The sequence below is a fragment of the Stegodyphus dumicola genome, chromosome 5 (assembly GCF_044657685.1).
Source record: "Stegodyphus dumicola isolate Sdum_Otavi_A_Nest chromosome 5, ASM4465768v1".
Lineage (NCBI taxonomy): Eukaryota > Metazoa > Arthropoda > Arachnida > Araneae > Eresidae > Stegodyphus > Stegodyphus dumicola.
Genome location: NC_140772.1, coordinates 165,881,457 through 166,928,681, shown reverse-complemented (window position 1 = coordinate 166,928,681; position 1,047,225 = coordinate 165,881,457). Strand labels below are relative to the sequence as shown.

General features: G+C 33.7%; 7 protein-coding genes and 1 long non-coding RNA gene across 21 annotated transcripts; 4 read left to right on the top strand and 4 right to left on the bottom strand.

Moving 5' to 3' along the window:
• Positions 1-85,917: 85,917 nt before the first annotated feature.
• LOC118183489 (uncharacterized) lies at positions 85,918-119,155 on the bottom strand. Its single transcript, XM_035353052.2, has 7 exons — positions 118,963-119,155; positions 117,634-117,668; positions 111,234-111,253; positions 105,843-105,882; positions 105,356-105,397; positions 104,639-104,756; positions 85,918-98,580 (listed from the first exon to the last, which is right to left on the bottom strand). The coding sequence occupies exons 1-7, from the start codon at positions 119,129-119,131 to the stop codon at positions 98,534-98,536; spliced, it is 471 nt and encodes a 156-aa protein (XP_035208943.1). The 5' UTR covers positions 119,132-119,155; the 3' UTR covers positions 85,918-98,533.
• Positions 119,156-154,965: 35,810 nt separating this feature from the next.
• On the top strand, positions 154,966-188,232 carry LOC118183490 (ferric reductase 1-like). The gene is made up of 3 exons (XM_035353053.2): positions 154,966-155,534; positions 184,343-184,550; positions 187,923-188,232. The coding sequence occupies exons 1-3, from the start codon at positions 155,288-155,290 to the stop codon at positions 188,095-188,097; spliced, it is 630 nt and encodes a 209-aa protein (XP_035208944.1). The 5' UTR covers positions 154,966-155,287; the 3' UTR covers positions 188,098-188,232.
• Positions 188,233-190,895: 2,663 nt separating this feature from the next.
• LOC118183488 (tyrosine 3-monooxygenase-like) lies at positions 190,896-316,195 on the top strand. 2 transcript variants are annotated; one of them, XM_085817346.1, is made up of 13 exons: positions 190,896-190,956; positions 210,977-211,111; positions 211,197-211,313; positions 214,873-215,053; positions 217,775-217,863; positions 230,308-230,375; positions 249,144-249,194; positions 249,757-249,902; positions 255,600-255,735; positions 256,852-256,978; positions 283,046-283,141; positions 297,604-297,737; positions 315,500-316,195. In XM_085817346.1, the coding sequence occupies exons 1-13, from the start codon at positions 190,903-190,905 to the stop codon at positions 315,666-315,668; spliced, it is 1,503 nt and encodes a 500-aa protein (XP_085673472.1). In that variant the 5' UTR covers positions 190,896-190,902; the 3' UTR covers positions 315,669-316,195. The 2 variants fall into 2 exon arrangements, with proteins under 2 accessions (XP_085673472.1, XP_085673473.1); XM_085817347.1 differs by lacking the exon at positions 297,604-297,737 and having other exon boundaries at positions 315,500-315,652.
• Positions 216,390-310,328, bottom strand: LOC146997321 (uncharacterized). The gene is made up of 2 exons (XR_015041334.1): positions 310,037-310,328; positions 216,390-217,138 (listed from the first exon to the last, which is right to left on the bottom strand). It is a non-coding gene; the product is annotated as an uncharacterized LOC146997321 (long non-coding RNA).
• Positions 316,196-319,626: 3,431 nt separating the features above from the next.
• On the bottom strand, positions 319,627-575,933 carry LOC118191909 (oxysterol-binding protein-related protein 1-like). Of its 2 annotated transcripts, none has more exons than XM_085817344.1 (26): positions 575,787-575,933; positions 569,547-569,737; positions 562,559-562,644; positions 556,383-556,457; positions 548,135-548,246; positions 547,796-547,881; positions 533,571-533,715; positions 533,362-533,474; positions 532,040-532,113; positions 523,670-523,733; positions 523,431-523,532; positions 517,412-517,537; positions 516,907-517,125; positions 508,181-508,364; positions 377,932-378,088; positions 372,665-372,740; positions 372,426-372,560; positions 359,945-360,042; positions 357,187-357,363; positions 351,061-351,139; positions 349,508-349,626; positions 337,422-337,617; positions 337,003-337,101; positions 336,770-336,893; positions 334,220-334,310; positions 319,627-319,941 (listed from the first exon to the last, which is right to left on the bottom strand). In XM_085817344.1, exons 2-26 carry the CDS (start codon positions 569,698-569,700, stop codon positions 319,839-319,841), a joined length of 2,994 nt encoding a protein of 997 aa, XP_085673470.1. In that variant the 5' UTR covers positions 569,701-569,737; positions 575,787-575,933; the 3' UTR covers positions 319,627-319,838. The 2 variants fall into 2 exon arrangements, with proteins under 2 accessions (XP_085673470.1, XP_085673471.1); XM_085817345.1 differs by having other exon boundaries at positions 569,547-569,712; positions 575,787-575,912.
• A 423-nt stretch (positions 575,934-576,356) lies between these two features.
• On the top strand, positions 576,357-637,922 carry fy (fuzzy planar cell polarity protein-like protein). 6 transcript variants are annotated; one of them, XM_035362763.2, is made up of 10 exons: positions 576,357-576,500; positions 584,198-584,322; positions 590,132-590,285; positions 603,466-603,582; positions 611,602-611,799; positions 611,932-612,027; positions 613,768-613,871; positions 632,014-632,222; positions 632,927-633,080; positions 637,710-637,922. In XM_035362763.2, the coding sequence occupies exons 1-10, from the start codon at positions 576,426-576,428 to the stop codon at positions 637,774-637,776; spliced, it is 1,299 nt and encodes a 432-aa protein (XP_035218654.1). In that variant the 5' UTR covers positions 576,357-576,425; the 3' UTR covers positions 637,777-637,922. The 6 variants fall into 6 exon arrangements, with proteins under 6 accessions (XP_035218654.1, XP_035218659.1, XP_035218658.1 ...); XM_035362766.2 differs by having other exon boundaries at positions 576,389-576,517; XM_085817343.1 differs by lacking the exon at positions 576,357-576,500 and adding an exon at positions 576,631-576,887.
• Positions 637,923-646,059: 8,137 nt separating this feature from the next.
• On the bottom strand, positions 646,060-761,592 carry LOC118191911 (cysteine protease ATG4B-like). Of its 7 annotated transcripts, none has more exons than XM_035362770.2 (14): positions 761,538-761,592; positions 759,202-759,288; positions 739,118-739,216; positions 725,353-725,424; positions 714,909-715,007; positions 702,658-702,756; positions 685,512-685,584; positions 685,350-685,429; positions 673,247-673,464; positions 668,157-668,235; positions 662,159-662,304; positions 659,908-659,964; positions 655,033-655,138; positions 646,060-647,536 (listed from the first exon to the last, which is right to left on the bottom strand). In XM_035362770.2, exons 2-14 carry the CDS (start codon positions 759,233-759,235, stop codon positions 647,430-647,432), a joined length of 1,269 nt encoding a protein of 422 aa, XP_035218661.1. In that variant the 5' UTR covers positions 759,236-759,288; positions 761,538-761,592; the 3' UTR covers positions 646,060-647,429. The 7 variants fall into 7 exon arrangements, with proteins under 7 accessions (XP_035218661.1, XP_035218664.1, XP_035218660.1 ...); XM_035362773.2 differs by having other exon boundaries at positions 761,346-761,584; XM_035362769.2 differs by having other exon boundaries at positions 761,398-761,584.
• A 142,686-nt stretch (positions 761,593-904,278) lies between these two features.
• LOC118180255 (protein phosphatase 1L-like) lies at positions 904,279-942,700 on the top strand. The gene is made up of 4 exons (XM_035349375.2): positions 904,279-904,810; positions 915,330-915,519; positions 925,436-925,566; positions 940,391-942,700. The coding sequence occupies exons 1-4, from the start codon at positions 904,373-904,375 to the stop codon at positions 940,760-940,762; spliced, it is 1,131 nt and encodes a 376-aa protein (XP_035205266.1). The 5' UTR covers positions 904,279-904,372; the 3' UTR covers positions 940,763-942,700.
• Positions 942,701-1,047,225: the final 104,525 nt, after the last annotated feature.

Below are 1,047,225 nucleotides of genomic sequence, written 5' to 3'. Positions count from 1 at the left end.
TGGAATCGGAAATAATGTATTTAATGTTTGGCAATGCTATTTTTATTTCATGGTAAAACTTAGAAATTTTTTATTAACAAACTCTAGGATTTGAAAGCGAGCAGTGGCAAGAACTTTCGAAATAAAGCAGATTTTCATCTCCAGCTTGCGAGTCTGTTGCCACTCGTAAAAATGAGGGCAAAAATTATCGTTTTAACGAGTTTTTAATTAATATCTTTTGGTTTTAGCTTTTTTTTTTTTTTTTTTTTTTTTTTTTTTTAAAGTAGGCGTTGAGACCATTTCCAGGACCCAGAAAAGAATCGTAGAAAGATTTGCGACGATAGCTATAGTAGTGAGTGAGATATTAGAGGACAAATACGCAGACTTTCTTCTTTATATACATAGATTAATTAATATTTTATTTCGTTTATGAATTATTTTAGATTTTTTGCATTTGCTTATTTTACTGAAGCTCTGTTCTGTATGACTCGTAAGTTAAACCTATATTACAGTTGGGGCTTAACTTCTAAATTTAGAAGCACTGGCAGGAATGGAATAAAAGTAAATAAATAAAATAATTGATAAAGCAATATATAATGAATTAATAAATAAAATATTAATGAAATAAGTTAATGATAAGCAATCTAAATAAATTAATCAAAATATCATAAAAATTAAACTAAATGAGTAAATTAATAACAAATTAAAATAAAGTCGAAAACATTAAGTGAAATAACTAAACAAATAAAAGATAAGTAAGTTCTCATAGTAAGACACGATAAAGAGGATAAAAAGTACATTTTCTTCTCTCCTTTTCTTTCGTTCAAATTGCTGGACATTTATATTTCTCCTGCATCTGTCGGGAATAGCCGAACCGATCAATCGTTTAATCGCCTCATTACCGAGAACATAGTACAGAGAACATCACTAGAGTTGATCCGATATTATGTTAATGAAAAAGCGGAAGGACACGTAAATAACCACGTTGTAGAGACATTAGGTTATTTCGAAGCAGCAGGCATGAAAAATGAGCAATGCCCTCGCCGGGACTCGAACCTCGGACATCTTGAATACACGCCGAGCGTGCTAACCATTACACTACAAAATTATGCCAAGAAGACGGGAGAAATACCTTATATACTCCCCCTTTTAAAAGGCGACTGGGGATTAGGGGACCCAATCGCCAAGTCCTAGTGGTGGAGAATCATCATCCACAACCGCTTTTAGTTCGGGTGCCACTGTACACACATTAGGTTATTTCGAAGCAGAAGGCATGAAAAATGAGCAATGCTCTCGCCGGGACTCGAACCTCTCGAATACGCACCGATCGTGCTGACCATTACACCACGAAGGCATGCTAAGAAGGCAGAAGAAATACCTTATAAAGTCTTACACAGGATTCAAAACCTCAGCCTGCAACTGATAATAGCAGTCAGCTTCTGCTAACTGGTATACAATTACAGAAGGATGCAAAATAAAGAATAATAATAATAAAAAAAATTTTATTGGTATTCTTCGCGCTGAGCTTATTTTGGCTTCTAATCCATTTAAAGACATTTTGACTATAGCCTATAAAAAATTCCTCTTTCTGTTCTCTTTCTGATGGGTTCGCATTTTGACAAGGAGGATTTTCTTCCTAAGTTGCTGAAGTATCCCCGTGAATTTTGCCCTTCCTGGTAAACTAAATAGTTCTTTCTGCATTTTGTACCACTATTAGATTTACTAACTTTTAAATAAAATGTAGCATTAATATGTTCTGTTGATATTGCAATTCATTTGCACAACGAAGCTTGCCTTATATAAAGGCCCCCGTACACTCTGACTAAAATTACGGGTCCAATCAAAAAATTGAGAAATACCGGAACCGAACATCGGCTGAATTCAAGCCTTGATCACAGCGAAACTTTTCATGTCTTAAAATAGGTATTAATAACAAACTGAAGCTGCATAACACCTATCCTATAACTGACCGTGGCAAAAGAAAACCTTTCTTTAACAGCATAACCTGTTAACTAGCTAGTTTCCTTGCATCATGCAGTTTGTAAATCCCTTGTGTTTTGATTTTTATATTCACATTCTATTTATATTTTATCATGTTTAAGTAATTTTTTATTTTTCAAAATCTAAATAGCGGTAGAGTTAAGCTTTTCAAAGTCCATCTGTTTCATTTTCAGTCATGCTTCAATCAGGGCCTTAGAACAACTGTGGAAGATTTAGGAGCTCATTAAATTCTGGGATCTTTACAACAGGGCTTGCAAAAATCGCTGCGTCATTTCATCGCTTGAAATTGGTTACAGCGCTGTACCATATGTTAATATTTCACTTAAGACTTGCAGAATTGCTTTCTACTGCCACGTAATTCGTTTAATGAGGCAACTGATTTTTCCATCGGGTCATGAGCTCTAGATTTGTATCGAAGATATGTTTCGCTGAAAAAATGTACGATCACTTACCATTTCTATGACCCTCGAGATCTCTCCCACACCGTTCTCAAATCAATAATTCATAATTCTCTTCCACCCTCCGATCCATTGTGAGAGAGCAGGGTGACACACGGGTGTCAGACACGATTGTCCGAAGCAAATAATGACAGACAACGAACGCCAGAGAGACGGATTGAAAGAATATGCAACCGAGAAAGGGACAGACGTAGGGGCGTGAAAGAGGGCGACGAAGCCTCTTTTTCTCCGCCTCTGTTGTCAACACTGCCTCGCCGGATGCTTTTCTCAATAAGAGGGAGAAGGGAGATCGTTCAGAAAATGGAACATTTGCGGGAACTAAACTGTGTGAATAGCGGTCAACCAATAGTTATAGAAGGATAATAATAATATTTATTTATTTTCAGGAAAATTGCTCCAAAAAGCCAGGCATCTTTATAGTGCGCGTAAATTTTAGCTTTCTGGATCCGCAGTGTCTCCTTTGTTCTCTAAAAATGAAAAATACGGCTCTTTATTTAGAATAACTTACTCGAATGAAGCAGCTTCTAACAGTAATTTTTTAGATAATCCATTTTTAACTAATGTTGACAAATTTACCTGTAACACTACTAATCAAAATCACGTTTTACATTATATTTACAAATCTGCATTTCAATGCACAAATAAATTTGCTTCAAAACAAGAAGTGATCTTCTCTTGAGTTCCATCTCTGTCTTAATAATGCTTAATAGCAGTTAGCTTCGTTACGGCATCGTTTAATGAACTTCTTTCATCTCTTTCGTCAACAAAACTCATAGCACACCGAAACAGGAAAGTTTTATTGTTTTCCTGCAACAACAGCATTATAATGAAGAATTTTGGGTTTTAAACAGTGCAACACTTAATGAAATATCATTATATATAAGAACTATTAATGCTATTATATGGTGAACAGCAGTTGGAAAAACACTAGAAACCGAAAATGCTTTCTAAAAAATTATCTGCAACAAAATGCATTCCTAACTGTCATGCCATGCAACTTCTGCATCAACTGATAGAATATTTTCAGCTCCTGGACTAATACATTCTAAACTTATAAATCGTCTTAGCACACAAACATTCGACAGGTTCTCATCTCCAATGCTTTAAATCTACAATCTGGGGTCGATATTAATTTTGCTATCATTCATTTTCGTGCCATCTGCTTGAATCATTTACTTTAAGGTAACAGCCAATAAATCCCAGGTTATCATGTGAAAACTAACCTCCATTTTCACTTAAGTCACAGCGCTTAATTGTAAGATTTTATGGTAATCAACCAATTACTATGATTTGAAACTTTACCATATTTTTTTCTTTCCATAGTCCTCACTAGAATGCAAATTAGTTGTTGTTTTGTAAAGTCGAAGGTTTGAATGTTTTAAATTTAGAGCTTCTGAAAGCCTCGTTTGCAGTTTACTCCTACCTCCAACTCTAGCAAAGTTTATTCCGGCTTTTGTCAATCTACTGGCCGACGTTAAATACGCACCGTTAAATACTTGAGCCGACCCACCAGCGGCCCAGCGGTAAAATCCCTGAACACTTGTAGTTAGTTCGGTTCGAGTTTCGAATCCCGCTAACGGGCTGGCTGCATGGGTGTTTTCGTGATTTTCCCCATGTGTAACGTGTTAATACGAGTCAGTTTTCCTTAGAAACTCCTCCACGAAGGCATCCCTCCCTTCCGTGTGGTGCCTTAGGACGGAACACGTAAATAATAATAATAAAGAGATAACTACTTGAGCCAGCTTTAGCAGATCCCTTTGTGTAGTCTCCGACTACGTTACTTGATTATCTACGTTGATTGACTACGTTACTAATATCCACAATTAGCGCAGTTATAATCTGTAGCACAAATGGTGCCTTCTGTTAATTTACGGAGTTCAATGAAAAGGTTATTAACCCTTCATAAGACTTTGTCATCTTTGTCGTTTGTGAGTTTAATAGGATCTAAAGGACATTGATTTAGGCTTCTATTATTAGCAGAACCTTACAAAATATGCTGACGTGGAATCAAGGAAATCATCATTGTCAAAAAGAAGCTTTCTTTACAGTATGGAAGTATTTCATTTGGGATATTTGCAAAACTTAAAATTTTTTTTTTAAATCATTGACTTTTCCGTTTTTTTTTTTTTTTTTTTTTTGGGGGGGGGGGGTATTTCCATACGTTTGGAGGTAACTTTTTCAATACAAAAAAAAAAAAAAAAAAAAATACTTTTTAAAAAAGCGCGCTGATAATCAATCTATCAGTAGATGTAGATACTAAAGTCACAATTAATCTAACAAAGTTAATTTACTTCACAATTATTTATGTAATAAATTATTCATTTATCTCTGAAGAAGGAGAAAGCATTTACTAGCTTAAAAATATTAAAAATTACTGGTTTACTATCATTTTTCTCCGCTGTTTCGATTAAACTGCATTTACATCAAATGAAGTTCAAATATACAATATTTTCCAACATATCTAAATTGCAAATTCTTTATTTAATAAAACTTCAGTCCTCAGATATCATTAGAGATGTATTTTTCATTCAATTAACTAATCTAATTCAATTACTTAATTAATTCTTATTCAATTAATTATTTAACTCAATTAATTTTTTCGCGGCAAGTCAAGAATATATAGAAACTCAAAACATCTTCACTGAACCTAAAAAACATAAAACACCAAATACAGTTAAAACAGCTAAGAAACAATTTTTACAATTAAAATTAGAGTTTCTACGTAAAAACAAGCAATTCGGCCAGCGGGAAAGAAGGCAGTTTTTTCGATGCACAAAACTGAAAGTTTACTTTTGGTGCCACTGTGCAGAAGAGTCCAGAAATGACTTGAATCACTATTCTGCTAAGTTTCAAATGCAAACGAATAGCTGCTCCGTTAGGCTTAGTCGCACTTAAACAATCTTTAAATTGTTCATAATTCTACACCTATTGCATGCAGATTAATTAAAGGCATAAAAACCTTATCCGGAACTTAAAAAAATTACCATTTACCAACGTATAAGAATAAAAAACACTGAGCTCATTTACCCGAGTAACAGAGTGGTATATGCACTTTTGATGCGGCTGATTGCAACCAAAAGGGAGGTGCACAGCTACATGTTATAGCAGTCCTATGTACAAAATTTTAACATTCTGAGGCTAGTCGTTTTTGAGTTATGTGAGATACATACATACGTACGTACACAGACGTCACGGAAAAATATTCTTCTGAATCCATTATTAATCCATTTTTGGAAAAAGAGACCTTTATTCTGTCCGTACATGTAGATGTCACGCAAGAACATCGTTCAGTTGATTTCGAGAGCGGTCAAAATGGATAATTTCTTTGAAATATTTGAACCCGACATTTTTCGCGATTACAATACATCCTTTACTTCGCACAAAGAAGTAAGAATATTTGAACATAGAGAAAATGTAAACAACGATACAGCTACTTTTATAAGCTATCATTTAGGTTAAAGTTTAGACTAAAGATACCTTAAAACAACTAAAGCCAATTGATGATTGCCAGGTTCGTTTATTAAGGGAGAGTAAGGCTTGGCATACTTAGCTCAAATTTCCAAAACACTTCCACGGCTTACAGCTCCGCATCAATAAAGTAATATACAGTGGCGTAAATAAACGTATGCAGCCGCATAGGGGATCAAAGCCCTACATACCCTTGCGTATCCTACTGAACTAGATATGTGTGTATAAATTTTTAATTTAAAAGTAAAATAGAAATTGACCTCATTTTTATTTCTACTATAGAAACATAAGCATTGATGCAGAGGGAATTAGAATCTCCAGATGGCGCTAAACTGGAATACAAAACGAAAGAAGCTGTATATATCCTCAGAGACCAAGCGTTTCAAAATCATTAGCGATGGAGATCATTAGTGATATTATATATTAATGACAAATTGGCTCTTACGCCTTTTGTGATAGCCGAGTATCGAATTTTTTATGCTGCAGAGAGAAAGGTTACAAAAAAGAAAGAACGACACTTTATGTAATCCATTAGATCTCCCAGTGAGGAGGTCTTAAAATCGTTTGGCGTTAACACGTTCGTAAACATGAAGTAAGTTAGCTTAGGGTAAAGATATTTATTGCCTCTGAAAATTGTTGATTACACACTTACATTCTTGCTTTCAAAACTTGGTTAAGTAATTAACATACTTATATAGCTCTAATGATAGTGTTTTAAGTCAATATTTTTTTTAAAGAAAATCTGAATGTTTTCACATTTTAAATTACGCCCAACGGGGCGTTTTTTTTTTTTTTTTTTTACATTTTGTGTGTTACCTTTCTTTATTAAATAGCACGTTCTTCGCACTTAAACCATAAAATACAGTTCAACAGCAATATCGCACAATAATTTTAAATTGAGCATATCTTTAGAATTTCCGATGCACAGTCTCACGCGCTGGAGATAAAAATGTTTTTTCTGTACAACGTTGCCATGGCTCACTTTGAAATACTTCAGTTTGTTAATCAGAAATTCGTTAAAGTGTTACAAAATATGAAATCGATAATAAAACAAATTCCAAATTAGGGCTTCCAGATGCCCATATAAACTGTGGAGATTACGTTATTCAAAATTTGACGGCTCTAGGTACCGTTGTTTGATCACAATGCAAGAAACATACATACATGTATGCAGATTTTTCATTATTTAATTTTTTTCAAATATAATACAGGACTCTAACATTTGGTGGCAACAATTTGAAAAGTGAAACGGACATTCAGAGTGATTCGACGCAAAATCGCAAAACGAAAACGGTAGTCCTTCAGGACCAAAGCCTCTTTGGACTAAAAATTCAAATTGTTCTCTTCATTCTATTTAAATTCCTATTTCTCCTCTTCACATTTTCTGCAATAAGGAAAATTTTTCTTTCAGAATTTATTTATTTCTCTCAGAATAGCTGACAAATTTTTAACTTTTTTAACGTACATTAATTTCAATACTTGTCTTTTAATAAAAGTATCTAAGTCTTTTGCGTAACACTCAATGTAATTTTCCTACGGATAATGAAATCTTATTCGCTACGATAATGTAATTAAGAATCGATATAAATATGTTTTTAATTTCGTTTTGTTGTACAGTTGAAGTTCTTAAAACGATCCTTCGATTCACGGAAAAGGGTGGTGATCGCTATACTAAACCGATTTGGAGGTTCGAATCCCACGAACGGGTTGGCTGCATGGGTGTTTTCGTGGTTTTCCCCATGTGTAGCGTGTATACGAGCCAGTTTCCCTTAGAAAGTCCTCCATGAAGGCATCCCTCCCCTTTTGATTTTTCCCCAAATGAAACTTAATCATTTGTCAGGTTTCTACTAAAAGTATTTCAGAAAGGTGAAATAATTTCACTATTTTAAACAATCTATTTGAAGACTTCTGCAAGTATTTATAAGAGAGAGAGAATCAGAATCAATTAGCTTAACTATTTTCTAATTTTGCATTTTGCCCATATAATTTTTAAATCATATTTTACGTTTTCAGAATTTTAGAAAAACTTTCATGCATTGATAATGTTGCATTCTACGGGCTCGTGGATTTGGAGTGATAGATGACAACACTTGATGAAGAAACGAAACATTATTTATTTGTCAGTATTACATAGGAGAGTTCCAAGGATACGTTTTACAGTCGTCGAAAAGACTGTTAAATACGCTGAAACAGTCAGCAACACAAACTTCAGGCTACAACGGTGAAAACAGCTTCACGGCAAAGCACTAAAGTACAGCTCCCGACTCGGTTCGGTCACTCTCAAGCTAATCTCAAAACACTATTACTGAACTCAACACACTCTACTACTACTCAAGATACTCTCCTCTGCATACAGGCAGGATTTATATAGCTTTTGACCCTGCCTTCGAGAACATTATTGGGTAAACCGGTAAGAATGTTCTCGTTCCGTCTATGGCATATCGCCAATTTTGTCGTTACACGGGCAATTTTGCGCTAAATCTGGAAACCCTTCCTTTTCCTTGGCACTTTCTGGCAACCCAAAATCCACTTTGCGAGAAAGCTGCCTTACCGCAGCTGGGCTTTTCGTAACAAAAACATTTTGCAGAAACAATTCGAAGGAGAGTAGATTATATGTTAAACAAAATAATTAAAATGCATAGATATGCATTATGTATGTTATAGGCTAAGTCCTAAATTATAAAATGTATAACAAAAGATTTTTGTGGCAATTGTTATATAAGTAATACGAATTCACAGTATGATCAATATATCGATATATTTTTTTGTAACTTAGTTTCATTAACTTAAAAGTGTAAAACACAAAAATATTCATTCTCTCTGTTTCTTTAAAAATGTGCATTTTTTTGCAGAAATCTGCACAAATAATTCATTGTTACTATCTAAAACTTAAGTCTAGTTTTTCTGAACCTCAGAAAAATTTTGCGACGTAGGAATTTTATCGACGTAAGAAAAACAGCGGTGTACGTTGTTCGTACAATCATTGAAAGTGCAAACATTTAAAGACTTTCCTGCAACTCTGGCCCCAAATTCATTTTAGAAAAGAGGAACAACGTGGGGCTGTTGTAATGTGGCGAAATATTTGAACTAAATTATTTACGGCATCATAATGTCTGAACACCGAAGTCTGAACACACGAAGTCTGAACACCGAAGTAATCAAAAGTTTTAAATTAGATAACCCTATGGGAATAGCTTACTATCCGGTGAAATGCTATTCCCTGGAATTCCGAAAAAATATGTTCAACCTCTGTTCCCACCTTGGGATATAATCAGTTTCATACAGGTGTTTTACTCTGTTAGCAGTGCTAAAAATTGAAAACCAAAGGAGAAAAAAAAATTCCAAGGAACATTAAGTGAAAATTATTCCGAATTCTAAACCATGCTCTAAGTCAGTAATAATCTACTGAATCTATTAAGTAAGAAAGTAACAAAATAAACTTAACTTCACGAATTTTGCATCTAAAAGCTACAGAAAGTTTTAATTAATCTATTCCCCACATGTCTTTCCCTTTGTAAGCAGTAGTGAAAAAAACTGAAGGTGTTTATTCACAAGCAAGTTGTTCTCTAGTGTAAATCATTTTAGATTCTAAAATGTTTTCTAACTTTTTCTAACTCAGTGCTGTGGCCTCCTAAATGCGCAAGTCATTCAGGAATGCTTCTGTTTTTCGCGAATTTTGCATGTAAAAATGTGAAATTTTTATTTAAATTATAAGTGGAGTACTTTATTAAACTGAAATTTTGTTGCATGAAGCAATCAATAATTTGCTGAAGAAAAAAAACGAAGATATAACTAATAAGGAAAAATTAACCCTTTCATTTATCTGCAATTTTGGATGTAAATTGCTTTCTATTTATTTTCTGTTTATTTATTTTCTCCTTAAATGTAATTTTTGGTATCATAGATATATACCTTCAATGCACGTATTAGTAAAAAAACAGTAATAGCAGTTACAAAAAAAGAATATTTATAAGAAATAACGCGTTTTTAATAACAATTATTATTCTATTCTCCCAAGAATGCACAATAGAGAAGAAAAGAGAAACAACAAGTTACATATAATGTATCGTATCTTCTGATTACCGAAACATTAATTAATAACTCCAAATGTGTAAAAAGAATGCCGAACAAGTGTTAGTTAATGACAGGGTTTGGCACTGAGTCATACTTCGATTCGCTATCATAGAAAAAAGAAGTTGCAGACCGATAATTATCATAATACTTGATGCGTGCACAGTGCAAACTAGGCCGTTTGAGGAAGAAAATGTGGTTATTCATTTGAAAGATAATGTATTTATATATGTATGTGAATGGGAAAAATGGCTTAAGCTGAAAAGAATGGATATGTAAGTCTTCTAGACTTTTCTTTTACTTTCGAAGAAAGAAAAATTATTTTACACGAAATCATTCGTTTAATATTAAAAAGCATGAGAAAAGAAAAGAACTTTATAAACTACAATCTACTGCCCAAGAAAAGGAAAATTATAGACGACCGAAAGATTAAATTTATGTTAAAAAAGAAAAATTCTGTGCAGGCAAAAATGACTCCTGCTTAACAGTGTTGCAAAAGAACTGCATGACTAAATATCTCTTGAACGACTGGCTGTAGACTTTTAATTGCAATTTAAGAAATAAATCAAACAGGGTAAGCTTATGGACTGCTACCATTTCGATTATGCTTATTCTTTCAATTCCTTCAATCTACAATTTGAACAGTTAATGCGCAGTTTTAACACGCTAATTCCTAACAATGTTTCGGAGTTATTTAACAAATTTTTAAATTCATGTTATGCTAAAATTCAGTAAAATGCATTTGCTTTGCATGCAGAAATTAGTTATTTTTTCCTCATATACTAACGGGGATCCTAAGGCCTTTTTTAAGTAAGCGTTTAGCTTTTATGAACTCCAAAACAAGGTGTGAGAAATCCAGTCTCATATAATTATTTACATCTTTGAAAAAAATAAATAAGAGAGAGAGAGAGAGAGCAACAAGTCAAGCAATCCTCTAGTAATATTCTACATATAAAAATTATTTGTTAACATTTATGCAAAAAATCCAAATCAAGCTTGATTTGCGACCAAGCTTCCTATTTTATGGCTTTAAGACTTTTCTTTACACTGAGAAACTCAAAGTCATGGCATGGATACGCATTTGTTACAGGCTGATCTTATTTGAACCATCAATAGTGAACTGCCGATCGAAGCATGGAGCCAACGGCTCGTTTCACTGTTCACAAATTCTGAAGTCAACACCAAAATTATCTTTCAATATATGAAGTCTGAATCTTGAAAAATTGGTGTATTTCCGTTGCTTATATTTATTCATGATGGCAACGTCAAGGAAATGTTTCTCTGTACATACCATGTTACCAAAGACCGATGACACATTTCATTAGCTTATTACAGCGTTTCTCAACTTGGGGTACGCGTATCCCCAGAAGTACGTAGCATGGCCTCAGGGAGTGCGCGGGAAAAAAATGTAATAATGGACATTAATAGATAGATTGAATATAAGAGAAAAAATAAAAAGCTGTTGTAACAATTGGCATTTCCAACCCAAATTATATTTCATTACAAAAAATCAAAATGATTAAATTGAATCCGAAATCATATTAATTTAGATAGGTATGAATGTTTTAGATTCAATTTAGGTATTTATTTTATCTGCAGGACCAATACTTGTCAAAATGGACAGAACCATCGGCCGACACCTGACCATAAAAGGTATAACTCAACAAAGCGGGCAGCAGTTTTATTTCTGCAAAGAACCTCCTAGTGTTAGTCGTCAGGTTGGTTGCAATTTGTCTATTTCTTCGTCTCACTCTTGCCAACCGTGCTATAAATATAGTATTTGCACGAAAATTTAAACTTCGTGTATTATAAAATTTCTGAATGAATATAATATATACATTGTACTGTAACTTTATATTATCAATATTAAGATTCAGAATATTTACAAATTGTAATAACATAAAGCTTATTCTAAAACATTACCAGCAAATTATAGCTTAAGAAACTACTCGCATCGCCATCCAACAGTAGTCGAAGTAATGTACAATAATAATAGTATCTCCCTGACCGTTAGTAACATGGAGGTAAGAAGTAAGAAGGAGTCGCCCTAAACAAGTTTCTCCGTACCCTGCTCTGAAGCACTGGCGATCCCTACGTGGTGACCAAAACATTGGGTCATTTACCATTGAGTTCTATGGGATTTGACGCGTTCGGGTGTAAATATTTTGTAATTACGTCGCAAATATACATATAAATGTATATATTTTCTTTTTCTACAACACTTCAGAGTCCTAAGTATGTGAAAACAACATATTTTTAAACAACATTTCATTCTGAACGGAATTAAATGCTATACTTTTCACAGGACAGTTTTCTCAGAATGGTTTAATTTGAATGAAATATTTTCACAAGTTTTCGTTAATTACATTAGAAAAAAAAATTAAGGTAATTCGATTTTATTCGGTTAAGGTACAAAAATTAAGATCAAAGTTTATTGTATTATTAATATTAAAATTATGCATTATTTCTTTTCTATTTATAGAGCTTCTTCCTAAAATACTTTCTTAAATATGACATGATTTTTTGGCTTCTTTTAAATCGAAAAATGTAAGTCAATTTATAATTAATGCTGTATTCGGTTCATTTTAAATTAGAGAATTATTAGGAAAATAGTATTTGACTTTCTCTGAACATTTCTGAAAGGGAATAAAATAAGTTTTTTTTTTTTTTTTTAAGTATTATTTAAAACTTGTAACTGAGTTATTATAAAATGTAAAGGGAATAATTCTTTTAATTGTACTTATCAGATTTTTTTTTTTTTTTACCCTTCATTTCAACAATACATATTCCAAAACTCTTTATTACGTTCTTAAGTGCGCATCTCATAGCATTTGCTTTACAATACCTTTTAACAGATTGCTTTCCAATACGAACAATTCTTGCTTAAATAGTTTTATAACGTATTTGTCAACAGGATTTCAATTTATGTTTACAATTCAATATTAAGGTTATTATATATTTAGATAACATTTATAATCATTATAAATTAGATACATTTAATCATTAGATTTCTTCACAGTACTATCACAGTTGTTTATAAGTGAATAAATTCTTCATTTCAAATACATTTATAAATAATTTAATGAATATTTAAGTATTTTGTCAAAGGCAGATACATGCTTTTTGCAAGCACATGCATAAATACCCATACATATTTCCTATTTATCATTTCCGGCATGTGCAAATCTTTAATTTCTGTGCATTCACTATATTTTTCGTGTAAAGTAATTTACACTAATTTAGCATACACCCGAAAGTTTTACATAAAAATATATATGAATATAATTTGAATGAAAATTATAGGTATTATTTTTAATACCCACTCAAAGGTCAGTTTTTCTTCAAAATTCCTCCACGATGGCATCTCTCTCTTTAGGCAGATAGCCCTTGCATGCGTTACTCTATTTAATAAAAACTTAATCTGACCTATGTGCCTAATTACAAATATTTTAACATACGTAATTTTATATTTACATTTAGCCATCAAGTTTCAAACTTTTCAAATCTTCTAGAAAATAAATTTTGGCAGATCTCTTTTTAGCAATTTTCTTAAAATCTATATTTTTGTAGTGCAACAGCTTAGAATTTTATAAAACAAATTCATAATCAAAATCGCTGTTGTCAGTTATCGAAAAAGAACCAAGATGTGATTTTTGCGTAAATGTCAGTAAACTATACAAATTGCTATTATCCATCACACTATGAATGTTTCTTTCATGCGAGAGTGTCCCTTTTTCGATTTCTATGGAACTGTCGTGTGTCGAAATACCATCAGAATTTTGTCAAGCGAGCTTCTGAATGTAAACAAAAAACACCCCGTCTGGTGACCCAAGCTTCAAAGCAGTGCTTCACTTCTAGCGCGGAATGGCCCCTCCTCCCTTTCCTACCTCCATGGTTAGTAAGGCGGATTAACCGAACCACTCCATGTAAGGAAGGGATAGGGGGATTCACTAGATGGGGTAAGTGTTGTACGTGTACAGAAAACTAAAAGCTCAGTAAATAGGTCTAATTTTTTAATGACTGTTGGCTTATTTTCAAAAATTTTTCATGATATTTTATATGTAAATATAAAGTTTACAGAATAGGTAATACACTATAAAGTTTGTAATCCTTTTTATATGTAATCAAAAATATATTTGCAGAAAGCAATAGGCCAAAACGGAGTACGATATGTTTACTTTTCAGGGATAAAAATCTTAGAATAGGCTCTCAATCATTTGAAGAGAGGCTTAAGTTTCAAGAAAATTTGCTTTGACAGGGCGCGGTGAGATAATTCTTACATTACACAACTAAAATAAAAATTAACCAAATTTATTCATTTTTCAATTATTGTACAACAGAATAATACCCAACTGCACCGCATTTTTGTAGAATGGCTGCAATTAATTTAAATGTCCCACCATAATGGGTTAATAAATAATGGGCCACTATAAAAATATTTTCAATATACATCGCTATCAATCCGATAAAAATTTAAGTTGATTGAATTGAAAACGCATTCTACACTTCAAAAGAAGTTGAAGAATTTGAAAAGAAATCCCTCATCCCATTCTAAACTGACTTGAAAGAATTCAACAAGGCAGTCGTTATTCTGCTACCATTCATTCACAAGCACCGTAATAGTGGAGAGAACTTTCTCGTTCTACACTTACTTAAAAAATAAGTACAAGAGCTGATTTTCCAGCGTAAGATCGGACTTAAGACTCTATTTGTAATCTTACGGTCCAGATTTTAAATTATTTTAAATTACGCTGCCAAACAGCCTGAAGGTTCTCGTAAAATGTGCTCCTATTTTTTTAATTAATTTAGTAAATGTGCATAATTACCAATGTACACCATTTTCGTAAAAACAAAATTGTCTGTATGATATAGCATTATTACTGCACGTGTACATGTATATATTAATAATCATGGATGGGGTTGGGGTACGTAAAGCAGTGATGATAAGTGAAGGAGTCCGCGAGTAAAAAACGATTGAAAAACGTTGACTTAATAGAATGCTCATTCATCTATAGGATGCTCGAGATTTGCCATGTGAAAAACATCCTAACAGCGCATACCCTGTCATCAGTTGCTGCAAAAAGACGAATACTGAAAGATAGAAAATCTTTGGTTTGAGCTTCAAGACTGTCTCTAAGCATCTCGGAATTTAAATTTTCTCGCTTAAAATAAGAATAAAAAAGAATGATTTTGTAGACACATTTTAAACAAATATTTTGACCGAGTAGAGAAAAAGACTAAATAGTTTCGTTTACTAGCAAAGATACATTCGATGAGCTCATTGCCAATGAAATATTTTTCTTTAAAATGTGCCTTATTTGATGTTCTATGTTCTTCCGAGGAAAATAACTAATCGTATAGTAAAGTTCTGCAAAAGCTAATTTCTCGAGAGCTTTGATTTAAATGAAATTGCGGATGCATTATAATAACATGATTTCCAAGTTTTTCTTCAGCGCTCTGAGATAGAGCACTGTCGTTTAACTCTGAAATAATCCGTCCAACTGGATTGATGATATTCCAAATTTAAATATGCTCTGTACTGAACGTGACATTTAGTTTATCCAAGTCTGATCCAATTAAACCCTATCTTTCCACACGAAATGTTTGTAATAAAGAAGCATAATGAGTCTTAACGGTCAGTCACAATCAGAGTAATATCCTCGATTATGGGCATGTTGATGATGCTTAATTGAGTTGGCAGCACAGCTTTGATAATAGTACCATTAAATTATGTATACTGATGAGAGTTATGGGCTCGTTAATGTTCCTTAAATAATAACTCCTGTAAGCAAGAAGAAACTGACGATTTATTATAAAAATAAGCATAATAAATCGCTGAAAATAGCCCAAGAAGAACGTGGATATAAGAGATTTCTCTTTTCTGGGTGAAAACTAGCAATTCAGTTAACCGAAAAATCTCACTGGGCTCTGGAATCTTCTGGAAAAATTGGTCGTAGGGCTTCGAAAATGTGCTTTAGGAAAATCTTCCAGAAAGTCATCAAGTTGGCTACAAATCGCCAAATGTCGTCTGGCCTGGCAAGAAAGAATTTGTCTATATCTTGAGTTTTACTTGAGGCAACATGTTTGTGGCCACAAATTAGATTAAACACAAACTAAACCCTAACATCATCACTAATATGAAAGCAACAAATACACAGATAACTAAGTAAAACAATACACAACGCTATAACAATATAGAAAAACAACAATACAGTCAAAAAAAGAACTTAAATATTTAACAAATATTTACAACAATTTTTTTTTTTTTTTTCCCTATCCAAGCATGCATGAAACCATCGTTTGAAGAAAGCTTCTTTCAGAAGAGTATTTTCTCTATATCAAAACACGAATTCTTTTTCATTTTTAATATAGACTTCGGTTAAAAACTTTACGTTACTTCAGTTAATTTCGAAAATGTTAATATAGGACTTGAAAATTCGGTATAAATTTTGAATCCAACAAGATCAAAACTTCAAATGAAACAAAGAGAAAAGCTCTTGTTTGTGATTTTTGGAAGTTTCTTGTAATTATTATATGTTCAACTCCTTTGCAGTTCCATGCTAATCCCAATAATAAAGCTTGAGATAGTAATTACCTCCAATATATTCCCAACCTCTCAAGCTAGATTTCTTAACACATGCTGAAAGTAAAGTCAAAATGATAAGATGACTAGGTTGATTAAAATAAAATCTTACATACAGACGACATACTACGTTCTCTGAAAAATTAACGGAAATAATTCAGTTAATTTAATCCCACACACACAGGATTCATCTAAAAATGGTAAACTAATTTTCTCAGCCTAATCACAAGAAAAAAAACATTTTATTTGTACAATCGTATCCCTGTATCCACCATTCTCAGAGGAAAATTAAAAAATAAAATTAAAGCAAAGCAAATAAATATGTAAATAGAAACAGCGCTTATATTCCAAAAAATCCCGCTAGCACATCTCATAATCCGATAGCAATGATGATCTCTCTACAGTAATCTAATAATCTTCTCTTCTACAATAATCTAATAATCTCTATCTAATCTTCCTACAGTAATCAGGCCAATGAGTACCTGCATACTTGTTTCGGACTGATGAAACCAAGTGTAGTGCACGAAAATAGTCGCTGTGGAGCATTATTTGATGTTCACTGTGAAATTTTCTCAATTCTAACACTGAGAATTTTTTTTTCTTATCACGTAAATTAATATTACTCAGAATGCGACAGTTAAATTTCGAACGACTCACGTTGTAAGAACTGATTGATATCTTTATTTCAGGGGTTCTCAACCGGTGGTACGCAAGAGAAAAATAGGTGGTACGCAAAGTATTTTTAACTATTAAATTCAAAAATTAAAACACCAACATCCTGATGGAGTTTTTTCTCTAACACTCGTAAATTTATGCGATCTGAGCTTTGTTCAAGAGTGGTGGTAGTATTTTGTAGTGGTGGTACTAAAGGTTTTCAATTTGTTTAGATGGTACGCGTTAGTCAAAAGGTTGAGAACCCTTGCTTTATTTTACTTTTTATGTCTTCAGTTGTAGAGCTATCAGACACTCGGAGTATGTAGGGGGGGAAATCAGCTGTGTTCTCGTTGGGAATCAAACCACGGGGCTTCCAGTTTGTTTCCTAGACATACTACCGGTTACACAGTAAGGAACGAGGATTATTCCTTATATAGGAACTTTGAGTTTATAACTGTGCATGTAATGAGAAATCCGATCCTGGTAGTGAAAAAATTTGAAAGAATTATATTGAGCTCAACAATATTCAGTTAATTTGTAATTATGCTACTCAATTATAGGAGAAGGCAATTATAGTAACTTCATGACATATATTTGCCTTTATAAAATGGTCCCGTGAAAAATATTAATTTGATCTTTACAGCAAATTCATTTGTTACAGCAAACTCATCGTTTTTACAGCGAAATATTTTACAACAGATTCAAATGCATATAAATAAAAGTGAGAATATTGTTACGAATTTGGTATTTAAAAAGCTAATGTTAGTTCAATTATAAATTAAATGGTTTTATTTCTCGCGCAGTGCAGCGCGTGACGAATATTAAAAGAAAGCTAAGCCGGAAAAATTAAAAATACAAGAGCGCGTGCGTTAAATAAATAAATATCTCTTTTTGATTTCGAGAAAGTGCTGGAAAATTCTAGCGCGTGATTTTAAAATCTTATAAAAGGAGGAAAACATCTCAGTTTGTAGTAGTTGCTTAGTTTGTTGTTGTTTAGAAAACTACTGTTGTTGATTGTAGCGAATTCGCGGATTAGCGTTCTTTAGCTGTTTTGAATTACGTTCTATTGGACATTTGAGTAGTTAAAAGATAACTACTGTGAGATATTGTAATACTGCATGATAATTTGAGAAAATTTAAGCATTTTTGTTGTGATAATAATAAATTTTTGTTCATTTTTCATCGGACTTGTGCATTCATTTAGTAACGAATCCGTACGCACGCAACAATTTTTGGTGTCAGAAGTGGGATTTGAATGCCAATAACAAGAGCGATGGAAGAACAATTCAGGCAAATGATGACTGCATTTGCTGCTTTCCAAGAAAAGATGGAAGGGGCCGTCAACTCCGTTAAGGAAGAAATGAAATTGGGCCAAGATTCCGTTAAAGGAGAGATGAGATCCGTTAAAAAGGAAATGGAAGCCGTTAACGAAAAGTTGGAAGCTGGTCAAGTAACTGTTAAAGAAGACATAAAATCTGTACAAGAAAAGATTGAAGCAGGTCAAGACGAAATGAAAAGAGAAATAACCTGCGTAATAGAAACTAAATTTGAGGCTATGGAAGACAGAATAGGAGCTGTCGAAAATAAAGTCGGGCAAATTGAAGAAAAGGTTTCTTCTGTCAAAGATGAAATAGAAGATAGAGTGTCGGCTGTGGAGCAACGAGTCGAAGGAAGAGTTTCGGCCTTCAACAAATTGAAGAAAGAGTTTCTGCCGTAGAACAACAAATTGATGATAGGGTTTCTGCTGCCGTCGCCAAAGAAGTTGACAGCCTAAAGAAGTGCATAGCGACGGTAGGAAACAATTCTGAAGGTTTCAAATTTTTATCGATGCCTGCTCGTTCCGTTCTGAAACTATCTACATATGATGGGAAGACCTCCTGGCAGGTGTATAGGACACAATTTTCTATCGTTGCGGATGCGAATGGATGGGATTCCCAAGCTAAGGCCTGTCATCTCGCCGCTTCTCTGAGAGCAGACGCAGCGGATATCCTGCAGACGCTTCCCGAAAATCAAAGGCTAGATTTCGAAGCTCTATCCGGCGCTTTGAAGCTGCGCTTCGGCGAGAAATGTTTAAAAGACTACAGCAGGCTCCAATTAAAATCTCGTCAACAGAAGCTCACCGAAACGCTTCAGGAGCTCGCCACGGATGTTGAAAGGCTGTCACATCACGCCTTTTCGGAGTGCCCGACAGAAACAAGGGAAATCCTGTCCCTGCAATATTTCATCGATGGCATCCGGGACCCTGAAATACAGAAAGCACTGCGAATGGCGGATGTTAAAGATCTGAAAAGCGCTTTAGTGTATGCCATGAAATTTGAGGCAGCCCAGCAAGACACCCGTCGGGACCGCCATCCAGTCAGAGCTGCTCAAGTCCAGGAGCCAGGGGATCAAGTCACTGCTCGTCTAGACGATTTAACTAGACAACTGAACGCCTTGAGACAGAATATTGGTGACAAGAAACCGACCGTAAAGTGCTGGAACTGCGGTGCTGAAGGACACATACGACGAAACTGCAGAACACCCCAGGGCACGGATGCTAAGACCGCTCCTAACAAACAGCAGGGAAACTAATTAGTGGCCATCTCGCGGGGCGGAGGTTGCCAGATCATGAAAAGCCCCAGTTTAAAGCGCTTCAGATTTCTGCAGTGAGAGGCGGCAGTAATGGACTTTTCATAATAGGACATATTAATGGAGTTCCCTGCAATATGACGATAGATACAGGAGCCAACGTTACCATCATCCGAAAAGATTTGGCTCAACAACTGGGAAGCAAACTTATCTGGACGCCGCCCTGCGTTACCCTACAGACTGTGTCCGGTGAGAAGATCAACATCGATGGAAATGTAAATGCTAACATCACGTTTGGAAGTGCCGCTTACCATCACACGGCATATGTAGCAGAGATCACTGATTCTTGCATACTCGGATTGGACTTTCTAAGGAAATACAATTTTTCCTTGGACTTTAAAAATAACGAATTGCATTCTACATCTGAGAACATAGCGTTATTTGGAGTCAATGATGAAGTTAAATCTGTCCATAAAATCATAGCACAAGACAATATCACAATACCGGCAAGAACAGAAATTTTACTTCCTGGATCCATAGCCGAAAACAGAAATTTCCGCTACGGCATCATAGAATATCCCAATAACTGTAATAGCCCAAAAGGAGTACTAGTAGCCTCAACACTCGTCGACCTATCCAGAACGGTTATCCCGGTGAGAGTCGCCAATGTAACTGAGAAGGCGAGAGTTATTAAGAAAGGTGAAGTGGTTGCAACATGTACTCCAGTAACCACCGTTGAAAGAAAGAGTAACATCCAAGAATCCGTGTCTTCAGAAAGTATTACATCAGAGTTACTTCAGAATGCGCAATTAAACGATGAAGAGAAGAATGCTGCCGATCGCGTCGTTAAAGATCTTCAAGTTGTTTTCTCCCGCTCGTATTCTGACGTGGGTCGAACTAGTTTGATACAACATAGAATAGATACCGGTGATCATCCCCCGATCAAGCAACATCCAAGACGTCTACCGTTTGCTAAACAGGAAGAGGTGCGAACACTGTTAAAAGATATGGAAGAAGGCGATGTCATCGAGCCTTCAGTAAGTCCATGGGCATCTCCCATCGTCCTAGTCAGAAAGAAAGACGGCTCAACAAGATTTTGCGTCGACTATCGCCGGTTGAATGAGGTTACGAAGAAAGACAGTTACCCTCTTCCTAGAACTGACGACATTCTAAACACTCTTTCTGGAAGCAAGTGGTTCTCAACACTTGATTTAAAGAGTGGGTATTGGCAGGTAGAAATACAGCCTGAAGACCGAGAAAAGACGGCATTTACTACGGGACAAGGGCTTTGGCAATTCAAGGTGATGCCGTTTGGACTGTGTAATGCGCCGGCAACATTCGAACGTCTTATGGAAACTGTTTTGAAAGGCCTTTCCTACGAAGCCTGCCTCATATACCTGGACGACATCATCATCGTCGGAAAGAGTTTTGAAGAACATTTAGAAAATCTTAGGAAGGTACTTCAGAAACTGAAAGAAGCCAATCTGAAGCTGAGTCCCGCTAAATGCAAATTGTTCCGAAAGGAAGTGACTTACCTGGGACATGTCATCTCTGCAGAAGGTGTGCGCACGGATCCTGAAAAGGTATCAGCCGTTAAATCCTGGAAACGTCCCGAAAATGTCCATCAGCTGAGAAGCTTTCTAGGGATTTGCACCTACTATAGGAGATTCGTGAAGGACGTTTCTTCCATCGCAAGACCCCTTCACAAGCTGACAGAGAGCAACCAAAAGTTCTTGTGGACAAAAGAATGCGACGATGCATTTAACAACTTAAAGGAGGCTTTAACATCTGCTCCAATCCTGACGTATCCTCAGCACGACCGACCATTTATTCTCGACACTGACGCGAGCAATGAAAGTGTCGGTGCTGTTTTGTCCCAAGAAATAGACGGCCAAGAACGTGTAGTGGCGTACTGGAGCAAGTGCCTGTCTAAACCGGAGAGGAATTATTGTGTCACCAGGAAAGAGTTGCTCGCCATAGTCAAAGCTGTAGAACAGTTCCATCACTATCTATACGGCAGAAAATTCCTGCTCCGCACCGATCATGCATCATTCACCTGGCTTTTAAATTTCAAGAATCCTGAGGGTCAAATAGCCAGGTGGATACAGAGACTCCAAGAATATGACATCACTATCCGTCATCGTAAGGGATCATCACACGGAAACGCCGACGCCCTGTCTAGAAGACCTTGCCAAGAAAACTGTCGATATTGTTCCAGGGTGGAAGCGAAATACGAGCTGCTGACTCCGGTCGCAAGACAAATTACAACATCAACATCGGCTGATCGAGAACCGTGGAGTGATGATGAAGTGAGGAAAGACCAGCTGGAAGACCGCGACATTAAACCCATAATTGATTTAATGGAGTCATCAAACAGAAAACCTACCTGGCAGGACATTTCTATCTGTAGTCCTACAACCAAACAATATTGGGCACTCTGGGATTCACTTCACATTCGAAACGGCGTCTTATACCGGAAATTCGAATCGGATGATGGGAAGACGTTCCGATGGCAACTTATACTTCCAAGATCCCGCATTCCTGATGTCTTTAAAGAGTTACATAGCACCCCTACTGGAGGTCACTTTGGAATAATGAAGACCTTGCAGAGAGTTCGTGAGCGCTTTTACTGGAATAATGCAAAGGATGACGTGCAAAAGTGGTGCCGATCTTGCGATGCCTGTGCAGGTCGGAAAGGACCGAGGAGACGCAGCCGAGGCAAGCTGCAACGTTACAACGTAGGGCCGCCTTTTGAACGTATCGCCTTTGACATCCTGGGACCTCTGCCACGAACTGCTGATGGCAACAAATACATACTCGTTGTCATTGATTACTTCACCAAGTAGCCTGAAGCTTTTCCTATTCCTGATCAAGAGACTGTCACAGTAACTGAGGTAATGATACAACACTGGATTTCCAGGTTCGGAGTGCCTCTTCAGTTACATTCCGATCAGGGAAGGAATTTTGCCTCGGCAGTAATCAAAGAACTATGCAAACTACTCGGCATTGACAAAACTCAAACGACGCCATTGAATCCCCAGTTGGACGGCATGGTAGAGAGGTTCAATCGAACCATCCTTAATAACCTCTCATTAGTGGTTTCCAGAAACCAACAGGACTGGGACAAGAAATTATCACTCTTTTTACTGGCTTACCGCAGTGCTGTCCACGAGACTACCGGCTATTCTCCATCACAGATGCTCTTCGGTCGTGACCTTCGTCTGCCTTGTGATCTATTGTTTGGCCGCCCTCCGGATGCTCCTTCATCGTCTGAGGAATATATTCAAGATCTCCAGGCCCGGTTTGAAGTGATGCACAACTTTGCACGAGAGCGAGTCAACTTGGCGACGGAGAAGATGAAGACCCGCTACGACACAAGAGCTACTGAACATCAGTTCCACGAAGGAGACAAGGTGTGGTTGTGGGAATCCGACTCGACGGAAAGGACTTTGTCCGAAATTACAGTCACCTTGGGATGGCCCGTATACAGTTCTAAAAAGACTGAATGACGTCGTGGTTCGGATTCGTAAGTCTTCGAACTCTAAACCTAAAGTCGTTCATTACGACAGGTTAGCTCATTACTATGGCCATAGTACGTAATGTAAATAATTGTAAATAGTATCAGACCATGGTCCTTTTTGTTTATAAATGTGTATTTGATTTGATTTGTATTTAGTATTTGATTTGCATTTAGTATTTGATTAGTATTTAGTATTTGATTTGTACTAAGTATTTGTTTTGTATTTAGTATTTGATAGCATTTGATTTGTTTAAGTTAGTTATTGCATTTATTGTTTATATTGTTTGATATTGTAATGTAATGTTTATGCCTCAGTTGCATTTATGCCACAGTTGTAAGTTTAGCTTCCTGTCCAGGGATTGTATTGCCCGGGACGAGCAGTCCTTGGGAAGGGGGCAGTGTTACGAATTTGGTATTTAAAAAGGTAATGTTAGTTCAATTATAAATTAAATGGTTTTATTTCTCGCGCAGTGCAGCGCGTGACGAATATTAAAAGAAAGCTAAGCCGGAAAAATTAAAAATACAAGAGCGCGTGCGTTAAATAAATAAATATCTCTTTTTGATTTCGAGAAAGTGCTGGAAAATTCTAGCGCGTGATTTTAAAATCTTATAAAAGGAGGAAAACATCTCAGTTTGTAGTAGTTGCTTAGTTTGTTGTTTAGAAAACTACTGTTGTTGATTGTAGCGAATTCGCGGATTAGCGTTCTTTAGCTGTTTTGAATTACGTTCTATTGGACATTTGAGTAGTTAAAAGATAACTAATGTGAGATATTGTAATACTGCATGATAATTTGAGAAAATTTAAGCATTTTTGTTGTGATAATAATAAATTTTTGTTCATTTTTCATCGGACTTGTGCATTCATTTCATAACGAACCCGTACGCACGCAACAATATTATAAATAATGATGCACTTCTCTGGTGCTAATAATTAAATTGATGCCCAGAAATTAAGCGTAATGACTGCAGCAAAATAAAGGGTTAAAACCAATACAATAGGCGAAATTTTGAATTAGTTTCGTACTTAAATCAATTTTTCAAATGCAATCAGATAATGTGTTCTAATATCCACCGGTTAATAAATACCCATTCCAAAATGTCATATACCAAATTTCTTGAAGTCTATATGCAGAAGTTGATGCCACTATGGATCATAAAGTTAACAAAGCACAAATCGCTAACTTTACATTTTGTTGCAAGATATGGCTAACAAAAACAAGACAAGCATAGATACCGAAACTCTACGGCACTGAATGATATCTTTAGGCTCTAGATAGTCCCAAGACATAGGCTAGATTAAAAGCCAATGAATAACACATCACTGAAAATTCGAAATATTTCTCCAAAAGTCCTGATTGTTATTTATTATGTTAGTACAAGAACAAAATTATATCATAATGTGCATCCGTGTACAGGGGGCAATTTCATAATTGCTGCAGGTGCAATTTCATAACGAACAGTATCTTGCTTTCTCTCTTACGTTCTTAATGATAGTTTAAAATTCAAAACGAATTTCTCTTTAGATCTTCCTATCGATGTCTTATAGTTTCAAAGCAGAATCAATGATTTCCGAAACCGCCCAGGCAACCCCCTCCATCAATGCGGTGGTCCCTAGGTCCCAATAGAATCTCACCCTTTCCGGCCCAGATGTGGGACCCACAGAGACATCACATTCCCCATCAGTGGTTAATCTTTCGTACCATAAATCAACATTTATCGTTCGTAGTATTTGTTCGGCTGCTGTCGATCCTAATTCCGTCTCTGCGGAGATATTCCGGTGGAGACTGATAGTACCGATCGCGGGACTCGTACTTTATTTTGTCTCTTCTGTCTCCGCGAACATGATGGAATAGCTCCCCACTCCGCTGTTTGTCCCCTTACCACTTTTTTAGAAGATAAGCGATACACGGAGGAAAGGGTGGACGGGTTCGACAGCAAATTGCGAAAGCATGTTTCCTTGAATCACTTCTCTTCCGAGGTTCGACCCCCTATGTTTTCTTCCGCCTTTTCTTATCGCTTTCGAGCTACAAATGAATATGCGGTTAATAACATGGCGGCTACAAAGTAATATATGGTGAGTAATATGAAGTGTCGGATTAAAAAGAAGTACTTAAAAGCAAAGCAATAACCCCCTTCCCCCCAAAAAAAAAAGAAAAATATGCTTTGGAGAATTTTTTATTGCAATAGAAACACGAAAAATGTTTCCTCGTTTAATTTAATTTTGAAATTCCGAAAGTAACAATCGCTGTTTTATATAAAATTTATGCTTTACAAAATACTTGCTTAACTGAAAGGGGAGGATAAAAATAACACTGAAATCAGCGAGTCCAGTAACAAATCATCGTGAAGTTTCAAAAATCTTTTTTTTTTTTTTTCCATTATTTCATTTTTTAGTAGTAAGTATATTTTGTATGACAGATGCAACATTAACTAACTGTAAAACGAAATCTGCTCAAGAGAATATGCTAAAAGTAACTATGCTCATTGATGAACTATGCCAATTAAATTTTGCATAGTAAAGAAAGTTAAGCAACCAAAAAGGAAAACATCGAAATCCAATAAATAATCAAAATATTTTGCAGTGCATCTAAATGATGCTTTTTATTACTAATTCAAGAAATATTTTAATGTGGCTAATCAACGGTAAATCTAATTTTGTAAACGGATTTCTGAAACTAGAATAATGACAAGTAAATAAATTGTACACAGCGCAGAAAAAAAAGAAATGGGACAGTTCGATATCTCCCGTTCTACTGGGCCGATTGACGAAATCCAACTTACGTTTTTCATGTCTCAAAAGCGCGACAGGATATGTATGTATTAGATTTATATATAGCACTGTTCTAATATAAGCATTTTGACACAAAATCGGCCTTTTCCTGAAATGACATGCAAATGTTTTTCCATTTTTCGATTCTACAACTCAAATTATGGCAAATTGGTAAGTTTTGTAAAACTTGCAAGAGCAATTTTTAAAAAATTAGCTCAAAATTTTAGCTTCTCAGTGTAAATTGAATTTAGTACGTATTTATTTATCTCTCTTTTTTATTAAACTTATTTGATTCTTCCTTTCACATTTCGAAATTTAGGCTCATTCCAAATAAAATTCGCCCACTTTTTATGATTTGTTTTTAAAATTTGTATTTTTAAATAATTTTAAAAAAAATTTCGAAAAAAGTTTGAATTATAATCTATACAATTTTTACCATCATCTTAAAAAAATATATTTCTAAGCATACATACATGCACAAAACTAGACTTCTTTGTTTAGAATTTCTGAAAATATACGTGAATTTATGTATTGACGCGTTTTGAAATTTGGCATATTTCTTGAAAGCGATAATAACGTCAAATGTGTTGGAGGCACTTTGTTAAAAATTATTTGAAAGTAGGAACGATCTGACATTTTTTCCGCTCATGCACAATGTGAAAAGGGAAAGGAAAATAGGCTGCCATATATTAAGAAGTTATCCAAGTGAATTATTCTTGGCAAAAACCAAAAAAATGCGGAAAGATAAATTTTTGAATTTCTCCATAAATTTCGCACCAAATTTACAAAATTTAAAATTAGGCATAATTTTAGTCGTAGAATCGAAATATGGAAAAAAAAATAGCATGCCATTTCAGAAAAAGTTCCTATTTTGCGGCAAAATAACTATATTAGAACAATGCTATATAAATCTAATATACAAGTATATCCTAAGTCGCGCTTTCGAGACATGAAAAACGCAATTTGCTGATTTCGTCAATCGGCTCAGTAGAAGAGATATAAAACTGTTTTATTTTTTAGTTCAAACGGATTTGAGTATCAAAGGAATATTACTTTCGTTTTGGCATTTTGCATCGGACTCCTATAAATGTCAATTCACTTTTCATACTGTTGCCACAAAATGTTAGAGTCCTGCGTTATATTTGAAGAAATTAAATAATGAAAAATCTGCATAAATGTATGTATATTTCTCGCATTGTGATAAAACAACGGTATCTAGAGCCATCCAATTTTGAATGACGTAATCCTACTGTGAATATGGGCATCTGAAATCCTAAATTTGAAATTTGGAATTTGTCTTATTATCGATTTCATATTTTGTAAAACTTTAACGAATTTTTCAGTAACAAAGTCAACGATTTAAAAGCGAGCAATGGCAACACTCTCCGGGGGGGGGAACATTTTTATTTCCAGCGCGTCGAACTGTGTATCAGAAATTCTAAAGATATGCTCATTTGAAAATTATTTTGCGACATTGCTATTGAACTAAATTTTATGGTTTAAGTGCAAAGAACATGATATTCAATAAATAAAGGTAACACACAAAACGTTAAAAAAAAAAACCCTTTGGACGTACTTTAAAATCTGAAACATTTCAATTCCCCCCCCCCCCCCACAGTGTACAGTTGATCCCTGAAAAAAATGTGAGTTTGAAATTTCGAGGCCTGCTTAGAGTTTTTTTCCCAGTAAATATGGTAGAAAAATCGTTTAATTTTCTTTTTCTTTTCTTTCTTTCTTTTTTTCTCTCTCTCTCTTCTTTTAAGAGTTACTATAAATTGAGAAAACTTGTAGATAAATGCCGCAAACAACTAAAAAGATGAATAATCGTTTTCAAAATCTTTGAATCGTTAGGTATGCTATTAATGCATAAAATATATATAGATATTGATGTGCGTTATCATTTACTTTCTCTAAAAACACAAATTTATTATAAAAATTGTTCTAATGCTAAGATGTAAACACAGAATACGTAAGAATATATATAGAATAAATATGGGGCCACTTGACAATGAAACTAGTAAACAAAAAGTAAAAATTTAATTAACTGTAATGCATATTGTTAGGATAATTCCGCAGCCACCTCCTGTGGTTATAATGTAACGCGTTGGAACATTGTAAACATCTGCTTAAAACTTGGTGTCAGGATTCTCGTGACCAGCCTGAAGATTTCGTTAATATAATAAAATGGACTTCGCACTCCCTCTCAGTAAAACGTGATATCCTGCGATTCTCAAGTATCTTCCAAACGTTTTTAGTATAATATTGGAAACCTTAATTGCTATACTAAGTCTCATGCGAAGTGTCTCTAGTTATGGTTCGGTTGCTTCCAAGAAGCACAGAAAAATCATAAGAAAAAAAAAAAAAAAAAAAAAACCGTGACGTGTTGCGTCATGTGTACAGCAGGTGTTTTTAAAGTAGAAATGTTTCCAGGTCTGTAATATCAAATCGAATATAACATCGTATACTGGTGATTCTTAAACGGTTTCAATTAAAGTTGCCACTTCTGAAATCAACAATTATACTTCATGACATTCTTTTGCACAATTTAATGAGACAGCCTCTAATACTCACATTAAAGACCTCCATGGGGCATCCCTCTCTTTCGTGTAGTGCCCAAGGGCGGAGCCCGTAATAAACAAAGAAATACTCACATTGAATATTTAGAGTGTGATAAATTTATGTATTGTAAAGCTGGGTTAATTATTTATTCAATTTTGGTTTTTGAAAAAGCGTAACAGAAAGGGTAAAAAAAGCTTTAAAAATAATTAAAGAAGAAAATGATGCGTGAGGGCGCAACTTTTAAAACAATCCAAGCTGCATTTTAAACATTTGTGTAGTGTGTCAGATGCATCTGGGTTCTATTGGACAGTACATTACAGTAAATATACATTTTTTTATTTAACACTAGGTTCTCTGATCTAGTAAAGGAACACTAGGATTCTCAGATCTCATATCTTCTAGATCTTTTGTACTCAATACTAGGATTATCATGTCTCCAATATCATTAGATCATTTTCTAATTGATATTGAAGACAGGAAAGAATTTTTTTTGCTTTTCATACTTAGCATTGGTTTCTCTCAGATCATTTTCTAATGATATCGCAAACAAAAACAGATCGTTTTTGTTTTTAGGGTGAAATAGTGTCAAGATATTAATATTTACATAGGTACAAAAATTTATTTAAAAATTTTTTTACAGTAAGCTATTACTAAGGTTATGCATATTATAGATAGGTTATGCATATTATGTTCTCAGATTTCTAACTTAATTTTAAATGTTAATGTTAAGTGCTTCGTTTTAATTGTATGCTCTGTTCGGATGTATATTTTCTTTGTAACTGTTCCTGACTCTGTTAATAAATCCTTTTAGTGATAGCCGGCGTTTTTGTTTACAGAAGAACAGTTACAAACTTTATTTTGCATTAGCTTCGCCTTTTTGATAGCTACTATTAATAATACGAATAATAACTGTAATATTTATCATCATATACGATGATATGAATACAAATACTATAAGCAGATAAATTCATGTTATAAATTGTCAGCTTACAAAAACAAGGGTACGGTATTATAGATATATTTTCGCCTTCTTTTGTAATTTGTTTCCTTGAAACACATTTTATTCTCAAGTTTACCCTGTTACAAGAATGCAGTGCGCATCTATAGTCCGTACATCAAGAAGAGAGAAACCAAAACTGCATAAAAGTTTTCATGTATTTTCGCTAATGTATCTACTTGCTAGCTAAGCTGATGACTTTTCTTATAGTTTCTCTAAAAAAAAAATGTCTAAAGCTTAATTAACCAATCAAACGCATTGTATTTAGAGAATTATTTATTTAAATATTTCACTCAGCGAAACTACAAACATTATAATTTCAAACAGTCAGTTTTAAGTAAAGAAATTTTTCTTTTTATATTTGAACGATACTATTTGCAAACTTGATAATTCATAAGATGATACAATTTTAAGTATTAAATATTTGTTTTCTGACACGATGTGATGTACAACATTAAAAAATGCTCAGATATCAAACGAAAAAGAATACCAAGTGTCTGCTTGATTTTATTTGCTCCGCGATGTAATACATACAGGTATATATATCGCTAAATATCGTCGATTTTTTTTTTTTAATTTTTGGTCTGTTTTCTCAACGAATGGAAAATATCATGCAACTGTCTATGTTGCCTATAAAAAATTTTCTAATTTTCTTTACTTACTATATAAATAGTCCGGAAATTTTTGTATTCAAATACAGAAATACAGAAATTAGCAGAAAAATAGTATTTCTGTATTTTACACAAACACAGAAATTCCATAATAAATGTTCTGTAACCTCATTATAAAGCATATTTAAAGATAAAGAATGACACTACTATGCTCCTTCTATTTTAATTTGTCGAATAACTGAATGAGATACATTCCGCAAAAGAAGAAGAGGAAGAATGACCTTGCTTGTTTGCATTAGCTGTACATAAGTCACGTGATCTCTGAGGTCATCTGCATTGTTTGTTTATAAAACAAGCCAGTAACTTGAAAGTTTCTTCCAAAATAAGCATTTTTTTTTTTTTTTTTAATTTATTTATTTCAGTGTCATCTTTGGCAAAGCGCTTCTTCATTAGTTGTTTAGAAAAAAGAATGGGAGATTTTTCAAAAACTATTAATTTTTTTAAAAACCATTAGAATGGAAAGAAGCAATAAAAATCATTTTGCTTTCAAAATGGATTCATAATTTAGAAAAGTAAGAAATAAAGATATTTTTCTCTGTAGCAAATTTTGGCCTCCTTTTGTCTTGTCTCTTATTCCTCTTATTAAACTTCTGTTACTCAAACTGCCCATAAATATGGCAGACGCTTGCTTTGATGTAGTTGTTGCTTGTAATTTTATTGGATACATAACAATAAAATAAAATAATTTTATTGGATACATAACAATAAAATAAAATTATTTTATTGAACGCCCTTCGTATAAAGTACGTAAATATGGGAGCAAATATATGATATGATTTTAATTTACGAATGTTAGAATTCAATACTGCAGTTTAGTCATTTCGTAAAAAGGCTGACCACATTGAGATTTCCTTGAACAAAGCCCGAAGTGATCCATAATTGATAGATGCAGTTACAAGTAAATTATTTCCACATCCTTTCAATGAATTTTTATATAAAATACTCGTATTTATATTTTTAAGTATGAACGTTTTATATAATTCAAGAATAACATAATTTAATAATAATATAAGTATTTTAAATGTTCAGCGAAATGTTTGTATAGATTCTTTATGTGATAATTAGCCAAAGCCCGAAGTGGGTGGGTTATTTCACAAAATGATCCTATCTGGCAGTATCATATACCATGTGGGAACGGTAAGTCCTGCAGCCACCAGAGAGCATCACATGACAGGAAAAAACTCATCACCTGCGCACTTGGAGACAGAGCGAGACGAGGAGAGGTCAGTCCACGCGGATGTGGTGGTAATATTTTTTATTTATTTATTTATTTTCTTATTACGTGATCCGACCTTAGGCACTACACGGAAAGGGAGGGATGCCCCGTGGAGGTCTTTTTAATGGAAGTATAATATGCATAATGTAGAGTTAATTCTGATTCTTCAATCCTCATAATAAAGAAAGTGTGTATGTGATTATTGCAAAGCCCCCGAGGGCTATCTGCCTAAAGGGAGGGATGCCCCGTGGAGGTCTTTTTAATGGAAACATGCTGGTATCCAAGTTACACATGGGGAAAACCACGAAAACGCCCATGCAGCCAGCCCGTTGGACTTCGCCGAACCCCGGACCGAACTACCAGAGTTCAGCATCTTTGACCGCTCACCGCTGGTGGGACATGTGGTGGTGATAGACTTTCGGTTTAAATCTGATCGTGAGCGCTAATAGGCGCCATGTGACTGTGTAAACACATAAAGTGATGCAAAATCGTCCTTCAATTAGCGCGAGGAGGCACTAAGTCAATAGTATATTCCACTTTAATCTGTAATTTTTTTACGTTATTAAATGTTCTGTGGCTTGGAAAAAAGTATTCGTTATTATTTACTGAGTAATATCGCCTTCAATTTCCCCCACATACATATATAACAATTTTACGTCATTACGTGACACAATTTTATGTATTATATACTACATTCTAGTCTGCACTTTTCCAGATTTGTTTGTTTTATTTATTACGCATTTTAATGATTGAAATGCCCAATAATGGCTTATGTTAAAATGCAATATTAAAAGAATCTACACAGAATTTTTTATATCTATAAGGCATAAACAAAGCAATGATGCGATTTTAAATGTTAATCAAAAATTTATTTCTCCTTTCGCAGGCAAAATATATATCATCAACAACAGAGTAAGTTTCTCATACGTTGATTACGATCCTTCATTGTTGATTTCATGAATCATTCGACATTCATGATGATGAACGCTGTGTATACATTAGCTGATCACTAAGTTCTTGGATGATAGTAGATAAACGCTGTCTTTGACTAACCTCTAGAGAAAGAAATCGTACAGCGCTAAATCTCTAGCGAGCAAGCTATCTAAGTAAGAAGTTCACTGTCAGTCACTATTTGCAGCGTATTCGATCCAGCGTTGTGGAAGAACACAATTGAGAAGTATTTACGCATACCTATGGAAACAGAGGACAATTTCCTCCACGTATTAAATATAATTGCTGTAACGAGTATTTAGTTGCACTAACAACCACTTTTCCTATGTGTCCAGAAATGAGTTGCTATTCACAGTTGCTTCAGAAAAGACGGTATCTCAAAACTGTACGCACAGAAAATCTTCTAAGAAGCCATCGAGAAAATTGGCCCACCGACAAGACAATAACCATGAGAGGCGAACTACTTAGATGTGGTTGACAAACTTGGACGATACGCCCTACTAATAGTGTGGGTTGTGCTCCCGTGTAAGAGAAACAAATTTATTTTTAACTTTTAGAACTGCACCTTTCTTATGTGTAAACTTACAAAATACAAACGCTAAATTTTTTCTCATGCAGGTACCCTTAATCGGTGTCCATTTTAGTGTCACTATTGTTCCCTGCTTGTAATAAAAGCGAACATTGCACTGAAAATCAAAAACATTCAATTTATTTAAATTTTTGTTTAACTGATATTATTCAATATTAATTTTATTTCTTATGAGCATATTAATTACATCATATAAGGGTAATAATATTATATAGCAGACTGAATCAATAGCATTTACTTTAAAATATTTTGAGTTTTTTATTTCATACATATAGAACCATTTTTAATTTCAGAATTACAAACAAAAAGCTGTGAATTTGTACAGTAAATCCTTGCCGAATGCAGACTTGCGGAAAGCGATTTTGCGTATACGCGTTTTCTTAATCGTTTCCACTTAATTTGTCCAACGCGGAAAATGCAATTATACGCTCTATATTGCATTACATGAGCAGCGTTACGATAGTCTTCTTTAACGACTAGTTCGAAAATTCATTCATTAAAGAAGTCAAAAATTGTTTAGAACAGCAAAACCTGAGCTTTAAAGTCCTAATTTTCGATAATGATCCAGAGCATGGCGATTATGCCTTCACAACGTTGCATGCAAATGTAGAGGATTTATCCTTAATCCAACCAATGGATCCAAGAATCACAACAACATTCAAGAACATCAGAAATGTTTACATCTCTGAAACTAAAGCACTAGATGAAGGAAAGCACGGCACGTAATGGCATTTTGAAAGCAATTTAACATAAAACACTGCACAGAAATGATTAAACTCGCATAGTAACAACTGAATTCATAAACAATGAATGCTCGCCGGTATCAACAGAAGTAGTCAACAGTTTTAAAGGATATCCAATTTCAAGGATTAAAGAATAAATAAAGCCAACGGTATCGTACAAACTGCAAAAGCAACAGATGGCGAAGGATTTTTCAGATATAGAAGGGGAAGAAATGAACGAATTAGTCGAGAATGACGATCATGAAATGACAAATGAAGAACTGGATGATTTTATACCACCAGCCGACTATGCAAGCAACGATAGTGAAGAAGATAAACAGCTTTTGACGTGCAAGAAGTTAAACGAATTGTTAAAAAAAGGCATAGGAACTCTCTGATTTAGTAATGGAAATTAACTCAAATGAAGAAAGAAGAAAATACATTACGAGAGGTATTAAAAAACTTTGCATGTTTTACGAACGAAACTTTTAATTAGTTGAGTCAGACATTGTCCCAAGCAAAAACCGCAATTTTAAAAAAGAATTCTTTCATATACCTACTAGGTATACAAATCCTTTTATTTGAAAACATTTGTTTCCTTTTCCCCTTTTCATTTCAAGAATATTTAAATTTTCATAAACTATGCATACTTTCTGAATCTGAAACTATACCTAACCCTTTTTTTTCCATAGAAAATTAACTTTGCGGAATGCGATTTTGCCGTAGCTCAATGTGTTAATTACCTAACTCCCGCCTTCGGTTCCTGCCTATATTTAGGAGATAATACAAAAATCACGCGTACCGTCGTAAGACAGCAGTAACAAACTAAAATTGACTTTTATAAAATTCAAGTAACAAACTGACATTGAAAAATTTAGATTTGTCTTAAGTGATGACATTGGTTATTTCTTCTAAGCTAACCACATTTTAGAAGCCAAATTGCACCTATGTAAGATCCGTTCCTAATGGGGCAACAAATTTTGCCACATTTCTGAGTCCCTTCTCTCTGCTTATACACGACACGTGTTTTCGTTTAGTTAATTGTGGTAACATCAAAGAAAGGCATTTTTGGAAATGGTGTGAGTTTCCGAGATAGAAGGTCGCCATGCGTCATGAAAAATATCCTCTGCGTTCGGTGAATTTCTCCGAAAAAGGGAGGATGAGAGATATACGATTAGATAGATATTAGTCACAGTTAGGTCAGTAAGCGAACGAGTGGTGGGTAAGGGACTGAAACATATTCTAGGGGGTTATGGGAAATTGTGTTCGGCGACATCTCCGCCGCCATTTCCGGAACTTAATCTTCAGGCGCATTTATTTTTGAATTATTTACTGGGCCGTGTAGCATGGGTTAGCTGGGCCGTCTAGCATGGCTAACTAGGCCGCAAATAGGAATTCATTATACAAGAATTATTTGATCAGAGTTAGTCGATAATTATCCAGCACCAATGTTATTGTGTGATAGCAAAATAAATTCAAATCTAAAATCTCAAATTATGATCAGCATGTTTAGTAATAAGTGTTAAAGTATACAGTTCTCTGCTGTTTTACATGATGCTAGAATTGCCTGTTTCATTACACTACACATTTTATCTAAAATTAAGAATTTGGTAATGTAAAAGTTGAACATTTACGTGCAATAAAGGAACAATGTGACTATGTAATTCATGCTGAATTTCAAGAACCAGTTTTAAAGATTTAAATCAGTGTATATATATATGTAAAGCAGAAAATAAAGTTGAAAAGTACAAAGTACAATACATACACTGAAAGCAAATACAGTCAAACTCTATTTTAGCGATAGTTAAGAAATTAAAAAAACTCATCGTTAAATGAAGATTACATTTTAATTCAATTGTGAGTATAATAAATATTACGAAATGCTATTTTTTTAAATATTTAACAGCTGTCCAGGTCCTTTACATTTTTTAAGCAGATATAAATCAAAACAATACTTCTTGAAAAATTTTCGGTAGAGTTCATTCATTAGCTATGAAACTGTAGCACTTCCTACCTTGTCAAAAGCATCGAACGACTTTTTGACAGGTACTTTAGTACAAAAATCGGATGTTTCTGAACTGAAACATTTAATACTTACAACTAATTTTTTTTTAAATGAAGCATTATTTTAAATGTTCGTAAAAAGACAGAAATAGTACACAATATTACAAATCAAAAGCCTTTTAAATCATATCAATTAGGTGTGTTACTAATAATTTGAAATATAAGTTAAAGATTTATGACATGTCGAAAATTCTTGGAACATTCTGGAAACATGCTATTAACCAGAGGGTTCGGAACACAAATTAAAAATCTTATGTTTTATGCAATGGTAGCACTTGTCAAGTCTCATCGATGACAAATGGCCTGGTAAGTAACGCGTAATGTCATATGACGTTATATAATGGTAAGAAAATGGAGAGGGATGCCTATAAATACGTTTCTAACTTCAATATGCTTTATGTCGGACTCCAAAAATAATACAATTAGCTTAATTAAAGAAGGCAATGTGCGTTTTATCCTCTCTGTATTCACTATCAGAATTTGATGATTCTACGTCTTCTTCTCACTATTTAAACATTTGTTCAACGTTTTGAAATTCCTAGACTTCATCTTGGGAATCTCAGTTCACTCACAGTGAGAATCGAAATTCGGGTAACTAGCAGAATTTAAACTAGAATGTTTTGCCGCCACTCCACTTGGTACTTATGTTCTGGCTATTTCTCTTAAAACTTCTTTGGGAGGGGGTAACCTTTTCTAAAGAAAATTTGATAACAATTAAAGTTGAGGAAATTACCTTCTTGGATAGCTTTGGGACTTATAAATTATATAAAATGCTATTGTTAAGTTAATGCTAAATTAGGTTCATTATATACTGTTTATACATGCGTTTCGTGTTAAACTAGTGAAAACAAATGTCGGAATCGTTAAGTCGGATATAATAGTAAGAAAATTTAGAGGGATGCCTGCAAAGTACTTTTAAGTACTGCATACATATTTATTTCTTCAAAAAAATTTCATCTTTTACTTTACTTCTATATTTGTCAGTAAAATAAGCTTTTGACTTCGAATATTTACATGATTTTAAAGAAATCAATATTTTAGTTTCAGACCACTGCTTCTTCATACCCACACTTTTCAACGCCTACGATCTGAAGGTCTGAGGATCTTCAAACCAATATATTCTTTACAATCCGTCCTCGTTCTCACTTCGTCAGGCCTAATGACTCGCATTTCTTTGATGACGTTTAACTTTGTTTAGTTTTATGTGCTTTCATCTAAAGGCACATTACTTATTCTATTTGCATTTGGTTTTAAACAACATTAGCGTGTTATACAAAGAAGTTGTACATCATTTAGCCTTTAATAAAAAAATTTTGTTAAGCCTTATAATAAGAGAATACGCTAATTACTGTATGAAAAATACAACTCTTTCCGAATTCCCAGTGAAACATTAAGATATTTTTGCGTGTCCTTCTGTGTGTTCCGATGTTAACACGGCAAAAGACTCGGTGGATGTTTGTTTTAGTAAAGAGGCCTTGAGAATCTCGAGGATCTTCCATTGCCGTCGTGGATCTTCTAAGAGAAAATAATTCATTTTGATGTTAACGTGCGAGTAAAGCCCAGTAGCCAGGTTGTTCAGCTATTCGGAATGTGGGAAAACTTGCCAGTTTTCAAACGTTTAGCTATTCGACCGCTGCTTGGCAACTCTCATAATTTAGATTTATTTTGAAATATTTTATAAATTATAATCAGTAATATAGTACATTCGCAACCACAAAGTCAGTAAAATAAAACTTCAATCAACGGGTTTTGGGGTATGGTGAAATTTATTATTTTTAAATCAGATGAACATTTATTAGATTGATGACAAAATTTGAGGTACAGAATATTACTTTTAAATATCAGTAGTTCTATCATTTCTTCTGCTTATTATTACAAATGATCGTCTTAAAATTGCAGTAGTGCAAAATGAGTTGTTGAAGATAGTAAAACACGTTGGCGATTGACTGTCTGTTAACTTGTAACAGGATGTTGATTACTTCCATCGGGAATCCTTCATAAAATTTTCGATACGCATCATAAATATGCTGGAATCTTTACGATTGTCAAGGCAAAAATCTTTATAAAATTGTCCTGGTATAAAACTCTAAGCACTTTCATGAAGGTTAATTTTTAACGTAAAATACCAACCTATATAAAGATGCCAGTAATATTACATCCCGTCACTGCCATGCAAATAGAATTTTCGTTCTTTTCATTAATTAAAGTAGCATATAGAGCCCTATCTGCCCGCCAGCGCCACCAGCTTTAAAAAGTTGCTAGTGTTACGTTTTTCTTTTCTGACACCAGTTGTTACATTATTTTCTTCCTTCACGTTCATACGGGGTTCGTATGGAGTGAATAATGACGACACTAATTGATGAAGTATCGAAACACACTTTATTACCCAGTATTGCAAGGATAGCTCCAAAACACTTTTTACAGTCGTCGAAGATCTACTATACACTCGCTGGAACAATCAGCGACACAGCCTTCACCCTGTCAGGCTATCACGGTGGACACAGCTTTACTGCAAAGCACCAAAATACAGCTCCCGACTCTGCTCGGTCGTTCTCGGAACTCCACGTACTCTCGAGACTCTCCACGCTACAACTCACAATGCACTCGACGACACACAGAGCACGGCTCCCGACTCTTCGGTTCAGTCGTTCCCGGAGCTCAACACGCTCTCTCGACGATGCACTAACCGCGATACACTAAGAGACTCTTCGATGAACTCGACGACCCACTCGGCACTCGCTGGCCGGCTGTCAACTCGATCGTCTCCGCACGGACTAACTAGATGAGACACTCTATAAGGCACACACACTAACTGACTGCGGACCAGCAGGGTTTATATAGTTTTCGGCTTGTGTTCGAGAACATTCTGGGCTAAACCGGTAAGAATTCGTTCCAGAAGGTTCTCCATCCGTCCATGACATATCGCCAAATGTCGCCAAATGGGCGATTTTTTTGCCAAATGTGGAAACCCTGCCTTTCCTTTCCATTTTATGGCAAACCTAAAACTGCTTTGCGGGGAAGCCATTCTACCGCGCCGGTACATTTCTTAACACTAGCTTCACGTTAAAAACGGACTTGCATAAATGTAACTGCATTTGACGCAGCCAAATTATAAAAGCATTTCATTGCATTTATAAAATTCTTCGTTTGCATCCATTAATATTATAATCGAGGTTTGCTGTCTGTTGTTGCCGAAGCGGAAAATTTGAAGCAGAATTATGCGCTATTTGATTGCTTAAACTGACCTTCGTAAAAGCGCTCGTAAGTTGTCCGGACATAGACAATAATGTATTAAGATGCATTTCAAGCGATGGTGAATTATGATTGTCGGATATCACAAACGGTTCAGCGATGTGAACTGTTGTAGAGGTCTTTGTAGGGAATCTAAATAACTTGCAAAACTCCCCTACACCTGTGTACTAATTCACAGCTAAAGTCATATTATTTTTTTAAATATGTAAAAGAGAACTTTTTTTGGTTCTTAAAACGGAAAAAGTTCTAATACTGGTCTTTCGTAAACAAGAAGTGACACTAAGCAAAATATCGAAAGCGGGGCATACCTACTTTTAGGCATTCAAGTAAGGATATGTTAAAGCACACATTTACATAAAAATGCCCACCAAATTAAAAAGGATTCTTACAGGTAAATAACTATAAAAAGAAAATTATTTTTATTATTTTCTTTACTTGGTTATGAGGTTTGTCAATATCTTTAGTAAGATAATCTTTAATACGCGTGTGCTCGTTCATATGATAAGTAAATGCTTTGCAGATACTATGAAAATTACATATAAACTTATACTCGGAAGCATGGGTCTTTTTGTATTTTGTGGACATACATTTTTATATTCAAGTTCGTGAAAGTAAGTTTTCCTAAAGCGTTTACTTTGGAAACCGGATAACCACTTTCATTTGATAAAGTGGTAATCAATGCATTAATTAAATGTTCTATGCACTTTAAGAAATGAATTGATTCAGCTCTCTTTTCCTCAAAGGAAGCTTCCTTGCGTGCTCTTACAATTGTTTTTCCTTAAATACAAATGGCAAGTGTCAATACGTACTGAGCAAATTTGAAATAAATATTGTGTTATGCAGCTGAGGAATTTTATTTGTGCTTTTACCGTTCCGAAATATCTTGTTCTGGGAAAAAATATTACTTCTAAATCTTCATCAATTTAGTAAATAGCGTAAGTTTGAAACACGCGATTTTCAAAAGAATATGGAAAACTATTTCGAACTCTGAATTATGTAGTAATTTTCAGGATGATTCGAAGAGACTTTTAGACGCTTAGCCGATTTCTTTCTTTAATTTATCATTCTCCTTAATTTAGCATTGATGCCAGTTTCTAACACTAAATTAAACGAAAATTAACACCTGCCGTTTGTATGCAGAACTTTGCAAAAAATTTATATATAGGCTGTATTCCCTTAAATACCAATCCTAGACATATCATTCATCGGCAGCAATATTAGTACAACTCGAAAAATACGAATTTTGAGTTATGACCGTTCCCAACATTAAAGACTGTCTTTTTGTAGCAGCACATATTTAGTTCAGTACCACGCTTACAGATAACATTAAAGTCTCTGTTGCATTCTGTGGTTTTTCGCGTACATGGGTTGTAATGCTGACATTCCTCAGATTGCGCGAGACGACTTTATTGATGTAAAGCAAAATTTCTTAAACTGTGGGTCACGACCCCCACGGGGGTCGCGAGACCTGCAGAAGGCGATCGCAAAAAAATTTTAGTAGCAGTTTAGCAGTTTTGATATTTCTTTAACTTATTATAATAATTTTACAGCTACGAAATATTTTTACACAATGTGTCTGGAAATAGATAAATATAAGACAATACAGACAAAGAAAAAAACGAAATTGTTTCGATGCATTCTTTATAACATATAAACGTTCATTTTCTTTGCTTTGCACGCGACGCTGTTATTTCGTCTGTTACTTATTTAAAATTTTCACACATGTCTTAAAATTAGAAATTAAAAATTAATGACCTGAAACTGCAATAGTATATTACAGTACAAGTGAACAGATTGAGAGTTTTCCTCATGTGTGTCGCATTTGCGCAATTCTTATGCAGTCCCACAAAATTTTCGTAAATATTATGGGGTCCTGGGTTCGCGAAAAAAATCTCAGTGACAAAAAGGTGTCGCGACAGTAAAAGGTTTAAAATTCCCCGATGTAAAAGATCGTACTGATCAAGCATGTTAAAAATTTTTATTGTAAATACAAACAATGACATTATACACTTCAATGACAATTCTGCATTGAAATTTTAAAAAATTAATCATAGGATTACTTCTTTTATAAGATTTCTGTAAACAACTGTAAGGAACTGAGTTTAAGACTGTCAGTATAAAAGTCTACAATCCGTAGAAAAAGTTCGTAGTTCTTCCAGGAAGCAACACTGGGAAAACACTTACAATAAAGCTCTTGCAGTATCTAAAAAGAAATATGATGATCCACAAAGTTTAATCGCCCGAAATGAAATATCCAGCTGTTATTCGGACTTTTACGAAAATCTGAAATTTGAACCAATAAAATTCATCCATAACCATAATCATTTATAGGTTCTGTTTTGAAACTTATGAAAATACAGGGAAATTATTCACTTTCCCTTGTATTTTAATTAATGATGTAGCACTTAAAAATTAAGGTTTCCATTTTACAATTTTGTAGTACATGTTCACAATGTGATAATATTGTGGGAATTTATTTAATTTACTTAACGGTTAATTTATTTTGAAGCAGCCTTTCCTATCGCTCTTCCTTTCAACTCAGCATTTTCTTGCCAGAATGTAAATGATCTAGCGCCCGTGTCAAATGAGGTAGAAAGAAGTTAGTAAATAAGGGAAGGTGAATTCAGAGCGTCTTCCGTCTGCCTGAAGGCCACGTTGCTAGCTTCTATTTCCTAGATTAGATTTTTTTTATGGCATTAAGCGCTTCTTGCCATTGGGTTGTTTACGCCGACCTTTACGAGTCAGAGCCAGCCTGCACGTTAATTAACCTTGAAGCCTATGACTAAGTTAACTTTTACCTAATTTTAAATTATTCATTACCTTTTTGAACTAAGCCAAATCAACAAAACTCCTATAAAGCATTTTGATAATGCTTACTCCTTAATTCATAAATTAAACTTATTATAAAAACAAAGTATTTAAGCACCTTTTACGAAAATTCTGCGTAACAAAACAATTATTCTGTGGCATAGATATTTGGCATTAGAATTGCTTTTAGTAATTTTGCTAAAGATATAAATGTTTTATGCATTAAACTGTATATTTTAAACATTTTGTGCCTGATGTTTCCATGAATTATTAAGTTCATGAAGTATATTGTTTTTAAAGTTTATATTTGGCAATACATTGCTGCAACTACTGAAAAAAATCAAAATAAGTAAACTCAAGATGAAATTTATCAAGTGCAAATATTGGTTTCATGTTGCTAATTAAAGCCAATTAATGTTATTAATATTGTTAATTAAGACCCACCACTCATGAATAATATTCTGCTACATTTTTAAAGATAAATTAAAGATCCTGTATTTAATAGAATGGCAACAGATTTTAGAATTGAGAATTTTATGAATAATTAAAGATCTAATGCTCTAATCTACAACTGTTAGACTGATAATTTAACAGGCATCGTAGATGATGAACTCGGGGGTATCGCACCATAACGTCATACAAAAAGTGGAAAGACTAGGGCACACACGTCGTACATATCAAAAATTAAAAAATACAATTAGTAATTTTTAAATATTTTTAAATATTTAAAATGAATAAGTATACTGTTATATAAGAATTATATTTACTCTTGTGTACTTCAACCCCTTTGGTTCTGTTTTGAATTATTGAAAAGCTGTGAATAAAAAAGACCAGAAATTCTTTGCCTAATACAGTAAAAATAATTGATATGAAATACTCTCTCAACGCAATAATCGCCAGTTTATTCCCGATAGCCATAATTCTACCTTCCAGTTTTACATCCTCCGGCCGTAAAGATTATAACACAACGCAAGTCTCACTTCCTCAAATCATAAAAATAATCGATGTCTCTTTTACGATTGCAGTGCGGCGGAAGGAGATATCTAATCTCTTTTACCATTAAAGGCACACTCAGTTGTGCTTTAAAATACTCGATAAAATTTTTATTTTCAGTAATAAATCTTGGATAATTTGTTTAATTTGATTCGGCTATGAAATGTGCGAGTAGCTTAAATTTTATACAAAATTAGCAGCATTTAATACAAAATTCAAAAATTTAAGCAAAGAAGTATAAAATAAAACTGAAACGTTTTATATAAAATTACCAAAGGAAAATCAGTCGAAATTTACATTGAGAAACATGTTATAATCAAGTATCAAGAAACGGAACATTTGGCATCAGTTTTAGAATAAAATATTTTTATACTAGAGAATTAGATCTTAATTTGCATCTAGCTATATCATCCATAACCATATTTAATTCAAATAACTTTTCAGTGATCCTCACTTTTATCTATTAAGTAAGTGTTGAGGAACCTAGCGAACTACTAAGCGAATAAACGCTTAAGTCCAAAAATAGAAACGTAAACTCAAAAAGGGTTAATTACCCTTTATTGCTCAAAATAAAGCTGACAGATGGTCCCTTTCTCAGGACGTACAACAAAGCCTTCACTTAAACTAAAAAATGTAAGAGATAGGAACTTAACTAAAGAGATTTAGGCGAAATTCTAAACTAGTTGGCCGATTATCTTAAATTAGATAGCGAAGTTGTCAAGGGTACGTAATAAGGCCCAGGCTTAGAGAACAGCTTAGCTTAAAGGTAAGTAAACTTAATATAACTGTTATGAACTTAGGATATACCTTACAACTTATCCGTACATAGATTTTTCTAACTATATTTGACTATTTTAATTTTTGCTTTAAATTTGAGCGCATTGTTTACATTTACAAACTTAGTGCTTTTCCGTCAAAAGATGTGTATTATTGATTGTGATCACCTCTGTTACTTTTAAAAATACAATGAGGACCTACAGTAGCTCTGTAAGCTTATTCCAGTGCACTTTGCCGGAAGTTACGATTCGTAAGGGAGAAAGCTGTCAAATCTAGCATAGTATTAGAACACTCTAATTGTTGTTGTGTAATCTCGCTTGTCTGATATCAGAGCAAGCCCACGAAATTCGTCGTCGCAAGGAAGCAAATTTACGCTTGTCGTTGGCAGGAACCTTGGCACCATACAGGTGAAAGTATGACTTTGCTGAGTTCCCCCTCCCCAGTTTTGAAGATCACCCTGGGGACAGATTTGAGGCTCTCCCAGCATCAACCTCTCGAGATGACTTTCGGCACCCCGCATATTTAGAGTGCCCCATGCCGCATAGACATTATACATTTACAAACATCCATGCCTTTACGAGATTTGAACCCGATTCTTTCGGACGACAATCAGCGTCGCTAACCACTATCCCGGTTGGGTGCTCTAATTAAATGTAAATCAATTTCTGAACGGAAAGGAGGAAACCTGCAATCTGAATTTCATCAGATTCCAGCTAAACATCTGAAAACTGATAGGAGCTTGCGATGAAAATCTTGCAATTTGATTGAAAAACACATTATTTTTTATCATAAGAAATATCTTTTCTTACATACATATGACATATAAGCTTAAAACTTTATTAAAACAAATCGAATTTTTTAGCATTAAATCTTTACTTATTTATGCGTTCATATCCTATCTTTTTAAAAAAGTATATATTCTAAATTTTGCGAAGGAAACTTTGTTGATAAGCGGGCCAACGAGTAATCATGCAAAAATTTATATTTTACTTCTCCTGGGGGGGGGGCAGAAGGAAGATTAGGACTTCAGTCTAAATATTTAAAATTACAGATTAATACCATACAGAGTTTACGAATAAATTTTAAATTTTTTTTAATTTAAATTAAATGTATAAAAAATATACGATTAAGCAGAAACTGCAATCTGATCTCGATCTGTAGATTTCAGTTTAACACCTAAAACAATTCCAAGATGAGCAGTTATGACAGGCCTACTGATGTATTATTTGCATTCCCATCGTAAATTCTTATGATTTTAGCTTGTAATAAATAAAGATGCAGTATATAAAATCTTAGTTTTAAAATGTTCTATTAAAAAATGCAAAACGAAATGATGGGAATACCAAATTGCAAGGATGTTATTTTAACGCAGATTAACTCCATGCGGAAATGTATGCATTTATTTAATAAAAAAAAATAAAAAAAATAAAAAATTTAATTATTCTAGTCGTAAGTGGGCATTCATTTTATTTGATCGCTTGCGCACAAGGCTTACAATAAATATTTTCCTCAAGCGGCAATGCATCCTCTTTCGCCTGAACACAAAGCCCATGAGCTAGAAACAATAAATATCTGGTTGTGCTGCTTCTTATTTAGGGGAAAAAACTGTTCCTATATTTAATTAAAATTAAAACTGAAAACAATAGTTTTAAAAAAAGCTTGACCGATTATTTCTGAATTTTCTTGTTGAACGCAAAAATACATAAAAGGATCAAAATATTATTTAAAAAATGCCACACAGTTTCAATACATTTAAAAGAAGTGTAATTTATATGTTATTTACACTTTTATCATTTTTATTAGACATTTAAGAACTTTTTAAGATTGAAGAAAGCATATGCAAAGGAGTAGAGTTGGTAATTTTGTACTGGAAGTATGTAATGCATAACATTAAGAACTTCTTTTAATAAATAAAGATTGTTAATAAGTGTAAAATAATTAATTTACACTTATTAATTTTTAATAAATAAAGATTGTTAATAAGTATATCAAACTCAAAAACTTTAATAGCACTTCTTAACAATGTTATAGTGCAAACTATTTTTAATTTTTCATTTTATTATGCTAATGAGTAGTGACGTTTTCTAATGTGAAAGATCCTATGCCTTACTGATTGGTAACAACTCCAAATTTTAAAACGACGTTTTGCATAATGGAAAAAAATAATACTAGATTTCAAACTACTGATTTCAGTTATTAGAAAACGCGCTTCTTAATTTCAACTTTTATAAGAATACGTTCATTTATTATGTTTATATTATCAAAATGGCTTAAGCTGTTTTCTCGTGTCTGCATAATCTCCTTATTGACTGTTTGGCTCGGAATAAACAATCTAACGAACCGTTTCGTATGAAATACCCGATTCGAAAATATTGTTTCCTTGAAGACCCTTGCCAATACATAAGTAAAGCCGTCTGCAAATTTCTAGAACTCATCGAATTCTGCAATAGTGAATAAGTACTCCAGTGAATACTTTGGCCAACACTAAATGTTTAGCATAACCTTCCACATAATATTTCTTCAAATAATAGGTTTTAAATATATTTATAAATTTCTGTTAAGTATATTACTCAGGCCATATTTAGTCTATTAAAAAGATACTTTTAATGATACATGTCAAATGTGACAAATTTATCTAGGTAATCTTGCTTTTGTTGCTCCTTGGTTCTTAATTAAAGAATTTGTGTTATTAGAAAACATAAATATAGTTCAAAAACTAGGAAATTCATTCAAAATTGAAGTAAAAATTTAATGTACACTTTCTTGGAATTTTTTTATAAACCTTTAATATGTAGTGGAGCTATTTTGAATTCTGCAGATTTAGACAGGAAGGAACTTGACTCTGATTTCCGGTAGACTGTCTTCTTGAAAATTTCATACGATATTGAGTTTCAAATCGAGCTGTTTTGAGTGTACTGTGAATGAATAAAGCACTCTCACATAAATAATTTTAAACAAGGATGATAACTTTAGCGGCATAATAATTAAATAACAAAAGAGAAACTGCTAACCAGGTATATAAAAATCCAGCTCCGGAGGTCAGCCTAAAACACTTGTCAAAAAAGCTAAGCTCGAAAAAGAAAAGGGGCAAGAGGAAAACAAGTAGGTGACTTTTCTCCGCTTTCATGCCTATTCACGAAGCCAAAGATCATGATGTCTTTTCCTCCTTTCGCTCTTTAAATTGACCTTGTAGATTAAGTGCGAGTTGTTCTCTGTCATTTTCGACACAACTGATTGCAGAAAGTGTCAACCCCGGCGACATTACGCGGAGGGTCGAAAAGCGGAATTTATGACAGAAAGAGTTCTACATTATGTTGCGTAGGTTTGGAATCTCCAACTTTTAATCGAATTCGTGTACTCGAAAAGAACTAGTTAGTCATATGTGATTGAATAATGACAACACTCTTATTTAAACTATACTCAAGATAAATTACATATGAAACCGAAATTAAATGCAGGTTATTGTAAACTGTCTTCCGCAAAACTCTGAAGTAGAAAATCTACAGCAAAATAAAGGTCTCACAATACAATGTGTTTAGAATAGTTAAGTACTACTTGTGCGAAAGACTCTTTAGCAATAAAAACTTAATATTTATGAAAGCTTAAAAAGCACACTACGATACTCCACGCGTTATAAAATTACTTCCTTTGCGAAGTTTAGCGTTTTAAGCGGCTTTTGCCAAATAAGCCACATAATGGCGTAAAAACACGCTAACATCAAAATGGTGACTCTTCAAGGCATCGGTATCTTTCTATCTGCCTAATGGAAACAAAGTTGCATACTTTTAAAGAAAGCTTTGCAAGAAAATCTGACTCGCATTCATGTCAAGCAAACGAAAAACCACAAAAATGTCCACGCAGTTTACTTATTCGCTGAAATTCAAATCCATGTCGAATTATTAATGTTCAGCACCAGAGATCCCCGAATATATCTCAACTTTATAAAAAAACATTAAAGCCAATTTAATGCTGAAAATCAATTTTTTTTTCAATAATACAACAAATTAAGCATGCACACGTACGTAAGCAATAAATAAAATATGTTTCAATCACGTGTAAGTATTTTTTGAGTGTGTTGCGTTTTGTATTCCGTCAGTTTGCTTGTTGTTTCTTAGTTTTATAGTTTATTGAATGCTTTTCTTTTTGCTTTTCTAAGATTACGGCAAAGCCTCGAGGGCTATTTGCTTAAGAGGTGGGATGCTTTTTGTGGGGAAATTTCTAATGGAAACTAGCTCGTATACACGTTACTAGTTTGTTGAATGAAACGCATAAAATTATTTTTGAAGTTTAGAAGAAATATACGTAATTTTCTTATTCTATATAAATATGTGACTTTTTTTCATCGGGGTTCATTTTCAATATAACCCGAGTGGGCTTATAATGAGGATTAAATTCTGATACTAGACGAGTTCGCATAGTTTAATATTATACACATAATACAAGGGATGATCAAATGAAAAGGTACGAAACGACACGGTGGGTACAACTGTAAACTTTATTCAAAATATACACCATAGGCCTGAGCACAACGATCGCACTCATGAACCAGCCGCATGATTCCTTGTTCCCAGAATTCCTCTGGTTGTGACGAGACCCAGTCCTTCACAGCGTCCTTGAGTGCGTCGTCCGAGTTGAAGAGCTTCCCTTTCAAGTGTTTCTTCAGCGGACCAAACACATGGAATTCGCAGAGCGACATGTACGGACTGTAGGGTGGATGGTCCAACGTCTCTCACTTGAACTTGGCCAGTTCCATGTGTGTGACTCTGGAGACGTGTGGACGCACGTTATCATGGAGCAGAACCACACCCTCCGTGAGCAGGCCCGGTCTTTTGTTCTTGATGGACCTGCGTAGGCATCGAGTGTCTCACAGTACACATCGGAGTTAATGGTTTTTCTGTGCTCGAGGAATTCCACAAGTAGTGAACCTTGAACGGTCGAAAAAGACGATGAGCAACGCCTTGCCTGCTGACGGCACGGATTTGAACTATTATACGGATAGGGGGAGGTGACGACGCATGCTTCCAGTGCATGCTGTCCCGCTTTGTCTCTGGCTCGTAGTGATGGCACCAGGTCTCATCAACTGTGATGATCCGCTCCATGAAAGCTGGGTCTTCCTGTTGCAGTGCTAGCCCCATACGCAGTTCCTTTTGCTAGTCAGTGAGCTGCTTCCGAATCTAAGGCGGCACACACCTTCCGATATCGCAACCTGTTGTGAACAATTGTTCACACTGTTCCATAGCTGACATTCACTTTCACCGCCAACATTCGCAATGTGACACGCTGATCACTTCTCGCTAGGCCGTTAACCTTGTCGATGAGATCGCTCGTGATGACAGTGTTTGCCTGGCCTGGTCTCGCCCCCCGGGAGTCGACGTAGAGAACTCTGCGAAGCTACTGGCTTGGATCTGTAGTCTCGGCCACGGGGGATAAAATTTATGAACTTGGTGGTTCTGAAGGTCAGGTCCTGGGAAAGGTGACTTATTGGCCGGCCTCGGGGACTGACATGTCCAGAGCGTTGTGGAACCGTAGCCGGAGGGCTAGTTCCCCTCGGTCTGCTGGGTAACGGCCCACTGCGACGGGGTCGCCCATGTGACTGGCAGGAGCAACTTGACGACCGTTGCTGCCTGGTGTCTTATCCAGGAGGTTCGCTGCTCTCTTGGGAGGATAATAGTGGAGGTTGAACTTTCACGAAGTGACCAAAGGAGAGTGGACCCGTAATGTGATTGATTTCAGGAGGCGGGGCAGCCAAAAAAAATTGTTGTTGGCTTGGTCTCGGATCACCACCCACACTCTCACGGCCTGCACGAAAACCGACACTCCATTTTCTGACAGACTTGTCAGAGACACATTTCTCCCCGTAAACTGTCACCATCTGGCGATGAATAGCTGCTGGTTTCTCACCTTCCACTGTCAGAAATCGGATAACACCTCGCTGCTCCTCAGTCGCCGAATTTTGCAACGCGAACGTCATCCTGTCCTCATACGGACTGCCGCATCATTTGGACACCGCTTTTGATAAGAGCCTCTGCTCTCTCCTGCGTATGCGGGTGCCCGCGCATGCTCCGATCCCAGTCAGAGACTCCAATCGCATCCCGAGATGTCTCGCTACGTTCTCCCATGGCGGAATATGCAAATATTTAACTTACGTTTTTACGTCGTTTCGTACCTTTTCATTTGGTCATCCCTTGTATAATCAATACACAATAAAAGCTATAGCTGATAAATATTTTAACAACGATCTCAGAATAAATATATTATAAATAAATATACTTAAACCAGATCCTTCAACTCTTTTGATAAATGTGGCAGTTTTATTCTACCATATAAAATCCTATGGTAATTAGTTTACGCCTTCAGAAGTATCACAATTAATACTTGTCCACAGCATTTAACATAAAAATACTACTTCAAGTTATAAGATATTTCTCTCGCCTTTTTAGCATGCCTTCGTAGTGTAATGGTCAGCACGCTCGACGCGAATTCGAGAGATCCGTGATTCGAGTTCCGGCGAGGACATTGCTCATTTTTCAAATCTCCTGCTTCCAAAAATAACCTAATGTCTCTACAAAGTCATAGTGTATATGTTTCAGTGTATCATCAGATACATGCTTCAAAATTGTTTATATCAATATTAAAATTATTTGAAAATACAATGTCTAGTAATTTTGATTTGAGGAACAATGTCTAACGATTTTGATATCAAAAATTTAAAACTATTACCGTCTTTCCATCTTTAGCCTCACATTACGTGTTATGAGATAATTCCACTATTCACATTGATTATAATAAGGAACAATTCTATGAGAATATATCGTCGTTTAAAACCGCCTTTGATACTTAATTTATCATAGAAACAGCAGAACATTTCTTGCAACGAAGTTAGAAGCTTAAAAACAGTATATTACCTTTAATATTATTTAAACTTGTATTATTAGTATAATTAATGGAAAATATTTCTAGTATCATGTGCTGTATACTTCTGTTTCAAAAATGACTTGAAGTGTTAGTTTAAGTGAGTTTTCTTAATCAGTTTAAAACACTTTTAATTGAATTAAAATATGCGAATGAATTCTTCGTACTCATTCTTACAAAGTACACGAATACATACGAGTACGAAAATAAAGTTCAAAATTTAGCAGAATAATTAGATGGCTATGCGATCTAAAATTATATTCTTTTTGTACATTAATGACTGAAATTCTATATCTACTAAAGACATTAACATCAAATTTCATTATTATTTAGCTTTATTTAATTTTCTCCCGAATTGTTATATCAATGGACTTTTGAGTTAAAAAATGAACTGTTTTAAAAGCATTAGCTATCCACATTGATCTATTTTGATCATGCATCTATTTTCTTATATCAATAATACCATAAATATTGTTTATGATGTTATATAACACCTACGTAATTCATAATTTTTAGAAACTTTTATGCTATTAATAGAAAAGACGCTTTTACTGTCTTACGTAAAGGGGTTAGAAAATAAAATAATTGTTTGCTTATGTAAGTAATATCATCAGTGTATGCATTAGATATCAATAGTAAAGAGTAACCAATACCATTCAAAGCGTTAAAAAAAAAAAAAAAAAAAAAAAAAAAAAAAAAAAAAATCCATACATCTCCCCATGAGCGCTTAATGTGTCTACTGCTCTAGAAATTACGCAAAGGTTAATAACCTCTGCTTTCATACGATCGAACTAACATGTATAAAGCCAATATTTTTGGGCATCTAAAGGAGGCTTCTTAAGTATCATAAGATCGAAATTTTGCTTGAAATTTTGTTCGTATCAAAAATATCTGAGTAATAATGCAGTGATTTACCACCATAAAATTACAGTCCGGGTTTTAATGCAACTGTCTCATGGTGAAAAGTTCCATTGAATATATATATTGTCTATACATAAAAGCTGTCTACAAATTATATTCTATTAAAGATACTCCAATTATAAAGTTTTCAAAATAAGCAAAGTATTTTGCATAATTATTTTTTACTGCGGGTAGCACAGCTGTGAAAAAATAAAACTAGCTTTCTACATTTTGGTTAATAAAATATTTGCTGCGTCTGAATAAGGAATTTTATTTCTTTTTGCAAAATTCAGAGATATGTTTAATAAATAGTTTGCTGCTTACCTCAGACAGAACAATTAGTTACCAAAAGAAAAAGTTTTGTTACGCAGCTAAATCCTGATTTTTTTTTTTTTAATTATGGCAAGGACTTCATTCATTAAATTCACCATTGAATATTTTCATGAATTTTGCATTTAAAGGTATTGTCTATACAAAAATTCTGGCATGAATGGGTCAGTTGCAAGGTTAACGGTTCGTGTAGCTGACATTAATAGAACCAAACATGACACTGTTAATACCTACGTTGTGTTAGATGGAATAGGCTGAATAACACCTGGTAGAAAATTTGTAGCTGTTAAATATTTCTGCAGTTCTAATGAAGGAAGTAAAAAAATCTTCTAAGGAAGTAAATGCGGGAAGTTTATTAAATTTATGCCAAATTCCAGCTTTTTCATAATAAGAAACATATTGAATTATTCTTTCTTCCACAAGTAACCGCACTTCAGAATTTTATTTTATTTTTGTATTATGAATTTAGGTAGTGATAAAAATATTTCTTCATATATTTTCAGCATTAAATTGGCAGTTTTATTAAAAGGCACGTTGTCTGGACTATGTCAGTTCAAAATAAATTCGTAATTTCATATTTCCATAATTTTTATGTTTCTTTATAAATTCGTATTTTGACGTCAAAATGGAGTTTATCGATGAACTTAATTTAGTTCAATTAACAAAACCCTTCATGAACGCAGAAGGTAAAACGAGTTGACGTCATCATTAGAAAACAAAGATTATAATCTTCGACTGTGAAGAAGTACTAGAAAAAAAAAAAAAAAAGAGAGAGCTGACTCTTTGAAAACGTATATATATTGTTAGGTATGTGTATACATGAGTTCGAATAGAAAGTTTAAATAGGGAATCATCTGCGATTAGTGTTGTTAGATATGCTTGAGTCGTATCCTATTCCTGATCAAGAGGCTGTCACAGTAGCAGAGTTGATGATACAGCACTGGATTTCCAGGTTCGGAGTGCCTCTTCAGTTACATTTCGATCAGGGAAGGAATTTTACCTCGGCTGTAATCAAAGAGTGAGCTCGGCATAGAATCTGCAAACTACTCGGCATAAACAAAACCCAAACGGCGCCCTTACATCCCTAGTCGGACGGCATGGTAGAGAGGTTCAACCGAACCATCTTTAACATCTCATTAGTGGTTTCCAGAAACCAACAGAACTGAGACAAGAAGTTACCACTGTTTCTATTGGCTTACCGCAGTGCTGTCCACAAGACTATTTTAATGTGTATAAATAGTCTAGTATAGAAAGTATAGAAAGTATAGTATAGAAAGTAAAACAAAACAAAACAAACCTTATTTATTTCTAATTGCGCGTTACCCTTCTACTATATGTCCTCACCAATGGTCAAGTGATTAAGACTGCTGAATACTGGGAATTCGACTCGGATTCGATCCCAGGCAAACAGGCTAGCTGCATGGTTGGTTTTCGCAGTTTTTCTCTTGTGTAATATGAATACGAGTTCGTTTGCCCTGGAAAATCCTTCATGAAGGCATCTCTTCCTTCAGGCAAGTTGCCCTTGCATGTTTTGCTTTATTCAAATAATCGACACTACTCCCTATTCATGATTGTGGTTACTCTACCCAGTCTGACACTGTTTCATTCAGAGTATTATGTTTTAAGAACGCATCATGAGATCTAAGCCAGTGCCTGGAGTGTTTTGTGCGATTGCAGCACGAAGCAGAGAGTGAACAAGAACGAGGAAATTCACCATCGAAAGGCCAATCATGTTTTAAGTTGGCTGCTGCTCTAGTCATCTTATGGACAATGTCTAGCTCCTTTCAAAATACCTTGCAAACGCCATTTCATGTTATATGTGAGGCCGTTTTAAAGCTCGGGTATTTGATGTTATTTGATGTCTAGAACTGCTTCACGCTTGCTATGCAATCCGGATACAGTACATTTTAGAATGTGTAGCGTTAGTGGCATTCCCTTTCGTTTAAATGGCATGAAAATTGATTTCATCTCGTCACGGTACAAGTACCATTTAGTGCTGATTTTTTAAATCTTCTTATTACGTATTACGTGAAACAGCTCAACGACAGAAAATTTGCATTACACTAACTAGATACTTTAAGCATGAGCCGCCTAAAAGACACTCTTAAGAACAAAATAGCTTAAGAGGAAGTTACTGAAGAACCTCTTCAGTTGGCCCCGGAATAAAAGAAATCCTTATTCTAATCAGAACTTCTACGAACGTCGTAAAAATTGTTTATAACGTTTATGGGACATATCGGCGATTTTATGTTTTTATTTGGCACGCGCTTTTGGCACATAAGACACGTGGCCCTCAGCTCGAGAACATTCGATGTAAGTGCGTCAAAGCTAAGTTTTTATAAGGGTTTTTCTATTTAATTTCTGTTTTGTTTTTACCCTTCAATTTGAAGGATCGAATGTCTGACCTACGTCCTGTGAGGTCTTTGAAGTATTTCGCCGAACGTATGATTATTTTAAATAAGTAAGTCAAGCGAACTGTTTTTATTCTTTTCCTTTTTATTATTTATTTAGTTTACTTTTATAACGAAGCTTAAATAAATAATCTCAAAAGTAAAAAGCTTTCTTCACTGTAGTGGACGTGATTTTGATAAAGGGTAACGTTAAGATACAATAACACGCTGAACAAATATTAACTTAGGAGCCAAACAAGAAAAAATCACCGGAATTTGAAAATATAACGCTGATTTTTTGTTGTTTAGCTTCTAAGTTAAAGGGTAATGTTATTTATTCAAAGTTTGAATTGAAAACGGGAAGTGGGATTACTCTTCATACTCTACTATGGGTTAAGACAAGTGTTTTTTAAATTGTGGGTCGCGACACTCAGTGGGTTCGCAAAGAGAAATATGTTGCGGCCGCGAAAATTTAATTGAAATACATGTATTTATGGAAACATTAATCGCAATTTCTTCCTTCTTTTTAATTTAATTGATTACATTTTCTGTACAACAGAAATATAAAATTGTAATACTGGCCGAGTTGAATTGTAAATTACATTTACATATTGCAAAATACCACTAAGCGCATCACAATAACGGTGTCGCACAGCAATTTTAGCATATAAGTTACTTCAGAATAAAAATGCGTTACAAATGCGCAGTACCTAACATCCTGCACCCTACCAGAATGCCGAGAGTAAAGCAAACGTCGTTGTGAGTAGTGTGGTGATAAAAGCTTTAACAGTAAAGTCTGTTGTTTCTACACTCAATGTCCATAAATTAAGGATAATGCAAAATCAGGCAAAGGAAGAGTTAGAAGCAAACCAAATTTGACTTATTTGTAAAGCTTATTAATTAAACGAAAGGTAAAGAGCAAAAAAAGATGCTATATGTTTGATATTACTAAAAATATTAGCGATTATTTCTCCCTGGTGCAAATTACAAAAAAAAAAAAAAAAAAAAAAAAAAAAAACCTATTTACAAAAAAACCAATATTACATGGTTGGTATGATTGTTACTACATTGTATGTCTCCCAGAAGATGCAATATAGTCCGTACAACGCCTAGGCATGCTGAGTATCAAATTATCGATCTGATCTTGGGGGATATTACACCACTCAAAAAGCAATGCTCTCCGAAGTTCCGGTAGACATGTAGGAGGAGGTTGACGGGCTGCAACTCGTCGGCCAAGCATGTCCCACACGTGATGTACTGGATTCAAGTCCGGTGAGAATGCTGGCCAGTCCATACGGGTGATATCCTCCGATTGAAGGCATTCGCTTACGATGTTTGCACGGTGAGGACGGGCGTTGTCATCCATAAACACAAATTGTGCGCCCATGGCGCCCCGAAACAAACGTACATGTTGTTCCAGAATGACGTCCCGATAGATTTGGCTTGTCATGGCACCAATTTGAACATGCAGGTCAGTTCTGGAACCCAGAATAATTCCACCCCAAACGAGCACTCCTGCACCACCGTAACGGTGTCATTCAATGATGTTTTCTTGGTAGTAACGGGTACCTGGAGCTCTCCATATGAAAGTCCGGCGAGAATCAGACTGCAAGCTAAACCTGGACTCGTCGGAAAACATCACACAAGCCTACTGTTGCGGTGTCCATAATGCATGCTCTCTACTTCAGGCTAACCGCAGGCGACAGTGAGTTGCAGTAAGTGGAACGCATCTGACAGGCGTACGAGCATATAGACCAATCTGCCCTAAGCGTCTGTACACGGTCTGCCTTGAAATTGTCGTACCAGTGGCTGAAGAGAGCTGACGATACGGGGGGTTGTCAAATACCGGTCCTCATTCGGCATTGTAACTCTAGGGCGACGTGTGCTGTAACGTCTATTCACATTACCATCATCTTGGAATCGTTGCCAAAGCCTGGAGATTATCATTTCAATTCAGTAAAAAACAGATCATTCCAAATTCTAGATAAGCAAATAAAGAAAGGTTGCTTACCTTTATGATCCGCATTCTTCGATTCTGGTCCGCCGCTTTTGTAGACTCCGATTTGATTTCAAACTCATCTAAAATTGGCACTATTTTGTATGAATCACTTTATTTGACATTTCACAAAAAAGAGAAACAATTTCGAAATCATTACAACTATCAAAAAACACTTCTAACTCCTTAGCATCATTGTTCTACATATCTAAACGCGTCATTAATCTACTGCGTCACTGTTCTAAAAGCATACACTCATCGTTGCCAGTTCTCAAAAAACAAACTTTCTATTTCAATTCTCGTCGGTCTGGAGGCTCATTCCGTTCCCCAAGAGCGGAGCGTGCGTCGTTCGCGACAGAGATGACACTCTGGGCATTTCCAAGTTCGTCTGATACTTCCAGTTGGGTACGCCCACATTCCAGACGGCCGATAATTCTACTACGTAAAAAATCATCCAAATGCGTCCTTTGTGTTATAACTATTCGGTTATTGCACTGAAATGCTTCTGAAGCGCCTGCGAACAATTTTACTTCTTTGCCTGTATTCCTTATATATCACTCTCTTAAACTCTCGGCAATGTGACGTACCAACGGTGTCATCTGGTTGCTTCCTGAAATTTGCAGTTGATTCTTGAAGATCTGTGTAGTGATTTTACAGGTAATATATTTATTTTAGAGTTCGATTTCTGCGTGACTCCGAATTATCCTTAATTTATGGGCATGAGTGTATTTCGTTGCAACAAGTGTGTACAACGAAAAACAATACAATATGATATTTTGCTGCTTTACTCGACTATTTTACTTAATGGCTAAGAGGAATTTTTAAAATTGAAATAAATTATTTACGGTAAAATTTTATTTATATATCTTGTGAGATTTATTTAATTTGTTTAACCATTTACTTTATGTTTGGAATCTTTACTGTCACTTCACTCTTTCTGTTTTCCCGCCTGAATGCAAGGATTGTTTTAGACAGAGTATGTTCTGCCTCTTGAACGCCACGTTACTAGATTTCTACTCCAAGATAATAGTTCCTGTCTTCAGCTTTGCATTATACTTGCTGGGGAAATCTGAGCTAACTTCGCGATAAATCACTCTGTGTAGCCTTCGGCTATTAGCATATGTGAATTTCTATTTTGAGTTCTCACTATAAATGCTTGCGGATATGTAAGCATCAGGTGTGCCTTCGGTTAATCTATTTTAGTTTACAATAAAAAGTCTTATACGCCCTTCCCAAATCTCTATTGTATTTCCAGATATTACATTTCCAGACATAGCATTTACAGACATAACATAGACATTCCAGGCATAGACGTAGCATTCCAGACATTGACTGGAAAAAAATTTAGCTTGAATAATGATAACTTCCATTATTTCTGTCAGAAACGAAAAGAGAAAAAATAGTTAACGTATTATGTTTCGACTGAAGCAAATATCATAATTTCCAAGTTTTCAATATTTTTTATTTACATATTTATTTTCCAAATGTTTACGAAGCTCTGATACTTTATATTGTATAAATTTTGACCGCTTATTTTATACCATAAAAGTGATTATCAAATAATTCTTTCCAAACATTCGTACATAATCGAAAGGCTGAAACAACAGATGGCTTTTTCTTGAATCCTAAGTAAAACCTTATTAGTACTTACGACTTACCCTTAGCATAAGCCAATTATTTTTTGAGTACATTACGTAAATGCCAGCAATGAAACGATTTTTAAACTTAAATATTTATATAATTATTTTATGTAAATATGTGAACGATAATTATTTTTACGTATAGTATTAATAACTAAATGTATTGCAAGATAAAAAATATTTATAACAATGGGTTCTGAATTCAATGTCCACAGTTACGGTTTTTGATTATGACATTTTAGTTGCCACTCGCCCGCTGGTGGGCCGATTTCACTTTGTTACATCATCTTTGTCTAGGAGTAATGTATACTTATTTTCTTAGATTATTCAGTTTTGAAACAATTCTTTCCGCACTATCATTTTATGTTTATTATAAGTTAGGTAAACTATATCAGCTGAAGTACAATCGGCGTAAAATTATTTATTCGGGTTTCCAAAAAAGAAACTTTCCCTTTTCGAACCTTAATCTAAAAATTAATTTGGTACTGATATATTAAAATTACATTTAAGGTTTAAAAATTCTACAAAAATTCCACGTTCAATTATTGCGTAGAGTGACAAAAATATTTACGTGTTAGATGCAAGTTCCTTACGATGATAAAACATACATATTTCAAAGGCTTAAAATAACAGATCAAAAGTTAGTATGGCAATAGGCAGCCTCATATCTCGAAGATAATGAGCAAAGCGGGTCCTCTCGTAGCACCATCTATTATTAATAGGACTGAAAAAAATGTATGGCTAGATTTTACCCAGTCCATCGGTCAAAAGAGTAAGGTTGCAACGTAGTATTTGGAACTTAATCCGAAGCAACAAAAAGATTAAGGGCTTACGCCCGTCAACTCATCCAACGTTTTTCAGTTTTAAGAAATCTCGTTAGTTTGAGACTCTGAACGAGTTTATTGATTAATGACCGAGATGAAATATTAAGCGATATGCACTCATCGTGAAATGTAAACATAATTACGCGTTTCAATAAATATAATTAATTGGCATCGTGTCCAAAGAGAGGAACTGCCTTCAGTCTCGTTAGACATTTCGGTGTTGGTTTGAGGATGCTTTCGTTACTTCAGCAATAACAAGTTAATGCGATTCTGATATTATTTATTATTCCGAACGGCAACAAACTTATGCTGAAAATTCCAAGATTTTTTTCTGATTTCTGGTTTTAATCAAAGGAAGGTGAAGAGTTCAAACTTATGTCGTTGCCCTTGTTATCCAGTAGCAATAATTCGTCGAAACAAACTTGATGTTATTTTTACGATAATTATTTATATTAAATTTGTCCAATTAAAAACTGCGGTGCTTACAGCTACCGTTAATCGGAAAACAGTATGCGCAATGGAAATTCGAAGAAAAATCCAAATCCCCACTCTTCTTTTTCTGTTTTCTAAGCATTAATTGTTTGGTTAGAGTGTTTCCTTGTTATAACGCAAAGGATGGTACCAGAGTTTACTTTCGTTTTAAGGCCATCTAATATGCCAAAAATGTATCCCCCGTTAAAGAAAATCAAATCTGCATAGCGAAGAGAAAAATTGTATAGTTATGTACTTAATAGTACTTTTAAAGTCATACGCATTGTATGACGTATCTTTGAACTATCGTAGTAGTCAAATTCACCATATGCATGTATCTTTAAATTATGCAGACGTTCTGAACATATATTGTACAATTGCAGATCCGTGTCTAATGTAGCCTCACGAAAAATTTATTAATTTGCTGTTCCTAAAAGGTATTAACGGCAACTTAAACTGCAGTGTCTACATGCAATAAGAATGGTAAAATTTATCTGCAGCCATCAGAAGCATAGGCAGGGTTTAGTAGAACTTTTTTAAATTAGCAACAAGACAAGGATACCCTGTTCATCCCTTGCATCTCGTTAAAAACCTCTTGCTCACAAAACAATTGAAATTCCAGGTTCTTATCACATGAAGTTTTAAGATCTGAAAGCGAAAATCTTCTTTTCAAGATGGCCAAAAACTGATGACTATACTTAAGCTGTAACGTAAATCATTCACTCAAAATAAAATTAAACATAGTTTTAATTTCTAATACAAAGGAATTTTATTTTACTCCTTTAACATGTAATTAGCTACTTCTTACTTCGGAGCCCCACCAATGGCCCAGCTGTTCAAAGTCTGTTGAATAGTCGTAGTTTGACTCACGTTCAAACTGAAGCTAATGTGCTGGATGCATAGTTGGTGTTCAAGTTTAAATTGGAATTTCCTCTACGTCTGAACAGCCTCACGAAAAGCAATTAAAGCGTACTGATTTTAGAGAACACTAAATGGCAACAGCGTAAAGTAGAGCTCTCTTTCGACTTGTTTTGATGGAGCTTGAATGCTGCTAATGATTTGGATGATAGATTAGGTTGATATGTGTTTGATATTCCAACAAATTCTCTTTAAAACTAGACTATTGATTTTAGACAGGAACATCATTGGAACACTACCTGTAGAAATTTAGACATGGCATTTAGATTCATCAAAGCCGCCCATCCGGGATAGAAGTTAATGATTCTGACTACCGCACCGTACGGCACAGATTCGAATCCCGGAGAACGCACTGATAATATGTTGTGTTTGTGCGGCATGCAGGCACTCTAAATATGACGCGGACCGAAAGGGAAGAAGGTTGGGATATCCTCGACCCCCCCTTAGGGTGCTGTCTCTCAAAACTGGCAGCGAAACTGAGCTAAAGTCGGCCTGTCACTCGTAAAAATAAAAACTGATAATGAAGCAGAAACTAAGGTCAGCTTATGAATCGAAAACCAAACCATTTACCAATGATGAATTAATTAAATCGTCTTTGTTTGTGGCAGCGAAAAAATGTGCTCATAAAAAATAGATATGTTTCGAACTTTCAGTCTTTCGACTAGCCTTGATGACATCGACACCACATCAATTAGAAGACAAGGGAAAAAAATAATTCAAATGATTTTCATTGGCTCTTGATAAGTCGACAGATATTATTGATACTGCTCAGTTGCTGGTGTTTATTCGAGTTGTCAATGCTAAATTTCAGGTAACTGAAGAATTAACTTCTATAACTAATCGACATGGAAAAACCTACAGGTGAAAATATCTTCAGGGAAGTTGAGAAAACTCCAAAAGAATACAATTTATAATGGATTCAGTTAGAAAGTGTCACAGGTGATAGTGAAAAAAAAAAAATATGAGTAGAACGGAGGAAGGATTAGTTGGACAAACTTTTAAGGTTTGTGAAGATGCTAAATGTTTAAAACCTCTAGTAATTCATTGTATTATTCACCAGCGAGCTGCCTGTGGACCAATATCTGTCATGTGTCATTGAACCAGTTGTATCATTAGTAAACTTCATTCGCTCCCGTGTACTTAACCATCGTCAGTGTCATGAATTTTTATTTGAGATCGAAGCTGAATAACCTGACTTGCCTTATCATACAAAGCTGTCCGAAGGCTCAGCAGTGCGAAAGTTTTTGTTGAAATCCTTCGAACTGAGACAAGTCACAGATATATTTTTTAAATGAGAAAAATTGCCCACAACCTTTATTATCAAACAGCGAATGACTGCGGAAATTAGCAAAACTTCACACTTGCGGCGAGACAAACAGCTTTAAATACATTTACAGGCTAAATCAAATGCATAACATAAATTCGGGAGGTCCGGAGCTCAAATCCCACCGAAAATATTGGTGATTTTCCGTGTTTCCTGCTGCGAAAAGAACCAAATGATTCTGCATATGGGGGCCTTACGAAGATGTGAGAATTAGAAGTCGTCACCACTTGGATATGGCCACTGAGTATTCTACTTCTCATTCTCTCATTTCTTGGGGAAGAATGTAAGGAAATTTCTCCTTCTTGCGGCGTGCCTTCGTGTTGTAATTGGAAGCATGTCCGGCTAGTAATCGGAAGGTCCGTAATTCGAATCCCGGCGATGATATTATTGATTTTTCAAGTTTTCTACTTCGAAATAAACCTAATGGCTCTGTACAAAGCTAGAAAATTAAAAATTTGGACTGTGTAAACAACAAAACCATTCGCAATCAGAAATTCAATTTTCAAGAAAAATTGCCGCTGTAAGTTTTAGAACAGTTTTTAAAAAATTCCTTAAAACATAGGTGTATATTACATAAGGGATAATGTAGGTACAAAATGCATATAGTCTGATTCACATATACAAGCTTACATAAGGTCGTATTTACATTCCGTATGTAATATATTTTCCTCTACCTATTTTACTTATTATTTTTAATCTTATATGAGTTGTTGATTCATGTGCATAAAAATGCTCTTTAAAGTTCATTTTTAAATAAATATATGCATAATGTTTCCTTATAGTGTGAAAATATTCAGTTATTTTCCCACTGATTTTTCAGTATAATATGCATAATGTATAGTTAATTCTGATTCTTCAATCCTCATAATAAAGAAAGTGTGTATGTGATTATTGCAAAGCCTCGAGGGCTATCTGCCTAAAGGGAGGGATGCATTCACGGAGGACTTTCTAAGAGGAACTGGCTCGTATACACGTTACACATGGGAAAAACCACAAAAACGCCCATGCAGCTGGCCCGTTCGCGGGATTCGAACCTCGGGCCGAACTACCAGTGTTCAGCAACTTTACCGCTCGGCCGCTGCTTGGCCCATAGTAAAAGAATTCTGCATTTACGTTTTGCTTTCGAAATTACAAACGTGTACTTCGGTATTCTGATTATTTCACCTGATGTTTTATGGATATAAGATTTATACGGAATGGCTCAGCTTTGATGGAATATTTTTAAGGAGATATTTTAAATTTTTGACGTTTGGTTTATTTAATTATGGCAAAGCACCCGATGTCTTTTTTCCCTAAGAGAAGGGTTGCCTTTGCGGAGAACTTTCTAAGAAAAATTGGCTCGTATTCATGTTACACATGAGAAAAACCACGCCTATGCAGCGATCCCGTTCGCCTGGAATCGAACCTATGTCGAACTACCAGCATTCAGCGAATTTACCTATCAGCTGATAGTAAGTCTTAATTATCGGTATTAAGACGAACCGTTATTTCGTTGACACATGGTTTAAATAAAGAGATAATAACAATGTGGTATCATTTCAGTTTAATTCGAAATAAGAACTTAAAAGGAATTAAAATACAGCAGCAGTTCTAGTAATTTTAGTAGCTTAAAAGTGGATGAAAAGAATTTTGGAATTCACAGTCTTTTCATTCTCGTAAAGCATTAAAACAATTCTTTAAAAATTAAAATTAAATTGTTTTTGGAAAGTATGAAAGATGAAGTTACGCATAAATTTCAAAGCATTTAGGAAAAATTAATGTTTGATGACTTATTTAACAGTGTTATTCATTTCTTGCTGCTAAAAAATTATGTTTTCGATTACTATTTGCATATGGATTATGTTTAGAAACTTAGCGTTGTAATTATGTACAGCTGTTGCCTCTTCAAAATCAAATAGTCGAAGTTTATACGGTTGAATAACAAGAAGCACCTTTAAAAATACCATATTAAAAAAAAACGCGTAAAAAAAGAAGTTATAAATTCACGAGATATTGCAGCAGAGATTTGTGACGTCTTAAAAATAAATTTTAGATCTATATAAAGAAGGAAGTAATTGCTTTATTTTGCAAAAGTCTTGTCAATAATTTTCCCGTTAGCTTTTTTTAACTCTCGTTCAATGTTCAGTTTTTCCAATTCTGAATATCCGGCAAGCTGTTTTTAAAGAGGGCGCTTCGAACAAATCAATAGCACGTTTTCTAGCCCAGTAGACGAAATTAAAGCTGGAGTAGTTAGTCCTGTTGATCGTGTGTCAGCAGAACTACGCTTCGGAAGCAGTGGTATGGAAAATACATCATTCGTAGCAGCGATTCCGAGCGTGTCAGAAGACGTGAAAGTTACAGTTACTATTTTCTTAAATGCTAGTTTTAGTTGGCTAGAAAATCCATCTTACAATTCGCTACCTTCACACTTAGTTGGATGTGTTGTCTTAGGTTTACTAGCTATCACGTCTATTGCTATGAACTCTTGTCTGTTGATGGCGATATTTTGCAGCAGCAGTTTAAGAAAAGTGCTCTTAAACCAATTTGTTTCATGTGTTGCTGTTTGTTGCCTTTTGGACTGTACCATCAATGCACCGCTTTCTCTGTACTATATGAAAACGAACGTTTGGTTTCTTGGAACAAAAATCTGTGTAGTGAACGCAGCTTGTGTGCTGTTAATCAGTTTTCTAGTTACGTGGAGTGTTTGCTGCATGTGCATCGAAAGATGGTTTTCTTTATACAAATCATTTGAATCTAAACGAGATCCATTGTTTTGTAAACAAAACGTTGGCATAGCGACATCTATGATTGCCGGAACAGCGATTGTCTTCCCTTTGGGATTAGGCTTAGTAGAAGTGCGAGCTTATCCGGCTCGATTTTCTTGTTCTGTAGCAGTAACTGAAAAAGATCTTTATTACGGAATAATTATCATGGTTTCCTTTGCTCTTCCATTAGGCGTAGCCTCAATGGCATTGTTTTATGCCTTCGTGAAAAATTTTAGGAGCATAAGAAACATTAGCATGCAGAGAACTCAGTTGTCATATACGGAGTTATTTTTCGAAGAGTCCCACCTTTGGAACGAATGGCAGGACATCAAATTTGTGGCTATCATTGTGATATTGTTCTTTATTTTGGAACTACCTTTTCTTATTGGCCACATTCAGTCAGCGACAGTTACTCATAAATCACCGGAACTGAGGGACTTGTCACATCAAAATTCCACAGTCCGTGTTTTCTATCCACTCACTCAAATCACACATCCAACAGAAAAAGTTTATTTTTGGTGCAAATATTGTTTCTGCATGATATTCCCACTTTCGACTCTACTCTCAAGAAAGGCCATCAGGCGGAAACTTAGCTCTCTAATGTCAATCTGCAGAGCAAGCTCTTCCATTCCAAGTGCACGTGTTACCCAATCTGCTAACTCACAGGACGATAGCCCAGATGACTTTCTCGTCCCTCAAGCTTGGAGACGCAGGAGACTTTCTTCCGTTACTAGTTTGACATCACCTATGGTTTTTGGGAAGCCAAAACCTAGCAACGTCCAATTTCAGCTCCTAGACCTTACTACGGGAATAGCCAAGTGGAAAGCCATTTATGATGATCCTAAGAAAGACAGGATCTTCCACGGAAGAACAGTGTTTGAAGATGTTTTTGACGATGAAGAAGAATTCACAGAATTCGTAAGCTACCAAGACGGTACAGAAGAGGAAATAAATTCGACTGAACAAGATTTACAAACAAATGAGTTAAAAAAAGTTGCCATACGAACTAAAACTGAAAACCTGCAACATGGTAACTTTCATCATCCTACTGAAGCCAATTCGATAATCTCCAAAAATACATTATTTCATAATAGGATTTGGAAAGATGAATCGAAGCAGAAGAAGTGTCAAAAACCAAGTCGCATATCAAAATCTTTCACTTCCAATAGACCAAACATTAGCTACATGAAAGAGCATTATTATAAGACTTATCCCAAACTATCCTCAAGGCTTAAAACTATAAATAACTCAGAACTGTCTTTTGAGTTGCTAAAGACATTTAAAATAAAACAAACTAACCCATCTTTAGCTACGTGTGATATTCTTCCGAGAGGTACAGCGAAACTTCTAGACTGTTCAACGGATTTCAGGAATGTAGTTAGCTTATAGAAAATCCAGATAATATTTATAACAATGGTCTGCCCAATTTATGACAAACATTTGGGTTACAAAGTATTTAAAAATGTGGTTCTTAACTATGCTGTGATCCACAGTTCTAGACAATTCATTGATAAGATTTTCAAATCTGAAAACTATCCCAAAAGCAATATAATATGGATCAAACATGAATAGTGATAGCATATTATGCTCAAATTACAGCCAGAAGAACAGCAACATTAATTGTTATCAATATTTCAAACCTATTGCAGTAACACCAAAGTTTAGTTTAAAAACACTATTTTCAATGCGCCAAAACTATTTTCATTACTCTATTTCATACATGTTTATATTTTAGTAATACCTGTATTTCACAACTAATTTATAAAATCATGATGCAAATTATATTTTTCACGAATATTTATGTTTACCATCTACTATGCATTGTCTTCAAATAGCCGAGAGAGTTAAAGGTAGGTAAAGATTCCAGATTTCTAGATGATAAATATTCTTGTAAATGAGAAAGAAATATATTCTAAGAAATATATTATGTATTTACATGTGCCATTACCTAATATATCAGAAAACTAAGTATTTATTTTCTACGGAAAGCAAATTTACTCTAATCTTTTTTGTAGCTGTTTTCTTACAGAATTATTAATATTTTTTTTTTCTCTTTAATCTTTTCCAGGCCTTAGGAAGCAGTATCCATTCCTTTAATAATTTTGCTATATTTGCAGACAATCTTTTCACAATTCTTGTCTAACATCTTAGAGAAGTAGTTGAGGAAAAATCGTAAAGAGAAATCAGTTGGGCGGTTTCATATTATGAAAGTTAAATAATTTAGTTTTTGTGCGGCAATTATTTTAAACTGCAGAATTATTTAATTGCTGTATTATATATGAAACTGCAGGCGTCCATTCATTCATTCTGGAAAGTAAAATTGCATAACAACAATAAAAGTTAGCTTATAAAAGTAAATTATTATTATCATTACTTCTAACTCAACTTCAAAATATTTTTATAAAAGTAAACTATTCTGAAATACAAGTTAAAAGTTATAACAAAAGTTAAACTATTCTGAAATTTAGATCTTGAAGTTTAATTCTAAATTAAAATGAATTAGAAAAATATGAATAACTATATATTCCCGGTTTTATTCCGGTGTCAAAAATTCTAAATTTATCACATGTCCACAAAAATGGCCTGGTAAAGGTTAAAAGAAAAAGGCCTTTGGAAATGGCTATAATGAATGAAACTAAAATTTACTTCTACTTTCAACTAGCATGTTGAATTACGAGTGCAGTGACATTAAATTAAAAAAAAAACATTAAATTAGTTTTTAACATTAAATTAAAAAAATACGAGTTAAAAATTTTTTGTCTGTTGTACAAAAAGCTATCATGGAGTTAACCAAAAGGAAATAAAAACTTTACGCATTAGGAAATGGCTACAGGTTCTAAACTTCCAAAACCATTCATCAGTTTCATTTTGAATGTAATAAATTATTGTTAATTGTCTCGTAAAAGTTATTTAGTTTAGACTGTAACAACTTTTTGTACATTTGATGCGCAAACGCTATCTGCGCCACTGCATTCATATGCGAATTTTTAAATAAATATTGGTACATTTTTAAAGATCTGTAAGGGTTTGAAAAAGTTAATATGAGCAAAATATTAAAAAATAAGTTTTTAGAATTTTCAAAAATATTTATAAAATGCATTAATGCGTAAAATATACGTAAATACTATTCTATTTTATCATTTATTACCATAAACCGTACATAAATCTATCATAAAAGGTTTTTATTTTTAATTATTTAATGAGAGACTGGTGCCTCTAACAGTTGCAATGGCTTTAATCATACAAGTACTTATGTATGTGAAAGCAGACCAACAATTTATTTCGCCAACAAAGGTCATTTACTTAGGTATAGATAAATACAGTTACATTGTCGTATATTCTCTCTTTCGTAAGGTCTTAAAAGCATTCTCTTTTCCTCAACTTATTTTGTTGTAGTGTATAAAATATATAACAAACAAAATAGGTGTTGATTGACAACTTATTTTATAGTTAAAATATTCGTTACTATCAGACTGTTAACAAATAAGTTTTGGAGAAGTTATGCCCGAATTGTTTGACTGTCTGAGAGATGGGTGCACATAACTATGTCACATTATTCAGCAGTTATCTATGTTTCTTTCTTACCATTGTGTGATTAATGTATAAGACAGCAACAACAAAACAAGTTTAAAGGACCAAGAATGTAAAATCCTCAATGAGATAAATTTTAAGATAATTTTTATAGCTTTCCCTAGAATCAATTTTAAAGAGCAAACTGTTTGAAAACTAAGTGTGAACTATTTATTACCATTTTTAAACTTATTTAATGGGAAAAAATATTTCAGAAAGTAATAAATATTAAAAAGAAAGCTTTTTTGTCCTTCCTGGTATCCATTTCGTCTCTGCGACTGCATTTTTTGCTTATCTCTATACACGTGATTCCTTATGTTCTCATATCATTATGTTATCATCACACATCACGTGATTCCTTATGTTCTCGAATATCATTATGTTATTATTGCTGTGATAACAACATTTGGAAATTTAAGGGCTAATCAGGAATTCAAAACGAGTTTCTTACGAAATCCATAATACTTATGTATGGAATTCATTCTCATTAATGTTTAAAAACAAAATTCCATATATCTAATACAATTAGCAAAAGACTTTTCTAACTCATATTATGGCATTATTATTATTTCTAACTCAAATTTAGTTTCAAAGTATTTTTTTTATTAAAAATGTTTGCAATATGCGATTTTATAGGAAACTTACACTTTCATCAGGCTACCCGAATATAGAATAGAAAGAATTCTCATTATTCCTAGCCCCCTTTTTCTCCTAGGCAGTCACTAATAATGAGATGGTTTTTAATTTATTTACATGCTTTTAATATTTTTGATGATTTAAATAATATAAAAAAGATAGTGAAGTGCACTACATATTTTCAAGAAATTATCAAATTTGTTTATATGAATTGTTTGACCTAAAATAGTGTATTATAGTACATCTGTATTAATTACCTATTTCGATATTTTTCATTAGAATAATGAATTTTGTAAGTCCTCTTTTGCTATAGTTATATATTTTCATTATAATTAAATAGAGTTATAAATTACTTAATCATAAATTTTTATAGCCTACTTGCACCAAATGTCAGAAGTGCCACAGCCGTTAAATTAGCGCAGATTCTCTACTAAGAGTCTTCACGGAGCATATTTTGAAACAAAGCCAAAATTTATCGTTAGTGTCATTAGTATTTACAGCATAAGCTACATGAATAAAAGCAAAATTGCTTTTAAATTTGTTTTGCATGAGCTGATTTAATTTGAGTTACATAACACCTTAAGTTCAGTTAGAAGTCCATAACCAAAACAACTATAAAAGTTTTACTATAACTTCCTTTTCATAATATGGATTCTGCATTTTTTAGTGCTTGTATAACTTATAATGCACGTTTATAAATAGGCTAAGAAAAAAAAAACTTTACTTCGCAAACAGTGCTTTTTTTGCTTAAAAACATCTTTCTGCCATAAAAACAATATATTTCTCAAAAACAAGTAGTAATAATAGCATTTTTAAACAAATTTCAGGTTAAATTCACTTTCAGCCATTTGAAAAAAGAAAGTTTCTTTTTATGAATTTTTATTTAGTTCACGTATGGTGTTTGTCGCTATGATCAAAAGATCGTATTCGATTTTTAAACTACTTTCTGAGAAGAGACTTGCTCAAATTTCGATTGGCATGTTTTTAATTTAGCGTTGAAATGGTTTTTCGCACATATCTTCGTTTACCGAACAAAATAAAAATCTCAGCATTTCACTGTTCGTTCCATCAGATAGATAGGAACTGGCGAATTTTCGAATGTCACTCGATTTTTTTCAACTCTGAAATCCAAGGTTTTAAACTTTCAATAACTCAAAATGTATCTGCTGTAAAGTTCTGCAATTTTTACAGATTTATAAAACAAACACTTCGCCCGCTTTTAAAACAAGAAGGATAAAAAGATATTTATTATGCGATTTTCTACAATTTTTTTTTTTTTAAATATGGTGCACATTTAGCAGAAGGGCACGCTGCGTTGCGGTCTTCCTTTGGAGTCACGTGACTGTCTCGGAGTTTCGAAGTTATACGTCACAATATTTTGCTTACTTCTCTACAGATTTCTTTAAACTGATTTTATTTATTTATTTATTTCACTCCCCTTGCTAGGAAAAAAATCTACATTCAAAGAAATTAAGCTTACTACAGAAGAATTAAGCTTCCGCCATTTTATAAATGCTATCTTTCCCCATCCTTTTTTGTAAATACTTTTCTATGGCAGATAAAAAATGATAATTAGGTAATTCTGTAGATTTTTATGAGGACAATACAATAATGGTAAAGCTAACTTGTAGAGTCATTAGGTTAATTGGAAGCAGAAAAGATGAAAATATGCAACCGCCTTCGCCGGGAATCGAACCACGGACCTCTGGAATACCGGCCCAGCGTGCTACCGTTATACCACGAAGGCACGCTAGGGAAGTGGAAGAAATACCTTATAAAGTTTTTATACTCAATACAGAATTTTTAGATGCTGAAACGGTTTTTATAGCCTATCTTCGTTTAACGAACAAAATCTCTGAATTTTCAAGAACAGTCTTTGAATTTTACCGTTTGCACCATCAGACTGACTGTGTGTTTATTCAGTTACAGCAAAGCACGCAAGGGCTATTTGCCTAACGGGACGGATGCTTTCCCGAAGGCTTTTTTAAGGGAAACTGGCTCGTAGCCACATTGCACTTGAAGAAAACCACAAAAACGCTCATGCAGCCAACCCTTTCGCCGAGAATTAAAACCCAGGTCAAATTACTACTAAAAGCGAATTTACTACTCGGCCGCTTGTGGGCTACACCAATATATTGAGCAAAAAGTAATCTTTTCAATGAAATTTATCTGAGATTTTAACGTAATTTCTGAATTTGGGGCAAAATCGCTAGAATTTTTTTGACTAATTGACATAAACAGAACTACTCGAAGTAAACAGGGAATTATTCATTGTTAAAAAATGATTTGTCAGTTGAATAATTTGGCTGATAATAAGTCATTGACACAAATGAATAAAAATTCTTAAAAAATGTGAAAAGTTTTTCTAAAATTAGCTTTTATTCCATAAAAATAATTAATGAACTAAAAGTAGAAAAGTAATTTATCAAACAAGGGACTATAATTTCTGAGTTAATAGATCTTATTTATAAATAACTATCTTAAAAAAATCATGTACAGTTTTATTTCACGAATAATATAAGCATGAACGCCTAAGTAATGAAATAGAATAATCAAATTGCGTTGTCAGAAGTATAATTATTAATAATTATAATCATTAACTGTATAAATTTATTAAGGATACCCTATGCATATATCATTATCGATATAAAATTGTAGAAGAATTTTGTGAAGACAATTATTCAGTCTATTGTTTTCATTAAACTATATGAAAAATTATTTTCTTCTTTTAGTACCTTAATTCTTTTATCAATTTAAATATGTAGAATATTTTATAAAAACATTTTACTTATTTTTTATCTAAAAAAAATAAGAGTTTGGAATGTGGATATTATGCTTTCATTGAATGACAAAAGTTATTGATTTTCTGCGAAATACCAGAAGACTTACTAATTCAGAAGTCAAACAACAAAAATCAGCGTTATATTTTCAAATATAACGCTAATTTTTGTTGTTTGACTTCTGAATTAGTATTTGTTCGGCGTGTTATTGTGTCTTAATTACCAGAAGACTTATTACATTTTAATTCTTTATTTTCGCTGTAACATGAACCACGTCACCCAAATAAAAGTGATGGATCAATTTCCCGTGGGCCTCCTTGATTAGATATATATGAATGATTTATTCATCTATTGAGGCACGATTTTGCAGAAAACTCGCAAGAACGCTGTGTCTATAGCTTCTTTCAATTTTCCCCTTAAGTTGCATTCTACTTATATTTTGATATCATTTATCATCCACGTGGCTTAGCAAGGGTTGCTATTACAGAAGGGATAAGATGTTATCATCTAAAATGCCTGGAAAATCGGGATGTCTCCAGAAATGTTGCCATTCAAAGAGCACAAAATTCTACACTCAAATTAAAACAGTACACTGCTCAACAGACAGAACGATTTAAAATGAATTACGTAATTCTTAAAAATTTATATACTTATCTTATTTTTTAACAATACATCTAAATACATGCATCCAAATATTAATTTTAATGATTTTTTGTATCAGTAATCCAGTTAACAAAAGACATTTAGCTTAATTAAAGACCTTATGTTACGTATTTCGGTGCAGAGTAAGCATAATCACTAGGTTGATATTAAGCGTTTTCATTGGTAACGAATTTCGTAATAGAAACAGCACAGAAAAAATACACAGGCTATTTCTACTACATAGAAAGAATACGGGACGAAGTATTTATTTGATCAGAGACATGTTTTCAGTTAAAAGAATGAATAAAATAAATTAAGATTTTTGGAATGTAATAATTTTGGTCATATGATATGATACATTTAAGTAGAAACACACAAAAGTTAAATTTGATTACAAAATCGAACTGCGCTCTCAGATGCAATGTAATAAAATTTATTTTATGCATATTTTTCTTCTATAAATTTTAATCACAAAAATATTAAAATATTTTTAATATCAGTTCTTTATGCGCAAGAAAATAATACATGGATGTTCATATTTAAAGTTTTAAATGTTTTGTTTACATTTAAAATTAAAAAAACATACTGTTGGTAATAATTCATTCAGTAAAATAATTGCCGTAAAATGATTAATAAAAATTATAGTCCTAATTTTAGGCATCTTTTTATATTTTTTTTCTTTTAGCTAAAAATAATCATGCAATTTTATTTCGAATTTGATTATGTTTAGCTAGAATAACCATGTTTGACAATTTTCATTATCGAAGTGAAGATAGATATTTTTTTTTACTGTCTTAAATTTTATCCGTTTATCTCAGCTACATTTTTAATAATAGGTATTGACAAAAGTATTATTAAAGAATTTCGCTATGTGAAGGGGAAAAAACTGAACTGGACTCATGAATTATCTTTTAAAATCTGAACTTGCATCTTTAGTGTCTGAAAATATAAAAATAGCATGGTTTTATAAAACTAAGTAGATTCAATTTATGCAGCATACATGAATAACTTATTTTCTCGTAACTGAAAAAAAGATTAGGAATGATTATTATCTGATTATCTCAAGCTGCATTAAGCTTAGCTGCTGGTGAGAAAGAATAATTTAGGGAGGTGCTTAAAGGAGACTTCTCTACTTACGTTAATGTGAAGAAACTTATGAAAACCTCATTCAGTAGCCCTGTCTACTATAGAAGAAGAAAGGGAAAAAAACTCAAGGCGAACTACCTTAGATTGATGTTAGTTTTATAGAAATACTCTATCGTTTAAAAGAATCCATGACATCTCCTTCAGGGAGGGGTGGCGAATATAATTTGGGCTCTTATGTTAGAGAGCTGCTTGCGGAATTCCATCGTAAGGACAAATAGATCCAATTATCTTTCAGTTAAAGTATTTTAGAATTGCTTGGAAGGCTCTGCTAATAGAAAAACGCGTGTGAATTTTCGATTCAGTTAATTTGCAACACTTCTAGCAACAACTAAAAAAGATAAATTTTCGAGTTGAAAAACGACACGAGATTTTCTAGTTAGCATCAAAAATGACATGCGATTTGCACATTACATGTACTCAAATGAAAAGAAATTATCATGCATATATTTTTTTTTTTTATCAGAAAGGAAAATGTTTAATATTTTCAGCAGATGCTCTTCATAATCGCCGCTATCAGTAGCTATGCATATTAGAATTCTAGGCAAAAATATTTTTCTTTATGAAGCATTGTAATACCACGTATTTTCGCTAGCTTCGATGATGCTATTTCAGTATCTCGCACGGTTGTAATTGAATTCCATGAACATGTTCCTTTAGGTAATGGAAGAAATTTGTGTTATTGTGGTGACTTATCTCACTTGCCTGACAGTAACATCAGAACAAGTCCACGAGATTCATCCTGGCAAGGAATGCAAGACTGCGCCTGTCGTCGGTAAAAGCCTTCAGCACCATAGAGGTGACAGACAGTAATACTTTGCTCAGTTCCGCCTCCCCACTTTGATAGACAGCACCTTAAAGGAAAGGGTAAGGGGTTATCCCACTCCTCTTTCCCTACAACTATCCTCTCGAGAGGACTTTCGGTTCGCCGCATATTTAGAGTGCCCCCATACCGCGCAGACACTATACCTTTACAAACATCCATGACTTCTCCGGGATTCGAAGCCGGGTCTTTCGTACGGCAGTCAGAGTCACTAATCCCTATCCTGGGGGAAGAAATCCATTGAAGTCAAAATATGGGAACGTGGAAGCTATTTCCCGGAACCTCCGTTACCCCCGAAACAATCTTCTATAGATATTTCCACGAAAATCACTGGCGTAAAATTTCCTGAGCGAAAATGGGCCGTTCATAATGTTACCATATGGGTGTAAGAATCAACACAAATTTGTCATCGAGAACGACATATATTGAAGCACGTAAAAAATCAAAATATCAAATACAACGGTCTTTATATAAGCCGTACTACATATTTTCGGCCTTTGAAACTAATGTTTCTGGATCATTTAACATGAAGCTTCTGAATAATTAAGTAATGTGTATTTTGTTTGTTAAAGATTTAGACCCCAGCATAGTTTCTACTGCCAAAAGGAATATCATTGGAAAAGTGTGCATTTTCATTGAATGTTTTCAAAATGAAATTACATACACCATAGCGACTTTCATTATTTCCAGCAATCAAATCCTGTAGTAGTAAAAGACTATTATATGTAGACAGGTTCTATTACTTCTTAGTATCTTTCGCACACGTGATTTTGCCAATACATATGCTTCCTTTTTAGTGTTGGATTGCGAGTCCTCAAAAAATCGTATTAACTCATGGATTTGCTCATCCCTACTCGTTCCCTTTCACTGCCAGTTTCCTTTAGGAGAAAAATTATTGTGCTGTTTCTACTTTAAGCACAGATATTTTAATTCATAATGCTTTGCAATCTTAAAACTGCGACGATGACAATCAACGTAAGTAAACCTTCAATAATACTAATTCTGCGTGTATTTTATGATCTTAACACTGTGATTTAAAGACGTTAAACTGAAATAGCATCATGTACAGCAGATACATATTATTCAGTTAGAGACACACAGTTTGTCAGAGACGCAGTTTACATTTGTTAACTAATTTTACTTGCAACTAAGATTGTTTATTTTAAATGTAATATTTTAATAAATTTACATATTAAACAGGCTCCTTCTCGCCTTTTCCTTTAGGAGTACTTCTAGGAGGTAAAAAGTGGCATTTTCTTATTTATGTCATTTTCTTTAACTCAATTTTTTTAATCGCTTGTGTACATGTTATACAATAATCGTACGATTTCTCATACTTAATACAAAATTATGTTAACGATCTTCATAGTTGAAATGTTTTTTAGTTTTGATTCGTTTTGTTTTCTCCACGAAGGCATCCCTCCCTTTAGGCAGATAGCCTTTGTGTGCTTTGCCATAATTAAATAATCCAATCCAGTCCAATCTTATAAATAGTTATTCAGAATACCAAGAGTATTAAATTACAATGTTATATAGAGAAGGGAATGAAATAAATAAAATTCGTTATAGATAGAACCATTGTACAGTATAGATTGTATAAATAAAGCAACAAGAAGAAGAAAGTTCACAAGTCTTTCAACTTTTCATTTCAATATTGAAAAACATTCTACAAAAAGGATGAGAACTTTTACACTGAATTTTTCCTGCTGAATATGTTAAAAGCAAATAATTTCATCAACTGACTTTTAGATCCATGCAAATATTCTCAATTAACAATAGATACTTGTATTCCTGCTACTAGACCCTGTCTCTGCAGCTCTAGGACAATTGAATAAAAGTTAAAAGAATGAATAAAGTTTAAAAGGAGTATGAAAATATATACTGCATTTCTTTCTTAATTCATGAACTGTAATTATAAACTTACGTATGAAAAAAGCTCGCTAAAGTAACAAAGTATTTATAAGGGTAGGGAAAAAAAACCTAAATTCATTAATTCGTATTTAAGTTGCTTTGGGCTAGTTTATTTTCTTTTTAAATTAAGTTCATATTTTCTGTAGGTAGTTAAAAGCTTCTTTTTGAGCGCCTGAGGTAAGTGCCTCACCTTTATCCCAACACTATCTGGTATTGACTCTTTTCTGCTAAAATATTTTGATGGAATATATTGACAGATACACATCAATCATATCTTTTCCTATGCTTTTCCCAATTAGCGATTTGTTTTCCTGTACCTGACACGAGGATCTATGTTCTCGACATATTTATACCGGATGTTCGGTAATCAGTGCCCAGTGTTTCAAGGATATAGGTAGTATCATTGTGATAGTAAAACCGTTTTATGCATATTGGACATACATCTTCACTACGATCATATTAAGGCAAAAAGTTTTACCACGTCATTTTCGGCTTAGTAAATATATTTTACTCATTTAACATAAACACGAACTATTGCTCTATTTTAAAAGATAGTACAAAGGTATATATTTTTACACAAACACAATCCCGAAAAGAGCAATAAAATTGCCAGTAAGGGAGAAGGATGTCAGAGAAACTCACATTCCTTTACAAAGTGAAGGAACTCCAAAGAATATGCATTGTGTTCCTGTAAATCAAAATTACTTTCCTTTTATGTTTCTTTCTTGTCAAACACGTCTTAAAACTGCATGAGTATAAATAAGCCGTAAATTTTTATCGCTTTACATACTTACCTGGAGCTTTTTACTGTAAAACGAAAAGATGGAAGTGCCATCACAGGCTTTTCGTTTCAATATCTTATTAGAAAGCTTTTTAATTTGATTTTACATAAAAATACACGTCTGCAGAAATTTTAGGGTATTGTAATACTAATAATATCTTCAAACTGAAGCTTTATGATGAAATTGGAAACGGATTTAATATTAAACTGAAGTCACTTGCTACTCTTGAAAGGCTACAATAATGATTTTATGACACTCTGTATGACTCTCATTTTGACGAGAATTTTGCCCGGCCGCGACGGCGGTAACAATGTTTATAGAAAATATGAGCTGTGGGCATCGAGTACAAGGATTTGTGAGCGATGTATTAAAAGTTCTCATGGATTTAAGAGTATCTCGTTCTAAATTTAAGTTTTTAGCATGCATTTTATATTTATTTTTATGTTTTATATTTTTTATTTTATTTTATTTTTATTTTATTTTTGTGATGAGATATAAATTGAAAACGCTGGACAAATTTGAGTTTTTCAATCTGCTTCAGAAAACGACATCTTCCGTTTATAAAATGACGATGTTAGAGTTCTAAAAGATTTCGAATAAGGGTAGGGCGTCTCAGGCTTATAATTCTCGACATGCAGATGAGTAAAGTTTTTTTATGTTATTGTATATGTGAATAAATAGAATTGTGTAAAACATTCCAAAAATTGAGAAAGGTATTTGTGAGAAGGGCTTCGACATAGAATGTCGGAACCTGTTGCAGTCAGGTTAGTAAGAATAATCTTTAGAGATGAGAAAATTTGGAGTTTTGCTCACGACACCCATTAATAAACGTAATCCATTAACCGTTAGCTTTTGTTCATAGAATAGATTTTACCCGATTAAAACAGACTTTCATGGCCTACAAAGTATTCCAGGCAGCGAGAGTTCGTAGTCTCCTCATCTAACTTTATTTTTCTATTAGATTTAGGTAAATATCGAAAAACTTTTCGATGACATTTTTTTCATTTGTCTGATATTTTACATGAAAATAGCAAAACTATAAAGACAACTACCAATTTAGTATTTTCTCTTGTAGATATAGGTATCATTTCATTCGAAATAACTCTAGTTACCATAAGTTTGAATGCAAATATTGTTCTTCGAATATATAGGACGCTGCTTTTTTCACCATTATTTATTTTTAGCTTACATAGTGCAAAATTTTAGAAAATTTTTAAATTAAAAACCTGAAATATGTAATTGGTACTTAAGAATATGCAGCTTTATATCTAGACTTTTCTTAGAAAATATAATGGAACTTAATTTCACTGTTGTACCATCTGAAATTAACGAACCAACGGATGATAAAAAGTAATACATTGTGTAATCATTAGCAGTTTAAAAAAAAAAAAAAAAAAATCCGGAGGCGTGAAAAACATGCAGTTCCTTTGCGGGGATTCGAACCTAGACTTCTCGAATATGCCCGACTGTGCTGCCGTTACACCACGAAGTCAAGCTAAAAGGAGGGAGAAAATATCTTATAAATGATGGCAATATAAAAGTTCCAGGTTATCAATAATCCCGTTGATAGAATGGAGCTAATCACAACAAACCATACTAAATTTCCTACGGGTTTTGAATAGGTAGTTAAAATGTTGAGAAAAGGAAAACAGTTAACATTAAATATATATATTAAAAAAAAAAAAGAGTAACTTTCCTGGACTGCCAATATGGGATTATACCAGTTTCATATTTATCTGCTATTATATACTCAGGCAGGGGGGAAAAGTGGCCGCAAACTAAAAATGCCATTTTTAGTTTTCGTAATTAAAAGCCTTGCATAATATGGCGGAGGGTGCCCCTGGATACGTTTCAACGTTTCTTCAAATGAAAACTCAACTCACCAAGAATCCACTTAGTAATCCGGCTGCTGAAAAGAGTGCAGCCCATCTGGTTGTAAGTTGCTATTTCTCTCTCACTTAACTTAGGTTCTCGCTCGTAATTTCCTGCTGGAAAAAGAGTGCAGTCCATATGGTGTAAGTTGTTATTTCTCTCTCACTTAAGTTTTCGCTCGTAATTTAAACTCACTTAATTTCTGATGGGGATAACAAAGAGCAGAAGCAAAGGAAAAATTTAACATAAGGCATTAACGTATGACTGAACTTCTGATGAAGATAACGACGTGAAGGTGTGAAGGAAGAATTTAATATAAGACAATAACTTGTAACTTAAAATAAACTTTACAAGCCCACCTAATTTAAACGCTTTTACTAAAAGTATTTTAACATTGTTGAGAAATTACCTTGCTTTGATTCCAATTTAATTTTAACTTTAGATGCCTTGAGTTTAATTTACTAGAAATGCATGTAGTAGAATGAAATCAAGCATTCATTTTCGTGACATATCCGATACGGCTATAAAATAGATAACAAATTTGTAGAGTCTCGCCTTCTTTAGAAGCATAAACTAATTTCCAGACTTAAGCTGAACCTAAACGACTTATCGCTATGTCCAGTAATCAGACAGAGAACGTAAGAAGGGTGTAAAAGACCCTTTTGTTAAAACTCATTAATTTAACAGAAGGCACTTATTGTGCTTACAAAGTCAGCATTTATGGCGTAACTCAAAAAGTAGGATTCTGTTCAAAACTAAACTAAGTTAGCGAAAGACTACATAGAATGAACAACGCGCAAATTGGCTCAAACCTATGCCGGCGTGACGAACACTAATGACAAGAACAATGCTACGCCGAAGACAGCTATCGAAGAGATTCAACTAGTCACGTAGCCTTCATCAGGCGGAACATACTCTTATTAAATAATTTGAAACCTTCCTTTAAACACTATCTCTTTCTACATCATTTGAACAGGCGCGAACTAAAAGTAGCATTCGGGCAGGAAAATGGAAAGCGAGAATGACAGTAAAGGTATCGAGCATAAAATAACTGCTTAGATAAGAATAAATAAATCCTTACACTTTATTAAATGTTTAACGTTTTTAGAAAATATCGAATGAAATTTGGAAATGGAGAATTTTACCAATAACATTTATCTGCAAATGCGCTGATAATTAAACATAAATTAGTCATAAATTATCGAAAGAGTTTGCAGAACGAGAGTGCAACGCCACTTAAATGCACTATATACTTTTCCAAAATTTGCATATCTAGAATGTAGACTATTTCTAATAAATAGATAAAATTTGCTATAGGATGAGTTTTATTAAAGTGGTTTATTTACATTTTAACTACCCTCACACCTTTCTTTTCATTTTTATTTTAATTAATTTATTTATTGTTTAAGTTTCACTGAATCATTTGTCACTTGTTATAGCATATCATTCCTGAACGTCTTACATACAGATCCCTATTACTGTTTAAAAACTATTAACAGCTTTTACACAATTTGAAATTATTATTATTGTTGAAGATAAAATAATAAAGCTTCTGTTTAACCATTTGAAGGAAACATAATTTGAGCATCAGTGGATCAATGAAACATAATCTCTGTGTGCTTACAATAAATTCAATGCCCGAACCTCTTCCATTCAGATGGGAACAACGTGTAAATTATTCCTATCCGAATAACTTTTCTCTGTGTCTCCTGTCGACCTTGAATTTCACACTCGGTTGCTTCGCAATAGATATACTTATTCCAATCGTGGGGCTCGTCCGGACAGAGACGTCCAATTCACGCCGGAGCCCATCGATTATTAAGCGGTCGTTAAGGCAACGGCAACTCTCGCCAAAGGACACAAATCCAACCTTTTAAATAGCTTCAACTCATCGATGATATGAAAGCGAGAAAATCGCCACACCACACAACCGATGAAAATACGCCACCGATCCAAAGAAGAAAAACAATCTAGAAATAGTCTACATTCGAAAAAATAATATTCAGTAATTAGTATTAATAAATTATTTTATCTAATTTCAAAATGTGTTTTCGGAATCCCCCCCCTGTAATCTTAAATTCAGAGAAAGATAAAAAATAAACAAGACTCTATACTTTTTTTAAATTTTAATTATATATAAAATATAGATCATCAAAGCCGGCTGCTATATCGTTGAATTCGGGTTCGAATCCCGGAGAAAACATGGATACTTTGTAAGTGAATAATGTTTTCGCAGTATTCGCAGTCATTTAAAATTTCTCAGGGTGAATTAGTTTGCTGCTAGGAAAAAAGAAATTTTGAGAAAAAGAAAGTTGAGACCCTTCGATTCCACCCTTGAGTGCTCAGGGTCGTGACTGACGTACCCCACGATAAAACTTTCTCATGTGACAAATTCTGAAAAACACTTTGACTACCAGCTTGTTATTGGGACGGTTTTTAATGTACAGAAAAATCATATTTTTTATGAAAAAAATATCCAGCTTGACAAGGCCATTTTATATATTCTAATTTTGCTTCAATGACATTTCTTGTTGAAAATCATCGATATTAGATTGAAAATAAAAATGTTATAATTCTTCTCAAAGTATTTTAGTAAGAGGTTTATGTCTACATTGCTCCACGCTGTTTTCTATATCTCATTGATCAGATGAAACTTTCAAGCAGAAGGTCTTGCTCCAGAGTTAGCCTATTTTAGTGTTTAAGTAAATTACGGATGTACAATTATTCTCAGTTAAATATGCTGCTGAGAAAGGCAGTTTAAACTTGATGAGAGGATTAGTGATTTCCAGCAAATCGTTCCGTACCTACAATCAAAAGTTTTTCAACGTTTTCTTGGAACGAGAGCTAAGGGTTTCATCACAAGCAGATTAAACCGTTCTCCCTTTCACTGAGAAGATTGAAATTATCGAAGACCTTGTTTCTTAAGTTCTCGGAAAAATAGTCCTTAAGGTGATATGAAGTATAGGCTTATAAATAACAAGATCTAGTTTCCGCCATCTCAGGAATGTTCCGAGTTTCTTAAGAAAGACAATCTTCTTTATTAGAATTGAATTAAGTTCTCTCTCTAGCTTGTGTTTATTAATCTATTTTGACCAATATGAGAAAAGATCTGTTCTTAGGGAAAAACAAACTTCAAGCTCTACAAATCACAAACGAGAAAATTAAGCAAATAAATAAAATTAAAACAAGTAACATAAAATTCATATTCTGTTTTCAGCCCGTGTGGTTGAAAACAATTAATATATTTTTTATAATAACACAAAATCTTATCACTGATGCTTATCTCTCGCTAAACTAAGGGATCGTACTCTGAATCATTCGAGCGAAGAAAATAGGATATGATGGAGAGGGAATTAGATTTATAAAAGTTTACAAATTTATAGAAATAATTTTCCCTTGGCAGTTGATTTCATAGCCCGAAAAATATCTCGCGTACCTATTATTACAGTTTAAGAACCACTTGTAGGTGCTTCTCTCTCCTTACCTTCGGAGTATAACTGGAAACCACGTCCAATTCGTAAACAGAAAGTCTTGAGTTCGAATCCCAGCCAGGACACTGCACATTTTTCACGTCTCTAGCTCCGAAATAAAATGCCTAATAGTCTTTACATACTGTCATAAAAGATAAATTACCAGAGCCTTCTTTTAAAAATTTCAGTTCAACTAAGTTTCAGAATTTTTTTAAAGTACATTTCTAACTTATTAATCAAATAATTATGCTTATTTGTGCCATGTTTTATAAATAGGTTTTGAAGATTTTGCACAAGAAAACAAATAAGCAAGCATTTTATTTCAAAAACAATTTTTCTGCGACTGATGAGGGGATATTTTTCTCATTTTAAAACTTCCCAAAACAATTCATTTTAACTCTTTTTAATGCATTTAAATTCTTCCTTCACAAACACATTTTGCATTATTTCTCAGAAACTTGTCATTTCTATTCATCATCTGCAAGAAGCAAAAGATCGCATGAAGGCACACATGCAGTTTCAGTTTGAAACTACTGATTAAACATTTTATTTAGTAAAGTGTTAAAAATAACAATAGATGACATGCATAACTAGCAGAAAATTATTAATTATTTAATCTTATTTGGGAAACATATTGAAAAACAAATTGGATCAACATAGTTTAACCATTCACTTCCTATGGGTCACCTCCTAAACTAAGGATATAGGTTCGACTTTCGCATAAGTCTGGCTGCAGCCGAGTTGTCTGCCTCTTTACGCATTTTCGCTGGTACAGTGTCGACAACGCTGTTGTACACTCAGCAACATTCTCATTGATGAGGTATCTAAACAGCTGATGGATTTGGCCATTGCTTTCGTATGCTAAATAAGCAAATTTAAAAAAAAAAAAAAAAAATCGATGATGTTGGTTTTTGACGTCAAATTGTTGAACACTTGAATTCTGATTTTGCAGATAAGAAATTGCCCATAAAAAACTTTAAAATATTATAAATATAAATATCCCCCCCCCCGCCTTTTGATCTGCTTTAAAAATTTGTTCTAAAATGATGCAAATCGAAAACAAGGCATAGTAAATGTTGGTGCCGCCCTTTATTGGACATCTAAATTTTCATACAAAATTTATTACTTAAAATTTACAACAACTATCGACAGATGGCAGCACCAGATTACATATAATGGAGATCGTGCATTCGATTTACGCGTTGATCTTACTAATGTTTGTGAACTCATCTAGTATTTGAATTATTTATTACACCCCCCCCCACGACGTAAAATTCTGCTGTGGTAAAGTGCCACCTTTCCCTTTATTTTTCACATCTTGTTTCTGTGACACCTTTTGCTGATGTTCTTATTTCCAGGATGCCATATTAGAAGACAACTGGCAAAAAGCCTGCAAATTCACGCCAGCTAGGCCCAGTATAACAGCGGTAAATGGAATGGATTTACGCGTACCCCTCTCACTTTTCCGTTCTCCGTTTTCCCATCCGAGATGTTTTCCATTTCCAGAATTCATTAGGTTATGTACCTTTGGGCTTAATTTAAGGACGTTGCGCCTGCAATAGCTCGGTAATATAGAGCTAAGTCGATTTACGCGATCTCTCTCTATGCATTTATGTAAAAACATATTTGAGGGGGATATTCAACAAGAAAAAACGCTACTTGGAAAAAAAAAATTGAAACTTTTTTTTCACGTGCACCATTTGAAAAACGAGAGAAGACTTCAGAAAAAGTACAATGGTAAACTGAAATTTGCAACTCTCAGAAGCTTCAAGATTTGTTAAATTAGAACTTCAAGTTATATGTTATATGCCAACAATTATTTCATTTGCAATAGTTTATATCTGAAATATTTTAAGTTATAGCATAATACATCTAGAAATGTGTTTTACTTAACATATTTTGTATATATATATATATATATATAATTTTTTTTATTTTAGATGTCTAGATGCGTCGATGCCAATTTTGATTGTTATATAGGTATCTTACATTAGAACAATATTCTAAAACACATTATTTTCAAGTAAAAATTAAATTTTACAGGTTATTAAAGTTTGTGAAATATATTTTTTATGGCAGTTGCAAATCTGTTACATACAAGTTTCTTTGTGTTAGAAACGAGTATTAATCTCAGTATTTTTCAGCATAAAAATTTGACATAAGCCACTAATATTTTTCTCTACACATAGATACAATAAAATTTAGGAAATATATTACTGCTGCATTTACTAAAACTTTTGGAAAATAAAATGTATTTATAAAATATACATACAAATTCGTCAACATACCATATTTGCCGGCGTATAAGACGCATTTTTTTTAAAAATAGGTCTGAAAAACGGGTGTGTCTTATATGTCCATACTCAGTTTTTTTATTACATTCATTTCTGGAAATTTCCTCTATTATGAGTTACGCGATTTCTTTTTCTTGTTTCCTTGCAGAGTGTGGGAATATTACAGTTACGTAGAGCTCAGTGAATGCGCATGCGCTCTCATCGACAAGCTACAGTTGGGTTCGTTTAAACTGCCGAATTTTTTTGACCGACTTATGTGTGTGAAATTTCTACTGTTCAGTTTTCCTAAATTTGTTGACAAGTTATGGCTCCAAAACAAAGTCAGCATTACTATAACATAGCATACAAGCTGCATGTGATTGCGTAAAGAACATGGAAAAATAGAATTTCTGATGCACAGTCTCGCGCACTGGACATAAAAAAAATACTGGTTTTTTTCTCCCCGGTACAGTGTTGCCATTGCTCGCTTTGAAATCGTTGAGTTTCTTAATCAAAAACGTTTTACATAATGTGAAATAGATAATAAAACAAATTCTAAATTCCAAATTTGGGCTTCCAGATCCTATATTCGGGTGGAGACGTCGTTATTCAAAATTTGATGGCTCTAGTTACCGTTGTTTTATCACAGTGCGAGAAACATACATACATTTATCCAAATTCTTCATTATTCATCTTCTTTAAATATAATACAGGGCTCTAATATTTGGTGGCAACAATTTAAAAAGTGATTCGCCGTTTATAGTGAATACACAAAATGCCCAAAACGAAATTAATAGCCCTTCTAAGCAAATCGTCTCTTTGGGCTAATAAATTACAAAATTCATTAATTTAAATTAGAAAATTAAATCTACTTCATCGTAAAAACACTGCAACAATACAGAACTTCTTTTAGCAGGGTTAACAAGCTGACATCATAGGCGAAATCGGCCGCAAGAAATTGTTTTGATACTTATTTCATATTAATATATTTATATTTTATTCATATACTATATAAGTAGTTTATTGTTAATCAATTTAAACATTTCCGTTGTATGTATATTTACCTTTATTTTTATGTTGCAATAATTTTTTTCAGGGGGGGGGGAGAGTCACTTGCAATAAGATCTGCTTTCACCTACCAATTAAAGAAAAAAGAATTTAAAAAAAATATAAATTAAGATGTTTAAAGCATTGAAATATTCTTGAAAATGTTATTTAAATTTTAAAATAAATAATTCATTTAAAAAATCTTAAATTATAATGATCATTTTCTAATTATGCCCATATGTTTGAGAAAAAAAAAAAAAAAAATTCAATGAAATACAACATCAATAAAGAAATAAGAATTCTACCTTGCTTTACACTCAATTTTGGGGAGAGAAATTATTCCTTTGCTCAGAGTTAATGCATTTTTGGTTTATGGATAGCTCAGCTGTGCAGAACTGATAATCAGTCCCAGATAATTTGATGAGATTTGAGTCATCTTAATTCTGAAATTACCTTTAATTTGATTTGTGTGATTTTACTACAGTAAACGAGTACACCATCCACAAGCTTACTAAAATGGAATGCATCTTACATTCCTGTCCTCTAGCAACACAACTCTTTTTTTTGTCCTTCAACACCAATTATAATCTATTTGTCACCAAATGTCACTTACTCCCTACTCAGTTTTTCAAGAAAAGCCCACTTCTGACACTACTAAAGAATTTAAATAAATTACAAACTGATTAAATTGTCTTAAAATTTCTATTACACACTGTTCAGCATTCTTGATTGACAGTTTTAAAATGTAAATTACATATAGAGCCTAATTATTAAAATTTTTACTCTTTGATAGAAACTGCTTAGAACAACACGATCATGTAAAAATTTATGAAAAAAGCATATCAGGGCAGAGTTTTAAATACTTTATTGAGGTGCCAAATTGCAAGGGGATTTTAGAGAAAAACAATGCAAATGCTATTTACACACAAAAATATATTTATATATCATAGTATTGTTACAAGAGACAGGCAAACTTGCCACTGAGCAAAATGTGTGTAGCAAAACTATAGAATTTTGCAGCCACAATTAGTCTTAGTTTTTACAACGCTATTAACTATGATTTCAACGCTATTAACTATGATTTCAACGAGCTACTGTAACATTTACAATTGTGCAGTATTTCCAAGCACGTAAAATTAAACATTTTACAGGTGAAGAATAATAAATGACACAAACTGTAATTCTCAATGATACCTACTGCATAAGCTCTAAAGGAAAAGCAATTTTTTTATTAAATCAGGAAACAGTTTATAATAGGAAGTACAAGATTACTTGATAAGATTAAAAGTGCATTAGTAATAATTTATTTACCACTCTTGATTCTATACATTTTTCTTATATTTGTATTTATTCTCTACTGTTAAAAAAAAAAAGAAAATACACAGTTCACAAATCAAAATTCATAAATCTACAAAACATCAAGTAAAATTCACAGTACACACTGAAAATATTATAAAATATTCATACCATTTGAAATGCAATTGACACAAAAGATTTTAAAAAGGAACTTAAGATGTATATTTACATATATAAACATGTTTCTTACTTAAAATATATATTAAAGAATTATATTTACAGCATATCCATATGCACATTCCTTCAACTGAAATATTTTCAGTATACATATAATACTGGTAAATCTAAAATCTTTGGCAGTGATGAATTACGGCAAAATTTGCCAACAACATTTATTTACACAGTTGTAGAAAAATTTTCTATTGCAAAGAAGTTGGAATGTAATAATAATTTATTACAGTTGAGCACTATGCAATTAAAAATTGTACTGACAGTAATAATGGAGTATTAACATCTGAAATCTATTGCTTATTTTTGCATGGGTTCAACTTATTATATGGTTAGATAGTTAAAAATTGTAGATTTTGAGATTTCACCCCGAAAAGGTGCCTTTTACAACTCAGAAAATCTTAACTCAGTTAATAAAAAGCTTGACCCAGTTCCCTGTTAAAAGCAACATTAATTAATTCTTACCTATACCACAATGCAGTCTCATAAATTGTCAGTGCTGAAAATTCACTTTGCAAGTGCAGTTTAATATTACTGGCATTTTCCGGAATATGTTAAAGAATGCATAAGCTATCAGAATGAAAGTACCTAATATCAGTTTGCATGCAGATTATGTTAGCAATCTCTTAACAGTTCACTACAGTGAGAATGTGAACATTATTCTGACTATTGTGCCTAAGGACTAATTAAAAAGGATAGTCAAATTACGGAGTGAAATTTGACAATTAAACAACAGAATAATCCTAATGACTAGATTAAAAAAAAAAAAAAAAGCTGCAATGAAAAGTGATCACAGAAACAATATCAAATTGAGACTTAAGATTTTATAAATCAATAGCTAAAAGAAATTAGTGAACAAGACCTGATGCATTAAAAAAACTTGCCAACTAAGCTAATCCTACTGAAAATACCATAATCAAGATTTCATAAAGATTTTGTATATAATTCTCATTAAAAATTTAAAAACAATAAAAATAAGTTTTAACTCAGTTTTAATTCAGTTCTAAGTTTTTATTGATAAACTAGAGGTACTAACTTAAAAGTTGAAAAAAAAAATTAATCTCAGATTTTCACCGATTTAAAATGAAAAGGCTCCATGGATTTAAAAAGATTTTTTCAGTCCTTGAAAAAATACTTCATACCTGTAAAACTAACATGCCATTCTAAATTTCTGAAAAAAAAAAAAAAAAAAAAAGCAAGCACTATCTCATTGTTGATATATACATAAGTGGTCAAGATTATCCAGCATACAACTTCAACTCACTTCCCGGTTACTGAATGCTCACATACAAAGAAAACTGCATATAATTTTCTTTGTGATGTAATGTGAATATAAACCAGATTACTACAGAAATACTTCCCAAAGTTATCCCTTCTAAGAAAATTAGCTTATACGCTACACAAAATTAATGAACTAGCCATCATTTGTGACAATAAATAGGCTAATAATTTTAAATCAAGAAATGTTCTATTCTGCACCCTTTAAATTTCATTACTAATAAATTCATTTAAATTTCATTTCTAGAGTACAGTCAGTATCAAAAATTACTAACTTCAAACTATTGCATAGCTATTTTCTTTTCCCTGGATAAAATCCTTAACTTCTTTAGTAATTCAAATTTCTCTTAGCTAATGAACTGAAATTATTTATCAAAGATGAATATATGCATGAAAAAGCCACCTACAATGCTTTTGGACTGATTTTTAAAAAGCAAATCTCAGTAGACCTATCAAATAATAATAGCTATGATTACTATCATGTCTCAACGCCTTTTTTTCTCCTTTAACATACCATCTCCTTATTGAAAGAAGTTATACAAACCATACGTGCATATAACTACCAGCATTTCCGGTACGATTCAAAGATTGAAAAATGAAAAGCAGTAAGATTTGATTGAAATAACAGGCAATGACCCTATATTTTCAAAGAAATATTGATATTGAAAGTTAAGAGTTTATACTTATAACTCAGACCCAAACTATCAGCTACGGTAAAAGTAAATGCTTGAGAAAAGAAAATTGATCTCAAACAGAGGAACTTAAGTGTTTTTTTCTAAATGTATTTTAATGGCAGGCAAGCGTTTTACAGGGAATGTGTGCCTGAACAGAAAGACAATAATAACTTCCAAGTAAAAAAAAAAAAAAAAAAAAAAAAAAAAAAAACTTCCTTTATGAAATGAATTCATTCCATCAGGATCAAAAAAGCTCAATCAGTTAACAAATTTTTTTGCACCTTTATGCAGTGTAATTAACGTCAAGTTTTCGCTTGTTAATCAACAGATTAATTTTTATGCACCAGATTTACTTTGTTCCATAAAATGAAATATTACATTAAGAAAAAAAAAATAAATGCATTTTAAAAATATAATTAGAGAATGAAAACATATTCCAATAAATGGCTTCTTTGAATTATTGAGAAATTAAATAAGACAGAAAGAGATATACACTTTTAAAAAGAATGTATGTAAAAAAACTAAACAGTGATAAAGTTGTTTTGTTCATGAATTCAAACATAATGCTCTGCTACATTGAGTCATCTTAGAACAGTCTTATTCAAGCATAAATGCATTTAAGGCTATTCAGAATGACTCAACTGACTTCAAATTGCTAAATTTTTATAGTTTACAAATAAAAAATAATTAATTGTATATCGAACAAAAGAAAATTAAATTTTGCCTTTTACTTGACAACAGCTCAACATGATTTTCTTGTCACACAGCAGCATCAAACTATGTTCAAAATCATCTCATTACGCTTTTTTTTTAAATGTACTTTATCACCAGTTCCCCAGTAATAATAAAATGATTTTTAAGCGAATTTATATATTTGACAAAGCATTCGATTATGCACACCCATTTCTTAAACCTTTAATATGCTTTAAAATTTCATCGTTATTGTACAGTTAGTAATAAAAAATAAACTGAAGCAATTTAAGGAATAAATTCAAATAATATCATGACATTGCTTATATAACTATGAAGCAACCACATCACTTCTAAACAGAAAGGCAACACTTAAGTTTGTTTTTATGTTTAATTAGCCACTTTTGTGGCCAGCTACTTAAAGTAATTGTAATAAAAAAGAAAATTTTATATAATGTTTTAATGTAATCTCAAGCGACCAGTTAGTAATCAATAACAAATGAAATGAATCTGTGTTTATTGTTTTTAAATCAGCTTGTTAATTAATAATAATATACATATGCATATATTTTGAACATACATACAAATAGATTCCTCATTATTCAATAGATAGGTATCACTAATTACTCTGTGTTTTTAAACTTAAAACATACAAGACAATTTTTATTTTACTTAATGTATCCCTAATCACTCTATTTTTGCAAACTTCAAAAATAGTCATTTGAAATTAGACAAATATATCACTTATAACCAATTTTACCCCCACTCATGAGCCCTTGAATAATATAGGGAACTTTTTAAAAGTTATTTTTTATCTTTTAAAAGTTACAAAAGAATAAATTAGCTGAGACTTGCATAATTTACTATTTTGTCTTGAAATAATTCTTTCATAAAACACAATTAAAGCACTTCTAATACTTCCAGTAGAACTTTCATTATTTGCTTAAATAAACTGTTTTACATAATTATCAACTTGAAATACCCTTTCCCCAAATACATATGCACAAACAGACCCCCCCCCCAAAAAAAAAACTTTAATTTTTTTTATTTATGTATAAAACTAGCAAGCTATAAAATGAATAAAAAAACTTAAACAAATGACAAACATGTATAAAAGTAACATAATTTTTATTGCTTTCAAATTATATTCATGTTAAAATTTTCATTTTGCATTTACAGTATTTAAGCACAAAGGTCAAAAGTCTCATTCTATTTCCATTGGTATTTCAACAATTATTTAATTCTTTTTTTAAAATATTATTTTACATAAAAAGTAAGGTAGAAATTGTGTGTAAGTAAAAATATATGTATAAATGAAAATATAAAATACTTCTTCCAAATGTATACTGCCATAAAGGATTCAGTATTAAATAGCAAGAGTGAAAATGTGACTTTCATCATATAAATTTATATATTTAGGGATGAGGCATAAGAAAAAAATGTCGTTGCAATGATCTGAGACTGCACTTTACAAAAATCTTCAAATATTTTTTACCAGCATCTTGGAGATTATACCCTACAAAAATAACTTTACTCTAATTTTAAAAGCTTTATATTTGTTTTTAAAAAACTAGCAGTGAAATCTGCATATATTTAATTTATTTACCTTTCTCAACAATGAAACATACAGTGCACATAAGTATACCATAAAGGAATATACAGTATACAAATTTATACTAAATATCATGTAAAAATACATGTGTCCCCTTCCCCCCAAAAAAAGAAAGGATATGTTGAACAAGTAATTCATTTAACACGTTCTTTAATTTGAACACTTGAGAAGTAAAAAGTGAGCAATATATGTTTTAAAAAACTTTTCCAGCTCATTATATCATTTTTCAGGAACTTTGATAACTTCAACAATATAAATACTATGAGTAATTTAAAATTGTGACCTTTCCTAAATGACGATGCTCAAGTTTGTGAGATTTTAATGCTTTAATGCCCACTGGCAGCAATATAAGACAATATTTTTTATGCAGCCCAATGTACTCTTAAATGTTTTTACATATGTAGTCCAATGTACATATATTGCTTAATACTGAAAAGATATATTAAGAAATTCTGGCAATTTTGGGTTAACTGGGTGCAAATCCTAATTGTATACCAAAGTATCAAATGTAGTAAGTTGTTATTTCACTTAGAAGTAACTATGCAATAATGATATTGTGAATAACCAAGAAGACTAAACAATGTTCCAGTAATTTTTCCTTCCAAAATTTTCTTTTTTTGTTTTTATGTAAGTACTTTAAAAAAAGTTATAGATTATAGTATTCGGCAGCTGCCAACTGACAGAGTCACGATTAAAGTCTTCCATCATAAAGATATTACAACCACTGAAACATTTTATTCAGAAAAGCTGGAAAATTAAATTGTAGTTTATTTACTATTGAAACATCCAAATGACCTTGCAAGAAAAGATCATGTAAAAAAAGTTCCCAGTGCACATGCTCGTTGCTTTTCTAATCATTATTCAGTTTATTTACTCCTTGTATCAAGAGATCACGCTGAGAAGTTTGTCAAAGGCAACTTAGAAAGAATCACTGTACAACAACAGATTGTTAAGATTCCAATATTAGCATATATCTTCATTTGTGAATTCTTGTAATTTTTTTAATTATATTATATCGATTATCTGTAATTTTGCCTGCCAACATTTACATTTGACACTCTGTTATCCAAAAGTGGTGCCCTGTTATCCGAAAAGTACTGTCCAAACTTAAACGTGCTATCATTAAGTTTTAAAGCAGAACATATTTAATTAAATTTACTTGAAAGTAATACATTTAAACTACTCTGATTTGCCATAAACATCTTCAATACATACATATAAGGCAATTTACTAGCTATCTTCACTGCCCATCATAAAACACCTTAAAATGAAGATAGTGTTATATGTGAAGCAATTTTATATAATAGCAATAACCTAACTATGGAACAAAAAGGAGTACAGACTATGTAGCTTGAGTATAGACTATTTTTGTGCAAACAAAATCCAGGGGGGGGACTACATACTTTTCCCTTTTGTAATAAAAGCAAAACAGTTTTATTCATGTGATACTCTAATTTTAAAATATATATATATTTTTTACATTTATTATTGGATGTATTACATTACATATCCATTTATTTATTATATTACAAAATGCAAAAATATCCAGAAGTAACAAAAATTTCCAAAAATTTTTAACCTATTCAAATATATTACTTATTTAAAAATAACCCCTCTAGAAAAGAAACTTCATTTGAGTTCTTAATTATTTTAGTATAGCATGAAACACTTAATATGCTAAATTAACCACAATTTCAAACCAAATTTTAGATTTTTTCCATTATTCCTTCATATGCATATATTTATAATTGCAGCATAGTGAAACAATACAAAAAAGCCAATAGTTACAAGTGTCAGTAACTTTTTATTGATTACTCAAAATAAAAATTATCATTGTACAAAATCAGTTTTATCTTTTTAGCACTCAGATATATTCCTTATTACTGTTACCTGACTCAATCACTAAATTTAATGCATAACCATTTCAAAAGTAACTGTTTTTTTTTGTCATATTTTTATCAAAACACATTTACATAAGAAAAAAAAAATTCAATGAATACAATTTGGCATTCCCCTCAAAAAATCTAATAATTATAAATTCTTACAAAGGGGAATAATCATATAGATATAAAAAAAGAAAAAATATTATTAGAAATACAATAATACAGTACTAGACAAAAATTTTTTACATATATTAGAATCCTTTTTGCCAACACATTATCACAACATCCCTTTTTCCCCTTTTAAATGAAACCTTTTTTTTTTTTTTTTATTTTTTATTTTTATTTTTTTTAGTGGTTACATGATTTATTTACAGTTATTGTTATATGAAATATAAACAGCACAAATCTATTACAGTAAAAATTTATTCCGTTTCAGATCTATTCTAGTTTGAATCTATTCAAATTTTAAAATAAACATTTAAAATAAAATACAAATATTCTAATATATACATATTACATAATTTTAATAAAAAATAAAAATGGATCTACTTGTTTCATTCACACAGTCTGCTTCAGAATAAGAAGGTTAAAATTGAAACAATTTGCTATTTTCTAAATACAGAATATTTCCCAATATCAGACATTTAAGCAAATAAACTTTTAAATCAATAAATTCATTTACTTTAAATTATAATTTAAGCAGAGCTGCATTCACAATACAGATATTATACTTGAGTTAGGAATCTATCAGGTATATTTATATTCATGCTAATTTCTTCTCAGAAAAATTACACATCAATATTCTTTCTGACTTTGTAAATTTGTGACAGTAATTTATACTTCACTAAAAACTTAAGTCTGAGAATGTCAGAGAGATTTCTCTGTGGTATGAAAGAAGAACAGCTCATAAATATTAGTCTTAACAATAATTTTGAACACTACAATGGAAAATTACATTAGTAAGTATAATGTAATAGAAATTCAATTTTATTCAATAATAAAATTAATTTCATTCTGCTCCTTCCATTACGTAATTGCAACACAACATTAATAAATTATTGCTAATCCATTCTTTTAATGTGGCTTGATCTGTTTTTCCAAAGGGAAATTTTTGGCACTAAGTGTTACATTTAAAACAGTAATACAAATTTGTAAAGTAAAATACCGTATTTGACAGCATATAAGACGCACCCTTATTTAGACGGCCACACACAAGGAAAGTTTCAATAGCGTGGTTTCTTTTAGTCTTCACGTTTCATAAAAGCTAAATAAACAATTATTGAATGCATAATTCATGAATATTGAATACCTTCGCGTATAAGACTGTGTCCTTCACGTATAAGACGCAGGTAACTTTTTTGAGACCAAATTTAGGAAAAAAAGTGCGTCTTATATGCCATCAAATACGGTAGTTAAATTGATATTTCATAGAAGCTTTCCATTTATGAAATTGAAGATGCAAATTAGAATAAAATATCAGAACAGTTCCGAAAATAAAAGCTAAAATAATTGAGTGAATTAAGGTAAATTACAAGCTGCTTTGTGACCACAGAAACTATAGTTAAAACCAATCTGAACTCACTATTACAATGGTTCTCCTTCAGAAAGGTAGATAACTGGTATAACATATAAATAATTTTTCAAAATTCCTAATAAAAATTTAAAAAAACATCCTTCAAAAAAATTCTCATTGACACTAAATGTATCATATTTTATATCCACTCGTGCATTACTGGCATTACACAGCATTTACTATCTTGTGCTGCTTCACAGTTTGCTTTATAATTGATTTAATAATTTAAAAATCATTATCAATAGATAAATCAAAACAAAACATTTTAAGAGGAAACTAATACAAACCTCCTATGTAGAAACAGGAAATTCACTTCACAGCATTAAGAAAGGGAAAAATTAAGAACTTTATAATTTTCATGAAAAATGTTATTTATTATATATTTGGCTTAATTTAAATAAATAGGCCAGTTAAATGAAGTTTCAGATAACTGGAATCCATATAATTCGTTTTACTTCTTATTGCTACATAAAATGTAGGGTTAAGCGAGATAAAAAATTATTTATCAAAATTGCATTAAAATATTTTACTTTAGTTGTTTTTCAAAACTTCTTCCTCTAGGAAACACTTCTTAATAAGCCTACAAATTTTCTAATATTAATAATAATAATATGTGCCAATAATATAGTTGATATGTAAATTAAAATTTCACACTGCATTTCCATTTATAAAATTTTCAGTCCAGGATATTCAAAATAATGCTTTCAGAGTGCAGCCTTTCATTTAAGAAAACCTTGTTATGTTGCAACATTTCAAATTAAAGTTTAATATTAATATCTATACCTGTCAAAAATTATTTAAGTGGACTGTAAAAACACAGTTCCTTTTTAACAAATTTTCCCAAACTCTATACCAGGGATTCTTAACCAAAGGAGAATTCACCTCAGGAAGGAATTTCATAGTTTAAGGGGGGGACTGCAGCCAGCCTGACTTCACCTACTTCCTGTTGTGTTTTTAAAAATTATCTAAATCTAAATTAAATGCATATGCATTTTTCAAGTTTCAGAAAGAGGGAAAATGTTCTAAGCAATCATGAAAAGGGTACATGGAGCAAAAAAGGTTCAGAACACTCTCTCTATACAAAACTCTATACATTAATGTAATATTTTTAATTTTCTGATCAATACGAGAATTGAATAAATAGAATTTTATCTCCTCCCCACTTCTTACAGTTAGTAGTAAGCATTTCTATTCAATTGTAAATGCTATAATTATGCTTTTTATTACAAATTTGAAAAACTTGAATGATTTATTCCAGAAGTCTTTGACAATTGTTTTGAATTACTTTCTACTTTCTCTAATAATTTCACTAACCTTTATGTGATTGAAATGTATTGTATTACAAGCAGCAAATGGTGATTCCACCTATTTCAGAACCTAAAAATTGCTCTATGTTTCTGAAATATGGTAGTTTCACAAAAAGAGACAAAGGTGCAGTTAAACAGAAAGTTTTAATATCTTTTTAATTCTGAAATTTAAGTTTCTAAAGAAGCAATGAAATAATATACCTACAATATTCAATCCCATAAAGTGACATTACTGTTCTAATCATGCAACAAAATATTAGTCTCTGTTCTGATAAAGTGAATGCAACATCAATTTATAACAAATGTTTGATACAAATGCTTTTATCACATTTTTTAAAACTGCCTTTAAATGTAACATGCTCTTATATTGATGAATATTTTATGTTGTCAAGTGAAATGCATGCTAATGATATTTTACTAATACTGCATCTAAACCTTCCCCTCTCAAATAATAACAAATGGAAATATCAGATATATACATGGAGTTTAACTTTACAAAAATAGCATTAGGTTTAAAGATAAATATACAATATTTACAAATTTTTACACAATGGAAGAGAAGTGGATGATAAGATTTATAATTGCTATAACTATAACAGTGACAATTTTACATACAAAATCTTTACACAGATATTTGCCAACACTGTATTAAGTACATAATTATTCTCACAGTAAATAATTATAAATTTATGCATTTTACACACTTTAATGCATAACATATATTTTTGAATTTTACTGCACCTTTCAAATGTCAATAAGAGACATTTATTTAAAAATGGAAACTTAATTCTGGCCCATATTTTGAAAATTTTAGAAAATGACAATAATAATCCTGGACAGTTCAATAATTTTTAAATCTTCTACATAATTAAGAATTAAATATATTCAGGGATATATAATTAATTTTCTCTAAAAACAGATTTCTGTTCATACAAACAAAAAATATTCTGAAATTAATAAAAATCTAGACGAAAAAATAAAAAATAAAATTTAAAAGGATGAAGTGATGTTATTTATATACAGTCAAAAGTTGTTAATCCGGACTCGTCGGGACTTCGGCGATTCCGGATTATCAATTTTTCCGGATTATAGATCATCAGTTTAAATCTCGTAAGATGGCATGCAGAAATTCTAAAATTAAAAATATGAAACCGTAATTTATGAAATAAAGAACAATTATGATCTAAAGGGTATCAAAATTTGCAAAAAGAAAAAGCTTAATATTTATTTGTTTACTTTACTAAACATTTCTTTCAATGTAAGTTGTTTAAGTTTTGCTTCGTTTCATGTGATAATACTTTCTCTTTAATTCTATTAAACAGACATAATTTCTTGTTCAGTTACAAAGTTCCGCTGTTCAAGTCCTATAATTGCTGTGTCAAGAACACCGACTAATTTGTCAATCAAAATTTTTTTGTTTTCAATAACCTCTGTCACTTTTCTTCGCTATCAGAAGCGAATTATAATGACGAGGAACTTGTTTTAAATCATATCAAAGACGGAGCATATCGAGATGAAATACTACATTTGGTAAGGAATTATAAGCCAAATAAAATAAAAACATCTGTGCTGAAGATAAGGATAGTGCTGACAAATCAACTTCCAATTCATTACACGCCCACCCCCGAGCAGCATGAAATTGATAAACAGATTTCGGATTTCAAAACATACTTTCGCTTTAGATCCTTTACATATTAACAAATATATATCGGAAATTCTATTTGATATAATCGAAAGTTTAAGCTTACTTTTATAAAATTGCTCTTACAGTCTGCAAAAAAATAATAAGCCGGATACAATTCGAAAATTAAGGAACAACGCAATCATCAACATTAACTGAAATAGATAATTAGATAATTTTAGCTTATACGTCCATTATATATAAAATGCGCATGCGAAAACATATTCTGCTCTTGCGCACACTCATATGCGCAGTAAAAAAGGTCTTAAGCGCACGCGTGAATGCCTCTGCACATGTGTCAACGCGGCGCATGCGCAGAAAGTTTTTAGTTTTGATGTCCGGATTATAGATCATTCCGAATTATGGGTGTCCGAATTAACGACTTTTGACTGTACTTCAGAATCTAAATGGTTTTTCACAACTAATAAGGCACATACTTTTTAGAATTTTTTCCTAGTTATGGGCAAAATTCTTAATTTCATGACTTTTTAAGAAGATATGCATTATCTGTTCTCCAGAAAAAAAGAATTAATAATATGCAAAATTCTTTAGTAATAATTTAGAAGCATGATTTTAATTTTATTTTACAATGGCTTATTACTTTAGAGCTATATAATTATGTAATTACTTTAAAGCTTAGAAATACTAAAATCAGCATTAGAATAATTCTCTTTGGGTGAAACTAGTTTTTGGCCAGTAGCTACCAGATCTGATTGCAAAATCCAAAAAGATTTTAAATATATTTTAATATATCTCTGCAAATTTATATATATGTAATATAAAATCATTAATACTCATGTTCGAAAGACTTAACTTTTACTAATCAACAGTTACCACACACACACCAGAGTATTTCTTTGGCACTATAAAACAATATTGCTTAGGTTTCACATGATACATTGTAGCCAATATGGGTCAAAACAAGCATTTCCTGAACATTTTGAAATATGCACAGGAAATAGGAATACATGAGCATAAATCTTCTAAGTTTAATTATGGCCAGTAAGTACAAAATGCAAATTACTCGTACTAAAAACCACGAAAAATTTTGCACTTAAATGACTTCGCTATATACATTTCTTAACAAAGTACATACCTTGAGTATACACATGCTCAAGATCTCAAAAAGCAGCAAACATCCAAGAAATACTTAACAAAACATATCGACAAGAAACAACAATACCTGGGAAATACAGGATAATTTGCTTTGGAAAAAATTTATATTATAAAAGTAACTCTTTTTTATTCCTCCAATGCTCCATTAATTGTGACAATTACTTTACGAGAACCTGCAAAAGAAAGCGGTAAAAATAAATAAATAAATATATATATTTTTTAATAATTACACAATTTACAAAGTCCAACATATTTAACAAATAGAAAATTAACATAAATCTTTTAGTCATTAAGCCATTTCTACAATAAAAAAAAAGGAGTAAGTTTATGGAATTAAATTAATCACAACAGATTTACTAACACCTTCTGATTGAAAGAAGTTGATTATATTATTAAATCCAGATAAAATATTGCAAAAGAAAAAAAAAAGTTTTAAAAAATTAAACTTTTCTAAATCTCATTTCACAGTAGCTTTAATGTGTCAGAGATAAATGCCTACTTCTTCGCAATTTAAACTTTTAACACAAAAAAGCAGTCTTAAGACTTATTATTAATCAATACTAATTTCAAAACCATTTTTAAGATAAGTCAAAAGATTCAAAATGGTTTTTGTTGTTGTTGTTACTAATCTCCATGTCTAGGAATATACTAGAGGAGGTCCACGGTCCACGAGTCCATTCACTTTCAGAAAATCGAAAACAAGCTTAGGAGACTTGCAAAGGTCCTCAAGAGACAACTCCAAGTACTCAAGGATATGCATCTTGAGACCTCTCTCAAAAGTAAGTGCTTTCAGGTGTCCACTGAAGATTTAAGAAGTAAAGTGTTGTCTGAACATATCTATCACAATCAATAGCAAGAGTTCTACTTATATCATTAATTATTTCAATATGCCATTCAATTGATAAAATTTAATGTGCACCTTCCGTTATTTTCCAAGCATTCCAAGTTTACAACATAAAACTATTGCACGCAGATCCAAACTTCTAATTAACATAGTAGGATACTTTCATAACAAAATTACATCAAGTTACTATATTAAGTCATTACTGGAAAAAGCTGCATTGGGGAAAAATTTAAAGTGAAATATTTTGTAGCTATATTTTCTTCTTCTTTATTTTTTTTTAAAATATAAACATCTCATTATAAATTCTGAAGTTTCTATATGTAAACTCTAAATATAAAACAAAAAGCATTACCATTTTTATTATCTTTATGCAAGCTTCTTTTTTTAAAAAATAACTTAATAGTAACATTTTTCTTAACTAATGTTCAGCTTTGTTTTTTATACAATTCAATGTGATGCACTCATGCACCTTCAGCTGAAAAGAGGAAAGCGAAAAACAAGAGAGTATGTGAAACATATCATGTCCTCTTATATAACACACCTTCACTTGTTTGTTCAATTCACCATCAAATGGTATTTTAAGTTTAATGAATGAATGACAAATAAACATAACAATGTTTCAATATATACAGTAAAAAAATGTTATTTTTTTAAAATGCACAGATTTAATTCCATAATATTTACTTACATGTTCATGTATTTTACATTACGTTATTAAACTTTACGAAAAAATTATACACTACTTTTTAAAAAATTTTAGTCTAAATCTGAAATTTGTCAAAACTTTTAACCCTAGGAGATGTTTTTGCTGTGATACAAGATATGGATGCTGGCAAAGTTGTTGTTCTGCCTTAAGTAAAAAAAAATAAATAAATAATGTAGAAGAAGGTAATGAAGATCCTACGATTTGCCATAAGATCAATTTGAAATCCACTTAATTAAAGGTGGAGAAATTCATCAAAATAATAAAAATCCATTAACAAGAAACATATAGAAACTTTTATTGATACTTAAATTCAAATAGTGTGCAACTTAATCAGTGCGTTAGCAAAATGAGTTCATAGGAATGCTTTTGTCTTATTTTTCAATTCCTTAAATATACAGTCAAAAGTCTTTAATCCGGACTCGTCAGGACTTCAGCGATTCCGGATTATAGATCATCAGTTTAAATCTGGTAAGATGGCATGCAGAAGTTATAAAATTAAAAATATAAAACGGTAATTTATGAAATAAAGAGCAATTATGATCTAAAGGATATCAAAATTTACAAAAAAAAAGCTTAATATTTATTTGTTTACTTTATTAAACATTTCTTTCAACCTGCGCATGCGTAAAGCATACATCACGCATAGTCGAAATTAGAAAATTGCAACCAGAAAACTATTTGATGTGTATTCGTGATATTATAAGCCAAATAAAATAAAAACATCTGCCCTGAAGATGAGGAAGTGCTGACAGATCAACTTCCAGTTCATTGCGCAGCCCGACGTCCCCCCCCCCGCAGAGCAGCGTGAAACCGATAAACAGATTTCAGAATGGTTAGAGAAACAAAGGATATGCCTTTATACATTTTTTGCAGCAATTCACTTTTTGTTTGATCGATATCGAAACAAGTTTTCGTTTTGTAGATCTTTTGGCAGCTCCAGAATCGGAAATTCTTTTTGACATAATCGGAAGTTCAAACTTATTTTTATAAAATTGCTCTAACAGTCTGCAAAAAATAATAAGCCGGATCCAATTAGAAGATTAAGGAACAGCGCAATCTGCAACACTAACTGAAATACAGTCAAAAGTCATTAATCCGGACACCCAATATCCGGAATGATCTATAATCCGGACCTCAAAGCTACAAACTTTCTGCGCATGCGTCAATGCATAATGCGTTCGTGCATGTACATAATACGTTTACGCATGAGCGTTTAATGTATAATGGACGATATAAGCTAAGCTAAAATTACCTAATTATCTATTTCAGTTAATGTTGCAGATTGCGTTGTTCCTTAATCTTCGAATTGGATCCGGCTTATTATTTTTTGCAGACTGTTAGAGCAATTTTATAAAAGTAAGCTTAAACTTTCGATTATGTCAAATAGAATTTCCAATATATATTTACTAATATGCAAAGGATCTACAAAGCGAAAGTATGTTTCGATGTCCATCAAACAAAAAGTGGAATTGCTGCAAAAAATGGATAAAGGCATATCCTTTGTTTCTCTAACCATTCTGAAATCTGTTTATCAATTTCACGCTGCTCTGCGGGAGGGGGGGGGACGTCGCGGCGCGCAATGAACTGGAAGTTGATCTGTCAGTACTATCCTTATCTTCAAGGCAGATGTTTTTATTTTATTCGGCTTATAATTCCTTACTAAATGTAGTATTTCATCTCGATGTATTCCGTTTTTGATATGATTTAAATCAAATTCCTCATCATTATAAATATCACGAGTACACATCAAATAGTTTTCTGGTTGCAATTTTCTAATTTCGTCTATGCGTAATGTATGCTTTACGCATGTGCACGTTGAAAGAAATGTTTAATAAAGTAAACAAATAAATATTAAGCCTTTTTTTTGTAAATTTTGATACCCTTTAGATCATAATTGCTCTTCATTTCATAAATTATGGTTTCATATTTTTAATTTTATAATTTCTGCATGCCATCTTACCAGATTTAAACTGATGATCTATAATCCGGAAAATTCGAAAATTCGGAATCGCCGAAGTCCCGACGAGTCCTGATTAAAGACTTTTGACTGTAATTAGATAATTTTAGCTTAGCTTATACTGTCTGTAACTGTATTATGGGCAAGCATAAACGCATATGCACATGCATAAAGGTATTATGCTCATGCGCCAACGCATGTGCAGAAAGTTTGTAGCTTTGAGATCCGGATTATGGATGTCCGGATTAAAGACTTGACTGTATAATACATTTATTTTTTGCTTAACAGTCACATACTTATTATTAACCCATTAGCCGCTGGTGTTGCGTTGACGCAACGGTCTAAATAAATGCGTATATAAATATAACTACCTAAGATATTTTATACTAGCAGATGATTTTGTGTAGAGAATGTTATGAAGATCATTTCTGTAAAAATATATTTGCCTTCAGCAATCATTTTGTTTATAATAATTAATCTCATACTTTAAGCAAAATTTAAGGAAAATTTTCGACCGGGTATTTTTGCTGAAAATATTTAACGACAGAATCGCCGTCATTATGAGTGATCTATTTTTAGTCAAGGTCACCGTTTATCAGAACATTACATCAGTCAGATGTTTATATTTGTGTTGGGAAGCAAGAGAAAACAGGTGTTGCGTCAACGCAACGTCAGCATGAAATGGGTAGTCAATCTCCTTTTTCATTCATTCCTTTCGATGTTCTGGTTCAAGTTCTGGTTGTTTAAAAATGCGTAGAACGTGGTATCTTACATTAGAAGAAGCCCTTCAAAGATTTTTTGATGAAGAAACAGACGATGATAATGTTAATAATGACCAGAATGAAACTGATATTGTTGTTGTTCCCACAGAAATTGCAGAGGCTAGTGATGAAGAAGAAAGGAATGGCAATGTTTTAAATAATGATAATGATATTTTACCAAATGATACTGCTGAAGACGTTGAAATTCACGTAAGAAGTAAGTTTCAGCTTTCTAAAAGCAGTTATAGTCATACTAAAAAGTTTAAAAAGCAGAAGATTGAAATCTTGAAGTGGATAAAAAAGGGACTGCTAGTTATGTCTCAGAAAAAACATGAAGAAAGAAATAGAAGAGAAATAAAAGACAAAACACAAGGTAAAACTAGTGCACAGATGTTTGATTTTCTTTTTTGTTTAGACATTTACTATCTTCTTGTTGAACAGACAAACATATACGCTCAGAAAAAAAAAAAAAAAATCCCAGAATTTATTGCATCTGAAGCCTATATGAGAAGATTTATTGGAATATTATTGCTTACAAGATATCATTCTTTACCTCAAGAAAAGTATTGGTCTTTTGATAAGGACATTTCTGTTCCTGTTGTACGAGAATCGTTATCACGTTTGCAGTACAGGAATATGAAGCAGAATTTGCATTTGACAATACTGATAAATTATACGAGGTGAGACCGTATCTAAACTTACTAAATATCAGCACTTTTTACTACTGGAAATATAAAGTCTCTTTTAGATTTCAGACGCGAGAATGCATTATTCCTTTTGCAAACTCCTATTGAGAGTGTAGAATCAGCCAGAAATAGATCAGCAACAGGAAGACTTAGTAAATTCAGCATTCAAAAACAATTGCATTGAGATGGTAGACATTTTATCATAAAGCCTGTTGATAACAAAAGACTTTGTTGTAAAGAGTACCATAGCCAGACTGTTTATAGATGCAAAGTAGGTAATGTAGCTTTACATCATGATTGTAATCAAGCTTTTCATGATTGAATCTTTCAAATGAAATAATCTGTATTTGTAAAAGAAATACAATGTATATTTTAATATTGAATTAATTACAAGTAAAGTGATTTGTAGATTTATAAAACGTTATACAGCTAAAAAGTAATCCTGCGCTCCACTCAAAAGAAACATCACATGAGCACAATCCTACTCACTAAACACCCATAGTCTTATTCCGCTGACGTTGCGTGAATGCAACACTCACGTTTTCCCCAGGTAAGAGCATTTTTTTTTAATTTTCAATGCGAATTTATGTTATAAATGCTTAATTTAATATTTGTTATTATTTTTATGAGAAAAGAAACATTCCTTGTAGTTTTGGCGGTTAATGGGTTAAGAGATTTGAAGACACTTTGTTGTGAACAATTGAAATTTATACAAATATATGAAATGTTTCATTAGTAGCCTTTTGATAACACAGTTTGCCATTTGTGAACATTTGAAAGCGCTGAACAAACACTGAACATAAAACTGCCCTTTATCTTTTATATTTTGAAAGTATTTCACACATATTCTCCTTAATTCATGAAATTAATGACAAACATATGTTTTATTTAGTTATTAAATCATTACAAACCTATTGAAGGTATCATATATTAAAGTAGCGAAATTTTGAAGTATTTTTGTTCATGTCGGAAAACTTATATTTTGTCATATTTTCTCCCACAGCTGTGAAAATACATCAGTATACATTCTAAAAATATTTCTATAATCAATTGAAACATTTATGAAACCTAATCTCTGCATAAAGATATAATTACAAAATATTTCTAAAAAATTTCTATATCTGGCAACTTAATTTTTTAACAAAAACATGATAGAATTATGTATGATCCAAGAAGATTTGGCAAGTTTACATAATATACACTTAAAAGCCTATTTAAGAGATTAATTATTAAAAAAATTAAAGCATATTTGAAATTATTTAGAGCAAATCATATACCTGCTCGATTCCTGTGTTCACATAACCATATTCCTTGCCATGTCCCTAGATTTAATTTGCCTTCTGTAATTGGAATGGTTAGACTTGATCCAAGAAAACAAGCTTTTATATGAGCAGGCTATAAATTAAAATAGTAAAACATGTTAATTTCTACTTAATTATGAATAAATGGGCAACACACAGAGTAAATTTAAAACGAAATGCCCATGCAGCCAGCCTGTTAGCAGGATTCAAACCTCTAAAATCACTATTATAACTTTATTTACAACTATTATATTTATTACAATACTATATTATAATTTTATTTATTTACTTCTGATTTTAATTCAATGAAATACATTTTTATATGAAAACACTCAAAAGTTATGCACAATTCTAGATGATAATTATTTAAAGTAGATTTTGAAAAAATAAACAGATAATATAAGCTGTATGGTAGTCTCTCTAGATAGCAGTATGAATTGCACAGCTGTGTAATAGTTAATCAACTATTAATTAATCTGAGGAAAGACTGGGAAACTAAATTTATTAATTGTACCAACATGAGAAGTTCATCAGAGGACATTGAGAAGTTCATGGGGATTACATAAGTTAAATTTTTTCTCTTCGAATATCATTTGTTTTAAGCTACACTGACAACTGTGATATGTATCATAGTTTGAAATCCCTATCACAAGAAATTAGTTACAGAAGAAGGGGGAAAATAATCTTCCTTACCATATCATCAGGACCTTCACAAGAATGCTTGAATGGAGTTGACTGAAAGGGGAAATAATTAATAATATAAAACAAGAAATAAAAACAGAAATTTCAAAGGAAAGAATATTTTGATTTCCTGCCTTAACAATATAAAAGTAATTTTTAAAATTTTAATGAATGACAAGCTTAGTTAGAATTTTTCTGTTGAAGAGATTTTTATTTTACTCAAATATAAATTAAAACATTTAAGAGATGCAAAGATTCAAAATATGAAATTAATTTTTCACAGACCATTAAACTGTAACACAAAAATAAAACTCAAAACAGTATGCTTAATTAAGTTTTAATCTCAGAATTGACAGGAAAAAATTAATTTAAAAATCATAAATGCAAATAATATAGATCTGTACTTAGATTAAATTTGCTGGCTAATAACAGCCATGGTATACTTAGAAATTTTATTCACTGACTAATCTTAAATCAAAAGTTACAATACTGAACTTACTTCAGGTACAAGTTGTGTTAAAAACATCTCCATGTCAACTCTGTGAAAAAAAAGAAAAAAAATATATCTAAGACCAAAAATGCAAAAATATATGTAATAAGACCGTGCTTAACTGAAATATGGCAGGGAAAATTATAAAAGAAAAGTTTTGAATCACTGAGTTAGAAAACTGATCATTTTTAATGCTTTTAAAAATCCTTTTTTCCAATACTTCATTAATAGTTAAATACATATTTTATAATAAAAACAGGTGCATTTTGGGGGTATACTGTGGGGGGGAGGACCAGAGAAATGTGAAATAAATCTTTGTTTCGGAGATACTTTATTTATCTGCATTTATTGATAGACTGCTTTAATTAAGATTCATGTTTTGGAAAAGGAGTAACAGAAAGTTATCAAAGCTTCCAAATGCATTTTGCAGTATACTGAATTTTGTCCCTATTGAATTTTGCCATTTTATGATAAAATTACAGAATGGCAATTACTGATGTTAACAATAACTGTAAGGATTTCTGACAAAGGAAATTTACGTTGCTTGAGAGTTGTTATAATTTTTTTTTTTTAATTCCTGTTTTGATATGCTGTACTTATTTTTGTTAAGTACTGATGCATTTAAACGACAGTATTCTTAATTTTTATCAAGCTCATTCATAGGATACTTGCTCAGTAATTTAAAAGTTATAATTTTTTTTTTTAAATTAGCCCCTTTTAAAATTTCTAATTTATATTATTTGTCTTAACAAATAATACTTTGCTTAGCAATATTATACAGATTTATTTCTACCTTTAACTGCTAACTGTTAGCTATAATAGACTATGCAGAAAAAAGTATAATCCAAAAAAGCTCTGACCTAATTATTTCAGATAAACAGGATTTTACTTTAGAAGGAAATCAATTGACTATCAAATGGATGCATAAACAGTCATAAATATTACACATATCTTGCGGGTTATTAACATAATTTACCGTTCAGATCTGAATAAAAGACAGCCTCACATATCAGAAAAATTGGATTTTTAAAGATAAATTCTATGGAAAAGTAAGATTACCTCACAGGATCTGGACATACTGAAAATACTACACAAACAATTTTAATAAATGGTCTAAATTAGAAATAATGGTCAAAATTAGAACTTTTTTTATCTGGTTCTTTAAATGACAAAAATTTAGAAAGCTGTTTTATGCGATTTGTTTTAAAATACTTGCAAGAAATTACAAAAGCCCTAATTATTTCAGATAAACAGGATTTTACTTTAGAAGGAAATCAATTGACTATCAAATGGATGCATAAACAGTCATAAATATTACACATATCTTGCGGGTTATTAACATAATTTACCGTTCAGATCTGAATAAAAGACAGCCTCACATATCAGAAAAATTGGATTTTTAAAGATAAATTCTATGGAAAAGTAAGATTACCTCACAGGATCTGGACATACTGAAAATACTACACAAACAATTTTAATAAATGGTCTAAATTAGAAATAATGGTCAAAATTAGAACTTTTTTTATCTGGTTCTTTAAATGACAAAAATTTAGAAAGCTGTTTTATGCGATTTGTTTTAAAATACTTGCAAGAAATTACAAAAGGTTTTTTTTCCTTTTAAAAATTAAGACAGCCATAGGTATACAATAGGTAAACAAAATTATTACATTAAATAAACTTAATAATACAAAATGGCAAGATATAATATAGGAATATAAAGAAAAATCTCTTAAATATACAATAGATAAACAGAATTATTACACTAAATCAACTTAAAATAATACGGCAAGATATGTAATGTAAAGAAGAGTCATTAAGTCAAGAAGTCATGCAAAGAAAAATATGCATCGACGGTGAAATGGCCCCAGTGAATAATCCTACTCCCTTTTCTTCCTCCTTTCTGCATGCCTTCCTAATACTATGGTTAGCACTAGCAAAGGCATTGCTCATTTATATGTATGAATACATACGATTCTCCATGAACAATGATACTATTTATGGTACTGATATTCTAAATGAAATATTAATATTGTGAAAAACTGTGTAAAGGCCATCTAAATAGTATTCATCAGTTGCAAAAATGTAAATATTTCGTTATAAAAATTTTTTCCCACATAAAATTTCTTGTTTCATATAAAATGCTTTTATAATTACTATTATTATTTACAGAACAATACTTACGAACTGTAAAGATAGTCAAATTAACATTTTCTCCCAATTCACAAAGTTACTGAAGAGCTGATGACTTTGCATGGGGGTGAGGATACTCAGAAAGTACCAAAGGTTACTTTAAGTTACATTTATTCTGAAATCATTTCTAATCAACAGAGAATATGATTTAATTTCTTGTTATAAGTTACGAAGTTCCACTAATCAAGTTCTGTAACTGTCACGTCAAAAATTATCTCTAAAAATTGGTCAATTGAATTTTTTTTTTTTATTTTCAACAACATTCTGTGACTTTCTTTACTACCTGTAGTGATATTTTCTGGATTTAGAACAATATTATATATTTCACTGTCCATTAGTTGATTGATGGTTAGTACATTGCCATGACAGTGAAAACCTTTTGTTACAGCATCCTTATTTATTACCATTTCTTCAAAAATTCCATTAACTAGAAAATTTTGCGGCTTTAGTGTAGAATTGGGTGCCCCTTCGATTTGCGACATTTTTTTTTTAAATTTTGGTGATGAAACCTCACTTCTGGTTACCACGATAGTTTTAACTTTGTTTTAGCTACCCGATTTTATTTAAATGAAAATAGATTGATGTGTACATGGACATATTTAAGGCAGTGCGCAATGCCTAGTTTGTGCAATTCTAGGATTTTTTTTTAAGTAAAAACAGATCGATGTGTACATGGACACAGATCTTATGCAATTCTTCGTCTTCTTATTTTGGTTTTGTGTAGCGGCCATCTTGAAATTGTGACTTCCTGGCTCCGATCTTGGCGTCAAGAAAGAATCGCCAATAAACAAGGGGCACCCAATTCTAAACTTTTACCAATTTTGCTTTTTATTATTGATATTTTAAAACCTTCGAATTCATGGCTATGATCAGAAAACTTAATTAGTGTCCACTATACACTATTGGGATGCATCATGAGATTAGCGACTGAAGACATGTTGTTCTGCTAAATTTTGTCTTGCTTCTATTACATGGTGAAGAAATTAAGTTTGATTTATATTCAGTTATTTATCATACATCTGACTATTTTATGCACATACTTATTTTAGTCAAAAAATAAACAAATTCTCATGTGTACATAACAGCTCATACAGACCCGGTGCTACACATTTTGCTATCCGGTACAGTCTCAGTAGGTCCTAAATTTTGCTGCCAAGTGCCTTCCTAAATTCTAAAAAAATTGCAGTGCTTAAAAATTCTAAAAGTTTTGCATCCCAGTGCCTCACCTAAATTCTAAAATTTTACCATCTCTTAATTTTGTTGCTGAGTGCTTCTGTAAATTCTAAACATTTTTGCCACCCTTAAATTTTGCCACCACTTCTGGCACTAGTCCTGGGCTTAATAACAAATCAATTATTCTCAATTCAAGCAATACTAAATGAAATCTTTTGGTGCACAAGTATCATTCACGAAAGCTGTTCTTTGCATACAGAAAGAAATTTCTGTTAAATTTTTCTTCATCAACACACTCAATACTTTGCAGCATAGCTGGCTGCATTATGTAATCATTGCCAAGTGTAACATCAAGATAAAAAGTTATGTTCTTTGTATTCATTTACTAATATTAAAATTTTTTTAAAAATTCAGTTGCTGCATGCATCATTTCTTAAGATGCAGTATGTTGATACAGTAATGAAAGCAAAAAATAATAAATGATGATTCATTAAGCTGGCATCAGTGCTGAAGTGAAATTAAGAAACAGGACTCTCTGCATGTTTTATTATGAATAAATATCAAATGTGCAAGCATAAAGCATAAAAACAAATATGGTACTGTTCTCTTATTGGGACCGAAGTTGTTGCCAAATGTTTTGCTAAACTCACCAAGAGATTGGTTCAAGTCACACGTGTTTATTTCTAAAGTTGTTATAATGTTAACTTTTTACGAAAAATAAAAGAATGTCTTTTCAAAATTGGCAATGAGAATGCAAATACCTAAGATGTAACAGTTACTTGCATTTTTATTATTATTGTATTTACCATGGATTTGATAATTTGGGCATGACTAGTGATAAAATATCTTCCATACAGTTTGCTCAGGGATAAGGAATTATTCAGTCTGAACAAAAGTGTATGAAAAACCACAAAATGATATCCCCCCCCTGCTTACTTTAGCAAGTTGTTTAACTTACATTTCAAATTTTACAAATATCTGTTTTTATTTTTTCCCTTGGATTTTTCTTCAACTTAACTGTATTGTATTTATTGTAATTTAAATATTTTGGCACTTATTTTTATGCTTCGAATTTTTCGGCAGATCTTTTGGTGATATCTGAATCTTGTCCCATTAACAGTACCAAAAATTCTTAAAAAAACAAAAGGGTTGTTGTTGTGACTCAGAGCTCTGGGTTTTAGAGCACTTTGATGCCTGGATTTCAGACCTTGAACTGTTTAAAAAAAAAAAAAAAAATCTATTTATAACTATTACCTAAACGTTTAAAAAAAATTGAGCTTTTCTTTAAAAAAATGAAAATTGAAACAAAAGGACTGGGAAGCTTTGTTTAGTTTTATTAGTTTTTAATACAAAATAAAATAAGAAATATAATTAAGATTCCTTGGTGTCATACTTGACAATTGCATTTGACAAAATAGCCCATCATAATAGACTAACTTACTTGCTACAAGTAGGGATAATTATTTGAGAAAATTAATACAGTGGCTGAGTACCCTTTTTTTGGGGGGGGGCAGAAGAAAAAAAGTTGTTTTGTTCAATCTGTTAGTACTGCACTACCAAAAAGTTACACTTCCAAACAGTAGCACATATGCAATAAAACCAAATAAAAAACAAAAATTGACATTAATCTTATCTAAGCAATTAAAAAATAAGTAATTGAAAAACATTTATGTTCATCTAAATATAAATAATTATACCAACAAATCTGATTATACCAAATTCAATAATGAAACAAAATGGTTTTAAAGTATATGCCATAAAAAATGACAAAAAAATTCCAATATATGTGATATAAATGCATGTATCAATATGTTCTGCAATTTAAGAATTTTAAAAATAATGAAGCACTAAATGGATAGTTAAAAGTTAAAATTATTAAATACACAAATCATAAATCATCCTAAAATTAATTTTAATTATGAGAAAAAATTAATGAGATTTTAATACTCAGGTTAAATTTAAAAAAAGAATAAATTAGTAGCAAAACACTAAGGAGTTATATAATTCACCACATTTTCAAACTATAAAACCACTTACCGTACATGGGGATCCCAATTCTGAAAACAAAGAACATAAAATAAAATCAGTTTTTGTTATTAAAAAATTCTTTATATTCATATAATACTATTGTGAACACTTCATATGTAAGATAATGGCTAAATTTATAACATGTAACTATAGCCAGAAATTAGTTTTACAAGAAAAACATTTTTAGTATAAAACAAGAATTCAATCATGAAGATTTAAATAAACATGCTATGCAAACTAAAATACTTTTAACATGAACATAAAGAACTGCAATTTTCACCTTCCCTTATTATTATTTATAAATAAGAAACATTATTTTAAAGGACCTGAGAGTATTCATCTCCAAGCAGTTACATTTGCAGTATCTGTAAAATACACTTCTGCCAATGCACGTTTGCATAGCATAGTTTTAAAATATTAAATTAATTCAAATAGTTTATTTATATAACCATTTTTAATTACAAAAAAAGTACGTGTTTTAAATTAATGGATTTGTTACATCATCTATAAAATATCTTTGCAGTTTCTAAGTCAATAGCTGCCTGCATACTTTTGTAAGAATGCTGCTCCCAAATTTAAAAAAAAAAATGCTCAAAACTTTTATTTCATACTCAACAAGTACTTACATAAGACAAATTGTATAAAATGTGCTTCTAATGAATTTATAACATTTGGGCGTGGTATTGCTAGAGTTCAGCCACCCGATTTTCGCCGTCTGTGTATTTTTATGTGCTGCATCCCCAATAGGAACAGTCCCGTATCTTTCATTTGTACACAAAAATATGGAAAATACATTACTTACTGTAATCAACAATTCAGTTAATATGATCAAAATATTATAGAATAAATTTCTTAAACTGAAGTTGACGAATAAAAGATAAAGTAACCAAATAAAATCAAAATAGATTATAAAAATTGTCAAGTGACAGAAAAATGTTCCCAAGTAATGGATTAAGTTGCCAAACAGCCTGATTTCAATTTCAGTCCACTATTTAAAATTACGCAAAAAGCAAATTTGTCTGATCTAAAGTTTACACATAGATTACAGATTATATGGCAATAACTCTGTCGATCATGAAAAAAAAAAAAAAAAAAGGGGGACAGTCGGATACAGGTCTCTCTTTTTCAGAAGCCATAAAACAACTCGCAGATTTTTTTCCAAAAAGCCAAACTAAGTTTCTTAGTCTTTCTTTTTTTTTTTTTTTCTTTTTGGTTAGCGTAGATTTAAGGGTGCCCCTTGAATTATCGCAAAGTTTTTGTTTCATTTATCGTCAAGCTGTTGTTTCATTTTTGCCAAGTTGTTGTTTCATTTATAGTTACTTGAGTACAGTCAAAAGTCGTTAATTCAGACACCCATAATCCGGAATGATCTATTATCCGGACCTCAAAGCTGCAAACTTTCTGCGCATGCGTCGCGTTCACGCATGCGCACAGGCGTTTACGAGTGCATGTAAGACCTTTACAGCTGCGAATATGTTTTTGCGCATGCGCGTTTAATGTGTAACACGGACGGTATAATCTAAGCAAAAATTATTTAATTCAGTTAATGTTGCAGATTGCGTTGTTCCTTAATCTTCGAATTGGATCCGGCTTATTATTTTTTGCGGACTGTTAGAGCAATTTCATAAAAGTAAGCTTGAACTTTCGATTATGTCAAATAGAATTTCCGATATATATTTACTAATATGTAATTTGTATCTACAAAGCGAAAGTATGTTTTGAAATCCTAAATCTGTTTATCAATTTCACGCTGCGGATTGGAAGTTGATCTGTCAGCACTATCCTTATCTTCAGAGCAGATGTTTTTATTTTATTGGGCTTATAATTCCTTACTGAGTGTAGTATTTCATCTCGATGTACTCCGTCTTTGATATGATTTAAATCAAGTTCCTCGTCATTATAATTCGTCTCCGATAGTGAAGAAAGTGACTCAAAGGTTATTGAAAACGAAAAAATTTCGATTGACAAATAGTCGGTACTCTCGACACAGCAATTATAGGACTTAAACAGCGGAACTTTGTAACTAAACAAGAAATTATGTCTGTTTAATAGAATTAAAGAGAAAGTATTATCACATGAAACGGAGCAAATTAAACAACTGACATTGAAAGAAATGTTTAATAAAGTAAACAAATAAATATTTAGCTTTTTCTTTTTGTAAATTTTGATACCCTTTAGATCATAATTGCTCTTTATTTCATAAATTACGGTTTCATATTTTTAATTTTGTAATTTCTGCATGCCATCTTACCAGATTTAAACTGATGATCTATAATCCGGAAAAATCGATAATCTGGAATCGCCGAAGTCCCGACGAGTCCGGATTAACGACTTTTGACTGTAGTTGGATGTTATGCAAACCCTATTATGATGTAATTGATTGCATGTTACTGTAAATTTTGAATGACGGGAAAAGATTTGTAAAAGCTTGTGATGTGTGTTAGTTCGGATGTACATTGCTTGTTTTGTGATTTAGATGGTAGAATGGCTGAATGTTGTAAGATTAATTTGGAATTTCTTTATGATTTGGAACAAAAGGGGAAAAGTGCATTAATTGACTGGTGTGTAAATGAAGGTTTACTTAGTAGCCATTATAAATGTCCTGTTTGTAGGAAGGAAATGCGTATAGTTGAGCGTCAAAGTATATTGGCCCTACAGAGGATATTTTTTACTCTTATTTTTGTGAATTTATGTGGCGATGCCAATATACGGATTTTAGTTCAAATAAATTTAGGAAATTTTTGGATGCTGTTAAGGAATTTTGTGTGCCTCAGTTTGAAGGACTCAGAAATTTCTAAATAAGGTAAGTGGATATTTGCTTTGTGTTGTGCTTAGATGCATAAGATGAATTTCCTTTTTTATGTTATTTTATTGTTTGATTTAAAATGTAGTTTATTGAGATTATGTATTTTTTTGTTTAGCTCTAATGTAGAATTGGGTGCTCCTTTGACTTGAGTGAAAATAGATCAATGTGTACATGGAAAGTCAAGGGAGTGCATAATGCCAAGTTTATGCAATTCTCTGACTTTTTTAAGTGAAAATAGGTCGATGTGTACATGGATAAAGTCAACGGAGTTTGCAATGCCAAATTGTGCAATTCTCTGATATTTTTCTAAGTGAAAATAGGTTAATGTGTACATGGATATTTTGAAAATAGGTCGATGTGTTACATGGTTATTTTGGCTTTATGTAGCAGAAATTTTTGCACCAAAAATCGCCGCTACACAAAGCCAAAATAACAAGTCAAAGAACTGCACAAACTTGGTATCCAAGTACCACCAAAAATTGCCAAGGTGCACCCATAAATATATTTTTACCTTCTTTTTTTAAATTTTAGATTTTACATTTGCATGCTCTCTTTTCCAATCAGCCACACCAAGTATTAAGATTTAGGTTATAGCATCGCCCAAATACCAGGGTGTAACAAAAGTTTCCCGCCACCACAAGTAACGTCTGTGCAAAAACAGTTCACGTTGGTATGTTTAATCATGTGTTGTCAAATGATTTTTGGCATTTGAAAGAAGAGACTTGCTTTAGAACACTGTGTTTTAAAATTTATAAAAAATATCGTTAAGGTGTCTAAAATGGAATTATCACGCTATCAGATTAGAACAATCATTTACTTCCAGTTCTGTTGCAAAAAGTCAGCAACAGAATGTAACCAAATCATGTGTACAGGTTTAGGTACTAATGTTGTATCATATGACACTGTGATGGTTTGGTACCGAAAGTTCAAAAGCAAGGACTATGACATTCAAGAAGCAGAGTGCTTCGGCCAGCCTACTGTTGATGTGGCACGCCTACAAGAACTTGTGGAAGAAGATCAATATGCAATCACTTCAGAGCTTGCTAAGAAGTCGATAAGGAGAAAGACATTAGTGCCATGTCTATTAGTCGAACTGTGCATCACATAAACTTCACGTACAAGTTCATCTCCGAGTGCCACATGAGCAGACTCAAGTAGATACGGACAACAAAGACAGACATGTTCGGGCTTGCACTAATCTGCTTGAATATCAACTCAAGGACAAAATTCTAGACCAGATAGTCACTTGTGATGAAAAATAAGATTTACTTCAAAAACACAGGCCAAAAAGGGGGTTGGTCTGTGCCCGGTGAGCCCATCGGCAGCATCGCAAAGTGCAATTGGACTAACAAAAAGATCATGCTTTATATCTCGTGGGACTGCCATGGTATTATGCATACAGTACATGGAAAAAAGTAAAACCATTGACAGTAAAGTGCAAAGATAGATGCTAGTCCATGTTGATGCTACTATCAAGGAAAAATGTCGAACTGTGTTCTGGTTCAAAAAGGAAATGTTCCATCAAGATAATGCAACACCACATGTATCTGCATTCACCGGCTGGACTCCGTATGGACACAAATGGGATTTTTTAACACCCACAATATAGCACCAACATCACTCCTTCAGACTTCTACTTTTTTTCACACCTGCAGCAAAATCTTGCAGGTGCTACCTTCCATTCTGTAAAGGACATCTGTAATGTGGTTGATATATGTTTGGACTTGTGGCCACCTATTTTCTGAGCTTTGAAAACTACCAAACCATTGGTAGAAAATCATAGATTTTGGTGGTGATTACTACTCACACTAAAGGTACTGCTTTCATGCTTATTTTTTAACTTTATTAAGAGCGTTTCTAGCGGAAAACTTCCATTACAACCAGATAATTTCCAAACACATTATGAAGAGTTCATAAATTTATTTTTACATTAAAGACATGAACAATTCATAAACAAACTTCTGAATTTTCTTAATAAATATGCTATGAAAGTACTTATTTTATGTTTCTAGTTATGTTTATATTAAATTAGTTAAATTCCAATGTTATTTTAAATGATATATATTTTCACTTCATTTAATGTTTTCAAAATATCCATGAACAAATATGATCATATTAAATGGCACCTTAACATATCATCTGCATCACTATAATCATGAACTACTCATAATTAATCTGTTTTAATGTTAACTTTTAAAACTATTTGGTACATCTAATTAGTTCTGTTTATCCCAACTCTGTTATATCTGATAAAGCTCAACTATAAAACCAAATCTTGGTACTGCTTGTTTGACAAATACTGTACCACAAAAAATATTTTCTACATTGATTTATTATTTATCATTTTAGAGGAAATTTTGGCTCTACTTTTATATGCGCCCTAATTTCACCAAATGTGTTGATATGTGTTCTACGCTAGTTTTTGGTGCGATTGCCTGTTGTATGGCAACCCTGTTGAAGTTGAAAAAATCTTTTCCTGGAGTGGTTGGTTCGTGTCGCGTGTGTTTTGAAATGGCCTATGTTGCAATGATAGACGTGGGAAGATTTTAGATTGTATGGAAAGTAAATTTAGTATTAAAAGGTACGATGCTGGAGTTGTTAACGAGTCTTTTGTTCACGGTGTGTTTATGAGGATTGAAGTCCATTTTTGAAATTGCTGTGTGACTTTTAAAACAGAGTGTGAAATACAGAGCTGCTACGAGAACTCGGATGGAGAAGGGCAATTCTGATAGTTATTGTGTGGATTTGCAGTTAAATGGTTCGGCGGAGTTTAAGATTTGGATTGTGGTTTTGGTGTAGTAAGTTAACTTTGGAGGAAGTTTTTAGTGTTACTTTCAAAATTTTGAATCTTAGAAAGACATGTGATATAGCAAAATCATGGCACTTTTGTTCAGAGACATTGTGTGACTGACGAAGTTTTATTCAGGAATGTAATAAGCGCATTTTATTTTACTGTTTTTATTTTGTAGAATGTTATGTTCATTGTTTTTTTACTATGAATTTTTGTTGTTATTGTTGTTGTTATTGTTGTTTGAATTGTAATTTAGTTTAGTTTATTTGGTTGATTTGTGCACAATTCATAGATGTTTTTTTAAGTTTAAACAGGATGCTGTGTACATGGAATTCTTTGAAATTTAATGTTATTATGTTAATTTATCAAACCAAGGTGTGTGTAGTTCGTATATTCGTTCGTTGCCTAGATTGTGCAATTTGTGGATTTTTTTTTAAGTTAAAATATATCACTGTGTACATGGATTCTTGTCAAATATTTCCTGTTAGAAACTTTTTGTTTTTGCCATCTAAATTTTTTGTTTTTGTTTCGGATTTTTAGCTTAAATTGTGTGTTCAAAAATGGTTTTGCATGTGCGAAAACCATGTTTTTGAATACATTTTAGGCTTAAAATTCGAAATGTAGACAAAAAGTTTAGATATGGCAGCATGGAGTTTCTCACCAAATAATATGGCGAGAAATTTGGCGACCTGTGGGCGCATATAAGAGTAGTTCCGCAATTTTTAATTGAAAATTTCAGAATCACACTATCCAAATTTAATGATTAATGTATTCTAGAAATCAATAACTTAAGTTTACTATAAAACTCTTACCTCGTTCAAGGCAAGGCTTGCGGATGTATGCATTACTAAAAAGGAAGAGAAAAAACATGTCAATTTCAGGTCGCTAATAAAATTATACTATAGCAAGGCATGTTTTCATTTTAATTCATCAATATACACATAATTTTTTTTTTAATTGCTCACACAATATACTTATTTGGTCAGTTTTTACAATAAGTTGACTACACAACTAGAAAAGCATTTAGTTAAAAAACTTGGGCAAGTTTTAACATTATATCAATAACTATTAAATCTAATAAAACTAATCAGAAAATAATTATTTATTAGATATACAGAAAAGGCAATACTGTGCTAAATAATTCGAAGGATTGGTCAAATTCTTCATTGTCTAGAAATCTTGCAAACTCTACAGCCAATTACTCCAGATTTGAATTCATTTAATATAGTAGATAAGTGGATGAGTGGTTCGAAAAAACATTCTATGTCTTAGTGATAAACAGACTTCCCCCCCCCCCCAGGAAAAAAAAACATTTTTTTTTTCTTTTACAAATTTTAGTAAGAAATAAGAATTTTAAATACCAGAACAAGGTTATGTAATAAATGCAATAAAAAAACTTTTATTCAGGTAGTTAAAATGGGAAGCACTAAAAAAATTTTGAATTTAGTTGCTTCACATATATATATGTATATACTTTAAATGGAACCCTTAGCACAAAATCTTAACCTAAAAATTGCTTTCAAATTCTAGGAAGACCCATAGCATACTGTTTTGAATGCAATTTTAGATGCCAAGCAGTTGTCTCCAATTGATAAGGCATCCTAACCTCCAAATTTAAACTCTATTTAACATAACTTTACAAAAATTTGAATATAAATTTCAAAAGAATTACTGAAATGATTATTACAAAATAAGTATAACAAAATGAGGAATGAGTTCATTGAATCAACACAGAAACGAATAAATCATGCTAACAGTAATGCAATAAAGTATTAGAAATGTTAATAAAAAGTAAAACAATTTGATTTTTATTTTGTACTACTGCAAATGTACGATTATGTATACTCTTTTAACTTAGCGGATATCTAATGTGTTATGAAATTCATATAAAAGGTGTTATGAAATGCATACTATGTAAGATCCTACATTCTGCACAAACATACTTCAGGTTATCTTCATTTAAAAAGAACTGGTAGTGTAATAACGCCACAAAATCCCCTTTACCACAACAAATATTAGTATCATATCTTACAATAATTTTAATGAACACTTCAAATAAACTTTAATCAATCAATTTGTCAAGTAAAGCAATCATGTATCCATATTTCAAATATTTAATGTAACAAAATAAATACACTCACTTTGAACATGAAAAAGACCAACAGAAAATTTAGATATTTCTGGAACTTGTTTCAACAATTCATCAGTTACTAAATGACATCCTCTATGTACAGGCCGAAGATTAATTTTGCGTTGAAACCATGCAGAACCCTGTTTAACGATCCCTTTGCTCGTACTAGCAGACGCCATGTTTGAAATATTCAAAACATTCAAAAGAAGAAGTAGAAGAAGAAATTGCATCATTGCCATCTTTGCAATAAGGAATAAAGGTAAAACTGAATCATTACGAGACTCTCTACCTTTAAACGAAATGCAACCAAAAAAAAAAAAAAAAAAAAAAAAAAAAGAAAGGAAAAGAAAAAGAAAATCTGAAATGTTTCGGATTTTAATTTACGTCCAAAGAGGTGCTTTTTTAACATTTTGTGTGCTACATTTATTTATTAAACGTTCTTCCCGCTTAAACCATAAAATTAAGTTCAAGAGCAATATCGCAAAATAATTTTAAAATGAGCGTATCTTTAGAATTTCCCATGCGCAATCTCACGCTAGAAGATTTAGATAATATCCTTGATCCAACATTTGGAGAAAGAATAGCCAGATAAGTCATTAAACCAATTATTAAAGCAAAATTGAAATTTGGATTGGGATTGGAAGACCTTAAGAATTCTTGTGTTAAGTGTAAATGAAAACAGATATTAAAAACTATCATGAAGTGATCTCTAAAAATGGAAGATTAATGGGGAAAGGAAATTGCGCAAAATGTGAAAGTAAAAAAAGTGTTTTTTTAGGAAAAAGGACTTAAAGATCCTATTATAATCCTTAAACAGGTTATTATAGAATTGATGAATTGAAAAGAAAAATAGAATGTTCTAAAAAAGATGTTGAAGAATTTTTACATACACAAGATGAATATACGCTACACAAACCTGTTATTCGTAAATTTAAAAGAAAAAGAATTTATGTTCCAAATAGAAATAATCAATTTGATGCTGATTTGTTATTTGTTAAAAATTAAAGTAAATATAATGATGGAACCAAATATTTACTAACCTTTATAGACGCATTTAATAAATATGCGTGGGTTTTTCCTATAAAAAGAAAAACATCCGAAGAAGTAGTAAAAGCCATGACCCTTTTACACTAAGCGTTCGATCCCAGCCGAACGAGAAAAAAATAGAAATAGAAGACTTGTACATATTTTTTATTTTTCTCTTATTGCTTATATTTTCCTGTTTTTATTGCAAGTTACAGTATTCAGACGTATTACAATTTACGTAATACGTCTAAATACTGATATTACGTACAGATTACGTACAGATACTTAGACGTATTACAATTTTTACAAGCTCGTTTTATTTAATCTAGAGATTTTTGAATTTATGTACTTTTGAACCTTAGTGCAACTGACTCCAGATGGGCCAATGATGTTTTACCGAGGTTTTAACAAAGAAACCTCATGAATTTACGAACCCATGAAAGACTTATAGAAGTGATATATAGTAGCAAAAGACTTAGAAGTGATATAGGAATTTATGAACCCATGTATAACTTATAAAGTGATATATAGTAGCAAAAGACTTAGAAGTGATATATAGTAGCAAAAGCCGTTGAGGCTGAAAGCTACTTATACAGCTGATGATCTGTGATCTGTGAGAAGTAGTAAAAGGTTTTAAAAACTTTTTAAAGAAAGAATGCCAAAATTTATTTTGACGGATGAGGGTACTGAATTTACAGGAAAAGATACTTAAAAACTATTTAAAATACTTAAAAAAACTAATTAAATGTACTTAAAAACTAATTAAATGATTATAACATAAAATGATTTACAACCAAAAATAAAGAAATCAAGTCGGCTATAGCAGAAAGTTTTAATAAAACCATCAGACGAAAAATTGTAAAATATTTATACGCAAATAATACGAATAGATATTTAGACGTATTACCCAAATTAGTTTAAAATTGTAACGATTCATATTATAGATCTATAAAAATGACACCTGTCAAAGCCAGTAAGCCTGAAAATAAAGTAAAAGTTTATTGTAATTTACATGTCGATCCACTGCACAAAACTCCTAGAGGGCCTAAATATAAAATAGGAGATCGTGTCAGAATTTTGAAATTTAAAACAATTTTTTCTAAAGGTCCGACTTTTACAGAAGAGATTTTTATTATATCAGATGTTATAAAATCAAAAATATATCCATATATATACAGTTATAGAATAAAAGACTTGAATGGTGAAAAAATTGAATTTATGAAAATGAAATGGTCAAGTATAATAAAAAAGATGACGTTTACAAGACTGAAAAAATATTAAAAAAGAAAGGAAATAAATATTTAGTAAAATGGTTAGGATATTCTGATGAATTTAACAGTTGGGCAAATAAACAAGATCTTTTATCTCTAAATAAATGAATGAATATCGATTATACAGAAGAAGTAAAAAAATTTAAAAATTTATATTAACTGATAAAATAATCAAATAGCATGGAATTGGATAAAATATTATCTAAAACAAAAGGATCGCGATAATAAATCAAATCGCAGGGAATTGGGTAAAATATTATCTAAAACAAAAGGATCAGGATTTAAAAAATTACCTAAGTTTATTCTTAATAAATGGAAAATTATCATGACTTAACAAAAAACTTTTATCATTATGATGATATGTAGAAAGTAAAGAATTGACGGTATTAGAGAAAGCAAATGTAGAATATAATAAAGTTAGTAAATATGAATTTTTATCCAAAATAAAGAAGCAAGAATATTACTTTCAGAGTCTTATATTCGAATAAAGTTTTAAATTCTAAAAAATAATGGTCTTTTTATAGGTAATGATAACGTTACAGCAAATTTCGGATTAGGTTTATTTACAGGTAAAAAACTGGCAATAGGTGGTAAAGCCATTTGAACATACTAGTGATTACTTTTCTATTATACAACAAGTTATAAGACTTGATTAATATACACCTGATTATACAGCAACATAAATAACTGATATGTTTTGTTTTTTGATACGAGTGATCATCCTAATTGAGCAAAATATATCATTAAAGATGATGGACCCGTAACAGCTCAAGGCCCACCAGCGGACGGTAAAATCGCTGAACACTGGTAGTTCGGTCCGAGGTTCGAATCCCGCGAACGGGCTGGCTGCATGGGCGTTTTCGTGGTTTTCCCCATGTGTAACGTGTATACGAGCCAGTTTCCCTTAGAAAGTCCTCCACGAAGGCATCCCTCCTGTTAGGCAGATAGCCCTCGAGGCTTTGCCATAATCACACACACACACTTCTTCCTTACCGACAGCCTTCGTGGTGTAATTGAAAAGTATGTCCGGTTAGCAATACAATCCCTTACCAAGATTCGAATCGCATATCTCACAGATTTTGGGGCTGTTTCTACCCTAAAATAAATCTAATGAATCTACAAGAAGCGCCTGAATTAAAATGTGTAGACGATAATCAGTCACCACCTGAATTTGGATACTTCCTATTCGACCTTTAAATGGATAGCAGTCGGAAGGTCCGGAGTTCTAATCCTGACGAAAGCATTGTCCCTTTTCTATGTTTACTGCCACAAAATAAATCTAAAGCGTCTACAGTTTACCTTACGAATGTCGTAATGTCGTATGAATGTCAGATCTTTTCTTCCTGCAAAGTCTATCAGAGCACTGACATTTTAGTAATAAAAATTATCTATTCGAACCCCTGTGCGTAAACTGTAAACCACTGCCGTCTAAACGATCGTTTTTCCATTTAATGAAGCAAACTGTTTGAGTCATTCCGTATTCTGCAAGCTGTCATCGTTATACGCATCATAGGATGTCTTAATTTATCTTTCAAATTATAACAATTAATTAAATATAATAAAGCGAGTAGTTTTGTGACAGAAGAACTAGGCTGACGATTTTAGACTATGTACTTTGCACAATGAGATTAGATTAATACTTCTTGTTTTATCAAATCTGAAATTTATTGCGTAAAACTATAACTAAATTTTTTTCGTTTTATTTAAGTGGTTGGATGATGCAAAATTTTTACTCTGAATCATTATTAGTCTTTAAATCTCTCTTCTTTCTCTCTGTTAATGATATTTTCTGAAATAATATTTTTTAACTATAAAATCTAACAAATATGCTATTTTCTTCACTTTCATTCATCGCATCAATCTCCCACATCTTAAGTTCAAAAAGTAAAAACTAAAGTCATTTCTACAGTAACGAGAGAATTCCATTTGTTTTATTTGAAGTAAATTAATAACCTAAATTCCGCACTAACTTTACTTTAATAATCAAGAAAAGGAATTGAAAATTTAAAAGAAACCTTGGGAGTGGCATCACGGTGTCTTCTTGTATCACGATGTGGGTGAAATTTAAACACTACTCACGACCTTCAACCCACATTTCGTGACTGAAAAACGTGCCCACTCATATGAGTAGATCGTGTTTTTCGTGATCTCCTACCCTCTACTTGTCGAGATTTAATCGTATTCGATTTAGTTGTAAAATAGTTATCGGAAGCTTTCATTTCGTCGTGTCACGATGTGATGGCACTAGGCGCAAAGCTAATCTCCTTATGCAAAAATGGATAACACATTCAGATGTATTTGATTTGACTTAATGCGGAAGAATATGTTCTAACACATTTATCCTAATTTTATTCCTCAAAGATTTTGATACCAATCTATCAAAACCTCTATACTCAACCTACAGATTTCTATTTGATCGGGAACTATTAAACCACCACACGTGACAAGAATTATAGCTATGTCTAAAGCAATTACAAGCCGAGAAATTGTTTGAATAACCTTTTTTATTAAACAAAAACTAGAACATAAGTGCACATTCTTGCGCTAACAATATCACACGACAACGCGTGGTGATGCAGCCAAGTTTCAATTTAAAATGTAGAATAGTAGTCAAAGACTACACCATTAAATTTAAATCTAAGTTGGCTCAGGAATTCTAACCAGCGTGTTAAGGAATATTCTTTGATATCGCCAAGAGATGGCGTTAGGAGTCCATCTATTGGCTTACTTGACCTTTCCCCTTCTGAACACGTGACTTGAAAAAATATTCTTCTTCTTGAAGGTAGAATTTCGATGCACTACGCAATAGAATTCGATTTCGATTTAAGCTGGAACTATTCAGTTCTTGCCTCTTGAGCATTAAATATTCGATTCAGGCATTTTAGCCTACATTGTATATATGTAAATATTAAGTTTAATTAAAATTTATGGAAAACCCTCCAGGCCATGCATCTCGTCTTTTGGATTATGAGTGATTCGACTTTGATATAGAACTTTCGTTGCATAATGGTGCATCGGCCCCAGAAAAGAATCTGATTAATTTGAAAATTTGTGTTTTTCGCCTTTTGGATTAGCTTTGTAAGCGAAGACTTCTCACGGTAAGTCTCCTTTGATAATTTATTAAAATGGAACAGAAGACACTAATTAAGAATCGAGCACATATACGTGTTTCTGTAACTCAAATTATTAAAAATGTAGATGAGTATTTAAAAGAAGAAAAACAAGAAGAGTTAGAAAATTGTTTGGAATTGTTAAATAGTAAAGAAACGGAACTACATGATTTAAATGAAAAAATACAAAATTTGATTGAAGATGAATCAAAATTAGATTCAGATATTAACACTTCTATGGAATATAACGATAAAATAATAATAGCGAAGTCTAAAATCAACCGTTATTTAAGGAAATACAATACTCAAAATATCAACACGAATTTAAATAATTCATCTACAGAAGTTGAAACCAAAAGACAGATTGAAGGCAATGTAAAATTACCCAAACTGTTAATTCACAAATTTTCCGGAGATTATAACGATTGGATGAATTTTTGGAATTCATTCAAGGTCACTATTCATGACAATGTTACACTTTCGAAGATAGAAAAATTTAATTATTTGAGAACTTATTTATGTGGAAACGCAGCATCAGCCATAGAAGGTCTCTCAATCTCAGAGGCTAATTATGACTCTGCTATAGACATTCTTAAAAATAGATTCGGCCAAAGTGACCTTATTATCAATACACACATTTCTAATCTCTTAAATTTAAATCCCGTTCAAAGTTCAAGTGAAGTGACAAAATTGCGAAAACTTTATGATACAATTAACGTTCAAGTCAGAAGCCTTTTAGCATTCGGTGTGAAACCAGAAACATATTCCAACATGTTTATTCCAATTTTGATGAAAATTGTCCCGAACGATATAACTTTACAATTTCATCGTACAAATACTGAAAATCCTTCAACCTATGATTTACACAAATTTCTAGACTTTCTCCGATTAGAAATAGAATCGCGAGAAAAGATTAATTCGTTATCCTTTCCACGCAAGTCAAACCCGGAAATGAAATGTATTAACAGATATCCATCGACGCCGAAACATAAACAAACTGTCACCACACATGAATTTATGGCAGCCGCGTCATCAAATCGAAACTGCATTTTTTGTTTTCAAAACCATGACTCAGAGTCCTGTTTATGCCTTACAGTTAATGAGAAGAGAGATATTTTAAAAAAACAAGCGCGTTGTCTTCTTTGCCTGGCCCCTAAACACAAAATCTCACAATGCCGGCAACGCCAAACTAAAGTTTGTAAAATTTGCAAAGGTAAACATTCAGAAGCCATATGTTTTAAATCCAGTTCGATAGTTAAAAATACACCAAGTGATAAAAAGGATAGTATATTAATTTCGAAAAATGATACACAAACTAAGGAACTGAAAGAAGAAATTGTTTCGGCCGTTTCACATAATGCAAATAATACAATTCTTTTACAGACTTGCACGATAAAAGTTAAAACAGCTAAGGAAAAGGTGTTTGCCAGACTTCTCTTGGATAGTGGAAGTATGAAAAGTTTTTGTGCTCGCGAGTTAGCGGATAGGTTAAACCTCGAAGTCATAAGAAAAGAAAAATTGACTGTCTACACTTTTGGGAATACTTCTCCCATCCAAAAAAATTATGACGTAGTTAAATTAACTTTAGAACTTAGAAGTTCTCCCGATTCTAGAATAGAAGTTGAATTATTAGTAACTGATCATATATCAGGTACAGATATTCCACCTCCTAAATCAGAAGAAATTAAGCAAAACAGACAATTAAAAAATTTGCTGCTCGCAGATTTTCCCGATTGTAAAAAACCCATTGCCATTCTAATTGGTGCAGATTATTATTACAACATAGTAATGGGACACGTTAAATGCTTAAGCAAAAATCTTGTTGCAGTGGAAACTATTTTCGGCTGGTGCCTACATGGACGAAAAGGTGATGATGATGTCTCTTTAGCTTTCAATGTAGTTGTAGAGGAAGATTTGATTTCCAAACAAATAACAAAATTTTGGGACTTGGAAAACTCAGGACTTATTGATAAGAGGGAAAACTTCAATTCAACTGAAAATGAAGTCGTCGAATATTTCGAATCAAATATAACATATGAAAATTCTCGCTATAAAGTTAGATTGCCTTGGAAACATGACACATCAAATCTAAATAATAATAGGGAAATCGCAGAACAAAGATTTCATCGACTTAGAAAACGATTTAAAAAAGATCCTAATGTATTTTCCGAATACAGGAATGTATTAAGAGATCAGTTAAAACAAAATATTATCGAACCAGTTTCAGAAATTTCAAATGAAGAGGATGTCGTGTTTTACTTGCCACATAGGGAAGTTATACGCGAGGATCGAGCTACAAGTAAATTACGTATTGTTTATGATGCATCATCGCATGCCCCAGGATCCATTTCTTTAAATGACTGTCTACATGTTGGGCCAAATTTATACCCTGAAATATTCGAAATATTGTTAAGATTTCGGTATAATCTAATAGCCTTCACCGCAGATATAAAACAAGCCTTTTTACAGATTCTCATACATGAAAAGGATCGAGACGCAACCAGGTTTCTGTTTTCCGATTTCCCTAATGATGAAACCATTTCTCCTGACATATATAGGTTCACTAGAGTTTTATTCGGAATAAATAGTAGTCCATTTCTACTAGCCGCTACCATTAAACATCATCTGAAAAAATATAATAAACTTTATCCTACAACGGTTAACTTTTTGAATGAGAACGTATATGTAGATGATGTGATTGGAAGCCAACCAACGATCAATGAAGCATTAACTACGAGTCTAGAATCGGTCCAAATATTTAAGGAAGCAAGCATGCAGCTTCACAAATGGCATAGTAACTTGAGACAATTACATGAATTGTGGGTAAAAAAGGGTATCGTTCTAGATGAAAATCCTGAAGATTTTAATAAAGAAAATTTCCCATTTAAAGTCTTAGGTATGGCATGGGATAATTCAAAGGACTTACTGTATTTTGATGTTCGGAACTTATTGTCTTTCACATCTAAACCAATAGAAACAAAACGATTTCTTCTCCAAGTGTTGGGTCGGATATTCGATCCGATTGGAATTTTAGGACCTTTCACTGTTAGAATAAAGTGCTTAATACAGAAGATTTGGTTGTCACAAATATATTGGGATGAACCGTTACCTGAAGATTTGTCCTCTGAATGGAGAAGGTGGTGTGAAGAGCTACCTCAAATGGCTGAATTCTCCATCTCTCGTTACCTTTTCATGCACTCGAACATTAATGTCGAAAATCTCGAACTACATTGCTTTTCAGATGCAAGTGTCAAAGCCTATGGTACAGTCGCATATTTACGTTTCACGACAGAAAATAAAGAAATCAAAACGGCCTTTGTCTCTTCTAAAAATAGGGTAGCCCCACTAAAATCCCTTACTTTACCGAGGTTAGAATTAATGGGGGCATTGTTATCAGTTAAGTTAGTCAGCAATATTCTGAAAGCACTGAAATTGAGAATTCCGTGCTATTTTTGGACAGACTCAACAATTACTTATTTTTGGATCCAGAAACAACCTGAAGCCTTCAAACCCTTTGTCAGGAATCGTGTCGAAGAAATACAAAAATTGAGTTCACCTCAAGATTGGCATTATTGCCCAGGTGTCGACAACCCTGCCGATCTCGTATCTCGGGGAACGACGATTTCCAAGTTAATAAATGAGACCATTTGGACGCAAGGTCCCCAATGGCTTCAACTCCCTCACGAACTTTGGCCAAGATTAGATATTAAAGAAACAATAGATGAAAACAAGCTGGAATACCGAAAGAGATCCGGTGATATACATCAACTTGAATGTACAATCGAAAAAAGTGCAGATGATCTTTTCGACATATCAAAATATAGCAAATTAGAGAAGGTGTTAAGAGTCACTGCTTGCACAACACGTTTCATTAGAAAATTAAGAAAAACTAGCGACATTCAAGGAACTCTCACAGCTGAAGAGTTACAAGAAGCAGAAAATTTCTGGATAAGATCAGAGCAAAAGAAGTTTTTTGCCGAAGAATATAAATCCCTCAAAGAAGGTAATTCGGTTGGAAAAAATTCTCCTTTGTATAATTTTCTTCCTTACATTGATGAAAATGAAATCATGAGGTTGAGAGGAAGACTGGAATTTTCTGACTTCTCACTAGATAATAAACATCCAATAATCTTACCTAAAAATTCTCGACTAACGATTCTGATTGTATGCAAAGAACATGAGAAGATAATGCATGGAGGAATTGCTGCAACTTTAGCTAAAGTCAGATCACGCTTCTGGATTCCTAAAGGACGACAGTTAGTCAAAAAAGCATTAAAAGGTTGTACAATTTGCCAAAAATATTTAGCTAAACCAGCAGACCAGATGACAGCACCCTTACCAAAGGATAGAATCCAAGAATCGCCTCCATTTGCAGTCTGTGGAATTGATTTCGCCGGACCAGTTTACATAAAGAGTTCCAAAGACATTCGAAAATCCTATATTGTTTTGTTCGTTTGTGCAGTAACCCGAGCTGTACACTTAGAACTTGTATCAGATATGTCAACAGAATCCTTTTTACTTGCATTTCGCAGATTTTTGAGCAGAAGAGGAAACTGCGTAATCATCTACTCTGACAACGCCAAGACCTTTAAGAGGGCAAAGAAAGAACTTGAGAATTTTTCGAAAGTTTTAAAAGATGACAAATTCAAGAATTTCATTGCCAAAGAAAGAATCCATTGGAAATTTATAATCGAACGAGCCCCATGGTGGGGAGGGTTTTATGAGAGACTTGTTAGATCTGTTAAAGAATGTTTAAGAAAAATCGTAGGAAAAGCATTGTTGACTTTCGAAGAAATGTCTATACTACTTGTCGAAGTGGAATCAGTTCTTAATTCACGACCTCTAAGTTACGTTTACAACGACAATGACGAGCCACAACCGTTGACTCCAATGCACTTCTTAAACATTGGACAAACTGATTTGAAGTATCCTTTGACTTTTGCTAGAATCATCGGTAGCGAAACGACAAGAGAAACGCTGTTAAAAAGAAAGCGTTATCAAGAATTGCTGTTAAAACAGTTGTGGTGGAAATGGAAGCAACAATATTTATTAGATCTTAGAACTGCCCATTTCTTGAAGAATCCGCAACTTCAACCAGAACTAAAAGTAGGAGATGTTGTTTTAGTCGAAGGAGATAATAAAAACAAACTCTTATGGAAACTTGGTAGAATCATAAAAATTATTCCTGGACGTGATGGTAAAGTCCGATCATTCGAATTAAAAACTGGTAATGGGATTTTAAAACGTACTGTTCAACATCTATATCCTCTTGAACTTTAGATATTTTGAACTTTAACGATTTAGTTATGCTTTTTTCCTTTTTTTGTCTATTAATGATTAAATTGAATATTGTTAGTTAAGTTTGTTCAGTTAAGTGGAAAATATTTTAAAATTTAGTTCATTTATTAGTTATAACATTTATTATTTGATACATGAAGTGTATAACCTGTATTGGAATTGAAGTGTTTGACTAATTAGTATTTTTTAAATATTTTTATAGAACAGTGATTTATGAACTTGATTGTATGTATAACTGAGTTAGATGAACTCTTGTCAGAGTTCAGGTGGGGAGTGTGTTAAGGAATATTCTTTGATATCGCCAAGAGATGGCGTTAGGAGTCCATCTATTGGCTTACTTGACCTTTCCCCTTCTGAACACGTGACTTGAAAAAATATTCTTCTTCTTGAAGGTAGAATTTCGATGCACTACGCAATAGAATTCGATTTCGATTTAAGCTGGAACTATTCAGTTCTTGCCTCTTGAGCATTAAATATTCGATTCAGGCATTTTAGCCTACATTGTATATATGTAAATATTAAGTTTAATTAAAATTTATGGAAAACCCTCCAGGCCATGCATCTCGTCTTTTGGATTATGAGTGATTCGACTTTGATATAGAACTTTCGTTACAAGCGTATCAAATTCAAATGTCGGCAGCGAATAATTACTATCTTATCAGACAGGAACTGAACTAGCGTGCCTGCGCAAGGCAGAAACATGCTTCCTCTTACAATCTCTAAACCTCAGTTTAAAAATACTAATTTACATTCTGATAAGAAACGGAAAGGAGAAATCAAAGTAAAGGCTGAAATTATAACTAACTGGTTAATTTAAATAATAACCTTATAAACCCTTTTCACATCACGTTATGATGCGTTACAACAGCTTTTAGCAAACACTCGGAGCGGCATGTTGCCAATTCTGAAAGATACTGTCGAGTGAGAAGATGTTGAAACGTGCAAATTAGTAAATTGTCAATATTAAAATCTGTATCAATTTCTCAAGGAAAATTTTAATTTTTTAAAATCGTTACGATTTATATTAGAGCATAACAAACTGAGAAATTTAAAATTACGTACTTTTAAAAATGTTTATTCTTTTTAATAAACTTAATTAATTTAATTAATAATATAGTGAATTTCTGCATTTCACCTGATAAGTTGAATTTTAAAATCGACACAAATTTGCACATAAAAGTACATTATAAAATTTTCACACAATAATCCGATCCTATGGAAAATCCGATAATCTATAGTGATGTCGAATTATGAAATGTGCCGTATAATCAGATTGGCGCACGATTTTTTCGTGCTGTTAAAAGTAGCGAGAAATAAAAGAAGTTGCATAGAGTAATCCTGTAAACATATTCAATGAGTAAAAGTTATTAATAAATAAATTTATCCTTAGTTTAATTATATTTAACCACTTTTTGTTTTCGAGTCTTTGCAAATGAATTCCAAATGTCCATTTGCTTCAGATATTCCGCTCTTTTTTCAATAAATTTCCGTATAACATGGATATTTATTACTTTAATTTACATCGCATTTTAAAATTTTTTTCCCAGTGAATTTTACAAAAGTATTTAACGCTTCACTAGTCTGGGGCTAAGTGATCTTAGTTAATTTTTTTTATTCCTATTTCTTTTGCTACCTACTCCGTACATTATGAAGTAGTAGGACGTCTTCTCTTAACTATTAAAATTGGTTTATTTATGTCATTTTCAGTCCATTCAATAATATTTTTAAAGCACTATTAATGGATCGTTAAGGACAATTTTTAAATATTTTTGTTTGAAACATTCTCAGATAATTTAATATCTCAAAAGTGGGTGTCATTAGATCAGCAATATTTTTGCCTTCTTCAAAAAAATTTCCTCCATGGAATTTAACCCCAGTTTTCATCAAACTCTAAATTCCAAGCAAACTTCTAAGTTCAAAACAAGTTTCTAAGCAATAGCAAACGTCAAAATTTTATCACATTTATTGAACCGAATGCTACAAGTAAAGTTTAATGAAATAACGGAATTTGCACAAACTAATTCCTATATATATATATGAATATATCCTTGATTTATAAGTTGGATCAAGCCGTTAACTTCGGTGGACGTTATAATACAGTAATAATTTTCAGTATGAGTTCAAAGACGGTAAGATATGCTCTGCAGTTGTTCAAAAACCTTCAAACTGCTGTGAAGGCCAAGCTTTTTAAAATTATTTTAACAGCTGCTACAAAATAGTTAATAATACCTAGCTTTGGGTGAATTTTTTAAAGTCACGTGTTTCTTCAAAAGTTTTTCAAAAAATGTTAAATAAATAAAAAAAAAAGCAAACGATATTTAAACTCTCAATAAACTACTTAAAGACAATATTGATTGAATACGTTAAAAATGACGAGAAAAAACTGTCGAGTCGTTCCGAACACTGAAAACGGAACATTAATAATGTGGGATAATCAGGTGCACCGAATCATTGGATGTCGTCGGACTATGAAGCCTTTATTGTACATATTTGCGCAGATAAAACTCTCCACATTTTTTTTTTTAACCATTGTATAATTCCAAACTTCCTTGTGCAATCTGGCCTATAACGTTTTAGAAGGGAATAGCCACTGTAGTCCGAAAAGAAGATGACGAAAGGATGGTCACTATAGTCCAGCAACTTTGAAATTGGCCTCATAGGAATCCAGTTTTCAGATGAAGAACTACTTAATGCTTTAGAAATGTTGCCAGGTAATTGCTGTTGCAACTCATTTCGTAAAAATTCTTTGTTGAAAGAACGAATTCTTTGTTGTTTCCGGAGTTAACAGTTACGGAAAATATACTTTGAAAAAAATTAAATAATTTTATGTAGCTTTTGTTGTTTAATTTGACAACGTCTGGCTTTAATTATCAACTACCACTCTTTCCTACATAGGACAACTGATTCTGAATTTCCCTCAGTCGGAAGCTATTCCCAAACATAGAATAACCAAAGAATATAGACCAAAGAAAATAACCAGAGGCACTCTGGATACTTTTCTTCTGTTATTTCGATTTTAGATCTACCTGTAGTTTAGAATTATTTCAGTCACTACTCATTTCATTTTTCCAAACAATTTAATATTGAAGATCTTTTATTTTCTGTGGTCACGTGCCTACTAAATGCTTAATATTTCAGAATAAAAATCATTCTTAAAGAAGTTGATCCTTCCATAAAAAGAATTTAAAAAACTGCAATAACCACCACACCTTTTTAAACTGAAATATATTTATATTATTTAATTATATGGTGTTTTCATCAAAACTTGTATAGAACACGAAAAATACGGAGCACTTAATACCAATATTTGTCATTCTGATTATCAGTTAATATGGCTGCAGAGTGTTTCTTCAGTTATAATAGTATGTAAAGTCGTAATTTCACTTTTAGTACCATGGTTTATAATCAGTAACGAATGTTCTGTTTCTCCCACATGATGCTTAAAGAGTTTTTCGATTTGAACATACTAGTATGCGGCATCAACAGCACAATAACGGCATATCTTTAACTTAAATTTCATTAATTCATGCTCTTCAAGATAATCACTACATCCGGATTATCTGCATTAAGTAGATTTATTACAGTTGAAAATGCAAATTTCTTTGACTTAAAGAAATGCTTCCTAAACACTAGAAGGATATTGTTATTAGGCTTACATTGGTAATCCTAAGATGACGAATTTAGAAAGCTAACCTGATGCATAAAATAAATGGCATGAAAAATCTACCAAATTCTGCTTCTTCTAGGTCACTGTTTTTTCTCTTGCACGAAAATAGTGTATTCAGTTCTATATGAAATTACAAAAAATATCTTATTGATTTTTTTAAGGTTCTTATTGGTTCTATTTTAACTAATATACCAAGCGTTATCAACATTGCCAATAATAGTTTCGAATAGAAAGATAATCGTTACTAAGTCTGTAGAGACATTAGGTATTTTTCGAAGCAGGCAAGATGAAAAAGTAGCAAAAGCCTTCGCCGGGAATCGAACCACGGACCTCTGGAATACCGGCCTAGCGTACAGAACCACTACATCACGAAGGACGCTATAGGAAAGTGGGAGAAATACCTTATAAGTCTCTAAAGTAACGCCAATGCTGACATGGATTTTTCCCTCTATAAAGTGAACCTGTCACCTTAAGCTTAAATGTCCAATAAATTAGCTACATGGTGTCATTAGTACAGAGGCAGAAGAATTTCAAACAATCTAAAATATGTTTTATATTCATCTAATTTGTTGCTAAAATCTTGTTTCCATCTGCATTTTGGAAAAGAGGCGATATTATATTTTAATTCGAGAGTTTACCGGCGTCAAGTAGATACATCTAGATGCTAGAAGTAAGAAACGTAAATATCAGTATCATTGAATGCTCGTATTTTTACTAATGCGTTTACATTATTATACATTTCGGGTGTTTAAGGCAATGCCTTGACTTTCTGAATTTAAATTCTTGGGAAGACGAAATTGCGGCAGAGCGGTTCATTTGAAATTAAGAATGGAAGATTATTTACCACGTGACGACACGACCCACATTGCTTGCTGCTGTTATCACACCCGTGGTTATTGAAATGCAAATTCCGGGAGGCTAATCTTTGAAGACGAAACTTATGCGGAGGATTACTGGTACACTGGGCGTTCTGCGGATGCATGATGAGAAAATTTATTCCATTTGCTATCATTCAGTACTGATGTCATTTCATGCGACTACTCCCTAATATTGGTGACATATCTTAAGACAGCATATTTTCAGAAGATAATGCATTCAGGTTCCTATTCTTTTCTGTACTTACAACTAAATGAAAGCTCATTCATTCGCATAATCATATATATTGGCGAACTTACTCTGGTAAATCAAAGTTTTTCTACAGAAAAGTGAAATTTATTTTCTTTAATTCGTATATGCTGATTTCAGAGATGTATTCAGAATTTTACAATCATCAATAGGTTTTAAGCAACATCTAAAGATGATGTCGTTTGCTTATAATGTATTCTCGTAAATTAATTATTTGAAATGGGTTGTCACAAACAGAAGATTTATTTCCATTAGTCACTGATAAAGCTTTTATAAAATTTTCATGTTGCCCTCAAATAAGACATTCCACTGTGAGAAATAATATCAACTTTGTTATTATTACACTTCATCCGTCAATTAGTTATAAAATTACATGGATTCCTTAAAAGTTCAACTTTCATGTCATTTTCTTACCTATCAGAAAAATTGCTTGTTTGATTCTTAAAGATTTTATCTCTGACTTCAATTTTTGTGAAATCTATAGTAGGTAAATCTTATCAGTGTTGTTAATTTATTGCCCAAACTGTAAAAGCGTTAAAATTTCGCATCAAGGAGTTTGAATATTATGTAGAAAAAGGAGAAATAAGCAAATCTTCGATATCTGATCATTGTGAAATTTAATCACAGTTTTGACTCCGGGTCTGAAAAAAAAAAAAAAAATCAAAAAATGCTTTTTTATTTGATGAATTGGATTTCCTTAAAGCTTTTCCTGCTCACGAAAATTTGTCTTCTTTAATTAATCACATTAGTTTTAATTTTTTTCCTTCCTAACTAGAGGTAGTCAAAACCGTTCTTTTATGAGATCGGACCAGAATCGTTCGCTCACTGAAATGAATCGGTTATTTATCACTCCTCCCTCACTAACCTACATGAAAAAGATTCAGAACGAAAGGTAAAGTAAGAGCTGTTAGCGAGAATAGAGCGCAAAGAGGAAAAAAAAAAAAAAAAGTCGAACGAGCAGTGGGATCGACACCGGTTACGGAGGTTGAAGAGAAAAGCGAAAAGAATCAAACAAGCCGCAAGATCGAAAGAATCAACTCAATTAAACACTAACTTCCTGAACTGATTTCTTTCAACACTAGTTTTGAAAAGATTCCTTAAACCATCCTTTCTACACAGAACTAACAATATTACAAAATAAATTCTTCTCAGAAATTTGGTAAGTATTAAAAAATTAAACTCACTTTTAAAATGGAATGTTAAATAAAATTTTCTTCCCTAAAACGGGAATCGAACTTCAACAAGAACTTCAACCTGGCTCGCTTCCAACAAGAGCTCCGTCCTTTTCTCGCGAATCAGACGTTTGCTCGCCCTAAAAACGAATCAGTTTGCGAACGTATAGCTGATCTTGCGCCTGGCATGCTTCCAACAAGAGCCGTCCGTAATTGTCAAAAAGTTACGATTCTGTTAATGAATCGGTTTTTCTTTGAATCAGTTCCGGAGTTGATCGTCCATTTCTATTCCTAATTCTTTTAGAATCCAAATATCTTTAGTTGTTTACAGTTCATTACTAGTTGTTTCTTCATCAGATGGCACACATTCGTGTTCGCTTCGCTCCGCCCACTGCATTCAATATAAATACAGTTCTCGCTTCTCTCAATTTGTAAAATGTTTTTGTTCCTGAAAAAAAGAGACCTATATCTGATCACCCTCGAAATTTAAAGAGTTTTAATTAAAATCTATTCCAAATAATTCCTTGCCTGATTTTAAATTGACTTTCAATTTCCCACCATTTGCTTTTGTACAATTATGTATGTCCCTTTTTAAAGATCTTTTAATATCCTGTTTAGGTTTAATAACAGTTCTTGCGGTTTATATGCTAAATATACATTTGACAGAGATTTATTTTTAATTAGGAAATCATTCACAATGGAAATAAAATGTGTTAGCTACATAGATATAGTATAATTTTGGAAGTATTTCAATTGCTTGTCTTCACATTTATTTTCTTTCCCTTCTCTAGTACGCTTCATTAGAGATCTTCTTGAACTTCTTATATATCTAGATATTGTTGATGTTCTTGTTACTGCTTTCAGATTTTAGCAGGGATAGTTCATTTACCTTCTGTTTTTGTTCATTTTCATTTTAGTTTTCATCTTTTTTTCAACTTTCTCTTTTATTATACACCATCCACTTTTTTTCTTCATTTACTGGCGTTGAAATACTTTATTTTAAAAATACTAAATGCATATAGTCGCTTTAAAAGGAAAGAAAAGCTTTGTTCTTTATACTTATTATAAAGTCTTTTATACTTTTATCTTTTTTTCTGAAATTTTGACTTAATGTTGATAGCTTGTAATTGTATTTTGTGGAATTCTGTTAAAATTAGTGTTTAATCAGAGAAATATAATAAAGTTTACGCTGCTTATTACAATACAAACAGCAGTTGTAATAGAACGAACAGTGAACATGCATGCACAGAATGCATATTTGTGGTTATCAAGTGCACATACCTCACGTCAATTATACACTGTTACAAAATGTAGCATTAGTTCAATTTTTATTACTTTATTATGATAACATTAATTTTTACTTGTATCATCTAAAACTTGTAACATAAATATTCTATATTATTAAAAAATTATTAAGATTTCTTTTTAATTTTTTAAATTTATTTATGTTGAACTAAAACCAAGTCTCTCCGAATTATGGATTCTACACAACTGCGTTTTTTGTTTTATTATTTATTCCGATACTAGATAGCAAAGTGAAGAAAATGAGCATACTTAAATAATGTCATTTACATAGCATTGAGAAACTTAAGAAAATGTACCTTCCTTTGCTAATAATAAGTTAGAACTTTTATCATGACTATAGATAGATTCGCATAGTACCTGAGAAAGACTTTTCCTAAAAGGTCACAATATTACTATGATAAATTAATTTTATGAGATCTACATTCGGCAATTAATTTTGGAGCAGAAACCTGAAAAATTTTGGAGCTGGAATTCTATTGAAGAAGCTGCTTCAAGAATGCTTGCAAAATTTTCGACGGGAACTCTTTAGCGCAGAATTACCAAAACATAATGGATGATGGAGGTTTTTAAAAATGGATGGTCTTTTGAAATCACTTGAAGCCATGGAATATATAGGGTGTTTTACGAAGGACCCCTAACTTTGAAAATAAATAACTTGGAAACGATGATAGGTAGAAGCATAAAACAAGTTATGTTTATTAAAAATCCGTTAAAATCTGATACAGAAAAGTAAAAAATTTAGTTACAAATTGTGCTGATACATGGCTCTGAGGATTGCATTACCATAAGTAGGCTGTGCGTGATAGTTAATGCAAACCCTTGTTGCATTCCCATCAAAAGTGACTCAAAATGTGAACCTTTCAAACAACACAAATGTCGCAAACGAAGAATGAAATTCTCAGTCACTTTCTGTGTAGTATATCACCGGAAATTAATACATAAACTTGACAAACAGCCTCCTCCAACTTATCGAGTGTAAAAGGATTGTTACGGTAAGCAATGTCCTTCAGTGTGCCCCGCAGAAAGTAGCCGCAAGGGGTGAGATCAGGTGAATAAGGAAGCCAGTCGATTCCTTTCCCCTTAACTATAGAATAGTTCAATGCAATAATTGTAAGTGTTTCCACAGAAAGTTAAAAGCATGTTGTATACGGTGTGGGCGAGCCCCATCTTGCATGAACGACGCCGTGTCTGGTTGAACATCCAGCGCTTATTGAGCTGCGACAAATTGTTTCAAAAGCGCAATATATTGGTCAGTCCTCACCGTTTCTCGCAAGAAAAAGGGCAATGTTTCTGGTTTTGATGTCGGCTGAGTATGGTTTACAGAAGAGGTTAACGACATCATCCATTTTCACCTGGATGATGTCAGACGCAGCTTGCTATTTAGGGTTATCGAAAACCCTCATTTGTCTCAACGACGACCACTTCATTGCCCCAAACTTACTGTTCGGGGAGCACTCTCCTGCAAAAGCATCACTGGGCATTTTTGACTTTCTGGACGAATGCTTCGATGATAGAGTTATTGTACTGAACTATTCTACAATTAAGGGCAAAGGAATCAACTGGCCTTTTTAGTCACTTGACTCTCACCCCTCATCCACTACATACTGTGGAGCACACTGAAAGACATCCTTCAACTTCCGTAACAATCCTTCAACACTCTCTGAGCTGGAAGAGGCTATTATGTCAAGCTTATGTATCAATTTCTGGTGATATACTACACAGAAGTGACTGAGAATTTCATTCTTCGTTTGCGACATTTGTGTTGTGTGAAAAGTTCACATTTTGAATCGCTTTTGATGGGAATGCAACGAGGGTTTTCATTAGCCTACTTATGGAACACATACACAGCCTACTTATGGAAATGCCATACGCAACGCAATATATTAGCACAATTTGTAACTAAATTTTTTACTTTTCTGTATCAGATTCTTGCTGTTTTTTTTTTTTTTTTTTTTTTTTTTTTTTTAAATAAACGTACCACTTGTTTCGTGCTTCTATCTATTGTTGATTCCAAGTTTTTTTTTTTTTTTTTTTTTTCAAATTTAGAATTCTTCGTTAAACACCCTGTATTATGCCTTTAAAATTTCAAATTTTTCTATTCAACGTACATTTTTCCTTCTAAATCTCCACGTAATGAGTCAGAAAAAGCAGTTTTACCAAGAAACTTACATTTCTGCTTTTGAGATAGGTTAAAGAAGAAAATGGAGTTTTTAAATGTTAGATTTTGGTGGACTCTCCAAACAGATCTACCAACTCAAGCGTACAATAAAAATCAGTACATTTTCATATTTTATATGATTTGGTTTCTTAACATATCTCTAAATATGTTTATATAAAATATGATATATTTATATAAAACTTAATTAAATATCCCAAAACTTTGTTACGCAGCAGGAAAACTGTGACAACATATTTAATTTTATCAAAAGAAATGCTGTTAAATTTTGTTATTTTGATTCGTTTCACAAGTGAAAAATTTACTGCTTGGAAGTACTATTTTAAAATTAGATTAAATCGTGTTCTTTGTTTCTAAGATTCTTCATTGGTATTTTAAAACAATGAGTATAAGATGTAATATTTTTCAGTGGAAAGATGTTTTGAAAATCGTTGCTACAGATTTATGTTTTTGTTCATATGATTACAAACTTTCAGTGTGGTTTCCTCTGTTTAGGCGATGCTATTTGAGTTTGGTGCGCATCTTCTCTACTAATGGCGATAAACGCATTGATAATGGGCTTTTTAAGCTCACAATTTAGAATTTTTAATGTACGCCAACATGGCGTCTAGAGATCGCGGAGGCCATACGAACAGCTATAACTCATCTTCAGTGTATCGCCTAATCTTAAAGGTGTGGGAGTTTCTCGTTGATGCGGTCTAGAGAATTTTTTTTTTTTTTTTAATTGAGCTGTAGCTTGAGTATTTAACTTTTATTTTAGTGTATAATTCGCTATTTTATATGTAATACCTTTTTAAATACATTATTTTGAAACCGATAAACTATTTATAATTATCCTGTTTGATAAGTGGATTATTCGAATGAGCATATAAATTGCTTTCTACAGGTTAGAATAGTTGATCGTAGAAACATTAAATTCTTTGCTTTCTTCAGTTGTCGAATAATATTCTCGTAGCCTTTTCAAACAATATGCACTAACAGATACAGAAGTTATGGATTATCGTGTATTTGCCTGTTTGTCTACGGGAAAATGGAAAATCATTCGAGAGCCTATTAGCCTAAAGAACGTATGCTTTCGTGCGGAACTCTAAAGGAAAGTGCCATGAATCCAGGTTACACATAGGGAAAATGGGAAACAATTTGCCGTATATTCTGCCGTATAACGCGCACTTTTAATTTCAAATTATGTTTCTTAAATTTTAGGTATATTCGCCGTATAACGCGCATCCGCTTTTTATGAAGAAACCGAAAAGATACGTGGATGAAGTGGTATCTTTCGAAGTGATTCCTTCGAAGATTTTCCCCAGGCTTTCGAACAACGGTATACAAGCGATAAAAGGAACAATATGTGTGAGGGGAAATGACTGACAAGGTAAATAATAATGTAAAGAGGGTGGGTTGTATTCAATGTAAGTATGCACAATAATGATGTTATTCCTATGGATTTCAAAAAAGAGGAACATAATTTAGGGTAAGAATGCATTTCCAACCCGAATGAATTCGTGCAATTAGGAGTCAGGTGTTTTCTCTTTTCTGTAGTCATTTGAAGCAGTGATTTGAAGTAAACATTGAAGACTTTAGTAAAGCGCATTTAATTTACGATCTGGGGAGCAATCTCCTGTGAGAGCAGGAACGCTTTTATCGTTATCCCACACACTTTGACAGCAAGTTTATACGTCGGACTGGTGATCGCACTTATGCTGTCATTCTTGAGCAATATTCCACGGTGCTTTTCCAACAGATAACCGATCGTCCCTACACCGCTACATTCACTCAATATGCTCTGCAGAGTGTTAACGTGTTGCCTTTCCCTGCGAGATTACCCGATCGCCCGATGCTCGTTTTAAATGTGGAAGACATGTAGATCTCATCAATAAAGTGTTGCAATTTAGCAAACATCATTAGGAATAACTGTGTTGTGGAAGTGAAAGCTCAATGTCTCACTGCACTTACCGGATGGTTCAATGAAGCGTGTTAGATCAATTTCTTTCAAATGTCTTGTTTAGTTGATGCTGATTCGTAGTCCGTAAAGATCTAGTAAACTCCGGGTATGCTCGTTTTAAATGTGGAATTTAGCAAGGTTATTATATTGATATTTGTAAGATTCTAGATAATTTAAAATCATTTGGAGGCTAGATTTTTACTTGAACTGTGAAGCTACTATTCGCTATTTTCAACTTGTATCAGTAACTACACATAATAAGGGTGAAAAGACCCTTTTATTCAACTCAAGAACAATATGAACACACGGCACTTCTAGTACGTACAGGGCCGAGGCCTTGTAAATACTAGGCTTTTGACGGCAAGCAGTACTTTTGGCAGGCAATTAATACGTTTTACTTTTGACGGCAACTCAAAATAGAAAACGTAAAACTAAAACTAATCCTAAGTTGTATAATCAGCCGAAGTTTCGCAGAGATATTTAAACGCGTAGTTGGCTCTTGGCTATTACCGACGTAGAGTACCCGGCAATTAATATGCACGGCCGTAAAATAGCAAGCTTAACTAGCAGTGAAAGTACGTGGCCGAAAGGCAGAACACGCTCTGAATACTTTCTTTATGAAGAAATTCAGACACCAGCTTAAATAGTAACTTTATACCTAATTTGCATAATTCGCGAAACTAAAATCTCATTCTGGCAAGAAACCGTGGATTGAAAAATAAGAGCTATAGAAAAGGTGTTTCCAAAATAAAATTAGCTGTTAATAAAATTAAATAAAACTCTAAACACTTTAAATGCTTAACGTGCAAAACAGATTTTCTAGTTAGAAATGACTAAATATAGAATATTTGACTGTTTATTGCAAACATATTATACGACAAAGTTTATTTGACTCAGAAATCAGTAAGCGAACTGATTCCTTTTCAATTAAGGAGCGAAATTACATTTATTCCTATTTTTCCAGTAAATGTCTTAGTATGACCGAGACATAAAAGTGTCAGAAGCCTTACAGAATTTAATGGAAGATGCTCACTGCATATATAATATAACTGTTTAACGAGAAGTCTTCATTTCCACTAGTATTTTGTTTATTAATTTCGAAAGTTTTACATTGAAATGTAGATTTTTCAACTAAAAACACTGCGTAAGAACTTGACAGTGATTTGAAGATTCCATCTGTTTCCCGACAACCATATAGATATTAGTACGTGATACAAAAGTAGTTCATGAATAGCAGTTCAAATTATTTAACCATGGCATCATGGAAATCCCTTTGCGTCTGATTTTGATTTGTTTAAAATTACGTTGTTATATAAATTCGCGATTTAAAAAATGCATTTCTGCGGCTTTAGAAATAAACATTGATACATTGGAGCGTTTCCGGCAGAAAATCTCATATCGCTTTGATATTATACGTCAAACTAAAGAAGGTCATGTCGAACATTTGTAAATAAAACTTAAGACAGTTTATCTCTACGTTCAAATATTACTTATCACTCTGTGTAGTTAATTTCTAAAACTATCAAAATCTGAAATGCAATGCTTTTGCGTTCAACGCTGAGTAGGACCATTAAAAAATAAACCAATAGCGTGCATTAACAACCTTTGCTTTGTTTTCCTGGACTCTATTGTTTCGCAAAGGTGACGAGACTACGAGTTTGCCTACTTAGTCTTTTGTCAAGGATGTTCGTGAGGCTTTTTTTTGGGTTCGAGGATGCAGTCGCGCCCAAGAATATCAATAGAAATACAGAAAATGGGGAATTAATTCAGAAAATTGTTTATTCTTTTGAAAATGGCACAAATGGATGTCATGCTTGCGCGAAACAAAGCACTTTTAGGGCAAAAAGGGGGGGGGGAAGGAATTTTTCAACACTAGACATTTTAGCGTCATAAAGCATTCTGAAAGAGTTGTTAAAAAGCAAAACTCTAAGAATAAAATAAACGTCACCAAAAATATATAATCGTCATTCATATAATAGCAAAATGACAAAATTATTTGTCATGCTATTTCATTTCAGTTATTTGAGGGCTTAAAAATTATACATAGGTATCCAAATAATCATTTTATGAACTGTGTCATTACAATAGTTCTTAAATCTATAATATAATTTAGCATGCGGGAGGCCGGCAGGCAATAAGATGAAAATAGTCACCATTTGATTGAAATATTGTCTATTACTCCAAAATATAATCTTTAGTATAAGTTGGCTCATATTAAATATATTAACGTCTCTTGCTGAGGAAGAATGGTAACAGGCACCGAAAATAACAGACCGATTCAGTGAGTAAAACGAACACAGCTTGGTTTCTGAGAGTTCAGTGTTGGTGTTACTTATCTCAATAGAATACTAGCGGTTCTCAACCTTTTGACTAAACCATCTAAACAAAAATTGAAAAACTTAGCACCACCACTATATTTTCAACGACAGTTTTTAATTTCTCAATAGAAATATTATATATATATATATATATATATATATATATATATGAATATATTAAATCTTCAGTTTTATTTTCAGCGACATGTTGCGGCTACACACAAGTCGGCACATTGAATGTCACTGTTCCAAAAGGCTTACATTTTTGATAACTTTGTAGCAAGAAAGCAGCAGCACAGACAGCAGTCGAGCTAGGCCAAAGCGTGCAAAGCAAGTGCGTAATGTTCAGGATGAAATCTTAAGTCAAACTGAGTTAGTTTTGGTTTTCAAAGCATTTTGATTGGCCAGTTAATATTAAAATTAACTTTCATTACTATTGGTGTGAAATTACTATTGGCTGGTTGAGTTTTAGTTCCATTTACATCATCATAATTACTTAAGAATCATATGATATAGAATAGTCTCGAAATGACGCAGTGCAGAGAGGGGTTACTATTTTTAGATTTGAGAAGGAAAATTTACTTAGCTAATTTAATCTTTTACATATTATTTCTTTTTCTTACATATATATATTATATATTTCCATTTGCACAACCTATTGGCTATTTATATTAAACATGCACACATAAAAAATATTAGATTCAAAATTGTTTACCATCTTAATTATCAAAATTTAAGTTATAATACTTTAATACTAAAATTTAGTGTGAAATTTGGGTCTGTTTAAGAATGATAAATTTCTTTATATCTGGTCTTATTTCACTTAGTTTTAATCGTTAATGAGGATGCACTGTTAATTTTGTTCTGTATTTATTTTTTAAATATAACATGGAAGAAAATCCTTGTTCACACAATTAGGTTGTGCAAAAAGTCAATAAAAGTTTTATAGTTTTATTTGAAATGACTTTAAAATATTTTTTTTCACTTCAGCTAAAAGTTAACAAGTGTGTTATTTTTGAAATCTTTAGTTAGAGTTCGACCACAGGGATTCTATCAATTTTTTTCTTCACGAGATAAAATTTCAGGTACATTTAACAAAATGGATTTCTAATCCAGTTTTCTTTTCTGCAGTCCTCGGGAAAACACATGTTGAAATTATTCATCAATGAAAAACAGTGATTTTCAATGTCGGGTGCTAACTATTCTTTTATTTTCAAATTAGTTTAAGTTGGAAAATTTTCTAAAAGTGATAAAAAGCATAAAATATTATTATCTAATTCTTTGATTATTAGCTCAAGTTTTTTATCATTACATTTTTTATCTCTAATGATAAACAAATGAACACTCTGTCCTTGTAATCCTAAAATTTATTCATTTAACTTTCCAAAAATATCAGCTAAATATCCTAAACGCGCGAGCCATAATTCACTAAATGAACAATTTTGCAATTCAAACTTTGAATGACAGAGGAAAATTTGAATTTCTGATCAAAATTTAAAGAGACGATTCAAAACTTTGCCTCTGGATAACCCACTTTGCTTTGGAATCTAACAAAAGCGTTTTCTGGTTACTGCCCATCTTTAGGCATAAAATGGTAAAGAGTCTTAAATTTAAATCTCGGCTTTTTAAAATTAACAATTTTTACAGGTTAATTCAAAACGATTTTCAAGTTTCCGGGGATTGTTTTAACTACTAAAGCTATAAGATGAATGGAGCCGTGAGTAAATTTAGTTTCATGTGCGACTTTCTTTCTTTCAAAAATAACACCGGAATATTATCCTTTTAAAAGCCCGAGCTCCGTCACTGTATGCGGCAATGCTATTATTCCAAGAAATATCATTCTCAGACATAAAATTGTCAATTACTTTGAAAATTTCATTTGCAGTTGCTCTATCACGAAGATATTCGCAAAATAAATACTCTTCGACATTTCGTTTATCTTCTTCTAAACGTATGTAAACTAATAATTAAACAAAGTTCGTTATATCAGTACTTTCATCCAACAGCAGTGCGAAACACTCACTGTGTTTTATTTTTTGAATAAATGTATCTTTTATGGAATCTGCCATTTCATGAATTCGTCACTTACTGTATCATTTAAAAACTGAATATTATTAAGTTCATTAGCCGCTTTTTCGTTGAATATGTTAAAACGATAGCATTAGCTGCTGATAATATAAGGTTTTCCCCAATAGTGTGAGCCTGACCAGTCTTGGCAATTCTTAGGCTTACTAGGTAACTAGCGTCCAAAGTTTTTCACTTGAAGTAATAAAAACATTTCACTACTTCTTGACTCTTTTTGAACTGCAGTAATTTCCTTTTAAAATACTCTCTACATTTATTCTTAAAATTGGCATGCTTAGATTCAAGATGTCTTTTAAGAAACAATGGTTTCATACTTTGATTGAATAATTGCTCACCATAAACAACACACTGAGACTGAGAGTCCATTCCATCCCCATTCCAAGTAAACCTAAATGAATGATAAATAACTTCCATTACATTTTCTATAAATATTTTTTTCTTTTCTTTTCAATATTCTAGTGCTAGTAGATTATTAGATTATCCTACATCCATCACCTGTGAGTCCTTAGTTTTCCTCTTTGTCAATCCTAGCCATTTTTCAATTTTGAAAATCTAGGTTTGTTTTATTATTTTTTAGAAATATTTAAATGCACACTATATTACAAATTCTTCAAAAATAAACGATGGTATTTTGAAATCGCGTAGGAAAATAAGAAATACAAAATAGAACAAGAAAAAGACAAAATACTTGCTGTTAGAGACAGCAAATCGACGTAAAAAATGATTCTAATTAAAATAGAGAAACATGAGCTCGGCAATGGTGGCGACATAAAATGTAGACATGCTAATAAATCGATCGACTCTAAAAGAATTAACGAGATACTATTATTTTTATAGGAACTTATTTTTATTTCTTATTAAATAAAACATCCATTTCTATTACTCCTTTTAAAATCATCATTTATGACATCTTTTGCTATGTGTATGGCTAAATATTTGTGGAAATAAAAACGGATTATTTTTTTTAAGTCTATGAGCGGCTATTGACCTTGAACAAAGCTCAGATCGCATAAATTTACGAGTGTTAGAGGAAAAACTCAGGAGTTTGGGGTATTATATTTTTTAATTTAATAGTTAAAAATACTTTGTTTCTTTGAGTACCATCTATTTTACTCCTGCGTACCACCGGTTGAGAATTGCTGCTCTGTACCATTGGAAGAGGCCATGCCTATGACAAGTAAAAGAATGACTTTATCCATTTTCATTCCAGTTTTAATTAATAATATACCTGCAACCCCCACAGGTCTAGTCTTACTGTTAGCTGAACCTAACGGCTAAAATTAATACATATACAGTATTCTAATGCATCTCAATACTCTCTGTTAAGTTTAAAACTTTACCAAATGAAAAAAGAAATAACAACTTGAATTCTAATTTTGTATATTCCAACTTAACATTTGAAAAGCAAATTCCCTGTTTGAAGGGTGAAGTGGGTAGTTATAATAACTGAAAGTGATTTCTTTTCAAGAATGTGAAATGTTTGCTTCCACATGCGCATTGTAAACTTAAAAAAAGAGGGGTTAGAAAATACAAAAAAGAAAATTCTGAAATTTAAGATTAGAAAGCATGAGTTGGCAATATTTTCTATTTAGATATATAATGGCGGATAGGTTAGCAGGCTATTTTATATTATTTTATAATCGGGCAGTGAAAAGGCTTCATATTTTAAACATTAATATGCATGCACTGGCACACTAATCTTCCATAATCTTGGTTTTATAGAACGTTTTTTGAATTGCGAAAGCAATAGTATTTGCTATCAAGAAAAAAAATCTTTCATCCGAATATAGATTTGTTAATTCATCATTTTAGAAATCAACCACATAATTAAATTATTCTATTAATTTCGTTAAAGATGCCACGGGTACTATTGATGAAACATTTGCTGCTTATGAAATAACTTGTAATTAATTAAGGCGAAAAACATCCAATGAATCATTTAAACGAAGTAAAATCTGCGGAAAGGTTTGTGACCTCAGTTGTAATTGCTTGCTTCACAATCACTCAAGGTTAACTGGCACATTTATCTCTCTGGAAGAGAAGGGAAAAAAAAAGTTCAGCTGGTTCTATGAATGTGACGAGAATTCTCTAACATCGTCTTAGAGTTTTCTTTTTTAAACTATATATAATTATATGATTTAGAAATTTTAAATACAAAGTAACAAAGCAATAACTATTTACTTATTAAAGTACATAGATCTTTATTATACTCGATAAACATCTTGAGTTTCTTACTATCTACAGCACGAGTTCTCAAGCGAGCGGAAATTTCAAACATTAGGGGGATGCCGTTAGCCTCTTATTTCGCTCTTAAGTATTTAGTTCTAGTTTTTGAATATAAAAACCTACTTTTTTTCAAGTTTGATTATTTATCAACATTTTCTTTATCTTTTTGTTGTTTAATTTATAAAAAAAAAGTAAAAAAGAAATCTAAGGCGAAATAAATGCGTATGTATTTTTTGATTTGTGTGTGGAATCATCTAGCAATCACTGATGTAGAGTGAAGTGCCTCAATGTAACCTAAGCATAGAAAAAACAATTCTCTTAACAAACTAGCAAAATACCCCTTCTTAGAAAACTGGTGCTTTGCCATGATTTAACAACTAATAAACCAAACTAGTATACCATTAAAACAGAAGAAAAACACGGGAAAGTGAAACTCAAAATCAATAAAGTAATAGTCTTGTCTTTGGCTTACATTTTAGTGAGAAACGCACTCGATTTTGAGGGTTAACGGATACATATCCCTCTTCATCAGGAGCAACCTCCTCTTTCCCACATAATAATAATATTCCGTCGTGTCGCCATTTAGTACATATTTGCCTCATTTTTTGTACGCTTAATTGTGATATTCGGCAAGGAATAAGAACGGATGAATTATTATATATATATTTTTTAATTTGTTTTTCTTTGAAGAAATGAAAATTTTTATTATATTTTTTACTGATCTAAGGTTTTGGGAAATTGATACCATAAATTGCTTATTGCGTCTCATTTCTTTTTGATTAGTTTTCTGATAATTCTACAATTAAAAAATATATCTGCCGTCTTCGCTGGCATAATGATAGGGAAGCCGACTGTTTTTGCTTTGGGGTAGGATTTGAATTCCAGAGAAAACATGAATGTTTCTAAGAATATAATTTCTTTGCAGCAAGGAGACCCTTTAAAAGATATCGAGCGAAAGTCCTCTTGAAAGGTTGGTGGAAAGAGTTGTGAAAAATTTTCTTATTCATCCTCCGTGGGGATTATCCTTCAAAAATGGGACGGAGCTGAGAAAATACCTATGGTATCCAAATCATAAGACAACGACAAAGGCAAACTTTTCCTTTTGGCTAGGATAAAATTCCTGAACCTGGCTATAAATTAAATTTCTGCTTACACCATGATGCTGTTATCTCTGAATATGCAATGTTCTGAGCCTGAATCCATGCACCTCTCTCTCTCCAGGCACTTACACGCTTATTATCTGATTCCAGGGCAAATCTAGATTTACCCGTGAACAGGTCGTTGCGCCTATCTGAGACAATCCAACTGAGATGTTGACGACACTAAGCTTTCCCCTTTGGTCTGGGGGTTTAATGGAACACAGACACTTGGATACTCAGGCGTAGAATCATTTCACGTTAATCCTTCGGCTCACAGTACTTACAGATATTGTCTTACTAATTCTCTCTGCAACTATAGATGTAATAGTCATTTAGGTTGCTTGTGATTCCGCTTGACCACTTTAGCAGCATACCGATCTACAGAAGGGTTAGCAACTCTTGGTTAACTGGGCACAGGTCTTCAGATAATTATTTCATTTGTTTGGAATTGTTTCCGCATTCAAGAAATTATCGAATAATAAATTCCATATCTTTGACTGACTGTTCTGAGCACTTGCTGAGCAACTTATAAATTCCAAAGAAAAATGAAATCATTTCACCACAATTTTAATCCCACGACTTACTGAAGAAAGTTTACTAAAGCTTTTAGAACAAACTTCTTGTAGCCTATTATGCTGTCTGCAGTGTCCTTATACTGTTGATACAGACAAAATTCAGTTTCCTTTAATTCATGCTTTACAAGACAGATAAATAGCTTATTTTCATTCGCTTTTGTACTTTTTATAGTTTCTTTTCTACTGTCTGCATTTTCGTTATTTGTATTCTCTGTGAAAGGTTTATCTAGAGTTTTTAATTTTGTCCTGGGAACATGAGGAAATTTTATAATTTCCTGAATTGTTGCGATTTGCAATTTTTATTACCTATAGCGTGATGCATTCATTTATGGTCATAATAAATGAGAAGTCTTGCTAATTTATTTTCAATTACGAGATATATTAGTTTCTTGATAGCATATTCATCAGTCTGAAAGACGTTTTCATGTAATTTTATGAATTATACAAAAGCATTCAATTTTATTATCAGATTTGTTTCCGTTTGTATACACGCATAAATATACAACATTTCCTTTCTCGTTTTTAAAATTAATTTTTATGTTTGGGGCTACAGCAAGATGATGTATGTATGGAGGCACTGCAGCTTCGAATTTAATGCATAAAGCTAATGTATCTCAATTCTTCCTCTTTAATATCACTCGAGAGCTTTTTTCCGACAGTTATTCTGTAGGTCACAATAAGCAAATTCCTTTTCCTTACTGTGTAGAGACATTAGATTATTTCTAAGCAGGAGACATGAAAAATGAGCAAAGCCCCCGCCAGGACTCGAACCGCAGACCTCTCGAATACGCGTCGAGCGTGCTGACCACTACACCACGAAGGCATGGTAAGAAGGCGGAAGAAACACCCTATAACTGTAAACAATCGTGAAATAAAGTGATAGTTTATTGTTTAACCTTTTAGCTGATATCATATAAAGAATTAAAAAAAAATAAGCTTTTAAGTAACAAACTGCTGGGCATTGCATTTATCTGCGTAAATGCTGTCAATAACAAGCATCGCTAGGTTCGTCAATTTTGGAATTTGTTCGCTTCACGATGTTGTTATATGTTTTCGGAAGCTTTTCACTTTTTACATTTAATGTTGAAATAAACATAATAATATGAAAATCACGTCATAGAAATCTGAAACAATGTTTTTAGGACAGTTGATATGAATAATGATTTTACATCGTTATACAATTAGAGAGTAATTGATCACATTGAATTTTAATGAAACTTTTCCAAATAAGCCTTCGAAATCACGAAATCACTTACGCAAGCTACGAGTAGTTCCTAATGAAAGATTTTGTGATCCCTGATCTATAGAATGAAACCGAGATAATAAGTTGCTTAAAAAAAAAAAAAAAAAAAAAAAAAACTGGAGGTGAAATTTTTTTTCAGATCACCCGATTCCATCTCTCTCTCTCTTTTTTTATTTAATTTAACAAATGTAAACAGTTTCAGCTAAGCAAAGTTCTCGGATTTAAGTTAAGTGACAAAAATTTAGTAGCTTTGGACATATTACAAAATGTTTGCATATAATAGTGAATCATCAGGGAAGTTTACTGATTGACTTTAAAAAAAAATTCACGCTATTGTTTAAAATACTGGAAAGTTACCCGCAAAGAAAAAATGAAATTTCCTGTGTCATAAACTACTATATGCAATTCAAAACAATGCAGAAGAAAGAATCGGAAGTCAGCATGAGTTGACGAATGCTGCTTGGTGTCATACGAACAAATAGCAACAGGCATTTTTCGTTTGTTTATTATTTTTGCCCTTCACTTAATGCATTGTTTGATCAAGAACTGGTAACAACTGAAATTTGAGAAGGATTTTTGTGAAATCTGTTAAATTTAAGAAATCAGCCTGTGGGAAAAATGCTGCTTCGTTTTTTTCACAAAGTTTGCCTCGACCCCAAACAAGTGAGATGAATTCTTAGACACTTTCTCACTGAGCAAATCTTCATTAAATATATATGAGCATGCGCATTTTTGACAAAAGCAAAGAACTGATGTTCACCCTGCCTTCACTAGGTCAAGGCACTATGTAGATAAAAGAAATCTTTTCTGGGTAGGCATTGTTACGCTTTCAATAGTCTTACGATAAATTACTTTTGTAGTAAATATAGTATTAGAAGGTAATGCTATCATTCTGAGATTGGAAGAACCGTACCATTGTCTTTGTTTGGGTTGAACACAAGACCTGCGTTAATTTCAGAAAGCGCTTTATGCTACAGTTGCATAATGTTATTCCCTTTATTTTATTTCTTACTCTTTTTTTGATAATTCTGTGGTGTGGAAGTTATCTATAAAATTATTGTTTTTCATCTTTAAGGGCTGTGCAAGATTGTGATGTATGAATATCGTGTTAGAGATATAATTGAGAGTCTTTGTAATTTTTGAAAATATTTAAACACTAAATAACGGTGAATAACCTTTGTTCTGCATTTGAATTATTTTCTCTATTCCCTTTATTTTATTTCTTACTCTTTTTTTGATAATTCTGTGGTGTGGAAGTTATCTATAAAATTATTGTTTTTCATCTTTAAGGGCTGTGCAAGATTGTGATGTATGAATATCGTGTTAGAGATATAATTGAGAGTCTTTGTAATTTTTGAAAATATTTAAACACTAAATAACGGTGAATAACCTTTGTTCTGCATTTGAATTATTTTCTCCGGAGAATTTTTATTATGCCTCCAAGCGAAATGGACAAATTACTTTTATTTTAAGACTTGTATTCTTAAGTACTAATATACTGTGCCTTTACATTAAAAATGATAACCCTTGAATGGTTTGTTGTAATCAGTTGATCATATTTACATTAGAAGATTTCGTGCAATGTTTTTCTTAGATTAATGTAACCTCTGATGAAAATATAACTTTTAAGTAATAGGATAATGCAAGTAATTAAATGTGTAATGTAGATAGAAAGAATTATTATGTAAATGAGTTATTATTCAGATAGTAAGAATTATTATATAAAAGATGAGAATTATAAGTAATAAAAGGAAAACTGTAAGTCTGAGGTGGCCAACATTTGTACAACCAAGAGTCAATTTACGATTTGCGATAGCTCCACAGGATCACAATACATTTTCTTTGGTGAATATTGTTCGCAGCTAATACATAATTTCATAATTCACAATTTCGGAGTTTTTAATTTAATAATTTCATTAAATAATACATCTTAAAATAATATTCTTATGCATATAGTAATTATATCTATATACATCTACTCTGTATGTGTAAAATGCTTAATTTAAAACCGCCATAACAGTTTTTTTTTTTTTTTTCCCACAACAGCAAAAAGAAAATTAAAGTGGTGGGACTGGAAATCATAAATTCTTTGCCAAGCATATGCAATCTTTAAATTTTTAAACTAATAATAAAATGTTAGCAACAGTTAAAGCTAGTATGCTTATTAAATTATTTTGATATTTTTCATTGATAGCGAAATTATTAACAAAATATCTACCATTCGGAAAGCAAATTCATCTCTGAAGTCAATGTAAAAGGATCTGACTGTTCTGTTTTATATTAATATACTTATTATGGTATAAAGACTGAGTATTATTAGTTGAACATCTCTTCGGATTCTTTTGAGAACTAATAGTTTATGCCGACTACAGTATGGGTATAAATCATGGGTTTTCTATTTCTCAGTTGTCTGCATTTCAGTTTTTCTCCTCTAAGATAAGTAGTTCATACATTTCACAAAAAGCTCTTCTCGTGCAAAACTTATCCATTTTAAAGGTTTAAACTTTAATTTACTACGCTTCTCTTGTTTACATTCTATAAGTAATAAAACAAACGCGGCGACCACAGTTGCCTTCTATGAAAGGACAAACAGTTCCCATCCACGTTTTCTCCGGAATTCGAACCCAGGACGGTCGATTAGACGGTCAGAGTCATTAACCGCTTTCCCGGCTGAGAGTCAGTCTCAGAAACAAATGTAAAAACACTGTAAATCTTATATTCTTAGCGTGAATTGTGAGATTATAATTATAGATCATCCATAGTAAAAATTTGATTCTAGCAAGAATTGAACCCTAAGTGTTTGTAGCTTTGCAGACGACTATTCTCTAGCTAAACTACGGATAATATTGGCCATGTATTTTTAATTTCTAATTAAATTTTATAGAATGGACAACACAGATCCTGTGTATGAATTTTCTTGTTTAACTATAAATATTTCTTAATGCATTGTAGAGTCATTAAGTTTTAAAAAAGAAGAAGAAGAAGAAAAAAAAAAAAAAAAAAAGCAGGAGAAATGAAAAATGAGCACTGCCCTCGGCTGGACTCGAACTACGGACCTCTCGAATACGCGCAGAGTATGGTGCCATTACACCACGAAGGCATGCTAAGAAGGCGGAAGAAATGCCTTATATACTCCCCTTTTTAAAGGACGACTGGGGATTAGGGAACCCAATCGCCAAATCTTAATGGTGGAGAATCATCGTCCACCACCTTTTTTAGTTAGGGCGCCACTGTAGAGACATTAGGTTATTTCAAAGCAAAAGGCATGACAGCTGAGCAATGCCGTCGTCGGGACTCGAACCAGGGACTTCTCGAATACGCGCCGAGTGTGCTGGCCATTACACCACGAAGGCATGCTAAGAAGACGGGAGAAACATAGCAATACATAGCATATTTCTTCTTACTAAGTAGTATAAATAAAAGAGTTAATTTTTAAATTGACTGTAATATTTAAGTGGTTTTTTAGTTTTTATCCAGTGACACATTACCTTATTTAATGCGAAACAATTTATCCTGTGATAAAGTCTTTAAAACTGCCGAACATTGGTAAGTTCGTCGAATTTTAGATTTGAGAATAATCGGATCTAGGTTTGGAGTTTTTCTCTCTAAATTTCTCTAGATGTATTGCAGAAAAATATTCCCTAAAAAGTCTTCCAAGGAAGGCAAGTCATAAAAGGCTGCTTGCCTTTTAAAGCCTTTGATAGGGCATTTACTACTACAACTAGTTCTTAAGATAGGTGAAACTAAAGTATATAAATTTCAGTTTTGGAAAATATAGAAAATACTTTTTGTCGCTGCTGAAAATTCATGAAATTTAAATTATTCATATATTAGCATAATAAAATTTAAAAAGCATGGCTTTAATGAAATTAGAAGTCAGGATTTAAAACTAGAAAACATATTTTAAATAAAGGTTTTGATTTCCTTGGTTAACCTTAGATACTTACTGAAGTGGACATGATGTCCTGAGAATTCGAGATTAATAATATAAAGAAAGTAATAGTGCAAATTTGCGGCATCACGGTCGGCTAGACCCAAAAACGTGCGATGCTGAAAGAAAAAAGGTCGCTGCAAAACAACAAAACACGTTTTTTATTCAAGAGTAGAAGACAACACGCCTATCAACGAAAGTTAATGACTTAAGCCAAGCTTTAAATCCGGGCTTTTAGCGAGCGATATAGAAAGTAACTCAAAGAAAAGGAACTTGGAGACATTTAAAGAACGGGGGGAGGAAAACCATTCAATGCATATGCCAAACTCCCTGTTACTAATATCCCAGCAGAGGGCGCGCATTACTTTCCTTTGCCATTCTTTCCCTCCTCTCTTTTTTTCCGGGTTAGGTTGCGCACGCAGGTATTCGACCAATGAATTTTCTGAGCTCAAAATTCAAGTTTTCTTCATTTAAACTTTTGCTTCTTTAGTGCGCATACTCTTAAAACAATTTCGAAAATAAGAATCTATGAAATCTTATCAAGATTTGATTTTTTACTCATAAAATTAACAAACAAAATAAGCTTATTATTATTATTTCTTCTACTATTATTATAAATGAATTTTAAATTAAAATTTTAAAATACTAAAAGTATGATAATGATTTAACTATCATGAAAAGCATTTCATGTTTTGAAGAATAATTGTCTTCGGAACAATTCTCTCAATGCTATATTTTGTGAGTTTTTTAGCAAGAATGAAGACGCAACGAATACCGTTAATAATTATCAATATTCTGTTGATTTTTGTATCTGGCTGTGCTACATTCCCTTCAGGAGCTACAGTAGAAGCATGTGATTCCCTTTTGCCACGACATTTACACACAAAACCCAGAGAACTTTCTGAATCACCTTACGTATTTACCGCATCAGCGAGCAGTTATTATCCCGATTCAAAAAGAAGAAAAATTAAAGGTAAGTCTGTTAATGATAACTTATTGTAACTTATTAATATATTAATTTTAAACTCTATCATGTATGATATTCCTATGGTAAATTTCATTTTTTTTATCTTTTTATTTATACGATCAAACGTGATATACGTGGTAAGATTAAAAAGGGATTTTATTGATTTCTGTCGAATATTAGTTACAATGCATGAAAAAAAACTTAATGACAGCAATGAGCAAGAGTTCGCGAAATATGCATTTTTAAAACTCGTTGCCCTCGATGAACTATATTTTTTTTAATCGATTCGTAACGAAATACTGCTCTAAGAGAAGTGAAACGTTTTGTTTTCAATTTTTGACGCTTTAGTACATCATATATTTGAATTTTAATGAAAATAATAAAGCAATATCACAAAATCCAATGACTGTGACAAACTTGTGCCCAAAACTGGATGAATTCAATAGGTCAACTTTAATCTCTGTGGACCAACTTATGTAAACTTCGAGAAAGATATCAGCGCTTTTTCTACGCGAAATTCCTCTACAGAAAGTAGAAATTATAATCACTTCGTCTGCGAAAAATATTTATTACAAGCTTCATGTTCAAGCGCTGCAATGAAGCAAATACACAATTTTGCCTTGAATAATTTTCAATCCGCTTATATCGCAATTAGCCAGTTCTCAAACGGTTGCCATATATCTTATTTTTTTCTTTTTTTGAAATTTAATCATAAGTTTTTATTTTGTTACTAATAAATCTAATTTATATAATTTAAAGGTAATTGTTATAAAAATTTATCCAGCTGATAATTTTTTTAATATTTGCCGCATGATTCTGATTGATATTAAAGATGTTTCTAGTATCGTATGTTGTGGCACTACAGAATTGTTAGGTTTTTAACATCTCAAAAGGGACGTTTTTAATAGCTTTCTTGAACACATTTTTCTCTCTTAATAAGTTCAAAAGGCGGTCTGCAAAAAATATTTCTCGCAAATGAGTGACAGAAATGTCCGTATTTCCAGAACTCGAAATTTACATGGCGAAATCATAAGGTACCACCTAGCCCCTTTCCGTTTTTTTGCTGTCAGTTAGAAGAGGTATGATTATAGACTTTCTCAAGACATGATTTTACAGATTGGCTTAGCCTATAAGTTCTGGTCCTACCCTGTGAAAACATAAACCTTTTTTTTAAAAAAAAGGTTTAGGTTTTCACAAAAATAAATAAGAAATGAACAACAAATCAATTTACATTCTTCCGCTGGTCTTTACTCTTGCTTTCCTACGTTCAACAAGTTCTTCAATGCCCGGACAGTAGAAATCACCGTCTTTTTGAACAGCTTAAACCAATTTTTAACTGTTGTAAGAGGCATCGCAGTTTCGCCATACACTTCACAAATTTCTCGAGCAGTTTCTGCGGCTTCGGTACCTCAGTCAAACGCAAAAATGTGTCGAAAATGCTCTTTTTTGTCGACTTGACACTTCATTTTAATGGCATGTAAAGAACAAAAAAGCATATCAGCGCAAAAACTAAACACACTATTTTGCAGACCACATAATTCTTTAACGAAAAATATAAAACGTGTTTCCAGTACATTTTTGTTTTGAAAAGAAAATTTTAGTTCTCTGGTGAGATGCCGTTATATAATAATCTCATCTTCAGAATTTGGGCTGTTTTTGTTTTGTTTTGTTTGTTTGTTCATGCTGAGCTCATTCAGATCATCGGGTACCTTCTCTTAAAGTTGTCGGGAAACAATATTTTAAAAAAATATTTCAAAACATCGACATTTTTTTTTAAAAATATTTTGCCTTACATTAAAATTTTATTTTCATTCAAGAAGCTTTCGTAACGGGGAAGTAACTAATATGATCCTTTTCAATGCAACCAAGCATAATGCATATGCAACGTTCGTCTTAAAGAAGACACTTAAGCATTAGTATCAAAAACTGTAGTATCTTTTCTTTGAAATGATAGTTAGCCCCGTGTATTTCTTGTGCATTGCACCTTCTCGCCTTGAACGGTCTCTTTCTTACTACTGACTCAAAAACAACAAAAAATTTACGTCGACGCAATATTAAAAAAAAAAAAAAAAAAAAAAAAAAAAAGAAGGAAAACAAACTTTACTAAAAGAGCCTGAGACATATTAAGAACAACGTCAAGAAATAAAGAAGGAATAGATATGTTTTTCAAAAAATGTTTAAATGCACAGAAAAGTAGTTGGTAACGAATAGAGCAGTGACTCGCAAACCGAAAAAATCATTAAAACTCTATAGATTTCTCTAAATATTTTTCCTGAAGAATATCGTTTCGAAATTATTTGAAATTAAAATAATGAAAATTGGTTGCAATAGTGAATGAATGAGGCTGCGCCTGAAACAAACTTTGTAGTTTCTCATGATGAAGTCGCTTTTTCTAATACCCCATGTCTCTGAGAAATTATATGCAATGATAGTGTCTCATTTTTAAGAATTGAGTATCTCATATTTAGAGAATAGTCCCTTACATATGAGAAACGGATTGTTCCTAATCATACCACAAGATTATACTACTAAATTATGTTCACTATGCTAACTTAAGCACACCTACACCTCCTATGAAATGACACATATACATTAAAATAGATAATCTTCTTATCAGATTATGTAAAACGTTTCCAAAAGATTTCATGGTTAAAAACTTCTTGAACGATTGGTAGTAGAGACTTGATTTCAAATTAAGAATTGATTCGAAAAAGAAAAACTTTCAGATTGTGATAATATTGGTCAAGTGAAAGTAATAAAAAAAAATTAAAAATTTACGTAGTTATACAAATCCTCTGATAAAAAAAAATATTTAGAAAGGTTTTGTTTTCTTATTCTGCTAAAGATGGAAAAAATTCTATGTCATAGGGGGACCGGAAAGTAATGTCGTTTCTGCGTATGTCGACAACAACATGCTAAGGGCAGAAGTGGAAGCAAATCCACGTCAAACACTCTTAACCAACCTTGGTCGACCATCCAAGAATATTTAAAGCAGAATGGAAAAATAAACAAAGAAGATGTTTGAGTCCCCATAATCTGTCCGAAAAGAACAAAGCCAACCTATCCATCACATGCAACGTATTGCTTCAACTGCACCATACAGAACCTTTTTTGATCGTTTGATTAGTGGAGACAAAAAAATAAGTCCTATATGATAATCCAAAACTCAAAAGGCAGTTTTAATAGGGGTTATAAAGGGTTTACATCCCAAAAAGACGCTTCTGGGTGTTTGATGGAGTATTCGCGGAATTGTTCATTTTGAATTGCTGAAACCTGGACAAACTGTTAATGCAGACCTTTATTGTGAGCAACTGGATGGAGGGAACCAATCTTTAATCGAAAAATATCAGTTGTCAACAGAAAAGGCGTCATTCTGCAACACGACAATGCAAGATCGCACTGTGCAAGACGAACACTGGAAAAAATTAATGAACTGGGGTGGAAGGTACTGCCATACTCACTCACCATACTCGGCCGATCTTGCAGCATTAAATTTCCATTTATTCGGATCCCTAGAACATTTTCTTATTGGGAAAAAAATTTGAAAATTGGATGATGTCCAAAATGTCCTCTCGAGATATTTTACTCAAAGACCAATTTATTTTTATCGGTCCGGGATTGAAAATCTGCATATTAGACTGCAAAAGGTTGTTGATAACGAGGGTGATTATATTATTGATTAAAAATAAAAACTTGTTAAAAATGTATTCGTTTGAATTTAATGTAAGAAAGCGACATTAGTTTCCGGTCCCCCTATTATATATATAAATGTTCAAATTATACGCCACTTTTTTATGAGAGAATGATACAGAATTTCATTGCGTACAATTTCCTCTGTTACAGATTTCACCGAATAAAGAATTTTAAAGATTGTATAAAAGTGAATTTTATAAATTACAAGAATGTTCTACAAAAAATTTTAATGAATAATATTTTAATTGATTTTGATTATATGAAGACAGAGTTATTAGCACATCGGAAGGGTATAATGTATTTTCACTGAATAGATTTGTTCCAAACGAAGATCGAAAGTTGTTGAGTTTGTTCACAACCGAAGAGGTCTGAAATCTTTCATTTATCTCTCAATTTAGAATAAAAATGCGTCTAAGCGTAGCATTAGACTTTATTTCATAGTTTTAATATAATCAATAAAATGCGCTACTAAACACCATATTACAATCAATTCTAAAACCAATAACCAAAATTCTATACTATTTTGAGGTAATCGTCTTAGAGAAGATGATTACCGGTGATGGCGATTATAAATGTTCACATTCTGTTCAAAGCTTCTTCAAAGAGAAACACATTGACGGAAACGTATGGCACATGGATTTATAAATAACATGACGAATAACATGACGAATCAGGCACAGAAATGTAAGTAACGTAGCAATAATATATGTTTTGGAAAATTTATGACACATTTAACTTTCTGAAAAATATTGTAAGGGGTAATGATTTAAATGGGAAAAACAAATCTCCTGTGCAAAGTATCCCGTTCTCCAAAATACTACTTAAACCTTACATTTTTATATTTAGCTTAGTCATTCCATTAACATACTGCTTATTGTACACTACTTCGCTGAAATCAATCTGTTAAATTTTGTTTTATTGCCGATCACTTGTTTTTCTAAAGAATTTCATGAATTAAAGTGACCATTTTATTTCCCCGATTACAAAATAAACAGTTTAACTTGGTTACAGAATTTAGTCTTTCAGTGAATAGTAGAGACTCCTCCACTTTTTCACCCCTCCTAGCAAAATTTATTTGCCTTCTTTAATAGAAATTAGGAACATTTCATTTTTTGACCTGAAATTGATTTGCGCTACACAGACCCACTTGAGCTTGCGCAGACAAGAAATAATAAATTTGGTGCATGTCAATACAATTGCTTCGCAAATTTAAAATATAGGTAATAAATTATATTATATATCCTGAAACCAGGATACTCTTAATGATTCTGAAAAGATAAACTTCTGTGATCTCATAAAAGCATTATATGAGTTCCGAAAAAATTGTAGATATAGTTCCTGATTTGTATATAACTTGAAACATTCTAAGTTGGTGTTGAAATTACGGATCTTGCAAATTGCATTGATAAATGCATTTGATCTCTGTTGGTTTTTTGAACAGGGTTTTCCAGCAGGGTTGGTACTGACTACTGGGGGGGGTCATTGATGAACGAGGAGTCGACAGACAAATATGCGCCTCAATTGATCGGCATAAATAAGATCCTATTGACTACAAAAATAATTATTAATAAAATTGATAACTAATTGATTATGAACATAAAGTTGTATAAAGCTGTAGTAAGGAAGAAATCATAATAAGAGATAAATATACGGAAAAAATACGCTACAATTATTTAATATATATATATATATATATATATATATTGCTCAGTAAGTGGATTATAAAACAGCAGAACGCAAGAAAATACTATAAAAAATACGAAGAACGCAAAACTGAAATGGAAAACAAAAAACAGTTTGAATATTTTTAAACGAGGTAATTTAAAAATTAAATTAAGCAATTTTATACCAAATATTAAAAAAATTACATCAATACGTGAAGCGCAGCCATTCCATTAATTAAAACCGAACTTTTGCGCAATTAGAATCTGTGATTTTGTTTCTGAAAACTTGTTTTTATTTGTAAAAATAAAAATAATAATAACAAAAAAAAAAAATTAATTAAATTACGTCCAAAGGGGCGTTTTTTTAAAGTTTTGTTGTTACCTTTATTTATTAGATATCATGTTCTTTGCACTTAAACTAAATTTTAAAATAATTTTATATATTATCAATAAAATTTAGTTCAATAGCAATGTCGCAAAATAATTTTAAAATGAGCATATCTTTAAAATTTCCGATGCACAGTTCGACGCGCTGGAGATAAAAAGGTTTTTTTTGCCCCGTAGAGTGTTGCCATTGCTCGCTTTTAAATCGTTGAGTTTGTTACTCAAAAATTCGTTAAAGTTTTACAAAATATGAAATCAATAATAAAAGAAATTCCAAATTTCAAATTTGGGATTTGCCCATATTCGCAGCAGGATTACGTCATTCAAAATTGGATGGCTCAATAGATACCGTTGTTTTATCACAATGCGAGAAATATACATACATTTATGCAGATTTTTCATTATTTAATTTCTTCAAATATAATGCAGGACTCTAACATTTTGTGGCAACAGTTTGAAAAGTGAACCGACATTTATAGGAGTCCGACGCAAAATGCCAAAATAATAATAATGACTAATAATAATAATAATACCAAAAATAATCAAACACAAATATAATAAGTTCCCCCCCGAAAAAAAAAACATTGTCTATATCCTAAATATAATTATCTTTAATATATCCTTAATCTAAGTATCTTTAAGTTATGCATGCGCAATTATTTGTATCATGATTATGTTATATGGTTGCGTGCGTACGGGTTCGTAATAGGTTGAATGCACATGTTTCATGAAAAGTTAATCAAATCAAATTTATTCTTATCACAAGAAATAAAACAAAATGTTCAAATTTTTCCTCACAGATATTTGTGCAATATCACAATATCACACATAAACTACTAAAACGTTAAATAGAACACAATTCAAACGCAGAGAAAACTAATCCGATCTCACCGCGAATTCGCTACATTCAACAACAACAAATAAGTAAACAACTGAACTGAGATGTTTCGCTCTGGCTTTTTAAAGCTTTTTAATCATGCACGAGAACATTCTGATAATTTCTCGAAGTTTCTGGAAATCAAAAGAATACAATTAAGTGATATCTATTTATTAAATATTAAATGCGTGTGGTCCTGTATTTTTACTTTTTCGGCGTAAGGGGGTTATAAAGCAGCACAACGCAAGAAAACACTATAAAAAATACGAAGAAAGCAAAACTGAAATGGAAAACTAGAAACAGGTTGAATATTTTTCAACGAGGTAAAACTCCTCCTCGCTGCATTGCGCGGGGTAGTAAAACAATTTTAATTATAATTCTTCTAAAAATAGCAAATTAAATACAAAATCTATAACAATATTCTATATATTATAGAGGTAATGTAATAGTTTCGATGAAGAAAACCATCAATAAACGTGGTCGGTGTAAGGAAAAGGCCTGGGAATCCTTAGGTTAGAGACAGGTTACTTTAAAGAAGAAAATTATAACTAATAATTCCAATACTTACTTATGTTCTCAGAAATATTGGTCACTTTCCGAAATTGTCGTCTACTGAAAATTGTCCCCATGGGATATTTTATTATAATATATAGAGTGTAAAATTTTTGTTTCTTATTGCATCAAAAGGCTGCATAAAATACAAAATCTAATGGTAATGATTAATTTTTTTGTAACATACAGGCTGCAATCTTATATATATGTATAAAATGTGTTTGCACCGTGTCTACAAAAATCTTTATGTTGGCTTTATTTTTGCAACCCTTTTTAGTAAACACATACTTCGAATCAGAGAAATGTTTTAAATGATGCAAATGTTCGTGTTTTGGAATTTTTGAATTAAAATAATAATAAAAAAAACTTGTAAAAATTACAAAAATCTACCTTTTTATAAAGTCCGCCAGTTCCTAAAGTTATGTTTAGAAAATTTTATAATCATAATTAAAAAAGTAAACACAAAAGATTTGACTCTTACATAACAAAAGTTAACCGAGATATATAATATTAAAGTTTAAGATCATATTCGGATGTCGTATACAAGTTGAAGAATGAAATTGTGCATTTGTGCGGAAATAAAATAAAATGTCAGAAAAAGTTTTCTGATCTAAATAAATTAAATGACAAACACAATCTAATGCAGATTGTTGAGAAAAATACTGATCAGTAAGTTTTTTTCAAAACGGATATCTTACAAAATTAGTGTTCTAGATATTAAGTTTATTTATTTGTATTCGGGTATTTAGAAATTCAGAAACGCTAAAGCATGAGTTTTTGTATCATTTAAAATATATTGAAATTAGAAGAATAAGTCTACACTAGTGGCTATAAGTTACAAAATTTAGTTTATTTAATCGTGTTTATTAAGAAATTTAGAAACGTTAAAACATGAGTATCAGTGTCATTTAAAACATCTTGGAATTGGAAGAATAAGTCTACGACCAGCGGCTGTGAAAATAAAAGCTGCGTGTAAAGATTTTATGGGCACAGCGTATAAACATACACACACATATATATTTATTTTTCTTCAAAGTATATATTTTTTTAAATTTTAATATTTTTTATTAATACCGTTTTGCTTTCAAAACAGATATGCAGAAGCAAATGCTAGAGCTTTCAAAATTAAAATTCTTGAAGCTGATTTGGTAAGGATTTTTTCTTTCTCCTTATCAAGTGTCTTCGTAGTGTTATCGAATTCCATGGAGAAGTCCGGAGTTTAAATCTCGGTAAGAGCAATTCCCATTTCTAAAGTCTCCATCTACGAAATCAGCATGATAACTTTAGATGTGGCGCCTAATCAAAAATGCGGTGAACGATAATTCGTCCTTACTGTGATTTAGAGAATGTGTTCTTTTCTCTCCAGTCTTTCTTTAAGTCGGTGAGAATGTAAGGAGTTTTCTCCTTCTTACCATGGGCCCTCGCGGTTTAACTGGAAGCAAATCCGATTAGCAATCGGGAGATAGAAGGATGGGATTTCTCCGTTTTCTCGTTTCCAGATTCGAAATAAATCTGATGACCTACCAATGAAAGTTTTATTTAATAATTTTTTAACAGTTAAGATTTAGATACAGTAGGGATTGTCTTCGTTTAAAGCTCATTTCTTTGAGATCAAACAATGTAGTGTTTGAGCTTTTTAAACTTCAAATTTATTTCATTTATTTATTTGATTTTTGACTGATTTGTGTGTGAAAACCACTTTTCAGATTGACAATTTTCTTCTGGAATGGAGCTCTCATGAAAATTTGAATTTCATGTAATTTTATGAAAATTCATTACTTGGTAGAAATTACCGTAATCTGAAGGTGTATGTTATTTGATTCATTTCTTGAACTGGGACTATGGATTTACGATCAACCATTAAAGAGATCTTTCACCTTGCAATCATTGCACAGCTTAAAATGAAAGACCTTGATCACCCATCTGTAGAATTGACGGTATTGGGCGTTTTACGAAGGTAGCCGCCTTGATGAACGGGCAAAATAATACAGTATTTTTTACTTCAAATTATTATGGTAATTAATGTAAACTTTTAGCTAAATACGTATAAATAAAAGGATAAAAAATAAAATGCACAAAGAATGTAAATCCTAACGCACAATAGCTGGAGGAGGTTCCGTTCTCTACAGAGCCTGTTGAGACGCTGCTAGTCTTTCCTCTAGTCGAAAATGCTTCCGCAGCTTCTGTGAGATAACGTCTACCGTGTCAGCTGTTTTAAGATAATATCAAAAACTCGATCCTATACGGAAGGAAATTAGCTATAGTGATGCATGTTTAGCAAAATACTTTTCTTTTTTCTTTTTTCAAAATTCGCACAAACTGAAGAAAATGTAAATTTACCAAAACGATGAAAGCTAGTACGGTCGATTCAGCAAACAATAAAATTTAAGATGTATTTTGCTGCAGATATTTCAAACACTGAATTAATTTTTTTTTACAAATCATAGACTTTTGATTAATATTCTGAATCATATGGTATTTCAGATTAGAAAGGAATTAAAAAACATGCCTGCATGTTTTTCCCTCCTTTTGAAAAAAATCGTTTTATTCACTTAATATGGAGGAAGGAATGAAAGCTATGATCATACTCATACTTATTTTGTCTGCTGTACAATAATTATATATCTCCAAGTGCTTACCTTTTTTAAATTAAAAATTTTAGCTATTTGAAATATAAGTAGTATTTTGAATAAATTTAAGTAGGATGATAAAGCTGAAACTGCGTAACAGTAATATAGTAGTAGCATTAAAATTTAGATTATAAATGTCCTTTTTTAACAGCTTCTTGAAAGATGAATAACAGTACTACACTTTAACATAGTTTCACTGTGCATTTCTCACAGAAATTATGTTATTGTTCTTCATGTAAAATCTGTTACTTCTGGAAAATATCAAGATTAGAATCCAGGAATTGAGTGTCAAGTGATATGTTTCGCAGTGTTAGTAGTGCTTCAGAAATTTATCAATTAATTCTTTGTAAATTTTGCATTTAATTTCTAAAGAAGTTTGTTATGATGTTTTTCTGAAATTCAACTTCATTCAAAATATTCTAAGGTCAGTCATTAGCTCCTAATTTAAGGAGATCAAGAAAAGATATCTTTCTTCATTTTGGAGAATTGTGTTTTAGAAATCGAAAATCTTTTTCCATCAATTAGTATCATTTAGATTTTCATTAAATCTAGTTTGATGGAAGTACGTGCTGAGTACATTTTTGGAGGATATGTTAAGGACTAGAAATTAAATCAGAAACTAGATTTTTAAACCATGGAATCTTTTTCAGGTTCGACATTTTTAACACAGAATTTAATTCTTCTTTCTGTTCTTACTATTTAACAAATGCAAAAAGAAATAGTATTTTATATATCCAAGGTTTGAATTTCAAAAAGTTTCAAGTGATAGATCAGTATCACAGCAGCGTACGAAATTATCCTGTATGGGAATAAATACTTTAAAATGAACTTTTTCTGTCTCTGGTGAAAACTGTTCACTTTGATGCCTTTTTCTAAGAAGTCGCTTGCTTTAATTTTGACACCATTATTTCAGTCTGACATTTAAGTTCACGAACGATAAAATCATTCAAGCGACATTAAATGGAGATAATGTTATAAAAACCTGAAGTCTGAGAACTGTTCTGTTGTAAACGACTGTGGACCGACAGACATCATAATCGAAATGCATAAAAATAGCTAAAAATTTTTCTGTGACAAATGAAATGCTGATTAGATGCTATGGAACTGTTGCATAACACGAATACTTCGTTTTTTCTTTTTTATTGACTTAACAATTTGTCTTGGCAATTTTAACCCAGATATTTTATATTTAGAAAGTAACATGTAAATTTTATTCATTTATTTCAATTATGCAATTAATAACATAGTATTTATCTCTGATAAAGAATTATTATTTGCGTGCTACATAACAACAAGCTGATTATATTTAATATCAAATATCTCGCAAATAAAAACAAATAGCATACAAATTATTTTTCATTAAATTTGCATTTTAGCGTGCGATTTGTTTTAATTATTTTTTTTAATTCTATCTGTAGACAGAATCTAGGTTCAAAATAGTTCAAATCAAGATAGCTGGTTCAATTTCATTTGGAACATTGCATTTCGTAATTTCCTTATGTGCGCTTGACCATGGTTCCATTAGCATTTGACTGGTGCCAGGCATTTATCTCGGTGAAGAAAATATTCAATATATGTTTAAAAACACGTCATTCAAAGTTATCACATTTTCTGACATATACTTCGCAAAATTAAAAAGAATAGAATTTTAATTCGAGCTTAGAACATAAGAATATAAATAATATCATTTTCGATCATTCTGAAGTCGACTTATTGTCACACAATGGGAATTTGATACACGTGCCCCAAATGCAGTAACTCCTCATTTGTATTTCGAAGCACGTATATCGAATATCTGAGCCACAATCTAATCCGTCAGGTCGTAAGGGGCGTGCAAGGGTTTTCATATCTGGCTAGAATGGTCAGGGACATAAAAGAAAACTTGTCAGATTAGAAGGCGAATAAAGAAAAGTAAATTCCCACCTGCAATTATATGAAATTCTAGTAATCGAAATACAAAAGCAAAATTCAGATTGTCACATACAGGGCATATACCTCATTTCATTACGCTTCTCAGTTAATGCGTATTTTTATAAATTGAAGGTTTTCGGCAGTCTTGCATCTGATCACACGATCGGAATCATTTTACCAACTGCGTCCTCTTGCTTTGTGTGTCTCTCTGTCGCTTACGGGTAACACTGGCAGTATTTCATGATTTTGAATGTTATTTTCCTTAAATTAGGTCAAAAAGCTACAATACAATATTTCCAAACATTCGATGGCTGTTTCTAACTTTATTAACTAAGTTTTTCAACAAGTGCTATTTATTTTTGTCTAATACTAAAATAATCTATCACACCGTTCTTTTTTTCCTTTGACCAATAATGTATTTCTGTAAATTTCACGCATTATGCTGTTGACTGTCTTAATGTTTTTGCACTTTTCTCCATTAGTAATAATTATATTCAGATTAGGCTATTTAAAACTGTAAATTTGCCTCTAAGTATTTATATGAAAGCAAGATTTTCGTATCCCTCATATAAATATTTGTTGTCATTCAAACCAGAGAGATTATTTTTTCATATTTCATACACATTATTATTTATCAAGTAATGAATCGTACTTAATTTTCGTCAACAGATCTAGAAAGAAGATTTCACTTAATGGACTTCACTTAATGAAAATACTATTTTTAATCGTCGAACAAAGACCCGAAACCGTGAAACCTGTGAAAAACAACTTGCTTAAATAACGTTTTCAAAAACAGTCTTTTATTTAAAAACTGTGCAGATTAAGTAAGAAATATACTAAAATGGATTATAGTGTTCTTTCAGGTATCTTTATGTTTTCTTTAATAAAGCAATGAATCTACACCAACTGATAATTAGTCCTTAGACGCTGCTGTAACACAATAGTTTATGTGATCTGCAAGAAAAACTAAAAAAATTACATAATTTTATATGCACTGTAAATACATGCAATGCGTCTATGATTGTTTATTGGCTCTTCAAAATGAAAATGTAAACATTTGTGAATAGTAACTAAATTATTAGTCTAGTGGACAAAATTACTGAGAACTGGTAGTTCGATCCATGTTAAAATGCCAGCTAAGGTCCTGACATGAGAGTCTTCGTATAACCTTCAAGCAGACACCCCTTTCATTAACCAGATAACTGAGTGCGCTATGCCGTAATCAGAGGAATCCAATACAAGACAAGCTTGTCAATAGTACTAGGAAATTCAACTCTCAGTGAAACTTAGGTGTGGTAAGTGTTGAAATGTCAGTTTCTTAACTTAGCTATTTAAACTCTCTTTTGTTTCACAAGCCCATGACAGTGTGTAAGATGGTTGCTCTCCAATAGATACCATTCTATGTATTGAAATTTAAGAAAAATGCGAGTCCTGAAATCTCTTGTTTTTCTGAGTATTTTGGTACGCTTAACAGACGCACTCGTTTATTAAGAATTTGTATTCTTTTTAGTGTTCATGTCATAAGATCGCATCTGAATAGACAATAGACTTCAGATAAATTCCACTTCAAAGGTTTTTTTTTTTTTTTTTTTTTAATAAAAAACAATTGATGACAGATTTTTAGCTGGACTTATACATGGATTATTTCCTGAGCAGGACAATGTTTTTAAATATTATTACTTTTTTTAGCTAATGCGTTCCTACTTTTTAAGCTCTAATGTCAGAATCATTCTTTGCTTATGGGATAGTGAACTATTATGCATGAAATGAGATACCATAGTTTCACCAGAATATCAATCTCATTTTTGAGGATAAAATCGTGCTTTTAAAATACTGCTATATCATTCTTATCCTCGTATACATTTTGCATTATAGAACTTTCCTAAATCTTAATATTTACCAAGTTTCAGACCTGTACTGATACTGGATGCTTTCCGGCCTGTTGAAAGGATTCTGTACCCTAAAGACACTTCTTGGTTACCTACGAATATGTTATGGTATTTTTCATTAATACAGACAACCAAATCATCTCCAAAAATATATAAAAATAATTAATCATATTTCTCTGATTTTTACTGTGGAAATACACTCTTTTGCAAAAAAATCAAAGCACCATGAAGAAAGTGGTTGTTTTTGATGAAACTGAATATGTGTATAGCTCATACACAGATAATAAAATGATTAAAAAATCAAGGTCATAGTACCTGTTCACGGCTCACAGTCACCCACTGAGTCCTCAAATTAGTAGTTGGTCGAACCGCCCCTGGCAGCAATGTATGCTTGAAATCGTCGAGGCAAGGAATGGCAGAGGTTCCTAATGTAATCCTGCGATATATTCTGCCCGACATTCATCAGTTGTCGCTCCAGATCTACGATATTTTCTGGTGCCCGAATCTGGCGGCCTACCATGTCCCAGACATGCTCGATTGGTGAAAGGTCTGATGATCTTGTTGGGCAAGGAAGAGTATTAACCGCACGAAGACAGTCCAGAGATATGCGAGCGGTATGTGGCCTGGCATTATCTTGTTGGAAAATGGCCCCAGGATAACGGGCCATGAAGGGTAATGCAACCGGCCGCAGATTGGTATCAACATATCTTTGAGCAGTCAAAGATATACGGAGGATGACTAAAGATGACCTGCTGTCATAAGAAATAGCACCCCACACCACCACACCAGGGGTTATGGCTGTATGCCTTTGTGAAACAAAGGATGATTGGAACCGCTTACCCCGTCCTCTCCAGACACGAACACGGTGCTCATCTGCTTCAAGAGTGAAGTGGGATTCATCGCTGAACACTATACGATGCCAGTCTGATGGCAGCTATGGTGATCGGCTGCGACACCACTCCAGACGACTCCGCTGATGTTGTGGAGTCGAAGGCAAACGTCTTAAAGGTCTCTGTGCGTGTAACCCCCTCCTCAGACAAGCGCTGTAAAATGGTGGACGGTACCACGGGAGGTATAGACGTGGCTGTAGTGCGTTGACTAGTCGACAATGATACCGTTGGGACGGTTCGGGCCTGGCGAACAATCATCCTATCTTGCCTCGCATTTTTGCTCCCTGGCCTTCCAGAGCCTTCATTTCGTTGGCATTTTCCTTGTAGCAACCATTGCTGCCAACATCTTTGCACAGCAGTGTATGTTCGCTGCAAGTGGTGGCCTATTGCTCGGTATGACCGCCCAGCTTCACGCAACTCTACAATGCGACCACGTTCGAAGTCGTTTAGTTGTCTGTATGGTCTTCGATATCGTCGTAATGCCATCTCTAGTTGCTTCTTTACAGAATTACAATGGCAGCAACAAAAAAAAAATCTGTTTCTGTTATTGGTTTTATACTTTGCGAATTGCGCACTAGAAATGCGCGCTATGATCGCAATTCCTGTTCATTTATCTTGAAACTTTGATCATTTGCATGCTCGATCAAGATGTTTTTGCATACCAAATTTCGTCACGATCGCAAAAATCGTGCTTCGATTGTTTTTGCAAAAGAGTGTATACAGGCATATTAAAACATATCTTTTAAGGAAAGAAAAAAATAAAAGTAGTAAAACGGAAGTAGTAATCATTCGAAGGGGAGTAAAATATGAATAAGTATTTTATTGATTTTTTTTATTCTGTAATATTCAATTCTTTAAGTTTTCCAAGCTCGGTGCATTACCATTTAGCCAAAGAAGATTAATTTCGACCTTTTCCTTAGCCTACAAGCTTTTAATCCGTTCTAATGTAATGTTCGTGTCACCAAACCTACTGATATTTCAAAACGTATAGGAGCAAGTTTATTTTCTTTTAAACTGAAGTTGCTTTTCTATTTAGTAACATATTCTTGCCAATATTCTTTTCAGCCTTCGAGTCAGTTTCATTTTTCTCTCACATTTACTTTTCAAATTTGGATGTAAACCATGTAATTGGGCAGAGCTTTATGAATAAGACTCAGAGATTTTTGACTAAAATTTTCAACAATTTACCTGACAACACCTGACAACAATTTACCTTACTTTCTGAATTAGAATTTACCTCTGTTTCTAGTTGCTTTTTAATAACGTTATCAAATGAAATTTCATTAGGTTAAAGATCTTTCTTTCCGATTCATTGAAAAATATATGAAAAAATTTAAAAGCAAGTAATAAAAACTAATATGAAAGCTGAATTAGAAAATCATCGGAATAATAACTTACAGAAAGCAAAGCATATAAAACAACCTACATAATTTAAAATACAACTATCTTGCATAAGAGGTATGAAAAAGCCAGTAAAATAGAATTAAATAGAGTTCCAACTGCACTGATTCCCAAAAGCTAAACAAGAAATTAAAAAATTGCAATAAATCGAGTAAAATTACTCGATTGCAAATTGTTGAGAAATTTAGGTATGTTACAAATGAAAGCAATCTGCATCGATCATTGAGAATGTATCATCGGTGTCTATAGAGTATGTGTGAGAGTATTGTGCAAAAAAATGGAGCTGCCATACCTTTTTGTAAAAAAGATGCAGCTTAAAATCAACTGTTTAGAAGGGAATCGCAATTAATTGAACGACAGTATATTAAAAAATTTGGAGATAGTCTAAGCAAAAATGTAAAAAAAGCGTTCCAGTAAAAGTAAAGAGAGTAAATGAGTAATGAGTGTAAAATCAATAATGAGTTCGAAGCGACATTTGTCAGCAGAATTGCTTTGTAGGCTAAGTATAAGCAGATCAACGACCGTTTGACTAAGAAAGATGGCTAAATGTCGACCGTTCCGTGGTAAATCGGTTGTGGAACCAATTTCTAATTGATGGGTCAGCCTCTCACAAATTTACCAAAGGTAGATCAAGACTTACCACTTCTGCAGATGATCGTTAATTGCGACTACGTCGCAATAAGCCTACAACTCTATGTCAGCTTAGATCCTAACTTATTCCTACTATAAAAATAACGTTTTCAGTCGCGACAAAGTATAGAAGGCTGCACGAAAGAGATTTACATGCTAGGCGATCGGCATTGTGCTTCCCGTTTACCTCTCACCACCCCAGGGAGCATTCGAATTGGGCATGTAATCATGTAAATGGGATTGAAAAATCAGTGGAGGTCTATTCTGGTCAATGAGCATAGGGAGTCTCGCTTTGCTTAACAGAGTGATCCTTGACATGTTTACATATACAGAGAAGCAAACACTCAATATTTTCCACTAACATACGGTAAAGGGATACAAACAGGAGGAAGTATTCTTGCATAAGGAGAGTATTTTGAGATGGGTGCACAGACGTGTATGTGCTGCCACATGGAACTCCCTATGCTCAGAGGTTGCAGAGACGAATTCTTGAATAAGATAAACGGAATGGCTAGAATGATGTTTTGACTGAGAACTGCCTCTATTGCTTTCTTTGCAGCTCACTGGCAATGGGCAGTATATTCTGCGCAGCTCATTGAAAACATTATAAACAGCACAATACATCGCTGTCAGGCTTATGTTGCTGTTCTGGATGATCATATTCGCTATTGGGAAATTTTCATATATTTAGTTTGTATGTTCGAATTTAGGAGATTTTATGCTCCTGTTGATATTGGTAAGTGTAAATATTCTATGTATCATTTTTTCTCGTGTTTTTAAAATTACATGTGATGTAATAAAATACGATCACCAAGTTTCGTCCAATTTACTTACATACTTTTTGAGTTATCATAAGTTTTCCGTTTGTTGCTTAACTTTTGGAAACAGTGTAGATTACTATAGCAATATATGTGATATTTTTGAAGCATGGAAGAGTAATCAGATTGCAGTAGTTGTGGCTTATGCTGAAGGCTTACAGATGAAAATAACAAAACATGAACTTGAAGAATTTCCAGTCTTTATTTCCACACATATAAAATCCTCTCCGTAGATATTTATCCAATCATAATGAAATTCGATACATTTCTATGATTCAATCATAAGGAAACATGATAAATTGCTATGTACATTGGTTTTGTAAAATTAAGAGGCAAGCATTTTAGAGACGCGAAGGTATTAGCGATGTAGACGCTAGCAGAATAATGACGTAATTAGCTCGGCAGAGGTATTTATATCGGAGTAGGTGAGATTCTAGAGACAAGCTATAATTAGTTAATATTTAGTTGCCCTTTTACAATAGCATTACATTACATTCAAAAATCTCGAATTTAGGAGAATAGATGAATTTAAGAGGAGATCACATAATCTAGAATGCTAATTTTGAGCTCGCCAGTTATTTTTAAAGCAGCTATCGTATTTTGTTGTATCTTACATATAAATATTAAAAATATTAATATATATGTATATAAGATAAAAAATATGACAGAAAACTGCTAATTTTAATTAACAATAGCCTCTTATATTAAATATTCTTAATTTTACTTTGGGTACTTTCCCTTTATGCCCTAAAAATACTAGTATTTGTTCAAAACGCATCAATCTTCCCTACGTCCATTAAAAATTAATTCTTAATCGACATTGTGAAATCTTACGTAAAGTCCGCGTTGGCTTGGATACGCAGACACAGCGCATTCACAATCTCAGTGCTGATATTTTAATGCAAATCGTAGACGACATCAAAGCAGTTCTCTAAAAAGAAGTATTGAACTAGACAATTCATCTGATGTTGATAATTGCAATCTATTGTTGGTATTTGTAGGTAAGAAAAAAGAAATGAAGAATTTTTGAGATACTTGAATTGATAACAAAAGGGTTTTATGTTTACAGTCATATGAAATACTCCTTTTATTAACATCAAACACTATAAATGTATTTGATGCAGTGATGGACAAATTTTCCGGATTTTTTCTTTATAGAAAAACCGCAAGTTACAATAACGCAATTCATGTTGCACCTTCATGCACTTACATTGAAAGCTTTGCCAAAGAATTTAAAATAACTTTTAACTGCTGCAATAAATGCAGTAAATTATAACAGTAATATAATTATTTAATCATCGTGCTCATACTGCACTACTTTATCACACCAAAGTACAGTAACTATTCAAGGACCGCAGAGTTTTAAATTGCGCGAGGAAATTATACTGCTTCTTTTTAAACATAATTACTATTTAGTTAAAGCATTTGAAAAAGAAGGAGCAATACCTCGACTGTCCTATTTAGCAGATATATTTAGCCATCAGGAATGAACTATATACAACATTGCGAGAATCTGGTAAGAACATATCACAAATTATGAAAAATTGTCTTCTTTTATTGATAATTTAAAATCTGGAAACGTTAGGCCGTAAATGAGAATTTTGTAAATTTTACTCGCTTGATTTATTCATTAGGGAAAATGAGAAAATAATAATTATACCTGGAATTGAAATACACTTCTGACCAATTTAGTGAATCATTTCATGGACACACAACCAATGGAAATATTAGCAGAATTCGAAGATGGGTACAGGATCCATTTCCATTCGACCGAAATAAAAAAAAAGAGAAACTTTTTTCAGAGGGTTCCGATCACTAACAACGTTAAGAATCGGGGGTTTGGAAGGTTTATAGTCAGTCGTATCATTAAGGTTGCCGCCATTAAACTTTTTAGTGCATATTTCACAAAATTTGAACAGCTGTTCTTTTCTTTTGTGCATTTATAGTTCCTATATATCAAAAGAAAATAAAGTTATTTTGCTTCAAAACACTGATAATCATTTGTAGACGCGTATCAAAACACTGATAATATTCTCTGTATAGATAAAAAATAAAACATTTACCCTTAATAAATGTATAGATAAAAAATAAAACATATATTTTATTTTTTATCTATACAGAGAATATTTTTCTGGTATTATGTTTTCTTTATAGTTATTTTTAATGGTATTATTTTATTTCTCGTACTATTTTTAATGGTATTATTTTTCATGTATGTAGAGAAAAATACTTACCTTGTGTAATTTCAAATGGGTTATCTTCCTTTATTTCGCACATGTGGCGTTCTACTGTTATTTCCAGTCTTTAAATGTATTCTATCCAAGATTTTGGTGCTCGAGTAAATTTGGAAAATAAAGAAAGAAAGAAAAAAAGAGGAAAAAAATTGCATATTTTCTTATTAAGCGATTTGTAAGGTCCTCTTCCTCCATGTTATATGACTATTTTCGGTTTTTATTTGAAATATTTAGCTAAACCAAACAGTGAAAGATTTTTCAAGAAAAGGCCTTTCTTAATTAAGGAAATAAAAAAAGAAGGGAAACTAAATTATCTCATTAGAAACCAGTAAGCGTGACATTTAGAGAATATTTGCTTGTTGAAACTTCCAACAACAACAAATCAACAAAAAAACTTTTTTAAAAAAAAATCAGAACAAATGAGACTTTAAAAGACTGGAAAATTACTAGTGCTAAAAAGACATTGAACTCGAAAGATGCTTAAAACGAGAGAATAACCTAAAAATATTCTTACAGTTACCATCACAGAACTTTCTTTAATCACCATTTACCATTTAATACTATAAAGTCGTTTTTTTTCACTCGGTCATGATAGGAAAATTACTTCATTGAAGCGAGACATATTTCTTTGTAATTCCTATATTTATTACTAAAACTTCTCTCTATTATCCATTTCCCATATTATTGATAGTTTAATTCATAATTAATTGTTAAGATTGCAAGGTATTTTCTCTCTCCTTTCCGCATGCCTTGCTCCCTGAATGCACTAAGTCATGAAATGTGATCTAAAAATAACTGAAATTTGTGAATTTTTGGATCTTTAAAACATTTTTAGAAAACCGAAGAAAATTTTAAAATGCGTTTATTCGCTTTCATTCTAACCTTTAGCACAGGGCCTCCTAACCTTTAGCACATTTATTTTGTATCCTATCTTGTTTTTCGCTATTTGCTCAAAAAATTGGAAATAAACATTTGTTATTATCCCAAAAAGGTCTATCAGTCTCGAAATAGGATTTTGCATTGGTTTACTATAAACGGTGTATCACTTTTCAAATCATTGCCACCAAACAAATAAATTGAATAATGAATAATCTGTTTTATTGTATATATGTATGTATGTATGTTTCTCGGATTGTGGAGAAACGACGGTATCTAGAGCCATCAAATTTTGAATAACATAGTCCTTCACCCTAACATGTACACCTCGAAGCCCAAATTTTGAACTTCGAATTTGTTTTATTATTTATTTCATATTTTGCAAAAGTTTAATGAATTTTTGATTAAAAAAAACTAGACGATTTGAAAGCGAGTACTAGGAAATTTTTATCTTCACCGCACGAGACTGTTGCCATTTGGAAAAATGTAAGATATTTATCTTTCAAATTTAATTAACAAACTCGGCTCTATGAAAGCAATGTGTTGCCGTGGCCGGAAATAAATTACTTTTATCTCCCACGCGCCATCGTTTTGAAATTCAGAAAAGCCTAAGATACTTTCAATTTTGATATGGAAGGTTACTGAGTAGTAAACTAAACGATTTAACAGCAATAAAGGCAATTCTTCAGAATATTTTTATATCTTTTAATGTGATTGTTTCAAATAAGCATAGAAAATCATGAGGTGTCTAATTAGAAATATTCAATATTTTTATGAAATTGCACTAAGAGAACTCATTATAAAATCATTATATACTTTTTCTACTTAAGATAAATATTTTAGACGGCTGGCTGTGTGTATGGCTGTATTTTTTAGGTAGCCAATATAAAATTATATGTGGTAACCTCTAAAATTCTGTCGGGAAGTTTAGAGGTATTTTTCTGTTGAATTGAATTTTATGTAAGTGAGAAGAACGTGATAGTTAATGAATAAAATTAACATATAAAATATTAATAATAAAAAGAGTGAAAAAAATATAAAAATATATGCCAACACTTAACACTGCATCAGGAATTTTAAGCATATACTTCTATGCATTTAATTTTTTTTTTTTTTTTTTGTGTGTGTGTGATTTTGAGTTGTTCAGCTGTATGTGGCATAAGTGCGAAGAAAACGATGCTTAGTAATAAAGCTGAAAAGACCCTCAAAAAAGCGGGTTAGCAGAAGTGAATGTAACAGCAGAGTGGTCGATTGCGAGCTCAGCGAAAGAGTAAAACACCTTAACAAGCCTGTTAAAATCTGAAACCTTTCAAATTATTTTTACTTTTTCATAAAACTTGTTTTTGTTTATTAATGTGCCTCCTTTGAACGAACTAGATATTTTAATTACTAAATTTTATTGAAAATTTTAGACATTAGGAATTTTCATCTTCTTATCAATTACTATATAACCTTTACTCTGCTCAGTTTACTTTTAGGTTTTCCATATTAAACAAGCATGACATATATGCCGTTGTGGTAAGTATTAAGTTGCAGCTTAAAACTCTATCGAAATTGTACGCAAAAGAGCTCCCACCCTTTTAAACCAAAGATTAATGTAATTACTTAACATTTCATCTGACCGGAACGGAAATTGAAATTCACACTACTAAGTCTGAAATGACATACACTCATAAATGCCTATTAGTCACCCAAAATGAGTTCATTTTTCTCTTCACAAGAGGCATGAAGAATAAGAATTTTCTAGTTTCAAACATCATTCTAGTAACTAAAGACTGACTTCTCAATTACAGATAACAATTACATTGAACGGCCTCAACTATTCAACTAATGTTCAGCTTCTCAGCCTAGTACTGTCAAGGAACCTGTTCTTTGACTTGTGAATCCTTCAGAAAAGATTTAACTGAGGCCTCCTATTACAGAAAATAAACAGAGGTCAGCTCTAGGGTTAGACATTTCTCACGATTCCTGCTGTGGAAGGACTTTTTTATAAATGAGTTTGGTTTATCTATCGTAGAAATTTTAAATGAATGAAAGTTTGCGTAGTTAACGCATTCTTTGAATAAATTAGAAAGTAAAACGAATAATATTTTGCTATTGAAGTGTAATAGTCGAAGTGAAAAATTACTCCAGGAAAAAAGATTATGCAAATTTGAGCACAGATAGGTGTTATGAATGAAATAAGAGTAAAAACTGTTCTTTAAGAAATGATTTTTATTGGGTGAAAGTATTTCTTTTAAGGACATAATTTCTCTGTTTCAAAACCAACCATCTATCATAAACTTTAATAGAAAAATAAATACAGTTTTACTTTAATCAAAGCATCCATTTTAAGTAAAACTTAAAATGGATGCTTTGCTTAAAGTAAAACTTAAAATGGAGCAAGATTAAAGATGGAATTAGATGGATTAAAGATGGAAAATGTTAATCAAGCATTCATATTAATAAGTAAACTCTTTATATGTAACTGGAAGAGAAACACACTAATGTAAAATTCAAAATTAGGCAAAATAGCAACCTTATTCTGACGTAGATTTTGAACAGAACTTTATAAATTTCTACTGCGATCAGAAACAGGTCACACTTCTTCAGGATTTTTTCTGATTTTTTTAAAAAGAAAGTTCTGCGTCTGAAGAAGAGGGTCTCATTGCCGTGGAAATTGATAGAATTTTATTCACTCTTCATGCCAAAGAGGTGACTATTTTCAGACATTTTACATGTTATTTATTTGGTAGTCATTATAACGGGAATCATATTGCATTTCGTAGAATACCGATTGCCGCCCCGCCGAATTCGCTCAGAATTCACATCAGACCACGTCAGTCATCGGAGTAATGGATAACGTAACTGAGTTATTTCTTATTTCTGGGTTCCATACCATATTCCTAGGTCTTTGAAATCTGATAGCCAAATAAATACTTCTAAAAAGATTTGACGATTTGGTAGAATAGAAGAGAGGTACTTCAGCAGAACCTCCTGTTCCGCACACGATCTGGCTCTTCTTTCGATAAGTTAATGAACTCGAGAGTCAACTTCGCAATAATTTCCATTTAAGAGTAAGATTAACAACTTTCGCATGATATTAGCTCTTTAAGAATTTAACATGACAACTTCGTTGCCCATATGTGTGTTGAATGTGTTATGTTCTCCAAAAATGGAGGAACGGATTTTATTTGTTTGTAAAATTATTTCTGATAGTACAAAAATGTATCATTCATCACATGATAAAAAGCGAAGCAAGGTTATATTTCTGCGATCCCTTTATTACGTGAGTAGAATTATTTCTTGTTACTGAATAGATTCGCAAGATGTATGCTTGGTCTCCAGATTCCTTGTCATACTGCATTCGAAATTCCTTAAAGAATTGTTGCAATGATAAATGTCCTAACTGCAAAGCAGCTAGAATTCGTGTTAGGCGAATCTCACTGTCATTCTGAAGTATTACAGAGGGTTTTTACACATTTTTAGAAGTATTTAGAGGACATTTAATTAATGTTTAAAATATAAAGAGTGCTTTTTTTAAATGTTTCATCTGATATTTTTTTTCTGATCTATAAGTCTGCATCGTGATAATCCATAGCAGAAGGGCTTTTAGTAAAATTTCCAGAGGTATTGATTTCCAATCCCCTTTCACTACTTTCCAGAGTTCATCAATTACGGTAGATTTGCGCTTATCGTAAGAGCTCTTTTCAAGAGACCAGAGACAAATAGTTCTTAGGTGAAACGTCAGGAAACTTCCCAGAAATACGTTAAAAAGGCATATATGCAATACCTGTATCAGTCTTCATTTTTTCAAGGAACGCAGTAGTGCATTTTGAAGCATGACTCGTTGCTTTATCTCTTGATGAAATTTCACTCATTTGTGAGTCATTGTGATAAAGAAGTATACTTTCTTCTGTAAAACTTTCTCTTGATAGTAGTACATTGAATTTATTTTAACATTTTATTCCACTTTTCTTATTTTTAATTTCTCATTGTAAGAGAATTATACTGCAATCATAAACCCTTTATTGAAATTTTCTTTGCATTGACGAAACCAGGTTTTAAATTTTTTTTTCTCTTCGCTTTCGATAACAAAAATGCTTTTCCTTGTTGGAGTCATTTAAGTTAAATTATGCTTCATCAAGGGACAAAACGTATTTCCATATTTTTTCCTGCTAAATAGTTTTCATACAGGGTTCTATAAATTGTTTCGCGCTGTGCCACGTGCCTCCGCAAAAGCTGATGAACGTTGCTTTTTTTTAGTATTTCCAATTGTAAATTTTGGTTTATTATTTTAGTTTTTGTTGGTACAAATGTTTCAAAGACTTCGCAATAGAGTTCTCCGTCGGCAGATTTTTACCAACCATTTAACTTTAGCAATAGTAAATCTATTTTGCGGATATTTGTTTTTACACTTTTTTTTCCATGTAAAATTAACTGATGGTTTTTCCTTTTCAGATTAATAGTGTTGCTTATTTTGCACTTAACAATTTTAATATTACTATGCATTTTACAAGGTTATGAAATAGCGATATTTCTCTTTGGAAAGTGCGAAAACATATCCTTCAATCCGCAGCTTGCTTACATGCGACATTTTGAAAAGAATAAATAGCAGACGATAATTCTCATTTCAAATAATAAGCTGCTGCCAGAAATTTTGTTCCAAATCATTTGCTTTTTTAAAATGTTTTATTGTAACTGTTTCAAAACGTTTCAACACCCTCTGTATGTTGATTTACGGATGATGCACCCACAGTATGCCTGGAACAGCAAATTTTCAACATTCTCCTATCGCAGCATACTTAAAGACGATGAGCAGTGACGATTGTTGCAAGCAAGTAAAATTTGCTGAATAATGCTCGAAACACAATACTAAATTAATTGCTTGGTGACAAACTAGAATAAACGAAACCATCAATTTCAGGCTTTTGGGAAGTCGGAATAACTAATAAAAGGAACTGGACCATCCACACATTTTGATGATATAGTAACAGACATTGTTTTTAAAAACAAATTTAATTTTTAATGTGCATCATTTATTTTTTTATTTTTTTATACTTTTTTGTTAAATGATAAGACACATCCTACATCTCTCTTTAATACTGTTACGAATTTTGTATAATGTAACATGAACATCTTCAAAAAAAGTGAAGCTCTGCCGGAAAAATAAGATTTCAGGGGCTAGTCTATTTAACATTGAGGAAGATGGCTATCTCGCTAAATTGACAAGATATCGTCAAACTGGCGACGGTTTTGGCGACTAATTTTTGTCTCCAAATCTGACAAAAGTCGCTAAATCTTTCAACCATTTGGAGACCATTTTAATTTGCAACCATCTGGCGACACTGAGTAACTATAATTGATCCCTATAGGTAACACTAACCGTATCCGGCCCTTAGATGTAATTTTAACCGTATATGCCTTCTAGTAATTTAGAGAAATGGAACGTACTGGAAATATCTCGGAGGACGGGAAATCTATTTAAGACCGGCGAAAGCGTTAGTTTTCAGTCTCAGAATCGAATTCGGATTATTGAGAGATTTCCTTGCGAACTTTAGATGCCATGTGCATTGCTTGTGTTTAACATCCATAGTAGTTTGAAGTGGTAAGTACTGATTATGGTCTGTAATACTGACAGCTGTACCACTATTTTTGTGGAAAGTTGCAGAACCGTTAAGTCTTTCTTTTGATAAAATAAATTTTAACAATCTATCATTGGTTCTGTGTGCATTCAATCCATTTACTAGCCCTTACGAACGTAACGATATCCTTATCTTAGTTGCATGCCCGTCACATACCATATGCACCGCATTTTGCTAGCTCAAAAAACATATTTCATACATTACAAAATTTATTTTATGCGCTTAACATATTATATACACCGCATTTTGCTAGCTGAAAAAACTTAATTCAAAAATTCAGAGTTTCATTTCTGCTGCTTGCAAAGCGATTACTATTATTTTAAAGTCTAAAAACTCGTTATTTCAAATCGCCTATTGTAATTTGAGCCTTATCTGTACAAAAATCGTGCTTTTCCTTTTGAATAATTATAGTTGCTTTTGTACTGTTTTACGTTCTAGCTTTTATTACAAGTATCAAACAATTTTTATATTTTTTAATAAACGTTGTTGGATTTTTTGTGAGCTATGCTATGCACTGAAGTGTTCTGATCAATATATTTTTTTCGTAGTTCACTAATGGCGCTAAATGCACCAAATCAGAGAACACAGCATTTACACACTGAACAAATGCAACAGTTTACTTTCATACAAATTGTACGAGCGGGTAATAAGCAATCATTGACGTAAACAAAGCAGTTGAACTTACAACTGAACTTATTAAATCAATTGCAATTGAATTTCATAATGCAGGTTAGAAATATGATAAACACGTTGAAGCTGTCATCAGATTGCACCAACGTTGTCAAAAAGTGCTTCCGGCAATCAATTAATTATATTTATTAATATAATTGTTATATAATTATTAATTATAACATTAATAATTATTAATATTATATATTTATATAATTGTTTCCCCAGAGGAATTCAGTAGTTAGTGTTTCTGATATTGTTATCTTTAAATGTGAAGTGTTAATTGTATTTTTATTTTCTTGCACGAAGTAAAGGACGTAATGAAATCTCAAAAATTTACGAGTATTATATTTCCACAAAACTAGCCATATGGGCAATTTTTTTGCGTGTCGTACGATTAGAATAAAGGACATTTTTCTTCAAAACGGATTCTAAAATGTATTTAAAGTGGATTCAGAAGGGATTTTTTTGTGACGTCTTTACGTATGTACGTATCTACCTATACATATATGTATGTATATCATATAACTAAAAAATAATTAGCCGTAGAAGTTGAAAGTTTGTATATGGAACAGCTACAGCATCTTATAGTACATTTCTCGTCTTTCTCGCAATTAGCACATATATATATATCCACCCCTTCCCCGGCTTAAAATCCTTACCCGGCTTTTATTTTCGCAATCATTGGTTGTCGTTATATACTTCCAAATGCGGAAGTGTTTTAAATTAGTGTCAAATAAAAAAAAAGAACAACTTAATTTTGGACAAATAACGAAATCTAACTTTTGATGCGGTGTCCCGGTTCCTGTATTTGTTATTTAGGATGTTTTTAATCTCGTTGGGAAAAAAAATTTGAAATTTATGTTACTTTCAACTTGCTCCAAAAGATCGGTTAATTAAGTTAAAATACTTCGAGGAAATAAGGTTAAATGAAGTGCAGCAAACTATGTGTATAATTTAATAGACCATACTATAAGGCATTTTCTCCTTCCTTTTCGCATGCCTTCGCGGTATAATTGGAAACACACTCGACGCGTATTCAAGAGGTTCAGGATTGGAGTCCCAGTGAGGGCATTGCACATTTTTCATGTTTCCTGTTTCGATAATCCTAATAGCTCTACAATGCATGGAAGCCATGTGGTGTTCACATCAGATTTTTTTTATTATCTTGACTAGAATCATTGTTTATGCTTTGCTGCGAAAAAAATAGATTTGTTTAAAAACTGTGAGGAACTTACCTTCCTCTTCAGCAATACAGCAATAGGATAACAATGCGTGGAACAGGAAAATACTGTTTGGGATCCTAATTTAGACTCATTAGACTTGACAAATGTGTCGAATAAAAGACTTTGGAGGTTTAACATGCCATCCCTCAGACACTGCAGTCGAAGTACTTTCTCTGATAGAAATTTTACATCTCAAAATTATCCAAAATAATTTAAATTTTTAAATTAAATTTCCTAGGATGTTTACTGTCAAACACATATTATTCCACTTGAGTTTCTGTCAGATTTAAGTTCAATCAATACTATGAATATGGTCTCAGAAATTTAACATTACTTGACTTGCGGTGTTCATTTTCCACCATCGATGACTTTCCCAACATCCATATTTGAAATTTTGTAATTAGCGCATTTCTCAATTGTGGTACAAATGGTGTTGGTTCATTTATCATTTAAGTATGTTTTTCCATGCGTATGACTACTCCATAATTTATTACAATCGAAAGCAAATCTTAAACATTCGATTTCTTATTCATGCGGCTAACTTATAATAAAAAGATTTAATAGAGTAGCAAAGGAGGAAAATGGTTTATTTTTAATTAACGATAATGCCTATAAAATCGTAAAATCAGTTTCAGTCTCCTCAAGAAAGGTTTCAGGACCTTTCGGAAGACTGCACATATTTTAAAGAAATTTTATGAATTAAATTGCACAAATTATTAATAGCTATGAAAGCTATTTATCATATATAACATTTAATTAAAATTATATATACATTTAATCAAAATATCTATGCTAACCAAAATTTCTGAAAAAATTTATCGAAAAACCTGTTTTATTTATTTACAGTCAAAATTAGAGGAGCTCCTTTCAAAGGATTCTTTGTTGTTGCGCTGGACGCAAACACGCACGAAAGAATTGGCACGTTCTTAGATGCTAACGGCATGCAGCCTGTCCCATGCTCTGCAGTTACCCACACAGATGGTAGACCCAAAGTGATGGCAACAATGCTGTGGCAGCCACCAAAGGATAAAAAGAGTGGAGAGGTTATTTTTTTGTAAGTAAATGAGATGTTACTGTCCATGTATCATTAGCGACAGCTTAACAAAAAATACTTTGCGGGGGTGGGGGAATTGTGAATTAAATTAATTTTTATACTCACTGAACTGATATTTATGTACCAAATATGTAATCACATAAAAATTTTTAAAGGGAAAAGAAAATCTGAAAGGTTTCAGATTTTAAATTACGTCCAAAGGGGCGTTTTTTTAACGTTTTGTGTGTTACCTTTATTTATTAAATATCATGTTCTTTGCACTTAAACCGTAAAATTCAGTTCAGTAGCAATGTCGCAAAATAATAAAATAAGCCTATCTTTAGAATTTCCGCTACACAGTTCCGCGCCCCGCTAGAAATAAAAAGGTCCCCCCCCCCCGCCGTAGAGTGTTGCCATTGCTCGCTTTTAAATCGTCGAGTTTGTTACTCAAAAATTCCTTAAAGTTTTACAAAATATGAAATCGATCATAAAACAAATTCCAAATTTCAAATTTGGTCTTCCACATGCCCATATTCGTAGGAGGATTACATCATTCAAAATTCGATGGCTCTATGTACCGTTGTTTATCACAATGCGAGAAATATATACATACATTTATGCAAATTTTGTATTATTTAATTTCTTCAAATATAATGCAGGACTCTAACATTTGATGGCAACAATTTGAAAAGTAAAACGGACATTTATAGTGATTCAACGCAAAATCACAAAATGAAAACTATAGTCCTTCAGTTACAAAGCCGCGTTGGACTAATAACTTAATGACTTTTAAATTGAAGAAAAATACCTAGTATTTCACAAAAAGTATACTATCTTAACTATTAACTATTTTAATTTAACTATCTTTTTTAATAATATTTTCTAACTCTTCTTCCGAAAGGATATGAATATCTCTTAAATAAAGAGGCAGATGAACAGAAAAAATTAAATTTTTATTGCATCAGTATAGGTTCATTCTTTGCAGAGTTATAAGCGAACATACGCTAAGTCGACAGATCTAAGCTAGAAAACCAATAACGGCAGTGATTTTCAAGCAGAGCCACAATTAGTGCTTTATTATGCTTAAAACAAGTTGAATATCGCGAATTACGAAATCTCTTGTGAGTAAGTGTAACTGAATACGATCTAGTTTCCTTCTAAAATCTCTTTTAAGAAGGCATCCTTCCCCTTAATGTAGATACCCCATTATGCGTTAATCAAATGAATAACATAACTATCGCTGAGCAAATGTCAAAATCACCGAGAAATTCAGCAGCCCTTTCAATCTCCAGACTAACGTTTCTTATGGCAGTGGTATTTATTAATACATTTGATCAAAAGGGACGTTCTTGTAAGCGTATGAAATCAAGACTACTTCAGACCATTTCCTCTCTGTGCTGTCAACATGTTACTGCCAACTGTGCATTATAATTGGTAGTAGAATTTTTTTTTTTTTTTAATCTGAAAGCTTTCAGATTTTATATTAAGCCCAAAAAGCGCGTTTTTTTTTTCATTCATACATACGCATACATTTCAAGAACATTTGGCCCAACGCCCCCTATCAGCTAAAAATATTTAAAAGCAGCATATCTTTAGAATCTCTCATAGACAGTCTTACGCCCTGGAGAAAAATTCAGTACAGTGTGTTGCCGCTACTCGCTTTGAAATCGTTCAGTTTGTTAATCAAAAGTTCGTTAAATTTTAAAAAATAAGAAATAGATAATAAAGCAAATTCGAAATTCAAGATTACGGCTTCCAGGTGCCCTTATTCAGGTGGAGGACTACATTATTCATAATTCGATGGCTCTAGATATCTTTTTTTAATGAAAGAAACATTCATGCAGATTCTTCATTATTTAATTTCATTAAATATAATACAGGCCGATAATTTTTTGGGGCAACAATTTGAAAAGTGATACAAGCTCTTAGTGATTCAACGCAAAATGCCAAATGTCCAAAATAAAAAAATAAAAGCAAATGCATAATAGTGCAAAATAAATAAAACCAACGCATCAAAAATAAAAGCAAGCCAAAAAAAATATTTAGCGTAGCAGCATTGAAAACGTTCTATAATTTGTTCAAATCGACCTAGCTGCATCTGGAATTTTAGAACATCTGAAGTAATATCATTAAAAAATTTATCAGAGCTTTAATCTATGCTATTTATTCAGTTGAATTTATTTAGTTTAAAATTATATCCAGTAAAGTGTAAAAAAATAATTTAAAGTTATTCTTTGTTTTTAGAAGTGCCTGGATAATTGAACGAATGCCTAATTTTTCATTTCTTGTAATAATTAATACACTCGCTATAAAGGAATATAGGATGACACTGTGATAGTGCTGTTGTCCTGACCTATTTAAAAAAAATAAATGTCCCCCTTCCCTAATTCTGTAGTTTAATTAAATGCACCTTCTTACATTTGCCATATAAATTTCTATAACATTTTACGGCTTCTTTTCCTACCGGTGATTTATTTCCAAGAGGTTCATCAAATGCAGGATTGTGTAAATTAACAATAAGATATAAGGTGCAGAATGATTAATTAATTATAGTGCATTTTTCTTGCTGAGTGCTTGATTTTGTTCGATTTGTTTTGCTGAGTGGTTGATTTCGACTCGGAACTCTTACTTTGTCTTTCCTTCCGCTTCATTAACTTATTATTTAATTAAATGTTGATTCTTTTTTCCATTTCTTCTAGTTATTGGGAAGAACAAGAAAGTAGTTTAATATTTTATTGCTTTGATAGTTTTTTAATTTGAAATTATGTAATGATAGAAGAAAAATTCACATAATGCTGAAAAGGTCAGCATTAAATTTGTTGGATATTCATCGAATTTCTTTCGATACATTTTTTTTTCATAAAGATGCCTCTATTTCTTTATAGTGTTCGGTTGCAATAAACTAAATTTATTCCTACCCGGAATTCTTCTTGCAAGAAACTGCTTACCATATTTTGAATTGCAAAAACGGAGATTTCGTTTTTATTGAGGAAATTGAAACGGTTATGACTGTAAGAACTTGAAATGCTACCACAACAGTTATAACTAAAACTTAGCTTTATATTTAAGGACGAAACTCTAGTACTGCGATAGTTCTATAGAACTTATAATTTGCTGCGATAGTTCTATAGAACTTATAATTTATAATTTGCTTATAATTTTAAAAGCTTGAATAGCACCAAAACTGAAAGAGGAAATGTTCCCATTTTGATTTCTGACTGAGATTCCATGCTGTTTTAGATAACAGAGATTAGAAAAGTACCAGATTTATTTATTCTGGTCGAAAACAAATTGCTAAACAACAGCGTTTTACATGTTGGGGAATATTTTACTTTATTATAGTATTGAAATTTATAAGTGTTACATGCTAATTAAACTATTTTTTCTTCTTAGGGCAACAATTCTGGAATCTTTCTCAATCTATTACAGTGGCATAATGGCTTCAGTACCAGTGAAGAAAATGAAGAAAAGAAACCGAAGAGAAACTCATTTCTGCAACAAATGCTTGTTCGATGACAGAGATATTTCCCTTAGAAACTTCACGACACACAATTCAATTTTTAATTGATACTATAAAAAATGATTTGTTACGTTAAAGATACTGGAGTGCCACATTTTTACATTTTGAGTTTTTTTGAAGAATTTATTTGTATTTCGGTATTAAGTAATATTCTAAATGCAATAAAACATATTAGATTTGAAATAGGTCTATTTAATGAATTAAAGTTTTGAAAGGATGCTTTCTGAAACTGTTCACTGGTTACAGAACTAATTTAATCATTTTTTTCAATACTCACGACAGATGTATCATGCATAGGTGCTGTTTGCGTTATGTTGAAGTTTACTTCTGATAAATCCGTTATAAGTTTAAAATATCGTTAATTCGATATCGCGACAAATTCAATCTTCCTTATCGAGCATTATTTCCTGGCCTACACTACATTTAATGCGAACAGGAAACTTAAATTATCGATAGGTGAGCAAATAATTTAACAATAATTTATAGTAGTAAAAATGTAATTACCTCATAGACTTGTCGAACATTGAAAGGGAAATCAGTCTAATTGTATTAGTATTCATCATTAATGTATACAAAAGGAGGCAAAGTAATTCTAAAGAATGTTTGACACTGAATTTAAATTATTTGTTGTGGATGCTGGGGACATTACGTTAACAACTTGATCAATACCTGTTTCTTTCAATAAGTAGAAGACACTAGGGGTATGATATACTTGTTAAGAGTTTAGTAGACAAATGATTCTTGAGTAAAATATTAACTTCTGAATGTATAAATTTGTTCTCTCCTTTCATTATACGCCTTTATAGCAAGTAAATGCATCATATACCTGCTTCACAAAATCGGCATCTGAATGTGCTCACTTTCAATACAGCATCTGAGTAAGAGGGAAGAAGTTCCGGATGCAAAATTATAATACATACTGAAAGTTACAATTATTATATATTATCAAAATAGCACTATAATATGATTTAACTGAAAGCTCATAGCTTGCATAATTATATAGCTGAAAAATTTATTATTTTTCAGACCACAGAACGCAGAACTTGTCAAGGGAAAAGTGCCTGAAGCCCTCAATATAGCTGATTTTCCAAAATAAACAAATCAGGTACGTTTCGTCGAACAGATCCATTCAGACTGAAAACGGCATTTCCTAGTTTTGGTTTATTGAGATTACAGCAAAGCACATTAGAGCTATCTGACTAAGGAGAGGGATGCCTTCGTGGAGGATTTTCTAAGGGAAACTGCTTCGTATACACGTTACACATGGGGAAAACTACGAAAACGCCCATGCAGTCAGCCCGTTCGCAGAATTCGAACCTCGGATGGAACTACCAGTGTTCTGCGACTTTACCGCTCGGCCGCTGGTGGGCCTCGGATTTCCTAGTATTAAATTTTATTAACATTTTCTCATCTCTTACTAAAGATGCTTCAGTAGCTTTGTCCCGTTTCCCAAAGTACCTGCGTGTTTGAAAACATAAAAGTGAACTTAAGATCAATGCTAAAAATTTTAAACAAGAAAAAGCTTGTAGCCTAAAAAAGGAAAAATCATCTATGAGATGTAAGAAAAAAACCTATACAAGGTAGTCTGGTTAGGCATTACAAACAAATTTTACAGTGTTAAATCTGCACGTATTTAAACCTCATTTCAAGGGGTAGGCCCTTTAGCGTGAAAAATAAAAACTTTATTCAAATGAAAAAGTCTTGTCAAAGAGGGGTCCTGTTAAGACCAAAAGGTATTCGTAAAGAAAAATGAAAAGGCGAACGCCCGATACGTTTTCTTTCTAAAATAAACTGACGTGGATAAAGGTTGCCAGGAAATGACGAAGGCTTGAGGAGTGCTACCAGAATTAAAAAATCTGTACCTGAGAATACCTGAGAAATTGAAAAATAACCATTATAAAATGTAGTGGTGGTACTAAAATTTTTCAATTTTATTTTAATGGTTATGCGTTAGTAAAAGGTTTGAGAACCGCTACTCTATATTCGTAAAGCGTGGCAGGTGCTGAGCAGAACTAAATTCACGTTATACTCAAAATAAAGGATTTACCAATGAAAACGAATTGAACATATACATAATGTAAGAAAACTTATGTACTATGAGTATGAAAAACTTTTCTAAAATTTATATATGTAAATAAATTAGTACACAAAAAGCAATAAATAAAATTACACATTGCGAATAAAATACTAAATCATGCGCAAAAATGAAAGTATAATATTATATGTTTGTAATGTAAATCAAAATCCCCTTATGTTGTTCCATTTGCACATACATTAATTTACTTACTCCGCAAATAACGTATGTACGCATGCTTTATAAATTTTATTTTTCAAGAAACACTCAGAAATTTTCAGCTGCCGTTTGGCGTTTGTATTTATTTTGCAAATCTACTCATGACCAGAGATTTTTATAGTTTGGAGAATTTATTGCGAGAGCTATTACTGATTTATTGCGAGGAAGACTATTTCAGAGCGCATTGTGTTCTTCTAATTTCAGGGAACAACTGTATTATTCAAAAATGTTTTCTGTGGAGTAAAGCATAATAGCAGTCTAGTGGGTCTATATAATTATTACTTGAACGATAACAATATTACGTATATTTTTCATAGTAAAGTGAAGATTTCTTTTATTCTTTTTACTTTCCCTTTCTCCCCCCCTTTTTTGTATGTGTGTGTGTAAGATTATTCGAAAAAACAAAAAAAATTCTTCCCTGTGCTGTTAATAATAGAATAACTCTCCATTGGTCAAAATTCCCAGTGACGTCATGCGCTTTTCACTTCTGATTATCCTTCTTTGATAAATGAGCATCTCGGATTGATAACACTAATTGCGCGAAAAACGACGAGGAAGAGATGATGTTCGGATCAACTGCAGGTACATTACCTGGCGGCAGCTTTTCCAAAGAGGTATGAGATATATCTATTCAGATCTGATTCACCATTCTGCATTTATCTGTTTCTTCCCTCCCTATAAACATTTTCTAGATTTTTTTTTTACAGATTTGATACTATGGAATAATTTAGATGCGACATTAAATTTTCACAGTTATCTACCAGTTCCATAGGAACAAGAAACTTAATGCCAATAATATATTCTCAGAAACCTGTATAAATTTAACGAACAACTTAATAAGACCCAGTTTTAAATTTAAAAAAAATTAGTTAATTAATTTTTCTCTTTCCCACTATATTCTCTCACTCGCCATATATTTCTCACAGGTACTGTGTTATCGCTTATAGGCAATTTGTTATGCAGTGGTTGTTGCTTACTTAGCTATTACATTTAACTAAGAACTGCGAGAGTATTTAGTAAAATTATATGCAACAATTCTTAGTTATATCGCAGCTATATCCGCTCTCTGACTCCAACGATTGTTTTCACAGTGCATATTTTGATGCAATGCTAGAATTTGTTATTTGACTTATAGTGCTGATAGGATTTTTGCGAGCAGAAATGAAATTGTTCCCTTCTCTTTGACGTGAACCTGAGACTCTCAAGTGCTAGCTGGATATATTAATCTCTGCATTACAAGAGCGCGTGGGAAATATATTCTCCGAAACCTTACAGTGGAGAGGAGATGATCCTCAAAAATAAATTGGAGATCAATTATTGTCCTCTCTCTTTTAATTTCAAATTACGGAAGATTTTTTTTGAAAGAGTGGAAAGAATATAAAAGTAGCCCCTAAGAAAACGTAAAATTTTTAATTTCTTTTACACACACTATCACCCATAATCTATTCTCAAAATGTTTCCATATACCAAATCATAAATTGTATTTCAAATTTAATGATTTGTTTTAATTCACTAAAAGCTGAGCGATTTATGAGCAAGAAATGCACTTCTCGGTAATCTAAATTTTTATTTTATTTTTTTTATAATACAACTATGTGGTGCTAATTACAATGAATTTAATTTCTACAGTGAGACTTTGGTTCACAAATACAATTCGTTATTGAAGGCCTTTCGTCAACCAAAATGTTTCTCAACTGAAACAATTTTTCCCATAGGAATTAATGTAAAATGGGTTAATTCCTTCCTGGATTACAAATAGTTGCTTATTTAAACTTTAGTACTTTGTGCACAAATTCGTAAGCGAAGAGAAATCAGTAAATATGAAACAAAAAGGATAAACACAATATTAAACAGATAAAATAGACGAAAATTTTATTTCACTACATTTATACGAAGGAGAGTGAACGGCTTAAATGGAAAATGCTAAGGAAGATATTATTCGGATGCAAAATTCTCTTCCATCAGCTAAATACCTTTAAAGGCTTCATTGTTTAATCTTTCCTTTGTCTCTAAGCACTACTCGACTCTGCTTGAGACTTAATGGGTCACTCTTTCAATCAAAATTTGCCCAGTGTGATTTGTCGTTGGTGACATTCGGTTTTTAGACTGAGATATGACACTTTCATTGAAAATGCTAAGTCGTGTCTTGCTATTGCTGTATAAGAAGGATATCCTTAAGTGAAAATTTTGCGTCTTAGCCCATTTTGAATAAGCTCTGCAAATCAGAGACTTAAGACAATTTTTTCACCTTCTTTTCCTGAAAACATTTGTTGCTATGTTTGAAGTTGTTTTAGCTAATTTTTTATGCTCTTGTAATAACTTCTTGTCACCAGAGTTAACTTCCTAGCCCGTAGTTTTACTTCGAGACACAATATCATAGGTAGCTGAATACCTTCTAAGAGTCAAAGTTTTCAAAATCTTTGACTGCAACCCAATCTGCTGTAATTTCCTCCAGGCTGAGTTCATGGTCCTATAAGTCAGTTGCTACTAGACTTTGTTAATGAGAGTTAAGGGGGGGAGGAAATAATGAAAAAAATAATGTTTCCAGAAATCTCCGAAATTTAATCACGTAGCTTTGGTAATCACGTGTTGCTGCCTTAAATGTTCGTTGTTCGAGACACCGTTTGTCATCAGGGCGTTTTTTGTTCAGTTAATTTTTTCGTAAACCAAACTGTTTGTGAAGTAACGCATTTGCTGTCCAAAGTTCCACTGTTTATTGAAATGATACTTTTTAAGAACATTTACAACTTTATTACAATATATAAAAGATGTTTGCAATTTCGGCAATTTCGTATGTAATCGCTAAAAATACAAAATCATGTGTTTTTAAAATTTTTACAGTGTTTTGTATTTTTTTTAACTGCCCCTTTAAAAAAAATGAATTTTCATATTTGCGATCTTTTCAGTTGCAGACTTGATACTATGTGGATTATTGCTTCATTGAATGCCATAGGAATGCCTTTTATGTCTTACAGCCTTTTCCAAGTTTACGATATTACAGTTATATATATATATATATATGCAGTTACAGTTATATATATATATGTGCATTAGAAAATACAAACGCCTTTAAATAAGTCTGCAGGATTCCTCACTCTTTTTGTTTAAGATAAGCGTCGAGGAACCTAGTAAACTATGTAACGACTTATCGTTGAGTTCAAAGAACTAACGAAGTAGACTCGAGACGGGTTAAAATACCTTTTATTTCACTCAAATAAGAATAACAGTCGGCCCCTTTCTCGAGCTTACAACAAAGCCTCTACTCGGGCTTTAGCACAGAATGAGAAATAAGAAACTAAACTATAACTAACTAAAGGAGACTTAGCCGAAGTTAAACACAAGTATTTAACGTAGTTGGCCTTTGAATTTAAACTAGCCGGCGAATATCAAAAGGCACGTAATAATCCGGCCGAGCGTAACAGCTTCAACAGTGATTTAGCCCGAAAACAAGCACGCGCTACTAAGGATTCCTAGCACTCTCTATCGAAATTAGTTGAGCCTTCCTTAAATACTTCTTCTAATTCATTTGCATTCAACGCGATTCTAAAAACTCATTCTGGTAAGGAGTTAGCTGTAAGTGGAAACAAGAATTGATAGGAAAGGGCTTTAAAATTAAAATAACTGTTATAAAATTAAAATATACCTTACAAGTCGACAAAAATCATTCAGTTTTCCGATTTACATGTTAACTTAAGTTCGGTTATTAATCCTCGACAGGTTTATAATAATATTCCCGTTCACAATCATTAAAACTTCGATTTTTTTGCTTGATATGATATATTTTTATAGGTACTTGCGTAACAACTTTATATTCCATTAATAATTAAAAATATATTTAACATAGGAGATTAGAAATCATTTAGTTAATTAAAATTATTCTAAAAACTTTCTTATAAATTGCCGATAAATTATAAGTTAAATGTATTTTAAATTACATTAGTTATGTTTAAAAATGAAATAAAGATTGAAATTCTTAACATGCTCATTTAATATTTTTAAATGGATTTGTTTGTTAACCAACTACAGATTGATCAAGTTGGAAAGATAAATTAAAATTCTTGAACGTTAACGAATGAGAACACTCTGAGAAAGTTTATGCACAAGAGCATGTGAGCTGTAAATTAAAATTCTTACGTTTTGCGCAATATAAAACTTGCCAAAGCACAAAGCACCCAACTAACTAATAAATAGTAACAAAATGGTCTAAAGGTTTTGGAAACTTTGCACTAAGAACACATCTCGCCATTGTCAGGACTTGAGGGAAATACTAACAGGCAGTAAATAAAGTTTGCAAAAGGTTTTAAAATTATAATAAAATACGTAAAAGTCAGATGTCCTTAACGTATTTGATTGTACTTAAAACGCATCATCATACTACATTCCTTGCCTAATCTGCTTGTTTAAAAGCATATATATATCAAAAAAGAATATGTTAATTTTATCTAGGTAAATCCAAATGTAAATGCAACTTGTCTGTTTTATCTGTATGTACTTAAGAATAGTGCTGTGTTAGTTTAAATACTATATATTTAACTACTGAATCTGTAAAAGTAACAGTCGCTAATGTGATCATGAAGTTTTTAATTACACAGCACTAAGAACTGCTACAGCTCGAAAATTAAGTTAGATAACTTATTTATAGTAATATCTCGTTGTGTCGCATTTACATCCTTAATAACTAAATTGTAGCAGTAATTAACTATTGCATAATAGCATTGCATTCTCTCATATTAATTGCAGCTGCACTCCTGTTGTATATATAGCAGTTTTCTGTTATAATACCCTCTTTGTAAAAAAGCCGAGGAACCAAGAAGGACTTTTGCGATTGTGACGAAATTTGGTACGCAAAAACATCTTGATCGAACATGCAATTGATCAGTTTCAAAGCAAATGAACAGGAATTGCGATCATAGCGCGCATTTCTAGTGCGCATTTCGCAAAGCATAAAATCAGCTACAGAGGCGGAAAATTAACCTTTTTTTGTTGGTGCCATTGTAATTCCGTAAAGAAGCAACTAAAGATACCATTACGACGATATCGAAGACCTTACAGACAACTAAACGACTTCGAACTGGTCGCATTGTAGGGTTGCATGAAGTTGGGTGGTCATACCGAGCAATAGGCCACCAGCTGCAGCGTACACACACACTGCGGTGGAAAGATGTTGGTAGCAATGGTTGTTGCAAGGAAATTGCCTACGAAATGAAGGCTCTAGAAGGCGCAAGGAGCACAAATGCGAGGCAAGGTAGGATAATTGTTCGCGTTCGTAATAACGCGATGTCGATTTTTCAACGCACTACAGTCACGTCTATACCTAATGTGGTACCATCCACCACCTCACGGTGCTTATCTGAGGCGGGGTTAAGCTCACAGAGGCCTTTAAGATCTTTGCCTTTGGCCACACGACATCAGTGGAGTCGTCTGGAATGGTTTCGCAGCCGATCATCATGGCTGCCGTCAGACTAGCATCGTATAGTGTTCAGAGATGAACCCGTTTCACTCTTGAAGCATATGGCCACCGTGTTCGTGTCTGGGGAGGACGGGACCAGCGGTCGCAATCAGCATTTGTTTTTGCAAAGACATACAGCCGTAACCCCTGGTGTAAGGGTGTGGGCCGCTATTTCTTATGGCAGCAGGTCATCTTTAGTTATACTCCGTACATCTTTAACAGCTCAACGATATGTTGATACCACCTGTGGCCGATTGCATTACCCTTCATGGAACGTCATCCTGGGGCCATTTTCCAACAAGATAACGCCAGGCCACATACCGCTCGCATATCTCTGGACTGTCTCCGTGCGGTTGATACTCCTCCTTGCCCAACAAGGTCACTAGACCTTTCACCAATCGAGCATGGTAGGCCGCCAGATTCGGGCACCAGAAAATATCGTATATCTGGAGCGACATCTGATGAATGCCTAGCAGAATGCATCGCAGGGTGACATTAGGAACCTCTACCACTCCTTGCCTCGACGAATTCAAGAATGAATTGCCGCCAGGGGAGGTTTGATCAACTATTAATTTAAACACTCAATGGGTGATTGTGACCCGTGAACTATGACCTTAATTTTTTAATCATTTTATTATCTGTGTATGAGCTATACACGTACTCAATTTCATCAAAAAAAATCACTTCTTTCATGTTGCTTCGAGTTTTTTGCAAAAGAGTGTACATAATAAAATATTTAAAAACAGTGTATCTTTAGAATTTCCGATAGGCGCTAGAGATAAAAAATATTTTTTCCGTGCAGTGCGTTGCTATTTCTTGCTTTGAAATCGGAGTTAGTTAATAAAAATTTGTTAAAATTTTACTAAATATGAAATCGAAAATAAAATTAATTCAAAATTCGGACTTCCGAGTGCTCATGTTTGGGTGAAAGATTGCGTTATTCATAATTTGATCTAGGTGCCGTCGTTTTTTCACAAGGCGAAAAACATACATACATTCACACAGATTCTTCATTATTTGATCTCAATAAATATAATACAGGGCGATTACATTTTGTTGCAACAATTTAAAAAGTGATTTGCCGTTTATAGCGAAACGCCACAAAATGTCGTTCTGAGACTATTAGCCCTTCCTGGGATACCGCCCTTTTGGACTAATAAATTACATAAAATCGTCACTTTTAAAAGCAAGCTCTCGAAATTAGTAGGTGAAGACTGAGAATCACCATAAGTCTCTCTTGCTACACGCAGAAGTAAGATGATTGTCTCTAGGAAACATGCTCACACGTTTGGTTAACTGCGTGAAGAAACAACAGCATTTTTGATGAGCCCTCTATGAAGATGATTGTAAATGATGAAGCTGAGGTATGCAAACTGCATGTTTGCCTGGCATCTTCATGAAAATAAACGAAATTAATCCGTCATTTCAAAGAAAAAATGCCACAGTTTTTTATGCGAATGGTTACGAGGCTTCTTTTAAAAGGAAACGTATGTATGTATTTTGCTCAGAGTGCATGGAAAAGGAATTTATGATTTATTTCCCTCTTACAAAAATCTTTTTTAATAAAAATAATATCAAAATTTGAGAAAAATAAAACAAATATTCACAAGTATCTCCAAGCTTTGAAGGACTCCAGGCTTTGAAAGACATCTCCAAGCTTTGAAGGTAGAAAAACTTTGAAAGAAAAAATTATTGTTTTTCAACACTTAAAAGAAGATGCCTGGCGATTTTAAATGCTGAATTTTTGACTAAATATGCACAGCATGAAAGAAAAAAATGATATACATCCATTCAAAATTCAGAAGAATGTGAAGTCATGTATTTTACATCTCACAATGAACTAAAAATTATGCTTCAAAACAAATGCTTATCGGTGTTTTAGCTGCATTTACAAGACGAATGCAAAATCTTGTCTGACAAAACAAAATTAGCATTACTGCCTTTCTCGAATACATATCTCCTTAAAGTCTTATTCTCTGCCTTTGAAAGTATTAAAGCAAAATACAAAAGTGTCTTACTAGACATTTATCTGCAATTATCATCGAAAGAATTTAAAATCAGGAAACTATCACAAATATTGCAACAACACATGTCTCATTAAGCGTTTACATGTTATTTATGTTATGTCTTAATTCTGGCCTACTGTTGCACTACAGCGCACTCAGCAAATTAATTTAAAATTGTTTTCTTAAAGAAATATTAAAAATTCTGACTAGCAAATATTGAACGTATATATATTTTAACTGAATTGGAAATAGGGGTTAAATTGTAAGATCTATCTTTATTGAATGTATTTTTTATTGTTGCTGGTCACCAATAACTTGTTGTAACGCAACGGTTTCATTTACTGAACTCTGAAATAACATTTTTGTGCATCAAATCTATGGGTTAGTTCAGAATAAACCGAAATATTATTGTAAATTTTGAAGTTTTAAAAATAATTTCATCGCATTGATACTGTGCTATCGTTGTTCTTTATTTTAAATTCCTTTACTATCTATCCCCTTTTTAATCCCCTAACGCTACTCGTAGACACATTTAACTTGTAAGGCATAGAGTAAGGCTAGGGTCTCTGCCGTAGAAATTGATCCTGGAAAGGACTCCGTGAGTGAAACGGTTTGGGAACCGCTGGCCTGAAGGATTGCCAATTTAGTAAAGGAATATATTTAGCATCAAGGATACAGAAAATAAGTTACAATTTATCCTTTAATGTTGTCGGATTTTCAGGTAATTTACTAATAAGTATTAATTCTGTCTTTAGCTGCTGAAGAAGATGCGAAGAGAATGTCTGTGATGCTAGCATTTCCTCACATCAGCTAGCATAATGGTTTACATTATAGAGAATTGAAAATTGAAAGAGGAAGAACTTTATTCTTGATTAAATTCAGAGTGATGATTTGGAATCTCTCATGCTCTGAATAATGTCATGCAGATTTCAGTATTAAAAATTATGCTTAAAATATTGACCATCTTAAATGGCAAGTAGTTTAGTAATAATCAGTCCCGATTAATCAAGAATCTTCGTTTACGTTCTGGAAACGCACAGATACTTGTATTCTCTATATCCCTCTAAAGAACTATCATCAGCTTTATTCTTCTTCTTATAGTCGTTTATTGATTGGGAGCTGTACTTGTTCGATCTTTAATGAAGTTTCTGGTGCTCCCAACACTTTTACCTGTACCTGTGTTCGCTATAGACTGGGAAAGAACACAGTTTTCGAATAACTGCTCACCTTTGTGTTCTTAATTAAAACTGGAATGGCATATTGCTCAAAAATCATCTTGCCTTTGACCATTTCGACCTTGTTATCATATATCAGAAGGAAACAAATTACAATTTTCACTTTGCATAGGAATAATTCTCAAATTCTCTTCCAAGAATTTTACAGCCATCTGAAGATATTCATTTTAACATTAGTACAATGTTGGCGATAGGAAACTGTAATTTACTATTCAGTAATTATTTAATTATCCGTAGCGTAGCATATCTCCTTTAATCAGAACGAGAATTAAATCTTTTCAAGATAAAAATATACTTTATCCAGATAGTTATTATGAATGTTATTTAATTCATCTGGATAAAGCGGAGATAAACAAATCATTCGAAGGCTAGATAGTGTTGGAAATGAATAACTCGTAAATGACCTTTATCAGACTAAAGTCAAACTCTTTTCATATTCAACCCATCTCGCTGTAATTGGCCATCCCATTAGGAGAAAGTTTCCGCTTGCTTTCCTCTTGGTCATTATAGTTGTTATTAATGAGCCAATCAAAGCGAGATAATAATAACTATGCTTTATCTAACTATGCTACAAAACACGTCTTTTTTCAGAAAGAAAGTTTTCTTGCAGATAATCAGACGGTCTCCTATGTAATAAAAATGCATTTTCCGAATATGCGTAGAGCTATTAAAAATATTCTTTAATCATAATTTTTTTTGTAACTCGTTTCTAGAAAAAGAAAGAAAGAAAAAGAGAAGGAAGTCTTTAAAGATATACAATACTTATAAATACTTTCCATCCTGCATGAAGTAATGTTGGAGCAGAATGTTGGTTGTTCATTTCAATGAAATGTTTGGATTAGATTCTCAATTCAAGTACTTCAAGAGGCAATCGAGCGCAGGTTTCATTTCATCAGAATTGCTCGGTGCGTACATTCATCGTGAGTAAATACAAAGAGCATATATGGGATTACTTATTGAAGAAAATCGAAATTAAGAAGATCAAAAGAAACCCCTGAATAATTTTTTGTATAAGACATATCAAACACATTTAGAAAATTCGAATTTTATAAAAAATCATTAACAAGAATGAACAGATTTTGATAAATATGAAAGTACGTATATCTAATTCATGAGATGAAGATTTTTAAATAAAAAGAATTCTAAGCTCATTCTTAAAGATTGTAGAGACATTAGGTTAATCTGGAAGCAGGCAAGATGAAAAAGAACACCGCCTTTGCCGGGAATCGAATCACGAACCTCTGGAATACGCGCCCAGCGTGGAGATCACCACACTACGAAGGCATGCTAGGAAGACGGGAGATATACCTTATGTACTCCCCCTTTTAAAGGTCGACTGGAGTTTTTAGGAAACAAAGTCGCCAAATCCTGGGTGTGGAGGTTCCTCATCTACCCTTTCAGTTTGGATGCCATTGTAGAGACATTAGGTTTTTTTGGAAGCAAGGGAGATTGAAAAATGAGCAACGCCTTCCCTGGGAATCGAACCGCGGACCTCTGAAATATGCGCCCAGCGTGCAGACCACCACACCAAGAAGGCAGTGTAAGGATCTTAAGTTTTACTAACGTTTATTTTATTTTAAATCTTTACTATCACTTCTTATTTTCTACTTCCGGCCAGAATTATAAGCGTGAAGGAGTTTATGCAAAGTTGTCTGGCGAACGCCAAGTATTTAAGTGTGGCCTTTTTGCCAAGCAGAAGAGAGGAAGCCGTGAGTTCGAAGCAGGCCGCTTACCTTAGAAGTTACGCAGTTGCTACTTTGCCTTCCAGGCCAGAGGTTTTAATCCTCTTGATAAATTAAACGTATTGTAGTGTTCACAGTCTCTGTGCTACATACGCTTCCTGTTATCATAAGGCCAATCTTATTCTAAAGTTAAATTAGAGTTTAGTTTTATTTTGATATCTTTTAAGTTAGACCCCGAGTGGAGGGTCATTGTATTCCGAAGTACGGAAGTCATTGTATATAAAGAAAAAAATAAAGGGTTTTGTATACCCTTCGTCTGTATCCTGTCTACTTACTACAATTAGTGAACATAGCTTTAGTAAGCTCTCTGTTCTAGTCAGGTCATTGTATGTTTCCGAAGAAGGTAAGAAGAAACATTGAACCTGATAGTGGCGCCCGACGAAGAATAACCATGGCCGAGTTTCAAGAAGAACCTGTGCTGCCTGCAGAAACAGCTCAGAATCCAGAAATGCCAGCTGCCGCCCTGGAAGGATTTGGGTATATTGTCCAGACCATGCGCGCTTCGATGAAACCAGAAGCAACGTTTAATGGACACTCACAGGTAACCAGTTTTTTGGAAAAATTGGATGACCACTTCATGCTCTACCCCGTGCACGAGTTTCAAAAAGTTACCTTAGCTACCAGCGCTTTGAGGGGCCAAGCGCTTAACTGGTTCAAATGTATCGGCAGAAGTCTCTTGGGTCAAGCAGGAAGTCCCACCTATACCTACGAAAATTTCAAGACTGCCCTACTAAAAGCCTTCCCTGTTGTAAGGGATCGTGCGAAATTAGAAACAGAACTTTTCAGTATATATCAACAAAGAATGGAAAACCTCTCCAGGTTTATTTTAAGAAAAATTCACGTTTTCAAGCTCTTGTATGGAAACCGTCCGGATCCTGAAATAATTCAAGTGATTTTGCCGAGGTTACTACCCCAAGTGCAAGACTTTATTGAATTGAGAAATCCGACTACACTGGAAAAATTATTTGAGCTAGCAATCCAGTTTGAAAGTAGAAGAACGGCGGACGTCGAAAGAAGACGCCAATATCAACAGCGAAACCAATTTGGTACGCCAAGACTACAGCAAACTCAAGCACATGGCTACGGAGAAAAAGCGAATCAGTGGGCAAGGAAACCCGAGCATTCAAAAACAGCCGGCGAACGTCGACAGTTCAATAGCAACCCAGGAAAAAAGTCTCAAGGCCAGTGGAGAAAGAAGGAAAGCACCGAAAGAAAAAATAATTTAAACTAAAACGGATTTCTGCTGACGAGAGGGTGCGGAAATCCGAAGGCCACGAAAACCCCTCTTCCTACAAGTTAAATACAGTAATGGTGAAAAATTTAACTCTTCCGAAGATTGAAGTCTTGGTAAATAATATCCCGGCCACCGCACTCCTGGATACCGGCGCGCAGTGTTCCTGTGTGGCAGAAGTCTTTTTTAGAAAGTATTTTCGCAAATACCGCATATATAATGCGGATAATACAACAGTATTAGCGGCGCAAGGAGAACAATGTAAGTGCGTAGGTAAAGTACCTTTGTACATCCGTATCAAGGACGAACAAGTAAAGGTGATGTTTTTTATAGTAAAGAATTTGCAAGCACACTTAATACTAGGAATAGACTTTCTTTCAGACGCACAAGCTACACTGGATTTTAATGAAGCGTCTCTTAAGCTGACGATGAAGCCAGTGCGTGTAGAAAAGGTTGAACCGCCAAGGGTAAATCTCGACCACCTGCCTAATGACGAGCAAGATAGAATCCGACAAGTGGTAAGTGAATTTGCTTCCTTATTTAGTGATATTCCAGGATTTACCCAGGTTACTAACCATAGTATTGACACCGGAGATGCATTGCCGGTTCGTCAAAAACCATACCGGTATGATAAGAATAAGGAAAAAATTATAGAATGGCATATTACCGATATGCTACGTAAAAAGATCGTAACGCCTATCTCAAGTAGTTATGCTAGTCCGGTGGTTTTATGTAAGAAAAATAATGATTATCCTTTGGAGCATCCAAAAAGGTGGAGATTCGCTATTGATTACCGTAAATTAAATTCCATAACGAAATATCCGGTATATCCGTTACCGATTATAGAAGAAATTTTAAGGAACATAAAATCAACCAAATTTATGACAACTTTAGACTTAACGAATGGTTATTTTCAAATAGGGATCAGGCCTGAGGACGTGCCTAAGACTGCTTTTATAACCAAGTCTGGCACTTATGCATTTTTGCGAATGCCGTTTGGCCTTTCAGGCGCCCCAGCAACATTTCAGCGATGCATGGACATTGTGTTAAGACCTGTTCTCGGAAAGTCCACATTTATCTATTTAGACGATATCATTATTACTAGTGATAATCTAGACCAACATGTACAGGATTTAAGACAGGTGTTTTCTTTATTAAATGAGGCCGGTCTAAAAGTTAATGTCAAAAAATGCAAATTTGCAGCCCCTGAATTAAAATATTTAGGTTACAAAATATCGCAAAAAGGGATCGAGACAGATGAATCAAAAATAATCGCGGTACAAAAGTATCCCACTCCAAACACGGCAAAGAAGCTCTCTTCTTTTCTAGGACTTTGTTCATATTATAGGTCCTTTATAAAAGATTTTGCGGCTATCGCTGAGCCATTGTTAAAATTAAAAAGGAAAAAGGCAAGATTCTCGTGGACGGCCGAAGCCAATAGTGCTTTCGAAAAATTAAAACAAGCATTAACGCAAGCCCCTGTGTTGAAATTTCCTGAAAAGGATGAAAATTTAGAAATTTCAGCGGATGCTTCGGATTATGCGGTAGGAGCGGTACTTTCGCAAAATCAGCAGCCAGTAGCATTTTTTAGCCGAACTTTAAATCAAACACAAAGAAACTATTCCGCGACCGAGAGAGAGGCACTTGCAGTTCTGTTAGCAGTGCAAAAGTTCCGAGTCTATTTTGGAAAGGCGCCGATAACAGTATATTCTGATCATGCGGCGGTAACTAGATTGTACTCTGGAAAAAATTTATCCCCAAGGTTAATAAGATGGGCACTCAAGCTGCAAGAATATAATCTGGTAATCAAGCATACCCCCGGAAAGGAAAATATCGTAGCAGATGCCCTGTCACGAATTAAATTAGACGAACAGGGTAATACCGTAAAAGTTGCAATGCTGACAGCGTGTACAATAAATTCCCGAGAAACTGTAATAACCGAACTGGGTAAGGATCCTGAGTTTGGAAGTATTTATGAGTATTTGAAGGATCCTGAAAATTTTAGCCACCAAGATATTGTGGCGATAAGAAATAGGGCGGCCCATTACGAACTAATAGATGGTCTATTATTTTATACAAAAACTACGAATTCCAACAACGAATTTCGACCTGTTATCCCAGCTAGTCTTAGATTAAATATCCTGCAAGAGCTCCATGACAGCCCTTTAGCTTCTCATGCTGGTATTCGAAAAACTACTCAACGCGTACGCGAGGCAGTCTACTTTCCTGAACTGCAAAAGTTAACAAGGGCGTATGTCCAGTCCTGCCCAACATGTCAAGCCGTTAATTATATTAATTTCCGCCCGGCCGGGTTTCTAAATAGTATTAAATCCGAATTTCCAAATGAAATAATCGGTATCGATTTATTGGGCCCTTTCCCAAAAAGTCAGTTAAACAAAAGTCGCTATCTCCTTGTTATAGTTGATCATTTTAGTAAATGGACCGAAATTGTTCCCTTAAAACGAGCCTCCGCGAAATTAGTTACCGATTCTATTTTAAATAAATATATTTTAAAATACGGGGCGCCCCTAAAAGTTATATCGGATAATGGTCCTCAATTTGTAAGTAATATATTTGAAGACATGTGCCAAAAACTGGGCATACGTCATTTAAAAATGGTCCCGTATCGGCCGCAATCAAATATAGCGGAACGGGTCAATAGAAATATAGTGAAAATTATTCGTAGTTATGTTAAAAATTTTCATAAAAGCTGGGATAACTATGTCAATGAATTTGCTTTCGCCCTTAGGACCGCAAAACATGATACAACGGGCAAAACTCCTGCTGAGTTATTTCTAGGCAGAAAGATTATAACACCGTTAGATAAATTATTTTATGTGCAACAAAGAGCCCCAGAATTTAAAATGGGTGATATAGAAAAACTAATTAAGGAAGCAAAGAAGAATACGGAAGTAGCACAAAGAAAACAGAAGCTCTATTATGATTTGAAACGACGGGGAGTAACTTATAAAGTAGGGGATGAAGTACTAAAAATTAAGCATTCACTTTCTCCAGCACCAGAAGATAAAACTGCCAAATTTTTCCCACGCTTTGAAGGACCATATGTTATAGAAAAAATAACTCACGCTGTTGTAGTATTAAAGGCAAGAAATGGCGAAACCTGTTCCGCAAACATTGACCAGATAAAACCATTCTATGACCGTAATAAAATGCAAATCTTTTCAGATCTTTTGCAGGATCCGGTACGGCAGACACCGCAGGTACAAGTTCCAGAGGTGGGAAAACGACAAGTACAAGGGCAAGCCAATGAGAGACAGAAGCAAGTGAAAAGAAAATTGCCCCGCGGAAAAATTGAAGGTACAAAGAAAAAGAAGTCGTTCCACCGTCCAAAAAACAGAGTTCACGAACACCCCCAGAATGAAGAAGGGAGAAGGACGACGTATGTGGAAAAGACCGGGAGAAAGGACGGCAACTATAACCCGGCTGTGAAACGGAAGATTGACTCATCCGACAGAACTCTCCGCAGCAAAAGTCGCCGAACTGCGGAAGGGCCATCAGCGGCGGAGGAAAAAGTACAAGAAAAATTTGAACGGCCAACAACGAGGTCCAAGCAGGATCACGACAGAAGTTTCCCGGTTCCACCAAGACCAGCTGCCTTCAAGCGGCCAAGACCACAAGCAGAGGACAGAAGGAAGATGTTCAAGGGTGGCCGTAGTGGTGAAAAACGGAAGCTTCCAGAGGAAAGCACTGAAGGGCGAGCCCGTACAAGAAGGAGGATCAACCAAGCAACGGTCTGCAGCACCTTTAAAGACTGGGCCCAGAAAAGGATGTCTGAATATTACAAAGATAAGTAAAATTTTGTGTTACTTTACAAACTTAAGTTAATCTTTCATTCTTACTGCAAGTGGCAGATTTGAAGAAGTTTTACCTCATGCGAGGTCTACCTTTATCGCCAAAAGGGCGAGAAATGAGTTGTGACCGATTTTCTTATTATGTTTTTCAATTACTCGCGCGTAAAACTAAAGTTGATGTATAATAGCGTTGTATAAAGACTTAAATATTGTAAAAAGTTATTATATAAATTTTATTTAAAACATTCTAACAAGAAAGAAGTTTTAGTCTGAAAGACTTTTTGAAATGTAGTATTATTTCAATGTAGAAAGAATTGACACTTGCTTTGAAAAGAATAGAAGTTAACAATGTACTACTAATGTATGTTTTCAAATGTGTAAAATTAACGGCATCTTGATATGTTCTTGTATACATGTGAACTGTTATTTTGAATGTTTAGAAATAACGTGATATGGTAAAAGTGAAAGTAATGTTAAAAAATTTTTGTTATTCGTGTGACTGTAAAGATTAAATCATGCTGAATATGTGTTAAAGGTTGAATGATGTAGTTAGGCTCTCTGACGCTACACTTTAGAGTTAGCCACTTTCAGAATAGTACCTCAGGGTCTAGAGTTGAAATTAGGGTGTGTTAAGAGGTCTCGTATGTTGAATTTTAACACGTTAGTGTTTTGATTGTAGGAGGAAGTGTTGAACACATAGACAGAAACACATTCGTGTTTGGTGTTTTTACAACACATGTCAGAGAGCACGGGGAGAGATAATTAAAATAGTCATGAATGAAATAAGAATGTTAAGAAAAGTATATTCTATATGTTATTTACAATGTCATTCTGTAACATTTCATTAAACTAGTTTTCCTTCCAGATCTCTGGAAGGAACCAGAATTGAATAAAGCTCCTGTTTTGATGCAGTACAGATGAAAAAGAAAAAAGATTGTTGTATATTCCGGGAGCTGCTATTGTAACAAATTTCTTTCTTTTAAAATTTTCTAGTTTCTAGCTAAGTTATGTTTGTAAAAGTTTGGCCTCGCGTTAGTTTCTAGAGCTAAAAGTTTTCAACAAGGTCGTTTTAGACCTCAGTTTCAAACTAATTAACTCTGGCGGGAAGTATGTAAGGATCTTAAGTTTTACTAACGTTTATTTTATTTTAAATCTTTACTATCACTTCTTATTTTCTACTTCCGGCCAGAATTATAAGCGTGAAGGAGTTTATGCAAAGTTGTCTGGCGAACGCCAAGTATTTAAGTGTGGCCTTTTTGCCAAGCAGAAGAGAGGAAGCCGTGAGTTCGAAGCAGGCCGCTTACCTTAGAAGTTACGCAGTTGCTACTTTGCCTTCCAGGCCAGAGGTTTTAATCCTCTTGATAAATTAAACGTATTGTAGTGTTCACAGTCTCTGTGCTACATACGCTTCCTGTTATTATAAGGCCAATCTTATTCTAAAGTTAAATTAGAGTTTAGTTTTATTTTGATATCTTTTAAGTTAGACCCCGAGTGGAGGGTCATTGTATTCCGAAGTACGGAAGTCATTGTATATAAAGAAAAAAATAAAGGGTTTTGTATACCCTTCGTCTGTATCCTGTCTACTTACTACAATTAGTGAACATAGCTTTAGTAAGCTCTCTGTTCTAGTCAGGTCATTGTATGTTTCCGAAGAAGGTAAGAAGAAACATTGAACCTGATAGCAGAAGAAATACGTTATAAGATCTTACCCTATATGTGAATAGGTGTAGGAAATTATAACATTTTATGCGCGATTTCACATATTGCTTGGCGCAAATGCTCTGCAATACTTCATGAAAGCATGTATTTTGTGCATTTATATTTTACAAATGAATTTAACTAGTAATGTTTATATACTACTATAGCAGCTACGCTACCAGCCTTCGTCTGGCTTTTAAATGTACCGCAAAAATGCCAAATGTTAAATTTAAAAACTGCGCAGAAATTTACTCTGCAGAAAACTTCCGAAAAAAAAAAAAAAAAAAAAAAAACACAAATTTTTAAAATATATATTACATATAAAAAAAATTAACCAACTTTCCGTTCAAGGAAAAAAATCATGCAAAACTTTTCAATATCTTACAAACAATGAAATAAGACAAAATAACATGAAAGAAACTCAAAAAACAAAAATTCCGCGCAAAATTTTACTCTGCAGAACAACTTTGTAAAAAATAAATCAATAAAAATGTATTATATATATACAAAAATGACAATGAAATATGCCAATCTCTTAAAAACAGTGACATAAGAAATGCGATGAAAATTTGTTGCCAAACCCATATTTCTAAAAGAATGAAACCATTCAAAATGATGCGATTTCACCAAAAATCTATCAGTAACAATAAGAAAGGAAAATTGTTCTCAAACTCACATTTTGAAAGATGTGAGATGTGAGAAGTGTACTCGGAAGCTTCATTTAAAAAAATTTTAAAAAATACAAAATATATCATTTATTACTCGCAGCGCGAACGAAAGACACACACACACAGACAGACTTTTTCTTTTATTACATATAGAGATATATCTCTACATATAATAAAAGAAAATGTCTGTCTGTGTATGTGTCTTTCGTTCGCGCTGCGCGTAAGCTAATAGACCCACGGCTACGAAATTTGGTGCATAGGTGCATCTAGACAAGAGCCAGTGCACCTCGAAGGGATTTTTTCGAAATTCGAATTCGAATTTTTTTATTATTATTATTATTTTTTTAATTTTATGTTTTGTGACGAAATCGCGTCATTTTGAAACATAAAGGGCTAGAGGAAAGCGAGATTTTACTCTACGCAGTCCATTTTCACATCGTCATGAAACGTAGGCACTTAGCTATATTACGAACTTAAAATAAATTTCGTGTTTCAATAAATCGATTAAATACGAGTTAATTTAACAAAGTGAGCTTAACACCTTTTCAACGGGATTTTTTCTAAAAAGTTTACTTTCAAAAATGTACAGTTTATTTTTCTTTGATTTTTGGACACGTTAAGCTTTCATCCTTGCGACTGCTTTTACAAAAAGAATTTTGGAAAAATGAGAATATTTAGTATTTTTTTTTTTAAATTTAAATGAAGCTTCCGTGTACACTTCTCACATCTCTAAAAATGGGATTTTGGCAATAATTTTCCTGTCTTATTGTTGTTGATAGATTTTTGACGAAATCGCATCATTTTGAATAGTTTCATTCTTTTAGAAATATGGGTTTGGCAACAATGTTTCATCGTATTTCTTATGTCACTGTTTTTAAGAGATTGGCATATTTCATTGTCATTTTTGTATATATATAATACATTTTTATAGATTTTTTTTATAAAGTTGTTCTGCAGAGTAAAATTCTGAGCGGAATTTTATGTTTTTTGAGTTGCTTTCATGTTGTTTTTTGCTTATTTCGTTGTTTGTAAGATATTGAAAAGTTTTGTATGATTTTTTTCCTTCAACGGAAAGTTGCTTAATTTTTTTATTAGGATAATTAATATTTGTATTAAGGGATATAGTTTATTTCATTGTATTCAGAAAAAGAATCATTCAAACTATAGAATAAAAAACAGTTTAAAAAATTTTAATTTTATTGTAGAATTTTAATATAATTTTTTATGTAATTAAGGTGGTGGTTAAGAAGGGGGATATAAATTACGCTTTAACAAATGTTTAATGCACATATCATGCAATCAGTTTGCTAAAAATTCAAGATGATACATCAGGGCCGTATGCAAGGGAGGGTTGGAATCTTAACAAAGAGAAAAACGTTGGAAGAACTTACGCGGCCATCGGTCCCAGGTGTGTCTTTTAAGCATTTTTCCGGTACGTTTAAAAGCCAGACGAAGGGTTTAAAAGCGGCTAGTATGTTATATAATATAATATAAATGTTTTATAGAATATTCAGTAGAATAATAAGATGTCAAAGACAACAGTTATATTATGCATGAGAAAATGGAAAGAAACGAAACTCTGAAGCTAATAAGACACATTTTTTTAACATTCTGGAAAATTATAAATATTTTTCATTTCGAAAGAAAATAACAAACTAAAATTATGTAACCATTGTATTGAAATACATTAGTAGCTGAAGGAACCATGTTTCTTTCAATCATGATAATACGTTGGACCTCATTCATTTTTCCTCCAACAATCTGAAATCGATCGACTCCATGTACGGAGATACAGTGTCATATCATAAGTATAATGCAATATTTTATTGTTGCTGCAATACAATATAGTTTAAATCTTTCACTATAAATACGTCGTACAAATGTGACTTCTTTACTGAGTGTAAAAGAAAGTGCTGTTTCATCACTCCATATACAACTTTACGCCATTGATTCATAGATTATCCTACTTGATCAAGTGCCCTTTATATAAATCTTCGTTTTTCTTCAATGAGAGGTTTATTTCATAAACTTAACAACTCCTAAGACCTTTTCATTTAATCTCCGATTTAGAGTCCAAGGAGACATCAACTGAACAACTTATCCTCTACTTACATATCAGTTTTTCACAACTATGAAAACTATCTTTTAAAGGGAAGAAATGAAAGACTTGATCATTTTGTTTCAGACGTTTTTTTGATCTTCCCTTTTTGCACTGATTTTCCAAATTCCAAGTTTAATTAAAGTTATTAATCATCTAATAATTGTTGAATGATGATGACCAGATTTCTTAGCAATCTTAACGCAAATAGTCCTTTATTCTGCAATGCAATAACAACTTTGTCCAGTTTGAAACTTCAATAATCATGAATACCAAAGTATGCAATAATATCTCATTGAATTTATGTCTGGCTCAGCTGAGCTCCTTTGGCTGGAAAAGGAGGATCTATATCGATAAGTAGAAATAAGCAATTGAATGTTTTGTACTGCTAGTGTATTTTAAAAGAAATGGTATTTAGTACTGCTACAGAAGGGACAACAGATGAACTTTCTGTTGTCAGAAAGTATAGATTTTTAAAAATATACTTTTACTCTAAATTTTTAAAAAGGTACTTTTATATTTTTAAATTGAAATAAAGAAAAGGGCTAAACCTAATTCCACTTAAATTAAGTAATTTATTATTTTTTGATTATGCGTGAATATTTTGTAATTTTCTAAGCGATTAATTATTAGAATTATTTTATTGATTTTAGTTTAATTATATTTATACCGACCTTTTCCATTTGTTCAAGAAGGGCTTCATTCAGAGGCGCCGTTCTCTTGTCGATGATGCAAAGTTGGAAACAGCTAAAAATAAAGAAGCGCAAGAAGCCTGGATTAAGGAGCTAAAAACTACTGAAACCCAAAATTTCGATCTCACGGAAGAAGAAGTGAGTATTGAGAAATCTCTTAAAGTTTCTTTACTTCTTGTAGATTGCGTAACTAAATTAGTTTTTTTTTTAATTTGCATTTCAGATTCTACTTTTAAGCCAATTACCAGATGAGAATTCCAGCGACAGAAAATTGACTAGTCTGGTGTTCTCAGTTCCCGATGGCCTATCTTCCCTTCCTGGCATACTCAAGTGGATAGAAGTAAGCCTGCCGTAAAATCAGATTGTCTGAAACAACATAAAAAAGTGTAATACTACTGATCTTTATTTCCACTTCCCTTATTGCATTTGGCTTTGTAGCAAAATTATGCTTTGCATTTCAAAGAGATTTTGTGGATAAATATTTCTTAATTAGTAGCTGGTTGCATAAATTTGATTCCAGTCTCAGAATTGAATCAAATGACTAATTTTCAGACTGAAAATTTGGTTACGTGACATCATTCAGCAAGAATGTATGAAACTTAAATTTCTATATCGGCTACATAGATTAAAATTATTAGTGAGAAATAAATAAAGAAAAACACTCTTTCATCCGGAATTGAAGTTTCTCTGCTTTTCTTCAGAGAATGTTTTTGAAATCATCTAGCATTGCAAATATTTGTGGAACCAATTTTTTATATTATTGATTTTTTAATAGTCCCTGAAGGACTATTGTCTTCGTTCTGCGATTTTGCGTTGAATCACTATTAAAGTCCAAATAAATGATGGATTTCAGCGGTAAAATAAGTAAAATAAAGTTACTTCAGGCATGAAAAGTTTATTATTCATTTTTGGGCAAATTTCATAATTGTTAATGCAGCACTAAAACCAGCGGCAAACTTCTCTGCTGGAGATTTGGTGCCACGGATCTTTTGAATATGTGAGATAATACTTCCTAAGAAATTCTTAATATCTGGATCTTGAAGCCATTCTAAAGCTTCTCTGGTTTCTTCTGGCGGGAAAGTCTCTTCTTGAGTTTTTCACTATATTTTGCTTTCGAAATGATATTTTCAGTTATTTCTTCGGTTCTTAAAGTTTGCGGGAAATCGGCAGAAGAGGGAATAGGTATTGCAGGAGCTGTAAGCTTTGGAGGATTTATCTTTCCCTCGAAACGTTTTTTATATTCGGGACATCCACGATACGAACAAACAGGGGCTTCGGAACAAAATAAACAGGTCAGTTTTTCTTCAGGTTTTAGAGTACATAATTGACTTCTATAATGTTTACCACATTTGAAGCAGCGTTCAGGATTATGACATAAGTGTTGAGAGTGTCCAAACTCTTGGAATCCAAAACATTGTATAATCCTTTTCTTCGGGTTGTAATTCTCTCTTTTAACATTCATACTGAACATATTGTTCAGTTTGTGTAGTGTGTAGCCAAGTTCCGTTTTCTTTAATTCAAGGAGAAATATCGGCAATTTTTCATGATTATTCTTCACACTGCGGGTGAATTGTTTCATTTCTAAGATGGGAAAATTTCGTCTTTCCAGATCTTAATGGATGGTTTCTTCTTTCACAGTTTGTGGTAAATGAATGGTTTCTTCTTTCTAGTTTCTAGTTTGTGGTAAATTCTTCAGTATAACTTTGAGTGGTTTTTTGCTAGGAATTTGAAAAGTGTGAAATGGAATTTTGTTCTCTTGTAGAAGTTTGGTAGCGTTACGATAATCATGTATGTTCTTAATGTTGACATATAATAATTTCGCTTTCATATCAACTTCAATTTCTTCGATACAAATTTGAGTAAGGAGTTCGTGTACTTCCAGACAATCAATAGTGTTCTGTTGATTGTCTGGAACTGTTCGACGGGTGGATTTCAGCTTCGGTAGACGCCTCGGTAGGTCGAGGTTTTTCATTATTTTTCAGTTTCGAATCTATTGTTTTGGGGAATTTCTTTAGCCTCTTTAGAAGAATGTGGTTTCGCTTTCTTTTTGAGGGTTATCAAATTTTTCGAATTTATTTTCATTTTCGTTTTCATTTTCATTATTAATTTCTTTTCTAGTTTCTGCTTGAAGTGTTCTTAATTTTTCGTAATCTTTTGGGCTACGCATTTTAATGTCAGCCATGTTTTCTTCCATAGTTTTGCCGGTTAGTCTCCAATAATTGTGTCAAATCCTTTATCTTGTGCCTCTTTCGTGTAAAAGGACATTTTTTTGCGTTCTTGAAGGTAACACTGCAGGTTGAAATTGTCAGAATCAGAAGTAATCGTAAACAAATTTAAGTTTAAAACGCTAGAGCTTTCACCTCTGTGTTGACCGCCTACTTGACTGGGTCAACGTCGATGAATGAATGAATGGATACTCTCAACTAGTTCATCCGTGGGGAAACTTTTGTCTAGGGATCCCAGTAAATATCAATTAAACACAGTAACATTAAGACATTAAGAAGTTAACACAGTTTGTTTAGTCTCTTGCTAAAATTCAGTATCCTTGGATTCACGAAATGTTCTGCAAAGGCAGATCTTTCCATCGATTTGAAACGCAACTGGTGAGGTCAAGCTACTCATAATTATTGACCATCTAGCATCATAATTATTGGCCATCTAGCATCCTAATTTTCAACCCAAGAGAGGGGCATAATTATATGCTATACATTTATCGGGATTACTCTGGCTGAAGATTGGTTCTATATAATGAATGTAACATTTCACAGGCCTCACGCTAATATTTGCTGAAATCCTAGTATTGAATTCCGATGTTGCTTGAAGCAAAGTTAAGCTCCCATCACGTGAAGTGATTCTTGCCAGCTGATGCTGGCAGTTACTGCTTGACTTTTTTATGGCCAGATTTTTGTCATAAGTTAAAAATGCTGTGAAATTCCTGTAGTTACGATACATTCTTTAAACAGTAACATGAGAAAATCCAAACTTTGGTTCTACTTTCAAAATTCTAAGACCCATCTCATGAGCTCCAAGTATTACACAAGATTATAAATTGTTTAAATAGTAAAAACGACTGATAAATACTAGCTTTCATACTTCCTTGGATTGCTAGCTAGCTTCCATGACTTCCTTGGATTCATGGAATGTTCTGCAAAGACAGATCTTTCCATCGATTTGAAACGCAACTGGTGAGGTCAAGCCACTCATAATTATTGAGCATCTAGCATCCTAATTTTCAACCCAAGAGAGGGGCATAATTATATGCTATACATTCATCGGGATTACTAAAAACTTCTAATTTCGAAATTCTAAGGCCCATCTCACGAGATCCAAGTATTACACAACATTATAAATTGTTTAAATAGTAAAACCGACTGATAAATACTAGCGTGTTTGTCAAGACGGAAACAATTCTAAAAATGCCTTTCATTTTAATCACTAGGCGCTTTATCTCATTCCGCAAAAGCCTTTCCTTTTATTCACTGGAAACCGTAACGTGTGTAGTTAGTGTTAGTATGTATTCTACATAGTACATCTGCATCTTACTTGGCATTGTACAATAAAAAATCAAAGTTCTGGTATAGAATCTTCTTTTATTATGTTTAAAGTGTTCATTACGTCAAACTGCTATAAAAAAATCTATAGAACCTGAAATAGCAACACTTTGAGAACTAGCAACAAGCTAAGCCGCTAAAACTCTTATGTTCCGTACAGTAGTCAAACTTTCTATGACTGGTAGCGAAATTTGACATAACATGGCGTAAAGGACCAGTATTTAAGAAAGACTGACATCAATGCCTATAAAGTGAAAAAAACTGGCTAATTAAGTTTTTATTCTCTCTCTTTCTCTCCCCCCCCTTTTTTTTGTTATATGTGCATACTTTTAACTTGTTTCTATCTAGTGCTGTGGAGGCCATATTCAGCACCTTGAGACAAGACGCTCGAGAAAAGTAAACTCCTCTTTCGACATCTTAGTAAAGTTAGTTCTTCGGAGAAAAGGTTTGCTGAATCTCATCAAGAACGTCCGACAGAATGATGCAGCAGCCATTTCCATAGTTTCTGACGATAGGTTGCATTTTAAAGGTACCTTAGCTCTCTTTTATGATTAGAAACTCTTTTCCTGTACTTTATATGAAAATAGCTTATAATTTTTAATATTATAGAGTCTAATAATTACATACGAAATGAAATATTGGTATTAAGAAAGTCCGGCCAAGCCGACGAGATTTTAAGACTAAAATTGAATGAAATCTGATTTAACCCTTTAAAGTAGTCTCATACATTTTTGCACCTGTTCCTCGGATAAGCAAATGCTTTAACATGTGCTCTACAATTGAATTAGCAGTCGTCAAGCACCTTCTATGAAGTTTAATTCGGGGAAAACAGAAGGTTTATTATCAAAACTCTATTCCCATGTATATTAGCTATATGGAACAAGTATCAGTTTATCGGTCACCTGACTTGCTTAGCGACATATAGTAATGAATTACGAAGAGATTTTACCAGCAATATACCTACTCTTCTGGATTATCTAAATATTTTTTATTAGAAATTTTTTCCTCAAACTCTTGCTGCACAAATCAGTCTTTTTTCGATCATAATTTATTGTTTGAAAATGAATTTTTATCTTTGTGTAAAGCGGCGTGTCCATATTTATACCAGATCTTAACTCTGATTCCTTCTGTTAGGGATTTTTTTCTTCAAGAGATGGTTTTGAATTCTTTATATTCCGCACAGCATTCGAATTCCTTAGTATTCATTAATGCATATAGAATGAGAAAAATGAATGAAACATAACTCACTTTTAAAAAACTAAATATTATATAAACAGATAGGCGTAATTTTTAATAACTGATTCTGTCAGTTCATTGAAATTCTAGAAATACTAATCTTGGCCTTCCCTAGTTCCCCTAATGATTGATCGTTAGTTGAAAATTGATTCCTCTTCAATCAGTTAAACCGTATTGAATCAAGACTGATTGATCCGTACAGTAACTAAGAGTAGGGTAAGCTTTCTAAACTTAATAATCAAATGAGGAATTCTAAATGTTTAGCATAATTTGAATATCTCAAATGCAAATATTCATAATATGAATATTTCAGATATTTATGTGTGCGCGATTTATTCTTATTAAATATTGCTGAAACGAAAAACATGTACAACACACACTTATGAAGATATTTGGGTTGTTCAATAATAATTAGTATTAAGACTACATGGTCTGTTACTTTGGACTAAGTACTTCAGGGCTATTTCATGACTCATGACCATGGCAAAAACTGCTGGAAAAAGGCTAGAATCTTCGAATTTGTTAAAAATATCCTAATTCCCTCTGTATAGTGATGACGACACACGTTGCGTTCGTAAATGAAGGAAGGGTCGCTATGACCTTGAAGTGCCTATTTTAAAGTGATAGTAAAGCGAGAGAATGTACTTTAATTTTCGTAATACATACATGAATGTTACAAGTAATGGCCACCCAAACAAATGATGCTTTCAGATTTCCCTAGGAAATCTTTAAGAGTACTCCGGATCCACTCATAGATAGCCTCTCAGGGCAGTTCCTTGTTTATGGCGAATCATCGACCATGCAGATTTCTCCTTCGTGTTATTAAAACATGCATAGCATTACGCAACACTTCCTGGAACATTATGACACACTGCTGTTTATGCAGGTCAATGCGCATGAGCACAAATTTTACGCATTTTTAGATCGTTATACAGTAATGTGGGCACAGCTTTTATGCCAATACCCATTTCATGTTGTATATCATCAAACGTAATGCTTTGATTTGCAATACCAAGTTGGGCAGTTGGTGCACTGCAGCTGCTGTACGCCTTACTAATTTACAACTATCCATTTCCTTTTACTATAGTTTTATTTCTCATGTTGTAGTTTCTAATCCAGTTAAATACGGAGCTTCACCCAGGAATTTACTCACCACATGATGCCATTAGTCACCTGTAAGTTTGTATACTCCTGACTGTCCTTCTTTCCAAGAAGCCATGCAGTCCACTTTTGACCATATGCATCCCTCCACTGCACCAAGTATACATTTGTTCACGGTCTTGCTTTGTATCTTGCTTCACATTATGGCTCCATACTACTTTTCCACTAGGACTAAATAGGCCATCTTACTATAGAGAGTTGAATATCCACTACCAATCTGAAAAAAAAAAAAAAAAAAAAAAAATTACCTCGACGTTCGGCAACATACTAACCATTGCACATAATAAACTGAGGATGGACTTTACTCTGGAGTTCAAGGAAAAATGTTCCTTGGAAGATTGTTTTCAATGCTACACATAGAAGAGTCTCATCTCATCCTGAGTATAAGGATGTAACTGTGTGAAAACATTTGAAGGAAAAACTTTCATGAAAATACGAGATTAAGATAGATGGACGACCGACTTCCATAGCGCAGAGGCAGCAAGCGTGTTTAAGTCTTAATTTTTAATCGCGATCGAAAATCTTTGATAACAAATGTAGGGGACAAATTTTTATATCTTTTATCATAAAATTTTGCAACACGAGGAGGAACTTCCTGTATTTTAAACGTTTCTTACGTTTTGATTTTTTACCTAATTCATGATTTGAAAACCCACTTACAAGAAATGCTGTTTGCAGTTTTTATCTTATCACCCTCTGTTTCTTTAAAAACGCTTAAATAATCATCCAATTTAAAATATATATAAATTGAAATTTTAGTCCTGAAAATTTCACATTAGTGTAAAACCTGCATCAAAATATGCATCAAGTTTTACACTTGAGTTTTACCATCAGTCCTCGTGTTATTTTTCAGAAATTTGGTTCCCTAAATACATTAGTGACCTGGATAGATGTACGCATGTTTTATCTAAATTTGAACCGGATCTCGACAGCAGTCATCCGGTAAGTACTCTTATCTTTTTTATTTTGCATGAGTTAACTCATTTAATATGTATCTTTCCTTTCGGAAGTTCTTAGAAGCAATGAAAAGTTATTGCATATTTATATATCAAATAACTGTCATCTCTTACAAAAACGATCAAATATCGATAAATTTAAAGAACACCAGAATTAATTCAGCTGCTTTTTACCATTCTCATTAAACTTCCGAAGACCTAAAGCTGCTTAATTCAAATAAATCTTCTGCACTTCGTAACTCCGCAAATAAAATAAATTTATAAAAATCTATGCATACTGTTTCCTACCAACCTACGGAAAAGTAACAAAAATTTCAGAAACAAACTTTGTCAAAAATTTGCTAATGTTGCCTAATATCAAATGCAAAGAACATAGATCTAAATAACATAGCAAGTTAAATTATTAGGAATTATAAACTCAAACCAAACTAACAACTAAAACGAAGAAGAAAAGTAAAATGCTGTAAAGGAAATCATCATTTTACGAACCAATAAGGCAGTGGAAGTTGTGTATGTATTAATGTGCGGCTTGAAGCTCAAAATAAGCATTGCATTAAAATCATACAGCTCAAAATATGATGTTCCGTTAAAATCATAAAATTACCTGAGGTAAAATATTTAAATTTACCAAACAAAAGTATATATATATATATATATATATATATATATATATATATATATAAAGATCCAACATGACAAAAGAAAATTTCCAAATAATTTTTAAAAAAGTAATTTTTTGAAACACAAATATATGATGTGACTACACTATTTGTCCTATTCTGTTTGTTGCTCATGACTCATTGAAGGCTTAAAATAGCTTAAATTTTTAAAGTTTCTTTTGTATAATACTTATATATCTATTTCTGCGCCTTGCGTTTCATGAAGAAATTATATGGACAAAAGATTGACTCTTGTAATTTCTGCTCAAACATTTCTATTTTTAAATTTTTATTTGCCGTACAAAAAATTTATTTCGTATACATATGTGCTTACTTTTCTGATGATGCAAATTATAAAATCTGTAGATAATTTGTAAAAAATCATTAAGTAATGTATTAAAAATAATAGTTAAAAAATTGTTACTGAAAATATGTGCTACTACCCATAATGAAGAAAAATTCTCAAATCCATATATATGTAGGAATTTAGAATTTTACTATGTGAAGCATTTAATTAGTTTTAGCTGTCTCTTTTAGGCTCCTTTTTATTCATTAAGAATTACCCCGAGATCTCCTAGGAAGAATAAGTGCAAGTTATCGAACTTAGAAATCCGAAGACTTATATGATATCTGCTCTCAAAATTTGCATTCAAATGTTTGGATAAAATATGCAGATGGTATCCGAGTGTGTATAACAGTTTTCAATTTCTACTTAAATATTTGAATTTCCAACACATTTCATTTTCGGAACAATGTTTCTGGGCTTACCATGAACGGTTTAATTCTGGAACAAAATGTGACGTTTTATCAAAGATATTATATATGTCATTTCATACAAAATCATTGTCTTTATTACAGTGCGGGTAATATTCATATTAAAAAATAATAATAATGAACAAGTAATGAGAGTACAAATCGAACTTTTTTGAGCATTACTTAGAATTTATGAATTTATTTGCCGAAGATGTATAAATCAGAAACTATTTTATGAGCCCGAATTTTTGCAAATTAAGGCCAGCTTTTATTGAGCTGTTGAAATTTCTGTCATGCTTTATATTTAAATCACAGATTAAAAAATAGTTATAAGTTTTAAAAATATGGATATTTTAATAGAAACGGTATCTTATTAATTTTATTAAAGAAATTTGTTCTCTTTTATAAGCTTTTATTTGTATTTAATCCACTCTTGGCGTTTCATTGTGGGTGGAATTATGTCATCGAATTTTAACCTACTTCCTGATAATTACCGAGTTTAAATTTTGTATAAAGTTTGTTTGTCGATAAAAATGCAATGTGGTAAGCAAATTTTTCAAACTTCCATTTAGAGTTTTCTTTATTTAAAATTTAAACTAATTTTCGCACTTACCTTCGTTTAACGAACAAAGGAAGCATGTCAGAATTTTGCAATTTGCACCATCGAAAAAGCGGAAAAAGTCTTTTCAGTCAGTGTTTTATCAGAATTGTAACTTAATTCCTAAACTTTTGGCGAATTTTTGAAAATCACTCAATTTTTACACCATTTGACGTTTATGATTTTAAAATTTCAGCATTCAAATTACGAACTGAACAATTTTCTACATTTTTTTTTTAAATGTGCAGCAGTCTAAAGCAGACGAAGGGAAAAAAAAAACTTTTTGAGTTTTCCATCTTGGCACACTTAATAACGAATTGGTCATATTCATTTTCTCAGTTTAGTTTCAAGCAAAATGCTTATTAATTAACACTGTTAATTATATCTAATTTTCCAAACTGAATATTGAAAGCGATTTCTTCATGCTCTGAATGGCGCTCGCTTATTTTCCTTAATTTCTTTATTTCATAACTTTCTTATAATTTACCGCTTGTGTTTTAATAATAACTAAAATTTCATCATTGATAACGTGAAATTGAGACTAAAAAACACAAAATACAATTAAAAAAAGTTTTCTTTTTATAATAAATACGCTTTTATCTAAAATGGGTATGATAATTAATTCACTAAAAGGAGAAAAATAATTTATCATTAAGAAGAATAATAGATTAAATAATTTTATCGACATAATTTATCTGCAATTTTATATAGCGAATAATAAACGCTTGCGGTGCCTAAATGAAAATCTTTTAATTTAATTGCACTCTCAAATTTATAAGCCATTATCTTTTTTAATTTATCATGGGAACGCTTTTATCATTCGCGGTATTAAATTACAGATGAATTCTGTAAATGTAAATGTTTAATCTATTATTCCCATTTAACTATATGGTAACTTATTTTTCTCCTTTAATGCATTAATTGTTCTATTCATTCCTCATAAAAGCTGATTTTGATTGCGTGGCTTTTTAATAAATTTGGTTGGGAAGACAAAAATAGGATTTTTAGAACTTGAACTTGGACAGCTATAAGTAATGCATCTGTATATACTGTATTCACCAAAGGCCTCACGCGACCTTTATTTTCGCAACTGTTGTGCGTAAGCATATACTTTCATCTATAAAAATGTTTCAAATGGCACAAATATTGACATTTTAAAATTAAAAATTAAATTGATAAAATAACGAAATCTAACTTTTTAAGGATTTTCCTAGTCCCTATCTAATTATATTTAGGAAAATTTCGCACCTATGATAAGAAATAAAGCACAGAAAGGAAATGATTAATTAAAAAGCAGAAAGAAATAGGAACTAAGTTATGTTTTGCTGAATATTTTAACGAACTTTTGGTGAATATTTGCATGAATATTTTAATGAGCGGTAAGTGTCCTGAAGTTACGTAACTTTATAAAACAAGTTTTTTGAAAAGTTTTTCTTTACACATAAGAGTTGTTTCTGTACTTTTGTAGGGCTTATATTTATTTTAACTAAAATTTATTTTAAGTTTAAACTATCTTTCCTGTCAAGCCTTACTTTCCCCTGGAACTGCCAATGCCAGAGTATGTAAATTTTAGTAGAACGCGCAAGGATTCAAATTATCAGCGGAAGTATTCTGAGTTAAATAGAATGGAAACGAGTTCGAGGTGTGCTGTTCTTACTTCACGAGCGCGGAGGTAGTTAGCCAGAAATTGAAGAACCCCGCGTTTCGGGCTGTGTGCTTGCCTCGGAGAATTGTTAATCGTTCAACGTGATATTCAAAGTTTGCTGAATTAGCAGCGGTATTGTAAAACGCGGTGAGGTTAGTTACGTTTAGAGAGCCTCGTAGTTAGAGTCTTGTTATTATTTCTTTTCAGGTTCTTATTTTTATTTTACCGCCCGGTCGGCGTAGTTTGTGAGCGTCAAGAGCACGCAATTGTAATTTCTTAAGTTGAATAAAAAGGGAATTTAACCCTTAGCAAGACTTTGTCTAAATTCCAGTTTCAACAGTCACCTCTTGGTTGCGTGCAGGTTGGAGGCGCGCAACTCTACATTGGCGCCCGAACACTTGTCGAACTGAAATGGCCGAAAATCGGATGGAAGCCGCGGGACAACACCAAGAAATGGCAAGCGAATTGGAAGGATTTGGATACCTGGTCCAGACTTTGAGAGCGTCAATCAAGCCAAACGTCAATTTCGACGGAAAACATTCGGTGGCGATATTTCTAGAAGGCCTAGAAAATCACTTTCAGCTCTACCCTGTGCCTGAAAGACAAAAAGTTGCCATCGCCACATCAGCACTAAGAGGACAGGCCGCGCTATGGTGGAAAAACATAGGCAAATTTTTATTAGGGGAATTTGGAAGCCAGACATATACATTTGAAAATTTCAAAAAAAAAAACCGTTAGTAAAGGCCTTCCCCATAGTGAAAGATCGAGCAAGGCTAGAAGCCGAACTATATAGTTTCTATCAACGGGATATAGAAGAGTTGACGGACTTTATTCTGCGAAAAATTAAGCCGACGGATATGCTGTATGGGAAGAAACCCGACGCGGAGATTATTGAAATAATCTTACCAAGATTGTTACCTGCTGTTCAAGACTACTTCGAAATTAGAAACCCAAGCACATTGCAGGAGCTCTTCGAATTGACGGTGAAGTTTCAAAATCGCAGAATAGCGGAAAAAGCTAGAGGGGCAACGTATTCTCAAAGTACCCGAAGGAAATCTTCAAATGAGCAGACCAGAAAGGCAAACCGCTCTTATAGGGGAAAGAGCTATCAAGCTAACTCATCGATAAAACATCCGCGTACCCAGAAGGCAGAAGTTGAAAAGAAAGCTTTAAACGAGTAGAGGGGCCTGTGAAAGCGAGGGTCCAGACCCCGGAAGTTTTAAAAAAGCCCTCAAAAAGACATTTAAATACGGTCATCGTAAAAAACTCACATCTACCAATTATACAAGTCCTGGTTGGCGATGTACCAGTAGAAGCCCTCATCGATACAGGAGCAGAAGGTAATTTTATGAGCGAAACATTCTTCAAAAAGAATTTTTATAGGTTACGATTATTTAAAAACAAAAATACGGAAATTATAGCGGCGCAAGGAAAACCTGTCACTGCATCGGGAAATTATCATTAAACATACAGGTAAAAGATGAAAGCCGCAAAGTATTAATTTTTGTAGTGAAGAATCTGCAAAATCCTCTTATTTTAGGTATGGAGTTTTTAAGGGCCGCGAGGGCCAAACTGAATTTTCAAGACAGTTCTGTTGTGCTGGAGATGGACCAGAGGGTGGTGGAACCTGTGGAACAACCACAAGTTGACCTTAGCCATTTGAATGACCATGAAAGTCAAGCCATCCAGCAAGCGGTGAGTAATTTTTCAAACTTGTTTTCAGAAAAGCCTGGTAGCTGTCAAATAGTTACGCATGAGATACAGTTAACTGCCGAAAAACCTTGTAGGACTAAACCGTATCGTTATGACAAACAAAAAGACCTAATCATCGAAGAACATATTCAGGAGATGTTAAAGAATAAAATAATAACGCCCATAAATAGTGAGTACGCGAGTCCAGTCGTACTATGTAGGAAAAAGAACGAGTTTCCTCCTTCGGATAAAAGGGCTTGGAGGTTTGCTATCGATTACAGAAAACTGAATAGTATTACTAAATTCCCAGTTTACCCTTTGCCGGTTATAGAGGAAATTATTAGAAAGATCAAATCTACTAGATATATGACTACTTTGGACTTAACGTCTGGCTACTATCAAATAGCTATGAAACCCGAAGACATACATAAAACCGCGTTTATAACAAAATCGGGCACTTATGCATTTTTACGCATGCCCTTTGGGTTGTGTGGGGCTCTATCAACATTCCAGAGAGCTATGGACATTGTTCTAAAGCCTGTCCTAGGAAAATCGACTTTAATCTATCTAGATGATATAATTATAACGAGTAGTACGTTGAAACAACATATTAAAGATCTAGAAGAAGTTTTTAAATTATTAAAAGAGGCCGGTCTTACAATTAACGCCTCAAAATGCAAGTTCGCAACTAAAGAACTTAAATATCTCGGTTATAAAATTTCGCAAAAGGGTATAGAAACGCAAGATTCAAAAATAAAAGCAATCAAGAATTTCCCACCGCCCAACACCGCCAAGAAACTTTCTTCTTTCCGTGGGTTATGTTCTTACTATCGGGCTTTCATAAAAGATTTCGATAATATTGTTGAACCACTGTTAGTAATTAAAAGAAAGAAAAGTAAATTTACGTGTACAGCGTAAGCAAATACCGCATTTGAAAGATTAATAGAAGCGCTCATCAATGGCCCTGTTTTGAAATTCCCGGAGGGGGACGAAAACCTGGAAATGCAGCAGATGCGTCGGACTATGCGGTGGGTGCGGTTCTTATGCAAAATAGCCATCCTCTGGAATTTTTTAGTAAAACGTTGAATCAGACACAAAGGAATTATACAGCTACAGAGAGAGAAACATTAGCAGTATTAATGGCTGTACACAAATTTCGAGTTTATTTCGGCAAAGCGCCAGTAACAGTCTTTTCGCATCATGCGGCTGTTGGTAGACTTTACTCGGGGAAAACACCTAACGCCCAGGTTAATAAGATGGGCTTTAAAACTCCAAGAATATAATCTCAGAATAAAATATAAACCGGGTAAGGAAAACAATGTAGCTGACGCACTTTCTCGTATAAAACTGGACGATGAAAGAAATGAACTTAAATGCGCTGTGTTGACTTCAAAAATTTTAGATTCTAGAGATACGATTATCACTGAACTGAAAGCTGATCCTGAATTTGGAAGTATCTATGCATATTTGAAAGACCCCGAAAGCTTTGAGCACACAGATATCGATGCGATAAGAAATAGAGCAGAAAACTATGAAATAATAGATAATTTATTATTTTATACGAAAACAACAAACGAAAATCTCGAGTACAAACCAGTCGTCCCAGCCTCGCTTCGATTAAGCATTTTGAAGGAATTACACGACGCGAAAACAGCGGGTCATTTAGGGGTCAGAAAGACTTTAAAAAGGGTACGCGATGCGGTATATTTCCCGCAATTATACAAAATAGTAACTGCGTATGTCAGGTCCTGCAATCAATGTCAGTTAATAAATGATATTAATTACAGCCCGGCCGGGTACTTAAATAGCATTCGCGCTACATTTCCGAATGAAATTTTAGGCATAGATCTTCTTGGTCCCTTCCCCCAGAGCGAGTTAAATAAAAATCGTTTTCTTTTAGTAATTGTAGATCACTTTTCAAAATGGACAGAAATTGTTCCACTTAAACGCGCGTCAGCCAAAACAGTCGCAGATGCATTCTTACACAGATACATTTTAAAATACGGTGCACCGATAAAAGTCATTAGCGATAACGGTAAACAATTCATTAGTCAAATATTTGAAAACATATGCACTGGACTTGGCATACGCCATATCAAAATGGTTCCGTATAGACCACAGGCAAACATAGCAGAATAAGTTATTAAAAACATTGTAAAAATAATTCGCAGTTACGTTAGCACACATCACAAGCGCTGGGATGGCTACATAAATGAATTAGCTTATGCATTAAGAACGGCAAATCACGATACTACGGGAAAAACCCCAGCAGAATTATTTTTAGGCCGAAAGTTAATTACGCCTTTAGATAAATTATTCTTTGTGCAACAAAGAGAGCAAGAGTTTAAACAGAAAGATGTGCAAAAACTTATTGATCAGGCGCTTAAAAGCTCGGATACGGCAAGAAATAAGCAAAAAATATATTACGATAGAAAACGCCGTGAAGCAGATTTTAAAGTTGGGGATAAAGTATTGAAGCGGAAATTTTCTTTATCAAGTGCCCCAGACAATTTTACTGCAAAGTTAGCTCCAAAATTTGACGGCCCCTATGTAATTCAGGAAATCAAAGGAGTCGTATTATACCTTAAGAACGAGAGAGGGGAAATCTGTAAAGCAAGTCCCGACCAGGTGAAAAAATACTATAATCAAAATGATTTTGAAATCCTTAAAAGTTTCTTGCAGGACTCAAGCCTAAAAGAAGTAGAAGGTCCAGAAATAACGACAACCGTTCCACCACCCAAGAACCAGAGAACTGAAGAGAGACCTAGCCCTTCTACAACCCAGGCGACGGTACCGAAAAGAAAAAACGAAAATTTTCAGACTCCAGCATTTAAGAAAAACAAGAATGCAAAGCCACCGCGTAAAGGAACCTTGGTAAAGAAGAAAACACCACCTACAACTTATCGCAGTATAAATTATACATCAAGGAGAACGCTCCCAGGGCCAGAGAGTCAGGTGCAAACAAGGCCGCCGTTCCGGAAACTAAAAAGACAGCAGGAGGAACGAAAAGACCAGCAACAACAGAAGAAATTCAAGAAGGACTCCAGACCGGAGGACGTCAAGACCAGCCGTCCAAGGGAAAAACGAAAAAGACAGCAACCCGACGATTGCTACGACGATTGCCAAGAGGCCAGCATGCAGAGGACGCAAAAGAAAAACTAATGTGGACGACACTCGGAGGTCAGTAAGGAGAAGATTGACGTCCATGAAACCTATAACGTGGGAACAGTTTTTCCAGAAAAGAATGACGGAGTTTCAATCATCGAAAACTCAAAGATAAGTTAAAATCTTCTATAATTTTTTTCTTCTTTTGTTCCGAAATGTTATGCGTAAGTACGAAGTTCTATGTTTTGACGAAAGTCAATATGTCTCGGTTGAGACTTAGTTTTGTTTTACTTTATTTAGCTAAGGCAAAAGTATTATTTTCTTTAAGTACAAAATCTAGGAACAAGCATTTTCTGTTGGTCGAAAGACTAATTCTGTTATGTTAAAGCCAAAATTTGGCCGAAGATAAAAATAACTTCGTATTCTTGTATTAATAAGAATTTTAGTTTCAGTGCCGCCAGCTTGGCGAAGAATGAGTAAAGTAAAAATTTATTTTCTCTTATTCATTTTATTGTAAATTGTAAAAATCATATGTATTAAAATTTTGTAAATATACGTAAATACTTAAAAGTTATGTAAAAGTAGAATTTAGTCTAGAAGCATAAAATTTTAGATGCTAAAAGTAAATGCTTAAAAGCAATGAATTCGAATTTAAGTATTAAACTGTAGATAAAATCATGCTTTAGAGCGAAAGCCTGCATGTCTAAAGATGAATGAGGGGGAAGTTAGAATGAATGTGTTTTGTAGGGTTCTCCACCTACACTTGAATATTAAAAGTGTTAAAGTAGCTCATTGAGTTGTAGAATGTCGAGTAAGGTGTGTCTATTTGGTCGTTGAATTCTAACAAATCATGGTGGTTAGGGGAAGTGTTGTAAGACTAAAACACGAATATTTCCGTTTGACACCACACATGGTGGAGAGCCAGGGTAAAGTTAAATTAATGTTTGAATAATTGAATGAATGTGAATTAAGCAGTAACTAAGGAACACGAATCGTTTAAAAACAAAAATTTATTCAGTGTCAAGAAAGTGTAAATTATAATGTATTTAGAAAGATACTGATACTTATTCCTTCCAGATGCTGGAAGGAAAAGAACAAGATTGATTGCTGAAGTCCAGGAAAGGTTCCTGTAAGAAGAGATGGTAAAATGATGTATCTACAGAAATTTATTCTAATTTTTGAGAAAACAGTTTGTTTTATGTAAACGAGGCTCTTGAATTTTAGTTCAGAATGTGGAAACTTTTCAACAGGCCGTTTCTAGGACCTACTTCCAAGTTTACCAAATTCTGGCAGCGGCAAATGTAGGGTTTATATTTATTTTAACTAACATTTATTTTAAGTTTAAACTATCTTTCCTGTCAAGCCTTACTTTCCCCTGGAACTGCCAATGCCAGAGTATGTAAATTTTAGTAGAACGCGCAAGGATTCAAATTATCAGCGGAAGTATTCTGAGTTAAATAGAATGGAAACGAGTTCGAGGTGTGCTGTTCTTACTTCACGAGCGCGGAGGTAGTTAGCCAGAAATTGAAGAACCCCGCGTTTCGGGCTGTGTGCTTGCCTCGGAGAATTGTTAATCGTTCAACGTGATATTCAAAGTTTGCTGAATTAGCAGCGGTATTGTAAAACGCGGTGAGGTTAGTTACGTTTAGAGAGCCTCGTAGTTAGAGTCTTGTTATTATTTCTTTTCAGGTTCTTATTTTTATTTTACCGCCGGGTCGGCGTAGTTTGTGAGCGTCAAGAGCACGCAATTGTAATTTCTTAAGTTGAATAAAAAGGGACTTAAACCCTTAGCAAGACTTTGTCTAAATTCCAGTTTCAACAGTCACCTCTTGGTTGCGTGCAGGTTGGAGGCGCGCAACTCTACACTTTAAAAATGTCTTTCATTTACATTATTTCACAAAATTAAATATAAGTTCACTTTTTTCCCTTTCTTTTCTCCTATATTGTTCACTGTTTATATTTATAATTAATTCCGAATTTCAGTAATGTAATGTCAGTAATCAATTGATATACCACACTTGTTGTTCAGCATTTTTCTTTTAATCCATTCAAAAAAGCCTCGAACACAGTACATCTTAAATCGATAATCGTCACCACCCATAACCATTGTCTATAAAACAACTACCTTCACAGAAGACTAAAATCTTCTGGACAACATAAATTTCGTCTCATACAAGATCATTGCCTTTATTATAATGCGGGTAACATCCGTGTTAAGAGGCGAAGAAGATTCGTGGGAATTGGCTTCAGATTTGTCCATCAATACACTTTAGAGTTTTGAAAAGCAATTACCTTAAGCTAGTTGATTAATCTTAGTTACGATGGTATATAAAAGTAACCAAAAAACGTTTTTGCTGAGTTTCCTGGATATAATTTAATATATAGAATACGAACATGTCTTTTGGGATTTGAAACAACAACGGCTGCAAGAGAGGCAAAAGTTTAAGAATACTGATTGACGAATTCAAGCAGAGAAGGGTATAAGGAATTACTTACAGTGAGTACTTTAACGTTTTCTTATTCTGTAAAGACGGAGCTCAAATCTCAAAAGTCTCAGAGTCTGTTTTATAGGAAAATAGGATAATGCTTTTTATCTCTTCTCTAATAGCTAAATGCATCCATCATACATAAATTAATGTAAAAGAATGTACAAGTGATTGAAAAGTCTCAGACGTAAAATAAGAAAGTAACATTTGCGGGTATAATTTACAAATTGCAGAACATAAAATTTTTATTACTAATGTTTATTGTTTTACATCGAACAAATGCAACATCAAACCACGTCCTTACAACTTAACGTTCGCAATGGCAAATCTCTTCAGTGAAGCATGCGCGTGTGCATTCTACTATGATTGAGGCCACTGCGTGGAGCACTTGTACACAGTACCATAGTAACGTTTCTCATTAGGTTTTGAAATACATGCAAATGATTTGTATAGGCCTTTCTTTTAAGATTCCCCCAAAGAAAAGCAAATCTGTGGCTGATAAACCAAGTGAATAAAGGAGCCATAATCTTTTTGGAATGATTATGGCTCCTTTAAACCTTCCGAAAAACCCAAGGAAAAAGTGCTTAGTTTCACTGGGTGTGAATAGCGGCGCCATCTTGCTGGAATAAACACTTATATTCATCGACTTCGAGAAACGCAATAAGCTGTGTAATTATGTCTTTGTACATTGACCAGTTAAGTATCGCTCAGCGATAAAAAAAACAACAAAATATTATTCAACAATGAAAATTAATTTCTTCTGGGAAAACGACATGTCCACTTAGCAACACGATTAGAGCTATGCAGAAGATATAATATAACCGTTAGACGAAACATGACGTGTATACTAATTGTTAATATTCCAACAATGCCGTTTAGCAACAGTTGGTATAATTATTTCAATTGCAATTAAATTTATTTAAAACGCTTATTTTATATCTGCAACCTTTCAATCATCCTGTATAAGGAATCTAGGTATGTGATTAGCAATGAGGTACTTGCATTTATCATGACGATTCACAACTTCATGGTGAAAGATTGCAACCTCACAAATTTTATTTCAAAATAAACTGGTAATTTAATTTTTAGTATCAGTCAACGAGCACTAGCATATTTCCTTACCTCTAGAGGATTCATTTACAAAGTTAGAGTCAATATTTCACTCTGCTTAAAATACAAACATAAAATAATTAGTCAGATTTGTAGTATTTACCAATTAAAAGACTTAATAAGGTTATCTGCGGTATGACTTGCTAGAAAATTCAAGCAAGACTTTCAGTATCCACTCTCGACTGGGTTTTTGAGCCCAATATTCCACGACAAGCGGTTCCATTTCCCAATTTTTACAGTTCCTAAAACGCGATTAACCATTCTTACTTGAAACTGGACTGCTATCTGGCTGAGTGCATATTTCATAAAGTCGCTAAAAATTTATTATTATTATTATTATTTAAAAAAAAAACTTTTGTATCTATTTTTATATTCAATTTAGGGATTTAATGATGTCGTTTACCGAACTCGAAGAAGAGAAATTGCACAAATCGCCTTTGATTATAAACAGTAAGTAATTAAGCAATGATGTTATATATGTTTCCTACCTGCTGTCTTATCTAATTATATCTTCATATTGTGATGTACGTTCCTATAATTATAATATCGTCGCTTCATTTGTAGGGTTTTTATGTTTATTAAACAGTTATCTCATCATTTTACCTTTACTTTGACTCTTACTTCCTTCGGCTTCCACTAGAATGCAAATTAATTTATTTAACAAATGGCGTACTTAAGTTCGAGAAAAAGAGAGCTTTTAGTAGCATTCGCTGACCATCTCGCCACTATTTCTTCCAACCACTGAATTACTTGAATCGGTTGTCCGTAATTGTTCGCGTAAGTTTCAAAACCGGTGTCAAAGACTGTGGACGTGTTAGGCCTTGTAAATTTAATACTTGAATTTTACTTAAACTTTTCTTTCTATTATTCCCGCATGCCTCTTAGCTTTTGTGTAGTTTTTTCGCTCACGAACTTAAGATTTTCTTTTATGTTGACGTTAACGTTACGGAAAGATTAAGATAGTGAAATAAGTCGTCTCGCTGTCTTGCACGGATTTAGAAACTAACTTTTAAAGTAGTTAGGATCCGTACACATTAGACTAGAATATAGAAATAAAGTTACTAATGTAGCTAATGTTAAAATATTTCAGAAAAACTAAAGTTAAAATATTTCATAAAATAATGAAGAGATATGGCACATTTTCTCGGAAATAATAAGATCTGGGATATTGGTTAATGGACGTACGGAGCCACTGATGTTAGAAAAACGAACTGTGATTGCTTAGTATTGTTATTTGAAAGTTATTGTACCTCATATAAGTGATTTTTGTAGTTCTTCTGAAAAATTATTTATTTTCATGATTAACAATGTTCATTGCCTCGCCTGTATTGTGTTGCTGATTTGCTGCAATAAGACTGAATACATAGCGTAATATTCTCGATGTAAGTTCTATACAAAATGTATGATATATTTCCAATGTGTAAAGTAAATAAGAACTAGCTATTTTTAGAAAGTCCTCCATTAAAATAATTTTAGGTGGATAATCCTTATGTGCTTTTCCGCAACTCATTGAACAAACATATGCATGGTATGATCCTGGAAGGTGCCTTTGCAGAAACAATCCCCAACCGTTAAGGATTTTAAGTTTTACAAACATTTATTTTATTTTAAAACTTTGCTATCCTCTCTTATTTTCCGTTTCCGGTCATAATAAAAGCGATTAGTTTTGTTTATGCAAATGAGCTTGCAAACTGTTAAGTATTTGAGATATGGCTTTTAGCCAAAAGAGAGAGTTAGAGAGAGACTTCTTGCTGCCTTACCACGCGCGTGCTTTTCAGTCAGTTTCTGCCTGCCTTTAAGATCAGAACTTAATTCTCGCTGATACTTGAACACGTATTGTAGTTTCCTGCATTCTGCTCACTATATACGTGGAGTTAAAAGGCCAATCTTCGCGTTACTAGCCTTGTAAAGTATCTAAGTTTAATTCTTATTTAGTTAAGTTAGTTTTACTTCTTACTCGTATTTTCTATGTTTTAGACCCTAAGTGCTGGTCTTTGTATCCCGAAGTGCGGGAACGGCTGTAAACTGTGAGAAATAAAGGGTAATTTAACCCTTCTCATTCTTGTCGTATCTTCTACACACACGAGCATAGTTTCAGTAAGCTCCCTGCTCCTATTCAGGATTTGCAGATGTTTTTCCAAAGGCTATAAAAAGAACGTAAGTCCTGACAACCGAATGGGAAAATATGCCTTAGGCTCTTCTCGGATCTTTAATCTTATTAAAATCATAAACCTCCGATATTCCACTGCAATTAAGCGTGGACAACTATCACATTAAATTTTCGAATAAACCTTATTCCTCGTTTTTAGCACATTTTGCTTTTTTTTAATTGATGGCCAAACATGGTATGTTTTCCTTCTGTATCGCTTTTTCCCCCTCCGTTAAAAGCAAAACATATACTTCATTCGTACATAGTATTTATGTTACATTTGCCCTTACCTTGTGTTAAAATATTTTCAAAAACATCCTCTCATAGCCTTTCAAAACATTTATCATTGCCTTTAAATATATTTCATCCTCAGTTTATAGACACACGCACTTCTCAGAAAACAAAATCAAATTGCTTAAAACTATTGTTTTCCTTACAATCTACTTATTTGTCGAGTGCTGGATGTATTATGTCAATAATGCTCAAACTTATTCCTTTTGTAAGTAAATTAAAGGCTTTAAGAAATATTTTATTAATTATGAAATTTGTTCGTCCTATTTTTCAATTCACTTATTAAACACCTTTTGTCTTCTTTGGCCTTTTAACGAAATGCTATGGCTTTCAATATATCGAAATCATTTCCTTCATCTCTTCATTAAAAATAATTTTTTTCTTGCAATTATAAACAGCAAAGTTCTTTCTCTTTCTACTGCTCTGTTCTCAGTTTTATTAACTGTTATCATGTCGAACGGTATAAGATTTGAATTTGTCTTTTAATTTAAGTTATATGTTATTTCTAGAAAATGAGAAGTTTTGTTGAGAAAATATTGTGACAATTTTTAGCTAAATATTTTACACATCAGAGAACCTAGACTTATTTATAACGCGTTGTTAATGCAAAGCCTTAAATTTTCGATTTATGAATAGATTTCCATGAAATGAAGAAATCTGTAGTTTTTCTGAACTTTACAACACACTTAATATTTCATTTTCAGAAAATAATAAAAAACAAGTGTCTAAATTAGCGGACAAAAATTTCTTGAATTAATCGCATATTTCCTTTCTAGTTACCCTTCTTTATTTTTTAACCTCTAATTTATTTATTTGTTGCTTTTTTCCGATACCTGCAAAACTCAAATTCTATGCCTGAAATATTTTTATTTAGTTGGTTTGATTTAGGCAAAGCACACAAGGGCTATCTGCTTAAAGGGATGGATACTTTCGTGCAGGACATGTGCAATGCAAATATGGCTCATATTTTAGTTGCACATGAGAATAAGGAAAAGGCAGTGAAACGCCCTTGCAACCAGCGTCTTCGCTGGGATTGGAACGCGGTTCTGTATCTCCTTACATTCCGCAAATAAAATTATTTCTTTTTACGACTTAACCGCTCTTAAAAAGCCAGAGAACACATTAAGCGGGTCAAAGAACCCACGTGGCTTGCGAGTCACAGAATGGTCATGCCTCCTGAGTTAGTGTTTTTGAAGTTCTCCGAATATAACAAAAAAGTTTACCTTTCATTGTGATTTGCAAATAAAAAATGCCTGCGACTTCCTTCACATTAGGGAGTTAAGTTAAATAAATATTTAACACAAACAAATGTAGGAAATAGCATTTCTTTAATTTGAATTTATTCTCTCTCCACCTAAAATGTAGATATTGAATCACTTGCCAATAGCAGCAGGGATTCCCTGTTTGTTGAAGGTAAAGCAGGCTACAGCAGCCACCCAGAATTTTGCGTACTGGGACATTCTCTAGGAATTCACTATAGTTTAATATCATACTCTTCCAAAGATAGATTGCAATAACTCTATTGATGATGAACATCTTTGGTATCCTTGGATCACCCTTAGACCATTCTTGGAATCTCTTTTGATGACCGTCCATTCATAAGATTCATGTCCTACTTTTTTAAAGATGAGTTCTGGTGATTCTTTTGATTCTCACCCATCAGCACCAACGAGCTAACAACAGGTAACCTTTTGGAGTGATTATTTTCACGTTATAGGTTAAGCCAGTAATGTAACGCTTAAGTGAACACATGAATTTAGTTTTTGTGAGAAATTATATTTGCACTATCTTCACTCAAGATAGCGAAGGAGATGAACTATCAAAGATAATTTTGCAAAGGCATCTTCTCAAACTAAATCGAAAGTGAAATGACGTACAACCTTAACTCGTTTTATGTACTTCTAACATAGTACACTTTTATTCTTTGTATGCTTTAGACTTCATGGCACTAACCGACTCATTTTATTGCAGCAATTCTGCATTAAACCAACGGATCGGTGCCACGTAGTAAACAATATTTCCTCGTTTGGTATCTCTGTGCAATATTCTGTTAATTCTTGCAATGTTTTAAATTAACTTTTCACTATTACATTGAGATTGCTTCCTATCAGAATCGTAAAATTGCTTCTAAGTGTTCTGTGGCATAAACTATACAGTCAATTCCAGATTAGCTGAGGGCGGAGAAACCAAGCCTTGTCTAAGTAAAATCAGATTTCTTTATTGCACAGGGTTAGAAAAAATGACTATTATAAACTATCATTTACGTAAGCAAAGAAATTTATTCTCCATATTAAAATGCCTGAAAATGGCAGTAAATTGTTAATAAGATTTTTCTGTCCCTTAAAATATTAGTTTTTCCTCTTCGCCCAGTTTTTACTTCCTCGCACGAAGTAAAGGAAATATTGCAACCACGCAAAAATTTCAAATATCATATTTCAAGAGAAATATCCATTTTGATCCTTGCCGAATCAATTTGGACAGTTTTTTTGCGCTACATCTGTACGTACGGACAGAATAAATGACTGCTTTTCCCCGGATTGTGAAACAAACTTCAAATGTGTTTAAAAGAGATTTTTTCGTGACATCTGTACGCATGTATGTATGTAGGTATACATATACGTAATATGCATGTATCTCGCATAACTCAAAAACGATTAGCCGTAGAATTTTGAAATTTTGTATATGGGACTGCGCACCTCTCTTTTTTATTACGGCCAATAGAACCGAATGTATATACATATCTAAATCTATCTATATATATATATCTATATCTATGCATTATATATGTATACCCACTCCCTTACCCGACTTAAAAGTCCTTACCCGGCCTTTAATTTCGCAGTCTTTGGTAGCAGTCATTTATACTTCCAATTAAAGAAGTGTTTTAAAAGACGAAAATATTCTTGTTTTGGCGAGTCAAATTTTAAAAAATAATTAATTTTGGGCAAACAACAAAATCTAACTCTTAAAGCGGCCTCCCAGTTCCCATACTTATGATTTGGAAAGTTTTATATTCGTTATAAAAAAAAAATAAAATTAGAAGTTTGACTCCCGTGCGACCAAAATTGACCGGGATAATTGATTTCAAAATTTGAACATTTTTATGTCGTTTTCAACTTGAGGGATTGGTTAGTTAAATTTGTATAATTTGACGAAATAAGTGCAAATGAAGGGCAACAAATGCGAGCAACCGTGATTTTAAGTTAACCATGGAGCTCGTTCGCTCTATTATCTCGACTAATCTGGAGTCCACAGTGCTTAAGTTTTCAACAGCCTATTACTTTTTTAATTTTCTTCTTTTATTAATATTTTTCTTGTAATAAATATATCCTTTTACAGAATGTTATAATATTTCTTAAACAGAAAATATTTAATTCACTGATAATACATTCAACCGTTTAACATACTGATTTTAAATTCTCCCAATATTTCAATTTTTTTTACTGATATTATGCAGAAATGGGGATACTAACAATTTTACCAATGCGTCGAATGAATGGCAAATGAAATAAAAAATGATGCACATCTCTTATTTTAAATCAAAAGATGAAAATATTTAATCTGAAAAGGAATAATAAATCGAATGCCAGTACACTTCGAAAACTAAGCGGTTGTCTCAAACACTTAACTAGATTCTGAACGAGAGGAAAAGTTCTCGAATGAAATTTAAAAGAGCTATTGCAGTGAGTACATAAATAATGTGTAGAGACATTAGGGATTTTTTTAAAGCAAGAGATATGAAAAATGAGCAACACCTTAGCCGGGAATCGAACCACCGACCTCTAGAATACGCACCCAGCGTGCAGACCACTACACCACGAAAGCACGCTAAGAAGGCGGAAGACATATCTTATATACTCCCCCCTTTTAAAGGGCGGCTGGGGTTTTAGGGGACCCAATCGCCAAATCCTGGGTGTGAAAAAGCCTCATCCACCACCCTTTTAGTTCGGTCGCCAGAGTATTAGTAGAGTACACTACAAAGGTATGCATATATGTATGTAAGTCGGTAGATTGATCTTTTTAACTCTGCTTTTAGGTCGAGGGGAAGCGTACCAGCTAAAACCTAAAGTGCTGCGGTTGAGGTAGTGATATAGGCACTGGTGATTTCTAGCAGGATTACTCGCTGTATTTGTTGAAGTTTTTGACATATTCTTGCTGTTCCAGTCATCCAGACTGAGCAGCCGTAGAGGATCATGCGTTCAACTGCATTTAGGTATAGGTGTTTTAACAGGCGCCCCTTTTGGCTCCACTTGTGTGTGATTATCCTGTTTAGTTTATTGATGATTCGATGCGTGTTATCTCGGACTTCCGAAAGATGCGAAACCCACGTGAGTTTCTTATCAAGCGTGAATCCGAGGTATTTAATGGTATCCTGACGTCGCAGTGGATGCCCTTCCCACTTTATGCGTGGTGCGATGTCCTGCGATGGAGGACGGTATACCGTGATTAGCATAAATCTTGAGTCACTGCCTATCGCAAGCACTATAATCTCCGGAGAGCTGAAAATTTCCAGAACTGGGAGATTTGAGTGCGATATAATCACTGCAGTTTTTGCGTCTATTCGAGAGTTCCTATATTTTGTGGGTAACCCATGCAATTTGTTCTGTACTGTGTACGGTTCCTGAATGCACGCTACTTTGAGTTGGTCGTTCTGTTCAAAATTTATCTTTAAGTTGTCTGTTGCACTCCTGGAGTGCTTAAGATTAATCTGGATTATTTGGATACTATCCATAATATGTTCGTTGTTTTAGTCGTTGGGGCTCTTTTAGGTAGCATGGGCATTTCTTATCTTGGCTATCATGTTGAACATTGAGGTCTGTATTATATCGTTTACTCACCTTTGTGCAATTGACACATCTGACTGTTTTTTAGTCAGAATTTGTCTTCTTGTGGTCTGTGGAGATGCATCAGGCACATACTTTATCTTCCTTGCAATATTTCGCTGGGTGGTTATACCCAAGCCATTTGACACCTTGCAAAACCTTTATAAACTCCCTTACGTTGTTTCTTGTCCATTGTATGTTCAACTTCCTCGTTTTCATAAGGATCTTGAAAGCTACCGGGTCTATAGATAGAACCCAGTGCTGTTCAAAGCGGGCTTTCATGGCGAACAGGACCTCTGCTTCACTTCTAATTCTTTATTAATATTCTCGTTGACATTATACACTATTATTCTGGGGTTTCTTTTTTGTGGATGTTTCGTCTTTCCAACGTCCTTCAGCTTCCGATTTTCATTTATGGCCTCTTCAAGTATAGCTATTTCTCCATTTTTCGTAACTTCTACTAGGAGCCCTCCTTTGTTAACTCTTTTTTTTTATATTCTTGATACCTACTTTGAGTTCCCCTGGATCTATGTACTTCGCCAGCTTCTCCTTTATCTCGTCGGATGTGCCACCGTCAGTCTTAGGATAGACTAGTACATGCTCTGTTTCTTGTTGTTTTCTTGATAGTGATCGTCTAGATCTAGAACTCCTTCTCGATGGCCGTCGAGATCTTGCGACTTCTGCATAAGACGGCTTTTGAGTGGCAACTATTCCTTGGATGTATGTCTCTAGATTCTTAGTTTGTTCAATTTGTCCTTCCAAATTGGCTATTTTGTAACTCTGCCTCGAGACTATTCTTAACATATGGTTAAAGAAACCTCATATCTTTTTTGTCACTTTTGTTGAAATGCTGTCTCTATTTAGATATCTAATTAGGTTAGTATAGCACTCTGAAGCCTCCTGATACTCTGTACTGTCATCTACCGAAGTTATATCAACGTCTAGCTGTCGTGTACTATCCCGTTTTACCTTCGATATCAGAAGAATTATGATGGAAAATGAGTATACAATCAATTATCCAATGAAAGACATCTCGTCACAACACAAACAGTTTAATAGTACAAGTCTATTTACAAGTCTAATTAAGTGTTAGTTTTAGCTTTGACACCTCAAAGGAATACTCAGAGCATAAATGGCATAAAATATTACTCATCAGTTTTTAAATACTCATGAAAAACATCTCAAAAAGTCATTATTCGCATTACTTAAAACGAAAGTAAACAATAGAACAAACTCGAAAACGTAGATGTAAAAACTCAACTGTTGCCAATCGCGATTTACAAAATTACATCAAAATAAAGATAATAATCAGGTAGAGGTTCAACTTCACATCCTCCCACCTAAGTTAATATTTTTACCTCAAAAATTTAACTTACCAAAAAAAAAAAAAAATTGTGAATATTTTATAAGTTACAAAAAGAAAATTATAAGTAGTTCATAAGTCCAGTCTCTTAGGTACTTTCATTGTACGACCTGCTCTAGTCTTTTGAATCTGAGGTTCAAGTTCACACACGTTATCAAAGGAAGAATTGGCACAGGTTTCACCTCCCACCTTCGCGGTTGAAAATTTCTCAATAATGGAATCATCGTTGGAAACTTCAAGTGGATACAATCTTTGAATTGGTCTTAACAAGTGTCCATTAGCTGTTTTAAGCTTGACAAGTCTTGTAATTCCATCTTTTCCTGGAAGAATCTGAATTATTTTACCTAATGGCCAATTGATTCGCTTGGTGTTATCACTTCCTATCAATACAATATCACCAATATTCACTTTCACAGATTTTTTGTTTCCTGCTTTTTGAACAAGTGCTCCTAAATATTCAGACCTAAACCTGTTTCTCAAATACTTTTGCAAGTTTTCTCTATATTTGACTCGCTTATTAAGACTTTTATGCCCAATGTCATCAAGATCTGGAACACCATTTATTTGATTATCTTGCAGAAATCGAGATGGATTTAAAGGCATTAAAGTAGCATCACTTTCAGTTACATATGTCAATGGACGGGAATTAGTAACTGCTTCACAGTCACAGAGAGTCGTGTTCATTTCTTCAGAAGTTAGCGAAGCTCTTCCTAATACTCGTCTCAGCAATTTCTTAAGAATTCCTATCAATCTCTCCCACCAGCCTTCCCACCAGGAGGCAGTTGGTGGGTTGAACTTCCACTGAATTGGTGGTATAGATGTGTCTTCAGTGATTTGCTTCCAGTTTAAGTCTTGAAGTACATTTGAAGCACCAACAAAATTGATTCCGTTGTCACAGTATATGATTCTGCTCCGTCCTCTATGAGCTATAAATCTTCTAAGAGCTAGTAGAAAACTCAGTAGACATCGATTCAACCAACTCTAAATGGACTGCCCTATAAATGGCGCAGGTGAATAAACAAATCCAAGATTTCTTGTTGCTTTCAGGATTACTGGTCCCGCAAGATCAACTCCACAGATTTCAAATACAGCTGCTTCTCGTAATCTATCTTCTGGAGGAGCCCCAGTACAAGTTTCTAGGTTCTTTGCAGAAAATCTTCTACACACGGTGCATCGATTGATGATAGATCTCACAGTTTTACGAGCATTCAGAATCCAAAATCTCTCTCGTAGAATATTTATTAAAATTTGAGTACCAGCATGTGCATTTTTCTCATGATAGTATCGCACTAGTCTCTTGACAACCTCATGATTGGATGGAAGAATAGCTGGCGTTTTAAAGTCTTCTGTATCCTCACGAAAGGTAAGTTTAGTTTTTAGTCTGAGGATTCCACTTTGATCCTTGAATACTCCTAAAGTTCTTAATTTCTCATCCTTTTCATTCACAAAGCAATCTTCTTGAACCATTTTGATCAATAACTTCTCAGCCTCAAAAATTTCATCAGAATCAAGGTTTCCTGCTTTCTCACTGTTTTTTCAGTTCAACAATTAGAGGTGAATCTTAGGATCCAGGCAATTAGATTAACTATCCTTTTGTATTGGGAAAAATATATGTAATACCAGTCTCTCTTGGTAACCAAGCATGAAGAAACTAAACATTTAGTTACAGAAGAAACTATGCTCTTTTTCTTTTCTCTAACAATCTCAGTCTCATCTAAATTTAAGTCACCTTTAGGCCAATCTTCTTCAGGCAAGTAAAGCCAACTTGGACGTAACCACCACTGAGATTTCAATAAGGAGAGAGCTGAACAACCTCTACTCGGAAGATCAGCTGGATTCATGCAACCAGGAATATGTCTCCAAGAATCTTTATTTGTTAGTCTTCTTATTTCCTTCACCCTATTCTGGACAAATACACTCCAGGCTTCTTCTCTCGTTATCCATGCTAAAACAGTAGAAGAATCAGTCCAGAAGTAAACTTCTTCACTCTGTATCTCAGACAAAATTGAGGACGAAAGGCGAGACGCTATAGTAGCTGCAAGTAATTCTAATCTCGCGATAGTAGTTTCTTCTTTTCCAGTTGATGTAACTCTACTCCTGGCTTGTATCAGTTGTACTTTAGAAGAATCAAAAGTTTTTATACGAATGAAAGCAGCCACGGCATAAGCATGCTTACTGGCATCACAGAAAATATGTACTGAAGTATTTTCACTCGTACTCCTTGAACCAAAATATCTTGGAAAATGGATCTTTTCCAGGTAGTCAATATCTTTCAACCATTTTAAAAATGTAATTCTCGTACAGGTATCAACTTCTTCATCCCATGTTATCTTCTGCTTCCAAGTTTCTTGAAGAAATAACTTAGGGATAAGGATAACAGGACAAGATATACCAAGAGGATCAAAAAATCTATGAGCTGTAGATAAGATTAAGCGCTTAGTCATTTTTTTAAAACATAACTCTTTTATACTACCAGTATTTATTCTTAGAGTGTCAGATTTTTTATTCCATATTAAACCGAGCACATTTGTATTATCAGGTTCAATGTTCCGCCTTACTTTCTTTGGGAACATGCAAGGATCTGACTCGGAACAGGGAGCTTACTAAAGCTATGTTCAATAAATGTGGGAAGTAGACAAGATACATAGGAAGGGTATACAAAACCCTTTATTTTTCACTCTTTACAATAATTTCCGTACTTCGGAATACAGAGACCAACTACTTGTGGTCTGAACGTAAGAATATAAAAATATTTAACTAAACTCTAACTTAACTTTGGAATAATAAACAAGGGCCTACGTGGAAGATTGGCCGTATATTAACAGGAAGCCGTATGTAGTACAGAGAACTGTTAACACTACAATACGTTTAAAATTATCAAGAGGATTAAACCTCTGGCCTGGAAGGCAACCAGCAACCGAGTAAAACTGCTAAGTAAGCGGCCTGCTTAGACTAACTCCTTCCTCTCTCTCGCTTGGCAAAAAGCCACAACTTAAGTACTTGGCGTTCGCCAGACAAATTTGCATAAATAAGTTAAAGCTTTTAATTCTGGCCGGAAGTAGAAAATAAGAAGTGATAGTAAAGATTTAAAATAAAAATAAACGTTAGTAAAACTTAAGATCCTTACAGTATCAGCAGAAGCATCAGCATTAATATCATTGAACTCCCACCCTCTAAGCTCAAAATTTCTCTCAGCCATTACCTCAGTTGATACACTAATAAAATGATTGAGTTCTTCTTCCTTTTTAACACAACTGACACAATTGTCAACATAAAAACTATGCATAAGTTTTTGAATGACACCTTTCGTATATAAGGATTCACCGGTTTCTATTTTCTCTAAAACAGTTTGTAGGTGAAGCTGAATAGTAGAGTTTAGAAGAAAAGGGCTACTTGCTACACCAAAAACTATACGGCAGTGCCTGTACACTTTCAGTTGACCATCACTATCAAGCCATAAGAACCGCAAAAAGTCTCTATCAGTAGGTGAAACACTTATTTGAAGAAAGGTTCTTCGTATATCAGCAATAACACCAATCTTTTCTTTTCGAAAGCGTGTTAAAATACTCGGAAGCTGTTCTATTAGATTGGGCCTTTTTCTAAGCAGTCATTAAGACTAGGAAATCCCTTTACTTTGGCCGAAGCATCAAATACCGGTCGGAGTTTTGTAGTGCTATTCTTTTTGATAACTTCTCAATGAGGAAGGTAAAGATCTTGCCCTTGATAATTTTTATCAGCCTCTTCTAGCCATTCCTCGAAAACATCTCCATAAGCTTCATAATTGGACTCGATTTTAAGACGTTTAACAGTTTTGTTCAGTCTTCTCTCGGCTAAGTCAAAATAATCTGTTAGTGGTGGATGATATTCCAACCAGGGCAAATCAACCTCGAAACGATCATCGACTATACGAACTGTATTTAGAAAATGTAACCGAGCAGCTTCTTGTAGTTCAGTCTGGTTTCTCTTGACTGATGGGTCAGTGATCCCAAGTGTGTCCAAAGTCCATAGATCTGTTATGGTCTCCACAGATAACATAGATAACAAGGGTGTAACTAAGAACGATGATGAAAACTCACTTTTCGAAGTATTCGGCATTCGTCCCATAACTGACCATCCAAATTTGGTATCAATAGCTACGAGACCACAAGGCAACTCACGACGACCACCTGTCATGAGTTTTCCAGCTACGTCAGCCCCAATAAGAATCTCAATAGGATTTTAACAATCATCCACAATATTTATATTACAGGCTGCTAACTCTTTCAGACAAAGCTTGTTGACAGTAGGTGGCACTGACTTACAAATAATTTGTTGACTAAGAACTTTAAAGTTGCAATTATATTTCCCATGCACACTCGATAAATATAAAGTGTATACATCATGCTTGCCTTCAAACATGTATACTCTGAGTCCTTCCCTCCAAATAAAGAGTGTTGTAAATATGAACAACTCTGAGGTTCATAGTTCATTTCTTTAGCTGTACTTCTTAATAAATATGATCGCTGTGAAGCAGCATCGATAATAGCTCTTGCGACGCGTTTTTTCCCATTACTTCTAATTATAACTTTGAATGTTTGAAGCATTACGTCCGGAGTAGAAGATAAATTTGAAAGAACTTGATCCACTTCAGCACTAATCTCAGTTTTCTTTTCAACTTCAGGTGATTCTTCGTTTTTTTGACATAGTTATTTGGTGCATCTTTCTACACAGAAGAATATGGTGTTTTTTACCACAACACAAGCAACCAACTTTCAAGTTACAATCCTTGACTGAATGTCCAGATTTCAAACATAAAAAACACTTGTGAGATTGTTGAACCAGTGACTCCCTCTGCCTTAAAGGTATTTTTTTTTACTTTTAGACAGTCTCCAGAAAAATGTGAATTAGAACAGGATATGCACTGTTTTAATACTTGGTCTACACTGTTTTAATAATTAAGGTCTGTTGCACTAGGTATATTTGAAAACTTTCTACTCTTACATTTGTTCTCTATTACCTTTTTCTCATATAAAAGATTATGTTTTACTTCTGCTTTTGGTTTCGATGTGTTGAAACTTTGAGAGGCTAAAAATTGCGTTCTTCAGCTTCGACTTCGGCTTGTAAAAATTCTAAAATGCATTCTAAATCACTTTTCTCAATTATAGTTTTACTTTCGTCTGAATCATCTAAATTCACTTCTCGAATTCTACGATGAGCAGATCTATAGCGCTGCCAAGCAACAAGAGTTTCTTCAGGTAATGATGATTCAACTAGTGGAAAAAGCATTGCAGCATATTTTTCCCTAGTAACACCTAATAATTCAAGTGATCGCAGTTTACTCTCAAGTTGATCGAACAATTTTCTTAATGAATTTTTAGAAGTGTTCTGTTTTTGAAGAACTAATACTAATAAGTCTCTGACATATACTTGAATCAATAGTTCCTCTCTGCCGAAACGCATTTTCAGCTGTTTTAAAGCTTTTTCGTAACTATTACCCCCTGGAGGATAGCTCTTAATTAATTCTTCAGCAGGACTGCATTTTTCCATTTCTTGAGATAAATACGAAAATTTATCGTGAAAATCGATATTAATGTCCTCATCAATTTTTTGAAACTGACCCCAAAAGTATAGCCAATTTCTTACACTACCGTCAAGAGTAAGTAATTTTATTTTGGGGTAACGTAATAAAGTGTTCGGCTGCGAAACAATGTTCAAATTTTCATTTTTAGACGATAATTGTTCACTCACTAGTGTTTCTAGCTTCTGTTTTAAAGATCTCCATCGATCAATATACATTTCTGACTCATCTACCGCTTTCTCTATTTCGGTATCGGAAGTATTTTCAGAATACAACAAATGTTTATATTTATTTTCACATGCTATCATTAATAAAGCTTTCTCTTCAATTAGCTTTAATTTATTAATTTTATCAGCACGATTTAATTTGATTTCTTTCTCATCAAAAGTATCACATGCTCGAGTAAACAACCTTCTAAGTTGCTTTCTATCTTTCAAAACAATATCCATAATGCACAAAGAATAAAAGGAAATATAAAATATTTTTTCACTCACTCTTAAAAATGCAGCCGTAGTCCTGTCTCTTGGACGCCAGATATCCCGTTTTACCTTCGATATCAGAAGAATTATGATGGAAAATGAGTATACAATCAATTATCCAATGAAAGACATCTCGTCACAACACAAACAGTTTAATAGTACAATTCTATTTACAAGTCTAATTAAGTGTTAGTTTTAGCTTTGACACCTCAAAGGAATACTCAGAACATAAATGGCATAAAATATTACTCATCAGTTTTTAAATACTCATGAAAAACATCTCAAAACATTCTCATTACTTAAAACGAAAGTAAACAATAGAACAAACTCGAAAACGTAGATGTAAAAACTCAACTGTTGCCAATAGCGATTTACTAAATTACATCAAAATAAAGATAATAATCAGGTAGAGGTTCAACTTCACATGTACTACTCTGTTTCTGAGCCTTATCTATTATTAGGGCACTGGCCTACTGTGTTTCACTGTCGGGGCGTTCTCCCTTAGGCTCTTTATGTCTTGGACGAACAATCTCACTTTGTGACGTTTGCAGTGAAATTATATTTACAGTATTAATAAAATAGATACTAGATTAAATAAGTATTAAAGAGATAATATGTTATAGATATTAGTTTAAGTTTACTCGTTGTTGAATTAACATTAAATGTTATTTATTTAAGCATATTGCCAAATATATAATGGAAGTTTAAACTAAAATAAATTGTTCATAAAGTAAAATTAAAGTATTATTAAATAATATCGAAAATTAATAATAATATTGAAATATTAAATGAGTAATGAATTTGACGCTAGTAAGTTAAGGTACTAAGGTTACGTGGGTATTGTTGTAGATGAAATCCTTAAATTTAAAATAAATTCCAGTATGAAAATACTTAGAAATATTACTATAATTTATATGATTTTGGGAAAATTTAGATAAAAATTATATATCTGAATAGAGAAAATTTTATATTTTAATGGTATATAAAATCTTTATAATTTAATACTTTAAAAATAAGAAAATTAAATAAAATGGTTTAACTGATTCCGTTAATGGGAAAATTTATGTTACAACAACGTAAACAATGAATTAAAGTAAATTAAACATCTTTAGATTTTAATTAAAATGTTAATAACTTCAGTGAAGTTGAAAATTTCTAACTAAAAGATATATAAATGAATAGAGAAAAATTTTATCTATAAAACTGTTATAAATTTAATATAGAAAAGGAAATGGGATAATAGTAATAATAAATTATCTATTACGGACTTTATATTATACAATGTGAATATATGTAAAAGTTGACCCGAACATGAATTTTGAAGATATTTATTGTATTTCGTTAATTTATTAAAAATGGTTCGTCACACTGACTGTTCTTGGTGTCAAACTGTTTCTCTTCTGATAGGCTATCAGATGATACAAGTTTTATCCAAATTCATTAGTTATTTCCACACTTAGAAGATTCGTGTTTAAGAGCCTTAAAATTTGCACGCAACAATAGGCAAAATAAAGCAAGATCCAAAGCAAGAGAGATGAAAAATGAACAACAACTTCGCCGGGAATCGAACCACGGACCTCTGGAATAAGCGCCCAGCGTGCAGACCACTACACCAGGAAGCCACGATAAGAAGGCAGGAGGAATACCTTATAAATGAATACCTGGAAAAGCCTTGTATTTTTATACCTTGCAAGGTGTTAAACTGCAGAATATTATTTTTCCAAATACTTAAAGAATTCGTATGACTTGTTTCATTGCGATGCCTATTTGATTTCAATGGAACGAAATGAGCAATGCATATGCACAATGAAACTTGTTTTCGTGATTACCTCCCGTAACGGACACTTCTGAAAATGACTACTATTTCTAAGCACATAAGTAATCATTGGTAATGATGATTAAAATATCAAACATTTCCAAACATGAGCTTTTCCTAACTGGAATTCAAGTGTTTTAAGGCAGCCACAAACACGTATAATTTTGTTATCAAAATGAAAGATTTTACGTGATAATCAAATTAAGAAGTTACATTACAATTTTTATTAGACAAGAAAGATTATTTTCCTGGAAAACAGCAATAAATTCTAAATTACTAATTTTATTCTAACTCACTGTATGTAAAATAAGCTTAAAAACTTATATAAATAACTGATAGGCTGGTAAGCACACACTTCAAATAATTCATTTCTTTCTTAAAACTTCGAATGCCCAATTTTTAATTTCCTTTCGACCCAGTTGTTAATAATTGTAAACTAAACTCAAGTGGCGTCAAGCAGCTCTTTCATTTTTCCGTGGTTACAGTCAATCGTCCTTTCTTCCAAATTGAAATTAAGGGTTTTAATGGATTGATTGGGAAAAAATATGTTTTTTAAATGCTTGCTAAGCAGTGTTTATAAGAAATGAAAGAAATTCTGCTGTTCCGTTGTGAAAACAACAGAAAATCTCATTCGTATAATCAGCGAGCAAATTAAAACACCCAGTCTTAACCTCACAAATAAAAAGATGGTTGATTAATTTTGTTAAGTCTAAATTTTTTAGGGAAAGAAATAATTAATGAAAAGCCAAAATTAAATAATTGGATCATTTGATCATATGCTTTCAGTTATTTTTATATTTACAAAGTTTAGGTCTTCAGTAATTTTTTAACCTAATCCATAAAATTTGTTTTCTACATTTTAAAATACTATTCACTTACAAAATTTCAGAAAATTTACATGATTTTTGCTTGTTTTTATTTTATGCTACACATTACTCACGACTTAACTTTTAACTGATTCGTGATTTACGGAAATTTTTGTAACTGAAATTAAGCAAATTTTCCCATGTAGTACGCAAATCGGTAATCACCGCTTTTGATGGTTTTCTTTTTTTCAACCGATCAAGCTCCACATAAAACCAATCTCGAAGAACGTCAGTAATCACCTCTGTGAGAGTTCAGTTTATATATTTAACTGTAATTTTTTGTTAAGCTCTTTCAGTTTTTTTATTATGTTAGCTGGAAATAACTGCGCGTCTTAAAAACAAAAAGATCATTTCATTTTTAAAACCTTATATAATTTTATTAGTCAGGACTTATCAGCTGTCGAGTGATTAAAACCAATGAAATAGTAATTTGGACCTCAGTTCCAATCCTAGCAAACGGCTCATTGCATAGGTGTTTTCGCGATTCCCTTTGTAACCTAAAATACAAGCCAGTTTACCTTGGGCAGTTTTCCTCAAAAGCTTTACTTCACTTAGGTAGATAGCTCTCATGTGCTTTGCCATAATCAAGCCAAGAAAACCCAATCCAATTATTCAGATCATGACAAATTTATTGTTCGAATTTATTGTAGCTCCTAAAACAATACACTGTTTCAATGCTACACAAAAAAACTGACTTTCTACGCATATTCATTTTTGAATATTTTCTTAGTTTTGATCGTAAATTTACAAACACTGTAAGCAGTGATGTTTTTCATCTCTAAGAGTCTTGTGACAAATTTAATCCATCACAATATGAGGAAGAAATTAAGTTGTAGATAAAGAAGTTTATATCTAATTAGAGTAATTTTTTTAATATTTTAGACTAAGCTACCAAATGCATCCAGTGTAATCGAAAAGTCTCTTACCTTCATTTCTGTTTCACAGTAATTTAAGGGACAAAAATCTTTCTTCCTTCTGTAAAGATAACATTTAGATCGAAATATTGTGTAAATAATTCAAATAAAGAATCACTTAATTTCTAAAAGAAGAATTCTAAGTTCGTTACGAAATGAATGCACAAGTCCGATGAAAAATGAAGAAAATTTATTATTATCACAACAAATATGATTGAATGTCCTCAAATAATCGTGCAGTATCACAATATATCAAAGTAGTTATCTTCTAACTACTCAAACGTTCAAGAGAACTTAATTCAAAACAGCTAAAGAAAGCTGATCCGCGAATTCGCTACAGTTAACAAGAGCAGTTTTCTAAACAAACTCTTTAAAACAACAACAAACTAAGTAACCTAAGAGGTTTTCCTCCTTTTATAAGATTTTAAAATCGCGCGCGAGAATTTTCTAGTACTTTCTCGAAATTAAAAAGAGATATTTATTAAATGTTACATGCACGCGCTCTTGTATATTTTCAATTTTCCGGCTTAGCTTTCTTTTAATATTCATCACGCGCTGCATTGCACGGGGAATAAAACAATTTAATTTATAATTCAACTAACATAAGCTATTTAAATACCAAATCCGTAACAATATATTCTTTTGGATATTTTATGACAAGAATATACTCTGATAGATGAATGTTGCCCAATAAAAAATCTGAAAAGAATAAAAATAATAGAAGACAGACTAGTTACTTATTCATTTATTTAATTTTCAATGGCAAATAAATATTTCTCAGAGGTATGTGTAATAACGCCCGATGCATTTCAAGTCACCAACGCATATCATTTAGCAGGAGTCAACTATTGGTTAATGTTTATCTTAGTATATGTTTAAAAATGCTGTTATTAAGTTTGTTTCGCTGCAATATCATTTACTCATTTGATCACCAGTTATAAATTCTAAACTATTTTACAGTTGCATGCCAATTCGACACGTGCATTATACCGATGAAGAAACTAAAACATGGTGAGTATTTTTTTTAATTTAAGTAAATTTATTACATATGTTACGATTTTCCCCACTTTTAACAATGATACTATAACTTTTTTCAAATCTTTGTTGTCAGTAATGATTAACAATAACTGTAAACATGGTGTTTTGAAAATATTTTAATGCTTTGTATAAGATTACAGAAATAAACTTTATAAAATAAATTTTAACTTCTTATAACTTTTGAAATAATATGCAAAATTGAATTTTTTTTAATAAAAATTGTCTTTTTCATTATTTGTTGCGAAATTTCTTTCTTTTTGTTATTATTGTTGATATTATTATTTATTATTATTATTATTATCCTTGGGTATATGTATGTGCGTATGAATGTGATTATGCTGTATTTCAATGATATGATGAGTTTTCACGAATATGAAACCAGATGATAACGCTGTAAAGTTGTTAAACGATCTCTTGTAAATAAGTTAATGTGTACCAACAGTTGAAGGCATAAAATCCATTGCCTTGTTAAGTATATAATGCATGATTCCCCAATATTCACGTAATGAACGTTTATTTATTTATCTTAATTTAGGGGGATAGTGTATAAGCAACTGCGAAGTCTGTACCCAAAGTATGCCTGTTCTGCGTATCAGGCTGCATTTCAGCTTCTCGAAGAAGAATGCGGTTACAAGTCTGATAACATTCCTCAGCTGGAAGACGTCTCGAAGTTTTTGAAAAGCAAGTTAATTTTATCTTTGTTATGCAATGAAAATTTCTGATTTCAGTCACAGAGTCTCTATAAGAACAACTCTTTACTTAATTTTTAAATTATCTCATTACATAGTCAAGAATGACCATTATACTTTCGCTAATTATCCTTAGCGAAAGTGTAATGGTCATTCTTGACTGTATAATGAGATTCAGTAATCACTAATATTTAAAGAATAATCATTAGTACACAAAAGATCATTCCCAGCAAATAAAAGGTTATTGTTAAACGAATTAAGATTCAAATAAGTTGGCTTAACAAAACAAAGTCCATGAGGTTTCAAAGATGAAAATTAAAACATTCGGGAAAGGTAAAAATTGCAGTCCAAAAATTTTCAGAGTACAGAACAATACGAAAAAGAGTATGTCATTAAATTCTTTTTAAATTGAAATGCGTAATTTGTTTAAAATTTAAAAAGCCATAGAAATATTTCGTTTCCCTTAAGTAAAAATAATATTTCCTGTTGCCAACTTACAAAACTAAACTTTTACTGCAGAATAATTCTAAAACGCAACTCAAAATGAATTTCAGCTTTACAACTTCGAGGGTTTATTACACTGCCGGCCATTAAAATTGCAACACCAGGAAGGAATGATCTGACGAACGTCAAAATTACATGAAAGGAAGAAGAGGTTGGGGTATGCAAATGATTAGTATTTCAACGCATTTAGATGACGCAGGAGGGAGAAATGACATCTGAAGCATTACATAAAAGAAAAGGATTTCTTTTATGCAATGCTTCAGATGCATTAGAGGATTTCTCATTCGAAAACAGTTTGTAAGGTCGCAGTTTGCTCAGATTATCGTGTTATGCCTCGAATAATAAAAAGAAAGGCTTACGAGCAACTGTCGGAATTCGACAGAGGCAGGATCGTTGCATATCGAGAGTGTGGATTATCCTTCCGTGATATCGTCCGTCGCACTGGTCCACATACAACCACTGTCATGCGAATATGGAATAAATGGGTTGCTGAGGATTACATTGAACAGCATGCATGATCTCAACGCGCTCCTATGACTAATGTCCGAGAGGACAGACATATTGTGAGGTCAGTCTTGCAAAACCGTACGACGACATCACGAACCATTAGTCAGGAAATGAGCATGTTTGCAACATGCCCAGTATCCGCTCGTACGGTGCGTCGACGTTTGCAGCACCGTGGACCATAAGCACGATGACCATTATTTCGGCTTCCCTTGACAATGCAGCATAGAGAGAGACGGCGACTGTGGTGCGCCGAACGACAAAGTTGAGTAGAGGAGTGGCACAATATTGTCTTTCCAGACGAGACCTGGTTCTGAATTCAATATTCTGATGGCCGTATACGTGTCTGGAGGCTCCGAGGAGACCACATGTCACCTGCTTGCATTCGATATCGGCACAGAGGCCCTGCACCTAGTGTGATGGTTTCAGCAGCCATTCCATCACGAACCTAGTTCGTATCGATGATAATTTGAACGCAGATTGGTACATTTCTGACATAATGCGTTCAGTGGTTGTGCTCTATCTTCGAGCCTGCCAAGCGCCATCTTCCAACAAGATAATACAAGACAACATGTTGCACGTCGTGTTCTGACCTTTTTCGATACACAGGGTATTCGACTGCTGCTCTGGCCTGCACGGTCTCCAGATTTGTCCCCATTGAAAACATCTGGTCATGGGTTACTGATAGACTGGCTCTCCAGCCCTCTACAGCTAATGCCGTTGATGAAGTGTGGCATAGACTTGAAGCGGTATGGAATGTGTTGCCCGCTTCCGTCATCCAAGCCCAGATCCACTCCATGCCTAACCGAGTAAGGGCCGTTTTAGCTGCCAGGGGTAGCAGCTGTTTCTTCTAATTTCGCCCCCCCCGTAAACCCCCAAACTGCTTACAAATTTAGTCATTTTGTCTTCATGCCATACTGTTTTACGTACAATAAATATCTTTTTTGTATTTGCTTTCCTTCATGGTGTTGCAATTTTAATGGCCAGTAGTGTATTTAGGAGTTTCGGGTATTTCTTTTCGAACACGGAATAGCTTGAAAAAAGAATATCGAAATATTAAAAACGTATAATATATTTTAGTAAAAAAAGGAAAGAAAGAAAAGAGAAATATATAAAGAGGCTTGCAGTTTATCTAATGCCACTAAACTTCTTTATTAGGGTTTTATTTTTAATATAAAGGACAGCAGGAAATTGAGCTAGAAATTTTGTTAATAAGGCGTTAGAAACTTTGTGCAAAAATTTATGGGATACTTTTTATAATTAGTCTAGATACTAGGAGAAGAAGATTACAGTTAGTTTCTTACTTTGATACTATTATTATTATTCCGACATGCAGCAAAGTGTTCCTATCCCGGCTCTTTCCAGATTCCTGAGTGAATCCCGAATAGGACCTGACGACTGTGAAAGTCCATAAATAGTATTCTCCATGTGAGGTATAAGCTGAGCTGGGACAGGTTCTTACAAAAATGATCAAGTGTTTTATAAGCAACATCGCAGCATAATAAGCATTTTTTTTTTTTGTTGTTGTTAAAAATCTAATGTTATAAATCTAGTTTAATTAAAAAGTCTTCTTTTCATGTCTTCCAAAATACAAATGCTGGGCTGATTGAAATGCAGGTTGTTTTACTAATGAATTCTAATTTTAGTAGTTATTTATGCACACACAGAATCACACATATGTATATTCGTATTTCTGTGAATCATTATTCGCAGAATATTCGCTTAATCTTTTCTGTTGATGTCCATATTCTTCCATATTTCTGAGAGAGATCATGAGACAGATAATCAATCCTTATAACAAAACAGAACAAGTAATCTGAATTAAACTTCGTTCTAAATTTTGGAAAGAGAAATTTCGAATCTTTTGTAGTTACATGTCAGAAAATATATGGTTATATCCCAAAATGTTTGAGACCCGTGGCAAATCTCAAAACTTCATGAAGTGAATATTTATCGTTTTCACGTGTCTCAGTTTATAATATTTTAATTTTGAACTTTAATCTCACATTTTACGTAAAGCAAGCATCTTATCCATCTCATCCTCAGTAAGGTTATGCGACAGGGCAACGAAAGTCTGAAAGAGGGTCCAAACTTAACTGCTACTAGTATAACGAAAAAAAAAAACTAATTTTTGTAAGTGAAGCATTACTTTTCAATCTTATGAGAACTCTTATTTTTTTATTTGAATATGATACTGACCTCACATTTTGCTTCCAGTGGTAATCTTTGAAAACGGGGTAGTTCTATGGGTGTTTTGTGCTTTGTCCCACGCCTTAACATCAACTTATGCCTTTTCTCTTCTAAAGTTCTCCAAGAATGTGTCCTTCGCTTTTATTAGATAATCCTTTGGTACTTTGCAGTATACAGTTAGCCAGATATACAAATAAGCTTCCAATGGTAACCGAAATGTGTATTTTGTGGTTTGCGAATAAGCGCAGTGATCAGCATGCTCTTGCAGTTGATATGGATAGACAAACTTACAGTCTTATCTCATTTCCAATTAATATAATGTATGAAAATAACCAAAAGAAATATTCGGATAAACTGCATAGCCGAGGCACTGTAAAATAAATATGCAGGTATTTATCAGAAATGAAACAAGATGTCTACATACCGAAATAGGTGCTAACAAACGAATATAACAAAGAAATCCCAGCTCTCCTCCTGATACCTTCTCTTACGCGGACCTCTCAGTAACACATGCTCAAAATGTGACAGGAGAAATGACTCCCAGACACCATCGGTCGAAAGGTACTCCTGTTTTTCCCATAAGTGGCAACAAATTATGAAGCAGCTACTCGTCCATGATTGTATATTTGTTTTAACATAAACCCTTCCCTATATATTTGTGCTGCGTGGACCCTTCTCTGCCTGTTTGCTCAAAATGGGACAGGAGAGAGGATTCACAGACACCATGGGTAGCAGAATATTCTTATTTCATCCGAAAAGTGGCAATAAACTTATGAAACAACTTCTCGTACATAACTCAATATTTGTTTGGGCACGGACCTTTTCCTGCGTATTTGCACTGGTTCTGGTGTAGCTGCACGGACCTTTGTGTTTGCGGTAGGGGGGAAGGCACAGCTGACCGTTTCGTATTTAACTGTCCACATACATCAAAATAACACCGTAAAAGATCAACTTCCACAAATTGGTCAGCGTAAGTTGCTAATTCTCCACATAACTGAGCTGCACTTCATCAGGTTGGCTTCTTCATGCCGTATTGTGCTGAAATTTACTCAGCCATGCCAAGCCACATGCAGTCTCCTCCAAACACGGACCCACACATTTTCAAAACATAAGCTTCTCACGGATGTAGCTCTATAGTGGAACACTTCTCCCCTATGTTCAAAGCTATTACTCATCACAATTTATTCATAGTCGGCACTATCTGGATATGTAAATTTCCCTACTGCACAATACATATGCATTTCTGTATGTTCTTTCCTCTGTCTTGCGTTAAACTTCATTATCATACTTCTGCTGTCATGTATATTTTCATGTTGTTTATATTTTTTATATTGTTCACATATTTTAATCAGTATGTCCTCCTGCAAAAACATGCGCATGAACTTGAACAGCTGCGAGATTACTATGTTTATGTCACGCAGAAATGATTTTGCCTTGCACGTGCTTAAATTCTTCTATTAAATATCGCATAATCTCATTACGAATGTTTTACCATACTTAGTGTCGTTAGATCTACTGAACTCTTGTAACTGTCCCAGCACAATAACACCACCAACGAACTGATTTAACTCCTCATGGCCAACGCTCTGAATGGAGGCAATCGCGGGCGGCGCCCTGGAAAGAGTTGTCTTTCTATGAGTTGCGTACAAAAAATCCAGTTTCCACAATCAGTCAATTTTGAAGTTTGAAGATATTATAACGTACTAAAAATATTTCATTAACATTTAAGAATGATTTATCATGGACTTGAATTGCCAAGTTTATACCAAGAAAACGATGAAAAGTAAATAATATTTGTTACAGCTAGTGATTATAACGCTTCGTGCATCTTTAAAAGGAGTTTTGTTTAATATTAAAGATTTAAATAATTAAAGCATGTGTTTTTAAATTCTGAAACTTATTTTTTGGCAAGTAACTATGCAGTTCATCATTTTTATGCTAGCATTTATATAATAGGTTTCTTTGGAAATCAGCAATCAGAAAACTGTGGCGAACTTGCTGTCATTTTAATACAGTATGCAAAAATTCCAATTTTTGCTAATAAAAACAATTGAGTCGAATATAAGGGAAAAAATCAAATATTTTAGGTATACTGACTTTTTTCTAAATTCTCAGTTTCTCATGAAGATATGGAAAAATTTAGCCTGAAACATACAAAGAGAAAGCAGAGGACCATTTCAGGAAGTATACGAAGGTGTACCATTATAAATTATGACAATTTTTCTGTAGCTAATTTTCTACTTAATTTCCTACGATTTATTTTTAAATTCAAACGACAAGTGAGAGTTTGTAATTGGAAATATTATACCAAGTTTAGAACTTCGTATAATTTTTCTTTCGGCTTTCTATTTAACAAGACTGCAATTAATTACAGTATTATTTTTTTTACTCGAGATTCATTGGTTAAAAGTATTAAAGTTAGTTCGAGATAGTTTTTATAAAAGTACTTTTCTTTCGAACGAAATGAATGACTTTTCTTTCCCCTTTCTAGAAAGATCTGGTTTCCGCTTGCGACCAGCTGCAGGCTTAGTGAGCGCTCGTGACTTTCTCTCGAGCTTGGCCTTCCGTGTCTTCCAGAGTACTCAGTACGTACGCCACAGCTCTTTACCAAACCATTCTCCAGAACCGTAAGTTTCAAATCTTTTAATATCATACAAACAAAATTAAATTGTCATTTGAAAATACATAAAATAAATATTTTTAAGTAAATAATTTCCCACCCTAACTATCCAAGTTAAATTAAACTTAACTTAGACCTATCCTCGGTAGCAAAAACTTCTTAGATGACTATTAATCTTTTAGACATCACACTATGATGCGAAGGTAACATATATATTTCGTGGTGAAAAATAAGTTTAAAACTCAAATATAAGAATTACGAGAAAAGAAAAAAAAATATATTTTTTGTTTTTATGATATATAACATGATTTATAATTTAGGTATTTCTCTCATGTAATATGAGGTATATCATCACCGAAACGATGTAACGTTTTGATAATGCTGACATATTCTTGTGCCTGCATACGATGAATAGTTGTTATATTTTACAATTTATTAAGATTCCCCACTTTGTACACCAAGTTTCGATGCCCTTGATTTTAAGCTGGAATTTTCTTAATGCTAAGTTTGGTGAGCCAAACTTGATATCTCTAGATGTATTGTCTGCATAGTAGGCGAGAAATTCATTTCGATCATTCTATGCCGTGGGGAATGTAGAAAAGCTACAGTAAAAGTCCTAAGAATAGAATCTTGCGGCGCACCAGCTATGATCTTGGTTCTGGGGAAGACATTTCCCTGTCTGACAATGAATGTGTTCGTTTTTCAGATTGATGTCACTAGTCACAAGCTTGTCAAGAAGTTCATTATACGCAGTCGAAATAAATTGTAGTGGACTAATTGTGTCTTTATTTATGCTCACCAAATTAACCAGTCACGATTTGAACCTCGGAAGTGATTTGAGCATATTTTACATGTTACTTTGTCAACTGAAATAAAGCTATAGAATTAAATACAGAATGGATGACTTCATCCATATCAAGGTCTAGAAGAATTTTTATATATATAAAAATATAAAAAATCTTCAGTGTTACTCTTAATTTCTTAAAATACTGCGTTGAAAGTAAAGATTTGAACGAAAAATGTTTCCTGCGAGTTCCAACTGGAATTTAACAGTGGATAATAAAAAGCTTTGTTGTTTTTATACATATATTAAATTTCCTTAATTAAAACACTTTTTTTCTAGAGACTGTATTCATGAGTTATTGGGTCATGTGCCCATGCTGGCGGATCCAAGCTTTGCCCATTTCTCCCAAGAAATTGGCCTCGCTTCGCTTGGGGCAACAGATGAAGAAATTGAAAAGCTCGCAACGGTTAGTAATTTCGTTTTCAACAATACTGAAAAACATGAATGATAGTTATAATTGCTTGCAATTATTTTCCTCTTTGTCTTTGATGTCAGAGTACCCAAGATCCATTTGAAGTTCAGAATAATAATAAAAAAAAATTAAAAAATCGGAATTTCAAAAAAAAAAATCGTTAAAAGCAATAACATTTTTTAATTACAGAAACTAGAAAAGTCCTTCAGACTTTTTAGTGAAATTCTGCTCATGCTACAAAGGACAACGGTCAATAGAACGATATTCCTTTCATGGAATCAATCGACTATTGTCAATTCAATAAACGATGAATCATTAACTCCAAGTGAACAATGAATCATTGGCTCAAATTTAAGAGAAGGCAGGCTTTCGGACACGGTGATTTTGATCCGTGACACATTTTAATGAAAAATACACGAAATCGAAAATTTTTTATAAGAATAACAGAAACAAATTTACACAAACCTTTTCCCATAACTATATTAATGAAGGGAAACTATCGTCATAGCTTCAAAATTACTGGACCTATTAAAATTTGAAGCAAAGGAATATGGACCGTATTCAACATCTGCTCAAGAAATATGTTTGGAACTTGGAAATATAACTTGGAAAACAGACATTTTCAACAACCAATCCCACTTGCTTTTTATAATGAATTTTGTGCTGATTTATTTATTTAAAATAAAATAAATTAAGAACATTGGCGTCCTAGTGGAAAAAATCTGATGTGTACACCACATGACTTCCTTGTACGGAATATTAAATTATACGCATTTTTTCTTGCATTTCATTTAAACTTATTGGATTAAACTAAATCTACTTCGCCGACAGCGCATAAACCAGAATAGAATAAATGCATTCTTTGAAATTCACTCTATTTTGCGCTAGGTTCACTTGACAGTATTATATTTCGTTCATATTATAACTAAGAATGCACAAAATTTATATCATTTAAAGAATTATCTAATCGTTGCCACATTTTCTATTCAAATACTATAATAAAGCTAGAACGATGTATAAAAGAAATTAAGCAGACAAAACAAAAGAGAAACAGTTTTTCACAGACGATTGAGAATTTCTCATTCAATTAATTCATTTCTCACTTCGCGACAAGGCAAAAATACATAAAAATTCAAAATATCTGTATTAAAAATTACGAAGTAAATCTTAAACACTTATTTCCTCGAAAAAATTCCAGAAAGGATTAAGCATGATTTAATTCTCAATAATAAATTAAGGCGTTATCTTAGTTGTTGCGAAGCTAAGTTTCTCTAGATTAGCAACAAATCCTCTATTCTGCTGTTTCAAATATAAACAAGCAATGGCCGCTATCAAAAAAATTATTAGGCTTAGCGGCACTTAAATAACTTTAAAATTGTTAATAATTCTAAAAATATTGCATACAAGTAGTAAGCTCAGGTACTCGGGTGACGGAAGTGACGTCACAGGGGTGCGTGGCCTCCGCCATTTTGAATTTCTCCGGAAGTGACGACACCAGCACCATCTTGTATCACATGATGGAATGACATCATCAAACTTTCGTTTTTATGATGTGGCAACGATCTTTTCAAAGTTTTTATTTTTGTGGCAACGACACTATTTTTTATGTTTATGGCAACGGTATCTTGAACTACATGTTTGGGCATGATATCCGTTTTATTTTATTATTTTTAATTATTTACGCCTTTTAATTATTTGACACATGATTAATTATTTTTTATTATTTAGTATGTCATTAATTTTAATTATTTACTCTTTTTAATAAGTATTTTAATTATTTAGTACGTCATTATTTATTTAATTATTACCTTTAAATAATTTTATTGAATTTAATATTATTTTCCCTGAATTTTAAAAATAACTCCACGAGGGGGATTCGAACTCGCCACCTTTTAGTATGGAAGGCGTTTGCCCAAACCACCATGCCAGTGAGACCTTCCAAGCAAAGTCACATTATCGCAGTGAGTAGAAAAACAACCATGACGTCACTAGGCTGGGGAAAAACACGGAAACGTCATCTCTTACGCGTTGCAGCATGCCGAAACCGCTTCACGCTTTCTACATCTGCCTTGGCGAACGTATACAATCTTAACAACCAATCAGCATTTCGCTAACAATATCTATCTTATTTCAGCCAATGTTTTCATTTTTCATCTTATTCTTACTATTTTTTAAGTTATTAGTTAATTTATTAATTTTTGATTTAATGTCTTTCCTTTTACAAACATAAATTTTATTTTAACTTTCGCAAATTGACGTTTATTTCTACAAAAGTGAATTCACATTTTCTTTTTACTTTGCAAAAAGTTTTTTTTTTCTTTTTTTTCAAATTTATTCCTTATCGTATTTTTACTTTATTTTTTATATTTAAATTTCTTTTTGGTTTTACAAAAGTAATATTTATTCTTACGAATTGAATTTTCCTTTTCACTTTTTTATTTTGCAAATTTTTTTTTCAAAATTTATTCCATTTGTATTTTTTTAAAATTTTTTTATTTATATTTAACTTTTTTACTTTTTTACTTTTAAAGTTTCTTTGTTGAAACTTCTTTTTTTACAAAAGTAATATATATTTTTACAAATTTAATTTTCTTTTCCGCTTTTTATTTTAAAAAATGGTGTTACTAAATTTTTAACTTTATTTTTTTACAAAAGTAATATTTAGTTTCATAAGTTTAATTTTTTTTCTTTTGAGTTTTTTGTTTACACAAATGCAGTTTTTTGTTTTCTTCCCTTATGCATTTTACTTCCAAAAGTAATTTTTTTTTTCTTCCCTTTCCTTTAATTTTTTTGTTACCCTTAACTATTTTTCCCTTGTTTTAAATACAATATCATGTTACACTTCCATTTCTCCAAAAGTAAACTTACCTACATTTCTCCCTCTTTGAAATTTTAAGCTGGAATTTACATGCATATAACTTCACTAAATAATATTTTCTGTAATTTTAAACCAATATACACAATGTTCATTCTATATAGTTTAACTGGAATACTACATTTCTTACTTTTTTACTACTAAGTTGGAGATAATCAGAACTTTTCCTTCTAATGTATTGTACTAATTATTAATGACTGTATTAACTTTTTGGCCAACTATACAAAACTTTGTTGATTCCCTTTTACAAGTCTTACTTTTATTCAAAGGATTCAGCAAACTATGTCTGACAAATGTATTTTTTACACTTTCCATTGACACATTTACCCTTATATTTAACTTATAAAACACATTCATGCTGTACTTCTGATTCCTTTTTCCCATAATAAATACAGACTTACACATGTTTCTTTATTGTAAGACTTACTAACTTTAAACAAATCTTACAAGGAGCAATAAATTTTCATGGTATGAAGCCCACTCAAACCAATGCATGGAGGATTTCTACCCAGTTAAATTTAGATACATACCAATAGTACTTCATTTCTTCTTATTTTACTCTACAGACATTTATACATATATATTCAGAACACTCCCTTTTATTCAGTAAAATTCATTGATACTACTAACACAAATTTTGCTAACCCTTTGAAATATTTTACAAAAATATCTTGTATTTTCTTGCACACATCCTACTTAAATCACCAAACACACACCGAAACCCTGATTTTTCCTTCATGTGAAAACGTCACTCGGATTCTTAATATGATTCCACCGCAGAACTTTAAACACTACTCTAATTTGAACTAATTTTACCGCAGAACTTTATAAACACTACTCTAACTTGAACTTATCACAGCCTAACTCTCTTAACAAGGTACAGAAGATTGAATTATATTTTAACTACAGAGAAGAATATTCACATGGTAACGTATTATTTTAAACTTGAATTCTAGTCACATTTTGTGAAGGAGAATTTAAAAGTCTATAATACACATGGAATTAATATTCAGCCATGGAAAATGAAACTTATCGCCTTTCTCCCAATTTGGAATATAAAAAATTTGTTAACTTGGAATATTTTTAACGCATTCGTTGTAATTTAACTGAAAAATACCCATATTTCACATTGTCAATAATTTATTTAGCACTGAACTCTTACAGCCTTTTGAGAACGAAATTTAATTTATCATACCTGATAAATGACTCCTACATAGTTATGATACATTACACGAAATATTGAGTAGAGTTCCAAATAATGATCTAACATAGTAATTAACATAAAAGACCTAACACAAATAATTTTAAGATAGAAATTTCAAACTGACATTGCTTAATAATGAAATTTTACAGCTTTTTTGACATTTAACTTCTCATAGATAGTAAATAAAATTACACACAAATAATAATACAAAATAGGTAATAATGACAGAAAGTCCATATAATGATCTACCATAGTCACCAACTTAAAAAAATTTTAACGCATTTTGAATATGTCATAAGAAAGACCACACTTTTTTTAAGAGCATTATTTTAATTAAACATTGGAACCACGCAGTCCAGCGCACATGTATAACATTTTTATTTATCATGAGCATGACACATAATAAGTAAATAAAATTTTCACAAAGTACGAAACACATTTCGCTTTTAACTGAACTGTGCTCTTAAGAAAAATGCAGTATGGAATGCTTAGAACACTCAGTGCCGCAGTTCCTCTCACCACGCATTGACCAAAATATACACGTACTTTAAAATCAGTTAAAAAAATTCATATGTTAGTATTCAAAGAGGAATACTTCACAAATTAGATAAAAGAGAGGTACACAATGAACTTGAGTGATAAATACAGAAAAGCATGTAAGGACAGAGAAAAAGATGTATTCGTGGAGAACTTTTTAAGATAAACTTGCTCTATTTTTGCTCATGGGTTACATTTTGCATTTCAGATTAAGGAAACATTCAAGATAATTCCTGTATAACTAGGGATTTTCACATGTTAGTAATGTAATTTATTAGAACAGTGACAGACATATAGGACAACTGTGCCATTTCCACGGAAAACAATTTTCCCAAGCCAGACTTTAACAGTGAAATATTAAATGGAATAAGCAAATGTCCTATTTCCAACAAAATTAATATTTGAGTATGCAAAAACATGAACAAGAAATGAATATTTTTCTGAAAATGTTCTGAATGGAATAAGTCAGGACTAGTTTCATGAACAGAGCATGAAAAATAATGATGAATTTTTAATTTTATTTTGTCTGTAGTATATTTACTTATGCTAAAATGTTCCATTTGGTTGACTGTACATTTAGACCCAAGTTGATAAATCAGAGTGATTTTGTGTTTTAAAGCTTCAGATTCAGAAATATTACAACTTCAGAAATAATACAACTCAAAAGCAAAAAGATTAAAACGACAAGAGAATATACTGCAAGCAAGCGAACGTGATAAATGACTTTTTGGGCTGAATTTCATGAATTCATAGATGGGGTGCAAAATTTTAATGCACTGTATATGAACTATTTTTCAAATTTATTACCATCACCAACTTTACATAGACTTTAAGTAAATATTTCATGTTAATTTACTATTTTTTCCTGAGATTTATCTACGTATTTACTAAATTTTTGCATTTTGTGTATAAATATAATATCAAAAGGACATAAGAGAACATTTGTTTCTTGAAAATGTCCATAATTTTACCCAACTGTTATTTCTTTCATAATTTTGAAGTAACCTATTAAACATATAGTTATCTTGTATTGACCAGACAGCCGTTGATCTTGCCAATGTCTGAGTTAAGTCACAAAGCTAGAGAATTTAAGTAATATTTTACCAGTACGGAGAACTTCTTACGGCGTTTTTGATGAAAATTGACCGAATTTAGTAGTTCATTACTAGCCTATGAGCCTTTAACTATTTTTTTTTATTCGAAAAAAAACACACCAGAAATTATCCTCAAGATTTTCCATACAGATTTTCCATGTACTACTTTTCATGCCATTACATTTCCAATGAAATTTGATTCATTGTCAGTTAGTTAAATGTTTGTTACTTTTTCGCATACGAATGCATTTCGTGTCTCACATACGCTCATTACATATGATTTAACAAAATTACAAACGAGTTAGAAGTTAAGTGAATATTTCCTGAAATACTGTACATTTCATTTCGGAAAGTTTACACGAGTATCTTCATTTTGAATCCTTTAATGTTTCTTTTACTGCATCCAACGTAAATTTAGAGTAAAAAATTTTCAGTTTGGACGAAAGTTATTTACCGATGGTTGTGACGTGTTCGTGTTTTCATATATTGTTTTTTGTGAAGTACCTTATCGATAACCTTTTGAACATTACGCCCACTGCAAATCATTGAATTTTCAAATATTTTCTTATTTATCTTTTACAAGTCCTTGTAAAGATTTGGGAACAAATTTTTATTAAATAGTTGTATTGTATGATTTAATAACATTTTACACGTTTGGAAGATTTAACTTCAACGACACTACCACACTGAATCAGAAATTAAGAAAAGAAATGAAATTTTTTATCTTAGTATACTACAGGAATAGATAAATTTTCTCTAATGTATTCAAATGTAGTAGATAATGGAGCCTTTTAACACAGATCATACAGACTTTGAATATTTTCTCTAAGTCACCAAAAATTGCATTGTCATAGATTTTTCTCATAAAGTCTATTTCTTTCTTAAAAGAAGTTTATATACTAATTTCATTAGAAACATATCTAAGAAAATATCTCACATTCATAAGAAAATCAGCGCTTGTTTCTTTACCAAATTTGTACTTTCTGACTTCATTCTACTGAAACGAAAACATTCATAACATTCATAACTTATTGCGAAGAAAAATGTTATACCTTTTGATTAATTTTCATACCACAGTATTATCTTTGAAAATTTTTTCCTAGTCCACTGCTAATATATTGCTAATTTTCGTACGTAACAAAAAAACTCAGTTTAGAAACTTTTCTACTTAAAACCTTGTATTGCTGAACCGGGGCCATGCTTTCATTTTTATCACATAACATGCGAATATTTTTAAAAAAAGCATATTTTTTCCTTAGCACAATTTTAATCAACATTTTACTATTACAGAGATTTCTTTAGTAAAATCTCAAGTGTTAAATTGAACGTTTCATTACTAATTTTGAAGATTCTGGATATATCCTACTTAAAAGTTCATAACCGATTATCAAAATAATTTATATGTACTTCGTTGTGCTCTTGGTTAATTTTTAAATCGTTGTCTATAACACTTGATTTCTAGTGAAGTATCGAAATGATTATTTACTTTCCGCTTTTTCCAAAGAATTTCGTAGACACATATGTTCAGTACAGAAAATTTTCCTAACTTACCAGTATCATTACCAAAATAGAAAACATGCAAAATTTTCCTAAAAATTTATATATTTGTTTTTTACAAACATTTACACGAATACACACATTTAATTATTTAATGTGTATTTTCCTGTATCAGAACGAAAATTTCGAATGAAAATTTTTAACTAATGTTATGTTCCAAAAAATTTTTGTATTTGTGATGTCATCTTTTTTTCGCAAACGTTTTCAGAGTGTGCTCTCGGTAGTCTTTTAGACATTTTGAAACTGTTTTTTCTTTGCTATTGGAAACTGTTTTTTCTTTGCTATTGGAAACTATTTTATCTTTGCTGTTGGTATATGCCTATGAATTCTCAATACTTTCTTGGTTTATCTTCAACTTATGAAATATTTAAATACTTAAAAGTATATTTGTAGATCTATGTTGACATTTGTGATAGATTTCCTGGATTATTATTATTTTTTTTTTTTTTTTGAAAATGTATTTTATTTTATTCACGTGAATGAAATTGATGTTTTGTTAAAATTTTATTATTCAGAGTATTAGTCAATTATGACAGAATGCCTTATTTGTCCTCTTTTTAGTCAACATTCATATGAACTTCAGTATTCCAAATCTCTCAGGTAACTGTAATTTTTCCTATTGGTAGTAGGAAGACGAATGGAATACATGCAGGTTATGCAGACATTAGGGTAAAAATCTGGAAGTAGAGAAATTCTTCATATCTAGGCAATTCAGTAGAATGTGCAAATATTCATCCTATTCGAAGCTTATTTTTGGAATTACATAGCATATAAAGTGTAAATTTAATAAAAAGAGATATAATGAAAATCAAGTACTCTGCAAAATCTGAACGATAATTATGCAAAACTAGTTATATGGCGGTTTTCCATAAAACGTGGTTTCAACGAAAGAAACACGCCAGCAGTCTCCTAAAACTTTAAGTGAGCACCTGATCTTTGCTCTTACAAAAGTAGAGTAGAATTGTAAATTCTGCGTAAGAGCGAAGATCAAACGCCCACTTAAAGTTTCAGGAGACTGCTGGCGTGTTTCTTTCGTTGAAACCACGTCTTATGGAAAACCGCCATATAACTAGTTTTGCATAATTATCGTTCAGATTTTGCAGAGTACTTGATTTTCATTATATCTCTTTTTATTAAATTTACACTTTATATGCTATGTAATTCCAAAAATAAGCTTCGAATAGGATGAATATTTGCACATTCTACTGAATTGCCTAAATATGAAGAATTTCTCTACTTCCAGATTTTTACCCTTATGTGTGCATAAACTGCATGTATTCCATTCGTCTTCCTACTACCAATAGGAAAAATTACAGTTACGTGAGAGATTTGAAATACTGAAGTTCATATGAATGTTGACTAAAAAGAGGACAAACCAGACATTCTGTCATAATTGACTAATACTCTGAATAATAAAATTTTAAGAAAACATCAGTTTCATTCACGTAAATAAAATAAAATACATTTCCCAAAAAAATTTAATCCCAGAAATCTATCACAAGTTTCAACATAGACGATCTACAAATATATTTTTAAGTATTTAAATATTTCACAAGTTGAAGATAAACCAAGAAAGTATCGAGAATTCATAGGCATATACCAACAGCAAAAATAAAATAGTTTCCAATAGCAAAGATAAAACAGTTTCAAAATGTCTAAAAGACTACCGAGAGCACACTCTGAAAACTTTTGCAAAAAAAAAGATGACATCACAAATACAAAAATTTTACGGAACATAACATTAGTTAAAAATTTTCGTTCGAAATTTTAGTTCTGATATAGGAAAATACACGTTAAATAATTAAATGTGGGTATTCGTGTAAATGTTTGTAAAAAACAAATATATAAATTTTTAGGAAAATTTTGCATGTTTTCTATTTTGGTAATGATACTGGTAAGTTAGGAAAATTTTCTGTACTGAACATATGTGTCTACGAAATTCTTTGGAAAAAGCGGAAAGTAAATAATCATTTCGATACTTCACTAGAAATCAAGTTTTATAGTTGAACAACGATTTAAAAATTAACCAAGAGCACAACGAAGTACATATATAAATTATTTTGCTAATCGGTTATGAACTTTTAAGTAGGATATATCCAGAATCTTCAAAATTAGTAATGAAACGTTCAATTTAACACTTTGTAACAGACCTATTTAAGTGTAATTGAACTATTTTATTCACGCCATGAACTCATGAACTGTAACCGAACTATTTTATTTAAACGCCATCTCGTGGCGATATGAAATAACGTCAGTCGACCTCCAGCCGCCATGATGATAGCTTACTATGTTATGTTATTCTCAATGTTTGATGTTCCATTTGGTATATGTTTCATTTTTTATGTATATTTCTTTTGTTTGTAACCGTTCCTGTGTGCTCTGTTAATAAATCTTTTTAAAGCTAGCCGGCATTAGTGTCTATTGAGGAACGGCTACATCACATTGGCGCCCAACTAAATTTGAATCCAAAATGGCACAACAAAATGTTTAGAATTTCTGTTTGGCTTTGGCTTTAACAAGCTCTTACTCCCGAATTTAACTTTTAGTTGCTGGAGATCGGCTCAGTTTCTTTTCAGGTGTGGACTACTGGTCAAATATTCTGGAAACCAATTCTGGAATTAAAATTGTCATACCGTGCTGCTAGCACATCGAATCATCAACTGGGCAATTTCAACGGAAAAGATAAGTTTCGTTTACATTATCGTTTAATTTGAGTTTAAAGGTCTTTTAAACTGATTATTTATTATAAGCTGCTTCTTAAAGCAAATGTAAATTCTTTACTGAAATCTCATTTATTGATACTACATAAGAGTATTAAACGAAAGCAAACGGCTTTCTGTTATCCAAACGTTATTTCTTGAATTGTAATTTGTTATTTTAAAATGTTAATGCGCATAGTAAATTAATTTGTGAATAATATTGTTTCACTGAATACATGTTTTGATGTTAAAGTTTGAATATATTCATGGACGTTGTTCATTAGAATTTATTAGTTTCGATTCTGACATACAGCAGCAGATGTTTTTCCCCCGCGGAAATGTTTAGACTAGCGATGATTTATGATGTGTTTACGTCAAATCTTTTTATTATTTTCATTTCCTTTGAGTGCTGTTGTTCCTTATTAAATGTTTTATTCTACATAAAATAAAATATCGTACTTGTTGATTTATCTTTCGACGAACATTTTGAGAAAATTATTATAGTATAATACTTTAAGAAAATACGATTGTTTTCCTTTAATGAATGCATGTCTTAAAAAATATTTCTTGAAGCGAAAGAAAATAATTATGAATAAAATCGAATGACTATTTAAATAAAGTAAAAGAGTTACTGTGTGTTGCTTAATCAGCTTAATATTTTGTTAAGATTAAGATTTCGAAGAATTCAGCTTAAATATAAAAGCTTATGGTAAGATATTTATGTATGTTTTGCTAAGTAGTAAACAATTTTTGAGCAATTTATTATATGTTATTTTCTTGATACAAGTTGAATTTATGAGGGCATTTTATGATATTTTTACGACTTCGAAATAATAAACTTTGTGAGTATTATTGTTTACATTTATAAATACTGTTTAATAGTGGTATATAAATGTACGAGTAACATTGTTTACATTCATACATGCTGTTTAATAGAGGTATATACATTTTACTTAAAGGTATAATTATTAATTCTAAAATACTGTATTGTGAATAAAATCGAAATAACAACAAATTCAACTTCATCTTTTCCCTCCCCCTGACCTCTCATATAATTATGGCTTACCTTGCCAAAGCACGAAAAGAGGATTTAAAAACTCTCGCTGCAGAACTGGGTTTCACTGTAAACGACACTATGCGAGTAATAGATCTTAAAGATCTTATTGTCAATTCTGACACTTATGATGAGGCTTTTACCAGGAATCTTCTGGAAACTTTAATCGAAACTAGACAACAAAAACAACGTGAAAGCAACGATCTGGAGACACGTCAAAGAAAAGAACAAGAACTTTTATATTAGAATTGGAACGTTTAAAATTAAACCTGGCAGCTGCTAGCTCAAAGGCTGGCTATGCCGCCTTTGCTTCGAATGCAGCTATTGGAACAAATATTCAACACCTAATCCCTAAATTTACAGGAACTTCTGACTTTGCAACCTACCTGCAAATTTTTGAAAGACAATGTGAGAAAGTTAATATAAAACAAATAGATTACATCACTCATCTCCTACCTCTTCTGCCTATAGACATTTCGCAAATTATTTTAAGAGAACCAAAAGACAAATTAGAAGATTATTCTTACATCAAAAAGATTCTGCTACAAAGATTCAAATCAAATGCTGAATCATTTCGAATTAAACTTACTACACACCAAAAACACCCTGGGTCTTTATGGAAAGATTTTACTTACGAATTAAACAATTATCTCGAAGAGTGGCTCCATAGTCTCGATGTTACAGACTTTGAATCACTCAAAGACTTGGTCCTGACGGATCAGCTTAAAAGAAGAGTCAGTAGTGACGTTAAGGAGCATTTTATTGATACTTGGGGAAAAATAAAGAGTTCATCTGAATTAGTACAGAAATTGGATGATTATGAAGCTGTACGTGTTAAAAATACGAACTATAAAACTCAACTTCCTGGCAGGCGGAACTATTCTTACAAACCGCCCAAACACAAAGTAGAAAATCGAACAAGTGACGTACAGGGAACTCATAAAACCTTTTTAAGTCATAGTCAGCAACAAACAGAGGAAAAGGCGACCTCCTTTAACATGCTATGGGTGCGGAAAAACTGGTTTTATCAAGTCTAAATGTTCAGATTGTAACACCCCAAATTCATCAAATTTTGGCACTATCCAAATCCGATCCTGTTTATCTTCCACTCGGACTGCTGTATTTCCAATTAGTATTGGTGGTGTTTCCGGTACAGCTTTCGCCGACACTGATGCTAGTCACTCAATTGCAAGTGAATCCCTCTATCATATTCTGCAGAAACAAGATGCAGTATTTGAAAAGACAACGCTAGAGGTGTCTTTCGCTGATGGTTTGGTATCTGAAAAAGAGGTACTTCGCACCGAACAAATCATTCTTCTCGAAGGCAGAGAGTTCAAAACTACGCTCCTTGTGTTGCCTGATGCCAAAAATAACTCGACTCTGTTAGGAACTGACTTTCTTCAAAAAGCTAAAATTGTTTTAAATCTTGCTGAAAATAGGTGGAACTTTTCTGATGAACCTCGAAGAAAATATAGCTTCGTGAAACCTCATCAATCCCAAGTACTGGAAGAAACCCCAGTTGTTGTAAACAACTGCCAACTACGAGAAAATGAAGGACAACAATTAACTACAGCCCAACGGCTTGCAACTGATGCATTGGTTAACAAATATCACACTGTCTTCAAAGTAGGGGGAGAAGCCACTCCATTCATTGAACACCATATTAACACAAGAAACAGCCCCCCTGTTTCAGTCCCTCCATATCGGATGAGCCCAAGTAAGAAAGAACTGTTGAAAAAGGAACTTGATTCCCTTCTAAAACAAGGTATCATAAAAGAATGTGAAAGCCCCTATGCCTCTCCTGTGGTTCTGATTCCCAAGGCAAATGGAAAAGTACGGTTATGCATTGATTATCGTAACCTAAATGCTCAAACCGTTCCAGATACTTATCCTTTGCCACGTATAGATGATTTGTTGAGTGAAGCAAAACCGACACCTTATATGTCAACTATTGATTTGAGATCCGGTTATCACCAGGTGAGAGTAGCTGAAGAAGATCAAAATAAGACTGCTTTTGTTTGCCCTTTTGGTACATATAAATTTACCCGAATGCCCTTCGGATTGAGAAACGCTCCTGCCACTTTTTCTAGATTGATAGATAGGTTCCGTTCTGGACTTAATAATGTGTTTGCTTTGACATATTTAGATGATATCATAGTGCTGTCATCTAGCTTCGAAAAGCACCTTTCTGACTTAGAACAAGTTTTCCAACGTCTATCGTTATTCAAGCTGAATGCTAATCGTGAGAAGTGCCACTTCTGTTGTGAAAAAGTGAAATATTTAGGGCATTACATTACTAAGCATGGTATAGCTGTTAATCCACACAAGACTGCTGCCATTGCAGACATGCCATCGCCTAAAACTGTTAAGCAAGTGCAATCGTTCGTACAAACGTGTTCCTGGTATCGTCGATATATTCCAAATTTTTCTCAAATAGCCAAACCGTTAACGGATTTAACAAAGAAGAAAGCGCTGTGGAAGTGGGAAGCACAACAAGAAAATGCTTTCCAAGAGCTGAAATCCAAATTAATTAAATTAGCCCGCCGATTCTTAAGCAAGCTGATGGAACGAAGCCTTTTATCATTCGCACAGATGCTAGCAATGTAGCCATTGGAGCAGTGTTGCTACAAGGGGAGAAAAATGAAGAACACTCTATAGAATATGCCAGCCGCTTGCTGACTGCATCAGAACGAAACTATTCTCCCATAGAAAAAGAAGCCTTAGCAGTAGTATGGGCACTCAACAAATTTAGAGGATATGTTGAAAGCCAGTCTATCACAATCACCTCTGACCACCAACCATTGAAATGGCTGATGTCTTTAAAGTCACCAACTGGTAGGCTCGCAAGATGGGCCTTACAAATCCAATCCTACAATCTGACTATCAATTACATTCCTGGACGATTGAACTTTATTGCTGATTTATTGTCTCGTCCTATTTGTGAACACTCAAGTACAGATTCTTGTCAAGTATGTGCTGTCTCTGTCGAAATCCTTACTATTAGCCCTGCAGAATTAAGACAGTCACAGCTGGAAGATGATGATCTTCGGAAGATCATCGAAACTTTTGAGAGTCCAGAGAAAGAAGCAGACTGTGCAACTTGGACTGGAAGAGGCTACGTTATGAACAGAGGAGTTTTGTACCGATATTCCCCTGATTCAGAAGAGGAAGAAGCTCAACTAGTTATACCTCAAAAAAGAAAAGCAGAAATCTTCAAAGAATATCATGATTCGCCAACGGCCGGTCACTATGGATCTGAAGGAACATTTTATCGAATAGCAAAAAGATACTACTGGGTTGGAATGAGAAAGGATATAGCAGAATATGTCAAAAGCTGTCTCGAATGCTGTCGTTATAAAGCCACTAATCAAAAGCCATCTGGTTTACTTCAAACTCCAGTCTATGCTCAACGTTTTGAGACCTTGTCAATTGATCTTTTCGGTCCCCTTCCTGAAACACCGTCTGGTGAAAAATGGATTTTTATTGTGCAGGACTGTGCTACGAAGTGGACAGAACTATTTGCTTTAAAGGAAGCCACGGCTAGAGACTGTGCCACTATTCTTTTGGAGGAAGTTGCCGTTCGATTTGGGTTACCCAGGAAAATAATAAGTGATAATGGTACCCCGTTTACTGGTGCTGTTATGCAACAACTATGCTATATCTTGAACATTGATCAAGGTCTTACTCCTGTCTATCACCCACAATCTAACCCAGTTGAAAGGAAGAATAGAGATCTGAAACCACGTTTAGCAATACTTGTTGGTAACGACCATCAGTCATGGAAGGATAAACTGCCAGTAATAAGGTTTGCTTTGAATACAGTCAAATGTGCTTCAACTGGACATTCTGCTGCTTTTCTTCAATTTGCACGAGAGTTACGAACCTTAGATGATGTAAAGCATGATATAAAAGCCGTAATTGAGAACGATAATTTTGTTCCCGAAATTACTCCATATTTGAAACGTTTCGCAAGAAATGTACAACAGGTACGAGAAAGAGTCGAAATGCATCAAGATAAGCAGAAACGATATGCTGACAAAAAACGAAGAGAAACACCGAATTCGTTCCTGGAGATAAAGTTTGGGTCACCCTCCACCCAATCAGCAAAGGTCCACTGAAGAAAACTGCTAAATTCATGCCCAAGAGAGATGGTCCTTATGTGATAGTGACTACAAGATCTCCAACCACTTATGATATTGCCAATCCTCATGAACCAGACAAAATTCTCGGCAAGTATCATGTTTCAGCCTTGAATCCATATCAAGATAGAAATAAGTTTCAAAACACAGCTCGTGTAACTCCAGTGGTTCCCTTAAAGAAAAGAGGACGCCCGAAACGTGTAATACCATCCGAATCTGCACCTGTTGCACAAGGTGCTGGTGACGCAAAATCTACTCCTCTTCAAACTGGAGCCCGTCCATCTGATTCTCCGCCCGCTGCACAAAGTAGACAAAGGTCAGTTCCTGACTTCTTGCCGAGACGTCTACGAAGTCAGAGGGGGAGGATGTAACAGACCTATTTAAGTGTAATTGAACTATTTTATTCTCGCCATGAACTCATGAACTGTAACCGAACTATTTTATTTAAACGCCATCTCGTGGCGATATGAAATAACGTCAGTCGACCTCCAGCCGCCATGATGATAGCTTACTATGTTATGTTATTCTCAATGTTTGATGTTCCATTTGGTATATGTTTCATTTTTTATGTATATTTCTTTTGTTTGTAACCGTTCCTGTGTGCTCTGTTAATAAATCTTTTTAAAGCTAGCCGGCATTAGTGTCTATTGAGGAACGGCTACATCACAACTTGAGATTTTACTAAAGAAGTCTCTGTAATAGTAAAATGTTGATTAAAATTGTGCTAAGAGAAGGAACAAATATGCCTTTTTTAAAATATTCGCATGATATGTGATAAAAATGAAAGCATGGCCCCGGTTCAGCAATACAAGGTTTTAAGTAGAAAAGTTTCTAAACTGAGTTTTTTTGTCACGTACGAAAATTAGCAATATATTAGCAGTGGACTAGGAAAAAATTTTCAAAGATAATACTGTGGTATGAAAATTAATCAAAAAGTATAACATTTTTCTTCGCAATAAGTTATGAATGTTATGAATGTTTTCGTTTCAGTAGAATGAAGTCAGAAAGTACAAATTTGGTAAAGAAACAAGCGCTGATTTTCTTATGAATGTGAGATATTTTCTTAGATATGTTTTTAATGAAATTAGTATATAAACTTCTTTTAAGAAAGAAATAGACTTTATGAGAAAAATCTATGACAATGCAATTTTTGGTGACTTAGAGAAAATATTCAAAGTCTGTATGATCTGTGTTAAATGTCTCCATTATCTACTACATTCGAATACATTAGAGAAAATTTATCTATTCCTGTAGTATACTAAGATAAAAAATTTCATTTCTTTTCTTAATTTCTGATTCAGTGTGGTAGTGTTGTTGAAGTTAAATCTTCCAAACGTGTAAAAAGTTATTAAATCATACAATACAACTATTTAATAAAAATTTGTTCCCAAATCTTTACAAGGACTTGTAAAAAATAAATAAGAAAATATTTGAAAATTCAATGATTTGCAGTGGCCGTAATATTCAAAGTGTACAAAAGGTTATCGATAAGGTACTTCACAAAAAACAATATATGAAAACACGAACACGTCACATCCATCGGTAAATAACTTTCGTCCAAACTGAAAATTTTTTACTCTAAATTTACGTTGGATGCAGGAAAGGAAACATTAAAGGATTCAAAATGAAGATACTCGTGTAAACTTTCCGAAATGAAATGTACAGTATTTCAGGAAATATTCACTTAACTTCTAACTCGTTTGTAATTTTGTTAAATCATATGCAATGAGCGTATGTGAGACACGAAATGCATTCGTATGCGAAAAAATAACAAACATTTAACTATCTGACAATGAATCAAATTTCATTGGAAATGTAATGGCATGAAAAGTAGTACATGGAAAATCTGTATGGAAAATCTTGAGGATAATTTCTGGTGTGTTTTTTTCGAATAAAAAAAAATAGTTAAAGGCTCATAGGTTAGTAATGAACTACTAAATTCGGTCAATTTTCATCAAAAACGCCGTAAGAAGTTCTCCGTACTGGTAAAATATTACTTAAATTCTCTAGCTTTGTGACTTAACTCAGACATTGGCAAGATCAACGGCTGTCTGGTCAATACAAGATAACTATATGTTTAATAGGTTACTTCAAAGCTATGAAAGAAATAACAGTTGGGTAAAATTATGGACATTTTCAAGAAACAAATGTTCTCTTATGTCCTTTTGATATTATATTTATAAACAAAAGGCAAAAATTTAGTAAATACGTAGATAAATCTCAGGAAAAAATGGTAAATTAACATGAAATATTTACTTAATGTCTATGTAAAGTTGGTGATGGTAATAAATTTGAAAAATAGTTCATATACAGTGCATTAAAATTTTGCACCCCATCTATGAATTCATGAAATTCAGCCCAAAAAGTCATTTATCACGTTCGCTTGCTTGCAGTATATTCTCTTGTCGTTTTAATCTTTTTGCTTTTGAGTTGTATTATTTCTGAAGTTGTAATATTTCTAAATCTGAAGCTTTAAAACACAAAATCACTCTGATTTATCAACTTGGGTCTAAATGTACAGTCAACCAAATGGAACATTTTAGCATAAGTAAATGTACTACAGACAAAATAAAATTAAAAATTCATCATTATTTTTCATGCTCTGTTCATGAAACTAGTCCTGACTTATTCCATTCGGAACATTTTCAGAAAAATATTCATTTCTTGTTCATGTTTTTGCATACTCAAATATTAATTTTGTTGGAAATAGGACATTTGCTTATTCCATTTTATATTTCACAGTTAAAGTCTGGCTTGGGAAAATTGTTTTTCGTGGAAATGGCACAGTTGTCCTATATGTCTGTCACTGTTCTAATAAATTACATTACTAACATGTGAAAATCCCTAGTTATACTGGAATTATCTTGAATGTTTCCTTAATCTGAAATGCAAAATGTAACCCATGAGCAAAAATAGAGCAAGTTTATCTTAAAAAGTTCTCCACTAATACATCTTTTCTCGGTCCTTACATGCTTTTCTGTATTTATCACTCAAATTCATTGTGTACCTCTCTTTTATCTAATTTGTGAAGTATTCCTCTTTGAATACTAACATTTGAATTTGTTTAACTGATTTTAAAGTACATGTATATTTTGGTCAATGCGTGGGGAAATGAGGAACTGCGGCACTGAGTGTTCTAAGCATTCCATACTGCATTTTTCTTAAGAGCACAGTTCAGTTAAAAGCGAAATGTGTTTCGTACTTTGTGAAAATTTTATTTACTTATTATGTGTCATGCTCATGATAAATAAAAATGTTATACATGTGCGCTGGACTGCGTGGTTCCAATGTTTAACTAAAATAATGCTTTTCAAAAAGTGTGGTCTTTCTTATGGTCATGTTCAAAATGCGTTAAAATTTTTTTAAGTTGGTGACTATGGTAGATCATTATATGGACTTTCTGTTATTATTACCTATTTTGTATAATTATTTGTGTGTAATTTTATTTACTATCTATGAGAAGTTAAATGTCAAAAAAGCTGTAAAATTTCATTATTAAGCAATGTCAGTTTGAAATTTCTATCTTAAAATTATTTGTGTTAGGTCTTTTATGTTAATTACTATGTTAGATCATTATTTGGAACTCTACTCAATCTTTCGTGTAATGTATCATAACTATGTAGGAGTCATTTATCAGGTATGATAAATTAAATTTCGTTCTCAAAAGGCTGTAAGAGTTCAGTGCTAAATAAATTATTGACAATGTGAAATATGGGTATTTTTCAGTTAAATTACAACGAATACGTTAAAAATATTCCAAGTTAACAAATTTTTTATATTCCAAATTGGGAGAAAGGCGATAAGTTTCATTTTCCATGGCTGAATATTAATTCCATGTGTATTATAGACTTTTAAATTCTCCTTCACAAAATGTGACTAGAATTCAAGTTTAAAATAATACGTTACAATGTGAATATTCTTCTCTGTAGTTAAAATATAATTCAATCTTCTGTACCTTGTTAAGAGAGTTAGGCTGTGATAAGTTCAAATTATAGTAGTGTTTATAAAGTTCTGCGGTAAATGGTGGAATCATATTAAGAATCCGAGTGAAGGAAAAATCAAGGTTTCAGTGTATGTTTGGTGATTTAAGTAGGATGTGTGCAAGAAAATACAAGATATTTTTGTAAAATATTTCAAAGGGTTAGCAAAATTTTTGTTAGTATTATCAATGAATTTTACTGAATAAAAGGGAATGTTCTGAATATATATGTATAAATGTCTGTAGAGTAAAATAAGAAGAAATGAGGTACTATTGGTATGTATCTAAATTTAACTGGGTAGAAATCCTCCATGCATTGGCTTGAGTGGGCTTCATACCATGAAAATTTATTGCTCCTTGTAAGATTTGTTTAAAGTTAGTAAGTCTGTATTTATTATGGGAAAAAGGAATCAGAAGTACAGCATGAATGTGTTTTATAAGTTAAATATAAGGGTAAATGTGTCAATGGAAAGTGTAAAAATTACATTTGTCAGACATAGTTTGGTGTGTAAAGTTAAAAGTAAGACGTGTAAAAGGGAATCAACAAAGTTTTGTATAGTTGGCCAAAAAGTTAATACAGTCATTAATAGTTAGTACAATACATTAGAAGGAAAAGTTTTGATTATCTCCAACTTAGTAGTAAAAAAGTAAGAAATGTAGTATTCCAGTTAAACTATATAGAAGGAACTTTGTGTATATTGGTTTAAAATTACAGAAAATATTATTTAGTGAAGTTATATGCATGTAAATTCCAGCTTAAAATTTCAAAGAGGGAGAAATGTAGGTAAGTTTACTTTTGGAGAAATGGAAGTGTAACATGATGTTGTATTTAAAAAAAGGGGAAAAATAGTTAAGGGTAACAAAAAAATTAAAGGAAAGGGAAGAAAAAAAAATAAAATTTACTTTTGTAAGTAAAATGCATAAGGGAAAAAAACAAAAAACTGCATTTGTGTAAACAAAAAACTCAAAAGAAAAAAAATTAAACTTATGAAACTAAATATTACTTTTGTAAAAAAATAAAGTTTAAAATATAGTAACACCATTTTTTAAAATAAAAAGCGGAAAGGAAAATTAAATTTGTAAAAATATATATTACTTTTGTAAAAAAAGAAGTTTCAACAAAGAAACATTTTAAAGTAAAAAAGTTAAATATAAATAAAAAAATTTTTAAAAAAATACAAAAAAGGAATAAATTTTGAAAAAAAAAATTGCAAAATATAAAAGTGAAAAGGAAAATTCAATTCGTAAGAATAAATATTACTTTTGTAAAACCAAAAAGAAAATTAAATATAAAAAATAAATTAAAAATACGATAAGGAATAAATTTGAAAAAAAAAAAAAAAAAAAAAAAAAAAAACTTTTTGCAAAGTAAAAAGAAAATGTGAATTCACTTTTGTAGAAATAAACGTCAATTTGGTAAGTTAAAAATAAAATTAATGTTTGTAAAAGGAAAGACATTAAATCAAAAATTAATAAATTAACTAATAACTTAAAAAATAGTAAGAATAAGATGAAAAATGAAAAAACATTGGCTGAAATAAGATAACATAACATGAAATAAGATAATAATATTGTTAGCGAAATGCTGATTAGTTGTTAAGATTGTATACGTTCGCCAGGGCAGATGTAGAAAGCGTGAAGCGGTTTCGGCATGCTGCAACGCCTAAGAGATGACGTTTGCGTGTTTTTCCCCAGCCTAGTGATGTCATGGTTGTTTTTCTACTCACCGCGATAATGTGACTTTGCTTTACAGGTCTCACTGGCATGGTGGTTTGGGCAATCGCCTTCCATACTAAAAGGTACCGGGTTCGAATCCCCCTCGTGGAGTTGTTTTTAAAATTCAGGGAAAATAATATTAAATTCGATAAAATTATTTAAAGGTAATAATTAAATAAATAATGACGTACTAAGTAATTAAAATACTTATTAAAAATAGTAAATAATTTAAATTAATGACATACTAAATAATTAAAAATAATTAATCACGTGTCAAATAATTAAAAGGCGTAAATAATTAAAAAAATAAAATAAAACGGATATCATGCCAAACATGTAGTTCAAGATACCGTTGCCATAAACATAAAAAATAGTGTCGTTGCCACAAAAATAAAAACTTTGAAAAGATCGTTGCCACACCATAAAAACGAAAGTTTGATGATATCATTCCATCACGTGATACAAGATGGCGCTTGTGTCGTCACTTCCGGAGAAATTCAAAATGGCGGAGGCCACGCCCCCTGTGACGTCACTTCAGTCACCCGAGTTCCTGAGCTTACTACTCATACAGATTTACTAATTGCATAAAAACCTTAACCAGAAGATAAGAACATAATTCAATCATTTTTAAAGCAAAAAACGTACAATTTACAAACATATAAGAGTAAAGAAACTGAGATCACTGAGTTGGGTAACAGAGTGGATATATATATAAATATATTTATACACGTTTGGTGCGGCCGATTGCAATCAAAATACGAGGTGCACATCTACATGTTATAGCAGTCCTATATACAAAATTTCAACGTTCTGAGGCTACTCGTTTTTGAGTTATGAGAGATACGTACGTAGATACATTCGTACAGACGCCACGAAAAATTCTCTTCAGAATTCATTTTAAAGCAGTTTTATAAATTTTTTGGAGGAAAAGGCTCTTTTATTCTGTCCAAACGTACAGATATCACGCAAAAACATCGTTAAATTGCATTCGATAGCTGTCAAAATGGATATTTTCTTTGAAATATGCTGCCTGAAACTTTTCACGATTACAATACTTTCTTTTTACTTCGTACAAGGAAGTAAAAAAATCTGATGTGTACAGCACATGACTTGTACAGAATATTAAATTATACGCATTTTTTCTTGCATTTCATTTAAACTTATTGGATTGAATTAAATCTACTTCGCCTACAGCGCATAAACCACAATAGAATAAATGCATTCTTTAAAATTCACTCTAGTTTTTGTTTACCATAGCGACAGTCTGGCGCCAGATTCACTTAACATATTTCGTTCATATTATAACACATAATGTACAAAATTTATATCATTTAAAGAATAGAATTTTCTAATCGTTGCCACATGTTCTATTCAAATACTATAATAAAGCTAGAATAATGTATAAAAGAAACTAAGCAAACAAAACAAAAAAGAACCAGTTTTTCACAGACAATTGAGTATTTCTCCTTCAATTAATTCAGTTCTCATTTCGCGAGAAAGCAAATATATATAAAAACTCAAAATATCTATATTAAAAATTACGAAGTAAATCTTAAACACTTATTTTCTCGAAAAAATTCCAGAAAGGATTAAGCATGATTTAGTTGGTAATAATAAATGAAGGCGTTATCTTTGTTGTTGCGAAGCTAAATTTCTCTAGATTGGCAACAAATCCACTAAAAAATAAGAAGAAATGAGGTACTATTGGTATGTATCTAAATTTAACTGGGTAGAAATCCTCCATGCATTGGTTTGAGTGGGCTTCATACCATGAAAATTTATTGCTGTTTCAAATGTAAACAATCAATGGCCGCCATAAAAAAAAAGGCTTAGCGGCACTTAAAGAACTTTAAAATGGTTGATAATTCTAAAAATATTGCATACAGATTTAGATTTACTAAAGGCATAAAAACCTTAACCGGAAGATAAAAACAACATAATTCAATCATTTTTAAAGCAAAAAATGTACAATTTACAAATGTATAAGAGTAAAGAAACTGAGATCACTGAGCTTGGTAACAGAGTGGATATATATATAAATATATTTATATACGTTTGGTGCGGTCGATTGCAACCAAAATACGAGGTGCACATCTACATGTTATAGCAGTCCTATATACAAAATTTCAACGTTCTGAGGCTACTCGTTTTTGACTTATGCGAGATACGTATGAGCATACGTTCGTACAGACGCCACGAAAAATTCTCTTCAGAATTCATTTTAAAGCAGTTTTATAGTTTTTTTAGAGGAAACGAGTCTTTTATTCTGTCCTTACGTACAGATATCACGCAAAAACATTGTTAAATTACATTCGATAGCGATCAAAATCGATATTTTCGTTGAAATATGCTGCCTGAAACTTTTCGCGATTACAATACTTCCTTTTTACTTCGTACAAGGAAGTAAAAAGGATTAATTTATTCATATTTAGATTTTTACTTTGTAATCCCCTAGAAAATAGCCCGAGAAAAATGAGTGAAAAGTATTTCTAACGCTTCAGAACAGAACTTCTATCAATCGAAGACTTGCAATGCATCTAAAATTAATATTTACCATTTTAGCACGGCTTAATTTTTTAAACTAATTTCTCGAGTCAATTAAAATTGCTTAAAATTGCTTTCTTATTTTTGCTTCTAGTTCCTTTAAAACCTTATTGGAGGAATTTATAAATTTTATTCTCTTTGAAAGAATAGTATTTCGAAATGAGGAAATCGTTCCTGAGATGCTTTCAAGCGTATATTTATTTAAGGAAACGTAAGGTAGGCATTCAGTGATTAGCTAACATAAGAGTCAGTTTTACTAAGTGTTAAAAGAAATGTTGCTTTAATAACACAGTATCTGCTTCACAACAAAATATTGGGGTTCATATTTCTTGTAGTTCAGGCTAGAATTTTGATTTCGCTTGAAAACTTTGAATACCGGAGCTGGGATTTTGCGGGTTCCCACCGAGTTTAAGGAGGTCGCGCATTTTAGAAGGTTTATTATTTTGGTAAAATAGCGACAGAAATCCCGAGTTAAAAAATTTCTAGTTACAATAGATGTTTTAGCATTAATTTATAAGCGGCTTTCAGGTTTCTTGTTTAATGCCTATATATATATTACATTTTCTTATCATTAGCATTTTACAAATTTATTTATGTACCATCAATTTTCAGATAGAAATTTAATCCTTTTTTAAAGTAGAATGCATATAATTTTCTTTAGTATGTTAACAGAAACAATATGGAAATCTCTTTTGTGCAAAATCCCTTCAACAGCAACGTTATTGTAGAAAATGATGCATACAAAAATGAACCATTTCTATTTTGCACGAAAATTAACATCCTGGATTATGGACGGTATAATACATCTTAAAACTTATTTAAATATTAATATGAATGAAAGAAGAATTTTAAAGTATGAATATTAAAAATTTGTTTATTGAATCTAAATTTATATTGAGAAAATCTTAAAATTTTAAATTATTTAATTTGAAAAAAAAACCCTCTGATTCTCGTTTCATATTTAAAAAAGCAGTATTATTATGGCTATTGTAAAATCTCGGATTCACTGACTCAATTAACTATGAAAATTTTTAATACGCAGCTTCGTATTTCTTATATAAAAAATTTAATTTATTTTAATTCAATTTCCGATTTAAAAAAATGTAAAATCTAGATTCGTGACAGAAAAAAAAAAAAAAAAAAAACTGTTTCAGTTGCGTTTCTCAAGACCTTTTGCCATTACTGGGTATAAATGGTTTCAGCTATGTGTACATTTGATATATGTTAGTGAAAAAAATAAATAACCAGAATATTTTAGAAGTTGTGTGACAAATGAGAAATATCTTAATTCATCCCAATGCAACTTCTTTAATCCTGAAATGAATATGTATATTACAATAGATGTTTTCTCGACCAGTTTTGATAAACCTATCCCAAGGTGGAAATACTGATAAGCTAAAATTGCATCTCCTTTGAGAATCATTGCTTACACTAAAAATACTATTTATAAATACACGATGACCCATAAACTATGACACCTCTTATAAACCCAGCACTATAGGCATTATATAAAATCAGCAAACTGGCATATCCAAATGCGATTTGCACCTAAAAACTTCTTACACAAATGCTTTTTTGGGGGGAGAAAGGGGAGTACAAGGTACGTTTCAGCTTAAAGGTGGACAGTTGGAACTGTATCTTTCGTTAATATTAAGAAAATCTCAAATTTAAATTCTTTAAGAGATAATGTACAAGCTCAAGAACTTGTTACTTTACTTTATCATTATTACTGTAATACACATAAGCAATTCCAATTCCAAATACACGTAATTATTAGCATATTAGTAATCTCAAATGTAAATAAATGCTGCATGACCTTAGTTTTTTTTTTTTTTTTTTTTTGTGTGTGTGTGTGTGTGTATTTGTGTTTGTTTGTGTGTTTTATTAATAATATAATATCAGGAGCTAAAAAATTGAAGAATTCGCTTCTCCGTGTTATGTATTAAGGTCCAAATTATACTCTGATACACCAATTTATTCAAGTTATATAATTTTTTGTAAAATATCTAAATTCATGAGACACCCTAAACATCAGTCTGCAACCGAAGAAAATCATTGAAAGCATTTTATTAGTTAAGTACTCAATATACCGTTTAATTTACCGAAGGAAAAATGGGGGAGTTTACAAGCAAAAGTATCCTGTACCTTGATGTAACAGACCTTTCTTATATGCTTTGCATGTATTGTGTCGAATCTCGTATTATCATTCTGAAAATATCAACATTTTAAATTCGAAATACGGCTTCAACTGAATGCCTATTGTTTTGGCATCATTATAAAATCAAAACGTCGAACTAAGCAGGGTAAGTAGAAAACTGCTTGGGGTTAGTTTAGTCTTTTATAATTTAATAAAAAGATAGTTGGCATTCCACTGCACATGATTTCAAACCTAGTTTGAATTTTATAAATACAGTATACGTTTGTGCGATGAATTAGTATGTAAGCTTTTTCCTCATTATTTTCTGAAGGATATTAAGAATTTATTCTTTAGCTAGTCCTAGAATTCCGAAGATCTTACATTTGCAATAGATTGTGAGAGAATTTTATGTACACACACAGTTTAAATTTTATGTCCTTAAAATATTTTCATATATTTTAGATAAATGCAGTTGAGCTGTAAAATAATTAAGTAACAAATTTCTTATTGACACTTCTTTTCATAGGTTTACTGGTTCACTGTCGAATTCGGATTGTGCAAAGAAAATGACAGGATCACAGCGTACGGTGCAGGGTTATTGTCGTCTTATGGAGAACTTCAGGTAAAATATTCATTTCAGACGCACTTAGAGCTCTTTCTTACAATATTTAATTTTGTAAAATGGGCCTTGAGAATCTGGCGATCTGAGACCAACACCATGAAATACGACTCAAATATCTATATATTTTGCAAAAAAGTAGAAATACGATACCGTTTATTACAACAGAACTATTCCTCTCTTCAGCCTCCTACTTTTTTTTTAACACTACATCTTCCAAATGGTCTTATTTGAAAAGCATTCTTCCAACCTCTCATACAGGCTTTGTATCGCTCCTTAAATGACTATAATGACTTATATAGCTGCAACTATTTCCTGCAATGTTACTTTAATTTCGCCAATATTTCCGCTTTTATGAAAATGCACTAGACTTTCAACACTCCCAGCGAAAGTAGTCCCAGACTAACAAGTTTGGAGAACACGACAATCGTGGAATGTCTCCTACTTTAAATGACTAGCATAGTCACGGATTGTGTGGCAGCATGTTATGTCATCCCATCTTCCTGGAAACTTAACTTCTTGAGATACGCAGCATTACCCAATTATACAAAAATGATCAGATACCGCAAAGAACATTTGGAAAATGTGCTGTTTAAAAAGAAAAATAAGAATTTAAAGAGAGAAATGGCATTGCTATAAGAAGTAGGATTATGAACATCCCTCTTTATTTTAATTAAATAAATAAATATTTCATTTATACTTCTTAATGTTTAGTTTAAATTTTTCAATTTTGCTGCTTTTTCATTTAATATTATAAATCAAACTGATACATACGCTCTTTAATATCAAGCAAGCAAGTATCAAGCTGAACTACACGGGAAAAAGTTAATTTGAATTTTCATATTTCTACTTCCTTATATCATATGTGTGCAGGAAAAAAACAGTTCTTATGCTTAAAAAGAATGATAGGATTTTTTACATAATTTATAGCTTTTATACGCTCAACAGTTCATATTCAAAAACATTTCACACGCCAAGTAACATGGCATTTGTAGTTGCTGCAAATCAATCCTTTCTTCGCAACTTCTTCAGTATTGCCTCATTATAGATAACTCAATCTTAGTCGGCATTCTGCCCAAATACTTAGATACATCCGCAAGACAATCAGCTAAAAATGTGAACGTCGCAGGGATTATATGACAAAACACGTAACACAAGAACGATTTAATATTTTACTGCCCGAATGCTGTTTGCTGTTTTGAACGTATTGAGAAAAACAGAAAATTATTATAAAATCCTTTCCTTGCGGATCACACATATTCACTCTTCTTCGTAAGCTGCCATGTATTTCCCCTGCCCTTACCGCGTACCTGCTTAGTGTAACTGGAAGCATATCCGGCTCACAATCGGGAGGCCCGAAATTCGAATTCTGGCGAAGACATAGCCCATTTTTCACGTCTCTCGCCTCGTCAAGCACAAAGAGTAGACAAAGTAACTTAACTTAAAATGTAAAACATTTAGAGAAATGTTACATTTTTTTTTTTTTTTTTTAATTTTAACTCGCGATATCCGTAGTTAGACAACAATCTTAAAATAGCATTGCGTTGAAAAGAGATGATCACTATTTATTGAATCTCGTATTTAGAATACGAAAAGGAATATACAAGTAAGACAAAAGAATCCGTGAAAGCTAGTAAAACGGATAACCAATTTCGCTTAGAGAACACACGATTTCAATTCTCGATGGCTCACTGAATGCTCCTTAAATTATGGACCACCCTACGCATCTAAGTCTTACAGTGTAATCTAACTAATAAAAATTGACCATTTCTCTTTGATTCTAGCTACATTTTCGAAATACATACGAAATACGCTTTGTCACAATATATATATACAGTCTAACCCTCCTATAATGAGTCTCCGGATATTATGAACGAACCATTTCCCATCCAATTTCCTATATACTTAATGTTATTTTACACTTTTATAGCCCACCTCCAGAAGTACGAAAATCAGATATAACATTTTATATGGATAACTTTGATTGAAATGTTTCGTATTTTGGTTTTCAGAATTTCTATAAGCTTTAAAGGAAAAATTACTAACCTTTAAATCACCCACGTTTAAGAGCTCATATTCTGTCCATTAAAGGAAAACACCTTTATATTCCTTTTTCTATTATATTCAGCCCACGTTTCTCTGCATTCTAAATAAAGACTACGCGAAACGAATACGATATCCAGTCTAGGAAAAAGAAGACACAACATATCTTAGGCCAAAATATGGTGTACAGTGCGTATGGCATATGTGAACTCTTGACCAATGAACGTGAGTGGGTTCTCTGATTTCATTCTAATACACTTTGACTGAGTTCTCAGAATAAGTTCTATTCAAGGTTGATGCTATGATGGAAATTTAAAAATTTTCCCTATTCGAGGAAAAGGAAATAGTGAATCGTATGATTTTTTTTTTTTTTTGTTACATTATACAGTTGATTCGCTTTTCAGGGAAAGAAAATTTTTTTATCCTTATCCGCTTATGTCATTTGAGTATAAAAGCTATCCTAATTTTGTCCTCCGAATGCGGGTTTTGTATTCTTTTGGTCTTTTGCAAGACAGGATATTCTTCAATCTTCCTTTTACAATCATAGAAATCTTAACTAAAAATTAAAAATAAATTTGTCAATATTTTTTTATTCGTTTTCTCATATAAAAATCGTTATTTTTATATTTGTATGCGTAAAGTAATTACTCATAGTTATAAATAAGTAATCCGAGGAATCGTTATTCTTCTACACTTTTTTGGTAGAAATGACAATGTTAATTAGTCCTCCTCCAAATTCTTCATTCAGTTTTTACACTATTTTGTAAAATAATATCTTTTTCTTATCGAATGGGATGCAATTAACTACCTGAAATAACGAATCAACCTTCTGGTGCCATGAAGTTCTTCAGAGAGGGGTTCGACTATATATATATATATATATGCATATATATTACGTAAAAACTGAGTTGCAGTCTGGGGAGCTGCCCAGATGATTAAAATTAATACTTTATTAAAAAATAATTAAAGCAAGAAAATTATTTTTTCAGTATGTCGTAAGTTCTTTCTTAGCATCTATGTAAGCCTCTATTCAGTGCTGCAGAGATTAAATTATATATGTTCTTCTGATGAAGTACGCTTTGTAGCTGACAAATAATTTCAGTTATTCTGGGAAGGATGCAATTGCCTTCCTAGCATTTTCCGACATATTCTGTTGTTGACAAGTCTCGGATGGCGGTGGAAGAATGTAAAATCCTTATAAAGACACTGCAGAGAGTTCTGCGCATTGTGATCAAGTATCCTTTTGATAATAATTAATATCTAAGTAGCTTGACAGCGTTGGCAGTGCAATCAGCTGCAAAATGTCGTTGATATGCTCGCTAGCCGACTAATTTGTCTTGCTGCATAATAAAAAAGATCGGCTGCCGTACTAAACGTCTCCTGAAACTGTCATACCAAGTGTCATGTGCGTATGCCGCTCGACAACATACGTGGTATATTGTCCAACACACGCTGTATCCTTTTCCATGTACGTATACGGCGGTCATCAGCAGAGAGAGATAAACAAGATTCATTGCTGAAAACAACATATTTTTCCATTCTTATAGTGTTCAGGATGAAAGAGTTCAGCTTAACCTGTGATTAGAAGTTACTAGCAGTCCTTTGACAGGCCCTTAGATCAGCTTCTAGCCAATATTCTCTCCGAATAATATTGCTTGATGTGTTATACATGAGGCGTGAGAATCTCTTGAATCACGACATGGAGTAACCTGAGCCTCTTCGTAGGCTACATAAATCTTCTCTGCACCACAATTAATAACATGAGCAACTATCAAATCACTTCGACTAAGGTAGCAGCTGATACGTCTGGTTGTATCAATACATTTATCTTAAGTTTATGATAAATGTTCTTTCTCAGTCTGTCATTAGTTTTTTTAAAAGTCATTAGTTTTTTTTAAGCAGAAGACGTGAAAATGTGTATTGACCTCGCCTAGATTCGAATCCCGGACCTTTCAAATAAGCGTTGAGCGTGCTTCCAGTTACACTACGAAGACCTGCTGAAAGGAGGAAATAAGTACCTTACAAGTAATGCAACTGTTCAAAAAGCGATTGAATATACTATGTCGAAGAGATTTTCGTACATAATCTGCAGCAGTCCCATGACAAAGAACGCAATAATTTAAATGTTGCACTCTTCCGTGTGAATTGAATGAGTTTTATAATATTAGAGACGCTAAAATTGTAATCGTTTCTTGCCAAGTTTGCGGCTGTATTTCAGTTTTATTTCAGTTTCTCTGTCAGCATATTTTTTTCAAACATACGCAGGCCATGCTCGGACTCATTTTTCCTTTCTGTAATTAGCCAGTCCCCCGCTTTTTGCGTTATTTTGTGAGAACAACCAAAGTGAAACGCAACCTTAAGGTCCCTTTACAGTAGCGGAACTTTGAGCCGAAGAAATATGCATGAAAGCTCCGTTTAGCAACTTTTCAATGGATTAGTTTCATGTTTTGAGGAAATATTTCACACTTAATGTTTGAGTAATATTATCACCTCGGCTGTTTATTTGTTCCGAAATATATGCGTAGATACTAAATTTTATCTAAAAAGGAGTCAATGCTTTATTTTCCTCTTTGGAAAGCCATCAAGTTCGTGTGCGTTTCTTGGGCTCAGAATTCTGCTAAAGTGAATCGTTAGTAGTCTATCAGATAAATTTTCTTATTTGCTTTCTGGTGGCATTTATTTCTACTATTTTTTCCACGATGTTGCAGTTCTTTCAGACTTATCTTTTTTGTTCGGATTGCTATAGCTGGATAAATTGGAATTTCTACTTTTTTTGGCATGAAAGTTGCCCCATTGTCATTCTTCCGTGTTTGAATTAAATGCATAGGAAAGCTCAAGACTATCTACGCTCCGAGCATTGCAGTATCTATGCATTTATTGCACAAAACATTTTTCTTTATATTTCGTATTTTATTGCCGGTTCCTTCATTCCTTTTTTGATTAAAATTTTACCTTAACCGTAAGTGTATAACTGTAACTCATGTTTTTTCTGATAACTCCTGCTGACTTAGTTTTCTAATTTAAAATTATGTGCATATAATTAATAACTGCTATATATACTCATGGCCAGAATATTTATTCATACATAGACATTTTCCCCATTTTTGGTTCATTGTTTGCATAATGTGTAGAAACATTAGATTATTTCGAAGCAATGGACATAAAATATGAGCAATGCCCTTCCCGGGACTTGAATCTGGACCTCTTGAGTCACGTCGACTATGTTATCATTAAACCACAAAATCGTGTTGAAAGGAGGGAGAAAATACCTTATATAATCCTCCTTTTAAAAGGGGATTGAGGATTAGGGGACCAAGTCGCCAAATCCTTGTGGTGATGAATTGTTGTCCATCATCTTTTAGTTCGGGCGCCACTGTAAAGACTTTAGGAGCTTTTCCCCTCGATTCTGGAGATGTGAGAAATGAGCATTACCCTCGCCGGAACACGAACCTAGGCCTCTCGAATACGCGCCGAGCGTGCTACCATTAAATCACGAAGGCATGCTGGAAGGAGGGAGAAAATACCTTATAAATGTAATAGCACTTTATTTCTCTACTTGAATACAATACATTATTACTTAATTTTAGTACCGTTTTTCAGCAGTATAACCTCGACAAATATTCTGAGCTAGGTATACTTTTATGTTCAGAGGATATGCCTTCCGTAGATTACATAACAACTGGGGATGCTGCAGTTCTCGTTTTTAAGATATTTATACTACACTCACTTCCAAAAGTTAAGCACGGAGAGGAAAATGCTAATTTCCGAAGCCGATCAGAATTCAAGAGGATGCAATTCGCAGCAGAGGCAGATGGAAGTATGCAAATATGTTAGGTAACAGCCAATCGCGCTTTCATGTCAAGAAATATGCAAAAAAGGCAGTCTTATAAGAAGCCAGCTTTATGAAGGGTTACAGAAGTTGATTGTAAGTGCTGATAAAAGGTATTTAAAACTTCTGTACAATTTGTTTTCAAGACATACCTGTTTCTATGACGTCCAGAAGACGAATGGAAGATTCTGGCGTGCTGTGGGGCGCATTGAAGCAGGACAGTCGATTACAGATGTTGCTCGTTTCTTCGGCATTCATCATTCTGTAATTTCACGTTTATGGAAACAATTCCAAAACACACAGATAGTTGTCTGAAGGCCCGTAGCCGGTCACCCAAGGGTTACAACCCCCGCGGAAGATCGATATATTGCTATTGTAGCCAAGCGGAATCGCAGGGGACCTCCACACGTGTGACATCTATGGTTACAGCGTCCATTGGTAAGGCGATATCTGCTTACATATCTGCTGAGTGGACTGTACGCCCGGGTACCTCGAGTTTGTCTTCATCTATTCGTCCAATCAAGAGGGGGCACGATTACAGTGGTGAATCATGTCAATTGGAATGTGTTTGACTGGAGCAATGTCATGTTTACTAATAAATCAAGATTTGCTCTGGAGCCAGATGGCAAACGTATAAGGATATGGCGTGAACAACAAACACGCAATCAGTCCCAAAACATCACCGAACATCACGCATTCCGAGACGGAAGCATTATGGTGTGGGCAGGGATTTCATTAGGATGCCGCACCGACCTGCACATTTTTAAACGGGGTTCTTTGAAGGCTGTCCGTATCGAGATGAAGTCCTAGAACCCATTGTGAGATTGCACGCTGCAGCAGTTCGCTCTACTTTTGTTTTAATAGACGATAACGCACGTCCCCATAGAGCTGACATCGCCGATGACTACCTGGAGAGTGAAGGGATTGCGCGTATGGCGTGGCCAGCATATTCGCCCGACCTTAATCCCATTGAAAATCTTTGGGATGCTCTCGGTCGTGCTGTATCTTCACGTTTCCCACCTCCAGCCGCTCTACAAGAAGAATGGCGATCGCTTAATTCTGCGGTGGTTGACCATCTAATTGAAAGCATGGTCACAAGGTGTAAAGTTTGTATACAGATGAGGGGGGATCACATACCCTATTACTGTCTTTTTTTTCATTATATGCTGTTTATTTTCGCTTTATACATAATTCTGTTTAAGTCTCCAGTACGTCATTATCTGATAACTTACAAAAATTTAATATTGTTTTCATTTCTGTATATAATTATTGATTTTGTTTTATGCATAAATATATATGCTACTTTCCTGCCGAATTTTGTGTGAATCAAAGCAGTATTTGTTGATATTTTTGCATTTTACATCTTCGTGCTTAACTTTTAGAAGTGAGTGTATTTATGATGTAAGGTTTATGCAAAAAAAGTGTAAAATGCAGTGAAACTTTCCCTAGACGATCACCCAGACGATGTGAATCATCTTCGAAGGTGGCCATCTTAAACAGCATGAATGTCGGGGATGTTTGAATGCCGACTTTTATTTATGTTTTGAGGAATACTAATTACTTTTAGAAATGGTCGTCGTACACGGTCACTATGAGAGGATTTATTGTAAAATCAGAAATTGAGCTTTCTTGCAATCAATGCCCTAATTTTGTCAATGATTAAACTGACAAAAACCAATAATAGTCACAATATTTGAAAGAGCTATTATGCATTGGTGAAGATGCACAAATTACATGATGATTTAGAAGACAATCAAAATGCAGCTATGGTAGTTTGAAGCTTAACGCAAAATCGTTCTTCCCGGATTCTTCAAGTTTCTAGTTTTTAAGGAAAAAAAAAAAAAAAAAACATACTTGTGAGAAATTACAAGATGATATTAGGGACCGTTAAAATCTGGTGTCCCGCGCACAAATTTTACGGGCTTTGGGGGTAATAAAGAACCTGAAAATAATTGTTACAAAATATGAGACCGATTACCCATATACAGGTCTATCTGTACTAGCTTCCATTCATTAGCAACCAAAAAATGCAATAGAGATTAAAATCTGTATACACTAATGCTGCATTTCTGGACGAGGGAACTAAATCACTGCCAGGGCGTTTTCCCAAATTTTCCTAATGAGTATGTATAACAGTTTATATTGCACAACTTTAATAAAATAGCTTTCAAGTAGATAAACAAATTGCATTTGCCTTGATCACCAAACACGCAAGAAAACCTTTCTCTTGCATACGATTATACTGCGGTTATGAAATAAGTGTATACTAATAAAAATGCTGAATGGCTTTTTTCTACCAATTAGCTCGCATATTTCTTTCGCTCGCATTGTTTTCTCCTAATAATTTTAGAGTGTGATTTAGAAACGTTTAATTTACTTCTATAATTTCCAATTTGTTCTCTGAATTAGGGAAATGGAATTCTGCCCAAGAATAACCAGTTCTTGGAATTTCTCAAATTTCTATTCTTTGCTCTTGCCCTTAAGGACCATTTTTTCTTCCCTCCTTTAAAAATAAAGAAAAGAATACATTTAACATAATTTATAAAGATACCATATATGGAGATTATATCCTAGAGGTAGGAAATAAAGATGGGAACGTACACCTTTATACTCGAAGAGAATCCACATCTCTCCTCCAGAAAGAGCAAAATAGTTTTTACAATTTAAAGCTATAACTTTTCTTCGTCACTGTATGAAGAATTTTCTTCTTACTTGTCGCGTGCGGACGTCCAGCTAGCAATAGGAAAATTCAAAGTTTTTATCGGGCGAGGGCATTTTTTTTTTTTTTTTTTTTTTTTTTTGTTGTTGTTGCTTTCTGCTCAGTAAGAACAATGACTCAACAAGTGATGCCCGAATTAAAATGCCGTGGATGATAATTAGTCACCACCTAGATTTTTCTCCTCAGTCGCAGTATCCACCAGTGATCGAGCGGTAATTCGATAAACACTGGTAGGTCAATCCCCATTCGCATCCTGGTGGATGGGCTGGCTGCATGGGAGTTTTCGTGGTTTTCTTCTTCGTAACATGGAAAGGAGTCAGTTTCTCTTAAAATGTCCTCCTCTAAAGCATCCCTACCCTCAGGCATATAGCGTTGTAATTACTAACCAAAGTTGTGTCTTAATTAAGTAAACCAAATCAAATCTTCTAGGTTGCTCTTTAACTTTCTCCCTGATTTGCCGGAGTTACCTCTAGATGAGAAAACTATCACGCAGTTATTCGGCCAGGTACACTCGATGTCCTCAAATGTTTATACACTGAAGTGACAAAAGTCATGGGATAGCAATATGCAAATATACAGATGGCAGTAGTACCGCGTAGAAAATGTATAAATGCGAAGAGCTTTGGCAGGGCTTTCATTTGTGTTCAAGTTATTCATGTGAAGGGGCTTTGACGTAATTATGGCCGCACGACGAGAATTAACAGACTTTGAACGCGGAATGGTAGTTGGAGCTAGACGCATGGGTCATTCCATTTCGGATATCGTTAGGGAATTCAACATTCCGAGATCCACAGTGTCAAGAGTGGGCCGAGAGTATCTAATGTCAGGCATAACATCCCATCATGGACAGCGCAGTGGCCGACCACCTGCACTTAACGACCGAGACCAGCGACGTCTGCGTAGAGTTGTCAATGTTCACAGACAAGCAACACTGCGTCAAATAACCGCAGAAATCAATGTGGGACGTACGAGGGACGTGTCCGATAGGACAGTGCGGCGAAATTTGTCTTCCTTGGGCTATGCCAGCAGAAGACCGACTCAAGTGCCTTTACTGACAGCACGACATCGCCTGCAGCGACTCTCGTGGGCTCGTGAGGATATCGGTTGGTCCCTAAACGAATGGAAAACCGTGGCTTGGTCAGATGAGTCACGATTTCAGTTGGTAAGAGCTGATGGTAGAGTTCGAGTGTGGCGTAGACCCCACGAAGCCATGGACCCAAGTAGTCAACAAGGCACTGTTCAAGCTGGTGGTGGTTCCATAATGGTCTGGGCTGTTTTTACATGGCATGGACTCGGTCCTCTGGTGCAACTGAACCGATCATTGACTGGAAATGGATACCTTCAGGTACTTGGAGATCACTTACAGCCATTCATGGACTTCACGTACTCAAACAACGATGGGATTTTTATGGATGATAATGTGCCATGTCACCGGGCCACAATTGTTCGCGATTGGTTAGAAGAATATTCTGGACAATTTCAGCTAATGATCTGGCCACCTAGATCGCTCAACATGAATCCCATCGAACATTTATTTGGCATCATCGAGAGGTCAGTTCGTGCCCAAAACCCTGCACCGTCAAAACTTTCACAATTATGGACGTCTATAGAGGCAGCATGGCTCAATATTCCTGCAGGGGACTTCCAACAACTTGTTGAGTCCATGCCACGTTGAGTTGCTGCACTTCGCCGGGGAAAAGGAGGACCGACAAAATATTAAGAGGTATCCCATGACTTTTGTCACTTCAGTGTAATATGATTAGCCTGAGCGTAGGAAGTAAATACCTTCAGTTTTTACTGTAAAGCAAATTTTCTTTTTCTCCATCAAAGCGACCGCTAACAAACAGAGCTATATAAGAAATAACCACAGAAACTTTCCCCTTCAGGGTGTCCTACTGGAGAACAAAATTGTTCCTTTCTTCGGAGAACAGCCTCACTTGTATAAAAAAGACTATTAATGTTTCGTTCCATTTGTACCATCCCTAGTGGTAAAAGCAGAGTTGAAGAAGTTAATTGGATGTCGACACAGTACAGTAACACACTAAACTTCCTACTAATGCAGTGTCAGGCAGGGAAACTAACAGCTCAACTAAATTCATTTCGTTGAGCTACTATTTAAGGGATTAAGTGAGAGAGAGTGCAAGGAATTTTATCTTTATTTGCCGCATGTCTTCATCATGTAAATGAAATCACTGAATTTTCGTGCTCCTTGCTTCGACAAATCTAATAGATTCTACACTTGAGGTCTGTCTTGCCATACGATATTTCGGACATTAAAAATGAGATTTTTTTAAATGTTTTGGTATAGTCCTTTATTAGTAATATTAATCTCCAAATTCAAATTAAGTAACTTAGAAAGAAATTTTGATTTTACCTATAGGCCAAGAAATAGATAACAATATGCAATTCGGAAATTAAATGTCTTAATAAAATTATATTGCTGCGTGCGTACGGGGTCGTAATAGATTGAATGCACAAGTCCGATAATAGGTTAATAAAAACTTACTTTTATGAAAAGAAATATTTCAGAACTCTGGAATTTTCAACAGAAATATTCGTACGAGTGTTCACACTATCACGCAGTATAATCAGCAATTAGACTTCAAACTACTAAGAACGTTAAACACAACGCAATGCAATGCGCATCTAAAGACAAAGCTAACTCGGATATCTCAGTTCACGCGGAGCTAAATAACTCGCAACAACAATAACTAAGCAACTGAGAGCAAATGCTTTCTCTTCGGCCTTAAATAGTTTTCAACCGGCCGCGAGATATTTCTAGTATTTTCTGCTTCTGGAAATTACTGGAAAGGAATACGAGGATGGAATTACGGTTACAACTAACATAGTGGTCGATTACATTTATTCAGTTACGATACTTGTTACGGTGATACAAGGACCGGGCCAAAATGTCGCCAAACGGTCGTCAAATTAGGCGACTTATGGCCATTTCTCGCCTAAATTCATGACAAAATTAGTCTCCAAAACCGTTGTCAGCTTGGCATCATCTCGCCAAATTGCCGAGATACCCATTTACTCAATGTTAAATGCACTTGCTCGTGTATTCTTACTTTTCCGGCATAGATTTCCCTTAAAATTTGTCTTGCGCTACATTACACAGAAAAATATAACAATTTTACTTATAATTCTACTAAAATTAACTGCCTAAGTACAAAATTCGTAACAATATAGAAATATTAAATAACAATACATGTAGTACATATTAAATAACAGTACGTATTAGTACATGTAGTTTCTATGCGGATTTTAATATTTAAGTTCTTCCATTACTTCAGAATTCACATAACGGGTAATTCTTCCCTTTGCATTTTTTAAAGAAATTTTTAAAAAAGTCATCATTTAAGGAAAGAAAACGGAGAAACTAAACAAGTAAATATGGTATTCATTTTAGATAAAAACTGTCTTATGAAAAAAAAAAAAAAATAATTTCTTAAATGGCTTTATGAGGATCTGCTAACGATTTAGTTGATAGTAAAATGCACAGTACGCCAAGGAACCCAATGAACTCACTGATTTTATTTTCAAAGGGTCTGCACGTGCTCCTTCCAATTGGAAGCAGTTTAGACGCCATCACGTCTTCTATTACATAAACCAATGAGTGACTAAAGCGGCACAACATTACTAGTTCATTCCAGATTCTGAATTGAGATACTTGCATAAAGTTTTTTTTCCTATCTAATGTAATATTGATCACTTTCTCTTTGATGAAGGCAATCCTCATCATAAGCGGATAACTTTGAGAGTGCAGACTCATTAGATTCATTTCGGAGCAGAAAGCGTGTAAAATGACCGATGCGATCCCGAGATTCAAATCCCGGCTCTCCCAATTGCTAGACAAGACGTGCTTCCACTCATACCACAAAAAAAAACGCGGTAAGGAGGGAGATAATTCCTTACCATGTTTTATAATAGAAACCAATCTCTAAAACCTTTTCTTCAGGTTTCGAAGCGTCATCAAGGCGGAAATGTTCCTGTACTGCATGTTCCATTGGACAATTTTGGATGATTAATCTCCTATATGAGCATAATAACTTGATACCAGTTATGATGTTTCTAGAACAAATCGGCATGCTTCATCACGTCAAACATGGCAGTATCCAACAATTCATTTATGAATGACAAGAGATGAAATGCTTCAAAAAGATGTACCATTCTTCATCTCGTGGAATTTAGTCCATTAAGGCAAACCAGGTTCCGAGAAATTTTTGCAAACAGAATTCATTGAATCATTCAGTTGAAATAAAAATTTCATTTGTGAAGCTAATTTGGAGTATAGGGCTTCCGGAAGTAGACGATACATCATTTAAACCCGAAATTAATATAGTGAGAAAATTCAGTTTTAACTACTATTTTATATTATCACTTACTCAAAGTATGTAACAGTTTACTGTATACATTGTATGATAAGATTAGTTTTAATTTTTTTTAAATGTTAAAAAACGTTGAACATTTGAAACGTTATAAATGTTGAGATTTTTTTTTTTTTTTTTCTAAATTAGCTAAGAAATGTATCTATAAAGAAGAAAGTTTGTGTGTTTGTCCTCTAATAACTTAATTACTACTACAGCTATCGTCGCCAAACTTTCTAACATTCTTTTCTGGGTCCTGGAAAAGGTCGACGTCCACTTTTTTTCAAAAAAAAAAAAAAAAAAAAAAAAAAAAAATTCAGAGATACTAATTAAAAACTCAGAAAAACGAGTGCCAATAGTCTCTCAAGCTGGAGATGAAAATCTGCTTCTTTTCGAAAGTTGATGCCACTGCTCGCTTTCAAATCGTAGGGTTTGTTAATAAAAAATTTCTGAGCTTTACAACAAAATAAAAATAACATTGCCAAACCTTAAATACATTATTCCCGATTCCAAAACTTCGTGGGAAGTCATTTCGGCGATTCCTGTCTTCGCACGACTTTAATCAGCCGAAATATTAATTAAAAACTCTGAATGCGCAAATTTGGCACTCATTTTTCCGAATGGCGACAGTGTCGAGCGTTTGAGATAAAAATGCTTTATTTCGAAAAATTTTGCTACTGCTCACTTTCAAATCGTATAATTTGTTTATCAAAAATTTGTAAATTTTACAAAATCTGTACATATAAAGAAGAATGCCTGTTTGCGTGTTTGTTTGTTCGCGTTATTGATTTCCGATCATTTATGATGAATTTTTTACCACATTTAATCGACTAAAATTGAATATAGTTGAAATATTGGTTGGAACTTGAGCCTTTAGGAGCATTTAATTGGAAAGTCAAAAACCATTGAAAACTGCATGCCATTGTTGCTGATATAATGAGAGAGAGTTAGCTTATTTTTCTATCGAAATTTTTTATGTGGGTTCCAAATCACATCAGACTGAAAAATGTGTAACTATGAATCGTATTTTTTGCATCGTTATTGGAGAAGGATTACAGCGGTCTCGTTCTCTCTATTGTTAGATACATTACTCTCAATCTAACTTAACTGGCATCGGGTACTTCCGCTTATAATACAAAGAAAAACTGCAGTTTCCGTTCTGGGGGTTCGTTCTAAAATAATTTATTAATATATTGTTGAAACAGAAGAGCTTTTTCAGTAACCTGCTTTCTTCCAAAAGTACAGGTGATCTTCTGTTTCATAACATCAGATGCTTTCAAAATAATTCTAGATGTTCTGAAGATGCAAACATTTGTTAGTTTGCGAAAGCAGATCTCCGAAATATTGATTAGATTAGACCTAGAGCTCCTTGGACTTAATAGCAACATACCTTTCATTTCCAGAAAGTTTATAAGAAATGTTTTTAACTTTATTATTTATGTTATCCATTAACACCAATAAAATGTTTTCACTAACACAGTATAATAAAATGTATGTTTCTCAGCATGCTTTCTCAGAGAAACCGCGACTGGTACCTTTTGAACCGGAAGCCACAGCAATGCAACCATACCAAGATCTACATTATCAAGATGTTTACTTCGTCTCTGAAGGATTCGAAAATGCCAAGGACAAAATCATGTATGAAGAAATGTTATGTTATTAACATGCCTGTTTATTTTCTTAGCTAACATAGTGTATAGAGAGTATAGCACTGGAAACGAGGAAGAGTCAGAAACTGACTTTAATATCACATCAAAAAATCAAAATGGTGTAGTCGACTCGCGTCAGTATGACTCATAAAAACATCCAAGCTTATCTTCCATAAGCCTTATATTTATTCGATATACTTGAAGTAAATTCAGATGCAATAAATTATAATATACCGTTTTATTTAATAAACACAGGCTTTATTATTACATTACAATTAAATTAAAACTCAGAACAGGAGTTAATAGACAGCCAAAAATACTTGCACGCACTTAACATGCACCAACGAAGTGCGCAGAAGCGACAAGAAAATTAATCGTTGCCTCTTTGGATGAAATATAAAAGGAACAACATTCCTCCTCACTGATTAGTCCTTAATAAAAACTGATTTACCTTGAAATGCACACATGCAATGATATAATCTAATATGAAATTACACTTATAACACAATCCAAGATTATACGAAAATGTTTTTAGTTTATTTGATCCAACTGACATAGGTAAAATGTATGCAATTACTTTTTAAGAAGAAAGATCTCAGTGGGTTCGTAATTATCATTCACAAGATCCTTCACAATATGATATGTGCTGTCTGCTTGGTTATTTCTCCTACGACTTCTGTTCCTATTTAAAATTTTCATGCGACTTTGATTGCCTTTATAGAAAATACAAACACTTTTTTCCCACGGAAATCTTGCAAGTGTCCTAAGTTAAACTGCTTATTTTGCTACTTTGGCAAGAGCTATAGCTTTTGTTTTTCTTTTAGCGAATATTTCTTATCGAGAAAGTCATTTTCCTAATCTGCAGAAAGTTGTATTTCCCAGTAATATCAAGATTTTTTGCAAACTTTTGCAAAAAGATTTTATGTGATCTTTCAAGTTAACTATTATGATGAAGTATTCACAACTTCTGTAGCAAAATTTCAGCATTTTTTTCAAATCTCATGTTCAACTGAGGTTAGGTTAGCAGCTGCATGGCAACAGTAGGTGTAATCTTCATTGTAATCAATAAACAAGTAAGATAAGTATCTAAAACCCCGAACTCGGAAAGGCTCAGCTTCAGTAGCAAAAGAGTTATATAATTCAATTAATAAATAAAAAATACACTTTTTAATAAATCACTTTAATAATATAGTTTATGCTATTATTTTTAAATAATACAAAAAATATCATCAAAACAGATGACAGAGTAATAAAATCGGATTTGATACTGTAACTGAACTACTGTGTATTGTGCCTAAGTAATGTATATGTGATAACTTCTAGTATGTATACTGTGCATGCATGTTCACCGTTCGTCCACTTGAAACTACGGTTGCAAATGAAATAAGTAATATAAGCTATCAACATGAATCAAAATTTCAAAAAGAAAAAACAGTCAGGCACAATGGACTACAAATACAGATTTTATTATGTGAAATGGCGTCTCTGATCATTACATACTAATGGAAGTTCAGAGCAGAAGTCAGATATTTTTTTATTTCCAAACACATACGCTTAAGGCGCTCCAAACAAGTGAGCAGAAGCGAAATGAACATTAATCATGTCAACTTCGGTTTACATAAATATAACAACAATGATGATTTGAGAGAGCCTTCTTTCTGAATGGTACTTAAATGATTGTTATAACAAGCGTCAAATGCAAGAAGAAACTTTAAACATGCTACGCTTCCTTATTAGAAATGTTACTGTGCTCAGGATTAGCCCTCGTGGACTTCAACAGCCAATGCGGCTCCCATTTGCGAAGTACAAAAAGAAACAAGAAATTATCTTATTTATGATAATAAGAACTAGAAACTACCCTATTCACGAAATTATAAAAGTACTTTTGTTAAACGATTTTATTCAAAGAAATTGAGCAAAATATTAGTGAATGGCTGCAAAAATCTTTCCGGATAATGAAAAGATAGCTGTAAAGAGCAATTCAAAATGCAAATTAGAACAATGAAGTTAAAATTGACATCGAACGCGAAATCACATAAAATGGTACTTTTTTTTTTTAGAATTTAATTCTTTATTGCTTACATATCGCAGTTGTTGAGAAAAACAATTTATATCTCAAATTGCAATAACAATCAACCCGATTAGCCAGAAAGAACCGGGTGGCGAGCCATAAGAAAGCACAGCAAAATTAATGTATCGTAGCGTTTGTCGATAGAGAGGACTGAAGGGTGTACGTTTGTGGAGTTAACTCTAAAAGATGAGAAATACTGATCAAGGTCATTCACGAGCTACTACCTCAGATGATGACCATTATTTGTCAACAACAGTCCTTCGGAACAGATGTTAAAATGCTCCCCAATTGTACAAACAATGTTTAAGGGCAATCGGAGAAAAGTGTATCGATGCAAACAATTCGTACATGTTTTCACTTACGTGGATTATATGCACTTACACCATTTTTTCAATATCCTTACGACCACCTGAACATCGTAGGGATGAAAGAAAGAACTCTGCGATTGGAATCCTGGTCGAAGAGAGGCAAGTCTAGATTCTGCTTAGAGCTAAAAAATCGATGACTGCTGCTCTGGAGATAGCGTAACACCTGATAGAACTCATTATATGAACAAGAAAAGTCGTGTTTTGTTGGAGGCTGTGTATCACTTGGGACAGGGACAAGTTTAAAGAAGCATATTGACATGCGCATCATTCAAATTGGGTCTCTGACAGCTCAGAGTTTACGAAGATGAAATTCTTACATCCTTAGTAGGGCTTTATACTGTTGCTATCAGCGATTCGATACTTTTCATGGAAGACAACATCCGACTATATCGAGGGCGCCATGTATACCAAATGTTTGAAGTGGAATAGTACAGCATAAGGAATAGCTTGCATGCTCTTCGGATTTGAATCCAAAGTAAGTTGTTGGGCGAGGGCGTTGCAACCTTCACCGATGCACTTTCAGTTGAAATTTCTTCTTGAAAAATCTTTAGAAACTTCTTGTCTACCTCATCAGTTCAATGCCCCGTATGTGTGAAGCTGTCTTGCATGTTTAAAAAGGCATCTTATCTTATTAGAAAGCTGACAGAGTTCGCCAAGGCTTATGAATAAATGGGAGTATGGAAATATTAGGAATAAATGGGTTGTTTTATCAGTCAAAAGAGACTTTTTTTCTTATCAAATTTATGCGGAAAGGTAATACATTTATTTCCCTTGAACATTTTGCAGCGTATATAAAATAATTTAGTATTTTCAAAACTATTTCAGAACATATATTATTAAAAAACTATTAAGGTTCCTTTTTGACTCTATCTCGTACTTTAAAGGTATCCATGATTTAAAAATTTAATCCCGTTACGAAGATGATGTTTAATAACTTGCATTTCTGGTAAATTTAATTTACGATTACTGGATTGTTTGTTTGTGACACACTTAAATTTCTTTTAATTTATTAAAAAAGAGACATTTTAGAAAATCTAAAGAAATTTATCATTATTATTTCAAATTTTTCACTTTAGTTCAAATCCATCTGAAGAAAACTACATTGTATAGCCAAATGTCACTCAGTACTTTGGAATTTAAACATTCTTTCGAATTTTTAGAGGAATGCTTTATGAATTGTTTTGTAACTAAACCCATGTATATGACATGCTTAAACTCGGGACCTCCTAGCAAAAATTTAGTCATGAGTGTATTTAAAAAAATGGAAACAAAATAAGTATTAAAAAGTTATTAGTCATCATCCTGCACAAAAAAGCCAGAAAATGATCTGCAACTTTCACAAAACATTATGCCCAATATTCGTATTAAGGTTTCTTTTAAAAATTCGATTTTTTTCGCATGTTCGCATGTTAACCAAATTTAACGAAATTTACAGAAAAATTACAACTCTGAAGAAATACGTTAAACCGATATTTTAAATGAAAATATTCGATGAGACACCATAATTTAATGAAAGTAAATTTTAATTGCTCGTATGCGAAATGTATGAACTTTTTGTCTCATAATTTTGTAGCCGAGTTTATAAGGCGATTTGTTTAAAATTCTAGGTAAATATCATGCAAATTCAGAAAGTTACCGAAGGGTAATAGTAGACAAAATAGCCCACGACAAAACAACTCATGACAAAATAGCTTAAATCAAAGGCTCCTAATCAAAGGCTACCACGAATAGTTTTTAAATTTTTTAGTGCCTAAAAATATGCATGTGATATAAAACAGCGCCGAGGTACATGTATAAATCAATAATTACATTTTACGCATTATAAAAAATATAGACGTTCAAATTTGATGTTTTACGTATGTAGGCTAACAGACGTATCTAATTGAAAATTGTTTCAAAACTATTTGTAAAGTAGGATGCTGTGATAATAATTTCCACGTTCAAGGCTATCGCGGCATGCAAAGGTCGGGTATCCTTTGGCCTACATACTAAATCATAATTATTATATAAAATATTCTTATTTTTAGATAGTACAACTAGATGCGAATATTGTCAATTATAATTTTAATACAGTGTGTCTATAATTAAAGAAGCCTATTTCAAAGCTGCCTACAAGCGAAACCAGTTATCAGAAAATATTGAAATTTTGTGATGGACTTAATGAAGGGATGAGAATTTCTTTCAGCGGGAAAAAATTAGTTACAAATAGCGTCACCAGAGGGCATTATATTAATAAATTATACATTTAGTTATACCTTTAAAATAGTTTTACAATTTTACAAATTTTGTTACAATAAATCATGTTCCACATGACGGTCATCCTATTCAGCTACCATTTGAAATCGCAAGATGCGGTTAACTGTGGAATATGCCATCGGTTAACTGTGGAACATGCTATCGGTTAACTGTGGAACAATCTATGCGATTATCTCAGCAGACTGGGAAACGTTCAGAACGTGGCGTGAAATGCTAGCTTTAAGATCAGGTAAAGTTTTTGGACTGTCACGACTTACCAGATGTTTTAAAAGTCTCCAACACCAAAAATCGCATAGATTGAGGTCTGGGAATCGAGGTAACCACACATTTCGAAAGTGCCGGCTAATGACATGTTGTTCTATAAAATGACGTTTAAGAACATTCTTCCAATTTTTTTTTGAAAGGAAGAAAAAACTCGCCCGTTTTTCCTTCAATAGTTAAACTAGGCAGAAAAATTAAGATGCATGGATAAACTGCGAATTGGAAGGTATGTTTGTACATCTGATCACTTAACGATAGGAAAAGAAGTTGTTAATGTACGTAGAAAATTCTTAAATAGAAATTGTCCGAAACAGTTGTTCGTATGAAACAAATGCATATGTGATATGGGCCTATCATACCGTGAAATTAAATTTTCTGATTTTCTGATTCCCGAATTCGGCAGTTATGACTATTCACTGACCGTCCATATGAAAATGCACTTCGTCTGTCCGAAGGATATTCCAGGGTCATTGGGAATCCACCTCAAAGGGAGCTAAAAGCTGAAGTGAGAACCTGAGTCGAGCATCAAAATCATGCGGAAGCAGGAGGTGCACTAGTGAAAGTTTGTAAGGGTAATATCGCTGGATATTCCGCAAAATCTTCTGGACAGTTGAACGTGTTTTATACAGCGCCTGAACACTGGTGCTAGCCTGAAATTTTGAAGCTGTGTCCTCTAGAACATGAAGCGCAACTCCCCTACTATTTCTGCAGAAAAAGATTTTCTTCCTCTTCTAGGACGAACAGAAAACGACCCTATTTCTTCAAATTTCGTCATCAATTTCTGACGGTTTTTAATATTCATTTGACTTTTTAGAATCCCCTGCAAAGTCCGAAATTTACGTAGAGCAACTACTGCGGAATTACTGTTTTGGTAAAATATTTTACTAACAAAGTGTATTCTCTTAAACTTATCGTCACTAAGAACAACAGCTCATTGAAAACAAAGTTTCCGCGAATATTTTAGGTTTTATAACAGCTGCTGCATGACATCGACAAAGATTTACATTTTTACTGCAGTGTTTCAAAGTAAAACGCCCTCTGGTGATGCTATTTGTAACTATTTTTTTTTTTTTTTTTCCCCCGCTGATAGAAATTCTCATTCCTTCATTAAGGCCTACAAAAAATTTCGCAATTTTCTGATCACTGGTTTCACTTGTGGCAGTTTGAAATCGGGTTCTTTAATTCTGGACTCTCTGTATTTACGTTATTTTGTCAGGGACTATTTTTTACGAGTCATGATATATACGATAGTATTCTTGGCCTAGACTTAAATATCTGGAGATGACTTGATGAAGTGCATTGTTCTGGATATGTAGCAGTCAAAGAAGATATGATCAGAAGTTGTTAATTCTCGCACTGGCAGTGATCAGGGCCGCCATCAGAAGAGCAACCATATCGTGGGCCAAAATTTTTAGAATATCAGCAGATGCCCGGCGAGAGAATTGTCTCAGTTGGCATAAAGCCTAGCGCCGTATCTTGCAGTGGCCAATCATACTTAGCGATGTAAGAAAGGCTGAAAAGCTTGCTGATAATAAAAAGCTGCACCAAAGAAAAATTCCTTTTGAAGAGAATAGTGCTGACGTTCAAAAAGGAGTTAAGTCCATCTTTCTGGCATTTATGGGAAGAAGCTTTAATATAAACCTTTCCAGATGGGACACAGGAAGTTAAAACGTGAAGTATTTGGAGAAGAGGTAGCAAATTTATAAAGCTAATATTAATAACGGGTTTATAGCTAAACCCGTTTTCTAGATTCCTTCATGCTCACGTAGGTAAAGACTCAACTGATACATAGCCGTACAGTTACTGGGAGTCATAACAACTCTAGCTATATTTTCCGGACTAAAAGAAAATTATATTTACAGCCTCCATAGCTGCGAGACTGAAGGTTCAAGTAATTCAAGGCAGTGATTCAAGATGTAGTGTAGTGCAGATCGTATTGATTTATAACTTTGGCTGAAAAAAATTAATTACTTGGATGAAGGCCATCGTATACGGAATTTGTAACTCCACCACTATATAAACGTTATATCCATATCCCGGGGGAGATGCCGCCGATATCACTTTTACATACATCAGTACATTTTTGTAATATTAGTATGGTAACCAACGGCAAATAGTCTGCGGGCTAAAAATTGGCCACATTCTATGTATAAGGCATAGTTATACTTTGAAAACTGTTTGTAGTCGAGTGGAAGAGTGTGCCTATTACCTTTTTGTTTATAAACTGTGTGGGAAAACGTCAGGGCCCACAAAGTTGCTTTCCCCAGCCTTATAACGTCGATAATTACTGCTCCTTTTCTGAAAATAAAGTGCAGTGATGGGAAGCCTGCTATGATCTAACAGGGCGGCTGCCGAGGTGGTCTTGTATCGCTGATAGATACAGATGAGAAAAAGTCATGGTGTGCATTGTAAAATTAGGTTAGGTCAGCGGTTCTCAACCTTTTGACTATCGCGTACCATCTAAACAAAAATTTAAAAGCTTTAGTACCACTACTACATTTTACAATGATTATTTTTCAGTTTCTCAAAATATTAAAAAAATATATTTTGCCATTTGCACAACCTATTGGCTATTTGTATTAAATATGCACACATAAAAAATACTAGATTAAAAATTCGTTACCATTTTAATTATCAAAATTTAATTTATAATAATTTAATTCTAAAATTTATAATGAAATTTGGAGCTGTTTAAGAGAGATCAGACTCTTTATGTTTGGCCTTATTTCAATTAGTTTTAACCGTAAATTAGGATCCACTTTTAATTTTGTTCCGTATTTATTTTTCAAATGTAACACGGAAGAAAATCCTTGTTCACACAAATAGATTGTACAAAAAGGCAATAAAAATTTAATAGCTTTATTTGAAATGCCTTTAAATTCTTTTTTTCGGTTCAGCCAAAAGCTAAAAAGTTTGTTATTTTTGAAATCTTCAGTTTGAACTCGATCATAGGATTTCTATAGGTTGTTTTTCTCCATGAGATACAATTTCAGGTATATTTGAATAAATGCATTTCTAATAGAATTTTCTTCTTCATAATCCTCGGGAAAATACAAGTTGAAATTATTTATCAATGACAAATAATGATTTTTAATGTCCGATGCTAATTTTTCTTTCATTTTCAAATTTTTTCGGTTAGAAAACTTTCTAAAAGTGGTAAAAAGCTTAAAATATTGTTATCCAATTCTTTGATTATTAGCTCGTTTTTTTATCTTTGCATTCATTTTATCTCTAATGGTAAACTAATTTTTAATACTTTGTCCTTGTATAATCCTAAATTTAATTCATTAAATTTAATTCCTCTGGATAACCACCTTACTTCGGAATATAACAAAAGCGTTTCATGTTCACTGCTCATCTCTTGGCATAAAATCGTAAATGTTCTTGAATTTAAAGCTCGGTTTTTAATAAAATTAATAATTTTCACAGCTTAATTCAAAACGATTTTCAGATTTTCGGGAATTATTTTGTATACTAAAGCTTCAAGATGAATGGAGCACTGAGTAAATTTAGTTTCAGGTGCAACTTTCTTTATTTGAGAAATAACACCGTAAAGTTTTCCTGTTAAAGCCCGAACTCCAGTCACAGCATACGGTAATGCACTTATTCCGAGGAATATCATTCTCAGACACAAAATTGTCAATTACTTTGAAAATTCTATTTCCAGTTGCTCTGTCATGAAGGATTTACAAAATAAATACTCTTTGGCAATTCGTTTATCTCCTTCAAAATGTACGTAAACTAATTAATTGAACAAATATCGTTATACCAGGGCTTTCATTCAGTTGCAACATACTGCGTTTTATTTTTTGAATAACGTCTCTTTTATAGAATTTGCCATTTCATGAATTCGTCGACTTACTGTATCATTTGATAAGGGAATGTTTTAAAGGTATATAATAATGAAAATTTACTTTATCTGGATTATCATCGGATAATTCTTCCACGTGTCCAAGTGATAAATATTCGGACATGAAGTCTTTATATTGTTGATATACTTCAGGAGTTTTTATTAGTTTTTGTTCAAGACTAAGAAAGTTGCGAAAGGCTGATGGTCTGGAATTACCCAACTCATTTCTTTTAGGCTTGAATGGCAGTTTTACTGAGTAACGACCATTTTCACTACGCACGTAATTTTCCACGAAATGATTTTCACACATCTTTCCTCTTTAAAGGTTTTGATGTGGAAATTTGTTCCAAATCCCAAAATGATTTAACTAATTCTCCGTGTTTACGTTTAGCGTATTGACTGAAACCTGCTTACGGTTTGGGAATTCAAAATGTGTAGTTCCAGAAATTACCCATCCTAACTTAGAACAACATGCAAATGGAAGATTTTTGCCCCTTTTAATTACCTCGCCATTGATTAAAGTAAGGAATACATTAACTCCAAGTAAAATATCAATTTCTCCCGATTCATGAAATGTAGGATCTGCTAAAGTTAAATCTTCGAAACTTTCATATAAATTCAAAGGTAATGTTAAACTTGGAATGTTTCCTGTAATTTTGTCTATTATGTAAGCGGACGTTGAAATTCTGTAATTAGTATTAAAATGAGGTGTAAACAACAACTCAACTTCTCCAGCAGTTGTTGAAGTAGTATTCAAAGTATTGTTATTTGTAGTTGTATTGAAAGTACCTAAGCATGACACTAATATCTTCGAATCCTTTATGCTCAATCCTAAATTGATAGCTGTTTTCCGACGAATTGAATGATTTTTCACTACCTGAATCTAGTAAACATCTACAATTTATGAATTCATTTCTTGAGTTTTGAACCTTAATTAAAGCAGTACACAAATCTAATAGTAGATCTAATATTAGATTTGGCTATCTAGCCTTTGATCTAATATTTCCAATGAGCGAGTTATTTCATTTACGTTAACTATTAAACTTAATATCGAGGATGCAGATTCCGTTTGTATTTGTGAAACGTTAAGAATTCCTTTAATAAAAGCAAATATCTGTTCTCTTTTATCAGAAAATCTCTCTTCTAGTAAATTCCAAGCAATACTGAAATTTTGATCAGCTATGGGAATTGACTGAATAATGTGATAAGCATCATTTTTCAAAGAACTCTTTAAATACTGTAATTTTTGAGCTCCAGATAGATTTGGATTGTTGCGAACACTACCGTTAAATAAATCTTTAAATGTTATCTATTCAGTTAAATTTCCGCTAAATGTGGGTAAAGATAATTTCGGTAACTTTAAACTTTCAGAGATTGATTCAGGTACGACAGGTTTATCGCCATTTGCATTTACGACCTTGTACATCTTTAACTTACGAATAATTTTTAAGTGAACCTCCTCAAATTTCTCTAAAATCGACTGTTCTTCCTCAACGAAAGTACAGTGTCTCAAAAAAGTGATGGGACACTTGTGCTTTACAAAAGGAAACTGCAATAAAATAAATTTAAAAAACATGTAAAATTTTTTGTGGGTGTGTTTCATACTTAAATTTAGTAACAATTATTACATAACATACATTTTCTCAAAATATTAAAATATTAATTTAATAAAAATACAGTTGTTTAGAACGGAGCAGAAAATGGCTCACTTAAGTGATGGGACACTTACTTTTCCATCAAATATTTATCCAAAAATTTTACTTTTTAAAAGGTTTTAATATTTTGTTGGATTTCCTTTTAAAACATGGTTTAATCTTCTTGGGATGGATTCGACTAATTTTTTATAGCGTTATTATTATTTCTGGAGTGATTTTACCCCATTCTTCTTGAAGCACCGATTTTAATTGTTGTTTTGAAGAAATGGTGTGTTTGCGAATTCTTGATTCCAATTCTTGCCAAATATTCTCTATGGGATTTAATTGTGGGGGTGTTTTTATTATTTCAGGACAGTTATAAAGCAGCCAGAGTCTAACGTTCAAAGCACTGTGCTTGGGGTCATTGTCCTGGTAGAATTTAAAATCGTTATGAAGGTTCAATTTTCGTGCTGAAGATTTCAAATTTTGATTTAAAATGTCAATATATTGTACTGATTCATTATACTGTCAATAAAAACAAGATTACCAACTGCAGCGGACGACATACACCCCCATACCGTAACTCCTCCTCCACCATGTTTTACTGTTGGCACCAAGTTCTGTTTTCGAAATTCTTCCCTGGGTTTTCTCCACACCAAGATTCTACCGTAAGAACCAAATATATTATATTTACTCTCATCAGCAAATATAACTTCATTCCAGTAATCAGAATTCTTATTTATGTTGGATTTTGCAAAAGCCAGTGTGAGTTTTCTATTCTTTTCACTTACCAAGAATTTTTTCCTGGCTGCTCTACCGTGATATCCAGTAGATCGAATTACTCTTCTAATAGTCTCAGAATTAACAATTACTCCCTATAATGCTTGTAAATCAGCAGCAACTTTAGCAGCACTCATTCTTGGATTTTTTTTAATATTTCGAACGATAATTCGCTTTATTCCTTTGGATAGCTTTGATGGTCGGCCAGGTCTTCTTTTATCCTGAATCATATGATTCTTTTTATATCGTTTAATTATATTGAAAACTGTTGAATGACTGAAGCTAACTGTTTCAGTAGTTTCTCTAATAGATTTTCCACGTTCAATATACAAATTAATAACTAATTTTCGAATTCCAGGCAAAGTTTTTCTTTTCGTTTAGCATTCATGGCTGCACAGAGCTAAAAAACGCAAAAATTTCAAAACAAACTGGAGAGAAATACTGCAGACGATTTTATAAATTATTGGCAATTGCTTTTGAGTAAAAATAAATACCCCAAAAGATATTTTTATTGCTTACTTCAGACGATTTTTGTTGCATAGTACGTAGTGTCCCATCACTTAAGTGAGCCATTTTCTGCTCCATTCTAAACAATTGTATTTTTATTAAATTAATATTTTAATATTTTGAGAAAATGTATGTTATGTAATAATTGTTACTAAATTTAAGTATGAAACACACCCACAAAAAATTTTACGTTTTTTAAATTTACTTTATTGCAGTTTCCTTTTGTAAAGCACAAGTGTCCCATCACTTTTTTGAGACACTGTATCTATTTTATCATCATCACAATTTATATATATTTCTCTAAATAGAGATTTAAAATCTTCCTTAAAGATTTTACATTTTTCTACGATTAATTCAGCTTCAGCATTATCTAAGTTATCATTATATATTCTCTCGATGAATTTTGTTAACTGTGTTTTCAAAATTATCTTTCGCTTTTTTTCTATATCTGACATTTTGAAAATATTCTAAATTCTCGATTTTACTAATACTTTAAACACAAAAATAGTAGCACTAATGAAATCTCAAATCCAATTAAAATGCGTTAACTATTTCACTCACCTCGTACACTGTATCCATTGCGTAACTCTTGAGAATTCTAAACCGAAATTGCATTATCAACACCAATACGAACACGTAGAATTCTTATTCACAAGCGCGGGTTTTTCTCGAAGCTCCGGCGTAGGACGATCAAATAATGTAGCGAAGCGGTATCTTAACTTTAAATTAATAAGCCTAAGAATACATCAACGCGAGTGGACTGTAAATTAAACTTTATTCGGTAGTTTGAACTTTCGAACACAACACAGTACAAAAGTAAAAACGACAGAGTTACAATTAGGGGTTTTAAGAATGCAAGAACAAAATGCGAGCTGCGCATACAATCTGCGCATTGCGAAATAATATCTCACAGACAGGCAGAGAGCTCTGGCAAAGATTCTTTGGCTCTGGTAGCCGAAACAAGTGTAGACATGTTAATAAATCGATCAACTCCGTACTATTTTTTTATGAGAACTTATTATTTCCCGTTACAACATCCATTTCTATTACTCCTTTTAAAACCATCGTTTATGACAAATTTTATGTCTATAGCCAAGAATATTTGTGAAAATAAAAATGGATTATTTTGCTCAAGTCTCTGAGCGGCTATTAGCTTAAACAAAGCTCAGATCACATAAATTTACGAGTGTTAGAGAAAACAGCTTAAACAGGATGTTGAGGTATTTAATTTTTTAATTTAATAGTTAACAATATTTTGTTTCTTTGCGCACCACCGGTTGAGATTCGCTGGGTTTAGGTTATTTAAAGATTACAAGAGTTATCTGCCTAAGTGGAAGGTTGCCTTTGTGAAGCACTTTCTAAGAGAGCTGTTTCGTACTCACGATATACACGGGAAAAGCCAATCGTGCATCCCGCCTGGAATCGGACTCTCAGTATTCAGTGTTCTTAACCACTGATGGGGGCCCACAAATTTATGAGTCCTCACGTAAGATAGCTGTTTCATGCTAAAGTACTGCAGAACGTAAATTTTTCCACCATTATTTTGTACCAGGCTCTGCAAACATAAGCAGCAGGTTAGTAAGGTTATTGTGAGGCCTTAATATGAATATAGCACGTTTATATTTTTAATGGCCTCAGTATGAGTCAGAGAAGGAAATTTACAGTCAATTGTGACACTTACAGATACTGCAATTAAATCACTGTTTGCATTCGTGTCCTAATGAGATTCAGTACACACACGGTACGGCAATCAAGTCCAATAATAAATAGGGCTTGTCATTCCTGCTTATATGGATAATTACTGTCTGAAAAGCGTCATCTCTTTCCAACAAAATGAACAACGTAGTAAAAACCATTTTGATTCAAGTCTGTTAATGGCATTAGAATGAATTGAGTAGTTGAAGAGAAAATAAATTACTGTTTGATGTTTGAATGTTCTTTATGTTTGTAATGGAATCGTATTTGGAACAGAGATGTGCGATAAAGTTTCATTTTAATAGTGACAAAAGTGCTAACGAAACCTCTCTAATGATTAAAATCGCTTAAGTGAAGAGTGTCAGTCGTGTTTTAACGTATTTTCTCGTCTGGTAGATTTTGAGATACTACAGATGCCAAATGAACGGGAACCTGAACATCGAAGCTGTCTGTGTTGTGTTGAATCATTAACATTGTCGATTAATAATTAGAATGGTTGCAGAACATTTAAACATTGATAAAGAAACTCTCTGTACAATAATTGGTGAGGATTTAGGGAAAAGGAAATTGTTTTTTTGCTCCGCATTCATTAACAGAACAAAAAGATGATCGAGTGGCGGCTTATCAGGATCTTCTTGATATGTAAAATCGCGATCCAGACTTTTTAAAAAACACCATCGCAGATGATGTATCGTGGTACTTCACCTAATGATTCAGAAGCGAAGGGACTGAGTGCATAGTGGATTGGCTAAAACTTGACAAAAATCTTTGGTGATGACGACGCTAGTACATTCTTTTTTATTTATTTACTGTAGAGGCCTGATTCACCAGGAATTCGTTCCTGAACAGAAACTGAGAATGCCGTGTCTTTAATGGGTGTAGTGGATCAGCTATTGAAACGCATTCATGTGTGCATTCTGGTTTTCATGGAAACAAAAATTGTTCTTGTTAGACGATAATGCGCCATCCCACAACAGAGCTGTTACTCATACATTTTTGACTAAAAAAAAAAAAAAAAAAGTTTCTTTGCAGTGTTTAAACTGATAGCAACTTGGAACAAACATTTTTAGCACATCCAGCACACTACAGGATGGCTTGTGGATCACGCCAAATGGTGTGTAACTTCACAAAAGTTGAATGTAGAATAACTGGTAAAATTTTTTTTTACTGCACTCGTTATTTTATGAGATCAGTCCTAAAACATTTTAGCCAGACTGTGTAGTTGGAATCAAAATAATCATGTGACCTGTCATCTATTAGGGCATTACTATCCCTAAACATGTACTTCAGGAAGTAATCAAACATTTCAGAAGCACTGAAGCTGATACACTAGACCTCTTGCAAACAGTTCAGTAGGTGATTTTATAATCGGCACCCTATACTTGCTATGTTGGTACAGTTTTCATACTTTTAATTTTGCATGTTTTATCTCTTGTTTCTAGTTTTTTTAAGCTAAGAAGAGTGTGCATTAATGGCTTATGCTCTACTGCAGAAGCCATTTAATTATGCAATTTCTCTCTGTTGTTAGACATGTATATATAATCACTGAATATTTAGTGTTTTGGCAAATCTGCATGCTCTTGCAGAATGTATTAGGACATGCCACAATAATATTAAGAACAAACTTATCATAGCTGCATCCAAGCTTTATATATTTGTGTATTATTCTAGAAAATTGATTAGACTGTTTTTATAAGTTCGAATTAAAATTTGTTTCACTACTATCTTAAATACCAACTCCTAGAATAGTACACACAGACAGGCATACCTTCTAAGCATAGTAAAACAAACTCTGATTAAAATAAACGAGTTTTCAGCATGGCCTTTACACAAGTTACCAGTAACGGAAGCTTAAAAGCCACCACTTACAGAAAACATAGGAAAAAAAAAAAAAAAAAAATACCAGTCTAGTTAAAATATTAAATACCAAAGTAACACACACATAAATATTTGAAGAACCAATGGTGGCAGCAAATCTAAAACTGATATATTCAATTCAGTAGCAGGGAGTGTAATAGAGTATCTGATTAGAGATAGCTGCTAAAGGCTATCTCTAATCAGATACTCTATTACACTCTCAGAATATATTAACAAATTTGCTTCTTAATGGAAGTTGATAAAGTAAGAGTAGTAGCATAGGTAAACTAAGAACACAACCTGGAATTATAAACATAAACCTTGCAAACCATTTTTTTTATCACACAATCTTAAACTGTTAAGTAAAGGGCTGTGAATTTGTGGTCGCTAAGCAATACAACACCCAGCATTCTCCCTTCTTGTACTAATAGCATAATGTGTGTTATAGCTAATGTCAACAGAGTAATTCTTATATGGAACTTTACATCAGTTCTTTGTACTAGATTCTTTGCAATAAAATCAATCACTATAATTTTATGGGGCAAGTCAATCTCATGATGTAATGCTTTCAAAAAATGCATTTTTATGAATTTGCTTTGAGATGCATATATTGAAAAGGCAATTTTTTAAAAAATATCTGCATGAATAATTGAAAGTTTGGTTTGGTTATTGAGATTACGGCAAAGCACACTAGGGCTATCTGCCTAAGGAGAGGGATGCCTTCGTGGAGGACTTTCTAAGGGAAACTGGCTCGTATACATGTTACACATGGGGAAAACCACGAAAACGCCCATGCAGCCAGCCTGTTTGCAGGATTTGAACCTCGGACCGAACTACCAGTGTTCAGCGACTTTACCGCTCAGCAACAGGTGGGTTGAATAATTGAAAGAAAAATATGCTAATGTAGAATTTAAAATTGAATTACAAAAAATTCCTAAAATTAGTGTAAATTTGAATAAAATTAGTAATTGCATTCAAAATCTAGCCAACCTAAGGTGGTTGCTTTTTTTGCCTACTATTCTAATTACTTACGTAAATGTAGCTCTTTGTGTAACTAATATTGATAACAGTAATTTATGATATTTTCATAAAAAATGTTAGTATGTTTTTATTTTACTATTTTGATTTACTTAACATATCCATTCTTAAAACAATCAACAATAAATAAATAAATAATCTTAACCTTTAAAAGACGGATGGCCTAAGAATCGGCCAGAGCTGCAGTGTCTCAAAAAGACGGCTGTGGCCGAAATATCAGCCAGCAAATTCCCCTCACCTCCATCCTTCAGGGTGTGGAGATAGACATTGTCTGAATAACGTCTCTTGCCACTTATACGAGATGACCTTCGCGCCTCCCAATTGTGGGGTTTCGTAAATTCCCTTTCGTTTCCCTCAGCAGTGAAATCTTAGCAATTTTACATTAGTATTAATTTCACCAACTTTTCAGTGTCATTAAAAATGTTTTTTTTTCTTTATATTTCCGCTTTTTATTGTAATTTTTGTATTTAATATTGCTGTTTGAAACATGCAAAATGCAATGGAGTGCAATGCAATGAAAATATAATCAATAAAATCTTTTAAAGTAAAAGAAAACAATTTAAAAAAAAAATTGCTAAAGGATAAAAAAAGCTTTTATCACAAAACTCCAAGAAAGAACGAACAATAATGTAGTTGAAAGATGAAATAACTTACGATACAATGGGGGGGAATCAATAAATTAAACTGAATAAGAATACTAATGAAAAAGGTAAATGAAACTAATATAGGAAAAATACAACGGGATTTGTTTGATATATAAATATAAGCTGTTACACAATGCTTGGAAACTAATGAAAGCGAACTGTGGATTTATACAAGAAACAAATAGTTAAACATCATTTTCGAGTATAAATTAAAAATGCTAATTAGTACATGTAATTCTAAACTAAATTCAGTTTGGAAACAAATAAAAACGGAATAAACTATGAACTGGTTATAGGTGTGCATTTGCTGCTAAGGCGCATTTTCATTATGACGCAATGTCAAAAGTTAATATTCCAACATATGACAATTACTTAGCTACGAAATCTCACCATAATATGTTTCCCTAGCAGGAAAGAGAGCAAATTCAACAAATTTATTCATATTATTCCCTAGTCTCTTATCTGAAAATTAACAAAGGCAACCTACAGGAAAAGTTGCAAAAGAGTAGTAATTTCCCTTTACAATGGCAACTAAAAGGAAGGTGCAAATGCATTTGAATTTCCAGTCTTTTTAAGTGAAACCTTTCCAAACTGCCCCGTCTCTTAAAGGTTAATATTGCTACAGGTGCAATTAACCATTTTATATTTGTTATATTAATCAAACACAGTATGTTCATCTCCTCCTTACAAATAAATACACAAAACTGAGTATGCTAAATAATTTATTATTTGACATGCTTTATAAATTAAAAGAAGTTCATTTTTTAATAAATTTTCTTTCTTCTCATAGGAATTATGTTAATAACCACATACATCGGCATTATGATATGATTTATGATCCTTTCACTGAATCCATTATTGAAATAGATTCTTGGAAAAAAGCAGAGAAGATATCTGATGACCTTCGATCAAAAATCCTAATTCTGAATAATGCTGTTCGACGGCTAAAATATATATAATTATGCAGTAAACTATGTTGTTCCAATTTTTATTCATCTTGTAAGTTCATATAAGGAAAAAATTATGTATCAGTTTTGATAAAATATATTCAAATCTATTTATAGCAGCTCTAAAAAATCCATCAATTCTGAGATTCCAGCATATAATTATGAAAAATAATTTTAACTGATTATGCCAACTCTAAAGATGATGCATAAATACATCACAGAACAAAAAGCCTTTTAAACCAATTTTATTAAAGATGTTTAAAACGCTTTGAAGTATCCTATTTGAAAGTTTACCAAAAATTGGTAACCGACTTGCCTACTGTATAGCAACAATTTACCACGTGATCATGGGCATGCACACACCACTGATCACCTGAAACAAAACAAAACATTATTTCAAATAAAAAAATACTCCATTTTTTTTTTTTATTTTACCCAGTATCAGAAAGTTGTTCTAATTCAACGATTGCTCACACATAAATTAATAACATACCATATATGGAAAAAATTTGATACAGAGAAACAATTGATAAAATTTCCCTAACAGGTAAACTGAATACCTTATTCATTTCCTCAACCATCATGACTACCTGACATCAAAACAGGAGACTTGATTTTTCCTATTAGGATACTGTAAAAAAACAATTTATGCTACAAAAGTTCTAGATATTTGGAAATGTGCATCAAAATTTAAACTGTCACTGTTCCATAATCCAGCTGTGTTGATGTAGCATACTCAAAGATAATTGTTTAAGAAAAGAAGAATTTTTACTGTAACAAAAGCACTTCCTCTCTCTCTCTCTATATATATATACAAAAGTAATAGCGAACAAATTTTATATACCATCTAGAATTTTGAAATGCAGCCACAAATTCACACATGCAAATGATAGAAAATTGCATATAAAAAGCATTTTTACAACTTACAACTTTTAATATAAAAAGAGTACTTTAAAAAATTTTCACACACTTCCTAACAATAATAGCAGACTTTGCTTTCTTTTAAGAAAGAAGCCCCATTATTTTTCTCAGACAGTTTAATATAAGCTTAATTTATATAATATAATTAAAAGTGTCATCACAAAATACTGGATCTAAGTTTGGACCTTGTTTTAGTAACAGCACAGAAATTCTCCCATTCTACATTATTACGAGAAATCATCAAGAAAACGAAGGTTTATTATAGAAACAATTCACTCTAATTTAAAATTCCATCAGTACCTTGTTCCATGTCTTAGTAACAACGTTGAAATACTCACACTCTACATTACTAAGCGAAATTACCAAGGAAACCGACATTATTACAAATAATTCACATCATTTAAAACTCCATCAGTACCTCTTAAGTTTCCTGATTAAAACTCCTTCCAATGTCAACTCTTACTGGTTTTATAACTTCATTTAAGTTTTCTAAATTGTTATTCCAAAATTGTTAGAGAAGTTTATCACTTGCGACATCAGTTCACAATGTTACAAAACTATATAAAGTAAAAGAGCCAACCTTGAAATATGAAAAACCAGGAAGTTCTTGTGGAAAGACATTAAGAGAGATTTCTGAGATGTTTTGATGTTGTGCAGCGACAGCAGGTCAAATGAATTCTAAATTGATTTGAATTCACTATGTAATGCATGATTCAAGTCACTGAATTATTTATAATGCTAATTTAATGTGAAATACAATTAATATGTGATTAGGAAAAGGAAATATGTCAAAAATATGTAATTATGAAAATCAAAAGAATAATCGTTTTACTCTTATTCTCATTTTCTTTTACATTTTTGTTATACTGTGGAAGGTTATAAGTTTAGTATTTAATATAATAATTAATACACAATTAGATAATTTAATTTTGCAATTTTCTCATACTTTTAAAGAAAGCCTTAATTCTTAATTCACTTTATTTGAAATATTTTTAAATAGGTTGGAAATAAAATTAATAACTATTTTTCATGCTACTGTCTGAATAAACTTAGTAATATACCATTTATTGATGTAAAACAAATACAAATATTAACTGATTAAACATTCATTGAATCTTTGTAAAAAGTTCTATACACGCCTTACAGATGCAAAAAACTTACAAATAAAATTTAATAAGGAAAATTATGCTGAAAATCACTAGGGGGTGGGTAACAAACTTTACACACTTTTTGTTTCATTAATTCATTAAATTTAATTTATTGCTGGGAAATATTTTTTCAGAAAAGGCTAAACATTAAAAATTGGGAGATAAAGTAACCTGTTAAAAAAAAGACCAGGAGATGTGATGAAAAATCAGAAGATATAGCAGCTATGCTATGTAATATATATGTGTATATATACAACATACATATATATGTATGTATATATATATATATATAAAGAATACATTTACGTAAATTTAGCACAATAAACAACTTTACTGTTGTTTGGAATTTAATGAATGGTATAAATACATACTCAATGCAGCTTTCATCAATTCTGAGATTGTAAATAAAACTGAAAATCCACCGATTTTCCACTGAAATTTCTCATACTTCTTTGTTAGTTTCACTCTTTGCTAACAAATTTCTGCATTTTCACTTTTTAGTTTTTTACCCTAATTTACATGTAAAATACCCTTTTTACTTCCTTGTACGAAGTAAAAAGGAAGTACTTTAATCGCGAAAAGTTTCAGACATCGTATTTCAACAAAATTATACATTTTGACCACTATTGAATGCAATTTAAAGATTTTTTTTTTTTGCGACATCTCTACGTGAGGACAGAATAAAAGATTCTTTTCCCTCAAAAAAATTATAAAACTGATTTAAAATGAATTCTGAAGATAATTTTTCGTGGCATTTATATGTATGTATCTAGCATAACTCAAAAACGAGTAGCATCAGAACGTTGAAATTTTGTATATAGGACTGCTATAACATGTAGATGTGCACCTTGTATTTTGGTTGCAATCGACTGCACCAAACGTTTTTTCATACGCAATCCAAAGATACTTCAAACCCTTTCAAATACCAAAAATCCATTTTCAAGTATAAATTACACAAAAACCTAGCTACATAAAAATCACGTGAAATTTTAAGAAAAAGAAAAAGTTAGAAGAAATACATTGTAAAGGCAATATGAGGTAGTGAAATAAAAAATTTTATGTCTCACACAAACTGGAAAGCTGTCACCCCTTATCATCCTATCCAAGCTAAAGGTAACTTGACATCAGACTAGTGTACATGGATATCATTTTAATTAAAAACACAGCACAGTTAAAAAATATTCCTCTTCTATGAATGTAATCTTGTTTTATTTTCCATAAAATCTAATTTCATTCAAATGCAATTAAAAATATCTAGAATTGAATTATCATACACACATACTTTTTTATTAATCACACTATTTGTTGAAGTTTAACAAAAATTTATAAAGACATTTATATTAAAAAATTATTATGTCAGTAATTCAGATTAAGCTTTTTTAGGAAGAGGTAGAAACTGAGAAAATACAAGCCCCATTCAAATTATATAAGAATTTTCCTGACAAAATTGCTTATGACATACAATGTTCTTACCATATTGGGGGGGGGGGAGAGAACAGTGAACATGGTAGTGAGTCTGAAATAATTATTTTTGGAATTATATAAATTATCATAATATTGCTGGCTTACATCAACAAGGAAAAATGAAATGCAACACACATTCAAAGACTTTCCCACTTTCACATAACAAAGTATATTTTACATTATAATGTAGTTTACCAGTTTTCTCAGAATTTGTACTGACGCTGATAAGTTTTATTACTTAGGTCTATCAATATAATATATAAATATCATCAGAAATAGTCATGTATAAAAGATAAAATATGTTAAATGTTAAGTTGATGCCTTTTACAAAATACATAACTTTCTGTCACACACCTTGCAATATAGAAATACAACTGTTAAATCATTGCCATATTATTTCATGCAACACACTCACTCTAAAAGAAAGTTCTGATAAGTTATAAATTAAAAAATTAGTTTATTATGGTTATATACAAGTTATACATTGCTTTATAATTTCTATATGAACAAACTTCTTAGATCAAACGTTTGGCCACGTAAAATGAAACTAGAATATATAAACTTTAATTACTGTACATTTTTCACAAAACAGTCTCAATATAAAAATCTCATGAAAACATGTTTAGAAGAAGATCTACTATGCTTGAGCTTAGAATATATCAGGACAATTTGAAAATTCTCGTTCCCAGTAGTGACCTTTGTAAGACCATGATTCTTCTTTGGCATATGGATGTGGTTTGGATTCAAACCATCTGCAAGAACATTTTAAAGATTTACTCTTATTAAATTTTAATTAGGGATTCACATTATTTTAAGCACACATTTCTTATTTTAATAAAATAATTAAATGCTTAACTTGCTAGCTATTTTTAAAAGCAATCATCATAAGTGAAATGCAAGATGACAGTCTACATTCATTCGTCATTACAAACAAAATTAATTAAATATACATATATCAAACTAATGTTTCAATATATTTTCCATAATTATACTTTAAATTATAAAATATATAAATTTCAATGCTAAATATGGGGCAGACTACACAGGATTAGGAAATTTATGTGTATGGTCTCTTCACAAGTCGCAGTCTTCGAGCTGTTATGAGGTAAGAGTCAACATGCTCTAACATTGCATGAGCAAAATTTTTTCAGCAATACGTTCACTTGACATTACGCAGGGTTCGTACACATTTCTGCACACGGAAATTAAGTACTTTTAAGGGCCATTAATGAAAAAAATTAAGGACCTATGAGCAAATGGGAACTGAATAAATTCAATTAAAAATATTATTCTATGCCTGAATTTCACTTTTGTAATACCATCCTAAAATAAAATAGATACCTAAGTAGTATGCATCATTACTAACCATGAATTAACTAACATAATTATTAATAAGTTTGAGAATAAAATAAACTTCAAGCAGTTTATCAAGTAGCATAAAATATTTTACACTTATAATAGTTGGACATATTTAAAAGAAGATAAGTGACATTTATGTTTTACTAATAGTTAGCATTATGCTGGTTTTTTTTTTAAATATCTCATTTTGTCACATACTTGGTCAGTCTAGAAGTTTAGCAAATAGTAGGGAGATTTTATGTCAAACGGCAAAGGTTAAAATGAGAAGTGAGATCATAATCAGCACGATTTATAAAAAAGACTGAACGCTGTCCCTCTGCTGCTTGCCTATAGAGAGACCTGCTGATTGGAACAAACCTGAAAGGCCTGATGTAGGCACGGTTGGCAAGTGTTGAAAGTTAGTCAAACTCTGCTTAATGCAGTTAATGTCATAGCTTTGTGTAGAGTTTCAGGGGTTGTAACCCAGTTAATATACTTTAAGGTTCCAATAAGCCATTAAAGCGCCAGAGGTGATACGTTGTTTTATATATGTCTCAGTAGATGCAAAGAATAAGTTTTACTTGATGGGTGTTGGATGATAGTTCTCCACACAAAGGATTTGGCGATTGGATTCCCTAAATTACCCAATCGCCCTTTAAAAGGGGGAGTATAAAAGGTATTTCTCCCACCTTCTTGGTGACCTTTCGTGGTGTAGTGGTTTGCACACTGGTAGCGGTATTCCAGAGGTCCGCGGTTCGATTCCCGGCGAAGGCGTTGTTAATTTTTTATCTTTCCTGCTTTCAAAAATACCTAATGTCTCTACAAGCCTTCCCAAACATTTTGGCTAGTTTGTATGTATCTTAAGTTTTACTAACGTTTATTTTATTTTAAATCTTTACTATCACTTCTTATTTTCTACTTCCGGCCAGAATTATAAGCGTGAAGGAGTTTATGCAAAGTTTGTCTGGCGAACGCCAAGTACTTAAGTTATGGCTTTTTGCCAAGCGAAAGAGAGGAAGCAGTGAGTTCGAAGCAGGCCGCTTACCTTAGAAGTTACGCAGTTGCTGTTTGCCTTCCAGGCCAGAGGTTTTAATCCTCTTGATAAATTAAACGTATTGTAGTCTCTGTGCTACATACGCTTCCTGTTATTATAAGGCCAATCTTCCACGTGTATTATTCTAAAGTTAAATTAGAGTTTAGTTTTATTTTTTTACTTTTACGTTAGACCCCGAGTGGCGGGTCAATGTATTCCGAAGTACGGAAGTTATTGTATATAGAGAAAAATAAAGGGTTTTGTATACCCTTCGTCTGTATCCTGTCTACTTACTACAATTAGTGAACATAGCTTTAGTAAGCTCTCTGTTCCTAGTCAGGTCCTTGTATGTTCCCGAAGAAGGTTAGAAGGAACATTGAACCTGATAAGTTTACATCAATTTCCTTCTCTTTAATTATCGACCTTTTCTGACAATAATTAGAAATTTGTCTCAATATGCAAACAATGTTCTCACTAGTTTCTGTGTGCTTTATCTCCTAACTTGTCAACCTTTTCACAATGTACCTATGAGGGTTTACTTGATCTGGTAAAAGTTAAATAGTCCCCCCCCCCCGATAGACGTGAAGCAAATTATCACTGTATCTGAAAGTAACTACAATGTCAGACAAAGAACTTAGAACATAAAGGCATGTTCTGATGCTAACAAAGTCAACTCACGGTGACGTAATTGAACAAGAATAGTCAAATTCAAACTAAAAATGTGGACTAGTGGTCAAAGATAATACAATTTAATTTTATTTTATTCTGGCTCAGTAACTCTATCATATGAGGAAACAGAAATGGGAAGTTATAGTAAAGGCTGAAATGATAAACGATTGGGTAATTTACATAATAATAACTGCACATATCTTTGAAGAATAATTTTCTTTATGTATTCGGTTTCTTTCTTCAACGCGTTTCCTTTTAATTTTAGAATTTTTGGATTTAATTAAGGATTTCTGTTATTCTAAAAAACACTAAATGCATTTAGAATGTACAGAAAAAGCGGCTAATTTTATTTCTTTAGTAATATGAACATTCAGAAGAAATATGAAATATATATGGTAAAGGCCGGTTACAGAGCAGGTGTGGCAGAATTCTGAGAATTTAGTGACACACAGAACAACAAAATCTAGAAATGGCAAAACTTTTAGAATTTAGAGCAGGCATTGGAAAGCAGAATTTAGGCACTAGGCAGCAGAATTAGGATACACAGAGATTGCATCAGGTGAGAAAATGCATAGCACCAGCTCTGTGTATGATGCATTTAGACACATTTGATGAATCTTTTAAATTGTAAGTTTTCAGTTTCTTTATTAATAAAAATATCTCTTTATATAATGCCTGCCAAGTAATAAGATTAGAAGCATTTCTGATATTTTCCATGCTTTTGTCTAGTAAAAAGTTGAGAAAATAAAGGGAAGATAAACATGTTAAGAAAAAAGATTCTAATATCAAGAATAAATCATTCAAATATTATGTTTCCATTGTTCTTCCAGACGTTCTTCAAAAAGTAAGAAATTCATCGCAAACTTTCTGTAAAATGCATCCATTACGTGTTGATATGTTCATACCATGGAGACATTTTTAATTTGTCACATATTTCTCGAATCTTCTAGAATCGTGGGTCTATAAATCTTGCCTTCAAATCCTTCTAAACTTTCCATGCTACAATGTCAAAAATACTAAAGAAAAATTATCCCAACCAGTTCTGTAACAGCAAAAAGCCAGAAATATTTTGAAAAAAAAAAGGAAGGAAAAATTGTAAAATTGATTTTATAGAGAAAACTGATGCATATTCTGAGACAATTACACGGGGAAAGTGCAGAATCGCCCACTGCTTGGCGCGTTTTTAAGAATTGCACATACTCAGTATCCATGCACACATCGACCTATTTTCACTTAAAAAAATATCGCAGAATTGCACAAAAATGGCATTGCGCACTTCCTTGACTTAATCCATGTACACATTGACCTATTTTCACTTAAAAAGTCAAAGAAAATTGACAAAAATACAATTCTTCTTACTCTTGTAAAAGGCACCAAACAAATAAGTGGGCGATTCTGCACTTTAGCCAAAACTCTAACTATGAAAAAATGAAAAAGAAGACATTTTAATTAATTACATAGCTAATTTTGCTTTTACTGAGAATTGTTTCGTAAATTATGCATTATAGCTATATACTTTTTTTATTTTTCAGATTTAAAATATTGTACAATAAGTTGCCAAAATGAAACTTTATAATATGACAATGAAAAATAAAAATGTTTTATTTGAATGTTATTTTTTAAATATAATTCTAATATATTACCATTATTTTAATGAAATTTATCAATGTTATGATGTTTTAAAAAAATCACCGAAAAATTCTCAGATCTCGGAATTAAAAATTTTCTATAGAAACTGATCTTAAAATCGCCAAAATGTTGACAAGTTGTCAAATTTAGAACCTTTTAATAAAAGAATTCACAACCCCAAAAGCGAAAAGTTGTTTAAGAGCTTTTTATTAGAAAAAAAAGAATTTCGAAATGATTATGTTTCACTTCTTGCTTAGAAACTCGAGTATTCCATCATTTATATTAGAAATAGAAACAAATTATAACCATATACGTTAGTGAATTGCCAAAAATATTCCTCCAAAACGCTAATTCACACTCAAAATGGCAGTCGTAAAAACAGAGAGAAATTTTAGATGATTAAAATTAAGGACCTTCTACTGATTTTGTCCAAAATTAAGGACTTTTAACGACCAAAAATTGATTTAAAAAAATGTAAGGACTTTTAAGGACTCTTAAGGACCGTACGAACCCTGATTACAAGTTATAATTTCACAGCCAGTCTCAGATTTTAGCAATTTGCCCAGTGTCCATCATTAAGGCCTCTCAAATTCAGAGGATCGAAGAACCAAGGACTCTTCATTCAATATCACTTGTTAGTTGGCATTATTATATTGTTAAAAGAGCTTCTCACAGATTTATATGAATGTGGTTTTAGTTCTATATGCAATCTATCAGTGGTTCTCAACTAGGAGAGAATCTCATAATTTCATAGGGTTATTGCAATCAGTCTTTTATTTAGCTGTTAACCATTTTAGTTATGAATAAATAAATAAATAAAATACAAGTTAAAAAAAAAAAAAAACTTAAAGGTTTCAGATTTTAAATTGCGTTCAAAGGGGTGTTTTTTTAACATTTTGTGTGTTACCTTTATTTATTAAATATCATGTTCTTTGCACTTAAACCATAAAATTCAGTTCAGTATCAATGTCGTAAAATAATTTTAAAATGAGGATATCTTTAGAATTTCCGATACACAGTTCCATGCCCACTGGAGATAAAAAGGTATTTTCCTCACGCTGTAGAGTGTTGCCATTGCTCGTTTTTAAATTGTTGAGTTTGTTACTCAAAAATCGATTAAAATTTTACAAAATATGAAATCGATAATAAAACAAATTCCAAATTTCAAATTTGGTCTTCCACATGCCCATATTCATAGGAGGATTACATCATTCAAAATTCGATGGCTCTATGTACAAGACTCTAACATTTATAGTGATTCAACGGAAAATCTCAAAACGAAAACAATAGTCCTTCAGGGACAAAGCCCTTAGGACTTAAAAAAAAAAAAAAAAAAAAAAAGAGAAAAGAAAAGGTATTTACCCACATTTTCTACACTTTTTGTTGTTTAATTTATAAAATAAGTTAGAAAATAATCTAAACAAATACTTTTACTTATTTTTCAAGTTTTAGAAAGAAGAGAATGATCTTCTAACAAAGATGAAAGAGGGATGCAAGGAGCAAAAAAGTCTGAGAATTACTACAGTACATAATACTTAGCATAACCAAAACACAAATCAGTCAGCTACCAATCATTACATTGAGTCACAATACTAACACCCCCCCCCAGACAACACCCTAAATGCATTACAATTAGCTATATGGTAGGTGTGGTAAAAAATTCCATTCGAGTCTGTACAGAGTACAGCTGGTGAAAGCAGACACATGTGGTCTTGCATTATCTTGATAGAACATTAATTTTTTGTCCTGGAACTCAGTTCAATGTTTTTGCTTGATAGCAGCGTCAACACAGACTAGCATCTTGCTGTACATCTTACTGTCAAAGGTTTTACCTTTTTCCAGACACTCTTTGTGGATAATACAATAACAATCTAACCACATACAATGAATGATCTTTTTGGTTAGTCAAACTGCACTTTGTGACGCTGCCGATAGGCTAATGGACATGGCATTAATGTCTAACTCCTTAGCAAGCTCTCGAGTGGTTGCATACCAATCTTCTTCCACAAGTTATTGCAGGTGAGCCTCATCAACATCAGTAGTCTGGCCATAACACTGCTTCTTAAATGTCATAGTCCTCGGGTTTGAATTTCTGATACCAAACCTTCACAGTGTCATATGATACAACATTAGTACCTAAAGCTGACCATGTGATTTGGTGACATTCTGTAGCTGAATTTTTTAAACACACTGTAAGTAAATGATAGTTCTTATCTGGTAGTATGATAGTTCCATTTCAAACACCTTGTACTTAATGATAACAATATTTTTTTTACAAATTTCACAACACAGTGTTCTAAAGCAAGTCTCTTTCTTTCAAATACCAAAAATCATTTGACAAAGTATGATTAAACACACCAATGCGAACTGTTTGAGCAAATTTTATTTACAGTGGCGAGTAAAACCCGATATTTTTTGAAAAAGCAAGGAAATAAATAACATAACTAATAGTTTCAGAGCTTTGGTTTCTTTTCATGTTTGAAACTGTTACCTTCTTTTCCTACGAAATAACTGACTTTTCTTCTTTTAGTCTAATTTTGTCAGTTTTGCAAAAATTTATTAAACACCTCTCCAAAGAACAATTTAATTAAAAATACAGCTAGGCCTTACTAAATATAAATTACAATGACCTATCAAATAGAATTATCAAAAATTTTAGTCCAATTTCTGACACATATAAAATTATTTTACACACTTTATAACAAACCTACAAATGTATGAAAACTAGCTATATTAAATTTCATCATGTTCTCAAATGAAAATATTTTCATAGTTTTGAGAACTTCTTTAAAAATTCTGCAGTTTAATTTAAAAATTATTAAAGCTTAATATCATCCATGCTTAGTTGATGGAAACAGCAATAAGTACTTTTACGTTATTTTAACTATTCTTTTATTTTCACCTTTCCTTATATTCAAAACAAAATCTACGCAATGCAGGTGCATTATCCAGTTTTTGAAAACCAGGATATATTTTGAGAAGGGTATGATCTCCTTCAACACTAAGTAAGGCAAATAACTAATCTTTTTCAGATGTACAGAGCTTCTTACTCTTTGGTCCTACTGTCTTTAATCTCAACTCGGGAAGATTTATTACGAAAAAATTTCATCTATGCAGCAAGCTATAAACATACAGTGCTCTGCACTAAAGATAAAATGAGAATTATTAGAAAATATAGAAAATAGATAGATCTACAGATGGCCTAGTAATTTCTGCCGATAAAGAAACTTGGGCAGGGATGAGAAAATGTTAAATATAAAAATGCTGTAATAATAAAATGCTGTAATGCCGTCCTATTCATAAAAAAACATTATCTGCCAGTATCTGGACAAATGCTTCAAATAAAGTCCATTAAATCTGCAAACAATTTGGAAAACTTTTTGGGAGGGCATAAGTGTGTGTTTAAATTGCTAGTTGACAGGCTTGAGAATCGGAAGAACAACATTTCTTGGTGGAAAATGTCAGAAAATTAACTTGAAAGTATTTCAACACTTTATGCCAAGACATGCGAAAGAAGTTCTGCATCATTATAATGAAAAAAACATTTTCAGTGTCAAGGAAAAAAAGCATATAATTGATGTTATCTTCTTAGGAGTGTACTAAAAATTAAATGAATGGACAAGTAAAATATTAATGATCAATTATTAATTCTACCTGTAAAAACTGGCCAGAACTCTGCATGTTCAAAAGTTTTCAAGGTATGATGCTCCATTCTCTTGCCCAATGTTGCAATTCATTGGAATACTACCCTTTTCAGCACTGGAAATTCTGGTTTCCTTAAAATTCTTCTCAGATATTATCAATGAATTTGATATCCAAAACTTTATGATCCATTTACACATCATTTTCTAACTTGTTCATCATATTTTACTCTTATACATCATCAAGATGTGGTTATTGCCAGTTATTTATTTTGTGTAAAAATTTAGATTTAGCATGGTTTATTAACTGAGTAATTACATGACGGTAGCAAAGTCTACCTAAATTACAGCCAGATCCATTCTGTGTATCTGACAATTTTCTTTACTTCTCCATGTTAATAACCCTGTCTAATGTACCTACGTCATGCAATCCATATGTGTATTCTATGCGAAAGATACTATTTTGTTCCTTTAAAATATCCTTAAAAAAATGAACAATACATACAGAAATAAAGTATATGCTACATTTCTTATGTTTAAGTACTTGAAACTTATATCATTCATCATTCAAAATGTATTAAACAAATCTTACATAATCATAAAATTACTAATGCATGTACTCAGGCATTTGTTCATTTATTTGAGTTGTCCACATTGTCTGACAAAATAATTTTTAATCATACTGAAAATCTCTAAAATAACATATTGCAACTTTCCTTTCTAGTACTGACATCACTTTCAAATACCTGGCCCTCCATATCTTTACTGAAAATCTTCCTAAATAGTTTGAACACATTTATGTGAATAACAAAAAATATGTAGCTTTATTTTGCATTTTGAATCTTAGCACAGGTTTAGAATTCCAGAAAAATCAGCAATATTTAAAAATATTTTTTACTACACTTTCTGTCAACGTAAACAAATTATTTGAGGATTTTCAAATGTATTGCACATAGTTAAAATCAGGTATTAAACTCAAAATTTCATTTTATTAGACTTTGGTAAAATAGCTAACAATTATGCCCTAGGTTTTTAGCAGCATGCATCTTTATGAAAAACTTTTCAAGAATGAAACATACAAAAAGTAAAATTTTCTGATCAGAACTTTAAGACTTTTTAAGAATTGCAACTACCTTCTTGAACCAGACACTGACGAATTAGTTTTTCAAAAACAAAGTTAAATACCCATTTAGTTTCATGCTGCCACTTGTTTTTAATTTTAAAATCAAATATATAAAACCTAAGTTTTTTTCCCTTTATACATTTTAACTATGTTATACATTTTATGTATAGTCCCCCTATGATCTCTTTTCATCTTATGTGGTCCACGGAATCTCTTTAATTTTAAAATAATATGTTTTGAATTTATTTCTTTTCAACTATTTTAAAATCAAATATTAATTGAAAATGCACCTAAATCATAGCAAAATGTAACTAAGATTCTATTGATAATTAACAACAAAATGAAAGCTGTGAAATCATTTTTGATGCCAAATTGAAAATTAGCATCAAATTTTAAATATAAACAACTACAAAACTGTATGCATGGTTTCTGCAATACTTGGCATTGAAGCACAATTTGATGCATAGAGTTGATCCATGGGGGGGGGGGGACACCACTTTTATAAATCTATTACAGATCCTAAATTATTCCTTAGAAATAAAACGGAATTTAAAGTTGGTTATTTGACCAATTAGACATATGAAACTACTCCTTCCCTCTCTTAGTGTGCACTAAGGTTAAATTTTCATAATTCCTACAAAAATCATTTTGAATCTTAATTTATGTCACTCACTTAATAGTTAATGTTTTGTGATGCTACTACTATGTTTTCATAATGCTTGCAGCTTGAACGTTCAATGAACATATAAAAGCTACCTGTTGATCCTGCCAGTACTCATATGCTTGCCGCAAAGATTAAGCCATGCATGTCTAAGTACATGCCGTATTCAGTCGAAACCATGAATGGTTTATTAAACCAGTTATGGTTCCTTGGATTGTACCTTACAACTTGGATAAGTGTGGCATTTCTAGAACTAATTCCTACGAAAAACATTTTGAATCTTAATACATGCATACCTGCCAACCTCTAAAGATAAAAATTCAGAAGATTTCTCCCCCAAATTCAGAAGAACACGAAGAATTAATATCATGCTTTGATATTAAAAAAATAACAATTTATACAAATAGAAAAAAGAAAATTGTACTTACATTAGTAAATATCAATTAAGTAGTAACTAAAAAATTTATTAGGAAACATAAAACAAGAACTTAATGTTACACAAAAAAATTATTGGCTTTAGCCAATTAGTGCATTTTTTGGCTTTAGCCAAAAATTCTTTGGAAAATTTCCTGCCATAACATTTAGCAATTAAAATGCTTTCTAGAGTTTTTAGTGAAATTGAAGAACGAAACATAGTTTTGTTTTTCTTCACAACACTGAAGACTCTCTCGCACTCAGCATTACTGTGTGGAATTACGAGAATAGCACATAAAACTCTTGCTAGTCTATCATATTTTGGTGTTCCATCAGCTCTTTTTATTCTTTTTAAGGTACCAACGAGGACATTAAGTCTATCTTCTACAGAACTGGCAAAGTCTTCAAACTGTGCAGCAGAAAATTGGTTCTGTAGTTCATCTAAAGCATCATTATAGCATTCATTTTCTTTAATTGTTAACAAAAATGGAAATTTATCAATAAAAAAAACGAATCTTTTCAAAAGATGAATTTTCAATTTGTTTCAAATTTGCCACTTCAGCATTTAAAAGAACTTCATTTTGCAAAGGAAACTTCCTTACAATGTAATCACATGCTGAGGAAAAGTACTGTCTAACACATTGAAAAAATTATTTTTTCTCATGATCTCTCTGCCAAAATGACAAAAATCACTCTACCAAAATGACATCGGCATCCGAATTCGTAGCTGAATTTGAAAAAAAAAACATCATCCACTTTCTTTGACGTTATCGAAGCCGAAGCATTAACTTCATGCTTTTTAGACTTACATGCTTCACAATGTCGCTTCTTCCACCATGACTTATTATGAAGTCACACACGCACACATTGCAAAATGCATAGTTATTTCCTTTGAAGGATTCTTTAATTGTTGGAAATTCGGCTTTGTAGGCATGCCGAAAATATCGAGAATACGTTTTTTTTTTTAACTCATTTCCTAACAACGACGTATTAAGAAAATTCGTAGCACGTGCAAACAAAAACACACACACACACACACACACACACACACACAAAAAAAAAAAAAAAAAAAAAAAAAAAAAAAAAAAAAAAAAAACAGAATGTGACAATCCACGCTTGCTGAGTCCGAGCCAAAGAATATGTATTGTTAAGAAGGAAAGCTTCGCAGCAGCAGGTGTGGCTCCCTCCGAACGAAAAGGGACACAACTGCGCATGCGTGAAATATCTATCACCTAAAAGCGCCAAAGCTCGAAGCTGATGTCGAAGTTCGAACAGGTTCGATGGTCACGTTTATCAAGAGCTTAAAGCTGTGTGACTTCATTTCCCCCCCCTGCATATTGACAGATATAAAATCAGAAATCAAACTGCGATATGGATAATACAACTTCAACTAGTAAAGCAAAAAAGCATGAAAATTCGAGTTTAAATTATCGCGAAAAGTCAAAGAACGATTCATCTTAACCAGTGTTCCTCAGTTTCCTGTACACGTGGCGGAGGTGAAAAATCTCGGCCAGGTACATCACAAAGGGGGAAATTCTCACCAACAGGTTCCGTCGCCCAATTCTTTGGCGAATCGTCCCTTTTCTTTCTAGCAGCATAGAAGACAAACTGGTTTACATTACGTCTATGGAACCTTTCCTTCTTTACATAGACTTTCTTTGTCCGAGCTGAGTAATTCCCTTGCTGCTGAAGCGAACGCGAAAAAAATAATCTGGCACCCACAAAGAAAAGAGTGGGAGAAACAAGTTCAGCGCATTGGATTGGCTGGTTAAGCGGCGAGCTGGGAGAAACCGCAGGTTACTGGATTCGAAGTAGTCGGTAAAACATGATGGCAATCGGCAAAAAATTCTAAAATTTCGACAAAAATCACTAAAAACACTTGAAAAAGGAAAAAAAAAATCGTAAAAAATGGATTACGATCGTAAAATCGTAAAGACAAACGCATTTTCATAAAAATTACGAAAAATTCGTAAAAGTTGGCAGGTATGTACATGTCACTCACTTGATAGTTAACATTTTATGATAATACTACTAAACTTGTTATAAATAATTGGACAATATAATTTATAACAGATAATGAACTTTTATACATTTTCACCTAGCTCAGTTTCTTCTCCTTTTTTAAAACCTCTTAGAGATTTACTAAGAGATTTAAAAATGGATGGTGATGGTAATAATGGCTGTATTCAATATATAATATAAATAATCTGAATATTAATCAATTTTAAGGTATATTTGAAAGATTTTTAATATATTGTAACAAATTCTAAATGTAAATGAAACATATGCACAACAAGTATCTGTTTATCAGCAAGCATTGTTCCCTCAAGAGACAGATAGACAGCACACTTCATTTTTGCTGGTCAATGGTTACAGACAGACTGCATGAGAGTGATTGTTAGTGGTTACAACAGATCAACTCTGACAATGATCTTAAACTTCATCAGCTAAATACCCAAAACTGTCAGAGTCAATTCTACACTGTGCTCAGCTTTGTAGCAAATTTTGCTGCCCATAGTAGCTACACAGAATATTGATCTCAGCTTGCTCTGTGAGCTTGAATTATCTGACATTTTAACCACTTTCCTCCTAGTGCAATAAAGCCTGACTATCTGGCAGTCAACTAACCAGAATACTTTTAGAATAAAAAAATTAAAAAAATTCTGCCTGGAAAAATTTAATAAATGAGAGATTTGTAATGCCATACAGATAAACAATGGCAACGTAGCTTGAAAAATTATAAGTGATTTAATTTTTTTTATATGCTATGCCCATAATCCATATCTCTGTTAACTAACTAAAGAAACATCCGCTTATTTAAATTTCTGCTGAAATGATTGATGACATTTCAGCCAACTTTCATATTCCATATTTCATAATCAGATCAAATGTTTTACGTTTAACCCTCTTAGCATTACAGGTTTTACCTCAGAATTTCAAAGTTCCTCAAAATGTCCTGAATAAATCATATTTTCTTGACTACAGTTAAAAAACAATGCTCTCACTTTGTACCTTGATTCCTTTTCTTCCAATATACATCCAACCCAAAATCGGATACATTAAAAGCTGGAAGAAATTTTTATGTGTAATGAATACAAAAGCCGTCTTTCTATATGGAATTTTCTGTCCATAACGCTAAGGCCTAAGAAATATATCAGATTTTATGCCTGAAATGCACCTTAAAAAATTAAATAATTAAATAAATAAAATAATAAAAAAACTTGAATAATTTTAAAAGTACGCTTTTGATATTCAAAATTGGTAACACATGACTATTTTATAATTTTAGATTTAGAGGAAACTTTCTCCACTGATATGTTTTTCTAACCTGAATTTCTGTTTTTAATACACTCAACTATCCGGAATTTTCATGTATTCAGCATTTCTTCAGCTTTCTAGGATGCTCGAGCTTTTACTGTATTGTGAGATATTTCTAAAATTAACATGGTTTTATTAGTCCTTTATGGTGTTACTATTTTAGTTTACTTATTTCAGTCATTTTTTTACAGTTTTTGATATATTAAGATTGAATCAATGGCTTTGCTAACTTGAAAAACAGCAACAAGTCTACTTTAGACAAGAGCAGTAAACTGCATGGCAAAGAAAACTTCAGATTTTTATAAAATTTACATCATCATTGTGATATATTTTAAGTTTTTCCCTCACTTATTACATAATGAACTTTATTGTAAAATGCTTTTTAGTTTTATATCAAGAGTATTAAAAAAAAAAAAAAAAAAAAAAAAAGTTCAAATATCTTATTATTGTGTATTCTTTAAAATTAGACCATAATACCATAATAAAGTTTTTGGAAGAAGCATGAGAAGAACTTACTACTTTATGTTATCTGATGACATGAAAACTAAAAACAAATTTCAAGGGCTTCTGCTTGAAGAAATATTAACCCCTTAATGCTTACAAATATGTGATACTGGAACACTGATAATTGATAGATTTGTTTATGGTTATACAGATTTATATGTGATTTGGGTTCTTTTACAGTGTGTGCTATTAAAATATATATGAACATGTGCTACTACAGCATCTATTAAATACTTTTTTGTAAATTTGGTGTGAACTTTATCCCCATAAAAATTAAACTTACGCACTCATTTTCAAATCAGGAAATACTCAAGTTTTATTTATCTTAAATAAAAAATTGTTATTTTGGACCATTTTTCTGGGAGAAAAGAATGAGCATCTAGATGTAAAGAGTATTTGAGTTGACAACCTACAATAAAGTTAAATTTTAAAAAGCTGGCTGAGAGAAATTTATTATCTTTGATCTAAAGTTTTAATCAAAAATAGAAAATGCCTTTCCAATGTGTATCCATTTCCAATACTTATGAACAATACTGAATCCAGCAAAAATAATTATCAATAACATTTTACTGAGAGAAAACACTGTAACCACATCATAACACAAAATGCTTAAAAAAAAGTAAAAAAATTTAATGAAAAAAATTATATAAAGTTCAAAATATTTTTATATATTATTTGATTAGAATTAATTTTTACTTACAAAGGTTGCCAAGAAGATTTTTCTTTTCTCCTAACTTTCCTGGCTTCTCTTTGTTTCTCTTCTAATCTGTTTTTTTCAAATGCAGCCCCATCTAGAACAAAAAAATTAATGTATATATAAAGAAATCAGTTAAAAATGGGTAAAATGGTAATCTATGATAACATTCGTAAGATAATTACAAAATTTATTAATTTACTACTGAAAATTCAGATGCTCATTTGTCTCAAGATGACTAACTATCACCTAGACTTTGACTAAATTGCCATTATAAGTTCAGCATCAGAAAAGCAATTGATATAAAAGAAAAACAATGTTCATTCAGTTGTGTCTTTCTTTATAATAATTAGAATTACAACTTTAGTTTTCATGTTTTGAACTTTTTCTTTAGGTTATTGTATTTATCATATATATAACTTTAAAAAAAAAATCTTTTCATAAAAAGGGAGGTCAGGCTTTTCTTTACACATTAGCTATGGGTTTTTTAAATGCAAAATTAAAATAAGGAAGAGAATTTAAAAAACAACAGTTTTGATATTGTGGCTGGGAGGGTTTTGTTCTTTACATGGCCTTTTAAAGCAAAAATTTCATTTAGTAAAATAGTCATTGTGCTTCATTACAGTCCTCAGCAACCTCAGCCAGCAGGTCACAGAGTCACCCATTTCATAATTTCAAATGACCACTCAATTCCAAAAATAAAGTAAAACATAAAAATAAACCAATAATAAATAACAGAAAGAATTTGGTTTAATTACAAAGTTGCAGTAACAAACATGAATTTTTATTAACAAAAATTCAAGAAGAAATTGATTAAGTTTAGCAACACCAATCCATAATCCATTATTAAAAAAAAAAGGCTTTGCCATTTTGCATGCATTCGGTTCAACACATAAATATGAGCAAACATTTCCCACTTTAAGTAAGAATAGAAGCAGCTTTACTACTGAAAATTCAGATGCTCATTTGTCTCAAGATGACTAACTATCACCTAGACTTGACTAAATTGCCATTATAAGTTCAGCATCAGAAAAGCAATTGATATCAAAGAGAAACAATGTTCATTCAGTTGTGTCTGTTTTTATAATAATTATAATTACAATTTTAGTTTTTATGTTTAAAGCATATTATAATTATTTTCTCAATAAAATTTATCTTATTATTCACCTAGAAAGAACCATTGTAAAATGAAAACACTGCTGACCCAAAATGTCTTCTTAATACAGACATTTTGGATGATTTTGATCCACAGTCAAAAAGGGTTATTGCTGCCTGCTTCATTAAATAACATACATTTTATACGCAAATTCATAGATATAATGAAATTAATGTTTTCATGAGTTCAACAGCGAATATAATAACAAGTGCTGTTTTATTCAATAAAAACCAATAACATTCAAAAGCAACTTGAGTTTTGCAGTTGTTCTTAAAATTGGTAGGGGTGGGAAGTGGGTGAATTTTGATGGAAAATAAATACTGCAAAGAGATCTAAAGTTGTTAGTTTGTTTCCGTGATATCTAAATAAATGTGCAAAATATTTTACCAATAGGATATTTTGCTCTTGTGTTATTTGGTATATGGAATATTTTTAACTTACTAAAGCACAATGAACATTTTAATAATTGATACTTTTCCTCTACAGAGATCATCAAGTAAGATTTTATATTTACATGATGCTCAAAATATTATATAGCTGTTTTAGACACACATATATAAGATTCCCCTAAAAAAAATTCAAATTCCTCATTTATTCCTACAAAAAGCAATTAAGACTAGCAGTATGGTACAAATATATGATGTAAGTATGCAGACAGCGACTGTGCCAAAATGAAATTTAAAATTATCAAAAATTTGATTTCAAACTAAAACTGGTTTTACCAAAGTATTTTCTACACTTTTCAAAGAAGAAAGAAACAAGGTCCTTCTTCTTTAAATTTTGCTCCTTAAATAAAGGCTTTTACAATATTAATGTCAATTTAAGATTGACCTAAATTTATTCAAATTTAATAAAAATATGTAAACTCATTATTTACAGGATGTTAATTAAAACATCTTTAACCACTTGCGCTAAAAAGACGTGCCACGCACGTCGAGATGCTTTTGTCTCAAACCGCATGCAAAAATGAAAATAATGTGGTGCACACATCGCCAAACAGCGAGTTTGTTTATTTCTCGAGTTAATCCTCTCGATTGCACTCGCAGACGTGGAGCATCGTAAATGAGACACTTAACCGCTTGTTATATTGTAGCTCACGGCACCGCAACATGGTTTAGTCATAGCGCAAGTGGTTAAATATAAAACATCTTCAAACATTTAGATATTTATGCTAAAATTGTATTTAATAATATACCAATAACAAGAAATTCCCTCTAAATAAATATTTAAATTATGACAAATGAACAGATATTAAGGGGGAAAAAAAAAAGACACAAACTACATACATAAAATGAAGCAAATATACTCAGGTATTTCAATGAAGTCCTATTCCTAGTTTTACATAAAATCCTTTTGCAGTACCTAATTAGTATGTAAATTATTTCATCAATATTTGTTACCTATATCTCCCTCTTCCAATTTTCGAATATCAGGCCTAAGTCTTGAGTCAGTAGGAGGTAATTCGTCTTTTAATTCTTCAGCTAATTCATTCAGTGACATGGCAAACAAAGTAAAATTGTAGTACTGAAACAAAGAAATTTAGTATTGTGGAGAACAATAACATGCTTACATTTTATAATTTTATTTTAAGAAATAAATACAAGAAAATCATTTTATTTAAAACATGGCCCACCTCAGAGGAATAATCAGGACGAGGATCAACTTCCCATAGTAAATATGACGAATCATTTGAGTCTATGCCTTCAATTTTCTCCCCAGTGTCAAAATTTACCTACAGAAAAAGTCAATCTGCACTTACAGTTTCAAAGTGGAAGGGGGGGAAATAGATAATAAAAAATTGCATGTGCACCCCACCATAATTATCATTTTTTATATCAGCTGACATAGGATATAATATACGTCTTAAAAGTGAAACAAGGTTTTGATTATCTTAAATACATATAATATGCTATATTTTGTAATTGTTTAATATTCTGAATATCCTAAAAACTGTTAATAAACAAACAGCTCACACAGCACAATGGAATGAATTTTTTTTCCTGGAGTACATGAAATTTACACATTACTTTTGAGTACATGTTTCATACTCACCGAATTTAAAGAAAGACTTTTATTCCTCAGAGCTTTCAGATGAGGCAACCAATCTGACTTCTCTTTTGCAACTAAGTGACTATCACTTCCACTTGGTTTCTGATCTCTCAATTTGACATATTCTTCATAATATTCAGGACTAGAGGATATTATAAAACTGCACCATTTCCCATGAATAAAACGGCGCTTTATTTTGCTATGAATATAAATAAAAATGCAATGAAATAGAACTAATATTTTAAGGCGGAAATAAAATCTTACGATATTTAAACAGTTCCCATTGTAGATAGATATTTCAAAAGATTAGTGATAGAATTAGTTTCAAAAGATTCCGATTCCGCTTCAAAAGATTGGTAGTAGAAGACTGTAGACAGATATTACAAAAGATTATCTTTAACTACAATTATTCTTGGGTAAAACAATAAATTTAAAATAACATTGAAAAATATTTTCTAAACAGTAATTACTAAAAAAATCATGAATTTTTGTTTATAATATTTATTCTTAAAAATATGTAACCTTACTTCTGCCTTATTTAACACACAAATATTTTTGTCACAAATATTTTAATATGTAGACCCTTTTGAAAATTTTGAGAACTCATTACTTTTTCCTTTAACATTATATGACAATTTTTTTTTCCAAAATGCTATTATTTAATCAAACATCAAAATTGTTTTTATTATTTAATTTCTTTTTCTAAGCATTTTTATATATTATATTATAATCTTTTAATATATTATGATTTAATTTTTCATCATAAGCCAAAATCAAATCTACATAAACTGTTCCATGGTTAAGAGCTTTGAACGCTGGTAATTTTTCCTAATAGAATGACATTTTGACAATACAAAATATGTCATGCAAGTGTTTCAATATTTTCCCTCATGCATAACAGGGTACAAGCCAAGAGTTTCAAAGATCTGCCAAGACAACAGAGTACTTTTTGCTGAAGAATTTATGTATCTATACACCTTCACAAATTTCTTTGATTCTCTTTTATTGTTTACTGAAGTTTTCCTCTTAAATATAGAAACACTGCACATAAAAAAAGCACTTTAAATTTATTCACTTTCATAGCTCTTTCATTCAAAGAGCTTGCACATTTTATCATTAAACAATTCTGAAAATTTCAGCATCATCTTAATATGAAAAAGAAAATTTACTGCTTAAAATAGAATTTAAAAAATCCTTTTACAATATCTTCTATGGTTGAAATTTCCATGTTTTTAAAACATATACTAGCCTAAGTATGGAATAATATTGATCAGTGCTAAATGAGCATGCTAACATCTGTCACCCCAATTATTTCCAAAATTCTAAATGCATTGCAAGTACGCATTTGTCAATCACGTGAAACTTTTCAATAGCTGTATTGTATAAAAGGAAGAAAAAATACATGCATCAACTTTCTCCCAAGTTAAAAAAATTGATGGTGGTGACTGAAACAGTTCAGCAGCATTAAAACATTTATCTGGAAATAAATATGCTACATGCTATGAATAGCATCACTCCAGTCACTAATCACATAAACATCATTCCAGTTACTAATCACAAAGACTCAAGGATTTACCTCATGAAATGACTTCATTTCATTAAATTTTGCTTTGTTTTGAGATATGTTACACTATCAGTTTTTTAAAGAGTTATCAAGTTTAACATTTAATAGATATCTATTACTTTAGATTTTCTGAGCTAGCCTTTATTATAAGATGCTAAAATGTGTGGTGCCTAAAAGAGGGATGGCTTTGTAAATACTGGTGGAAATTAATAAGGGATAAAGTACAGGTATAAATTATTAAGAGATAATAAATATGGCCCATTTGAAAAACCCAAAGAAAACCAGTGAGGTCATTCTTTGTGGAAAATAAGATCAAGAAGCTGAGCAAAACAGGTCCCAATTTAAAAAGAGTTTTGGTTTTACAACTGCACTTAAAAGATAAAATTTGATATTAAGAATGCCAAAGGAAAGCTAAATAGTTATTTTAAACATAAAAAATCATGAAACTAAATTTAAGAAAAGATTTTGAATCTTCTAAACCTTAATGTGATAAATTTTTCTCTCTTGTATTAAAAAGTCATCGTTTAAGACAACCACATTAGCTATTTAGTTGTTTACAGCAGTGGTCTCAAATGTGCAGCCCACGAATACATTTTAATTATGTATTTATTGCAAATACGATGCTTAGAGTTTTAGACTTGTAAAAATATGGACTGAGCTTATCTATCAAACAGCTACTGAGGAGGAAAAATAAGTTGAGTTTTGTCTTTGTCACTTTTTTGGGGGAAATGATTAGGTTGAGGTTTGTCTTTGTCACTGTATGCTTGTACATCAGGTCACGTGATTTAAGTAACATGGAAGCAGCAAATTTAGTTTGCCAGCCAAGAGCTGGAGATGCTTCAGTATTTTGAAATTTTCAGTTAAAGTAAGCTATTTAGTATTTAATTCAACATATTGGAAGTACCTGAAAGAAATGTCAGTCTAAAATTTAACATTTAGCTGTCAGTAATAGTAAATGTCTGTACAATCTGCATGTGGACTTTCATTTCATTAAATTGTGTTTATCTTGAGATATGCTCATTATTAAAGAAACAAAATTTGTCATGACTAACATGCAGTACATGTTTATTATACTTCCTGAGCTAGCCTTTCTAACAAGATGCTTTACCACATTTTGTATGAAAAATCAAAACTTTACTGTGATTACGTACAGAATATTCAACACAACAGGTGATTATATACAAGAATGATAACTTAATTTGTTAGTTAATTTAGAATACATTTTCATCCACATTAAAACCTGTGGTAAAGTGGCTGAAACCGCTATGCAAACCCTGGGTTGTGACATCAGGTTGAAAGCAAAACACAGCATAATAAAATCTATTGAATGCTAAAAAAATGGCTACATACAATTCTGCAGAGAAAAACCTATCTTCTTTCAAAAATCAAATTCTACACATTTTACGTGCGAGAGCAATTCGTGGCTCTCGAGCTTGCGTTTTTAACATTGCCAACGATTTAATTATTTTAATAAAGACTATTTTAACAACTATTGAAAAAGTGTTTGTAAGTTAAAAAATAATAATTTTCAGCTTATTCTCATGAGACATCCTTGTCCATATTAATCTTCAGTCTCTTCTTTTATGTGACCTTATCACAACTCCTCCCCTCATAAAGAAATTTTTCTTGACTATGGAAGGAAAAATTCTAAATACATTTCACTGCTTTCAAAACACAAGTGGTAACCATTTAAGTGATAATAGAGAAGCACTTATTTCTAGATAACATAAATGCAAAAATACAACAAAAAGATTTAAATTTTGAATCTACACAAAGTACCTTTTCAGTTTACAAAATGCTAATACTTAAACATTTGATTCTAATCATTTTGAAAATGAAACACACTATGCAAACAAATTTAAATCTACAAAAATATAATTCCAAAACGCTACAAAAATCATTTTTCAAACAACAGTTTACAGAACAAAAAGGATTGGCTCCTCCACATATTTCAAATGCTAAAGTTCCTGCTGTCCATAGATCTGATCTCGAATAATCAATCATTGAGATAGGACACTCTTCAACATTTACAACTATATTTGGATGAGGTCCCAATGTCTTTTTCCTGACTTTATGATTTGTCAGTTCATCCAAAGAAAACTCGCCAATGGCTGGTAACGTCTCCTTATACATTGCATGCCACATAGCATATGCATCTGATTCAGCATTATAATTGAACATCATTTTTACAACAAGGTTATTTGGAAGCAATTTCTCAGAAGAAAACGTCTTGATAGAAGTGGGTTTTTCGAATATCAAATTCTGCAGATCTTGTGTTCCTTCAGTATGCGATATAATAAATTTTGTTTGGTGTTGAACATTATCATGAGTTTCTGTTGCTTGTGCTTACGAGAATTCTGCTGGCGAAACATCCGCAAGGATAGCCCTTTCCTCTAAACTGATGTCTGGAATTTTAATGTTCTCTTCCGTATTACTGGTTAACTTCCTTTCTTCCGAATGCTCATTATTGACGGCCCTTTCACTTTCTATCTATTTCTTTTCTTCTGATCTGGAATCTAAGTCTTTTGCACTCGCTCTCTCTAAACTCCTCTGCGCATGCGCCTGACTACGAGTCTCCACAGCATTCAAGAGAACCGGTCGTTCCCTAATTTCCTCAATCAACTGTGCAGTTTTATTCCCTAAGAAATAGTACTCTTTATCTAACTCTACCGGAGTAACTGCTGCCTTTGTGGTGACCACACCAAAATCACCTTCAATGGTGACTTTCGCCAAAGGTAAACATTTACACTCTGTGTCCAAAGGCTGTTTCACCCATACAGTTTTCCCTAATAAGTCACTAGTATTAATCCAAGTACTATTACACAGATCTATACCAGCTCCAGTATCTCTCAGATATTCTCTCTATATCCCATTAATTACTGCTTTCTTGAAATACGGCTCAAAACATTTTCCTAAACTCTTCCTAAATTATTCACCAGATTAGTCTTATTCTTTTCCAGCGATGGACAGTTAGGTCGGATATGTCTGTCCTTTCCACATTGGTAACACCTTATTTTCCGCTGTTTCTTGAAACCTGCTTCATTGAAAACTTGCTTTTTTTTTTTTTATGAGCCTCCACTTTTCTATGCTCCTTTGATTTAATTCTTTGATGACCACTACTTTTCTGATTATAACTACAGTTAGAATTTACATACTGCTCTCTTTCTCAAAGATTATAACGTGGATTATAATGTATCTCAAGATTATAACGTTAAAGATTATAACGTATCTCAAGATTATAACGTGGACAGTGATGTACAAAATAATCTACCCCCAACCTTGCTAAAAAACTCGATTCCATTTTCTTCAATTCGTTTTCTCCAAATCAACTTACAAAGAGCAAAAACGGCTTCTGATCATCTAGCAGAATTATTAACTCATAACCATAAAGACTTTGTTTTAATCCAAGAACCCTATTGTATCGAAGGGAAAGTAAGTAGCATTCCAACGTCTTGGAATGTCTTTCAATATTCTCCTCAGTCGCCCAATCAACATCCCAGAGCAGCTATCATCAGTTTTAATCATAGCTGGCACCCAATTCTAATTACAGCCAAAAGAGACCTAGTTACAATCAGTCTTAATAGTTCCAGCTCTCAACTTCTTATTTCAAGTATTTATGCATCTCCCTCCGAGGATATTTCTCCTTTGCTTCATGATTTAGAATCCATCTTGTTTTCCTTCCGAAGTCCACACATAATTTGTGGAGATTTCAACTCACACAACCAGCTTTGGGGCTACAATTCCACAAGTCCAAGAGGAAAGTCCCTTGAGGAATTCTTCAATTCGCATAATCTTGTCATTCATAACCAAGCCTCGGATTTACCTTCTTTCGAAACAATGTATGGGAGAGGGTGGCCAGATCTCGTAGTTACTTCCCATCACCTAATTAAGTCGATTTCAAATCGCAAAATCGAAGAAGACAACTCTCACTCAGATCATAAATATATTACTTTTGAAATCAAAGAGAACTCAGAATCAGTTTTAATGAAACGTTTTAAAATTACTAAAAAGAAAGAAAAGAACTTTATTAAGCAAATTCAACAATCCGCATTTCCAATGACTTCTTCCTTCCAACTAAGTGCAACAAAAGAAGATCTAAATAAAGCTACAGAAGACTTTATAAAAAAAATCCAAGAAATATGTGAAAATACCTTTCCAATACGATCTGCAAAACCTTACTTTCATATAAATTGGTTACGCGCTCAAAAGCATAAGGCGAGAGCATTGAAACGGAAAATGAAATCGATTACTGACGATGAATTAAGACAACAAGCCTGGCTCAAATTCAAAAAAGAAAATGCAAACTACAAAAAGATGATTCTCGAATCTAAATTAAAAAGCTGGCACAAATATTGTTCAAACAATAAAGAAATTTATGGCACTTTATACAAGATCGTCAGTAGTAAAATATTTAAACCATCACAAATCCAACTTCCCTCAAATTTGCTTTCAAGTTCTGCTGAAATTCAGGATGCCACTCTCTCAACCCTAAATGAGATTCTTGACTCTGTCTTTCTAAAAGATGATCCAGCTGAAGATTCGCCTACTCAAACCAGAATCCGTAACTGCGATGACATTCCACAAACAGCAGACAACGATATTCCGTTCTCAAAACAAGAAATAAAGCAAATAATTAAAAACCTAACTTTAAAAAAGGCACCAGGCCCAGATGGCATCGATAACCACATTATAAAATTAATCCATCAAGCCCATCCTGACATAATCTGTACTTTTTGCAATCGATGTATAGAACTCTCTACCTTTCCCGATTGCCTGAAAATTGGTAATACAGTCAAAAGTCGTTAATTCGGACACCCATAATCCGGAATGATCTATAATCTGGACCTCAAAGCTACAAACTTTCTGCGCATGCGTCGCGTTCACGCATGCGCACAGGCCTTTACGAGAGCGCATAAGACCCTTACAGCTGCGAATATGTTTGTGCGCATGCGCGTTTAATGTGTAACGGAGTTATACGCTAAGCTAAAGTTATCTAATTCAGTTAATGTTGCAGATTGCGTTGTTCCTTAATCTTCGAATTGGATCCGGCTTATTATTTTTTGCAGACTGTTAGAGCAATTTTATAAAAGTAAGCTTGAACTTTCGATTATGTCAAATAGAATTTCCGATATATATTTACTACAAAGCGAAAGTATGTTTTGAAATCTGAAATCTGTTTATCAATTTCACGCTGCTCTGCGGCAGAGGGGGAGGGGCAGAAACATCATTACTAGATTTTGATAGATTAGAAAGATTATGTCAAATAGAATTTCCAATATATATTTACTAATATGTAATTTGTATCTACAAAGCGAAAGTATGTTTTGAAATCCGAAATCTGTTTATCAATTTCACGCTGTGGATTGGAAGTTGATTTGTCAGCACTATCCTTATCTTCAGAGCAGATGTTTTTATTTTATTTGGTTTATAATTCAGTACTAAGTGTAGTATTTCATCTCCATATACTCCGTCTTTGAAATGATTTAAATCAAGTTCCTCGTCATTATAATTCGCTTCAGATAGTAAAGAAAGTGACCCAGAGGTTATTGAAAACGAAAACATTTCGATTGACAAATTAGTCGGTATTCTCAACACAACAATTATAGGACTTGAACAGCGGAACTTTGTAACTAAACAAGAAATTATGTCTATTTAATAGAATTAAAGAGAAAGTATTATCACATGAAACGAAGCAACTTACATTGAAGGAAATGTTTAATAAAGTAAACAAATAAATATTAAGCTTTTTCTTTTTGTAAATTTTGATACCCTTTAGATCATAATTGTTCTTTATTTCATAAATTACGGTTTCATATTTTTAATTTTGTAATTTCTGCATGCCATCTTACCAGATTTAAACTGATGATCTATAATCCGGAAAAATCGATAATCCGGAATCGCCGAAGTCCCGACGAGTCCGGATTAACGACTTTTGACTGTATAATACTCTTCAATAAGAAGAATAAAAGCTCCGATGAACCTAAATCTTATCGTCCGATAAATCTTCTCCCAGCCCTGGGAAAAGTTTTGGAAAGATGTCTTATTGGTTGTCTAAAATTTCATGTTTACAGCAAAAACTTAATAAGCAATAACTAGTTTGGATTTCGAAGTCTACTTTCAACAAGTCATGCAATTAATGCAGCTCTTGAACAAGTCAGAAACAATAAAATCAATCAACTTCCTTCTGCAATAATATGTCTCGACTTAAAATCAGCTTTTGATTCTTTATGGTGGCCAGCAGTTTTACAAGCGCTGCGTTCTTTTAAGTGCCCTCAAAATTTATTTCTAATTATTCAAGATTACTTCAGAATCAGAAAAAGTATGATTCTTTACAACAACACTGAAATTGTGCGTAATCAAGTCCGAGGATGTCCTCAGGGGTCTTGCATGAGTGCAGATCTCTGGAATATCAGCTTCAACAACATCATTGCCTATCCATGGCCAGATCACTCAAAAATTGTAGCTTTTGCAGATGATGTAGTTTTTATTACAAGTGGCCGTACCAGAGACATTTTACAGAATAATTGCAACGAAACACTCCAGTTATTTAACCAACTTTGCAAAATTCAAAAACTACAAATTTCACATAGTAAGTCCCAAGTCTTAGTGATCCATAAACCAGGACAAAATATAACTAAAGCTTTAGCTCTAAAAATTGACAATCAAAAGATCAAATCCGTGAACACAATCAAGTACCTCGGTTTAACAATCGACAAGAAATTCTCCTGGATTCCTCATCTACAAAATATTAAACTTCGTACAACATCAATAGCTAACTGCCTACGATGTATGCATGGATATAACTGGGGCTTAAATCCGCATATAACACGTATTCTTCTAAAAACAGTCATCTCAAAAATGGTAAATTACGGAGCCGGAATTTGGGCACAACCAATGACAGTAAGAAAGATTAAATGTTTAAATTCAATTCAAAGGCCTTTTACTCTTTGCATTACTCGGGCATATCGCACAACTTCAAATATAGCACTTGATACTCTAGCTGGTACTCTTCCGTTATCAATCAGTGCAGAAATGGAATGCACCTATACGAAAGTTCTCCAACTTAACCAAGCCGCAGAATTCAACAACCAAACCTTTTGGCCATCCAACTATGAAAAGAAAATTAACCCCAATCTTATCCATCCAGCGCTTCGCTTCAGCAAAATAATTTTCACCACGTCTGAAGAAAATTCAAGTTCATCTCCAATTGCTTATACTGATGGATCAAAAATTGAAGGAAAAATTGGTTCCGCAGTCTTTTTTCAAATTGCCCCCTCAAATATCATCAAATGGAAAGGCCATCTCCATAATAATAATAGTGTTTTCCAAGCGGAATTGTCAGCTATAAAAGCAGCGATTGAAATAGCCATTCTCAAAAATCTCAACAAATTTAGCATAAAATCTGACTCCCAAGCAGCTATTCTAGCTATTAAAAATCCCTTACCTTCCTCTCCATTGATATCCGACATAAATTCTCTTCTTGGAAAAATCCCAAACTACAAAATTCAAATCTCATGGATCAAAGGACATAGTGGCCATTTTGGTAATGATCAGGCAGATGAATTAGCCAAAGAAGCAGCTATTAATCAAGATGGTACTGAAATCATCATTCCGCGGCCTCGCTCGAATTTCAAGTACCAACTAAAACAACTTGCTTCAAAATCTTGGCAAGATTTGTGGAACAATGCTCCACAGGGAAGACGCACATATAACTTGATGCCCAATGTAAGCTTAGCATCTCTGAACTCGAATCCTTCCCTAAATTACTTTATAACAGGACATGGACCCTTCCCCACATATTTCTATGCAAGAAATTTGGCAAACTCTGACATCTGCATATGTGGGGAACAGGGAACTCCTGATCACTACGTTTTCTCATGCCCCTTAACTGAGGATATTCACATAAAATTTCCAAGAACTGACCTCCTGGCATTCCAAAGATTTTTAATTAAAGATAAACATCAATATCCAAAGTTTCAGAAAATTATGCAACGACTCTCTTCCTACGGCGTCGATCTCTGTCAAGTGTAAATCCACATACAGTTTAAACTTAGTGAACTTTTACATGCTGTAATTATGGACAAAATGGATCCGCTCGTGAACTGAACTTTATAAACTGCAATAAACCAATATATCTGAAGTAACCCATGGACACCTACCTCTTTAGCATTATTATAACAATTCATTTAACATTGTGTTGCCAGTACTAATTATAATTATCTCATTATGTTTATTTGTTTATTAATTATGTTTATCTCCTATTTTTGTTGCACCAAATCAGATGTTCAATTTATCTTGTGAATCTCAAATTGTATTCCTACTATTTTGTAATCTACTTATGCCCTACACCATTATTTTTAATAAATACTGGATGCGGGGCGTACTGTGGAATTGCACGATGTACCATAATAGGCAAACTTTAGACCTTTTGAAAAGCTTCAGTTTATGCAAATTCTTATAAAACTTGCAATTACCACCCCCCCTTTTTTTTCCCCTCAAAGAGTTAGTATGGGAAGGCATTACCAGTTGACCTATGGTACATCGCTGGTGTCCCCCATACTTTTACCTTTACCTTTACCTTTACCTCTCTTTCTCAAATGGTTTCTTTAACCCCGCTCTATGTTCTAACTTCCTCGTATCTCTTCGCAAAGCCTCATACCTGTCGCATTTCTCTGCTAAAATGGAAGCTGTTTTAAACTCTTCCCAATTGTCTAAGTAGTGCTCTCTTATTTCTAGAGGGACTCGCGGCTTAATTTGCTCAGCATAAGTTTTTTAAGACTTTCAAAATCTTGAACTTCTACTGAATCCAACCAATTCTCTAAATACACTCTCAATTCATACACTAAATCCACCCATAACATTCTGTTTTTTCTAGAATATTCTTCAAATTTCGTTTTTAGTGCCCAAGAACTAAGCTTGAATCTCTGCATGAGTAATTTCTTAACATGCTGATAATCATCCCCTTTATCCGCTGGTTCTTTCACTATTAACTGGGCTACATCGTAAGGTAATAAAGGAATTAATTGCGAGACCCAATCAATCTCATTAACGTTCTCTTTTTGAGCTTGTTTCTCAAATAGCGTAAAGAATAATGAAATATCTATATTACTTGGTTCAAAACGCGGTACTAGATCTTTCAAATTAACCTTTTTTTCTCTAGATTGTTCAACTTTCGAAACCGTGGAAGCTAGGCTATTAGTCTGAACCACATTCATCAGTTTTAACCTTTCCAATTAAAAAACTCTCTCCCGTTCCCGTTCCGCTCTCTCTTGTTCACGTTCCCGTTCTGCTCTCTCTTGTTCACGTTCCCGCTCTGTTCTCTCTTGTTCATGTTTCCGCTCTGCTCTCTCTTGCTCGGTTATTTCTTCTGCTTTTCTCTGCTCAGCCGCAGCCCATTCTTGCCGCGTATTCTTTCACAGCTTCTTCTTCATAGTCCTCGGCATTTAGAATAGGCTGCCTAATTTCTCTTACTCTATTTGCCTGAGACACATTTGTTTCAAACTCCTCCGCTAACTCCAATAGCAGAGCTTTAGTATATTTCCTCATAAACTCACCCATTATGGAAAATTAAAGAAAAATAACCTACCCCGAAATACAATAACACAAAAACAACAACAGGTCTATCTCTTCAAAACTCAATAATTCCCTAACAATTCTGAACACAAATTGCCTTACAACACTTAATGATAATACCTATGCCTACAAACTAAGCGTATATAAAAAAATGCTAATTAAGAGGCAACCTTTTCCTGCTCTATATCCAAAATAAACCTAGTCTTGAATAACTGGCATAACCTCTCCAAAATCACAAAAATGGTACTCACCAATTTTGAAGACACCTTCGATTGACTCTCCTGGCACTACTTGGATATTCTTCCGAGAAATTTCACTATTTTGCAGCACTAGATCACGCTTCCACCGGCGTTCCCTTCTGACACACTGTCACTTGTCACTGAAGAGGCTTCACCACGCGAACTGTCCTTGCACGCAAAATTAGATCGTTCTTGAAGAGAAGAAAGTCTTGACTGTTAACAGGTGAAAAAGTCCGTTCCTAAATTTACTCTCAGGAACAATCCCTAAAAGCTGCCACCAACTTTTAATATTTACTGCTGTGGTGTAGTGGCCGAAACCGCTATGCAAACCCTGGGTTGTGACATCAGGTTGAAAGCAAAACACAGCATAATAAAATTTATTGAATGCTAAAAAAATGGCTACATACAATTCTGCAGAGAAAAACCTATCTTCTTTCAAAAATCAAATTCTATACATTTTACGTGCGAGAGCAATTCGTGGCTCTCGAGCTTGCGCTTTTAACATTGCCAACGATTTAATTATTTTAATAAAGACTATTTTAACAGCTATTGAGAACGTGTTTGTAAGTTAAAAAATAACAATTTTCAGCTTATTCTAACGAGACATCCTTGTCCATATTAATCTTCAGTCACTTCTTCTTTTATGTGACCTTATCACAAACCACATACATTTAAAAAGAAAATTAGGAACTTCGCACCTTATAAATACTCACTTCTGATCAAAAATGAAGCCCTCAATGCAGTTCAAATCTTTACTATACCATCCAGCTGGTTTGAAGTTTAATTCAGCTCTTACACCATTTGTATGGCATGTTATGTCCATTGTACCACACTAATAAGAAACATAGAAATGAATGAATGAAAAAAAAAAAAAAAAAAAAAAAAAAAAAAGAAGAAGAAGAAGAAGAAGATTGACAAGTAAAATTTATTTTAGCAGCACCTGCTTAATGCTTTTTCAGTGTTAAGCATAATAAATCCAAAATTTTGAGCAGCTTAATAATTGAATCAATCCAGATGTTCAAACAGAAAGAAGAAAAACAAGAATTTTTTAAGAAGAAATATGTAAAGAGATAAAATGGTAATTTTCACAGTTATACAAACATTAGCAAATAAATTCCACTTCAGTTATAAAAATCACCAGTTTTACATTAAAATTTGAAACTGATATATAAGGAAGATATACATATATGTTTCCATTATAAAATAAAATAAAAAGTATTTAATGATTGAAATTGCATTTAAAACTCAAACTGCCTAACATGCATATAACCGAAAGCAAAAGTTACATATAGCATACAAATTATTTGTTCTACTTTAATGAAACATAATTATATAAAATATTAGATAAAAATCAAACACTCATAATTAGTGGTGAGAGTTGCAAGCTCCTGTGAGTCTTTTTTAATTTTTTCTGAAATTCGTGAGCCCCCTCTTAGTTTGGATCTAGAACGTATTACTTACAGATGAATATGCACCTGTTATAAATAAGGCTTTAAATTCATATGGAATATTTGAAATTATTTTAAAATTCATTTAACTACATTTTGTTTTTAAAAGCTAGTGTTATGTTCGGAAGAATATCGGGGAGTGAAATTAATCATTTTGAAATATTTCTAGAAAAATGCTATTTTTATCACCTGTTTCTCCAAAATCAGTGAATATTATATGATGGACAGCACACAATTTATAAATCACTCTTGTTATGTGAAAGAAATATTTAGTTCTGTGTAGGTATTTTACACTGAATGATAAATATAAGGGGTTTTTTAAGCTGATTCTAAGTTTAGAATTTTTAAAAACCTGGCACTGATGATCGATATATGTATCATATTATGATTTTTAATTTTAAAACTTAATTTTAAAAAATTTCTTTTTTAGCTCATGCAAAATTGCTTACATTTTTTATTTTTCATAAAATTTAAATATTTCATTAGAATTTAATCATTTGTTTTTACAGGATAAATACAAGTCCTTCCTTAAAATTTTCATAACTCACCGCTTCTGTTTATGATGTAATTTTAAGTAATTTCAGAGTATTCATTAGCACTTGCTTTTACTGAGCGACTTAATTTATATATCATAAAGAAAAATATGTTACACAGAGAATTTACTTTTTTGTAATTCATCTATATGGTCATATCAAAATTTCAAACACACAAATTAATTTTGTATTATTATTATCAGACAGTCTAAATAATAAAAAATCTCGAACCCATGAAGAGATTTATTTTGTAATATTATCAGACAGCATAAATAATAATAGTACCTGTTCCATCCATAGCTTTCCAACAATTATGTTATGTACACAACATGTTACACCAGTCCATGTATAAGTTTCATTATGCCTAGTAAGATGTGAAAATTTATTAATTAAGACTAAAATAATGTTTTGAAATTTCATCATAAGCTTATAATCCTTTTAAAATGGTATATAAAAACAAAAAGGCATTTTTTTACAAAAAAATAAAACAAAAGTTTATGCATATTTACTCATTACATAAATTAATACATCTCAATTTATATGCATTAACTAACGTTAACTTTTAAAGAATAACTTAATACTTTTTTTTTAGCTTTTTATACTTTCCTATCTGATCACAAATTCTCAAAAATATTCTTCCCCCAAAAGTAATTTTTTTTACTTGAGCTCCTGACTATCAAAATTATAACACCATGATGGACAAAAGCTTACACAACCACATTTGCTTATTAGGTACCTCATAATATAAAGTGATTAAAAATGCAGTAAGTTAAGATACAAAAATAAGTACTGCACATAGCCATCAGAGGCAAACATAATTGCTACTATCTATCTTAGCACTGAGTGGTTTAGATTCTAGATGGCAGCTTGGTTTATTACATTTCTTAACGCTTCAAATCTTTACAAGATTTCACTTGTTGTAACTAGTGGTGGCAATTGTTGTGTCCACTTCTGTGCTTTCCACGGATGTAAAAAGATTGTATGAATATGCTATTCAAACAACAAACAGTGCATAGAATCATGTATAAAGGAAATGCCAAGATGTAATAGACCATGTATCCTGTTGATAGGTTACTTCACAGAAACCCTGAAATGGGTTCTGACACTTTAAAATGTAATGCTGGTTGGTCAGAGTACCAGATATACATACAATGAAACTTTGGATCATGACAAAATGACAAATTATGCCTCAGATAATTTGGCAATATATGATAATATACGATAATCAAAAATGAAGAGGAAGGATGGTCAGGTGATATGTGAGCTTCATGTAAGGTGATATCATAGCAAAAATGTAATCTTCATGTAAGCTTCTGGGCAAAAGCATCATAGGGTAACAAGACACGGATATCAGAAAGTCAAGTCGCTATATGACTTTTGCTCAGTGCTGTGCATTTATGTTCTTGCTTTTGCTTAAATTTTATTGTGATTTGTATTCTGAAATATGAATTTTTAAATAAGATTCTAAGGGGAGAAAAAAAGATAATGATCACAGCAAAATGAAAAGAAAAATGACTACAATCATAACAGAGGTAAAAAAAGGACATATATGAAAACGGTGCTCTTGCCTCTGATCTTGCTGCTTAATTTGGTAAAATCAATTATATTAACTATTTCACATACAAATAAAGAATCGAAGAAGTAGGCGTTGCAAGAGGTGTAACATTAAGCTCACAGGCAACTCAAGAAGTGAAAAAACTGCTGCTTATTTGGATAGATCCTCAAATGTTTGCTGGTAACAATATTTCCAAGTGCATCATTTGCGAAAAAACTAGGTGAATGTATGATGAACTGGTAAAAAAAATATACTGGTATGAGTGCTGATAAAGATGCTTTTAAAGCTAGCAGACAGTGATTTGAGAATTCTAAGTAACGAAGTGGCAAAAAGTCATAAAGGAATTTGAATGAGATTTCAGTGAATACTTAAGAGCAGAGAGATTTCTTCTTTGACAAATGTTCGACTGGAATGAAATCAGTTTGTTTAAAAAAAAAAAAAAAAAAAAAAAAAAAAAAGGAAGAGTCCCAAGAAAAACATACATCCAGAAACACGAGGGTCTGGATACAACTAAAGGATACATTGACTCTCTTGCAATATACATTTGCAATATCTTGACTGGTACGCAAGGTTAGCTTGGCCTTAAAGAGAGACTTATATACCACTCAAGATAATCTGAGGGTGTTTAAAAACAATGTGATAAGAAGAAAATTATTCATTATATACAGGGTTGTATAGCAGTCAAGATAATCTGAGGATGCTTAAAAAACAATGCGATAACAAGAAAATTATTCATTATGTACAGGGTTAACTGCAGAGTTCAGGTTTTAAGAGGAAATTTTTTATTGGGTGGATCCAGAAGTCACTGCTCCAGGTGTGAAGAAATACTTACAAGGAAACAATCTGCTATAGATCTGCTTTCTAGTGATAGATAAGGCACCTTTTCTTCATTCAAGTTTCGTAGACAAAATGTTGGAAGAGTCAGATTTCATCACAGTGAAATGCATGCCTCTTAATATGACTCCTCTAATACAGTCCATGAATAACCTGCAGTAGTAACTTCCTGGATCCACCCCAAAATAAAAAATTTCTTATTAAAACTTAAACCTTACAGTTAACCCTGAACATAATAAATAATTTTCATTCTATCGCATTGTTTTTTAAACACTTTCAGATTATCGAGTGGTATACAAATTATTGCCAATCCATTTATGTTTCAGATTTCAAGAAGCTCTACACAAAGCCCTTTCCCAAAGGTGTTTAGAGATAACCTCTGGTACACTATTAATACTCAAAGACTCTTGGAAACATCACTAATATTTCCCATGATTTAACTCTCACAGATTAATTCTAGCAGCAAGCAACTAATAATACCATAAATTCAGCCTGGAAAAAACTATGTTCCAGGGAGAGATTCTGAGTGATCTGACACTGAGGAAGTTTTTGTTAAAGATATTGTGCTTTTAGGCAAAAACATGGATTGAGAAGTTAGCAATGAAGATGAACAAAAGTTGCTAGAAGACTACAAAATTGACCTCAGCACAGAATTGGAAGAATTTCAGAGGAAGCAAGAAAAAGGCAACAGTGGCAGAAATGTCTACAAAGAAGAGAGACTATTGCTATATACTTCCTCTGTGAAATATTTGAAAAATGGGATGAGGTGCAAAGTTTCATAGAACATTATCAGCCTCATAAAGTAATACTAAGCCATAATATTAAGTATTTTCAATGACAATATTACATCTTACTTTAGGAACATTTTAAAACCTAGAAAGAAACAAATCACGCTAGACAAATTTTTACTGGGATTTACAAATACAGATGAGCAATGCTAATAGAAAGAAAGAAGAGAGGAGGAGGGAGTAGAAACTTTAATGGGCTAATTGGATATTTGCATAGAAAAGTGTCCCACTTTTAAACAATACAGTTTATCTTCTTTCTTTCTTCACTAATTTCAACTTATGCTGTAAACTTTCTTTCATACAAATATGACAAAACATAATTAAATTTTCCTGTTTTTCTATATGTTTACTATTGCATTACATTTACCAAATTCAACTGGTTTTGTATTACTAACTTGTGTACAAAAGACTCTTTTACAAGCCATCACATGAGGTTCAAGAACAAATGAACTTCATTTTACACTAATTTCTACAGAGAAATCATTTTGGTAACAAATTACCTTCAGGAATGACTTGAATTCCTGAACCAAGGTTTTACTTTACTAGACACAAGTAACATTTATATCCAACAGCATCCAATACCGTAACTTCCAAGTGATGAGCTGATACAACAATTTATAATTACAAGATCCCTATGATGCCATCACACATGGGCACAGCCATTGTGCTGCTGCATGTAATAAAGTTTACATATAAAGTTCAATAAAGTTTATATACAAACTTTAAAAGCAAGACTTGTTTGAAAAGATTATGTCATACATTGATTAATCATAATGACTGTCATACATTGTCTACAGTAGATTAAGACAAGTCAAATAAAATTTAATATGGAAAAATACAATTCAGATGAAATAAAATTACCGTTATAGGAATAGAATGGAATTTGTCTAATATAAGTTTCATTAATTCAATAAATTTAATTCGTTGCTGGGATACATTTTCCTTAGTAAAAGCTAAAAATAAAATACTGGGAGATTCAACATGATGAAAAACTGGAAGAGTTGGTAGTTATGTCATCCGTAATCACTGAAACTTTAAAGGCACTTCATCGTATTTTATGAAATGAAATGATTATATGCTAGCCATGCTTTCTTCCGCCTATTAACATCTTATGCAAAAAAGCATGCTGATGCATAATATATACCTACAGGAATGCACAGATGCTGATCTTGCTTTAACATGTACTTCTCAGCATATTCCTGAACATTTCAGTCTCCTATGAAGTGATTCCCTTCAGATCATATAAATACACAGCTAGGAATTCAAAATGTAAAACCATGGAGAACAGAGATATAACACAGTTATGTTTATTGGACAAATATTATATGATACTAGATGGCTTTTCAAGCAAACAACCAATTCTTAAATAAATTTTTTGTTGCCAAATGAGCGTTTTCAGAGTTTTTAATTAATATTTTGCAACAAACCGCAACAATTGAAAATTAATATCTTGAGCAGCCCACAACAACCAGTTTGTAAAAGAAGTTTTCTGTTGCCAAATTAGTGTCCTCAGGGTTTTTAATATCTTGCAACAATCAATAATTAATATCTCGCACAACCTGCAACAAACAATTCATATATAAATTTTTTGTTGCCAATATAGCATTTTCAGAATTTTCAATTAATATCTCAGCTGATTAAAGTTATACAAAGATGAGGATGGATGAAAAGGTTTCCCACGCATCTGTGGAATTGGGGGAGTACCTCTGTCGAAACTCAACTCCCTGCCATTCTGGAGGAGATTATGTTAAAAACAATCAGAAAGACATGCACATATTTCAATAGCATAAACAAAGAGCAGATTAATTAAAATTACAGCACTCTTCAACTTGTGAAGCATGAAAAATCAGTAGCCATCATGGCAATAACTGCTGTAACATGTCTTGCCAGATAAGCTTTCGATATATTGCTGGGGTATGTTAAATCATGCTGTTTTCACAGGATGCCAAAGTTCATCTACCATAGTTGCAGGAGGTATATGCTGCCCATACACATTTGATGGGTGGCACATTCAGGAGCACTAGCTGGAGGTGGGAGAGCAAAGAAGCACTGTGACAAGGTGGACAATAAAAAATGTTAACACAACTATACTGAAACTTGGTCGCAGGCAAGTCTTGAAAGGTAAGAGAGGATCACAGGCTCCAAAGCTTCAGAGATGCAACTATATCTGCAATGTGTAGTATTAAGTAGATGTGGAAGTAAATTTCAACAGCATATCATAACTCCACGTAACAGACCAGTATGGTGATGCATGATGCACGGGTCATGATTCTGTTACCATAGTACCACTAGACTTGAGTATGATCATTGAAGGTAGAATTGAGATTTATCTGAAAAGACAATGCTGTAGATTTTATTCACATCTGGCAGTCACTGTAGATTTTATTCACATCTGGCAGTCAATGCTTCACTAAAGCTACATATGCCCATGGTACATCATGAAATGGCAGAAATGGATGCCTTATAAGACCCCCTCCACTACAAACAACATTGAATAAGTATGTACTGAGAGATATTGTTATGCAGAAGATCCTAATTCTTGCATTAGGATTCCTGTTGTTGTAAGCAATTCATCATTGTCATGAGCACACTGATGTCCTCTCCTTTGAAGGTGTGCAAGAGTTCCGACTAACCAGCCGGTTCTTTTTGCACTCACTGACTAAATTTCAACCAGCATAAGCAGTGATTGTTTTGGAAGAATAATTTACAACTTCTTTAAGGCACAATTCTTAATCCGTCAATCCAGAAATTTGTTAACATAACTATGGCCTGTTTTGGGGAGGAGGGGATGAGTGTGACATATTGATGTTTTTTACATGAAAGCACAATGAGAAAACAATTTCTGTACTTAAATACCTTACTGTTCTCAATTTTTACAGTGCTTCTAGATGGTAAAACTGGCACACGTGAGTTGCATACCAGTTTTAACGCCATATTTTTGTAGTCCTATCGAGGTCTACACACAGTTCAAAATTGTAGCCTATTGAATGTTTTTTTCATGGTTTTGCGTGGGCAGCAATGTAATCAACTTTAATACAGAGAAATGTAACTTAAAACTTTAATACCATTTTTTTTCATTTTAAGAAAAGTTATGAATGCATGTCTTAAGGACAATATTATACATAAATTGGGCATTTAGTTAGAATATCAAGTAAACTACTATTAAGACACAATTATTGTGAATTCATGAACAGTCATTACAAATACAAGAAATATATTTTTTAAAATTCTTACTTAAGAAGTTTTAATATTACAGTTCCTTCAGGCTTTATTTCAACAGATCTTGCCCATAATTTTAATTTTGGATGTATAGCTCCAGTAAATATAAAGTGCGCTGAATCAGCATGGAAAGCAGTCACAGGAGGATGATGACTCACTTGTTCAGTAATTATTCGAAAGCCTTGATCTTCCCTAACAGATATATAAATAAAGACTTAAATAGTCAATGAAATGCAGCATAAAAAATAAATGAGAAACATTTTTTTTTATTTAAATAAATTAAGACTGCTATGTGGTATAAAGATAACTTATTTAACGCATCTCTTCAATTCTAAGATGCTAAAAAAACATGACACATAAGAACTTGTTTTCCCGCATTTCATTCATTTAAGAAATTATCACAAATGCTCTTGAAATATAACACAGTGGTCTTAAAAGTGCATTTCGTGGAACCTCAGAGTTCCATTAGTCAAAATTACTTACAAAAAGAAAATTTTAAAGCCCGCCACTAAAGTTAGATGGGAGTTCCTTGCAAAAACCTTTTAATTCTAGGGGTTCCGAAAGTTGGCAAAATTTGAATACCACTTGCAGGAGCCTAATAATATTGCAGCAGGCACAGAAAATTAAGCAATAAAATGATAAAAATTTCATGTTATATATTGAGATTTATTAACATGGAAGTTTTCAGACAGATTTATACTAAAAACTATATATATATTGGTCCTTTCTGATTATCCAGGAAAGTATTCATGAGACAACACACTATGCCACCAAAACAAGCAGCCACTAATGTTATAAAAATGCACTTATGTAGCAATCCAAATATGCTTTCAAGCGCAGCAGATGACAGCTGATTTCCTTGAAATTTAATAGTCATCTTACTGATTAGTGTTTGTTTTTGTAGCATAATCTGCTGGAATTTGTTGGCTCATAAAAAAGAAATCACTGCATTCCTTCAGTAATATGATGCTTTGTCTAATTGCAGATAATGCAGAAGCAGAAAGAAACAGATTGCTATGTACATAGAACGACAGCTTGGGGCAAACTGCACAAAATTAAATTTTTTATTATGAATTATTTCTTCCATTTTTAATTTTGTTAATTTGTCACTGTTTTATGTAATTCTTAATGTGGTGGTATTTTTAAAAATGACAGCTGTCTTTTGCATATTAGCTTGGTGAAAAATTAGTAGCCAATGGTTGGCAACTTTTCAGAAGGGTATGTGTGGACAATTTAAGTACTATTTTTTTTAAATTATTACTCCTGTGGCAGTCCCTACATAAGTTTGCCACGATTGCCATTGTCTGTGTTTCCATCTATTAGCAGACTGGATGCGCAGAACAACATGGCCCTCAACGACGTTGAAGGTAATAAATGACCTTGGGCCTGTTTTAGAGAAGTTAAATATTGGAATACCATTGCAAACACACATAGGTGCAATCATTTCCAATATTTGGATTTCTTTTCCTGCTGTGAGTGTCTGATAAGCACTTGGGACTATTACAAACTTTCTTTCTAACATTTGTGATGTGATATGACAGGGGCATGACTCATCATTGCTACCGAGTCCATGCTGTGCACATGGTTATGAGCCTTATGCATTGATGGTTTGTGTCCTATGTTCCTGTCTATTTCGGCCCTTTTACAGTGGGGCATGGCACAACTATATGTGATGCCATTTGCCTTCAGCTGAGCATAGATGAATATTTTTGTAACACTTGTGGTCAAACAGGCAATCATATTTTTTGTTATTAAGAGAAATACAGGGCTATACTGCCCTAATGTCTTTGAATGTGGGAAATTACATTGAGAGGGGGGAGATACTGGGTCTGTTTCGTACAAATCAAATAATGTACTGCCATTGTAAAAATGCACCTGTGCAATACATTCGAATATTTGGATCTGTTCCCTGCTGTCAGCATCTGAGTGGAATCAGGAATGCTACTTACCTCAAGCAACTGGTGGTTTGGCTGTGTATGCTACTGCAGCACAAAGCTCTAACATGTTTATTAATTATCAATGAAAAGCTTAAATTCATAACATTATAAACAATATCAATAACAAATTAACAGTATAATATTAATAGCTGTACTGAATAAGCTTTCAATGGTAAGTATAGTTATTTTCATTATGCGAAGATCTTGTACATAGTACATCCCCCCTGCCTGAGAGTTTCAGAGCTTTCTGCAGATACTTGCTCTTGTCTGGTATATTCTGCAGACTGAATTACTTATAACCTTTCAATGTCTCTGATTTGTTATTTTTGAAGATGATATTATTAGAGGAGCTGTAGAATCATTGGTCAATGAAGCCCCTGAAATCAAGAGGCTCTGATAACAAACACAATGCAGATTGCTAAAATCCTCTGACAATAGTCCTGAAATTACAACTTTTGTAATGTCAAGCAGAGATATCAAAGTGAAAGTTATTGATTCTTTAATGTCAGAACACATCATTTCACCTCTTAATAGCTCTACTGTCTAGCTTCACCCTTTAGGTTAAGACTTGTGAGATGATTACACAAATCTTCTTGTTATCTGCCTTATCCCTCTATAAGAAATTTTAGATGTAAAGATTTGAAAATTATTATTATAATTAACATAATTTATCCTAAAGTATGCCTAAAATAAGTAGAGGGTGATTCAGATTAATTTGCATTTTTACAGTATATACTGGGTTAAAAAAAAATCTTCAAATTAAATAAGCAAACTATGTCCCAAATTCTCAAAGTATTTAAGCTACCTACTAGGAGATAAAATACACATCATAATACCTTCTGAGTTCGTATGTTTCACCAAGTAAAGGATTAAATGGTTTTCCTAATCTCTCCCAGTTTGATGAAATGCAAGCAACAGCAAATGCCGAGACATACTGCAAATGAAAGAAAAATGAAATGATTATTTAACAAAGTAGAAGGTTCAGTTTTAGATGTTAATTTTTTTCTTAATAATGTAAAACTTTGAAACATCTAAAGACAATGACATATACGTAAGATTACATAATAGATTCCTTTCTAGTGAATTATCAAATCTGGTGAAATTTTAGTTAGTAACAACAGCTGGCAAGTTTCTTGATTAACTCAATTAGCTGGATATTTTAAGAAATGAAAAGAGCAGTTGTAAGTATTGACAGCATATGACGGCAATATTTCTGAAATTCAAAAATTGGAAGTAATTAAATTAAGCTAAAAATTAAATTTTAATTCATAACACTGAAGTAATATTTGAATTTTTTTTGGGGGGGGGAATTATAGGAATAATATCTGAAAGTGAAAAATATTTTACAATTTCTGTAATTCAAACTGGATTTTCCCCCAATAATCAGTGACACTATATAAAAGACTATAGTGCAGTCATAAAAGTCACCACATAACAGTTAAATTGGCAGCACATAAAAGTTCCATTTTAATCACTAATAAATAAACACACATATAAAAGAACTATAATGGGTAAATTATACAAATGGAAAATAAGTTAATATTTCATTACTTATTATTTTACATTCAAATTAATTTAGCAGCTTAATATTTGCTTGTGTTCAGCACCACTCATAAATTGCTAAATATACACTGCTCGACATTGAAAATGCAACACCAAGAAAGAGTGGTCAGAAAGTGATGAAATTTGGAAAAAAGACAGAGACAGCAAGCAGCAATAAGTGATCTTTATTTCAAAATGATAGTCAGAATACAGAGCGAGAACGGCGTCGGCTCAGTAGGATGTAGGACCACACCGGACAGCGATGCACAAAGAAACACATTGCAAACGGCATCCAGCCACATCCCACACATGTTCGATTGGTGACAGGTCAGGAGAGTACGGTGGACAGGGAAGCATCTGTATACCTTGCAGAGCACGTTGGCAGATGCGAGCACTGTGTGGTAGGGCATTATCCTGCTGAAAAATTGCATTAGGCAGCTCCTGAAGGTAGGGGATTGCCACCGGCCGCAGTACATTACCCAAGTATTGTTGGGTCATCATAGTGCCCTGAATACGAACTAGAGGTGACCTGGAATCGTAGGCAATAGCGCCGCAAACCATTATGCCACGTTGTCGTGCGGTGGGGCATTCCACTGTTACTGCCGGATCAGATCTGTCTCCACATCGACTCCACACACATATGGGGTGACTGTCACTGGATAAAGAGAACAGTGACTCATCTGAGAACAAGACATTTCACCATTCTGTCATCCACATCGCTCCAGTTCGGCACCATTCTAAACGTTGGCATCTATGCTGTGGGGTCAATGGCAGTCTTCTTAACGGACGCCGTGAGTGCAGGACACGTTCAACCAATCGACGGGAAATGGTTCTGGTCAGCACGAGAATATCCAGGGTATCTTGCACATGCTGCAGAATCGTGGTACAAGTGACTTGCGGGACCGCCACAGCTTGTCGGCGGATGCGTCTATCCACGTGTGCTGACGTCACTCTGGCTGCACCTGCACCCCTCCTTCTTCCCACATTTCCTTACTCCAACCACATTTGCCTTAGCCGATACACCGTGCTCGCATCCATGTGGGTACCAGCTGCGATTTGACGTAAGGACCAACCCGCCCTTCTCAGTCCGATCACCATACCCCTCATAAAATCGTCTATCTGCTGGAAGTGTCTTCGTTGATGGTGGGCTGGCATTCTCTCCTTATCCTCTGAGACAAAAAACCAACTCAATTCGATAATTCATCTGGCAGAAATAACGACATGAATATTGCCCAATTTACACGTTACTTCCCTTATATCTTACTTCACATACATCGGAGAGCTGCACATTCCACATCATTCGCATAACTCAGTGAAGTGCGTCTACTCTAAAATTTGCATAAATTTCTGACCACTCCTTCTTGGTGTTGCATTTTCAATGTCGAGCAGTGTACATTTACAGCTACTAATATTGATGATAAAAGCACCTAATTTAGAAATCTTTTAGTCACATGACATCCATGTGAATAATTGAAAAACTTATAATAAAGAAATTTTTGAGTGATTTTTGCAGTTTTTTTTTATACGGCTACAATAACTTAAATGGATAAAATTTAAGACAACTTATGAACAAGTAATGCTTCAAGTAACACTTTTATTAACTAAAAGATACGAAATGAAATTATCTAAATACGCTAAATTTCTCATAAAATTAGAAAAATAACTGTTTCACCTGAAACTCAACTCACCTAAACTAACACAAATGAACTATATATGGATATTTACCACTTCCCTCACTGCTAATTATTGCAAAACATTTTGTGCTTAGTTAAAATATAAATACCTTAAAACCTTAACAACCCCAAAAGTATAAAATACAAAATAATTATTTTACATCAGCACAGAAGCTATCAGTCTTATTCACAACACATCTTTAATTTTTCATAAACAATGCTGCTTTTGGTAACAAATATTCTGTTAAAAAAAAAAAAAGTAAGAGAGAGAGGAATACGGTAATGCATTTATGCTCTTTCATTTTTAATTCCGGTAGATATAAAAAGATAAGAAATTACAAAATGGTATTTGAATTTTTCTCATAAATTGCTATATGATACACATTGAGTGTTCTTTCAACCTAGGATACACGTGGTAGTTGCTGGGTACCTAGTCCAGACTTGGTGGGTGGATGATGATGCTCTCTTGCAGTCTTCCATTGAAGACTTTCAAGAGAGTAACAGTTTGACAGGCAATGTGTGGGCAGGCATTATTGCAGAGAATGCTTATGCCTTTGCTCAACATTCCTCACCTTTGCTTCTGAATTGCTCTTCTGAGTTTTTTCAGTGTTTCACAGTACCTGTCAGAGTTTATTATGGTCCCAGCATGCTAAAATTGACCAACAGCACCCCCTTCCATTCCCAAAACACAGTTGCCATTATTTTACCAGAATATTGTGTTTGAATTTTCACAGCTTGGCAAAGAGAGATGCTGCCACTCACATGACTATTGTTTTATCTCAGCTGAAAACTATAATGCCCAGGTTTTGTCATCCATGACAATCGAGTTCAAGAACTTGTCCTTTTCACCTGCAGAGCAGTAAAGAGAAATTTGCAGGAAGATTAAACTCATTGCTGTTTGTTGTCTTCTGTCAGCATAAGTGGTACCATCTTGTACAGAACATCTGATACTGAAACTTTTATGTTAGAATCCTGTGGATGGTACTTTGAGAAACCTTAGGAATTAGTCTGGATGCACAGAGCATCAAAACGGGTCCTCCAATCTTTATACATGTTTTTCTCAATCTTGGTGGTCTCATTGGAAATTGAAGATCTATTTATCCTTTCTTGGTTGTTAATTTCATTATGACTGGCTGTAAACTCTCTACACCACTTGCAAATGTTTTTGACATTCATGCATGACTGTTCATGAACTTATCTCAACTGGCGATGAATTTCAACTGATTGAACGCCTTTTACATTCAAAAAGTGAATAATTGCAGAATTTGACATTAGGCATTAGCATTCAATGGGAGCTCTATTGTGAACGGCTGCAAGCCAAGACTTGGCTTTCCAGTGAAGGGCGTGCATGCTTTTTTGGAAGTGTAGGAAGCGCCACTCACAACAGTATGGCCAACAACCATAGTAACAGATTCACTACATCCCCACAAAATAGCAGACCTTATTTTTAGACTGCCCTCATATTATCCTTTTGATAATTCAATAAAAATTATGTATAGCATTGATCTTTTATAAATAATAATAGAATAAATATAAAACAGTAAATCCCTAATAGTCGAGCATTTTTTAAAAATTTAAATTTTCTTGCTTTTAACAAAGATCACAGTCTTCTACATTTCTGCAATTACTTAATTCATGCTCTAGGAATGCAGAAAGAACTGCCATGTTTGCAAAGTTTTTCTCAGCCAACTGAAAATCATAGAAAATTTTGCATTACTTTAATTAAGAAAAAATTTTCACTGCTAGTTTCAGTAACATGAAGTATTAAAATTGACGTCCACAGTCCACCCGCCAGTGATCAAGGGCTAAGACCCCCCTGAACACCAGAAGAGTGGAGGATAGGGTGGCAACATAAGTGATGTAGAAGGAGAGACAATAGAAAATAGACTTAGAAATACCTTTGTAAAGTAAGACAGTCTTCTTTACAAAGAATATTGTAAGAATTCTTGTAAAATAAGATAGTCTTAATGTGCTTTGCCTACTTTATTATAATTCAGAAGAAGAGGGGGACTTTTCAAAGGTGTCCAACCGAAAGTATACAGTCCTTGCCTACTTTATTATAATTATTAAACAATAATGTTTATACATCTTTTATCATTTCAATTTAACAAACATTCTCTATTCATAAAAAGCAAATTTAAAGTTAATTTTTAAAATAGATCTAACAGATACCAGCTTCACACTCAACCTTTTATTAGTGCCCTCTATTTATAAAGTTAGAAGATACTTAACATCACTTAGTTTGGCATGCTGCTCCACCCTAAATTACTCAACTTAACCTTTTATTAGTGCCCTCTATTTATAAAGTTAGAAGAAACACACTACTTAACATCACTTAGTTTGGCATGCTGCCCCACTCTAAATTACTTTGGTTTTCTAAAAAATTTGGTTTTCTACTCTTAATTGACTTTAACTTTTAATTCTAGTCTTTATTTGCTAATTTATGAAAATTCCACTTGCTTAAATTTCTTTTTAGTAATTCACAACATTTGGTTTTATTTTTGGTTTTGAATTTTCCTTTTACCCTTGCCTACTTGGATGACGAAACATCAATTGAATAACTGAAGAGTTAGGTTTGGAGGCAACTTCCCCTTGATAAGTCTGTCTCCTGCCTGCTGAACAATTATTCACTTATGCATTTTTTATAAATCTTTAGGATTAAAAAATGTATTGGAATTATATATTATTCATAGATTTTGATACTTGCACTTGATTTACATATGCTCTCAGAATTTAAATGATATTGTAGATTAGTTCGCAGCAATAATGAATAATTTATTTGTAATTCAATTTCATTTAAAATTTAATTAACTTTAAATTTGCTTTTTACAAATAGAGAGAATGTTTGTTAAATTCAAAGTTCATTCCTTGCAGCAATGGCATAAGAGAATTATTTAAATTTAACTTTACTATATTCTTTTGAAACAATTTTATCATTTCAAGTAATTTTTCATTTTTGATTCCTGATCAATATCACAAAGAGTTTAAGCAGAACTTTGAGTAAAACCTAATTCAAGCATTAACTCTTTTAATTCTATGGTATATTTCAAAATTTTCCTTCCTTTGATACATTTTTTGTAGTTTCATATGAACCAACAAAGAGAAAGAGAAGATTCATTCTACCTTCCCTGTTTGTATTCCAATTTTGTTAGAGAAGGTGACCAATTTACTTCAGATCATCCAGTAATAACTATAAATGTTAAGGAACAGCTGCAAACTACTTGTACATTTCCCGAAGAAAATGGAACACAAGTACAAGAGGATTCAAAACATAGAACAAAATGGGCACTTTTCCGTTTTGCCGGCGCAGGCTATAAAAGTCGCCAATAATGGTACAACCGATGCCAAACGGAATATCCTCTCTAGTAACCTTTTACGCCTCATTTTCAAAACAAATCACAGCCATTTCTTATCAGATCGATTGTTTCTTTCAATACTGGAATACAATTACATAGAATTTTAACCAGATAGTTCAATTTTATGCCCAAGGCCATTCGAGGTAATTAAAGTCAATTAGGATGCAATGACCCTGATGGCGAAAATATAGAAAAGGCAAAGTCAAGGTTTAAATTCACCAATTCTAATAAGAATGCACTAGCGAAGTAAAACACTGTGCTTTTACATAACTTCTGAGTAAGCTATTTGTACGAATTCAAATAATTCTTGCATTTAAACTTGGATTCCAAATTAAGATTTAACTTGAAGTTAATGCATATAATTACTCAGAGAATTAGATTTTTATAGCATAGTTTACATGACATGAGAGCATTGGGGTCATGTGATATAAACCGGCGAATCAGGATGTTGAACCATGAAAGCATAGTAAATTCTTAAATTAATGTCTTAGTAAATTCTCAAAGTTATTGTCTTTATTTATTGGCTTTTTACAAAACTTTAAATGATATCAAAATGCTTCAAAATAAAAAATTCTTAGAGCTAACATTTTTTATGAGTATACTGTAAGCCAATAAAGTCTGCTTGGCAAGATTTGCGCCGGTGAAACGGAAAAGTACCACAAAATGTTTGTTTCATGGTTTGAATTTAAACAAATTTTATTAGAAAAATGGAACAAGAAAATGATTTACAGTACATTTATCTTTTGGATATCAATCCCTAAGCTGTCATATTCCAAATAATGATAATAGAAAACTTTAAAAAGAAAATAATTAATTAGAGTCGAAAGTCGTTAATTCGGACACCCATAATTCGGAATGATCTATAATCCGGACCTCAAAGCTGAAAACTTTCTGCGCATGCACTGGGTTGACACATGCAAATAGGCGTTTACGCGTGCGCATATGCGTGTGCGCAAACACAGAATACGTTTTCGCGTGTGCGTTTAATGTATAAGGACGGTATAAACTAAAATCATCTAATTATCTATTTCAGTTAATGTTGATGATTGTGTTGTTCCTTAATCTTCGAATTGGATGCGGCTTATTATTTTTTGCAGACTGTAAGAGCAATTTTATAAAAGTAAACTTGAACTTTCGATTATGTCAAATAGAATTTCCAATGCTGGAGCTCCCAAAGGATCTACAAAACGAAAGTATGTTTCGATGTCCATCAAACAAAAAGTGGAATTGCTGCAAAAAATGGATAAAGATATGAAGAAGGTGACAGAGAGGTTAGTGAAAACAAAAAAATTTCGATTGACAAGTTAGTCGGTATTCTCGGCACAGCAATTATGGGACTTGAACAGCGGAACTTCGTAATTGAACAAGAAATTATGTCTGTTTATAGAATTAAAGAGAAAGTATTATCACATAAAACGAAGCAACTTAAACAACTTACATTGAAAGAAATGTTTAATAAAGTAAACAAATAAATATTAAGTTTTTTTTTTTTTTTTGTAAATTTTGATACTCTTTAGATCATAATTGTTCTTTATTTCATAAATATTATGGTTTCATATTTTTAATTTTAGAATTTCTGCATGCCATCTTACGAGATTTAAACTAATGATCTATAATCCGAAAAAATCAATAATCCGGAATCGCCGAAGTCCCGAAGAGTCCGGATTAACGACTTTTGACTGTACATATATGTCATATTTTGGCAGTCAGGCACACACTTAAGCTTGGCATGAAATGATGACACATAAAAGGTTAGCTGTTTTGGTTCCACATGTTTATTCAATTCAAATGGTAATTATTCTTTTAGATTCTTCAAGATTACACATGTGATAGTAATTTGAACTACATAGTATTAACTTTAAATTTACTGTGACATACTGTTCAAACAAAAGGACACATATGGGAAGAACTGCAGCTCGGGTCATACACGGAAAAAGCGATCTGACAAAAAATGGCGGCGAAAACTCTTCATTTATAGCAGCGGCTACGTAACATGCCAGAATGTTCTTAAAGTATTGGTCTAGGAGTAAGATCCTGAAATTGTGGAAAGTTAATTAGAGGTTGCCTATTCGCGTAGAGCAAAGCCATCGTATTTCTTATATTATACACACACACACACATATATATATATTTGAGCTTTAACAAACTTCTTAAATGAGAAATTGCAGTACACAGATAGTTTAGAATAAAATTGCTGAAATTAATATCATGATGACTTTTTTTTTGTCTGTATATGTAACCATAAACATAAATTAGTATAGTAAATCAGAGTAGTAGATAATAATTTTTTAGAACCAGGTGCAAAATTCTTGAGTGCTAATTTACCCAAATATGAAACTATTAATCATTCATGTGAAATATATGCAATATTTCAGCTATAATAATCTGCGACTCCATTTTTTATGTTAGATGGTTTGAATGACTGAAGGAAGAGAGAATTAGACCTAATTTTACATAGAATTTATTCTCAGCTAATTGAAATAGATCATAAAATAAGCTCTTTAATACTAAGAAGGTGACAATGATAAAAAATATCAAAATGAGTATGTGATAACAGAAGAATATTATACAAATTTTGTAAATGCACAAGAAAACACAGAAATGTATTTTAACACAATTTTTAGAGCTGAATGTTCTGTTAATGCTTGCTTATTCAATAACAAAAATTAAAATTAATGAAGATCAACATTTTGAATTTTGATGGGTAAATCAAAGATTGCCTTGCTTTTTGATGGTTTGGTTTGGTTTATTTAATTATGGCAAAACACACTAGGGCTATCTGCCTAAGGGGAGGGATGCCTTCATGGAGGACATTCTAAGGTAAACTGGCTCGTATACACGTAACACATGGGGAAAACCACGAAAACGACCATGCAGCCAGCCCGTTCGTGGGATTCGAACCTCGGACCGAACTACCAGTGTTCAGCGACTTTACCGCTTGGCCGCTGGTGGGCGCCTTGCTTTTTGAAGCCAATTCAAAAGAATATATGAAAGCTATCATTACTGCCAACTTCTACTTCATTGTAAAGTACATTCATTACATTAATTTGAAGTTAGAACATTGATTTTGCATTATTATAGTGAGCAACTTTGATTAGTCCTTTTGTCAAAGTTATCAAGCATAAACTTCTTTCGGAGTATCCATAACTATTTACATGAATTTTTAGCTTAAATTTTCTTCTTCTTTTCATTTAGTTAGTTGATGTAGAAACTTTAGCCGCTATGAAAACTTTCACATAAAAAATTGGAATTTACTAATACTAAGCAAGTACTAAGTTGAAAATTTTGGTATTTATTAGTGGATTGTTTCACTGGTCTATTTAAGTTAAAGAAGAGCTATGGACTTCCCACTGCTGGACTGATGCTTCAACCATTTTATTTTCAATCAAGAAGAGGATCATTGGAGAACATATGTTCACAACCGAGTGAAGAAAATGCAAAGTTTGACACCAAAGAAGCAATGGTAACATAACCCTGGAAGCTACAATCCAGCTGTTCTCTTTTTAGAGGTTGTCCTGCTGAAATTTTTCTCAGATTTAGATGGTGGGAGGGCACACCATGGCTTAAACAATCTGAAGAAAATTGGCCTGCTGCTGAGATTCAATTAAATGTAGAAGAAATTTCTAAGGGAATAATGGACTTGGTTACCTGAATTGCCCTAATGAAAAATAGCACTTGCATTGTTTTTCAAAATATTTGTGAATTATTCAATGATAGCTTGGATACTGCGATTTTTTCAGAATTCTAGAAATCCGGATCTCGAACGAAAAGAAGAAATAACTGTTTATGAAACAGAAACAGCTGAGAAAAAGCTTTTTACCTGTTGTTCAGACAAAAATTTTTAAACAAGAAATCTACAAAAACTGAAGTTGAAATCTCTCTGCAGTTTCACTGATGAAGAAGGTCTAACGAGACTGATGACGAAATCCTTCAAAGATACAGATAATTTCATGTGTACATTTTTAACTTCAATTCATGAAGTTATGAGAAATTGTTTTTGCAGTTAGGTGCATTGCCTGCTGCCTGTTTTATTTGGTTACTTTGGTGGATTTTATTTGATTATTTAGGTTGTAAGATATATCCTAATTTTATAACAGCCATTTTAAGTTTATGACCCTTTCTTCTCTCTTCTAGCTTCAGCTTACAATTCCTTACCAGAATGAGATTTTAGAATCACGGTTAAATGCAAATGAGAAGGAGAATGTATTTAGGCCAAATTTCCACTGACTTCGAGACAGAGAGTTAGGATTCCTGAATAGTGCACGTTTTACCTTTAGACCTTTTACTACTCTCTTATTACGTGCCTTTTGATAGCTTCCCTGGTTAATTTAAATATTATGGGCAAACTAGTTAAGAATTGTGTTAGCTTTGGCTAAATCTCTTTAGTTAGTCCAGGGTTCATAGCCACATTTTAGTTAAAAAAATAAGCACCTATAAGCACTTTTCAAGCACATTTTAAGAAAAAAAGTAAGCACCTGTCTAATTACATTATACACAACTGCATAACCTTAAAAATTAGACTTGTAATTTAAAATAATGAGAAATGCAGTATTTATTAAGAGAGAATAAGCATTACCTCAACCATGGAAAATAATTACTTTTTTTTTTTTTTTTAAATTTTAAATAACATTTTAATTTACAGAACTAGTTTACAATGAGAGGAAAAAAAACTATGCAAAACTAAACTATATTACAAGATTTAATGATGAAATTTCAGTTCAAAATAGAGAAAATAAATAATAATAAGGAATATTTATTGTATTCGCTTTTGGAACCTAATAATATATACAATTTATTTTTCCACTCATATTGATATTTAAATAATTTAAATCTAAATTCTGAACATTTTCTAAATTTTCATTGTATATCAGTTTTCCCTTAACAGATATCCGCATACTTGGATATTGGCGAATATTCCGACAGTCGAGCATAACTTGAAAAAGAGGAGTGGAAGGGGGAGTAGACTGTAGCCGCTCTTTAGATTTTTCCGCTAAATAAATGCTTTTGACATTTCGATATGTGAATCATATAAAAATAAAACCAATGGAACTGAAAAATATTCTGGGATGTTCTTCATTCTAATTTTCAACAGACGGTGTTCCGGAATGGAATCATTCTTCGTTTGAGTAGGTAGACCGCAGAACTTTTCGTCCTATTCAATCCAGATTGGAAAGTGACAAAAAAAAAAAAAAAAAAAAAAAAAAAAAAAAAAAAAAAGTTCCACTACTTGTTTTGCAGTGAACTGTTACAGTTTCAATATTCGAGATTTTGCAGAGAAAGGCGAGAACCTCCCATCTTCATACTGTATAATGTATTGGCCAAAAAAAAAACGAAATTATTTTGACTATTCGATTACTTTCCCTTTATTTAAGCCATTCCAAATATTATTTCTTAGCTAATCTGTGTTAAAACACAACCATTTTTGGAAGTTTACTACAGTGCTCCGCAACCTTTTCTCACCTGCGATGCACAAAAAATCTTTCTGGAATTTCGTGGCACACCAAAAAGTTCCGAGTTATCAAGGAAGTGCCGAAAAAATTCAAATGCTGACACACTTACAATCACACACACAACCATACAACAGTGAAATATATAAAAACATTTAAAATAGACATTATTAAGGGGAAAAAATTGTCGTGCATTAAATACATGATAAAAAATTGCAAAATGTCAAATACATGTACTTGATTGCGGCACACCTATATCCTACTCATGGCACACCGGTTGCGGAGCACTGGTTTACTATACTTCAGCAGTTACTGCAACTATATTATTATAAACATTCATACATATGCTCATAATATAAGCATAATGATCATAATAAACATGAATATGAACTGACCAAGCAGAAGAAGAATGCAAATTATTAAGATCTTGATAGAAATTCAAACATGTGTACTATTTGGGTGGGAGGAAAAGAATGCCGAATTTACCGGAATTTTCTACTGCTTTCGCAATTCTTTGAGTAACAGAACAATGGGCACCTGTCTGTACTCTTTATGCACACCATGTTAATGCAGAGAAAGGGGGAAAAGTTATTTCCGGGAGTATGATTTACCATCTGACATTTCATATTAGGAAGAAAAGTTGTTTATTTAGTTTAGGCTTTCGTATGGGGAAAAATAGCACATTCATTAAAAAAAAGCACTATAAGCAAAAAATAAGCACTAAAAAAAAAAGTAAGCACCTATAAGGGTCTTTATATTTTATTTTCAAATATAAGGACTTATAAGCACTTATAAGGACCACTACGAACCCTGTTAGTCATTAGTTAGCTCTTATTTCTTACACTTTGTGTTTAAGCTGAAGTGGAAGCTTTGTCGTATGCCCTGAGAAAGGGGCCAACTGTATATCTTTATTTAGAGCAAATAAAGGGTAATTAACCCTTCTTGAGTTTACATTTTTATTCTTGGAACTTTAGCAATTATTCGCTTAGTAGTTCACTAGGGCCCTCAACACTTAGTTTAGTAGAATACATACTGAGGTGAACTGCATGTATTACTTTGATTACTTAGGTAAATTGCCTGCTTTATTTTGATTACTTAATCCTTTTTTTATGTTGTTTACTAGAGAAATCACTGAATGTATGAAATTCAGATAGAGTCTGGCACCACTGACGATGATAACTAAAACTATATTAACATAAATATCATCGATTATAATTATAAATCAACACATCTATCTTATTTCAATTAAAACTGAAAAAAAAAGGGGGTAGATTTGGCATAGTTTCAAATTAAACTTACCTCCATTCGTTTTATAGGATCAGAATTAGTATCAGCTTTTTCTAGAAGGTAGGAGTATTCCATATTTTCAGATAACCTCTGCAAGAAGCTCAATGGCTCATTGAAAACAACAGGCATAGTTATTTTTGATAATTCCTACATAAAATTAAAGAAAAAGGTTTAGCTGAATTAAAAAAAAAACTTATTGCATCTTTTAAATATTAAAAATAAGTAAGTTTCGAGTATTTTTTTACACATACTTTGCCTATGCATTGCTTGAGAATACTCCAGACACTGAAGTCATTCCTTGAAAATTGTGGTACAGGTAACATGCACCTATTATGAAAAGTATATTTAAGAATTGATAGACTAAGAAAATTAATAATATGCACATACAGTACAAAGTCTGTAATCCGGACCTCAAAGCTACAAACTTTATGTGCATGCATTTACACATGCACATAAAGTTTGTATAACGGACGGTATAAGCTAGGCTAAAATTATCTAAGTTAATGTTGCAGATTACATTGTTCTTTATTCTTCTAATTGGATCTGGCTTATTATTTTTTGCAGACTGTTAGAACAATTTTATAAAAATTAATCTTGAACTTTTGATTATGTCAAAAATAGTTTCCAATTCTGGAGCTGCCAAAGGATCTAATGTTTCGATATCCATTAAACAAAAAGTGGAATTGCTGCAAAAAATGGATAAAGGCCTATCCGTCTCAAAATTATGTGAGAAGTATGGCTTTGGAAAGTCCACTATTACGACAGAAAAAAAAAAAGGAACTTCTTGAATTTTTTGTAGAAGCATCATAAACAACTTAAATTAAAAGAAATGTTTAATAACGTAAAAAAATAAATATAAAGCCTTTTTTTTTTGGTAAATTTTGATACCTTTTAGATCATAATTGTTTTTTATTTCATAAATTATGATTTCGTATTTTTAATTGTATAATTTCTGCATGCCATCTTACCAGATTTAAACTGATGATCTATAATCCGGAAAAAACCCTAATCCGGAATTGCCGAAGTCCCGACAAGTCCGGATTACGGACTTTGTACTGTACTTTCTAAAAATTAATTTTTTTTTTTTTTCTTTTAGCTCTTCATACATTTTTATTTTCCAGTCATATCACATTTATGTATATTCCATGATCAGAATGACTGCAATATTCCAATATTTCTTTCTGACTGCAATATGATAAATTTTAGCACACTTCACATTTAAACTTAACTTCATTTCTTCCCATTTATGCTTGATATAGCTTAGAGGTTTACCTGAAAAGTTACGATGCATTCCATGTTCTTCAAAGGCCCTTATTTATATAAAGAATGATGATCAGTCAATAGTAGATTGCCAGTTTTGTTTGATGACCTTTGTAACTCCTCATCCACAGGATCAGGTGAGTATGATACACATGGCAACACTTTTCATCCTAACACCAATAATTTTTGTGAGTGATCACACTTGTTTCTAAACTCTTACAAATGAGCCAACAAATTAGTTTTCACGTGTATGATCACCAACTGGACAGCTTCAACAAATTCCCCTTCCAGAAACTCCCAGAGCTCATTAATCGCATAGGAACTGCATTCCAGCCCGATAATGCGAGACCACACGCAAATCTGATCACCCAACAAAAGTTATTGGAGTTTGGATAAAAAGTGTTGCCACACGTATCATACTCACCTGATCCTGTGCAGTCAGATTTTCACTTGTTTCACACTCTTCAAAATTTCTTTCATGGTATACAATTAAATCTTATCTATTATTCTACCAGCTAATCATCAATTCACGAAATGAGTAACAGAACATTACGATAAAAAATATCTGTATATAGGTAGCCAAGCATTGTCAAACAAAGGTTTTGGCCTCTAAGATTATGATTTCGTATTTTTCGTATTCGGAAACTGGCATGAAAATTGTGCATAACTGTATCGTTTGTAGAAGTGTTAAACCAATTCTAGTGGAGCAAATAATGGGACATCTTCTTCAGCAGCTGGTGTGTGAGAACAGAAATTTCTCACACCACACAGTTCATCACCATGAACACTATTGTAACATTAATCGGAATCGCAGAACTACCACGTGCATAAATACATGCCAAACAGGTTTTTTTTCCCCTTCTCTTTGCTGACTACGGCTCAAACGAGTATGCAGGGCTGCGGACCTCGCATCTCTTGCACTCCTGGAACGTTGCCGTCTCATTGATGAAAAAGAAGCGAAGCAGCCTACAAATTGCACGAAATATCCAGAAATGATTATGCTGAGAATTATTCTATCTCAAAGTAACTATGCTGAAAATTAACTTATCATCGAAGTAACTTTGTTAATAATATGTGTTTTGCCTCAAGTAATTGCTGCTGTTGTCATCGGGTTCTCACCTCGTGGTCGTTACCTTGTGGTGACCAGGATAATGTGGATAAAAGAATAACCTATTAGACATGTGTAAAGCAACATCTAAAATGTGCGTATGAAACGTGGAGAGATTTTCAACAGGATAACGGAACGATGACTTAAACTTAGTTTTTGCTTTCTATCTTCACAAGACGGCGCTGTTCTTATAATTTTGTGTGCTAAGCTATTAATATGATGTATTTAATTCAGATAATGCTTAAGTAATTAAATAAAGTGAGACTGAGAAAGGAAATTGTTCTATGAAACCTTTATGCGGTATTTTTGGGTAAGTGAAGCATTTTATTATTCTCTATATTAGGGTTATAATGCAGTGTATGAGATATCGTTTTTTCAGCCAGCAAATATTGGGCACATGTAACATTGATTTGATACTTGTAAGAATCTAGTTAAATAGTGATTTACACATAACACCACATGGTGGAAGTAAGTGCACCTTTTAATTGCACAAGAATTTATTTTTGTGGCCCATTTTATATAAAGTGTAAATATCAACGAAAAGGACAATTTCAAAAGATCTATGTTGCTATTTTTGTTTGTTTTGTCACTAAGGCAGTACATTTCGAATTAGTATCAGATTTGACATTTGATGCTTTCATTGCTGCATTGAAAAGATTTCTCTCGCATAGGGGTAGAAGCTCAATCATATTTTCAGACAATGCAAACAAATTTTGTAGATGCTAGCAGAGAATTGTATAATCTTGTTAAGAACCCAGATGAATCTTTAGGAAAAATCTTTAGAAACTGAAGAAGTAAAATGGAACTTTTTACCTCCTAGAACTCCCAATTCTGGAGGACTTTGGGAGGCAGGAGTTAGATAATTTAAGCAGGGGGACAGAATGTTGCTGCCTTTAATTGTAATTGCAAAAAACTTGGTGATCTTGCACTTCAAATTTGAATGGTGCCAACTAGACGGGAAAATGTTAGTTCAATCGTCTGCTGGCACCAAGTCGCATCGTTGTCAATTGTCGAGAACTTTGATTCTAATGTATCACATATATTACTGTTGCGTTTTTAATAAAACTAAGAAAAGACATTATTGCCTCAGCCTATAATACAGTCCACAATTAGACACAAACAATGCCTAAATTGTTAATCAAAGTCTTTGGTATACAAATTGCTGTTATAGTTTCCCAAGTGATAATCAAAGTTTTCAATAGTGAACATTGTGCAGGTACTATAAAACTATAAAACAGTAAAATATAACGAACTCTGATTTACTACAAATAAAAATAAATTAATTTTCATTTAAAGTGTACTTTTAAATACCCAGAAGAAAACATTATTAAAAAAGTGTACAACTGTTTAAAAGTGCAAGTAATTTAGGTTGATCTTTAGAATATGGTAACTGGTAGTTTGGCGACATTTTGGAGGCGATAAAGGTTACTACCTGGGACTTTGGTAATAATGTGAGCAGTACTCAGTTCCGATTACGCATTATTTTGCGTGAGGGAAATGAGAGATCATGGGATATGTCATGTGATATTAATGGACGAATTACGGTTCTTTAATCGGAAAAGGGGGGAAATCGGGGAAAAAATGTGGAAATTTTGTATTTAGCTTTATTCTGTGTTGTGTGAAACAGTGTTGTTTAATTTTTGGATTCCATGGCCCTAACTAAAGTGAATTCCAAATGGGTATTTAGGAATTGTGATAAAGAGAAGTTTGCTTTTTATTTAACGGAGGAAGTATGGAGGAAAAATTCGCACAAAAAATCTTTCAATAATTTTATTGAATGAATTAGAAAAGTGTATCTGCCACGTAATCAAGATTCTGAAGAAGATTAGGTAAGTTAGTATTTTTAATTATTTGAGGATATTATTTTTATGCATTGTTCTAAATGTAAGGTGGAAAGGAATTTGGTATTATTGGGAAAATTGTTATTAGCAATGATTTAGTTTAAAGTAATTAGGATTGTAAGGTAATTTTTATTAATTTAATGTATGCGCTCATTTATATTTTAAGTAGTGTTTTTGTATTTAATTATATTTTAATGAAATGATAGTTATTTTGTGAATTTTATGTTTGTAGGAATTTGGTATACGTTTAAGTTGAAATAAACGTGCATGGAAATAATTTAAATATTTGATACTAAGTATTTGTAATGCTTGCAGTATGAATTCGTTGATAATGTAATAGATGATTTAGAGGTAAAAGTTTTTGGATATTTTATTTATTTTATATGTGGAAATGTTCATATTTGTAAAGGGTAAATACTTTTTCACGATCAGGTAATTTCATATTTGTTCTTTTTACAAGGTTTAAAGATTGAGAAAATTGCCATGTATTTTCGTGAAATTTTTCTAATTTATGAGAAAAAAAGCAGTGTACATGGATATAGTGAAGAGTGTGCGCAATGCCATTTTTGTGCAATTCTGGGATGTTTTTTTAAGTAAAAATAAGTCGGCGTGTACATGGTTTATGTGTATGTGTTATTTTGAAAAATGCGTAAGGAGTATGGTATTGTGCACTTTTTCCCAATTTTGCAGTGAATATTTGTCATGATTAAGCAGTTTTGTTTGATAAAATTTCTAGCATAAGTGTAATTCGGCTAGTAGATTGTTGGAAGAAGTGTTCAGTAGATAAAAAGAAAAGAAACATGTCTTTACTTCGTGAAGACAAAATGGCGGCAGGGAAAAAAAAAAATAGAGGGTTGCTGTAGGAGAGTTGGTTGCCAAATTTTCGCCAAAAAATCGCCAAGTTACCATAATGTAAAGATCAACCGTAATTTAATTTAAGAACCCACAAGAGTGAAAAATTACTTCCCATTTAAGAATTATATGAATTCTGGAGCATGATCTTATTTATTTGAATACACATATCAACAAATGTTAAGTTGTAAAATATTTAAAGAAATTTAAGCTTTTTATAAAATATTTCAATTTAAGGAAATTTTTTAAAAAGTTAACATTTTTTAATCAAGTATGTTTCTCGCGAATATTCAATTCGCCTTATTAGAGTTTGACTAATTAACGTTCTAGGGTATCTATATACTCAACATATTTTGCCACATTCAATTTTCAATAACTGATTTGCTTCATGCATAAAAATTATTCACAACATGAAATCAAATGAGACACAGATAGAGAAATATTAATAAATGAATACCTCCCCCACTTGGATTGTACATGATGTGTCATGATTTCAGGTGTTGATGATGTTGAAAATGAAGCAAAGTGACCTGTAGTTTCACTCCCAACAGCAGTATCAGATTTTGAGCTGGCATCATCATCATCATTCACTTTATTCTGAGAAGGTGAATAATCTAGAAATAAAATTGTTATATTTTCAAAATTTAAAAATTTACTTTGAAAATTTACATTGAATATATAGAAATGAAAATTTAAGTCTACATTAATGGTCAAGTTCATACAAATAGGGACAGAATTAGTAGAAATACAAAAAAGAAAGAGGAATAACTAATACATATTTAGTATTCATTAAAAGTCTGAAAATTATTTCCAAAAATAAATAAATATATTTTTGAGAATAAAGTCCCAAACCTCAAATAAAATTTTAAAACTGAGTTTCATTTACCTAGTTTTCTTTTATACAATAAATATTTTTCTAACTATAAATTAATGAACTTTAAATTAACACCTATCTTTCGATTTTGAATATCACGTTGCAAAAGTCATTGGATGGTAACTGTTAAGTTACATAGATATAAAATATTGGATTGTTACTAGCTATTAGTTTTAACCTTTTCGGCACAAATTCCACCAAACTGTTAATTATTTCTTGCCAATTTCCTCTCTTGCTTTGAAGAAATATTTTGTGTTTGAATTTTATAATCCACTTCTTGCTAGATATATTCACTACATCTAAACCTGATAGTTACAGAGCCAGTGTTGCACATTAACAGCAATATGCTTAGAGTAAAACTTGAAATTATTTTGCAGGTTACATTTTTATGCTGCTGATTTCAAATTTTATATTAATATGTTGAACTATTATGCAATCAATAAACTTACTGCTAAAAGTCAAAATCAGAGAAAAAGGCAATTTCAGTTTGGCAGAGATTTTGAATATGTTAGTAAATAAGGCTGCTCTTCCATCTAACTATAAATTTCACATCAATGCTCTTCACTTCCAGTTTGACTGCTACTGCAGTTTCAAAGGACAACATATACACCCATATCACAACACTTCCTTCAATATATTCTGTTAGAACTCTTCTTAAAGACATAAAACAGAGAGACTGTCATTATTAAACTTATTTAAAAAAACATTTGTTAACACATATTATCTTATTTCTTTATTTCAAAGTCTTAATTATACATCTATATTCAGAAAAAAGCTAAAAATTTCTGTTACTTCACTGCCACAGAATTTCTTCCAAACAGCGACTCAGTACATCAAATTGCTATTTTAATACTCTTTGGAAAAAAGACATTCTTCATGCAACTAATGAAGTTTTGCAGCAGAAATGGAACACATGATCTTTGATTATTTTAATATTTCTGAGAAAATGCTTTGTATTCCACATGACAGCTTTGGTGCTCTCCTAAATCTTTTCATTTTCAATTCTGCATGCTTTTAATAACAGTTTTTATTACATAATAATTCATTAAAGGCTTTAAATTCTCTAATACATTTCACTTCTTTAGTATAAATTAACACTTCATTTATAATTTCTTTAATTACATAAGCCATCTTGAAGTAAGAACACTGAAATTGCGCAAATTAAATGAAAACTTGGTATTATACTATGACAAATTATTATTTTCTCCATTTCATCAGCATCTGCACAAACTTATACTATTAAGGTAAATTTTACTTTTCTGACTTATTTATACAGAATACCTTCTTGCAGGCATGACATGAAAAAAAGATCAATGCCATTAGTGATAAAAACATCTTTCAGGTGATATCCAATGGTTTTTTTTTTAATTAATTCTTGTTGCTATTGCTAAAATTCAAATCAGACATCTTTGCATACTGTACTTATGACATGAGAATTTGACACAGTTAAAATTTATGCAGTTGACGAGTTTAAATACCAGATGTGCTTCACATTCAATTATCATGTTAATTCTTTCGTGTTTCTCATTAGCAATCTTATTCCCAAAACATTTGATGTTTCTACAAGCTGTTGCTTTTTCTTCAATTTTTCATCTTTTAAAAAATTTGCTTTCAGTGTAAATCATTGATGGCAAACTTGTGATACATAAATCCATTAAGGATGACACACATCACACATTTATACAACTAGAGCATAATACAGAAATATATGTCTCCTGCAATGGCCTCATTATTGTCAACATTTGCTGCCACTTACTTTGGGTGCATTCAAGTGCTGACTTGGCAGATGGATGATTCTATATATAACATAGCACCACAGTTAAGGCACATGCTTTTCCAAATTTTGAGATGTCGAGGTGTAAGCACACGAATACACATTTTCTTTGATAATTATTCTTCAATTCTGTATTCTTATCAAATTATATTAAAATTTTGATTTCACCTTTTTATAAGAATGCATTTCATTTTCTAGACATTTTAACAGCAAGTTAAGTACACTCCAGTTATAATACATTTACCACATGATATAGGAGTACCTGTTTCAAATATTAGCAAACCAATCTAGTCTACAGAATCAACTGTCCGTTCTATTTTCCGAAACAAACTCTCCTTACATCCATTAACTGATTGTTGAAACACAGTATTAGTTTAACCCTACAAACAATTTCCAGATGATAATGGGAAAGAAAAATAGTAAATGGAGATATTGTTTGAGCTTTAAAATGACATATGAATTGAGTAAGAACAGGAAGAAATACCATGAAACTAAAATTATCTGTTGTATAAGCAAAATATTTTATTTTATGAATATGGACAGAGATGACATACAAATGTAAAAGACATATAAATGAGAAATGTATAATCAGTGCCTCATGATATTAACATGTTAAAACTATCATGAAACTTGCATGAAAGAAAGGAGTGGCATAGAAATTAAAATGTTTTTACTTAAAAAAAAAGTTTACGTAGCTTAACTATCTAACAAAATTGCTCATGCACAAAGAATGAATTTCTTTATCTTCCCATGATATTATAAATCCAGTAACATGTAATACACATACAATCAAAATTAACATTTCACAAATACAGTTATTTTGCTAATATCAGATATCTCAATCACCAGAAAGTTAATATTATAAATACATGTAAACTATATATTATTTTACTGATATATTTAATATCAAACCAAAGAAATACTTAATTTCGATTACTGATGATATTTTTCAATGCATATGACAAGGAATAAAAATTTACAATATAAAACATACTGTCAAAAAAAAAAAATACTGATGTCATGCAAAGAATAATATATTTCCGTATTACTTATTTATGAAAATAAATAAATTTTAAAACACTGCATTTTGCATTCTATCACCTACTACAAAACAACACAAACCTTTAAACGCATTATTTATTAAAAATTCAAATTACGAATTTGCGTACATTATAGAAGTAAAAATACAATAATAACACGTTTCAGTAATTAACACAAACACAATTTTGATTCGACATATGTAGAAAGTTCATTGCAATTCATTCTTTCATATAATACCAGAAAAAAAAAAAAAAAAAAAAAATTCCACACATTACAGCCCCTGTTACAACGAAGTACAGGCGACTTTTTTGCAGATTTATTGTTTAATTTTTATTTTGAATCAAGAGAAATTCGACATTACAACCTACGACTTCTTGAAATACATTGATTTCTAGGGAAACAAGTTCACTCGATTCAGTTGCGTTAATAACAGTCGTGTTTTGAAAAAAGAAATAAATGTTTATAAAAACCAGCATAAATATTTAATAGCAGGATTTTAAATTCCTCTTACTCACCTGGCAATAGAAGATAATTTGTTGACTGACTGCGTTTTCGAATAGGATCCTTCTTGTCGTGCATTTCATTATACTTCATACGCTGAGGATAGAAGTAATCGGCAATGGCCTTCATAACACTTGAAGTTTACTAAATCTTTTTTTTTTTTTTTTTTTTTAACTAACTATGCGTCAATTTACAAACGAAAAATGAAGACATCCGCTCCATTCCGCTAGAACATGTGAGCAGCTGTTACTAGCTTTCGCTCACGCACGTTCATCTGTATGATAGACGGGTTGCCACTTTAGGCGATTTTGCGTTATCTGTTTCGAAATAATAAACAGAAAGCAATAGCAAAAACGTCTTTGCTCATCTTAGTGAGCGGAGGGAGAACAAGAAGAAAAGCTTGCAAACAAAACTAGATCTTGCATTGCTTTTTGCAAACATATAAAGCATATATACAATCAAGCAAATATATAATTCTAGTCAAAATCTTTGTAAATTATTAAAATTTGAACACCAAGCAAGCATTGAAATTGGACACATTTTTTATTGCTACGCCAGAAGCACGAATAATGTTTAATTAAATTCTACACGATGTAGATTGCTTTCTTATTTATTCAGATGGTATCAAACATATTTTTTTGCGCTGAAACTTCTCTTTTTTTAAAAACCTGACGTCAGTGGTATTATCGCTAGAATGGTACTTCAATCGGTTACTAATGAATATTAATATACTGCAAATTGTTTAATAATTAAATATGGGAATATACAATGCACCTTATTAGTCCAAGGGGGCTTTGTCCCTGAAGGACTACTGTTTGCGTTTTGCGATTTTGCGGCGTTTTGCCTATAAACGGCGTATCACTTTTGAAATCGTTGCCACCAAAAACTATCGCCCTGTATTATATTTGAAGACATTAATTAATGAAGAATCTGCATAAATGTATGCATGTTTCTCGCATTGTTATAACACAACATACCTAGAGCCATTCAATTTTGAATGACGTAATCCTACTGCGAATATCATCTGAAAGCCCAAATTTGAAATTTGTTTTATTATCGATTTCATATTTTGTAAAACTTGAACGAATTTTTGATTAACAAACTCAATGATTAAAAGCGAGCAAGGGCAACACTCTTCCGGGAAAGAAAAAAAAAAATTTTATCTTCAGCGGCGCGGAATTGTGTAACGGAAATTCTACGGATAGGCTCTTTTAAAATTTTTTAGCGACATTGCTGTTGAACTCAATTTTATGGTTTAAGTGCGGAGACCATGAAATTTAATAAATAAAGGTAACAAACAAAACGTTAAAAAAAGTCTCTTTGGACGTAATTTAAAATCTGAAACCTTTCAATTTTTTTTTTTAAATATTTACTTAATTTAATGTGGTTACAATTTACTTAATTAACAGTTGAATGCTTTTAAATTAAGTAAAATTTAAATATTTACTTAATTTAAAAGCATTCAACTGTTTCAGCATGCGGAATATTATAATGATGAGAGTTTCTTTTGTCGCCTTGAACATGAGAGATTAACTCTTTAGAAATGCATAGAATTAAAAGTATAAAAAGAAATTTGATTTTTTAAATTTAAAAAAAAAAAAAAAATCTGAAAGGTTTCAAATTTTAATTTACGACCAAAGGGGAGTTTTTTTTTAACGTTTTGTGTGTTACCTTTAGTTATTAAATATCATGTTCTTTGCACTTAAACCATAAAATTCAGCTCAATAGCAATGTCGCAAAATAATTTTAAAATGAGCATATCTTTAGAATTTCCGATACACAGTTCCGCGGGCTGGAGATAAAAAAGGTATCCCCTCCCCGTAGAGTGTTTTGGTCTTTCACATCTCCATATTCGTAGGAGGATTATGTGATTCAAAATTCGATGGCTCTATGTATTGTTGCTTTATCACAATACGAGAAATATACATACATTTATGCAGATTTTAACTCTTTAGAAACTTAGTTAACAATTAACATGGTAATCATTATTTAATTTCTTCAAATATAATACAGGACTATAACATTTTGTGGCAACGGTTTGAAAAGTGAAACGGACATTTATAGTGATTCAACGCAAAATCGGAAAACGGAAACAATAGTCCTTCAGGGACAAAGCCCCTTTGGACTAAAAAAATTGCAGTGTAGTTTATTTTTCCAGAAGGGGGATAAAAAATAATATTTTCTTTAAGGATCTACGATATTTTTCTATAAATATATAAAAGCTGGGAGGGGGATCAACGTTTACAATGGCTTAATTCAACTGTCAAATTATAAAGCTTTGCATGGAATAGGAGTTTAGCGAAGAAAGAGGGTAAATAATACCAGTTCGAACCCTGGTCCAACTTATTTTTTATTCTTTTCCAAGCTTACTGAACAGTATTTTAGGTACGTTATTATTAATTCGCATTGATTGAAATAACAATAATTGTATTTTCTCCCTTGTTCTAGTAGAATTCGATAACAAGAAGCATAATAATGATTGGATAGCAAACATACAAAGTATTATTTCCGTTAATAGTCTCTTTTCATCTGTGAAATGAAATATGGCGGAAATCTTTCCTAAAACCACTGAAAAAATTAAAAAAATCAGCTTAACATCATAATATGTCTGACACACTTTGATAAATTTCATATAGCTGCAGCTTTATGTACAATGACATGGTAATTTTCGTACGGGGTCGTCTCGTATTTAAAATCATTATACATACCTCTATTATTTAAGATGACGAATCCGTGTTGCGCTGTAAAAAGGCAGTGCCTTAGAGAACTACGAAATTTTGAACACATAATGCGCATACGCACATGTAAATCTCGAAAGATGAATTTTTTTTTAAAACCCTATAAGGTATTTCAGCCCACCTTCTTAGGGAGCCTTCGTGGTGTAGTGGTCTGCACGCTCAGCAAGTTTGAGAGTTCCGCGGTTTCGATTCCCGGCGAAAGCGTTGCATATTTTTCATCTTTCCTGCTTCTCAAAAAAATCCTAATGTCTCTACAGAGGCGTCCGAAATAAAAGGGTGTTGAATGATGCTTCTCCACACCCAGGATTTGGCGATTGGGTCCCCTAAAAAAATCCAGTCGCCCTTTAAAGGGGGGGGTATATAAGGTATTTCTCCCGCCATCCTTCAGTGGCAAAGAGCCACCTTCTTTTTTACTGATCATATCTTGTCTCTATGACACCTTCCTAGATCTTTTTACTTCCAGGATGCCTTATGTGAAGACAACTGGCAAAAAGCCTGCAGTATCACGCAGACTAAGACCAGTATAACAACGGTAAATGTAACGAAATGGATTCTTAACGAGCCTTCGTGGTGTACTGGTCTGCATGCTCAGCGCGTAATTGAGAGGTCCGCGGTTCGATTCCTGGCGAAGGCGTAGCATATTTTTCATCTTGCCTACTTCCAAAAAATACCTAATGCCTCTGCAACCCAAAGGCTAAAACATACATGCAGATTCTTCTTTATCTAATTTCTTTAAAAGATATTACAGGGCGATAATTTGAAAAGTAATACGCGGTTTTATGATGAACCGGCGCAAAACCCCATTTCCAGACGAAGAGACCCTTTTGGAATAATTAAGAGAAGTTTATTATGCAGTTTTTTAAATGAGTAAAACAGAAGATTTCCTTACAGGTATTTTTCTGTCAATTTGAAATAATTTACTGTAATTGTTTTAGATGCATCATATTACCTTTCAGTGCATAAACGAATCTTATTATTATTATTATTATTCTCTCTCAATTTTCGATCATCTTGTTTCTTTCTTTCATGTCCAGCCCACCAGCAGCCGAGTGGTAAAGTTGCTGAACGTTAGTCGTTTGATCTAGGTTCGATTCCAAAAGAACAGGTTCTCTCATGAGCGTTTTCCTGGTCTTGGTGTGCTTTACCATAATTAAATAAAACCCAAACCTCTCCTTTAGATCTTCTCAGTTATATTTATATTAATTTAAGTACAGACTATTATTCCATTTTTCAGTAGATATTGGCAGCACTTATGTTAGCTGAAATACCGCTTGTCTCTGCTCCTCCCTCCGATTTTATTTTTACTGAACAGTTTGAGTAGGGGGACACAACAGCCATTCTGAAGCAATCATCATATACATTAAATCTGAAGTAAAATTCTCTTTTTCTCACTACCTACACAACGAAACCAGACGAATCTTTCTCTAAGAAAATCGAAAAAGATCAAGAAAGGAGCTTAACGATAATGTAGGCTACAGGATATATTACAGGGTAAAACATAACAGGGGGGGGGTGGAATACTGAAGAACTTCTGTACAAATTATTATAGCAGGTTCAACTAATCTTTAAGTATTCGTGTACCTTTATTATGACCATTCTTCCAGTTACGTGGTCAGAACAAGGTTTAGTTCCCATACAAATGTTATTTAATCATTCTAATTCTATTCTAGGTAATTAATGATTGCTTGATTCTCATAATCATGCACGCTGAGTCATCATGTTACCACTCTAACTGCTGACTTAAAACGACTACACATTTTTATGCTCCGTTTAATATTCATAGATATGAGAAAGAAAATAAAGAGTACATTTTTTTTTTTTTTTTTTAAATTTTTGTTTTAGTTTTATTTAACTCTTAAAATGCCAGAACGTTTCAAGGCATTCAAACAATTTTAACACTGTATTCTCTATTACAAATACAATAGTAGCTACTTACGGTTTACTACCTTAATCTACTCATGGTTTTAGACGATTTTGGCTACTTCTGAAAGTGGTCATCTTACAGATCATGGCTATCGATGATGTTTAAAAACGTTATTTAACTTCATTCCTAAAAACACTGCAGAGTGATCAATATCAGATGTCAATATTAATAAAGAAAAAGTAAAAAAAATTGTCATATAATAACAGATTTAGATCAATAAATTAAATAATATTTAAAGCAGTAAATTAAATTAAATTCGTAATGAACAAAAATGATTATTAAAATCTAAGCGAACTCTTTGTTTAGATATGAAGAAACTATATAATAAACTATTACTATATAAAAATAGTTATATTTCAACGAAATAAAATTGAAAGTTATTGATGATAAGCGTTAGACTTTACCACCGCTAAAAGGAGAAAAAAAACGAAAAAGTAAAATCAGAACCGACGCCCAACATTAACTGATTAGAGCAAAACACGCTCTATTTTAGGAATTTAGTGAAAATTTGAAAAATTTCCTAGAAAAGCGTATTTATATTTGTGTTACACATAAAAAAACAGCTGCCGGGAAAAGAAAACGAATTACCAATGTTCAGCAAACATTATACACTAGCTCAGGAAAGGTGAATAATTAGTTTAGATATTAAATTGTAAACGATAAAAAGACTAGAATATGGTAAAATTAGCCTAAGGAGAGCCAGGAGTCAGAGTCAATGAGATATGCTATTTCAAGCAAAGGGTAAAATTAATGTGCTTAGTTGCGCCTATAACAATCAACGGAATGAAAATATTCAGGATGTAAAAACGTACTTTCGAAATTATTTTCATCATCATCATCAACATTGCCGGCATATTGCTGTTTTTACGCAACGTTTCCGGCTCATAACACATAGGCCCGAGGGGCGCATGACGGTAGTTGGCAATGGCGATTGAGAGGAGGCATCAGTAATGTGAAGGGGGGGTGACAGCATGACATCACAAGTTTAGAGAAACACGCAGACGAAGCCCAGGACCAGGAGAGACGAAGACAGGGTGAAAATCAGATTTGTTCTGTTGCTCATGATAGGTAAATTATTTTAATCTTAGAATTCTAAATCTCTTAAATATATATATAGTGGTAGCTAAAATTGTGGACACTTTTGGAACTTTTTATGTTTTTGAACTTTGTATGCTTGTAGAAAATGTTACGTTTCGCAAAATGCAAACTTGTATATATCATTTTAAAGAGAATTTATTACTAAATTCAATACAAAACACAAAATTCAAATATTTGCAATACAAAAAAAGTTATATGTATTTTAATATAAATAAAAACACAGTTATGAAGTGGTTTGTAATGTCTAGCTTTCCTGGCCAATCACTGTTTTTGTTCTGAGAACCAATCAAATGTTAGTAACTGCCAGTAGAAGCTGACGACATGTTTACACTTGAAACAATTCATTATTTTGCTTTGTTCTGTAGAAGAAGGACCTGTTTCTTATACACTGCAATTACAAGTAGGAATTTTTGTAAAAATTTTTAATATTTAGTCAAGAAGCAATGACATCAAATAAAAGAGTAGATTGGACACCTAGAAACAGATGTAATATTATTGTGTTACGAGAAAGTGGTCTTTCCTATGCTGAAATTGCAAGACAGGTGGGTGGTTCAGTGACTACATCTGGAGTCCGAAAGTTTTGTTTACGATATCAGGAGACAAATTCAATAAAAAACAAAGAAGGAAAACGCCGAAAAAGGTGCACCACATCTATTGATGACAGAAGAATAAAAAGACTATGTCTGAAAAATAGAAAAATGTCATCAGCGGCCATCAGAAGTGATCTGAATGATGCTGGTGTTTCTGTTAGTTTAAGAACAATCAGGAGAAGATTAACAGATGTTGGACTGAGAGGTAGAATTCCACGAAAAAAAGCCTTATCTTAATTTTCAGCAACGGAAAAAAAAAAAAAAAAAAAAAAAAAAAAAAAAAAAAAGACTACAGTGGGCAAAGGAACACATTAATTGGACAGATGATCAGTGGTCACAAGTTATATGGAGTCATGAAACTAAGATATCCTTATTCGGTAGTGATGGGCGAAAATATGTAAGACGTAGAATAGGAGAAGAGATACATCCTGACTGCATTCAAGCAACTGTGAAGAACCCAGTTAGTGTTATGATTTGGTCATGCATGTCAGCAGATGGTATTGGTCGCCTTCATGTCATCGATGGGACACTGAATGCCAGAAAATACATTGACACTATTCTAGAACCAAAACTTCTACCTTCCATCAGAGATCTCTTTTCCAACATTGCTTCGTTTATTTTTCAGCAGGATTCTGCTCCTTGCCACACGGCCAAAATATCGAAAGAGTGGTTTCGTACAAAGAGCATTAAATTGTTGTCATGGCCAGGAAACAGTTCTGACCTCAATCCTATCGAAAATTTGTGGCACCGTTTGAAAACTCTTGTCCGAACGAGGCGCCCATCAAATAAAAGGGAACTAATTGAGGCTATAATTGTTTCCTGGCATCATGTAATAACGAAAGAAGAGCTTAAAACTCTTGTCAGCTCAATGAAACGTCGATGTGAAGCTGTAATCAAAAATAAAGGGTACCCTCCCTACTAAGTACTGATAACTCACTGCAATCATCACTATCTAATGTATATCGATAACTATTATTGTTTAACTTTTTTGTATTGCAAATAATTGAATTTTGTGTTTTGTATTGAATTCAGTAATAAATTATCTTTAAAATGATATATACAAGTTTGCATTTTGTGAAACGTAGTTTTCTATAAGCATAAAAGTTCAAAAACACAAAAATTTCCAAAAGTGTCCACAATTTTGGCCACCACTGTATATTGGTTATTGTTTCTGGGTACGGAACACCTAATACGTATTTGAATAGGCTAAAACTCAGGCTTTGTCTGGCCTCATTTCCTACTGAAAAACCATCTAAGAAATAACAATGAGATGTTGCATCTTCAGAGGAACCATGACAAAAGGAGGATCATACTGTTAGTCTTTTAAAATACACTGACCTGTTCTTTTCTCACAACAGCAATTTCTATTATATAAAACAAAATGGAAAATCAAAGAAATTAGGGAATTAGTAATGACAGCTAAGGAGAAAGCTGCGCGTAAGCTAATAGACCCACGGCTACGAAATTTGGTACATAGGTGCATTTAGACAAGAGCCAGTGCACCTCGAAGCGATTTTTTCGAAATTCGAATTCGAATTTTTTATGTTTTGTGATGAAATCGCGTCATTTTGAGACATAATGGGCTATAGAAAAGCGAGATTTTACTCTACACACTCCATTTTCACATCGTCATGAAACGTAGGCACTTAGCTATTTTACGAACTTAAAATAAATTTCGTGTTTCAATAGATCGATTAAATACGAATTCATTTAACAAAGTGAGCTTAACATCTTTTCAACGGGATTTTTTCTAAAAACGTTTATTTTTTAAAATCTACAGTTTATTTCTCTCTGATTTTTGGACACGTTAAACTTTAATCCTTGCGACTGCTTTTACAAAAAGAATTTTGGAAAAATGATAATATTTTGTATTTTTAAAACATTTTTTAAACGAAGCTTCCGAGTAGACTTCTCACATCTTTAAAAATGTGATTTTGGCAACAATTTTCCTTTCTTATTGTTGTTGATAGATTTTTGATGAAATCGCATCATTTTGAATAGTTTCATTCTTTTAGAAATATGGGTTTGGTAACAATTTTTCATCATATTTCTTATGTCACAATTTTTAAGAGATTGGCATATTTCATTGTCTTTTTTTTATATATATAATACTTTTTTTTTTAGTCCAAAGGGATTTGAATCCCGAAGGACTATTAGTTTCGTTTTGGCATTTTGCGTCGGACTCATAAATGTCGGTTCACTTTTCAAACTGTTGCCACAAAATGTTAGAGTCCTGCATTATATTTGAAGAAATTAAATAATGAAAAATCTGCATAAATGTATGTATATTTCTCGTATTGTGATAAAACAACGGTACATAGAGTCATCGAATTTTGAATAACGTAATCCTCCAACGAATATGAGCATGTGGAAGACCAAATTTGAAATTTGAAATTTGTTTTATGATCGATTTCCTATTTTTTAAAACTTTGGCGAATTTTTGATTAACAAACTCAAGGATTTCAAAGCGAGCAATGGCAACGTTATGCAGAAAAAACATTTTTATCTCCGGCGCGTGAGTTTTTGTATCGGAAATTCTAAAGATATGCTCATTTTAAAACTATTTTGCGATATTCCTGTTGAATTGAATTTTATGGTTTAAGTACGAAGAACATGATGTTTAACAAATAAAGATAACGCACAAAACGTTAAAAAAACATAATTTAATTTGGACGTAATTTAAAATCTGAAACATTTAAGATTTTTTTTTTTTTTTTTTTTTGTTGATAAAGTCGTTCTGCAGAGTAAAATTCTGAGCGGAATTTTTTGTTTTTTGAGTTTCTTTCATGTTATTTTTTGCTTATTTCACTGTTTGTAAGATATTAAAAAGTTATGCATGATTTTTTTACTTCAACGGAAAGTTTGTTAATTTTTTATTAGGATAATTATTATTTGTATTAAGGGATATAGTCCCTTAATACAAATATTAATTGTCATTGCAATTTTTTTCTCTTGAAAATATAAGATAAAATATCATTAATTATACTTTGCTTTTCAGAATTTTTTGTTTTTTGTATTCTTTTATGTTATTTGTATTATAATAAATAACATAAAAGAATACAAAAATGTTCTAAGAATGAAATACTATGTGTCTTTCGTTCGTGCTGTGCGTAAGCTAATAGACCCAGGGCTACGAAATTTGGTATATAGGTGCATCTAGACAAGAGCGATGTAGACCTCGAAGCGATTTTTTCAAAATTCGAATCAAACTTTTTTTATTTTATCTTTTCGATTTTAACGCATTATTTTGAATAGCTTCATTCTTTTAGAAATGTGGTTTTGGCAACAGTTTTTCATTCAATTGTATACTGGACTGCTGATTGTTGAAAATCAGCACTGCTGCAGCACTTGGAAAAATGACGGCGATAATTCTGTGCGGTTTTTGTTTTTTTATTTTTGATGAAGTTGTTCTGCTGAGTAAAATTCTGCGCAGTTTGTAAGTTTAACGCTTGTATTCCCTTCAGGCATTTTTCCGGTACACTTAAGATCCAGACGAAGGCTGGCAGCGTAGCTGCTAGTTTATGATACAACTAAATTACGTGAAATATAATATTTCTAATTAATATTCTTTAAAACATTTGCACGATGGTGTAAATAAGAAAAGATCAGAGGCACTTCCAAGAACGGAACAATTGTTCGCGTACAGTCTCAACAAGGAGTGTTATTCCAAATATAAAGCAGTTCTACAAAAAACAAGCGACTCTGCATTGTACTCTAAAATTTGTTGTTTTATATCAATAAAAATATTATTCTAATTTAATTTTAGTTGAACAAAAGTTGATTATTTCTTTCGTTCCACACAAAAATAATTAATTTGTTTAATTTAATATGGGAAAAATAAAGACAATGCGTGTTTAGTTTCACGAACTATGCAAACAAAATCAATCTCATTGCTTTATTTTAGTTGAGAAGCAGGTATGTGTGTGTATATATATATATATATATAATTTATTTACTAAAGAAATATTGATTATGTTATCTCCTAATATAAATTTAGTAGAAGTATCAAAAAAGAGGGAACCCATATGTAGGAAGTTTAATTCCGAAAATTGTGTTTTAAAGTAACTTGAATGTAAATTATGAAAAAAAAAAGTTATACGGGGACTTGAATTTAAATCATGAATAACAAAATTTGAAATTTAGAAAAAGAAAATAAATTAAAAACAAGTAATTATCGCTATTTGATAGGAAATTAGTTCACTTTTCAAGGGAAACAAACCAATTCCCGTTCAATGAACAATAATTAATAAATGCGAAGGTGTTTCGTCTTTTACTCAAGTAAGAATGATGATGTCAAACTGGCAAATTAAGTTAGGCCAAAATTGTAGTTCCGTGAAGTGATGGGATTTATAACCAAAGAAGAGTACTAAGGAACTCATTCTGAATGAAGCCTTTTCGCTAATACAAGATTCTTTATAAATTTTGAGTGAAAAGCAATTTATGTTGTAATATTTACAAAATACTTGAGTAAATGTCCTCCGATACCTTCGCTTTTGTGCATGTTAATTTAAAGACTATTTGTATAAAAATAAACAGTAGTAATCTTAATTGGAATTATGAAATAGAACTCAAAGTAATTGAAATAAACATGATAAAATTAAGAAACATAACAATGCTACCTTTGCAAAAACAAATCAAATAAAAATTGAAATATATATAATAAGTAAAATGTGAAATGTACATGAAGATATAAAAGGCTAGTAAATGCATTGATTAACTTACGTTCTTTCTAGTGGGATGTCGGTAAAGTGTTTTCTTCTGAGTCTTACTCAGAAGGGATGTGTGTCCGAAAATCCATTATCAGCAGCGGGGATACTTTAAATTATTTCAGGCGGTGAAATTTGTGAGAAGTAATTTATGGGACGTGGGAGGGACTAGGAATGTCGAACTATGTGAATTTTTGATCATTCAACATTATATATATATATATATTAGCACAAGAAGACAGTAAAAATTTTTTGCTAATGCTTTAAAGTAAATACGATACTGCAGTTCCAGACTACATACGTAACATCATGCAAAAACAATACTAAAGCAGTTAAAGTTTACGCGAAAAAAACCTCCTGTAAAAACTACCAAACAATTTAATCTACAAAAACTAATTGGAAATAAGAGAATAATAAATCGTTTTTTTTTTTTTAAAAAAACCTAAAAACCAACAATTTAGTTCGCAAACAATCAAAAACATTTCAAAGACAAAGAAATAATATACAAAGAATGGAATAAATGGTCAATTAGCCCAATTCGGGGTTTCACACAGACTTATCAAAGGAAAAGAATGAGAAAACTCCAATTTGGCTAATACCATAAGCACATTTCGTCAAACGAAACAATTGAGACTTAAAACGGCAATTCATTAATAAAATTATTTAATTAAAAAATCTTATTCTAGTAATGTCTCAATAGCGTGCGTGTGTATATGTTCGGATAGGATAAAAATATATAAAATAAAATCCTATCTCTAATTAATAACAGCTTCTTAAGTTTCTTATTTAATTTGGTCATTCCCTTTTTTACCTTAAAAACTGTTGCAAATCAAAATCTCGCGTAATGAAACTACAAGTTTTATAATAGAACCAATGTTTTACAGTAGATTTATATAACCTTTAAACTTATTCTTGCAATAATGAATTACTTAATCGAATATCAGTTAAATTTGATTAGTCACATTGATTACTAAGCAAACTAGCATTAAAAGCAGAAAAAATAACACACTAAACCGGATATTGATATGTATACCTTACAGGAAGGATGCAAATATTTCAGGACACGATTTTCTACTTCTCTAGAAGAAAAATAGCTAGAATTTCATAGATAGCCATTAACTTTGCTCCCAGGGCAAGACAGTGGTAACCTACAATGATAATCCTCATTTATAGACAGAAAACTAAATTTAAGTTTTTGTCCACGCCTTGTGCATATGTCTAAACCATAGGTACGCGAAATTATCATTTCAATATCTATCATTACATTTTAAAACTCTGTTGAAACTGGTGCTATTTCTATCTATTGAGAAATGATCGTATGTTAATTGGGAAACAATATATTGCTGCAGCGGTTGAATTATCAAATCAATCGTGAACGTGAGTTAGTTGCAACATGTGTTAGTCACAAAGTGAATCTATGAACGTGAATTAGAAGCAGTTACACAGTGAACATAAAGAAGAGATAGATGCTAAAGTAAAATTCAGGAGAATACTTGTTCCTCTAGTCTGAATAGAAATCTCTAGTTTCCGAAAGAACCAAGACTATTTCAAATATATAGGTACAAGTTTCATAGATATATACAATAAAAGTAAGAAATTTAGAACCTAATTCACAAACATAATTTTTTGATACTGTATATATATATATATTATGTATATATAATATCAGTAGAGACATAAAGTAAGAAATTTAGAACTAATTTTTAAATTCTTTGGATTATATTCTATATGTTTAAAGGTAAAACTTTTGATTTAGATTTTTCACTGAAGTATTTTATTATTTCACTTAGGTTTTAGATTCTTTACATAAAATTGAATTCTCTTTATTTAAGGTACAAGATTCTAATTAGAATTTATTTTATTTATTTATTTTTTTTTTTTTTCTTGTTCTAGGGAACGGCCAGAATTTACGGGGGAACTATTATAATTAAAATACATTGAAATGGTTCATCGGCCAATTCTGGATACAGGAAAGCAAGAATTTTTGTAGAAGAGAGGTTTCAATTGATTTCAATGTTCCTTCCCCCTGACTTAGTGGCATTAAAACTGATTGAATTCCTCTTCTGTCTTGTTCATTTTTATTTAAATTATATTAATTTTTTTTAATTGGTGTTTTGCTTCTTTGAAAAGTTTTGGTTTTAACTTTTTTCAAATTCTTTGTTGCATTTATAGGATTATTTCAAATTTATTAATAATGAATTTCAATTTTTGGTCTTTGTGAAAAATTAAAATTTCTTGCATTGTCTTTACTCATAATTGTTCAGCAGCTTAATGCGCGAAAATACCAGGCATGTTTATATTTTGTTTTTAAAAAATTGTTCTATGTATACAAGTGTGTGTAATATAAAAATTACATAATCTTAATTTTAATTTATAATTTAATTTAGCAATAGACTTTTAATTCCTCATTTTTAATTTGGTTATTTCGTCTCTCAATTCTTAAAAAAAAAATTGGAAGCTTTCAGATTTTATATTATGCTTAAAGGTGCGTTTTTTTTTTAACGTTTTGTGCGCTACTTTTATTTATTAAATGTCATGTTCTTCGCACATAAATCATAAAATTCAATTCAACACCAATATCACAAAATTATGTAAAGAAACATACCATTAGAATTTCCGATACACAGTCTCTCGCACTGGAGATAAATATGTCCCCTCCCCGCACAGTGTTGCCATTGATCGCTTTGAAATCGCTGTGTTTGTTAATCCAAAATTCCTTAAAGTTTTACAAAATATGAAATAGATAATAAAACAAATTCTTAATTTGGGTTTCCAGATGCAAATATTCGAGTAGAGTACTACGTTATTCAAAATTTGATATCTCTAGGTGCCGCTGTTTTTTCACAGTACGACGACTAACATTCATACATTCATGCAGTTTCTTCATTATTTAATTTCTTTAAATATAATACGGGGCTCTAATATTTGGTGGCAACAATTTTATTCTAGTAATGTCTCAATAGCGTGCGTGTGTATATGTTCGGATAGGATAAAAATATATAAAATAAAATCCTATCTCTAATTAATAACAGCTTCTTAAGTCTCTTATTTAATTTGGTCATTCCCTTTTTTACCTTAAAAACTGTTGCAAATCAAAATCTCGCGTAATGAAACTACAAGTTTTATAATAGAACCAATGTTTTACAGTAGATTTATATAACCTTTAAACTTATTCTTGCAATAATGAATTACTTAATCGAATATCAGTTAAATTTGATTAGTCACATTGATTACTAAGCAAACTAGCATTAAAAGCAGAAAAAATAACACACTAAACCGGATATTGATATGCATACCTTACAGGAAGGATGCAAATATTTCAGGACACGATTTTCTACTTCTCTAGAAGAAAAATAGCTAGAATTTCATAGATAGCCATTAACTTTGCTCCCAGGGCAAGACAGTGGTAACCTACAATGATAATCCTCATTTATAGACAGAAAACTAAATTTAAGTTTTTGTCCACGCCTTGTGCATATGTCTAAACCATAGGTACGCGAAATTATCATTTCAATATCTATCATTACATTTTAAAACTCTGTTGAAACTGGTGCTATTTCTATCTATTGAAACGCCGTTTATAGTGGACCAACGCAAAATGCCAAAACGGAATTAATAGCCCTTCTGTGCAAATTGCCCATTTGAGCTAAAAATTAGTAACATTCCTGCACTGCGCCTTTCTAGATTAATCTATGCCCCAGAGCTTGCGTAACGCTGATGACGTAGATATTTCGGAACCTATACTCTGAAAACTGAAACTTCTAACCTAAACCCAAACCTTTCCCTTAACAAACTGCCATGTTGGATAAATGCGTACTTCTAGCTTCAGCCTCTGTGGTGCTTGGATGCAATTACGCTGCGCTCTCTTCCTACTGCAATAGTACTAAAAAATTTAAATGTTCTGGAAATAAGCAGTATTACAGTACTAAGAGATTGTGGTTGCAAAAGCCAATTTAAATAAAAATAAAATTTAATCCGCCTCGACTGCCAAGTGTCTTATTCATTACGGATTCAACATTTATATTACGTTAATCATAATTCTTCCTCTTTAATATGCCGTCTACGTGCGCGTAATCATTATTTTTGCGTTTCTACGTCTCATTGTTACTACATAAGTATTGTTTTCATAATATATATATATATGGCCCACCAGCGGCCGAGCGGTAAAGTCGCTGAACACCGGTAGTTCGGTCCAAGGTTCGAATCCCGCGAACGGGTTGGCTGCTTGTGCGTTTTCGTGGTTTTCCCCATGTGTAACGTGTATACGAGCCAGTTTCCCTTAGAAAGTCCTCCACGAAGGCATCCCTCCCTTCAGGCAGATAGCCCTCGAGGCTTTGCCATAATCACACACACACACATAATATATATTTACGCAGACACACAAAGACTTCAAAATTTTATAAATTTAGATTAAAATAATTCATCTTAATACAGAAAACAAATGTTACATATCGCCCCCAATGGCAGGCTCTAGCCGTTTATAGGTGTTGGCCATTATTAAAGCCGGAAGCAGTGGCCTCTCTATCATGGAGACATCTAATAGGTGGGCCACCGTTGCCCCCTATTGAAAGGACAGACAAATTACATCCATGCGCTCTCTAGAATTTTAACCCAAGCCCTTCGATACGGCAATCACTAACTACTTTCCTGTTTGAGCAAATCTTAAAAATTAAAAACGAGCATTTCTTCATAATAGAATCTTCATGTAGGATTTTCCAGTTTTTTTATCGGACCTACTATTTTTTAGCTTAAGATATTGATCAAATAACTTGCCAAAAAAAATGCATGAAGGGATGCTTTAAAAAAATACGAAAAGTCTTTACAGAAGCATTTTCAATTGGAGCCGTTATGTTCGTTATGCTATGACGAACTCAGGATTCGCATGAATTGATAAATTACTGCCAGTGAACGAAATACAAATCTTTTAATTTATTTTGCTTGCGGCCACGCAAATCACCAGTTTTTTAGAATGCTACCATTCGGCAAAGAAAAAGGCTTTTAATTTATCTGTCAAATTTCATCAGTCTGTCACTCCTACAAAAATCGAAAGATACGAAAATTTAATTTTACTACACCTGTACGGAGTAGAGTGAACGGTATAAGTGGAAAATGATGAGGAAGATGTTATTGTTTGGGTAAGAAATTCCCTTCCACTGAAACATCAGGTAACTAACTGTGTTAAAGAGACTCGACTCTGACAGAGACTCCCTGGGCCTTCGTTTAACTCAAAACTTGTCCAAAGTAATTAGTTTTGTCTACGTTTTAAATTGTTCTTAAGTGAGCCGTAGCACTGACATGGGGGAATGCTTATACTGTAGCTTGCTACTACTTTATCAGGGTGATATCGTTACGTAACAACTTTGATTCTTACCCCATTTTGCATAAATTTCGAGGATTAGAGAACTAGGATCATTTTCCTTTTTCTTCTTCTCCTGATGAGAGATTTTATGTGAAATTGCCTTATATTGCTGTTTCTTAAGTTGTTGTAGTTCTTTACTGTTAAGACCATTTTTATGATCTCTAGTAACTTCTCCACTTTCTCATTTTTAACCTTTTCTAGCCCATGGTTTCGCCCAGAGATACAAACATCATAGATAACAAAAAACATTTTAAATGTCAAATAATTCAACATCTCTGCCTGCAACTCAATCAGGCCATAATTGCCCCCAAACCGAGTTCATGGTCCTCTAAATCATCCGCTGCCGGGCTCTGTCAGTAAGAGTTAGGCAATGTAAAATATTAAAATGTATTTCCAGAAGTCTCTGAGTATTAATAATGTGGCCTGGATTACCTCTAAACATCTCTGAAAGCAATAAAATTCCTACTTAATTGTTCGGAACTTGAAACACCATTCGATCTCCAAAACGGTTTTTTTTTTTTTTTTTTTTTTTTTTTTTTGTTGTTGTTCAGATAGCTTGTATGTCAACAGAATTGTTCACGAATTGAAGCGTTCGTGATCCGACGTTTCACTGTATATTTTTGAAGCACGTATACCAAGAAAAATACCATAATTTATTTTTCAGAACTGCTGAACTCCCTGGGTAGTACAGCACTGCTAGCTAGCTATCTGAATCGTAATACAACATGGACAAGGAAGGCACAGGGTAGCGCACAGCTAATAATAACATAAAAGGAAATTGTGAGCTATTTGTATAATCCAAATACGTTAGCAATGTTTGCAGCACAACTCCAGTACGAAAATATACGTATACGTATATGTGTGTGTGTGTGTGTGAAAATATAACTAGGAAGAAAATATAGAGAAGAAAGAAAGGGAGAGAAGAAAGAGCAGATTAAGACGATTTCATTAATATATTTAGCAATTAGTCTACTGAGTGATTTTTTTCGCAGTTACAGAGTTTGGTTTTCTGAAAGTGTGAATTCATTTTATTATGAACAATTCAATCCGTATTTCTTAATAATAAAAATATTATAAAAAATACTATAAGAGTATTTCAACTTTTATTTAAAACACTAAGACGTAAATGTATTTTCTACAAAGCATTCTAATGTAATTAAATGCATTTTGATTTATATCGCTCAAGTTCACTAAGCACTTACAGACTGATCCGATTTGAAAAATGTATTAACAATCTCATACTTTGTTGAATGGCAAAACTTCTGTGTGCTTAAGGTCATGATCAAAATATGTAAAGGATCTTATATTTCACGCAGCAGCAACATTTCTCACTGTAAGCAGATTATATATTCAATCGTTTATTTTTCGGCATTTCATGGTATTTTTTTTTTTTTTTTGGCAATATTGCTAAATTTTCGTTTAATTTGCATTTATATCTTTGCATTTCAATTGAAATTGCGGTTCCACAACTATTAGTTAGTGCTTGTAAGATAAATTTTTTATTCATCTGTTACTTTTTTTTACAATATGTTTCTTTTGCAATTTTCAAAAATTACTTTACAATTTTATAAGTTCTTTTCAAAAATATTTTATTTTACCTTTAGATTTTTACCTTTTGTTTTTAATTATTGCTTAGTATTTTCGAATTATGACTTGGTAAATTGGAATTAATGTAGAGTTCAACTGTATTTCTTTGTTTTTGCTTAATTTGAATTTTTGATAGGAATATTCTCATTTCATTCATTTGATTATACATACATACATACATACATACATATATATATATATATATAATAAAACACTGTAATGTAAAATAGCGATCCAAAATTTTGAAGAGACTCTATTACGAGCGTTTCTAACGGTAAAACTCTATTGATTTCAGTTGAAACCTCAGATGTCAAAACAGCTTCATTAAAAGACGAAACAACAGCAACGATGAAACAGCAACAACTGGAAAAGAACCGACTTTCATTCAGTGGCCATGGTGTAAGTGAATTTAGACGACGGGAAGTCTTTACGCTTAATGACACATTTTCTGCAGGAAAGTTTCGAGACAGTATGTCTCTTTAGATATAAGGTTGAAAACGAATGAATCCTCGTGCATGGTATCTAAGCTTGAAATTATTTCAAGCACCTGATTTCGATAGTTAAAACATGATAATAAAATAAAATGAGTTTGACAGGTAAAAAGGGCTTGCGTAATCTGCAACAACTTTTTTCCATTAAGCGAACCTGACGATAAAAGAGAAAATTTTATGAAAACGTAGCACACTTGATGTGAAAGGCAGATAAGAACTGGCAGATTCCGTTAAATAGCTGTTATACATTATAAAAAATATTTTACAGATTTCAACACAAAACACTATATAACTCAATAAAAGTGCTTTCAGAGTGCTGAATAATCGTTTAGTCAGGGAAAATACAGACAAAAACCTAAACTTTTCATTAACTTTAATTTAAATATTTAAGATAGTGTATAATCGGTACTTACTGTCTAGGAATATGATGTTCGTAAACTTACTTCCGATGTGGCTGTCTAGGGGCTAATAAACTAGTCCGATTTATGTAAAACTTGAATATTTAATGAAACTTGAATAGTTGCTACAAACTACAAAGTAATTACATACGTAGAAGGAAATAGATGAGATTATTTACAAACGAAGAGAAGGAATCGTATTTTATAAAGCAAACATCTTTGAATCGCGTCATCGTCTTAATGGCGGAATCGTCTGCCTTCTATCATCGGAAAAGTAAAAGATTTATTCTCACAGCTTGTCACGTCATCCGATTATAATGAACGATGCCATCCCACAACTGCTCGTCCATCCTGATGGAATGCGGCCTCGCATTCTCGTAGCACCACTGTCTACATCTAGGGATCTGAAAAATAAAATTAAAAAAAAAAAAAGAAGAAGAAGAGATTTTTAGTTACTATTGGTGGAAAAGTCGTCTTAAATGGTTTATTTCAGCCATCTTTTCTCATCATCTTAACGTCCTCAGAAATAACGGCGTTAGCTCTTCTTAAATGCTCTTTCAGTGTTCGTTCACCTTTAACAGTCTATCTGAATACATGTATTTTACAAACACGTCATTCCTTTGATGTTGTCTGGAACATTTCATCTTAGTATTTACGTCTTCTTAAACATCATCTGAATACGTCTTCTGAATGCGTCTTTTTAGATACCGTCTGGATACGTCTTCTGAATGCGTCTTAGATATCTTCAAGATCCGTTATTCGAATGCGTCTTCTCAAAATCATCTTCTTTAAGCCGTATTTCTTCATACATTTCATCCTTAGACATCATCTTCAGTCTTCTTAAATTAGTTCACGTCTTTAAAATAATAGTCCAAGTCCATTAGTCAAATCGGGAGAAATTTGTCAACTTGGGAAAAAGTTTATAATCAGGAATCATCAAAATTGGTATTTCATTATCAAAGATCGTCTGTCCATGGTTTCAGGTATTCAGCACAGGTACTAGTCTTGAAAGGTCCTTCGGTAAAACCAACCTTCTCCACGTCGTATGTGTCATTAGGTTTCACCTTGGTGATTTTGTATGGACCTAAAAACTTGGATTTTAGCTTTATACCTGGCCCTAGTTGAGTGCGTTTAATAGCTACCATATCATTGATCTTGTATTTACGAGGGAGTTTTCGACTTCGATTGTAAGTCTTTCGATTCTCTTCCTGGATCTTCCGAATCTGCTCTTTCGCCTCTTTACGTAGATTTTCTCTAGACTCGATAAAGTCCTTCTGGATTTCAGCTTCTATTAGTTCTTTAATCTTCCTGTCTTTATTTGTCTTTATCTTCGTACCAAACAAAAGCTCGAAAGGTGTCGAATTGATACTCCTCTGAAAAGTCGAATTAATTATTTGCTGGGCATCATTTACGTGTTTGTACCATTTCATAGGGTCATCTATAGCCAACTTAGAAATGACTGATATGATAGTGGAATTCAACCGCTCTACTTGTCCATTGGCTCTTGGTAATCCTGTTGTGATTAAGGATAGATGAATATTTTCCTTAGTACAATAATCAGCAAATTCTTGAGAAGTAAATGCAGTACCTCTGTCAGCTACTATATTGCAGGGATTTCCAAATAATGATTTTTGAATTTCAAGTTTAGCTATTACTTCTTTACTAGAGGTGGTTTTAGTTGGATGTAACCAAACAAATTTTGTAAACGAATCAATAACCGCGAAAATGTATTTATAATTCTTGTTAGAACTCTCCAAAGGTCCTAAATGGTCTATGTGGTAAGTGTTTAGAGGAATATCTTCTTTAGGTAAAGGATGTAATAATCCTTCCTTCTTTCCAGATTTCCGGTTGGCCAGTATACAGGTAATACAATTTGCGATACATTTTTCAATTTTCTCTTTCAATTTAGAGATATAAAAATGTTGTCTTACATGTTCTTCAGTACGTTTGGCAGCAAAATGACCTCGTTCATGTGCGTCCTTAATTACTTCAATTTGCACAATCTCAGGCACTATTAGTGCTTCAATATCATTCACCATTTTGTAAAGCACGTCATTCCGCAAGCAATAATCTTCATATGGCTTAGACTTCAAAACTTCTTTTATAACTTTTATATTTTCATCAGTTTCTTGAGCTTGAATTATTTTAAATGTTATACCATCTTGAATTACCATACATACAGGATTTCGACTAAGAGCATCCACATGTCCCATACGGGTGCCAGATCTGTGTTCGATTGTGTAATCATAATCTTGTAACATTAATGCCCATCTAGATATTTTAGTACAAATGTCTTTCTTGCTCATAGTTTGTTTGAATGCATTACAATCTGTCACGATTTTAAATGGTATGCCTAATACGTACACCCTGAATTTTTTAAGAGCTTCTACTACTGCTTTAACCTCTAATTCGTAGCTCGAATATTTACGTTCAATGTCTGTCGTTTTCCTACTCATATAATAAACCGGATGCATCTGATTATCAATTAAGGATTTCTGTAACAGAACTGCACCATAACCGTCAGCACTAGCATCAGTGTGTATTTCGGTTTCTGCTTTCGGATTATAAATACACAAAACAGGTTCTGATGTCAATATGCGTTTCAATTCGTTAAAAGCATAAAGTTCTTTAGTTTCGAATTTAAATTTAGAATCTTTCTTCAGTAAATCACTAAGCGGTTTTGCAATTAATGAATAATTAGGTATAAATTTTCTGAAGTAACCAGTTAAACCTAAATAACTTTGAACATCTTTTACACATTTAGGTTCTGGAAAGTTAATTACTGCTTTCGTTTTAGAAGAAGAAGGATATAATTTCCCATCTTTAATTTTGTGTCCTAAAAATTCGATTTCGCGCTTCAGAAATTGACATTTCTTAATGTTTAGTTCTAGTCCATATTCCGATGCAGTCTGTAATACGCGTTTCAATTTTTGAATTCTCTGAGCTTCATTTTCGGAAGGAATAATGATGTCGTCCATATAGATTACAACAATATTGTCCTTTAAACGATCACGAAATATATCGTAGATGTACCTTTGGAAAACACTTGGGCTGTTGGCAAGACCGAACGGGACCCTCAGAAATTCATACTGTCCGTTTTGTGTCACGAAAGATGTGTATTTTCTACTTTCTTCGTCCACTTCAACATGAAAAAAACCGTTCTTTAAATCTAGTGTTGTAAATACCATTGCTGCTTGTAATTTATCTATAACATCATCAATTAATGGCAGAGGAAAGCGATCGCGAATTATTTTTTTATTCAGGCGCCGATAATCCACGCAAAGTCTCCATGAGCCACATTTTTTTCTACTTAGCACGATAATACTTGCGTAATCAGAACAGCTTTGTTTAATGATTTGTTTCTCCAACCACTCTGAAATCTGTTTATCAATCTCACGCTGCTCAGCTGGGGGAAAGCGTCGCGGCGAGCAATAAACCGGAAATTGATCTGTCAGCACTATTCGCATCTTCAGACCATATGTTTTCATTTTATTCGGCTCATAATTCCTTACTAAGTGTAGTATTTCATTTCTATGTACTCCGTCTTTGATATGGCTTAAATCAATTTCCTCGTCATTATAAATATCACGAATGAAGATCAAATAGTTTTCAGGTTGCAATTTTCTAATTTCGACTCCTTTTTTATTTACAGTTAATTCCCCTTGCCTTATAACATCAGTACCAATGATCGCTTGTAAAAAACATTTCGTTTTCTGCGATAACACAAATATTTGATCGAAATGAAAAACCATCAATTTCGAATTCACCTTCAAATCTTCCTATAGGCTTAATTTTCCCATTACCAAACCCCGTTAACTGTAGATCTGCCGACTTAAGTTCAGGAGAACCTATCTTCTTATGTATATCTTCTCGGATTAGCGTTACCTGACTACCAGTATCTATTAAAGCATCAATCTGCAAATTACCCAAATTAACAGTTTTTATGCATTTCTTTCTGACAAGTCTGAGTTATTGGAGTAACAGCTTAGACATCTTGGATATTTTTAGATGATGTTTTCGAACAATCTACGGCTTTGTGTCCAAACAAATCGCATTTAAAACACTTAAATCCCTTACTCTTATTGTTACAAAAATTCGACTTATGGCCAAAACTTCCACAATTATAACACCTTGGCTCTTTAATCTTACTAGGTACAGCGCGTGTTTTATTTTGTGTGATAGTACTTGAATAACCCTTATTTTTCGTATCTGGAACGCGAATTTTCTCATAAATTTTTAATTTCTCTTTGAATTCAGAAATAGTTTTACACCCGTACAAAACAATTTTGTTACTACTCTGATCTGGTATCCCATTGATTACATAATCAAGAATTGATGAATCATCAACAGAACCGCGACTGGCTATTTCACGCATGGCAATTAAATATTCGGAAAGTGATTCACCAGGTTTTAAGTGTCGTTTCTGTAACAAATTATGAAGTTGTGCACTGTTTATTTTAGAACCAAATTCAGATAAAAGATTTTCTTTTAATTAGTCATCCCATGATATGATACCTTTCAAAGATCTAATAAATACTTTAGCAGAACCAGTAAGCAATTTTTTAGCAAACACAATTTTCTGTAATTCCGATAACTTAAATAATTTAAAAGATTCTTCTAAATCACCAATGAAGGATTCAACTGGATATGTATCAGTGCCATTAAATTCAGAAACAGTTTCTAAGATATCACGAAAATGTAGGGAAATATTGCTAAGCATTATAATGTTTTCATCCACCGAGTTATTTATGGGAGGTGATTCTGACCGAACAGAATTAATATCATCATTTTTATCAGAATCATAAACACTTTCGTTTTCAGATAACTCATCATCGTCATCACTTTCGGATTTTAAAAGCTTAAAATCACAAAGACTATTCAATATTAAATCACAGTTTTTACAGAATTTGAATCATAATTAAGATATAACAAATTACACACAGAAATAAAATCATTTGCAGTAAAAGTTTTAAGTAATTTTTGTTTTGTTTCTTCAATATTAAAATCAGATGGAAAACCGCAAAAATTACGCAATCTAGCTCTATTTTTTTCGATCACCCAAAGTTCCAAACACAATTTGATGTAAAAGTTTAATTGACTTAGTAGGCCCAGTCTTTAAAGAATTTGAAATTCTAGGAATAGAATTTAAGGTAGTCATCTTAATTCACAGTATCATAGAACACTATTCCTAGAAGTAACAATGTGGAAATAATCGAAACAAAACTTACTTATTTTGTAATATTCATAATGCTTCTTCCTAGGCTCATCCCGGCCGAGCCCCCAAATCTGTAGAATCGGTACTTACTGTCTAGGAATATGATGTTCGTAAACTTACTTCCGATGTGGCTGTCTAGGGGCTAATAATCTAGTCCGATTTATGTAAAACTTGAATATTTAATGAAACATGAATAGTTGTTACAAACTACAAAGTAATTACATACGTAGAAGGAAATAGATGAGATTATTTACAAACGAAGAGAAGGAATCGTATTTTATAAGCAAATATCTTTGAATCGCGTCATCGTCTTAATGGCGGAATCGTCTGCCTTCTATCATCGGAAAAGTAAAAGATTTATTCTCACAGCTTGTCACGTCATCCGATTATAATGAACGATGCCATCCCACAATAGGATATGTAATAAATTTCAGTGGTCATATGAAATTCTTGTGTTTGAAAGGAAAATCGAAAGTACTTTAAGATCATAAAAATATAAGCGTATGAAATGAATTGTTAATTAATGATTAAAACTTCTGAAGTACTACGACATTTTAAAAATAACTTTTTCAAATAACAAACGTTAATTGCTTCGCCTCCTCCCTTCTAGCTTCAAGTAGACAGTATTTGAATTAGCGTTTTCAAGCGCCGATAATTTCAAACAAACTGGTATTTATAATAAACTGAAATTATACTACTACTGAATAAAATGTAAGTATTATCTTTTGTATATCATCAGCACACATGATAAGCCAGTAACAGAACTGAGAGTTGGCAGTAATCGTTGTCCAAGGCCTGTCAAGCAATGAGATAGATTAAATAAAATTTGTTTACTTCAAGATATGTTTTCATACACTTAAAAACATCCCTGAACATTAATACACTGCTGCCAGCGATTCTGATTCGCTTCGTAGCTGGCCTTGGAAGTTTTGAACAAGAACCTTTTTCAGAGCATTTCATGTGTTAGATTGCATGTTTCTAAATGCTATTTTTTCCCAGTTCAGTCTGTAAGGGGGTTAGAGGAGCCGTTTCCATAATAACTTGTTTTGCCAGAACCTTTCACTAGCAGCGATGCCTAGCTCGCAGCATTATAGCGGTTAAGAACCCAGGTGTCGGAAATCTCTCACGAACACATGCGATTTTGTTCTTTAGCCATTTAAACAACTTTCATTTAAAATTCAGCGCTGACGGTTTCTTCGGATGATCGTCTTTAAAGAGTCACTAACAATCTTAAGACAACACCAAGCGTAAAGAAAAGATGATAAACGTCAATTCAAATCAGAACTTATTGCTCACATGGTCTAAAAGCTCATGAGATATGACGCGTGTTTGTTTATTTTATTTGTCAGTCAAGAGTTTAGGAACCAATTCAGCAAAAACTTTTCACATTTGCAAATCTCTCATGATGATTCCATACTTGATCTGTCACTAACCTTAGACTCAAATGCCCGTCAGAGTCCAAAATCGCTTTTACCTTATTCATATACGGATTGTCCGAACTACGAGATGCTGACCTGACCGAGCAGGCGTTTTTCATCCTCTCCATTCTTTCTTCGTTCCTTAAACGTTTCGTGCTAGTGAAATACTTCAGCTTTCTCTAAAGTATCCTTGCAGACTTTCTCAGAGCAAATATATCGGTCACAGATTTTTTTCACATTTAACACGAAACGTTAACGCTCCTCTGCATTTTGACCATTATGCAACACTCACGCAGCAGTCCACTTTACATACGAACCGCTCTCGTAAAAGATCACAACCAAATGATGAAAAATCGACTGTTTACCTAACATCCTCCACAAACAATTGCGTCTTCGGCCGTTGTCGCCCGGCTTGAAGAAATCAGTCTCATTACTGTTTCCGGACAAAGCTTGTATTCTACCTACCGTTAACAAATTAAACGCTTGACGCGAGGTGACTGAAGCTGAACGTAGACTAATTATTACAGCCCACTGATTCAGTTATTCCATCGGTGAGAATTCCCGAAATTCCATACACTGCATGTAGTAAAGTAAAATGATGCTGAAACAGAGATATAAGGAAGTTATAAAAGTCAAATCCCCATTAGGAAAACCCTAACAGTAGAAGGATTGGGCTGACGCTTGTTAAAGTCAAAGCGGGAAGTCACCTTAAAAATTAGCTACAAACTTTCACCTGACTTCAGGAAGTGATGAAAACTCTCATACCACCCATCGACAACTTCCAACGCACTGCAGCACAGAACTTTCTATATAAAATGCTGGCCACAGGCTACAATACAATAATGTAAAACGTCTCACCAGTGGATAATGGGGAAACTGAAAGTGGATTTTGTGGAACGATGAATCATGTTATGTCTCAATCACATTATGTTTCGGCTACGCGGGACTTGACGTCGAAAGGGACAATTCTCAGAAACCTCACAATTCCAAGAAACCCACGTAGCTAGGTTACCATTTTTACTTACTACAAAGACTTGAATGCCAAACACTAATCGATTATCGCTCAGATTGGGATCATGTGATGCTTCAGAAGCAGGACTTTCGTCTGATTGGCTGTCTCTAAGCGGGACAGAGGTCCAGCCGAGACATTTTCAGTGAGGTTTGAAAAATTCCGCGTAGCCGCAACATCGTTTCCGTAGCTAAGCGGGACTTCGCTTCAGGCGGGGCTCTTTTTTCAAGGAATCCTCCCGGTTAAATCAGTGGCTCCAGAATCTCGTTTCTCAGAAAAGTCCCGTTTAGCCGGGACTGTAGCCAAGTGTGATAACCTCTTTACACGTAGCAGAAAGTCAACGGACATGTGGAGACGTCCTGATGAGAAAAGAACGCTACTTGTAACAATACTACAAGCAAATAACAATGCTTTCATTTGATGATTTGCTTATACTATACACTCTACATATACAGTATTGGCCACTAAGTATCTTTATTGAGACTCACTAAAAATTAATTTAATATTTGCCAAGTTGAACAGAAATGCGTTCTCATATTCCAAAGACTGAAACATTTACGCTTTGCGATCAATATACAAACCAACACTGCTTTAAAGAACAACATTGCGTGAGACTATTTATCGCCAAACCATGAAATGTCATTTTATCACGCAACAGTACTGGCACATAGCTTCTAACAGTAGTAGCCGCGAGATAGGATCGCTTATTGTTTTTGCAATAAAATAGCACTTTGCAAAACAGATTTTACTTTTTGAAAAAGCAGCTTGACAGTAGAAACCACAAAAAACGGGGGCAAAAAAAGCAATAAATAATTTACCCGCATAAAAATAGATTAAATAAAAGGCTATAATCAATATACGACAAAAAATAAAGAAAGAAGGATAAACCCTACACAAACAGTCAAAAAGAGGCTGAAGCGGAGTTTATACGTGATCGGAAGCGAAACAGAAATCTGGTATTTGCAGAGACTTTTGATTCATCGTTTAGCGATTATATTTTATGTACAGTCACATCCTTTAAAAGCGTCACCATAATAACACATCACTTTCTAAAATCTCCAAACAACATAATAACATATCCTTGTAATTTTGAATCATTTCTCCATATCTATTCAATGAGAAACCTCAACATGTCATTTTGAACTTGCTCTTTTATTCCCTTTAATCGAAATCATTTATTTTCCAAAACACATTCCTGTTCACATGGATATCAAAGGCTTAAATTAACAAAAATAGCTTATGTGCCACCTAGTGTCACAACTCAACAGTAATCGCTTAAAGATGCAATAACGAATTTTATGCAGAAATACAGGAAACTTAAGGATAAGGTTAAGTATTAATACTAAATACAATAATAGGAAATTCTTCGAAGCGAGTATGTTTTATAACAGACAAAACAAAAGTAATAAACCAAGACTCTTAAGAACAAAAACTATGTGAGTTTTGCAGTTTTATTTCAAGAACTGAATAATCGGAGAAAATGAAGAAATTTATGTATGCATAAATAAAAGGATTTTCTGATACCTACAAAAAATATCTCTTAGGAAGTAGCAGTAGTCCAAAAACGTTGTAGATAAAAAAAAGTGCTCAATTTAATAAGAAAATCTTAAATATCTTTTATAGCTTTTTAGATACTGGTTTCACGCCACTTTTTAAATGCTGTAGTATTATCCAGATTTAACACTAATGTATAATAATAGATAAAATTAATTTTACACCACTCCCAGTGCTTTGCATTTACGCTCCTACCCAATATGTGATGAATATTAATCTATAGTGACAGCTGAAATGCAGATTCCGGTAAAAGACAAGGAAAATAACTAATCACAGAAATGAGAACTTGCATATGTCAAATGAAAGACGGGTAAAAGAAATGATGGAACAGAACATCACGATGGAGGAAATGGCATAAATAAATAAGGAAGAAAAATGTACAAAAATGTAAGCAATTTACCAATACCAAGGAAGGGAAAGAACAGATCTTATAGTTCTTAGCTAACCTATCCTATTGTTTAAAATTTTCTGAACTGTGAAATCATTACTGACGTAATCTGTTCCTATTTGATATTGCAGCTTTCGATAAATGTATCTCCTAGGTTAACGTCAATAACAATACATGAAAAATGAAGCAAGCCTCTTTCAAATGTTAAAATTAGGCAAAACTCACCCTTAGCACTTTTAGAAACACTATTCACATCGAGAGAAATGATAGGATGTTCTCTTCTTTTGGACGCTAAAATATTCTATAATATTTTTACTTCTACGGTAGAGCTTTGCTGCTTCTTGAAGAACAGAATCTCCATATAAAATTTACTTAGTTTTAAAAAAAGCGATTCTCCAGTAAGAATCAATCATAATGTCAATCTACATATACAAAATTTAATAATACTATTTTTTAATTAATAATAGAACGAAAAAAGTCAAGATAGAAATTATTGAATGCTACCTATACTATTATAAACTTTAAAAACTATCTTTAATCATTATATTTTGTCTGTAATTATCTTTTATTACCTAGTGCTACAAACAGATTTAAAATCAGGCAAAAAGGCAACTCTGTTTAGCGTAGATTTTATAGAACTTTAAACTAAAATTTTTGTTTCATAAAGGATTCGAAAGCAACTATATAGAACAAGAGCTTATTAAATTTGATTCGCTCTACCACATGGAATAAAATATTTTTAGGAAGGTTTTAGATGGACTGTGATGATTGGAGTCGTCGCAAAGTAATTTTTACGTACAGTAGAATCTAAAATAGTTTAGCTTTTAATAAATCTTTTTACTATGGGTTTCTCCTACTTTATGAAAGCAGAATCTCATCTCCGTAAAAGCATTCGTAAGCGGAAATGGTACAAAGCGAATTTACACAGCAGCTACTTCAGAATTTTCTGAGGGTTCCTTTAAAAAAATTAATTCTACGAAATAAGATTTATATTCGAAAACAAAAGCATCAGAAATTCTAGTATGATAAATAAGTATAAATCGAAGAAACACGTGAACACTGCAATTTCATTCTCAAAATTACAGAAAAAGCAAAGATTTAGTTGCAGTGTCGATGATGTTTTATCTGCCGTTAAAGATTTGGTAGAGTAAAATGCAGAGAATAGAAGAAACACGACGATGACATTTTATTAAGATTTTAGCCGGTTTTTACATCCATCAGGTTGCTGCATACAGCTTCCATGATTACAGGCCCCATTACCGAAAGTTAAGGAAGGTTTATAATGCTCTTTAACTGATTTGAAAAGCTTATAGTTTCTATGCCTGTCAGAGCCAAATTCAAGTTTATCCTGCTGTCTGGTTTATCTGAAAGGTTTAAAATACAGCAGTATGGTTGATTATTTGTTTAACGCTCATATATATTTTTTCTGTTTTAAAGTTCCCCCATGTAGACAATCATCGAAACTGCCACACACCAGCGTAGACTTTAGCGCAATGAACTATCACTGCATTAAACAAACACTTATAATGATTTTCTTTTCTCATAAAAATTTCACTTCCAAAACAAAGAGATTATATTAAAATTATTGTACATTAATATTATATATTATCATTAAACATAGAGATAATTAAGTATGCATAATTGGATATTTTTAAATCTTGGGGGTTCTTCCGATTAGCTTATGACGATGGAGATCACGCGGCTGTTCAGAACATGTAAAGTGCTGTTTTGCGCCTTCTAACGATGAATTGGGCTTAACTTTTGTACTCATTTGTAATGAAAAATGGATAGCATTCGCTTAATTTTAAATAGTAAAGTATTAAACGGCGCAAAATACACTTAGTATTGCCAATGCTTTCATAATTGCAAATATAGAGAAAAATATAACAAAGACAGCACACTAAACTTCCTTACACAAACAGGAATGCACATATTTATAAAATTTTAAATTCAAGATATATCTTTCACTAGTTTATTAAAATAAGTGTAACAATATTGTTACACTTTGTATTTATTACATATCTGTATAAATATAGGTTAGAAACATTTCTTTAAAGAGAAATTAGCATCTAAGAATCTAATAAGTATATGCAAATTAAAATATGTTATATAAACTCAGTAGAAACCCATATAGGCGTTTTTATTATTAGCTGATGCGAACAACCATTCTTTGAATTCAGATTTATTCTTCGAATATGGATGCAAAAAGCTCTTCTTTGTTATTCAAATCGCTGTATATCTTACACATATTTCTGCCTCAGTTCGCTCACAACAATGGTATAATCTTAATCCGAATCGCAAGGAATATGCAAATTCATTCGAAGATAATGTCATGGCTCTGAAAATACTGACACCTAAGCAATTCTCTGGGAACATGAAGGGATGGCTTCAATTTATATTACAATGGCAAATGACGTATACTGTCTCAGAAGTTCTCCATACGCAGAAGAATTTTATCAATGCAAATTATCCTTAAGAGTCGGTGATGCTGCTCTGTGTACGTGACAACTCATCTGAATTTGTACTAATAGCAACATTCATGCAACCAGGATAACTAAACTCGTCTGCATTTTGCATATGTACCAGATTCCATAGTCGGCGTCACCTGGAGGGTAGAAAGAATCTAGTATAACACATCAAACATAAGAGAAGATTCCTTTTGAGGCTGTAGTACATAGGTATAGGAACGCATAATGATAAATGACCGCTCTTCCCTCCACGTATGGAAAAAAGGAAATCCAAAAGTTTTAAATTACAGAAACGGAATTCTACATTACTATGCCAAGTTTTCGTGGAAGATCCTCGCATTAACTTGTTGTTAAGAAAAAACGCTCATCTTCACATTCCTGCAGTTGCAGTTGTCAACAATTTCCTACAAAGTGAAGATATTCGCAGACTGGACTCGACAATCAAGTTTCCGGATTTGAATTTTACAAAGATGAGACAAACGCGGCTGGTAAGTTACGTTTGCCAGTCACTATCTACAATTCTCGAAGAATTAAAAATTAACAATAAATCGGGATCCCTACGACTAAAATGGTTTGATTGTAAACTTACCTCACCGTTGCCACACATTCCATATTAAAAGGGTTTTTATGCTTATATACTAAATCTTAATATTCATTATAACATTCTACATACAAAATATAGAGCACATTTATTTCCTTTTCAATTTTTAATACCCACTGCCTTTATAATCACGCATTTTTACATTCGTAATATTTGTAGTTCCAGCCACGCAAGGTTTTTTGTCGAAAATGTTATTCCAACTTTTAATCTCGACATTGTATGTAGAACCTTGGACAGAACAACCCATTATATATAATTTGGAATATTTTCCTGTTTTCCTGGTTAAAACAAGCCAGCAGGAAAATGAAAGCATCAAATGAGAGAAAAAGGCTTGATATCTAACTGTGAATGGGCGGCAGGAAACTACAACAGCTAGAAACAACTAGAATTTAACTGCTAAAACCTACGGTAATCGAAAATCAAACATCAGGTGTTCAGCAATTTTATCATATCTGCTTATGAGTTAATGTAGTCCTTTCCTAAGTGCTAAGTAGTTCTTACCTCCCTGTCTTTGCAGTACCACAAAAGAAAATGTTATATTTATTCCACGGAAATTCAACAGTGTTCTTTTACTTACTTCATACTATCCAAAATAATAATTTTTACTAATTCGAAATTTAAAAAAATGAAAGCAATGTTTCCTTACAAAATTTACTGTTTTATGACTGCAAATTTATAATGCACTGTCTATAAAACTGACGGTGCATTACACTTTCTCATCTAAAATATTTCAAAGTCTGTTATAGTCTGTAAATATTTCAAAATGTTTTATATTTCAGAAAAATCTAGGTATTAGAAACACTAAACATATATTAAGCTTATTTCTTTCAACAAAAGCAATATGAGAACATGGTGTGTGTGTGTGTGTTTACGGAAAAGCCTCGTGGGCTATCTGCCTAAGGGGAGGGATGCCTTCGTGGAGGACTTTCTAAGGGAAACTGGCTCGTATACACGTTACACATGGGGAAAACCACGAAAACGCGCATGCAGCCAGCCCGTTCGCGGGATTCGAACCTCGGACCGAACTACCAGTGTTCAGCGACTTTATCGCTCGGCCGCTGGTGGGCCGCAATATGAGAACAACCTTCGAAGATAGTCTCGGTGCAACTGCACTTCAAACAAAAAGTGGAAAAAAAAATTTGCAGTCCTCCCTCCTCCGCACCAAATAAAAGAGATAAGACAAACTGTGCACTTTAAAATTTGATGTATAAATAAAACAGATATTTGCAATCAGGTGAATTGCATGACAGAGCCAATATGATAAAAGATTTAGCACATGTTCTGTTACTGTCAAATAAAAAATTCGCGGCATTAAATACAGCAACATGATGGGGTGGGGAAGAAATTCTTTTTCACTGAGCATGATTCTTGGAGCAAATACACATTTTGACCTTTTTTACTTCCTTGTACGAAGTAAAAAGGAAGTATTGTAATCGCGAAAAGTTTCAGGCAGCATATTTCAACGAAAATATCCATTTTGACCGCTATCGAATGCAATTTAACGATGTTTTTGCGTGAGGACAGAATAAAATACTCTTTTCCTTCAAAAAAATTATAAAACTGCTTTAAAATTAATTCTGAAGAGAATTTTTCGTGGCGTCTGTACGAACGTACGTACGTACGTATCTCGCATAACTCAAAAACGAGTAGCCTCAGAACGTTGAAATTCTGTATATAGGACTGCTATAACATGTAGATGTGCACCTCGTATTTTGGTTGCAATCGGCCGCACCAAACGTATATAAATATATTTATATATATATCCACTCTGTTACCTGGCTCAGTGATCTCAGTTTCTTTACTCTTATATGTTTGTAAATTGTACATTTTTTGCTTTAAAAATGATTGAATTGAGTTGTTTTTATCTTCCGGTTAAGGATTTTATGCCTGTAGTAAATCTGTGTGCAATATTTTTAGAATTATCAGTAATTTTAAAGTTGTTTAATTGCCGCTAAGCCTTTTTTAATGGCGGCCATTGATATTTACATTTGAAACAGGAGACTAGTGGATTTGCTGCCAATCTAGAGAAACTTAGCTTCGCAACAACAAAGATAACACATTCATTTATTATTGCCAATTAAATCATGCTTAATTCTTTATGGAATTTTTTCGAGAAAATAAGTGTTTGAAATTTACTTCGTAATTTTTAATATAGCTATTTTGAGTTTTTATGTATTTTTGCCTTCTCGCGAAGTGAGAACTGAATTAATAAAATGAGAAATACTCAATCGTCTGTGAAAAACTGTTTCTTTTCTTTTTCTTTTTTCTTTTTTTTGCTTAATTTCTTTTATACATCATTCTAGCTTTATTACAGTATTTGAATAGAACATGTGGCAACGATTAGATAATTCTGTTCTTTAAATGATATAAATTTTGTGCATTATGAGTTATAATGTGAACGAAATATAATACTGAAGGGGAGTCATCAGTTTTGCGCAACACAAAAAGTGAGAATTTTAGCTGATTTTCGAGTTTTAATAAGTAAAATTGTTTTTGTCATACATATAAAATTTTCAGTGTGTCATCTTTATACATAGATGATTATCTTTCTTGATTTATTTTACTTAATAGTGTATAAGAATTTGTTTTATAAAGAAAAAACTAACTGTATTTTCCGAAAATTTAAAATTTGAACTGAAGCAATTGCGCGCAAACTAACAGTAATACAAATTTAGTTACAGTAATAATTTTTAAATGAATCTAGCGCCAGAGCGTCGCTATGGTAAACAAATACTAGAGTGAATTTTAAAGAATACATTTATTCTATTGTGGTTTATGCGCTGTCGGCGAAGTAGACTTAATTCAATCCAATAAGTTTAAATGAAATGCAAGAAAAATGCGTATAATTTAATATTCCGTACAAGGAAGTCATGTGGTGTACGCATCAGATTTTTTTTTTTTCATGACAGCCATAAAAAATGAAACAGAAAAAAAATAAATGATTATCATTAAATATATTCAAATAAGTCGAAAAAGCAAACAGCATGTGAACTTTTACAATAAATGGAAAGGAACAAAGTCGAAAAGTGAAGACGACTAGTACAAATTATTATATTTGGAATTACACTGTCCTGCGATGCGATCATGGCAGTAGAAAAGAAGATAACTATAATTATCTACTCGACGCGATAAACATCGCTACCTTTATTTATTTTTTTCCCATCAAAATAAAGAAACAGAAAAATGTACCCCTATAGATAAGAAACGGCAAATTCAGCAACATAAAAGAGAACAAGATAATGTCCAAAATAATATTTCATCTGATAAAATTACGGATACGTTTAATTCATGATTAATATTGAGTGGATTAGATTTGCTGATAATGACTACTAGAGATTTAGTTAGATTATACTAGTTAAGATTAAATATGATACCACATTTTGTGAAGTAAAGTTACTGTCACAAGCCATCACTTTCAGTTCATTTTCTACTGAATGCAGGCTACCAGCAGCCGTGAGATAAAAACTGCTCGAACGACTAGTTCGAAACACGTCCACTAATTCTAATTAACTTTTCATATAGTATAGCTGCTCTCTCATTCATCAGAGTCTCAACCTGTTTATTCTCTGTCAAAAGCAACGTTGCACCAATAAGCCTATAATTAAACCAAGTGCCTGGCTCTGTAAAGTCCCAAGGCCTGCTTAGAAATAGTAATAAGTAGTTCACAGAAATATTTAAGGACAGGGAGAATAAAAGCTTTATAAGTATTGTTAAGAATTGAGTGAGTACATCCTCATAGATAACAGCGAGACGTTTAAGGAGAGACAGTCTTTTTGTAAATCTTTGATATATATATTCAATACGACACTTCCAGATTATCTTATTGTCAAGCACAACCCTAAGATACGTAAATCTATCAGATAGATTTAAACGACAATTTAAGAAGACAATACCAGGTTCAAATTTTGTATGTACAGGATAGAAAGTCTGAATAGCAGTTTTATCAAGATTAACAACCATGTAATACTACATCAATTTCCTACAGCTTTAAGAGCAGCACCAACGGTCTTCTCAGTTACACTCTTTCTTACCAGAAGACCAAATCAGCCGCGAATAAAAGCCAGCGAATTCTCTCAACCGAGTTCAGGAATTAAGTCATTTACATGTATATAAGAAAGGATGCAACTTAGTACAGATCCCTGAGGAAGGCTAGTCCGCAGGACAAAACTTCGAGATACATCCAAAACGAACTCTGTAGAGCCGCTGGCCAATAAAAGAGTGAATCCACCTCAACATTTTATTTCCTGTGCAAAGCTCCTTCCCATCACGCATGTAAGCGAAGTAGGTCTATAATTTGACAAACATCTTGCATCTCTAATTTTGACTTTCTAAGGATTGGGTTGGTGTTAGTTTTGGTGTATATGATTACGGCAAAGCCTCGCAGGCTATCTGCCTAAGGGAAGGGATGCCTTCGTGGAGGGCTTTCTACGAAGAAACTGGCTGGCATACACGTTACACATGGAGAAAATCACGAAAACGCTCATGCTGCCAGCCCGTTTGCGGGATTCGAACCTAGGACCGAACTAATAGTATTCAGCGACTTCACCGCTCGGCCGCTAGTGGGCTTCTGAGAACTGCGATAATTAGTGCTTTCCTCCATTGTATGGGGACCACACTTGTCTCCCAAATACTTCTAGTATCTATTATAAATATGCAAGCGTATCTGCTTTGCATAATCACCCAAATTCTTAAAAACTTCAGCATGGATATAAACCATTCCAATTCGTGTAAAAAAGTGAAGCCGGAAACATCCTCAGGTGCTCCAATCCCATTTCTTTTAGAGTTAGAAAGACTGGAAATTTGAATATTAATATGCTTAGACACTGCTGTCATCGAATTAATAAAAGTATATTTGTTCTATCGAAAAGAAGAAAAATTTCTGTGCCACATGGCATTTGCACCTTGCTTTTACAAACAAGGCATACTTTTTTGTAGTATTCTCTCACCTCGATTCAGCAGCTCCACCACTCAAAAATGAAGCAAAATTTTGTATGATCATCTTTGCGATTTAGTTTGATCCGTATTTTTTTTAACAACAGCTATGGTCTGCGATGTAGAACGAGGTTTCCGACAAGCCATGCATCTCTTACAAAAACTTGCGCTGGCTATGAGGTCATTATAAATCTTTACAAGAGATAAAAAAATAAAAGTATAAAGATCTATAAAATAAGTATAATAATTTAAACAAGAAAGTCTTTACAACAGACTTTTCACACCGATAGTTAATAACAAATCACTAGTTTCTTTACCATGATTTATTTTCCGTGTGACTGATTATCGCGTTAAAATCTCGGCAGAGGCTTCTAAACGAAAATCAACACAAATCCTTTAGGGTAAATAAACGTCAGTTTATTTATAAACGACCCCCTCCAAGGGACGAATACCTTTAATATTACTTGAAGTAAATGCGATTTTAATTTTTAGTTTTACCCTAAAAAGGCAAAATCTCGAAATGGGATTTTGCGTCGGTTTCATACAACACTTTTCAAATAATCCCCATCAAATATTATCGTCCTGTAATATGTTTTAAAGAAATTAAATAATGAACAATCTGCATGTATATTCTTGCAGTGTGAAAACCTGCGAAACGACGCTACCTGCAGCCACTGAATTTTAGATAACGTTATCTTTATAAATCACTTGTTCTGCATGTAATGTTAGTAAGAAATCATATAATAATATGTAATCATAAATGCACAATAAAAAACTATATGCATAAATAACAAATCGCGGACACATGCACAAATAACAAATCACTTGTTCTGCATGTATGTACGTATATTCTTCGCAGTTCTGCATGTATGTATGTATGTATGTTGCCTGCACTGTGAAAAAACGACGCTACTTACAGCCACGAAATTCTGAATAAGGTCTTCCTGCACACGAACATATGCACCGGAAGCCCGAATTTTGAATTAGTTTTATTATTTATTTCACATTTTGTAAAACTTTCATGAGTTTTTGATTAAGAAACTGAAAGAATTGAAAGCGAGCAGTAGCAACGCTGTAAGGAATAAAACATTTCTGTCTCCGTGAGCGAGACTGAATATAAGATATTCTAAAGATAAACTGTTTTCAAATATTTTATGATTTTTGTGCTGAATTGAATTTTATGTGGCCTAAGTGCCGAGAACGTAATATTTAATACATAAAGTTAACACACAAAACTTTAATAATAAAAAGACAAAAAAAGGTTTTGGAAAGCCACCTTGGTAAGAAAACTGAATAATGATACGAGAAAAGACTGAAAAAAACCGAAACTTGTATGCCAACACTTAACACTGCATCAGAAATTCTAAACGCATACAGCTGTGCTGCTTTTAATATTTTTGTGATTTTGTTGTTGAATTGCAAATTGCATACGATGCAAGTGAAAAAAAAAAAAAAAAAAAAAAAAAAAAAAAAAAAAAAAGAAGAAGAAGAAGAAGAAGAAGAGAGAGCCTAGTAATAAAACAGAAGGAAAAAAATAAATTAAGTTGAAATCTTTCATATTTTATGTTACGCCCAAAGGGCCGTTGCTATGTTGAATAAAAACTTTCGACTCTAGTGACAAACACTGCCACAAATTTATTACGTCAAAACAATAAATGAATAAATCATATATTTCAAAATTTTAAAACAAAATATAAAAACCTGTTTAGAAAGAAATTTCGGATTCCACTTCCAAAATTTTAATTGACTGACATGTCAAAAAAATTACTTTATTGTGAAACGTTCCAATCTGACACTAACGCTGCGGCTTATGTCGTTCCGATTATTTAAATTTTTACAAAAAAACATATCATACAATTATATGAGATATATACATTTCAAATAATTTTGCCTTCGAAATTTATTAACTAAATCTAATTTTTTAATCAATTTATTAACTATAACTAAATACATTTACATAAAGTGGCTAATTTATATACTCTAATATTTTTTAGATATATAAATGCACAGTTCAAAATAAACTTACATAAAAGCTATAAGTATTGTTAAGAATTGAGTGAGTACATCCTCATAGATATTTTCGAATATATTTTCGAATTGTCAACATATTCACTCAAACCCATCTGTTTATTCCTTCCCAGTGTCCCCAGTGATCAAAATGTAGTTATTGGGTATAATGAAAAACTTCAAAACTACTTTTGGCAACCTTTCCTTTTTAGCTACCGACGACAATGACTGGCAGCGAAGCCTTTCTTTGGGGAGGGGTTAATTCTTCTAATAGCACTAATTTTTTTTTTTTTTTAACTGATCAGGGTGACTTTCAATAGGAGAGAATGTAAAAACAGTACATATGAGATTCTTAAAAATAACTAAGTACCGTTTAATGCATTTTCATGAAAAATATATTTTCTAGTAAATTAAAATAAGCTAGCAAGAAGGCCTTAGTTGTTTTTAAGTGTACACATTTAGTCAAGTTCAAAGTTTACAATATAAAAAAAGTTACAAAACCACTATTGTGTACCCAAATAAGCTTCACTGAGGGGAGAAACGGGAACGCATACATTTTGGAATCTCATTCACATATTCGCGACTCTACACTTCCTCAAATTCCTTTTGAGTTTTCGGTGGAGATCAATTCGATTTAACGTCACATTTTTGCTCGCTCATGCGAACAGGCATTTTTATCTCTCAAACTATATCATGACATGGAGATACCAGAGGCCTTTCTACGAGTTTATGGTAATGTCTAATTCAGTTAAGCATTTAGAAGATATTTCTCGATTCAACTGCAGATCTTTCTCTTGCACTGAGAGATGAATCAATAAAAGTGAACTTTTTTTAATAATTTTTGTCACAGAAATTTAAAATACTGAACTTTCGATTAATACTGAATTGAATTTTTGCTATGGTTTCAAATCCAGTTAATAAACCTTTTGTTGGGCTTTCATTTTTTGTATGAAAATACCATTATTTTTAATGTTAAAAATCCCATTTAAATTTTAATTAGAGCCATTACAATAATAATTATCTTAAAATAAATTTCTACTCAACGATTTTCAATATTTTGTAATTAGTACGTAGTTCTTTCTTAAATGTCCGTTAGAAGTCGATTAGTATATTGGAATTCCATTTTTCTTCATAATGTACTTTTCGTCGTCCATATATCCAAATGAAAAAGTTTCCCAAGCTCGCCACTCACACGACTTTTTAAGTCCTGCAGGGAAAATTCAAGAATGAAATCTAGCAAATGACCCTTAGTGTTATGCTACATATTAATGCTTTAAAGGTTCGCTAAAGCTCATGAATTAATAATTTTTTACCTTTAAACTTACTTAATAAGTTTCTCTAGAACACTTTTAAAATACATACATGCATCATATTCAGCCTTTTCAATGTACTAAATTCAGTATTCGTTATTATTCCTTAATTTAAGGACCAACAAAAAGATGCCGTCCGTAATTTTGGTTTAATTAATTTTGACGATTTCCCCCCCCCCCCCTTAAAGTTCTTCTATTCCATACATTATCATTTTTCTTCAAAGCCAATTTGATCTGAAAAAGTGACAAGCATACTTTCTGTAGCCACATCAGGAGTTCAGAAAATACATTGTAACACATAGAAATTATGTATTCCTTTTAGATCAGAAGTTTATACATACTGTTTCTCTTTTACACTCAAACAAAAGTAAAAGCGTTTTATATCTCCAATCTGTAGTCCGCAGAGTAGGACTAATATTTTCAAATTTCTAAAAATAAGCCATGAATATTTCTCGCAATTTATATTGCTAATGGCATTGATAGACAGTTATTTCCACTACCAAATGATTTTATTCTTTCTTCCAAGAAACGTCTCCATTCTTTAGGACACTGTTCAGACTCAACGGCGACAGAAGTTCAAATCAAGCTCACCTCATACGAGCTTTTGGCGGCCACTCGTCTAATACGTTAGATAATTTTAAGTATTCTATAGCGTATTTTTACTCTATCCATAAACTTTTCTGTCTTTTAGCTTTGAACAATGCATGACGCCTTTTATTGAGCTCTTGGGTTACAATTTTGGAATTTCGGAATAAATACTTACACCTCATCGAATTATATACTATCTTTTTAAAGCTCTGCTCAAATACAACATAGCGATGTAATTTGCTAAGAAATCGGATCATACCTTGAAAAACAATTTTATTGAATTTTTACCTTTTTCATAACAAAAAGTTTTCTTTAACAGCGGATAAAATTTTAACTCGTAATTATAGAGATTTTGGCTAATATTCCACAAGCGGGGTAAGTTGGCGCCAAATTATTTTGGCCTTCAAAATTTGGCGAATGTTTTTGGCGGCAATGAAAGCACTAAGATGTGATTTCTAAACGTAAAACAGAATACAGTCTTTAATCCGAACTCGTCGGGACTTCGGCGATTACGGATTATCGGTTTTTCCGGATTATAGATCATCAGTTTAAATCTGGTAAGATGGCATGCAGAAATTATAAAATTAAAAATATGAAACCGTAATTTATGAAATACAGAGCAGTTATGATCTAAAGGGTATTAAAATTAAGAAAAAAAAAAGCTTTATATTTATTTGTTTATTAAACATTTCTTTCAACGCGCACATGCGTAAAGCATACATTAGCCATAGTTCAAATTAGAAAATTTCAACCAGAAAACTATTTGATGTGTATTCGTTTTATTTATAATGACGAGGAATTTGATTAAAATCATATCAAAGACAGAGTACATTGAGATGAAATACTATATTTAGTAAGGAATTATAAGCCGAATAAAATAAAAACATCTCCCCTGAAGATAAGGATAGTGCTGACAGATCAACTTCCAGTTCATTGCGCGCCGCATCGTCCCCCCCCCTGCAGAGCAGCGTGAAATTGATAAACATATTTCAGAATGATTAGAGAATCAAAGGATATGCCTTTATCCGTTTTTTTTTTTTTTTTTTTTTTTTTTTTTTTTTTTTGCAGCAATTCTACTTTTTGTTTGATGGACATCGAAACATTCTTTCGATCTGTAGATCCTTTGGTAGCTCCAGAATCGGAAATTCTTTTTGACATAATCGAAAGTTCAAGCTTACATTTATAAAATTGCTCTAAGAGTCTGAAAAAAAAAAAAAGAAAAAAAAAAGAAAAAAAAAAAAAAAAGCCGGATCCAATTAGAAGATTAAGGAACAAAGCAATCTGCAACATTAACTGAAATAGATAATTACATAATTTTAGCTTAGCTTATACCGTCCGTTATACATTCAACGCGCATGCGTAAACGTATTATGCGCATGCATAAAGGTATTATGCGCATGCGTTGACGCATGCGCAGCAAGTTTGTAGCTTTGAGGTCCGGATTATAGATCATTCCGAATTATGGACGTCCGGATTAAAGACTTTTGACTGTAGTAACTTTTAAGTTTTGCAGTACTAGATGAGTAAAACAAAATCCAACAGCTTTGCATGTAAAAGCAGTCCTATCTGTGTAATTCATCATAAAAAAGTAGAATGAGCAAGTCTTGTAAATAATTACTGAGTAAATAAACATATACACTTATCAGATCAGAGAACTGAGAAGTGAGTTTTAAATGTAAACAGAATAACAAATTTTTGTTTGCAATGGTGAACAGCGATTATTATGTGCAAACAGAATAGTGAATGAAATTAATTAAATAATAAAACAACGTCGTGGAATATAACACGCTAAATAAGTTTCGTTCAAAACTTCAAATATTCCACATCATTCGATTGCCACATGCAAGAAACAAAACTGAAAAAAAAAAAAAAAAAAAAAAAAAAAACTAAATAAAGTTAAATGAAAACATTCATAAATTATAAACTTCACGTTATCTGAAATCCAACATTCTCCCATCAACAGCAGCTTAACCATCTGCAAATATTTATATAAATATAATATTACACATATATAATAATAATATTAAACAGTAAAACTTTTAAAAACAAACACAGTATTTCAAAATTAACCAAAAAATCTTCTGGCTACACAAATTCGCACTTTTACAATTACCGAAAGAAAGCCACAATAAAACGTATAGCCAGAAACCACAACGAAATCAAAATCGCGCCAAATAAAAAAACTCTCGCCAAGTTAGGCGCTCACCCCGATTACGGAATATTAACCGAGATTTTCATAATTATAACAATATTCATATTTAACATGCAACATGCTAGAAATTGCTTAAAGTTCAAATTCTTGTAAAGTGTATTGATATCTGTTCATAAAATTTTAATCATTTATTACTTTAATTTTTCTCTATCTTTTGATATTACTTTCATATTAAAATATTCAGGATTTTAAAAATTATAATGCGTTTTATAATATTTTCACTAGAATTTTAATTTTCAAATTTTGATAGAACTTAATTATTAACATTGTACAAATCGCTCATGCAATGGCCCTACTGTCACCACATGCATAATATTTTAACAAATTAATTTCTTAAGTAATAATATTACTATTTATTGAATTTTATAAGTTCCATTATATCTAAGCTGTGTAACAGAGTTTATTTAGTTTAAATAAAATATTATCACATCTAAAGAACCAACAATATAGTCTGACTAGACCTACAGGGTGTCCGAATCAAATGTACCTAATTTGGAGAAGTCTCTCTACTTAACAGAAAGTTTAAAAACATAAGAAAACTAAAATTAGATACCAGTACTTACAAAGTTTTTATTAAACAATCAGTACAATTCCCTTGGAAGCCCTGAGAATGTCCAGTCAGTAGTCCAGTTCCAGTCATGTCCGGTGTAGCATTTCCGGAGTCGCAGAAGCAAAAGCTGCGGTTATGGAGGCACGAAGGTCTTCAATATCACGGATGTTCCCTGAGTAGACTGTCTTTCACGTAGCTCCAAAAGAATAAACCGAAAGGTGTCACGTCGGGAGATGTTGGGCCACCGCGTCCTATCCATCGGTTAAAGAAAGTTTTATCTAAAAATGCGCAAACATGCTTGCTCCAGTGAGGAGGAGAACCCATCTTGTTGGAAGATAATAGTGGATTGTAAATGCTGCGTTTGAGGTATTGTATAAATTTGTAACATGTCCAGATAAGTCACAGACGTCTCAGCAAAGAAAAATGGTCCTATGACTGTATGATAGAGTACACCAGACATTGAATTTTGGGTTGCTCCGTTCCAATTCGTGTAGTGAATGTGAATTTTATGAGCCCAAAATTCTGCAGTGGTGCTTATTAATGTTATTGCTAACATGAAATGTAGCTTCATCTGAAAAAAAAAAAAAAAATGATGCGGTTTAGAAAATAGTGTTTATTTTCGATGCAAGATAAGATCTCCACAGCAAATGCTGCACGCTGCGGCCCATTGTTCTGCATACCAGAGAACAATTTGTGCCTTTTCTTGCGGTCACGACATTTTTCCGTTTGTCGGCTCAGCATAAGCGCAGATGCGTTAGAAGCGAAAAAAAAATATTGTCCTCAAACTCTACGAATTTAACTCCCACATGTAGCCAACACAGCCCTCGTAGCGCTAAAACTTTGTTTTTAATCGACTGTTCAAAATAGGTACATTTCATTCTGACACCCTGTATCTTCACATCACTTTACATAGAACCATCATATCACTTTATAAACTATAACCATCGTATTCTACCTAGAATTTACTACGAATAGAGTAGTAGTGCTAAATAGTTTAAAATAGCAGACAGCAATTTTAAATTAATCAATCAAGACATATTTATGATAAAAAAAAGATCATCAAGTTGTAGAGATAATAGGATTTTTTCGGAAGCAGCAAAGATGAAAAATTAGCAAACGCCTTCGCCGGGAATCGAACCACGGACCTCTGGAATACCGGCCCAGCGTGCAGAGCCACTACACCACGAAGGCATGCTAGGAAGGCGGGAGAAATACCTTATAAAGTTTTTCGTCCCAACATGTGCCCAATTCAAGAACACTTAGTGAAACATCTCAACCAATATCTAAATCAAGATCACCAAGTATTTCATCCTTAGAAGGTGCAGATTTAACACCATTTACTACTACATATTCAAAAGCACTGTTACATCAATTAAGCTCACCTACCATTTCCCAAGTCCCCTTGAAACAAACGAAATATCCGCTATTGAAGATAACAAAAAGAAAATTACCGAAACTTATAAAAGATGTATAGATCTTCTTAGAACACAAAGGAATCGGAAAAGATGCATTCCGAACAATCTACGCAAGATCAAAAATCAAATTGATATTCTTAAAAATACAGAAGTATAAGTAACTCAGAATACTGTTATCATCTTACCTCCGCAAGATCAAAACACGTCATGTCAATATGATCCATCAGTATGCACATTACTGCGTTATAAGTCAGTAGCAACATCTCCAATCCGCCATGTTAATGATCAAGAACATCAGGAAAGAATTCTTAATATTCAGAATCAATACTTTTCTAGTCAAGATCAACTTGAAAATAATTCAATTACTTGCCATGATGCTTCACCAAACTACATTGCTACAGCAACCTCTCCTATATCTAAATTCTCTAATACTTCGAATGCTAATACTCATATATCTAAAACATACGCTGAAGCCTTGAATTTGAATATAAGTCTGCAACAACGTTCTTCCTATGCTGATATCATTAAAAATACGACAATCCAAGCCTACGATCTTGCTTTTCCCAAAGAAAAATTTAAGAATACTTCTTTCTGACACTTTGAAGCAGTCTTTACCACTTCAGAAAATAAAAACAAAAATCAAAAGAATTTCACCTCTGCAAAAGGGTGTTTAAGCAATTACCTGCGAAATCCTTTAACGATCTAAATATACTCGTACTTTTGAAAAGATTGAAAGAATCGGATTAGATGGCCAAGAATGTCGATATAAAAGTATCAAAAAAGAGAATTCCAAAAATTTTCATTGACAAGATCGAAGAATACATGCCAGACAACGATCTCATACGACACCTTAGTACCACACTATTAATAAATAGTGAAGAATTAAACGCTAAATTCAAACTTTCAGATAGAACATCAAATTGTGTCCGTTGGGTCATAGAATGGAGCCCTCTTTCCTTTAAGATCTAAAGAGAGATTTACTAATTAATCTAAAGAAAAATTTACTAATATGGGCTGGAAAACACAATTAGTAAAAGAATACACAGGAATGAAAAGATGCCGTATATGTCAGGATTTCAATCATCTTCAAAATCAATGTCCCAATAGAAATCACTGTGCCTTTTGCGGCGGAAAACATAATTCACAAGATTGCAGAACTGAAAAACTCCCAACTGTATAAATTGTAAATTGCATAACAGCATAAAGAAAACCAAACTAGAAACAAATCATCCGGCCTATTTAAGATACAGCCCCAGTTACATTAAAGAAGTTGCAAAAATTCAAGCCCGCACAGATTATGAATATGATAATCATGTCTAATATGTTGAAGTCTAATGATATGAATAATCGGAGTCACATTAATGCATCACAGCAAAATCGACATCAGCCCATCAGATGTCTCCAAATAAATCTGCAGAAGGCCAGAGCGGCCACGGTACAAACGATAGCTTATGCAGTCGAGAATCAAATAGATATTATTCATGCTCAGTAACCATACACCTGGAACGGTAACCATCCCCCGACACTCACTCACTCTATCCATAAACTGATTTGGAGACCCATTAGAACGCAGTGGCTCTCCAAACTGCAAGATATAAGCGAATCTTATAAATTCACCACTGCTGGTATCTTAAAGCGTCGAGTAATGAATCTATGACATAGTAATATAAAATAATCTCTTGTGGAAAATACATTTCTAAAATGAATTCGTAACCCCTCTGACATAACGCGCACATTTTTGGGTGTTCTTTTTCGAAGATTTCATCCCTTTAATTTTGATAACCCACCCGGACATTTTGATTCATTAAGGTGACGAACATAAATCACTTACGGCAGACTGAATGGGCATCAGGCTTTATGAAGACAGCCAAACTGACCGTAATAAACAACCGCGTCAATAAAAATTCCATAACTCAAAATACTCAAAAAGAATATCTAAAGAAGAAATTCTGACTTCAGAAATCAGCACCGTAATACAAATAAAAAATTACTAAAATGTTTTTCTGCAACTTGAAAAGTGTAATCCGTTTAATAATCGACCTAAACTGGCGTCCATGTACTTTGTCAGGAATCCGTAAACTTAATTGTTGGTTGTTTTTCTTCAATACAATTAATAACATTTTAATGAATCTCTCAAGAAACCATAATATGTTGTTAAAATTTTATTCACAAAGATGATGATTATATTTATTAAGCACAAGTTATTTATTTAATTTAAAGTACATATGATAAATTATCCCCAAAGCCTTAACAAATTTATTTTATTTTTCCTTTTATTAGTTGGAATTAACTTAACTGCATGTAATGATATGCAACTGTTTTAGAGACTAACTAGTTACTTTAATGTAGCTTTTCCAGAAGATAAATACTATTGAAAAATGCCTTAGCAAGAGTGTATGCGTAAAATTTCTTTTTCGAATAAATAACCTCTTTTATATAGCAAACATAATAGGTAAAAGGAAACTCAAATATCGCAAGTTATTTTTATTCTTGCATTATCAAAAATCAAAAGATAAGAAAAAAACGAACATGTAACGATGAGGCAAAGGACAAAGCTTATAAGATTTTACATCACATTCTTCTTACTAGCTGGATTGTCAATGTCACGTGATTATTTTCATCTCATGAAATCGTATCCATTTCATTCGACTCAATGAATGTTATCTCAATCAAGATAAAAGTTTCGTCTTTACATCTTTCTGTATATAAAATAAATAAAAGGAAAACGGCAATCGAAAATTACAGATTGTTGTGCAATATATTAGAGTTTATGAGTTAAAATTTTAAAAATAAATAAATAAGTTACAAAAATGCACTCTGATCTTCCTGTTCAGATTTCAGTTAAACATCTGAGAGTATTTTCTGCAAAAAATGTTTCACGGACTCACAACTTTAAGAATTAATCTCCAGAAATTTAAGATACAAATAAAAAATCATACATGTAAAAGATATATTCAAAACAGCAAAGTCAAATGGTAAGGATAAAGGGACCTACGTTGTTATTCCATTATAAATTAACGCTATGTGGGAGATGTTTGCATTTATTTAGTAAAGAAAGGACTTAATTTATTTAAGAACTAACAGCATATTTTCCTCTGTCTGGATCGCTAGCATACGAGGTTTGGAACATTTCCGCAAGCTAAGTGAGACAACAATTTCTTTTTGTTGAAACACGAAATTCACACAGCGAAAACAATAACTTCTTATATTAATACAAATCTGATGGTTTAGATTCTTGTTCTGATTTCGGTTAATTTTTATGTACAGGCTGCTTCTTGATACAGACTAGTGCAGTATTTTGAAGTCGTTAAAATAAGTTGTCGCCAAAAGATTACTGCCATGCAATGGCTAATGAAAATTTCGTATTATAGGTCGACTCTCTCAAACGCAGCCTTCTCTGGCATTCTGCCAAAACACATAGACTCGTTCAAAAGGGGCGTTATTACTTGCTGCGACGTGAAAGATCGCGTAGAAAGAGAGAATTTATATGCTCGAGGAAAAGAATGTTCCCATCTTTCCACCCTATTTTGAGAATAATTCGGTCCGAATGGCGCATGCGTGTTTGCGCTCATGATCGCGGATCACACGGTAGAACTACAGTAAAAATCTATGCCAATAAAAAAAAGAGAGAGAGAGAAAGAAAACTGTAGGTTAAATATAAGTCTACAATTTTAATGACTTTAATTAATAATTTTAATCAAATTAGACGAATTAACACCAATACATGAATACCCTCCTTTCAACCACTTTCCAAAGATATCTCATAATAGAGCTATGTATAAAATCTGATATGGACATCACACTGACTTTAAAATACGGCCTATTGAATTATAGACATTTTTTGCTGCACTTAATTTAAACTTATTTCCTCGAATTTCATTAAAGATATATTTCTCACTTCGCAGAAAGGCAAAAACATATTAAAACTCAAAACATCATCATTAAAAATTGTAAAACAAAGAAAAACCTAAAAAGATATTAAATACAGTAAAAAAAATTTTTTTAAATTAGTATTTCTATGTAAAAACAAGCAATTCGGCCAGCTGGCAAGAAGGCAGATATTTCGCTACACAAAACTGAAAGTTAACTTCTACTCCCACTCAGCAAAAAGACATCAAAGAGGCAGAATCTGGCTTAATTCACTATTCAACTGAGTTTCAAATATAAACAATGGCGGTTCGTTAGGCTTAACTTGTCACTGAAACATTTAAATTGTTGATAATTCTACAGCTACTGCATGCAGATTGCATAAAAACCTTAACCGGAACATAAAAACCATATAATTCAATTACTTTTAAAGCAAAAAATGTACAATTTACCAACATATAAGAATAAAAAAATTAAGCTCAACGAGCCAGGTAACACAGTGGGAATATAAAATACATAACTTTATATATGATTGGTGTAGCCGATTGCAACGAAAAGGAAGTACACAATTACATGTTACAGCAGTCTCATATACAAAACTTTCACGTTCTACGGCTACTCGTTCTTGAGTTATACGAGATACATGTATACATAAAGTACGTACAGAAGAAGGTCAAGGAAAAATTCTCTTCTGAATCCATTTTACAATCCGTTTTGGAGAAACCAAATGCTTTATTTGGTCCGTACGTACAGATGTCACGCAAAGACATCGTTCAAAGGATTTCGAGAACGTTCCAAATGGAAATTTTCTTTGAAACATGACATCCGAAACCTATAGCGATTACAATACGTCCTGTACTTCGTACGAGAAAGTAAAAAATGAAAAACAAAGAAAACGAAATGAAAAAGATATGGAGTGTAGGTTGGCATAGTTGACAATCTATCTAAAATTATGCATCTCTGCATTTTGCAAGATGCGACCACTGCTTCCTATCGAATTACAAGAATAATTAAAAGTTTTTTTTTTTTTTTTTCTTTTTTCTTTTTTAAAAGCTAATTTATTTAGGCAAATAACTGAACTTATTCTCTTAACTTAAAAGGCTTAAAATTAGAAGTAAAATGTCCAACAGCATTTGCCGTTTATTATATTATTTTGCCATATTTATTATAACATATATTATTCCTCTTTCCTGTTTTTTGTTGAATGCTGTTGGATAATCGTTATTTGGGGGTCAAGCGTGGACGTCGTCCCTGGTATTACCAAGTTAATCGGGAGTCTATAAGATGTATCAACTTCTAACCATAATGCGATAATACATAAGATTAACTGCCAAGTCCCCGTTCTTAAAAGGTACATTACAGATTAGTGTCATATTCTGAATATGAACAATCTCATGTTTAATGACCGTAAAAGCTACCTGTTGATCTCGCTAATAGTCTTATTCATAGAGTTCAATAGTAAGCCATGCGTAACATCTAAATGCATGCAGTATTAAATTACCAAAACAAATAATATTGTTGCGTGCGTACAGGTTCGTTTGAAATGAATGCACAAGTCCGATGAAAAATGAACAAAAAAATTTATTATTATCACAAAAAAATATGCTTAAATTTCCTCAATTATCGTGCAGTATTACAATATCTCACAGTAGTTATCTTCTAACTAATCAAACGTTCAAAAGAACTTAATTCAAAACAGCTAGAGAAAGCTAATCCGTGAATTCGCTACAGTCAACAAGAGCAGTTTTCTAAACAACAACAAACTAAGTAACTACTACGAACTGAGAGGTTTTCCTCCTTTTATAAGATTTTAAAATCGCGCGCGAGAATTTTCTAGTACTTTCTCGAAATCAAAAAGAGATATTTATTAAATGTTACATGCACGCGCTCTTATATCTCAATTTTTCCGGCTTAGCTTTATTTTAATATTCGTCACGCGCTGCACTGCACGGGGAAATAAAACCATTTAATTTACAATTCAACTAACGTTAATTATTTAAATGCCAAATTCGTAAAAATATATTAATTCAAATTCCTGCAATTATGGAACTTTCCTATACCCCAAAAGTAAACATATTTATACACTTTGATCATTCGTTCATGGGGTTGTCGCTATGGTCAAAAATTTGTCATCGATTTTTAAACTACTCTCTCGTAAACTATTGAGATCAAAATTTTGCGCACACTCATTGTGAATGTTAACACAAAGAAGAGAAGCGCTTCCCCCTTCTCTTTGTTTCTTTCTTTTGCGCCCAAAGGGACGTTACACCCGAAAGGCTATAGTCTCAAAACGGTATTTTGCGTCGTTTCACTTTCTGCGTTGATTCAAACTGTTGACACCAAAAATAATCGCCATGCATTGTATTTAAAGAAACTAAACAATGAAGAATCTCCATGAATGCATGAATGTTTCTTGCATTGTTAAAAAAAAAAAGAACGATACATAGAGCCATGAAATTCTGAATAACGTAGTCCTCCAACCGATCATGGGGCACTTGGAAGCCCGAGTTTGGAATTTCGAATTTTTTTATCATTTATTTCAAATTTTGAAAAATTTAACAAATTTTTGATTAACAAACTCAACGATTTCAAAGCCAGAAATGGCAACACTATACGGAAAAAAAGCATTTTTATCTCCAGCGCACCAGACTGTGTATCCGAAATTCTAAAGATATACTGTTTTGCTGATTTTAAATATTTTGTGATAGTGCTTTTTATGCGTTTTAAGTGCGAAGAACATGATATTTAAGAAATAAAGGTAACACAGAAAACGTTAAAAAATACCCTTTTGGATGTAATATATACAATATGAAAGCTTTCAGATTTTCTACCCCCCCTTCTTTTTTTTTTTTTAAATTTGATTTAGATATTTTTTAATTTAATGTTAAAAAAGATTTTTCATATATAACAATAATAAATAAATGAAAACTCTGGGAATTTCATTGTTAGCTCAATAGGTGAGTAGAACTGTTGGAAGTAAAAGAATGATTATTCCTCGTTGAGAAACGTTTTTTCAATTGAATAATTTAGTTAATAACATGTAATTTAGGGAGAAAAAAAAAGATAAAGAAAAAATTAAACTATAAAAAATGTTTTTATATATTTATAAAAACTTAAATAATGAAATCAAATAATCGAATTTTCCCAAGTCAAAAGTATCAGCCATTATTTTTAGAAATTTATCAAAAGCACTCCACAAACGGAAATTTAACATTTTTATTGGCTAAATTCCTTTAGCCAATAATTATGTAAATTTGCAAACCCAAACTTACAACTAACTAACAGAAATAAACCGGAACCTTAACTTTTCAATCCTTAGTCATTTCTCAATTCAGTATTTCAATATCTTAAGCTGAGCATTTTCCTCCCGCTTTTGTGTGTTGCTGAAATCTAGTTCTCTACTTCGGTTTTGTTCCTATGCATGATTCTATAAATAGTGGGGAAATCCCTGCCAATACTGCTTTAGTATGTTTATCTACGAAATTTAGCTTCAATGCTGATGCTGCGTGAAAGTTTATTCACGCAAAATCTGACCAAATAAATAAATAAATAAATAAACAAATAAATAAATAAAGGAAAAATATCATTCCAAATTAAATCTACAGTGTACAGCCCTGATTGCTATAGTGGTTAGCATTGTTAGCTGCCATATCGTGAGATTCGGATTTAAATTCCAGAAAAAGCTCGGATGCTGTAAATTCACAGCGTCTTTGCGAAATGCACGCACAAACATGGAAGACGAACCGATAGTTTTTCCGAATGGTTTAGTAATAGAAAAAGACGGATGGGAGATCCTTGGACTCTTCCTCGGACTGCCCACACAAATCCATAAAGACCTGGATGTAAATCCCATTCATGACCAAATATTAATTTCTGCGCACAATGTTTTTGAAGATATGAGGAATTTTCCCTATGAAGCTATTAAAACGCTTACTGATTACAATCATACTACTGAGCACGTAGAGCTAATGACCTCGAACGATCTACCACAAGTCTAAGTGGTGGTAGTGTATTATATGTACATATTTTATTTTTACTACTCATTTATTTATCAAGGAACATGAACTTTTGCAAAAGTGCATTACTGAACTTCACTTATTCTTATTCTTATTCAAGAAACAATTTACTTTTACAACGTTAGGATTTCATTTTACATCGTTTTGAAGAGCTTTCGCATTTCAAAATCGTAAAAACAACCTTGTATTTAGCGCAGGTATAATGAAACACTCAATCGATTTCGAGGGCAGCTAAAGGTCCCTCCTCATCAGGAGGAAGAAATACCTAGAAAGAAGAAAATAAAGGAGAAGGAGTCACAGAAACACGTGGTCCTTATCAGAACTGCACGTGATTATAACTAGATTTTTAATCAGAGTTGCACTGGCCGCCTACTTTTACTGAGCCAGGCTATCTGATCGAGCATGAAAAATTAGCGAAGTTAAAATAGGGAGCGAGGGGCAAATGCACCTTACGCTCAAAATCTGAACTTCAAATAATGGAAAGCAACCACTGAACGGATTTTTATACCCTCTAGTAGTACCAAACGCGAGGAGGTAACACCATCTATCGGCATAAATAACTGAATTAAGATAGTAGAATTTTAAAGGCATTAGGAAGGACTGGATTGGACTTCAAATCATTAACTAAACCTGCTAAATCTTTGTGAATGTGAAAAGCCTCAAGAAAATCCAATTCACCTATAGAAGAAGCCTTTTGGATAATTTTTGCAGATCCAAAATCAAAATTATGGTTAAAAGTCCAACTATGATATGCTATTGAAGACTTGTTAATTTCGCCTTTTCTGACATAAGATTCATGTTCCTTGATACGAAACTTCAACGCTCTTTTCGTTTGGCCGATATATCTTAAACCACACTGACACGATAAACTATAAATTCCCCAAGAATTCAAGACAGAAACGCAATCTTTTAGAATCGAAGGGTGAATTTTATTAATAGGGGAGAAACCGACTTGAAAATTGAATTTCTGGAGAATCCGTGCAATTTTATAGCTAACAGAAGGATAAAATGGAAGCACGACAAGGTCATTAATATTATTTCTAACAGTGGAATGTCTTCTTTGATGGGAATCTGAAAATTTTTTAATGGCTTTATCAATAATCACGGGAGAAAATCCACGGTCAATCGCAACTGCTCTCAAATAATTAAGTTCATTGGTAAGCAAAGATTCAGAGGAACAAACTTTAAGCGCGCGGAATACATAATAATAAAAAGAAGCCATTATTTGCGTTACAGGGTGGCATGACTTGGCATGGGGTGGTAAACAAACTGCAAAGGGTTTACGGTACACAGTGGTGCTAAAATCAGTTTCATTGCGAATTATAAGAATATCGAGGAAGGGGAGGGAATTGTTGGACTCAATTTCAAGAGTGAATTGGATGGTTGGATCAATTGAATTCATAATAGATAGAATATCGGATAAATCCTCTTTATAACCGTCAAAAAGTGCGAAAGTGTCGTCAACATACCGAATCCAAAGACGAAAAGATAGTTTATTAAATAATTTCATCTCAAAATAGTGCATATAAATGTCAGCAAGTACCGGACTGAGAGGATTACCCATAGCCAATCCTTCAACTTGACGAAAATATGCATTTTGGAAAACAAAGTGGGTTTGACTTAGAGAAACTTTAGTAAGCGAAACCAACTAATTAATTTCAGTATGTGTGAAGTGAAATTCCCGAAGCCTAGTTTCAAGACAATTTAGTGCTCCTTCGACCGGAACATTAGTAAACAGTGATTTGACATCAAATGAAACCATAATGGAACGAAGTGGAGAAATATTTTTAAGTTTATCAATGACTTCAACAGAATTTTTTACAGTGTGAATATTGTTAGCAAGTAGAGGAGAAAATCTGGAAACTAAATATTTGGCCAAAGGATATGAAGCAGTACCTATGTTGGAAACAATTGGTCGAAAAGGAATACCGGGTTTGTGGACTTTTGGAAGAGCATAAAGTCTAGCGCAATTAGTAATAGGTGGAATAAGTGATTTCTTCAACTGAGTTGGCAGAATGTGGGAAGATTTAATGGCACTTTTTACTTTCGTGAGGTCCGAAGTTGAAGGATCTTTAGGGATCGAGCAGTATGGGCCTTCATTTATCAGTTTAGACTCCAGTAATATATGTGTGTTTGTCCATAACAACGAGCTGTCCGCCCTTATCAGCTTTAGAGATAATGATATTAGTATCAGAATGAATTTCACGTAAGATCTCATTTTCCTTTTTGCTAAGATTCGAACCCAAATATTTGTTGTTAAAATTAACGTTATGAGTAATTAGGTGGCGGATTGTATCCTTCTGCGTTTCCGAAATTTTGGAGAATTTAAAGGCTTTCTCTATAGGGGCGATGATTTGAGGAATTGAAGGTTTAGATGTCTTTGAAAAGTTGAAATTATATTTTAATACTTTTAACTGATCCTCCGAAAGATTCCTATTGGATCCAATTCAATTGAAGAAATCACTTATTCCACCTATTACTAATTGCGCTAGACTTTATGCTTTTCCAAAAGTCCACAAAACCGGTATTCCTTTTCGACCAATTGTTTCCAACATAGGTACTGCTTCATATCCTTTGGCCAAATATTTAGTTTCCAGATTTTCTCCTCTACTTGCTAACAATATTCACACTGTAAAAAATTTTGTTGAAGTCATTGATAAACTTTAAAATATTTCTCCACTTCGTTCCATTATTATTATTATTATCCTAATAAAATTCCGAGTTCCATACTCAAGGACCCCATTCCGGATATGAATTCCTGGGGTATTTATAGGATTCCTTGCCAGTGTGGTTTAATTTACATTGGCCAAACTAAGAGAGCCTTAAAATTTCGCGTCAAGGAACATGAGGCATATGTTAGAAAAAAGGAAACACAGAAGTCTTCTGTTGCTCAACATTGTTGGTCCGAAAACCACACTTTCAGTTTTTCTGCTGCCAAAATTATTCAAAAAACATCTTCCATTGGAGAACTGGATTTTCTAGAGGCATTTCACATTCATAAAAATCTTTCTGTTCTAGTTAACGATCCTAATTCCAATCCAAATTTGCCTTCGGCCTTTAAAGAAATTATGTTTTAGTTCTGGTTTTACCAACAGATGGCACCACTTGCTTATTCTTGTCCAGGCTTTCTTATCTTATCTAATCATTATTTCCTATCTTGTTCATTTGCGGTTTTGTAGCTGAAGATGGTGGTTCGGTAAAACCATCGAAACTAGTCCTGTAAAAACTTTGTAAATATAACGCTGATTTTTGTTGTTTGATTTCTGAATTAGCATATCATAGTTGGACTTTTAACCATAATTTTGATTTTGGATCTGCAAAAATTATCCAAAAGGCTTCTTCCATAGGTGAATTGGATTTTCTTGAGGCTTTTCACATTCACAAAGATTTAGCAGGTTTAGTTAATGATTTGAAGTCCAATTCAGTCCTTCCTAATGCCTTTAAAATTCTACTATCTTAATTCAGTTATTTATGCCGATAGATGGTGTTACCTCCTCGCGTTTGGTACTACCAGAGGGTATAAAAATCCGTTCAGTGGTTGCTTTCCATTATTTGAAGTTCAGATTTTGAGCGTAAGGTGCATTTGCCCCTCGCTCCCTATTTTAACTTCGCTAATTTTTCATGCTCGATCAGATAGCCTGGCTCAGTAAAAGTAGGCGGCCAGTGCAACTCTGATTAAAAATCTAGTTATAACCACGTGCAGTTCTGATAAGAACCACGTGTTTCTGTGACACCTGCTCCTTTATTTTCTTCTTTCTAGGTATTTCTTCCTCCTGATGAGGAGGGACTTTAGCTGCCCTCGAAATCGATTGAGTGTTTCATTATACCTACGCTAAATACAAGGTTGTTTTTACGATTTTGATTGTCACATTAGCGTGTTTCTCTTCTAGTCTAGCTTTCGTATTTATTATTTAACCAAGATTTTATTTATTATTATTTTTTTTTTTTTTTTTTTTACTTTATTTCGTATTGTGCGTGAAAAAATCAAAGTTCACGGTCTTCACCAAGTGCTTACTCTCATCTGATTGACCCCAGCGAGCCACATGACATCATTTTTGTACTGTACAGTCTTCTATTTTTCCCATGAATTTATCGCATATTAAGAAGTTTTCATGTATATCAAAAGACTTAGGACTTTTATTCTCAACATATTTTGTTGTGTTTTACCATGTTTGTACTATATTCATTTCTAAAAACATCAATCTATAAACTCTGACAGAACGCTGATCATGTGATTTGTTCTTCTTGACTCTCCCAGATGTCAAATCCTTCATTTCGCCTCTTGCCGCCATTGATATAGCTACGTTTCTTATGATATGCATTTTATCAAACTTAGATTATGAGTTCTCTCATTTATTGATCTCGCCCTTGGTGCGGTGTGTTTTTCAACGCACCTTTTAATTTTACAACCTTAATGGCCTATGGTTTAAAGATTATTTACTAGTAAGAGCTCTTAGAAGCTGAAGCCAGAAGTATAGAAATGATCCAAGATCCAAGACAATACAAACCCGTGCTCCTCGCTACGATAAATTTCCTGATCTTTCTTCCGAGGTTACTCTCAAACAAGTGAGATACAATACAATTCTTTGATAACACCGATACAATTCTTTGATAAACATAATCTGTAAATGACAACAGCTGTCTGTTATTCAAGAAAAAGACATCATCTTCATCTACAACAAAGATTCTAAATTCTTTCATCACACACTACGCATACAGATATACATATACGGATGTGTGCGTGTATATAACACTTCCGAAAGGTTATATATATATATATATAAAGCATTTTCATATCTCCCGTTCTACTGGGCCAATTGACGAAATTCAACTTGAGTTTTTCATGTCTCAAAAGCACGACTTAGGATATGTATTAGATTTATATATAGCATTGTTCTAATATAAGTATTTCGACACAAACTTGGACTTTTCCTAAAATAACATACCATTTTTTTTCCATATTTCGACTCCATGACTCAATTTACAACAAACTACCAAATTTTGTAAAAATCGCACATGCAGTTTTTAAAAAATTAGCTCTCAAAATTTTAGCTGCTCGATGACAATTGAGTTTGGAATATTTATTAATCTCTTTTTTTTATTAAACTTATTTGATTCTTCTTTTCACATTTCAAAATTCATTCATTTTTTATGATTTATTTTTAAATTTCGTATTTTAAAATAATTTTTATAAATTTTTCAAAAAAAATTGAATTATAATTAGAGTTTTTTGTTCAAAATTTCCGAAGATATACGTGAATTTATATATTGGCGCGTTTTGAAATTTGGCATATTTATTGCAAGCGATAAAACATCAGATGTGGAATAGACACTGAGTTATTTGAAAGTAAGTACAATGTGAGTATTTTTTCCGCTCATGCACAATGTAAAAAGGTTGGAACGAGGTGCCTCTTTTCCCGCTCCGGCATAATGGAAGAGAGAAGAAAATTGGTTGCCATATTATTAAGAAGTTCACCAAATGAATTATTCTTGGCGCAAATTGAAAACATTACGTCAAAATTAATTTTGAATTTCTCCGTAAATTTCACACCAAATTTTACAAATTCTAATATCTAGGCATAATTTGAGTCGTAGAATCGAAATATGGAAAAAAATTAATATGTTATTTAAAAAAAGTCCGATTTTGTGTCAAAATACCTATATTAAAACAATGCTATATATAAATCTAATTTATATCCTAAGTCGCGCTTTAGAGACATGTAAAATGCAATTTGAATTTTGTCAATCGACCCAGTGGAATGGGAGATATAGAACTGCCCACCCCTTTTTTTTGCGCAGTGTACAATATATACATATATATATATATACCTATAATTTACTCATAATTAATTTATTTAATATATATACATATTTAATTAGAAAATTTTACACGCATTAAGACATTTAATTAAAGACTGCACACATCGAATACATATTAAATTAACTTAATATTTATTATAAAAGTATTTTTACGTTTATATTTATGCGGCAACTAGAATTAAACAACGATTTCTTAACTGCATTAAAAGCGAAATATTTTACCTGTTAAAGAAATTTACAGCGTACAGGATTTGAATAGGAAAAAGCACATTGAAACTAAAAAAATTATATACGATGCGCAACAGAAGCCATCGATTTCAATCATGTTGATAATTTGCCGCGGTTTTTTAATTTTAATAACATGTAGTTAAGTCTGAAATAAGTTTTAAAAATCATTTCTATGTTACCGACACCTTAGCCGTGCATATTCTGACGACTGGTGGAAATAAGAATTAATGTTATACTTAAAAAGGCGAAGAGATGTGTCGTGTGTGCACTCAAGAAGGATTGCGATAATATCACAACATCGGAGATAAATTAAAATTAGCCTTATTTAGCTTTTTACTGCTCTTTTGGCTGTTTTTTAATTCAAGAGATACTGGATCCTGGGATTATGTCCAATAAAATTGAAATTGATTTGTGTTAAGTAGAATTTTTTTTTTCCTCATTTCCCTTGCTGAACACCCTATTTGTCTAGAACGGCGGTATCCAAATTAGAGTACAAGAGGCAATTATTCGAATGCGCGGAATAGTCTTGGTATATAATCTACACTGGTTATCATAAATTAAGGAAAAATCACGATTACTGAAAAAGTTACGTGTAGAATTTAATGAAACTTACCCACAATATACAACACATAGTAAGGTATCAAATAACATAAAAAGAAATTACCAGACAAATATGGTAGTATAGAAATTAGCACATGCATAAAATGAACAAATCGAAGGTGCCAATTTGCTATAGAAAAAGTACCATCAATATGGAATATGATCGCCTCTAGACGCAATACAGCACATACAGCGATGTGTGATGTTTTCAATTATGCAGTCTATCAGTTCCTTAGAAAGCGAGAGCCATTGCTCTTGCAAAGCAGTTGCAAACGCGACAAAGGTTTGAGGGGGCGGATTGAGAGCAGCTAGACGTCTCCCTAAAGCATCCCAAACGTGCTCGATAGGATTCAAGTTCGGGGATCGAGCTGGTCACTCTATGCGCATAATTGTTTCCTGTTGAAGATAATAATCTACGATGCGAGCCCTGTGTGGCCTTGCGTTGTCGTCCTGTAACAGGAAAGCATCACTTATTGCCCCGGCATATGGACGCACATAAACATCAAGGATGTCATCTCTATAAATCTGAGCATTCACGGTTCCCCTTGGAAAGACATGGAGGTCTGTGCGTTCACCCAAAGAGATGCCACCTCAAACACAGACACTGCCCCTTCCGTATGCACCTCTTTCACGGATGTTTGACGGATGATAACGGGTTCTAGGTTCTCTCCATATCAAATAACGGCTGCTATGGCTTTCTAGACTAAACCAGGACTCATCCGTAAAGAGATCCGCCCTCCACTGATCAGGCGTCCAGTGCACATGTTGTCATGTTGTCGTGCCCAATCAAAAGGTCCCTCCTATGGCGTGACGTGAGCGGCACACAAATGGCTGATCGCCTCGCATACAGACCACCTTCCTGAAGCCTTCTACGGACAGTTGACGTTGACACGAACCTTCCGGTGGCTGCAGCAAGGGAGGATCTAAGAAGAGTCGTAGCGGACAGACCACCTTCCTGAAGCCTTCTACGGACAGTTGACGTTGACACGAACCTTCCGGTGGCTGCAGCAAGGGAGGATCTAAGAAGAGTCGTAGCGGTTCTATTCCTGCGTGCACATAATGTCAAATATCGGTCATCGGCGCTCGTCGTAGCAGTTGGCCGTCCTTGGCTGAACCTTCTAGATGCCGAATCTGTGGTTTGAAATTGCCTCTAAAGTCTATGAACCACAGAAGGACTCACATTTAGCCATCTGGCCACTTCTGTTTGACTTTGTCCTGCTTCTAGTCTCCCAATGGCTCTCCATCGCAGTTCTGCAGGCAAATGATGCCTGGAGGTCATTGTTACGAATTGGCTATCTCAGATTTCTGATGTCACTGTCACAGTGAAATATGTGGGCTTTCTCTCAAACATGGACTTTTATGCTCCTCGCAGATGACGTTTTCCGAAAGCAGCGCCACTAATTTGCATATCGCAGTTTTACTTAGCTACTCTTACTTGGCAACATATTCAAATTTTAGACGGTTTGGCTTATTTTTGAGGGAGTTATCGCTATTTTTGTGATTTTTCCTTAATTTATGATAACCAGTGATTTACGATTCTTCCACCCAAAGACGCAACAAATTAGAAAGAGAGTTTTAAAACTATTTTAATTGTACATCGAGAAATTCAGAAACTAACTAAACTTTGCGTTAACTGAGATTCGGACATGGGACAATTTCATATATAAATACGTGCGCGTCACCAGCAATGAAACCGTAAGTATAACCAGTTGGTGAGGAAGGTTCAAAAAGTCAGTTAAAATATTTCAGAAGAAAGTCATAAATCATAATGAGAAAACGGAAAAAATTCTCAGTAATGAGAGCTTTACTTGAGATGAGGACGTAAAAATAGCAATTATTAATTCAATTATTATTTAATTTGCTTACACTTAAATAAATAGACATCAAAACTAAATTATACATTTTTTTAGTTTCTAAAACACAACACTACTTCTTGATTTCGTTCTCAGACTTAGTTTTGTTAATATATATATATATTTTAACGTGATCATGTTAATAATGTTACAGATACAGTTTTCGTGCCATAAAATGATATAGCAATGACGCAATTCAGAAAAGTTATTATGATTTTTAAAACAGAGAGGGATAATTAATGTTTTACGCGTTAGTTTAAATTATAATTTTGATTTGCGTATTTTTTATCTTACATATATATATTTCTTTCAACTTTTAAGAACAATACATACAGAGGCGACAGATTTTCAGGTAAGTGGTAAAACTCCTCCTTTTGCATGGAATTAAAGAAATTTTTTTTGAAAGTTGGATTCAAGTTCATTCTTATTTACTATCTGCGCAACTTCAGTAATTTCTTATAGAAATCAAGCTTCAAGCTATGTCATTGGTTTTAGAAAGTAGCTCGTTGAGTAGCTATAACGAAAAATATTCACACTGATACGTTATTACATACTAAAGTGAAATTTTGATGAACGTTCAAAGAAGACATCTGGATAGTAGATCTTCAACAAAAACAGCGTAATAATTAAAAAAAAAAAAGACGCAACATACTTTTAGTTAAAATAATTGCCTAGCTTTAACACAAAGTGAATATTCTTTTAAAGGGGTTATTTATTTCTAAAGATCCTTTGTTTAACTCTAAAGAAAAGGATTAGGGGAAGTAATTATCTTTTACAAAAAGCACTAAATCACCAAATCATTCTACATAACGTAAAAGTCAGTAGGAACAATATATAAAAATTTAAAACTGTAAATAAATATATAGTTTTTGAGAATAACTACTTGATAAATGCTACTATATAATATTGAAATGACGCTTATACTACATAATTTTTTCAAATACTACACAATGTACTAGGATACATATACCTTTATCTGAAATATTCGAAACAGAAAATTTTCATCAAAGCTATAGACCCCAGAAGAATTTCTTTACTTGTCATTTTCATTACGTTTGTAAATATTTATGTACATTCCAACATTTTATACATGGATAAACATAAATTCACCTTGACCAATTTGGGGCCTTAAAACGCAGAATATTTAATTTTATGGTTAAAAGTAACTTTCAAGCTTGCATGATGATGAAGCAATAAAAAAAAAAAAAAACATCTATACCTATTTATTAATGGAAAGAAATTCACGCCAATTACTCTCATCGGTATGTTAGTACAATGCAATAACAACAAACAGAAGAAAATAAGAAGTCAGCTGTTACCTTTGTTAACGATATATGCCTTAGAATAAAAAGTGAAGTTTGCTAAGGGAACAGCTGTAATTCTATTCTCAGACCGACAACTGCAGCGATCGACTATATCTGTGTAAAAAAAAATTTTTATACGGCACCTTTTCATTCCAGAAATTCTAATGTACCTACTCTCGAAGAAAGATCTAGAGAAAACAAGTAGTCATTTAAAAGCAAATATTCTGCTCTTTTCTCCACGACATTTCTTTTCAAGAACTATCTCTTATTTAAATGCAAAAGAGCAGTAAAATTTAAATTACTGTTTGTGATCATTTTGTCAGATACTATTTCGAATTCAATATTTTTTTCAGGAAATAAAAAATAATGTATAATTTCCGATAACAACTGCCACTGTATGAACGATGTTAAAATGATAATTTCAGTTAGATTCGAAATTCTAGAAATGGCAAGGCATTAATTTAAATTAAATATCAGGAAAACCAAAACAGTTTAAGGGAAATGCGCAATTTTTCCGATCAACAGGAAGAAGGAAAAAGTGTTCTTGAGAAGCACTTGTCCTAAGTTGAGTTAAAGTTGCAAGGATAAGTTAAGTTAAAAACTACTGAGCTGGTGGCAAAGGATCCAGATGAAGGTATATGGAAGGGTTAATAAAATAAAAAATAAAAAAATACCGTTTACAGACAATACCTATCATATAGGGTGGTTGCAATTAAAGCTCTACTTTGAAATGGTCATAAAAGGAAAACCACAGGACCAAATGTTATCAAACTTGATAATCATGTAACGGAGGTCATGGGAATTTATTTTCCGGGGGGAAAAAACTTAAAAACGCACCACCAAGGGGAAAAATTACGCTGCCTACAATATTGTTAAACGAAATTAGGGTCGCAATCTAACTTAACCGTTTGTTACACGGGTTTAACGAGTTGTATACCCTTAAGAACCATTGACCTAAACAAAATTACCATTTAAAGTGGTTAAAGACGATAAAAGTCGAGTGGGCCATCCGTGTAACGAAGAAATCTATGCGTGAAAACCATAAATTAGCGATCAGAAAATGTGAGATCGCAAATCACTCGCAAAAGTGTGCGCATTCCGGAAATCGTTTTCTTACAAATTGCTAACTTGTGATTTTTGAAGCCTGAATTCGGCCCTAAGACATGAAGATATCGGTTTAAAACGTTTTTAATCGTTTCTAAAACGAAACTGTTGAGTTATGCAAAACCGCAATGGCTTGTAAATTGGCTTACGGCAGGAAGAAGCAAATGATTTATGCAAATGCGCTTTACACGTCATTTGATTTTTCAGATAAAAGGGAGAACATTTGTTAGAGTTCTCATGGATACGAATCAATAAAATATTATTACGAATGCAATAGCAATGAAAGGCGTGCTTTGCAAAGGTATCGTTCAGTAAGAGGAATACGCCAAAGGCCAATGACACCGCAAGTTTTGAGGAAAATGATGGCAAAGTTTGAAGCCACGGGTTTATTCTCTGTTGCACCTGGGAGAGGAAGGAAAGGAGGAAATCAAGGAGACTGTTGCATTAACAGTGGAGGAAGCAACAATGGAAAGCACACACGCTTAAGTTCGCCTGCGCACGTGCTCTCGCATGTTGAATGGACGTACCATAGAGTACGGTGTATAAAACTGTCCCTAAAGTGCTGCAGTTCTACCCATACAAAATCAAACATGTTCAAGAACTTAATGATCCTGCTGCAAGAGAATGTTTAACTTTGGAATTCCTCGTACGGATGGAAGTATACGATCATTGCCATGGAACATTTTGTGGCCAGATGAGGCCCATTTTTACCTTAATTTACGATGTCAACACCCATAACTACAAGATGTGCACCAAACAAATCTCTCATATTATCTACCTAGTTCCACTGAACTCTCCTAAAATCACCGTTTGATGTGGTCTGACAGCTAGTTTCATAATTGGACAACATTTTTTGAAGAGCAGTCAACAGCTGGGCCTTTTACATGCACTGTGATTGCAGTTCGCTTAGCGTCAATGTTAAGACGTTTCGTGATACCTGAACTGCAGCAACGTGGCATTTTATACATCACGATTTTTATGCAGGAAGGAGCACCGTAGCACACTGGTACATGTGTCGCACAGTTATTTAGGCAACATTTCACGAATGAACGGATTACAGGCCAACACTTCTCCTACCCCGGTCACCAGACCTCAAACCCTGTGACTTTTGGCTATGAGTTTAACTCAAAAGCACTATTAATGGTGATAATCTAAACAATTTGGTGGAATTGAAAGATGCAATACACCTACAAGTCCGTAACATTCCTTCTGATGTGCTAAGAGCTGCTGTTGAGAATTCAGTAATACGATTTAACTTGCTTTCGGAAAATGGTGGACGCCACATTTTCCGAAATGCTTTGTAGCACGTTTCAGAAATGATTAAACACATTTTAAACTGATGTCTTTATGTCTCGTTTCGTTTAGAAATATTGCATACAGAGCCGTTTCCGCCCTGGTGGTGAATTTTTCTTTTTCGCGGAAAATAAATTCCCACGACCTCCTTTACACGATTATTAAGTTTTGATATTGTTGCGTGCGTATGGGTTCGTTACGAAATGAATGCACAAGTCCGATGAAAAATGAACAAAAATTTATTATTATCACAACAAAAATGCTTAAATTTTCTCAAATTATCATGCAGTATTACAATATCTCACAGTAGTTATCTTTTAACTACTCAAATGTCCAATAGAACGTAATTCAAAACAGCTAAAGAACGCTAATCCGCGAATTCGCTACAATCAACAAGAGCAGTTTTCTAAGCAACTACTACGAACTGAGATGTTTTCCTCCTTTTATAAGATTTTAAAAATCACGCGCTAGAATTTTCCAGTACTTTTTCGAAATCAAAAAGGGATATTTATTTATTTAATGCACGCGCTCTTGTATTTTCAATTTTCCGGCTTAGCTTTCTTTTAATATTCGTCACGCGCTGCACTGCGCGAGAAATAAAACCATTTAATTTATAATTGAACTAACATTAGCTTTTTAAATAACAAATTCGTAACACTGCCCCCTTCCCAAGGACTGCACGTCCCGGGCAGTACAATCCCTGGACAGGAAGCCAAACTTACAACTGAGGCATAAATGCAACTGCAACATTACATTACAATATCAAACAACATGAACAATAAATGTAATAGATAACTTAAACAAATCAAATACTAAATACAAATCAAATCAAATACACATTTGAAAAAAAAAATGGACCATGGCCTTATACTATTTACAATTATTTACATTACGTACTATGGCCATAGTAATGAGCTAACCTGTCGTAATGAACGACTTTAGGTTTAGAGTTCGAAGACTTACGGATCCGAACCACGACGTCATTCAGCCTATTTAGGACCTTGACCGGATTATCCCAAGGTGACTGCAATTTCGGACAAAGTCCTTTCCGTCGAGTCGGATTCCACAACCACACCTTGTCTCCTTCGTGGAATTGATGTTCAGTAGCTCTTGCGTCGTATCGGGTCTTCATCTTCTCCGTCGTCAAATTGACTCGCTCTCGTGCAAAGTTGTGCATCACTTCAAACCGGGCCTGGAGATCTTTAATATATTCCTCAGACGATGAAGGAGCATCCGGAGGGCGACCAAACAAGAGATCGCAAGGCAGACGAAGATCACGACCGAAGAGCATCTGTAATGGGGAATAGCCGGTAGTCTCGTGGACAGCACTGCGGTAAGCCAGTAAAAACAATGGTAATTTCTTGTCCCAATCCTGTTGGTTTCTGGAAACCACTAATAAGAGGTTATTAAGGAAGGTTCGATTGAACCTCTTTACCATGCCGTCCGACTGGGGATGCAATTGCGTTGTTTGAGTTTTGTCAATGCCGAGTAGTTTGAATAGTTCTTTGATTACTGCCGAGGCAAAATTCCTTCCCTGATCGGAATGTAACTGAAGAGGCACTCCAAACCTGGAAATCCAGTGCTGTATCATTACCTCAGCTACTGTGACAGCCTCTTGATCAGGAACAGGATAAGCTTCAGGCCACTTGGTGAAGTAATCAATGACAACGAGTATGAATTTGTTGCCATCAACAGTTCGTGACAGAGGTCCCAAGATGTCAAAGGCGATACGTTCAAACGGCGCACCTACGTTGCAACGTTGCAGCTTGCCTCGGCAGCGTTTCCTCAGTCCTTTCCGACCTGCACAGGCATCGCAAGATCGGCACCACTTTTGCACGTCATCCTTTGCATTATTCCAGTAAAAGCACTCACGAACTCTCTGTAAGGTCTTCATAATTCCAAAGTGACCTCCTGTAGGGCTGTTATGTAGTTCTTTAAGGACATCAGGAATCCGGGATCTAGGAAGTATCAGTTGCCATCGGAACGTCTTCCCATCATCCGATTCGAATTTCCGGTATAACACGCCGTTTCGAATGTGAAGTGAATCCCAGAGTGCCCAGTATTGTTTTGTTGTAGGACTACAGATAGAAATGTTTTGCCAAGTAGGTTTTCTGTTTGATGACTCCATTAAATCAATTATGGGTTTAATATCGCGGTCTTCCAGCTGGTCTTTCCTGACTTCATCATCACTCCACGGGTCTCGATCAGCCGATGTTGATGTTGTAATTTGTCTTGCGACCGGAGTCAGCAGCTCGTATTTTGCTTCCACCCTGGAACAATATCGGCAGCTTTCTGGGCAAGGTCGTCTAGACAGGGCGTCGGCGTTCCCGTGTGATGATCCCTTACGATGACGGATAGTGACCTCATATTCTTGGAGTCTCTGTATCCACCTGGCTATTTGTCCCTCAGGATTCTTCAAATTTAAAACCCAGGCCAATGAGGCATGGTCCGTGCGGAGGAGGAATTTTCTGCCGTATAGATAATGATGGAAATGTTCTACAGCTTTGACTATGGCGAGCAACTCTTTCCTGGTGACACAGTAATTCCTCTCCGGTTTAGACAGGCATTTGCTCCAGTACGCTACTACACGTTCTTGGCCGTCTATTTCTTGGGACAAAACCGCACCGACACTTTCCTTCCTCGCGTCCGTGTCGAGAATAAATGGTCTGTCGAGCGAAGGATATGTCAGGATTGGTGCAGATGTTAAAGCTTCCTTTAAGTTGTTAAATGCATCCTCGCATTCTTTTGTCCACAAGAACGTTTGCTTGCTCTCTGTCAGCTTGTAAAGGGGTCTTGCGATGGAAGAAAAGTCCTTCAAGAATCTCTTATAGTAGGTGCAAAGCCCTAGGAAGCTTCTCAGCTGATGGACATTTTCGGGACGTTTCCAGAATTTAACCGCTGATACCTTTTCAGGATCCGTGCGTACACCTTCTGCAGAGATGACATGTCCCAGGTAAGTCACTTCCTTTCGGAACAATTTGCATTTAGTGGGACTCAGCTTCAGATTGGCTTCTTTCAGTTTCTGAAGCACCTTCCTAAGATTTTCTAAATGTTCTTCAAAACTCTTTCCGACGATGATGATGTCGTCCAGGTATATCAGGCAGGCTTCGCAGGAAAGGCCTTTCAAAACCGTCTCCATAAGACGTTCGAATGTTGCCGGCGCATTACACAGTCAAAACAGCATCACTTTGAACTGCCAAAGTCTTTGTCCCGTAGTAAATGCCGCCTTTTCTCGGTCATCAGGATTGATTTCTACCTGCCAATACCCACTCTTTAAATCAAGTGCTGAGAACCACTTGCTTCCAGAAAGAGTATCTAGAATGTCATCAATTCTGGGAAGAGGGTAACTGTCTTTCTTCGTAACCTCATTCAACCGGCGATAGTCAACGCAAAATCTTGTTGAGCTGTCTTTCTTTCTGGCCATGAAAGTGGGCCACGAAAAGATGGATAGGACTGTCAAATCAGTCCAAGAAAAAAAATGGAAGCTGGCCATTTTTTAAACAATATTTTCCGGTTCCGCTACGTATATGATATACGAACAATATTTCCGGTTCCGCTACGTTTACGATATTTTTACCCTGTTTGAAGGTAATAATGATTGAAGAAGGTCTGAAGAAACATTAGGCTTTACCTGAAAAATAAGATTTCAAGGGCAAGTCGATTTAGCCTTGAAGTAAATGGCTATCTCGTTAAGCTGGCGATGGTTTGGGTGACTAATTTTTATCGCCAAAAGTGTTCCGGTCCCTGTATCGCGTTAATTGGTAGTCTAACTGAATAACTTTAATTGATCCTTATATGTAACTGTAACCATATCAAGGCCTTATATGTAACTTTAATTCTAGAAAGTTCGAGAAATGGTAGGTATTGGAAATTCCTTGAAGGCCCAGAGAAAACTATACTCGTTAAACTAGACCGAAGAGAGCATCAGTTCTCAGTTTTTCAGTTGACAGTATACTTCAGAGTACTGACAGGTCTCTGTGCGAGCTTCGCTCTTGAGATGCGCTTTGCATTGCGTTGCGTTTAACATTCTTGGTAGTTTGAAGAGGTAACTACTGATTATGCTCTGTTATACTGAGAAGAGCTGTACGAGCTTTTGTGGAAAGTTCCAAAACACTACAGTATTTAATTCAGAAGTCAAACAACAAAAATCAGCGCTATATTTTCAAATTTTCACAGGACTAGTTTCGATGGTTTTACCGAACCACCATCCTCAGCTGCAAAAACACAAATGAATTAGATAGGATATAATGATGTAAAATCATTATTCACCAATATTCCAGCGGAGGGTGCATTACGATGTCTAGAAACTAGACTTCGCGAATTTCATTTCTCAGGCACCGAAATTGATAAGCTAATTTCTCCCACTCTGTTTAAAACAAACACATTCTGTTTTGCAAAATAAATATTACAAGAAAACTGAGGGATTAGCCATGGAAAGCCCCCTTAGTCCCATCCTGGCTGATATCTATATGCATTATTATGAATCAAAATTGTTTGAAACTTTAAACTTCCCGGTATGGTTTCGCTACGTATACGATATTTTTACCCTGTTTGAAAGTAATAAATATAATTTAAATAAAGTTCCTTCAACAATGAATTCTATTGATCCTGCTATTCAGTTCACTTTTGAACTTGAGACTTGTAATTCTCTTCCGTTTCTCGACATTCTGGCCACACGTAACACATCCAACTTCAGTACTACGGTTTACCGTAAACCTTCATCGGTTTGCCTTCCACCACTCTTTAAATCATGTCATCCGACTAAACAAAAGTTAGCTTCATTTTATTCCTATGTTTTCCGTGCTCTTCAAGTTTGCTCCTCCAAACTAGCCCTTGATGAAGAACTAAATTATTTAAAAGCAATAGCTATTGACAGGGGCTTTTCACCCAACATTATAAATCAAGCAGTTAAAAAATTCTCATCTCAACACACTAAAAGGCACACTCTTGTTTTAGGAGATTATAAAAATTCTGTTGTCATTCCCTTCTTTCCATCAATTAGCTATAAAGATGCACATATTTTGCAGAAATTTAACTTTCGGGTCGTATATTTCCCCATCAAGAAAATTCCAAGTTCCATACTCAAGGACTCCATTCCGGATATGAATTCCTGGGGTACTTATAGGATTCCTTGCCAGTGTGGTTTAATTTACATTGGCCAAACTAGGAGAGCCTTAAAATTTTGCGTCAAGGAACATGAGGCATATGTTAGAAAAAAGGAAACACAGAAGTCTTCTGTTGCCCGACATTGTTGGTCCGAAAATCACACTTTCAATTTTTCTGCTGCCCAAATTATTCAAAAAACATTTTCCATTGGAGAAATGGATTTTCTAGAGGAATTTCACATTCATAAAAATCTTTCTGTTCTAGTTAACGATCCTAATTCCAATCCATCTTTGCCTTCGGAATTTAAAGGAATTATGTTTTAGTTCTGGTTTCATCAACAGATGGCGCCACCAGCCTATTTTCTGTCCAGGCTTTTTTATCTTATCTAATCATTATATCCTATCTCGTTCATTTGCATTTTTGCAGCTGAGGATGGTGTTTCGGTAAAACCATCTAAACTAGTCCTGTGAAAATTTGAAAATATAACGCCGGTTTTTGTTGTTTGACTTCTGAATTAGTATTTGTTCGGCGTGTTATTGTGTCTTAATCAGTAAAGTATTTCTTTTGGAAAAATAAATTCCATTAATCTATCATCGGTTCTGTGTATATTCAATCCATTACGAACCCATGCGCTAGGAACAATTTTTGCAATAGTTTCGCTTAAGCTCAGGTAAATATATTAAAGTATAACTAAGTTTATATTAACTACACATGGTCAGAAATGCAATTTGTTAGCTGTAGAGCGAAGCAATATTTACGGTTAAATAGACTAACGTTTACAAACACATTATAATTAGTTTTGACGTCAGAAACGTCTATCGTTGACTCTTGCTTTTTTGATATCGCTAGATTACATTATGTTTCGCTAGGCTACTACAGCAATAATCAAATACATGGCTTGGCAAATTGCTATTTCTGACAATTACCGTTCCTTAAATTTTTAATCATATAGACTGCCAAACTGCAAACTCAGTGAGTTGTTTCTGTTCTTTGGAAGAAAAATTTATCTTTCCAATTACAATAATATGTATGCCATAGTAACTAATTGAGATATCTAAAAATAACTTATATACCTCTTAATAATTCTTTATTTTATTTTTTAAAGCTATTTCTCTTTGTGAAAATATATGTGAAATGATAATTTTATTGACATTTAGACCCTTGTTGCAATGACAAAAGATGTTTCTAACGTCATGTATTATGTACTAAGCTGTAGAATAATCCTATTTCCCTCACTTAGCAATGTGTTTGCTACATTTGAAAACACTACTTCAAAATGTTTTTTCTGATATTTATTCAAAATATTATTAACCCAAATAAATAATTAAACCACTTTGCGGTTTTGCAGCTGAAGATGGTGGTTCGGTAAAACCATCGAAACTAGTCCTGTGAAAACTTTGTAAATATAACGCTGATTTTTGTTGTTTGATTTCTGAATTAGTAATCACTTAAGATGTTTTCTTAGTTAAGCAGCCAAATACAATTTAGTAATATATACCGTATTTTCCAGCGTATAACGCGCATCTATAATTTCAAGCTACATTTTTTAATTTTTAGGTATATTCGCCGCATAACACGGACCCAACTCTTCACGAAGAAACTTAAGGGAACTCATACACCTTAAAGCCCATAAGATCTTCGAATATGTGACTGTTGCAAGAACTGGGATAATTATTTATTTTAAAAGCAATTACTTCCAACTTTTTACAGCTGACTACATAATATAGATGCTTTCTGAAACAGTAATCAGAAAGTTTGTGTTGACAGAAATATTTTTATTATTTAATCCCTTTTGTGACAACATTTTTCGTCATGTTTCCACCTTGCGTGCACAGTTTAAAATATTCTGTCGCATAATTTAATTCCATAGTTAATATATAGCTTTTATAACATTTATAACATTTAGACTGTGAACCAAAAATTCTAAGAATTTCATGTCAAATTTTTATTTTATTTGGAGTTGAGTTCGTAAAATGCATTTTATTAAAAAAATCTGTAATGTTTTTCGTGTAGAATTTTTTTTAATATTAAAATATTCATTAGCTTTTTGGTTCAGTTAGACAATAGTGCCCATATAAAGAATTCCATCAAATTTCAAGTACGTAATATTAGCCATTTTTAAAATATCATGCGCGCAAGGTGAAAACATGACGAAAAATTTTGTCACAAAGCGGATTAAATTACAAAAATATTCGTGGCAACACAAACTTTCTGGTTACTAGTTACCAAAGCATCTATATTATGTAGTCAGCTGTAAAATATTGGAAGTAATTGCTTTTAAAATAAATAAAATATCCCAATTCTTGCAACAGTCACATAATTCAAAGGTCATAAGAGGTTACTTCAAAATGTTTTTTCTGATATTTATTCAAAATATTATGTTGAAATTAAAAGCGGGAAAATAAATAAGAGTTTATGCTTTTGTTATTTAATTCCTTAAAAGGTACATGTGCAATGCCCTTATCTTTTGAGGTCACTTATTCGAAGATTTGTCCTAACCTTTTGAACAATGGTAGACTAAATTGATAAGGGACAAGGGGAACAATATGTGTGTGGGTTAAATGCTTAAGGAAGTAAACATTCCTGCAAAGATAGAGGATTGTATTCAATGTAGATGTTCAAAAGAATGCTTTTATAGGGGTTTCGAGAAAAGGGGGATATAATTTGGAGTAAGAATGCACTTCCAACCTGAACGAATTCGTGGAATTAGAAGTTACATATTTTCTCTTTCTGTAGTCATTTGAAGCCATGCTGTTGAAGTGAAAATCGAAGTAAATCGTAGTAAATCGAAGTAAATCGTAGTAAATCGAAGTAAAATATTAGGTAAATCGCATTTGCTTTAGTTGAAATACAGTTGATCTAGTGTTCCTTTTAGTAGTAAATATGGCTCTTGCGAAAAGGAACAAACACACTGCTGGTTTCAAGTGAAAAGCCATTCATTTTGCGAAAGAAAATGGAAATCGTGCTGCAGCAAGGTGTTCTGTGTTGGTGAAAGATCGAACAGATGATAATGATTATTTATTTAAGGATCACAGTAACAATGGCGGTGAAAATGAAACAGAATTTGATGATGTGCCTAAAGATATAACGGAAGACAAAGCTGACGAACTTTTCATGTTATCCAATAATGAAAAATTTTAAGTTCATAAGGTATGTCATTTCTTTTAAATAAACAGTATTTAAGTACATACAGAAATCCAGTTTTTTTTTTTTTTTTTTTTTTTAATGCTCATTCCTTATTTTTAAATCTATCATTTTTTTATACCTTTTATAACGCGCACTCGCAAAATTTATCTTATTTTTTGTACTGAAAGTAGGCGTTATACGTATGCCGGAATATACGGTATATAATACACAACGTCGACAAGAAGAATGCCCAACCTCAAAACAGGACTTAGACGCCTGCTTCTGAATGCCATCCGCAAACTTGAAGGCAGAAAAGGCGCCACTCTTCGGGATACCAAGACTTACATAGCAATGTCGACAAAAGTTTTATGCGGCCTTTATTTTCTACAATACTTCCAGCTACAAAAATGTTTTAAATCATGCAAATACTCCTATTTTTGACATTTAAATTTTTAGAAAACTCTAAAAATTACTAAATGTAAATTTTTATACGATTACCAGATTCCTTTTGTTATACTTTTGAAAATTTTATACTCATTATAAAAAACAAAATGAAAAGTTTGACTCCTGTAAGACAAAAATTGACGGAGATATTTTATTTAAAAATGTACGATATCTGATATTAATTCTACTTTGTCTTCAGAAATCAGTTAATATATAAAATCAGAGGCTGATCTTTCGCTTTAAATGCCATCCACTGATGTTCTTTTGGAATTTGCTAAAATGTAACACACAGTGGCTCACAAAAGTGTTCAATAATAATTAATATTTTGGAATGAAATTTTTTTAATAATATCTATAAATTTATCTTATCAAAACTGCATTAATTATTTCATGAACATATTAAAACTTTTTTTTCAGAAAATTAATAATAAAAAAGTAACAGAAAAGTTACCGCACGAAAGTCTTCGTACGCTTTAAAGAAATCTGCACATATTAGTAAATATTGTAGTATTTCTGTCAGTTACTATTTTGTAGTATATTCTGCAGTGATTATGACAGCTTTCAAACGTCTGGGCATAGAGTTCACCAGTTATTTTGTAATATCTGCATCAATGTTCCTCCATTATTCCATCATTACTGGTTTTAGTTCGGTTTTTGTTTTAATGTTTTGTCTTCGCACTTTAAATTTCTCCAAATGTATTCTATTGGGTTTAAATCTGGTTACTGAGGTGTTGTTTTCAGAAATTGTGGACAATTATAGACACCTAAAAGGCGATCGTGACCTTGTGCTTTGGATCGTTATGATAAAAAATAAAATTGTTTCCAGTATCAAAATTTTCGGCGAATAATTTTAAATTACATTTTAAGGTATTTAAATAAAAAGTATGGTTCATTGTGTCATCAATAAATACTAAATTATTTAGTCTTAATGCTGGCATGCAACCTCACAAGAACATCTCCACTGTCATGCTCTACTGTTCCAAAGGGTGAACTCCAACTGCGCCAATGAAAATCCCCCCCTCGTCTTGGTATAGTCAAACCCTGTAGTAAAATTGTAACCCTGTAAATTGTAACCCTGTAGGCAGCGGTGGGAAGGAATCAAAATTTCTTCCCACCGCTGCCTACAGGGTTACAATTTTACTTTTCGAAGTCAATTGTAGCCAAGAGGAAAATAAAAATAAAGAAATAGAATTACATATCACAATAGCAAGTAAAGAATATTTAACAAGCAGGCTAATTACTTGAATAACAGAAATAAATGCGAGAGCTAACAAAGAAAATAAAAGGTATTAGTAAACATACATATTAGCAATACAAACACCTTTCATTAATTACAATATTACTGCAAGGAATATTATAATAATATCATAAATTAAATAATTATAAAGCATACCAATTGCATTTTTTATAAAATGGCATCAATAATAGTCAAGATGTCTGAACTACACTGGAAAATTTAGTATAGCTCACTGGCGTGCAAAAGAATATTCCGTATCAAAGTGTGCTAGAAATATTTTTTGTTAAGTAATCATGTAAATGTTTGCAGAAATTAATAGTTAAATTAAAGAAAGCTTAGCATGAAATCTATTATAACAACATTAGTATGCGTTTGGAACTCTGACATATAAATTGTAAATAAATTTTAATTATTATGATAACATACATATGAAACTTGAATACAGTGCAACAATATGTGAAAAAGGAATAGATTAAAAGGCAACTGAAAATCCCAAGATATGAATATAAGGAAGTTCGATTTTTTTTTAATTATGAAAATTCTGAAGACGCTCATAATTATCAATTTATTAATTAAATGGGCATTAGAAATTAAATGTATGCCAAAGTACATCAGGTAGAGTAACTGGAAAATAGAATAAATACATATTTAAACGTTTCTAGTATTAAAATATGGAATTTGTAAGAAAGTTAAATAAAATTAAAATAACCATAAATAATAAACCATAAATAGTTAAATAACTTCAATGACTAAAAATGGAAAGCTTAATACGGCAATATATTGCAATAATATTAGTGTGAATTTAGAATCACTTAAGAAATCCAATTTTTAGATTTAATACAGATAATTCTTTAAATTACACTCATGTCCATAAATTAAGGATAATGCAAAATCAGGCAAAGAAAGAGTTAGAAGCAAAACAAATTTGACTTATTTGTAAAGCTTATTTATTAAACAAAAGGTACAGATAAAAAAAGATGCTATATGTTTGATATTATTAAAAAAATTAGCGATTTTTTCTCCCTGGAGCAAATTACAAAAAAAAAAAAAAAAAAAAAAAAAAAAACTATTTACAAAAAAAACCAATATTACATGGTTGGTATGATTGTTAATACATTGTATGTCTCCCAGACGATGCAATACAGTCCGTACAACGCCTAGGCATGCTGGGTATCAAATTATCGATCTGATCTTGGGGGATATTACACCACTCAAAAACCAATGCTCTCCGAAGTTCCGGTAGACATGTAGGAGGAGGTTGACGGGCTGCAACTCGTCGGCCAAGCATGTCCCACACGTGCTCTACTGGATTCAAGTCCGATGAGAATGCTGGCCAGTCCATATCCTCCGATTGAAGGCATTCGCTTACGATGTTTGCACGCTGAGGACGGGCGTTATCATCCAAAAACACAAATTGTGCGCCCATGGCGCCCCGAATCAAACGTACATGTTGTTCCAGAATGACGTCCCAATAGATTTCGCTTGTCATGGTTCCAATTTGAACATGCAGGTCAGTTCTGGGACCCAGAATAATTCCATCCCAAACGAGCACTCCTGCACCACCGTAACGGTGTCGTTCAATGATGTTTTCTTGGTGGTAACGGGTACCTGGAGCTCTCCATATGAAAGTCCGGCGAGAATCAGACTGCAAGCTAAACCTCGACTCGTCGGAAAACATCACACAAGCCCACTGTTGCGGTGTCCACAATGCATGCTCTCTACTCCAGGCTAATCGCAACAACACTGAGTTGCAGTAAGTGAAACGCATCTGACGGGTCTACGAGCATATAGACCAATCTGCCCTAAGCGTCTGTACACGGTCTGCCTTGAAATTGTCGTACCAGTGGCTGAAGAGAGCTGACGAGACAGGTCTGAGGCTGTGCTCCGCCTGTTTCTTTTGGCAGAAACTACCAAATACCGGTCCTCATTCGGCGTTGTAACTCTGGGGCTACCTGTGCTGTAACGTCTACTCACTTTACCATCATCTTGGAATCGTTGCCAAAGCCTGGAGATGACACTCTGGGCAATTCCAAGTTCGTCTGATACTTCCAGTTGGGTACGCCTACATTCCAAACGGCTGATAATTCTACCACGTAAAAAATCATACAAATGCGTTCTTTGTGTCATAACTGTTCGGTTATTGCACTGAAATGCTTATAAAGCGCCTGCGAACAATTTTACTTCTTTGCCTGTATTCCTTATATATCACTCTCTTACACTCTCGTCATTGTGACGTACCATCGGTGTCATCTGGTTACTTCCTGAAATTTGCATATGATTCTTGAAGATGTGTGTAGTGATTTTACAGGTGATATATTTATTTTAGAGTTCGATTTCCGCGTGACTCCGAATTATCCTTAATTTATGGACATGAGTGTAAATTAGAACTGATTACCTAAAATGGCAAATTTGATAGTTAAAACCATTCTGCTATCTAAGATGATTTATCAATATTTATTTAGACAAGAAACTTATTTAAGGTGCGCTACAAATCCGATATTTGATAGGTTGATTATGTATCAGTTTTGTGTATGTCATTAATCTATCAATTTTATTATTCAAAACTGATATATATATCAGCGACTAAAATCTACAACTTAGAAAGTTTTTAATTCTTACAGGGAATAAAAAAGAGATCTGGCTCATCATTCTTTAAAGCATCATAAAACTTTAAAATGAGTGTAAATGAAATTCGTTTTTAGCACAAGCCAGATTTGTTTTTTATGCCCAATTTAAACGAAAATAGAGGCTTGCAGTCTCAATAAAATGTCCCATTAATAGCGATAAATGACTTTTTGTAGCACCCAATCTTCTTGATAAAGAAAGAGGGGACAGGAAACGTTGTGGTTGGAACGGTAGGGTATGAACTGCGCGAAATTTGATCGAAGATCACCTCCCCCCTCTTATCTAATCCACGAACTGCGCGACGTTTCTTGTCCCCTCTTTCTTTACCAAGAAGATTGGGTGCTACAAAAAGTCATTTATCGCCATTAATATTTTACAAGAGAAACTGCATAAAAATGTCATCACTTAATCTATTAAAGTCAGAAACCTTTTTGTAAACTGTTATTTTATTTTTAGTTACGTACAAATGCAAATAATTCACTTTTCGATTTGGGTATGGTCCCTTTAGACGATCTTCAAATTTAAAATAAAATATCTTGGTCAATTTTTGTCATAAGGATGTCAAACATTTTGTATTTTATTTATCGATATGACTATAAAATTTTTCTAAGAGGTATCGGAAGCATATATAAAAAGTTTGTTAAGTAATCATGTAAATGTTTGCAGAAATTAATAGTTAAATTAAAGAAAGCTTAGCATGAAATCTATTATAACAACATTAGTATGCGTTTGGAACTCTGACATATAAATTGTAAATAAATTTTAATTATTATGATAACATACATATGAAACTTGAATACAGTGCAACAATATGTGAAAAAGGAATAGATTAAAAGGCAACTGAAAATCCCAAGATATGAATATAAGGAAGTTCGATTTTTTTTTAATTATGAAAATTCTGAAGACGCTCATAATTATCAATTTATTAATTAAATGGGCATTAGAAATTAAATGTATGCCAAAGTACATCAGGTAGAGTAACTGGAAAATAGAATAAATACATATTTAAACGTTTCTAGTATTAAAATATGGAATTTGTAAGAAAGTTAAATAAAATTAAAATAACCATAAATAATAAACCATAAATAGTTAAATAACTTCAATGACTAAAAATGGAAAGCTTAATACGGCAATATATTGCAATAATATTAGTGTGAATTTAGAATCACTTAAGAAATCCAATTTTTAGATTTAATACAGATAATTCTTTAAATTACACTCATGTCCATAAATTAAGGATAATGCAAAATCAGGCAAAGAAAGAGTTAGAAGCAAAACAAATTTGACTTATTTGTAAAGCTTATTTATTAAACAAAAGGTACAGATAAAAAAAGATGCTATATGTTTGATATTATTAAAAAAATTAGCGATTTTTTCTCCCTGGAGCAAATTACAAAAAAAAAAAAAAAAAACTATTTACAAAAAAAAAACCAATATTACATGGTTGGTATGATTGTTAATACATTGTATGTCTCCCAGACGATGCAATACAGTCCGTACAACGCCTAGGCATGCTGGGTATCAAATTATCGATCTGATCTTGGGGGATATTACACCACTCAAAAACCAATGCTCTCCGAAGTTCCGGTAGACATGTAGGAGGAGGTTGACGGGCTGCAACTCGTCGGCCAAGCATGTCCCACACGTGCTCTACTGGATTCAAGTCCGATGAGAATGCTGGCCAGTCCATATCCTCCGATTGAAGGCATTCGCTTACGATGTTTGCACGGTGAGGACGGGCGTTATCATCCAAAAACACAAATTGTGCGCCCATGGCGCCCCGAATCAAACGTACATGTTGTTCCAGAATGACGTCCCAATAGATTTCGCTTGTCATGGTTCCAATTTGAACATGCAGGTCAGTTCTGGGACCCAGAATAATTCCATCCCAAACGAGCACTCCTGCACCACCGTAACGGTGTCGTTCAATGATGTTTTCTTGGTGGTAACGGGTACCTGGAGCTCTCCATATGAAAGTCCGGCGAGAATCAGACTGCAAGCTAAACCTCGACTCGTCGGAAAACATCACACAAGCCCACTGTTGCGGTGTCCACAATGCATGCTCTCTACTCCAGGCTAATCGCAACAACACTGAGTTGCAGTAAGTGAAACGCATCTGACGGGTCTACGAGCATATAGACCAATCTGCCCTAAGCGTCTGTACACGGTCTGCCTTGAAATTGTCGTACCAGTGGCTGAAGAGAGCTGACGAGACAGGTCTGAGGCTGTGCTCCGCCTGTTTCTTTTGGCAGAAACTACCAAATACCGGTCCTCATTCGGCGTTGTAACTCTGGGGCTACCTGTGCTGTAACGTCTACTCACTTTACCATCATCTTGGAATCGTTGCCAAAGCCTGGAGATGACACTCTGGGCAATTCCAAGTTCGTCTGATACTTCCAGTTGGGTACGCCTACATTCCAAACGGCTGATAATTCTACCACGTAAAAAATCATACAAATGCGTTCTTTGTGTCATAACTGTTCGGTTATTGCACTGAAATGCTTATAAAGCGCCTGCGAACAATTTTACTTCTTTGCCTGTATTCCTTATATATCACTCTCTTACACTCTCGTCATTGTGACGTACCATCGGTGTCATCTGGTTACTTCCTGAAATTTGCATATGATTCTTGAAGATGTGTGTAGTGATTTTACAGGTGATATATTTATTTTAGAGTTCGATTTCCGCGTGACTCCGAATTATCCTTAATTTATGGACATGAGTGTAAATTAGAACTGATTACCTAAAATGGCAAATTTGATAGTTAAAACCATTCTGCTATCTAAGATGATTTATCAATATTTATTTAGACAAGAAACTTATTTAAGGTGCGCTACAAATCCGATATTTGATAGGTTGATTATGTATCAGTTTTGTGTATGTCATTAATCTATCAATTTTATTATTCAAAACTGATATATATATCAGCGACTAAAATCTACAACTTAGAAAGTTTTTAATTCTTACAGGGAATAAAAAAGAGATCTGGCTCATCATTCTTTAAAGCATCATAAAACTTTAAAATGAGTGTAAATGAAATTCGTTTTTAGCACAAGCCAGATTTGTTTTTTATGCCCAATTTAAACGAAAATAGAGGCTTGCAGTCTCAATAAAATGTCCCATTAATAGCGATAAATGACTTTTTGTAGCACCCAATCTTCTTGATAAAGAAAGAGGGGACAGGAAACGTTGTGGTTGGAACGGTAGGGTATGAACTGCGCGAAATTTGATCGAAGATCACCTCCCCCCTCTTATCTAATCCACGAACTGCGCGACGTTTCTTGTCCCCTCTTTCTTTACCAAGAAGATTGGGTGCTACAAAAAGTCATTTATCGCCATTAATATTTTACAAGAGAAACTGCATAAAAATGTCATCACTTAATCTATTAAAGTCAGAAACCTTTTTGTAAACTGTTATTTTATTTTTAGTTACGTACAAATGCAAATAATTCACTTTTCGATTTGGGTATGGTCCCTTTAGACGATCTTCAAATTTAAAATAAAATATCTTGGTCAATTTTTGTCATAAGGATGTCAAACATTTTGTATTTTATTTATCGATATGACTATAAAATTTTTCTAAGAGGTATCGGAAGCATATATAAAAAGTTTGTTAAGTAATCATGTAAATGTTTGCAGAAATTAATAGTTAAATTAAAGAAAGCTTAGCATGAAATCTATTATAACAACATTAGTATGCGTTTGGAACTCTGACATATAAATTGTAAATAAATTTTAATTATTATGATAACATACATATGAAACTTGAATACAGTGCAACAATATGTGAAAAAGGAATAGATTAAAAGGCAACTGAAAATCCCAAGATATGAATATAAGGAAGTTCGATTTTTTTTTAATTATGAAAATTCTGAAGACGCTCATAATTATCAATTTATTAATTAAATGGGCATTAGAAATTAAATGTATGCCAAAGTACATCAGGTAGAGTAACTGGAAAATAGAATAAATACATATTTAAACGTTTCTAGTATTAAAATATGGAATTTGTAAGAAAGTTAAATAAAATTAAAATAACCATAAATAATAAACCATAAATAGTTAAATAACTTCAATGACTAAAAATGGAAAGCTTAATACGGCAATATATTGCAATAATATTAGTGTGAATTTAGAATCACTTAAGAAATCCAATTTTTAGATTTAATACAGATAATTCTTTAAATTACACTCATGTCCATAAATTAAGGATAATGCAAAATCAGGCAAAGAAAGAGTTAGAAGCAAAACAAATTTGACTTATTTGTAAAGCTTATTTATTAAACAAAAGGTACAGATAAAAAAAGATGCTATATGTTTGATATTATTAAAAAAATTAGCGATTTTTTCTCCCTGGAACAAATTACAAAAAAAAAAAAAAAAAAAAAAAAAAAAACTATTTACAAAAAAAACCAATATTACATGGTTGGTATGATTGTTAATACATTGTATGTCTCCCAGACGATGCAATACAGTCCGTACAACGCCTAGGCATGCTGGGTATCAAATTATCGATCTGATCTTGGGGGATATTACACCACTCAAAAACCAATGCTCTCCGAAGTTCCGGTAGACATGTAGGAGGAGGTTGACGGGCTGCAACTCGTCGGCCAAGCATGTCCCACACGTGCTCTACTGGATTCAAGTCCGATGAGAATGCTGGCCAGTCCATATCCTCCGATTGAAGGCATTCGCTTACGATGTTTGCACGGTGAGGACGGGCGTTATCATCCAAAAACACAAATTGTGCGCCCATGGCGCCCCGAATCAAACGTACATGTTGTTCCAGAATGACGTCCCAATAGATTTCGCTTGTCATGGTTCCAATTTGAACATGCAGGTCAGTTCTGGGACCCAGAATAATTCCATCCCAAACGAGCACTCCTGCACCACCGTAACGGTGTCGTTCAATGATGTTTTCTTGGTGGTAACGGGTACCTGGAGCTCTCCATATGAAAGTCCGGCGAGAATCAGACTGCAAGCTAAACCTCGACTCGTCGGAAAACATCACACAAGCCCACTGTTGCGGTGTCCACAATGCATGCTCTCTACTCCAGGCTAATCGCAACAACACTGAGTTGCAGTAAGTGAAACGCATCTGACGGGTCTACGAGCATATAGACCAATCTGCCCTAAGCGTCTGTACACGGTCTGCCTTGAAATTGTCGTACCAGTGGCTGAAGAGAGCTGACGAGACAGGTCTGAGGCTGTGCTCCGCCTGTTTCTTTTGGCAGAAACTACCAAATACCGGTCCTCATTCGGCGTTGTAACTCTGGGGCTACCTGTGCTGTAACGTCTACTCACTTTACCATCATCTTGGAATCGTTGCCAAAGCCTGGAGATGACACTCTGGGCAATTCCAAGTTCGTCTGATACTTCCAGTTGGGTACGCCTACATTCCAAACGGCTGATAATTCTACCACGTAAAAAATCATACAAATGCGTTCTTTGTGTCATAACTGTTCGGTTATTGCACTGAAATGCTTATAAAGCGCCTGCGAACAATTTTACTTCTTTGCCTGTATTCCTTATATATCACTCTCTTACACTCTCGTCATTGTGACGTACCATCGGTGTCATCTGGTTACTTCCTGAAATTTGCATATGATTCTTGAAGATGTGTGTAGTGATTTTACAGGTGATATATTTATTTTAGAGTTCGATTTCCGCGTGACTCCGAATTATCCTTAATTTATGGACATGAGTGTAAATTAGAACTGATTACCTAAAATGGCAAATTTGATAGTTAAAACCATTCTGCTATCTAAGATGATTTATCAATATTTATTTAGACAAGAAACTTATTTAAGGTGCGCTACAAATCCGATATTTGATAGGTTGATTATGTATCAGTTTTGTGTATGTCATTAATCTATCAATTTTATTATTCAAAACTGATATATATATCAGCGACTAAAATCTACAACTTAGAAAGTTTTTAATTCTTACAGGGAATAAAAAAGAGATCTGGCTCATCATTCTTTAAAGCATCATAAAACTTTAAAATGAGTGTAAATGAAATTCGTTTTTAGCACAAGCCAGATTTGTTTTTTATGCCCAATTTAAACGAAAATAGAGGCTTGCAGTCTCAATAAAATGTCCCATTAATAGCGATAAATGACTTTTTGTAGCACCCAATCTTCTTGATAAAGAAAGAGGGGACAGGAAACGTTGTGGTTGGAACGGTAGGGTATGAACTGCGCGAAATTTGATCGAAGATCACCTCCTCCCTCTTATCTAATCCACGAACTGCGCGACGTTTCTTGTCCCCTCTTTCTTTACCAAGAAGATTGGGTGCTACAAAAAGTCATTTATCGCCATTAATATTTTACAAGAGAAACTGCATAAAAATGTCATCACTTAATCTATTAAAGTCAGAAACCTTTTTGTAAACTGTTATTTTATTTTTAGTTACGTACAAATGCAAATAATTCACTTTTCGATTTGGGTATGGTCCCTTTAGACGATCTTCAAATTTAAAATAAAATATCTTGGTCAATTTTTGTCATAAGGATGTCAAACATTTTGTATTTTATTTATCGATATGACTATAAAATTTTTCTAAGAGGTATCGGAAGCATGTATAAAAAGTTTGTTAAGTAATCATGTAAATGTTTGCAGAAATTAATAGTTAAATTAAAGAAAGCTTAGCATGAAATCTATTATAACAACATTAGTATGCGTTTGGAACTCTGACATATAAATTGTAAATAAATTTTAATTATTATGATAACATACATATGAAACTTGAATACAGTGCAACAATATGTGAAAAAGGAATAGATTAAAAGGCAACTGAAAATCCCAAGATATGAATATAAGGAAGTTCGATTTTTTTTTAATTATGAAAATTCTGAAGACGCTCATAATTATCAATTTATTAATTAAATGGGCATTAGAAATTAAATGTATGCCAAAGTACATCAGGTAGAGTAACTGGAAAATAGAATAAATACATATTTAAACGTTTCTAGTATTAAAATATGGAATTTGTAAGAAAGTTAAATAAAATTAAAATAACCATAAATAATAAACCATAAATAGTTAAATAACTTCAATGACTAAAAATGGAAAGCTTAATACGGCAATATATTGCAATAATATTAGTGTGAATTTAGAATCACTTAAGAAATCCAATTTTTAGATTTAATACAGATAATTCTTTAAATTACACTCATGTCCATAAATTAAGGATAATGCAAAATCAGGCAAAGAAAGAGTTAGAAGCAAAACAAATTTGACTTATTTGTAAAGCTTATTTATTAAACAAAAGGTACAGATAAAAAAAGATGCTATATGTTTGATATTATTAAAAAAATTAGCGATTTTTTCTCCCTGGAGCAAATTACAAAAAAAAAAAAAAAAAAACTATTTACAAAAAAAAACCAATATTACATGGTTGGTATGATTGTTAATACATTGTATGTCTCCCAGACGATGCAATACAGTCCGTACAACGCCTAGGCATGCTGGGTATCAAATTATCGATCTGATCTTGGGGGATATTACACCACTCAAAAACCAATGCTCTCCGAAGTTCCGGTAGACATGTAGGAGGAGGTTGACGGGCTGCAACTCGTCGGCCAAGCATGTCCCACACGTGCTCTACTGGATTCAAGTCCGATGAGAATGCTGGCCAGTCCATATCCTCCGATTGAAGGCATTCGCTTACGATGTTTGCACGGTGAGGACGGGCGTTATCATCCAAAAACACAAATTGTGCGCCCATGGCGCCCCGAATCAAACGTACATGTTGTTCCAGAATGACGTCCCAATAGATTTCGCTTGTCATGGTTCCAATTTGAACATGCAGGTCAGTTCTGGGACCCAGAATAATTCCATCCCAAACGAGCACTCCTGCACCACCGTAACGGTGTCGTTCAATGATGTTTTCTTGGTGGTAACGGGTACCTGGAGCTCTCCATATGAAAGTCCGGCGAGAATCAGACTGCAAGCTAAACCTCGACTCGTCGGAAAACATCACACAAGCCCACTGTTGCGGTGTCCACAATGCATGCTCTCTACTCCAGGCTAATCGCAACAACACTGAGTTGCAGTAAGTGAAACGCATCTGACGGGTCTACGAGCATATAGACCAATCTGCCCTAAGCGTCTGTACACGGTCTGCCTTGAAATTGTCGTACCAGTGGCTGAAGAGAGCTGACGAGACAGGTCTGAGGCTGTGCTCCGCCTGTTTCTTTTGGCAGAAACTACCAAATACCGGTCCTCATTCGGCGTTGTAACTCTGGGGCTACCTGTGCTGTAACGTCTACTCACTTTACCATCATCTTGGAATCGTTGCCAAAGCCTGGAGATGACACTCTGGGCAATTCCAAGTTCGTCTGATACTTCCAGTTGGGTACGCCTACATTCCAAACGGCTGATAATTCTACCACGTAAAAAATCATACAAATGCGTTCTTTGTGTCATAACTGTTCGGTTATTGCACTGAAATGCTTATAAAGCGCCTGCGAACAATTTTACTTCTTTGCCTGTATTCCTTATATATCACTCTCTTACACTCTCGTCATTGTGACGTACCATCGGTGTCATCTGGTTACTTCCTGAAATTTGCATATGATTCTTGAAGATGTGTGTAGTGATTTTACAGGTGATATATTTATTTTAGAGTTCGATTTCCGCGTGACTCCGAATTATCCTTAATTTATGGACATGAGTGTAAATTAGAACTGATTACCTAAAATGGCAAATTTGATAGTTAAAACCATTCTGCTATCTAAGATGATTTATCAATATTTATTTAGACAAGAAACTTATTTAAGGTGCGCTACAAATCCGATATTTGATAGGTTGATTATGTATCAGTTTTGTGTATGTCATTAATCTATCAATTTTATTATTCAAAACTGATATATATATCAGCGACTAAAATCTACAACTTAGAAAGTTTTTAATTCTTACAGGGAATAAAAAAGAGATCTGGCTCATCATTCTTTAAAGCATCATAAAACTTTAAAATGAGTGTAAATGAAATTCGTTTTTAGCACAAGCCAGATTTGTTTTTTATGCCCAATTTAAACGAAAATAGAGGCTTGCAGTCTCAATAAAATGTCCCATTAATAGCGATAAATGACTTTTTGTAGCACCCAATCTTCTTGATAAAGAAAGAGGGGACAGGAAACGTTGTGGTTGGAACGGTAGGGTATGAACTGCGCGAAATTTGATCGAAGATCACCTCCCCCCTCTTATCTAATCCACGAACTGCGCGACGTTTCTTGTCCCCTCTTTCTTTACCAAGAAGATTGGGTGCTACAAAAAGTCATTTATCGCCATTAATATTTTACAAGAGAAACTGCATAAAAATGTCATCACTTAATCTATTAAAGTCAGAAACCTTTTTGTAAACTGTTATTTTATTTTTAGTTACGTACAAATGCAAATAATTCACTTTTCGATTTGGGTATGGTCCCTTTAGACGATCTTCAAATTTAAAATAAAATATCTTGGTCAATTTTTGTCATAAGGATGTCAAACATTTTGTATTTTATTTATCGATATGACTATAAAATTTTTCTAAGAGGTATCGGAAGCATATATAAAAAGTTTGTTAAGTAATCATGTAAATGTTTGCAGAAATTAATAGTTAAATTAAAGAAAGCTTAGCATGAAATCTATTATAACAACATTAGTATGCGTTTGGAACTCTGACATATAAATTGTAAATAAATTTTAATTATTATGATAACATACATATGAAACTTGAATACAGTGCAACAATATGTGAAAAAGGAATAGATTAAAAGGCAACTGAAAATCCCAAGATATGAATATAAGGAAGTTCGATTTTTTTTTAATTATGAAAATTCTGAAGACGCTCATAATTATCAATTTATTAATTAAATGGGCATTAGAAATTAAATGTATGCCAAAGTACATCAGGTAGAGTAACTGGAAAATAGAATAAATACATATTTAAACGTTTCTAGTATTAAAATATGGAATTTGTAAGAAAGTTAAATAAAATTAAAATAACCATAAATAATAAACCATAAATAGTTAAATAACTTCAATGACTAAAAATGGAAAGCTTAATACGGCAATATATTGCAATAATATTAGTGTGAATTTAGAATCACTTAAGAAATCCAATTTTTAGATTTAATACAGATAATTCTTTAAATTACACTCATGTCCATAAATTAAGGATAATGCAAAATCAGGCAAAGAAAGAGTTAGAAGCAAAACAAATTTGACTTATTTGTAAAGCTTATTTATTAAACAAAAGGTACAGATAAAAAAAGATGCTATATGTTTGATATTATTAAAAAAATTAGCGATTTTTTCTCCCTGGAGCAAATTACAAAAAAAAAAAAAAAAAAAAAAACTATTTACAAAAAAAAAACCAATATTACATGGTTGGTATGATTGTTAATACATTGTATGTCTCCCAGACGATGCAATACAGTCCGTACAACGCCTAGGCATGCTGGGTATCAAATTATCGATCTGATCTTGGGGGATATTACACCACTCAAAAACCAATGCTCTCCGAAGTTCCGGTAGACATGTAGGAGGAGGTTGACGGGCTGCAACTCGTCGGCCAAGCATGTCCCACACGTGCTCTACTGGATTCAAGTCCGATGAGAATGCTGGCCAGTCCATATCCTCCGATTGAAGGCATTCGCTTACGATGTTTGCACGGTGAGGACGGGCGTTATCATCCAAAAACACAAATTGTGCGCCCATGGCGCCCCGAATCAAACGTACATGTTGTTCCAGAATGACGTCCCAATAGATTTCGCTTGTCATGGTTCCAATTTGAACATGCAGGTCAGTTCTGGGACCCAGAATAATTCCATCCCAAACGAGCACTCCTGCACCACCGTAACGGTGTCGTTCAATGATGTTTTCTTGGTGGTAACGGGTACCTGGAGCTCTCCATATGAAAGTCCGGCGAGAATCAGACTGCAAGCTAAACCTCGACTCGTCGGAAAACATCACACAAGCCCACTGTTGCGGTGTCCACAATGCATGCTCTCTACTCCAGGCTAATCGCAACAACACTGAGTTGCAGTAAGTGAAACGCATCTGACGGGTCTACGAGCATATAGACCAATCTGCCCTAAGCGTCTGTACACGGTCTGCCTTGAAATTGTCGTACCAGTGGCTGAAGAGAGCTGACGAGACAGGTCTGAGGCTGTGCTCCGCCTGTTTCTTTTGGCAGAAACTACCAAATACCGGTCCTCATTCGGCGTTGTAACTCTGGGGCTACCTGTGCTGTAACGTCTACTCACTTTACCATCATCTTGGAATCGTTGCCAAAGCCTGGAGATGACACTCTGGGCAATTCCAAGTTCGTCTGATACTTCCAGTTGGGTACGCCTACATTCCAAACGGCTGATAATTCTACCACGTAAAAAATCATACAAATGCGTTCTTTGTGTCATAACTGTTCGGTTATTGCACTGAAATGCTTATAAAGCGCCTGCGAACAATTTTACTTCTTTGCCTGTATTCCTTATATATCACTCTCTTACACTCTCGTCATTGTGACGTACCATCGGTGTCATCTGGTTACTTCCTGAAATTTGCATATGATTCTTGAAGATGTGTGTAGTGATTTTACAGGTGATATATTTATTTTAGAGTTCGATTTCCGCGTGACTCCGAATTATCCTTAATTTATGGACATGAGTGTAAATTAGAACTGATTACCTAAAATGGCAAATTTGATAGTTAAAACCATTCTGCTATCTAAGATGATTTATCAATATTTATTTAGACAAGAAACTTATTTAAGGTGCGCTACAAATCCGATATTTGATAGGTTGATTATGTATCAGTTTTGTGTATGTCATTAATCTATCAATTTTATTATTCAAAACTGATATATATATCAGCGACTAAAATCTACAACTTAGAAAGTTTTTAATTCTTACAGGGAATAAAAAAGAGATCTGGCTCATCATTCTTTAAAGCATCATAAAACTTTAAAATGAGTGTAAATGAAATTCGTTTTTAGCACAAGCCAGATTTGTTTTTTATGCCCAATTTAAACGAAAATAGAGGCTTGCAGTCTCAATAAAATGTCCCATTAATAGCGATAAATGACTTTTTGTAGCACCCAATCTTCTTGATAAAGAAAGAGGGGACAGGAAACGTTGTGGTTGGAACGGTAGGGTATGAACTGCGCGAAATTTGATCGAAGATCACCTCCCCCCTCTTATCTAATCCACGAACTGCGCGACGTTTCTTGTCCCCTCTTTCTTTACCAAGAAGATTGGGTGCTACAAAAAGTCATTTATCGCCATTAATATTTTACAAGAGAAACTGCATAAAAATGTCATCACTTAATCTATTAAAGTCAGAAACCTTTTTGTAAACTGTTATTTTATTTTTAGTTACGTACAAATGCAAATAATTCACTTTTCGATTTGGGTATGGTCCCTTTAGACGATCTTCAAATTTAAAATAAAATATCTTGGTCAATTTTTGTCATAAGGATGTCAAACATTTTGTATTTTATTTATCGATATGACTATAAAATTTTTCTAAGAGGTATCGGAAGCATGTATAAAAAGTTTGTTAAGTAATCATGTAAATGTTTGCAGAAATTAATAGTTAAATTAAAGAAAGCTTAGCATGAAATCTATTATAACAACATTAGTATGCGTTTGGAACTCTGACATATAAATTGTAAATAAATTTTAATTATTATGATAACATACATATGAAACTTGAATACAGTGCAACAATATGTGAAAAAGGAATAGATTAAAAGGCAACTGAAAATCCCAAGATATGAATATAAGGAAGTTCGATTTTTTTTTAATTATGAAAATTCTGAAGACGCTCATAATTATCAATTTATTAATTAAATGGGCATTAGAAATTAAATGTATGCCAAAGTACATCAGGTAGAGTAACTGGAAAATAGAATAAATACATATTTAAACGTTTCTAGTATTAAAATATGGAATTTGTAAGAAAGTTAAATAAAATTAAAATAACCATAAATAATAAACCATAAATAGTTAAATAACTTCAATGACTAAAAATGGAAAGCTTAATACGGCAATATATTGCAATAATATTAGTGTGAATTTAGAATCACTTAAGAAATCCAATTTTTAGATTTAATACAGATAATTCTTTAAATTACACTCATGTCCATAAATTAAGGATAATGCAAAATCAGGCAAAGAAAGAGTTAGAAGCAAAACAAATTTGACTTATTTGTAAAGCTTATTTATTAAACAAAAGGTACAGATAAAAAAAGATGCTATATGTTTGATATTATTAAAAAAATTAGCGATTTTTTCTCCCTGGAGCAAATTACAAAAAAAAAAAAAAAAAAACTATTTACAAAAAAAAACCAATATTACATGGTTGGTATGATTGTTAATACATTGTATGTCTCCCAGACGATGCAATACAGTCCGTACAACGCCTAGGCATGCTGGGTATCAAATTATCGATCTGATCTTGGGGGATATTACACCACTCAAAAACCAATGCTCTCCGAAGTTCCGGTAGACATGTAGGAGGAGGTTGACGGGCTGCAACTCGTCGGCCAAGCATGTCCCACACGTGCTCTACTGGATTCAAGTCCGATGAGAATGCTGGCCAGTCCATATCCTCCGATTGAAGGCATTCGCTTACGATGTTTGCACGGTGAGGACGGGCGTTATCATCCAAAAACACAAATTGTGCGCCCATGGCGCCCCGAATCAAACGTACATGTTGTTCCAGAATGACGTCCCAATAGATTTCGCTTGTCATGGTTCCAATTTGAACATGCAGGTCAGTTCTGGGACCCAGAATAATTCCATCCCAAACGAGCACTCCTGCACCACCGTAACGGTGTCGTTCAATGATGTTTTCTTGGTGGTAACGGGTACCTGGAGCTCTCCATATGAAAGTCCGGCGAGAATCAGACTGCAAGCTAAACCTCGACTCGTCGGAAAACATCACACAAGCCCACTGTTGCGGTGTCCACAATGCATGCTCTCTACTCCAGGCTAATCGCAACAACACTGAGTTGCAGTAAGTGAAACGCATCTGACGGGTCTACGAGCATATAGACCAATCTGCCCTAAGCGTCTGTACACGGTCTGCCTTGAAATTGTCGTACCAGTGGCTGAAGAGAGCTGACGAGACAGGTCTGAGGCTGTGCTCCGCCTGTTTCTTTTGGCAGAAACTACCAAATACCGGTCCTCATTCGGCGTTGTAACTCTGGGGCTACCTGTGCTGTAACGTCTACTCACTTTACCATCATCTTGGAATCGTTGCCAAAGCCTGGAGATGACACTCTGGGCAATTCCAAGTTCGTCTGATACTTCCAGTTGGGTACGCCTACATTCCAAACGGCTGATAATTCTACCACGTAAAAAATCATACAAATGCGTTCTTTGTGTCATAACTGTTCGGTTATTGCACTGAAATGCTTATAAAGCGCCTGCGAACAATTTTACTTCTTTGCCTGTATTCCTTATATATCACTCTCTTACACTCTCGTCATTGTGACGTACCATCGGTGTCATCTGGTTACTTCCTGAAATTTGCATATGATTCTTGAAGATGTGTGTAGTGATTTTACAGGTGATATATTTATTTTAGAGTTCGATTTCCGCGTGACTCCGAATTATCCTTAATTTATGGACATGAGTGTAAATTAGAACTGATTACCTAAAATGGCAAATTTGATAGTTAAAACCATTCTGCTATCTAAGATGATTTATCAATATTTATTTAGACAAGAAACTTATTTAAGGTGCGCTACAAATCCGATATTTGATAGGTTGATTATGTATCAGTTTTGTGTATGTCATTAATCTATCAATTTTATTATTCAAAACTGATATATATATCAGCGACTAAAATCTACAACTTAGAAAGTTTTTAATTCTTACAGGGAATAAAAAAGAGATCTGGCTCATCATTCTTTAAAGCATCATAAAACTTTAAAATGAGTGTAAATGAAATTCGTTTTTAGCACAAGCCAGATTTGTTTTTTATGCCCAATTTAAACGAAAATAGAGGCTTGCAGTCTCAATAAAATGTCCCATTAATAGCGATAAATGACTTTTTGTAGCACCCAATCTTCTTGATAAAGAAAGAGGGGACAGGAAACGTTGTGGTTGGAACGGTAGGGTATGAACTGCGCGAAATTTGATCGAAGATCACCTCCCCCCTCTTATCTAATCCACGAACTGCGCGACGTTTCTTGTCCCCTCTTTCTTTACCAAGAAGATTGGGTGCTACAAAAAGTCATTTATCGCCATTAATATTTTACAAGAGAAACTGCATAAAAATGTCATCACTTAATCTATTAAAGTCAGAAACCTTTTTGTAAACTGTTATTTTATTTTTAGTTACGTACAAATGCAAATAATTCACTTTTCGATTTGGGTATGGTCCCTTTAGACGATCTTCAAATTTAAAATAAAATATCTTGGTCAATTTTTGTCATAAGGATGTCAAACATTTTGTATTTTATTTATCGATATGACTATAAAATTTTTCTAAGAGGTATCGGAAGCATATATAAAAAGTTTGTTAAGTAATCATGTAAATGTTTGCAGAAATTAATAGTTAAATTAAAGAAAGCTTAGCATGAAATCTATTATAACAACATTAGTATGCGTTTGGAACTCTGACATATAAATTGTAAATAAATTTTAATTATTATGATAACATACATATGAAACTTGAATACAGTGCAACAATATGTGAAAAAGGAATAGATTAAAAGGCAACTGAAAATCCCAAGATATGAATATAAGGAAGTTCGATTTTTTTTTAATTATGAAAATTCTGAAGACGCTCATAATTATCAATTTATTAATTAAATGGGCATTAGAAATTAAATGTATGCCAAAGTACATCAGGTAGAGTAACTGGAAAATAGAATAAATACATATTTAAACGTTTCTAGTATTAAAATATGGAATTTGTAAGAAAGTTAAATAAAATTAAAATAACCATAAATAATAAACCATAAATAGTTAAATAACTTCAATGACTAAAAATGGAAAGCTTAATACGGCAATATATTGCAATAATATTAGTGTGAATTTAGAATCACTTAAGAAATCCAATTTTTAGATTTAATACAGATAATTCTTTAAATTACACTCATGTCCATAAATTAAGGATAATGCAAAATCAGGCAAAGAAAGAGTTAGAAGCAAAACAAATTTGACTTATTTGTAAAGCTTATTTATTAAACAAAAGGTACAGATAAAAAAAGATGCTATATGTTTGATATTATTAAAAAAATTAGCGATTTTTTCTCCCTGGAGCAAATTACAAAAAAAAAAAAAAAAAACTATTTACAAAAAAAAAACCAATATTACATGGTTGGTATGATTGTTAATACATTGTATGTCTCCCAGACGATGCAATACAGTCCGTACAACGCCTAGGCATGCTGGGTATCAAATTATCGATCTGATCTTGGGGGATATTACACCACTCAAAAACCAATGCTCTCCGAAGTTCCGGTAGACATGTAGGAGGAGGTTGACGGGCTGCAACTCGTCGGCCAAGCATGTCCCACACGTGCTCTACTGGATTCAAGTCCGATGAGAATGCTGGCCAGTCCATATCCTCCGATTGAAGGCATTCGCTTACGATGTTTGCACGGTGAGGACGGGCGTTATCATCCAAAAACACAAATTGTGCGCCCATGGCGCCCCGAATCAAACGTACATGTTGTTCCAGAATGACGTCCCAATAGATTTCGCTTGTCATGGTTCCAATTTGAACATGCAGGTCAGTTCTGGGACCCAGAATAATTCCATCCCAAACGAGCACTCCTGCACCACCGTAACGGTGTCGTTCAATGATGTTTTCTTGGTGGTAACGGGTACCTGGAGCTCTCCATATGAAAGTCCGGCGAGAATCAGACTGCAAGCTAAACCTCGACTCGTCGGAAAACATCACACAAGCCCACTGTTGCGGTGTCCACAATGCATGCTCTCTACTCCAGGCTAATCGCAACAACACTGAGTTGCAGTAAGTGAAACGCATCTGACGGGTCTACGAGCATATAGACCAATCTGCCCTAAGCGTCTGTACACGGTCTGCCTTGAAATTGTCGTACCAGTGGCTGAAGAGAGCTGACGAGACAGGTCTGAGGCTGTGCTCCGCCTGTTTCTTTTGGCAGAAACTACCAAATACCGGTCCTCATTCGGCGTTGTAACTCTGGGGCTACCTGTGCTGTAACGTCTACTCACTTTACCATCATCTTGGAATCGTTGCCAAAGCCTGGAGATGACACTCTGGGCAATTCCAAGTTCGTCTGATACTTCCAGTTGGGTACGCCTACATTCCAAACGGCTGATAATTCTACCACGTAAAAAATCATACAAATGCGTTCTTTGTGTCATAACTGTTCGGTTATTGCACTGAAATGCTTATAAAGCGCCTGCGAACAATTTTACTTCTTTGCCTGTATTCCTTATATATCACTCTCTTACACTCTCGTCATTGTGACGTACCATCGGTGTCATCTGGTTACTTCCTGAAATTTGCATATGATTCTTGAAGATGTGTGTAGTGATTTTACAGGTGATATATTTATTTTAGAGTTCGATTTCCGCGTGACTCCGAATTATCCTTAATTTATGGACATGAGTGTAAATTAGAACTGATTACCTAAAATGGCAAATTTGATAGTTAAAACCATTCTGCTATCTAAGATGATTTATCAATATTTATTTAGACAAGAAACTTATTTAAGGTGCGCTACAAATCCGATATTTGATAGGTTGATTATGTATCAGTTTTGTGTATGTCATTAATCTATCAATTTTATTATTCAAAACTGATATATATATCAGCGACTAAAATCTACAACTTAGAAAGTTTTTAATTCTTACAGGGAATAAAAAAGAGATCTGGCTCATCATTCTTTAAAGCATCATAAAACTTTAAAATGAGTGTAAATGAAATTCGTTTTTAGCACAAGCCAGATTTGTTTTTTATGCCCAATTTAAACGAAAATAGAGGCTTGCAGTCTCAATAAAATGTCCCATTAATAGCGATAAATGACTTTTTGTAGCACCCAATCTTCTTGATAAAGAAAGAGGGGACAGGAAACGTTGTGGTTGGAACGGTAGGGTATGAACTGCGCGAAATTTGATCGAAGATCACCTCCCCCCTCTTATCTAATCCACGAACTGCGCGACGTTTCTTGTCCCCTCTTTCTTTACCAAGAAGATTGGGTGCTACAAAAAGTCATTTATCGCCATTAATATTTTACAAGAGAAACTGCATAAAAATGTCATCACTTAATCTATTAAAGTCAGAAACCTTTTTGTAAACTGTTATTTTATTTTTAGTTACGTACAAATGCAAATAATTCACTTTTCGATTTGGGTATGGTCCCTTTAGACGATCTTCAAATTTAAAATAAAATATCTTGGTCAATTTTTGTCATAAGGATGTCAAACATTTTGTATTTTATTTATCGATATGACTATAAAATTTTTCTAAGAGGTATCGGAAGCATATATAAAAAGTTTGTTAAGTAATCATGTAAATGTTTGCAGAAATTAATAGTTAAATTAAAGAAAGCTTAGCATGAAATCTATTATAACAACATTAGTATGCGTTTGGAACTCTGACATATAAATTGTAAATAAATTTTAATTATTATGATAACATACATATGAAACTTGAATACAGTGCAACAATATGTGAAAAAGGAATAGATTAAAAGGCAACTGAAAATCCCAAGATATGAATATAAGGAAGTTCGATTTTTTTTTAATTATGAAAATTCTGAAGACGCTCATAATTATCAATTTATTAATTAAATGGGCATTAGAAATTAAATGTATGCCAAAGTACATCAGGTAGAGTAACTGGAAAATAGAATAAATACACATTTAAACGTTTCTAGTATTAAAATATGGAATTTGTAAGAAAGTTAAATAAAATTAAAATAACCATAAATAATAAACCATAAATAGTTAAATAACTTCAATGACTAAAAATGGAAAGCTTAATACGGCAATATATTGCAATAATATTAGTGTGAATTTAGAATCACTTAAGAAATCCAATTTTTAGATTTAATACAGATAATTCTTTAAATTACACTCATGTCCATAAATTAAGGATAATGCAAAATCAGGCAAAGAAAGAGTTAGAAGCAAAACAAATTTGACTTATTTGTAAAGCTTATTTATTAAACAAAAGGTACAGATAAAAAAAGATGCTATATGTTTGATATTATTAAAAAAATTAGCGATTTTTTCTCCCTGGAGCAAATTACAAAAAAAAAAAAAAAAAAAAAAAAAAAAAAAACTATTTACAAAAAAAACCAATATTACATGGTTGGTATGATTGTTAATACATTGTATGTCTCCCAGACGATGCAATACAGTCCGTACAACGCCTAGGCATGCTGGGTATCAAATTATCGATCTGATCTTGGGGGATATTACACCACTCAAAAACCAATGCTCTCCGAAGTTCCGGTAGACATGTAGGAGGAGGTTGACGGGCTGCAACTCGTCGGCCAAGCATGTCCCACACGTGCTCTACTGGATTCAAGTCCGATGAGAATGCTGGCCAGTCCATATCCTCCGATTGAAGGCATTCGCTTACGATGTTTGCACGGTGAGGACGGGCGTTATCATCCAAAAACACAAATTGTGCGCCCATGGCGCCCCGAATCAAACGTACATGTTGTTCCAGAATGACGTCCCAATAGATTTCGCTTGTCATGGTTCCAATTTGAACATGCAGGTCAGTTCTGGGACCCAGAATAATTCCATCCCAAACGAGCACTCCTGCACCACCGTAACGGTGTCGTTCAATGATGTTTTCTTGGTGGTAACGGGTACCTGGAGCTCTCCATATGAAAGTCCGGCGAGAATCAGACTGCAAGCTAAACCTCGACTCGTCGGAAAACATCACACAAGCCCACTGTTGCGGTGTCCACAATGCATGCTCTCTACTCCAGGCTAATCGCAACAACACTGAGTTGCAGTAAGTGAAACGCATCTGACGGGTCTACGAGCATATAGACCAATCTGCCCTAAGCGTCTGTACACGGTCTGCCTTGAAATTGTCGTACCAGTGGCTGAAGAGAGCTGACGAGACAGGTCTGAGGCTGTGCTCCGCCTGTTTCTTTTGGCAGAAACTACCAAATACCGGTCCTCATTCGGCGTTGTAACTCTGGGGCTACCTGTGCTGTAACGTCTACTCACTTTACCATCATCTTGGAATCGTTGCCAAAGCCTGGAGATGACACTCTGGGCAATTCCAAGTTCGTCTGATACTTCCAGTTGGGTACGCCTACATTCCAAACGGCTGATAATTCTACCACGTAAAAAATCATACAAATGCGTTCTTTGTGTCATAACTGTTCGGTTATTGCACTGAAATGCTTATAAAGCGCCTGCGAACAATTTTACTTCTTTGCCTGTATTCCTTATATATCACTCTCTTACACTCTCGTCATTGTGACGTACCATCGGTGTCATCTGGTTACTTCCTGAAATTTGCATATGATTCTTGAAGATGTGTGTAGTGATTTTACAGGTGATATATTTATTTTAGAGTTCGATTTCCGCGTGACTCCGAATTATCCTTAATTTATGGACATGAGTGTAAATTAGAACTGATTACCTAAAATGGCAAATTTGATAGTTAAAACCATTCTGCTATCTAAGATGATTTATCAATATTTATTTAGACAAGAAACTTATTTAAGGTGCGCTACAAATCCGATATTTGATAGGTTGATTATGTATCAGTTTTGTGTATGTCATTAATCTATCAATTTTATTATTCAAAACTGATATATATATCAGCGACTAAAATCTACAACTTAGAAAGTTTTTAATTCTTACAGGGAATAAAAAAGAGATCTGGCTCATCATTCTTTAAAGCATCATAAAACTTTAAAATGAGTGTAAATGAAATTCGTTTTTAGCACAAGCCAGATTTGTTTTTTATGCCCAATTTAAACGAAAATAGAGGCTTGCAGTCTCAATAAAATGTCCCATTAATAGCGATAAATGACTTTTTGTAGCACCCAATCTTCTTGATAAAGAAAGAGGGGACAGGAAACGTTGTGGTTGGAACGGTAGGGTATGAACTGCGCGAAATTTGATCGAAGATCACCTCCCCCCTCTTATCTAATCCACGAACTGCGCGACGTTTCTTGTCCCCTCTTTCTTTACCAAGAAGATTGGGTGCTACAAAAAGTCATTTATCGCCATTAATATTTTACAAGAGAAACTGCATAAAAATGTCATCACTTAATCTATTAAAGTCAGAAACCTTTTTGTAAACTGTTATTTTATTTTTAGTTACGTACAAATGCAAATAATTCACTTTTCGATTTGGGTATGGTCCCTTTAGACGATCTTCAAATTTAAAATAAAATATCTTGGTCAATTTTTGTCATAAGGATGTCAAACATTTTGTATTTTATTTATCGATATGACTATAAAATTTTTCTAAGAGGTATCGGAAGCATATATAAAAAGTTTGTTAAGTAATCATGTAAATGTTTACAGAAATTAATAGTTAAATTAAAGAAAGCTTAGCATGAAATCTATTATAACAACATTAGTATGCGTTTGGAACTCTGACATATAAATTGTAAATAAATTTTAATTATTATGATAACATACATATGAAACTTGAATACAGTGCAACAATATGTGAAAAAGGAATAGATTAAAAGGCAACTGAAAATCCCAAGATATGAATATAAGGAAGTTCGATTTTTTTTTAATTATGAAAATTCTGAAGACGCTCATAATTATCAATTTATTAATTAAATGGGCATTAGAAATTAAATGTATGCCAAAGTACATCAGGTAGAGTAACTGGAAAATAGAATAAATACATATTTAAACGTTTCTAGTATTAAAATATGGAATTTGTAAGAAAGTTAAATAAAATTAAAATAACCATAAATAATAAACCATAAATAGTTAAATAACTTCAATGACTAAAAATGGAAAGCTTAATACGGCAATATATTGCAATAATATTAGTGTGAATTTAGAATCACTTAAGAAATCCAATTTTTAGATTTAATACAGATAATTCTTTAAATTACACTCATGTCCATAAATTAAGGATAATGCAAAATCAGGCAAAGAAAGAGTTAGAAGCAAAACAAATTTGACTTATTTGTAAAGCTTATTTATTAAACAAAAGGTACAGATAAAAAAAGATGCTATATGTTTGATATTATTAAAAAAATTAGCGATTTTTTCTCCCTGGAGCAAATTACAAAAAAAAAAAAAAAAAAAAAAAAAAAAAAAAACTATTTACAAAAAAAACCAATATTACATGGTTGGTATGATTGTTAATACATTGTATGTCTCCCAGACGATGCAATACAGTCCGTACAACGCCTAGGCATGCTGGGTATCAAATTATCGATCTGATCTTGGGGGATATTACACCACTCAAAAACCAATGCTCTCCGAAGTTCCGGTAGACATGTAGGAGGAGGTTGACGGGCTGCAACTCGTCGGCCAAGCATGTCCCACACGTGCTCTACTGGATTCAAGTCCGATGAGAATGCTGGCCAGTCCATATCCTCCGATTGAAGGCATTCGCTTACGATGTTTGCACGGTGAGGACGGGCGTTATCATCCAAAAACACAAATTGTGCGCCCATGGCGCCCCGAATCAAACGTACATGTTGTTCCAGAATGACGTCCCAATAGATTTCGCTTGTCATGGTTCCAATTTGAACATGCAGGTCAGTTCTGGGACCCAGAATAATTCCATCCCAAACGAGCACTCCTGCACCACCGTAACGGTGTCGTTCAATGATGTTTTCTTGGTGGTAACGGGTACCTGGAGCTCTCCATATGAAAGTCCGGCGAGAATCAGACTGCAAGCTAAACCTCGACTCGTCGGAAAACATCACACAAGCCCACTGTTGCGGTGTCCACAATGCATGCTCTCTACTCCAGGCTAATCGCAACAACACTGAGTTGCAGTAAGTGAAACGCATCTGACGGGTCTACGAGCATATAGACCAATCTGCCCTAAGCGTCTGTACACGGTCTGCCTTGAAATTGTCGTACCAGTGGCTGAAGAGAGCTGACGAGACAGGTCTGAGGCTGTGCTCCGCCTGTTTCTTTTGGCAGAAACTACCAAATACCGGTCCTCATTCGGCGTTGTAACTCTGGGGCTACCTGTGCTGTAACGTCTACTCACTTTACCATCATCTTGGAATCGTTGCCAAAGCCTGGAGATGACACTCTGGGCAATTCCAAGTTCGTCTGATACTTCCAGTTGGGTACGCCTACATTCCAAACGGCTGATAATTCTACCACGTAAAAAATCATACAAATGCGTTCTTTGTGTCATAACTGTTCGGTTATTGCACTGAAATGCTTATAAAGCGCCTGCGAACAATTTTACTTCTTTGCCTGTATTCCTTATATATCACTCTCTTACACTCTCGTCATTGTGACGTACCATCGGTGTCATCTGGTTACTTCCTGAAATTTGCATATGATTCTTGAAGATGTGTGTAGTGATTTTACAGGTGATATATTTATTTTAGAGTTCGATTTCCGCGTGACTCCGAATTATCCTTAATTTATGGACATGAGTGTAAATTAGAACTGATTACCTAAAATGGCAAATTTGATAGTTAAAACCATTCTGCTATCTAAGATGATTTATCAATATTTATTTAGACAAGAAACTTATTTAAGGTGCGCTACAAATCCGATACTTGATAGGTTGATTATGTATCAGTTTTGTGTATGTCATTAATCTATCAATTTTATTATTCAAAACTGATATATATATCAGCGACTAAAATCTACAACTTAGAAAGTTTTTAATTCTTACAGGGAATAAAAAAGAGATCTGGCTCATCATTCTTTAAAGCATCATAAAACTTTAAAATGAGTGTAAATGAAATTCGTTTTTAGCACAAGCCAGATTTGTTTTTTATGCCCAATTTAAACGAAAATAGAGGCTTGCAGTCTCAATAAAATGTCCCATTAATAGCGATAAATGACTTTTTGTAGCACCCAATCTTCTTGATAAAGAAAGAGGGGACAGGAAACGTTGTGGTTGGAACGGTAGGGTATGAACTGCGCGAAATTTGATCGAAGATCACCTCCCCCCTCTTATCTAATCCACGAACTGCGCGACGTTTCTTGTCCCCTCTTTCTTTACCAAGAAGATTGGATGCTACAAAAAGTCATTTATCGCCATTAATATTTTACAAGAGAAACTGCATAAAAATGTCATCACTTAATCTATTAAAGTCAGAAACCTTTTTGTAAACTGTTATTTTATTTTTAGTTACGTACAAATGCAAATAATTCACTTTTCGATTTGGGTATGGTCCCTTTAGACGATCTTCAAATTTAAAATAAAATATCTTGGTCAATTTTTGTCATAAGGATGTCAAACATTTTGTATTTTATTTATCGATATGACTATAAAATTTTTCTAAGAGGTATCGGAAGCATATATAAAAAGTTTGTTAAGTAATCATGTAAATGTTTGCAGAAATTAATAGTTAAATTAAAGAAAGCTTAGCATGAAATCTATTATAACAACATTAGTATGCGTTTGGAACTCTGACATATAAATTGTAAATAAATTTTAATTATTATGATAACATACATATGAAACTTGAATACAGTGCAACAATATGTGAAAAAGGAATAGATTAAAAGGCAACTGAAAATCCCAAGATATGAATATAAGGAAGTTCGATTTTTTTTTAATTATGAAAATTCTGAAGACGCTCATAATTATCAATTTATTAATTAAATGGGCATTAGAAATTAAATGTATGCCAAAGTACATCAGGTAGAGTAACTGGAAAATAGAATAAATACATATTTAAACGTTTCTAGTATTAAAATATGGAATTTGTAAGAAAGTTAAATAAAATTAAAATAACCATAAATAATAAACCATAAATAGTTAAATAACTTCAATGACTAAAAATGGAAAGCTTAATACGGCAATATATTGCAATAATATTAGTGTGAATTTAGAATCACTTAAGAAATCCAATTTTTAGATTTAATACAGATAATTCTTTAAATTACACTCATGTCCATAAATTAAGGATAATGCAAAATCAGGCAAAGAAAGAGTTAGAAGCAAAACAAATTTGACTTATTTGTAAAGCTTATTTATTAAACAAAAGGTACAGATAAAAAAAGATGCTATATGTTTGATATTATTAAAAAAATTAGCGATTTTTTCTCCCTGGAGCAAATTACAAAAAAAAAAAAAAAAAAAAAAAAAAAAAAACTATTTACAAAAAAAACCAATATTACATGGTTGGTATGATTGTTAATACATTGTATGTCTCCCAGACGATGCAATACAGTCCGTACAACGCCTAGGCATGCTGGGTATCAAATTATCGATCTGATCTTGGGGGATATTACACCACTCAAAAACCAATGCTCTCCGAAGTTCCGGTAGACATGTAGGAGGAGGTTGACGGGCTGCAACTCGTCGGCCAAGCATGTCCCACACGTGCTCTACTGGATTCAAGTCCGATGAGAATGCTGGCCAGTCCATATCCTCCGATTGAAGGCATTCGCTTACGATGTTTGCACGGTGAGGACGGGCGTTATCATCCAAAAACACAAATTGTGCGCCCATGGCGCCCCGAATCAAACGTACATGTTGTTCCAGAATGACGTCCCAATAGATTTCGCTTGTCATGGTTCCAATTTGAACATGCAGGTCAGTTCTGGGACCCAGAATAATTCCATCCCAAACGAGCACTCCTGCACCACCGTAACGGTGTCGTTCAATGATGTTTTCTTGGTGGTAACGGGTACCTGGAGCTCTCCATATGAAAGTCCGGCGAGAATCAGACTGCAAGCTAAACCTCGACTCGTCGGAAAACATCACACAAGCCCACTGTTGCGGTGTCCACAATGCATGCTCTCTACTCCAGGCTAATCGCAACAACACTGAGTTGCAGTAAGTGAAACGCATCTGACGGGTCTACGAGCATATAGACCAATCTGCCCTAAGCGTCTGTACACGGTCTGCCTTGAAATTGTCGTACCAGTGGCTGAAGAGAGCTGACGAGACAGGTCTGAGGCTGTGCTCCGCCTGTTTCTTTTGGCAGAAACTACCAAATACCGGTCCTCATTCGGCGTTGTAACTCTGGGGCTACCTGTGCTGTAACGTCTACTCACTTTACCATCATCTTGGAATCGTTGCCAAAGCCTGGAGATGACACTCTGGGCAATTCCAAGTTCGTCTGATACTTCCAGTTGGGTACGCCTACATTCCAAACGGCTGATAATTCTACCACGTAAAAAATCATACAAATGCGTTCTTTGTGTCATAACTGTTCGGTTATTGCACTGAAATGCTTATAAAGCGCCTGCGAACAATTTTACTTCTTTGCCTGTATTCCTTATATATCACTCTCTTACACTCTCGTCATTGTGACGTACCATCGGTGTCATCTGGTTACTTCCTGAAATTTGCATATGATTCTTGAAGATGTGTGTAGTGATTTTACAGGTGATATATTTATTTTAGAGTTCGATTTCCGCGTGACTCCGAATTATCCTTAATTTATGGACATGAGTGTAAATTAGAACTGATTACCTAAAATGGCAAATTTGATAGTTAAAACCATTCTGCTATCTAAGATGATTTATCAATATTTATTTAGACAAGAAACTTATTTAAGGTGCGCTACAAATCCGATACTTGATAGGTTGATTATGTATCAGTTTTGTGTATGTCATTAATCTATCAATTTTATTATTCAAAACTGATATATATATCAGCGACTAAAATCTACAACTTAGAAAGTTTTTAATTCTTACAGGGAATAAAAAAGAGATCTGGCTCATCATTCTTTAAAGCATCATAAAACTTTAAAATGAGTGTAAATGAAATTCGTTTTTAGCACAAGCCAGATTTGTTTTTTATGCCCAATTTAAACGAAAATAGAGGCTTGCAGTCTCAATAAAATGTCCCATTAATAGCGATAAATGACTTTTTGTAGCACCCAATCTTCTTGATAAAGAAAGAGGGGACAGGAAACGTTGTGGTTGGAACGGTAGGGTATGAACTGCGCGAAATTTGATCGAAGATCACCTCCCCCCTCTTATCTAATCCACGAACTGCGCGACGTTTCTTGTCCCCTCTTTCTTTACCAAGAAGATTGGGTGCTACAAAAAGTCATTTATCGCCATTAATATTTTACAAGAGAAACTGCATAAAAATGTCATCACTTAATCTATTAAAGTCAGAAACCTTTTTGTAAACTGTTATTTTATTTTTAGTTACGTACAAATGCAAATAATTCACTTTTCGATTTGGGTATGGTCCCTTTAGACGATCTTCAAATTTAAAATAAAATATCTTGGTCAATTTTTGTCATAAGGATGTCAAACATTTTGTATTTTATTTATCGATATGACTATAAAATTTTTCTAAGAGGTATCGGAAGCATATATAAAAAGTTTGTTAAGTAATCATGTAAATGTTTGCAGAAATTAATAGTTAAATTAAAGAAAGCTTAGCATGAAATCTATTATAACAACATTAGTATGCGTTTGGAACTCTGACATATAAATTGTAAATAAATTTTAATTATTATGATAACATACATATGAAACTTGAATACAGTGCAACAATATGTGAAAAAGGAATAGATTAAAAGGCAACTGAAAATCCCAAGATATGAATATAAGGAAGTTCGATTTTTTTTTAATTATGAAAATTCTGAAGACGCTCATAATTATCAATTTATTAATTAAATGGGCATTAGAAATTAAATGTATGCCAAAGTACATCAGGTAGAGTAACTGGAAAATAGAATAAATACATATTTAAACGTTTCTAGTATTAAAATATGGAATTTGTAAGAAAGTTAAATAAAATTAAAATAACCATAAATAATAAACCATAAATAGTTAAATAACTTCAATGACTAAAAATGGAAAGCTTAATACGGCAATATATTGCAATAATATTAGTGTGAATTTAGAATCACTTAAGAAATCCAATTTTTAGATTTAATACAGATAATTCTTTAAATTACACTCATGTCCATAAATTAAGGATAATGCAAAATCAGGCAAAGAAAGAGTTAGAAGCAAAACAAATTTGACTTATTTGTAAAGCTTATTTATTAAACAAAAGGTACAGATAAAAAAAGATGCTATATGTTTGATATTATTAAAAAAATTAGCGATTTTTTCTCCCTGGAGCAAATTACAAAAAAAAAAAAAAAAAAAAAAACTATTTACAAAAAAAACCAATATTACATGGTTGGTATGATTGTTAATACATTGTATGTCTCCCAGACGATGCAATACAGTCCGTACAACGCCTAGGCATGCTGGGTATCAAATTATCGATCTGATCTTGGGGGATATTACACCACTCAAAAACCAATGCTCTCCGAAGTTCCGGTAGACATGTAGGAGGAGGTTGACGGGCTGCAACTCGTCGGCCAAGCATGTCCCACACGTGCTCTACTGGATTCAAGTCCGATGAGAATGCTGGCCAGTCCATATCCTCCGATTGAAGGCATTCGCTTACGATGTTTGCACGGTGAGGACGGGCGTTATCATCCAAAAACACAAATTGTGCGCCCATGGCGCCCCGAATCAAACGTACATGTTGTTCCAGAATGACGTCCCAATAGATTTCGCTTGTCATGGTTCCAATTTGAACATGCAGGTCAGTTCTGGGACCCAGAATAATTCCATCCCAAACGAGCACTCCTGCACCACCGTAACGGTGTCGTTCAATGATGTTTTCTTGGTGGTAACGGGTACCTGGAGCTCTCCATATGAAAGTCCGGCGAGAATCAGACTGCAAGCTAAACCTCGACTCGTCGGAAAACATCACACAAGCCCACTGTTGCGGTGTCCACAATGCATGCTCTCTACTCCAGGCTAATCGCAACAACACTGAGTTGCAGTAAGTGAAACGCATCTGACGGGTCTACGAGCATATAGACCAATCTGCCCTAAGCGTCTGTACACGGTCTGCCTTGAAATTGTCGTACCAGTGGCTGAAGAGAGCTGACGAGACAGGTCTGAGGCTGTGCTCCGCCTGTTTCTTTTGGCAGAAACTACCAAATACCGGTCCTCATTCGGCGTTGTAACTCTGGGGCTACCTGTGCTGTAACGTCTACTCACTTTACCATCATCTTGGAATCGTTGCCAAAGCCTGGAGATGACACTCTGGGCAATTCCAAGTTCGTCTGATACTTCCAGTTGGGTACGCCTACATTCCAAACGGCTGATAATTCTACCACGTAAAAAATCATACAAATGCGTTCTTTGTGTCATAACTGTTCGGTTATTGCACTGAAATGCTTATAAAGCGCCTGCGAACAATTTTACTTCTTTGCCTGTATTCCTTATATATCACTCTCTTACACTCTCGTCATTGTGACGTACCATCGGTGTCATCTGGTTACTTCCTGAAATTTGCATATGATTCTTGAAGATGTGTGTAGTGATTTTACAGGTGATATATTTATTTTAGAGTTCGATTTCCGCGTGACTCCGAATTATCCTTAATTTATGGACATGAGTGTAAATTAGAACTGATTACCTAAAATGGCAAATTTGATAGTTAAAACCATTCTGCTATCTAAGATGATTTATCAATATTTATTTAGACAAGAAACTTATTTAAGGTGCGCTACAAATCCGATATTTGATAGGTTGATTATGTATCAGTTTTGTGTATGTCATTAATCTATCAATTTTATTATTCAAAACTGATATATATATCAGCGACTAAAATCTACAACTTAGAAAGTTTTTAATTCTTACAGGGAATAAAAAAGAGATCTGGCTCATCATTCTTTAAAGCATCATAAAACTTTAAAATGAGTGTAAATGAAATTCGTTTTTAGCACAAGCCAGATTTGTTTTTTATGCCCAATTTAAACGAAAATAGAGGCTTGCAGTCTCAATAAAATGTCCCATTAATAGCGATAAATGACTTTTTGTAGCACCCAATCTTCTTGATAAAGAAAGAGGGGACAGGAAACGTTGTGGTTGGAACGGTAGGGTATGAACTGCGCGAAATTTGATCGAAGATCACCTCCCCCCTCTTATCTAATCCACGAACTGCGCGACGTTTCTTGTCCCCTCTTTCTTTACCAAGAAGATTGGGTGCTACAAAAAGTCATTTATCGCCATTAATATTTTACAAGAGAAACTGCATTAAAATGTCATCACTTAATCTATTAAAGTCAGAAACCTTTTTGTAAACTGTTATTTTATTTTTAGTTACGTACAAATGCAAATAATTCACTTTTCGATTTGGGTATGGTCCCTTTAGACGATCTTCAAATTTAAAATAAAATATCTTGGTCAATTTTTGTCATAAGGATGTCAAACATTTTGTATTTTATTTATCGATATGACTATAAAATTTTTCTAAGAGGTATCGGAAGCATATATAAAAAGTTTGAGTTCGTAAGTTTTACATGATATTTTTTAATTTAAAAATATATGAAATTTTTTTAACATGAAATCATTCGAAATTCTTTTGTAACTGGATGTATATGTTTATGGTCAATGGTTGCAGTAATGGCTGGGTAAGGATTTTTCATGGACAAAAAACATCATTTTTGATGATGTTAACAATTCCGCTTTTTGACAGAATAGATCAATCATGGCCAGTTTAATTTTTTTTTTTTTTTTTTTTTTTTTACAACGTTTTTTGATGGAAACACAGATAACTAGACACAATATGTGTTCTCTATCTTAGACAGTTACACTGGTACATCTTACAGTTTAAAAATATATTTAAGGACAGAAAGAGCGGCAACACTAGCAAGATTGAGAAGCGGAAAGAAATGGAAAATTTTTTAGTTGGAGCATAAGGCGTTAAAGGGAAGCCAAGCTTCAAGAAGAAGAAGAATGGGAAATTTCCAATATTAAGGTCTCGCTATAATTGTTCGAGATTTGCAAGAACTAACCGTTCTCCTTTCTCCTAATAAACTTAAAATAAAATAACTTTACATATCAAATTCCAAAAGCGTCATATTTATTTTCAAAATTCGTAGAACGAAAAGAAACTACAATAAAGATCAGCTGGTTGCCACTCTTGCAGTGACAAACTATGAAAAGAAAAATAACAAATGAGGCTGGGTTCTAACAATACTCCCACCTTTTGATTGATGACATATACTTAATCAATCAAAACAAAATATAATAAAAAATACTGTCCACACAAATATTAAGGCTAAATAATAAACAAAAGAAAAAATTAAGTTCTTAAATTTCTACTCTAAAATAATTCAAGTAGTGTTCAGGTTAGAAATCTAGATGGAATTTTAATTTGTCGTCCACTTCTAGTCACGACAGTCTTAAAGTCCTTTGATAAATCTGCAGCTGAATTATTCTTTGGTAATTTTGAGACTAAACTGTCTTCACCCTGCATCTCAGTTTCATTTGCCTCATATGACTCCAAAGATGAAGGTATTTCGAGAGGGAATATTCTCTGTATTGGCCGAACTAATTCTCCAGACATGGTTTTGACACGAACTACTCGAATGTTGCCGTCCTTTCCGGGATATAGTTCAATTACTTTTACTAGAGGCCACAATACCTTGCGTTTGCCATCACATTCGATAAGAACTATATCCCCGATTTTTATCTGTTGAGAAATCGGCACGATAGATGGACGTTGCACTAGCAGGCCGAGATATTCATTTCTAAATCTCTTTCTCAAGAGCTCTCGTAAATTCTGTAAATGTCTCAGTCTCTTGTTGAAATCAACTTTATCAAGATGATCCAAGTCAGGAAGGAACTCCAAAGACTGAAATTTCACCTAAAAACAAGGACGGTGTCAAAGGGATGACATCATCAGAGTCCTCTGACACATAAGTGAGTGGTCTGGCATTCACAGTTGTTTCGCAGTCGCACAGCACACTCATCAGTTCTTCATAATTCAGACATGACTGACCTAGGACTCGACGCAAAAGCGTCTTAATCATTTGAACAAGTCGTTCTCAAAAGCCACCCCACCATGGTGCTGCGGGTGGACTGAACTTCCAGTCGATCTTGTTTGTGGCGGCTTCTATTTCAATGGTATTCCAATTAATCGATCTCAAGAGATTATTGGATCCCACAAAATTGCTTCCCTTATCGCTATAAATTATCGATGGCCTCCCTCTACGAGCAATAAATCTTCTAAGACCAAGTAAAAATCCTTGAGTAAAAAGGGACAAAATCAGTTCCAAATGGACCGCCCTGAAAACAGCACATGTGAAAAGTAAAATCCAAGCTTTTCTTTTATCCTTCAAAATTAATGGGCCAGCTAAATCAACGCCGACAATCTCGAAAACACGAGCCTCTCTAACTCTGTTTTCTGGTAGAGTAGCAGGTACAGTCTGTAGTCGTTTACCTCCATGTCTCCTGCACCTGACACATGCATATAAAGCTTTTCGAATCGTAGCTCTACTTTTCAGGATCCAAAACGTCTCTCTAAGTGTTGACATCAGTACGTGAATTCCTGCATGACACATAGAGAGATGTTTATCAATAATCAATTTCTCCACAATCTTATGATTCTTCGGAAGTAACATCGGATAAATAAAATTTTCATGGTCTTTCCTTTCAGCCAAACTAGACCTGACACGTAAAATTCCTTCGTCATCTTTGAACACACTTATTGACTTCAGCTTCTTAATATCATCAGATGAAAAAGAATCATGTTGAATAATCTTCACGATAGATTTCTCAGCCCTTATCAATTCATAAACTTTTAACTCTCCTGATTCTCTTTCTTCTTTCGGGTATTTCCTATGAATCTGTGTATCCACCCAATCATTCTAAGTATTTTCTTATACTTTGAAAAATAGCCAAAGAATTGTGAAGACATATCGCTAACATTGCTTAACGAAACTATAACTGCTTTACGTTTTTCAGTATTAACCTCTTCTTTATTATCGATTGGGATAGAACCAGACCATTCTTCTTCTGCCAGTGCCAACCAAGGTGGGCCCTCCCACCATCTTGATTCAATGAGTTTCTTCACAGAACATCCTCTTGATGGCATATCGGCTGGGTTTTCCGCACCTGGTACATTATGCCAATTTTCACGATCCGATAGGATTCTAATTTCTGAAACTCTGTTATTCACAAAAGTGCTCCAAACTTCTACGTTCTTTATCCAGAACAGTTCTGTTGACGAATCGGTCCAGTAATATTCCTTTGAAATTTCGACCTTAAGGTTCTTCTTGACAAATGATGCTAATCGCACTCCAATAAGACAAGCAATTCAAGTCGTGGTATACTTATTTTTTTCAAGGGAGCCACTCGTGCTTTGGCTTGCACTTGGGTCACTTTGACTTCTTTATTTTGACTTCTCAAATATACTGTACTTGCATAAGATCCCTGTGAAGCATCGGCAAACGTATGCAAACTAAAAGATTGTCCTTCTGTCAATGAAAGTAGTCTGGGAATCTTCACAGAGGATAACAAGGGCAATTCTTTGACCCACTTCAAGAATTTTCTTTTAATATCTTCAGGTAGCTCTGCATCCCAGCTCAATTTAGTTTCCCAGCTCTTTTGCAAGTATAACTTTGGAAGAAGTGTAAAAGGGCATGTGAAACCTATTGGGTCAAAAACTCTCTGTACAATCGATAGAATATTTCACTGAGAGATCAATCAAGTTGATATTAGGGATGTCACAAAACAAAGAATCTTCATATTTATCCCACAGAAGACCAAGTACTTTCAATGGTTCGCTCATTGTAGATTTTCCACTGTTCAGTTCTGTTTGCTCCCACCCTCTTAAGTCAAAGTTAGCACTTGCCATTAACTGAGTTGATTTTGCAATAAAGTATTCTGCTTCTTCATTCGAATTAACTGAAGTGACACAGTTGTCAACATAGAAGGAATTTTTCAATTTTGTAGTCACTTCCTTCAAAGAAGGTTCACATTGGTCTAAACGAGAGTTGATCACTGTTCCTAAAAGAAACGGACTGCATTTTAGTCCGAAGACTACTCTGCAATGGCGAAATTTTCGTATTTCCTTTTGTTCTGAGTTTTTCCACCATAGGAATCTTAGGAAATCACGATCAGATCTTTGAACAGATATTTGAAGAAAATCTCTTTTAATATCTGAGATAATCCCTATTTTTCCTTGCCTAAATTCAAGAAGCAATCTAGGTATTAATTCAATTAAATTTTGACCTTTTGCTAAACAGTCATTAAGTGACAGGAAATCTTTTTGCTTGCACGAAGCGTCAAATACAGGCCTTACTGCTGTTGTACAGTTATCTTTGAAGATCGGTCTGTGGGGAAGATAATGATTGTTAACTCGTTCCTCTTCTTCTGTTACTTCTTCTATTACTCCAGGTTCGAGCCATTCTTCGAACACTGAATTGTATGTTTCAAATTTATCTTTCAACATGAGCTTTTTTGTTGTGGAAATCAATCACTTTTCAGCAACTTCTCTGTTACTTGGTAAAGCTTCTTTATCGTTGATCCGAGGTAAACTGACTTCATAGCGATCATTCACCCTCTTCAGAGTCTTGTGAAAGTGATCCCACACTGCTTCTTCTAACTTCAGAAACTCTGAGTCAGTTTTACTTTCTTTACTATGAAAAGAAAAATAACAAATGAGGCTGGGTTCTAACAATAATTATCAGTTTCGGTCTGCCTTCATTTTGATTGGTTGCTAAAAGATTTTAGTTCGCAGATTTTAGTATTATTATTGATTAAAGCATTATGAAAGTACTGCAGTCATTAGCATTGCATTAGAATGATATGACGAGAATTAATTTTGAAATAACGCAATTTAGAAAGCTTTTTATAAGCATACTATTCTTATGTTCGAAAGAAGTAAATAACCATATTAAAAATGAGAATTAAGGGGCTATTAAGAATTACAATGGGTATTTTATTTAACCTGTTTATATTACACAAATACGAAAGAGAGAGCCGAATATTTTATGGTGCTTTTTGTGATCTTTATCAGCGGCATAGCGAAAAATACTGTGTAATATAATCGACTGTAAAGATCTTGTCAAATATATCATTAGTTATTCGTTGAAAATAATATAATTAATAAATACTATTCAACACAGGTCTTTTATAATGGAAGTTGACGCATTCAATCTCCCATATTTCTAGAGTGCTGAATACGAAATTGCAATGGAAATGAAGGACTGGTTCTTATTTGGAAGTTACAATGACAAATATATTAAAATGCAAAGTGTAATGAAAAGTTATTTTATAAGGTGAAAAACTATTTATGGCGTCAGAACGTCACAAACACAGACTACCGGCAAGATAGGTTTACATGACAGCTGTGCGTAAGTTATAGAGCTGTACATACAACAGTAATAATAAAGGGTGGGCTATCTAACTTTTAGAATTTGAATCCGTTATTTCAAAAAAAAAAAAAAAAAAAAAAGATATCATGAATATTTTTTTTTTAAACTATGAGTTTATTAGAAAGATTGGACATTTTCATTTAAAAATGAAAGGCAACATCATTCAAATGACTGATGTTATATATGTAACTGTAACTGTATCTATTACTATCTTTAATCATAACTTTAATATAGAATAGTAGATGAGCAATGTAGAATAAACTACTATGTTTGTGAACATCTGGTTATCATCACTGAGCACATACCCAACATATATAAAATACAACACATGGCGCAGCCCGTCGTTGATTAAAAAAGAAAATCTTTTTTGAAGAACCATGCAGCGTGGATAAAGTAAAGGTATTCTAAACAAAAACATGATGGAAAGTTGTTTACAGTGAAATCGAAACTTACATCGCTGGTAAGTGCGTTGTTTATTTTTATTGGAAGTGGCTAAAAATACGTATATATAAACTATTTAAAGTCCTAAATTAAATATGGATGTATTAAAGCCACCAAGAAATCTTAGTTTTGAAGGTAATTTAAGCGAAAATTGGAAGAAATGGAAACACAAATTCCAAATTTATATGTTAGCTTCTGGTGGTACTACTAAATCACCTGAAATTAAAGTAGCTATTTTATTTCATATTATTGGAGAAGAAACACTTGAAAAATTTAATACTTTTAATTTAAGTGAAGAAGATAAGAAGGATGTTAACAAAGTAATTGAAGCTTTCGAAAATTTTTGCATACCGAAAGCAAACGAAAGTGTTGATAGACATATATTTTTCTGTTGAACACAACATGTATCATATATACTCGCGTATAAGTCGACCCCCCCCCACTTCGACATAAAAAATTCGTAGAAAATAAGAAACCCGCGTATAAGTCGACCCCCCCCCCCACTTCCGAAATCGATTGAGAAACTTCGAAAAAAAATTTTAAGTAATACATTTATTCAAAATCATCTGAGAAAAAAAGGAAATATACGATAAAAAATACCTTGGTAAATAAACAAAATCAAAATCCTTCAACGTCTGATTCATGGTCAGATTCGCCAAACATTTCATAGAACTCTTCTGTCGTCATTGGCTCGTCATCATACATATTTTCAGTCTCGAACTCTGTTTTGTTACAATCACTACTACAGCCTTCGTCGTCATTTTCACTTTCAAAAACAGCATCATCTTCCGTGCCGTGTAGTTCGTTGCTAATACAACACTTTTTTAATGATTTTATAATCATTCAGAGGGTATTTCGCAGGCATTCGCATTTTTCAGGGGCAAAAACATAAAAATTTCCAAAAGTGTCCACAATTTTGGCCACCACTGTAGTTCGTCACATAATTTAAGTCATGAAATTACTTCAAGTAAGTGACTTATTTGGTAAGTCGTCCAATTCGAGTGCGGGAAGAAAACAACTGCATTATATAAAAAGAAATTTTTGAACTTCCGATTCTTTTAATTTTTTATGGCCCCGCGTATAAGTCGACCCCCCACTTTGAAGTCTTTTTTTTTGTCCAAAATATCTCGACTTATACGCGGGTATATACGGTAGGTGAATCGTTTGATGATTTCTTAACCGATTTAAAGAAATTAAGTAGCAACTGTGGATTTGGAGAATCAAAAGATAGTTTAATAAGGGATAGAATAGTAAGTGGAATTCTAAATAAAAATCTCAAAGATAGATTATTAAGGGAAGATCAGTTAACATTGGAGAAATGTATTAAAAATGTGTAAAGCTTCTGAATTAGCAGAACTTCAGTTGAAAACTTTAAGTGAAGAAAATAAAATAGAAGCGATCAAAAGTAATAAATTTCCACCTTCAGTGGAAAAACGTCAGCCTTGTAAGAAAGACTATCATGTAAAACAAAAGCAACAAAGTACTAAATCTTCTTCAAACTATCAAGGAAATAAGTACAATAATCCAAAACCATGTAGAAAATGTGGAACTTTTCATAAGTTATACAACTGTCCTGCTTATAATAAGATTTGCTTGTACTGTAAAAAGGAAAATCACTTTTCTAAAATGTGCACTTTTAAAAATGTTAATGTTGTACAGAATAATTTAGAGCATGAGTTACATAATAATGGTAATGAATATACTTTAGGGTCAGTAGAAGATACAAATCCATTTTCTAAAAATAAAACAGAATGGTTTGAAAAACTAAAAGTAAATATATCTAAATATTTATTTGTTAAGTTGGATACTGGAGCTCAGTGTAATGTGCTACCATTGCCTAAATTTAAACAATTAAATTTAGGAGATAAATGTTTGACTAAATCAAAAGTCACTTTAAATAATTACAATGGTACTACAATTGATGTAGTCGGAAAATGTAAATTATTATGTGAAACATTGAAAGGGGACAAGGATGAAGTAGAATTTCAAGTCGTAGCATGTGATAAAACTGTTCCAGCTATTTTAGGTTTATCTACATTGCAAAAATTAAACCTAATTCAGAGGATTTGTACAGTAAATCCTGATTCCAATGAAAAGTTGCCAGAATCTTTAAAAGGATATCAAGATTTGTTTAAAGGAACTGGGAATTTAATTGGATATACATATCATATTAAATTAAAACCAGGAGCTGTTGGTAAATTAGAGCCCTGTAGGAAAATTCCACTTAGCTTATTAAATGCATTAAAAAAGGAATTAGCAAGAATGGAAAAAGATGGTATTATAAAGAAAGTTAACCAATCAACAGAATTCGTGAATTCATTAGTGGTAGCAAGGAAAAAGGATGGTAATTTAAAAGTGTGTTTAGATCCTCAGCACCTTAACCAAAATATACTGAGAGAACATTATCACATAACCAACCTTTGAAGAAATTTCATCTCAAATGACAAATGCAAAGGTCTTTAGTATTTTAGCTGCAGACAAAGCATTTTGGCAAATTAAACTGTCAGATTCAAGTTGTGAATTTACTACATTTAACACTCCGTTTGGTAGATATTGTTTTTTGAGGTTGCCATATGGACTGACTTCATCACCAGAAGTTTTTTTCCACAGAAGTTTTTCTGAAATTTTTAGTGATTTAGAAGGAGTTCAAATATATATAGATGACTTATTAGTTTGGGGTAAAGATAAAAAAGAACATGATTTAAGATTAAAGAAGTTGTTGGACAGAGTCAGAGAAAAGAATGTTAAATTTAATTTAAATAAATGTAAATTTGGGCTGAATGAAGTGAAATATATGGGACATATATTTTTCTAAAGATGGTTTAAAAACAGATGAAGACAAAATTAAGGCTATTCTAGATATAAAACCACCAAAAAATGTGAAAGAATTAGAAACTTTCCTAGGAATGATTACATATGTTTCTAGATTTATACCTAATGTATCAGAATTGACATCATGTTTAAGAGATTTGTTGAAAAAACAAGTTATCTGGAACTGGAATGCAACACATGAAAAAGCATTTAGAAGACTAAAAGATGTCTTAGTAAATAAACCAGTTTTACAGTATTATGATATAAACATACCAGTAGTTTTATCTGTAGATGCATCTCAAGAAGGACTAGGAGCAGTCTTACTTCAGAATAATTCACCAGTAGCATATGCATCTAAGACATTAACAGATACACAGAAGAATTATGCTCAAATTGGAAAGGAAACTTTAGCTATTGTATTTGCTTGCGAGAAATTTCACCAGTATATATTTGGAAAATATATTACTGTGGAAAGTGACCATAAACCACTAGAACCAATTTTCAAAAAGCCATTAAATAAATGCCCTGTAAGATTACAAAGAATGCGTATAAGATTACAGCCATATCAGTTTGAGATAAAATATAAACCAGGAAAAGAACTTTTTATAGCGGATGCATTACCAAGATCATTCACTGATAAAGGATCTGATTTCTTTGAAGGAGACATAGAAGCTCATGTTGGATTAGTTGTGGAATGTATACCAATGTCTAATGGTAAAATGGAAGTTTTTCAACTGGAAACAGAAAAAGATGAAGAACTACAAGTTAAGAAAATTAATTAAAACTGGATGGCCAGATGAAAAATGTATGGTTCCAGAACTGGCAAAACCATATTTTAACTTCAGAGAAGAACTATCAGAAGCAAATGGATTAATATTTAAAAATTCCTGTGTTGTTGTACCAAGAAGTTTACGAAAAGATATGTTAAGCAGAATTCATTATGGTCATTTAGGAGTAGTAAAATGCAAGATCAAAGCAAGAGAAATATTATATTGGCCAGGAATGTCGAAAGAAAGTGAAGATTTGGTACTGAATTGTCAAACATGTTTAGGTTTACAAAAAGCTAATACTAAAGAACCAATGATATCTAAAGAAATACCTAATGGTCCATGGGAAGTATTGGGAACAGATCTCTTTTACTTTCAAGGAAGGAATTATCTAGTAGTAATAGATTATTTTAGCAAATATGTTGAAATTGGACATTTGGAAGATTTGTTAAGTGTAGCAGTGATAAAGCAATCGAAATCAATTTTTGCAAGACATGGTATTCCGAAAATAGTATATTCGGATAATGGTCCACAGTATAATTGCAGAAAATTTAAAGATTTTGCAAGAAGATGGAATTTTGAAACCAGAACTTCAAGTCCAAATTACCCACAGTCAAATGGAATGGTTGAAAGACATATTCAAACTGTCAAGCGAATGTTAGAAAAAACTGTAGTTGACAACAAGGATCCATATTTAGTATTACTGGAATATCGTAACTCTCCTATTTCAGATGAAATTAAGTCACCTTCAGAATTGATGTTTGGAAGAAAAGTAAATAGATTGATGCCTATAAAAGAGAATTTTGTCCAAGCTAAACGATATGAAGACCATAAACAACATTTACTGAAGAGACAAACCTTACAAAAAAGTTATTATGATAGGAATGCAAGACTGTTAAAAACCACTGAAAATAGGAGATTATGTTTACATAAATGAAAGAGGGAAAATTATAGAAGAAGCAGAAAGACCACGTTCATATAGGATTATAAGAACAGATGGAAGAACTGTAGAAAGGAACAGAAGAGACCTTCTTAAAGGAACTAATCAGGAAGAGTTTGCAATACAAAACAACTATGAGAATGAAGTTATAGATGAACCCGAGATACATGAAAATAGTAGGAGCACTACAAATTTAGATGTGCCTGTAAGTCCTTCAAAACCTAACAGAAGTGTTGTGTCACCAAATAGTGAAAGAGGTATACTATCATCAAATTTTTCAAATGGACATAACTACGTTACTCGATCTGGGAGGACTGCTAAGAAACCTTATTATTTAAAAGAATATGTTTAATTTTACTACTATTATTATTTTTTATAAAAAAGGGAGATGTTATGTATGTAACTGTAACTGTATCTATTATTATCTTTAATCATAACTGTAATATAGAATAGTAGATGAGCAATGTAGAATAAACTATGTTTGTGAACATCTGGTAATCATCACTGAGCACATACCCAACATATATAAAATACAACACAACTGGCACAGCTGACTTGACAGTACCCCATCCGATCAACCCCTTTTTTCAGTTGTTTGGGCTCCAACGTGTTTCAAGGCATCAATTGTCTCTGGGTGGTTAGCGCAACACTTATCCTTAAGAGTTTCTCCTTCCCCCCCCCCCCACAAAAATCCAACGGGGTCAAATCACAGCTCCGAGGGGACCAACTGACATCAGCATTTTGGCTGATTATTTGATTTCCAAAAACAGTGCACAAATGATCGATGGTTACGTTGGCTGTGTGGCAAGTGGCCCCGTCTTGTTGAAAGCAAATGTCACTCATGTCAGACTCTTTAATTTATGGGAAAAAAAGTTCGTTTAGCATGGCACGGTAATGTTCGCTATTGATGGTAAGGGTGGCTCCTTGCTCATTTTCGAAGAAAAATGGCCCGTTGATGCCGCCGGACCAAAAACCAATTTGACCCTGTTAGATTTACTTTTCTTTATTTTTATTTTTTTAATTTTAATTTTTTTTTTGGGGGGGGGATGACCTTTAAGAATAAGTGTTACACTAACCATCCAGAGACGACTGATGACTTGAAAAACGAAATCGAAGCTGCCATTCATGCAATTGGAGCCCAAATAATCGAAAATGTACTGAAAAAATTGAATTGATCGGATGAGGTGCTGTTAAGCCAGCCAAGGCAGTCATTTGAATAAAGTCCAATCTTTCTAATAAACTCATATTTTTTAAAAAATATTCATTAGTTTTTTTTTATATATATATATAGCCAATTGAAATTCCAAAAGTTAGATGGCCCACCCTATACTTTTAGCTGTAGAAAAAATACAAAAATAGGGAAAGAAGCAGTTTAAATAATAGCAATATTTCAATTTTTCATTTCATGGCTTTAACTGGTTTTCTTTTGTGACTTTCAAATGAGGACAAATCTCGCAATTTTATTATCACTTCCCTATTTAGTATGCCAGAAACTCATAATACTGAGTATTCCTATTTTTATTACAAAAAATTTCCTAAAATTTGTACAACAATTTCTATAAAACAAATCCTAGAGCTTACAAAATTTTAGAAACAATACATCAATTGCCTTATTTGAAAATAATGAATATACCAAATTATACAGTAAATTTTACGGTAAGCAAAATATATGTATACCAGGATGCTCGGTTTTTTGGGCTGGCAGTCTACCTTAAAATATTTTTGGTTTAAAATTGCTAACAACTAACTGTTCCTCTTAGCCAAAGGTTTTTAACAGATCTACTCAACAGTTATTTAGAACATAGTTTTTGATGATTTTTACTTTCAAATATATTACAAATTGCTTATGGTTATGATTTAATTTAATTAATTATTATATAGCAATCCATGCAGCATATGCTAGATTTTAATTTGAAGGCCCTATTAAAACATATTTTTCATTTTTGTTTTAAAATAAAAAAAATCAGAATAAATAAAAATATCTTAATTATATATATGTGTGTGTAATTTTTTTAAAGTGTGTGTGTGTATGTAAATACACAAACACACTTTAAAAAAAATATTCAAAATATAGTATACATTTTTAATGCTGGAACTCTTAACTTCTTTTTTAGTTGAGTTTTTACTGAATTGACAAAAGCAGCTATTACGTTATTCAAGAAGAGAAGTAAAATATTTATATAATTCTCGTAAATTTTTTTTTAAAGATTTCAGGCTATTATTTCTTTAATATGACAGCCAATAATTTTTTTAAAGCACAGCACCCTTGTTTCTTTTAGAACAAACTCCCAAACATATACTAGCAAATACATATCATCTAATTATTTGGATGCTATGACAATTTAATCTGGTCTATTACAGACTTTCTTTGATTCGCATTAATATGCACTTATATTTTATCTAAATAAAATTGCTTGATAACAGCATCAAGAGAAGCTTATTTATTTTCAAAACTGTACATAATCTGGTTCAATCTGCGATGTGTGTGAGTGCGTGTGCCTACGCATTTTCGTGAAGTAACCAGATCTTAGAAATGGAATTAAATCACAAATTATTGCAAATGAAGTACGAAGAGCAAACACATATTTAGTATCATGCATTTGATTTGTGTTCAAACTAATATAACAGCAATAAGCCAATGCATAAAACTGAATTCAAATTCTTAAACTAACATACAAGCCTGATTACAGCATAGCAGCAGTTATAAGATAGCTCTGAACTTTGAACATGAGAAAAAAAGTTTACATATAAGGCAAGCTCACATGTATCATGCTTGATATGTTAATGGCATTTACATAAAAGATAATTAAATGGTCTAATTATAATACTTAAAGTAAGCATAAAGAGGAGCAAGCATTTTTAATATAAAAGTTAAGAGAAATATGTGCATCTTATTTTGGGATATACATACAAAAGGATACTTTTTAATAGCTATTTTAAAGGGAAAAACATTACCTTTTATTCAAACCAAAAAAGCAATAATAATTATAAATAAATAAATGAAATTAAATAAAAAAAATTTAAAAAAAAGGATACCCCCCAAAAAAACGTTCTAAAAGTTTTATTTTAAAAAAATTCAACATAAATTTAAATTTTTATGACTTTGTAAAATTATAACACTCACATATTGTTCTTTTTTGTACACTTATCATGAAATTTCAGAAATGAATTCTTCAAACAAAGTAAATGAATTGATTGTGTTTCATTCATGAAAGGGAGAGATGTGCCACACAGCCAATCAGCAAACGGTGCACATCATGTGAAGGTCACCACTGAAGGACTGCATTAGTTGATCTGACTCCCATATTTAATAAATTAGCATGAGCAGCATTAAATATAACAATATAATTTATTCCACACACAAAAAAGTAATTTGTGCCAAAAACACTGCAAACTCCTCCGGATTATGAAGTGCACAATATTGATGACTCACTCTTATATGAACTATTTAATCAAGCGATGCCTGTTCCTTTGCAAACTACATTAGCATCCCTCTTGCCTATTCCTTCGAATAAGGCAGCAGAAGTAGTTGATCGACTTTTGGCTATAATCAACATGAGCATTTTCGCTACTATCCCTACCAAGCACCCCTTCTCTGAGAAATGCCAGCTCTTCCTCTCAGGCTGTATTTCAAGAGAAAATCAAGGCTCTTCGGAAAGAAGTTTCAGAATTTTGTCATTCCACAAGTTCATCTGGTACTAAGTTTTCTGCCCATAAATGTTCCAAGTCATAAGACAACAAGTTCTGCTGGTATCAACGAAACCTCAACGACAATGCCTAAAAAAAAAAAGTGTTTTGCTGTATTTTTATAATGGAAACTTGATGAAGAAACAAGTAGAGGTAACCGACTTTTCCCACCCTCACACATTGCATTACCTTTTCATTACAGACCAATCTACAGGTATGTGTTTTCTAACAGATTCAGAAAGTAATGCCAGTTTAATTGTCACTAATAAATCTAAACTGAAGGCAAAGAGTACTCCAAACTTTTCATGCTACCAATGGAACATCCATTAATGTTTATTGTCATAAAACAATTAGTGATGATTTTGGTTTAAGGTGCAATTTTACTTTCTCTTTTTATATTTCTAATGTTACATCATCAATCATAGGTGCAGATTTTTTATATTTCTTACTGTCAAATTAAATACCTGTAATATTTTTTCTGTAAAATCAGCTTGTGTAAATAACATAGTCGGTAAATTATTGTTACAATATCCTGATATTACTAAATTACACGATCCTGACTAACCTGTGAAATACAATACTGTGCCTTATGTAAATACTAAAGGTCTTTTAGTTGCTGCTAAACCTAGCCAATTAGCTTCTTACCGCCTCAAAATTGCTAAAGCTGAATTTCAGTGCATGTTGCAACTCGCTCATATGAGATCTTCAAAAGCCCGTTTGTATATGGTACCCAAGAAGGGTCAGTTGAATAGAGATCTATTAGTGATTATCACTCTCTTATGTGCAGATTGCCAGCAAAAAGTATTCTATTCTGAGCATAGCTGATTTTACCTCAGAACATATAGTAAAAGTGGTCACTCATCAAAGCGTATCAACAAATTCCCATGCATCCTGATGATGTACATAAAACAGCTGTATGTGCTACTTTTGGTTTGTTTGAAAGTGAGAGAACGCAGTTTGTCTTTGTAATACTTTCTCAGACTTTCAACGGTTTATCAATGAAGTCATTAGGGACTTGCCATTTGTTTACACATTTGTTGACAATTCACTTGTGACTTCTAACAATGAACATGAGTACTTAGATCATTTAAACCTGCTATTTTCTAAATTCCAGGAATATGGTTTGTGTAAAAATGTCAAGAAATGCCAGTCTGGTCAATCTACCTTAAGATTTAAGTTATCAGGTGAAGGATTTAAACCCCTCTCTGATCATGTAAAAAATATTCTAGATTTTCCTCAGCTGCAAACCATCACTCAATAACGTTGATAGTTGGGTTTATTTATTTTTATAGATGCTGTATTTCTATAGCTGCTCACATTTTAGCACCCTTAGCCAAATTCCTTGAAGGTTTTTCCTTACTATTAAAAACAGACAACCTTCTTCCAAAGCTTCCACCAAATGATTACAAAGGGATGATGAAGCAACACTCTCCTTCAAAGCAACATAGGAAGCTATTGATACAGCAACCTTGTTATGGCATTCCATGCCCAGTGCACTTACAGCTTTCTATTTAGCTAAACTAAGTAGATCTCAGAAAAATTGAATATGACTATGAACTCTTCAGTAAAAAAAATTTAGGCATATGCTTGATGATAGGAATTTTGTCACCTATAAAGATCAAACACTCCTTAAATTTGGATTCCAGCAACATGCTGACAAATGCAGTCCTCACTAATTATGCCATTTGGATTTTGTCTCCCAGTTTATGACTGATGCTGAATATACTAAAGGCTCGGATAACACTGTCACCAATGCACTATCCGAATTGAGAGAGATGACATTTCATTTCCTGTGCTTGATTTTCAAAAATTTACTGCTGCTCAATCAAATGATGAAGAGCTTCAACAATTTTTAACACCTAATACCTTTGCTTTAAAATAAGAGGAACATTATTTCCCGCTCGAGGATAATCATCTGTATTGTGAGACGCTCTAAAAATATCCCTATGAAATCTTTTGTGCGCAGCTGTGATAGATGCCAATGAGATAAAATCACCAAACATACAAATCTCCCAATTGCTGAACATGATGCTCATTTTGCCTACTTACACACAGATTTTATCAGCCCTCTCTCTTCATCTGATGAGAAGCAGCTTTGTGTGACTATTATAGACAGGTTTGCAAGATGGCCAGAAGTTATTCTAGCAACTGACATGTCTGCAGAAACAGTCACTCATGCCTTGGTACATGGCTGAATATTCAGATTTGGATGTCCAGTCACACTTATATCTGATCAGGGTAACAATTTTGAATCTAATCTTTTTAGAGAACTTACCTGCACATTCGAGTGCAAAAGGATTCGAACCTCTGCATATAAGCCCCAGTCAAATGGTATTATCGAATGTTTTCATCAACATATCAAAGCAGCCTTTAAAGCACATAATACAGCATTATGAACAGAAACTCTCCCACTTGTTCTCTTAGCCATACGCTCAGCCATTAAGAAGGATGTCAAAGCAACTTTTGCTCAACTTGCTTGTGGCATAACATTAAGATTACTTTTCGAATTGGTAACTGAAGATAGCATACACCAGACCTTAAATTCCGCATATTTCGACAGCTTACTTAAAACAATTAAATCTTCAAATCCTATTTCTACTGCCTTGCATGGTAGTCCTAAATCTTTCATCACTCCTACATTAAAAACTCATTCTTATATATGTTTTAAGATCAGACAAACTTAATCCTCCACTGATACCACCTTTTACTGGACCTCATTTATTTGTTGATGGATATGATAAGAATATTATTGACGAAAACAGAAAAGGATACTACAATTTCAATTTATCGCAGAAAACCTGCTTACTGCCTGCCACATGTCATTACTCATTTCCCATCTTTATTTTTTATGGTTTCAGTTTCCTTTCTGCAAATCAAACATCTACCACTAAGAGTGGGCATAAGGTCAAATTTCCCAAGAATTTGGTCACAGACTACAAACTTGTATTGTATTTAACGTTTTGTATTATGCATATGTTGTAATGACCATGTACATATATCTTTATTACACTGCACTTCATTTTCTGTATTTCACTAATTTTGAATCATATCACCATTTTCTGACACACTCTGTAAATATTTATTATCATCTGTAATTGTGATTTCATCACTGGAGGCATACTCTGTAGCATTTCATTCATGCAAGCAAGACATGAGCCACATCAGCCAATCAGAAAGAAACACACATCACATGTCTGTTTTTATGTCACCAACTTCTCCCCTCAGAGTCTTTCTGGCAGTTCCACTGGGGGAGAAAGCCTGCTACAGTGCTCCTGGCACAAATTACTTTTCTGTGTGTAAAATAAATTACATTTTTATACTTAATGGGAGTCAGATCACCTAAAGCAAAGATCTCACGATGCTTGACAAAAATGATATAACTTCTACCAAATGATTAAATTAAAGATTCGACAGTCATCTATTTGTGAAACTTCTTCAGATTTCTCAATAAAAAACTGAATTACATACCTGAATGCATTCTAGTTACAAAATATATGTGCATACCAGAAACTGAATAAAACAATGCATATATTCAATATACTAAAGAATAAAAAACATTTTAATTACTTTCTATGTGTGCTCCAAAACTAACTGTGTAATTTACATAAATTTCATTCTTTGAATTAACTTTGTAGAACTTAAACTATCTTTCTTTCTTTTAACTTATACAATTTTGAAACCTTTAACATGAAAAAAGAAAGGGATTCCATATAAGATATGTTCACATATATGGTGCTTGATATGTCAATGGTATTTACATAAAAAATAATAAAATGATCTAAACATAACACTCTGAAGCATAACAAAGTAAGCTCTTTTAATATAAAATTTAATAAATTACCTTAAAAATAAATATAAAATACATAAATTACCTTAGAGCCTCACTCCCTTTTTTTTTTCGGTTTTATTATCTGAGTTCACAAAAAAGGAACACTATTTCTGCATAAACATTTTAAGGAGGAAAGCATTATCTTTTTATTCAGACCAAATCAATTGTAATAATATAAAGTGACGATAGAAAAATTAAACATAACAAAAGCTTAACAAAGAAAAGTATTGAACAGAAAAATTATTTTATAGCTAAAAAACAATAAAAAATTAATATTTAAATACATTCTGCAAAAGAAGAAGAGGAAGAAGAATGACCTTGTTCCTCTACATTAGCTACAGGTAACTCACGTGATCTCTGAGGTCATCTATATTGTTTGTTTACATTAGCTATGCATGAAATCACGTGATCTTTGAGGTCATTGGAATGTATCACATTATAAAAATTTAGCATTTTTATTATCATACTGTATTTACCTTTAAAAAAGTAAGAAAATAAACTAAAAACGAAACTCAGTGGCATAACAGCCCTAATGGGCAAAGGCCTGCAGTGCCTGAAATCTGCTTTCTTGACTGTGGGCCTCGGTGTGCGTAAGCATATGCCCTGAACAAGAGGTCAGCTAGTCGCAGGACCCCCCGTTTTTAGTCCCCAAGCGAACTTGGTACTCATTTTATCGACCCAAGTGATGGAAATCTAGGGATGAAAGGCTGAGTCGACCTTGGCCAGCCCGGGAATCAAACCTCGGACCTGTGGTGCCACTGCGCCTCAAAAAAGTAAGAAACAAATCCTAAATTTTGATTTTAAAAATAAATATATTAAGTAGGGAAAAAAATAATTAAAAAAATTTAATATAAAAATAAATCATTGTAATTTTGAAATGAATGTCAAACATTTTTCACACTTTGAAATAGAAACCACATGCTAATAATAGTTATTCATAACAAGCTTTAAAGCATTATTTATGCATAAAATTATACAATCTGTAAGTATATATAACCAGAAAACTGTTTTATTTATTTGTAGATAAGCCACAAAAATAACTTAGCAATATAATAGCTGGCAACAAAATCATGCAAAATATTTTTTTAAAGATACCTCCTAACACTAAGTCTTCACTGCTTGTTAAGACCTATATTTTGAAAACACATTCAAGCCATTACTACAAACTGAATCTACAAAATAAATAGAAATCTACACAGAAATTTTAAGACATAAAAGCACATATTTAACATGAATTTTCAAGCAATGTATATTTTATACATATAAAAAGCTTTAATATAACTGTATTTTCCTTTTCCTGCCAACTTTACAACATTTATAATATAAAATAATAATACGGGAAAAAACTGCACACATATCAGATATAACAATAAACTCAGGAAAGATGGAATAAAACAACTATCCATCAAAATGGTACCATGTTAATTAAAATTAACTTTTAAGTTTCTGAAACTTAAGCATAACAGCTACTTACCTGAATACACTAAATTAAAAAATAATTTTGAAACAGTATGTTTAATTTTCATAATATTAACTTCAAATATTTTTAAAAATGTACCTCCTTCAAATGCATCAAAAAATTCATCACAGTCAGTATCTTGATAATGAGGTGAATTTGGAGGCGATACATAAGGGCTCACAAAAGATTTCTCCAATTCATGGTGCTCCTGGGCTAAAGCATGCAAAGCATCCTGTAGAACTCGGCATCTTTCCTGTTGCTGTTTCAATTGCAACATACGGACCTAAAATTTTTCATTTCTATTTGTTGACAATATAATTCTCTTTTTATCAATGCAAAAAAAAAAAAAAAAAAAAAAACAAAGTATAAAAAATTTAATACCTTAATTCTCAATATAATCTTCAGATAATCTCTAATATACTTAGCATTAATATATATTTATAAACCATTATCTTGTAGAGTCATTAGGTTATTTTGATGCAGGAGACATGAAAAAATAAACAATGCCTTTGTCGAGACTCGAACCTGGACCTCTCGAATAGACGCTGAGTGTGCTACCATTATACCATGACGGCATGAAGAATGAATGGAGAAAATACTTTATATACTCTCCCTTTTAAAGGGTGACTGGGGATTAGAGGAGCCAATCGCCAAATCCTGGTGGTGAAAAATCATCATCCACCACTTTTTAGTTTGGGTACTACTGTACAGTCATTAGAATTTTTGAGGCAAGAAACATGAAAAATTAGCAATGCCCTCACCAGGGTTCGAACCTGGACCTCTCGAATATGCACTGAGTGTGCTACCATTATACTACAAAGATATGCTGGAAAGAGGGAGAAAATACCTTACAAACTTAAACTGATTTCAGAAGTGTGTTTGAATGCCGATGGCAAGAGCAATGAAGGAGCAACTGAGTGTGCTAGCATTAGACCACGAAGGCATGAAGAAAGAATGGAGAAAATACTTTATATACTCTTCCTTTTAAAGGGTGACTGGGGATTTTGGAAAGCCAATTGCCAAATCGTGGTGGTGAAGAATCATCATCCACCACCTTTTAGTTCAGGTACCACTGTACAGTCATTTGAATTTTTGAGGCAGGAAACATGAAAAATTAGCAATGCCCTCACCGGGACTAGAACCTGGACCTCTCGAATATGCACTGAGTGTACTACCACTGTACCACAAAGCCATGCTGGAAGGAGGGAAACTTACAAACCTTACAAACTTAAACTGATTTCAGAAGTGGGCTTTGAATGTCGATGATAAGAGCGATGGAGGAGCAACTAAGACAACTCATAACTGCCTTTGTTGCATTCCAAGAAAAGATGGAAGGGGCAGTCAACTACATTAAAGAAGAGGTGAAAGCTATTCAGGAATCTGTTAAAGAAGAGATGGATAACTTCAAGAAAAGATTGAAGCAGATCAAGAGGAAATAAAAGGATAAATTATCTGTGTAATAAAAACAAATTTGAGGCTATGGAAGGCAAAAAAGACATGGTCAAAAATAGGGTTGGAGAAACTGAAGAAAGAGTTTCTTCTGTCAAAGAACAAATCGAAAAGAGAGTTTCTATCATTGCCAAAGAAGTTGATAACTTAAAGAAGTGTATAGTGACAACAGGAAGCAATTCTGATGGTTTTAAATTTCTACCCATACTTTCTCTTCCATCTCTAAAGCTATTCCCATATGATAGTAAGACCTCTTCGCAAGCATATAAAATACAATTTTCTACAGTGGCAGAAACAAATGGATGGGATTCCCAAGCCAAGGCCTGTCATCCAGCCATTTCTCTGAAAGCAGACACAGCAGATATCCTTCAGACTCTTCCCAAAAACCAAAGGCTAGACTTCGAAGCTCTATCTGGTACGTTGGAGCTGTGCTTTGGGGAGAAATGTTTAAAAGAGTACAGTATGCTTCAATTAAAATCCCATAAGCAGAAGCCCACAGAAACACTCCAGGAGCTCACCACAGATGTTGAAAGGCTGTCTCATTTCGCTTTTTTGCAGTGCCCTACAAAACAAAGGCGATACTGTCCCTACAGTACTACACTGACAGCCTCCGGGATCCTGAAATACGGAAAGCTCTAATGATGGATATCAAGGACTTAAAAAGTGCTTTAGGTTACACAATGAAGTTCGAGACCACCCAGCAAGTAACTTGTAAAGATCGCCACCCAATCAGAGCTGCCCAAGTCCAAGAGACAAGGGATCAAGTGACTGCCCGTCTAGACGATTTGACCATGCAAATGCAAGTCAATGCCTTGATATGGAACAGAGGTGACAAGAAACAAACCCTAAAGCGCTGGAACTGCAGTGCCAAAGGCCATGTATGAGGGAACTGAAGAACACTCCAGTGCACAGAAAATAAGATCATTCCCACCAAGAAACAGGGCAACTAATTGATGGCCATCTTGCAGAGTGGAGATTGCCAAAGGAGTTTCTTGCAATATGAGCAATCGATACAGGAGCTGCTGTTACCATCATCCAAAAAGATCTGGCTCAACAATTGGAAGGCAAATTAATCTCAACGCCGCCCTGCATTACACTCCAGACTGTGTCTGGCAAGCAGACCAACATCGACATGAAATTAAGTGCTAACATCATGCTTGGAAGTGCCGCCTACCATCACAAGGTATACGTGGCAGATACTTGCATTCTTGGATTGGACTTTCTAAAGAAATAAAATTTTTCCTTGGACTTTGAAACCAACGAATTGCATTCTGCCTCTAAAGACATAGCTTTATTTAGAATTAATGAAGAATGAGTTAAATCTGTCTATGAAATCATAGCCCAAGATGGTATCACAATACCAGCAAGAAAAAAATTTCTACTTCTTGGATCAATAGCCAAAAATAGAAGTTTACGGTACAGTGCAAATGAATATTCCAAGGACTGTACAAAACCGCAAGGAGTACATACTAGTAGCCTCAGCTCTCGTCGACCTATTAGAGGACAGTTATTCTGGTGAGAGTTGCCAATATAACTATCAAGGAGAGCGTTATTAGGAAAGGTGAAGTGGTTGCAACATGTACTTCAGTGACCAGCGGTAAACAAAACAGTACCCTCCAAAATCTATGCCTTCAGAGAGCATTACAACAGAGCTGTTGCAGACTGTACAATTAAGCGATGAAGAAAGGAGTGCTGCCGAACATGTCATTCAAGAATTGCAAGGTGTTTTTTCAGAAAGAAAGATCCCCGAACTAGATTTCGTGTTGACTATCACCGCTAGAATGAGATTGCGAAGAAATACAGCTACCCTCACCCTAGAATTGACAGCATTTTGGGGACTCTTTCTGGAAGAAAGTGGTTTTCAACACTTAATTTAAAGCGTGGATACTGGCAGGTAGAGGTACATCCTGATGACAAAGAAAAGACTGCTTTTACCACTAGACAACGACTTTGGCAGTTCAAAAGTGATGCCTTTTGGACCATGAAATGTGCCAGCAACATTCGAACACCTCATGGAGACCATGTTGAGAGGTCTATCCTATGAAGCCTGTCTGATATATCTGGATGACACCATCATCATCGGGAAGAGTTTTGAAGAACATTTAGAAAACCTTAGAAACTCCAGAAACTGAAAGGAGGAAAGTCCTGCCAAATGTTCATCTCTACCAAAAGTGTCTGTACAGTCCAGAAAAAGTGTCAGCAGTTAAAGACTGGAGACACCCCGAAAATAAGCATCAGCTGAGAAGTTTCCTGTGGCTTTGCAGCTACTATAGGAGATATGTGAAGGAATTTTCTTCCACTGCAAGACCCCTTCAGAAACTGACAGAGAGCAAGAAAAGTTCCTGTGGACAAAAGAATGTGAGGATGCATTTAACAACCTGAAGGTAGCTTTAACATCTGCTCCAATCCTGATGCATCGTCAGCTAGACAAAGCATTCATTTATTCTCGACACAGGTATGAGCAATGAGAGTGTCAATGCTGTTTTGTACTAAAATATAAATGGCCAAGAACATGACGTGGCTGACTGGAGCAAGTGCCTATCTAAACCGCAGAGGAATTACTGTGTCACCAGGAAAGTGTTGCTCGCCATAGTTAAAGCTGTAGGACATTTCCATCATTATCTCTATGGCAGAAAATTCCTGCTATACATGGATCAGGCACCACTGAACTGGCTTTAAAATTTCAAAAATTCTGAAAGCCAACTAGCCAGGTCGATACGGAGACTCCAGAAATATGACACCACTATCTGTCATCAGAAGGGATCATCACATGGAAATGTTGATGCCCGGTCTAAAAGACCCCTGCCCAGAAAGCTGCCAATATTGTTCCAGGGTGGAAGCAAAATACAAGGTGCTCAATCCGGTTGCATGACAAATTAAAACTTCAACATCGGCTGATTGAGACCCATGGAATGATGACAAAGTCAGGAAAGACCAGCTGGAAGACGGTGACATTAAACCCATAATTGACTTAACGTGGGATTTAAAAACCGAAAACCTGCCTGGCAGGACATTTCTATCTACAGTCCTATGATAAAACAACACTGGGCTCTCTGGGACTCATTCCAAGTTTGAAACAGTGTTTTGTAACAGAAATTCGAATCAGAACATGGAAAGGCTTTTCGATGGCAGCTGATACTTTCAAGATTCTGAACGACCTTAACGCTGCCAGTCACATGATGTTGTATTCACAGTTAATGTTGTGTCATAGAAATAGATCGTACCTATATGCTGACTTACTTATTATAAGAAATATGATTTAAAAGAGGTAATAAAAGATTATTATATGTACCACATTGATTGCTAAGTCTCTATACATAGAATTTTATTACTACATGCCAACATGTGATCGGCACTAGAGGTAATATTACTTTTGCAATGTCGCATTACACACTGGCACATGGCATTTAAAAGTGAATCCAAATAAGTAACAATGTGCATTAATTTGGTATAAAACTATATTAAAAACAAATATATACATTACAAATGAATTTATTACAAGACAGTTGGTATATTATTGCAAACTATATATTTCAGAATGCTATTCATGTATGATCTTTACGTGAAATGAAACTTTGTTTCCATTCCAAAACACATACATTTACAACTAGTTTCCAACCTTCACTTCATGTCAATACCAGCACATATATCCAAAACGCAATGCCGTTTGAACTTGAAAATAAACAATGAGACATTTCTTTTCCTGCAGCAGTGCGTGACTGGCACCTGAAGCATAACCCCACACCATGTGCAACAGCGTGATTGGCTCTTCAGCAATAGTCCCAGTCATGCATCAGTGTGTGATCGGTGTTGCGATCCGTGACGTTTCCAAATTGAATTCAGTTTTTCGCTTGCACGCACGTAATGAAGTGAACTGAAATGAAAAGGTTATGTAAGTTTTCTTTGCATGCTTCAGTAGTTGTGATCTTATATATAGTCTTGTTGTTGGCTTAAAAAAATGTCCAGTTTTGATATTTGTTATAGCACTTCTGCAAAACTTGTCTGCAGATCAAATATAATAGAAAAAGCTGATCCTGAACTCTTGATGTTTTACATTGTATAAACAGTTTTCCTCAAACTCGTATTTTCTTATAATGTAAGATATAAGAAATATTATAGCTGCTTTAAAAATAATTGGCAACCTCAAAATTAACATTCTAGATTTGGTACCCTCCCTATAAATTCATCTGTTCTCTCAAATTCAAGATCTTTCTATGTCATGTAATGGTATGTGAAAAGGGCAACTAATATTAAGAAATCATAGTTTGTTTCCAGAATCGCATTTATATTGGCATAGATACCTCTGGCCAGGTAATAAGGTCATTATACTGCTAGCTTCTACATTGCTAATAGCTTCCTGCTTCGCTTCTTTAAAAATGCCTGCATCATTTCTTGTTAAAAACCAATGTACATAGAAATTTATCATATTTCATTATGATTGAATCATAGAGATATATTGGATTTCATTATGATTGGATAAATATCTACTGAGATGATTTTATGTGCGTGGAAATAAAGATGATAATTGGCTGAACTTAGTTTGGTATCAACTTCTTCCTCCACTCAGTCATCACAACTTTGCTTTGAAATTATGACAGCTTTTAAATGGCCTATACTTAGCATTTTTGATGTAATATTTCTTCTGTTAAAAAAATAGGCTATTTTTCAATAATAAAAACTGTACAAGCCTACTTAAGTTAATTATAAAATCTGCTGTTCCACCTTTTACTTCACATGTTAATTTCTACTTTCACACTAATCCTTTGTAGCATAGTTTATAAACACAAACTTGATGTCAAAAATGAATATTAATGAAAATTCTACTATTGATAGCTGTTGGTTTCTAGATAATTTCTTCATTTCTCTTCAACTACAAATATCCCCAAACCCTCAACTCACAATTTAAATTTTCACATTTATAGGGCTTCCACATTCATGAAACTTATTAATTTTGGTACAATTACAATTATCATTCTTCCAATTCAAGTGTGTTTTCACATTCTGTCATGAATTTCATTCTTTCTTCTCTTGACATACTGCATTAACACATGTTTTCATCATCATATATTTAATTTATGTACTAGCACAGAATTTTTTCCTCCTGATAAAGAAGGGCTTATGATCTCTCTTAAGATCCTGACTTGGAAGTGAAATAAAAGCTAAAATAAATTTGAAATTAGTTATTAAATACTCACATTTAATATATACACACACACATACTACAGTAAACCCTTGATGAAGATGGAGGTTACATCTTTAACACACTGTGTGCACAACAAAATTACATTTTGCAATATTAACTTTCTATGAAAAAAATGAAAAAAAAAATAATTCAAACGATTTCTATTGCTGTTAAATAAAACCAATGTATATAGAAATTTATCATATTTCATTATGATTGAATCATAGAGATATATTGGATTTCATTATGATTGAATACAATACAGTTACTTTTTTTAAACAATTGGTGATTTTAATTTGGAGCAATGTCTGATGCAACTCATTAAACATTTCATGCTAAGGAGTGCAAAGTTTTTCAGTACCTTCCATAAAGTGACCTCTTCTTTTTCCATTACAAATTCAGACGGTTTCTTTGCCTTTTTTACCAATTTATTTAATTTCTTGTATGTTAAAGGTCCTCTATTTTTTCACTATCGCTACTTTCATCATCGGCTGGTGTTATAATTACAATACATTACAATTTTTCATTTGTCTTCCATGATCGTCCATACAGTTTTTCATTTGTCTTCCATGATCATCATTCTTTAATTTCTTCTTTTTCCATATCAGAAAATTCTTTGCTGCCTATTGCTTTTGCGATTTATATGATTTCTTTGGCTTCATTTTCAATTGATGGAAAACTTTTAAAATTATTTACAGCTTCTGGCCAGCACTGAATGCCAGCAAGCATTCATTGTTGAAGTCACTTGTTCCCATGCTAGTTAAATCATTTCTATGCAGTATAAAATCACTATATTTTAATGCAATGTTGTGAGAGTGTTAGTACCATACTCTGGAGCACTATCGAGAATTAGAACTTTAAAGCTCATGTTTTACTGTGCCGAGTAATGTTTAACTTCTTTAATAAATAAATTTCCAAAGGAGTAATTAAAGAGGACTACCATAAGATGGTCAAAGCTCTGCAGCATACCATGTTTAATTGAAATTCTATCATTAGCCAAATTAAATGGAAACAATTAAAATTAAGATAGCACGTATACACAGAATCACTTTCTGCAAATCTGCCCTCAACAAGGGTTTACTACACATAAATATATTTAGAGTAACAAAATCCTAAAACAAAAATTGTAAAATGGAAGAAGTAAACAGAATCAAAATGCTTTTAGCATCTAATGGAAGAAGTAAACAGAATCAAAATGCTTTTAGCATCTAATGGAAGAAGTAAACAGAATCAAAATGCTTTTAGCATCTACCTTTTTAAGTTGTTAAATATTCTTGCGTGCGTACGGATTCGTTACGAAATGAATGCACAAGTCTGATGAAAAATGAACAAAAGATTTATTATTATAACAACAAATATGATTAAATGTCCTCAAATAATCGTGCAGTATCACAATATATCACAGTAATTATCCTTTAACTACTCAAACGTTCAAAAGAACTTAATTCAAAACAGCTAAAGAAAGCTAATCCGCGAATTCGCTACAATCAATAAGAGCAGTTTTCTAAACAGCAACAAACTAAGTAACTATCATGAACTGAGATGTTTTCCTCCTTTTATAAGATTTAAAAATCACGCGCTAGAATTTTCTAGTACTTTCTCGAAATCAAAAAGAGATATTTATTTATTTAATGCACGCGCTCTTGTATTTTCAATTTTCCGGCTTAGCTTTCTTTTAATATTCGTCACGCGCTGCACTGAGCGAGAAATAAAACCATTTAATTTATAATTGAACTAACATTAGCTTTTTAAATACCAAATTTGTAACAATATTTTTGCAAACCAGAAACAGGAGTACAGTAATACCCCAAAGTTATGTGATATAAAAGGACTAGCGAAAACTGCATAAGTTAGAAGGTCTAATTTTGCATAAAAAGCATATGAATTTTAAATGCATAGCAAAGGGCTGAAAAAAAAAATTCTTTAGAAGAAAAGTATGCAATAGAAATGAAGTTTCTATACATATCAAAACAAGACGGTATTAAATATGTTACATAAAACAATTACTTTGATGCCAGTTTCATAAAATTTACTTATAATACAATAATTACAATGCATTACAATAATTTACATATTAAAATAACATAATATAATGCTACTTAGTCATTTTATAAACTTTTTTAAATATCTGAGATGGAAATAACAGCTGAATTAAAACAAACAAAAATTAAATAAAAAAAAAAAAATTACTCACTTCTTCCTGCTGAGCAAACACTGTGAGGCAATGAGACAGGCTGGACGATACTTTACGAGCAGAATCAACTAAATTATCCAAATGATTATTCAGACTTTTTGATGGAGATTCACTTATATAAAATTCTGATTTAATACCATTACTAACACTGTAGCATTCTGCAGTTTGTTTCAGAGACTGTACATGGTTTTCAAATATTTGCAAATGAGCTTGAGCAGTCTAAAGAATAAAAAACATATAAACCATAATTAATATTTTAAAATCTCAGTTATTTTACAAAAAGAATGAACTAAGGCAAATATTGTAAATTTTAGCTTCGACATTAAGAAGTGTGTTTTATTAATGAATGTAAACTCAAATAAGAAATATAAAATTCTCAAAATTAACAGACGCACACATCTTTGTGTTTATTTTTATAATTTTAATATTATAGTCAACTAGATAAAAATTCCTTCAAATATGATAGCTAAATTAAAAAAGTTTGAAAATATTGATTTTCTTTTACCTGGAGTTTATCTTGCATTGTGCCAACAGGCATGATATCTTCATCTTCAGGGTCAGAGTCTGATAAACCTTGTTTCAGATAATAACTGCTGAATTCAATATGCTCTGTTATTGCATTTACCCATTTCTATAAAATGAACAATCACAATTAGTAATTAATTAAGCAATCTGGTACTATAACATTTTCAGATATTTAAAAAAAAGGGAAAAAAGAAAATGGTGTTATGTATTAATTGTTCTTATTTTTCAAGCTTTAAACTTTTTTGCTTACTTAAGCTCAGTAATTTCAGTTTTGATCAGTAATTGAAGTTATTTAATCTTTGCTTTAGTTGTTTAAAGTGTGTTGTAAGTTTAAATTGTAACTTTTGTAAACTTTAAATTTATGTTTGGTTGCTTTAAAAGTTTTCTTAAGTAAATTTGTTTAATTTTTAATTTGAGTTTAGGGACTTGATGTTTTATTTGGTTTTGTAAAGTTTTGTTTCAATCCTCATTGTTTCATAACTTCTAACTTATTTTTAAATTATTTAAATTATTTAAACTTTTTAAAATTATTTAAAAGTTTTTAATTTAGAGTTTGGTTAACATCTATCCCTCTTTCTGCTAACGTCTTAGCAATAATTTCTGGTTGTAAGATGTTGAAGAAATATATTTTTTTAGTAATATTAATTAAGGTTTTAATCAGCTTTTGTATTAGCTGAATTTTATTATTATTTTTTTTTATGTAAAGTTAATTATGTTAGTCAATTTGTATAAGTGTGGTAAATTTGGATAGCTCAAAATAGGTCTCTTGGACTTGATTCTGTGCTAATGAGATTTTAATTTCATGTATTTCTTGAGTATTATCTCAATTTAAAAACAGAAATTATGAATTTAACTAACGGAAATTTATATGCTTTCGTACAGAAAATTTGTGTCTTTCCGGTGGAATTATAGGTTTTCACTCAGCTTAATTGGTCGAGAAGTTATTCGTAATTAAACGTATATTTTTAGCAGAAATGGCGCAGATTTCCTGACTTCGAAATGTTCACTTAGAAGAGCAGTTTTTTAAGCTTCCACAGCTGGGTTTTGACAGGTGATGAATGTTTACATCCACCCATTTCCGGAGGGGTGAGCCTTTCCAAGAAAAGGGTTAGTTGCCTTGGCATGTTTTTTGGCGAGAAAATTCATAAGGTTGAATTATTCTTGGAAAAATTTAGAAATTTTTATATGGTTTTGTTCTTGGCGTGGTTGCAGATTTTTCTCATGTCTTTTGGGAAGTTTTGGGGAAAGTGGAAGTTTTCCGGTTTAAAAACTCTTGTGCCTGTTAAAAGCAGAGATTTTCCTGCAGATTTAACCGACAAAAATTTTTCGAGTCGGATGAGTGCAGAAGACATGTTGCTGCGAATCTATTTTCGCTCTCACCGGTTCCAGTGTTATTAAACTCCAGTTTTGAATTATTCTTGGAAAAATTTAGAAATTTTTATATGGTTTCGTTCTTGGTATGGTTGCAGATTTTCTCATCTCTTTTGGGAAGATTTTGGGAATGTGAAAGTTTTCCGGTTTAAAAACTCTTGCGCCGGTTAGAGGCAGAGATTTTCCCCGCAGATTTACCTGACAAAAATTTCTGAGATGGAGGAGTGCAGAAGACATGTTGCTGTGAATCTATTTTCACTCTCACCGATTCCAGTGTTATTAAACTCCAGCTCAGGGAGTTCACCACCGAGAAGTTTTTTTTCCGACCTCTTCAGATTGCCTATAGAAAACTCTCTGCACAAAGACCAGTGAAGTTCGCCGACGGGTCACCCCACGGAGTAGGCCTAGTACGGATGAACGGAGCCCAAAATATTTTGATGTTTCCCTCTAGTGCAACAGCCGCGCTACAAATTGCTGGCTTAGATGGTCAACTTGGTCAGCAAGACACCCGCCATCGAATACAGATGATTTGAGCGCCCTGTTTCGGAAAAGACGGTACCAGAAGATGTCTACAGACCGGGAGGTAACATTACTTAAATTTTCCTTTAGAGATGAGGACATTTAGCAACCACCTCCGACCCCTATTTTTCGAATCAACCACCAATAATTTTATTCTTTTACAGTGAATTAATATTAAGTGTTGTTTGATTGAATTGATCATTATTGTTAATTTCAAGTTTAAATTGATTTCTAACTTCTAGTCCTCCGGAGGAATATCCTTGTCTAATTGCAAATGAATTCTATATTAAATAAATCAACTTACCTACTATTTTGTTGTGATAATTAAAATAGTTACTACATACACTTTCTTAACCAGGGTTGTAGCACATTATGATAACACAATGCAATTGGTTTAACATTTTCTAGGTCATTTTGATATTGTTGTAGGCAGCGCTTAATTTCTAAAATTAGAAGTGCCGGAGCCCTATGGAAGACCGTCAGCAAATAGGAACAAGAGTCAATAAATAAATAAAACGACTATTAAACTCATTAATAATTTTAAAATTAAATAGTCAATTATTATCAAATTAATTAACAGCTATTTAATTAATGTTTATTAATTGTTATTTAATCAACATAATTAATTATAATTTAATTGATAGTTATTAGATAATTAATTTAATTTATAATTATTAGGTAATTAATTAATTATTATTTATTGAAACATTTAAATAATTAAAGATTAAAGTATTCAAATATTTAAAATTAACTTAAATGTAAAGAGATAAATTAAAATTTAATAAGCGATTTTTAATTTAATTTTATTGCTAAAAATAAAATTTCTACTGAAATTGTTATTCAATTACATAAAAGAAGTGCCACAGCCTTCTTATTTAAGGTTTTGGTGCACTCCGGCTAGAATTATGATTTATTACAAAAACTAAGAAGCACCGGAGCCGGCACCCGGTGAGCTCCAGCCCAATTTAAGCTCTGATCGTACGGGGTAATTTTTGTGATGAAAAAAGATCTTTTATCATCACAAAATTTAAATATTAAAGTATAGCTGATGAAAATTAGGATAATGCTAAAAACAGGACAAAACAGAATGAGGGCATTAGGGTATGAGTGGGTGGAAACAAAAAATTAGAGGAATCTTGGTGAGAGAGAACATTCACTTTGACCGCGGCTCTCTGCTGATATAATTATAGCCATCAAAAGGATGTGCGTCAGGGGTAAAATGAGTCCTCTGATTCCTAAGGATGAATGTAAAGTTGCTAGTTACACTTCCCCCCCCCCCCCGTATTTGGTTACATTAGTGGATACTGTGGGAAGACGATGTATAGGACGTGCTTGAGCAGTTCATCTCAGTATTTCACTCTTATTGCACTCGCTGTCACTTAACGCACATTTAAGAACACAAATCTTTTTTCCTGTGAGGATGACTAACTGTAACCATTGATAACAATACACTAGATACAATAGCATGGCAAAACATTTACGCGTTCCTAAACAAACTCCCCCAAATTTATTGCCCTTCTTAAAGGGAAAGGTTTCCGCATGTGAATGAGGGCACTTTACTTGAACGTCTCATGTTTACATGAGTTCGTATTGCTACGGAAATAGAGTATTATAAGGTCTGCTTATTGTTAAACTAAAACGTTAGGAATTCAATTTTTTCCCCTTTAAATTGTGGTTCAGTTATAAAACTGATTAAATTGTGGTTCAGTTATAAAAAGAAGTACCGGAGCTCATCTTAGTTAGGGCTCCGGTGTGCTCCGGCTTGTAATTTATTATAAAAATTGAGAAGTACCAGAGCTGCACTCCGCCGCAATTTAAGCACTGTTTGTAGGTGTTCTTAAGGTAATTAAAAGGCAGGTTGTTCACCACTTCAGTTGATTTATTTTATTTAAAAGTGAGAAAAATTATACACCACAACAATGGGCTATATTTTTTGTGGGATAATTTTATATTTATAATAATGAAAGTATGAAAATTTTATTTTCTCCTCATTCTATTTCATTTGAGTGAATATATATATAATTAAGTTTACTGATTAAAGTATTTGAGGACTATCAGCCTTCAGAAGGATGACCTGCTGCTGGTTTTTCAGTGCATCAGTTCTTTTTCTAGAAGATTCTAAAAGCTGATCAATGGTTTTTTTTAAAGAACTTTCTACATAATGTTCAGGATTAAATTCTCTCAAATCTTTCTCACTTATATAAACTGTCATCAAATATGAAATATGCTATAGTGTCAAAGAGGATCTTCTTCTATCTTTCACTTTTTAATGGTAAACTTAATACTGAGACTTCATCCCTTCATCTTGATTTTAAAAAATTTGACACCCAATAATAATTTATTGAAAATAAAAAGAATTTTCCACCTATTTTTTTTTTTAATTTTAGGCTATTTAAATGGAAAAAATCAAATTTAAATTAAACCAAATGGCACCTTTTATTTCAGTAATGGAAAATCTAACCTAAGTATGATTAAAGCATACAAGACATTTGTTTTTCTTGGATTAGTTAGAAATAAATTTAACAAATGATTTGAATGAAAACCCCTATAGCTCATCACTGTATACATATGTGTGTGTGTATGTGTATATATGCATGTGTGTGTGCACAACATGCATGTAATATACATTTACAGAACTAAATTATTTTTTAATATTAACAAATATAATTTACAAAAGCCCCTATTATCTTCAACGTAATTTGATTATTTGCTCTTGGATGTCCTAAAAACAGTAACATAATTGTATTTAATCTTTATGAAAGGCATCATTCCAAAATTAATGGTTTTCATATGATTCTTACATTACACTAGTGCTGCACGTGCGTGCATAACAAAATTTAAAATAAAATCTTAATCATCTGACCGATAATATATTCTTAATTTTTAAAAATTAATCAGATTAATGCTGCTAGAATTCAGTTTATTAGTTTAACATCCTAAATAGCTATAACTTGAACATTATCATTAATCCGAAGCTTCTAACAGCTTCTAGCTTGATCTTCCTTCAAAAACTGTCACAACATTCAGTTGTAATCATCACAGAAAACTACTTGATATATGTACATCCTAGTAAATATGCTTCAGAGGAAAAATAAATAAAAACTCCGCAACTGCCATACCATTAGAAAGGAAGGTTCAATGTAACATTTTTCAACATAATATAGCATTCTGTAAAACAAAAAACACACACAGTTCCTTGATAAAATTAAACAATAAAAACTTTTCTTGATGTTGTTTATCTAAATAAATCACCCATTCCTAGTTAACACCGGTAAGTACACATTGGTCAATTTGACTGATGGGCATTTTTACTTTCTAATATTGGCAACATTGGTTGATTAGAACTGAGGAAGTTTGTGAACTTTACATTACACCAGCATATAATACCTCAATGTTTTGTAACAACAAGTTTTTTACTTTCGTACAAGTTTCAAAATAGTAATACATTTATTATCAGTCATGTTTAATAAACTTTGTTAGTTAATTTAAATGTTCTTTAACTTTTTATTGCCTTATAATATTTTTTTAAATAGTAAAATGGGTAAAAAGAAATTTAAAATGCATAAATGCTCAAAATGACTGCATGTGTACATTTGTGTTATAATGAATGTGTGTTCTTATAGGTGTTACAGAAAAGAAGAACAATGAAACCAATCTTTATATATTAACATGTAACCATTAACATGTCTCAAATTCAACACAAAAGCTAGTTTACATTTTTATTGTATTATAGTTAAAGAGATTAGTTTTTATTTGAGTAAAACAAAAATTCAAACTAATTTCTTTTGAAATAAAATTACACTAAGATACTACTGTCTTACAGTAAATCTACATACAGAACAGAAATTGCTTTTCCATTAGCATTTACAGGTTACATATTGAAAATTGTGAACAAATCTGACACTCATCTAAATTAAATTAACAGTTTCTTAAAAATATTCAATATAGTCTATTTTATTCGATATTATTCAAATCAAAGTTCATAATAATATATAATAAATTAATAAAATCTTAATATTATTTGATCTAGAAGGAAGAATGGGTGATAAAAACAACTATATTTCCAAATCCCTAGGAATCCAGATAATTGGAGACTTTTGCTACTTTACCTGTCGATCTACTTGCTGATGAACAACATTGGGTACATTAAATCTTTGCCTAGCATTATCAGAGAATATTATAGTAAATGCAGCAACATCAGTTTCATCTAACTAAAAAATACATAAAAAGTATATGAGAACTCAGGAATAAAAATTGTGAATCATTTCTATATTTTGTTTCATTTTTTCATCATTTGAATTACATTAAAATATATTAATCAAAGTATCAAAGAAATGATTTCACATACAAGAACTCTTGCGCCATCAAGGTACTTATAGCCTTTCCTTTTTGTCCCAGTGGTAGAATCAGCCCTATAATTTACAAAAATTTATGGATAATAAACAAAGAATTAATAAAACCATTAATTTATATGGAAGCTGTTAAAAGATTGTAAAAATTATTGTTATGAACTTTCCAAATAATTTACTTTATGAATTTTAAATAAATAAAATTTGAGTTTTACTATTCTAGTGAAGATAACCAAAAAAGAATTACTTATGAAATATACCATGCAAAGTCTTATCTTGATGTAATCTTTTCTAAAGAGTCACTATTAACTACTATTTCTAAACCTAACATATCAGCCAGTCCAGAAACACATGCTAGAACCAATCTTTTGACAACTTTAAAAAAGCATTCTTTCCTCTTTCAAAATAACCATTGAAAAACTGAAATGGTGGTCTCAATGCTCTGATTTTAGATGAGGAAATAAAAATAGTCACATAGCATTAAGTTTGGGCTCATATAGTAGGTGTGGTACACGCTTTTTTTAAAGCTAAATATTGGACAATAACATTGGTGACATAACGATATGCATTATCATGATGTAAGCACCAAATAGATGCATGCAAGTGAAATCATTTTCACCAAATGTGTTTGACTAGAGTCTTAAAAACCGTTACATAATACTGCCCAGTAATAGCTGTATACTCAGGTACCATAAAATAAGAAACTATTTCATTATAATCAAAGAAAAAAATATTTATGACTTTATAGCTTTGATTTACTTTGAAATGGGAGAATTTAGTGATTTCCAGGCTGTACCTGCCTGTCTGCTTTTAAGATCATAGTAATGTAGCCAACACCCATCAGCCTTAATGATGGATTTTAGGTAAGCCTTAAAGAACTCAATTTTTAAAATCAGAAGTGCCACAGCCCTGTGGAAGTCCATCAGAAGTGATGAAAAAGTTAAATATATATATATAAGATACAATAAGTAATGAATAGTTAAAATTAGATTTAATGTAGAGAGATATATAAGAATATTTATACATTAAATTAATCACTAACAGGTAAAATTAAATTATCAGAAATATTTTTAAAAATGAAAAGAAAATAAATGAAAGAATAAATTTTAAAAAATAATCAAAATCAAACGAAATAACAGAACAAAATTAAGATAAATAAAATAATGGTAACAAGACATGATACTAGTGATGAAAGAAAGGTTATTCTTCATGGTCAGATAAAACTGTTTCCTCAGTATGAATTCTAATACACTTAATGCTTTAAGTACCTTAACCATTTAAGAGCTCAAGTTAAACTTTCTTGAATAGATGGGAAGAGTCCATAAACATCCTTTTTTCCTGATGAGATCACTATTTAACATGAGGTTTTGCTTCATTAGCTGTTAAAATTTTTTCAAGTATTTTGTTCTTCTTGGGAAACCAAAATATATATTCAGTATCTAGCACCAACATCAGTTTTATAAATTGCTGAACAAAATGTTACAATAATAACATAATTTTCTGCTATTAATATTACAATACAACTCTCGAGTTCCTTGTATTTGAATTTACATGAGTGTATTCCAGTTAGAAGTACAGTTTCATTCAAAAATTTTATATACTTCTTTAGCAAATTTCTGCAAATGAACTAAAAAACTTGAAAGTTGCATACTGTTCATCATGAAGAGATTCCATTTTCCACAGGCAACAGAGAACTCTTATACCTGTGTTTTATTCCAGCTACATACATTGGCAGATTTACTTACATTTTTTTTTTTTTTTAATTTTTATTCACTGAGATAATATCTATGCTATTTGAAAAGATTTATTTCACTGTTAAGTATTAAATATGTGTTAAAAAATAAATCATTTTAGACCAACCAACATCTAAATAAATATAGTAAAACACAATCTCTTCAAAGATTTGAACCGCAATTTGAACCGTAATTTCCCAATCAGATAGCTTTAGGATAATTATACAAAGAACAGCATATGGGTAATTTTGATCATTTTCTTATATGTACCCTGCATTAGATGTGCTGTAGTGATTACAATACAGTTTAAATTATTTTAAAATTTTTGTTACTTGCAAGCCAATTTTTATTATTTGCAATTATCTACAATTGCACAACTTCGCTTAATGAGAAACAGAGTTAAGTGGAACAGTGAAAAAAATCAATGAGTCCAAAAACTACAAGCTGTTAGTACTTCTGAACACTTTTCTTCATAATTTCTTTTTACACATAAATAAATATCTATATCAAATAAAAGCGATTTAAATATACCATATATAAAAATTATGAACCATGAAATTTCTGTATACAGGAGATCCTTTCTTTACTGTTTATTAATCAGTAGCATGCTATAACTCCTCATAATCGTCAGAAAGAACACCTAAAGGATTAGTTTAACACATTACACTTCTTGCTGTTAAAATTGCTATACCATGTGGTAAAACAGCAAAATAATATTTATTTTACAAATGCATTACAACAGAAGGATTTCAGATAAATTTCAAAGTTTCAGATAATTTTGAGAAGCAGAGTATGCAGAAATCTCTTATCTAAGCATCAACGTCTGCTAATTATAGAAGATGTTATATAGCTGGGCATGGAGCCTGAACACTTTGGATGGCAATGTGATAACAGCTTTAAATTCCATATCAAAGTTCACCTGTCTGCTCATCTGCTTTCATGTTAAGACTTTCTAGTCCATCAACCAGACATTTTTAATTGATGAGATCTAATAAGGGTACTGGCCAAAGCAGGAATCAAATGCCCCATATATTGAGCTAATGTAGGGCAACAATGGCAACAAGAAGTTTCACATATTTTATTAAAATGTGAGGCGACAAACACCTCAAAGATATGGCATAGTCTCAATTATTAAATCCTATGGCAAAGTGTCAAATAGGTGACACTAGAAGTGAACAAGATGTGCACCCATTGGCTAACAAACATCAATCCTTCTGCTAGGTTGTTATGATGATAAAGAATTCAAGTTTCCAATGTTCCTTCACACTGGGCATTCACACATCGATATGGCCATCATCATCATACAAGCAAAAGTTGGATTTTTTTGGGAAAAGATGACATCATGCTGTTGATGCATCCATGTGTGTCTTTTAATGAACCATTGTTGGTGCCAATTCCTATGCTGTAATATCAAATGAAGTTTAAAAAATGATCACCTTGCTAAGAATCTATGGTATTGCACACGTCATCGTACAGTATGTGCAGATATGATTGTAAAATGCACCTTACTTCTAGACCCCTAACATTGCTGTACAGTTCTTAACAGTAATGTAAACAAGATGTTTGTCTTTGAGGCCACTGGTGAACGAGGGCTGTTAACCCTTTGTTGCATACAAATAATCTAGAGAAGTTAAACGAAAATGTTTGTATTTTTTCTACTTAATATATAACCTTAGTAATAATAATAATAAAAAAATTCTAATTTTGTTTTAAATAATTGCTACAGTTTGTTCACTACAGTGGACAGCAAGCATATATATACATGTATACAAATCTCTTCCCAACATTTACGGTCATTGCATTTGAAATCATTTCCTGCCTTGTTTGCAGTGATCATTACCATCTTCTAAGTGGTAAATCTACAAATGACATGTGCATACAGATCCCCCAAAATACCTTCATTTTGTCAATTGTGATTGAATTCATTTTGCTACGATTTTGTAACCTGTACCTATTGGATTCAAATGTCAAATTTAGAAATTCCTTGCCAAACATAAACATTTCCAGTGATGTTTTGTCTTGATAAGCAGTACATTTGGCTTTCAATTCACTCTTTTTGGTAGATCTTTATCTACCCACTCCACAATTTTCTCAAACTGACATTAAAATAAAATGTCTAAATTACTAATTATGAATAAAAAATGGCAGTATAAGAAAATGTAAGCAATATTATATAATGTTTACTATAAGAAATTGTACAGTACAAAGTCCGTAATCCGGACTCATCGGGACTTTGGCGATTCCGGATTAAGAGTTTTTCCGGATTTATAGATCATCAATTTATATTTGGTAACATGGCATGCAGAAATTATTCAATTAAAAATATGAAACCGTAATTTATGAAATGAGCAATTATGATATAAAGGGTATCAAAATTTACAAAAAAAGGCGTGTGTGTGTGTGATTATGGCAAAGCCTCGAGGGCTATCTGCCTAAGAGGAGGGATACCTTCGTGGAGGACTTTCTAAGGGAAACTGGCTCGTATACACGTTACACATGGGGAAAACCACGAAAACGCCCATGCAGCCAGCCCGTTCGCGGGATTCGAACCTTGGACCGAACTACCAGTGTTCAGCGACTTTACCGCTCGGCCGCTGGTGGGCCTTACAAAAAAAGGCCTTATATTTCTTTGTTTACTTTATTAAACATTTCTTTCAATGTAAGTTGCTTAAGTTGTTTAAGTTGCTTCGTTTTTTGTGTTAAACGCACATGCGTAAACATTAAATGTGCATGCGCAAAAGCATACAAAAAAAGTTTGTGGCTTTGAGGTCCGCATTATAGATCATTCTGGATAATGAACGTCCGGATTACAGACTTTGTACTGTACTAACTTGGAAACAGAAGTAGCAGCCATTTTCCAAATAGCAATGCTTTACTTAGTGATGCTAAACAGCCATCTAGGATCGACAATTGAAAGTTCTAATAATATAGAATGAATAAACACAGGAATGGAATCTGTTAAGGCATTTACAGAAGAATAAACAAATTTAATCTTTTGTCTACAAGAGTGGACATATGCAACAAAGGGTTAAGATCCTGCCCATCTCTCTATATGGCCCTTATGGATTTACTGATTGTAAATTTACTCTTAGATTCTCTCTATATACATTATATCTTGACAATGCAAGCATCAATTATGCAGTGTGGACCAATGCGAGCAGCAATTATGTGATAGGATAATAGCCTATGATTCTCTTGTATTTAAATTCTGAACTGTCTCAGAAAAATTCTTTCTTTTACACAAAACATAATATAACCTCCAACACAAAAACAACAAGTAAAAACATGTCACAAATGAAAAATCAACATTTCAACGTGTTTTTTTATATCTGCTCAAAGGTTTCATTACTTCTGCCTGTAATGTGCACAAGCCACGACATGTTAATTATTTGCATATCTTAACCTTTCAAGCAAATTTTAATCTTCTTATGCACTTCTTTTTCATGGTGTAGCAATTTCAATGATTAGCAATGTACATACACTGTCTTAACACTATCATGTGCATTTTTACCTTTAACTCATGAAAACAGTTTCCTCTCTTTATTTGAAGTGTTATAAGAAATGGCACCCATCACTTTTGGCTCAGATAAATGAGATTTAATTCTATTCATAGAAAGAAAATATAAGAAATAAAACCTTGCTTAAATTAATGTAGGCTGAATCACACTTCCCCCTCCTGGATAAATCATGGTAGATATTTTAAGCAACTGAGAAATAAACGCCTATGACATTGTATTATATATACTTATACATTAATATTATAATATACATTTACCTATCTATATACTTAAATTATAAGAAGCTTTTAAAAAAAGTTCTGTTTTTGACTGTAGCACAGCATCCACTATATAACATGACCTGAACACTTTTATAAAAGAAAAATGGGAACAGATCATTTTTGTTCATATCACAACTTCAAGAATAATGCTATTTTTGAAAACTTTCTGCATGAAATAAAAATTCCAAAATTTCTCTTTTAAATATAAAGAGTATAATAAAAATTCGTAATTACAAGAAAAAATTTCATATTTTTCTTTTTAACTTTATCTTTAATTACTGCAAAAATAACCCACGAAAAAGTAAGAGAAACCTGATAAAAGTGCATTAGTTTAAATGCAATGATTTTATTGTCAAAGCAACTTTTAAGATGGATGAAACTAGAAAATTTAATGCCACATAAAATATTTCCAGAAATCCTCTCCTGGAATACTATCAACATCAGTGATTGTGAAACTACCAAGTGCTCACAGAATATCAAAAATTTACTAGAGGAGCAAGGTAATATCTTTGGTACTCAAACTTTTATTACTTTCGAGTGACATCATAGTGAAAATCAAATACTAATTGACATAATTCATGAATGTATGTTTACATATTTATTTCGTGCTTCACAATTATACATGCAAAATACTTGCTTTTATCTGAAAATATACATTTATGTCTCAGGAATGAAACATTGCAAAAACATGGTTTTAGAAAATGGTAAGAATAATTTTCAGATCCACTGTACCAGTTTTATTTTCTTTATTTAACATTTTAGTAATTGCAAATTCTGGCAAAATAAATTTAATTAAAAAAACTTTATTATAACTAACATAAGACACCTACAATTAGACACAATTATATTCTATTGGCAGATAATATTAGAATAAAATTTTCTAAATATAAATATGCAAATAAGACACCTACAATTAGACACAATTATATTCTATTGGCAGATAATATTAGAATAAAATTTTCTAAATATAAATATGCAAATAAGAAATGAAATTATTTTGTGCATTTACAGTAACTGCTATAAAAATTATCAAAATACTTTCTTAATGCAGCTTTTAAGTACTTTAAACTTTTAACCTTTCATATGCTTTCCACTTCACATTTAGTAAATATAAGGAATACAATTTTGCAACCTATATAAAAATAATAGATTACTCAAAAAATTTAAAGTTTAAAAACTTCTGAATGTAAAATAAGAATAATGAACAGCAAAACACAAGTTTATTATTAAATAGAACATACAATATTGGAAAAGGAAATTTAAAAAATACCGATTTTAAATTAAGATACAATTTATACAATAAAAAGACAATTAAAAATTATCAAACAAAAAAATTTAAAGAACAAAATTTTTAACTTTTATACCCAAAACTCTAAATATTAATTCTCATGATAAATAAGAGTATTTCACAAGAATATTTTACAGAGTAGAGACATTAGGTATTGTTTTGGAAGCAGGAGACTTGAAAAAAGAGCAAGGCCCTCGCCAGGAATTGAACCATGGACCTCTCGAATACACGCAGAGCATGCAGACCACTATACCACGAAGACACACTAAGAAGGCAAGAGAAATGCCTTATGTACTTCCCCTTTTAAAGGGCGACTGGGGATTAGGGAACCCAATCGCCAAATCCTGGTGGTGGAGAATTGTCATCCACTACTTTTTTTAGTTTGGGCACCACTGTAGAGATATTAGATATTTTTCTGAAAGCAGGAGACTTACAAAATGAGCAATGCCTTCGTTGAGAATCGAACCGTGGACCTCTCGAATACACGCCAAGCATGCAGACGACTACACCTTGAAGGCTCGCTAAGAAGCAGGAGAAATACCTTATAAGAGATATATTTCTCATTCAATTAATTCAGTTCTCACTTAGAGGCAAGGTAAAAATACATAAAAACTCAAAATATCTTCATTAAAAAAAGAAAGATATAGAAAAACATTAAAATGTCAAATACAGTTAAAACAATTAAAAGAAAAATTTTTAAAATTAAAATTACACTTTCTAAGCAAAAACAAGCAATTCGGACAGCAGGCAAGAAGCCAGATTTTTCGGTGCCCAAGACTAAAAGTTTCCTTTTGGTCCCACTCGGCAAAAAGACACTAAATGTGCAGAAAGACACTATTCTGCTAAGTTTCAAATGTAAACAAATATGGCTGCTATGGTAAAAAAATTAAGCTTACCCACTCTTAAACAACTTTTAAATTGTTGATAATTCTACAACTATTTATTGCATGCAGATTAACTAAAGGCATAAAACCCTTAACCAGAAGATAATAACATATTTCAATCATTTTAAAAGCTAAAAAAATGCACAATTTACCAGCATATAAGAATAAAAAACACGGAGCTCATTGAACCTATTAATGGAGTGGGTATATATAAATTTATATACTTTTGATGCAGCCGATTGCAACCAAACTAGGAAGTGCACAACTACATGTTATAGTAGTCTTATATACAAAATTTCAACATTCTGAGGCTACTTGTTTTTGAGTTATACGAGATACATACATGCATACGTACATACAGATGCTACGGAAAAATCTGTTTTGAACTCATTTTATATCAGTTTTATAATTCGTTTGAGGAAAAAGTGTGCTTTATTTTGGCCTTATGTACAGATGTCACACAAAAACATTATTAAATTGCGTTCGATAGCAGTCAAAATGGATATTTTCTTTAAAATATGATACCTGTAATTTATCCACGATTATAATACTTCCTTTACTTCATACAAGGAAGTAAAAATTAAAAAAACTTAGTACTTATATTTGGAATGCATTAAATCAAAATTGTAATACAATGTAGCATAATTCAATTAGTTATTTAAAACATCCAAACTATCATCTCTTACCTTGAATTAAAAAAGGACATAACACCTTTTTCTAACACCGTCCATACTTCCTTCCAACGAAGAAAACGACTTTTCTAAAAGGAAAAGATATGCATGTGCATATTTATATGCATATGATATACATATGCATGTGTATGTTTAAATATATGATATACATATGCATGTGTATGTTTAAATACGTATATATTTAATATTAGAATTTAATCACACTGGTGTGCAACAATATAAATTTTAATCAGACAGCCATGAAGCTACAAAAAAGGGTTTCTTGCAAACAGTATAATGAACACACAATTCAGTAGAAAGGTCATGCATATGCTTATGTCAGCATCAAAAGGTGACAAGCAACGTGAGCGTATGTAAAACGTGTGCGGTCAGCATGCTCAACTCAAGACTACAACAAAAGGAAGGATGCAGATGCAATTAAATACATGCGCTGCAAGTGAGTTCTTTCATGAAATATGGCTAGAAGAAATCACCTGGATGACTTCACACATGGAAGAATGACTGGAAAGCTGGGAGGCGGGCATAGTGTGAACAATATAAGTGACATTTCGTATGCTTGGAAAGCCTTCCAAACCATAGTACAGCTGTTAAAAAGGTTGGTGGTGGCCGCGCCAGGAAAACAACTTACTTACAAATAATAACAAAGAATAGAATATATATGTATTTATATACATTAATAATATAATAACTAATTAATTAACAAAAGCAATGTTTCCTCTAACAATTTGATTAGATAAACAAAAACAACTAAGTGATGGGATGCATTACTTAGATCATCCATAATATTTTAATGCTGTTCACAGGAAGCAAAAGCAGTTACAGAGTTTTGCAGCAGTCAGTAAGTAAACAAATGTACAGTTCAGAGGGAATTCAGCACAGGAGTCAGCCAGTATAACAAAAAACAAAATACATTTTCTAAGGGGGTTGCAATTATAGGTTGTAAACTCTAATATATTAAATAGCCTTTAATTTAAGGAACTAATTAGGAAAATGACATCTGAACTATGGGTTTGTAGATAATTGAAACCTGTACACAACTTGACAAAGTTAAAACAAAAATATTACACTTTATTTGCTGGCTGCTGAAAATAGCAATGAGCTGTTTAAAAATTTTTACAGGTAAGTTGCTCACCATGATAATATAACATTATCATTGTATTGAATATTATTAGAATTTCGAAAATAGCTTCTTGGCCTGCTTCAAATGCATACTAATACAATAATCTAAATAAATACTTAATAAGATTATGAGAAAAATATTCATTACTACATATTATCCTAAAGAATTAAATACAAAAGAAACAGAAAAATCTTACTCTTAATAAAAGTCCTTCAAAACGTGAAGCAGTTTTCTGAAAATGCTTGACAGGCTGAACTCCAAGTATTTGCTTCATTGGTATGTTTAAAGCTAAATCTATAGCATACTGACCTGTTATAAAGTAAAATATTTTTGAAAAAGTGACACTATGCAAGAAATAACACTGCATGCAAATTCTCCAAAAAATTTTCAAAAAATTATTACAACCTCTTAAATTCTTGATAGATGTATTAATGCCATTTTGAAGCAAAAGAATAGCTACTTCTTTTTTTCCACGATAAGCTGCACAATGCAAAGCTGTGTTGCCTAACGAATCAACACAATTTATATCTGGAGGATGATCACTTTTCAGCTGAAAGAGAAAGTTTTTAAAGAATAAAGCACACAAGTATTTGACTGACATAAAAACAGAAATTTATTGAATGGCTCTTAATTTTTTTAACTTCCTCCTGGATAAATAAAAATAGAAAACTAATAAAAATTTAGAAGTAGTTTTTGATACAATAATTAATTACTTTCATTCAAGGAATAAAAAACAGTATTTTTATATTTCATTAATTACTGATAATTATCCACTATAAATTTAAGAACAGTTTATGTATTTCTACTATTTTATCCATTTTCTGCTTAGATTTAGAGAATAAATTGAATGTGTTTACACTTCAGATCAAAATTATACCAGGTGAGCAGAAGAAAAAGTAACTAAAAAAGCTTAAGAAGTACAATCTTTTAAAACATGTTAAAATCTTTAGTTAATAATTATACACTCTGATCTAAAATTTTAGTTAAATAAAGCCATCTTTTAGCAAGGTGAAAAAAAATTGCATATTAGAAAGCGAAATCTTATTAACTGAATTAAATATATATATCTGTCTATATATATATATATTTTGCATTACCAAATTATGTGTTTATTAGTTTATTGCTTTAAGTTTCAATTGCAGCAAATTGACTTTTCTCATGTTCAGCCTTTTTCGTTGAAAAAACAGCCAATAGCCGATTGAGTTCTTAACACATATGGCACGTGTTAATCAGAAAAACTTCTTGTTAACACTTTTTAATATGACGTCGGAACCAGATACAAAGAATGTCTATGTATACATACTCATTCTTTGCCACATAGTGATGAGTTTTTTAAAAAGATTGTAACTGAGCATAGGAATAAAATCATCACCTTGTTTACAGTATCCTCAGTTCTCTCAAACCATATAGATTGGTATAAATTTCAAATTCTCATTAAAGGGAAAAAAACGTATATTTAAAAAGCAATGATCTGACCAGTATATCCATATGCTTCACCTTTACATAACACCGTAAGTAATAGGAACTTAAATAAATTACAGATTCTACGAAATCAAATTTTCTGCCTTACATAATTCTCCTTAATTATTACAAATGTTCATTATTTCATGTGTAATATTTCACATCCTGGTAAACAGGTTGGCTGCATGAGAATTTTCATGGATTTCTTCATGTGTCACATGAATATGCACCAGTCGTCCTTAAAAAAACCCTCCCCACATGCATGCCTTCTCTTAGGCAGATTGCCCTTGTTTGCTTAGCTATAATTTAAATAATTTAACAATATAATTTTCTCCTATGAATTGTTCTAGTACTTCTTTTCTGGAGCTTCTCTATACCCAACCAAAGCATTGATTGCAGCTAAATCTAAAATATTATAGCCAGATCAATATATATCTAAAATATTAGGCAATAGATAATTGCAGCCAAATCTAAAATACTATAGACCACATGCAATGGCCATCTACAGTTTAATGCTGTTACTGAATACCTATGACTTCCTGCTATTACTGAATAGTTTCTAGCCATTTTGTTAAGAACCTTAGCAGTACTGTAAAAGTTATAAAATGTTACATTTGGGGATTCTTGGCATTATTTATAATTTCAACAGTCTGATAAAGATCTAAAAAAAAGAAGAAAAAAAGCTAACAAAGCAATAAGCTCATCTGGTGGCAATGAACAGTTGCCATTTTGAAGTTTCTAATGAGCTTCTGTTTCAATACATTATTTTAGTACTCTCGTTGGTCTCTTTGATATTACTCTCAACTGTATTCTTCATTTTATATGTTTATATTTCAGCCAGAGAACAATCATTTTGGAATCACACCTCATAATTTGTATAAAATTAGGACTTAAAATTCATATTAAAAAATCAACTTATACATAGAGATCATTCACAAATTAGCTTGTAAATCTACAACTTATAGCAAATGATGATTCTATATGTGATTTTTTATATGTTAAAATTAAATAAAAAATTCTACAAAAATTTAAGCAATAGATTTCTTTAAAATAATTTTTACTTTAAAGAAACTTTTTATATATCTCTAATTTTATTGCTTGAATATTTGCCCAAAATCTCTTACACCACGGAAAGTAAAAATAATAAATTATTAAAACAAATTTTTTGAATTCAGAGGTGGATGTGAGAATCCCTACTAACAGTACTGATCTTCAGTATTATAAAAAAATATTGCTCATCAGTGTAAGAAAATAAAGCATTTAGAAATTTCATTTATCTATGGCTCTGAACAAAACTTTGTGACAGTTATACTTTCAGAAATATAATAAATGAAACATATTTTAATACCTTAGGCAATAATTTATAACACTCGAAAGTAAAATTTCAGCACTCAAAATATCATCAGTAACTGTACAGATATATTCCCACTGCACTGACCGTGCAGTTCTGCCCCAGTTATGATTGATGGAGGATGGATGTGAGAGCTTCCCACAACTCATTCCTTACCACCAAAACCACTCAAAAGGACTTTAGGCTCAGCATTATTTGTAATGCATACACACACACTATACACCTAAAAGCATTCATACATTTGTGGAACCTAATTGAGTCCAGTGATATAGCAGCCAACATTGCTGACTACTATACTATGAAGTTCACAACAACTAATACAGTAGAAAGTCCAAAATCCGGACTCGTCGGGACTTCTGCAATTCCGGAGTTGAGATTTTTCTGGATAATAGATCATCAATTTAAATCTGGTAAGATGGCATGCAGAAATTATACAATTAAAAATATGAAATCATAATTTATGAAATAACGAACAATTATGATCTAAAGGGTATCAAAATTTACCAAAAAAAAATGCTTAATATTTATGTTTACTTTATTAAACATTTCTTTCAATTCTGTTTAAGATGCTTCCACAAAAAAAATTCAAAAAGTTCATTTTTCTTTTTCTTGTGTCATATACAGTCGACTTTCCAATGCAATATCCATTTTTTGCAGCAACGACACTTATTGTTTAATGGACATCAAAACATGGTTTCGCTTTGTAGATCCTTTGGCAACTCCAGAGTTGGAAACTCTTTCCGACAAATCGAAAGTTCAAGCTTAGTTTTTATAAAATTGCTGTAATAATAATAGTCTGCAAAAAATAATAAGCTGAATCAAATTAGAAGATCATGGAGCAGGCCAGTCTGCTACATTAATTGAAATACCTTAGAATCTGTAAAGATAATTTTAGCCTAGCTAAATAGCGTCCGTTATACATTATTGGCTGTGAATCACAAGATTGGCGATGAAAGCCAAGTTGTTCCACTAAATTTTGTATTGCTCCTATTGCATTCTGAATCAAGTCTGAATTGTATTAGTTTAGCTATTTACTATACCTACGTTTATTTCTTGCACATGCTTTAAACTAATCCAAGTCCTAAATAAATGAACTTCCACATATACTTATAATATTAAGGCTTTATCTAGGGCCAGCACTCGATACCGCCTGGTGCAGTCTCTATGGGTCCTAAATTCTGCTACAAAGCGCTTTCCTAAGTTCTAAATTTTTACCGTGTCTAATCTTTGGATCCTAGTACTTTCCCTAAATCATAAAAACTTCACATCCCTTAGTTTTGCTTCTCGGTGCTTCCCAAATTCCAAAAATTTTGTCTTCCCTAAATTCTGCTGTCTGATGCCAACATGTTCTGCCACTGCTTCTGGGTTTGCAGTGAATAACATATCAGTTATTCTTAATTAAAATAGCTCTAAATGTAATCTTTTAGCCTATGAATTTCATTAACAAAATCTATTTTTAGCATATGAAAAGAAATTTTTATTGAATTTTTCCTCCTCAACATTTCTTAGAGCAATTAAAAATCTATAATCATCGCCAAGCGTAATGTTAGCATAAAAGGTTTCCATACACTTCTTATTTAATTACTAATATATAAAAAAAGTTTAGACATCACAGCATGAGTTATTACTGAAGCTGTCATGTATTGATAAATATGCGGTGATGAAAGCAAAATATAATACAGTACAAAGTCCGTAATCCGGACTCATCGGGACTTTGGCAATTCCGGATTAGGGGTTTTTCCAGATTATCATCAATTTAAATCTGGTACGATGGCATGCAGAAATTATACAGTTAAAAATATTAAATCATAATTTATGAAATAAAGAACTATTATGATCTAAAGGGTATCAAAATTTACAAAAAAAGCTTAATATTTATTTGTTTACTTTATTAAACATTTCTTCCAACGTAAGTTGTTTAAGATGCTTCCACAAAAAATTCAAAAAGTTCCTTTTTCTTGTGTCATATATAGTGGACTTTCCAATGCCATACTTCTCGCACAATTTTGAGATGGATAGGCCTTTATCCATTTTTAGCAGCAATTCCACTTTTTGTTTAATGGACATTGAAACATGCTTTCGCTTTGTAGATCCTTTGGCAGCTCCAGAATTAGAAACTCTTTCTGACATGATCGAAAGTTCAAGCTTAATTTTTAGAAAATTGTTCTAACAGTCTGCAAAAAATAATAAGCCGGATCCAATTAGAAGATTAAGGAACAACACAATCTGCAACATTAGCTAAAATTCCTTAAATAATTTTAGCCTAGCTTATACTGTCTGCTATACATTAAACGTGCATGCACATAAAGTTTGTAGCTTTGAGGTCCGGTTTATAGATCATTCCGGATTTCAGACTTTGTATTGTAAATAAATGACTCCCCAGGTCTGCATCAGGGATATAAAATAGGTGAATGTTTCGTTTTGAGATACGAGGGCCATCCAGGAAGTAGATTACGTTTCCGTCTGTGTCCGCTAGGGGCGGGGCTAGCGCGGCCATCTTGGGGTCAGAGCGTTGCGCAGCTCAGTCTGCATCTAGCCGTGCTAGTGAGAGGTTCGTGCTGTGCTCCGTTCAGATACTGTGACGGTTTGAAATGTCTGCGTTAATTGAAAATCCCGCGAGCTGCGAGGTGCGCTCAGTAATAAGGTTTCTGACTGCAAAAAAACTGTAAACCGATAGAAATCTATCGGCAGCTTCGTGAAGTGTATGGGGACAACATTATCACTGAAGGTGGAGTGCGTCAGTGGGTCATAAGATTTCAAAATGGCCGAACCAATGTTCACGACGAAGATCGAAGTGGGAGACCCAGCATAGTGACCGCCGAACTTCTCGAAAAAGTCGATGCTAAAGTCCGTGAAAATCGAAATTTCACAATAACGGAACTTTCTTTGAGTTTTCCACAAATTTCGCGAAGTTTGTTGCACGAAATCATCAGCGAAAAGCTTGGTTACCACAAGTTTTGTGCAAGATGGAAGGCAAGAAGAGGTAACGAAGTGGTTGAAGGCGCAGGCGGCCGAATTTTTCGACGAAGGAATTTCCAAGCTCGTACATCGCTACGATAAATGCCTTAATTTGTATGGTGACTATGTAGAAAAGTAGTATTTGAGTGTGGCTTTCATCTGTATATAATAAAATTTGTTTCCTATACTTTGTTTATTTTTTTATTCCAAAACGTAATCTACTTTCTGGATAGCCCTCGTATATGCCAAGTAGATACTCAGCTACGGAGCCAAATTAGTAATCTCACAAATTTATGCTTACATGATTTTTTTTCCATAACGAGGTATTTTATTTAGCACCTAAGTGAAATTAAGAATCGGAATTTTTAATTGAAAATCTCCATGTTTTATTATGGAAAGAAAAATCAAATGCGCATGCGTAAAGCATTAATTAAAAAAATGTTTGTGGCTTTGAGGTCCGGATTTTAGATCATTCCTAATAATGGACGACCGGATTTTGGACTTTGTACTGTAGCTGCACAACTGACCATCTCTACTATTTAAGGCATGAGGAAGGGGAATGAGTTATGAGATCCAATTTTTTTTTTCATATGTTTTGTATCACATGATTACATCATGCATTACAAATGACACATTGGCTGCTAGAGGAGATGCGAATTTGAATTTGGCAAATTCCCATTCAAATTGTAGTTTCTAGTTAATCCCTTTTTACACTATATTTTGTTTCTTATTCTTCAATCTTATCAATTTTCCTTTATTTCATTTTTCATTTCATGTGAAGTGCAGTTTGCTCTAAGTGTTTGCATATATATTCATTTTAAGGTTTAATATAATTAAATATGCACAGTTTGGCTAACATTAGTGAGATAAAGGTTGTATAATCCTCTCATCGGTTAAACAATAAAACCATGTTTGGTGATTTGTCACTCATTTTCTAGAGTAATTTGTCCTCTTGAAGTTTCAGTGGAAACGTATACTTATCTCCAATTTTAAACCTCTGTTACAATATAATTCAATGATATTTGAATTTTTTGTTATCAAATTTTGAGGTTCTTCAATAATAGTATCTGAAGATATATCTATTTCAAATTCTGAATTTGTGTCTGAATATGCATCCGAGATATTCATAATGACTCGTAAATAAACAAAAGTTAAGAGTATTTATGGAATAAGGTATTTATAATAAATATATTTAAGGAGAAATGTATGTATAATAAATAAAGTATTTTTTTAGAAAACAGATTGATAATAGAGTAAATAAGTAATGAAATGTACACTAGAAATATATTTACACAGCTTAAAGTTAAAATCTTTATAAAAATATATGAATGATATTAATATCTAAGGTATTAATCAAATTTATCTAAGTGCCATAAGCAGAGCTAAGCACGAGTGATTTTAATGAAATTCTAAAAATTTTGAAAGTATGAATATTTACCCAAAAATTTTACAAAATATGCTGCAATTTTATACATTTTTGGTATTTTGGAATATCAAAAAATAGAGAAATAGCCTTATGACAATATGAGTATAAATCCAATATATCAAAATGAACAACTTTTATTAAAATTTCCAAATTGTACTACTTGCTGTCATGCAAAAATTATGAAAATATACATAATATTGAGAATTTGTAATATTTTGGGACAAAAATTGTATCAAAAGAAAGAGAAAACGTTCCACCATAATACATAAATAGAAAACTAACTAAACTGAAACTAATAACTGAAAGTTATACTAGACAATCTCAAGAGTTTTGCTTTGAATACAAACTCCAATAAATTATTTAAGGATAAAACAAAACAAATGTCTTCAAGTGTCTATAGCTAGGGACTACAGACAGAAAAGATTACATCAAATGACAGAACATTTCAAGTTCTTCCTGAATAAAAAGTCGTCCAAACGCAAACTGAACAACATCAGGAATCAATTACTCAGTATCATAAGGAATCCATAATTCAACATCAGCTAGTATCTTCAGATCACTCTTCTTCAAATAAAAATCCTTCTAGTCACATTCATCCTACACAAAGAAATAATTCAACTAGGTATGACCATAGCATGAGCACATATTTAGTAAATAATAAAGCTCCTGCCCTTCTACTAATTCCAAAAGGATGCAACTCTACTGAAAAACTCCTGGATGATTTGGACAATCATATTCCATTTAATAGCCTCAACATTAATGTCCTAAAAGTAACTAAACTCAGACGGGGAGGTATAGCAGTATCTTGGCAAAGTCATACAGAAGCCTTAAAGGATTTAATAGAAAAAAGTTCAATTGAAGATATTATTATAAATCCTTCTATTCCTAGACTCTCCATATGTAATTTACACCATGTTCCAAATCAATATTTAGAAAAGGATATTGTCAATCTGTTATCATCAATATCAGACTTACCGACAGATTCTTTCTCACCTCTCTACAAATACCAGAAAGAAATGAATCTACTTCAAAATGGATAATTGAATGTACAGCCCAAGCAATTGAATTTTTAATCAATTTTAAAATTATCAAAATTGAATGGAAAATTTTATGAATTACAGGGCACTATGGATTACATCGTTGCAGTAATTGTCAAGATTTCACACATTCTACCAGATACTGTTCTTATCAAACACACTGCATGTTTTGCGGCGGAAATCACCACAATACTCACTGTCATGCTCTAAGCCCTGCCTGTATCAATTGTCAAATTAACAATACATACTTTAATACTAATTTCAATATCTTTCATAGGATACTCACTGCCCAACTTATCAACTAGAAGTTGATAAGATTATACCCAACACATCTTATTAATGGAAGCTATTACTAATTTAAAAATGTCACAAATAAATTTTCAAAGAGCCCGGGTAACATTACCAAAAGCACTTCAGTATGCAAAAGAAGATAACATAAACCTAATCTTCACTTAAGAACCATATGTTTCAACTTCCACCAGGCCTTTTTTCACAACTGTCATTTTCTGCTTTTTTCATTTCATTCAAGTCAGCAATAATTTACGGTGGTTCTCTGTCACCTATTACAGTCCCTATTACTCTCCATACTGTTATAGTTATGCAAGAAAATTTAAAATATCCCATATACTGCACCTCCATCTATGCACCCCCGTCTATAGATCTTCAAGAAATAGACTCAGCACATTGTTTAATAGCAGGAGACTTCAATGCACATAGTCCGATATGGGGGGGCACCTACTTATAATAATAGAGGTAAATTCTTATTGATTACATCCAAGAAAACAATTTTAGAATTGTTTCCAGCCATCTCTTTTACTGCTCCAAGTCTTGATGAAATAGACTATATAATCAAAAATCTAAATAATAAAAAAGCACCTGGACCAGATGGATTGGACAATATCATCCTGAAACAAATTTTTCAATCCAACAAAAATATTATTCATTCCTTCGTTAAAGCGTACTAGACATTTTCAGTCTTTCCTACAATATTAAAACAGGCTGAAATTGTTCTTCTTATCAAAAAAGGTAAACCTCCAGAAGATCCACATTCATGCAGATCAATATGCTTACTACCATCTCTTAGAAAATTACTAGAGAAACTCATTCTTTCAAGATTAATGCATCATCTCATCAAAAATAAAATAATTCATGAAAATCAATTTTGATTTATATCAAACAAATCAATAGATCATGCCTTTCAAAAACTTCAAGAAATACTCCAACATAATAAACTCCATCAACAATATTCCTTATTAATATCACTGGACATCCAGGCTGCTTTTGATTCAGTATATTGGAAAGACATTATCCATATTTTACAATCAATAGACTGCCCACAAGACATTTTTTTATCTAATAAAAGATTACTTAAACAATAGAATATTGCAATACACTTCAAATTCTGATATACAATACTATAAAATTACTAAAGGCTGTCCACAGGGCTCATGCTTGGGCCCTACCTTTTGGAACCTCTTAGCTAATTCCATTCTTAAAATATTTGACAATATCCCACATACCTATGCTCAAGCTTATGCTGATGACTTTTTATTAGTAATTCATGCCAATAGTCGAAAATTAATTGAAGAACATTCAAATGAATCACTGAAAATCTTCAATGATTGGGCAAATAAATACCAACTCAAAATTTCTATATCAAAGTGTAAAGCTTTATACATCCCAATATCTATAAAATCATTTAAAAAAAAAACTAAGAAAACCGATCGTTAAAATATCACAAGAAAAAATTATGACAGACAATACTCTCACCTACCTAGGAATAGTGATTGATCAACGGCAGTCCTGGCATCAATACATTCAGTATCTCAAGAACAAAATATTAACACTTTTAAATGCATAACGGAAACATCTTCCAGTAGTTGGGGAATTTCTCCATATATGCAAAAAATATGACACTCTACTGTAACAGAAAAAATAATACTATATGGAGCCTCAGTGTGGGGCCTAAATTTAAATTCTAATGCACAAAAACAACTTCTTTCAATCAAAGACCTTTTCTTCTTTCTATTTTGAAAGCTTACAGAACCACTCCAAATAGTGCTCTCCATATAATCACCAGAATTCCTCCAATTACAATAACCTTAAAGAAAGAAGCATTTAAAATTAAAGTGTCAAGATTACGCACTCCATATACTTTCAATAATAATCTTTATCAATCATCAGAATATGAAGAATTATTGCATGACTTCAGCATTCATCCCTCATCCTTTACTTTGAATTCCTTAATAGCAACATCAAATTCAGGTAATTTTAACCTTAAAATCTACACTGACGGCTCTAAATTAGACACAGAGATTGGTTGCACCTTTTGTGCATTTCAAAATAATGTTATAATTAAACAACAGTGCATTCGATTCACTTCCACAAATTCAATCTTTCAAGCTGAACTCCTTGCAATAAAAGAAGCAATAGCATTTTCAACAGGCCATCCAATACGCAGCATAATATTCTCAGATAGTAAATCCAGTAGTAAAGCAATAGTTGGTCATAGCCGCTCTCCAATAGTTACACAAATTCTTATTCTTCTTGCCTCCTTCCCTATTCATCTACGTCCTCACCTCCAATGGACTAAAGCACATACTGGTACCAGTGGAAATGAAATAGCTGATAATTTGGCAAAAACAGCAGCATCAGATTCTTCATTACCATCTATCATGATTCCCAAACCACTTTCACTTCTAAAGAGAACACTTGAAGATCTTTTTTCCATCTGACAACATTGCTGGAATGAAGAAATTACCGGTCGCAGAACTTTCTTTTAAGTTTCCAGAAACTTACTATCTAAAAATAGATCAGTAACTGTCTTCCTCACAGCCCATAGGTTTTTTATTGACTATCTCCATAGATTTGCCCTTCATCATACAGATCAATGCATCTGCGGAAATATGGGATCAATCGACCATTATATGTTTGATTGTGAAATAACTAAAGATGTCCATTTTAAAAATATACATCAGCTCCGCTTGGGTTTCAACAACTCCTTAAAAATAAATTTCTTCGAAATAAACTTCAAAATCTTATCAACTATATTTCGACTAATTGCGACGATCCTGTCAAACATTATCATCTATCATCATTCATCTACCCTTGTTCATCTTCTCAGTCCTTCTTCTTCATAGTCTTGATCAATATACAGTGCATAGCTTACTAATAATATAGCTTTCTAATAATATACAGTACATAGCTTCAATAATGTCAAGAAACTATCATGATCCATCTTTGTCTTCTATCATCATCTATTATCATTCATCTTCGTCAGTCTTCTATCATCATTACTTATCAACATATTTATCATCTGTCATTTCCTGCGTAGGACTTCATATCTTATCTTACCATCGCCCTTGCAAACACTTCTTCATCACCTATCCTCATTATCATCTCCTTTTTCATCCATCATCTACATCATCATAGATTTCCTATACAGTGGTGGCCAAAATTGTGGACACTTTTGGAAATTTTTATGTTTTTGAACTTGTATGCTTATAAGAAATGTTACGTTTCGCAAAATGCAAACTAGTATGTATCATTTTAAAGAGAATTTATTACTGAATTCAATACAAAACACAAAATTCAATTATTTGCAATACAAAAAAAAGTTATATGTACTTTAATATAAATAAAAAACACAGTTATGATGTGGTTTGTAATGTCTAGCTTTCCTGGCCAATCACTGTTCTTGTTCTCAGAACCAATCAAATGTTAGTAACTGCCAGTAGAAGCTGACATCATGTTTACACTTGAAACAATTCATTATTTTGCTTTGTTCTGTAGAAGGAGGACCTGTTTCTTATACACTGAAATTACAAGTAGGAATTTTTGTAAAAATTTTTAATATTTTGTCAAGAAGCAATGACATCAAATAAAAAGTAGATTGGACACCTAGAAAGAGATGTAATATTATTGTGTTACGAGAAAGTGGTCTTTCCTATGCTCAAATTGCAAGACAGGTGTGTGGTTCAGTCACTACATCTGGAGTTCGAAGTTTTGTTTATGATATCAGGAGACAAATACAATAAAAAACAAAGAAGGAAAAGGCCTAAAAAGGTGCACCACATCTATTGATGGCAGAAGAATAAAAAGACTATGTCTCCAAGATAGAAAAATGTCATCAGCGGCCATCAGATGTGATCTGAATGATGCTGGTGTTTCTGTCAGTTCAAAAACAATCAGGAGAAGATTAACAGATGTTGGACTGAGAGGTAGAATTCCACGAAAAAAAGCCTTATCTTAATTTTCAGCAATGAAAAAAAAAAAAAAAAAAAAGACTACAGTGGGCAAAGGAACACTTTAATTGGACAGATGATCAGTGGTCACAAGTTATATGGAGTCATGAAACTAAGATATCCTTATTCGGTAGTGATGGGCGAAAATATGTAAGACGTAGAATAGGAGAAGAGCTACATCCTGACTGCATTCAAGCAAATGTGAAGAACCCAGTTAGTGTAATGATTTGGTCATGCATGTCAGCAGATGGTATTGGTCGCCTTCATGTCATCGATGGGACACTGAATGGCAGAAAATACACTGACACTATTCTAGAACCAAAACTTCTACCTTCCATCAGAGATCTCTTTCCCAACAATGCTTCGTTTATTTTTCAGCAGGATTCTGCTCCTTGCCACACGGCCAAAATATCGAAAGAGTGGTTTCGTACAAAGAGCACTAAATTGTTATCATGGCCAGGAAACAGTCCTGACCTCAATCTTATCGAAAACATTTGGCACCGTTTGAAAACTCTTGTCCGAATGAGGCGCCCATCAAATAAAAGGGAACTAATTGAGGCTATAATTGTTTCCTGGCATCATGTAATAACGAAAGAATAGCTTAAAACTCTTGTCAGCTCAATGAAACGTCGATGTGAAGCTGTAATCAAAAATAAAGGGTAGCCTACTAAGTACTGATAACTCACTGCAATCATCACTATCTAATGTATATCGATAACCATTATCGTTTAACTTTTTTTGCATTGCAAATAATTGAATTTTGTGTTTCATATTGAATTCAGTAATAAATTCTCTTTAAAATGATATATACAAGTTTGCATTTTGTGAAACGTAACATTTTCTATAAGCATACAAAGTTCAAAAACATAAAAATTTCCAAAGTGTCCACAATTTTGGCCACCACTGTATATATATATCATCATCAACTACCATGTACTTTATTTGTTAGACAACATCATCTCCTTCCATCTTCTCAGTCCGTCTTCTTCATCAAGCAGTGCATAGTTCCAATACTGTCAAAAATTATGATTATCAAAGACTTCATTTATTTGAGACTAAAAGACTAGTTTCATCAAACACTTCAAATTCAGACTTTCCATATACCTTTTATTATTAATTCTTGACTATAGACTAAAGACTTCTTGACTTTTGCTTTTTTAAAATTCACCTAATACTTCTCTATTGTCATTATTTTTAATTTCTTTATTTAATTTTTATTTTTACAAATTTTCAAATTTTATGTTTAAGACAATTACTATATTACAACTTTATGTCCTTATTATTCATGTATATTTTTTTTAATTCATTAATAAATATAGCAGATGGTAGATGGTTTCATCAGTTAACCAAGAAAGCTGAAAAGTCATAACGGCGGTACAGCTGCTTAACTGATGGCCTCCAGTCCGCACAGAATCATTTTATTCACAGGAAATATAAAAGTACTAGTACCAAAACTTTTTTCAAACTAATGATACTGAAAAATATACAATTTTTATATTTTAAGCAAATATTTTTGTTGAGCAATTATAAAATTGTGGAATACAGTTATGAAATTCATATATTTGTACAACGTAAGCAATGATTGATGTTTCAACAAAATACTTCAATAATATAAATACAGCGTTAAACAAGTACTTCAGTTTCAGCATTTCTGTGCACTATTTCCTTTAATAAGTTTTATTTCTATTATATGAAATGATTTCTAAATTTATTTGATAAGTTTTATTTCTATTACATGAAATGATTTCTAAATTAAAATGACCAACAGTTCCTGAAGGTTAACATTGTTATACTTCATACACCTATATTTTGACAACTATAGAAAAATAATCATATTTCCCCTCAACATAACAATATGCCCTTAAATATCAATTACTAAGTAAGTAAATTTGAAAAGGAAAAACTGCTAGAACTGAAATATAAATTGTAATCACTTTTCATGTTTCTGTTCTGTGTTTCTCAAAACATTTTATTTTCTCTTAAAATGAGAATTTTGTATACTTTAAAAGAGGAAAATAACAGATTTTATTAAACTCTTATTACTCAGCTTTATTTCTTTGAATTCTAAGTTTTAAATAAGTCTTAAAGGTGTATTTTTTACTATTGCATATATCAAAAAAACTTATTTTTAATAATTTAAGAATATTACTTACTAGATTTTCAATAACATGTGTATCACCTTCTCGTGCCGCATGCAAAAGCAATGAGTTTTTCTTTTCAATATCTACAACTTCAGCAGCTAAAATTCACAATGTTTTGCATAAGAATTAATTAAAACAGAAATTTAATTTATGTAAAATTCTGCATACATATTGCGCTTTAGACTTCCCATTACTTAGTTAATTAGTTCCAAAAAATGTAAAAAATCAATGTTTTTTCAAGTAATCAGCGACATTGAAAAAAATTGTTATTTTCGATTTAGAAATATCTTTTTTTTATTTGAGTTTATTGAAAAACTGTAAAAAATTAATAACATATTTTAACAAATAAACCTTTTAATAGCTTCCAGATATCTTCATTCTTGCTAATATCTCTGGCAGTCTGACCTTCACTATTTCTTATAAATACATCAGCATTTTTTGATAACAATAATAATACCAGTTCCTAAAATGAAATATGTTAAGCCTTTTATGTATTTATCTTTAAAAACAACATTAATGATATAATGTACCATCAATAGAATTCTCAATACATTTCCTTCCAAAAAGGCACACATATATATGTTACAATGAAACGCCAAAATCTGGAGAATGTCGACTTTCACCGGTGAATGTCAACCTTCACATAGTCGATTGGTGTATGTCCGAAATATTTTACAAATACTCTTATTTCTGACTTACATCAGTAAATGTCAACATTCGCCATGTACTAATAGTGAATGTTGAACATATGAGAATATTATATTTTCTTCTCCATAATTCAGTCGCGAAAAAACACACTTGAGACTTAAAATAAGAACATAAGAACTTAAAACACACAGTACATTCAAAATGAGAAAGGAAAATAATAGAAGTTAAAAACTTACTAAATTATGTGATTCAAATGGCTCTACTCTTATATGCGCCCTAATATTACCAAATGTGGTGATATGTATTCTGCGCTGGTTTTTGGCACAACTGCGTGCTGTATGGCAACCCCGTTGACAGTGAAAAATCTTGTGCTGGAGTGGTTTAATTGCTCGTTGGTTCGTGTCGTGCGTGTTTTGAAATGGCTTATGTTACAATGATAGACATGGTGGCAAGATTTCAGTTGCGTATTTTAGATCATGTGGGAAGTTAATTTAGTATGAAAAGGTACAATGTTGGAGTTGTTAACGAGTCTTTTGTTCATGGGTGTGTTTATGAGGATTGAAGTGTATTTTTGGAATTTCTGTGGGACTTTTAAAACATAGTCCAAAATGCGGAGCTGCTATGAGAACTCAGAAGAAGAAAGGTGTTTCTGAAAGTTCTTGTGTGGATTTGCAGTCAAATTATTGCTGGTAAAGTACCCATTTGACTAAAAAGACCCATTTGTACTTAAAGTACGTGGCTGTCAGCAGAGTTTAAAATTTGGATCATGGTTTTCGTGTAGTAAGTTAACTTTGGAGGAAGTTTTATCGTTACTTTGGAAATTCTGAATCTCAGAAAGGCATGTGATATAGCAAAATTGTGGCACTTTTGTTCAGAGATATTGTGTGACTGGTGAAATTTTATTCAGGAATGTATTATGGTAAGTGCATTTTATTTTACTGTTTTTATTTTGTAAAATGTTATGTTCATTGTTTTACTATGAATTTCTGTTTTTGTTGTTTTTTGAATTGTTTGTAATTGAGTTTAGTTTATTTGGTTGATTTGTGCACAATGCCTAGATTGTGCAATTCATAGATTTTTTTTAAGTTTAAACAGAATGCTGTGTACATGGTATTCTTTGAAATTTATTGTTGTTATGCAGTGGCGGCTCGTGGCTAAAATTAGTGGGGGTGCTGTTCTAAAAAAATTTAACCTTTGTTTTAAAATTGTTTAAAAGGAAATAAACATGTATAAAAAGAAAATTTATTTTGAAACTTCATGAAATCTTACAAGAAAAAAATTAAACATTTCTTAATTACTTTAATCAAAATTGTTACAGTTCAATCTTTTCCTATTCATTTAAAAATAAAAATCCATTCTTCTTGTTTTAATTTATATGAAAAGATCAATAATTTTCTCCTTGATATCTGGATGACAACTGAGGAAATTTTTCTTTATTGAAATCAATGCAAGCGCATTTAGTCTTTCCGAATTCCTAGTGCTTCTTAGAAAAGTTTTTCATTCTTTTAAATGTTGAAAAGCAGCGTTCTGCCTCTGATGTAGTCATGGGAACTCTCAAGAGAATTTTTATCTGTTTCGTAATTTCACTAAGAACATCATCTAGATTATTTTCGAAGATAAATTTCAGTAGCTCAATTAATTTGCACTATTCATGGATATCAGACCTACAATAGAATTATGTAGGTCTGATAGTTTAGTTCAGTTTTTTAGTTCAGTTTCAAGCTTTCCTTTGTCAATCATTAAATATGCTTCAGTGGTCAGTACTATTTCTTCTGTAGAATGGTCATTCCTAAAACTAGCGAAGCATTTCTTGTTTAACAATTTAGCAGCTGCTAAGTGTTTAGTGGAAGAATACCTGTGCATTATATCAATACATAGTATAAAGTCACATATTTCCTTAGCTTCTTTCATCAGTATCTTTGAAAAATTCTTACAGTACTTTGAGTTTCTTAATTCTAAAATAGCAGTTTTGAAATTTGTTATGTATTCGTTAACTTTAAACAACACACTAATTTCTCTGGATTGCATTTAGTTGTATATTATTTCAACATGACGCATCTGATAAAAAAGCTCTAACCAAAACTTGAAATTATTATCATATCGTTTTTTTTTTTTTTTTTTTTTTTTTTTTTTTTTTTTTTTTTAAATTATTCCTGTTGCATTTGCAATAGTTTGATCTGCATTTGATTTTTATTGAATTTCAGTAAGGCAATTCTTTAAAGGTTGCAAATTTTCATGAACTCTGTTTATGGTCCGTATGATGCAGTTCCACCTAGTGGAGGAATACCACACGTGCAGAGTAAAAAGAAATCGCGTTTCCAACAACATGCCAGAATTTCGGCACTGCAAGAACAACAGTGCTCTTCTCGCTACCCGGATTGCGTGCTGCTTTCTGTGCGCGCATGCGCAGAACAGCCAAGCACCACGTCGCTGGAACTGTGAAGCACGCAGTTCCAAACAAAGAATTTCGTACCTTTTTCACAAAGTAGGGGATGGCAACTGACATTAAGCTTAAGGATTATGTATTGTAAAAGTATAAAGAAAGAATTAAAGACCAAATGGCACACTATATTAAATATTAAAAATAATAACAAGTGGAAATAAGGGGTGCTGCAGTTCCACAGTGCTTATTACGAGCCGCCACTGTTGTTATGTTATTTTATTGAAGCGAGGAGTGTGTAGTTCATACATTCCTTCGTTGCCTAGAATGATGTGCAATTAGTAGTTTTTTTTTTTTTTTAAGTTAAAAAGTATCGCTGTGTACATGGATTCTTGTCAAATATTTTTGGTTAGAAACTTTATGTTTTGGCTATCTAAATTTTTTGTTTTTGTTTCAGATTTTTAGCTTAAATTGTGTCTTCAAAATGTGGTTAACCGCGTTTTTGGAGACATTTTAGGCTTAAAATTCGAAATGTAGACAAAAAATGCAGGTAGTAATATGGCGGCGTGGAGTTTCTCGCCAAAAATGTTTGGAAAGAAATTTGGCGACCTGAGGATGCATATAAGAGTAGTTCTATTCAAATCTTATTTATTTCAACAATTTAGACTATTATGACACTTTGAATTGCACAAGAGGCCCTTGCTTTTAAAATTGCAACTTATTTGTGGAACAATTCCTTTTGCAATGACAGCGTGTACATATACTCCTCTCTTTTCGACCTACACCAGAGAGCATATCTGTGATTGTCAACATACACCGGTGAGGGTCTGAATGCGCAAGAATGTAATGCAATATTCGATCTTTCACCGACGTATTTGGTGAATGCTGAGATTCTCTGGAGAAAGACGACATTCTCCAATTTTGGTCTTTCACAGTAACATATATACATACATACATATAGTGTGGTCATAAAAAAACTTCCCTGATATATGAATTTTAGGCTTAAAATTCGAAATGTAGACAAAAAATGCAGGTAGTAATATGGCGGCGTGGAGTTTCTCGCCAAAAATGTTTGGAAAGAAATTTGGCGACCTGAGGGTGCATATAAGAGCAGTTCTATTCAAATCTTATTTATTTCAACAATTTAGACTATTATGACACTTTGAATTGCACAAGAGGCCCTTGCTTTTAAAATTGCAACTTATTTGTGGAACAATTCCTTTTGCAATGACAGCGTGTACATATACTCCTCTCTTTTCGACCTACACCAGAGAGCATATCTGTGATTGTCAACATACACCGGTGAGGGTCTGAATGCGCAAGAATGTAATGCAATATTCGATCTTTCACCGACGTATTTGGTGAATGCTGAGATTCTCTGGAGAAAGTCGACATTCTCCAATTTCGGTCTTTCACAGTAACATATATACATACATACATATAGTGTGGTCATAAAAAAACTTCCCTGATATATGAGCCCCTAGTGGTCCCTAGTGGCTCAACCAATCAAAATGAAATTTTAGTTTGAAGGCAGGATTGCAATGATGTAAAATAATATAGAACTCTCATGGTTATGGTTACAGTGAAAACATTTTGAAAGTTTTGTATGGTAACACCTATTTTTTTCAACCATAAATTTATCAATGTATTGCAAAACCATAAAATGGCATTGGAATGATATACATACGATTAAAACTGTCAGTGTAAAATATTTACAAAGAGAAGCATTGCAAAGGGCCAATGACAAAGAAGAGGTGCAGTGGTGCACTTTTACATAATTCACAGGGATATGCAGTAGAAGCACCAATCACAGAACACAATGTGAAAAGCATTTCTTGTGGAAAATCTTTAATAAGCAGTAAGAAAAGACTGTTTCTTCAGTCAGGTGCTTGACTGTGCTAACAAAATGATACTTAGTGATTCATCTGAATGGGGGAAATGCTGCCATAGCAGTGCGAGTTTATTGGTAAAATCATAAGCTAAAATGAGGCCCATGTCAGAAAAAACTGTTTATGATTTGGTAAAAAAAATTTGAAGAAATTGATTGCACATGTGAATGTGATCTGGATGACCTTGTATTCCTGTTGAAGTTATTGCAAAAGTGCACAATACGTTTAATTCAGGCCCATTGCATAATGGAAGAAGTGTTGCTGCAGTTCAGATATACTAAAAACCACAGTCTTTAATTTTCTGTACTCTGTTCATTTACTAATTCCAGCACATCCAAATGTTGCAACCTAGAGACAAGTGACAGTATACTGACTTTGCAAACTTTTCCCTCATCATATATGATGAATATCAGATGGCCACTATGGATATTATGGACAGATGATGTTAATTTCTCTTTAACTAGAAATTTTAACTCCAAGAACTGCATTCCACAGGTATGAAAATGTGCTCCACCGCATGTGGTTGGCATACAACAATGTTGCAGATTTACATAATTCTAGAACTGCAGCAGTGAAATCTTTTTAATGACATGGTACAGATGCAAGATGTTGCTTCTCAACACACTGACATGTGTTCGGCAAGTGCTGCAACAGCACTTCAAAGACAGAATTACCTCCCACAACTTTGCAGTTTCATGGTTACCATTATCCCTTCGACCTCACTCAAGGGATTTCTGGTTCTCAGGTTACCTGAAATCTAAGATGTACATATCAAATCCATGAGATTTGCAATTATTGAAAGATGTCATAAAACATGAAGTTATACAGATTCCTCCTGTAATATTACATTCCTCATTGTTGTTAGCAATCTTCCGCATGCAATGTGTTATCATCTGCAAAGGTGAGCACATTGAAAGATTGTAATTGCGATAAAAGTTTTTTCCCTCTCCTGGCTTGTGCTATCATTGGTCCTTTACAATGCTCTCTTCTTTGCAAATGCTTTACACCAGCAATTTTTATCCTACATGTATTGCTCCAATGCCATTTACGGTTTTTCAATACACTGATCAATTTGTGCTTGAAAAACAAGTGGGTGTTGCCATTCAAAAGTTCAAAATTTTTCCCCTATAGTTATAACTGTGACAGCTATACTGTTTTAAGTCATTACAATCTCAAATGCATACCTTCAAATAACAATATCTGAAATTTCATTTTGATTGGTTGAACAGATAAACTGCTAGGGATTCACATATCGCAGAAGTTTTGTGATGACCATCCTGTATGTACGTATGTATACATGTGTATATATATATATATATATATATAATATTAGATATCGCGGTTACCTTTTATTTTATATGGCTATAAAATAAAAGGACTATTACAATTTTTATTCAAAAAATTACAAAGCAGAAATATTATTCCTTTTAATATAATGCCCTTCCTGATCTCTGCGTCATTCCATATTATTATTCCACTGCTGGTCACAATGCTTGAAGTCATTTTCTGATAGTTTTTTTATGAGTTATATATATATATATTTTAATTATTACAGTAATGGACTGAAATCTGATTGAATTTAACACGTTGACTGCCCAACACGAGATAACTTGTATTAGCACTCTTCTTCAGGATGCCCAATATGAGTTATCCCATAGTTTCTTGAATTGCCACTTCGGCGCCGCTAAGAGTTACTCATTTAGCTCTTGTTTTACCTAAACCAAGGTGACAAGTCGAAGTATGTCTGTAAGAATCAACTTATAGTGGGCTTCTGTGAAGAGCTTTGTCTAACAAAAGCCAACTACAAGATAATTTGTAGAACCCTTTTTCCTTTTAAAAAAAAAAAAAAAAAAAAAAAAAAAAAAAAAAAAAAAACCACCATACTGTAAACTTTTTAATGATTGTTATGAAACACAATTAGTATTTTTAATAATATAATATGATTAAATCGATTTGACTTCTCAGACTGGAATCCAAAAAGAAAAAAGCCGTGGCAGTCAATGTGTTAAAATACAGATCTGGCTTCTGAAAAAAATATTTTACTAGGAAATTCCTTCAAACTCTTAGACTTGATGTAGCAGCTTATAGATTATTTTGATTCTTTAATCAACTTGACAGCAACTAACAAATCATTTTTGCAACTACGCATAATTTCTTAAGGCAGATTAGCTCTATTGATATAAATTAACTGGTAAATTCTGATTGCTTAACATTAAATTTAATGCAATAATTTACTATCATATAATTTCCTTCCCATTGCTTTAACCTATCAAAAGAAAAATATAATAACAAAAGAAGGCCTCAGACTGTTTTTATTAAGTAATTCCTATAAATTGGAGTCTTAAAAAGAGCATGCAAATATCACATAATAGTGAAGATAAATGCACATATCAATCACATTTATGAAACGCAGTTGATCACAAGGACAACTAACTGTGTTCTATTATGAATTCTATCTACCCTACAAAGTCTTTAATTTGGACGTCCATAATCCGAAATGATCTACAATACGGACCTCAAAGCTACAAACTTTCTGCGCATGCGTAAATGCATAGTGCATTTATGCATGCGCATAATACCTTTACGCATGTGCATAATACGTTTACACATGCACGTTTAATGTATGATGGACGGTATAAGCTAGGCTAAAATTATCTAATTATCAATTTCAGTTAATGTTGCAGATTCCATTGTTCCTTAATTTTCTAATTGGATCCGGCTTATTATTTTTTGCAGACCATTAGAGCAATTTTATAAAAAGTAAGCTTGAACTTTCGATTATGTCAAAAAGAGTTTCCGATTCTGGAGCTGCCAAAGGAGCTACAAAGTGAAAGCATGTTTCGATGTCCATCAAACAAAAAGTGGAATTGCTGTAAAAAATGGATAAAGGCATATCCTTTGTTTCTCTAACAATTCCGAAATCTGTTTATCAATTTCACGCTGCTCTGCGGGGGGGGGGGGGGGGGGGGGTTGACGTTGCGGCGCACAATGAACTGGAAGTTAATCTGTCAGCACTATCCTCATCTTCAGGACAAATGTTTTTATTTTATTTAGCTTATAATTCCTTACTAAATGTAGTATTTCATCTCGATGTACCCTGCCTTTGATATGATTTAAATTAAATTCTTCGTCCTTATAAATATCACGAATACACATCAAATAGTTTTCTGGTTGCAATTTTCTAATTTCGACTATGCGTAATGTATGCTTTGCGCATGCGTGCGTAAAAAGAAATGTTTAATAAAGTAAACAAATAAATATTAAGCTTATTTTTTTTTTTTGTAAATTTTGATACCCTTTAGTTCATAATTGTTCTTTATTTCATAAATTACGGTTTCATATTTTTAATTTTATAATTTCTGCATACCTTCTTATCAGATTCAAACTGATGATCTATAATCCGGAAAAACCCCTAATCCGGTATCGCAAAAGACCCGATGCGTCTGGATTAAAGACTTTGTACTGTATTATATTTTTAAAATTTTAAAAGCAAGGATATTGCATCACATGTCATCACATTGCAAGGATATTGCATCACATCACATTGCAACTTCAAGGGTATTTCAATGCAATATATAACAATATAATAATTTTCACACATCTTTAAAAGTAAACAAGTCAACAAATGATATCAAGAAATATACCAAGTTCAATAACATATATAAATGCATAATCTTCATACCTCTCGACCAGTATATGCAGCTTTATGCAAAGGCGTGTCTCCAGTGTCATTCAGGACATTTACATCAGCTCCATACTACACAGTATATACAAAAGATAAGAAAAATTAATTACAATAAAACTATTGGTAACTATGAATGTATAATAAATATCAGCTTGAATTTATTACTAACATTATTGTTATTAAAATAAAACAAATTCTTGGGTTTCATAATGGAAGTTTTTGTATACAATTTTTATACAAAATTCCTTTTTAATGATAGAACTGTGGAGAATTTTTCATACTCGGAGCCCTGAGAGCATTTGTTTTGATTGCTAAATGAAAATTTTTACTTTACTGTTTAAAAAATGTCGTATTTATTTGAAAGATTCTTAGATGATTACCTTTGCTGGAAGATGGGATATCCAATGATGAAATAATTGTTTTCATGATTTTTAAATGATTAAAACAAACTGCTTAACCATATATAGATAGATGACACAAAAATGAAATTTAATTGATGCATTAATATTTCACAATTTAATTGATGCATTAATATTTTTCAACTTAAAAATGCAAATAAATTGGTTTAATATTCAATAAAAATCTTATGTGTACACGACATGACTTCCTTGCATGGAATATTAAATTATATGCATTTTTACTGCATTTAATTTAAGCTTATTTCCTCAAATTTCATTAGAGATATAGTTCTCATTCAATTAATTAAGTTCTCCCTTTGGTAAGGCAAAAATACATAAAACCACAAAACATGTTTATCAAAAATTGAAAAATATACTAAATACAATTAAAAGAATTTTTAAAAAATTTTTGCAATTAAAATTAAAGTTTCTATGCCCAAAAAAAAAAAAAAAAAAAAAAAAAATAATAATAATAATAATAATAATTTGGCAAGAAGGCAGATTTTTCGGTCACGCAAAAACATTGTTAAATTGTATTCAATTGCGGTCAAAATTGATATTTTTATTGAAATATGATACCCGAAAATTTTTGCAATTTCAATACTTCCTTTACTTCAAGGAATTAAAAATGTACAAATGCAAAGAAATCACCCAATGTTAGTATTTTTTTAATCCTATGGTGGACCTTAGCTTTTCAGCCATTAGACTCTGTTGGGCAGCCCAATAGTCTTCAAACATTCAAAAAGTTAGCATGTTTTTGCAGAAATACAGCTTGCAGTGTCATTAAGATAAATGTGATTGTAAAAATAGTTGCCAGTCATATGAGCCAGGCCACACTGGCGAGTTTACCAGACCCATATGATAGATATGTTTTAAAAATAGTCATGGATATTTTTAAGATGAAAATATACTACACATATTATAAGGGCACGGTAACTTATATGTATATGAAAAAAAATACTATTATTAAGAAATGCCTCTGACAGAAACGTATACTTTTAATTGGAAAGATCTATGTTTTATAAAGTGATACAGTACAAAGTCCGTAACCCTGACGTCCATTATCCGGAATGATCTATAATCCGAACCTCAAAGCCACAAACTTACGCATCCGCGTAATGCGTTTACGCATGCGCGTAAAGTGTTTACCCATGTGCACTTCCAATAGTAAAGAAAGAAGATTATTGAAAACGAAAAAATTTCGATTGACAAGTTATTCGGTATTTTCGACACAGCAATTACAGGACTTCAACAGAGGAACTTTGTAACTGAACAAGAAATTATGTCTGTTTATAGAAATAAAGAGAAAGTATTAGCACAAAAAATGAAGCAACTTAAACAACTTGCAGTGAAAGAAATGTTTAATAAAGTTTAATTAAGCTTTTTTTTTTTTTTTTTTTTTTTTTTTTTTGTACATTTTGTTACCTTTTAGATCATAATTGCTCTTTATTTCATAAATTATGGTTTCATATTTTTAATTGTATAATTTCTGCATGCTATCTTACCAGATTTAAATTGATGATTTATAATCTGGATTATAGTCCGTATCCGGAAACGCCGAAAACCCGACGAGTCCGGATTACGGACTTGATACTGTATGTGGTTTTGCATATCAACCCTTAGCTCTCCGTTACGGAGCCCAATGTTTTTAGCATGATTAGGCTTAAGATGTTACGAAATCGTCGGCGTTGGCAATTGTTATCTGTAGTTAAAACATGCTCAGTCTAGCTACTGTTCCAATTGAAACATTATTTGACCCATTTTATGGTTAGCAACATGGAGAAAAATAATTATTGTGATGAGAATATAGAGTTGATTGATAGTGAATATGTGTTTGATATTTCATTGTTAGAAGATATTGTGGAAGACAATGTTGATTATAATTCTGATACTTCAAGTAGTGGTTCTGAAATTATACTACCAAAGAGATGACGAATGGTAGTTATTGAAAGTGAAAGCGAAGAGTCGCCGGAAGACTTAGATGAATGACATGATGTCATGGAAGAATTAGATATTCCGAATAGAATACATTTTAGTGTATCACCAAAGGTCATTGGACCACAAATTCCTACAAATATTGTACAGCCGACACAATATTTCAAATTATTTTTCACAAACGAACTGGTAAATGAAATTATAAAAGAAACCAACAATTACGCTGAAAACGTTCTAAAGAATAAAGAAATATCTAGTAATTCTATTTGGAAAACATGGCGTGCAGTGGAAGAAAATGAGTTTTGGGCTTTTATTGGAGTTATTATCAAATTGGGTATGATACCCCTGGCGAATATGCAGGATTATTGGTCAGTTAAGGAGAATAGACACATCCCTTTGTTTGGTACAATATTTACAAGAAAGAGATTTATGCAGATATTCTGGATGCTGCATTTAAAAACGCCGGATCCTGCGAAAATGTGCCAGAGTTGCTGGTAGGCAATTTTTCAAAAACGTGCGGAGCGCTAAGGGTTAACAGAAAGATATTGTTATAACTTTTCTCAATAAAAGAATATTTCAGTTTACAATGAATAACTGTAAAATATTAAAATAACTTTTATTTTAGAGAAATATTATTATTTTTCTCTATGATTTCAGAACTAGGGGCACAAAAAATAATTACTACATAATAACAAATGTTAAATGCAAATGAAATAATTATCCATCCTTCATTCAATAAAATTACAATATCTAATAAGATAACATATATTTTTCTACACATAGATTTATTTTATGCATGTTTGTCAGATGTATATTGTTTTACACAGTCCAGTCACATTAATGTGACCACCACGTACTTTCCATGTCAGAGTTAAATAACCAATCACAGAAGGCAGGTGGCAGCACAGTGCAGTTGAGCGTATATAAAGGGTGTGTGAGGGCTTCGGAAAACATTTCAATCATTGGCGTAATGCAGAAACGAAGCGATTTATCTGACTTCCAAAAGGGCATGATCATTGGCTTTTGGGCCAAGGGTGGAAGCATTTCTGAAACGGCTGAGTTTGTGAACTGTTCGCGTGCCGCCGTGGTAAAAGTGTACCGTGCATGGCAAAATGGGACTGTCCAAAATCAGCGACGTGGCAAATGTGGTGCACCACGGGCCATAGATGACAGAGGTGAACGACAGTTGCGGAGATGCCTTCGGGCAGACAGACGGGCTACCGTTGAGCAACTGACCACCAAAATGAACCAAGGGGCTACCAAAAGTGTCTCCCAAAGTACTATTCAGCGAACATTGCTGCGTCTGGGCCTCCGAAGCAGACGCCTGGTTCCTGCACCTATGCTGACTGCTGTTCATCGACGGCGAAGGCTAGAATTTGCACGCCAGTACAGCAGCTGGACGTCCACTGAGTGGCGACAGGTTGCGTTTTCGGATGAATCGCGTTTTATGCTCCGTCGGACAGATGGACGTTGGCGTATAAGGCGTGAAACCTCTGAAAGGAACCACCCTGCAACCATTGCCGGAACGGTCCAAGCTGGAGGCGGGAGCATTATGGTCTGGGGAATGTTTTCCTGGCATTCTCTAGGTTCACTGATCATTGTGGAAGGCACAATGGATCAATACAAGTACGCATCTGTCCTTGTGGACCATGTTCACCCCTACATGCGCATTGTTTTTCCTCAGGATGATGGCATCTTCCAGCAGGACAATGCGAGGTGCCATACAGCTGCCAGTGTACGTGCGTGGTTCGAAGAGCACCAGGATGAGTTTACCGTCCTCCCCTGGCCAGCAAACTCACCTGACTTAAACCCAATCGAGCATCTGTGGGACCATCTCGATCGAGTTGTTCGCGCCATGGATCCTCAACCGTGTAATCTAGCGCAGCTGGCCACGGCATTAGAGTTGGCATGGCTCAACATCCCAGAGAACACCTTCAGGGACCTATGTGACTCTCTTCCTGCACGTCTCGCAGCAGTCCGCTCTGCGAAAGGTGGTTATTCTGGCTTTTGACAGATGGTCACATTAATGTGACTGGACTGTGTAGATTATTTTCTACATATCAATTCTTTTTTTAATGTTTCTTTGTAAGTATTCTAATAACCTACACTTTTTAACTCTACAGTAAGTAACCCCCTTTTAAAACTTCTTTCCTTTTTAAACTTTTAAAACTATTGAAGCTTGAATGAAATTTTAGTAAAATATGGTGATATATTAATATCTAGATGGTACTTGGTAGAGATTTCATCCAACCTACGCTAATCATTTTGGCAGAAATTTGAAGCAATAGATCATTCATTACTAGTTAGATAATCATAGACTGCTCTTTATTTAATAAGATTATTAAGAGATACCAGTTACAGATACAGTACATAAAATCTTGAATAAAAGAAGCTAAAACTTTGACAAATAGATTCATTAAAACTTATGCCAATCATTACAACAACCAAAATTTTCAGATGGCATATAAAAGCAACAAAATCTTCATTGTAAACTAAGTGCAACAAACATTCCCTTAAATACAAATCTAAATAGAGTTTGACAAATTTTACTGGACTCCAAAATTTTTCAGTGCGAGTATGTGCACCAATATAAACAGTACTGTAATTCTGAAAATATGCCATCGTTTGATGTTTGTAAAAAGTGGATTAAAAAAATTTAACCACAAACATGAAAAAGGCAAAGAAATAACAATTACTTACATTTCTCTTTACAGGAAAATCTGTCTCTGGCTTACTGAGAATTGTGGTTATATAAAACAAAAGTGAAGAGGTGAATATCTTATGAGTCTGTTGTGATAGTAAGCTTAACCATTTTAAAAAACTGTGACCAAACAGCTGATAATCTTAACCATAATCACTTACAGTTCTGCCAATCACTAGAAAAGCTCTGAGAACAGTTGCCACATTGGCATAGTGCCTAAGCTCATGGCACTTAAGGGCTCTTATCTTATAGGGGCTCTTGGTGCTGTTCAAATAATGGAAGCCATAACAATATGAAGATACCACAGAAAATTCAAATAACTCTATTTTTGTTGCTTTTTACAAAAAGCAATTAAAAGATAAAACTCAAAATAAGAAACTTATCACTATTTTCCTGTAATCTTCATTGATTTTATGCTAACACCATTAATACATTTTTCCTCTTGTCACACACTTTCTCTGGACTTTTTAACTATTAAAACATCAGACAGCTTTGCAATATGAAGATTTTTGAAAAATTCAGGGGGAAAAGGGGATGAAAAATGAATTTTACAGATAAAGCTAATCTATATCAGAATATTTTGAGAGTTACACAGGAAAACACTTAGAAAAATTAGACAACTAAAATTAATTTTAATATATAATTACAATAGCATTTTTACTTTTGTTAAAATGTAATTTGGAAGCTGTGCTTTGTAACATTTATTAACTTAACTAAACTTTAAATCAAGCTATTCAAATAAATAAATTACCAAAATAAAGGATAAAGCTGGAAAGAAATAAAAATATTTTAATACCCCCTTCCCTTAAAATGTAATTTTAATATACTTTGGACTGCTTGCAAACTAAGGGTTGCTTGCAAATTTTAACCAAAACTGAGGACATTTCTCCACCAAAAATTATTTAAAAAAAACCAAAGTCTCTTTAGCAACCATATGAATTCTGATTTATATTGCATGCATCTGTATTTATACCAGATTCACATACATGCCATCAATTTACAAAGGGTTATATACATTATATCAAGAAGAATACAGAGATCAATATTTTTAAAGCTTGACAAACATAAAATATTTTATTTAAAAAAGAAGGTAATTTATTAAACAATAATATTTAATTAAAAAATCAATGTAAATTTACTTTGATTAGAAGATCAGCAATTTTTTCGTGTCCAAAATAAGAAGCAAGGTGAAGAGGAGTCCAGCCATGGTTACTTTTTTGTTCTCCTATTAAAATTCAAACAGAAAATTAAAAAATTCACAATGCTGATAAAATTTTCAAAATGCACCAAAATTATCAAAACTTATAATAAATTGTAAATGCTATTATATTTTAAATTAATGTAATAGCATTTACAAGCAACCTCATAAACTTCAGAGTTAAAAACAAATTTGTATTTGTATACTGTTATAAGAAGTGAGAAATCTTTTTTTCTTATAAATTAAAGGCAATCATTTACACATGTTTCTTCCTTATAATGAATTTTATACTAATTTCCTAATAATAAGCTTTATGCTAATTCTTCTTAAATAAATGTTTGGAAGAAGTAGCTAATTAAAAATAAAAATTTTGATTCCCTGTATAATTCAGTTTAAAATATGCTTGTGCTGCCCAGACAGTATAGTGGGTAGGGAAGGCTGACTGAGATACTGAAGGGCCTGGGTTCGAATCCCGGAGAAGGCATGGTTGTAACTGTCCGTCCCTTCATAGGAGGTGATGGTGGCCTACCTATTAGGTGCCTCCATAATAAAGAGACCACCACATCTGGCCTTGTATAAATTAATGGACTGTGTTACACTGAAACTTTTAACAATCTGCCATTGGGATGAAAAAAATATATATTTGTATTTCTTAAATACATCTTTTGAAAATAACAGTCATATAACAAGATCGAACTGTAAAGTATAATTTCAGTTTCAACAGGTTGAGTTTTCTTAAACTAATACAGCCCTAAGTACATTACATTAGAAAATTTGATAAATAATTAAAGACTGGAATGTATATATTCATACTGGAAAGACTATCATCTACCTAACAGGAGAAATGCTTTTCTCTGGAGGATTTAGTAAAAGGAGCTAATCTTCAAAAAATAAAAAATAATTCTGAAATTTGAAACACAAACGAATAACACAAGTAAAATCTCAGTAATAAAAGCCGAGAAAAAGGCACTGTGACATGTGATACAAATTCAACAACCCCATATACAGTTAACATCAATGATCGACAATGAAGAAAACTTGTGATAGTACCATCTACTGAAAAGAATATCATCCACCATCCTAAATTCAGACTTCTGTCAGCAGACTGTAGTTTGTTAGTCACATGTGAACCTTTGATTACATACATGTGACTCAGGATTAAAACTGAAAATGAACATAAAATACTACTTTCCCATATACTGTGCATGTGAATAACATGCTGACTGAAAATTCATGAAAAAGTATTAATGACTCAATACAGTAAACATTTTGGGTTGCCACATACCAAAAAAGGCACGATCCACAATGTCAGTTAGTTGACCCACAATATTAACAAATAAATGAATACTTGTATGAAAACACAGGTATGAGCATAGTACACATCTTTTTAAGTATATTAAATTTGTCCTTTTGAAATTCAAATATCAAAGTGAAGATCTTGCAATCCTTTCTGTGATCCAAGAATGAAAAGTGTTTCATTCTAAAATTTCCAAATCCGGACTGATCTAAAATCTGGACCTCAAAGCCACAGATTTTTTTTTTTTTTTTTTTTTGTATGCTTTACGCATGCACATTTGATTTTTTCTTTCATTAATAAAACATGTGGAGATTTTCACTTAAAAATTCTGATTCTTAATTTCACTTACGCACTAAATAAAATACCTCGTTATGGAAAAACAATCATGTAAGCATAAATTTGTGAGATTAATAATTTCGCTCCGTAGTTGAGTATCTGCTTGGCATATATCTCAAACCGAAACATTCATCTATTTTATATTCCTGATGCCAACCTGGCGAGTCATTATTTATTATATTTTGCTTTCATCCCAGCATGTTTATCAATACATGACAACTTCAGTAATAACTCACCCAGAATTGTCTAAACTTTTTTTTTTATATTAGGAATTGAATAACAAGAGTATGGCACCCTTTTATGCTAACATTATGCTTGGTGATGATTATAGGTTTTTAACTGTTCTAAGAAATGTTGACGAGGAAAAATTCAACAAAAATTTCTTTTCATACGCTAAAAATAGATTTTACTAATGAAACTCATAGGCCAAAAGATTACATTTAGTGTTATTTTAATTAAGGTTATTCACCATAAACCCAGAATATGTCGGTACCAAACAGCAGAATTGAGGGAAGACGAAATTTTTGGAATTTCGGGGAATGCCAAGTGGTAAAATAAGGGATGAGAAGTTTTTTATGATTTAGGGAAAGCACTGGAATCCAAAGTTTAGGCGCGAGAAGTTAGGAAGGCGCTTTGTAGCAGAATTTAAGGCCTGTAAAGACTGCACCAGGCAGTATCTAGCACTGGCCCTAGATAAAGCCTTAAGTACATATGGGAGTTTATTTATTCAGGAAGTTAAATTATTTTTAAGCATGTGCAAGAAATAAATGTAGGTATAGTAAATAACTAATACAATTTAGGCTTAATTCAGTATGCAATAGGAGCAAGACAAAATTTAGCGAAACAACTTGGCTTTCTATTCTAGTCTAATTTGGCTTTCGTCGCCAATCTTGTGACACACAACCAATAATGTATAACGGACACTATTAAGCTAGGCTAAAATTATCTTGACTGAATCTAAGGTATTTCAGTTTATGTAGCAGACTGTGATGCTCCCTAATCTTCTAATTTGATCCAGCTTATTATTTTTTGCAGACTGTTATTATTATGGCAATTTTACAAAAACTAAGCTTGAACTTTCAATTATGTCGAAAAGAGTTTCCAATTCTGGAGCTGCCAAAGTATCTACAAAGCAAAACCATGTTTCGATGTCTATTAAACAAAAAGTAGAATTGCTACAAAAAATGGATAAAGGCATATCCGTCTAAAAATTATGGGAGTCAACCGTATATGATAAAAGAAAAAAGAAAAAGGAACATTTTGAATTTTTTGTGGAAGAAACTTAAGCAACTTACATTGAAAAAAATGTTTAATAAAGTAAACAAATACATATTAAGCTTTTTTTTTTTATAAATTTTGATATCCTTTAGATCATAATTGTTCTTTATTTCATATTTTTAATTGTATAATTTTTGCATGCCATCTTACCAGATTTAAGTTTATGATATAATATCTGGAAGAATCCTAAATCCGAAATTGCCAAAGTCCCGACGAGTCCAGATTTTGGACTTTGTACTGTATAATCCACAATATACAAATTGACATCTATTAAACTCTGTTGCTTATCAAATAACATATTTGGAACAGAAACGATTTTAATGAGTATGGTATACTTATCTAAGTTATAAGTTATAAAGGTTAGATAAATTCAGTGATTCTAGACCTTAGATTTTTTAAGCAAAGGATATCTCAGCTTATTAGGATAAAAGGTTATGGCATACTTGTTTTTTTATTCAGTATCACATTCTTCATTCCTTATGTTTTGTAAATGAAAAGAAATATTGCAAAAAAAGGAGTGGGTTAGGAAGTCCAGATTTTGGATTTGAACTGTGCTAAAAAAGTTCAATGCAGAAATTTTTTAATTTGCACAAAAAATGTCTGTATTTACTTCTCTTCTCCAACACAGGTTCAGGTACTATTATTGAAACTACAGTCAACTTCTAATTATGAGGGTAAGTTGAAAAATAAGTTTCCCCTGTCGACTGTGGTCAGAGTTGTGTATGAAAGTCAAAAACTAGAATGAGACATTAAAAATATGACATACCTTTATTTTTCCACATAGGTACCAAGTACATTGAGAAATTTGTCATATCGCTTGATAAGCTTCAAAAAGCCCTCCAGGAAAAAATCAGGGCTTTGCATATGGAAGAAGCATTGAATGGCTTGTTTCACTTCAGTATTGCTTCCAAAGCACCTTCCCCCGAGATTTTTCTTCAAAGCCGGAAACAGATGGAAGTCACTTGGTGCGAGATCAGGACTGTATGGCGGATGGTGTAGGCGCTCCCAACCAAGAGTTGCAATATGGTTTTGCGCTGCCGTCGCCGAATGTGGTCTGGCATTGTCTCCAACAGCAGAATGCCAGATGTGAGGAGGCCAGGCCGCTTTTTCTGAATCGCCTCTTTCAATTTCGACAGGGTGTCACAGTAGCGCGTAGCATTGATGGTTCCAACCTCCAAAAAGTCCAGCAACAAAACTCCTTGGGCGTCCCAGAAAACCGTGAGGAGCACTTTACCTGCAGAGGGAGTTGTCTTGAACTTCTTTCGGACAGGTGATGACGGATGTTTCCACTCCAAAGATGCGGCCTTCGATTCTGGCGTGAAATGGTGGACCCACGTTTCATCCCCCGTCACAATCAGAAACAGAAAGTCATTGCCATCTTCATGGTAATGCACGAGATGTTCCAGGCTGACTCCCATGCATTGTTCCTTGTGTGTCGAGGTCAATTGTCGGGGCACCCATCGTGCTGACACTTTTCTGTATCGAAGAATGTCGTGGATGATGTTTTGAGCTCACTTATGTGAGATTCCAAGTTCTTCCGCTACTTCATCGATGGTGATAACGCCGGTTCGCTCTAATCATGTCATCCACCTTCCTGACATTTGCATTTGTAGTGGCCGTGCGCATCCGTCTAGCTCTCGGTTTGTCCTCCACTTGCTGACGTACATCACTGAATGTGCGACACCATCTCCTCACCATTTGCTTCGACATCACACCTGGCCCATAGACTTCCATGAGGTGGTTATGAATTTCTGTTCCCGATACTCCACGTGCCCATTCATTGCGGATAACCACTCTCACTTCCTCCTTTGACCACGAATTCAAAACGCACCTTCTCTCCATACCTACCGGGGCTCAAATGAGAGGCTGGTCTACGCTTTGCACAGGCACTGCAACAGCGCCATCTGCTTGATATGCAGCGACCTCTACCCAATGGTGTATTGGTGACTTGCACGTTTTCCTGCTGTGTTGCCTTTTGCCCATAGCCGTTCAACGCTTCTTGCATATGCAAAGCGTGAATTTTTCTTGGAGGACTTTTTGAAGCTTATCAAGCGATATGACAAATGTCTCAACGTACTTGTACGAGAATAATAAAATAAAGGTATGTCATATCTTTAATGTCTCATTCTATTTTTTTACTTTAATACACAACTCTGACCACAGTCGACTAGGGAAACTTATTTTTCAACTTACCCTCGTAATTGGGCCTTGTCTAAATAAAGGTTAATCATCCATGTATGGTTCCCATGATTTCAGCAGGATTATTAAGTTCATCTGCTATGACGGTTCACTCGAAAATGTTGGGCAAAGATTTTCCCCTTGATTTCAGTATGAACCCTGCTCTTTATCTTTGCAACGTAAAAATGTCTTATTGTTCTTATTTCAATGCTAAATGGCTCTACAGAATCAATTTCATTGTTGAGATTTTGCATAAAAGCTTAAAATTTATTCATCAAAACATTTCAGTAATGCTAACATGGTCTGTATTCACATTGTAGAAAAGGATTTTGTCAGCCATCTACAACCAAATCCTGTAAAAAAAGAACCTGGAAGACAATATGCTGCATGTTTCTTCAAGAAATATAAAAATGAAAATAAAATATGTAAAGATACTTGCATTTGATGTGCAGGGTGTCAAGCTAGATTATGTTTCGGAACAACCTTCAAATCATAAAAGCGAAGCAACAACCTGTAGGTGTAGAATTTTAGCATAGAATCGGTTGATTTCAAGGGTAAAGTCCCTCTTCATCAGGAGAAAAGTAATCTACTCCTGATGGAGACGGACTGTGTTTGCACTTGAAATCAATAGATCGATCGATCTATGCTAAAAATCTACACCTAGCATAGGTTGTTGCTTCACTTTTATGATTTATTTGAGACGTGTTTCTCTTCTATCTTGACAACCTTCAAAGCTTATCACATGTAAAAAAACTTAGCATAATAATAAATAAGCAAAAATAACAGTACTAGGTTTATTTCCAAAGTCAATATAAACTATCTATAATATTTATAACTATTGGCCATTTTAGATATTTATCTTTCTAATATGTTTGTAATTTAAGTTAAAGCAAAACAGATTTCTTTTTTACAAATTTCATATTTTCTGTTTTACTGCAAAATTTATGTAAAATTTTTTGCATTAAATTGGTTAAAAATTAAATTCATCTAAGAATTAAAATATTGTGCATTTTTAACTTTCAAATGGTACCCACAGAAATTGCATACACCATATTATATGAAACCACAAAATATAATTTAAATTCGTGTATTTTGTAAAAATTGTTGATAAAAATGTGAATAGTCATAAATGTAGATGAAAAAAATATATATAAAAAAATAATAGTCATACACTTTGCAACCAAAAAGTGTGAAAATCCGTACACAGTTAAGTCTGCTTGTTGCAAAACGATTGAAAAATTACTATTAAAACCATCTTTATAAAGCAAAATTTCTATGAGAAATACAGAAAATGAGTAGAATTAAATACTGCAGTGACTATAAATATTCTTCCGGTATTTAGAAATTTTTATCATCCACACCGGTACATACATAGTTTAACTGCACATCCTCTGGAATATATATAAATTTTTTTTAAATAATTCCTTAAAATAAATTAAGGATATAGCTATTAATCTTTCCCTCCCCACTGATGATTCATCTAGAGATACAAATGAGTAATTTAAGCAAAAGTATTGTTTCTTTTTCCTTGTCCTGTTTTCAAGTTTGTTTTTGTATTTAATAACAGAGTTTCCCTCATCTAAAGCAAGTTTTATTATTATAAAAATTTGAAAACATGAAAAAAAGACATCAAAAGTCAATTTGTGCTATATTTTAGTTTTTTACTTTCTTATACATATTTTATATGTTTATTTTCTTTTTCTAGTTCAAATAACATATAAAATATCTTTTTCCTATTTTTAGCAAATACTATTGCCTGGTACTATGCTTAAATCCCATACTCGTATGAAATCAGAAACAATACTTTATAAACACATCTTTTGAGAAAAGTAATACATACCTTTGCAATTTATATCAACACATATTTTCCCTTCAGCATACGTGCTTAATAATTTAGTAGTAGCTTCAATATCTCCAGTTCTTGAAACAAGAAGTAACTTTTCTTCTGGTATTCGACAAGGTTCTGGAGAAACTGATATTTCATCTTCTGACATCGTGTAGAATTTCTTTTAAAATGGATACAGAATTTATCTAAACATTTAAAATTTTCAATTTTCAATTTTTTAATTTATTACACACTTAAATTTTTTCATAAAAAATTCTAACAGTTTTATGCAGAAAAGTAAAAATGATTTTAAACCAGAAGCTTACTGCAGAATTTAAAATCATAAATAAATACAGTTTGCCTTGGCCCTTCTATATATTACATATTTATAACTAGACAATAATTTTACTACTTATTTGGAAATTTAAAAATGAAAAATAATTCTATGCAATGTTTTAATAGAAAGTGCAACAAAACATTTAAAATTCAGCAAAACAGCAACCTTATTTTGGACTTTGCATAAAAATCTATCAATTTCAAGGGAAGATCAGACACAGGGTTCTTTTTCATGATAAAAAATGTTTTTGTTATACCTATAATAAATAACTAAGCTGTTAATAAATTTTTAAAAAAAGCAATATATTTTTATGCCATGTTTTTATATAAATATTGTTGCATTTCATTCTTCAATTTTAAAAAAAACTATCAGATCCAACATTCAATCATGTCTATACAGTGGCTCCCAAAAATAATGTTGTACCTCTAAGACAAAAACAAAAACAGTAGTATCCACAAATTAAATCAAAAATTTTTTAATTGTATTTTAAGCTATTCCTTATAAAATAACATATTAAATTTATCTAAATAATATTTAGCAATTTAAAATAAAAATTAATTAGCACCGCACATAAAAATTTCGCAAAAGTGGTACCATTGGGAAGAAACTGACAAAAGGGGAAAAAAATGCTTAACTTCTAAAAAGATTATCACTTGATGATAAGTTGCTATATTTGTGGTATTGATGTACTCAAAACACTGTTGAGAAAATTCTTCTTAAGGGGTTAGTGGTAGATGACTTGGATCCATTCCTAATAGGTTCTCCATGAAAACTGGGATGAAGGTAAAAACAATGGTGAGGCTTACTAACCTATATGCTAAGACCTCAGTTTTTTATTACATACCTCAAATGAGCAAACTAACAATTTTAGCATTAAAATTATTCCTTTCTAATTAAATCCTTTTTTTAATTTGACTTTTATTGAAATTGTATGTTTCTTAATTTTTACCTCCAATTCACTCAAAATATATTTAACTGGATTTAAATCTAGAGATTCGATTATTGCTCCGGGCAACTGTAGAACAATAACACGCAAATAAGTAAAGCAACATGCTCACTGTCAAACTACTGTATAAAGACTGCATTCACCATTTATCCTGAATATACACAAGGAATATTCTTATCAAGTTGGCACTTAAATTTTATGGCATGCTAACACAGAAATCACTACTTTTCTGTTAGTTTATAATTCTATTTGAATCAAATTTTCTGTTTTTATGAATTTTATACCCATAACCAAAGGGTTAAAATGTTCACGCATTGTGACTTCAGTATCAATAAAATCTATATTATGTAATCCCACTGCAAATAGGCAATTCAATATTAGGTACCTTTGCAATCATGCTTTATTTTAAATACCATACCTTTTAGATTTAATTCTCCCCTTTTTTTTATACCAGACAATAATACAATACACTGAAAAAAAAAAAAAAAAAAAAAAAAAAAAAAAAAATATTGAATTCAATCTCATCCACAATGATGATCTGATCTCAATATGATAAAGTTAAATTTATCATTAACTTTCAAAATAAAAACCTGAGATATTTACTTTTTATTTGTGAAAAAAAAATATCAATGCACCATGGAATTCATCTGATCTGACAACTGTTCTGACTGCTTCAGGGAAAACTGACATATTAAATCTTTCATTAAATTTTGCTAAATGATTTAATGCATTTAAACAAAGATTTCTTAATTCTTTTTAAATAAAAAAAAAATGTTGATCTTTCAATGTAAGCTTTGATGGATGACTATTTCTTAACTTAATTAGAATTTGATTTCCTTCTTTGAATCTTTTATAAATTTGAAACAAGTAGAAAGGGCCAATTTAAATGTTTAGCAACTTTCCTAACGGATTTGAATAAAAAAACAATATTTTTAGTATCATTTAATGTTTATGATACCACATCATGTCACAGGACACATGAAACTGAGATTTATTTGTATAATGAATTTTCAAGTATAAATTCAAACCATATTTAAACTATCGCCACTACTTGAAAATCAAAATGCATAATATACTTTTATTAAGTCTTAATTTCTTTGGGGTAATAAAATGGTGTCTCAAGACCTTTGTGTAAAGTGACCACACGTCCCGATTTTGGCAGGACAGTCCCGCTTTTTGGAGGACTGTCCCACATCCTGCCGATTTTTAAAAATGTCCAGCTTTTTAGAAAACATCTGCATTTCTTCTTTTAAACGTACTGTAAAAATGTATTATATATTAATTATAGTGAATATAAAGAAATAAAAAAACACATAAAATGCATGCAGAGTAAACTAAATTAGGGGATGTAACGAGTTAGATTTACTCGGTGGTATTCGATCATTGTCGTTACGTCTCATCAAGGAATATGTATAGTTAAAAGGAGGAACAGCTAGCATTAGCTGAAGGGCTATTTGCTTTCCACACCATAAACCACAATCAAAGTTTCAGATCGATTGATTGTACGTCGCAAATAATCAAGACTTTGTACGACAAAAATTTGCATGTGCAAGGACACAAACCAAAGCAATTATTTGTAATGTTTTTTTACCATATTCGTTTTCACAACTGCAGAAAGAATTAGATAAATGCACATTTATATCCATATATTTATGATGCTTCCAACCGCAAAGATTTAAAATTATTTCACACAATTGTTAGAATTTTTGATCCAGAAACAGGAATTAAAATCTGAATATTAGATTTTGTTTCATTGCCGGGTGAAACTTCATAAATAATTTTTCATTTAATACGTACTATTTTAAAAAAGAATAATTTGAACAATAAAATTATTGCCTATTGTAAGGAATAACACTAACAAAAATTTTGGTGGAAAAGCTAGAAGAGGCATCAATAACGTTTTTACAAAACGAACATTTGAACAAAAAAATTATTTGAGTAAGTTTAGCAGCACACATTCTGCACAATACTGTTCAAACAGCATCTGACTTACTTCCAGTGGATGTTGAAAACATTATCGAAATCTTTTATTTGTATTTTTATATATATATGGTCAAAAGTCTTTAATGCGGACTCGTCGGGACTTTGGCGATTCCGGATTATAGATCATCAGTTTAAATCTGGTAAGATGGCATGCAGAAATTATAAAATTAAAAATATGAAACCGTAACTTATGAAATAAAGAGCAATTATGATCTAAAGGGTATCAAAATTTACAAAAAAAAAAAAAAGCTTAATATTTATTTGTTTACTTTATTAAACATTTCTTTCAACATGCGCATACGTAAAGTATACATTACGCATAGTCGAAATTAGAAATTGCAACCAGAAAACTATTTCATGTGTATTCGTGATATTTATAATGATGAGGAATTTGATTTAAATCATATCAAAGATGGAGTACATCGAGATGAAATACTACATTTAGTAAGGAATTATAAGCTGAATAAAATAAAAATATCTGCCCTGAAGATAAGGATAGTGCTGACAGATCAACTTCCAGTTCATTGAGCGCTGCGATGTCCCTCGCTTTCACAGAGCAGCGTGAAATTGATAAATAGATTTTGGAGTGGTTAGAGAAACAAAGGATATGCCTTTATCCATTTTTTGCAGCAATTCCACTTTTTGTTTAATGGACATCGAAACATACTTTCGCTTTGTAGATCCTTTACATATTAGTAAATATATATCGGAAATTCTATTTGACATAATCGAAAGTTCAAGCTTACTTTTATAAAATTGCTCTAACACTCTGCAAAAAATAATAAGCCGGATCCAATTTGAAGATTAAGGAACAACGCAATCTGCAACATTAACTGAAATAGATAATTAGATAATTTTAGCTTAGCTTATACCGTCCGTTATACATTAAACGTGCATGCGTAAATGTATTATGCGCATGCGTGAACGTATTATGCAATGAAGCATGCGCAGAAAGTTTGTAGCTTTGAGGTCCGGATATGGGTGCCGGATTAACGACTTTTGACTGTACGTGTTGAAAAGTTTGAAGGATTTTTGTGAAAGTGCAGAAATTGAATAGAAAAGAATTATTGGTTACAGCAAAACACGATGGCTAGCTCTTTTATCAGCTGTAGAAAATATTTTTAAAATGTATGAACCGTTAAAATCGTACTTTTTATCACAAACGGCAAAACACGATGTCTAAGAATATTGCAGCTCTTTTTTAAAAATGACACATCACAAATTTGGCTTCAGTTCATCCACAACCACGTTACATTATTTCACAATGCTGTGAAAATTATTGAAGGGAACAAAATTTCAAATACGGAAGTGTCAAATGAAATCAATTATTAAAAAACAAAATTGTGAGAACGAATTAATAACAATTACGTTCCTTTAGTTATTCAAAAGGACATCACTAGTTTGGAAGCACAAGGTGCCATTAAACGACCTGATTTTCTGAAAGAAGTCAGAAATTTTCATAATAACTGCTTGGAATATCTTGAATAATGGACAGTTCAATTCGAGGATATTAAAAACTTTCATTAGGTGACATTAAAAAAGGAGGAAAGGGAATATGTGGAAAAAATCTTTTTAATATATTTGTAACCATTTTCCGAAAAATAATATTTGCGAAAATAATTTTTTGATGAGGTGTCATTGGTAAAAAGATACATTACTGATGAAAAAAATTAAATGTTAGTTGTCTGCAAATGTGGGGAAAAAAAAATGGACGGAGTTATTCCGGGGAAAGTGCAGAATCGCCCACTGCTTGGCGCATTTTTAAGAATTACACATACTCGGTATCCATGTACACATCGACCTATTTTTATTTAAAAAAACATCCCAGAATTGCACAAAAATGGCATCGTGCACTCCCTTGACTTTATCCATGTACACATCGACCTATTTTCACTTAAAAATTAAAAGAAAATTGACAAAAATCCAATTCTTCTTACTCTTATACAAATAAGTGCGCGATTCTGCACTTTAGCCATTATTCCTTCACTTTGAACAGAATACTATTCCTTATGAAAATATTTTGAAAATTGTAGAACATGCGGTCTCCCTTCCAGGAACAAATGCAGCAACAGAACATGTTTTTCTAGTGTCAATAAAATATAGACAATTGAAAAAACACAGCTGAAGATTAAAACTTTAAAATCTGCATTAAGCCTAAAATATAATTTGACCAATGCATGTGAGAAATTTCACGACATTTTAATAAATGATCCAAATCTATCGCAAAGTATTCACTCGGATAAAAAATATGACCATGAAAGAAAATTATAATTTTTTAAATGAAAAATATTAAATTAATTAAAAAACATAATATTCATATTGTTTATATTTTATAGTTACTAATAGTTAATAATAAATATTGTTTTGTATAATTATAGACAAGTATATGAATATATACAATAAAATATATTTTTTTGAATTATTGGTATGTTTCATTGATAAATTCTAAATTCATTCTATTTGTCCCGCTTTGTCTCAATGAATATGTGGCCACTTTACCTTTGTGAGATAAATACACTTGGATGCTTATTTTTTTTAAGTATTTAATTATTTGAATAATTTTCAAACATAATTTTGCAAATAAGAGAATTTTTTAAATGAAATTTTAAAAAGTTCTAATTTAATCTGTATATACTGCTATTTGTACTTCAAAGTCGAAGGTATTGCGAGATTTGTGTAGCCATTGTACAATGCAGTCTATTAACTTACTTAAAAAAAAATATATTCCGTCAACCTATGGATGTAACATTTACAAACTGATTAACTTAATTTAATAAATACTTAATTGTACGTTAAATATACGACGATTAAAAACAAGCCCAAGACAGCGAACTCAAATCTAACTAAATTTTGAATACATGTTTTAAAACAAAATACATCTATTATTTTTTCCAATTAAAGATCACAGACTGTTTCATTAGAATAGAATGATTTTTTGAATTTAATTCTAAATTTTAAAAAAATGAATCTGAAGAGAAACTTTTATTACTAGCTCAAAACGAAACGAAACCAAAAACGCCTCTGATAATGTAATTTGAACATCCACAACGCATTCAGCTGGCGATAATACGATGACTTGGCGGGTATGTTTACAAACTCTGCAGCAGTCAAGACTTTCTGCAAGGGTATGCTTTTTTTTTTTTTGTAAACAATGAAACTTTCGCCCTATCCAACGCAAAGGTAAAGTCAAAAGAGGAATCTCAATATAACGCAATAAGTGACAATTACATTTATAGAAACATATGACAAAAGTTAATTTCTACTTAAACGAAGGTTAAAAATTTCAGTTCTTCCTCAGGAGATACAAACGGGAGGAAAAAAGGTAGAAAATTTAAATAAAATGATCGGTAATAAAAGACATGAAAAACATTAAGAAATGTAATTATTACCGAAACAGCATCACAAAATTTTATTAATATCTTAGATAATTATAACCTAGCATATTCTTATGCATAAACTGTGGAAAAATATTTAACTGTGACGCTGTTTATGATAAATGGGATATAATTTAAATTTGTGGCAGAAAGACTTAGCATGATGCAAAAATAGCACTGTATGATAGTTGTTTTAGCAAGTTTTATTTCTGCTATTTTTTTTATGCGAAAATATGGAAAAATAGGGATCGCAAATGGCATTCTTAGCAGTTTTGACGGCTGATGGGGGAATCCCAATCCTCACTAAAACAGCTGGGGACATCAAATCGGTAAAAAATGCTCACGGGTAAACATGGTGTAAGGTCATAGATGTAGGAAGTAAGATGGAGTGGCCCTAACCGGTTTTTCCCATACCCTGCTCTGAAGTACTGGCGATCCCTACGTGGTGACCGAAACATTCAGTAATTTACCATTAAGTTCAATGGGTTTTGACACGATCGGATGTAAATATTATGTAATTACGTCGTAAATATACATATAAATGTATATATTTTCTTTTTCTACAGTACTTCAGAGTCCTACGTATATGAAAATACATTTCATTTTGAAAGGACTTAAATGCTATACTTTTTACAGAACAGTTTGCTCAGAATGGTTTAATTTGAGTGAAATATTTTCACAAGTTTTTGTTAATTAAATTTGAAAAAAATTTGAAGGTAATTTGATTTTGTTCGGTTAAAGATTACAAAACTTCAGATCAAAGTTTATTGTGTTATTAATATTAAAAGTATGCGTTATTTCTTTTCTATTTATGGAGCTTCTTCCTAAAATACTTTCTTAAATATGACATATTTTAGCTTCTGAGGCATCTTTTAAATGGAAAACTATAAGCCAATTTATAATTAATGCTCTGTTCGGTCCATTTCAAATTAGAGCACCTTTTATTTTAATAGTGAAATACTTTAAATAGTACTTAACTTTCTCAGAATATTTCTGAAAAGGAATTAAATAAGGATTTTTTTTTTTTTAAATATTATTTAAAACTTGTAACTGAGTTATAAAATGTAAGGGGAATAATTCTTTTAACTATACTTATCAGATTTTTTACCCATAATTTCAACAATACGTATTCCAAAACTCTTCTTTAGTACTTACTCAAGTACGCATCTCATAGAATTTGCTTTACTATATCTTTTAACAGATTGCTTTCCAGTACGAACAATTCTTGCTTAAATAGTTTTATAACATATTTGTCAACAGGATTTCAATTTATGTTTACAATTCAATGCTAAGTTTATTATATATTTAGATAATGTTTATGATCATTATAAATTTAGATACATTTAATAATTAGATTTCTTTAAAGTAACTTTCACTTGTTTATAAATGAATAAATCCTTCATTTCAAACACATTAATAAATATTTACGTATTTTGTTAAAGGCAGATACATGCTTTTTGCAAGCACATGCCTAAATACCCATACATATTTCATATTTTTCTTTTCAGGCATGTGCAAATCTGTAATTTTTGTGCATTTACTATATTTTTCGAGTAAAGTAATTTACACTAATTTAACATATACTCAAAAGTTTTACATAAGAAATATGTATAAATATAATTTGAATGAAAATTATCTGGATTATTTTTAATACTCATTCAGAGGTAAGTTTTTCTTCAAAATTCCTCCATGATGGCATCTCTCCCTTTAGGCAGATAGCCCTTGCATGCCTTACTCTATTTAATAAAAACTTAATGTGACCTACGTGCCTAATTACAAATATTTTAACATGCATCATTTTATATTTACATTTAGCCATCAAGTTTCAAACTTTTGACTTAAAACACGTTTTAGGATATATTCATCATCAAATTCAAATCTGCTAGTAAATATATTTTGGCAGAGCACTCAATACCTCTTTTATCGATTTTACACACTTTAATAATTCTCTGATAATATAATAAATAATAATAACCAATTAAAACATGTAAGCCCAAAGTGAATATTTTTCAGATATATAAAAATAAAATTATGAGTTTAAAATGAGCAACAGTAAAGCCTCTCCTCCAAAAAATTTTAAAAAGTACATGTTACCATAATATGTGGATGTGAAAAAAAAATTATTTTATTTAAAACATTTTGGCGTTTGAAAAATAAAATAAAAGTAGCGAATACTCTAGCAAGGGTATCGAAAGATGTATACAATTTTAAAGGTACCGCAAGGTATTTTTCATTCTTTAAGCGTAACAAACTAAAATCTATATTTTTGTAGTTCAAGAGCTTGGAATTTTTTAAAACAAATTCATAATCAAAATCGCTGTTGTTAGTTATTGAAAAAAATAACCAAGATGTGATTTTTGCGTAATTGTCACTAAACTATGCAAATTGCTGTTATCCATCACACTATGAATGTTTCTTTCATGCAAAAGTGTCCCATTTTTCGATTTGTATGGAACTATCGCTTGTCAAAATACTATCAGAACATAGTCAAGCGAGCTTCTGAATGTAAAAAAAAAAAAAAATCTCATCTGGTGACCGAAGCTTCGAAGCACTGCTTCACTTCTAGTGCCGGTTTGGCCACTCCTTCCTTTCTTACCTCCATGTGTACATAGTAAAATTTTAAATTAAGCAAAAGAAAAGTCTGACCATTTTTTTTTCCTTGATTGCTATCAAAAATTACACCAAGCTAAGTTTTTTTAACCTAATTTTAAGCTGTAATTAATTCTGAATTTGGCTTCTGGCAATGGAATAAGATTGCTGTGGGCGGTTTTCACCAAGAAGATTAACCCTGTACTACTCGCATGGCGTTCCACAGATGCCAGGAATGTTTCTTTTTTAGTTGCTTTATGAACGGATGCGCAAGCTTATGCTGCCGTCTACCTTTCTGTCAACTATATAGAAATAAGTAGAAATCATCGAAACAACGCTATTTTAATTTTAGTGCTGAGAGGAAGAGGTTATAAGCCGATTTGCTCTGCTGGATTCTAGGAGACGCCACGCGACCGGTTTTGATTCTAAAGATAAGTATTTTAAAATTTATATATTCTAGTATTTTTAATTTGTATTATTAACAGCTGTCCTTAGTAGCTTTTTTTTTTTTTTTTTTTTTTTTTTTTCCATTTTAGTGATAGTTGAAAGAAATTGTTTGTGAATATACTTAATTTTAAATGTAAAAAAAATATATTTTTTTTGGTATTTATAATTTTTATGGGTAACATTTGTTTTTATTATTTATTTTCTTAGAGTCAAGATGACTTTTCAGAAAAAATTCAATATCAAATGAACGTGACAAAAGAAATAGTACTATGTATGCCGATGGAAGAATATGAATCAGGTGATGAGTTTGATGATTATAGTGATACAGAAGAAGCTAGAGTGGAAACAAGAAAAGAAAACACAGACACCGAGCAAGAAAGACCCCAATGATAGCAATAGTGATGATCATATTGCTGATAATTATTTCCTAGGCCGGAATAAATCATCAAAATGATCAGAAGTTTGCCCACCTAAAAATAAAAAATATATGCTCTTGGCGACATAATATTATCACTCATTTGCCAGGGGTGAAAGGTGTTGCAAAAAATGCTGGAAAGCCGGAGCAATGTTGGGCATAATTTTCCGACAAGAGCATGTATTTAATATAGTTAAGCTCACAAATGAAAAGATATCCACAGTACAGGAAAATTATTCTCGGTAAAACGATGCCCATTTGACTGACATAATTAAAATAAAAGCGCTTCTAGGCGTATTGCACATTTATGCTTCTAGACAGGACAATCATGTAAATACCAAGGAGATATGGTCCTCTGATAAAATGGGTATTGAGTTATGCCATCTAATAATGTCTGAAAAACGATTTAGGTTCCTTTCACATTGTTTGAGGTTCGACAAGAGTGACACACGCGATATAAGGAACAAAACTGACAATTTAGTGCCTATACGTGATGTGATTTCTTCATTTGTGGAAAATTGTGAGTATGCTTATTCATTTGGAGAATATTGTACAGTTGATGAAAGATTAGATACTTTTATGGGTAAACGTTTCTCCAGGCAGCATATCCCTAGTAAACCAAATAAGGTTCTAGGATAAAATTATTTGCATTAATAGATGCCAGGATGTACTACTCTGTAAACCTAGAAATGTATGTTGGCAAGCTGCCTGCAGGTCCATTCGGAATTAGCAACAAACCACAAAGGAGTTTTATAATCTCAGGTCGCCATATAACTATAGACAATTTTTTTATCTTGTTACATTTAGCAAATTTTTTGCTTCAAAATAATCTTACTTTGGTTGGAACTATGAGAAAGAATAAGAGTGAAATTCCTCCAGGGTTTACACATACAAAGAATCGGGAAGTAGGAACATCATTGTTTGGGTTTCATAATGACTCTAATGTCGTATGTAACTAAGAAAAACAAGGTGGTTCTGATTCTCTCCACTATGCATCATGATGTAATTCATGAAGCATGTAAAAAAAAAAAAAGCCACAGATGATAACCTTTTATAACTCAACTAACAAATTTATGCTGTTGACCAGTTGTGTAGCACTTACAATGTTGCCAGGAAAACGAACAAATGCCCTATGGTCATATTTTATAGTATGATGAATGTAGCAGCTATAAATGCTCAAATAATATGTCGTGCAAATAACTTATCAATCAGCACCACGTGCAGTGAGTTTTTTAAACTTGTGGGTAGCTTATGATTCCTTGCATAGACGTTCTCAATGTTCATCATTACCTAGAAACCTCAAGCAGGATATTCAAAGCATTTTCTCAGATGAGGGTACAGTTCAACTTACAGTAGAGGCTTGAACTACTAAAAGGCAGAAATAACATGAATATGTCCATTCCAAGAACAGGTACACCAAGTACAAATACCGCAGTTGTAAACAGTTTTATTATTAGAAAACGCTCAGCAAATATGCGTTGATTGCTAATTTGTGCAACTAACTGAGACAATTTCACTTGTATTTGAGTTAATTTGAATAAAATTAAGTCTCACTGTAAACTGAAGTTTTGTTATTTGTGTTTGTAATAGATACCACAAATAGGAAGCACTTCCGCAGAGAACCCGGTAAATGTAAACATCGCCAACTTTGGCGATAATAGTTCTAACTTGGTAACCCTTCGGATTTATCCCATTCACTTGTTCGAAGTTTGCAACCATTCCTCTTGTGTTTATTTTGTTGAATTAAGACTGTCGTTGTTCGCATTTGCAGATTTATATTATTCTTCTCTTATTTATTATTATTTTTTCTGAATTTTTTAACAATGAATAGATAGAAATATTTTCCTAGATATATGCCGGTTCTCGGATCGGGATGAAAGGAGGGGTGAATGTTAATTTGTAACACGGCTGTTCACGTTGTGTTCTTAATTATTAACAGCTCTAACCATGAGGTTTCCAAAGTCTAAAATAATTTGTTTTCGTAGACCGCAAAAATGTGCATGTGCATTTTAAATAATTAAGTAATGCTTTTATTTTTATTATTGGTTATTGTCATCTAAAATTATGAGAATAAAGCAATTTTTATGGCGTAAAATTTTAACAAGATAATATATTGTTAATGCTTTTCTAACAATAACCTTTCAGAGGATGGTAGGTGTGGCATAAATAGATGATTAAATTGAAATAAAAAAATATTGATTATCTAAGATGACAGAATAGTTTGATGCATCACCATGGTCATCAAAATTAGCAAACGACTGCTAGTGTAAGGAATATATTGTTTTCTGTGTTAACTGGAATTTAAGACAAATTTTTTTTCGTATATCACGTTTAACCGGTTAATTTCAGTATATTAATACTAATTTATATTTTTTAAATGAATTTTTATATCCGTTATAAATGCTTATATATTGTCTTATGCTTAATAATATATTCTTTTCTGTGCTAACTTGAATTTAATGCAAATTTATTTTCGTATATCACGTTTAACCCTTTAGTTTTACATCTACATCCATATTATCTGTGAATTTTTACTACCATATGCTTAATATATTGTTTTATCTGCTAACTTGAATTTACATGCACTAAAAATCACGTTTACGGCTCGGCTCATCGTCGATGAAACGCGAGCTTGGCGAGTAAGAATGCAACGGCGCCAACGGGTTCTCTGCGGATGAAAACCCCACAAATATATGTATGCTTTTTTAATAATCCCTTTGCATTCAGAAATTTGAGTTGAATAACCTAAATATAATATATATTAATATAGCAAAAATATACCTGGCTTCTGGTAGATGCCACACAACATTTAACATAACAATATGCCACGGAAGCACTACAGGGTTAAAACAGGAGAGAAGTTCCTAGTTTCCTCTGTCTGAAATGAAACCTGCCAGAATAAGCGGCAACTATGTTTATGAGATCAAAACATTGCCATGAGGCAGTGAAATGTACTTGTTTTATTGGTGTTCTATGAGTGTATTTTTTAGTAATAATGTGGGATATTTACTTAACATGAAACATAGAACTTGTCTTAAATTTGGTTTAATACTAGTGTACGGTACACACAGGATTTGGGTTGGTGAGGTCATTTTGGTATTGGCAACAATTTTCAAAATTGTGCGAAGGCTGTGCCTTCTGACATAATAAAGATGATATTTGTAACAAAACATAAGTAGCAAATTGTGAACAAGTGCTGTCAAATCTGAATGCATTATTTATAGCTTTCAAACTTTCTAAATGAGATTTATACATATTTCAATGATTTATTTAGATTTTATTAACTGCCTTTTACATGTTACCTTTTCAATATCTTTTTAAAAATTTTACAAGACAGTTATTTGTGGTTTATTCACAAAAATATATTAATTGAATAAAGATACATTGGTAAAAGTATCTTTACGGGTACCCCTTGCCGATTTTTGGTGGTACATAGATACTGAGTTTGTGCAATTCTTTGACTTGTTATTTTGGCCTTTGTGTAGCAGTTATTTTAGAGCCAAAAATCGCCGCTACACAATACAAAATAACAAGATGAAGTTAATTTATACAAAATAACAAGTCGAACTGCACAAACTCCATATCCATGTACACATTGACCTATTATCACTTAAAAAAAATCACAGAATTGCACAAACTAGGTATTGCACGCTCCCTTTATCCATGTACACGTCAACCTATTTTCACTTAAAAAGACATCAGAGAATTGCACAAACTTGGCATTGCGCACTCCCTTTGTCCATGTACACATCGATATATTTTCACTTAAAAGTCGAAGGGGCACACAACTTTAGGTAAAAGTATATTTACGGAACATTCAACTACTCAGGTTACCATAAATGAAACAACAACTTCGCGATAATACAAGGGGTACCCTTCAGTCTACTCTAACTGACACATTTTTTGCAAAAATTATTTCAGTTTTACGATTAATAATTCATAAGAGTTTCTAACAACATCCAATAACATAGTGTAAAATGTAACATGTTACTCCATGCTAAGGAACAGTGATCAGATACAAGAAAATGTATATCATATAATTTGTTTGCTTTTCATTAGATATGAAATAGAAACATATGATAATATTTTCCATGTTTTGTAGATTACATGAAAATATTTACACAAATATAATCCTGGGAATAATTTTAGATGTTCTGATCATACATTTCTGTGCAACACAAAATTTAATGGATGAAATATGAATGCAGGAAGTATCACTTTCTAAACAGAACCTTCTCTCCTTTTCTAACCTACCTGGTTTTCATTGTTTTTCTCATATGTAACATAAATATGAGCTAATTTTCCTTAGAAAATTCTCTGCAAAAACATTTCTCTTTTGTCGGTTAGTCCTCATGAGCTTTATTTACCTTTATTAAATCAATAAACCCACTAATCATAACATATTTTTAATAATTAATAAATATATAGAAATAATTAATAACTATTGATTCTTTTTTTTTTTTTTTTTTTTAATTTCTATTTTCGTTGTATACCGTTTCTGTTTCACTATTCTCGACTCTGATTTTTGTTAGACACTTTTTGTGTTTAATTTTTTTTTTTATTCATTTTTTGTAGAAACTTCCATTTGCATCTATTGGACTTTTGAATGGCGTGCATATGTTTTCTCGCTTACAGGAAGTAGAATTAAAATGTGCTGTAACACCAGATGAAAAGATTTCATGGCGGGAATATCATAAAAGGTTAACTAAATTAATTTATAATTGTATATGATAATTATGTTACACTATTCCACAAAATTAGTTTTATAGCAAAAGGACAATCAGTATGTAGCAAAAGGGAATTTTTAATGAATAAATTTTTCAAATGGAATAATAAATAGGAAACTGTAATATAAAATGCAGCAAAGAGGAAAATAGGTAGCCTTACACTAATACGGTACAAAGTCCATAATCTGGACTCGTTGGGACTTTGGCGATTCCAGATTAGGGTTTTTTTCCGGATTATAGATCATCACTTTAAATCTGGTAAGATGGCATGCAGAAATTAATTTAAATGTAAGTTGTTTAAGTTGCTTCCTTTTATGTGATAATACTTTAATTCTATAAACAGACATAATTTCTTGTTCAGTTACAATGTTCCGCTGTTCAAGTCCTATAATTGCTATGTCGAGAATACCGACTAATTTGTCAATCGAAAGTTTTTCCTTTTCAATAACCTCTGTGTCACTTTCTTCACTATCAGAAGCGAATTATAATGACGAGGAATTTGATTTAAATCATAGAAAAGATGGAGTACATCGAGATGAAATACTACATTTAGTAAGGAATTATAAGACAAATAAAATAAACACATCTGCCGTGAAGATAAGGATAGTGCTGACAGATCAACTTCCAATTCATTGCGCGCCAAGGCGTTTCCACCCCTCCTTCCGCGGCAGAGCAGCATGAAATTGAAAAACAGATTTCGGAATGGTTAGAGAAACAAAGGATATGCCTTTATCCATTTTTTGCAGCAATTACACTTTTTGTTTGATGGACATCGAAACATACTTTCCCTTTGTATATCCTTTGGGAGCTCCAGTATCGGAAATTCTATTTGACATAATCGAAAGTTCAAGCTTACTTTTATAAAATTGCTCTAACAGTCTGCAAAAAAATAATAAGCTGGATCCAATTCGAAGATTAAGGAACAACGCAATCTGCAACATTAACTGAAATTGATAATTAGATAATTTTAACTTATACCGTCCGTTATACATTAAACGCACATGCATATTATGTGCATGCACACAAGCATATGCGTGGCCGTAAAGGTCTTACGTGCATGCGTTGACGCATGCGCAAAAAGTTTGTAGCTTTGAGGTCCGGATTATGGGTGTCCGAATTAACGACTTTTGACTGTAATTGTTTAATTTCAAGTATTTGATATTTTTACATGTGTGGAATTACTATTATGTAAAATTAACTCAAATGTTTTGTTAATATTCATATTTATATTTCTTTTATTCTGAATAACAATATGTAACTATTAGCTCCATGGTGGTAGGAAGGGCCAATAATTATTTGTTGCCATTGAGAATAAAAGAAATATAAATATGAATATGATTAGCCTAAAGGGACAATTTGCTGAGAAGGGCTATTACTTTCATTTTGGAATTTTGCGTTGATTCACTATAAACAGCGAATCACTTCTTAAATTATTGTCATCAAATATTAGGGCCCTGTATTAAATTTAAAAAAATAATAATAATGAAGAATCTGCATAAATGTATGTATGTTTCTCACACTGTGATAAAACAACGGTACCTAGAGTCATCAAATTTTGAATAACGTACATATCTGCCCGAGTATGGGCATCTGGAAGCCCAAATTTTTTATGAGTGTTGATTAAGGAACTCAATGATTTCAAAGTGAGCATTGGCAACACTGTGTGGAAAAAAAAAAAAAAAAAAGACTGTGTGTCGGAAATTCTAAAGATTTGCTCTGATAAATATTTTGTGATCTTGCTGTTGAATTGAATTTTATGGTTTAGATGCAAAGAACATGATATTTAATAAATAAAGTGTTTCGGCCTTCAGAGTCATCTGCCTGTCTGTGAGATATTATTTCACAATGCGCAGTTCGCATTTTGTTTTTGCATTCTTCCAAATGCTAATTGTAACTTTCGCTTTACCTTTTTGCTGTGTTGTGTTGAAATCGCTGAATAAAAGTTGTACTACTGTCCACTCACAAAGATGTATTCTTTTGTTTATTAATTTAAATTTAACTCAAGAGCACAAGCGCAAAAATTACGAACACGAAAAGGCGCACTGGGTATGTCATACCCAAAAGCAATTAACGTGTTTTAAATTACATTAATAATATAAATATGAGTATAAATGTGGATTAACATGAAAAATGAACTTTAGAATATTTTAAAGAATATAATAAATGAAGTACTTAAAATACAATTATTTTGCACATCTCTGGCAGACTGAACACATATGCTCTATACAAATACAGTCAAAAGTCGTTAATTCGGACACCAATAATTCGGAATGATCTATAATCCGGACATCAAAACTAAAAACTTTCTGCGCATGCGCCACGTTGACACATGCGCAGAGGCGTTCACGCGTGCGCGTAAGACCTTTTACGACTGCACATATGACTGTGCGCAAGTGCAGAATACGTTTTCGCGTGCGCATTTTATGTATAATGGACGTATAAGCTAAAATTATCTAATTATCTATTTCAGTTAATGTTGCAGATTGCGTTGTTCCTTAATTTTCGAATTGCATCCGGCTTATTATTTTTTGCAGACTGTAAGAGCTTTTATAAAAGTAAGCTTAAACTTCCGATTATATCAAATAGAATTTCCGATATATATTTGTTAATATGTAAAGGATCTAAAGCGAAAGTATGTTTTGAAATCCGAAATTTGTTTATCAATTTCACGCTGCTCGGGACGGGCGCCTAATGAATTGGAAGTTGATTTGTCAGCACTATCCTTATCTTCAGCGCAGATGTTTTTAGTTTTTATTTTATTTGGCTTATAATTCCTTACCAAATGTAGTATTTCATCTCGATATGCTCCGTCTTTGATATGATTTAAAACAAGTTCCTCGTCATTATAATTCGCTTCCGACAGCGAAGAAAAGTGACAGAGGTTATTGAAAACAAAAAAATTTCGATTGACAAATTAGTCGGTGTTCTTGACACAGCAATTATAGGACTTGAAGGGCGGAACTTTGTAACTGAACAAGAAATTATGTCTGTTTAATAGAATTAAAGAGAAAGTATTATCACATGAAACGAAGCAAAACTTAAACAACTTACATTGAAAGAAATGTTTAATAAAGTAAACAAATAAATATTAAGCTTTTTCTTTTTGCAAATTTTGATACCCTTTAGATCATAATTGTTCTTTATTTCATAAATTACGGTTTCATATTTTTTATTTTAGAATTTCTGCATGCCGTCTTACGAGATTTAAACTGATGATCTATATTCCGGAAAAATCGATAATCCGGAATCGCCGAAGTCCCGACGAGTCCGGATTAATGACTTTTGACTGTACTGATATTACATTTCTCGCACAGAAACTGTGTCTTTCTGTCCTTGTTTTTAGGGCACCCAGTGCATCCTCTGTAAATGTTTTTCATCTTTTTAGACGGTGGTTCCATGTTGCAATCTCCTGAAATTACTTTTCTTTTAGTTTCAAAGGGAGCATGATTTGCTGCCGCCATTGATTATTAGAAAAGTATTTGAAGAATCACTCCACAGATTTCCCAGCTTCATGAATGTGACCTTGAGTTCAGCTACAAAAGGTTTCGTCCATTTCAAAGAAAGGGGTTTTGAGATAAGGGACAAAGAATATGCCCTCTAGTATGAGATACCCGGGGCGTGTGCTCGCGGGTTAAGATACCGCTGCGCTACATAAAGGCAACACACAAAACAAAAAACACCCCTTTAGGAACAATATGAAATCTGAAAACTTCAGATTAAAATTTATTTCATGATTATTTGTTTTAAATTTTGATTCCATTATTTTTGTTAGTCAGAGTAGCACCTCATTTTGATAGCTAAAAAATGAAACCAGTAAACTTACCAATTGGTTAGAGATTCTTGGTGTTTCTAAATTATAATTCAGTTTGAATACCGGCAATCAAGACAACAACATTCATTTCATCACTAATCTTTGTTGTAGAGTGTAAAATCTCTATATTGTCACAATAAATATTATTTAAGTTCTACTTTCAGTTTGTATACTTACGTGTACAAACACTCATTCTTATTAGCCCAGAAGGGCTATTAATTTCGTTTTGCAATTTTGTGGCATTTTACTATAAACAGCATTTCACTTTTCAAATTGTTGCCACCAAATATTAGATCCCTGCAATTATGTTTAAAAAAATAAATAATGAAGAATCTACGTGATTGTATGTATGTGTCTCGCACTGTGAAAATATAACTTTACTTAGATACATCAAATATTGAATAACGTAGTCCTTAGATAGTGATTTGAATGCAAACTAAACAGAGATTTAGAGGTTCAGTGGAATAAATCTGCTACCAGATTCTTTGGGATACAACAGACTTGTTCACTTCTCAAAGATACTTGCTTTTTATATTACAATTAAAAAATATTTTGGAATTTGCTTAGTAATACATTTGGTGTTCTTTCATTTCTATATGTGTGTATTGTAACTTTGTCATACATTCAATCACATTTTGAATCTTTTTCAATTTTGTATCCTAATTTTATTATTAGAAAAAAGGGGAAAATAAACAATATGGATCCTTTGATGTTTATCTTGCATAGCTTCCTTGCTTCATCTCACTTTGTATTTGATGTTATGCCTTTGAGTTGCTATCGGATGAACTGGGGGAGATGTGTGGTGATTAGTTAAAGAAACAATGAGGGGGCATACTTTATCTCTTGCATTATTGCTTGTAATGCAACAACAATAAAAAGAAGTTTTAAAAAAGGCAGAGTAAACTCAGAATCCTATTTGTGAAAATGTATGCATTTTAAGTCTTAAATATAGATAATATTTTGAATGTGTATGGAGTCAGTTGAAGTCATTAATGAATGTTGTATTACCACAATGCTTTATTATAATAATTCATTCTTTTCTGCTATCACTGCATCATCAGACCATGATTTTGCTTTTAATCTTTCTGCATGAAAGGGAAAATCCTTGGGTTTCTTTTATTAGCCAAAAATGTACTTATTTAGGTCTTCAATAAAAGTAAAATTTCCTAAATAGAATTTTCATAAGGGAAGGAATAGCTATATTATTTACAATATGTTGATATTGTATCTAGGATGAGGAAAAGCCAAATAAATGAGCAAATCAGGTAAACAAATTAGCATTACTTGAAATGAGGCAAACATATTACAGAATTAGGTTGTCAGGTTATTACAGAATTAGGTTGTTGTTGTTGTTGTTGAATCTTTTAGATAATGAAAATGAGAAAAAAGGTTGAATAAAATGCCATATAAGAAGGATTACCTGATGGAATGACCATCTATGGTAGTGAAAATTAGAGCAGCAATAAATATAGAAATGAGTGGTAGAGCAAGCTGAAGTTCTGTTCTGGAAGCACATGCATCCCTTATGAAAGCATTTGTGCCATTTGTGATATCACCATTGTCAAGGCTGATTCGCAGTGGTGCTATCAACATATTTATTGGAGAAAAGAATATTATATTGTAGTTTTAAAGATGAGAGTAGAATGAGTCCTAGGCATCATGATGTCATTTTTTACATATTCCATAACAAAACAGTGGGCATCAACTTTCATCATGCATACAGCAGTACCTTGACTAAGTTAGTTTTACGTGTATGGGATATTATAATCCTTAATCATAATTTATTGTTCCTCATTTTTGGTTGCTGTTTCGAACAATTTAAAGAGTTTTACATATATCAACACCATCTTTATGCTCATTATTAGTAGACATAGGTGACATTAGTAGCAAATGCTTCTATTTTTCCTTCTTTACTGTATTTTATTATGTTTTACATTTATTTTAATTTGTAATCTGTGCCCTTCATTTCAGATTAGTTTTGATCCTCATCACAAAGAATGATGTCTGCAGTGATTGTCATGTCTCAAACTTGTTGGACAACATTTTTGCTGCTTTGGCTATGCTAGTGGGATTAGATGTACTCTTGAAACAAAATGAAGTTTTGAAGCTTCAGAAAATGTTGGTGGTAAGTTTTCTTCAAGCTTGCCTTTTGTGTTTCTTTAAGAATGGAAAAAACTGTTTTGTATGTATTGATCTAATATTGTAACAGTTTCTACAAAAAGTACTTTAAAGGTTTTTCAAACTCTCCAGTTACCAGAAGCACATAAAACAAGCAAAAACAAAAGCTGTAAGTCTTTCAAAAATGGAAAGAACATACTCGTTTTATAAATACTTGTAAAACTTTTGCATATATATGTAATCAAATGTTGATATATAAATTGCATTACTATTTCATAATGATAAAATGCTGCATACATATATATATATATATATATATAATTCAGGATAGTAATAGATAAAATAAAAGAAATTATTTTCATATTATGTTGAATTATGTCATTCTGAATAAATTTTGAAATTCACTAAATTTTAAGTTTTTACTTTTTCAATTTTTCTGCTATATATATAAATTAAATTTAAAACAATCAAAATTAAAATTAAATTGGAATCAAAAGATACATTTGAGATTCGAGCTTGCGGTTTTAAAGTTTAAGTGAATTTTTTATCAGTTTTTTTATCTCAAATGATTCAGAAGAATGAAGCACGTATTTGAGACACATTAATCTACTTTTCTGAGACGTTAATTCATTTTCCCGTGTTGAGTTCTGAATTAGGTTTTCAAACAAAGCAGATTAATTTTTAATTTTTATTTTTATTACTTTACCATTTTCATTTTTATTTTCTGGTTTATTCTAACGATGAATCTTTGTATAACAGATGGTATAAGCTAAGCTATAAATATCTAATTATCTATTTCAGTTCATGTTGCAGATTGCATTGTTCCTTAATCTTCTAATTGGATCCGGCTTATTATTTTTTGCAGACTGTTAAAGCAATTTTATAAAAGTAAGCTTGAACTTTCTATTATGTCAAAAAGAATATCCGATTCTGGAGCTGCCAAAGGATCTACAAAGCGAAAGCATGTTTCGATATCCATCAAACAAAAAGTGGAATTCCTGCAAAAAAAGGATAAAGGCATATTTTTTGTTTCTCTAACCATTCCGAAATCTGTTTATCAATTTCACGCTGCTCAGCGAGGGGCAGGAAATGTCACGGCGCGCAATGAACTGGAAGTTGATCTGTCAGCACTATCCTTATCTTCAGGGCAGATGTTTTTATTTTATTCGGCTTATAATTCCTTACTAAATGTAGTATTTCATCTCGATGTACTCCATCTTTGATATGATTTAAATCAAATTTTTCGTCATTACAAATATCACGAATACACATCAAATAGTTTTCTGGTTGCAATTTTTCAATTTCGACTCTGCGTAATGTATGCTTTACGCATACTCGCGTTGAAAGAAATGTTTAATAAAGTAAACAAATAAATATTAAGCTTTTTTTTTTTTTTTTTTTTTTGTAAATTTTGATACCTTTTAGATCATAATTGCTCTTCATTTCATAAATTACTGTTTCATATTTTAAATTTTATAATTTCTTCATGCCATCTTACCAGATTTAATCTGATGTTCTATAATACGGAAAAACCGATAAGCCGTAATCGCCGAAGTCCCGATGAGTCCGGATTAAAGACTTTTGACTGTAAATGGTGGGATACTCGAGTTTCTAAGCAAGAAGTGAAACATAAGCATTTTGAAATTCGTTTTTTCTAATAAAAAGCTCTTAAACAAATTTTCACTTTTGGGGATGTGAATTCTTTTATTAAACGGTTATAAATTTCGCTACTTATCAACGTTTTGGTGATTATAATTCCGAGATCTGGGAATTTTTCAACGATATTTTTTAAAACATTGTAATATTTACAAATTTCATTAAAATGATGGTAATATATTGAAATTGTATTTAAAAAATAACTTTAAAATAAAACATTTTTATTTTTCATTGTTGTATTATAAAGTTTTGACAACTTATTATACAATATTTTGAATCTGAAAAATAAACAAGGTGTAATGCTATAAAGCACAGTTTATGAAACAGCTCTTAGCAAAAGCAAAATCAGATATGTAATTAATTATCCAGAAATATGTCACAAAATGAAAAATGTTTCCACGATATTAACATGTGATAGATGTATTTTACAGAAAGTTTGCGATGAATTTCTTACTTTTTGGAGAATGACTGGAAGAACAATGAAAACATAATATTTGAATGTTTTACTTCTGATACTAGAATCTTTTCTTAACATGTTTATCTTTCCTTTATTTTCTGTACTTTTCACTAGGAACAAGCATGGAAAATATAAAAAATGCTTCTAATCTTATCACATGGGCAAGCATTATTATGTAAAGAAAGAAGAAAGAAAGTTTTGTCTTCCCTGCTCCGAGAACTGAATCCCACTGCAGGTCTACTCCCCCTTTGGGCACATCGTGGAGGTTCAACCTCCACTATTAACCTCCAAGAGAGCAGCGCACCACCTGGATATGACACCAGGCAGCACCGGTTGTCTAATGCTCCTACCAGTCGCTTGGGCGAGCCCGTCGCAGCGGGACATTACCCAGCGACCCCGGGGAAGACCCCCCGGGTTACTAGAACCACGCCACGCTAGGACATGCCAGACTCCGAGGCCGGCCAATAAGTGACCTTTCCCAGAGCCTTCAGAACCACCAAGTTCATAAATTTTATACTCCCGTGGCCGAGACTGCCTAGGTACAGATCCTAGCCAGTAGCTTCGCAGAGTTCTCTACGTCGACCCCCGGGGGGTTATTATAGAAAGGAATTTTTTTATTAATAAAGAAATTGAAAACTTACAATTTAAAATAGTCATCTAATATGTCTTAATGCATCATACACAGAGCTGGGACTAGGCATTTTTCCACCTGATGCAATCTCTGTGGATCCTAAATTCTGCTGCCTAGTGCCTTTCTAAACTCTGCTTCCAATGCCTGCTCTAAATTCTAAAAGTTTTGTCATTTCTAGATTTTGTTGTTCGGTGTGTCACTAAATTCTAAAAATTCTGCCACACCAGCTCTGTAACTGGCCCTTACCATGTATATTTCATATTTCTTCTGAGTGTTCATGTTACTAAAGAAATAAAATTAACTGCTTTTTCTATACATTCGAAATGCATTTAGTTTTTTTTTTTTTTAGATTAACAAAAATCCTTAATTAAATCCAAAAATTCTAAAATGAAAAAGAAACTTGTTGAAGAAAGAAATTGAACACATAAAAAAAATTATTCTTCAAAAATATGTGTAGTTATTATTATGTAAATTACTCAGTTTATGATTTCAACCTTTATTATAATTCCCCATTTCTCTTTCCTCATATGATAGAGTTACTGAGCCAGATTAAATTTAAATTAAATTGTAAAATCTTTGACCACTAGTCCACCTTTTTAGCTTGAATTTGACTGTTCTTGTTTAAATATGTCACCATGAGGTGTACTTGATTTTGTTAGCTTGAGAGCATGCCTTTATGTTTTAAGTTCTTTTTAAATAAGAGGCTTATTTAAAATTATGTCTGATTTTGTAGTTACTTTCAGATGTAGCGATAATTTGCTTCACATCTATTGGGGGTTTTGGACTATTTAACTTTTGCCAAATCAAGTAAACCTTCATAGATACATTGTGAAGAGGTTGACAAGTTAGCAGATAAAGCATGTAAAAACTAGTGAGAATATTGGTTTGCTTATGGAGACAAATTTCTGAAATTGTTAGGAAAGATGCTTAAAGAGAAGGTTATCGATACAAAATTAGCCAAAATGTCTGGGAAGGCTTCAAAATAAAATGATGCATAAATATTTTGTTGAGTGTTATTGTTACAAAACATAAATGTTTCATAGCTTTTAATGTGTACTTATTCTAATATCGTTTAAGAATCAATATCGTAAATTACATGTATTTTAAACTGTGAAATTTTATTAGATCAGGATTTGGGCTTTTTAAACAAATATTGTTAAAAAATAAATAAAATTTAAAAGTAACCATGTAAATCCACAATGAGTAAGGTTATCTAACTACCTAATTCAGTTATTTATAACTAACTGCTTACCCTTAAAAATTATCTCTGCGTATTAAAGCGACTTTACTACCTTTCATTAATCCTTACTGTGGTCACAAGATAAAACACAAAACTAAAAATTCATGTAAAATTTATTCTTTGCATCTAGTGAGACTTAAAATAATACAAAAGACCTTATCACCTCTGGTGCTTTAGTGGCTAATTGGAACCTTAAAGTGTATTAACTGGGTTACAACCCCTGGAACTCTACACGAAGCTACGACATTAACTGCATCAAACAGAGCCTGACTAACTTTCAAAACTGGCAAACCATGCCTACATCAGGCCTTTCAGGTTTGTTCTAATCAGCTGGTCTAAAAAACAAGCAGCAGCAGTGACAACATTCAGTCTTTTGTTATGAATTATGCTGATTATGATCCTACTTCTCATTTGCCATTTGACACAAAATCTATCTGATATTTGCTAAACCTCTAGACTGAGCAAGTATGTGACAAAATGAGACCTAAAAAAATCAGCATAAAGCTAACTGTTAGTAAATTGTAAATGTCACTTATCTTCTTTCAAATTTGTCCAGCTATTATAAGTGTAAAATATTTAATGCTACTTGATAAATTGCATAAAATTTATTTTATTATCAAATATATTAATAATTATGTTAATTAATTCATGTTTAATAATAATGCATCCTACTTAGGGATCTATTTTATTTTTAGGATGATATTACAAAAGTGAAATTCAGGCATAGGTAATATTTTTAATTGGATTTCAGGCATAGGTAATATTTTTAATCGGATTTATTCAATTCCCATTTGTTCGTAGGTCCTTAATTTTTTTCCTTAATAGTCCTTAAAAGTACTTAATTTCCATGTGCAGAAATGTGTACGAACCCTGTTTATCAGATTCGCTTAGATCAATAGCTTTTCTCATCACTTGCAAAAGTAAGTGCAAGAATGATTCCTTATCTTCTCCAGCAACAGTTAAACACCATTACCACTCAATCAGGTGTCATCAATGTCATCCAGAAAAGTTCATTGAAAAATGTTGAGATGGTCATAATGCTTTGGCTCGTCAGGTTATATATATATATATATATATATATATATATATCATCTTATTACACACACATATATATATGTGTGTGTGTGTGTGTGTGTAATAAGATGATCGAACAGGTAGCTGTTAGAGATGAGATGTTTATCTGCATCATAATTGCTTAGGCTTTGATACATAAATAGAATAATGGACTTGCAGACCGATGCCACTGAATTCAAATATTTTTATTTTCTGGTAAAGCAACCCTTGATAAACATAAACAAATTCGTACATTATCGTTATTACTGCACTATGCACCCCACGATTTTATGTAGCAATTAACATATTTAAAAATGTGGATAGAGTAATGAAAATTACATATTGCCAGCAGCAAGCAAAGTGGAAAAAAAGAGCTGTGTAATTAGTAGCACTAGATATTTATAGACTTGGTTTCCTATTCATATTTTGATCTGTGATTGGAAAAGAGCTGTCACAATGCAGGAAGATTATTTAAGTAAGCATGCAATCGATTAATATTCAACGATACAGTCCAGAAAGTTATTATGAACAATTTCTACTTTTAGGACAGAAATCGGAGATAGTCAAATTAAAATAGGAAATAAAATGGACTATTGCTAAATTAAAGTTAGTAGTTTCATATTTTATATCTCACATCCCACCCTTCAAAGAAAAAAAGACTTGGTGATAGAAAAGCCTTTTTTCAAAAAAACCATTTGAGCATTGGCAAATGAAGATCAATTTTGTACAATATATATAATATGTGCTTTTTCAATAAGAATGAAACTGATTTTCTTCAAGAACATAACTTTAAGCTTAATTATTCCTAGCCATTTCGTTCATGAACTTTCTCATATCTTAACATACAAATAAAACTGGAAATATCACAAAAAATGTAATATAATTTTTAAACTAAATGTAGAGTCATATTTTTAAAAGTTTGTAACTTTGTCTTCTCTAAAAAGGTAATTTTTTGAAGTTTTTCCTATGTTCTCTATTTATCCTAATTATTTCAAGAAATAATCATAAAAATTCACAGTTCCTACAAATATTTGCCTGAATAATAATAATAATGTAATTTTTTATAGACATTGCCTTGAAAATATTTTATAAAATCTGTTGTAGTCAGCATAAAACTATAAACTTTCATTCATATATTTATGGAATTCTATTAAATTATTTATTCATTATGTAAAAAATTTGCAATATCTTGTCGTTAAGCAGTGTAAAATTGATTTTAGACATTAGTAAGCATAGAAAAGTAAAATACAGTACAGTAAATAAGTAAATTTTGCAAAATTGGGCCAGGTCCTCTTCCAGTGAATCAGTGTAACTCCATGCTAAATGGCTGTATGATGCTTAAATACAATAGCAAAGTTATTAATTATGATTTATGGCCATAAATATTCTTCAGTTTTACATAATTGAAATATCAACATAAATATACTAAAATTTAAATTAGGACGAATAACGTGTATATTTTTATATTAATTAATGATATTTTTAAAAAAATTAAAACATTTAGATAAAAAAAAGGTGCTAGATTGAGAGGAAATCAAATTCAAGAGTAATTTGTTGCAATTAGATTTAGAGTCTTCATATCAGTATTTATTCATCAAAGGCTTTTCAAAACCTTTCACATTGTATCAAAAATGTAGGAAGTTTATACACCCATTACCTCTTTTGAACAAATGCAACAAATTAAAAATTTTTATAACTAATTTTCATTATAATACCCTGCACTTTATTCATACTAATATTACTGAAATTATGGTTTATATTATTATTGCTGCATTTCTAATTTTCTTTTTCTTTTGCACCAAACTGGAAGACCTTACAGCTTTCTTCAGATACAAACATATCCAACAATTGGGCAAATTCACACTGACTGATTTTAATTTATTTGTGGTTAAGGAGATGCTGCTCAGTTACTTGTAAATGCCTCTGTTCCTTGTGTAAGGCATGAAATTAATTAATTTTTAAAAATACAATCCAGAAAGTTATTATAAACAATACTATAAACAATTTCTACTTTTAGGACAGAAAGGAGAAATAGCCAAATTAGAATGGGAAGTAAAAAGGATTATTGCCAAATTAAAGTTTAATAGTTCACTTTCATATTTTATGTGTTATATATATATATGTGTGTTTGTGTGTATATATACACTGAAGTGACAAAAGTCATGGGATAGCAATATGAAAATATACGGATGGCAGTAGTATTGTGTAGAAAATGTATAAATGAGAAGTGCTTTGGCAGGGCTTTCATTTGTGTTCAAGTTATTCATGTGAAGAGGCTTTGACATGATTATGGCCGCACAATGAGAATTAACAGACTTTGAACGTGGAATGGTAGTTGCAGCTAGACGCATGGGTCATTCCATTTTGGATATCGTTAGGGAATTCAACATTCTGAGATCCATAGCATCAAGAGTGTGCCGAGAGTATCTAATTTCAGGCATAACATCCCACCATGGAGAGCGCAGTGGCCGACCACCTGCACTTAACGACCAAGACCAGCGACATCTGCATAGAGTTGTCAATGTTCACAGACAAGCAACACTGCATCAAATAACCACAGAAATCAATGTGGGACGTACGAGGGACGTGTCCGATTGGACAGTGTGGAGAAATTTGTCTTCCTTGGGCTATGCCAGCAGAAGACCGATTCAAGTGCCTTTACTGACAGCACGACATTGCCTGCAGCGACTATTGTGGGCTCGTGAGCATATCGGTTGGTCCCTAAACGAATGGAAAACCGTGGCTTGGTCAGATGAGTCATGACTTCAGTTGGAAGAGCTGATGGTAGGGTTTGAGTGTGGCGCAGACCCCATGAAGCCATGGACCCAAGTTGTCAACAAGGCACTGTTCAAGCTGGTGGTGGTTCCATAATGGTCTGGGTTGTTTTTACATAGCATGGACTCGGTCCTCTGGTGCAACTGAACCGATCATTGACTGGAAATGGATACCTTCAGGTACTTGGAGATCACTTACAGCCATTCATGGACTTCACGTACTCAAACAACGATGGGATTTTTGTGGATGACAATGCGCCATGTCACCAGGCCACAATTGTTCGCAATTGGTTAGAAGAACATTGTGGACAATTCCAGCGAATGATCTAGCCACCTAGATCGCCCGACATGAATCCCATCAAACATTTATCATACATCATCGAGAGGTCAGTTCGTGCCCAAAACCCGGCACCGTCAACACTTTCACGATCATGGACGTCTATAGAGGCAGCATGGCTTAATATTCCTGCAGGGGGACTTGTTGAGTCCATGCCATGTTGAGTTGCTGCACTTTGCCGGGCAAAAGGAGGACCGACAAAATATTAGGAGGTATCCCATGACTTTTGTCACTTCAGTGTACATAAATGGTAAATAAAAAGGATTATTGTCAAATTAAAGTTAATAGTTCACTTTCATATTTTATGCCTCTATGTATATATATAGGTGTGTGTGTATGTATAATATATATATATATCTTATTTTGTAATCTTCTATGTTTATTTCAACTTTATACTTTGAATTCTATTTCATAATGACAATTTCCAATGTTTAATTTTTACAAATAATATAGAACTCAAATGCATAAACATGGGGGTGTTGGGGGATGGTTATTCGAGTTTTTTCAGAATTCCCTACAGAAATTGCTTTTCACTCAAAATTGAATTAGCTAAAATGCTTCATAGGAATACGTTCTTTGAGTATCGGCATTGGTTCATAATCCCTTCTGTTCACAGGAATATTTGGCCTGACTAGAATTGCCAGTTTGGCAATTATTTAATTAAATTTATTTTTAAATTTAAATTAAATTTATTTCATTAAATTCAATTTCTTCTTATGAAACAATATATATATATATATAAATGCACACACACACCTTAAATATATATATATAAATGGAAAGTAAAAAGGATTATTGTCAAATTAAAGTTAGTAGTTCACTTTCATATTTTATGTCTTGTATATACCATATCGCGTTTTAACAAAAGTTTCCCACCACTGCAAATATCATCTGTGCAAACAGTTCGCATTTGCATGGTCAATCATATTTTGTCAAATGATTTTTGGCATTTTAAACAAAGAGATTTGCTTTACAACACTGTGGTATGAAATTTGTAAAAAAATATTGTTATCATTTAAAAGTACAAGGTGTCTGAAATGGAACTACCATGCTACCAGATTAGAACCATCATTTACTTCCAGTTCTGTTGCAAAAAGTCAGCTACAGAATGTCATCAAATCATGTCTAGAGACTAATGTTGTATCATATGACATTGTGAAGGTTTGGTACTGAAAGTTCAAAAATTTAGACTATGACATTCAATAAGCAGAACAGGCCTACTGATTGTTGATAAGGTTTGCCTTTGAGAACTTGTGGAAGAAGATCGGTATGCAACCATACGAGAGCTTGCTAAGGAGTAAAACATTAGTACTGTGTCCATTAGTCACACTGTGCATCTCATAAATTTGACATACAAGTTCAATCGCTGGGGGCCTCATAAGCTGACTCAAGCAGACAAGGACACACATGTTCGGACCTGCTCTAATCTGCACAAATATCAACGGAAGGACAAAATTCTGGACTGGATTGTCACTTGTGATAAAAAGTGGATTTACTTCAACAACATAGGCCAAAAAGGAGGGTTGGTCTGCACCCAGTGAGCCCATTGACAGCTTCGCAAATGACAATTTGATTAACAAAAAGGTCACGCTTTGTATCTGGTGAGATTGCTGAGGTATTTTCCACGAAGAGTATCTGGAAAAAGATAAAACCCTCGACAGTAAGGTGTGCAGCAAGATGCTAGTCCGTGTTGACACTGCTAACAAGGGGAAACATTGAACTGAGTTCTGGCATAAAAAAGAGGATGTTCCATCAAGATAATGCAAAACCACATGTGTCTGCATTCACCGACTGGACTCTGTACAGACGCAAATGGAATCTTTTGCCACACACACCACATTTCTTACTTTATGTCTTTAATGATAATTTTTCTGCAACTTAATGTGTGAAAATATTAGGCTTGTTTAAATTTTGTTTTCAAAAGAATTGTTTTGTAATTATATATATACATATATAAATTCAAAATAAAGTAATTAATAGTAAATTAAAAAGCCTATGATGTGCATTAAAGCTGCAAAGTAATAAACTAATAATTCATAATAACTTATAATAAAAAAACTTTCCATGTACCATCTCCAAGGAACACAAATTCAATTTAAAACCATGAATGAAAAAAAGATGCTTACTTGGAAGTAAGAGGAAACACTCTCTTAATTTTGTTGTTCTTAATTGATGGTAGATTGGTTTATCCCCTTGATACATCAATTAATCTGCTATCAATGACAATAGCTACTTTTCAATACTTTAAATTTACTTTTGGTTTTGATGTTTTTGCAATTACAAATTTTTCTTAGCAGATTGAAATTAATGTTTAGAGCACTTGATTAAAAAAATTTTTTTCATTCAGGGTTTTAAATTGAATTTTTGTTCCTTGGAGATGGTACATGGAAAGTTTTCTTATTACAGTCAAAAGTCGTTAATTCGGACACCCATAATCCGGAATGATCTATAATCCGGACCTCAAAGCTAAAAACTTTCTGCGCATGCGCTGCGTTGGCACATGCGCACAGGCGTTTACGCGTGCGCATAAGACCTTGACTACTGCGCATATGCGTGTGCGCAAGTGCAGAATATGTTTTCGCTTGCGCGTTTAATGTATAACGGACGGTGTAAGCTAAAATTATCTAATTATCTATTTCAGTTAATGTTAATGATTGCGTTGTTCCTTAATCTTCGAATTGGATCCCGCTTATTATTTTTTGCAGACTCTAAGAGCAATTTTATAAAAGTAAACTTGAACTTTCAATTATGTCAAATAGAATTTCTGATGCTGGAACTCCCAAAGGATCTACAAAACGAAAGTATGTTTCGATGTCCAACAAACAAAAAGTGGAATTGCTGCAAAAAATGGATAAAGACATGAAGAATGTGACAGAGAGGTTAGTGAAAACGAAAAAATTTCGATTGACAAGTTAGTCGGTATTCTCGGCACAGCAATTAACGGGACTTGAACAGCGGAACTTTGTAATTAAACAAGAAATTATGTCTGTTTATAGAATTAAAGAGAAAGTATTATCACATAAAACGAAGCAACTTAAACGACTTACATTGAAAGAAATGTTTAATAAAGTAAACAAATAAATATTAAGCTTTTTTTTTTTTTTTTTTTTTTTTTTTTTTTTTTTTTTTGTAAATTTTGATACCCTTTAGATCATAATTGTTCTTTATTTCATAAATTACGGTTTCATATTTTTAATTTTAGAATTTCTGCATGCCATCTTACGAGATTTAAACTGATGATCTATAATCCGGAATCGCCAAAGTCCCAACGAGTCTGGATTAACGACTTTTGACTGTATAAGTTATTATGAATTATATATATATATATGTATGTATATACGGGTGTTTCATAGATCATGGGACAAACTTGGAGGGTTAGTTGAGCGTACTAAAACATGCATTTTTTGTATAGGAATGTAGGGTCTAAAGTGACGGTTAAGGCAGGAACGAAAAAAAAAAAAAAAACCACGAGAGGAAAATGTGTTTATGTACAAAATCAACACAAAGTGCTTCTTTGCAGCAATACAGTATTCACAATAAATGTTCAAAAAACGGAACACTAACAGTAATAGGAACTACAGCTGTGATTGGCTGTCAGTGCAGCAATAGAGAGCGGTAGTGAGCCGGGCAAACCACGATCTGATGCATCAGAGGATCATTTGCAACTCTGATGTCGAGCGTGATGGGTGAGTTTACGCACATAGAAAAAGCTGACATACATCTCATGTATGGTGCTGCTAATGGGAGCGGCAGAGCAGCGCTACAGTTGTACCAGGAACGGTTTCTGAACAGGCATATGCCGAAGCACACATTGTTTGAGAGGTTGCATCGATCTCTGCATGAAAACGGCTCGTTTGAAGCCACCTCTGACACTAGGAGTAGAAGAAGAAGTGCACGACAACCTCACATTCAAGAATCCATCTTGAACATTGTGCATGAATCACCTCAGACAAATACAAGAGCTATTGCACGTCATCTGCAGCTGAGTCTTTCCACCGTTTGGAGAGTATTGCATGAAAATGGTTTACACTCATACCATTTGTAGATAGTCCAAATTTGCAGATAGTTACCCTCTTCGAGTTCATTTCTGTCATCGGTTCTTGCAGCAGTGTGCAGCGCAGGCAGATTTCACATCGGATGTGCTATTCACGGACGAGGCAACTTTCTCACAGGATTGTATCTTCAATACCCACAACGTGCACGTGTGGGCAACTCATAATCCACACAACTCGCATCCATATGCATTCCAAACCCACTTCACCTTGAATGTGTGGCCAGGTATTGTTAACGAGTACCTCATAGGCCCATACCTCTTACCTGCACATACAAATGGCTTATGTTATCATATTTTCTGCAAAAAGTGCTACCGGAATTGCTGCAGAATGTTCCGGCTGTCTTTCGTGATCGCATGTGGTTCCAGAATGATGGTGCACCAGCCCATAACCACGTGCTGGTCCTCAATTACTTGGATGGATTGGCTGTGGTGGATCCGTTTGATGGCCACCCTGTTTGCCAGATTTATCTAGCTTGGACTTTTTTATGGGGTCATCTGAAGAGCATCATTTATGAGACTCCCATTAACTCACTGTAGGACCTCATTGCACGACTATCCATTGAGGCTGGAAGTGTGCGCGAAATGCCTGTCGTTTTTCAGAATGTTTGGCAGTCCCTTCTGTGAGGTTACCAAGCATGTATTACTGCTGGTGGTTGCAATTTTGAACATTTATTGTGAATACTGTATTGCTACAAAGAAGCACTTGTGTTGATTTTGTACATAAACACATTTTCCTCTTGTGTCGTTTTTTTTGCGTTCCTGCCTTAATCCGTCATTTTAGACCTTACATTCCTATAAAAAAATGCATGTTTTAGTACACTGCACCACCCCTCCAAGTTTGTCCCATGATCTATGAAACACCCTGTATATATATATATATATATATATGTTTATACATATATTTATGTCAAAAAATTAGTTATTGGCAGGAACATATATATGTAGTTATTTTTAATAAATATACACTAATAATTCAGTATTATAGGTCTGCCATCCATTGATTGATTACCTGCTTAGTCAAATAGACAAAGAGAAATTTACCATAGGAGATCTTACTGGTAAACTAGACTGTCTGTTGGCTTCCCACACTCGCATTTTGCAAGTAAGAAATTTCAACCTAAAACTTTTTTTTTAAGAAAAAAAAAATATTGTGTAATACAGCTAGATTAGATTAATTAGGTTAGTATAATGAAACTAATATTTTTACAAGAAGATCTGTGTTAATATTAACACAAGGTTCACTCTGAAATTTTTGAGATACACATAGATTTTTAAAGTTATAAAATTTAGAGGAGTGTTTAAAGTAGTCTCCTCCAGCATCAATGCACTTCTGTAGTCGAATTTTCCAAAGATTAAATGCCTGAAAATACATTTATAGCCTCATCATTCTCATCTTTGAAATGAAAGCGATATCAATGTAAATTCTTTTTTAAATTAAAAAATAACCAAATAAGTCACTTAGCTAGGTCGGGTGAATAGGGTGAATGTTCTGTCACTCTGATGTGTTTTTCTTCAAGAAACTCAACTGTCAATCTTGCTGGATGAGAAGATGCACTGTCATGGTGGAGCATGAGTCCTCTAACATTCACTTCTTGAAGAATTTCTGGAAGACACTTAGTGTTCACACTTAGTTTCCAGACACTTAGTGGAAGACACTTAGTATACCAGTTAGCTGTGACTGTTGTCTGTCCTTCTAACTTGATGGCTTTCTCCAGTCCTGTACTTCTGATGATAATAGCATACATTATGTTTTTTCATGTCACATCGTCTTTTCACCGTTATAGGCATGGGATCATCTTCAAAGATCTATATTTTACTTTCTTGACATGTTGGAACATAAAAAAATCATATGTATGTTTCATCACACAGTTACGATTTTAGAAATAATGTGGTGCCCACTATCTTTAAGTAATTCAAGGGTTTATTTACGGATTCTGACACACTCCTCTTTTTTGGTGCTCAGTTAAGTTTTGGGGAACCCAATGGCAAACTAGTTTTCTCATGTGCAGTTCTTCGGTAATAATGTTATATATGGCAGCAAATCGAATGTTAAGTTCCTTCTGTATCATTTGGTAGATGCAGCAATTATTATCAATTAATGTTTTCTGTATGGCAGATACATTATCCGGGATTATATTTGACAATGGCCTTTCTGTGTGTTCTTCATTCGGAAGAGAACTGTGACCTCTGTGAAACTCTGTAAACAGTCTGAATACAATAGCACAAGATGGACCTTCATTTTTAAATGCTAAATGTACTCATTGAACGCATTCTTCTTGATTTAATCCCACTTTAAAATCATAGTGTGATAATGTTCTCACGTCAATTCCATTTTTCCTTCTCCCTGAAATTTATTCTCCTCGAAATTATTTGCAGTTGGCCAATAAAAAATTGTCTGCTCATCTAAAATAGTTCAGATTTTCAAATCTAATCATTCATTTTTTTCTGCTACTTATCAACTGCATGTATCTCAAAAATTTCAGAGTGACCTCTGTATTGCACATATAAAATTATGCCTGTCATGTGCTATCAAATAAATCAAATGCAAAAGCAAGTAAATTACAGCAAAAAATTAGCATAATAAATGAAAATTAGATAAGCCTGCATTCACGATCTTAAACATACATTGTTCTTAGTGTACTTAAATAGATATAATTAATATTTTTCTGCTTTATTTGCAGTTATTTGTTAGCCAAAGAAGGAGGTAAATTAAACCTTCAAGATTGGTCAAGCCTATTTTTCATTTTATTTATTTTTCATCATGTCAGTTTTTCTATTGTAATTCTGTTCCGTTTATCATGTATATTAACCAACATGCTTAAACAATATTAACTCATTGCATCTATGTCAAAGAAATATATTATCCTTATAACAGTAATAATTCAGTAGAGTTTTAACTCCTTTGCTTGGATTGATCCTGAAATTTTTTCCTTCCAAACTCCTGAAACATATCTGTGTAAGAACTTTCATTTAAGGAAAATCCCTGCTCCTCTTCAGAATGTTAAGCTGAAGGATATATTTATAATGGATCATGAATAGGATTATGAATATCCCCTTTGGAAGTATAAGTGTTTCATCAAAAAATGTGAGAAGTATTTTGTTCAATTTACTTTGTTGGAAATTGAAGTTTAAAATAACATAAATGGCTGAGGCAGAATTCACGAGACTTAAAAAAGAACGAAAAGTTATTCATTCAGCCATAACTAAAGTAACAAGTTCTATTGAATCTTTAATTTCTTCTTGCAATATTGAAGCTATAGAAGAATGATTAGAAATTTAAAAGTAAAAGCAGTTTGTTTGAAAGCGTTAGGTGAAAAAATTTTGATACCTGTAACATACAAGTAAGGTTGCTAAGTTCATTAGGAATCAAAACTGAATCATACAGAAGTTTACTTTATCCTTTATTAATGAAATTCTTTGGGATGTTATGTTTGAGTTTGCTCATCAAAAAGCAGATGAAGAAAATTTTAATGTTGAAACCCTCATAGACAGAAATCTAAATATCTGATATCTAAATCAATATATAATAATCTAATATCTAAAACAAAAAATTGGAAGTTGCAACTGAACATCATTAAATTTATCTTATTTAAAACATTATGTGAATTTCCCTGAAAAGCATTTTATTCCCCCTAATGGAAAATGAAACAGTTTCCACATTCATAATTCTTTCAATGGCAACTCAACTAGTAGCACCAGTCATTCCTATATTGTAAACAAAATTGTAGCTACTCAAACTATTTTTGTTTATTTTTTTGGTAGTGAAGGCTACATTTAAAAAAAATGTGTTATGTCATTGGAAGAAAGAAAAAAGAGTTTAAAAGATTCTAATTGGTGCTTTCTTTGTTTCAAAAGAAACTGCAGAGCAAAAAATTGAACTTCTCAATCAAAATGTTTAAAATGTATCTCCAAGTATACATATTGTTGCGCAAAGATAAAAAAAAAGTTGAATAAGAAAGAAATTAAGAATAGTCCTGATGCTATAACTGCAAATTTTTTTTTCTAAATAGTGTAAATCAAAATGCTAGAAGTTCGATGACTTGCCAACCATTAAACTTATTTGTGATGGTAAATTAATTAATGCAGTAGCTGATAACAGGCATACAATTAATTGTCATTGAGGCTGATATTGGGCCAGAAAGATAATGTATGCCGCATGGAATTGTTATTCTCATGTCAGCTTTCGAACAATCTTGAAAGGCTTTTCTCTTTAACTTACCTCTATCAAAGCATTCTAAAGATGTTAAATTTAAATCAGCTATTTTTATAGCATGCGATTGTTGATAAGTTTTGTAGTGAATTAGTTTTGCCATAAAGGGCTTTTAATGAGTGAAATGGAGATGCTTAATAAAAATTTAGTTTTGAATGCAAAAATGTAAGCATTACTAGTGATAGCTTGGTTAGAATGCCTTTTTATGAAACTGAAAATTTTTACGAAATGTTTAAATATGATAAAGAAAAACCTATTAATGGACAAAGTAATGAAACTCTTAAGAAAATAATAGAATGTTGTGCTCTGCTACATGAAGAGACAGGTAAAGATGATTCTAAAGGTAGCACAAGACAAGATCATTGTGTTTCGGATTCAGAGCTGTTTTGGACTCAACAAATGAATGATCCATCTTTACAATCATGGTGGCAAGATGCTAAGAATGAAAGTAGTAATTTTATTATTATTGATAATTTTTTTGTATCATAAAGATAAGACTTTAGGAGAAAGAGTTCACCAGTTAGTTGTTCCTAAAGAAAGAATAAAACAAATTTTGGACTTAAATTTTTATATCGTAATGAGAGGTCACCTGCAAACCAAGAAGACTGATGAACGATTAAAGTATTCCTTCTATTGGCCTGAAATCAAGAAAGACGGGAATGAATATTGTAATAGCTCTTCTTTTGTCAACTTCAAGCTGAAAAGTGTCCTTCTGATGAAGTTTCTATTACGCCAGTGACATGTCCTAATGAACCATTCTAGGGAATTAATGTAGATATCCTTGGACTTGTGGTACCAAGCTGTCGAGCTTATAAATATGTTTTGTGTGCTGTTGACCAATGTACAATATGGCCAGAATCAGTACCATTGAAGAATCTTAATGCAAGATCAACATATAATGTGTTGTTGCAGATCTTTACATTCACTGGAATCTATCAGATTGTTGCAACAGTTCAAGGAGCTAACATTACTGCTTCGTTGACTCAGGAGTTTTTTAAAAGGATCAAGGTTCTCTACTCCTTACCATCCCAAGCTCTGACGACCTTTTAAAAAGATTTAATGCTGTTTCAAAGGGAATGATGCATCATACCATCATAAAATAGTCACAAGATTGGAAGAAATTGGTACCATACCTATTTTGGACCTGCTGAGAAGACCCTAATGCTGTGACTGGTGTTAGTCTGTTCCAGATGCTGTATGGAAGACGTCCTAATAGCCATTACTTTATCTTGAAAATGTCACGGGCTGCTGAAACCATATTCATCATGGACTACTAAGCTCAGTGGCTAATTATCTGAATGATTTGAAAATGAAGTTAGTAAAAGCTGCTGAATACAGAGAACTTACAGCTGTTGGAAAACAACAAGCTTATGCATTTTACCATAACCAGAAAACTTGTCATAAAGAATTTGAGGAAGGTGACAGAGTTATAGTCTTAATCTTCAATAGTGAAAGCAAAGTTTATGCCAAATGGACTGAACCCGCTACGGTCATCAGAAAGCATACTAATTATAGTTACATAGTGATGTTACATAGCCTGATGAAATTTTGAAGCATGTTCACACAAGATACAAGAAGTCAACACTACTGTGACTAATGTTGATGTGGTATAAAGTACAGACACTGATTTCAGAGAAGTGGAGAACATTCCAAGAATTGTACCACTGAATGCAGAAGAACATTATTTCAATGATGAGTTTGGCCTTCCATGCCTCAAACTACGTAAGAGAAAAGAACTCATGTAAATGTTAAGAAAGCATGCTAGTCTAAAATCTGGTATTCCAAAAATTGCCGAGATTAGAGAACACAACATCAAACTGAAGCCTGAAAGTATACTAAAGAAGCAGAAGCTTTACCAGATATCCAAAGTTCTAATAAGTGAATATGCGTATTCAGTAGTTTGTGTGTCAAAAAAAGATGGAACTGTAAGGCTATGTGTGGACTACCGATACCTGAACTCACAAGCTGAAATTGGTACTTTTCAAATGAAAAACGCCATGGACCTAATTTGCCAAGTGTCAAAGTCTAAATACATCACTTTGATTGATCTTCTTAAAGGATACTATCTTATACGACTAAATACTGAGTGCCAGCACTTGACTTCATTTGTGACACACCGAGGACAATGTGCATTTGCAGTTTTACCCTTTGGATTAAGAAACACTACTACAACTTTTCAGAGGATTATAAAAAAACTTCTTGCCAAACATAAAGACTATACTGAGTCTTATATTGAAGCTGTGATTATGTTTTCTAATGACTGGAATGCACATCTGAAACATCTTAATGAAGCCTTAAGTACACTAGAGGAAGTAAATTTCTCTGTTGATTTTTAAAAAAGTGACTTTGCAAACATAAAATCAAATTTCTAGGACACATAGTTAGTTCTGATTCACATGAGCCTGACCCAGAAAAGTTTGAAGCCATGCAGAATTTAGAAGTTCCTCATACTTATCATATTATAGATCTTACATACCCAAATTTTCTGCAATAGCACAACCTTCAACAGCATTGACAAGAAGAAGAGCTTCGATGGAAATCGCCTGACTGAAAGAACTCAGTGAAGTGTTCATTCAATTGAATGCCATAAGAGCTTGTTTGGCTCAGCAAAACGAAAACAATGTAGAATATCCAATAGCCTCTATTAACAAAGAGTTGACCAAAACGCAGAGAAGTCATGCTGCTGTTAGAAAAGAAGCATTTGTCATTATCTTTGTCCTGCAGAAATTTGAAACTTATCACCATCATTAGTAACCACAATCATCTCAAATTTTCACTGAATGTTGCTCACGAAATTCTCATTTACAATACTGGTACAATGATTTCATGCAGTGATTAGATACTGGAAAAGAAAAGATCATATTAATGCAGATTCATTATTTCGATTAACTGCCTTTCACTGGAAACATGACTGAAAGTCAGTAACTTTTGAAACATTATGAACATTTTGGCTATTTCATTTAAACATTATTTTTAGATCTGAATTGCTAGAATTTTGAATTTTTCGAATGTTATGTAATATGTTTAATATTTGGCCATGGTAAGGTATAAGGTTTAATGTTAATACTTGATTTCTGTTGTTTTGTTTATAAAATAGCTGTTACTTAATAACTGCTATTGATTGTTAACTGTTTTATGATAATGATAAAGATTGAAGTTTAAGGAAAAAATAATTGAATGTTACAACTTTTAAAAGGTTATAATTATTGAATTTATGTTGAAATAACTTTAATTTAAAATAGTAAGAATAGCGATTTTTTTTTTTTTTTTTTTTGTTGTTGTTTTTGTTTCAATAAATGTTTATATGTGGATTTGACAGTTCATTGAAAGACACAATCAGATCTTTTAGAGGGGAGATGTGATAATTTGACAAACACCACACATGTGCACTCAAGCCAAACAGTGCGCTTTTTCGCCTCTTTCTCATGTGACACAAAATTGAGATTATAGAATAAGAAGAAAATGTCATAATAATAAATGTCACACACTGTATGCCAACACAATATTATGTTGCTAACTATATGTAAATTATATTTGTTTTGGTTTTGTTATAATAAAGGATTTGTCTTATTCATACATATGTATATTAAAATGTTTATATCAATTCCATATTAAATGCATCTAGATCCCACCTCACAATGGATATACGACAGGGGCATACTTTACATAATATCTAATTATCCATTAGATTTTATCATTGTTTCATAAATAAATGCATGCTTACATGATTAAAAAAAGTCTGAAAATTTTGCTTTTACTTTAGAAACAAAAAACTAATTTACCATAGCATTTTACAATATTTAACTAAAATGAAGAATATATAAAATATCTTTCCTGGTGTGATGCATTTTTTTTTTTTCTCTTTTTGAATGTCAAAACATGGAATATACTAATGCATACAAACAGAGAGAAACTAAAATTTCAGACAGAATGTGTTTAGCCTATGCAATAAAAATACAGTACTAAGTCTTTAATCCGGACTTGTCGGGACTTCGGCGATTCCGGATTTGGGGTTTTTCCGGTTTATAGATCATCAATTTAAATCTGGTAAGATGGCATGCAAAAATTATAAAATTAAAAATTTGAAACGTAATTTATGAAATAAAGAGCAATTATGATCAAATCAAATCAAAATTATAAAAATCAAGATTATCAAAATTTACAAAAAAAGCTTAATATTTATTTGTTTACTTTTTTAAACATTTCTTTCAATGTAAGTTGTTTAAGTTGCTTCGTTTTATGTGCTAATACTTTCTCTTTAATGCTATAAACAGACATAACTTCTTGTTCAGTTACAAAGTTCTGCTGTTCAAGTCCTGTAATTGCTGTGCCGAGAATACCAACTAACTTTTCAATCGAAATTTTTTCGTTTTCACTAACCTCTCTGTCATATTCTTCATGTCTTTATCTATTTTTTGCAGCAGTTCCACTTTTTGTTTGATGGACATCGAAACATGCCTTCGCTTTGTAGATCCTTTGGCAGCTCCAGAATCGGAAACTTTTTTTGACATAATCGAAAGTTCAAGCTTACTTTTATAAAATTGCTCTAACAGTCTGCAAAAAATAATAAGCCGGAACCAATTAGAAGATTAAAGAACAACACAATCTGCAACATTAACTGAAATAGATAATTAGATAATTTTAGCATAGCTTATACCGGCCGTTATACATCAAATGCACATGCGTAAACATATTATGCGCATGCGAAAACGTAACCGCTACGCATGCGCAGAAAATTTGTAGCTTTGAGGTCTGGATTAAAGATCATTTTGGATTATGAACGTCCAGATTAAAAACTTTGTACTGTATAATTTTTAAAATAGAAATAAATATTCTTGCTCATACACATTTAATTTCTTCTGCTTGAAATAAATTATGGTACTGTGCTAATGGAGCGTAATATGTTTACAGGAACGCATGTGCCAGTTTCTTGATGTAGCTGATAGTTTATATGGATGCTTACTCATCAAAGGAAAAGTAATTGTGGCTTCCAAAGAATGGTGGACATTAACCAGTCAAGAGCAGATACTGATTTGCTCTTATGTGAATTCTTTACCAAAAGTTTTATCACGTGAAATTATTATATATTTACCCACATCCTCACCTCAGGTATTTACAACAAAGGTTAAATAGTAGAATCTATGATCTCTCTCTTCCTCTCTATATATTCATATATACAGAAACATTTCAGTAATAATTTTAAATTGTCCATTTATGCAGTTGTGAATTGTTTCTTTACAGAATTCAAACAGGCTGATAACGCTCCATTTACTTCGCGATGTGGAAATCTGTGTTTTGTGTTCTAGCGAACCTTCTTTGGCAGTCTTAGAGGATGAGGTATGCTGAAATAAAAAATACTGAAGTTTTCAAGGAAAGTTTTTTTTTTTTAATCAGAAAGATTTATTACCATTGGAGGTTACTATAAGGAAAAGTGGGATGAAATTTTATAAATTTTAAGTATATTTATCATTTATTCACTGCATTACTTACATAACTAATACAAAATTGTGTACTGCATGTTGCACTTGAATTCTTATAGTTGTTGATCAAATGTTTGTGTATGATGCAAGTAAGAAAAATTGCATATTTTATATATATTAGGGATGGAGCATTATTATTCGAATCCCACAATCTTGGAAAGATTTCAAATTCAAAAGCTCTAATCTTTGCGTTTTTTTTTTGTTTTTGTTTTTTTTTTGTTTTGTTTTGTTTTTTTATCATTTAATCCTTTCCAAAAAATTGTAACTGATACTCAATACTTTGGAAAGTTAAGTGTTACTGATGTCCATTAGTGGTATAATTTTAAAAAAGGAACATGATTGTTCCAATATCAATGGTATCTAGATCACCATATCTCCTCTGGCAGCCATAATTGCATTCAAGGCTGCCAGAGGAGATATATTTTAGTTTATCATCTGGCGAAATTTGCTAGAAATTTATCTGAAATGTACTTTCTGGGAAATTCTTGAAACTAATTCTGGAATTGTTTTCATAACTCTTGACATTGATTATTTATACTAATAAGCCCTACATGTTTCCAGCTACACATTCAATGGTATATAAATGCTGCATCTCAGACGTGATTTCAATTGCTTACCAGTTGAACCATTCAGTCACTCTGTTAAATAAATTGTTACTCAAAAATGTTTTGTCAAATTCTGTTGAGGAAGTGAATTTCAGTATTCAAAAGCTTAAATTATATACTACTTTTTTTTATCAAAATTCATTTGTATCTTAATGAATATAGGATTATTTTTAAATCTGTATTCTAAAGTTTTTTTTTTTTTTTTTTTTATCAATGCAGACTTTAAATTTTGCTGTATTTAAAATTTTTTAATATTACATTAAAAATTTCCTCACTTTTAATTTGAAGGATACACAAGATTCAAGAACTGTTTAGAATTCAAATTCAAGAAAATTTAAGATATGTCTCACTTGTAATATATGCATATATATTTCTGCATAATAGGTAGCATTAGTATTCTATGTAATACCATAATATGAATTTTTTATGTTTGCCTTGCTTCCCTTTATTATATACATCTTTAAAACTCTATTATTATATAATTTCTGGTAATAAGTGCATAAACATATAAATTCTGAATACTTGTATTGAAATTTTGGTTTTTGAAAACAGTCTACTTAATACTTTTGCTACTCTATGTTTTATTGTTTCTACTTTTAAACAAATATATAATGGTAAACTAGTGATGTCTTAATAGTTATTTTTTATTAAATTGACTAATTATTAAGGTTTTTTATATTTTCTTATAACCGCTATTGAAAACTATAACAATATAAATACTTTGTGTTACTTAAATGAATGAATTTATCCTATTTCCGTAATATTATGTTAGGTTTGTAGTTTAAATTTCCTCATAAAAATTAATTATTGAAGCCAAATGAAACAGTTTAAAAAAAAACTTAGAAAGGAAGTTATTAAAAAAGGCATGATATAATCCAGCTACAGAAATGGCATATTCTTAATCTACAAAATGTGTTCTCAAAGTAATAATTTTTGTTACTGCAAAAATATTAGTTTTTCATAATATAATAGCATTTGATTATTTTTTGTAGGCTCCCAAAATCTGGAGAGATTGTTTTGATATATTGAAAGTTGTATCTAACCTTCATCCAAGGAACTTTCCATCAAATATTGAACTTGACAAAAATATTATTGGGTGAGTTGAATAATATTACTCAAATTCATATTTAAATAATTGGTTATGAATGTATTTTGCAATTTATAATTCAGTATGATTTAAAATTTAAGTCTTATACAAATAAATTTTAATTAAAATATGAATCCTCTTTATCCTTTTTTCTGTATAAAAATTAAGTGTCTTTGATATTGTGCCAATAGCATTTGTTTTTGACTGATGATGGTAAGAAAATTTGTAGTCAAGTACCTCTATTTTTTTATTTCATTTGTGTTCATTATATTTGACTACTATAGCTCTGTTTCTTATGATGTTTATAAATAATCAGCTACCTACATTTGTGAGGTAACTCTGTTTTCCCAGACAAACTATTAATTCTAAAGCTGTTGTCTAAATTGAAAATATCTTCTTGAAGATTAATATATCTTGCAAAGTATAAAAATGTGCTACAGCTACATATAATGAGACAGACTGGGCAGTTTAAAAACAGTGTATGTTTTTAATAATTTGTTTTATTTTAAATAATACATCAAATTTATGTCATTTATAATTTGTCTGATAATTTTATAAACCTATACGCAAATTATGTAGTTCATTAAAGATTTTTGCAGATCTATTTGATAGCTGAAGTAGTTTTATTTTGAAACTATAACATGATTATTATCTCAAAATTTTTCAAAAACTTTTAGGATTAATGAATTAAATTTTTTTTGTTTTAAATGAAGCATTTTTATTTAAATTATTATGATGATTGAAAAAATAAGAGTAAACTATACATGATAAAAAAGTAGATTATGGTGTACAGGAATAAAATATATTGAATTATAGTTGTTTATAAGTGAACTTATGAAAGTAAACAGAAAAAAATGTAATTGGATTATTTAATTATGGCCAAACATGTTACAGCTACTATTTGTTAGGAGATGTGCCTTCATACAGGATTTTCTCAGAGCAGTTAGTTGAACCTTATGTAATGTGTGAGAAAAACAAGAAACCCTCATGCAGCCAGCTGTTTAGTTGTCAGGGATGGAATTTGGAGCAGTCAGTGCTATTATGCAACCACTGGTTATCATTAATTAAGGAAAAATAAAAAAATTATGATTGCTCAAAAAGTTACATCTAGAATTTAATGAAACTGACCCACAGTATGCAACACATAATAAAGTATAAAATAACATGAAGTGAAATTACCAAACAATTATGGTGTTAAAGAAATTAGCATATATATATAATGAGCAAATTGGATGTGTCAGTTTTGTATAGGAAAATTACCTTCAACATGGAGAATGATCTCTCCTAGAAGCAATACAGTGCAGGCAGCGATATGAATGCTGTCAATTATGCAGTTTGTCACTTCTGTATGAAGTGAGAGCCATTGCTCTTGCAAAGCAGTTACAAGCATGGCAAGAGTCTGAAGAGGAGGATTGAGAGCAGCTATACATCTTGCTAAAGCATTCCAAATGTGTTCTATAGGATTCAGTTCCGGTTGTAGAGCTGGCCATTCCATGCGCTGAATTGTTTGCTGCTGAAGATAATCATCCCCAGTGCAAGCCTGTGCAATCTAGTGTTGACGTTCTGTAGCGGGAAATCATCACCTATTGCCCTGTCATAAGGGCACACATAAGCATCAAGAATGTCATCTCTGGAGGCCTGAGCATTTATGGTTCAACATAAAGAGACACAGTGTCCATCAACCCAAATAGATACCACCCCAAATACAGACACTGCCTCCTCCCTAAGCATCTCTTTCATGGATGTTTAATGGATGGTAGCAGTTTCCAGGTTCTCTCCAAATCAAATAATGTCTGCTGTTGTTTTAGAGGCTAAACCTGGACTCATCCGTAAAGAGATTCTATTGATCAGCAATCCAGAGAATATGTTTACATACCCATCCTCAAACGTTCCCTTGTATGATGTGACGTGAGCAGCGCACAAATGGTTGGTCGCCTCGAGTACTTTGTGAAACCTGGTTGCTTCACAAAGGTCATGCATGGTACACCAACCTTCCAGTGGCTGTAGCAAGGGAGGATGTGGGTTGAGTCAGAGTTGCAGTTCTGTTCCTTCGTGTGCTCAACAACAAATATCAGTCATTGGTGCTCATCGTAGCAGTTAGCCATCCTTTGATGCCAAATGACCTCCTGGATGCCAAATTGTTATATAAAACAACATAAATTCATACTTAATAAATATAAATGAACACCATATCTATGAAACAACTAGAGCAAAAGTTCATTCTGGGTGATGCGGTAGGTAACTGTGTGTATAAGTCACTTAACTGAACATATCAATCAATATTGTAACAATAACATACTAAGTGTGTGAGCAGTCATAGTGAAACATAAAGACAAAATACAAAAATAATTCAATAATCGCGTTGTGAAAATATTGTTAACCCGTTCTATATTTAAGGTCCAGTGTAAAAGATAATTACAATAAATACAAACAGTAGAATAAAATCAACTTACGTTTATTTAAGGTAGGAAAATATTATGATTACAAAACAGAAAAAGAGAGTCATGACCTCACTAAACATTACAATTAAACGTGGGGGCTGGATCAATTAAAGAACTAATTTGAAAACAACAGAAAAGGATGACTTTCATTTTCATATTCATTTCTTTAACATATTTGGGATCCATCATACATTTTAGTTTTGTTAGCGAACATTATTTCTCTAGGAAAACTTGGGATAGTATCTGAAATTAGAAAACAAAAAAAAAAGGGTTAGGTTGACGAGACTCAACTAAGCTATTGTTTCGGAGGCCAGGCTTCCCTCCTATTACTGCTTCCAACCAGCAGGACACAGGTCTTCCCTCCACAGGCCATCATGACAGTGTAAATTTTAGGATTTTAGAAATATAGGTGTTGCAGCTTCTCTTCGGTGTTGGTTAATTTACGTTGCTACGTCTAAGATGAGGCTCACCTCCGAGCTGCTCGCCTAAGTTGACATCTTATAAGTTCTAGTGAAATTTCATTTCTCCGTCTCTCTTCTGTCGTCTCCATCTCTCTGTCCCCGTCTCCCCGAAAAAACACCGTTTTAGTAGCTGGCGCGTTTTTTGAAAACTTGGCGTAGATGGTGACTAACAGGATGCCAAAAAAAGGGCAACCCACACTCTGGATCTTCACGGGAAGGGGTTTCCCGACTACCAAAATGAGCCACTTCTCGCCATTCCATCGTTCAACTTCCAAGGCTACACCAATGTGTCATCACAACTACAGGCGGAAACAGGGGGGAAGAAACTAGCCTCGCTCCAGGGTCCCAGTCGATAATGCAGATCTGTCTCAATGTATATTTTCCCCCACCATAAGTATGCTGTAGAACATCATCCTGCTAGCCTTGTCCAGCAAAACAGGGTCCTCTTTTCGTAAAAACCACATGGTAAAACTATCAAGTACTTCGCCCCACACACATGGTGGAACGCTTAGCAGAAAGGAATTTTGGGGTGCAGTACAATTGCTGATAAGAATTTCCGCTGAAGGAAAGAGGGCAAGGGGCGAAAATCTCTGAACTAAGATAATACAAAATGACTTTGGGAAATTAAAAAAAAATTAAGCTACTAATTACACAACATTATAATTCATAATAAAAATGTCAGCACTGTAATAATTGTTTCCTCAGCCACCAAATGAGACTAAACACAATTTATCCAAAAGAAATACAAATAGAATCAAATTATTTTTCTTCTACTGCCAGTCAGAAAGTATGTATTCGTTTAACGTTAAAAGAAAGAGGGATACCAATTAAATTACTCAAAGTTAAGGGGAAAAAAAATTAACACACAAAAGTGCAACAGCAAAGTTTTAAAATAAAAATTAAAGCTAAAAGTTAAACAACCTTAAGGGTCAAAACAACTAGAACAAAAACAAAAATCTTAAGTCCCTAAACTCAAATTAAAATTAAACAACTTCAACTCAGAACTTTTAAAACAACCTAACCAAAAACTAAGTTTACATATGTTACAATTTAAACTTACAACCAACTTTAAACAGGAAAAAAAAAAAAAAAAAAAAAAAAAAAAAAAAAAAAAAATATTAGAACTTTAATTACAAATCAAAACTGAAATAAGCAAAACAACTTAAGCTAAAAAAATATATATCTATTAATACATAACAAAATCTACGGTTAGAAATTGTTGCCAAAATCTCTGAACTACAGAATGACTCACATTTGGCCATCTGGCCTCTGCTATCTGACTTTGTCCTGCCTCTAGTCTCCCAGTAGCTCTTCATCGCAGTTGTTTGGGCAGTTGATGCCTGGAGGTCTTTGTTACAAATTTGCTATCCCAGATTTTTTATTTCAGTATCACAGGATGAAGTATTCTGGTTGCAGCGTCACTAATTTGCATACTGCAGTTGTATTTTTCAACTCTTATTTGACAACATATTCAAATTTTATACAGATAGTCTTATTTTTGAATGAGTTATTGCTATTTTTGTGATATTTCCTTAGTTTTTGGAAACCAGTATATATAGTGACTAGTCAGCAGAAATAGGACCTCTAAAAATGATCTTTAATTTAGTTAATAGTACCCATGCGTAACATGAATACTAACCAGTTTCTCTTAGAATATCCTCCATGAAGGCATCCCTTCCCTTTGGCAGGTAGCTTTTGAGTGCTTTGCCATAATTAAATAAACTTGATGTAATTAATAAGATATCTGTATGAGATGTCAAATATTATTTCTTACATTATAAATTTATTTTTGTTTGTTATGTTTTTAAAGAATATATCATGTAAGAGAATTGTTTGTCTTCTGATTATCTGGCCCCCTTCCAAAACAAAAATGTAGACACTCCGTACTTTACAAACAAGTAGAGATACAAACAAATGTGTTATTAAATAGTGAAATTTGTCCTGATTTTTTTTCAGAAACCAAGACCCAAATTTTGAAAGGTTTGATAAGGTACAGTATGATATGCATGATGTTGTACAAAACTATCATCATATTTATGATGAAAAATAAAAACAAAAAAAATTGTCAGACACTTCAGAAATTGAAGTTGCAGACCCATCTAACGTGCCAACTCTTTCCATCTCTCATACAGCCTCTTCATCATAAATGTCCCCTTTACTTATCAATAGGTTTCAGAGGGCGAGTTAAATGTTGACTGGCTACCACCCATGTAAAGATTTACTAGCCTTAACCTCATTCCTTCCACACGTGCCTCAAAGATAACAAACTGATGTACATACTAAACAATAACGTAAATCTTTATTTATAACGTATGGTATTTAATTTTCAATTTTGAGTAAAATAAATGTTAGTTTTTCTTTAGAAATGTTGCAGTGTTTTTATTTCTGAAAAAGTATAGTATGCTTTTCAGATTGCTACACATCCCATTCCAAGATAAAAAGTGCATGAATATTGGATTACATTTGTGAATAAATTCTGCTTGTGCATAAATTTACAAAGTACTTTGAACCGATGATTTTTTTTTAATTATGCCAAGTTGAAGGATATATTGCTGATTAGGTATTTCTTTCAATGCCCTTCCCTCTAATATTCCTTCAGTCTTTTAAGGGAGAAATTGTATTTCATTTGGCAATAATGACTATTATCTGATGCTCTTTGTACACTATATTTGGTGGATAGTTTCATACAGTAATGAGAATAGCTGTGCTTAAAAGTTATTTTAAACTTTTTTTAAAGGCCCTTTGTGTGTGTGTCTGTGTGTGCGTGCACATGCTCTAAACTACATTCAGTGCTAGTACATGCTCTAGCATGTTCCTTAGCCGAATCCAGATGGCCAAGTGAGAGTTTTTCTCTATATACAATAGGTGGTACTGTATTCTAACTTAACAGATATCATTGTGATAAAAAGAGGAGCAGAAAACAAGTGCATCATATTCTAATAATATGAAGGCTTAGCTAGAAAGGATTTGGATTTTGAGTTTAGAATTTTGAGTTTCAGTTCTGAATTATCTGTATCATCAACATTTTGAAAAGGATAGAGAGAGGAAATGATTAATTAAAATAGAGAATTAATGGACTATTGGAAATAAAAGTTAGTATTTTGCTTTATGTATTTTTTATGTTTTATATATACATACATATACAATATCGAATTATGCTTGAATTCCTACATTAACAGTTTGATAACAGAAAGTGGCTAAAGCTATTATTAAGGGATTTTCCCCATGAGTTCTTAATGAAGAAATAAAACCTGAACTCACAAGAAGAAATTTTACTGTCTTGCATGAAAAACGATTTAGCCATACAAGACCAACAGGTGGAGCCATCTATGCTAGCTTTCCTTCCACTTTCATAGCAGTGCTGAATCTTTACATGACATATATTCTTATCAGCAGCTCTTGCATGACTTCAACTAACTACTTAGCAGTGGCATAGCTAGGGCAAAGAAAGTCTATGTAAAGAAGGAAAGGCTCCATAGACGTAATGTAAACCAGTTTGTCTGCTACGCCGCTAGAAAGAAGAGGGACAATTCGCCAAGGGATTTGGCGACGGCACCTGTTGGCGAGAATTTCCCCCTTTGTGATGTACCTGACCAAGATTTTCCATCTCCGCCACGTGTACAGGAAATTGAGGAACACCGGTTAAGATGAATCGTTCTTTGACTTTTCGCGTAATTTAAACTCGAATTTTCGTCCTTTTTTGCTTTACTTGTTGAACTTGTATTATCCATATCACAGTTTGATGTCTGATTTTATATCTGTCAATATGTAGGGAAAAACATGGAGTCACACAGCTTTTAACTCTTGATAAACGTGACCGTCGAACCTGTTCGAACTTGGACATCAGCTTTGAGCTTTGGCCCTTTTTGGCGACAGATATTTCACGCATGCGCAGTTGTGTCCCTTTTCGTTCGGAGGGAGCCACTCCTGCTGCTGTGAAGCTTTCCTTCTTAACAATACATATTCTTTGGCTAGGGTGGGGCAAAAGGGGAATTTTTTAATGAAATATTTTCCATTCTTGGCACACAGAAAAGGGTGCAAATTCTTCAGTTGCTCCCGAGTGCTGGAATCCTAGCTACGCCACCGCTATTTAGTATGGTATCCTTGCTATTTATTATTCCTATGCAATGCAAGCCACAAGATTCCATTGCCAATGCAAGCCACAAGAAACTGCTTTGCTCTGCGTAAGTTTTGGTATGCATTGAATCGGATCTACATTTTGGTATTGTTTCTAAATGAGATAGGTTCTGCATACATATACAATCAAATCTGAACTTTATAAGTCACAGATTGGAGATATTTATTGCATATATAGAAGGATGAAATTGTAGACTAACATAGCCATAGACAAAACAAGTAATTTGATTTTTTGATTTACATAATTTTATTTTGGACCTTTTCTTTGAGATGCGTATTCTCATTCTTATATCTTCATAGGTGCAACATGCATCCCACACTTTTTAAAGCTTAGCATATCTTAAGACAATGAATCATACAGAGAGAAGCAAGCTGCAGTGCATGTTAGCAACAAGGAAACAAGTGAAAATGTGTGATGCATTCAGAAGGAGGCAGAAAGTTTGTGCTTCAATTGAAATCTTATTCAATGATTAGCTAAAATGTATCTGCATTGACGCATTGTGTAAGATCATATGTTATGGATAAATAATGCAGTTTAGATTGATATAATATAAATAGTTGCTATTTTTAAAGCAGAAAGGGGAAATACCCAAATTAAAATGTAAGATAAAAAGGGCAACTGCCTGTTAAAATCAGAAGTTTGCTTTCATATTTTTTATCTTACATATACATGTTTCAGAAAGTACATATATATTATTTTATCTTACATATGTATATATATATATATATATACATATGTAAAATAATTACTAAATAATATTGATAATATAATCAATATTATTTAGTAAATAAATTATATATACATACATACATACATACATACATATATATATATATATATATATATATATATATATATATATATATATATATATATATATATATATATATATATATATAATTTATTTACTAAATAATATTGATTATATTATCTCCTAAGATTAATTATAGTAGAATGATCTGAAAAGAGTGAATCCATACTTAGTAAGTTCTATTTCGAAAGATGTTTTTAAGTAACTTTAATGTAAATTGTTAAAAATGTTTAACGGGGACTGGAATTAAATCATGAATAACAATTGTAAAAGGAATAAATTGAAAGCAAGAATTAAATTAAATGCAAGTAATCATTGTCATTGATCAGAAATTAGTTGGCTTTTTAAGGGAAACAACCCAACTCCCATTCAATGAACAATAATTAAGAAATAAATACGAAGGTGTTTCGTCCTTTACTCGAGCAACAAGGCGATGCCAAACCGGCAATTCAAGTCAAGCCAAACATTTCCGTGAGTAAAATTAAGAACCAATGCAGAGATACAAGGAACTCATTCCAATTAAGTATTTTAGGTAATTCAATTTTGAGTGAAAAGCAATTTCTGCAGTAAAAGTGATATCGCTTGAAATGCCTGTAGTAGGCATGGTGTTGAAAATTTAACATCATGCCTACTACAGGCAACCCCAAAAAACAGTTTCTATGAAAAACATTTAACTTTATTTACACGATTACCTGCGGCACCTGACATATTAAATATATAGGACAGACTAAAAACAATCTTAACTTTCGAATCAATAACCATGGAGCTCAAATTAAAAAATTCAACGCACTAATATAAGTACACCATCACAACTCAATACAGCAGAATTAGAGCACTTTAAACATCATGACTTCAACTCTATTCAACTTCAGATATTAGATATAATACCCAATCACAAAACATGAATTTTTCAGGAATCACTCTATATACTAAAACAACATTCACTTTATCCTTATGGACTTAACACTTATATACATAGTCACAGAGATACATCTAAAAAATCAATTTTCAGCCAATTTAAACTTTACAGCAACAAAACACAAAGAGGAAAGAGAGGAAGCAAATTAAAAAATAATGCTAAATTTTTATCCACTTTGGATACACATGCATTGAAAAAACAATTGAAATGTTTTTTTTTGACTTAGCAAACTTCCCCAAGAAACTTCTCAACTGGTTACACTCTTGTACTAATAAATTCCTTATCAAACTAAAAAAATTCATTCATGAAAGCTACAACAAAATACAAATCATTAAAGACATAGTTCTCGAAACTATGTTCTATTCAGACTTTCTAATTGTCTAACTCAACGCAAAATTTATTTTAAAGTCAATTTTCTGCATCCGCAGTTTGACTATATTCGATTCTCAAGAATCATCAATGATTGTAAAGTTTACTTCCCAACTGTACACACCATACCAATAGTTGCATTTAAATATCAAAGGACCTTAAGCAACTTGCTAACTAACCACCATGAAATAGATGAAACAGCAGAATGACATTGTAAGTCACCAATTTACAATATTTACGTAGATTTTCATCACCAGCACATAATTACTGGCAACCTGAATATCATACAAAACTATCAACTAAAAACACTAATGAGTTATGGTGCAAAATTTAGACCAGTCAGAAACATAACTAAAAATTACTGTTGCAAGACTTTCGAAAACAACATCCATGAATTTATAGTTAAAGCAAGCTTTCAACTGAATTTACTAATAGATACTTTTTTTAAATGGAAAGATAAAATTCTTCAGCGCATATCCATCGAAATCAATCACCTCAAGTTTAAACATACATTGAATTGGTCGCAACTATCATCAGATATTAAAAAATTAAAGAAAACTTTTTACTATTACAAAAATTGATAAAGCAAATAATAACTTTAACATTATCTGAAAACAATTGTACACAGAAATTATTCATAAAGAACTTTTAAATGCAACTACTTATCAATTAGCCAACCTTACAGAAACATCTATAATAAACAGAATTAAAACTTTTCATAAAAAACTAAATATTACTTTAAATCCAAACTACAACAGATTTACTAACCTATATGCACTTCCCAAATTCCATAAAACACCATTAAAATTCAGATTTATAGCAAATGGAACTAATAATTACAAGAAAAGTATAGACTATTATTTTTCAATTCAACTTAAAAAAATCTGTAAATTTATTTTCAACGATTGTAATACTAATCATAACTATTGCTGGATCATCCATAATAACACTCCTGTCATTAATGCCATTCAAACAATTAACATACAAAACATTAACTGCTGTGACTCTGAAAACTCTAGAAGAAATCTATACTAGTCTACTAGATCTATCTAAACTCTTCCCTGATATACTCACAATTATAAATCTTAACAAATGGAAAACCTACCTAAAATGCACACTTTTTCATAACTACATCAAATTTCAAAATTAACTTTTTAAACAAGTCAGAGGTCTGCCAATGGGCTCACATTCCAATATCTCGCTCTGTAATATCTTTTTAATTATCAAAGAATTTAACTTCCAAAAAATCTACAACCACAAGAGTTAAATTACTACAAGTACACCTACAGATATAATGATGACCTTATTACAATTAATAATTTTAATAAAATTGAACACTCCGAGATTTATCCAAATTGTCTTACACTTAATAAAACTAATAATTCACAAAATAGCATAGACTATCTAGATCTTCAAATCATTAACTACAAAAAAAATTTACTTTTTGACAAAACAAGAAATTTCAATACTAATAAATTAATAAACTGGAATTCCAACATATCCAAAAAAAGTAATTAACAATACAATAATAAATCAAATATAACAAATTAAAAATATCTGCACAGATACGATAGTTCTACAACACGAAATTATGCTCCCTATTAATATTCTCAAAAATAATCTAATACCCAATCAATTTATTAACCATTGCCTTAAAAGAGCAGGCGATTAATACTCACTCTAAATCATTTAACTGATAGGGATATGATAATTTGTTCCTAAACCTGAGAAGGCGGTATAAGTTGGGTGACTATCAGTTGCAGGATTTGTACATAGTGTAATTACTAAGCTGTATATAATGTAAAAAGCTAATTGTCTTCAGACTTATGCTGTTACTAAAAAAATGGGCCTATTTCATAATCTTTAGTCTGTCAAATAGCTCTTTGACAGTGAAAATTCCTTTTTTCCTTTCTTATATTCTTCATCATTGTGAAACGACAATTAGCCAGAAATTAATTAATTTCCATTCACTAGTATTTTCAAAAAAATTTTAACAGACAGTTTCACTCAAATTTGAGCTCCACAGCATACGTCCCCTAAGAATTCCTAGTCCCTCCCACACCATAAATTACTTCACACAAGTCTTACCGACTGATATAATTCAAAGCCCCCGCTGCCGCTAAAGAATTTTCTGAATACAACACTTCTGAGTCAGACGCGAAGAGAACACTTTGCCCACTCCCAACTAGAAAGACCGTAAGTTAATTAATGCTTTTTCTGGCCTTTATATCTTCATGTACATTCACTTTTCTTATTATATATATTTTTTATTTTTTTATTTGTTTTTACAAAGATTTCATTATTTTCTTATATTTTGTAATTTTCTAATGTTTGTTTCAAGTACTTTGAATTATATTTCATAATGATAATTTCCAATGCTTAATTTTTACAAATAATTGAAGTCAAATGCATAAACACGAGGGCGTCGGGGAATGCTTACTGGAGCGATATCACTTTTACTGCAGAAATTGCTTTTCACTCAAAATTGAATTAACTAAAATACTTAATCGGAATGAGTTCCTTGTATCTCTGCATTGGTTCTTAATTCTATTCATGGAAATGTTTGGCCTGAATTGAATTGCCGGTTTGGCATCGCCTTATTGCTCAAGTAAAGGACGAAACACCTTCGTATTTATTTCTTAATTATTGTTCATTGAACGGGAGTTGGTTTGTTCCCCTTGAAAAGCCAACTAATTTCTGATCAATGACAATGATTACTTGCATTTAATTTAATTCTTGCTTTTAATTTATTCCTTTTACAATTGTTATTCATGATTTAATTCCAGTCCCCATTAAATATGTTTAACAATTTACATTCAAGTTACTTAAAAACATCTTTCAAAATAGAACTTACTAAGTATGGATTCACTCTTTTCATATCATTCTACTATATGTAATCTTAGGAGATAATATAATCAATATTATTTAGTAAATAAATTATTATTAACTTGCTTTGCAGCAATTGCGCAAGTAGTAGAATAAATTAATTTTGCACTAAATGAATTTAAGATCATACAACATTATATATATATACATACTCAAAAAGTAATAATAATAAATATGATGCATATGGTACAGAATGAATAAAAAAGGTTTCATTGACAGAATGGTGTTGGTATAGAAAACTGTCAGGTCAAGAGGGAGAACAATAAACTAGAGAGCCTTATTAAGAGATATGACCTAGCCTTTGTGTGTTGTTATTCAGACTTTCAGATTATCATACAGTTATTGGGGTAAGATTTCCCATTTTTCAAACAACAAATGTTTCCGTTATCTGATGTTCTCAGGAGTGTAAGACTGTGCCGCCATGTTTCTCCTTAAAGTAACCCATACATGTTTAATGGGATTTAAATCAGGGGAGCATGCTTGCCAGTCTATTCTGTGGATATCTTCACTTTTCAGAAGTTCTTCAAAGCATGAGACCTGTGTAGCCATGCTTTGCCATCTATAGAAACAAAGTCAGGACCAGTGGCACCCCGGAAAATAAACACGAGGGAAAGAATAACTTCATCTTAGTAATAATGTGCAGTAACTTAAGCTCTGTTGAAAATGTGGAGTTCCATCCATCCATTCATCATAATGCCTTCCCATATTAGCATGCCAGGGCAACCCAAGGGTCCCTGATTTTAATGTGCTACCTTCACATCAGTTGGCACCAATTGGTGATAAAGAAGGCATGACTGCATTGGTATCCAGTCTTTGTCCAGTTTCTCTACACCACTGTAAATGCTGCCACTGATAGGCTATTCGCAATGGTATACAGCATTCAGTGGCCAAATAAGCCACTTTTATGAAGTCATCTGGCCACAGTAAACTGGGACTGTTGTCACCCAGTTGCCAAGCACAACTGTGAGCATTGTAGCCCACTGTCTGGTTTTGATCTCTTTTCACCTGCTGGACGATATATCGGTCATCAGTCACCATTGTTTTGCTTGGCCGACCAACATCAACCTTTCTTACAGCTGTACCTGTCATTCGGAAGGCTTTCCAAACTCATGAAACAACACTTTTATCAGTTCTAATTTCTTGGGCAATGGATGTCAAACTACAGGGTAGTTATAATTAAAGTGACCCTATTCAGACCTCTCTAGAACCTATTCTACTTAATAAATTTTGATGAAATTTGGTATATATGTTATATGGAATGTGGGAAAACGATTTCTGCAATAAGAAATAGCTCAAATTTTAACCACCAGGGGGAATTGTAACCCCTAGAGAAGTGAAAACAATCTGTCAGAACCATTAAAATTTATTCAGTTACAGAATGTTTTCAATGTATGCTACGTTGACATCAATTATGTGTTGAAAGCGCAATGATAACACAAAGTAACTCTCGAGGGATTTTAGCAAGATGGCGTGTAATTTTGGCTTTCAACTCAGGTAAAGTCCTAATTCCTGCTCCGTAAACACGATCTTTTAGGAATCCTCACAACCAGAAATCACAGGGATTTAAGTTGGGTGAACGAGGAGGCCAGGCATCCGGAAAAGCTCTGGATATTACACAGTTAGCACAAAGCAGTTCTTTGACTTGACGCCCAATGTGGGGAGTTGCTCCATCTTACATGAAGACAATGGTCTGCAAACATTCCTACTTCCTATAAAGTAGGAATGACTTGCTGTCGAAGGAGTTCACTGCATTGTGCACTCATGACAGAGCATGAACCTTGAGAAGTGAGTGTTTCAAAGAAAAACGGTCCAAGGATAAAATCAGCAATAAATCCACAACATGCAGTCACATAATTGGAATGCAGTGTTATTGGTGCAAGACATTAGGAGATGAAGCATTCCCATATGTGGCAATTTTGATTATTCACAGCTCCATCTAAAGAAAAGTGCGCCTCATCTGACCATAGAATTTTCTAAGGCCACGAGTCATCAACATGCATTCTCGGCAAAAATCGGCAAGCAAATTCAGAGCGTGTTTAGTGATCTTGAGGTTGCAGCATTTATACTAAGTGGATCTTATACAGATACTTTTTTTAAATGGATTGCAGAATTTTTCATACTGTCGACCAAGGAATGGCCAACACATGTGACACTGATTGAGCACTTGCTGAAGAATAACGGGAACTGGAGGCTCTTTCAACCACAGTAGTAGCGATGTCTTTGACAGTTTCATTCACACCCTGTTTCTGCCTCTTCCTAGCAGCACACTCAAGTTTCCAGTCGCTTTAAATTTCATAATCATCTTCTTCAAATTATTCTTCGACATGGGCCCTTTTCACAATCCCTTTAAACTTTCTCATAAGACAGTTTTACCAGTAAAGCTCGATCTTTTTTCTGTAAGGGCATGATTAAAGATGACAAAGGCACGCAGAATGATTTTCTAGCTCTGACAGTCTCTTTATAGGTTTGACTAATTTGCATTTTGAAAATTGCCATCTGGTGATCAAATTTTGAACTATTTTTTATTGCAGAAATATTTTTAGTCCATATAATGTATATACCAAGTTCCATCAAAATCCGATAGGCAGAACGGTTTTACAGGAGTCTGAAAAACTGCCCTGTACATCCCTTTTCAGGCTTTTCAATCATTCTATCACATATAAAGGCATCTTGGTGTTTTCTTGTAGATATACTGCTCGTACAATCAAACTTTCACTTGCTGAAGAATACCTAGAAATGCACCTTCTTTTTAAGTTACTTTGCACTGCGCTTGCTGACTGCTTGCATTTTGTGTGCACTGACCTTCCCTGTGATGCCATGGTGCTCATATTTACATGTACATCACTTTTCTATTGAACTGACTTTTCATTGTACAGATCATAAAAATTCCTTTCAACAGTTTCATGGTTTAAGGTTGGAAAACAAACTGCTAAAAATGCAAGATAATTTGTCTCCAATAAGTTTCATAAACTTGAAAATAATGTTGACATTACCATAACATAGCATACAAGCTACGTATGATTCTTTGTTAATGAATGTACAAGGACATAAAGATTAGTGCTTATAGGAGTTCCATACACAATACTAAGAATTCTAAAGAAATGTTCCCATAAATAAACAAAAGTATAAACTAGCTTGATGAGTATTTCATACCCTTAGAAATAATTCTTATCTGACATACAAGGATCTTAAATTCAAGGATTGTAAAAATCAAGTGGGTTATATAAAGAATTTTAGAAGAAAGACATAAGCAGCATAAATCACCCAGATGAGTATTTTATGCATTTATTCAAATTGTTTATCCTTCAAGGATCTAGACATGACAGTCTGTATTAATAGATGATACAAAGGATTCCAAATATCCTTGAAATCACTCGGTTATTTCATGTGCTTTGAAAATAGATCTTGAGTAACGTGATAAAGGCCCAAAGATTAGGATCTATATAAATAATTCAGTAGGTGATACAAAAAAATTCCAAAGAGAAGCTCGTATAAATTTCTGAATGAGCATTTTATGTGCTTGAAATAATCATTGTTTAATGCCCAGTAACCAACATCCGTATTAATTCACTGGAGGATACAAAGAATTCTTACTATAAGACTGTACTTGTGAAGGTCAATTTAAAATGTATGTTGATGCCACAAGCCATTAAGTATATTTTGTTTTTCCAATATTAAGGAATACATCCTGGAATAAGAAACATGTACTGTTAGTTAACATTTACATCAAATTACCGTATTTGCCGGCGTATAAGATGCACCCCCTTTTTTCTACACAATTTTGAAGGATGAAACTTTATTACTTATCATTATAATGAATTTACAGTATTTTAAATATAAAGAAATACAAATACAAAGTAATACTTTCTGCAAATACCCAATCTATCTAGGAAGGAACATCTTTTAATCTCCTTCGTCAAAACCCAGACACTCATCTCCAGAGCTAAATGAAGAGTCACTGGAAACTTCTTATAAATCAGCATATGAGGACTCAGATAATAAATTGTCCTTTGTACCATCCAGTATATTACTACCTCTTCCTGATTCTGCCGAGTTCTTATCATTTTCTCAGTTGGGGATGGCTCAAAATGCGTCTCTGCAGCCCTGTTTCCACGTTCTTTAGCATGCGCAAATGTAGCTTGTATGCTATATTATGGCAATGTCAACATTGTTTTTGAGCCATAACTTGCCAACAAATTTAAGAAAATTTAACAGTAGAAATTTCACACACTTAAAAATCATTTACAAACATTAGAAAGCTTAAACGAACCCAGCTATTTATACTATTATTAATTAATTAAAGTAATAGAAAAAAAATTATTTGTTTTTAACAATTCAGGGCTGTTAGAGTTTCAATAATCTTTATTTAATAACTAAAAATTAAATAAATGCTGGTACTTTTATTAATTGCATGAATGAGCATGCTCTTCCATGTTTGGATGTATGCTGGTAGTGTGTGTGTTCCATGTTTGGATGTAAATCTGAGACTGGGTCACACATCAAGTCAATTTTATTCCTTTGTTTTCATTTGAATCAGTGGGGAAAACCCTTTCTTACACAGTTATATTGACACCAAACTGAGTTATAATTTTAAAATTCACTACATTCCATTCTTAATAGTAATGAGTTCCAGAAATTACCTTTTGCTTGAAATTTCATTTTAAGTTTAATATCATTAGAGAAGTTAAATTAACTGTTCTGATTCATTAAATGACAGTTTGTTATTATCAAAATCACAATGGAAAGGATCAGGAACCCATGAAAATTCGTTACATTTATCACTTGGAAAATAAGTTTCAAACTGTGGCCTCAGAGTTTCAGGATGCAGACATACATCACTCATAATTTCTTTCCATTAGTGATATATGTTCTACTGAAAGATTCTAAGGCTCAGAATGGTTCAGAATTCTCTGATTTACACAACTAACCCACAAACTAAGTTTTCCATCAAGCTGTCTGTATTTTCTCAGAGGCAATGAGAATAGTCAAAGAATTTCTTTATAGACAGGTATTAATTCATTTAGTTTTGAGGATACTTTGAGTTTTGAGTTCATTGGCTTCACTGAGTTTTGAGAAAGGTATGCCAGTATACTTAGTCACATGTCATCAGCAGTAAATGATATAAAATCTTGTTAATTTTATTTATAATTAATATTTTTGCAAATTTAGAAAGACCACAATGGCAGGTTTCGAGGTCCATGAGATATAATTTGAGAACTCCTGAGTTAAGTAGGTTGTTTAATGTTCTGTTTTTGCAGTCATCCCCAATAATGCTGAAGGGGAAAAAAATCATGTTTTTGACAGAATGCAGTTTTTTTGTTTTGCTATTACTGATGAATGAATTTAAATTACAATTTTAAAAACAGATTTGAAAAGAGCTAAAAGGAGTTAATTTTCATTTTTGATAAAAGTTCTCTACAAAGTTAATACAGTATATCAATGACGGTCAAAATTTTCACACATGGTGGTCAATTCAAAATATGTATCAATGCTACAGACCACATAATATGTTTTGTCTAGCCAGTATTAATGAGTACATCCTGGAATAATAAGTACTTTATTTCAAAATACTATTAACTACTATTTACTTCAAATTAGCTTTTATAAATAGTTTTGCAAATAGAACATTGAGACTAAATGTAAGATTATAATGTTTATGTCCTGCATCTAATATAAGTAAATGGAAACACTGTGAGCACTCATTCAATCTAATAAAATCGCCAAAATAAATGTTCACTTCCAGGGCTGTCAAAAATTTGCACATATGTAGATGTTATGTGTGTACTATATGCTATCAAAAGAAAGCATAAAAATATACTACATTCAGAAAATGTACATTCATTCAGAAAGCCCATAACTAATAACAACAATGGTAATAAAATTTTTCGTTTTGCTATGGACGACTGCTTTTGCAGACTATTTTCATTTTGCAGTAATAAATCCTGGCCATATAATTTCCTTGGCAATGCGAAATATAGTGTAATTATTCATTTATATTTCAAAATTAATCTTTGTGACAAGGTTAAAATAAGGTTTGAATTAATCTTGAAGTGCTACTAGAAATGTACCTAAAGAGAAGATTTGTTTAAAGTTTCATATCAAATACAAAATATTTGATCTTTTCAGGTTAATCCTCATAAATACAGAAACTAATCAATGCATGTGTAGTGTGCAGCCATCTAATGATGATTGTTCAGCAGAATCAAAGGCCATCCATGTATCAGAATGGCAAAAAAAACAAGAGGCTCTGAGGTCATTATACAGGCTTGTTGTTGGAACATATTTCAAAGAAAAAGATTCAGATGCAGACCGACGATTAAGAGCTGATAATCCATGTAAGTCATTATAAATTGTCTTGGAAATAAAATTCATGTAGTAATAATCATATAACTTTGTTAGTATAGTTTTTTACAAATTATTCTCTGCTTTTTATTTTATTGACCTTAAGCAAAATATAATTTGGTTTTTGAAATTAGTGACTAATTTCTGTTACTTGGCTAACAAAAAAAACTTTTGCTATATCTTGTAAAATCATAAAGAAATAGCTTTCTAATATTTCAGTATGACTACACATATTTTTGGGAAACCCAACTAAATCTCTGAAAATATATGCAATCATACCGAAACACACACACACACACACACATGTAAAAGTGGTCTATATCCTACACAATAAACATCAATAACATATAGCAGATAAGACCACAAAGTTGCTATGTAAGGAAAAAACTCAAATTTCGTATTATTACTTGCGTTTTTAATATTTACATTGTTATTTATATTTAAATTAAAAGTACAATTTCAGAATATTGCCTATCAAACTTAGTTTCAATGAAATGTTTCAGTAATCTTTAAAAATTAGTATTTACTAAAATTTGGGCTTATATTTAATAAAAACAAATTAATAAAAATTAAAATAAGTAATCTTCTAGATCCAGTGATTTAAATACCTATAGCTTAAATATTTAAAGAAATAAATATTTAGAAATTATATGAGAAATATGTATTAATTTAAATATAAAAACTGCTCCTTTTCCAGGTCATACATTTGATTTTGGAAATTGTGACTATGGCGATTGTAAACCAGGCGAGTTTTATATGTGCACACAAGAAAATAAATGCTATGTTATTAATGAAGTTTCTTATCAGATTTATATTCTTTATAACTATGAGATTCCACTTTATGCTATAAGGTAAGTATATTCTACTTCCAAATATTGTTTTCATTAATAAATGTGTATCTTATGCTTTTTTTTTTTTTTTTTTTTTAAATCTTCATTTGGGTCTCAAAATCTGTTAAAGCTTAATTTTTCTTGTGAACAAATTGTCATTCTTAATTTATTAATTTAATTGAAAAAATTATTTCATTTGGCAATTTTTTTTTTTTTTTCATGCAAAGTCTATTAAAATGGTCATTTGGCTCTTTTATAGAAAATTACTGTAAAACACTTTAGTTTAATAGTTATGTTTTATATTGGTATTAATTTTACAATATAAATGACCAAGACCTAAAATTACTATGTATTAAATTGGTAAACATAACTGTTACATAAAACTTTTATATTTATTTTTTGAAAAAATTTTTGTTACTGTAATCTTAGTTGAATTTTTTTTTTTTTTTTTTTAATTTATATCACTGATTGTTTTCCTAAAAAGTAATAGGAGTCTGTTTGAAAAACAGAATATCAGTCAGTCTTAGTGTTTTTACATGATGCTGGAATAATAGCATGATGGTCAAGAATCCGTGGGATGCATAAATTACTGAATTTTTGACATTTATTACAAACAATCTCCATTATTGTATTACAACAAGTGCAAAGGCTGAAGAATGAAACCAAAACACTTGGCAAATATAACATTCCTTAGCCAGCATATACAGTTTTCATTAGGAAATTTAAATGTTTCAAATTTTGTCAACATCAGCACAGTTGAAGTTTTCAGCAATACTGGAGGTAAATTTAGAATATAGAAAATTATAGGACATAAATAAAAAATAATTTGAAGTTCAAAAATGGACATATCATTGGTAATTATTTGGCTAGTATATCTGTTGACCAAAACAATATATCCTTTTGAGTACTAAGGGCCGCCATATCCCGTATCATATCTGTAAACCTAGAATATGCAACAGTTTCAATCAGAGTAAGTGACTGTGGAGGTAAGAAAAAGTTATCCAAAAAGAATGTTATATTCTTAAAAACAGTTATAGCCATGAAATGAAGCTTATTCAAATTGTAACAGAACTTAGCATTCTAATGTACACACCTATTTCTACATATAGAGCATGTTGGGAGCCTCGCAAAGTTAATATTCATGATTGAGAGCTACAAAACTATCCTACAATCATGCCCCAAATCCATCCTTGCCAACATAAGTCCACATCCATGCCCAAAATAAAGTGTGGAGATGGAAAGGTGATGGCTTTAGGAGGGCGATTCAAGGAAGTCTCTGAGAACACTGACTTTCTTAATGACCACATCACTGCCAAAGACTGTTGAACTAAGTCCACCAATTGGTCAAATTCATTGTAGCTAATACATTCCAAGACTACAGTTGCTAAAAGGGAATGCTACTGAAACAGAATATTATTGTAACATATGCAGTTACAATGTGATTGAAAAAGTATGCAAGTAAGCTAGCTATACCTAGTTAAATTTAATTGACATATTATGCTCTGTATTATTATTGAATAAAGTAATAATGAAATATTCTGTACACGAGAAGACATTATGTATGACAGTACGTACTTCATTACCGAATAAAGGTATGTAAAATGTTATTTTGTGCTATATCCTGGAATATATTTTCTTTCTTGTACCTGTAAAAGTAAAGGATTCTGACATTTTTAATTTCCATAAAAGACAAATAAGAAATTAATGAAATGCATTTCTTGTACTATACAGCATAACACACTAATTCAACTAGCATTAATAACAAACAAGTAGGGTACTTTCTGGTTATCCCCACTTAAAAGTCTCCATAAAGTGTTCATGAACAAAGCAGTATGTCACCAAAATAGTTATGTACCATCCCACTATGTTGTCAAAACGTATAATGCAGAAATCCAGGTATGAACATAGTACATTTCTGCTCTGGTCGATGCACAGGGCTGAAGTTAGACAGATGTTGAGTTTGTGCAATTCTCTGATTTTTTTTCAAGTGGAAAAAAAATTGCTATGTAATCGGGAGAACAACAGCACAAAATAGAAGAATATCTTGAGTTCAGAATTTTATTACTGATGTTTCTTGGTTTTTTTTAATTTTATTGATTGATTGCTATTGTGCAGAGTTCTTAGCGTGCCAATATTTTAACAATGGCTATTGCCTTTGACACATAAGCCTGATGAAAAATTAGTTACCAACAAGTTTGAAGTAAGAAGTTCAGTAAGAAGGAGAATAATCAGAATGCTAGTAGCTTTCAGTCACTTGTAGCATCACTAGTGTTATGTTTAAGGCACTTATTATGGTAAATAAAAACTTTAAAGAGTAATAAGGCATCAGTAATACATTTCTACGGATAATAGGATCATTGATAGAAAAGAATAGAAAAAAGTTTAAAAAGAAGTGTGGGTATGGGAAAAAATATAAGTAATAAATCAAAGGGTGGCCAAACTTCATGACAGTAGTATGCACATTTTAGGATTCAGGAAATTTCGATAATCGCTGCTAGATTTTCCAAGCCTACAATTCTGTATTTACCATATTTTAAAAGTAATGAAACAGAAGATTTTCATGTAAAGAAACATTTAATGAGAATTTCACATTTTTTTAATATAATTAATGTGGCTACATACAAATATTTTATTAAATATAATAAAAACTTTATTATTAATGTAACTGTTCCAAAATAAGGTTTCCAAACTTGTCTGTGAAGATGGGACGAAATGACCTCTGTATTCTTGAAGAATCAGCGAACTGTTATTTCTTCTGCTCTGTATTCTGGAATCCACTCTACTACAAAGTGTGTGAAAAAAAATGATCAACTAATGACCCTCAGAAATTTTTAAATGTGAACTAAACAAGAATGATGTCTAACATAGTTAAATAATTAAGATACAATAATATGCCGAGGAAATACTAATTCAGAAGTCAAACAACAAAAATCAGCGTTATACTATTTTCAAATTTTCACAGGACTAGTTTCGATGGTTTTACCGAACCACCATCCTCAGCTGCAGAAGCGCAAATGAACAAGATAGGATATAATGATTAGATAAGATAAGAAAGACTGGACAGAAAATAAGCTAGTGGTGCCATCTGTTGATGAAACCAGAACTAAAACATAATTTCTTTAAAGGCCGAAGGCAAAGATGGATTGGAATTAGGATCGTTAACTAGAACAGAAAGATTTTTTTTAATGTGAAATGCCTCTAGAAAATCCAGTTCTCTAATGGAAGATGTTTTTTGAATAATTTTGGCAGCAGAAAAATTGAAAGTGTGATTTTTGGACCAACAATGTTGGCAACAGAAGACTTCTGTTTTTAATTTTTTCTAACATATGCCTCATGTTCCTTGATGTGAAATTTTAAGACTCTCTTAGTTTGGCCAATGTAAATTAAACCACACTAGCAAGGAATCCTAATAAATACCCCAAATTTTATTTACTGCAAAGCAAAGTGCCGTAAATAATAATGATAACGAAGAATAGCAAATCTTCAGAGATACAAGACTAATAATAAAACATAAAAATAATACCTAAAAGAAAAAAGGGGAGGAAATGTAGTGTATTATTTTTTAAATTATCTTTATATTTTTTGTGCTGTCATGAAGTCCATTACCTGTTCTAAAAATAATATGGGCATTACAGTAATTTGCAAAAATGCAATTGTTTACCATTTTGTGTGTTACTTTGACCATTAGCTGATGGTGGACAGTTTGAAATCAATTAAATTATTGCATGTATAATGTAATTTATAAAATTTAATTACTAATTGGTAAAGAAGTTTTGCATAGTTTCTATTTCAAAAAATAAAACTACTGTCTAGTGTAGATGAATCACATTTAAGGGACTAAAGAGCTTTATGTGTTTTATGAGCCACAGTTTGATCTTGCCCGTCATTTACTCTGCGACCATTTGATAGTTGAAATTCCTGTCCTGCTGCAAAAATATGGAAAGACAATACTGGACATGTTGCAGATGCTATTGGTTTTGTTATAAACTATTGTCACTTCATTCGCATTTTTAAACTTACAGTTTACAAAATTTAAGGAATTTTTTCCCCTTTCTACTATTTCAAGCCATAGATAAGTGAAACTGCAGCTACAGCTGATATTAAGACAGAACTGTATATCTTGATGATGTTCTATGTATTGCAATGACAGTTAGTGGCAGAGTGTTTCAAAGAACATGAAAGTGAGCTTGCATATCCTCCACAGCTTGTCTCAGATATTCTAGAAGGAGGAATTTAAAAAACTTTCCTCTTTCACTATCATGATGCGAAATAGCTGTATTTTGAAAGGGGAATAGCTGAAAAAAGTTTTAATGATTAAACAAGATTTATATTGCCTATTTTCAAAAACTGGTGTAGTATGGACATATTTAAGAATGTCTACACTGTATTCATAAAGTATTGTACTATAAATGCAAATGTTTCAGTTTATTGTCTAGCCCTTGTATGTTATCTCTTCAGAATATGCATAAACAAATGCTTTCATTATTATTTATTTCATTATTATTTATTTCATTATTACTTCATTATTATTAATCATTTCATTATTATATCATTATTATTTAATAATAATTTTCATTATTATTATTTATTTCATTATTATTTCTTGAGTTATATCAAGAAAGATAGAATTAATATAACATTTTCTTTTAGGTCTGTATCTCATAAAACTTTAAAGTTGTTGACTGAAAAAAGGCTATTTCCTACAGTTGGAAAATAACTGGACAAATTCATTATTCTAATGAAAATGTTTCAAAATAAGATTTCCAAACTTTTCTCTGAAGATGGGATCAAATGGCCTTTGTATTCAAGAATCAGTGAACTGTTAAGATATCAGCTTTTTTTAAAGTTTTTTATACAATGAGATTGCTGTACTTTTATTTAAAATGGAACATATCTTAACCTACCCATTATTATATCAATAATATAAAAAGTTATTGATATAATAGCATTTGAAACATCAATAATTTAAAAAGATACAATTTCTTGAATTTTTATTGAGTTAACATTTGAAAGATGAAAGACATGAGTACTCATTTTAAGAATTAGATCTTTGTTTTTTCATGTTTATGAAAAGCTACAACATACCCTACAATGCAGTGGTTAATTTTTTTACATCTTATAGTGCAAATACAGAATTCCACTTTAAGTTAAAATCTGAGTGTTTGTAGCATTTTAAATCAATTGCAAACTGTATTTTACACAGAAAAAAATTCACAAAATGACTTCCATGGTCAATAATTCTGTGATTTTTTTTTCACTGATGTAATTCGATCCATTTAAAAAATCTACTTGTTAACTTATGCTACCAAATTAACTACTTCTGATATTGTAGGTGTTTCTTGATTAGTAGTACATAGTAACATATTTTCAATGTATCATTCATATAATATCAGCTGTAGTTATTAATATTCTTCAAATTCCTTCACATGACAATAAAAAGGAAGGTTAAAAATCATAGCTGAAATACGATAAATGCACCACAGGCAACTAGGAAGCGCTTCACCTTCCCACTACTGACTAAAGGTTTATTACTGTGCTAAGTATTTGTTACATTATATTTTCTTCCAGTGGTTAGTCTTATGAATTCACTTGGTGCTGTGTAAAAATAAATATAATAACAAAAAACTTAAATCAGTAAGCATATGCTACTGATAATTGTTCAGTTCTTATCTCATGCCTTAGAATTTAGTTCACAGTAAATGGTTTATAATCTTGCATTACAGGATAAACAACATAAATCATTAATTATTTCGTATATTTTATTATGCTTATAAAAAAAGGCCATCTGAAAAAATCAATTGGTTATTATTTTGCAAAAAGAATTGGAAAATTAAAATAACATAAGTAAAATGTGTAATACTATTAGATTTTCAAAGGCCAAACATTATCTTCACTTATGAAAATAGAAATGAGACAGAAATGCATGTTTAGATGCAAACATAGGAAAATCATCGAGAATTTTCTAGACAAATGAAAGGAAATGAAACTTCTAATACCATCTGTGGAGACAAAATAAAAGTGAAACAACTAAGTATAGAGCTCTTTAGAAAATTATGGGTTAAAAGGAGTAAGAATTCAGACCATTACCTTAGAACAAAAAGGCCTTTATAATTATTATAAATCTACAAAAAATCTAATATACCAACTGAAGACACTTTTTTGGCATTCTTACAGCTGAGCACTGGAAAGTTTTGGCTAACAATATAGTGGATGATTTTCTTCTGGCATTAATTTCATGTTCTTTGATGCAAACTTTCAAGGCTAACTTTGTTTGACTAATGTATGCTGAGTCACACTCACGAAGATTATTTTAGATGCCCCATGAATTTATATTCATGACCAAGGTACAAATTTTATTAGTAGAAGGGGAAAACACAACGAGATAGTATACTGGTAGAGAGCGTATTGCAACCTTCAACCGGTTCCAACATTAGTGTCATGTGACTGCTGCGTGAATTCCGAAAGTCCGGAAATACTTTACATTGCTTTCTATGGGACGAAAGACTGCTGCTCTGCTTGGTCACATAAAATTTAAGTAAAAATGGCTATTCGTTGCAGCGCCTACCGATGTAAAGAAAGTTTCGTAAAAGGAGGACTTGTAACCTTTCATAGGTAAGTTAAAACTGCATGATTTATTATTTTATTTTCAGTACTTTTGTCATTTTACTATCTCTGTTGAATTGGTTGGAAAGTTTCAGCCATATTGTATAAGAAAATTGCCGCCGTATATGGCATTTTCAGCATGTATTATTAGCATCAAAATGTATTAAATACCGTGACACTATTTACTGGAATCACCCTTTACAAATAATTTAATTTTATATGTTTTTTCCGTGTATTCCGTTGAAATAGAAAGCTGCGCCAATTGGCGTTAACTTTTTTCGCCAAGTCATACGCGTTTTGATTTCATAAACAATTACTGCCTGCGATAAAAAAAGAAAAATGCTATTATTAGCATTAAATTATTGAGAAAAGATTGTGCGATATGTTTACTTTGTTAAAAAAAAGCTGAAGATCTTGATTCATGCAACATTGAACATAAACAGTTAAACAGCATTATTTTAAAAATCAGATTACTTTTATAAAGCTCAATGCTTTATCATTCTTTTCTATAAAATCAATTAAAATAAAAATAACCTGGATTATAATTCTGTCTCATCTACGATGCTGTTAGAAATTTATTGTAATTGAAAAAATGTGATGTGAAAAACTTATCACTAATTAAGATTGCATTATTTTGTCCCAGTAATATAATCTCAAGATAAGAGAGTGCATTATTTTGTTCCAGTAATATAATCTCAAGAAAAGAGAGGCAATTAATGGCATAAATACATATAATACAATGTGATTTTCTTTTTCTCTTTAGGATGCAATGCATTAAAATTAAACAAGATTTTTTTACCTTCTCAAATATTATAATAGTAGTGCAATTAATTTTTTAACGTTATTCAAAATTAAAGTTTCCATCTCAATTTTTTATTATTTATTTTAGATTTTCTTCCTAAAATTATTTAACCTAAACATCTTAAACAATGGTGCAAATAATTTAAAGCAATTATTAAAAATATAGATAAAATATTCAGGAAAAAAGGGGTTAAGTTATATCTAAATATAATTGTAAAAAATCGAACAACCTAATTCGAGGCCGTTGTCTGCTAGCAGACGGAAATAAAAAGCACTACCTGCCATATCAAAAGCGGGCCAAACTGGCGATGAACAGCCTAAGCTATCACTCCCCAAGAGCGCCAAGAGCATTAGTCACGTGGTATATGTTGGAGACACCCTAGCAGACGAATTCTCTGTGGGTGAGCCGTCCACCTGTTATATGAAGTCGTTGGGAAAACAGTATGAAAATTAAACCTATATATATAGTTTTATGATTGAGTAAAAAAAAAAGAGTAACTACTTAATTCTAATAATTGCAAATGCGATAAAATTTTCAATATAGAATGAGAAAACTTCTTTCAATTGAAAAAAGTTCTTAGCTTCTTTCTGACAGGATTTCCAAGAGCTAACTTGGAAGAATAAACTTTAAGTGCATGAGAAATGAAGGATTTTTTTTCCCCTCCCTTCTTTCTCATTTCTGCCCCCATAGTTGAAATTAGTATTTTTTGGCCAACAAAACTACTGTACTACATATTTTATTTCCAATTACAGTATTACTCATTCTGTTTGGTTCATTTGTTAAATTGTATTCTCTTTTGGATTTAATTTGTGTGTCATGGCCAGGTTTAGTAGGTAGTCAAAAAGAGTTACATCAAAAGTGTTACAGACACTTCAAGGTGGTCAAGGGAAACTTGGTTCAAAGCATTATCAATGCTTTTAGGCAGTCAGCGGGGAAGGATCTCAAAAGCGTCATGACCACCTTAAAGTGGCCGTGCAGATGCCTCTGTTACCCCCACACTCCTGAAACCCTACGGATCTCTAAATGACAACTCTCAGTAGGTAGTCTAAGGGAGTTGCTTTGCTTCATTTTAGACCACTATGTTTGATGTCTAAGAAAGTGCTTGGGCATACAACTTCATATCAATAAGAAACAGGCGTGGACATTCTTCACTAAGAAAGTAAATTTTAAAAAATGTAAAGTTTTTCCAGTACTGTATTTAAACAAATAATATTTTCATAAATTATAATTTAGTATTTACTCTAAATGTTGAGAAATATGAAAAATGCTGGTAAATAAAATTTATAAAGTAACATATGAGAATATTTAAATAAATTTACTTGTAATTATATAGATGTGTAATTAAAACTGTCAAGTTAAAATAATTATTCATGAAACAAATAATATTGCAGTTGAATAACCTGAATTACATATAATTATATATAAAGAATAAAATTACTTAAGTAATAAGTAAGATAAACATTAATCAATAGTCTATTCTAATAAGTTATAATAAGCCTATGTTTGATACGGGCTTATTAAACATATTCTGTTTAGAACAATACCACTTATACTGGTTTGCTGAAATTCTATTCTAATGCATTTAAAATATCTCAGTACTTTTAATGTACACTAATTTGAATGCGATTTTCAATAGAAAAATTTTTAATGAACATGCTTTTCTTGCATACTTAATGTTATTCATAATATATATTACTTTGTTTACAGTAACTGCAAACATCAAGGCAAAGTTGAATTAAAATTTTTGTGTTTAGTTGCATAAATTATTGAAATAACTTACAGCATAATATTTGAGTTTCCAAAATATAACCCACAACTTTTCTAAGAGTTTCAAATTTCAATTTTTAAAAATTAGCTGTAAGTAAAGAAATAAAATGGATATACTAATAATAAACACAACAGCTAGCTTTTATTTTTATTTATTTTATTGTTTTTGAATATATATTGTTGGCAGGTGGTGCAGTTGTCATTGGGAAATGACACATAATGAAGAAGAATCTGTGTTATTTTTCATTTGAAATGCATAGAATGTTTCTGTAAAACAATATCAGTCTTATACTGAATTTTATCTAAACTATTGCAGTGATATTTTAACTTGATTAGCATATCAAATACAGTTTCATTTTAATTTAAATAACTTTATCAACAGTCGAAACACCTTTATCAAACACCTTTTGAATCATTAGATAATTTGTATCAAGGCAATTTTTATAAATGAAATATTAAAAACTAATCTTTTTTTAAATTTCTTAATCGCATTATTATGTCTTTGGTCTGCAAGGCCTGAGTAATAAAATCTGGGTCCCAGGCCCGAGATTCATAGGTCTGGGCAGTAAAATGACCTTGTCCTTCTGTAGAAAATTATCACATACAATGGAAGAGATTAATATTTTAGCCAAAGCAAGATTTTTGTTTAATCTTGTATTAGAGATGAGTTTCAAGATTTTTACCATAATATTATTATCATGTGTGCAGAATTTTAATATTTTTTACTGTTTGCTTTTACACCTAGAAACTTCAACCATGCAGAAATGACTTAAGAGAAATTTTTGATATGTTATGTGTTGTTGTTGTGACTTATCTCACTTGGCTGTCTAGAAAGCAGAGCAGGACCACAAATTCATTGTGGCAAGGAGTATAAGACTGTTCTTGTCATTGGCAAGAGCCTTGAGCACCATAAAGGTGACAGTATGACTTAGTTTCACCTGTAATTTTGATGGACAGCACCCCAAGGGGATGGGTCCGAGGGTCTCCCACCACTCTTCCCCTACCAACAACCTTTTAAAAGGACTTTTGGCTCGCCGCATATTTAGAGTGGATTTCCAATAAGAACATAGACAACCAAGTAGTATACCAAGTAGTTGTTATAGTATTTAACTGAATATGAAAAAAAATTTCTAAAATTCAAAACCTATTTAAATACTTTTAAAAAAATTAGTAAATATTACACTACTTTTGTGGTTCAAATCAAATATAATTAAAAAATGTTAATTTTATGTTAGCTGAAAAATACAGTATGAAGTGCTAAACGCAAAATCATGGTGAAATACAGGGGTTGGAGAAAAATACGGAAGCACCTAAATAAAAACATGTTGTCTTGACTAATACGGTGCAGGAAATCCATTGACATTCAAAATAGCTTGCAATCTTTTCGAAATCGATAAACAAAGGTCATGTATGGTTTTCAAGGGAATCTTGTAGTATTCTCCCTGTAAAACATGGGCATGTACTGTTAACAATGATCGTAGTGGATAATGCTCATGCAGATTTCTCTCCAAAATACCCCACAAAGACTCGATAATATTGATATCTGGTGACTGTAGTGGCCTTCACCCTCAAGGCTTAGAAAAACAGTTCTGGACTGGCAAGCTGAGTGAACAGAAGCTCTGTCGTCTTGGAACATGGTATCACCATTGGGGAACAAAAGTTTTAACATAGGATGATCAGCCAAAATGGTCACATAATCCTTGGCAGTAATGTGACCTTGCATAATATGCTGGGCCAATGAATTGAATCAATGAATGAATTGAAGTTGATCTGTCAGCACTATCCTTATCTTCAGGGCAGATGTTTTTATTTTATTCCGCTTATAATTCCTTACTAAATGTAGTATTTCATCTCGATGTACTTTGATATGATTTAAATCAAATTCCTCGTCATTATAAATATCACGAATACACATCAAATAGTTTTCTGGTTGCAATTTTCTAATTTCGACTATGCGTAATGTATGCTTTACGCATGCGCACGTTGAAAGAAATGTTTAATAAAATAACCAAATAAATATTAAGCTTTTTTTGTAAATTTTGATACCCTTTAGTTCATAATCGCTCTTTATTTCACAAATTACGGTTTCATATTTTTAATTTTATAATTTCTGCATGCCATCTTACCAGATTTTAACTGATGATCTATAATCCATAAAAACCAATAATCCGAAATCGCCAAAGTCCCGAAGAGTCCGGATTAAAGACTTTTGACTGTAATTATCTTACTTAACATACCTACCATTTTAAGTCAATATTTATATGGTATCTTCAGTCAGTTATTATAATACTGGATGATCAAAAAGTAACAGTAAATGTAAAAATTCAAGAATTCGAAAAATATACACAATGCAGAATGTCACTGAAATGCACAGAAAGATATAAGAATTTTTGTTTTAATAATGAAAGATTTTATAGCCTAAATAGTTATTTCTTCAATTGATAATGCTTCAAGTGTATCAGATGTTTGTCAGACAATGGCACAGCACAGTTGATAGTACGGCAAGGATTACAAATGGTCTGTTTGATGGCTGTTACTCATGAGTATGATTGTTAAACATGACATGACACTCTGCACGGCACTGAAGAAGACTTAAATTTTAATTCCCATCACATAAATGCATATAACCTTTTTTTGAATATGGGCAATAAATAATTTTGGCTATCCTCTGTACACCTAACCAAAAGTCACAAGGTGTTAAGTCTGAAGACCTTGGTGGCTATTCATGTGGGAAAAAGCCTCTGAGTATATGATCATTATAAAATGTCAATTACAGTAGGTGCTAAGCAGAATCTGTGCAGAGGCATTCTATTCTGTATAAATGCTGCACTATGGAGCACTTATTTCTCATTCAAATGAGGAAATCATTCTGTCTCATAAATACTGCATAATGCTCAACTGTTATAAAACAATTTTAAATGTCATTTCCCAAAAGAAAAAGATGCTGATAATAAATCCACACCATCCTACCATCTCTGCCTAATGCAAATAATTTTTCCACAATTGTATGCAATTCTATCTTTATCTCTGAGGAAAAATGTGCATCGTCAGTTCACTCAACTTTTGACAGCATTTTCATTGTTTTCCATCTGTTAAAATGCCTAATTAGCAAATTCATGATGTCTCAAAAATCAGCTGGTTTTAGTTCCAGTATATCTTTGATTTTGTAAGGATACATCTCCAGGATAATCCTGAATGATGATCATCACACAGTCTCGTAAAAAACGCTGTGGGAATGGGACAGTGATGAAAATGTAACTGTTCTGTCAATAAAACTTTTTGGTTTAGTGCATTAGTTTCAGAAACTACATCATGCCTACTGTCTGTACTATTTGAATTATTGAATGCTATCTTTTTTTTTCCTGTTATTTTCAGATAACCCAATGAATATAAAACACTAAATCAAGCTTGCGGTTGGAGGTGATTTATAAATCTATCAAAAAGTTTCAGTAATGCTTAGGATTTTTTTTAGATGAATAATAAAATGAAAAGTTTGTTAGTCTTTAGTTTTTGTAAATCACTTTCTTCTCATTAACACATTACCAACCGATTTTTTTTTCAACCTATTTTCTGTAATTCTATCTCTGCAAATTATACATATCTCCATTATTAGTAAATAATTGCTATAATTTTAACCTTTGTTTGAAAATGATTTAAAAAGAAAAAGAATAGATTTCCTTCAGGAACAAATTGTTATGCACAATCCATACTTGACATTGTTAATTTATCATTATTAGAACTTTAAAGATATTAAATAAATACTATTTGTAAGCTCTTATTTTTATTAATGTGAAATTTTACTCATAAATAAGAGAAGAAAAGAATGTGTATAAATCAAAATGTTTTATACAGTTTTTTTTGCTTCAAATAGTAATAATTGAATCTAATAATTTTAATTTAAGTTGCATCTTCTTAAATTACAACATTCATCAGTGTTGCACTAACAGTTTATGTGTTTATATAGACATGTTTATAAAAAAATTCCAAAAAGGAAACAAATTAAAAAATGCCGGGTGGCAAGGCACTTTGAAAATGAATTGAATAACACTTTCCCATTATATTATGAAAAACTGAGTGACTGTCATTTTTCAATGTGAATTATTCATGAAGAACCTATTAAAAATAAACAAGGTGTTACAATTATACCTTGCATTATATTTAACATCGTTAATACAAAAAAATTAAACTTTATATAAATAAAAAGTCACATCATAAGACAAAAATTACAAGTATATATATATATATATATATAGTTTATTAAGAAAACCTTAAAACTCTATAATAATTTAATCTTAAAATATGAATTATATCGAAAAATATTCACACAATAATTACATTTTGAATAGCTAAAGCAAACACTATGTATAAAAAATTATAAATATTTTTAAAAAATTTCATTATTCATTTTTTCAATATAATTCATAAATAAATTATGAATGTATACAATTAGAAAATAAGATTATAAATAGTTTTTTAATTCAATATTATTTGTGGTAATCTTGAATTGGAGCAGATTGAATGAATGCATAAAAGCAAATGAACAACAATACTGAATGAAAATTCAATTACTTTTGTAATTTTCCATCAATTTTATTTTACACTACTCATAAATTTAAAAATATTGCTGAAGTTTTTTTATAATTAAGTACTTAGAATCATCTTCCCTCCCCCCTTGATACTTATGTAATTAAATGACAAGCTTTCAAAATTTAACATTTTTTCTAACTTAAATGTAATTTATAATTATGACTTAATCCTTTGTATTACTTTCAGTAATATTAAACATTTGAAAGAACTTTCCAAATTTTATAAGCTAAAATTATAAGAAAACTATAATGAGAAAGTATGGAATGTTGCATTATCAAAACTGAACTACAGTTGAGTTAATGAAATTTATGAGCTAGCTGATATAGTTCCAACCATATTTGAACTGAAAAACTTTATTGTCTGATTAAAAAAAATAAATAGAATTTTATAAAGTAACATAACAGCCATGCATTATTATAAAATATATAGCTTTGCACACAAATGGATTTTAAATTATTATGCAAGTATTGGAATAAACACTTCACAAAAATTAATATAAAATTACAAATATTATTTCATAAATAAAAATTATGTCATAATTATGTACAATGTAATAGAGAAAATTTTGAGCTTAAAAACAACACATCTTTATACATCAGAGCTGTGAAAGATTAATGACTAAAATTTGTTCTTATGGCACTGCAAGAAGAAGCTTCAACATTTTCAAAATCATCTTCAGAAATATCACTGTTACATTCTGGTTCAACAAAATAATATTCTAAAAAAGAAAAAAATCAAATTTAAATTCAGGACATTAAGTAAAATTTTAAAATTTTTAGAACTTTATACAGATTAACTCAGTTTTGTCATATTGTTATGCACAGTGGTATGAAAGTAGAAACATAATTATAATTAGATGAAGGGTTCTCCCTTTAATAATATATATATATATGTATTGTTTCAAAAGAATAAATTGAGTTTAATTAAAAAAATTAAATTTAAATACATATTTAATTAAATATTCTTTGCACAATTGCTGCAAGGAATGAAAATTATTTTGGCTTTTTTCCTTTTTTTAGAATTTAAATTTGCTTTTTTACTTTTATACGTATTTGTTTAGAATTTAAATTTGTTTAAATTTATATATATATGTATGTACATAAACAAATGTAAGAAAAGACCATTAAGAATTCTGCACCTAGGCTGCAATGATTTAATTAAACATAATCATAATTAAAGGGGAATATTCCTATTATAATTCCTATAGTTCAAAGTAAAATTAACCCTTTGTTGCTCTGTGTTCCACTACATGGAACACCCAACTTGGATTGCTTCTAAAACTGTTAAATTCAACCATAAATGGATAAAAATGCCTTTATAATATACTTTGAACTTCTCTTTTTAAATAATCTATGGCAGCATATCACAAGGAGACCCAGAATTTTCATTTATGATGTGTTATTAAAATCCACTTGTTTCCTAGTAATTTTCTATATTTTTTGGCGATACAAAAAAATTTGTTTCAAAACCAATTTCTGTATAATTTTGATGGCTTTACTCTATATTATTTGTTATATATTTTTTTACATTTTTCATACAAAAAGCATGCGCAGAATCATTGAATAAAACGGGGTGTTCCACTAGCGGAAACACTGCGCATTTAGAGATTTCGTGTTATTACGCATCACAACATCTGTCTTAGGAGAAAACATCTGTTGTATATGTTTTCTATTTCCGTTGTTTTGGGGGAATGAATTCAAACAAAGCAAGTCTTGAGAGGTGAGGTGTGGTTTGTGCTATGAAACCCTAATCTGGTCATCTTGAAATTTTTGTGAGTAATTTTCAGGCGGAATTTTTATCAGTAGCTTGAGTCATTCTTTACTTAGAGCTGCACGAATTTTTTGCTGTTCCTTTTTAGTCTCATTCCCGTTTGTTATCAATAATTTGTGTAGATATTTTTTTTTTGTGTTTGCATATCTTATTTTTCTTTACTGTTAGTTTTAATTGTTAATTTTTATTATTAATTTTTCATAAATGGCGCGGAGAGGTCTAACTCTTTCCGAAGCGCTAAAAGTGCTTCATGAATTACCCTCTTATTCTGAATCAGAGCATGAAGATAGCAGCGATACTGAGATATATGCTCCTGAACCACTCGTGTAATCCTATTGTGATATGTCGGATGAAACTCATTTATTTGATGAGAAGGTTGATAATCCATCTTACACAGGCCTTTCTACACAGCCTCACGTTTTTACTTGGAATTCCAAACATATTGTTGCACAGAACAAGAAGCCGCACAAAACAAGTTTTGTGTTCAAAACCCGCAAAGTTGGTTTGTGCTTCTATCAAAAAGGCACGACATGCTTTGAACAATTTCACAAAGCTAAGAAATCGAAAATTTTTTAAATATCTTTGTATATAGGACTTGTGTATATACATATATTTATCTCATTCATCCATATTTATTCAAGAATGTTGTGTATATCCAGAAAACCATGTATATAGCCATAATACAGTGTTTTTTCATTACTATAAAAATGCTTCTACTCATTTCCGTGCTTCACTGCAATACTCGCTTAGTCGCACTTTTAAAATCTCTGGCGGCACAGTGTTTCACCTTATGGAACACCCACAGAATTAAAACGGTAAGTGCAATTTATACAAAATTTTACCTGTATACTCCTTTAGGCCTAGATAGACTGCATAATTTTTTTTTTTTTTTTTTTTTTTTTTGAAATTCAGACTTTAAAGTATAGTGCACAACAAAGGGTTAAGATAGCCAATAAAGTAAAAGAATTACGACTAAAGTCTAAACAAATTCCAATATATAAATTTGTAATTTTTAAGCAATATTTAAAAGTTATAGAAAAATTTAAAGTTTTTGAAATTTTTTTTGAAAAGTATTTGGAACAGTAAAAGGAAAATTGGCAGATGGAATAATTGCTTCAAAAGTGATGGCTAATAGTAGTGGATATGCATAAAATTGTGGTGGAAAAATTTCTAATAATAATTATAGCCATATAAAGAAAATTACCAAAAAATGAACAATTGAAAAGAAAGCAAAACAATACTGACTCTTCAGGGGGAATTAGCTTATTTCACATTCCTTTCAGCTGTTCAGACATCGTATTTTATCCTTCCTATGCACAGGCAAATCAAAAGTAGAAATGAAATTAAACATCAATATTTAATTCCCCAAATTTAGCAAGATATGCATATGAGTTTGCTAAATTTGGGGAATTGAATATTGATGTTTAATTTGGGGAACTAAATATTTACGTTTAATTTCATTTCTACTTTCAATTTGCATATACATAACAAGGATAAAACATGATGTCTGAATGCTTAGAATGAGTGTGAAATAAGCTAATTCCTCCAGAAGAGTCAGTATTGTTTCGCTATTGCTTCAATTATTCATTTTAGGTAATTTTCTTTATATGGCTGTAATTATTCTTAGCAATTTTTGCAATATTACTATCCAATTCTTTGATTATAAGCTCCAGTTTTTTTATTGTATTTATTTTATCTCTAATGGTAAACAAATTAACCCTTTGCACTTGAGCGGCCGATTTAAAGTATCAACTTAGCAGCACTGCTGCGGTGCCCGAGTGATTTGAAATCTTAAATAGAGTGATGCTGCTACGATTTTATTGTCTTTTGTAACTCTATCTCCTTATTTACAATGAGCGATAAGATATTTTTATCACAAGTACTTTCGTGGACTAGGCTCTACTGACATTGTAGCCAAAACTTAGCTCAGTTTAGTTAGTCTCAGTGTAGCATTCGCTTGAAACAGTCTTGACAGTAAATATAGTAACTAAAAAGTGTTTAAGCCCTAAAAATGTGGAGGAAGATCAGATCAGCTTGAGTTCGGATGAATTCAATTTTGCCACTTTGGATGATGAACTTATATCAATTTCCGAATGATTACGCCGCGAAACGAACGAATCCAGTGGAGAAGACAGTGACGCAGTAAGAAGTGCGAGACGACAGAAAATTAGAATTATAGAGAGTGACAATGAAGTTGAGAGTGATGTTGAAAGAGAAGTTGAAAGTAAAACTGTATAAGGTGCAAGTTGTTCAACATGGGTACTTTGTGGAAACTACAAAAAAGTGCTGCCAAATGTGCAATTTATCTCTGGCCAAAACTCCACAGCAACACAAATAGTTTCTAACATAAAACAACCAATAGATTTTTTTAAACTGTTTTCCACTAATGACTGATATATATATATATATGCAAAAAGAAAATTGGAAGGGAAGACACTATTTGCAAATTTGATTTGGCGAAGCTGGCGTGATGTGACCAATGAAGAATTCTGAGCATTTCTTGCTGTCGTAATAAACATGGGGACGATGCCGTTGGCAAATTTGCAAGAGTATTGGTCGAGGAATGTCGTCACTTATATTCCTTTGTATTCGGATACATTTACAAGACAGATTTAGCCAAATCTTCTGGATGCTTTATCTGGAAACTATTCCAACACACAACACCAATCCACAAATGTGCCTACAACGCGTAAGCTGCTTTTTGGACTATGTCAACTCGAAGTTTTTGGATTATTTTATCCCGGGTGAGCACATATGTGTGGACGAGTCAAGGGTTGAATTTTGTTCATAACATGCAATCCGAAGAAAACCACAAAATGGGGTATCAGAGTTTATGCTCTAGCTGACTCAAAGACTAGTTACATTTGCTGCATTTTGCCATAATATGGATCACTCACCACAGAGCTCTTGGTCAGATCCAATTTACCAGTTTCGTCAAGAATTCCGATACACTCATATTAAATGTTGTTGAAGAAAATTCCAGCTGCTCAGGGGCACCATATGTACACGAACTGCTACAACACTAGTTATTTCTTAGCTCAAGAACTAGCCAAATTGAAATGTAATCTTACCGGAACAATTTTAATGAACAGGAAAGAATTGCCCAAGGAAATAAAAAAAAAACAAATTTTTCGATAAAATCCACAGTCGAGTATTGAAGGGGGCGACACTTTTAATTTTAGGGTGGAAAGATAAGAGAGTTGTCACTTGTTTGACTACGAGGGGTGACACAGGAATGACAACGGTCAAAAGAATTACACGAGGTGGTGTGGATATAATGGTCAAGAAACCCAATATTGTATTGAACTATATAAAATATATGAGTGGTGTTGATAGGGCGAACCAATATGTGTCAACCTATTGTATTCTGCAAAAATCAGTAAATGGTGGTGTAAGCTTTTTGGGGGGGGGCATGGAAATTTCCCTGATCAATTCATACATTTTGTATAAACTAGAAAGGACCAAAAGAAAAGGGGAAAATCCACTGAGCCATCTGCGATTTCTGAAAACACTTGTTGAAAAATTGAGAGGATCACATCGCCAGCAACGAGAGCAAGCATCTTTGTTACATTCTGATGAAATCCGTCTAAATGGGAAGCTTCACATAATACTAAAAGGGACTGCAAGGTTTGTTCTGACTGTAACATGCCTGGAGGTAGGCGGGAAATTTCGTATTATTGTAATATGTGTCCTGACAAACCTAGGATGCATCTTGGATATTGTTTTACAAAGTATCACAACAAAACTAATTACAGAGTGTAATATTTATCAAACTTTGTTGTTTTTGATTTATAAATGTTTTTAATGTACTTGTAAAGTGTTTGCTGAATTTGGCCGAAATGTCTCAAGTTGCTGGTTCACGCAAGCAAAAAAGGCCTCGAGTGCAAAGTGTTAATAATTTGTCCTTGCAATCCTAAATTAATTTTAAGTAACTTTTCAAAAATATGCTAAATGTGCCAACCATAATTCATTAAATAAACATTTTTGCAATTCAAATTTTGAATCACAGAGGAAAATCTGAATTTATATTTTCTGTATTTGAGAAATAACACCAGAATGTTTTCCCGTTAAAGCTGAGCTTCGTCACTGCATACGGCAATTCTAAGGAATATCATTCTTAGTTTACGATGATGACGTTCATGAAATAAATACTCTTTGGCAATTTGCTTGTTTTCTTTGAAACATATGTAAACTAGTAATTGAACAATGCCCGTTATATCAATACTTTCATCTAATTGCAATGCGAAATATTTACTGTGTTTTATTTTGTTAATAATTGTCTCTTTTACTGAATTTGCCATTTCATGAATTCGTCGACTTACAGTATAATTTAATAACGGAATATTATTATTAAGTTCATTAGCCACTTTTTCATTGAATACTGTTAAAACAATATCTTTAGCTGCTGGTAATATAAAGTTTTCTCATAATGTGAGCTTGCCCAGTTTTGGCAATTCTTAGAATTCTTAGGCTTACTAGGTAATTAGTTTCCAAAGCTCTTTCACTTGAAGTAACAAAACCTTTCATTACTTGTTTACTATTTTTTAATCCTGATAATCTCCTCTTAAAATAATCTTTAGATTTCTCCTTTAAATTGCCATGCTTAGATTAAAGATGTCTTTTAAGAAACAATAGCTTTGTACTTTAATTATATAATAATTCACCCCAAACAATAAATTCAGGTTGAGGATACATTGGTTCATTTAATCTCCATTACAAGTAAACCCAAATAATAACTAACTTTCATTATATTTTCTATAAACTTTTTTTTTTTTTTCCTTCTTTTCAATGTTCTTAGTGCTAGTAGATTGTCCTGGATCCCATTTTTTACATTTTGGAAATCTAGATTTGTTTTATTATTTTTTCACAAATATTTAAATGCACAATATATTACAAATTCTTCAAAAACAAGCAACGATATTCTCAAATCATGTAAGAAGGAATACAAAGCAATAAGAAGACAAAATAATTGCTGCTAGAGACAGCAAATCAACGTAAGAAAATGGTTCTAATTGAAAATAGAGCTACATGAACCCGGAAATGGTGGCAGCGTAATGTGCAGACATGCTAATAAATCATTCAAGTCTAAATTAAAGAGATATTATTCATCTTTTTATAGGAACTCATTTCTATTTCCTATTAAATACAGCATCCATTTCTATTACTCCTTTAACCTCATTTATGTATAAACTTTGTTTGCTAGAAGAATATATGTGAAACGGATTATTTTGCTAAAGTCTATGAGAGGCTATTGACCTTGAACAAAGCTCAGATTGCATAAATTTACAAGTGTTAGAGAAAAATCTTAAACAGGATGTTACTGTATTTAATTTTTGCATTTAATAGTTAAAAATACCCCCCCTTTTTTTGCATACCACCAGTTGAGAATCGGTCTAGAGTGATTTAGGATGGATAAATTATGGACTAAATTTTAAAAAAAAGTATTCTTATTTCTAAAATTTCAGCAATCTGCTTATTCATGTATTCGAGCCCATTATTTATTTATTTGTTTGTTTAATTATAGCAAAGCATGTGGGAACTATTTGCCCACAGGATGTATATCTTCACGGAAGATCTTCTAAAGGAATCTGGACTATCTTTAGATTTCTCCTTTCACATATGAGAATATCTCTGAAAAATGCTCTTACAGTCAACTATTTTACCAGGATTCGAAATCTTGGACTAGATTACTTGCACTCAGCTGTCTTCCCATTTCATCGGTGAGGAACATATTCAAATAAAATACTAATTTAGTTTTATTATCCTAAAGTTTGCTTGCAATCCCTTCCCATCTCAAATCCTGGTTATCCCTATGATGAAATCTTCAAAAACAGCAAAGCAGAGAGCTGGAAATAATATGACAAAGCTGAGGCAGTTTTCTCACTCCAAACAGAAAATACATGCGTGAGATGGAAACATAAATCTATCATTGCACTTTGCTAATTTTAGTATCACAGGGAAGCAGGTTCTAATTTACAGAGGTTTCTTGAGATCCCCTTAAAGCTTATCCCTGTAAAAGCTGGGACATACTTAACAGAAACATGCTTGACAACCCTGATCCTTCCATAAGTATATTCACATCAAATTGACAGTGGCATATGGTATGCAATTAAAAAAAATGCTTAAGTAATTAATCACATTCAAATCACCCACTGGATTTGTAAAACTTAATTCTTCAGCGAATTTGTGGTATTGGGAAGGTCTTTTAAAATTTGTCAAATCACATCTCACTTCAGAACCACATTATAGTACTATTAATTCCATATTGTTAACACATAACAAAACTCTTATCAGGGAATCTTGCTGATAGTCTGAAGTTGAAACATTAATTCATTTTTAAATAAAACATGTATGATTTCTATTTATAGCAATAAATCATCTGCATTTATTTAAGAAATTTGCTTAAATTTTAAATTTGTATTTGTTTTTCCAAAGTTTATATACCTAAGCTGCAGTTGCTGCAATTTAAATCAGGTCTTAATTCTAATGGTGGCCAATGCTCTGGACGATCTTCAAGAACTTCAAAAAGTGGCATTTCAGTCATCAACAGCTAGAAACACACACACAATATATATATATATATAGCTAAATTATAGCATAATATCTAAGACTAACAATTAAAATAATTTATAACATCAAATATGGTGAAATTTTAATTGAGAACAAAGATTAACAAATTGATTTTAAAAACACAGAAATTAAAGTCAAATTATAAAGTAACAAGGAACAGTACTAACTGTATCAAGCAAATCTGACATTACTAGAGAAACTGAAGATATCAAACTTTAAATAAACCTTTCTGACACAACAAAAATATTAACACTATGCAATAATTTACTGTATTGAATTTCAACTGACAAATCTTTCATCGATCAAAAATTTAAAACTGCTTAAAGCAATGCTTTAAGTAGCAACAGCAACACATGAGGCAGCAAAAACATCATGAATTCTAATAAAGTGTGAAAAAAATTAGGCTAATGCTCATATACGACTAATAATGTTTGAATTTACCATAATCCCCTCACACCCAGTGAAATAAATTTTCAGCTATATAACTTACCAAAATTAACATCATTTAAAGTTTTAAATAATTTGCTTAATAGTTAATGCATAAAGCTTATCAAGCAAAAAAATAAAGATTTAGATTCTGCAAAGAATATTTTATTACTGCTGTTACAAATTTTGTGCACAGATAGATAATTTTAGTGAAATTGTTTTACTTTTTTTGCATACTGTAACATGGAAATCTAAAGGAGCAAAGCTTGCTGAAAAAGTAAGAATACAAAAGTAAATCTATTTAACAGTGAGTAAATGGCTATCTCTCTAAATTGGCTAGATATCGTCAAGCTGGCAACAGTTTTTGAGACTAATTTTTGTTGCAAAATTCGGCAATAAATCTGCAAAAGTCGCCAAACTTGGCAACATTTTGGTTCGACCCCTGTATCAACGTAATAGGTATTGTAATTGAATAAATTAAATGATGTTGTGTGTAGCTGTTACTGTAATTCAGCCCTCACATGCCTTCCTGTAATTTCTAAAAGCAGTAAGCACTAGAAATATCTCGGCAGCTGAGTAAAACTACATAAGGACAGAGAGAGCATCTGCACTGAGCAGCAGTTGTTATTGTTTTGGGCTGTTAGCTCAGCATGAGTTCTGAGTACTATCTCCAGTTTAATTTAGCTCTCTAGCTGGGCATTTGCATTGCATTGTGTTTAACATTCTTAGTAGTCTGAAGTGCCACTACTAATTGTTCTCTATGATACAGTGAAGTTTTATGGGAGTGTTTTTGTGGAAAGTTCCAGAACACTAAAGTGTTTCTTTTGATAAAATAAATTTCATCAACCCATCATTGGATCTGTGTGCATTCAATCGGTAATGAACACGTACGCATGCAACACTATTTTGAAGATTTTTACTGTTTAATACCATAATGAAACTAAAAATGCAGAGTATTTAATTTAATATACAGAATGTTTTTAAATATATAAAACTTATTTAATAAGCAGTATCTTAAGTAAAACAAAATAAAAGTACAGTTTTAAATTTTTAATAGTGAAAATAATGGTGAAGTAAAAAAGCAGTATCCCAGTATACAATAATTAATTTGCACTTTATAAAAAGATTTTTGCCTATTCTATTTATAGAGGTTAATGAATGTAAAAATATGCTCCAGGAAGAAACAAACATGGTATTTGCATATTATCTACTGCCAAGAATTTTGGTTATTGACAAAATAATTTTTGTGGTAATATGAGAAACGTAAACTTCACTTGTTAGATTGGAAATCAGGAATATTCCTTCTGCTGGTAAAGTGCACATTTCTCAAAGATAATTAATCCCTCTGGTGACAATTAAGCTGTTTGACACAGTTTTCTTGGTAACATCTGATGGATATTAATTTCTTACATTATCAATAAGTGAATCATACAGCTGTTGTAAATGCAATTTGGCTATCTTCAAATAAATTTTCTACATTCATTCTTACCTCACATTCTGTAAAGAGACTGTCACATCATACCTTCAAAAATAAGAACAGTAAAAAATTAATAGAGGAATGCAAAAGAATTTTTCTTGACAGAGCTGTTCCTCTCAAAAAATGTTAATAGATTGATTGAAAAATAAAATTAGGAATACTTTTGAAATTCAACCTTACATATTATTCTTATTTTGCAAAACATATGCTTGAAATTTTCTACAAGACATGTTTTTATCCTTCTGAATTACAAACTTTCTTTTCAGAATAAATGCATGACTGATAGAAAAGATTTTGCACTGTTCCTGTGTTGAACTTCCATGATGTATTTTCTTTTGTAATACATAATTTCATTCTATGAGAATTAGAATTTTTTGACAATATTCTCTAAGTAAAGCTAATAGCTTTAATTTCATTATTTCTCAAATACCTGAAACCTACAAAAAATATAAATAAGTCCAAACTAATAGAACAAGATAAGAATAAACATAAAACATGAGTGAAAAAGACTGAGAAGTCATAGCAATGAGGAAGCACAGATATTTATCATCATCCGGCACCAATCCAAGTCCTCAGGAACAAACGATATACACATATTAATTATTACTCAAATATTAATGATATATCTAATATTAACTTCTGTGCAACATCTAAATGCTAGTCAAGCTTTGCAGAGGTATTAAAAAAATAAGTGTTAAAACTTTCTCTGTACAGAGAAACTCTTGTATCTGTGAATAATATATTTTCTGTGCAATATCCTCCCCCACCTCCAAAAGAGAGTTTTACATCTTGCATTCTATTTTGCCAACCAAAAAAATTCAATTTGTATTTTTCATATCTCGAAACTATCACCCAAGATGCATATGATATATTTTAATATAAATCAGCTTTTTCTGAAACAGCATAGTACCTATTTTTATCTATAGTTTGATTCTGTTCTTTAAATAAAACTAAAGTATCAAATTTTATTAAAAATTGCAAACACAGTTTCTTTTTTCCTCCCTCCTTTACTCTCTTTCTCCCTCCTTTTTGAGAAAAAAAATTTAGGTCTTTAATATTCATTAAGTTTGGTTTGTATTTGATAATATTACCTTTTTAAATTAAATTCTCTTTCTTTTTTCTGACATAATCTGTAATTTTAGCAAATCCATTCACAACAAATTCCAGACGGATGGCACTGGACTTATGGCAAGTTTATCATGAAATCTTTTGTAAATGGCACTATTGTGTGGGATATATTCCTATGAATTTACTTCTGTTTGATTCTTGCATCGGTAACAACTTTACTTTTTCAGAGATAAGTGAGGAAGCTTGTCTTGTACTTTTCTTGAAAAGTTTTTCAATGAATTCAAGAGGGTGTCTATTATTTGTTGAAGTCTGTAAAATATATTTATATTCATTTTTGTAAAATATGGGTGTAGAACAGAAATTTTTAGCTTGTTTTAAGCTTGTAAAAAAGCAGCTGTTTTATGAGGATGAAATTATGGCGTTAACTGCTGCACTGCCAGTTCATTTAAAGCAGTCGAAGGATTTAGTTTGAAGAATGTTATCAGTTCTTAAAATCAGAAGATAAAAAAAAAATTTACACTTATAACATGTAAATTGCACATTCGAGAAATTTCTGAGATAAACGAAAGCAGTGTTTTGAGTTCATCTTCTGATTGTTTCCACAAGGCAAAGATATCATCAATATATCCCCCCCCCCCGGGAAAAAAGAAGGTTTTGGAAGAAGTTAGTAAAAACAAATTTTTTTACATGTGCATACAAATTTTAGCCAAAATAAGAGTAATTGACCTCCCAAAGTGTTTTTTTTTTTTTTTTTTTTTTTTTGTATGTTTGTCTTGTGTGTTTTAAATACTGTATAATTATGGATGAATGGAAAACTCCATATACTTGGATGTAATTTTGAATTTTTCAATTGTAATTTTCAACAAAATTATTTGAGACTCAAACTAACACATGGAGAAAAACAAAAACTTAACATCAATGGGAAGTATGGTAAGATCGAGAATATTTTTGGAATTTGGGCAAGAAATTCACTTGAATACCATTCAAAACATACTTGCCATAGATTATTTTAATTGCCATTAAACTTATTTTAATACATTGTATATGCTTTGAATTTATTTTTGATATACTGTCATAACCATATTCTATATTTAAATAGCACACACCTTTGTATTATATCAAGTGTTTTCACTACCACATTTTTTCTTTTATGTTTTTTATATTAACATAAAAAAGGGAGTGTGAGATACAAGGAACTATTATAATGTAAATAAAAATCAAACATAATCTACAGTATTTCACAGTACTTACCATTATTTATATGATGACTCATGAAGTGGTCCACAGCAGCAAGGAAGTATGAAGCATAGTTTATATTTAAGCACAATTTATATAGAAAATTGGCGTGTAATTATCTTATCCTTAATATTATACTGCAATCACTGATCATAATACTAATGTAATAGATTTGTGAAAAATGTTTGTAGGATTTTTCAGTTACTACACATATATTTAATTAATTAAAAACAATAATAAAGTCTTAAAATAAAAGAAAGATACAAAATTTAGTTAACGGAAGAAAATGAGACAATCAGTTTTCAATGATAAACTATAGACTGCCCAATTAAACTGTACTTCATTTCAGTGTCAAACATTTTATATTTATTTTATTTTCAGCTCACATATTAAAAAAAGTTTTATATAAAACAAAAAATATTCTAAAAATTTATATTAATATATCCTTTTATTTACATATAAAAATTTTATTAGGATATAAAAGCATTCAGAAATTAAGATCTTCCCAAAATTAAATTATACATTCAAATGCTAATACTTACATTTTGAACCTGTAAACACCAGTCTTCAAAATCTTCTTCAGATTCAAAAAAGAAACACTGCAAAAAATAATCAAAATTTAAAATATGAAATAACAAAAATAGTATTTTTAATGAGAGAAAGTGAAATATTATTATACAAGAAAACAAAGATTACAGAAATTCTTTCTTTCTTTATTTTTTTAAAACAAGAAATTTTTGTTTAAGTTACTATTTAAAGTATAATTTTTTTTTTTTATCATTTCAGACAATTGATTTGCACTTCTTAGAAGTTTTCTGACTTTTAGGGAAACAATTTTTTCTGACTGTTTTTACTTTCCCTGCCTTTTCAGGATTTTCCAAGATTTCCCCAGGTGACTGGGCACCCTGTTTTAGCAAAGAAAACTGAAAAAACATCTAAGAGGTCAATAATGATTAAGAATAGCTTCCTTGTGAATTTGCATTTTCTGAGATTAGTTTATATCCTTTAATATAAAATTTTTAAATACTTCTTTCACCAAATATTATACTATAAAATAATTTCAACATCCTCATTATGTTAACAAAAATATCCAACTTAACTAATAATCCAACTTTTCTAAACATATGTGAATATTCATGGCTAACAGATTGAGAGACACACACATGCGTATATGAGTGTGTGTGTGTTTGTGTATATATAAAAAAATATAAATAAACAGGAAACAACTCAGCAATAGCCAGCAGCTGTTAGAGTTTGTCCTGTTGAGTCAGCAATAGCCAGCAGTTGTGCAATGGCAACAAGAATTAATGAATGAATGACATTCATAATATTTTTTCTAGCTATAATAAAACCTAGCTATATAAGCATCACTCAAAAAAACAAGGCACATTTTACATGAATAACAGCACAAACACTTGAAATTACTGCATTTTGGGCTAAGGAAAATCTACACAGCCATTTCCTGAAAATGAAGAACTGCATCTTGCTACATGTTTGAAGCCACAGAAGATCTGTTACACTCAGCTATTAAATATACTATACATTGCCTTCATTTATAAAAATTCAAGATGGAGAATAATACTAGAAAATATTTTAAATCATCCTGTAAGAATATATCTGGTGTTTGTGCAAATCACGTAAAATACATTGCAATATATGCATTTATGCAAATCAGTTTGTGTTTTCTATATTTGCAGAACTCAATAGCATATTTCTTTCTCAGATTTCATTTGCAATCCTTGAAAATGCTAAAACAAGTGGTTAAAATATTTGTCAATATTTTTCTTTTTTCATTTATTAAATAAGTTTCTTTTTCCATACCAACCATAAAACACCCCTAGTTGATATTTTTAACTAATGCCCCCTTACAGAATGCTTTCCACATTCTTTGAATAGCATATGTCAGTCCATTTACTGATTACAACAAAATGCCCTCAACAGGCCCACTCTAACTATGAACATTAAGTATTTGTTTTTTAGTCACTAATAAAACTTGATAATAATCTAGTTATCAGTCTTAAACTTACCTTTAAAATAAACAAAAGATAAAGCAAAACTTTGCTGCAGTAAAACAAAAACACTGTATTTACTCTTCCTCTTTTAATGTACCCCCTTAGCTTTTTCAGTATATGACTGAGATACATCAGCTTTATGACAGAAATGTACAAGGTATGGATAATTAGCAATTAAGTTACACTGTTAAGTTAAAAAAACAGCATTGAAAAAAAAAATTAATTATAAATGACTTTTTTTAATTAAGTAATACATCTTTTAGGTATGCTTTCTGGTTGGTTAAACCATTTCTTTAACTCTTCCTTGGATAATGTACAATTTTCCTAACTTTAAAAAATAATAATAATAAAATAAAAAGTAAAGTAGTACAAAATGGAAGATTTTGAAAGTAAATACCATAGTTACATTTTGATGATTTGATAATTAAATACCATTAATAAAAATTACTGCTATCCAATAATAATTCATTTTTATTGTTAAAAAAATCAAATTTCGGTGATTTTTCACAGATGATGATTTTGAAGTCTAAAAAACGTAGAAAAATATAATCTGTAAATACTATTATATTATCTTACACTTTAATAATGTCCAAATTATATAAGACAAATCCAAAATGCACATAAACATATGAATATAGAACAAATTTTTGAAACATAACCATAAAATTAAAGACTAATATCACTAAAATTATCACAAAAAATTATTTATCAAAAGTTGTAAAATACTCAAAGAAATTTTTCAAAATTTCAGTTTCAATAAGATTTATTTTCAGCTTTATACTAGAGATAGAGAAGGGTCAATAGTTGCTATTGGCATCCGTTTGCTTTCCCCATATGGAATATGAAAAGAAGAATCATCAAATTCACTTCCATCTAAATTAACTGTAGGTTGGACAACATGTGGATCCAAGCATATCAGTTCATCACCTGAAATGAAAATGAGCATGATGAGTAACTGGATACACAAACATTTTCAATTTGTGTTACATATGCTCATCTTCAGGAAACTAAAAAATAGCAAATCTTGCCCTTAAGTAAGAAATTAACTAATTTAGAAAAACTCTGAGAATTTAATAATTGTCAAATTCCTGGTGACTGATATATATCCCATCCAGAAGAAAAAAAGAAATATGTGAACATATTTAAACACAGTCAGTTTATTTCATAAAAAACATGAATCTTAAGCCATAAAAAAGAAATAATAAATCTTCCAACACTATTCTTAATTTTTAAAAAATATGCATGCTTATCACAAATATTACTGCAATATTTTCCAGAAACTGAAAAAATATGAAAATGAAAGAGAAACATGCTAATATAAAATTTAAAATAAGACAAAAAAAGTAAGCTTAGTTTGACAAAGTTTTTGAAAAAAACTATCGATTTCAAGGGCGATCAGACAAGATCTTTTTTCTCCAGAAGCAAAAAAAGTTTTAAATTGTAAAATTATATTCAAGAAATATGAGGTAAACTTTTAGAAGTTAAACAAGTTTCAGAATTTTATGATCAAAATCAAGTTTACCTAAGATAGTTAATGTCTAAGTGCATCTATATTAGGAAAAGTAAAAATTACTATTAAGCTTTTATAGTCTCAAAAGTGAAATTTTACGTAAATCAATTTACTACCTCTATGTATAAAATACTCATACTTCACAAAACCCAGTAGATTATTTTGGAAATTGGATAATATTCCTAAAGGTTCCACAACATGTCTTGCTCTTTATGCTTAACCTCTTATGAGGTGGGAAAGAGCAAGCTTGCAATGATAAGTTCCACATAGGGAACTTAAAAGACTTGGCTCGCAAGTCGGCTATCTTGAACCCACTTGAGCACAGACATATTTATCATACTCATCTAACTAATAAGAGGAGATAATGGCTGAACAAGCATAAAACACTGGTCGCCATACTACCTACCTTGATAAGTGTTAATTAGAAACCTGGTTCATGTATTTTATAGCCCCTGAGCTGAGACTGACAGACTATAGATTTTAGCCAGTACAATAAACGTCGGGCAGCATACTAACATTTTAGTTTATTAAATAGCAATCAACACAGACAATCATTTATAATAAATAAAATGGCAAATGACATTAAATGTTTTGCTGCTGAGAAAGCTAGTACAGTATTCAAGAACATTTCTACAATATATCTTCGACAAAAGATAAAGCTGATAACTTCTATATCAAAAGTTGCTGACTTCTTTCTAATCAGATAATCACAGATTTATTTTTTAAAAAATTGGAATTTCAGCAACAAAGAAGACTTAGCAATTTGATTCAGTTTAACAACTGACAGGTATGAATAATTTGTATCCTTGCAGTATAAAGCATAAAAGTCCATCAAAATTGGTACTCTTTATAATGTACAACAGATATAGTCATATAAACGATGGTTGCAAAATAAGTAAATAAATCATATTTATTTTCCAATAATACTTGCACATACTTACATCTATGTATTCATACTCTATAAAATAACTTTAATGAAATATCAAAAATGAAAAAATCATACAAATTTCATGCAACTTAAATAAAAATCACACAAAATAACATCCATACCATTTAAATAAAATTTTTAAAAATCATACAGACAAAATAAACTGCATACTGTAAGACAACATGAATTTTATCATCATGATTAATGGATATTGCTTTTATATGTAGTTTAAGGTAGGGCCATCAGTAACTAAAACAGAGCATTATAATTATGTCCCTATTTGAAATCTTTCCTATCATAAGTGATAATCTTATTTACTTTATATCCCAAGAAAAACTCAAACTATTCATACATACTTTCTCAGTAGCACAGATACATTGGAACCAGCTGTGCCTATTACCTGTTCTCTTCGGGCCCATGTATGAAAGGGAGAAAAATTCTGCAACAGAGAATCCCTTGAATTCACGGACCAAACTTTAAGGGTAGGCAAAACGCATATAAAGAAGCATTTTTTGTATAGTGATGAAAGGTCAGAAATGAAAAATGTAGGCAGAAAAACATGAAATGCTGAGGAAATGAAAAAAGAACTTTATTTACATAATATTACAGTAAGTGTTTAAATGTGCCACCACCAACATTAATACAGGTCTGATATCATCTAGCAAGTGAATGGCATACTTTACCCTTTCAAAAATACCAGTTATTTCATGAACAGGTACAGCAGCAACTGGAAATTTTGCAATGAAGTCCTCATTAGAGTCAATTGGAATCTCATAGGTAAGTGCTTTGAGGTGTCCCCATTTATGTAAAGTACAATCTGATTGAAAGTTTATGTGCAATGTCTCCTTCTTTAGTCGATCGTGCGTTACTGGTCAAATTCTTTTACCTCAACCAATGCAACACGTCAGCCGCTCTTCGTGCTTTTAGAACGCACAAAAAAATGCGTAAAGGTAACGATCCTGTGTCAGTTAATGGGCTAAAAGCAATGGTTGCAACGTTTGAGAAAACAGGTTCTCTGAAGGTTCAGTCAGGCAGAGGAAGAAAACCTGTACCACAGGATACAGTCGAAGCAGTTGCCACAGCGATTGTCGACAGAGGACCAGACAATATTGCTGCCACCTCTAAAGCTCGTGGAGTAGCTCGGAATATGGATATGCCATACAGTACAGTATAGAAAATCTTACAAAAGATTATCAACTTCTATCCGTACAAGATCAGCCGTGTACAGGAGTTACTGTACCCCAACCATGATAAGCGATTGAATTTGCTCTCACCTTTCTTGCCAGAATGGAGATGGATGATGCTTGGCTGTGGAAAATCTTATGGGAAGACGAGGCCCACTTTTACCTGAATGGAACTGTGAATACCCAGAACTGCCGAATTTGGGATGACAAACTACCAGTCACAGCAATTCCCTCACATTCATCAAAGGTAACTGTTTGGTGTGGGTTCACAGTGGAATTTATCGTAGGTCCATTCTTCTATGAGAGCATTACCCCGACAGGACCGGAAACCTGTTCTGTTACCGGAGAGAAATATCGCCACATGTTGAACAGCTTTGTCATTCCGGCACTTCAGCAAAGACAATGCCTGGGGGAAATAATTTTCATGCAAGATGGAGCCCCTCCACACGTTGCTGTTCAGGTGCAACAGATGCTACGACATTAATTCATAACAGAAAGAGTCATTAGCCGCTACTTTCCAACTGCATGCCCACCTCGGTCACCTGATCTTACCCCATGCGATTTCTGGTTAAGGTCTATCAAGGAGTGGTCCAGGACCTGGCTACGTTGAAGGATAACATATCACGGACTGTACGGGAGATTCCTGCAGACATGTTACTTTCTGCTGTTGTGCATACTGTGCACAGAATGCAATAAGTGGTCCACAACAACGACAGCCACATTGAACCTCATTTGAATGCAAAATAAAAGGTAATCTCCGTATTGATTTGCATTTGTTAACACTCTATTTTCTATTACACAGTACCAAATATTCCCCTAGCGGTGACTTTTGGAATTAATTTGTTTTTTCGCGGAATCCTTCGTCCCTCATCTTGTTTAATCTTCCTACAAAATGTGGCATCATTCTCGCAAATAGATCGCTCTACAGAACACTGGGAGCACTGTCAGTTTAATTATGGCCACCCGATACATCTGCAGAGAAGCTCGGAATATACTCTGCTGGGAAAAACAATGACAGAAATTTACATGCCAATGGTAATCAGCTGCATCCGGTGCTTGCTTTTTCTGTAAGTGGTATCGAAAAAGTCTTTCCTCATGCAAAATTTTCCCTACAGTGTTTTCTGACACCTGTAGTTCATGCTATCAATCTTGTGCTAAACAGTACTTGGATTATCTTCAATCTCTCTCAAAATATGTTCTTGCATTTCTAGAATTTATACATGTCTCAAGCAACCGACATCCAGTCTCTTGACATGAAATGAGCAGCTCTTGCAAGGCTGGCAGTGTAAGCAAGGAAAAATTATGTGATTTGGCTTTGTCCTATTGGGGAAACGTTCACAGTACAATCTTAACGCCCTCTTCTGTTACAATTTGCAGCCCTATACATAAGATGCATGTCTACTTTCCTAAAGACCATAAACTGCTCCATTACATACAAAATTCTCTAATAGCAAAGACTTGTTTGAAGTTCAAATAATAATTCAATATGTAATTACCCAAACTCAATAAAATTATTTTGAAGACGACCTTGATAATGCAAACTAAATAAACCTCTATATTCAATTATGTTTCTTCCAAAAATTCATCTTTTTTTCAACTATGTCACTAAACTTGTATATTGTTTGCTCTAAAAAAATTTTATAAAAGATATTATACAGCATAACTGTTTGTGACACTGTCCTCTACTGGCCACAATGTTCTCTGATAACTGAATCAATACTTTATCACTGTTAATGGTCAGACGTTTCAGCACTTACTGTAATATTGTGTAGATAAACATCTTTTTTTTTTTTTTTTTTTTTTTTTTTATTATTATTATTTCTTCTACATTTCTTGTTTTTCCACCTGAACTTTTCATTTCCGACCCCAGACTGCTATAGAAAAAATGCTTCTTTATATGGATTTTACGTACCTTTAATTGGTAGAATTGGCCTATGAATTCAGGGGCATCCTGTATAATATAATGGAAATTCTCAAAAAAGCACTTCTAAAAGAAAGTGAATTTTTTTTTAAACATTAGCATATAATGACACTAAATATGACAGATAGCATGTTTTCTAAGATATCTACAGTACACCAAAATCATGCGGAACCACCATATGTAGATATCTTGGACAAATCTCACTGTATATGGGCCTAGAACTTTTGTTGATTATAGAAATGATGCAATTTGATAAAACTTACAATTATTGAAACATTAAAAAAACTACTAAAAAAGTTTACACTATTTTTAAATAGCATACTTTTACTCTGGTACGCCACGTGCTGCTATAATTTCGATGACTATTAGATCTTATTTGGTATGGATTGGAAACATTTTTTTACTTTAACTGAATAGTATTTTTATAGCGAAGTTAAACATAATAGAATCCAAATAAATGCTTCAAAAATATATTTACAATAAAAATTTTTTAACTTATATCTAATGCAGGAAATAGTGTCAATAAATTTTCATATTTAGCATAATTTGTAAATTATTCTCAAGAGTTTTAGTTATCATTCCTCTCTTGTTTTGCATTCAAAGTTTTCTACACTTAATAAGTACGATTCACCAAATTCAATGAATCTGTACACTGTTTAAGGAATCAAATTTTAAAATATTTATGCAGAATTTAAAATTGTCCTTGTTACCTGATATAACATCAAACTTAGATGTTTAAAGTAGATGAACTTAGATGTTGATTTGATTTTTAAATTAATTCTTCCTCTATTCTGATGGTCAGAAATTCTTTATCGCCAATGAAACTAACACTTCCTTTGATTCTGACACAACTGCTAATTTACAACTTATGAAGAACAGACATGGACATAACCATGCTAGCTGCCACACATTTTTTAAGCACAAGAACTGGCTAAAAAATAATTTAGACAGACAGGTTGATTGCACTTCCAATTCTGACTATGTAAATTCTTTTGTAAATTTTACAGGGTTGCAATAAGAAAAGAAAAATAATATAACTTAGAATTAATTTTAGTTATAACTAAAACATTTCTAAAATTTTACAGCACTTCTTATCTTAAATATTTCACTTAGAATATTAATAGTACTTCTAATTCTTCACAAACCACAAATTATCACATATCTGATTTTTAAAATTGGATAACTTAACCAAAATTCCAAAGTTGTTATGAAAACCAAGAAAAAATTTATACAGACCTGAATATCCAATAAACCATACAGCATGCCTGGGCTTTCCTCCAATGATTCCTATGCTTTGTTTAAACATAAATGTATTCTGTTGAATACAGAGGAAATTTTTATTACGTCTCAATGTTTATTTACAAGATTTAAAATGCAGAAGACAATGGTGTTAAAAAAACTGGAAAAATAACTTTCAATGACCTGTGAAACAGCATTCCAAAAATTTTTTATGTCTTTGTATATATCATTCTTTTATAAATCTCAAACAGCACATTAAACAAAACTACGAATAAGATAATAAAATATGCGGAAGCTAAACAAAAGTTTAACATGCATAAAAAATATCTATAAAAATGTAATATATAATAAATTTAAAAATAGTTTCTAAAATCATTAAAAAAGTCTTGCAAATTCTTTATCTGGAAAAATACATTAAATATTACAAATACTTCCCACAGCTAAATTTAGGTGAAGGACAGCATTTATCTTGAAATACCAATGTTAAACAACCTCAATTAAAAAGAAATGATGAGGCACATCACATGAACAGCTCAGTTTTTTTTTTTTTTTTTTTTGAAGAAGAAGAAGAAGAAATGTATAACTTTCTGAAGTGCTTATGAATTAAAAATGCTTAAAAAAGAAATTAAAGTCAAAATTTTAAGGAAATAGAAATTACAATATGCATTAGAAATCTCAAATATATGGATAACCACTATTTGGCATTACATCAGAGTTAAGTATGAGCAAACATTCATGTCTAGATTATAAATATTAGACTGAAATATTCAGCAAAATTCTGAAAGCTGATATACTGAAAAATAAACTTGCCAGTAATTTAGAATATACACATAACATAATTTTAGTTTTAAGAAAAAATCCTCGGTTACCTACAGGGAATTGTATTTCTTCATACTTTAATTGCTTTCTACTTAAAAAAAAAACTACAGTATCTATGATAAAACATATTCTAACAGACTTCTCCTGGAACGTAAGTCTTTGCCTTAAAAAGTTGATATTGCATTTCAACCTCAGCTAATTTCACAGTTTAGTTCCTCAAACTATTTACTCGTATAATTTGTGATCACTCTATCAATGCAACAGAACATAATTTGGTCATCAATACCAGTTCATTTAAGAAAAGAAAAGCCATAGCAACTCCAAGGGAAACTCTCAGGTCATCCATTATGATATCCAAATACAAAGACGATACTTACATGATGCAGTATATAAAACTTATAAATTCAATGATAAACTAGTCTCTTCGTCAGCTCAGAATTTTATGTTGTGAACTATTTTGTGGCTAACATAGCAAGGCAATTATTGGAATTCAACTTTTGACTTCTCTGACTTTCTTTGATTTTTGATGTTTATAAGAATAACTTCTCTGATCAAACATGATGAATTCGTCATCACACATTAATAAGTTTAAATAACTAATTTGATGCATTTACTGTAAAATACAATGAAATAATTATAGCTGTTATAAAAACTTAATTTATCTTCCTCATTGTCATAAAGCAAAAGAGATAAATTAAAAAAGTGTGTAATGTGTTTTTAAAAAAATATCAAACCTAGAAAAAAATCTGCTTTGCCTATTTCAAAATGCAGATACATCCTTCAGAATAAATATTACTTTTACGATTTTTGAAAGAAAACTGAAAAGCTAAAAATTACACAGGATATTTTTTAAAAATGTTCAATTAATACTTTTATTTATTGTAAATGCATAGCCACATAGTGTGGTTACTTCTTAATTACATAATTTATTTTGGTACTTTCTGATTATCCACAACCCTGGTTTTAATATTAAATTACCTCTTGTAATGATCTAGTAATTTTGTATCCGATTCAAAAACTTATATCTGTTATTTAAATATTTTGCAGCAAAAATATTACGAAAAATGTTTTACTTAAGTTATATTAATCAATTGCTTTGTTTAACTGAATAAGACTTATTATATTAGGCTATATATCAAGGCTTATTATATTCGTTTACACAACTGTTATTTTAAATGCTATTTCTAAATTAATTGTTAATATCAACAGTGAAACTTGAATGAAGGGCAAAAATGAACAGCATCTGCCGAATGCAAAAATTTTAAATCAGATGTACAGATTTTTTGTTTTTACTCATATAAAATTTCTTGTTTCCCATAGAATGCTTCTTTCTATTATTATTTATAAACATAGCATATATAACATTATAACCTTTAAATATAGCCAAACAAACATTTTTTGGCAATTTACAAAAACACCAATGAGATGCCAACATTTTGAAAAGATGCTAATATTCAGAATATACACTAAAGAACCATTACTGCATAACCACCCAGTTAATAACATGTCGGACCACCTTTAGCCCTCAAAACTGTTAGCACCCAACATGACATTGACTCCACAAGGAGCTGTTGTGTAGTCTGAGGTATCTGGTACCAAGCACTCACCAAATGGTCCTGCAATTCCCGCACATTGTGAGGGGGTAGCATGACAGCACAAATTTGGTTTCCCAGGTGGGACCACAAATGCTCTATTGGATAAATGTCAGGTGAATTTAGAGACCAAGACATGACTTGAAAGTCACTGGAATATTCCATGAACCACTCCCTGATGATTCGACACTTATGACATGTTGCATTATCCTGTTGGTAAACACTATCCTCTGCCAGAAATACTGTTGTCATGAATGGGTGAACCTGGTCTGCAATGATGTTCATGTAGCGCACAGACATCAGGGATTGTTCTATGGGGATTATGGGTTCTAATGTGCTCCATGAAAACATTGCCCACACCATAATACCTCAGCCACCAGCTTGTCTCCATCCAACTGTGCATCCAGGAGCCAGGGTTTCGTTTAGGAATCAGAACATTAGCACACACATGTCAACGTGATGGACCAGAAAATGTGATTCGTCGGATCATATAACTTCCATTCTTCTAATGTCCAATTTTCTTGGCATGTTTCTTGGTAGATGCAGCTGCCGATGATGTGCTGTCAGTGCAGGGATATGCTTTGGCCTCCGGCTATATAGGCCCATATGCAGCAATATACTCTGCACAATGTGTTGAGAATCACTGTCTGGGTCACCAATGTCGCAGCTGATGGTGATTTTGGCTATTATAGCTCTTCGGTCCCAGCGAACAATGCATAACAATCTCCACTCTTCTCTGGAATCAATGTGCCAGCAACGAAACACTGCTGGCCGGCGACTCGTCGTTTCACCATCCAATACACCATTTTTGATACGTGCTCACAACAACTGCACACGAACAGCCCACTAAACGTGCCTTTTCTGATTTTGGTGTTCCCAGTTATCAAGCCATAATGATTTGACCTTTATCGAAGTCTGATAAATCAGCTGCTTTTCCCATTATGTCGCTAGTCATGCTATGATTGGAAAGACAATGCTGGCCGCTTTATATATCCCAACATTAACCATGCATGTGCAATTGTTTTATTCCTAGGCAGACTGTTATAGATGGAGGGCGTCATAATATAATGGCTTTTTGGTGTATATATATATATTCAAAAATAAAGATGAGTAGAAAAGACTTGACAGGAAAACAGACTTGGATTTACAGTAGAATATTCATACAATAGATATCATATAATTTGGAATAGTCATATAATAGATTGATGTTTCTTTAAATTTATTATGATTTTTCTTGCAATTCTAATTGTTACGTTTTGTAACAGGAAATATTTTTGTTCCCTCTGTGTCCGTTTTCTTACTTTCATCACCCCCAGCACAATGCAGCATGCTGTTCTTCTAAACCAGTCATGTATCATCTCTTTTAAAATTAAAAAATTTTCTTTTTAATAATTACAGTATTAGGTACACCTCCTGTGGAGCTAATGCATCAGGAATTATTTTGTGAACAACTATAATATTTAAAACATATTACCCAAAAGCAAGTTTTTATTAACAAAAAGTCCACAGTCTGTAAATTACTTTCCATGTCTAAAAGGAGATGTGATTAAATAATTGAATTTCTACATAAAGAGATGACAACTCATCAACAGATAGACAGTAAGGCTAAGAGTTAATAAAATTATACCAAATATGGGTAAAATATTTTATACAAGAAAAACAGTTTATAATAACTTTTTCTTTGATTGAGTCTTTGTTTTCTTTCTTTCGAAGAGCTGCAATTTTTGCTTATTAATTATTATTTAAAATGTGAATTTTTTATTATTTGAGAAGATTGAACTGCACTTATTAGTCCAAAGGTTGTTTGTCCCTGAGGGACTATTGTTTTTGTTTCGTGATTTTGCCTCCAATCACTCTGAATACCTGTTTCACTTTTTATAGTGTTGCCACCAAATACATTACATTTGAAGAAATTAAATAATGAAGAATCTGCATAAACCTATGCATGTTTCTCGCATTGTGATAAAACAACGGTACCTAGAGCCATCAAATTTTGAATGATGTAATACTACTGCGAATATGGGCATCTGGAAGCCTAAATTTGGAATTTGTTTTATTATCGATTTCATATTTTGTAAATCTTTAAGGAATTTTTTATTAACAAACTCAAGGATTTCAAAGCGAGCAATGGCAATGTTGTACAGAAAAAAAAAAAAAAAAAACATTTTTATCTCCAGCACATGAGACTGTGTATCGGAAATTCTAAAGATATGCTAAATTTAAAACTATTTTGCAATATTGCTCTTGAACTGAATTTTATGGTTTAAGTGCGAAGAACGTGATATTTAATAAAAATAACACACAAAATGCTAAAAAAACGCCCCTTTGGACATAATTTAAAATCTGAAACCGTTCATATTCTCTGAAACCTTTCAGATTTTCCTTTTTTTATTTATTAATTCACTTTTATGTTTATTTGTTTACTTATTGTTTAACTTTCGACTAACTGACTTTTACAATTATTTTTCACTTATCTGACTTTCCACAATTTTCTAGCCAAGTGGGAATCCTCTACAGACTACTTCTATTTTCTAAAAAAAACTTGACATTTCAGAAACAAAAAAAACCTCTGAAAAATTTCTTTATTAAATAAGTCTTAAACTAAACAGTTTTTTCTTTTAAAAAATTAACAATTTTTTAAATCAATATTTTAATAATTTATTATTGGTTTCTTACTTTCAAGTTTTTAATATATACTGCATTGAATTTTGATAAACCTAATCTCAGTGGAATGAAAAGAAGCATTGGTCTCCAAGATGTCTCTCTTGTAGCAGAATTTACACTTTGCCACCGTGGGCACCTTTTTTCTATGCAATCTGTATACCAGATACTCTGATATGATTTAGGAAATGGACTTGAAGTTAGAGGTTCAGGTATATGTCTGCATAATGTTTCTGAAAAAAAAAATTACGAAAATTATATTTAAATATATATGTGTAAGATAAAAATATGTAAATCAACTTTATAATTAATTTAGTAATAGCCTCTTAATTCCTCATTTTTAATTTGGGTATTTCATCTCTGTATTCTAAAAGTAATAACTTTTCAGCATTGTGCCATTTCTAGATTAATCTATATCACATGGCTTGTATAATGTTGATGGCGTAGCTAATTCAGAATTTGAATTCAAAATTTTGAGAACTGAAACTTCTCTAACCTAAACTAAGACCTTCGCTTGGTAGCTTCCATACTGCATAATTGCACACTTTTGCTTCTACCTCTGTGCCACCTGGATGTGATTTCATTCTGCTCTCTTTTTATCGCAACAGTATCAAAAATGCAAATATTCTGGAAATAGGCACGATTACAGTGAATTGTGGCCAGAAATGTCAATTGAAATAAAAAATGAATATTTAATTTTACTTGGCTGCCAAGTTACCTATTTATTATGAATTCAATATCTTAGTATTCTACGCAATTAGAATTCTTCATCTTTAATATGTTAATACCTTTTAGAGTATCTACATTATAAGATCCTAACTAAATTGGTTGTCCTTGGCAGCTAGAATACTTGAGAAGTGTGTAGCGAATTACTTACTGCTAAGACTTCAATAGCAAGTCCAAAGAAGAGTCAAATTACCCTTTTTATTCAACTAAGCCTCCACTGAGGCTTTAGATAGAAAATAAGAAACTAATCTAATGCTAACTGAACTAAAAACTAGCCAAAGCTACACAGAAATAACTAACAGAGTTGGCCCTTATTTAAAGCTCACCGGCGAATACTAACAGCAGGCACGTAACAATACAGCCAAATGTAGTAAGATTCGGCTTAAAGCAACGATGTGGCCAGAAGGCAGAATATGTCACCAAACAGCACAATCTAGCATGAATTATGGATAAGCATGATGTCACAGCACATTTATGACATCTGTATTTTCAGTTAATGAAGTCCTACTGATTTTTGACACCTTTTGTTTATATAAACAAGAACATAAATTAGCTGTTATTATTGTATTTTCCCCTAGTATTTTGAAAAAAAATAGTTCAAGAAATTTAGAATCACATTCCTGACTGGATTCCGATTCATTTACAGCTGGTCAAGAGAATTTGCATCTGTTGAATAAGGAAAGAACAGCTGGATATGGCCAACAAAACAGTAATAGATTTTAAAAAATCACATGCAAGAAATTTGTATTCATAGCATTAGACCTAAAAAAACAGTAAAAATTGATAAAGGCCTTTTTACAAAACACAAAAATGAATCAAATATTTCCACAGCAATGGCTATTTTGTAGATTGTGCAGAGGTACTGAAAAATGTTTTATTGTAAGAGTTGCAGATATAAATGCATTTCAGAATTCTGCATGAATGACTGATGCAACTTCAGCAAGATCTCCATAAACTTTCATGGTTTAACTGTAGTCAAATTTCAGGATAATACATAAGTATCTTATAACAGTAAACAGGATAATACATAAGTTATAGTTAAAAGAATAATACTTAAGTAGTCTATAATCAAACAAGAGATGTCAGATGAGGCTACAATGCAAAGAGAATTGGTAAGGGTTATAATTGAATTGAAGAGTATATATATGTCAAATATCTAATTGTCAAGCAAATTTTTACAAATTTTATTAAAGCAAAAATTCCTTTTGCACCCACAAAAATAATGCATAACTTTTGCTTTAAGTAGACATTACAATAACAGACCTGAACCTTTCTTCACTCCCCCCCCAAAAAAATGATTTCTTCCCTTTATTGTGGCTACTGACAACAATAGTAAGTCACAAGGATAATCTTTCAATAATATAGGTATGTTTCTTAAACAGCCAGCATTTTCTCACTGACAGTTCTAAGTCACATATACCATAACTAAGCTCAAAGAAAATCTGAGCAAATTTAAAAAAGATGATACTGAACAAGATCATTTGCCAAAGAAATAAAAAGTACTTATTCTCCTCCCCCCAAAAGGAAAGTAATAATAAAATAAATTGTTAGTGTAAATTTTAAAATGAGGTTTTCCTTTTTAAATACCCATTACTAATTTTGAAGGTCTCAATATAACATTTCCTGACTTTGACAAACCAAATGCATATCTACATTATAAACAACAATAAATTATTTTTAACTGATTTTTGAAGGGTAATACAGTAGAACCTCAGTTAACGAGCATAATTTTATTTCCAAATCTTACTCATAATGAGAAAGAATAGTTAAGTGAGAAGACTTTTTCCATAAGAATCAATATAAAATAGAATAATTTCATTCTAAAAAAAATACCAAAATTTATAATAATGTAATTATCATTTATAATATATCCTTTTTTAAAAGAAACTTGTCAAAGAAGACATTTGTTTTGACCTATGTTTCAAAATTTGGGGAAAATAAAAATAAGACACAACATTATAGTTAAATAAATCTGTAGCCTGCATAGCTATTATTTTATAATAGCTATGCTTTATAATAGCTATATTCTTTATTTTATAAGGATGATAAGGATGATGCAACAGTATCCCATACTTTCAGCAACTCCTTTATTTCAGTGAAAGGTTGATGCTTTACTGAGGCTGTCATTCCCTCCATGACTTCTTGCTGAGTCACAGAATGCAGTTCCATAAGCTCTTCAGAGGATAGCTCTTGGCTATGCTCTTTCACTAGCTCACTGATATGTAGAAACAATTTCTAACTATTGTTTCAGCCTCTCAAAGACCTACCGAAGATAGACCAAGAGCTACCACTTCTGCAGATGACCAGGTATATGCAACTTAGTGCACATCCCAACAGGACTGCAACTCCCTGTCAACTTAGATCTTTGCTTCTTCTACAGGAAGGACAGTATCAGCCATAATAGTATGCAGAAGGCTACATGGAAAAGGTCTGTGTGTTAGGCTATAAGGTATTTCTTCCGCCTTCCTAATGTGCCTTCGTGGTTCTGCATGCTGGGCTGATATTCCAGAAGTCCGTGGTTTGGTTCTCGGCAAAGGCGTTTGCTATTTTTCATCTTTCCTGCTCTCAAAAATATACATAATGTCTCTACAGTGGTGCCTGAACTAAAAGGGTTGTGGATGATGACCACACCCAGGATTTGGCGATTGGGTACCCTAAAAACCCCAGTTGCCCTTTAAAAGGGAGAGTATATAAGGTGTTGGAGACGGCTGCTGCAGACAGACGATTACGTAATGGCTCGGCGAAGGTCGGCAGAAGGAGCGCCGCATCTGATTGGACTATTTTTTATTACTCTTATTTTTTTCCTTTAACTGCAAACTAAGCGGGAAAATTCCCTTTTCACTCAGTTATATGTATGCACTAGTTAGAGTAATGTAACGTTTTCAGCTTGTGTGAGATATCCATATTAAATATTTATATTAATAATCCCTGCTGTGATTATTTAATTTGTAACCTGCATGTTGTAGCCCTGAGAGTTGCAACATAGTAAATTTGGCATCCACTACTTTATATTTTTGATGAAATATGGATGTAAAAGTTTTGAAAGCAAAACGAAAGTTGCTGAGAACAGCGTTTACGGTGTGCTGCAGTGATATAGCTCAGAAGATCGAAAACAAAAGTTTAGGAAGTGACGAAGTCAGTACGTTGTTTCGGCAGATTCAAGATAAATTCACACGTTTGGAAACAACTCAAGAAGAAGTTTCGAATTTGTTGCTGAGTGATGATGCCCTTCAAGATGAATATTCCGAAGATTTTTTTTTAAAGCAGAAGAATACCGTGACAAGTTCTGCTTAATTTGTTCGCTGTTAGAAAATGCAAAGAAGGGAAATTCGGTTACGGAAGGAACAACAACCGAGCAAAAAAGGAAATTCAAGCTTCCAAAACTTGAACTGAGGAAATTTAGTAGAGAACTGAAAGACTTTCTTGCTTTTTGGTCCCAGTTTGAGAAAATCCACATAGATAACTCCATTGTGGATGAAGACAAATTTCAATATCTTTTACAATGTGTGGTAGCAGATTCTAAAGCGTCAAGACTGGTCACAAGTTTTCCGCCTACTAAAGAAAACTATTCAAAGGTCATCACACAACTTAAAGAACGCTTCGGGAGAGATGAACTTTCGGTTCAGATTTATGTACGGGATCTACTTTCCACAGTAATGAAAAATGCTGCTGGTAGGATTAAAGTAGATTTAGTTAAACTTTACGATTTACTTGAGAGCAAGCTTATGGCACTAGAAAGCCTCAGTTAGAACTAAGGAAAAATTTGCAGAATTTTTTTAACCACTTGTTGAGTCCTCTTTACCCGAGCCTGTTCTTCGTGCGTGGGGAAGAAGCTGCTCCATGGAAGATACTGCGTCACAGCAAGATAGTGCGCATTCGTTGGATAAACTTTTGTGCTTTCTTTGAAATGAAGTGCAAAGTGAGGAAATGATTAAGCTCGCTCGTACCGGGTTGGGAGCTTCACGTTCTGCATTTCGCATCCACATTGTGATGATCCGGGTTGCTCTACAGCTGTTGCCTTGGTAAATGTTCAAGACAATACAGGTAGGCGAAATTTACGTTGTATTTTTTGTGAGAAATCCCACAATTCTGCCGAATGTTTTTCTGCTCGCAAAATGTCTTTAGAAGATAAACGAAAGCTTTTGGTGCAAAAGAGCGCCTGTTTTCACTGCCTACGAGTTGGACATAGTTCACGGGCATGCAAAAATAAAGTAAAATGTTTAACATGTGATAAATTTTACTATACCATTATGTGCTCAAATGGCGAACCTTTAAAGCCAAATGAAACTGACAGTACCGTTATTCCAAGTAATGTATTGTCTAATCAGTCAACTGTTAAAGAAAATGTGTACTTACAAACACTTGTTTTAAAAACAGTTTTTGAGGGTAGACAACTAACAGTTCGTACAATTTTGGACACCGGTTCTCAGAAATCTTATCTTTCAGAGAGGGTTATCGCGTTTTTGCAGCTGCGTCCTAAATCGAAACAAACCATTATACACAGTTTGTTTGGGGGGAGAGAGACAAGTCCTCATTCCCATTTTGTGTTTAATGTTAATTTAAGAAATTTTGAGGGCGCTTATGACCATAACTTTGAAGTACTTTCTCAAAACAAATTATGTGAATGTGTTCCAAAAGTAGTTGATCCCAATACCCTAAAATATTACCTTGATTGATTTGCAAGCTAAAGAATATGACATTGAATTGCTTTTAGGAGCAGATGCCATCAGGGACATTGTTACTGGCAGTTCTCTGAAACTGAACTCTGGTGTAACTGTAGTTGAGACTAAATTCGAATACACTGTGATTGGTAAAGTAAACAGCTTATCTGAAGAACCTACTTCAGCTACTATTCCAGCATTACTACAAAATAATTTGTGCAATAATGTAGTTTCATTGCATTGTGCTAATCTTAGCGTAACCGAACTCTGGAATTTAGATGCCATTGGCATAATAGACCCAACTGAAGATGTTAAATGTAAACTTGCTCACTCTGACACCGTTAAGCAATTTAAAGAGAATTTAAATGTTCTTCCTGATGGCCGATATGAATTGCCACTACCCTTTAAATCTGAAATTCTGTTACCTAACAATAAGTCTTTGACTTTTAACAGGCATCAAGGAATGTGTCAACGAATTAATAAGGAAAATCAGTTAGATGACTAGGTAGGTTTAAGCAATGGGAAGACCTAAAAATAATAGTTGCCCCATAGACCTGTTATAAAGCATACTAGCCAGACAATGAAGGTAAGGCCGGTGTTCGACGCTTCAGCCCGAGAGAGAAATCAACTGTCCCTAAATGACTGTTTAAATAGAGGGCTGAACTTAATTGAACTCATACCTGATATTATTGACAGGTTTAGATTGCATTCCGTTGGTTTATCATCCGACATTGAGAAAGCATTTCCTCAGCTGAGTATTATCCCAGAATATAGAGATTATTTGAGGTTTTTCCTTCCGACTCTTGAAGAACCTATGATTTACAGACACTGCAGAGTGGTGTTCGGCGTTTGTTCATCTCCGTTCCAACTCTCTGCATTGATAGAGCATCTCTTGGATAATTTCCCTGCCAAGTTTGACGATGTGACCCAAAAATTAAAGCATTCATTTTATGTTGACAATTGTGTCACTGGGGTTCACGATATCAAACAGCAAGAAAATTTTATGGTTAAGGCTACAGAAGTAATGGCTCAGGGATGTTTACCATACGGGGTTGGGAGAGTAATGTTCCAGGTCATTGTATTTCCCGTAGTTCAGGTATAACTTCTCTTTTTGGAATCTTATGGGATTTGGATAACAATACATTAAAATGTAATCTTAATTATTCGATGGATAATGAGATAAGTAAACGTAATATTTTGGCTGTGGTACATAAAATTTTTGATCCGCAGGGTTTTTTGAGTCCAACTACCTTATTACCTAAGTTGCTATTACAGGAAGCTTGGACTATGAAATTAAAATCGGATGATCCCTTGCCAGAAAAAATTCAGAAAACTTTTCAGAAGTGGCAGGATGAAATTAAATATCTTGAGAAAATTAGTATTCCATGATATGTAGAGATAAATGAGAATTCACAGCTGCATCTATTTGTTGATGCATGTAAGAGCTCCTATGGTGCATGTGTTTACATTAGAACTGTAACGCCCGTGGGAGTCAAAATTCGATTGATCAGAGCCAAATCCATGGTAGCACTGTTAAAATCTCTGACAATACACGGTTAGAATTGATGGCCTGTTGAATTGGCACGAGACTGGTTCACTCAGTATATGCCGTCTTACATTTGCCTGATTTGAAAATTATTGCATGGAGTGATTCTATGGTAGCACTCTGGTGGATTAAGAACCGTGGTGATTGGTCAATTTTTGTTGCGAATAGGGTAAAAGAAATAAACAGTCTGATTCCTTCTCAGTGTTGGTGCCATGTTCCAGGTGATTTAAACCCAGCAGATATGCTTTCAAGAGGCAGTTCCCCTCGTTCATTTTCAGATTCTCTTTGGTGGGAGGGTCCATCCTGGCTCCTGGTACCTAATAACAACTGGCCACTAGACCGTTTGGCTTACGAGACCTCTGAGGTAGAACGAGAAAAAAGGAAGGTCAGATTGTGTAACCTTAATTGAGTTGAAGAAGAAATACCTTGGTATGCAATTAGGTTTTCGAATTTTCAATCCATCATTCGATTAGTCGCATGGATATTGCAGTTTGTGAAAAACGCAAAAAGTAAACGTGCATTTCGAGAGATTGGAGATTTAACCGTTCATGAGATGGAATATGCAGAAAAAACTCTTATATAAATTGTACAAAATAGGTATTTTCTCTCTGCCAACTCTTTTCCCAATATGAGTGTCATCTCAGACAAAGAGGGTATAAAAAGGGTGAAAACGTGCATTACAGAGCGATCAGACGACCCTGAATTTATTTGTCCAATTATTTTACCAAACCGGTGTATTTTCACCCAGCGTCTGATAGAATATTATCATTTACAAAATTGTCACGCTGGAACCCAAATATTACTCGGAATATTAAGGGAGCGATTTTGGATAGTGAGAGGCAGGAGAGTGGTCAGGAAAGTCGTAAAAAGTTGTGTAAGATGCAATCGATACGAGGCCAAGTCTCCCGGTTGCGAGCCGGTGTCGCTACCAGGCGATCGTCTCAATGACGCAGCGGTGTTCGAGGTGGTAGGAGTTGAACTGCCAGTACCCTTGTATGTAAAGGGAGGTGAAAAAGTTTGGATTGTTTTATTCACATGTGCAATATATAGAGCCATTCATTTGGAATTGACTTCCTCGTTGTCTATTTCTTCTATTTCTAGTGATGAGCATTCAGATTCTAATAACTCTTCAAATGACTTTAGTAACATCCTGCAAGGTGCTAAAGTGTCAAGATTTGGACGTGTGATCAAGATGCCTCAGAAATTGGATCTCTTCAACCAGGTACTGTATGTCTTTGAGCCAACCTGAAGTCAACTCAAAGAGGGGGAGGATGTTGGAGACGGCTGCTGCAGACAGACGATTACGTAATGGCTCGGCGAAGGTCGGCAGAAGGAGCGCCACATCTGATTGGACTCTTTTTTATTACTCTTATTTTTTTTCCTTTAACTGCGAACTAAGTGGGGAAATTCCCTTTTCACTCAGTTATATGTATGCACTAGTTAGAGTAATGTAACGTTTTCAGCTTGTGTGAGATATCCATATTAAATCTTTACAATAATAATCCCTGCTTTGATTATTAATTTGTAACCTGCATGTTGTAGCATTGAGAGTTGCAACATAAGGTATTTCTCCCGCCTTCCTAGCGTGCCTTCATGGTGTAGTGGTTCTGCACACTGGGCTGGTATTGCAGAGGTCTGTGGTTCGATTCCCGGTGATCCAAAAATATACCTAATGTCTCTACAAGGCGACTAGTATTGAGTGTCCCATTTAACTTTGGCCATTTGAAGGAGCATTTGAATTGGGCATGTAGTCACGTAAATGAGATTGAAAATCACTGGAGATCAATTCTATTCAATGAAGAATCCTACTTCGCTTTACACTGTGATTCTCAACAAGTTTACATACAGAGGGAAGAAAACAAATGACATCTTCTGTTGAACATATGGGAAAGAGATAGCTATTCAGGAAATACTGTTCTTGTATAGAAAGGAATAGCCTTAGATGGGCACATAGACCTATATGTGTTGCAACATAGAAGTCGGAATGCTCAGAGGTATACAGACAATATTACTGGATGATAATATACTGGATCCTATTGTTCATTTCGATGCTGCCACAATTAGCAGTAGTTTCATTTTGCAAGCAGATAATGCCTGACCTCACACTGCTCGTTTTATTTACCAATTTTCTGAAGCCAGCACAGTCTCTAGATTTTAATCCCATGTGGATATGTGAGATAAACTAATCTCAGGAGGCGTGTTGTTGATGGATTCGAAGTTCAAAGTCCTAGACGGGCTTTGAACTGCTCTACATGATCAACCATTGCTACCCATGCAGCTCACTGACAAGATCATAAACAGCATGGTGTTTTTTTTAATTTAATTTTATTTTATATTATTATTATTTTTTATTTATTTATTTATTTAGTTTGCATGTCCGAATTTAGGAGATTTAACATTTTCACTGATATCAAAAAATTAAATTCTGTATTAAATTTTCATGTGTTTTTAAGTTACAAGTGGTATAATATATATTGTCAGTATCTATTAAGCAATGGACAGAAGCTAACTATTAAGCAAGAGACATTGCTTAATTGTTGGAAACCAGTATAGTAATTCATTATAATGTGCAACTACATATTGCCATGACTTCTAAATTGTACTTTTTTTTTTTTTTTTTTTTTTTTTAATTTTTGAAGAGCATTACACTTCTAAAGCTACATTTCTAAAGATAAGAATAAAGAATAGCTCATTAACATATGAAGAGGAAAACTATAGATGGATAAAACAGTTTCAGGTAAGAGTAAAATAACTTACATAAGAAAAACAAAGGTTATACTAAAGCTTTATATATACATATATATACAGTCAAAAGTCGTTAATCCAGACTCGTCGGGACTTCAGCGATTCTGGATTATCGATTTTTCCGGATTATAGATCATCAGTTTAAATCTCGTAAGATGGCATGCAGAAATTCTAAACTTAAAAATATGAAACCGTCATTTATGAAATAAATTATGATCTAAAGAGTATCAAAATTTACAAAAAAAAAAAAAAAAAAAAAAAACTTAATATTTATTTGTTTACTTTATTAAACATTTCTTTCAACGCGCGCATACGTAAAGCATACATTATGCATAGTCGAAATTAGAAAATTGCAACCAGAAAACTACTTGATGTGTATTTGCAATATTTATAATGATGAGGAATTTGATTTAAATCATATCAAAGACAGAGTACAACGAGATGAAATACTACATTTAGTAAGGAATTATAAGCCGAATAAAATAAAACTATCTTCCCTGAAGATAAGGATAGTGCTGACAGATCAACTTCCAATTCATTGCGCACTGCGACGTCCCCCCTCCCACAGAGCAGCGTGAAATTGATAAACAGATTTCGGAATGATTAGAGAAACAAATCACCTCTCTGTCACTTTCTGCATACCTTTATCCATTTTTTGCAGCAATTTCACTTTTTGTTTGATGGACATTGAAACATATTTGTAGATCCTTTGGAAGCTCCAGCATCGGAAATTCTATTTGACATAATCGAAAAATCAAGCTTACTTTTATAAAATTGCTCTTACAGTCTGCAAAAAATAATAAGCCGGATCCAATTAGAACATTAAGGAACAACGCAATCATCAACATTAACTGAAATAGATAATTAGATAATTTTAGCTTATACCATCCGTTATACATTAAACGCGCATGCGAAAACGTATTCTGCGCTTGTGCGCACGCATATGCGCAGTCATAAAGGTCTTATGCGCACGCATTAACGCCTATGCGCATGTGTCAACGCTGCACATGCACAGAAAGTTTTTAACTTTGAGGTCCGGATTATGGGTGTCCGAATTAACTATTTTTGACTGTATATATTTCATAATAATTTATAATAAGAAAACGTTCCATATACCATCTCTAAGGAACACAAATTGAATTCAAAACCATGAATGAAAAAAAAAAAATTTTAGTCAGAATTTAAATTAGTATTTTAAATAGTAATTTCAACTTCTTGTTTAAAAACCTGCAAGAAAAATCTTAAATCGCAAATATGCAAAACCAAAAGTAAATTTTAAATTTGAAAAAGTAGTTATTGCTATTGATCACAGATTAATTGGCATATCAAGAGGATAAACCAATCTGCCATCAATTAACAACAACTAAATTAAGAGAGTGTTTTCGTCTTACTTCCAAGTAAGCATCAAATTATTTGCTAGATTCAAACCATACGTCAAAATTAATACTCAATTCAAATAAAGACATTAGTCCATTTAAGCCAAGAATCTTGTTAAACAAAATAGCAAATAATCTTAAAATTAAAGTTTCTTTTAAGAACACAATCTGAACGAGATGCTTACTTTAGAAGACATATCCCCTACACACTCATTTCAATTTCAAAAACAGAAGTAAACTAGAACATAAAAAGTTAATTCAAAATCATAAGAAGATCAAAAACAAAACAACCTCAAAATTAAAGTTTAAAACATGTAGTTACTTACAAATTTTAAAGATTAAACTAGTAAGTTAAAATTAACAAACTTGCCTTCAAAATTTTAAGAACAAATGGCTGGAAATTCAAGTATTAAGTGATGGAAGTAAAAGGGTTGTCGTAAAGTACAGTTTTCTATTTAAGAAAGTTTAGCCTAAATATATATATATATATTAGACTAGCACTATTTTAATCAGTTGCTATATAAAGTATGAACTGTTTGTTACTTCAGATATTAATTTCTCTGACTTTTTTAGAGTTTGTATTTTCATTGACTTTCCTTGATCACTTTTCATTTAATAATTTACCAGGTGAAAGAGATATACTCAGGCAGATATTTTATAACAGATTTGTGTTTCTTTTATAGCTGTTAAATAAAAAATTTTAAAAAGCACTAACACATTTTATGGTAATGTTTTACGATTTTTATCTATTTGAAGGCTGCTGATCTGTCTGCTGTTTTTTAAAACTTCTATAAATCTCAAACTATATCCCAATATTCACATAAAAAAATATTTATGTCTAACTTAAACAGGTATTTCAAGAATCAACTATATTTCAATTTATGAATATGCTCTCCCTGCATAATTAGCCATTGCTAGTTTGTATGATATGAATTAAATAATAAATCACTTATTTATTCACAAACAAAAAGAGCGTTTATGGTGTAAACATACCATAAATTATGCTTTTTTACTTTATGAAACAATTTATATAATTTATGCTTTATGAAATATATTATACTCACTGATATCTGCCTTTATCACAGTATTGTCAAAAGCAACATGAACAGCCATTGAACTCCATTCATCATATACAGACAATTTCCTAACAATACAAAAATGCATAAATGCAGCCTAATTATAATTTACTTCAAATGATTCCTCAAAAAAGAAATTAATATTCATACCTCAAAACTTGAGCAACTGTGTTAGGTCCAAACCATTGGCCCACTGCTTTTCCTTCTGAAACCCCCATCTGTGCTGAGGGAAAAAAAAAATATTTTACTTCATTTTATCCATAAAATAATGCTGTTCATATTACTCTCAAAGTGGAAACAAAAATGTAGTATGAGGTCACAACACCAGTTATTTAAAGACTAAACATTAAAATTAAGACTGAATCATATTTCACTTACATTAATTTACAGCTTCAATGTATTTTAGAACTTACATAATTATTGGTTTGTATGGATCAAGTGGGAAGACTGAATCCCTGCTAGTTCAAAGCAAAATGATAAATATTCATACCAGATAAAAAAAAGCCTTCATTAAAAAATAATTTATATAAACTAAGATGGATTTTATATATTCATTTCATAAAAAGAAAAAAGAAAGGAAAAAAGAAAAGTGTTATAATAATATGTATATATATATATATATATATGATGTACCAGCTTTTGTCCAAAATAAATAGATTGGTGAAGAATCATAGATGTAGTCGTAGCTTAAATTATCAGACGATAAGTTTAAAAAACAGGATCCATTTATTATTGGTCAGGAGAAATAGCAGTTACAAAATCATATTTCCGGAGTAAATAAAAAAGAATTACTAATAACTTTTTATATGAAGTTTACTGCATCGTTACATTAAAGAAAAGACCCTGATATTCCTTTGCGAGTCCTTTTATAGCCTCTGGAAAGGCGAAGCTTCCAATAAATGACGTCAGCCTCGTCAGCCATTCTAGTTTGCTTTAAATATCTCCAGAACATTCTATAACTGTACGTGTAGAAAAAGCGGGAAAAACAACTTGACTATGGGGCTGTGGATTTAATTCCATGTACTTTCATATAAGAGACCATTAAAAATGAAAAGAACATACAGTTAGAATTTTAAGTGTATTTTTGACTATGGAATTTTATTATTACAAATATATATATATTATTCAAAATTAACTCTTCCTAAAAAAAAACAGAGAGAGAGAGAGAAGAAAGGGGGAAGAAAAAAATTACATATCCAGATAAAGAAACAGCTATAGGTAAATATTTGTGAAGTACAAATTTGCAGAACTTTCACCACACTACACAAATTTCATTGTTTTAAATCACAAAACATTTCTAAAAAATTTTATGATATTATGAAAATTAAAATTACCCTCTTTTTTAATTATGACAAATCATATTAAGGCTATCTGCTTACGAAAAGGAGTGTTTTCATGGAGGGCCTTCTATGGGAAATTTGCTCATGTTCACCCTTAATCTATATTGGTGCGATTATTTTTCATAACTTTCAACGTGGATTAAACAGTGCTTCGATGAACTTAATTCTTTATATAGTGATAAGCACCATCCTACAGCAATGTAAAAAACAGGTGTAATGAATTCAATCGTGGTCGACATTCGCTCTAGGACCAATTCTGTGAAGGTCATCCAAAACTGGTTGTAGTGCCATAAACTATTGATGCTGTGCATGAACTTATAAAGCAAGATCATCATGTGACATACTGTGAGATTGAGGCATCTTCGGGCATTAGTATGCCAAGCATTAGTAAGATATTGAGTAAACTTGGCCGTAATTTTTTTTTTTTTTTCGTTTTGTATCCCACGTAATCTGACAAACGCTCAAAAGAAGGCTCGTATCGATTGGTGCAAGGAAATGTTGAATTGTTTAAGGTGTTTTAAAGGTGGTGTATAACAACTACATTTATGGCGAATCATGGATCTATGCATATGAGCTTGAAACAAAACAGCATTCGCCTTTATAGGGGTTCCAAGATGAGCCAAATCCAACGAAAGTTGCTCATGGAGGAAGCACATCGAAGCAAATGTATGCCAGTTTCTTCGGCATTACCGGCTACGTGGCAACAGTGGCATTATAGCAATGCAGGACGGTCAATTCCAAATGGTACATGACCATTTGTTTGCCAGAAGTCATCAGAGAAATTCGAAAAAAGGAGAAAAGACAAACCATTCTTCATCATGACAATATGAGTTATCACACTTTATCTCAAACAAAGGAATTTTTAATGGGCCACAACATCACATTGATGGGTGATCTGACGCACAGCCTTAATCTGGCACACATTGATTTTTTTATTCCCGCACATCAAAAATAAATTACATGGTCAGCGATTTGCAGCACTCGAAGGAGCAGTTGATGCATTCAAAGGGTGCGAGAAAGCATATTTTAGAGTTACCTCAATCGGAGTGTGAAAAGTGCTTCAAAAATTGGTTCAAAAGCATTCCAAGCGTATTATTGATCTTCATGGAGAATATTTTGAAAAACAATTAAGTCAACTGGTGACAGCTAATGAATAACTTTAACATAGAGTTCAATAACCTACTTTTGCAAATTTTTGGCAGGTGGAATATCATAGTCTAGTTTGACAACCTGAGTAACAATTTCTTATATCAAATTCTCTTTTCCATGTTAGAATATTTTCTGAAATTGCTAGTTGTTTACTAAAAACATATCAAACAAGGTTTCTTGTGATCTCAAATTCCTTCCCAAGATTTGAAATCACGTGCTTAATTGGTGATTTCTAACCATGAAGCTGTTTTCTTAAATTCTTAACCACACTTCTTGAAAAAGGCCAAAAGCACAGTAACACTCAGCCATAAAGACATACTTAGCAGTTGAAAAAATGGTAATGACTAGGCAACAATAGGCAAAGAGAATGCCACATAATCCAAACAGTTTAAAAACAGATGTGAAAATCAGAATGTATGGTACTTTTTGTTCAAATTTCAGTTTGAAATGTTTCCTATTTTCAAACTTATATTGGACTTTTTTAGGATAAAGCCCTGAATAAATCTCTCTAGACTCAAATATCCTTCTTCAGCCAGGGAAAGAACATAAACTTTTTATAGCAGGACAGAGAGAAAGGGGAAAATAGGATAAAAAAGAAAGGAAAGAAACACATATAGCAACACTACTGCTGAAATTATCATGCAGTTTCTTCCTGCTAAAAAGACACTAATGATCGAATTGAACAGAAAACCTTCAGGGTGCAAGACAGTTTTGCTGACAAAAAACTGGAGCAAATACCTAAAAGTGAACAAACTAAGTACAGCAGTAAAATTAATAATATTTAACTTAGTGGCTCTGCCTCCCCTATAGAAAAAGGACCAAATAATCAAACTGTGTAGATACACAATAAAAAGGGGGCATAACATGCATATATTAAAAGGAAAAACAAATATTTTTATAAAACAGAAGATTATATTTTTCTTATAATTTAAGCCCCAAATAAAAGTAGGTTATGCAATAGGTAGTAAACAAAACAGATATCATTATAGAGCGTACAAAAATTAACAGTGTATCCAACAGAAAATTAAACTGAACATATGCTTGTTTGGAAGAGATGGACAAGTTCAATTTTATTTCCTGTGCTTCTGAGTTTTATTTAAACAGTATTTTTTTGTAAAAATAATTTAAAATGAATGTGTTATTTTTGCAAAAATAGTTTTAAAAAGGGGAATTTTCTACATGATTTACAGTACATTAACAAGATTTGATCAATTAAAAGTCAAACAATAAAAATCAGCATTATATTTGCAAATTTTCACAGATTCTGATACGAGTCTTCCAGTGGTTGCACAGCAAGGGAAGATCTGAGTTGATGTTTTATTCCTTTGTGCACATAACAACAAATACTGATCATCGGTGCTCATTGTAGAGTTTGGCCGTCCTTGGGTTAACCTCCTGGATGCTGAATCTGCAGTTAGAAATTGCCACCTAAGTATATAAACCACAGAAGGACTCACATTTAGCCATCTGACCACTTCTGTCTGACTTTGTCCCGGCTAGTCACCCAACAGTTCTCCATCACAGTTCTTCAAGCAAATGATGCCTGGAGGTCATTGTAACGAATTGGCTATCCCTGATTTCTTATCTCTTTTACAGTAAAATTTGCTTGCTTGCTCTGAAACATGTAATTTTATGCTCCTCACAGATAACATATTTCGATTTCTGTACCACGCTGGTAAGTAATACCACGCTGGTGAAAGTCTTGGAGCCAACTTCACGATTAATTTACTATGTGTACCCTTTGGTTATTAGATATTTAGATTTAGTTTTACATTTGAATTTCTACTTATTCTCATCATAAATATTGGCTTATAAATAAGCACCAGGTGAGCCTTCTGTTCATCTATTTTAGTTTAAAATGAAGAGTCATTTACATCCTTCTCTTAAGTCTTTGTAGTATTTTTAACACATAGTGATCAAATCTTATTGAGGTTTGGTTACAAGTTACAATAGAGGAAGATCAAAAACATAACAGTGGCACCTGAACAACAGTGAACTTTGTTGCAAAGCAGTTCACATTTTAGTCTGCCACCCCCAAAGGTTACAAGCCCCACCAGTACTGGTTTAATCCTATGGAGGGCTTTGGCTTCATTATAGATACCATGCAGGTAGAAATAAAATCCACAATGACCCTTGATGGAAGAAGTTCAAAAAATATATTTTTGAAGCACTTAAATTCAGATTGATAGCAACTGGTGCACTTAGAGGACGGGTATACAATTTGGAAGCTGAACTATTCAGCAAATACCATTTGAAAGTCAATGAACTAATCTATTTATATTACGAAAAATCATAATCTTTAATTTGTTACTGAGGGAAAAGGATCAATACAGAAATAATTCAAATTATTTTGCCTAGGCTGCTACTGCATATAAAAGACTTCTTTCAATTAAGAAATCCAGGTATGCTGGAGTAACTGAACTAGGAGTTTGAACTCCTAGTTCAGTTTAAAAGCTGGAGGGTTGCTGAAAGTACATGTACAGCAGGATATGGCCAGAGCCAAATGGATAATTTTTAGACCTTCACCACAGAGAAAGCAACTGTTTAATGGAAATAAGCATTTCAAAAATAGGCAACAATTTCCAGCCATGAGTGGTGATCGCCAAAATAAACAGCAAAAGAGGAAACAGGGGCAAGGAAACAAGCAAAATTTAAACTAATCCAGGGGTACTGAAGATGAGAGGATATAGGCAAGAAAATCCCTCTAAAATTTAATTTAATATTTATAAGGTATTCCTCATGCCTTCCTAGCATGCCTTCATGGTGTAGTGGTTCAGCACACCGGACTGGTATTCCAGAGGTCTGTGGTTCGATTCCCAATGAAGGCATTAATTTTTCATCTTGCCTGCTTCCAAAAAATACTTAATGTCTCTACAGTGGCACCCGAACTAAAAGGGTGTTGGATGATGATTCTCCTCACCCAGGATTTGGCGATTGGATACCCTAGAAACCCCAGTTGCCCTTTAAAAGGGGGAGTACATAAGTTATTTCGCCCGTCTTTCTAGCGTGCATTCATGGTGTAGTGGTTCTGCACACTGGGCCGGTATTCCAGAGGTCCGTGGTTCAATTCCTGGGAAAGGCGTTAATTTTTTCATCTTGCCTGCTTCCAAAAAATACCTAATGTCTCTTCATATTGTGGTTATCTAAAATTCGACTCTGCTGGTAATACAAATATTCTTAAACAATATTCCTGCAGATGCTCTATTAGAAATTAGGGTTCAAAGCAGTTTTCTAGTGGTGAACTTTTGTCAAAAATATTTCTAGAGATATCGAATGTTTGAGGTTGTGAGAGTTAAAGTTACAGCTGCCCAAGGCAAGCAGTGTACATGCATACGAAAAATCATATTATATGTGCAAATAAAGAACAAGCAGCAAAAAGAAGTATTTTTTTGTGGTAAAAAATCTTCAAGCACCAACAATCTTAAGGCTGGATTTTTTAATGGTGGCAAGGGCAACATTAAATTTTCAGGAGGCCGTGCTGCAGCTGGACATGAAGGAACAAAACTCACAGAAATTGAAGTTAAGCACCTATTAACTGAAGAAAAAAAGCAAATTAGAAAACTTGATAAGTCAATTTTCTAAATTGTTCAAAGACAAATCATGCCACACAGACTCTAAGTCATAGTATTATCTCCCCTGTTACAGTAAAGCCCTATTATCATGATAAAGAACAAATTATAGAACAACACATACAAGAAATGCTAAAGAATAAAATAACAACTCCCATAAGTAGCACATATGCTAGTCCGGTACTACTATGCCATAAAAAGAATAATCTTCCACCTATGGACCATAAAGCATGACAATTTGCAGTTGATTATAGTTGATATTATTAAATAGTATTACTAAATATTCTCTCTATCTAATGCTCATAATAGGAGAAATTATTAGAAAAATAAAATCTATGAATTACATAATGTTAGATCTTACTTTAGGATATTTTCAAACCTGTGTAAAGCCTGAAAATGTTCTAGAAACAATATTTACAGGCATTTATTCCTTTTTAAGAATGCTATTTGGCTTATGTGGAGCTCCTGCTACTTTTCAAAGGGACATGGACATGACATTAAAACCTGTCCTAGGACAGTCACTTTTATTTATCTAGATTTTATTTATCTATCTATCTAGATAATCATAACTAGTGAGCCAATACATGAACATATTAGGGATTTGTACGACATGAAGCAGGATTGAAAATAAATGCCTCGAAATGTAAGTTTGCCACCAAGGAACTTCTTTACTTAGGCTATCAGATATCCCAAAAAAGAATCAAAATAGAAGATTCGAAAATACGTACAATAAAAAATTACCTTCCACCTAATATAGCAAAGTTGTCTTCATTTTTAGGCATGTGTTCTTATTATAAGACTTTTATTAAAGATTTTGCTAAAATAGTTGAGCTCTTTTTAAAACTAAAAAGAAAGAAAGAAAGACTTACTTGGTTGGGTGAAGAAATTATAGCATTTGAACAGCATTAAGCATTAATTCAAGTACCAGAATTAAAATTCCCTAAAGGCAAAGAAAACTTGAATATCATTGTGAATGACTTTGATTATGCAGTTGGTGCCATTCTGGCACAAAAAGGACAGCTAGTTGCTTACATTAGTAAAACTTTCAATCCTACACAAAGAAATTACACAGCTGTAAAAAGGGAAACTCTAGCAGTTTTGTTCACGGTTAAAAAATTTTTAGCATGCATTTTGGGAAGACACTGCTTACAATTTATTTGGATCATGCAACTGTGGGTCATTGGTATTCTGGAAAAAAACTATCACCAAGAATTATTAGATGGACACTTAAACTGCAAGAATTAGCCTAATCATTGAACACATGCCAGATAAAGAAAATATAGTGGCTGAGTCTTTGTAAAAATTAATTTAGATTTATTACATTAAATTAGATTCATTACAATTAATTAGATTTATTACATTAAATTAAATTCATTATATTAAACACATTCAAATGCGCTATGCTTACAGCAAAAAAAAAAAACTTGATTCTTGGGGAAACTATTATTGCTGAATTTCAAACATGCCCTGAATATACAAACATTTATGCTTATCTAAAAGATCCTGAGCATTTCAAGCATCAAGACATTATGGCTATCAGGAATAGAGTCACAAATTATAACCTCTTATTTTATGCAAAAGCAACTGATGAAAATAATAAAATTTGTTATCCCAACTAGTTTAAAATTGAGCATTTTGCAAGAATTGCACGATTTCTAATCTCAGGCCACCTTGGCACATGAAAAACTGTACAGCAAGTTTGCGAGGCTGTTTACTTCCTACAGCTACGACAGTTTATTAGTCAGTAAGTCAAGTTACACATTATTTCACAGTTAGTTAACGATGTTAATTATAGCCCAGTGAGGTATTTAAATAGTATAACAGCTACCTTCCCAAATGAATTAATAGGAATTATTAGGCCCATACCCACACAAGTGAAGTCAATAAAAATAGACATTTTACTCTTTATGATGGATCATTTTTGTAAGAGGGTAAAAAATAGTTCCCCTCAAAGGAGCCTCCAAAAAACTGCTTTAAATTCTTTTCTAAATGAATATATTCTAAAATATGGAGCTTCATTAAAAGTAATTTCAAGTAATGGAAAATAATTTATTAGTCAAAATATTTAAAAGGATTATGCCCAGAGCCTGGTATATGGAATTTAAAAATGGTACTTTATTGGCCGCAGTCAAGCATAACAAAGCAGGTAAATAAGAATATAGTTAACATTATATGTAGCTATATAAAATGCTATTATATGTGCTGAGATAGCTGCCTCCATGAGTTAGCATTTCCTTTGAGGGCAGCTAAGCATGACAGGACAAAAACACCAACAGAATTATTTCTTGGAAAAAAATTGATCAGCCCTCTCAAGAAATTATTTTTTGTTCAAAAAAGGACTCCAGAATTTAAAATGACTGACACTCAAAAGTTAGCAGATGAAGATACTCAAAATTTGATTAATGCAAGAAAAAAACAAAAACTCAATTATGATAAAAAATGCAGAGATTATAATTTCAAGATGGAAGACAAAGTATTGAAAATGAAATATTCTTTATCATAAACAAAGGATAAAGTGGAAACATTTTGCCCAAAATTTGAAGGCCCATATGTAAGAGTGCATAGAGGTTGTTGCTAATAAAGGTTAGGTGAAGTGCTAATATGAACTCTCTGTTTTTTAAACATATTTTACAGAAATTGCAGCATAGCAGAAATGTGACGCCAACAAGAACCAGTCGCAAAGTTCCATCCACATCGGAAGTACACAACACAGAAAGGAAAAGACGGCCAATTAATGAACAAGACACAAAAAAGATAAGGGTGAAATCGACAAGAGGAAAGAAGTGGCAAAAACGACAAGGGCCAGACTCGAGAACTGGGATGCTTCCAAAAAGCCAATGGGAAATACGATGATCTAGGGAATCATGCAACCAATCAAAGGACAACCAGTGCAAGCTCAGGGATAAATGGAAAAGAATTCAAATGCCGATTAAAAATATTAAAGAAGTTCTCACACAAAATGCCCAGTGAAGGAGTATCATGGCAGAGAAGGTCGCACATGTATCAGAGATTTGGTCCCTATAAGCAAAAGGTGAGGGGCCAAGCAGAAGCAGAGCCAATGAATGATGAATCCATAGACTATAATTCGGGTCGCAGAAAGGTACTAAGTAAAAACAAAAGGTACTAGGAAAGGGCCCTTTAGAGGAAATTTAAAACCCCAAATAGAGTGTGAAACATGCCTATGAGACAACTTCAAGTGCACAGACCAAGATTTATCCGACTTAAGAGGAGTTTGTAGTGAAGCAGATAGGTAATCAAAAAGAAAAGAAAGAAAGATAATTGATTTTTTTAAATGTATTCAGTTTCTGTTTTATATTGAAAAGTGCAGAAGTTGCTATTTATTTGAAGTTTTGCCTCAAGCAAGGTCATTTCGGTTGTTGCTAAGTAGCAAGAAGCTCTGAATTGAATTATGAATTTATTCGCAATGATCTTAAGTTTAATCTCAAAATAGAAATTTTGATTTAGTCCAAGAGATGGATGTTTGAGGAATTCTGGCAAAATTGTAAAGTAACTTTAAGAAACTGAGGTACAGTACAACTGAATAAAAAATTTCTCAATGTATTTTTGGTGGTCGTGTGCTTAATGCGTGATATAATTAAAGAAAATAAGAGTAGACAATCTCCTATAACAAAAGAATATATTAAGTACTAAATTACAATTTAAATTACATTGCAGAGATCAACGCAGAGCTCGGAACACAGTTCATGCTACCGTCGCGTACCATTGTCTGACGAGAAGTCTGAGTGAGTAATGACGTCGCTTTGCTGCTCCGATTAAGAACTGGATTTTACATGTGGTGCCATCTCATGAATAGAAGTTGAAGTATCTGTCGGAAAGCCACAGTACTCCCCCCCCCCAAGTACGATCGGTATGTTATAAGTACTTTGGGTTAAATTTAACCATTCTTCCAGATCTGGTAGTTTTAGGTTGCTCTTTAACGGGATGTAAGCTTTCTTCCGGGAGTGATGTTGATGAGGAAGTTGTTGGATCTTGCATTAGAAATGCTGGTTTGAGATGATCGATTCCGATCACTGATTGTTTGCCATTGCAGATGATGGCGAAATGTTTCGGTGTTCGTTTGACAACTTTGAATGGACCATCATATGAAGGTGTTAAAGTTGGCTTAATTGCATCGTTGCGCACGAATACGTGCAAAGATGTCTCAAGCGCAGGATGTACAAAATAGCTTGGCTGGTTATGTGAAGATGCTGGGGTTGGCGAGATATTGCTCATGGTCTCACATAAACGTTGAAGGAATGTTGGAGGGTCGATAACTGGAGTAGATTCTGGGTGAAAGAATTCACCTGGCAGACGGAGGGTTGCACCATATAACATTTCAGCACAAGTGCTACCAATGTCTTCTTTGAATGCTGTGCGAAGACCAAGCAAGACTAGGGGTAAGGCTTTTGTCCAGTGTGTGCTACTGTGGCACTTCAGACCTTGTTTGAGAGATCAGTGAAAGCGTTCCACCATCCCATTTCCAGATGGATGGTATGGGGTTGTGCGAATATGGCGAATGCCAAGAAGAGAGGTGAGGGATGCGAACACGTGACATTGAAATTGTCGGCCTTGGTCAGTAGTGATGGTGGTAGGCATGCCAAATCTTGAAAGCCACTGGGAGATGAATGCTCGAGCTGCAGTTTCAGCGGATATATTTTCAATAGGAATGGCTTCAGGCCATCTTGTGTACCGATCAAGACAAGTGAGGAGGTAAGTGTAACCATTTGAAGGAGGCAATGGGCCAACCAAGTCTAAGTGCACATGATCAAAGCGTCTTGCTGGAAGGTTAAATTGTTGAATGGGGCTGTGAGTGTGACGGGATACTTTACACCGTTGACATCTAATACATGAACGAGTCCATTCTGTGATGTCTTGATTCATTGCTGGCCAGACAAATCTGTCTGCGATCAGCTTTTTGGTGGCACGGATTCCAGGATGTGCCAAATTGTGCAATTATTAGGCATTAAACACTTCATGTCTAAAATTGACAGGAATATAGGGACATATTCTATTGTTTTCTATGTCACAGTAAATTTTAAGCATTGGATCAATGTGCAGCGGTTGTAACTGAAGGGAGGTTTGCGGATTTGAGATTAGGTTCTTGAGTTCCTCATCATGCAATTGAGCTTTTGCAATTTCAGAGAAATCTGGGGTAGTGAGGTTTATGTTGTTTACCCGAGACAAGGCATCTGCGACACAATTATCAGTACCAGAGACATATCTGATATCTGTACTAAACTGGGCGATGAAATCCAGATGTCGAAGCTGACGAGGAGAACATGAGTCAGAGATTTTTTTAAAAGCGAAGGTTAATGGTCGATGATCGGTGAAAATGATGAAGTCGGGCCTTCCAAGTAGTGCCGGAAGTATTTAACAGCACAGTACACAGCAAGTAGCTCCCTGTCATATGTGCTGTATTTCCTTTCTGCAGTAGTAAGTTTTCTGGAGAAGAATGCCATTTGGAAAAGTCCTTTAGTGGTATGGGCTTGAAGCACTGCTCCTATGGCCGTGTCAGATGCATCTACCATTATAGAGAGCTGATCACTAGGTGAGTGATAAGAAAGTGTGGCTGCATTTGCCAAATCGTGTTTGCATTGCACGAATGCTGCAGATGCAGATTCAGTCCAAGGGACAGCTCGTTGATCGTTTTTTTTTTTTTTTTTTGGCTATTCCTCAGAAACTCGTGTAGGCAGGCTTGTGTTTTTGCGGCATTTGGCAGAAAGCGTCGGTAGAAATTTAACATTGCTAGAAAACGCTTCAGTTCAGAGATGGTTTTGGGCTGAAGTAGGTCGTTAATTGCTTTGACTCTTTCCGGTAAAGGTTTGACTCCATTCTGGGTGATAAGACATCCAAGAAAGGAAACTGAGGGTTGAATAAGTACACATTTGGATGGATTTAGTTTTAATCCATGATCTTTAAGGCGAGGGAAAATCTGACGCAGATGTTGAAAATGTTCTTCCACATCTGTAGATGCAACCAGGATATCATCAAAATATGGGATGCAGAAATCGAGGCCAGACAGTACTTGGTGTATGAAACGCTGAAATGTTTTGCCAGCATTGCGAAGGCCAAATGGCATATATAAGTACTCAAAGAGACCAAATGGTCTAGTCACTGTGGTCTTGCGCACATCTTCAGCATGCACTGGGATCTGATGATATGCTCTAGCAAGATCGAGGGTAGAAAATATGTTTGTTCAATGAAAAAGATGGTACAGTCTTGGATATGTGGGACTGGATATCTGTCAGGGACTGTGACGGCATTAAGTCGACGATAATCTCCACAAGGCCGCCAGTCACCATTAGACTTTTTAACCATGTGAAGTGGACTGGCCCATGGACTTTTAGATGGACAAACAATGTGCTAGCATGAATTCAAATTCTTTGCGAGCAGCTTTTAGCATCTCTGGAGAAAGACGACGAGGCTTGGAAAATACAGGTGGGCCATGTGTTTCAATGTGATGATACACTTCTGGCTGATGAGTATGCTGCCCTGATTTGGATGGGTTTAAAATGTCAGGGAATTCTGCTAATAACCGATGAAAGTGTGTGCTGCCCGATACAACACTTATGTTGGTAGGTACGTTCGATATGTGAGAAGCTTGGCCCTGTGATGTCAGCTGAGTTGTAGCATCAATTAAGCAATTATTCTTGACATCCACCAGAAGGTGGAAATGTGTCAAGAAGTCGACACCAATAATTGCTTGAGTTACATCCACAATAATAAAAGGCCAGTTGAAAGTCCGGCGCAAGTTTAAATCAAGTGTCAATAGTTTGGTGCCGTAGGTTGCAATTTGGATACCATTGGCTGCATACAGTACAAGTTTATTAAGTTGGTGAGCATTTGTTTTAGTTCTCGGGAGCACCGATATGTCAGCTCCAGTATCTACTAGAAAACATAACTGAGTTGAACGATCAGCCAGTACTATTCTGTCGATCTGGCGGACATTCTGTTGGCCAGCAGAAAACCGCCCATTTAGTTTCCCGCTTGTTCAAAAGTGTATGGAGGGGCACACTTGCGAGCTTGAGCGCCAAAATTCATATGATAAAAACATATGCCACTTGTGGGTTCTTTGTACTGTGTTCGAGTATTGTGACGAGATCGACTCCTGCTTCGGGCACGAAATTTATTACGTGGGCCCTGATTTGATCGATTGTATCTCCATGAAGCATGAAGACTTGTAGAGAGTTCAGATACTTTTTTGGTCAATTCAGCCACTTGTAGTTCGAGGGATGAACTGGAAGGTGCAGCATTAGCAGCACTGACATAAGCTGGAGTAACAAGTTCATTAATTTTGTCAGCCATTGCTGCTAAACGGGTTAGATCTTCATTGGAAGCAGCGAGAATTATTTGTATGTTATTAGGGAGACGCGAAAGCCATAGTGACTTCAACAAGTCGTCACTAAAATGGCTTCCTGCCAGATCAGGCATTCGTGACAGCAAGTATGAAGGTCGCTGATCTCCAAGTTCAAGTCCTTGTAGTAAAGTACGCATTTTTGAAGATTCACTTTCTTAATAGATTTCAATGAGCCGCTGTTTCAGTTTGGAGTAATTATCACAATCAGGTGGTTTGAGAATTAAGTCATGCACTGAATTCAGAATATCAGACTCAATTGCTGCAACTACATGGTTGAATTTTGTAGAATCCTCACTAATGCGAGTGATAGAAAATTGTGCTTCGATCTGAGCAAACCACAATGAAAGATTATTTTTCCAGAAAGGCGGTGGCTTCACCGCAACGCGTGTGATTTGTGGCTCTGGTGGGATATCGTCGAGCATACTGATAGATAATTTTCACTTTAATTAATAAACACTTAACAGCACAAATATTGTAGCCTGAGGATACACTATTGATATTTTACCATGATAACAATAAATATTTTAACCATGCAGAAAAAATTTACGTAACGATACACACACAAATAAGACAGGGTCAGCAATTACACACACAAATAATATTTTACCGAAATGCATTTGAAAAGAAACCCCTATTTGAGAAAAAAAATTATGCGTTCATTTTGTATTGCGCACACACAAAATCACCACTTCACACTGCTACGGCACTTTCGAAGGAAAAAGGAAATCACTCCTGTAGCACATGGGGAAAATTCACTACTTTTGAACACTGAGGGAAGAATTTTGCCATAGCACGTTGCAGAAAAATTACTGATGTAGCACATTTAGCGAAAATCACTATTGTATCACATTTGTCACAAAAGTTGAATGATCGAAGAATTATTGCACGACTGGCGATGATATGCAAGACTTTGAAAAAAAACACAAGCAATATATATCAATACTTCTAGAAATAATTGAAGGGGTACATTGTAGCATACGTTTAATGTCCATATTCGTTGTTATTTTTAGTCAGTTCTTCAGAATGCCTTGGATGCACGTGGCTTAGGGTCGTTGAAAATCCATTGTCAGTAGCGTTCTCAGTCAAAAGGTCACCACTTTTGGTGGTCGTGTGCTTAATGCATGATATAATTAAAGAAAATAAGAGTAGACAATCTCCTATAACAAAAGAATATATTAAGTACTAAATTACAATTTAAATTACATTGCAGAGATCAACGCAGAGCTCGGAACACAGTTCATGCTACCGTCGCGTACCGTTGTTTGACGAGAAGTCTGAGTGAGTAATGACGTCGCTTTGCTGCTCCGATTAAGAACTGGATTTTACACGTGGCGCCATCTCATGAATAGAAGTTGAAGTATCTGTCGGAACGCCACATATTGTATTGCAAATGCTTCAAAAATTATGTTTAGTAGTTTAGAGCAATCATAAAAGTTTATGTGAATCTATGTGCTAAACTAAAAGTGAATGCTTGCATAATTGTTGGAATTGGAATCTCGAAGTATGAATGAAACATTTGAATGTAAACTAGCAAAGTAAGATAAAATTAAGTTAAAGCAAAAGTTAGCAGCATGTAAACAATTTAAAGTTGGCCAACAGTTAAATATTACAGTTTAGCAAACAGTTATATTAAATGTTAATCCAGCAAACACAAAAGTTTAATGACCTATTCTGATTAGCACATTAGGTATAGTTTTCAAATTAAGATGTTTTTGATGTCTAGTGTGTCTAAGTTTCTAGCATGTAGGATGTCAGTTAGATGGTTGCATTGTACAACCTATTCAAATAACACTTGCTCATACATCTCAGTACAGAAATTCATTGTGATTACTTAAATTCTGGTTGAGAAACATGTAGGGTTTATTTAATTTGCTTAACCAGCTACTTTATGTTTTAAATCTTTATTATCATGTCTCTCTTTCTGTTTTCCAGCCAGAATGGAAATTAGCTTGTGTGTATATAACTAAAGATTTGAGATAGTTTAGACAAAGCATGTTCTGCCCATTGAAGGCTACTTAACAAAGATTGCTATTCTAAGATAAAGAGTTCCTGTCTTTGACCATGCATTATACCTCACGATAGTAATTTCATGAAAGTGAAAGTCTTAGAGCCAACTTCACAATTAATGTACTCTGTATAGCATTTGGCTATTAGATACTAGATTTAGTTTTACATCTGAATTTTTACTTTGAGTTCTTGCCATAATTGCTGGCTGATTTGTAAGCACCAGGTATGCCTTCTGTTCATCTACTTTAGTTTAAAATGAGGGCTCATTTACACTCTTCTTACGTCTTTGTAGTAGTTTTAAGACATAACGATAAGTCACTATTAAAGTCTTACTGAGGTTTGGTCACAAGTTACAATAAAGAAGACTGAATGCCTTAATCAACCCTCTAATTTGCCATTTTTTTGCACTCAACCTGTTTACCTGAAACAACATTTAGAATTTTACAATTTTTAGAGCAGTTTTTAACTCTTTCACATTGAAGTTGTTTAAAACACCACACCATTCAGACATCAGCAGGTCACCCTGAATGCCTGAATCCTTTTCTACCTAGTGCTTTTACCCATCATCTTAGTACATTGTTCACTGATTTCGGGAATTGTTAAATGACATGCCAATCATTCTTTTCAAGCAACTAAAAGTAGTTCTGTTATTTTAATGCACCTTCCTTTTTCTCTGTTTACTGTCAATGTTTATCTATTGATTCCCGAAGTTGCAATCCTGTCCCAAAAGGAAACTGCACACAGTGGTGAAAGCATTCAAGAAAGAAGTTGTCACTTTTATTAAGCAGGCTACTGTTAGTGGTGTAGCATTCTACTTGTCATCAGGAAAGGAAATGTATTCCAACAAATATATATATATATATATATAGCTTCTAGTCATGCAAAAGAATTAATGATGATTTTATAAATACATTAGTGCTAGAAACTGATTGTTACATTAAACAATCTTATCACTGCAATTTCGTCCATCAATTTTCATGCAGGAAATATTAAAAGCTTACAGTGACAAATAACTACTGTGTTTTTCAGAGAGGAATTCTAAAGCATTATGGAAAAACTTTACTTATTCTTGTTTTAAAATACATCATATATTAAATACATATGAAATATCAATATGCATCCGGAAATTTCAAGATATGCAATATACATGAAATGTCAATAGATGAAAGTCAGAATTCTATTCCAACTAGTGTGTGTAAAAAAAGCCAGCATTGAAAATGCAGTGGTAATTTTTATACAGCTTTCAATTTGCTTTATTTTTAGCAAAGCAATGATTTTTTCTGAATATTTTGCTTCGATGTAGAATTAATTTTCTTAATTTCTGAAAAAAAACAAAGAAAGTTTCAGAAAAGTTTTTGTAGAAATTTGAGCTCAAAAACAATAAATGTCACTGTCATTACAAATTAGCTTTTACACAAACAGAATAGCAAAGAATAAATACAGGCAGATAGCCCTAGTGTGCTTGGCCATAATCAACTAAACCAAACCATCATCAGAAACCTAACCATTATTAGAATTAAGATTGACACAATAATAAAAATAAAACATTTGACAATTTATTAAGATCTCTTATTAATGGTAAGTCTATAATCTCTAAAAGTGTAAGAGGAAAATCAGTTTTCTGTTCCCTGGGACAATAAATTATTATACGTAGTATATAAGACACATTTTATGGGTAATAATCATGCTTCCTCTTGAACAAAAATTAAGCTTCTCTTTAGAGTGATCAAATTAAAAAAAGAAATTTCTGAACGACAAAAAACATCCTTTCCTCATCTGATAAATTTACTGAAAAGTTCAACACCTTAAAACAATACATAAACTACACACAAAAGTATCACAAATAAGTAATCAAGAATGATGCTTAAATTTACCAATCTGATGAATAGAATAAGGGCAATCTTTTTTATCTTGAAACATTTTTAATATTTCTGCATACACAGGGTCCACAACACCAGGCTGCCACATCCAACCTGATAAAAAAGGAAGAAAAATGCAAATACTTATTTATTTTTTCAAAATAAAATAATACCAGAACATGTAATATACACTTACAGAAAAAAAATTCCACCACCAAGAAAAAATTAGTGTTGTACACAACAATGTAATGAAATTTTGGCAATACATTTATCTAGGTAATATATTTATTTGATTAAATTATCAAGATCACAGGTTAATGAAAGCATGAGAACAGCCATTTCAAATGTGAAATGCTGGTATATTAATAACCAGCGTATCATGATTTTGAACGCAAGCATGCAAATGTGTGTGTATTGTGTCATACAGATGCCAGATGTCAGTTTTGGAGATGGAGTTCCACGATTGTTGCACTTGGTCAGTCAATACAAGGATGGTCAATGCTGGTTGTGGATGATGCTGGAGTTGACGTCCAATGATGTCCCATATGGGCTCAACTGGAGACAGATCTGATGATCTACCAATGCAAAGCAATATGTCAACACTCTGTAAATCATACTGGGTTACAACAGCGGTATGAGAGTGACTGTTATCTTGTTGAAAACACTCCCTTGAATGCTGTTCATGAATGGCAGTAGAACAGGTTAAATGGCCAAACTGACAAACAAATTTGCACTCAGACAGCATGGGATAACAATGACAGCGTTCCTACTGTCATATGAGATTGCTCCTCAAACCATAACTCCAGGTGTAGGTCCAGTGTGTCTACACTGTAGACAGGCTGGTTGCAGACACTCACCTGGCCTCCTTCTAAACCAACCTACGGCCATCATTGACACTAAGGCAGAACTGGCTTTCATCAGAAAACACAATAGATCTCCGCTCCATCCTCCAGTGAGTTCTAGCCTGACAGAATTGATGCTGAAAATGGCACTAGTTTGGAGTCAGAGGAATGCATGCTACAGGGCATCTGGCTCAGAGCTGCCCTTTTAAGTAAGCAATCTGTAATAGTTTGTTGTGTCACTGTAGTGCCAACTGCAACTGAAATTTCTGGTTCAGATGGGACTTCAGCCATACACCAAACATGGCATTATTCATTGTCAGTAGTCCCACGTGGCCAACTGGAACCAAGTCTTCTTAAGCCAATATCTTCCCTTGACCACTGCTGCGAAAAATCTTGCAGTAGATACAATCCTGTTAAGTCTTCCTGCAATGTCACAGAAAGAAATTCCATTTTCTCACAGCCCTGAGTGGTTGATAATGACTTCTTCTTAAAAGCATTCTTGACTAACATCAACTATGTTAAATCTCAACGATAAATGATGCTTTTGAACTTTACGATGTGTATTTAAAGGAAACCTGATTTGCACATTCGTAATGGTGCTACTAGTGTCACACTTGTTCACCTAGCGGGAAATTTGAATAGATGTTATCTTTCAGATGTATAAACATGTCTACCAAATTTCATTTATCTAACGTAACTCTTTCTTGGTTTTAGGATTTTTTATTTTTTTTTCCAGATAGTGTACAAAAAGCAGAATCTGTAAGGAATAAAGTTTTAACTTCCCCAATGAAGTTTATTTAATTTTAATCTGAATGCAGCATTCTGCTAGTTCAGACTGGATCTTTTTTACTTCAGGATAATATAGAGGAAACATTTTTATGTCTCTTAGACAGATATTTCAATAAACAAAGAATTAAATTAGATTGACTAACATGTTGTTCTATAGAGGAAAGAATTTAAAATACTATAAGAAATTCTGCATCTAAATTGTTTACGGTCCAAAGTCTGGACGTCCAGTATCCAAAATAATCTAATACTCAGACCTCAGAACCACCAGGGGAAAAAATTTCATCCCCCCTTTTACAAAGTCTAGGCACGAAGAATATGGCATTAAGCAATTTTTCTCCCAAAGAACTTAGATTCCTGCATATCACTTTCAAATACCAACTGGTTAGGGAAAGACACCCTGGGTAATGATAATCCAGTGTGTTCATTTTAAAACACGTTTGAAATAAAATTATTATATTAATCTTGTGTTTATATTATTTGACTTCACCATTCCATTCTGCCCATAGTTACAGTATTTTTAGAGAGAGAGTGATGAACAGATAATAGGGGACAGTACCTAAACCAACAGTAACAACGGACAGAGTTGAATAATAAAATCAAATATTACAAATGCAAGACTCAAATAATGATTTTGTTTTTTACCTGTTTTAAAATGAATGCACAGTAAATTGATTGACATAGGCACTTTCAGCCCTAGAATGGTAGTGGAGAGCTTGGTATATTTTTACCTAAACAGTAAGAGAATCCCTTAGACATACTTATTTGGAGTGGGATAATGTTCAAATTAGATTCAGAGAAACTGAAGTTCCCCCTTAATATAGCAAATTGCATTATTTCTCCTTCCTTTCTAATTTGATCCAGTTTATTATTTTTTGCAGATTATTATTATTGCAGCTATGTTATCAAAATTAAAGTTTGAATTTTCAGTTATATCAAAAAGAGTTTCTAATACTGGAACTGCAGAAGGAACTGCAAAATGAAACATGTTTTGATATTAATCAAGCAAAAAGTAGAATTTGTATATAAATAATGAATAAATGCATAAATACTTCAAAATTATATGTGGGTACAGAACTGGAGAAACAGTGGAAACTCAACAATATATAATTTTTTTTTTTAATAATTTTGCAGATTCTTGCACCCTACTTGCAATAAATAACAGAAAAATTAGTTATGCTTAAAGTGACGATTATGAAAAATAATTCAATAGGTAAGGCAGTGTTGCAATGAGGGCATACATTGAGAGTATCCAATGCTAATGGCTCAAGACAAAATATTTCATGAGAAAACAGGCTTAACTGAATGCACACATTCAATAGTTAACCGAATTTAAAAACTGTCATGGTAGTACGCAGCTGAAAATTTTAAGCAAAAAATCTTCAGCTGCTTCTTACAATTCATTTAATTCATTAATAGTTTACATTTACCTCCATAAAAAATTTACAACACATATCAAATTGGACTTTTTTGGCAGTGTGTGTCCTGAAATACCTCGGCAACCTCTGCAGAAAAGCCCCAACCAGTGTCAAAGATTCCAGAGCAAGACAAACAGTTCTGGTGTGCACAAATACAAACTTTTCATAATTTGGAAAATTACATGACTTCAGGCATTTACAGGAGTACAGACTTATCCATTCTTTACTGTTCAAATTAAACAGTGTGGATGACACAAATGTTAAAGTATGAGTGATTTGAAAACCAAACGCTTTATAACATTTGAAATCTGTTGTCTTACCAGATGATGCAAAACATATTCTGATTATACACTATTTGGTTCATACTTCACACAAAATTTTAGTAAAAGATAATGTCAAAAAGAAAAGGACTTTACACAATAAAAAAAAAAAAAAAAAAAAAAAAAAAAAAAACATACACTACAAATATACTTGGATTTATTACAAAAGGTTCCATAAAGTATACACGTAAATATACTCACCAAACGATAAATGAAAATGAAAACAACTGAAAGGAATTTGACACTGCAAAACACTTCTAACATGGCCATGGCACTTCCAAAGAATGAAGAAATTGCAACAAATGGCATAATATGAATATATATATATATATATATATATATACACATATGAATATGAGTATATATGAATATATCTGAGTATGAATGAATAGCCAACACGGATGTTTTCAATGTCAAAATAACATTGAAATGTAATGGAATAATACCATACGCAAAGAGAAATGTGGAAAATGAAAGAGTTAAAAGTTTATTACAGTTATTTATAGATAAAACAATAAATATAATAAAAGAATGCAGAAGCCTGCTGCCAAATTCTAAATGATTACTGATTAATGCTCTTCTTTGAGCTCGATGCCTTTTTAGTTCTTTTATGATTTGGAGAGCATATAGGATAAATCGAACATGATTCATGAAAAAATGCCACACCACATGATAGATTCAAAGAAATAATGACGTTTATGAGATTCAATTAAAACTTTAAGAGATTTCAGAGTAATCATACACTTTATTACACTTCTGCTTACAAATGCAGAAATTATAATTTATTGTGTATCAGTGCAAGAATAAAAATATATTTGCCCTGAGCACTCTTCATGAAACTGTCAATATTACAGATAATGCTAAGAAATTATCCAAATATATAGATTTCATAACTCAGCATATTGCTGATACTTTAGATCAAACAGCTGTAAATTCATCAGTTAAAGCAGGAATTTTCAGATAACTAATGCATATGATTTACAACATTTTAGATTTGACTGCAATAAAATAAATGCATGGATTTTGTAAAAAGAAGCTACAGGAAACATAATTCCTAGAAGAGATTTTTACTACAATTTCTGAAAGAACTCCAATGAAAACATACAATTATGAAATTATTTCCAGATCTCTTCTACAAATTTTCTGATCAAGAATCAAATTATCATGTGCGATGTCAAATTAAAAAGTGCAATAAAAACAGACCTACTACAAATAGAAGATATACTACAAATTTAAGAGATCAATTTGGGAAAAAGATGAAAATGTAATTATACCAGAATATGTAGTAATTTTAGTACTTAACAGCAAAAATATCATTTATTAGAACTTGATCAATGCACAATGAAAAGCTGAATGCATCTTGTCTCTTAGTTTCTACAATTTTTCTCATCCTACAATTTTTATAATTTATATATATTGTTTTGTCCACATTCATTATACTTACCGTATTTAAGCGAATCTAATGTGCATCGTTTTTGGCCAAATGTAGTACAGTCAAAAGTCGTTAATCCGGACTCGTCGGGACTTCAGCGATTCCGGATTATCGATTTTTCCGGATTATAGATCATCAGTTTAAATCTGGTAAGATGGCATGCAGAAATTATAAAATTAAAAATCTGAAACCGTAATTTATGAAATAAAGAACAATTATGATCTAAAGGATATCAAAATTTACGAAAAAAAAAGCTTAATATTTATTTTTTTACTTTATTAAACATTTCTTTCAATGTAAGTTGTTTAAGTTGCTTTGTTTTATGAGCTAATACTTTCTCTTTAATTCTGTAAACAGACATGATTTCTTGTTCAGTTACAAAGTTCCGCTGTTCAAGTCCTATAATTGCTGCGTCGAGAATACCGACTAATTTGTCAATCGAAATTTTTTCGTTTTCACTAACCTCTGTGTCACTTTTTTCACTATTGGAAGCGAATTATAATGACGAGGAATTTGATTTAAATCATATCAAAGGAGTACATCGAGATGAAATACTACATTTAGTAAGGAATTATAAGACAAATAAAATAAACACATCTGCCGTGAAGATAAGGATAGTGCTGACAGATCAACTTCCAATTCATTGCGCGCCAAGGCGTTTCCACCCCTCCCTTCCGCGGCAGAGCAGCATGAAATTGAAAAACAGATTTCGGAATGGTTAGAGAAACAAAGGATATGCCTTTATCCATTTTTTGCAGCAATTACACTTTTTGTTTGATGGACATCGAAACATACTTTCCCTTTGTAGATCCTTTGGGAGCTCCAGCATTGGAAATTCTATTTGACATAATCGAAAGTTCAAGCTTACTTTTATAAAATTGCTCTAACAGTCTGCAAAAAATAATAAGCCGGATTCAATTCAAAGATTAAGGAACAACACAATCTGCAACATTAACTGAAATAGATAATTTGATAATTTTAGCTTATACCGTCCGTTATACATTAAATGCGCATGCGTAAATGTATTATGCGCATGCGCCCACGCATATGCGCAGCCGTAAAGGTCTTATGTGCATGCGTAAACGCCTATGCGCATGCGTCAACACGACATATGCACAGAAAGTTTGTAGCTTTGAGGTCAGGATTATAGATCATTCCGGATTATGTGTGTCCGAATTAACGACTTTTGACTGTATTCAAAATTGGGGTGCGCATTAGATTCAAGTGCAAAGTTCGCCGATGACGTCAACCAAATTTAAATCGTAACAATGGATTACTGTATTTCTCGACTACATTTACCCTTACATTTATCATAGACACATTATTGCATAGAGGATACAAACTGCAGAGTACGTAGTCACGAAATGGAGGGCAAACAGAGAAGAATGTCATATGACGCTACTTTCAAATGTAAAGTAATTCTTTATGCTGAAAAAAATGGCAATAGAAAGGCAGGGAGAGAGTTCAACATAGCTGAGAGCAATGTTCGCTTGTAGCGGCAACAGAAATTGGCACTGTTTGCAACTAAAGATAGTAGAAAGAAATTCACTGGCCCTCGCAAAGGAAGACACCCTAAAATTGAAGAAAAAGTTTTGGAATTTGTACATAAAAGGAGGAAGAATGGACAACCTGTGACTAGTGACACCATAAGAAATAAAGCAAAAGAGGAGGCCGAAGTTCTTGGAATACCGAAACAAGAGTTTAAGGCTAGCCGTGGATGGGTGGATCGGTTTATGAAGCGGATGGGCTTATCTTTAAGATGCCGTACAACAATATGCCAAAAGCTTCCTGCAGATTTTGAGGGAAAACTACTAACATTTCAGCGGTATGTCATCACACTTGGGAAGGAAAGGAATTTTTCAATGGGGCAAATTGGCGACACTGACGAGACGCCAATTTGGTTTGACATGCCTCTCAACTACACCATTACGGAGAAGGGGACTAAGGAAGTTATCATCAAAACTTTGGGATGTGATAAACAACACGTAACAGTGATGCTGGCAATAACAGCAGACTGGTGCAAACTTCCCCCTTTCTTAATTTTCAAATGAAAAAAAAAAACATGCCCTAAAACCCCTAAGAATGAAAAGCTGTTCCCAGATGATGTCCTGATTCAAAACCTAGAGAAGGGGTGGATTACGGAATCATTAATGCTTGACTGGCTCCGAAATGTATGCGAATGCCATCCCGGTGGGCTCTCCAATCCACCATCAATGCTTTGTCTGGACGCATTTCGTGGTCATCTCACTGACGACGTAAAAAAGAAGATGCACAGCCTAATCAGTGATCTTGTTATCATTCCTGGAGGGATGACGTCTGTGTTACAACCCTTGACGTTAGTATAAATAAACCTTTTAAGGGGTACGTTCAAGCGGAGTACGAAAAATGTTTTTGTGAGCCAAACTGTGAATTGACCCCGACAGGAAAAATTAAGTGTGCTGCACCGCACATTGCACACTGGGTTTCTGCTGCCTGGAAAAGCATCGAAGCACCAATGATTGTGAAATCTTTCAAGAAATGCTGCATTTCAAATTCAGTGAATGGCAGTGAAGATGACGTGCTCTGGAACGCCGAGGATGACGATGATGATGAGGAGGAGGAAAGAAGAAATGAATCTGCTTCTGACGAAGAGAGCTGCGAGGATTCCAGTGATTAAAACATTAGCGAATACAGACGTTTACTATTAATCACTGATTGTAGAAACTGTTAGCTAGATAGAAATGATACGATTTATTTCATGTTCATATTTTACGATAGGTACTGTATATACGGTAGTGGTAATTAATGATGATTGTTTCACATAACAATAGCCCACTAATAGGTTAATTCTATGTTCTGCTACTTTATGTATAAATCCATTGTTGTATAAAATATGGTATCTAAATTTAAATAAAATTATCATACCATTGATTGATAGTTTATATACAAATCCATTGTTGTATTAAAATAAGATTTAATAAATTCCCCATGCCATTGATGCGCATTACATTCGCCGACAAACAATTTTTTTATTATTTAAAGACTTAAAATGGGGATGCGCATTAGATTCGATGGTGCATTAGATTCGCATAAATACGGTAATTTCATGAACATGTTTAGCTCTGATTAAAAGAAACAGTCCCAATATTATTTCACTTTGTAGGAACCTATCTGTCTTAAATGTTAAATTTTGGCTCCATAAAGACAGCGAGGTGACTTTTTGCTCTGCCTAATCTTTCAGTAAAGTAACCTAACTCAGGAGACAGTTTCAAACTTTCCATTAGATCTTCAACCTAATGATTTACACAACTAATAAAGAAGATCTCCACTGTTTGTAGAATTAACAGAACATAAGAGTCACAGTAAAACTTACACATAATATAATATGAAATTCACAAAACAATGTGCAGCCTATAAATCTTGGTTCAGCCCTCAAAAATGCACCTATCAAAGGCTAAAGCCAATTCAAGTGAATCTAGAAGTGATGTGAAAATAGTGATGAAATTGTCATCGGTCACTGCCAAAGGCTCTCTACTAAATTCAATTATTCTGCTCTTATATACATTAACTAAACTGTGCTCTGTGTGAGCCAAAGAAATTAAACTGAGTAGGTCGAAATTAAGTTATTAAGAATTAAAAAGACAAAATAATAAGAAAATGTGTTAATAAATGTAAAATTTAGCTTTTTCATTTAAAATGACTTTTTGGATCTCATTACATAAGTTCATAAAAACGTCGTATCCAAGTATACTACATTTTGTGATTTGTTGGTGAGAAATAATTCTAAATTTAAATTACAGAAACTTTGTCTATAAAACAAGTTGAATATACGAGGGCCATCCAGGAAGTAGATTACGTTTCCGTCTGTGTCCGCTAGGGGCAGGGCTAGCGCGGCCATCTTGGGGTCAGAGCGTTGCGCAGCTCAGTCTGCATCTAGCCGTGCTAGTGAGAGGTTCGTGCTGTGCTCCGTTCAGATACTGTGACGGTTTGAAATGTCTGCGTTAATTGAAAATCCCGCGAGCTGCGAGGTGCGCTCAGTAATAAGGTTTCTGACTGCAAAAAACTGTAAACCGATAGAAATCTATCGGCAGCTTCGTGAAGTGTATGGGGACAACATTATCACTGAAGGTGGAGTGCGTCAGTGGGTCATAAGATTTCAAAATGGCCGAACCAATGTTCACGACGAAGATCGAAGTGGGAGACCCAGCATAGTGACCGCCGAACTTCTCGAAAAAGTCGATGCTAAAGTCCGTGAAAATCGAAATTTCACAATAACGGAACTTTCTTTGAGTTTTCCACAAATTTCGCGAAGTTTGTTGCACGAAATCATCAGCGAAAAGCTTGGTTACCACAAGTTTTGTGCAAGATGGATTCCAAAAATCTTGACAGAGGACCACAAAAATCAGCGAATGGCTGCAGCGTTGAACTTTTTGGACGCTTACCATAAGGATGGTGACTCTTTACTCAATCGCATCATTACTGGTGACGAAACATGGGTGAAACATGTGAACTGTGAAACGAAATTGCAATCAATGCAGTGGGGGCACACAAGTTCTCCCCAAAAACCCAAGAAATGCATGCAAACAATGTCGGCAAGGAAGATGATGGCGACTGTTTTTTGGGACAGAAAAGGTGTAATTTTGGTGGACTTCCTGGAAAGAGGCACTACAATAAACTCTCAAAGGTATTGCCAAACTCTCCAAAAACTCAGAAGAGCAATTCAAAACAAGCGCAGAGGAATGTTGAGCTCTAAGATCTTGTTGATTCACGACAACGCCCGGCCCCACACGGCAAATGTCACTCGTAAAGTTCTTGAATCTTTTAAGTGGGAGTTGTTTCCTCATCCGCCGTACAGTCCCGACCTGGCACCGAGCGACTTCCACCTATTCCCAGCAATGAAGAAGTGGCTGGCTATGCAGCGTTTTGATGACGACGCACAGCTGCAAGAAGAGGTAACGAAGTGGTTGAAGGCGCAGGCGGCCGAATTTTTTGACGAAGGAATTTCCAAGCTCGTACATCGCTACGATAAATGCCTTAATTTGTATGGTGACTATGTAGAAAAGTAGTATTTGAGTGTGGCTTTCATCTGTATATAATAAAATTTGTTTCCTATACTTTGTTTATTTTTTTATTCCAAAACGTAATCTACTTTCTGGATAGCCCTCGTATTACAGTACAAAGTCTGTAATCCGGACGTCCATTATCCAGAATGATCTATAATCCGGATCTCAAAGCCACAAACTTTTTTTTTTTTTTGTATGCTTAACGCATGCGTATTTAATGTTTATGCATGCGCAGTTAGCACAAAAAATGAAGCAACTTAAACAACTTACATTGAAAGAAATGTTTAATAAAGTAAGCAAATAAATATTAAGCTTTTTTTTTTTTTTTTTTTTTTTTTTTTAAATTTTGATACCCTTTATATCATAATTGCTCTTTATTTCATAAATTACGGTTTCATATTTTTAATTGTATAATTTCTGCATGCCATCTTACCAGATTTAAATTGATGATCTATAATCTGGAAAAACCCTTAATCTGGCTGGACTACGGACTTTGTACTGCATATTCTTGATTTTAATTCAGCATGTCAAAATGATGGTTTTAAGCGTTTTTGGAAAAGAAAAAATACTGTCTTCCTAAAATTAAAATGTATTATGTGGATATAAAATTCTAGTTTTTATAAATATTGAACACTCTAAATGAAAATATGCAATCTTTTCATTACTATAATCAAGTTAATTGTTGTTAATTAATAAGCATTATCATCAAATATCTCTCAGCCAAAGAAAAATTTCAACTTACTGAAGAATCTAGTGATGATTATAATTTTTAAGTAAATGATTTTAAATCTAGGTATTGCTATTTGAAACCTTATAGCAAACTTAACAAAGTACAATATGTATTATATAAGCATAATTCTAATTAAAAACATTTATGTGACTCACTTTATTGTGATATTTGTTTCACTGCAGTATTATAACAATACAAGAATCAATGTGATATTGTTATTATAACCCTATTATTCCTCAGGGGTCTGAATTACTTACAAAGCTGACTAAAATGTTCTGAGAAATGTATCTGATTTATAACACAAAGACAGCCTATATACTGATGAAAGTCATTTAAAAATTTATTAATTCAGCCAGTTTATGAGACTTTATTTATAAATACCAAAGTTAATTACAAAATAAACTACACATTTATGTAATAAAAATAACATTAAAAAAATACCTTACTTAATATATATTAGAAACATATTTTACTAATTACAATGCTGTTAACATACATGGAAATTATTAACTGAATACATTGCAAATGTCTTTTAAACTAATCAAAGATTTTATTAAAATAATAATATAAATATTAAATTATTAAGGCCACTATCTGCTGCTTTTAAATTTTTCAGGTTCAATTACAATATAATTAAGTTCAAAAGATAAAGATCTTTGCAAATGGCAACACTGAGAATCTGGTCATGTAGAATATAAACTGGCTAATCTTTGGAATATGGTAACAGGTAGTTTGGCGACATTTTGGTAACGCGATAAAGGTTGCTAGGTAGGACTTTAGCAATAATCTGAGAAGTACACAGTTCGGATCACAGATTATTTTGTCTCGGTGAAATGAGAGATCATGAGACATGTCATGTTACATTTTCCGGAAAATTCTGATCGTGATTTTAGCTAATAAGCACTAAGAAACAATTTCACTGCTAAAGTGCAGAATCGCCCACTTATTTGTTTGGCGCTTTTTACAAAAGTAAGAAGAATTGGATTTTTGTCAATTTATTTTGTCAATATTTTCTTTGACTTTTTTTAAGTGAAAATTAGTCGATGTGTATATGGATAAAGTCAAGAGTGTGCGCAATGCCATTTTTGTGCAATTCTGGGATTTTTTTAAGTGAAAATAGGTCGATGTGTACATGGATACCGCGTATGTGCAATTCTTAAAAGCGTGCGAAGCAGTGGTCGATTCTGCACTTTCTCCCAATTTCGCACCTAATCTTCATCATGATTAAGCACTTTTGTTCCATAAAAGTTCTACCATAAGCGTAATTCGGCTAGCAGATTGTTGGGGAAAATGTTGAGTTAAAAAAAAAAAAAAAAAAAAAAAAAAAAAAAGGCCTTTACCTTGTGAAAACAAAATGGCGTCCCCCCCCCCGAAAAAAAAACTAGCAGGTTGCTGTAGCAGGGTTGGTCGCCAAATTTTTGCAAAAAAACTGCCAAGTTACCATAATCCGAAGATTCACCTATAAACTTATATTCCATGCAGAGATAATATTTTCCAAGTTTGATGTATGATAAAGGCAGTGTAAAGCATTATAATGAATATGACAGTCTAAAAATTTAAAAAAAAGACTAAAAGATGTTTCTAACATTAAAAATTTTAGCAAAATTATTAAAAATGTCATACAAATAAAATAAAAGTAAACACATTGTACTGTTATAGAAACTAACAAAATTACTATGATCTAAGATAAAAATACCTCTCCCTAGATGACAGCAAACCAAGGCTTCAGCCATGATCATTTGACCACAACGCAGCATGCATCCCCAATATTTATCAGTTTTAGGGCCAGTCCCACCTTGATTCAAAAGATAATAAATTAAATAGTTAAACTGAATGTTATTTTTATAGTTTTAGACAATCTAAGGAAACATATTAAGTCTTAATTTTCGTCTGAACACATTAAGGTAAAGTATTGCAAAGAAATAGGAAAATCTGTTAACATTAAGCATATTTGAACAAGCTTCCATTACAGGTAATGAATACATCAGAGCAATGAAATTTTGTTCCATTTTTAATACAATACATTCACAAAATCAATATCATAATACAAATATCACAATACATTTTCCCCTTCAATTAAACATTGGAATTAAAATAATACTATCTGATAAGTTTTTTAAGAATTTCAATGACAGTAGAAGCTCTTCTTATACATGCATTCAGGAGCTTTCCATAATATTGAATTATCAGACGCAGCAAAGAATTATAAATTTAATTTTAACTGAAATCCATTCTGATTTCAAGAAGGCTTACTTGTGACTGAATCAAAAAATATTATTCAAATCTTTATTTCTTCTTTTAATTTAATGTTCAGAAAACAGATTCTTAAAAAATTTTATTATTTAAGATACCTTTTGTATAAATACATATATGTATATATATTATTTTGTGTTCAAATGTACTGTATGCAAAAAAAATAATATTCCCTAAAATGTATACAATTCCTTTTGCAGGGTTCGTACACATTTCTGCACATCGAAATAAAGTACTTTTAAGGATCATTAATGAAAAAACCTGATGTGTACACCACATGACTTGCTTGTACGGAATATTAAATTATACACATTTTTCTTGCATTTCATTTAAACTTATTGGATTGAATTAAATCTACTTCGCCAACAGTGCATAAACCACAATAGAATAAATGCATTATTTAAAATTACTCTAGTATTTGTTTACCATAGCAACACTCTGACGCAAGATTCACTTAACAGTATTATATTTCGTTCATATTATAACTCATAATGCACAAAATTTATATCATTTAAAAAGAATAGAATTGTCTAATCGTTGCCACATGTTCTATTCAAATACTATAATAAAGCTAGAATGATGTATAAAAGAAATTAAGCAAACAAAAAAGAAACAGTTTTTCACAGATGATTCACACAGCTGTGCTCCTGTGTGTCGTCGAATGCATCGCGAGTTGTAGCGTGGAGAGTCTCGAGAGTATGTGGAGTTCTGAGAACGACCGAGCAGAGTCGGGAGCTGTCTCCACCATTATTGCCTGACAGTGTAAAGGCTGTGTCGCTGATTGTTCCAGCGTGTTTATAGTAGATCTTTGACAACTGTACAAGTGTTTTGGAGCTGTCCTGATTAATATTGATAAATAAAGTGTGTTTCAATATTCCATCAAGTGTTGTCATCGTTATTCACTCCAAATCCACATAAACCCCGTACAAATGTCAAGGAAGAAAATAACGTAACAACTGGTGTCAGAAAAAAAAAAAAAAGTAACAATATGATAGCGAAAAATTAAAATGTTCCATTTTAATAAAGTGTGTTAAAAAATGTTCCAATTTAATGCTATTTTTTTAATACTATTTCAATATATTAGCATTATTTTAATGAAACTGATCAATGTTTTAATGTTTTAAAAAAATGTCAAAAAATTCCCAGATTTTTAAATTAAAAATTTTTTATACAAACTTATCTTAAAATCGCCAAAATGTTGATAAGTTGCCAAATTTGGAACCGTTTATTAAAGAATTCACATTCCCAAAAGCGAAAAGTTGTTTAATAGCTCTTCATTAGAAAAAAAGAAACAATTTCACAAAGCTTATGTTTCACTTCTTGCTCAGAAACTGGAGTATCCTACCATTTATATTAGAAATAGGAACAAATTATAATCCATGACTGACTCTAAAGATAACTATATTTGTCAATGAATCGCCAAAAATATTTGTCCAGAATGTTAATTCACATTCAAAATGGCAGTCGTAAAAGACAGAGAGAAATTTCAAGTGATTAAAATTAAAGACCTCCTGCCAAATTTGGTCAAAATTAAGGACTTTTAAAGACCAAAATTGGTTCCAAAAAACCTAAGGACTTTTAAGGACTGTATGAACCCTGCATTTAATTTATTTCTCCACTGTTTATGTAAATCATTTTCGAACCATATATAACTTAACACTAAAAAATATCAATGAATTTTAATTTAATGTTAATCTGAATTCATTAAAGAGAAGTAGTGTATAATTCTTACCTCATATTATGATACCTGAATCCTAAAATGAAAGAATTTGTTGCTAGTTATTTTAAGAGATGCTCGGTGAGACGACAAAGTCATCTAATTATTTTCTATTTATTAAAAGTTACAGCCTCTAAACAACGAAAAATTTGGAATTTTAGCAATGAACTACATCATGCACTACCTCTTGGGATGAACTATATATCGGGTCAGTCCATAAGTTCGTGCGCATTAAGAGTATGCATGGAATTCACTATGACGCATTTATTAAAAGAATACAATTTTGAACCAGTTGAAATTTGTCATTGTTTGACTAACATATTATTCAGTTCATCACCAACTTTCATAAATATTGAACGCATTTTAGTACCTTAAAGATGAATATAGATAATCAGTATAAACATGCTGTGCTACATTTTTTATTTTCATGTGGTGAATCTGCCAAGTTTGCAGTGATAAAAATTAATAGTGTACATGGTGAACACACTACTAATGTAAGGACTGCCCAGAAATGATTTTAAAAATTTAAAGTTGGAAAAAGCAGCATTGATGATCAACCCTGTTTAGGACATTTTGAACTGTTAGAACCAAATCAAACAATTAATTCAGAAATTGATAGTGAACAACTTTGCCATCTAAACTCAGAATTGATCAAAAAACGCCCACGAATGGTGAATATCAAGAAAGTGTTGTTTCATTATGATAACGCTAGACCACATACGGCTCAGACAATGCTTCAAAAAATTAGTGAATTTAATTGGGAGCTTCTACCACATCCTGCTTACTCCCCAGATATTACCCCAACTGATTTTCACTTATTTTGTGTCTTACAAAATGTTTTACTGGGAAAAAAATTAAATTCTAAACAGGATGTACATAATGAACTGAAATCTCATATATATAATATTGCATCATAATAAGTAATAAGAAAATAAATAGAAGTATGATTGAATATTGAATTTAACAAAATAATAACAACAATCAATTTGATGCAACTAATTATCAGCCCCTCCCCCCCCAAAAAAAAAGAAAGAAAAACGAACTAATAAAAAAAAAAAAAAAAAAAGAAAACAAAAATTTAAAAGCTTTCACATTTTACATTATGCCCAAATGAGAGCTTTTTTAATATTGTGTTACTTTTATTAGTTCAAAGGAGCAATTTGCCCAGAAGGACAATTAATTTCGTTTTGGCATTTTGCATTGATTCACTACAAGCATTGTTTCAGTTTTCGAATTGTTGCCACCAAATATTATTGCCCTGTATTATATTTGAAGAAATTAAATAATGAAGAATCTGCATAAATTTATGTACATTTCTCGCATTGTCATAAAACAATGGTACCTAGAGCCATCAAATTTTAAATAATGTAATCATTCTGTGAATTATGTGCACCTGGAAGCCCAAGTTTGAAATATGGAATTTGTTTTATCATCGATTTCATGTTTTGTAAAACTTTAACGAATTTTTGATTAACAAACTAAAGGATTTCAAAGTGAGCAATGGTAACGTTGTACAGAAAAAATATTTTTATCTCCAGCGCGCTAGACTGTGTATCGAAAATTCTAAATATATGCTCATTTTAAAATTATTCTGCAATACTGCTCTTGAACTGAATTTTATGGTTTAAGTGTGAAGAACATGATATTTAATAAATAAAGGTAACACACAAAATGTTAAAAAAACACCTCTTTGGATTTTTTTTTAATAGCATGTTCTTTGCAGTTACACTATAAAATTCAATTCAACAGCAATATCAAAAAAAATTTTAAAAGAGCATATCTTTAGAATTTCAGATACACAGTCTTGCGCAGGAGATAAAAATGTTTTTTCGTACAGTGTTGCCATTGCTTGCTTTGAAATCGCTGAATTTCTTAATCAAAAACTCCTAAATGCTTCACGAAATATGAAATGCATCATAAAACAAATTCTAAACTTCAAATTTGAGCTTCCAGATGCCCTTAGCTTCCAGATGCCATCATGGAGACGTACATTATTCAAAATTTGATGGCTCTAGGTTCTGTTCTTTTATCACAATGCGAGAAAAATACATACATTTATGCAGATTCCTCATTATTTAATTTCTTTAAATATAATACATTGTGATAATATTTGGTTCCAACAATCTGAGGTGTAGAGAAAACAATGCAGGGAGAAAACTTCGAGGTACAAAACATCAGGGGAGAAAAGCAAAAAGCGGTTCAAAGAGAGCAGCAAAGAGCACTCATTGCAGTTCTAAAACATCGTGGTACAAATTATTGTCATAAAAAATAAAGCAGTTTAAAAACATTGTTATCAAAAATATCATGGTAAAAAATAAAGTACCTACAAATCATCGCATGATTATAACATCGCACATATGCGTGTTCGGGTTTTAAAATTTGTAAATGCATGTTTACATAATGATTTGGGAGTGCAAGAAGGAAAGGGGGATTCTTTTACTTCTATATTTCATATTTTTAAAAGAACTAATAAATTTTTGCCAAAAAAATAAGAAGGGAACTTAAGCATCTAAAAATTTTAAATGAGTAGAAAATTAATTCAACTAGTAGAACATAAAAGAATTTTAAATTTACATAGTTAATTAACAAAAGTCATAATAAATTAGCCTTTTTTTCATAACATTTTATTGATAATTTTTTATGAAAAAATACAGTCTAAAAATGTTTAGAAAACGGAAGATAAATAACCACTTGAGGTTACCTCCATAAAAACTGCTTAGTTAATTATTTTCTTTCACATTTGTTAATCTGCCATTTTTTAATGAAAATTATATTTTGTTTTGTTACTGTTTATTCTTACAGTGTCGTTAATATTTTCATGTATAGCGTGAAATCAATTTTTCAGATTTCGATTTGTTAGTCATGACAAAAGTCAGTTACATAATATGTCAGTATGGGATTTGAAAAAGGAATGTGTGCGATGTTATCATCATGCAATGATTTGTAGGTACTTCATTTTTTACCACGATGTGTTTAAACCATGAAGTTTTTTAACCATTTTATTTTTGACGATGATATTTTGTACCATGATGTTTACTTTTTGCTTTCTTTTTTCCCAAAATATTTTGAACCATGATGTTTTTGCCTTGTGTTGTTTTCTTCGCCACGCTTTCGTTCGCGATGTCTTTCCCGAGATCTCTTCAAGCTGAAACCCAATTTTAAAAATGATTCAGACTTTTAAAGTTTCCGATGCAAAATTCCAAAATGAAATTAAGAGCCATTTTGTGGTAACACCCTATGGTGTAAAAAAAAGAGGGTGTTATAATTGAAAACATAAAACATGATGCAGTGCAAAGTCCGAGATCAGGACGTCTGAGATTTCGGATTTGGGAATTACGCAGATTTTAGATCACCAGTTTAAATCTAGTATGATGACATGAAGAAATTATAAAATTAAAAATCTGAAATAGTTTATGAAATAATGAAGCATTTACAACTTAAATAAAACCAAAATTTGCAAAAGGAAAACCTTAATATTTATTTATTTGCCTTATTAAACATTCCTGTCAAGGTAAGTTGTTTAAGTTGCTTAATATTTTTGTGCCAATACTTTCTCTTTAATTTTGCAGATAAACGTAATTCTTTGTTCAGTTGCTAAGTCTTGTAATTACCATGTAAAAATTCTCACTAAACTGTCAATTGAATTTTTTTTTTTCATTCTCAGTAACCTCTCTGTCCCTTTCTTCACCGCAGGTAATGATAATTTCTGGATTTGAAACTATACTACAAATTTTGCTATCCATTGGTTAATTGTTTATTGAGGCATTCTCTTACAAAAGATTTTTATACACTTCTCCACAAATTCCACTAACTGGAAAATTTTGCTTTTTGATTTAGATGTTCAAAAACGTTCAAATTCACAATTATCATCATAAAGTTTAACCAGCATCTGCTATACACCGTTGAAGATGTATCACACAGTTCACAACTAAAGTATTGCTCCACTAAAATTTTCCTTGCTCCTATTGCAGGTTGTGGGAGGAAAGCCTAGATTATACTAGTTTTGTTATTTATTATACTTTCATCTATTTCCTTCATATGCATCTATTTCCTGCATGTGCTTATCTGAATCCCAATGAAATAAATTCCCTCATCTACTTAAGGCGGTACTTTTCCATTATGCATTTGCATGTGTTTTGGTTGATTTTTTACTTGTAAATAATTTCTAGTTATAAGAATAGTTTGTAGATGGCAAACATAAACAACGCGTGGCAGGTGATGAGAACAACAAATCAGTTATTTTTAATTTAAACAGCACTAAATGGAAAATATAATTAACTAATACTTAAGAATAATTAGTAATTAATAATACTTAATAATATAATTTTAACAAAATCTGAAATGTTTCAGATTTTAAATTACGTCCAAAGAAGCATTTTTTTAACGTTTTGTGTGTTACCTTTATTTATTAAATATCATGTTCTTTGCATTTAAACCATAAAATTCAGTTCAACAGCAATGTCGCAAAATAATTTTAAAATGAGCATATTTTTAGAATTTCTGATACACAGTTCCGCACACTGGAGATAAAAAGGGTCCCCCTCCCCTGTAGAGTGTTGCCATTGCTCGCTTTTAAATCGTTGAATTTGTTAATAAAAAATTCGTTAAAGTTTTACAAAATATGAAATCGATAATAAAACAAATTCCAAATTTCAAATTTGGGCCTTCAGATGTCCATATTCGCAGTAGGATTACATCATTCAAAATTGGGTGATTCTAGGTACCATTGTTTTATCACGATATAAGAAACATACATACATTTATGCAGATTCTTCCTTATTTAATTTCTTTAAATATAATACAGGGTGATAACATTTGGTGGCAACAATTTGAAAAGTGATACAGCCTTTTAAAGTTTTGAATGCAAAATCGCAAAATGAAAACAATAGTCCTTCATAGCAAAGTATATGTATGTATTTCTAAAAATTTCTCCTTATCAACACACTTATTAACCCTCAAATTGGTAAGTATTCTAAAAATATTCTAAGCCGTATATACACATACAGACTAGAATATTTTTTGTTATATCTGTAAGAACGTATATATATGTGCATATTAAAATATGTGGTACTTACGTATTATCGCAACCAGGTTGGCGCAATTTGTAAGTTTGAGTAAAAAAGTATGAATAGAAAGAAAATGTACATTTATTATTCGAATTTGAATAAGTTGCAGAATTATTTTTTCGGCGGAAATCTTTTGGCTATTGCTTTTAGCACTGATTGAAAACCGTATTCGCCATAACCATGTACACCAATTGAGAAGTCAAAACAACAAAAATCAGCGTTATATTTACAAAATTTTCACAGGACTAGTTTCGATGGTTTTACCGAACCACCATCTTCAGATTCATTCATTTGCGGTTTTGCAGCTGAAGATGGTGGTTCGGTAAAACCATCGAAACTAGTCCTGTGAAAATTTTGTAAATATAACGCTGATTTTTGTTGTTTTGACTTCTGAATTAGTATTTATTCGGCGTGTTATTGTGTCTTAACCATGTACACGTTGACTTATTTTTACTTAAAAAAAATATCCCAGAATTGCACAAAAATGGCATTGAGCACACTCTTGACTTTATCCATGTACACTGCTATTTTCTCATAAATTACAAAAATTTGCACGAAAATGCAGGAAATTTTTCTGAATCTCCACATGCTCTTTATACAAATCTACATATAACACGTAGGGTTGCCATAAGTAGGGTCGCCAAATTTGGCAATTTATGCGAATTTTGGCCTGGTTGCGTTAATACGTAAGTACCAAATATGTCAAAGAAATTAAGGCAATATATCAAAAGTACACAAATCTAGGTATGAAATTCCAGGAGAGTTTTTACGTTAAAATCAAAAAAATAATTTGTTCTCATAGTAGTTTTGGGAAATTTGTGCTTTCTTAGAAAAACCCTGGCCGCTCAGAGGGTTCACAATTCACAATACAGTTAGCTGAAGTCTGTAATCCTGGCCAAGCATAAAGTTAGTATAAAAGGTTACCAAGCTGTTCAATGTTCAGTTATTGATATTTAAAATTAAAATTGTTTAGACATCACTGCATCAGTCATATCTCAAGCTGCTGTGAGTTGATAGTCATGTGGTAACAAAAGCAAAAAATAATAATAAATGAAGCGGTAAACTTTGATAGAATGTTTTGATTTGAGGTGTATGCCAAGCATTAAGACAACTACAGAGTAAAATTATTGATCATACAGATTTATGCAAATAAATTATTATTTCTTCAGCATGGGTATTTTATTTAGTGCCAAAGTGAAATTAAGAATTAGAATTCCAACTATTGTTACCACATGATTTATGAAAAAAAAAAAAAATTGTCTACCGTGCATGCATGAAGCATTAAGCATTTGCTACTCTTGGAATCTTAATTCTTTCTCCTTTTTTGCAAAAAAAAAAAAAAAAAAAAAAAAACTGCTGGTTGTCAGAAGATTTAGATATGAGATCATTCCAGATTTTGGACTTTGCACTGTACTGATGTTTTTGTTACTGATTATAATGATTATTTTAATTTCTGTGTTGGATACTCGCCAACTAGAATTTTGCAACTATCACGTTGATAGAAAATCTGTTTGTAATGCAGTCTATTAAGTGGTAAGTATTGTAGTAAATTTGCGTTTGTGTACTTCAGACTTTTTCTTTTGTGAATGGATCCTAAAATGCTTTCTTCAACTAAAAATCAAATCTCAGATTTGTTATTACGATTAAGTTCTTTGCTGATTATCTGCAACAGCCAGCATCTTCATCTCTTTAAATTTTATAACACGCACAGCAAAATTCCTGTTCATATTCTTCTTCTCAATTACACTTTAGTTTTAGAAATTTCACTCCCAATAAAACATCAAAAATTTTGAATAGGAATTTAAGAATAATTTTAACACAATATGAATGAACATCTCAGTATAAAATGATTACATAAACACAATCAGATATATTTAAATAATATAAACTTGATCAGATAAATTTTCAAATTAACTTCAAAAATAAAAAATTACTATTACATATAACATGCTTACCTAACAAAATAATTTAAACATGGGGAGTCACTGGATTTAAACTAAACTCACTAACCTAACGGGCCAAGGCCTGCAGTGCCCCGAAATCTGCTTTCTTGACCGTGGGGCCTGAGTGTGTAAGCATATGCCCTGAACAAGTGGTCAGTTTGTCGCAGGACTCCTAGTGTTTAGTCTCCAAGCAAACTTGGTACTCATTTTATTGACCCAAGGGATGGAAATCAAGGTATGAAGGGCTGAGTTGACCTTGCCCAGCCCGGGTGTTCAAACCCCGGACCTGTGGTGCTGCTGCGTTATGCGCTAGCCACTGCGCCTGGAGAGTCACTGAATGTAAAGAATATTTTGGAGCTGAATTTTCAGTGATAATTATCTAATACGGGATAGCATTTTTCAAATGCAGATAAGTTTAAAAGTTTCTTTCAGGTAAATAAAGCTTAATGTAAGCTGGAGCTCTCTACAAAAAGCCATAAGGGTATATAAAGATATGTTATATTGTGCCCATTTGGATTCTATATAAAACCAGTTTGATTAATATAATTCAGTATGTGGATTTGTAACACACAAAATAACAGAATTATAGAAAATGGCAAACAAAGAAAACAGATTTCAAGTCAGCTCAAACAGCTCTTAGAGTGACACTGTACTTTATCTACCTGTATGTCACAAGAATGTATCGGATAAGATTCATTGACTATGGCAAAGCCCATTAAGATTAGATGAGTGATGCCATTGTATAAGATAAGGGATACTCTTCACAAATTACTAAATAATGCTGGCTCATATTTATAATACATTAGAGAGGAGTGGTACCAGCAGGCACATGACCAGGGCTGAACTAAAACTGCTTCATGTCATTTAACCTCTATTCCACAAACAAAAGGAGGGATTTACAAACAGAAAGTGATAAAGTATCAAAAAAGCTCATTATATTTCTAATTTGGTATACCATTATCTCACTTTCGGCACTGATAAATGTGTTTTTAATATTTGATGGGACAGCACACATTGCTCCTTAAAATTATTCTGCTATGAGAAACAAAAAGGTTTCATCCTATCAATTAAGAACAAATTAATGATAAATTATAACTAACTATGCCTCAAATTGCCAAAATCTGTGATATACTAATGAAAAATATATGCCAAGATTTTTACCAATTGGAGGAAAACCACTTCTGTAGGAAAACCATATTTTGCTACTTATAACAGCTCGTAATTCTTCAATATCTGGAATCACAAAAACGAAACAGTATTCATTAATGGCCCTGGAATTATAAACACAGATTCTTTTCACTTTTATTCCAATAGTATTTTTAAAGTGTACATTATTTAAAAGACAAATAAAACTTTTTGATTTAACAATAGAAGACTATGCAATTCAATATTAGTACACATACTATTAGCTATGCTTATTACAATAACAATAAGCATATCTCTTATTTTTACTTCCTTGTACAAAGTAGAGGAAATATTGTAATTGTAAAAAATTTGGGGTATCATGTTTCAATGAAAATATCCATTTTAACTACTCTCAGATCCATTTGAATAATGTTTTTGCATGACATCCATATCTATAGAAAGAATAAAGGACTCTTACTTCCAAAACAGATTGTAAAATGGATTTAAAATGGATTCAAAAAAAAAAAGATTTTTTCACTATGTCTCTACATGCATATGAATGTATTTTGTATAACTCAAAAAAAGAGTAGCCTCGGGACATTGAAATTTTGTATATGGGACTGCTAGAACATGTAGTTGTGCATCTCCTTTCTTGGTCATAATCGGCAGCACCAAACATATACACACACTCTGTTATCTGGCTTGGTGAGCTCAATTTTTTTATATTTTGGTAAATTGTTTATTTGTTTGCTCTAAAAATGATTGAATTATGTTGTTTTTATGTTCAGGTTAAGGTTTTTATGCCTTTAGCCTTTAATTAATCTGCAAGCAATAGTTGCAGAATTAACAACAATTTAAATGCTTAAGTGACACTAGGCCTAATGAGGCCACCACTAGTTTACATTTGAAACTCTTAATAGAATAGTGAACTAGGTCAGTTGCTGAAACAATTCTGGTGTCTTTTCACCCAGTGAAACCCAAAGTTAACTTTCAACTGTTAAAAATGTGTCTGAGTGAAACTGTCTTTCTGCTTGCTGGCCAAATTTGAATGATTTGATGCAGAAACTATAATAACAACTGTAAAAATTGTTTTTTTTTTAACTGTTTTAAATCATATTTGGCATTTTAGGTTTTTGTGTATTTTTTAATTTTTTATGAAGATGCTTAGAGTTTTTATATATTTTTGCCTTGCCACAAAGTGAGAACTAAATTGATTAAATGAGAAATATATCTCTAATAATATTCGAGGAAACAAGTTGAAATGAAGTGCAGCAAAAATATGTGTATAATTTGATAGGCCATACGAGGAAGTCATGTGGTATCCACATCATATATTTTAATCTGGAATTGTGCAAATTAAAGCTTTTCCAAAATTAATAAAAAGTTGCTAATCTGTCATAATATAACATGAAACAGAAATGTGACAGATACTAATGCATAAGCTGGACTTCTAATACAACAATTACAGCACTGAAAATGTAATCGAATCTTATTCACAGTATTCATTGAATTGTGACGAGTTTTCCAAAATGTTCTCACGGATGACAGCTCTCATAGATGAAATTATCATGTGACCACAGTAACTGCAGCCAAGATCATTAAAGTAGATACTTTTCCAAAAAAGTATGATAGTGGATGCTTAAATATCAGGTGTCGCATTAATTTTAATAACAAAACTAATTAGATGCACTTATTATAGTGTACCGAAAGTCTAAAGGCAGTGATAAGCAAGTGCAAAAATAGTCAGAAATGGGTATAATTGCATGGATATACAAATGGTTATACTGAAAGGTGGGTGTCGAATAGGAAAGCTTGTAAAGTATTTATTTATTTTAATTAACCAGCTATTTTATATTACACAACTTTATTATTACTTCTTCCTTTACACTTTCCTGCCAGAATGTTAACTTTAGTTTGCGGATATTTAAATAATTAAATGAGGTAGAAAGAGACAGAATAAAGATTTTAGATTGTTTAGTAGCTCCACCTGCTGAAGGCCTCTTACTAGTTGAATTTCTATGATAGCATTCTGTCTGTGGCATTGGTTTAATCTTGCTAATAGTGCTTGCCATGTCAGTACAGGTTTACGGCAGCTTGGGTGCTAATCATTTCTGTGCAGTCTAGGGGTAACTTAAGATTTAACTTAAATTTGAAATTCTTTATTTTGGAATTATGCCATAAATGCTGATTTTGTAAGCACAAGAAGTGCCTTCTGTTCAATTATATTGAGTTCTTAACCCTCTGAGTGGCCAGGGTTTTCACTAAGAAAGCACAAATTTCCCAAAACTACTATGAGAACAAATTATATTTCTGATTTTAATGTAAAAACTCTTCTGGTATTTCATACCTGGATTTGTGTACTTTTGATATATTGTCTTAATTTCTTTGACATATTTTAATATGCACGTATATATACGTTCTTACAGAAATCACAAAAATAATATTCTAGCCTTAAAGTATTTATTTACCTCTAAGCTCTATTTACCTCTTTATTTACCTCTCTATTAACCCGCTTGCTTAGAGGGTTAATGAAAGGATCTTTTACACCTTTCTTATATTTCTGTTGTTTATCTAGATATAGCGCTAATTTGCTTAAACCTACATAAAGTCTTGACTTAGTGGATACTATCTAAGAGAAAGAGAGACTCTACAGGCTCATAAATGATGAGTACAGCATCAGTGTCTAAAAGCTGCATAAAGTACACAAAGGCAACCCACAAAACCTGTATACAGTCAAAAGTTGTTAATCCGGACTCGTCGGGACTTCGGCGATTCCGGATTATAGATGTTTTATCAGTTAAATCTGGTAACATGGCATGCAGAAATTATAAAATTAAAAATATGAAACCGTAATTTATGAAATAAAGAACAATTATGATCTAAAGGGTATCAAAATTTACAAAAAAAAAAAAGCTTAATATTTATTTGTTTACTTTATTAAACATTTCTTTCAATGTAAGTTGTTTAAGTTGCTTCGTTTTTTATGTGATAATACTTTCTCTTTAATTCTATAAACAGACATAATTTCTTGTTCAGTTACGAAGTTCCACTGTTCAAGTCCTACAACTGCTGCGTCGAGAATACAGACTAATTTGTCAATCAAAATTCTTTCGTTTTCGAAGAAAGTCACGCTATCGGAAGCGAATTATAATGACGAGGAATTTGATTTAAATCATATCAAAGACGGAGTACATCAAGATGAAATACTACATTTAGTAAGGAATTATAAGCCAAATGAAATAAAAACATCTGCCCCGAAGATAAGGATAGTGCTCACAGATAAACTTCCAGACCTTGCGTGCCGCGACGTCCCCCCCCCACGCAGAGCAGCATGAAATTGATAAACAGATTTCGAAATGGTTAGATAAACAAAGGATATGCCTTTATCCATTTTTTACAGCAATTCCACTTTTTGTTTAATGGACTTCAAAACATACTTTCGGCTTGTAGATCCTTTACATATTAGTAAGTATATATCAGAAATTCTATTTGACATAATCGAAAGTTCAAGCTTACTTTTATAAAATTGCTCTAACAGTCTGCAAAAAATAATAAGCCGGATCCAATTTGAAGATTAAGGAACAACGCAATCTTCAACATAAACTGAATTAGATAATTTTAGCTTAGCTTATATCGTCCGTTATACATTAAACGTGCATTCGTAAACATATTTTGCGCATGCGCACCCCTATTTTCGCAGCCGTAAAGGTGTTATGCGCATGTGTCAATACGACGCACGCGCAGAAAGTTTGTAGCTTTGAGGTCCGGATTATGGGTGTCCGAATTAACGATTTTTGACTGTACTACATTTTTTGTGCAGCGTACACTAGCATGCATAAGTTCCTGCAGAAGATATTTCTCTCATTATCCACTCCTAATATCTAAACTGGTATTGCAATATACCACATGTTGATAATGTTATCAAGAAAGAGGTAAATTGAAAAGAAAAATGTAAATTGGTTTGATGAATCAAAGTTTTTTTTTCCCTTTCTTTTCAATATCATACTAACAAGCATTTGCATACTGTAAAGGCCCTTATTTTCGCAGGCCGTAATTTTCGCAAAAATGAATATATCAGTGATTTCGTGAGTTGAAAATTTCACGAATTTTATATAAACAGAACTGAAAGTTGAAATTTTTCAAAAGTACCTAAGTAAAGTTGAGAAAGTTGAAAAAAAAAAAAAAAAAAAAAAAGAGTATTCTGCGATTACTATGGGCTCGCGAAAATTAAAGCCTCGCAAAAATAAGGGCCTTTACAGTATTTGGCAACAACAGCATAAAGTAAAATTATACCCCATGCATAATGAAAAAAAAAAAAAAAAAATCTGATGTGTACACCACATGACTTCCTTGTACGGAATATTAAATTATACGCATATTTTCTTGCATTTCGTTTAAGCTTATTGGATTGAATTAAATCTACTTTGCCGACAGTGCATAAACCACAATAGCATAAATGCATTCTTTAAAATTCACTCTATTTGTTTACCATAGCGACACTCTGGCAGTAGGTTCACTTAACAGTATTAAATTTCGTTCATATTATAACTCAGAATATACAAAATTTATATCATTTAAAAATTATAATTATCTAATCGTTGCCACATGTTCTATTCAAATACTATCAGAAAGGATTAAGCATGATTTTATTCGTAATAATAAATGAAGGCGTTATTTTTGTTGTTGCGAAGCTACGTTTCTCTAAATTGGCAACAAATTCACTATTCTGCTGTTTCAAATGTAAACAAGCAATGGCTGCCCTCAAAAAAAAATTATTAGGCTTAGCGGCACTTAAACAACTTTAAAATTGCTCATAATTCTAAAAATATTGCATACAGATTTACTAAAGGCATAAAAACCTTAACCGGAAGATAAGAACAACATAATTCAATCATTTTTAAAGCAAAATATGTACAATTTACAAACATATAAGAGTAAAGGAACTGATATCACTGAGCCGGGTAGCAGAGTGGATATATATATAAATATATTTATATATGTTTGGCGCGGCCGATTGCAACCAAAATATGAAATGCACATCTACATGTTATAGTTGTCCTATATAAAAAATTTCAACATTCTGAGGCAACTCATTTTTGAGGTATGTTAGATATGTATATACGTTCGTACAGACGCCACGAAAAATTCTCTTCAGAATTCATTTTGAAGCAGTTTTATAATTTTTTTGGAGGAAAAGAGTCTTTTATTCTGTCCTTACGTACAGATATCACGCAAAAACATCATTCAATTTCATTCGAAAGCGGTCAAAATGGATATTTTCATTGAAATATGCTGCCTGAAACTTTTCGCGATTACAATACTTCCTTTTTACTTCATACAAGGAAGTAAAAAATGGCTACCCCTGAGTTGGGGATGGCTATATGTAGTAGGAATGTTTGTGTTCACAAAAACTGGGGCTTAATTTATGGATTAATGTATAATATCTATTGGGTAATGTCAGATGCTAGGAGCTAAAATATACTCCAAGATGCAAAACTTTATCCCAATGACTCCAGCATATTCTAAGATAACAATAAACAGTAACACTTAATATGCATAATTAGTTGCACAGGTATCGGCCTTGCTTCAACTTGTAACTGTAAAATGCGCATTTCATGGATCCAGCACTAGCATCCATAGCCTTGTGATTTAGTGACATCTTTAACCCATTAGCCGCTGGTGTTGCGTTGATGCAACGGTCAAAATAAATGTGTATATAAATATAACTACCTAAGATATTTTACACCAGCAAATGATTTTTTGTAGGGAATATTATGAAGATTATTTCTGTAAAAAAATATTTGCCTTCAACAATAATTTTGTTTATAATAATTAATCTCATACTTTAAGCAAAATATTCGACCGGGTATTTTTGCTGAAAATATTTAATGAAAGAATCGCTGTCTTTATGAGTGATCTATTTTTAGTCAAGGTCCCCGTTTATCAGAACATTACATCAGTCAGATGTTTATATTTGTGTTGGGAAGGAAGGGAAAACAGGTGTTGCACTGATGTAACATCAGCAGGAAACGGGTAGTCAATCTCCTTTTTTACTTATTCCTTTCGATGTTCTGGTTGTTTAAAAATGCCTCGAACGGGGTATCTTACATTAGAAGAAGCCCTTCAAAGATTTTTTGATGAAGAAACAGATGATGATAATGTTAATAATGACCAGAATTAAACTGATATTGTTGTTGTTCCCCCAGAAATTGCAGAAGCTAGTGATGAAGAAAGGAATGGCAATGTTTTAAATAATGATAATGATATTTTACCAAATGATACTGCTGGGGAAGTTGAAATTCACGTAAGAAGTAAGTTTCAGCCTTCTAAAAGCAGTTATAGTCACACTAGAAAGAGATAGAAGAGAAATTATAAAAGACAAAATACAAGGTAAAACTAGTGCACATATTTTCGATTTTCGTTTTGGTTTAGACATTTACTCTCTTTTCGTTGAACAGACAAATATATACACTCAGAAAAAAAAATGCCCAAAATTTATTGCATCTGAAGCCAACATGAGAAGATTTATTGGAATATTATTGCTTACAGGATATCATTTTTTACCTCAAGAAAAAATGTATTGGTCTTTTGATAAGGACATTTCTGTACCTGTTGTACAAGAATCGATATCACGTTTGCAGTACAGAAATATGAAGCAGAATTTGCATTTGACAATAGTCAAATTGACAATACTGATAAATTATATGAGGTGAGACCGTATCTAAATAAATATCACCACTTTTTACTACCGGAAATATAGTCTCTTTTAGATTTCAGACGCGAGAATGCATTATTCCTTTTGCAAACTCCTATTGAGAGTGTAGAATCAGCCAGAAATAGATCAGCAACAGGAAGACCTAGTAAATTCAGCATTCAAAAACCATTGCATGGAGATGGTAGACATTTTGTCGTAAAGTCCGTTGATAACAAAAGACTTTGTTGTAAAGAGTACCATAGCCAGACTGTTTATAGATGCAAAGTATGTAATGTAGCTTTATATCATAATTGTAATGAAGCTTTTCATGCTTGAATCTTTCAAATGAAATAATCTGTATTTGTAAAAGAAATACAATGTATATTTTAACATTAAATTAATTACAAGTAAAGTGATTTGCAGATTTATAAAACGTTATACAGCTAAAAAGTAATCCTGCATTCCACTCAAAAGAAACATCATACGAGCACAATCTCTACTCAATAAACATCCGTAGTCTTATTCCGCTGATGTTGTGTGAACGCAGCACTCGCTTTTTCCATAGGTAAGAGCATTTTTTTTTTATTTTCAATGAAAATTTATGTTATAAATGCTTAATTTAATATTTGTTATTATTTTCAAGAGAAAAAAAACATTCCTTGTAGTTTTGGCGGTTAATGGGTTAATTTATAAGGCCAGATTCCCTTCGATCCGATCCAAGCATTTTATGCCGAGGTATTGCGCCGCAGTGCAACGTGTCCAGCTCAATAACAGGAATTTTGCCTTTATGGCATGTAACGTGAATGCTACATGACCGTGGTATCCCAAGGGAGTACTAAGGGGGTGGAAAGGTGTGTGGCCGACAGTAACGAGGCCAGTGAAGCAAACAAAGTCGTAAAATGGAGAAACAAAATAGTGTGAGGTGTGAACCTAATACTACATGAAGAATAACATGTGAAAGTAGAGAAAATACACAAAATATAATGCCGAGTAAATGAAAAAAAAAATAAATAAAATGCTAGTAATGAAGTTGAAGCTATATACACTATCAATACTATATACAATGCAGTATTTTAGGTAGGGAAATTAGAATCTCGAGAGAGGTGGGTCGCGAGGGGGCGAATATCGTGGTCTTCTTGCAGAATTTCACAATTAAAAACATTTAAAGAGCTTAGATGTATGCATTCACGTGCTTTAGCAAAGAATTTTCCATTTGTAATCTGCAGGTAGTCATCCATGTACTCAATTTTTAAATCTTTATGCAAGGTGTTGTTGCTAACAAAGTAGTGGGCGTTCGTAATCCAGCATAGGTACTTATTTTGAGTGACCTGTAATTTTGCAATATCTGAGTTGGAGGCCGCGGCCCATGCCGGTGAGGCGTAACAGAGCACCGGTCTGATAACAGCAGTGTAGATGTGCCTCTTTTTGACCAGATTGAGTTTCGAGCTTGAACTTAGCAGTGGATTTAATTGGTGAATAATATACAAAGTCTTACATCTGACCTTGTCAATATGGTCCGACCAGGTAAACTTATGATTGATGACAACCCCTAAATAAGTTGCCTTCTTTACAAGTGGGATCGTCTCATTAAAAAGACTGATATTAGCATTAATAGTTTTTCTTTGCCTTCTCCCGATAATCATTAATTGTGACTTTCGAGCATTTAATGCGACGTGCCATTTGATGCACCAGTCTTCAATGTTAGGTATAAAGTTCTGCAGTATTTTAATAGCGTGCGTCGAACGGATAGATTTAATCGCTAACGCATGTCATCTGCGTAGCATCCAAGAAAGCTGTTGTGGTCATTCTGTAATTTAGGGAAGTCCATCACATAATAAAAATACAAAATAGGTCCTAAAATGGATCCCTGCGCTACACCGGCGCACATTCTTCTGATGCTAGAGGTGACCCATTGAGACATAAAATCTTCTGTTAGCAATAAAAGAATTTATTAACAGAATTAGTTCAGGGTCAAAATTTAGCTGGATCAGCTTATAAATGAGCCCCTCGTGCCAGACGCAGTCAAAGGCGACACTTTCCTTGTTATGTAAGGCGCTGCCAATAAACTCGGTGAGTCTAACTAATTGTTTGTTGTGGATAAGCCTTTTCTGAAACTAAATTGTTCCAAAGGTAGTATGTTAAAGTAGCAAGCGAGCATAGATAATTTTCTCATAAATCTTTCAGAGGCCTGAGAGCAATCTAATTGGATGGTAGCCATCCCGCCTGGTTATCTCTTTTCCTGGTTTTGGTAGTAGAATGATCTTGGCAAGCTTACAAGCACACGGGAAGTAAGAATTTTCTAAACTGGCGTTGATGATGCTTATGAAATGAGTAATAATATTGCGGGGAAGATTCTTAATGGCCATATTCGAGATAATGTCATGCCCAGGAGCTTTTCTTTACTTCTGAGTCTTGATAATATCCTGCACTTCTGCTGGAGTGGTGAACTGAGCCCTTTTTCTGACACTAGGTGCATTTATCCAGTCTTTTACAAAGTAGCGAACATCATACATGAAGCTATAGTCATAGTGTAAGTCATTTGGTTTAAATTTCTGTTCAAGATGATCAGCGAGAATTTCCGCCTTGGCTTTGTTGGTCAGTGCAATACAATTATTGCTATAAATAGGCTTATTCAGAGTGGAACTATTTTTGAGGCGCTTAACGAAGGACCAAATGTCCCCGTTAGGTTCGTTCAAAGTGAGTATTTTTTTCTCCCATTTTTCTTGTCTGAATTTGTAAATATTCTCTTTAATAACTCGATTTAGCTTATTTAGCTTTTTTTTTTTTTTTTTTTTTTTTTTTGTGGGCTGGGTTTCAAGTCTTATTCCAGATTTTTCAGAGCTTATTCCTTTCTCTGATTTGCTCTCAAATAAAAGAGAGTAGTCTATCCACACCATGATTGGCCGGGAGTTTACGAGTGGTACTGGTAATTGCATGACTAATAGAATTGGTAAGTCTGTCAATAGCAATGTCTATATCCTGAGGAGTTTTAAGCTTAGGCATGCTGGTGATCTTTTTGCTAAGAAGCTGATTGAATAATGTCCAGTCAGTGAAATTGATTTCCTTTTCCGGGAAGCTTTTAGTCGTTTAGAGTAGCAATAATCGGGACATGGTCCAAGGTCATTTCCTGCTTAACTTCTAATACATGGATATAGAAGAAACAGCCAAAATTAAATCCAGAAGGTCAGCCTTACTGGGATTGCTTGGAAAATAAGTGCAATCTTCCAGAGAATAGAATGAAACAGGGTTATTCATGATGAAATTATGTAATTTAGTACCATTTTTATTAGTACATTGGAAGCCTGAAACTTCCATGCTTCTAAAACCATCTTTAATTTGTGCCATCAGAAACAGCACTTTGTCCAAATACAGCGTAAATTTTACTAGCAGTCTGATAAACAATTTTCCTCTTTCTAAATAAAACAGTACAATATGCAAAAATTAAACTTCTCAGTTTTCATTCCTTACCACTGTACTGAAACAAAAATTATGACACAACACATGCTAGAATTACATAACATGAGCTAAAAGAATGTATTTACACATCTGCTTCAACCAAGATCAATGCTTTGCTTTGAAAAACTGTAGAACTTTTTAAAGGACCCAATATATAGCACAGCTTAGCTATTTTCCTTTTTCTTTGACTTTCCACCAGAAATTATTATGCTTCTATTAGTTTAACTCAAATAAAAGGTAAACATAGCCCATTAAGAGATTTATAACATCGAAAAAGTCAACTTCACATAAAAAATTACAGCCAAACAGAACATTGCACTCTATAACTTTCTTCCCATTAATTATGTGTTCAATTCTACACTTCCATCAAAAAACTTTTCTGGTAAACCTAGGTGTCACTTTTATCATTCTACAGCATTTTGAAAATTTCTCACAAATGGCTCATTTGGAAGTTGAAAAGTAAGTTTAAATACATTTGTATTTAGTTGTATATTGTCTCTTTTCAACTTTTTATACAGTTAAAAGTCGTTAATTCGGACACCCATAATCCGGAATGATCTATAATCCGGACCTCAAAGCTACAAACTTTCTGCGCATGCGTCGCTTTGACGCATGTGCGTAAGACCTTTACGGCTGCGAATTTGCGTGTGCGTGTGCGCAAAATACGTTTACGAATGCGCGTTTAATGTATAACGGACGGTGTAAGCTAAGCTAAAATTATCTAATTATCTATTTCAGTTAATGTTGCAGATTGCGTTGTTCCTTAATCTTCAAATTGGATCCGGCTTATTATTTTTTGCAGACTGTTAGAGCAATTTTATTAAAGTAAGCTTGAACTTTTGATTATGTCAAATAGAATTTCCGATTTATATTTACTAATATGTAATGGATCTACAAAACGAAAGAATGTTTCGGAGTCCATTAAACAAAAAGTAGAATTGCTGCAAAAAATGAATAAAGGCATATCCTTTGTTTATCTAAACTTTAACGTTTGTTTATCTAAACTTTGTTTATCTTTAACGCCGTGGCGTGCGCATTGAATTGGAAGTTGATCTGTCAGCACTATCCTTGTCTTCAGGGCAGATGTTTTTATTTTATTTGGCTTATAATTGCTTACTAAATGTAGTATTTCATTTCGATGTATTCCGTCTTTGATATGATTTAAATCAAATGCCTTGTCATTATAATTCGCTTCCGACAGCGAAGAAAGTAACAGAGGTTATTGAAAACGAAAAAATTTCGATTGACAAATTAGTCAGTATTCTCGACACAGCAGTTGTAGGACTTGAACAGTGGAACTTCGTAACTGAACAAGAAATTATGTCTGTTTATAGAATTAAAGAGAATGTATTATCATATAAAAAACGAAGCAACTTAAACAACTTACATTGAAAGAAATGTTTAGTAAAGTAAACAAATAAATATTAAGCTTTTTATTTTGTAAATTTTGATACACTTTAGATCATAATTCTTCTTTATTTCGTAAATTACGGTTTCATTCTGCATGCCATTTTACTAGATTTAAACTGATGATCTATAATCCGGAAAAATCGAAACCGGAATCGCCGAAGTCACGACGAGTCCGGATTAACGACTTTTGACTGTATTAGTTAAATGTCTAATTTATTTTGTGTATGCTTATTGTGTTTTACATTGCTTTTTTTTTTTTTTTTTGTTTTAATTTTTCTCCATTTTTTACATTATTATTATAAATATGTCCCATTATTGCATCGGGAAAACAAATCATCATTAAATACATATTTACACTTTAAATTATTTTAATTTTTTGTTTTTGTGCATAACAAAAGTAATGCATTAGTTTGTATTCAAGGATCAACAATGACAAAATGCAATAATCCCCAAATTACTGTGCTCCTGCTAAAGAAAAATTACTTTTCCTTGAAACGTCAATTTTTCTTTGACAAATTTAAATATAATTTTTTAATTCATTTTTTAAATTTTGTTTTTATTGTATTATTATTATTATTATTATTAACATTTCTGTTTCTATAATTTTATAAAGTATCATACATATGTTCAGAAAAACTTTAATAGCATTTTTAATAGTTACTATTCATCAGTCCAATTTGACTTCTATATTTCACACTTCTAAATTAGTCGCATTGCATATTAACGTGAGTTATTTAAGTTACAGTAAAGAGGTTTGCATCTAATTATTTAACTATTTTATTTATATAATTTTGATTACAATAATGAATATTTAATTATAATAATGAATACAGTCAAAAGTCTTTAATTCGGACTCGTCGGGACTTCGGCGATTCCGGATTATCGATTTTTCTGGATTATAGATCATCAGTTTAAATCTGGTAAGATGGCATGCAGAAATTATAAAATTAAAAATATGAAACCGTAATTTATAAAAATAAAGTGCAATTATGATCTAAAGTGTATCAAAATTTACCAAAAAAAAAGCTTAATATTTATTTGTTTATTTTATTAAACATTTCTTTCAACGCGGAGCAGCGTGAAATTGATAAACAGATTTCGGAGTAGTTAGAGAAACAAAGGATATGCATTTATCCATTTTTTGCAGCAATTCTACATTTTGTTTGATGGACATCGAAACATACTTTCGGTTTGTAGATCCTTTGGCAGCTCCAGAATCGGAAATTCTTTTTGACATAATCGAAAGTTCAAGCTTTCTTTTATAAAATTGCTTTAACAGTCTGCAAAAAATAATAAGCAGGATCCAATTAGAAGATTAAGGAACAACGTAATCTGCAACATTAACTGAAATAGATAATTAGATAATTTTAGCTTAGCTTATACCGTCCGTTATACATTAAATGCGCATGCGTAAACATATTATGCGCATGCGTAAACGCATTATGTGCATGCATAAAAGTATTACACGCATTATGCATTGACGCATGCACAGAAAGTTTGTAACTTTGAGGTCCGGATTATGGGTGTCTGGATTAACGACTTTTGACTGTATTATTAATCAGTAACCTTCTTAGGATTCCCAACTTTACAAAGCAACAAAAAAGAAGAAAAGATGTTTTGGGCAATCTTTTTCTGAGTTACATCTTTTTCTTAATTTATAAAATGTATGAAAGAGTACAAAAATTTGCTTCACTTGGGGCACTCAAAAGTCTAGATCTAGCCCTGGATGTTGGCAGGTGCATCGTTTCTGATACTTATGGAACTAATTATTTATATAAAACTTAGGTTTTAATTAAATGTGAATAAAGTTATTACTTTAAACAGATCATGCCAAGTTGCATACATAGTTCTGGTGCAAAGAATTTCTTAAGCAAACATTTCCCCACTGATCCAAAAAAGATAAAAAGTAGCTGATTTAGGTAATAATTACACAATTACATAAAATATACTCTCATGTCAACTATTAAAAATTTCCACCCAAAAAGGCTACTGTCCTAGGGCTATAATCCATTTAACCCTGTAGTTAGAATGGTCTAGATGAGGACAGAATATGGCCCACCAGTTCTACCACTGATCTATATCATTCCAACAAGCACTTTCGAACAGTGTAAAACTGGTCATAACGTTTTGGCTAATTGATGTATATGAAGCACTAAAATTATACTTATTTGAACAAAGATTACTGAGCAACTAACATGAAATGAACTTCTGAAATAATATATAATGCAATTAATAAATTACCATGCAGTGCATTATATTTTTTCCCAAGAATCCAAACAAAATCCAAAGTAAATGGGAAATCTTTGAATTCTTTCTTTAAAAGTTCAACAGATGTTTCTCCTGAAATAAAAATCACAATTCTGAATCAAATCAAATATGATATTAGCTAAGTAACCTTAAAATTTATAACTTGACTATGGAACTGATGAAAGTAATCATCTGAAAACATTGCTTATATGGTATGGTTGTAAGTTTAGAAGATTTGGGGGGGGAGGGATTTTTAGGGGACAATAAAGATTGTGATATACAAAGTGTAAATTGGTTTTTTGCAAAACTTTCTAGAGTCTCCAGAAAAAAAGGGCACAATGGGAGGTCTTAGTCAGAAGTAACCAGTTAAAAAAATGGCATTGTTTTTAAATTGTTTGTACCAAAAGAGAAAAATCCAAAATGGCTAAATGACTATGTCTTTTATCTCTATCTGGCTCAAAAGCAGAGGAAATATGAAAAAATTTGTTAGTAAAAGTCATCATTCTTCATGCAATTGAGCTATAAATACATCTTTAAGAAATGAAATAAGCCCTTTTGTTTATTAACAGGACAGCTGGTCAAAATCTCTAGAATCAGTAATTTAGTAAATCATTCTTATTGAAGAAAGTCATTGCTGTTGCAAATTCTTTTTATTCTAAGTAGTTGGATAGTAATTGTATTTATAATGATTCTTTTAAAGATGTTAGAATTCTAATTCGTGAGTTTTAGATTGTAAAACTTGAAATCTCTTCTTTTATCATAATTTTTTTAATTTTTGTAATTTAGTATATGTAGATCAAGGTAGATGATGTCTTTATGCTGTAGGCTAGTATTGTTAAGTCAAGTAGGACAGATATTGGCACGCTTGATTTGATTAAAGTTATGCTGCTCTAAATCAAGTGATAATTGAAATTTATATTCTTGTGTGAAAAGGGATAGATTACAGAATGCTGAAGAACTACTAGAACCCATAAGAATTCTGTGTATTTGCTTAAAAAATGTATTATTAAATTTGAGATAATCATTAACTAAGACACTTCTTAGGAAAAGCTTTCTTCTCTGGAGACAATTCTAAGAATTTGCATAAACAAATCAGGGAGTGTAAGCATTAAGTTTTTTAGTAAAAAGATAGAAAATTTCTTTCAAAAAGTTTCTTGTACCATTTGCAATGAATCCGAATTTTACTGGAGTTTTGTGAAATTCAAGAAGTGCATAGAGATTTGAAAACTTATTAAATTAGTTGTTGGGACAAATTTTAAGTCTTCTATTTAAAGCGCTGAACTTTTTTTGAAGGATTATATCATTGGTATTGATATGCTGATAAGTGTTGGTACTGTGGAGTTCTTGCAAAATTAAATTGTAGTAGAATTTTTTACAGAATATACGGAAGTTATTACTAGCTATGTCTATTTTATTAATAATAAATTTATCTCTCAGCTTTTGAATTTTAACTTCTAGAGCCTTTTTATTGTGAATTTGTTGAAAGAGGGGCAAGTTGCTGATCCATTTGACAAAATCTTTTATCAAAGCATTTTTCCATTCCAAAAAGGTAGTTATTAGCAAGTTTGTAGGGTAACTAGCATAAACTATGAAGGTATTTAAATCATTACTAAATTGCTGTATGCTAAATTTTTTGGTATTTTTTTTTGGGGGGGGAAGGTTAAATATGGAATTTAGTACCAAGCTGTATTAAATTTCTTAATTCTTGATCCTGTACAATCTTTAAATTTCCTGTGACGATGTGTTGGTGAAAAGGATCCACATAAGTACTGTATTCTGATAGTTTGCACTCTCAGCTATTTTGAGCTATAATTTCATGGTGGTTGGTGATCATATTTCTGAGTGTTTTAATGAATTTGTAATAAGGGATCACTTTGAAGTGCTTAGTAGGCAAAAGATTTTGATGCTTGATAAAAGTCTGATTAATTTTGATTCCATCATAGTATGGGTGCTTGAAATGAATAGTACAAAATATCTTTTTGTGGAGAAAACTACTTTTTTTTCAATTTATAATTGCAAAAGTCAAGTATTAGATCTTTAGCAATCCAGTATTCAGTGTAATTGTCCTTAACAAAGTTGAGAATTTTCCATAATGTATTGTTTTTTAATGTATAATGCAAATTTATTACTTTCTTTGGTGAAGGACTTTTCATGAAAGAATTCAGTAAACTTTTTAATTACGTTGTCTATTTCCTTTATGGGAAAAAAAGCGTCTAATTTATGAACTTCCTCCTCTTTTTTTACTAAAAATTCTATATTGCCCGTATATTGAGTCTTCTTTTTGGTAGATAGCAGTTTTGTTAAGATAAGAGCCAATAAGGGTAAAGTGATCTGTTCTGTAGAATGCAAATTGATTTTTTAAAGAGTCTTAACTTTGTGTTAGGAATAATATCCAAAATAGCTATTTCGATATTTTCAAAATTATGGTACTGAAAATGCTCCAGAATGGCGGTTTTGTTGTTTTCATTGAAATTTCCTAAACGGAAATTTTTAAACTTTTTTAGTTTTGTCATTAATTCTCAGACTGAGGAAGTTTCTAGTCTGTCCAATGTAAATTAGATTACATTCTTTTCATGTGATTTGTTAAATACAGTTAAAGGTCTTTCAGAGTGTCTGTTGATGTTTTTCTTTGGTAGGTAAAAGCATCGCATTTAATCTACATGTTTTATAAAGCAAATTGTTTCATTCTATATTTTGAATACTTTTTAACTGAGCTCGCTATAATTGTAAAGAGGAAGCTAGCCTACTTTACAGTGTATTTTTTGGAAGGAAAAACTCACCTTTTGCAGAAAATGAAAATAAGAAAAACCCCCAAATAACTTTACAGCTAAAGATGGGGTAAAAAAAACCTAGTAAAGAATGTGAAATTTAGCAAGAAAAAAAATTTTTTTGCACTTAAAGCTGCTAAAAAGAGACTATTCAAGATATAAAAAGTAGTCAAAAGGTGTCTTTAAAAAAACAAAAAAGCTAATTAGACATAAAATTAGCACTATCAGCTGCTAAATTTTAAAAAAATAAATTCAAAATAGTATAGAATTTAAAACCCAACTAATGCCACTTAAATATTTGAAAGCATCCTTTTTTTTTTTTTTTTTTTTTTCCTTGAAACATATTGTAAAAGTGAAATATAAAAAAAGGCAAGTGATAAACTAAATACATTATTACTGGAAACATGGAAAAATTACAGTAACAAAAATGTTTGTTAATCTCCTCTGTTTAAAGCTTCAAACAGAATTTATCAAGGGGAAAATGTTTTGAAGCTTCAAACCAAGCTGATCAACTAGAAAATGTTAACATGTTTTGTCCTAATGAACTCAATGAGACTTTAAACAGTTTAAATTGATTTAACATTAAACAAAGGAGTAAATTCATTAATGAATGAATTAATTGTTAATTTATTTAACATTAAACAGAGGAGATTATTAACATTAAACTTATTTATTTACATTAAACAGAAGAGGATTTAACATTAAGCAAAGGAGATCATCAACATTAAACAGATGACTCATTAAACAGAGCAGATTAACAAAACTTTTTGTTACTCTAATTTTCCCATGTTTTCAGTAGTAATGCATTTAGTTTATCACTTGCCTTTTCTTATGTATTTTACGTTTACAACATGTTTCAGGAAAAAGATAGGATTCTTTCAAATATTTAAGTGACTTTAGTTGGGTTTTAAATTCTACACTATTCTGAGTATATATATATATGAATAACATGGAATATATGAGATTTATATATATGTGAATATATATATATCAATATAAAAGTCTTCACTAATACTTCTCACTTTCACTAAAAATACTTGTATTTCTCAAGAAAATTTTCAGAAAAAAATTAATTTTCCATGTTTTTGTTCTTCAGAGGTTTTTTCATCTAATCTTCATACAGTTACTAATTTAGAAGACAAACAACAAAAATCAGCGTTATATTTACAAAATTTTCACAGGACTAGTTTCGATGGTTTTACCGAACCACCACCCTCAGCTGCAAAACCGCAAATGAACAAGATACGAAAAAATGATTAGATATGATAAGAAAGCCTGGACAAGAATAAGCAAGTGGCACCATCTGTTGGTGAAACCAGAACTAAAACGTAATTTCTTTAAAGGCCGAAGGCAAATTTGGATTGGAATTAGGATCATTAACTAGAACAGAAAGATTTTTATGAATGTGAAATGCCTCTAGAAAATCCAGTTCTCCAATGGAATATGTTTTTCGAATAATTTTGGCAGCAGAAAAATTGAAAGTGTGATTTTCGGACCAACAATGTTGCGCAACAGAAGACTTCTGTGTTTCCTTTTTTCTAGCATATGCCTCATGTTCCTTGACGCGAAATTTTAAGGCTCTCTTAGTTTGGCCAATGTAAATTAAACCACACTGGCAAGGAATTCTATAAATACCCCAGGAATTCATATCCGGAATGGGTTCCTTAAGTATGGAACTCGGAATTTTATTGATGGGAGAATAAACAACCCGAAAGTTAAATTTCTGCAAAATATGTGCAACTTTATAGCTAATTGATGGAAAGAAGGGAATGACAACAGAATTTTTATAATCTCCTAAAACAAGAGTGTGCCTTTTAGTGTGTTGAGATGAGAATTTTTTAACTGCTTGATTAATAATGTTGGGTGAAAAGCCCCTGTCAATAGCTATTGCTTTTAAATAATTTAGTTCTTCATCAAGGGTTAGTTTGGAGGAGCAAACTTGAAGAGCACAGAAAACATAGAAATAAAATGAAGCCATTTTGTGATTGCATGAGTTTCGGTAAGTACTTTTTTGCAATTTTCAAGTTATGTTTATGTTTTGTATATTTGGATATTGTGCTTTGCTTGTATGATTTCATGCATTTTGCTTACAAACGTTTTGTGTTCTATTCATTTTAGTGAGGGATTTTTCTGCTGTTTTGTGTGTGCTTTATTATTGCTTAGTTAATTTAGTTTGATTTTCTGCATTGTTTATCATGCCCTCATCCGTTAATCGCTTCACTAAATTACGCCTGAAATGACAAAAATTCCTGAATCATCTTGACTTTTTACTTAAATGTAAATGTAAAAAATTGATCCTCAATTTTATTCAAATCAAATCTAATCAAACACCTTCGAGTCGCGTTTCAAGAATTCTGTTAAATTGCAAGCTTGCCTTACTTCGGTCCGTCATAATGGATACACATCAACAATTGTCCAAAATTGAACATGAACTCTATAAGCTTCATCTGGAACTCACTAAATCATATCCAAAATTCACTGCCCTTGAACAAAAATCTTGATCTAGAACGGAGAATGCAGTTAACTGTCATAAAAACACCCTTGCAGTTAAATTCAAAAAACTCCTTTTACAGTCTTCCAGTTCAAGTAGTTCAAAAAATCTTCCCATTGTAAACATCAAGCCAATAGTTAATATTTCTAATGTTAGTCTTTCAGAAGAACAAGAGAGAATTCTAAAATATAATTTTAACTTCTCACAAACCTGTAAACGCTCGATTCCAAAGATTTTGGTTCCTATCGAAAAAGCTTTTATGTTCAGTAAAGTTTCAGATTCACAGAAAGAAATGATTAGGCATCTTATCGCTCATAATGTGAAATTCAATAATAAACCTTTGAAACCAAATCTAACTGCGAGAAAAAGAGCTACAATGTGCAAAATTCATTCTAACTCGGATATTATCATTTCAAAGGCCGACAAAGGTGGCCAGATAGTCGTCATGGATAAGAACACTTACATCGATGGTGTCACTAAACTCTTAAACGAAGGACCATATAATCAGATCCCTAAAGATCCTTCACCTTCCGACTTGTCAAAAATAAAAACTGCGATCAAATCTTCACAAATCATTACAAGCAACTTAAAACATTCGCTTATCTAATCTGTTGCGAATTGTGCCAGATTATATGCTCTTCCCAAAATTCATAAAAGTGGTATTCCTTTCTGCCCTATTGTATCAAATTTAGGTACTGCCTCGTATCCTTTAACTAAATATTTAGTTTCTAGATTTTCCACTCTATTAGACAATAACATTTACACTATAAAAAATTCAATAGAGTTTGTAAAAAAGGTTAAAAACATTTCTCCTAGTAATTTACTCATGGTTTCTTTTGATGTAAAATCATTATTCACCAATGTCCCAGTGGAGGGTGCATTAAGATGTCTAGAAACCAGACTTCGCGAATTTCATTTCTCTTGCATCGAAATTGATGAGCTAATTTCTCTCACTCAACTCTGTTTGAAACAAACACATTTTGTTTTCCAAAATAAATATTACAAGCAAACTGAGGGATTAGCCATGAGAAGCCCCCTCAGTCCCATCCTGGCAGATATCTCCATGCATTATTATGAATCAAAATTGTTTGAAACTTTAAACTTCCCGGCATGGTTCCGCTACGTAGACGATACTTTTACCCTGTTGAAAGGTAATAAAGATGATTTAAATAAAGTTCTTTCAACAATGAATTTTATTGATCCTGCTATTCAGTTCACTTTTGAACTTGAGACTTGCAATTCTCTTCCGTTTCTCGAAATTCTGGTCACACGTAACACATCCAACTTCAGTACTACGGTTTACCGTAAACCTTCATCGGTTTGCCTTCCACCACACTTTAAATCATGTCATCTGACTAAACAAAAGTTAGCATCATTTTATTCCTATGTTTTCCGTGCTCTTCAAGTTTGCTCCTCCAAACTAGCCCTTGATGAAGAACTAAATTATTTAAAAGCAATAGCTATTGACAGGGGCTTTTCACCCAACATTATTAATCAAGCAGTTAAAAAATTCTCATCTCAACACACTAAAAGGCACACTCTTGTTTTAGGAGATTATAAAAATTCTGTTGTCATTCCCTTCTTTCCATCAATTAGCTATAAAGTTGCACATATTTTGCAGAAATTTAACTTTCGGGTTGTTTATTCTCCTATAAATAAAATTCCGAGTTCCATACTTAAGGACGCCATTCTGGATATGAATTCCTGGGGTATTTATAGGATTCCTTGCCAGTGTAGTTTAATTTACATTGGCCAAACTAAGAGAGCCTTAAAATTTCGCGTCAAGGAACATGAGGCATATGCTAGAAAAAAGGAAACACAGAAGTCTTCTGTTGCGCAACATTGTTGGTCCGAAAATCACACTTTCAATTTTTCTGCTGCCAAAATTATTCAAAAAACATCTTCCATTGGAGAACTGGATTTTCTTCTCTCATCTCACATTCATAAAAATCTTTCTGTTCTAGTTAATGATCCTAATTCCAATCCAAATTTGCCTTCGGCCTTTAAAGAAATTATGTTTTAGTTCTGGTTTCACCAACAGATGGCACCACTTGCTTATTCTTGTCCAGGCTTTCTTAGTTTATCTAATCATTTTTTTGTATCTTGTTCATTTGTGGTTTTGCAGCTGAGGATGGTGGTTCGGTAAAACCATCGAAACTAGTCCTGTGAAAATTTTGTAAATATAACGCTGATTTTTGTTGTTTGTCTAATAAATTAGTATTTATTCGGCCTGTTATTGTGTCTTTATTATAGAAGCCCCAAACAGGCTTTCTTTTTACTTCATACAGTTATTCTAAATAGAACCACAATTGAAATTTGAAGTTCGTTGTCAGTAACAATAACAAACTTGGTTAGCTATGGCAGAAACCGGAGAAAAGTGATATGTAATATGAAGTCGACAGGCCTACTGCTGGGCACCACAGTTTTACAGGCTTACTCTAAAAACGAATTCTGATAAAAGAGCTTAAAAGATTACTTTCCAAAAACCAAACAAGTATCAAATTTTGAAATCCTGTGTGCCCACGTTTTTCTGAAATAACAAATAGTTTTGAAGTCATTCAAACAATGTTTAACTTACAACTAATTAAAAGAGAACAATTACATAAATAGCCATTAAATTCATTGGTACCTGTCACTTTTATTTCATTCATAAGAAATCATTTTTGATTCAATATAATGACAATCACTAATTTACCATCAAAAGAAAATGAATCTACTGTGTCCATGAAAAGGGTATTTGAAACTATGATCATTACAAATTTTCAAAAATAGGCAAGAAATGAAATTATATACCACAGTAGAAGCCATGTAAAGATGTAATATGAAAAACTATTAGAAAAAAGAGGCCTCAAAACTGGCAGCTGATTTGTTCTTTCAAAAATCACATTTGTAACAGCAATATGTTAAATTTCAAAAAACTTTGTACACTGATAAATGGAAACCTCAGTAACCAAATATATAAAGATGTCATCCAGAGTTGCATTTATGTGCAGGTATAATAAATGAAGCATTTATCTAATGAGATGATATGCCCAATATTATTAACAACAAAGGTTTGCCAAGCTTGTACTTCCAGTTAGTTTGTGAGAAGGCTGATCTTGTACATTGAAAAAGAATGATATTTATTAAAATTAGATGGTAAATAACTGCAATAAAGTATTAATTATGAACACTTTGACCACAAAGGTAAATTTCATCACAAGACTTGGCAGTTTTTTAAAATTCTGTAAAGTCACCAAAACAGCTCTGCATTAACCAATAGTATAGTTTTATATGTATATATATGCTTTCAGTTATCCATTCACATCAACTTTGGGATTAAATTTTTAATATCTTGTAAATCTGAGTAAGTAGAATCATTTTCAATCTTTTGCATATTGCTTACAATTTATAACAGATGCAATTAATTTCAGCTTCATCAAAATTTGTAAATGAAAATAACTGCATAATTAAAATTCTGAATGTACTTATGCTTTTATTATCTTACATTTTTATGTTGCAAGCAACCAACTGGACGCTCAAATCATTACATTTTGAAATTTTGGAAAAACACTAAATATCACTACATCTTCAAAAACCCTCATAATTTACATTTTTTTTATTATTTACTTATCTACAGCAATTTAGTAACTAATTTTTTTATCACTGCTTATTTTTAGATGAGGAGATTCATACATTTTTTTTGCCAAAAATACTGTTAATTGAAGATTGGCAGACCTCTGCTGTATGCTCAAATATAGGGATAAATATAGAACACTATCTCTGGAAAGGCAGCATTATACACTTAGCTCTATAATACAACCTATCAGAACACAACATATTCAGATTATTTCAAGAACATAGGTTAGTGCTTTTATCTCCACTTTCAATATAAGGAGGTTTACTGGTTTAAAACAGCAGTGGTATTTTGTATCACAAAACGCATTACAAACATTTTGAAACATTGCTACTATGCATGTCTTACACTTAATCTTTTAATTGTACACTGCGGGGGGGGAAAAAAAAAAAAAAGAACAGTTCTATATCTCCCGTTCTACTTGGCCGATTGACAAAATTCAAACTGTGTTTTTCATGTCTCGAAAGCATGACTTAGATTTATATATAACACTATTCTAACATAGGTATTTTGACACTTTTTCTGAAATAACATACCATTTTTTTCCCCATTTCGATTCTATGACTCAAATTATGCCCGACTGCCAAGTTTTGTCAAAATTGTACAAGTAGTTTTAAAAAAATTGTTCTAAAAATTTTAGCTCCTAAATGTTAATTGAATTTGGCATACATTTATTAATATCTCTTTTTTTATTAAACTTTTTTGGTTTTTCCTATTACATTTCAAAATTTAGGTTCACTCTAAAAAACATTCACCCATTTTTTTGCATTTTATTTTTAAATTTTCGATTTTTAATTAATTGAAAAAAATTTTTATAACCTATAAAATTTTTACCATCATCTTAAAGTAGGTGAAGTTCTAAGCATACCTACAAAAAATTAGAGTTTTTTATTCAAAATTTTCTAAGATACACACAAATTTAGATATTTTCACATTTTAAAGTTTGGTGTCCTTTTTTGAGCAATAATAACGCCAAATGTGGTTTATGGATTTTTGTTACAGTAAATTGCCATAGCTCTTTTTAACCTTAAATTCAAATAAATTTTTACGGAGAATTAATTATATGAAATGCTTTCCCTCAATGATGCATAATAAATATTTATCAATACTATATGAAAAGCTATTTTTAAAAAAAATTATAATGATATTATTCAAATTTTTAACTTTTTTAAAATTTCTTTCGTTCTTCCTTTTTTTTTAAATATTTGTAAGAGCAAATTTTTACCTTCGCTGTGTTATCGTCTCCTACTTTACTTTGACTTCATTTAAACGGAATTGTCTAAAACTGAGAAAGTTCGTTTGATGTTCACAGGGTTCATAGCCACATTTTAGCTAAAAACATAAGCACCTATAAGCACTTTTCAAGCACATTTTTTGAAAAAAAAAAATAAGCACCTGTCTAATTACATCATACACAACTGCATAACCTTAAAAATTAGACTTGTAATTTAAAATATGAGAAATGAAGTACTTATTAAGAGAGAATAAGGATTACCTCAACCATGGAAAATAATTTTTTTTTTTTTTTTTTTTTTTTTAATTTTAAATAATAGTTCAATTTACAGATCTAGTTTACAATGAGAGAGAAAAAACTATGAAGAACTAAACTATATTACAAGATTTAATGATGAAATTTCAATTCAAAATAGAGAAAATAAATAATAAGGCATATTTATTGTATTCGCTTGGAACCTAATAATAAATACAATTTATTTTTTTCACTCATATTGATATTTAAATAATTTAAATCTAAATTCTGAACATTTTCTGAATTTTCATTGTATATCAGTTTTCTCTTAACAGATATTGCAAGCAAAGTAATTTAAGTAAAAAAGAGGCACATTTCTGAAATCAGAAGACAGAAATTTGCTTCATGCAGTCATCTTTAAAAGTAAAAGCTTAACTAACCCGCATACTTGGAAATTGGCGAATATTCGGACAGTCGAGCATAACTTGAAAGAGCGGGGGGGGGGGAGGGGTAGACTGTAGCCGCTCTTTAGATTTTTCCGCTAAATAAATGCTTTTGACATTTCAATGTGTGCATCATATAAAAATAAACCAACGGAACTAAAAAATATTCTGCTTAGCAAGCACAGTAAAACTCTTTTAAGTGTTCATAAACAAATCTCGGACTGAACAACAAATTAATTATCTCTGTAAAATATCGCAAACGTTATTGTGCAATACGTGCGCCATAATTCTTCCCTACGTGATATTACGCAATCGGAATCAACAACTCCCGGTAGGGGAAGAATAAAGAACTAAATAACTGGGGTGTTTTTCATTCTAATTTTCAATGAACGGCGTTAAATTTCGGGAATAGAATCATTCTTCGCTTGGGTTGGTAGACTGCAGAACTTTTAGTCCTATTCAATCCAGATTGGAAAGTGACCCCCCCCCCAAAAAAAATAAGGTCCGTTGCTTGTTTTGCAGCGAACTGTAAGAGTTTCAATATTCAACATTTTGCGGAGAAAGGGGAGACCTCCCAACCTTCGGACTGTAGAATGTATTGGCCAAAAAAATGAAATTATTTTGACTATTCAATTACTTTCCCTTTATTTAAACCATTCCGAATTTTATTCCTTAGAAAGCTAATCTGTGTTAAAACACAACCATTTTTGGAAGTTTACTATACTTCAGCAGTTACTGCAACTATGTTATTATAAACATTCATACATATGCTCATAATATAAGCATAACGATCATAATAAACACGAATATGAACTGATCAAGCAGAACGAGAATGCAAATTTTTAACATCTTGATAGAAATTCACACATGTGTAGTATTGGGTGGGAGGAAAAGAATGTCGAATGTAGCGGAATTTTCTACTGCTTTCGCAATTCTTTGACCAATAGAACGACGGGCACCTGTCTGTACTCTTCGTGCACACCAAAGGTTATGTTAACGAAGAGAAAGGGGGAAAAGCTATTTCCGGGAGTATGACCGTCACCACTGGTGGTGACGGTATGACTCACCATCTGAAATTCCATTATTAGGAAGAAAAGTTGTTTATTTAGTTTCGGCTTTGGTACGGGGAAAAAATAGCGCGTTTATTTTTAAAAAAAGCACTAAAAGCAAAAAAATAAGGGCTTTAAAGAAAAAGTAAGCACCTATAAGGGCCTTTATATTTTATTTTCAAATATAAGGACTTATAAGCACTTATAAGGACTGCTACTAACCCTGGTTTATTTTCAGAATGTTGCTAGAAAACAGGACGGTGATAGTTTGGGTCATGTCGCAGCTTTAAAAAATATATATATAAGTATAAATTTTTACATTAACCCTCTTCGAAAGAATGTTTTAAGTAGCTAATTTTTGCTCGTGTTACAGATTGTATAAAAAACATGATCTTTAATATCATTTAGATTGTATGTAGGTGATATAATAATTGGGTCAATCAGTGGTTCAGAATAAACACTGCTGGCCTGTTTTATTTCTTTGTCATTTAGCAAAATATCTTTTAATTAAAATATTTATTATTTGGACTTCGCTTTAAACTTTATTTATAGTTAAAATGCCTAAAAAATTAAAAACTGTTTTCAGCTGAAACGCAATTGATGTAATTGACATTTTAAAAAATTTGACAACACATAATTTATGGAAGTCTAATAATTGAAAAATCTTAATTTTCTTGTGTGAGCACTGAAAATAAATGTAGAAGGAAAGAAGAAAATTAAGGAGAAAAGTCAGCAAAATTTGAAGGGGAATTTGGCTGTCAGAAATACTAAGGTATTTTGAAAAGTTGGATGCTTTTGAATATACTTTTAGAATGCTTCAAGGAATTTGGGTGTTCAAAGAGAAAACACTTGGACGTGTACACCAAAAAATACCATCAATTGAGCTTGTGCTAACAAAAAAGACAAAAACGATATCATTGCAAATTTTTGCAGATTAAAGTGAAGAGCGACTGGTTTTCGACTATATGTTTGTATAAATTTAAATTAATTTATAGAACATCATATCATCATAATAAAAGAATCCCATGATTTCTTAGTCGAATTATTTGAATATTCAGGAGTTTATCCAGTGATGTATGTGGATGTCACCTAAAGACGTTTTCCCTCTTGATGAAACCAGTCTTTCCTTTCATCTCATGCCTTCAAAATGCTTAGCCTCTAAAGACTGATAAAGGCTCTGACCAAATACTGATGAAATGGATTGAATTGGATTATTAAGTTACAGCAAAGCAGGTCTATCTGCCTTAAAGGAGGGATGCCTTTGTAAAGAACTTTCTAAGGGAAACCAGCTGGTATACATGTTACAATGAGAAAAACCACGAAAACAGCAATGCAACCAGCCCATTCATAGGGATTCAAACTTCGGAGTGAACTACCAGTGTTCAGCAACCTTACCGCTCGGGCGTTTGTGGGCCTTTATGAAATGGAAGGCAATAACTTTATTTAAAATGAATGTCAGAAATACCAAGATGTTTCAAAAAGTTGGATGCTTTTTGATATACCTGCAGAATACCTGAAGAAAAAGAGCAAGCCATTAAGGGGGAAAAAATAAATTTTTGCATAAAATTAAGTATATTTTTTAATTTAAAACTTTTTAAACTTATGATATTTGATTCTTGCGATCTCAAAAATAAAATATTTAACTAAAATATGAATAACATTTTAAGAAACGAAATGTATAATGATAAAATTGTGTAAAGCAATGAGCACAATGTTAAAGCTATATAATATATTTCTCCTGCCTTCTTAGATTCATGGTGTAGTTGTTATCACACTCAGCGCATAATTGAGAGGTCCACGGTTCGATACCCGGTGAAGGCGTTTCTTAATTTTTCATCTCTTCGGCTTTCTCCCCAAAAATCCTAATGTCTCTACACTGGCGGCTGAACTGAAAGAGTGTTGGATGGTGATTCTCTTGTGTTTTCCTTGTCTCGAAAGCACGACTTAAGATATATATTATATTTATATATAGCATCTAACAGGTTCTAACAGGTACTTTGACACAAAATTGGACCTTTTTCTTAAATGACATACCAATTTTTTTCCATATTTCTATTCTACGACTAAATTATGCCTAGATATTACATTTTGTAAATTTTGGTGAGAAATTTATGGAGAAATTTAAAAATTTATCTTGGTGCATTTTTTTCAGTTTGCGCCAAGAATAGTTCACTTGGGGGAACTTCTTAATTTATAGAAACATATTTTCCTTTCCTTTTTTTTTTTTCATTGTCCTTGAGCAAAAAAAAATCATCTTTCATAATTTCGAATAATTTTAACAAGTGCGCAATAAATGTCAATTCGCATTATCTTAAGAAATTTTGAATAATAAACTCTAATTTTTTGCAAGTTTATGCTTAGAAATACATCTATTTAAAGATGATAGCAAAAATTGTATAGGTTATAATTCAGATTTTTTTCGAAAAATTTATAAAAATTATTTAAAAATACGAAATTTAAAAATAAATCATAAAAAATTGGCAAATTTTATTTGGAATGAACCTAAATTTTGAAATATGAAAGGAAGATCAAATAAGGTTAATAAAAGAAGAGACTTTAATAAATATATTTCAAATTCAATTAATATTGAGGAGCTAATTTTTTAAAAACTAGTTGTATAGTTCTTACAAAACTTAGCAGTTTGCCATAATTTGAGTCGTAGAATCAAAGTATGGAAAAAATTTTCATGTTATAAGGTATTTCTCCCACCTTCTTGGCATGCCTTCGTGGTGTGGTGGTCTGCATGCTGGGCGCATATTCCAGTGGTCCACGGTTCGATTTTAGGTGAAGGCGTTGCTAATTTTTCATCTTGCCTGCTTCCAAAAAATATCTAATGTCTCTACAGTGGCACCCAAACTAAAAGTGTGGTGGATGGTGGTTCTCCTCACCCAGGATTTGGCGATTGGGTCCCCTAAAAAGCCTAGTCGCCTTTTAAAAAGGGGAGTATATAAGGTACAGTACAAAGTCCGTAATCCAGACGTCCATTATCCGGAATGATCTATAATCTGAACGTAAAAGCCACAAACTTATGCATGCATGTAAAGCGTTTATGCATGCGTGTTTGATGCGCGCAAAGCCAGTAAAGCGTTTACCCATGCACGCTTCCGATAATGAAGAAAGTTACATTGAAAGAAATGTTTAATAAAGTAAAAAAATAAATATTAAGCTTTTTTTTTTTTCGTAAATTTTGATATCCTTTAGATCATAATTGCTCTTTATTTCATATATTACGGCTTCATATTTTTAATTGTATAATTTCTGCATACCATCTTACCAGATTTAAATTGATGATCTATATACCAGAAAAAACCCTAATCCGGAATCGCCGAAGTCTCGCCGAGTTCAGATTACGGGCTTTGTAGTGTATTTCTCCCACTTCTTAGCGACTCTTCGTGGCGTAGTGGTCAGCACACTCAGCATGTAATCAGTGAAGGCATTGCTAATTTTTCATCTCCTTGGCTTCCAAATAATACCTTATGTCTCTACAGCTATTTAAAGTAATACAGTCAAAAGTCTTTAATCTGGACTCGTCGGGACTTCGGCGATTCCGGATTTTCGATTTTTCCAGATTATAGATCATCAGTTTAAATCTGGTAAGATGGAATGCAGAAATTATAAAATTAAAAATATGAAACCGTAATTTATGAAATAAAGAACAATTATGATCTAAAGGGTATCAAAATTTACAAAAAAAAAGCTTATTATTTATTTCTTTACTTTATTAAATATTTCTTTTAATGTAAGTTGTTTCATTTTATGTAATAATACTTTCTCTTTAATTCTATAAACAGACGTGATTTCTTGTTCAGTTACAAAGTTCCGCTGTTCAAGTCCTATAATTGCTGCGTCGAGAATACCGACTAATTTGTCAATCGAAATTTTTTCGTTTTCAATAACCTCTGTGTCACTTTCTTCACTATCGGAAGCGAATTATAATGACGAGGAATTTGATTTAAATCATATCAAAGACGGAGTAAATCGAGATGAAATACTACATTTAGTAAGGAATTGTAAGCCAAATAAAATAAAAACATCTGCCCTGAAGATAAGGATAGTGCTGACAGATTAACTTCCAATTCATTGTGCACCGCGATGTCCCCCCCCCCCCGCAGAGCAGCGTGAAATTGCTAAACAGATTTCAGAATGGTTATAGAAACAAAGGATATGCCTTTATCCATTTTTGCAGCAATTCCACTTTTTGTTTGATGTACATCGAAACATGCTTTCGCTTTGTAGATTCTTTGGCAGCTCCAGAATCCGAAATTCTTTTTGACATAATCGAAAGTTCAAGCTTACTTTTATAAAACTGCTCTATAATAAGCCAGATCCAATTCGAAGATTAAGGAACAACGCAATCTGTAACCTTAACTGAAATAGATAATTAGATAATTTTAGCTTAGCTTATACTGTCCGTTATACATTAAACGCATTAGCGTAAACGTAAACGCATATGCACATGCGTGTGCGCATGTGCATATGCGTTTTTACATTAAAAGAAACTAATTGAAAAAAATAAAGTATTACTATCATGCATAAACGCCTATACGCATGCATGAACCCATTATGCGTTGACACATGCGCAGAAAGTTTGTAGCTTTGAGGTCCGAATTAAAAAATCATTCCGGATTATGGTTGTGCAGATTAACAACTTTTGACTGTATATGCAAGTCATCCTAAATTAAAATGTCAGTTATACATCTTTCTCATTTAAATGTCTTTAAATGAGAAAGCATGTTAACTGTGCTTTACTGCATTTTCTCTTTTAATATATTTAGTTTTCAGATGCATCGTCTGTCTGGGACACAAAGTATTCTTCCGAAAGAAGCGCAATTGAAATAAATAAAATAAAATCCCGGAAAATTTATATTAATAAATATATTTAAAATGCTGAGTTCGAATGAATAAATAGAAAATTTTAAAACAATTATCTGAAGAGACAATGCAACACAAACAATTAAAATAAATGTCTAAAAATTAAAAAATTACCTAACATAATAACTATGACAAAAAAATATATTAAAGAAAACTAATTGAAAAAATAAAGGATGCACCTTTAATTAAAACTATGCAGTTCGAATGGGTAAATAGAATTTTTTTATTTTTTTTCCCCCTCCGAAAGAAACCATGCAACTCAAACAATTAAAAAAAATTCGAAAAACAAAAAATTACTTAAAATAGCAATTATAATTAAAAATATAATATAAAGAATATTATTTGAAGAAAGGAACGACTGTAACTTTTTTTCACTCACGGGAAAGGAAAACAGGTTGCCACATATTAAGAAGTTCGCTAAGTGAACTATTCTTGCCGCAAACTGAAAAAAATTGCCGACATAAATTTGTGGATTTCTCTGTAAATTTCGCACCAAATATTACAAAATTTTATATTTAGGCATAATTTGAGTCGTAGAATTGAAATATGGAAAAAAAATTGGTGTTATTTCAGAAAAAATCCGATTTCGTGTCAAAATAACTATGTTAGAATAGAGCTATATATAAATCTAATATATATTCTAAGTCGCGCTTTCAAGACAAGAAGATCGCAATTTGAATTTCGTCAACCGGCCCAGTAGATCGGGAGATATCGAACTGTCCCCTTTTTTTTTCACAGCGTATAACACTCTGTTTTTATGAGTTTTACTCACTGCAGTCACACATGCTCATTTTTGGACAAGTTAATTTTCTTAGTTCCTGCACACTAATTTTTTTAGCTCATAATTAGTAATTTTTTATGGTTAGTGACATATTTATTTCTAATTAGTATTTGCTCATGCTTTTACAGTAATTTATGCAAAAAAGATATATGTTGCTTTTGTCAGCATGAAATAATTTAATAAAGCTAAACTTAGCAAATCTTTGCATGTTAATTTTCTAACTAATGCAATTTCTTGATTAAATTAATTTGGTAAAGATGTAATATGTGATTTGCTGCTTTTAGTCAGTTATTTCTCAGATAGCACCATGAAAATGCTATATTTAAATATGCAAATAAATACAAATAATTAAAAATATACAAATGAAAATAATTCGGTTGATCTTTACAATATGGTAACTGGTAGTTTGGCGACATTTTGGAGGCGATAAATGTTACTACCTGGGACTTTGGTAATAATGTGAGCAGTACTCAGTTCCCATTACGCATTATTTTGTGTGGGGGAAATGAGAGATCATGGGATATGTCATGTGATATTAATGGACGAATTACGGTTCTTTAATTGGAAAAGGGGGGAATTTGGACAAGTACCTGTGGATGTATATTATTTTGTATTAAGCTTCATTGTGTGTTGTGTGAAGTAGGGTTGAATAATTTTGGGATTGTATGGCGCTGTCTAAAGTTAATTGTAGATGTGTTAAAGAGAATTTTTTTTTATCAAATTCTATCAAATTCGGAAAAAAAAATCGTTCAGTAATTTTATTGAATCCATAATAAAAGTGTATCCACCATGTAAGGAAGATTCGGAAGAAGATTAGGTTAGTTAGACTTTGTTAAGAATGTGAGTAGTATTCAGTTCTGATTACGCATTATTTTGTGTGAGGGAAATGAGAGATCATGGGATATGTCATGTGATATTAATGGACGAATTAGTGTTCTTTAATTGGGAAAAAATCTGGCAATTTTGTATTTGGCTTTATTCTGTGTTGTGTGAAATAGTGTTTGTAAATTTTTGGAGCCCATGGCCGTAACTAAAGTGAATTCAAAATGGGTATTTAGTGGTATTGAAAACGATAGTAATAAATGTTTTTTAAGGTTGTGCGAGAGAGAAATAAAGATGTTTTATTATGTTATTTATTTTACCTGGTATCTTGCTTTGAAAGATAAGTATGATTTTAAAGATTCTGAAACAGAAGGAAGAAAAGTGTATCCGCCACATAATCAAGATTCTGAAGAAGATTAGGTAAGTTAGTTTTTTTAATTATTTGAGGATATTATTTTTATGCATTGTTGTAAATGTAAGGTGGAAAGGAATTTGGTATTATTGGGAAAATTGTTATTAGCAATGATTTAGTTTAAAGTAAATAGGATTGTAAGGTAATTTTTATTAATTTAATGCATGTGCTCATTTATATTTTAAGTAGTGTTTTTGAATTTAATTATATTTTAATGAAATGATAGTTATTTTGTGAATTTTATGTTTGTAGGAATTTGGTATACGTTTAAGTTGAAATAAACATGCATGGAAATAATTTAAATATTTGATATTAAGTATTTGTAATGCTTGAGGTATGAATTCGTTGGTGACGTGTATAATGAATGTAATAGATGATTTAGAGGTAAAAGTTTTTGGATATTCTATTTATTTTACATGTGGAAATGTTGATACTTGTAAAGGGTAAATACTTTTTCGCGATCATGTAATTTCATATATGTTCTTTTTACCGGGTTTAAAGATTGAGAAAATTGTCATGTATTTTCGTGAAATTTTTTTAATTTATGAGAAAAAAGCAGTGTACATGGATATAGTGAAGAGTGTGCGCAATGCCATTTTTGTGCAATTCTGGGATTTTTTTTAAGTAAAAATAAGTCGGCGTGTACATGGTTTATGTGTATGTGTTATTTTGAAAAATGCGTAAGGAGGATGGTATTGTGCAGTTTTTCCTAATTTTGCAGTGAATAGTTGTCATGATTAAGCAGTTTTGTTTGATAAAATTTCTAGCATAAGTGTAATTCGGCTAGTAGATTGTTGGAAGAAGTGTTCAGGAGATAAAAAGAAAAGAAACATGTCTTTACTTCGTGAAGACAAAATGGCGGCGGGGGAAAAAAAATAGAGGGTTGCTGTAGGAGAGTTGGTCGCCAAATTTTCGCCAAAAAATCGTTAAGTTACCATAATGTAAAGATAAACCAATAATTCCATTAATTAATTCCATAATACATTAAATTTTTACTCTATTAAATTTATATGTCAGCAGCTTCATAAAATAAATTCAATAGCTTTCATATTCAAAATTGAAACCTGCAATAAAATGGAGGAGGTTAAAAAGGAAAGTAATGGGGAAAAAAAAATGATTAAAACAACAACTAACTTTAGTGACACTGATCAAAAATACATAAACAACTAGAAGTGATAAATAGTATATTACTTCATTACCTTTAATTTTATGTCACTCTTACAATGTAATTTTAAGTTTCACAAAAATTTCAGAGTATTTTTAATTTTCATTTATCCTAAATTTCCTGATTTCTCATTTATAGAAACTAGTACCTGAGTAAATTTATTAGAATGATTAACTGAAAATACAGCTTACCATTTGCACTAGTAAAATAATTATAAAGTTCCATTAAGCTTTATAAAGTCAGGAAATCTTCTAAATTTCTTCATAAGAAATGTTTTTCTAAAATAGTAATTAAAATAACAATTACTTCAATGAACTATTGTTTAAAATTTCCATGCATAATAATATGAAAAACTTTTTTTTTTTTTTTTTTAGGTAACGTATATAAATTTCTTTCAGTATTTCGATTTTTAATAACTCTATAATACATATGTACTTATGAATCATTTCAAGCATAATGCATGAATATAAAAGATTTATTAATGCTAATAATAAACTATTTTATAATAATTTTAGATGGAAAAAAACATTTCTGTTCTGTATTTGCATATTTTAATGTGCTTTAAAGGATCAAAGTAACTATTTCCTACTTCAGCATGAGTCTTAAAATAAGGATTTGGTCAATTTTATATTTTGTAAAAACCTTAAACTTTTGCAATGTTCCACTTAAAAATGCATCTTCAAACAAAGATTTAGCTAACTTCTTTCGTAAATATACTCTGTAAACAGGTGCAAGAAGCAGACAAAACACCACAAATTCCCCGTTAGGCTGTGCAGGTATAATCCCACTGCACTAACTGTACAGTTCTACCTCGATTTCAATGAAGAACATCCCAAGAGGCAGATCCAAATGTCTCCTACTCCTCTTACCCTACCACAAACCACCAAAGAGGACTTGAAGTTTGAGAGTATTTTAAGAGTTCCTATGTTACACAAACACTGTACATTTATAAACATCTGTGCATTCTCCAAGATTCAAACACAGACCCAAAATTACAGCAGTTAACATTGCTAATCACTACAGCAATCAGAGCAGCAGCTTCTACAAACAATAAAATCTTAGGCTCTAGTGTAGAATTGGGTGCCCCTTTGATTGGCGACAATTTTTTTTTTTTTTTTTTTTTTTTGTGATGAAACCTGACTTCTGGTTACCACGATAGTTTTAACTTTGTTTTAGCTTTCCAATTTTATTTAAATGAAAATAGATTGATGTGTACATGGACATATTTAAAGAAGTGCACAATGCCTAGTTTGTGCTATTCTAGGATGTTTTTTTAAGTAAAAACAGATCGATGTGTAGATGGACACAGATCTTGTGCAATTCTTTGACTTCTTATTTTGGTTTTGTGTAGCTGCCATCTTGAAATTGTGCCTTCCTGGCGCCGATCTTCGCGTCAAAAAAGAATCTCCAATAAACAAGGGGCACCCAATTGTAAACTTTTACCAAATCTTATTAATTTCAAAATCAGACTTTTTTATATCTCACCCCTTCTGCAACCACGAGGCCGATTATTATTAGCCAGAAAGGTTGCAGCATACTTGCATATTACATTACATTTCACCCCTTCCAACACACATACAAACACAAAAAAAAAAAAAAATAAAAATAAAAAAAAAATGCAATCAGAAAGCTTTAGAGTGCAGTCCAATATCCTGAACAGTTTAAAATTTAACAAATTTAAAAGCGTAGGAATTATTTAATTGGAAAAAAACTGCTATCTAATCTTAGCATGCAGATTTCAGTTTCATACCTAAAACAATTTTAACCTAAGCAGTTACAATAGACCTAAGTTAAATTCTCTATATATTGCTGAAATGAGAGTACACCTACACTCATTTCAGCAATCAAAAGAATGCATTTAGAGAGACACTCAAGAAAAATAATAATAATTAGATTATAAAATAATATTAATAATATTTACTGGTACTTTAAAAGCCCCAGGAAATACAAGATAAAAATAAAAATATAAAAAATTACATTAAAATTTACTGATCGAGTATTACAAAAAGTAAATAAATTCTTGAACAAATTATATTTGAGAATCCATCAAAATACGGTGGTATGTGCATCAAAAGAAGCTATAAAAAGGTTTTTTTTTTAGAAAATACTTTGACTACTTAAGGTAAACTAAGCAATCCGTTTAAAATGCTTTTCCTAAATGTACAATTAAAAAATTTCATCTGAAAAAGTTCTTGAACATCGCCAAATAATTTTTAACATCTTTCCATCCTTTTCTAGTAATTATTTTTTGTTCAATGGAATCTACTATAAAACGAAAATAGTTAATTCATATGTAAACATTTTTTTCTTTTCTTTTTTTTTTTTTTTTACTTGCATTTAGTAACAGCTATTTCTTAACAGCAAGCAAGCGCTTTCGAATTGTTTACATTTTCTTAAGGATATCCCAAATCCTGAAAACTGTGCACATTAAAATTTATTCAGAAAGTAAGACATTACTAAACAAGAATGCACTTCCACACTTCTATGTAAAATAGAAACAATTTTGTTAATTGGGTTAAATTGCTACCCTTAATGCAATACGGTCGGTCTTCCTATTATTACAGACAGACAGACAGACAGACAAAGTAGACAGATGTCTTGTTTTGCACCCACTAAGTCTTTCTGCACCGATGGGCGAAAAATCAAACATAGGTGCGAAGGAAAGGTATATAGAAAGAGGGGCAATTTCGTATTTGAGGAGAGTAAAAAGGAACTTCGTACATCTTGTACGAGTTCAAAAGGCCAGGAAGAAAAGATGGGACAAAATAAAATTTAAAATAAATGGCCCAAAAATAATAGAGGGGAAAAAAAAAAAAAAAAAAAAAAAAAAAGGGCCTATAGAATGAAAAGGAAAAGAAGTAGGAAATATCCTAAAATACGATTGTGTCCATGAGTGTAGTTAAAAGGAGAAGAAATTGTCTTCATTTACAATAAATAGTGTCTCACATGTGTGTTTGTGTAGTGAGTGTGTTTGGTAATGGTGAATAGATGTGTTACTGGGGAAAAAACAAATATTGACGGTGTTAAAATGCTTCGTATCAAGGTATTTAGCATGGAATATAAAGTAATATGTACGCTTGCATCCTGAGATATCAACAAAGGTCATCAAACAAAAGTATATATTAATTTAACCAAAGTAACTTATGCTACTTTCATTCTCAACATTTTCATACATTTTTCAAAAAACAGCAGCAGACTATCAACAGAGAACCATATACAATATATACAATACAAGACCACAACCGCACACACAATATATATATATATATATATGTGTGTGTGTGTGTGTGTGTGTGCGTGTGTGTGTAAATTACTGAGTATATGTATTAAAAACACAAATTAAACAGTATTTATTAATTTAACTATCATAATTTATTACAAGATTAATTATTTTACTATCATAATTTATTACTAGTTAAATAATGTTAGTATAACACAATGAGGCACACTGTTATTTATATAAGCTCATAGTTCTAAGAATTCATTTAAGGCGGTGAAGAATAAACCATCCCTTACATATGGACATTTAACAGATAGCAAAGAACAGTATGAGAAAAAATCGGTGAGGTATAATATTATTTAAAGGCGAAACTATATTCAAGCGATCTAGAAAGAAATGAGAATCCAGAAGATCCGAGAGGAAAATAGCGCGATGCCCAAATTATCCCTCTCTCGAGATTCCTTAAGGGCTTTGTAAGTGTTGACAGACGTGAACTGATAACGGTGGCGTCTGTTTAGAGTTGATACACAAAGGAAGCCACAAGCAATGGCAATTTCAAGTATTTTTTAATGCTTTAAACTGATGAAAAATTAAGATTTATTGATTTAAATGCACTTATTTAAAGAAATTTGATTTAGTTTAGATGAAAGAAAAGTACTTATCTTAAAATTCCAGGCTTTTGGAGTATATCCTTACATTGTCCGCTGTTTTATTCTCGTCAACATCGGAGCCGAAATTCATTGGAATGATATAGGTGTTGTGGTGTCTCTCTTCATGAGTCATAAATTCAAAGATCGTTTCGTTTCAGGAGTCAAGGTTGGGAGAGCATTAGAATTTCAAATCAAAATTTCAAGAGTTCACGGAACATAGAAATAACATTTATTAACGTTAAACTTATATTAATTCCGCTTATAGCGGCCATGAAACATAATCAAGCATCAAATAAATATGACATGCGTCATTCTTCATGTTCAAGCGTCAAATGATATATTTTTCATCGGCGCGCATCAAGAGCGCCACCTATGTACCAAAAAGACGGAACATACTCCGCCCCGATGAACATTGGTTCATTACAACATTATTATAAAAATCTTCAATTTTAGATTCAAACAAGTTTTCCAAAGTTCAACAGTATATCATATAAAATAAAAATGTATAATGACAAATTTAAATTGAATAACAACATTAAATTTAGCACAAATTTTACAAATAAAACATACTTACAATCTCTAGAAGGAAAACAAAATAATGACACTGCTAAATTACCATAATCCACAATTGTGGTCCATTCTCTGAATCTGAAACATAATTGAATTAATAATAATAATAAAGACACAAATTATGAATACAATTAATGGTTTTTTTTCCTAGAGTCTTATTCACTCAATGGTAAGCGGGAAAGTTTATGTATAGGACACTTCATTTCGCCCAATAAAGTTTTTAGTTTCACAACACGAGTTTTTTCATCAGCACCAGGATATAGTTCAATTACTCGTCCAAGTCGCCACTTTAATGGAGGCAAATTTTCGTCCTTTATCAAGACTAAGTCATTGAGGGCTAAATTTGGTTTATCCCTCAACCATTTGGTACGCCAAATTGTGAAAGATATCAATTGTGAAAGATTATCAATTGTGAAAGATAATCTCTAGACCAACGTTTCCAAAAGCTCTGGAAAATTTGCTGTGTCAATTTCCATCTTTCAGCAGGGGTTAGCTTATTATTTGTAAGATCAGGTTCAGGAATTGCGGTTAATGTAGTCCCAATTAGGAAATGTCCAGGTGTTAAAGGATTAAAATCTTCAGGGTCAGATGAGATGGAAACTATTGGCCTGGAATTCAAACACGCCTCGATCTGTGTAATTAAGGTGTGAAATTCTTCGTATGTCAGAACCTGGGTTCCAATAGTCCGCTTTAAGTGAATCTTCATTTGTTTCACTCTAGCCTCCCAAAGGCCTCCAAAGTGAGGGGCAGCAGGAGGATTGAAGATCCATTGAATATTTTCACCGCTAAGGTAGTTTTGAAATGCTTCTTCAGAGGAAAGTGTAGCTTTGTATCTTCTTAATTCTCGATCAGCCCCAACAAAGTTGGTTCCTCTATATGAAAAGATTTTTTTGGGTTTTCCTCTACGTGACACAAATCTTTTCACAGATGCTAGGAATGCTTCAGTTGTTAGATCACTGACCACTTCTAGGTGAATGGCCTTTGTGGTGAAGCATATGTAAAGGCAAACGTAACATTTATATCTCGTTCCTCCTCTTCCTTTCCTAGCTTTAATTAAAAAGGGGCCTGCAAAATCTAGTCCTGTATTCGAGAATGTTCTATCTGGCAATACGCGAGAAGCAGGTAGGTCGCCCATTATCTGACTGGATGTGCTTGTTCAATTTTTAAAACATTTTATACATTTCCAAATTATTTTTCTTACAATTTCTCGGCCATTAACGATCCAATATTTCTGTCGCAGAGCAGATAATGTTAATGTGGCTCCTCCGTGAAGGTTCACTTCGTGAAAGTGTTTGACTATCAATTCAGTAACTTCATGACTTTTGGGAAGAATGGTTGGATACTTTGTGTTTTCTGAAAGATTCGAGTTACAGAGTCTACCACCGACTCTAAGGATATCTTCTCTATCAAGAAAAGGATTTAATTTCAGGATTTTACTGCTGAGACTCAATTTCTTCCCTTCTTTCAAAAGTCTAATTTCTTCTCTAAATTCGGAATTTTGCATGATTTTAAAAATCAAATTGCTTGCCTTATCCAATTCTTGAACTGTTAAAAAACCCTTGAGTTTTACCGATGTAGGTTTAATATTGTGGCAGAATCTTAAACACCATGCAGTTACGCGTTTCAATTTTTTCCAGGATGAAAATCTGGATGTCAATTCAAATTCAGCCTCTTGGCTAATAACAGAACATACAGTAGTTTGACGCTGTTCTACCTGTACCTCTTCCACCATAGGCTCGATCAAAGGATCAAAAAATGATGAAGGTAAAATTTTCTCTTTTAACCACACTGGTTCATTGAACCAAGGTCACTAGATCAGAAGCTCTTAATCCACGTGAAACTATGTCAGCCGGATTGTCATTTCCCTTACAGTATTTCCATTGCGAAGGTGATACAACATCTTGTATTTCACGTACACGATTAGCAACAAAGGGTTTCCATTTATCAGCGGTACCCCTGATCCAGTGAAGAACAATTTTAGAGTCACTAAAACATAATACATTATCTTCTTGGATATTAAACAATTTCCTTAAATATTTAACTATTCTTGCAGCAATAATGGCTCCCAAAAGTTCTAAACGAGGCAAGGTTAATTTTTTAAGTGGGGATACACGGCTCTTTGAAAGAACAAAAGACGTACAGCAAGAATCAGGATCACGAAAATATGCAATAGCTCCATATCCCTTGAGGCTGGCGTCACAAAAGACAAAAAGCTCTATTTTATCGAAATTTACACATTCATCATTTAATATGTATTTTCTAGGAATACACAAGTTGAGAATAACTTCAATTTCAAAGTACCAAGTTTTAAATTTTTCACTCAAATAACTGGACAAAATTGTGTCCCAATCAATACCCAATTCCCAAAACTCTTGTAATAAGAATTTTATTCTGATAACAAAAGGTGCAATGAAGCCAACTGGATCATAAATTTTTGCCACAATCTGTAATACCTTTCGCTTCGTAACGTGTTTCCAGTCAACTGGTTGTAAAAGTTTTGTACATCTAATTTCAATGAGTCCTCATCAAAATCCCAAATTATTCCCAGCACCTTTAACGTTCTCTTATCCAAATTATCTTCTTTATTAATTAAACCAATATCTTGCCAATGATTTTTTAAAGATACGGAATTTGATTCAAATTTTCTTAATTTCATACCAGCGTCTTGAAGAATTTTAACTGCATCAGTTGATAATGAGAAAACTTCTTCAACGGAGTCTGCTCCATGGATAAGGTCATCAACATATAAGGACTTATTTAACATGTCAACAGCTTTGCTATATTTCTTTTCATAACCCTTAATATGATGTTTGATAGTGGCGGACAAAATAAACGGACTTGTTGTCATTCCAAACGGCACTCGGCACATTCGGAAAACCTTAAAGCCTAAACTATTGTCACTATTGTCGTAAGAATGATCAAACCATAAGAACCTTAAAAAATTTCTATCTTCACTATCAATTTGAATTTGGTGAAAAGCCTTCTCTATGTCTGCACAAAATGCAACTTTATGTACGCGAAATTTTAAAATTATATCCAACAAGTTAGGATTTAAATTAGAGCCTGGTATCAAACATTCATTTAACGATTTAGCTCCTTCAGACTTAGAAGAGGCATCATAAACTATTCTTATTCTTGTTGTTACTTTTCCTTCACGTATAACGGGCCTATGAGGCATATAATAACAGTTAGGTTCATTTTCAACAAACTTACAGTCGGTCACAAAAGTATTCGAACACCGGTACCCTATCAGAAAATGACAAGATGGCGTTTTTTTTTCTCTTTCTCTCTGTGTGTCGTGTTATTCCATCCTAGGTTTTCTTCTCCCCCCCATCTTGGAAAAAACTGGAAAAAATTGGTCACGATCTCTTTTTGAATGGGGAGATGACATTTTGAGAAAAAGCTGACGACCCTATCTTGGAGAATGAACATGACCGCTCTACACACCCTCTCTCTCTCTCTCTTTGAATTGGGAAGCCATTTTGGGAAAAAGCAGACGACCCTATCTTGGAGAATGGAAATGAACGCCTCTCCCTCTCTCTTTGAAATGGGAAGCCATTTTGGGACCCTCTATTCTTGGGGAGGGAGAAAACTGGAGTCTGCATTTCGCTGTCTCTGAATGCGGAAAGCCATTTTGGGAAAAGCGGACCCTCTTCTTCTGATCTTGGAGAACTGGAAATGAACGCTCTACACGATCTCTGTTTGAATTCAGAAGGTATTTTGGGACCTTCTAATGTTGGAAAACTGAAATGAACGCTCTACACCTTCTCTCTCTCTCTTTCTCTGAAATGGGTAGCCATTTGAAAACTCCCTAACTTTGGAAAAAAACAGAAATGAACGCTCTACACCATCTCTCTTTGAAAATGTGGGGGTGTCATTTTGAGACATCCCTCCCCTAAACTTGAAAAAAAAAACTGAAATGAATGCTCTACACTTTCTCTCTTTGGACATGGGTAACCCTTTGGGGACCCTCTCCTCTTGGTAGAAAAAAAAAGAACTGAAGTGAAGGCTCTACACAATCTCTCTTGGAATGGGATCCATATTTCGGGAAACGTGGATCACCTCATGCTGGAAAACTGAAGTGAACCACCAACATTGGACTCTATATAATATTTTTTTTTAATTGACATCATGACCCTCCTCCCATTTGTTATTAAAAAAATTGTTTTTTTTTTTTGTTTTGGTTTTTATCCCATTTCCGATGTGATTTCAGAAATGCAATTCCTTAACAGTTCAATTTCATTCGAGGTTTTAAATGATCTAAACAGTCTTTGACCCACCCATCCGTATGATTATTTTCTTCTCCTTCCTGTTGCACCAAATTTTGTAAGTCCATATAATCATTCCATACGGGAAGGGCTGGATCCTCACAAGGCTGTCTTGAAACACTTGGAGTCTCTTTGGGATGAGTGGAGGGATCTAGGATGTCTGGACCCGGCTGCGATTCTACCTCCATGATTTCTGGACCCGTTGGAACTTGTTTACCCGGCTGAAATTCTACCTCCATGATTTCTGGACCCGTTGGAACTTGTGAACCCGGCTGTGATTCTGCCTCCATGATTTCTGGACCTGTTGGAACTTGTGGACCCGGCTGACATTCTACCTCTACGATGTCGGGACTTTTTGAAGCTTGTGGACCCGTCTGACATTCTACCTCTACGATGTCGGGACAGGTTGGAGGAGAAGAAGAAGAAGAAGAGGATACTGGAAGAGGTTCTGTCTGTGAGGAGTCCGAAAGAGGTTGCCTGTTTGAACAAGTCGGGGAAGAAGAAGAAGAAGAAGAAGAAGTTTCTGAATTCTGAAGCGGATCTTGCACGCCAGGTAGGTTCCGGTAAGTCGACCGTTTTTTAAGAGGTAATTTTTTTTCTTCCTCCTCATCTTCAATTGTGATGACTTCAATTTCATTCCGTTGCCGGGTCGATTTTGTTTCGGGAAATAACGGTTTGGTCCAGCTCCTCTTATCATCCTAAGGAAGGGATGGGTAAAGGTGGCGGAGGGTTTTCTTCTTCTTTTTCTTGAAACATCATCGGCGATTGGAAAGAAATCTCCTCTTTCAATTGTTTCCAAAGCGAGTACGAGCACCGATCGACGAGAAAGAGACTCTTCTGGGTTGTGACGATGAGATATTGCGTTTTCGGGGGAACGACATAGTTTTGAAAAGGTCTTAGAATATATTTCTTATATTTCATCCTGTCGCTGACTTTAAAACTTCTTTCCTTCAGATTGGGGGACGATGATTCGTAATAGGCGAGAGGAGCGGCTGTGGTTTGAACAATATGAACTTCGTCCTCAGCTGTCGTTCTCACTCCAAACGTAAAATATCGTTTCGTGAGAAAAATATTCTTCCACCGAAAACTCGTGCGCGGATCCGTATATCGCCGGTCTGTTTGAATGGGCCGTCTCAAAGCTCGATCCATCCGATTCCAAGAGAAGAGAGATTCCTCTTTCGTTTGTTGCGATTCGAATAAATTTCTGTATATATTCTGAACGAGCAGGTTGGAGGATTCGACATCTTGGTTGAAAGAAACGATCGCTTGATGAGGTGGTAAATGCGGAATAAATGTCGCACAATGACACGCAAAAAGATTTTTAAGTTGGAGATTTGCTTTAGCGTCTTCAAATCCTCCCCGTTCGAAATCCGTTGAGTTGGAAACACGTCTAATAGCGACATGGCTCCCAATGGAAAAGAAATGATCTCGCCCAGTACTCTCGCCTTTTTATATATCTATATAGACACACACAGACACACATAGAGGCTCTATGACGTCCGTTTTATTTGTTTTTTTTGTTTCTCTCTCTCTTCTTTCCAAGAAATCTTATCTCCATGACCTCTTTTTCTTTTCTTAAAAAGATGAATGTGTGTGGGAATGAGGAAGTGAAAGTAATAATTTAATAAACAAAAAATTATCCAACCATGACCTTCTTTTTTTTTCAAAGTCACCCTTTCCAATCCAAGGACGTCCAGAGATAGAGGAAGCAGGGAGAGAGGAGGAGGAGGGAAGGGAAGGTCACACTCTCTTTCTCTCTATAAATAAAAGGGGAGAGCCCCAAAGTCGTATTTTTGTCCAAGTGGATCATGAGGAGGCATCCCCAGCACACTACGTGTATTCCTTTCAAATATAAATATGTTGATCTTTCCTTTTATATCATCCAAGGAGTCGTTTACCTGAAAGCCTCCGATTTTTCAAAATGTGCGGGTTATTATACCGTGGGGAGTTATCAAAAGATGCGGGACGAATTTTTATCCGACGAAAACGTGTTGATGGCTCGTGACATTCCACCTTTGGATGCACAAATTTTGTTAATGAAACGAGCCAAATATTTTTACACGTCCCACTTTCTAACCGTCTCGCAAATGAATAGGATTATGGATCGTCTTGAGAAGACAAAAGGGATTCTCGTTCATTTTAGTGAATGGTTGCAGAAATGTCTGCACGAACCTCTCTCGATCGAGAAGACTGGGAAGAATACCTATTATATTCTTCTCGAGGATTCTCCTCCTTCGTCTCATCATAGAGAGGCCACGACTTTTGAAAAAATCCTCGAGCAAGAAAAAATAGAATGGTGGAACAACTACCCCATCCCTCTCCCCGAGCATCAAGAGGAGCCTGTTCAGAAGAAAAAGAAAAAACCTTTCCAAAAGCCTATCCTCATCCTTCTCGATAATGATGGGGATGAGGAGAAGCCTGTTCAGATTCCTCTCAGTTTGTCAAAACCCGTCGAGGATGAAAAACCCTCTCCCTTCCTCAAAACCCCTTGAGGAAGAGAGACCCCTCGAGAAGGAGAAATCTCTCCCATTGTCAAACCTCCTTGAAGATGAAAAACCTCTCCATTTATCAAGACCCCTCGAGAAGGAGGGACCTCTTCCTTTATCAAACCCCCTCGAAGATGAAAAACCTCTCCATTTATCAAGACCCCTCGAAAATGAGGGACCTCTCGATTTGTCAAAACCCCTCGAGGATAAGGGAATCAAAACTTCTCTCTCTTTCGAAGAGGAGGGACCTCTCAATTTGTCAAGACCCCTCAAGAATAAGGGAACCGAAAATCCTCTCCCTTTCTCAAGACTTCTCGAGGAGGAGGAGGAGGAGGAGGAGAGACCGCTCCATGTCTCAAGACAGGACCCCCTCTATCTCTTGAGGATCCGAGGGAAACGATTCCTATTGAAAAACCATCTATCGACGATCCTCAGAAAAGGTCTTCGGAGGAGATTAGACTTCCGTGTAGGAAACGAATCTGCCACAATCATCATCATCATCATAATAATAATAATAATAATATACCCCCTTCTCAACAACAGAATCCTACAACATTTGCAAATAAATGCATTCAAACCAATCCCTTTATAGTAACCCTTTTGATTGGAGAACCCGTGCATTAGCCTCGAAAAATAAAATGAGATTCTAGACTGTTTCTATGACCAGAATGTTAAGCCAATAGATAGGTCTAGCTCAGAATTTTTCTTTTTAAAAGAAAATAAATAAATAATCCAAAGACTATTCGTAAATATAAATGGTAAAGTCTTGAGTCGGCTGGAAAAAAAATTTCAGAGCTGAGAAAAATTCTACAACTCAAAAAAAAAAAAAAAAAAAAAAAAAAAACTTTTTGTTAATTTTTATCATGTCTTAGACATGATAAAAATTAACGACCCCCTTCCCTTTTCGTCTGGGAATGTTGTCTCACTCTTTTGAAAAACAAATCGTGATTCATTCATGGTATGATTGCCATTAGAGAAAGGATGAGTCATGGTCTATTTTTAGAAAGGGTGAGACATCCTTCCCAGAGAAAAAGGGAGGGTCATTAATTTTTATCATGTCTAAGACATGATGAAAATTAACCAAAAGTTTTTTTTTTTTTCATTAGAGAATTTTTATCTCACCTCTGAGAAATTTTTTTCTCCCAGCCGATTCGAGACTTTACCATTTGTTTTTAAGAATGATTTCTCCCTGATCTATTATTTCAAAATTCCAAGTTTCGCTTCAGAACCATCTGTGCTGTTGAAGAAGTAACGTGATATATGTATTTTTTAATGAGTTCTGTCAAGATTGAATTGTGCAGGATCGACCTTGCGAATTTCTTCTCTGTGTCTTTAAATAATAATGATACCGAACTGCTTTTTGTAGAGCGCAATGGAAAAAACCTTTTGTATGGTTAGGACAATTCATGTGTTCGATCCCATTGTATTTGAGAATCTCTTGTGTCGATCCCGAAATGCAATAAATGGATCTTTGCAACCATTTCTCTAAAAACCGCCGTTTCATTTCTCCTCGCACCCAAATCATGGAAAAAGGTTCCGTCAACATCGTTAACACCCATGGAAAATAACTGTACGGAATTTCTCCTTCGTACCACGACAAGCCGTGATAATAATCACTCGCCCACACAGCGGTTCGTTTTTCTTTCTCGGTGAGCATTTGCCATGGAAACGGGGGTTTAAAAACAAATACCCCTCGAGAAGTACCGTCCAATGTGACGTAAGCCAATTCTTTCACAATAAAGGCTCCTTGAGAATCGTAGAAACCTTCAAAGTCGAGGACGAGTTCCATGTTTTTTATTTCTTTTTCTTTCCAAGGTGACCTTTATTATTATTATGATGGATGTGTATTGAGATACGCACGATATTATTCAAAAAACAAATATATATACGAATGTGACCTTTCCCAGAATTCATACGACCTGTCACGTGCAACCTTCTCTCTCTATATATATAAAAGAGGAGACGGCGAGAGAACGCTATCCATTTTTTCCTTCAGGACACACAGCGAGAGAGAGAGAGAATTTTGTTTTCTTTTTTTTCCTCAATTGAAGAAGATGGACATTTTGAGTGCCAAACCTCTCAAAGATTCCTACATTGTTCTGGACATGGAATACTTTCACTGTTATGATCCAAAGACGGGAGATATATGTTTCATCTTGAAAGAACTGGGCTACATCACTTGCGATTTAACCTTATGCGGATCCATGATTTTTCTCCCTCCTGTCCATTACGATGACCTATCGTCCCGCAATCAAGCTGTGGTCAACCAGACTACAAATAACCGACACGGCCTTCAATGGACCGAGGGTCGTCTTTCCTACGAGCATCTTCCTACGATCCTGAAAATACTGACCGAAAATGTGGAGGTGATCTACGTCAATGGATACGATAAAGCCGAATTTTTCAGCAAGCTCTGCCAGCGATCCGTTTACGAGTTTTACATCCCAGGGAAAACCGAGTGGCGGAACAAGTCGAAATGCACGCGACACCAATATTTCCAAAAGATGATTCATTGTGCCGAGAACAAGGTGAGAAATTTTGATACCATTTGATGGAGGGTAGTTACGTTTTCCGGAAATTACATTGTTACCCCTCCGAAAGCAAAGCTGTCGAAGAGGAGGCGAAAGAATCTCCCCAGGAGAACTCGTGCGACGATGAGGAGGAGGAGGAGGAGGAGGAGGATGAACTTTCTAATAATAATAATAAATGTCTAAGTTGGGATGCTTTAGAGACCCAAGAATATTGGTCTCAACCCTTATCTCACCTAGACCTGAAAGAGGATCCTCAAGTGTACTCTTTGTGGTCCTCTTCTAAAATTTGGTCTTGGAGAGAACCCTTGAATGTTCATGAATGAAATGGTATGTAAATCCCTAGAGAAAAAAAATAGAAAAAAAAAGTTTTTTTTTTTGTAATATGTTGATTTCTTTCCAATCCCATTTCTTTTCTATAACTCCAGCCCAATCGATGAGAAGAAGACGAATTTTCCAAGTTACACAAGACGAATCTTCCAAGTTACACAAGACGTAGAAAGATTTCACAAGGATTTATAAATCACACGTTCCCACATGATATATGTATAGAGAGAAAAAGACCCTCTGTTCTCTAGCCAATACGTCAAGACTTCCCTAAACTAAGAGAGATCATGAGTACCGAGGAAACCTTAGCAGAGCAAGTGGAAAGACTTTCAAAGAGATTAGAAGAGTTAAGACGGGATAGATTTACAGTTCCGCCGACTAAAGAGGAAACTATCATCGATTTCAACAAACCGCTGTACTTTCATCCCCTACCCCAAAGAATGAGACGAGTGGACTCGCCGTTGAACAGTTCCAATGAGAAACAAAATGTCACTTATTTGAATAGTCAATTTCAACACATGAATATTTCATAAGTATTTTTTCCCTAAAGCGTAGGGAGATCGGATCAGTAGTTTTTCCCTTTTCATCGTCGAAAAAGATTGGGAGGAAAAACCTTTCTCAGCTCTCTCAGAAAAATTTTCCAGCCTTAAAAAAAAAAAAAAAAAAAAAACTTTTTGTTAATTTTTATCATGTCTTAGACATGATAAAAATTAACTCTACCCCCTTTTTGTCTGGGAATGTTGTCTCACACTTTCTAAAAATAGACCATCACTCCTCCTTTCCTAAAGAATAGAATTCTAAGAATGGGATCTGGTCTATTTTTAGAAACGGTGAGACCCTATTCCCAGACAAGTTAATTTTTATCATGTCTAAAGTTCAGGGTCCATCCATCTTCTTATGTGAAACGGTGACCCTGACAAGATCGAGATAAACAAGTCCTGTGAGTTGTTTTGTAATCTTGACGCGATCCAAGAAAGACTTTTTATTATTTTTTTTTTTTGAAATAGGCGGGGGGTGGGAAGAGAAAATGTTCTCACGACCCTCAGATATCTTTTCATTAATATATTTTTTATCAAAGTGTTTCTTTCATTCCGATCCTTTTAAGAGGTTGGAATGACCCTGACATTTAGATGGGCTCGCGATCCCGACAGATGTCGCGCGAGTATAAAAGTGTGTATCCTCCGCGAGATTTCTTCAGAGAACAGAAGAAGACGTGAACTGAGCTGGTAAGTCCCTTTGGTCCTATGAATATGGTTTAATCATAACTTCATTTAAAAAGACCTTTGAAACTTTGAAACTTCTTAACCCTTTGAAAAGAAAAATGTCTGTTTCAAGACGACGACTCTAAAACGTTTTATTGTTTTTTTTCCCTTTCTAGATCTTCCCTGTTATACATATATACCTTTTCGATTCTCTTTTTTGCTCCTGTTTGTGGAAGACATCACCGTATTCATCGCCATGGCGTGTTCAGAAAAATTTATCGTGCTCGATCTAGAGGGTTTAAAGTCCTACAACCACAAGAAGGGTGAATTTACCTACGTTTTAAAAGAATTGGGCTACGCGACAAAAGATTTTTTGACCGTGGGATCGTTGACGTTTGCTCCTCCTCACCCCTTCCACCAACTGAGTGAAAAAAACCAAAAGACAAATGCCTGGCTGACGAGAAACCGGCACGGACTTCGTTGGAACGAGGGCCATATCCCCTACAACCATTTAGGACGCATTCTCCAATCGCTCACTCACAGCTTCTCCACGATTTATGTGGTGGGATGCCAGAAAGCTAAATTCTTTGCTAAAGCCTTGGATTATCAAAAACCCGTGACGGAAATTTATGTGCCAGATGGAATCATTTGGAAGTATCGGGAAAAATGTGCCCGACATCATCAAAGGATGAAATATTTCCATTGTGCCGAAAACAAAGTGCGCAACTATCGATGGCATATTACGGAAGGAGATTTTCATATCAATCACGTCTATCCAGACGGAACGGAGAAAGAGGAGAGGATTCAGGAGGAAGCAGACAATCCTCTGCAAGCTTTTGATAAGGCCTACGATCAGTTAGAGAAGGATCCGTCCTCAAAAGCGTACGATAACCTCATCCAGAAATGGGATAATCTGTCCTGTTTCCAAGTGATGGAACATCCGGATGAGCATACGCCTTTAAACTTGATGGGTTCTTTTACTTCGTCAACTTCCTCCAATAACTCGAGCAAGACGGAGGGTTGGGGAGACATACCTGAAAATATTCCCCATTACGATCCAGCAGCCTGTTGGGACGAACCTTCCAAAGAATCTCATGAGACCCCCAAACTATCTTCAGAGGATCCAAAGACAAAATCCACTGAGTGTTGGGACAATGAACGGACGACTCATGATCCAAAATCCACTAAGACTATGTCCACTGAGTGTTGGGACAATGAACAGACGACTCATGCTCCAAAATCTATTGAGACTATGTCCACTGAATGTTGGGACAATGAACGGACGACCCATGCTCCAAAATCGACTGAGACTATGTCCACTGAGTGTTGGGACGATGAAACCGAAAAGACGACAGAGAATTGGGATGACCGTTCTCAAATATATTTGAATTGATATATACATAAACTCAGGAGAAAAAAAATAAAGAAAAGATTTTTAGAAATAAGTAGGGAAAGGTTCTCCGCTTTCCCTATATTTATGGAAATGGACTGAGAAGAGAGAGAGAGACGAATCAGGAGACCAAAAAAATGGGTCTTGGAAGGAATGAGTGCAAATGCATTCGATTCCTTCCGAGACCCATTTTTTTTTTGGGTCCCTCTCTCATCCAATCTTGGAAAAGAACTTTGTCCTATTTTTCTAGGTCCATTCAAAAAGAAATGAATCTATCCATAAATTTTCTTAAAAGAAAAAAAAAACAAAAAGATCCATTACCTCTTGACGGTCCAAAGTCGAGAATCTTGGAAAAAGTTATCCACTCTCCATCCAGTCAAGCTTCTCTGTAGAAAATCTAGTAGGTGCATCTGCATTCTTGAACACCCGGCAGTTATTATTGGACGTGAAACGTCGAATGCTGAAATAGTTAACTATGAGCCCATTCTTAAAGAAACGGGGATGTTTTATTCATCCAGTCGAGTGCGGAAAAATTTCTGAGAGCCGGAGAAAAATTTCTCTGGCTGAAAAAAAAAAAAAAAAAAGAAAAAAAAAAAAAAATACCCCCCTTTTAGTCTGAAAATTGATGTCTTCAATTTTTCAAAAATTGAAGACATCAATTTTCAAATTTTCAGACTAAAAAGGGGGGTAATTTATTTTTCAGAAACTTTTCCCAGCCGACTCGATGTGAATAAAACTTTACTGTTTGTTAAGAATGTTATTTAATGGATCGATTTCAACCTATCGAGTTTCGCTTGAGTTTTAGATGTGAATAAAACTTTACTGTTTTTTAAGAATGTTATTTAATGGATCGATTTCAACCTATCGAGTTTCGCTTGAGTTCCGGCCGTGCTGTGGGAAAACCTGGATACAAGTTTTCCCCTTTTGGAATAGAATTTCCGTCAAGGTAAGCTACTTTTCCTCTTTTTGCATTTTTCATGTCATTTCATTTGTATTACAATATACTGAAAACGGGCGTTCGAACTGATTTCTAGGCTATTTCTATACAAATGGAGCTCGATCCAAGAAAGAAATGATGTCTTTTTTTATTTTGTGGACTGCCAATTTGTATTGGAATATACTGAAAACGGGTGTTTGAGTCGATTTTCAGTATATTTCAATACAAATAGAGCTCGGTCCAAGAAAGAAATGATGTCTTTTTTTTTTTATTTTGTGAACTGCCAATTTGTATTGGAATATACTGAAAACGGGTGTTTGAGTCGGTTTTCAGTATATTTCAATACAAATAGAGCTCGATCCAAGAAAGAAATGATGTCTTTTTTTTATTTTGTGCACTGCCAATTTGTATTGGAATATACTGAAAACGGGTGTTTGAGTCGATTTTCAGTATATTTCAATACAAATAGAGCTCGGTCCAAGAAAGAAATGATGTCTTTTTTTTTTTATTTTGTGAACTGCCAATTTGTATTGGAATATACTGAAAACGGGCATTCACGTCGGTTTTCAGTATATTTCAATACAAATGGAGCTGGATCCAAGAAAAAAATGATGTCTTTTTTTTATGTTGTGGACAGCCAATTTTGTATTGGAATATACTGAAAACGGGCGTTCACGTTGGTTTTCAGTATATTACAATACAAGTGGAGCTCGATCCAAGAAAAAAATGATGTCTTTTTTTTTTATTTGTGGACAGCCAATTTTGTATTGGAATATACTGAAAACGGGCGTTCACGTCGGTTTTCAGTATATTACAATACAAGTGGAGCTCCATCCAAGAAAAAAATGATGCCTTTTTTTTATTTTGTGGACAGCCAATTTTTTATTGGAATATACTGAAAACGGGCGTTCACGTCGGTTTTCAGGATATTTCAATACAAATGGAGCTCCATCCAAGAAAAAAATGATGTCTTTTTTTTATGTTGTGGACTGCCCTATTTTGTATTGGAATATACTGAAAACGGGCGTCCGAGTCGGTTTTCAGTATATTCCAATACAAATGGAGCTCGATACAAGAAAAAAAATGATGTCTTTTTTTTATTTTGTGGACAGCCAGTTTTGTATTGGAATATACTGAAAACAGGCGTTCACGTCGGTTTTCAGTATATTACAATACAAGTGGAGCTCGATCCAAGAAAAAAAATGATGTCTTTTTTTTATTTTGTGGACTGCCAATTTTGTATTGGAATATACTGAAAACGGGCGTTCACGTCGGTTTTCAGTATATTACAATACAAGTGGAGCTAGATCCAAGAAAAAAATGATGTCTTTTTTTATTTTGTGGACTGCCAATTTTGTATTGGAATATACTGAAAACGGGCGTTCACGTTGGTTTTCAGTATATTACAATACAAGTGGAGCTCGATCCAAGGAAAAAATGATGTCTTTTTTTATGTTGTGGACTGTCCTATTTTGTATTAGAATATACTGAAAACGGGCATTCACGTCGGTTTTCAGTATATTACAATACAAGTGGAGCTCGATCCAAGAAAAAAATTATGCCTTTTTTTTATTTTGTGGACTGCCAATTTTGTATTGGAATATACTGAAAACGGGCATTCACGTCGGTTTTCAGTATATTTCAATACAAATGGAGCTGGATCCAAGAAAAAAATGATGTCTTTTTTTTATGTTGTGGACAGCCAATTTTGTATTGGAATATACTGAAAACGGGCATTCACGTCGGTTTTCAGTATATTTCAATACAAGAAAAAATGATGTCTTTTTTTTATGTTGTGGACAGCCAATTTTGTATTGGAATATACTGAAAACGGGCGTTCACGTTGGTTTTCAGTATATTCCAATACAAGTGGAGCTCGATCCAAGAAAAAAATGATGTCTTTTTTTTTTATTTGTGGACAGCCAATTTTGTATTGGAATATACTGAAAACGGGCGTTCACGTCGGTTTTCAGTATATTACAATACAAGTGGAGCTCCATCCAAGAAAAAAATGATGCCTTTTTTTTATTTTGTGGACAGCCAATTTTTTATTGGAATATACTGAAAACGGGCGTTCACGTCGGTTTTCAGGATATTTCAATACAAATGGAGCTCCATCCAAGAAAAAAATGATGTCTTTTTTTTATGTTGTGGACTGCCCTATTTTGTATTGGAATATACTGAAAACGGGCGTCCGAGTCGGTTTTCAGTATATTCCAATACAAATGGAGCTCGATACAAGAAAAAAAATGATGTCTTTTTTTTATTTTGTGGACAGCCAGTTTTGTATTGGAATATACTGAAAACAGGCGTTCACGTCGGTTTTCAGTATATTACAATACAAGTGGAGCTCGATCCAAGAAAAAAATGATGTCTTTTTTTTATTTTGTGGACTGCCAATTTTGTATTGGAATATACTGAAAACGGGCGTTCACGTCGGTTTTCAGTATATTACAATACAAGTGGAGCTCGATCCAAGAAAAAAATGATGTCTTTTTTTATTTTGTGGACTGCCAATTTTGTATTGGAATATACTGAAAACGGGCGTTCACGTTGGTTTTCTGTATATTACAATACAAGTGGAGCTCGATCCAAGGAAAAAATGATGTCTTTTTTTATGTTGTGGACTGTCCTATTTTGTATTAGAATATACTGAAAACGGGCATTCACGTCGGTTTTCAGTATATTACAATACAAGTGGAGCTCGATCCAAGAAAAAAATTATGCCTTTTTTTTATTTTGTGGACTGCCAATTTTGTATTGGAATATACTGAAAACGGGCGTTCACGTCGGTTTTCATTATATTTCAATACAAATGGAGCTCCATCCAAGAAAAAGATGATGTCTTTTTTATGTTGTGGACTGCCCTATTTTGTATTAGAATATACTGAAAACGGGCGTTCACGTTGGTTTTCAGTATATTACAATACAAGTGGAGCTCGATCCAAGAAAAAATGATGTCTTTTTTTTATGTTGTGGACTGCCCTATTTTGTATTAGAATATACTGAAAACGGGCGTTCACGTCGGTTTTCAGTATATTACAATACAAGTGGAGCTCGATCCAAGAAAAAAATTATGTCTTTTTTTTATTTTGTGGACTGCCCTATTTTATATTAGAATATACTGAAAACGCGCGTTCACGTTGGTTTTCAGTATATTACAATACAAGTGGAGCTCGATCCAAGGAAAAAATGATGTCTTTTTTTATGTTGTGGACTGCCCTATTTTGTATTAGAATATACTGAAAACGGGCGTTGACGTCGGTTTTCAGTATATTACAATACAAGTGGAGCTCGATCCAAGAAAAAAATGATGTCTTTTTTTTATTTTGTGGACTGCCAATTTTGTATTGGAATATACTGAAAACGGGCGTTCACGTCGGTTTTCAGTATATTTCAATACAAATGGAGCTCCATCCAAGAAAAAAATGATGTCTTTTTTATGTTGTGGACTGCCTTATTTTGTATTGGAATATACTGAAAACGGGCGTTCGAGTCGGGTTTCTGTATATTCAAATACAAATGGACCTCTATCCAAGAAAAAAATGATGTCTTTTTTTATGTTGTGGACAATCAATTTTGTATTGGAATATACTGAAAACGGGCGTTCGAGTCTTTTTCGACTATTTCTACACACATTCCACTATATTAAACTGACGTCATGGTTGAGTCCAAACAGAGTCGTCCCCGGACAGAGTCGTCTCCGGACAAAGTCGTCCCCGGACAATTTTATACCGAATTTGTATAGAGATATACTTAAAATGGGCTTGGAGGGGAGGGCGCTTTCTAGTATATTCCTATATACGTTCGGTTGCATTCAGAAACAAAAAGAATGTCTTTTTGAATGGACAAAAAACTTTTTGTTAATTTTTATCATGTCTTCTAGACATGATAAAAATTAACTCATCCCCCTTTTGTCTGGGTATGTTGTCTCACCGTTTCTAAAAATAGACCAGAACCCAGTCTTTTCTTGGAATTCTATTCTTTAAAAGGATGAGTCATGGTCTATTTTTAGAAAGTGGGAGACAACATTCCCAGACAAAAGGGGGGGGTGAGTTAATTTTTATCATGTCTAGGAGACATGATAAAAATTAACAAAAAGTTTTTTTTTTTTTTTTTTTTTTTTTTTTTTTTTTTTTTTTTTTTTTTACATCTCAGAATTTTTTTCTGAGCTCTGAAAAATTTTTCCTAGCCGATCCCATTTCGTTTTTCGACTTTCACTTTCAACTCTTAACTTTTCCTATCCACTGTCGTTGGAATTGTGTTCACTGGAGGCTATTTCTTTTTTTGCAATCTCGCTTTTAGTTTTCTCTGAGATTCTTTAGAAATGGCTATACAATTTTCACCATCTATATAGAGATGATGTCCAAACAAAGTCGTCCCCGGACCATCTTGATGACCGAATATGTATAGAAATAGTCTGAAAATGGGCTTGAGGGCCGGTTTCTGGACGATTCATCTACAAATTCGGCCGCATCCAGAAAAACAAAAATACATAATTTCTTTTTGGGTGGACAGGAGATGATAAATTTCTTTTCTCTCTCTCCCAAGATTGGAGGAGAGAGTGGCCCAAAAAAATGGGTCTTGGAAGGAATCGAATGCATTTTGAAATGCACTCATTCCTTCCAAGACCCATTTTTTTGGTCTCCTGATTTAACTCTCCAGTCTATGGAATAGGGAAAGCGGAGAACGTTTCCCCTTCCTTAAGCGAGTGGAGACTATATCGCATCATCATCATCATCATCACCATCATCCTCTTTCTGATACTTTTCAACGAAGGCTTGATGTCTCTGGATGATTTGGGGGAGATGATGGATCCCGAATTGAGTGATGAAAAAGAGAGGACTCTTTTTCCTTTCTTGTTCGTCTTGCACAGTCTCTCGGAGGGTGATATACGTTTCCCCGTCCTCCTCAATTTTCGTCAGAGGTCTCATGAATATTTTACACATCCAAGGGAAGAGCGACTTGTTATGCAGGGATTTCGAAGCGACGAAGGCCGCTTCATTCGAAGTGAGGACAATCTGGTTCGGTTGACCCCATTCTTTGGAGTAGTTGTCCAAATCGCCTAGTCGAAGAAAATGGTGTCGATTAGGAAAAAAGACTTGGAGAACACTCGTCGTATGCGAGACGTTCGTAGGCAAGAGAGTCAAGATATCTTTGGCATTCCAGTACAGGAATCCTAGATCCACATACGCGTGCACGTAATAGTCATCGTTATATTCCAGTTTGAGCAGCATGGCTTTTGTATTTTTTTTTCCGTTCTCAAGGCGAAACACTCGTCTGATATGAACAAGAGCTCGCTGGCGATCCGTTTATATAGACTCCTCAGAGAGAGAGAGGGAGAGGGGAGGAGGAACAAGGTTGATGAATTCTAAAATAAAAAAAAATGATAAAACATGAGTGTTTGTGAAGGTCATAGAGAGATGATTATAGAGTTGTTTTATTTTTTATTTTCTCAAAAGAAAAAACCAAAAGGGTCCCATTCCATACGACATGGCCTTTGAGAATTTGACGGGGTCATGTATCTACAAAGTTGATAAACTTTAGAATAAAAAAAAGCTTTCATCTCGTAGCTCTCGAGAAGAAAATGACAGGGGTCTCTAGGAGAAGGTAATAGGTAGTATACAAAGGATGGTTGTTTTTGTTTCTTTCGTTCCTCTCAATCCCATGACCTTTGAAAAGGTGACGGGGTGTCCTTTAGGAAAAAAATAGAAGGTCATAGAGAGAGATAGACAAAGTTGATTTTTTTTTCTAGAAGTCAACCGTCACGTCGCCCATCACGTGGTCTTCTCGTATATATAGAGAGGCGAGTGGAAGACAGACTCTATTTCCCAGAGAGAGAGACTGCTGTGCGTATCCATATTTCTACTCAAGATGATGATCCGCGTCTTATATAATGAGTTTGTGAGCATTCGCTGTTATGTGGATGACGGAAGATTGTTTTGGAACGCTACGGACATTTTGCCTCTGATTCATACTTCCAGTAAAAGAACCTGGGACATTCTCTCCGTGTTTTTCGACGAACACCACGTCTTCAGGAAAATAAAAGATCTTGAGAGTCTCGGCAGTTCTCAAGAGGGATATGTCCTCTCCAGCGAAGAAATGTTACATCTGGCCGAAAATAATCCTAAAAATAATCAGCTTCTGGCCTGGGTGTATAGCATTTTAACTCAGCCGCTGGTTCGAGTTGTACCCAATCAACCCGTTTACCGACTGCTCTATCCGGGGGAGAAATTTCCCTTCATCACTCTCTTTAATCTGGGAGTGCGCTACATACCGCTTCATCCAGGCATGACGGATTCTTCTACTTACCCTAAACAATATGCCAGCGCTTATTGCCAGACAGACCCCCGTCAAGAAAAGGTCGTCGAGACTCAAACGGATCCTCTGGTGGTCTCTTTAAATGTCACTAAAGTTATCACCTTCTAAAAAAACAACCACCACCACCCAAAAAAAATTTGCTCCTCCTCCAAATTTTTTTTTATCTTCTCGAAAGAAAAAAAAAAGAAACTTTTCCATCTAGCCTCTTTCTTTCAATCCCTCTTAAGAGAGAGAGGGAGGAGAAAAAAAAGAGAGTTCTGAGGAGGCAAAAGAAATGGGTCTGGAAGGAAACGGGTGCATTGCGAGAAAAAGAGGGTCCTCTTTTCTTTTCTCGAAATGCACCCTTTTCCTTCCAGACCCATTTTTTTCAACACTTCTTAAAACCAATCTTGGAAAGGTGGGGATACAATAAATTGTGCGTAAAGTCCATTTCGATCAAGACTGGATTTTTTTTTTTGAAAAGAAAACATAATGTTATATATAGATAGCTAAATCTTTATCATGATATTCTTTAAGAATTTCTTAGCCATTTGTCAAAGAAGGGGACTATAATTGAAGAATTTATGAATTTGGGAACATGTCACCCATGACAAATCTAAAATCTTGGAAGTGGATACTGGAAAGCCCCGCTCTGATTATAATTCTGAGTTCTAGCATGGGACATTTTTTAGATCAATAAGCTAAACTATTTTTCTAGTCTCATATTCTCTCGTGACTAGGGTTTCAGATTTGGGTAGAGAGAGACACTGTTCTGAACAGAAACGTGGAATGCTTTTATAGAAAAGTGAAGAGTTGAAAGTGAAAGTCGAAAAACGAAATGAGATCGGCTAGGAAAAATTTCTCAGAGCTCAAAAAAAAATTCTGAAATTTAAAAAAAAAAAAAAAAAACTTTTTGTTAATTTTTATCATGTCTTCTAGACATGATAAAAATTAACTCACCCCCCCCCTTTTGTCTGGGAATGTTGTCTCCCACTTTCTAAAAATAGACCATGACTCATCCTTTTAAAGAATATAATCCAAGAAAAGACTGGGTTCTGGTCTATTTTAAGAAACGGTGAGACAACATACCCAGACAAAAGGGGGGGTGATATAATTTTTATCATGTCTTCTAGACATGATAAAAATGAAAAAAAATTTGGAGGAGGAGCAAATTTTTTTTGGGTGGTGGTGGTTGTTTTTTTTAGAAGGTGATAGATAACTTTAGTGACATTTAAAGAGACCACCAGAGGATCCGTTTGAGTCTCGACGACCTTTTCTTGACGGGGGTCTGTCTGGCAATAAGCGCTGGCATATTGTTTAGGGTAAGTAGAAGAGTCCGTCATGCCTGGATGAGGCGGTATGTAGCGCACTCCCAGATTAAAGTGGGTGATGAAGGGAAATTTCTCCCCCGGATAGAGCAGTCGGTAAGCGGGTTGATTGGGTACAACTCGAACCAGCGGCTGAGTTAAAATGCTATACACCCAGGCCAGAAGCTGATTATTTTTAGGATTATTTTCGGCCAGATGTAACATTTCTTCGCTGGAGAGGACATATCCCTCTTGAGAATTGCCGAGACTCTCAAGATCTTTTATTTTCCTGAAGACGTGGTGTTCGTCGAAAAACACGGAGAGAATGTCCCAGGTTCTTTTACTGGAAGTATGAATCAGAGGCAAAATGTCCGTAGCGTTCCAAAACAATCTTCCGTCATCCACATAACAGCGAATGCTCACAAACTCATTATATAAGACGCGGATCATCATCTTGAGTAGAAATATGGATACGCACAGCAGTCTCTCTCTCTGGGAAATAGAGTCTGTCTTCCACTCGCCTCTCTATATATACGAGAAGACCACGTGATGGGCGACGTGACGGTTGACTTCTAGAAAAAAAAATCAACTTTGTCTATCTCTCTCTATGACCTTCTATTTTTTTCCTAAAGGACACCCCGTCACCTTTTCAAAGGTCATGGGATTGAGAGGAACGAAAGAAACAAAAACAACCATCCTTTGTATACTACCTATTACCTTCTCCTAGAGACCCCTGTCATTTTCTTCTCGAGAGCTACGAGATGAAAGCTTTTTTTTATTCTAAAGTTTATCAACTTTGTAGATACATGACCCCGTCAAATTCTCAAAGGCCATGTCGTATGGAATGGGACCCTTTTGGTTTTTTCTTTTGAGAAAATAAAAAATAAAACAACTCTATAATCATCTCTCTATGACCTTCACAAACACTCATGTTTTATCATTTTTTTTAATTTTAGAATTCATCAACCTTGTTCCTCCTCCCCTCTCCCTCTCTCTCTCTGAGGAGTCTATATAAACGGATCGCCAGCGAGCTCTTGTTCATATCAGACGAGTGTTTCGCCTTGAGAACGGAAAAAAAAATACAAAAGCCATGCTGCTCAAACTGGAATATAACGATGACTATTACGTGCACGCGTATGTGGATCTAGGATTCCTGTACTGGAATGCCAAAGATATCTTGACTCTCTTGCCTACGAACGTCTCGCATACGACGAGTGTTCTCCAAGTCTTTTTTCCTAATCGACACCATTTTCTTCGACTAGGCGATTTGGACAACTACTCCAAAGACTGGGGTCAACCGAACCAGATTGTCCTCACTTCGAATGAAGCGGCCTTCGTCGCTTCGAAATCCCTGCATAACAAGTCGCTATTCCCTTTGATGTGTAAAATATTCATGAGACCTCTGACGAAAATTGAGGAGGACGGGGAAACGTATATCACCCTCCGAGAGACTGTGCAAGACGAACAAGAAAAGAAAAAGAGTCTTCTCTTTTTCATCACTCAATTCGGGATCCATCATCTCCCCAAAACCATCCAGAGACATCAAGCCTTCGTTGAAAAGTATCAGAAAGAGGATGATGGTGATGATGATGATGATGATGCGATATGGTCTCCACTCGCTTAAGGAAGGGGAAACGTTCTCCGCTTTCCCTATTCCATAGACTGGAGAGTTGAATCAGGAGACCAAAAAAATGGGTCTTGGAAGGAATGAGTGCATTTCAAAATGCATTCGATTCCTTCCAAGACCCATTTTTTTGGGCCACTCTCTCCTCCAATCTTGGGAGAGAGAGAAAAGAAATTTATCATCTCCTGTCCACCCAAAAAGAAATTATGTATTTTTGTTTTTCTGGATGCGGCCGAATTTGTAGATGAATCGTCCAGAAACCGGCCCTCAAGCCCATTTTCAGACTATTTCTATACATATTCGGTCATCAAGATGGTCCGGGGACGACTTTGTTTGGACATCATCTCTATATAGATGGTGAAAATTGTATAGCCATTTCTAAAGAATCTCAGAGAAAACTAAAAGCGAGATTGCAAAAAAAGAAATAGCCTCCAGTGAACACAATTCCAACGACAGTGGATAGGAAAAGTGAAGAGTTGAAAGTGAAAGTCGAAAAACGAAATGGGATCGGCTAGGAAAAATTTTTCAGAGCTCAGAAAAAAATTCTGAGATGTAAAAAAAAAAAAAAAAAAAAAAAAAAAAAAAAAAAAAAAAAAAAACACTTTTTGTTAATTTTTATCATGTCTCCTAGACATGATAAAAATTAACTCACCCCCCCTTTTGTCTGGGAATGTTGTCTCCCACTTTCTAAAAATAGACCATGACTCATCCTTTTAAAGAATAGAATTCCAAGAAAAGACTGGGTTCTGGTCTATTTTTAGAAACGGTGAGACAACATACCCAGAGAAAAGGGGGATGAGTTAATTTTTATCATGTCTAGAAGAAATGATAAAAATTAACAAAAAGTTTTTGTCCATTCAAAAAGACATTCTTTTTGTTTCTGAATGCAACCGAATGTATATAGGAATATACTAGAAAGCGCCCTCCCCTCCAAGCCCATTTTAAGTATATCTCGATACAAATTCGGTATAAAATTGTCCGGGGACGACTTTGTCCGGAGACGACTCTGTCCGGGGACGACTCTGTTTGGACTCAACCATGACGTCATTTTAATATAGTGGAATGTGTGTAGAAATAGTCGGAAAACGGACTCGAACGCCCGTTTTCAGTATATTCCAATACAAAATTGATTGTCCACAACATAAAAAAAGACATTATTTTTTTCTTGGAGAGAGCTCCATTTGTATTTGAATATACTGAAAACCGACTCGAACGCCCGTTTTCAGTATATTCCAATACAAAATAGGGCAGTCCACAACATAAAAAAAAGACATCATTTTTTTTTTTGATGGAGCTCCACTTGTATTAGAATATACTGAAAACCAAAGTGAACGCCCGTTTTCAGTATATTCCAATACAAAATTGGCAGTCCACAAAATAAAAAAAAGACATCATTTTTTTTCTTGGATCGAGCTCCATTTGTATTGGAATATACTGAAAACCGACTCGAACGCCCGTTTTCAGTATATTCCGATACAAAATAGGGCAGTCCACAACATAAAAAAAAGACATCATTTTTTTCTTGGATGGAGCTCCATTTGTATTGAAATATACTGAAAACCGACGTGAACGCCCGTTTACAGTATATTCCAATACAAAATTGGCTGTCCAGAAAATAAAAAAAGACATCATTTTTTTCTTGGATGGAGCTCCACTTGTATTGTAATATACTGAAACCGACGTGAACGCCCGTTTTCAGTATATTCCAATACAAAATTGGCAGTCCACAAAATAAAAAAAAAGACATCATTTTTTTCTTGGATCGAGCTCCACTTGTATTGAAATATACTGAAAACCGACTCAAACACCCGTTTTCAGTATATTCGAATACAAATTGGCAGTCCACAAAATAAAAAAAAGACATCATTTCTTTCTTGGATCGAGCTCTATTTGTATTGAAATATACTGAAAACCGACTCAAACACCCGTTTTCAGTATATTCCAATACAAATTGGCAGTCCTCAAAATAAAAAAAAGACATCATTTTTTTCTTGGATCGAGCTCTATTTGTATTGAAATATACTGAAAACCGACTCAAACACCCGTTTTCAGTATATTCCAATACAAATTGGCAGTCCACAAAATAAAAAAAAAGACATCATTTCTTTCTTGGATCGAGCTCTATTTGTATTGAAATATACTGAAAACCGACTCAAACACCCGTTTTCAGTATATTCCAATACAAATTGGCAGTTCACAAAATAAAAAAAAAGACATCATTTCTTTCTTGGACCGAGCTCTATTTGTATTGAAATATACTGAAAATCGACTCAAACACCCGTTTTCAGTATATTCCAATACAAATTGGCAGTCCACAAAATAAAAAAAAGACATCATTTCTTTCTTGGATCGAGCTCCATTTGTATAGAAATAGCCTAGAAATCAGTTCGAACGCACATTTTCAGTATATTGTAATACAAATGAAATGACATGAAAAATGCAAAAAGAGAAAAAGTAGTCTACCTTGACGGAAATTCTATTCCAAAAGGGGAAAACTTGTATCCAGGTTTGCCCACAGCACGGCCGGAACTCAAGCGAAACTCGATAGGTTGAAATCGATCCATTAAATAACATTCTTAAAAAACAGTAAAGTTTTATTCACATCTAAAACTCAAGCGAAACTCGATAGGTTGAAATCGATCCATTAAATAATATTCTTAAAAAACAGTAAAGTTTTATTCTATTCCAAAAGGGGAAAACTTGTATCCAGGTGGGCCCACAGCACGGCCGGAACTCAAGCGAAACTCGATAGGTTGAAATCGATCCATTAAATAACATTCTTAACAAACAGTAAAGTTTTATTCACATCGAGTCGGCTGGGAAAAGTTTCTGAAAAATAAATTACCCCCCTTTTTAGTCTGAAAATTTGAAAATTGATGTCTTCAATTTTTGAAAAATTGAAGACATCAATTTTCAGACTAAAAGGGGGGTATTTTTTTTTTTTTTTTCAGCCAGAGAAATTTTTCTCCGGCTCTCAGAAATTTTTCCGCACTCGACTGGATGAATAAAACATCCCCGTTTCTTTAAGAATGGGCTCACTGTTAACTATTTCAGCATTCGACGTTTCGCGTCCAATAATAACTGCCGGGTGTTCAAGAATGCAGATGCACCTACTAGATTTTCTACAGAGAAGCTTGACTGGATGGAGAGTGGATAACTTTTTCCAAGATTCTCGACTTTGGACCGTCAAGAGGTAATGGATCTTTTTGTTTTTTTTTTCTTTTAAGAAAATTTATGGATAGATTCATTTCTTTTTGAATGGACCTAGAAAAATAGGACAAAGTTCTTTTCCAAGATTGGATGAGAGAGGGACCCAAAAAAAATGGGTCTCGGAAGGAATCGAATGCATTTGCACTCATTCCTTCCAAGACCCATTTTTTTGGTCTCCTGATTCGTCTCTCTCTCTCTTCTCAGTCCATTTCCATAAATATAGGGAAAGCGGAGAACCTTTCCCTACTTATTTCTAAAAATCTTTTCTTTATTTTTTTTCTCCTGAGTTTATGTATATATCAATTCAAATATATTTGAGAACGGTCATCCCAATTCTCTGTCGTCTTTTCGGTTTCATCGTCCCAACACTCAGTGGACATAGTCTCAGTCGATTTTGGAGCATGGGTCGTCCGTTCATTGTCCCAACATTCAGTGGACATAGTCTCAATAGATTTTGGAGCATGAGTCGTCTGTTCATTGTCCCAACACTCAGTGGACATAGTCTTAGTGGATTTTGGATCATGAGTCGTCCGTTCATTGTCCCAACACTCAGTGGATTTTGTCTTTGGATCCTCTGAAGATAGTTTGGGGGTCTCATGAGATTCTTTGGAAGGTTCGTCCCAACAGGCTGCTGGATCGTAATGGGGAATATTTTCAGGTATGTCTCCCCAACCCTCCGTCTTGCTCGAGTTATTGGAGGAAGTTGACGAAGTAGAAGAACCCATCAAGTTTAAAGGCGTATGCTCATCCGGATGTTCCATCACTTGGAAACAGGACAGATTATCCCATTTCTGGATGAGGTTATCGTACGCTTTTGAGGACGGATCCTTCTCTAACTGATCGTAGGCCTTATCAAAAGCTTGCAGAGGATTGTCTGCTTCCTCCTGAATCCTCTCCTCTTTCTCCGTTCCGTCTGGATAGACGTGATTGATATGAAAATCTCCTTCCGTAATATGCCATCGATAGTTGCGCACTTTGTTTTCGGCACAATGGAAATATTTCATCCTTTGATGATGTCGGGCACATTTTTCCCGATACTTCCAAATGATTCCATCTGGCACATAAATTTCCGTCACGGGTTTTTGATAATCCAAGGCTTTAGCAAAGAATTTAGCTTTCTGGCATCCCACCACATAAATCGTGGAGAAGCTGTGAGTTAGCGATTGGAGAATGCGTCCTAAATGGTTGTAGGGAATATGACCCTCGTTCCAACGAAGTCCGTGCCGGTTTCTCGTCAGCCAGGCATTTGTCTTTTGGTTTTTTTCACACAGTTGGTGGAAGGGGTGAGGAGGAGCAAACGTCAACGATCCCACGGTCAAAAAATCTTTTATCGCATAGCCCAATTCTTTTAAAACATAGGTAAATTCACCCTTCTTGTGGTTGTAGGACTGGAAACCCTCTAGATCGAGCACGATAAAGTTTTCTGAACACGCCATGGCGATGAATACGGTGATGTCTTCCACAAACAGGAGCAAAAAAGAGAATCGAAAAGGTATATATGTATAACAGGGAAGATCTAGAAAGGGACAAAAAACAATAAAACGTTTTAGAGTCGTCGTCTTGAAAGAGTCATTTTTCTTTTCAAAGGGTTAAGAAGTTTCAAAGTTTCAAAGGTCTTTTTCAATGAAGTTATGATTAAACCATATTCACAGGACCAAAGGGACTTACCAGCTCAGTTCACGTCTTCTTCTGTTCTCTGAAGAAATCTCGCGGAGGATACACACTTTTATACTCGCGCGACATCTGTCGGGATCGCGAGCCCATCTAAATGTCAGGGTCATTCCAACCTCTTAAAAGGATCGGAATGAAAGAAACACTTTGATAAAAAATATATTTATGAAAAGATATCTGAGGGTCGTGAGAACATTTTCTCTCCCCACCCCCCGCCTATTTCAAAAAAAAAATAAAAAGTCTTTCTTGGATCGCGTCAAGATTACAAAACAACTCAGAGGACTTGTTTATCTCGATCTTGTCAGGGTCACCGTTTCACATAAGAAGATGGATGGACCCTGAAATTTAGACATGATAAAAATTAACTCTACCCGCCTTTTGCCTGGGAATAGGGTCTCACCGTTTCTAAAAATAGACCAGATCCCATTCTTGGAATTCTATTCTTTAGGAAAGGAGGAGTGATGGTCTATTTTTTTTTTTTTTTTTTTTTTTTAACGCTGGAAAATTTTTCTGAGAGAGCTGAGAAAGACTTTTCCTCCCAATCTTTTTCGACGATGAAAAGGGAAAAACTACTGATCCGATCTCCCTACGCTTTAGGGAAAAAATACTTATGAAATATTCATGTGTTGAAATTGACTATTCAAATAAGTGACATTTTGTTTCTCATTGGAACTGTTCAACGGCGAGTCCACTCGTCTCATTCTTTGGGGTAGGGGATGAAAGTACAGCGGTTTGTTGAAATCGATGATAGTTTCCTCTTTAGTCGGCGGAACTGTAAATCTATCCCGTCTTAACTCTTCTAATCTCTTTGAAAGTCTTTCCACTTGCTCTGCTAAAGTTTCCTCGGTACTCATGATCTCTCTTAGTTTAGGGAAGTCTTGACGTATTGGCTAGAGAACAGAGGGTCTTTTTCTCTCTATACATATATCATGTGGGAACGTGTGATTTATAAATCCTTGTGAAATCTTTCTACGTCTTGTGTAACTTGGAAGACTCGTCTTGTGTAACTTGGAAAATTCGTCTTCTTCTCATCGATTGGGCTGGAGTTATAGAAAAGAAATGGGATTGGAAAGAAATCAACATATTACAAAAAAAAAAAAAAAAAAAAAAAAAAAAAAAAAAAAAAAACTTTTTTTTCTATTTTTTTTCTCTAGGGATTTACATACCATTTCATTCATGAACACTCAAGGGTTCTCTCCAAGACTAAATTTTAGAAGAGGACCACAAAGTGTACACTTGAGGATCCTCTTTCAGGTCTAGGTGAGATAAGGGTTGAGACCAATATTCTTGGGTCTCTAAAGCATCCCAACTTAGACATTTATTATTATTATTAGAAAGTTCATCCTCCTCCTCCTCCTCCTCATCGTCGCACGAGTTCTCCTGGGGAGATTCTTTCGCCTCCTCTTCGACAGCTTTGCTTTCGGAGGGGTAACAATGTAATTTCCGGAAAACGTAACTACCCTCCATCAAATGGTATCGAAATTTCTCACCTTGTTCTCGGCACAATGAATCATCTTTTGGAAATATTGGTGTCGCGTGCATTTCGACTTGTTCCGCCACTCGGTTTTCCCTGGGATGTAAAACTCGTAAACGGATCGCTGAAAGAGCTTGCTGAAAAATTCGGCTTTATCGTATCCATTGACGTAGATCACCTCCACATTTTCGGTCAGTATTTTCAGGATCGTAGGAAGATGCTCGTAGGAAAGACGACCCTCGGCCCATTGAAGGCCGTGTCGGTTATTTGTAGTCTGGTTGACCACAGCTTGATTGCGGGACGATAAGTCATCGTAATGGACAGGAGGGAGAAAGATCATGGATCCGCATAAGGTTAAATCGCAAGTGATGTAGCCCAGTTCTTTCAAGATGAAACATATATCTCCCGTCTTTGGATCATAACAGTGAAAGTATTCCATGTCCAGAACAATGTAGGAATCTTTGAGAGGTTTGGCACTCAAAATGTCCATCTTCTTCAATTGAGGAAAAAAAGAAAACAAAATTCTCTCTCTCTCTCGCTGTGTGTCCTGAAGGAAAAAATGGATAGCGTTCTCTCGCCGTCTCCTCTTTTATATATATAGAGAGAGAAGGTTGCACGTGACAGGTCGTATGAATTCTGGGAAAGGTCACATTCGTATATATATTTGTTTTTTGAATAATATCGTGCGTATCTCAATACACATCCATCATAATAATAATAAAGGTCACCTTGGAAAGAAAAAGAAATAAAAAACATGGAACTCGTGCTCGACTTTGAAGGTTTCTACGATTCTCAAGGAGCCTTTATTGTGAAAGAATTGGCTTACGTCACATTGGACGGTACTTCTCGAGGGGTATTTGTTTTTAAACCCCCGTTTCCATGGCAAATGCTCACCGAGAAAGAAAAACGAACCGCTGTGTGGGCGAGTGATTATTATCACGGCTTGTCGTGGTACGAAGGAGAAATTCCGTACAGTTATTTTCCATGGGTGTTAACGATGTTGACGGAACCTTTTTCCATGATTTGGGTGCGAGGAGAAATGAAACGGCGGTTTTTAGAGAAATGGTTGCAAAGATCCATTTATTGCATTTCGGGATCGACGCAAGAGATTCTCAAATACAATGGGATCGAACACATGAATTGTCCTAACCATACAAAAGGTTTTTTCCATTGCGCTCTACAAAAAGCAGTTCGGTATCATTATTATTTAAAGACACAGAGAAGAAATTCGCAAGGTCGATCCTGCACAATTCAATCTTGACAGAACTCATTAAAAAAATACATATATCACGTTACTTCTTCAACAGCACAGATGGTTCTGAAGCGAAACTTGGAATTTTGAAATAATAGATCAGGGAGAAATCATTCTTAAAAACAAATGGTAAAGTCTCGAATCGGCTGGGAGAAAAAAAATTTCTCAGAGGTGAGATAAAAATTCTCTAATGAAAAAAAAAATTTTTGGTTAATTTTTATCATGTCTTAGACATGATAAAAATTAATGACCCTCCCTTTTTGTCTGGGAAGGATGTCTCACCCTTTCTAAAAATAGACCATGACTCATCCTTTCTCTAATGGCAATCATTCCATGAATGAATCACGATTTGTTTTTCAAAAGAGTGAGACAACATTCCCAGATGAAAAGGGAAGGGGGTCGTTAATTTTTATCATGTCTAAGACATGATAAAAATTAACAAAAAGTTTTTTTTTTTTTTGAGTTGTAGAATTTTTCTCAGCTCTGAAAATTTTTTTCCAGCCGACTCAAGACTTTACCATTTATATTTACGAATACTCTTTGGATTATTTATTTATTTTCTTTTAAAAAGAAAAATTCTGAGCTAGACCTATCTATTGTCTTAACAATCTGGTCATAGAAACAGTCTAGAATCTCATTTTATTTTTCGAGGCTAATGCACGGGTTCTCCAATCGAAAGGGTTACTATAAAGGGATTGGTTTGAATGCATTTATCTGCAAATGTTGTAGGATTCTGTTGTTGAGAAGGGGGTATATTATTATTATTATTATTATTATTATTATTATGATTGTGGCAGATTCGTTTTCTACATGGAAGTCTAATCTCCTCCGAAGACCTTTTCTGGGGATCGTCGATAGATGGTTTTTCAATAGGAATCGTTTCCCTCGGATCCTCAAGAGATAGAGGGGGTCCTGTCTTGAGACATGGAGCGGTCTCTCCTCCTCCTCCTCCTCCTCCTCGAGAAGTCTTGAGAAAGGGAGAGGATTTTCGGTTCCCTTATTCTTGAGGGGTCTTGACAAATTGAGAGGTCCCTCCTCTTCGAAAGAGAGAGAAGTTTTGGTTCCCTTATCCTCGAGGGGTATTGACAAATCGAGAGGTCCCTCATTTTCGAGGGGTCTTGATAAATGGAGAGGTTTTTCATCTTCGAGGGGGTTTGATAAAGGAAGAGGTCCCTCCTTCTCGAGGGGTCTTGATAAATGGAGAGGTTTTTCATCTTCGAGGAGGTTTGACAATGGGAGAGATTTCTCCTTCTCGAGGGGTCTCTCTTCCTCAAGGGGTTTTGAGGAAGGTAGAGGTTTTTCATCCTCGACGGGTTTTGACAAACTGAGAGGAATCTGAACAGGCTTCTCCTCATCCCCATCATTATCGAGGAGGATGAGGATAGGCTTTTGGAAAGGTTTTTTCTTTTTCTTCTGAACAGGCTCCTCTTGATGCTCGGGGAGAGGGATGGGGTAGTTGTTCCACCATTCTATTTTTTCTTGCTCGAGGATTTTTTCAAAAGTCGTGGCCTCTCTATGATGAGACGAAGAAGGAGAATCCTCGAGAAGAATATAATAGGTATTCTTCCCAGTCTTCTCGATCGAGAGAGGTTCGTGCAGACATTTGTGCAACCATTCACTAAAATGAACGAGAATCCCTTTTGTCTTCTCAAGACGATCCATAATCCTATTCATTTGCGAGACGGTTAGAAAGTGGGACGTGTAAAAATATTTGGCTCGTTTCATTAACAAAATTTGTGCATCCAAAGGTGGAATGTCACGAGCCATCAACACGTTTTCGTCGGATAAAAATTCGTCCCGCATCTTTTGATAACTCCCCACGGTATAATAACCCGCACATTTTGAAAAATCGGAGGCTTTCAGGTAAACGACTCCTTGGATGATATAAAAGGAAAGATCAACATATTTATATTTGAAAGGAATACACGTAGTGAGCTGGGGATGCCTCCTCATGATCCACTTGGACAAAAATACGACTTTGGGGCTCTCCCCTTTTATTTATAGAGAGAAAGAGAGTGTGACCTTCCCTTCCCTCCTCCTCCTCTCTCCCTGCTTCCTCTATCTCTGGACGTCCTTGGATTGGAAAGGGTGACTTTGAAAAAAAAAGAAGGTCATGGTTGGATAATTTTTTGTTTATTAAATTATTACTTTCACTTCCTCATTCCCACACACATTCATCTTTTTAAGAAAAGAAAAAGAGGTCATGGAGATAAGATTTCTTGGAAAGAAGAGAGAGAGAAACAAAAAAAAACAAATAAAACGGACGTCATAGAGCCTCTATGTGTGTCTGTGTGTGTCTATATAGATATATAAAAAGGCGAGAGTACTGGGCGAGATCATTTCTTTTCCATTGGGAGCCATGTCGCTATTAGACGTTTTTCCAACTCAACGGATTTCGAACGGGGAGGATTTGAAGACGCTAAAGCAAATCTCCAACTTGAAAATCTTTTTGGCGTGTCATTGTGCGACATTTATTCCGCATTTACCACCTCATCAAGCGATCGTTTCTTTCAACCAAGATGTCGAATCCTCCAACCTGCTCGTTCAGAATATATAGAGAAATTTATTCGAATCGCAACAAACGAAAGAGGAATCTCCCTTCTCTTGGAATCGGATGGATCGAGCTTTGAGACGGCCCATTCAAACAGACCGGCGATATACGGATCCGCGCACGAGTTTTCGGTGGAAGAATATTTTTCTCACGAAACGATATTTTACGTTTGGAGTGAGAACGACGGCTGAGGACGAAGTTCATATTGTTCAAACCACAGCCGCTCCTCTCGCCTATTACGAATCATCGCCCCCAATCTGAAGGAAAGAAGTTTTAAAGTCAGCGACAGGATGAAATATAAGAAATATATTCTAAGACCTTTTCAAAACTATGTCGTTCCCCCGAAAACGCAATATCTCATCGTCACAACCCAGAAGAGTCTCTTTCTCGTCGATCGGTGCTCGTACTCGCTTTGGAAACAATTGAAAGAGGAGATTTCTTTCCAATCGCCGATGATGTTTCAAGAAAAAGAAGAAGAAAACCCTCCGCCACCTTTACTCATCCCTTCCTTAGATGATAAGAGGAGCTGGACCAAACCGTTATTTCCCGAAACAAAATCGACCCGGCAACGGAATGAAATTGAAGTCATCACAATTGAAGATGAGGAGGAAGAAAAAAAATTACCTCTTAAAAAACGGTCGACTTACCGGAACCTACCTGGCGTGCAAGATCCGCTTCAGAATCCAGAAGCTTCTTCTTCTTCTTCTTCTTCTTCCCCGACTTGTTCAAACAGGCAACCTCTTTCGGACTCCTCACAAACAGAACCTCTTCCAGTATCCTCTTCTTCTTCTTCTTCTCCTCCAACCTGTCCCGACATCGTAGAGGTAGAATGTCAGACGGGTCCACAAGCTTCAAAAAACCCCCACATCGTAGAGGTAGAATGTCAGCCGGGTCCACAAGTTCCAACAGGTCCAGAAATCATGGAGGCAGAATCACAGCCGGGTTCACAAGTTCCAACGGGTCCAGAAATCATGGAGGTAGAATTTCAGCCGGGTAAACAAGTTCCAACGGGTCCAGAAATCATGGAGGTAGAATCGCAGCCGGGTCCAGACATCCTAGATCCCTCCACTCATCCCAAAGAGACTCCAAGTGTTTCAAGACAGCCTTGTGAGGATCCAGCCCTTCCCGTATGGAATGATTATATGGACTTACAAAATTTGGTGCAACAGGAAGGAGAAGAAAATAATCATACGGATGGGTGGGTCAAAGACTGTTTAGATCATTTAACCTCGAATGAAATTGAACTGTTATGGAATTGCATTTCTGAAATCACATCGGAAATGGGATAAAAACCAAAACAAAAAAAAAAACAATTTTTTTAATAACAAATGGGAGGAGGGTCATGATGTCAATTAAAAAAAATATTATATAGAGTCCAATCTTGGTGGTTCACTTCAGTTTTCCAGCATGAGGTGATCCACGTTTCCCGAAATATGGATCCTATTCCAAGAGAGATTGTGTAGAGCCTTCACTTCAGTTCTTTTTTTTTCTACCAAGAGGAGAGGGTCCCCAAAGGGTTACCCATGTCCAAAGAGAGAAAGTGTAGAGCATTCATTTCAGTTTTTTTTTTCAAGTTTAGGGGAGGGAGGTCTCAAAATGACACCCCCCCATTTTCAAAGAGAGATGGTGTAGAGCGTTCATTTCTGTTTTTTTCCAAAGTTAGGGAGTTTTCAAATGGCTACCCATTTCAGAGAAAGAGAGAGAGAGAGAGAGAGAAGGTGTAGAGCGTTCATTTCAGTTTTCCAACATTAGAAGGTCCCAAAATACCTTCTGAATTCAAAGAGAGATCGTGTAGAGCGTTCATTTCCATTTCTCCAAGATCAGAAGAAGAGGGTCCGCTTTTCCCAAAATGGCTTTCCGCATTCAGAGACAGCGAAATGCAGACTTCAGTTTTCTCCCTCCCCAAGAATAGAGGGTCCCAAAACGGCTTCCCATTTCAAAGAGAGAGGGAGAGGCGTTCATTTCCATTCTCCAAGATAGGGTCGTCTGCTTTTTCCCAAAATGGCTTCCCAATTCAAAGAGAGAGAGAGGGTGTGTAGAGCGGTCATGTTCATTCTCCAAGATAGGGTCGTCAGCGTTTTCTCAAAATGGCATCTCCCCATTCAAAAAGAGATCGTGACCGATTTTTTCCAGTTTTTTCCAAGATGGGGGGGAGAAGAAAACCTAGGATGGAATAACACGACACACAGAGAGAAAGAGAAAAAAAACGCCATCTTGTCATTTTCTGATAGGGTACCGGTGTTCGAATACTTTTGTGACCGACTGTCTGATTATACTGGGAGAACCATAAAATCGGAAAAGCGATGGGTTTCACAGTTAACGAGGCAATCGAAGACAGACTGGGAAAGAGAGATCCTTTTTTTTAAGCTGAGAAGCAGATTGCCCTGGAAATCCGTGACTCTGACCATATAATTTCTCCATAGACTCTTTGAACGGTATTCAGGAGACATCCTCCATGAGGGAAAAAAAATCTCCCCTTCCCCTTCTAAATCGACTGGAAAGAGAATGAGGTGGAAGAGATCCATCCACGAGAGATCATACTCTTGAACGTCAGACAAATATGAAGTCGAATAGCTTAAACAAGAATGCTTGAAAAGTCATCGAGTCTCGAAAATCTAGGTCTCTCTCTCTCTGAAGGAAATGAGAAAATGGGAATCTGCATTTTTCTTCCTAAACGGCGAATATTCATCTGAAGTGACACTCGAAATGCTTAAATAGATAAACGAGAGTCCATTCTTAAAAAAATGGCGCTGTGTCGTCAATTGGAGAATCGAGTCGGCTGGGAAAATATTTTTGAGAGCCAGGAAAAAAATTTTCTGACTCTGAAAAAAAAAAAATAAAAAAAAAATAAAAAAAAACTTTTTGTTAATTTTTATCATGTCTTTAGACATGATAAAAATTAACTACCTTCCCCTTTTGTCTGGGAATGTTGTCTCACCGTTTCTAAAAATAGACCATCACTCATCCTTTCTAAAAAGAATAAAATTCCAAGAATGGGTTCTGGTCTATTTTTAGAAACGGAGAGACAACATTCCCAGACAAAAGGAGGGTAGAGTTAATTTTTATCATGTCTAGAAGACATGATAAAAATTAACCAAAAGTTTTTTTTTTAAGAGTTATAAATTTTTTTTCCCGGCTCTCAAAATTTTTTCCCAGCCGACTCGATTCTCCATTGACAAGACAGCGCCATTTTTTTTAAGAATAAACTCTCGCTTATCTATTTAAGCATTCCCAGTTTGGCTTTAGATGAGTGTCAGCCGTTGAAGAAGAAGCATCCTGTCACTTGGGAGAGACATATTTTGAGGAGTCAACATGTTGTGTGGACCGTTGAGATCGATTTTTCTCTTCCCATTGTGTGGACATTGTTGAGCGTTTTGTGAAGCTTTGAAAGAATGGAGGGGTTTTGATGGAGAATATTTCTTTTTATTGAATTTTTAAAAAAAGATTTAAGAGTGACATTTTATAACAGGTTTTACATGGAAAGAAGGTTTTTCTTCTAGTTTGACGACTTCTTTTTCTTGGGAGATGTTTCTATTGGAAAGATGGAAGGAAAGACGATTCCCACATTGAAGAAGGTTCATGAGAAACTCGTACGGATCTTGGTTCTCTTCTCGAGCCGATATATCATACGGAATCCGGGACATGTTTTGCAATCGCTCCAGTTCCTCCTCGTATTTTTGGTTGCTCGCCAATTTCATGCGGGGACGAAACTGGTCCAGAATATACAATCCCTGGGGTTGAGTCACTCGAGAAAAAGCGACATATTGCTGAAATCGATTAAAAGGTCCGTGCACGTAAATTGCGATCGACGGAAAGGTGGCTCCTTGGGCTTTATGAGCCGTAATCGCTTCGGCTAAAATCAAAGGAAACTGTTCGCGATAAAATGCGAGTGCTTTTGTCCAACAGGTGTCAATACGAATGGAGACGCGATCGATAGGAGCTAGACTATTCGAAAATTGCAGCCAGACACGCGTCACAACTCCGTCTTCATCCTGGTCTATTTGGTGTAGTGTTCCAATCGCTCCATTCATCCATCCTTTGGATCTGTCGAGCGTTTTAGTCAATTGATATCGCGCTCCTCTTTGTAAATGGAGGACGGATTCGAGATTCGCCATCTGAGATCGATGTAAATGTTGACTCCGTTTCACCATCCTCTTCCGCAATTTTTCGCTCTCGGAATAAATCACGTCTCGAGCCAGACACGAACAGTACGTCCCTCGGGATTGGAGACGTTTCATATTATATTTCTCTGCATCCTTGCTCGAAAAACAGAGAATAATAGCTTCGCGAGGAATTTCGTCGAAACTGCGAACGCGGGACTGGAAAAATGCCACATCGTCCGGTTCTAAAAAGTGATTTCTCGTTAAACGATCGAGTCTCTCCTCGTAATCCAGAGAGAATTGCATACATTCGACTAGTTCATAGTAGAGCGTGGATTGAGGTGTCCACCACCCTTCAGAATAAAAAATGGGCGTGTCGCGAATCGGTTGGAGCTGCTGCAAATCTCCGAATTTAATCATATGCACATTCCCAAACGGTTTATCCGGCACATGACACAATTGTCGAAGTTGCTGGTCGAGGCGCGAAAATAAATTGGATCCGATTGTGGAAACGTCATCCAAAATCACCATCCGTAAAGGAGCATACAGGGGTCTGTAATAGTCTAAAGTCTCTTGGGTCAGAGGTCGAACAAAAGTCCCGTTCATTTGAAGACGCAGGGCATGATGCAAAGTATCTCCCGTAATGTAAACCGCTCCTTGAGCACTGATTGCGAGTTTGAGAATCGAGCACGCTTCGCTAAAAAGAGGCGTTTGAATCAGAGTTTGGTATAAAGCTTGGATCAGGAAAGATTTACCCGTTCCGGCAGATCCTTGCACAATAATATCCAGAGGAGGGGGACGTTTCGATTCAGGTAACGCGTAATAGGTGTACAAACGGACGAGAACGTAGATCAGGAAATTGTATTGCTCTTTATTACATTGTCGAATACATTTTTGATAGGCTTCTTCGGACCACATATCCTTATACTGCAAATTCGTATAGCTTTCCCACTGCTTGGGAGGAAGATGTTTCTTTCGCGGTCGGGAGTTCTTTTTAAGAACAGCATAACGTTCCCTTTGAAGTATTCGTTCTCGCTCTCGATTAGCTGAATTGCTTCGCCAGCGTCGTTTCTGTTCACGCATTCTTTCCCTAAGACGTTCTCTACTGGATAGGCTCATCGTGACACCACTCAAAAAGGTGAAGTGTGTGTATAGAAAATCACTTCCTTTAATTTATATACATATACTTTTTGAGGAGGGGGGGATGTGAAATGACCTCGTCTCGAAACGAACCAATAGCACTTCGAGAAGACTTGGAACGAGATAGGTTTCTTAGAAAGAGAGAGAGCGACACAAAAAAAATATATAAAAAATCAGAATGATTTATCCGTCGACCTCTGGGCTAAAAGTAAACAAACAAAATTTGAAAAGGTCAAGGTGAACTCACTGAATTCATCTTAGAAATCAGATAGGAAAAAAAAATGAGGGTACCCATGTTCCCTCTTCAACAACATAGACTCATCTAAAACGAAACTCGGAATGCTTACACAAATAAACAAGAATCCATTCTTAAATAAAAAATGGGGACGTCTTGTCGATCGAGTCGGCTGGAAAAAATTTCTGTTACTCTGAAAAAAAAAAAAACTTTTGGTTAATTTTTATCATGTCTTCTAGACATGATAAAAATTAATGAACCCCCCTTTTTGTCTGGGAAGGATGTCTCACTCTTTCTAAAAATAGACCATCACTCACCCTTTCTAATAGCAACAATTCCAAGAATGAGTCATGGTTTGTTTTTTCGAATTTTCGAATGGGTGAGACATTCTTCCCAGACAAAAAGAGGGGACAGTTAATTTTTATCATGTCTATAAGACATGATAAAAATTAACCAAAAGTTTTTTTTTTCAGAGCTTTGAGAATTTTTTTCTAGCCGACTTGGATGGACAAGACATCTCCGGATTCTTTCTGGAATGGACTCTATGATCTATTTAAACATTTCGAGTTCCGAGTTTCGCTTCAGTTGAGTGTGAGCCGTTCAAGAAGAAGAAACCATCCTGTGAGTGGAGAGAGAGAACTATTCCTTTTTCCATTCACCCGTTGTGTTGAACCGTTCAGATATTTGCTTTTATTAATATTTTTTTTCCTAACCCACCCGTCTTTAAACAATGGAATAGTTTGAAAGGGTCAACCCATTTTATAGATATCAACCTCATACCCTCATCTCAACGGGTCTCGAGTGGGAGGAAGGAAGGAGCAGGCGACGAGAACTAAGCATGTCTGTTTATCGAGTAGACGCATCGGGGAAAGAACGATACCCGACCGACCCCCAACATCCTCATTACGAATTATACGTTACGGATCCTGAAGGAAATCCTATCTTGGCTCGAGACGAAAATGGTCATGAGTATTACGCGGTAGATTTAAACGGAAACCAATACATTTTAGCTCCTCGACGGTATGCCCGAACGGCTTTTGGACGAGAATACTACCCGAAATTTCAAAATGGGGACGAGTATTCGCTTTATACGTCTGTTTTATTCCCTTATGCCAAAGACGAATCGGGGCATGAAATGTATCCTAAAAAGGCGGATGGAGTCGAATATTGTTTAACGGCCGGCGATCGAATTCGTTATGCTCGCGATGCTTGGGGAAACGAGTTTTATCCTCGAAGAGCGGATCAGCAAACGGAATACCTCTGTGAAGAAGTGGGGTATGCGAAAAGAGCGGACGGATCCGAAACATATCCTAAATTTTATATCTACACTTCTGGTTAAGATCTCTCTCTCTCTCTCTCTCTATCGAAAGAGAAGAAAATAATAAAGAGTGTGTTACTGCAATGGAGCATTCTGACGCGGAACCTGTTTCGTATTCCATTTGGTGTGTGAAATGCCGAGCCAAGACCGATACGGTCGACGTCCACTATCACATGTCGAAAAATCGACGGCCGATGGTCACGGGAAAATGTCAGGCGTGTGGAACCAAGAAACAACAGTTTATTACAAATGCTTCCGTTCCACCTGGAATTCAGTTCCTGGATGAGGAGGAAGAAAAAGGAAAATGTTCCGAGTAAGAAGAAACAAGTATACAAATCAAAAATTGGAAAAAGATGGATCTTACTATTATATGCTCTCCTAAAGCGGGTGGTTCTCCTTTACAGTTTGGCATACAGACGGATTCGCATAATCCGGTTCCAAGACTCGTGAATTTTCCTCAACCGGAAACTCCACCCTTAGATACTTCTTCTTTGAATGAGTTTTCTAGCATTCTCAAAGAATATCTAAACGTCGTGAAAGAATTGATTCTTCCCCTGCATCGAAATGTTGAAGAAAAGAGCTCTGAATGTGGAAGCAAGGACACGGATCCAACGCCAAATTCGGAGGGTTGAAAGGGATAGGTGAAAGTCCATTATTAAAAAAAAACAATGGTCATGTCATGTCTTGTCGATCGAGTCGGCTAGAAAAAATTCTCTAGATGAGATTAAAAAAAAAAACTTTTGGTTAATTTTTATCATGTCTTAAGACATGATAAAAATTAACTCTCTCTTCTTTTTTGTCTGGGAAGGATGTCTCACCCTTTCTAAAAATAGACCATCACTCACCCTTTCTCAAGGCAATTATTCCAAGAATGAGTCATGATCTATTTTTAGAAACGGTGAGACAACCTTCCTTGACAAAAAGGAGGGACAGTTAATTTTTATCATGTCTAGAAGACATGATAAAAATTAACCAAAAGTTTTTTTTTTTTTTCCAGAGCTTTGAGAATTTTTTTTTCCCAGTCGACTCGATGATCCAAACAACAAGACATCCAAAATTGTTTCTAGAAGAAACTCGCTTCTCTATTTAAACCCCTCGCGTTTCCAACTTCAGATCCGTGTGTGCTGTGCACTCAACCTAGATACGCGCTTCTCCTCCCTCCTGGAAAAAGCCTTTTTTTTCTGAGCTCTTAGCATTTTTTCTCAGCTTCATTTCCATTCTCCAGGTTTCTGTCTCCTCCTTTCCGTTAACACTGCAAAATTTCTAAATTTCTCATCACTCGGAGCTTGGAAATCTGTCATCAAAAAAACATGACATAACTCTGTTTTCAAGGAGTCGGTTTAGATTCGTTAGGATCATGGCTGATTTTCCATGATGGCTCTCCAACCTCAATATTAGAGTTTGAAAGGAATAAGGTAAAAAAGTTCGTCCTAGATATGCAACGAAACGTAAAAAGAGCGACGAGGATCTAAAAAAGCTACGACCCTTTCCAGAAGGGGAGGGAGCAATGGATATTCAGGTGAGTCCACAGCATGGACTGCACGAAAATGATACGGCTTCCGCAGATAACAGAATGTTCGAGATGTCTGTCGTCGATCAACTCAGCTGGTAAAATTTTCTAAGAGCTGAGAAAAATGTTCGCATACCTTCACAGAAATTCTTTCCAAGAGGGAGAAGTGTGTATCCAGGTCGAATTCACAGCACAGACTGAACTGAAGTTGGAAACACGAGTGGTTTAAATAGAGAAGGGAGAGTTCCTTCTAGAAACAATTTGGATCTGTCTTGTTTGGATCATTGAGTCGGCTGGGAAAAAATTCTCAGAGCTTTGGAAAAAATTTCTGAGTGATTAAAAAAAAAAAAAAAACTTTTTGTTAATTTTTATCATGTCTTCTAGACATGATAAAAATTAACTCTCTCTTCTTTTTGTCTGGGAAGGATGTCTCACCGTTTCGAAAAACAAACCGTGACTCATTCTTGGAATAATTGCCATGAGAAGGATGAGTTTTGGTTTCGTTTTCGAAACGGTGAGACATCCTTCCTTGACAAAAAGAGGGGACAGTTAATTTTTATCATTTTTTTTTATTACTCAGAAAAATTTTCCCCCCCAACCAACTCAATGGACTAGACGATAAGTTTTTAAGAATGGACGTTTTGTTATTTATGCAGATATTCCGAGTTTCGCGTCAGGTAAATGCGCGCTCACCTTAGATTGAATTCCCTTCAGACAGGTCTAGAGATTGGATAACCCATCAAGAATTCTTCGACAGGTTTTTGGAAAAAGAAATCGTCAAGAAGTGAGTATTGATTTTGATATTTTCTTTTCAACCTTGGGTCAGTTTCTAGTACATGCCTATACTAATTCCATTGTATTTAAAAAAAATAATATCAGCACGGACTGATCTGACCCGAAACGCTTGCCCATCCAGTTCGCTGCTGGAGGGAGGAAAAAAAAGAAATTTGTTGTGAAGGATATGTCAATTCTTTTCTAAAAATAGATTTCTAAGAAAAGAATGAACCTTTGTTGGAAATTTATTTTTAGAAACATGTCTAGACAACATGTTGACAAGAAAAAAAATTCTTTTTTTTTCCTGAGAGTGAAATGATTTTTTTCTTTCCACCCACTTTTCTTATTCTTTGGGAGGAAGGAAGAACTTCCCTTCCCCCCGCCTTTTTTCCTCTAGTATTTATATAGATCCGAGTTTTTCTGCCTACAGGGTTCATTCTCGTTCTTTCTTCTCAACCGAGCAAAACTAAAATGTCGACCGATGCCGTTGCAGTTCTACCTCCCTGGTGGAAATCACGCCCGTCTGTCATCTCGAAGTAGCTGATCAATGGGAACCTCTCTCCCGTTTCGAAGAATGGTTTCGGGACCCGGAGCGTATGGAACAAATCGTCCAAGAAACCATGTGCTATTTATCCTGTTACGATGGAAAAATCCCGCATTATTTTTCGTCCATCGAAGTTTTCAAGCATTTTGCTTTCCAATCGATGATGGAGGCAGGAACCTTTCGCTTACACGCTTATCTGCGATGGGAAAATGAGATCGCCGTCGATGCTGGAACTTTTTTAAAACTGTTTTACGTTTCACCCGAGTGGGTTCATATTCTTCAAACCGGAGAAGCTTCTATCCGTCTTTATGGATGGGAAATGGAATCAGAAGCCGACGGGTATCGTATGATTCCCTATCGACTGCGAGCTCGCTCCGTGTACATTATTCACGGACCTCTTTACTACCAACTCCAATTTCATGACAAGACGGTATTTGCCGTAGACGCCCTCTCCAGGAAGAAAATGGAGTCTTTACGAGCGTTGCATCCTGAACAGCATTTTCAATTCCCTGCTCGCGAGGAAGAGAGGAGAAGGAAAAGATCCAGAAGGAGGAGACACCTAAAGAGGTACTAAAAAAGAAGTCGGAAGGTAGAAGCATATTTTTTTTTCATTAACGGAAAAAACACTGTGGATCATTCTTTGTATATTTCTTGGAAAAAAAAAGACTAATAGTCATAATAGAGGGAGTTAGGAGGTACCCTATCTATATATAGCTCTCTATATAAATCGGAAGCGTCAACAGGACGGTCCACCCAAAACAATCTACCTTATCTTTCTCAGAGCAGAGTGGAAGAAAGGCCAAGATGCGTGGACTCATTGGAAGCAAAAAAATTCGAGTGGTTTAAATAGATAAGTGAGAAAAGATTTTGAGAGGTGTTGTTTTATGGATGGAGCTGGCTGGGAAAAAAATTGGCAAAGCTCAGAGAAAAATTTCTGAATTGAAAAAAAAAAAAAAAAAAAAAAAAAAAAAAAAAAAAAAAAAAACTTTTTGTTAATTTTTATCATGTCTTATAGACATGATAAAAATTAACTCTCTCTTCTTTTTGTCTGGGAATGATGTCTCACCGTTTCGAAAAATAGACCATCACTCATCATCCTTTCTAAAATAATAGAATTTCAAGAATGGGATATGTTCTATTTTTCGAAACGGTGAGACATCATTCCCAGACAAAAAGAAGAGAGAGTTAATTTTTATCATGTCTATAAGACATGATAAAAATTAACCAAAAGTTTTTTTTTTTTTTTTTTTTTTTTTTTTATATATTTTCAAAATTTTTTTTCAGAGCGCTGAGAAATTTTTCCCAGTCGACTCACTCATCCAAACAAGACATCTAAAATTGTTTCTAGAAGGAGCTCTTATTTTTTTCTATTTAAGAAACTCGAGTTTCGGCTTCCCATCAGTCTGTACTGTGCATTCAAACTGGATACCCATATTTTGGAGATAGGGGGAGGGAACTTTCGCATTTTTTTTTCTGAAACTCTCTATGGATCAGAGAATCTCACACATATCCTCCTCCGTGGATCGAAATGGACTGACCGCCATATCTGTTTTAGATAATAGTTTTGAATTTTCCACCTCCTCCCCAAGATTGGACTATCTCAATATTTTTTTTAAAGAAAAACAAAATGATTTTTTATGATTATTCTACAATTTTTAGTTTCCCCCCACACTCTTTAAGAAGAATAAAAACATAAAGCACATTGAAACAGTTCCGATAAATTTTGAAACTGAAAGTCCATCACCTAACGGACACGGGACTAAAATAAGTTTCCCCGGTCTGAGAATCTTCTTGGATTTGAAGAGGTTCTCTCATCACACTCTGAAGCCAGGTCGAAAAGAGGAGAGCGTCTGGACCCAAATCGTTGAGCAGTTTTTCCAGGGAATCGAAGGTGATAAAAGGGGTATGGCGGAGAATCCGGCTGGGGCGGTCCGACGTATCGATCCAGAGATCCGTCGTTAAGGATCGGTAAGGGCGAAAAGGGGCTCGAGAGATCCATTGCTGAATAGTCCGTTGACTTTTCGGACTCATCCAAGTCCCTTGCTGGGAAAGGCAAGTCACGAGTTCCGATCCTCGAAAATAGAGCGTGCCCGACCCCAAGTAAAACGTGAGGGGAATTGTCTTGGCGAAACGGAAACGAATCGCGAGGGAAAAAGACTCTCGCCGTAACCACTCCATGGCATTTGGTTCTCTCTCTCTCTCTCTCCTGAGGACGAGATGGAAAAAAAAAGAAAAGACAACTTTTCTCTCGGTTTCTTTTATATATAGGAAGAGAGAGGGGAAGGAGTGTTCTCGAAAAGACTCATGGGAAATTTCCTCTTCTTCTTCTTTTTGGGGTAGGTGGGAGGAACTCGTTTTTTTTTTGGCGGAGAGAATGCGTCGGATGACATCCCTAGACATTTAAAAAAAGAATAGATAGGATGGATTCTTCAAGTGGGAAATGCGGGGTGGTTAAGGGATCTTATTCCATTTTTTTTAACTTTTCTAAATAACAAATAGAATCGGGTGGATTCCATTTATCTCCTTCTAAAAAATATAGCAACACTTGATCCTTCCCGTCCTTTTTCATTTCCTGTTGACGTGTTAGATACTTTAGAGCCTCTTCGATTTTAATTAAGTAACCCCGATAGACCATCCGATCATCAATACTCCCGATATTGCGTTCGAGAGCCATTCTATAAGCAGCTTGAGATTGGAAAGGAGAATAATTATCAAAGTAGGTATTACGGCGTAAATGCTTAGGATGTTCGACTATAAAAAAATATTGTGTATAAATGCATTGATCTAATCCCGTAAATTCTAGTTTGATTAAGGGATACTGAGCCACGTCCGAGGGTTGGTAGGCGAATCGGTAGCCGGACTCTTCTTCAAATTCCTGATACGCGACTCTGAACCATTTGAATCGAGGGTCGTCATCTTTCTTGAAGCGTCTTTTATCCATTTGTCCATGCGGGAAATCCCATTCATCTTCATAAGCTAATTTAGCCTTGTACCGATCATAATCGTCTTGTAAATTGGGATGGAGAGTCGGATAAATATGGTTTTCAAATTCATCTTGAAGCATCGATATTTTTTCCAAATCGAAGGGTGGTTCGATACGTTTATTTTTTAAAAGCTGAATTAAATAATTTTGAAAACAGTATGGCATTTTTCGATGAATCATCACCACTTGTCCTGATGAGGTCTTTACCACTAAACCATATGAAGTAGAGTATTTGTTTCTCTGGATCATCTGAAAAAAGGAAAAAGAGAGAAAAATTCCTTGATTACCTATCCACTCAATGAATACATTTATGAACAGCAAATTTCACTAATTGTTGGAGCGCTAGCATGGCCATAAATCGATGACAAGATTTCGATCGACAAGATGGACATTGCTGTGGCTGACGATGTTGAGGTTTGTAAATAACAGTCCATAAAAACTTGAGATGTACCTTTTGATGAATTTTTTCTCGAGTGGGTTCATTCGCCACGTAGAGTTTTTCAATATGAAGTCGTTCCAGATCCGCATTCAATTGCTGAATAAATTCCTTCGTATGTGTTTTCAGGTCTCTGGCTATAAACCGGACGCAGTTCGTAAGAGTATATCCATCAGAGGTGACAGCCAACACACCAACAATTTTTTGGTGAAGCTTGGTCTGTGAGGACTTCTTCTTTCTAGAGCGCTGATGAGTGGATGACGAGGGAGGAGAAGACAGTATTTCCAAAGAATGAGTTGGAGAAGGAGAAGACTTTTTCGGTACTCTAAAAACGGGTGAAAATGGTCCATAGAAAGTGGGTTCCGTATCTGGAATATCCTCAAAGGGATCTTCTTCACATGAAATGACTAAGTTATCCGTTGCCATGTGTTCGCTATCTTTTTACGAAACAGAATGAACTCCGATTTCTTTTTCAACCATTTATATACTAAGAGAGGGAGAGGGGGGAAATAAAAGTAGGTAGAGGTATCGAGACATCGTAAATATTTTTGAGAGATGGGAGAAAAAATTCTTTAGCCTTAAAAAAAAAAAAAAAAAAAAAAAAAAAAAAACTTTTTGTTAATTTTTATCATGTCTTTTAGACATGATAAAAATTAACTCTACCCTCCTTTTCGTTTTGAATGATGTCAATATGTTGTCTACACATGTTTGTAAACAATAGACTTCAAGGAAAGTATGATTCATTCTTAGAAATCTATTTTTAGGAAAGGTGAGACATCATTCAAAACAAAAAGGAGGGTAGAGTTAATTTTTATCATGTCTAAAGACATGATAAAAATTAACAAAAAGTTTTAAAGCTATTATAATTTTTCCACCTGATTCGATTGACAAGACATCCCAGTTTTTTTTTAAGAATGGAATTTCTCTTCTATATATTTCAGCATTTCAATTTTTGATTCAGATCCCTCTGTGCTGTTGAAAAAGCCTGCACTTCAACTCTCCTGGAAACAGTTTAAGCCATGTCTTCTCTCAAGATTCTCTTTAGATCCAGCAAAGATGTGGATTGAGTAGTTCATTGTTCAAGAAATTCATAGAAGGATGGGGAGGTCTTTTTAAATGTATTATTTCTTTTTATTAACTCTTTTCTTATGTTTACGACCTTGACAACTTGTTGCTTTCTCAACTTCAGGTTCTTTGGTCGGCTGTCTAAAATCAGCTCTTACCTCAGTGGACGATGCATCAAATTCCATTGTACTGAATTCTCCATTTCCTGAAAAGACTTCTTTCAACATGTGGATGGCTTCTTTGGTCAATTCTAATGTTTTATCTATCGTCTTATTCTTTTCATTTTCTCTACGTTGGAGGATAGCGGGAGTTAAAAAAGGATTTTGACGACAGGGTTCAAATTCTTTCGTTTTGTCTTTGCGATTATGACGATGTATTTCTATAATCTTGTCATCCGTATCATCGGGGTTTATCCATATTTCCAAATCTAACTCTTTACCTTCAGAATTTTTGGGAGATAGATGAATAAGTACAGGATCCATCGCCATGGTTAAATTATTGCTTCTTCCTTTTTTATTCCTCTTCTCCGTCTTCATTTTTTTTCAAAGTTTTTCTTATATAATCCACTCTTCAAGTCCCATATTCAACGAATATATTTCTGACTTTCTTTAAAAGCTTGCAATAGCCACTGAAATCGGTATCGTATCAAGTAGGCCAGAGCTCCAAAGTAAAATAATAGAATTAAACAGACGGCATAATAATGAATCTTCAATACGTTGCCCAGTAAAGCGAAAAGAATTGTAGGACCCGCCGTTACCAGTAGTAAATGAATGGCGAACGTTTGTCTCTTCGACCATCCTTCCTCTTTGGGGCTTTCGTCTTCCTTTTCAAACCGACTCAATTCTTGGTCCGTTTGAAAATTTTTCTCGATTCGTTTGAAATGAGATGTCATTCTTGACCTCTCGAAATTTTAGGAACACTTGTTCCATGTACAATGACATAATCGTACGCTGTGTTGCCTCGCAAGACCCGTTTTGTGAACCGTAAAATCGACTGATTCTCTGGACAATAAATCGGTCGGAATTCAACAGATTGGTCGGTCATACATTCTCGTTTTCCCGTTAACCTATGCTTTTCGTCTATGTGTGTATATTCCAAAACACAGGGGGAAGATAGATCGCCCAGAACTCGATGCACGTAGGGTCCACATTCACAGACGTGTCGTTCGGCGTCCCATCCTAGTCCGGGCACGTTCCACAAATCTCGAACGCAGTAATCGACAGAACAGACCCACGGAGATGTTTGAATCATTCGATTACCTCGTCGATCTAAAGAATGGCATTGACATTGGTATCGGAACGATCCATCTTCTAACGTTTCGTAATAATCGGCTACTTCTTGAGCGGGTTGTTGGGTTCGACGATCTATTAAAACATTGAGAGAAGGATCACGGGCTTCTGGATGTTGACAGGGATGGGTGAAAGAGGAATGAGGAGCACAGAGCCATCCCGAGGCCGAAAAAATGGGAATTTCCGAGGAAGAAAGACAAGCGGTCCGAATTCCTTGGGGAATACAATAAGTACCCGGTTCGAGATGATTCCATGTTTTATCAGAAAGAGTGAGTTTTTCGTAAAACGTGGGATTTGTTTCACAGAGCTGAGAACAATCGCAATGGCTATCGGGACACTGAAAGATTTGGAAAGGGCAATACGTCTCGGTTGAAATTTCTGGTAAGGCTAATGATGATGAGGGAGGAATAGAAGGCATCCGGAGATCGGGTTTATAAAAAAGATTCAAGAGAGTCACTAGAAATACAATGCATAGAATGATCGCGCTCGGGTGTATCATTTTTCTTTCTTTCCTCCTTTATAAATTAGAACCGGTTCCAATCCCTACGAGTTCTTATTATACTGTGATTCGACACTTTTCCAAGGACAAGTCGCTTCTGCAACTGTTTCCTCAAGACGTTTACGTGTTCGTCGATCAAGGTATTTGTTATTTGTACGAGAAAACCAACGAAGAAAAAACCTATATTTCAGCTATCCGGCTCGATACGCTGAAGCGGCACGATCTTTTACATTATAAATACATGCTAAAATGGCCTCATACGATTGAAATCGTGTCGTATCCGAATCATCTCACCCATCCGATGGATATTTTAAATTACAGAGCTTGAGGTTCGGTTTTGATGAAAGGAGCCGTATTCTTCACGGCAATATCGTTTTTATTCTCCGTAGTATACCAATGAGCATCGACCTCCCAAATATTTTGAATAGCCTTGCGTTGTGTTTCATAGACGGGATCGTCGAGCGATTTGAGAGGTAATAACGCGTTCGGTTGTAACCGTTGTTCGGCATTCAAACCTTGGTGAACGATCCGTTTCAACATAAACGTAAGAAACAAGCGACGTTTTCCAAAGAAAACCAGCGACTCTTCTGTATGGGTATCCATAGCCGGATGAAAAAGTGTGAAATGGCGTCCTTTTTGGGGATCCATCACGTATTGGATAACGATATGATGATACCAATCGCGTTGCCGCATTTGCGAGAGGAAGTGAAGCCGTTGCAATTGACGAAAATAACGTCGGGTTAGACGATACGAATCCATTCTGACTTACTTTTTTATCGCGCCAAGATCTTTCTTTTTTGTTGACAGGATAAACATTCACGATACAGAGCCGGCATTTCATCCAACGCGCGATCTTGTTTTAAAAAATGTCGATAATTCGGTTTGGAACAACACGCTGCTGCGTCCTTTTTCGGAATTTTTTGCTCTTTCCATAATTGGCACATCTCGTTTATGAATAAAGGCTGGATGCTCGCCATACTTTTATTCGTTTTGGGTTTATACTACTGCTACTTGTATTTCTATAATTTTTCGGTCCCGTCCCCGAAAGTTCCTTCTTCTCCTCGGACGACAACGACGCGTTTCCAATATCAGATCGAGACCTCAAACGACAACGAGGTTTCGTTTCACACCTCCACGGGAAAAACATGGACGTTTCCTCTCCCACTCGAATATTATTTCGCGGAAGGACGAATTTGGGAAAAAGATGAATGTTTTGGACAGCCCGATGATACTCAGCTCCCCGCAACGGGGAAAAACCTCTACCTGTTTTTATTACGATCGCAGAGTTTTGTACCCCGCGAAAAGTCCATGATGTATTATTATTATCGATGTCGGCACGGTCGTGTTCTAGACGTGCTCATGTGTCAAGAAGAACATTCTCCTTCTACCTGCATTCCTGTCAATCCCTGCATCGATCAGCATGACGGATCGGTTTTACCCGATCCAACCAATCGACGTTTTTATTACGAATGCCAGAACGAACAACCGATTCGAATCGCCTGTCCGCCCAAGACATTTTTCTACTACGACGCTTGCACTTCGCGAAAACATTTCGTATCTTACTGTGAAGACGGTCAACATTTTCCGATTGACGAGGTGACGTATATCGAGTGTCGTGGTCATCGACCGAAAATGATTCGATGTTCGCCCGGAGAAAAATATTCGACACATTATCGGCGATGCGTGTCTGATCTCTGCGACGGATTTCCGGATAATACGCAACGACCTCTCCCCATCGTCCAAAAAGGATCTTTTCTGTACTCTCCGGGTTACGCGATTTGTGAAAACGGAATGGTTCGAGACACTATATCCTGTCCTCTTTCCTGGGATACATGGACCGGCGATGCCTTATTCCATTTACCGATGGTGTACGACGAAACGTCCCAAACATGTCAACCGCCTCTTTTCTGTGAAAATGTTCAACCGAGCTCGAAAGAAACTGTCGTTCCCGCTCACGAGTATACGAAACATCTCCCGTCCTATCCATTTTCAACATCTTTGGATCGAGCTGTAGCTTACACGTGTGATCCAACCCGAAAACGTACGGTTCTAGAACCAGGCTATCGAGTGTCGGATCAATATACGGTTGAATGGGCTTGTGAGGATAAGTCGTCGTCGTCGAAACTCGCGATAGGCGATACGAGCGATCAATATTTTGATTGCGCTCGGAGGGAAATTCAAACGTGTCCTCCTCAAACATTTTTTGACGGAAATGAATGTCGACCGCGCATCCCCGGCGCGTTTCAGTATCGGCATCTCGATGTGTTTAAATTCGATCATTTATCGATCGTTGCGAATTGGATTCGGCCCTGGACGACTCTTGATCATGAACCTCGTGCCTCTTGTGACGAAACCAACGAAGAAGTTTATATTCCCGGCTATAATATTTGTTCTCATCCCGACTGCACGCCGTACCCATTCCTCAAACAATTGAAAACGGCTATTTATTTACCCACTTCTCCTCACATGTGTCTTTTCGAAAAGGGAAAAATTCGAAAGAAACGCGTTCGACGGCAAGGTTTGAAATTTTGGTCGCAGCGATTCGTGAAACAGGCTTCGACTTATAGCGTTCCCGAAACGTGTCGTGAAGGCCATCGCATACGATCGGGACGATTTATTCCCGATTCCGTATTATACGCCACTTGTAATTGGCGTCAACCTTTTGTCTTTTGTCCTTCTTCCTCCACAGAAGGAATTCGAGCCACTCCGTACGGGTATCACGTATGCGTACCCAAAGAAGAAGCCTATGAAGGGATTTTACCGGCTGGATTAACCCTTCGACTTGAAGTTCAAGAGCTGAGTCGTATTATACCGGAACATGGAGCGCGATATAAAATAGATGGACGAGAAGCTGTTTTTGATGCGACGCAGCATCCCGAAGGTATCCCCCTCCTTACCTCAGTCTATGAAATTTGGACCGAACGCGACATGAAATTGTTTTTTAGAATTCTCGTCACGCATCCTCGTTCAGCTTACTGGGAAGACCGAAAATTAAAAGCCCTCCCCGATCCTGACATGACGTTGTTGTACACGGGTGAAATGACCGAAAAGCCCGTCACGACCGATGACTATCCGGTCTCGGCTGACTCGTTGATTCAAATGGAATAAAGTAGAAAAAAATGGATCGTTATTTAGGTCAAGGCATATTGTTTTACTCTACGGTTTATATCAGCATCATCCTAGTCGCAGTCACCCTCTTAACGAACCGCCTCATCTTTTTATTTTTATTAGTCCTCACGTTTGGTCTAGCCGCTTACATGGCTTATTTGACCGTTCATAATTCCGAATATCTCAAAACGACGGGCCAATCCATTGAAGACTGGATTCGAAAGATGTATCAAAAGATAACTGGATAATCGGAGGTGACTCATGTAAATATCAAGATCGGTAAAGGAAAAAAACATGGTTTCGGTTTACACCATAGATGAATTTCGAAAAGAACGATATCCGAAAGATCCTAAAAAACCTAAACAGGAGCTGTATTATTTCGATAATGACAATCGACCTATTTTTGCCAAAGACGAGCATGGAAATGAATATTACGCTGTGGAATATCGGGGTCATGAATATATAGCGCTTCCTCGTCGGTACGCCAAATCCAATTCCGGAGACGAGTTTTATCCTAAATTAAACAATGGAGGAGAATACCCGTTAAATTCATTGGATGTAAATGTGAAAACGTATGCTGTCAATGCGAGGGGAGGAGAGATTTATCCTAAATCCAGCATTGGAAAAGAATATTATATACAGGATAGAATTCGGGAAAAGCCAGAGACGAATTACATCCGATATGCACGAGACGAAAATGGAAATGAGTATTACCCGAAAGATCATAAAAACGAGGAATTTCTCTATATCTATCTAAGTTATGCTAAAAAAGCGAATGGTGATGAATTTTATCCGAGAAAGTGGTATTATTGAAAGATCTTCAGGAGAACAGTATTCGCAGCATGGACTCATCTGAAACGAAACTTGGAAAGCTTAAATAGATAAACGAGTCCATTATTAAAAAATGGTATCTTGTCCATCGAGTCGGCTGGGAAAAAATTTTTCCCAGCTGAAAAAAAAAAAAAAAAAAAAAAAAAAACTTTTGGTTAATTTTTATCATGTCTTCTAGACATGATAAAAATTAACTGTCCCCTCTGTTTGTCTGGGAAGGATGTCTCACCCATTCGAAAAAACAAACCAGGACTCATTCTTGGAATTCTATTCTTTAGAAAGGAGTGATGGTCTATTTTTAGAAAGTGTGAGACAACATTCCCAGACAAAAGGGGAGGTAGTTAATTTTTATCATGTCTAAAGACATGATAAAAATTAACAATAAGTTTTTTTTTTTTTTTTCATCTAGAAATTTTTTTTCAGCTCTTACAGTTTTCCCCCAGCCGACTTGATCCACAAAACCAGACATGTCAAAATTGTTTCTGGAAGGGATTCTTGCTTATCTATTTAAACTCCAAGTTTCACTTCAGATCACTCTGTGCTGTGAAAGAAGAAACATCTTCTTATAATTTGTAAGTACTAACTGATTTTTTAGTTTATTCACTGGTTAGTTACTCCCCCTCCAAGTCATTCGTTTTTTTTCTCTCCAAAAACTCTTCAGCTTTCATTTAGAATGACGATAAAAATAAAACACAAATAGGAAAAAGATGGTCACGCATAAGTAATGCATGTAGGGTTGAAATAGGAAGGTGAATCCTGTTAACAAATAAACAATTATCGAGAAATAAATCCAATTTTTCGGGGCTCTTTCGTCTGTTCGTGATTTTTGGAGAAATGACATTCGCGTTTGGGGTCGATCGGTCATGGGCACTTTATGGATAGCATCTAAATATTCTTGCACTTTCTCGGCAAAGAAGAGGTATCGATCGCTCGCATCTTCTTCTAACACGTCCCATAGAAGAACGGGTGTGATTTCTAGAACATGGTCCGTTTCCGATTGATAAAACTGAACGTCTAATTGCCAGTCGATATCGTAAAAAGAGTTCGAGCGGTCAGCGCTTTATTGAAATGAAACGGATCCAATATATCGAGTACGGCGGACAGAATACTTACACCCGTCAGCACATTGGAAGTAACCGAGAATCCTGTCGCGGCGATTCTGGAAAGTGTTGCGAGCGTACTTAATTGGGTCCGAACGACGGCTTGAAGGATGGCCGATTGAATGGGAAGAGACTGCATACTCAATTTGGTTAAGAGTTTAGGCATCCGTTTTTCAAGGATTTTTTGCGCGGCTTCTAATCCGATATCGATCCCTACATCAATCGCCAATTCATGAACCAAGGACCGTTTCACATGTTTCTTGGGCCAGTTTTGTACAAAGTCGGGCAGATGAGGAGGATATGGTGGTAACGTATGATTTTTTTGCAGAGTGGAAATAGATCGATAGATACTGCTTCCCAAGAAAAATTCGCCAATATCTTGCCCCGTCGTCGTCACACAATCAGACCCGTTGAAAACAAGACCGTACGCTTCACAATAAGGCTGGTTGAGTCGTAAATGACCCTCGACGAGATTGAGGCCGGCATGATGACGAGGAAGAGAAGGATGATTTGATTGAAAGAAAACTTGTTCGGGCAAGAGAGCTAATAATTTCTTGGCGAGATTTACGGCTACACATTTTCCATTTCGATATTCCGTGTCCATACTCTGCTGCGTGTTGGAATATAAACGATCGCAGGCGGGTTGGCAAGCTAAACTGAAACCCGTTCCGAGTCGAATCCATCGCGGTTCATCTTCCAGGGAACACGATTCTAAATTTTCTTGGAAAGGGAAGCAGGCAATCATGTCACATCCCGTTTGCGTAAAAACAAATTTTTCGACGACGTGACATTGTTCCGGATCGAGGGTTTTAGAAATGTAGTAATCCCGTTTGGAGTCGGCTTTTCTTATTTGGAAGGTGGTATGTTTAAAAATAAAAGCGTACCGACTTTGAAGAGCTTGTTCGTAAATATAGAGTTGAGTCGCTTCTTGAGCATACCGAATAGCGTGATCGAGATCGTAAGAAGTGACAGTATATTCATTTCTATTTTGAAACGAATCCCATTTCATCTTGGAGGAGGGCTTTGTTCCTATATATCGAAAAAAAGTTCGATGTTGTTGCTTTTTTAACAACAAAAATAAAAGGATTTTTTTTTATATAGTAACAAGTATAAAATGAGATTCAATTCAGTATTTACAGTTGCGTATGGAACATATACAAAAACCAGTTCGAAAAAAAAAATTTTTTAATTAAAAAATAAATTGTCTCAACTATAAAATCCTATAAATTTTAGTTTTTACAGTTGCGTATGGAATAGCGATAAAAACCAGTTCTCAAAAATTTTTTTTAATGAACTATCTTATCTATAAAATCTTGTCAAAATCAGTTTTTACAGTTGAGGATGGAACCTGATGAAAAAATATTTTGGAAAGGATGCTATTCGAAAAACATTTTATCATGGTTAGTAGTTCTTGTAAAGGACAAAAACAAGTTCATTTCGTCTAATATTTGTGCATCTAAAGTATTTAAATCTATTCCAAAATATATATATATATAGTCTCCCACATACCTTCAATGTATTATTGGACTGTTCACTCTTTATATTCCATTAAAGAGCCATGGAAAAAATGTTCCGAGTCTCTAGGGGTTCATTTTGCCTTGTTCACTACTTGTAGTTTCTACATTTTCGTCTTCACACTCTAGTCTTTCGAAGGAAGCTTCTACAGGATCTTCTCCTCCCCTTTCCGATGGAGGTGGACTCTCGGGAGAAATAGGATCTTCTTCCCCCTTTTCCGATGGAGGTGGACTCTTGGGAGAAGGATAACGAACAGGTTGCAAATCGACAATCGAAGGGTCGAAATAATCACTCGAAGCTAAAGTAAGGTCCGACATATTATTTCTGTTTTTCTTCTTGATTCTAGGATCCTCTCTCACATTCTTTCTCTTTTGAGAATTATTTTCTTGTTGATTCTTTTTCGCCTGGTATTGTTCCAATTCTTTCGTCTTCCAGACTTTAATTTCGTAAAATATATTTGAAAATAGATCCTCTCCAAGATACTTTAAATACAATGCACCCCATTCGCTTACTTCATCACTGGTAGAAGGTGTAGTGTTTATTATTTCTTCTATAGTACGTAGAATCACATCCACGTAGAGAAGAGATTCCGATCGTTTGGAAACTTCGTGATATAAACAATGGACGATTCGAGCATGAACTGCTTTAAAATCTAGAGCTTCTTGTTCGTTTAAAGGTGTTTTTTCATCTCCTCCGTACTGTAGATTAAAAACATACTTTTGCAGATCCTCGCCCAGCAATCCGTCTACGGCAAATAATTTATACACTTCTATCTTAGGTATTTCCTGTCGTTTGAATAAGATGTTGGAAAGTCTTATTAGATCGGTCGATCTAGAATAGTCTTTAGATAAAACTTTCTCGATCATATTCCATTCATCTGGCGTGGAGATGGTTTTATTTTGTACCAACTGCTGTTGCACATCCATCCATAAACGCCAAATGGTATTTAAACAGTATCGATGGACGGGTACAAGAGGTTTCAAATCTTGAATCAAGGTCCACGGAAACATCATCATATTAGCTATTCTTTTTAAAACTCTCAACTGAACGGTGGTTTTAGTCGTAAACAAATTAGATTGATTAAATTCTTCCAGCACGACTTCATCCAACACGTACTTGAGACGATCCTTCAAGGGTAATGTCAAAGGTTCCAGGGTTACAGTGTTTTCCTGATCCATTTTGTCCTCAGTATGAAATGAGAAAATCGTCTCAGCTCCAGCTGTTTATATACTGTGAAACGAAAGGGGGGGGAGGTAGAAAGGAGAAGCAAAAGTTTGGTAGTAGGAAAAAATTTAGCTTAAAAAAAAAGAAAAAAACTTTTTGTTAATTTTTATCATGTCTTTAGACATGATAAAAATTAACTCTCTCTTCTTTTTGTCTGGGAATGATGTCTCATCTTTTCGAACATATTTCTAAAAATAAATTTCCAAGAAAGAAATGAGTCATGTTCTATTTTTAGAAACATATTGAGACAACAGATTAACATCATTTGAACAAAAGGGGATAGTTAATTTTAATCATGTCTGAAGACATGATTAAAATTAACAAAAAGTTTTTTTTTCTTTTTTTAATACAGCTCTGGAAATTTTTCCCAGTTGGTTCGATCGATAAAACCAGAAAAAAGATTTCCACTTAACTATTTAAATTACTCGAGTTTCGGTTTCAGATCAGTTTGTGCTTTGGATACCAGCCTCGAAAGATCTTCAGTTAAAGTCTATTATATACACATTTTGGTAAGTGAACTTTATTATTTTGTTGAAATGTTTTTTGGCTTTTGTGAATTGCTTGGATATTGTTTCTTTTTCAACTCGTTGTGTTTAAGCTCTTTTCTTTCTCAAAACAATACGAGCTTGTCGTGGCAATCGATCTCGAGCTGTTGGATGCCGTCGGGAGCAATGACTTAATAGATATCGACAAGCTTTATTGGAAATTTTCTTATTTCGTATGTGGGCCCCACCTTCGGTCACAAACGTAATGGAATGGTTACCATATTTATGAAGCAATCGATTAGGACCCACACGAACGGTTCGAGATCCAAGAACGTATCCTCGACGTTTTCTCATAGGTCTTCTACGAATGGGTCTTTGTGTTCCTCTACAATTGATATTGGAAGGAGAGGAAGAAGAAGATGCAGACGATGAAAAGGAAGCCGAACGACTTCTTCTTACAGGACTTCTTCTTCTAGAATGACGTATTTCTAAACTACGACTACGATTTCTCTGACTTTTTCTTCTTCTTGGACTTGGACTTCTGCTCCTGCTTAGACTTGGACTTCTGCTCCTTCTTGGACTCGGACTGCGTTTTCTTGGACTTCTTCTTGAACTTGGACTCGAACTTCGAGAAGAAGGAGAAACAGACGGTCGAATAATGTAAGGGCTAGTGGTTACATCGGATTTGGCATACGTGTGGAGAGGAAATTGAAGTTCGAAATCGTCGGGAAGGTCGACTTGGTTTTGAATTTGTGAAGGTAGAATATCGTCATAATAAATAACTTCGGGTGTTCCAAGAGGTGGAATTTCCTTCGAAACATCATCCTCGTTAGGATCATTCATTCTGACTTTATTTCAATCGAAACACGAATCCGACGACAGGATCTAAGTTATATCGCATAGAAGCTCGATACGCATCTTGAACCGATGTGCAAAGAATATATTCCAAAGGTCCGAATCGTTTCTTTTCTAAAATAATGGGAAGATCGACCGTCCCTGCTCGATAAAAAGGCGTGAGGGAGAGAATTTCATTCAATTGTAACACGTTCCCGTGCTGGAATTCCCTACAACAGAGATAATCGATCCATTTCTGAACGAGTTTCTTATAAGCACGAGCTTCCGCGGACGTTTCAAAACACAATTGCCAGCCTTCAATGCGATCTATATGATTCAGCATGTAATCAAAAGCTGTCCAAAAATGAAATAACAGTGACGACGTATTCCGGAAGGACGTGAGATCGATTAAAATCCATGACATGTTTTCTAAGGGAGTCGGATCGGGATTCTCGGGACTGATCCATCGATCCAGGGTAGGACTAGGACCGATCGAAAGAGCTTTCTTGGACTCTTTAACTTCGGGTAGATCCGTTTTGTAAAGGAACGTCTGTTCCAAATCCATCAGCTGTTTGGTTTTTTCCATATACCTTTCTAAACTTCCCGGGAAATGAAAATAGGATAAATAGGAACACGTATGGTATCGATCGATAAAAATCATGTGGCTCGTTAAAATGATGAGGTGTTGAGCCGTTTTAATGTCGTGGTGTAAAACGGCATGCGGAAAAGGTTCAATGTAGAATAATAAATCGCACGTGTTCGTGCTCAATTCTTCCGGTTTAATTACACGCACATGAGGGGAAGACGGGTACGTATAAAAGGGACAAATGACAAAATTGGTGAGGTGGGATAAATGTTTGGAAATGTAATCGTTGATCACATAGGGTAATCGACTCAGGTTCCCAAACACAATTGTTTTCTTGTGTTGGAGGAGGTACTGAAACAATTCGTCTAAATGATTCATTCTTTGCTCTTCTTTTTCTTTTTCTGAAATAAATGAAAAAAAAATATTTAAAAATAAGGAACCATGAATTCAGAAACGATTATGAAACAAACTGTAGCTTGCATTTCTTGGTTTTTGAATGAAACGTTCGGTCCCTCGATTGCCGATCGGTTCAACCAAGAAATTCAATGTTGGCCCGAGACGTGGAACCGGTTACACGAATGGTTAGTTCATACGCCGATGCAGAATCCCAAAGATTGTATTTTATCGTTTGCTCAAACCCTGCCTCAGTACGAAACGTTCCAGGCCTCTTTAGAAAATTCGCTCGCTATTCACGAAGAATTTTGGAATAAAGTATTTATTAACTTGAGAGTTGCCCAGTCGCTTTTAGGATCCCCATGAATATTTCGAAGCTAGAACCGTTCGGTATCTTTGCTTTAGCGAGCGGATTACTCTATTCCATTTGCGTGTTGATTGTGCATGAGGAAGAAACTCACTTTAAATTTCATTTCACGGTCTTAACGCTCGTCATTTTTCTAGCGCTCATGGCCATCACATCTTTCAAATATTTAAAATACCGCTATCAATGTGAGAGAATGGAAGATATAATGTCCGCTTTGAAAATTCAATAATAATAATAAGAAGAAAAAAGCACTTCCATCATGAATTTTGTCGAACAGTTATACGAAATGACGTTGGATGAAATGGCCACTTATTTAAGTGAGAAAGATCCTATTTTCCGGAAATTGTTCACTGAATATGTGGAGTATGCCAATTTATTACCCGAAGAACAAACTCAAGCCGAAACGCTTTACCGACAATATTTTCCAGAATCGGAGGATACTCTCGACGCGTTTATTGACAATTGGCGACGGTTTAAATTACAGTATCGTTCCGACAATGGCCGACAGGTCGAAGAAGATGTCGAACCGGACGAGGTGGAAGTTCGTTCTCAAAAAGGTGGACCTTGTCCGGGTTTCGTCTTTGATCCGAAGGGGAAACGACTTTACAGTCCGAGAGTCCTGAAACCGTTCAAATCAGATCGCCGGCCAAATGAATTTGATGTGTTCAAGTTTCTCATGGACAAAGAACGCAATCATGAAGTGTATCACCTAAATATTGAACCGAACGCCAATGAGCTGTATTTAGATATTTCTTATGAAGATAGACGCAACATGGACACTCGAGCAGATCAAGCGCTACGGAAAATGGCGAAAATGGTGACCATCTTAAATCAAAATTGCCATTATAAGATATTGGATCTCTATAGCGAAAGACGAATCACATAAACTAAACGCGAAAAGCCAAAGAAACAAAAAATATATTATTAACATACCTGAACAGAAGCTTGTATTCAGGTCATAGCACAGACTGATTTGAAGTGAAACTGGGATGGTTTAAATAAATAAGTGAAAGTTCATTATTGTAAGAAAATGGTGATGATGTCTGGTCAATTGAGTTGGCTGGGAAAATTTCTGAGAGCTGAGAAAAATATTCTCCAGTAGTAAAAAAAAAAAAAAAAAAAAAAAAAACTTTTTGTTAATTTTTATCATGTCTTCTAGACATGATAAAAATTAACTCTACCCTCCTTTTCGTTTTGAATGATGTCAACATGTGTCTAAAAATAGATTTCCAAGAAAAGTATGATTCATTCTTAGAGATCTATTTTTAGAAACATGTTGACATCATTCAAAACGAAAAGGAGGGTAGAGTGAATTTTTATCATGTCTAGAAGACATGATAAAAATTAATAAAAAGTTTTTTTTTTTTTTTTTTTTCAGCTCTTGGGAAATTTTTCTAGCTGACTCTGATCATTCTTGTTCTTCCTTCTTGGGTGGGCAAGATGTCAATAAAAGCAGTTGTTGGTATATTTCTTCTTGGATTGAAGTTACGCCCGTCCATCACCTTGAACGTGTTTATGAATACGAGTGACTCATCGTTATCTATGAAAGTATTTCTCTGAAAGATTTTGGATTCATCTTGGGTAGGTCTTGTCATATTTTTTTTAATTAAATCATTACTTTTTCATAAAAATGCCTCCACCTAGCATCAGAGCAATAATATGTAGCATTATATTTCCGTAAAACATCCAGTTGCGTTGATTAAAATGTTCGGCTCCTGTTTTGGGTGTCGCATCACTGTAAATAGCTGTTGCCGGGTAGCCGAAATTGAGTAACGAGACAAATACAATTCCTAATAAGATAATTACCATGATAGCCTTTGTATCCATCGTGATGTATTTTTGAATCTAGTCTTTATTCTCTTTTCGGTTACACGTAAAGTAATAAACCGACCATTAGTATATTGATCACATTGACAACCGTTGGAGCAATGAGCAACATTTTATTGTTGGCCCAGAAATCGCTCGCTGTCGTTCCTTTGGTCGTGACTTTATTCGGATCAGCAGCATCGTAAACGAAAGCCACACTGCCGTAGGAGAGACGATATACGATGAGGGCCATGATGACCAGTGTTGTCACCAGACATATTAAAATGGTTATGGCGAGAGTCGAACGAAGATTAAAACCAAACATTGTTTTATCCACTAATGATTCCTTTATTATGTGATTTCTTGATGGACTTGTCGATACCATTGAAGAAGATTGAAATGAAAAGGGATCGATTGTCCCGAATAATAGACGAGTAAATTTCGGTACATGAAACATTGGAATAGGTAAAGAAGAAAAAAACAGAGTACATGAAATAATATCATGATGGAAACGATTCTTGATCGTTCATCAGCTTGGATTCCTTATCAGGAAGAATTTCTAAGAAGTCAATTGTTATTGACGTATCCCAAAAATATTATTTTTACAGCTCAACTCTTAGACGCGCATTTACAATATGTAACGGAACATGTTTATCCCAATTACCCCTCGGCAGAAAAATTCAACGTGGATTCTTTAAATGAGGTGGATTGGGCTCATTCCGTGATTCTGGTGAATCAAGACAGACAATTATTAATCGCTCCTGAACCGGTTAAACAGCTCGTCAACCTTGATCGGCGTTTACGATACCATGAAGCGGCCGAAACTATATTCCATGGATTTCATTTCTTTCCTAAACTCTTCTATATATTTCAGTTTCGATGGATCGTGTTTCTGGTGTTGGTTGCGTGGTTTATCGAATGGAGAATAGACATTCAAAAAAAAGAAATTCTTTTAAGAATATGGACCCAAATAAGAAGGTTTTTCCTATGATGGAGTATAAGCTTGGATCCAGGCCACAGCACTGACTGACGATTTAAATAGTTAAATGAAAGTTTATTCTGGTTAAAAAAGGGTAACTTCTTGTCCACATCGAATTGACTACTAAAAAAAAAAAAAACTTTTTGTTAATTTTTATCATGTCTTTAGACATGATAAAAATTAACTTTACCACTCCTCACCCCTATTTTGGTTTGAATCAGGTGTTAACATGTTTCTAAAATAAATTTCCAAGAACGATATGACTTATTCTTTTGCTTAGAAATCTAGTTTTAGAAAGTGTGAGACATCATTCACAACAAAAAAGAAAAAGGGGGGTAGAGTTAATTTTTATCATGTCTAAAGACATGATAAAAATTAACAAATTTTTTTTTTTTTTTTTTTTTTCAGCTCTTAGAAAATTTTTCCAACTGACATTGTCATGTTTTGTTACTAATGGACTTTCGTATTCCTAAGCTTTTTTTTTTCATTGGTTATTTTTCTCCTTTTCTAGGTGTTCCGATCATTTCAAAGTCAGGCGTAGATGCAGTTGCATGATTCGCTGCGATCGCCATTAATATACTTGTCACGTATTTACTGACGGCATACATTTGCTGCGTGAAACGATTATACAAAGGATTGGGGACTTTGAGAGGTTCCTTCTTTGACAATTCGTCTTGAATCAAAAACGAAACGCAATGGAGTTCCGTGGATACGTTCGTATCGTCTGCTTGCAGAGTTTCTTGGAATACGGCAAAAGCCCGATTCAAATCGTGATCGGTAACAAGTTTCGTTAAATATGGAGCGATATATTTATCGTGAATGACTTTCCCGATCCCGCCATTCAACATGTCAAAGATGGAATTAAACGCCATCAATTTTTTTAACTGAATTTCCGAATGGACGCATGTTTTAGCGATACTGTACATTTTTAAAAATCCTTCGTAGCCTTCTGGAATTTTGGTCGTTGAATCTAGAACATGTTTACTCATGGGCAGTTTTTCAATGACTTTCCGTAGATAAGAAACGAGATATTTTTCGCGAGCCGTTTCCAATTCTCGATTCATTTGCTGACCGGGATCCGTGTGTTTATTTTGAAGCTCTAATAATAGAGACACGTCCGACTGTTTAATTCGTTTATGGGTAGGTTCTTCTTCCTCCTTCTCCCCCTCTTCATGGTCCATTTCCTTTTCGGATTCTTCATGAGCGCGTTTCATTTTTATTTTGATTATATGTCTCCCTTTCTTTTATTTTGATTTTCTCTCTCTTTCTCTTTAAAATAAATGACCTTTTTCCAACGCTTTCGTGGGTTCTCCTTTAATATCGGGAAAGACGGCTGGATCTAACGTCGCCGCATATGTTTCTACATAAGGAGCTCGAGCAAACGTAACATGCCACATGCCTTCCTCATTCGGTTTCATCTGAATACCGTTCGATCGAAGAAGGTTTGGGAGGGCTTTCAACAGTAAATGGAAAGGATTGAGAACGACATGGCCTTGATAAATTTCGGGAACGCGTCGATCCTCCTCTGAAAAAAGACATACGGGATATCGATACAGGAGCGTGTAGGCGTTCGCGTGTTGACTTAATTTTCCATCCAGTTCTTGCTCGATCAACTGGCAACGCGTGAGCTGGTTTTGTCGAATAATGGTTTCGTAGCACGTTTTAACATGAAAAATAGGATCTTCGTGGCAGTGACGCGTATGCACCGTAAAGGGAAGGTACTTAAAAACATATTGCATGTAGTCAAAAGGCCACGTTTCTTCGATTTGTAGATGGTGTTTCTTGGATTGGACCACGTAATAATTGAAAGGATAGGATAATTGAGTCGGGTCTAAATTCTCAAATTCGATGAACGCGACCGGCGAATAATCAAACATGTAGAAATAGGCAAACAGTTTCACATGATGGATCGGGGAATCGGGTTCGCTTTTAAAAATATTCGCGCAAGCATTATAGCCCTTATCGTTATTTTTCAAATAATAGGGATGATCGAGTCGCACCCCGATATTCCCATACCTCGGATCACACACACAACTTCCAAATTCTGCATGATAAAAAGTATGTTTTAAAGGCTGACCTGTAAAAGCATCGAAGGAACAAGGCTGCTGGAAGTAACCGGGTTTTTGGAAAGACGCGACATACTTTTTGGAAAATACGGTCGGATCCCATACGTTGTTTTTTTTCTTCTTCCTTCGAAAACGCTAATCGTTCGTGAGCGGTCATTTCTTCACACCCGAAACCTTGCAAAAGCGGCTTGTATCCAAAATCGCAAACACATTTACCTTCTTTCAAAGGATCTTTGTCTAAACTTTCTAATCGGCCGTGAGGTCCGCAAGCAATGTCCACGTCACAATTCCCCCCGCGTTCTTTTTGCGTGACGAGTTGAGGGTATTTACAAAAACAGGTCGCGAATTTTAATCCTTTTTGATTCACCAGAACCCACTCTCCCGTAGCTAAAGAACAAGTGGAATGGGGAAGGAGTTTGGGAAGACATTCACCCCGAAAACATATTTGATCGTCGTCACAATCGGTTGCGTGAATGCAAGTCGAATAAAGCGTCGTCCGCTGAGGAGGGTGGTAGGAAATGGATTGCCAAGGAGGGGTTGTAGTCGTTTGAGACTCGTTTCGAAACAGGTAGATCATGATCAGGTAAAGATAAAAGACGAGAAGAAATATCCAAAGCGTCATCTTCTTTTTTTCAATAGAGGTTCACAACTTTTATTTTATCGCCTCGATCTTCATGCACCAGACCGGCATTATCTCGTTGAGCCCCTATTTGTTCAAAATATTGCAAAAGTTTATATTTGGTTTGTAGATTCTGAATCGATAATAAATACTTTCGAACACTGTAGACCATATCGTTTCGTTGAGCCTTCACCATTTTGACAGGGTCGTCCATTATTTTTTAAATTACTTGTTTACGCCAAACATTTGATTCAGTGCATCCTCCGTGGAGGTTCCTGGACCCCCCTTAATAACACTTACTTTCCTAGCATTTGGATCCTCTATTGGGTCTTTAGGAAGTCCTCTTGTGTCCATCGGTAATTCTTTCTGTTCCGTTTTCACCTTTTCCGCGATCGAGGTGGCTATTAACTGAAGGAGGAGAGGTTGATTAAAATTGCGGCAAGGAACGATTTTGTTCAAATATTGACTGTACTGAGGATCAATATTATCTTTTCGGTGTATAATGCTGGAAAGCATATGATCGGTAATCAAAAAACTGTTACTCAACAGCGATTCCGATAAACCTCGATGAATAAACATATTATGAGGGGTGAGATAGGGAAGTTGATCCATTTCTTTTTGAGCCATCTTGGCAAAAAATCGGCAACGTCGTTTGGATAATAAATGTCGACGATGGATTTTCCATAAATCCATTTCTAAATGCTTTCTTCTTATTTAAAAATGAGTAACGGGTTTGAAGTAATTGGGAATGCCGATAATTTCGGGACACTTCTCTTCCCCTTCTTCCATCTCTTCGACTACAGGGAGGGAAAGAGGAGTTTCAATATCCAGATCGGTCGAGAACAGAACAGATTCTTTAAATAAGATAAATTCGCGAACTAAACCTCCTATCTTGTACGAATTTTCTCCGAAAGTGTACCGGTTAGAAATTTGAAGGTTTAGAATACCTAGAAAAGAAGTCGTCGTACCAAACATATTTTCAATCGAACACTGAAAAGTATTTTTTAAACCCTCTCCATTAAAGATCCGACTCTTTCGTATACACCACATATTTCTATGAATTTGAAATTTATCTTGGGCTCCTTTACAAGCAGAGCAGAACGCGGGATCGCACCGGTCCATGAAAAAACGACAATTCTCCGCAAATTTGTGTTGCGGATTCTCTTTCATGCTTTCGCCAATTTTAGTTAAAGGAGCACACAGTCGAGTCATGAACGAAGTTCCTGTTTTATTATTCTCCCCCGGTTTCAAATACCAATAACCAGCCACGAGAACATTATAGCAATTTTGTAAACCAATAATGTTTCGGATGTGAACAGTATCTTTTCGAGTTCCTTTGGAAAATTGAACTTTTTGTTGACAATGTGTCTCGTACAGCGGATCGTGATTTAAAACATCTTCCCAGTCGGGACATATTAAGTTGAGAGCACCTTGACGTTCTTTTAATTCGTCGATAGCTTTCTCAAGGATGGGAGAAGAAAGAATATTCTTGATAATCAACGAATAATCCATTCTTACTCAATAGATTTCTTCTTTTCGAACAAAGTAGAATGTAGTATCTTGGTTATTAGACTACTGGCCTTAGATGTTACCTCTTCAGCAGCAAAAACTGATTTGAAGCGAAAATGGGATGACTTAAATAGATAAGCGAGAATTCATTCTAGAAAGAATTTTGCAATGTCTTGTTTGGTTGATGAAGTCGAGTGGAAAAAAATTTGTGAGAGCTGGAAGAAAAATATCTGGAAAGTTAAAAAAAAAAAAAAAAAAAAACTTTTTGTTAATTTTTATCATGTCTTTAGACATGATAAAAATTAACACTACCACCCTTTTGTCTCTGAATGATGTTTTACCATTTCTAAAAATAAACTATGACTCATTCTTTTCTTGGAATTTTATTTTTAGAAATGGTGAGTCATGGTGTATTTTAGAAACATGGTGCTGAGACATCATTGAAAACAAAAAGGGGGTCATTAATTTTTATCATGTCTAGAAGACATGATAAAAATTAACAAAAAGTTGTTTTTTTTTTTTTTTTTTTTTTTTTTTTTTTAATGGTTGTAAATTTTTCTGACATATTTTTTCCAGCCAAATTTTCAACCGACCTTTTCCCAATCATCATTTTTTAAAACTGGCTCACTATTGGTTTGTTTAAAAATGACGTCATTGCTTCAAGAACTATATACACATAACTTTCTCGTACTCACTTCTCTATACGGAATGGGGTTCCCAGCTGACATAGCAAAAACCCTATCTCGCTTCATCTACAACTCTCGTTGATGATCTATACAAAATTGGGTAATTTTTTCCACGACTTTATACAGTTCTTGATCACGGGGATCTATCTGCTTGTACGGCTTCACGTGAATTCTTAAATCATAGCGCTCGTCCATATTTTCATTGACGTTATCATCGACCCCAATTAAAAGAATGTCGTAATCGTACAAGACTCTGATATATTCCGAACATTTTGAAATATTATACTTTCGGCACGACTTTTCACATTGCGTGCGGCCAAATATCCGATACGCATATCGTGCAATATCGTGCAATGAACTGTTGATCACTCGCTCGACATAATCATCCGAACCTTTACTCCACAAAATGATATCGATATTGCAAAGACGTAAAAACTGGATCAGGAAATTGGTTTTGGGTCGAATTTGAAATGTTTCTCCTTCAAAGTATCCAAGCGTCTCATCCATATCTAAGACACAGACCACCACCATCTTTCTTTTTTAAAGAAAGAAGAAGATGAGTCGATCCACCACTCATACTATTATTGAACACGTGAAAGAAATTGTTTATTATGCTCCTTCCAAATGTCCTTGGCATTTTGATTATGCCTGTTTTCTCATTTTAAATAATTTCAATCAAAGACGATTCCACTGCCTGTTTACTTCCCACTCGATGCAGTGGAGATCTTACAGTGCCAGCAGCTCTTGTGACTTGCCCGAACATTTTTTCGATTTGATCCTTCTTCATCGACAATTGAGTTCGGAGTATGTGTTGCCTTTTGCAACGCATTTCCGAGAACGTTCGGGATATACAATAGGTCTCTTTGAAATGAATCCTGGACTTTATAGTGCTCGCATTCTTCAACCGGAATATTTAGCAGAAACGTTTTACACGTTCATTGTTTTCTTGTGTAGTATTTGTTATCGACTCGGAGGAACGGCTCCCGTTTTAAAATTATGTTCTTTTGTGTACACGGACCATCATCCTGTGCTCGTGGATATTGGAGCTCTGAATGTGGAAAAGAGAGAACGCATCGGTCATCGAGAATTTTTAAACGAGAAGAAATGGCATCGGTTCTTGAAACGACGAACGACTCGAGACATTATTCGGTACGTGAAACTCATGCATCCGGATTATTTTAAGAAGAAATGTCGCGGTCAATGCATTCTCTCCGAGAAAGTCGTCTTCAACGATGTAACGCATCAACTGATTTGTAAAAGTCGACAACGCAGTCTGGCCGAGGTTTTAGATACTTTTCAAGAACTCATGCCCCATGAGCCTATTCGTCAACTCATTCGAACGTGGCTTTCTGCGAGATAAACAAGAAGATGGATTATAAACAACTCGTCCTCGATTTATTGAAACAGAAAAAATATCCCATTTTATTGGGTTATGTGGTCATGGATATTTATTACAAAGAGGTTTATAAATCAGACGGGAAAGTAAAACTATTTGACTCCCCATGTTTCGAGTTGAATCAAAGATATTTAGAAGAACCCAATCCATATAAACTGGAATTTATCACTTCGGACGAGAGTAGTAAATTGGTTATTCGACGACAAATCGATCCTAAAGATTTTAATATAAATCAATATCCGGAAAAATGTTTTCGTGTTAAACTGTCCAGTCACCATCTTGCTGAATTTGATATGTTTAAATACAAGATGTTCGAAGAACAAATTTATAATTTCATAATGTATCTGAATAGTAACATTCCTGCCATTCGAGAATTTTTGAACTTAACTCACGACGAAAGTACTCGATATTTACCCCAGTCCATACGACTATGGGTGTATAACTATAAAACGGCCAAGATCACTCATCAAATTATGGATCCCGAATATTTTGGACCTCGTTCATCTCTTTTACTGGAAACACGCATGATTCAAGGTTTATTGTCACCGTGCACTTCTAAATCAGTATTATTGTCCCTTCGAGATGATTATGCTTGGAAGAATCATACCGATAAAGCCATTTTACCGTCTTATGTATATGATTACGATCCTTATAATTTATATTATTCGGATCACTGGAAGGCTCTTGTCCCGCTGGCTTTTAATCCGTTAGAAAATCCCATCATTTGTTAATATTCCAGTTGCAGCACGTACTCATCGTCTTCACTCCCGTCACGAACAAAATTGATGTAACGTTTCGTTTGAGGATCCTTGTAGCGACAGACTTGGCGAATACCCCGACAAATAGATCCCGGCAAATTTAAATCTCGATCCATTCCTCGAGTCGGTTTTAGAATCAGACCCGATTCGTTTGTCTCGAGGGCTTTTATAAACTTTTGATCGTAGCCAACACGAGCTTTGAGTTTGGACTTTCTCTTTCTCCCTCTTTTTTTGGGTAGAGGAGCCAAGTAATGCCGAATGGGTATATCTATACTCGAAGAGCGACTTCGGGATCGATTTCGGACTCTTGTTGGACTTGGAGATCGTGTTCGGACTCTCGTTGGACTTTGAGATCGTGTTCGGACTCTCGTTGGACTTTGAGATCGTGTTCGGACTCTCGTTGGACTTTGAGATCGACTTCTCGATCGACTTCTAGAACGTTGACGTTGAGATCGACGCCGCATATTTGGATTTATTTCTACTTTATTACGGTTTAAGAAACGTTTTACATAGTCTTGGACACGAGGTTCTTCCCTCATAGCGTCATACCAGTAATTTCCCGGAATGATTATAAATTTATCGTCTCGAAACTTTATAAACTCTTCTGGACTATAGCGGGGAAAAAATTTTTGTAAATGAGACAAGTCGAATAAAACGTGCCCCAACGAACATGTCCCTGTCAATTCAGAACGACGCACGTTTCGATTTAATTTCTCTTCTAACACTTTTTGAACATACTCAATAGGAACTTTGGAAGGATAAGACATTTTTTTTTTTTGCTTTATATTCCCCAAATGACTTGTCCATAGAAATATAATCGGAAGAAAACTGAATCTCGAACGTGCTGGTGTGTATCATAGTAAGCGTGATCGTATAAATCAAACACATCTAAATGAGCCAAGGCATGTAAAGTAAAAATGAATAATAATTGCCATGTCGTTTCATTACGATAAAATCGAGTTTGATCTACATTGACCTGATTAGCATAATAGGTGTTCATATTGATCGTGCCCCTGTTTTGATCTACCAGCATCTTGTTCGAAGCGGAATAGTTTAAGCAGTAATTACGATGAATTTTAATAAACTCGAAAAGATTAAAAATAACGTAGACGGGAATTTTTCCTTCCTCGGTTTCGGTTTCATTAATATATAACTGAATAACCTCTTTGGGTCCTCCTGGCTCTTCACAATAATACATGGACATTTCGTAACGGTCCAATCGACGAATTGGATTTTCCAAGATACGATTGAGAATCGAGACCCATCGTTCAAATATGAAATGGAATTTTTTAAAATCGATCGTGGCCCAATCATCCATGATTTTAAAGCATGCCGTACAAGCATCTCGCCAAGTATTAATTTTAGACTGAAGAGCCGTTTGACGACAAGATCGACGTTCTTCGTGTTGATCAACTCGTCTTTCCATATCCTTATCCTTTGTTTTTTTCCAAATAAAAAATGATGGCTGAAATGTATATATTCTTGATGATGTTTGGTCTCTTTCTATTTTTCTTTCCTACTTCTGTCATAGAATCGGATTCCATCCCCATGAACGAATCTATACCGCTTAAAGACTGTCGACGAGAAAAAATCTGGTGTGTGGATACATGTGATTTTCTTTGCACAAACGGGGAAGAAATGCAATGTGTTCGAGGACTCTGTATGCCCAAACTGAATCCTTACCCGTGTCAAACTGAAAAAGGAGGTATGATTATTCTTACCGAAAAAAATGGATTCTATCAGTGGTCGTGTTACTGTACGGATCCAGCTTTTTACAATGGACCGGATTGTGGAGAATTGGCGAAAGACGTTTGTCAAAATGGTACATTTATCTATAGGGGGTTCAATCAGCATGAATGCATGTGTCAATTTCCACAAGTAAAGGCTATGATTCAAGGAAAACCTCAGTGTGTGCATAGGAATATAGCTCGGTTTTATCGGGATCCGTAATGAACTGGATCATTAAAAAATGTAAGGACCAAATCAATTGAGTAAGTTGAAAAAAAAAAAATGTCTCAAATTTTTTGAAAAAACAAACCGTGACTCTATCTTACATTGGGTGTAATTAAAAATTATCCCCCCTTTTTGTCCGAAAATAATGTCTCACAATTTCGAAAAATTGAAGACATCAATTTCAGACGAAAAGGGGGATTTTTTTTAAGTTTACAGAAAATTTTTCCTACCAATTCGATCGACTTGATCCTTGTGGTTTTTTAATTATCCAGACTCTCACTTATCTATTTAAACAATCCGACATTCCCTACAGATCAGTCTTAAAGATCTTATGGAAGATCTGAACAAGGTAACAAGGCTGAAGAGGTAACATCTTTCAACGCAGCTTTTACGTTACGACAAATGCTTCAATAAAGGTAAGAGATTTTTCCTTCTATATTATTTTTTGTTTTACTAGAAAGAAATGATTATCCTATTTTTTGAACCTATCTAAGTGTTTTGAGTTCTACCATTTGGATCTTTTCGCCTTTCTCGAGATCTCAATCGATTTGCTTCTTTTACTTTTTCCTGTGACCAATACCATTTCATATACTCTTTTCTTTTCCTTTTCCTTTCAGACAAAATTGTAGATGCCTCGATATTCATCTTGATTCCCATTAGTTACACTGATTTCATCTCTTTTTTAGCTTCTTCTCGTATATATTTACGATATTTTGCAATTTTCATGGAACGTTTAATGATGGTATAGGAAGGATTAAAGGATCGATACGGAAAATACTTTCGAAAGAATCGTTTTAATTTTCTTAAGCAACCATCTAATGATCGAGGGAAAAGTGGGCCGGCAATAACCCAAGCCAAAAATTCATATAAAAACCGATTACGTTGATCCCATATATTGGACGATGCCAATTTCTTTTCTGCATAATGTCGTCGAAGATCTGTTTCGTTCAGAAGTTTTAAAATTTCGTTTGCTTTTAAGTCAGTTTCAAGAATGACAAGAATAAATAAAGCCATCTCTTCATATTCATAGCGATCTATAACTATTTTTCTAAGTTTTTTGAGATCATTTAATGTAAGAAGAGGACCTTGACATCTTTTAATATGAATTTGTTTCGAGCGCTCCCTTTTTTCACCGAGCAAACGGTATAAAAACACGATTTTATTTTTTATTTTATTATACGATTTCCTCTTTTCCTCAGTCAGATACTTTTCATATATCTCTAGTGCTCTTTTATAATGATATTTTATACCGTCACCATGTTTTTGATACCAATCATAGAATTCATTAAAATAAAATTCATACTTAGCTCGTGTTCCTTCCGAAATATTCATACGTTTAATGATATTTTGACATTCCTCCATCGACGGACATTGTTTGAATACTGTATTGTCAGGCTTATGTCTATGTTTAGGTAGGGCGTTATCCCAACATTTCCATCGTCTCATTCGTTGGTATTCTTTTTCTTTGAATCGAACGTTTGGATCTTTTCGCCTTTCTCGTTTTCTCCATCGATTTGCTTCTTTTACTCGTTCCAGTGACCAATAATGTTTCAAATATGCTTTTCTTTTTCTTTTCCTTTCAGATAAAGTTGTAGGTTCCTCAGTATCCATCTTGATTCCTACCCTTCATTATTAATTATTATCTATTATTTTTCACTTCGTCTTATATTTTTTAATCTAATCCTTTTTTGGTACCTAAAAAGTAAATTGATTAAAAAAAATATAAGGATTCCATAAAACTTTTAAATTTTCCTTGACCGTAAAATAACAAAGATCCTAAAATCCTTACCTTTTAAATGTAGTGTGTCCCATAGGACAAACCGGTTTGTCCTATGGGACACACTAGATTTAAAAGGTAAGGATTTTAGGATCTTTTTTATTTTACTAAAAATTTGATAAAAAGGTTTATACTAGAAGGTTTCAAAATTTTATTAATGATATTAAATTATTATTAATGATTTTTTGAATGGGTGCCAGGATCTGACGCTATTGATAAAGAAATAACTTAATCCATAATATATATGTCTGAAAAACAAATACCATGAAGGGGGAACATAGTTTTCCTAATATTTATCTTGCTGTGTTTCATAAATCGTGTAGCTGGTCAGACAAATTACTAATGTAATGACAAATAAACAGTAAAGCTGAATAGTATGAATAAAAGGCATAAATGTCTTATAATTAGATCCAAAAACGGATCGGAGAAATGATTCATAACTCATTTTATCTTGTTCATTCCTTTCTCTCTAATTACATACAAGTTCTATCAATATCCTTAATGGATCCAAGATTCTACTTCAACTATAAAATTGACTCATCGTAAGATTTTTTACTTGCAGATACTCAAGGCAGTTTGGTCTGTTTATTAGAATTCCAAATACATTTCCCGCATCTGTTCTAACCAATGGATTCTGGATTTATAACGAGCGGTTTTTATCAGAAGCATAAAAGATTTTCCCCATCTATTCTCTAGCCATGGATTTTAGATTTTATTAGACCCCTTGGCGAATGTCAGTTCGGATACTACGCCAACTATAAAATCGGCTCATCGTAAGCTTTTCCACTTGCGGATACTTTCTCAGATGTCTATTTTCTTCTTTTTTTAATCCGACCCTCTCAAAAACAAAGGATAATGAATATTCATAAATACGCTACACTTTACAGCAAATTTCATGGCTTGCATTTAGGAGGATTCAATGTGATTCAAGATACGATTTTTTTCCCTTAGCCCATATGCGGCTTCAACCTTCTGTGATTCGAAAACTCGCTCATTTCGATAAAGTCGTCCCGAGTCAGAAACCACTCGTTCTCGCCCTAGCCGCCTATTGTAAAATGTCGGACTTGTCGTGTACTGTTTTTCTTCAACGCAATGCATCATGGATCCTTCTTTTAGAAAACGAACGGGTCATTTTCCCCACGATCCCGAATTCATCGGAATCCTCCCACAATCTTTTCAAACTTTTCGCCACACCATTTTTTGTGAAAGATCCTAAAACGATCGAACGGTATTTACAAAATCCCGTGTTCGAAAACGTGTACCGCTCCCAAAATAATCATACAAGTCTATATTTAGACGAATGGGATATACCGTATCCAGGAGGACATTACTTTGATGATGATAACGGGCCCAGATTACATTTACCAGAAGATGACGGAGGGAAAAGGTATCGTCTTTGTTTTTTGTCCAACCAGGTCCATCACGAGAATGACCTCGTCCATAATTTCATCAACGAATGGAAAGATCGACCGGACGTTTATTACGATCCTCTGAAAACGCGAACGGCTTTTCCGTCTTCCTTTATTGAATTTTTACCGTCCGTGAATCCTGAGAAACCCATCCCGTTTCCCATTGAGTACAATAAGAGTACGGCGCTCATTCAAAAACAATGGACGTATCAGCACCATCCTCAATATATTGTCCAAGATATTTTGAATACGTACGATCAGAGAAATTCGCTTGAGAAGGTCGGACTCTTGATCGAATACCCGTTTCAAATCGGGTTCGAAAATGCTACTCGATCGAATCCTAACGGGAAATGCATTGGACTCGTCGTCAACGGTTCTGAACCGGAAACGATTTTATATGTTCGATCACCGTATCAGCGGTACATGGAATATCAAGCCATCCCCATGACCGTGCACTGGATTCCTATTCTTTACGAACCAGAAACCACGTATCCACTTCAACCGGTCGTACTCTGTTCGACGATCATCGGGTTTGAATACAAAAAGGCTTTCTTATGTTTAAGTTATGTCATGCTCGAATCTCATCCGAAACAACCTGCTAATAGAAACACAGCGTGTCTGTTCCATCCCGTCACAGATGTGAGCGAATTGACGTTTCTCGAGAGTTACGAATACGATTGTCAGCATGCGCTTCACCGAGTTCGATATGCTTCCATTCCTCATGATTTATGGTGTCTGACCAAAATCGAAGAAGAAAAACCAGTTCCACTTGCTAAACCCTATGCTCATCTACCTTACCTGGTTCAATCATGGCTGGAATTTTATCATCAGAATCGTTCCACGGATCCAGAAATCAGGTACGGCAATCTGAAACTCTTTCAATTGGCTCTAACTTTGGCTCGACATAAAATATGCTTTTCGGCCGAAACGGTCGAAACCGAAGAAGAAGAAAGTATCATTGTACCAAGAAATTCATCGTCCCCGATCGTCATTCGCCTAAGTCGGGAAGCTCGAAAATTTCTCGATATTGTCCGGTTAAGAATTGAATTTATGGAACGACCAGTTTCCTCTCCATGTGTTCTGTTGTAAAGAGAAAAAAAAACGAAACAAATATCTGCAGATTGAGAAATGGTGATTCCCTTAGCTCAGCTAGGAACTCAACTCACAAGAAGTGCGAAAGTTATCCACTGATATACACAATTCTTGAAACGATGACGTCATCTTGAAATGTCTTGTGAATCGAGTCGGCTGGAAAAAATTTCTGAGAGCTTAAAAAAAAAAAAAAAACTTTTTGTTAATTTTTATCATGTCTTTAAGACATGATAAAAATTTTATCATGTTAATTTTTATCATGTCTTTAAGACATGATAAAAATTAACTCTCTCTTCTTTTTGGCTGGGAAGGATGTCTCACCGTTTCGAAAAACAAACCGTGACTCATTCTTGCAATGATTGCCATGAGAAAGGATGAGTTATGGTTTGTTTTTTCAAACGGTGAGACATCCTTCCCAGACAAAAAGAAAAGAGAGTTAATTTTTATCATGTCTTCAGACATGATAAAAATTAACAAAAAGTTTTTTTTTTTTTTTTTTTTTTTCATCTACAGAAATTTTTCTGGGCTCTCAGAAATTTTTCCTAGCCGACTCGATTGGCAAGACATCTCAAAATTCTTTCTAGAATGGACTCTCGCTTATCTATTTAAACATTTCAAGTTTTACTTCAGATCGCTCAGGAGGGTTGAAGGAGAAGCATTTCGTCACTTGGAGATCATATTGTATTCTTTTCCATTTCGGAATTGGTCAAGATTCGATTAGGAGCAGCAATCAAGTAATCATACATCTGATTACATCGTAGCAAATAATCGACCGTGATCCAATTGAGTTGAATATTCACAATCAACACTAAAAAATAGAGTATTTCAACGCGAGTTATTTCGTACGTCATATCTCCCCGTTGAGCGAACTGGTCGGCTATCTGATCTATTTCCGTAATGATAGTAAAAACGTTCAATGGATCCACGACCAATTCTGTATTCCATTGAATTGTAAATGGAAGTACGAGGTTTTGTTCACTCAAAAAATACAAATAGCCGTATTTCTCTTTTTCTCGAAACAACGTTTGAATATAGTCTCGCACCGCTTCCCGTACTTCTGGATCGCGCACCAGTTCGAGCGTGACGAGGCTCGTGAAAAGCGGAAATTTATGAAATTTGATATATTGAGGTACCACGGTATTCAGTCGAGGACGATATTTATGATGAAGAAGGTGATCGATAGGAGTCTTTAAGGATTGAAGTGTAACGATATCCATCTTTTCTTATACGAATTTCCAAATAATAAGGCCGATGATGACAAGAACGATTCCCAACAAGATTGGTTTTAGGTACGGTATATTACCCAAAACATCTAAAATACCACTCGTGATGGAACCTGTCACGTCTTGACTGAAATGCGTTAAAGCTTCTCCGATCGTGGGTCGACGGCATTTCAATTCTTGCGTCGGTGTACAATCGTGATATTGACAATTACATAATCGACAACACGTATCCTCTTTCTCGTTGTCGTACCCTTCACACGCATTCCGTTGCTGAATAGGAAATCCCGTGCACGATTCGATCCCGTGAACAGGTTCGGGTTGACAACAACTCAATTCTTTAAGTTTACAAACCATGTCCCCTCCGTTGTAGAGAAAACAGCCCGAATTGTCCCGAATGTATTGGTTGACATATTGAGAACCGAGCGCGACGGCCGTCACCCCTCCTGCGGTCAGAAGAGCTTTCTTACTAAACACTTTATCAAAAGCTTTTTGAAGGGGTTTATTCTTCGCGAAGACTTTAGCGACCTCCCCTGCTCGTTTGACAGGAATGTCGAATTGTTTAAATTGTTTAGCGACTTTGCCTCCAGACTTGTTAAAAAATCGCATGTCTCTTGACCCTTGCCGGATTTTCAGAAACCAAGACAATGAACGAATCCAATTGTATTTTTAGTAATCGAAAAATTCCTTGTGGGTCGGACAATATTTCGGCGTTTCGGAATATTCTCTGCCTGAACCATCTTCGAAATCCTTATGGATTGCAAATTTATTATCATCGAATGGAATCGGAATCGCATACCAAAGTCGTTGGACCTTTCCTGATTGTGAAGGAAAATTTCTCGTTTCCGAAAAATACTGTCATTTTACCGACGCGCGAGTTCCTGGATAAACATTTCCGACCCGATTTACACGACGTCCAGTTGGACGATCTCACATTTAAACTCAACCCGTGCATCGAGCACTATATCAACCACCTGTATTCTCAAGACCCGACCGACTTGAAACGCAATAACGCCATGGATGTGTTTGATCGGCGTTTCCATTACGAACTGCTACGGAATTTAAGTGTTTTGTTAATCGAGTCGGCTGGAAAAAATATTTTTAAGATCTAAAAAAAAAAAAAAAAAAAAACACTTTTTGTTAATTTTTATCATGTCTTTAGACATGATAAAAATTAACAATCCCCTTCCCTTTTTGTCTGGGAATGTTGTCTCACACTTTCTAAAAATAGACCATAACTCATCCTTTCTAATGGCAATCATTCCAAGAATGAGTCACGGTTTGTTTTTCGAAAGAGTGAGACAACATTCCCAGAGAAAAAGGGGAGGGTAGTTAATTTTTATCATGTCTAAAGACATGATAAAAATTAACAAAAAGTTTTTTTTTTTTTTTAACTTCTAATCCAGATCACCCAGATCACGACGAGACCTGAGAGCGTACGGTTTATACGCAAATTTACTAAACTTGTTCTTCATAGAACTGGCAGAAACCTCACCTAAATAGACTGGATCCTCATTGCCTTTTACATCCTCAGCCTCCTTCTTAGGCTTCTCTTTCTTGAATGGTTTGCACAGATCTGGATTGATCTTGCTTTTGATGGGAACCTGGTCTGGATCCACCTTTTCAGTTTTGATTTTCTCTTTATCGAAGGTAGTGGAAATGGTTTCGTTAATAATATTTCTCGAAGAAGGTTCTAAAATATTTAACTGAAACACGGGTTTTTCGATCATATTCAGAGCATCTTCTTGAAAGAGAATCATATCTCTACAAATGCCTCCTACTCTACAATACAAAGCGTCCGTTTCGTAAAAGTACCGCGAATTAATTTTAATATTTAAAATACCAATAAACATATCGTTATTCACAAATTCTTGGTCCAGGGTTTCTTGAAACACGTTTAAAAGGGTCGTTCCATCAAACACTTTGGTTTTGCGTAAACACCATTGATTTTGAGACATCTGAGAATTCAGATCATTTCGTTGACTCATTTGCCGACACGCTTTACAGAGAGAAGGTCTACATTTTTCAATGAAGAACCGACATTGTTCTGAAATCAGCATTTGGGAATGATCGGCGGCCACGGCTTTGGTAATGTCCACCAGAGGAGGACAGAGTTTACATATGAAAGAATGGGCATTCAGATTCCTCTTATAATTAGTAGCGCAGAGAACCCAATACCCCGCTACGAGAATATTATAATGATGATTGAAATCTTTAATATTTTCAATCTGAATATAACCTTTTTCTACGGGATGCTGGAACGGGATCGCTTTAGCTTGAAACTCTTGAAACTGAGGATTGTTGGCTAATATATTTTTCCATTCCCGGCTCACGAGGTTTAACGTTCTCGGGTTATTTTCAACGATTTCGTCAATCCCCGCTTTTAAAATCGGGTGCGCAAGAATACGATCGATTAACTCTGAATATTCCATAGTTCCCCTTTATTATTATTTTATGGACTTCTAAACATCTCGGTCTGTTTCCTCAATTCTTTCGCGTACCGGTCAATGATTTCAATCGTTTGATTCATGCAATAGGTTAAGAATTCATCTTTAATGTAGGCTGTATGCGACCCCTGCCAATCTAACCCTCCTGTCAGAGTTTGTACGTCCTACTTGATGTATTGCAATAAAACATCGGTCCATTCTTTCACAATCATATTGGATCGAATGCTTCGATCCACGAAATCCAATTTATTCAGCACGGATCTAATATATTCCTCCGACGAAAAAACGGTTTTTCCGTACACGACATCAAATCGTAATCGAAAATAGGACACGTATAATTGATAAAACAGGTCGCTGAGCATTTTGAAATCGGACGATACGGAGGGAGAAGGGGTTGGTTCGGTTTTAATGTGTTCCAATTCCTTTTGCAAGTAGGCTTTTTCGTCCAGACATCGATCTAAAGCGTGTTTGGCATCTTGTAAATCCAATGACAGACCTCTTACATAGTCTTCGTCGACCGTCGATACGTGCTTTCGTTTATATTTCGAAGTATCGGACATTTCTACATCCTGCGGAGCTACGAGAGCTTTAGCCAGTTGGTTTTCTAAAGTTTGGTTTCGAGACCGAGACACTTCCAGTTGGTTTTGTAAATCTTTCACTTCCCGCTGTAATTCCTCCACTTGATCCGTAGGATACGTAATGGCCGATACAGTAGTGGGTTCTTTCACTTCGGTAATGTGAGGACGTTCCTCCAACTGCCGTCGGTATAGGTCTCGTTCCTGCTCGAAATATAAAATCACCGATTCGCCAATTCTTCAATGGGATCCGGTATGTTCGGAAACTGGGCTCGAAGCGTGACAATTTGTTTATAAACGAGATCTTGAAATTGTCGATGCTCGTGAATCACGTTTTGGAGTTGATGGACAACGGCTTGCGGCCAATCTTCCCTCTGATCACTAGGGTCATTCTGAAGGATCGTTTTTAGGAACGTGGTCAATTTCGTTTTGGCGTAGAGGAGGTACTCATTACATTTCGTATAATTACTTTCGACTTGATCGAGTTTCTGTTTCAATTCGAAAAGTTGTTCTTTGGTTTTACGGAGCTCGACTTCACAATCGTTGTGATTCTCGACCTGTCGAGCCCATTCGATCATGCTCGACGCCACATTATCGAATTGAACGACCGGTATTTCGGGAAAATGACCTTTCAGTTGCGCCAATTGCGTTTCGAGGGTTCTCTCTAGATTTTCTTTGAAATGGAATACTTTTTCGAGTTCCGCGAGAATCTGATCGTAATCCGTGGCCCCAAAATACGCATTCCATTTAGTCCGTATCAGAGTTACCAAATTCGTTTTCAGGACCTCCAGTTTCTTTTCCAAAGCGACGCGTTGCCGTTTTTCATGTTCTAGACTCTGCTGTAATTTTTTATGTTTTTGGCTACGATCCCGATGGAGTTGAGCTTGGATTTGTTGTAGGACCTCCTTCGCTTCCTTCTGGTTCTCAATCGATTGTTGAAGATCGTGCAATCGTTGCAAGAGGGTCGTGTCTTCCATCATGCTTTTAGAGGAAGAAGGGAGACTGTGAAGAATGGTATGAGCTAAATTGTCGGGCGTTAGCGATTGATTTAAAGCATTCCCGAGAAGTGTTAATTGGTTCAAAAGCTGGGTTTGCCAATTTTGTAAATACTGGATATACGTTTGAATTTGTTGGAAGAAAAACGTTTTCCAATCTTGGTTCGCACCTAAAGGTTTCCAAAATGAGGGGGGAAGGATCGTCTGTAAAAACGTCATAAACTGCGTTTCGTGGAACTCCTTCATTTGTTTAGCCATTTCGTCTCGAAGAATCGTCTCGATATGAGGATTTTTCTTTTGCAGCGTGTCAAGAACGCGTTGAATACCTTCCTGGAAATGTGTTTCGGACTCGATTTTCCATTTTTGCAGGAGGTCGGTTCGTTCTTTCTGACCCTGCTCCAACTGCTTTTCCAATATCCGTTTTTCGTTTCAAAGGGTCAATTGTCCTTTCAGTTCCTCGTTCAATTGCTGGACGTGCTGTTTTTGTTCCAATTGATACGATGTTAAAAACTGGTGGAGGGTTTCTTGTAATTGCTCTAATTTAGATCGCGACGACTCGATCATGAGCTGCTGAGAAGGAGGCGATTCGAGCGGTAAAGTTTCAATGACCGTAGTTGTAGAAGAAGGAGGAAGTTTCAGTTGCTCGATCGTTTCTTGTAAAGCCATTTGCAAAGGGCGGATTAAACTTTCCGTTCGTTGCGTCCATTCTTCAAGTCCTGCTTCGTAGCGTTGGTGGAGCATTTGCCATTCGTTCATCAAACGGTTTGGAAACTCGATATTATTATTATTATTATTATTATTCAATTGTTGTTGTTGTTGTTGTTGTTCTACTATTTGCCTCTGCCATTGTATTTTTTCAGACTCATGCGTTCGAATTTGTGTCTGTAAGGTTTCGTGATCTCGTTTCAATTGCTCCCACTGAGTTTGTAAGGTTTCGTGATTCCGTTTCAGCTGCTCCAACTCAGTCTGCAGGGTTTCTTTCTCCCATGTAAGGCGTTCCAATTGTCGTTGCAAATCCACGACTGAATGCTCTTTTCCGAATCGAGCGGTATTCACATATTGTTCTTTTTCCGCTAGAAAATAACGCATTTCGTTCCGGTGCTCTTCTTGGAGCGTCTCGATTTGTTTCTCAAAAGCTTTCCGATCTGCCTCCAATTGAGTTTCCAAAGAAGCGATTTTGTTTTCCAGGTCCTGCGATTCCATCGGAACAATCTCTTCCAAATGCAAGCCCGAAATGCGAAACAAGAAATCGATGATGCTCGAACTCTTTTTATACAGTTGAGGATAGAGATGGAGTAAAGGTCGACTCAGGAGAAAAGCATCGATCACGTCGTCTCGAAGATTTTGTTTGAGACCATCGACAACATTTAAAGATATAAAAGTGGGGTCGGACTGGTATTGAATAAGACATCGAACCAGTTCTCGTAACATTCTTTTCTTTTTGCTTTTTTTAAATCATTAAAAGGTAGGCTACTTTGTTCAAATCGAGCAACATATATTGATATTTTTCTTCGGAGCGGGACGATAACCAAATCATGACTTCTTTCAAGTAGCGACGATTCTTTCTAAAGTGGGAAACGTATATTTTAAATCCTTCTCGGGTCCATAATTCATTATTTCGGTAAAACGGTAGCCAATAATTACATTGTTCACGATTCACGTCGAGGAACGTTTCATGATGGAATGACGCAATCATGGGCGAAACATACATCACTAAAGACATATTCAAAACGACAAACCAAACACCGGTTAATTTCGTTTCATCAAAAGTAATTTCACAAGTATAAAAGTCCGATGGAATAGAATCCGTATGCAGGTAAGGTGGAAGGGAGCGTTTAAACAATTTATGAAGTTTGGCAGCCAATTGAGCACTCGCAGCTTGTCCCGTTAAATGTATGAAGTGGAGGATGAGCATGGGATGTAAATAGTGATACCAGTTGGACCACGATTCCCAGACGTGCGTATTTCGTTTGAAAAATCGGAGGCGCATGCAGTGCTCTAACTGGAAAGGTTCTCTTTTTATGTAGGTCATCGTCAGATCGCTTAAGGCGCGAAAAGCCATATTGCGAGGAAGTACTTTCCAGAACAAGGAAAACGGATTAATGGTCGAACAAACAAATAAGGTATTATTTTCATAGGAGACCTTGATAAAATCTCGAGAGGGAAATAAACTTTGTAAAAACTGATCGGTCGTATCTCTAGAGACGTTAATCCAACGAGGATCCTCTTTTGTTCCATGCACGCAAAAGACTAAAGACCCACGAGGAAACGGATAGTCTTTGTCTAAATTTTCTCCTTGGAAAATGAGTCGATTTTCACTGACCACGAGAATGCAAGGTGCTCGAACGAGACCCGGGCTAAAATGTTTCAAAGTATCGACATGGAAGATGGGTAGTTTGAAACGAACAGCTATAAAATAATATTGTCTATAAACATTTCCATACGCTTCCACATAATCCGAAACATTGTAGTACTTTTCATTATCCATGACAGAGCTTACTTTATCTCGCCTTCTTCCTCGAAAGGAATAAGTCTACAGAGCCAACTTACACGCTTTATATATACATGAGAGATGACGTCATTCAAGGACATAAACAAGGACGTTTATGTCTAGAAAAGTAAAAGCTGGCTGGGAAAAATTTCTCAGATAATCTGAAATGTATATTTTAAAAAAAAAAAAAAAAAAAAAAAAATTTTTGTTAATTTTTATCATGTCTTTTAGACATGATAAAAATTAACTGTCCCCTCTTTTTGTCAGGGAAGGATGTCTCACTCTCTAAAAAATATACCTTGACCCATTCTTTTATTGGAGTTCTATTTTCAGAAAGGATGAGTCATGTTCTATTTTCCGAAAGTGTGAGACAACATTCCCAGACAAAAGGGGAAAGTAGTTAATTTTTATCATGTCTAAAGACATGATAAAAATTAACAAAAAGTTTTTTTTTTTTTTTTTAATATCTACTTTAGAATTTTTTTCTGAGTTCTGGCTAGAAAGAACTCTGGTTTATCTATTTAAGACGTGCGAAACGAATTTCACTTTAAATCATTCTGTGCCGTGAATTCAACAGTATATAGGAACAGACTTTATGAAGGTAAAAGTGCTCAGTTTATTTATTCTTTAGAGGAGCACGTGGAGATTTTATAGGATATTTACTTACAAAGCATTGCTTGTATTTTTTTAAGAAATATTAATCAAGTTAAAGATATATAATCATGTCGCAGAGCCTCCATTATTTAACAAGGATTAATTCGGTTGGAGATGCGCCCAACGATGCTTACATTTTCTACCAGATGTCGGGAGGAATCTTTTACTGTAACCGAAAAGACTACGCACAATTTTCTCGATTTTATACTCGAACGTCTGCCGAAAATCTTTTTTTAACGATGGATCTTTGCTCGACGACCCATCATTCCCTTATCCTAGATATTGATATTAAAACCGAATGCGATGCATCCCTTCCTTCATCTATGCTCTACGATTATGTAGATTCTGTTATTCTCTCAACCTTAAAATTTTACTTTTTATCCCTTAAGCATTTTACTTTTATTGTGGCTGTTCGTCCAGGAGGTGGTATTCATGTCCATTTGCGGGAAATCTCGATTGCTCATGATGATTATATTCAATTCTGCAGCCCACTTCAATCCCGGTTCTATCACGAAACATCTGAATTTATTTTCCAGTTGGACGTTTTAGCGAATGCGACGCTTGTGAATTCGTCCAAGCCCTATACGAATAAATACGAACCCATGCTGATTATTTATGTAGACGAACAAACCACCTGGCGTTTAGATTTGACCAATCCCAATGCTTTCAGCATGCGATTGTTAGGCATTCAATCAAAATTTAAACGTCGCAAGGATAATACCAATTCCTTTTTTCGTAAACTGCTCCACCTCCAGCCAATGGATATTCAAAAACAACTTTATGAATATATGATGCCTGTGGTGACACTGTACGATCCTTTGTATCGAGTATCGTATCCCACGCTTATTAGCAAAGATGAGGAAGCTGGACCCGACGATGAAAAAGTGGCTACATTTGTGTATAAACTAAAAACCCCGATGTATATTTACAAAGGGAAGGATTTTGGAACCGAAGGTCATCATTGGTTAGAAACGTTTTACTTTATCAAGTTTAACGGGTTTGTGATTTCAGACTTTGAATCGAATAACCGGGCTCTAAAACGATGGTAACGGGAAAGTCAAAATTCTATCGTCATCGAAAACGATGTATTCCAGACGGTGAATCAAGCTCTCAAGTTAGACAATCCTAGTTTGCATTCCGATCCCAATCCCCTTCGTACGATTATGCAGTACAATCAAGGTTACTATTTTTTACCTGTCTTTTGTGCCTTGTGTCAACATTTACGAATGTCCTCCCATACACTCGCATCCCATTTGCGTACGATATTAGAATCTCACGAACTCATAGATTCTGTAGAAAAAATCAACAGTAAAATTATAGATATCATTTCCCAAGATTTTACTCTCGACACGATCCTCTTTTGTGGTTCGAATCTCAATCCTAAAATTTACAAATTTAAAGATAAACTGGAAGCTATTATCAAAACCATGAAAGGCGTTATTTTATATTCGGTGTCTGGAGATCAGCTCGTGGAACAAATTCATCGAATTCAAGAGCGATATTTTCCGATTCTCGTCATTACCATGCACAATTCCTGTAAGAAACCTCAACGCTATATGTGGAATAATATCCACGAGTACTGGCAAGAAGTGCCCCACCAGATAGAAATTCTAAACCTGATGAATGCCATCTGGTCCTCCATTCAGGCCTATGCTCGGAATCAGTTTGCCGATAAAACTAAAAACATGTGTCCTTTCACAGACATTATGAAACAGGTCAACATTAATTATGTGGTCTCGTCCATTCTGAGTCGAACCAACATTGATCGTAAAATCATTCAAATGGATCGACATAAATGGCATATTCGAACCCACGATGGGGTTCTGAATCTCTTGACGGGTCATGTAGGAGGGACGGTTCCGGAATTTTACCTATCGGATCGACGTCTGGGCATCAATTTTAGTCGACACGAGTTGATACAATTTCGTCACGATCCGGATTTGATAGCCATCTATCGTTTATTAACCGACCGGAAATTTTTTCTACAATACCTGAAAAGCTGTTTTCTCGACCTCACGGACGATTTACTGGATACGCTGCGGGAAAAAGTGCGCAAGTTTCATGACAAACTAGAAACCAACCCGCTCATTCAAAGCATGCTTCATTTTTATGTGCACATGTGTAAATATACGTGTTTTGAATACGATTTGTTCATGTACCTTTTAGATGTCCTGGCCAGTCTTCTCATTGCGACCAATTACGGTCGCAAATTTTTTATTTTGAAAGGCAACACGCGCAATGGAAAAAGTAAATTCTTTCAAATGATCTCGAAGGTCTTTGGAGGCTATAGTCATGGTATTCGAGCCGTCAATTTACAAACGACGAGTGGTCAAGGACTATCAGCCCAACCCGAACTGGCCTCTTCGTTATTTTGTTGTCGGGTAGTGACTGTTGAAGAAATGTCGGGAAAATTAAACGAAAACCTCGTGAAAGAAATCACGGGTAATTCGACCACCAGTTTTCGGAATTTGTACGAGCAAAATGTAGGAGCGATTCCCAGTGCCAAACTCATGGCTTCTACCAATACGTTCCCAGTGTGTACGGCCACAGAGGCGTTTAATGATCACGTGGTAGCAATTCCTTTTGACGCCGTGTTTACGAAAAATGCTCCATCCCTCACCTCAGAACAAGTGATGCAGGATCAATATTTACTCGAAACCAAAGATTCTATCGTCGAAGATTCCTATAAAGGTTTCTTTTTAATGATTTATCTGCATCTGGCCCACAATATTAACATGGAGGACGGCATGATCCGTTACCGTTCCGAACCTGAAATATTAGTAGAATTCAAAAAAGAATTTCTATCTTCGACCGATATTTTTACACAATTCAAACAGTATGCCGATGTACAAATCATTCCCGGTTCTGTTACGACCTTTAACGAACTGAAATCAGCCATTCGACAATTTTTGAAAACGATGCGCGACACCTCCATCCACGAAACGGAACTCATTATGCGTTTCAATGATGAATTTGGACATTTGAAACGGACCGAAATGGATTTCAGTTCCTTTTCAGCCGAAAATAATATTTCCTCGTCTTTGGATATAGTAGAACCCCTTCAGTTTGAAAATGCCGAATTGAATTCGTCTCTCAAACGAAAGCATGACGACGAAGAGGGAGAACACTCAACCACGAAACATTTAAAAGTGGACGATGAACCGATTGATCTGCCTCAGCATAAAAGACAAGTTATTTATTACGATAATGTTATCATCAAAAATCTGAAAAAAGACAAGAATTACTAACCTTTTTACATATGCATGAGGTAGGTTCCCAACATTTCATTGTGTAATGACTTGGAAAAAACAAAAGTTGACTGAAGAAAGCCAGATTTCAAGATGTTTCTTCTTTAAAAACACAGAATCATGTAAAGTGAAACTCGCAATGCTGAAATATATAAGTGAGAGTCCATTCTTAAAAAAGGGTGATGTCCGGTCGATCGAGTCGGGTTGGAAAAATTTCTAACAGCTGAGAAAAAATTCTAAAAAAAAAAAAAAAAAAAAAAAAAAAAAAAAAACTTTTAGTCTGAAAATTGATGTCTTCAATTTTTCGAAAATTGAAGACATCAATTTCGATTTCGGAAGAAAAAGGGGATTTCTTTCTTTTTTTTTTTTTTTTTTAATTTTTTCTCAGCCAGCTTCGAGTCATTCTTTCTCTTCTCACTGACTATATATAAGAACGTTGTTCTTACAGTCGTGGTATTGACATTAACGTAGCTGCTAAAATAAAAGCCATTGTAGGTATTTCAGCTAAGCACAAACAGAGGCATGGAAACAACTTTTTAAGAATTTCTTCAACGGGTACCGTGGATTGATAAACGCAGTTTCCTGCAGCATCGCATGTGCGTTTATAATGTTCTGAGAGAAGATACTTGTACTGTTCAAAATAATTCCAGGGAATGAGGACTTTTCCACTACATGTTTTAGCAAAGTAGATTTCACCTTGGCCATCTTTCAGGACGTAAGGTTCTTCATTTTTCACTAAATAATATTCGTTCCCTCGGAAATCCACCGGGTATCGTTCTTTTCCGTCCGCGTATTTGGCCAGAACGAATTCGTTTTGAATTTGAATAACGAGGGATTTTTTACGTTGTAGAGGATATTTTTCATTTTCTTTCCGATCTTTGGCATAATATGGAAGGCCGTCTCGGGTTTTAGCGAAAGGATCACCTTTGTCGGGATAGATTCCCCCCTTTTGGGAGTGAATGGCATACCTTTCATGACCATATTCACTTTTCACAAAGACTGGATCTTTTTTTCGATATTTGTAATATTCACTACCATATCGATTCGGATAAAATTCCATTATATTGCTTTATCTTTTCAAAAATAAATTTCTCGTCTAATGATTTTATTTTTTACTTTTCTTCGTGAGCATGTTTAGCTAATAAATATTGATGATATTTATTGCCGTGCATTAAATAATCCATTGTGATCCAAGTATATTTCGGATTCGCGAGTAGTGCGTAAAAATATAAGAGATAGATACAAGTGATATGGTAATGAGCAGAATCTTTAGGAAAAAACTGACTGGCCATTTTGCGAATAGGGTCTAAGACTTCTTCATTCGATAAAATAAATTCTTCATCATTCCATTCCAGGGTATTAAACAGGGGCTGCTGATCGATTAAAAGATATAGGTGTCCATATTGCGACATATTATCTAACACGTGACGGATATGAGCAACGGCCTGTGATTGAAAATCTCGAACGAGTCGAGGCGTAATCTCAAAAAATAAATTCAGAAACCGGTACGTCGCTTGATAGTTTTCAAGTTGAGGATTTTGCCCAATCACGAATCGGATGAGTCGATCAATCGGTAATTGAATAGTTTTCAAAACAGAAATATCGTAATACTCTGCCATGCTTGTTTAATCCTTCGAACCGAAGAAGAAGAAAAAAAAATTAAATTAAATTAAAAAAAAATGAATCATTCAACCTTTCTTCCATGGCGAATCACCGAACGGTTCAATCGACAAATAGGTCCCTCCTTTCGATATATTGTTCTTATTTCCCATACTGCCACGTTTAATTTGGAAAGAGATTTAAAATCGACCTTGGGTCTTCAATCTTGGTCCTTAATACAATTTCTACAAAAGTTTCGTCAACATCGAGTGGGTATAGAATATATAACTCTGTTCACTCGCAAGGATAAGATACGTCTAGGACCTATTGCAGTACAAGTATCAGAGCGGATTTGTTTCCAACAATTAAAGAAAAAATATGGAACTCAATCCATCCACTTAGTTGGAGCCACCTATCTAAAAGGCAAATTGAGAGATTTTCATGTGATAACCGTAGAGGATTTTAGATTCAATGTTCTCCTGAAACAAAATGACCGATAAAAATAAAACATGGAATCCTATATCGTTCTCAATTTCGAAGGTTTCGAATTAAATGGTGATCCTCTCGCCAAAGAAATCAATCTTTCTTATAATGATGACTTTTCCGACTATATTATTAAAGAAGTGGCTTATATCACCCATGATCGTTCCCAAGGCATTATCTACGTGGAACCACCCATACCGTGGTCTGAATTATCCTATTCCGCCAAACAAAGTGTATCGAGTGTTCATTTACCGTTAGCGGATATAACGCATGGCTTTTCATGGAATGAGGGTCATTTGCCGTACGATCAATTAAAACCGTTTCTCGTAGCTCTAACGGCAGGATATAAAAACATTTACTGCCCTCATTATTGGAAAATTAATGTTTTGTACCAGATACTGGCCCGTCCTATTTATTTCAATTTCGTCTCCAAGAACAAGGAGGCGTTTCATACCGCGCCCATACCAATGAACTATGAATATTCATCGTTTTGTCCGAAACATATAGGTCGGACCAAATATTGTGCTTTCCAAGAAGCTTTGTTTTATTTTCATCGCCTTCAAGAGTACAAGAAAGAAACCTTTCCGTTTGTCATTCATAAATCTTTAGAAAAAAATGAAAAAGAAAGAGACTTACCTCCAACATTATCCAACACGTTATAGAATACTTTTTTTCCTTCCCCATGAATGAGTCAACTAGGATCTAGGTGGGTCCCTCTTCAACAGCACGTACACATTTGAAGCGAAACTCGAAATGCTTAAATAGATAAGGAAAAGTTCATTCCTAAAAAAATGGTGATGACTTGTGAATCCAGTCGGCTGGAAAAAATTTCTCAGAGCTAAGAAAAAATTCTGTAATGAAAAAAAAAAAAAAAAAAAAAAAAAAACTTTTTGTTAATTTTTATCATGTCTTCTAGACATGATAAAAATTAACTATCCCCTTTTGTTTTCAATGATGTCTCACCATGTTTCTAAAAATACACCATGACTCATTTATTTCTTGGAATTTTATTTTTAGAAAGGGTGAGTCATGGTCTAATTTTCGAAAGGGTGAGACATCATTCCTAGACAAAAAGAGTAGATAGTTAATTTTTATCATGTCTAGAAGACATGATAAAAATTAACAAAAAGTTTTTTTTTTTTTTTTTTTTTTTTTTTTTTTTTTTTTTTTTTTTTTTTTTTCAGCTCTGAAAAATTTTTTCCAACCGACTAGGACTGAAAATACATCCCAATCTTTTTAAGAATGGATTGTTTCAGATATTTTTCTTTCTCTCACGACTTTAGTTTTTAAACAGTATATTAATGCAGATTAGGAACGCAAGTATGGCCAAGATACCTATCATAGAAAGAATGATTTTAGTCCAGTTGGTGGTGGATTGATGATTATTTTCGTCAGACTGTATCGGGTTGGCATATATTTTCTTCTTTCTTTTCTTCTTTTTCTCTTCCTCTTCCACTGGATCTTCTTGTCCTGGAAGACCGCTTTCCACTTTCTCGAGCACTTTACCCTCCGAGTTATTATATATAACTTTATAGGGTTGGAACCCGTGTCGAGAAGCGCGTTTAGATCTCAAATTGGTCAAATAATCCATCGGTTTCGAATGCGATCGGTACAAGTAGCCTATCAAATTTTCGGGTTCAATTCTAGGGTCTCGTATAAACGCAGGCGTCCAGGGCTTGTCATTTAAATTGGGAACAATGATGATTTGATCACACGTGATGGGGTATCCACTCGCAAAGATTTGTTCCTCACTCACTTTCTTGAACTGAACAATGTAATCGTTATTGTATCGATCGACCGGGTAGTAATATTCACCCAATTTATTTTGAGCGTACCGGTTTCCTAAAGGTTTTTGGGTAATGCGCTTATCGGCATGAATAATTTCCGGATAGATTTCATTATTGTCTGCATCTTTGGCGTATCGTTTCACGGCCGGATCTTTCATCAATTGATCGTACGATCCTTTGTCCGTCACTAAATATCGTTCGTTACCGTGTTGATCGACCGGGTAAATAATGACCCCGTTCTTATCATGAGCATAAAAGAATTCTTTCAGCCTCGTCATGGCGAATTGACCGCTATCCGGGTAAATTTCGCCTCCATCCGCTTTCCGCGCATACACTTGGTTCTGATCGGTATCTCTTCCAAAGATGACTTGCTGAGTGAAAGGGTGAAGGATTTGATAAAATTCATCGCCTGTAGCATTTTTAGGATAGATGGGTTTACCCTGAGAATTGATAGGATAGAATGGAATACCGTTTTTATCGAGGGCGTAAGACATGTATTCGGGCTTGTGTTCCGTATCATCGGCGAACAAGAGATATTTTTCATTTCCTGTCTCATCTTTAGCATAATAATACCGCCCGTCGGCATCTCGAGCAATCATGTCGTTCCCAAACAAATCTTTCGGATACATTTCGGCCCCGGAATGCTCTTTGGCATAAATTTCTCGACCCTGGTACTTTAAAAAGACGGGCAAGTTATTGATTTTTCCATAATACTCCTCAAATGCTTTTTCTCCACCGATATACACGGGTTTTTTAGCATAACGGGGAACTTTATATTTGTCTAGGGCATACAGTAGACTGGGATCGTCAGTGGTAATATATGTTTCAAATTCCCTTCGATCCTTTCTATATCGTTGATTTCCAAGATTGTCGACTGCATAATACTCATCTTTTGCCATCGAAGATCCTTTGGTAATCGTTTTGCTTTATTCGTCATTGTCGTCATGGTAAATTCTCGGATAATATTCGTCCAAGTTTTCATCTTTCGCATAAATGCCTCCTCCTAAAGCATCTAAGGCCGGTTCGTCCCTATTTCCAATTCGAATATACGTTTCGAGACCGTTGAGTTGCTTGGGATAGTATTCATCCCCACTCGCTCTCTTAGCGTAATAAGGGGTTCCATCGATGTTCCTAGCCGGCATTTCATTGTGCAAACGATCTCGAGCGTAAATTTCATCGTTGAATTCGTTGACGGGATAATATTCACCTAGCGTATTGTTTCGGAAATACATTTCGTCCTGATCCGGAGAGAGTTCAAACAGCGGTCGTTTTGTGACGAGATTAAACGGGTATTGGAATTTATTGTTCTCTAAGGGAATATAGATCCGTTGACCGTTGGAATCGAGAGGGGCATATTCGATGGGGAATTGATTGACATCGAGTTTTCGAGCATAGTAAGGCTTTTGATGCTCGTCTTTGGCAAAATAGTGTCGATGGTGCTCGTCTAAAGCATAGATTTGTTCTTTGGTCTGAGGATTTTCCGGATACCATTCTTTTCCTCCATAGAACAGATACACCATTTTTCCGTTTTCTATGGGAAACATGGGTTCCCCATCACTATCAAATCCATACACGGGACGGTTTTGGGCGTCGACGGGTAAAATAGAACGGTTCAGATGATCGACGGCATAGACAGGGGTTATTTTACCGGTGATGGGAGAGATTTGTTTTGCAAACACAATATTTCCATCGGGATCCAGCATATAAAATTCATCTCCTTGTCGATTCTTAGCATAAATCTCATTTCCGTCAGCCAATTTGGCATAGCGCTTATCTGATTTCATTCGATCGGGGTAGTATTCTTCGTAATTCAGGAGATCTCGCCTATGCCGACGAATTATTTCCTCATCCACGTCCATGGGAATATTGCCTACATTATCATTATTAGGAGGATTGTCATGGATTGGAGGAGGATGGTTAGATGGATTGCTTGGAGGGTGATTGTTAAGGGGGTTGTCAACGACTGGGTCTCCTACATGATTAGGAGGAGCTGCTTCCATTCGAAGCAATTTTCGTTCCGCTTTATCAGATTTGGATTTACCCCTTCGAACCATTTTTTTTTAAAATTAATATGAGTTACTTTATTATTATCTCTTCTCTTCTGACTCAGAACAAAGAAAACAAAAATATGGTATCGATCCTCTTATGGATTTTATTATTTCTCTTTATCCACCATCCCGTTTATAATGCTTACCAGAATATTACGTATCGGACCCTTTATTACGAGACATTAGGTCAAGAATAGAGAAGAAGAAAAAAAAAACAAATGGATTCCTTAACATTAGGAACGCTTTCAGTCGCAGGAGCGTATACGTCCTTCGTGATCCTGTTTTGTCTCATTTTAACACAAAGCTGGTTCTTTCTCCTTTTCCTCCTCATCAACGGACTCATTTTTCTCTTTCTGGCTTTTGGATACAGCTGACGATTTTTACAACTTTCGGCGAATTGCTCGGCAGTTTGGTGCAAAATAAAGACGTGGGAGATTGGTATTGCCGTTTTCGTCAATGGTGGTTTAAGTAAAGAGAATGGATGCTCAAACCTTTAAACGTTTAAAACGAACTTATTTAGAAGATGAACCGATCGTTTCGAACGAACTCCAAGAAAGCCAGGCTCGTGTTTCACCGTTCGTGGCTCATAAAATTCATGAACTTTTACACTTCAAAACCCCTTCTTCTCCACCTCCTCCTCCGAGTATTGACGTCACCCACTTTACGACCGCTTTCCGAGAAGAAGAGCCCCAACAACGATTAGATGAAGTCGTCGTCACCTATTTATTATTCATGGCCAATTTAATGAACCAAGATAAATGGGGACGGACGTTTCTACGACCTGGAGCTTGGGTAGGCGAATACAGTTGGATTCAACTCTTTAAATTGACTACGTACTGCGTCTTAACGCTCCTGTACCGTATTCGATGGAAGAGCGAATATTTTTTCTTTTTAGACGAAGCGGTGATTGAATTACTCCAGGGAAAAAGTCAGGCGATTCGAGACTTGATGACCCGGATCGGCATTTCCGTATCCCCACAACCTCTTTCAGCCGAAGATTATTTTCATCACATCAATTACCACAACACGTTGGGCTTTGGTCCTTATTACTGGCGGCTTTTACATTGGATGGCCGAAGCGTTTTCAGTTCAGGACGAGCAGGACGAGGATATTCGTCTTGCGAAAACTCTTTGGAGAGACTTTGTGACAGAATCTTTATATCGAACTCTCCGATGCGGGATTTGTGTGTATCATTACTTATCCAAACTCAAAACGTATAAAGAACGGTTTTTAGGCGAACACTTTGCCCACGTCTGGTTTCAATTTCATAATGAAGTGAATGCCAGTCTTCAAAAGCCACCTTATCCTGAATCGGAATTCCAGAAAGATCAAGAATATATGCGAGCTGCGTTAAAAAAATAAAGAAGCATGGGATCTTTTCTGAATCGCCTCGGGAATCAAGTATGCGGAACAACCACTATGGGTTCCATTCAAGATCTTTTCAAGAAATGTCAAGACGCACCCGTGACCGTTGTATTAGGTAATTTAGGAAGGCATCCTTCCCTCTTATCCTATCATTTGGAAACCCTTTTTGTTCGACATCATAAAACGGTTCATATTCTTCTCGACGATTCCAACGATTGGTTCGTCAGCGGGTTAGATCCGTCTTACGAATGCGACGGCACGCATTGCGATCTTCTCATCTGGATCGAACCGAATTTTGGAGACTCGGTGGTCAAACCAGCCTATGCCGATCGTCTCATTGTTTTCACGAGCCATCTTCATCTCAATTTATCTAATTGTCAGTTACTGAATTATCATTTAGGCGATCCCTACGACCTTCCTTCCAGTACCATGAAACCGTGGATCGAAGATGAGGCTGAAATATATCCACACAATGAAGTGCTGTACCCAAGGAAATATCAAACTGGGAGATGGTGGAAGCAAGTCGAGAATGAAATGGATGTTGTCTTTCATTTCAAACTGTGTCGGACAGCTCAAGAATGCTATCTCAGCATGTTAAACGCTCTCGAGATTGTTGGAAAGTATCGTCCCAAAACCTGGCGATTCCTTCTTTCCGAATATATGAAAAAGTCATTGGCTTTAAATCTTCGGATGGGATTAAAGAAATGGGATGAATATCAGTCCCAATCCATTCCATCGGTTCGAGTCCAATCCCTACATCCGTCATCGGCTAATTTACTCAAACCCATCTATGGTCTCGATTCCTTTTTCCAGTCTCAATTAGTTTCCTCACTCTGGTTTTCTTCCTCAGGTTCGATTGATTCTGTTTCCTCCTCCTCTTCCTCCTCAGAAGTTTCCCAAGGTCCCAATAATTCATACATGAGTAAATCATCTAAATCAGCCTCATCGTCAGAAAACCTGATGCGGTTTTCATAATCGTAAATTACATCATATAAAAAAGAACGTCACAAAGGGAGAAACATAGAAATTAATTTCTGCAGGGCATCTTCAAACGGTTCTCGGCAGACAGGACACGTCAATGCTTTTTCTCTCCAAATGTCAATACATTTCGTGTGGAACTGATGTTGGCACGTTAAAGTAGAAATGGTTTCTACATCTTCGGCGATGAGTTCGTCTAAGCAAATTGGACAACATTCGGCCATTTTGTTTCTACTGTTTCTTCTTCTTATTATAAATAATTTTTTTGATTCAAAACCTATTAAAAAAATTATAAATAAGTAAGAGTTCTTCATTATACCAAAAATAAAAGAAGCATCATGTCTCCCTCAAAAACTAGTAAATTAGTCTACTCTATTTATGAAAATCAATATGAAACTTGGTGTTTACAAATGCATAAAGATCTAAATCATACCGAAAGACTTCAAGAATATCACCAATATCTTATCGATCAAAAACAACGTTCCGCGAAATATATTTCAAATGCTTTAAATGCTATTCGACGAAAATGGTTCTTACCTTCTGCAGATGAGGTGGTGGTCAAGAAACCTCGTCGTCGAAAACACCAACTTTTTACAGCAGAGCAGATGAATCAAATCCGTAATCACTGTCTCTCCAATTATGAAACAGATGAACTGTCGCTGATAGTCTTATTACTTTTAGAAACGGAATTGAGGATGATTCACATCTTGGGCTATCTAAACGATGATCCAGAGAAACGAAAAGCGTTTGCATCTAAATCTTTAGAAGTCTATAAGGATCCAAATCAGATAAAGTTATTCCAGTTTCTTTTCAATGCTCCTCCATCCAAACTATTTGGAAAAAATCATTACCAGTATTTATTTAATCTAAAGCGACGATTGAAGAAACAGTATAACATCAAAGGGGCTTCCTTCGAAATGCTGAAGCGGTCTCGATATCTCGTGAAAGCAAAGGCGAAAACGAATGAATCAGAACCCAGTGAGTGAAACTTATATATCGACTTATATATCGTTATCAACATCTCCAAAAAAAAGAAAGTAAAACCGACCGACTGGTGGAAAATATTTCTCAAAAAAATCTAATGTGGTATTAAAAAAAAAAAAAAAAAAAAAAAAAAAAAACTTTTTGTTAATTTTTATTATGTCTTAGACATGATAAAAATTAACTCTACTCTCCTTTTTGTTTGGAATGATGTCAACATGTTGTCTAGACATGTTTCTAAGTATAAATTTCCAAGAAAAGCATGATTCATTCTTAGAAATCTATTTTTAGAAAAGGTGACATCATTCAAAATAAAAAAGAAGGTACAGTTAATTTTTATCATGTCAGACATGATAAAAATTAACAAAAAGTTTTTTTTTTTTTTTTTACTATCAAATTTTTTTGAGAAATATTTTTCAACAGTCGGTCGGTTTTACTTTTCCATTTGGAAATAGATCTGTTGATATAACAATGTATAGGAGATGGATCTGTTGATAATGAAATATTATACACCAGTCGTGAGTCTTACTTTTCCATTTTTGCGTACTGTATTTATTTTTATTTTAAGAATCATCTAATTCCTTCTACTTCGTCTTTGTCGTCTCATTTCTCTCCAAAATGCATTCGGTCGACCAAAATAAGGGTTGACTTCCCGTTCTTCATCATCTGAGGTAGGTGAACTTTGTCTAGGTGTATCCATATAAGCATAATCTCCCACTAAATCTTCTCTTCTCTGTCTTCTGGGTCTCGTCTGACTGGTACTAGGCCCTGAAAAAATGAGACCATGGCCTCCCAGATCGACTAATTCTTCTTCGGGTCTTCGTCTTCGTCGTTGCCTTGGCGGTTCTTCCAACTCTGGTTCTTCCTCCTCTTCCTCTTCATCCGAATCTATTCTTAAATGTTCCATTTGCAATGTTCCGCTGGTAAAATAGAGCATATCATCCTGGCTGATACGAGTCCGACAGGTCGGGCATTTCTTTTTACCATACTCTCGAATCCATTTCTTTATACATTTAATATGAAAGGAATGCTCACAATCGAGATTGTAGACTTTATGGCGTTTCGTTTCTTTGAAGGCCTTCAGGCCAATTCCACAGATTTCTTCCTCTGCGTCTGCCATTTTTCCCAATGATTTACTTGATTATGACATATCCATCTCTTCGCCATCTTCGTTTCTTCTTCCTCCTCCTCCTTGACATATTTCTTGACGAGAGGAAACTTGAGATTCCTTCGTCGCTACATTGAGTAACATTCTCAATTCTTTTTCCATATACCCGTCGGAACATAAGAACAGTTTCACCATTTCCATCGTCCAGAAAATTTCTTCGTCGGATTTTTCAAATTCGCGTATTTTCAAGGCCACTTTCTGTACAAGACGGTAAAATTTCTTACCCGTCGCGATCGAACCTTTCACTAATCCTTTACCTTTGAGCTTTGAAATAATAAACCCGGTCCCGAAAAGATATCCGAGGTACTCATCAATTTGGGTGGCTTTTTTCGTCGTCTCTTCGTCTTCTTTCGGAACAAACAGGACGTAGGGGAAATTTTGTTTGAACGCAAACTGCTTTATTCGATCATCCGCTTTTCCTAGGAACACTTTCGCTAAAAAGGTTTCGATTCGACTTGTTTTTTCAATAAATTCTAGTGATAAGGCATCGCACGTGCCGCCTTGTTGAATCTCTCGAAGGAGGTAGTAGAATTCTGTATTCCGATGGTACGTAATTTGAGAAGTGACCAGTTTTCGCAATTGCTGGGTCAAGAACGATTCTTTGAAGAAGAAGGGGCGACGACAAATGCGAACTCCAAACTCAAACACGAAATTCGCCACCACGTTGAGTTCGTTCCGGCATAAATTGCAATAAATCATGACGTGCACAAGATCAAATAGGGTCGTGTAAAGAGAATAACGAGCCCGAATTTGATTCGAGGCTTTCATTTCCAAACATAATTGATAAGCGGGATCCTTTTCAACATCCTTGGAAGTAGGAGGTAGAAGGAACGAAGCATCGTCGCCGTCACATATTTTTACATAGGGAGCTAGGACTTTGTGATAATAACTTAAGAAATTGAAAGGTTGGTCCTCGTCTTGATGGACATTTTCCATGAGCGATTTCATGTTGGTGAAAAGAGCGTGCAGAGCCGCTTTATCGACTTGGGAGTGATTCTCTTCATTGGCGATTTTTTCAATATGCTGGGCGTATTCGTCCATGTATTCGATCATGAACCGTTCGAGCGATTCATACGATTCAAAAGGTTCGGCCTGGGATCGAAAAGGGGCATTCACGCATTGTAATAATCGAATCCCGTTTAATAAAATACGTAACGTGACGGAAACATTACGGATCGGTAAAATACCAGGAATCCCTATGAGAGGAAATGTGCAGGGTACGTTCAAATCTCCCGTCCAATTCGCATATTCTCGAGCTAGACGAGTTGATAAGAACGGATCACTGTCATCAGGAAAGGACGCTCGTAAAATAAAAGCATACGCATCTTGAATTTGATCACATTCCGTACACTGCAATTGACCATTGACACCTGCTACAATTTTATCGGGACCGTGACACGTTGAAATGAAATCAAGGAACATGGTAACCAAGATCCTACTTGTATTATTCTTATTCTTATCATGCCGTATACACCTATTGAAATAAGACGGGAAATTCGTCGTTCGTATTATGAACGAGGGCGAACGGTTCGTCAAATTGCTCGACACTTGAATGTCGCTCCTTCCACAGTTCAATATTGGATCTCCCGCTCCTCGGAAAATGAGAACTATCAAACCAAACACAAATCCGGCCGACCTCGAGCCACGACCCAAGAAATGGATCAACGTATTTTTGAAATGTCGACGGGTGATCCTTTTTTACCCGCGACGGATATTGGTCGTCGATTACAAGTGCCTTGCACCGCTCAAACGGTTCGTCGACGATTAAAAGAAAAAGGATTAGTGTCGCGCATCCCCGTCCGAAAAGATTATTTGCGGGAGATTCATCGTCAACGACGCTACGACTTTGCTTCTCAACGTGCGGAATGGACGGTCGATGATTGGTCCCGAATTATATTTTCCGATGAGAAAGTATTCAGTTCGATCGGGTACGGTCCTATTCGCGTATGGCGGCCTCGACAGGTCCTGCGTTATCAAGACGAACGTTATTTTTCTTCTGCGTTAGAAGGCCGTCAACGTTCCGGTCGTTTTAATCTCAGTGTCTGGATGTGCATGAGCGGAAAATTTCCCAACCAAATCCGTCGAATCGGGATCCAGCATTTAAATGCCGACTATTACCTCTCTAATATTTTAGAGCCGGTGCTTCTCGATCATAGTCAAGCTCCCGATGTTTCTTTAAACCCTTTGATCACCGAACACCGTCTCTTGTTTATGCACGATCTCTCTCCGATCCATACGAGTTTACGCGTCACACAATGGATTCGAGAACATGAAATTCCTATGGTCGAAGACTGGCCTCCTAAAGGAGCCGATTTGAATCCCGTCGAAAATGTTTGGGCGGAATTAGAACGTCGATTAGCGAATCGGGTAGCTCGAAACCGATTGGAATTATGGGACTTGGTCCGCGATGCTTTTTATAGTTTGGAAGAAACTTATTTTGAAACATTAATCGCGTCCATGCCTCGACGAATTGCATCTGTCATAGAACATAGAGGAGGTTGGACAAAATACTAATCATCATCTATAAAAAAAAAGACACTTCATTTGGTTCTTCAATGAATATATTTATTGACACCATATTTCACTATTTGTTGCAGGGCAATCATAGCCATAAATCGATGACAATATTTCGTTCCACAATACTCACATTGCTGTGGACGACGAGAAGGTTTATAGCTTACTGTCCATACAGATTCAACACGGAGCAATTAATAAATTTTTTTTCGACAATGTTCATTCGCGACATACAGTCTTTGAATATGAAGTTTTCGCAGATCCTCATTCAATTGCTGAATCCATTTGGTATGCGGTCGATACGTTTTCATGTCTCTAGAGGCAAACCGGACACTGTTTGTCAGAGTGTATCCATCAGACGTGATGGCCAGCACACCTATGACACTCGGATGAATTTCAGTTCAATATTTCTTTTTTTAGTAGAAGAAGTAGAATGAGATGAGGAGGGAAGATCTTCTTCGATTGTAGAACGCATGTGTGGTGGAGAGGATTGGTCCATTATTTCTGAATAATGAGAGGAAGAAGACGAAATGGGCGATAACGGTGGATTGAAATTCAGAGAAGGAGTATCACTAATTGGATTAGGTTTCTTCTTTTTGATCCTACGGCGGACAGGTGGAGGAGAAGGAGTTGGCGATATATCAGACCACGACGTGATATACTCATTCTCCGAAGAAACACATTCATATAAAGGCGAAGAAGGTTGCAAGTCCAAACAGGGTTCATTATCGTCTTCACACGTCATGATTAAGTCTCCCGTAGCCATCTGTTCTAGACCTATCTGCTCAAGAAAATGAGCCGCGATTCCTTCTGCAATCGTTTATATAGAGAAAGAGTGAGAGGGGGGGAATGAAAGTAGGTAGGAGTAAAAAAGATAAGTCGTTGGGAAAAATATTTCTCTCAGAAAAATTTTAACCTTAAAAAAAAAAAAAAAAAAAAAAAAACTTTTTGTTAATTTTTATCATGTCTTTAGACATGATAAAAATTAACTATACCCTCTTTTTCAAATGATGTTAACCTGTTGTCTCGATATGCTTCTAAAAATAGAACATGACTCATTTTTTTCTTGGAAATTTATTTTTAGAAACATATTCGAAAGGATGAGACATCATTCTCAGACAAAAAGAAGAGACAGTTAATTTTTATCATGTCTTAAAACATGATAAAAATTAACCAAAGACATAATAAAAATTAACCAAAAAGTTTTTTTTTTTTTTTTTTTTTTTTTTCCAAGGCTTAGAATTTTTTTTCTTGGCTTTCAGAAATTTTTCACAGCGAACTCGATGGACAAAACTATCCAATTTTTTAAGAACGGACTATCGCTCATCTATTTAAGCATTCCGAGTTTCGCTTTAGTTCAATCCGTGTTTCCTTTTAGAATGAGTGTGTGCTCTCCAACATGGTTCTACCCTCTCTTCTCAAGAACCCCGTCCAGTGAAGAATTTAAGGATATCTCCTACCTATCTATCAAAGAAGCTACGCGTAAATTTAATAGAGTTGAATTCAATATGAGTTTTTCTAACATTTTTCATCAATGGATATTCACAAAATTAATAATAAACGCGGAACCACCCGTTTTTTATGAACACAGATTAACGAAAAGAAATGCTTTACATTTCGCTATTTTGTTCTCAATGGATGATATCGTTCGGCAACTGATTCTTCTTGGATGCGACATGAACAAACATGATATTTTTGGTTTTACCCCTTTACACTATGCCTGTCAATTACGATGCAAACTCATCGTGGATATGTTGTTGCTTGCTGGTGCGAATGTCCCGTGTTGCGATCCCAAAACCGTTTTAGAACGCTGGCGAAAAAATGGAAAATTGGAAGAAGAAAATATGCGGTTACTCAATTATGCTGTTGAACCACGTATTCTTAGCCTGGAAAATTTATGTTACATAACTATTAGAAAACATATGAGGCATGTCAAAAGGAATGCTCATCATCTCGGATTACCTGACTTAATGGTAAGACGTCTCATCCTCGAAGAATGGTAATAATATTCTTTAAAATAAGATCCCTTAACCAACCCGCATTTCTCACTTGAAGAATCAATCCTATCTATTCTTTTTTTAAATGTCTCGGGATGTCATCCGACGCATTCTCTCCGCCAAAAAAAAAAAACGAGTTCCTCCCACCTACCCCAAAAAGAAGAAGAAGAGGAAATTTCCCATGAGTCTTTTCGAGAACACTCCTTCCCCTCTCTCTTCCTATATATAAAAGAAACCGAGAGAAAAGTTGTCTTTTCTTTTTTTTTCCATCTCGTCCTCAGGAGAGAGAGAGAGAGAACCAAATGCCATGGAGTGGTTACGGCGAGAGTCTTTTTCCCTCGCGATTCGTTTCCGTTTCGCCAAGACAATTACCCTCACGTTTTACTTGGGGTCGGGCACGCTCTATTTTCGAGGATCGGAACTCGTGACTTGCCTTTCCCAGCAAGGGACTTGGATGAGTCCGAAAAGTCAACGGACTATTCAGCAAAGGATCTCTCGAGCCCCTTTTCGCCCTTACCGATCCTTAACGACGGATCTCTGGATCGATACGTCGGACCGCCCCAGCCGGATTCTCCGCCATACCCCTTTTATCACCTTCGATTCCCTGGAAAAACTGCTCAACGATTTGGGTCCAGACGCTCTCCTCTTTTCGACCTGTCTTCAGAGTGTGATGAGAGAACCTCTTCAAATCCAAGAAGATTCTCAGACCGGGGAAACTTATTTTAGTCCCGTGTCCGTTAGGTGATGGACTTTCAGTTTCAAAATTTATCGGAACTGTTTCAATGTGCTTTATGTTTTTATTCTTCTTGAAGAGTGTGGGGGGATACTAAAAATTGTAGAATAATCATAAAAAATCATTTTGTTTTTCTTTAAAAAAAATATTGAGATAGTCCAATCTTGGGGAGGAGGTGGAAAATTCAAAACTATTATCTAAAACAGATATGGCGGTCAGTCCATTTCGATCCACGGAGGAGGATATGTGTGAGATTCTCTGATCCATAGAGAGTTTCAGAAAAAAAAATGCGAAAGTTCCCCCCCCCCTATCTCCAAAAAATGGGTATCCAGTTTGAATGCACAGTACAGACTGATGGGAAGCCGAAACTCGAGTTTCTTAAATAGAAAAAAATAAGAGCTCCTTCTAGAAACAATTTTAGATGTCTTGTTTGGATGAGTGAGTCGACTGGGAAAAATTTCTCAGCGCTCTGAAAAAAAATTTTGAAAATAAAAAAAAAAAAAAAAAAAAAAAAAAAAACTTTTGGTTAATTTTTATCATGTCTTATAGACATGATAAAAATTAACTCTCTCTTCTTTTTGTCTGGGAATGATGTCTCACCGTTTCGAAAAATAGAACATATCCCATTCTTGAAATTCTATTATTTTAGAAAGGATGATGAGTGATGGTCTATTTTTCGAAACGGTGAGACATCATTCCCAGACAAAAAGAAGAGAGAGTTAATTTTTATCATGTCTGTAAGACAGTCTATAAGACATGATAAAAATTAACAAAAAGTTTTTTTTTTTTTTTTTTTTTTTTTTTTTCAATTCAGAAATTTTTTTTCTGAGCTTTGCCAATTTTTTTTCCAGCCAGCTCCATCCATAAAACAACACCTCTCAAAATCTTTTCTCACTTATCTATTTAAACCACTCGAATTTTTTTGCTTCCAATGAGTCCACGCATCTTGGCCTTTCTTCCACTCTGCTCTGAGAAAGATAAGGTAGATTGTTTTGGGTGGACCGTCCTGTTGACGTTTCCGATTTATATAGAGAGCTATATATAGATAGGGTCCCTCCTAACTCCCTCTATTATGACTATTAGTCTTTTTTTTTCCAAGAAATATACAAAGAATGATCCACAGTTTTTTTTTCCGTTAATGAAAAAAAAAATATGCTTCTACCTTCCGACTTCTTTTTTAGTACCTCTTTAGGTGTCTCCTCCTTCTGGATCTTTTCCTTCTCCTCTCTTCCTCGCGAGCAGGGAATTGAAAATGCTGTTCAGGATGCAACGCTCGTAAAGACTCCATTTTCTTCCTGGAGAGGGCGTCTACGGCAAACACCGTCTTGTCATGAAATTGGAGTTGGTAGTAAAGAGGTCCGTGAATAATGTACACGGAGCGAGCTCGCAGTCTATAGGGAATCGTACGATACCCGTCGGCTTCTGATTCCATTTCCCATCCATAAAGACGGATAGAAGCTTCTCCGGTTTGAAGAATATGAACCCACTCGGGTGAAAAGTAAAACAGTTTTAAAAAAGTTCCAGCATCGACGGCGATCACATTTTCCCATCGCAGATAAGCGTGTAAGCGAAAGGTTCCTGCCTCCATCATCGATTGGAAAGCAAAATGCTTGAAAACTTCGATGGACGAAAAATAATGCAGGATTTTTCCATCGTAACAGGATAAATAGCACATGGTTTCTTGGACGATTTGTTCCATACGCTCCGGGTCCCGAAACCATTCTTCGAAACGGGAGAGAGGTTCCCATTGATCAGCTACTTCGAGATGACAGACGGGCGTGATTTCCACCAGGGTAGGTAGAACTGCAACGGCATCGGTCGACATTTTAGTTTTGCTCGGTTGAGAAGGAAGAAAGAGAATGAACCCTGTAGGCAGAAAAACTCGGATCTATATAAATACTAGAGGAAAAAAGGCGGGGGGAAGGGAAGTTCTTCCTTCCTCCCAAAGAATAAGAAAAGTGGGTGGAAAGAAAAAAATCATTTCACTCTCAGGAAAAAAAAAGAATTTTTTTTCTTGTCAACATGTTGTCTAGACATGTTTCTAAAAATAAATTTCCAACAAAGGTTCATTCTTTTCTTAGAAATCTATTTTTAGAAAAGAATTGACATATCCTTCACAACAAATTTCTTTTTTTTTCCTCCCTCCAGCAGCGAACTGGATGGGCAAGCGTTTCGGGTCAGATCAGTCCGTGCTGATATTATTTTTTTTAAATACAATGGAATTAGTATAGGCATGTACTAGAAACTGACCCAAGGTTGAAAAGAAAATATCAAAATCAATACTCACTTCTTGACGATTTCTTTTTCCAAAAACCTGTCGAAGAATTCTTGATGGGTTATCCAATCTCTAGACCTGTCTGAAGGGAATTCAATCTAAGGTGAGCGCGCATTTACCTGACGCGAAACTCGGAATATCTGCATAAATAACAAAACGTCCATTCTTAAAAACTTATCGTCTAGTCCATTGAGTTGGTTGGGGGGGAAAATTTTCTGAGTAATAAAAAAAAAAAAAAAAAAAAAAAAAAAAAAGATAAAAATTAACTGTCCTCTCTTTTTCTCAAGGAAGGATGTCTCACCGTTTCGAAAACGAAACCAAAACTCATCCTTCTCATGGCAATTATTCCAAAATTATTCCAAGAATGTGTCACGGTTTGTTTTTCGAAACGGTGAGACATCCTTCCCAGACAAAAAGAAGAGAGTTCATTTTTATCATGTCTAGAAGACATGATAAAAATTAACAAAAAAATTTTTTTTTTTTTTTATCACTCAGAAATTTTTTCCAAAGCTCTGAGAATTTTTTCCCAGCCGACTCAATGATCCAAACAAGACAGATCCAAATTGTTTCTAGAAGGAACTCTCCCTTCTCTATTTAAACCACTCGTGTTTCCAACTTCAGTTCAGTCTGTGCTGTGAATTCGACCTGGATACACACTTCTCCCTCTTGGAAAGAATTTCTGTGAAGGTATGGGAACATTTTTCTCAGCTCTTAGAAAATTTTACCAGCTGAGTTGATCGACGACAGACATCTCGAACATTCTGTTATCTGCGGAAGCCGTTTCATTTTCGTGCAGTCCATGCTGTGGACTCACCTGAATATCCATTGCTCCCTCCCCTTCTGGAAAGGGTCGTAGCTTTTTTAGATCCTCGTCGCTCTTTTTACGTTTCGTTGCATATCTAGGACGAACTTTTTTACCTTATTCCTTTCAAACTCTAATATTGAGGTTGGAGAGCCATCATGGAAAATCAGCCATGAGCCTAACGAATCTAAACCGACTCCTTGAAAACAGAGCTATGTCATGTTTTTTTGATGACAGATTTCCAAGCTCCGAGTGATGAGAAATTTAGAAATTTTGCAGTGTTAACGGAAAGGAAGAGACAGAAACCTGGAGAATGGAAATGAAGCTGAGAAAAAATGCTAAGAGCTCAGAAAAAAAAGGCTTTTTCCAGAAGGGAGGAGAAGCGCGTATCTAGGTTGAGTGCACAGCACACACGGATCTGAAGTTGGAAACGCGAGGGGTTTAAATAGAGAAGCGAGTTTCTTCTAGAAACAATTTTGGATGTCTTGTTGTTTGGATCATCGAGTCGACTGGGAAAAAAAATTCTCAGAGCTCTGGAAAAAAAAAATTTTTGGTTAATTTTTATCATGTCTTCTAGACATGATAAAAATTAACTGTCCCTCCTTTTTGTCAAGGAAGGTTGTCTCACCGTTTCTAAAAATAGATCATGACTCATTCTTGGAATAATTGCCTTGAGAAAGGGTGAGTGATGGTCTATTTTTAGAAAGGGTGAGACATCCTTCCCAGACAAAAAAGAAGAGAGAGTTAATTTTTATCATGTCTTAAGACATGATAAAAATTAACCAAAAGTTTTTTTTTTTTTTTTTTTTTTTTTTTTTTTTTTTTTTTAATCTCATCTAGAGAATTTTTTCTAGCCGACTCGATCGACAAGACATGACATGACCATTGTTTTTTTTTTAATAATGGACTTTCACCTATCCCTTTCAACCCTCCGAATTTGGCTTTGGATCCGTGTCCTTGCTTCCACATTCAGAGCTCTTTTCTTCAAAATTTCGATGCAGGGGAAGAATCAATTCTTTCACGACGTTTAGATATTCTTTCAGAATGCTAGAAAACTCATTCAAAGAAGAAGTATCTAAGGGTGGAGTTTCCGGTTGAGGAAAATTCACGAGTCTTGGAACCGGATTATGCGAATCCGTCTGTATGCCAAACTGTAAAGGAGAACCACCCGCTTTAGGAGAGCATATAATAGTAAGATCCATCGTTTTCCAATTTTTGATTTGTATACTTGTTTCTTCTTACTCGGAACATTTTCCTTTTTCTTCCTCCTCATCCAGGAACTGAATTCCAGGTGGAACGGAAGCATTTGTAATAAACTGTTGTTTCTTGGTTCCACACGCCTGACATTTTCCCGTGACCATCGGCCGTCGATTTTTCGACATGCGATAGTGGACGTCGACCGTATCGGTCTTGGCTCGGCATTTCACACACCAAATGGAATACGAAACAGGTTCCGCGTCAGAATGCTCCATTGCAGTAACACACTCTTTATTATTTTCTTCTCTTTCGATAGAGAGAGAGAGAGATCTTAACCAGAAGTGTAGATATAAAATTTAGGATATGTTTCGGATCCGTCCGCTTTTTTCGCATACCCCACTTCTTCACAGAGGTATTCCGTTTGCTGATCCGCTCTTCGAGGATAAAACTCGTTTCCCCAAGCATCGCGAGCATAACGAATTCGATCGCCGGCCGTTAAACAATATTCGACTCCATCCGCCTTTTTAGGATACATTTCATGCCCCGATTCGTCTTTGGCATAAGGGAATAAAACAGACGTATAAAGCGAATACTCGTCCCCATTTTGAAATTTCGGGTAGTATTCTCGTCCAAAAGCCGTTCGGGCATACCGTCGAGGAGCTAAAATGTATTGGTTTCCGTTTAAATCTACCGCGTAATACTCATGACCATTTTCGTCTCGAGCCAAGATAGGATTTCCTTCAGGATCCGTAACGTATAATTCGTAATGAGGATGTTGGGGGTCGGTCGGGTATCGTTCTTTCCCCGATGCGTCTACTCGATAAACAGACATGCTTAGTTCTCGTCGCCTGCTCCTTCCTTCCTCCCACTCGAGACCCGTTGAGATGAGGGTATGAGGTTGATATCTATAAAATGGGTTGACCCTTTCAAACTATTCCATTGTTTAAAGACGGGTGGGTTAGGAAAAAAAATATTAATAAAAGCAAATATCTGAACGGTTCAACACAACGGGTGAATGGAAAAAGGAATAGTTCTCTCTCTCCACTCACAGGATGGTTTCTTCTTCTTGAACGGCTCACACTCAACTGAAGCGAAACTCGGAACTCGAAATGTTTAAATAGATCATAGAGTCCATTCCAGAAAGAATCCGGAGATGTCTTGTCCATCCAAGTCGGCTAGAAAAAAAATTCTCAAAGCTCTGAAAAGAAAAAAAAACTTTTGGTTAATTTTTATCATGTCTTATAGACATGATAAAAATTAACTGTCCCCTCTTTTTGTCTGGGAAGGATGTCTCACCCATTCGAAAATTCGAAAAAACAAACCATGACTCATTCTTGGAATTGTTGCTATTAGAAAGGGTGAGTGATGGTCTATTTTTAGAAAGAGTGAGACATCCTTCCCAGACAAAAAGGGGGGTTCATTAATTTTTATCATGTCTAGAAGACATGATAAAAATTAACCAAAAGTTTTTTTTTTTTCAGAGTAACAGAAATTTTTTCCAGCCGACTCGATCGACAAGACGTCCCCATTTTTTATTTAAGAATGGATTCTTGTTTATTTGTGTAAGCATTCCGAGTTTCGTTTTAGATGAATCTATGTTGTTGAAGAGGAAACATGGGTACCCTCATTTTTTTTTCCTATCTGATTTCTAAGATGAATTCAGTGAGTTCACCTTGACCTTTTCAAATTTTGTTTGTTTACTTTTAGCCCAGAGGTCGACGGATAAATCATTCTGATTTTTTATATATTTTTTTTGTGTCGCTCTCTCTCTTTCTAAGAAACCTATCTCGTTCCAAGTCTTCTCGAAGTGCTATTGGTTCGTTTCGAGACGAGGTCATTTCACATCCCCCCCCCTCCTCAAAAAGTATATGTATATAAATTAAAGTAAGTGATTTTCTATACACACACTTCACCTTTTTGAGTGGTGTCACGATGAGCCTATCCAGTAGAGAACGTCTTAGGGAAAGAATGCGTGAACAGAAACGACGCTGGCGAAGCAATTCAGCTAATCGAGAGCGAGAACGAATACTTCAAAGGGAACGTTATGCTGTTCTTAAAAAGAACTCCCGACCGCGAAAGAAACATCTTCCTCCCAAGCAGTGGGAAAGCTATACGAATTTGCAGTATAAGGATATGTGGTCCGAAGAAGCCTATCAAAAATGTATTCGACAATGTAATAAAGAGCAATACAATTTCCTGATCTACGTTCTCGTCCGTTTGTACACCTATTACGCGTTACCTGAATCGAAACGTCCCCCTCCTCTGGATATTATTGTGCAAGGATCTGCCGGAACGGGTAAATCTTTCCTGATCCAAGCTTTATACCAAACTCTGATTCGAACGCCTCTTTTTAGCGAAGCGTGCTCGGTTCTCAAACTCGCACTCAGTGCTCAAGGAGCGGTTTACATTACGGGAGATACTTTGCATCATGCCCTGCGTCTTCAAATGAACGGGACTTTTGTTCGACCTCTGACCCAAGAGACTTTAGACTATTACAGACCCCTGTATGCTCCTTTACGGATGGTGATTTTGGATGACGTTTCCACAATCGGATCCAATTTATTTTCGCGCCTCGACCAGCAACTTCGACAATTGTGTCATGTGCCGGATAAACCGTTTGGGAATGTGCATATGATTAAATTCGGAGATTTGCAGCAGCTCCAACCGATTCGCGACACGCCCATGTTTTATTCTGAAGGGTGGTGGACGCCTCAATCCACGCTCTACTATGAACTAGTCGAATGTATGCGATTCTCTCTGGATTACGAGGAGAGACTCGATCGTTTAACGAGAAATCACTTTTTAGAACCGGACGATGTGGCATTTTTCCAGTCCCGCGTTCGCAGTTTCGACGAAATTCCTCGCGAAGCTATTATTCTCTGTTTTTCGAGCAAGGATGCAGAGAAATATAATATGAAACGTCTCCAATCCCGAGGGACGTACTGTTCGTGTCTGGCTCGAGACGTGATTTATTCCGAGAGCGAAAAATTGCGGAAGAGGATGGTGAAACGGAGTCAACATTTACATCGATCTCAGATGGCGAATCTCGAATCCGTCCTCCATTTACAAAGAGGAGCGCGATATCAATTGACTAAAACGCTCGACAGATCCAAAGGATGGATGAATGGAGCGATTGGAACACTACACCAAATAGACCAGGATGAAGACGGAGTTGTGACGCGTGTCTGGCTGCAATTTTCGAATAGTCTAGCTCCTATCGATCGCGTCTCCATTCGTATTGACACCTGTTCGACAAAAACACTCGCATTTTATCGCGAACAGTTTCCTTTGATGTTAGCCGAAGCGATTACGGCTCATAAAGCCCAAGGAGCCACCTTTCCGTCGATCGCAATTTACGTGCACGGACCTTTTAATCGATTTCAGCAATATGTCGCTTTTTCTCGAGTGACTCAACCCCAGGGATTGTATATTCTGGACCAGTTTCGCCCCCGCATGAAATTGGCGAGCAACCAAAAATACGAGGAGGAACTGGAGCGATTGCAAAACATGTCCCGGATTCCGTATGATATATCGGCTCGAGAAGAGAACCAAGATCCGTACGAGTTTCTCATGAACCTTCTTCAATGTGGGAATCGTCTTTCCTTCCATCTTTCCACTAGAAACATCTCCCAAGAAAAAGAAGTCGTCAAACTAGAAGAAAAACCTTCTTTCCATGTAAAACCTGTTATAAAATGTCACTCTTAAATCTTTTTTTAAAAATTCAATAAAAAAAAATATTCTCCATCAAAACCCCTCCATTCTTTCAAAGCTTCACAAAACGCTCAACAATGTCCACACAATGGGAAGAGAAAAATCGATCTCAACGGTCCACACAACATGTTGACTCCTCAAAATATGTCTCTCCCAAGTGACAGGATGCTTCTTCTTCAACGGCTGACACTCATCTAAAGCCAAACTGGGAATGCTTAAATAGATAAGCGAGAGTTTATTCTTAAAAAAAATGGCGCTGTCTTGTCAATGGAGAATCGAGTCGGCTGGGAAAAAATTTTGAGAGCCGGGAAAAAAAATTTATAACTCTTAAAAAAAAAAACTTTTCGTTAATTTTTATCATGTCTTCTAGACATGATAAAAATTAACTCTACCCTCCTTTTGTCTGGGAATGTTGTCTCTCCGTTTCTAAAAATAGACCTCTTGGAATGGGATCCATATTTCGGGAAACGTGGATCACCTCATGCTGGAAAACTGAAGTGAACCACCAAGATTGGACTCTATATAATATTTTTTTAATTGACATCATGACCCTCCTCCCATTTGTTATTAAAAAAATTGTTTTTTTTGTTTTGGTTTTTATCCCATTTCCGATGTGATTTCAGAAATGCAATTCCATAACAGTTCAATTTCATTCGAGGTTAAATGATCTAAACAGTCTTTGACCCACCCATCCGTATGATTATTTTCTTCTCCTTCCTGTTGCACCAAATTTTGTAAGTCCATATAATCATTCCATACGGGAAGGGCTGGATCCTCACAAGGCTGTCTTGAAACATTTGGAGTCTCTTTGGGATGAGTGGAGGGATCTAGGATATCTGGACCCGGCTGCGATTCTACCTCCATGATTTCTGGACCCGTTGGAACTTGTTTACCCGGCTGAAATTCTACCTCCATGATTTCTGGACCCGTTGGAACTTGTGAACCCGGCTGTGATTCTGCCTCCATGATTTCTGGACCTGTTGGAACTTGTGGACCCGGCTGACATTCTACCTCTACGATGTCGGGACTTTTTGAAGCTTGTGGACCCGTCTGACATTCTACCTCTACGATGTCGGGACAGGTTGGAGGAGAAGAAGAAGAAGATGAGGATACTGGAAGAGGTTCTGTCTGTGAGGAGTCCGAAAGAGGTTGCCTGTTTGAACAAGTCGGGGAAGAAGAAGAAGAAGAAGCTTCTGGATTCTGAAGCGGATCTTGCACGCCAGATAGGTTCCGGTAAGTCGACCGTTTTTTAAGAGGTAATTTTTTTTCTTCCTCCTCATCTTCAATTGTGATGACTTCAATTTCATTCCGTTGCCGGGTCGATTTTGTTTCGGGAAATAACGGTTTGGTCCAGCTCCTCTTATCATCTAAGGAAGGGATGGGTAAAGGTGGCGGAGGGTTTTCTTCTTCTTTTTCTTGAAACATCATCGGCGATTGGAAAGAAATCTCCTCTTTCAATTGTTTCCAAAGCGAGTACGAGCACCGATCGACGAGAAAGAGACTCTTCTGGGTTGTGACGATGAGATATTGCGTTTTCGGGGGAACGACATAGTTTTGAAAAGGTCTTAGAATATATTTCTTATATTTCATCCTGTCGCTGACTTTAAAACTTCTTTCCTTCAGATTGGGGGACGATGATTCGTAATAGGCGAGAGGAGCGGCTGTGGTTTGAACAATATGAACTTCGTCCTCAGCCGTCGTTCTCACTCCCAACGTAAAATATCTTTTCGTGAGAAAAATATTCTTCCACCGAAAACTCGTGCGCGGATCCGTATATCGCCGGTCTGTTTGAATGGGCCGTCTCAAAGCTCGATCCATCCGATTCCAAGAGAAGGGAGATTCCTCTTTCGTTTGTTGCGATTCGAATAAATTTCTGTATATATTCTGAACGAGCAGCTTGGAGGATTCGACATCTTGGTTGAAAGAAACGATCGCTTGATGAGGGGTAAATGCGGAATAAATGTCGCACAATGACACGCCAAAAAGATTTTCAAGTTGGAGATTTGCTTTAGCGTCTTCAAATCCTCCCCGTTCGAAATCCGTTGAGTTGGAAAAACGTCTAATAGCGACATGGCTCTCAATGGAAAAGAAATGATCTCGCCCAGTACTCTCGCCTTTTTATATATCTATATAGACACACACAGACACACATAGAGGCTCTATGACGTCCGTTTTATTTGTGTTTTTTTTGTTTCTCTCTCTCTTCTTTCCAAGAAATCTTATCTCCATGACCTCTTTTTCTTTTCTTAAAAAGATGAATGTGTGTGGGAATGAGGAAGTGAAAGTAATAATTTAATAAACAAAAAATTATCCAACCATGACCTTCTTTTTTTTCAAAGTCACCCTTTCCAATCCAAGGACGTCCAGAGATAGAGGAAGCAGGGAGAGAGGAGGAGGAGGGAAGGAAAGGTCACACTCTCTTTCTCTCTATAAATAAAAGGGGAGAGCCCCAAAGTCGTATTTTTGTCCAAGTGGATCATGAGGAGGCATCCCCAGCTCACTACGTGTATTCCTTTCAAATATAAATATGTTGATCTTTCCTTTTATATCATCCAAGGAGTCGTTTACCTGAAAGCCTCCGATTTTTCAAAATGTGCGGGTTATTATACCGTGGGGAGTTATCAAAAGATGCGGGACGAATTTTTATCCGACGAAAACGTGTTGATGGCTCGTGACATTCCACCTTTGGATGCACAAATTTTGTTAATGAAACGAGCCAAATATTTTTACACGTCCCACTTTCTAACCGTCTCGCAAATGAATAGGATTATGGATCGTCTTGAGAAGACAAAAGGGATTCTCGTTCATTTTAGTGAATGGTTGCACAAATGTCTGCACGAACCTCTCTCGATCGAGAAGACTGGGAAGGATACCTATTATATTCTTCTCGAGGATTCTCCTCCTTCGTCTCATCATAGAGAGGCCACGACTTTTGAAAAAATCCTCGAGCAAGAAACAATAGAATGGTGGAACAACTACCCCATCCCTCTCCCCGAGCATCAAGAGGAGCCTGTTCAGAAGAAAAAGAAAAAACCTTTCCAAAAGCCTATCATCATCCTCCTCGATAATGATGGGGATGAGGAGAAGCCTGCTCAGATTCCTCTCAGTTTGTCAAAACCCGTCGAGGATGAAAAACCTCTCCCTTCCTCAAAACCCCTTGAGGAAGAGAGACCCCTCGAGAAGGAGAAATCTCTCCCATTGTCAAACCTCCTCGAAGATGAAAAACCTCTCCATTTATCAAGACGCCTCGAGAAGGAGGGACCTCTTCCTTTATCAAACCCCCTCGAAGATGAAAAACCTCTCCATTTATCAAGACCCCTCGAAAATGAGGGACCTCTCGATTTGTCAAAACCCCTCGAGGATAAGGGAACAAAAACTTCTCTCTCTTTCGAAGAGGAGGGACCTCTCAATTTGTCAAGACCCCTCAAGAATAAGGGAACCGAAAATCCTCTCCCTTTCTCAAGACTTCTCGAGGAGGAGGAGGAGGAGAGACCGCTCCATGTCCAAGACAGGACCCCCCTCTATCTCTTGAGGATCCGAGGAAAACGATTCCTATTGAAAAACCATCTATCGACGATCCCCAGAAAAGGTCTTCGGAGGAGATTAGACTTCCATGTAGAAAACGAATCTGCCACAATCATCATCATCATAATAATAATAATAATAATAATATACCCCCTTCTCAACAACAGAATCCTACAACATTTGCAGATAAATGCATTCAAATCAATCCCTTTATAGTAACCCTTTCGATTGGAGAACCCGTACATTAGTCTCGAAAAATAAAATGAGATTCTAGACTGTTTCTATGACCAGATTGTTAAGCCAATATATAGGTCTAGCTCAGAATTTTTCTTTTTAAAAGAAAATAAATAAATAATCCAAAGAGTATTCGTAAATATAAATGGTAAAGTCTTGAGTCGGCTGGAAAAAAATTTTCAGAGCTGAGAAAAATTCTACAACTCAAAAAAAAAAAAACTTTTTGTTAATTTTTATTATGTCTTAGACATGATAAAATTTAACGACCCCCTTCCCTTTTCGTCTGGGAATGTTGTCTCACTCTTTTGAAAAACAAATCGTGATTCATTCATGGAATGATTGCCATTAGAGAAAGGATGAGTCATGGTCTATTTTTAGAAAGGGTGAGACATCCTTCCCAGACAAAAAGGGAGGGTCATTAATTTTTATCATGTCTAAGACATGATAAAAATTAACCAAAATTTTTTTTTTTCATTAGAGAATTTTTATCTCACCTCTGAGAAATTTTTTTTCTCCCAGCCGATTCGAGACTTTACCATTTGTTTTTAAGAATGATTTCTCCCTGATCTATTATTTCAAAATTCCAAGTTTCGCTTCAGAACCATCTGTGCTGTTGAAGAAGTAACGTGATATATGTATTTTTTTAATGAGTTCTGTCAAGATTGAATTGTGCAGGATCGACCTTGCGAATTTCTTCTCTGTGTCTTTAAATAATAATGATACCGAACTGCTTTTTGTAGAGCGCAATGGAAAAAACCTTTTGTATGGTTAGGACAATTCATGTGTTCGATCCCATTGTATTTGAGAATCTCTTGCGTCGATCCCGAAATGCAATAAATGGATCTTTGCAACCATTTCTCTAAAAACCGCCGTTTCATTTCTCCTCGCACCCAAATCATGGAAAAAGGTTCCGTCAACATCGTTAACACCCATGGAAAATAACTGTACGGAATTTCTCCTTCGTACCACGACAAGCCGTGATAATAATCACTCGCCCACACAGCGGTTCGTTTTTCTTTCTCGGTGAGCATTTGCCATGGAAACGGGGGTTTAAAAACAAATACCCCTCGAGAAGTACCGTCCAATGTGACGTAAGCCCATTCTTTCACAATAAAGGCTCCTTGAGAATCGTAGAAACCTTCAAAGTCGAGCACGAGTTCCATGTTTTTTATTTCTTTTTCTTTCCAAGGTGACCTTTATTATTATTATGATGGATGTGTATTGAGATACGCACGATATTATTCAAAAAACAAATATATATACGAATGTGACCTTTCCCAGAATTCATACGACCTGTCACGTGCAACCTTCTCTCTCTATATATATAAAAGAGGAGACGGCGAGAGACAGCTATCCATTTTTTCCTTCAGGACACACAGCGAGAGAGAGAGAGAATTTTGTTTTCTTTTTTTCCTCAATTGAAGAAGATGGACATTTTGAGTGCCAAACCTCTCAAAGATTCCTACATTGTTCTGGACATGGAATACTTTCACTGTTATGATCCAAAGACGGGAGATATATGTTTCATCTTGAAAGAACTGGGCTACATCACTTGCGATTTAACCTTATGCGGATCCATGATTTTTCTCCCTCCTGTCCATTACGATGACTTATCGTCCCGCAATCAAGCTGTGGTCAACCAGACTACAAATAACCGACACGGCCTTCAATGGACCGAGGGTCGTCTTTCCTACGAGCATCTTCCTACGATCCTGAAAATACTGACCGAAAATGTGGAGGTGATCTACGTCAATGGATACGATAAAGCCGAATTTTTCAGCAAGCTCTGCCAGCGATCCGTTTACGAGTTTTACATCCCAGGGAAAACCGAGTGGCGGAACAAGTCGAAATGCACGCGACACCAATATTTCCAAAAGATGATTCATTGTGCCGAGAACAAGGTGAGAAATTTTCGATACCATTTGATGGAGGGTAGTTACGTTTTCCGGAAATTACATTGTTACCCCTCCGAAAGCAAAGCTGTCGAAGAGGAGGCGGAAGAATCTCCCCAGGAGAACTCGTGCGACGATGAGGAGGAGGAGGAGGATGAACTTTCTAATAATAATAATAAATGTCTAAGTTGGGATGCTTTAGAGACCCAAGAATATTGGTCTCAACCCTTATCTCACCTAGACCTGAAAGAGGATCCTCAAGTGTACTCTTTGTGGTCCTCTTCTAAAATTTGGTCTTGGAGAGAACCCTTGAATGTTCATGAATGAAATGGTATGTAAATCCCTAGAGAAAAAAAAATAGAAAAAAAAAAGTTTTTTTTTTTTTTTTGGTAATATGTTGATTTCTTTCCAATCCCATTTCTTTTCTATAACTCCAGCCCAATCGATGAGAAGAAGACGAATTTTCCAAGTTACACAAGACGAATCTTGCAAGTTACACAAGACGTAGAAAGATTTCACAAGGATTTATAAATCACACGTTCCCACATGATATATGTATAGAGAGAAAAAGACCCTCTGTTCTCTAGCCAATACGTCAAGACTTCCCTAAACTAAGAGAGATCATGAGTACCGAGGAAACCTTAGCAGAGCAAGTGGAAAGACTTTCAAAGAGATTAGAAGAGTTAAGACGGGATAGATTTACAGTTCCGCCGACTAAAGAGGAAATTATCATCGATTTCAACAAACCGCTGTACTTTCATCCCCTACCCCAAAGAATGAGACGAGTGGACTCGCCGTTGAACAGTTCCAATGAGAAACAAAGTGTCACTTATTTGAATAGTCAATTTCAACACATGAATATTTCATAAGTATTTTTTTCCCTAAAGCGTAGGGAGATCGGATCAGTAGTTTTTCCCTTTTCATCCTCGAAAAAGATTGGGAGGGAAAATCTTTCTCAGCTCTCTGAGAAAAATTTTCCAGCCTTAAAAAAAAAAAAAAAAAAAAAAAAAACTTTTTGTTAATTTTTATCATGTCTTAGACATGATAAAAATTAACTCTACCCCCCTTTTTGTCTGGGAATGTTGTCTCACACTTTCTAAAAATAGACCATCACTCCTCCTTTCCTAAAGAATAGAATTCCAAGAATGGGATCTGGTCTATTTTTAAAAACGGTGAGACCCTATTCCCAGACAAAAGGCGGGTAGAGTTAATTTTTATCATGTCTAAAGTTCAGGGTCCATCCATCTTCTTATGTGAAACGGTGACCCTGACAAGATCGAGATAAACAAGTCCTGTGAGTTGTTTTGTAATCTTGACGCGATCCAAGAAAGACTTTTTATTATTTTTTTTTTTTTTTGAAATAGGCGGGGTGTGGGGAGAGAAAATGTTCTCACGACCCTCAGATATCTTTTCATAAATATATTTTTTATCAAAGTGTTTCTTTCATTCCGATCCTTTTAAGAGGTTGGAATGACCCTGACATTTAGATGGGCTCGCGATCCCGACAGATGTCGCGCGAGTATAAAAGTGTGTATCCTCCGCGAGATTTCTTCAGAGAACAGAAGAAGACGTGAACTGAGCTGGTAAGTCCCTTTGGTCCTATGAATATGGTTTAATCATAACTTCATTTAAAAAGACCTTTGAAACTTTGAAACTTCTTAACCCTTTGAAAAGAAAAATGTCTCTTTCAAGACGACGACTCTAAAACGTTTTATTGTTTTTTTTCCCTTTCTAGATCTTCCCTGTTATACATATATACCTTTTCGATTCTCCTTTTTGCTCCTGTTTGTGGAAGACATCACCGTATTCATCGCCATGGCGTGTTCAGAAAACTTTATCGTGCTCGATCTAGAGGGTTTCCAGTCCTACAACCAAAAGAAGGGTGAATTTACCTACGTTTTAAAAGAATTGGGCTATGCGACAAAAGATTTTTTGACCGTGGGATCGTTGACATTTGCTCCTCCTCACCCCTTCCACCAACTGAGTGAAAAAAACCAAAAGACAAATGCCTGGCTGACGAGAAACCGGCACGGACTTCGTTGGAACGAGGGTCATATTCCCTACAACCATTTAGGACGCATTCTCCAATCGCTCACTCACAGCTTCTCCACGATTTGTGTTGTGGTGGGATGCCAGAAAGCTAAATTCTTTGCTAAAGCCTTGGATTATCAAAAACCCGTGACGGAAATTTATGTGCCAGATGGAATCATTTGGAAGTATCGGGAAAAATGTGCCCGACATCATCAAAGGATGAAATATTTCCATTGTGCCGAAAACAAAGTGCGCAACTATCGATGGCATATTACGGAAGGAGATTTTCATATCAATCACGTCTATCCAGACGGAACGGAGAAAGAGGAGAGGATTCAGGAGGAAGCAGACAATCCTCTGCAAGCTTTTGATAAGGCCTACGATCAGTTAGAGAAGGATCCGTCCTCAAAAGCGTACGATAACCTCATCCAGAAATGGGATAATCTGTCCTGTTTCCAAGTGATGGAACATCCGGATGAGCATACGCCTTTAAACTTGATGGGTTCTTCTACTTCGTCAACTTCCTCCAATAACTCGAGGAAGACGGAGGGTTGGGGAGACATACCTGAAAATATTCCCCATTACGATCCAGCAGCCTGTTGGGACGAACCTTCCAAAGAATCTCATGAGACCCCCAAAATATCTTCAGAGAATCCAAAGACAAAATCCACTGAGTGTTGGGACAATGAACGGACGACTCATGATCCAAAATCCACTAAGACTATGTCCACTGAGTGTTGGGACAATGAACAGACGACTCATGCTCCAAAATCTATTGAGACTATGTCCACTGAATGTTGGGACAATGAACGGACGACCCATGCTCCAAAATCGACTGAGACTATGTCCACTGAGTGTTGGGACGATGAAACCGAAAAGACGACAGAGAATTGGGATGACCGTTCTCAAAAGTATTTGAACTGATATATACATAAACTCAGGAGAAAAAAAAATAAAGAAAAGATTTTTAGAAATAAGTAGGGAAAGGTTCTCCGCTTTCCCTATATTTATGGAAATGGACTGAGAAGAGAGAGAGAGACGAATCAGGAGACCAAAAAAATGGGTCTTGGAAGGAATGAGTGCAAATGCATTCGATTCCTTCCGAGACCCATTTTTTTTTGGGTCCCTCTCTCATCCAATCTTGGAAAAGAACTTTGTCCTATTTTTCTAGGTCCATTCAAAAAGAAATGAATCTATCCATAAATTTTCTTAAAAGAAAAAAAAACAAAAAGATCCATTACCTCTTGACGGTCCAAAGTCGAGAATCTTGGAAAATGTTATCCACTCTCCATCCAGTCAAGCTTCTCTGTAGAAAATCTAGTAGGTGCATCTGCATTCTTGAACACCCGGCAGTTATTATTGGACGCGAAACGTCGAATGCTGAAATAGTTAACAGTGAGCCCATTCTTAAAGAAACGGGGATGTTTTATTCATCCAGTCGAGTGCGGAAAAATTTCTGAGAGCCGGAGAAAAATTTCTCTGGCTGAAAAAAAAAAAAAAAAAAAATACACCCCTTTTAGTCTGAAAATTGATGTCTTCAATTTTTCAAAAATTGAAGACATCAATTTTCAAATTTTCAGACTAAAAAGGGGGGTAATTTATTTTTCAGAAACTTTTCCCAGCCGACTCCATGTGAATAAAACTTTACTGTTTGTTAAGAATGTTATTTAATGGATCGATTTCAACCTATCGAGTTTCGCTTGAGTTCCGGCCGTGCTGTGGGCCCACCAGGATACAAGTTTTCCCCTTTTGGAATAGAATAAAACTTTACTGTTTTTTAAGAATGTTATTTAATGGATCGATTTCAACCTATCGAGTTTCGCTTGAGTTTTAGATGTGAATAAAACTTTACTGTTTTTTAAGAATGTTATTTAATGGATCGATTTCAACCTATCGAGTTTCGCTTGAGTTCCGGCCGTGCTGTGGGCAAACCTGGATACAAGTTTTCCCCTTTTGGAATAGAATTTCCGTCAAGGTAGGCTACTTTTCCTCTTTTTGCATTTTTCATGTCATTTCATTTGTATTACAATATACTGAAAACGGGCGTTCGAACTGATTTCTAGGCTATTTCTATACAAATGGAGCTCGATCCAAGAAAGAAATGATGTCTTTTTTTATTTTGTGGACTGCCAATTTGTATTGGAATATACTGAAAACGGGTGTTTGAGTCGATTTTCAGTATATTTCAATACAAATCGAGCTCGGTCCAAGAAAGAAATGATGTCTTTTTTTTTATTTTGTGAACTGAAAATTTGTATTGGAATATACTGAAAACGGGTGTTTGAGTCGGTTTTCAGTATATTTCAATGCAAATAGAACTCAATCCAAGAAAGAAATGATGTCTTTTCTTTATTTTGTGGACTGCCAATTTGTATTGGAATATACTGAAAATGGGTGTTTGAGTCGGTTTTCAGTATATTTCAATACAAATAGAGCTCGATCCAAGAAAAAAATAATGTCTTTTTTTTTATTTTGAGGACTGCCAATTTGTATTGGAATATACTGAAAACGGGTGTTTGAGTCGGTTTTCAGTATATTTCAATACAAATAGAGCTCGATCCAAGAAAAAAATGATGTCTTTTTTTTTATTTTGTGGACTGCAAATTTTGTATTGGAATATACTGAAAACGGGCGTTCACGTCGGTTTTCAGTATATTTCAATACAAATGGAGCTCGATCCAAGAATGAAATGATGTCTTTTTTTTATTTTGTGGACAACCAATTTTGTATTGGAATATACTGAAAACGGGCATTCACGTCGGTTTTCAGTATATTTCAATACAAATGGAGCTCGATCCAAGAATGAAATGATGTCTTTTTTTTATTTTGTGGACAACCAATTTTGTATTGGAATATACTGAAAACGGGCATTCACGTCGGTTTTCAGTATATTTCAATACAAATGGAGGTGGATCCAAGAAAAAAGTTATGTCTTTTTTTTATGTTGTGGACTGCCCTATTTTGTATTGGAATATACTGAAAACGGGCGTTCACGTCGGTTTTCAGTATATTACAATACAAGTGGAGCTCCATCCAGGAAAGAAATTATGTCTTTTTTTTATTTTGTGGACAGCCAATTTTGTATTGGAATATACTGAAAACGGGCGTTCACGTCGGTTTTCAGTATATTTCAATACAAATGGAGCTCCATCCAAGAAAAAAATGATGTCTTTTTTTTATGTTGTGGACTGCCCTATTTTGTATTGGAATATACTGAAAACGGGCGTTCGAGTCGGTTTTCAGTATATTCAAATACAAATGGAGCTCTATCCAAGAAAAAAATGATGTCTTTTTTTATGTTGTGGACAATCAATTTTGTATTGGAATATACTGAAAACGGGCGTTCGAGTCCTTTTTCCGACTATTTCTACACACATTCCACTATATTAAAATGACGTCATGGTTGAGTCCAAACAGAGTCGTCTCCGGACAAAGTCGTCCCCGGACAATTTTATACCGAATTTGTATAGAGATATACTTAAAATGGGCTTGGAGGGGAGGGCGCTTTCTAGTATATTCCTATATACATTCGGTTGCATTCAGAAACAAAAAGAATGTCTTTTTGAATGGACAAAAAACTTTTTGTTAATTTTTATCATGTCTTCTAGACATGATAAAAATTAACTCATCCCCCTTTTGTCTGGGTATGTTGTCTCACCGTTTCTAAAAATAGACCAGAACCCAGTCTTTTCTTGGAATTCTATTCTTTAAAAGGATGAGTCATGGTCTATTTTTAGAAAGTGGGAGACAACATTCCCAGACTAAAGGGGGGGGGTGAGTTAATTTTTATCACGTCTAGAAGACATGATAAAAATTAACAAAAAGGTTTTTTTTTTTTTTTTTTTTTTTTTTTTTTTTACATCTCAGAATTTTTTTCTGAGCTCCGAAAAATTTTTCCTAGCCGATCGCATTTCGTTTTTCGACTTTCACTTTCAACTCTTCACTTTTCCTATCCACTGTCGTTGGAATTGTGTTCACTGGAGGCTATTTCTTTTTTTGCAATCTCGCTTTTAGTTTTCTCTGAGATTCTTTAGAAATGGCTATACAAATTTCACCATCTATATAGAGATGATGTCCAAACAAAGTCGTCCCCGGACCATCTTGATGACCGAATATGTATAGAAATAGTCTGAAAATGGGCTTGAGGGCCGGTTTCTGGACGATTCATCTACAAATTCGGCCGCATCCAGAAAAACAAAAATACATAATTTCTTTTTGGGTGGACAGGAGATGATAAATTTCTTTTCTCTCTCTCCCGAGATTGGAGGAGAGAGTGGCCCAAAAAAATGGGTCTTGGAAGGAATCGAATGCATTTTGAAATGCACTCATTCCTTCCAAGACCCATTTTTTTGGTCTCCTGATTCAACTCTCCAGTCTATGGAATAGGGAAAGCGGAGAACGTTTGCCCTTCCTTAAGCGACTGGAGACCATATCGCATCATCATCACCATCATCCTCTTTCTGATACTTTTCAACGAAGGCTTGATGTCTCTGGATGATTTTGGGGAGATGATGGATCCCGAATTGAGTGATGAAAAAGAGAGGACTCTTTTTCCTTTCTTGTTCGTCTTGCACAGTCTCTCGGAGGGTGATATACGTTTCCCCGTCCTCCTCAATTTTCGTCAGAGGTCTCATGAATATTTTACACATCCAAGGGAAGAGCGACTTGTTATGCAGGGATTTCGAAGCGACGAAGGCCGCTTCATTCGAAGTGAGGACAATCTGGTTCGGTTGACCCCATTCTTTGGAGTAGTTTTCCAAATCGCCTAGTCGAAGAAAATGGTGTCGATTAGGAAAAAAGACTTGGAGAACACTCGTCGTATGCGAGACGTTCGTAGGCAAGAGAGTCAAGATATCTTTGGCATTCCAGTACAGGAATCCTAGATCCACATACGCGTGCACGTAATAGTCATCGTTATATTCCAGTTTGAGCAGCATGGCTTTTGTATTTTTTTTCCGTTCTCATGGCGAAACACTCGTCTGATATGAACAAGAGCTCGATGGCGATCCGTTTATATAGACTCCTCAGAGAGAGAGAGGGAGAGGGGAGGAGGAACAAGTTTGATGAATTCTAAAATAAAAAAAAATGATAAAACATGAGTGTTTGTGAAGGTCATAGAGAGATGATTATAGAGTTGTTTTATTTTTTATTTTCTCAAAAGAAAAAACCAAAAGGGTCCCATTCCATACGACATGGCCTTTGAGAAGGTGACGGGGTCATGTGTCTACAAAGTTGATAAACTTTAGAATAAAAAAAAGCTTTCATCACGTAGCTCTCGAGAAGAAAATGACAGGGGTCTCTAGGAGAAGGTAATAGGTAGTATACAAAGGATGGTTGTTTTTTTTTCTTTCGTTCCTCTCAATCCCATGACCTTTGAAAAGGTGACGGGGTGTCCTTTAGGAAAAAAAATAGAAGGTCATAGAGAGAGATAGACAAAGTTGATTTTTTTTCTAGAAGTCAACCGTCACGTCGCCCATCACGTGGTCTTCTCGTATATATAGAGAGGCGAGTGGAAGACAGACTCTATTTCCCAGATAGAGAGACTGCTGTGCGTATCCATATTTCTACTCAAGATGATGATCCGCGTCTTATATAATGAGTTTGTGAGCATTCGCTGTTATGTGGATGACGGAAGATTGTTTTGGAACGCTACGGACATTTTGCCTCTGATTCATACTTCCAGTAAAAGAACCTGGGACATTCTCTCCGTGTTTTTCGACGAACACCACGTCTTCAGGAAAATAAAAGATCTTGAGAGTCTCGGCAGTTCTCAAGAGGGATATGTCCTCTCCAGCGAAGTAATGTTACATCAGGCCGAAAATAATCCTAAAAATAATCAGCTTCTGGCCTGGGTGTATAGCATTTTAACTCAGCCGCTGGTTCGAGTTGTACCCAATCAACCCGTTTACTGACTGCTCTATCCGGGGGAGAAATTTCCCTTCATCACCCTCTTTAATCTGGGAGAGGACATATCCCTCTTGAGAACTGCCGAGACTCTCAAGATCTTTTATTTTCCTGAAGACGTGGTGTTCGTCGAAAAACACGGAGAGAATGTCCCAGGTTCTTTTACTGGAAGTATGAATCAGAGGCAAAATGTCCGTAGCGTTCCAAAACAATCTTCCGTCATCCACATAACAGCGAATGCTCACAAACTCATTATATAAGACGCGGATCATCATCTTGAGTAGAAATATGGATACGCACAGCAGTCTCTCTCTCTGGGAAATAGAGTCTGTCTTCCACTCGCCTCTCTATATATACGAGAAGACCACGTGATGGGCGACGTGACGGTTGACTTCTAGAAAAAAAAATCAACTTTGTCTATCTCTCTCTATGACCTTCTATTTTTTTCCTAAAGGACACCCCGTCACCCTTTCAAAGGTCATGGGATTGAGAGGAACGAAAGAAAAAAAAACAACCATCCTTTGTATACTACCTATTACCTTCTCCTAGAGACCCCTGTCATTTTCTTCTCGAGAGCTACGTGATGAAAGCTTTTTTTTTATTCTAAAGTTTATCAACTTTGTAGACACATGACCCCGACACCTTCTCAAAGGCCATGTCGTATGGAATGGGACCCTTTTGGTTTTTTCTTTTGAGAAAATAAAAAATAAAACAACTCTATAATCATCTCTCTATGACCTTCACAAACACTCATGTTTTATCATTTTTTTTTATTTTAGAATTCATCAACCTTGTTCCTCCTCCTTTCTCCCTCTCTCTCTCTGAGGAGTCTATATAAACGGATCGCCATCGAGCTCTTGTTCATATCAGACGAGTGTTTCGCCATGAGAACGGAAAAAAAATACAAAAGCCATGCTGCTCAAACTGGAATATAACGATGACTATTACGTGCACGCGTATGTGGATCTAGGATTCCTGTACTGGAATGCCAAAGATATCTTGACTCTCTTGCCTACGAACGTCTCGCATACGACGAGTGTTCTCCAAGTCTTTTTTCCTAATCGACACCATTTTCTTCGACTAGGCGATTTGGAAAACTACTCCAAAGAATGGGGTCAACCGAACCAGATTGTCCTCACTTCGAATGAAGCGGCCTTCGTCGCTTCGAAATCCCTGCATAACAAGTCGCTCTTCCCTTGGATGTGTAAAATATTCATGAGACCTCTGACGAAAATTGAGGAGGACGGGGAAACGTATATCACCCTCCGAGAGACTGTGCAAGACGAACAAGAAAGGAAAAAGAGTCCTCTCTTTTTCATCACTCAATTCGGGATCCATCATCTCCCCAAAATCATCCAGAGACATCAAGCCTTCGTTGAAAAGTATCAGAAAGAGGATGATGGTGATGATGATGATGATGATGCGATATGGTCTCCAGTCGCTTAAGGAAGGGGAAACGTTCTCCGCTTTCCCTATTCCATAGACTGGAGAGTTGAATCAGGAGACCAAAAAAATGGGTCTTGGAAGGAATGAGTGCAGTTCAAAATGCATTCGATTCCTTCCAAGACCCATTTTTTTGGGCCACTCTCTCCTCCAATCTTGGGAGAGAGAGAAAAGAAATTTATCATCTCCTGTCCACCCAAAAAGAAATTATGTATTTTTGTTTTTCTGGATGCGGCCGAATTTGTAGATGAATCGTCCAGAAACCGGCCCTCAAGCCCATTTTCAGACTATTTCTATACATATTCGGTCATCAAGATGGTCCGGGGACGACTTTGTTTGGACATCATCTCTATATAGATGGTGAAATTTGTATAGCCATTTCTAAAGAATCTCAGAGAAAACTAAAAGCGAGATTGCAAAAAAAGAAATAGCCTCCAGTGAACACAATTCCAACGACAGTGGATAGGAAAAGTGAAGAGTTGAAAGTGAAAGTCGAAAAACGAAATGCGATCGGCTAGGAAAAATTTTTCGGAGCTCAGAAAAAAATTCTGAGATGTAAAAAAAAAAAAAAAAAAAAAAAAAAAAAAAAAAAAAAAAAAAAAAACCTTTTTGTTAATTTTTATCATGTCTTCTAGACGTGATAAAAATTAACTCACCCCCCCCCTTTAGTCTGGGAATGTTGTCTCCCACTTTCTAAAAATAGACCATGACTCATCCTTTTAAAGAATAGAATTCCAAGAAAAGACTGGGTTCTGGTCTATTTTTAGAAACGGTGAGACAACATACCCAGACAAAAGGGGGATGAGTTAATTTTTATCATGTCTAGAAGACATGATAAAAATTAACAAAAAGTTTTTTGTCCATTCAAAAAGACATTCTTTTTGTTTCTGAATGCAACCGAATGTATATAGGAATATACTAGAAAGCGCCCTCCCCTCCAAGCCCATTTTAAGTATATCTCTATACAAATTCGGTATAAAATTGTCCGGGGACGACTTTGTCCGGAGACGACTCTGTCCGGGGACGACTCTGTTTCGACTCAACCATGGCGTCATTTTAATATATTGGAATGTGTGTAGAAATAGTCTGAAAAAGGACTCGAACGCCCGTTTTCAGTATATTCCAATACAAAATTGATTGTCCACAACATAAAAAAAGACATCATTTTTTTCTTGGATAGAGCTCCATTTGTATTTGAATATACTGAAAACCGACTCGAACGCCCGTTTTCAGTATATTCCAATACAAAATTGGCTGTCCACAAAATAAAAAAAAGACATCATTTTTTTCTTGGATCGAGCTCCACTTGTATTGTAATATACTGAAAACCGACGTGAACGCCCGTTTTCAGTATATTCCAATACAAAATAGGGCAGTCCACAACATAAAAAAAAGACATCATTTTTTTCTTGGATCCAGCTCCATTTGTATTGGAATATACTGAAAAAAACGTGAACGCCCGATTTCAGTACATTCCAATACAAAATTGGCTGTCCACAAAATAAAAAAAAGACATCATTTTTTTTCTTGAATCCAGCTCCACTTGTATAATAATATACTGAAAACCAACGTGAACGCCCGTTTTCAGTATATTCCAATACAAAATTGGCTGTCCACAACATAAAAAAAGACATCATTTTTTTCTTGGATACAGCTCCATTTGTATTGAAATATACTGAAAACCGACGTGAATGCCCGTTTTCAGTATATTCCAATACAAAATTGGTTGTCCACAAAATAAAAAAAAGACATCATTTCATTCTTGGATCGAGCTCCATTTGTATTGAAATATAATGAAAACCGACGTGAATGCCCGTTTTCAGTATATTCCAATACAAAATTGGCAGTCCACAAAATAAAAAAAAGACCATTTTTTTCTTGGATCGAGCTCTACTTGTATTGAAATATACTGAAAACCGACTCAAACACCCGTTTTCAGTATATTCCAATACAAATTGGCAGTCCACAAAATAAAAAAAAAGACATCATTACTTTCTTGGATCGAGCTCTATTTGTATAGAAATAGCCTAGAAATCAGTTCGAACGCCCGTTTTCAGTATATTGTAATACAAATGAAATGACATGAAAAATGCAAAAAGAGGAAAAGTAGCCTACCTTGACGGAAATTCTATTCCAAAAGGGCAAAACTTGTATCCAGGTTTGCCCACAGCACGGCCGGAACTCAAGCGAAACTCGATAGGTTGAAATCGATCCATTAAATAACATTCTTAAAAAACAGTAAAGTTTTATTCACATCTAAAACTCAAGCGAAACTCGATAGGTTGAAATCGATCCATTAAATCACATTCTTAAAAAACAGTAAAGTTTTATTCTCTTCCAAAAGGGGAAAACTTGTATCCAGGTGGGCCCACAGCACGGCCGGAACTCAAGCGAAACTCGATAGGTTGAAATCGATCCATTAAATAACATTCTTAACAAACAGTAAAGTTTTATTCACATCTAAAACTCAAGCGAAACTCGATAGGTTGAAATCGATCCATTAAATAACATTCTTAAAAAACAGTAAAGTTTTATTCACATCTAAAACTCAAGCGAAACTCGATAGGTTGAAATCGATCCATTAAATAACATTCTTAAAAAACAGTAAAGTTTTATTCTATTCCAAAAGGGGAAAACTTGTATCCTGGTGGGCCCACAGCACGGCCGGAACTCAAGCGAAACTCGATAGGTTGAAATCGATCCATTAAATAACATTCTTAACAAACAGTAAAGTTTTATTCACATCGAGTCGGCTGGGAAAAGTTTCTGAAAAATAAATTACCCCCCTTTTTAGTCTGAAAATTTGAAAATTGATGTCTTCAATTTTTGAAAAATTGAAGACATCAATTTTCAGACTAAAAGGGGTGTATTTTTTTGTTTTTTTTTTTTTCAGCCAGAGAAATTTTTCTCCGGCTCTCAGAAATTTTTCCGCACTCGACTGGATGAATAAAACATCCCCGTTTCTTTAAGAATGGGCTCACTGTTAACTATTTCAGCATTCGACGTTTCGCGTCCAATAATAACTGCCGGGTGTTCAAGAATGCAGATGCACCTACTAGATTTTCTACAGAGAAGCTTGACTGGATGGAGAGTGGATAACTTTTTCCAAGATTCTCGACTTTGGACCGTCAAGAGGTAATGGATTTTTTTTTTTCTTTTAAGAAAATTTATGGATAGATTCATTTCTTTTTGAATGGACCTAGAAAAATAGGACAAAGTTCTTTTCCAAGATTGGATGAGAGAGGGACCCAAAAAAAAATGGGTCTCGGAAGGAATCGAATGCATTTGCACTCATTCCTTCCAAGACCCATTTTTTTTGGTCTCCTGATTCGTCTCTCTCTCTCTTCTCAGTCCATTTCCATAAATATAGGGAAAGCGGAGAACCTTTCCCTACTTATTTCTAAAAATCTTTTCTTTATTTTTTTTTCTCCTGAGTTTATGTATATATCAATTCAAATACTTTTGAGAACGGTCATCCCAATTCTCTGTCGTGTTTTCGGTTTCATCGTCCCAACACTCAGTGGACATAGTCTCAGTCGATTTTGGAGCATGGGTCGTCCGTTCATTGTCCCAACATTCAGTGGACATAGTCTCAATAGATTTTGGAGCATGAGTCGTCTGTTCATTGTCCCAACACTCAGTGGACATAGTCTTAGTGGATTTTGGATCATGAGTCGTCCGTTCATTGTCCCAACACTCAGTGGATTTTGTCTTTGGATCCTCTGAAGATATTTTGGGGGTCTCATGAGATTCTTTGGAAGGTTCGTCCCAACAGGCTGCTGGATCGTAATGGGGAATATTTTCAGGTATGTCTCCCCAACCCTCCGTCTTCCTCGAGTTATTGGAGGAAGTTGACGAAGTAGAAGAACCCAACAAGTTTAAAGGCGTATGCTCATCCGGATGTTCCATCACTTGGAAACAGGACAGATTATCCCATTTTTGGATGAGGTTATCGTACGCTTTTGAGGACGGATCCTTCTCTAACTGATCGTAGGCCTTATCAAAAGCTTGCAGAGGATTGTCTGCTTCCTCCTGAATCCTCTCCTCTTTCTCCGTTCCGTCTGGATAGACGTGATTGATATGAAAATCTCCTTCCGTAATATGCCATCGATAGTTGCGCACTTTGTTTTCGGCACAATGGAAATATTTCATCCTTTGATGATGTCGGGCACATTTTTCCCGATACTTCCAAATGATTCCATCAGGCACATAAATTTCCGTCACGGGTTTTTGATAATCCAAGGCTTTAGCAAAGAATTTAGCTTTCTGGCATCCCAGAGCGATTGGAGAATGCGTCCTAAATGGTTCTAGGGAATATGACCCTCGTTCCAACGAAGTCCGTGCCGGTTTCTCGTCAGCCAGGCATTTGTCTTTTGGTTTTTTTCACTCAGTTGGTGGAAGGGGTGAGGAGGAGCAAACGTCAACGATCCCACGGTCAAAAAATCTTTTATCGCATAGCCCAATTCTTTTAAAAAGTAGGTAAATTCACCCTTCTTGTGGTTGTAGGACTGGAAACTCTCTAGATCGAGCACGATTTTCTGAACACGCCATGGCGATGAATACGGTGATGACTTCCACAAACAGGAGCAAAAAAGAGAATCGAAAAGGTATATATGTATAACAGGGAAGATCTAGAAAGGGAAAAAAAACAATAAAACGTTTTAGAGTCGTCGTCTTGAAAGAGACATTTTTCTTTTCAAAGGGTTAAGATGTTTCAAAGTTTCAAAGGTCTTTTTAAATGAAGTTATGATTAAACCATATTCATAGGACCAAAGGGACTTACCAGCTCAGTTCACGTCTTCTTCTGTTCTCTGAAGAAATCTCGCGGAGGATACACACTTTTATACTCGCGCGACATCTGTCGGGATCGCGAGCCCATCTAAATGTCAGGGTCATTCCAACCTCATAAAAGGATCGGAATGAAAGAAACACTTTGATAAAAAATATATTTATGAAAAGATATCTGAGGGTCGTGAGAACATTTTCTCTCCCCACCCCCCGCCTATTTCAAAAAAAAATAATAAAAAGTCTTTCTTGGATCGCGTCAAGATTACAAAACAACTCACAGGACTTGTTTATCTCGATTTGTCAGGGTCACCGTTTCACATAAGAAGATGGATGGACCCTGAACTTTAGACATGATAAAAATTAACTCTACCCGCCTTTTGTCTGGGAATAGGGTCTCACCGTTTCTAAAAATAGACCAGATCCCATTCTTGGAATTCTATTCTTTAGGAAAGGAGGAGTGATGGTCTATTTTTAGAAAGTGTGAGACAACATTCCCAGACAAAAAGGGGGGTAGAGTTAATTTTTATCATGTCTAAGACATGATAAAAATTAACAAAAAGTTTTTTTTTTTTTTTAACGCTGGAAAATTTTTCTCAGAGAGCTGAGAAAGATTTTCCCTCCCAATCTTTTTCGACGATGAAAAGGGAAAAACTACTGATCCGATCTCCCTACGCTTTAGGGAAAAAAATACTTATGAAATATTCATGTGTTGAAATTGACTATTCAAATAAGTGACATTTTGTTTCTCATTGGAACTGTTCAACGGCGAGTCCACTCGTCTCATTCTTTGGGGTAGGGGATGAAAGTACAGCGGTTTGTTGAAATCGATGATAGTTTCCTCTTTAGTCGGCGGAACTGTAAATCTATCCCGTCTTAACTCTTCTAATCTCTTTGAAAGTCTTTCCACTTGCTCTGCTAAGGTTTCCTCGGTACTCATGATCTCTCTTAGTTTAGGGAAGTCTTGACGTATTGGCTAGAGAACAGAGGGTCTTTTTCTCTCTATACATATATCGTGTGGGAACGTGTGATTTATAAATCCTTGTGAAATCTTTCTACGTCTTGTGTAACTTGCAAGATTCGTCTTGTGTAACTTGGAAAATTCGTCTTCTTCTCATCGATTGGGCTGGAGTTATAGAAAAGAAATGGGATTGGAAAGAAATCAACATATTACCAAAAAAAAAAAACTTTTTTTTTCTATTTTTTTTTCTCTAGGGATTTACATACCATTTCATTCATGAACATTCAAGGGTTCTCTCCAAGACCAAATTTTAGAAGAGGACCACAAAGAGTACACTTGAGGATCCTCTTTCAGGTCTAGGTGAGATAAGGGTTGAGACCAATATTCTTGGGTCTCTAAAGCATCCCAACTTAGACATTTATTATTATTATTAGAAAGTTCATCCTCCTCCTCCTCCTCATCGTCGCACGAGTTCTCCTGGGGAGATTCTTCCGCCTCCTCTTCGACAGCTTTGCTTTCGGAGGGGTAACAATGTAATTTCCGGAAAACGTAACTACCCTCCATCAAATGGTATCGAAAATTTCTCACCTTGTTCTCGGCACAATGAATCATCTTTTGGAAATATTGGTGTCGCGTGCATTTCGACTTGTTCCGCCACTCGGTTTTCCCTGGGATGTAAAACTCGTAAACGGATCGCTGGCAGAGCTTGCTGAAAAATTCGGCTTTATCGTATCCATTGACGTAGATCACCTCCACATTTTCGGTCAGTATTTTCAGGATCGTAGGAAGATGCTCGTAGGAAAGACGACCCTCGGTCCATTGAAGGCCGTGTCGGTTATTTGTAGTCTGGTTGACCACAGCTTGATTGCGGGACGATAAGTCATCGTAATGGACAGGAGGGAGAAAAATCATGGATCCGCATAAGGTTAAATCGCAAGTGATGTAGCCCAGTTCTTTCAAGATGAAACATATATCTCCCGTCTTTGGATCATAACAGTGAAAGTATTCCATGTCCAGAACAATGTAGGAATCTTTGAGAGGTTTGGCACTCAAAATGTCCATCTTCTTCAATTGAGGAAAAAAAGAAAACAAAATTCTCTCTCTCTCTCGCTGTGTGTCCTGAAGGAAAAAATGGATAGCTGTCTCTCGCCGTCTCCTCTTTTATATATATAGAGAGAGAAGGTTGCACGTGACAGGTCGTATGAATTCTGGGAAAGGTCACATTCGTATATATATTTGTTTTTTGAATAATATCGTGCGTATCTCAATACACATCCATCATAATAATAATAAAGGTCACCTTGGAAAGAAAAAGAAATAAAAAACATGGAACTCGTGCTCGACTTTGAAGGTTTCTACGATTCTCAAAGAGCCTTTATTGTGAAAGAATTGGCTTACGTCACATTGGACGGTACTTCTCGAGGGGTATTTGTTTTTAAACCCCCGTTTCCATGGCAAATGCTCACCGAGAAAGAAAAACGAACCGCTGTGTGGGCGAGTGATTATTATCACGGCTTGTCGTGGTACGAAGGAGAAATTCCGTACAGTTATTTTCCATGGGTGTTAACGATGTTGACGGAACCTTTTTCCATGATTTGGGTGCGAGGAGAAATGAAACGGCGGTTTTTAGAGAAATGGTTGCAAAGATCCATTTATTGCATTTCGGGATCGACGCAAGAGATTCTCAAATACAATGGGATCGAACACATGAATTGTCCTAACCATACAAAAGGTTTTTTCCATTGCGCTCTACAAAAAGCAGTTCGGTATCATTATTATTTAAAGACACAGAGAAGAAATTCGCAAGGTCGATCCTGCACAATTCAATCTTGACAGAACTCATTAAAAAAATACATATATCACGTTACTTCTTCAACAGCACAGATGGTTCTGAAGCGAAACTTGGAATTTTGAAATAATAGATCAGGGAGAAATCATTCTTAAAAACAAATGGTAAAGTCTCGAATCGGCTGGGAGAAAAAAAATTTCTCAGAGGTGAGATAAAAATTCTCTAATGAAAAAAAAAAAAATTTTTGGTTAATTTTTATCATGTCTTAGACATGATAAAAATTAATGACCCTCCCTTTTTGTCTGGGAAGGATGTCTCACCCTTTCTAAAAATAGACCATGACTCATCCTTTCTCTAATGGCAATCATTCCATGAATGAATCACGATTTGTTTTTCAAAAGAGTGAGACAACATTCCCAGACGAAAAGGGAAGGGGGTCGTTAATTTTTATCATGTCTAAGACATGATAAAAATTAACAAAAAGTTTTTTTTTTTTTTTGAGTTGTAGAATTTTTCTCAGCTCTGAAAATTTTTTTCCAGCCGACTCAAGACTTTACCATTTATATTTACGAATACTCTTTGGATTATTTATTTATTTTCTTTTAAAAAGAAAAATTCTGAGCTAGACCTATATATTGGCTTAACAATCTGGTCATAGAAACAGTCTAGAATCTCATTTTATTTTTCGAGGCTAATGCACGGGTTCTCCAATCGAAAGGGTTACTATAAAGGGATTGGTTTGAATGCATTTATCTGCAAATGTTGTAGGATTCTGTTGTTGAGAAGGGGGTATATTATTATTATTATTATTATTATTATGATGATGATTGTGGCAGATTCGTTTTCTACATGGAAGTCTAATCTCCTCCGAAGACCTTTTCTGGGGATCGTCGATAGATGGTTTTTCAATAGGAATCGTTTCCCTCGGATCCTCAAGAGATAGAGGGGGTCCTGTCTTGAGACATGGAGCGGTCTCTCCTCCTCCTCCTCGAGAAGTCTTGAGAAAGGGAGAGGATTTTCGGTTCCCTTATTCTTGAGGGGTCTTGACAAATTGAGAGGTCCCTCCTCTTCGAAAGAGAGAGAAGTTTTGGTTCCCTTATCCTCGAGGGGTTTTGACAAATCGAGAGGTCCCTCATTTTCGAGGGGTCTTGATAAATGGAGAGGTTTTTCATCTTCGAGGGGGTTTGATAAAGGAAGAGGTCCCTCCTTCTCGAGGGGTCTTGATAAATGGTGAGGTTTTTCATCTTCGAGGAGGTTTGACAATGGGAGAGATTTCTCCTTCTCGAGGGGTCTCTCTTCCTCAAGGGGTTTTGAGGAAGGGAGAGGTTTTTCATCCTCGACGGGTTTTGACAAACTGAGAGGAATCTGAACAGGCTTCTTCTCATCCCCATCATTATCGAGGAGGATGAGGATAGGCTTTTGGAAAGGTTTTTTTCTTTTTCTTCTGAACAGGCTCCTCTTGATGCTCGGGGAGAGGTATGGGGTAGTTGTTCCACCATTCTATTTTTTCTTGCTCGAGGATTTTTTCAAAAGTCGTGGCCTCTCTATGATGAGACGAAGAAGGAGAATCCTCGAGAAGAATATAATAGGTATTCTTCCCAGTCTTCTCGATCGAGAGAGGTTCGTGCAGACATTTGTGCAACCATTCACTAAAATGAACGAGAATCCCTTTTGTCTTCTCAAGACAATCCATAATCCTATTCATTTGCGAGACGGTTAGAAAGTGGGACGTGTAAAAATATTTGCCTCGTTTCATTAACAAAATTTGTGCATCCAAAGGTGGAATGTCACGAGCCATCAACACGTTTTCGTCGGATAAAAATTCGTCCCGCATCTTTTGATAACTCCCCACGGTATAATAACCCGCACATTTTGGAAAATCGGAGGCTTTCAGGTAAACGACTCCTTGGATGATATAAAATGAAAGATCAACATATTTATATTTGAAAGGAATACACGTAGTGTGCTGGGGATGCCTCCTCATGATCCACTTGGACAAAAATACGACTTTGGGGCTCTCCCCTTTTATTTATAGAGAGAAAGAGAGTGTGACCTTCCCTTCCCTCCTCCTCCTCTCTCCCTGCTTCCTCTATCTCTGGACGTCCTTGGATTGGAAAGGGTGACTTTGAAAAAAAAGGAAGGTCATGGTTGGAAAATTTTTTGTTTATTAAATTATTACTTTCACTTCCTCATTCCCACACACATTCATCTTTTTAAGAAAAGAAAAAGAGGTCATGGAGATAAGATTTCTTGGAAAGAAGAGAGAGAGAAACAAAAAAAAACAAATAAAACGGACGTCATAGAGCCTCTATGTGTGTCTGTGTGTGTCTATATAGATATATAAAAAGGCGAGAGTACTGGGCGAGATCATTTCTTTTCCATTGGGAGCCATGTCGCTATTAGACGTTTTTCCAACTCAACGGATTTCGAACGGGGAGGATTTGAAGACGCTAAAGCAAATCTCCAACTTGAAAATCTTTTTGGCGTGTCATTGTGCGACATTTATTCCGCATTTACCGCCTCATCAAGCGATCGTTTCTTTCAACCAAGATGTCGAATCCTCCAACCTGCTCGTTCAGAATATATACAGAAATTTATTCGAATCGCAACAAACGAAAGAGGAATCTCCCTTGTCTTGGAATCGGATGGATCGAGCTTTGAGACGGCCCATTCAAACAGACCGGCGATATACGGATCCGCGCACGAGTTTTCGGTGGAAGAATATTTTTCTCACGAAAAGATATTTTACGTTGGGAGTGAGAACGACGGCTGAGGACGAAGTTCATATTGTTCAAACCACAGCCGCTCCTCTCGCCTATTACGAATCATCGTCCCCCAATCTGAAGGAAAGAAGTTTTAAAGTCAGCGACAGGATGAAATATAAGAAATATATTCTAAGACCTTTTCAAAACTATGTCGTTCCCCCGAAAACGCAATATCTCATCGTCACAACCCAGAAGAGTCTCTTTCTCGTCGATCGGTGCTCGTACTCGCTTTGGAAACAATTGAAAGAGGAGATTTCTTTCCAATCGCCGATGATGTTTCAAGAAAAAGAAGAAGAAAACCCTCCGCCACCTTTACTCATCCCTTGCTTAGATGATAAGAGGAGCTGGACCAAACCGTTATTTCCCGAAACAAAATCGACCCGGAACGGAATGAAATTGAAGTCATCACAATTGAAGATGAGGAGGAAGAAAAAAAATTACCTCTTAAAAAACGGTCGACTTACCGGAACCTACCTGGCGTGCAAGATCCGCTTCAGAATCCAGAAGCTTCTTCTTCTTCTTCTTCTTCCCCGAATTGTTCAAACAGGCAACCTCTTTCGGACTCCTCACAGACAGAACCTCTTCCAGTATCCTCTTCTTCTTCTTCTTCTCCTCCAACCTGTCCCGACATCGTAGAGGTAGAATGTCAGACGGGTCCACAAGCTTCAAAAAGTCCCGACATCGTAGAGGTAGAATGTCAGCCGGGTCCACAAGTTCCAACAGGTCCAGAAATCATGGAGGCAGAATCACAGCCGGGTTCACAAGTTCCAACGGGTCCAGAAATCATGGAGGTAGAATTTCAGCCGGGTAAACAAGTTCCAACGGGTCCAGAAATCATGGAGGTAGAATCGCAGCCGGGTCCAGACATCCTAGATCCCTCCACTCATCCCAAAGAGACTCCAAGTGTTTCAAGACAGCCTTGTGAGGATCCAGCCCTTCCCGTATGGAATGATTATATGGACTTACAAAATTTGGTGCAACAGGAAGGAGAAGAAAATAATCATACGGATGGGTGGGTCAAAGACTGTTTAGATCATTTAACCTCGAATGAAATTGAACTGTTATGGAATTGCATTTCTGAAATCACATCGGAAATGGGATAAAAACCAAAACAAAAAAAAAACAATTTTTTTAATAACAAATGGGAGGAGGGTCATGATGTCAATTAAAAAAAATATTATATAGAGTCCAATCTTGGTGGTTCACTTCAGTTTTCCAGCATGAGGTGATCCACGTTTCCCGAAATATGGATCCTATTCCAAGAGAGATTGTGTAGAGCCTTCACTTCAGTTCTTTTTTTTTCTACCAAGAGGAGAGGGTCCCCAAAGGGTTACCCATGTCCAAAGAGAGAAAGTGTAGAGCATTCATTTCAGTTTTTTTTTTCAAGTTTAGGGGAGGGAGGTCTCAAAATGACACCCCCCCATTTTCAAAGAGAGATGGTGTAGAGCGTTCATTTCTGTTTTTTTCCAAAGTTAGGGAGTTTTCAAATGGTTACCCATTTCAGAGAAAGAGAGAGAGAGAGAGAGAGAAGGTGTAGAGCGTTCATTTCAGTTTTCCAACATTAGAAGGTCCCAAAATACCTTCTGAATTCAAAGAGAGATCGTGTAGAGCGTTAATTTCCAGTTCTCCAAGATCAGAAGAAGAGGGTCCGCTTTTCCCAAAATGGCTTTCCGCATTCAGAGACAGCGAAATGCAGACTTCAGTTTTCTCCCTCCCCAAGAATAGAGGGTCCCAAAATGGCTTCCCATTTCAAAGAGAGAGGGAGAGGCGTTCATTTCCATTCTCCAAGATAGGGTCGTCAGCTTTTTCTCAAAATGGCATTTCCCCATTCAAAAAGAGATCGTGACCAATTTTTTCCAGTTTTTTCCAAGATGGGGGGGAGAAGAAAACCTAGGATGGAATAACACGACACACAGAGAGAAAGAGAAAAAAAAAACGCCATCTTGTCATTTTCTGATAGAGTACCGGTGTTCGAATACTTTTGTGACCGACTGTACATTGTTCAACAATCCCCCTTTCAACTTGTTCTCTAATTATATTATCATATTCATTATATAGGAAATCATTTCCCTTTAATTTATGCTTAAGTCCTAGAAATCGTTGTTTAGCAACGAAAAAATTATCAGCGAGTTGTGATTTATTGTCCTTCCAAAAGAGTTTTGTTTCGTACCTGCCGTTATTAAATTTTAAACTGTCGTTAAAATGCTTAATAGTATCCAAATCAGTTTCCGAAAATGTTTTGTTTTCATTTTCAATTCCTATCGAATCCAATTTCCAAAATGACTGCAAATCAAATGTGTTTCCTTCAACGGCAGATAAAAACAACGCATTAATTCGAGTATTATTATTTTTTACTTTACCCATCACTGTGTATCCAAATATGGTCGGTACTATAAACAAACCATCATTTATCATTGAATTACTTCCTGTTTGTATATACCAGAAATGCTCCGCGCCAAGCAGAATATTTATGTTCTCATTAACGGGACTTGTATCCGAAAGTTCCAAGCCCTTTTTAGTCATAAATTCTTTAATGTTTTGACATGTTGATGGCGCCTGGAATTCTATAGATGATATTAATTCTATCCCTATAGCTTCTACAACAAGGCAGCGATCATCGTTTTTATTTTTTATTCTTAGATCTTAGATCAAATTCTTGCGAGTTACCGCGCTGATTTCCAAACGAATAAATTGTTAGAAATTCTTTTCTAATGACTTGCAATTCCAAATCGCGCGCTAACTTGTGGGTGATGAAGTTTCGTTCACTACCTGAATCAATTAATAATCTTACGATTCTCGATTTATTTTTGCTTTGAGTAATAACAGAACACGTCTGTAAAAGCACACTATTTTCAGGTTTTAGAGTGTTACAGTGGGAAGTAGATACTAAAGTTTTATTTTGCGTATCTGCGGAGTTAACATCTTCCATTTTTTTTCGATTTCAAACGGCAGAAAAGTTTATTATGATTTTTGTCGTTACAATTTTCGCATGGTTGTATTTTTGAATGACAAAACGACCGCAAATGTGATCTCAGAAAGCATCTGTAACAGCGAACTTCATGTTTTAATTTCTTTCGTTTTTGTTCGTCGGAAAATTTCAAACATCCGGCAGATGTATGTTCGTTTGATTTGCAGAATATGCAAAACATTTTTACCGATGTGTTAAAAGCAGAAGCTTGTGATTTGACTTTATAATTTTTGAACCCTTGTTTAGGATTAACCCCTGTGTATTTATTACCTTTTGAGCTATTAATCAAAATACTTGCTTCTCGGCATTCAGTTTCTATTTTAATGAACTCTATTAATTCACTTACTTCTATATTTTGGTTAGATGTTCTTTTTCTATGGAATTCAAGAGCTAAATCTTCAGGTAACAATTTAAGAATTATTGGGTTCAATAACTGTCCGTATGAACCGCTAGTAACATCTAAACTACTTAAATTTCTAACGCAGATTTGTAACTGATCATAGAGCTTTCTTAACTCAAAAACATTTGAAGAACTTTTAACTGGTTCTAACTGTAACAACATCTGCATGAATTTTGATATAATAACATCTTTACGACCAAACCTCTCTTCTAAACTTTTAATGCATAGATCATAATTTTCTTCAGATAAAGCATAACCAGAAACACAATTATATGCTGAACCAGATAATAAACTTTTCAAATATGTAAACTTATCTATTTTAGATAAACTTGGATTAGAATGAATAGCATTATCATAAGAATTAAAGAATTCGAGCCATTTACTGGGATCACCAGCAAATTTTTTAATATTTAATTTAGGTAACTTTACTGAAGCACTACTTGTAACAACATTATTACCACTCAGAGCACTACTAATACTATTACTAGTTGTAATTATACTTCTTTCAACAACTTCATTACTGTTAATTTTCTTTACTTTACTAACAATCTTAGCTTTAAACGTTATAATTTTTTCATCATACTCTTCACATACAAGTAGTTCGTTATCATATTCTTTTTCATCAATTATGAGAGCATCGATCTTTGAGTCAAGAGTTTTAAGTTTCTCATGGTATTCAATTAACAATTCATATGATGAATTTAAATCTTCTAGATGTTCTTTACTTAATTCTTCCGATAATAATTTCTCAAGTTTATTTAGAAGTGTAGTAACTTTACTACGTACAATAGCACGTTTCTTTTTCTCTTTTGCTAAATCATCCATTATGTTTCGTTTTCAAAGATCGATACCAAGAACAAATAAATCAAATTTCTTACCTTTCAAAAGGTAATTCCCCTTGTCGCGGGTTTCAGACACCAGAAAAATATGTGGTGTCTCTCTTCATGAGTCATAAATTCAAAGATCGTTTCGTTTCAGGAGTCAAGGTTGGGAGAGCATTAGAATTTCAAATCAAAATTTCAAGAGTTCACGGAACATAGAAATAACATTTATTAACGATAAACTTATATTAATTCCGCTTATAGCGGCCATGAAACATAATCAAGCATCATATAAATATGACATGCGTCATTCTTCATGTTCAAGCATCAAGTGATATATTTTTCATCGGCGCGCATCAAGAGCGCCACCTATCTACCAAAAAGACGGAACAGGTGTTGTAGGGGAAGAAAAACATTTTTCAAAGAAATTTAATTGATAATCACCAAGAGGAAAGGAAATATTTTCACTTTTTTACGGAGCTCAGCGATCGTGCTGCCGCTTGCCTCGGTGATCGCAGACTGACAGACAGACAGATAAAGTGGACAGATGTCTTGTTTTGCACCCGCTAAGTCTTTCTGCACCGATGGGCGAAAAATCAAGCATAGGTGCGAAGGAAAGGTATATAGAAAGAGGGGCAATTTCGTATTTGAGGAGAGTAAAAAGGAACTTCGTACATCTTGTACGAGTTCAAAAGGCCAGGAAGAAAAGATGGGACAAAATAAAATTTAAAATAAATGGCCCAAAAATAATAGAGGGAAAGGTGACTCCAAACAAGGCCCCCCGTATCAGTCACTGGTTACAGTGAAATTGTTAGCATGAGAATCTCGACTATTTAAAGTCTTATACCTTATTTGACTTGAATACATAAAATACTATTTATATTAAGTACCTAATAATCTAACTAACAACATATTGAGACGTATAATATTTCTGTAAAATTGTAATTGATTTTAATATTTAATATAATTCAGTGAAGAAATTTTGAATTCAGCACATGTTAAATTGATGAGATTATATTTTAAATCATAATGCATTTTAAGCCTCTTTTGGCTTTCAAAATCATTTTCTGAAGCTGATAATGAAATTTAAATACGATATCTAAGATCATGAAAATTAGAAAAAAAAAGTCATTTTATATCTTTATAGGCAACACCAGAAAAATGGATGAAATTGAAAAAGTATAGTCTGCTCGCTCAAAGTTGCATCGCGTAAATGTTAGATTATGGAGGAAGATTCAGAAGATGTTGCAGTGTATCAGGCTATATTAAAAAATCTAAAAATTTTATCCCGTGTATTCTGGAGTTTCCCACTTACATCTCTTTCTAAATACATATCTGGTACTAATTACATTACAACTTCAAAACTGGAAATTTCCTTAACCATATTTGCTTTATTTTCTTTCGTTTTAATTCTTTATCACTGTTGCGAATTATTACGCAGATTTTTACGCAAATTTTATCCCGTTAGGCTTCGTAAGTTATTGTTAATCAATTCTGCCGATTTATTAAAGGATCGAGATTCTTGGGAATTCATTAATGAAAATTGCGGCGTATATGCAATAAAAGGACGCAGACCGAGAATGGAAGATAGATTTAGTGTAATTTCTGATAAAGAAAGTGGTATATCTATGTATGGTATTTTCGATGGACATGGAGGCGATGTAAGTATTTTTACGTTTGAAATGCTACATTTGATCAGAAATACATAATTATACATTCTTGATACTACTTGATCATAAGTGTGAACTGTAATATCATACTTTAAATTATCGTTGAAATTAGAAAAGTTGAAATGTAAAATTTTTTTTTTAATTTACAAGAGAGAGAAAACACTTCTATTAGTCACGAATGATTTTTCAGTAAAAATATCATTTATAATGTATGAACAACATAATAGAGTATGCAGTTAGCATTTTTGTTTATGAAAGCTAACTTAGACTAAATTTATTGTCAGTGTGTTCTGTTTTGCATGTAACTTCTTGTTTCATATGGATTTTGGGGGAGGAAAAAAGAATCGAGAAAATAATATGAACTCTTGCAAGTTTAATCTTGAGGATAAATGGAAATTACTATTACTTAAATAGAAAAATTATCAGTTGGGAAAAAGGTTCTACTGTAAAAGGGTGCCCTTTAATTTGGCACCAAATACCAGCAAACCTAGAATTGACGGTGTGTCCCCAGTGTTATGACAGCCAATTTTTGTTAAATGCCAATGTTTTTCATAAGTTTAATATGGTTGGAACTTCTTAGTTAAGTTATTAAGAGCTATGTTATTTGTAGCATGCATCACGTATTGCAAATCACGTAGTTTGAATTATTGGAATTTTAATTGCTGTTAATCGACCTTTATTATTATTATTATTATTATTATTATTATTATTATTATTATTTTTTTTTTTTTTTTTTTTGTTAATTGCCTGTTTGTAGTTAATCATTATCCTGCCACTTCCACAAGGAAGTATGTTTGGTTAGACAAATACTCACCCTTTTTTTTTTTTACACGATTTAGGATGAAAGGGTAGCTGTAATTGATTGGTGTGTGAATGAAGGTTCAATTTGTTCTCACCATGAATGTTGTTAAGTTTGTACAAAAGATATCCATCTGGTCAAGTTTAAGGATCAATCAGATGGGTATGAGTGGGTTTGTCATGAGATGAGCACTCATGCCAATACTAATGAGGGCATGCTATATAAAGCGCAAGTTTTTGCAGCCAGGGTCATCGAAAGTTGTCGGATGATATTTTGTATTCCTACTTTGCAGAGTTTATGTGGGCTTGCCAATACAGAGATCATACCATAAAAATTGGCAAAAATAACAAGGGGCGCCCTATCGTAAAATTTTACTTGGAAAAACAGATGGCATTTGAAGAACACAAGGAGTAGTGTATCATATAATTACAGAACATTGTATAATTTTTATTTTGAGAAACTTTTTAAGAATTTTTATTTTTTTGAACCCTTTTGATAGTATAAACTGTAGGTTAATGCAAATGCTTACAAATAATATATTTTCAGTAGCAGCTTTAAAGAGAGTGATGTAAGGTGCCAGATGCAAAAGGATGCCATACTGAATAATCAGGGTATTTTTAGAATGCAAAAAAAAAAAAAAAAAAAAAAAAAAAAAAAAAAAAAAAAACATATTTTGTGGAACCATCTATCATTTTCCCACTATTTTGGCTTTATAGGGAAAGTTGCTGAAAAATATTTTGCCCAAGATGCCAAATAGAGTAAGGCCAGCCTTGCGTGTTCTGTAGTCTTATAATAAAGTTACCGAGATTATTTACTTGCAGAGAGATTTATCAAATTATACAAAGCATTAAAGTAAATATAAGCAGTCATTGTATGATTGCCTTAAAATGCCATTGTAGATGCAATCAATACAACTACAAAGATTTAGCAGGTTAGTTAATGATTTGAAGTCCAATCCCGTCCTTCCTAATGCCTTTAAAATTCTACTATCTTAATTCAGTTATTTTTGCTGATAGATAGCATTACCTCCTCACGTTTGGTACTACCAGAGGGTATAAAAATCCGTTCAGTGGTTGCTTTCCATTTTTTGAAGTTCAGATTTTGAGCGTGAAGGTGCATTTGCCCCTCGCTCCCTATTTTAACTTCGCTAATTTTTCTTGTCCTTTATGCTTGATCAGATAGCCTGGCTCAGTAAAAGTAGGCGGCCAGTGCAACTCTGATTAAAAATTCAGTTATAAACACGTGCAGTGCTGATTAGGACCACGTGTTTCCGAGACTCCTTCTCCTTTATTTTCTTCTTTCTAGGTATTTCTTTCTCCTGATGAGGAGGGACCTTTAGCTGCCCTCGAAATCGATTGAGTGTTTCATTATACCTACGCTAAATACAAGGTTGTTTTTACGGTTTTGATTGTCACATTAGCGTGTTTCTCTTCTAGTCTAGTTTGTGCTATCAACCGGCATTTTCGAGAATATTTTACTGTTTATTGTTTTACCACGTGGCCATTAGTTTTTCGGATTTTTTTTATGCTATCAACCGGCATTTTCGAGGAAATTCTACTTTATATTGGTTTATCACGTGCACGATTTTGACTTTCATTGGTTCTTTCCACGTGACTATTGGTTTTCAGTATTGGATGTTTCTCTCCTTTTGGAATGTTTTTGTCATATGTTGATGAAAATTGCCTTCATTATTTATTGGTGTTTTTTCATGTTGTAAGTAATTACTTGTTTGGACTTTCGGAATTATATTTCTTTTGTTCACTTGTTTCTTGCTTGTACCCTTTTCACAATATGTCCACTGACAGGAACCGATTTTGTAAGTTCCCCCTTAAGCGTACGAAATTCTTGAATCATTTACAGTTTCTACTTATATGCAAACATCAAAATATCATTCCCAAATTTATACATGTGAAATGTAGCCTTAAAGCTTCCGTTCACGTTTAAAAAATTTTGCATAAATTCAAATTGACACTTCTTCGTCATATTATAAGGGACACGCGCAAACATTTATCTAAAATTGAATTTGAATTATATTACCTCCACTTAAAAATTGCTAATTCCACTGAAAATGTTTCCTCATTTTAACATACATCCTGGTCTAGAACTGATACCGTTTGTCAACGGCATAAAAATGTGCTTATTTCTAAATTCCTTAAACTCGCACCCCAGTCGGATAGTCCCACTTATCTAGCTGATCTTCCCACTGTAAACGTTAACCCCATCGTTAATATCTCCAATAGGAATCTTTCGGAGGATCAGTTAAAAGTATTAAAATATAATTTCAACTTTTCAAAGACATCTAAACCTTCAATTCCTCAAATCATCGCCCCTATAGAGAAAGCCTTTAAATTCTCCAAAATTTTGGAAACGCAGAAGGATACAATCCGCCTCCTAATTACTCATAACGTTAATTTTAACAACAAATCTTTGGGTTCGAATCTTAGCGAAAAGGAAAATAATGAGATCTTACGTGAAATTCATTCTGATACTAATATCATTATCTCTAAAGCTGATAAGGTCATTATCTGATGATCATTATCTCTAAAGCTGTTTGTCCATAACAACGATCTGTCCTAGGACAGATCGTTGTTATGGACAAACACACATATATTACTGGAGTCTCTAAACTGATAAATGAAGGCCCATACTGCTCGATCCGTAAAGATCCTTCAACTTCAGACCTCACAAAAGTTAAAAGTGCTATTAAATCTTCCCACATTCTGCCAACTCAGTTGAAGAAATCACTTATTCCACCTATTACTAATTGCGCTAGGCTTTATGCTCATCCAAAAGTCCACAAAACCGGTATTCCTTTTCGACCAATTGTTTCCAACATAGGTACTGCTTCATATCCTTTGGCCAAATATTTAGTTTCCAAATTTTCTCCTCTACTTGCTAACAATACTCACACTGTAAAAAATTCTGTCGAAGTCATTGATAAACTTTAAAATATTTCTCCACTTCGTTCCTTTATGGTTTCATTTGATGTCAAATCACTGTTTACTAATGTTCCGGTCAAAGGAGCACTAAATTGTCTTGAAACTAGGCTTAGGGAATTTAACTTCACGCATACTGAAATTAATGAGTTGGTTTCGCTTACTAAAGTTTCTCTGAGTCAAACCCACTTTGTTTTCCAAAATGCATATTTTCGTCAAGTTGAAGGATTGGCTATGGGTAATCCTTTCAGTCCGGTACTTGCTGACATTTATATGCACTATTTTGAGATGAAATTATTTAATAAACTATCTTTTCGTCTTTGGATTCGGTATGTTGACGACACTTTCTCACTTTTTGACGGTTATAAAGAGGATTTATCCGAGATTCTATCTATTATGAATTCAATTGATCCAGCCATCCAATTCACTCTTGAAATTGAATCCAACAATTCCCTCCCCTTCCTCGATATTCTTATAATCCGCAATGAAACTGATTTTAGCACCACTGTGTACCGTAAACCCTTTGCAGTTTGTTTACCACCCCATGCCAAGTCATGCCATTCTGTTAAGCAAAAAATGGCTTCTTTTCACTATTATGTATTCCGCGCGCTTAAAGTTTGTTCCTCTGAATCTTTGCTTACCAATGAACTTAATTATTTGAGAGCAGTTGCGATTGACCGTGGATTTTCTAACATGATTATTGATAAAGTCGTTAAAAAATTTTCAGATTCCCATCAAAGAAGACATTCCACTGTTAGAAATAATATTAATGACCTTGTCGTGCTTCCATTTTATCCTTCTGTTAGCTATAAAATTGCACGGATTCTCCAGAAATTCAATTTTCAAGTCGGTTTCTCCCCTATTAATAAAATTCACCCTTCGATTCTAAAAGATTGCGTTTCTGTCTTGAATTCTTGGGAAATTTATAGTATATGGTGTCAGTGTGGTTTAAGATATATTGGCCAAACAAAAAGAGCATTGAAGTTTTGTATCAAGGAATATGAATCTTATGTCAGAAAAGGCGAAATTAACAAGTCTTCAATAGCGTATAATAGTTGGACATTTAACCATAATTTTGACTTTGGGTCTGCAAAAATTATCCAAAAGGCTTCTTCCATATGTGAATTGGATTTTCTTGAGGCTTTTCACATTCACAAAGATTTAGCAGGTTTAGTTAATGATTTGAAGTCCAATTCCGTCCTTCCTAATGCCTTTAAAATTCTACTATCTTAATTCAGTTATTTTTGCCGATAGATGGTGTTACCTCCTCACGTTTGGTACTACCAGAGGATGTAAAAATCCGTTCAGTGGTTGCATTCCATTATTTGAAGTTCAGATTTTGAGCGTGAAGGTGCATTTGCCCCTCGCTCTCTATTTTAGCTTCGCTAATTTTTCTTGTCGTTTATGCTTGATCAGATAGCCTGGCTCAGTAAAAGTAGGCGGCCAGTGCAACTCTGATTAAAAATTCAGTTATAAACACGTGCAGTGCTGATAAGGACCACGTGTTTCCGAGACTCCTTCTCCTTTATTTTCTTCTTTCTAGGTATTTCTTTCTCCTGATGAGGAGGGACCTTTAGCTGCCCTCGAAATCAATTGAGTGTTTCATTATACCTACGCTAAATACAAGGTTGTTTTTACGGTTTTGATTGTCACATTAGCGTGTTTCTCTTCTAGTTCTAGTCTATTTTTCCCAGTTCTCTGAGGAACTTTATAATATCTAACAATACATTGAAATCAGAATATTCTGGTTTATTGACATTAGAATCACTTTTTATGATAGCAGGATTGGACATAGAATTTTTTACATAAGAATTTTTCGTAGCATGCAAATATGATTTACCTTTAGCTACATGAGTAGTTTTCTTCACAGGATTATTAACTAGAACATTGTTAGAGGCAGGATTTACATTGCTATTGGATTGAGTATTTTCCATTGGTTTTTTATACATATTGGATACAGGAAACTTAGGATACCCATGAAAATTCGTGGTGTGGCCTGTTTGATTACAGTTGCAACAGCGCACAGTTTCGAGACTTATTGCAAAGCAGTCTGCAGTTTTATGGGGCCCAGTGCATTTCATGTATCTCGGTCTTAGTTTGCAAGTATTGGATGAGTGATGGAAGTGCTAGCAGTTATGACAATGCACAACACTTCCATTTACAGTATACTTTTTGACAGTAACATAAAAATCCAAGAATTTTGTAATGTCATATGTTTTCTCGATCGTAAGGGTGTTCTCCACCTGAACTTGGAATAAGGGCATGAGGACCCCAGTTTTAATTCTATGCATACGTGCTACACGATGCACTTTGTATCCTAACATATTTAACTCCTCAGCAATGTCTTCAGTTGGGCAAGCCACGGAAAACTAATAGGTTTATCAATTTTTGCTAATATCACTTAGTGGTCAATATTCTTCAAATCTAAGTGATGGGTAATATTTCTGTGATCTTCCTCAGTGCTGGGAAAGTTCTTGAGGAAGTCCCCATTGACCTTACTCGCAAATTCACAATTAACCTCCTTTCTTAAAATTTTCATGAAATCACTGAATTTAATATCAGGTTTGACCATAATGGGTCGAATTTTTGGTTTAACTGCAATGGTAAAATTTTCAGAATCATGTTGAATGTCCATAGAATCATTTACAATTTGTATGTCATTATCAAATACATTAATAGAAAGTTTGAATTCATTGGTAAGAGGTGCATCTACATTACACTTCACTATTTTACTTGGCCGAGCAGTCTTTGTGGGGAGAATAAACCCCTCATTATCCTGAGCTTCATTAAGAACACGCTTTGAAGCTCGTCTAGGTTTTGGTTTACTTACATCATTTACATTAGGAATAAACACATTTACATCACTAGTATCATTAGTAGACATAGAACAATCAGCATTTATATTATTAGTATCATTAGGAATTTGACTCGTATGTTTCATAACAACTATTTCGTGATGAGATAATTTTGCATAAGAAAAAGTCAGAGTTTAAAAAGAATCGCACTTACCTTTAGAGATGTTGAATAGTCCTTCACCAAAAGCTCTGTGTTTTTTGAAATCCATTTGTAGAGGTTTCGTAGCTTGGTCATCACATAATATTTTAGAATAATCAATCAGAACCTATCCACACTGCGTTTAGTAGTTCATGAGTAGCATAGCGTCAATAAAGTCCTTTTCCAAATAGGCATCTTTGGCAATGAGCTCTTGCCAATTATCATTCAGTCTAGAATTTCCATACTTGATAAGATCATCCGTAAGCGTAATCATATTGTTCCGAGCAGCATTTGTCTTATTTCCAGAATCACAATTTAATGGGGGATTTTCTTTTCCTGTCATGTCGATAACACAGTAGTATCAAGAAAAATCACAAATTTAGCACAATCACGATATCACATATTCAAAGAAACAATCAGAATTGTAAGCCATTCTTCTAATAGTTCACTTTTCAATTCTTGAAGGGTGCAGGGAGGAATTTGGCACCATAAGGCATCCCACACATCTTCAGTCGGTGAGTTTGTTTGCGAATATTCTGACACCACATATACTTGATGAGGCCGAGCATTGTCATCCATTAGCGAAATATATAGGTCAATGCCACCCCTAAACAGTCTAGCTTAAAGTTCCAATACCTCATCCACATAGCTTCAAGTGCCTACAGAACCACCTTGAAAGATATGCAGCTCGATGCCACTATTTGTCATGATTCCTCCCCAGACCATTTAACCGTGCTTGCAGAAGTGGAATTATCATGGACAAGGGAAGGCAAGTTGTGTGTTCCTTAAGACACTATTTATATATATAATGAATGCATACTAATTCAGCGAGGTGCCAGTGTGCCCCATCCTCTTGACATCTGGTGCTGTTTTAGATATTGGTGGACGTAGTGCTGTACTGATTAACCAGTATTGTAGAGGCACAGTCCCCACATTCCCCTTCACTTGTTCCTTCCTCTTGGCAGATCAAAACACATCTAGAATCACTGTTCAGACTATATCCGGATTAATCATTAAACAATAATCGGGCCCAGTCATCTTGGCTCTATTAGACATAACAATGGCACTAGTTTAAACAGGCCCTTCTGGATGTTGGAGTGAAACACAAACTGTTGGTTTTCTTACATACAGTCCAGCCTCGTTAAGCCTTCTTGCAGGGCTAAATGGAGTTCCTATGGCAGCCTGAAGGTCTAAAACCAAATCTCTTGTAGTCGCTTCGTGGTTTCTTGAAGCTGACAATAACAGAAAATGATCTTCTGATGTAGACTGCCTATCAACTGATCCAGTACTTAAGAAGCAGCTCTATTCACTTGATATGACACTTTGAGGAATATTCATAATCTTGGGTGACCTTCCTTTCTGTTTAATCTCCCTCGATTCAACATTATTTGCCACATCACTTAAATGATGCCTTTGAGCCATAATTACTGAATATCAGATTACTCTTAGAAACCAGATTTACTTTAAACAACACTACAGACCAGAATTCGAACATGTGCCTATTATGCACCACATTGTCAACCACTGAATTTGCATATTTCTGGCATTAACATATGCGCTGAAGTGCAGTTTTATGTTCAGATGTATTTAATTAGTATAAATAGTTACAGCATTGGCCATTGGTTGCAACATTAACTTAATGAGCGTATTTTTTATCATTATCCTTTAATTTCGATAACCAGTATAGATGTGAATAAATGTGAAATTTAACAGTACACACAAAGTTCAAAATCTGGTTTTCCAATAACTTGAATGATTTATTATATGAACCCCCCATATTTTTTTATTGTATTGTATTTATTAATTTTTATCTTAAATAATCCTGTATATTATTTCATCTTTAAACACATGCCAGATGGCGAACTTCATTTTCTGTCATTGAATGGTTGTGAGGGGGCAGCTTTTTTTTCTCTTTTCGATACTTTTCCGTTTCGCCGGCGCAAATCTCGCCAAGCAGACTTTATTGGCGACAACATACAGTATACACATAAAAAATATTAAAAAAATGTTAGTTCTAAGAATTCTTTTTTTGAAGGCATAAACATTTTAATATCGCTTAAAATTTTATAAAAAGCCAATAAATTAAGACAATAAATTTGTGAAAAGACATTAATTTAAGAATTTACTATGCTTTCATGGTTCAACATCCTGATTCGCCGGTTCATATCACGTGACCCCAAGAGATCTCATCTCACGTAAACTACTCTACAAAAATCAAATGCTCTCAGTAATTATCTACATTAATTTCAAGTTAAATCTTAATTTGGAACACAAGTTTAAATGCAAGAAATATTCCAATTCATACAAATAGCTTACTCAGAAATTATGTAAAACTGCAGTGCTTTACTTTGCTAATGCATTCTCATTAGAATTGATGAATTTAACCCTTGACTTTACCTTTTCTATATTTTCGGGTAAGCGCTGTGATTGCATCCTAATTGACTTAATTACCGAAAATGGCCTTAGACATAAAACTGAACTATCTGATAAAAATTCTATGTAATTATATGCCAGTATTAAAAGAAACAATCAATTTGATAAGAAAAAGCTGCCACTTGTTTTGAAAATGAGGCGTAAAAGGTTACCAGCGAGAATATTCCGTTTGGCATCGGTTGTACCATTATTGGCGACTTTATCGCTTGCGCAGGCAAAACGGAAAAGTACCCTCTTTTCTCTCTAGTCCTGTATGTAAAGTGTGAACCTTGAAGACCCATGTTTGTTTCGATAAGAATGTTGCTCACACTGATTTCCTTTTGTTGCTGAAATTGTAAAAAAAGGAAGTAATACCTATCCTTAACTCTATGATTTGTTGTAGCTTATTATTTTGTTGTCTTTTTGTTATTAATTTTATCAAAATTAGTAATCAATGTAGCCTTTCTATGCTTTTCTTTAAATTGAGATATCCAAATTTTGCTTGCACTGAAATGCAGAAATAAAGCAGCCTTTTTAAAATTGATGCAGCAAGAAGATCAGTGAGAATACTTAATGCTTTAAAATAAATTTTTGTATGAAGCAGTGCAGGGTCCTGAGAGGACTTATCCGCAGATATTTTTAAAAATGTTTTGCATAATTTATGGCCAGGTGATATATTTTATGGTGACGATATTGATAGCTTTGAACTTGAAGAATTTCGAGTGCTTATGTATTAATGTATCTGGCTTGGCTCAATTTACGAATATTTTACAGAAAAAAAAGGGTGTTTCGAGGGATTTTCATATTGCAGCTTATAATGAATATGGTTACCTAAAGAACCGTTATGTACATAAGTTACTTCTGAAAATGTGAAAATTTCTACTAAGATGGTTGCGTTAATACGCAAGTATGGAATTTCGAATATTCGAAGTAAAATCTGAAATTTTTCAATTAATGGAGTATGTAAAGAAGTGTTACATGAAAATTATGACTAAAGTCTTTCATTACGACAAGAATGTACTAGTCATCAATCAGTCAACAAAATGGTGAAATCTGTAGTACGGTTTTTTAAATCTAAAAAATATCACCAATAATAATCAATATAATTATGAACTATTTTCACATCTGATAGTAAATTTCAGTTCTCATTTAAATTGAGTAGTTTAATTTTATTCTCCTAAATCTTGTTTATGTACTTTGTAAAGAAGTAAAATATAATTTTAGATGTGTTTCATGGTAGAAATTAATCTGTCAAAATGTAGTTTTTGGGGAAGTGTTGAATATTTAAATACATTGCATCCAAAGAAATCTGAATTTAGTGGAATTACTGTTCAATTAATATGCAATAATTTTAATTTTATTTATTCAGTTTGCTGCAGAATTTGTCGAAAAGCACCTCTTTAAAGAACTTCTGAAAAAGCTCCAAGCTGTTGTAAAGAAGGAAGTGAAAAAAGAACCATACAACTTGACTAATGAATTTGTGGAACTTTTAACAAAAGGAATATTAGATGTTGATTTGGAATTATTAGTCAAAGTTAAAGCTTCAAGAGATGTTGCTGGTAATTATACTTATTATATGCACTTTTTGTGTGTGTAGATTGATGAAAGCTGCAGTTACTTCACTAGAATACTTTCGTTAGTTTAGCTTTCTCTGTTTTTTTTTTTTTTTTTTTTTTTTAAGTAAATGTTTATTTTGTTGCTATTATAATTTAATATTAGTAACTAACATATGCTGTGGGATCTATTTTTATTTGTTACAACTGCAAATGTTATTCATGGGCATAGCCAGGGGATTATAAATGACTTTAAATTCAGAAATTAATTTGGGTTGGAATATGCCTGCCAGTGGTCACGTGGAAAGACAGCTGAGCATTAATAATCTGGCCAAAGATTTTAAATCACTTCATAAGCATTTTTCTAATTTTTCACAAATATCCAAGTAAAATGAATACAAAACAGTTTCTGTTAGAAAATTCTCCACAGAGGCTTCCTTTCCCTTACACAGATAATTGTAACTGAATAATCTTGTGTTTTCCTCTAATCAAATAAACGAGTAAATAAGTAATGGACTTGAATACATGTGTAAACAGACTTTTGAAGTTTGGGAAATCGGAACAATGAGATTCCTGAATTTTTTTCGTCTGTTAACTTGTCCTACAATAATTTTAAGTTTTAATCTTGTCTACACTAAATCTCTGTAGAAATTCCTACTTACTTTAATTTTTCTTTCTTGAACCAGCTTTCGATACACACTTAATACACGATATTAATAGTCATCCAAACAATCATCAATCATTGTTGTGTACAACCAAATTTTTATTCTGTTCAAAGTACTTAATACTACTACCTGTGGATTAGATAAAGAAAGGAGCAGAACATGCTTTGTTTGAAGAGGAGAAAACCATTGTCGCTCCTTTTACAAAGTCCTTCAATGTTAGCTGTTTGATGTTTTCAGTCTTTACTTCTTTATATCCAAAAACTGTGCCAAAGTTCTGTCTTACTATCAAAATTTTCCAAAGCTTGAAAATAATGAAACACTGCACCTTTTTGCTAAACTTTTCATCTGGCATCTTTAATGTAGATCATAGATAACAGTAAAAAATGATGATGAGTTGTCACTGGAAAAATCTTTCCCTCTCTAAAGATATATATATATATATAACCAAATATATAATTATTTGAGATCTTTTCTAAAATTCTTTAATTTTAGATTTTGAAGCATTCTAAAGATATTGTGGCATTTAAAATCCTCAGTATTTGCAATTTAGTGATAGTGTTTTGAACTGGTGGATGATGGAATATCCTGACATTAAACATCTGTTGCTTTATGATGTTCTTTTGTGAGCATTGAAAATCTCTTAATGTAGTCTCTTTATAGTATTTTATTCAGATTTTTTTATAGTAAATGATTAGTAGGAAGTACGAACATCATACATATAATGTTTATATCAGACCCATGGTTGAAGAATTCAAAGTGCAAAGAATGGGTGATGCATATATAAAAATTTTCAGTTACTATACAAATCTACATCTGTATATATCAAGAATGTAAAGAAAATTTAATAAACAATGAATAATGTTTTCCATTTTGGAGAAATTTAAGTTAATTTGAAACAGAGAAATGGAAATCAATAGGATATGATAATATAAATTTTTATAAGAATACAGTAAAGTCAGATTCAGATCAACAATTAGACTCTTGCATAAAAAGAACTAATACATTAACCCTTTGACTGCTATGCTGTGCAAAAGCGCTGCATTCATTTGTCTCGAAAACCGCGATGCAATGCTTCAGCACTGCGAGTTTCAGTGTGTCTTTGTTGCTCCGTGGGTGGGAACATACGTAATCTGACCTCACGCGTACTTTGTAACACGAGTGCATTTTAAAATAACTAACTGCGTCTCAGTTTTCAAGACAAATGAACACAGCGCTTTTGTGCCACGTAGCAATCAAACGGTTAAAGTTAGGACAGGAATAATATTGCTGTGCCTGCTATTGTTATTAGCTATATTATCATGTGAAAGCTGTACTTTGTCTGGCTTAGGTTCCTGATTTACTACTGTAGAAACATAAACAACTAGAGATGATAAGCGGATTGCTGCAAAATATTGAAACTATGAAAATAAAAATGTAAGCGCACTCAGTTTTAATTTTGCCTGATAGAAAGAAACTTGAAAAAAAAAAAAAGATTTGCATCAAAATGTGTAACGAAGCATGTAAGGGGCTAAATTTTTATATTTATTTGATCACACTAAAGCCGTAAGGACTACCTGCCATAACAGGCAGGTTCTTGTGATCCATCTATAAATGTCTTTCTAAAGGAAGCTGACTCCTATTCACATTGTACATGGGGATAACCATAAAAGCATGCATGCTTTGAGACTCCAAGGGTGTTAAATTAGTTAAAATTTTGTCTTATCTGCTCAGTCACTTGAGGACCCAAACATACAAAGAAACTGAAGACTGGTTCCAAATGAGAGAAAACTACAAATAGTAAACAAATCATATTAAAATGTCGAGTTCAATTTTTATGAATTCTTCTCCTTATTATTTTTTTTACAAAGTTATATTTTACTTGGTTTTGCTATTTGTTTGAATGAAACCAGTTTTTATTGCTCTTACAAACATACTTTCTTGAAATTTTTCACATACCTCCTATGACAGTGCATCATTCCAAAGAAATGCTCCAAAATTTGAAATAGTTTTTTTTTATCATTTAGTGTTCATTTTTTCTCTCATATTCTTGCTTTATTCTGCCTTTACATTTTTGCCAGGATATTTTTTAATCCCTTTCTGTATACTAATATACTAAGTGTAACGATCAGCTTCAGTTGTTGTTTGACAGTGTTGTGTTCCTTTCACATTTTCCTTATTTTGATTGTAAATTTAAGCACATAAAATACTTTAAACTGATATTTAATCAGTTCTATTGCTTCCATATGTTTTTGAATGCATTCCATTTGCATTTTTATACCTTATATTTTCTTTAAGGAAACTTAGAAAAAATATTCTTTGAAACATTCATCTGGCTGTTGATGATAATAATATATTTATTAAAAAAAATTATACAACTACTGTAATACACCAAAAAAGGAGGTATTACCGTGTTACATTTAATTTCATTTCTTACTTAATGTGTATTTCAAAAGGTGGTATGAGAATGGTTTAAATCCCAGGCCAGCACTAGGCAGTTCGCCACCTGGTGCAATGTTCGCAGATGAAAGTGAAAAGTCTGTATAATTCCACAAGGCCAAAAGGATAACATGTTTATGCTCTTGGGCATTAGTTGCCTTGAGCTGCTTAAGATCTTGCTTGGCATTCAAGTGTGGTATCTGAAAATGTCAGTACATCCAGCCTGGACCCATCAATTCCATATTGTCTAATGGTTATGTGATCCATCCAACATGAGCAGCAATGTCATGGAATGATAAATCACAGTTCCAATAGATATGATTCTGCCACAATCGAATTCCAACACGTGCTGGCAGGAGTTTCTGCTTTCTACATGGGGCATAACATGGTCTTCAACCAATGTATAGAAACCTGCTTTTAGAAATTAAAGCTAAAATGTACCTTATTTTCCTTTGCATAAGATGCTGTCCTAAGACCAAGGGTGCTATTGGAACCTGAAAATTAAAAAAATAATAATAATAATAAATAATTATTTGTTTGACGGACTGATTTTTATTAGCCTGCTAGATAACAGGAAGAAATATTATATAAAATTATTAAAATCAAAGTTTATTCAGTATGCTACTCATCATCACTGTCAGAACTCCCATTCATTAGCTGGATCTCATCTGTATTTCCCCTAAAGTATATAATAGTTTAAGGTGCAGTTTCTCTAAATGTATTGTATCAGTCCATCTTTATTGTAGACAGTCTTCTGCTAAAAGGATTGTTTTGTGGTTCCTTATCTTTAGGTTAAAGGTGACTTAGTATACACTCAGGGAAAAAGCTCTTTTGTTAGGTACTAACATCAATATCATTTGAAACCTTCTCTCTTCTTTGTTCTTTAATGGATGGGGAGGGGAAAATACTATTGTAAATCTCAAATGGAATTTCAGATGTTTCAGTTTCTTAAAGAAACAGGCGAGGCAGTGAGCATAAGACTTTACCATTTTAAGGTTCGACTTGTACGCCGCATTTGCATCATGAACAGTCTTTCAACCTTAATTTTATTCACCGTAACGCCACTGTTGCCATTTATGTGAGTGCTGACACCATTATTGTACAAGAGGCACCCAGTTTTTAGACACAGAATTTTTTTAAAAAGTGCATCTTATACACTGGGAAATGCATTTATCTTTAAAAATCTGAAAATGTTGAATGTCCATTGTCAGACTTTTGGAACATCAAAGTGTTCTAGCATACGAAAACACCAATTAATATTTAGATTAGTAATTTTCTTTTCTGAATTTTCTTCTAAATAAAGTGCTATGCCAATTAATCAGACTTGACTGCATTTCCAAATTTCAGCATTAATTATTGTAAGTCCCCATCAGTGAGTATATGCATGACAGTACAAGAAAATTTTGTATATTGTTTCCATTTACCTGAAGTGCCTTCATACTCAATTCCTAAATTAATTTTTAGCTTAATTATCTAATAACTGAATTTTGCAGTCCATGTTTATATCAAATTTGATAAGCTTCTGAAATATTACTTATTCTACCATACTAAAAATTATGTATACAGTACGAGGTCAGAAATCCAGACATCCAGTATCTGGAACTCAAAGTATCCACCCAAAAAATAAATAAATACCATATTTTCCGGTGTTTCTGGACAATTTCATATTTCTGGACAAGCGATGAAGGAAACAAGATGTGTCATAGTTAAATGCTTGAGGGAGTAAATATTCCTGCAAAGAGAGTGGATTGTATTTAATGTAGCTGTCCAAAGAATGCTACAAGGTGTGGCTATTAATATCCAGGACTGAAGTCACAGCATGAAACCGATCACTCGCCCGAGAGAGGTGCTGCTGGTATCTGGAAAGTAGTATATCAGCACATGCTCCCTACAGCATGCGTCAGTTGTAGACACGTGCTTTGCTGGGAAAGACGCGTGGAAACGTATCTGGTGAAGTGTTGTCGAAGTGCGAAAATGGTGTTGAGAAAGTGCTGAAATGGAACAAAGGGTGAACATCAAATTCTGCTTTAAACTGGGCAAAGGTGCAACAGAAATGTATGCAATGTTGAAGCAAGTGTATAGTGAGCAAGCATTATCCCATTCCCGTATATTTGAATGATATGGATGTTTTTAGGACAGCCGTGAAAATGTTGAAGATGCCGCCCACACCGGAAGGCCAATTTCCGTGCGTACGCCTGAAATAATTGAGAAAGTTTGAGAGCTTGTAGCAGCGGATCGGTGACTGACTATTCGAATGCTAGCCAGTGAATTTAACATCAACAAAGAGGTGGTTCACCAAATTCTGACGCAAGACCTAAGGAAACGCAAGGTGTGTTCCAGCTTTGTCCTGCACTATTTATCGGACGATCAGAAGCAAGTCAAAATGGACACGTGTGGTTAACTTATCAGAACTTGTGTTCCTCTTTACTTGCTTTGGAAACATTAACTGTCCTGACTCAGAACAGGGAGCTTACTAAAGCTATGTTCAATAAATTGTGAAGTAGACAATACACACTGGAAGGGTATACGAAACCCTTTATTTTTTTCTCTTTACAACGATTTCCGGACTTCGGAATACAGAGACCAACCACTTGTGGTCTGAACGTAAGAATATAAAAATATTAACTAAAACTCTAACTAAACTAACTTTGGATTAATAAACAAGTGCCTAACTCCAAGATTGGCCGTTAATTAACAAAAAGCTGTATGTAGTACAGAGAGCTGCTAAAACTACGATACGTTTAAAATTATCAAGAGAATTAAACCTCTGGCCTTGAAGGCAACCAGCAAACGAGTAAAACTACTATGGCAAGCGGCCTGCTTCTAATAACTCCTTCCTCTCTCTTGCTTGGCAAAAAGCCACAACTTAAGTACTTGGCGTTAGCAAGACAAATTTGCATAAATAAGTTAAAGGCTTTTAATTCTGGCCGGAAGTAGAAAATAAGAAGTGATAGTAAAGATTTAAAATAAAATAAACGTTAGTAAAACTTAGGATCCTTACAAACTCATCAACAATGCTAATGCTGACCCTGCTTTCCTGGATTCGATAGAGATGGGTGACAAATCGTAGTGCTATCAATGCAACCTTGAAACCAAGAGATAGAGCACAGAATGGCGGTCTCCCAGCTTCCCTAAACAGAAAAAATTTCGATTTCAATAATCAAGGTCAAAGTCATGTTAATCGCTTTCTTTGATAGTGAAGGACTTATTCATCATGAATTTGTCCCACCAGGCACTACTGTTACAAGACAGTTTTATGCAGAAGTTCTTGCCCGACTCCGACAAAGAATTCACAGAGTACGTCCCCGTTTTCAACAGAATTGGAGTTTGTTTCTGTTGCATGACAACGCCCACCCCCACATTGCTTTGCCAGTGAAGAGGTTCTGAGCATGAGGTCGTACAACTGCAGCATCTGCCATACTCTCCTGACTTGGCCCCTGCAGTATTCTTTTTCTTTTCCCAAACTTAAAACTGTTATCAAAGGAACACACTTTGTGGATGTTGAAACCATCGAGAAGAACATGACGTTGACATTGGCCTTACAAAAGAGGACTTTAAAGGTTGTTTCCACAACTTATACAGCCGAGCACAGAAGTGTATTACGACAGATGGGGATTACTTCAAAACATATTAAAAGATTACGTTTTTCACATCACATGTTCTGGTGTTATTAAAGCAGTCTTGGGAATTAATAGCCAGACCTTGTATTTTAAGATTTTTAAATGCGGCATATAATTTGGAGTAAGAATGCACTTGAATGAATTCGTGAAATTAGAAGTTAGATGTTTTCTCTTTCTGTAGTCATTAAGCCATGATTTTGAAGTGAAAATTGAAAGCTTTAATAAATCGCATTTAGTTTTAGTTAAAATACAGCTAATGTAGTGTTTCTTTTAGTAGTAAATATGGCTCCTGCGAAAAGAAACAAACAGAGCTGGTTTCAAATGCAAAACCATTCATTTTGCGAAAGAAAATGGAAATCGTGCTGCAGAAGGGTGTTTGGTGTTGGTGAAAGATGGAACTGATGATGATGATTATTTACCGGGGTTTAACAAAAGTTTCCAGCTGCATCAAATATCATCTGCAAAAACAGTTTGTGTTAGCTTGTTTAATCATATTTTATTAAACTATTTTTGGCATTTGAAAAAAAGACTTGCTTTAGAACACTGTGTTATGAAATTTGTAAAAATGAATATCATTATCATTAAGTACAAGGTGTTTGAAATGGAATTATCTCACTACCAGTTTAGAACCATCATTTACTTCCAGTTCTGTTACAAAAGGTTAGCTTCAGAATGTCACCAAATCAAGCTGTAGGTACTAATGTTGTATCATATGACACTGTGAAGGTTTGGTACAGAAAGTTCAAAAACAAGGACTATGACATTTAAGAAGCACAGCGCTCTGGCCAGCCTACTGATGTTGATGAGGCCCGCCTGTGAGAACTTGTGAAAGAAGATCAGTATGCAACCATTTGAGAGCTTGCCAAAGAGTTACGCATTAGTGCCATGTCCATTAGTCTCACAGTGCATCGCATAAACTTGACGTACAAGTTCACTTGGTAGGTGCCGTATGAGCTGACTCGACTAGGTAAGGACAGATGTATTCAGGACTGCACTAATCTGTTCGAATATCAATGCAAGGACAAACTTCTTGTGCTGAAAAGTGGATTTATTTCAACAACACGGGCTAAAAAGTAGGTTGGTCTGCACCCATTGAGCCCATCGGCAGCGTCGCAAAGTTCAATTTGACTAACAAAAAGACCGTGCTTTGCATCTGGTGGGACTGCCATGGTATTATCTACAATGAGTATCTGGAAAAAGAAAAAGCATCGAACTGAGTTCTGCTGCAAAAAGGTAATGTTCTGTGAAGATAATGCAAGACCACATGTGTCTACATTTGTTGGCTGGATTCTGTGCAGACTCGAATGGGATCTCTTGCCACACTCACCATATAGACCTGACATCTGTCCTTCGGATTTCTACCTTTTTTCACTCCTGCAGCTACATCTTGTTGGTGTGAAACTACATCTTCCATTCTGCACAGGACATCTCAAATGAGGTTGATCTGTTTTTTGACTCAAGCCACCAAGTTTCTGGGCCAAAAGCTTTGAAAAATGGTGGCAGAAAATTGTAGATTTGGGTGGTGATTACTACCCACACTAAAGGTACTGCTTTCATATTTTCCCCCCCAACTTTATTAATTTTTTTTTTTTTTTTTTTTTTCCTTACAACTAGATATTTATAGATCAGAGTAAAATTGATGGTGAAGATGAAACAGAATTCTCTGATGTGCCTGAAGATATAACGGAAGACGAAGATGAGGAATTTTTCATGTTATCTGATAAGGAAAATTTTTAAGTTCATACGTCATGTCATTTCTTTTAAATAAGCAGCATTTAGGTACATGTAAAAATCTAATTTTTTATGCTCATTCTTTATTTTTAAATCTATTATTTTTATACTTGGTATATAATACATATATTACACCTGTGCATATTATACACTGGAATATACAGTAAATGAATAAATAAAAACAACACCTTTGGAAAGCTTAGAAATGGAGAATGTATAACAACAAAAGGAAGCAGGTCTGTCATCTGTAATTAAGCCTAGAGGAGTACACAAGTAAAATTTTGTGAACTAATTGAGATTCCTGCATGTCACTTTCAAACATGTACTGGCTATTGATTTGCACTGTGGTAAATGGCAATGCATTGATTGATATTGGCAAGGGTAACATTTTCAGTCCTTGAGTGGTTATGGGAAGTGTAGGGCTTTATGAATAAACCTATGCATACTGCTGCCCAAGACAATCTTTCTGGACCCTAAATTTTGTTATCCCTAATTTTTGCTATTGGATGCCCCTTTTAATTCTAAAATTTTTGCCATTCCTAAATTCTGACATCTGATATGGCCACACCAGCTGCACATACTCACCAGCTGCAAATCCTGTGGGTGTTAGCATTTTCTACCTCACTTAAACATAAGTGAAACTCTAATGTTGCCATATCTACATGTGATCTTACTAGATTTAACCCTTTCTTTTAAAGTTGGAATTTTGATTAAAAAAAAGGTAGGCAGTCTAATTAAGCCTAGAGGAGTACACAAGTAAAATTTTGTGAAGATAGCACTTGTCTTTTAAATCTGTGGTTGTGCCCAAAGTGCGCACACTGATTGAATAGAGCTTCGAAAAGAGTGCTGGAACGAGCATTGTTGTCAATGAACTGACCCGATGAGATGTGGAGAAACAAAGAATACAGACTCTCAGTTGTCCTAGATTATCAGTGAGCCTGGTCTGGGCACACCTAGGGTTTGCCGTTTGATTTTAGGCAAAATTTCAAGGTAAAAATTTAAAACTAATATAGAATACAGAGATTAGCATACAGCCAAAAAAAATAACAGAAATTTCTTTTCAAACAATTCCTTTTATACCCTAAAAAAATCTGGAAGATTTCTTTGAAAAAATGAAGATCTTAAAAAACTAAACATGGCTAAAATATATGGACTGATTTATGTTCAGTTGCCATCTACTATAAATAAAGAAGGTTCAGAGTAACCTATAGTAACCTATAAATCCTTTTTCATTCAATTTTTCTGTGCATACAGAAGGAAATTTTTGTCCAGACTGGACACACTGTGCCGCAAAGGGTTAAATTATTGATCTAAAATCTGGAATTGGAATGGCCAAAGCTTTAGTGATACCAGATCTTGGTCTTTGTACTGCATTACCATAATAAATTTTTTAAAAAAAAAAGTTATGTAATTGAATATGTATGTAAAACACTATTAGAGGAAGAACATTTATTCATGCTTTTTTTTTTTTTTTTTTTTTTTTTTTTTTAGGAACAACAGCTTTAGTAGCAGTTGTATATAAAAATAAATTAATTGTTGCTAATGTGGGAGATTCTAGAGGAGTAATCTGTGATTCCAAAGGCAATACAGTTCCTTTGTCTTTTGATCATAAACCAGATCAGGTAAGTCGCTCTTTTCATTTATGTTGAAACTATTGAGAAATAAAACTGAGAATAAAATCTGAAAAAATTATTTTTACACTTCTTATATATAGAAAAGGAATTAGGTGTAATAAAATTTTGGTAATTATAGCATAGCTACTGCATAAAAAATGATCTCTAGTTCTTGCTGGTTTAACCCTGTGTTCTTGGGACATATTTTTGAATTTAAAAAGAAAAAAAAAAAAGACTCAGTTGGTGCAAAATGTGCCTTTATTCTCTAGTAATTACATATGTGAATTTTAAATACATGTATTTTTCCAATTTTCATAATGCATTTAAAGTAAGAAAGAGAAGTGAGGAACAGCATGCTAGCAGAGCACAGAAGCTGATGAAGAATATGTAGATTGTAATAGGGATGTCATGAAGTTACGGTTCAACATTTCTACTGATTAAGGTTTTGATTTGGAAAATTTAATGTTACTATTCGATTAAAAAAATACTTTTTTTTGTCATTATGTAAATATTCACATTATGAGTGTTGTTTAAAAATTGTATCATAAGGGATTAAAAGTTAAATTTTAATCTTTCATGCATAATCTTTCCATAGCTGCATAATATTTTAAATATTATTATTCTGTTTCATTCCATGTTTATTTCATAATAATATTTAAACGAGACTATTAACAGTCTTAAAATAAAAATATTGTTGTTTAAACAAAGATGCTCATCATTATTTAAACTGTGGAAAAAATTCTAGTCTGAAAACTTAAGATCACTGTCTAACATTTCACAGAGTTTAGTGTTAAAATTTTAAGATTAGATAAAATGTAAAAATAATAAAATAAAAATGTATAATCTGGTTTTAATACGCAGATTTCAGGTTAACATCTGAAACAATTTTAAGCTAAGTTCCCTACTATAAAATAGCCAATATAGTACAGAGTTCGTAATCCGGACTCATCGGGACTTAATCGGCGATTCCAGATTATAGATCATCAATTTAAATCTGGTAAGATGGCATGCAGAAATTATACAATTTAAAATATGAAACCATAATTTATGAAATAAAGAGCAATTATGATCTAAAAGATATCAAAATTTACAGAAAACAAGCTTAATATTTTTTTGTTTACTTTATTAAACATTTCTTTCAATGTAAGTTGTTTAGGTTGCTTCGTTTTTTGTGCTAATACTTTCTCTTTAATTCTATAAACAGACATAATTTCCTGTTCAGTTACAAAGTTCCACTGTTCAAGTCCCGTAATTGTCGTGTCAAGAATACCGACTAACTTGTCAATCGAAATTTTTTCGTTTTCAATAATTTCTCTGTCACTTTCTTCACTATCGGAAGCGTGCATGTGTAAGTTTGTGGCTTTGAGATTTGGATTATAGGTCATTCCGGATGATGGATATCCGGATTACAGACTTTGTACTGTATAGACATATGCTAAAGGAAAATATAATACTGATATAGGATAAATAATATGGAAATGTGATTAAGAGGTACTTGCATATTAGCACAACCACCTTGGCACAGTTTGAAGACCTTTTACAGAAGAAAAAGAATTATTATTTTCAATTGCAAAATAATCATTTATTATGTAATACATATTTGACATTTTAATTGGGTATTTATTTCAAAAATCAACCAATAAACCTATTTACGAGCAAATTCATTTCTTTTGTTTTAATGGAAATTCCATGGCATTTGTTTTAAGAATATATTAAAGTCACATGTTTTAGCAATTTTTCTGGACAAAATACTGTATTTCTGCAGATAATAAAAGAATAAAAATATAACAAGGATATTGAGCCATTCTTGCTGTCAGATGGCCCACCATTCTACCTCCATGATTTATTAGCTGTTTTTGTTTTTAGAGTTTTGGCATCCAGAAACTATTTTGATTTGATTTTGTATTCTTTTAGGCAGTTTAGGCCCAAAATTTATTACAATCAATCATAGTCTCTTTGTTCATTTTTTCAATGTTAAAGAGAAAATACAAGATGGATTTGTTAAAAACATTATGGTAGGGAAGCCAATTAAGTAACTGTTCAAAGGAAATGCAAGATGACAGTATGATTGTAAGTAAGCAGCATAATGAAAAAGTAGGAAACAAAATTCCAGAAACTGTCAAAAAATTTTCAGTTTTAAAGAGCAAAGAGAGGAAGATAGTGAAGTACAGCTTGTACATATAACAGGAGTTACTGGGGAAAATCATTCATAAAGTGGAAATGTGAGTGCGGAGAAAACAGATGAATGAGAAGAATCAATTTAGATTCAATCATTATACAATATACAAAATATATGACACAAACTCTTAAAATTTTTAGTTTTGAAATAGATTGATTCGTGGCAGCACATTATATAATAGTCTGTAGAAATACATTATATAATAGTCTAGAAAATACAGTTTCAAAGAGGTCCACCATAGGTCTAAAAATCCCAAAGTTACTGAAACCAGCCTTGATTCTCCCATGTGGATTTTGCAAGTCATTAATTTTTAATTAATAATTTTTCCTCCTCTTTAATTTATTATGAGTGTATTTTATATATTATGTAACTGATACAGTACAAAGTCCGTAATTCAGACTTGTCGGGACTTCAGCGATTCTGGATTATTGGTTTTTTTGGATTTTAGATCAATTTAAATCTGGTAAGATGGCATGCAGAAATGATACAATTAAAAATATGAAATCGTAATTTATGAAATAACGAACAATTATGATCTAAAGGGTATAAAAATTTACAAAAAAAGCTTAATATTTATTTGTTTACTTTATTAAACATTTCTTTCAATGTAAGTTGTTTAAGATGCTTCCACAAAAAATTCAAAAAGTTCCTTTTTCTTGTGTCATATATAGTGGACTTTCCAATGCCATACTTCTCGCATAATTTTGAGACGGATAGGCCTTTATCCATTTTTTGCAGTAATTTCACTTTTTGTTTAATGGACATCGAAACATGCTTTCGCTTTGTAGATCCTTTGCCAGCTCCAGAATTGCAAACTCTTTTTGACGTAATCGAAAGTTCAAGCTTAGTTTTTATAAAATTGTTCTAACAGTCTGCAAAATAATAAGCCGGATCCATTTAGAAGATTAAGGAACAGCGCAATCTGCAGCATTAACTGAAATGCCTTAGATAATTTTAGACTAGCTTATACCGTCCGTTATACATTAAACGTGCATACGTAAATGCATTATGCGAATGCGTAAATGCATTATGCTTTTATGCATGCACATAAAGTTTGTAGTTTTGAGGTCCGGATTATAGATTATTCTGGATTATCGATTACAGACTTTGTACTGTGTCAAGTCATGTCAGACTATGTAATATCATGTCATGCTATTTCAGATAATAACAGGTTTTATCATTATATTATTTTTTAGAAAATATTACAGTTTCTTAAAAACATTTTAAATACTTTTAATTCTGTATTAATATATTCTTATTTAATTACTTCAAATTTAAGAAATTCTTTGGTTAGTTTTACTAGCCATTCAGATTCAGAGACTGCTTTTTCCTTCTGCTGTTAAGACCTATGCTGCTGCTCTTCTCATCTGCCTTCCTTTGTTCGAATAATATGACGTAGTAAACTTAATCTTAGTAAAAAATAATGATTTGCCATTCGAATTGAATAAAGATGTTAAATCAAAACAGCTAACTTCTTCTGAGTCATCATTTCATACCAAGCTTTATTCATGTGTCCTTCTGCCAAAATATTACATATGTATGTGTGTATGTTAATAGTCTAACATTGGCAGCTGATATTTCTTTATTTTTTTAATTCAAAATTTAAAAAAATTAGTTAAGTTGTGGCTGCGAGGAACAACCTGCCGTTGTTTGACTCCATTTTTATAAGACAGTATGTTAAATAAAACATATTCAAACAACTGAACAATTATTTATTATCGCCCAGTTAAATAACAAAGAATTTTAAACTAACACAACCAAAGTAAAGTTGAAAATGACACCTTTTAATTAATTTAAAGATATGTAGCATTGGAAAAGATTATACCAACTATGCTATACAGATTGAAAGTCCAGTATTTTTCACTGGGTCATCTGGCCTTTCAGGCATTGAATGAAGTAGTCCACTGTGGCTCCTTCATTCAGGCGCTTGTTTCCCTTAGGCAGTGGCTGAAGTAGTCCATTGCTGCTTCCCTGTTCTCTGTGCAGGTCTGAAAAAACACCTTAACTTATATACTTTTAAGCTGTCTGCGTATGCATTTCTCTTCATCCAGACTTGAGTGAATCCCAATCCAGACTGTGAATCATTCAAGCAAAAGCCGATATTACCTGCCTGGGGATTGCAGTGCAAAACTTAACTACAAAATGATAACCATCACACACCTTCTGCAGAGTCCGAAAGGCGTCAACTCTGGAACTGGACCATGAGTCAAGAATACAGCCTGATCTTGTTCCAGCAGTCTTAGTGGTTGATGTTACAGTCCCAGTTGCTTGCCCATGCTCAGTCTTCTGGGTCAGTATAAATGCAGACTTCAGTTGATCAATAGATATGAATGTGTGTTTGCCTTTAATATTCACTATAAATATTTATCCGAAGGGGAAGTCATGGCATGGTCCAGAATACAGCTGTTGTAGAGGACTAACAGAATATTGTCTCATAAAGGCAGGCATGTGTGGCAGTTGAGAAATCTGGGTGAATGAATGCATCACAGAATGTATGTCTCGAATGTATGTCAGTATGGGTAGTTTCTATGGAGTTCCATAAGCAGTCTGCAGGTAAGGCAGTTTGATTCACACTTGGGCCTGGAACACATACCAAGCAACAGCAGTGGAAGGGAGTCTATCCACTGTGTAAAGTTGGTCATCATGGTGGCCTCAAGTGGGCAGTGCAGACATTTTACCATCCCATTGCAATGATTATAAACAGTGGTTTGATTCTTCTCAAAAATTTAATTAATTCAAGAAAAGGTTGACTTTCAGAATTTGCTCTTTATTATATTGTGATGAACCCTAAAGATTTACACTGACCCATCAAGAAATGCATGTGCAATAATCTCTGTATGCTCTTTATTTAAAGGAAAAGCTTTGGGCTACTTAGTAAATTGACCAGTGAATATCCAAATGTTCACATGTTCTTTAGATTGGGGGTAGAGGTGCTACAACAATGTGAATGTGACAAAAATGATCAAAAGGTAATAAAAAATTCCTGAAAGGAGACTTAGTGTGCCTTTGAACTTTAGATTTTTGACATTGCAAACAAAATTTACATTACTGGATAAAATCTGCTGCCACAGAATTTCAGACAAGCAGTTTTTTAATTAGATTAAGTATTCATTTAAAATCGGAATGGGACAGTCCACATAATTTGTTGAGGATTTTCTTTCAGAATGATAGCAGAACATATGGTTGAGTGAATAAATTTAAAACATTACAGATAGCAAAGCTTGGGAATCTCATTGAAATTTTTGCACTTTCAAGCAGTCTCAGTAGTAAAGATTGTAATTCTTTGGTAGCGAAGTACTCATATGCCATTTCAAGTCTGTTGCTGAAGGAATAGAAATTTCTAAAATGAGGGAAAGTGCATCAACAACTATGTTCTGCTTACCACTGACATACATGTCACATGTAAACTGACTTATAAATTTTAAATGACAGTGTTGTCTTGCAGAACACCTGTCATCAGACTTTGCATACCAGACGTTAAAGATTTATGATCCATGTGTGTTACAGATTCCCAATCTTCAGTTATATATCTAAAATGCTTAAACCATGAGTAACTCTCTATCTAAAGTACTCAAATTAATATCAGTCAATATTAATTTTCAAGAGAAAAATGCCAAAGGTTCAGTACAACTATCAATATGCTGCTGTAACACTGCACCGATTGCTGTTTCTGAGGTGTCTGTAGAAAAACACAACCTAGATTTAAGATTGTAGCAGGACAGAAACATAGCATTAGCTATCTAGCTTTTACAAGCTACAAAGGAAAATTTGCGGCTGTAGACCAAACCAATGGTATCTTATTTATGGTCTTTCCTTTAAGCATAGCATACGATGGAACCTGTAATTGAGCAGCACTGCAGGTAAACCAATGATAAAAACTTTAAATTGCTAAAAATCTTCAAACTTTATGAAAGTTGAAGGTTAAGGATAATTCTTTAGAACTAGAAACCTAAATAGATTAGTTCTTTTTGTCCAAACACACATTAGTCTGGACTGGCAACTACTTGGTACTCATGTAGCCTTTTAAAAACTTTTTCCTCATTACTTTGTGAGTTGTCCCATCAGTAGAAACAATAGTGATATTATTTAAATAAATATAGCAACAATCAATCTCCCTTAGACATTGTCTATAAATCTTTAAAAAGTTTGTCCTGGGTTATGAAGTCCAAAGCTTATAAATTCGTGCACAAATAATCGAATAAGATTTTGATTGCCATTTAAGGGATATCTGATGGATGAATTCAGATCTGACAGTAGGCTTCTAGCAAATCAGTTTTTGGAAAAAAAAAAATTTTGTTTTCCTGTGCAACTTGGGAATAAAGTGGTGTGTATGTCATGCTGCATTTAAGGTCTGATAACATCACCAAAATTGAATTGCACACACAAACATGCTAGTGCCCATCTTTGTCATCAAATGGATAAAACTTGATTTTGGGGGGGGGGGCTGAATTTTGCCCATTTGCAATAGCGGTTCGAGTTCTTTTTTCAAAACATAAAATTTTTCTGAAGAAAATCTCCTGGAACAAGAGTGAAGTGGTGATCTGCTGGTATTAATAAAGTGTTGAACCCATGTGCCTTAGATATACCTATCAGTGAAGAATCTAAACATTCTGGATATTTAAGTAACAATGCATAAAATGGCAAATTAGAACTAATAGGAATCATCTTACTAGTAAAGTGGGTTAATGTTTGAGCATCTGTTTTAAAGAGTGTCTCGTCATCTATTAAAACATAATTTTTAACATCAACAGGTAAACCTAATCTCTCCGAAAAATGCACACTGATAATGTAATAAAATACATCTGCAAATGCAAAAACAAAAGAAAAAAATCTGAGTAAACCTAGGTTTGGTTTGACAAAGTTAAAATTGTGTTTTTCATGTCTCAAAAACGTGACTTAGGATATGTATTAGATTTATATATAACACTATTCTAACATAGATGTTTTGACATAAAATCAGACTTTTTCTGAAATAACATACCATTTTTTTTTCTATATTTCGATTCTACGACTCAAATTATGCCAGATTCTGTAAAAATCGCACCATTTAAGTAGTTTTTAAAAAATCAGCTCTCAACATTTTAGCTCCTCAATGTTAATTTAGTTATGTTAATAAAAATTGCAAATTTATTTAGAAAAACTGTTAATGCCAGCAGTGGACAGTGTTCAGATGAAACCAAGGCCTGAAAGGAATAAAATGCAAAACAACAAAGTTTAATTAAAGCATGCCTTAAGCATATACAAATAGGAAGTATGATGGAAAACATTCAGAAAAACTTAACAATCCATTATGAATAAAGCTAAGTCACCAGTATGTGATTAGGAAAAAAAAAAAAAAAAAAAGCAGTATCAAAGGGGTAGCAGTAAAGGTAAGTTACTAAAATTTTACTACTAAAGAGGTATCACCAAATAATGTATTAACAAGAAAAAACCTACACCGATATGACTCCATTTAATCGGAAGATAGATTAAATGAAACAAAATCTACTAAACTAAACCATTATTTTTTTTTATCACCCACTTATGTAACAAAAATTTGTTAGAATGAAAGTAAAATGGAAAATTACACCATGTCATTAAATAAAAGAAATGTAATGTTCAAAAAGGCACCAACAATGCTCCATCATTCAGGCACTGGCTGAAGTTATTCACCGCAGCTTGTCACTCCAGGCGCTCATTCTCCTTGGACACTGAATGAAGTTGCTGACTGTAGTTTTTCTTCTTTCTCTGGTTGTTCAAAGAAATTATTTATCTTTAAGTTATTTGCATGTGCATTCCTGTCCATCCAAACTTGGTATATAACTGGCAACAGTAAATTGCGCAAATAGCGAGCAGTCATTCATCACCCAGGGGATGGAATACAAAACTTAACTACAGAAATTATAGCTGTCACAAAGAATCCATTTAAAAATTGAAATATGTGATGAAGGCTGATGTTAAATTTATTGTCAAATGATCCTGGACCAATTCATCTTTGTCGGTTTGTTTCCATCCACGTATGAATGTTAGTAGTCAACTCTATTCGCAGGAAATAAACTGACACACTTATACAGGTTTAATAATAACATGAGCTATATTTTAATTTTGTAGATACACATTATCTTTTCACAAAGTATTGTTTTTATTCACAATTACATCAAACACACAAGTAATGCATTGCACCTTTCAGTTCTTAACAAAAAAGCTCAACTCTCGGAATACAGAAAAACTTATTTCAATTTTTTTCACACTAGCATGCCGTCCTTCTCACATCAAGCACGCTTCTTCTCGGTGCCAGATTTTCTCCTCTCTCCTTTCAGCTAAAGATCTTTGGCTTAACTGTTTTTCCGGCAGGGCTTGGTCGGTAGCTTCCTCTTGCCAAGTATGTGCATGACACACCCCTGCCAAGAATGAATTTTGTCCTTTCTTTGGGACGTATTTCATTAATCAATATCCAAGGAAATTCTCTGTACATTACTTTTACGCAATACCAGCCTTGTACAGTAGTAAATAAAACAAAACAGAACAAACAATAAATGATTACAACCACACAGAAAACAAAGAAAAAGGAAAAAACAATCAAATTATATTACTCATATCATATCTGATCCAGGCGTGAGAGAGCATCAGCACGTTGGTGCTGGATCTCTGGCTTATTACTAATTCGCAAGTTCCATTTCTGTAATGCCAAAGCCCGCCTCGTCAGTTTGGGACTTCAAGGAGTAGTTTCGTTCAAATATCTGAGAGGGTTGTGATCCGTTATAATTTCTACATGAGCCCCGTAGATCCATTTGTCAAATTTATTCAGGCCAAATAAAACTACCCAAGCTTCCTTCTCAATGCTTGCCTAATTTTTCTGAGTTTGAGAAAGATTTTGGCTTGCAACTGCAATACAACAATAGTTACCACTTTAGTCTATCTGGGTTAAACAGCAGCCTACTGCCAAATTGGATGCATCACAATGGATCTGAAATGGTTTTCAATATTTGTTGTGGCCATAGATGTCACTTGGCACAAAGTATCCTTTAATTTGTTAAAAGCATTCTGTTCCAACTCCCCCCCCCATAGAACAATATTGGCATGCCTCTTCTTAGTAAACTCTGTCAGTGGTGCCGATATTTCTGCATAATTGGGAATATAAGATCGATAAAATCCCATCAGTCCTAAAACCGATCTCGCATCTTTTTTTGTGACTGGCCTGACAAGTTTTCTAATTGCTTTGACCCTTTCTTCATCAGTACCATGCTTGCCCCCTTCAATTGTATCCCCCAAATATTTGATTTTTTTAGCTGCAAAAGCACATTTGTCCAAATGTACAGAAAATCCTAAAAACTTAAACTTAGGACTGGCCCCTATTCGTCTCTCAAATTCTTGAGTCAAATCTGCTTTAAAATTTGTTCCATTGTCACATGCAATTACATTTCGAATACCCATTCTTTCTAAAGTGTCTAGAACCAGAGAAATGTGTTAAGTGTTCCTCAAATGTTTTTGAAAAAATCGCCACATCATCTATATATGCCTGAGCATACTCACTATGACTCTGCAAAGCACAATTCATTTCCTTCTGGAATGTCCCCCGAGGCTCCTGATAAGTTGAAAGACATTGTTACACTCCATTACACGTTGCAAATGCAGTCAAAGATTTGCTCTTTTCATCCATTCAGATTTGCCAATACCCTTTTTGAAGGTCGATGCTTGTCAGCCAGTTAGCTGTACCCGCCGCAAAAATCAATTCCTGCATGTCTTTCCTGGGAAATGTTGGAGTTTTTATCGCAGTATTCAATGATCTAAAATCTATACGCATTCTAATTCTAGCATCCTTTTTCGCCACACAAACTATAAGATGAGCAATTTCTGACTTAGAAGGTCAATTAATCCTAATTCTAGCAACTCAGGTATCTGCTCATCTACTGCTTTGCGGTATGCCATGGATATTCCATAGCAGTGGGGTTTCTTCCAAATAGCAGTAGGAATAAGTTCGATCTTGTGTGTGCCTACTCGTGCTGGTTGCACTGGACGTGTAACTAATGTTTGATATTTCCTCAGTAGCACTAAAAGTTTACTCCTTTGGACCGAATCTAAATTAGACATTTCTAATCCTTCCAGAGATTCAGAAAAACTCTTTCCTCCCTTATTGACAGGTGTAGATTCACTTTTGCCAAACTCTTCTTCCACCTCCAAGGTAACATTTACTGCTTGGGATCTAACTACATAAGGTCTTATCTTATTCTGATGAACATATCTTTTGGTTCCATCGGGCATTTGTACTACAAAAGAGTGAGAACTTCTCTGTTCCAATATATTTGCAGGACCCTTCCACCTAGCATAAAGCTTGTTATTAGGGAATCAAGATTATCACCTTATCATTATTATATTAGAATCGGGAATCAAGACTATCACCTTAACTCCCACCTTAAATATTTTTATGGTAGACCTTAAATTATGATAGTGTGCTGTCCTCTCTTGTTGAATTTTAGCTGTGAGCTTTGCCTGCTCCGCTGCCTTCTCAAACCTAGCCTTTAGATTTTGTAAATATGTATAAACAGGAGTTGCATCTAATTGTAAATTTTCATGTTTCCCTGTCCATGATGATTTTAATATCGACAGAGGTCGAGGTGTCCTGCCGTACATGAGTTGAAATGGAGCCACCCTAGTTGTTGAGTTGGGTACTTTTCTATAGGCCCACAACACATAAGGAGTTTGCAAATGCCACCCTCTATCTTCTTCCCTGATGACATTCTTTTTAAAGTACCATTCAACTAATCCCCTAGATAGAGTATATCCAGGGGTCGAAAACTTAGGACTGGCCCCTATTCGTCTTTCAAATTCTTGAGTCAAATCTGCTTTAAATTTGTTCCATTGTCACATGCAATTACATTTCGAATACCCATTCTTGAAAAAATATGTAATAACTCCTCACAAGTCGACTTGGTGGAGAGGCTAGTTAGAGGTATTGCTTCTGCCCATCTAGTATGCTGATCAACTAAGCATAATATATACTTATGACCCTTAGAACTGGGAGGATCAATCAAACCTATCACATCAATGTTTACAATTTGGAAAGGCAGATCTGACCTCGTTACTGGGCTGATTGGTGTCCTATCAACAGTTTTAATTGGTCTAGTCGACTGGCACTCTTTACATGCCTCGCAAAATTTCTGAACATCTAACCTCAGACCTTCCCAATAGAAAGAGTATCTAATTCTCTCCACAGTCTTCTTTACCCCCATGTGGCCACTAAACACTGAGCAATGTGCTAACTTCAAGACTTTCTCCCTTCGACTCTCAGGTACAACTAATTGCCCCACACTTTCCCCAAGAATTTTGTCCTTATGAAAGAGAAAGTTATCCACTGTATAATAATTCCCCTTTCCTTTCTGAGCATTCTCCCATGCTTCTACTAGAGATTCACAAGTCTCCTGCTCTCTTCTAAATACATCCGCTGTACATTGTCTTCCTGGCTGAGGTTCTTGGCTTTCACTTGATTCCACCTTTCCTTTCTCATCCTGATTCCTTCCCACACAAGTGTTTCTTTCTAGTTTCCCTGTGTTTACCTTCACAGACTTTTCCTTTCTCCTAACCTCTGGGATGTTTGTGGTTTCTTCAGGTAAGTTTTCCACCCTTTCACCTGCGTCATATAATTGACCTCCTAACAGTGTGAATACTTCAGGAGGAAGAAACACATCCTCTGCCAGCGATTCTGCAACTGCACACAAAATCTGTTGATGTGTGACATTAGAACTTTCTGCTAGAATGATACTCTGTGGAATGCTTACCAAAGGGCATTTAACAGCTGGACCAAATATACCCTTCAAATATATACTCGATCCTTCCTCCAGTTGGAGACTTTTGGTTAACTCTTTTTTTAACCACCATAATTTCTGTTCCTGAATCAACGAGGGCCTTCCCTATTGTTCCATTCACACTAATAGGAACCCTTTTCAACTTACACAACTTATAGTTGTTTACATCCTCTGACTTCCTCAAAGGATCCACACAAGCTACCACAACTTTGTCTTCTAAGATATCATTATCCTGACCTTTCTTTACTTAGTTTACCCTGGCTTTATCCTTTTCCTCATTTCTGTTATATTGCGTAGAACCTTTAATCTGAGGACAGTGCCTTTTAAAATGTGAAGCTGAACCACATACAAAACATGTTAAACCTTTAACGTTCCCTGTGTTTTTCCCTGTGGTTTCCGACCCATGCCAACTGCCTCATCTCTCTTACAATAGGGACCTTAGGTTTCTCACTTACTGCCTGTTTTAAAATCTTTGTTTCAAAAACTTCCCTACGTACGTTGTAGGACTTCCCTTTAGCCGCAAAGAATATGTCACACTCCTTTCCAAGCTCTCTTGGCTTGAACCACGAGTCTCCCTGCCTTATACCTATGTAAACTGCAGTTTCCGTATCAAGAGTCTGGTAGATTTTGTCCGCTACCACCAACTGATTAAGTCTGTCACCCTCTTGATTTCACATAATTTTCCCACATTGTAGTAACTCTAGTAGAAAACTGGCCAAAGGTCTTTTCTGAAATTCTCCAGGCATGCCTGAGGTGAAGGTTTAAATTCTTTCAACACAGTTTCCTTTATTTCCTCATAATTCCCATACTTGTCCTCGCTTATCAATGTTAATAAATTTGCCTCTTTGTCTCCCAAAAGGTAAATCAAAATTTTGGCCTTATACTCATCAGGAACTCTTTCATTGACATAAGCTCTTTCTAAACTGGAGAAGAAATAGTCCCAGCCATCAGCTCTACTTGGAACTTTTACTGTCAATAATCTGATTGTCCTCGTTAACTCTTCTACTGATCTTTCTTTCCCATTCTCCCCCTGTTCAGGTGTAGTACTCCTATTCAAGTAACGATCCTGACAATCTACCTTATACTTCTCAATGGGAAGATCCTTTGCTACCTGCTCCTCATAGCTTTCACTAGCAAGAATTTTTTCCCTCAAGTCCAAAATTCTAAATGTAGGCAACACTTCAACACCAAACTCTTGTGCAAGGGCAACTAGATCAGCCTTTCTAGATTTGGCCAAAAATGACCTTATGTGACTTTATGTTCAACTTAATTAAAATAACAAAAAGTTAAAACTTAATCTCCTTACAAAAAATTATACATCAAGTTAAATCCTTAACTTCTGTTGAATCATAAACACATGGTAACTGCACTAAATATGCGCAACATCCAAATATTCAATAAAATAAAAAACAATATATGTGCATATATAAGCATTTGAGAATTAATGCAATCATATCTCATAAATAAAACACAAGCATTACTTAAACTAATGATCATTCACTCATATAATAAAAGATAAATGCACTTGCAAAGTAATTCAAGTCTCATATGATAATCACATTGATAATTCCTGTGTTACAAAATACTTGTTAAAGTGTACCCTTACATTAACAGAAAATTTTTCATAAACACAAAATCATAAATAATATGCTTAAACGAGAGAACCTGGTAGAAGATAACTGTTCTGCTTAATATGCTTCGCAGCATTCATAAGGAATTCACTTGAGCTTTTTCTGAGTAGACAAATATACATCCGACCAGCTGCCACCACTGTCAAACAATCCTAGACCAATCATCTTTGTCGGTTTGTTTCCATCCACTTATGAATGTTATTAGTCAACTCTATTCGCAGGAAATAAACTGACACACTTATGCAGGTTTAATAATAACATGAGCTATATATTAATTTTGTAGATATACATTATCTTTTCACAAAGCATTGTTTTTATTCACACTTACATCAAACGCACAAGTAATACGTTGCACCATTCAGTTCTTAACAAAAAAGCTCAATTCTCGGAATACAGAAAAACTAATTTCAAATTTTTTCACACGAGCATGCCTTCCTTCTCGCATCAAGCACGCTTCTTCTTCTCGTTGCCAGATTTTTTCCTCTCTCCTTTCAGATAGACTGTTTTTTCACGCGAGCATGCCATCCTTCTCACATCAAGCACGCTTCTTCTTGTTGCCAGATTTTTTCCTTTCAGCGAAAGATTGCTGGCTTAACTGTTCTTCCGGCAGGGCTTGGTCGGTAGCTTTCCCTTACCAAGTATGTGCTTGACATTTATATTGAAAAAAGGAAATGTAGATTTATTCATGAATAAATCATGTCCATAGAAATAAATACACATTGTTTCCATTCTAAACTTTGATCCCCCCCCTTTTAACTAATCAAATTATCATATCTGATTTTACAATTGGAATACACTTTTGCAAATCATGCAGATTTCTGAATTTAACTGCACTGTTTAATTTGAAAATCGAAAATGAATATGTCATAAGTAAATAACCAACCATCACATTGTGAAGAATTGTTTTAGATTTTCTATTTTTTGACACATATATAGTTTGAATTATCATATTTTCCTTAGTTGACTTATTAACTTCACTGAATAGTGTTATTTTGTTATGAGGGTTTTTTTTTTATTTATTTAATTTTTTTAATATTTTTTTATTATTATTATTTTATTGTGGTAATTATATTAGCATTTTAAAATGGTAATATACTCAAGTCTTTAGTCTAACTCATTATTGTTTATTATTATTTTGCCAATTATTGTCTATATTACTGATTTATTTTGCTTATTTTTGTAATTTTATTGTAGTATTTAAAATAAATTTGAGATGCTTAATTCTATTGAAATTTTTCCAGTTAAAAGAAAGACGTCGCATCAGAGAAGCAGGAGGATTCATTTCCTTTAATGGTGTATGGCGAGTGGCTGGAATCTTAGCTACATCAAGAGCGTTGGGTGATTTTCCTTTAAAAGACAGAAATCTGGTTATTGCAAGGCCAGATATTTTAACTTTTGATTTAGCAGACTTGAATCCTCAGTTTATGATTTTAGCTACAGATGGTTTATGGGACACTTTTTCAAATGAAGATGCAGTTGCTTTTGTCAAAGATCATATTCAGAGTGATCTATATAAAGGAGCAAGAAGTTTAGCATTGCAAGCTCATAAAAATGGGTCTATGGACAATATTACTGTATTAGTAGCTAGCTTTAGCAATATTACATCATCTTGATACTACAATTTTACTTCTACATAAAATGCAAAAACAGCCAAAATGTTATAACTTTAACAAGCATTACATTTAACGTGCATATTATAAAATGGCAAAATTATGCTTTCATTAATGCTAATGATAATTAACAAGCTCATTACATTTAGAGAGACAAAAATCTTAGTCTTTCAAACTGCATTGAGCATTTTAATTATTCAATAACTTAAATAATGAAATTTGTTATTGTATAATAAAATTATACATTAACAAAAGAAAAATATTGTCAGTAAATTATTTTCTAAATGGCATACTTTCCATGCATCTTATTTATCTACTTACTGGTATTTATACCTTATTTCAGAAACTTCAAACTTCACAATTTCAAATATGGAACATTTTATAAGATTTTACTTTCTGTATTTATGAACATCTACTGATTTTTATTTTACTCAATTAATGCTTTGTAATATGAATGTATAACAAAAATAATTGCACAAACTGTATTGTAAGATTTAAGTGTTGGAAAAATATACTAGTCATAATTCTCCCTGAGGGAAAAAAGAAAAAGCTTTGTCAAATTTCAGTTTGTATGCCTGAGCAGCATATAAAATTTTTGCTGCCAAATAATGTTGAAAGTAATGTTAAAAAATGCTGCATCATCATGTCCATCTGATATTACTTTCTGTCATAATGACACTGCTATGTGATTATGTTATATATTTTTATTAAAAGTTTTAAAACTTAAAACTTTTTGGGATTTGACTCAAAAGGAATTGTAATTGCAATACATAATTTCATCTTGATATATTTTTTTACTTGAAAAAAATCATAATTGTAGCTCATGCAGGTTAAAAAAAAAAGAAAGAAAAGAGAAGAAATTATAAGGAAATACTCTGTATATAAAATTTCTATTAAAAAAAGGAATATTTTAATGAGAATGGGCTTTTATTCTTTAAATAACTAATGCATACTTTTTTAATATATGCACTTCTTATGCATGCCAAACCTATCTATATATATTACAGCATCACAATTTTTTTTTTATTTAAAAACATAATTAATCCAATTATTTCCATGCAATATGCTGCTGAAAATTGATCAATATAGACAAAAAGTAAGAAATTAGAACCAATTTTACACAAAGACCCAATAGAAGTGAAATTCACTACCAATAAATTTCAAAATATCATATAAATATGCAAAATAAGAATTAAAAAATGTTAAACTAAAACCTATAAATTAGAGAAATCAGAAAAAAATGCAAAAGAGGAAGAATTAAATCAAATCTGATATAAGGTTATTATGAGAAGGATATATCAGATTTAATTATAATCCCCTTCTACTTGAAGACCACTGCATTTCTGTAGCTAAAAATAGCTGATGAACTATTCTAAAGTATTTCATATTCTTCCCTGATGCAGCATCAGAATTCCAGGGTTAAATCAAGGAAAAGAATTAAATTAGAAATTTTTTACTGAATTTAAATTTGAAATAAAGTAGAAATACAAAAAATAAACCAAAAGCACGAATTTAAAACTTACTCAGAAGACAAAAATGCAATCCCGTAGTGAAAAATATTAAACACATCCAAATGAAGAAAATCCTAAATTGGAATAAAGTAAATAATTAATATATTTTTCACATAATCTGAGATTAGAATTGAAAAAATGTGAAATTAAAAATGTAGAAAATCTCTTACTTTTTGTCTATATATATATGTATATATATACTCAGCTTATATCTTTCTAATCTGGTTTATTTTCAGATCATTATTATTATTATTATTATTATTATTATTTTTAATTTTGGGATTCCAAATGAATTTCTAAAACTGTGCAAATTATTATTACTTACACATATAAGAGCTAGTGAAAAGTCGATGTTTGAAGAAACACTGTGCCTGTGTACTGCAGTGTCCCAAACTGATGTAATGTAATAAAACTTGTTTGCATTTTTGTAGATTTTGTAGTTGTTTTTATCCTATATGTTTGCTTAAAAGAATTTAAATTATTTCAGTATTGTTTTTGTTTTTGTTGATGTTTATCTTGTGTTGAAAGAAGTAGAGATTTTAACTAACTGTATATTGTTAACTATGAAATAAAAATGCTTTGTTTGACTGTTGAAAAATATGAAATATATCTGTGATATACGTAGCAAACTAGTTACATAACAAAGTTACTTATACTCATTTCTTTTTTTGTACATAAAGGGCATATGTTATTTATTTTGGGAAGGTTGTATTTCTAACTCTCAGGAGTATGAACTATTATATTTCTCCCTCCAAAAAAAGGGTTTTGCAAGTATCAGCTCTGAAAATAGTATCCTGAAACAGACATGAATGTAAAGATATGTAATTTGTGCATCTGCTCAATAAATACATAAACAGAGCTACTATGATATTGAGATGGTGTCTGATCAAAGAATTCAGTTAGACATTACAGCCAAAATATTATATTTTTATATCATATATAAATTTATATTTTACTCATATATATATTTTATATAATATCATATACTTATATGATATAAAAAGCAGCCAAAATACTAGAACTTTAACAAGCATTACATTTAACATGCATATTATAAAATGGCAAGATTATGCTTTTATTAATGCAGTTCTGTTGGCGAGGGACCAGGGTTGGATTTCTTCCAGGCTAGTGGAAGAAGTGAGCTGTGGTGCACCCAGTGGGTTGCTAAAGTGATAAATTTACTAATAACAGTTTACCTTACTTGAAAATAATTATTTCTGCAATAAAATGCATATTAATTAAATAACTTTCCCTGAAAAATATAGTAGAAAGTGTGATAGAATCCTTTATTCATTTATATGTTAGATTATGTTGATAATGTATTTTTAATACTTAATTTTGGACACTTCTGTTATTGGACTGGATTCAGAAATATATGTATGTATGTATGCACGTGTGATTATATGTGTGTGCGTATACACACTATATATGCACATTATGCCTCTATATACATGTGTACATGAACACATACATACATTTCTGAATTTGGTCCTGATAACAGAGGAGTACCCAATTTTGTTTTCTTCTCTTTCTGAGTAGATATATTACTTTTATAATTTTATTGCTATGAGGAACTGAAATTTAGTTTCAATTCCCAGGTGTGAAAGCAGATCTCACAGCAAGTTAAAAAAAAAAAAAAAAAAAAAGATACCCATGATTGAATTGCTAATCAACCGAGATATCTCGCCAACTCATGAAGCACAATGATAAAAATAAACACTATACAATAATAACAATAATACTCATATATCGTTTCCTAAGAATATTATTAATAATCATTATGACAAAGCCACAGTTTCGAAAGTGCTTTTAACAGTTCATCAAAAACAACATTTGTTCCAATGGCACTTTCTCGACATAAATTCTGAAAGATACGATTCAAGGTGATGTCCAGCAATGCCCCGCTGTTTATATTACGCTATTTGGTTAAACCAACATTCTTTAAACATTTTGGGTGTAAACACCCATTTTTGGATCTAGAAAATTGTACTTAAGGTTCACAGTAAAGTGACTGTAACAAGTTCCTTCATGTTGTTGTGTTTTATATCCTTTTCAGCAGTCTGAACCAAGTGTTGGTACTTTTTTTACATGTTGAATAATTTTCACTATAAGTGTACCAGTGTACCTATTCGAGATTTGAACAGCAAAGTGTTTGCCATTTTCCTCGCATATTTCTCCAAAAATCTATTGTGGGAGTGCTCGGCACAACTTCAGTATAGCCCACCCGGAATTTTAAACAAAAAAATATCGCCAAGAGCGGCGATAAATGATAGGATCTGGTAACCCATACTATTCGCCAAGACAGACAAAGTAGACAGATGTCTTGTTTTGCACCCGCTAAGTCTTTCTGCACCGATGGGCGAAAAATCAAGCATAGGTGCGAAGGAAAGGTATATAGAAAGAGGGGCAATTTCGTATTTGAGGAGAGTAAAAAGGAACTTCGTACATTTTGTACGAGTTCAAAAGGCCAGAAAGAAAAGATGGGACAAAATAAAATTTAAATTAAATGGCCCAAAAATAATAGAGGGGAAAAAAAAGGGCCTATAGAAAGAAAAGGAAAAGAAGTAGAAAATACCCTAAAATACGATTGTGTCCATGAGAGTAGTTAAGGAGTTCATCTACAAAAATGCGTGTCTTTAAGAAGCAAACTTTAGCTAAGTTAAAAAAAAAAAAATGAATGAATGAATGAATTCAACATTAAATATTACCGTTCCCAAAAAATTCATGTATATTTCATAAAAACAGTAATTGACAAAATCATAAATCCATACACAGTGTGAGAGCATTTCAGGAAAAATAAATTACACAGTTTATTTTTCTTAAATATTAGTTAAATATAAAATTAATTTATTAATTAACCATTGTAATTTATTATAGTACAACTTTAACAAATTCCGTCACACTGTTTTTTATTTGCTCATAATTCTAAGTTTGAGACCTGAAAAAAAAAAAAAAAAAAAAAGTCGGGGATCTTAGTTACAAAAATCACAATCTATACTCATCGTTGGTCAAGAGATCCCCATTTTTTCCCTCTCAAGAAATTCCTAAGCACGAAGAGGGGGGCCTCCGAAGGGTGTGAATTGCTGATAAGAACAGACTACTGATAAGGAATGTGGCGTCTCTACGGAATAGTTACGAAGAAAAGAACCACATGACTTGCTACTATTACTAACTATTGTATAATGCTAGAATCTTATGAAAAATAATAAATAAAAAAATTTAATTGCACTCTAGTGATAGAGAAACATATATTGTATAGAGAACAGAATGTTACTTATCTGAATATTCCGTGTCAGGGCCTCTTTTGGATTTCTCGTGTTGATAGTAAACAGCTAACAAAACACCTGAAGTTTCGATGAAGCGAAGTTTCCTTTTTCAATTTGATGAATGAGACATTGCATAGGAAAGGTGCATTAAACTTTTTTAGAGAGTTGAAAATATTTACTGAAACAGTTATTTAAAAAATTTCGGAGCTATGTTTAGACACTGCCTCCAGCTTGAGGTTTGCAGATATATGCGACGACAAACGCTGAGAGTTTACGGAAGTTAGCGTGTCTCACGTGACCGATGGCAACACTAAGAGGTTACCGTAATTTGCGCCAAAATTGAAAAATGAAGCCAAATGTAATTTTTGGAAGTAAGCAATACAGGTTTTCGCCATTTTTCTTGCACGTGCTGCTGTGGTAGTAAGGTACGTAGTATTAGCGCTGATATTTTGAGTTTTAATTATCTTATTTTAGTTATGTGTTTGTCTAAGCAATCTGAAAAGATGAAAATACTCATAATCGGGGATTCTATGATTAAATATTTACAAGAATATTTGTCTGCGAATTTACTTGATTACGAAGTTGATTTTCGTTGCTTTCCAGGAACTAGGATTGAAAGGTTGACACGTGAGATCGCCTTTATGAACAACCATTTTCATTTAGTTTTGGTCCACGTTGGTACCAATAATTCAAATGACGATTTAGATGAAATTCATCGTAAATATGGTTGTCTATATAAGGGAATTGAACGATTAAACCCGAAGGTCATTCTGTTTTCAGGTGTTCTCCCACGATGCCCGGATTTATATCGAGATTGTAACACGTATCACCTACAAGAACTTAATAGGAAGATACTAAACATAAATTCAAGACTTCTCTCAACATACGAAGGTAAAGATGGGTTTTTCGGAGTACTTGTTTATCCAGAGACGGTTTACACCTAAATCGGAGAGGTAATCAGCAGCTGGGCAAAATTTTTGTAAAAGATATCAGGAGAAGTTTGACTGTTGCAGAGGTAAGTGTACCATTTTGTTCTACATCCCTTAGCAGTTTCCCAGCATTAACCAGTATTCCTTCTGTTCTGAGTACTCATATGGGTAGTAATCTTGGTGCTTCTGTTTCCAAACCACTCTTTTCAGATGTTGTGAAACGTTCTTTAGTTTCCAGTGTTCGGGTTTGTAATTCTAGAGATTTTTTGTGTCATATTTCTTCTTCTAAACCGCTTTATTCAGATGTTTTAAAGCATGATTGTTTTACTAGCTCTGTTTTGAATACTAATCCCAGTATTTCGAGTTTATCAGATTTTCCACTTCTTGAATATTCACTTGGTACTAGCGTAAATTTTTTGGATCCACCTCTTAAGCCACTTTGTTCAGATGTTTTAAAACATGGATTTTCTAGTACAATTTTGGATAGCAGTTCCAGTGTTTTGGATGTATTGGATTTTCCAGCTCTCGAATGTACTTTCCACACTACATCAGGTATTTTAAATTCTACTGGATCTCAACTTCTTGATACTGCAGCTATTTCTGAACTTCCTGGAAATTCAGTGTCTAATTCTCAACCTGCAGGCTCTTCGGATTCCAATTCATCATCATCTCATCTTGGTATCAGTTTCAATTCTTGTACTTCCATGTCGAATTTTAAGGGTTCATTTGTTTGCTCTGATTCAGATTTGCAGAATGCTACTACATCTGTATCTAAATTTTCTTTTATGTTGTTAGTCACTTCTCAGCCTACTGGCTTGCAGCTGTGTTTCATGTACTCAGCTTGTCACCAATTCCAATACTTGCCCATCAGTTGTTGGTTCTTGTGCAAATTTTAATTCTTACCATCCATATTTTCATTTTAACAAGTTTTGTATTCTTAAAAATTATTCAGAATGTTCTAACATTAAGTTTGGGGATGCAAATGATTCCAATCAGGGCGAAAGTATTGTACAGAAATCTGAAAATGGGTATGTTGAAGAAAACTGCAAAGTTATTACCTCTGTTAACCCAAATATAAGGACTATAATTTGTCCATGTTGTAAGAAAGATTTCTCTTGTAAAGAAACTTTATCAAGACACAAACGTAACTGTAAAATTTTAAATAAGGATAATTTATGTACTACCATAAAGAATGATGAAATAGAAAATAAATATCCAAGAACGTGCGAGGTATGCATGAAGTCATATGCTTCAAGACAGTCATTTTTTAATCATAAAAAAAGGTGTAAATCTGTGTCTTCTGAAAGTGATTCAAAATCATATATTTGTGACAACTGTGAGATAGACTGTAAAACCCGCAGTAACCTTTTTCATCATAAGAAGTTTTGCTCTTCTAAAAATAATTTAAATATTCGTAAACCGTGTATTTTTCCTGATTGCAAGGCATCTCCTTGCGGTTTATTAGTGATCATAATAAACATTTGGCTGAATTTCACAATTGTGAGATGGATGTGAAGGAGCTTACATTTTCATCAATGGTGAAGTTTCAGCTGTGGTTAGAATGTCATTCTAAGGAAATATTCAGTTCTTTTAAGAAGTGTTCTAGGAATAAACATAAAGTTAATAAAGCATACCATTATTATTGTTGTCACTTCAATGTAACACAAAAAAAACCAGTGCCAATTTCAAGTAGAAAAAATCTTAAAGGTTCTTTACCATTAGGCTTCAGATGTCCATCCAGAATTTTAGTTTCTGAGGAACAAGATCTTGTGACAGCTATTTTTTATTCAGGTCACAATCATGAGCTGTCGTTTGAAAATACCAAATTTCAACAGCTTAGTCAGATTTGTCGTGATCAAATCAAAACTTATGCTCAGTTAGGTGTTTCCACCGATCAAATTCAGGAATTTATCCGAGATGGAAGTGGATCACGTGATAATAGCTTAAGTATTAAAGATAATTTTGTAACACGTAGGACTATAAATTACTGTAAAGCGTGTAATGATTTCTTCTCTTAGTGATGATTCACTTTCTGTTGCTGCCATGGTTGAGAAACTTAGGCAGGAATCGTATGACCCTATTCTTATTTACAAACCTCAAGGAAAACCAACATTGTATGGTCTGAAAGGCCTTGACACACTGTCTTTTGCATTAGGATTGCAGACAAAGGAGCAAAAAGAAATGATGATTAAAGGTTGTAGCAGGATTTTATGTATAGATTTTACTCGCAAAACAAATCAGTATGATTTTTATTTGCTAAATTTAATTGTCCCAGATGAATTTGGTAGTGGTTACCCCGTAGCACATTTTATTTCAAATCAGTTGGATCAGGATACGATGTACAATTTATTTCTTAGTATCAAATGTGTAATACCTGAGCTTAATATTAATTGTTTAATGACAGATGATGATAAAACTACACATCCTGCATTTGAAAAAGCATTTGGTCCAGGTATTAAACATATACTATGTAAATGGCATGTACATCGTGCATGGCAACTTAGTTTATTTTGAATGGTTTCAAGTCAAAAACTTAGGGATGAAATTTATTTTAATTTAGTTATATTGCTTGAAGAAACTAGTTCTTCTTTATTTATTTCTATGATGGATAATTTCCTTCAAAAGTTTCGAGCTGTTGCACCATCGTTTGTAAATTATTTTGAGGAGTATTATTATTGCCGAGCAAGGCTGTGGTCAATGGCATACAGAAACTTCCCTCATGCATTCACGGATACTAACATGTATTGTGAGTCATTTCACAATAAATTGAAAACTATGTACTTAAAACGTAAATTTAACAGATGCCTCGATAATTTAATTAATGTGCTTTTAATAATTGAAGAAGATATTTACATGGCTTATAAGTATAAAGTTGAAATTAACTGTAAAGAGAGCATCTACCCACCAACGTATAATAAACGACGTGAATCTGAAATGAAAATACCTGATAGTGATGTAACAGAAACACATCCTTGTTTGTGGTCTATAAAATCACAGACACGTAAAAATATTCAATACATAGTTAAGCGGTTGCATGAACTATGTTCAGAACCAGATCATTGTTATGTCAAAGTGTATTAACCTCTCCTGTCTAAATCTGTGTCATCATTTATATAAGTGTAATTGTCCAGACTTCAGCACACTATGTAAACACGTACATAAAATACATTCAATTACATGCAGGCAATAAAGTCCTTCTGTAATTGCAACAGATTTCCTTAATGCAGAAAACTCCTCCCCTCTAGAATTGATTAAAAAATCTAATGCTATTTCAGATACTGTTGTGTGTAACACTGAACCTAAAATTAACACTTGTAAGACTTTAATGTCTGAATTATTAGTTATGTTGCCGCATCCGACGATCCAAAAGATATTAATACCTAGTATAACAAAGAATTTAAAAAATATAGTTTCTAATTGTAAAGGTGCAATAAAATCAAACCATTTGAAAGATTTTTCTGATAAAATGCCATTTACTCAGGTTGCTCCAAATTTTAAATTATCACGTCAAACTCTGTTTCGTACAACATCTATGAAAGGTATAAAACGTAAAATTCTAGATTATCCCGATACTTATAATAAAAAAAAAATGTCAAGGAAGGTTTGTTAGGGTTATCAAATAATATTAATGTGAATGATCATAAATCATCACAGGATACCACAATTAAGGTTAAGGGTAGCAATTTACTTAAATATAATACTTTTACCCCTGAGCTTAATGTATCTGATATTTCAAAATGTGTTCTTCCAGCTGGGGAAACACTTCTAACATTTCTCGATATAAAATCTCTCGATCCTTATATTTCAAAAAAAGAAATTTTAGCCCTGAAGGCTGTAAATAATAATTTTCAGCCTGGCTGGCTTAGTGACAATATTATTGATGTTTTTTTTTTTTTTTTTTTTTTTTTTACCATTCTTCATAATACTTCTTTTATAGCTGCCAAATGTTACCATACACCATTTTTTCAGTCAGGTAATAAAACTCAAAATGTATGGAAAAAAGCTGATTTTGCATCTGTTGATTTCTTTTTTATTCCAGCTCTTATCAATAATAATCATTGGGTTTTACTTGTTGCAAAGATTAAAGATAGAATGTTTCAGTTTTATGATCCACTTGGTTTTAATGCCATTCAAAATTCTGTGTATTCATTAATTCATTTGTGGCAAAATATCCTTAATAATGTTTTAGATATGTGTGATAATTGGTATTGTTCGTTTCCCAATCACGCTATTCAGAATGATGACATGGGTTGTGGAGTATTCATTTGTTATTATGCCTATCAGATTAGCAGAAATTTAGATGTTAAACAGGCTTTCAATTCATATGAATTTAGTAAGTTTATTTTCACACAATTAGGTGGAGAGATTGTGAAAATATAGATGTTAAATATATAATTCATTTGTTTTAAGTATTATTTAATTTTTGTTTTCTGACCTATTGATATAGCATTAAACTCACGTAGGTAGTATTTTATCCTGTGTTTCCTGTGCCCTAAGCTTTTTATATATATTTTACTGTCGTAACTTGTAAATTCAAAGACTGCATTTAGTATGAATTTTCTTTCTTCTTGCTTTAAACCTTGAATTGAATGTTTGTAAAATTTAATTCCGAAATGTATTTCCCGTATTAAATTGGTCTTGTCTTGTTATTTTTAGTAACACTTCATGCTACTTAACTTCAAGATTGGCTGTTTAAAGCCTTGTAACATAGTTTTTATATAGGTTTTAAATTATCATTTTTCTTTCAACTAGCTGATATAATTTTCTTTGAATGTTCAGAATTGACATTACCAAAAGAGCAGCTATGTAAAAATGTTAGTTTAGGGGAACCAGCATGGTAACGAGCTTGCACAGTACCTCTTGGGTGGCATAGAAACCTGTGTATTTTTATATTGTCTCAATGGATTTGAAAAAAAGAATTTTTAAGTATTCTTTATAGTTAATGCTGAAGTTAGATTTTCACAATGTGTTATGTGTTAAAATACTGTTTTTATGCTTTTCTAGTACTATAACCTTTTAACAGTGACAGTAGGATAGAAGCACCAAAGATAAACCCACTGTGGTTATTGCCTATGCAACAAAAGTAAATTCTTCTAGCTATTGCCTATGATCTAAAGTGATACTTCGGTTCCTTTGCAAAGTAGTATAAACACAAAGTAAAGATCCAATTGTAATTCAAAAAGTAAAAACTCAAAATATATGAAATACTAATTAAGAAAGTTAGAAAATGGTGAAAGCTTAACTTGATTCAAAGTTAAAAGTTTATATGTATGTAGAATAAAGTTTAAGCTATCTCAAAACATATTAGAAAAAATACTACAAAAAAATGTTAAAAAACAAAAACTACTACTAAGCGGTTAATGGGAAAATGCAAGGCGACGCTGCTTAGCTGTAGTTTTTTTTGGGGGGTAGTATTTTTTCTAATGTGTTTTGAGATAGCTTAAATTTTATTCTACATATTAACTTTAAAGTTTAAATCAAGTTAAGCTTTCTAATTTTCTTAACTATCATTTCATATATTTTATGTTTTTACTTTTTGAATTACAATTGAATCTTTACTTTGTGTTTATACTACTTAGCAAAGGAACCAAAGTATCACTTTAGCTCATAGGCAATAGCTAGAAGAATTTACTTTTTAAATTTTATTTACATAAATATATTTAATGTATATGTAAAATTTCTTTTTCATACATTCTTAATGTTAAATTTTCATTTTTGTCTTATGAGAATATGTTTTTGTACACTTGTTTTTGCAAAGTTTGCATTGTTTTTAAATAATCAAAGGCAGAAGTGTCATGAAGCAATTTTTTCAGGTAAGAAAATAAAACTTGCTCTTATAAGAATTATATATTCCGATTTAAAGATTGCATTTCAAGTTTGATAGAATGACCAGTTTCTGTTTTTTTATGAGCAATTTGAATAATTTTACTAAACAGCTTTTTAAATCTTGATTCTTACTGGAGAAAAAGACGAAACTCTTTCGCATCTATTAATTATAAAAGTCAACTAATTTCTGGTCAGGACAATAATTACTTGGTTTGTTGATTGCACTTCGCTTTTAATTCCATTTTAAATATGTTAATGAGTAAATTCATTCCTTTTAATAGAATTCTAACTATTTTTATTTTTCAAAGAAGAAAATGTATTCAATAATCCCCCTGAGAAAATTCGTAATATCTCAATTTAATTTTTATTATTACTAATATTAGGAGAGACAACAGTGGTCCTAAGCTGACTGAGTAGTCTTAATTTTTCACTTGTCAGATATACTTTCTTTACTCATTAGCAGATGTTATTTTGTTGACATTTTTAAATTAAGACAAGTTGTTAATCAAATCTATTATTTCTAGTTATATATCAGAAGTGCACCCAGCAAGTAATCGAATATATGTTTATCAGTAGCTATCTATAGAGTGAAACAGTAACTGCCAGCAGTGTGAAGCTAAAACACAACTTTTAAATGTTTTAATTTTAATAAAATACAATAAGGTATTCGTATTTGCATAGAGTTGGAGATTATCATTAAGATAAAAAATTTGGCAATTAGGGCATTAATGTTTTAGAGCTTAGGATAAAAATGCAGATTTGAAATAGTTAATTTTCATGGTGTTCCAAATGGAGGAAATGTAGATTGTATTTATAAAACTACCTTTTAATACATTTTTGAATTGCCACAAGAAGGCATGCAGCTTCTCTTAAAACATCACAAGATAAACTATTTCGTATTTCAAAATTTCACAACGGACATTACTATGACCTCTAATGCAAAAGGATATTGTCTGATTTTGACTTAGCAAGAAAAGAAGGTAAGAAAACAGTTATAAAGCAATTCAAGAAAGGGCCAGCTTACCAAAAATTTTAGTTCAAGGAAATCGACTTTCAAAAAGGATGACTCTTAGTTTGTAATAAGTACTGTTTTCACAATAAAAACTTCTTAATATTCAGTTAATTGATTAAAAAAAAAGCATACGACTGCTGTCACAAACATCCTGAGGGTAGTTGACCCTATCAGTTTCACCTGTGGCTAAGTGAATAAAACAGCTCTAAACTTTTATCACTTAACAAAGGTTTGAATGCTGGCAAAGAGGCTAGTTTCACACTGCTTTTATACCTTTGCTCATACTGTGTATATAAATATGAGCCAGTCTTTATAAAGTCCTCGATGCTGTGACGAATTCAGAAGGCAAGAGGTAGTGTAAATAAATTTATTGGAGTTCTTTCTAGGCTATATGCAAAAATAAATAAACTCACTGTAGGGTGAGGGGGGAATTATAACAACCAGACATTGTGAATAAAGTTTCCATTTAGCACTGATTCTAGATAAAAGCTCTTGTTTCAAAATAATTCAAGAGGCTGTTTAGAATTAATCGTCTCTCCAAGTCAGTGGTTCCCGGACTGAGTTGGATGCTGTCTGGTAAGGTAACGCGAGCCTGGCTACCTCACTGTAAACTCTTGGCAGAGATATTAATGTCACTTTACGCAAAGCGAAATAAAATTTGCGCATGGCCAAGCTGGAAAAACCAAGAGAAGGTTTCTCTCTTCACTTACTGTAACTCACTCTCACTCCTCTAAAACTGCGTTCCATGATTTTGTTCAAGTTGTCCTGGGCATGTTGAAAAAATATTGAGGATCCTCATTTGTTCGTAATTTTAAGAGTGCCTCTTGACTGGCAAGAGAACCTTGATTAAAAACCGGATATAATGAAGACAGCCTGGGGACTCAAACCAGGTGGTCTGAGACAACGCACCTTATAAACTGATGAAAGGGAACAGAACAATGTCTCCCTTCAGACAACTATAAGAGGAACAAAAACTTGAGTTTGTTTTGTGGCTGCTGGTCACTTTCTTTCTGAGAATTCGTTAAGAAATGCTCTGTCCGTGGGAACTTTCAAAGCCGCCATTCTTTTTCTCAGAATGTTGTGGTGGTCGATATAGCTTAAGCCGTTACAATGCCCTGTTCTGTTAATCAATTAAACATTAACTTTTGCAAAGTTCGAACATAGGTAGAATTTTTTTTAACAGATCAGTGCATATTTTGCTGATTGGAGATTTTTCTCTCTGGGAGCTATAGAAAAAGTTATTTTTTTAATCAAAATCCTCAATGTCTTGGAGTCAGTCTTCATCTTATTTTGAAAAATTCCATAAGTGGAAGAATGTATATTGGATCAGTTTTTAAGCTAATAAATCAGTTCATGTATACATAGGGTATGAAGAAATATGCTCTGTGTAAGTAAACTGAAAGCATTTTCCAAAATAACTTTAAAATAAGAATCGCAAAAAAAAAAAACGCTTCTTGAAGTGTTACATAGCAATAGGTAATAAAGAAGAAATATTAAGAATTATTTCCTTCAAGATTGAGCCAACTTGAATAAAATGTAAAATTATTTACTTCCAGGCATTCTTCCTTTCAAAATAAATCTGAGCATGTAACTTAAGTGAAGATTGAAATATCAAAAAATTCATTACATAAATGAAATAAAATTTGTATATTCAGTAAGCATCAGGGATGCAATTTTTAAGCTTTCTCTTTTATGTAGGCAACAAAAAAAAAAAATCTAACCCTAACTAAAGGAATATGTGAAAATAATTAAATTTCAATGAAATGTTAAAAATTGGTTTATCTGCAGTAATTAAGTTTGTATGATTTTATTGCTATTTTATTTGCACATTTACTAAAAATTGTATATTCAGTAAGCGTCAGGGATGCAATTTTTAAGATTTCTCTTTTATCTATCCCTAACTAAAGAAATATGTGAAAATGATAATAAAATTTCAATGAAATGGTAAAAATCGGTTTAACTGCATTAATTAAGTTTGTATGATTTTATTGCTATTTCATTAGCACATTTACTACTATAATAATACATATTTTGACTCTCGTATATATTACACAGTAAGAGATGGACTATGAAATGCTTGGGATATGCAAATTCTTGATAAATAAAATTTCCGCATAATAATATATAAAATGCAATTGGCAGAAAAGTCCTGTTAATGGAGAAAGAAATTTCAGGTCTAATACTATAAAAACTGTCTTCTTATTTGTTATCAGCTTCTAATCAAAAGCCTACAATTAATTATGTAATGTTTAAAAAAAACTTCACATATAAATTTGTATGTATTTGCTAGGCTTTTAGCATATAAAATTAAAATATCTTCTTCTTAAATGTCATCATGAAAATTAAAGGAGATGTTGCCAAATTTGCACCATTCATTCCAGTGGGAGCTTAAAGAAAATGGCCAATTTTTATTTAATATCATGATTCAAGTTAAGGATATAGCATATCAAAAACTTAAATTTTGTATGATAATTTTGCACTTTGTATCACCATTGTTCATTCATTTTTTCCTAGTTTAATGTCATAAATTATAATTAATCCGATGCTAAAGTCTCATTAAATTTTGCTTGTTTTCACCTTTTTCAAAACTTAATTATTTTGTTTTTTATATGTTGAAGAATCTTCCATTTTTGCAGTCAAGTTCTGGCAAAGATTTTCAATCAGTAGATGGATAATTAACCAAAATAGCTACAATATTAATTTCCTGTCACACTAAAAGATGTTTAGAAATTGTTACCTATAGCCTATTTAACTTGAGGACCAATTTAATGAAAAATCTGTTAGTAAAACAGGTGAAAACAATTTCTGGTAGAACACCTGTGTTCAAGTGCACTTCCAAATTTCCACTCTATGCAGTGACCTTGGTCCTGTTTGCTCACCACAAGAAATCTATGTTCCCCTCTAGTAGTAACAAAGGACTTCTAATGGGAACTAAACTGTGTAACTTCCCACAACTGGTGAGAAGAATCAGAGCCAACAATAAGGACTATTATAGTTACTGTTAGCCTTGGGTGAGGCCTATTCTCTGGAGGAATTCTTAGAACAGTATGATGGATATAGCAGTGGGGAAGAGGGAATGTAAGAAAGGTGTGTAAATGTAAATCTGTTCACAATTTAGAAGTTATCAGCAGGGTTTCTGGAGGCCTGTCCCTGCTTTATATGTCACTTAAATTTTCTGAAATTAAAAATTTTCCAGTTAGTTGATAGTCCAGCTTTTACTGTATTTTAACATTTAAATGTTATGGATATATAATACTGCTGTATTTAATAAATATTTAAGTAAATTATATTCATAAGTGTGTCACTGGCTGCTATCCACATAGGTATTTGTTGCACCGGCAATTATCACAATTGGATTTGTCCAGTGGTCTTTTATCCGGGAACCCATTTTAACTTGTTCTGGAATTTTCAAATATATTTTAGGAAATGACTGAAAAGAATTAAGCATAATTTCCTGCTTTTTATATGAAAACCAGATTTCTATTTTTCGGTAACTTATTGGGAATTTCTTCTTGTATGACTGGTTTCATAAAGGCTGATTACATACAAAATATACAGATGATTGATGAATTAGATATTAATGAAGTTTTTAATGTAACAGGATATTTAATCTTGATTGTGCTGTTATTAAGGATCTAAATTTTGTGTAACATTAAAAGTGAAATTATAAATTTAAGTTTTATTGTCTTTATGTAACATATTTTTTTATGCTTTAAAACATTTTTTTGTTGAAATAATTTTTTTAGTTGCATAGTAGCTGAATGATCTCTTATATGGATGGATGTCATGCCAGTATAAGAAGAGATTAAGTCCCAGTGGCAATTGTTTTTGTGATTGACTGTGCAATATATTTGTAAAGCTTTCAGAAAATAATTGCTTTTAGGACATATAAAAATATGTTCCTCATATAGAATTTAAAGGACATCTGGTAAAGTTACATTTGAATTCTTGTTAATTGTTAAGAAAGCAGATGGTATATTTCACAGAAGATGGATGATATGTTTCACTTGTTTTTATTCCAGATTTCTGTTATTTTCAAATATTGCAACTAAATATTCCTCAGATTTAAGAAATGTGGCCAGCACATCTCTAACCATTTTGAGACGTGGAATTGACAGAATAGTAACGAGCTTTAAGTGAACTATCAGCATCTAGTTAATCATTTATAAATGAAATCTAATTAATTTGTTAACTTTATGGCTCAGTCTTAATTATAAACACTAGTCATTTTTTAGTATTCATTCCTCCTATCAATTATAAAAAAAAAGAATGATACATGAAAAGTCATCCTGTGGACTTGAACCATATATGACCACAGGATGACTTTCGCGGAAGTCATCCTGTGGTCATATATGATTTCGGATTCACAAATCAATGATTTAATCATATATTTTTTTAAATATTTAGAATTCTCAATATAGTGTCAACTATGTCAGTCCATTTCTTTGTATAGTGGCTAAATTGTATCCTTAAAAATAACACATAACAGTTACATTTGGTGAAAGCATTCTTTTATTGGAAAAGTGAAATAAATATGAAATTATGGACTAAGGCTAATACATTTAATTGCTTCATAATGAATTTATTCTCATAGCATTTAGCACAATTCCAAAATACATTTAACGCTTATAAATATAATATGTTGTTCTCAATCATGTACCTATTTTAAATACCAAATTTCAGAAGTTTCTCTTGTCTTTTTACAAAAGCCTGTTCCAAGTGCTAAAAGTATCACTTCCAGTGTATTAATATTAAGAAAAATCTAGTTGTTCCCATTGATATAAAAGTCTTAAATGCCAAAACTGGAAAGTAAGAAGATGCAGATTTGATATAGTATGGAGAAAAACTGTAAAATTAAAAAAGATATGAATGGGTGCATTAAATACAAAGTAGTGGTTTTTGCTTATTATTAAAGCAAAAAGCATTACTTTGTATTTAATGCACCCATTCATATTTTTTTTTTTTTTTTTACTTTATATCTTTTTTTATACTAAGTTCCAATACAGCTTGCAAAAGAATTTTTTTCCATTAAAAGAAAAAAAAGATAAGACCAGATTTTAACTATATTTAGGCATGAAACTTGAAGCAGTTCTAATTGAAAAGTTAAATATAATGAGAAAAGAAACTTTATTTAAAAAATTCCATAATTTAGAGCTTAATCTTACTAAGCATGCTACCTATAAATATTTATATTCATTATTTGTAAAGAAATTATAAGTAATTTTATTATCATTATATGTACTATTCTTCTGTATCTAAAATTCAATTTTTTTAAACTTTATTTTTCTGTAGAAATCAGAATTCAGAAACCTAAATATATATGATTTATAGATTCTAATTTTCTCTATGATTATTTGTGATTTAAAATATTTGCATCAATAATGTTTTAGTAAATTTTGATATTTCTGCTTTAATAAAAGGAAAATTTCTAATAAAATATGCATATAATTTATAAGATTTTTATTTATTCAATTTTATATAGAGAGATATTTTCAGCTAATCTAATTAAATGGATTACAATTAATGATTTAATTAAAAATTAATAAATGGATAATAAAAATATGCTTTATATGCACATTTTCAAATTTGTAAAAATGTCATTCACACATTGACTGCTGACAAGTTTTGCTCTAGGTTGGAGTATAAGTAGTGTAAACAGGCCTTGTGAGCTTCAAGCAAAGTACCACTTCTAGTTGTCCAATTTTGCCCAAAATCTAATCAACTCTTTATGTACGAATGTAGAAACCTTAAATATGGAAAATGGGAATTTTTGGAAGTTCCAGCAAGCGTTATTGTGGATGAAAAAATTTTCACACACAAACAGACATCATTCTAAAAACAGCTGAAACATGTTGTTGAGTTCCCTAATTCGCGCTTTTTCGCGGAAAACATCCTTTAGAACAGCGAAAAAAAGGTTGTAAAGCCCTTTAGAAAGGCACGATCCAAATCACTTTTCTGCCCTCCTTTATTACTGTTCCCTAATGAGAAGAGTCATTATAGGGGCTCACCAGCGGCCGAGCGGTAACGCCGCTGAACGCTGGTAGTTCGGTCCGAGGTTCGAATTCCGCGAACGGGCTGGCTGCATGGGCGTTTTCGTGGTTTTCCCCATGTATAAGGTGTATACGAGCTAGTTTCCCATAAAAAGTACTCCATGAAGGCATCCCTCCCTTAAGGCAGATAGCCCTCGAGTGCTTTGCCGTAATCTAATAAACCAAACCATTATAGTGGTTATTTGTGCCCTCCCCATGAAAGTAGTAAAATTTACAGAATGAAAAACATTCTAAAATTTCGTAACATCAGTTTGACACCTGAAGAGATATGTAGCTAGCCACTGCTCAGAAAAATGAAATGTAAGTGAAATATAAACGCATAAGCATAGGGCCCGTACGCACTTGGGGCTATAGACGGCTTTGGCATAACTACACTGAAGTGCAAAATTAAGAAAATTTGCAAATTATGTCAATTTTTACAAAAAGTATTGAACCAAAGATACTAATTATGGCTCTAAAGAATTATGATGAAACATGTTGAATATAAAGCGTACGCATATCTGCGGAGGGGATATAGGCCGCACGAAGGGTTTTCGGCGATTTGTGTACTTGTACTTCTTCACAACATTTGCTGTGTTTCTCGCAAGAGTGGGGGTAAATTTTATGACGTATCAGGTAAAATTAGTACCCAAGAATGTATAGATGATGGAATAAGGGAGGATTGTCAGTAGATTGGAGATAGGACAGTCAAAAGCGCAGATGGCTGCAATGTAAAGTCCAGTGTCATTTGCAATTTCCGGAAGTAGTTTCAGTACAATGGATCTATAGCGTTCCTATTTTATATGCACTTCCGAGAAGTACACAATGGATCTATATCAAGAAGACCTGGACAAGGTCCACAAACATTTAAAACGATGAAAGAATCATAATTTAGCACATTCAGGGCGGCGACACAGGACCGCTACAGCTGTTACGTGAGATGTGTGCTGTCAATGTAACTCGAGTTCTACGGTCTGCCTCAAAGCTTCGTGAGATAGGGCTGTATGCCAGGAAAATCTCTGGTTGCGTTCTGCTCACTGCAGCACGGAAGAGAGCATGTTTAGCATAGTATAGATGACACATGCCTTGAGCCAGATTTCAGCGGAGCAGCGTGCTTTTTCACAGGTGAGCCGCGATTCATCCTGGGGCACTGATTTTTAGCGTATCTTTATCTGGCAGTGGCGTAGCTAGGGTGGGGCAAGGGGGGACATCTGTCCCCGGGCGCAGCATTCAGGGGGCGCCAAATTGATGTTACGAAATTTTAGAATGAAATGTTTCAGTTCTTGGCACAGAGAAAGGGGCGCAAAATCTTCAGTTGTCCCCGGGCGCTGAAAACCTAGCTACGCCTCTGTTATCTGGATAGAGTATGCAACAAGATACCACCCCCTCTTCATCAGAAAAAAGATCATTATGGTTGTGGAAGTGTAATGGTTTGAACAGGCATTATGTTGAATAGCCACACACCCTGCATGTGTTTGACAAATGCTTCCAGACTATTACAAGGTATAGAGAGATCTTAGAGCTCTCGTTTCGACTTTCCAGGAGCGCAGTTGGTGGTGGGTTCCTGTTAATAAACGATAACGGTTGTCTATAAAGGGCTCAGCTAGTCAACCATTACTTATAAAGTAAAGTATATTTGTCAACATGGACTGGCCAGCTAGATGTCCTCACCTTAATCCTATAAAACATGTCTTCGACGACGCTTTTGGTAGTCCAGTTTAATCTCGCCATTTCCCCCTCCAAGAACTAAAGCGAAGTTGAAAACTGCCTTGCTGTAGAAGTGGGATCGCCTGACACAGGGATTCCTTAACTGCCTCATGTCCAGTATGGCGTCACCTTGCGCGACCTGTCTGGCTGTGAGAGGGACACATAGCCCATATTACACTTATTTTTAGTTCGATATCACAACGTGGATTTTCGAAATCCTTGCATCGTGAACTTTATTGACAATAGCGCATGTACGAAATGATTTTTGAATAGTACATCTCTTTCTCTGTTATAAATGTATATTCATAGCAAATTTCGTTAAAATCTGCTCATTAGTTTTCAGAAGTTCATTGCTAGTTGCCTAAAATATGGATACTTTTGTGGAGGAACCCACCAGCGAAAGAGTGGTAAGATCGCTGAACACTGGTAGGTCAACCGGGGTTAAAATTCAGGCGAACATGAAAGATTTCATGGCTTTCCTCATATAAAACGTGAATGTGTGCGTGCTTTCCTTAGGAAGTCTTCTACGACGGCATCTCTTCCCACACAGATAGTCCTCGAATTTCTTTAATTAATTAATTTAACTTTTAAGTTCGTCGAAGACTTCGAGAGAAAGCGGCTTATAAATCACGTTAGACACGAGGGAAAAGCAACAAGCTGCAATTTCGAGTTTTGACTTCCCAGCAGCTACACTGACTACCAATAAGTATTTGGACACCTGTGATAGAAAAGAAAAAATAATTTTATTCAAAATCAATAATTGGTAGAGCCTCCACGAGAGGTAATTACAGCGTGGACCCTCCAGGGCATACTTTTCACAAGTCTTTTTAAGACAGCTAGTGGTATATTCTTCCACTCGGCTTGGAGAAGACATAGAAGTTCCTTCGCCAAATTTGCACGGGTATTGCACCCCTGAATTCGGCGATGCAACTCGTCCCAGAGGTTTTCGATAGGGTTCAGGTCTGGACTCTTGGCAGGCCAGTCCATTCGATGAACTCCATTGGCACCATACCAAGCCTTGGTTAACGTCGAAACATGACAACTGGCATTGTCGTCCTGAAAGTAACACGGGTCCAACCCGTAAAACTGCCACAACGTAGGAAGCACATTATCATCCAAAATAGTGCAGTAGGCATCGGAGTTGAGCTTACCATGAATGGGGACTAAGGGTCCCAGCCCATACCAGGAGAAACACCCCCAGACCATAATTCCACCTCCGCCGAACTTGACTGTTGGCACAATGCATTCTGGCAGGAGACGTTCTCCAGGTAGACGCCAAACCCAGACCCTGCCATCCGAACGGTAAAGGGTGAACCTTGATTCGTCTCTCCAAAGAACCCGTTTCCACTGATCTACGGTCCAATTTCGATGTGCTTTGCACCACATTAACCGAACAGCGCGGTTGGACTTTGTGATCAAAGGCTTATGGGCAGCATCACGACCATGAAAACCAAGCAAATGTGCTTCCTTACGGATGGTATTCATTGAAACAATACTCCCGCATACCTGTAGAAACTCCTCGCGGATGAGGGACATTGGTTGGGTGTGGTTCTTCCGAATTTCTCTGGACAGCTCTCGTCGGTCTCTATCTTTCAGTTTCTTTGGTCTGCCGACTCGGGGCACATTCCGACAATCATCGCACACCTTGCACTTCTTAATCACATAGGCCACTGTCGATTTTGGGTACTTCAGATCATTAGATATGTCCCTTAAGGATCGGCCACATTTGTGATACCCGATAATTATACCTTTCTCGAAATCAGAGAGCTCCGAACTGCGAGGCATCTTGCCCGCGACTAAAGCCGATGCTGTTTCCTACACGATATATACCGGCGGAGTCCGTGACGTACCTTAGGACCGCAGATATCATCATTTGCATAGGTGTCCAAATACTTATTGGTAGTCAGTGTATAACCACTAGATTATGCATATGAATCAACATGAAAATGTCAAGCTTATTTTTCCAGCGTAGAGTTGTCATCCCATTTGTGAAACGCACTGTTCGTTTCTCCTCTATTCAGATAATTTTTCCCTTATATCATTTTGGATATGCTTCCTATACAGAATAATAGTTCAATATGCATTTGTTTTATTTTCATTTAATAAATTTTAAAAAAAGTTTGGGGGATGAAAAGAAATTACCCATCAATAATTTATGGCCTTTGATTTTAAGTGCCACTCCTTTCTTTCACGACATTATAAGATACCAACAAAATGCTTCGTAACTTGCTCAGAAATATTATCAGTAAATTTGCCAGCATACTTAACGCCTGTTTCACACTAAATTATTTTCCTGATCCTTGTTATCAAGCAAAGACCTTTCTTCTCACCAAACCTGACGGATATCGACCTATCAGTCTGTTATCCAGCCTAGGAAAAATTTAGGAACGAATTATACTTACAAGAATCGAGCCATATTTTCATCTTTTACCTAACGATCAATAAGGCTTCAGAAAAAATCTTAGCATGATTTGCCAACTCGTGAGAATTGTTGAATTCGTCGGATCTGCATTTCACAATAAGTGTTGCGCTCCTTATGCTGGACGTGGCAAAAGCATTTGACCGCCTCTGCCGTGAGAGGCTCATCTTCAAGCTTATCAAACTAGATCCTAGAGAACTTATTCTTCTGATCTTCTCTTTTTTGCAAAACTGTACATTCTTCGTTGCACAAGGAAATGAAAAGTCAACTCCAAGACCTATAAGATCCAGTATCCCGCAAGGCAGTATCCTTGGTTCTGAGCTTTACCGCCGAATTTCGTGTTTTTTTAGGGATGCATGCCGCTCCAAACTGCAAGAGTAACGATGATTTTCGCCAGCTAAACGCTTTTACTTACCTCTCAACAACGGCCTGTATCCCCTCTAAGCGCACATATTCCATTACAAAATCTCTTTATTTCATCCCCTCTATCTGCCTTTCATTTTTGGATGATATTATTTAATCACTTTGTATATGTGTATGTTTGTATAAGATAAAAATTCTATTTTTATTTCAGGCCCTTTAATTTTTAATATGGAAATTCTTCCTTTTCGAATTGCGTTATATACCAGGCTCTGTTTTATTTCAAATAAAATTTAAGAAGTAAACATTATTTGCCGATAGCTTTGAGGGAACGCTTTGGTGATTAAAAATGTCTTATTGCAACATAATCTCTCTACAAAAATTCAAAATATTTTAAAACGCGGCAAACTCTTCCAAGCCCGCATCTGTTAACATAATTAGTACCTAATTTACCTGCTGAAATCTACATTTGTGTGCAAATTAAATGCCCATCACTTGAAACTGTACGTTGCTAAAAACGAAGGATCAAATATTTCGAATCATAAATTCGTCACAATCAAGAATAACGCCATAAAAAAAACTGAATGATTTTTTTTTAAAGTACAAATTTGGTAAATTACTTTAGAAGTTCCAAAAACTCTTAATTTGGAATATTATTTTTCGTCCTATCTAACGGTACAAAAATTCTGCACTGTTTAAAACAAGGATATGAGAGAAAATACACTACCCAACATTGGAAAATGCAACACCAAGCAGGACAGGCCTAAAAATTACGCAAATTTCAGGGTAAACGCACCTCACCGAATTATGCGAATGATGTGAGATGTGCAGCTCTCCAACGCACGTTGAAAAAGATATAAGGGAAGGAACCTGCAGAATGTTCAACTTTAGTGCCGTTATTTCTGCTAGGGAAATCATCGTACAAAATCTGTTCTTATCTTAGAGGACGCGTCTAATAGCAGAGAATGCCAGGCCGTCAACGGAGACAGTTACAGCAGAATTTAAGAGGGGCATGGTGATCGGACTGAGAAAGGCAGGTTGGTCCATACGGCAAACCTCAGCTGACACACACCTTGATGCGTCCACAGTGTACCAGCTGTGGCAACGATGGTTGGAACAAGAAAATGTGCCAAGTTCGACGGGTGCCGGTGCAGCCAGAGTGACGTCAGCACGTATGGACCGACGCATTCGACGACAGGAGGTGGCGCACTCGCAAGTCATTTCTACCTCCTTTCTGCAGCATGTTCAAGACACCCTGCATGCTCCAATATTGACCAGAGCTATTTGCCGTCGATTGGTAACTAGTGGCCTGCATTCGTGGCGTCCGCTAAGAAACTGCAATTGACCCCACATCATACACTCCAACGTCTGCAATGATGCCGTGCTCGAGCGATGTGGACGACGGAATGGCACATAGGTCGTGTTCTCAGGATGAGATTAGCTTCTGTTTCTCCAATGATAGTCTCCGAGTGTGGCGTCGATGTGGAGACAGGTTCAATCCCGGCAGCACTTGTGGAACGCTACTCTGCGCGACATCATGGTTTGGGAGCCAACTGCTTACGATTCCAGGTCACCTCTAGTTCGTATTCAAGGCACTATGACGGCCCAATGATACGTGGATAATGTGCTGCGGCTGCTGACACTTCTGTACCTTCAGGGAGTGGCCAATGCCCTCTATCAGCAGTACAACGCCCGACCACACACTGCTCGCATGAGCCAACGTATTCTGGAAGGTATCTTTTTGTTAGTCAAATTGCGCTTTGCGACGCTGCCAACGGGCTCACAGGCAACAGAACAACTCTCTTTTCGGCCTGTGTTATTGAAGTAAATCCACTTTTCATCACAAGTGACGATCCGGTCTAGAATTTTGTCCTTGCGTTGATATTCGAGCAGATTAGTGCAGGTCCGAAAACGTATATCCTTATCTTTTTAAGACAGTTCATGTGGCACCCAGCGATTGAACTTATACGTCAAGTTTATGCGACGTATAGCGCGGCTAATGGATATGGGACTAACGTCTAACTCCTTAGCAAGCTCTCGATGGGTTCTATACTGATTTTCTTCTACAAGTTCTCGCAAGCGGGCCTCATCAACGTCAGTAGGCCTGCCAGAGCGCTCTGCTTTTGATCCCAGCCCTTGTTTTTGAACTTTCGGTTCCAAACCTTCACAGTGTCATATGTTATGACATTAGTACCTAAAGCTGTAGCACATGATTTGGTGACATTTTGTAGCTAATTTTTTGAAACAGAATTGGAAGTAAATGATGGTTCTAATCTGGTAGCGTGATAGTTCTATTTCAGACACCTTGTACTTAATAGTAACGATAATTTTTTACAAATTTCACAACACAGTGTATAAGCTAGTTCTCCCGCCTTATTAGCATGCCTTCGCAGTGTAGTCGTCAGCACGCTGGGCGCGTATTCCAGAGGTCCGTGGTTCGATTACCGGCGAAGGTGTTGCTCATTTTTAACTTCTCCTACTCTCAAAACATACCTAATGTCTCTACAGTGGCGCCCGAACTAAAAGGGTGGTTGATGATGATTCTCCACATTTGGCGATTGGGTCCCCTAAAACCCCAGACGCCCTTTAAAAGGGAGAGTATATAAAGAATTTCTCCTGCCTTCGTAGTGTAGTGGTCAGCACACTCGGCGAGTATTCTAGAGGTCTGTGGTTCGATTCCCGGCCAAGGTGTTGCTAATTTTTCCCTTGTTCTGCTTCCAAAAAATACCTAATATCTCTATGAGTGTTCTAAAGTAAATCTCTTTTTTTCAAATGCCAAAAACCATTTGACAAAATATGATTAAACACGCCAGCGTATAATGTTTACGAAGACGATATTTGAGGTGGCGGGAAAGTTTCGTTAAAACCCAATATATATGTATGTTATTATGATTCCCCTTAAAAAGTCGAGATCTGTCCATGGAATCAGCAATAATTCTTCTGCTTTACTCTACTATTTAGTTTTTATTTACACTGCTGTACCTTTATTTATTATCTGGTAGCTTATATTCAAATCTAAAAATGCTTTCTTAATTGCCAATTATTACCACAATAGCCCACTTTTGCATTCTAAATTTTATTTCGAATTTCCCAGGAGAAAATTTCCTTTATTTTGCTTTGTTATTCTCCCTCCTTTCAGCATGCCTTCGTGATGTAACTGTTAGCACATCCGTTTCGTATTCGAAAGGACGAGGTTCGAGTCCTGACGAGGGTATTTCTCATTTCCCATATCCTCTTGCTCGAAAATAACCTAATGACTCTACAGTGGCCCCGACCTAAAAGATGGTGGATGATGATTCTTCGCCATCAGGATTTGGCGATTGGGTTCCCTAAGATATTTTCCCCCCTCCTTTCTGCATGCTTTCGTGGTGTAATGTTTCGTGGTGTTCATGTAACCTCGAATACTCGGTGCGTATTCGAGAGGTCTAGGTTCGAGTCCCGGCGAAAGCATTGCTAATTCTTCACATCTCCCATACCAAAGAAATCCTGACAATCTACAACTGAATTGAATTATTTATATAAATATAAAAAAGAGGGATTGTCGTTGATTAGAATGAAGACATAAAATTATTTCTGAAAACATTTTTTAGAAATTTGATATTTAGCTTTAAATATAAGTAACCTAATCTGAAGAGAAGGTGAAAATGTAATAAATTGATAAAAGAACTAATTTTGTAGGGGGGAATTCTCGTAGTAGAAATGAAAGAAGTAATATACGTTTTAATCTTACAACAACAACAACAAAAAAAAAAAAAAAAAAAACTGAGATATGTAAATTTAACGAGTTATCTTTTGACTTTCATTTTCTAATCAGTGAAAAATTAACATTAATAAAATTTAAGCTATCCAAATGAAGAAGCTTATAATTTAGCATTTAAATACCTAAATGATATACAAATAAAAATTTCATCACAACTTTCTAGCTTTAAAAACCAGTTATTTGAACAGTAAGACTGCTTTAAATCTTTTGAAGATAATTCTCTAATTACAGCCTAGTTCAATCATAATGAAATTTGAAGCTGAAATAAGGCTAATATTCCCAGTTACTGTTGCTGATGATAAGAGAAGCTTCTATAATCTTAAAATAATAAAAAAATTATGAAACATCTTCATCTATTCTTTGTATAGGATATGAATTAAGCTATCAAATTCCTTCTGGAAAAAATATTGATGATATTGTTCTATAAAGGTAAGGAGAATTAAATTATATACAGTCAAAAGTCGTTAATCCGGACTCGTCGGGACTTCGGCGATTCCGGATTATCGATTTTTCCGGATTATAGATCATCAGTTTATATCTGGTAAGATGGCATGCAGAAGTTATAAAATTAAAAATATGAAACCGTAATTTATGAAATAAAGAACAATTATGATCTAAAAGATATCAAAATTTACAAAAAAAAAAAAAAAAAAAAAAAAAGCTTAATATTTATTTGTTTTTTTTATTAAACATTTCTTTCAATGTAAGTTGTTTAAGTTGCTTTGTTTTATGTGATAATACTTTCTCTTTAATTCTATAAACAGACATAATTTCTTCTTCAGTTACAAAGTTCCGCTGTTCAAATCCTATAATTGCTGTGTCGAGAATACCGACTAATTTGTCAATCGAAATTTTTTCGTTTTCAATAACCTCTGTGTCACTTTCTTCACTATCGGAAGCGAATTATAATGAGGAGGAATTTGATTGAAATCATATCAAAGACGGAGATCGAGATGAAATACTACATTTAGTAAGGAATTATAAGCCAAATAAAATAACCTGAAGATAAGGATAGTGCTGACAGATCAACTTCCAATTCATTGCGCGCCGTGTCGTTTCCCTTTCCCCGCAGAGCAGAGTGAAATTGATAAACATATTTCGGAATGATCAGATAATCAAAGGATATGCCTTTATCCATTTTTTGCAGCAATTCCACTTTTGGTTTAATGGACTTCGAAACATACTTTCGCTTTGTAGATCCTTTACATATTAGTAAATATATATCGGAAATTCTATTTGACATAGTCGAAAGTTCAAGCTTACTTTTATAAAATTGCTGTAACAGTCTGCAAAAAATAATAAGCCGGATCCAATTCGAAGATTAAGGAACAACGCAATCTGCAACATTACCTGAATTAGATAATTTCAGCTTAGCTTATACCGTCCGTTATACATTAAACGCGCTTGCGTAAACGTATTATGCGCATGCGCACACGCATATTTGCAGCCGTAAAGGTCTTACGCGCATGCGTCAAAGCGACGCCTGCGCAGAAAGTTTGTAGATTTGAGGTCCGGATTATAGATCATTCTGGATTATGGGTGTCCGAATTAACGACTTTTGACTGTATATAAAATTACATAACTAGTACAGCATTTTTTACATTGCTATCTATTGTTTCTTTGATATTTGCTATTTTTTAAACATTTCTTAGTTTATAAATATAGATCATTATTCGTAACATAATTTTTCTGAATATATAAAGCTATGATTGAACATATTATAAGTGTTAGAATGTTGTGATTTGAAATATTTATCTTCAATGAATATGAAAGCGTATAAATATCATTAATTTCAATAAACATAGGGGTATGCCTCTGCTTAAGGCAAAAAAATATCTACGTAATGCTCTACTTAGTTAGAGTCAGCATTGCAATATATGTTTTAAAAATTCCTCAGTGTAACCTCAAAAATATGTATTGATATTTATAATTATAAAAACACATAATTTCTAGACCTTTCACCAGAAAACGTTGAGGCATTATTTTTAATTCAATCAGTTCTTATGATTCAGAGAATGTAAAGAGATAATATAAAAATCAGCTCTGTGCTTCAAATCCCTAATGCATTATTTATGGAACTCCTAAATGTATTCTTTTCATGTGGTATCTATTGTCATGACTTTGAGCACACATGTTTGGGACAAGAATATTTGCATCTGATAAATGTTTGTTAATATAAATATTCAGTTTAAATTGAATTTTCAGAATATATTTTCATATGTGAAATTTTCAGAAATTTTTATACATGGAACATACCTTCATCCACATTAAGAAACCTTATAATGTATTTTGCTTATATCATTTAATGACTATTGTCTAAAAATATGTCGCATTACTTAGCATTCCTGACTGCATAACTTTTCTTCTGTTTTATCTTCCCAGAAACAAAATAAATCATTATATTTTAATGCTTTTCTGCATAAATTATTTTCTTTTATTTAGTCCCAGAAATGAAATAAACCAACTTACTTTAATGTTTTTTTCTGAAATAATTTAAAGTAGTCTTTTAGATATTTTCAGTAACAATTTGGATATAAAAGTTCAGCTGAAGTTTGGGAAGTGGCCATTACATGTTTTGCTATGCTTTTATACACTAAAGCCTACATTTAATAATTTTATTGCATCGAATCTACTGTCTCTTATTTTAGATTACAAGTGAATCATTTCTTATGGGATTCACGATTAGGCCTTTTCAACACTAGATTTTTTTTCCACTTGTTGTAATCTCAACTATTTCTAAACATGATAAAAATTAACCCTACCCCCTTTTGTGTGCGAATGTTGTCTCACTGTTTCTAAAAATAGACCATGACTCATTCTAGGAATTATATGTGTAAGAAAGGATGAGTCATGGTCTTTGGGTTTCTCCATTCCAAAGTAAACAAAGTGAAGACATCAAATTAATAGAAAAAAAGGAAGAGTTTTTTTTTTTTTTTTCCAGCTCTGGAAAATTTTTTCCCATTCGACAGCCAAGAAATATTTCCAGCCAATATGATTTCATTTTTACTTTCACTTTCAGTTAATTTCTTATATCTATAAAAACATTCCACATTTCTGTTCCGATCAGTGTGGGTTGTTGACGATGCAACATCTCTACCTCATCTCACAACCAGGAAGAAAAGATGTTGTTTCATGAGGAATTGTTTTGTCTTTCGAAAACCACGATGGCGTGATGATTGTAATATATTTCTGTTCTAATCCGTGGGGTTTGTGGAAAATACATTCTCGGTACGCAATCCCCCACCCAGGAAGAACAGAAAATGTTTTAAAAGGAATACTTTGGCCTGACTTTTGAAAAAAACAATGATCACAGGGCTGTTGGGATAAGATTGAGAACCCATGATGATGTTGCGCGATGGGGCTAATCTTTTTTACTTAAACGGATCTTCTTCTAAACATCCAAGGTATGATTGTTTCCCTAGATGAAAGAAAACAATACTTTTTTTCTTTTTTACAAGAAAAGTATCCTCAATAATGTTACTGAAAAGATTAAAGCGATATTTTGTCATAGAACTATTGGACCGCTCGTCTATAGTAATGTTGCACCTTGGACAGCCTGCACGGTTCTGAACAGAAAACGTGGAATACTTATATAGAAAAGAGTTGAAAGTGAAAGTAAATCGCGTTGGCTGGAAACATTTCTGTTGGCTGTCGACTGGGAAAAAAATTCTCAGAGCTCAGAAAAAAATTCTGAGATGAAAAAAAAAAAAAAAAATCTTTTTGTTAATTTTTATCATGTCTTCTAGACATGATAAAAATTAACTCTACCCCCTTTTGTCTGGGAATGTTGTCTCACCCTTTCTAAAAATAGACCATGTATACCAAAATACTACAAACGGACTTGAACGCGTGTTCTCAGTATGTAGCTATACAAATTTGAAGGTAAAATTAAAAAAAAAGACATCTTTTTGGGGAAAAGGGAGTAAATTTGTATAGGAATATACTACAAACGGAATTTAAGGCCAGTTTTCAGTATATAGCTATACAAATTGGAAGGTAAAAAAAAATAAAAAAAAGACATCTTTTTTTTTCGGAGGAGGGAAGGCAGTGGATTTGTATAGGAATATACTACAAACGGACTTTAAAGCCTGTTTTCAGCATATAGCTATACAAATTGGAAGGTAAAAAAAAATAAAAAAAAAGACATCTTTTTTTTTTCGGGGAGGAAGGCAGTGAATTTGTATAGGAATATACTACAAACGGACTTTAAAGCCTGTTTTCAGCATTTAGCTATACAAATTGGAAGGTAAAAAAAAATAAAAAAAAAGACATCTTTTTTTTTCGGGAAATTAAGTGAATTTGTATAGGAATATACTACAAACTGACTTTAATGCCAGTTTTCAGTATATAGCTATACAAATTGGAAGGTAAAAAAAATAAAAAAAAGATATCTTTTTTGGGGAAAAGGAGTGAATTTGTATAGAAATATACTACAAGAACATCAATAAAAGAACATCATGGGTCCAAGAATTGAAACTGAAAGACCAAAAACGAAATGTTAACGACTGGGAAGAAAATTTTCAAAGCTGAAAAAAGATTTAAAAAAAAAAATACTTCCTTTTTCTTTCTTAATTTGATGTCTTCATTCTTTTGACCTTGTAGAAATAAAAAAAGTGAAGACATCAAATTAAGAAAGAAAAAAGGAAGGTTTTTTTTTTTTTTTTTTTTTTTTTTTTTTTTTTAATGTGTTAAAATTTTTCCAGAGCTCTGAGAATTTTTCCCAGTCGGTTTCTAGAAGCAACTCGTTAATGTATTTAAACCACTTGCGTTTCAGTTTCAGATCAGTCTGTGCTGTGCACTCAACGTGGATACACGCTTCTCACTCTCCTGGGAAGAGCTTCTGTGAAGGTATGTGAACATTTTTTTCTTACTCTTTTGTATTTCATAGACTACAAATATTTATTGAGTCACCCATTTTATAGAAATGTATTCTTATTTCCTTTCAATACTTTGAGGTAGGGTAATATTTTTCCCCGTGCTACTGTTTTTGCTTTTCAAGGCTAGAAATGTTTTACTCAATAGCTGTTTTTATAGAAAACATGCTATTATTTCGTATACTGATATATTTTGTGAAACTTTAACAAATCCTTTTCAACAAAGCAAGATCATGTGATCCACAGCTGGCTAGATACGTCAGTGTAATCGGATCACGATTGTTCCATCCTATACTGATATATTTTGTGAAACTTTAACAAATTCCTTTCAAGAAGCCAAGATCTCGTGATCCACAGCTGGCTAGACCCGTCAGTGTAATCGGATCACGATTGTTCCATCCTATACTGATATATTTTGTGAAACTTTAACAAATTCCTTTCAAGAAGCCAAGATCTCGTGATCCACAGCTGGCTAGACCCGTCAGTGTAATCGGATCACGATTGCTCCATCCTATACTGATATATTTTGTGAAACTTTAACAAATTCCTTTCAAGAAGCCAAGATCTCGTGATCCAGAGCTGGCTAGACTCGTCAGTGTAATTGGATCACGATTGTTCCATCCTATACTGATATATTTTGTGAAACTTTAACAAATTTGTTTCAAGAAGCCAAGATCTCGTGATCCACAGCTGGCTAGACTCGTCAGTGTAATTGGATGACGATTGTTCCATCCTATACTGATATATTTTGTGAAACTTTAACAAATTCCTTTCAAGAAGCCAAGATCTCGTGATCCACAGCTGGCTAGACCCGTCAGTGTAATCGGATCACGATTGCTCCACCTATACTGATATATTTTGTGAAACTTTAACAAATTCCTTTCAAGAAGCCAAGATCTCGTGATCCAGAGCTGGCTAGACTCGTCAGTGTAATTGGATCACGATTGTTCCATCCTATACTGATATATTTTGTGAAACTTTAACAAATTTCTTTCAAGAAGCCAAGATCTCGTGATCCACAGCTGGCTAGACTCGTCAGTGTAATTGGATCACGATTGTTCCATCCTATACTGATATATTTTGTGAAACTTTAACAAATTTCTTTCAAGAAGCCAAGATCTCGTGATCCACAGCTGACTCCATTAGTCAGGAAAAACGGATCACGATTTTATCAATCGTATACTGATATATTTTGTGAAACTTTAACAAATCCCTTTCAACAGGGGAAGATCTCGTGATCCATAGCTGGCTAGAGCAGTCAGGATCAACGGATCACGATGGTTCCCTCGTATACTGATATATTTTGTGAAACTTTAACGAGGCAAGATCTCGTGATCCACAGCTGGCTAGACTAGTCAGGATTAACGGATCACGATTTTATCAATCGTATACTGATATATTTTGTGAAATTTTAACAAATGACTTTCAAGAAGGCAAGATCTCGTGATCCAGAACTGACTCAATCAGTCAGGATTAACGGATCACGATTGTTCCATTCTATACTGATATATTTTGTGAAACTTCTTTAACAAATGACTTTCAAGAAGGCAAGATCTCGTGATCCAGAGCTGACTCAATCAGTCAGGATTAACGGATCACGATTGTTCCATTGTATACTGCTATATTTTTTGAAACTTCTTTAACAAATGACTTTCAAGAAGGCAAGATCTCGTGATCCAGAGCTGACTCAATCAGTCAGGATTAACGGATCACGATTGTTCCATTGTATACTGCAATATTTTGTGAAATTTCTTTAACAGATGACTTTCAAGAAGGGAAGATTTCGTGATCCACAGCTGACTAGACTTGTCAGAATTAACGGATCACGATAGTTCCATTGTATACTGATATATTTTGTGGAACTTTAACAAATTGTTTTCAACAAGGCAAGATCCTGTGATCCACAGCTGACTCCATCAGTCAGGATAACGGATCATGATTTTTTTCAATCGTATAGTGATACATATTTTGTATATTTTGTGAAACTTTAACAAATCCTTTTCAACAAGGCAAAAGATCCCATGATCCACAGCTGACTCCATCAGTCAGAATAACGGATCATGATGGTTCCATCGTATACTGATATATATTTTGTGAAACGTTAAAAATGACTTTCAAGAAGGCAAGATCATGTGATTCAATAGAATTGTTCAATCGTATACCTGGCATATTCTGATAAAACAACAGAATGATCCAATTTTGAATACGATCCGAATATGTTTTTATAAAATCCATTTCATATTTTGTTAAACGTGAACGACTGACTTTCAAGCTGGCTGCATGGGTGTTTTTTTTTTCGTGGTTTTTCCCCATGTGTAACGTGAATACGAGCCAGTTTCCCTTCCAAAGTCCTCCACGAAGGCATTTCTTAAGGCAAATAGCCCTCAAATGCTTTACCGTCCTCCGAATCCACTGGACCTCTCTCCAACTTCCACGGTGTCATTTGAACGATCGAGTCGGCTGTTGGAAAAAAATGTCTGACAGCTGAAAACAATATCTCCACACACCTTCACAAAACCTATTTCCAGGAGGAAGAAGCGTGTATTCAGCTCCAGTGCACAGCACAGACTGATTTAAAGCTGAAACGCGAGTGGTTTAAATAGATGAGAACCCTCTATAGAAATAATTTGAATATATCTGGTTTTGTGAATCAAGCCGACTGGGAAAAAAATTCTCAGAGCTCAGAAAAAAATTCTGAACTTTTTGTTAATTTTTATCATGTCTTCTAGACATGATAAAAATTAACTCCCTTCTCTTTTTGTCTGGGAATGTTGTCTCACTCTTTCTAAAAATAGACTATGACTCATTCTTGTGGAATTCTGTTGGGATTTTACTTTCGATTGGCTTTTGACTTTGTTTCAATCCCCAGTTATCTATAAAAGCATTCCGCGTTTCACTTCAGATCCGTGTGGGCTGTGGAAGAGGCAACACGTCTCTCTCTTTACCCAATCTCATGATATTCTTTAAGAATTTCTTAGCCATTTGTCAAAGAAGGGGACTATAATTGAAGAATTTATGAATTTGGGAACATGTCACCATGGCAAATCTAAAATCTTGGCACTGGATACTGGAAAGCCCCGCTCTGATTATAATTCTGAGTTCTAGCATGGGACATTTTTAGATCAATAAGCTAAACTATTTTTCTAGTCTCATATTCTCTCGTGACTAGGGTTCTAGATTTGGGTAGAGAGACATGTTGCCTCATCAACAGCCCGCACTGTTCTGAACAGAAACGCGGAATGCTTTTATAGAAAAGTGAAGACTTGAAAGTGAAAGTCGAAAAACGAAATGGGATCAGCTAGGAAAAATTTCTCAGAGCTCAGAAAAAAATTTGGAAATGTAAAAAAAAAAAAAAAAAAAAAAAAAATCTTTCTGTTAATTTTTATCATCTCTTCTAGACATGATAAAAATTAACTCCCTTCTCTTTTTGTCTGGGAATGTTGTCTCCCACTTTCTAAAAATAGACCATGACTCATCCTTTCTAAATAATAGAATTCCAAGAAAAGATTGGGTTCTGGTCTATTTTTAGAAACGGTAAGACAACATTCCCAGATAAAAGGGGGATGAGTTAATTTTTATCATGTCTAGAAGACATGATAAAAATTAACAAATTTTTTTTTTTTTTTTTTTTTTTTTTTTACATCTCAGAAGTTTTTTCTGAGCTCTGAAAACATTTTCCCAGCCGATCTCATTTCGCTTTTCGACTTTCACTTTCAACTCTTCTCTTTTCTATAAAAGTATTTCGAGTTTCTGTTCAGAACACTGTGGGCTGTTGAAAAGGCAACACATCTCCCTCTTTACATTAATCGGGAATCCAAGATGTTCTAAAGAAGAATTCTTTGAGAATCTCTCAACCTTTCTAAACTTTAGACGAGCTAGCTGGATGTTTCTTCATTTCTTTTTCAAGTATGGGTTCAAAGGATTCTTTTAAATAGTTGTAAGTAAGACGTTGTATTATTTTCTGTTGATCATGAATCTATTAAAAAATTTCAATGCCTAGTTTTAGGGCTACCTATACCCGGCATGATTCATATGTTTTACTCTACGTTTTAGATGAGACCCTCTCTTAAAAACATGATTTTCCTATTCAAGGTTGAAATGAGTTTCTAAAAGCATGATCCTTTTAAAAAAACGTGTGTTTGTGTAGGTGTGGTGGGACGGTTAGATTTCTTCTCTTACGAGATAGTCATCTCCACCCTCTCGTGGTCGCTGAAATCTCGTGATGGCTCAAGTGAAAAGGGTTCGTTTATTTTGACTCACAACCACGTTATATTTTTTTGGATATCTCCTCCAACGACTCGTGGAACTCTTTTCCCTGAAATCAGGTATTTTTAGCAGTGCACGCTCTCTGAAGTGAAGCTCGGAATACTTTGACAAATCCTGTCGAGTGGATTATGAAACCATTTTTAAAGGACCTCAGAGAAACACCCATGAAGACGATACCAACGTGTCGTTTTTCAGAAAGCATGAAGGTGGTTCATGGTGAGAGATGAGATGGTAAAATAGTTTTTTTCTTAGAAAGTTGAAAAAATGGAGAGTAGTAAGACACAGTCTCTTTTTTTCGAAACTGAGTAGGAGGGTCATTTTGAGATGAGCTGGAAAATATTTTCTGAGAGATTTGAAAAAAAAATTTTAAAAATAAAAAAATATATATATTATATAATATATATATTATATAATATATATATTATATTATATATATTATAAATACTTTTTGTTCATTTTTATCATGTCTTCAGACATAATAAAAATGAACGACATCTCTCTTTTTTCTTTGAAACCTCTTTCAACCTATCTCGTCCTGTTTCTCAAGTAACATTTCTTTCCTGAAAAGCTAATTTCTTTAGAAACCTAAGACAACTCTTTTCCTGAAAAGCTAATTTTTTTAGACACGTAAGACAACAGGTAGAGACATCCTTCGAACCAAAAAGAGAGTAGAGATCCTTTTGAATAATGTCGAATAGACAAAAACACGAGTAGCCATTTCAGTTCTATGCTTTTTCCTAGGGGACGATCCACGAAAGGGTCCTCTTTTGTTCACGAAGCGTGGTTCACCCATGAATTAAACACGTAGGCTCGAAACTTTCTAACATCTCTACCTCCACGGTGCAGTTTGAAAGGAAGGTGACCCACCCATCACCCCAGCTATGAAATGAAACGTCAAAACAGTGCACACGTTCTAGAATAAGAACCCTTGTAGACATTTGGGGGCTCTACAGCACAGACTCAACAGAAACAAAACGATAAAAACTTTCATAGATCCCAGAGAGTGGATGCTTAAAAATAAGGTGATGTCTCGTCGATCAAATCAGCTGTAAATAAATGTCTAAGAGCTGTGAAGAATGGATGGTCTACCTTCACAAAAGCTCTTTCTAGGAGGGAAAAGTGTGTATCCAAGCAGAATACACAGCACAGACTGATGTTAAGTCGAAACTGGAGTGATTTCAATACACAAGTATGAATTCGTTCTAATAACACTTTAGATAGGTCTCGTTTGACTCATCGAGTCGAGGGGGAAAACATTGACGTGTTGCCTTTCCAACAGCCCACACTGTTCTGAACAGAAACGTAGAATGCTTTTATAGATAAGAGAAGAATTGAAAGTGAAAGTAAAAAAACGAAATCAGATCGGCTGGGAAAATTTCTGATCCGAGAAAAAATTCTGAGTCAGAAAAAAAAAAAAAAAAAAAAAAAAAAAACCTCTTCCTTTTTTTTTATTAATTTGATGTCTTCACTTTTTGACTTTCTACAAGGTCAAAAGGATGAAGACATCAAATTAATAAAGAAAAAGGAAGAGTTTTTTTTTTTTTTCAATCTCATAATTTTTCCAGAGCTCTGAAAAAATAGACCATGACTCATCCAATCTTTTCTTGGAATTCTATTTTCTAGAAAGAATGAGTCATTGTCTATTTTTAGAAAGAGTGAGACAACATTCCCAGAGAAAAAGAGAAGGGAGTTAATTTTTATCATGTCTAGAAGACATGATAAAAATTAACAAAAAGATTCGTTTTTTTTTTTTTTTTTTTTTTTTACATCTAAAATTTTTTTTTTCTGAGCTCTGAGAAATTTTTCCTAGCCGATCCCATTTCGTTTTTCGACTCTCACTTTCAACTCTTCATTTTTCTATAAAAGCATTCCACGTTTCTGTTCAGAACAGTGCGGGCTGTTGATGAGGCAACATGTCTGTCTCTACCCAAATCTGGAACCCTAGTCACGAGAGAATATGAGACTAGAAAAATAGTTTAGCTTATTGATTTAAAAAATGTCCCATGCTAGAACTCAGAATTATAATCAGAGCGGGGCTTTCCAGTATCCACTTCCAAGATTTTAGATTTGCCATGGGTGACATGTTCCCAAATTCATAAATTCTTCAATTATAGTCCCCTTCTTTGACAAATGGCTAAGAAATTCTTAAAGAATATCATGAGATTGGGTAAAGAGAGAGACGTGTTGCCTCTTCCACAGCCCACACGGATCTGAAGTGAAACGCGGAATGCTTTTATAGATAACTGGGGATTGAAACAAACTCAAAAGCCAATCGAAAGTAAAATCCCAACAGAATTCCACAAGAATGAGTCATAGTCTATTTTTAGAAAGAGTGAGACAACATTCCCAGACAAAAAGAGAAGGGAGTTAATTTTTATCATGTCTAGAAAACATGATAAAAATTAACATAATGTTTTTTTTTTTTTTTTTTTTTTTTTTACATCTCAGAATTTTTTTCTGAGCTCTGAGAATTTTTTTCCCAGTCGGCTTGATTCACAAAACCAGATATATTCATATTATTTCTATAGAGGGTTCTCATCTATTTAAACCACTCGCGTTTCAGCTTTAAATCAGTCTGTGCTGTGCACTGGAGCTGAATACACGCTTCCTTCCTCCTGGAAATAGGTTTTGTGAAGGTGTGTGGAGATATTGTTTTCAGCTGTCAGACATTTTTTTCCAACAGCCGACTCGATTGTTCAAATGACACCGTGGAAGTTGGAGAGAGGTCCAGTGGATTCGGAGGACGGTAAAGCATTTGAGGGCTATTTGCCTTAAGAAATGCCTTCGTGGAGGACTTTGGAAGGGAAACTGGCTCGTATTCACGTTACACATGGGGAAAAACCACGAAAAAAAAACACCCATGCAGCCAGCTTGAAAGTCAGTCGTTCACGTTTAACAAAATATGAAATGGATTTTATAAAAACATATTCGGATCGTATTCAAAATTGGATCATTCTGTTGTTTTATCAGAATATGCCAGGTATACGATTGAACAATTCTATTGAATCACATGATCTTGCCTTCTTGAAAGTCATTTTTAACGTTTCACAAAATATATATCAGTATACGATGGAACCATCATGATCCGTTATTCTGACTGATGGAGTCAGCTGTGGATCATGGGATCTTTTGCCTTGTTGAAAACAATTTGTTAAAGTTCCACAAAATATATCAGTATACAATGGAACTATCATGATCCGTTAATTCTGACAAGTCTAGTCAGCTGTGGATCACGAAATCTTGCCTTCTTGAAAGTCATTTGTTAAAGAAATTTCACAAAATATAGCAGTATACAATGGAACAATCGTGATCCGTTAATCCTGACTGATTGAGTCAGCTCTGGATCACGAGATCTTGCCTTCTTGAAAGTCATTTGTTAAAGAAGTTTCAAAAAATATAGCAGTATACAATGGAACAATCGTGATCCGTTAATCCTGACTGATTGAGTCAGCTCTGGATCACGAGATCTTGCCTTCTTGAAAGTCATTTGTTAAAGAAGTTTCACAAAAATATATCAGTATAGAATGGAACAATCGTGATCCGTTAATCCTGACTGATTGAGTCAGTTCTGGATCACGAGATCTTGCCTTCTTGAAAGTCATTTGTTAAAATTTCACAAAATATATCAGTATACGATTGATAAAATCGTGATCCGTTAATCCTGACTAGTCTAGCCAGCTGTGGATCACGAGATCTTGCCTTGTTAAAGTTTCACAAAATGTATCAGTATACGAGGGAACCATCGTGATCCGTTGATCCTGACTGCTCTAGCCAGCTATGGATCACGAGATCTTCCCCTGTTGAAAGGGATTTGTTAAAGTATCACAAAATATATCAGTATACGATTGATAAAATCGTGATCCGTTTTTCCTGACTAATGGAGTCAGCTGTGGATCACGAGATCTTGGCTTCTCGAAAGAAATTTGTTAAAGTTTCACAAAATATATCAGTATAGGATGGGACAATCGTGATCCGATTACACTGACGGGTCTAGCCAGCTGTGGATCACGAGATCTTGGCTTCTTGAAAGGAATTTGTTAAAGTTTCACAAAATATATCAGTATAGGATGGAACAATCGTGATCCGATTACACTGACGGGTCTAGCCAGCTGTGGATCACGAGATCTTGGCTTCTTGAAAGGAATTTGTTAAAGTTTCACAAAATATATCAGTATAGGATGGAACAATCGTGATCCGATTACACTGACGTATCTAGCCAGCTGTGGATCACATGATCTTGCTTTGTTGAAAAGGATTTGTTAAAGTTTCACAAAATATATCAGTATACGAAATAATAGCATGTTTTCTATAAAAACAGCTATTGAGTAAAACATTTCTAGCCTTGAAAAGCAAAAACAGTAGCACGGGGGAAAATATTACCCTACCTCAAAGTATTGAAAGGAAATAAGAATACATTTCTATAAAATGGGTGACTCAATAAATATTTGTAGTCTATGAAATACAAAAGAGTAAGAAAAAAATGTTCACATACCTTCACAGAAGCTCTTCCCAGGAGAGTGAGAAGCGTGTATCCACGTTGAGTGCACAGCACAGACTGATCTGAAACTGAAACGCAAGTGGTTTAAATACATTAACGAGTTGCTTCTAGAAACCGACTGGGAAAAATTCTCAGAGCTCTGGAAAAATTTTAACACATTAAAAAAAAAAAAAAAAAAAAAAAAAAAAAAAAAAAACCCTTCCTTTTTTCTTTCTTAATTTGATGTCTTCACTTTTTTTATTTCTACAAGGTCAAAAGAATGAAGACATCAAATTAAGAAAGAAAAAGGAAGTATTTTTTTTTTTTAAATCTTTTTTCAGCTTTGAAAATTTTCTTCCCAGTCGTTAACATTTCGTTTTTGGACTTTCAGTTTCAATTCTTGGACCCATGATGTTCTTTTATTGATGTTCTTGTAGTATATTTCTATACAAATTCACTCCTTTTCCCCAAAAAAGATATCTTTTTTTTATTTTTTTTACCTTCCAATTTGTATAGCTATATACTGAAAACTGGCATTAAAGTCAGTTTGTAGTATATTCCTATACAAATTCACTGCCTTCCTCCCCGAAAAAAAAAAAGATGTCTTTTTTTTTATTTTTTTTTACCTTCCAATTTGTATAGCTATATGCTGAAAACAGGCTTTAAAGTCCGTTTGTAGTATATTCCTATACAAATTCACTGCCTTCCCTCCTCCGAAAAAAAAAGATGTTTTTTTTTTATTTTTTTTTACCTTCCAATTTCTATAGCTATATACTGAAAACAGGCCTTAAATTCCGTTTGTAGTATATTCCTATACAAATTTACCCCCTTTTCCCCAAAAAGATGTCTTTTTTTTTTTAATTTTACCTTCAAATTTGTATAGCTACATACTGAGAACACGCGTTCAAGTCCGTTTGTAGTATATTGGTATACATGGTCTATTTTTAGAAAGGGTGAGACAACATTCCCAGACAAAAGGGGGTAGAGTTAATTTTTATCATGTCTAGAAGACATGATATAAATTAACAAAAAGATTTTTTTTTTCTTTTTTTCATCTCAGAATTTTTTTCTGAGCTCTGAGAATTTTTTTCCCAGTCGACAGCCAACAGAAATGTTTCCAGCCAACGCGATTTACTTTCACTTTCAACTCTTTTCTATATAAGTATTCCACGTTTTCTGTTCAGAACCGTGCGGGCTGTCCAAGGTGCAACATTACTATAGACGAGCGGTCCAATAGTTCTATGACAAAATATCGCTTTAATCTTTTCAGTAACATTATTGAGGATACTTTTCTTGTAAAAAAGAAAAAAAGTATTGTTTTCTTTCATCTAGGGAAACAATCATACCTTGGATGTTTAGAAGAAGATCCGTTTAAGTAAAAAAGATTAGCCCCATCGCACAACATCATCATGGGTTCTCAATCTTATCCCAACAGCCCTGTGATCATTGTTTTTTTCAAAAGTCAGGCCAAAGTATTCCTTTTAAAACATTTTCTGTTCTTCCTGGGTGGGGGATTGCGTACCGAGAATGTATTTTCCACAAACCCCACGGATTAGAACAGAAATATATTACAATCATCACGCCATCGTGGTTTTCGAAAGACAAAACAATTCCTCATGAAACAACATCTTTTCTTCCTGGTTGTGAGATGAGGTAGAGATGTTGCATCGTCAACAACCCACACTAATCTGAACAGAAACGTGGAATGTTTTTATAGATATAAGAAATTAACTGAAAGTGAAAGTAAAAATGAAATCATATTGGCTGGAAATATTTCTTGGCTGTCGAATGGGAAAAAATTTTCCAGAGCTGGAAAAAAAAAAAAAAAAAAAAAACTCTTCCTTTTTTTCTATTAATTTGATGTCTTCACTTTGTTTACTTTGGAATGGAGAAACCCAAAGACCATGACTCATCCTTTCTTACACATATAATTCCTAGAATGAGTCATGGTCTATTTTTAGAAACAGTGAGACAACATTCCCACACAAAAGGGGGTAGGGTTAATTTTTATCATGTCTAGAAGACATGATAAAAATTAACCATTTTTATCATGTCTAGAAGACATGATAAAAATTAACAAAAAGTTTTTTTTTTTTTTTTTTTACATCTCAAATTTTTTTTTCTGAGCTCTGAAAATTTTTTCCGAGCCGGCAACCAAGTGAAAATTCTCCAGCCAAGACGATTGGCCTTTTACTTTCATTTTCAACACTTTTCTATAAAAGTATTCTACGTTTTCTGTTCAGAACTGTGCGGGTTGTCCAAGGTGCAGCATGCTTTTTCTCTCTCTACCTCATCTGGACCCAGGACCACTCTTCTAGAAAGAGCTTCTGTGAACACAAGCTTTTTTCCAATTTTTGACGTCTCACAGAATAGAAATCATTCCTCCGTTTAGGGGAAAATGTTTCCCATTTGAAAAGCTAGGACCCCTCGTTTGGATTTCATCGACGGACATTGAAAGATATTTTCCCATGACGAAATCTCTCTATCCCACACCTTCTTCTAAAGTGAAGTTAAAGAGATTTTTCATACCGGGTTTTCAATTTTCACCTCAAATCATAACGTTGACGACGTTTGACACACAAACCGTGACATAAATTTCAGTTTCCATGACAGCTAAGAGTCTTGAGGTTTAAACAAATGTATGAAAGAATTTATTTTTGATCCGTTTCAGCGATTGAGTGGGCTGGGAAAAAAAAGGCTCTTTCCATGACAATTAACACGCTTGAGCTTTAAACATGTATGAAAGAATTTATTTTTAATCGATTTCAGCGATTGAGTGGGCTGTGAAAAGAAAAAGCTCTTTCCATGACAGCTAACACGCTTGAGCTTTAAACATGTATGAAAGAATTTATTTTTAATCCATTTCAGCGATTGAGTGGGCTGGGAAAAAGAAGGTCCTTTCCATGACAGCTAACACGCTTGAGCTTTAAAAATGTATGAAACAATTTATTTTAAATCCATTTCAGCGATTGAGTGGGCTGTGGAAAGAAAAAGCTCTTTCCATGATACCTAACACTCTTGAGTTTTAAAAATGTATGAAAGAATTTATTTTTAATCCATTTCAGCGATTGAGGGTTCTGGGAAACATTTTCTTAGAGCTCAGGGAAAAACAAGGCTCTTTCCATGACACCTAACACTCTTGAGCTTTAAAAATGTATGAAACAATTTATTTTTAATCCATTTCAGCGATTGAGTGGGCTGTGGAAAGAAAAAGCTCTTTCCATGATACCTAACACTCTTGAGCTTTAAAAATGTATGAAAGAATTTATTTTTAATCCATTTCAGCGATTGAGGGGGCTGGGAAACATTTTCTTAGAGCTCAGGGAAAAACAAGGCTCTTTCCATGACACCTAACACGCTTGAGCTATAAAAATGTATGAAACAATTTATTTTTAATCCATTTCAGCGATTGAGTGGGCTGGGAAACATTTTCTTAGAGCTCAGGGAATGTGTGTCCAGGTTGAATGCACAGCACATACGGATGCGAAGTCGAAACTCGAGTGGCTTAAATAAATATACGAAATTTGGGTCATCGAGTGACTAGGAAAATTTCTCAGAGCTCTGGAAATAATTCTGAGTTCAAGCATCGGACATGAGAACAGAAATATATTACAATCATCATGTCATCGTTGTTTTCGAAAGCCAAAAGAATTCCTCATGAAAGAACATCTTTTTTTCCTGGTTGTGGGATGGAGTAGAGTTGCTGCATCTTGAACAACCCCCACTGATCTGAACAGAAATATGAAATGTTTTTATAGATATAAGAAACGAACTGAAAGTGAAAGTAAAAATGAAATTGTATTGGCTGGAAATATTTCTTGGCTGTTGAATGGGGAAAATATTTCCAGAGCTGAAAAAAAAAAAAAAAAAACTCTTCCTTTTTTCTATTAATTTGATGTCTTCACTTTGTTTACTTTGGAATGGAGAAACCCAAAGACTATGACTCATCCTTTCTAAAACATATAATTCCTAGAATGAGTCATGGTCTATTTTTAGAAACAGTGAGACAACATTCTCACACAAAAGGGGGGTAGGGTTAATTTTTATCATGTCTAGAAGACATGATAAAAATTAACAAAAAGTTTTTTTTTTTTTTTTACATCTCAGATTTTTTTTTCTGAGCTCTGAAAATTTTTTCCCAGTCGGCAACCAAGTGAAAATTTTCCAGCCAAGACGATTTGGCTTTTACTTTCACTTTCATCGCTTTTCTATAAAAGTATTCCACGTTTTCTGTTCAGAACCGTGCGGGCTATCCAAGGTGCAGCATGCTTTTTCTCTTTCTCTATCTGATCTGGACCCAGGAACATTCTTCTAGAAAGAGCTTCTGTGAACACAAGTTTCTTTCCACTTTTTAATGTCTCACAGAATAGAAATCATTCTTCTGTTTAGGGGAAAATGTTTCCCTTTTGAAAAGCTAGGACCTCTCGTTTGGATTTCATCAGCAACCATTTATCAGGTTCTAGCGAAATTGGATGATCCATCCATGAATCAGAATTTCCCATCCGTGGTTTGGATGCAACAAGATTTTAACATAGTTTAAGAAAAATCCTATTTGAAAGGAGATGTCATGATATTGAAAGACACCTCAAACCATACCGTTGACGACGTGTGAGACACAAACCATGACATAAATTTCAGTTTCTATGACAGCTAACATGCTTGAGCTTTAAAAATGTATGAAAGAATTTATTTTTAATCCATTTCAGCGATTGAGTCTGCTGGGAAACATTTTCGCAGAGCTCAGGGGAAAAAAGGCTCTTTCCATGACAGCTAACACGCTTAAGCTTTAAAAATGTATGAAAGAATTTATTTTTAATCCATTTCAGCGATTGAGTCTGCTGGGAAATATTTTCTTAGAGCTCAGGGGAAAAAAGGCTCTTTCCATGACAGCTAACACTCTTGAGGTTTAAAAATGTATCAAAGAATTTATTTTTAATCCATTTCAGCGATTGAGTCTGCTGGGAAACATTTTCTTAGAGCTCGGGGAAAAAAAGGCTCTTTCCATGACAGCTAACACTCTTGAGGTTTAAAAATGTACGAAAGAATTTATTTTTAATCCATTTCAGCGATTGAGTGGGCTGTTTTTTTCCTGGTTGTGGGATGGAGTAGAGTTGCTGCGTCTTGAACAACCCACACTGATCTGAACAGAAACATGAAATTTTCCTATAGATATAAGAAATGAATTGAAAGTGAAAGTAAAAATGAAATTGTATTGGCTGGAAATATTTCTTGGCTGTTGAATGGGAAAAATATTTCCAGAACTGAAAAAAAAAAAAAAAAAAAAAAAAACTCTTCCTTTTTTTATTAATTTGATGTCTTCACTTTGTTTACTTTGGAATGGAGAAACCCAAATCCATGACTCATCCTTTCTAAAACATATAATTTCTAGAATCAGTCATGGTCTATTTTTAGAAACAGTGAGACAACATTCCCACACAAAAAGGGGGTAGGGTTAATTTTTATCATGTCTAGAAGACATGATAAAAATTAAAAGGTTTTTTTTTTTCTTTACATCTCAGAATTTTTTTTCTGAGCTCTGAAAATTTTTTCCCAGTCGGCAACCAAGTGAAAAGTTTGCAATCGGCTTTTACTTTCACTTTCAACTCTTTTCTATAAAAGCATTCCACGTTTTCTGTTCAGAACCGTGCGGGCTCTCCATAGTGCAACATGCTTTTTCTCTCTCTACCTCATCTGCATCTAGGATGTTTTTCCTTCTTCAAGAAGTGGAATTTTTTGGGAATACCTTACAATTTCACGAGCTAGCTGTTTCTTATATTTCGAGGAGATTTCAATAAAATTGTTTATAGATGTCACCTATTGCAGATGGGGAAAAAGTCTATACTGGATCGCTGGAGACATCTCATCCAGATAGGTCACGTTATATTTTTTCCCACACCTAAATAAATTGGACATGAGCCATCCTTTTGTTTTCTCATCCAACAAAGATAGACACTACAGACCGTTTTGGCTTTTCACTCTTCGCGAACCAAGACGAGCCGCAGCCACACTTTGCGTTTTCTATGAGCGCAATAATGGATCACGTGAGCAGCCATTTTGTTTCCCATCTCACCCAGATAGGTCATGTTGTATTTTGTTTCATGCACCTAGCCAATTTTGGACATGAGCCATCCTTTTGTTTTTTTTTCTATCGAACCAAGATGGACTCTGGAGACAATTTTGTTTCTCAACGGAAAAGTAAATTTTCTGAATGGGTACCGGTGTTCGAACACTTTTGTGACCGACTGTCTGATTATACTGTTACAACCACGAAATCTCAAAATGGATGGGTTTTACAGTTGACTACGGTAAGACGCAGGGAGACCTGTCATCCCTAGCTCCTCCTAGGAATTCTGAAGATACTATTACAACCCCAAAATCTCAAAAATGATAGGATTTACAATTGACATCGAGTCCCGAAACCAATCCAGCTGACCCTAGAGAGATTGGAAAGGAAGATGGATTCGATGGGAGGGAGATTATTCTTCTTTCGGGATGGAAACAATATTTGTACTGCTTTTCTTTCAAGAGGGAAAGAGGCATCCAATCCCACAACCTGTCGAGCGGACCCTAGAGAGGTTGAAAAGGCAGACAGATTCGACTAGGGTCGGTTTCGGGTTAAAAAAGAAGAGCTGTTCCGCTTTTCTTCCAACATGGAAAAGGGTATCTAGTCTCACAACCTACAAACGCATCTTCTTTCAAAAAGTTAGAAAGGATTTTAAAATAGGTTGGAAACTATTTTCTTCTTCAAAATTCGGGAAAACAACAACATACGCTTGGGTTCCAAAAAACAGTTAAAGAAGGCTAAATGAACAGCCCGTCTAAAGTGAAATTCCGAAGAGAATAAATGGGTAAGGACTCATCCATCGAGTCGGCTGGGCAATGGGTTTCTTAGAAATTGAAACGGTCCACAAATCAACAACGTGGTAAACAATATCAACAAAATGGTAAAGCAAATCTATTGAGCTGGTCTCTCAAATCTCACCCCGCAAAATATTTTTAAACGTAAACAAGTCAACAACATAGTAAATACCATCAATAGAATAGGATAATAACATCGGCTAGAAGGGGAAAAACCTGTCAGAGAAGCAAAAACACAAAAGAGTGGAAGAAAAAATGTTAACATACCTTCACAGAAGCTTTTTCCAGGAGAGATAGAAGCGTGTATCCACGTTGAGTGCCCCGCACAGACTGATTGGAAGCTGAAACACGAGTGGTTTAAATAGCTAAGTGAGAGTTCTTTCTAGAAACAATTTGGAAGTCTTATTTTGATCATCGAGTCGACTGGGAAAAAATTCTCAGAGCTCAAAAAAAAATTCTAAGATGAAAAAAAAAAAAAAAAACTTTTTGTTAATTTTTATCATGTCTTCTAGACATGATAAAAATTAACTCCCTTCTCTTTTTGTCTGGGAATGTTGTCTCCCACTTTCTAAAAATAGACCATGACTCATCCTTTCTTAAGAATACAATTCCAAGAAAAGAATGGGTTGGGATCTATTTTTAGAAACGGTGAGACAACATTCCCAGACAAAAAAGGGGGTTTGTTAATTTTTATCATGTCTAGAAGACATGATAAAAATTAACAAAAAGTTTTTTTTTTTTTTTTCATCTCAGAATTTTTTTTCTGAGCTCTGAGAATTTTTTCCCAGTCCACTCGATGATCAAAACAAGACTTCCAAATTGTTTCTAGAAAGGACTCTCACTTAGCTATTTAAACCACTCCAGTTTCAGCTTCAGATCAGTCTGTGCTGGGCAGTTCACCTGGATATAGGCTTTTGGATACAAGAATGGTTTTTCTCAACTCGCAGAAATTTGTTTCCAGCCGACTCGTTTTCACTTTTTCATTCAACACGTCTCTGATCTATAAAAACATTCCGAGTTTCAGTTCAGTTCGGAACGGGCTGTTGGACACGCAATACAACAAGATGCTTCTCCTCCAGACCTGGAAAATACTTCCCTATTAGGAAGATAGAGATACGTAAAAGAATAAGCTGTTACGTTATTATTGATTCCATCTCCTTTTTAGCTTCTTCTCGTATGTGTTTACGATACTTTGTAATTTTCATAGAACGTTTAATGATGGTATAGGAAGGATTAAAAGATCGATACGGGAAATACTTTCGAAAGAATCGTTTTAACCTTCTCGAGCAACTATCTAATCTTCGAGGGAAAAGGGGGCCGGCAATAACCCAAGCAAGAAATTCATACAAAAATCGATTACGTTGATCCCATATATTGGACGAAACCAATTTCTTTTATGCATAATGTCGTCGAAGATCTGTTTCGTTCAGAAGTTTTAAAATTTCAGTTGCTTTTAAGTCAGTTTCAAGAATGACAAGAATAAATAAAGCCATCTCTTCATATTCATAGCAATCTATAACTATTTTTCTAAGTTTTTTGAGGTCATCTAATGTAAGCAGAGGACCTTGACATCTTTTAATATTGGATTGTTTTGGATGTTCCCATTTCTCACTTAACAAGCGATACAAAAACCAGAGTTTATTCTTCACTTGATTGCGCGATTTCTTCTTTACTTCAGTCAGATACTTTTCATATTCCTCTAATGCTCTCTTATAATGATATTTAATGCCATCACCATGTTTTCGATACCAGTCATAGAATTCATTAAAATAAAATTCATAGTTAGTTCTTGTTGCTTCCGAAAAATTCATACGTTTAATAATAATTTGACATTCCTCCATTGTCGGATTTGGTATGAATACTGTACTGTCATGCTTGTGTCTATGTTTAGGAAGAGAGTTTTCCCAACATTTCCACCGTCTCATTCGTTGGTATTCCCTCTCTTTGAATCGAACATTTGGATCTCTTCTCCTTTCTCGTAATCTCCATCGATTTGCTTCTTTTACTCTTTCCAATGACCAATAATGTTTCATGTAGGCCTTCTTTTTCCTTTTCCTTTCAGATAAAATTGTGGATTCCTCATTATTCATCTTGATTCGAACCCTTCATTATTCATTATTATCTATGTTATTTTTGATTCCGTCTTATATTTTTTTTTAATCTAGTTCTTTTTTGGTACCTAAAAATTAAATTGATTAAAAAAAATAGGGTTTCTATAAACCTTTTGAATATCCTTTAACCGTAAAATAGAAAAGAGAATAAAAACGTAACCCCTTTCATATTACCCCATTTCTCGCTCAAGGCACCTTGATCAAGTAATGGGATAATGATAGAAAGGGTTAGGACTTTAGGATCCTTTTTATTTCACTATAAATTGATAAAAAAGATTTATACTAAAGGATTTCAAAATTTTATTAATGATATTAAATTATTATTAATGATTTTTTGAATGGGTGTCAGGATCTGACGATATTGAAAAAGAAATAACTTTATCAATAATATATATGTTTGAAAAATAAATATCATGAAGGGAGGAAAAAAACATAATTTTTCCTAATATCTAGCTTGTTGTGTTTGATAAATCATGTAAATGGTCAAACAAATCACTAATGTAATGACAAATAAACAGTAAAGCAGGACAGTATGAATGAAAGACATAAACTTACCCCTTTTCAATTTGAAGATTTGAAAAGGATAGAATATGTTATCTTCTTTAAGTGGAAGAGATTCCGGCTATTATATTTCACCTTGAACTGTAGATTGGAAATCTAAATACTTCTATCGATAACAATGAATCCACTGTTTTTTTTTGAAAAAAAACTAGTAGTGACACACATCGGCTGGAAACATTTAGCCTTCTCCATATAAACTCCTTGCATGTTTAGAAGTGATTTTTCTTTCTCCCATTTCAATAGCAAAACAAAATTGTTGATGATAACGTTCTCCTTTTTCCAATGTCACTTTAAAGAATATCTTTTGAGATCTTTTATGCATCTCTATCTTCCTAATAGGGAAGTATTTTCCAGGTCTGGAGGAGAAGCATCTTGTTGTATTGCGTGTCCAACAGCCCGTTCCGAACTGAACTGAAACTCGGAAAGTTTTTATAGATCAGAGACGAGTTGAATGGGAAAGTGAAAACGAGTCGGCTGGAAACAAATTTCTGCGAGCTGAGAAAAACCATTCTTGTATCCAAAAGCCTATATCCAGGTGAACTGCCCAGCACAGACTGATCTGAAGCTGAAACTGGAGTGGTTTAAATAGCTAAGTGAGAGTTCTTTCTAGAAACAATTTGGAAGTCTTGTTTTGATCATCGAGTGGACTGGGAAAAAATTCTCAGAGCTCAGAAAAAAAATTCTGAGATCAAAAAAAAAAAAAAAAAAAAAAAACTTTTTGTTAATTTTTATCATGTCTTCTAGACATGATAAAAATTAACTACCCCCTTTTTTGTCTGGGAATGTTGTCTCACCGTTTCTAAAAATAGATCCCCACCCATTCTTTTCTTGGAATTGTATTCTTAAGAAAGGATGAGTCATGGTCTATTTTTAGAAAGTGGGAGACAACATTCCCAGACAAAAAGAGAAGGGAGTTAATTTTTATCATGTCTAGAAGACATGATAAAAATTAACAAAAAGTTTTTTTTTTTTTTTACATCTTAGAATTTTTTTTTTTGAGCTCTGAGAATTTTTTCCCAGTCGACTCGATGATCAAAATAAGACTTCCAAATTGTTTCTAGAAAGAACTCTCACTTAGCTATTTAAACCACTCGTGTTTCAGCTTCCAATCAGTCTGTGCGGGGCACTCAACGTGGATACACGCTTCTATCTCTCCTGGAAAAAGCTTCTGTGAAGGTATGTTAACATTTTTTCTTCCACTCTTTTGTGTTTTTGCTTCTCTGACAGGTTTTTCCCCTTCTAGCCGATGTTATTATCCTATTCTATTGATGGTATTTACTATGTTGTTGACTTGTTTACGTTTAAAAATATTTTGCGGGGTGAGATTTGAGAGACCAGCTCAATAGATTTGCTTTACCATTTTGTTGATATTGTTTACCACGTTGTTTATTTGTGGACCGTTTCAATTTCTAAGAAACCCATTGCCCAGCCGACTCGATGGATGAGTCCTTACCCATTTATTCTCTTCGTAATTTCACTTTAGACGGGCTGTTCATTTAGCCTTCTTTAACTGTTTTTTGGAACCCAAGCGTATGTTGTTGTTTTCCCGAATTTTGAAGAAGAAAATAGTTTCCAACCTATTTTAAAATCCTTTCTAACTTTTTGAAAGAGGATGCGTTTGTAGGTTGTGAGACTAGATACCCTTTTTCCATGTTGGAAGAAAAGCGGAACAGCTCTTCTTTTTTAACCCGAAACCGACCCTAGTCGAATCTGTCTGCCTTTTCAACCTCTCTAGGGTCCGCTCGACAGGTTGCGGGATTGGATGCCCCTTTCCCTCTTGAAAGAAAAGCAGTACAAATATTGTTTCCATCCCGAAAGAAGAATAATCTCCCTCCCATCGAATCCATCTTCCTTTCCAATCTCTCTAGGGTCAGCTGGATTGGTTTCGGGACTCGATGTCAATTGTAAATCCTATCATTTTTGAGATTTTGGGGTTGTAATAGTATCTTCAGAATTCCTAGGAGGAGCTAGGGATGACAGGTCTCCCTGCGTCTTACCGTAGTCAACTGTAAAACCCATCCATTTTGAGATTTCGTGGTTGTAACAGTATAATCAGACAGTCGGTCACAAAAGTATTCAAACACCGGTACCCATTCAGAAAATTTACTTTTCCGTTGAGAAACAAAATTGTCTCCAGAGTCCATCTTGGTTCGATAGAAAAAAAAAACAAAAGGATGGCTCATGTCCAAAATTGGCTAGGTGCATGAAACAAAATACAACATGACCTATCTGGGTGAGATGGGAAACAAAATGGCTGCTCACGTGATCCATTATTGCGCTCATAGAAAACGCAAAGTGTGGCTGCGGCTCGTCTTGGTTCGCGAAGAGTGAAAACCCAAAACGGTGTGTAGTGTCTATCTTTGTTGGATGAGAAAACAAAAGGATGGCTCATGTCCAATTTATTTAGGTGTGGGAAAAAATATAACGTGACCTATCTGGATGAGATGTCTCCAGCGATCCAGTATAGACTTTTTCCCCATCTGCAATAGGTGACATCTATAAACAATTTTATTGAAATCTCCTCGAAATATAAGAAACAGCTAGCTCCTGAAATTGTAAGGTATTCCCAAAAAATTCCACTTCTTGAAGAAGGAAAAACATCCTAGATGCAGATGAGGTAGAGAGAGAAAAAGCATGTTGCACTATGGAGAGCCCGCACGGTTCTGAACAGAAAACGTGGAATGCTTTTATAGAAAAGAGTTGAAAGTGAAAGTAAAAGCCGATTGCAAATTTTTCACTTGGTTGCCGACTGGGAAAAAAATTTCCGAGCTCAGAAAGAAAATTCTGAGATGTAAAAAAAAAAAAAAAAAAAAAAATTTGTTAATTTTTATCAAGTCTTCTAGACATGATAAAAAATAACCCTACCCCCTTTTTGTGTGGGAATGTTGTCACACTGTTTCTAAAAATAGACCATGACTCATTCTAGGAATTATATGTTTTAGAAAGGATGAGTCATGGTCTTTGGGTTTCTCCATTCCAAAGTAAACAAAGTGAAGACATCAAATTAATAAAAAAAGGAAGAGTTTTTTTTTTTTTTTTTTTTTTTTTTTTCAGTTCTGGAAATATTTTTCCCATTCAACAGCCAAGAAATATTTCCAGCCAATACAATTTCATTTTTACTTTCACTTTCAATTCATTTCTTATATCTATAAGAACATTTCATGTTTCTGTTCAGATCAGTGAGGGTTGTTCAAGACGCAGCAACTCTACTCCATCCCACAACCAGGAAAAAAACAGCCCACTCAATCGCTGAAATGGATTAAAAATAAATTCTTTCATACATTTTTAAACCTCAAGAGTGTTAGCTGTCATGGAAAGAGCCTTTTTTCCCCCTGAGCTCTGAGAAAATGTTTCCCAGCAGACTCAATCGCTGAAATGGATTAAAAATAAATTCTTTGATACATTTTTAAACCTCAAGAGTGTTAGCTGTCATGGAAAGAGCCTTTTTTTCCCCGAGCTCTAAGAAAATGTTTCCCAGCAGACTCAATCGCTGAAATGGATTAAAAATAAATTCTTTGATACATTTTTAAACCTCAAGAGTGTTAGCTGTCATGGAAAGAGCCTTTTTTCCCCTGAGCTCTAAGAAAATATTTCCTAGCAGACTCAATCGCTGAAATGGATTAAAAATAAATTCTTTCATACATTTTTAAAGCTTAAGCGTGTTAGCTGTCATGGAAAGAGCCTTTTTTCCCCTGAGCTCTGAGAAAATGTTTTCCAGCAGATTCAATCGCTGAAATGGATTAAAAATAAATTCTTTCATACATTTTTAAAGCTTAAGCGTGTTAGTTCTCATGGAAAGAGACTTTTTTTCCCCTGAGCTCTAAGAAAATGTTTCCCAGTCCACTCAATCACTGAAATGGATTAAAAATAACTTCTTTCATACATTTTTAAAGCTCAAGCGTGTTAGCTGTCATAGAAACTGAAATTTATGTCATGGTTTGTGTCTCACACGTCGTCAAAGGTATGGTTCGAGGTGTCTTTCAATATCATGACATCTCCTTTCAAATAGGATTTTTCTTAAACTATGTTAAAATCTTGTTGCATCCAAACCACGGATGGGAAATTCTGATTCATGGATGGATCATCCAATTTCGCTAGAACCTGATAAATGGTTGCTGATGAAATCCAAACGAGAGGTCCTAGCTTTTCAAAAGGGAAACATTTTCCCCTAAACAGAAGAATGATTTCTATTCTGTGAGACATTAAAAAGTGGAAAGAAACTTGTGTTCACAGAAGCTCTTTCTAGAAGAATGTTCCTGGGTCCAGATCAGATAGAGAAAGAGAAAAAGCATGCTGCACCTTGGATAGCCCGCACGGTTCTGAACAGAAAACGTGGAATACTTTTATAGAAAAGCGATGAAAGTGAAAGTAAAAGCCAAATCGTCTTGGCTGGAAAATTTTCACTTGGTTGCCGACTGGGAAAAAATTTTCAGAGCTCAGAAAAAAAAATCTGAGATGTAAAAAAAAAAAAAAAAAACTTTTTGTTAATTTTTATCATGTCTAGACATGATAAAAATTAACCCTACCCCCCTTTTGTGTGAGAATGTTGTCTCACTGTTTCTAAAAATAGACCATGACTCATTCTAGGAATTATATGTTTTAGAAAGGATGAGTAATAGTCTTTGGGTTTCTCCATTCCAAAGTAAACAAAGTTAATAGAAAAAAGGAAGAGTTTTTTTTTTTTTTTTTTCAGCTCTGGAAATATTTTTCCCATTCAACAGCCAAGAAATATTTCCAGCCAATACAATTTCATTTTTACTTTCACTTTCAGTTCGTTTCTTATATCTATAAAAACATTTCATATTTCTGTTCAGATCAGTGGGGGTTGTTCAAGATGCAGCAACTCTACTCCATCCCGCAACCAGGAAAAAAAGATGTTCTCTCATGAGGAATTCATTTGGCTTTCGAAAACAACGATGACATGATGATTGTAATATATTTCTGTTCTCATGTCCGATGCTTGAACTCAGAATTATTTCCAGAGCTCTGAGAAATTTTCCTAGTCACTCGATGACCCAAATTTCGTATATTTATTTAAGCCACTCGAGTTTCGACTTCGCATCCGTATGTGCTGTGCATTCAACCTGGACACACATTCCCTGAGCTCTAAGAAAATGTTTCCCAGCCCACTCAATCGCTGAAATGGATTAAAAATAAATTGTTTCATACATTTTTAAAGCTCAAGCGTGTTAGGTGTCATGGAAAGAGCCTTGTTTTTCCCTGAGCTCTAAGAAAATGTTTCCCAGCCCCCTCAATCGCTGAAATGGATTAAAAATAAATTCTTTCATACATTTTTAAATCTCAAGAGTGTTAGGTATCATGGAAAGAGCTTTTTCTTTCCACAGCCCACTCAATCGCTGAAATGGATTAAAAATAAATAGTTTCATACATTTTTAAAGCTCAAGAGTGTTAGGTGTCATGGAAAGAGCCTTGTTTTTCCCTGAGCTCTAAGAAAATGTTTCCCAGCCCCCTCAATCGCTGAAATGGATTAAAAATAAATTCTTTCATACATTTTTAAAGCTCAAGAGTGTTAGGTATCATGGAAAGAGCTTTTTCTTTCCACAGCCCACTCAATCGCTGAAATGGATTTAAAATAAATTGTTTCATACATTTTTAAAGCTCAAGCGTGTTAGCTGTCATGGAAAGGACCTTTTTTTTCCCAGCCCACTCCATCGCTGAAATGGATTAAAAATAAATTCTTTCATACATGTTTAAAGCTCAAGCGTGTTAGCTGTCATGGAAAGAGCTTTTTCTTTTCACAGCCCACTCAATCGCTGAAATCGATTAAAAATAAATTCTTTCAAACATGTTTAAAGCTCAAGCGTGTTAACTGTCATGGAAAGAGCCTTTTTTTCCCAGCCCACTCAATCGCTGAAACGGATCAAAAATAAATTCTTTCACACATTGGTTTAAACCTCAAGACTCTTAGCTGTCATGGAAACTAAAATTTATGTCACGGTTTGTGTGTCACACGTCGTCAACGGTATGATTTGAGGTGAAAATTGAAAACCCGGTATGAAAAATCTCTTTAACTTCACTTTAGAAGAAGGTGTGGGATAGAAAGATTTCGTCATGGGAAAATATCTTTCAATATCCGTCGATGAAATCCAAACGAGGGGTCCTAGCTTTTCAAATGGGAAACATTTTCCCCTAAACGGAGGAATGATTTCTATTCTGTGAGACGTCAAAAATTGGAAAAAAGCTTGTGTTCACAGAAGCTCTTTCTAGAAGAGTGGTCCTGGGTCCAGATGAGGTAGAGAGAGAAAAAGCATGCTGCACCTTGGACAATCCGCACAGTTCTGAACAGAAAACGTAGAATACTTTTATAGAAAACTGTTGAAAATGAAAGTAAAATGCCAATCGTCTTGGCTGGAGAATTTTCACTTGGTTGCCGGCTGGGAAAAAATTTTCAGAGCTCAGGAAAAAAAATTTGAGATGTAAAAAAAAAAAAAAAAAAAAAAAAAAAAAAACTTTTTGTTAATTTTTATCATGTCTTCTAGACATGATAAAAATTAACCCTACCCCTTTTTGTGTGGGAATGTTGTCTCACTGTTTCTAAAAATAGACCATGTGTCTTTCTAGGAATTATATGTGTAAGAAAGGATGAGTCATGGTCTTTGGGTTTCTCCATTCCAAAGTAAACAAAGTGAAGACATCAAATTAATAGAAAAAAAGGAAGAGTTTTTTTTTTTTTTTTTTTTTTTTTTTTTTTTTTTTTTTCCAGCTCTGGAAAATTTTTTCCCATTCGACAGCCAAGAAATATTTCCAGCCAATATGATTTCATTTTTACTTTCACTTTCAGTTAATTTCTTATATCTATAAAAACATTCCACATTTCTGTTCCGATCAGTGTGGGTTGTTGACGATGCAACATCTCTACCTCATCTCACAACCAGGAAGAAAAGATGTTGTTTCATGAGGAATTGTTTTGTCTTTCGAAAACCACGATGGCGTGATGATTGTAATATATTTCTGTTCTAATCCGTGGGGTTTGTGGAAAATACATTCTCGGTACGCAATCCCCCACCCAGGAAGAACAGAAAATGTTTTAAAAGGAATACTTTGACCTGACTTTTGAAAAAAACAATGATCACAGGGCTGTTGGGATAAATTGAGAACCCATGATGATGTTGTGCGATGGGGCTAATCTTTTTTACTTAAACGGATCTTCTTCTAAACATCCAAGGTATGATTGTTTCCCTAGATGAAAGAAAACAATACTTTTTTTCTTTTTTACAAGAAAAGTATCCTCAATAATGTTACTGAAAAGATTAAAGCGATATTTTGTCATAGAACTATTGGACCGCTCGTCTATAGTAATGTTGCACCTTGGACAGCCTGCACGGTTCTGAACAGAAAACGTGGAATACTTATACAGAAAAGAGTTGAAAGTGAAAGTAAATCGCGTTGGCTGGAAACATTTCTGTTGGCTGTCGACTGGGAAAAAAATTCTCAGAGCTCAGAAAAAAATTCTGAGATGAAAAAAAAAAAAACTTTTTGTTAATTTTTATCATGTCTTCTAGACATGATAAAAATTAACTCTACCCCCTTTTGTCTGGGAATGTTGTCTCACCCTTTCTAAAAATAGACCATGTATACCAAAATACTACAAACGGACTTGAACGCGTGTTCTCAGTATGTAGCTATACAAATTTGAAGGTAAAATTAAAAAAAAAGACATCTTTTTGGGGAAAAGGGAGTAAATTTGTATAGGAATATACTACAAACGGAATTTAAGGCCTGTTTTCAGTATATAGCTATACAAATTGGAAGGTAAAAAAAAAATAAAAAAAAAAACATCTTTTTTTTTCGGAGGAGGGAAGGCAGTGAATTTGTATAGGAATATACTACAAACGGACTTTAAAGCCTGTTTTCAGCATATAGCTATACAAATTGGAAGGTAAAAAAAAATAAAAAAAAAGACATCTTTTTTTTTCGGGGAGGAAGGCAGTGAATTTGTATAGGAATATACTACAAACTGACTTTAATGCCTGTTTTCAGTATATAGCTATACAAATTGGAAGGTAAAAAAAATAAAAAAAGATATCTTTTTTGGGGAAAAGGAGTGAATTTGTATAGAAATATACTACAAGAACATCAATAAAAGAACATCATGGGTCCAAGAATTGAAACTGAAAGTCCAAAAACGAAATGTTAACGACTGGGAAGAAAATTTTCAAAGCTGAAAAAAGATTTAAAAAAAAAAAAATACTTCCTTTTTCTTTCTTAATTTGATGTCTTCATTCTTTTGACCTTGTAGAAATAAAAAAAGTGAAGACATCAAATTAAGAAAGAAAAAAGGAAGTTTTTTTTTTTTTTTTTTTTTTTTTTTTTTTTTTTTTTTTTTAATGGTTTAAAATTTTTCCAGAGCTCTGAGAATTTTTCCCAGTCGGTTTCTAGAAGCAACTCGTTAATGTATTTAAACCACTTGCGTTTCAGTTTCAGATCAGTCTGTGCTGTGCACTCAACGTGGATACACGCTTCTCACTCTCCTGGGAAGAGCTTCTGTGAAGGTATGTGAACATTTTTTTCTTACTCTTTTGTATTTCATAGACTACAAATATTTATTGAGTCACCCATTTTATAGAAATGTATTCTTATTTCCTTTCAATACTTTGAGGTAGGGTAATATTTTTCCCCGTGCTACTGTTTTTGCTTTTCAAGGCTAGAAATGTTTTACTCAATAGCTGTTTTTATAGAAAACATGCTATTATTTCGTATACTGATATATTTTGTGAAACTTTAACAAATCCTTTTCAACAAAGCAAGATCATGTGATCCACAGCTGGCTAGATACGTCAGTGTAATCGGATCACGATTGTTCCATCCTATACTGATATATTTTGTGAAACTTTAACAAATTCCTTTCAAGAAGCCAAGATCTCGTGATCCACAGCTGGCTAGACTCGTCAGTGTAATCGGATCACGATTGTTCCATCCTATACTGATATATTTTGTGAAACTTTAACAAATTCCTTTCAAGAAGCCAAGATCTCGTGATCCACAGCTGACTCCATTAGTCAGGAAAAACGGATCACGATTTTATCAATCGTATACTGATATATTTTGTGAAACTTTAACAAATCCCTTTCAACAGGGGAAGATGTCGTGATCCATAGCTGGCTAGAGCAGTCAGGATAAACGGATCACGATGATTCCCTCGTATACTGATATATTTTGTGAAACTTTAACAAGGCAAGATCTCGTGATCCACAGCTGGCTAGACTAGTGAGGATTAACGGATCACGATTTTATCAATCGTATACTGATATTATTTGTGAAATTTTAACAAATGACTTTCAAGAAGGCAAGATCTCGTGATCCAGAACTGACTCAATCAGTCAGGATTAACGGATCACGATTGTTCCATTCTATACTGATATATTTTGTGAAACTTCTTTAACAAATGACTTTCAAGAAGGCAAGATCTCGTGATCCAGAGCTGACTCAATCAGTCAGGATTAACGGATCACGATTGTTCCATTGTATACTGCTATATTTTGTGAAATTTCTTTAACAAATGACTTTGAAGAAGGCAAGATTTCGTGATCCACAGCTGACTAGACTTGTCAGAATTAACGGATCACGATAGTTCCATTGTATACTGATATATTTTGTGGAACTTTAACAAATTGTTTTCAACAAGGCAAGATCCTGTGATCCACAGCTGACTCCATCAGTCAGGATAACGGATCATGATTTTTTTCAATCGTATACTGATATATATTTTGTATATTTTGTGAAACTTTAACAAATCCTTTTCAACAAGGCAAAAGATCCCATGATCCACAGCTGACTCCATCAGTCAGAATAACGGATCATGATGGTTCCATCATATACTGATATATATTTTGTGAAACGTTAAAAATGACTTTCAAGAAGGCAAGATCATGTGATTCAATAGAATTGTTCAATCGTATACTTGGCATATTCTGATAAAACAACAGAATGATCGAATTTTGAATACGATCCGAATATGTTTTTATAAAATCCATTTCATATTTTGTTAAACGTGAACGACTGACTTTCAAGCTGGCTGCATGGGTGTTTTTTTTCGTGGTTTTTCCCCATGTGTAACGTGAATACGAGCCAGTTTCCCTTCCAAAGTCCTCCACGAAGGCATTTCTTAAGGCAAATAGCCCTCAAATGCTTTACCGTCCTCCGAATCCACTGGACCTCTCTCCAACTTCCACGGTGTCATTTGAACGATCGAGTCGGCTGTTGGAAAAAAATGTCTGACAGCTGAAAACAATATCTCCACACACCTTCACAAAACCTATTTCCAGGAGGAAGAAGCGTGTATTCAGCTCCAGTGCACAGGACAGACTGATTTAAAGCTAAAACGCGAGTGGTTTAAATAGATGAGAACCCTCTATAGAAATAATTTGAATATATCTGGTTTTGTGAATCAAGTCGACTGGGAAAAAAATTCTCAGAGCTCAGAAAAAAATTCTGAGATGTAAAAAAAAAAAAAAAAAAAAAAAAAAAAAAAAAAAAAAAAAAAAAAAAACTTTTTGTTAATTTTTATCATGTTTTCTAGACATGATAAAAATTAACTCCCTTCTCTTTTTGTCTGGGAATGTTGTCTCACTCTTTCTAAAAATAGACTATGACTCATTCTTGTGGAATTCTGTTGGGATTTTACTTTCGATTGGCTTTTGACTTTGTTTCAATCCCCAGTTATCTATAAAAGCATTCCGCGTTTCACTTCAGATCCGTGTGGGTTGTGGAAGAGGCAACACGTCTCTCTCTTTACCCAATCTCATGATATTCTTTAAGAATTTCTTAGCCATTTGTCAAAGAAGGGGACTATAATTGAAGAATTTATGAATTTGGGAACATGTCACCCATGGCAAATCTAAAATCTTGGAAGTGGATACTGGAAAGCCCCGCTCTGATTATAATTCTGAGTTCTAGCATGGGACATTTTTTCAATCAATAAGCTAAACTATTTTTCTAGTCTCATATTCTCTCGTGACTAGGGTTCTAGATTTGGGTAGAGAGAGACATGTTGCCTCATCAACAGCCCGCACTGTTCTGAACAGAAACGCGGAATGCTTTTATAGAAAAGTGAAGACTTGAAAGTGAAAGTCGAAAAACGAAATGGGATCGGCTAGGAAAAATTTCTCAGAGCTCAGAAAAAAATTTTGAAATGTAAAAAAAAAAAAAAAAAAAAACTTTTTGTTAATTTTTATCATGTCTTCTAGACATGATAAAAATTAACTCCCTTCTCATTTTGTCTGGGAATGTTGTCTCCCACTTTCTAAAAATAGACCATGACTCATCCTTTCTAAATAATAGAATTCCAAGAAAAGATTGGGTTCTGGTCTATTTTTAGAAACGGTAAGATAACATTCCCAGATAAAAGGGGGATGAGTTAATTTTTATCATGTCTAGAAGACATGATAAAAATTAACAAAAAGTTTTTTTTTTTTTTTTTTACATCTCAGAATTTTTTTCTGAGCTCTGAAAACATTTTCCCAGCCGATCTCATTTCGCTTTTCGACTTTCACTTTCAACTCTTCTCTTTTCTATAAAGGTATTTCAAGTTTCTGTTCAGAACACTGTGGGCTGTTGAAAAGGCAACTAATCTCCCTCTCTACATTAATCGGGAATCCAAGATGTTCGAAAGAAGAATTCTTTGAGAATCTCTTAACCTTTCTAAACTTTAGACGAGCTAGCTGGATGTTTCTTCATTTCTTTTTCAAGTATGGGTTCAAAGGATTCTTTTAAATAGTTGCAAGTAAGACGTTGTATTATTTTCTGTTGATCATGAATCTATTAAAAAATTTCAATGCCTAGTTTTAGGGCTACCTATACCCGGCATGATTCATATGTTTTACTCTACGTTTGAGATGAGACCCTCTCTTAAAAACATGATTTTCCTATTCAAGGTTGAAATGAGTTTCTAAAAGCATGATCCTTTTAAAAAAACATGTGTGTTTGTGTAGGTGTGGTGGGACGTTTAGATTTCTTGTCTTACGAGATAGTCATCTCCACCCTCTCGTGGTCGCTGAAATCTCGTGATGGCTCAAGTGAAAAGGGTTCGTTTATTTTGACTCACAACCACGTTATATTTTTTTGGATATCTCCTCCAACGACTCGTGGAACTCTTTTCCCTGAAATCAGGTATGTTTAGCAGTGCACGCCCTCTGAAGTGAAGCTCGGAATACTTTGACAAATCCTGTCGAGTGGATTATGAAACCAATTTTAAAGGACCTCAGAGAAACACCCATGAAGACGATACCAACGTGTCGTTTTTCAGAAAGCATGAAGGTGGTTCATGGTGAGAGATAAGATGGTAAAATAGTTTTTTTCTTAGAAAGTTGAAAAAATGGAGAGTAGTAAGACACAGTCTCTTTTTTTCGAAACTGAGTAGGAGGGTCATTTTGAGATGAGCTGGAAAATATTTTCTGAGAAATTTGAAAAAAAAATTTTAAAAATAAAAAAATATATATATTATATAATATATATATATTATATAATATATATTATAAATACTTTTTGTTCATTTTTATCATGTCTTCAGACATAATAAAAATGAACGACATCTCTCTTTTTTCTTTGAAACCTCTTTAAACCTATCTCGTCCTGTTTCTCAAGTAACATTTCTTTCCTGAAAAGCTAATTTCTTTAGAAACCTAAGACAACTCTTTTCCTGAAAAGCTAATTTCTTTAGACACGTAAGACAACAGGTAGAGACATCCTTCGAACCAAAAAGAGAGTAGAGATCCTTTTGAATAATGGCGAATAGACAAAAACACGAGTAGCCATTTCAGTTCTATGCTTTTTCCTAGGGACGATCCACGAAAGGGTCCTCTTTTGTTCACGAAGCGTGGTTCACCCATGAATTAAACACGTAGGCTCGAAACTTTCTAACATCTCTGCCTCCACGGTGCAGTTTGAAAGGAAGGTGACCCACCCATCACGCCAGCTATGAAATGAAACGTCAAAACAGTGCACACGTTCTAGAATAAGAACCCTTGTAGACATTTGGGGCTCTACAGCACAGACTCAACAGATAAAACGATAAAAACTTTCATAGATCCCAGAGAGTGGATGCTTAAAAATAAGGTGATGTCTCGTCGATCAAATCAGCTGTAAATAAATGTCTAAGAGCTGTGAAGAATGGATGGTCTACCTTCACAAAAGCTCTTTCTAGGAGGGAAAAGTGTGTATCCAAGCAGAATACACAGCACAGACTGATGTTAAGTCGAAACTGGAGTGATTTCAATACACAAGTATGAATTCGTTCTAATAACACTTTAGATAGGTCTCGTTTGACTCATCGAGTCGAGGGGGAAAACATTGACGTGTTGCCTTTCCAACAGCCCACACTGTTCTGAACAGAAACGTAGAATGCTTTTATAGATAAGAGAAGAATTGAAAGTGAAAGTAAAAAAACGAAATCAGATCGGCTGGGAAAATTTCTGAGCCGAGAAAAAATTCTGAGTTAGAAAAAAAAAAAAAAAAACTTGTTCCTTTTTCTTTATTAATTTGATGTCTTCACTTTTTGACTTTCTACAAGGTCAAAAGAGTGAAGACATCAAATTAATAAAGAAAATGGAAGAGTTTTTTTTTTTTTTTTTTTTTTTTTTTTTCAATCTCATAATTTTTCCTGAGCTCTGAAAAATGTTTTCCCAGCCGATCCCATTTCGTTTTTTGACTTTCACTTTCAATTCTTCTCTTTTCTATAAAAGTATTCCGCGTTTTTGTTCAGAACAGTGTGGGCTCTTGAAAAGGTAACACGTCTCCCTCTCTCTTTACCCAAATCTGGAACCCATGATGATCTTAAGAAGAATTCTTTAAGAATCACTTACAATTCCTGAACCTTAGACAAGCTGAATGTTTCTTTTTCGTATTTCGAAGCTATTGATGGATCAAAGAAGAAGATTTCAATGGACTGACTTCATCGTTCTAGGATAGAATATTTTTTCGAAATCTCTTCCTACTTTCGTCTACACAGAAATGCTTTTCACGAAAGTTTGGCCCTCTTTTACATTTACTTTTTAAATAGTTGTTCAAAGGGATTTTCGTTCTGCTGATTCAGGTTTCCCGCGCTTCACGCTACCCATCCTCACCCATTTCTGAAGGATCTCAGAGAAAATTAAAAGGGAAAGAAATAGCCTCCAGTGAACACAACTCCAACAACGACAGTGGATAGTTTTTTTTTTTCTGTCCTTCCAGAGATATCACCGGTGACCGATAGGTTGTTCAGCCACACGGGTGTCGTGAAAAGGCACACCATGGCTGTTTCCCTCCCAAAAATGTTTCTTCGGAAAAGGGAAAGTTTTTTCCCCACCCCTTTGGAGATTCCTTTTCCGCATCGATACCCAAACCCATCAGCCAGAAAAATAAATTTTTTTAAGAACATTAGGTTTCTGAAATATATTACAAACATACGTATTCATTTTAATATTTTACCTTCATTGGATGAAGTAGTCTGTAAACTCTAAATTTCTTAAATGATTCCAACAACATGAGATTTTAGTGTTATTTCATCAATCTTTTAAGTATATTGTGTCTCGTCAAATCCTTTTTATTTGAGATGGATGATTGCTAAACAAAATGGTTGAAATAGCATGATAAGAAGGAAAAATATGTTATGTTAGCAAATAATTTACGTGACATAAATATTATCTAACTATTTACACGGATCCAGCTAACTCAAACTGACTGTATATAAATTGTTTTCAGGGGGGGGAATTAAATTCATCTTGTCACAGGTTTTAGCTAAATTGTATATACAATGTATTAGAAATTCCTTAGAAACTTTAAACAATATAGTTGTAAGAGGTTAGAAGAAAGAAATAATAATACGGTTCTTCCAAGCTACTTTACGTAAGATTGACGAAGCATTGTAAGAAATAATAGATAACCTCGTAAAATACATGTATGCGTGATTTATTAAAAATATTAGACTGAATACGTATCTTATATTGAGTTTCAAAAATGGAAATGTTCTTAAAAAAATTTATTTTTCTGGCCGATGGGTTTGGGTATCGATGCGGAAAAGGAATCTCCAAAGGGGTGGGAAAAAAACTTTCCCTTTTCCGAAGAAACATTTTTGGGAGGGAAACAGGCATGGTGTGCCTTTCCACGACACCCGTGTGGCTGAACAACCTATCGGTCACCGGTGATATCTCTGGAAGGACAGAAAAAAAAACTATCCACTGTCGTTGTTGGAGTTGTGTTCACTGGAGGCTATTTCTTTCCCTTTTAATTTTCTCTGAGATCCTTTAGAAATGGGTGAGGATGGGTAGCGTGAAGCGCGGGAAACCTGAATCAGCAGAACGAAAATCCCTTTGAACAACTATTTAAAAAGTAAATGTAAAAGAGGACCAAACTTTCGTGAAAAGCATTTCTGTGTAGACGAAAGTAGGAAGAGATTTCGAAAAAATATTCTATCCTAGAACGATGAAGTCAGTCCATTGAAATCTTCTTCTTTGATCCATCAATAGCTTCGAAATACGAAAAAGAAACATTCAGCTTGTCTAAGGTTCAGGAATTGTAAGTGATTCTTAAAGAATTCTTCTTAAGATCATAATGGGTTCCAGATTTGGGTAAAGAGAGAGGAAGACGTGTTACCTTTTCAAGAGCCCACACTGTTCTGAACAAAAACGCGGAATACTTTTATAGAAAAGAGAAGAATTGAAAGTGAAAGTCAAAAAACGAAATGGGATCGGCTGGGAAAAAATTTTTCAGAGCTCAGGAAAAATTATGAGATTGAAAAAAAAAAAAACTCAGAAATTTTCCCAGCCGATCTGATTTCGTTTTTTTACTTTCACTTTCAATTCTTCTCTTATCTATAAAAGCATTCTACGTTTCTGTTCAGAACAGTGTGGGCTGTTGGAAAGGCAACACGTCAATGTTTTCCCCCTCGACTCGATGAGTCAAACGAGACCTATCTAAAGTGTTATTAGAACGAATTCATACTTGTGTATTGAAATCACTCCAGTTTCGACTTAACATCAGTCTGTGCTGTGTATTCTGCTTGGATACACACTTTTCCCTCCTAGAAAGAGCTTTTGTGAAGGTAGACCATCCATTCTTCACAGCTCTTAGACATTTATTTACAGCTGATTTGATCGACGAGACATCACCTTATTTTTAAGCATCCACTCTCTGGGATCTATGAAAGTTTTTATCGTTTTGTTTCTGTTGAGTCTGTGCTGTAGAGCCCCCAAATGTCTACAAGGGTTCTTATTCTAGAACGTGTGCACTGTTTTGACGTTTCATTTCATTTCTGGGGTGATGGGTGGGTCACCTTCCTTTCAAACTGCACCGTGGAGGTAGAGATGTTAGAAAGTTTCGAGCCTACGTGTTTAATTCATGGGTGAACCACGCTTCGCTTCGTGAACAAAAGAGGACCCTTTCGTGGATCGTCCCTAGGAAAAAGCATAGAACTGAAATGGCTACTCGTGTTTTTGTCTATTCGACATTATTCAAAAGGATCTCTACTCTCTTTTTGGTTCGAAGGATGTCTCTACCTGTTGTCTTACGTGTCTAAAGAAATTAGCTTTTCAGGAAAAGAGTTGTCTTAGGTTTCTAAAGAAATTAGCTTTTCAGGAAAGAAATGTTACTTGAGAAACAGGACGAGATAGGTTGAAAGAGGTTTCAAAGAAAAAAGAGAGATGTCGTTCATTTTTATTATGTCTGAAGACATGATAAAAATGAACAAAAAGTATTTATAATATATATTATATAATATATATATATTATATAATATATATATTTTTTTATTTTTAAAATTTTTTTTTCAAATCTCTCAGAAAATATTTTCCAGCTCATCTCAAAATGACCCTCCTACTCAGTTTCGAAAAAAAGAGACTGTGTCTTACTACTCTCCATTTTTTCAACTTTCTAAGAAAAAAACTATTTTACCATCTTATCTCTCACCATGAACCACCTTCATGCTTTCTGAAAAACGACACGTTGGTATCGTCTTCATGGGTGTTTCTCTGAGGTCCTTTAAAAATGGTTTCATAATCCACTCGACAGGATTTGTCAAAGTATTCCGAGCTTCACTTCAGAGAGCGTGCACTGCTAAACATACCTGATTTCAGGGAAAAGAGTTCCACGAGTCGTTGGAGGAGATATCCAAAAAAATATAGCGTGGTTGTGAGTCAAAATAAACGAACCCTTTTCACTTGAGCCATCACGAGATTTCAGCGACCACGAGAGGGTGGAGATGACTATCTCGTAAGAGAAGATATCTAACCGTCCCACCACACCTACACAAACACACGTTTTTTTAAAAGGATCATGCTTTTAGAAACTCATTTCAACCTTGAATAGGAAAATCATATTTTTAAGAGAGGGTCTCATCTAAGACGTAGAGTAAAACATATGAATCATGCCGGGTATAGGTAGCCCTAAAACTAGGCATTGAAATTTTTTAATAGATTCATGATCAACAGAAAATAATACAACGTCTTACTTGCAACTATTTAAAAGAATCCTTTGAACCCATACTTGAAAAAGAAATGAAGAAACATCCAGCTAGCTCGTCTAAAGTTTAGAAAGGTTAAGAGATTCTCAAAGAATTCTTCTTTAGAACATCTTGGATTCCCGATTAATGTAGAGAGGGAGATGTGTTGCCTTTTCAACAGCCCACAGTGTTCTGAACAGAAACTCGAAATACTTTTATAGAAAAGAGTAGAGTTGAAAGTGAAAGTCGAAAAGCGAAATGAGATCGGCTGGGAAAATATTTTCAGACCTCAGAAAAAAATTCTGAAATGTAAAAAAAAAAAAAAAATTTTGTTAATTTTTATCATGTCTTCTAGACATGATAAAAATTAACTCATCCCCCTTTTATCTGGGAATGTTGTCTTACCGTTTCTAAAAATAGACCAGAACCCAATCTTTTCTTGGAATTCTATTATTTAGAAAGGATGAGTCATGGTTTATTTTTAGAAAGTGGGAGACAACATTCCCAGACAAAAAGAGAAAGGAGTTAATTTTTATCATGTCTAGAAGACATGATAAAAATTAACAAAAAGAGTTTTTTTTTTTTTTTTTTTTTTTTTTACATTTCAAAATTTTTTTCTCAGCTCTGAGAAATTTTTCCTAGCCGATCCCATTTCGTTTTTCGACTTTCACTTTCAAGTCTTCACTTTTCTATAAAAGCATTCCGCGTTTCTGTTCAGAACAGTGCGGGCTGTTGATGAGGCAACATGTCTCTCTCTGCCCAAATCTAGAACCCTAGTCACGAGAGAATATGAGACTAGAAAAATAGTTTAGCTTATTGATTGAAAAAATGTCCCATGCTAGAACTCAGAATTATAATCAGAGCGGGGCTTTCCAGTATCCACTTCCAAGATTTTAGATTTGACATGGGTGACATGTTCCCAAATTCATAAATTCTTCAATTATAGTCCCCTTCTTTGACAAATGGCTAAGAAATTCTTAAAGAATATCATGAGATTGGGTAAAGAGAGAAACGTGTTGCCTCTTCCACAGCCCACACGGATCTGAAGTGAAACGCGGAATGCTTTTATAGATAACTGGGGATTGAAACAAAGTCAAAAGCCAATCGAAAGTAAAATCCCAACAGAATTCCACAAGAATTAGTCATAGTCTATTTTTAGAAAGAGTGAGACAACATTGCCAGACAAAAAGAGAAGGGAGTTAATTTTTATCATGTCTATTGTATACTGATAGAAGTTTCACAAAATATATCAGTATAGAATGGAACAATCGTGATCCGTTAATCCTGACTGATTGAGTCAGTTCTGGATCACGAGATCTTGCCTTCTTGAAAGTCATTTGTTAAAATGTCACAAAATATATCAGTATACGATTGATAAAATCGTGATCCGTTAATCCTGACTAGTCTAGCCAGCTGTGGATCACGAGATCTTGCCTTGTTAAAGTTTCACAAAATATATCAGTATACGAGGGAACCATCGTGATCCGTTGATCCTGACTGCTGTAGCCAGCTATGGATCACGAGATCTTGCCCTGTTGAAAGGGATTTGTTAAAGTTTCACAAAATATATCAGTATACGATTGATAAAATCGTGATCCGTTTTTCCTGACTAATGGAGTCAGCTGTGGATCACGAGATCTTGGCTTCTTGAAAGGAATTTGTTAAAGTTTCACAAAATATATCAGTATAGGATGGAACAATCGTGATCCAATTACACTGACGAGTCTAGCCAGCTGTGGATCACGAGATCTTGGCTTCTTGAAAGGAATTTGTTAAAGTTTCACAAAATATATCTGTATAGGATGGAACAATCGTGATCCGATTACACTGACGGGTCTAGCCAGCTGTGGATCACGAGATCTTGGCTTCTTGAAAGGAATTTGTTAAAGTTTCACAAAATATATCAGTATAGGATGGAACAATCGTGATCCGATTACACTGACGTATCTAGCCAGCTGTGGATCACATGATCTTGCTTTGTTGAAAAGGATTTGTTAAAGTTTCACAAAATATATCAGTATACGAAATAATAGCATGTTTTCTATAAAAACAGCTATTGAGTAAAACATTTCTAGCCTTGAAAAGCAAAAACAGTAGCACGGGGAAAAATATTACCCTACCTCAAAATATTGAAAGGAAATAAGAATACATTTCTATAAAATGGGTGACTCAATAAATATTTGTAGTCTATGAAATACAAAAGAGTAAGAAAAAAATGTTCACATACCTTCACAGAAGCTCTTCCCAGGAGAGTGAGAAGCGTGTATCCACGTTGAGTGCACAGCACAGACTGATCTGAAACTGAAACGCAAGTGGTTTAAATACATTAACGAGTTGCTTCTAGAAACCGACTGGGAAAAATTCTCAGAGCTCTGGAAAAATTTTAACACATTAAAAAAAAAAAAAAAAAAAAAAAAAAAAAAACCTTCCTTTTTTCTTTCTTAATTTGATGTCTTCACTTTTTTTATTTCTACAAGGTCAAAAGAATGAAGACATCAAATTAAGAAAGAAAAAGGAAGTATTTTTTTTTTTTTTAATCTTTTTTCAGCTTTGAAAATTTTCTTCCCAGTCGTTAACATTTCGTTTTTGGACTTTCAGTTTCAATTCTTGGACCCATAATGTTCTTTTATTGATGTTCTTGTAGTATATTTCTATACAAATTCACTCCTTTTCCCCAAAAAAGATATCTTTTTTTATTTTTTTTACCTTCCAATTTGTATAGCTATATACTGAAAACAGGCATTAAAGTCAGTTTGTAGTATATTCCTATACAAATTCACTTAATTTCCCGAAAAAAAAAAAGATGTCTTTTTTTTTTAAATTTTTTTTTACCTTCCAATTTGTATAGCTATATGCTGAAAACAGGCTTTAAAGTCCGTTTGTAGTATATTCCTATAAAAATTCACTGCCTTCCCCCCCCGAAAAAAAAAATGTCTTTTTTTTTATTTTTTTTTACCTTCCAATTTGTATAGCTATATGCTGAAAACAGGCTTTAAAGTCCGTTTGTAGTATATTCCTATACAAATTCACTGCCTTCCCTCCTCCGAAAAAAAAAGATGTCTTTTTTTTATTTTTTTTTACCTTCCAATTTCTATAGCTATATACTGAAAACAGGCCTTAAATTCCGTTTGTAGTATATTCCTATACAAATTTACTCCCTTTTCCCCAAAAAGATGTCTTTTTTTTAATTTTACCTTCAAATTTGTATAGCTACATACTGAGAACACGCGTTCAAGTCCGTTTGTAGTATTTTGGTATACATGGTCTATTTTTAGAAAGTGTGAGACAACATTCCCAGACAAAAGGGGGTAGAGTTAATTTTTATCATGTCTAGAAAACATGATAAAAATTAACAAAAAGATTTTTTTTTTTTTCATCTCAGAATTTTTTTCTGAGCTCTGAGAATTTTTTTCCCAGTCGACAGCCAACAGAAATGTTTCCAGCCAACGCGATTTACTTTCACTTTCAACTCTTTTCTATATAAGTATTCCACGTTTTCTGTTCAGAACCGTGCAGGCTGTCCAAGGTGCAACATTAGTATAGACGAGCGGTCCAATAGTTCTATGACAAAATATCGCTTTAATCTTTTCAGTAACATTATTGAGGATACTTTTCTTGTAAAAAAGAAAAAAAAGTATTGTTTTCTTTCATCTAGGGAAACAATCATACCTTGGATGTTTAGAAGAAGATCCGTTTAAGTAAAAAAGATTAGCCCCATCGCACAACATCATCATAGGTTCTCAATTTATCCCAACAGCCCTGTGATCATTGTTTTTTTCAACAGTCAGGCCAAAGTATTCCTTTTAAAACATTTTCTGTTCTTCCTGGGTGGGGGATTGCGTACCGAGAATGTATTTTCCACAAACCCCACGGATTAGAACAGAAATACATTACAATCATCACGCCATCGTGGTTTTCGAAAGACAAAACAATTCCTCATGAAACAACATCTTTTCTTCCTGGTTGTGAGATGAGGTAGAGATGTTGCATCGTCAACAACCCACACAGATCTGAACAGAAATGTGGAATGTTTTTATAGATATAAGAAATTAACTGAAAGTGAAAGTAAAAATGAAATCATATTGGCTGGAAATATTTTTTTGCTGTCGAATGGGAAAAACTTTCCAGAGCTGAAAAAAAAAAAAAAAAAAAATCTTCGTTTTTTCCCTCGTTTGGATTTTATCGACGGACATTGAAAGATATTTTCCCATGACGAAATCTCTCTATCCCAGACCTTCTTCTAAAGTGAAGTTAAAGAGATTTTTCATACCGGGTTTTCAATTTTCACCTCAAATCATACCGTTGACGACGTGTGACACACAAACCGTGACATAAATTTCAGTTTCCATGACAGCTAAGAGTCTTGAGGTTTAAACAAATGTATGAAAGAATTTATTTTTGATCCCTTTCAGCGATTGAGTGGGCTGGGAAAAAAAAAGGCTCTTTCCATGACAGTTAACACGCTTGAGCTTTAAACATGTATGAAAGAATTTATTTTTAATCGATTTCAGCGATTGAGTGGGCTGTGAAAAGAAAAAGCTCTTTCCATGACAGCTAACACGCTTGAGCTTTAAACATGTATGAAAGAATTTATTTTTAATCCATTTCAGCGATTGAGTGGGCTGGGAAAAAAAAGGTCCTTTCCATGACAGCTAACACGCTTGAGCTTTAAAAATGTATGAAACAATTTATTTTAAATCCATTTCAGCGATTGAGTGGACTGTTGAAAGAAAAAGCTCTTTCCATGATACCTAACACTCTTGAGCTTTAAAAATGTATGAAAGAATTTATTTTTAATCCATTTCAGCGATTGAGGGGGCTGGGAAACATTTTCTTAGAGCTCAGGGAAAAACAAGGCTCTTTCCATGACACCTAACACTCTTGAGCTTTAAAAATGTATGAAACAATTTATTTTTAATCCATTTCAGCGATTGAGTGGGCTGTGGAAAGAAAAAGCTCTTTCCATGATACCTAACACTCTTGAGCTTTAAAAATGTATGAAAGAATTTATTTTTAATCCATTTCAGCGATTGAGCGGGCTGGGAAACATTTTCTTAGAGCTCAGGGAAAAACAAGGCTCTTTCCATGACACCTAACACGCTTGAGCTTTAAAAATGTATGAAACAATTTATTTTTAATCCATTTCAGCGATTGAGTGGGCTGGGAAACATTTTCTTAGAGCTCAGGGAATGTGTGTCCAGGTTGAATGCACAGCACACACGGATGCGAAGTCGAAACTCGAGTGGCTTAAATAAATATACGAAATTTGGGTCATCCAGTGACTAGGAAAATTTCTCAGAGCTCTGGAAATAATTCTGAGTTCAAGCATCGGACATGAGAACAGAAATATATTACAATCATCATGTCATCGTTGTTTTCGAAAGCCAAAAGAATTCCTCATGAAAGAACATCTTTTTTTCCTGGTTGTGGGATGGAGTAGAGTTGCTGCATCTTGAACAACCCCCACTGATCTGAACAGAAATATGAAATGTTTTTATAGATATAAGAAACGAACTGAAAGTGAAAGTAAAAATGAAATTGGAATTTGGATCTGAGCTGGAAATATTTCTTGGCTGTTGAATGGGAAAAATATTTCAAAAAAAAAAAAACTCTTCCTTTTTTTTATTAATTTGATGTCTTCACTTTGTTTACTTTGGAATGGAGAAACCCAAAGACCATGACTCATCCTTTCTAAAACATATAATTCCTAGAATGAGTCATGGTCTATTTTTAGAAACAGTGAGACAACATTCCCACACAAAAAGGGGGTAGGGTTAATTTTTATCATGTCTAGAAGACATGATAAAAATTAACAAAAAGTTTTTTTTTTTTTTTTTTTTTTTTTTTTTACATCTCAGAATTTTTTTTTCTGAGCTCTGAAAATTTTTTCCCAGTCGGCAACCAAGTGAAAAATTTGCAATCGGCTTTTACTTTCACTTTCAACTCTTTTCTATAAAAGCATTCCACGTTTTCTGTTCAGAACCGTGCGGGCTCTCCATAGTGCAACATGCTTTTTCTCTCTCTACCTCATCTGCAGCTAGGATGTTTTTCCTTCTTCAAGAAGTGGAATTTTTTGGGAATACCTTACAATTTCACGAGCTAGCTGTTTCTTATATTTCGAAGAGATTTCAATAAAATTGTTTATAGATGTCACCTATTGCAGATGGGGAAAAAGTCTATACTGGATCGCTGGAGACATCTCATCCAGATAGGTCACGTTATATTTTTTCCCACACCTAAATAAATTGGACATGAGCCATCCTTTTGTTTTCTCATCCAACAAAGATAGACACTACAGACCGTTTTGGCTTTTCACTCTTTGCGAACCAAGACGAGCCGCAGCCACACTTTGCGTTTTCTATGAGCGCAATAATGGATCACGTGAGCAGCCATTTTGTTTCCCATCTCACCCAGATAGGTCATGTTGTATTTTGTTTCATGCACCTAGCCAATTTTGGACATGAGCCATCCTTTTGTTTTTTTTTCTATCGAACCAAGATGGACTCTGGAGACAATTTTGTTTCTCAACGGAAAAGTAAATTTTCTGAATGGGTACCGGTGTTCGAATACTTTTGTGACCGACTGTACAGATCATAGCTCCTACCCTCCCGACTTTTTACCCTGTTAGAGGGTCCCCTGCAGTTCTTGATCTGGCTGCCTTTTATAATATATTTTTTCGGCATGAGATAAAAGTGATTCAGGAATTGGACTCTGATCACTACCCCGTTTTGATAACCCTAGATATTCAAAATCGATACTCAAAATTAGAGGAGCAAGTCTCAACAAATTGGGACGACTTTAGATTTATTTTGGAAAAAACTTCACTCCCTCCCATCAAAATTTCCAGCAATTCGGACTTTGACAGGCATATCAGAAGTCTGGAGTCTTTACTGAAAGAAGCGAGAGCTGCGGCTTCAAAACCACGCAAACACCCAGGTGCTAGGCTCCCACCTGAGACTAAAGTCAAAATTACGCAGCGAAATTACTTGCGAAGAATTTGGCAAAGGTCACGAGATCCCAATATCCGTGCCCAATTTCGCAAGATACAGAACGAGATAAGGACCGAAACCCGCTTATTAAAACAAGCGGAGTGGAAATCATACATTGAGTCCCTAACGACTGAAGACAAATCGATTTGGCGCGCAGCCGCCCGATTACGCAAACATAAAACATACATTCCGCCCCTTCAAACGGCCGATGGCGCACAGATGGCCTACACTGACTCAGAAAAGGCGAATCTCATAGCTGACAGCCTTGCAACTCAATTCACAACAAACCACGACTCCTACTGTAACCGCCCGGTTACACAGGGGCGCATACAAGCACGGGTTAAAGATTTTTTAACACAACCTATCACAACTGAACTCAGGCCAACGGACCCTACTGAAGTCATGGTTTTCATAGATAAATTGAAACCTGACAAGGCACCTGGCATAGATTCTATTTCGAATCGCATGATCAAAAACTTCCCCCCTATGTTTATCGTATGGATCACGGTACTCATAAATTTAATGCTCAGGAGAAGCTATTTCCCCGACTGCTGGAAAATTGCAGCAGTCGTCCCCATTCCAAAACCGGGACAAAATTTAAACCTGCCCGTCAATTACAGACCCATGAGTCTGTTATCTTCTCTCTCTAAGATCTATGAATTTTTCTTACTTAATCGCCTGAATGAATTCTGTCGGGATCCAAATTTACTAATCCCGGAACAATTCGGCTTCCGACCTAAACACTCCACGGTACACCAGTTACTCCGTGTAGTGGAATTCATTCACGAAGGCTTTCGTAAGCGAGAGAAAACTGGAATCGTCTATCTAGACGTTGCCAAAGCCTTTGACAGGACTTGGCATGACGGGATTATTTACAAGTTCATGCGGCTTGGTTTTTCGGCCCATCTCATTAAAATTATTAACTCGTACTTGACCGGACGCAGTTTCCGCGTGCGAGTTAACCACGAATTCTCCTCTCCCCGCCCAATCTATGCTGGGGTGGCTCAAGGAAGTCTCCTCGCCCCTGCAATCTTTAACCTTTATGTAAATGATATTCCTAAGGCCCCAAATATCGATCTTGCGTTATACGCAGACGATACAGCCATCATTTCACAACACTCCAACACCCTCCAGGTAATCTCACAACTGCAGAGTTACCTTTCGACCTTAGGTCTCGGTCTGTATAAAATCAAAATTAATGTCGCAAAATGTGCTGCCACTATGTTCATCCGAAGAAACATCCCAAATTTACCTAATTTAATGCTCTTCGGTGAACCCATTCCCTGGGTCTCTTCTTACAAATATCTAGGTGTTTTACTAGACTCAAAATTAACTTGGCAGCCTCACATCCGCAAAATCATAGCGGGTGCGACAGCTGTCAAAACCGCCCTACGCCCCCTTTTAGCTAGTCATAGGGACCTGTCAACTGATAACAAAATCTTGCTCTACAAATCAATGATTAGGCCGGTTCTTACGTATGCGTGTCCCGTATGGGGCCCATGTGCACTGACTAACAGAAAATATGTCCAAATTTTTCAATCTAAAATGCTTCGGCCAATTCTAAAAGCTCCGTGGTTTGTACGGAACGAAGAGATTCATAACGACCTCAAAATTATGCCCATTAATCGCTATATACAGCGACTTTCGGAAAATTTTTTCAAAAATATTCAACGTGTTGCAAATCCTGTGCTTCATATGCTACCCGTATACGATCCTGCTGTTGCTTCTTCCCGAAAAAGACCCAGAGCGGTTCTTAACAGGGAATATTCAGCTCTGCCATTTAAACGGGCTACATATGAGCACACTGATAGCCACGTGAATAACTACCTCTCGTTCCTTAACCCCCCGCCCGCCTCTAAAGTTCTTTAATGCACACGGCATTAACTCGAGGAACCTCCTTAACGTTTCTTTAATAAGAAACATCACAGTCAAATAGGACTGATTTAACATACTTTAATCTATCAAATGCAATGAAACTGAAAAAGATTTTTTTAAACTTTAACTTCTCTCTTCCTTTAAAAAGGAACTTTCTTAGGCGCTTAACAGCGTCCTTTTTGGCTTTTAAAAACCGCATTGAATAGCGGTCAAAAATGAAACTTCTCCCTCCCAGCTGATCACTGACAGAACTACTTTTTCGACCTGTAAACAGGTTCCCCCCTCCCTCCCACCTCGAAGAACGCGCATCGGAATTCCCCTGCGTATTCTTCATCTGACGTATGCAAAGAAAATGATTATCAAGGTTCAAGGAAACTTCACCTTTTATTTTTCTAGTCAAAATTTTTCTGGCTGCCCCTATCTAAATTATTCTGGCCCTTTTTTCGGCGCAAAATTAAGACCTTCTGAGTTTTTTGCCTTTTTTTGACTCAGTGTGAAGGCACTTACTCCAAGTCATTCGGCTTATCAAAAGTTTTACCCCATTTGACAATCCCCTCTTTCGGATGATTTAATTTCCTTTGAAGATGTGGAGGTAAAGGCGTAATTGCCTATAAACTCCGTAAATTGCACTTCCTTGATCCTTGATCCATGGAGTGGCTAGTGTCAGTACCTCCTACATACATGTATGTAGGAGGTACTGGCTATGATCGCTCGTGTAGGACATGTCGGAAAAGCTATGTACTTCGTCACCTGATTAATGCCCATCTTCGGAGAAGTCAATGAATCTTTGCGCTGTTTTAGGGGTCTAATCTGGACACCGGTCGAGATCGATATCGAAAAACCAGTCGGGATTCTCTTTACACTCGACAGCAGAAGGGAGAGCGAGTCTGGACACTTCAAATTCCGTCGGCGGAAAATGAAGTGGAAATTCCGTACGGAAGTGACGTTTATTGCATAGCAACCAGTCTATCTCACCTCTACATTGCTCGAGGCTGAGGGGAAGGGGGTAGTTTGTTGTCAAAGGGGCTGTTTCGCACGTGTTTATTACTGAGGATGGCGGTAGGGGGGAAAAAAAGCAACGAGTTTCAGTAAATGGTGAAATTTCCGAAAAAATCCGCTGCTGGATAGCACATTTAGTAAAGAGTATGGAAAAAAGAAATGTTGAACGTTAATGGATATTTTAAACGCAGAAAGAAATGGCCTTTTCAAAACTTCAGGTATGTGAAGAAACGTAAACATAATTTTACGTATTTACGTATGATCTTTTGCAAAATGGAAATTTTCTAAAAGGTTACATGTTTGTAAACTATTTGTTAACAGGAATTTTATGATTAAAATACATTATTTTGTCTGAAAAAGTTATGCAACAACGTCATAAGTCAAATCATTGAAATATAGCATCGCGTACGCGTGTTTAATATTCCTAATGAAAATAATAATTTTTAAATTATTCAATAATAATTTTTAAAAAAATTAATTTTTAGCAACCCATGATTATATCAATAATTTTATTTTTTCAGGAATTATAGTTATCACGTAGCTACATTATCGTAGCTATATTATTAGTATGTATCGTAGATACTAATAAGCAGAAAACTTTGGTTTGATGCATTAAAAGACGATTTACTAGTGAGTAAAAATATAACAAATTTTTAACAAAAGTAATAGGAAGGAAAATAAAAAGAATTAAATAAGTATAGGTTAAATCATAAAACATATCATCTTGCACACACACAAACATCTCTCTCTCTATATATATATATATATATATGTTAATATATAGAGAAATTGTAGTAAGATCGCGTAAAAGTTACCAGGAGCTATTGCTCCAAAAAGTTCAACACGTTTTAAAAAATTAATACATATGAAAATCAAACCATTAAACATGTAAAACATTAAAAAAACAGAATCAGATAAAAAAAAAAAAAGTAAGCGGAAAATGGTAAATTAGCTTAACCCGACTTCCAAACTGGCTTTTCAAGGGAAATTTAATTTGTTTGAACGTCGAAAAGCTAACCCCATTACAAGCTAACCTCATTACGTGTTTCGCCGAAACAGACAATTGAAACTTTTTCGCTACAAAAATTTTTAATTTAGACAAAGTGTCTTGGAAAATTTTAATAGTCTCAATTCTCTGTTCCAATTTCCCGACGCGTCCGCACAAAATGACACATTAAGGTGTTAAAATATGTTAAAACTATTCCGAAACATCTTAAATCTAGAACTAAAATCAAAATCAAAATCAAAACAAAAATAAATAGCGGTCTGCTATTAGTCCTAAATATACAAAAACATACGGGCTGGGCCTGCAAGCTTAAAGATTAACTATTTTATATATTTTAGAAATCTGTAATGAAAATCTGTAATTAAAATAAAAGAAAATTAAGATGATAACCAACAAAGTGGGTCTTGCTAAGACCAATAAAAAGTTGTAACAAAAGAAACAAAAAACTGACCTGTGGCGATGCAGAGCTCTCCCTCTTAAAAGTAGTTTTAATTAGTAGTTTTAATTCCCTTCTGTGTACTTCATTTTTGTGACGTATGTGGGGGGGAGCGAAGTTCTGTGTGCATCAGCCAATACGAAGAGATTGTCCGTTAGCTGCAACTCGTCTCCTATTATCGAAGGGGGTCGGAAAACTCGGAAAAACGTGAAAAGATTTCAAAAATGGCGCCTGACATGTAGTTGGAAGGAAAAAAATTTGTGACTGAAAGTGAAAATGGCTTATTCAGCTAAAAATACAAAAACTTGGCCACAAAAGCAAGAGTAAAAGGAAAAAACAGTCATTTGTTAAAAAAGTCGTAATTCTTCAAGCTAGCGGGCGATCAAGCTACTATGAAAAACGAAAAGGCCCGATTTGTTAATAAAAGCAGTAAAATTGGCCATTATAGAAATTTAAAACTATTTACACAATAGTATTTAAAAGTAAAGTGCCAAAATTTTGGAGGAAAGAGAATGAATAAACAAGAATTATCTGTACATTTTTACATTAGATTCTCTGAATTAGTCATCCATCTTAAACCGTCCTTCGGGCTTTAGGCATAAAATATCATTATCTAATTCAAAAAATCTAAAAATAGGTAAGGCTAATGCCAGCTTTTGTTAGAGTATTTTTAATTATTTTATGAGGAATTAGGTTACTTTTCAAAATAGTTACGAACGTGTTGAACTTTTTGGAGCAACAGCTCCTGGTAACTTTTAGGCGAGCTTACTACAATTTCTATTTTACTTATTTTGCAGCATATTGCGCAAGATGTTTTCTTGATCAAATTGGTTATTCAATATTGTAATTACTACCTTGCTTGATATATTGTTAATATATATATATATATATATGTTAATATATATATATATATATATGTTAATATATATATATATATATATGTTAATATATATATATATATATATATATATATATGTTAATATATATATATTAACATATGCAGTGAAAGGAAATTGCAGTACATATTCCTATTTATGCTCTCCTCCTATTTATGCTATTTATGCTTTAAAATCTCCGAATACTGGTAGTGCGGTCCGAGACTCAAATCGCGCGAACGGGCTGGACGCATGGGCGTCATTACCAATGTATCTGTCATTACCAATATATCATTGGTAACTTCCAGAAGCAATAAAGTTTAAGGCAGACAAAATCTGTTTTAAATATATATATATATAACTGTATTATAAATATATTAACTGATGCAGTGAAAGAAATTGCAGCACATATTCCTATTTATACCCTTTTTAAATCGATCCCACCAGCGGCCGAGCGGTAAAATCGCTGATCACTGGAAGTTCGGTCTATGGTTGGAATCCCGCGAACGAGCTGGCTGCATGGACGTTTTCGTGGTTTTCTGCATGTGTTACGTGTATACGACCTAGTTTCCCTTAGAATGTCCTCCACGAAGGCAACCCTCACTTAAGGCAGATAGCCCTCGAGGCTTTGCCGTAATTACATAAAACCCAAACCAAGCACTTTTTTGATCTGAATAAATATAGAGAAAACTGATGTAATATCTAAAAGTAGACCACATTGAAAAATCTGATAACTAATTATAAATCATGCATTATATTATTTACAAGAATTTAGTTTAACTGAAAATTATATATTAATTTAAGTTGTTTTATACAGGAGATTCTAAAAACTATTGGAAATTGACATTGATATCGATACAGTTAAAACTACTTAAATAAATTTTTTGACTCAAAGCAATTTAATGTAAATGTTGAATTTAGGATGTGCATAGTTTGAATTATATACTGCAGATTCTTTAATTCTAATGTATTAAATTTTTATACACTACAAATTAAAATAAAAGTAGAGGGATAATACATTATAATTTAAAACATAAAATTTCAAAATTTACAAATTACTCATGAAACATGAAATTAAGTACATTGATATATACATTATTTTAAAAATTACAATTTTAAATTAAAAGTAACCACCCCTTCTTTATATGTGAAATAGGAAAACACCAAATATATTATTTTCACTAAAATTTAATTAAAGCATTGGTAAAACAGAATAAATAAATAATGTAGAATCGTCAGCATCAAATGCGTTATTTCTATTGCGAAATATTCGAGTTTTTCACAAATCTTAAGAAATTAAAATATCTATTACGTACACTTCCAAAAACAATCCGTGACCTTCGCCGTTCTCAGTTTAGATCTAAAACGACAGCAAGAAACATAAACGGCTGCTATCCAGCTGACGGAAAAATTTCCGACGCGTCGATCTCTGTAATGATTGAGACAATGACACCAGACTCGCTCTCTGTCGAGTAGATCCCAAAAAGCGACTCGTTCTTCTATCTCGACGGTGTCCAGACTAGGAGCCTTAAATCGGCCCGTAATTTCTCGACTGGAGATTTTGTTTCTGAATATTTTATCTAGTACCCATGACATGGTTGAAATTGTCTGGGCGGGAGAGCGCATGGAGAAGTGAGAAGCAGTCAGTGTAAATATTTACAGACGTGGGTATAAACAAGGTATTTTTAATCCATAATAAGCTTGTTTGAAAGCTTCACTTTCTGCCTGGAAATTAAGAGTCATTTAGAAACATTGAGTTCATATTTAAATATTAAGCTACATTGCTTTTATCCATCACACTATCTACATCACACTATTTCTTTTATGCGGAAGTGTCCCGTTTTACGATTTGTATGCCACTATCGTGTGTCGAAATACTGTCAGAGTGCTGTCAAGGGAGCTTCTGAATGTAAACAAAAAAACAGCCCATCTCGAGACCGAAGCCTCGGAGCAGCCCATATAGGCTTTATTGGTAATGAGAGTGCCGACAGCCTGGCCAAGCAGGCGGTCTCAAATGTCAGTGCGATGGATATTGAAGTAACAGGTTCGAAGAGAATTGCAATTCGAAGAATGAAAAAATTTTACGTTAAGAAATGGAAAATACAGTGGTTCTCTTAACCCAAAAGCAAAGGAATTATGGAACTAATTAAAATCACAAATAAAATGAAATGTATGAACAATATTGATGTTAATCAGGTTTTAACTGGACATGCTAGGTTTCTGTTCTATTTCAACCGATTTAATCTACAGAAAAATAAATTATGTAATAGTTGTCAGGTTGATGGTGATGCTAGGCATTTCGTGGTTGATTGTAGTTTAACAGCCCCTATTAGACAGATTTTTAACATTACTGATTTTAATGTAAGTGTCATTAATTTTAAAGTTTTTAAATCACATTCTATTGCTCTAATGAAGTTTACGAATGAAAATAGGGCGCTAGTAGGAATCTTCTGTTAAAATTGAATTTTGTATTTGTGTGGGTTTTGGATATCTGTGGTGTTCTATGTTGTGAATTTGTGTTTATGGATTTTTTTGTTTGTTTGTTAAGGGCCGTTTCCACTGCTGCGTATGCGTTGCGGTGCGTATGCGTTTCTCCAATCAGCGAGCGAATTCACTTTGATTGACATCTGCAATCCGGTCGGTGTGCGGTGACGGATGACATACGGATGGAGTTCAACAATGTTCAACTTCTATCCGTATGTCTGCGATTGCGTTGGGGTCACGTGGTGAAAAAGAAGCAATGATGTGTAGTCACTAAAAATTAATGGCGGCAGAAGAGCGATGAACGCTCGCTTAGAAGAACGTTTTGCTAAAAAATACTTATTTCTGAATTAACATTATAGCGAGAAATCTGCGTGCTGAAAAAGATAGCAATCAGCTGAATTTAGTTAAAAAAAGATAAGAAAAACAAGAGAACTGCAACTACAGTACTTGTTCGTTCGAGAAATTCAGTTTAAGAAAATCAGCAGCAAAAATTATAATTCCAAGTCCATGAAATAGCAAAATTTGTTCTGATAATCATTTTTTAGTTCTGCATACTCATTTAGCTTTAATAAAAATGAATGTCTGACTATATCAAACTGCTATAGCAAATTAGATAGGATTAAAAGATTTGCTATTTTTTTCTTTTGAAACAGGTAAAAACTAAGAACGTTAATTATAAATTAAATTTGATAGCCTTTTAAATACTCCAGTTCATTGAAGAGTATGTTAATTTTGTATTTCCCTTTATAAATATATCTTTTTAGATAACATATATTTGTAAGCACATGAAATATATTTTTAGCAGCCCGTTTAACTTCAATCGGAATGCCACTTTAAAAGATAATGATTTTTCCAAAAAATGTACTAGAAGCTGAAGAACAAACTCTGGTGAATTTTTCAGACAATAGCACACTGAAATAGGACCAAAAAACTTAAGTTTTAAGAATTGATTTACTTCATGATGTATATAGCTCAAAATATGCATACGACTCACGTGCAATCCTAGCTTAGTGGTAAAGCTGATGGTAACGATGTCCACCTTTTTGGAGTCGTGAGTTCGAATCCCATACGCTTTTTGCACCATGTCTGCAACTTTCTTACCTTTTTATTCCAATTTGATCTATATTCGTGTTTTATAATTTATTTCTATTATTATATGCATTAAATATACTGTTTTATTTATGCTCTTATTTATTTAAATTTTTCCCGCAAAAAAGTTTGAAAATTATATAATACTAATTTAAAGCATATCCTGTACATATATATTTGAATTTAACAAACATTCTCTATTCGTAAAAAGCAAATTTAAAGTTAATTAAATTTAAATGAAATTTAATGCAAACAAAGAAATGATTAATTATTGCTGTGCAAGTATCAAAATCCATGAATAAATATATAATTCCAAAAATTTATTAATCCTTAAAAAATTTATAAAAATGCATAAGTGAATAATGGGATAGATTATTAATCCTAAAAAAATTATAAAAATGCATAAGTGAATAATAGGATAGATTATTAATCCTAAAAAAATTATAAAAATGCATAAGTGAATAATAGGATAGATTATTAATCCTAAAAAAATTATAAAAATGCATAAGTGAATAATATGATAGCTTATTAATCCTAAAAAATTTATAAAAATGCATAAGTGAATAATAGGATAAATAAATTTTTGGAATTATATATTTATTCATGGATTTTGATACTTGCATTTGATTTACATATGCTCTCAGAATTTAAATGATATTGTATATTAGTTCGCAGCAATAATTAATCCTTTATTTGTTTGCATTAAATTTCATTTAAATTTAATTAACTTTTAATTTGCTTTTTACAAATAGAAAATATTTGTTAAATTCAAATTTCATTCCTTGCAGCAATGGCGCAAGAGAATTATTTAAATTTAATTTATTTTGAAACCCTGCAGATATATATATTATATTTTTTCGTTTCACTTTTATGTGAATGTATATACATGTGCTCAGACTTTGGGATGTTTACGACTCTAAACTTTCATTCCAATTAACATGAGACAGTATTAATGCCCTAAACATTTTTTTAACAAAAAATTACTGTAATAATTGCTTTTAAATTCAGTCCTCTCCTGCAGAAGCGCAGGAATTAATTAATTAAATATTTCCATTTTCTTTACCTGATGTGTGTATATATAAAGAGAAAAATCTTATTTTTATAACTTCTTGTATAAAAAGAGATATGAATTAAAAATGTTTAAATTAAAAATAATATTTTATGGATTATGTATAAAATATAACTGTCCATAGTGCATTTTAAAACAAACGAGATTTCTAATAAATTATCCAGCTATGACCCTGAAGTCAGCGGTATACAAGCATAGCAAATTTTGCGTAAATATTGTGAACCTTTTCTTACAGTTGCTCTGTACTTTTAAAGTACCAACTATTTTTTAATCCCTTTAACTTTTTTATTTTATGTTATTTATTTGTTTACTTTTTCACTAACAGTACATTTTAGTTTTAATAATATATATATTATTTCATAATATTTAAGGCTTCTAGAAACACAAAATTTTTTTAAAAATTTATTTCAGCTTCTATGGAATTCGTGATGTTCATAATATGCATTATAATCTTACTTATCTAAAATTCCATATCAAATCCAAAACAAACAATACTCGCTTAAGCGGGAAAAATTCAGATGTTCAGCGTCGTAACTCGCGAACTGCTTGTTTGGCGCCAAAATATTACAGTGACACCTAGCGGAGGAAAATGAAAATATTTTACGGAATCGCTTGTACGGATGCCGTAGGCGTGTCTTCATTTGACGCAACGCGTTCGTACGCAGTAGTGGAAACGAGCCTTAAGTCTGTAATTTTGTGTTAGATGTGCTTATTTAGTTTTGATTTAGTATTTTTGCTTGTTGTTTGGAGGTGGCTGGGTTACTCACTGCCCTCGTTTATGGAGATACGGGGCCCCTTCTCTTGAGCTATGGGGACACTCGTGTCCAGGTGGGCTGAAGGGAGCCTCCAATTCTTATAATTCTTACCCATGACATGGTGTCATTAATAGTTTTTGAGACTTTTCTTGGGAGTTAAAATAATTTTCACCCCGAATAAGAAATATTTGAATATATAAAGTAATGGGGAAGGCAAAGCTTACCAAAATAAGAGAATCCCTTAATCTTTTATTTTAAAATTTATATTACTCGTGTCCCACAACACAACATTTCCGCTATAGAAACCTATTAGTTCAAAAATTTGAGTTCCGCTCCAACGAAATGCAGCCATGTTTATTATTCCAAATGAGGAGAAAAGCACGTGAACACTCAAAGCAATCTTATTGGCTAGAGACTCCGATTTTATTTACGCTAGTGATATTTTACGCTAGTTACGTTTATTTATTTTACGTTTTATTTTACGCTAGTGAGCAGTGAACACCAGTTCTGAAATCGCGGCAGAGAACATGACCGATTTTTGGCGCATGCGCAGATTCTTAAAATTGTTGCTCTACGAGAAAGTCGGCCGAGAAAATCGCTTCGTGTAGACGGGCCTTTAGACAAAACTCGAGGATGCACTAACTCGCGCTACACTAAAGACTCTTTCGATGCACTCGACGACCAACTCGGCGCTAGACTTCGAGACACTCGCTCAGTGACTGACTATCGGCTCGCTAGACAAGGTGTGGTGTATGTGTATTTAATTATGGCAAAGCACACTAGGGCTATCTGCCTAAGGGGGAGGGATGCCTTCGTGGAGGACTTTCTAAGGGAAACTGGCTCGTATACACGTTACACATGGGGAAAACCACGAAAACACCCATGCAGTCAGCCCGTTCGCGGGATTCGAACCTCGGACCGAACTACCAGTGTTCAGCGACTTTACCGCTCGGCCGCTGGTGGGCTCGCTCGCTAGACGAGGCACTCGCTGCCCGGCTGTCAACTCGATCGACTTCGCACGGACTGACTAACTCGAGACTAACTATCTCGCACTCACTTTCCGCGTACCAGCAGGTTTTATACAGTTTTTGGCTTGACCGGTAGGAATTCGTTCCAGAAGGTTCTCCATCCGTCCATGGCATATTGCCAATTTTGTTGCCAAATGGGCGATTTCTCGCAAAATGTGGAAACCCTTCCGTCCCTTGCCATTTTATGGCAACCCTAAAACTGCTTTAAGTAGAAGCTATCTTACCGTGCCTGGACATTTCGTAACAATAGGAAGGGTATGTAGTACACTTCTGAACAAGGTCTTCCGAAAGTCGCAGTATAAAGCGATTAATGGGCATAATTTTCAGATCGTTATGAATCTCTTCGTTCCTTACAAACAACAGAGCGTTGAAAATTTGCCGTAGCAGTTTAGACTAAAACATTTGAACGTGTTTTCTGTTAGTCAGCGCTGCAGACACCAGATGGGGCAAGCATACGTCAGAACAGGCCTTATCATATAGCAAAATCTTGTTATCAGTGCATTATATAGCAAATCTTGTTATCTTATATTATATTTATTTATAGCAAAATCTTGTTATCAGTGGACAGGTCACTATTTCCAGCGAAAGAGGAACGCAGAGTGTATTTGACAGCGTTCGCATTCGTAATAATTTTTTGAATGGGAGGCTGCCAAGTTAATTTTGAGTCAAGTAATACACCTAGTTATTTATATAAAATAACCCCAGGTATGGGTTCACCGAAGAATATGAGATTATCTAAACTTGGGATATTTCTTCGGATGAACAAAGTGGCGACACATTTTGCGACGTTGATTTTGATTTCATACAGTCCGAGCCAGAGTTCTAAAGCTGAAAGGTAACTTTGTAATGCAGACATTACCGTGAATGTGCGGAATGTTGTGTGATTATGACCGTATCGTCTGCATATAAAGCTAGATAGATATTAAGTGACTTAAGCATATCATTTACTTAGAGGTTGAAGAGTAAAGGCACTACAAAACTACCCTGAGGGACGCCAGCATAGATTGGGAGGGGAGCGGAGAATTCGTAGTTCCGGTCAAGTGTGAAACAAATGCATGTGGCATGTCTGAATGTGCTATCACACATGTATTTGTTTCACTCGAACAACAGTTTCGGACATTTTATCTGCCTGATTTACTATTGAAAGAAAGAATTTTTTCTTGAATTTTTTCCTTTCGAAAAAAATTGCAAGTTTTTCGTTTTCAGCCAATCAGCTGTCAGCATGTTTGTAATGGAGAACCAGTTTCCCTGTGTTAACCCCTAAGTGATCTGTGGTGACTGGTTGTTGACAAAGCAGACAATTGTTCTTCCGAAACAAACGGATGTGTGATAGCAGCCTCCTTTTGGGGAGGGCGAGGTTTTGAAGCGTTACTAGCGGCCACTTTGGCTAAGCGCTCAGTTTCAATTAAGTTCTGAAATTCTTCTCTATTGGCGGGAAGATGAAAAATGGGGACATCTAGAGTATTAGCGATGTCTCGTTGATCGCATGAAAGAGTTTCTTACCAGTTAAGTCTAGTTGTTCGTAGCCGGCTGAATCCAAAGGTGTTGCAGATCTTTTAAGGAAATTCTTCTGCCGATGAATTCGAACTGCTGCTTTAAGTCATAGAATTTGATTATTACTTTCGTTCGGTCGTTATCTAGTGAAGAGGAAGATTGCACAAGGAGGAGCAGGATCCTGGCTATCGTGAGCTGTACTACTATTCAGACAGGAATCATCATTAATTTGCTCTGATAAAACACGAAAATCCCTTCTTTGACGATGAGTCGGCGGGAGCTCGCTGAGCGAATGACCGTCCTCGTCGGTGTCCATACTCGGAATCGCATTCATAGGGGAAGTAATTTTCTCCGCATCTAATGCGTCTTGAGGAGTGATTACACCCACTTTGAGTATGGTGGAACCCCTGGCATCTATAACATTGCAGGAGTCCACACCGTCCTTTATACTGGTAACCTTAATTTTTAAATCAAGTAGAAAATGAATATTTCGGTAGATTTGTTAGTTTTGGGTGAAGAAGGGCAGTTTGGTGACTTCCACATTCATTCGTCGTGTCATTTGTTTGACAGATGTGATAACATAATTTTTTGCCTCTAATTCCTCTTCTATTTTATTGGGATTATTATCTCTCAGTAAACCCCTTATAACAACTTTTAAATCTTTATATTGGGGTAAAATGTAGCAATGGTGTTCTATATTAACTGCTTTCAGCGATCTAATACCTAATCTATAGTTCTCAGCATTTTTTTTGAACATTTTAATTCCTCCTAGTGTAGAGTTATTTGTAAGTTCAATATTGTTTTCTTTGAATGTTTTCCTAACATGTCTCCATCCCTGCCCGTTTACTGGAATAGTTATGGGTGGGGTTTGTATTTCTTTGTAAATTCACTCTCAATGATTTGTTGCTTGTCATTAGGTTTTTGGTTTGGAATTTTATCATTAGTGCTCGTATCCATCATATTATCCTCATTGCAAGTGCTTGTCATTATTTTAGTGTTAATTTTTGCCTGCATATTATTTACTACACGTATCTCGGTTATATTTGTCATTTGTGTGACATTTTAAGTTTCTATTGTTATTTTTGCTTCTAACAGTTTGGTCTTCTCGGCGCTAAGCACAGAATTCATCGTCTGAACTTAAATCTTTATCCAGTGTGATCTCGCAGTGGCTAGCTAAGACGCTATTCACACCACCTACGTTCGCACATGCGCACAATCAGCTCATGTACCAGCATTTTACGCCGATTTCCGTAAGGCAGGCGCAAGGAGGTCTATTCTAACGAGACCGAAGGTTGTTAATCCTAACTCAGCAATAGAAAGGGTTCTTAATAGTTCACCAGCAAGAGAATAATTTCCAAGTAATGATTATCAGTTACAAAGAGGTGGTCAATCTATATACATAATGTTCAGGAAATGATTAGATAAAATAGGGATTTAATGATGGTTCTAATTGCAAGCGAGGACGTGTAATTAGTTAAAAAATCTTTAATGTCTTGACAAAAAACTACAGAATCTACTTAGTTTCTTTTATTTAACTGAGAAATTTTTATACAAACTTAGACCCTAGTCTTATAGCATAGGACCGTCAGAAATTATTATTAAATAAGAACACTTACTAAACATTACAATATTCTTATATATTCATCACGTTTTCAGTATCCACATACGTTTATATTTCAAAATTAAAGTTATTTATGAAATAAAACCTTATAAAATCTGATAAATCATTTGTGTGTACAAATTTTTTAATCTAAGTATCTTATATTAAATTATTTCTGTCTTTTAAATTACATCCCATTATTTGTTTCAATTTAATTTAATAGTTGATGTAATCGCTTTTAACTTATTTCATGTCTAAATTTTCTGCACAGAAATCCTCTGTCTAATTTTTATTATCTTTTCTCAGAGTTTTCAAAGAGGAATGAATTAAAGTCTTGATTGGGCAGAACACATCTTTGAAGCTAAATGTATCCTAGGAAGTATAAAAAATGTAAGCAAGATTTTGTTTGGAAAACGATAATTATTGTGAACATAAAAATCTGACCTTTTATATATATACTTTAATCATAGAAAATTTAGAAGAAAAGGAATCCATTTTCCTTTCTAAACTTTTGAATGTCGCCAACGCTTAAAAAATGATAAAGTACCCCAAGGTAGTAACCCGCCTTTTAAAAACAAAAGATTCACAACAACACTTAGGCGGTTCGCGTACTTAGAATCCGTTCTTTTCGATTGGGTTCGAATGACGGATACGACGACTCAATGCGCATACGTGGTTAATTTTGGTGCGAATAGCTCAAGCGGGTAATCGCACCACTGGTGCGAATAGCATCGGCCCTCAATGCGCATGCGTGATTAATGTTGTTGCGAATAGCATCGGCCCTCAATGCGCATGCGTGATTAATGTTGGTGCGAATAGCTCAAGTGGCTAATTGCACCGGCCGTAACTACGTGGATTGCAAGACCAATTCAAGAAAATAATTACTTACCAAAAAAGATGGCAATAAATATATCCAAAATAATTTCAATGTATAGTAATGGCAATCAGGCGTAGGCAATAGAAAAGCAAAATATGGCGTTAGGCGTAACACGGGATTTTTGGTTATGAGTTTGCTGTGAACTTGTCCACACTTATTTTCGCTAAAAAATTCAGTGCTTTTGATACGGAAAAGTTTTCTTTTGGCGATAAGTTTATCTGTATATATTTTCTACTGGTAATTTAATTAATTCAAATGTATTCTGTTTCCAGAAGAATTGTTTGGGATTATGTTTAGTGAATTTAAGCGTAAACCAGATAATGACATGGATAGTGGCAGCAATAAAGAGAGGGAAAAAAATGGGGACACAATCGCTATTGACAATGTCAAAATAGCTTTTAAAAATGGCACAAAAGAGGTAAAAATTGTTCTGAAAGGAATTGAATCTGATATGCCGATTGGTAAGTTGTTCAAAAAAGGTTCTATTCTAAACGAAATTACTGATAAAGAAGATAATATTTATATCACGCGAGAGAAAAAAAATCATCATTTCCACGAAAAGAATCAAGACTATAGAAAAAAGTCTGTAAATTAAAATCCTTGGAAAGTGTCGGAGTAAAGGCCTCAATAATTGAAGATACGTACACAACTAAACATGTAGTTAAAAATGTTGAGACTCAACTTAGTTTAGAAGATATAGCAGCTGGCCTAGAAGAAAGTGAAATTAAATTTTCATGTATTATAAGATTCACTAAGCCAAGGTCGGACGAAAAGATGCCAATAATTCTGATTAAGGAACTTGGTTCCTGTAATCGGTCTGATATCAAAATAGGTCGAATAAATTATGCGGTAAACAAATATATTGAAAATACCATAATATGCTACGAGTGCTGTAATATAGGCCACAAGTCGAAACTCTGCAAAAGCAAAGCGAGATGTGCGAACTGTGGTAAAAATGACTGCAACGACCCATGTAAAAATAATACCAGTTGCTTTAGATGTGGAGGGGAGCATAACGCTTTAGACAAACCTTGCCCAAAAATAAATATCAAAAAAAAAGGGAAGTGAACGGTCAGAAGTGTGAATCTTCATCAAAGAAACATCTCCAGACTTCCAGTTATTCCTCCTGAGCAGAAGCTATCCACAAAGAGGAAGAACAAAACTCTACTAACACCTACACAAATATATATACTAAAGGCTCGGTATCGGAGAAGCCAGGGGAAAATGTTTTAAGTAAGATAGTCGCAAAATTAGAAAATCTCGAACGGAAAATTGATTCTCCTTATGTAGATAATTTAAATCTTAAGAAAGTGAATAATAAACTTAAAACTGAAAATACACAACTCAGAAGCCTGTATGAAAACTCCCTAAAACAGATTAAAAAATACAAGGAGGATCTTGAAAAAACCTGCCTTGCATATGAAAATCTTCAAACAGAACATCTAAATTTGAATACTATTCATCAGGCTAGTCCTCCGATATCTTGGAATAATGGGCCAGACACGCTTCAAGAAGAGGAAATTCCTCGAATTGATGATGATACTTTCTAATTTCAAGCGTTTTGTCACTAGTTGGAATTGTCGAGGTTTCGAGGCGAACTTAAGTTTCTTGTCTTCTTTTGTTTCTTGGTTAAAACTTTCTGTTGTGTGTCTCCAGGAGAACTGGAGTAAGAACCCTAGGGTTCCTTTCCTTTCTGTCTACAATAGTTTTTTAAGGGAAAGAATTTTTCCCAGTAAAGGCGGTGGCCTTGCCATTTTTGTGTTAAAAAATCTACCTGTTTCCAAACTTCCAGATACTGGAATTAAATCTGACATGGAAGTTCTAAATATCAAAGTGCATGCTTACGGTAAAACATTTACCATTGTAAATTGCTCTAGGCCTTCCGGAAGATTTAAACTAGAAGACTCAATGATATTGGATTCCCATCGCCCAGCGGTCAAAAGCTCATGAATTGGCTAATTGACTCTAATATGATCATTCTAAATAATAAGAAATCTACTCATATTTGTCGTGGCCAAGAAGGAGGAATCTTCGACCTTTGTATGGCAAATGTCAATATCGCGTCCAAGCTGTCGTTCCAGAGACTTGATGATACGGGTCAAAGTGATCATTTCCCTGTGTATCTTAATTTTGATCATAGTTTTAAGAAGAGACCTGGAAAAATTAAAAGCTTTACAAATTGGCGAGATGTCATTCTATCACTGTCACGCTTGCCTGTGAGCCACGCTGGTAATATAGAAGGTAAAGTTAATGCTTATACCTCTGTAATTAACAGCGCTATCAAGATACACTCCAGAGAAATCACCTACATGGTTGAGCCAAAAAACCCATGGTTCAGTTTGAGTGCGCCAAATTCAAACATCTTAGAGATAAGTTGAAAAGGAGGGCACTAAGATCGCTTAATCCAAGCGACTGGGTGGAGTATAAGGGTGCAAAAGCTAAATACAAAAGAGAGCTAATAAAAGCAAAACGTAAGTACTGGGCAAAGATTTCCTATGAATCCAATTCTTGCAAGCAAGTCTTTAAAAAATGTAAAAAACCTTAAAAAATATCCTTTGGTCTCTTCCTTGGAGGTAAATTTTGTGATCACTCACCCCAACGCAGATGTATTAGACAAGGCTGCTCAGGCGGATATTTTCACGGAATATTACAGCGCCAATGACAATACTACCCAGTCGGCTCCTATCGACATTCCTTCGGCTAAAATTGAGCCAATTTCCGCCAAAGAATTAATATACGCACTGAGGAGTAGGAAAAACTCCTTCCCGGGTCCCGATGGAATTACTTGCAAAAGTCTGAGGGTCGCTTCCAAATATACGCAGAAAGCCCTTCTTGAGATGTATACTGAAAGTCTGCAATCGAGTAATATTCCAACCATCTGGAAAACATCCTGGGTTGTTCCGATTTTAAAACCGAATAAAAATGGGAAATTACAGGCCAATTTCTTTAACGTCTGTCATTGGGAAAACCCTTGAAAAAATAATCCTGCGCCGTTTAGAGTGGTGGGTTGACACAGAAAATATTTTTCCTTCAAATATTTACCGGCTTTAGAAAAGGCACTAGCGTAACTGACTGCCTTAGAGACATTTATAAGTCAATCTGGTCAGCCAGAAGCAAAAATCTGGAAAATTACTTAATTTGCTTAGATATCAAAGGTGCATACGATAATGTGCAACATGAGATTTTGATTGAAGGGCTGGAAAAGATGGGCATGAACAATACCCTGGTGCGTTGGATCTACAATTTTATTACTAATCGTACTATTTTTGTAAATTGGAGATCTATCCTATCCACAGAAAAGCTCATGTCCAAGGGCCTTCCACAAAGAGCCATTTTATTGCCTTTCCTCTACAATTGTTTCATGTTGGATTTTTGTAAACTGCATGATAGGAGTACCAAGCTTTTCATTTACGCTAATGATATCTATGCGCATGTTACTGTTAGGAAGGACAGCCGGTATTTCTGCTTACAAGACACAAGAAGATCCTTAGCTGGTTTGCTGAAAACAAGGTTGCTTTCTTCTTCGAGAAATCAACACTAATTGACTTCCAAGAGGAAGAAAGAAATACTCTTCCCCCATCAGAATAGGTGCTCTCAGTATTGGATGGAAAAAAGAGCATAAAATGCTTGGCGTTACTTTCGAACACAACCTCAGTTGGCGAGCACACGAGGCTTATCTAGTTAAAAGATTAAATAACACTTTAAACTTGATCAAAATCCTCTCCCACCCAACTCAAGGAATGAGAACAAAAAACTTATTAAAGGTCATCCAGCAAATCATGATTCCCCAACTCATATACGGATGTGAAATCAGGTGGGGAGAATACCTCTCCTCCCAAAATAAGTACGATATATATATCAATAAAGCGATTAGAAAAGTCTTAGGGGTATGTCATTTTGCTCTCAACGACGTTATTAGGAGAACTGCAAATATTCCGCATTACAATAAGATAAAAAAAATGGCAAAAAACATTATCCATCATAAAAAAAAATTTCGGGGAGCCGCTTACTTTTCCCCCGCCACTAGAGGCGGAAAGGTTTAAGAAAGAAAGAAAGGATTTAACAGCTGTTCTTGACAGCTATGAATCTAAATGGATTTTAGATAATAACGTTGTCCGTCAAAAAAAAACGGATTCCGCCTTGGATAAACTTTAGTAAATTTTGTAACATCGATTTAAAGAATCTTCACGATTTTGCCACTGATTACGCTCCTTTTATCAAAAATTTGACTGCGAATGTTAAAGCAGAAAAAGTATGGGGCTCAGACGGTTCCAAAAACTTGGACGGAACCGGTTTTGGAATAACAAATTTACAAAATACCGTTAACAGAGGCATCAAAATTGTAAGAAATGCTTCTATATACACCGCGGAAGTTTCAGCAATTTGGTACACTTTGAAATATCTAGCTAACCTTTTCGAAGCGATTATAATTTTCACTAACAGCCTTGCGGCAGTAGAAGCTATTGCCTCCTTCGAAGATTCAAATAACAACATAATTGAGAATATTCGATATGAAATTTACAAAAACATGCCAAATAGTAAGATTATAATTTGTTGGATACCTGGTCACAAAGGCATCGAGATCAACGAAAGGGCAGATTTTTTGGCTAAACAGGAGGTAAATTCACGCAATACTCCAATCCTCCCTATATATACATGGCAGGATATCAAAAAAGAAATTAGGGAAGACAAGGAGGGGAAAATTGATACCATCTGGCAGAATACCAAGTATTATTGTTATTTTAAAAACCAAATACTTGAATATTAATTGGCCCGACTCAAAGAAAATGGAATGTAAAATTAACAAAGTCCTCACTCGAAGTATCCTCACGAACTACCTTAAATTCAAGTTAAAACTTTCAAGCACTCCTTTTTATGCGTAAATTGCAAAGTACGAGATGATTTTGAACACAGACTGAATGAGTGTAAAAAATACAGTCATCTAAGGAACTATATCGCCAAATTCTGCGATAAAGAAAACATTCAATACTTCCTTCCTGCAGAATTAGTTAACAATTCCAATCTAAGAATTCTGAAGTTGGGTCGTTTACTCGCCAACTTCTTCTAACTTAGCCTCACGGACTGGAGGAAACGGCGTTCGCCAAAGTCCTCACCTCCTTTCTTCTTGCTCAAAAGCAAGATTGCTACAGGTGTAACACGTGGCTGCACTCAGTACCTCGTGGTCGAAACCGTATCTAGTGGCACGCACAATCCCTACACGACGACCTTCACTCACCGCGTCCTCCCTCCGAATGAATGTAATTCCTTTCCTTCTCCAAACAGCAGTTAAATACTAGGGCTACTATAAAGGGTAGTTTTTTAATTTAATTGAATTGAAGTAACAATGAGTATTTGGTCCTGGGACTTTGACTCAGAAGTTATTTACCCTGCGGGGTACGTCTTAGTGTGAAATGAATCCACTTTAGTAATTTAAAGTGGAAAGTTTCTGGTAGAAACAACGTCGCTTGGGTGTCGCCATCTATTGGAGTGTCAGGAAGTAACAAGAAATAAAATTCAGAACTTAGTTTTCCTCTTCTGCGAAATCAAGAGCAATCTTCACTGCTAAGAAAGCGATAGAAAGTTTTTCTGTACTGGATTTTGCGGATTTGATATTAACTGCAACGTCGTTCATATCTTGAATGAATTTGAACACTTTAGAATTTGAAAAAACTTGGGATATTGGATTATCATTTTCTACTGGGATCTTCTGTTGTTTAAAGACGGCGCTGAATGGGATGTTCCTTTGAATTTCTTTAATTTCAGTTTCAGATTTAGATGCGAGTGCTGGGAAATCTTTAAGATAGGAAATTTCTTGGCTTTTCTCTGCGGGTTTAGGAATTTGAAAACGCTTTTTATAAATCGGGCAACCACGATATGACGATACGTGTTCTCCACGGCAAAAATAGCACATGGGTTTTGTCATGACGTGATGACCACGCATGCGCAGTTCAGCCGAACGGCTGCAACGCCTCTCTCTCATGAGACTTACTAGAGAAGAGTAGTTAGTAGGTAGTAGCGAAGTAACGAAGGAAATGTGTTGTATGTCAGCTTAGATGCAAGAAACGAAGTGATACTTGTGTGTTCATCGTTTGTACTTATTATTTTTATTTGTGTGTTAATAAAGTTTTGTGCCGTTAAAATGGCTGTTTTATGCAACGCACACAATACGATACGTCTACGGTAGGAAGGAAATACATATCCAGAAGCTACACGCCCAAGAAAAAGAAGGATATGACAGTGGTGTCAGAAGTGGGGTATGTCATTCTGCAAAGTTCACGGATAAATGCGTGAGTCTTCAGAAAGGTAAGAAATTTGTTCAATTTATTTTGTGGTAAAGTGGAATTCAAGGTTACAAAAATGGCTGAAGAGCTAACGAAATCTAAGAAAGAACGGAAAATTATGCGTTCAGCCATTACTAAAGTAACAAATGCTATTGAATCATTAATTGCAGCCCGTAACCTTGAAGACCTTGAAGAATCACTGGAAAGTTTAAAAGTAAAAGCTATTTCTTTGAGAGCGTTAGACGAAAAAATTAAAACTTTGACTGATGTTAATGACATTGAAACCGAAATCGAAAGTGCCTTGGAATACGAAGAAAAAATTGCGAAATGGAGCTTTAGAGGCACAAAATTATTGAAAGAAAAAAGAAATAGCAATAGTTCGCTAGTTTCTAATGGTTCTTCTAATGATAGTAACAATTTATCTATTTCTGGTGTCGATAAAAGTTCTGATTATAATGTTAAATTGCCGAAGATTATGATTGATAAATTTTATGGAAATGCTGAAATGTGGCAGACATTTTACAATTCTTTTGACACGGCAATAAATCAAAACGAAAAACTATCTAAAGTAGATAAGTTCAATTACTTGCTTAGCCTGTTAGGCGATGCAGCTTTAAAAACAATAGAAGGCTTTTCTTTATCTCCAGAAAACTACGACGAAGCTTTTAAAATTCTCAAAGATAGGTATGGTCGAAAAGATCTCCTTATTAATTCTTACATGCATAAACTTTTAAATTTACGGCCTGTCCGAAGTTCTAATGACATTAATTCTTTGAGGGAATTATATGATACCTGCAACGTACAAGTAAGGTCACTAAATTCGATAGGGGTCAAGACCGAATCGTATGGAAAGTTACTATACCCTTTGTTAATGAAATGCATACCTCAGGATATAACGCTTGATTTTGCTCGTCAAAACGCAGATGAGGAAACTTTTAATGTCGACAACCTCATGAAATTTCTAAAACGGGAAATTGAAAGTCGCGAACGAACTTCATTAAATCTATTTTATTCTAAGAGTCACGCTAATTCTCTTGGAAGGCATTCACAACCAAATAAAAAGCGAAACAACTTCCACACTCGGAATTCATTCAACGCCAACAAATTTGGCGCCAGCTATTCCCCTAATGTAAGCAAAATTGCAGTTGTTCGAACTTTCCCTTGCTTATTTTGCGAAAGCGAAAATCATGCTTCGGAAAAATGCGTTATGTCTCCGGAAGAAAGGAAAAAGAGTTTAAGGGCTTCTAATCGGTGCTTTCTTTGTTTCGAAAGGAATTGTAGAATAAAAAATTGCCCTTCTCAATTAAAATGTTCAAAATGTAATTCTAAGTATCATAATATATTGTTGCATGAAGATAAGGAAAGGGTTGCTAAAGAAGAAATTAAGAATAATTCTAACGCCGTAACTGCAAAGATTTCTTCTAAATATTTTACTGCGAATCAAGAGGTTAAAAAATTAATAGATGACTTGCCAACCGTTAAACTTATATGTGATGGTAAATTAATTAATGCAATAGCAGATACAGGCACGCAATTGACCGTTGTCAAGACCGACATTGTACCAGAAAAATACCGTACGCCACATGGAAGTGTTATCCTCACGTCAGCTTTCGGGCAAGCTTTAAAAGCTCCTCTCATTAACCTACCTTTAGTAATATATTCTGAAAATGATAAATTTATGTCACCTATTTTTATAACATGTGCAATGGTGGATAAGTTATGTAATGATTTACTCTTGTCGTTAAGTGCTTTTAATGAGTTAAGGGGAGATGATAAAAGAAAGTTTAATTTTGAATGTAAAAATGTAAACTTTGCTAATGATAGTTTCGGTGAAATGCCTTTTCATGAAACTGAAAATTTTGACGAAATACTTAACCATGATAGGAAAAACCTAATTAATGAAAAGTGTAATGAAACTGTTAAGAAGATAATAGAATGTTGTGCTCTTGTATATGAAGATACAGGTAAGGATGATTCCAAAGGTAGCACGGGACACAATCAATGTGCTTCGGATTCAGAACTGTTTCGAGTGCAACAAATGAATGACCCATCTTTAGAAACATGCTGGCAAAATGTTAAGAACGGAAGTAATAACTTTATTGTTATTGACAACTTTTTGTATCATAAAGATAAAGTTCTAGGAGAAAGAGTTTACCAGTTGGTCGTACCCAAAGAAAGAAGAAAACAGATTTTGGACTTAGCTCATTGTAGCTTATGGGGAAGCCACCTGCGAACCAAGAAGACAGCCGAACGTTTGAGATATTCGTTCTATTGGCCGGAAATCAAGAAAGATGTAAATGAATACTGCAGTGCTTGTACTTCTTGTCAACTTCAAGCGAAAAAGCGTCCCTCTGATGAAGTTCCGATTACGCCAGTAACACGTCCTAAAGAACCATTCCAGGTAATTAATGTGGATATCCTAGGACCTGTAGAGCCAAGCTGTAGAGGTTACAAATATGTTTTGTGTGCTGTTGATCAATGTACAAGGTGGATCGAAGCGGTGCCATTGAAAAATTTGAATGCCAAAGCAACATGCGATGCATTGTTGCAAATCTTTTCACGAACAGGAATTCCTCAAATTGTTGCTTCAGATCAAGGAACTAATTTTACTGCTTCGTTGACCCAAGAGTTTTTGAAAAGGATCGGATCGTCCCCAAGGTTCTCGACTCCTTATCATCCAAGTTCAAATGGCCTGGTAGAAAGATTTAATGCTGTTTTAAAGGGAATGATACATCATACCGTTAGAGAACATTCGAAAGATTGGGAGAAACATCTACCGTATTTACTTTGGGCCTACCGAGAAGTTCCTAATGCTACGACTGGTGTTAGTCCGTTCCAAATGCTTTATGGAAGACGTCCTAATGGCCCGTTGTCTATTTTGAAATCGTCATGGACTAATGAAACTCCTGTTCCTCATGGACAGTTAAGTTCAGTTACCGATTATCTGAATAATTTGAAGACGAAATTGGAAAAAGCTGCTGAATACGCAGGACTTACAGATGTTGGAAAGCAACAAGCTTATGCATTCTACCGTAACCGAAAGACTCGTCATAAAGAATTCAAGGAAGGTGACAGGGTTATAGTTTTAATCCCTGATAGCCAAAACAAAGTTTATGCCAGATGGACGGGACCTGCTACGATCATCAAAAAGCATACTGATTATAGTTACATAGTACAAATGCCTGACAATTCATCGAAGCACGTTCACGCAAACAAGATACGAGAGTTCAATACCGCTGTGAATAATGTCGGTGTGATATATGATACAGATAATGATTTCGGCGAAGTTGAAAACGTTCCAAGAATTGTTCCAGGGAAAGCAAAAGAACACTATTCTAATGAGGAATGTGATTTTACACACCTTGAACCGCATAAGAAGAAAGAACTTAATTTTAAGAAGGCATAAGAACCTAAGAACTGGTATTCCGAAAATCGCCAATGTGGGAGAACACAGCATCAAACTGAAACCTGGAAATATGCCAAGGAAGCAGAAACCGTATCGAATACCTGAAGTTCTAAGAAATGAAGCTGATCGTCAAATAGATAAACTTTTACAGCTAAAGCTAATCGTTGAATCAGAAAGTGAATATGTGCATCCAGTAATTTATGCGTTAACAAAATGGAACAGTAACATTATGTGTAGACAAAAAGACTACGCCGATTCTTATATTGATGACGTGATTATATTTTCTGATGACTGGAATACACATCTGGAACATCTTAACAAAGTCTTAAGTACGCTAGAAAAGGCAAATTTCACGGTTAATTTCAATAAGTGTGACTTTGCAAAGCATAAAATCAAATTTCTAGGACACGTAGTTGGTTCCGGTTCACACGAACCTGACCCAGAAAAAGTTGAAGCCATACAGAATTTAGAAGTTCCCCGGACTAAGAAAGATGTAAGAAGTATTTTAGGACTATTATCGTATCACCGATCTTATGTACCCAATTTTTCTGCGATAGCACAACCTTTAACGGGGTTAACAAGAAGAAGGGCTTCGAACGAAATTACTTGGTTGAAGGAACACAATGAAGCGTTTATTCAACTAAAACGTGCCATTTGCAATGCCCCTAAATGTTACTCTCCAAATTTTAGTTTGCCTTTCATCATTTACGCAGACGCATCGGCATATGCTGTAGGAGCTTGTTTAGCTCAACAAGATGAAAATAGTGTAGAACACCCAATAGCCTTCGCTAGTAAAAAGTTGACCGAGACACAAAGAAATTACGCTGTTATTGAAAAGGAAGCGTTTGCCGTTATCTTTGCCCTGAAGAAGTTTGAAGCTTATATCTTCAGTTCTGAGATAGTCATCGTTAGTGATCATAACCCTCTTAGATTTCTCACCGAATGTTCTTCACAAAGTTCTCGTTTACAACGCTGGTCTTTAGCATTACAGCGATTTCATGCAGTGATTACATACCGGAAAGGAAAAGATCATATTAATGCAGATTCGTTATCTCGATTGACTGCCTCTCACTGGAAGCATGACTGACGTTATGAACTATGAACTATAAGACAGTTTGACTGTTTAGTTTGATTTTTTTTTAAATGCTAAATTTTTTTTCTAACGTTATGTAATAGGTTTAAAGATTTAGCTAGGGTTTGCTAAAGTATTACGTTTAATGTTAATGATTGATTTGTATTGTCTCGTTTATATGATAACTGCTTATATGATTATGATTATGTGAAGGATTTAAGTTTGAAATGTTAATTGAATGTTACATTTTTTTAAATGAATAGGATTACTGAATTTATGTTGAAGTAATTTTAATTTAAAATGGTAAGAATTGGTTAATTAAGTTCGAAAATTTCATGAATGTTATTTTATTTTGTTTCAAGAAATGTTTATATATGTGAATTTCACAGGTCATTGAAAGACGCAATCAAATCTTTTCGAGGGGAGGTGTCATGACGTGATGACCACGCATGCGCAGTTTAGCCGAACGGCTGCAACGCCTCTCTCTCATGAGACTTACTAGAGAAGAGTAGTTAGTAGGTAGTGTAGCCTTGGCTACTAATGTTTAAAATTAATTTATGACTAGTAACAGCATGAATTATAAACAAATAGCTAAGTTATTGCACTTTATTTTCCAGCTATCGAAATGCGACGCTACGAGCAACGTTTTGAAACCAAAACCTAGCAATCATGAATCAGAACTAGAACTAGTTGCCATTCAGCATAAAGAAATTTAAATATAAATATGAACTACTTATTGCCATTCAGCATAAAAGAAATATAAATATGAATATTAACAAAATATTAAAGTTAATTTTATAAAATAATTAAATATATGAACAAATATATGAAATAAAAAATAATTATTTCTCATGCAATAACTGGGCCACTACACTACTCCCTCACCAGTAACTAAGTTACGTTACGAAGATGGAGAAATAGGTAGTAACTAGTATTGCAGTGTTAACCACTATCAAAATAATTTAGTCAGTACTTGAATCTAACAGGTAAACGTATAGTTCTGCCTGTGCGAGAATGTTTTTGATTCACATCCGAATTTGAGTCCGGTCTCTGCAAATTAGTGTAGTCAGGTTGTATCAACTGAGAATTTTCCTCAGCTAAAATATATGCTGGTTTCAAGCGATCCAGGGATACATTAACATGTTTTCCTTTTATGCTAATAGTAAAATATTTGTCCTTGCGATCAATAACAGGAAATGGTCCTTCATAAGGAGGTTCCAAAGGTTTTTTTACCCGATCTATTCGCTGAAACACATGAGAACAAGTTTTTAAGTCTTTATGTACAAATATCTGTTCAGATGAATTTTTACGAATTAGTCTCGGTCCAACAACTTCCATCTGTTTCTGGAGTTTATTAGCAAAAGTCTCCGATGCTGTCTGGATACTTGGTTCGCTGAAAAACTCTCCAGGAAGGCTGAGACTCTGGCCATAAACTACTTGCGCAATAGAATGATTGGTATCTTCTTGAATAGCAGTACGCAAACCCAAAAGTACTGTTGGTAACGTGTCCGTCCAAGATATGTTGTTGTGGGCTTTTAATGCTGTTTTTAATGTTCGATGAAGGCGCTCAACTTTGCCATTACACGAGGGGTGGTAGGCAGTAGTGTGTTGTAAATTGATGCCACAGATTTTGGACAAAGCTCGTAATGTATCACTTTTAAATTGGGATCCACGATCACTAATGAGTTTACTTGGCGTTCCGAAACGCGCAATCCAGTTGCTATAAAAGGCTCTTGCGACGTTCTCGGCAGAAATATTTTCTAAAGGAATTGCTTCCATTCAATTCGAAAATCTATCTATGCAAGTAAGACAATAAATATTCCCTTTAGATGGTTGAAGTGGCCCTATGAGATCGATATGGATGACAGAAAATCTTCCTGGTGGTACTTCAAACTCACCTAATTTTGTTTTGGTGTGCCGACTGATTTTAGCTTTTTGGCAAGGAATGCAGGTTCTTGTCCACAACTGTACATCTTTTTTATATTAGGCCAAATGAATTTTGATGTCATTAATTTCATAGTCGATTTTATTCCTGGATGTGATAAACCATGAATTCGTTGAAAGACGTGTTTTCTGAAAGCCTGAGGAATATACGGCCGAACATGTTTAGTTGATGTATCACACCACAAATATTTCCCCGAAGGTAGAGAACATTCAAAGAAGTAGTGGTTTGCAAACTCTTCAGTTCTTCATCTTGAGTTTGTTCATCAGCTATTTTATCATAATCTATCGATGAAATTTCATTAACTCTAGATAATGTATCCGCCACAATATTATTCTCACCTTTTACATATTTGATATCAGTCGAAAACTGGGAGATGTATTGAAGTTGGCGAGCCTGTCTAGGTGTTGCTTTGTCAAGTTTTTGACGAAAGGCGAATATTAAGGGCTTGTGATCTGTATAAATTGTAAATACTCTTCCTTCTAGATAATGCTTAAAGTGTCTAACTGAAAGATATATGCTTAATAGTTCTCTATCATAGGTGCTATATTTTTGCTGAGTATCACTTAATTTTTTAGAAAAAAATGCTATTGGCTTCCACGAGGAGTTTTCATATTGTTGCAACACTGAGCCAATCGCCATATCTGAAGCATCTGTAAATAACGCCAGAGGTAATTCAGAATTGGGAAAAGACAACAGTGCCGTGTTCACCAGGTCATTCTTGCACGTTTCAAACTGTTTTTCAGCTTCTTCAGTCCATTCGATTTTACGTTTGTCCCTCTTTTTAGCTCCCTTGAGATACGCATGTAACAATGCTTGATTCTTCGCTGCATCCTTTATATAACGACGATAAAAGTTAAGTATTCCAAGAAAAGTTCTAAGTTCATGAATTGTTTCTGGTCGTTTGTAGTTAGTAATAGCTTGAACTCTTTCTGGCAAAGGACGGGAACCCTTAGGTGTAATTAGGTAGCCTAGAAACTCGATTTGGGGAACAGCAAAGACAGATTTTGAAACATTAATTCTTAACCCAAATGTATGTAATCTTTCGAAAACTAATTTAAGGTGATTTTCGTGTTCTTCATGGGTACTGGATGCAATGAGTATATCGTCTAAATAGGGAAAAACGAATTCTAATCCTCTAAAGACTTCGTGAATAAATCTTTGGAACGTTGCAGGAGCATTTTTTAAACCGAAACTCATTACATTAAATTCGTATAAACCGAAAGGAGTGATGATAGCCGTTTTACATTTGTCTTCTTCTGCAATGGGAATTTGAAAATAAGCTTTGAATAAATCAATTTTAGAAAAAATATTTGTACCTCTTAAAATATGATGAAAATCTTCAATGCGAGGAATTGGGTATCGATCAGGTATCGTCTGTGCATTCAATCGTCGGTAGTCTCCGCAAGGACGATATGAACCATCCTTTTTCGTAACAAGGTGCAAGGGGCTTGACCACTGGGAGTTTGATGGACGAATTATTCCATTGTCAAGCATAAATTTAAATTCCTCTTTAGCTATAGCTAAGCGTTTTGGATCGAGCTGTCGTGCCTTTGAATAAACGGGTTGACCATCAGTCGTAATAAAATGTGTAACACCATGTTTAATTTGTGTAGGAAAAAGGTTAGGTTTAGAAATTTCGGGATATTTCGACAGTAAATCGAAAATTTTTATGGATTTATTTAATGTGGTTACTGAGTAATCACTGGAAATAGCAGCGACATCACACTGGACACAAAGCTGTGTTACGCCATCAATTAATTTTTTCTTATTTATATCGATAAGCAATTTATATTTGTGAAGAAAGTCAGCTCCTAAAATACCTTTTGTGACATCAGCAATTATGAATGGAAACTGAAAATCACGACGTAATCCCAAATCAAGAGTTAGCGTTTTTATGCCATAAGTGGAAATATGTGTGCCATTAGCTGCATACAGTTTATATTCAGTTTTACATTTATTCTGTGAAGTAGCAGGAATTATGCTTACGTCAGCTCCGCTATCAATAAGAAAGTGCAAATTTGATCTTCGGTCACGAACGAATAAACGAAATTTACGACAATCCTTCTTATTTTCTGCAGCAGCGTTTGCCGCTGAACTTACTGCAGATTCAAGTTTTCCTGGTTTTTGAAATCGTTTTTTACCCAAGCACACGGAGGCTTGCATTTCTCTGGAATGCATTTTGCTCCAAAACGAAAGTGATAAAAACAAAATTTGCCAGTAGGATCATATCGTTTACGAGATCGGCTTCGAGATCGTGAACGTGAATTACGTAAATCCGAGTCCCTTCGCCTTGAGCGAATGGTTATTTGATCAATTTTTTGTTCAAGAAAGGTAATTCTTTGCAACAAATCATTTGCGGGAACGGAAGGAGCATTAGTACTAAATACTTCTGGTTTCCGATTCATATCACTAATTTTATCTGCCATAGACGCTAACTTGGTTACATCTTCATCACTAACTAATAATATATTTTTTATGGAGTCAGGTAGCTTCTCCAGCCATAAAGTTTTGATTAGATTTTCAGACACATCTGTAGTAGCAACTGATCTCAACTTCTGCAAAAGTTGGCTTGGTTTCATGTCTCCAAGTTCGATACTAGTAATCAAACGTTTAATCCGTACATTTTCACTTTCTTTGAATAAATGTAATAACCTAATTTTAGCATCCGAATATTTTGTGGCACTATCGTTCGTTACAATGTCCCAAATATTTTCGACGAACTTAGGTTCAAGCTGTGAAACTAAATAATTAAATTTCGTTTCTTCTGAAACGATATTACTAATTTTGAACTGAGCTTCAACTTGAAAAAACCATATTTCCGGTTTATCAATCCAAAAAGGAGGTATTTTTACACTCACCTTATGAAGCTCCGGTGACTGCATCGTATCTTTCATAGCAGTTTCAGAAAAGTCATTTGTTGATATTTCGAAAATTAATCAGGGTCACCACGATGTAGCCTTGGCTACTAATGTTTAAAATTAATTTATGACTAGTAACAGCATGAATTATAAACAAATAGCTAAGTTATTGCACCTTATTTTCCAGCTATCGAAATGCGACGCTACGAGCAACGTTTTGAAACCAAAACCTAGCAATCATGAATCAGAACTAGAACTATTTGCCATTCAGCATAAAGAAATTTAAATATAAATATGAACTACTTATTGCCATTCAGCATAAAAGAAATATAAATATGAATATTAACAAAATATTAAAGTTAATTTTATAAAATAATTAAATATATGAACAAATATATGAAATAAAAAATAATTATTTCTCATGCAATAACTGGGCCACTACAGTAGTAGCGAAGTAACGAAGGAAATGCGTTGTATGTCAGCTTAGATGCAAGAAACGAAGTGATACTTGTGTGTTCATCGTTTGTACTTATTATTTTTATTTGTGTGTTAATAAAGTTTTGTGCCGTTAAAATGGCTGTTTTATGCAACGCACACAATACGATACGTCTGCGGTAGGAAGGAAATACATATCCAGAAGCTACACGCCCAAGAAAAAGAAGGATATGACAGGTTTTTCTTCACGTTTTAAAGAGCATGTATTAGATCGGTGATTCTGGGAACATTTACAGCATATTTCTTTTTTATAGCAATTCGCTTCTGAGTGTCCATAGCTCTGAGATTTGAAGCATTGTATCGGTCTTTTAGTTTTAGGTGCATATTTCTATATAGTGATGTTGAAGTTAAAAATATTTAAGTTGAAAATCGCTTTTCCTAATTTATTCCTTTCAAGTTCAATGAAGTAGATGGGTAATTTTATGATTTCGCTTTC

Excerpts from the sequence above, each read along its gene's own strand:
- LOC118180255 (XM_035349375.2), top strand. The coding sequence starts at position 904,373 with ATGGAGGAAGATTCAGAAGATGTTGCAGTGTATCAGGCTATATTAAAA. Across the intron at positions 904,811-915,329 it reads TCGATGGACATGGAGGCGAT|TTTGCTGCAGAATTTGTCGA; the intron begins GTAAGTATTTTT and ends TTATTTATTCAG. Across the intron at positions 915,520-925,435 it reads AGCTTCAAGAGATGTTGCTG|GAACAACAGCTTTAGTAGCA; the intron begins GTAATTATACTT and ends TTTTTTTTTTAG.
- LOC118183490 (XM_035353053.2), top strand. The coding sequence starts at position 155,288 with ATGCTATATTTTGTGAGTTTTTTAGCAAGAATGAAGACGCAACGAATA. Across the intron at positions 155,535-184,342 it reads AAAAAGAAGAAAAATTAAAG|TCAAAATTAGAGGAGCTCCT; the intron begins GTAAGTCTGTTA and ends ATTTATTTACAG. Across the intron at positions 184,551-187,922 it reads AGTGGAGAGGTTATTTTTTT|GGCAACAATTCTGGAATCTT; the intron begins GTAAGTAAATGA and ends TTTTCTTCTTAG.
- LOC118183489 (XM_035353052.2), bottom strand. The coding sequence starts at position 119,131 with ATGGCGTCTGCTAGTACGAGCAAAGGGATCGTTAAACAGGGTTCTGCA. Across the intron at positions 105,398-105,842 it reads TAACACAACTTGTACCTGAA|TCAACTCCATTCAAGCATTC; the intron begins GTAAGTTCAGTA and ends TTCCCCTTTCAG. Across the intron at positions 98,581-104,638 it reads TGAACACAGGAATCGAGCAG|GTTCTCGTAAAGTAATTGTC; the intron begins GTATATGATTTG and ends TTTCTTTTGCAG.
- LOC118183488 (XM_085817346.1), top strand. The coding sequence starts at position 190,903 with ATGATGTTCGGATCAACTGCAGGTACATTACCTGGCGGCAGCTTTTCC. Across the intron at positions 249,195-249,756 it reads GATGAAGAAACTAAAACATG|GGGGATAGTGTATAAGCAAC; the intron begins GTGAGTATTTTT and ends ATCTTAATTTAG. Across the intron at positions 283,142-297,603 it reads CGTCTTATGGAGAACTTCAG|CATGCTTTCTCAGAGAAACC; the intron begins GTAAAATATTCA and ends TATGTTTCTCAG.
- LOC118191911 (XM_035362770.2), bottom strand. The coding sequence starts at position 759,235 with ATGGAACTTTATAATTATTTTACTAGTGCAAATG. Across the intron at positions 739,217-759,201 it reads TTATTTTACTAGTGCAAATG|GAGAAACATCTGTTGAACTT; the intron begins GTAAGCTGTATT and ends TTTTTATTTCAG. Across the intron at positions 659,965-662,158 it reads TTGACCCTTCTCTATCTCTA|TGTTTCTTTTTTGAATCTGA; the intron begins GTATAAAGCTGA and ends TATTTTTTGCAG.
- fy (XM_035362763.2), top strand. The coding sequence starts at position 576,426 with ATGGCATTCTTAGCAGTTTTGACGGCTGATGGGGGAATCCCAATCCTC. Across the intron at positions 576,501-584,197 it reads CAGCTGGGGACATCAAATCG|AAACTTCCATTTGCATCTAT; the intron begins GTAAAAAATGCT and ends CATTTTTTGTAG. Across the intron at positions 590,286-603,465 it reads AGCTTCAGAAAATGTTGGTG|GTCTGCCATCCATTGATTGA; the intron begins GTAAGTTTTCTT and ends TCAGTATTATAG.
- LOC118191909 (XM_085817344.1), bottom strand. The coding sequence starts at position 569,700 with ATGTCAGAAGATGAAATATCAGTTTCTCCAGAACCTTGTCGAATACCA. Across the intron at positions 523,734-532,039 it reads ATGTCCTTTTTTAATTCAAG|GGCTGATTCTACCACTGGGA; the intron begins GTAAGAGATGAT and ends TGTAAATTATAG. Across the intron at positions 372,741-377,931 it reads GTACAATCCAAGTGGGGGAG|GTGCATGTTACCTGTACCAC; the intron begins GTATTCATTTAT and ends TTTTCATAATAG.